The 1153433-nt window shown below is 29.0% G+C and overlaps 59 protein-coding genes and 17 long non-coding RNA genes across 185 annotated transcripts in view; 33 read left to right on the forward strand and 43 right to left on the reverse strand.

Moving 5' to 3' along the window:
- Nucleotides 1-415: 415 nt before the first annotated feature.
- On the forward strand, nt 416-10054 carry LOC107072959 (fibroblast growth factor 13). Its single transcript, XM_015333305.2, has 5 exons — nt 416-925; nt 4128-4563; nt 7428-7618; nt 8242-8345; nt 8883-10054. Exons 2-5 carry the CDS (start codon nt 4256-4258, stop codon nt 9069-9071), a joined length of 792 nt encoding a protein of 263 aa, XP_015188791.2. The 5' UTR covers nt 416-925; nt 4128-4255; the 3' UTR covers nt 9072-10054.
- A 222-nt stretch (nt 10055-10276) lies between these two features.
- On the reverse strand, nt 10277-11710 carry LOC107072958 (uncharacterized). Its single transcript, XM_015333303.2, has 5 exons — nt 11433-11710; nt 11178-11267; nt 10862-10981; nt 10691-10777; nt 10277-10610 (listed from the first exon to the last, which is right to left on the reverse strand). Exons 2-5 carry the CDS (start codon nt 11248-11250, stop codon nt 10468-10470), a joined length of 423 nt encoding a protein of 140 aa, XP_015188789.1. The 5' UTR covers nt 11251-11267; nt 11433-11710; the 3' UTR covers nt 10277-10467.
- Nucleotides 11711-12191: 481 nt separating this feature from the next.
- Nucleotides 12192-13174, forward strand: LOC149032863 (uncharacterized). Of its 4 annotated transcripts, none has more exons than XM_089171530.1 (3): nt 12192-12406; nt 12487-12633; nt 12742-12860. In XM_089171530.1, exons 2-3 carry the CDS (start codon nt 12525-12527, stop codon nt 12822-12824), a joined length of 192 nt encoding a protein of 63 aa, XP_089027656.1. In that variant the 5' UTR covers nt 12192-12406; nt 12487-12524; the 3' UTR covers nt 12825-12860. The 4 variants fall into 4 exon arrangements, with proteins under 4 accessions (XP_089027656.1, XP_089027657.1, XP_089027655.1 ...); XM_089171531.1 differs by having other exon boundaries at nt 12192-12385; XM_089171529.1 differs by having other exon boundaries at nt 12193-12398.
- Nucleotides 13175-13416: 242 nt separating this feature from the next.
- On the reverse strand, nt 13417-17418 carry Socs36E (Suppressor of cytokine signaling at 36E). The gene is made up of 6 exons (XM_089171532.1): nt 17017-17418; nt 16081-16812; nt 15671-15978; nt 15348-15587; nt 15003-15269; nt 13417-14914 (listed from the first exon to the last, which is right to left on the reverse strand). Exons 2-6 carry the CDS (start codon nt 16616-16618, stop codon nt 14624-14626), a joined length of 1644 nt encoding a protein of 547 aa, XP_089027658.1. The 5' UTR covers nt 16619-16812; nt 17017-17418; the 3' UTR covers nt 13417-14623.
- A 559-nt stretch (nt 17419-17977) lies between these two features.
- On the forward strand, nt 17978-25416 carry LOC107072957 (cdc42 homolog). 4 transcript variants are annotated; one of them, XR_016176245.1, is made up of 6 exons: nt 17978-18067; nt 18854-19076; nt 19199-19308; nt 19418-19615; nt 19706-20235; nt 20440-25416. XR_016176245.1 is itself a non-coding variant. In XM_015333302.2 (5 exons), the coding sequence occupies exons 1-4, from the start codon at nt 18899-18901 to the stop codon at nt 19793-19795; spliced, it is 576 nt and encodes a 191-aa protein (XP_015188788.1). In that variant the 5' UTR covers nt 18076-18898; the 3' UTR covers nt 19796-19844; nt 20440-25416. The 4 variants fall into 4 exon arrangements, 1 of the variants encoding a protein (XP_015188788.1); XR_016176244.1 differs by having other exon boundaries at nt 18013-18067; nt 18624-19076; XR_016176243.1 differs by lacking the exon at nt 17978-18067 and adding an exon at nt 18076-18775.
- An 8153-nt stretch (nt 25417-33569) lies between these two features.
- On the reverse strand, nt 33570-47863 carry LOC107072962 (uncharacterized). Its single transcript, XM_015333316.2, has 3 exons — nt 45696-47863; nt 41723-41836; nt 33570-41610 (listed from the first exon to the last, which is right to left on the reverse strand). The coding sequence occupies exons 1-3, from the start codon at nt 46582-46584 to the stop codon at nt 37934-37936; spliced, it is 4680 nt and encodes a 1559-aa protein (XP_015188802.2). The 5' UTR covers nt 46585-47863; the 3' UTR covers nt 33570-37933.
- A 1942-nt stretch (nt 47864-49805) lies between these two features.
- Nucleotides 49806-51491, reverse strand: LOC107072965 (thioredoxin-related transmembrane protein 1). Its single transcript, XM_015333319.2, has 5 exons — nt 51286-51491; nt 50811-50972; nt 50543-50717; nt 50341-50442; nt 49806-50257 (listed from the first exon to the last, which is right to left on the reverse strand). The coding sequence occupies exons 1-5, from the start codon at nt 51450-51452 to the stop codon at nt 49985-49987; spliced, it is 879 nt and encodes a 292-aa protein (XP_015188805.1). The 5' UTR covers nt 51453-51491; the 3' UTR covers nt 49806-49984.
- A 523-nt stretch (nt 51492-52014) lies between these two features.
- pall (F-box protein pallbearer) lies at nt 52015-54959 on the forward strand. 3 transcript variants are annotated; one of them, XM_089171533.1, is made up of 4 exons: nt 52015-52105; nt 53080-53200; nt 53298-53546; nt 53647-54959. In XM_089171533.1, exons 2-4 carry the CDS (start codon nt 53114-53116, stop codon nt 54400-54402), a joined length of 1092 nt encoding a protein of 363 aa, XP_089027659.1. In that variant the 5' UTR covers nt 52015-52105; nt 53080-53113; the 3' UTR covers nt 54403-54959. The 3 variants fall into 3 exon arrangements, with proteins under 3 accessions (XP_089027659.1, XP_015188804.1, XP_089027660.1); XM_015333318.2 differs by lacking the exon at nt 52015-52105 and adding an exon at nt 52112-52437; XM_089171534.1 differs by lacking the exon at nt 52015-52105 and adding an exon at nt 52207-52226.
- On the reverse strand, nt 54944-57958 carry LOC107072963 (cilia- and flagella-associated protein 91). The gene is made up of 7 exons (XM_015333317.2): nt 57336-57958; nt 57065-57273; nt 56626-56974; nt 56212-56528; nt 55776-55997; nt 55401-55696; nt 54944-55261 (listed from the first exon to the last, which is right to left on the reverse strand). The coding sequence occupies exons 1-7, from the start codon at nt 57817-57819 to the stop codon at nt 55018-55020; spliced, it is 2121 nt and encodes a 706-aa protein (XP_015188803.2). The 5' UTR covers nt 57820-57958; the 3' UTR covers nt 54944-55017.
- Nucleotides 57959-58156: 198 nt separating this feature from the next.
- Nucleotides 58157-62071, reverse strand: LOC107072966 (uncharacterized). Its single transcript, XM_015333320.2, has 3 exons — nt 61173-62071; nt 60271-60857; nt 58157-60177 (listed from the first exon to the last, which is right to left on the reverse strand). Exons 1-3 carry the CDS (start codon nt 61684-61686, stop codon nt 58630-58632), a joined length of 2649 nt encoding a protein of 882 aa, XP_015188806.2. The 5' UTR covers nt 61687-62071; the 3' UTR covers nt 58157-58629.
- A 4773-nt stretch (nt 62072-66844) lies between these two features.
- On the reverse strand, nt 66845-67778 carry LOC149032864 (uncharacterized). Its single transcript, XR_016176246.1, has 4 exons — nt 67667-67778; nt 67360-67517; nt 67134-67221; nt 66845-66981 (listed from the first exon to the last, which is right to left on the reverse strand). It is a non-coding gene; the product is annotated as an uncharacterized LOC149032864 (long non-coding RNA).
- A 16614-nt stretch (nt 67779-84392) lies between these two features.
- Nucleotides 84393-85965, forward strand: LOC107073139 (2-aminoethanethiol dioxygenase). The gene is made up of 2 exons (XM_015333630.2): nt 84393-85135; nt 85312-85965. Exons 1-2 carry the CDS (start codon nt 84836-84838, stop codon nt 85699-85701), a joined length of 690 nt encoding a protein of 229 aa, XP_015189116.1. The 5' UTR covers nt 84393-84835; the 3' UTR covers nt 85702-85965.
- Nucleotides 85966-86673: 708 nt separating this feature from the next.
- Nucleotides 86674-89874, reverse strand: LOC107073138 (E3 ubiquitin-protein ligase MARCHF5). 4 transcript variants are annotated; one of them, XM_015333626.2, is made up of 7 exons: nt 89747-89874; nt 88996-89221; nt 88724-88886; nt 88383-88591; nt 87994-88312; nt 87717-87882; nt 86674-87622 (listed from the first exon to the last, which is right to left on the reverse strand). In XM_015333626.2, the coding sequence occupies exons 2-7, from the start codon at nt 89168-89170 to the stop codon at nt 87467-87469; spliced, it is 1188 nt and encodes a 395-aa protein (XP_015189112.1). In that variant the 5' UTR covers nt 89171-89221; nt 89747-89874; the 3' UTR covers nt 86674-87466. The 4 variants fall into 4 exon arrangements, with proteins under 4 accessions (XP_015189112.1, XP_089027679.1, XP_015189113.1 ...); XM_089171553.1 differs by having other exon boundaries at nt 87717-87864; nt 89659-89813; XM_015333627.2 differs by having other exon boundaries at nt 89659-89813.
- An 893-nt stretch (nt 89875-90767) lies between these two features.
- Nucleotides 90768-92486, forward strand: LOC149032865 (uncharacterized). Its single transcript, XM_089171554.1, has one exon. It carries the CDS (start codon nt 91133-91135, stop codon nt 92270-92272), a length of 1140 nt encoding a protein of 379 aa, XP_089027680.1. The 5' UTR covers nt 90768-91132; the 3' UTR covers nt 92273-92486.
- On the reverse strand, nt 92272-96296 carry LOC107073130 (coiled-coil domain-containing protein 39). The gene is given in 12 exon segments (XM_015333613.2): nt 92272-92442; nt 92508-92805; nt 92888-93100; nt 93172-93209; nt 93212-93653; nt 93758-94012; nt 94090-94473; nt 94549-94764; nt 94840-95031; nt 95107-95328; nt 95401-95826; nt 95907-96296. Coding segments are annotated over 12 exon segments (2868 nt in total). The 5' UTR covers nt 96009-96296; the 3' UTR covers nt 92272-92362.
- Nucleotides 96297-96451: 155 nt separating this feature from the next.
- Nucleotides 96452-104090, forward strand: LOC107073131 (peptidyl-prolyl cis-trans isomerase NIMA-interacting 1). Its single transcript, XM_015333614.2, has 3 exons — nt 96452-96609; nt 97179-97391; nt 97513-104090. Exons 1-3 carry the CDS (start codon nt 96555-96557, stop codon nt 97731-97733), a joined length of 489 nt encoding a protein of 162 aa, XP_015189100.1. The 5' UTR covers nt 96452-96554; the 3' UTR covers nt 97734-104090.
- Gs2 (glutamine synthetase 2) lies at nt 103962-124374 on the forward strand. 2 transcript variants are annotated; one of them, XM_015333615.2, is made up of 3 exons: nt 103962-104178; nt 122132-122322; nt 122895-124374. In XM_015333615.2, the coding sequence occupies exons 2-3, from the start codon at nt 122139-122141 to the stop codon at nt 123818-123820; spliced, it is 1110 nt and encodes a 369-aa protein (XP_015189101.1). In that variant the 5' UTR covers nt 103962-104178; nt 122132-122138; the 3' UTR covers nt 123821-124374. The 2 variants fall into 2 exon arrangements, with proteins under 2 accessions (XP_015189101.1, XP_015189103.1); XM_015333617.2 differs by lacking the exon at nt 103962-104178 and adding an exon at nt 110044-110200.
- On the reverse strand, nt 123942-126408 carry Surf1 (surfeit locus protein 1). Of its 2 annotated transcripts, XM_089171556.1 has the most exons (7): nt 126132-126408; nt 125919-126040; nt 125625-125816; nt 125325-125489; nt 125015-125251; nt 124817-124888; nt 123942-124588 (listed from the first exon to the last, which is right to left on the reverse strand). In XM_089171556.1, the coding sequence occupies exons 1-5, from the start codon at nt 126342-126344 to the stop codon at nt 125035-125037; spliced, it is 909 nt and encodes a 302-aa protein (XP_089027682.1). In that variant the 5' UTR covers nt 126345-126408; the 3' UTR covers nt 123942-124588; nt 124817-124888; nt 125015-125034. The 2 variants fall into 2 exon arrangements, with proteins under 2 accessions (XP_089027682.1, XP_089027681.1); XM_089171555.1 differs by having other exon boundaries at nt 124817-125251; nt 126132-126407.
- Nucleotides 126409-126584: 176 nt separating this feature from the next.
- RpL14 (ribosomal protein L14) lies at nt 126585-127905 on the forward strand. Its single transcript, XM_015333625.2, has 4 exons — nt 126585-126650; nt 126990-127091; nt 127347-127541; nt 127628-127905. Exons 1-4 carry the CDS (start codon nt 126648-126650, stop codon nt 127799-127801), a joined length of 474 nt encoding a protein of 157 aa, XP_015189111.1. The 5' UTR covers nt 126585-126647; the 3' UTR covers nt 127802-127905.
- Nucleotides 127906-128240: 335 nt separating this feature from the next.
- LOC107073135 (KIF-binding protein) lies at nt 128241-130561 on the reverse strand. The gene has a single exon (XM_015333624.2). It carries the CDS (start codon nt 130232-130234, stop codon nt 128393-128395), a length of 1842 nt encoding a protein of 613 aa, XP_015189110.2. The 5' UTR covers nt 130235-130561; the 3' UTR covers nt 128241-128392.
- Nucleotides 130562-130756: 195 nt separating this feature from the next.
- Nucleotides 130757-132466, forward strand: LOC107073144 (LETM1 domain-containing protein 1). Its single transcript, XM_015333636.2, has 3 exons — nt 130757-131856; nt 131929-132078; nt 132260-132466. The coding sequence occupies exons 1-3, from the start codon at nt 131137-131139 to the stop codon at nt 132440-132442; spliced, it is 1053 nt and encodes a 350-aa protein (XP_015189122.2). The 5' UTR covers nt 130757-131136; the 3' UTR covers nt 132443-132466.
- A 511-nt stretch (nt 132467-132977) lies between these two features.
- Nucleotides 132978-136959, reverse strand: ZC3H3 (zinc finger CCCH domain-containing protein 3). The gene is made up of 7 exons (XM_015333631.2): nt 136685-136959; nt 135526-136609; nt 135307-135395; nt 135046-135226; nt 134806-134964; nt 134463-134658; nt 132978-134216 (listed from the first exon to the last, which is right to left on the reverse strand). Exons 1-7 carry the CDS (start codon nt 136719-136721, stop codon nt 133704-133706), a joined length of 2259 nt encoding a protein of 752 aa, XP_015189117.2. The 5' UTR covers nt 136722-136959; the 3' UTR covers nt 132978-133703.
- Nucleotides 136960-137374: 415 nt separating this feature from the next.
- On the forward strand, nt 137375-162641 carry Evi5 (ecotropic viral integration site 5). Of its 6 annotated transcripts, none has more exons than XM_089171561.1 (11): nt 137375-137785; nt 138369-138502; nt 138577-138741; nt 149980-150327; nt 151233-151514; nt 152090-152354; nt 152525-152887; nt 153406-154083; nt 154164-154646; nt 154732-154830; nt 160595-162641. In XM_089171561.1, exons 4-11 carry the CDS (start codon nt 150086-150088, stop codon nt 160757-160759), a joined length of 2577 nt encoding a protein of 858 aa, XP_089027687.1. In that variant the 5' UTR covers nt 137375-137785; nt 138369-138502; nt 138577-138741; nt 149980-150085; the 3' UTR covers nt 160760-162641. The 6 variants fall into 6 exon arrangements, with proteins under 6 accessions (XP_089027687.1, XP_015189107.1, XP_089027685.1 ...); XM_089171559.1 differs by lacking the exons at nt 137375-137785; nt 138369-138502; nt 138577-138741 and adding exons at nt 144398-144874; nt 146978-147466; nt 158498-158547 and having other exon boundaries at nt 160595-160738; XM_089171560.1 differs by lacking the exons at nt 137375-137785; nt 138369-138502; nt 138577-138741 and adding exons at nt 144399-144874; nt 146978-147466; nt 158498-158565 and having other exon boundaries at nt 160595-160736.
- On the reverse strand, nt 144760-146970 carry LOC149032866 (uncharacterized). Its single transcript, XR_016176256.1, has 2 exons — nt 146247-146970; nt 144760-146161 (listed from the first exon to the last, which is right to left on the reverse strand). It is a non-coding gene; the product is annotated as an uncharacterized LOC149032866 (long non-coding RNA).
- A 3731-nt stretch (nt 162642-166372) lies between the features above and the next one.
- On the forward strand, nt 166373-168217 carry LOC149032867 (uncharacterized). The gene is made up of 2 exons (XR_016176255.1): nt 166373-167704; nt 167843-168217. It is a non-coding gene; the product is annotated as an uncharacterized LOC149032867 (long non-coding RNA).
- A 1221-nt stretch (nt 168218-169438) lies between these two features.
- LOC149032868 (uncharacterized) lies at nt 169439-172167 on the reverse strand. Its single transcript, XR_016176305.1, has 3 exons — nt 171487-172167; nt 169737-169900; nt 169439-169641 (listed from the first exon to the last, which is right to left on the reverse strand). It is a non-coding gene; the product is annotated as an uncharacterized LOC149032868 (long non-coding RNA).
- Nucleotides 172168-172347: 180 nt separating this feature from the next.
- fax (failed axon connections) lies at nt 172348-223377 on the forward strand. Of its 2 annotated transcripts, none has more exons than XM_015333622.2 (4): nt 172348-173065; nt 221086-221424; nt 222073-222225; nt 222415-223377. In XM_015333622.2, the coding sequence occupies exons 1-4, from the start codon at nt 172688-172690 to the stop codon at nt 222775-222777; spliced, it is 1233 nt and encodes a 410-aa protein (XP_015189108.1). In that variant the 5' UTR covers nt 172348-172687; the 3' UTR covers nt 222778-223377. The 2 variants fall into 2 exon arrangements, with proteins under 2 accessions (XP_015189108.1, XP_015189109.1); XM_015333623.2 differs by having other exon boundaries at nt 172349-173065; nt 222088-222225.
- Nucleotides 223378-225954: 2577 nt separating this feature from the next.
- LOC107073141 (uncharacterized) lies at nt 225955-234513 on the reverse strand. Its single transcript, XM_015333633.2, has 7 exons — nt 234372-234513; nt 234190-234283; nt 233112-233438; nt 232632-232793; nt 232161-232368; nt 231860-232055; nt 225955-231347 (listed from the first exon to the last, which is right to left on the reverse strand). The coding sequence occupies exons 3-7, from the start codon at nt 233292-233294 to the stop codon at nt 231155-231157; spliced, it is 942 nt and encodes a 313-aa protein (XP_015189119.1). The 5' UTR covers nt 233295-233438; nt 234190-234283; nt 234372-234513; the 3' UTR covers nt 225955-231154.
- Nucleotides 234514-234735: 222 nt separating this feature from the next.
- Sec61beta (Sec61 translocon subunit beta) lies at nt 234736-236845 on the reverse strand. Its single transcript, XM_015333635.2, has 3 exons — nt 236545-236845; nt 236240-236436; nt 234736-236026 (listed from the first exon to the last, which is right to left on the reverse strand). Exons 1-3 carry the CDS (start codon nt 236545-236547, stop codon nt 235939-235941), a joined length of 288 nt encoding a protein of 95 aa, XP_015189121.1. The 5' UTR covers nt 236548-236845; the 3' UTR covers nt 234736-235938.
- A 1153-nt stretch (nt 236846-237998) lies between these two features.
- On the reverse strand, nt 237999-240405 carry LOC107073142 (tax1-binding protein 3 homolog). The gene is made up of 3 exons (XM_015333634.2): nt 240022-240405; nt 239662-239790; nt 237999-239578 (listed from the first exon to the last, which is right to left on the reverse strand). Exons 1-3 carry the CDS (start codon nt 240076-240078, stop codon nt 239390-239392), a joined length of 375 nt encoding a protein of 124 aa, XP_015189120.1. The 5' UTR covers nt 240079-240405; the 3' UTR covers nt 237999-239389.
- A 2530-nt stretch (nt 240406-242935) lies between these two features.
- Nucleotides 242936-246646, reverse strand: LOC149032869 (uncharacterized). Its single transcript, XR_016176195.1, has 6 exons — nt 246487-246646; nt 246177-246337; nt 245951-246038; nt 245187-245798; nt 244864-245090; nt 242936-244769 (listed from the first exon to the last, which is right to left on the reverse strand). It is a non-coding gene; the product is annotated as an uncharacterized LOC149032869 (long non-coding RNA).
- A 2186-nt stretch (nt 246647-248832) lies between these two features.
- LOC149032870 (uncharacterized) lies at nt 248833-340164 on the forward strand. The gene is made up of 8 exons (XR_016176297.1): nt 248833-248874; nt 249024-249184; nt 249323-249410; nt 249563-250174; nt 250271-254703; nt 254796-254867; nt 274255-274361; nt 340013-340164. It is a non-coding gene; the product is annotated as an uncharacterized LOC149032870 (long non-coding RNA).
- On the reverse strand, nt 254991-427325 carry Dscam3 (Down syndrome cell adhesion molecule 3). 18 transcript variants are annotated; one of them, XM_089171605.1, is made up of 33 exons: nt 427176-427325; nt 425484-425731; nt 392178-392269; nt 351547-351641; nt 299464-299659; nt 290041-290183; nt 278001-278165; nt 268195-268341; nt 267543-267683; nt 267105-267295; nt 266439-266679; nt 265994-266299; nt 265638-265907; nt 265386-265531; nt 264862-265297; nt 264503-264796; nt 264185-264418; nt 263960-264115; nt 263820-263890; nt 263504-263747; nt 263279-263425; nt 263042-263203; nt 262757-262973; nt 262423-262691; nt 262153-262341; nt 261885-262070; nt 261366-261813; nt 261077-261300; nt 260839-261007; nt 260530-260693; nt 260319-260421; nt 259191-259385; nt 254991-258674 (listed from the first exon to the last, which is right to left on the reverse strand). In XM_089171605.1, exons 4-33 carry the CDS (start codon nt 351578-351580, stop codon nt 258623-258625), a joined length of 5940 nt encoding a protein of 1979 aa, XP_089027731.1. In that variant the 5' UTR covers nt 351581-351641; nt 392178-392269; nt 425484-425731; nt 427176-427325; the 3' UTR covers nt 254991-258622. The 18 variants fall into 18 exon arrangements, with proteins under 18 accessions (XP_089027731.1, XP_089027730.1, XP_089027732.1 ...); XM_089171604.1 differs by having other exon boundaries at nt 427172-427323; XM_089171606.1 differs by having other exon boundaries at nt 427180-427322.
- Nucleotides 427326-429324: 1999 nt separating this feature from the next.
- Nucleotides 429325-433837, reverse strand: LOC107072455 (solute carrier family 12 member 8). The gene is made up of 10 exons (XM_015332422.2): nt 433004-433837; nt 432742-432922; nt 432537-432682; nt 432236-432467; nt 431955-432156; nt 431640-431874; nt 431233-431550; nt 431007-431162; nt 430751-430929; nt 429325-430682 (listed from the first exon to the last, which is right to left on the reverse strand). The coding sequence occupies exons 1-10, from the start codon at nt 433190-433192 to the stop codon at nt 430523-430525; spliced, it is 1998 nt and encodes a 665-aa protein (XP_015187908.1). The 5' UTR covers nt 433193-433837; the 3' UTR covers nt 429325-430522.
- A 1433-nt stretch (nt 433838-435270) lies between these two features.
- On the forward strand, nt 435271-437006 carry LOC149032871 (uncharacterized). Of its 3 annotated transcripts, none has more exons than XR_016176239.1 (6): nt 435271-435373; nt 435468-435626; nt 435775-436005; nt 436081-436348; nt 436424-436501; nt 436597-437006. It is a non-coding gene; the product is annotated as an uncharacterized LOC149032871 (long non-coding RNA). The 3 variants fall into 3 exon arrangements; XR_016176238.1 differs by having other exon boundaries at nt 435468-435622; XR_016176237.1 differs by having other exon boundaries at nt 435468-435603.
- A 3151-nt stretch (nt 437007-440157) lies between these two features.
- Nucleotides 440158-443839, reverse strand: LOC107072458 (ras-related protein Rab-30). The gene is made up of 5 exons (XM_015332427.2): nt 443189-443839; nt 442896-442979; nt 442509-442692; nt 442270-442421; nt 440158-442197 (listed from the first exon to the last, which is right to left on the reverse strand). The coding sequence occupies exons 1-5, from the start codon at nt 443273-443275 to the stop codon at nt 442087-442089; spliced, it is 618 nt and encodes a 205-aa protein (XP_015187913.1). The 5' UTR covers nt 443276-443839; the 3' UTR covers nt 440158-442086.
- Nucleotides 443840-444365: 526 nt separating this feature from the next.
- On the forward strand, nt 444366-457197 carry Pcf11 (Pcf11 cleavage and polyadenylation factor subunit). 2 transcript variants are annotated; one of them, XM_015332398.2, is made up of 17 exons: nt 444366-444517; nt 445375-445601; nt 447470-447595; nt 448067-448252; nt 448351-448587; nt 448679-448783; nt 448877-450083; nt 450524-450635; nt 450725-452101; nt 452205-452447; nt 452539-452891; nt 453028-453292; nt 453391-453617; nt 453712-453953; nt 454097-454111; nt 455047-455584; nt 455680-457197. In XM_015332398.2, the coding sequence occupies exons 2-17, from the start codon at nt 445437-445439 to the stop codon at nt 456012-456014; spliced, it is 5733 nt and encodes a 1910-aa protein (XP_015187884.2). In that variant the 5' UTR covers nt 444366-444517; nt 445375-445436; the 3' UTR covers nt 456015-457197. The 2 variants fall into 2 exon arrangements, with proteins under 2 accessions (XP_015187884.2, XP_015187887.2); XM_015332401.2 differs by lacking the exon at nt 454097-454111.
- Nucleotides 457198-457712: 515 nt separating this feature from the next.
- Nucleotides 457713-459632, reverse strand: AsnRS-m (asparagine--tRNA ligase, mitochondrial). Its single transcript, XM_015332426.2, has 4 exons — nt 459408-459632; nt 458638-459209; nt 458104-458551; nt 457713-457997 (listed from the first exon to the last, which is right to left on the reverse strand). Exons 1-4 carry the CDS (start codon nt 459522-459524, stop codon nt 457737-457739), a joined length of 1398 nt encoding a protein of 465 aa, XP_015187912.1. The 5' UTR covers nt 459525-459632; the 3' UTR covers nt 457713-457736.
- Nucleotides 459633-459911: 279 nt separating this feature from the next.
- On the forward strand, nt 459912-461838 carry LOC107072448 (uncharacterized). Its single transcript, XM_015332392.2, has 2 exons — nt 459912-460590; nt 461351-461838. The coding sequence occupies exons 1-2, from the start codon at nt 460176-460178 to the stop codon at nt 461680-461682; spliced, it is 747 nt and encodes a 248-aa protein (XP_015187878.1). The 5' UTR covers nt 459912-460175; the 3' UTR covers nt 461683-461838.
- cmb (combover) lies at nt 461661-469426 on the reverse strand. 4 transcript variants are annotated; one of them, XM_015332388.2, is made up of 18 exons: nt 469093-469426; nt 468761-468927; nt 468493-468689; nt 467954-468071; nt 467726-467865; nt 467549-467647; nt 467322-467435; nt 466154-466552; nt 465765-466073; nt 465455-465697; nt 465052-465331; nt 464533-464980; nt 463672-463794; nt 463338-463589; nt 463101-463272; nt 462629-462820; nt 462428-462547; nt 461661-462358 (listed from the first exon to the last, which is right to left on the reverse strand). In XM_015332388.2, the coding sequence occupies exons 3-18, from the start codon at nt 468646-468648 to the stop codon at nt 462185-462187; spliced, it is 3339 nt and encodes a 1112-aa protein (XP_015187874.2). In that variant the 5' UTR covers nt 468649-468689; nt 468761-468927; nt 469093-469426; the 3' UTR covers nt 461661-462184. The 4 variants fall into 4 exon arrangements, with proteins under 4 accessions (XP_015187874.2, XP_089027662.1, XP_015187875.2 ...); XM_089171536.1 differs by having other exon boundaries at nt 468996-469426; XM_015332389.2 differs by lacking the exon at nt 467322-467435 and having other exon boundaries at nt 468761-469426.
- A 528-nt stretch (nt 469427-469954) lies between these two features.
- On the forward strand, nt 469955-500906 carry ATP8A (ATPase phospholipid transporting 8A1). 9 transcript variants are annotated; one of them, XR_016176248.1, is made up of 23 exons: nt 479634-479790; nt 481344-481743; nt 487208-487440; nt 487717-487815; nt 487941-488051; nt 488161-488408; nt 488480-488760; nt 488871-489165; nt 489311-489540; nt 489655-490019; nt 490115-490252; nt 490537-490689; nt 490787-490984; nt 491088-491187; nt 491290-491534; nt 491626-491751; nt 491837-491977; nt 492040-492158; nt 492241-492375; nt 492517-492621; nt 494810-494841; nt 496278-496375; nt 497877-498007. XR_016176248.1 is itself a non-coding variant. In XM_015332382.2 (22 exons), the coding sequence occupies exons 2-22, from the start codon at nt 481359-481361 to the stop codon at nt 497972-497974; spliced, it is 3903 nt and encodes a 1300-aa protein (XP_015187868.1). In that variant the 5' UTR covers nt 469955-470198; nt 481344-481358; the 3' UTR covers nt 497975-500906. The 9 variants fall into 9 exon arrangements, 7 of the variants coding, with proteins under 7 accessions (XP_015187868.1, XP_015187866.2, XP_015187867.1 ...); XR_016176247.1 differs by lacking the exon at nt 494810-494841 and adding an exon at nt 498106-500906 and having other exon boundaries at nt 479635-479790; nt 497877-498051; XM_015332382.2 differs by lacking the exons at nt 479634-479790; nt 494810-494841 and adding an exon at nt 469955-470198 and having other exon boundaries at nt 497877-500906.
- Nucleotides 500907-501591: 685 nt separating this feature from the next.
- LOC107072444 (uncharacterized) lies at nt 501592-506272 on the reverse strand. Its single transcript, XM_089171455.1, has 8 exons — nt 506212-506272; nt 505743-506013; nt 505384-505617; nt 504858-505240; nt 504066-504750; nt 503878-503981; nt 502683-503235; nt 501592-502274 (listed from the first exon to the last, which is right to left on the reverse strand). The coding sequence occupies exons 1-8, from the start codon at nt 506270-506272 to the stop codon at nt 501608-501610; spliced, it is 2958 nt and encodes a 985-aa protein (XP_089027581.1). The 3' UTR covers nt 501592-501607.
- Nucleotides 506273-507476: 1204 nt separating this feature from the next.
- On the reverse strand, nt 507477-554354 carry LOC107072449 (uncharacterized). Of its 3 annotated transcripts, XM_015332393.2 has the most exons (15): nt 554198-554354; nt 553694-554050; nt 522048-522285; nt 521850-521958; nt 521705-521729; nt 521404-521596; nt 520623-520972; nt 519867-519933; nt 519232-519579; nt 518797-518950; nt 518159-518493; nt 516662-516775; nt 516267-516353; nt 508720-509514; nt 507477-508369 (listed from the first exon to the last, which is right to left on the reverse strand). In XM_015332393.2, exons 2-15 carry the CDS (start codon nt 553729-553731, stop codon nt 508196-508198), a joined length of 3027 nt encoding a protein of 1008 aa, XP_015187879.2. In that variant the 5' UTR covers nt 553732-554050; nt 554198-554354; the 3' UTR covers nt 507477-508195. The 3 variants fall into 3 exon arrangements, with proteins under 3 accessions (XP_015187879.2, XP_015187880.2, XP_089027663.1); XM_015332394.2 differs by having other exon boundaries at nt 553694-554312; XM_089171537.1 differs by having other exon boundaries at nt 519232-519525; nt 553694-554310.
- On the forward strand, nt 513031-522240 carry LOC149032872 (uncharacterized). Its single transcript, XR_016176250.1, has 5 exons — nt 513031-513161; nt 520641-520881; nt 521393-521575; nt 521893-522010; nt 522107-522240. It is a non-coding gene; the product is annotated as an uncharacterized LOC149032872 (long non-coding RNA).
- On the forward strand, nt 526249-528925 carry LOC149032873 (uncharacterized). The gene is made up of 2 exons (XR_016176251.1): nt 526249-527973; nt 528761-528925. It is a non-coding gene; the product is annotated as an uncharacterized LOC149032873 (long non-coding RNA).
- A 7624-nt stretch (nt 554355-561978) lies between the features above and the next one.
- On the reverse strand, nt 561979-570508 carry Tsp74F (Tetraspanin 74F). 2 transcript variants are annotated; one of them, XM_089171538.1, is made up of 7 exons: nt 570114-570508; nt 566500-566596; nt 565798-565992; nt 565499-565669; nt 565012-565104; nt 564456-564596; nt 561979-563440 (listed from the first exon to the last, which is right to left on the reverse strand). In XM_089171538.1, the coding sequence occupies exons 2-7, from the start codon at nt 566575-566577 to the stop codon at nt 563393-563395; spliced, it is 726 nt and encodes a 241-aa protein (XP_089027664.1). In that variant the 5' UTR covers nt 566578-566596; nt 570114-570508; the 3' UTR covers nt 561979-563392. The 2 variants fall into 2 exon arrangements, with proteins under 2 accessions (XP_089027664.1, XP_089027665.1); XM_089171539.1 differs by lacking the exon at nt 570114-570508 and adding an exon at nt 569493-569631.
- A 2663-nt stretch (nt 570509-573171) lies between these two features.
- Tdrd3 (Tudor domain containing 3) lies at nt 573172-576992 on the forward strand. Its single transcript, XM_015332421.2, has 11 exons — nt 573172-573587; nt 573728-573812; nt 573899-574098; nt 574193-574340; nt 574424-574657; nt 574744-574877; nt 574972-575205; nt 575289-575949; nt 576018-576140; nt 576227-576305; nt 576376-576992. The coding sequence occupies exons 1-11, from the start codon at nt 573562-573564 to the stop codon at nt 576537-576539; spliced, it is 2088 nt and encodes a 695-aa protein (XP_015187907.1). The 5' UTR covers nt 573172-573561; the 3' UTR covers nt 576540-576992.
- A 5527-nt stretch (nt 576993-582519) lies between these two features.
- Nucleotides 582520-583764, reverse strand: LOC149032874 (uncharacterized). Its single transcript, XR_016176303.1, has 4 exons — nt 583359-583764; nt 583049-583209; nt 582828-582915; nt 582520-582675 (listed from the first exon to the last, which is right to left on the reverse strand). It is a non-coding gene; the product is annotated as an uncharacterized LOC149032874 (long non-coding RNA).
- Nucleotides 583765-585335: 1571 nt separating this feature from the next.
- On the forward strand, nt 585336-586254 carry LOC149032875 (uncharacterized). Its single transcript, XR_016176194.1, has 3 exons — nt 585336-585745; nt 585895-586055; nt 586189-586254. It is a non-coding gene; the product is annotated as an uncharacterized LOC149032875 (long non-coding RNA).
- Nucleotides 586255-596757: 10503 nt separating this feature from the next.
- Atg5 (autophagy protein 5) lies at nt 596758-598409 on the forward strand. Of its 2 annotated transcripts, none has more exons than XM_089171572.1 (4): nt 596758-597213; nt 597309-597558; nt 597718-597918; nt 597989-598409. In XM_089171572.1, exons 1-4 carry the CDS (start codon nt 597058-597060, stop codon nt 598099-598101), a joined length of 720 nt encoding a protein of 239 aa, XP_089027698.1. In that variant the 5' UTR covers nt 596758-597057; the 3' UTR covers nt 598102-598409. The 2 variants fall into 2 exon arrangements, with proteins under 2 accessions (XP_089027698.1, XP_015188774.1); XM_015333288.2 differs by having other exon boundaries at nt 596762-597213; nt 597309-597514; nt 597593-597918.
- Nucleotides 598410-598586: 177 nt separating this feature from the next.
- On the reverse strand, nt 598587-603356 carry LOC149032876 (uncharacterized protein BRD3OS). 3 transcript variants are annotated; one of them, XM_089171573.1, is made up of 3 exons: nt 603231-603356; nt 598974-599189; nt 598587-598832 (listed from the first exon to the last, which is right to left on the reverse strand). In XM_089171573.1, the coding sequence occupies exons 2-3, from the start codon at nt 599067-599069 to the stop codon at nt 598635-598637; spliced, it is 294 nt and encodes a 97-aa protein (XP_089027699.1). In that variant the 5' UTR covers nt 599070-599189; nt 603231-603356; the 3' UTR covers nt 598587-598634. The 3 variants fall into 3 exon arrangements, with proteins under 3 accessions (XP_089027699.1, XP_089027700.1, XP_089027701.1); XM_089171574.1 differs by lacking the exon at nt 603231-603356 and adding an exon at nt 603093-603230; XM_089171575.1 differs by lacking the exon at nt 603231-603356 and adding an exon at nt 600145-603086.
- Nucleotides 603357-609576: 6220 nt separating this feature from the next.
- Nucleotides 609577-615685, reverse strand: LOC107072943 (uncharacterized). Its single transcript, XM_015333285.2, is given in 2 exon segments — nt 609577-613056; nt 613059-615685. Coding segments are annotated over 2 exon segments (2718 nt in total). The 5' UTR covers nt 613576-615685; the 3' UTR covers nt 609577-610855.
- Nucleotides 615686-615733: 48 nt separating this feature from the next.
- Nucleotides 615734-684269, forward strand: LOC107072946 (uncharacterized). 17 transcript variants are annotated; one of them, XR_016176267.1, is made up of 9 exons: nt 640765-642278; nt 643865-644224; nt 644333-644402; nt 644507-644568; nt 647967-648539; nt 648662-648861; nt 679957-680062; nt 681653-681756; nt 681843-682421. It is a non-coding gene; the product is annotated as an uncharacterized LOC107072946 (long non-coding RNA). The 17 variants fall into 17 exon arrangements; XR_016176266.1 differs by having other exon boundaries at nt 640747-642278; nt 679957-681756; XR_016176275.1 differs by lacking the exons at nt 679957-680062; nt 681653-681756; nt 681843-682421 and adding exons at nt 669283-669734; nt 670635-671083 and having other exon boundaries at nt 640760-642278.
- tyn (trynity) lies at nt 622658-669273 on the reverse strand. 2 transcript variants are annotated; one of them, XM_015333286.2, is made up of 11 exons: nt 668622-669273; nt 634676-634766; nt 633035-633304; nt 628180-628785; nt 627978-628097; nt 627705-627880; nt 627280-627568; nt 626781-626862; nt 626545-626689; nt 626099-626288; nt 622658-625985 (listed from the first exon to the last, which is right to left on the reverse strand). In XM_015333286.2, exons 2-11 carry the CDS (start codon nt 634764-634766, stop codon nt 625834-625836), a joined length of 2121 nt encoding a protein of 706 aa, XP_015188772.1. In that variant the 5' UTR covers nt 668622-669273; the 3' UTR covers nt 622658-625833. The 2 variants fall into 2 exon arrangements, with proteins under 2 accessions (XP_015188772.1, XP_089027696.1); XM_089171570.1 differs by having other exon boundaries at nt 627280-627553; nt 668622-669272.
- LOC107072947 (uncharacterized) lies at nt 626729-627685 on the forward strand. Of its 2 annotated transcripts, none has more exons than XR_016176280.1 (4): nt 626729-626854; nt 626952-627164; nt 627331-627463; nt 627527-627685. It is a non-coding gene; the product is annotated as an uncharacterized LOC107072947 (long non-coding RNA). The 2 variants fall into 2 exon arrangements; XR_016176279.1 differs by having other exon boundaries at nt 626732-626859.
- On the reverse strand, nt 672968-679950 carry LOC149032877 (uncharacterized). Its single transcript, XR_016176281.1, has 2 exons — nt 677642-679950; nt 672968-677512 (listed from the first exon to the last, which is right to left on the reverse strand). It is a non-coding gene; the product is annotated as an uncharacterized LOC149032877 (long non-coding RNA).
- Nucleotides 684270-699917: 15648 nt separating the features above from the next.
- Nucleotides 699918-700787, forward strand: LOC149032878 (uncharacterized). The gene has a single exon (XM_089171457.1). The coding sequence runs from the start codon at nt 699918-699920 to the stop codon at nt 700785-700787; it is 870 nt and encodes a 289-aa protein (XP_089027583.1).
- A 17660-nt stretch (nt 700788-718447) lies between these two features.
- On the reverse strand, nt 718448-772125 carry HDAC4 (histone deacetylase 4). 8 transcript variants are annotated; one of them, XM_089171640.1, is made up of 18 exons: nt 771504-772125; nt 763970-764605; nt 749456-749512; nt 746485-746744; nt 742456-742560; nt 736944-737069; nt 736745-736827; nt 734372-734481; nt 732786-732920; nt 731420-731517; nt 731188-731325; nt 730712-730988; nt 730026-730463; nt 729648-729917; nt 729231-729568; nt 728585-729139; nt 728362-728501; nt 718448-727109 (listed from the first exon to the last, which is right to left on the reverse strand). In XM_089171640.1, exons 2-18 carry the CDS (start codon nt 764022-764024, stop codon nt 727046-727048), a joined length of 3249 nt encoding a protein of 1082 aa, XP_089027766.1. In that variant the 5' UTR covers nt 764025-764605; nt 771504-772125; the 3' UTR covers nt 718448-727045. The 8 variants fall into 8 exon arrangements, with proteins under 8 accessions (XP_089027766.1, XP_089027765.1, XP_089027763.1 ...); XM_089171639.1 differs by having other exon boundaries at nt 749456-749515; XM_089171637.1 differs by lacking the exons at nt 749456-749512; nt 763970-764605; nt 771504-772125 and adding an exon at nt 747549-748393 and having other exon boundaries at nt 746485-747412.
- Nucleotides 772126-780388: 8263 nt separating this feature from the next.
- LOC107072951 (uncharacterized) lies at nt 780389-791352 on the forward strand. Of its 12 annotated transcripts, none has more exons than XR_016176215.1 (6): nt 780389-780482; nt 789412-789555; nt 789645-789677; nt 789752-790030; nt 790108-790661; nt 790776-791352. XR_016176215.1 is itself a non-coding variant. In XM_015333293.2 (6 exons), the coding sequence occupies exons 2-5, from the start codon at nt 789486-789488 to the stop codon at nt 790652-790654; spliced, it is 636 nt and encodes a 211-aa protein (XP_015188779.1). In that variant the 5' UTR covers nt 780402-780503; nt 789412-789485; the 3' UTR covers nt 790655-790661; nt 790776-791347. The 12 variants fall into 12 exon arrangements, 1 of the variants encoding a protein (XP_015188779.1); XR_016176214.1 differs by having other exon boundaries at nt 780402-780503; XM_015333293.2 differs by having other exon boundaries at nt 780402-780503; nt 789412-789677; nt 790108-790249; nt 790632-790661; nt 790776-791347.
- Nucleotides 791353-799638: 8286 nt separating this feature from the next.
- LOC149032879 (uncharacterized) lies at nt 799639-801541 on the reverse strand. The gene is made up of 4 exons (XR_016176304.1): nt 801509-801541; nt 801199-801359; nt 800971-801058; nt 799639-800820 (listed from the first exon to the last, which is right to left on the reverse strand). It is a non-coding gene; the product is annotated as an uncharacterized LOC149032879 (long non-coding RNA).
- A 6980-nt stretch (nt 801542-808521) lies between these two features.
- LOC149032880 (uncharacterized) lies at nt 808522-813153 on the forward strand. 2 transcript variants are annotated; one of them, XR_016176235.1, is made up of 3 exons: nt 808522-808615; nt 808766-810624; nt 810725-813153. It is a non-coding gene; the product is annotated as an uncharacterized LOC149032880 (long non-coding RNA). The 2 variants fall into 2 exon arrangements; XR_016176236.1 differs by having other exon boundaries at nt 808766-809379; nt 809476-813153.
- Nucleotides 813154-817723: 4570 nt separating this feature from the next.
- On the forward strand, nt 817724-819745 carry LOC107071227 (uncharacterized). Its single transcript, XM_015330023.2, has 2 exons — nt 817724-817968; nt 818108-819745. The coding sequence occupies exon 2, from the start codon at nt 818111-818113 to the stop codon at nt 818543-818545; it is 435 nt and encodes a 144-aa protein (XP_015185509.1). The 5' UTR covers nt 817724-817968; nt 818108-818110; the 3' UTR covers nt 818546-819745.
- LOC107071228 (transmembrane protein 222) lies at nt 819096-820684 on the reverse strand. Its single transcript, XM_015330024.2, has 4 exons — nt 820457-820684; nt 819995-820205; nt 819789-819919; nt 819096-819707 (listed from the first exon to the last, which is right to left on the reverse strand). Exons 1-4 carry the CDS (start codon nt 820585-820587, stop codon nt 819623-819625), a joined length of 558 nt encoding a protein of 185 aa, XP_015185510.2. The 5' UTR covers nt 820588-820684; the 3' UTR covers nt 819096-819622.
- A 485-nt stretch (nt 820685-821169) lies between these two features.
- Culd (CUB and LDLa domain) lies at nt 821170-827925 on the forward strand. 2 transcript variants are annotated; one of them, XM_015330017.2, is made up of 12 exons: nt 821170-821327; nt 821546-821864; nt 821970-822139; nt 822224-822441; nt 822974-823328; nt 823392-823598; nt 823670-823789; nt 823863-824096; nt 824173-824344; nt 824429-824628; nt 824702-825156; nt 825228-827925. In XM_015330017.2, the coding sequence occupies exons 1-12, from the start codon at nt 821309-821311 to the stop codon at nt 825909-825911; spliced, it is 3153 nt and encodes a 1050-aa protein (XP_015185503.2). In that variant the 5' UTR covers nt 821170-821308; the 3' UTR covers nt 825912-827925. The 2 variants fall into 2 exon arrangements, with proteins under 2 accessions (XP_015185503.2, XP_015185502.2); XM_015330016.2 differs by having other exon boundaries at nt 821294-821327; nt 824158-824344.
- Nucleotides 825916-835273, reverse strand: LOC107071205 (uncharacterized). 5 transcript variants are annotated; one of them, XM_089171542.1, is made up of 8 exons: nt 835087-835273; nt 834372-834676; nt 832615-833154; nt 831880-832159; nt 831133-831765; nt 830361-830602; nt 830052-830270; nt 825916-829400 (listed from the first exon to the last, which is right to left on the reverse strand). In XM_089171542.1, exons 3-8 carry the CDS (start codon nt 832808-832810, stop codon nt 828934-828936), a joined length of 2037 nt encoding a protein of 678 aa, XP_089027668.1. In that variant the 5' UTR covers nt 832811-833154; nt 834372-834676; nt 835087-835273; the 3' UTR covers nt 825916-828933. The 5 variants fall into 5 exon arrangements, with proteins under 5 accessions (XP_089027668.1, XP_089027667.1, XP_089027670.1 ...); XM_089171541.1 differs by having other exon boundaries at nt 834372-834755; XM_089171544.1 differs by lacking the exon at nt 834372-834676.
- A 1508-nt stretch (nt 835274-836781) lies between these two features.
- Nucleotides 836782-851872, reverse strand: ImpE1 (Ecdysone-inducible gene E1). Its single transcript, XM_015329994.2, has 8 exons — nt 851801-851872; nt 843262-843424; nt 842110-842241; nt 841218-841508; nt 839574-839795; nt 839036-839446; nt 838654-838908; nt 836782-838367 (listed from the first exon to the last, which is right to left on the reverse strand). Exons 1-8 carry the CDS (start codon nt 851855-851857, stop codon nt 838348-838350), a joined length of 1551 nt encoding a protein of 516 aa, XP_015185480.2. The 5' UTR covers nt 851858-851872; the 3' UTR covers nt 836782-838347.
- A 4959-nt stretch (nt 851873-856831) lies between these two features.
- On the forward strand, nt 856832-861596 carry LOC107071207 (elongation factor Tu, mitochondrial). The gene is made up of 6 exons (XM_015329995.2): nt 856832-856982; nt 857086-857138; nt 857252-857414; nt 857512-857819; nt 857918-858579; nt 858669-861596. The coding sequence occupies exons 1-6, from the start codon at nt 856946-856948 to the stop codon at nt 858850-858852; spliced, it is 1407 nt and encodes a 468-aa protein (XP_015185481.1). The 5' UTR covers nt 856832-856945; the 3' UTR covers nt 858853-861596.
- Ran (RAN, member RAS oncogene family) lies at nt 859840-863770 on the reverse strand. 3 transcript variants are annotated; one of them, XM_089171550.1, is made up of 3 exons: nt 863632-863770; nt 862163-862656; nt 859840-861874 (listed from the first exon to the last, which is right to left on the reverse strand). In XM_089171550.1, the coding sequence occupies exons 2-3, from the start codon at nt 862601-862603 to the stop codon at nt 861659-861661; spliced, it is 657 nt and encodes a 218-aa protein (XP_089027676.1). In that variant the 5' UTR covers nt 862604-862656; nt 863632-863770; the 3' UTR covers nt 859840-861658. The 3 variants fall into 3 exon arrangements, with proteins under 3 accessions (XP_089027676.1, XP_089027674.1, XP_089027675.1); XM_089171548.1 differs by having other exon boundaries at nt 863565-863646; XM_089171549.1 differs by having other exon boundaries at nt 863514-863636.
- A 1009-nt stretch (nt 863771-864779) lies between these two features.
- Nucleotides 864780-928078, forward strand: Syx1A (syntaxin 1A). Of its 6 annotated transcripts, XR_016176253.1 has the most exons (11): nt 864781-865011; nt 872926-873012; nt 878463-878562; nt 894540-894614; nt 894873-895055; nt 895422-895495; nt 896057-896194; nt 896670-896780; nt 905484-909461; nt 911945-912685; nt 913990-928078. XR_016176253.1 is itself a non-coding variant. In XM_015329997.2 (10 exons), the coding sequence occupies exons 1-9, from the start codon at nt 864979-864981 to the stop codon at nt 912670-912672; spliced, it is 882 nt and encodes a 293-aa protein (XP_015185483.1). In that variant the 5' UTR covers nt 864783-864978; the 3' UTR covers nt 912673-912685; nt 913990-928078. The 6 variants fall into 6 exon arrangements, 4 of the variants coding, with proteins under 4 accessions (XP_089027673.1, XP_015185482.1, XP_089027672.1 ...); XR_016176254.1 differs by lacking the exon at nt 905484-909461 and having other exon boundaries at nt 864782-865011; XM_015329997.2 differs by lacking the exon at nt 905484-909461 and having other exon boundaries at nt 864783-865011; nt 912592-912685.
- Nucleotides 918094-931037, reverse strand: LOC107071209 (uncharacterized). The gene is made up of 7 exons (XM_015330001.2): nt 930851-931037; nt 930290-930546; nt 930038-930160; nt 929871-929926; nt 929676-929754; nt 929449-929577; nt 918094-929241 (listed from the first exon to the last, which is right to left on the reverse strand). The coding sequence occupies exons 1-7, from the start codon at nt 930930-930932 to the stop codon at nt 929050-929052; spliced, it is 918 nt and encodes a 305-aa protein (XP_015185487.1). The 5' UTR covers nt 930933-931037; the 3' UTR covers nt 918094-929049.
- A 667-nt stretch (nt 931038-931704) lies between these two features.
- Nucleotides 931705-934578, reverse strand: LOC107071210 (uncharacterized). Of its 2 annotated transcripts, XR_001476414.2 has the most exons (7): nt 934448-934578; nt 934199-934353; nt 933816-934046; nt 933473-933740; nt 933320-933397; nt 932430-933224; nt 931705-931719 (listed from the first exon to the last, which is right to left on the reverse strand). It is a non-coding gene; the product is annotated as an uncharacterized LOC107071210 (long non-coding RNA). The 2 variants fall into 2 exon arrangements; XR_016176227.1 differs by lacking the exons at nt 931705-931719; nt 933320-933397 and having other exon boundaries at nt 932832-932886.
- A 5114-nt stretch (nt 934579-939692) lies between these two features.
- On the reverse strand, nt 939693-956889 carry LOC107071211 (uncharacterized). 4 transcript variants are annotated; one of them, XM_015330003.2, is made up of 7 exons: nt 956754-956889; nt 951005-951128; nt 943958-944068; nt 943060-943197; nt 942822-942919; nt 941868-942033; nt 939693-940057 (listed from the first exon to the last, which is right to left on the reverse strand). In XM_015330003.2, the coding sequence occupies exons 1-7, from the start codon at nt 956877-956879 to the stop codon at nt 939954-939956; spliced, it is 867 nt and encodes a 288-aa protein (XP_015185489.1). In that variant the 5' UTR covers nt 956880-956889; the 3' UTR covers nt 939693-939953. The 4 variants fall into 4 exon arrangements, with proteins under 4 accessions (XP_015185489.1, XP_015185490.1, XP_089027747.1 ...); XM_015330004.2 differs by lacking the exon at nt 941868-942033 and adding an exon at nt 942116-942281; XM_089171621.1 differs by lacking the exon at nt 956754-956889 and adding an exon at nt 951861-952459.
- An 885-nt stretch (nt 956890-957774) lies between these two features.
- Nucleotides 957775-959465, reverse strand: LOC107071212 (nudC domain-containing protein 3). Its single transcript, XM_015330005.2, has 4 exons — nt 959073-959465; nt 958356-958947; nt 958052-958240; nt 957775-957954 (listed from the first exon to the last, which is right to left on the reverse strand). The coding sequence occupies exons 2-4, from the start codon at nt 958812-958814 to the stop codon at nt 957862-957864; spliced, it is 741 nt and encodes a 246-aa protein (XP_015185491.2). The 5' UTR covers nt 958815-958947; nt 959073-959465; the 3' UTR covers nt 957775-957861.
- A 639-nt stretch (nt 959466-960104) lies between these two features.
- On the reverse strand, nt 960105-963107 carry PolI (DNA polymerase iota). Its single transcript, XM_015330020.2, has 2 exons — nt 962633-963107; nt 960105-962430 (listed from the first exon to the last, which is right to left on the reverse strand). Exon 2 carries the CDS (start codon nt 962338-962340, stop codon nt 960589-960591), a length of 1752 nt encoding a protein of 583 aa, XP_015185506.2. The 5' UTR covers nt 962341-962430; nt 962633-963107; the 3' UTR covers nt 960105-960588.
- A 288-nt stretch (nt 963108-963395) lies between these two features.
- LOC107071214 (uncharacterized) lies at nt 963396-968010 on the forward strand. The gene is made up of 5 exons (XM_015330006.2): nt 963396-963726; nt 964066-964209; nt 964956-965062; nt 965458-965572; nt 965636-968010. The coding sequence occupies exons 1-5, from the start codon at nt 963696-963698 to the stop codon at nt 965716-965718; spliced, it is 480 nt and encodes a 159-aa protein (XP_015185492.1). The 5' UTR covers nt 963396-963695; the 3' UTR covers nt 965719-968010.
- A 7445-nt stretch (nt 968011-975455) lies between these two features.
- The window catches only part of LOC107071215 (roundabout homolog 2), a 258473-nt gene continuing 80495 nt past the window's right edge, over nt 975456-1153433 (reverse strand). The window contains exons 2-11 of the mRNA XM_015330007.2: nt 1103393-1103701; nt 988739-988892; nt 986783-986913; nt 986257-986523; nt 985359-985639; nt 984729-985241; nt 984354-984584; nt 983911-984249; nt 982039-983824; nt 975456-980831 (exon numbers count right to left, since the gene is read on the reverse strand). Coding sequence (XP_015185493.1) covers nt 980653-980831; nt 982039-983824; nt 983911-984249; nt 984354-984584; nt 984729-985241; nt 985359-985639; nt 986257-986523; nt 986783-986913; nt 988739-988892; nt 1103393-1103701 — 4190 coding nt within the window. The 3' untranslated portion in view covers nt 975456-980652. The remainder of the gene's footprint in view (nt 980832-982038; nt 983825-983910; nt 984250-984353; nt 984585-984728; nt 985242-985358; nt 985640-986256; nt 986524-986782; nt 986914-988738; nt 988893-1103392; nt 1103702-1153433) is intronic.

Here is a 1153433-nt window from a genome sequence, read left to right on the forward strand (position 1 = left end):
AAATTTTATTTTTCGAGACTGCCGGGATTCGAACCCGCGATACTGCGGATACGAATCCGAGACTCTAGCACCGAGCCACGAACAGATCTTACAAACCGTGTCTTAAAACTTGTATTTAAAGTACAGAATTAATAAAAATTAATAAGATCACTTACCTTGAGATGATACAACTCTGAAATTATTTTTTCGTATGCATATTAGGATTTTTTTATTCAGGAATTGGTAGTACAGGATAGAAATAATTTGAACAAATTATTTTATTTAATTTAAATACATTTTATTCACTTTAATCTCGTACACATACAGTTTCTCTTACAATTCTTTCTTATAAATTAAATGTTTAACATAGTTTTGTTACAACAATATACCTAACATTAATTCTAACTAGTTAAACATAATTTTTATTAATTCTTTGGTAAACACACACACACACGCACACTCGCACACACGTGTACTTATAAATCTCGATCAGTTTAATTTAGCAAAGAACAAATAAAAATCCTTTGCTAAATCTTACAATTTATAAGTTTTACAGAGAAAAAAACAAAAAGATAGAAAAATATACAATGTAAAGTAAAAAGAGAAGGTGTAAAATTTGTCTAGGTAGATAAATAGGTAGCTAAGTTAACTAGCTAGCTAGCTAGGTATCTATCTAGCATTTTCTATGCTCATGAAACAAAGACTTATTTTTAATTTAGTTCGGTTCGGGTTGCGGGAGCGGTGGTAACTGCTGACACTACGAAGTTCGCCATCGTAGACAACACCGTCGTCATATACACTATTACACTAGGATACGAAAGAGAGAGAAAGAAAGAGAGAAGAGAGAGAGAGAGAGAGAGAGAGAGAAAGAGAAGAGAGAGAGAGAGAGAGAAAGAGAGGTGTCAGTCGCGAGATAAACGCGCATCAGGTAGGACACTTTGCCAAGGTACTAGTCCTCCATCTAACATTTTTCATTGTATTTTTGTTGTTTCGTTTTACTTTCCAATTTTATTTCATCTCTTTTGATTTTTCTATTTTCTCTACTCCCTCTCTCTCTCTCTCTCTCTCTCTCTCTCTCTCTCTCTTTCTCTGTCTTTTTTTAGTTTACTAGTTTGTTATATAGATTTTCTTTGTTAAATATAATAATATATTTTCCTTCTCTCTCATATTTTTTTTTTTTTTTTTTCTAATCAACGATTAACACGAGTGAAAAGAAAAGTGAAAAAAAAATAAATAAATTATAAAATACACAATTTTAATAATGTGACGATAAAAAAAATATACCTTGAAATAATTGTATTATGCACACACACAATATATATTTATTATATTATTATTATTATTAATATAATTAATAATAATAATATAATATAATATTATTTAAATTTTAACGAAATATTGTCAATAGAAATTAATCAAAATATTAAAAAACAAAAAAACAAATATAATTAAATATTAATTAATATGATGAATATAATAAAACATTTAAATAATTATGAGAAGAAATAATAATATAATAGTATCGTATAACAAATGTTCATGTAACGTTGTTTGTGCATAAACAAAGGTGTAATCTTACTATCCATAAAACTCATCTGTTCATCCTAATGAAGGTTGTGAAGTTGATGATGATATTGGTGGTGATAGTGATTGTGTGTTGTTATACTGTTAATTATTAAATTAACGAAAGATATTTTTCAATAATAAAAAAAAAAACATGTGTTTTATAAAAATTAAATAATAAATTTAATCTTATTATGATGTAATAATAATTCAATTCGTTAGAAAATAATCAATTAAAATGAGAAATAGAGACAGCAATAATATTATTTTCATTTAACAATTTGCAATAATGAAGAATTCAGATTTTCATTAATGAGTATAATTGAATAATAAAAAGGTAGTTTTATTATTAAAAAAAAAAAACACTTAACCAACTCAAACGAAATGGTAAAAGTGTTTTATAGCGTGTTAACGATGCATATATATATATATACAATATTAAGATCGTAAACAAAGTTTATGCGAAGTTTTTTATTTATAATGTCACGTATTTTTTCTATATGAATTTAATTAAATAATTGTGTGTGTGTGTTTTTTTTTATTATTATTATTATTATTACTACTACTACTACTAGTACTACTAGTGGATAATAAAAATAATTAATATTTGTAATATCATACAAAATAATGTGAATGTGTTTTCTTTTTTTTTGGGGGAGGGAAGGTGGGATTTTTAATACGTTTTGGAATTTGTGTATAATTAAAAATTGTATATTAAATTATTCGAAATTAATTCAATAATATTATATATATATATAATTAATAAAATATAATAATATTAATATAATATATAAATATAATTAATAAATAATAATAAATATAAATAATAGTAATAATAATAATAATAATAATACTTAATTAAAAAGTAAATTATTAGTAAATTAATAATAAATAATATAATACTAAATAATTAGTAAATTAAAAGTAAAATTAAATATATATATATATATATATATATATATATATATATATATATATATATATATATATATAATAAAATTTTAATATTATTAATTAATAATAATTATAATAATAATTATTATTTAATATAAAAAATTAATTGTTTATTTTTTACTTTTCTGTGATTTTTAACTACGATAATATTATATATGCATCATAAAATAAAATGTTTATTAAAAGAAACATAATCGTGTGTGTATCTTATAAAACCGATTCAAATTGAATGGCACACGTGCAATTTCACTGAATGAATTCTATATATATATATATATATATACATGTGTGTGTGCTACATATGTGATTATGTTATATTGACACACGTTTGAATAAATCTAAATGGGTTCTTCTTCTTTTTCATTCTCTCTCTTTCTCTCTCTTTCTCTCTCTTTCTCTAACACAATTATTTTTCAACTTGAACGTTCGCAATATTAACAGACCGAGACAACCGCTAATCCTCAACCGCATTATTTTCACCGTTGCAAATATGATATCTTTCTTTTTCTCTTAATCATTATCTTTTTATCATTTTCTATCTCTTTTTCTCATGTTAAAAGGAAATATTCAAGTTTTTGCAAATAAAAATCTCTTAAAACGATGGGAAAGATGAATTCTGAATCATTTCTAATAACAGTGTGTAATAGTCGTGGTTGTTATGTTGGTACTTTAAGTACATACATATATATATATCTATGCATATCGTTTGCACGAGCCATACGTGTTTTTTTTTTATTCAGTGAAAATTCAAAAAAAAAAAAAAAAAAAAGAAAAAACGAGCTGACCTGGATCTTGAGATAAGCAGAGAAAAAGAGAAAAAGAGAAATATATATATATAAAGAGAGAGAGAGAGAGAGAGAGAGAAAAGCAGAAACATCGTTTTACTACTATTAATTCCACCACTAATAAAAATAAACTGTATTTTTTCTATTTTCAATTCTATGAATTATAAAATGGTGTTGGATTATATAACTTAGATCATAGAATGTGTGTTATGTGTGTCTTGGATTAATATTTATAATAAAATAAAATTCATTTTCATTTAGTAACACCTAAAGTTTCTTACTTCTTCTTCTTCTTCTTTTTTGAAATACAATTTTAAAACACGTGAAGAAATAATTTTAAAATGATTTATAATATTATAAAATAAATATTAATTTAGTAACACCTAAAATTTCTAACTTCTTCTTCTTCTTCTTCTTCTTCTTCTTCTTTGAAATACCAATTCTAACACACGTGCAAAATATTTTATTTAAAATTAATAAGAAGAAATAATATCAAAACTATTTAATATATGAAAGAAGGAAGATTGTTTTAAACAAATTTTCTATCTCGACAACCTAAACCTTTTTTTTTCTAAAAATAAAAAATAAAAAATAAAATTAATTTGACCCACCAAGCAAAAAAAAAAAGAAAAAGAAAATGATTAACTTTTCAAATCATTCATTTATTTATCAAGAACACCATTTATCAACCTCATATCTCCTTGCTATTTATATCCACCCCCATTTTATAATTTTAGAATTCGATTGAAATCAAAGAAGAAGAAGAAGAAGAAGAACAAACTTAATAGAAAATACAGAAGAAATATATTTGTTGAATTAAAGTTTTACGTATTGTGTTGTTTGTAGGACAACGACGACTACAACAAAAAAAAAAAAAAAAAGACCTAAAACAGGTAGAAAGACTCGGACAATCGAGATAAGAAATAAAAAGGAAGAAGAAGAAAAAAAGAAAGGGTGGTTTAGGTCGATCGATAATGAGCTTAAGGTGGATCCACGAGAATTTGAAAGCACCAACTTGTGACGAGGAGTGCAGTGACATTGATGACAGTTGTAGTGACGATAGTTACGACACAGATTTGTCATATTGTAAAAAAGAATCTTCCTCTGTAACTATCAGTCATCCCACTTCCACCAACTCATCACCTAATTCTAAAAAAATTGACGACGAGAAAAAGGGATTGAACAGTGGTGGTGGTGGTGGTGGTGGTGATTCTCGTAAACATAAAATAGAAACGAGGAAACAACAGAAGAACACTATAGTTTCCTCCTACGATGATAACAGGTATTATACAGTTACATTTACATTGATTACAGTTATATATCCTTTACATAAAATACATAATATAGAGCCTATAACAAAAAAAGAGAAATGAGAAATACAATAATAAAAAGATCATTGATAACAAAGAAGACAATGATTATGATGATGAATATATGTGACATCATTTTATATTTTACAAAACGTGTTTCTATATATGTGCTTATTAATTATGAAAGTGGTTTATTAAGTCATGTAGCTGTTGATTCGAGATATTTCAAAATTTCTATTTGAACATTATATGAATTCTATGTAATATTGAAAAAAACTAAACATTATCTAACGATTCATTCATTTTTGACAATATCCTTTTTTAAATTACATTGAATTTATTTAGTTTCAAATAATGTGATAAGTAATAACTAATAAACTCATTTTTATTTTGACTTATAATATAATTATAGTAATTATAATATATTTTAATATTAATATTACTATAATTATATTATGTATAATATATAATATATAGTATATGTTTTGTAGTTAATATATAGTATATATATATAAGTAATATAATATTAATAGTAATTAATTAAAATTAATAATAATAAAAAATAGTAAAAATTATTAATAAAAGTATTGTAGTAATTAATGTATAGTATATAGTTTTAATATAAATATATTATACATAATAGTATACTATATATTACTATAAAATTTATTAACTATATTAATTAACTAACTTTAATTAACTAATATTAATTATAATAACTAATGTGTGTGTGTGTTATTAAAGAAAAAAGACATTGAAACATATTTTAAGACACATCAAAGTACCCACCCAATTAACATAAATTCAAAACTATAATTATTGATCAAAATTGATCAATTAGATCAACAAAATCACACGTAATTTATTCTGAACTTTTTAATATTAACTAAAAAAATTCATTTAATACACGTGTGTGTTATTAAAATAAAATGATTGAAGCATATTTCAGGGATACATCAAAGTACCCACCCAATTAACATAAATTCAAAACTATAATTATTGATCAAAATTGATCAATTAGATTAACAAAACGACGTAGTTTTCTTTCCCCCTTATCACCGATTATACGCATAAAGTGCACTCACGTGCATTCATTGATCATTTGACTCGATTAACTTTCTGCTCTAATATTGCAATATGTGTGTAGGGGGAGGTCGGTCACTAGGTCTAATAGATATAGTTTCTACTCGTAATACGAGAATGAAGCTTGTGTCATTTTTTTTCTACTAACTAAACTATACAACCTTGTAGTTACATATACTTATAAACGTGACAATGACACACACTAACACACACACACACACACACAGTTAGTCCCCACATTCTAAAATAATACATATATCTATTTATTAGAATTAATTCATTTAAATTCAAATTTTATGACATATTCCTATTCTCGTTTGATTTAACTCTTTGAATGCTGTCAATGCATATATGCAATTGATTAAAATTAACAGAACATAGAATTATTAACAAACACATATATATATATGTATATACAATTGTATATATAGAACATGAGATTAAATTCTCATTCTTCTTTAGAGACGACATGACACGACATGACACGACGACACCCTTGAAAAACGTTTTCAAACTTAACGGAGTGCGAAAACTCGTACACCGTGACAAGACAGGCAGGCAGGCAGGGTACGCTTCATTCAGAAGGCTCTCTGACCTGGAAACTTGATCGTCCTATTTTTTTTGTTAAACATACAACACACACACACACATATACTTATAAATACAGGTGTATTATACACATCAGTTTTCTAACATAAGCAACTAAACCACCTCTCTCTCTCTCTCTCCCTCTCTTGAGCGTGAACTCTTTCTATATCTTTCTCTTTCTATCTTTTTATTACCCCCTTAATAAAGACACGACAAGTCTGTTGTGTTATAAGGGTGGATCTCTACGATCTCCAATGACCCTTTCAAACGTTAACCACGCTCGATATTACAATCATGATAATCTTAAACGAGGGACATGCATTTAAAACATCCATCCATCCATCCATCCAAGGCATTTCGCCCTTCTTTATCGTTAGAAAAATTATTCATTAGAAAATATTAACTGTACAATTAATCGTTCTTATTAATTATAATTAATATATATATATATATATGTATATGATAACGTTTAAATAATTAAACATTCATTTGTTAAATTAGAAACGTTTAAAGAGGGTTGTTTTGATCAAAGTGTGTCTATAAATTCATACTTTAATGTATCCTAATATAAACTTGTCCTAGAAATTATTTTTAACTTAATTATTATGACGACCCTCATACAAATTATATATTAATCAATAACATATGCATATTTTTGTTTTTTTTTATTTTAAAACAAATTAAATAATAAAATTAAATATTAAATATATAAATATATAATAATATAATTATTAATATTATAATATAATATTAATTATTAATATTATATTATATATTAAATATATTTAGTAAAACTAATTTGTGAACCATCACACACTTATCTTACACACAAATTATATTTTTAATTAAATTATTATAATCCTCGTACGTATTATAAATTAATCACTATAACATATTTTTGTTTTTCTTTTTTTTTATTTTAAAACAAATTAAAAAAATAAAATTAAATATTAAGTATATATTTCATAGAAATAATTTGTGAATCCTCACATATTATAAAATTGATTATAATAATATTATAAAAAATATAAAATATCAAATGAAAAATTTGTCTAATTATATACATTGTGTGATTGTTGTTGTTGTTATTGATTATTTATTATTAGATTAATTTAAATAATAATTATTGTGTGCAGCAATTAATTTGAATTCCTTTTTTTTACAGTCAATCAAGATACGAGACTTCTGATATTACTTACACCATTTCACCCTACGTAATATGGGATCCACGGCAACCAGCGGAAAATCCAATTTATAATTCTCTCGTAATCAAACTTTACTGTCGTACTGGTTATCATCTTGCTATAATGTCTACTGGCAAAATTCTAGGCTTGTCAGGAACTAATGAAAAATATGGTATAATATATTTTGACAGAAAATTAAACATCATTTATATTAATACAGTATTAGTAAAATCAATAATATCACAAATTTACAGATTCATACATTCATTTGACATCTTAAAACAAACATCTTATAAAAATTCTAATTTTATTAGAATTTTATTACAATATTTTGTTATTTAATTTTTTTTTATTAATTTTTACTTTCTTTAAATTGATATAAATTATATAGAAATTATTTTCTTTAAATGTTTCTATAAAATATTTCTGTAAATCATTTGATACTTTTACTAAACTTTTACTTTCTTATAAAATTTATATAAATAAATAATGAATTATTTTCTCTAAATGTATCTGTAAATGTTTCTGTAAAATATTTCTGTAAATCATTTGATATTTTACTAATACACTTTAAAAATGTATCAATAATTATAACCGAGTGATTGAAGTTTAAAAAAAGAAAAACATTATTAAACATTTTTTTATAAATTTTGTTTGAATTTTTTTTTTTTTTAACATACACATCATTATTATAATTATTGTTACATTAACATTAACATTAACATTGACATTAACATTAACATTAAATAAAATCATTGTAAATATTGTCTTTGTAATTTTGTCAATTATCTTTAGCTCTTTTACACGTAACACCAGTATCATTTGGAATTGTACGAATACAAGGTGTTGAAACCAAATTATATCTTGCATTTAATAAAAAGGGCTACTTGTATGGAGAGGTAAGATAAAAGAATCTTTTTTTTATATATATATATATAATATTGAAACAGTACTCTAATATCAATCCAATGTCTATTAAACTTTTTGAAAATATATTAAACAATTCCTCAATATTATAGATTATTTTTCTATTAAACATCTTTCTCAAAATAATTCCAAATTCTAATTATTAATTATATTATATTATCTATTTGTAATCATTAATTAATTTAATTCACAATAATTATTTTTCTATTAAACATCTTTCTCAAAATAATTCCAAATTCTAATTATTAATTAATTATATTATCTATTTGTAATCATTAATTAATTTAATTCACAATAATTATTTTTCTATTAAACATCTTTCTCAAAATAATTCCAAATTCTAATTATTAATTAATTTAATTCATTTGAATGAACATAATAAAATATAAAATTCATAGACAATTGGATTACATTTGTTTCTTTTGTTCTTAAGTAATGTCTTGTTAAAATGCTTTCATCATCATCATCATTATCATCATTATCATCATCATAAACGCCTCTGCTTGCAGTCAAATATGAACAAGGACAATACAGAATGGGAACAATGGTCTGTTGGATCTTACGATGCATTTCGTTCACGTAAATACGTACATCCAGGTTGGTGGATTGGTATAAAGAAAAATGGACGTGCAAAATCTGGACCAAGAACGGTTTGGGGTCAAAAGGCTATACAATTTTTAGCAATAAGACAAGATTAACAAAATTATCAACAAAATCATGATGTTTCTTTTTGTACGCTTTTAATTTAAAAATACGCAAAAGAAATGTTTCAAACAAAGATTAAGAAAAAAAAAAAGAAAAGAAAAGAAAAGAAAAAGATGAGCTGAAATAAGATAAATTGTACGCCTTTGCGTAATCCAATAGAATATAATTGTTTATTATAAACACTGTGTTTTTTTTTTACTCAACAATGGAATAGTTTTGAGATTGTGCATTTTGCTTGTGCCCTCAAACTGAAACTTTCTCACAAAAGTCGCAGTTGTAAATTTTTTGCGATACGCTCTGATTATTAACATTAATAATAAATTGTTTTCTGCTGCGTACAATCAACACGGGGATGCAACAGATTTCAAAATATTCGTGAAAATACGATCGAAATATATTTCTGCTTATAGCAGAGAAATGTCATAAACATCGATTTCCTTTTACTTATTCGATAATTCTGATCGTAGTATCTGTATGTATGTATTGTATTGTATTGTATTGTATTTAAGTACAATATGTGTAATTAGAGTTGTGTGTATAATGTGTACACATGAGAGAGTACACACATCTGTGTATATTGTATATTATATAATAATATTTTATATAATTGATTTTATCTTTTCTTTGTACATTCTACATACATTGCATACATATGTTAATTAGAATTCTTAAGCAAAAGCTTAAAGTATCAAACGACTTGTTGTATTAAATCAAGTTTTCTTATTAATAGAAAAAAATTGAAATTTGACAAAAAAAAAAAAGAAAAAAAAATGCTCTGATCAGATATATAGAAAAAACGCTCCTTAATAATATAACATTGTTTAACAATAATTAAATAAAGCTTATATTATTTTTTCACATTATCTTATAAATAATTATAGAAAAGAACAAACAAAAAAAAACAAATTTAATTATACATTCTTTGGTAATCGATGATCAATGTAAAAATGTTAATAAATTCCTAACTATTAAAAAAGCCCCCTGGCATTATTTAAAAAGCAATCCAAATGGTGAATGCTATATTAAAATATATCCCTTGAAAAAAAGTTACAAAAGGGATAACAAGTGCTTAATGCGTGAATTTTTTTTTTCTTTTTTTTTGTTTTTTTTGAAAAAAGAATATAATCGATTTTTAAGAAGCAAACATATTTTTAATCTTATAGAAAGTATGTATTATTTTGTTTTAGATAAAGATAAATTCTTTTTCTTAATGAATACCACATATCATGTACCTTTAAATTTATAATTACATACTATATGGTTCTTATTTGAAAATAAGGCAGCTACTAATATGTGCATACATACTTTTTATAAGAAATCAAAATCACAACTATCAATATTAATCCCTGTATGTTTGAAATCTTGTTTGCAATAAATCTCACAGGGAATTCATTTCTTTTTAGTATTGGGACAAGTTGATTGGAATACACTTGATGCTGACATTAGATTTTCTATGTATTGACTTAATACTTGATTCTCACTACGTAGTTTCAAATTTTCTTCTTTCACGCTGTCTACCCTCTGTGACAAATCTAAAAAAGAAAAGATAATGTTAATTAATACATATTATAATAATTAAAAAAACATTTGTTAATCAATAATTTAAACTTACCATCTAATGTATTTTGAAGTTCCAAGACTTGTGCTATTAACCGCGCTTTCTCTTCCTGTTCATCTGGACTAATATCAGGATCTAAACCTATCGGTCAAACAAATGAGACCGTTGATAAAAAATTCATTACTATTATTTAAACTATATATATCATTTTGATAATGAACTTACTATTGGGACTACAGCTACCATTAGTAAAAGTGGATGGAATAGAATCCATGCTACGTCCTCTGCCTAATGCGTCAGATAAATGAGATGCATTATCCAATACCTCTTCTTCAGGGATAATCACTGTATTTAATGACAAAAGGATAATGCATATTACTAATTGAAAGAAATATAAAAATAAAAGCAAAAAAAAAAAAAAAAGCAACTAAATTTAAATAATGTACTATTTATTTTTATGATTCATAAAATATGACAAGAAGTGTGATCATGCATTATCAGTGTCATATATGTGTCATGCAGATATGCAAAATTATCTTACCTTGAGGATCATCATCTGCCAATGGTATACTATTCATATCATCTTGTAATTTAGCTGTCACAGATGCAGACATCTTGATGCAACTTATCACTGCAAGAAGAAGAAATCGTAAAACGATAAAGAGAGAACCTGCGCGTAATGCTTCAAGATTTTTGACACACGAGTTTATCGATTAAACCAATCGCTTTCGATAATATTTCTCTCGATTATTTCTCTATCTCGAATGAAAAATGAACTAAAATTGATATGACTAACCTCGAAAATTCCAATTTGATTTTTCTTAGATTTAATATAACCTTAGTTTAATATGATCGTTAATTTTTCAATTGTCCTATAACACTTAATAAACAGAGAGATATAATCACAACATACGATGCACGAAGGTAGCCATATGTATTTCGACTGACACGTGCTGCCACCTATGGTCAATACAATCACTAGTCATATTGTATTTAGAATGGATAATTACTTTAAACTTTTAACATGAATTTTTGTTTCAAGATTTTTGACACACGAGTTTATCGATTAAAACAATCACTTTCGATAATATTTCTCTCGATTATTTCTATCTCGAATGAAAAATGAACTAATTAATATGACTAACCTCGAAAATTCCAATTTGAATTTTCTTAGATTTAATATAACCTTAGTTTAATATGATTGTTAATTTTTCAATTGTCCTATAACACTTAATAAACAGAGAGATATAATCACAACATACGATGCGCGAAGGTAGCCATATGTATTTCGACTGACACGTGCTGCCACCTATGTGGTCAATACAATCACTAGTCATATTGTATCTAGAATGGATAACTACTTTAAACTTTAACATGAATTTTATACAAATTTATCTTTTTACTTAATGAAAATATCTTTTTTTGAATTTTTTAGAAATAAAAATTAAAAGATATATATAATATGTTGGATTATTTTAATTAACAATTTGTAAATTGTTGAAGTTTCTTCATTTAATTGTAATTGGACAAACCAATAAAAGTACTTGAAAAATAATCTATTCAAAAGTTTGTAATTTAATCACAATTTGATATCATCTATTTTTTATCTAAAATTATTCTCAATTAAACAATAATAATAATAAATAATTATGATGAAGTAAATTTTTTAGTATATACAAGGTGGTGTACATAAAATTATATTATTGAATTCTTTCTGAATCATCAAATATATCAATTAGTTTTTCTATGGTCGGTAAAATCGGTAAAGAAGTGTTAATGTTTTATCAAATCTGATAATTGAACCACAAACACGATTATTGCAAAATATAAAAGACAGTTTTTTTTTTTAGTAATATTTCCTGCTTCTATTTCTTGAACAAGTTTAATCATGAAAAATCCAGTACAAATGGTAGTATCTTTTATAAAATATTGGTATTTTCGATACATGTTGGTTACAGAATTATATATGGTTGAACCATGGGAAAGAATGTTTATTCGTATCCTTTAAAAAAAAAAATATATATTATAATAATATAATGATAACGTGTTATCTGTTCAACGTTTAATGTTCATAATATTCATTATTATTCCTATATAAATTGTAGATGCTTTATTTGCAGTGTTATTCTCTGTAGTATTTATTTTTAACTATAATGTATTACTACCATTTATACAATTATTAACTTAATTATGAATTCTAAATAGAATATCTGTAATTATATAATTTTATTGTCTTTTCTATTTATTTTTCTATATTCTTTATAAAAAAGATAACTTTATTCAATTGTTTCAGTTATTCTAATTAAAAAAAAAAAAAAACAGCTGATTTATCAAATAATTTCAGTTTTAAACGTACAACATGTGTGTGTGTATGTACATAATGATTTCTTCAATATGATATATATATCTACAATTATACATTGTAATTTTCAATTGTTTATAGTATGAAGCATGTAATATTTTGTTAGATACATTTTTATATATTTTTTTATTCTGTTCTTTATATGTAAAAAAAAAAAAAAAAAAAAAAAACAAAAACCTTATTGAGTTTATATATGTATATATTATTAATAATATTATAATACAAACAAACTGTAAAAAGAAATAATAAATTTACTAATTTAAGAACTTCTTTACTATAATATATATATATAAATTATAATTTGTTATTATATATATATATATATATATATATATATATATATATATATATATGTATATATTTTATAAATATATTAGAAAATATATATATAAGGTGTTAAATACATAAGCAATATCTGTACACTTAATAAATATTAAATTTTATTTTTAATAAGAAATTATTATAGAGTTATATATGAGAAGTAATAACCATCAACCAATGTATTTAACAATTTTAAAGCATAATAATAATACACATGGTTTTAATAAACCTTACTTGTGATTTTCGAACATAACAATGTTGTTATTTCATTTAAATATCATAATCATATCATTTTAAAAAATTAAGTAACAAATTTCATATACTGATTGCACTTCAATGATAAAAAAAACAACACAATAATTTTGATCAATATTGAAATTGTTACGTATTCAATTATGAATACTTAACGACACACACAGATTCCATGTGCTGTGATATTTCACATTGTAAGTAGGCACATTAGGAATAAGAAATATTGTGATTGTTAATTGATAGAATAATTTTACAAATGCCATGTAAAGATGAAATTTTACACTGTCTGTGATGCATTATACAATAAATGAAATGTTTGTTTGTTTTTGTTTTTTTTTTTTTTTTTTTTTTTCTAATCATTGTGAAACAATTATAATTATGTAATCATATAAGGTAAACCTAATAAAATATTATAGATATCATAAATGTCAATTACATTTTTTTTCTTTTTTCTATACATATGCAAGTTATATGCATGTGTGAATTTAACCTTTATATTAATCTTATAAGATAGCAAATAATTTACAAACTTTTCAATCAATTTCTTTCAAATTTTCTTAATAATTAAGTTTATGACGAAAACAAAAAAACCATCTTCGACTTCGATGATCAACTACACTTTGTTGTGACAATATTTACATATTAAACTATCAAGTTTGACAAATGAATTGTAACACCATTTGTCACTTGAAAAATAAGTGCTGTTGTTATACAGCCAGCCCCCCTCCCTACCCACTTCCTCTAGAAATTGTTTATTATTTCAACCAAATCTACTAATTGTTTTTTTTTTTCTTTGTTGCATACATTGCTAAATATGTGCGCATTATTACTTGCTAATATTGCAGAGAGAGAGAGAGAGAAAGAGAGAGACATTTGAAAAAATTTGAAATAAATTATCAGCTTTGATATTATGTGTGTTGTTGTGTGTATGAAACCACAAAAAGGGACTGTGTGGTTTTTTTTTCTGCAGTACTGTAGAGAGATGATGCAAGGACGAAAAAAAAAAAAATTAATAAAGCAAACAATATTATTTCTACATTATATATAAAGGCTCATATTAAAGGTAAATATGATATGGATCTTGTATCTGTCTGTAAATCATTTTCAGTGTCTAATCTCCTAACGCGCACTCTCTGTTTATAATGATACTCTTTGAGATAACTTTTAAGGGTCTTTGGCAATTGCAGCTTATTTATACCATCATACGTGGTTCTTGTAGTTATAACTGCTCTGCACAAGTGTTGTAAAGGAAAAGCGAAATTACGATGTAATGGTATAGTCAGCATAGGTTCAAAGAACATACAGCACGATGGATCCTTGTAATGTTCTATTAAACCACATACCTGTAAACATATTACATATTATCATTCTATCATTTTAATAATAATTATAAGAGAGAGAGACAATCAAATGTATTTAATAAAAACTAACTGTTTCAGATGCATAAACACCAGGATCATGCGAATCGAAACTAAACTTGTGATTCCATTGTTCAATTCTCGCATGAAGAGATCGTCCATATTTTCGAAAGCTTACGGAGAATAAAAACTCCTCTTGTGCAGAATCACGTAATAAGAAGGTTCCTTCTTGTTTACCTTCTAATAAACGTTCGGCTTCATAACGGTCCATTTTACCCCAATAAAAGGAGCATGCTGTTATCGACCGTAAATCTGGTACAAGACAATGCACATAATCAACCTACAAACAACAACAAAATCATTGTTAATATATCAATGTATAATGATTTTATTTATCGAGGAATAATCAGTTAATTACCTGCGTATGTGCAGGTCTTTCAATATTTGGAATTAATGTAAAATCTATTTGTGATAACGCAGTAAGGGCAGCAACTTGAATACCAGCATGTACTTGAAACAACGCGGCCAAACTATCTACTGTTATACCATTTGGATGCACCTGTATACCCGATGAATAATTAGGTCTGTATCCAGGAGGTGGTTCAACGCCTTCTTCCATCTCTCGTGCTCGTTGTAAACGTGCCCTTTCGTCGCAATCCTTCAAATGAAAATTATATTTAATATATTTCTTCATATATAATTTCAATGAATGTATAAGTAATATTATAATAATGTACGTACTTCCATAGGAAATTCCTCTGGATTAAATCTTGACAAATCAATCACAGGACTCGGTGGTAAAGGACCAAGAATTGGACTCTGTGGTGCAGATCTACTATTGAATACAATTCCTTCACCCATTGGGTGTTCTTCGGTTCTTCTATAACCAGTACATACACAATCTGAACTACTGTTGCCTTGACCAGGAATAATATCAGTGTTTTTGGATACTTTACTCTTAGCAAACTTTAATACCCAATTACTTCTTTTCTTTTTTGAAGATAAAATGTGATTACATAGTGGACTTTGATCCTTGTTACGTTGTTTACCTAAACAAAAATAAATGATAAGTTGTAACAAATCAATCAACTAAAGATAATACTCAAACTTTTTAAATACTAATCTCAAGTTAAATATTCAAAATGACTTACTTTTTCTTCTACCGAATGATAATGTTTTTGAAGATCTTCTTAATGGAGGAGTTCTTGGACTATCTTCTGAACTACTACTACTGTTGCTACCACCAGAACTACTGCAACATGCCTCTTGTTGTTGTTGTTGTTGTTGTTGTTGCTGCTGTTGTCTGAATGGTGTCTCAGGATTATTAATATTTCCATTACCACGAACTTGTTTTATATCCTGAGTTTCCACCGGTTGACTGTATAATGATTCAAATCTAGAATTGTGATTATCTAGATCTAAATTCAAATTATGATTTCCCAAATTTCCTTCAGATTTATTACTCTCCCTATTTGGGATAACATTTGAATTCAAGACAGGTACATTCCCATTATTCTCATAATTGGGTAAATTTTCTGTATCATCTTGGTCAACCATTTCCAATGTTGATTGTTGTTGCTGTTGTTGTTGTTGTTGTTGTTGTTGTAATACATTAGAATATATTTCTGCAGATTGTTTATCACCATCCATCTTAAAAAATTCCCTGAGACTAGCAAAATGCTGTCCCATCGTTAACACTATAGACAGGCATTTTATGGCCTACAATGATATTTCTATTATAACGTTCTGTATCAACAGTGTCAATATGTTTATACAGTAATAATACAATGATTGTACATTGTACAAACTATTCTTTAATTTATAGAATATTCTAAGGCATTTAATTTATTCATTAGCTCTGTCAATATATTCAATTTATTATCCTGTAATCAAATTAAAAAACAATTAGAAACTAATTTGATATTAAATACAAAATGTGAAAATAATGCCATTATGTCATAGATATTTAAACGTGTTCCTTGTGTTTGTCAAATGAAACAAGAATAATACATTTAAGAAAGAGAAATATGCAAAAAAATAAAAAAATACTATTTAGTAATATAAAAATTGTTTTACATTATATTTACCTCGATAAATTCATCGTGTTTACGAATATTAATATAAAAAAATAATATTTAAAGGTATTTATAATGAAATTACACGATGGCAGCTAGAATAGAATCACGTTTAGACAGGTTCAGACAAGTTTTGACAGATCATCAAGTAATAATTACTTTAATTCGTACACTATAACAACACACTTATAATTCACAACACTTTATTCACTATGAAATAATGAAAATCGTTTGTTTGGAATATCAATTAATTCCATGTCGAACGTTCAATACGAAAATATACGTAAAATAGTCAAAACACGGACCACTGCATCGTCAGCCATTTTCCCTAACTATCTCATGTCTGTCTCTTTACCATTCGTCATTGGTTAATGTTTAAACTAGAAGCGTAACCACCATGTTAAAAATCATGGAAACTCTTTATCCGTACTTCTGGAATCACAATAACAATTAATTTATGAAATTATTCCCTTTTATGCATTCATTTTTTTATATATATATTTCATTTTTACAATAATTATGAATATATATAACGTTAATACGTATGTATTATGTATATAAAAATATTTGTATAAATAAAACATAACCATAAAACATTCAAGACTAATGCAGTAATGTATCGACCAATGAGATTTCTTCTTCTATATTTTACACATAATTTAAATCAAATTGAAATAATTATTAAATGAATATAATTATTTTGATTATTATTAATAAATAATTTAACCTATTAAATTATAAATTATCTTATTTAAAATATATATTTTTATATATATGTTATGCAAAATGTAATTTTAATTCGCCATATTGAAAATTAAAATGATCATCAAATAATGCATATGAAGAAACAATGAAATATTGAATTGTATAATTATAGTTTGTAATTTGATTTTTTTTTACATTTTTCAAATAAAAATTCGATTTTTTTTTTGTTTTTTTTTTTCAATGGACGAAGTAAAATCGTAGATGGCAGTCTTCGTTAATACTTCGTTTGACACGTGTACCCCTTCTTGAATGGTTTAAATATTTGTGACAGTATAGCGTTGTCGACGCCCAGTTATCCGTAAGTTTTTAATATCCGTTATTCATATATTTAATTGTTGTTGTTAGTATAAGGTGATTTGTTATTAAACATTTAATAAGAATCTAATGTTAAAATAATATTAAGAAATATTTCTATAGAAATTAAAGCAGACTTAAATATCAATCGGTATATTTGACATAATAACCAATATGGCGTCTCCAAAAACAATGTTCCATTAATGAGCAACTTATATATGCAGAAAAGTTCTTCAAACAAAAGTGGATGAAATTGTTAACGTGTACTGTTTTTATTTATCATTTATTCTATTCAAATTCTTATCTATATATTGAATATATAAATACATATTTACAGTTGCATTTGCAGAGGGGATATTATATCTCACAAATATTTGCCTCTTAAAACATATTCCTATTACAGTTGAAAAAACTAATTTTCAATAGTGTTTAATCAAGTTTCAAACATTTTCTATTAACAATAGTAATATCTAATGAATAATAAAGAATACTTTAACGTATAAGTTTAAAAACAAAAAAAGAAAAGAAAAGTGGAGTGTCATCTAACAGTTAATGAAAAGTTGCAGATTATTTTCATGCGGTGTTGTTTAAATGAGAAAGAGAGAACATTGACATGTTTTTATATTGATATCATATAAATAATAGTCTCTTGTGTTCAAAGTTTTAAATAATTAAACAGAAAGTGTGTATGCTACTGTGTCTCATTTAAGTAGTAAGTCATAAAAAAACATTCATAAAACATTTGTCATAATGAATTGATTACAAACATTTATTTGTATCCTTGAATTAGGTCAAATATAACAAACAAAACCAAACAAAACAAACAGTGACAAAGATGCAGACTATAAAATGCGTTGTGGTAGGAGACGGAGCTGTTGGTAAAACTTGCTTATTGATTTCCTACACTACGAATAAATTTCCATCGGAATATGTGCCTACGGTGTTCGATAATTATGCAGTTACAGTCATGATTGGTGGTGAACCATACACTTTAGGATTATTTGATACTGCTGGTAACTATAAGTAATATATATATATATGTATATATTTCATCTTATATTTATATATATATATATTAAAGTATTTAATAACCTATTCACCAATATATTTATTATATTATTTATGTTTGTTTAAGGTCAGGAGGATTATGATCGACTACGACCACTCAGTTATCCACAAACAGATGTATTCCTAGTATGTTTTTCTGTTGTATCCCCATCATCTTTTGAAAATGTTAAAGAAAAGGTTAATGTATAATATATTAATCACTTTTATATATTTATCTTTATAAGATATGTGAATGTGAATGAATTCATATTAAATATTGTTGTTGTTGTTGTTGTTGTTGTTTTAGTGGGTACCAGAAATAACTCATCATTGTCAAAAAACACCTTTTTTACTTGTTGGCACACAAATCGATTTAAGAGATGACGCAGCGACCATTGAAAAATTAGCAAAAAATAAACAAAAGCCAATAACAGGTGAACAAGGAGAGAAACTTGCGAAAGAATTGAAAGCAGTTAAATATGTAGAATGTAGTGCTCTTACGCAGGTATCTGTTGTTACAATGACGATACAAATGAATTTCATCATTTTTAATATCGATGAAGTAATTAAATCAATGTTTATCTTATTTTTTTAGAAAGGTCTAAAGAATGTTTTTGACGAAGCAATTTTAGCAGCCTTAGAACCACCAGAACCAGTTAGAAGAAGACGATGCGTTGTCTTGTAGGACGTGATTGCCTCCATATCGAACGATTGGCTCAATATTGTCGAAGATTGTGAGTTTTATCGTACGGTGCATGCAGATTATTTTATTGAAGCAATAACCACACACTGAATAAGACAAAACAAGGCTTAACAAATAACGTGTTGAATATCAAAGAATGAATATATGCCTAACGTTAATATAAAGGCATTGTTTATCCTAAAATGATATTTAAAAAAAAAAACAAACAAAAAAAAAGAGAACTTGGAAAGTCAAGTGAAATTTTGTATTGAAAAAAAAATCGATACGGCAATTACAAACTATTTGCATGTTTGCATTTCTCCTTAATAATTAGGGGGTATTATACTTTTGTAACTGTATAAAATGTCGATCGCAACACGCAGATGTGGATAACCATACTTTTGTACATATAAATTACATAAACTTATTTATCTTATACAATGGTGCGTAAATGTGTCTTATTTGTAGGTAGATTTTGTCATTTATATTACAACCTTATTAGATGATATTATATCAAGGAGAATATATATACATGTATATGTATATACATATATATATATACATATATATATTTTTGAAACACTTATGAGTGTAATTTAACAAACGCGAATAAGAAGTATGAGTTAATACGTGAAATTTTTCTTCAGGGTGACTTGCGATTATTGACGTTGACTTTTTTTACAATCGCATAAACGAAACAAAGTTCCACATACTATCAATCAAGGATCGAGAAGAAAGCTCTCTTAATAGAGAATGTACCATGAAAGCTGGCAAAACTTGTAGGATATTTTAAATGTAAGATTGTTTTTAACAACAACAAACACATTAATTTAGCGTTTTTAATAAATCATTTATAAAAATCATGTAAAAAAAAAAAAAACATCTTGTTTAACGAATTACGAATAATGGAGATTAAGTATTTTAAATATCAAATATTAATTATTTAAAAAAAGAAAAAAAACAACTGAATGAATTTATTCAATACTGTATAACATTGATATTAATTATATTCAAATCCAATGTTCGTAAAATAGAAAAATCGATTAATAACTGGATGATACTAAAAGTTTCTAAGGATTATTATTATATCTAATTTTCATATGTTTAGTATTATTTATATGAATAATAATAATTCTACGTTGCCACTTAATCTTTTTTTTCTTTTTTTTTTTTTAGTGTCACGAACCAATAAAATCATTTTATATAAATACGTTGATTATTATTTATATATTAACAATTATTAATCAAAGAGAATTCCATTAAAATATTTAGAGAAATAGTCCCAAGGGGTATGCGTACTACTACTACTACTACTACTAATGAAATATATATATATATATATATATATATATATATATATATATAAATGGTTAAAAATATTAAATGCGATCCTTATTAAGAAAAAATAAAATTGGATATAAACGTAGAATATTTTATTTTCAATAAATAAAAAAAACAAAACAAATAAATTAAATCTTCAAGGATTCCAGGATTGAAAATGGCGAGTGATGAAGAAGATAAGTAAAAAATACAAATTCATCTTCTTTAGAATAATTTTTACTGATCGTAATTAGAGATAACCAGAATACAATACGGATAAATAGTATTTCCTTTTTTTATTTGTTAATTTCCTTCTTTTTTTTTTTTCTTTTTCCTAACAAGACATTATTAATCTCTAAAGATACTCGTACGCCGTTAATGCGCGCGCACACTTACGCGGGCTATTTGAAATTCGTGATAGAACGCCATGTTTGTTTTCTTACACAATGGCGTCTTATTCGTCACTGATTGTGAACTACGATCGAACGTACGATCAAAAAGAGACATTATTTTTTTTTTATTCTTTTTCATTCATTCAATTGAAACAGGCACACTTCTTATTTATGATTAACGGGATTCACTGTGAATTCATCGTCTATAATAACGTTGCTCTTTTTTTTGTTTTTTTGTTTTTTTTTTTTTTTAATCGAGCAACGAATTCGTATATATCGTATTTTAAATAGGCCAGAGTAATTAATTATTATTGCAGTCTTCAATGTTTCAGAGTAGCCATTTTCCCTACTTTCGTGTTTTCTTTTTTTTCATATTTCGCGGTTCATCTATATATATGTATATATGTAGTATATATGCGTCTTTAACACGTTGAACGCCACGTCAGTCATATATGACTGACATTAGATTTTACATTTAGGCCACGTCAGTCATATATGACTGACATGAGATTTTACATTTAGGCCACGTCAGTCATAAATGACTGACACTTTCAACTATTTTCAATACAAAGTAACACCTGTGGCCTGACGGGGATTTCTCTAAGAATTCGCATGGCGTTTAACGTGTTAAGCTCTCTTCTTCTTCTTCTTTTTCTTCTTCTTCTTCTTGTAATTTTATCTACCAATTCCATCTCTATCATTTTCATTCTTATTTAATTTTTTTTTTTTTTTGTAAAATACTTTGACGCATCTCATTTTTATTAGGGGGAAAGGGGGCGAATTGAACATTCAAAAAAAAGTCTCAGACTATTTCCGGGTAATTTTTTTGTCAAATTATTCCTGCCAAGGCCGAATTCCAATTAAAGAAATTCATATGTCCCACTAGTCACATCATTGGTTTTATCAACGATTTTTATGTATCATTATTATTATTATTATTATTATTATTATTATTATTTATTATTTATTATTATTTATTATTATCAATTTATGGATCGCAAATACGAGTATTGGTATTTCACTTTTGTATGCTTAAATACATATTCCTTCCTCTTTCTCTTTCTTTCTTTCTATACATAGATTTCAATGTATATTTGTGTGTATGTAATATTGTAATGATGATGATGATGATGATGATGATGATAATTTGAAAATAAAAAATAAGAATTCATAAAGAACACACACATACATACACACGTATTTGCGTATTTTATTATTTCGATTCTCAAAAGTGAGTACGACGAAAAAAGATAGAATCGGGCCACGAAAAGATCCTCCTCCTCCTCCTCCTCCTCCTCCTCCTCATCCTCTTCAAAGATTCAGCGTACAGCTCTTACAAACGCTTTTTATTTTTTTTTTCTTCTTCTTCGTTGATGATTCTGTCTCTCTTTCTTTTGCTTTCTCTCTCTCTCTTTCTCAAGAGAGAGAGAGAAAGAGAGAGAACTATGTACGTATATATATAAATATATATGTATATGTATATGTGTCGTCTCTATTTCATTTGGCATGCTTCTCTCCTTTCACAGTTGAGTTTGTATTGGTGTGTTATGCGTAGTTCGCATAGTAAGAGAAGAGTGTGGAATACAATGGATAGATTATACTGGCATGTATGACAAACAAGCAGCAGCAACCTACGTGAGTATACACATATACATGCATACACAGAGACGTATACATACGCATAAACAAATATTCGTATAGGAGGAGTACATAAATGTTACACGCACGACGTATTATATTCATATATATATATATATGTATAAGAAGAATATGTGTTTGTAGAAAAACATGTTAGTAAGTGGTATGTGTGTGTGTGTGTATGTTTTATATATGTATGTATCTTTGTACGAGGTATCTTGGGAGAACAAGGGCGAAAACGCGATGTCGATGCACCATGCTTTCTTTGTAATTAGAAATAATACTTTTTTCTTTTCTTCTTCTTCTTTTTGTGTCATCGAATTTCTTCCTTTCATTCCTTTCTTTCTTTCATTTTAACTTTTTCATTTTAATGCATCTCAATTAGGTTTATATCAAATGACTTACTTTACTAATAACATATATATATATACAAAATAATAAACTTAAAAATGATAAATTAATTATTCATACAAAATATGATAATCGTAGTTAATTTAGTATTTATAATATATATTAATAATAATTATTCAAATAGTATATATTAATTATAATTATTAATCTAATATAAAATTATTACTATTATTAAATAATAATTATATTTCTTTTCGGAAAATAAATGCTATAACATAAAATATGTAGGACAATATAATATATACTTGATAATATATATATATATATATACTATATACCTGTCTATAGTACACACTATTATGAACGAGAGCTTTTTTCATTTTCCCTAAAATTCTTTATACCTACGTAATACATATATATATATATACCCATGGAATATGATCATGCGCGTTGCATCGACGATGGCGTTTCATCATAATGATTATACGATCAGGTGAGTATAACACTAATGGAATTTCTCTCTCTATATATATATATATATACAGGTATATATATATATATATCTTAAAATCAAAAGTATCATTTGCAAGTCAGTCAATTGTCAAAATCATGTTCCTTAATATCGATCAAAATCATTCACATCACTTACATTATATAATATTCTCACACATACACATATATACATAAACAACCCCTTTCAACATTAACTCATCTACCACATCAAACTACCCTTTGATTTATGAAGTCAAAACCAATACGAGATTCTACACTGTTATCAAATCGATCGTTAAATATTATTGTATTTTATCCCTCTCATTCATCCCTCACCCTCATCATTCATACCCCATAATAAGAGATTTGTATATCAACTTGTAAAATAGATATATACATTTAACATGGTTACATGTGTTAAATGGTTGAATCAAATTATGGGACACTAATGGGGACACTAATGGGGACACTAACAATTTAATAAACATTTCTTTTTCTTTTTTTTTTTTTTTTATAATCATGAAAGTATATATTTATATATATTTTCTAGTAGTTTTATATTCTAGTAATTATCTAGAAAGTCTAGTTAATTATATGAAATATAAAAAGAGAAAAGAAAAAGAAAAAGATAAAGGAAAAGTATGATATACGTTATTCGGCCTACTTTTCTTGATCACCTGCAACACATACACATACACACACACACATACACATATCCTATATTCTACTATACTTTTGTAATAATACTTTGAAAAATGTTCTATAGTAATCGATGTACTGTATACTTATGTTAACATTGTCGTGCATTTGACATGTCTCCTCTGTGTTTAAACGATCCACGTATTACACACGTTCAATTTATCATTAACTTGTATGTGTATGCATGTATTTATGTATGTATTTATGTATACGCACGTTTATATATTGATATAGTAATACATATTGCTTAGGATATACTCACGTTTACATACGAGTTGTAATAAACAAACTGTACGTGCTATTGCATTACCATACATCAAATGATATCATCATTTTGTAAATAGAAAGTGGGGATTGAAAAAGTAATCGAAAATTTTGTTTTTCTTTTTTTTTTTGTTGACAACAAAAATATTTATCAAACCGTTTAACTTTTATAATGCTATGGACGAATATATATATATATATATGTGTTTGATAAAAATGATCAGAGTGGAGTTTATCGATGCATGCATATACGTGTGTTTGTTAATATTATGAATAATTATAAATAAGTGGTGTGTATAAAAAATAAAAAATAAAATTATCCTACAAAAGTCGTTTGGGACAATGAATGATTAATTAAATTAATTATTCTTAGATGTCGTGTTTTTTTTTTCAATTTTCATTTTCATAATTGCTAATAATAAAATTAATTGAGTAATTATAATCATAAAAAAAAAGAAAGAAAGAAAAGTTCTTTTAACATTGAACAAACTTTAATTTAAAAGTTTAAAAATCGATTTTTGTTTTTTTTTTTGTTTCCATCTCACATCAGCTTTTTCTACTTTCCTCACATTTTAATGAAATCATTTTAATTTGACGACTATTCGTGTTACCCACACGTCTAACACACACTCGTGCATGAAAATTCTCTATGTACATAGAGACATTACATATGTGTATGTATACATGTATGTATGTATGTATGTATGAATATTATATAGAAGAAATAAACGTAGAAAATAAAACCGATATGATTGATTAATTATTCTTCTTATAATAATTGAATTACAAAGTTTTTTTATTTAATTATAACATAGTGTGTACACATACACACACCTATATATATATATATATAGGGACCCATAAAAAAAAAAGTATTTGATAGAAACGAGAAGGATTGATCTTTTTTAATTTACGTTGAGTACCAATCTCGACTAACGAAGCGTGTTTGACGAACAGGAAGAGTCAAATCATAGTTTTCTTCTATTTTTTCTTTTTTTTCTATTTCAAAGAAGTATATATATATGTATATATATATATGTACTATCTATCTATATATATATATATATATTTGTTCATCTATATATATAAAAGGGTGAATTGTAAAAAATAATTTTTAGTTAATTATTTCTCTAAAATAAAAAAAAATAAAATGTTAAGACAATATAAGAAAAAAAAAAAAGTAAATAAATAAAAACAAAATTCTATGTTAAATATTTAACAAACTTTTCAATTCAATTATCTACATACTCAAAAATAAAAAAAAATAAAAAAATAAAAACACAAAATTAAATTAAATCAAACCAAAAACTAGAGAAAACTTTAACCAACAAATTATACATTGTCTATTAAATATCTAACTACTTTTGTATATGCATATTTGTTCATACATGTTGCATGTATAAATATTATACCTTTACACCTATGTATTACTCACATACAAATATATATATATATATATATATATATATATATACATTTAGAAATATACATATATGTGTGATACATTTTTCTAATTCAGAAAATTCTTGCAGCTTGACATTTTAATTAATACTGTTGGTAATTACCAATTTATTATATTCGTGAATTTAATGAGACTGAAAAGTGACCTCCTCCTCTCTTCCTCTACCATTTTTCCAAACATATAAATACATACCTAAATACATACATACATACATACATAGATATATACATAAATATACAAACATGAACTCTGAACAATTTTCATTAGGATTGTCCAATAGGTCGGGGCTTATCGATTGCTATGTCAGTTTAATTGTTCATCCTGGCATGACGTGTTTAACGAGGGATACACTTTAGATAAATCTGATCTGATCGTACGGATTTAATCGTCTAACATTCTCGATTAAAATACTATTTTCCAGGTGGAATATAAAGCAAGCAAGTAAGTAAGCAAGCAAGCAAGTAAGCAAGCAAGCAAACAAATCAGGTACCCATTACCCCACCTCAACCCCAACCCTAACTCCACAACTCCACCTTTCTCTTATCCATGTTAAATGAAGAAGAAAGATAAAGAACTTGTAACCTTTCTTTCATTTTCCTCTTTTTTTCTTTTTTTATTCTTATACTTATTATTTTTTCATTCTTTCTTGTCATCTTGATTGACCTATTCATTTATAAATAAAAAGAAGACAGTATTTTTTCTAATGTAAGTTATATTAAATATTGGAATCTCTGGAGCAGGGGAATTGAGAGTAGCAAAATTCGACCTATTTACTCTAATTTTGAATTTAGCCACCAGATAGCGTATTATTCAATTGCTAGAGATTCCAATATCATTGAAGATAATAATCTAATTCAAATAATAATAATATCAATCATAATGACAAATATGAATGAATCAACAACAACAATAACAACAGCAGTAGCAGTAAGTAGCAATAGCAACCAACAACAGCAACAACAAACAACAACAACATTTTGGCGAGAATTATATGATAAACCTTGGCACGGGCAGTGTGTAAGCTTTTTTTCTTTTTTTTAAAGCTAACAGACCTTCTTCTTCCTCTTCTTCCTCTTCTTCCTCTTCTTCCTCTTCTTCCTCTTCCTCTTCCTCTTCTTCTTCATCTTCTTTTTCTTTTCTACTAACTCTGGCAGTAATGCGGATACATTTACAGTCTAGTCTCGGATTTAAAATGACACAATGTAGATGAGAGAAGATCGTTTTTACCTTCTCATGAATACAAAGCTACAAATGTGAATTAGAGAGAGAGAGAGAGAGAGAGAATTTTTTTATTACATTAGCAATGTTGTTAATTTTTCAATGCCAAATTTTGAATAATTTATACATCAAAGATATTATTTATAAACAAAAAAAAAATGTTTATTTTAACCACTACTTTACTCCAAAATAATTAATAATAGTTAAGTATGTTCTTGCACACACACACGCACACACATACACATGGTGTACACAGTTGGTTGTCTCCAATGAATTAATATAACATTTAAAGATATTTAATAATTTTTTTTACAATAAATATTAAATTGTTTGTTTTGTTTAATAAACATCTATTTACAATATATAATATTGCGTGTTACCCCCCTTCCACCCCCTTCCACCCCCTTCCCCTTCCCCCGCCCCCTATTCGAAAGGAGAAACGAATTTTTCATCGACAATGTTCTAAAGTATCCTAAAGTAGATGATTTACCTACACCTACCTACCTACACCCATACCCCATATTTATAAACCACCATACACACACACACATATACGTGATATTTTCTGTTTATACATATACGTACACATATAGAAAGAATACGTATCTATTACTACACACATACACATACATACACACATTTTTTTTGTTTGTTCCATCAGACCTTCCTCCACGTTGGGGGGTTTTCATCATTCACAATCGATTCCTTCGAACGTAACAAAAGGTTATTTTCCACGCAACATCGAGTACCATTCTATTATTATTTTTTTTCTGTTTTTTTTTTTTTTTTTACTTTCTCTCTATTTCTCTCATTCTATTCTCATCTGTTTTCTACTTTATTTCCCCCCCCTATCTATCTATCTATCTATCTATCTATCTATCTATCTATCTTTTTCACCTTTTTGTTTTTGGTTTTTTATTCTCTTTTTTTTTTTTTTTTTATATACCACACACTTCAGCAAACAGATAGAAACATTTATTTCGGTCGAAAGGGGATGATATAAGAGAGATATTAAAAATTTTTGATTAGTCTAGCAAAAAAAAAATAAATAAAACAAAACAAAATGAACGTTTTTCTATCTTCACATATGGCATATACACAATAATAATAATTTGTTATTTATTATAAACAATATAAATTGATATTTATTAATAAGTGACGGAGATAAAGAAACACATAATATATATTTTGTAAATATAATAATAATGTAATATTATATTATTAAGTTATTATTATATTTTTAAATTTGAATTATTAATTTCTAGAATTTCATTTCATTTCATTTCATTTCATTTCATTTTATTTATTTATTTTTTTTTGTTTTTTTTGAAACCTTTACCTCTCTTTTCTCTTTTCTCATTCTCATTTGATTTTTTTTGTATATTTATTTTAATTTTCGTTATTTTTACCTTCACTCGCGTAAGGAACCAACAACAAAACAATAATAACAACTACAACAAAACAATCAACAAAATAAAACAAAAAATCAATAACTTTCTTTTAGGTCACGCAATTTGATTTGCATTAATTTCATATAATGCGATTTATTAATCCTTTGAGTGCTGAATACTTTTATTTCAATTACTTCGTGACATTATTTTATACAATATTTTCTACAAATGGAAATTGTTTATTATTTCATAAATTCTAATAATATAAATTATATTTATATAATTCAAGTTCATATATATATATATAATTTAATTAATTAATATAAACATTACATTCATAAATAATTAATTAATTCATAATAATGATTGTATGGTGGCTCAACGTTAGTGCCATGTGAAAACTATCAATTATTTTTACCAAACGCATATATGCGTCCATAACACTCAAAGGATTAAATCACTATACTAAAAGGTTCTTGTTTAAACAACTATAATGTATGATTTTAAATAAAGCTTACATATTTATTTATTTATTAATTAATTTGTTGCAATTATTGCATATATTTAATGCTGACTAGAATTGGCAATGTATATGACCATATATGCATATATTAGGTATATATATATATATATATATATGTGTGTGTGTCTGTATGTATATGTTTGTATTAAAGTTCGATTCGGCGCACGTAACGTCATTTGATCACAAATCAATAGTTCTCGTGATAATGAGGAAAGTATATATACATATATACATATATATATGTGTGGATGTGTAGATGTACGTATGTATGTGCATATCGATTATTTTGCAAGCTGCATATTTAATTAATGAAATGAAAATGTAGTTTGAATTATGATCGTGTCGGTGTTGCAACATTTATTTCATTTATCAAAGTATCCGATTGACACAAAGGTTTCAAATCAATTATGAACATTTAATTATTTGCAAGCATTTCAATGATGAACTTATTATTTAAATATTTGTCGTTGATTATTTTTGTATTATTCATTTTAATATTAATTTTAAATTTTGTAATAAATCAATTAGACAAAAAAAACAAATATACTTTGAACGATAAAACAATTCTCGACATTTTATGTCTAACTTTTGAAATTTTCTATTATCATAAACAAATTATATTAAATCTGTACATGAAATAAACAATAAAATAAAATAAAAAGGATACTAATAAGACAATGAAATATCATCAAAATTGAATATTATTAAATTTCGAATAAAATCGATCGGGGGAAAAGAAAAAAACAAAAAGAAAAAACACAATATACTTTGATTACGATTAAAAACAAAGTATTCTCAACTTTAATCGAAACTTTTTATCAACGATCATTTTATTTCAATTGGAAATTTTTTTTTTTTTTTTTTTGATTTAATAAAGATTTATTAAAGAACTCGAATTCTTTTCCACTTATCGAATAATCGAACAAAATTTAATAATATCTTCTTCTTCTTTTTCTTCTTCTTCTTCTTCCTATCACGAATTCCAATAAAGAGAGAGAGAGTCAAACTTAACTTATTTATTGAAAAATATTTTCATTCTAAATAAGAACTAATAATATTAAAATTAAGATATATATTAGAAAATTATGTTAAAAAAAAAAAAAAAGAAGTCTTTTAAAAAAATATCCTTGAAATAATAATAAAATAGTTCAATAGAAACGATTTGCAGAAACGTTTTATTTTCTTTTTTGCATTTATCGTCGTCATGCAATGCGATCAAATAAACGATCCTCCTATTCATCGAAGCATAAAAATATTATTATTATTATTATTATTGTTATTATTATTATGTATATAATAGTAATATCGTATCAGTCAAAAAAAAAAAAAAATACAATTTCAATTCCGATATCCAACATTATGCCATAGTCTTTCGTATTGTGTGAATAAGTCTGTATATATGTATGTGTGTGTATGTGTATAAGTGTATGGGTATTTTTACGTCATAGATAAATCAAGGATTTATCATAAAAATCCTTCTTTTGTATCTATGTACGTATATGTATGTTATTTATATATATATATATATTAAAATAAAATTAATATTATATAATTTATTTAAAATTACCAAATACATTGGTAATTTTATTTTGGTATATATATATATGGTAATAATATAAAATTATTATTATTAGATAAATTAAATATTAAAAAATATATAATATTATTTAATAATAAATATAATTAATATAAATTATTTTTATATAATTTATTTAAAATTAATAATATAATAATAATTTTATTTTAATATATATATAATAAATAATATAATATAATATATGTAATAATATATATCATGATATATAGAAATAATAATAATAATAATAATAATTTTCTAATACATATATATACTACTCTAGGGTTACTATAGGGTGTCCATACTAAAAACCATCGTATATTCTCGCATTATTTTCCCACACTCTTCTCTATTATTATATTTCATTTTTTTTTTTTTTTACTAATATGAAAAATTCCAAATTCTGTTAATAATTATTTTTTTTTTGTTTATATTTATAAATTTTTTACCCGTGTAACATTTATTTATTTATAAATATCGCATTTTATATATATATTATATAATTATTACATTTTATATATAATCTATAATAATAATGATAATAATAATGATAATGATGATGAACATGATCATGAACGATAATAATAATAATAATAATTAATAATAATTAATAATAATCATTTTCTATGTCACATTGCATAGAATTATAATATTTTTTCTTCTTGTTGTGAACAACAAGCCCTCTTTGTGTTGAATTTGTTTCACACAAATACCTAAAAGGATCTCCTCGGGCACTTTAGTACCCAAGAAAACATAAATAATAATAATAATAATAACAATAATAATAATACTCTTTTTGATATGAACAATAATAATAGACTATAGAAAAAGAAAAAAATGTATGCACGTTTAAAACTAACCTCAAAAACCTTCTTCTTCTTCTTCTTCTTTTTTTTTTTTTTATTCACTAACTTCATTAAGTACTTTCAAAGTCCTCTTCAACAAACAAACAAACAAACAAACAAAATAGAAAGGCTCGTTTTTTATTTGACGAGAATAGGCCATACACATCTCGCTCGTTTATTCTTCAAATTTAAAAGAAACACCTATTCAAAAAAAAAAAAAAAAGAAAACAAAAAAACCACCCCCAAGAACAGTTTGGTCCTGCAACTACAATGAAACCACAACTGTGAAATGCACAGTGAAACATTTACAATTTTATTTTATTATTTTTTTTTTTAAATAAACATTTGTTAATATTATTTCACATTAATTGTTCGAAGATATTAAAAAAAAAAAAAAAAAAAAAAAAAAACAGATAAAATCAAAAATCATTTGGTCCAGCAACTACAATGGAACCTCGATTGTGAAATGCATACAAACAGAGACAGACATACTTGCAGATTTTGTTTTTTCTTTTTTTTTTTTTTTTTTAAATAAACTTTTGTATTAAACTGTACTGAAAAAATTCAAAAAAAAAAAATAAAAAAAAAAATCTTTTGAAATATCAACGAAGATAACACAACACTTCCTTATTCACCCCTTTTTTTTTTTTTTTTAAATAATCCTATCCACTCATCATATATTTCTAATCTTTATATTCACTTATCATATCTTCTAACGGCAGACATTTTTATAATCAGCAAAATGACTACGCTAATCATAATACTTACTAAAAACCGTTTACGCATCTCTAAAGCTTCTTTTCATTCTTATTAGGTTTCCAATTTTTTGTTCAAACATTATTTTTAAGTTTATACATTTATTATAATATTGTTTAAATACTTTAATTTATACTTATATATATATATATAAACAAACAAACAAACAAACAAACAAACTATAATTATTATAATTTTTATCGAAACAACACGATACGTGTCTTGTTTTTTATTTTTTCTTTTTTTTATTCGAATATTTTTATTTTTTATTATTTTTTTATTTTTTTAATTTTTTTATTTCAATTCTTCTTTTTAATATTCTCTACACGTTTTTTATTTATTTATTTATTTATTTTTACTCTTTGGAAGATTAATTTGAATAATAATATAATAATAATAATAATAATCGAGGTTCTACTGTACATATAAAATATAAACCCTTACACTTATATATATATTATATCTATGTATTAGTTTTTTTTTTGTTAATGAGTAATTCATCACACCACGTGTCATTTTTTGTTATCTTACAATTAAATCATTTATTTTCTACAGGTGATAACAATTAAATCTCGACAAAAAAAAAACCGATGATAAAACACATCTACGATTCATAGCGAATGAATTACGATATATTGGGGGAGAGGGGAGAGGGTAGAGGGGAGAGGTGGGGGGAGGTAGAGAGGACTCATTTTTAAGATTATTTTAAATTACCTTTTTCTTTTTTTTAACCTTTTTTTTTCTCTTTCTTGACCATGACACCCATTTTATGTTTTATTTCTTTTTTCTTTTTTTTTTTAATACTTAGGGCAAAAACTCTCATACATATATATATGTATATGTATTCATGTTTGTAAATGTTCAAAAGATGTTTCTAAATGTTTGGAACCCATTGTGTGAGACGACGACCAATCATTGATAAGGATTCAATGCTAAAGAAAAATTCAATTGAAAATTTTCCCGCCAAATTTCTTTCACTTCTTCTTCTTCTTCTTTTTTTCCCGCCAAAATTTCTTTCACATCTTTTTTTTCTTCCCTTTTTTTGTCTAATCTTTGTACTCTTATCTAAACACGTGACCATTTCTTCATGAGATTAATACTGCTTGATAAAAGAGTTTGTTCTTTAATTAATTAATTAATTAATTAATTAATTTTTTTTATTTTTCTTTCTTATGGTTACCCATTCATAACCTATAAATAATATTAATAATAATAATAATCATAATAATCATTTAATAAGTATAAATTATTGTACAGAAAAAAAAAATAAATGGACACAGCCAAATTTACTTCTTACTATTTTTCTTCTTCTTACCTTCTTCGTTTTTTTTTTCTTTTTTTTTTTTTCTATGGTTACTCATGATATATAAATAATAATTGTTTAATTAATTACCTAAAACGTTCACAAATTCTCAAAATAAACAACATGCACACTACACACGAGATATATCGTCAATATTACCAAAAAGTAATTGCACGTGTCTGTAAAACATATATATATATATACATATATATACATATATATACATGCATATATATATATATATATATGTATCTCGTTAACAAAGTCGAACGGAAATAGAACCCTGCTGGATATGGATAACATAATATCTATATATATCGAAAGATTTATCAGCGTGGTTTATCCATGGTAATTACTTTGTAACCCATTATTTATCTTTCTCTCTCTCTCTCTCTCTCTCACTCAACTCTCTCTTGTTTTTTTTTCTTTTTTTTTTCGTATATTTTTTATTATACCTTCCTTCTTCCTTTTTTATATTTTTTTTTTTTTTTTAATTTTAAAAACTAGTTTCATAAACGTAACGATAAATGAGAAGAACACGATGATAACCAACAAACAACAACAACAACAACAACTCAGCCACGTTGACAAAATATCTTTGTTAATTTTTCAAAATGGATGAAAGAAACGTATTATAATTATTAATTATTATCATTTGATTACCAACAAATTCACATAAATAATAATACCAAATGAGATATACGTTGAATAGAAAATATCTACAATAATGATAATAATAATAATAATAATGCATATAATGTAATGCAAAACTAAATAGTTTGTTGAAACAAGTTATTAACTAATTGTAAGTTTAATCATCATTCTTCTGTATACTTGGCAAATTATACAAAAAAAATAAACAATACCAACTATTTCGTAAAACTATTCAATTATTAAATAAAGATTCTTTCTTTTAACCAATTAACACGTTATACGCCACGTGAATTCTTACGAAAATCTTTGTCAGGCCACAGGTGACAAAACGAAAAGATATTAAAAAGTGGAACGTCAGTCACCAACGCTTGACATGGCCTGAACTGAAAGTTGAACGTCAAGCACATGTTCCTGACATGGCCTAAGCTGAAAGTTAAGTGTCAGTCACAAGTGAATAAACGTGAAATTCGGTGTCAGTCACTTGTGCCTGACAAAAATTTCCCCTTAAACAGCGTCAGTCATCTGTGCCTGACGCTATTTTCTCATTAAACCGCGTCAGTCACCGATGACTGACGCTGTTTTCCCCTCAAACCGTGTCAGTCGTATGTGACTGACGCGGCCTGGACAAAAGAGTCAATTTGTCAGTCACTGATGACTGACGTGGCCTGGACAAATGTTTGTTGTCAGTCACTGACGACTGACGCGGCCTGGAAAGAGAGTTAATTTTGTCAGTCACTTATGACTGACGCGGCCTGGACAGAGAGTTAATTTGTCAGTCACCGATGACTGACGTGGTTTTAGGAGAAAATACTGTCAGTCATCGGTGACTGACGCGGTTTAAGGAGAAAATAGCGTCAGGCACAGATGACTGATGTGGCATTATCAACGTGTTTTAACCGTAATCGACGTGTATACTCGTCAGACATATAAACTAATAACCATTGAATATTTAAATTGTAATTTTTGTCAAAAAAAACAAAATACATTCTTAAACTTCAAGATGTTTCAAATATTTTGAGACAATGTTGGAATAAAACGAACAAATAAAAAATATAAATAATTTAAGATGAACTTCACGTGTTCCTTTATGCAAAGATTGAAACTATACGAGTATACTTGTCATGGTTTGATTCTGGTGACATAAAATGGTACGTGGTCTCAAATGAGAGTGTCACAGGTTAATTGGTTAAAGTTTCATTTAAAAAAACACATTCATGTAATGATAATAATAACTACCTTACAAATATATATATATATATATATGTATGATATTACATGTTATAGAATATTTTTGGCAATTTACAATGATTGTTTAAAAAAAAAAACAAAAGAAAATTGTTTCTATATAAAGGTTGTGAGCACAACACAACAACAACCATGAGATGATACACCACACTTTTCTATGTTTAATATATATATATATAATTAACATAGTGTAAAGTATATCTTTGGCAGAATGAATAAAACTCGTGGTTACTTAGAAAATCTTCTTATTCTTCTTATTTTTCTATTAATTTTACGTAGACGAACTATTTTCGCAAAACGTTCGCAATAAAACGTTCGCAGTAAAACGAATGAGAGAAAGCAGCATCCTCCCACGTCTGTTCTTTTAAAAAAGATCGATATCGTCGTCTGTCCATGTCACCTTCATCCCTTTTTCCCTTTTTCCCTCTTTCACCTCTCATCCTCATACTCATTCTCATCCTTTTCCTCCTCCTCCTTCTTCTCTTCGTCCTTTTTCTCATATATATATATATATAGATATTACCTCATAGTGGCATGTGATTATTAATACATTATTGGATTTAGTAATAAAAAAAAAAAAGGAACTATGACATAGCTGACGTGACTATACTATATCGTAAATAAATAAATAAACTAATAATAATAATAATAATAATAATAATAATGAAATTATGAAATATATGTTATATAAAGAATTTTAAATATAAACTTTATATAATAAAGTATCGTCAAACACACACATGCACACACAATTATTTTACTTCATCATATTATTGCACACAAAAATGATTATAACAAAATTAATATAAGAATGTTATTATTATTATTATTATTATTATTATTATTATTATTATTATCGTTTACGTTAAATTAAAAAATCATTGCACTGATATATTAAACTTTTCATTCTTAATATTACCTTTAGATTACTGTTGTTTATAAATTGTATCATTTTAAATTAATTTTAAATTTATTAAACATTACTGTATACAAAATATTAACGTGTGTTAATGAAAAAAAATACACACATACTTCTTATATATAAATTAAAATATTTTATATATATTTAATTGAAATAAATTAAAATATAAGTTAAAATAATTTGTTTCTTGAACGATTATATTAACACTATGACGTCCGGTGGTACCACGTTGGTGTCATTCGAAAATTATCGAGCATAATGTGTTAATTAAATAAATTTGTGATTTTAACGTAAACGATATGAACATTAAATTAAAATTACAAACTTTAAGTTTAGACACATTTTTTTTCATTTAACTTCATTCAATAAAATGTAATGTTCTCGTTCTTATATAAAAAAAAAAAAAACCCCAAAATATTTTACGTAAGACAACTTATCCTCCTTTCAAAAATATTCTGAAATACAAAACGAAGATACGAAAAGTACAAAAAAAAAATGAGAGCAGAGGAGGAGGAGGAGGAGGAGTTACACGATGGTACTCGAGTTCATCCCAATTTCCATCGTCATCGTCGTCATCGTCGTCATCGTCGTCGAGGTAGTCGACGTTTCATAGAAGAAAATCAACGAGTCGTATCGTCTTTCAACAATCAAGCCCTGTTCGTGTAGTTCGTTTACGAGCATGGCAAAAAAAAAAAGGGGCCGCCGCCGTCCTGCTTTCCCTTTACGATAATCTCGTGTCCTTTTCATTCATACACACATACTCTCTTTCTATCTCTCACTCACTCACTCACTCACTCTCACTCACTCTCATCCATTTTTTTTCTACATACCTGTCGTCATTTTCCACCACATCAAAGAAAAGGAATCGTCGATGCGAGTTAATTTCACCTGCATCCCTCATCTTCGTACGTGTCCCTTTTTCATATGTATGTATGTGTATGTGTGTAAGTAAAATGTACGTGTGTATTTTATTATTTGGGGGTTTGGGTGTAGGTGTATAATTATACGATTAAAGTCTCTTGAGAGCAAGAAGTAGTAGTCTCGAGTCCAACCAAGTGAAATTGGTCAAAAGAGGGGGTGCATTGGCCCTTTAAACGTTCATCGCGTAATACACGGAGTTTTGTGAGTCGGTAGGCGGGTTTAGGGTATTGGCACGATGCCCACCGTAAGAGTTTGACACGAGGAGTAAGTGGGACATCGAGGTTGTCGTCGATTGAGATAGTGCTGGTGTTTGAGGAGTAGTTTGATGATGCTGAGAAGATTGTTGTTGTGGTGGTGACTGAGAAAAATCGTGCGAGGGTGCACTGGCTGCACCTTCGGGTACACCGCGTTCCGCGACGCTACACGAATTATTCACTAATTGTTGTTGTTGTTGTTGTTGTTGTTGTTGTTGCAGTTGTTGCTGTTGTTGTTGTTTCGTAGGTGAAGATAACGCCGAGGAAGAAGACGAGGAAGATGCCGAAAGTGGGCCACCGATATTAACGTTTCCTTGTTGATCGTTGACGGAAAAACTCGCGGATAGGCGTAAATCGCAGATAGGTTTAAAAGAGGTAACGGGTACGGACAATGGGGTTGAGGAGGACGTTGAGACGGTTTGTGTCTGTACGTCAGTGGCGTTCGCAGCTGCCGCCGCTGCAGCTGCTGCAGCGGCTGCTGCAGCGGCCGTAGCGACGGTAGCAGAACTTCGGCCAAGTGGTATTTGATAAAGATGATAGGCTGGATTTGTCGAATGCCCGGTAGTTACCGTGGAGGCGCATCTAGGAGGTGCAATCACCGTGTAAGATGTTGGGGGTGGTGGAGGTGGAGGTAATACAGATTGCAGGTGATACGAGGCTATTTGATGATGATGTTGTCGATGTTGAAATTGGATAGGATGAACAGCGGCATGTGGAACGGATGATAAATGGTGTAGGTGTAATTGGAGCGTCTGCTGAGGTGTTTGGGAAGGAAGACAATTAGGTGGAGCAGAATCAGGAAGTGGTTGTTGAGAGGTTAAATAAGTATTTGGCGCCAAGGGACGTGGGTAGTACCTCTGCTGATGTTGCTGTGGTTGCTGTTGTGGTTGCTGCTGCTGCTGCTGTTGCTGCGGGCTATCAATCTTCGCCTGTCGAGGATAAGGATAACGCTCTATGTGGGTCGCGTAATTAGGCGACGAATGTGGCGGTAAGATTCGTTGAATGTTCTGATATGTCGGATCCGAGATTCCATTGTATGGCACGAAATACATCGTACGATAACACTTAGTACCACCACCACCACCACCACTACCACCGGCACTGCTGGATGCCGCAGTTGGCGAGACTACGTTGCAATGATAATTAGGAATCGTCGTTGGTGGATAACGACGAATTTTAGCTGGTAATGTTGCTGTATAATTAGTAGCAGGTATCGTTTCTTCACCACCACCCGCGATACGTAACATACGAACATTGGTTGGCTGATGTTTATCCGCAAAATAATTCTGACCATTCTTTTGTTCAGGATATTGATGAGAGATACCATCGGTCGGTGGTATTCTTACCAATGGACGTGGCAACGTGTTTTCTAAATAAGTAACACGATCGAGATTACCTTGAGTAACCGCTGTCTCTACAATCGTCTGATAAATATCATCGATTTGTTTTTGCATACTATTTATTCTATCGATCGTGTTCGTGTCTTCTTTCGGCATCGTGTCGTACACGTTCGTCGGAATGTTGTCCATAGTCAATAAATTTTTACTACCATCGATTCTATCACCATTTTTATCGTAATGCATTGGCCATGCAGTAGCAAATGTTTCTCTAACGTCACTGAAATCATTGGTCACTACGTTCCGAGAACGAAGCTGATGTACAATCTCATTGGTTGTACTAAACAGAGGTTTGATACCTCGAACAGGTGGACGTCTGTTAAAACCGTAATCGTTTAGTTCATCATCCTGATCGTCTTCCTCACCATGACAATCATCATGACTGTGCTCGTTGTTACTAGTCGTCGTGGTATTCGCCATTTTATCGTCTCCTAAAACACCATTAACGAGACTATGATCGTTCTCGCTATATCGTCGTTTTATACGTTCCATCCTGGATTTATCTTGTTCAACGAATGCAAGCAACTCATCTGCTGAGTTCTCACTGATGTCTGGCCTATTACCAACTGGTGTACCCCTCGTAACATCAGGAGCACTGGCACGATTTCTATTTAATGCCGTTTCTATGTCCTCCAAGCTGTACGCTGAATCGGACAGGTGATTTATCGGATTGCTATTTACATTAGTCGTAATTCTTGGCTCGATTCTATAATAATCCTCACGTGTGTCAGCATTATTAACCGTGACGCAAGATAATGGAGCAAGACTGGCTAAAAATTGTCTTCTAACTTCGGAATTCATTTTAGTTAATGAATTTTTCGATTGACATTCTTTAACCAAAGTACCTCTGCCATTGTTACCAATACCAAGATCTGGTAAATTTGGCTCGGTATTTTTCTTATACGCGAAAAGATCTGTAATCTTTCTATAAGTTGATTGATTTGTTGTAGTATTATCCATCAATGGATTACCTTTAGAATTGTAAACGTTTGACGTTGTTACTGGCAACGTCATTGGGGTTGATGTGCTAGGAGGTGGTGGTTGAATCGTCGTTACCATTGGAATCATGGTAGTCGACGTCGAAGTTGTCAAAGGTAACGTTGCTGTCATTGCGTTATTCAAGGTTGCAACTTTTTGAGAAAATCGTTCAATCGGTGGCTGTTCTTCACCGGATGGTGAAGTTCGTACTGAGAATTCCAACCTCTCGTTATCTTGATCTAAAACAAGTTCCGTAGTTTTAGATGACTCTTCAGTAACTTCCTCGTCCTGATCAACACAAGTGAGTTGTCTGATTCTTTCTTCCAAAGACAAGTCTTTAGATCTGAGATTTTTCTTTCTAGTAGTGGCATTACACTTGCCAATCAAACTTCTTCTCAAAGTGTTTCTCTCGATCGTTCTTTTGATCGTACTTGGTTCACTTTCGCAAGACTCGCTACGAGTGTTAGCCATTTTTCCCGATGATCTCTTTGTGGTATCGAACAAACGTAAATTTTCAGCAGTAATGAGAAACTTTTGTGCATCCGAATATGTATTATTATCAGAATCGACTAACGAGACGGATTTGTTCAAAGGTGCTGGTGGTGGTGAGATGAATCTTGGATTGGGAAATAATTGTCTCACTGCTGAATTTGGTTTCAAGCTGTTGCTAGCTAAATTACCAAGTTTAAATGTCAAAGATAATTCCGTAACATCTTGAAGAGTTTCCTTCGACTCGTTATTTTCATCCCCTTGACTCTCTGCCATCTCTTCTTCACCACCACCACCACCACCACCACCACCCCCAGAACCAGAACCAGAACTACCAACACCTATCGTTCTTTCCTCGTTTTCATTTTTATTATTACTTCCAATTACAACGATGTTATCCATTTTCTCATTGTCCTCGACCGTTTCAGCGTACGTTTCCTCAACACCAGAACCACCAACACCACCACCACCACCACCACCACTACCACCACTACCACATTCGCGACAAACATTCGATGTCGACGTAGTCATCGTTGTCGTCGTAGAAGAAGATGAATCCGTCGTTGCAATGTCATCCTGTTTAGCAATTTCATTGGTTGATCTTTCTGGTTCCAGATCAAGTTCGTCCAAACAAATTTTTCTCTCGTTCTCACTGATTTCACGGATGATTCGTCGTTCGGTGACCGTCGTCATGGTTATCGTCTCGACTAAATACCGATGATGCAAATCTAAAAAGGATGGGGTAAAGTAAATTGAAAAACAATTTAGCAAAATTCAACTTGAAGAAAAAGAAAAGAACTGAAACCAAAAAAGAAAAAGAAAAAGAAAAGGCCTACGTACCATTAGGCGTAGAGGATCGAACTTGATTGTTTGCTTCTTTAAAATTCTCAACGATAGCAGCAGCATCCTCCCGTTCAGAATCGGCCCCATTGACCTTAATTTGTTCTTGGGCACCTGTAACGTCAAACAGAGTACTTCAACATCTCTCAAGTTCCAACTCTCATCTCATCGTCGTTGTAGTAGTCGTCGTCGTCTACCTAAAGTATCTCGACAAAAAGTGTTAGGCATCATCTTTGCGTGAATCGCCATTTTCACGGACGTTAGGAAAATGATGATGATATTTTAGGCATTTTAAATGAATAAGTATTAAATACAGATAACTTTTTCATAAAATGATAACAACATTGTGACCAATTTCTTGACACAATAATTGTTTAACATATTTCAATATGAAATAATGAATTGTGGGTCTCATATATAACACGATTTTACACAACACTGCATTTTCTAGGAACTTATCTACCGTTTTACAGGGTAGGGTTACCTGTAATATGCTTTTGATGCTAACGGGTGTTCAAATTAATCGCGTACAATCCATCCACCAAGTTTTCGTACTTATGTGTATCGATACTGTTTGGATGTTAAACGAACGACAAAGGGGTGAAAGTGGGTTTTGTGGACAGAGGGAGAGACGAAGATAAAGAGAGAAAGAAAATTATTTTGACGAAGTTGCCCTGGTGGTAAGCCTGACCGCTCTTACCAGGAGTACTAGACTGAGTACCGGAATCACGCTACACTGTACATCCGGTGAACGTTGATGCTCACATACATACACACATATATATATATATATCTACAACTTTAGTCAGAACGCATTTCTTTCGACCACACACCCGCCCCTATACGTTTATCCTGCTTTTATGATAACAGGAAAAAAACAACGTATATAAAAAAAGGGCCCATTTTTTTTTCCACGGGAAGATCGCGAGAAAGGAAGTCAAATATTTCTAAAGGAAATTACAAGAAAAATGGAAAGATTATAAAACGAAAATTATATTCGTTATAATTAAATATTAAATTAATGTGATGAGAAAAGAGAGTGAGTGAGTGAGAGAGAGAGAGAGAGAGAGAGAGAGAGATTACTAAAATTGAGTAAATTTATTAATATACAAATAAAATAGAGTATAATCGATATATTATTTAATAAAATAACGTCAAATAACGTAAAAAATATTACACATATGCAATATTGTTTAACTCATCACCAAAAAAAAAAAAAAAAAAAAAAAACAAAAACAAAAAATGAAATTTTTGAGACAACTGTAATATTTAATCACCTAATAAGTATTATCATCATCTCTCTTTTTCTCTTTCTCTCTCTCTCATATCACTTTTTGAGATTTACTTTTTTAAACTTGGACTAGAACAACATATAATCCTTGTTTTCTCAGTAATAGTCGTTTAAGTTAAAAATGCAACAACTCGTAATACAAAGTTTACACATCCAGGGAGACTAAAGTTTACGGTCCATGCTCAGCAAGATCGCAAGCTACTGGTGTTCTATATGTCTCTTTGTGTGAATACGTGTCTCTCTCTCTCTCTCTTTCTCTCTCTCTAACACTATCTTTCTCTTTCTCTATGTTAGAGATAGAGAAGGGTTATGCAATCAAATTTAGCTGCGGTTCAGTGCACGGAACAAGGCAAAATGTAACGTTCAACGTTTACAACTTTACGTTACTCATTTAGAAATTACTGTAAATGTCGTTGCTTGTTCAAAACAATATTATTGAAACTTTAAAAAGAAACTAAACTAAACTAAACGAACTTTGGAAAATTGTTATTCCTCCTTCTCAGAGAAAAATCGGAGAATTAAACATATTTTACGAAATATTTTATAAAAGAATTTGAGTATTGTACTAAAGAAAAGAAAAAGATAAAAACAACTAGTTGAAGATGAAGAAGATGAAGAAAGAAAGATGATAAAAATCTTATAGTTTTAGTCACGTAAAATAATAGAATAGATTTGGTGTAAGTAAAATAAATAGACTTTGAATGAAGTGCAGTAGTTTCTTTTTATTTCCCCCCCCTCCTCCTCTTTTTTTATGCAAAAAGAAAAAATATTTTCACGAATAGAAAGAGAGAGAGATAGATAGAGAGAGAGAAACTATGCACTACGATATTTTATTATCTAACGCGTACGATGGTGGTTATAAAGCGTCTATGAATACGGTGGGAACTTGCAAGCGAGAGGAAAAGAGGTGCGTGAGAAAATACCACGATATATTTCTCATGTACAATATATATGTACATGAATATTTATAAATATATATATATATGTATACTTTTGTATATATCGTTTAGTGTATTGGTTAATTTACGAGAAACATATTCGTATCATTTTCAAGTACTTTTACATCGTTCCCTTGTGTCCTATGAATGTTGCACGTATATACAGGTTGGTTTCATTATAATAGTTCGTTAATATTAGATTTTTACGATACTACAGAGAAAAAAATAAAAAAAAAAAAATATCATATGGGCAGATCACACGTGTTAGAAGTGAAACCTTCGAAAAATTAAGTTTCGAGAGAAAGAGACGACTGCAGAATATCAGGAGTAGGATAATTGTTAGGTTTATTTGTTATAATATTATTATTATATTATTTATTTATAAATTTTTCCTAAATAAATAAAAATGTGAATATTTCTATCTCTCTTTCTCTCTTTCTCTCTCTCTCTCTCTCTTGTTTAATTCTGTTACATTAGTATCGTGTCACTTCGTGCGCGTTTTTGCGTATCGGCATTTCCGTAAACTCTTTCACCGATAACGGAAACCTATGCACTGCTAACAATCGAATTCTCTCAATAGGATTTCGATGATATACGTTAGCTCGAGCGCAAGTGGCACGTCATGCTGTTTTGCTTCTCTCCTACACGAGAAACTAATCGTCCGAGCAACCACGAATGCTTTTATATCTCATTTAAAGTTCTACGAGTTTGATCGATTTTTCATCAAGATATATATACATATATATATAACCGAGTTGTTCACTAAATTCCTAACGATTTTCGATAAAACGAACAATGTTAATATTCTCTTATCAAATATCTACATACCTATATATATATATATATATACGATACACCTAACTATAATTATATATTTTACAGATAAAAAATTCGTCAAGTGAAACAGAGAGAGAGAGAGAGAGAGAGAGAGAGAGAGAGAGAGAGAAAAATACAAAAAAGATTTGTGTGTGTTTAATTTTATTTTTAAAAATATTCAATGAAAAATTTGCACCCAACTTTTTACCAGTTAATTCGATAGATGATAGATAATTCAATTGAAACAAATAAAAGATTAAATGTGCAACATCACGCAATGCAAACTTTTGTTAAGGTTTCTTTAAACGTTAATCGACAAAAATAGAACAGCAGAAGCATGAAGTAATAGAAAATATAATAGAAAAATTAAAATACTTTAAAATTAGATCAAAAATTTTGTTGCCCTTTCTCTCTCTCTCTCTCTCTCTCTCTCTCTCTCCCGCCATCATTCTTCTTACATTCGCGCATTGATCGTACGTACGCGGAGAATTAAAGAAACGGTTTCATGAAAAAAAAAAAAAAAAGAAAAAATAAAAAAGGTAGTGAAAAAGGGGATGTGAACAAAATAATTGGAAAAAATTATTCTCTCACCTCGAGAAACGTGGTATGATAAAAATCGATATATCGATAATTATTTTGTGTACGAGGGGATGAGAAAGACGCGCCAAATGGAAGGAGGGTGGTTAGGTGTTTCTTTTTTGTGATAATTTTGCGAGGGCGTTTAAAGGGTGCGAGGGCTGCGTATGGCGAGAAAGGATATTCGATAACGCGGGAAAAGGGACGCGTAGGTAGAAACAGGATTATCTCGAACTATATAGAGAGAAAATATGTCTCGTCTCGTCTCGTAACCGTGGCATTGAAAAGGACTCTATACAAAGTAATAAAATAAAAAGATTCAGAGAGTTGATTCGTAAGTTCATTGGCTTACCAGTTTTCCTACGGTGATAATAATCGCAATCGGTGCAAGTTGGCGGGGGTGGCAATAGTCTCGTTTGATGACGATCACCGTCATCCAAAATCGTTGCACCATCGACGCAAACGTCCTTGTAACCTTCTGGAGGACTGAGCGTCTCCTGCTGACGCTCGGCTCCTTCACCTTGAACAGCCGTGTCTGTGTGATTCTCGGGAACAATAGCCGGCACCACTTCCTGCCGATCAGTCGACTCTTTCGTTTCGCGTTCGACTTCGAGTTCAGCTTTGTGTTCAACGACATTCGATTCGAGTTCGCACGCAATAATCGCATCATCCGTAGTATCATCTTTTTTACGAACATCCACGGGAATTCGAGGAGGATGTTGATGTTGTTGATAATTTTCTACATTATTTGCATTGATATTAACGTTTATGTTACATGCAGCAGTAGTTGCAGCATTAACGGAATCAACGACAACGATTTCCTCCTCTTGGTTGTCGTCGTCATCGTCATCGTCGTCTTCCTCTTCTTCATCAACCGCATCCTCATCTTCATCCTCGTCTTCATCCTCCTCTTCGTCTGCCTCCCCATCTGCTCCACCGTAACGACCATCCTCCGTAACGCCAAAATGAAGATTCAATTCAGCCCGGCACTCCTTACAATTACCCAAACGTATGAACTCGTGTTCCTGACAACAACAGTCGCAATCTTCCTCGTATTCGGCGCAACACTCTTCTTTAATAAGTATAATATAATCGGCAGCAAAGAATTCATTTAATTTTTCATTAATAACCACGCGATTCTTTCGAGTTTTGCCTTTAGTCTGGCCGGGCTTCTTTAATAAAGACTTGAGGGTCTTCGTAGGCGCTTCCGCCGAATGCTTACTATTACCGTGTTCCTTCATGATTCACCCGCACCTTTTATTTTGTTTATTCCGATCGAATGAAGAATTTTATTAATAATCCTGACAAATAATGATCGTCGTCTATCGACAAACACCACCAATTAGTTTTATTAACTAAGAAGACGAACGACTTTTTGTCTCCAATAAGTTTCATCGTCTATCGTAGCAAGTGTAAGAGGGATACAAAACGACATCCTCGGACGTCCTCGCAGGAGACGACAGCAGCAACCGTGACGAACGGTCTCTTTCCCTTCTTCCCTTCCCTACCCTTCTTCTTCCTTTTCCTCCTCCTCCTCGCGTGGCATCATCGCGGCGGCGCGTACTTGCCGCCGGAAAAAGCCGACGGCAGCCTTCCTTCTCCGCATCCCTCGCACCCAAAGCGCCAGGAGGGAGGTTTCCGCTCGATCGGACGGACGGACGCCTACTCGTCGACCTCCACCATCATCATCCCTCTTCTTCAACCCTCCGACTTCACTTCTCTTCTCTTCTCTTCTCTTTCTCACCCACACTCTCTCTCTCTCGTTTCTCTTCTTTTTCTCTTGTCTTTTCTTTTCTTCTTTTTACTTTATCTCATTGTCAGAGTAACATTAGAATAATAGAACGACAGGTGTTGTTCCGCGTGTTACGAAGAAGAATGAACAAAAAAATCAAAAGAAAAGAAGAAATGTTATTCCCCTCTCGTTACAAAAGTAGCGCCGGAGGTACTCGGCTTCCGGTAACGTCCTCGCGTTTATCGATCTCGCACCGCGAAGGAAAGCTTGCCGCCGCTTCGATTTGTCTCTCCCTCTTCCATCCTTCTTTCTTTCTTTCTTTCTTTCTTTCCTTTCTTTTCTAACTTTTTCTTTAACCCGTTAATAGAAAAAATATTGAATTTGAAATTCAATCGAAAAAACTTGTTCAATAAAATCGTTTCTTTTTCCTTTTTTTTTTTCACGGAAATGGTAGCACCCGTAAGCCGCAATATTTTTACCACTGGTAGTCAATCTCCTTTCCTCGTCTTCGTCGTAGTCGTCGTCGTAGGTACGTTCCGCTCGTATCCGCACTAACGAGCTCTCCTCGTCGAGAAAGAACACAGAACGAGAGCTCGTCGTGCGCGCTCGCCGGTCAATGAATCGTTCCTCAGAATATATGAACATATATCTCAATATAGCACACGACTATAGCGCTTAACCATCAATGCTCTTATTTACTCTTTTTTTTACAATCAATGATGTCGATAAGATAGACACTCTACATTATCTTCAATGATAATGGTAAAGTAGATACTCTACATTACCATTAATATAGGATATCTACTTTATCGATTGTAGTAATTATTATCATTTTTACATTTGATACATCAATCAAAAACACTTTGGAAAAAAGGACTTTGGTATGTGGACATTTTAAATGTAACATTGCATTTGCTTTTGTTACTCTCTTAAATGCGTTTATTAGGAAGTCAACGTTACATAGTTAAGTCCTTATTCCCCATTGTAACGTATTTTTTTTATCTTATTATCTCGATGACGAAGAAGACCACGAGGAGCATTTTGGTTAAAAGCATTATAATTGTGTGTGTATTTACCGCTGTCATGGGTTTTGTTCTAGCTTGGAATGTCGATAGAAAACTGATTTTTGTTTTTGTTTGTTTGTTTGTCGAGCACGCTAATTTCAATGTTTAACAAACGTAGAAAAACATGTCAATGCGTTATTGTTTGTTGTCATCGTCGTAGTAGTAGTAGTAATAATAATAGTAGAAGAAACGGTAATACACGAAAGAATTATCGCAAATTATACGCTCGTATACATTTACGTGTACAATCGTAGATATTTACAGATAACTAGAAAGCGATACGAGATGATTATTACATCTTTTTTTTTTTTTAAATGTTACTACTAAATCGCATTCGCATCTTCTTATTTCACAGAATATACGCGTGAGAACGAGATAAATATCAATGATGATTATATGCTAAATAACAAATATTTCTTTGTTAGACAGATTGCCATATTTATTATATAGAGCAATATTATCATAGAGATCGTTAATAATAATAATAATAATAATAATAATAATAATAATAATAATAATAATAATAATAATAATTGAAAAGGAAAAGAAGAAGATGAGAATTTCGTAAATGTTACAAACGTGTCGATTATTTATAAACGTATATTTCAACCATGTCCTGAGTAATAATAGTTCTTTGTTTATGATTTGCTACAACTCTTTGTTATTATATTAAATATTTTTTTTTTTTACTTTTTTTTTTTTACATAAATATTTAAAAGTAAAAGACTTATATAATTGTTACGATTGGTTCTTAATATATTGCGATAATCCTGCTATCTTAATTTCTATACGTGTCATTAACTTAATGTTAATATATGTAAATGCGTAAAAACTATGAATTTGTTGTTGTTGTTGTTGTTTCACATGGTATTATTTAATTAATTACTTAAAATAATATATATTTCGATTTGTCATCGAATAATATACACTTGAGCGTTATCATGTATTGTAAAAGTGAAATGTGTGAAAACATTTTAAATGATAGAACATATAAGACTGATTAATTAAAAAAACAACAATAAATTTAAAAAGCCATTAGGCATCACAGTTAGATGCTCAAACACATTGAAAGTTTTTTTCTTGCATAAAAATAAAGTTTATTAATGAAAAAAAAAAAAAAAAAAAAAAAAAAATACTGACGACACAATTTACTTGAAACATTTGAACTTAAATAAAAATTAAAAATAACATAAATATAAATAACATATTCCAATAAAAAATAAAAAAAAAATGACAAAACGAAAAAAAAGATACCAAACTAATAATAATCATTTGATATAGCTGCTATAATAAATCAGTTCTTTGCAATTAATTTTGAAAGATAAACTTTCTCGAAACAAGTATAATAATACTTTTGTAAAATTAATAATATTATATTGAACATCAGAATTATTATTTATATAAATTATTATTTATTGCACCGAGCACATGAAAATATTCAATGAAAAATATATATTCTTTTGGTTTGTATCAAATAATATATATATATTAAAATTAAAAAAATAATATCGAATTTAATAATACAAATAAAAAAAAAAAAAAGTCACGAAAATGCTTTACGATTATTTTCTTTTATACAAATGACATCTATAATATTAATAATAATAATAATCGTTAATTTATTTCTTTTCTGAAATTTGCCATACTTGTTTGTAATACTTATTAATTTTTCTTTCTTTCTTTTTTTTTTTGTTTTTTAACGAGTGTAATGTCAAGTGCAAAATAGCAACATTACAACATTGGGATCGACTCTTAATTGTGGATCGCAACAACAAATGCGTAAATATCATCATCTGCGCAATTTTCTGAGACCATGAATTATTTACACTTAACAAATTAATACCTCTAATCAGCTTTACGTGGTTTACGCTTGCGAACATTCGGACTGCTGGTATCTGCTTTGGAATCTTTTTCTTTACTATTTGTTTCATTAACCACCACCTCCTCAGATTCTGAACCTTCTTCATCAACCAAATCATCTTTTACATTTTCAACGATTTCATCATCACCCGAACTTTTTTCTTGCGAAGCTGCACTACTACCATCCTGTTGTTTTTTCTTTCCTTGAGATTGCATAGGTTTAGGTGGATAAATCAAGTCAATGAGACATACAATAATCTATAAATATATACACCATAAATATTAAAATGACAAATATGACAAAATATGATAGCTTCTTATAGGTAATAAATTTCAATTACCAAGCCCAATAATGCACCCAGAACAATAGTTGTTATTGCAAAAATCAAATAACTTCCCCATGTTGGTAATCCAAAATCTTCCATGAGATTGTTATGAATGCCCTACAAACAAACAAAAAACCAATAGAAAAAAGAAAAATACAAACAATTAACAAATGTCGTTAATTGAAGTGTAATCAAAGTAATGGGGGGGTTTAATTACCCTTAATACTTGTGATAATCTGAAGAATTGACTAAGGACAGACATGTGAATGGAAGTTGGACTTTTCCAACTGGGTATAGGATCAATTTTTTCCCAAGTTTTATCAGTTACAAATTGAATAAGATTTTCTTTATCTCTTGGACTCTTGTACTGTCTAAAGACGCCATCTACTACACTATAATATACATAATAATAATAATAATTAAATAATAATTATAAAAAAAAAACATATATTATTTTAACAAATTATTTAAAATAAATAATTTACTGATAAATAGTAGGCAATGCTGTAACCATGAAACGTCCACTAAGTCCTGGTGAATCAGTTACATCTACTTTGCCAACATTTATATGAAGTTTTTCTTTCCAAGAAGCTAAATGCTCCCATACTGGTTCGAGAGCTTTACAGGCTGGACACCATGGAGCATAGCTATAAAAAAAAATTAAATAAATAAATAAATTCCGAATATCACAAATAATATCTTTGTTAAAGTTATCATTAAAAGTCCATTTTCTACATTCAAAAGTTACAAGATAAATGTTGAAATTTAATATACATCAGTCGTCAAATTTAATGTATTAATACAACTGAGTCATCATTTTTAATAAACAATTCGATAAAAATATAACAATAAATGTATAAATAAAATAAGATGAAAATATTGGAGCAACGCCACATTTTCTCTACACGCCATCAAATTTGACGACTTCGTCGCCACATCCATGGTTTTCTTTCAACTTACAATTCGACCATCCATTCTCCTCGAAGCATACGATCCCAATTTTCTTCATCGAGCTTTTCTACTAAAGATTCTTTAGCAACTCGTTGATTATTAGCACTTACAACTCCTAATAATAGGAGATAAAAACACACGATGTTAAAAACACGTCCCATCCCAACGTACGACATCTTACTTTAGTAATATTCACCGGCACCCACTTTTATGCGCGCCATCCAACCATTAATAACATAAACTATAGATCTTACTACGAATCATATGATTTAAGATTTTCATTCAGAAATCATAAGAATGAAACTTTAATATGAATAAACCAATCCAAATTATGAATGAAATGATACGTCTAGGGACCCTATAGGAGGGACGCGCCATGTACATTGCTAGGCTGAAAATGTGAGGGGACAGCTTCCGTTGCATTGCGCAGCCATGTTTATCTTTAGTATGTATTAACAACTGTGGTTAGTTTAAGGTTTAGAATACTTATAGTTTTTATTGTGATATTTATATTTAATTGTTTTTTTTAGTAGTATTCTATAAGTGTAAGTTGTTTAATTTACTCATTTAATAATTACAATTATAAATGTACAAACCTAATCTATAACTTATCGTTTGAATTATTCGCGCGCAATCACGTGACTACACGAGTTCCAGTCCCCCCAGCAATGTACATGGCGCGTCCCTCCTATAGGGTCCCTAGATACGTCGAAAAATTCATAGAAACTGATCATTACATTTTACGAATGTAACTTTTAATTGGACATACTTTAAAATTGGGCAACACTAAAGAATTTAATATTGTTCATATGTGCATAATAATGTATCGGTGAGTATTCAAAGAAGAATACTCACCGATATACATTTATATCTAAAATATATATCCTTGCGTACATTTGTTCTTAAGAACTTGACCAATATTAACTTATTAAATTTGTTTATTATAATAAGTATGTTTAAAGAATGATCTAGAATTTTCCTAAGATATGAGACGATTGAATAGTTTTCTAAGAGAATTAGTTTTATAAAATACAATCGATATTGTATTGTTTTTATTGCGTCTTATTTTGTTATATTGGACAATATAAATTTAATTGAAAGTTGGTGGTGATGAGTGCATATCCCTGTTGACAATGATACATAAATAGTGAATTTTCAGGAGTATGAGATACATTGAAATAATATTAATGAAATGTTCATTTGATTGAAACTATAATATTTAAAATTAATTCATGTATAAATATATAAGAAGTATATAGAACATAATCTTTGAAAATATTCAACATCTTTTTGTATTAATATTATATACTATACAAAATGATCTTTAAGAATTATTCTTTGTTTTTATAAACAAATTTTTAATTATCATACAATGTGTCTATTTATGAGGATGACATAGATTTTACATAATTAGCAACTAATGTCTTAACTTTCTTAATTTTATCTGTTAACTTCTTATATATATATATATATACATAATATATATCTGTATGTAATATCTTTATATACATAACTATATTTTTATAAATTTATTTTAAAGTAAATTGATTTTCTTTTCATTTTCTTTTTTTTTCAAATATTATAAACAGTCAATGTATAATTGAGATTATTTTTGATACATGTATTTTTAAATCACATATAGTTAATTTCATTGTAATTATTATTATTTTTTTTTTATATATATTGTTGTTATTAGTTACACATAGTTTATATTTACATTGATTACTCTATCATGTGACATAAAAAATAATGTTGTCGTAAATTAATAAATACATTGGACCTTTTGTATATATCAAATTACAGATATATGTGAATATTTTCTGGAAAACTTTTAAACATGTTAAACATAGTTGATCTTCCCGATATTGTGCTGGAGACTATTTTATCTAACCTTACTTATGATGAAATTTCTAAATACAGAATTGTAAGATACATATTTATATATATTATTTTATACATTTTATCATGTTCTCATTGTTAAACGATATAAAATAAAAAAAATGTGTTTTTTTCATTTACAGATATGTAAACGATTTGATCGAATTTGTAGAAAACTACTTAATCGTGGTTTTAATCTTATGGAAAAATATCATGCACAATGTCTACGTAAAGTTAAAAATCAATTACCACGAAGAGAATCAGAACGAAGAAGTCATCCTTTAGCACGTCATTGTGATATTTTAACAGCAATAGAAACAAGAATATCAATGTTATCAATGACTTTTATCAAATATGTTGACTTAAACTTATGTTGTTTCATACCCGGAAAAGTAAGTTGTAGTTTAATTAAATGATATATGAGAAAGTTTAATGAATATAATAATAATTGTTGTTGTTTAACTTATTGTTAAAACATTGTTAATGTTACAGGTAATCGATGAAATTTTTCGTGTTCTACGTTTAATTCGTGACTCGAAACAACCACCCAGGGCACATGAAATATTACAAGAATTACGTGATATTAGTAGTATGGCTATGGAACATTTTGATGAAAAAATTTTACCAGATTTAAAACATAGTATTTGTACATCTGTTGTTAGTAATGTGGGTTCTTACGAGCTTCCTGGTGGAAGCTTAATGATTTCACATCATACTGCAAGCTCGAATAATGCTTCATTATCACACAGTTATAGTACGGAAAAACTCAATCAAACATTTAAGAAAATTTACAGTCGTACCAAAAGAAATAAATTTTCTGTAATGTATGCTAAATTTGAAATAACTAAAATGAAATTGAGAATGAAAAAACAATTGGTACAAATGCGAGTGCAAAATTTAAAATTGCAAAAACAAGCGAAGAAAATTAATGATCAAGATATGCAATTGGCAGAAATGAAAAAACATTTGGAAGAATGGGAACAAAAAATGGGCGATTTAACTGCCGAATTGAGTAGGGCAAGAGAAGAAACGCAAAAACCTGATACAATAGATTCTTGCAAAAGAAAACATATTGATATCTGTAATCAACGTGACTCAGATTCAACAAAGGAATTAGAAGCTAAAAAGCGTAAATTAATTGTAGAAAGAAAACCATCGAATGACGCAAAAGATGTAAAATTTAAAAAGTTTATATCAGATCTTCTTGCAGGAAATACGTTAGAAGGATACCCATCTACTTCGTATTAAAACATTTTTGTTTTTTTTGTTGTTGTAGATAGTCAGGTCTTGTTCGAAGGCATATTTTAATGCAATATTGTTACCTTTATACTGTGCATTTGAAATTATTATTTAATTAATATAATTTATGAATTATATTTATACATATTTACATATTTAAATTATACAAATTTGTTGACAAAAGTAGATAGAGTACAGTATTTCATAAATTTAATCATATATCAGAGATATTCAAATACCGAGTATTAGTAAAAAGAAAAGAAAAGATTTACTCCTTCTATACTACATTCCTGGCATAGAATTAATATTGTTATAGATCAGATCAATAATAATCATATTCATTTTTTTTTTTTTTGGTTTTAAAGTAAAAATGTGATATAAATTGTATTATATATATAAAAAAAAAAAAAAAAATTGGATGGACTATAATAACATATAACTTTAACATAGATGTAAGGAATGAATGTACATTTAAACAGTAACAAAAAAAAAACAAAATTATAAGGTTCCATGCTGAGATAAAATTCATAGGTATATAGAATCTTTTATAAAAAAAAAAAAAAGAAGTATTCATCATATTATTCATAAATTAAATTTAGCTAAACTCAATTTTTAAATCAATTATTATACACTTTCCTCTGTATCTGAGTAATCTTTTTGCAACAATAATTCTTCGTTCAATTCTTCGGAATTTTTTCTTTTAACAAGTAAAGAATTTGATTTCTTATACAATATTGCATGTGCACTTTGTAAATAGCTTTGCTGTTTCTTTTTTATCTGTTCACGAGCATTGAATTTTCCAACTTCTGGTAAAACAAAATTATAAATCATATCTGCTATCATTTCTTCTTCTGCAAGATCTGTCAAACTAACAGTTTTATTTAATATTAGTAAATTAGTATTTTCTGATATATATATATATATATACATACTTCATATTTGACTACATATAGTATAAGTATTTAAATTATACTGATGATGAATAATAAAATTGTGTGTTAACATACTTTTCCATTGTATTATTTGAAACTTCATTCACATGATCAAAGAATTGTAAAATATGTTCTTCAGCATTTTGACATGATATTTCTTCTATTTCTTTCCTTATAATATCATCTAAATAAATTTCTACAGTATCTTGATCTATTTTGATTATTTGTTGGAACATTTCATCGCATTCTCTACGACGATTACGTTCAAGTTGTCGTCGTCCAGCTTCGGCAGCTTCACGCATTAATCTTTCTTTTTCAGCAAGTAATCCAAAAATATGTGCATTGCGTTCATCTTTCAATCTTATCAGTTCCTTTCATTCAAAATTATATAAGTAACACAATAATAAACAAATGGTATATACAAACGAATGACATTAAAATCATTCTTACTTTACTTAAATAATCTAACATTCCGCATACAGTTGCACCTTCCAATGAATCAATAATTTCACATAACAATTCTTCTTGTAATAAACTATCACGTTGTTTTTGTTGAATATCAAATATTTCTTGTTTTTCTATTTGCTGTACTTCATTATTATAATCCTTAATATTATAAGTGGATTGAAGTTCTTTAATTAATTCTCTACATCTATTTCTACCTTCAAACATCTATAAAATGATTATATTATTCTATTTCAAACATTTAAAATTAAAGTAAGATTAAAAACTAATGTTTATATTTATAAGAGCCTGGATTATTTTTGCTTTTACTATTTGCTGCGTGTCTCTATAAAAAAAATAAATTTAGAATATAATTATTACAAAAAAAAAATACAAAAACAAATGTTAAATAAAAAATATCATATTAAATTAATGACTTTACCATGCATTGAGTTGCTCTACCCCTGATTGTTTCTTGAATACACAACGCTGCTTGATCTATTAATGTATCTTTACGTTCTTGAATTCTGTATGGTGTAGTTGGTAATACAGGAGTTTTAAATTTCTTTTTCATTATTGTCGGTGTCTCTGGAGATATAATATTTAAGCGCATTGCTTTTAAATCCATATACAATTTTTTTAATTTATCATCAGTCCATCTTGTTTCACGTACACATAATTCAGTTGGTGATACAATTTTTGACTTTGGTTCTTTATAATTTGATAATTTAGTTGACATCAAATTCATATTTTCTATTTCTAAATAAAATATAATTGTCATATTTAAAAAAAAAACATCAATTAAAATGACGACGTATAAAATAAAAGAATAAATTATTTAAAATTATGATTGTACCTTCATAATTACTAATATCATTTATTGATGATTGTTTTTTCATTTTTTTAAATTTTCCTACAGAATATTTTTCAACGTCTAATCGTGATCTATAACATTCGGAGACACGATTAATATATGATTTGATAGTATCTTTTTTCTGGGATTTATCATGATGCAATTTATGCAACTTTCTCAAATCTCGTTTTAAATTTTGTCTAATAACTTTGATTTTGTCATCTCTACGGGTGCCCAAATTATTTTTCAAACGTTTGAAACGATTTTCTATCTTCTCGTTATATTTAGATTCTTTCGAACGTGAAATCTTTTTCATTAACTGAAGACGCATATCCATTATGCATTGTATTTCCTTTTACAAAAAATAATAGACATTAAACATGTACTATATAATTCTGTTATTTGTATAAATATAAAAATAAATAACAAGTAATATAATTACTGCATCTCTAAAAGCCCATTGCTCTTCTTCTAAAGCTTTTGTTATAAACTTTCGTATTTTAATATTAGCTTCTGTATCCATCGGTGGAAGAAACATTTCCCAAGCTCTTTTCATTTTTGTTCTATTAATAATATCAGTTTCATGCATTCCTGCTGGTAATCCATGACCCCAAGTTAAATGAGCAACAGTTAATACTTCTGGATTATGACCTAATTCAAAAAATATAATTGTTTTAATAACACCCTATATTTATTTCTATATTTAGTCTTACCTGGATGTATTTTGTATGGAGGCTCCCATGGTATCGTCTGTGTTTCACTTTCTCTATAATCTGTTTGTGTTCCTGTATTTTTAAATAACTTTGATTGCATCATTGAAATGCAATATTGTTGTTTCATATTTTTCAAAACTTTGTCCAATACCTCAGTGTCATAACGTATATTTTTATTCTGTATTCTTGGAAAATACTGACAAGGATTTGATCCTTGAAAATGATTATGTTTTTGTTGAATTATAAGCTCAATTGGTTTACAATACGTAGCCATAGTTTTGTAATTTATATTATATTTTAAATAAAATGTAGTAGAGAGAGAGATAAAGAAAGCAACTATTAAGTAGGTCTTATTTGATTCATTGCCCACAGATACATGAGAATAAATAATGTATCGATTTAATCTTAATATTTTCTCTTGATGTATCAAATACACAATAACTAATTGTGAACAAAAAAAAAACAGCAAAGAATCATACTGCATGCACTATAGAAGATAATGAACATATTGATCAAACAAGCAATGTGTTACCTTGGGTTTTTCTATTTTTTTTTATATATAGTATGCTTAAATTAAAATAAATATAAATACAATTTTTTAATACTGTTAATAATCCATAAATATAAGAATATTATTAAGATAGAAGTATAATAATTAAAAATATTATATTTTTAATGGATTAATATGGAAATTTATTTATATTTATCACATTACACAACAGCATTTATATTTCAGGAACTTGGCTTATAAAAATCATTTAGATTTATGCATATATTTAGTAATAATTATTAGATTCATTAAATTTTCATTTTATATTAAATAAATAACAAATAATAGGAACAATTTGTGCTAATATGCCATACAGTATTCTTTTTTATAATGATAGTACGAATAAATTATTTATTTAAACAATATATATTTAGATAAATGTACGAGTATATAAAGATCTATTTTAGGGCATCTAGAGAGTATCAAGATTAATAAAATATGCAATTTTATCTGTAAAAATATAATAATATATCATATTATAATATTATATTATCTTTAGATTTTAATGGCACATGAAATTTCAGTATAATCAGAATCAGATATAACATAATTAATTCTGTATTATACTATAGATAATATTTCTTGTAAATAATAATTATTCTGATTAATACTTTATAATAATTATCTAAATTGTTCACATTGATACTTGTACTTAAGTTTCTTAATATCTCAGAAATTGTAATTTATTATTATTATTATTAAAGTATATGTCACATAAGATATTTTGTTTTGTTTTGTTAAAATTTAAGTATTTTTATATAACGGTTTAAAATATCCACTACCATATAATCCCAAATATTCTGACCAACTTTGTTTCGATGCAATGCTTTTGCATACTTGATTAGGTAACATATCTTCAGGACAAACACATTCTAATTTCATTCTATATACTGTCATTTGTCCAAGAGCAATAATAATATTATCTTGTTTCATTAATTTTTCAAATAAATTATAATTGTCGTCACGTTCATTTAAACATTCTTTAATAATATCTGCATTTTTTTTGTAATGCATATTATTATTCTTCGCTGATATTTTATTTTTATATATACACTTTAAATCTTCTTGCGACAATGTAATAGATGTTTCTAATAATGGTGATGCAGAAGTTGTAAAAATCAAATCTACAGAATTTCCTTCCTTAGAATTTATAAGAGAAGGTAATAATAATATTCCATTTGATTGTTCTCTTTGTTTACTATAATTTATTATTGATTTATTTAATATATTATTTGATCTTTTTATCCTTTTATTTCTAACTTTTGACGTAACGTAATCTTTATTTGTTTTATCATTATTATTATTATTTACTTGTCTACGTTGCTCTCTTAAGTCACCTATTGGCAAATAATCATTATTTGGTTCATCACCTTCATCATATTCTTTGATATTTTCTAAATTTTTATTTTTACGATATAAAGTATTATCAGTATCTATATTTTCCATGTTACTCAATTGAAAATTATTATCAAATCTGTTATCTCCTTCAAAGTTGGATTCATGATTTTCATATGTCATTTCAGGTGGTGACTTTTGATTATAATTACCTGATTCTTCAAGCATATCCTCATCTCTGTTATGTTTAAATATTTCTCCTTTATCGTAATCTTTATACATTTTTCCACTATCAATGTCTATTGTATCTTCATAACGATATGATTCTAAATATTTATCTATTTCTTTTTCTATATTAATTGAATTATTTGAATCATATTCTTCTGAATATAAAGTTATTCCAGGTGGTTCAACAAGTTGACTCAATGCTAATAGTTTAGTAGTCGTTGAATTATTCAATTTCATTTTACATAAATCAATGTCATTTTTTGAAGAAAATTGGTATGATCCTTTAAAATTGTCGTCGTGTAAGCAATTACCAAACCAATGTAAAAACCAATCATTGCCAAAACCATCAACAGTAACCGATAAACCTGATACTTTTTTATTTAAAATATCTTCCATTGGTTTCTCTAACAAAGGTTGTCCATTATGTCCATCAATGATCATAGAAACTGTATAATAATATTTTGGAAATCCTTCATTTTCAATTGTATGTTTTATCATAAAATCTGGAATGTTATCATCATTATAATAACCAGGTATCGGACTATTTAATATTTCAGAATTAGGAACAGTGTAATTCCATATTGGATTAAATGTTAATCCATCATAAGCTATTATAGTAGAGTCAAACATAGGTGCAACGATGTCTGCAATTCCATCCAACGTTATGTCTACCAAAACAAGAGGTAACAATGCTGCTTTTCCAGTGCTATGATGCAACTCCTTTAGTTTCTAAATAAACATTAATTAATATAATATATAATATGATATCACAATATTACATAACAATCAATGTATTTCATAGTATATTTATAATCAACTAACCAAGTTACCGTGCATGAAATTAGTACTAGATGCTATATACAAAGTACCAGATTGCATTTGATTATTTGCTGTTAAAACAAATATATTTTCACCATCTGGATATATAATTATCTGTGGTAATGAAAATAATTCGATTTTTGGTGAATCAATTGTATATAGTATCTTTCCTTTCTTTCCTGATACAATAAGAATTTTACTTCTACGTGATAAATCAGATTGAACAGTGTAGCCTGTTACAATAACATCACCAATACCATCTCTATCGGTATCAGATATAAATTTGGCATCAAATATACGAAAAATTGTTGAATCTTCGTCAGATAATTTATTATCTGATATTATCCATATCTGAATTCCTGTTTTTCCATTAATTGCATAAAGAACTCCACCTTCTACTGAAGCAATGCAATCATTAATTTTATCATTTGTAATATCTAATTCACAATCAATTGAAGAAATTCCATAAATAGGCCAATAAATCCAAAGTGTGTCTCCTGTTTTTCCATCCAATGCTAATAATTGACCCAAGCAAGGTAGCGAATTTTCAACAAAATTATCACATTTTACAGTACTTTCTTCATTTACACCTAATATGAAATAATGTATATCATTATCATATCTTAACAAAATAATTATCTATATCAATTATTATTATTATTATTAATATAACATAACATATTATTTATTCACCTTTGTAATTGTAAACGATAATAAAGACATGCTATGATTACAAAATAGATATCTGCAAAACAAATAAAATATAAAAATCATAGAAAATTAAAACTTACAAAAACAAAAACAAAAATTATAATTTTATGTAGAATACCAAAAAAAAAAAAAACAAAAAAAAATGATAATATAAATAAATATAAAAAAGAATAATAAATAGATAAAATGCGAACCTGTATTAAATCCAACAATAATGTCTTCGATTCCATCTTTATTAACATCGAAACTTTTCAAAGGAACTACTGAAGAAAATTTTGATAATCGTCTTGACCATATAATCTTTGATGACAATGATGTGCATGGAATTACATGCACTTTGCTTATTGAAGGCTTTAATTCATGTGATATCCATTTTTTAAGCATAGCAAATGACAATGGAAATATATTAGCAGTGTATATACAAAGGAGAATTAAACCTAATAGAATTACCAATGCTATCAAACCATAACAAATGGGTATAAATAGCGTTTTATAATAAGGAAATCTATTGACCCCAACTTTATAAAATTTTCGATATTTTTTACGTGGTGCCATAAGTGGTCTTTTAACTAAACCATCCTCATCTAATTTTAATCCTCCATTTTTTCCATCTCTAATAAACACTTCATCATCGATATCAGTTAAATCATCTTCATCCTGACATTCTTGCACCTTAAATTTTGGTAATGTAGGGTATACTTCCATCATTTTTTATAGCCATAGAATCATCTCATATTCAAATTCAATCTAATATATGTAATAAGATTTTAAACAATTATTCAATATTTTTATAAACCATAATTATGATATATAAACTCTGTTATTATTGTTATAGATATATTTAAATGGAATGAAATATATTCACATAGTATGATAGTTTTAAAGAGCAACTTATCTGAAACCGTACAAAAAAATCAATAGGATGACTTAACTTGCAAAAAACAGATATCACTACTTGAATCATTCGTAACTTTAATTATTTATTATAAGTTAACATCTCTTGTAACTCTTAACCAAATTTAATTAATAATTAAAAGTAACTATTTAAAATGTCTGACCATGTTCGCATTACTACTTGCAATGTAGGTAATAGCAGAACTCTATTTTACTAACTTCTATATATATTAGACCATAACAAAGAATACAGAATTGCATAGAAGCTCTCAAATGCATTATTCGCTTAACCACAGATATCTTAGTAAGTAACCTGACCACCAGTGAACGATAGTAGGTACTTAACGCGATGACGGTACAATACTATCAAGGAATACTATATTCATTGATAAAAAACATTCTTACTATATTCTTGAATGAATACTATATTCATTGAATAAATATTATATTCATTGATAGAATATTCTTACTATATTCTTGAATGAATATTATATTTATTGAATAAATACTATATATTCTTTAATAGAATATATAGTACACCTATATTAGGATAAAATTTTAAATAATTATATATAGTTTTTCGAATATAAATATATGCGTGTGTGTGCCTTCAGAAATGCCATTATATACAAATATAATTAAAAAAGAAACAGTTATAGGAATTCAAATAGAAGAAAATCACAAAGGTGTTTGTTGTTAAATCCAACGATGATCACCTGTAACAAAAAGAAAACTATATTAATTATAGAATCAAGTGAGATAGAATAGCCTGACATATAAATCGTCCAATTCGTAGATGCACTTTTCAAATTGAATTCTCTATTTATTATAATGAAATCTCTATTTAAAATTGCAATAAAATTGAATTTAAAATAACGCCTTTAAATTTACAAAAAATAAAAAAAATGAAAAAAATGAAAAAGCAAAAGTACAAATATTAAGTTATTAGAGAAAATAATATCTACTAATTATTATAACTAATACTTTTAAACTGCATTATATAGAAAAGAAGAAATTACAAAAGTGAAAAATATTAAAGACAAAAAAAAAGAGAGATTACTTTAATATTCAAAAGACGATAATAAGGTTTCAAAATGTAATAAAAAAGGAATTTAAATATTCTGATTCGAACTAATTAAACACATATGCATCTTTTTGACGATATAGACACGTATCTGGTGTCCCAAGGAGATGGAATGGTCCATCATCTCCAATTACAACTAGAAATTAATGACGAGCAAAAAAGTAAAACAATAAAATATAAAATATGACTAGAGAGCCATTCTCTAAAGGTTCGAACTTGCTGTTGAACCTTTGAAAATAACTCAATAGCCTGTAGTTGCCCTCTTGAGCCACAATTAAGTGGGGGCCTCTTCGGCATTAAGCCTCTTCTTTCTTCATTCCATGAAAACTGCATTTGGACATTTCCTACGTGCAAGCAAGATAAGATCTTTCATACTATTTTTGCAAATAAACTTTTATTTTGTTATGATTCTAATTCTCAATTATATTAAGAAATTAATTTACATTTCGCGTACACTTTTCTAGCTCGTGGACCATCAATGAACTTGGAGTTCATTGACCATACACGAGAATATTTAATCGAATGTCCAAGCAGATAATAATTTCCCTCGATGACCTAATAACACTTCGCACTTTTAACGTCGAGTAATAAAATGGAATTGAAATAAAAAGTGCAATATAAATGTAATGCATTTTCCTGCAATACTTTCATTTCATTAATTCGTTAATAATTTATTAGTTAATTATATAAAATATTTCCAGCTGTAAGACGAAATCGCGATAGTGCGTAGTGCTAATCCTGAAATATTTAAAACTAAGTATCAAATGCATCAAAGAATTTGCGAATTTGATTCGACTCTATCTCCTTCGAGATAGAATCGAAGTAGAAATGAATCTTTCAAATAGGTGGCAAATACCTTTGAATCATGATACATAATACAGATCACAGAATAGTTACAAAATAAATTAATAAATCAAACATAATATAGAATGAGATGATCAAATTTTGTAACAATTCTGTATAAACCAGGAGGCGGAATTTCCACTCCGGAGTGGAAGCAAGAAGTCTAATGCCTCTCCTGGATCCTACCTACTTAAAATTAAAGTTATCACATTCATTCAAAGAAGTATACTACCTGCCTGCCTATTACCCATATTTTTACCCATTTTAAGAAAAACCATACATACCCACCCACTCACTCCACGGTTCTCACACATACCACCAGGGTGCAAAAGCCTACACTAGAGAGCATGCCCCGGGGCACCTCCGACACCCTAGTTCAACCACGTTTTCTAAACTTATATGCTAATGGGTATACGTACGTATTTTGCTGTAATCGACTGCCAAGGCTAATGATTATTGCATAAAAAACTAAAGCAAAAATACAAGTATACACTAGTATATATGTATGCATACTAGTAATATACAAGTATATCAAAGTTTCCACAAAGAAATGCAGTAACTCTACTATGCAAACGAGATTATCAAACAAATTAGAAATATTTAATATAAATATAAGAATACACAGAAACGTGATATGAGGAAGTAGTGCTTTGAGTATTTAATAATGTATTAAATGAATAAAAAATATCGCGAAACGATGTACAATACACACTACCTAATACGCACACACAGGTGTAAAGTACATCGTGCAATCACTAGCACAATAACAGCCGCCAATAGGGGAAAAAAACTACAACTAAACCCACGCTAACTGTTTCTCACCCATACGTGTAACACCTGGGCACACGCATAGATGAGAACGCAGAAAGTATGGGGGGGAGAAACGGGAGATTAGTATATTAGAAGCTGAAAATCCTGATCTAAAAAATATGATTAAGACATAAACACATAAATACATTTGTATAAAAATTCATCTAAGCGACTAAGGACTCTACAAGTCATTTGGTGAATAATGACTTAAACAAGCGAATGAAAAAAAAAAGTTACCCCATATGAAACAATTATAGCTTCGAGGTAAAGGTTGTATTAAAAGACTCTACAATAATGATGGATATTTTTTGCAAACCTCGGACGACTCCTTTCATTAAGTTGGCTGTTCTAATGAAAGAACTGGGCTTTGAGCCACCACTTAACTGCCAAAGTCTATCCGTCGCGAATAAGTTTGTCTTCTTGCTCATTTATTTAAAATATCAAAGTATTGATATATCAAAATTAATTTCGATTAGATAAACTATGTACAAAGCAATGCATGTAAGACATTTATTACATGCTTTTAACACGTAATAAAAAAGAGAGTGTATTTATTAATTGCATTATGAATTAAATGAATTTAACCGATGAGACAAGAAAACCTATCCTGAACTAATAATAAAACATACAATAAAATATACAATTTTCATGAGTAACTCCTAAAAAGGAATTACTCATGTGCTCGTCAATAATTTATTTAAATAATTACAACCAGTAACTCGTGCCGATTTGGACCTTTCATCCTCGGCATGATTGAGCACTGGAGGGACTTTAAATAAAAACTCACGGTTTAAGAAGTTCTGCGATGGCTCCAAAACACTCCTACTTCGCAGCAAGTATTGTAGTCTGACCATGGAAGACGATACTCGATTTGCCATTGAAGAAGATCCATCGAAGATCCATCGAAGAATTCATCCAACATCTTTGAAAAGAAGAGAATCCATGGTTATATGTGTAAAATAAAATAGAACAAAACTATAAGTTATTTGGAATATTATTTAAAATCATATAAAATAAAATCGAATAAAATGTAAATACAAATGAATACTTACAATGCATTCCAATGAGATGCAGCTCTATTGCACCATGGTGATGCACCTCGCGTGAATCTAAAAACGCGGTATGAACGAAAATAAGAAACTATAGATGAGTTTCTTATCGCGAAACCGAAATTTTATTATACGACGAACAACACTGACTCTAATTCGCGTTTGATTTTAATTTATTACTCGCCCGATCACTGATTCTAAACTGCACTAATTCAAAGACTGCATTGCACGCAGTTTGATAATACCACCATAAACACTGCACATATTGCTTCGCGCACTATTGCAATCTGAAACTGAAATAAAAAACAATACTATTAATATCATTACTATTACAGAAAATCATTAAAATTTTTGAGGAATTATTTAATACAAAAATATACTCACTTTAAATCTTTATTGATGAATGCACGATGGGTCTCCTACCCTTAGGATGACGATGAACACACGTTTAAACTTAATAAAAGAAACTTGCGAGTTTCTTAACCGAGCAAACGAAACTTTAATATGCGACGATCAACACTGAATCTACTTGTCGACTTTTTTATATTTTATTTTAACACGATGCAACACACGAGAACCTCATTGCCTACGCGCTCGATTGCAATGATTTTCTGAAACAGAAAAAGAAAAAGAACAATTAATATCATTGTTGTAATAAAAATCAATTGAAATTATCATAGAAATGTTTGATAGTAAAATATACTTACTTTTAGTCTTCGTTGATGACTGCAGGATGGGTATCCTACCCTTAGGATGACGATGTATAAAATAAAATTAAATAAAAAGTCTGAAAAGCTGAAACATACTAAAGACTATATTACAATATTTCCTGTAAATCATTTCTGAAGGCAGGGCACACATTAAAACCATTAAATATTTTTGATAGAATGGTAATCAAGTTATTAAATATTTGTGAAATTGATCAAAGTATGCAACTATATCTGCTTGCTAAATTACATACCAAATATGTAATGCTAGTAAAAATATTAATTACAAATCTTTAAAGTTGTCTATATAAAACAGTAATTGTATCAGCAAACTCAATAAAGAATAACATAAAATATAAACCAGTTTTTATACCATTCTATGCAATGTGAAATACTTTTTAAATTATTAAAATCAAAACGATAACGTTAGAAATAAAATTATTAAATAGTTTAATACGCCTTATTTTCGGTTATGTAGCCTCGTTGAAAGATAGAAAATGAATACGAGATACGTAACTACGTAACCTTGGTAGAGGAGATCTTCGGAATGTCGAACGCTCGGCTATTATACCTATGTTATCGGCTGTTTACGTTTTGTCGTCGGCTCAAAAAATTCCTGGAAATAAAAATACACATTTATATAATAGCTTATATGTCGAGTGTATTGTTTTCTTATTCTCCCTCTCTCTCTCACACTCCTTCTCTCTCACTCTTTCTGTAGTATTTCTATATGCTTATATGCTTATACTTAAAAAAAATAATGCTCACCTCGCCGTATATGGAGAAGATAAAAAAAGTTGCCACAAGATTAAAAGGTTAGTGAATTCGTGTTGCAACTCTCCTCATGCTCAGAAAGCTAAAAAAAAAGTAAAATATGAAAAAACTCACGTATAAAAATTATGCATGTAGTATGCATTTGATATATAATATTCGTTATATATCATTTAATATATAACAGGAAGGTGTACATTAAAATATTAATTGAAACAATTACCTGAAATTAACGGGATAACAAAATCCGCTGCAACAAGTATACAGATCACAGATTAAAAAATTCGAAAGATTCGCCATATTGCAGTGCATAAAACAGACGCGTAAGACTGGCGCGAAAATACTGCATGCGCGAAAATGATGCGCAGTAGATCTTTCCACCTATATTAAAGAAAAATTTTGAATGATTAAAAATACGATATAGAAGCATAAAAATTGTCAAAATATACTCAAAAAATCACAATTGATCCTTATATCCTTTTTATATTATAATAGAAAGGTGTAAACCTTACAAAATATCTATTAATTACCTGATCTTAACGGGACGATGACACTCCGATGTGTTCTCCACGAAAGACGCCATGGAACTGAAGAATTCGGACGAAAGCTTGGCTGTGATTGGCTAATTCATTTTTTTGAACAAGAAAAGGGTCATCACGGCTTCTTACACGGACAGAATCTGACCTTCCTTATGACCACGCTGGTCAAACTACATATGATAATTTATTTATTAAATAAATTAAAAATCATTTCTATTTTTCTAATAAATGTACACAATACTTAAAAATATTCTAAAAATAATGAATAGAATAAAGACAATGTAGACATTAAGAGATCTTTGTCGTTTTGCACAAAAAAACAAAATCGTATAGAAGAGAATTGTCGATAGAAAAATGTCTAATATGAAATGCAGCATATGAAAGAATAAATTCCCAAAATCTGTATCGATAAAGAATCCTCACAATTGAAATACTTTCAGAGATGCATAATTGTTTTAAAAATATTCATAATAACGTTTATACACGATTCACACACGAAGATTATTCCACATGCTTTTCTATGCTATAAGATACTACATTCTCTTTATCTTATTCATTATTTTTAGAATAATTATGAATAATGTGTACATTTTATTTGTAATCGAAAAAAGAAACACAAATTTATAACATATCAAAATTGTTTTCTATTTAATATATGTTAAATTGTGAGATAGTAGAAACCTGCTTTAAAAAATAAAATATGCATTATGACAAAAATAATTTTATCCTGAAATTAAATAAAATAAATATTACAATAAAAGATTTCTTGTTTTATCGGTGTAATGCCTGTAACATTATAAAAGTTATTAAAAAACATTATAAGGTAATTAGTTTCTGGAGATGAAATGGATAGAAGGAGCCAAGGAAAGGAATAAAAATATGTTCATTGGAAAATTACAGAAACTAATTACAATTATAATGTTTATGGTAAGCGGTCTTTGGCTGGATTTTACTTGCAATGGAATGTAAAACATATCAAAATATGTTAAACATTACATGGAAAGTAAAATACCATTGCCCAGGTCTAACCACGAGGAGGTAACCGCTTCTGAAGACCCAAGAGGGATGTGCATCCTAAAGATGCTCACATCCGAATATAATTCAAAGGAATGAATCTAACTCTTAGGCCCCACCATAAGAGTACCATTCAAAAAATCGTTAAAATTATTATCGAAAATACCAGAGAAAAATTTCAATATTAAAAAATACAAAATGAAAGACAAGGAGTGTAATCTGAAAAGATTCAATAAAATCAATCAATTTCAATTCAAATTCAATCAAATCAAAAATTCAATAAAATCATCGATGATACTTAAAACTAACACACCCTAGAATAACTTCAACTTATAGAAATACAATCTATATACATTTATATACATAATTTTCAACCTCCATAAAATAAAGTATAATAATTAAAAGGAGTATACAATTATAAGTTGTACCATGGAATCTATAAATAAAGAAAATACATTAAAAATAATGATCACACATGTGCAATGCTACAAAGAGAATTATATAAAGATACAAATTTTCATTTTATTTATACAAATAATTATTTTATACTATCTTACATTACCAAGTCCACTTCTTGTTCCTTTTTGGTCCTCCTTTGGTCCACCTGTGGTCGTTTCCTTACCATAGTCCAATCTGCAACAGAAAACAAAGGGATAAAAAAGAGTTAAAACATAAAAGGGATAGGAAAAAAGGGGGGATGGGTGTAACTTTTAAAGCGGAACTTTTCACGATTTTTTTTTAAAGTGGTTTCCCCCCGATTGGACTAGTCCACTGACTCTAAATTTAGGAGAAACCTACACTAAATGTTCAGTCCAACACCGTATACTATTGCGAACTTACAGAAATGAATCCTTGGGTCCGTCTAACAATTAGCGGAAGATGCCTTCCCTTACAATGAAGCTTCAGTTTCCCATGCTAAATGCATATCTATCAATGCATATCAAAAAGCCAAAAAAGAAAAAAAAGAAAAAAAAAGGACGGTAGTTCCAGCTTAAAAGTTAAATGAACATGATTCTATCCTTGGGAGTAAGATAGAATCATGGCTCGCGTGGGCAGGGTCGCATTCCTGAAGTAAATTCTTTATTGTAAATGGTACCACCCTTTACGAACAAAAAATTTACCCGCTACCCATTAAACCGCTTCTGAAACAGAAATTTTAATGAATATTAATACAATTTTATTTGCAATGTAAGTAATTGGAGTATTTTATATTACCTTCCAGTCCAGGAACGCAATCAAGTTGAAGACAACCATCTGATAAACTGAAAAAATAAATTCAAAATAAAATGATTTTCTATTCAAAGTATGTTAATAGGTATGTAACGTTTAAATTAATGTATATGCGTTGAAACAATCTGAAAAATAATTAAAGTTTATTAGATTATTAAAATTTTTATTTAATGGATAGAAGTATCGATTATTGTTGAAAAGTACGGAATATATTTTCGGAGTATCTTCCTCTTCGAAATTCACTTATAAACTGAGCCGTTGTTCTCTAAAACAAAACATTAATTAGAAAGTTGTTTATGATTTTTCTTATGTGGATTATTTCTGTAACGATAATAATAATTCTAATAATGAAAATTTAATATTATAACGTACAGATTTTATTATTTTATCTATTCTAATGTAATTATTTAATTGTTCCTGCGCAGTGATGACTTCGAGTGTTTAATTGTCCTGTAATATAAGTACAGTGTATAAGAATATTATATTAATTATTAATTAATCGATAGAAGTATTAATTATTGTTTAAAAGTACGAGATATATTATTGGAGTACCTTCCTCTTCGAAATGCACTAATAGACTGAGCTGTTGTTCTCTAAAACAAAACATTGATTAGAAAGTTGTTTATATGACTGTTTCTTTATGTTAAGCATTAGTGCAACGGTTATAATAATTCTAATAAAGAAAAATTAATAATATAACGTTTTGATATGAAGATTCTTTTTATTCTAATGTAATTAATTTATTATTCATGCGCAGTGATGACTTCAAGTACAAATATTTTCTGTAATATAAGTAAAGTGTATTAGAATAATTAAATAATTATTAATCATCAATGCAAGTGTCTATTGTTTTCTAAAACCTCGGAATATATGATATAATTACCGTTATCTTTGAAATCTATCGTGAAACTGGGCTATTTTATTCATGAAATTTCACCATAAGAGTGGGTGACAGTCATCTGATAAACTGAAAAAAAAAATTCATTTTAAAATTATTTTCTATTCAAAGTACGTTAATGTGTATGTAACGTTTAAACCAATGTATATGCGTTGAAACAATCTGAAAAATAATTAAAGTGTATTAGAATATTAAAATAATTGTTAATTAATCGACAGAAGTATCGATTATTGTTTAAAAGTACGGAATATATTTTCGGAGTACCTTCCTCTTCGAAATTCACTTATAGACTGACTCATTGTTCTCTAAAATAAAACATTAATTAGAAAGTTGTTTATGATTTTTCTTATGATGATTATTTCTGTAACGATAATACAAATTCTAATAAAGAAAATTTAATATTATAACGTTCAGATTTTAACATTCTTTTCATTCTAATGGAATTAATTTATTCTTCATGCGCAGTGATGATTCTGAAACTAAAAATTATTTGTAATATAAATAGAGCGTATAAGAATATTAAAATAATTGGTAAATAATCGATACAAGTATAGATTATTATTTAAAAGTACGAGATAAATTATTGGAGTACCTTCCTCTTCGAAATTCACTTATAGACTGACCCAATGTTCTCTAAAACAAAACTTTGATTAGAAAGTTGTTTATGATTTTTCTTATGTTGATTATTTCTGCAACGGTAATTAAAATTCTAATAAAGAAAATTCAATATTATAACGTACAGATTTTATTATTTTATCTATTCTAACGTAATTATTTTATTGTTCCTGCGCAGTGATGACTTCGAGTGTTTAATTGTCCTGTAATATAAGTACAGTGTATAAGAATATTATATTAATTGTTAATTAATCGATAGAAGTATTAATTATTGTTTAAAAGTACGAGATATATTATTGGAGTACCTTCCTCTTCGAAATTCACTTGCAGACTGACCCATTGTTCTCTAAAACAAAACATTAATTAGAAAGTTGTTTATGATTTTTCTTATGTTGATTATTTCTGCAACGATAATACAAATTCTAATAAAGAAAATTTAATATTATAACGTTCAGATCTTAACATTCTTTTCATTCTAATGGAATTAATTTATTCTTCATGCGCAGTGATGATTCTGAAACTAAAAATTATTTGTAATATAAATAGAGCGTATAAGAATATTAAAATAATTGGTGAATAATCGATAGAAGTATAGATTATTATTTAAAAGTACGAGATATATTATTGGAGTACCTTCCTCTTCGAAATTCACTTATAGACTGACTCATTGTTCTCTAAAACAAAACATTAATTAGAAAGTTGTTTATGATTTTTCTTATGTTGATTATTTCTGTAACGATAATACAAATTCTAATAAAGAAAATTTAATATTATAACGTTCAGATCTTAACGTTCTTTTCATTCTAATGGAATTAATTTATTCTTCATGCGCAGTGATGATTCTGAAACTAAAAATTATTTGTAATATAAATAGAGCGTATAAGAATATTAAAATAATTGGTGAATAATCGATAGAAGTATAGATTATTATTTAAAAGTACGAGATATATTATTGGAGTACCTTCCTCTTCGAAATTCACTTATAGACTGACTCATTGTTCTCTAAAACAAAACATTAATTAGAATGTTGTTTATGATTTTTCTTATGTTGATTATTTCTGTAACGATAATACAAATTCTAATAAAGAAAATTTAATATTATAACGTTCAGATTTTAACATTCTTTTCATTCTAATGGAATTAATTTATTCTTCATGCGCAGTGATGATTCTGAAACTAAAAATTATTTGTAATATAAATAGAGCGTATAAGAATATTAAAATAATTGGTAAATAATCGATAGAAGTATAGATTATTATTTAAAAGTACGAGATAAATTATTGGAGTACCTTCCTCTTCGAAATTCACTTATAGACTGACCCAATGTTCTCTAAAACAAAACTTTGATTAGAAAGTTGTTTATGATTTTTCTTATGTTGATTATTTCTGCAACGGTAATTAAAATTCTAATAAAGAAAATTCAATATTATAACGTACAGATTTTATTATTTTATCTATTCTAACGTAATTATTTTATTGTTCCTGCGCAGTGATGACTTCGAGTGTTTAATTGTCCTGTAATATAAGTACAGTGTATAAGAATATTATATTAATTGTTAATTAATCGATAGAAGTATTAATTATTGTTTAAAAGTACGAGATATATTATTGGAGTACCTTCCTCTTCGAAATTCACTTATAGACTGACCCAATGTTCTCTAAAACAAAACTTTGATTAGGAAGTTGTTTATGATTTTTCTTATGTTGATTATTTCTGCAACGGTAATAAAAATTCTAATAAAGAAAATTCAATATTATAACGTACAGATTTTATTATTTTATCTATTCTAACGTAATTATTTTATTGTTCCTGCGCAGTGATAACTTCGAGTGTTTAATTGTCCTGTAATATAAGTACAGTGTATAAGAATATTATATTAATTGTTAATTAATCGATAGAAGTATTAATTATTGTTTAAAAGTACGAGATATATTATTGGAGTACCTTCCTCTTCGAAATTCACTTGCAGACTGACCCATTGTTCTCTAAAACAAAACATTAATTAGAAAGTTGTTTATGATTTTTCTTATGTTGATTATTTCTGCAACGGTAATACAAATTCTAATAAAGAAAATTTAATATTATAACGTTCAGATTTTAACATTCTTTTCATTCTAATGGAATTAATTTATTCTTCATGCGCAGTGATGATTCTGAAACTAAAAATTATTTGTAATATAAATAGAGCCTATAAGAATATTATATTAATTGTTAATTAATCGATAGAAGTATTAATTATTGTTTAAAAGTACAAGATATATTATTGGAGTACCTTCCTCTTCGAAATTCACTTATAGACTGACTCATTGTTCTCTAAAACAAAACATTAATTAGAAAGTTGTTTATGATTTATCTTATGTTGATTATTTCTGCAACGATAATACAAATTCTAATAAAGAAAATTTAATATTATAACGTTCAGATTTTAACATTCTTTTCATTCTAATGGAATTAATTTATTCTTCATGCGCAGTGATGATTCTGAAACTAAAAATTATTTGTAATATAAATAGAGCGTATAAGAATATTAAAATAATTGTTAAATAATCGATAGAAGTATAGATTATTGTTTAAAAGTACGAGATAAATTATTGGAGTACCTTCCTCTTCGAAATTCACTTGCAGACTGACCCATTGTTCTCTAAAACAAAACTTTGATTAGAAAGTTGTTTATGATTTTTCTTATGTTGATTATTTCTGCAACGGTAATAAAAATTCTAATAAAGAAAATTCAATATTATAACGTACAGATTTTATTATTTTATCTATTCTAACGTAATTATTTTATTGTTCCTGCGCAGTGATAACTTCGAGTGTTTAATTGTCCTGTAATATAAGTACAGTGTATAAGAATATTATATTAATTGTTAATTAATCGATAGAAGTATTAATTATTGTTTAAAAGTACGAGATATATTATTGGAGTACCTTCCTCTTCGAAATTCACTTGCAGACTGACCCATTGTTCTCTAAAACAAAACATTAATTAGAAAGTTGTTTATGATTTTTCTTATGTTGATTATTTCTGCAACGGTAATAAAAATTCTAATAAAGAAAATTCAATATTATAACGTACAGATTTTATTATTTTATCTATTCTAACGTAATTATTTTATTGTTCCTGCGCAGTGATAACTTCGAGTGTTTAATTGTCCTGTAATATAAGTACAGTGTATAAGAATATTATATTAATTGTTAATTAATCGATAGAAGTATTAATTATTGTTTAAAAGTACGAGATATATTATTGGAGTACCTTCCTCTTCGAAATTCACTTGCAGACTGACCCATTGTTCTCTAAAACAAAACATTAATTAGAAAGTTGTTTATGATTTTTCTTATGTTGATTATTTCTACAACGGTAATACAAATTCTAATAAAGAAAATTTAATCTTATAACGTTCGGATTTAAACATTATTTTTATTCTAATGTGCTTAATTTATTGTTCATGCGCAGTGATGATTCTGAAACTAAAAATTATTTGTAATATAAGTACAGTGTATAAGAATATTATATTAATTGTTAATTAATCGATAGAAGTATTAATTATTGTTTAAAAGTACGAGATATATTAATGGAGTACCTTCCTCTTCGAAATTCACTTGCAGACTGACCCATTGTTCTCTAAAACAAAACATTAATTAGAAAGTTGTTTATGATTTTTCTTATGTTGATTATTTCTGCAACGGTAATACAAATTCTAATAAAGAAAATTTAATATTATAACGTTCAGATTTTAACATTCTTTTCATTCTAATGGAATTAATTTATTCTTCATGCGCAGTGATGATTCTGAAACTAAAAATTATTTGTAATATAAATAGAGCGTATAAGAATATTATATTAATTGTTAATTAATCGATAGAAGTATTAATTATTGTTTAAAAGTACGAGATATATTATTGGAGTACCTTCCTCTTCGAAATTCACTTGCAGACTGACCCATTGTTCTCTAAAACAAAACTTTGATTAGAAAGTTGTTTATGATTTTTCTTATGTTGATTATTTCTGCAACGGTGATACAAATTCTAATAAAGAAAATTTAATCTTATAACGTTCGGATTTAAACATTATTTTTATTCTAATGTGCTTAATTTATTGTTCATGCGCAGTGATGATTCTGAAACTAAAAATTATTTGTAATATAAGTACAGTGTATAAGAATATTATATTAATTGTTAATTAATCGATAGAAGTATTAATTATTGTTTAAAAGTACGAGATATATTAATGGAGTACCTTCCTCTTCGAAATTCACTTGCAGACTGACCCATTGTTCTCTAAAACAAAACATTAATTAGAAAGTTGTTTATGATTTTTCTTATGTGGATTATTTCTGTAACGATAATAATAATTCTAATAAAGAAAATTTAATCTTATAACGTTCGGATTTAAACATTATTTTTATTCTAATGTGCTTAATTTATTGTTCATGCGCAGTGATGATTCTGAAACTAAAAATTATTTGTAATATAAGTACAGTGTATAAGAATATTATATTAATTGTTAATTAATCGATAGAAGTATTAATTATTGTTTAAAAGTACGAGATATATTAATGGAGTACCTTCCTCTTCGAAATTCACTTGCAGACTGACCCATTGTTCTCTAAAACAAAACATTAATTAGAAAGTTGTTTATGATTTTTCTTATGTGGATTATTTCTGTAACGATAATAATAATTCTAATAATGAAAATTTAATATTATAACGTACAGATTTTATTATTTTATCTATTCTAACGTAATTATTTTATTGTTCCTGCGCAGTGATGACTTCGAATGTTTAATTGTCCTGTAATATAAGTACAGTGTATAAGAATATTATATTAATTATTAATTAATCGATAGAAGTATTAATTATTGTTTAAAAGTACGAGATATATTATTGGAGTACCTTCCTCTTCGAAATTCAATTGCAGACTGACCCATTGTTCTCTAAAACAAAACATTAATTAGAAAGTTGTTTATGATTTTTCTTATGTGGATTATTTCTGTAACGATAATAATAATTCTAATAATGAAAATTTAATATTATAACGTACAGATTTTATTATTTTATCTATTCTAACGTAATTATTTTATTGTTCCTGCGCAGTGATGACTTCGAGTGTTGAATTGTCCTGTAATATAAGTACAGTGTATAAGAATATTATATTAATTATTAATTAATCGATAGAAGTATTAATTATTGTTTAAAAGTACGAGATATATTATTGGAGTACCTTCCTCTTCGAAATTCACTTATACACTGAGCCGTTGTTCTTTAAAACTAAACATCAATTAGAAAGTTGTTTATATTTCTTTTTTTTATTTCGAGCATGTGTGCAACAATAATTATAATTCTAATAAAGAAAATTCAATATTATAACATACAGATTTTATTATTTTATTTATTCTAATGTAATTATTTTATTGTTCATGAGCAGTGATGACTTCGAGTGTTAAATTATTTGTAATATAAGTAGAGTGTATTAGAATATTAAAATAATTGTTAATTAATCGATAGAAGTATTAATAATTGTTTAAAAGTGTGAAATATATTTTTGGAGTTCCTTCCTCTTCGAAATTTATTTATACACTGAGCCGTTCATTAGAATGATAAAATAATTGTTAAATAATTAATATAAGTGCATATTGTTATCTAATAACTTATTACATATGATCTATGTACCTTTCCCTTCAAGATTCACCTTTTAACTGAGACATTATCCTCTATAAAAATGCTTTTATTCAATGTTGGTTATGTTGTTTTCCAAATGTTGCCCATGTATGTAACAAAATAAAACATTCCAATTAAACAGAGATTAACATTATAACTCTCTTCATGTAATAACTATTTTTATTAAATAAACATGTAACTTGTAATCATTATAAAAATAATGAATACAATAAAAAGAATGCATACTATAAACATTATCTCATTGCTCACGAGAAAAAAATCATGTATAAAAGAAACTTTGTCAAAGAAATTTGCAAAACAATTGACAATCTATCGCTTGCCAACAATAGAAAAGTCCCTATAATTTGTTTCTTCAACGTAAAAACTCGCCCTTATGATAAAGATTTAATTTTATACGTGTGGCAAGCGATAGATTGTCAATTGTTTTACAAATTTCTTTGACAAGGTTTCTTTTCTTCATGATTATTTTCTCGACTACCATAAGATAATGTTTTTATTCTGCATTCTTATTATTCTATTCATTATTTTTGTAATGTTTACAATTACAGTGTGTAAAGTATTGTGAAGAGTGAAAAGAGTGTAAAAATAAGAGAATTAAAATCTGAAATTCTGTTTATTTCGAATGTTATTTGCGTTGCATACATGGGCAAATTTGGAAAATAACCTAAACAACATTAAAATAAAAGCATTTTCACAAAGGATAATGTCTCAGTTAAAAGGTAAATCTTGAAGGGAAAGGTAGATAGATCATATGTAATAAGTTATTAGATAACAAAATGCACTTATATTAATTATTTAACAATTATTTTATTATTCTAATATTGTCTAATTACATTTCAGATTGTTTCTATGCATATACATTGGTTTAACCATTTTATATGTTTTAACATACATTAAATAGAAAATAATTTTGATTTATTATAAATTTATGTTTCTTTTTTCGATTAGAAATAAAATGTACACATTATTCATAATTATTCTAAAAATAATGAATAGAATAAAGAGAATGTAGTATCTTATAGCATAGAAAATCATGTGGAATAATCTTCGTGTGTGAATCGTGTATAAACGCTATTGTGAATATTTTTAAAACAATTATGCATCTGTGAAAGTATTTCAATTGTGAGGATTCTTAATCGATACAGATTTTGGGAATTTATTCTTTCATATGCTGTATTTCATATTAGACATTTTTCTATCGACAATTTTCTTCTATACGATTTTGTTTTTTTGTGCAAAACGACAAAGATCTCTTAATGTCTACATTGTCTTTATTCTATTCATTATTTTTAGAATATTTTTAAGTATTGTGTACATTTATTAGAAAAATAGAAATGATTTTTAATTTATTTAATAAATAAATTATCATATGTAGTTTGACCAGCGTGGTCATAAGGAAGGTCAGATTCTGTCCGTGTAAGAAGCCGTGATGACCCTTTTCTTGTTCAAAAAAATGAATTAGCCAATCACAGCCAAGCTTTCGTCCGAATTCTTCAGTTTCATGGCGTCATTCGTGGAGAACACATCGGAGTGTCATCGTCCCGTTAAGATCAGGTAATTAAAAGATATTTTGTAAGGTTCACACCTTTCTATTACAATATATAAAGGATATAAGGATCAATTTTGATTTTTTGAGTATATTTTGACAATTTTTATGCTTCTATATCGTATTTTTAATCATTCGAAATTTTTCTTATAGGTGGAAAGATCTACTGCGCATCATTTTGGCGCATGCAGTATTTTCGCGCCAGTCTTACGCGTCTGTTTTATGCACTGCAATATGGCGAATCTTTCGAATATTTTAATCTGTGATCTGTATACTTGTTGCAGCGGATTTTGTTATCCCGTTAATTTCAGGTAATTGTTTCAATTAATATTTTAATGTACACCTTCCTGTTATATATTAAATGATATATAACGAATATTATATATCAAATGCATACTACATGCATAATTTTTATACGTGAGTTTTTTCATATTTTACTTTTATTTTAGCTTTCTGAGCATTGGGAGAGTTGCAACACGAATTCACTAACCTTTTAATCTTGTGGCAACTTTTTTTATCTTCTCCATATACGGCGAGGTGAGCATTATTTTTTTTAAGTATAAGCATATAAGCATATAGAAATACTGCAGAAAGAGTGAGAGAGAAAGAATGAGAGAGAGAGAGGGAGGAAGAATAAGAAAACAATACACTCAACATATAAGCTATTATAAATGTGTATTTATATTTCCAGGAATTTCTCAAACCGACGACAAAACGTAAACAGCCGATAACATAGGTATAATAGCCGAGCGTTCGACCCTCCCAAGATCTCCTCTACCAAGGTTACGTAGTAACATACCTCGTATTCATTTTCTATCTTTCAACGAGGCTACATAACCGAAAATAAGGCGTATTAAACTATTTAATAATTTTATTTCTAACGTTATCGTTTTGATTTTAATAATTTAAAAAGTATTTCACATTGCATAGAATGGTATAAAAACTGGTTTATATTTTATGTTATTCTTTATTGAGTTTGCTGATACAATTACTGTTTTATATAGACAACTTTAAAGATTTGTAATTAATATTTTTACTAGCATTACATATTTGGTATGTAATTTAGCAAGCAGATATAGTTGCATACTTTGATCAATTTCACAAATATTTAATAACTTGATTACCATTCTATCAAAAATATTTAATGGTTTTAATGTGTGCCCTGCCTTCAGAAATGATTTACAGGAAATATTGTAATATAGTCTTTAGTATGTTTCAGCTTTTCAGACTTTTTATTTAATTTTATTTTATACATCGTCATCCTAAGGGTAGGATACCCATCCTGCAGTCATCAACGAAGACTAAAAGTAAGTATATTTTACTATCAAACATTTCTATGATAATTTCAATTGATTTTTATTACAACAATGATATTAACTGTTCTTTTTCTTTTTCTGTTTCAGAAAATCATTGCAATCGAGCGCGTAGGCAATGAGGTTCTCGTGTGTTGTATCGTGTTAAAATAAAATATAAAAAAGTCGACAAGTAGATTCAGTGTTGATCGTCGCATGTTAAAGTTTCGTTTGCTCGGTTAAGAAACTCGCAAGTTTCTTTTATTAAGTTTAAACGTGTGTTCATCGTCATCTTAAGGGTAGGAGACCCATCGTGCATTCATCAATAAAGATTTAAAGTGAGTATATTTTTGTATTAAATAATTCCTCAAAAATTTTAATGATTTTCTGTAATAGTAATGATATTAATAGTATTGTTTTTTATTTCAGTTTCAGATTGCAATAGTGTGCGAAGCAATATGTGCAGTGTTTATGGTGGTATCATCAAACTGCGTGCAATGCAGTCTTTGAATTAGTGCAGTTTAGAATCAGTGATCGGGCGAGTAATAAGTTAAAATCAAACGCGAATTAGAGTCAGTGTTGTTCGTCGTATAATAAAATATCGGTTTCGCGATAAGAAACTCATCTATAGTTTCTTATTTTCGTTCATACCGCGTTATTAGATTCACGCGAGGTGTGCATTACCATGATGCCATTGAGCTTCGTCCCATAGGAATGCATTGTAAGTATTCACTTTTATTTACATTTTATTCGATTTTATTTTATATGATTTTGGATAATATTCTAGATAACTTATCGTATTGTTTTATTTTATTTTACAGATATAACCATGGATTCTCTTCCTTTCAAAGATGTTGGATAAATTCTTCGATGGATCTTCGATGGATCTTTTTCAATGGCAAATCGAGTATCGTCTTCCATGGTCAGACTACAATACTTGCTGCAAAGTAGGAGTGTTTTGGAGCCATCGCAGAACTTCTTAAACCGTGAGTTTTTATTTAAAGTCCCTCCAGTGCTCAATCATGCCGAGGATGAAAGGTCCAAATCGGCACGAGTTACTGGTTGTAATTATTTAAATAAATTATTGACGAGCACATGAGTAATTCCTTTTTAGGAGTTACTCATGAAAATTGTATGTTTTATTGTATGTTTTATTATTAGTTCAGGATAGGTTTTCTTGTCTCATCGGTTAAATTCATTTAATTCATAATGCAATTAATAAATGCACTCTCTTTTTTATAACGTTTATAAAAGCATGTAATAAATGTCTTACATGCATTGCTTCGTACATAGTTTATCTAATCGAAATTAATTTTGATATATCAATACTTTGATATTTTAAATAAATGAGCAAGAAGACAAACTTATTCGCGACGGATAGACTTTGGCAGTTAAGTGGTTGCTCAAAGCCCAGTTCTTTCATTAGAACAGCCAACTTAATGAAAGGAGTCGTCCGAGGTTTGCAAAAAATATCCATCATTATTGTAGAGTCTTTTAATACAACCTTTACCTCGAAGCTATAATTGTTTCATATGGGGTAACTTTTTTTTTTCATTCGCTTGTTTAAGTCATTATTCACCAAATGACTTGTAGAGTCCTTAGTCGCTTAGATGAATTTTTATACAAATGTATTTATGTGTTTATGTCTTAATCATATTTTTTAGATCAGGATTTTCAGCTTCTAATATACTAATCTCCCGTTTCTCCCCCCCATACTTTCTGCGTTCTCATCTATGCGTGTGCCTAGGTGTTACACGTATGGGTGAGAAACAGTTAGCGTGGGTTTAGTTGTAGTTTTTTCCCCTATTGGCGGCTGTTATTGTGCTAGTGATTGCACGATGTACTTTACACCTGTGTGTGCGTATTAGGTAGTGTGTATTGTACATCGTTTCGCGATATTTTTTATTCATTTAATACATTATTAAATACTCAAAGCACTACTTCCTCATATCACGTTTCTGTGTATTCTTATATTTATATTAAATATTTCTAATTTGTTTGATAATCTCGTTTGCATAGTAGAGTTACTGCATTTCTTTGTGGAAACTTTGATATACTTGTATATTACTAGTATGCATACATATATACTAGTGTATACTTGTATTTTTGCTTTAGTTTTTTATGCAATAATCATTAGCCTTGGCAGTCGATTACAGCAAAATACGTACGTATACCCATTAGCATATAAGTTTAGAAAACGTGGTTGAACTAGGGTGTCGGAGGTGCCCCGGGGCATGCTCTCTAGTGTAGGCTTTTGCACCCTGGTGGTATGTGTGAGAACCGTGGAGTGAGTGGGTGGGTATGTATGGTTTTTCTTAAAATGGGTAAAAATATGGGTAATAGGCAGGCAGGTAGTATACTTCTCTGAATGAATGTGATAACTTTAATTTTAAGTAGGTAGGATCCAGGAGAGGCATTAGACTTCTTGCTTCCACTCCGGAGTGGAAATTCCGCCTCCTGGTTTATACAGAATTGTTACAAAATTTGATCATCTCATTCTATATTATGTTTGATTTATTAATTTATTTTGTAACTATTCTGTGATCTGTATTATGTATCATGATTCAAAGGTATTTGCCACCTATTTGAAAGATTCATTTCTACTTCGATTCTATCTCGAAGGAGATAGAGTCGAATCAAATTCGCAAATTCTTTGATGCATTTGATACTTAGTTTTAAATATTTCAGGATTAGCACTACGCACTATCGCGATTTCGTCTTACAGCTGGAAATATTTTATATAATTAACTAATAAATTATTAACGAATTAATGAAATGAAAGTATTGCAGGAAAATGCATTACATTTATATTGCACTTTTTATTTCAATTCCATTTTATTACTCGACGTTAAAAGTGCGAAGTGTTATTAGGTCATCGAGGGAAATTATTATCTGCTTGGACATTCGATTAAATATTCTCGTGTATGGTCAATGAACTCCAAGTTCATTGATGGTCCACGAGCTAGAAAAGTGTACGCGAAATGTAAATTAATTTCTTAATATAATTGAGAATTAGAATCATAACAAAATAAAAGTTTATTTGCAAAAATAGTATGAAAGATCTTATCTTGCTTGCACGTAGGAAATGTCCAAATGCAGTTTTCATGGAATGAAGAAAGAAGAGGCTTAATGCCGAAGAGGCCCCCACTTAATTGTGGCTCAAGAGGGCAACTACAGGCTATTGAGTTATTTTCAAAGGTTCAACAGCAAGTTCGAACCTTTAGAGAATGGCTCTTTAGTCATATTTTATATTTTATTGTTTTACTTTTTTGCTCGTCATTAATTTCTAGTTGTAATTGGAGATGATGGACCATTCCATCTCCTTGGGACACCAGATGCGTGTCTATGTCGTCAAAAAGATGCATATGTGTTTAATTAGTTCGAATCAGAATATTTAAATTCCTTTTTTATTACATTTTGAAACCTTATTATCGTCTTTTGAATATTAAAGTAATCTCTCTTTTTTTTTTGTCTTTAATATTTTTCACTTTTGTAATTTTTTCTTTTCTATATAATGCAGTTTAAAAGTATTAGTTATAATAATTAGTAGATATTATTTTCTCTAATAATTTAATATTTGTACTTTTGCTTTTTCATTTTTTTCATTTTTTTTATTTTTTGTAAATTTAAAGGCGTTATTTTAAATTCAATTTTATTGCAATTTTAAATAGAGATTTCATTATAATAAATAGAGAATTCAATTTGAAAAGTGCATCTACGAATTGGACGATTTATATGTCAGGCTTATGTATCTCACTTGATTCTATAATTAATATAGTTTTCTTTTTGTTACAGGTGATCATCGTTGGATTTAACAACAAACACCTTTGTGATTTTCTTCTATTTGAATTCCTATAACTGTTTCATTTTTAATTATATTTACATATAATGGCATTTCTGAAGGCACACACACGCATATATTTATATTCGAAAAACTATATATAATTATTTAAAATTCTATCCTAATATAGGTGTACTATATATTCTATTAAAGAATATATAGTATTTATTCAATAAATATAATATTCATTCAAGAATATAGTAAGAATATTCTATCAATGAATATAATATTTATTCAATGAATATACTATTCATTCAAAAATATAGTAAGAATGTTTTTTATCAATGAATATAGTATTCTTTGATAGTATTGTACCGTCATCGCGTTAAGTACCTACTATCGTTCACTGGTGGTCAGGTTACTAACTACGATAAATGTAGAAGAAAAAATCTAAGGTAAGCTTATGCTATATTGCTTTTCTTCTTCGATTTAAATACATATTTATACATAATTATGCATATATAAATATATATTTTTTAATATTTAAAGAATCCTCAATATATATCTAAAAAAATACTATAGAGAAAAATACTGGTAAATATTCCATATGACGTATTTTCTGCATTAATTGATTTATGAATGATACTGATGATAGTATCCAATCAGATTGTAGAATCCGTAGTAACATTTATATTTCTTTTTTGTTTTTTTGTTTTTTATTTATGTAAATACATCACACAAATAATCGTATGAAACAATGAAAAGAATATTTTGAACAAGGAAGAAAAATGTGAAGTGATGTATTATTATTCATTCTTTGAAATTATTTATCCAATGTTATTGTCGATAATAGCAATAGTAGTAGATCTTTACATTCATATTTAATTTGATTAACCTCTTTGTGAAACATTATATTCACTAGTGTTGTTAGACTCGTTTAAAGATATTCGTTCGATAAACTTACAGATTGTTTGTAAGAATTAATAGAAAAGAATATTTTTTAACAAGATGTACATATGGTTATGGGAATTTGTTGAAAAATAAATAGAACTCGTTTAAAACAATTATTTCAAGAGTGATCCTTTTAAACTTTATTTTATCATGAGTTCCGCAATACAAATATTATGGAAACAAGCATTAAAAACATTTGGCAGTAGAAAAAATGCAGGTTATAAACTGTATCAACAAAATTTTGATCATTTGTGGAGTTTAATCAATAAAATCACGGCGGAAGATGTGAAGGTAGACAAACAAATTCTTGATTTTGTAAAGCTACAACCTGCACCAATGTGTGTTATTGTTCTTTTTGAAAATAAAGATATGACTATTGCAATCTTTATGTTAAAACACGGGGTTACAATGCCTATGCATGATCATCCAGGAATGCATGGCTTTTTAAAGGTACATTTATTACATATACTTTACATTTAGATATTTACATTTATAAATGTAGTGTTGTTACTTTTGTTTTTCTATAACTCTTCCAATATTAAGAATTAAAATATCTTAAAGTATTAATTAAATAATTTATATAAAGAGATAATATATATATATATATATACAATTAAATATTTTAGGTAATCAGTGGTACTGTTGAAATAAACAGTTTTACTTTAAAGAACAACAGTGATCATATAAATATGAATGAAGAGATTAAAGCATTTAGGCACCGACCTATAATACTCCATAAGAATTCTCCTGCTTGTGTGCTCACACCACAGGATAAAAATTTGCATGAGATTAAATGCATAGAAGGGCCAGCTGCATTTTTAGATATACTTAGTCCTCCTTATGGCGTAGATGATTCTGGTAAAGGAACTCGACCATGTACTTTTTTCAAAACAGTTAGCTCGAAACCTTACACGGATTCAGGTGATCTTATTCAAGAAGTTCGATTGCTAGCTACAGATAAAACACCAGGCTTTTATTCGTATAATCTTAAATATACAGGACCACCTTTGATGTGATAATTGTATGCATTTTCCTGTGTCACGTTTTTTAAGTTATAGAAGTATGTATTTTCTGTATATTAATAGCATTTACTTTAATATAGTATTTGTGTATAAATATAATTTATTCCATTAATGTTATTGTAAACAACATTATTTTTATTCATTTAATTTTAAATGAAATGAAATGTGTTTGTATATATATATATATTTATATACACATATGTACTTTCAAAAGAAATATATTCAATAAGTAAAGATAAATATAGATATAGAAACAAATTATTGCTAAATATTGATAAAAAATAATTTTTGTAATCTTCTTTTTTACACTTTTATGTGGTTACATTATTTTTATTTTATTTATAACTATATAATTTTATATAGTCAGTTTAAAAGAGATATTATAATTGATGGATATGTGCATATTTTTTATTATATTATTAATAAGCCAAAGTAATTATCTATTATTGAAATAGAGTCTTTAAATAATTTATCATTATATCGCAAATAATATTTGTTTTTTTATAAAGTACAAAATGAAAGTAGAAATGTAAGATTTTTTTGTTTTACAGATATGGTATAAGAATAATAAAAAATATGCTATTTATGAGAACAAAATGTAAATCCTATTTAGATAAGAAATACATTTAAGTATGTTTAAGACAGATTGTCAAAAAATATTGAAATTTATGTATAATTTCTGTATCATATAATTTTGTAGGTTTTACATTATATTAATGAATGGTTAGGTACTTATAGATCAATAAAATATTATATTTAATTAATTAAATACAGTATTTTCCTCAAGATATATACTCAACAATTATTTAGTTAATTGATTTTTAGTTCATATACAGAAAATTGAATAATCAATTATATTTTCCTATATTCTTTAAAAAATATAATTTTTTCTTTTGTAAATAATTTCTTCTAAACTTCAATTTAATTATACAGTATTTAACATTGTTGAACATATTAATGTAAAACTTTTATTTCTTTTAAAAATCTTAATTCAAAAAGTTTTATTGAAAATCTGAAATCATGGCATATTACAAAATGTTTGTTAAGTAATAACAATAAGTATACATGATAAGAGGAAGAATTATACAATTATAACGTTGTATAAGAATCTGAGGTCAACTTTCACTCCATAGACTATACAGTCAAATATTCACGTTAAATAAAAATTTGTCTATTAAGTACATTTTTTATTGACAATTTATGGAATATGTACCATAACAATAATAATAACCAAAATAATAATAATAATAAGATAATTTTTCATAATTTTGCATACCTAGCTATTATAATTTATAGAATATAAAAATTTCCAAGGAAAATTTATAAAGTTTCTCATTTAACTTTGATTCCATTTTATTAAATGTTTTAAATCTACTTAATATAAGAAATAAAAGTTATTTATACGATACACATTTACTTTTACTGTAATTTAAAATTATTTCAAAAATTAAAAATGCATCTATAATTATTTAGGTAACATTTGAAATATTAGTACTTATAGATGCTCAGAATGAAATCATATTATGTTAAAGTAATTTAAAAGATGCATTTATATCATTTTTTATGTTCATTGTGTCTGCTATATTTCAATAGTGATTATTTTTAAAACTTTGTAATAATATTTCAATATACAAAAGAAAAAAATTGTTAAAAAATTAAAAAAAAAAAAATGAAAAGAAAAAACAAATACATGAAGGGTAGCTTCAATCTGTAAAATGATACTGTTTTCCAATTATAATTTTTTTTCACATTTTCTGATTTAGCTAGTTTGAGTTCCTGAACTTTGCTTTCTTTTGTATAATGCTACATTACTATCTGTATAATCCATTATGCGACGTTGGCATTGTCTCACATATTGCTGCTGTTTATGATATATTTTAAACGCACCTTTTATGGCTATAAACGCCATACCACCCTGTAAATTATTTCAAACAATATTAATACATAAGAACTTCAATTTATAATAAATATGTAAATAAAAAATATATATATATATATTTTATACATACAAGTAACGTCCTTTGAAAATTTGAATGTACACTTTCAAAGAATATTTTTCCACATATGCTAGCAATAGTTGGTAAAAGAAGTGCTCCACAAAGGACACGAGTTGCAGATACAGGGTCACTCATTGGTGGAACATCTGATGACTGCGTTCTATCATCATCAGAATAACTATAAAAGTTATATTTTTTCTCAAACATATAATTTTCTTTTTTTTTAAATTTACTTTTCTAAATGTATTCTTATTTGATAAATAAATATAACATTTGCTAGAACACTTACCTACTAGGTAAGAAATGCCTTAGAATAGGAACTTTGCAAGCATGTCGTCTAAGAAGGCTAAGTGCTTGATCTTCCCATCTAAGCATTTTTCCCAAAACTAGCATAATTGGAATAGTTGGTAAGCCAACTAATAATACCAAAGGATCAGCTTGTTCCATCATTGTTAAACCATCTTTATGACCAACTACTTGCATAACTGTTACTGCCCCATAAGTGACTGCTGTCCAATATATAGATCCAATTACTATGCCTGCAGCAATAAATGGACATACTCGAAAAATAACTCCGTCAATAGTGTCAAGTATTACAACCAATGGCCCTAAAAAAATGAATTATTTATATCATTTACTGAATACTTAATATAATTATTATAATTATATTATACTAACCCATGTTTGGATAAACAATAATGTATTCTGTATTACATTGTGGGCAAGCTACATGTGCACCAGCACGACCTTTTTGTTTTTCATCAACCCAACGTTGTATGCAACCTTGATGAACCCACTTTGTTGTACCTCGACAATGACATGGTTTAACCCAAGATGCAGTAGCATCATCTTCATCCGTTGCAAAACAAACCCAACAATATCTCTTACTACAACATATAGTATATTTTTTTAGATATTAACTCAGATAAATCTTAATATTTTTTGTCTATTATTATAAATTCAACTCTTTTATTATTAATAAACATTAAATGATATAAATAATAAAATATTACACTCACTCGTCTTCTACATTTAAAGTTTGAATATTAGATTCTTGACTAGGAGATGATGATCCATCAGTTGCGTCAATGGAAAGTACAGGATCACTTGAATTAGTCACAGAAGTTGGAAAATTAGTTTCTTCAGTCGGTAACATTGCTATTGTTTGCTCTTCATGCATTTCTATACGAAAAAAAAACAATAATTAATTTTAATTACTATTAATTAATGAACAATTTCTGTTTATTTATAATTCTATATAAATATTTTCTTTTTAATAGTATCGTCTTACCATTATTAGAACCAGTGACAGGCCTTACGTTTTCACTGAATCTTCTCAAAGTTGCTTCTATATATGGAAGACGTCTATCATATATATTGGAATTTTGTTCACCAGGTTCAAGATTTACTAATCTGCCATGGTTATCAAATCCATAGGAACGAAGTATAAATCTATTATCTGACATGATGTTTTAATAAACTAACATATTCAGTATTATTACATCATTATTTTGTATCTGAAATTAGTAATGTTAAATTTTTACAGATAAAAATCATGGAATATTTTTGAATAGATTATTTTTGTGCAAGAGTAGTAGATAATGTAAAATAAAAAGCATTACTTATAGTTAAGGAAAAATATTTCTAAATATTAAACAGATTAAAAATACATTAGGTTATCTGTGAAAATAAAAAATATATTAATAGTTATAATTTATTACTTGATGCCAATGGTATAGGTTATATGATGAAATATTAATTAAAATAAAAATATAAAATTGTATGGAAACGTAATTGATGTCATGTAGAAAATAAAAAATAATTTGGTTAATTACATCTACAATAAAAAGAAAAATACACCATTAACTATATTTATATGTTAGTAATAGTAATAGCTACGCTATTAATGATTTAACGTGAATAGTAGTAATTAATAATTGTAATAAACTTATACCTTTAGTCTGTTTTATATTTTAATATTTTTTGGTTATTAATTATCAGAAATATTGCAAGGGATTATAACTTTAGAATCAAACACTTACAATTCATTAGTTTTTAACAGTGACCTTCCGTCAAAGGAATTCGTCTAACCAATCAGAATAGTTGCATGATTTTCGCCAATTTTCCCAACGAGAATACGTCAAAACATGTGTTCAAAAATACGCCGATGAATAACTATTATATATAGAGAGAGAAAATATTTTTCCATTCAATAGTATAACTTGAATGAATTTGATCAATGAACAATTCAAATTTTCGCGCGAAACATTTTCATGCCCGCGTTAATTCAATTTCATATTTGACAGTATCATCTTATATTAAGAAACATAATAAATATTAATTTGTTTTTACTTAAGATTTCAATCATTATGCAATCCATAAAAGATAAATATACAGCACGTAATTTAGAATTACGATCTTTGCGTAGTTGGTTTAAATATTTGCCATTAATACGCAAATCTTTTAATTATGATTATCAATCGGAATATTATCCTTCTCTTTGTCAAGAAAATCAATTTAATATTAGAAATATTATTTCAAAGTAAGTAATGCTTTTTATAATTGAAATATACAAAAGAATATTATATTTTTTAAAAGTAATTTTAATTAAAGTGATAACCTCGATGAAAAATTTACAACATTTCGTACAAAATTAATTCTAAGACAATATTTGGAATCTTGGAAAATTTATACAATTTATAAATTACGTCGAAGAAAAGCTATATGTGAAATAAATCATATTTATCGTGTAAGACTTAAAAGAAACGTATTCAATATTTTATCTAAAAATATAATTAAATGTAATGAACATTATAACAAAGTAATGCTAAGACGATACTATAGATTATGGATAAAATATATAAAAATTATAATAATGAATAGAAGATTGAATAAAAAATATCTACAAAAATGTATAAACATTTGGAAAGGATTTGTTCTACATAGAAAAGAACAAAATATGTTAAAAAATCAATTAATTGATAAGGTAATGTGTAAGATTATTTTTTTGTTTTCTTTAATAATGATTCTATACATTTTATTTTTATTATTAGGTTTGTAAATTATATAATTCAAATTTATTACATAAATATTTTATAAAATGGATAACTGTACATAGTCACACTAAAATTTGCAAAGAACAATTTCAAATGGTGGTCTGTTATTATAATAAAAAAATGTTGAACAAATCTTATTCTATGTGGAGAGCATATTGTCATGCAAAAGTGCAAACAAAATATTTAAAAGAAAGAGCTGATCAACAATATAATCAAAGATTACTTAAAAAATGTTTGAAACAATTTGTTTTGGTATTTTTAATATTATATAATCCTGATTTAGATTATACAGCTATACAATAATTATGTATACATTAATATATTAAATATTATTTTTAGTACATTTATGAAATTCATGTCGATAAAAGAAAAATGGAAATGAGCAATACATTTTACGAATCTAAAATTATAACTAAAACATTTAATGCTTGGATACAATGGTATAATCAATTCTTAAGAATGTGCAATATTATGAATAAAATACAACAAATCATGGATAATAAATTGAAAGAAAAAATTATTGTTTATTGGAAATTGTACATATTTCGTAAGAAATGTACTAGAAGAAAATTTGTTCAATGTTTAACTAGATATCATATTAAAATTTTGACTAATGCATTTCATAAATTGCAAGATTATGTTTTATATAAAAAAAGAAAGCATACGCAGATATTGAATTTGAATAATAGAACAATTAGTATTATTACTATGATACAAAAAATGTATATAGAAAAATGGAATAAGATATTAAATATGCATATGCAAGAAAAGCACAAAACGTTCTTAGCCATTGAATCGTACAATAATTATATTTCTAGACAATATTTTTCTTTGTGGAAACTCTTTTCTCAACGACATAAATTAAAATTATTACAAAAAAAGGAATTAAACGAACGTGCTTCGTGTTTTCTTTTGAATAAATATATTATGATATGGAAATTAAAATGTGAAAATAATTATAAAATGTATAAAAAAGAAGAGCTAATTATTTCTGTTGTACATAAGAGAATTCAAGAAAAGTATCTTGTGTTTTGGAAAAAGTACATAAATCAAAAAATAATTAAAAAGAGGGATATTGAATATGCAAAAGATATAAATAAGAAGTTTTTCTTACAAGAAGGATTGAAAGAAATTTTAAAATATTCTTTACTTACTATGCAATTTAATCGTGAAAATAGAATAAAAAATACAACATTAAAGTTTGTAGAAGACTTTGAAATATTAAGTAAATATTTTGATAAATGGTTATCGGTGGTTAATTTCAAAGAAATGAAATATATAAACATTAAGGATAATGTAAAAAATCATTCATTTGAAAGCATTGAAGAAAATAATGCATCTATAATTGTGCCATCTTTTTCTCTCTCTTCAGAAAACTATAGAAATGAACAAGACATTTTATTTATGAATAGTACAAATAATAATTTATATTCTATTTCTTTGTGTAATGATAAATCAATGTCTTCATCAACAAGTAGGATAGAATTATTACCACCTTCTGCATTTTATTAATAAAAAAACAATATTTTAATATAGAAACATTTCGTTACATGTATAGACATATAAATAATTTATTAAGAGTATGACATTACATAGTATCACTTATTTTTTAGCTTTTGTTGATGACTTATCACATTTTAGATTTTTTCTTGCTAAGTTACTTCTCTGTGATGAATTGCTTACTGAAATAATAAAATTATAAATATGAATTCTTATAGATTTGTAAATAACACATAGTATTACTTACAATTATCGAAACAAGGTTCCAATGTGATAATGCTATTAATACTTTCCCTTGAAGAAGGAAAAGCACTAGTACGATTAGTACTTTTAATTATACATTCAGTTGATTCTGTAGTACTTCCACAACGAGTTATTGCAGGTGATCGATCTACTAATCTACAAATGCAAGGTAATTGTATGTTCTTGGCTGCTAAGAGTTTCTTTATATAAGGTTCTACTTCTATATGGCGAATTGTAAATTCTGCAATATCTTCAAGAGCCAATGCATTTTGTTCTTGGACTTCCCGCAAGTGTGCATCTTTCTAAAAAAGATTGTTTTTCTTAGAAATAAAAGCATTATTCATTTTTAAAAGAGTTTTCAATATATAAATGTATACAACATACTTTCTGTAGAAGTATCAAACTATCATCAATGCAAGTACACTTGTTTTGTATGTCTCGATTAACTTTTCGAAGACTCTTCTCAGCTCTCGATATTTTCTCATCTTGTTCAGCTATTTGTTTATTAAGATTAGAAAGCTGTTGTTCCTTGTTATCTTTCTCGTCTTTAGCTCTTTGTATGTCATCAAGTAACAAAGTATAATTATTCTGCATCTTCTATATACATAATATATTTTTTATTAAAACGATTATTTCATTCTTTTATATAATTCATTTTGAATACATACTTGAAAATCTTCCATTAGATGTTTCATATGCAGTTGTCTTTTTTTAGATTTTCTCTTTCCTTATATAGTTGTTCATCAAGTTTATTTTGTTCTTCTTGATCTGGTCCAGTTTCGTCGACTGTACTCAAATTACTTTTGAATTTACTATTACAAGCATTTACTATTCTCAATGTGTTTTCTATACCAATTATTTCAGATTCTGTCTTTCTTATAGTTTCATCAAGCTTATCACCTTGTTCTTGTAAAAGATACCTTTCTTGAGCATTTTGAATTTTAAGATAAGTTGTAGTAATGGTTGTTCCATCAGTATTATTGCCAAAAACAGCAATACCACTGTCATATCGTGCTTGTAATTGTTTTATTCGATTCCTTCTTTCAGAAATAGCATTACGTAATTGTGAACATTCAGCTGCTACAACTCTTTTCTGTATCATAAGTGCTTCTTTCTGTACTGCAATTTCTTCTTCACGTTCTCTCAATGCCTATTGACAATATTGTAAGAATTAATCATCTTTATATGTATTATATACTTAATACAAATTTAAAGATTATTTTGGGAAATTAGTTTTTGAAATTTCTCACTAACAGCATCTAATTTAAGTCTATATTTTTGCAAATTATAAACTTTATCTCCAACGTTGGACATCATTTGTTCAATTTGTGAAACTTTTAAACGTAATATATTTTCTTCCACTTGTCTTTCTTCATTATGACTCTGTGCTGCTTTCAATGTTTTTTCACCACCATCCACGAGTAATAGAAGATCTTGTTTTTTATTTTTTAAATGTTCTAATTCTTCAGTATCATTTGCTATACTGTTGGAAATTTTTCTTCTATCGTACTGATTCGTATAAAGATGATTAGTTTTTAAATTAAAAATAAAATCAATCTATATCAGTATATTAATATGATACTCACTTCTAAACTTGTAATTTGTGTTTTTAACAATTTAGCTATTTTCATTTTCTCTGATAATACATTTTCCAAATCTTCAATTGTCTTTTGTTTCTTCTCAAGTTCTGTTTGATCTTTTTCATGTCCTTTAACACGATCTAATTTTATTTCACATTTCTGTACCATAAATTCAACATGATACAATGATTCTTTCTTCTCTTCCAATAATTTGTTCTCTTTCTCATAATTGATTAATAATAATTCATATTTTTTTCTTTCATTTTTATTTTGCACTTCCAGAGTTTTATTTTCATTATTTAATTTGGAAATTTCTTTTCCAGTACGTAAAATTAATGTTTGCAAACGACTTGCCTCTTTCATTATTTTGGATTTACGTTTTTCTTCTTCCTTTTGAGAAACATTAAAAATAAAATTATTATTCAAATTGTATCAATTTTATATAAAAAAAAAAAAATTACAAACCTCTATCATTTCTTCTAATTGTTTTGTTCTATCCTCAACATTTAATTTTTTATCATCAATTTCATCTAAGGTCATTTTTAAATCTTCGATTCGTTTCTTCCAATCTTTCATTTTGATTATTTTATTTTCTATATCATTCTTCTTACGTTTTACATCCATTCTTATTTGTTGCATACGACGACCCAAATTTTCCATATCCTTTTTCTTAGTACGATGCTATTACCAATAATAAATATGTGAAATGTATCATTTCATTTATTTAATAATTTTATAATCTACTTTCTGTCTTACCTCAAATTCATACGTACCAATTGTATCCACAATCTTACGATTCTCGTCTTTTATACTAACAAGTTTCTTTTCCGACTCTTTAATTGATTCTTCAAGTTGTTTATTGTTTAAAATTTGATCATTCAAAAATTGTTCTGTTTCATGTAGAAGATCCATCTTATCTTTCCCAATTTCACGAAGTGTTTCTAATTCCTGTAAATGTAATTATTCAAAATAATATATATCTATAGAAATTATAGGATCTAACAAAATAATATTTTATCGTACTCTTAAACTAGCTTGTATATTATTATCTCTTTGTCTCAACACAGCCACACTTTGTGTCCATTGGTTTATCATTTGTCGTCGTTCTTTTAATGCTTTATCATAAAGTTTAACAGTTCTATCTAAAGCTATTTCCATTTCTTGTGCTTCGTTAACTGCTTTAACTATTGCTCGTTGATAAGATTCTGATTCTATACTTAGTTTCTGACGTTTTTGTTCTAATTCCTGTAATGAAAATAAAACTCTCATTCTCATATAATGTCTGTAACATTATCTAATATATCTATTATTTATTACCTTATATTTTTTTGTATCTTGTTTCATATATTCTTCTATCAATTCATTATCTTCTTCTTTTTTATGTAACACTTCCTCCCATCTTGATAAATCCTTCTCGTCAAATTTGACTGCCTTTTTAGAATTTTCTATTTTCTTTGTTATTTTAGTTAAATCTTTTTCTATGTTGGATACTCTTTCATTTACATCATTCCAAGTTTTAGTAAAATCTCGCATTTCTTGACGAAGATTTGATTCTGTACTATTGCTTATTTTATATAAATGATCTTCTTTTTCTAATAATGCTGAATGTGCTGTGAGAATATTTTGATTTATGTTATGTTGAACTTTTATATTAGTAGCATGTTTTTTAATCATCTTTAAATGTTCTTCCATAGATTCCAAGTTTTTGTGTAAGGTAATCTTGTATTTTGTTTTCTTTTCGATCTAAAATTCAATTAAATATATAATAGAATATAATAGAAAAATTAAAAAGAATAAAAAATATACATTTAGAAATTACTTACTTCTTCTTCAAGTTTCTTATTTTCTTCATTAGCAACTGGTATTCGAAATCCATCATCCCATCCTAAATCTTTTAAAATATCATCTATATTGTCAATCATCATGTTTATCAACGTTTTAATTTTTTTGTAGTTTTTAAATACTTTTTAATTGTTGTATAAAGTATTTTAATTGTAACTCTAGTGTCTTCTTCTCTTGTAATACTTCGACTAAACGTTTGTATTTGGTTGCTATGACAAATGATAAATTAATCAATAAAAGTAAATAATTAATTACAGTATTATGAAGGTTAATTTGAAAATATTTAATTATACATTTCAAATAATGTAAACATTGTAACCTTGTATGTGTACGATTTGATAAAGTACAATTGAAATTAGTTTATAATAAAATAGATTTAGAATAAAATATGATTTGAATTGTAATCATTTTGGCGCGAATGAAAATCAATGTTTTCATTGGTCAAAATAAATACCAATGAATGAAGACGTTCTGATTTCTTATTGGATATTACGATAGCTGTAGTTAGGTTAGATTGTAATATTCATATGTTGGTAGAGTGCTTATGTATACTTTAGGTAAGCGTTGTGTTTGACGTGAAATCGTGTAGGGAAGAAATAATCATACAAGTCAACCAAATTTTAACAACCATGGCGGACGAAGAACTTCCAGCGGGCTGGGAAAAACGTCTCAGTAGATCTACTGGTAAATTACATTTATTTTTAATGATTTGTCTTGATAGCAAGGTAATCTTTCTTTTTAATATTATAATAGGTTTTATATTTATAAAGTTTAATAATAGTTTGATGTACTACTTTTTAAGTTGCATCAGATGGGCGGCCGGCATTTTTCCAATATTTCTTAGACGATCAATCAAATGTTGCATTAATTTTTATGTATTGCAGTAAATATTATATATTTTTTTTATATACATATTTAGATTTAATTGATAATAGATATAATTCAATAATTCTATGAAGTTTTATTAGAGAAAAAAAATTTCAACGATGGATATGCTAATGATTTTAGTTGAATTATCGTTTGACGATAAAATGTGAAATACATGTGAGAAAACATTATTACAAATAATACTTATAATAAAGTATGATATTATTTAAGGAATATTTGAAGTATTTCATTTATCATTTTAATTATAACTGTTACTGTCATATGGTATATTTCTATTTTATAGATTTCAAATGAATGATTACTAAATATAATAGATAACATACTATCATATGACATGCAATATAAGTATAACATTGTTTATACAGGTCAACATTATTATTTGAACATATATTCCAAACAAAGTCAGTGGGATAGACCTGATAAACCAGCAGATCCTTCTGGTAATGGTAATGGAAATCGTTCAGAGGAAGTTCAGTGTTCGCACCTTTTGGTAAAACATTCAGGATCTAGGCGACCATCTTCTTGGCGAGAAGAAAATATAACTAGGTCAAAAGAAGAAGCTTTAGATTTAATCAAATGTGAGTTTTTATGTATATAACTTTAATATCGATAACCTAATAATCTAATATTTAGATATATCGAATGTTTTATCAATGAAAAATATATTGTAACTTATTTATACATTTTCTGTATACTTAGCGTACAGAGAGCAAATAGCATCTGGAAAAGCTACGTTTGCTGAACTTGCTTTAAAATACAGTGATTGCAGTTCAGCTAAACGGGGAGGGGATTTGGGTCCTTTCTCTAGAGGGACCATGCAGAAACCCTTCGAGCAAGCAGCGTTTGCTTTAAAAGTTGGTGAATTATCTTCTCCTGTCCATACAGATAGCGGTATTCATATTATCCAGCGGACTAAATAAACTTCAGAATATAAGATGCATTGTACTTTGAGTAAAAACATTTCATTTTAATGTCATTAGATAAAAGATGATGATTCATTTAGATTTTCTTCGTTTTTGTATGAAATATTCGACGATATATTTCTTTATAGCAACAAATTTAGGTTATTATTATACCAAGTGTTGTTGACAGAATATAGTAGATCCATTTTTAATTTAAATCTGATGAAAATTGTATATTCATGAGTCTTCCACTAATTAAAATATCTCAGTTAATCAATTTTCAAAACAAATAATTTATATCATGTTTTATCATATATTTATATCTTTATCAAATATTATGAATAATCTTTGTAGGTTCTCTTCAAAATGATCAAACTTCCAAGTAACATGAAAGTTCATTACACTTTGCAGAATAATTCATTAGTTAAAATTACTTTTTTGTTTTGTTTTTTTTTTTTTTTTTTATTAGTCAATTTAAAAACGTATATTTAATATTATTAAAATTCTTTTTAAAGATTGAATCATTTTACTAATATATATATATGTATTTTAAAATCTACAAATAATTTCTTTGCTCGTAAAAAGAAAATAATTTTACAGTGGTTTTTAAGGAGAAAATGACTTAAAGTAATATAAAAAAAAAATTTCAAATCAGCCAACTCTATTGCACAGGCTTTACTATTAAATTTTATATTAATATATATGCTTATTTTTAAGTGCATTGCAGTTTAAGATATTCGATTAGTAACAAAAATATGCGTGATTTATTGATAATTAATTATTGTTACACATTTGCAATAGCATAACATAAAAAAAGGAAAACATTGAAAATTACATCATATTTTAGTGAGGATAATAATAATAATAATAATATCATTTCATAGTTCACACAATAGTAATTAATTATTCGTTGATCTCTCTGTATTTATAAAAGTTTACTGTTATTCTTATTTTTCTTTCTATTTCGTATACTTATTAGTCATAATAAGTTGCAAATGTTCTGTTTAAAATAAAATTAATTTTATTCCAAATTGAACAATTTAATTTTATTTTTGTAATGTTATTATACATATATACAGCAGAGTCAATAGTATGAATTTCATTTTGTTATTTGTATAATAACATGAAAATAGAAAAATAAGAGATAGTATAAGATATAGCATATAATAAAAGTGTTCTTTGAAAATTTAAATTATTCAAATTTCCTTATATTGTAAAATTGAAAGATAAAAATTACCAAGACGACGTAGAAAGTTTTTCAACAAATTTTTTATATAACTTAAATTGTTAAATGTATTAAATATTATTTATGAAATTATATATTTCATACAAGGAAGATTTATTCTCTTCGTAATTAAGTAATACCAAACGATAGTCATTGTATTACATGATTTATTTGATTGAATTTATAAAAGTAACTTTTTTCTTTTTTTACATATGTATATGTAATTTGAAAATTATATTGATCCATCTACAAATGTATAATTAAAAAAAAAATAACATACAAGCAATAGTACATTATAAAATAAATGAACAACTCTTTGGTAGTCCTTAAAATAATTAGTCAAAGTAAGATATGAAATAACTTCGATGAAATTTTGTAAAATTTTGAATCTATGAGAAATTGCTATAAAATATGTAATGTAAAAAATTCGTATACTTTGGTTTAAAGAGTTGGCTGTATCAGGTGGTGACAATGATTGTATAATACCTTGTACATTTAAATACCTCTTAAAGTTATTTATATATGTTTCGTATTTTCTGTAGAAAGTATAGCACAAATAATATCTCTTTCGTATATATATAAATATTTATATATACTACATAAAAAAAATCGTCTCTATTAAATTAAAATATAATTTACACAATGCATTTTCAAACACTTATATAAAATTAAAAAGAAACAAAAAAAAAGTATATAGTTTCTATTATCTTAGTAATAATTATTTATAATAATTTAGGTAACGATAGCAATATACAAAATGCATTTAAATGCTCGATATAAAAATATTATACATTTTCGCATTATTGTATATTGTACAATATAATTATATTGAAATGTATTTAAAGAGATGATCTAAGCAATTAAATGAAGAATTATAAATCGTAATTAATGGACATCGAGCAAAACAAAAAAAAAACAAAAATGCGGAGATGTTATTTAATTGCAATAATTGTAATGTATTTACATATTTGCTTAAAACAAGCACTGAAATATACCATGATGCTTATATTTGCATTAGAAAAATTTGCAAAATTCGTTTTTTCGTTGTATTAATATAATATTATTAAGAATGTAATAGTGTAATTCTTATTTTTCATCATCGAGAGAATATAATATAGTTTTCTAAGGTCATATGTTCATCAACGTACGCGTATTGCACATTGTCGATTATCAGTATCACCCCATGTTTGGAGGAAATCCGCTACTCAGTGGCTTCCCCACTTGGGAACCATGCACGAAACTTTATTCTAATCATTATATAAGCGCTCCTATGAAAGTGTATTTGCTCACATAGAGAGGGGAATTGAATATGATTGACATAATGCAATAATAAATAATGGTACGTTTATAAAATTTTACAATGACGTAACCATAGACATGGAAAAAAGGTCATTTTTTGTAATATCTAATCATTCAAATATTTCTATGAATATATTTTCAGTGATATTACGCCGAACATGGAGAATCTCATCGAAAGCTTCGATTGGAATGTCATATATATATATTCTCAAGAAATTAAGAATCTTTTTGTTTTTTTTTTTATTGATCCAAAATGTGTTCATAGTCACATCAGTTCGTACACCTATTGTAAAGTCTCGCGTGTACATTACATTGGATGCAAGTTTCTCTTGTGACCTTGTAAAGACCACTGTAAAGGGTCATTAGTGATCAGACGTTGCGCAAGTTCCAGTTTTTCACTTGGTCGACCCTGGCATCTAGCTAGCTTTCATAAATTGGTCACGAAATCTAAACTCAATCAATTGTCTCGACACGCGATAGTTGAAATAATCTAACAAACGATGATTTCGTACCTTTAGTATACCATAATGATGATAACAATGGTCCATGCTTCGTTTATTCCAATTTTTTTTTTCATACTTTTTACAAAATAGTTTTATTTTCTTTTTTTTTTTTACTTTAACATTTATTAAAGTAATGAATAAATTAAAGTAAATTCTTGATGGTTTTTATCAAAGGAAATACGAAGCCTATGACGCAGTGACCATGTGAAACAAACACCGTTCGTTAAATTGCGAGGAGGAGGAGGAGGAGGAGAAGGAGGAAGTGCATTAAATATTTTTATTTTTTTAATGAATTAAATTTCATTCGGTAGTTTTTAATTATCGTACTATTTATGCAAACATACAAGTTTTAGTAACGCTGTCTTCGTAATTGTTGTTTTTCTTTTTTTCTCTTGTAAAGAAGAAAAAAAAATGTTACTTTGTAGATTAGATAAAAGTGTTTCGTCAGGGTCATGTCTTGCATTAAAATTATAAAACCAAAAAAACAAACAAAAAATAGAAAGAAATAAAGACAAATTATTCATACTTTTTTTTTTTTTTTTTTTTTTTTTTTACAGACACTCTGTTAATATGTACATATAAAGAGAAATATGTAAGATTTTGACGTAATGCATCACGAGTTTGTAAAAGTTTACTTTTATAATAGTAACCATACTCAAGGATCCAACATTTTGCACAGATTTAATTGGTCCTTGCCAAATAAAGAAAGATCGTAAACCATAAGTGAATTATTAGCAAGTTAAAACTATCTAAGTGAAAAAATATACATATGCGAATTACTTAACAGTAGAAATCATTGAACCGATGGAATTTTTTGTCGATTATCGAGATAAATCATATTGGCATATGGTTGAAGTTCATGACTATATAACATTCGTAGAATTCTATCTTAAACTCGTTGATTTTTGTTCATGTAGAACACGAGTATCGAAGAAAGCGAACTGTTTACGTCAATGCATAATCTTGCTTTTTTTTTTTTCTTCTTCTTCTTTTCTTTTGCCTTTGTTTCTTACGAGAAACTCAATAGAATCCTGAGTAACCATTGATCAAAGCCATAACTTATGCTTGGTACAAATCGAATGTGAATGTTCTACCTGCATTTAATATGTCATACAAATGTAAAAGAATTTTCATTGAGATATAAATCGTTAGTTGTTGATGTATTATTATTATTATTATTATTATTTAGAATATTTAATTTGTTTATTGTTTTTATACTTATTTATTAAAACACTAAGGTGTGTGTGTGTGTGTATGTTTACTTCGTATGCAATGCTAATGTAAAAAAAATGTGATTCACATTTAATTTTTTCTCAGAAGAAAGAAGAACGGTGTTTTGTTGTTTACTTTATATGATAATGTTGAAAAATACAAATTGTCATTTAGTTGTTTTTCTTTTTAAAGGTAGACAAATCGATACACGTTTAAGTATCATACTATAATCAATAGAAGTTATCCTTGATTAAAGATCATATTTTCTAGTAATTGTAATCTCGTTTTTTAATAATACATTTTTCAACCTTATTCTTATTCATTTATATAAAATTACATAATTTAACGAGAGAGAAAAATAAATAAGAATAAAATAATATACAAAGAGGATAAGTAAATTGCGATCTTATTTGCAAAGAGTCGAATGTCCTTCAAGCTTCGTATTGATTGCCGGTAAAAACCAAAAGAAACTTATCATGACATCGATCATTATTCGGTAAATAATAGATTTTCAACATGATTCAAGTATCCAAATGAAGTTCATTGAAGTATCGCGTGTTTGTTATATATTGAAATATTATTCGAATAATAAATATTTGCGAGAAATATTATATCACATCCATCATATACTATATATAACTTGATTATATTTTTATAACATATGTAGTACTATACGTGTGTGTATTTTATCTATTAAGTAATCTATCAGAAATATTTTACAGATTTTTTTAAACATATGTTTTTTATTTTAAGAATTGAAAATTATTATATATAAATTATATTATTATATTATAAATATATATATATAATAATTTAATTTCCAACGAGAGAGAGAGAGAGAGAGAGATATCGAACTTGTACATTTTTCAAATTCCATCCTTATCAAGGCTAAATTATTATTATTATTATTATTATTATTATTATTAATTATTAATAATTATTATTTATATTTGTGCAAAATGCGACAATTACATCCATCGTAATATTTGTATTTTTGTCAAATTCCCGCGAAAATAAAAGAACCAATTAGAGAGCTCCTTAGATCAAAAATCAATTAATCGATTTTTCGAAATACTTTGCAAAATGAACCAATCAGAGATTAGTATTGAAAAAAGTATCGATTAATCGATTTATTTATTTACAATTATTACTTTTACGTTTTTAATGTATAAATATAAGTGAGTTTATATGTTTGTAAATTATTATAACAAATTAGAAATAATATGTTAAATCGTAGATGAGTTAAAAGTATTATTAGAAGTAGCATTAGATCGAAATTTGATTAAATGCAAGTTCATGTTTTGTCTTCGCGCCATTTGTTTTTCCCAATTCGTTCGAAACCTGTGCGGGCATTGGACTTCCCAAAAAATCTTTTGAAATGATTTATTATCAAGCAATTCATGTTACGTAATATCACGAGTTCATTGGATGTTACATGAAATACAAATTCGTCTTATTTGACGAATTATTTTTTATTAAAATGAAAACACAATACGCACAAACAATTTCCTACCATTAATTTAATGCAAATATTAAACAAAGAAAAGAAAAATAAGAAACAAATATAAAAGGATCAATTAAAAACATGATGATAATAATAATAATAATAATGATGATGATGATAATGATGATGATGAATAAGGTGTTTTAAGAAAAAAAAAAAGAAAAAAGAAAAAACCATATTTTCTTTTATTTCGTTTGAAAATGATCAATTAAAATTGGTATTTTTGTCAGTGATAAAAGAAGAGACGACAAAAGAGTTAAAGAATTTTCCGATTAAACGTAACGATCATTCTCTCGTCATATCGAACGAATGAACGATTATACTGGATAATCGTTTTCATCAAAAAGTAGGTGGGGAAGTTAGGCTAACTTAGTGTGAGTGACTGAATAAGAAGAAGAAGAAGAAGAGCGCGGGGTTTGCGCTTGCGACGCTTGCGCTGAAATGCGCTCCCCTATATAAGTTATCGTGGTACGCGTTCATACGGCAGTATCGCATATCGTGTTATCAGGCACAAGTTATAGTTAGAGTTTCATCAAGAATAAGAAGAAGAAGAAGAAGAATAAACTATCCATTGGATAGTAGTAGAAAAAAAAGAAGAGGGTCATTGGAAAAAAAAAAAAAAAAAACAAGAAGGGAATTTGTGGGATTTGTGGCATTTGCCAAAAAGAAAAAAAAACAAAACCTTTTTTACTATTTTTCAACGTGTGGATTTATTTCTATGTGAGTGTATATCATATATTTTTAATATTATATTATTATGATTGTATTTTTTTTTTGTTTGCATATTTTAAAAATAGGATTATTTATTTATTTTTTTTATTATAGGATTATATTTGAAGTTGCTTTTTTTTTTTTGAATTTAATTTTGATTTGTTAATCATCGTCATATTTGTTAGATAATATTTATAAGATTTGTAATATTAGGTAAATTGTATTTTATTTGTATTTATTATATAGAATTACATTTCTTTTTATTTTTGTTGTATTTAATTAATTTAATTAATCATTGTCATCACATTAATAAATAATAGAATTAATAGATTATAAAATTATATATAAAATTTCTTTTTCTTTTTTTATATTTTTGTTTTGTATTTAAATTTATTATTTTTTTTTTTTTCTTAATCATCGTCTCACATTCACATAGGATAATATTTATACAATTTTTAATTAGATAAATTGTATTTATTTTATATTTAATTTTGTAGTATTATCATACAGATCAAAGTTTCTATTTAATCATTATGAAAAATTGATAAGAACGAATACGTGAATGTTTTAGCATTTTAAAATGAAATTATTATCCCACGATCGTTGTGTTGCATATGAAATAGAGAAGAGAAAATTACGACGTATCTTTTTCTTTTTTATTTTTTTTTTTTTTTTTATTAATGAAGGTATCAATCTTTAACAACAACGTATAATAATCTTTATCTTATATTTATTTATACATATGTGTGGTATAATGTTAGATAATAGTCAGATGGAAAAGTGATCACACTTGCGTGTGATCATTTCATATAATATTTCATTTACCGTGGAATATATTTAGTTGAAATGTTGTTATTTTTTTCTTCTTTTTCTTCTTCTTCTTCTTCTTATTTTTATTTTTTTATTTCTGTTTTTTATTTTCAAATTCTCAGATAAATAATTCCAGATCAAATACTCGTCAATGAGAGACTTTGTTTGTTATCTATCTTTTAAAATGAAACACACACAACAAACACAAATTCTAATCCGTTATTAAAAGATTATAAAATGATTTCTTATCAATTGAAATTCTCTTTTTTTCTTTTTAAATCTTCTTATTTGAATGAAATGCATCTCACAACGGGTTTTATTTTGTCTTGATTTTAATTATTGATAAAAAGTAACTAGTCACTTACTACTAGTATTTACTAGTAGGAGAGAAATAGAGAAAGTTACTGGATTTCTCATTTAAATTTTTATGTGTCAAGGTAATCTACCTTGTTGTTGTTGTTGTTGTTTTTGTTGTTTCGTTTTGTTTTCCTATCTTTCTTTCTTTCTTTCTTTCTATGATTTTTTTTCTCTCTCTGTATTTTTCTTTTTCTAAATTATTCTAATACCTCGTATAATATTTTAATTGAACAAATTACAAGTATACTTTTTTTTTTCTTTTTCTTTTTTCTTTTTTCTTTATTTTTACTTGTGACGAGACATTCATTTTTCCTTATTATGACTAAACAAATGATATGATATAATAACACTTTGTTGTTCTTCCATTGATAATGTTAACCGTCACGTCAATTATTGGTGATTGGCACTAAACTTCACGTTCAGGCCACGTCAGTCATAAATGACTGACAGTAAACTTCACTCCCAGGCCACGTCAGTCATTTATGACTGACGCTAAACTTCACGCCCAGGCCTCGTCAGCCATTTATGACTGACAGTAGATTTTGTCGTTTAGGCCATGTCAGTCATGTATGACTGACAGTAGATTTTGTCGTTTAGGCCATGTCAGTCGTATGTGACTGACACGTTAAATTATTTTTTCAATACAAAATAACGCCTGTGGCCTGACCGGGGACTTTCCTTGAAAATGAGCGTGACGTTAAACGTTTTAAAACAATTTTTTCAATCATTGAAAATAATTCTCATGTTTTTTTTTTTGTATTTTATTTTGTTTTCTTTTTTTTTCTTTTTTTGTAGAATGTTTAACACAATTAATTTGACAATTTTTGAAATGTTATTTGTAAAATAATCTGATGAAACGTAACAAAGACGACGGCACCGACCTACATTGCAAAAATAGAAATATCGAATCTTATGAATGTTTAACAAGCTGCTACCACATGATACTTTCTTTTGTATTTATCCATACTCCGTTATCATCTCTTAATTTTCATCACTAAATATGTTTACCTGTTGGTTATTATTATTATCATTATTATTATTATTATTAAGATATCTTCATCTTTTTAAAATAGAATTTTTTTGGTTGTTCATTCACTATTTGCATGATTATTATATAAAGTGTTTTTATTTGACTTGTTTTTTTTCTTTTATTATTAAAACGAGAACATATATATATATATATATATAGTTTCGTGACAATAATAAATTGAAGTTAATGTTAATGATAGTAACAGGATAATCATTTTGTTTCATGTACATGTGTTCGTAATCAAGCGTACAATTGTATTGTATCGATCAGTGAATTGTACGATAACGTGATCGTCCTATTATCACCGAAATATCTCAATAATTGAAAATGAAACTCAAGTGAAGTAGGTTGAGATATTTCAGAGTTTTTTTTTTTTTTTTTTTTTTTGATCAAAAATACTTTGGGTGATGAAAATAAAGAAATTAAATTGAACAAAATAATAAATGAATGTGATATAAATGAGTATTATTTCATTCTTTGTGTTCTTTTTTTTTATTTTTTATTTTTTATTCATATATATACACACACACGTACTTTCATCGCTTAAGAATGCTGCTACTACTACGATCCAACAAACACGTGGGCATCCTTGTTTACTCGACTTTGTCGAGTTTGAAATCTCACATTAATTAGATAGTTTGATCTTGAAATCAAATTTATATTTGTTTACTTGTTGTTAAAACACTAATTAAAAATGCGATTATTAATTACAGTCATTTAAATGTATCGTTGATTAAACAAAATTCAACATTCAACACAACATATTTGGATTGGTTAACATTAAAACTGTGGGATTCTTATTTTGGAATTTGTAATCATTGTTTTTCAATCATTTTTAAATTAAATTCTTCATCGTGCCTTATACGAAATGAACTTTAACTTTTATGTTCTTCTTGTTCTTGTTTTCTTTTTATTTTTTTTTTTCTTGTAACTGGACACAATGGAATTCACGTTTCTTACTACTCAAATGAAGTAATAATTTGTTTGTTTATTTTTTAATTTATTTTTTTTTTTTTTTTACAATGAATTAGATTTGTTTTCCTATATCTCCATGACGATATAAAACGTCCAACGAACATCGTCAAATCGATACACGCGAACTGTTCTTCTTTCATTATATTTATATTAGGGTCAAATCATGCGTGCATGTCCTCCTGCGATATAAAAAGGTAAAAAAAAAAAAAAGAGGTATTTTTTAATGTTGAAGATGAAACCCTATTCATTCATTTTATTTAATACGGCGCTATATTTCCAAAATTATTATCCCATATATGGAATACATACCTATGACTTACATTAGGAGAAAGGAACAAAAAATTGATAGACACATAGAGGCAGACAAAAAAAAAAGAAAGAAATGGTGAGAGAGAGAAAGAGAGAGATAGGTGAAAGCAGCTTATTTTAAGCACTCAGAATAATTAACTAAAAAAAATAAAAAAATAAAAAAAAATATGATACGCGTGTAAAACAACTTGAACATTCTATTTTTTTTTTAATGGTCCTTAAAAATTTACATTTATTTTTAACATTATAACGCGTGTACAGTACCATTTAACGAATGACAAAAAACATATGTAAAAAATGCATATATATATGTATGAATTTATTTATGTATACATATGTATAATAAATGTGTTGTGTGCGTGCATTTATGTATTGTACATTGAACTCGTATGACGTAAAATTAATTGATCTTAATTATTATTACACACACGTAAGCATATACACATATATATATATATCATGTGTACATATAATATGTTAGTTCTTATCAAAGATCATATATATATATATACATATATTTGCGGGAGTAGTCATGTTAAGTATTATAATAAAACAACGTTAAAGAGAGAGAGAGAACAAAGCTAAAACGTTTGAACTATTCTTGAGTAAAGTATTTAACAACAATAACAAAAAAACAAAGAGAGAGAGAGAGAGAGAGAGAGAGAGTGAGAGAGAGAGAGAGAAATGATATCGAACGATCTTTATAGTCTTGGTCTAAAGTTCTGCTTGGAATTCTTGAAAAGTAGGATGAACTTATGGACTTTGTTTTCACCATTCGCATGAAAAATAATGACAATATCAATTTATTTGTATAAAGTATATAGTCACACAGTTTATTTGTATTTTTATTATTTGTAAATTGAATTAATGGAATAATTATTATTTTGTAAATATTAATTTTTATAATGAACACATTTTATATGACAAAATTTATTTTATAATTTATAATAATAATATTTTTATTTATATATATATATATATATATTTTTTTTTATTATATTTAATATATCATAATTATTATTATATATTTCATTTAATATTATATTTTGTTAAAATATAAATATTATAGTATAAGAAGTACTTTTCGTTATTTTTTTTTTTTTTTTTATTTTAAATCGATCATTTTACCACGAGAGATGTGTTGTCAATTCGTTAAGATTATCTAGAAGAAATTAGGACAATTTGATTAGGCGATTAAAATGATTTCTTTTTTAATCTTCTTTCGTAAATAACTTTTAATGTGTTTTTTTTTTCTTATTTTTTTTTTTTTTTAATTTATATTTGTAAAACTGTAAACATCTTCATGAAGATTACGATTGAGTTACTTGATAACATTATCTCTCTCTCTCTCTCTCTCTTTTTTTCTTTCTTTCTTTCTTTCTTTCTTTCTCTCATATATTTAATTTTTTTTTTTATCTCGATTTTATTTTTCGAAGATTAACGCGATACTTCAAAGTGATATAAAAGATGAGAAAAGTGGAAATTATTAAAAAGATGAATTGATCTTATCAACAACGTTGTTGTCCTATTTAACTGTATATTATATCAAATAAATACATAGATCATTTTCAAGCACATTGTGAAGATAAGGGGTTTCTATTACATCTACGAATAGATGCACTAGATGATAGATAATTTCTTTTGTACTTTGTGTGACATAATGTTGGGGGGTGGTTTTTTAGCAAAGATGGTTCTTATCAATATTTCGTACGATTTCATATTTTTATTTTCAATTAATAATATAATAATATGAATTTAAATAAAATCATGATTTATTTCAACATATTTTATTATAAATTGAAATTTTTATTTAATAATAACATATAATATAATATAATATAATAATATAATTAATAATCATATAAATATAACAAATATATAAAATTATTATATAAAAATATATTAATATAATTAAATAATTAATATTTTATTATTATATAATCAAATATAATATAATATTTCAAATGATTTATACTTTCAAATAATATAATAATATTAATTTAAAAAAAAAAAATCACATATTTAATAAATAATTATTAACATATTAAATATATATCTATATTTAAATAATCATACACACTCATCATAATAAACAATAAAGTTCAAGTTGATAAGTATCCTTGTTTTACAAATAGTACAAAGGGTAGTTTTAAATGATATATACATTTTTCCGTGTACAAATTAACACATACACAAACACATACACATATACATATACTTTATCCGGAAAACTTTTGACTCACGATACTATTTTAGAAAGTATTATCTATACTAAAACACGCACACAAACACATACAAATGTACCCTCCCCCTATTCTAACTTACACTCTTTTATACTTGCTCGTGTCATATAAGAGGTTGTCAGTAGTCATCTCTGGCAGTCGTGCTCGGCATAGTCATTGGATCACACGCTTTTATGCGTCTTGTGTTGTCTTATAGTGAATTCGTTTAATTGTAAGTGAAGTGTTGTTTCTTTCTTTCTTTCTTAAACGAATGTTAAACATCGTCTTACACGTATTCAATCAAATCTTCAATTAAATACATTCAAAGGTATTTATTATTATTATTATTATTATTTTATATATGTGGGTGTTAAGTTAAGTATTGTATTAATTGTTAGTTAAGAAAAGTGATATTTGAATTATTTAAAGATCAATTTTGGCTTATGTTAATTGGTTACATTAAAAAATCATCCTTTTAGAAATTCTGTGACAGGGAAAGTTTAAATTGCATTTCAATTATTAATTACACCCTTTATAACATAGTTATTTTGATTAAATATTAAATTATAGAGTGGGGAGGGGGCGGAGGGGGAAAAGGGAGATATCTTTTTGTGCAAATCGTGTTCATTTCAACACGTCTTCTTCTTTTCCAAAATTCATTAAAATAAAACAAAAAATAAAACAAAGAGAACAATTAAATGTCTCATTTTCAAACCTGATGACAAGTTCTTTGCACGTGCAACGTTTCAAATTGCAAATTGCAAATTGCAAATTGCTGGTTTGTTTCATTTGTTTTATGAAGATTATTCCTTCCTTGATTTTTCTTCTTTTTTTTTTCAAATCTGACAAGTCTTTTGCATAAATATTATTATTATTATTATAGAAGGGGGGGAAGAGGAAGATAGTTTTTGTGCAAATCGTGTTCATTTCAAAAGTCTTCTTCTTTTCAAAAATTCATTAAACAAAAAAAAAAGAACAATTAAAATATCTCATTTTCAAACCTGATGACAAGTACTTTGCACGTGCAACGTTTCAAATTGCAAATTGCTGGTTTGTTTCATTTGTTTTATGAAGATTATTATTTCTTCCTTGATTTTTTTTCGTATTTTTTCTTTTTTTTTTTAGTTCATTAATATTTATAACAATTGTTTGTCATAATTATAAGAACATTACAATTATTATTATTATTATTATTATTAAATGATAATAATTGAAACATATTTCGTTTTCTTGTACTCTCTTTCATTCTTTGTTCATTTGTTCGTTTTTTTTTATTCATCATTGTGTTTTAAATTATACAAAGATTTATTTAAAAAAAAACAAAAAGAGATGAAGTATTAAATCGTGTTATCGATGTTTGACCGATATAAAGTGTAAAACTTGTTGGCAGCTCTTTAATAGGCAAAATTCCAATCGTTCTTTCTAACCAGTTACACAAATACAATACACACTCTAATACACCAATATACACATATGTGGATATTTCTTGTGTAACACATTATGTGTATCTATTTTGAATGAGGGGTAGAAGGGGGGAGGAGAGAGGGTCAAAGGGGAGGGGGGGTGGATGAGATTTTGATTTTTAACGAAGGCTCTAACTCTCGATACGATTTTTATTCGTAGCAGCAAAGTAGCAATGTTGTTTATTGTGATGATGATATATATATGTGGTCATGTATTTTAATTATTATCTTTTTAAATTATTATCATTTCGTTAATAAAAGCATTTCTGTCTCTTATCAACATTCCCAAGAGAGAGAGAAAGAGAGAGAAAGAGAGAAAGATGATGATAGGAACCGGAGTTTGATTAGAAGGAACAATGAATAATTGTGTAAACAACTTTTAGATAGAACTCGGATCATAATGGGTTGCCTATATTCAGGGGTTCAATGAATAATTCAAATTTTTTATTAGTTTTTTGTTTATTTGTTTGTTTGTTTTATTTTATAATATAATATTATATAATAATTGCAATATTAATTATATTACTAAATAGAATATTATAATATATATTAAAATAATATATTTAAATAAGAAAAAAAAGAATTAATATTATAATGTGTAATATAAATTTATAAATATTATTGTAATATAAATATATAATTATATTAATTTAAAAATATCATTTAAAATAATAATAAATTTTAACATATATATATATATATATATATATATATATATATATATATATGTGAATAAAATTAATATTAAATTATAGTGAAACGTTTGAATGTAATTTTGTATGTTTTGTTTTTTGTTTAGTTTTATTTCACTCTCAAATTAAAATGTTAATATTATCTAATCATTTTAAAAATAATTATTAGTCAATCTTTTTATATAAGAGAAAATAAGTATATAATATATGTACATGATATTTCTTTACGTACTCATTTTGTTTTTTTTTTTTTTTTATTTATCATTTGATTGCATAAGAGAAAACACACATACACAGAGAGTTAATAAAGAAGGCCCTTGGCAATGAACGTTTAAGTTGAGAGTAAAAGAGAAGGAAAGAAATTATGTTAGGTGGTGGTGGGTAGAGATGGTTATAGGTGGTAGGAGAGGTGGTGGTGATGGTGATGGTGATGGTGATGATTGTGGCAGGTGGGGAAGATGATGAAGATGATGATGAAGAAGAAGAAGAAGAGGAAGAGGAAGAGGAAATCTTGATACTAGTTTGAAATAGTTGGCACGAAACTGCGTGCTCTTTCATCGTCACACTTCTCTTCTGACATCAGCTTGTTTAGCTTTGTTAAACGCGAGCGAATAAAATACTCCTCTTTTTACCTCCTCCACCTTCATCACCTCCTCCTCCTCCTCCACCTCCTCCTCCTTTACCACCTACTACCTCTTCGTGAATCGTAGTTACGATGACCATGAAAATCTTCCATTATATATTTCACTTGTATTCACCTTTAATCATTTTCATTTGCATTATCTTCTTATTACGTGTTCTTTGTATTTGTTTACTTTTTTAATAATAATAATAATAATAATAATAATAATAATATATATATAATATATTAATAATATATATTAATATACTATTTATATATTATTATTATTACTATTAATATATACTATTAATTACTACTTACTAATTATTACTTAATTATTACTACGTACTAATTAAATACTATAATATTATTAATATATTATTATATATTATTATATTATATTATATTAATAATAATATATACTATATTTTATATTTTTTTATTATATATATATATATAAAATAAATACAGTTATACATAACAAATATAGTTTCCTACGTTTTTAATTAGAATTCTTAATTTTACCTCCACTCTACTTCGCGTGTTACAATTTAAAATTAACATACATTTAATTTAAGATAAATCAAAAAGAATTAAATTAAAACAAAAACAACAAAAAGAAAAAAAATTTTTACATATAATAATTATTAAACAATTTAAAAATCAAAAGCATAACACACACACACACACAAATACTAAGTATTAATTGAAATATCTCCTAAAGTAATATTATTATTATTATTATTATTTTGTTTGTATCATTATATTTGTAAAATGAAATACAAATGCATGCATCATAACTCGTATATTTTCCTCCTATATATATATATATATATGTATATATATAAATGTATATACCTGGAGAGTAATTGGAAAGCACTACGATGTATTTGCAAGATTATCACGAATCAATCGTTATCTTGTCTAATTTTGGATTTATGCGTGTACTCTAGTATTTTCCATCCCATTACAGATCGAAAGTACCATAGAATAAAGTGGGAGGATACATTGGTGTAACCTAAATAGATACTACATCTTTAGTAAGCATCATCATAAAAGATCTTTTGTACATTTACTAGAATCGTTAATAACTTCTACTACTATCATCTCTTTATCGTATTTATTTATACATTCACTTATATTATATTATATTATATTATATCATATGATTTTATAAAATATAATAAATTATCACAATGAATTCAATCAAAATTCATCATATACAATATTATAATAAGACTGTAATTATATAAGTAAAAATAAACAACATATTGGCTTATTTTAATTATGATTGCCAATTGATGATCGTAGTTCTTGATTAAATGCCAACTGTTAGAAAATAAATAAACTAACAGATGTATTCTGAGAAAGTAATGTTTTTTTTTTGCCTTCTTTTGTTGTTGTTATTTCATCATTGTCTTTTGAAATTATTCAAACAGATATATTATTTTCTTTTTTTTTTTTTTTTTTGTAAATTATTTCAATGAGTCAGACATATTTCATTCGTTTTGAAAAAATAGTATTCTGATAAAATGAACATCTTGGATAAATTATTTAGAAGGATAATTACTATTAAATGATTTGATCGTAGCTAATTGTTATTAGAATATTTTTTCAAGGATTTTTTTTGTAAGTTCTTAAATGGATGGATTAATGAAAGGTGGTATATGGTTGTGTATATGCAAGAAAGTACCATTCGTCCAGTGTAGGTCAGTGGAACGGGCTTTATCGTGTCGCAGTTTGTACTTCCATTATCGCGAGAACTTACTTAAGTTTTGTATATACATCATGATGCACACGAATAAAATCCCTCCCATCGTATTAAATGTAATAATATTAATAGAAAAACCTTTATATATATATATATAGGTATAGGTATATAAAAATTGTAATAATATATACACACAATACAATGATTTATGACGAATTTCATTTTATTTTACAGTCACGATGATTATTATCATTTTAATTATAAAAAATTAAAAGTAAAGAATAAATTAAAAGTTACAATTAAAATATAAAATAAAATATATATATATATATATATATTCTATAATTATTTTATATTTAAATTATGTTTACAATTTGTATTTTATATTTTTTTATATTTATTTTATATTTATTTTATATTTATTTTATATTTATTTTATATTTATTTTAAATTTATATATTTTTATTTTACATTTAAATTATGTTTTAATTAAATTATAATAAATATAATTAATTTAATTATTAATTTTTGTTTTATATTATAAACCGTATTATCTTAATTACTTATTTAATTACAATTATCAATTCATATTATACACATTATAAATCTAATTAATAATAATAATAATAATAATAATATCAATAATAATTTTTAACTAGAAATTATAGTTTGTTTTCTTTTATATTTTGTAATATTAACAATTGTAATATCCGACATATAAATTTATAATTAATCGATGATGTTATCGATAAGAAAACACGTGTTCGTATTTAACATGGATTATTTAATCGAGTTATATACAAGTTTAATGAAAATTATAAGTTTTATTTTTGGTTTTTTATTCAATACCGGTTGATCAACAAATTTCGAGTTCTTCAAAAGACAAAAGACAAAAAAAAAAAAAAGAAAACAATGTTAAAAGAAAGTTAAGTCGTAAACGTTTGCAAGATATGTTTCGTCGACATCGTCGTCGTCGTCGTCGTCGTCAAGGTCGTCTTATCACGTTCAAGGATAACAGGAAAAGATACAAAATAATAAAGAAACAAAATGAGAATAATTATTTGCTTTATATTTCTTATTTCTTCAATATTTTATTTTTAATTAAATAATTAAATATATATTATATCATTAAATAATATATAATATAATAAATATATAATTTATTTAATAATATATCTCTTATATTTATAATATTTAATATATTATATATATATAATATATATAATAATAATATATAATAAATTATACAATAATATATAATATAATTAAATAATTAATAATTAATTAAATAATAATATATAATATAATATATATTAATAGTATATATTATATATTATTAATTATAATCTTTATTTGCAGAATAATTAAATATTATAATTAAATAATATATATTATTAATTATAATCTTTATTTGCAAAATAATGAAACCTAAGTATATATATTCTGTTGTCAACCTTTTTTTTTTTCTTACTTTAACTTCAACCCTAACTTTTTAAACTCTAACCGGTTTCTCGTCAAGTTATGTGGTCACTTTTGGTTGATCTGAACGAACATGAAAGGATTTGAACACATTTGAGAACATACAGGACTTAAACTTAAGTTGATTTTTAGTTTAAATCCATTCTTATAATAAACAATTATTCAACAAACAAATGAAAAAGCTAACATGAATAGATGAACATAAAATAAAAAGAAAGAAAGAAAGAAAGAGAGAGAGAGAGATATATTGAAAAAAAAAATAAATAAAAATAAATGGAGACAGAAATATTTAGAACAACTTGTAGAAAAAATGTAGTTTGCCAAATGAGAAAGACAGAGAGAGAGAGAGAGAGACAGTAGTCAAACATTCCAAGAATATATATATATATATATATATATATATATATATATATATATATTTAAAAAGCAAAATGGTAACCCTGATTCTGTTACTGAAAGTTAAATCAAAGGAAAAGGATGAAGATAAGAAAATAAAAGAAAAGGAAAGATATACTAGAGAGAGGGGGTAGTCATATAAAAGGATCACTCTTTCTCTTCCATCGTCAGTTGAGAGTACGTTGCTCTCTCTAAGTTCTTAAATACAATATTTATTTCTATTAGTTTAAATTAATATCCTGTATTTCTTTTTCTTTCTTCTTCTTCTTCTTCTTCTTCTTCTTCTTCTTCTTCTTCTTCTTTCTTAATTATCATTTTTTTTTTTTTCTATATTTTTTATTCATCATTGCATTTTCATTTATATTTCATTCTTTCTGTTTCTTTTCACATCATAAACTTAAAAAGCATAAAACAGCAAGCAAGTATTGGTGGTTGTTTCATTCATTTAACATTAAATAATAATTAGAAGAAAGAACAAAACAGGTTTTGTAATAAATAGAAAGGGTTAATAATAACAAATAAGAAACGATAAAGTAAAACATGAGTTCAAAAATATTCATGAAGATTTACGGTAGTATCATTTTAAGATCGGTTGTAACCGGTCATAAGCAGAAATGGATCAACGTCAGCAAATGTTTCAGGTTGGTTCAAACTTTCCTTTTGTTTGGTCTCTTCCTTTTCTTTTTTTTTTTTTTTTAATTGTAAAAATTCAAGACACCCCCTTGTTCCACTCACTCAATCAACCCCTTACTTTGTTTAGTAATTTAATTTGCTAATTGTATTATCAATATATTTCATAGATACTCTCATGAATACGAATTTTCTCTAATAAACTTTGATCTTTTCGTTTTACAATGAATTGAAATGATTTTAATAGTTTAACCTTACAAATGAATAAATTGAACATTAGTTAAAGAGAAAGAGATTTATTAAATCAAAAGGTTGCTTTCTTTCTCCTTTGATTTGTGATTAAAACAACAATTGGTTGAGTTATTTTAAATGTCAATCAAATTAGTTTAGCAAATCCCTTTCACTTGGAATGAGACGAATGTGTTGTCCTCGTTTGAATTTCTCTATTCATTGTATTTTAAATACTTACAATATTTTCTACAGTTAGATTAATGTAAAATACGTGTCTCTACACATATATACACATACATACATTATTAATATTTATTATAATATTTTATTATTATATATGTATAATATTATAATATAATATTAATACATTATTAATAAATATATCCATAATTATATTTAATTATATTAAAAATATAAATATAAATTATAAATTATAAATTAAATTATAAATTAAATTTAAATTATAAATAAAATTATTAAATATAAATTATAAATATAAATATAAAAAAAATATTAATTATATTTATAATATATTATAAATATATATTATATATTTATTATATAATATAATATTATTATATATATTATTTTATTACTATATGTATATTATTATAATGTAATATTAATACATTATTAATAAATATATATATAATTATATTTAATTATATTAAATATAAATAGAAATACAAATATAAAAATTATGAATTATATTAATAATAATAATTAATAATAATTAGAAAGGAAATTTGTGAACAATTGTAAAAAGTAATTAGAAATACAATGTCAATATTTTCTATTTTGAAATGAGTCACAATTTTCGAACGTAATAATAGAAAAAGAAAAAGAAGAAATAGGATGAAGAAACGAATTGTAAACTACAAAGATTTTCTAAACACCTGTATTCGATTATTCAAAAGGTCATTGACTATATTTATGATTGTAATATGATGTTAAACATATTTATACATATATATATATACACACACAATTGTTCAAATCAAATCATCTTCATCAGTCCTTGTGAAATAAATAATCAATTATTTAGTTGATCTCACTTATAAGGTTAATATTGATTAATATATTGAACACAGATATTTATTTATAACAAAATGAGATTATATATCATTTTGTTTGTGATTATTTTTGTTTTTTTTTTTATTATTATTATTATTATTATTCAATTGATAGATAGATTGATCTAAATCAATTTATTGAACTTGACCTTAAAGATATATATCGAATGATTCGATTTTAAAATGATTTTCTCTTCTTCTTATTCTTCTTCTTACTTCTTCTTCTTTTTTAGTTTTATTTTTATTTTCTACTGCAAGTTTCTCTATAAGAACCGTCTGAGCAAGTTGAAAACCGGTAAATTATACCTTTGATCTTGTCTGACCTTATTGTACAGAACTTGTACAACATGTAGAGATTATTTCTTCACTTCTTATAAACGAAATATCATCTTTGACTGATCAATTTTTTTCTATTAAGTAAAATATTCTTTCGTTTTGATATAATACAAATAATTCAAATTTTGAAAGAAACTATAATAGTGTTTTTGTCTTTTTTTTTTATTATTATTTAATATTTCATATTTAATATTTAATGTTCAATAATCTTTCTTATAGTATTTTTTTTTAAATTCATTTTGTTGGTTTAATTTTCTCTATTCTTGTTCTTGTAATTTTTAATATTACAGATCGTTTGTTAAAATTGTTAAAAGCGAGATAGAGTAAAGTTTCACGAAAATAAAGAAATTACATTAAACGTTTCTCTTTATATGATAAAAGAATAATTATAAATGAAATGAAATAGACGTTTCAATTAACAAATAATGTAATTACATTATTTGGTCATGCCTATTTAAAGAAATATAATTATATATAATTATATATATATTAAAATAAATTAGTTCTCCTTGCTATTTTTATATACACATATATTTATATATATATACAACAGTATTTATACAGTATTTATATACATATATGTGTATCTCATGAATTCGAATAACAAATTACATTTAATCGTAGAATTGTATTTGTAACATATGAATTTTTATTTATATCCTAACACAATGCTATTAGTTAGTGTGTATAAAATACTTCAATTTATTAATGCATATATACATGTACACATACGTACGTATATAATAACAGTATAGATAAAACTACAATTAAAATAGATAAATTTATCTTATGACTTTTTCCTTCCTTGAAAAATCATACAAGGATAAGAAAAGATAAACAATATGTTAAGCATATTTGTTAAATGAATTTTTATAACTAACATGCGTCTTAAGAATAATCGATATTAATCATCATAAATGATGATCCATGGTCGTTATTGTTAATACTTTCATCACGATTTTTAAATATATTTGAATAGATTTGAATAAATTAATAAAATCAATGATCCAAACAAAACAATACAAAACAAAAGAAAATCATAATAAATATATTTCCTTACTGTATATCTTTCTTCATTTTTTTTGTTTTTCTTTTTTCTAAACACTGTTTTAACATTTTTAACAAATACAGTAACTCATAAGAAGTATCATTAATCATACTTTATATATATATATGTATATTTAATTTATTCTTATTGATTATTTATTAATTAATTAATAACAAAGTAGTGTGTCAATGATATTTCTTTCGATGAAAAATGAACTATTAATTCAACTCAGGGACACTTGACGATTAATGATAGTAATTGCATAATTCGTGCTTCTGTTATAATAAGCATTTCTTAAGCTCAATCATTCGTTATTGTAACAATTATTATTATTATGATTATTATTATTATTATTATTATTATGTTTTTCTTTATCTCTCTCTCTCTCTCTCTTTCTCATAGACTGAATTTCTGTTTAATTCTTCGGTCTTATTTCGTCACGAGATGATACAGAAGAGAGAACGCCGAAATTTTCCACTCACATTTACAAGTGCATGCACATGTTCCTCTTACTCACACCCACGCATACAATACAATATACTATTACACTACAAACACACTAACAAAACATAAGACACGTGTACATGCACATGCACATGCACATCGTAGTTTTATTTTCATCGTAAACATTCTTCTGATGTATTCAAAAGAAGTCAATGCTCTCTTTTTCTTTCTCTCTTTCGATCGTCTCCCTCCCTCCCTCCCTCTTTCACACCATAAAAAAAACCCTTTCCTTTCCTTTCCTTTCCTTTCCTTTTCTTTTCTTTTTTTTTTTTATGGCATCGGTTAGAGACCCCAAAACTAACCAGTGGAAATTTTTTATTCGATATTCCCAGCCAGCAGCCCCCCTCCCTTCTTTTTCCCAAAAAAAGTATTTGATAGTTAAACACGATATCACCATCAATGTTTACAAATTGAATTTACAAATTGAAATGGAAATTATTTGATAGAATGGAAAAATTTGTTCTATTTTATTTATATTTTGATTTTATGTAATTTCATGTAAGATTGATTTTGAATTATATTCATTAATAATGAATTATAAAATTAATTTATATTTTATTAAATGCGCTATTAGTCGAATAATAATTGTATTAATAATTAATATTAAAATTTAATCGATTAACAGTCAATTTATTTATATTATTTAATTTATATAATTCAAATTAGTCAAAATAACAATTATATAAATAATTAATATTAAAATTTAGTCGATTAATAATCATTTAATTGATATTATTTAATTCTCTAATTAAAATTAGTCAAAATAACAATTGTATAAATAACTAATATTAAAATTTAGTGGATTTATAATCTAGTAATTTATATTATTTAATTTATATAATTAAAATTAGTCAAAATAACAATTATATAAATAATAAATATTAAAATTTAGTCAATTAATAATCATTTAATTGATATTATTTAATTCTCTAATTAAAATTAGTCAAAATAACAATTATATAAATAATATAATATTAAAATTTAGTCGAATAATAATCCACTTAATTGATATTATTTAATTTCTATAATTAAAATTAGTCAAAATAACAATTGTATAAATAATAAATATTAAATAATTTCTATATATATATATATATATATTTTAACAATTAAGACAAGTTTTTTTTAATAGAATAATTTTCATCGAGTGAGATATTATTCGAAGGGTATAATTTTGGTTTTTCGAATTTAAACCAAGAACGTTTAGTATACACGTATACATACATATATAAACATGATCACGCACGAATCGCGTGGTACACGCATGAAACGTGGGCGCACCTATCTTTTCGTAACGCTCAAGGATGAATAAAGAAGAACTTCTTCACTTCTTCTTCTTCTTCTTCTTCTTCTTTTTTTCTTTCTTCTTCTTTCAAACCTCTTCCTCTTCTTCTCTGTTTCTGTTTCTCTGACTAAACCACCGTACATCCAACTGCATCATCATCATCATCATCATCATCATCACGTTGTGAAAATGCAACAAGTCTTGCGTTATTTCAACCAGACACAACTACTAACAAATGTTTTATTTTCCAACAATTTTTTTTGTTTTTTTTTTTTAACAAATAATCATAGTTCTTCCTTCTTTCTTCTTTTTTTTATTTTATTTTAAATTACACGAAACGTTGTTTATCATTATTTTTTTTTCTTTTTGTTTCGTTGTATTTTACAGCTCTGTAACGAGAAAAATAAAAAACATAATTTACAATGAGAGATAGATCGTTTCAGCTGTGCCAAAGTATTTTTTTCTATTTCTTGATACAGGTGTAGCAATCAATAATGTTCGATTACTACGTTTTCTTTTTCTTTTTCCTTTTTTTTTTTTTAATATTTTTCATCGATAAACTTTATCGTCATTGATTGACGTGACATACTTCATTAATTTAAAACGTTTGATTGTCGTAGCTCTGCTTGATACCACTTTAACATTCTTTCGATAAAAAAAAAAACAAAACCTTTAGATAGAATGAATCTTGATCGATATATTCGATATTCTTATTTATAACTGTAACAATTTACACTATGAACCTTATTATTATTATTTTGATATCTACATATATATGTATATTTACAGTACCACCATGTCGCGTGCTGTATTAAAGGATTCACCAAATGCGGCTTTAGATAAGTCGTTATTGCAAAAATACCTTGACCTGCCACAACCGGAAAATGCAATTCAAGTAAGATACATATGGATCGATGGAACAGGTGAAAATGTTAGATCTAAAACCCGTACTTTGGATTTTGTGCCTAAACATCCTTCTGGTTAGTACCTTCTTTCAAATGTTAATCATTTAGAATATTACATTAATAATATACATATATATAATTAAGTAATGTTAACACCTAAATCATAAAATATGCGATACGAGTTAATGAATTGGTTTTTGTTTTTTTTTTTTACAACCTTGACTGCATACAAACCAAGGAAGCTTAAACGTAGACATTTATAGAATCACAATGAACCTAACTCATTCGTGTATGCAACATGCGTTGAAATCTTTCATTCAATCTTCTTAACATTAGAAAACAATTCGCATAAGTAGCCAAACGATAAATCACTATCTTTTACGAGTTCTCATTGTATCTATGTAAAAAGAACAAACAAGAACAAGATAAGAGTTACAAGAAGAAAAAAAATAGAAAATACAAATTGTACAAGATTAAAATCGAATGAAATTTGAAAAACATCGTATCGATGTTGTTTACGAAAAATAAGATAAGATAAAAGAAATATATTTAAGAAAATATATATAGGATAAAGAAACTCTTGAGATATTTGATTGTGTATAAGAAGATGATTAATAAAATAATAATGAAAGCATTTTGTTTTGTAGATATACCAGAGTGGACTTATGATGGTAGCTCGACGTATCAAGCAGAAGGAATCAACAGCGATATTTATCTTTCTCCTGTAGCAATTTACAATGATCCATTCCGTCGTGGTAATAATAAGTTGGTTCTATGTGACACCTATACCAGCGATAGATTACCAACAAAATCAAATCAACGTTATCTATGCAATCAAGCAATGCAATTTGCTAAAGACGAAGAACCATGGTTTGGTATTGAACAGGAATATACTCTAATGGATATCGATAAGAAGCCATTGGGTTGGCCTAAAAATGGTTTCCCGGGACCTCAAGGTCCATATTATTGCGGTGTTGGTGCTGATAAGGTTATAGCTCGTGAAATTGTTGAGGCTCATTACAGAGCATGTATTTATGCCGGTGTTAAAATAGCTGGTACCAATGCCGAAGTTATGCCCTCCCAATGGGAATTTCAAGTTGGTCCATGCAGTGGTATCAAAATTGGCGATGATCTGTGGATAGCAAGATTCCTTCTTCATTACGTTGCTGAAGAATACGGTGTTATCGTCAGTTTTGATCCTAAACCAGTCGAGGGTCAATGGAATGGTGCTGGAGCTCATGCCAATTTCTCAACTAAAACGATGCGCGCCGAAAATGGTATTGCAGAAATAGAAAAAGCTATTGATAAGCTTAGTAAACAACACCTTAGGCATATCCAAGCTTACGATCCACGTGGAGGAAAGGATAATGAACGTAGATTGACCGGCAAATGCGAAACCAGTAGTATTCACGATTTCAGCGCTGGCGTAGCTAATCGTACAGTCAGTATTCGTATACCTCGTGGTGTAGCTGAAGATAAGAAAGGTTACCTAGAGGATAGAAGACCAAGCAGTAATTGTGATCCTTATGCTGTGACCAATGCTCTTGTACGCACTTGCATTCTCAACGAGTAAACAAGCAGAGTATTTTTTGATACACACTTTGAAAACTTCTACTATTATGTAGATGTTAGAGAACATACCTGCACTTTGGGCCCCGGTTATTAAATGATTTTTTTTTTCTTTTTTTTGTAGATTGTAGTATATATAGAATTCTGAAAAAAAAAAAACAAAAGATCTGGGAAAATAAAATACAAATAAACAATAACTGTTATTTAAAGAATGTTGTGCCAATGGGTTAATCATTGGTATGACGAAAGTTAAGTTTGATGCCTTTTTCATAATATTACATCAATAATTCATATCTCATTGAAAGGGGAGGGTCTGTGCTGGGCTACCTGCCGCATAGTATAATTAAATTTAGATGACGATAAATGGGCTATCAAAGTGTTCCTTTTGTCCAAATTATTATTACATCGACATTTTTACAAATGGATGGTCTTGCGTTCGTTTATCGTCGTTTAATTATTAAATAATAATATATCGCTCTATTTTATTATTATTATTATCATTATTATTATTATTATTATTATAATTATAATGAATAAAGAAAAATGTACACACCTCTATATATTAATATGTAATTTGTATATTGTATATTTTCATATATATATATATATATATATAAAGATATTTTCTATGCTCATTCGTTAATGTACTATTATAAATATATACTATGATCGTTGTTAGCAAATTTTGCTGATAATGAATAATTATTATCGCTGTTGTTGTTGTTGTTATAATACAAAGAAATGAAGTTTCTGGGAGCAATTAATATCCTTCCTAAAAAATGGGAATAACATACCTGTTGCGTTATTAAATAAATAAATAAATAAATCTATGATTAATAAGTTAGATGAATAATTTATTTGATTAATTAGAATTAAGATGATGAAAAGAAATATTTTGTTAAATTAATTATCTAATGAATTATATATACCCCATACTATTATATATATATATAAATTATAATACAAAAGTATACAATTACATATATATATATCAACTCACCTAATAAAATTGTATAATATCTTATTATTATAATACAAAGTGAAAGCTTATATCATACGAAGAAGATGGACACTGTAAAATAGAACAAAAAAGTTTGATTTCATTATAAACAGTTATCCTATGATAAACAAAAGAATACTACGTTAATTAGATTTATTTTTTTTATTTATATACAGATTATATACTATTATTCAATACCTTTCAATGTTGTGTTAATTTTAAAAAGAAATTGGTACCATTTTCTTAGAACCTTTGTACCACATAGCTAAAGTACATAATGATAATGTGTACCAAGTAATCATATAAGAAAAATGTTCATTTCTTATTGAAACTGTTGTCTGACAACTAATAGGACCATCAGGTGGATCTACCTTAGACCATAAATCTAAAAATATTGGTGAAGTACCAGCTACCTTAGCCATAGTTTTGATATCCCTAAAATTTACAATTTACTTATGATATGATGATACACAATTACTTTTCTTCAATAATAAAAATAACAATTTACCTGTAATACCATAAACCTTTTTCTGGAATATTTGAAGTATTAAATGGTGGTCGATTTTCTTGTTTTCTTACAACACCATTAATTTCAACGATACCTTCAATTTGACTACGTGGTAATCTTTTTGATTTTTCAGGTATCCAACCACGATTGATTAAAATTGTTAGACTATAAATAATTAATAATATATATATATATATATATATATATATATATATATATATATATATATATATATATATTTTAAAAAGAATGGTGTATTAAAAAATAATATCTTTTTTATAAATTTAAATATATACATACTCTTGATTTTCTACCTTAAATGGTGTTATAACATTCCATCCATTGGTATTTCTTGTACCAAATAAATTGCCCACGTCTGTATTATTATTGTGATAAATTGCAGCTCTAGGTCCAATAAGGAATTCTTTTTCATATAAATATTGACCTTTTACTTTGACAGTACGATATTCCAAAGTATCCAATTGATTTACACTGAAAAAAAATTCAATGCAACATTTTCATATTGATCAATGTTTTTTTTTTTAATAAACAAAACATATATATATATATTGTTTATAAGAATGTTATAATTACTTTTCTATTAAATCAATAGGATCTGCAGTTATTTGTCTTTCTAAATCTTCTATTAATTTTAATTTCCATTGACGTCTTTGCAATTGCCATGTACCAAGAAGAAACGTTGAAATTGGTACAATCTAAAAATAAATTGTATTTCAAGTAAATTCATATTTTTTTTGTTTTTTTTTTATGTTCTTAATTATAATATATTTCATTAAAATTACTTACCAATAATAAATTTCTATAAGGACTTTTAGGTTTTTTAGTATTTTGTCTGACTTCACTTAAAGTTTTATGAGTTGTTTTTGATCTTTTTATTAAATGTATTTTAATATTATCACATAATAATAATAATCTATTATTATTTTTATATTGACAGTTATTATATATTAACGTTTTACAAGCTAAATTAGATAAATTTCTAATTAACGTTAAATTCATTATTATTTATTTCTCTTTAATAATGTTTTACTTTAAACACTCATTTACATAGGTTATGTTCAACTTTTATTGAAATAATAATATAATATGAACAATTTTATTATTAAATCAAAATGTTTTTTTTTGAAATGTTAATAGAATCCTAGTAGTGAGAAAATTTCTCATTTTTTTCGTCTTTATATTGGTAAGACTGAAAAACTAAAAATAGTGTTATTTTCATGTTAGAAGTTACAGTCTTGATATTGATTCGTTCAGTGTTATACGAGTTGTATCCTGTACAAATTCTTTTGCTTCCGGTTAATCATGGTAAGTGCATTGTGGCTGCATACTTCGTCGATATAAGTTGTGTAAAAATACCGTAAGAATATTAAATTTAAGTTTTATTTATTTATATTGTTATGTATTTTAAATGAAATTCATTATTTTATATTAATTTGATTAAACGATGCGACATATGCATAGCGTTAGTTAACATAACCTTAAAATCAAATAGCGCTAAGCACATGTTATTCGTAATTTATAATACAATCTTGATTAAATTATACTTTATATATATATATATATATATATGTATATGTAAATGTTAATTAATTAATATTAAATTGATTATTTTCAATAGAAAATAATAAAATAATATTTTTGTAGCCGTTCCAAAGGTTTGTGGAGTCAGGAAGGGTTGCTTACGTTAGCGATGGCCCATACCAGGGCAAACTCGTCGCTATTGTTGATGTTATCGATCAAAATCGGGTATAAATAATTTCTTATTATATTATTAATATAAATAGATCATATTACAAATGAAATTACTGGTAGATAATTTGACTACTAGTTAACATTTTTATTGTTACAAAATGATGAACCAATTATCTTGATAGGAATTGCCGGCTGACATTTAGCTGATGTTAATTTTATAATCTGACAAAATATATTTATAAATATATATATATTAACATTAATACACAATTCCAATGTAAATTCTTTTAATGATCATAATGTTAACAGGTTTTGGTCGATGGACCAGCAGCAAATGTACCTCGTGGTCAGATGAGGTTAAATGAACTCCATCTTACTAAATTCCGTTTACGTTTTCCTTATACTGGTTCCACAAGAGTTGTACGTAAAGCATGGGAAAATGGTAAAATAGATGAACTATGGAAAGATACTATGTGGGCTAGAAAAGTAGCTGCTAAAAAGAAGGTACAATTGTTGTTTATTAAAATAAATATAATGAATATGAAATCTCATATTTGTAATAATCAATTTTCAAACTTTGTTTAATGTAGCGTGCCGAGCTTAGCGACTTTGATCGTTTCAAATTAAGGAAAGCTAGACAAATAAGAAACAAATTGAAAACAAATGCTTTCTTTACGTTAAAAAAGAAAGCTAAGAAAGCCAAGAAGACAACAACTGCTGGTGGTGCTAGTAAAAAAGCAACCAAAAAAGTAGAAAAGAAGTAATATTATTTTATGAAATAAAAAATACATTTTGTCGTATTAACAGCTGATCTTTTCAATGTATATTTACATACCTCACAATTAATAAAAAATAATAATTATCGTCATTATTAATAATTATAGTTATGAGATCAAACAAATAGTTAAATTAGAATATTCATCTGAAGAAAAATATTTTCATAAAAAAGAATAATCTTGAACAAACTTTGTTTAGTTACTTTTTAGATTAATATTTATATATTTATTTTCTTATAACTTTTATAATATATATAAAACATCAATCATAGGTGTGTTGTTGTTTACAGTAGCAAAAAATCGTTGTGGTAAATATTACATTGAAAAATTACATATAATAGTGTTTTTTCTTGTCCCCATTTTGTTACAAAACATATTTCACAAAAAGTTTATATAAGCAAAGAGATTATTCATTGCATTAAATAAAATAAAATTGTGTATTTAATATACATAAATGTTATAAAATCAAATGCAACATTCTAGAGATTGTTGATTGCATAAAATTGCATAGAATTGCATAGAGAATTATTGTTTATTTTTAATAATTATCATAATACGTCAAATATTTCGAATCATCATCTATTTGTCCATCAATTCTAATCTTAATTTATTAATTTTAACGGGAAGTAAATTAACTATCTCTTTGCATAAATTAAATTCTTCTTTCATCATTTCAGCAGCCTCAGGATGAGTTTCACAATAATCAATTATAAATCTGTAAGCATTTAAACTATTTTGAGTATTAACCAATTGTACTGATTTATCAAATGTAATCATTTTATTGTACAATCCACCCATCAGAAAATATGCACTTAATGCAGGTTGTTCTAAATCAGCAGGAAATGTTATGTTCCTTCCATCAGTAGTATTACTGTCCAATGAATCTAAGAAAAATTGATAACTTTTAATGGCACTTTTAGCCAAATTATTAATTTTGTTTAATGCTTGAGGCTCAGCTCTGTCATTGTTTGCTCGTAAACGATCCAATTTAATATCCAATATATCAGAATAAGTTGTACTTAATTCTATCCAAATTCGTCTACATACATTTTTATAATATTGCGGATTTAATTCTTTAACAGTAGCTTCTAAAATATCTATTCTACGTTTGTGCATTTTTGCTTGACGATCTTCATTCTCTTCGAAAAATGACAAATATTTATAAGCACTTGACAAATCTCGTATAATTTCAACATAATCTGATGCATGATTTTCAAGAGTGTAATACGTTTTCGCTAGATCTAACCATTTTTGAACATTTAAAAATACAGGTTTAGCATCATCAAAATCTAATAAATAAGCGTCTGTTATTTGATTGACAATTGGTTTAATATCATCCATTAGACTATCAAATTTGAGATCATCGTAAGATTTTTCCGTATCTTTTTCTGAATCTTTTTCTCCTTTAGAATCCAATTGACTACTGTCTTCGGTATCATTAGAATCAGTTTCTTCACTTTCTACTTTTTTAACGAGACGATTTATCGATGAACTTAGTAATAATATTCCATATTTAGCCCAGCATCTAGCAACATCGGCACTTCTGTGCTTGAAACGTTCATGTTCAGCAGCAGCTACTTCACTGTCCATTTCACTTTCTTTATCTTTCATTATTTGTTCATATTTTTCAAGTATGTAATATGCAGCTGCCAAATGATGCCTCGCTTGAGTAAATCCTTCATTTGTTAAAAAACATTGTGACAAGGTAGCTGCGTTAAGTGCCCATTCAATGTAATCTAAATCATTCGTTATTTCATTTTGTTCCAATTGCATGCGCAATGTTATATGACAATATACTGCAGATTTGTGATGATTTTTCAATGCACCATATACTTGGGCAAGATAATACAATGTTAAAATATTTAACTTATCTAATACTTGTTTGAAACTCAAACCTTCTTTGGTATCAACGATATCAAAGCTTGATATCAAATCAATAGGTTCTTCGGGATTTGGTTGATCTGTATAATCTTTGTAAATTTGTTTAGCTCTGTCAAGAAATGTTTTAGCCTTTTCTGGTTGACTCCATTGAGACCAAATGATACCTAAATGATTAAGTGCTGCTATAACTAGGACAATACTTTTAGGCTCCAATTCTCTACCTCTAAGTAAATCAATGCATTTCATAAACTGTTCTTCTGCAGCTTTTAATTCTTCTGTATCGGCATTAAGTAAACCTGTCTTTAAATGAGCAGTAGCAAGTAATATGGTCAACATGTCATTGTCTTTCTCTTCCGGTTCATTATTTAGCCTATTATTTAAATCTAATTCTATTTCTTTGAGTAATTCTATAGCTGCATATTTTAATTTATATGGTTCACGTTCCAAATTTAATTTATTATGTTCATCCAACAATTCTTTGACTTTGGCAAATTTGTCCATTATCAATGGAAAATTTGCATTTAATTCTTCGTACAACATTTTAATATTTATTTAATTTTTTTTCTTTTTACAAATGTTTTGTATTTTTTGTTTTTGTTTTTCGTTGTTTAATTATTGTTTTGATTATATTGATAGCAAAAGATCATTCGTAATCACATCACTGTCAAGGTAAATAATACAGGTTAGGTATAAGTTGCAATAAACATCAATATACAGAATCCCCTCTTCTTCAATTTTTCTTCTGTGATAACAAAACGTATTATTGTTTTAATACTTTGTAATATCAATGCAATTTATGTGCATATGTTTATATATATATATGTCTTTAATTTGACTCATTACATTTGTTTTCAAGAATCAAGTCACGTGATTGTTCTCTCTTACGTCAAAAACCAATAATAAAACTAGATTTTATCAATGACCAATCAGAACGTTGCTATAGCTTAATCAATGTTGCTAGTGGTGTAGTAAAAACGAATAGAAACTTGTCAAAACAATTTCTACCAATCATAATTATTTTATATTTAAATCAAATTTATTTATATTCTTTTATTTTATTTTTTTTTGCATATATTGTATAATGTTATAAGTTATTACATAATATTTATAAATTGTTAAGTTAAAAAATATTGTGTTGAAAATTATCAGATGAGATATTAGATTTCTTTATTGATTTGATTTATTTATTAACCGGCATTAAAACATGATTCTAAATCAATCTATAACAACAAGGATAGAATAATTTATTTTATATAATAAGTGTGATTATAAAATGAATTACTAATAAGTCATATTTACAAACTAATAAACAAATGATTTTAATATTCTAATTTTACTCGACAATATATATTTAATGAATAAATAATACAATAATGTTATTAACCTCAAAATATATTTATTGAATATATTACAAAAATTAAAAAGACAATAAGTTAATCATCATGCATAAAGCTATTTCAAGGATATTGTTTTATGAGAAACACAGTTCTATTTGTTTTTCATATAATTCAATGCAACGTTATGTTACACAAATAGAAAATAATGACGATAAGAAAGGAAAAGTGTCTAACCTAAAAAAATATTGGTTAGACAAATATGTTAATTATATAAAAAGTTATGAAGCAACGTTAAGTAAGAATTTTCCTAAAACTATGGGCTTATATCGTATGTTTGTTTATGGTACACAAAATTATATATCTGATTTAAAAGTTTATCTAGTCATATTAAAGAAACATAGTTTAGATGGGTTAGATAGTTTAACTAGAGATGAAATTCAATTAGCACATTCAATACACAAAGATGTAATTAAAGCTGCACCAGTCATTTTAATATCCCTAATACCTTTTACAAATTATGCCATCATTCCATTGGCATATTTCTTTCCACGACAAATGTTGACCCATCATTTTTGGACACCAGAACAAAAGATTGATTTTACACTTTATTATTATTCACAAAGATTTAAATACAGTAGACCATTATTTCATTGTATGGAAAGTAAAGCTAATCATATAAATGATCAAATATTAAAAACTAAGTGGAGTGGAATAATTGCATGTTTGGGTAGTGGTGGACAACCAACAGTTGAAAGTATGGTATCTTGTATAGCTTTATTTGCAAGTTCACCATATTCATTGGATACTCTTGAAAGTAAACATATGGTAAATGATTATATAAACTTTGTATTATTTATTAATAAATAATAAAATATATTTGATATTTGTCAATTGTAGAATAAGCTGCTTGGTATTCATGAATTATCTGTGTGGAAACCATTTAGAAAACAACGTTTGAAAGAAAGGGCTTTGTTAATAAAACGAATGGATGATGCTATCATTAAAGAAGGAGGTGTAAATACAATGTCTGTTGAATCATTGAGTTGGGTAAGAGAATAAAAATGAATTGTTTTTTTTATAAACAAAGTCTCTTATATGAAAAATACTATTCTACATCTTTGAGACTTAGTCTTTCATGCATAATCAAACTTGGCTTGTTTTTAATACCAGTTATAAGAGAAACCTTGTATATTTCATTGAATTTAATTTAATATTGATATATTTACAGGCGGTATCTTTCAGAGGATTAAATTCTGTAAATATGTCGACAGAAAGTATGAAAGATTGGCTGGAACAATGGATATTATTGTCAACGTCAGTTGATAATTCTACTTTGTCATTATTATTGCATGGTCCAATTTTATTAGCTTATAATCATATTAATAATTTAAAGCTTTTGTATAATAAATAAAATAATACTTTATGCGATTAATAATTACGTTATTATCTGAATATTTATTTAAATTTAATAGAAAGAGAATGAATGAAGAAAATAATACCACATTGATTATTATTAAAAGGTAAAATCTTTATTAACAAATATACATACTTTATTTACAGGTATATCTTATACATTTTACAAAATATAATTTTTTTATACTTCGTATATAAGTCTAATAGTTAGAGGGGGGGGGGAATAATAAAAAAAAAATAATATGGAAGAATAAATATAATATAATATAATATAATATGTAATATAGTTTATTCTCATAAAGACCAAACATGAATTGCCCGACTTATTTATGAAATTGAAAAAAAAAAAAATGTACAATTGAAAAATAACACTCTGAAGAAGAATTAAATGCAAAATAATAAATGAATATAATCATCAGTTGTAAATATTATTGTATGAATTATATAGAATGAAAATGTTGTTTGAAATGTTTTAAATTCTTCTGATTCTAAAGAGCAATATTTTACATGTTTGTACTTTAGGTCAATGAACATTTGATTTGTTTTTTTTTTTTTTTTTTTTTTTTTTTTTTATAGTCAATGAAAATTGTCGTTTATTGCAAATTGATTTAATTGCAGTTATAGTTTTACCATATATGATTTAATTTGTTTTTGTTTTTGTTTTGTTTATCGTGGAATAATAATAATAATAATAATAATTTAAATAAAAGAATAAAATAAAAATAAAAATAAACTTAGTAAAATATATTAATAAGCAATGTAGAATAATATTAGTGTTATTTGCTTATCATTTAAAAAAATTCACAGAAAGGGGAGAAAAATGAATACGTAAAAATAAGTACACAATTATATAATAATAATAATAATAATAATAATAATAATAATAGTTTACGTGTAAGATATAAAATCCGCAAAATGATGTACTTGTTAATATTAATGTAATATAAATGAATGACAAATAAATTTAATGTATTAATGCGATTTTAAAGAAAAAGAAAAAGAAAAAGAAAAAAAATATAATAAAAATAATAAAATAAAACGTCGAAAAATTTGTTCTAAGAACAAAAAAGTTCAATAATAACGCATATTATTAATAATAAGATAAATGAAATATTGTCCAGCATATGAATATCAAAATCAAAAACAAAAATGCATGCACATATATGCATGAATAAAATTTAAAAAAAAAAAACAAAAAAAAACACACAAAATTATGATGACTTTTATAATATCAATCATACTTCTTGTTTTTCTTTTTTTTAATTAATAGGAATAAAAGCTGGTAAAACACCAAGTGGCAATCTTTTCGGTAATGTATTTTCTAAACAATTTGTCGATTCATTTTCCGATATACTTGATTGTTGTTGTTGTTGTTGTTGTTGTTGTTCAGTAACATTATTGTTAGCTGTTAATTCCTCTTTTACAGATACTTCATCTGATTGTTCAGCTAATGCAACATTTTTCATAAGTTGTATTTGTTTAATAATATTATCTCTTTTAGTATTAAGATCAGTACTAATTTGATCAGTATTCTCGTAATATCTTAATTTACAACATTCATGATTCGTCATGATCAATTGTTCTGTGTTATTCTTCATTTTAATGTTAGATTCATTTTGATTATTAATTGTCTTAGGCTTCTTTTGGATATATTTTTTAATTTGTCGGGCAGTAGATGTTATTGGTTTATGAGGATACGGACATTTCTTACCTTTATTGCAGTTACCTGTCTTGCTATATTCGGGACAAAGATGTTCATGCTGCAGCTTACACTGTATAGAAAATATGAACTAATCTAAAGTGATTACATAAAGAAAAAGTTTATACCATTATTTATAAACTATACTCAACACGTTCATACTATGATGAAAGAATTATTATTATTATTATTATTATTATTATTATTATTATTAGTGAACGTGTTAATTAGTACAGTTATTTAATATTATGAAAAAAAAATATAATTTAATTAATTATAAAAGATGATAAAGAGTATAAAAAGAAATTCATTACATTACCTCATTTCCCTTGGAACAATACCCTTGAAGAAATTCTATGCAAATGGGTGTACTGGATGAAACTTTGACATGACGATATGGACATTGATCTCTTAAACAACAAGCTTCTAGAAAATATTTGCAGGTTGGCATTTTTTCTGGTCCAACGTCATGGGAAAGTGGACATGAATCCAACATGCATTTTCCTTGTAGAAATCTACACATATTTTTTTTGGAAAGCATATATAAAAGTACAATTTTTCACATTCATTTAATAATTAAACATAAATAGAAATAATGTTTTGTTTTTTTGTTTTTTTTTTTTTTCAATTACGCCCCTTATAAATAAAAAATAACGATATACTTTTTACAAACTGAGATCTGTTTTTTGTCATGAAGTTTCGAACAGGTTCCCTTCTTTTCATTGGCACAATATCCAAATCGTTGGAAGAACAAACACGGTTGATTATTTTTTCGCATTTTGTTGCGCAAAATTTGTATGCTCCTTTGTTTAACTTTATTACTGTAAATAAAAAGAAAAATAATGAATATACATACAGTTATAATAATAGCATTATATGAGGATGTAAATAACTATACGTACCTAATATTTTTCTTATAAGTTGTTTTGAAATTATTGCTCACACTGGACAATTTCGATTCATTCGTTTGATGAACATTTTTTTTGTTCGGTGTATCTTTGGATGATAATTTGAGTCTACAAAGTTTTTTACCATTGGTCGCAATTATAAATTTATCACGTTTAGTATTTGCTGTAAGTTTTTCTAAAAGAATAAAATTCATAATTATATAATATAATTATATGATTAATGTATATAAAGATAAGAAAAATTGAATGAATTACTTTTTAATGAGTAACTTCTTCGAACTAATTGATTTCTCGACGATTTGTATACTATTCCTCCAATTGTAACTAATTCCATCAAATCATATCTAAAAATATAAGAAGAAAGATTTTAATCAAAGTAATATATATTAAAATAAAAAATTAATATTACATTCAATTTATATTTGTACAAAATTAAATATATATATATATATATATGTATGTATATATATCTACTTAGATTTTTTTACTGGAGGAACTTCATTTTGATTAGGTTCAGTTAAAGCTTTTACAGTTCTATCAATCTTGTATTGATTGATTTTTCTTTTACCATTATTTATCTTTGATAAATTGTTAACATTGTTAATCGTTGATTGTAATGCATTATTGTTTGTTACATTATTTGTACTTTGTACTGTGGTAGTTTTAATCTTCTTTGTTAGAGATGGTCTTTTGACTTTGTTCGGACCATTTAACGGAGACATTACAGTATTTTCTTTCATTGTGCGTTTAGCTCTTATTAATTTTCTTTTTGACAATACTAATATATTAGACATGTTATTAAGTTTTTTAACAGGTGTCTTTGTATTGTCAATTTTTCTAACAAATTTTAATCTTGAACATGATGGTTGATTCAAATTAGGAATTGTATCTTTCTTTTCAATTGTTGTTGTTTTGGATTCCTTGCTTGATGATAATTTCGACATTAATTTTGGATTTACGTAAACAGATTTTTTAACATCCGTACGAATAAAACATTTTTTATTATTGGACGATGTAACACCATCACATTTATAATTATTTTCTGTAGTTACATTTGAATTGTTAATACTGTTCATTATTTTTGGATTTACGTGTATTGATGGTAGTTTAGCAGTAGCAGCAGCAACAACACCAGCAGCATGTAGTTTTAATTTTTTTAAATCCATTTGAGTTAAATTTTCTTGAGGATAATTCATGGTAGTTGAAGTATTGTTAATTGTATTATTATTTGTACTAGTAGTAACATTTTGAACCATTTTAGGGTTAACATGTATTAATGGTTTTATATGCATATTTGGATTGATATGTACCACAGGATTTTGTGGTTTGAAATATGGATTAACGTAAACATTGTTGTAGGCCATTATGGAAGGTTTTGATTGTATTGAATTATTTGAATTTTGATTCATCAATGTATTAGTATTTCTCGATTCAGGAAATGTATTTGTATTCATTTCAAGTTTTTTTGCATTATTATTTAGTTTATAACCAATTGTATTGACTATATCACTTGGAGGCACATCTCTAAATGATCTGCTTCGTAATTCTTTTGTCACACCTGAAATGATATATGACCTTGTAATCATCTGTTTAGAAAAAAAATATATCAAATAATGATTATTTAACTATTTACAGTCTATATAATTAAATTGTCGACGATTATCACCCATCGTAAGAAAAATAAAATTCACTTATCACTGGTTGATTATATATATTTTCGTATTTAATTTTTGTAATAAAACACGGCACAAGATTTTCAATGTTTCACATGAATACAAAGAGAACGTGCTGGAATGATCTGAGAAAACTTTCACTCGTGAAAGCGAACGTATCATAGACCACGGAAAAAAAAAATGAAGAAAGACGATGACGTGAGATTAATATCTTCTTATAATCAGAATTTACAAAACGAAATACGAACCAATCAGAATTTTCAAATTTTCGATTTGAATGGAAAGAAAAAGAACAAGAACAAAAGAAAAGAAGAAGAAAGAATCACGTCTTATCGCTGATTATGAATTCGGCTTAAGTTTATTTGAAATTTACAGCACGAGATGGCGCGTGCATATTATTCAATTCGAAATTGGCGGCTCGAGATGCGCGCGCATGTCTAGTCCGCAATAGGCGGCTCGAGATGCGCGCGCATACCTAGTCCGCAATAGGCGGCTCGAGATGCGCGCGCATGTCTTGTCCGCAATCGGCGGCTCGAGATGCGCGCGCATGTCTTGTCCGCAATCGGCGGCTCGAGATGCGCGCGCATGTCTTGTCTGCAGCTAGCGACACGAGATGCGCGCGCATACTAGTTCAGAACTGTCAACGCGAGATGGTGTACGAATGTCAATTTCCAACGTTCCCACGTGATATTTGCCCCTTCTATAGTAATTCGTGTAATTCGTGTACAGTAACGGTATTCGAAAGAAGGTAGGAAGTGGAACGTCTACGTTTAACGTTTGCAATTACACATATAGAACACTATCTCTCTACGAAAAGAAGAAAATTCCCTTATAGAAAGATGGTGGCGATAAAATCGTTTATTCGTTGGTAACATTGTGCGCGTGGACAAATCTATCGTGATGACAGTTTCGAGCGGTGACAGCAGTCGCGTAAGTGTTTGTCGGGCTAAGAGAAGCGTACCTTCCTATTCCGTTAGTTAGTAAGGATCCACCACTTTCATCGTTTTGGCTAACGCTCCGTCATTTAATGTGTTATCTACGGAATACAAATCGTGCCGGAGGTAAGTGACCTAATATTCTTTGATATGCAACAGCCAGATGGTTGCAAGTGATTAACTTGACAGTTTGTTGTTCCACATATTATTTGATAAAAAAAACAAAAAAGCCTACCGCCAAAAATCTATCCTTTTTTGGTAAACTTTTCTATTACTACTACTACACACGCACACGCATACACTTTCTTTTTATTTCTCAATTTGTTACATTTTTATTACTTTTAAAATTTATTGATTTAATTCATTTGTAATGTAAGAAAGATTATTTAATTTTAATTGTTAAAGTACAGATTGATTTTACTTTTATCTTTCAAGATGCAATTTATTTACTTTTAATATATTTGTTGTTTTGTTTTTTTGTATTTTAAATCTAATTATATTTGATACGTTTAATTATATTTTTCAAGATACAATTTATTAACATTTATAATATATATTATTTTGTTTATCAAATGTAATAATTATTTTATTTCATTTAGTATTTGCATGAAAGGTGTGTATTGGTAATAGGAATTAAACAACAATATAACTTTATCATGGTAATATTTATATGATGGTTCCTTTAATTATGAACAAGTTTTTATTGTAGAACAATTCATTTAATAACAAGAAACAAAAATAATCAAGAAGAATTACTGAAGTAAACATCCAAAAAATCAATGTGAAAATAATATTGAAAACATACAAAAAATGAATTAAAGAACATAAAACTTTCTCTCACAGGTATTATAACATTACATAAATTATGAATAATTCAATTAAATTTTCTGTATTATTTATTAAATTTATTTATTTAGGTTATATTGGAACATTTGATTTATAATTCATTTGCATTGGAACAGTTTAAAAATTCAAATTAAACCTCAAAACAAATTATATCATCAAATGATTTGAAATGGATAATAGGAAAACAAAATTTATATTTAACAATAATAAACAAACAAAAAATGAAAATACAATTTGTAAGTACAGTAACGTCAGAGATAATTAAAACGATGAGAAACAGAGAGAGAGAGAGAAAGAGAGAGAGAGAGATATGGTGATAGTGTTGGTGATTATATTTGAGTTTGACAGAGAAACGATGATGACGAGTACGTAACACGTGTATATACATGTGTATATTACTCACATATGCATATATATATATATATACTTCATTCTTTATTTCTATCTCTTTCTATCTATCTCTGTCTTCTTCTTCTTCTTGCATGCATGCTTGCATACAATGAATGATGATCCATAAATCGGTAAGAAAAGTTAATAGAGATGACAAATAAGAATAAAACTCGTGTTGTGTGTGTGTGTGTTCTTTTTAAACACTTGAAATAATGTTTCTTCATTTATTTTCTTTATTTCAACGACAACTCAGTTTTTTTTTTTTTCTTTATTCTTGTTGTTTTTTGGTGAGAATGAGTTTTGTCCTTGGTGATACCTAAAAAACGAATTAAGTTTGCTATACGAACGAGAACTTTCATGACTTTCGTTTAATATATTTTTCATTCCTTATCGGGAAATAGTGGACATTGTCTTTAAATAGAATCTAATTAGTATATGTGTGTAATATGTGGATGTGTGTGTGTGTTTTACAGTAGTAATATGAAGTTTTTACTCCATTTTTGTTTTGTACTTTTGTTTTGTTTTTTTCAATTTGCAATGTGTGGTGCATAATTTTTTTAAATGTCTTTTGTTTTTTATTTTATTTCTTGGGTTGTTTTATTAATTATTAATTTTGTGTCTTATTTTTTTTTTTGGTTAGTTACATACAAAAGTATTAAAAAAAAGAAATGTTTGAATTGGATTTAGTATATAGAAAATAGTATGCAACGTTTCTTTGTGAATTATGTTCAAAGAATATTAAGAATTAAATTATTATTATTATTATTATTAAATATTGAATGAAAAAAAAGAAAATTATGTTAGAGAAATTGTTATTAAGACTGTGCAGTTCTTCTCCATTTTTGTTTTGTTCTTTTTTTAAATTATCCCGCGAATTTGTATGCAATTTTAAATGTCTTTTGTTTTCTCTATTATTTTATTTCTACTTGTTTTTTTCTTTTTTTTTTTATTAATAATTATATTCATTTAGAGATCTAATTTTTCTAGGTTTGTAACATACAAAAAAAAAGTTATTTTACTTGTTTTAAAGTTTCATTAAAACAAACGTTTTTTTTTTTTTCTTACAAAGTATTAGAAAAAAGATAGAAAGATGGAAGATAATATTTGATTGGATTTAATATACAATGTTTCATTGTGAATTCATTTTAAAGAATATTCAATATCGAATGAATAGAAATAATGATGTTAGAGAAATGAATGTTGAGACGTTATGTGATAAACGAGAGAGGGAATACTGCATGCACGACGAACTTATGAAGATTTATGCGAATTAGGGTAACGTTGGATGAGGTCAGAACTTTAGCACGTTATGATGAATACATGTGCGTATGTTACATACCACATATATATATATATATATATATATATATATATATATATATATATATATATATATAAGAACCATGTGCGTATGTTACATACCATATATATATATATATATAAGGTAACAACGCCTTGCTGAGAAATTATGAACGAGCTGAGGAAACGGTGAAAGCGAGTAATTTCAACTCTAATTTCTTTTCATTAGCGATTCGTCCCTAATGTCCGTTAAAGTTAACTTTACAAAACTCGATGGAGAGAGAGAGAGAAAGAGAAAGAGAGAGAAAGAGAGAGAGAGACTTCTTGTGAGAGAGAGAGAGAACTTCTTGTTCTTTTCTTCATTATTTTTTTCTCTCTTTTCTTTCTCTCTTCTCCAGTTCTAAAAAGTTATCCTTCTTTTTCTTTCTTTTTCAAATAATTTTGAAAACAAAAAAAAAACATAAGATTTTTCTAACTATTTAACTATTTTTTTTTCTTTTTCCCCTCCATAAGACACAAAACTACTACTACGAAGTAAATGTATGCGGAAGAGAAATAACATTGAAAAGAAAAAGTGTGAAAGTTAAGAAAGAACAAACAAGAAAACATAGAAAAAGGAAGACAACAACAACAACAACAACAACAACAGGAAAAAGAAGAAGACAAAAAGAGAAAGAAGAAGAAGAAGAAGAAGAAGAAAATGGAGGAGAGAAAAGAAGACAATTTTAATCCGAGTTTGAACAATTTGATGAACAATTTGAACACGCAACTAAATTTAACTTGACATCTTTCTAGTTGAGGGAAATACAAAGTAAATGAATGCATAAGTGAGAGAGAGAGAAAGAAATAGAAAAATAGAAAGATAGAAAGATAGAAAGAGAGAGAGAGAGAGAGGAGGGATTAAACGAGCCGTAACACTTTTATTTTTTTGTTATTTTTTTATTTTTATATATCTTTCTCTTTTTGTTTTCTTTTTCTTTCTCCAACAAACGTCGGAAACAATTTACATGGTATTGTCTGTCTGTATATAACTCGTGTTACGTATATACACGTTAGGTATGTGTGTAGTGTATATAAATACGTAGGTAGAGAGAATCAAAAAATAAATAGATAGATAGAGAGAGAGAAAGAGAGAAATAAAGAGAAAGAGATATGCGTTTCCGGATGCCGATTGTACAACTCCGCCGATGGTGGTTCACGGTCAACGCGCTTTCAAAGCAGTTCCGCAAAACTTTTCAATCGGTAGAAAAAGAAACAAATTGTTACCAAGACAAATATAGATAGATAGACAGACAGACAGAGTCAGACAGATAGACAAGAAGATAGACAAGTAGATAGGAAAAAAATATAGCAACCAACACATTTATATATATATATATATATCTTTTCATACATTATTTATTTTCCAACCCTTTTATCTAAATATCTTCTTGTTTCTTTTTTATTTTTTATTTTGTATGAGTGTGTAATTATTTTTAAATCATATTTTTAACAAGTAATAAACTACATACACTACTAGTAAAAAAGGAAATAGATAAATAGATAGATAGATAGATAGTATTTTATTTTATTTATATTTTATTTGTATTTTATTTGTATTTTTATTTTATTTATATTTTAGTTTATTTTATTTTAATTATATTTTATTTTATTTAGATTTTATTTTTATGTTTATTTTTATTTATATTTTATTTATCTATCTAGATATACGGACATTAAAATACTTCAGTGGTTTTAGTAATTGCGCGCGTTTACATTTGAAAAAACTAAATCATATCTATTGTATATATATATATATATATATACGTATATATATGTATGTATGTTTCAATTTGTTAGAAACTTTGTATTTATTTGTTATTTTTAATACATGAGTAAATTTCATTATTGTAAATCAATGTTTTTTGAGATTGATTCATCATTATAGTATTTAATTAAATCTAGTCAATGTAACAACTACGTAATAATTGACCGGAAGTAACTACTCGCTTACGGAAATTGTCGATTCACTCTTTACATATACACATACATACATACACACATACATATATATACGTATATATTTGATTTAAAAATGAAATATATATATATATATATATATATATATATATAAATGTATTTTGAAAAAAAAATCTAAAGTTTCAAACTTTACATTTCTATGTAATAGAAAAATGTGTTTGCTAAAAAGAAAAAGAAAAAAAGGGTATAAGTTAAAAGGATAAAGATGGCTGTCAATCCAAGTATAATACTTTAGTACTTTGCGTTTAGTTTTAGATCGATTAAATGTCATCTTCCATTTAAGTCTTTTTAACGATCATGTCAAAGGTATTCCAAGTGATAAAATCGTATCGTTAAATATTCAACTAAACTAAGGAGGGGGGAGGAGACACTTTATTTTACATTTTGTTTCAAACGTGTGTGTTCTATTTCTTTTCTGTTTTTTATTTTTTTTTTGTTTTATTTTTCTTACTTACTTCCTTTCTTTCACTTTTTATCTATATATCCTATGTTTGCTTAAGCTTAACAAATTTTTCGTTGCAAAACAAATTCTACTACGTATTCAGAATAAATTACTTTCAAGCGATAAGATTATTGGCTGGTTTCCAACAAAACCAATGTATGTAGTAGTATTTTTAAAACTAACACAATTACATACATTAGGGAATATATATATATGGTTCATGTATTTGTATATTTTGTAATATACATTGAAAAAAAAAAGAAAAAAGAAAAAAGATAAAGAAACATTTAAAATTGCATAACACATTTTTACAATTACAAATAAAATAAATTCATATATATTTATAAATTCATATATATATATATATATATAAATGTGTGTGTGTGTGTGTTGTAGGTAATGGGGATAAACTCGAAAGTAAATTTATTTTCAAGGATTCCCCCAAACCCTACTACTGTTTCCACCCTTCACCCTCACATCTCGTTAGCAAGGAGTAGGATGAAAAAAAAAAATAGAAATGGTTTTTTTTTTTTTTTTTTTTTAAATCATTAGTGAAAAATATTTTCAATTCGAATTTTCTTTTATTTTTTTTATTTTTGTTTTTTTTGTTTTTTTTTTCAAGTTTTCTCGTTTACGTTAATCATGGAAATTGTTGGATCATTAATTTGGTTTTTCCTTCATTCGCGAAATAAATAATTAATTAATATAAAAAAGAATAAAGGAATATTTGGAAAAGAATTAGTATAAAGAATTAAATTACTGTTTGTTTGAAAAAGAAAAAAAATTAAAATAAAATAAAATAGAAAAGATGGTAGGGAAGTGTATATAAAATAGCTTTCGTAATAATTTACTTTCAACTGTATAAACAAAGTATTATTTTATCATCCATTATAATATACGTTTATATCTATCTATCTATCTATCTATCTATATATTTATCTATCTATTACGAACAATTAAATATTTGTCTTGCTTCAAAAAAGAACAAAATAAACTGAAATGTCTTCAAACTCATCAAAAGTGAGTAAGTTGAGTGAGTTGAGTTGAGTTGAGTGCATTGGTAAAATGTCGATTACTTTTGTTGATATTAAACAAGTATTAAAGTGCAAGCAAGTATAGTATATCTGAAACACGAGTTTATCAGTTATATCTATAGATAATAATATCTTGTTTTACTTTCAAAAAAAGAAAAAAGAACAAAATAAAGGTCATACCTATATATTGTTTTAAATGTTAACAAAATGGGAGAATCAGGAATCAAGACAAATATTTAATAAATTAGATTGCAGGATATATTGAGTAATATATATATATATATTTGACAATAATATAAAATGAATCATTTCAAATTAACTTGTTTCAGTAATCTAATGTTAAACATTGAAACAACCAATAAGTTAAATACAACAATATCAAATGATCCAATGATGTATCATAAACTATACAAGATAACTAATAATTGCAATCTTATAAAAAGTATAAGATGGAATAAGATAGAACTAGATAGATAGATAAAAAAAAGATGAAGAAAACCAAAAAAAAAAAAAGAATGTTATTAAACCAGTAAGATGAAAATCTATTTTAACGAGATTTTTAGATTAATTGTCGAACGATTTGGTAGAAAAGTAAAAGGGGGTTGCAAAGGGAGAAAAGAAAGAAAGAAAGAAAGAAAAAACGGGATCGACGAGAGTAACTGAAGGGGATGAGAAGAAAGAGGAGGAGGTGAAGGAGGAGGATGGAGGATGAGGGTGGGAAGGGTGCAGTACCCCCTCGTACGCGATATGAGAGAAAAAGCAACCAAGAGAAAGAGAAATAGAAAAAGAAATAGAAAAAGAGGGGTGGTGAGTGTGAGTGCGATGAAGGGTGGAAAAAGGGAAGGGTAGGGAAGGATAGGGAAGGATAAGGAAGGGAAGATGCTTTTGTGGACTCTTGTGCGCATGTCGAGTTTATCCCTGGTGCCCTGTGCGCGGGCTCCATCGACCCTCAAACCATTTTATACTTTCCAGTACGTGCCTGGTCGTTCGACGTTGCCGGTTTATAATTCGACGACAAGACAATACTCTATATATATATATATATATATACATATATATATGTATGTATGTATATATATATATATATAGAGAGAGAGAGAGAAAGAGAGATTGAAATAGAGAAAGAAAATAAAAAAAAAAAGAGAAAAGTACAGAAAGAGATAGAGAACAGAGCGAATGGTGGGGGTAGGTGATAGAGTGGGGGAAGAGAGTATAGGTTAGGGAATTAAAAAGAACTACAAAAAATAATCAAAAATAAAATAGAGAGACAAAGAGGAGAGAGAGAGAGAATAGAATCGATAATGGATATATAAACTCTTAACGAGGTTTTTAGTTTCGTTTTAGATGAAGATTAGTATCAGGGATTTTGTTTGAGAGAAAGGGTTAAGGTAGGAGGATGATGGTTTGTTTTCATCTCTCTTCAATAGTGCAATTTGGACGATAATTATTATCAACGATTACATCTATTGTTATCTATGTGTATCTAGGGATATTTAGGAATCTAATTGATTATTATTATTTATTTATTTATTTATTTATTTATTTAATAATTAAGAAAACGTACATTGCATTCTGTTGGAGGAAAAATTGTTTCTAGAATTGTTTGGAGAGTGTCATTTGATGTTTTATAGTTTTTTATGATTTATTTAATTATTTATTTATTTATTTTGTTGAATCGAGAATTTGATTAATTCAATCAAGAAAACATTTGTATTATTTATTATTTATTATATGTTTATTAATGTTTGTCGTTTAATGAAGATTCGTTTTTTATAATTATTTGTTCTTTTTTATTATTTAATTATCATTGTCGTGATAGGGAAAAAATGCATGCATATACATTCACATATGTATGTATATATATATATATTTATGTGTACGTGTAATAAGTATATTAATATCATAGATAAGATAATGTGGTTTTGAAAGATTCACAAGTAAAGATTAAATGCGAATATAAAATGAAACGTGATATGTTATTATAATAATAATAATAATAATAATAATCATCTGTTTTCTTTTTTTTTATCTATCTATCAATCTCTGTCTCTCTCTCTCTCTCTCTCTCTCTATCCTTTTTTTATTTTATCTTTATTTGATTAATTAGTATTATTATTTATTGAATATCTTAGGTTAGGTTAAGTTAGTATCTTTAGTATCTCAAGTTAGTTTAATTTTTCTATTTATATATATTTATATATTATATTATATTATATATTATTTATTTATATATATATATATATATTTATTTAACATTCTTATTTATTTATTTATTAATTTATTTATTATTTAGTCAAGCATGTATATATGAAATTCCGTAAAACGTGAATCCATAATATTATTACATTTTAAAAACATGGTTTGAAACTAGGATGCGTGACCAATCTAATGCAACTCGTTTCTTCTTCTTCTTCTTCTTCTTCTTCTTCTTCTTCTTTTACTACTACTATATTACTATTACTTCCTTCTTTTCTGAAAGAAAAAAAAGAAAACATGAGAGAGATAGGTAGAATAGTTTCGAGAAAGAATTATGAAAGTAGTCGAGAACTTTACTTACGATTCTTGGTTAGATAAGAAAAAAAAAGGTTTCTACAACAATTTTTCCTCTGATCCAAGATTTATTCTGAACACTCTATTAGGAAATTGTTCTTTATTATTTTTTTTTTTTTTAAGACAATGGATGATAATTATCTTAAATTTATGATATTTTTAATAGAATGAAAAAATATATTGTTTATATATAATAATAATGTTAGATGTGAATTAATACAATATACTGGTAGAAGATAAAAATATGTTTGAAATGTTATTAGATACAATTTTAATTGAATGATTTATCTTTTATTTTAAATCAATAATACTGTCTGTATTTGTTTATATATATTTATATACTAAAGTTTTTAATATTTGTTTTGTTTTTTATACAATATGTTTCATTCTATGTTAAAAATGTTACTAGAACACAATTCGTTTATCTTTCTCACTGATTTGTTCACACGCTTTAATTGTTTCCTTTTTCTTCTTTTTTCAAAGATATTATAATTTATTTATTTAAACATATATTTTATCATCAATCTATAAAAAGAACAAAAGAACTCAAAGTGTTAATTATTTGATTGTAAACATCTAGGGTATTTTTTAGTTAGTTTTCGAAATAACTAAATTACGAATTTAACTAGTAATTAATTTATTATTAATATAATAATTAATAAATATATTTAATAATATAAAAGTAATTAAAAAACAAAAAACAAATAATTAATTAATAAAGGAATTTAAATATTATAGATGAAGATCTATCTCGACCAATCAGAAAAATATAAAAGTCAATTGAGCTTTTAAAATATTTCATACACACAGAGTGATTACACAGTGTTGTTGTTGTTGTTGTTGATCTTATAAAAAAAAAAAACAGTGAACAAATTTAAATAAATAATTAAAAAAAAAAACAAACAATGAACATATATAAATCAACGATTAAAAATAAAACAATGACAATATTTAAAACAATAATTATAATGAAGAATTAATTTGAAGAAAAGATTTTAATGTCAAAATGAATGCGTTCGTTGGAATGTGCGTTGCAAATGAGTGGAATAATCATGATAAAAGTACCGTTGTAAAATATCAAGAAAAATCGCGAATTAACGTGAAGATAAACAAAACGAAGAACGGAGTTGAATCATCCATATCACCACCACATAAGATTTTTATGGTTCTACGTGGTATCCTGACACCTGCCACTGCTCGACTTATTCGGAATAAATTATCCAAAAGGTAGACAATTTTTTAACGAGAAGATTTCTCAAGGATTAATTCTTCTTTTTCTCTTTTTCTTTCTCTCTCACTCACCCTTCATCTACCCCCATTTATTATCTTTTGAAACAACAATATATATATACTGTCAGATAAATTATTTCATTTAATATATATATATATATATAATTATTATACTGTGTATATAATTACTTGATATATATTTTATATTATATACTGTAAGGTATAATTAATTGATATAATATTATTTTATATTATTTTTGTATTATCTATTTTATGAAATAATAATAATAATAACATATTGAGGTTAGTTTATATAGACAAAATGTTGAATATGACAGGTGTATCAAACTTAACATTTATTATTAAAAATACTTGAACAAAAGTAAATATAAATATATTATAAGATAAATTATTTCATTATTTCTATTATTATTATTATTATTACATGATATACAATATTATTTTATGATATAATAATATTTTATGAAATACAATAATAATAACATATTGAGGTTAGTTTATATAGACAAAATGTTGAATATGACAGGTGTATCAAACTTACCATTTATTATTAAAAATACTTAAACAAAAATAAATATAAATATATTATAAGATAAATTATTTCATTATTATTATAATTAAATAATATAATATTATTTTATGAAATATAATTATAATAATACATTGAGGTTAGTTGACGTAAACAAAATGTTGAGTAGAAAAGGTGTGTATAAAATGTATCATTTATTGTCTTCTAAACAAAAATATATATATAAATACATGTTATAATATATATTATAATAATATAATTATAATACTCTATATTGAGGTTAGTTCATATTGACAAATTGTTAAATATAAAAGGTGTGTATCAAACTTCATCATTTATTATCTCCTAAACAAAGATATATAAACACATGAAACACATTATTTTATAAAATATAATTATAATAATATAATTGCTGAATTATTATAAACAAAATATTGTATTAGAAAAAGGTGTGTATAAAACGAGATCATAAACTAAAGGATGGAAGAAATACACCACTAACGTTTTTATTAGTATCGTCAGCATCCAGAATAACTCAACTCTCTGGGTATATCTGTGATTCTGTCTTTTCTCATCGAGAAAGATAAAGATAATAATAAAAATAAGAATCAGGTTGCTTGGAACGTTGGTTTCGTTTCGAAACGAATATACCCAACCATTGTGTTGTATGTTTTACCAAGGGCATTATCATTAACTATCATTTTTAGAAGGGCTTTTGCAAACAGTCAGACAGGAATATAAAAGTTATAACTAACTAACAACAACAACAACAACAACAATACTCTAACGATGTTCATGGTTTATTGCACTTGATGCAACGATGTTGCACTCGAAATGAGAAAGTGAAAAACATAGTATGAGAAAGAGAAAGAGAGAAAGAGAAACAGAACAAGGGGGAGACAAAAAAACTACTATGGGAATTGTTTGAGAAGTGCTCTGAAAATGAAACAGGGAAACATAAAATAGGGGAAGAATATAAATGTATACACACACACACATATATATATATATAGTTTATTAATAATTTTATATATTTATAATCTATAATTATTAATATTATAACTGTATGTGTTACTATATAGATATATTATTATTAATATATGTAGTGTATTACTATATATTATAATCTAGTTATATTATTATTAACACTATAACTATATATAATTATAATATTAATAATTATAGATTATACCAATATATAACAATCTATAATTATACTAATATACACCTATATATATATACTATATTATACATGTGTATGAAAGAAGAGTCTGAGAGATTTAGTCAAAGGTAGGGAGGGGGGGGAAGATATTAGATAAAATTCGTTGTAAAATGAGTGGATATGATTTAAAATGCAACATGTATACATATATATACATACATACGATGTATAAAAACACATTTTCATTATTTTTGCATCTTTTATCGCGGAAGAAATATATTATTTATAACGATTGGTCAGCATTTCATTATATGCATCGTCCAGTTCTCTTTTACAACAACGTAACTTCACGGGGCGTTTCCCCCTATCAGAGTGGTGAGAGGAAGGGGCAAGGGGTGATAGGGAATTGCTTCGAAGGCTAATAAAATCAGTAGTTAGCTTTTACATTTCATTCGAATTTCATCCTGCCTTGTTGAATGTGTTTGTTTGTAATACATAAAAATATGTTAAATTTCTATTCGAAGCATGATGACGATCATCATCGTTCTGATCCTACAACAAACATGTTTTACAAAGTGGTTACAGTTTTGATAGAATCGTACGTAATTGGTGAATCCATTTTTAATTATCTTCCTCAATCCTTCAACAAGGTTGTCCATCTTTTTTTTTTCTTTTTGTGAATGGACAACGAGCAAGTTTATAATTAAATTTGAAAATGTGTTTCAAATGATTTTAGTTTAGGATGATTTGTAATAAATTTTAACTTTTTTTTTTGATAATTATTTCTTATTGTTTTAGGACTCGTGAAAGTGGTAACAACAATAATAATAATAATAACAACAACAACAACAACAACGATACTTCAGTAGGACAATTAGGATCTACGCGTCATGGACCTCAGCTGATGAGCTTGCTTCGTTTATGCACCACTGTGCACCAACAACAACAACAGCAACAACAACAGCAGCAACTGCAACTGCAACAGCAACAGTCATCCTCATCTTCATCCCAGTACAGTAGTTTGCAACCAGAAAAAATATTTTCAAACCAATCGTCGGAACTTTATCAGGTGGAGAGGATAAATTTGTCACAGGAAATTCCTACCGACGAGCTGGCTCTATTAGCTAAGCTGGAGGAAGCCAATAGGTAACTAAATTTACATTTTGAATAGGCTTCTTAACGATTCTCCTTCTTCTTCCTCTTCTTCTTCTTCTTCTTCGTCTTCACTAGGTCTCTGGTCACGTTTGATAGAATTTTATTACTTAAACGAGAAATTTTGAGGCATTTATTTGAACAATTTTTGCACAACACAGAATTACGGATAATAAAATAAAATCTTATAAGAGAGAGAGAGATGTTTCATAGAAATTGGATTGTGTTTTGAATCAAACGTAATTGGAATATTTTTTAATACTATTTTCAAAAATAGTATATTAAACTATTTTTTTTTAGTATTAATTTAATTTTAATTAAATTATTACTATAATTGTTAATTTCATTTATAATTAAATATATTTATATTTATTAATTATTTAAATTATTATTTTGATTGTAGTAGTAATAATTAATTTAATTATTACTCTATATTATTTAATTAAATGATTACACATAATATTTAGTAATTACTTAATACATTTAATTTAATTTATAAATGTATTATTATAAAGTGGAAAATTCAAATATAGTTCCGCCATGTTTTACCAAGATGGTGGAACACTTTTTTTAAATTCTAACCTGTTGCAAAGATTTAAACAAGAAATTCAAAATGAATTCTTCATATTATAATAACAATTCTATAGAAATGCATTAAAAAATTGCATTATTATTTGTTAATACATTGAAAAAAATAATATTAAGTAATAGTTTAATTTAAATTTATTATCATAAAGTATGGAACATACTCAAATAATTCCGCCATGTTTTACCAAGATGGTGGAACACTTTTTTGATAATTTTAACCTGTCTCAAAGATTTAAAAATGAATTCTTTAATTAATGAAATTTGATTATTAAAAAAATAGTCATTGAAATGATTGTTCTTTCTTTTTACAGGCTGATAGAATCGGATGCAAAGTCACTTAACTCACTTCAGAGTAATCATAGTAGAAAAGGATCGGACACATCACAGGTGTCCGTGGCGTCGGGGGGTAGCGGGGGTAATGGAGGAGATGCTGTTACTGCTGCTGCACCCCGACGTCATACCACCACTGCAGATGGGGAGGAAAACACGTGGAGTCTTTGGGGTCACATAGTTGCTGATTGGGATTATCATTGGAAGAAGAGAAAAGATTTTGTCAAAGAATTTGTACGACAGGGTATACCCCATCATTTCAGGTAAATTTTTAGAATAGAATGTACACAATTATAATAGATAAAGAAATAGAAATAGAAATAGAAATAGGTGGGGAAAAGTATGTGTGTTGTTTGTATGTGAGAAAGAAAGAGAGAGAGAGAGAGAGAGAGAGAAAGAGAAGATCACGTTGTACATATTGTATATTACATAACTATAGCGATGATGTTGCAAAAGTAGGACATATGTGAACACGCATATGTATATACTCATTGGTCGTTCATGTTAAACAAATTACAATATGTAAAAAAAAAATAGATTCATTTAGTACTACTTTATATGCATCTTCTTTTTCTAACATTTAATTTGATGATATATTGTCAAACGGAACTTGTAGATTAATATTAACAGATTGAGTGCCACGCCAAATTGTATTAAGATTGTCCGTGGCGCCACGATGTGGAATACACCGGTCACGGTCATATGGCCGGTGGCCCCCATGGCGTCACAGTCAAGTTAAGTGCCGGTCACCGGTGACCCCACCCCCACCCCGTGGTACTCGACCTGTTAAACGTATATCTAGAGATTGATCAGTATTTAAAAAAAGAAACCATTTTAGGGGTATCGTCTGGCAATTGTTGAGCGGTGCACACGATTCTCCCGTTAAAAAGCAGTTTGCAGAATATATCAAAGCAACGTCAGCCTGTGAAAGGATAATAAGGAGAGATATAGCAAGAACATATCCTGAACATGACTTCTTTAAGGAGAAAGATGGTCTTGGTCAGGAGAGTTTGTTTAATGTTATGAAAGCTTATAGTCTTCACGATCGCGAAGTGGGTTACTGCCAAGGTTCGGGATTCATTGTAGGATTGCTTCTAATGCAGGTGCAGTATTTGTTTTCCCTTTATAAAAATAAAGGATGGATATATTTCTGACAATTATCCAAAATAATATCAAAAAAAAAAAAAAAAAAAGAAAAAGAAAAGGAACAATACAGCTGACGACTTTATCCTTGTTGTTTTCAACGAATCCCTTTTTTAACGGCTTGTTGCAGCAAATGCCAGAGGAAGAAGCTTTCGCAGTATTAGTAGCGCTTATGCAAGAGTATCGTTTGCGAGATATGTTTAAACCGAGTATGGCAGAATTAGGGGTGTGCATGTATCAATTAGAACATTTAGTAGCCGATACGCATCCCGAACTACACGCTCATTTCACGGCTCAAGGTTTTCATACTTCGATGTACGCCTCATCTTGGTTTCTCACGCTGTTTACCACGGCACTTGGATTACCCCTCGCCTGTCGTATCTTTGACGTATTCCTATCCGAAGGAATGGAAATTATCTTCAAAGTTGCTCTGGCTATGTTGCATTTAGGAAAGGAGGATTTACTCAGTTTGGATATGGAGGGTATGTTAAAGGTAAGGGACGATTATTTTCACACGATTGAAAATGTTCAAGTGTGTGTTCAAGAGTAGTAGGTGTATTAAAGTTATTAACACAGGTTTACACTATCTACTTATCATCTACTTATCTATAGATTAATATAAATTTTTATTTGATAACACTTGGACGTGTTTCAATAAGAAAATCGATTGTTAATGTTCTTTTAATGTTCATGGAATTCTTGAATGATGAAGGACAGTGAAAATGGTGTGTTAATACTTTATTAAGACGGCGTGAGATAGTATGTAACTCGTGGTACTCATCGCGTTAGATCGATGTGCGAGACAGCTTTTGTGTCAATGAAGTCACGCCTACGCGTTACGTAGAAGTAGGTCGGTTAGCAACAATATGTATTTCCATTTTACAGATTACAAAACGTTATCGTAAAACATTCATATTTTTGTTTGATTGAAAATAGAACAATATCATTTATTATAAATTGAATATTATATTGATTATATATGTATATATTAATGACAAATATTTGCTAAAGTTTTTTCAGAAACAATTACCAAGCAAAGCTGAAAAAGATCCAGACGTACTTATGAATTTGGCATACGGTATGAAAATCAATCCTAAAAGGATGAAAAAGCTTGAGAAAGATTATACCGTGCTGAAAATGAAGGAACAAGAAGAGATGGTTGAATTGCGAAGATTAAGGGCGGAAAATAAATTATTAAGACAAAGGACTGAACTTTTGGAAGCAGAATCTGCTGAATTAGCTGACAGATTAGTGAGAGGACAAGTTTCACGTGCTGAGGAAGAGGAAACTGCGTTTGTAGTGCAAAGGGAATTGGCTGCCCTTCGTCACACCCATCTTGAGACAAGTCATCAACTTGAACAGGCCCATGATGAACTTAGATCGTTGTCTCTTCTTTTAGAGGAAAACGTGAACTCGCGACAATCCTCGTTAGACGAGATCCTGTTGAAGCAAGAAGCGTTGATGCAAAAGGAAGAACTGATACAGTGCCTGCAAGAGGAATTAGTTAGGGTCAGATTAAGTGAAGCTGAAAATGGTGCAACTATCAGAGAATTAAGAGCCAGAATACAGGAATTGGAACAAGATAAAAAGACTTTGCGAGAATCAACTCCTGACAATTCTGTTGCTCATCTGCAAGAAGAACTGATTGCTGTTAAACTCAGAGAGGCAGAAGCTAACTTATCTTTGAAGGTAAAAGAAGGTTACATTTCATTTGTTAGATATTTTATTTGTTTCAATAAATAATCATTATGTATGTTAATATTGGTTAGGATCTTCGGCAAAGGGTTATGGAATTGAGTGCTGCATGGCAAAGGCATTTGCAGGAACATAGATCTGCCCAATCCGCTCCTGCTGCGGATTCAACGCCGAAGAAATTGCTATTTTGGGAGAACAGAGGTCACGAGGTACAAAAGTATGAGGAAGATCTGATGACAACTAGAATTCGTGAAATGGAAGCTCTTACTGAGGTTAAAGAACTTAGGCTTAAGGTCATGGAATTGGAGACACAAGTACAAGTTGCTACTAATCAATTGCGTAGACAAGATGATAATGGTAAAGTACTTAAAGAAGATTTAGAGAATGCACTTGCCAAGGAAAAAATTCTCGTTACTAAATTAAGAGATGAACAACGTAAGTACGCCGATTTGGAATCAAAAATGAAAGATGAGACCATGATGGCCAGGATACGTGACGCTGAACATGCCCAATTAGTTGCTGAGCTCACACAGAAAATTTCTTTGCTCGAATTAAAGGTTAGTTTTTGGTATTTTATACATTATTATTATTATTTTTCTTATTGATTTCATTTTACTTTTCCTCCTCCATTTTCAATTGCAGAACGAAGAAATGCATGCTGAGGGTGAGCTAAGAAATAATTTAGATGACAGTGAAAGAGTTAGAGAACTTCAAGATAAAGTTGCTGAATTAAAAGCTGAGGTAAGAAGATAATTATTGTTTGAAAATAATTTGAAAAAATAAAAAAAAAAAGAGAGAGGTTATGTTGATTATAATTGCATCGGATAGAAGCAATTTTTTTCAAAGTTGCAGTAAGGGGTGAAAGTTTTGTCATTCATGATTACGATGACAATATCTCTGACAAACTTGGATAATATTTTTATTCATCATAAATCGCATCTCTCATTATTATTATTATTATTATTATTATTATTGTTATTATTAGATAATGTGGTAAGTTAATTATTTTGTCTGCATATGAACGACAATAGACCACGACGTGTAATTTTGACAAAGGAATGCAATTTAAAGACAAATATTAGGATTAGTTAATTATTAATCATTATCATTAATAATCATCAAGGTTTTACGTACAAATATTTTATCCCAAAAGTATATCTAATTTGACATATGAATAAGTATTTTTTTTTTTTTATTACATATTTGAATTAAAAAAAAAAAACAAAAAACAAAACAAAAAATAGAAAGTAGCTATAATTGTAGGAGCCTGTAGATTAACAATTGTTTATTTTTTGTTTTGTTATTTAGTATCCCACAATATTTAAACAGGACACATAATGTGTCTGAATTAGAAAATATTAAGCTTCTTGTAGTTCGTAAATATTTAAAAAAAAAAAAAAAAAAAAGAGAGAAACGCCTCCCCCCCTCCGCATCGTATCTTCTCGTAATAATAGTGAACGGAGTAAAAAATGTATTAATTAACAACAGCTACATACAAAACAAACTAATTTTTGTTATACATATACATATACATATATATAATTATATTATTTATTTATTTATTTATTTATTTATTTGATTCACAACACATTAAACAATTAATTAATACTTTGAGAAAAGGAAAAAATATATAAAAGCTTGTATTAACAAATTGGAATTGGAAGATTACGTAATATCACTTATTTAATGTTTTTAATGAATATTTTTTAAATTAATGGTATTGCTTTTTTTTCATATGCATTTATTTCAATGTTTTTTGCCTTCAAAATTTAATTGCACATCATCCTATCAATTCACATGAAAGATATTTATTTATATATATTTCTATATGCAATTTCAATTCAATTTTGTGAATAATATTTTTTAAAATGATGACAAATATGTTTTTTTTTTCTCTAAATTTTTGTGCATGTCTTTTAAATGTTGACCTGTACAAAAATCAAGATAATTAATGTGAAATATATATATATATATTTTTTGTTTTTATTTATTTATTATATATACATATAATTGTTTCATTTATAATTTTTATATTAATCCAAACACACAAATAACTAAAAAAACAAATCTCCTAGCAATGAAAAATTTGTAAATTTAATCAATGGGGCAAACAAACACACAGAAACAAAAAAAAAATCAGAAAAGGTATTGTAAATTGTGCTTATTTTCTAACGTAACATTAATAAATAATAACTGTGTTACACTAATAAAATAATGTTCATGCACAAATTGCACCTCTTACTGCAATGTAACGCTAATTTATAATCCACGCTTTAAGTAATTGGACATATTTTGCTTTCAATTAAATATATTAAAAAACTTTACATAAAATAATTGTTGAATATAATCTAAAAATGATGAAACAAAATATATTCGGGTTTATATATAATGAGTAAGTGTTTATATATATAAAAAAACAAAAAAAAAAATCTAATCATTTTAAATAATTTTCATTCGCATAATTTAACATCTGAATGTTATCTGAGTTTTGAACGTTTGGTGGAAGGGTTTTTTTTTTATTCCTTGTTCTAACAATCCTTTAGATTAGATACTTTAATTACTACATGTTGACACACACGTGGTACACGAATATTATACTAAATGCATTGTAATTGTTTACAACATATATTGTTTACTTATCTATATATATATATATATATATATAATACTAGGGGTACCCCACCACGCGTTGCTGTGGCTCACAATCAGTCCGATACTCACGACTCTTTGTTAATAAACAAATAATATTCGATTATAAATTGAGATATAAACTATCCTATCTTTCAAGTTGGATGAAATTGCACACAGTGTGGAAAATTTGATTAAAATCGGTTCAGTAGTTTAGGAGTCCATTGCGGACAAACAACGTGACACGTAATTTACATACATTAAGATATATAAATATAATAATATAATATTAATTATATGATATATTATATTAATTTATATTATTAATATAATTATATTACCCCAAATATTACTCATATATAATTTATAAAAATTATAAATTATTAATATAATCTTCTTCTTCTTTTTCTTTTTCTTTCTTGTTTGTCCGCAATGAACTCCTAAACTACTGAACCGATTTTAATCAAATTTTCCACACTGTGTGCAATTTCATCCAACTTGAAAGATAGGATAGTTAATGTCTCAATTTATAATCGCAATATTATTTGTTTATTAACAAAGAGTCAGAGACATTAACAAAGACGTGTGTATCGGACTGATTGTGAGTCACAGCAACACGTGGCAGGGTACCCCTAGTATAATATAATATATATATATATAGATTTATATTTTTAGCATCCATTATTAGTTGCAGTTGGTATACATATATAATATTTATTACACCAACACAGCTTTTGTGACATCGTGTGTGAAAATAATGTGATTGGCAGGTACCTCTATGCATTAAGGGATGCAGTCAGTAACGTTCTATCATTTATCGTTTATCGTGACATTGGAGAGACTTCCTTTTAATATAAATTTCATATACCATTGTTGAAATATAATATATGCCTTTAAAAAGCAAGAATAATTCATACAGCTTTTTTTTAATTATTCATTAATAAATTATATTTTTCTTTTTATATTATTATTAAATTATGATGAATTTTTTTTGTTTTTTTTTTGATAAATCATGAAATTAAAATGCTTTTATATATTGCGTCTGCGCTGGTTTATTATATTAAGCTATTTTGTCATATTATCATTGAAACACCATAGTTTTGTCTTTCTATGTTTATTATTTACAAAAGTATGTTTAAAAAAAAAAAAAAACAACGTCGTTAGATTTAAATGCTTTTAATTAGACAGAATATATATATATATATGTAATATTTTTCTATAATTTTGGTCTGTGTGTAAAAGAATTATTATTATTATTAATAATAATAATAATAATAATAACAACAACATGTTCATATATATAACAACATAGTTTAAGTAAGACATCCCATATCAAATAATCATCTTGTATCGTTCATTGGCCCTTTAAAAAAAAAAAAAAAAAACAAGAAACAATGTTGCATTAGTCAATGGGAGTTAGCACAGCATAGAGAATATAATAAAATAATAATATTTATTTTTCTATAGAAAAATGTTGAAAGATTATATTATTTGAATTTAATTATAATAAGTGAACAATTATATAGGATATAAACAAAAAAAAAACAAAAAAGATACAATTGTTTTATCTTTGTTTTTTATTTTTTTTTTTTTTTATTGGAAGAAATGTGTCACGCAAAGTGTATAAAAATGAGAACAAGAACTAAACTGCTAATCCTTAGTGTATAAAGGTACCAAAAAAACAAAAGAAAAAACCATTATGTTTAATAATACTAATAGAAGGATCTAATCGTTTCTGTAAAACTAACCCTCTACTGCTGTGTTATCTCTGTCTCCTTAGTTCCCTACGCCAATCACCAGCCCGGAGACTGAACCTTGGCGCTGGGTCGAGTAAGTCTTTACCCATCTGTAAGCATTATTTTTTATCATTTCATATGCGTAGCATGGTGTATATATAATAACCCTTATATATATTTGTTCAATTGTGTCAAACAACATATTCCTCTAGTTATTTATTACATACATTTTTATATTTATTTGATTAGTTTGTATTAGTCTGATGATGCTGTTTCATTATATTATGTATAATATATTTCTTTTGAAGTCTTTATTATTATTATTATTATTATGTTTTATTATATGTAATATAATATATAATGTTATTATGTAATTAATATAATTAATAATATATTATTATATTATAGGTTATATTTCATATAATATAATAATATACTATATTATATTATAGGTTATCTTACATATAATATAATAATATATAATGTTATTATATATAATTACTATAATTAATAATATATTATTATATTATAGGTTATATTACATATATACATATGAACATATACATATACATAACATATACATGTACATATATATGCATTTATAAAAGGAATATGTTATGTTTCTCTTATCTCATTGGAAATATGACACATTTAGTATAGTTCCAAGAAAGAAACGTTTTTAGTTTGTTTCAATTTTTTTTTTTTTTTTGTTATTCTCAGTTTGTTTTTACTATGTTTACATTCGTGTCAATTTAGTTTAGACTTTCGTGATAAGATGTTATAAACATTGTGTATATAAAAACAAGTAATGCAATTTTCAGTTTATTCTATATACTCGTGTTACTTTATTTTTCAGGTTATGTTATATATTTCAATAATATAAATGATAATATATTGATCAATAGGGATTATTGGATATATTTGATGATAATAATAATAATACTGCATGCTTTATTAATATTGCATTATATTATTATTATTCTACATAATATTACACATATATTTTATTTATTTATATATATTTGACATGTTTCTTTTTCTTTCATCTTTCTTTTGACTTTTTTATTTATTTTTTCTTTTTTATTTGTATCATTTATTTATCATCATTTTTCATTTGAATATATTATTTTAAAATTTGCACGATTAATTATATATTATCACATATTGTTTATAACAATGCTTAATTAACAAATGCTATTAATAAATCATAAGCATAATGAATGTATAGTGGCATTGTGTGTGTTGGTTCATATCACAAATACAATAATTGCATGCATGCATCATCGTCGTTGTCGTTGTCGTTATCGTTGTTGTTGTTATTATTGTTGTTGTTGTTGTTTTTTTTTGCACCATATTGCATAAAGTGCCATTGTTTATCAAGTAGATTTATTAAAACACACGTATGTATAAGTTAAAATCAATTTATAGGAAAATCTCATTAATCAAAGTACATTCATTAAGTTTCATTTGTTCATATTATTACAATTAGATAAATATATTATTATTATTATTATTAATTAATAATCGTTTAGGATGATCATATATATATATATAATAAATAATTTGTTACGTTCTTATTTCGTATAATATAATTAAAGTTTTTTTTTAATTCATAATTTGTGCAGTGATACAATACAGAGAAATATTTTGTAGGTTAAGTGATTATATCAATAATATACGAAATAAAATCGTAGAATAATAATAATAATAATAATAATAATCATTGTCGTGGATATTTTAGCGTCATATTTTTGTTTTTTTTAGGAAAATCAAACAAAAAACAATATCATTTAATATCATCCCCCTACCCTCATACACACCACACCCTAACCTCACTTGTCAATTAATTCCCAGAGTATGAAAGAAATTTGTGTTGTTGTTTGTGTTGTTTTTTTTTTCATAAATCAAGGATGATAAATGAAGGATTAAAACAAATGATGAAAAAGAAGAATAAGAAGAAGAAGAAAAAGAAGAAGAAAATTATGATGATGATGATGATGATGATTTATGTTAAATTATTATTATAATTAAACGAAATAAATTAAATTGTTATTAATAATAATAATTGTAGAGAGAGAGAGAGAGAGAGAGAGAGAGAGAGTTTGACATTTAATATTAATAATTTTTATTTTTTTTCACAGGTCATGAGGTTAGAAAGTTGGAAACAACGTTGGACAGGTCATGGTGATCATCAACCAGTTAGAAGTTTTAGCATCGAAACTGAAAGTGAATTGGACGAACGAGATCTTAGGATTTGTCTGCCAGATCATATCAACACGACCACTCCTAATTCACCAGAGGTATAGGAATTCTATCGTCTACAAATGTTAGACGATGTCATCTTCTAGGCAGCTAATTATTATTATTATTATTATTATTATTATTGTTTAAAACAATACTCTCCTCCTCATTTCGTCCGAGAAGAATTGAAACTGTGAATGAACATTTGTTTGTTCTTATTTGTATTTTTTCTCTCTCTCTCTCTTTCTCTTTCTCTCTTTCTCTTTCTCTTTCTCTTTCTCTTTCTCTTACCTTTTTTTTTTCTTTCTAACTTTGTATGTTTTTCTCTCTCTTTCTTATTTCTATTTCTATGTCAGTTTAGAAAAAAAGATAAAGTGTTGAGGAGCACTTTTTTAATACGTAAATATTTGACTCACCCTATATTAGAAAATAGTATATATATATATATTGATTTGATTCATTATGTGTTATTAATTTATTGTATAAAAATGAATCAAAACTTGCAATTTTGTTAATGAAATAATTTAACTTTTCAAAGTGTTGAGGAGCACTTTTTTAATACGTAAATATTTGACTCACCCTATATTAGAAAATAGTATATATATATATATATATATTGATTTGATTCATTATGTTTTATTAATTTATTTAAAAAAATGTGTAAAGGTGATTACACTATTATATTACAAACAAAGTAACTTTAATTTAATTATTATTATTATTATTATTATTATTATTATTCGTATGTTTTTATTATATTATATAAGTTGTTAAACTGACTAGTTTAGTAGAATTTAAAAATAAGAAAGAGATTAAATTTGAGTGCAACATGGTGGTGGGTCTTACTATTTTTATTAAAAAATAAAAGTTTACTTTCAAAAAGTGTTGAAATTTTAAATAAGAAATAGAAAGATTATATTTGAGGTTAGATTCTTTTTTTTTTTTTAAATAACTACTTCCATTTATTTGTTGCATTCGCATTTAAAAATAATAAAAAGAGAGAGAGAGAGAGAGAAAGAAACAAACATAGAAAGAAAAGAAAACAAAAAAAAAACCAAAAAATTAAGAGAAAGAGTTTTTTCTTGTTTTTTTTAAAGAGATGAGAGAAAAAAATATATATATATAAGAAAAAAAAAACATTTAATTGAGAACGTCGTAGGTTGCAAAAAAAAAAAAAAAAAAACAAGAAAAAGAAAAAAGACGATCACGTGATTTTATTGACATAATGACGACGTTATTAGATTATTATAATCAAGCTTTTCATTTTAACAAATTATCATCATGTAAATCATCTTCATTTTTAATTCGTCCATTTTATTTTTTTTATTTTTTTTTTATTTTTTTGGTAACTTTTTTCTCCATCTTTGTGATATTATTCGGTATTTTTTTGTCTTTCTTTCTTTTTGGGGGCAAAAGTGGGAGGGATATAGGGATAGGGGTAGTAGGAGGGAGGGAGGGGGGGGTTAAAGGAGGGTTTATTTAAATCATTTAATAATACGATTGAGATCCGTGTCCGTCGTCGTCGTCGTTAGAGTGTGTTAAACGTTTTTCTACGTACGCTTTATTACCGGGGATAAATATAATCGTGCTACTAACATAAGTTATTGATAGAGGTTGCAGGAGGATGTCAACCATTACCTATGATTCGTAGCAGTGACTATTATCGAATAGAAAAAATCGGTGTTGTTGTTTTACCTATACATTGATATTATCGAAAGAAAAAAAGAAAAAAAAGAAGAAAATGAAAAAAAAATAAATATTAATAATAACAATAATAAAAATGAACGAGAGTAAAAATTTATCATCATCTCGTTTTTAATAAATTGTTCATTTGAACAAACTTTTTTTTTTTATTGGAGGGAAACGTGTGCCGCCATCTTGAGTTTCCATTTTTTTTGTTTTTTGAATTTATCAAAAAAGAGTTTAAAAAGTGAATGAAAAGAAAAATTGTTACAACCAATGACGTAACGCACGTTTCCTTCTTTATTTGTATAATATATTTTATAAAATAATTATAATAATAATAACAACGAATTATAAAACGTATTATTATGACTGTCCATAATCGAAAAGATTATTGTGTATTTAAAAAATATTTCATATAAAATCATTCCAAATCATATTTTTATTTTTTTTTTTTTTTAATTTTAAATAGTAGTCAATTTGACTCTTTTTTTTTTTTTCTTTCGATGAAATTATTTATAAATGACATTACACATACAATCATACACATATATATTTTAGATATTAGTATATTTATACAAATGATCGTGCTAATATATATATATATATATATATATATACATTATTTTGTCATTTTTATTTTTATTTTTATTGTATTTTTTAAACTTGAAAAGCTTGATTATAAAATTGTATACCGATCGAAAATTGTGCAAGTTTGATGAAAAAAAAAAAAATAACAAAAAAAAAACAAATACGTATTAAATGTTATTATTATTTTTATTTATATTTTATTTAATTTTTATTTTATTATATATATATATACACACGTTAGATTTTATTAAATTTCAAAATTGAGAGAGAGATATTTAAATATTCTATTGACTCTATTATATTATAATTTATTATTTAAAAAAAAAAAAAAACCCAATAAAAAAAAAACTTCGAAACTTCGATCGAATTTGTGAGAATGAAATATATTCGATTTAAAAAAATAAAATTAAAAGAAAATTATTGACTAGCAAAATAATTAATTAATTAATTAAATAAATAAATAAATATAAAGGAAGATAATTTTTAAACAAAATTCAAGAACGGTTCTCATTCTCACACGTGTATGTATATACATATATATACACACACGTGCGTTTAAGTACACACATCAACAAAAGTTTTGCATCATATCATTTATACGTTCATGAAATTTGGAAACCAAGTTGATGATGCAAAACTTTTTTTTTTTTTTTTGATGAATGTATTATTAAAGTAAACATGTAATTTTTAAAATAAAAAAAAACAAGGTGTAATAATGTGTAATCTGCATAGAAGATAACTCTACACATAGAGCAGACAAGCCAGCATAAAATCTGTCGGTGAAATAAGAAAAAGAGATAGAACATGTGAGGTTGATGTTGTCTCTCTCTCTCTCTCTAACTAGCGCTGAGCGGCGCATGCGCATTAGTCTGCTGCTGGTATCGTGTACGATAAGCACGACAAGTCTAATGCGCATGCGCCGGTACCGTGTACGATAAGCACGACAAGTCTAATGCGCATGCGCCGGTATCGTGTACGATAAGCACGACAAGTCTAATGCGCATGCGCCGGTACCGCATGAGTTAGAAAGAGACAACATCAACCTTTCGTTTCTTACTGCTATATTCATGCAGAGACATTTCTACATTCACTTATACAACCGTCTATGGTTTGTCTACTGTATTTGTAATATCTCTATGGTAATCTGACGCACAATATATATATATATATACAGTAAGAAAGATAGAAAGATAGAAAAAGAGAGAGAGAGAGAGAGAGAGAGAGAGTGAGAGAGAGAGATTACATTTTACATGAAGTTTATAATTTGTAATAATTTGCAATTTTATAATATTAAGCGTGTTGTATAAGCGACGAATGATTATTATTATTAATATTATTATTATTATTATTAGCAATATATTATATTATACAGTTTTAATTATAACACATAGTATATCGTATATACGTAAGATAGAGAAAGAAAATCCGAGATTGTGAATAATGTGTTTTTTGTTTTTCTCATGTTCTTCAATGAAACAATTTTGATTAGAAAACAATTGCAGATTGCAATTGCAGATAAAAACTGAGATAACGAACGAGATAATCGGGAATACTTTTTTTTTTGTATGAAAAATAAAATAAAACAAAACAAAACAATATAAAAAGTACTACTGATGAACAAAAGGAAACAAGTTTAAAAAAAAGAAAGAAACTGCGTGTAAAAGACAAAATTTAATATAACCGTATAACTCGTTCTTTAACAGTGAACTTCCCTAGGATGTGTGATAAATAACTACGTAAGTAAAATTGGCGTTTTGAATGTGAAATCATTTTTTGTTAAATTTCGAGATGCTAGAATCAGAGAAAAATACGAAAGAAAAAAACAAAAAAAAATAGAAACATAACCAAAAAAAAAACAAAAAGACACATAATTTAAGAAACTGCTGCTTTGACTTGTTTTCATCAAAATTATTTTATTTTTAATCTACATATGTTAACAAGTATTAAATATATATATATATATATATATTATATTGTAATATAGTATATATGTATGTGTATGTGTATATACAGGGTGCCCTATATAACTGTATTCAAATCTTTGTGAATCATGGTGTACTAGTGTACTCTACTTAGTTAACTTTGTATTAATAAAAATTATAATATATTAAGGTTATAAATATAAGGTACCAATTTGAAAAAATACAGGTAACCTTAAAAAAACATTTTACAGACTTTTTTCTTTTATATTGCAATGTATAGTCAATCAAAAACACAGTTCAAGTTTGATTTAAATTATTGTATTTATTTGTTAGGTTATTTGAAGTATACTTGAAAAATGGTGGCTACATAAATACAGTTATATGGAACACCCTATATATATATATATTTATATGATATACAATTTACATAGTTTCTTTTTTAATTTGTATTCTTCGCTTTGGCCTAACTTTTCTCTTGTACGCCAATTTTTTTATTTAACTGTTAATTTGTTTAATTCATCCATTATTTTTAACTGTAAATATATAATTATTGTCATATTATATAAAATGATTATTAGCGTGACACATTGTAGAGAAAGTAAAGTTTGCACTTGATCAATTGAGAATTAGATTTGATCTATTATTCAGATATTTATCTTCTCATAAATTTAATAATAATAATAATAATAATAATAATAATAATAATAATAATAATAATAATAATTTATAATTATTATTTGCTCATGTGCATGCATGCGTGCGTGTGACAAAATGGCGTGCATGTGACAAAATGGCGTGCATGTATTTTCAAAAATAGCACGACACACTAATGACTCATTTATTCTTTGAATTATTATTATTACTATTATTATTATTATTATTATTATTATTTATTTTATCTATTACTTTGTTCTTGTTCAATTATTTCTCAATTAACTTTTTAACTATTTGACTTACGTATTAGATTTTTGATTGACACGTAAGAGAACTTGTATTAATGAAATTTGCAATTTTGTTTGATACTGTTAGAATACAGTCAAAGATTTGTTTCTTTTTATAAAAAAGGAACGGAACGGGGGAGGGAGGGAGGGGGGGGGAGTAGGTGGTAGAAAAGAAAAAAAATTGAATAGAAATAGAAATAGAAATAGAAATAGACAAGTTCACGTCGTCTAGGAATTAGTTTTCAATTTACAGGTAGATTGGAATCTGGGGGTGGAGAGGGGATGAAAAGTAGAAAAAGAATTTTTGAATGATAAACATTATTGTGTATGAAGAAGAAGAAGAAGAAGAAGAAAATGAAGGAATGCTAAAAGTTAATTAATAAAATACAATTTAAAATAAGACAAAATGATTTAAAAAAAAAATAAAATAAATAAATAAAAACAGAAAATATGAACGATGTTGAAATGAATGAAAGAAAAAACCAAACAAGACAAAAGAAAAACACGTGAAAATTGTATTCTGATCATTGAACAATTTTAATTATAACATATTAGGTGGACCGGAAAGTAACGTCGCTTTCTAACCTTACATTCACACGAATAAATTTCTAACAAATTTATATTTTTAATCAATAATATAATCAACTTTGTTATGAACAACCTTTCTTCATCTAGTATGCAAATTTTTAATATCAAATTGATAAAAATCAATCGGTTTTTGATAAAAATATACAAAATTTGACATATGTAGAAACGACATTATTTTCCGGTCCACCTAATATATATATATATAAATATATTTAAGAAATATAACCTAAAATCGTAGCAACAAGGAATTAATACATACAATATACAAAATATACTACATCCTGTACACACATTCATACATATATACATATATATATATATATAAAATATTAGGTGGACTTGGAAAGTAATGTCACTTTTTAACCTCAAAATTGAAACAAATGTTTCAAACAAGTTTTTATAATTAAATTATATAAAATTAATTATTTATACACATTATCAACAATCTTGTTCAATCTGTTATACAAATTTTTCATATAAAATCATAAAAATCATCATCAATTGATTTTTTTCATTTAAAATATTAAAAATAATTTGACCTGCGTAGTAACGACATTACTTTTTGGTCCTCCTAATATATATATATATATATATTATATTATTATACATAAAAATTTGTAGAAAAGTTCGTCTTTAGATATCAAAAGCAAATGTTCATTTTACACGAAACTTTTTTACAGAAGAAGTTATAACAAAAATACAGAAAAAAAAAATACGAAAAAGAAAGGGATAAGGATAATAAAATCAGCACAGATTTTTCTTTACATAGATTACAGTTATATATACATACTATATACATACTATATACATATACCTATATATTACTTACACACATGTATTTTTTCCACTTACTGTATAACATTTATACATTCTTTTTTTATATGCAACGAAAGAGAAACACACACGTACCTTTTTTTTTACAGTTAATTTTATATTGTTCTTCTTATTTTTTGGGGGAGGGGGGGTTCATTTTATTTTGTGTTCTTTTTTTTTAGGTTCAAATTTGTCTTTTATTTTACAACATGTAAGAACAACCAAATTCAGCAGGATATTACAGATTATAATAAAAAGGATGAAGAACAGTAGGAGGAGACTTAAAAAAAGGGAGGATGAGGGGAGGATAAGCTTACGTCGAATTAATCGATGTTAATCGAAAAAAAACAAACATAACCTTCAATATTTTATAATGTGATGAAACTGTATAAAGGATTGAATAAAATGTACTGCGTATTTATGACTTAACTGTCTCGATATCGATCCATGATAATTTTACGAATATGTATATGTATGTATATGTATATATTACATATATATGTGTATGTGTGTGTATATAAGTAGAAAAGTGAACAAAATGTATTGTATATTTCTTTCTTTCTTTCTTTTCATTTCATTTCTGTTTTCTACACCCCTTGGGATGATGAAGAGATTAAAGAAAAAATGTATATTATACAGAAAAAGAAGAAGAAGAAGAATAAGAAGAGGAATTTTATCCTACAGGAAGTAATAAAAATATATTTAATATACAGAGGAATGGTTTATCGTTTGAAAAAATATTATTTATACAGCAGGATGGGACACTACAGGAGGATAATTATAAGACACCCAGTGGATTATCAACAGGAAACACCATCTTTGAACAACGTATTATTTATACATATTATTATATATTTAATTATTATAAATTAGAACTTATTTATACTAAAAATAAGATATACAATAAAGAAATGTAAATAGAACTTACTGTATAAGATTAAAATGAATAAAATATACTTAAATTAAACGAAATCATTTGTTTAAATTATTTCTATCCTTTAAAACCAATTCCTGAAATGTTCCTGCTACCTCCTCGTACATCATATTCTCCTGTTACAAAATAAAATTTTCGACAAAGTTTCGAAAATTTTTCGAAAAAAGGTCTCTCGGAAATTCTTGGAAATGAGGTCGATGAGGTCGAAAATTCTCGGAAATTGACCTCATTTCCAAGAAATTCCGAAATTCCAAGAAACCTCATTTCCAAGAATCGCCGAAAACGTGCCACCTCTTTGCACATCATGTGATCCTGTTACAAAATCAGATTTTCGAGAAAATTTTTGAAATTTTCTCCAAAAATTTATTTTGTAACAGGAGAACATGATACCCGAGGAAGTGGCATGAAAACGTGATACCTCCTGGTACATCATGTGATCCTGTTAAAAATTCAAATTTTCGAGAAAATTTTCAAATTTTGTCGAAAAATTAATTTTGTAACAGGAGAACATGATACCTGAGGAAGTGGCATGAAAACCGGATACCTCCTTGCACATCATGTGATCCTGTTACAAATCCAGAATTTCGAGAAAATTTTCGAAATTTTGTCGAAAATCTAAATTTGTAACAGGAAAACATGATACCCGAGGAAGTGGCACGAGTTAATATTTTTCGAAAAAGTAAGAAGGGGCGTGGCTAAAGTTTCTTGGCCACACCCCTCTTCTGATTTATTAACACCCCTTTAAGAAAACCACATACCCTTACTACGTCATCGTGACGTCATCACGCGGAAAATTTAAATAAAATAAAGTATAATTTATTTTCCAAGACTGCCGGGATTCGAACCCGCGATACTGCGGATACGAATCGGAGACTCTAGCAACGAGCCACGAACAGTTCTTGCAAACCGTGTCTTAAAACTTATATTTAAGGTACGAAATTGATGCGGGACTTTAAAATTTTATAAGAGTGATAGATTTGTTCTTCTATCACTACGTCATCGTGACGTCATCACGCGGAAAATTTAAATAAAATAAATTTTATTTTTCACGACTGCCGGGATTCGAACCCGCGATACTGCGGATACGAATCCGAGACTCTAGCAACGAGCCACGAACAGTTCTTGCAAACCGTGTCTTAAAACTTGTATTTAAGGTACGGAATTCATTAAAATTAACAAGATATTACTTTGAGAAGGCCCAATATGCAATTATTTTTTTGTAGGATGGGTTTTACAGGATAGAAATAATTTAAACAAATCATTTCATTTAATTTAAATATATTTTATTCATTCTAATCTTGTACAGAATGTTTCTTTTACATTTCATTAGTTGAGAACTTATTTTCAATATAAATAAGTTCTAATTTACAATAATTAAATGTAATATTATAATAATAAAACCTTTTTCTTAAGTTGATGTTTCGTGTTGATAATCTACTGGGTGTTCTATAATTATCCTCCTGTAGTCTCCCATCCTAGTTTATGAAAAATAAATATAAGATTAAAATATATTCCCAGGGGGTGGAAACTATTTTTGTCATATAAAAATAATAACATGCTATTGGCTTACCACTTGCAAGAAAATCAAACAAAATATGTCTCAGTATATTCCACTCTTTCATTCTTCTTTTTTTCTATCTCTTCTATTTTTCTTGAAGAGGAATCCGTTCATTCTGCCAGCCAATTAAAAGCAACGTAGACAAACAACGTGTTGCTTAGCACGATTACTGTTATCTGAAATACATAAGAAAGAAGAAGAAAGATTAATAATACACACGGAAAACAACTTATCACAATCATAAAATCATTTTAAACACTTTGAACACCGCGTCAGTCATCGGTGGCTGACACTAGGTTTTATGTATAGGCCTCGTCAGTCATCGGTGGCTGACACTAGGTTTTATGTGTAGGCCGCGTCAGTCATTGATGACTGACACTAGTCTTTATTTCTAGGCCGCGTCAGTCACCAATGACTGACATCGTATGATAATGATATATCTACACGGCACACGTGGCCTGACGGGAAGTTCCGTGAAAATGATCGTGGCCTGACGGGACTTTCTTGAAAAAAAAAAAACATGGTGTTCAACGTGTTAAATTGATTGCCATAAAAAATAGAGTCACAGAACGATAAAAAAAAATGAAAGAGAAAGACATAAACTGACGTTAACTGACGTAAACTCGCGAGAGAGGTTCGTGGGGGTTGTTGCAGGGTGGTTGGTACTACGTTTTTTTATTTTTGTTTGTTTGTTAAACAATAAAGATATCGATCCAAACTAACTCGGGGTGTTTCGTTCGTTCAATTCTTTGCGTTCGTGTTCGTACCTTCGTTTGGTAAATGTAATAAATTATTGAAACTATTATTTGACGAACTATGAATAAAGAGAACAAATAAATGAAAAGAATAAAAGAGAGAGAGAGAGAGAGAGAGAGAGAGAGATAAGCTTTTATAATATTCTTCTTCGTCTTCATGTAATTCGATTCGATTCTGACTCTCTCTTTCTCTCTTTGTCTCTTTCTCTTGGGTCATACATATTAAATTACATTGCCTGCACTACCGTTTTCTCGAACCGTTTCTTGCTAGTTCAGCATGGTTAAAAAGTCACACGCTCGTGTACGATACCACCCCATTCTTCTTATTATTATTATTCTTATTATTTTCTTCTTCTTTTTTTTTTTTTTTTGCTGTCGAACATATATATATATATATATGGAATAAAAAATACCAAATGTATGAGTTGCATGTGCATACAACATAAATGCATGCATATATATATATATATATAATTAAGCATATTAGAGTATCAATTCTTTGAAAATTCGTGACCAATTCCCTCCTACCATCTTGCCACCCTCTTCATCAACCCTTATTATTAGAGGAAACGCAAAGAAACGTAATAGAGAACAACCCCCTAAGCAACAACCCCTTTTCGCACGAGTTCGATTCGACGATAAACTTTGTCCAGCATAGCCAACATTATGAAATGATTCGAAGTTTACGAGACTTGTGACAGATTGTCAAATAAAAACCACACTCTTACAAAATTCTTCATTTATATTTTGTAATATCGAATGAGATAACGAGGATCGATAAGAATCGAATCGAAGAAGAAGAAGAAGAAGAAGAAGGTCGGAAAAGTTGATGTCTGTCTCTTCCTATGAGGGATAAAACGTTAGGATAAAACATGTCTTCCATACCGGCAGAGGGAATTCTTAAGGTGCAACAGAGAGAAAGAGAAAGAAAAAGAAAAAGAAAAAGAGAAAGAGAAAGAGAGAGAATCTAGCTAAAGTATCATAGAATCCAGCTCGCAAGTACTTACTCAAATACAGGGCGAAACATAGCGCAAAAGAGAGAGAGAGAGAGAGAGAGAGAGAGAGAGGAAAGTCTATGGTCTGAGCACGTAGGAGAGGTGGAAAAAAGTAATCCGTGAAAAGGGTGTTCTTTGGTATAGCATTCATTCCATCTCTCTCTCTCTCTCTCTCACAGTGTTTTTCTCAGTTTGCGGGCGATGTTGCCGGGTCCTTGGACGCGTACAGCGGTGGTGGCGACGTTGCCGAAGGGCGTAGGGCGTCAGCGTTCTCTCTCAAAGAGAGAGATAGATAGGTATATGTATAGATAGAAAGAGAGAGAGAGAGAGAGAGAGAGAGAAAGAAAGAGTATAGAGTAGCCAGAGCACGAGGAGGTGTAGGAGGAGGAGGAGGAGGAGGTGGTGGTGGGGGAGGAGAAGGAGGGCGAGTCAGGGGTGGCGGAGCAATTAAATATGGCGTCGGTGTCTACTACGGCGGCGGGGTGTGGCGCTCGCGCATGCGTTTAACTTGCGCTCAGCCTTTGCGCAGGAGCGAAAAGGACGATAGGAGTTGAATATATGAAAGAGAGAGAAAGAAGGAAGAAGAAAGGTTTGGATCGAGCTAAGGGTAGAGTGGTGGGGGGTCGGGAATCGTCGATTGGTGGGGGGCTAAGGGGCCTGAGGAGCCAAGGGGACCGTAACCGAGTGGAATGACGGGGCTCACTCCATCTCGCTTTCTCTCTCTCTCTCTCTCTTTCCTTCTCGCTCTCGTTTTCTCTCTCTCTCGCTCTGGCAGCGTAGACAGAGCGGGGGAGGGGTTGGTGGGGGTATTCAGAGGAGAAAGAGCCGGCCGGCAGCGAGGCAGAGAGAGAGACGACGTGCACCAAAGAGGAGTACCCGGCTTGACGTTCCGTGCAGTGCGTGTGCTGTCGTTCAGAGTACTACTAACTCGTCGGTGGTTGCTGATATACGATTCCAAGAGAGAAAGAAGAGATTTTAGTTGTTCTCTCTCTTTCCCCTCTTTAAGAATTGCTCTTTAAACTTACGTGCGTTGCGCTATACTTTGATCTTTTTTTTACATATACACATATATACGTAGATACCAATATATATATTAGTATATATCGGTCGTGAGAGAAGTAGTAGACGCATATACAAAAAAAAAAAAAAACCAAAATAAAACAAGAAACCTTTCGTTAATACGAAAGAGATAAAGAAAGTTATTCATTTCGAAATGACTATGGCTACTGAGACGGAGAATAACGGGCCCGAAAGTAAGGAGATAAAGGACGTTAAAGATATGAAAGAGGCATTGAAGGACGAGACGCCACCGGACAACAAGCAAGAAGAAAAGGACGCCGCAGCTAAGAAAGAGGAGTCAGGGAAAAAGGAGGAGAATGCCGGTGACGCCGCTGGTGGTGGTGCCGGTGGTGGAAACGCCGCGTCCGCGGCATCCTCGGCACCGGCCAAACCCGTCACCGTTCACAAAACCAACTATGAGAAGGATGTTGTTTATCTCTATCAATTCTTCCGTACTGCGCTTTTACCTTCGATTTCTCCCTATTGTCTCAAGGTTGAGACGTGGCTAAGACTCAATGGCATCAAGTACGAGGTAAGTCCCAAAATGTCCCATAAATCTCAGTTACTTCTGTTATCTTCATTTCTGATCTTGGATACTTTGTTTCTCATCTTCTTCTACCAACATCCCAACTCTCATTCCCACCCAAATGAAACATTTTAGGTTTTTTCTTTTGGGCCTAACATTTTCTTTTTTTTACCTTTATGCATCCTCGTTTCTTTGTTTCTATCTTTATATACATATATATATATATATACACATCGTGGGAGTTGCCCTCGTCGTCGTCGTAGTAGTCATCGTTGTTGAAGGACAACGGGGTTGATCACCTCGTCCGTTCTAGAACGGCTGATCGATGGATTTTACCCGCGTTAAAGCTTCTCTCATTCCTAGGCGTCGCGTTTCTACGGGGGTAGCGCGGGACGCTGGGTTCACTCCCCCTCTTCTCTCTCTCTCTCTCTTTCTCTTTGCCTCTCCCACTATCCCCCTCGTCGCGCCAGCTTCAAAGTCCTGCTCAACTTTGATGTTCCGAGGGAGCTACGAACTCTCTCACCTCACCCTCTTCTATATACATATATGTTATGTAATACATAAGTATATATATATATATATAGAATGAGATCGAGAGAGAGAACATGATCGATAAAATATTTTCTCATATTTTGATACAACTATCATCTAAAGATTACGTACCAGATAATCTTGTAGATGGGGTGTCATTCGTTCTTGTACTTTTTTTGGAAAGAACTTTCCCGAAGGTAGGAAGACGCTGATTGGTTGTTCGTTAAGGGTTGAGAAAATGAATGTCGGCTGTAACAATTTTCTATCATTAATTATTATATTCATCATAATCATCTTTATAATGTTATATTGACTTTAAGTAAACGTTTTTTGAGGTTAGGTTATAATTATAATTATATTTTAATTTGTGAAAGTTATGAGAACGAATTTTATTCGTCCGTTTTAATTGCCATTATGGATTCGACCAATCAAACAACGCGTACGGTGCACAGATCGAACCTGTACGCCTTCGGATATCCGGATAACGGGATTCGATTGTAACAGCTATGTAGTAGTAGTAGTATTGTAGTTGTATTAGTAGTAGTAGTAGTAGTAGTTTTATTTTATCCGGTCCACTCCTGTGTACCGCTTGATCGCGATTCCTCGGGGTAGGTTGTACCTTCGCAGATCGTTTCAAAATGGCGTCGTCTCTCTACTGTCAAGCTACCAAATGCAACCCAATGCGTGGATTGTTCACGTTTTCTTTTAACATTTTTCCTTAATCCATTGCATTTCTTTTTTTTTTTTCTATTTTATATATATACATGCAGTATTTTATTTGTTGTATTTGACTTTAGTAGTAAATCATAATTAAATGATTTTTACATGAACTGTAAAAAAAAAAAATGGAGAAAAAAGTATCCCGGAATACTTTGCCAAGGATGTTTGTAAACGTGGCTCTTTTATTTCTGGACACCATTTTTGTATTCAAACAATTGTTTAAAAATTCCTACAAAATTTTCTAAACTTTCCATTTGATTTATCAGGTCATTAATTGTCCTTAAATGTAGTTTTTTTTATAGTTATTTTATTTTTCTTTTTATGAAATAACTTTGTAAAAAGGTTTTAACTCGGATAGGAAATATTTGTGTAAATTAAAAGTGTTTTAGCATCGTTCTACATTGTACTATCATAAAAATAAATATACATAAATATATATCTATCTATCTATCTATCTATATATATATATATAAGATTATAAGGAAATAGGGATAATTCGATCCGCTCATAAATTCGAGCTCACAGTCAATTTCCAAGAGCGCATCTAACTAAAGTATAAAACGAACGAAAGCGTTCTGCGAACTCGACGATCCGTGTTATTCGATTCGATACCTAAATGTATATATATATATATATCTATTCGAACGAATCATCATCGTTCTAACATTTTCAAAAGGGAATCCTTATAATTTCCGTTGGTTTTAGTTTCAAATATGTATATATATCAACACTCATTTGATTATCGTAGTGAAGGTTTTTCTATTCCTCATCCATTGATTTACATAACCTTACAATGTAGAATAATTAAAAAAAAATTAAGATAAAATAATGATTACAAAATAACTAGAAAATAATTATTACAAAATAACTAGAAAATTATTGTTGCAAAATAATTATTACCAAATAAATAAGAAATAATATTATAAATATATATTGTATATATTTCACATATTTTATATATTTTATATATATCAACTCTCATTTGATTCTCGTAGTAAAGGTTTTTCTAGATACTTTTTTTCCCTACATTGATTTCATAACCTAACATGTGCGATATTTCTTTCTTTTTTTTTTTTTTACAAAATAAATATTACAAAATAAATAGAAAATAATTACTACAAAATAACTAGAAAATAACTAGAAAAAAAATACAAAATAATACTATAAATATATATTTCACATATTTTATATATTTTATATATAAAAAAAAATAAAATATAAAAAAAAATACTAGAAACTGTAAATATGTTTTACGTAGTACAAAACATTTCTTTAAAGTACTAGAAAGTTCCCAGAAAAAGAAGCAGTTTTATTTTCTCATTTTATATTCTTATCTTCGATCTTTCGAAAAGAATTCGTTCGATCAACTCACCCCTCTCTCTCTCTCTCTTTCTCTCTTTCTTTCTCCCCCAATTCCTTTTTTCCGTTCGACATACTGACGATAATATACATCAGATAAACGGTCGTATACCTTGGTCCTTTGCAAAGGACCCATGTTTGAGAGAGTAAATTCCTGAAAGGGCAAATATTTATAGATAGATACAAGACCTACGAAATGTTTACATCCGGACTTTCAAACGTAACCGTGACAAGATAATGTTGTTTCCCTTTTGTCGATCATTTTAAGATAAAGATAGAAAGAAAAAGATAGCAAGATCGAAAGAGAAAGAGAGGGGGGGGGGAGAAAAAAGTACAAAGTAAAATTCCACGATAAAAATTTTTCTTTCGAAATTGTAGTAAAAAAAAAATTCGTATTCTCAAAATCAGCACCATCAGATTATTAATCATTTTCATCCAATCAAACGTTTTCTTTCTTTTATTATTTATTTTATTATTATTATTATTATTATTATTATTATTATTATTATTTAATTTTTTTTATAAATTTATTTAATTAATTTAATATTTAATTTAATTTAATTGGAATTTTTATTTTGTATTATTTTCGTCGTTCAAATTTCCCGCCAAATTTTTCCCTCCATTCGCGCCATATGAAAAAAAAAAAAAATTAAAAAAATTAAAAAAACAAAAAAAATCCTCCGCTCTTCCTCCTCCTCTCTCTTCTTACACGCGAAAAAATAAAAGAAAAAATAAAATGTAAAAGGCCCTTTTCTTTTCTACCTCACAGAAAAAGAAAGAAAGAGAAAGAGAGAGAAAGAGAGAGAGAGAGAAAGAGAACACACATTCCTACGGACTTTTAAAACGGGTTTTTTTTAGCAGAGAAACGAAGAAAGTCAGAGAAAAAGAGAGTTAGAGAGAGAGAGAGAGAGTAAGTGAGTGAGTGAGTGAGTGAGTGAGAGGATAAAGAGGGAACGAAGCCCATTGGAGGGTTTCCAAGTTGAACAACGCAGCCAAATGCCCTCGTGAGCCTTGATCCTGCGCTCTGTTTTGGTAGGGACGATGGACCGACCCTGTGTGGTGAAAGAGTAGGAAGAAGAGAAGAAGTAAGAGGAGGAGGAGGAGGAGGTGGAGGTGAGGGGGAGGATGAAAAGAGTGGATGAAAGAAGGAGGAAGGGAGGGAGGGAGGAGGATGAGGAAAACAGGAGGAAAGATGAGGAGATGTGTATTGGAGTGAGAAGGGAGGAAGGATGTATGTTTCAGAAGGGCTCTCCAAACTGGCGAGTCGCGGCTTCTCTCTCTCTCTCTCTCTCGATGAGAGATTCACATTTATATATATATATATATGTATGTATATTGTGTATGTGTATTACACATATATATATACATATACATATAAATTTATGTCAAACTAGCAACTTTTGACAAGCAACAAACTTTTATCGTTATCCTCTTCCTCTTCTTCTTTTTACTTCCTATTTGTTTTTTGTTTTTTTTCGTTAACCTATTCTTTGATGAAATATTTAAGATGGCGATCAGAAAATAAAAATGAAAAACAAAATGGTCGATTATTCTCTTGGTTATAATAGGTACACGTAAAAATCAATACGCTATTTTATATATATAGTGTGTTCATCTTCTATAAGGTTTTTATGTTTCAATAGTTTGGTTTCGTTTTCGTTTTAATATTTTCCACTTACGATCATCGGAATATTCTCTTGAGAATATGCTTTTACTTATGTTACACACACGTGTACACATGTATACATATATATATATATATATATCTTCTTTGTAAATGGCATTTTAGTCTTGAGAAACCTTCATCGTCTTGAGAAACCTTCATCGTCTTGTGAAAAGAAGAGGGGAGAAGTCAGTCCCTTTATAAAGTTCCTCGACCACCGACACATCTGTTGAACATATAACCGCTTTTCCTTCCAAAGATGTTACAAAGAATAATAGGTTCTACACATAACCTAATCTTTCAGTTTTAGTTTTAGTTTTAGTTTTAGTTTTAGTTTTAGTTTTAGTTTTAGTTTTAGTTTCAGTTTAGGATTGGACAAAATAAAAAAAAGGATCAGAATGAAACTAATTTGTAAATTGAAAAGTTGGAAATAGTGTCACAGTCGAGAATGATTTTTTTTTTTTATTTTACGTTTTACGCTCTCGTTACGATACATCCTTCCGTTATTATTATTTTTCTTCCTTCTTCCTTCCGCGTATGACGCATTAACACGACACGAGGCCACTGTCTTACCCCTCTTCCTCCACTCCCCATTTTAACGATTATTTATCCACAAGATTTCTCATATTAAATATTTTTTTTTATTTTTATTTTGTTGACACATCATGGGACTATCAAAACTGGATACTCGATAAACAAATTTTATTCACGAGAGTGATGATTGTATATTTAATAGGATTATTATTATACAAACAATAATAACAATTCACAATAGCATTGATTTAAAATTATTATTATTAATAATAATAATAATAATAATAATAAAAATGAGAGAAATGAAAACATATTAGCTAGCACAAGTATAGTGTTTCAACCGAACCCGAGAACCCGAGAACCCGAGAGCCTCTCCTCTTTTATTCCGATAACGAATCGACAGAATTGGGACAAAAGAGGTCACAGGTATTATGGAGGAAGTTCCTATTGAACTAATCATTACCAAGATAGGTATAAATAACGCGCAGAATGGCTCGAATCAATTGACTAACTTGGCCAATTTCGTTCTGGTATAAATTATGCGTACTCATTTCCTCAAAATGCTTCTTCCATCTCTTTCTCTCTCTCTCTCTCTCTCTCTCTCTTTCTCTCTCTTAAGAATTCGGGTTCGATTTTATACATGCGTATTGGCTTTTTATGTTCTCTCTCTCTCTCTCTCTCTGTCTTTTTTTCTTCTTCTTTCAACTTCCTTTTTTTTTTTTTTTTTTTATTTTGGTTCGTTTCATTTCATTTTCGTACAATTTTTTTTTTTTTTGGGACGGGGGGAGAGGCTGGGGATTTTTTTACATTTACAAATTTTACTTCTTTTCATTTCATTGTTTTTTTTTTGTCATCAAATTTTTTTTTGGTAAATTTGCGATAAAAAAAAAAGTACAAAATAAACGCGATGAAAAAGTATTCTATATTTTAAGTTGAACAAAATTACAGAAAATAAAATAAAATAAAAATTTCATTAAAATCGGTTAAGTTATTACAAAATTATTCATGGATAAATATTTTAACACTGAATTTTAATAACTATTATATAATATATTTATAATGATTAAATTATCGATAAAAAATACAAAATAAACGCGAGAAATATTATCCTATATTTTAAGTTGAACAAAATTACACAAAAGAAAATAAAAATTTCATTATAATCGGTTGAGTAATTTCAAAGTTATTCGTGGACAAACATTTTAACACTAAATTGTTCTATAAAAAAAAAAGATTTATTCATACATTTATAATTATTAATAAATTATAAATTATATATTATTATTTTTTCGTTAAATATTTTTAATGTATTTAATTTTTTTCTTTTTTTTTCTAACAAATAGAAGAAGAAATGAAACGAAAAAAATGAAACGAAAAAAAAAATGAAACGAAACGGAAGAAAGAGAAACAAAGTCCGTCGTCCCTTTGTTCATTCGTTTCCACTTCACCTCGCGTATTCTTTCGTTATGCTCAACACCGACACGTGTTACTTACTAACGAGAAAGTTTTCCACATGCGAGTTATATTATACAAGAGAAATAATATAACACAAACCATGATCCATTTTTGTACAAGAACAAACCAAAAAATAATAAGACAAACATTTATGGGGCTGTAAAAATATAAGAGGGTTGATGATATTTTCCTATTTGTAGTAGAACAAGTCATAAAAAAAAACAAATAACACAAATAAAGTACATGAAATCATCTTCATGATTTCATTCCGCGTTCCCATTTATATTCTTATCAGCAAAAAAAAAAGCAATTGATAAGCCAATCATTTCTTTTTTTTGCATCATAATCTGAAAAGAGTGGGGGGCGGGTCAATTATTGAACTTCACTGTTTACGATGTGAATAATCAAAATCTAACAATAAGATAAAATCTATAAATATATCTTATTCATTTTCTTGATGAATTATTATCTTCGTCATATTGGTATCTCTGGCACAGGGCGCGTGGGGCGTAACAATTCGACCTATCTACTGTAATTTTGAATTTAACCACCAGATCGCGTATTTTCAAGTGATAGAGATCCCACCACGTGGCATAGCAATTCCTCCTTGCTACTGTAATTTTGAATTTAGCCACCAGATCGCGTATTTTCAAGTGCTAGAGATCCCACCACGTGGCGGCGTTGCAATTCGACCTATCTACTGTAATTTTGAATCTAGCCACCAGATAGCGTATTCAAGTGATAGAGATCCCACCACGTGGCGTAACGAATCGACCTATCTACTGTAATTTTTAATTTTACCACCAGATAGCGTATTCAAGTGCTAGAGATCTCAATACCTAGTGACTAACTAATAAATTCAACAAAATACAAACAATAATAAGTATAATAAATGTCTGAGGAATGCTGTGGAAAATAAAAAAAAAATGGGGAGAGAGAGAGAGAGAGAGAGAGAGAGAGAGATAGAGGAAAGACTTTTCGTTGTTGCGTGTTGATTGATACTAATTAAAAAAAATTAACCTCATTAAACGTTTCATACGAAGAAATTCGACCCCGAACGTAGTAATCATAAAATGCTTCTTACTTCAAACGTTACAAAATATTATTATATTTATTTCTCTCTCTCTCTCTCTTTTCTTCTTCCATTTCTTTCAATATTTTTCAAAAGGGGGAGTTCACTTGGGATCAAACATTTGTCATCGTCGTTATTCTTAATTACGTTGTAATTAAAAATAAAAAAAAAATAGAATTTAACTTACTAGAAAGGGTAAAAGTTATAAAAAGAGTGGGGGGGAGGATGAACTCGAGTTTTTTTAAATACGTTGAACGCCACGTCAGTCATCGGTGACTGACATCAGACTTTCGTTTAAGCCACGTCAGCCATCAGTGACTGACACTAGTCTTTCGTTTAAGCCACGTCAGTCATAAGTGACTGACACTCAAGTATCTTTCCCATACAAAGTAAAAGGCCCATGGCCTGACGGGATTCCCCTAAGAATTCGCATGGCGCTGAATATGTGATAAAAATATTTTTGCTTTTTTTTTTTTATCAGAATTATTATATTACACATTTTTCTATATCCTCCCCTCCACCCCTACCCCCATCCCCCACTTCATACGATTCAGTCCTATTTTACAGTTTCACAGGTTTCTTTTCACCATATTTGGTACACTTACGTGCATACATGTATTATATATGTATATATGTATACTTTAAGTGTACTGTTATATATGTGTGTGTGTGTGTTGTGTGTGTAGGTATATGTTTCTTCTGGAGCATAGAAAACGGGCCGTGCATAAATCACGCTGTATGAGTTTTTAAAGTGGTGCAAAACAGAAAATGCAATTAAAAACATAGTCACGTGTTTTATTTGTAAATAGTATGTACTTATACAAATACACACACACACATACACATATATATATATATATATAATAATACTAAGTATGTTAATACATTAATGTAAAAGTAAATACATAACTGCATATTTGAATATGCAGTTGTATCAACGTGTGGGGTGAATTGAAGGAGTGGGGGTAGGATGCGTGTTGCATATGCATCATATGTGTTGTATGTATGTGTGTGTGTGTTTGTGTGTGTAAAATTTTGACGAGAGAATCTTTTCGATGTTAGTTGCGATTATGAGATGAGGAGGTGGTTTGTGGGTGGGTTGGATGGAAGATTGAAAGAGAAAGAGAGTGTGTGTGTGTGTGTGTGTGAGAGAGAGAGAGAAAATGTTAGTTGAACGCACGCACGTACGGTAACAGCGCATGCCCGTACGAAGTTGTCGACCGAGCCGACCATTTGTGCCCGGACAATCGATCGTTTCCGACGTTTCTCCAACGCGTTAAACTCGTTTCCGGTCCGATTTGCTGCTAGCTGCGCTAAACTCTCCTCCCGCAATGTGTGTGTGTGTGTGTGTGTGTGTGTGTATGTCCCCGGCAGCAACGCCAGCCAGCAGCCAAGAAACACACATGCACATATGCACATATGCACATATATATCTAACTAATATACAATATATATATATATGGTATTTTTAGATATCTTGTAGATGAGATATTTTTTTTTTTTAGATAACTTGTAGATTAATTAATTTAAATAAAATATTATAATATAAAAAAAAAAGGGTACACATCTATAGAAATAAAAAAGTAGAACTCTATTTAACCAGTTAACTTATTTGTAATAAAACTAGGCCAAGGATTATATTCCATAACTTTCTCACACTACTTTAAATTTACATAAAAAATCTATAAGAAAGAAAAAGAGAAAAAAAAAAAACATAGATTAATAGAAAGAAAGAAAGAAGGAGTATTAAAAGAACGTATGTAAGCCGGAAATGCATAGAAAAATGAACCGAGATAAAATATATAATAACGTTACTTTTACGATCTACTAATAATAATTGAACCATCACATAAAACCATCTAAGATGAGAATTTAAATTGTTAATCAATTTACATTACTACTAGTCACACTGATTTTTTTTCTAAATTAAATACAAGATATCATATATTATAATAAGAACAAATTAAGAGTATACATATATACAATATATTAGTTTATATAATATACTAGAAAGAGAGAGACAGAGAGAGAGAGATAGTTACTAGTATTATTTATAGTAATTATACTATATACTATTATATATAATACAATTGTATAATATATATATATATATAAGAGTATATATACAATATATTAGTTTATATAATATACTAGAGTTACTAGTATTATTTATAGTATAATTATATTATATACTATTATATATAATATCATTGTATAATATATTATATTGTATATTATATATAATAGTGTGTGTGTGTGTGTGTGTTTGTGATTTGTTAAATAATGGTATATTTAAATATACATTTAATATTTACATTAATATTACATTAATATTACATTAATAAAATCATATTAATATTACATTAAATATAACATTTGTTAATATTTTACATTTAAATATACATTTAAATAAACACATTTAAATATACATTTAAAATAAATAATATTTATTGTGACTCATATTTTTTTCTTCTTCCAATCTAATTTATATTTGGAAAGAAATGAATGAATAAATGAATGAATGAAACAAAATAAAATAAAATAAAATTAAAATAAAAAAAAGAAAAAAACAAATCTTACGAGATATTTAAGGGGATGAATGCAGAAAGACTATTTTTATTCGTATTCTATGGAATAAAATGCATATTTTTTTTTGTATTATTATTATTATTTTTGTTTATAATACTTTCTGTATTATACGTGTTAATGAGAGAAAGCCAAGTCCCTAGATCTTCGTTGCGGAAAATCCTGGTAAATTCGATCGAGGTCGAGCGTCTCTTTTGGAGCACGTTAACGAACGAACGATGATGATGATGATGATGATGATGATGATGATGATGATGATGAAGATAAAGATGATGAGAGATGTGTGTTATCCACCCAAAGAGGGCCTTCCTTCTCTTCGTTAACGAAATTATCGAACCGAATAAGAAAAGAAAAATAGACAAAGAAATGAAGAAAGAATGACCAAATTATCAAACTAAATGATACACACACACACACACACCACACACGAACACACACACCACACACGAACACACACACGAACACAAATGACAACACAACACATATAGAAGAATATGAAAGATTAACGTTTGTTATTTTTTTGATTTTATAATACGTGAGAAAATGTCTAACTCTTGCAAAATGATGTCTAACTCTTGCAAATTGTATGTTTAGCTTTTTTTTTTTTTTCTTTTCCATCCTTCTTCTTCTTCTTCTTCTTTTTCTTTTTCTTGTTCTTCTTTTTCTTTATTCTTTACTATAGTGGATAGGTAGAATAATTTAGATGAATCAGCAGGGAATTTTCTGGTGTGTGTTTACATTGTGATTCATCTATCTAGATTAAATAATTATATTATCTTTTTTTTTTTTTTATATCTTTTTTCCTCCTGCCTCTTTTCTTTTATTCGTTCATATGCATCAAAAAATTATTAAATACAATATAATATTATTATTATCATCACAATTATTATTATTATTCAATTTATACCAGAAAATATTTAGAAATCTTTATAGAATATTATATAATTAATAATATTAATAATAGTATTATTTAATTAATAATAATAATATTATGTATATATATAATATATTATAATAATTATATTAATAGTATAATTATATTATAATATAATATATATAATAGTATATAATATTAATACATTATATAATAAATTTTATGGAGAATACTTTTTAAGAATATTATATTTTTTTAGAATATTATTTAATTAATAATATTATTAATAGTATTATTTAATTAATAATAATAATATTATATATATATATATATATATATATATATATATATATATAATATATTATATATAATAGTATATAATATTAATATATTATAATATAATATATATTATACATAATAGTATATAATATTAATATATATATATATATATATATATATATTATCATCACAATTATTATTATTATAATAATTCTATTTATACAGAAAAGATTTAGATATCTATGATTTATATTGAATATTCTATAAACTGTTGGTATAATATTATTCCTATTATTAATATCATAATAATTATATAACATATGTTAAATATACAAACATAAACATAAACATAAACATTGATTGAGGTAACTCATACTAATGTCAAACATTATTAGAAAAGATTTCTATAATCGTGTTACAAATTAAATTATAATATTGTATATTACAATAATAATAATATTTCATTTAAACTTCGAAAATTATTTAATAGTCAAATGAATCACTATTTTCTTATTAAACAAAAATAATACATCAAGAAAAAAATAAATTGATTTATCTGCACAACCCCTTTTTTTTTCCCCCTAGTCTCTTTTCGTTTTATCATTTTCCGATTAAATATTACATAGAATTCAATTACAATAATTAATACATTTATTATTTATATATTCTTTAATAAATAATAATAATAATTTCATTGATGTATAATAAAAACCTCGCCCCTTTTTGTTTATATTTTTTTTTATTCCAATTCAATGATCAAATCCATTCGAATTGAAAAATGGGTTTCTCGTTTTAATGCATTTCTTTTTTTCACATTTAATCGTAGTAACTAATACAAATAAATCTATGCATATATATATATACACACACATGTATATATATTTACGTATACAGTCTCTAAAGGATTCCGGAGAGGATTAAAGCACCGCAAATACTTTGTACAATGTTATCCTCTGATTTTAAATCCTATTTCTCTCTCTCTCTTTCTCTCTCTCTTTTTCTAACGAATACACTTTTATATATATATATATATATATGTGTGTATGGTTTTTTTATTCTTTCAATTTCTATCCGAGCTACTACTACTATCCCTTTCGTGGCTACCGTGACACCGAACGTTACTTAAGAGAGAACGCGGAAGTTGGAATGAAGAAATTCTATGTTCGTCAGTTTTGCGTTCCCTAAGTACAATTAGAAAGCAAAAAAAGAAAAATACTTGAAAAAAAAATATAAAAAGTAAGGTTAGTTTATGTCATATGTGTAAATCTGAAGTAAAAAAAAAAAAAAAAAATAAACACCTACGACATGAATATAGGCAAATAAATTGAATTGTGATACAACGCCATCTATTGAAAATTTACAGAACTAACAAGATTTAGTGTCATACACGTGTACGAATATTTCAACATCCTTTTATTATTATTTTTATCTTCTTAATTACATTCAACACTTCAGATTGATAACATATAATATTAATCCTATTTGTTTATCAATATATATATATATATGTATATATGATATATAAATAGTTGATATGCGAATCATAAGTGAAGTAAAGGTATAGGCGAGTGGTTTAACGTTTACGTTTACGTTTCCGATCCTCGGATTCGATCGCAACACGAACGATAACGACACAAGTCCGGTCTCTGGTCTACCAGTTATATTTTACAGATTACCGGTTTACCATTGCGAAAAACTTTCTGTATTTATCATACGACGAACCGGTTTCGCACCACTGGTACATTGTTCACACACGACCAATCCGTGACAAACCTTCTAAAGATATATACATATATATATATATGAATATACTCCTAATTCGTTCCATTTAATTCGTCTTCGTTTTTTTTTTTGATTCATTTTTTAAATAGAAAACACATCGATCAAAATAAGACAACTCAAAAGTGTAAGACTAATGCGGCCTGTCTGATTTTATGGGACTACAATTATCATGTGAGGGTGAAATGATATAGATATAACAATGTACAACATAATACCATGATTATAATGAAATATATAAAATAATAATACCCCAAAAAAAATAAAAAGTAAGGTTAAGTTATGTTGTATGTAAATCTGAAGAAAATGTACGACGTGAATATAGCCAAATGATTTAATTGTGATACAACACCATCTATTGAATACTTAAAAAGTATCTACAGACCTAAATAACCTCGAAATAAAATAGATCTTTTAATTTGCAATAAAAAATATAAAATAAACGCGAGGAAAAACTATTTTTATATAAAGAATTTCATGAAGTTAGGTTCAGTGGTATTGAACTTCATTGGAAACCAACAATGTTGCATTGAATTTTTTAGGTTAAGGTGGAGTAGTAGGAGGAGGTTGAAGTTACAAGGGTTGGGAATGGAAGGGAAGGGCAAGGGAAGGGAAAAATGGGGGTGGGGGGAGGATTAGGAACGATATACAAGAGAACAATGTAACTCTGGGACTTTAACGAGACGTTCGTTGGGACGTGTTTTTGTTTAGTTTTGCTCGACGACTGCCATTGGGTGCATGGGGTAATATAAAAAACAAAAAAGAAAATGAGAAAGAAAGAAAGAGATAGAAGAAACCGAAACAAAAAAAAAAGGGACAAGTTCTTTGGTGTGACCAAACCCTTTTTTTCTTGTCTCTCTCTCTCTCTCTCTCTGTCTTTCGTGTAGGGGGTGGTAAAGGATTGGGTGGGGCCCAAAAAAAAGAAAGAAAAAGAAAGAGATAGATGCATTGGTATAAGAGATAGTAGTAGACTCTCATCAAGAAGAAAGAAAGAGACAGAAAGAGAGAGAGAGAGAGAGAGATAAAGAGAAGCAAAGTCAAACGCCGTCTGGTGCAGCTGCACGCATGCATCTCTCTGACCTTCGGTGATTGCATTGGCGTAGAGGTTGATGGGATTTCTACATGAAAAGAGTCAACCTATTTTATTTCCATTCTATATTCTTCTATCCATCAAAATTTGATTTTCAACCCCCCCCCCTCCTCCCTCCCCGTTCACCTTTTTCCATGAGTGATACGTGAAAATGATCAAATGATCTACCTTTTAACGTTGGGGGAAGTGGGTGGGGATGAAGGTGAATATAAAAAAAAAAATAAAAAATATAAAATGTAGTCAAGAGAGAGACAGAGAGAGAGAGAGAGAGAGAGAGAGAGAGAGAGAGAGAGAGAGAGAGAGAGAGAGATAGGTTTTTAAAAGAATGTCAAAGAAAATATAATAAATGCGTAATATTAAATAATGCATAAGAGTGAGTGAGTGAGTGAGTGAGTGAGTGAGAGAAAAAGAGAGAGAGAGAGAGAGAGAGAGAACAAAAGGTGCGAACAGGTGTTCGTGTCCTTTTAAACGAAGAGACATTTCGCAAGGATATTACACCGGAAGTGACGACCTTAAAAACGTACAGACCCCTCCTCAACTTCAAGGATACTCTCCCGAACAATTTATACATACCTGCATATATATATATATGTATAAGTGTTATTAACTCTCTCAATGGTATATTTCAACGGAGAATGAATAAAGATAGAAGATTGAATTCCTAGTAAACTCTCTTGGTTGTATCTCTTTCTCTTTCTCTTTTTCTCTTTCTATCTCTTTCTATCTCTCTTTCAAAGCTATGCAACAAACTATGGGGCTAGGTTGGTGTACCTCTCGAAGTTTAACGAGCCGTGAAACTAGCTGACTCATAGAACTTTAAATGCTTTCTACCTAGAAAGATAGAGAGCACATTTAGTGTGAATTCCAATCGTTTATCGCATATAAAAAAACAAAACAAAAATATATATATATATATATATATATATATATATATATATATATATATATATATATTTGTTTTTAGTTTAAAGTAACACACACGCTCTTGCGGTGAATTATTGGAATATACATATATATATATGTATATTTCTTTCTTTATCTACTATAAATAGATTGTCGAGAATCGTATGCGTTAAATGCACGTATTACCACTCACACACACACACACACACACACACACACACATATATAAACATACACACATACTCTGCCTAATATCGTAATACGATAGCGTGAAAGTTAGATGTTTTTAATACTTAAATGTCATGAATTGTTTTCTATTTAAATATTCTCCTATTATTAAATAACTTTGTTTTTTTTTTTTTTAATTTTATTTATATTAAATAATTATACAAAAGTTTAATTGTAAACTAAGAAAATAATAATAAACACGTACATTATTAAATAATAATAATAATAACAAAACTAATCATTAAAATTAGATCATTCGTTTAACTGTGTAACTGTGTGCAACTGTATAACTGTGTAGTATGTATACTTAAATAATATATTTTTTTGTATTGATAAGATTTGTTAATCATTGTAGAAGGTTCTGATAATGTCATTTCACTCGTTCGCGTACATTTATTTATCATTCGATTGAGATTACTTTTATGTTTTGTTCTAACAAATATGCGAGCAGCATGATCGATCAATTAAGAAAATTGATTGATTAGTTAGTTTGATTTGTGTCTCATGAACAAAAGGTATTGATTTATTGACAATGACAACGACTATTCACACATACACATGAGCACACACGGCACAGACATACAGACACACAGACACACAGACAGACTGACAGACAGACAGACTGATACTTAACGTTCAAACACGTTTCATTGATTTTATACTGATGATCCTTTATAAATCATACTAATCGAATTTTATATATATGTATGTATGTATGTATGTATGTATGGATGGATGTGTGTATAACTTGATGAACAAGTGTGTTTGTATGAGAAAGAAAAAAAGAGAAAAGAAAAATGAGTTGAACATAATAAAGGTGGGAATGTTAAGTAAAGAATTGTAGGAAGAAGGGTGAGGAGGGAAGGTAGGAAGGTAGGAAGGCAGGTAGAAAAGGAAGGGAAGGGAAGAGGGTAAGAGGGAGGGAGGGGGGGGAAGAAGTGTGTTCGGTTTACCCACATCTTCTCTACCTGCACATTTCCGGCGATTTAAAGACCCCGACCTGCCTCAAGTGTAAAGTAGGCTCGTATTTTCCCCTACCATAAACACAAACACATTCACACATATTATACACACGTACATACGTACGCACACCTAACTCCAATTTTACGAATGAGTGACTGTACATTTATATGTATATAGCATGTGTGTATGTATGTATGTATGTATGTTTGTGTGGTCATGTAGGTCAATAGTAAGTCAAAGTAACGAAGCTTATTTTTGTTTTTCTTTCTCTTTCTTTTTATATATATATATATATATATAATATATTTATTATTTATTTTTATTTATTTTTATTTATGTATTTAATAAATTTAGTATTAAATTTATTAAGTATTTATTATTTATTTGTTTATTTATTCAGGTGTTTAATTTAAATTACGAAAAGATAATTTTCGTTTGAACTAAATTCGAACTTCAAACACACACACACACACACACACACACACACCGATTTCTCTAAATAAATTGACACCTGGTGAGAGTAGCATTAATTAAAATATGTTTTACATTGAACGAGAGAGAAGAGGGGGTTGGGGACAGGAGGGAGGGAGGGAGGGAGGGAGGGAGAGGGGTTTGTCATGTATCGAGTTAACTTTAAAAGTAATTACTTTTATCATTTTCTATTTTTATTTTTGCTCCTTCTGTATTTTAATGATATTATTTCTTTTTGTTTTTTTTTGTTTTTAACGAGGTTAGGAGAGTAAATTTTAAACGCGTAGTTTTGAAAAAAAAAAAAATAAAAAACCAAAAAAAGGAAAATATCCCCACTTTTATTCAGATGCAATTAATATTTAGCGTTATTTTTATATTTTATATTTTATCTCAAAGTAATTTCGCGTTTTGCCTATCAACGTTTTATCTAAAAAGCAAGAAAAAAAAAAAAAGAAAAAAAGAACACAAACGAGAAGGTCGAAGGTTTACTGTTAGGTCACTGTTAATACATTTTTACGAGTTAACCTCTAAACGTTAAAAACATGATTTTTTTATTTTTTTATAACCGATACGATTTATTTAGAAATGATATATTGTAAACAAAAAGAAAAGATAAAACACGAAATTATTTTATCGTGCAAACTACCAACAACAACATTAACAATAACATTAACATTAACAATAATGATAATAGTATTATTAATGTAAATGTAAAATGTGCATCTAAAGTTTGGGCGCCATTTTCAAATACTTGTAACATATATATATGTAAACTGACAAAAGTATGACGTGGTGAATATAGCAAAATAATTGAATTATAAATACAGTGCCATCTATTGAAAACTTACATTACCCAAAATAGGTCTATATAACCTTAAAATATAACATTTATTTATAATATAATATTAAACTAATCAATAATTTTTTTCTAAAAACTAATCTTCATAAATTCAAGTTCAATAACCTTTTTGTATGAAATACATTGACACATACATATCTATACATAAATATACTTGTGTTAATAAATAATATGTATAATAAAACTGTAGTATATATATTTGTAAGGATAATATCATCTCTTGCGAAAGATTTATTTTCTTCATTCTTCAATGTGTTCTTATTTCACATCTGTTTACTGAAAACCATCAATCAACCTATCTGTCTGAGGCTAAACTTCATGTTCAGTTTCTCCTTTCTTCTCTTTTCCCTCTACCCATTGGGTAGTGGTAATCTATAATAAAGAGTCTTACTGTTCGAGAAACATCAGAAGAGAAGAGAAGAGAAGAGAAGAAAAGAGAAGAGAAGGTTCATCGTCTTTCTTCAGGAACAATAACGTGTGTTCAACTTATTCGTTCACGCATTTGCCCGTTTTAACATCGAACGAGGTCTCGATTCCAACTCGTGGGTGCCCATTTTGTTCGCACACTTACCTCCCTCCCATATACACATTTACTTTCATATATATATTATATTAAAAGTGTGTATGTATAAACATACAAATAGGCTTCATAAACTTTTATACATGTATATATGTGAGAAACGATATTATTATTGTATACTACTATACTATATATATAACATGTAATCACGTTTAGTATTGAACTGCGTGCGAACTTGTCTATATCAAAATTAACTCTCCCCCAATGTATTATTTCCTACAATGAATATATGACGAAGACCTAGCATAGGTGCATGCAGCAGCATCAGCAGCAACAGGAGAAGAAAGAGGAAGAGAATAGAGAAGGAAGGGTGGTTAGGGGAGTGAGAGGTGGAGAAGATGGGGAATAATGCACGAAGGTCGGATACACGAGAGTAGCGTGGGTTTGGGAAATTGATTTAGGAGAACGAAGAGAGAGAAGGTACCTCCTCACTAATGGGATGCTGGGATAGAAAGATCGTTTCTGATATCGCATTTGCCTTTTTAACGAGTTTAAGAATCAACTCTGATATTAATCGCTGTATTATCATCTCTCTCTCTCCTCTCTCTCTTTTATCCTGTTATCTTTTTTCTTCTTCTTTTTATTACATGCACAATATAAAAGTTCACTAATACATTTTATTTTTGAATATATATTATATAATTGTACACACCCTTTATATAAGATGTTTTTATATAATTTATATTATTTATTAATAATAATATATTAAAACTTTAGATAATAATTGATATAATTTTATTAGGGATGGGTTTCTATATAATTTTTTAATATAATTTATAGAATATTTTTTTTATTTTTATATGTTTTTTTCGCGACTGCCAGGATTCGAACTCACGATACTGCGTGTAAGAGCCTGTTACCCTAGCACCGAGCCACGAAGCCGTATATAATATAATTTATATTAGCTCATCAAATAATTTACTCCCCTTCATCCAGGAACAACACCATCCTAGAATATACAATAATTAAATTAACAACAAATAACAATAAAAACATATTCATCATTGCACTTTATGCCAATAATAAAGATAACAAAATATTCACCACCGAAATTGAACAACTCTTCAATAGCTTAAAACTAAACAATCCTAACAATTACTACTTAATGGCTGGAGATCTAAATGCACGTAACATCCTTTGGGGAGACACTACCACAAAAATTAAGGGCAAGCTTCTCAAAAGATGGGAAGAAAACAATGGCATCCAATACAGGACAAAAATCTACCCACCATCCACAGCCACCTTCCCCAGTGCCAACTCCTTCCTAGATCTTTGCATAGCCGATAATAGACTCCCAATCAGCAATCTAGTTGATAATAAAATAGAAACCTGCGACTACAATAGTAACCACAAAGCTCTCCTAATTAACATCAGCCTTGACGACAATCTAAATCACACAAATCCCTCCGCAAATCACAGATACATATACAAAAAAACAAAATGGTCAGTTTTTACTAGAAAACTCAAAAATATTTACAATGTCCCAGTACCTCACAATACCAACCTCACCAACACAGAAATTAACGTAATGATAGAAGAAATTGATAAGACAATCATAAAGGCAATCGAAAAATATGTACCAAAATACAAACCACAAGACAATGTTCTTAATTACGTCAATTTTAAAATCAAAAAATTACACAAATACAAATCATACCTCGTCTCATCCCTCAACAAATCTTACAGGACAACATATCCACACAACAACCAACACTCCCCACCATACCTCAAATACCTCATACACAAAATTAATGACATACTTAAGAACGAATACAGAACAGCCTACGTAAAATACTGGGACACACAGTTTAAATCAATAAACCACAGGAGCTCCGAATCCTTTTTCCCAAAGCTAAACAGATTTTTCAGACCAAAAAAGCCAATATCCATCAACACTATCTCAATAGACCTCAACGAAAATCACTTGCTACACCGTTTCAATTGTAACACGTCCGAATTACCCGTAATTGATAATAAGTACCTCCTACAAAACCCACAAGACATCCTCAATACGATAGGAGCCTTCCTAGAAACCATAAATGCTCCTAGGTACTTAAATAATGGCACAGCCCTCAAAAGAACAGTCGACACAAAAGTAGAAAGTCTTATAAACAACTTTAAAAATAGGGAGCAACAGAAACTAACTATTACCCAATTCAGTGAAACAAACCCAGCATTCTACCCCTCACAACAGGATAACAACACATATTTTCACAACATAACCCAAGTTCATAAAATTATCTCCTCACTACCAAACAAAACCTCATCTGGTCTAGATAACATTCCCCCAATAGTCTTAAAACACTTACCTGACACTATAATACGCGACTACACAACCATATTCAATAACTGCCTCAATAACCGATATTTCCCAGAATCCTGGAAAAAATCCAAAATCCTGCCTCTGCTCAAAAAGAATAAACCACCCGAGGACGTAGCCAGCTACCGCCCAATCAGTCTAACCCCAGCAATCAGTAAAGCGTTTGAGGCTGTCATTAATAACATAATCAAATCACACTCCTCATCGAACAATATAATTCCTGATAACCAGTTCGGTTTTAAAAGGAACCACTCCACAACTCATGCCATACACAAAATCATCACGGACATAAATCGACATCTTCATAGAGGAGAGGTGATAGGTGCATGCCTAATAGATCTAGAACGAGCCTTCGATTCAGTGTGGATAAATGGTCTCATATATATCCTAAACAACCTCGAATTTCCTGAAGATTTAATACACTTGGTCTGGAACATGACCAAGGACAGGAAATTCGTAACATGGAATGGAGACACATTCTCTTCTGCTACCTTCAATATAATTGAAGGCCTTATGCAAGGCACAGTAAATTCGCCAGAGCTATTTAACATATTCACTCACGCAATCCCAAACCTCCACCCACTAAACACTAACAACAATTCTTACTCCGCAGCATTTGCCGACGACCTCATAATCTTATATGGCGACAAGTCTCCTCTGACGGTCCAATCCAATCTAGAAACCTTAGTAAATAAAATCAACCATCGATACCTACAATGGAACTTAAAAATCAACCCAGCTAAAAGCGAAACAATCCTATTCCATAAACCACTCAGATTCCTAAGCCAAAAAACCAGACTAGAAATTAAAAACTTCCAAATCCAGATCCATGACAACAACGTTAAGCACCCAATACAAAACAGAAAGAATGTTAAATATCTAGGCATGTCATTAGACTACCTACTAAGACTAACGCCCCACGTAACAAACCAGATCCAAAAAGCCAAGGCTGCATTCAAGGCTAGTTCTAGACTATTCTTCAACAAAACGTTATATCCTAGAGCCAAAGTAATTTGTTATCTACTACTGATCAGGTCAATCATTACATATGCTTCCCCAATCTGGTGGAACTTAAGCGCCTCCACTATGGAAAAAATGCGCAAATTCGAAAGACACTGTCTCCGAGTATGTCTCCACGTTTTCCGCAAACGCAACTCAGACGACTTTGTTAACAATAGAACCATCTACAATTTAGCAAATATCCCCCGCATCGATAACTTCCTACTAAAAATAAACAGGGAATACTTTGCGCAACTAAAATCCATAGACAACAAATACCTAAGAGAATTCAGCCAAAATGGACTCAAAAACTTCCAAGACGAAGCAACCTCAGGCTACATCCCGCCACATGCGTTCATGTTCTTTGACAAATTAGGTTACCTACAGAATGAATCAAACATACCGATCCTTTACCACACTTCCAGAAATCCATCCAATAAATCCATTCCCCGGAACCTAGCCGATACCCCTAGCCGATATTTAAAATACTCCACAACGATTCCAAACAGAGATATCAATGACTTCCACAGACTCAAGTCAAATAGATACTGGTGGCTTGCAGAAGACGCCAGATTCATCGACGATATCAGGAGAAGAAAACTCAGCCTGAATCGCCCATAAAGACGAACACACTAAGTCAATAAATATAGTAAATATTATAGTATAAGCGAAACCAAAGACTTCTGATCTCGTTATAAATACGTCAAAGTATAATAATAGGCATGCGTACACATAGTAAGCGCCCACACTGTGATCGTTAGATCTAAGCATATGCTTCCCCTTGTAAATATACCCCCCTTCCCCACTAGTATTAAGGCTAGTTTATAATTTTAAACAGAGTATACGAGTTTTTCGTTAATTTTTTTCTCGTAACGCACCCACAGTCATACAAGTAACTCCCGGCGAATGTGCCTTTTACTATTAGTTTTAGCATAGTACAAATCTCCTAGAAATAAGTCACCGTGCAATAGCGAGTTCGCCCTACCCAATGGGTCAAACTATTGTCTAGTCCAATAAGACAGTAAATGTATGGTTTTTGTTAGTAGTTTTATTTGTACCAATTTATATATTTTATATGTTACTGTACACTTTTAAACAAATAAAAACTTTTAAAAAAAAAAAAAAAAAAAAAAATATAATTTATATAATTTATTAATAATATATTTATTTGAGGGTTATTATTTATTATTATAGGTTGCTATAGCAAAGCTTTGAGTCTAGGCTATTATTTTTCATTGTAAAAACATCTTATAATTGTATTATTAATTCAACTTAACTCAAATCAACTTAGATCAATTCAAATCAACTCATACAATGATTGGGAACAATACCAAAATAAATATAAAAAACAAACTTAGATGATAGGCTAGCTACTATTTTCACTTTTGTAGAAACATTCTACAATTGTATTGTTAATTCAACTTAATAATTAATAATTGTACACATGTGTGTATTTTATTTACACATACCAATGTTTTAATAATATGTATGTAATGTTAATATGAAATTATAATAAAAGAAATGAATGAAGAAACTAAATAGTATCACGTTTATATGGTTCGATATATTGCGCGTTGGTTTCCATTCGAAGGTTTCTGTTCAATTAAAAGACGCAATATATGAGAGTGAGAGAGAGAGCGAGATATGCGTGCTTGCTTTTGCATTGCTATATTAAGTATAGTTGTCTCTTCTTCGTTATTGTCACATTGTAGTTGTAGTTGTAGTTGTTTCTTTTATGTCGTGATCAGAACCTACCAACAACAACAACAACCTATACCTTCTTTTGAATACCAATTTTACTTGATTTCTTTTTTATATATTTATTTTGTGCACATGCTCATGGTTAAGATCGATTAATAAACGTACTTGCATACGTCCTTGTAATTTAATCCTTCGTATTACACATCTAAGAGAAATAGAAATAAGAATAAAAATAAGAAGAAGAAGAAGATGATGATGATGATGAAGTTGTAGAAACTTAAACATGAGAAAAACTATGCTTCTGTTTGCTTCGAATACACAAAATGAAGAAGAAGAAGAAGAAGAAGACAATGACAAATAAAAAAAAAAAATAGAAATAAAACTTAAGTTTGATCACAGTGTCTCTCTCTCTCTCTCTCTCTCTTTCTCTTTTTCTCTCTATCTCTCTTATTATAATTCATGTTCATGATGCAAAGCACGTATTTGAAAGATTCAACGCGAGATAAACCAAACATGAACGCGAAGGAATTAAAGAACAAACAAAATAAAAAAATGCATTTGCACAACTCCTAGGAGAGAGATTCTCTTCTCCCCTTTTTACTTCTTCTTCTTCTTCTTCTTCTTCTTTTTATTTTTATCTTTCTAAACATTCTTTCTATTCTATTATACTTAGAAAAAAAAAAAAAGGAAAAAGTTGTTCTTTTAACAAGATTTACCTACGCGTGCGTTTGTTTCACACAAAACCCACGCATTGATAGTAAAGCATCTCTTTTTCTTCTTATTTCAACCCCACCTTAATTCTTTGTTTTCTTCATTTTATCTCTTCAGGATTAAAATATGAATCATTATGTTTTTTTTTTTGGTTTATTTTTATTAAAATGCATTCTCTGAGAAATACCTTTTATCATGAATTAATTTGTGATATATATATAAAATCTATTTATTATAATTAATATATTATTCTCAATCTTATATGAGTTGATCTAAGTTGATTTGAGTTGATTTGAGTTAAGTTGAATTGAAAATACAATTATAGAATGTTTCTACATCTTAAATAGTAACTAGACTTTTAAAGCTTACTTTTTATATTTATTTTATATTATTCCCAATCTTGTATGAGTTGATTTGAGTTGATCTAAGTTGATTTGAGTTGATTTGAGTTAAGTTGAATTAACAATACAATTATAGAATGTTTTTACAAGTGAAAATAGTAGCCTATCCTCAAAGCTTGGTTTTTATATTTATTTTGTATTGTTCCCAATCTTGTATGGATTGATTTGAGTTGATCTAAGTTGATTTGAGTTGATTTGAGTTAAGTTGAATTGAAAATACAATTATAGAATGTTTCTACATCTTAAATAGTAACCAGACTTTGAAAGCTTACTTTTTATATTTATTTTATATTATTCCCAATCTTGTATGAGTTGATTTAAGTTGATCTAAGTTGATTTGAGTTGATTTGAGTTAAGTTGAATTGAAAATACAATTATAGAATGTTTCTACATCTTAAATAGTAACCAGACTTTGAAAGCTTACTTTTTATATTTATTTTATATTATTCCCAATCTTGTATGAATTGATCTAAGTTGATTTGAGTTGGTTTGAGTTGATTTGAGTTAAGTTGAATTAAAAATACAATTATAGAATGTTTCTACAAGTAAAACAAGTAACCTATATTCAAACTCTTGTACTTTTGATATTTATTTTATATTATTATCAATCTTGTATGAGTTAATTTCTATTGATTTGAATTGAATTGAATTGAATTGAATTCAATAGAATTAAATTGAGTTAAGTAAGTTCTGTCGTAAGTGTGTGACAATAATCACCTGTTTTATTTGTTCTTTATGACTGTCTAACCGATAAACATATATCTTTTAAATACAAACAGAAATACATATATATATGTACCAGTAAGCATATAAATATATTTATGTATGTGTGTATATGTATATGCATATATAGATCTATGTAATACTTGACGTTCGTAATCCGTAACATGATAGTTACGATATAACCGATCCCGTTACATTATCTTCGTATTTCTAGAATACTATACTATACTATACTATAGTATATCTATAATATAATATACCCAAACCCCCATGGTGTGTAGTAAAAGCTGAGTCATTCGACTTGCACTTCAATAGGTGAAAACAAAAAGAAATATAAAATGCACCTGATGCGTCATTTGCAATTAACTCTGAACGATAATCATCATCATTAGAAAAAAACAATTTATTCACATTGGTTTAGGAAATGAAGATATAAAAAAAAAAAAAAAAAAAAATACATAAAATAAAACATAAAAGTCTAAGCAAATCTATGGTGCGTGTCACCGGAGTGATGATTAGTTTATTCTTTTGTTAGAAAACTATTTTAAAGATCAATTATAACATCAGGATTGATTTTAAATGAATGATACATTTTTGTATTAAATTATTGTCTTATTATAACATCATCTTAGTTTTATTTCTAATTATTATATTCTTCTTCTTCTTCTTTTTTTTTTTTTTTAAATTTATGAATGTTGTGAATTTGCTGCTTGTTATTTTAAAAAGAATATAATAATATATATATAGAACTAATATAATAAGATACTAAGAACGATACTAAGAAAGATACTAAGAATATAATAAGAACTAACAGAGATAATCATGACTCTTTGTTAATAAAACAAAATAATTCGCAATATAATAATATTACGATTATAAATTGTGATATAAACTATCCTATCTTTTAAGTTGGATGAAAGTGCACAAAGTGTGCTAAATTTTATTCAAATCGGTTCAGTAGTTTAGCAGTCCATTGCAAACAAACAACGTGACACGTAATTTATATATATATATATATATATATATATATATAATGTCAAATTGAATAAATAATTTTCTAAGAAAGTACTTCCAATTTTTAAACGAAATATTATGTGGTATCAATGATAAAAAGAAAAAGAAAAAAAAGATACAATGTTTAAACATTGTACATGTGTATAAAGCATTATACAGGAGTATAATACATCATAGGGGGCGGGGTGAGGGGGTTAGGAGGAAAAGGGGGTTCTTAGGCGACGTCTGGTATCGATCAGTCGTTAATAATACAAGAAAAATACCTACAAGCCGATTTATACATAGCTTTGAAAAAAAACTTGCTCTCTTTTCTTATTCTTTTTTTTTTACAATTAGTAAATATATATATATATATAGATATACCTTTCCATTTCTTTCAAGTAAGTTGGTACAAAAGAAGTATTGCAATTTTAATTTGTCATTGAAAAATTTTCTATCAAGTTAAAAAAAGAATTAAAATTTGGCCTATTTTTTTTTGTTTTTGTTTTTCTTTTTCTTTTTCATTCGTTTGTTTATTTTTCATTTTATTTGACCACACGTAATTCATCAAAATGCAATAATTGTATGAACGTGTGTGAAGGAAAATCAAAATTGGTTTTTGATTGATTTAAAAATATTACAATTCTTATTGAATCATCATTTTATTATTATTATTATTATTATTATTATTATTATTAAAATAATTAATTTATATTTGAAATTATTGGAATTATTATTCAATTGGTTTCATTTGTTATTAGCAATGATATTATTTGTGTTTTTTGTGTTTCGTTTTTTTTTTGGTTTTGCTTTTTATTTGTTGTTCAATGATACGTTCATGTAAAAATCATGTTTACCTAGTACATGAGCAATAATAAATGATATATGTATGTATGTATGTATGTATGCATGCATGCACAAATACATATATATATATATATATATATATATATATATATATGTAACTAACTTGCACAATTTGTCCTATTTTATTTCTAATGAATTTGTTACGTACACCACACATGAAAAAGACACGTATTAATATTAGAAAACAACAATTCTTTTACTTTTATAGTTTTTTTTTTTTTTTTTATATCGATTTGACACATGAGTTACTTTTGTGTGAAGAAAAATGTTTGTTATAAGTCCAGGCCAGTGTGACTAACTTGTTTAGTTTTTATGTTAGAAAATAATATATATATATATATATATATATATATATATATATAAAAAGCATGTTGTTATTGATATTCTTCTTGTTGGTTGTATTAGTGATGATAGTAGTATAGTAATAGTGATATTAGTAGTAGTAATGGTAGTAGTAGTTTAAACAAGGGTTATAGAAATGTGATCAATATTTTCTAAGTTAAAAGAAAGAAAAAGAAAGAAATAAATGAAAGAAAGAAAGAAAGAAAGAAAGAAAGAAATATGGTAATAAATCGTCTCGTTTATTTATAAATCTACTTCAAGTGGGTTGTACTAAAAAAAAAAAAAAAAAAAAAAAAAGAAAGAAATAAAGAAAGAAATAAAGAAAAAATAAATCAAATGAAATAAAGAAAAATCCTTAAAATAAATAAAAGTCCTACAAATAAATAAAATAAAATAAAATATAATAATTAAATAAAATAAAATAAAATAAAATAAAATACAATAATAAAATAAAATAAAATAAAATAAAATAAAATAAAATAAAATAAAATAAAATAAAATAAAATAAAAATCTTAAAAATAAATACAAAAAATAATAACAAATAAAAAATCATAAATAAAAATCCTTAAAAAAAAAAATCAATCAATAAAAATCCAATTAAACACAATTGCAATTAACTCATCTTCCATTAAAATCTATCTCTTTCTGATGGATGTGTGATGAGGGGGTTTTTTTGGGGTGGGCGGGGGGATGAATTTCTTCTTCATTTTTTATTTATTTTTCATTTCTTTTTTTTCCAAATGTTATCAACGTCCTCGTCCTCGTCCTCGTCCCTCATCCTCTTCATCGTCATCATCATCGTCTTCAACTTCGTCGCAAGAAATAAAGCTTGAATAAAACGAAACGTCCAAATGTTGGGAAGGAAGGGGGGGTCGATGGAACTGTGGGAAGGGTGGGGGGGGTGGTTGGGGAGGGAGGGAGGTTTGACGGGGGGTAGTGGGCGAGAATACTAAAAATAGCGTAGGAGAACCTCTGTAAGTTGCGATTATGCGTATCTGAGATTGCAAGCACGACGAAACAAAGAAGAATAAGAAGAAGAAGAAGATAGACGATCTTGAATAAAGGTGCAGAAAGAGGGGGGGGGGTGGGAAGTTGAAGATCAGAAGGTGGTGGTGGTGGGGGGGATAGAATTAACGAGACGTAGAGACGTATGAATTTCTCTATATGTGTGGTACGTGTGTACGTGTTTATATCTTTTTAATAAATTAAAATGAATGAAATCAATTTGAATCTTCATCTCAATCTTCATCCAATTAATTGATTGATTGAACCAATTTTCATTTGTGAAACTTCATTTGATCAATTTCCAATATTATTATTTATTATTATTATTATTATTATTAATAATGAAGGGTGTTTTATGATACATTTGACGAATCATTTAATTTTCTTATACTTCTTCACATGCAAGAGGACATATACACGACATTATTATAAAGTAAAAGTTTAGAAAGTATTATTATTGAACTGGAAACTCAACTGCAATATAAATATGCCACCGGATGCATTGCAACCACAAACATATATATATATACAAATATATACACGTACACGTGTGCCAGACATTTCTGTATTGGTGGTGTGTGTCGGTGGTTTAAATATAAACGGTCAAAGAAGAAGAAGAAGAAGAAGAAGAAGATGACGATGACGATGACGATGACGATGAAGAAGAAGAAAGCAGCAAGGAAGAAGTAACAGCAAGATTGAAATTTGACTTTGATAAATAATTGTGTTTTTTTTTTATTTTTTTTTTTATTATTATTAAACATTCAAACTTCAATTATACAGATCATTTTTCTGAGTTATTTTCTTCATTACAATGAACATTGCAAAGTATATATGTATGTATATACTGTAAATACAGTAACTTAAAAATCTTATAATTTTTGGGTACCAAAAATCTGATCAACTTTAAATTAACAAAAAATCATTTAATTTGCGATAAAAAATATAAAATAAACGCGTGAAAAAAAAAAACTATTCCTATAGTTTAAGGTTGAACACAAAATTACACAAAATGAAATAAAAATTACATTAAAATCGATTGAGTCATTTCAAAGTTATTATTCGTGGACAAACATTTTAACATTGAAACTGAATTTTTCATATACAAAGATGGTCAAAAACTATTTGAGTATGTGTACGAGTGTTGCACATTTTACTAATTGCATTAAAAATTGATTTATTTCTTCAGTCAATCAATTAATTGAATTCTTTCCCATATTATAATCATCCCATAAAGAGAATTAATCAAATATTATTAAATAATAGAAAACAAAGAACACAATTCAATAATGATATAGAAAAATTGATTAGAATAATCAAGTAAATCAATTAAACCAAAAAAAATCAAATTCAATTATCCTTTTGAATAATTTCAAAAAAATAAATGAACATATCCAGTTGAATTGAATTTCAATAAAAAAACAAAAAATTCTAAATTCCACGACAATCAGCTTTTACTCAACCAACAAATGATTTCTTCTCGTTATCATCATCATCATCATCATCATCATCATCATCATCCATAGTCACATCAGTATGGGTTGTTAAATTGTCGTTGTCGTTGTCGTCAAGTTTCAAGAGATGTGTCTGTCTGTCTGTTTGTCTGTCGTACGTACTCTTGCGACTTTAAACCCGCAGCTGTCATAAATCTTTTTCCCTTCGTACCCCTTACCCTTCCTCCTCAGTCCTCCCTTTCCACCCCCTCCCCTCCGCTGCCCCTCTTCCTTTCCCCCTCCACTCACCCTTTAACATACCATACTCTCTTCTTTCTCCGTGTAGGCGTATCGTTGTTGGCCTTCCTTCTTCCCGCCTTTACCATACACACATAATACACATATACACATTTATACTTATACAGTTAGGTTTAACTTCTTATTCTTGGTTATGTCTGCCGACATACCACCGTAATATACCCAATTTATCCCCAGAGATATATACCGCGGATTATAATTAATTAATCTTCCAATTGAACCTCATTACCGAGGCTTATCTTATCGCGTTGGAACGCTGACGATGAAGATGATGATGATGAAGATGAAGAGAAAAAATCTTCCATCAATTTTTATTTCATCTTAACCGTATAGTGTTTTATGTGTTCTATTTCACACACACACACACACACGCAAATTATTTCTATCTCTTATTTTCTATTTCTATTTGTTGTCTGTCTTTATCTTTTACAACTAGACTTGACATTCCTCGAACTTGAGTACTAACTTGAAGTTTTTTTTTTTATGGAGGGGTTGGTTGGTTGGTTGGTTGGTTGGTTCATTGCACTCATTTCAAGAATGAATGCTCTAATGTTGTCCATTTATCTTTCTCTCTTTCTATTTTTATTTTTATTTTATACGTGTGTACTTAAATATAATTGTGTGCACGAGTATATGTATAGGGGAATTATCATTTAATTGGTGCATATGAAAATATCTTGAATTATTTATAGAAATGTTTTTTTTTTGGTTGAGAATATTAATGTGATCTTATCATTAAATTTTTATCAATTTTTTTTTTATGATAATTTATGAAGGATTATCTTCTCATTTATTTTTTTTTTTAAATTAAATCCAATGATTTTATCATAAAATTATGTGACTTAAGTTAGCCAAAATATGTCGTTGTTGTATAAAAGTTTAGGTTATGTTCAAATGTTTCGAGTATTCATTGAAATCTATAATCAACAGATATGGCACTGGTTTTACTTGTATTTTTTTTTAAATTAATTTATTATTTTATAATTAAATGAATGTAATCAAAACTTAGTTGTATGTTAATGCAACGTTGTGTTACAAATTTTTAAGACAATTGGTTAAAGTATTTTTGAATTGTAGAAATTAGGAACAAACCGTAATCTACATTTTTATGTATACATTTAGATTTCAATCATTTTAGGGATGATTTTAATTAATTTATTATTTTATAATTAAATGAATGTAATCAAAACTTAGTTGTATGTTAATGTAACGTTGTGTTACAAATTTTTAAGACAATTGGTTAAAGTATTTTTGAATTAGTAGAAGTTAGGAACAAACCGTAATCTACATTTTTATGTATACATTTAGATTTCAATCATTTTAGGGATGATTTGTTGATGACGAGAAAACACTGACATTGTTTTTAATTATTTTTCTCTAACTGTATATTTAGAAATAACTTTGGTTGGTGGAACCTAATCAAAAAAATGTTAACTTCTCTGATTAAGTTATCAAATTATTACACTTAGCTATAATTATAAACAATTAAATGTCCTACATAAGTTGTCAAAGGTGTTAGGAAGTGAAACATTTCAATATTTTCTTTTTTATTGAAATATTTCAGTAAGAACATATAATTTTGTTTAAATTTGTTATCGAAAGATGGCGATAATCGTGTGTCCAGTTGTGTTTAACCTCCCACCCCTAGGTTCTTCTTCTTTTTCTTCATTTTTTATTTTTTTTATTTTTTTTTTTTGAAACGTGTGGTGTGTTTCCTTCATGGTGTTTGTTAAACGAGAATCATAGTGAGTGAGTTTTTAAAATATCGTATCTCGTCGAAGCGCGGTTATCGACTTTGTAGAGACAGTGCCCCTCATTGTTTCGATGAACAAGCACAAATAGAAAAAGAAAAAAAATATATTTAAAATAAAAATAGAAAAGAAAAGAAAAGAAAAAAATAAGAAAAGAAAAGAAAATAAAGGGAGAGATAGATCATACATTTGAATATATTAACAGTTGCAATGGTTGCAACACAAATGGTGTAAAAATAAAACGTATCTACCACCCTATGCATTTAATTGCATTTACATTTTCTAATTAGATTAATTCAAATAAATTACAAATTTAACATTTGTTTTATATTATTTTTAATTATGTTTTAATAAACATTTTTCTTTTTTGCAAATTTAAAACGTTGACTGCAATGACAGCTGCTGCTGCTGCTGCAGCTGCTGCTGCTATTGTTGCTAATTGTTTCATGTTATAAAAAAATTGAAATATAAAATTTAAAATATATTTTTATAAAAAAAAAACATGATAAAATATACCAAAAAAAAACAAAATGTTATTAACAAATTAATATAACAATACTATTATAATTCTTAGTTATATTTCAATAGTGACCACGTGAGTCCTGACATTATCCAATTTTGTTCTTTCACAGTTAATACACTTATACACACTAATACACACATATATATGTATTGATAGCAAGTGTCAAGATAATTTTATCCAAACGTTGGCCAATGTGATGGTATTTTTATCGATCTCAACTGTATAATTATAGAAGATCTGAATTATATTTAGCTACTGAGGACTTGTGAACTGTAACTTAGTAGTAGTAGTAGTGATGATGATGATGATGATGATGATAGTAGTAGTAATAGTGTATGTGTGCTAGACGGTACAAATAAAAAGAAAATGAGAAAGAGAGAAAGAGAGAAAGAGAAAATTTAGATGCCTTAGAGACTTATCGTCTGGGTACGAGAGAAAAGATTCGAGGGACTAAAACACGTGTCTCATGTGAATCGTTCAAGAATTAACGTGGGAAAAAGGGAATAACATCACATATTATTTAAGGGTGAGAAAAGAGAAATGAAAAAGTAACAAAAAAAAAAAAAATAAAAATAAAAAAAAAATAAAAAAAAAGAGAGAGGAAGGAAGAGAGAGAGAGAGAGAGAAAAAAATGATAGGATGATTTATGTGCATATGTATTATATGCAAACAAGTACATATATAATATAATAGTTTATACATATATATATATATATATGTTATATATGAAATATACTAACAATACTAAACTACTACTACTACTACTACTACTACTACTACTACTACTAATACTAATTTACTCCTAATAGTAATAGTTTACAGTGGTGAATGTTTCGCGTGGAATTTGATTGAGACATTTATATATAATATATACATCTATACATTTATACATGTACACATGTATGCACATATGTATGTATGTATGAGGAAACACATACGTCAACACATAGCTTTCGCATCTTTCCATCCCAAAGCGGAAACGATGTACGACGACTACGACTACGACGAATACAAAGGTAGGCTCAAAGTGAAAGAGGAATAGGATGAAAAGGGGGAGAGGTAAAGGGGGTTGAAAAGAGGAGGGGGAAGGGGAGGGGGGAGGGAGGGAAGGAAGGAGGACACACGTGTTACACACCCAACCTCGGCATGCAGAGTCCGAGCCATCGGATACGTCGATACATTGAGGTAGGCCGGGCACCGACCTCTCTCTCTCTCTCTCTCTCTCTCTCTCTCTCTCTCTCTCACTCTGTGTGTATGTGTGTGTTTTTCTCTTTCGTTTCTTCTAACTTCTTTTTATCCTATTACTAATGCTTCTTCTAATTCTCTTTAGAGAACGAACAGCCCTTTTTCTTTACCTCTTTTCTTCGTTTCGTTTCATCCTCTTTTAAAACTTCGTTTTATTATTCGATCATTGAACTCAACCAACACCAGTCACCACCATCACCACCACCACCATCACTGATCACACAATTACCTATAAAGTTTTTCTGTTTTTTTTTCTAATCATTTGCAAATCTTGTTTATTCGATGCAAATGAAAATGTCGTTTAGTTTATTTGAATTGTCTATTCTGCTTTTTTTTTTTTCTTTGGTTAATGTTAAATTGTGATTAATTATTTTCAAATTATTTATCATATTATATTATAATTATTATAGAATATTTTTATGATAGTAGTAACATTGTCATCATAGTGTTTTATAAACACAATCGATGCTAAGGATCATACATAGAAGATGTGTTATTGTAAAAACACTTGAAATGCATTTTTACCATGTTGTGTGTGTGTGTGTGTGTGTGTGGTGGTGCATCAAAGTTAAGTACTCTACATCTCTCTCTCTCTCTCTCTCTCTCTCTCTCTCTCTCTCTTTATTTCTTTCTTTTTTTATCTCATACTATTGGCATCGTGCCAAGAAAACTTGTCTTCTATGTTGTGCAAACTGTACCTACTTATGAATGCACACACGAAGTGTGATGCACACATGATTTACTTGTGGCTCATGTGATAAAGGTTTAGGTTATGTTCAAATGTTTCGAGCATTTATCGAAATCTATGACCAACAGATGGCACTGATCTTACATGTATCTTTTTTTTTTTTAATTAATTCATTATTTTTAAAGTAAATTAACTAGTTGTATGCAAATGCAACGTTGTGTTCAAATTTCAAGACAATCGATGAAGTATTTTTGAAGATTAGAGGTTAGGAACAAACGTAATCTACATTTTTATATATATATTATTATATAATCTAAAAAAATATTTTATATATATTTATTTATTTAGTATTGTGCAGTATATGCAGCAAAATTAATTGATCTTTAATGTAATCTACAATTATTTCCCCCACCACCACTGCCAGCACCACCAACACTTACCCCCACTCCCCCATCCCAATCTTTCATTCTATTTCTTTGCACTTATGCTGACAAAAAAGGAAAAGAAAAAAAAGCCCCATGGTTGTGTTTGAAAGGAAACACACAGGGGGTGGTAGTGGTGGTGGCTTGAGGAAGTTGACAAGGAAATAAAAATAAAAATAAAATACTAGTTCGCGTTTCCTGCGTTCTTTTTTTACTTTTTTTTTTTTTTTTTCATCCGTTTGCCATATTATGCAATGTATGGACAACAACTAGACACGCTTGCATATCGATTAGCTAACACTAGTTTCTTTTTTTTTCTTCCATGGATTAACGGTGTATCTCGAGAGTTTAATGCTGATTGGATAAGTTGAGAGAGGATGTGTGTGATATACCGTGATATCCGGTCTCTTTAACTGTGTATTCTAATTATAATATTTTTTCTTCTAGACTCATTAAAATATTTCTAAAAATGCACAAATCCACTTCGATCATTGTGACTAATTTTTTCGTAGACAAAATTGACATTTTTGTCTTTATTATATTGGCAATTATTACAATGTCAAATTTCATTTGTCTATTGGGATCTTTGGCAAGGGGTGTGGCGTAGCATACATATTTCGACCTATCTACTCTAATTTTGAATTTAACCACCAGATAGCGTATTTTCAAGTGCCAGTGATCCCACCACGTGACGTAGCAATTCGACCTATCTACTCTAATTTTGAATTTAGCCATCAGATAGCGTGATGATGATGATGATGATGATGATGATGGTGGTAGGTAACCATACATTCTTAAAACATAATTGATTGATAACATACTCTCTTCTTCATCATCGTCGTGTCACGTGTTTCTTTTCTTGATAGAGACCTTAGCTAACGATTTCTGAATAAGGTTGCATCAATGTTGTCTTGTGTTCACACGTATATATATATATCTACATATACACATATATGTATACTCGTTTATCGTAATTAACACGTTGAACGCCACGCGAATTCTTAGGAAAATTCCCATTAGGTTACAGGTGTTACTTTGTATTGAAAAAAATAGTTGAATGTGTCAGTTACCAGTGATGGACGCGGCTTAAACGGAAAGTTTACAGTGTCAGCCACCGATGACTGACGTGGTGCTCAACGTGTTCACAATTTTTATTTTTATTTTTCTATTTGTTGAGGGGGAGGGTGGGTTTTGATGGGATGATTGAGTGGGTGTCAGTTGAAAAAAAAAATAAAATAAAATAAAATAAAAGGGTAATCATTTCTTGAAATATTTTTATCATAATCATTGAATTAAACACATGTATTAATTAATACACGCACGTACGAATGCATGCATGCATACATACATACATACATGCATACATACATGCACGTATATAGATTATAATACTTCGTTCATCTTTGGGTGAAATCATTGAAACGTGCAGGCGTGCAAAATATTCCTACAATTTATCTCTCTCTCTCTCTCTCTATCTCTCTCACTCTCTTATCCTCAATTATTATGCACACTTGTGCACAATAAATATAGAACGTCGTATATATATATATATATAGTACGTGTTCGTGATTGTATAATAATCGTGGACTTGCGAATATAGATCCGTGTACACGCATATTGAATTATATCGATTTTCTCTCCATAATGCTTCCCATGCGAAGCATAGCTTGCATATTTAAACCATTCAATCCCCACCCCCATATCCCACCTACCCACCACCCTCTTCCCTTCCTCATTTTAAGTATATATATATAGTTTATATTGTACGTTCATGTATTACATACATATATACATGTATAACTTTTATTATGTACTATGTTATATACTTGTAAACAAGATCATTTAATTTAAACATTGTGTAATAATTATGAATAACTTTAATCAATTTATTTTATTTTATTCTAAGAATGGACACAACTTTTCTGATAGACCTAAATAAATTCGAATTTGTATGAAGATGAGGAGAATGAGAAAGTGAACAAATATTTAAAAAAAGATGTGTACTTAGTACATGGGATTTATCGGTTTAACTTTTGACAGAACATGACGTTCCCACGAACAGAATTTAAAGGTACATCCTCTCACTCATTTCCTCCCTTCTCTCTTTTAACTTAACATCACTCAACTCTTGTTTGTCATTCATACTCACGAATGCATCGGTACACCCAACTGTCCTTGTCCTCATCCTCATCCTCATCCTCATTGCACATTGCACATTGCATTGTACGAGTGTGAAACATGAAGAGAATACAACAACAACGAACAATGAAGAAACTGACATTCCCTATGATTAACACATATGTATAAAAGACTCTATGTTAGAAGAATCAGAGAGAGAGAGAGAGTGGGGGTAGGGGAATGCATAAATACAAATAGAAAATAATAAAAAATACGAATGAACAAAAGACAAAGAAAAATAATATTGTAAATGGGTTGTCTTGAAAGTTCGTGTCAATTTTCACGAAAGATTGAAATGCAATCCCATTTAAGTTTTTTTTTATTTCTTTTTGTTATATATTTATTAAATAATAAATATAACTATATATATTAATAATTATATTAATATATATATATATATAATAATATATAATAAATATAATAATATAATAATTTTAAAATTTTGCATTTGAGAACTTTTCAGGTTTTTTAGCAAATAACTTTAATGCCATCTATATTTATAAAATAATAAATATAACTATATATTAATAATTATATAAATATATATATAATTATAAAAATAAATATAATAATATATAATAATAAAAAATAAATATAATAATATAATAATTTTAAAATTTCGCATTTGAGAACTTTTCAGGTTTTTTTTTAGCAAAATAACTTTAATGCCATCTATCGAAAATCGGCACGAACTTTCCGTACAACCCAATAGAATAGAAAGAAACCCTAATCATCAGCATACTTGTGTGTTGATTCTTCTGAACGTTCATTTAAATCACAAGAAAGGTCTATCAATGTACATATATATATATATACATATATATATGTAACCCTCGACTATATATAAACCCACGTTAAAATTTAATCGCATGATTGCTGGATCGGAATTCGGAGCGAGGGTAAGGAGAAGGAAGTCAGACTAGAGTTTAATGACGGCAGGCAGGCAGGCAGGCATCATGGACTATGGGAAGAGGAGGAGGAGGAGGAGGAGGATGTCTGTCGGTTGGGTTGAGTTGGTTGGGTTGGTTGGGTTGGTTGGTTGGTTGGTTGTTCATTCGTGTACACTCGTACAGTCGGTCCAATTTTCTTCTTCCACACGCAATTTAGATTCATAGGCTTTTCAGATTCGCATTATGCGCGAGAACAAGAACAAGACCCCCCTATATGTGTCTTTGTGTGTGTGTATGGTGTACTAGAATGAGAGAGAGTGAGAGAGAGTTTGTTGGATTGTTGGATTGCTGGTGGTTGGACTGGTCTAAAAGAGGAGGTGGAGGAGAATGATCAGGATGATGATGATGATGATGATGATGATCATGATAATCATGATGATGATGATGATGGTTGGTCATCGTCCCACGTCGTGAAAGATAACGAAAGACGGAACTCGAATCTCGTTGTCTACTACAATCCATTTCTCGAGTGGTAGCAGACTACTGACTACTATTGCCACTTTGTGCGTGTGCCTCTTTGCAATTGATTAACTTCATCATCGTTTCTTATATGTATATGTATATCTCATTTTATGCACATCAATTTATTTATAATTAATCACAAATTGCAGCAAAACAATTTGCACAAGTTGACAGTCAATGAGTGTTGAACTCTAACTATGATCAATATAATTGATTTGGTATTTTAATTCTTATTGGGGAATAATTTCAGTATTTTTTTTTAATAATTAGTAATTTAAATTTTGTAAAATGTTCAATTGTAACCTTGAGAGGTGTGTAAAGGGAAAGATAATTGATCAAAGTTAGTATAATTGTCACAATTTTGCGACATGTTATAAAATTTGTTAATCATTTAATTGATTAAACGTAATCATTGTATGTGTATCAATCTTATCAGTAGGTAGATAGGTAGGTAGGTAGGATAATTGTAAATGTGTTAGTAGTAGTAGTAGTAGTAGTAGTAGTAGTAGTAGTAGTAGTAGTATATGTTTAAAGAGAGAACGTCAAAGTATATGAAATTATCCGGGCAATGGCATTCATTGAGTTACTACAGGGTGGGTAGCCATGATCCGGCTTAAAACTATGAAACCTAACATAGTTGATACCAAAGAGGGGATTACTAAGTTCCCCGTACGATTATGGGAAACCGAGTCAACAGCACCAGTAATAGCAAACAATAAATAGCACAGTTTTATTATTCAACTATTACTTTAATAATAAATATAATATTTGATAATTTGATAAATCTGTAAAATAGGTTCTGTAAAATAGTTTAATATAATATAACAATTAATTTTTTATTTATTAACATTAAGATTTATTATTATTATTATTATATTTATGTTGATTTATTTACAGGAATTTGATTCTGTTTTAAATTAAAACAATTATATTATATTATTATTAATTTGCTTAAACACACACGTATGTGTAAAATTTATGTTATATTATATATATATATTATTATAAATAATATAATAATAATAATAATAAACTAAATAATACATGGGTTTCTATATTGCATGATTGCATAAATTGCATGGTTGCATAAATCATGTGTTTTACTGGTAAATTAGTATGTATGAAAACATTGTCAGCATTCACGTTCAGTTTGATGCTTAACGAGCATCACCGATAAACGAATGAATGAACGAATGAATGAACGGATGGATGGATGGATGGATGGATGGATGAATCGTTCATCTACTTCTCTTATTTCTCTTTTTCTTTTTTTGTCTTCTTTTTTTTAAGTCAGTTAACGATTGACCAACTCCTCCCAAATGGAATCAGACTCGTTCGTGTTCATTCATTTGTTCGTTCGCGTAATGTTGCTGAGAAATCACGAAGCTTCATTTCTAAATGCGTAGGATTGTAAACGATATTAAAGATGATTTATGATACATCACTGTTATCTAGTTTATTTCATATTAAAAAAAAAAAAAACAAGAATTATATATACAAATGTATATCAAAAATCATTTCGAAATTAGTTTCGTAATTATCGTAATCTTCGTAAAACGAATACTCTAAAGTTTATCATCTAAAAAGAAAAAAAAAAAGAACAAGAAGAAGAAGAAGAAGAAATAAATCAAAGTTCAAATCTCTAAACTAGGATGTTAAAAACACTTTTAAAACAAAACTTTTTAAAAACAATCTAAAAGTGTTATCCAAAAGTCAAAACTATTTAGAACTAACCCCCCAATAACCCTCAAAAAGATTCGTAAAGCGTTTTACATTACGTTACAAATGATTTCACAAAACTCTGATCAATGTAATTGAATTGTACTAATGTTTTTTTTTTTTACTGTAAAATATTGATAAATTTTGAAAATATTAATAACAAAAATACACACGAATCTTTTTGGATGTACCCTAATAAAAAGATTCAATGTAGAAGTAATCCTAAATAAGTTTGTGACACGTTTTACCAAAACCAAACCAAACCAGCTAAAAACTTGTAATTTCAAAAAAAAAAAATCAAAAATAACAATAACAATAATTATAATAATAATAATAATAATAATGATAGAAACAAAAAGATTTTTTTGCTATTCAATACAGATTAGTATTTAGTGCATTTAAACGTAACGAAACGCTTTCGTTTTCGGCCGGCTGATCCGTGTTGTATGAGCTCCTTTAGGGAAGCTGTTGCCGCCACTCTCTGTTCCATTCTCTCTACTGAAGTTTCATGAGAGTAAGAGAGAAACCATGAGAGTAGAGAGAGAGAGAGAGAGAGAGAGAGAGAGCTTAGGGCAGCATCTCGACGATCAATACCAGCGTACAAACTGACGACTACGACGACGATGACAACGATGCGAACCACACCACCGGTAGCAGCAGCAGCAGTACACTCTAACTACCACTACCATTATATTACACACACATCCACATACACCCACATACACACACACATGTGTTTACGAATACAGATAAGAGGATATATACACTGCTACCGATCTTCTACTACTACTATTACACCAATAGATTTATCCTTTCAATGTGTGCAGTATACCATACTGATTGTATATATATATGTGTCTGTGAATATGTGTGTATATGTGGATGGGTGTATTTGTGCGAGAGAAGAGAAGAGAGAGGAAAGAGAGGGGGGATGTACGTTGCCAAGCAACGGAAGCTGCTGCTGCTGCCTACCGCGAGAGAGTTCATCGTCCTCTGCACGTTTCTTCTCCCTTCCACCCACCTAACCACCCTTACTCTCTCTCTCTCTCTCTCTCTTTCTATCTTTCTCTTTTACTTGCTGCACGCGTTCCTACTATATTTATCTTTTCTTCTCTCTTTCTCCTACTTTCCATAGCTTCCCCTTTTTTCTCATGTATATATACATGTATGTATATATATATATATATATATATACAAACTTGTATGAGAGAGAGAGAGAGAGAGAGAGAGAGGGAGATAGGTAGGATGCTTACTCGAGTTATTCTCATTTTAGTCAAAAAGGCGAGGTCCACGAAACATTTTTCTCATCTTATGATTTTTTTTACCCTTATTTACTTTTATTTTACTATATTACTATTGCAATTACTATTCCTACCCCCTACTACTATTATTATTACTATTACTGTATTGCTATTACTGATGTAAGGATCACGTGTTACCCCTCCCTTTCTACCATTCATCTACTTTCTTAAAATTGTGAAAATGAAAGAGATAGGAAGACATCAGAGAGAGTGTAATTTATGGTTGGGGTAAGATGGCTCTTCAGAGAGAAAGATAGGGGTTGATTCTCGTAAGATAACGACTGAATATGGTACGAGAGAGAAAGGGGGTAAGGGTAAGGGTAAGGGTGAGATGCTGACTGAAAATTGTGGGTGGGTTGCTAACTGAAAATTGTGGGTGGGTTGCTAACTGAAAATTGTGGATAGGTTGCTAACTGAAAATCGTGGATGATTTGTTGTAGTTGCTGACTGAAAATTGTAGATGATTTGTTGTTGTTGCTGACTGAAAATTGTAGATGGTTTGTTGTTAGTTGCTGACTGAAAATTGTGGGTGGGTTGCTGACTGAAAATTGTGAGTGGTTCGTTGTTTCTGACTAAAACTTTTGGGTGGGTTGCTGACTGAAAATTGTGGATGGTTTGTTGTTGTTATTGTTATTGCTGACTACTTTCTGATTACTCGCTGATGTTTATGGATGTTTGAGGGATGATAAAATGTAGAATGGAATGCGTTCTATTTTTTTTTTATATAGTGAAAGAGACAAATGCACACACACAGAGACACTAAAGAAAGAGATAGAGAGAGAGAGAGTATCGTTAGGATCGTTTTTCCCGAGGGCATTTTCTTTATTCCAAGCATTTTTCTTTTTTAAGAAAAGGGAGGAAAAGGGAAGAGTAAGGGTAAGGGTACGGTCGACAGGTGAAAGAACCTTTTCTCTTCTTCTTCTTCTTCTTGTATTTTCCCTTAACTTTTTCTCCTTTCCATTTTCTTACATTTATCTTGGCAAAAGGGGGTTGGTTGGTTGCCTCGAAGCCATCTACGATGGTATTCATGGGGAAACTTCGTCTTCGTCGATCTTTTTTCATATATAAAAGAACATAACCGATTGAAAAGAGACAGAATGAGAGAAAACTAGAAAATTCAAGAAGAAAAAAAAGAAAACAAAAAAGAACAAATAAAAGAATAAAAAAAAAAAAGAAAAACTGTAAAGTATCGTCTTTTATATGATGGGGGTCGGTTCCATCATTTCCCACCCCTTTTCTTTTTTTTTTACAAAGAAACATTTTTTTTCTAAAATAAAAAATATTCCCCCTAAAATATCTGCTAAAACTTAATGAAATATTTATTGTTAAAAACAATTAAATAATATTAATAAATAAATTTCTATTCTATATCTCTTTCTATCTTTCTTTGTGTGTGAAAATAACATTTGCAATGTTTTCGTAAAAAAACTCACAAATAAAACGGGGTTGGAACAATTTTTGTTTCCATATTTTCCTTTTTACAAAAGTATTCCTCAACCACCCCCATACTACCACCACCCCCTTCGATATTGAAGAAAATAATACCCACATGACTGTACTGATTTTTCTCTCTCTTTTTCTTCCCTCCCCTTTTATTTCCGTGCGCCTTTCTTGTTCCCCTTAACCAGTCGACTTCGTTCAACCCCCTTCCTCCCCCTTCTCTCTCTCTTTCTTACACACACACACACACACACATATACACAGATTCTTTCTCGTTTATGCACGCGCGCACGCGTCTTACTCGTTCGCCGTTTATTCAACCCCACCCGACGACTGTTATTCGTCGACACCGTTGCTGACTGCTGGTACACACGCCATTGCAAAAGAGAGAGAGAGAGAGAGAAGCCAACATGAGAAAAAAAAAACATGAAAACGACAGAAAGAGAGAGACGCATCGCACCTCGGGAGAGTCGTTCGACTCCATCATCATCGCCATTATCACCACTACAACCACATATTACTTTCATCTACACCAAACCCTGACACAACCAATATACATAAAATCATTGGGGATATATATCTATATAGTATCACATACATATATGCATACATACTCTCTCAATTTGATCGTGTTAGTGTACTATAGGTACACATAACATATACACACCCACAGATACACACACACACACACACACACACACATGTACACGAATTTACATGTCACAGCATCCAAGGGTGGGGCTGGGTTTCACGCATCTAACATAAAAACCGATCCGTGTGTGTTAGATTTTGCCTTTCTGACTGACTAAAGAGAGAAACCAGGGGGTGGTAGATGAGATGGTGGTTGTAGAAGGAAAAGGAAAAGGAAAAATACAAAAAAAAAAGAAAATGGAGACACGTGTGAGAATTGTAGTAGAACGCGCGTCCTGTGGGCTTCAAAACCGTGATACGCGTAAAGGTTTTATGTCGGTCGAATGGAGAAAGAAAATAGAATGAAAAAGAGGGATATATGGGGGTGGTGGGATGGGGAAAAGGGGAACTGAAACTTCCCCCTTTTTTTTTAACGATCGATAAAGCTTTTCTCCTAGTAAAAGGGCGGATGGGTAGAAGGGGTAGGAGGGCGGACGTCGATAAAGCGATCTTTCTAAGTTTTCGAAAGGTTGTTCACGGCTAGTGTGGTGTCTAATAGAATGTAATAGGGGGATATGATGGGGTGGTATTTGTCTCTCTTATTTGACTTTCTTTTTTTTCCCCCTATTTAATCCTGTCTGAATCTTTTACTGACATGCCATACGATGAATAAAGTAGAATAGAAGGGCAAGGGTTGTACTATGATACACTTAAAATGATCTTTAAAATATTTGTTTTGGTTTTGGATTTTGTTTTTATCATTATAGTTGATCTTATTATTATTATTATTATTTAAATACAACAATATTTTGTATCAATAAATATACAGTTAGATAAATTTGGAAAAATGATATAGACCAAAAAGTAATAGGAAAAGGGAAAAAGGGTGGTGGTGGTGATGGTGCAGCTCCATAAAATGAGCTTTATGGAAGATTTACATTTCTATTTATAAAGTTAAACGTGCATGAAATGCATAAGACTTTCTTTTCGTTCCGTCAAGTTTAAACGAGAAAAAGAAGAACTTTAAAACTTAGTTTTATCTTAGTTTTATAGTCGAGTTGAGTGTTACAGGTTGAGAAGTTGAGTAGTGTCAGCATCGTTGCTGATGCAACACGATGCCCATTCTTAGAATTCATCAAAAGGAGTAGTGTTGTAAATAGGATATAGATAGATAGATTGGTATGCTCCTGTTCATTTTCTTATTCCATTTATACTTTTTTTTACCAATCAATCCTACAACACCAACTATATAAACATCTTATACATCCTTCCTTTTTCCGGAAGTTAGTTCTATTCTAAAAAAAAAACTTCTTTATACTAATATATAAAGAAAAAATAATATGCTAGATTGGTTTAGGACTTCGATCTATCGATCTATCGAACTTATATATATCGATAGATCGATAATCGATACATCGAAGATCGATATATCGATAGTTCGATAATCGATATATCGAAGTTCGATAATCGATATATTGAAGTTCGATATATCGATAGTTCGATAATCGATATATCGAAGTTCGATAATCGATATATTGAAGTTCGATATATCGATAGTTCGATAATCGATACATCGAAGATCGATATATCGATAGTTCGATAATCGATATATCGAAGTTCGATATATCGATAGTTCGATAATCGATATATCGAAGTTCGATAATCGATATATCGAAGTTCGATAATCGATATATCGAAGTTCGATATATCGATAGTTCGATAATCGATATCTCGAAGTTCGATATATCGATAGTTCGATAATCGATATATCGAAGTTCGATAATCGATATATCGAAGTTCGATATATCGATAGTTCGATAATCGATATATCGAAGTTCGATTATCGATATATCGAAGTTCGATATATCGATAGTTCGATAATCGATATCTCGAAGTTCGATATATCGATAGTTCGATAATCGATATATCGAAGTTCGATATATCGATAGTTCGATAATCGATAGTTCGATAATCGATATATCGAAGTTCGATATATCGATATTTCGATAATCGATATCTCGCAGTTCGATGTATCGATAGTTCGATAATCGATATATCGAAGTTCGATTATCGATATATCGAAGTTCGATATATCGATAGTTCGATAATCGATATATCGAAGTTCGATATATCGATAGTTCGATAATCGATATCTCGAAGTTCGATATATCGATAGTTCGATAATCGATATATCGAAGTTCGATAATCGATAGTTCGATAATCGATATATCGATAGTTCGATAATCGATATATCGAAGTTCGATATATCGATAGTTCGATAATCGATATATCGAAGTTCGATTATCGATATATCGAAGTTCGATATATCGATAGTTCGATAATCGATATCTCGAAGTTCGATATATCGATAGTTCGATAATCGATATATCGAAGTTCGATATATCGATAGTTCGATAATCGATATATCGAAGTTCGATATATCGATATATCGAAGTTCGATATATCGATAGTTCGATAATCGATATATCGAAGTTCGATATATCGATAGTTCGATAATCGATATCTCGAAGTTCGATATATCGATAGTTCGATAATCGATATATCGAAGTTCGATTATCGATATATCGAAGTTCGATATATCGATAGTTCGATAATCGATATATCGAAGTTCGATAATCGATATATCGAAGTTCGATATATCGATAGTTCGATAATCGATATCTCGAAGTTCGATATATCGATAGTTCGATAATCGATATATCGAAGTTCGATAATCGATATATCGAAGTTCGATATATCGATAGTTCGATAATCGATATATCGAAGTTCGATTATCGATAGTTCGATAATCGATATCTCGATAATCGATATCTCGAAGTTCGATATATCGATAGTTCGATAATCGATATCTCGAAGTTCGATATATCGATAGTTCGATAATCGATATATCGAAGTTCGATAATCGATATATCGAAGTTCGATATATCGATAGTTCGATAATCGATATATCGAAGTTCGATTATCGATATATCGAAGTTCGATATATCGATAGTTCGATAATCGATATCTCGAAGTTCGATATATCGATAGTTCGATAATCGATATATCGAAGTTCGATATATCGATAGTTCGATAATCGATAGTTCGATAATCGATATATCGAAGTTCGATATATCGATATTTCGATAATCGATATCTCGCAGTTCGATGTATCGATAGTTCGATAATCGATATATCGAAGTTCGATTATCGATATATCGAAGTTCGATATATCGATAGTTCGATAATCGATATATCGAAGTTCGATATATCGATAGTTCGATAATCGATATCTCGAAGTTCGATATATCGATAGTTCGATAATCGATATATCGAAGTTCGATAATCGATAGTTCGATAATCGATATATCGATAGTTCGATAATCGATATATCGATAGTTCGATAATCGATATATCGAAGTTCGATATATCGATAGTTCGATAATCGATATATCGAAGTTCGATTATCGATATATCGAAGTTCGATATATCGATAGTTCGATAATCGATATCTCGAAGTTCGATATATCGATAGTTCGATAATCGATATATCGAAGTTCGATATATCGATAGTTCGATAATCGATATATCGAAGTTCGATATATCGATATATCGAAGTTCGATATATCGATAGTTCGATAATCGATATATCGAAGTTCGATATATCGATAGTTCGATAATCGATATCTCGAAGTTCGATATATCGATAGTTGGATAATCGATATATCGAAGTTCGATTATCGATATATCGAAGTTCGATATATCGATAGTTCGATAATCGATATATCGAAGTTCGATAATCGATATATCGAAGTTCGATATATCGATAGTTCGATAATCGATATCTCGAAGTTCGATATATCGATAGTTCGATAATCGATATATCGAAGTTCGATAATCGATATATCGAAGTTCGATATATCGATAGTTCGATAATCGATATATCGAAGTTCGATTATCGATAGTTCGATAATCGATATCTCGATAATCGATATCTCGAAGTTCGATATATCGATAGTTCGATAATCGATATATCGAAGTTCGATATATCGATAGTTCGATAATCGATATATCGAAGTTCGATATATCGATAGTTCGATAATCGATATATCGAAGTTCGATATATCGATAGTTCGATAATCGATATATCGAAGTTCGATAAACGATATATCGAAGTTCGATATATCGATATTTCGATAATCGATATATCGAAGCTCGATATATCGATAGTTCGATAATCGATATATCGATAGTTCGATAATCGATATCTCGAAGTTCGATATATCGATAGTTCGATAATCGATATATCGAACTTCGAGATATCGATTATCGAACTTCGATATATCGATTATTGAACTATCGATATATCGAACTTCGAGATATCGATTATCGAACTTCGATATATCGATTATCGAACTATCGATTATCGAACTATCGATATATCGATTATCGAACTATCGATATATCGATTATCGAACTATCGATTTTTGAACTATCGAAATATCAAACTATCGATATATCGAACTTCGAGATATCGATTATCGAACTATCGATATCGGATCTTAAAAGGATAAACTGAAAGACACCTGCAATGTGTTTCTAAAAATAACTGTATAATAGTATAATGCGTTGTTAATGTTCGTATTATACATTTATTATCATAATTATATCGAATTAACAGAAATTACCATGATTCTTTTTTAATAAACAAATAATATTGCGATTATAAATTGAGATATAAACTATCCTATCTTTCAAGTGGAATGAAACTGCACACAGTGTGGACAATTTTCTTTAAATCGGTTCAGTAGTTTAGGAATCCATTGCAGACAATCAACGTGACACGTAATTTATATATATTAAGATAAGATTTTCTAAGATATTCTTCTATTTTTTTTGTTTAAAATTAATATTAATAATAATATTAATATTTTGTTTATTTCTAATTTGATTACAGAATGTGGATCACAAGATGAAGTTCCGTTCGAAGAAAGGCCAATTACCATTTGTCGAATTAAATGGCGAAGAGATTGCTGACAGTACGATAATCCTTCGTGAACTTAGTTCTAAGTTTGATAAGGATTTGGATGCAGCATTGACATCAGAACAACGGAGTGTTTCTCATGCAATGATATCTATGATTGAAAATCATTTGGTTTGGGCTGTTGCTTGCTGGCGTACTAAGAACATGGATTTGGTATTGAAGGGATACAAGGTCAATTTGCAACATGCCCTTGGTACACGCATTCCTGCTGGAATACTTAATTTCTTCTTTAAATTTACGTTCGGTCGCAAGGTAAGATATTATTATTATTCACCATTTTCATCGGTATTGTATTTTTTTGTTGATACAATTTTATAGTCCGTTTGTAAATATTATATTTAATTATTTAGCATGTGATATTTAATCATATTTGATGTTTTAGAAATTAGAAATTAGAAATTAACGTTTACTTTCTTTCCCCCCCCCTTTCTTAAAAAAATATTAGAATAATTTTGTTTGTGTTCAAGTCATAAAAAAAAAACAAATTAAAAATATACACACACAAGTAAAAGAATTTATTACAAACAAACATTGGTTGATAACAAACAAAAATAATTCATTAGAATGTTCGTAAGTGTTTTCTATTTGTATTAAACGTTGACTTTTGAATGGCCCTTTTCCTGTACCCCCTTACACCCCCTTCAAACCTCTCTTCATCTTCGTCTTGTTCGCAAAAAAGAAAAATTCACAAAAGGAAATCACTCTTTTGATAAGAGTGTGTTTTTTTGTTGCTCATTGAATTTGATTGAATGCGATAGAGGGATGAAGAGATGAGGGGGTGGTGTGGTATTGTTTGTAACAATAAAAGGGTTTAAATTAGAGAATTTTTTAGAAGGACAATTTATCAATGGAATTCAATGTAGATAACAAAGAATCGCGACTGTCTGTAGTGAAATGTAGTGGGATTTATTACAGGGTGCGAGGAAAGTCAAGGCTCAGGGTATGGGCGTGCACACACCTGAAGAGGTATCCCAATTTGGTTGTGCTGATTTAAAGGTTTTATCTGACATGTTGGCTGACAAGCCCTTCTTCTTTGGCGACGAACCGACTACGGTAAGTTTATTCGAAAAATTATTTAAAATATTTCTAATACAATTATTTGTTTTTTTTTCTTGATCATTCTTCAATTTCGATCAACAAAAAAAAACGAACTAACTAAATAAATAATAATAATTATTATTCTAATTAATGTTAATAATTTATATCCTTTGTTTTTTTTTTTTTTTTTTTTTAACAAAACAGTTGGACGTTGTAGCATTCGCCCACCTAGCTCAAATTCTTTACATCGACAAAGAAACGTCCTACAACTTAAGGGATTACATGCAAGAAAATTGTCCTAATTTGGTCGGCCATTGCTCACGCATGAAAGAACGATGCTTCCCCGATTGGGACGAGATTTGTTCAACCTTGGACATTAACACGCACTTACCCAAACCTGAGAAAGAAGAGGACGGTGGTAAGGAGGGCAAGGAAGAAGCTAAAGAATCCAAGGAATCGAAGGAGGAGAAGGAAGGTGACAAGGAAAAAGCTGACAAAGAAGAAAAAGAAATGGAAAAGGACAAGGAGGTCGATGAGAACAAAGAAAAAGAAAAGGATGGGAAATAAGCTGTAGTGTGGGGGTGTTGAACGGGTGGTGGTGATGATTGATTGGGTTGGTGGTTGATGGTGGTTGATTTGAGCTGATGGAAATTAAAAAATCGTTCGTACGTTCTAAAAGGATTTCTCAAAAAAGAAAAAAAAAAAGAAAAAGAAAAAAAAAACGAAGGAATAATAATTAAAGGGTGTGTTGTTGTTTCTTCATGGATGAACAAGGGAGAGTCTGAGAAGAGATGGGGAGGAGGGAGGAGAGGGGAGTGATGATTAGTCTCTTGTATGTTTGAGTAGAGTATGAATGTGTCTCTTGAAAGTATTTGTGTATGTTGTATGCATGGGAAGTGCATGTACGCATGTATGTAGGTATGTATGTGTGTGTGTGTGTGTGCATGAATGGAATGATAGGAATGCGTAAGCGTGTCCTTGAAGGAACTGACGATGACGATGACGATGATAATGGTTGACAATGATTATAATTACAATGCTGACAAGAGATTACTATGAAACAAAGAGAAAGAGAAAATGATGGTAGACAAGTGTTAGATTAAGGTAAGGGCGTCGTAGGGCGTGGAAGAAGAAAGAGTGACAGAGAGAGAGAGAGAGAGAGAGAGAGAGAGAATTAAAAAAAAATGTTTGATGATCAACCAGTGCTCTCTACTTATACGTATATAAGATTATTATTATTATTATTATTATTATTATTATTATTATTATTATTATTATTATTATTATTATTATTATTATTATTATTAATAGAATCATGTATAATGTTAAATAATCTTCGTTTTATTATTCGATCGTATCATCACAACGTTTTTGTGTATCGCCATATTTCATCTTGGACACCAACACCACACCCTTTTATTAAAGGGGGACACGCACTCACTGAGGAGGGATATTTTATAAAAAAAAAACAAAAAAAAAACAAAAAAAAACTCATCTGGAGGAAAGAAGAGTCCCTTTTCTTTACCACCTCCCTCCCTCCCCCCGACTCCCCACCCTCTATGTATGCGAATGAAAGATAAAAAAAAAAAAAAAATTAATAAAAAGACACAGAAAAAAGGTATGAGAGAATATGATTGGACATGGAAATGAAATGGTTGAATGAAAATTACTGAATGATGATTCATCATTGAATTTGAATGATTGAAAACGTATGGGGAATTAATAATAATAATAATAATAATAATAATAATAATAATAATAATAATAATAATAATAATAATAATAATAATAATATTAATAATAATAATAATAATATAACACGTGTGAATGTGAATGATGATTTATTAACCAACCAGCAGAGCGAGAATGGGCGCCCGCCCCTATCATCGTGAGAGAGTGAGAGAGTGAGAGAGAGAGAGAGAGAGAGAGAGAGAAAGAGTCAAAGTAGAATTTCAAAGTATAATAATAATAATAAATATATAATAGGTCTTTTGCAATATATCGAAATGCAATAGCGCCTAATTAAACGCAGGTGTGTGACATCTCTTTTTATCAGTGGCCAAAATGCAATTAAAATGCTAAAACAAAAAAAAGGAAAAATTGAAAAAAAATATTTGGGTGGGGGGTGGGGGTAAGGGGACGGCGAGAAAAGAACACACACACATATAAAATACATACATACATCCACACATCATACACAACATATATACATAATATACACACACGTGTAATAATATAGCATTTACGAGTAAGTTATCCCACGAAAAAGAAGAAGAAGATGATGATGATGGGTTTTTAATGAAAAAAAAGAAAAAAAAATAATAATAATGAACAAAAAAGAAAAAAATAGAAAAAAGAATAAAAGAAAAGAAAAATAAAAAAGAAAAAAATTAGTATGTTTGAGTGAGGATGATGAGACATTAAAAAAGAAAGAAAGAAAGAAAGAGAGAGAGAGAAAGTGAGATGTAGGAAAGAGAAATGATGATAATGATGATGATAGACAATGTTGATAATGAGAGGTCCAAAAACGTCTTCTCCCCACGTCCCCCGTCGTCGTCGATAAAGGGATGTTTTAATAAAATCCCTTTGCTGTGCGAAAAGTCACTTTGCGTTTTCGTGCAACCTAACATAATCTTCTTTCTCTTATTATTTTCTATTACTATTACTAACTATTTTATTTCTAACATATTATTTTTATTATTTTTAAATTCATCATCATCTTCTTCTTCTACTACTACTCTAAATTGTTTTTAAACTAAAATCACAAATTTTTGTCTATTAGGTTTCTTATTTTTCTCTCTCTAATTTTTACTTGGGGTTCTTTTTTTTTAGTTGATAATAGTAGTCTATCTTCTCTTTTAATTTGTTTTTTATTTTTTTTATTTGGGGATGTTTCTCTTTTTATTTTTTTTATGGGACTATTTTGTTTGGTTTTTATCACACCTGACCATCAACCAACCCTTTTTTTTACATTAATTTTATTTTTATTCTAATTTTACTAATTTTGTTTTTTTGTTTTTTTTTGTATCCATTTATTTTTCTTTGTTATATTATTGTCAAATGACGCCGTTCGATATAATAAAAATATTACGAAGAATCAAATCCTCCACCACACAGATAAATAATATCATATTATTATTATTATTATTATTATTATTATTATTATTATTATTATTATTATTATATAAAATATGTATAATCAAATTTTTACTGCCGTCTTGAAACAACCGAAAGAACAAAACAAAACAAAACAAAAAATAAAAAAAATCGTATGGAAAATAAAAAGAAGAGAGAAGAATGAAAGAGAAAGTATGTGAGAGAGAGAATGAGAGAGAGAGAGAGAGAGAGAGAGGGGAGAGGGGGAAAATATTTCTTTTTTAAACAATTTTAAAAAACACCATAGAAACAAACAAAAGTCGTTCGCGTAAGTCGAGGTTTAAAATATCACAAATTGAACCGAAATAAGAACACTTCAATCTTTAATTAATTAAAGAAAATTATTATTATTATTATTATTATTAATATTATTATTATTATTATTATAAGTTCGTTATAATTATTTGACATTGTTATTTGTAATAATCTACTTTTATTATTTTTTTCATTTTAATTTTTAATTTGTATTTTATATTATCTTTATATTACGTGTTTTCTTATTTTATAGAATTTTTAGAGAACACACACCCACACACCCACATACACACATATTTCGAACGGCACACTTTCTTCCCTATTTCATTAATCTTTTTTTTTTATATTATTTTTAATGTACATTGTATAGAAGATCGTTTTTAATAATAATAATGAGAGAGAGAGAGAGAGAGAGAGAGAGAGAGATAACGAATGCGATGATAAGAGAGAAATAAATTCAATTGAAATAAAACGCGGTGAGAGAGAAAAGGTGCACACAAATATGTGCACGACGAATAAACGTAAACAAAAAAAAAACAACAACAACAAATTTATATATATAAATATATATATATATAAATAATAAAAAAAAAATATAGGATACGTGTGCTACGCGCCATTTGTATTTCTTCTCTTATCTTTTTTTTTTATATATAATGTAATTATAATTATAATTATTATTAATTATTGCTATTATTATTATTATAATTATTATTATTATTATTATTATTATTATTATTACTACGATTATGATTAATGATTATATGATTATTATTGCGATTTTTTTATTTTTTAACAATGAACGACCACCCAAGACCGAATATGACGATATTTTACGATCTAATTGAGTTGTGTTGATTTTTTTTAAATTAATTTTTCTTCCCTACACATTTTATCATCCACCCTTATCCCTTTCCTTAAAGAACACTCCACCTTTTTATCCCATTAGAATTTATTTTTAATTCCTCTCTCTCTCTCTCTCTCTGTTTCCTTTTTTTTCAAATTCTATTCCCAATTCTTATCCAAGACTCGTGTAAAACTACCCCCTTTGCATTCCTTCATCCACTCCCCACTCGTTTCTCTTCTTATAATTTTTTTTTTTTATGATAGAAACGACGACGACGACGACGACGACGATGATAAGATGATAAGATGTTGATGATGATGATGATGATGATGACGATGATCATGATTGATGATCATAATGATTTTTCTCGAATGTCATTATAAGGGTAATTTAATCTTACGTAATACAAAGTGTCTTTCATTCATCGAAACTGACATTTGATGTATTAAATGTTATCGAACGGGAATTGAAGTTTTTTCTAAATAACGCGCTGCCCTCATAAAATAAAATAAATAAATAAAAAAAAAAATAAATAAAAATAAAAAAATAAAAAAATGGTAGTTGCAAATATTCCACAAAGAGACACATTTAAATGATAATACATTTATATTTAAGTAGCTTTTACTATTATTATTATTATTATTAATAATATTATTATTATTAAATGACGATTATGATTATATTACACGTAAAAGGGTTTATTTGGGGAGGGGGGAGGGGGGAAATACAACCAACAACAACAACAAAAACAGAAAAAAAAACAAGAGAAAGTAGAGAAATGAGGGGTTAAAATGAATAAAATAAAAAAAGAAAAAGAAGAAAGATAAGATGAAATGAGATGAAATGAGAAAAAGATAAAGGGAAAGATAAGGAAAGGTAAAAAAAAAAAATATTAAATTAGTGTGTGAAGAATGATGATGTTTATACTTAGGACGATGCATACGTTTAAAAACTGTGGTTACAATTATTATGAATTATTATTATTATTATTATTATTATTATTATTATTATTATGAATTATTATTATTATTATTATTATTATTACTACGAATATAAATAATATAAAATTAGTGACAAAAAGAAAAAGGAAAAGAAAAAGAAAAAAAAAACAAACACATGGACAAGACCATCCAAGTTGCAGCACAGTAGGTAGGCACACCCCAATACAGTAAGAATTATTGTAAGAGGAACATTATTAATAATAATTATAATATGACTGCTCGTTTTATGCTCGGCGCTATACATTTCATTGTCATTATTATATCACCATTTATTAACGATATACATACGAACAAATAAAATGTGTTTATAAATATAACGTTGATCATCCTTTAAGAAAATGTCGTCTCTGCAATTTTCTTTTTTTTTTTATTGTTACAACTAATAATGATAATGATGATGATGATGATAATAATAATAATAATAATAATAATAATTAATATTATTATTATTATTAATGTAATCGTTCGTTTTTATTTATATCTTTTTTTTGTTTAATTAAATTTTAAAGTAGGATTACTTTTTTTTTTTTTAGAAGAAATGAATGATTGATTGATTTTGTTCATTAAAGATTAATTAATATATATATTTTTTTTATTATGAAATTTTTGAGAAGGAATGTGAATGATTTATTTTGTTAATTAAGAAAATAACCCTTGGGATTTTTTTTTTTTTTCGTTCATTTGATTCAACGACGATTTATTTTATCGTACAATTTTGTTTTAAGGATTTTTGTGCTTAATATATATCTTTAGCAACTAAAGTTTAGTTTGTTTTATTTTAAAGTTGATTCTTTTTTTAGATTTTTTTTTATTCTTATAACTTTATTTGGCTAGATAAATAATATCTTCGATCTTAAATCTAATAATAATAATACAGATTATTTATTTATAATAATAATTACTGACACTATCGAACGAATCTTCTTTTATACTGTACGAATTGTTTACTTTTTGTTTTTATTTTATTTTAGTTAATTTTCTTTCGATTAAGATTAATATTTATCTATCTTCTCATTTACTAAGATATGTTTTGTATTGCTACAATTTTGTTTAAAAATAATATATATATATATATAGTTTTTAATCAATGATAAGACGAGATTAAGTAGAATTGTTGTAAAGTATTTTCTACAGCATCATAATTAATAATAAAACTAATATTATAATCATAGTCGATAAATTATGCGACAAGATTATTAATAATATACAGTACTATATAGTACTGTAAATATCATAGTATATAGTACTATAAATATTATATGTACTACTACTATACATAAGTATCTGGTAAAAAACTATTTTTAACATATTTTTTTATCTTTTATCTTTTTGTTTTTGTTTTTTTTTGTTTTTAAATATTTTATACACCGAATATATTTCTATCTCTAGCTGTAGATAATACTTTTGTCTATTTTTACTTTGTTTTTATTTAACTCGTATTTATCACACGTTTTAAACGTGCATTGAAATTATCTTATTTTAATAATCCATTGCGTATGTAAGTGTGTATGGTTAAACCACCGACAAAATGGCGTGACAGTGCCAGAAAGCGTATAATAATTTTTCTTTTTTTTTATAATCTTTACACACAGAGTAATCGTAAGTATATCCTTTTCTTTCTTTCTTTCTTTCTTTTTTTCTGTTTTTTTTTTTTTTACAATAAATATATTCGGTCCCAAATCAAATCGAGGTAGCACGATTACATTTTATCAAGTGTTTTTGTATCTTTTTTCTTTTTTTTTTTTGTTGATGTTTAAACAACGATATTCGACATTAGTTTTGTATATCGATGGACAATATTTTTTGATTAATTATTATTATTATTATTATTATAATATTCATTGTTTTTTTTTTTTAACGAGACATATAATGAAATTTTACATGACGGTCAGAACAATTAATTGACAATTATTTTATTTATTTAATAATAGGAATGTGTCTGTAATTTGTTCTGTAATTTGTTCTGTAATTTGCATTCAGTTTTTTATTATTCAATTTTTGACCAATTAACACGAGCTAGAGATTATTATTATTATTGTTGTTCTTGTTGTTTTTATTGTTGTTTTTTTATCATTGACAAAAAAGGGGAAAGAATATTTTATTTCTTTTCACCAGTTTTGATTTTTTTCTTCATTTTTTTTTTCCTTTATTAGAAAAATTAGAACTTTTAATATTTGTTAATCGAGACCAACTATTGCTACAATTCTTAATTATATTGCTTCGATTCGGCTATCGCATTATGCGCATATTTATAATAATTCATCTGTTTCTTATCTTTATATATATATTTTCCTTTTTAAGTTTTTTTAATCTTCTTTGTTTTTTTTTTGTTGTTGTTGTTATTACCACGAAAATATTTATGTGTTATTTTCTAATCAATCACGAGGCTCAAAGCGATCCAAAAACTGAGCACAATACACCTATGCTCCAAAATTACATTTTTTTTTTATAATTTTTCTTTTACTTTTTTACTTTTTTTACTTTTTAAATTTTGCTATTAACTATTTGCAACAAACTATTCCATTCTAATAATTATTCTTGAGTTTAGCTTCGAATATAGTTTTTTCTCTTTTTTGTATTCACTTCTTTTTCTTCTTCTTCTTCTTCTTTTGGTTTAATTCATTTATTCATTTAAATAATATATATATATATATATTTATATATATATGTATATGTATATATTTTGATTTCTATTTAATCATTGAAAATGAGAATAAATATAACAATTAATCACGGATGGATTTTTATGCATAAGATTGATAGATAAATTACAATAAATCTTTTGATTATTATTATTATTACTAGTGCATTGATTAATTAATGAATCATTTATTATTAATCAATCATTTAATCATTAATTAATCTCATTCATGGAAACATCATCAATTTGTACCTTAGAAAAAGGGGCGAAATTGCAATTAGACGGAATGTTTAGAACATTAGATATATATACATATATCTAATTAATACTAATTCATATTTGTATCCTCTTAACATACATACATATACATATGTATACATATATATCTCAACCCTTTATTTTTAATCCGGTCCAGCCGGTTAAGAAAATTTCATAAACAATTTACTTGTTCTTTCCCCCCACCCCAAGTTTAAAATAATAGAACGTTCAACGTTCTAATTTTGTTCTTTTATATTCGAGAGATCAAATCAAATAAGAACACTTCATCATTGAGAGAAAATATACAAAGAAATTTATCATTAGAACTTATGTGAGACAATTTTTGTTCAGACTCAAACAAAGAAACTTCTTTTTCTCGACTTAAGTTCATGTACAAACCCACATATTCATTCATATATACATAACTTATATATTCATTCTTGTATATGATCCTCAGGTAACTAAAGACATAATAACAATATATATAGATCACCTTTCTTTCTTTCTTTTCTTTTCTTTTCAAGGTAACAAGTTGTGAAAAGATGACCAACAACAACGAGATAAATTCTCGGAATATTCATTATGAATGAAATAAACAATAATACTATTGTTTTAACGTTCTCCCTTTGTCATATAATCGATTAAAAAAAGTGTTGTTATTAATAGAGAGAAGATTGTAATTATTATTATTATTATAATTATTATTTAAAAGGCTGTACTGGCTGTTGCAGTAGTATTTGAATGCACGCCGGATTCCGAATTAGGACGTCCGGCGTGTAGCTACAGCTACGTTGATGCTGCCAAACTGATTGATGTTGATTCGGTAACAGCAGAACGTGGTTTGGCATCCAACGAATTGTATAATGGATATTCGCAGCATAAAATAAATTTTAAGAAACGTGGTACTTCGACATAGATCGATGGGGGAATTGGTATCAATGGTGACGTTGATTGTTTGTAATAACGATACTCAGCGTTACTAAAATGAAATCATTAACAAAATGTTTTCATTAGATTTTTACTTAGTTATATATATATGGGCTGAATTGAAAAGTTTCAAATAAAATGTTAAAATAAAATAAATATTACAATAAAATACATATAAAAGAAATTATTAAAATAAAATATAATAGTTAAATTAATTATAACAACAACAAAAAAATTGTTCAATACTTTATAAAACATAATTCAATTTATACGAGAATAATATTTTTGGTTAATTATTTTTTTTTAAAAACCTTTGCCAATAATCTATGATCTCTACAATTTAATATCAATTTCTAATAAAATTCTAATTACATTCTTTAATATATTTAATATATTAAAACACCCTTAACCATAGATATATAAAAACAGGTTTTTTTTTAATTGAACTATAAAAAGACAAAGCTTTCTGAAGAAAAAGGTTAAAGTACTTTATCGATAATAGGAAAGTGGTTTTATAAAGATAATTTTTCTTTTTTTTTTTTTTTTCAAAATAGAAACACTTACTCTCGATATCTCTCATCGGAGGCCTTTTCCAGTAAAGGCATACCCGATAAAAAGAGGATGATAATCGTAGTAAAGATCGGTGAAGCGATAACAACCCATTCGGCTCCTTCAATCACGTTTAAGGATATTACAAAGATACCCCACCATACTACGATTTCACCGAAATAATTAGGATGCCTAGATAATCTCCATAATCCTAGAATTATCATGATCAAACAAGATTACAAAATTCTATTATATTATTCTCGTTAATAATACTTAGTATTAATATTTCATTTAATTATAAGAAAGATATAGAGACCATCGTTACACCATTTCCCATTATTTACGGGATCCTGTTTGAAAGCAAACTTTTGTAAATCAGCATAGGTTTCTGCAGCAAGTCCAATTACGAACAACCCAGTACCAGCACTATCAAAATTGGTCATGGTTTTTGGGGCAGGTGGAATTTTGTGACGTGGTGAGTTTATTATTATCACCGGTAAACTCACTACGTAAACCCATACAGCCTGGAAATTGGGATAAAAAGATAAAACTCATGTCTATGGTTATCAATGATAAAAATATGAGATAAGAGATTCGACACACTTGGCAAATGATTTTTACAATCGATAATAGAAAAAAATCTTGGCTTCTGATATTGGCAGCAATAACACCATTTCTTATTCCAATAAAACATGCATACTACGATATCTACTTGTTCTAATAAATTTCTAAATTATTATTATTATTAAATATATTGATAAATAAATATATTTTATACAAAATGTACCTGAAATGTCCAAAATACTGCAAAACGAATAACATTGCTCTTACGATCAGCGAATCTTTTATCTCGTCCAATTTTAACGATTCGATAAAGAAGATATCCCGATAATCGTACACCCCATAGACATACAAATACGGTCACCATAAGTTGCCGACTGTCGTAATGCTACGATCAAGAAAAATATACGATATGATTTAATTATAAATCATTTAATTGAATTTTTCACGATGCATGATGCGTGTTTACATAACAATAATTTAAATTATATATTTAATAAACAACTGATTATTATCATAATATATTATTTAAATATTTTCTTATATAAATATATAAATAAAAAATTTCAAATATTTTATAGTTAATTATTTTTGTTGAATAATAATTGAATGTACATGCATCATCATCGTCATCATCATTTTTTTGCAAGAAAAGTGTTTTGTTATAATTAGAGTCTGGTTTTTTTTTTGGTATTTTTAGTAATACCTTGCCAACTTGACCGAGAAAAAAAGTTAGAAGGGCAAGAATAATAAAATTAGTGCCACCGGCAAAATCCGTCAATTTGTCCAGTTGAAATGTAGCAGCTATAGTGAAGAATATCAGTTGCATTCCAACCGTAACGATTGCGCTCACGGCCAAATGATCCTCGTCTAAAATATCCACCGCCATTTTTCCCTTTCCTCCTGCTTCTTCACCGCGGTCTTGTTTCTATCTTTTAAAACCCTCCTCCTCCCGCTTTTCCACCTCTAACTTCTTCTTCACCCCTTTTATCGTTCTCTTCGTATCTTTTAATACGAATTACCTACTGTGAATCTGTGAAACGTTCTTATTATTATTATTATTATTTTTTGTATTAATATCCTTTTGGTGGTTTTGTTTCGTTTAATTAAAATAATATGATAGAAACATTTTATGGGTTTTCGATAATTACTTTCAAGTGTTTTGTATTACAAATGAATGAATTTTCTGAATTTATATAAAATATTTTACGAATAATACTTTCTTTTCATTTACGTAATCGACTTAATCATATATTGGCGCGAATTTATGTTAGATAAGTAACATCAAAACTGAATTACAAATCACATTGATATACTATATGTTCCAGGTATATATGTAAGTATAATATTATCTGCATACGTCGCATTGCAGGAATCAAAAATATGCAAAAATAAGAACATGTTAATAGACTATTATGAAGTTGAAAGACAAGAAAATACGTGTTTGTGTTTTTGTTATTTAAATATTTAAACAATTATTAAACTAGCCGAATGATAATGCAATTGAAAAGAAAGTAAATAGTGTTATAGAAAAATTGCATGATTTTTCTATTATTACAATTATTTTATTTTTCATTAATAATAAAAACAAAAAAAGAGAGAGAGAGAAAGATATACTATCTTAAAAGAATGAAAATATTAAACACGTATCGATTTTTGAAATAAATATTTAAAAAAAATTATATTTAGAAAAAAAAAGAAAAATGTTGAAATGAACGAGAAGAGAGAATGAAAACGAATAAGAAAATATATTTTCTATATGATGTATATTATTTTAATAATACCTCGCGAGAGGTGTGTTGGTAGTGGTGGTGCCTCATCTCAATAGATTTTCCTTTGGACGTTTCACGTCCACGTTGTAAGAAGAAACAGGAACGACTAAAACACGCCGGCGAAAATTCAATGTCGAGTCTAAAACGAGAGGTGTTGGTACCAACGATCACGTGTGTTACATTTTCGAACTAACATAAGTTAAGAACAGCACATTGACGGTGGTGGGATCTTCACAATATTCTCTTGCACTATTTTTTTTCTTCTTTATTTTCTCCTCCACCTACTCTCTTTTTTTTTAAATTATTTATTCCCTTTTTTTCCCCCTTAAAACTATTTTTTTTCTCTCACGTTTATCTTTAAAGTATTTTTATTTTTCCACCCTTTTTAATTTCCTCTATTTTCTTTTTTTTTAAACCTTCTTTAATTTCCTTTAACTATCCTTCTCACTATTTTCTTTGACTACATTTTTCACCCTTGTTTCCTATCCATTTTCTTTCTCTCTCTCTTTTTTATATTATATTTTTCATCAAGTTATTTTCTTTCTCTCTCTCTCTTTCTTTCACTTATTACTTATACTATTATTTTCCGTTTTTTTCATTCAACGTTAACCCATCCACCTCTTTCTATCTTCTTTCGTATTTGTTCTTTCTCTTTTTCTCTTTACCTTTGTACTTTCCCCTCTCTTTTCCTTTTCTGGATATCATTTGAAGTGCAAGAGCGTGCGCGACTGAACCCCTACAGTATATTCTACACCCACCCACCCCTATTTTCTATATATTTTTTTTCAACTCCCTCTCTCTCTCTTTTGCGCAATGGTTGGCACAGTAATCTGCGCATATTGCGACCAACGAATCGATAGGATGCGCAAGAGTGCATAAAAGGGTGCTTCCTAATGAACGATGAAAAGGGTTTCAAAGATGATGGTCAAAATTTTCCTAACGAAGTATCCCTATTACCTCACCCTCTTTTCTTTTTGATTTCTATAGGAAGAAGATAATATGTAATTCAATTAATTCATTTGTTTCTTTGTTCATTTTTTGTTGAGAGAGTGTTTAAATTAATTGACGAATGAATGGGGGTGATGTATGTAGATCAATTTAAATTTTGTGCGCTTTTATCGTATTAGGAAAGGGATGGTTTGTTCACGTGATCAACAGTTAGAGGATGATAATACTTTTTGGAAAAATAATAAAAAATTGTTCAATTCGTGGCAGTGTTTTCTTTTTCTTTCTTTCGTTTCTTTTCCTTTTTTTTTTTATTATAATTTAAAAATAATAATATATATATAACGACATTATATGTTAAGAATAAATTATATTTATTCCAATAATGTTTAGATTGTACCTTTAATGAATATCTTTTTTTTTTTTTAGAATAATAATTAAATATCCTAAGTATATAAATTGCAACAAGATTCAAGAAGGAAGGTAACGATTACGTTCCTTTGTACATTGAAACTTAACTTATTATCTCTCATATTTTTTTATTTCAATGTATGTAATTTCAAAATGGAATCATTTTACTTATAGGAGGTGTACAAAGTTTTTTTTAACAGATTCTCGTGTCAATTGAATGCACATTCAACGAAGAAGACGCATATAATTCACACTACGCATTGTTAATACAAAATCAAATCTCTTTATGCAAAATTGATGTTTAACAGTTCTTTTTAATCTTACACGTGTGTAGTTGAAACTTTCTCTTCCCCCTGATAAGTCTTATTTGCGTTGTAATCCCATTTATAACACAACTTTTTATCCTTAAGATCTGGTGTATTTTCCCCAAATGTGAAGCATGAACACGGATGCGATGAATAAGAGAGACATAACCAGTACTGGTACAGGACCTCTGAATATACAAACATATTTCAATATCACATTCATGTTCTAAGATTTAATTAATTATCAACAAAAGATTTCTAGTGTTAACATCGACCAAGTAATAATCATAAAGTAAGAAAGGAACCGTATGGTATATCTATTTTCTTTTGATAAATATATCCATACGTGTTACAGCTAATAATTGGTTAAGTTAGACAATAGTTATAGATAAGTAACTTACACTTTAATGCCAGGTGAATCATCTGTATAAAATCTCCACATACCACCAGAGCTTGTACCAGTGTTTCTATTTCTAGAGGATGTAGCAGTGGCAGTTTTACGTTGTCTGACAGTGCCACTGCCACCTGCTCTAGGTGCTATAGCTTTACTAGGTGAACGACCCGCGGATCCAACCGATGTTGCACTAGCTGCGGCAGGCTTATAATAAAATACAAATTTATCATTTTACTTTGTTTACATTTAAATTATTCCAATAAGAATAAGAAATAATAATCACATTCTGTATTTTATTATTGTATCACTTACCATTGTGGTTGTTGATAATTAAATGTACTTTAAATCAAAAATGTATTTTATCACAGTAGTAATTTTCTAGTCAATTATACAAATTTCTTTTATGTCAAATATTTGAACGTTGCAGTAGTTTAGTAGGACGGACATATAAATGAACAACTGGAAGTTCCGTGATTTACCAAACGATAGACTTTTGCTTATCAATTGAAACTACGTTTTTGAACACTCGCTTCCGTCTGAAGTACACCGATCAACGACGTGTCATATGTATACGATACACGTGGTGCATCTCTGACACGTCATCGAAATCAGCTATATTCATCTTCTTCGTTGGATGCGTCATTTAAGGTCAATTTTCATGAAAGTTTTTGAAATCGACGCTTGAGTGCGCTGTTTCCCTCGTCATTCATAATTGGCGCCAAATTCAAATACCTTCAATTTGCTTTCATTCATTTGACAATTTATGTATAATAAATCAATAACAAATGAAATAATTTTAATAACAAAGGGATTATAAACGAAAGCATCTAACGACGAAAAGATATTTTTAACAATTTCTTTGGTATTTTTTTTAATAACATCACGGTATTCATCTACAATTATTCATGTGACAAAATAAAAAATATATAAATCAATAAGAAATGTTATATAATAATAGAGTTACTTGAATCATAATTAAATGTTTATAAATTCGTTTATAAAGAACACGGTATTTGTACCTTAATCTTATGTGTATATGAGGAGTTATGATACATACTCGCAAATATACTAACTGTGCCAACCATTTAGAGAAAAACAATTTTTATTAAAAGCTGGCCCTTTCCTTTTTTTTTATTTTTTAATTTTCTTTTTCTTTTTTAAATCGTCGATATTGCTTCAGCTTAAACTTTAGGTCTAATATTTTGGTTCTTTGGAAAAAGTATTTATATGTTTATAATTTTATAAAGATAATATATAATTGTAATATATATAAAAAATATGTATGAATATTAATTACTATATATATATATATATATATAGATTAAGAAATTATTATAAGTAATATGTATATATATATTATTTATACAGAATTTTTATCATCAAAATTAATGAAAAACAAATTCTTGAGTATCTACATTAGCACTAAAAAGTAAACGTTTATATGTGAAATAATATTTTGTTAAAAATCAATGTTTTACATCACCAAAATAGTGGACCTAATTTTTAGCATTACAAACTTTTTAATACATAGTTTTTTTTTCTTCCCACATTATATATATATATATTGTATCATACAGTATAATGAATGTATTTCGTGTGTGTTTATGATTGAACTTTAATAGTTCTGATGTTCATAGACTAGTCTTCACAGTTATATGGCTTAAAATGTATATTTATGATGTAATTGAGAAGCAGCGCATTTACAAGTGCCTTTTACTATTACAATCGGAAATAGAAAAGGAAGTCACGCATTGGTGCAGGAACTTTTGTTCTTTTTTTTTCTTCTTTCTTTCTTTCTTTTCACACTTATAATATGCAATGTATCCGAAGTATTATAAAAGTAAAAAAAAAAAAAAAACAACAAAAAGATATGATTTGTTTTGTTCATATAAAAGTATTCAAAGATTTTAAAATTGTAATTTGGGAATAAAAATGATGATATAAAGAAGTTATTAAATTTTGTTTGTGAAGCTTTCTTCTTCTTCTTCTTGTGTTAATGGTAGTTATACTACAAAAAAAAAAAAAAAAACATATAGTTATCGTTAATTTATGAAATTTGTAGAAATTCATCTATTACATGCATCCTAATAATCTAACAAATCTCAAATATTATCTAATCATATTCTTGTTAAATTGTAAGTAATAATGAAATTGTATTTTTTTTTTTAAGTATTTCCATCATATTTTTTTCTTCTTTGTAAAAGATCTTTCAAGTAGAATTCTTATGGTATAATAGCAATGCTATAATTGCTTTATAGAAATGTCAAAAAATTCTTTTCAAAATGCATTAAGTTTGTATTCTATTGAAACGCTTTGGCCTTCGTTTGTTCTGTTTCAGGCATATTTTTAATCGTTTATCATTAAATAAGACAACTTAATTGTCTTATTTATCAAATTAAGTAGAATAAGTTTAATATTTTTTAATATATATATATATATATATAAATGTATATAATTATTTCTGTTGAGTATTACTTAATAATTATACAAGTAAAAAATTGGTAATAAGTTGACAAAATTTGGCACCATTTTTGATATATGTGAAAAATTCTGTAAAATTCTGTATAAATTTCTTATTCTTTTGTTTCATTTAGTATAATCTGAATCGTTTTTCTCTCTTCTTAACGTACCAAATTCATATTATTAGTAACATTACTGGTGCACATTAGAAATTGTGTACATATAATTCGTATTTTCTTTCTTTTTCTTATCAACAACAATAAAATATAACAACAATAAATTTATGCCTGATACTGAGACTTATTAATTATTTAAAAGTATTCATGATTATCTAATAAAACTAAATTATTGTTACCAAGAATAAAGTCTTTAGAACACGGAAAACATCACATTGCATCGTGTCATTAAGTGATTTTAAATTTTAGTAATTATATAATGATGTTTCATATCATAAAACAGTTTATACATTTTCAAAAATTCTTGTTTACATTTGATCTTTCCAAATTTTCTTTTCCTTTCTCATACTAATGTAGAATCAATTGATATACATTATCTTGAACATACTCTGATCTTAATAAGTTTGAAATTGTTATTCGTTATCTGATATTAATCTGACACGATGCACAAATGAATGAATTTTATGTCAAAATGAAATATGAAATAAATATTTAAAATAATATTTTTCGTTTGGTCCAACTTAAGTACTGGTTACGCCTTTGCGTGCCACCAATAAGTTTAATACTGGATGTTTCTTTATGTAAGAGACAGCTTTTTTATGAGTAACCATTGTAAAATCATATCCATTACATTGTAGAATTTTATCGTGCATTCTAAGACCGCTTTTAGCTGCTGGTGATCCTTCGTGAACTTCAGTTACATATATACCCTAAAATAGTAACATTTCTTTATAATTTGAATAACTTATTTATTCATTATGATTAATGATTTTAGAAAATATTCTTAAAATACATTATCCGTATATCCTTGCGGACTCTTTCGATAATCTTGGTCTATTCCACCTCCAATTTTAAATCCACATTTCATCACTTCTTCTCCATTCTCATTAACTTCTGTTTCTTTTTGCAAAGTTATTGGTATCTGTAGATAAAAATGGATATACTATATATTTCATAATCATACATTTCAACAGAGATAATGTTATAAATATTTGTTAATAACTTCTCTTTGAATTATTAATAATTCCTTAATAAAAAAGATATTCTAAAAGGCAAAATTTAAGTATGCAAATGAAATATTTAATATCATTGAGATGAATCAACCAAGGTATACTTTCAATAAACAACAAATTTTCATTTCAATAAAACTTACACTCAGGCATTCCATCGCGGTGCCCGCTTGGTGTTGAAAAGCCATTTTTGCGCACATTTTGATTGATTTTCTTTAACACTTGGTTTATTTAACAAAAATTAATCTAAATTTCGCGATGACACGAGTAACACACACGCCCAAAACACGTCAAAGCAATCAACGTGATGCTAACGTGAATAGAATTTAGAATAACTCAAAATGCACACACAATCGATTTAAGTGTCGGTAAGAATTATTTGTTTATTAACTTTCACTTCTTTGTTTATCTAGTTATGCATACGATGCACATTTTTTAGAAAAAGAGAAATATTAAATTGAACTGTGTTAGCCGACATACGGTCTTCTTCAGCGTTGTTAAGAATATCGATGCATAATATTACCGAAGGGTATAGAAGTACATTGAGGATCACAAGCCAACTTAGTGACTAACCAAAATACGTTTAGTTAATACCCAGAAAACCAGTGGTCGCTAGTAGGGACTTAACGCGATGACAGTATAATACTATGAATGAATACTATATTCTTTCATACTATTATGAATGGTAGTAATAAATGGTAGTAATGAATGATAGTAATGAATGATAGTATATATAATATAGTAATATTCTATATTATGATTTACTATAATAGAATACTTACTAGAATAGAATACCATTTCCTTTGATAGTATAAAATTAGATTATTAAATTACACAGATACATTAAAATAGAAGTGTAAATAAAAATATTAAATTTTAAGAGAAAAAATAAGTGTGTGCCTTCAGAAATGCCATTATACATATATTAAGAAATGAAACAATTTCAGGAATTCAAATAGAAAAAAGATGTCAAGGGTTTGTTGTTAAATCCAACGATGATCACCTGAAACAAAAGAAAACTGTATTAATTATAGAATCAAGTGAGATACAATAGCCTGACATATGAATCGTCCAATTCGTAGATGCACTTTTAAAATTGAATTCTCTATTTATTGCTATCAAATCTCTATTTAAAGTTACAATAAAATTGAATTTAAAGGCTTGATTTTAAATTTACAAAAAATAAAAAATAAAAAAGTAAAAGTACAAAAATATTAAGTTATTAGAGAAAATAATATCTATTAATTATTATAACTAATACTTTTAAACTGCATTATATAGAAAAGAAAAAAATTACACAAAAAAGTGAAAAATCTTAAAGAAAAAAAAGAGAGATTACTTTAATATTCAAAAGACGATAATGAGATTTCAAAATGTAATAAAAATGGAATTTAAATATTTTGACTCGAACTAACTAAACACATATGCATCTTTTTGACGATATAGACACGCATCTGGTGTCCCAAGGAGATGGAATGGTCCATCATCTCCAATTACAACTAGAAATTAATGACGAGCAAAAAAGTAAAACAATAAAATATAAAATATGACTAAAGAGCCATTCTCTAAAGGTTCGAACTTGCTGTTGAACCTTTGAAAATAACTCAATAGCCTGTAGTTGCCCTCTTGAGCCACAATTAAGTGGGGGCCTCTTCGGCATTAAGCCTCTTCTTTCTTCATTCCATGAAAACTGCATTTGGACATTTCTACGTGCGAGCAAGATAAGATCGTTCATACTACTTTTGCAAATAAACTTTTATTTTGTTATAATTCTAATTCTCAATTATATTAAAAAATTAATTTACATTTCGCGTTCACTTTTCTAGCTCGTGGACCATCAATAAACTTGGAGTTCATTGACCATACACGAGAACATTTAATCGAATGTCCAAGCAGATAATAATTTCCCTCGATGACCTAATAACACTTCGCACTTTTAACATCGAGTAATAAGATCGAATTGAAATAGAAAATGCAATAAATGTAATGCATTATCTTGCAATACTTTGTTATATTTAATTATATCAAATAATTATAGCTGTAAGACGAAATCGCGATAGTGCGTAGTGCTAATCCTGAAATACTTAAAACTAAGTATCAAATGCATCAAAGAATTTGCGGAATTAGATTCGACTCTATCTCGTTCGAGATAGAATCGAAGTAGAAATGAATCTTTCAAATGGTTGCAAATACCTTTGAATCATGATACATAATAAAGATCACAGAATAGTTACAAAATAAATTAACAAATCAAACATAATATAGAATGAGATGATAAAAATTTGTAACAATTCTGTATAAACCAGAGGCGGAATTTCCACTCCGGAGTGGAAGCAAGAAGTCTCAATACCTTTCCTGGATCCTACCTACTTAAAATTAAAGTTTTCACATTCATTCAAAGAAGTATGCTACCTGCCTGCCTATTACCCATATTTTTACCCATTTTAAGAAAAACCATACATACCCACCCACTCACTCCACGGTTCTCACACATACCACCAGGGTGCAAAAGCCTACACTAGAGAGCATGTCCCGGGGCACCTCCGACACCCTAGTTCAACCACGTTTTCTAAACTTATATGCTAATGGGTATACGTACGTATTTTGCTGTAATCGACTGCCAAGGCTAATGATTATTGCATAAAAAACTAAAGCAAAAATACAAGTATACACTAGTATATATGTATGCATACTAGTAATGTACAAGTATATCAAAGTTTCCACAAATAAATGCAGTAACTCTACTATGCAAACGAGATTATCAAACAAATTAGAAATATTTAATATAAATATAAGAATACACAAAAACGTGATATGAGGAAGTAGTGCTTTGAGTATTTAATAATGTATTAAATGAATAAAAAATATCACGAAACGATGTACAATACACACTACCTAATACGCACACACAGGTGTAAAGTACATCGTGCAATCACTAGCACAATAACAGCCGCCAATAGGGAAAAAACTAAAACTAAACCCACGCTAACTGTTTCTCACCCATACGTGTAACACCTGGGCACACGCATAGATGAGAACGCAGAAAGTATGGGGGAGAAACGGGAGATTAGTATATTAGAAGCTGAAAATCCTGATCTAAAAAATATGATTAAGACATAAACACATAAATACATTTGTATAAAAATTCATCTAAGCGACTAAGGACTCTACAAGTCATTTGGTGAATAATGACTTAAACAAGCGAATGAAAAAAAAAGTTACCCCATATGAAACAATTATAGCTTCGAGGTAAAGGTTGTATTAAAAGACTCTACAATAATGATGGATATTTTTTGCAAACCTCGGACGACTCCTTTCATTAAGTTGGCTGTTCTAATGAAAGAACTGGGCTTTGAGCCACCACTTAACTGCCAAAGTCTATCCGTCGCGAATAAGTTTGTCTTCTTGCTCATTTATTTAAAATATCAAAGTATTGATATATCAAAATTAATTTCGATTAGATAAACTATGTACGAAGCAATGCATGTAAGACATTTATTACATGCTTTTATAAACGTAATAAAAAAGAGAGTGCATTTATAAATTGCATTATGAATTAAATGAATTTAACCGATGAGACAAGAAAACCTATCCTGAACTAATAATAAAACATACAATAAAACATATAATAAAATATACAATTTTCATGAGTAACTCCTAAAAAGGAATTACTCATGTGCTCGTCAATAATTTATTTAAATAATTACAACCAGTAACTCGTGCCGATTTGGACCTTTCATCCTCGGCATGATTGAGCACTGGAGGGACTTTAAATAAAAACTCATGGTTTAAGAAGTTCTGCGATGGCTCCAAAACACTCCTACTTCGCAGCAAATATTGTAGTCTGACCATGGAAGACGATACTCGATTTGCCATTGAAGAAGATCCATCGAAGATCCATCGAAGATCCATCGAAGAATTCATCCAACATCTTTGAAAGGAAGAGAATCCATGGTTATATCTGTAAAATAAAATAAAACAATACGATAAGTTATCTAGAATATTATCCAAAATCATATAAAATAAAATCGAATAAAATGTAAATAAAAGTGAATACTTACAATGCATTCCTATGGGACGAAGCTCAATGGCATCATGGTAATGCACACCTCGCGTGAATCTAATAACGCGGTATGAACGAAAATAAGAAACTATAGATGAGTTTCTTATCGCGAAACCGATATTTTATTATACGACGAACAACACTGACTCTAATTCGCGTTTGATTTTAACTTATTACTCGCCCGATCACTGATTCTAAACTGCACTAATTCAAAGACTGCATTGCACGCAGTTTGATAATACCACCATAAACACTGCACATATTGCTTCGCGCACTATTGCAATCTGAAACTGAAATAAAAAACAATACTATTAATATCATTACTATTACAGAAAATCATTAAAATTTTTGAGGAATTATTTAATACAAAAATATACTCACTTTAAATCTTTATTGATGAATGCACAATGGGTCTCCTATCCTTAGGATAATGATGACAATGCACAAATAATGACTATAAAACATATATAATAATAAATGCAATTAATTCAATTAACACTAGATTTATGGACCGAGCAAATGTGATTCATTTCAAACTTTTTTGTTACATATATATAAAATAGAAATATTTCAATTAATTGTAATTTAATAAAATTTAAATTTAATTACTTTTAAAATAGAATATTTTTTAAAAATATATATTAATTTTTAATGCTGTAATGAAATATGCATAAATATTAATTCCTCTCCTCTACCAACTTTTTCATTTAAACAATGTTTGTAAATTTTAAAAAAATAATGAACAAAACAATAGTAAACAAATCTAGTGTTAAACGAATTTCTAAATGAATTTAATTAATAAAATGTGAATACCATTCCAACGATGATCTGAAACACAAATAAAAACAAGATTATATAAATCTTTGTTATATAAAAATAACTATAATTATGGAAAAAATGTTTAATATAAAAATTGACTTACGTTTTTTCTTCATTGATGAATGCACGATGGGTCTCCTACCCTTAGGATGACGATGAGCACAAGTTTAAACTGAATAAAAGAAACTTGCGAGTTTCTTAACCGAGCAAACGAAACTTTAATATGCGACGATCAACACTGAATCTACTTGTCGACTTTTTTATATTTTATTTTAACACGATGCAACACACGAGAACCTCATTGCTTACGCGCTCGATTGCAATGATTTTCTGAAACAGAAAAAGAAAAAGAACAATTAAGATCATTGTTGTAATAAAAATCAATTGAAATTATCATAGAAATGTTTGATAGTAAAATATACTTACTTTTAGTCTTCGTTGATGACTGCAGGATGGGTATCCTACCCTTAGGATGACGATGTATAAAATAAAATTAAATAAAAAGTCTGAAAAGCTGAAACATACTAAAGACTATATTACAATATTTCCTGTAAATCATTTCTGAAGGCAGGGCACACATTAAAACCATTGAATATTTTTGATAGAATGGTATTCAAGTTATTAAATATTTGTGAAATTAATCAAAGTATGCAACTATTTGCTTGCAATATTACATATTAAGTATGTAATGTTAGTATAAATATTAATTAAAAATCTTTAAAGTTGTCTAAATAAAACAGTAATTGTATCAGCAAACGCAATAAAGAGTAACATAAAAAATAAACCAATTTTTATACCATTCTATGCAATGAAAAACTTTTTAAACTATTAAAATCAAAACGATAACGTTAGAAATAAAATTATTAAATAATTTAATACGTCTCTTTTTCGTTTATGTTGTCTCGTCGAAGGATAGAAGACGAATACGAGATACGTTGCTACGTAACCTTGGTAGAGGAGATCTTCGGAATGTCGAACGCTCGGCTATTATACCTATGTTATCGGCTGTTTACGTTTTGTCGTCGACTCGAGAAATACCTACAAATATAAATACACATTTATATAATAGCTTATATGTCGAGTGTATTGTTTTCTTATTCTCCCTCTCTCTCACACACTCCTTCTCTCTCACTCTTTCTGTAGTATTTCTATATGCTTATATGCTTATACTTAAAAAAAATAATGCTCACCTCGCCGTATATGGAGTAGATAAAAAAAGTTGCCACAAGATTAAAAGGTTAGTGAATTCGTGTTTCAACTCTCCCCATGCTCAGAAAGCTAAAAAAAAAGTAAAATATGAAAAAACTCACGTATAAAAATTATGCATGTAGTATGCATTTGATATATAACATTCGTTATATATCATTTAATATATAACAGGAAGGTGTACATTAAAATATTAATTGAAACAATTACCTGAAATTAACGGGATAACCAAATCCGCTGCAACAAGTATACAGATCGCAGATTAAAAACTTCGAAAGATTCGCCATATTGCAGTGCATAAAGCAGGCGCGTAAGACTGGCGCGAAAATACTGCATGCGCGAGAATGATGCGCAGTATGTCTTCCTTCCACCTATATTAAAGAAAAATTTTGAATGATTAAAAATACGATATAGAAGCATAAAAATTGTCAAAATATACTCAAAAAATCAAAATTGATCCTTACATCCTGTATATATTATAATAGGAAGATGTAAACTTTACAAAATATCTTTTAATTACCTGATCTTAACGGGACGATGATACTCCGATGTGTTCTCCACGAATGACGCCATGAAACTGAAGAATTCGGACGAAAGCTTGGCTGTGATTGGCTAATTCATTTTTTTGAACAAGAAAAGGGTCATCACGGCTTCTTACACGGACAGAATCTGACCTTCCTCATGACCACGCTGGTCAAACTACATATGATAATTTATTTATTAAATAAATTAAAAATCATTTCTATTTTTCTAATAAATGTACACAATACTTATAAATATTCTAAAAATAATGAATAGAATAAAGACAATGTAGACATTAAGAGATCTTTGTCGTTTTGCACAAAAAAACAAAATCGTATAGAAGACAATTGTCGATAGAAAAATGTCTAATATGAAATGCAGCATATGAAAGAATAAATTCCCAAAATATGTATCGATAAAGAATCCTCACAATTGAAATACTTTCACAGATGCATAATTGTTTTAAAAATATTCACAATAACGTGTATACACGATTCGCACACGAAGATTATTCCACATGATTTTCTATGCTATAAGATACTACATTCTCTTTATTCTATTCATTATTTTTAGAATAATTATGAATAACATGTACGTTTAATTTCTAATCGAAAAATGAAACATAAATTTATAATAAATCAAAATTATTCTCCTCTATTTAATGTATGTTAAAACATATGAAATGTTTAAACCAATGTATATGCATAGGAACAATCTGAAATGTAATTAGACAATATTAGAATAATAAAATAATTGTTAAATAATTAATATAAGTACATTTTGTTATCTAATAACTTATTACATATGATCTATCTACCTTTCCCTTCAAGATTTACCTTTTAACTGAGACATTATCCTCTGTGAAAATGCTTTTATTTTAATGTTGTTTAGGTTATTTTCCAAATGTTGCCCATGTATGTAACAAAATAAAACATTCCAATTAAACAGAGATTCACATTGTAACTCTCTTCATGTTATTACTATTTTTATTAAATACACATGTAACTTGTAATCATTATAAAAATAATGAATACAATAAAAAGAATGCATAATATAAACATTATCTCAATGCTCACGAGAAAATAATCATGTAGAACAGAAATCTTGTCAAAGAAATTTGTAAAACAATTGACAATCTATCGCTTGCCACACTTATAAAATTAAATCTTTATCATAAAGGCGTGTTTTTACGTTGAAGAAACAAATTATAGGGACTTTTCTATTGTTGGCAAGCGATAGATTGTCAATTGTTTTACAAATTTCTTTGACAAGATCTCTTTTCTACATGATTGTTTTCTCGTATGCAATGAGAATGTTCTTATTATGTATTCTTTTATTATTATATTCATTATTTTTGTAATGTTTACAATTAAAGAGTGTAAAGTATTGTGTAAAGTGAAAAGAGTGCAAAAATAAGATAATTATAATCTGAAATTCTGTATATTTCGAATGTTTTATTTTGTTACATACATGGGCAACATTTGGAAAATAACCTAAACAACATTAAAATAAAAGCATTTTCACAGAGGATAATGTCTCAGTTAAAAGGTAAATCTTGAAGGGAAAGGTAGATAGATCATATGTAATAAGTTATTAGATAACAAAATGTACTTATATTAATTATTTAACAATTATTTTATTATTCTAATATTGTCTAATTACATTTCAGATTGTTCCTATGCATATACATTGGTTTAAACATTTCATATGTTTTAACATACATTAAATAGAGGAGAATAATTTTGATTTATTATAAATTTATGTTTCATTTTTCGATTAGAAATTAAACGTACATGTTATTCATAATTATTCTAAAAATAATGAATAGAATAAAGAGAATGTAGTATCTTATAGCATAGAAAATCATGTGGAATAATCTTCGTGTGCGAATCGTGTATACACGTTATTGTGAATATTTTTAAAACAATTATGCATCTGTGAAAGTATTTCAATTGTGAGGATTCTTTATCGATACATATTTTGGGAATTTATTCTTTCATATGCTGCATTTCATATTAGACATTTTTCTATCGACAATTGTCTTCTATACGATTTTGTTTTTTTGTGCAAAACGACAAAGATCTCTTAATGTCTACATTGTCTTTATTCTATTCATTATTTTTAGAATATTTATAAGTATTGTGTACATTTATTAGAAAAATAGAAATGATTTTTAATTTATTTAATAAATAAATTATCATATGTAGTTTGACCAGCGTGGTCATGAGGAAGGTCAGATTCTGTCCGTGTAAGAAGCCGTGATGACCCTTTTCTTGTTCAAAAAAATGAATTAGCCAATCACAGCCAAGCTTTCGTCCGAATTCTTCAGTTTCATGGCGTCATTCGTGGAGAACACATCGGAGTATCATCGTCCCGTTAAGATCAGGTAATTAAAAGATATTTTGTAAAGTTTACATCTTCCTATTATAATATATACAGGATGTAAGGATCAATTTTGATTTTTTGAGTATATTTTGACAATTTTTATGCTTCTATATCGTATTTTTAATCATTCAAAATTTTTCTTTAATATAGGTGGAAGGAAGACATACTGCGCATCATTCTCGCGCATGCAGTATTTTCGCGCCAGTCTTACGCGCCTGCTTTATGCACTGCAATATGGCGAATCTTTCGAAGTTTTTAATCTGCGATCTGTATACTTGTTGCAGCGGATTTGGTTATCCCGTTAATTTCAGGTAATTGTTTCAATTAATATTTTAATGTACACCTTCCTGTTATATATTAAATGATATATAACGAATGTTATATATCAAATGCATACTACATGCATAATTTTTATACGTGAGTTTTTTCATATTTTACTTTTTTTTTAGCTTTCTGAGCATGGGGAGAGTTGAAACACGAATTCACTAACCTTTTAATCTTGTGGCAACTTTTTTTATCTACTCCATATACGGCGAGGTGAGCATTATTTTTTTTAAGTATAAGCATATAAGCATATAGAAATACTACAGAAAGAGTGAGAGAGAAGGAGTGTGTGAGAGAGAGGGAGAATAAGAAAACAATACACTCGACATATAAGCTATTATATAAATGTGTATTTATATTTGTAGGTATTTCTCGAGTCGACGACAAAACGTAAACAGCCGATAACATAGGTATAATAGCCGAGCGTTCGACATTCCGAAGATCTCCTCTACCAAGGTTACGTAGCAACGTATCTCGTATTCGTCTTCTATCCTTCGACGAGACAACATAAACGAAAAAGAGACGTATTAAATTATTTAATAATTTTATTTCTAACGTTATCGTTTTGATTTTAATAGTTTAAAAAGTTTTTCATTGCATAGAATGGTATAAAAATTGGTTTATTTTTTATGTTACTCTTTATTGCGTTTGCTGATACAATTACTGTTTTATTTAGACAACTTTAAAGATTTTTAATTAATATTTATACTAACATTACATACTTAATATGTAATATTGCAAGCAAATAGTTGCATACTTTGATTAATTTCACAAATATTTAATAACTTGAATACCATTCTATCAAAAATATTCAATGGTTTTAATGTGTGCCCTGCCTTCAGAAATGATTTACAGGAAATATTGTAATATAGTCTTTAGTATGTTTCAGCTTTTCAGACTTTTTATTTAATTTTATTTTATACATCGTCATCCTAAGGGTAGGATACCCATCCTGCAGTCATCAACGAAGACTAAAAGTAAGTATATTTTACTATCAAACATTTCTATGATAATTTCAATTGATTTTTATTACAACAATGATCTTAATTGTTCTTTTTCTTTTTCTGTTTCAGAAAATCATTGCAATCGAGCGCGTAAGCAATGAGGTTCTCGTGTGTTGCATCGTGTTAAAATAAAATATAAAAAAGTCGACAAGTAGATTCAGTGTTGATCGTCGCATATTAAAGTTTCGTTTGCTCGGTTAAGAAACTCGCAAGTTTCTTTTATTCAGTTTAAACTTGTGCTCATCGTCATCCTAAGGGTAGGAGACCCATCGTGCATTCATCAATGAAGAAAAAACGTAAGTCAATTTTTATATTAAACATTTTTTCCATAATTATAGTTATTTTTATATAACAAAGATTTATATAATCTTGTTTTTATTTGTGTTTCAGATCATCGTTGGAATGGTATTCACATTTTATTAATTAAATTCATTTAGAAATTCGTTTAACACTAGATTTGTTTACTATTGTTTTGTTCATTATTTTTTTAAAATTTACAAACATTGTTTAAATGAAAAAGTTGGTAGAGGAGAGGAATTAATATTTATGCATATTTCATTACAGCATTAAAAATTAATATATATTTTTAAAAAATATTCTATTTTAAAAGTAATTAAATTTAAATTTTATTAAATTACAATTAATTGAAATATTTCTATTTTATATATATGTAACAAAAAAGTTTGAAATGAATCACATTTGCTCGGTCCATAAATCTAGTGTTAATTGAATTAATTGCATTTATTATTATATATGTTTTATAGTCATTATTTGTGCATTGTCATCATTATCCTAAGGATAGGAGACCCATTGTGCATTCATCAATAAAGATTTAAAGTGAGTATATTTTTGTATTAAATAATTCCTCAAAAATTTTAATGATTTTCTGTAATAGTAATGATATTAATAGTATTGTTTTTTATTTCAGTTTCAGATTGCAATAGTGCGCGAAGCAATATGTGCAGTGTTTATGGTGGTATTATCAAACTGCGTGCAATGCAGTCTTTGAATTAGTGCAGTTTAGAATCAGTGATCGGGCGAGTAATAAGTTAAAATCAAACGCGAATTAGAGTCAGTGTTGTTCGTCGTATAATAAAATATCGGTTTCGCGATAAGAAACTCATCTATAGTTTCTTATTTTCGTTCATACCGCGTTATTAGATTCACGCGAGGTGTGCATTACCATGATGCCATTGAGCTTCGTCCCATAGGAATGCATTGTAAGTATTCACTTTTATTTACATTTTATTCGATTTTATTTTATATGATTTTGGATAATATTCTAGATAACTTATCGTATTGTTTTATTTTATTTTACAGATATAACCATGGATTCTCTTCCTTTCAAAGATGTTGGATGAATTCTTCGATGGATCTTCGATGGATCTTCGATGGATCTTCTTCAATGGCAAATCGAGTATCGTCTTCCATGGTCAGACTACAATATTTGCTGCGAAGTAGGAGTGTTTTGGAGCCATCGCAGAACTTCTTAAACCATGAGTTTTTATTTAAAGTCCCTCCAGTGCTCAATCATGCCGAGGATGAAAGGTCCAAATCGGCACGAGTTACTGGTTGTAATTATTTAAATAAATTATTGACGAGCACATGAGTAATTCCTTTTTAGGAGTTACTCATGAAAATTGTATATTTTATTATATGTTTTATTGTATGTTTTATTATTAGTTCAGGATAGGTTTTCTTGTCTCATCGGTTAAATTCATTTAATTCATAATGCAATTTATAAATGCACTCTCTTTTTTATTACGTTTATAAAAGCATGTAATAAATGTCTTACATGCATTGCTTCGTACATAGTTTATCTAATCGAAATTAATTTTGATATATCAATACTTTGATATTTTAAATAAATGAGCAAGAAGACAAACTTATTCGCGACGGATAGACTTTGGCAGTTAAGTGGTGGCTCAAAGCCCAGTTCTTTCATTAGAACAGCCAACTTAATGAAAGGAGTCGTCCGAGGTTTGCAAAAAATATCCATCATTATTGTAGAGTCTTTTAATACAACCTTTACCTCGAAGCTATAATTGTTTCATATGGGGTAACTTTTTTTTTTCATTCGCTTGTTTAAGTCATTATTCACCAAATGACTTGTAGAGTCCTTAGTCGCTTAGATGAATTTTTATACAAATGTATTTATGTGTTTATGTCTTAATCATATTTTTTAGATCAGGATTTTCAGCTTCTAATATACTAATCTCCCGTTTCTCCCCCCCATACTTTCTGCGTTCTCATCTATGCGTGTGCCCAGGTGTTACACGTATGGGTGAGAAACAGTTAGCGTGGGTTTAGTTTTAGTTTTTTCCCCTATTGGCGGCTGTTATTGTGCTAGTGATTGCACGATGTACTTTACACCTGTGTGTGCGTATTAGGTAGTGTGTATTGTACATCGTTTCGTGATATTTTTTATTCATTTAATACATTATTAAATACTCAAAGCACTACTTCCTCATATCACGTTTTTGTGTATTCTTATATTTATATTAAATATTTCTAATTTGTTTGATAATCTCGTTTGCATAGTAGAGTTACTGCATTTATTTGTGGAAACTTTGATATACTTGTATATTACTAGTATGCATACATATATACTAGTGTATACTTGTATTTTTGCTTTAGTTTTTTATGCAATAATCATTAGCCTTGGCAGTCGATTACAGCAAAATACGTACGTATACCCATTAGCATATAAGTTTAGAAAACGTGGTTGAACTAGGGTGTCGGAGGTGCCCCGGGGCATGCTCTCTAGTGTAGGCTTTTGCACCCTGGTGGTATGTGTGAGAACCGTGGAGTGAGTGGGTGGGTATGTATGGTTTTTCTTAAAATGGGTAAAAATATGGGTAATAGGCAGGCAGGTAGCATACTTCTTTGAATGAATGTGAAAACTTTAATTTTAAGTAGGTAGGATCCAGGAAAGGTATTAGACTTCTTGCTTCCACTCCGGAGTGGAAATTCCGCCTCCTGGTTTATACAGAATTGTTACAAATTTTTATCATCTCATTCTATATTATGTTTGATTTGTTAATTTATTTTGTAACTATTCTGTGATCTTTATTATGTATCATGATTCAAAGGTATTTGCAACCATTTGAAAGATTCATTTCTACTTCGATTCTATCTCGAACGAGATAGAGTCGAATCTAATTCGCAAATTCTTTGATGCATTTGATACTTAGTTTTAAGTATTTCAGGATTAGCACTACGCACTATCGCGATTTCGTCTTACAGCTATAATTATTTGATATAATTAAATATAACAAAGTATTGCAAGATAATGCATTACATTTATTGCATTTTCTATTTCAATTCGATCTTATTACTCGATGTTAAAAGTGCGAAGTGTTATTAGGTCATCGAGGGAAATTATTATCTGCTTGGACATTCGATTAAATGTTCTCGTGTATGGTCAATGAACTCCAAGTTTATTGATGGTCCACGAGCTAGAAAAGTGAACGCGAAATGTAAATTAATTTTTTAATATAATTGAGAATTAGAATTATAACAAAATAAAAGTTTATTTGCAAAAGTAGTATGAACGATCTTATCTTGCTCGCACGTAGGAAATGTCCAAATGCAGTTTTCATGGAATGAAGAAAGAAGAGGCTTAATGCCGAAGAGGCCCCCACTTAATTGTGGCTCAAGAGGGCAACTACAGGCTATTGAGTTATTTTCAAAGGTTCAACAGCAAGTTCGAACCTTTAGAGAATGGCTCTTTAGTCATATTTTATATTTTATTGTTTTACTTTTTTGCTCGTCATTAATTTCTAGTTGTAATTGGAGATGATGGACCATTCCATCTCCTTGGGACACCAGATGCGTGTCTATATCGTCAAAAAGATGCATATGTGTTTAGTTAGTTCGAGTCAAAATATTTAAATTCCATTTTTATTACATTTTGAAATCTCATTATCGTCTTTTGAATATTAAAGTAATCTCTCTTTTTTTTTCTTTAAGATTTTTCACTTTTGTGTAATTTTTTTCTTTTCTATATAATGCAGTTTAAAAGTATTAGTTATAATAATTAATAGATATTATTTTCTCTAATAACTTAATATTTTTGTACTTTTACTTTTTTATTTTTTTATTTTTTGTAAATTTAAAATCAAGCCTTTTTAATTCAATTTTATTGCAACTTTAAATAGAGATTTGATAGCAATAAATAGAGAATTCAATTTTAAAAGTGCATCTACGAATTGGACGATTCATATGTCAGGCTATTGTATCTCACTTGATTCTATAATTAATACAGTTTTCTTTTTGTTTCAGGTGATCATCGTTGGATTTAACAACAAACCCTTGACATCTTTTTTCTATTTGAATTCCTGAAATTGTTTTATTTCTTAATATATGTATAATGGCATTTCTGAAGGCACACACTTATTTTTTCACTTAAAATTTAATACGTTCATTTAAAATTCTAGTATTTTTTGATAGTATTTTACCGTCATCACCTGAAGTGTGTACTATCATCAAATGGTTTTCAGGTTAGTAATTAAGATTATTTTGATTATGCGTAATTACAACATCATTCGATATTTATTGTTTTAACTTACCTTGATTTTTTTTTTTTTTTAAGATGGTTAGAAGAAAGTTTTGTTCCTTCCGATCATCCTCACCATCGAAAGAAAGTTGGAACAGAACACTTGAGGTACAATTCGAATCATATTTTTTTTACAATAATCTAAACCGTTTCTATTTATACATAATATAATAAGATCCAGAGGGTTTTTAAGAAAGTAAAAAACAAAGAAGTAGAATATTCAAACAATAATTCGTGTATAACTAGTTTATTCGTCCGTCATAGCTACGCTATGTCACAGATCTTTTTGTTGTTTTTTTTTTGGTTTTTCTTTTTTTGTGTATTATTTTCACGTTAGACGCGATCGTAATACGCATACAGGTATGATGTACCCATAGGATTTATTTAATTGTAAAGTTTACAGTTTCGTTTTATAGAAATAAAAAATATAATAGTACACAAGATAGGAAAAACAAGATGAAGAAGAAGGATTACATTGCTACGTATATCGTACAAGATAAATAAAAATGTTCGAAGGTTGATTCGTACGAAATCGAAATCGTCGATATATATATATATATAATATATATAATAGAATCGTATCTACAAATTACTTTGCTAGAAAATAATCACGTTACTTCGTTTACATTATCTTATTAATTAATCATTTATTATAATTGAGCACCATCTGCAGGAGATGTCTGTGGTTCTTCTCGCCGTTCCCCTCGCGATAAAACTTAAATTTACGTTGTTTATTATTATTATTATTATTATAATTAATATTATTAATAACATTATTATTATTATTGTTATTATTATTTTTTATTATTTTAATCGATGTTTTCTTAATTTCTATTTTTATCATACATGGCGTTTTTTTTAAAACACGTAAGAGGCATACTCTGTAACACTCTACGATATGAGAGTTTACGTTTAAAAATAATCGATATTTAAAAAGAAAAAAAAAATTCTTTTAAAATATACGTCGATGATATTTTTTTTCCGATACATTGAATGGTTATATATATATACTATATTTGTAAATTGGTCGATAAAATTATTTCCAAGTAATAGTATATTATCGAGAACACACGTTGTCAGACTTGTTTTCTTAAAAAAAAAAAATATAAAAAAAATAGTTAAAAAAATAGTAAAAAAAAATACAAAAGATTAAAATAAAATAATAATAGTTGGACATAGTTTAACATACATTTATTTATTAGATGTTTACGATAAAAGTGTTTAGAAAAAACCGAAGGAACTATAATTTTATCTGCATTCATATGCAATATGTATATTAAAACGTAAAATTAGTATGGTATCGACATTAACGAGGATGTTGTATCATTTTTCGATAATTATCGTTAACCCTGTATGTCGATTGATTTTTTATTTATTTATTTATTCTTTTTTTTTCTTGGCAGTTTGTATATACGTGTTTTCGCGAGTCTTTTGTCTCTCTCTCTCTCTCTCTCTCTCTCTCTCTCTCTCTCTTAATCTCTTTCTTCATTTGTTGTCATTCTGTTTGTTTATTTCGTGTTGTTATTTTAATCTTTCTATCGTAAGAAATATAAATGTGTTGTTAATACAGAGCATGCCTCAATTGAAATGTATGAAATTGCATAATTGCCCTAATTCGAGCAAATTAAGGATCCCTTGGCAAAAATGAACTAATAAGCGTAATTAGTTCGCCTCAGTCTTCCTATGTCGGACCGATTATAAACAACCGAAGGACCGAATATATTTATATGTGTGTTCGTGTATGTGTATATATTAAATATGTATTAATAATTGGCCATAATATTTGTGCAATTGCATTCGAAGTTATTTTTTTTTTCACGTTAAGATAGCTAGAAGAAAAAAAACAAAACAAATTTCATGGTATTTTTATGCTTTCGATTAACTTTCACATGGATTCGTTTTATCATCGTTTAGTCTTTGTTTTTTTTTTTGGGTTGCTTTCTCTTTTTTTTTTTCAATACTTTTTCTTCTCTTCTCTTTTTAATACACGTTTTGGCAGTTCACCGTAATACTCGTGTAGAATTCTATTCGTTTGGTTTGTATGTACATAAATACATACATAGATACCTGTACTATTATTTACTTTGTATACCTTTGACATGGTGTCGTCGTGACCTTTTCGTTTGTTCATTTATTCGTTTGTTCTTTTCGTTTTATTCTTTCGTTTTTAATTTCCTTTTTATTTTTTTTTTTTGCAAGAAAGTTAGATTAGAAATTAAACGGACCTCTATGCATATTATTCGTACGTATTTTACTTTGTCGGTATATTAGTATTGTAACATATGTTTTTTTTTCAATTAAATTCGTTCGTCGCGAAGAGTGTATCTTTAAAAGAAAAAAAAAATGAAAATTCAAATAGTTTAAATATTTAGTCGCGATAAGAGAAATTCACAAGTGCATCTTCTTTTTTTTTCTATCTTTCTTTCTCTCTCTCTCTCTCTTTACATATACACATTCATCACGTTCGAAGATTTTACTTATTTAATTAATTAATTAATTAATTATTTAATTATATTTACACTTCATTTCGTATTTATCTTAACTCGATAATTATATTATTATCATTATCATTATCATCATCATCATCATCATCATTATTTCTTTCGACGTTATCGAGTTAGTTTTACCTCTCGTGTTTTGACCACGTGTATTATTGTTATTAACAATCGTATTTCTTTTACAGTTTTTTTTTTTCATTACGTAGCAATTAAACGAACATACGCGATTAAACTATACAGAATTTTTTAGATATACGAATATATCGATATATTATTATTATTAATATAGTATATTAATATTATTATTATATAATATCATTATTATTATTATTATTATTATTGTAATTGCATAATTTATAATTGTACAATAAAGGGATGGCTTCCTTGCCATATTTTAACATCGATACGACACATTCGATCGATCGATCATCGTCACGTGGATGATAAATATATCATCAATTCATTCATACAAACTCATTCATACATTTTTACGCGTATTTGGAAGAATTCTCGTACGAATAAATTCGATAAATTTAAAATTTATCTCGATAAAGTATAATAAGATAATAATTATTATTTTAAATAATTGTGTACATGTATATATATTTTTTTCATTTTTTTTTGTATTGTTTTAAATAGTCAGTAGCAAATGTAAATTGCAAATGAAAAAACAGTCTATTCGTTTTCGAAGTAACCTTGATACTTTCCAAATCGCATTGCTTTTTTCTTTACGTATATATATATATATATTTTTTTTTTATTTCTTTACGCATCACGAATAGAATTTTACGTAAAGTTGTGTGCATTATTTAATATTAGATTTTTAAAAAAATTGTATTAACGTGATGGCAGTAATCATACAAAAATCATCTTTGTTTTTTTTTTCTTTTTACCCTTCTCTATCATTTCATTATTTTTTTATTTTTTAATCTCTTTTTCGTTCTCACGTTTGCAAATATTTTTTTTATACTTGAATCCGCATACGTCGTCATACTCTCTTTTTCTTTCTTTCATTCTTTTAAATTGAATCGTGCGAACGATTAATTAAAAAGTATCGTTCCCATACAACACCATTTACATTGAAAAAAAAAAAAAAATTATTCTACTATATTATTTTACTATTATTATAATCCCGAGGGGATTGGGTTAATCGAATTTGATACCCGGGCCGAAGAATTATTTTATATTTTTTTCTTTTGTAATTTTTTTTTCCTTTTTTCTTTTTTTCTTTTTTCTTTTTCTTACGTATTTTTTTTTCCCCTAAAGAATGTGATGGAAGTTTTTATACGATGATTATTTTGTAATTATTATTATTCACATCGTCCCACGAAGAAGAAGATTCTTAGTCGAGTCTACGAATCTGGATCATACGTGTATGGTGAACTCCTGTCTCTCTTGTTCCTTTCTTTGTTGGTACCTGTATTGTAAAAATAAAAAGAGAAAATCTTTTTTTAAAAAGATAATCTTAAATCTTTTCCCATTCGTATAAATTCATTTTTATTAACGCAAATAAAAAAATAATATTGCGTGCACAATTAGCCACGTGTATCATAGGGGTTTGTTGTTTTTGTTTGAAAGGATTCAGAATAAGGATTTATTGCAATATATATGTAAATTGGATTTAAACAAATGAAACATTAATTGGATCTCTTTCAAATAGTGTTTTTTTTTGCACCCTTGATAATTGTTTATAATTTTTTATAAGAAAGAGAAACAGAAAGAAGAAGGAGAATCACCGATATCGTAGGAGGGGAAACTGTTCATGTTTTTGTTGTTGTTGTTTTTTTTTTTAAAACAACGCGGCGACGCAATTGACAAATACTTCATGTGAATTTGAATATTAGAGAGAGATAGAAAAAGAAAGAAAGAAAGAAAGAGAAAGAATTGACATCGTGTCCAGCTTACTACGGTCTACGGAGGTTCGTGTCGATACCTAGCGAGCATAGTTTCGACGGCTTCAATTGGGAGTCTACCCAAGCTGCCGCCATGGCGGGCCCCGACGGACAGGCCCTGCCAATCACGGTCACGCTCATGATCACGATCACGGTCACGATCGCACTCCACGTCGCTCAATTCACGGCTGTCGCTGAACCCGCTTGGCGGCAACAGCGTCATGTCCTCCACCGAACTACGCATAACAGATCAGAAAAAAAGGGGGGAAAAAATTGTGGAGAAAGTTCTGATAACTCGTAATGAATTTGTCCAAAAAAAAAAAAAGAATTTTTAAATTATAATCCTTTTTTTTGTAAGCAAAGAGAGAAAGAGAAAGAGAGAGAGAGAGAAACATAATTGGTAGTCGGTGGTGTTGTTCTTTACTATTTTCTTTTTGTTGTTGCATTTTTTTATTTTTTATTTAGTTATTTTTTTTTTTTTTTTTTTTGAGAGAGAGAGAATTTTTGATTGATGAATGACCAAAAATCTGCAACTGTATGCATGTACGAGAAATAAAACTCCAAGGCGGGGTGCAACGACATGAATATCTAATTTATTTGTGCTATTTTTTTGTTGTATTTTTTTATTCTTATTAACTTTGTTTTATTTTCTTTGTTTTGTAGATTTTGGAATTTTTGTCTTGTTTTTTTTTTTTTTTTTTAATCTACTTTCACATTAGCGCGTGTTTAGTAATGAAATGATGAATGAAAATGCGTATGCGTGAATGACGATTTTTCTTTATCCTCGAGACTGCCTGCACGTTTTTGAAAATCTTCAAATCATATTACTGTTCACTTTGTTCTAATTCTTTTTTTTTCAAATTGTCTCACGATTAAAATGATAAAATGATTAATAACGTGCAGGTTGAGTCGAGGGTTAAGGCCGATGGGACCGTGTTTCGTTTTGATAAGGAAGACATGGAAAAATGATTGAGTTTCATTGACTTTTTCTTGTTTCATTGGAGGTTAAATTGAATAGGTTGATGATTAAACAAAAAATAAAAGAAAATAACGAATGAAATTTTTCCACATCTCCTTCGCATCGACATGAAACTTATGAGACCGTGAGATATTTAGGATCGCGTAGAGTCAGGAGTGAGTGCTAGTGGAAACAAACAAACCTTGGCTACCTGCGAGTGGACCGGCTCGGTTGTCGGCTTCGTCGTCTCGCTAGCGATGGTGAACCTTCGTTGTTAGATTCCGTGCTAGATTCCACCCCTCGTGAAAATACATCTGTATACATATTATTCGATAATTTGTCGTCATTATATTTCCTTTAGATTTGTCATGGTTTATTCAAAAGAAAAAAAAAAAGAAAAACATTCTATTGTTAAAAATTACCTCTACAAGGTTTGACCGGTACTCTATAACTAGGTCCGGCGCATTCGCCGCAAGGGCTACCGGAAGTATCACTGCCGGAACCTTGTCGACTCGAACGTAGTTTGCTCTCTGCTTCGGCGATGCTCGGGAAGTATCGTTGTTTGTGCCACCTAGGAGTTTTGGACCTGTACGTGAAAGCAATACCAGAAGGAGGAACCAAAGAGAGAAAAAAAAGGGGCCAGAAAAAAGATAAAAAAATAAAATAGAAATAAAAAGAAAAATAATAAGAAATACAGGAGTAGGAGGTGGAGAAGGTATGGGTTTGATTACCTTTCGAAATCTACGCTAGATCTTTCATAATCGATCCTATTAATGTCCTCGTTCTCAAGATGACCAAACGTTTTAAATTGCATGGTGTAATCTAACGTTGCTGTTGTAACCGAACGATTTTCTCTTCCTGGGACACTGAACGTTGCATACGGGCTGATTTCATACATTTCTATGGGAATAAGATATTATTGAATTGTCATTTAGTTTGGTATATTATTCGATCAACGAAATTGTTTACCTGATCCATGATCATTTGATTTATGATTTTCTTGTTTCACCGGAGAACTCGTGTATACTTGATGATTACGTCTGTTGTCTCGTTCTGCTGTAGATTTTAGTTGAACCGTAGACATGCAACTCGATAGATGATGATGTTGTTGATGTTGTTGTTGTTGCACTAAACCAAGTCCAGTTTGTTGTTGTTGTTGTTGACCAGGTAGAATCTCCCCCAAATAATTAGTCCTACAATATCATAGTATTTATTATGCAATTGTTTTTCTTATTGAGATAGATTCATTGGCATTTACCTTCCGTTACGTTTGAGCATGACATATCCTAGAATGATAGCTGATATGATGAGGATGATTGCACAAACTAAAGGTACAACGACGTATAGTACTTTGTGATTCGGTATACTCTTCTTCACATCATCTTCCATGATCAAATCGTTCGGTGGTCCAATACTGACTCCACTTAACGTAGTTGTAGCAAATTCCATTTGAGTTTGCGTTGATCCGGCATCGTTATGTGCAGTTAAACGTAAACAATACCAAGAAGCAGTTTTTAAATCTCTTATTACAAGATTTTCTGTAGCTTTACTAGCTACTAGGATCCATGGTTCTGAGTTAATTCGTTTACGATATTCAACGGTGTAATATTGAATAGGACATCCTCCGTTTGGCCAAGATAATAAGTTCAGTCTTACAGAAGTACCATTTGCTGATATGATGTCTCGTTCTTTTGGTAGTAAAGGAGCTAAAATGAGAAATTTAGTGTAGAAAACTTTGTCAGATTTGTTGTATTTTTCATGAGATATTTTTTCGTACCAGTTCCTTTAGTTGTTGCACTTATCAATGAACTCGGATCTCCAGTTCCAACACGATTATGTGCAGTTAAATGAGCCAAATACGATGATCCACACTTTAAGCCGGTTAGTATGAATTCGGTTTGTTCAGGAGACAATGCGATTTCTTCCCAACCACCTTGATCTCTTTTATAACTCAACACGTATCCTATGAATGATGAATATACGTTTAATTTGATTTAGTTTATTTGATTTTTTGGTAGTTTAGGTGTTTCTTTTTTAAATGATACCTTGAATAGTAGCACCACCATTATCAGGATGAGTCCATCGAAGTCTTATGCTATTTGTTGTTGTATACTGAAGTTCCAAAGTCGGTGATCTCGGTGGCATGACCACTACCAATGTGTAAGTTACAGAATCTTCACCAAATTGATTCTTAGCAGAGCAAGTATAATTTCCAGCCACGGATTGTTCTAGTGCTAAAATTCCAAATGATTAACTTGTCGATTTTTTACAATTTATTGATACTGAGTTTATAAATTAATATTCTAATAACAAACCACATATATGGAGATGACCATCCGGTGTAAATTCGTAGTGTCTACCAGTTGATACTTGACCATTTCTATAAGTCCAAATTGGACGTGGTGTAGGATTGCCAACTATCAAACAGGATAAAGTGATCGATGATTTAACAGCTCTTCTTAATAGTTGCGAGAATGAAGCTACTCTTGCAGGTGCTCTGGTATTCGTAGTTTGCGTTACTATAGTTGTTGCTTCTCCTTCTCCAAGGCCAGTCGTTGCCGATACCCAAAATTCGTATAGCTGCCTAAAATGTATCAAAGGTTATATAAAAAATGATTTATTTGATTGTTCAAGTTTAATGATTTGCACCTTTCGGCTAGGCCACGTAATTCCATGGTCAGAGTATCCGTTGGTGATGATGGAGGTTCATGCATAGTATGAGTATTGTGATTACTGGAACCAGCTTCTCTGCTGTAGACAGTGTATTTGGAAACATTTCCGTTAGGTTGTAAAGGTGGTAACCATGATACCAGAATACTTTCTGCAGTTAGTGCTAAAGCTTTGATGCCTGCTGGTGGTCCAGGGACTGTTGATAGAAAAATATGTCAATTTCACGCGCGTACAATATTTTTATAATTAATATATTTTGTTTACCATCTTCTTCTGTCATGCAATAAATTGGTTGACTTAATACACCATCACCAGCTCCCGTATATGCAAGTACTCTAATAGAATAGTTTGTATATTTATACAAAGTGTGTAGATATGTTTCCACGCTTGATGTTCGTTTTACTTCACCCACCGTTGAGATATCCACTGAAGAAATAATATAATTCAATAATTTACGATTAGTTTCTCGAAGGTTTATATTTCAAAATCGCAATCACTCACTGTTGTCAGTAGGCACTGGTCTGTAATAAACTTTGTATCCTTGAATAATTCCACCATGTTGATGAGGTGGTGGTGCATTCCAAGATACTTTAACGGATTGTGAAGACAATGCAACACATGTTACTTGTGTAGGAGGTGTTTCTGGTACTATAATAAATAGTTTTGTTAGATATTTCGATTTGTTTGATTTCTATTTTTATAAACATTTTAATTTGAATACTTTACCTCCTTCCTGAGTGGTTCCAACTATAGGCGCGCTACTCGGGCCACTTGCTATGCTATTGAAAGCCCTGATAGATACGTCATACTTGGTAAATTTTCTCAGACCAGTGAGCTGTACTTTCGTGGTTGCCCACCCATTCACCGTAAGGCTTTTGCTTTGATTTACACCCGATGTCGAGGATGAATGTTCCGACCAAGTTACTATGTAGCCCAAAAGGTCTCCGTTACATGATTCCTTAGGAGGTGGCTAGAAATATATCCCAAGATTAGAATACGTTTTTTTGTTTAAGTCAAGATTTATATAAGATTGAATACTTACTTGCCAGCTAACTGCAAGTTCTCCAGGTCCTGCCGATTGTACTTTGATGTTTTGTGGAGATTCAGTTGGTGCTATTACAAAAATTAATAATTATAATTATAGGGAATTAATTGTAATTATTTGTATCTTATTTTCCATACCTTCCTCTTGAGTCTTAGCTACCACAGGTTCAGTAGGAGCACTAGCATCGATAGAATTTATTGCGAATACACGAAAAGTATAAGTGACGGCTGGATGAAGGCCACCGACCAATGCTACCTCTTGATCGTCGCTTGTTGTTTCAAAAGGTGACAATCCTATCAAACGAGAAAGATAGAAGAAATGTTATAATAAAGATGATTATATTTAAATAGATCAACAGATACCATTTTGTGTTGGATGTATTGCATTGCTAGCAACGTTAGGATTTCCTGGCGAGTGTGTAACGTTGTGAGTTTTAGCAGGACTCCAATCATCGTTAATACCATGACTAAGAGATCTATATTGAATGACGTAATTTCTTATAGGATTATTTCCATCGAAAGCTTTTTTCCATAACAATCGTATTGATCTTGATCCTATTTCTATAACTTCAAGTGATGCAGGAGGATCGGGTCTTTCTGTTCGATAGATATAAATACATTTACATTTTGTTCTTTTACTAGAAAAATAATACATTTATTTATTTAAAGAACAAATATTACCTTGTACAGCTAGATAAATAAGATGTTCGCTTCTACCATACGCATTGCTAGCAGTACATCTATAAACACCAGAGTCTTGTCTATCGCTACTACCAATAGAAAGTTGAGATTTCAAACCATTATCAGTTTTAATTTGACTGATACTAAGCCTGTGACTATTCGTATCCAATCTATCGCTATTATGCATCCATTGAACTTCTATAGGATTGTCACCTATTACCGTGCAGTCTAATGTAACCGATTCACCACGACGAATTGTCACGTTTTTACTTTGAAATTCGAATCTTGCCGGTTCTGTGAACATTTTTAATGAGAAATATTTTTTCTTTTTTTTTTTTTATTAGTAAATATTAACTCACCGTGTACAGACACATAAATCACTTTGCTTAATCCGGATCCAATATCGTTGTTAGCACGACAAAGATAGTGACCCTCGTTTTCTGGTCCCGCAGACGCTGTCCATAAAGAACCATTAGATAATATTGTTAGCCTGCCATTGAGACCATCAACTAGGGGTTGATAATCGTTGGAAGTTCTGCCTCTGGCGCGAAGCCATGTGATGCGAGGTGGTGGGAAACCCTTGGCCTCGCAATGAACGTTCAACTGGTTGCCAAGAAGAGTTGCTACATCCTGTGGTTCGAAGATCCACTGTGGTGGAACTTTGACTAATAATTCCGCTGTGTGATTAGCTTTGTCTGCGCTGTTTGTTGCTACGCAAGTATACTTGCCACTATGGCGAGACGAAAGTTCTTTGAAGACTAATAGACTAAAGAATTCGGCACCTCTCTCTTCGATCTGAACGAATAGGAAACGTTTTGTTTATTTTTCAAATCATTTCGTTTAAGAATAATAAGATTTTATAGAATGTAGAATATTTAATTACTCGAAGAGATGAAGGTAAAGGTTCACCATCTTTTAACCAAGAAAAGTAAATAGGAAGATCACCGGATATGACGGTACACGTTACTTGAGCTCGACTACCTTCTTGTAAATTCGGAGGAAAATTGAAAGGACTCATAACCGGTGGACCTAGGAATAATATAACTCTATCAAATTTCTCATTTTAAATTGACTTATTTTAGAAATAATTTATTCTTTATTAGAAATGTTGTTTCAATTCGTTTTTAATACTTACTGCTGACAGTCAGTCGAATCTCTCTACTGGCAGTTTCTCCTGATCTAGCTCGTACTTTACATATATAAATTCCAGCATCGGGTGGATCAACGTTAACTATAGTTAAATGACCACTACTGTCTACGCGATGTCTTATGTCTAATGGCAGTTCAACATTTCCACGTGACCATTCGACCGTCGTGATTGGATATCCAGAATAGGGACAAGTTATAGTTGTGTCAAAACCAGCAATAGCACGTACAGGTCCGATCGATCGGATATAGGGTGGTCCTAAATTTAGCAAGTTCATACGATCGTTCAATAACCGTGTCATTTTTATTTTTGATACGATCAAGAGAACGGTTAGTTTAGTTTACCATAAATATTCAGTCTAGCCTCGTGTTTCACTTTTGCCAATGTGTTGGAAGCTACGCAAGCGTAAAGTCCACCGTCTTCCGTTCCAGTGGACGATATGTTTAGATGACTAATAACGTCTCCAGATTGATCGACATATTGGCCTATAGCATATCTATGACCAGCTGCAATTTCGCTTAATGGTTCACCATCGAGTAACCACGTAAAGGACGGTGGTGGTGAACCGGTTGCTGAACATCGTAAAGACACAGGTGGTCCTGGTCTTAGTGCTTGCTCGATGAAAGTGTATTGTAATTCTGGAAGCGTATCTATAAAAATGAAAATATCTTCGTAGATTATGGTTTTCTTTTTGTTGTTATTGAGACGTAAAATTCGGTCAGTTTGTTCCGATGATCGTACATACACACAAACACAGAGATGTACATACGTATACACATAACAACATACCTCCCAGTTTCAATTCTGCGGTTGCCTGAGCGTTTTCCTTGTCGCTCCTCACCAAACATTGATACATCCCTTTATCTCTACGGCCAACGGATCCTATCACGAGCACCATGGGAGCCAACAATCTGATTCTCGTGTCCTGCCCGGTCAATACCAGTACACCATCGTGCAGCCACTCAACGCTCTCAACCGGATAACCCTCGACCGTGCAGTTCATCGTCGCAGTTTCACCGGAATTGACGACCTGCAATAGACGACACGAGACGATACGATACGAGGAGGAATGTGATAGAACGGAAACGATTTAATTTTTTGTTCTTCTTTTAAAGTTCAACTTGTACTTGTTGGAATTAACGCGAGTTAACTGTATGCTTTATGGTAAAACGTTTTCGCGATGCTTCTCACGTTTGAACTGGGGAGAAAAGGAGTGTGAGAAAGTTCAGGGATTTCATTTGCTCGATGATTATCTATAGGGGTAGCTCGTTGAGAAAACTAGGAAAAGAAGGGGAGAAAATTGATCTTACGTGTTCGTTTTCTTTTTTGAATTTAATCAACGTCATAAAATCGTATTGAGTAAATGTTGAACAGAGGAAAAATCTATTTGACAATTTTTTATGATTACTTTTGTAAAGATAGTTAAATTAATGCTCAGATAAAAATGAAATTTACCTGAAGACGAGGCTGAATCCTAGCATTCAACTTGGACGTGACCGACAAATGCGTTTCCGCTCGTTGTTCGCCTAGTTGGTTATTCGCTCGGCAAATGTATCTTCCGGCATCCTGTGCGTCCACGCGACGAATTTGCATCAAATCACCCCAAAGTTGAATCCTATTGAACGATTCCACTGGTATAGGTTGTCCTGCAATAATAATAATAATAATTTTGCTATGTAAAACAATTTGAATTGAATCAATGAATTGACGAAAATTCCCTATTTTTATCATCTCATTGATTTTTCTATTAATTTCTTAATATTTTTATATTGAAATATCATAGATTATAATGTTGATTGAAATTAACGAGAAGCTTAGAGGATATAGGACAATGTATTAATTAACTTAATATAATATTAATTCGATAAATAATTTTGTAATGAAACAACCAACCGTTAACGTCGCGATACCAGGTAAATTGGGGTGGTGGGCTTCCCTGGGCAGAACAGGTTAGATGCACGTCCGATCCGCTCTCCGCGGAGATTGCAATTTGCGATCTTTGCATTAACCTCGGTGGCATGGATCCTGTGGGCTCTGAAAAGATATCGTGTCGTTATTAATTAAGAAAAAATAGCAAAAGGGAAAAAGAAAAGAAAAGAAAAAAGTACACTTTAAAGTAGAAGTAATCGGATCTTCGATGTAATTAAAAGCAACGCTTATCTTTTTCAACTCTCTTTTACGAATGAACGGAACGAAAAGAAAAAAAAAAAAAGAAGAAAAATAAATTAGAAGAAAAAAACGAGAAACACGCGTTAATGAGAATTCAGGTAAAGCAAAGCAAAAACAAAGTTAGGAATTAAATTTTAAAGTATCTCGCGACATGTATCGTGATATATATATACATATGTATATTCATATAGTATATAGTATTATATATTAATATACGTGTATATAGAAATGTATGGGAATCCGTTGCATGTCTCTCTCTCTTTTTTTTTTTATATATTTTTTTTAGTATCTACTTATGTACGGTTGGTGAACGATTTTAACGAGTCGACGTAGCCATAAATGAAAGTAAATTAGCTTCATGCCGAGAGATACGAACCGATGACCGTCAAAGTGGCAGATTCGCTTCTTCTTCGTTCACCGGTCAAAGCGTGAAGGGTCAGACAGGAGTAAGTGACTCTACCGTCCTCAGGTCTGACTGCCCTTATGTGTAGATCACCTTGCGACGTTACCACGAATCTTCCACCTGAAACATCGTACAAATAATTTAATATCAAACGAACAAATTTATCATTAAACTTAAAAGATATCATTGAAATCATTGATAAAAATTATTATTATTATTATTCAATGCAAAATTTGGAACACACACATTTTTTAATTATCGTCAAAGTCACTTAACGAATATAATAAGAAATTAATAATAGTTTTTTTTTCCTCTTCTGGGCTAGGGCTAGGGGTAGGAGGAAAAGTCTATATAGGTGAGAATATATTTCGTTTACCCTTGGCGTTATCAAGGATCTAAAAGGTTATGCAAAATTGTCCGGGCATCTGTCGATGAAATCCCGTCAAATCACGGCTCGAACGTGTACCGTCAGGCGTGAAATTTTCAATTTAGCTCAGCCATCGGGCAGCAGCAGTAAACCCTGGGAAGGGGGTAGAGTAGTTGGATGCTCAATTCACCAAACCTTCTCTCTCTTTCTCTTTCTCTTTTTCTCTTTTGGTCGTTTCTGACCAGTCAGAGGAATGACCTCGAGGAAATTTTTTCTCATCACGCAACAACCATATGAAGTGAAGGTCGACGAAGGTCCCCCCTTTCCTCTATCTTTTTTTCTCTCTCTCTTTCTCTCACTCTTTCTGATTCACAAACACAGATGAAGGGAATATACGTCGGGGGAATTTTCTAAAAAGAGGTTTCCTAGGTTCTAGCACGTTCAGGACTCTAACCAGCAAACGTTTGTCGTCGTCCTTTCAAATTGTTCGCAAACATCGTCCATCGTGGTAGAACCTAGCACCAGGTATACCTCTTGGTCCTTTCCTAGTGGCAATTCTAATCCGATGAAGGATCATCGTCCTGAATTGATACGGAAGATGATGGGAAGAAAAGGATGAGGTGAAGGAAAGAATATTATTTCTCGACTTTGTATAATAATATTTTTCTAAAGATGAATATCTTTTTTTTATTTTTTTTTTTTATTTTATTATATCATTTTGAATTGATTAAGACAAACTTGGATAATCGATTAGAGAAAATAATATTAGGTCGTTCCAAAAATGTCTTCCTGTTTTTTTTTTTTTTTGGTGATAAATGAAACAATATTTTATAACATTTTTTAATATTTTATAATATTACATAAATTTTTTGTTTATATTTTACGCTATTTTACTAAATAATATCGATTCTATTTTATATTGTACATTTTTCCATACTTTAAATAATTCAACCTATGAAAATATTGTGCCCGTAAAACTTAAAAAAAAAAAAAAAAAGAAAAAACTTTTGGAACGACCTAATATCTCTTTTATTTTATTTTTTTTTATTTTGAAACATTTCTTTTTTTAAACCACGACATTTCGATCATATTTAATAATATTACCTTAGAGATGATTTTTATTTTTATACAAGGTTTTTGTTTTTTATTTATTTATATCTATATCGTATATCATACTTCGAGAAAATATCTTTAAAAAACGTTTATCTCTCGAAGAAAAGAGAGAAAGAGAGAGAGAGAGAGATATATACACATACATACATACACGTTTCAGTATTTACGGACTTCTATCTACAAGGATCTTACAGGATTCTCTTGGAATTCGTAAAATGTCAACGACATCGGTTTCCCCGCACGTGTAGTACAACGGGGGGAGGAGGAGGAGGAGGAGGAGAGGTTTTTCCTCGTGTTATATGAAAGTACAGGAATGTCTTCTGTAAAAAAAGAAAATAGGAAAAAGAATTTCGAAGAAGAAGAAATAGAAATCGAGAGAGAGAGAGAGAGAGAGAGAGAGAGAGAGAGAGGACGCACAATGTTGTTGAAGAAATAAAAAAAGAAACACAGAAAGATTAGATAGAACAGAAACTACCCCTTCTATTTCGATTCACCCCTGTAAACGAATTCAATACAAGCTTGTTATAATAGTAGTAGTAGTAGTAGTAGTAGTGGTAGTAGAAAAGAAGAAGAAGCAATTTGATATCGCCTTCGCGAACGGAATAAAAATACGGAGATAAATAGCCCGTATTCTAGTAACTTGGTCCGTCTTTTTGCGGTATAAGTTGAGTGGTGAGTGTGTAGGGAAAGGAAAAGGGCTTCAGAATAACTTGGACTCGAGTATTAGGGTTGGTGGTGGTGAAATGTGAGGAGAGAGAGAGAAAGACACATAACTACGTGAATTTTTCGATCTCTTTCTTTTTTTTATCCTTCTCTTATCTTTTTTTATATACCCTTTTTCCCTTTTCCAAATACACTTACATATGTACTTATGTATGTATGTATGTATGTATGTATTGTATGTACGTAGGGTACATGTTGGTATTTGAAAATGTTCGAGAATCTACACTTTATCGACTACTTCCCTTCCGAACTTTTTCCTTTTCATTTCCTCATCCTTCCTTTCCTCCCTACACACCCTTTTCCCCATCCCTGTTTCTATCTTACGACGACCACCACCCATCAACCCACCACCCACGACGACCCAGGACGATCACATTTCTTGTTTCTTTCATTGAACTAGAAAACTTCTACTTTTGTTTGTATTTGTTTGTTTGTTTGTTTGTGTGTATGTTTTTCGTTCCACATAACTTTCTTGATATTTTCCAGAATATTTATTTACAAAATCATTTATATTTAATAAGATTTTTATTTAATAATCGTGTAATATACACACACATTTATCGAATGTAAATTTTATTGCATTTTAAAGATTACATTTAAAAAATAACAAACTACTAAGTAAAGAACATAAATAATAATAATAATAAAAACAGCAACAAAGAAGAAGAAGAAGAATAAGAAATCTTATAAAATATCGTGTATTTTATGCAAACCCCCATAACATTGTCTTAGACAGGAGTCAAAAGGATTCTAATGAGATGCTTGATAAGGACTCAACAAAACTTAAGCTTTGATGAAAGACTATATGTTCCCTCTCTCTCTCTCTTTCTCTTTCTCTCTTTATCTCTATCTCTCTTTCTTTCTATCATATTCTCGTTGGAATCTCTCTGGACCAAGAGAGAATGCTGGATGATAACAGCAAGCATCCGTCGTCCTATGAGCTTGCTCATAGGTAGGGTAAGCAGCTGTCTTGCATTCTACATGCGTGTGTATTCTCTCTCTCTCTCTCTCTCTCTCTCTCTCTCTATCCTTCTCATTCTCTCCTTCTCTTTCTCTCTCTGTATGCAGCACCTAGTTAGGAAACAAACGTATCACGCCCCGACATACGAGGTGATTCTCTCTACGATAGCCCTTCTACCATATATATATATATATATAGGTATAATATATATATATACATATGTATAACTGTATATATACCTGTTACGTGCAACCAAGCGGTATAAATATGTATGGGACATGAATGGCTGAACGCGTACAGGACGATCCAAATCGGATGGCGTCACGTGTGCGTGCATGCATACGTGCTTGCCTGCTTGCTTGCTTGCTTGCGTATTCCACGTGTGCGTGTATGCGTGTATGTAGGCTTGCGTTAGATTCAAGGTATCCTCTTGTAAAGCACCACTTTACCTCATTCTCGTTTCTAGCAAAGTCACTCACATCTTTTCTCCATTGCTTTATTCTTTTCGTATTTACACATACGTTAGTAAATAGGTATTTTTATAAACAACCTTTGTGTGTATCTTCTTCTTTGTTATTTTGCATTAGTAAGCTGATATTTATGTATATATGTGTGTGTGTGTGTTTGTGTGTGTACAGGATGATATATAAATAGTATTTATAAATGTATATATACTTTGTAAAAGTGTGTTTAGTTTCTTTTTTAAAAGACGCATAAGTTCACTTCGATGGTACTTCAAAGAGTAGATGATAGAAAAGGTGAAATTTCGAATAGGGAAACAAGAGAATGCAGAAAAGTGAGTGTTTCTCATGCATTAGCAAATGCACTAGATTTATCCTCTTATAGTTACACTTGTCTTTCTTTCTCTCTCTCTCTCTCTTTTTCTCTCGTTTTATAAGATAACACTCAGTTACTTTCTTTCTATGTGTTTCTTTCTCTTTCTTATTTGAAAAGGTACCGGACAATGTTGACATCTCATTGTGAACCGGATGCTACATCGTTCCAGAGTAAAGAGTTCTTCATTCTCTCTCTCTCTCTCTCTTTCTCTCTTTCTCTCTTTCACTCTTTTATGCTTTCTCTTGCCTTTCATTCGAATTACGAATATATGCAGTATGCAGTATGTCAGTTTCTCGTTCGTTCATTCCTTCGTTTGGTGAGTGTTTGTATATTTTTGTGTGTATCTGTTTGTTCATGGAACGCACATGTGTCAACGTTAAGGTGATGGAAATTCTGTTTTAGCAAAGTAGAATTCATTTCTCGGACGACTAAAAGTATGCTTTAATAAGCACGAGTAATTTAGCTCTAAGTCAGACTCTGTTACACAATTAAACCTACCTCTCTCTCTCTCTTTCACGTGTAAGAATTTCTCACAATATGTATATTATAATTATTATTATGTATATTTGTGTAGTTATGATACATGGTAAGCATATAGCTTTATTAGTATATGTTTTTTAGTGGTATCTCGTAATTGGTTGTTCGGTTTCGTACTAATTGTCGAAATTAGCTGGTAGAATTTGCAAGCCTAGCTATGCAAGTATATATATAATATATATGTATGTATATATGTACTTATGTAAGCATATATTATACGTATGTTAATATATTATCTCTAGAAAATGTATAAATATGAATAAAACAGTTAATCATTTATTTTAATGATTGCATATAATCAGCAGCTTAATTATTAATTGCTGTAATACCTTTGAATATTATTTTCTATATTATTATTATTATTATTATTATTATAAAATATTGTTTAATTATATTCTTTTTTTTTTCGTAAGAAGAGATAAAACAATAAATAATATATCCAATTATAAGGAAAAGAAATTTATTCAAGTAGGGGAAAAGAAAAAGAATAGAAAAGATTAGAAAAGAAGATGAAAAACGATGAGAATGAGAGAATGTGTGTGAGAGTATGAAAGAGAGAGAGAGAGAAGAGTATTCGATAAATTCCATTGAAACTTTCATGAGGTCGTCGTGGATTGATAAATGGGAGTTACTTGGCAGTTACCGCGTTATCTTTCTACGATCATGATCTCATCCTTGACACGTTAATATGTTCCGTTGAGAGAAACAGAGAGAAATAGTGAAGAGAATGACAAAGAGAGAAAGAGTGTGTGTGTGTGTGTATATACATATATATACATTGGCAAAAAGAATTCTCGACAGGAAAACACATCCATCTTCCTTCTCATTAAACTGTTACTCTCTCACAAAGCAAAATTGAGTTTACTGCATCCCCCTTTTCTTCCCCTACCAAAACGTAGGATAATTTGTGGCGAGCCAGACTCTGAAGTGGTGTAACACTTTGTTTTTGAAAATGTTCATAGATACGTACATACGTGTACAACATACACATGTACAGAGAGAGAGAGAGAGAGAGAGAGAGAGAGAGAGAGAGAGAGAGAGAGAGAGAGACAATTTTATACGTATGTGTTTTCTATTATATGTGTTTTACATGAAAGTTGTTGGTGTTGTTGTTGTTTCACTTATCGATACTTGTGAGATACGAATTTTGGATTATTATTTTTTTTTTTCCTATGATTCAAACGTTTGTTCTGAAAGTTTCAATTTTTTATTTCTTCAATTACTTCTTCTTCTTCTTCTTTTGATATTTTTTGAAATGTATGCGTGTATAAAGTTTCGAATTATTTTATTTTTTTTTATTTGTTATATAAAGAGATGAAAGTTATATAGGGCGAATTTGGTTATATATAAAAAACAAGAATATTATTTATTTATTAAAATACTTCTTTGTTTTTTAAATCTCATTTAATCTTATTAATCTCATTAATCTCATTTGTTCATATTTTAATCTCATGATTTTTTTTTAAATTAAAATGTTTTTTGTTTTTTGTTTCAGACGAAGCAGACGAGAAAATTGGAAGTTTTCATCGTTTCATTTTCATTTTGTTTTGATAATCCTGAGGACAGTGTTGAAGAAGAAAGAATATTCTTTTTTTCCAAGAGGTATTTGCGACAAGTAGAATTTGATTTTTCGTATTTATCTCTTAACATTGTTTATTTTATTCGAGTTAATATTTTTCTATAACCATCGATATGTCTTATAAAGTAAAAATTCTTTTCTCAGTTGTATCATATTTTATTATATTATTTTTGTCTTTTTTTTTTTATGAGACATACGCGTGCATAAGCGATATCACCGTAATATTCGAAAGCGTCAAAACTTATCTGTATTTCGTATATATTCCCTCGTGTTTGTCCGTGCAATTTTCAATATTAAAAAACCTTCTCTCAGATGGATAGACGAATATATACGTGTGTACGTGTAGTAAGGTATTCCAATGTGAATAAGGTTTTTCCACCTCGATTTCAAATTTCCCATACTTTTCTATTTTTTATTTTATTTTATTTAAAAAAATATTTACATATATATTTATGAGATTCTTTAAAAATAATAATAATAATAACAACTTAACGTATAGTATATTATACTATATTTACAGTATAATACGCGTTTAATGTAATATATAAAATATAAATAAAACACTTAAATAAATTTTATTAAAAAATAAAAATTCACTATTTAAAAACAACAAACAAAGTCGTATAATTAATTATTCATTAAATAAAAATTTTTAATTTTTCCCTTAGAAACAAAAAAATAATACACAAATTCCAATAATCATCTAACACTGTAACAACATAAAAATCCAATTAAAATTAATAAAAAAAAGTAATATCATACTTAACAACATTACAATAAACAAAAATTCGAATACCTCTAATCAATAACCTAAGTTTATAAACAATTTTCTAATTGTAATGTTTAATCAACAATTATTTTTTATTTAAGTTTTCCTTGTGTCCCTTTTTCGTACTTTCTTTTTCTTATTCTTTCAATATCTATAAACATTGCTAATAGTGACTTGATACAACCAACCAACCTATGTTGCATGACACGGAAGTGGCTTTATACTTTTAATCATAACCACCCCCGGAAATAGGTGCTCGACCCCGTTTCCGCTTTTTTAGCAAGCGAAGCACTCACCGTCAGCCGTCATTGCGAACTCTTTCACGGTCTTCTAACAAATGCGAAAATACGAAGTGTTACGTTTTATTTTTTTCTTTTTTTTTTTTTTTCTTGTTCTTCCTTTCTTTCTTTTTACAGGTATATACATTACATATATATACATATGTACGCATACGTGAAAACTACCTACTCTTTTCTTTTCTGTGTTTTTTTTTTTTTTTTTTTTTTTTTTTTTACTATTATTTTTTCCCCATCTTTGTCCACTTACCGTGCCACGTTTTCTCTTCATCTCTCGACACAACTAACTCAACGTAGCTTCGATACAAAGATATTCCCAAGCCTTTTTCTCTCTCTTTTTTACTTCCCCTATTTTACGTGGAAAATGTTTAAAAATATCTTTCCATCATGTTGAACTCTCTTCAATACGAGACATTCGGTAATGTAGTTTTTGATTACTAACAAATTTCAAACGTGTATTACGTTAAATATCCCACGTATATATATATATTGAGTTATTATGTTTGTAAAAAATCTCATAAGTATATATCTTCTTAATAAATATATAAATTACGTGTCACGTTGATTGTCTGTAATGGACTCCTAAATTACTGAACTGATTTTAATAAAATTTTGCACACTGTTTGTAGTTTCATCCAATTTGAAAGATAGGATAGTTTATATCTCAATTTATAATCAAATTATTTGTTTATTAACAAAGAGATTGTGAGCCACAGCAACGCATGGCGGGGCACCCCTTATTTATTTTATATATTATACTTCGTATTTACTTTTCCTATAATACTAATACATATATATGCACATTGATATTATTTTATATATAAAAGATATTGTGTAAAATACTTACATAAGAATTTAAAGTCAGTCAATATCGTTCGTATTAAGTCTCAAGTCTTATTTTGAATCGTCGTTGAAATTTACTTTGTCCTTTTTCTACACCCTCCTTTATATTCTCACCACTACCATTACCATCACTATTTCCAATAACGTTTTCCACTTTGGTTCGTATAAGAACACGGTGGTTTTTCCCTTAAGACGTTTTTCTTTTCTTCGATTCGATTCACTTTGAAAATTTCTTCCGCGAGTTTTTACACACATTTTCTGTTTATTTCTATCGTTCCACTAGCAAAAGTAGAAAAGTACGACACGTAACATTTGTGGTGTACACGTCGCTCACAGTCTCTTTTTCCTACGTTGGTTTATTCTTTTTTTCTTTTTTTTTTTCTTTCAGTGTCAATCTGTTTTTCGGTATTCGACATCGATGAAAACACAACCCCCGTTTTTCCATTCGTATTTCCATGAACGAGATCGAACATCATCGAAGTTGTAACAAACAGGTTGAGAAAAAAAAAGCAAATAGAAAAATCCTTCCTTCATGTCTCAGAACTTTGAAATGTTTTATTTACAGTTTCTGTTTTTGCTTGTCTTTTTAAGGGTGGTTTAACAAAACGTCAAATTAGGTTTATCATTTAATATTTTATATCGTTAAATATACAAAGTTAGAGAATTGTTTGAATAATCATTGAGTGTTTGAATAAAAATATTCATATTATTATTATTTTTTTTTGATTAACTTTGTTCAATAAATTGTTTAATTATTATATTATTTTGTTTGTAATAATTTAATTTTTAAGTGTGAATAAAAAGAAAAGTAAAAATATATAAGAAAGATTTTTAATCAAATTTTACATACACTTTGGTTGATTTTATTGAAGACAATATTAAATGGGGTTGTTCTTAGAAAACGATAAATATAAGGGTTGTTGTACAAGGGTGTATATTCGAGGGTGGCATCTCGATAAGTCACATGAAGGAATCTAATTGTCTATCTCACTTCTACTTGCTTGCATTCAACCTGAATGTCGTGTCTCGTTGTAGTTGCATGGGTATCATCAATATTACGTTTCTAGAGAATGTTCGTGACTTGTTTACGATTATTATATTGCACTACTATATATATATATATATATATATATATATATATATATATATTTTGATGAAAGGTGGCTGAGTTTGTATGATGAAGTCACGTGAATGATTTATCATTTACCGATGAATAAATAAATAAATGTATATTGAAAAAAAAAATATTCTCGTGTAATTCCCATAAATTTATAAATCAAAATATATATATGTATATGTATATGTGTGTACTGTAAATATAAAAAAAAAAAAGAATTAAAGGAAATAAGGGTTGAACGAGTGAAAGAAAAATATATTTTTTTTTTTGGTTTGTGGTATTCTATTATTTTTTTTTTTTTTATTATTTTTAAATAGAAAGCCAAAGTAAAAATAAGAATAAAAATAAAATAATAATCGTACTCTCTCTTTTTATTTTATTTATTTTTTTTTCTGTATTAGTGTCTCTGTTTTTTTTTTTTTTTATTTATTTATTTGTGTTTGTTTTTCGTTGTTGAGAGTTTTCATTTTTCATTTGATACAATTTAGAATTTTCTAAGGAAAATAGTTTGATATTCTCATCTAAGTGTAACGAACCGTAGAAAAATCAGAATACCAGGTAGACAATGAATAAAAAAAAAAAAAAAAAAAAAAAAGATAGAAAAAAGAGAAGGGTGAGGGGGATAAAAAGGACTTACCGGTGTCGGTGCTTCCGGGCAAAAGTATGGCGTCGTCTCGGAACCACGAAGTGACGGTAAGATGTTCTTTGATGTCCTCTCGTGCCGTACAAGATAGGACCGCGTTGCAACCCTCCACCACTGGCGATCTGTTTACTCTTACGTCATATCCGGAAACCGTAAGGACTGCAAACAAAAGAAACAACAACAAAAAATATTAAAGATAATAAAAGAATAAAGAAGTAGAATCAGAGATAGAAAATTGACATAGCAAATTGGATTACCAATGAAATCAAATCAAATTAATATTTAGATATTTTATTTTATTTTATTTTATTTTATTTCATTTAGATTATTTAAATATCAATGTATCACACGTGAAATATCAAAACATAGAAAACAAAATTTAATAATAGTTTAATTCAATTTATTTGTTTATAGAATGAGATTGAAATAGTTTGACCATGCATTTATGGTGCATCTAATTATAATGGGACACTTTTAATTTCATCGTATTACAAAAGAAGTTAAAAGAATATAACAAAATATTATTGAATTTTTATAAAACAATTTATCCAAATTAACATTGACATTTTACAATTCAAAAGTAATACGATTTTAAATTTATTAATATTTTATAAAAGAAAAAAAAACGATCTAAAGGAGATAAGAAATAATAAATTCGAATAAAAGTATATATCGAGTAAAGAAAATCCTTAAGAGAACATATTTATGGGAAAACGGGTTTGTACAATGGAGAAAAATTTCACGGACTTCATAAAAACCGGTTTCTTTCCCATAGAAAACGTTAAGAAAGAAAAAGGAAAGTAGTTTCTCTTGTTAAACTATTTGAAAACATTTTATTCCTGACCACTTTTCCTTACGATGCTAGTGATGGTTGCACCCTCATCATCATCCTACCCCTCCCATCCCATAAACATCAACCACCTCTCTTTTCCGAATACTTTCACTTACGTTAACCAATAACTTTCTCATTCGTTCAATGAAATTTTCTCTTTATATTCTTTTATTTTCCTATGTATGTGTTTTTTTTTTTTTTAAATGGTGTATACCTTCTTTTTCTATTTTTCATTTGTTTTTTTTTTATTTTTTTAGTTTTGTTTAGTTTTATTTTTACGACAACGAGTGAGGGGTAAATTCACGAACGAGAAGAAAGTCTCTCGTCTCGTCTCGTCTCATTTTCATCCCCCATTTCCTTCTCCCATATCTTTCTCGCTTTTACCCTGCTCTTCCTCTGTCTCCACCCCTTCATCCCCCGGCCCCTTCCTCTCTCTCTCTCTTCAACATCCTCGACTATATATGATCCGACGAAGCTTAATTTAAGAAAGCAACTACGAATGAAAAGTTAACGAGCGTGTTTATCATCGCATAAACGGCCCGTTCTATGCCACGAAAAGTTGACAAACAACGAGACAAGAATATTATTATTATTATATATATATGTGAGATATAAACCAGAAAAAGAAAGATATAATATATGTAGATAAATGAAGAGAGAACAAGAGAAAGAAAGAGATAGAATATGTGAGTGTTTGGGTAGGTGGATATATAATAATAATAATAATAATAATTATAATAATAGTATAGTTAGCCAACAAACAAACAAACAAACAAACAAACAAACAAACAAACAACGGGATACTTGGTGCATTTTCACGCCACACAATCTCCCAAAGGTGTGGGAAGTAAACTCTCTTTTGAAACTGCAAAAGGTGACAAAGCTTATTATCTATCATAGTTGCAAGTGAATGATAATAATGCTTGTGTTTTTTTAAAAAAGTACAAATCTTTCAAATATCTTGAAGAAAATTAAAAAAAAAAGAAAAAGATGATGATGATGATGATAATTTTTAAGTGCAATGATTTGCGAAAATATTTGAACAATTTATCGTAAAATAATTAATTAATTAGTTGTATTATATATTATAAAACATTATGTTTAATAATATAATGTCGATTGATTTGAAAAGAATGAAAAATGTTGAAAGTTTTATTATTAAATATTTATTATTATTATTATTATTATTATTAATATTATATTTAGTATTAAAGTATTTTATTATTACATTTATTTAATACTTCACAATTAAATGTTCAATTATTCTTCATTCAAATTCATTCAATGCACTACATAAATTCACATATTAAAATAACAAAGACACAAATGAGAAAGAAAAAAAGTTACTAGAAAAAAAAAAAAAGAATATACTATAATAGAATAAAAGAAAATTCGAACGTTATCGATCATCTTATAAATTGTCACCGATTTTCAACGATGAAGTAAGAGTAAAACGGTACTATTATCTATATCCCTAAGGGACCAAACGAGTTATACGGTGCTAAGGGAGAGGGAGAGGGAGAGGGAAAAGGGAATCCTCTCAACGAATTTCTAATCTTCGAAACAGCAAAACGACTTTTACCCGGGTTACACCAGAGAGCAAAATGATTTTTCACTAGGGGGTTGGTTCCCCCTTTTATATACACTGTGTACTACTATATATCGAAGCTTTTACCCCGAAGGAATCGAGAAAGACGATTTTTATCCGAAAATAGACGAGATAGAGAGGAAAAGTAGTGGAAGATGAAGGAGCCTTCAAGTTAAAGAAGAAAACGCGTTGGTGGGGTGAGGTAGAGGGAGGAAAAGGAAAAAGGACGTTGCCATACACACACACACACACACATACACATATATATATAGATATCTATGTCGAGCGAGTGAATAAGAGAGGTAAAAAAAAAAAAATGAAAATGAGTAGAAAGTCTTGCACGTCGTCGTCCTTCCTTTCCCTCTCCCTCTATCTACGACCACATGGGGGATGGGGATGAGGATGGGGATGAGGATGAGGGGTGGGTTAAAGTTAATTCCAACGATTTCTACGAATTCGCAGAAATATCGTTGCCGGTTCGGTGAATATCTTGCGCATATTGGCTTCATTTGCACATTTCGTTTCATCCCCTGAAGCTTTTCCCTCTCTCTCTCTCTCTCTCTCCCCCTCCCACTACTCTCTTCTTCACATTTATTTCCATACCACTCACACACGTTTCTTCTCGAACGAACAGCTTCCTGTCGTCGTCGTCGTCCTCGTCCTCATCCTCATCCTCGTCTTTTTCTGCTTCTTCTTCTTCTTCTTCAATTTTCCCCACCTTTACTCACAATTTCATCCTCGCTTACGTATTTCAAACTACCTACTTTGTACCAAGAGAAAGTGAGAGGGAGAGGGAGAGAGAGAGAGAGAGAGAGAGAGAGAGAGAGAGAGATAGGAACTTTCGTACGGTTACCGAAGGTCTCTCGAAAAGTTCCCAATTTTCAAAGACGTTCTGCCTGTACCAAAAAAAGAAAAAAAAAGAAAAAAGGGCCAACCCCTAACCAGAGGATTCCTCCTATACGAATCGTTACAACCTGTAGTACGTACTCCAGCACAAGGGGTTAGAAAAGTAGATGAAAACGAAATGAAAAGAAAAAAAAGAGAGAAACAACAAAAAATTAGAATCTCGTGTCCTTTTTATTCTATAAAAAAAAAAAAAAAAGAATGAAACTTCTTTAATATTTTGATTCGCAAAATGTTAAAAAAAAATTAACAATCTCAAATGAATTGCAATTCGATTTTATTATAATAAAACCCCCTTAATATACGTTCGATTCTTTACATTTTCTCTTTTAAATTAAACTGTCATTCTATTTTTTTCTCTCTCTCTCTCTCTCTTTTAATTTTTTTTTGTTTCTTTCACTTAAAAAAGGGACAATGGAAGGACAAGGTTTTAGAATTACGAGGTCAATTTCGTACGGCACAACTTGAAATAAAGTCTATAGAAAAAGGGAGGAAGTTACTAGGAAAAAGAACTATGACTATACCTTGCATGTACTTTTCTACGTTCCCTACACACACACACACATATATATATATACTTATGCAGCAGACAGACACATCTTATTCGTGTAGAAAATTTCAACCTATATTTTATTTTCTATCTTTTACTAACATTAGTAAAAGAAAGAAAGAAAGAGAGAGAGAGAGAGAGAAAGTACTATACTTACAATATTATGCTGGTTCTTTCTACACTTCTTTTATTTTTCTTTCTATTTTTCTTTCCTATCTATTTCTCTCTCTCTCTCTCTCTTTTTATCTCTCTTTCTGTGTAAGGTTCCTCACACAAGTAAGTTTCCATCCAGTAGTCGTTCAGCTTATCAGGAAATCCATCTCTCGCTCTACCATCCAACGGTTGATTAAATTCAACCGGCCATACCCTTTATCCCTAGAGAATCTGCTGGCATGGCCGACTTCCGGTGAAGCCGTCGAGATTATACGTGACATCCTACTACTGGGACTTTATATCCTTTCTCTGTATATATGTATATATATGTGTGTGTGTACTCAAGTCCTCTTATTCTTATTCTTTCCTCTCGAACGAATCTTTTCTTACGAATATATTTATATATATATTAAATTTAGAGTGATATGGACGCATATATGCGTTTGTTAATATTAATGTAAAATATATATATATAATGTAATGTTTTTATTAATTAATTAAATTATATTGAGTAAGCAAAACTGTAAATTATATAAAAAATATGATTTATTTATTAGAATCTAATTAATAATAAATTATTTCGTATTTCGTACAAAACATTTTATTTAAAAGTATTTGATATTTTATTATATTAAATTTTTTTTTAATAAAATAAAAAATAATAATATAATATGTTTTTATATTATATCTTTTATAAAAAATTTTATAAAATATTTTTTATATATATATATATATATATATATATAAATCCCTTTTATATAAAACTTATATTAAACTTATTCCTTTGTATATAAAAAATATCATATAATAATAATAAACACTCCTGTTAAATACAGATTAAATTAAAATAATAATTAACAAATTCTATTCATGTTTAATTCTAATAAATTTAATTTAACGAATACTTTTAACAATAATAATATATTTTACATTATTATAACAATTTTATTAAATTTAATAACAATTATATTCAAATAATAATAATCATTTCCTCAAAGAAACATATCAAAATCACACGTATACCTCAAAAAAAGGATCTAATTCAATTTCTTTTTTTTTTTTTTTTGGTTCAAAATTCATCCCCTCCTCCATCCCTATTTTTAAACACGTCACACGTGATGAATGAAACTCACTTGAGGAAATTTTGTTGATCAATGAGAACAAAGCTCATATTCACTTTCTTTTACTACTTCCCTTTTTTATTTCTTTTCTTTTTTTTTTTTTTTTAATGAAACACGACAGAACAGAAATGAATGCTATGGGGAAAGGGGTTGGTTTAATCATCATCGTATTTGCGTATCATGATAACCATAAAAGCAAGCATGTTATACACATAATTGGTCTTGCAAACTATGCCAAGGAACACGAATGTACGTTTTTTTTTTTTTTTTTCAAACAAACTTCTTTTTTTTTTTCTTTTTTTTTTGGGTCTCTTTCTTTATCTTTATCTCATGTTTTCTTTCATTTAGGTATCTCTTTTTCTTTCTCTAATAAACCCTTTCTATATTTTACTTCTCCTTAATTTTGGATGCACAACGAAACGCAACGCGTGAATGAAAAGAAAGAAACCAAAAAAAAGAAATAGAAAAAACAACCTGACGAGTGGTTCCTTACGGGGTTTGTAAACGATTTTCAAACGAACCACCTTTCTGGCTTTCAAGTCGGTGGAAAAATCTTATCTAAAATGACATCGGCCGCCAACCACCCTTTAGGGTGGTGAGCAGAGGTTCTACCCTTAACGTGTGTATGTGTAACTACCACCCCAAAAAGGATTTATCCTTCAAAGAAAGTAGAAATGTGAGGATGGTTGTGAGTGTTGGTGTGTGAGTGTATGGTGGTCTAGGTAGATGGATAGATAGTTTTTAAGGGAGGTAAAGAGGGTAGGTAAATTGTCAACTATCCCTCTTACTCTCTCTCTCTCTCTCTCTTTCTCTCTCGTTCTTTTCTTCTTTCTGTTTGTGTGTGTGTCTCTTTCTTTTTTGATTTTATTTTCTTTTTCTTAGAAGGTCGGACTCGCACACTTTCAAGCAAAAATTTTTTTCAACGATTTTCTTACAGTGATAAAAGGGGGCTAGGTTAGGGAAAGGTATGGGGGAGAGGGGGATGGGAAGAATTGAAAAAAGGGCAGAACCTTTCATGGTGTAATCGTAGAGATAAAAATGGATAGCGATCTAAATTTCAATAGGAAGTTGTTCAAGATTGTTGTTGTAGTTTGAACTTCGTTTAAAAAAAAAAAATAAAAAAAAGGAAAGAAAGAAATAACAAAAAAAAAAAAAGGAATTTGCAAATATTTCTTTATCTCTCTCTCTCTCTCTCTCTCTCTCTCTCTCATTAATTATTATTAACGATTAATCATCATTAATCTCATGAAATATTAATAAACGATTTTTCTGTATGGGAATATTGTATTATGACGATATTTTTATTAATAATTATCGGCCGAAATCGAGAAACACATTTACCCTTCTCACCCCCCAACCCCCCACATTCACTCCCCTCCACCCCCATATATAGTTAATACCACGGTGGTAAAACGATCGAAAAATAGCCTAGGTGTCTGATGAATATTCAACGGGAATTCGATTTATCCCCACGTATACGGGGGGTTATTAAATTTACTCGGCTCGTATAACCACGCATCGGCAAAAACACAAAACCCAGGTGTGTCCCGACAATTCACCATAGAGGTTGCTGCTGGTTCTTCTATTTTTTTTTTTTCTTTTTTTTTCGATGGTATTAAATATTTTTATTATTTGTTTCTATATACATATACATATATATATATATATATTCTAATCGATCATGTGGAAAATGTACTACTACTGGTTTTTAAATGATCGTTTACAAAAAATATTTTCCCCTCTTTGTTTTCTTTTCAATTTTTTTTACAAAACGATTTATTTATCGAGAGATAATCTTTATGAGCAATATGAATAACAAAAATGAAAATGAAAATGAAAATAAGTAATTAATTACTTGTGAATTATTAAAATAAGAGTGAATAGAGAATTTGTTTAAATTAATAGAATTGAATGAACGAATAAAAAAAAAAAGAAACAAAAAAACAAAAAACAAGAAGATTAGTTAAAGCTAAAAGAAGAAAGTGGTGTTGGAAAAAAAAGTGAGAGTGAAAGAACGAGGGATGTTTGATGGAGTGGGGGGTGGTGGGTGGGGGTGAGGGGGGGTTGGTAGGTTAGAAGAGAAACGTAGGCAGAAGGGGGTTTATGGAGGAGGGATGAAATCTTGCTGAATGTCGGGTCACTCGTTTAAATAATTAAACGCGTAATTACCGGAGGCAGGAACACATTTTAATGAACGACGACTAACCCCCCCCCCTCCCCACCCCACCCCTCACCACCCGCCCCTACCTACTCACCCACCCCTTTTCGTTTCGTTCTCTCTCAGGCTTTGATAGAGTCGCAGTTTTTAACCCTTGCGATAACACCACCACTACTACCACCACCACCACCATAATCATCAGTAGCAATAGTAGTAGTAGTAACATGGAAATATTCCAACACTTGGAAGAAAATCGTTTGGAGTAGGCAAAACTCTTCCTGAATACACACACACACACATACACACATACACATATGGTGAGTTTCTTGACTTTGAGAGACTACGAGAAAAGGGGAAAACCACACGGGTTTTTTTTTTCTTACTTACTTACTTACTTACTTACTTAGCTTTACCCTTTACCCTTTACCCTTACCCCTTAATCCCTTCCCCCATCTATGATTTTCTTTCCTACCCCTTTTTTTTTTAATTTTTTTCTCGAGACTTTTCGAAAGGTTTCAGTTTTGTTTTCATTACGAGACGACGTTTCTTTCTTTCTTTCTTTCTTTCTTTTGTTTACTTTTCTCTTTTTTTTTTTTTTTGAAGTGAAGGGGTTGCATTTCTTTCTTTTTATCAATGGAAAGTAAAAATGAGATCTTTTTGTTTTTATCTTTAATTCAAATTTGTTTGTTTGTTTGTTTTTTTTTCTGCCGAAACTATGTTGCGTGTTCTTTTTTTTGTTCCGCTAAGAAAATTGGTTTATGTGTATCGTGGGGTATAGAAAGGGTTAAGGGATGATTTAATATTTTGTTGTTGTTGTTGTATTATGAATCAATTAGAAATTACGATAATGATAATGATATTTTTTAAAGTATGTGTTGAAATTTTAAATAACAAGGTAATTTTACGTTTCTTTTAAACTGTATTTGTAACGAAACACAAACGTATGAAAAAGTTTACAATTCGTGTTACCTCATTCGCACTGAAACGAGAATATTTCGAGAGAGAGAGAAAGAGAGAAAAACAGAGAGAGAGAGAAAGAGAGAAAGCAATACTTTTGTTCTGTCAGAGTTAGAAATCAAAAATCACCTAACGAGATAGCCAATTAGCAACGATCACACAAAATATTCTCTTACGAAATGGTATTGAAAATATATGGATACAAAAAAAATCTATCTGTTCCACAGGGGGAAAAAAAACAAAAAGAAAAATAAAAAAAAACAAAAGAGAAAAAAAATACGACCATTCTACAATAATGATTCATTTTTCAGTTTAAGTCAAATTAATGGAAAAAAAAATATAAAAATAAAATAACGAGAAAGAATAAAATCACATGAATGAAACAATAATGGGAAAAGTATGGGGAAAGTATGGGGTAATTAAAAAATCTTGTGGTAGATAGAAAAAATATAAAAAACTCACCCTTTATATAAATGTATTCTTTATGAAAGATTATGTATGACTGACTGATGATAGACCTTTACTACTTTAAGTAGTAAAGAAAGAAACAAACGTGGATATTGAAAAAATAGCTATTTCATATTTCAACTTTGATTTTTTCGAGATAGAAATATTTGTAATTACAGCTTTAAATATTTACAATTATCATCATAAGTTTATAAAAATTACATAAAGTTTACACGCAGTATTTAAATAGATAATATTATATATGACTGACTGATGATAGACCTTTACTACTTTAAGTAGTAAAGAAACAAACGTGAATATTAATATCTCGAAATATTTGCTATTTCAAATTTCAACTTTGATTATTTCTAAAAAAATATGCATAATTACAGCTTTAGATATTCATCATCATCGTCATTATCATAAAAATCACATAAAGTATGCATGTAATATTTTTAACACTAGATTGCCCGAGATTTCTTGTATAGCTATATTGCCCAAAAACAGTCAAAATGACTGCATTGTGAAAAAATAACTAATGTGTAAACAAATTTGTTTAAAATTAATTTTTAATATTTCTTATATTATTTACAGTTATACAACAAGTTATTAGTAAATATTAACAATATTAATTAATTAATTATTATTAATTCTAAGAAATTGTGTCATTATATACATAATTGTTTTTCTAATTGAAAATAAAAAACAGTCAAAATGACTGCCTTGGGCAATCTAGTGTTAAGTAGAATTCTCGTATGTTTGTATATGGTCTGACTGATGATAGACTTTTACTACTACTTTGACTATCAAGAAAATAAACCACGGATATTTGAAAAGATCTCGAAATATTTGCTATTTCACGTGTTCAGCATTGATTATTATTTACTTAGCTGTGATATACTCGACCAATAGGAGATCAACATTTATTTGAAAAATCTTTTTACCTATCTAAATGTTATTTCTGTTTCTTTTTTTTTTTTTTTAATATTTTTTTTTCTTATTTAATTTAAATTGCCGTTTGAATCTGTGTTTATTCACAGATAATTGAAGTTTAGTAGAGAAATATAAAATCCTAGGAAAGGAAACGTTTGTAGAAGTATAAAACATGAAACCCCGAATGTGGGGTGAGTTTGTCAAAGGAATACGAGCCTAGTCCTTTTTTTTTTTATCTCATTTAGGTTTCAAGGATCGTGAGGAATCCTTCAAAGTACATACACAACTCTAATAAAATAGCTTAATAGAAAAATCATTTAAATCACGTGATATATCCTTTATATTTATCGTTAAAAAACAAAAACAAAAAACCTCAACCCCCATTCCCCACTTTTCCTGTTAACCCATAGAAGTTTGATATCGAATAAACAAAAATGAATGATAAAAGAAAAAAAAGGATTTATATACGCATTGATTTCTAGCAACATTTCTAATTGAAAGGGTGCTTATTTAAAGGTGGTGGTTTTACCACAGTCTACCTTGTGGTCAAGTAATACTACTAGTCGGCTCACAGACTAAAATCAGCCCTTTTAAGTGGCCAACTCATTGGTTAACTCAACCGGACAAAGTTTTGTCTCAATCCCTACATTCCACCTTTTGCTGTTCTCTTCCAGACATCTAAATAATCCTCTGTTCAACCCCAAATTTTCACCCACTATCCACCATCCACCACCACTACTTCCACCACTCTTCTACTACTCATGGATATCGAAGAAAGTTCGATACAATTTTAATGGCCTTTCAAACGTTTTCCTCTCTTTGGTATTTGCTTGGATAGCAAAATTAGCTTCCTCTTAAATGAAAATACGATTTCTGTTGATTCCAATAGGTTCTCTCTTTTATTAACCCCCTACCCCCGTTTAAATTCTTCCTTCTTCGATGTTCTCATCCTCCTTTTCATTTTACTCTTCATCACGCCCATAGTCACGTTCTGTATGGGTTTGCTATCTGTAGAACACGTAATAGGGGGATCTTCAGAAACTTTGAGCTTCTAGAAAGGGTGTTCTTATTACATGAATACTACAACGTTGTTGTGGGTTGTTATGGTGTGAGTTTACCCTTCGTGTTTATTCGTGTTATGTTTCTCTCTTTGCTAATTGACGTTTATTTTATTTCAAGGAACACGTTTGAACATATTTTGAGATCTTAATTGGCAAGTTGTAATAAATTCAGGATTATTATTATTATTATTATCTATTATTATATTTGATAATAAAAATAAATATTAAAATAATACATTTTGAAATATTCGTAGAAAAGTTTGCACTAATCATCGAAAAAAAAAAACAACAAAAATACTTGGGTCCATTTATTTTGTTTTATTTCTATATAAAAATACTTCTGATTTAACGCATTTATAAAAAAAAAAAAGGATGAGGTTGGTTTGGGGGTGGGAGTAGGTGGTAAAAAAAGAAAGGCAATATATTTGGCGTAGCGATGTTTGGGAAATATTGCTTCAAGGTTTTCACTTATTTACTTTATCGAGCAACCCTCTTGACCAGAAAGCTCACGGGGTTTGGAAGCCGTGGCTCTTTCTACAACGGTAATAACCATCTACTACAAACTCTGATTCCATGGAGAGAGAGAGAGAGAGAGAGAGAGAGAGAAAAGAGTAAACATTTCCTGCTCAAATAACACGCAACGTGCAACCATAATATTCCTATATTCGGCCGTGGGCACTCAATGAAAATTGCCGTCCCGTTAACATTTGGGTTTAAATGTCCTGTTTACGCTTTATCGAGAAATTCTATCGAAACATTATTAACACACGATATGTGTGTTTCTTCCAATGAAAATTTCGATTTATATTATATCATCTTATTTAACACAGATTTTTGTTGTTGTTGCTTTTTTTTTTTTATATGAGAACATTTTTATTCAATCAACATGTGTATCGTTATTATTAATTTGTTCTTTTTCATTCTTCTAATTTCTTGGTTTTATTCTTGTTTTTTTTTTTTATTTTTATTTTTTTTATTTTTACACGTTTGAGTAACATAACGTTGTAGTGAACAAAATAATGTTGAAATTAATTAAATTGGATTGAGGGATTTAAAAATTGTTAACTTTAACATGAACGAAAACTAAAGTGAATCAAATTGAAATCTATGAAAACAAAATACAAATTTGAAAAATACCAAGTACAAAATTAGATTGAAAACAAAATTCATATCCAATGAAATTAATGTATTTAATTAATATTCTTATTTATTAAAACAAAAATCTTTTCCTTTTGTAACAGAGAAATAGAATTTATTTGATATATAAAGTGAATAGATAAATTGTTTGTAGTTTTTTTTCTTTTTTTTTTTTGTGATGATAGGTTGCTTACCTGCACGTAGAGTTACCTCGCGAGACAGTATAGTCCCAACGGAACTGGTAGCTCGACATCTGTATCTAGCGTTGTGTACCTCAGCACGAAAGTCTTGAGCTAAAAAGGGTGGAAAATAAAGCGTACCGTTTCCCAACAGTTGTCTGAAACAATAAAACAAAATCTATGTTATCATTCAACTTATTTGCAATTAAGGTTAATTGATGCAACAACACATAAACCTAATATTTTTCTCAATAGAAAAAAAAAAATAATTTCGATTGCAAATCTATATTATAATTAACGATTATTATTATACTGTTCTAAATATTTACAATTTTTTTAGAATTATTTTTCTTTATTATTTTATTTAATAATAAAATTATTTTGTATAATAATTTAATAATATATTAAGGTGTTAAGATATTTTTTGGAATTTATAAATATTGAATAGATAAAATTTCATGAAACAAAAAGAAATAAGAAACTACATGAAATAGGAAAAAAAAAAGGATCATACTGTTGTAGGAATAAATTATTAACAGTGTATAACAAAAGGAAACGATACAAACAATAATAATAATAATAACAAAACAAATAGAAATAGAAATAAAAAAATCAACAACGAAAGAAGTGATCTCTGTCGTGTTGCGTTGTCCGGTGTATTCTCTCAATGTTTAAAAAAAAGAAAAATAATATAAAGAAAAAAAAATCGTAAAAAAATCATAAACAAACAACAAACAAACAAACAAACAAACAAACAAACAAAAAAAAAGGTAAAAAGTGACGCAAAGTAAACTATGCATATCAGAATAGGGCGTGGACTACTCGTTGTGTTGTTTGCGGAAGCGTCGATGCGATATCGTGGCTACGATATTTCAAAAAAAAAAAAAAAAAAGAAAAAACATTAAAAATAAAATAAAAAAAAATGCAAGGGAGAGAGAGAGAGAGAAAGGGAAAAGGGTTAGTATGCAAAAGTGTGTTATGTGTTGTTCATAGTATGCGTTGATGGAAGGACACCAATGATAGGAATGGTGCTAGTGGTGATGGTGGTGGTGGTGGTGGCGATGCATGATGCAAACCCATTGAAAGGGGGATGGGAGGACAAGAGGGTTTGTTTGCGTATCGGACTGTACGTCAAAAACGCGAGAAGTATTCTTTACAAATTCGCTAGTGCGATTCTTTCATTGATACATACTATATTCGATCGTTTTCGTTTGTTCGTTTAGTTTGTTCGTTTAGTTTGTTCACGTTCTACCGCATACATCAGTTTGGTTGGTTGTTGTTGATTCATCGATATAAAATGTATATATATATATATATATTTTTTTAAATATTACAAATAGTATATGTATGTTAAAAACCAGTCTTTGAGGTAAAATAATAATTCAATGAGAAAATAATACCAGGATTTTATTAGAGATAGTTTTGTTCTCATAGGTGACGACTATAATCGGCAGTCTTATAACAAAACAGAGGTGAAGTATTTTATGATATATAATAAAATGTGTGTGTATAAAATATCATAAATAAGTAAAGTATAATATTATATATAAAAAAATGTACACATAAAAATATAATATAAATTAATTTATAATTTTTTTTTATATAATTCTTCTGTGCGTGTGTATGTCACTAAACTCCTCCTAAACGGCTAGACCCGATTATAATGAAATTTATTTTGTGTCATCAGATGGATTCGTGAATGGTTTAGATTTACAATTCGGTTTTAATTGAAATTGTTTATTTAATTAATTTTTTTATTTATAAATTGTTATACGACAAGTTTATAGGTTGAATTATATTCGATATATTTATCTTATTTTGTATCTTCTTTATATATATATATAATTCTTCTGTGCGTGTGTGTATGTCACTGAAAATGTCTGTCGTGTCCGCTAATATAGATCAATGGTGTGTATTTGTGTGTATGTGTGGACTCATAGGATATATAAAATTTATATTTAAATATTCGTAATCGTTGTTAAACGTGAATTCATTCAAATGTATTATAATGTTCATTATAATACAATGTTGTTCATACATTATAATGTTGGTTCATGAATGGTATTATTTCGTATTCATCTAATTAACATTTAATTGAAATATTATTATATCAATGTGCAATTAAGTAAGATAATAGAAAAAGGAGAAAGAGAAAGAGGGAAAACACATTTTCTTATAATCGTGTAAGGATTTTCGTGAGAAAATGACTAAGAAGAAAAGTAAACGTAGCTAAACTTATCAGCTTAGAGAATACATTTATTTAACAACGAAAATTCACTTTACTTTTCCATCATCATAGTGTTTAGTCTAATTTCAACTTAGCACAGGACAAAGGAGACTTTCTTCTTTGTGAATGTTTCATTTTATAATACACTTTGTATACTTTTAAAAGTAATACATTCATGCACACATACACACAAACACACTAAGCAATACTTACATACATAAGTAATAAATATTGAATAAAATCAATGAGAATAAATTCATTGAAAATAATTCATTGAAATAATTCATGGAAATTTTTTAATGAAAATTTGTTGATAAATCTTTTGATAGCAATGATAAGAGATTAGATTAGGGTCTTCTTTAGATTATAGGCTGAAAGCTAATGCAAAGCTTATGCGTGTTTACGTATGTTCAAACTATATATATATATATGAGGAGAGAGAGAGATAGAGAAATTCTCTTTGAAGTTGAAGTAAACAAGTTGGAGAATGTTGAAACACGTTCGTGTATTCGATCAAGGCCGTGTGGTTTCTCTTATTAAACATTATACCAACCATAACGAAGAAATAATTATCATCCTAAAACCCCTTGGGGCTTTATACCTGCAAATACAAAAATAAAAAATAAAATACAAGCAAAAAAGGGATGAAATAAATGAGATAAAATATTGTTGTTGTGGTTGTTGTGGTTGTGGTTGTTAGTGGTGAAATAAAAAAAGCCCAAGAAATATTTCACACAGTTAGAAATTAGAAATAGAAGAGAAAAAATAGTTGACCTTACAATGAACAAGAACTGTTGTGACGATGACAAAAGGTACAAGAAATTTGTAATCCTGACTAATATCATTCCCATTTCTTTCTTTCTTTCGTTAAATGCATCATCCTTTCTAATCCTTTCAACCTCTCCCACACCCACCACCACCTTTTAGTTTTTCTCAACCAAATACTATGATACATCATCCTTCATATGCATTCATTTCTGACGTATTCTGATATGTATGTATGCAATGTATGTGCAAGTGTTTGGCTGGTTAATTTACATTGCTGATGTTTAAACAAATCCTAGGGACATGGATTAAAAACTGTACCTGTTACTTTTACCTGGATTACTTTTGGAGAAAAACTGTTTAGATGAGGATGGGGATGAGGAGGAGGAGTCGAATAAACACAGACAAGGGTTTTTTTGTCACCTGGTATTCTCGCGAATCTCATAGATAGAGAAGAGTCAAGTATCGTCGTGTCTTGCATGCAGGTGAATGCAGTTTACGAGATATGCATAATATTATACACCCTATAAGAATTTTTCTTATGTGCGTTAGTGCTTTCAGTGATAAAGTAAAACTACAAACGAGAGGATGACGGTTTAATAACGATGGTAACAACGACGGTGGTAGTAACGGTGATGGTAATGGAAAAGTAGTGTGGTGTTGTGTAGTGTGGTGTGGTGTAGTTTTGTAGCTAAGTTTATAGTAATAGTAATAATAATAATAATAATAATAGTAATAGTAGTAGTGTTGATATTACAAATAATAGTAGTAGTTATAGTAAAAATAATATTAGTGGTGGTAGTAGTGGTGGGTGGTGGTTGTGGGGGTGGTGTTGCAAAGTTGAGAAGAATTTCAGATTTGTTTCGTAGAAAATGACGTAGACGAGAACGAGGATTATAAAAAATAGTTTTAGCATTTCCTTTTCTCTCTCTCTCTCTCTCTCTTATTTTTTATTTTATTCTTCGTTCTTAAACCCAGCTTCGTTTTCTTTCGTGTCTTCCTTCCTTCCTTCCTTTCTTCCTTTCTACTTCTTTTTCTCACTTTCGTCTTTCAACTTCAACGACGATGAAATTAAACGTTCGAGTAAGAACCGTGAAAGACCGACGTCCTGGATGAAGTTGAATGGAATAAAAAAAAAAAAAGAGAGAGAAAGAGTAAAAAAGGAAAATGTCGTTCAAAGCAGTCTCACGACGACTACGGTGATGAGGAAAAGGAAGAGGTGGAAAATGGAGGAAGTAGAGGTGGTGGAGGAGGAGGATTTCCATCCGACGTGATGGGATTGGACGTTGAAATCGAATTGGAGAGGACCGGGTTGCGTTTCCACTCGTTGTGTCCATTCACAGCAGGACGATTGAGATTTCTAGTTTTCCTTCAATTTTTCCTACGAGTTCTTTTTATTTTTTTTTTTTTTTATTTTTCTTTTTCTTTCCGGTTAACTCATTTCCAAATTAACTTGCATTTTTCGAAGAATATATTGGCTTGTTTGAAAAGTAATTTCGTTTTTTTTTCATTTTGTGTGTGTGTGTGTGAAAATGAAGACAATTTTTGTTTCAAAATTAAACTATAAGGCCTTTTTTTATAAGTGGTCATAAACAATTAAATTTGATAAATTTAATGTCTCATTGATCTCACGTGTTCTTATTTGTCGATTTGCATCAACGAATGTTTTTATTTTGTCCGAAAGAAACGAAATTACTTTTCGAATAAACCAATAAGTTAATTGGGACCGTTTATTTTCAAAGTGGCCTAACTCTATTCGAAATATTAAAGGTTTTACGTTTAAATGTAATTAAAAATATACGTACAAACGAGTTATACAGCTTAAGTGTATTTAAAAGTGTTCAATTGAACGATACTTTCCTATTAAAGTAATGCCCAATTATTATTAAAGTGAATAATATGCGTTTTCTTTTTTTTTTTTTTTAATACAAATAGAGAAATGGGCCCACTTTCAAAATAAACGGGGTGCCAATTATATGGAATATAAGAATATGAGAAATAACATTGCAAATTATGGATAATAAAATAAAAGAAGAGACAAATGGGGAGTCCAGGGTGTAGGATTTATGATGAATACCACCCCCTCTCTAACCCCCATGAAAGATTCCATAGTCTTCACAGTCACAGATGATACTATGACACCAATCACCACCCTTTTTCATTTCTTCTCCACCCAAAACCCCCCACCCACACCCATTCATTTCTCCCTTACTTGGAAGTTAATCAAAATTGAACGACTCTACTTTTTTTTTTATTTTATTTCTACCCTTTTTTTTTCTTTTTATTTTTTTTTTATTTCATCCCTTCGTGTTTTCCCGTTTCGAAAATATCCCATCGACTTTTTTTTTTCTTTTTTTTTTTTTGTATTTTTTGCTCTGTGTTTTTTTATTCTTCTTCTTTTTCTTCTTTTTTTTTCTTTTGGGAACTCTCCATCATGCGTGTGTGTTCATTCGATTGCGATCGATACTCTCTCTCTCTCTCTCTCTCTTGGGTAGAAAAAAAGGAAAAAAAAGAGAGAGAGAGAAAGAGAGAAAGAGAGAGAGAGACAAAAAACACGGTTAAATCAGTGGCTCGGACGAGAAGGACTTTTCAATTTCGCGCGAACACTTCATCATTCTCTCCCCCAACCAACCAACCACCCACTCTCACCCAACTCCCTTTCCAACCTCCTCTTTCCATGCCACCCAACCAACCCCTTCGTGTGTTCCTTTTTTTCCTCTCCCCCCCGTGTAACCTTCCACCCACTCTCACCCCCTGTTTTTTATTCCTTTTTTTTCTTTGTTTTTTTTTTTTTTTAATTCAAGAATCTCTTTGATACAACGCATCAATACTAAACTCGTACAGGAAAGTCTATCGAGGGTTTATTTCATCTCTCGTAGGTTTAACTTTGAAAAAGTTCTCTCTCTCTCTCTCTCTCTTCCACTCTTTTTTCACTCTTTTTCTTTCAATCCCTTGGCTAGGTAGGTACTACTACTGGAAAGACCACAAAAGGTTCATAAAAATCGGAACTTCTCACTTCTCATCGTGTACTCGAGTAAAATTACGTCGAGTTGCTGGATAAGCACCATTAGAAGAGAGAAAGAGTGAGTGAGTAAGTGAGTGAGAGAGAGTGAGAGAGAGAGAGAGAGAGAGAGAGAAACTCAGAGCTTGATTTTTCCTTCCTTCCTTCCTTCCTTCTCTTCTCTTCTCACCCCCTTTTTTTCCTTTTTTTTTTAAACCCTCCTCTTTAATTTTTTTCTTTTTTTCTATACCCCTCTCTCTCTCTCTCTCTCTCTCTTTTTCTTTCTTTCTCCTTCTGTCAGTCTCATTTTCTCTTTTTGTTTGTTCTTCTTACTCTTTCTCACTTAACCCTTTTTTAAAATTTTTTTTTACTTCGTTAACATATCCCTTTGTATACACAATCATCCATCCATTCATCCATTCATTTATCCATTTATTCGTTCATTCGTTTATTCGTTTATTATTCGTTGATTTTTATTTTTTTTTTTTGTGTGATTTTCTCTTTCGTTATTTTCTTATTTAACTTTATATCATATTATTTTGAGTATTAATGATAATAAACAGAACTTGTTCATACAATTGTTAGATAAATCGTTGGAATTTAATTTTTAAATGTAAATACAAATAAATAAATAAAAAAAAAAAATAGAAAACTAACTAACCTTAGGGAATGTTTTTTTTTTTAATTTAATTTAATTTTATTTTATTTAATTTTATTTTTTTCGAGTATTTAACGATAAAAACAGAAATTGTGCATACAATAATCTCGTTGGACAAATTGGTGAGATTTAATTTTAAAAGTAAAAAATAAAAAAAATAAAAATAAATAAAAAACTAACTGACTTTGGGGAATTTTTTTTTATTTTTTTATTATTGATACATGAATTGAAGATTAGATTTACCATGATGTGAAATTGATTTAGATATCCTGTATATATATATATATATATATATATATATATTTTTTATTTTTATTTTATTTTTGTTTAATTCGATTGATGACAAATTTTTCAGTTGCAAGAGGAAAGAAATGGAAATACACATTGGAAGATAAAAACAGATAAATAAATATATATATAGATAGTGAAAGAGAGAGAGAAAGAAAGAGAGAGAGAGAGAGAGAGAGAGAGAGAGAGAGAGAAGATGGAAAAGCAAGAAGGTAACTTGAAGGAACATTTCGATTAACGAGAGGAAATAGTTTCCTCAAATGTGGTCGTTGCTATTGCCGGACATTACTTCGTTGAATTTCCGACAAGAAATCTTCTATCTTTCTCTCTCTCTATCTCTCTCTATCTCTCTCTCTCTTTTTCTCTCTCTCTCTCTTTTACGATTCATTTCTCGTTCGAAAGATATCGTATGTAATTATTTATACTACTGAGTTTATTGAAAGTTTATCAAAAATATAATCGCAATTTATTAAAATTGAATAATATATATTTTTATATAGAAAAATTCAGTGTGTAAGAATGTTTGTCCATCAATAACTTTGAAACTGCACAATCGATTTTAACGAAATTTTTTTTTATTTTGTGTCATATACTTCAACTTAGAATATAGGATTAATTTTATCGCGTTTATTTTGTATTTTTTATCGCAATTTTAACGATCTCGCGTTTATTTTATATTTTTTTTTTTTTATCGCTAATATAAAGATTTAATTATTTAGAGGGGTTATCTCAGTCTTGAGGTACTGTAAATTGTCGATAGATGATGTCGAATCTTTTAATTCAATTATTAGATATATTCAGGTTATTTGGTTTTTCAGATTGACATGTGACATAACAACTAACCTTACTTTTTCTATTTTTTTTTAAATATTTTTTTTTATTTTTTTTTTATATGATTCCATTCTAATTGTGGTATTATTTTGTCCCCATCTTTATTTATATATTATATATTATATATATAAAAAAACATCATGTTGTTTTATGATCAATTTAAAGTCCCAGAAATTACTAGTGCATATTGACCAGTATCGTAATTTTCAAATAGATGGCACTGTATTACAATTTAATCATTTTACGTTTTTCTCTTTAGATTTACATTAACCATAATTAATCATATGTTTATTAAATAATTTAAAATTATATTTGAAATTAACATTTTATAAGAAATCTACATCAGCGAGTGGACGGTTTAGAATTTTAGTAATAAAATACAAAAAATATTAACATAGTGCAAAGAAATATATTTTTCAAGAGACAGAAATAGAAATGGAACAAAAAAAAAAAAAAAAAGAAAAAATTAGAATCGATCGTTTGCTCGGGACAGGAAAGCTCGTGCAATTTAGGTCGTCACGAGGAAGTTTCAAATCCGTTTGGTACTCTGATCCGCTTAGGTGAGGTAGAAACCGGTTGCGGCAAAGTGCGCCCGTTGTAAATTTCGAATCGAATTTTTTCCAACGGAAAAAACCAGCATTTTATGGCTCCGTCTCTCTATCTCTCTCTCTCTCTTTATCTTTTTTTCTTTTTCTTTTTTTTTTTCTCGAGTAAACCGGACACTCGGAAATATTCCTAAAGGATTTACTTATGGGGATGATGTTGCTTTCGTAAAATTTGAAATACACGAAGACTCTGAAGATTACAGCAAAATCTCCGAGAATTTCTTTTTATTTTTTTACGATATTTTTTTATTATTATTATTATTGTTGTTGTTGTTGTTGTTGATGATTAAAGCTCGTTTAGCGTAAATCCTATTTTTGTCTTCCCCAACCCAACCACTTTTCCATCATTCCATGCAAGCATAAATCTCAAGCCAATAATTTTCATTTATTTGATTCCCTGCATTTTGGTTATCCCTCGTTCGCGTTAGTAGATGATAATGGAGGGGGGGGGTGGGTAGAAATGGGGGTGGAATATGCGTACGATACACAATGGTAAAAAATATAATACCCCAAATTACAAATAAAAATAAAAAAAAAAAAACAGAGTAAAAACAACGGAGGGAATTATTATCTAAAAATAATAAAAATGGAATTAATCATTGAGTGAAACAAAAATTTGGGATTGTTGTTGTTTTTTTTTATTACTATTTTATTTTATGGTAACGTTGTTGAAAGGATTTAAAAAAAATAAAAAAATACATAATAAAAGAAATAATAATTCCGCGCGTTCATGTTGGATTATTAAAAAACGCAATGTGAAATAAAAGAAAAATTGAAAATAATATTTGTAGGTTTTTCATTTTTTTTTTTTATTTGTAATAAGCTGAGATAAACTTATTTTATCAATGAAGTATTTAAAACTATTTATTTGTAAATTCGATAATTATATTTTAATTTAAATTATTAATATAAAAATAAAATAAATTATTATAAATTAAAATATATTAATGTTAAATATTTAATTTGAATAATAAAAATTGATATAATAAATTAAAATCAATAAAAACTAAAGTTACAAAAATCAATTCGAATTTTAAAACGAAATTGATGTTATTTTCCTTACCTCAATCCGGGAACCGCTGAAACCGATCTTTGATCAGGACTAGTTATCCAGGTAACGTGAGGTGTTGGACTCCCGTGTGCTGAACAACTCAATTGTGAACCAGTTGTATTGGAAAAAACTAATGTGCTTGGTGGCTCGAGAACGAATTCCGGACCTTGCTGACTGAGGACAATTCCGAGGATGCTCCACGAGACTGCTGCAAAATCAAAATCAAAATTAAAATAATAATTGAAAAGTTAGATACAAATAGATATAGTTAAGCCTTTAACAAGTTAACTGAGTTCTACGAGTATACTCGTCATGCGTAAAAAGTAACCATTATTTGTTATTTAACGAATTATCATTTTTATTCAAAACAAAACGTATTCTTCAATTTCAAAATGAGTTAGAAGAGTTTCAAGATTTGTAAATGAATTTTTTTGGTTTATTTTTAATTTGTTTTATTCTCAAAAATATTCTCAAAATTCAAAATGAGTCAGAAGAGTTTCAAAATTTGTAAATTATTATTATTTTGTTTATTTCAAATTCATTTTATACTCAAAATAAGCAATTGAAACCTCAAAACTCGTAATCGGTCGATTGTAGCGACACACAGCGATAGTTCTGCACACTTTCAAAATGGAGTATCATAGTTAACTTAATTTTATTACTTTAATTGAACATTATTAATTTATTAAACGGTAGAAATAGGTTCCTAAACAAAATACCTTGCCAGATAAAACAAATTTTTGTTTTAATTTTCAATTTGTTTAAACAAAAAGAAAGAAAGAATGAATTCCAACATCGGTCGATACTAGCGACACACAGCGGTAGTTCTGCTCACTTTCAAAATGGAGTATCACAGTTAATATAATTTTATTACTTTAATTGAACATTATTAACTTATTAAATGGTTGAGATAGGTTCCTAAAGAAAATACCTTGCAAAATAAAACAAATTTTATTTTTTAATCTTCCATTTGTTTAAACAAAAAGAGAGAAAACAAACTTCGAGAGAAAGAATAAACTATCAAAGTAAGAAACAAAATAAAGGAGAGACTGTAAATATGCATAGAAAATACAAGTAAAAGAAGACACCGTATAAAACCGGGAGTATATATATATATGTGTGTGTGTATGTATAAGTATAGGTTATACTTTATACGTTTTAACGATGCTAACCGTATATTTTCTTTTCTCCCTTTTACCCTTTAACAATTTTTTTTTTTTTTTTTTACTTTTAACTTTCATGTTTCCTTTTTTACTTGTCAAAGAGAAGAAAAACTCACAAAAGGGTGTAAGAGGAGGAGGAGGAGGAGGAAGAGGAGGAGGAGGAGGAAGAAGAACAGAAAGAGGACGTAAACGTTGTAAATATGTGCATGTGCATGTGCATATGTGTTTTTAGTGTATGTGTGTGTGTGTAATCTCGTATAGCAAATGTAAAGTTACTTTCTCCAACGATACTACAATCTCGTCCAAGTTACGTTTTCTTTTCCTTCTACAACTTTTTGTTCTTCTTCTTTCTCCCTCTCTCAACCCTCAAACTCTCAACCCTTAACCCTTAACCCTTAACCCTCATTTTCGTTGTGTGTGACTTTTTATAGAAATATATATAGATATGTCATACATACTGACAATTCACATACTTTGACTAACCTTACGAAGCTATGTATATATATATATAAATGTGTGTGTGTATGTATAGGTTAGTTAAGGGTGGAATGGTGGTAGTGGTAGGGGTGCTGGTGGTAGGCTGGGTGAGGTCAAGGGTCTTTCTTGCCCCGGGGGTCATTCGCACGTGGCACACCTTTACTTAACGAGATCGTTTAGAAACCGTTCGTGAAAATTTTTCACTGAGAATCCTTTCCTTTACACATATATATATATATATACACACACACACATATATATATATATATATACATAAAGGGTGAGGAAGAAAGGGTGGGGGAAAAATGAAAAGAAAAAGGAAAAGTACGACGAACTAAAAAGCTCATTCGACGAATATTTTCTATTTGAATATTTTCATTTATTTAATATTTCTTTTTTTTTATTTCTTACCACGAAAGGGGTTCGTAGACCAAAAAAAGGTAGGGGTGGATAGGGGGTGTATTGCTATTTGTATATTTTTTTTTCTTCTATTTTAATATTTTCATTTATTTATTTTGTCTTTTTTTTATTTCATTTCTTATCACCAAAGGGGTTGTAAATCAAAAAAAGGAAGGGTAAGAGGGTGTTGGGAGGGTGCAATTTTCCTAACTTAAACGTGTAAAGAATGTAAATAATAATAAGAATAAAAAAAAGGAATACAAACGATAAGAAAAAGAAAATGAAAAAGCATAAAAATATAAAACGATTAAACGAACGAAAAAGAAAGTAAAGGAAAGGAGTGAAAGGAAGAGAGAGAAAGAGAGAGAGAGAGAGAGAGAGAGAGAGGAGAGAGGGAAGAAAGGAAAGGGTTTGGAAAAAAAAAGGAAAGCAAAAGAAAAAGAAAAAAACGGGTAGAAGGGAATATTTCATTCGCGTAACCCGCTTAAAAATCAGGGATTTAAATTTCACGGACGCGTGCACGTTGAGATATATTTTTACCCCCTGTTAAGGTTCGACGTAGATTTCAGTTTCCATTAAAATTTATGTTAAAGCTTTTTAAAAGAGAAACAGAGAGAAAAATTCAGAGAGAGAGAGAAAGAGAGAGAGAGAGAGAGAGAGAGACAGAGAGAATATCCTCACACCTTCCCCCCATTCCTCAACCATTCAGTCATTTTTATATTGTTTTCTCTTTCTCTTTCTTTCTATCTTTCTATCTTTTTATCTTTTTATCTTTTTATATCTTTTACCGTATCTATTGTTGTTTCTTTCTCTCTTTCTCTTTCTGTGAGGGTGTTTTAATATTTTTTTTTCTCTTTTCTTCTTTTTTTGTGTGTGCTTTGTTTTACAAATTTTTTTTTGTTTTGTTTTTTGGTTTCAATTCACCCTCGCTGTTTTTTTTTTTTTTTTTCATTGCTTTAGGTGCAATAGAAAAAAAGAAGAAAATAAAAAAAAAAAGAAATTAAAAAGAAATAAAACTGATGAAGAAGAAGAAGAAGAAGAAGAAGAAGAAGAAGAAGGTGAAAAGGGGTGGGTAGTTGGTAAAAAAATTCCTTCCTTCCTTCCTTCCTTCTGAGGGGGGAAAAACTTGAAACAAAAAATGAAAAAAAAGTTACACGACGAGAGTGAGTTTAGGGTTGAGAAAGGGGGTTGGGAAAAAGGGGTAAAACACAATGAACGAACGGGTGATAGCTTTTACACGCTTAACTCTATTCCCTTCACCCCTTTAGCAACCAACCCTCTGTAGTCATAGTCGTAGTCTCTTTGAAATTCGACGATCAGTGAAATACAGTTTTGTCTTCTTGTTCGGTTTGTTGAGGGAAATGTTTAAAAGATTTTTAATAATAAAGAAATAAAAAATAAAAAAAAAGATCATTTTTAAACAGTTTCAAAGATTTTTTTTTATGATGATAATAATGATGATAATGATGATATTTAATTGAACGTTCGATAAACTTTTATGGTGTTTTTTTTCTTTTTTTTGTTTTGTTAAAACATTTTTGTCTAAGATGAAGTAATATGAACAAATAATACAAAACGATGATAATGATTTTATTATTATATATTTTTTTTTATACATATTTTTAATTTTATATTATATATTTTTATTTTATGTATTTTTATATTATATATATTTATTTTTATATAGTATTTTTAATTTATATATTTATTTTTATATAGTATTTTTAATTTTATATATTTTTATTTTATAAATTTAATTTTATATAGTATTTTTATTTCATATATTTATTCTTATATAATATTTTTAATTTATAATTATAATAATTATCTTATAATAATAACTTTTATATATTTTTTCATCATCATTATCATCATCATTATCATCATCATCATCATCTTCTTCATTTTCTTTTCATAAAAAAACCAAAAGAAAAGAATTCAAAGATTCATCCTCACTTTCCCGTGGGGTTTTAAAAGAAAAAGACGATGTGTTCTCCCTACAAAAAAAAAAAAAAAAAATAAAGAAGACTACGATGATGGTACTGTTGTTAGTATTAGTGCAGGTGGTAAATAGTAACGGTAGTGTTATAAGCAAGGTATATACACATAGATAAACATAGTAGTGTAAAGGAAAGTAAGGGTAGGGAAGAAGGGTTGGAATGGGTAGTGTCGGTTTAATTCGGTCGACTTCGTTGCTAGATTCGAGAGTTGGTCTTTCAGCAAACGCAAGGGAGCGAAACGACCTGTTTCGTAAATCCGATCTAAACACTGACTACTCCTCCCCTTCCCCTTAAACCCCTCTTCAACCCCTCTTCAATCTCTCTTCAACCCCTCCCCTCGTCCAGCATACACGGTACACATTGTTCATAACCGAGAAACCGTAGGAAATCAATTCCGCTAAGCCGAATTCGACCCAAATTTCACATCGATTTGACGGAATGGTCCCCCCCCTTCCCCTTCTCCTACCCCTCCTCCTACCCCTCCTCCCCCTCCACTACCATCACCTCACATGGAAGATTAAATGCCCACGAAAGCGAGAATTATCCCTATCCCTTTATCTGTCTGTCTGTCTCTTTCTCTCTCTGTGTCTTTCTATTTGTGGGTCTGTCTGTCTCTGTGTCTGTCCATCTGTGGGTCTGTCTGTGGGTCTATCTGTCCCTTTCTTTAAATCTCACTGTTTCTGTCATTCATTTTGAGATTTCATTCATTTGCTAGTTTATTGGATGAACGCGTTTTTATTGGGTTGTCCTGAAAGTTCGTGTCGATTTTGACGGAAGATTGAAATGCAACCAATTTTTATTTTTTTTTATTTTGTTATATATTTATTATAAACAATATATAATAATAATACAATAAAATATAATAATAAGAAATAAATATAATAATATATTAACTTGAAAAATTTCGCCTTTTAAAACTTTTCAGGTTTTTTAGCTAAAAAAAAGCTTTAATGTGCCATCTATCGAAAATCAGCACGAACTTTCCGGACACAACCCAATATATATATTTGTTTTATTATATATAATTATAAAAGTAATATAATAATATATATATATAAAATAAATAAATACATACAATAATAAATATAATAATAATAAAATAATTTTAAAATTTCGCGCTTCCACAACTTTTCAGGTTTTTTTTTTAGCAATAGGAAACTTTTCAGGTTTTTTTTTTTTAGCAAAAGAATTTTAATGCCATCTATCGAAAATCGGCATGAACTTTCTGTACAATAAAATCAATATTTCTAATCTAAATTTATAATCAATAATTTTATTATTTTTTGTTCATATTTTATTTTATTTAATTTTTTTGTTTTAAATTGAATTACTTTTTCGTTTTATTGAAGATTATTAAACGTTTCAGAGATAGAGAGGATGGAATATTTTAATTATAATCTTCAATTGAATTCAATATTATAATTTTTATTATTTTTATTATTATTGTTATCTCTCTTCATCATCATCATCATCATCATCATCATCGTTGGTCATCATTTTACGATAAAAAGAAATTGAATGAGAAATGAGGATCGAGATGTAATAATATTCTTTGCAATTTGCAATATCAATACGTTCGACGTATTCTGCTTTTTTTATTTTTCTTTGTACTTGTTCTTTTTTACTCTATTATCTATCCTTCAACCAAACCATTTTCTTTTTACTTTTTTTTTAATCTTTTTCTTTTCCTTTCTTTTTTCACGTCTCATGCTTCGACAAACATTGATTTAAGAACCGTTTTATTCGCGTAGAGAAACGTTGAAATACCTTAGGGGTATGAGAATGGGAATGGGGATGGAGTAATGGGAGAGGGATAAAGAAGAAGAAGAAGAAGAAGAAGAAGAAGAAGATATTTCTTTAAATTTTGTTGAAAAAGATAGCATCGGATAGACTTGTGAGAATCGAACGACAGATGAGAGAGGATAAAGTTAGAGCAAAGTATAATAATATCGAGATAAAAAAAAAAACAAAAAAAAAGATAAATAATAATCTACGACGACAAAGACACGTGTGTTGTGCTGTGGTTTTTTTCTTCTTTTTTTTTTTTATAAAATGTTGATTTAATATAATTCTAAATTATTTAGTAAAGAGTATAACAGTAAATATAACATAAGGTTTTGTTTTTCAGATTTACATATAATATGATTGAACTTATGTGTTATAATGTAGACCTGAAAAACAAACAAAAGGTGAAATAATTGAACTGTAATACAGTGCCACCTATTGAAAACTTACAAGCACTTAGAGAGATTAGCACTTAGATTACCTCACAATAATTTCTTAAATTTGCAATAAAAAAATAATAATAATAATAATAGCGATAAAAATTATCCTATATTCTAAGTTGAAGTATATTGCACAAAATCAATAGAAATTTCATTAAGATCGGTTAAATAATTTCAATGTTATCAATGGACAAACATTTGAATATCGAATTTTTATATTTAAAAATATGTATGTAAAAAAAAGAATTAGATCAAACACTTACACATATTTATAATTAGACTTCTTCTTCTGTTTCTTTTTGATTGTTTGTTGTTTTATTTTCTTTGTGTTAGATCAAAATTTCATAGTTTGAGGTTTAAATAATTGGATAATTGAGAGGGTGAGAAGGGTTGAAAGTGGAATTAGGTTAGAATAGGTAACAATCTTTCCCTATTACTTTATTTCTTGTCGGTCTTTATCACACTGGCAAGGATTTGCATGAAATTAAAGTCCAAATGTTATAGGAGTAATTGTCATTCGGTAATTTGGGTGGGTGCTAGTTACTTTCGTTAACTGATGTTACTAGGAAAAAGCTTTATCAGGTCACGTAGCTCACGTGGGTTGTTAGTTAGAGGATTAGAAAGACATTTTAGATATTATTCCGTTCTTTGTTTGTTTGTTTGTTTGTTTGTTTGTTTGTTGATTAATCCAAGAAATGTTATTCTAATTTTTTTTAGTTATTTAGAATTTAACCAAACAATTATTCTTATTCTTCTTATTATTATTATTATTGTAAAATTATCGAATTTTTTAATTTTATTTGGCCTTCATCATTCATTTTATTTCTCAAATATTTTTCTTTTCAAATTTAAAAAAAAAAAAAACTATTGAACCACAAGATTTTTTTTTTTATTAAATAAATCAATTAATTATTAGCTTCTTTGTATTTAATAATTAATAATTGTTATCTAAATTATATATTTGTTATCTAAACACAAGAAATATTTCTATCAGAAATAATTAATAAACAAACAAACAAACAAACAAACAAACAAATAGAAGAAGAAGTAGAAATAAAACGAAAGCTAATAAAATGTTGAACTAATAAAAGAAATTGAATTAATTAATTTAAAAAAAAAATATAATAAAAACAAAAGATAAAAAAAAAGATAATAGAATATTTTATCTAATAAGAATAAAGATTTGTGAAACTATTAGAAGATTATAAAAAGTTCGTGGTTTACAAACGTTAAGAGGATTCGATCCGCTTAGTAGGGGTTGTTGGAGGGTACGAGGGTACGCTTTTAGAAATGCAAGACGATTGGCTGGATCGATTTTCGTTAGTTATATATATATATATAACTATCTACCACAAGCCATGGTAATAATTCATTGGATGAATTATTTAGTCAGACTCGTCCCGTTCATAGTCGCAGCTTAAAATACGATTTGACACGGTACCAACGATTTTATGACGATGAAGAACCCTCACCCTTCACCCACCCCCACCCCCACCCCCACACACACATACACACACATACACATACATATATATATATAGCATGAAAAAGATAGAAGAAGTAAAACGATTTTACGATTGGAAGAAATGATTCTGAAGAACACAGTAGTCTGATAAAAAGAGTGAACAGGGGATGAAGTGGAAATCGGAAGAAGAAATGGAAGGGGTAGGGGTTGAGAAAAATAATCAGAAATACTATTATAGGAAAATATGATTGTATTAAGAATAAATTTTCTATAAATGTCATGACACAAATGATGATAGATCTGATAATGACGTATTGAATTCGTAAGTATATATATATATATATATAAGTCGATGAATGTTCTCATAAACAAATCTATACAGATTTTGAATACAGATTTTGGAAACAGATACAGAAAATTGTGCTAAGAAAGAAAAAAAAAAAAAGCTTCGAGAGCTTCGAACAATTTTTCTGTCTTATGACATTTTTTTTTTTTTTTTTTTTTTTAATGATTTTTGTTCTTATTCATTTTTTTTTTTTTTATCTTACGTTTATCTTCTCTTCATTTCAAAAGAAATTAAGAAAGGAAGGAAGGAAGGAAGGAAGGAAAAGGAAAAGGAAAAGGAAAAAGGAAATGATCGTTTCTCTCTTCTCTGATCGAGAAAAGAGGAATGAATGAATACGCATGGAGACGAAACGACGTCACAAAGGAGAGACAGGAATATTGGAATTCGTATAAAAAGAATTTCACTTACTTCCCATTTCTTTACTTCCACCATCACCAAACACCACTACCATTACCAGCATCACCACTACCATTACCAGCATCACCAGTATCAGCACCTTTTCCTATTCCTACCACTCCCTTTCACCTTCTCTTCAACGATCTTTACATTTTCTTTTTTACCTTTCTCTCTCGTTTTTTTTTTCTTATCAAACGTCGTCGTATCTATCACGATATCTCCTCTCTTTCAGGTTTATTCATCTTTTTCTTTCTTGTTTTATCTATATCTTTATCTTATACTTCTTGTAACCCCTTATACTTTCTTTTTTTTTTACTTTGTCATCTTTGTTCTTCTTACATTCCTTCTCGATTCCAACGAATAGACTTTTTTTTAATTGACAGAGAAACTTCTTGTCGATTATATTTTTTTTTTGAATTTAAAATAATACTTCGTCTCTTTTATTACTCTTCTTCTTTCACCCCATTCATCCCCATTCACCCCTATCAACTCTTTTTCTTCTTTTCTCATCTTTTGCATTTCTTATTTTTCATTTCACTTTTGATTTATTTATTTCATATTTGTTGGTAACTATTATAACAACAACAACAACAACAACAACAATAACAATAATCTACCTTAGAACGATTACGAAAGACAACCATCACCATTACCATCACCAGAACCACAAGCACCACTATCATCACAACCATCAAACGAGACTACTATTCATTCCTCTTTCCCCTCGTTTTCCACTTATCGTTTGGAAGCTTGTTAACAGTAACGTCTAAAGCTCGTAATCCAGGTTGCAACGTAGAATTGCAATTTCTCAACGAAGGTGAGAACCAAGTACGCACCTATCCAACCCACCCCAGACCCCTACTCACCTATTCTACCTTCTTATCTACCTAACCAATCCCCCTAACGAGTGATGCATATTTCAACCATTCTCCCTTCTCTACTTTCACCTTTTCTTCTTCAATATCTTTGTATATATATATATATATATATATACAAATTCAGTGTCACTCACACTTCGTTGTTGGTCTCTGCAATGAAGTTCAATACTTAAGATAATAATGAAATATTGTTTTAGTTCAACTTAGAATATAATTGGGATATTTTTAATCGCTTATTTAAAAAATTGATTAAAGTCTCTAAGTTCTGTAAATTTCCAATAGATGGCACTGTATTACACTGTATTACAAATTGATATATATATATCTAATAGAATAGCAAGTGTAATATTTTCTTATTCCATTTTTTGAAATGTATTAGTAAGCTGGTATCTTTTCAAGATAGAAAGATGAAGATGAATGAGAGTACATACTTTGACGTCACCAAACACGAATCTACTATCACTACTACTACTATTACTACTACTACTACTATTACTATTACACTTGGAGAGTTTAGGATGAACGACGAGTAGAGATCGTGAACTCAATATGTTATTAGTTCGAAACTAACTAATGACCGATGTGACGTCATCGATTTCTCGGGATCAAGGAAAATCTAAGAATTTATATACCATCGATTGAAAAATAAATCAAAAAACATGAACAAAGTAACAAACAATTGTAACATTAGAGACATCTATGAAATATTTTGTTTAGATAAGTTTAAGAAATATTGGGTGGTTGTCTTGAAAGTTCATGCCGATTTTGACGGAAGATTGAAATGCAACACATTTAAGGTTTTTTATTTTATTATATATTTATTATATAATAAAAAAAATAATAATATATAATAATAAATAATAAGTATAATAATAAATATAATAACTTTAAAATTACGTGTTTCCAGAACTTTTCAGGTTTTTTCAGCAAAAATAAACTTTTCAGGTTTTTTCAGCAAAAGAATTCTAATGCCATCTAACGAAAATTGGCACGAACTTTTCGAACAACCCAATAATACAATGAATTTCATTGATGATAATGATCGATGTTGTTCCCCCTGTTAATGGCATTTGTTGAAGAAAATTATTTGAAATTCTATTTTAAACGAGTTGTTATATATCGTAAAACGATTAGGAGTTAGGGTGCCATTTTAAATGAAGTATAGTTGCATTAAAAATCTATGTGTGATCCTAGACTATGGGTGTGTATGTATCCTGCTGACGGTTTTCAAACGAGAGCTACGGATTTTCAGGAACGTTCCATTATACCCAAAGAACACGTGGTTTAGATATGGCAAATAGTAGTAGTAGTAGTAGTAATAGTAGTAGTAGTAGTAGTAGGAGTAGTAGTAGTAACAGTAGTGAGTGTCAGACATGTTCAAATATACATATCTCTGTCAGGTATCGATCCAACGAGATTGGATAGCTACTGTGCATCCAACTATTCGTCTATTTTAATAAAATTCAAAGACGAGAGCTTTTTTGCATTTTTTATTTTTATTTTTTTTTATTTTCATAAAACGCTCGGGTTATCTAAGAAGACGAGAGAGGAAACCTTTTGTAAAATGAAAAAAAAAAAAAATAATATTAAATTAAAATTTGTTTGAAAATTAAACGCAAAAGCAAAATTAAAGAAATTATTATTATTATTATTTAATTAAAATTTATTATTTTTAAAATTAATATATAACATAAAAATATAATATAAAATTAATTATTATTATTATTATTATTATTATTATTATTATTATTATTGTATAATTATAAAAACAACACAACTTTTCAGGTTTTTTTTTTAGCAAAAGGAAACTTTTCAGGTTTCTTAGCAACAGAACTTTTTCAGGTTTTTTTAGCAAAAGAATTTTAATGCCATCTATCGAAAATCGGCACGAACTTTTCAGACTTTTTTTCCTAATATATAGTAAGTTATAATTATTAATTAATAAATATAATTATATTATTATAATTAATAATAATACCACACCCATTAAAAAATAAAATGATTATTTAACTAAATTTAATATTATGATAAAATAAACTAATATAATAACAATACTATTATTATTATTATTAATTTGATTGTAATGAATCAGCCTATTGGAAATCGATAATCATTTCATTCGATTTTCCTTTTTTTTACTACTTTTTTAGTGTGGTTTTTCGATAATATTATTATAGGTTTCTCTTAATGATCGTGTGAACAATATCGGTTGAGAATTATGAGCTCGTTATTCTAAGAGAATTCAATCTAGTTATGTCTATTGTATTATATTCAAATAAACGTAATAATATATATATATATATATATATATATATATATATATATATATATATATATATATATAACAAAGAGAGAAGAGAGAATGCTAAACCTTCACGCAAATATACGTTGTTGTTGGGCTATCGATCTCAACCAGATCAGGATTTGGTTCAATGGTTTGTTAAAATCGAGGAAACGCAACGAAACAATTCGATGACTTTAATTAAGCGTGTACGCAAATGAAAAGAATGCTTTTGCAAAATACCAATTTATTTTTCTTTCCTTTTTTTTCTATGTTAAAAATACACACAGACGATGAAAAAGTAATAGATGTAACGTAATCTATGTTACATTTTTATATATTTACATATTAGTTAGTTTCTATTTATTTGTTTTATATAATAATATATTAGTATATTGTTACAAACCAATATCTATTGGATTGTCCGGAAAGTTCGTGCTGATTTTTGATAGATGGCATTCAAGTTCTGTTGCTAAAAAACCTGAAAAAGTTTTTCTGCTAAAAAACCTGAAAAGTTGTGTTTTGCTAAAAAACCTGAAAAATTCTCGTAGCACGAAATTATAAAGTTATTATATTATTTTATTTATTATTACATTTATTATTATCACGAAATAAAAAATTTAAATGGGTTGCATTTTAATCTTACGTCAAAATCGGCAACGAATTTTCAGAACAACCCAACCTATTGACTAAAACAAGCAAATAAAAAAAAAAACGAATATATAATTCTTGAAACCAATTTTGGTTAGAGAATTGAAGCACTTTAAACGAAAGTCCTTCTTACAAACGACATTTCTACTACTACTATTACTACTATCATTACTACTACTAATACAGTCCTACTCTTTGACCAGAAGTGTTAGAGAAAGATAGAAAGAGAAAGAAAGATAGTCGAGTAACCAGAGGAGTTGAACGAGAAACGAGTAGATGGACTTTCGCGGCCAGTTTGAGAATGGTACCAACCTTTCTACCGAATAGTTGCACTTTAGTCGCGAATAGTAGGAGAACAGGAAAGGTGTGGGGTTGATGGTGAGAAGGGTGAAATGCGATGGGGGTGGGGAAGAAACTCGTTGTGGAAATACGTGTCCTTAGCGAGGCTTAACCAAAGAGGATCGATTCGTGGTACACACGTAAGGATGACGACCAATTCTATCCCTCTCTTTCTTACTCATTTCTATATACTTGTCTCTCTCTCTCTCTCTCTCTCTATCTCTCTTTCTCATTTCTATACACCTATCTCTGTCTTTCCTCAAAACGAAAATCCGTCGATCGATCCACAAGAGGAAGTACAGTCCCTTATCCAGACACGAACGGTGAGATGTCCTGGAATAGCTGTTACATCTACATTCATACATGCGTGTACATTTCTATCGTATATATGTATGTCTTTATATGTGTGTGTGTGTGTGTGTATTTGTGAATGTCGGTGATGTGCGCACGTATAAAACGTGAGATCCGACAGTTGCAATTTCGCCTTGCCTCGTCACATCCACCACTCCCCACTATCATCCCACCACCCATTCCACCACCCCCAATCGTTTTCTCTCTCTTTTTTTTTTACTCTTTTATAGTCCTTCCGTTTATCTCCATCTCTATCTCATCCTTTACTACTTTTTTCTTTTTTTATTTTTTTATTTTTATTTTTCTTTTTTATCTTTTTCTACTCTCTCTCTCTTTCACTCTCTCTTTTACTTTATCAATTTATCTCTGTCTATCTTTTCTACTTTTAAAACGTACTACTACTTCTATATCTGGGGGAAGGTTAGGGGGGAGGGGTACCTACCGGAAATTAGAGATTGCGTAATTCAACGAGACTATCCCGGGATTACGTGTTCGAAAAATCGACGTCGATTTACGAGGGACACGCACGGAAGGTTCGTTCCGTGTAAAGGGCTCATTCTATCTCTCTCTCTCTTTCTATCCATCTCTCTTTCTCCTTCTGTCTTTTTATCTGGTTTTATCTTTTTCTATTTTTTATTTTTTTTATTTTATCTCTCTATCTATCTATCTATCTATCTATGTATCTATCTATCTCCTTCTGACTCTCATTTCAGGTTGTTCGATAGAAAAGATAGCCGTGAGTTTTCTAGTTTTAGACTCTTCCCATCCGTGTCAGGATGGAAATGGAATTTAAAAAGCTTAGCTGCGTTCGAAAAGTCAGCCACTTTAGAGTCTCACGTACAAGATCGCTTAGAAATAGTATTGCATAGAACTTATGGGTAGTATTACTATTACTATTATTAGTATTGGTATTACTACTACTAGTAGTAGTAGTAGTAGTATTAGTCCTATTACTACTGGTCGTTTAGTAATTTTATTTTGTTCGAGAGCTGCAAGAAAAGATTTTGCTTCTTCTTCTCTTTTTCTTTTTATTTTTTATTTTTTTTTTTTTAATGAGTTTGTAGATTTTTTTACGTACCTTTCTGATAAATATTTTATTTATTTGGTTGTCCGGAAAGTTCGTGCCGATTTTCGATAGATGGCACATTAAAGTTTTGGTTTTTGCTAAAAAAACCTGAAAAGTTCGGAAAGGCGAAATTTTATGAAGTGATTGTTCGGAAATTGTATTTCAATCTTAACCAAATTCTTTTCTTTTCTTTTTTTTTTGCTTCGACAATACTCAAAAGAATTAACTGGAGATTAAGACAGTGGTATAAAAAAAAGGGGATCAAACGCATTTCGTTTACTAATGAATGATTCGCCATTTTGAATACCACCAATTGATAGACAATTGATTTGCTTGTCGATATACAGGATATTCATCTTAAAACGTTAGTTGATTCGATCCAATTGTTTCGTCTCACCGATTTTTAAAACTCCCACTATTGACAATACGTCAGTCAAAAATTGTCCAATAAGCGAAAAAGTATTTCCACCAATTCCTTCACGTTTCTCCCCACTCCCTTTTTCCCCACTCCTTCTTCCACCCCACCCCACTTCTTTCTCTTTCTATCTTTCTTTTTTCTTCTCTTTTCTCTTTTGGGTTTACCTCTATCGCGACTTTTTAGTAGGAGAGTTTTTCTCTCACAACATCCTTGTAGTTGTGTACTTGCACTTGTAACTGTAGTTGTAGTTTTGATTGTAGTTGTAGTCGGCACGCGGATTGGAATCATTCCAAATTCTCGCGATAACTATTTCTTTCTTTTTTTATTTTTTATATTTTTTTTTTATTTTCTTTCTTTCTCTATCGATCGTCCCGAACAGAAACCGCACACCACCTATGTGCCAATGCATGTTTCTTTTTTTATGGGGTATATAAATGTACGTAGTGTCTCTAGAAGCTATTTTTTTTTTAACATATCTCAATTCCCCTTCCACTCAAATAAATTCCTCTCGTTGTAAGCGTTTCATCATTTCGTTTCCGTTACCATGGAATTTTCATTCGCTTTTTTTTCAAATCATCATCCCCCATGACATTCTAAAGAAGTCATCAACAAATATCATATTTTTATTATCACAAATACATTTATTATTACATTATTAATAATATTTTAATAAACACGTGTGTGTATGTATTGCATACATTTCGATTTATGTATTTAGCATGCACACCATTACGACCAATCATACACACCATCATACCACCCTCCCACACCCCTTATTTTGCTTGTTTTATCGAAAATGACGACGAGCAATCGGAAATTAAAGGCTGTGCGTAATTTGATCAGATTACTCAGTTTCTAGTCTAGTCTCCGTTTATTGATTATTGTTACCTGTGTGTGTACGTGTGTGTACGTGTGTGTACGTGTGTGTGTGTGGAAAAAAATTCGAGATCGAATAATTTTCTTTCGTTCTTTTTTTTTTTTTTTCATTCGATAATGTCATTCCCATTAGAGATTCAATTTTGATTATACTTTTTCTTTGTAGTTTATTTCAATGTAACATTGTCAATTGAAATTTTAATTAACTTTATTATTATTATTATTATTATTATGAATGAAATTAAATATTTTTCTATCTATATACTTTTCTAATATAATTAAAATCATCTTTTTAAATTCAAAAGAAATGTTAAACAATTTGATAAATTAATTGAAACCGTGTAATAGTTTCATGTGAATGAATTTATATTCAAAATTATTTAATCACCTTAGAAAATAATGAAAAAAATTATATTTAATCTTTTGAATGTAGAATACTTTTACTTACAAAATGGTTTTTTTTTTTAGAAACAAAATAATTTATAATAATTTATTATAAAGAAATTTATTATTAAAATCTAATAATAAATTATAATAAATAATTATATTTAATAATTATTGTTTCTCTTTCTTAATATAATTTAATTAATTAATATAAATATTACAATAAATTATTTTACATTAATATTAACAAACACGTATATGTTTTAAACACAATCAATCAGGTTAGTAATTTTTACTAAACACATATATTTCGTTCGTAGCACTTTAAGGATTAATTATTAATAAATAATTGTTCAAAATTTTTCTACATTTTTTTTAAATATATTATAAAATAATATTGATCAATATTATATTTCAAAAAAAAAAATTAAAAATTGAAAGAAGTAAACGTTTACACATCTTTTTATTTGACACGTACAGTTTGTTAACGCGTCAATTTGCAGTCGGTCTGACTAAACATTGACCGTTTTCACTGTGAAAACTTTTCCAAAGTTCGTACGACGAACGCATTACCATCCCATATGGTTGTTTCTATACTCCTCGTATGAAATACAAATGTGTCAGCATTGTTTGGAGTTATTTCATTCGTGATATGTGTGCATCCTGACACTTTCCATATTATTATATTTGATGTTTGAATATTGGTATGTCTGTATTTTATGTATATAAGTTTGTGCATTTTAAAAAGGTTGCAGCATATTTTTCATTTCAAAGATCGTGCACAGAAAAACACAAAGATAAGATCAGACTATAGATCAGATTATTGTCGTCATTTTGAGGCAACGCGTATTAACAAATAAAATTATTATTATTATTAAAAAAATATATATATTTATATAAAACAATTAATTGGATTTAGAGATGAACAATTTTTCGGATAAAAATTGTCGATAGGCATTATTACACTTTGTATTACTCTGCATTATTTCGAAAGGAAGATTAACGAGTCCTAGTTTAAGTGGATTAAGGACTTTCCACGTTAATCTGACTGGGTAGATAAATCAAATCATTGCAGTAAGAAATAAGTGATATTAAACATTAGAAAAACTAAAATATAAGATGTTTGATAATTAGATTAATGAATGTGTGTTAGGATCATCTTTTTATCATTTGTTCGAATGATATTATTAATAAGTGTTGAATTTAATTTATTATTTGTTTAAGTATAAATGTTATATGTTTTTAGATGTATAAGTAAGTTAAGTTAGGTGTTAACACTTTATTATCTTAACACGTTCACGCCGGAGCCGATTTTCAGTGTTTGCGTTGTGGGACGTCACTCGAATCTATGGTGCGCTTTATCTGGTGGCACGCGATTTTTGTTTGTTCAAACCTGGACCAAGGTGGACCACCCAATGGTACGTGACGTCCGATGAAAAAATCTGGTGGTGGCCACCGGTGGTACACGCCACCCGATGGGACAGTCTAACGCGAGTCACCGGTGGTACGATCCGGGGTGAACATGTTTAAGAAGAAGAAGATGATTCCAAATTGATTTCCAAAATCCTTTTTTTCCATTTATCCTTTCTCTTTGTTCTTCAAACTTGTGCCCAATCTAACAGAGGTGTCAAAATTCTATTTCCATCGTTGATACACAAATTGGTTTTGTGTTTGATGCACTAAACACAAAGATCTAACACACTAGTTACTCATACACGTTACTTACACTTAAAAATACACACCGGTAATATCGGAATTCGAAGGGAAGGGAAAGAAGAAGGAGAAGAAGAAGAACAAAAAAAAAAAGCAGAAAATGCGATTGCAGTGGCGCACACTACTACGTCATAGATTTACGGTTCTTTTGAACGCACGCCTTTGAAATACGACAATGACAATGCAACGTAAAAACAATGCAACGGGGCCCTTCAAACGCTTTGTTAGCCAACGTAGTACACACTCTTTCTCCTACCTACTACCCTTCACCCTTCTCCTTTTCTCTCCCTTTTCCTTCAGCTACACACGCTCGTATACGACAGTAGGTGCGCACGTTTCGTACATTGGCGTAAGCATTAAGGGTTGCTTTTATCATACACTTTTCTAATTTCCTATTTTACAATTAATTATTTTTAATTCTAATAAATTCTCATTTTATTGATTACAATAATAATAATAATAATAATAATACAATGTAACACATAAATAAATGATAATCATTTGATTTATTATAATTTGTGATAATTTGAGTGCCACGTCAGTCAAAAATGACTGACACCAAACTTCTCGTTCAAGCCGTGTCAGACATTTGTGTCTGACACTGAAGGTTTTTGTGTTTTGCAAAATGTTGAGCGCATTTCTGCCTGACGAAAATTTCCGTTCCAAAATTCGCGTGATGTTCAACGTGTTAAAGAATGAATCTTACGCCAATGGTTTTTCTAGCGGGTGTAGCAAAGACGTGGCAAGGCTCACGCTAAAGGAGTTCATGTAACCCCTCCCCACCTATCTAACTCGTAACACCCGCAAACCCACCCCTTCAGCTCATTCACTCACGCACGTACGACGACGACGACGACGACGAGAAGGCGTCGTGGCACGCAGGATGAGACGCAGAAAGGAAAAACTACGATGTACAATACGAAAGTACTGTATTTCCTCCCCCCTTCCCCCTTCCCCCTTCTCCCCCTCTCAGCGCCTGTCGGCCCTTTACTCTCTTTTCCTTGTTTTCATTTTTTCCTTTTTACTTTTCTACTTTTCCTTTTCTTTTTCTTCTTCTTCTTTTTGTAGATCTCCCCCACACCCACACCCCACACCCATCATCCCCACCCATCTTCCCTAACCCAAAATACGAAGCTTTATTCGCAAAGATGCAGGAGAATATTCAACAAGAGAGTAGGTAGGATGCTAAGCAACATTCTCACGTTTGTCTGCTTGTATATGTATGTTTGTGTGTGTGTGTAGGTGTGTACAACGAGAAAGTCCTGTGCAGAGTAAATCGGAATAAGGGCGGGTTGTTGGTAGAGTCGTTCAAAGAGACGAGAAAAGTGCTTCCTCGTGATTTTCAGATATATCTACTTCAAAAGTATCGCGTCTAGACTTCTAATGTCGTTATGAGGGGAGGGGGTTGGTTGCCAGTTGCATAAGCGAATGAGGGTTGGAAAATCTGTGTGAGAATATTTGTTTTTGTTTGTATTTTTTTAATGTAGATTGTAAAATAGAAATAGATTGAGAAAAGAAGAAGAAGAAGAAGAAGAAGAAGAAGAAGAAGAAGTAGAAAGAAGTAGTCAGTGGCATATCTTAAATGATTGTAAAAATGGTCAGACGACGTTAGTGCGGATGAGGGTTGTAAAACGTTTGTGAGAATATTTGTTTTTACTTTAAAAAATAAAGTAGATTGTAAAAAAAAAGAAGAAGAAGTAAAAAGAAGTAAAAGAAGTAGAAAGAAGTAGTCAGTGGTATATCAAATGATTGTGAAATTGGTCAGACAACAGTAATACGAATGAGGGTTGAAAAACGTGTATGAAAATATTGTTTTTTTCTTCTATTTTTTAAAGTAGATTGTAAAAGAGAAGTAGTCTGAGAAAAGAAGAAGAAAAAGTAGTAGAAAGAAGTAGTCAGTGGCATATCTTAAATGATTGTGAAATTGGTCAGACAACAGTAATACGAATGAGGGTTGAAAAATGTGTATGAAAATATTGTTTTGTTTTCTTTTATTTTTTAAAGTAGATTGTAGAAAAGGAGATTAGAAAGAAGTAGAAAGAAGTAGTCAGTGGCATATCTTAAATGATTGTAAAAATGGTCAGACGAAAGTAGTAGGAAGAAACAAAAGAAATAATCGTAAAAATAAAATGAGAAGACAGTACCTTGGAAAATGGAAAATGATGTTTGCGAACGAAGGTACAAGGAATTGGATTATAAAAGGGATAACTTGAAGGATTACAAAATTGAAAAAAAGAAAGAGAGAAAGAAAAAGAGAAAGAGAAAGAGAGAGAGAGAGTAAACGTATGTAGAATTGAAAGAAAATTAAAAAGAAGAAAGAATATGATCTCTGATTTTTTTTTTCTTATGTAAACAAAGAAGAAGAAGAAGAAGAAGAAAAGAAAAATAATGGAGGATTTTTCTTAACTTGAAGGATTTCAAGAAGTTAAGAAATAGATTAAAAATAAAAATTAAAAATAAAAAAAAAAATAACAGGAAAAGAAAAAAATCTAAAATTCATGAAGAAGGAAAAAAAAGACGAAAGAAGAATATGTTGTTTGTAAAGGAAAGAAAACGCGAACTATGAAGATTGGTAAGACGAAGATGGTTGATGAAACTTGAAGGATTTCTCAAGTTCAAGATAAAAAAAAAGAAAAAAAGTGAGACAAAGTAAGTTAGAAAGAAAGTAAAAGAGAGAAAACGTATGAAGAATCGGAAATGAAGAATATGATGCTTGCGAATGAAAGGGGGAAGTAAAAAAAAAAAGAAGAAGAAGAAGAAGAAAAAAAAAGGATTCGCAAGCAGGGTAAACTTGGAGGATTTTAAACTTGAAAGAAAGAGAAAGAGAAAGAGAGAAATAAAGAAAGAAAGAAAGAGAGAAAGAGAAAGAGAACGGACAGTCACGTCGACGTGAAAGATCGTAATTGCGAATTCGTTGACCCGCGAGTCGAGTGAGCTTTTCCACGAAGTCTTCCTAGAAAGAGAGAAAGAGAAAGAAAGAGAAGAGAAGAGAAGAGAAGAGAAGAGAAGAGAAGAGAAGGGTAGAGTAGAGAAAGAACGAGTACCAAAAAGTAAGGGTGTGAGAAAAAGAGAGAGACAGATAGAGTGAAGTTAACTAAAGAGGTTGGGTCAGAATGAGAAAGAGAATCTACTGTGAATGTTGAAAAGAGATAGAAAAGCCAGTTGAGGAAAAAGATATTCAGTGGTGAGAGAAAGAAAAAGAAAAAAACGGGGGGTATGTGTGTGTGTGTGTGTGTGTTACGAACGAATGAACGACTTGGTGGGTGGTGTGCGAGAGAGAGAGAGAGAGAAGTAGAAAAAGCAAGGGGATGATGGCAGGTAGGCAGGCAGGCAGGCAGGCAGGCAGGCAGGCGCGAGCAAACAGACTTTGTAATCGTTTATTTTTCTGGCAATTATATTCTTCCGTGAAAGGAAGACCAACTCAACCACCCACCCATCTACCACCCTTTCCCCTGACCCCCAAGCCCTTTTCACTGAGTATTTATTTCTGTCGTGAATAAGTCGTGAATAAGTCGTGGAAACTGGTCGTCGTCATCGTCGTCGCGTACCTCCACCTCCTCAGGGACAGTGATTCTCAATCGAAGGTTAAATTAAAAAAAAAAAAAAAAATGAAAAAACAGATGTTTAAGATGTTCTATGCCACGTGTGCCATGGGTGGTACACGTTAAATTTGACGACCTCCAGGTCATGTGTAAAGTTCGTGCCGATTTTGATGGAAGATTGAAATGCAATCCCATTTAAGTTTCTTATTTTGTTATAAATTTATTAAATAGTTAATATAACTATATATATATATATATATATATATATATATATATATATATATTAATAATTATATAAATATGTATATAATTATAAAAATAATAAAATAATATACAATAATAAATATAATACTATAATAAAACATGAAAATTGCGCGCTACCAAAACTTTTCAGGTTTTTTTTTAGCAAAAATACTTTATTGTTATCTATTGATAATTAGCAGGAACTTTCCGTACAACCCAATATATTCGTTTGATCATATAAATAAATAATTATAAAAATAATAAAATAATTTACAATAATAAATAATAAACATAATAATATAGTAAAACTGTAAAATTTCGCCTGTTAGAACTTTTCAGGTTTTTTTTTTTTAGCAAAAACACTTTCATGCCATCTATCGAAAATCAGCACGAACTTTCCGGAAAACCTAATACTTCCTTTTATTTTATTCTCTCTCTCTCTCTCTCTTCCTTTTTCCCTTTTGCTTAAACGATATTTTAATCAAACAAAAATAAGTAGAAAAAAAAAGAAGAAGATGATAAGAAATCGATAAAAATGCAATTAACGTTTAAAAAAGTTAATAGATGATGCTATAATTATTTCGAATTTTAATTACACAGTCGTTGTATATTCTCTGATTTAAGGGATTCTTTTTTCCTTTTTGTCAGTAATCGAAACTATTCGTTTAATTTTCAGCTTATGCATTTTCAGCATTTGTCATTTTCCTTCTTCACTTGCTCATCCTCCTCCTCCTCCTCATCCTCCTACTCTTTCTGTTCGTTCTTCGACAACTGTGCCATCAGTGATTACTCAAACTCGAGGATCATTAATCTCTTCCCAACCCCCACCTCACCCCAATCCACCACCCTATTTCACCCCACGTTGTATCAAACGATGGCAACACTTTCACGTCGATGCTTATCCCCATCGTTAATGATATATTATCAAACGAACCGGAATGTGTTCGTCGATATTACGAATGAGACAATTAATGGAATTTTTCTATCGATTGAAAATATCATTCTCATCGTTTTCAACAATTATTTACAACTATATAACTGTATATATATACAAACTGTGCTCACTTCTACGTTTTACTGTAGCTCGTGTGAGTCAAATTATGTTAGTTATGTTCAAATGTTTCGTACACTCATTGAAATCTACGACCAACAGATGGCACTGAATGTACATGTATCATTTTATAGATTTTTTCGAAATTAATTAATTATTTTATAAATAAATTAGCTAAGTTGTATACGAATGCAACGTTGTATCGAAAATTTCAATACAATCAGTTGAGTAATGTTGAAGATTTGTTGTTTTTTTATATAAGTAGCAAACCTAATACAAAATTAATGAGATTTCTAAGATGATATGAAGAATATAATTTTAATGATATAAATAAATAAATAAATGAAACACAGATCATTTTCTAAGAACAAACTGTAATATCATAATGATAGACAGACCCATCATAATACAGCAAATCCACCTAGCCTAACCCCCTTGTTTGCTATCACGAGTATGCATTTACTAACGTTCCTCCTTCTATCCTCTAAGCTTTGCTTGCTATAACGTGAGAGCTAACAGAGGGATTAGAGATACTAATCGTGAGAGTGTAGATCGATCGATAGATCGATCGATTTGATATTACATTTTAACAAAAACAAATATAATAGTATACTCAGGTGATTCATAAAAGTATTCGAACATTTGTTCTATTCAAATACTTTCATTATTGTAAGATTTGTGAAGAAAAAGATACATGTAAGTTCAGTGCCATCTGTTGATTCATAGATTTCAATAAATGGCGGGAAACAATTGAACATAACCTTACTTTTATTTGGATTTTATGTATTTAATTATATAATTAGAAGATAGTTAGGATACTTGAAGTATGGGAGGGTTCAATATGATTAAATATTAGATAAACATTAATTAAGATAATGCATAATTGTTTACAAGATGTTATTCGTGCACAAAGATAATCTTTAATTTAATTTCATTAATTTTTAAATTTATAAAGATATCAAAGTAATTTGTTCAAATAATTTTGGAAAATTTTAGTAATCGTTTAAGTTTGTAATAAAATAAATTATTACAATAATATATTATATTTATATATATATATATTTAAATTTGTATGGAAACTGTACCTACATAACCTAAAAAAAATCATATTTGGTATGTTAATAATATATTTAATTATTATATTATATATATATATATATATAGACTGCATAGAAAATGCTCATATTAAAATTGAATCAATATACAAAGTATAATGATGCCAATATCGTGGCATTTTGAAAGGTTAAATGAAAGAGCACGTTATTATACCTAGAAACGATTTCAACAAAACTACCCCTTATTTCTTTCTCTCTCTCTCTCTCTCTCTCTCTCTTTCTTGTACGAGTATCAACATAATAGAAAAAGAAGGTAGAAGGAGTAGGAAGGTTGGTGACAGAAATGCGGGCAAAGTCCGACAAACAAAACACCTTTCACTCTAGGAAACTTGCCGGCACGAAGGGTGTCCCGAGGGCGTTCGTACGAAACGAAAATAAAAAAAAAAAAAAGGGTAGAGCACTTAATTAATCGAAATGAGAGGGAATTCAAACAATGCACTCTTCCGTCGACGCGTGCATACCACCCCTATTAAAACCCCCACCCCCTATCTCACCCTCAACCATTCCCTTATTTCTCTCACTGGAATATACGTTCAATATTTTGATCTCATTCATTCGATCTACTAACCCCTACCCCCTTCCCTAGACTCCCCTCCTCTACGATCTTTTAAGATATTTTTGTTCTTATTGCAAACATTTAAAATTGGATTATTATTTTTCCAATACAATAATAATAACAATAATAATAATAATATTAATGTAATGTATTGATCTCATTTATTCAATCTACCCTCACTCCTCTTCACTACGACCCTTTAAAATGGGATTATTTTCTTCTTGCAAACCTTTAAAATGGGATTATTATTTTTCAATATAATAATAATAATAATATAATTTATTGTTTATATTAATAATATAATTTTTGTTATTAATATTGGGTTGTTCTGAAAGTTCATAGCGATATTGGCGTAAAATTGTAATGCAACTCATTTCAGTTTTATTTATTGTTATATATTTATTACATAATAAATATAACTATATATATATTAATAATTATATAAATATATATAATTGTAGAAATAATATAATAATATATAATATAATAAATAATAAATATAATAATAAATATATATAATAATATGATAATTTTAAAATTTCATGCAACCACAACTTTTCAGGTTTTTTAGCAAAACAACTTTTTCAGGTTTTTTAGCAAACCAACTTTTTCAGGTTTTTTTAGCAAAAGAACTTTAATGCCATCTATCGACAATCGGCACGAACTTTTCGGACAATCCAATATATAATTTTTATTAATAATATATTAAATAAACATAAATATAATAAAAATAATGATTATATATTAGTATATAATTTTTATTAATATTTATTAATAATATAATTTTTTTTTTGCAAATTCTTTTTCTTAATGTGGTCTTATTTAATACGAGATTATATTAATATTATTATTATTATTATTATTTACTAATATTATTTATATTAATTTTATAATGAAAGAGAGAAAGATGGATAGATAATTGAAAAAAAAAACTTTTTTTAAATAGAAAAAATATTATTCTTTGAACTGTTCGTTTTTTTTCATACGATCATTGTTGAACCATTAATTATTTATTTAAAAAAAATAGAAAACAAATATTCGATTCGACTCGCCATGCAATTCGTCCGAATGCACGTTAAAGCTTGTGGTTGTGTATGTATAAATGCTTAAATATGTGTTGTGTACGCATACATGGGTTCTCTACGTTGAGGACTTTCTATTTCCACGATGGATAAAAGAATACAAAGTAAAAATAAAATAAAAAATCAAAATATAAAAGAAAAGAAACGAAAAAAAAAAAGAGAGAGGACAACAAGAACAACAAAAAAACAACGAATTTATTAATTAAAAGTACGGGGAATGCCGATGAAATATCCAAAATCGATATAACGCGTACCCTTTTGAATCGAACTGATGGAAGAATTGTATTCCAGTTTTTTTTTCTTTTTTTTTTTTCTATTTAAAACCCTTTTTTGTTTTCAAAATAAACTATGGCAAAAATCATTTATACGGGGCTGGCTTTTTTTTCGTGAAACGTTAATAAACATTTTTTTTTTTTTTTTTTTTTTTTTTAATAGAAATAATAGTATTGTAGAAAATCGATAATTGTTTACTGTTACTTGTTTGCTTCTTGACACTAAAATTATTAAAAAAATACCAATATATATATATTGTTATTGGTGGGGTATATGGTGGGGGATAGGACCTGTATACACACATTAATATATGCACACATCTTACACACATTTCTACACAAGTAAGGGCATAGGTATAAGGGGGTGTTGGTGGGGGATAGAACCTGTATAGACACATCTTACATACATTTCTACATACGTGAAAGAAGGGGTAGGTGAGGGGAATGAGGAAGTGGAGATAGAACCTAATTATATACATATACATATACAAATACATATGTAAAGTATCTATTATACATGTATATACTTGTAAAGGGATAAAGAGAGATGCGGATAGTGATGAGGGGGTTGAAAGGGAAAGGAAAGGAAAGGAAAGGGGTTGTGGAGGAAAGGGGAGAGTAGAATGTACGTGTAGGTGGATGCATAGGAAGGATAGTCGTCCAGTGGAGAGACATCGATGACACTATACATATTGACAAGACACTCGAGACCGCCTGCTGGGGTCCTCGGTCTCTCACGGATCCACGTCCTCATCCAGTAGCACTCTCCACCCACCCCTCTTCCACCCTCTTCCACCCTCATCCTCTCATCCTCTAACTCTTGGTATACTCTCTTTCTATCTGTCTGTCTCTTTTTCTCCAGTATTATACCACTACTACTACTCAACGTTCCCTCTTTCTCCTCATACCTCATTTCATCATCTACTCTTCCTCTTTTAACGCGTAACATGTTTCTACTCTTTTTCTTTTTATCCTTTCTCTTTGTTTTTTTTTTTTTCCAGGTAGGTCTAAGTACAAGCACTGGACGAGTCGTTATATATTGGGTTGTCCTGAAAGTTCGTGCAGATTTTGACGAAAGATTGAAATGCAACTTATTTAGGTTTTTTTTTTTTTTTTTTTTTTTTGAAGTGAAAACTACTTTAGAATAGGGAGTGATTTGAAAAAAGTGAAACGCGCCGGCAAGCAGCGATGCAACGAAACGGTAAGCGGCTAGGTAACGGAGCGGTAGGCGGCGATGCAACGGAGCGGTAGGCGGCTATGTAACGGAGCGGCGGGCGGCGATGTAACGGCCACGATATTTAGTAAGAAGAGAAAAAGAGACAAATAAATAAATAAATATTACATTCTTTATGTCGCAAATATTATAATTAATAATTATAAATTATTAATTATGTATGTATGTATGTATTCTACTGAGACACGTATTTAACAAGGATTTATCAGGAGACTGCAATGCATGTATAGTACGTTTATAGGTTACACCATAGGTGGTATCATCGTAATCCTAACGAAGGTTGAGTTATAGGAAAAGGGTTGAGGTATTATCAATGAATTATTATTCATTTTATTTCTACGATTATGCACAAATCAAAGAACAAATCATTTTTTTGTTATAATTGTTGTTGTTAGTAAAACAACATAACACAAAATCTCATTTTATCTTTCCCCTTGAGATTATCGATACAGGATATTCTGATTGAAAATAAAAAAAAAAAAAACAATAAATAAATAAATATATAAAAAGAAAACCACCTAATAAAAAAAAAAACCCTCGTAGAAGTTGGGCTCGTTCTTACTTGAACTTCTTTGTCCTCCTTTGATCAGCGAGCTTATCGGTGAAAAAGGATCTACGAGAGGGGTCGAGATAAAGAGAACGAAGAAAGGGGAAGAAAAAAAAAAGAAAAGAAAAAAGGAGGGTAAAGAAAGGATGGGGGTGAGGGGTGGAAAGTTGGTGAAGGTGTACTAGAAACGTAAGAAGAGTGTTGTGTGTTACCCGTTTGTAAAACGACGTATCTATAATCTTACGCGTGTACTCTAAATATATAAATGTGTGTATGAATGAAGGTATGTATATACATGCATATTATATATATATATATATACATATAATACATATATATGTACAAAGAGCAAAGGAGAATCGAATCGAACGGACTAACGAGCCACAACCTCTATCTCCGTTTTCGATAAACCGCGGAACAATGGGCACGCATTTATTCGACAATGCCACTCGACGACAATGAGAGAGAGTTGCAGTGATAGGGGGTTGGAAAAAGAGAGAACAAGAGAAAGAGAAACGCGCAAGCGTACGTAATACAGAAAGAGAAAGAAGAAAAATACGATAAAGAAGAAAGAGAACGAAACACAATACGTCTCTAAACAATACACCGATATCTTTCCTACCGATTCAGATATTCGTAACCGATGATGATGAAATAGCAATTGTTCGAGATCCTAAAGACTAGAAAGAGAGTAAGAGAGAAAGAGAATGAGTATGAGTGAGTGAGTGAGTGAGTGAGTGAGTGAGTGAGTGGGAGTGAAGAGGATCGAAAACGACTATTGCCTGTTGAGACAACCCCCCGTGCGTATTTTCGAAAGATGAGTGAGTGAGAGAGAAATATAATGAAACTGTATAGATGAAAGGATATATATATATATGTCGAGGAAGAGGTACTTGTATATGTATATGTGTGTGTGTGTGTGTGTGTGTACGTGTCTGGAAAACGATACCCACGATAATTGATGACGTGAAAGCGGAACGCAGATAATATTGATTCGATACGTCGTTCTCTTGGTAGGTTGCCAACGCCTGCTGCTACGCTCAAGCGGGTAATATCAGCGTCGAAACGATACATATACATACATATATATATATATATACATATATACATATCTATCTATCTATCTATCTAACTATCTATCTATCATCTATCTATCTATGTATTTTATACATCAATGTGTGTATGGGTGTATACAAGAGTCCAGTGAGTGAGTGAGAGTCCACTGAAGCACTTATCCGAACCAACGGAGAATACACATATGTATTTACTGTATATATGTATATAGAAACTATATGTATAATGTATGTATGTATGGTATGTATGTACAATAAAAGCTTCTGACAGGTTCGTATACATTGAATAGGAAGAGGATGGACAGAGGAAGACGTGTTCTGTAAAAGTGTCTGTAAGAGACACCGGGACTTTTCAGTAAAAATGAAAATGGGAAAATAAATAATATCATGGGTATATACATATATGTATAAATATACTAGAATGTTAGTACCACACGTGTTTACTGTAGCTTTGCTAGAAAATGTTGATTTAATATATTATAATTCTAAACTATTTAATAAATTATAAATAATTTCACAATTGCAATGGAATATGCAGAAAATAATAATACAGGAAAAACTATGAAAAGCAATGTTAGTTTATGTTGTATGTAAATCTGAAAAAAAGAAAAAACGTGTGGCGTGAATATATGGAAATAATTGAATTGTAATACAGTGTCATCTATTGAAAACTTACAGAACTTACAGACTTAGATATACTTTAAATAATATTGGGTTGTCCTGAAAGTTCGTACCGATCCTCCAACTCATGAAAAAACATTAATGAGAAAGAGAAATAGAGGAATATTGAAAAAAGAGAAAATAAAAAGTAGTAGTAGTAGTAGTAGTAGTAGTAGTAGTAGTAGTAGAATAAAAAAAAGGGTTTAGAAAAAGATAAAAAGAAGAGAGATGACATATATATATATACATATATATACATACTTTTTGCGTAAAAGTGTATAAGCGTGTCTACGTATCTATTACCAGTGTTTGAATGAACGAATGAATGAGAGAAAGAGAGAAAGATAGAAATGAGAAGGATAGAAAAAAGGGAAAGGCTAGTTTCCTCATAATGGACCAAAGGTCCGGGAGTCTAAAGACCGGTCAAATATTTACTGGGACTCTCCTACCACCACCAACCCAGGCAAGACCCCTTTAATAAGTTTTTTATTGCAGTTCCCTCTTTGTTTCCACCGAGACTGGCTTGCACTCTCTCTCTCTCTCTCTCTCTTTCTCTCTCTCTTTCTCTCTCCGTATTTGCACGTGCTCGATCGCGTTTAGCAACGAACGAACCACCCTTCTACCACCCACCCACTCACTCACTCACTCACCCTTCCTTCCTTCCTTCCTTCATCCCCTTTTCTACTTCTCTTACTTTCTTTCTATCTTCCTTTCTCTCAGTTGTTCCTATATACACCTAACTTTTCATTCTCGTCCGTATATTTCTCAAACGGAGATGAAATCCTCTTTCCCTCCTCCCCCGCCCCCGCCCCCTTTTCCTCCTCACACCACCTCCTCTTCCTTCTTCTTCTTCTTCTTCTTCTTCTTCTTTTCCACCCACTTCTCGAGAATTCGCATCCGTTCTCATCATCCTCCTCAGATCACCGAGTTTCCTTTAATATGAATCTACAATAGAGTGTAAGAGAGAGAGAGAGAGATAGTGAAAAAAAAATGAAAAACGTCACGATAAAAATGAAAAAAGAAAAAGAAAAATGATTTTTAATTGTAATTTTTATAAAAATAAACGCGATCAAAGTTATCCCATAATCTAAGTTGAAATATATTACACAAAATAGAACAAATTTCGTTAAGTTCGATTGAATAGTTTCAAAGTTATATTCGTGGACAAATATTGTAACGTTGAATATTTTTTATTGTTAATTTGTAAATTTGTAATGAATTATATCGATGGTATTTAACGCGTGATAATAATCATAATTATTGATAACGAGACGGACGGTAATACTAGTAATTGTATCTAGTTTTGAGTATCGGATCTTAACGAACGCGTAATTACAATACAAGTAGAAAATGTCAATATCTTTCGATACAGCAAAATCAATGTAATCGATTTACATTCTCATTTTCCACATTAACATTATCTCTCTCTCTCTCTCTCTCTCTCTCTTTTCTCTTCTTGTTTGTCCTTATCGCACTTTGTGCATTCATAAAATCGAAGGAATAATTTAACGTTCGAGTAGTACTAGTAGTAGTAGTAAACGTCGAGTCAGCTAGAAGATTCAAGTAGAACTTATCGTGCATTACGTGTAATTTCACGAAGCTCTGTCGCGTCACCGTTATTGTCCCCCTACAACCCCCCTTACCTTTTGCCCCCGACCCTATCATCCCCTCCCTCTATGAGCCCTTCTCGTTCTATACAACACGAATATATACACGTACATGAATGGACACATATACTAGGCGTCGATCACTAAATACCGTTCTTCCATGATACGAGGGTTTCTATCGAAGAGAAAGAGAGAGAGAGAGAGAGAGGGGTGAAAGAGGGTGAGAGTTAAATCGAGGATACATCGAAGGGGTGGTAGTAGAGGTTAAATTCCTGTATCAGAAATCAGTGACATCGCATTCTAACACGTCCAAACCAATCTCTTGGTACCTGATTTTACACGATGATAACTAAACCACAGTCCACTACCACCTATCATCCACCCTTACCATCGTCAGTTGTTTTCAGAGATTGTTAATTACTTTAACGATTATCTTGAATTGAAATTTTTAATCTCCTAGACACTATAGTGGCTTGAGCGGACGCCATCTTCTAATATTACGCGTGTCACTATAGTGGCTTTTGTGAAAGACATCTTACAGTATGACGCGCGTCACCTACAACAGCTTTCGTTAACGCAATTTTCTAATATGACGTGCCACTATAGTGGCTTTCGTGGATAACATCTTTGAAAATATATTACACCTAATTTTATTATTAATTATTAAAGTGAATGTGCAATATATGTTTTAAAGAGAAATAATAATTTTGCAATGTTTGTTGCAACAAACAGAGAAACAGGTCTCCCAACAAAATTTTAGCAGTGCCTAAAGAGGTTAGGTTTTTATCTGTACACGCGTCTAGATAACAAAAAATCTTATCTAATATAAATGTAAATATCTTAATATGAATTTTTCTATCTCGTGTTCGTTCTATTCTTTTACAAATCATTTCTTGTTCATGTTTTGTTTTTTAATTATCCCTAGTACGATTAATTTCAACTAAAATCTTTTCTCCTGTTATTAAACCTTGTCTTTATCTTTTTTTTTTTTTTTTTGAAACATCACACACATCTAAATAAATCATCCCATCCGAGTTCTAAGCTCGAAGTTTCTCTGCTTTACTATCTTTTACTCCACATACTCTTGGTGAATACGTAGATCAAAGTGTCTGACCAGTCGCCGGTACTCACTACTTTCCATTTTCTCGAATGCCTTGAGGAAACTAGAAGAAGATAAAAAGATAGAAGCATGCATGCAAGCAAGCAAGCAAGTAAGAAAGCATGTTGGGGATGAAGAAATGATTATTTGGGATTGAAGCAAAGAGAGTTGGGATATTAATCGTATGTCGAAAGACCCAAAACAACGAAAAGAACAGGCTAAAAGAATGAAAGAGCAAGAAGAAGAAAAAGAAAGAAAGAAAGAAAGAAAGTCAGAAAAAAATGAAGAGGAATGAAGGTAGATAGAGAAAAAGAATGGGTTTGGGGATGAGTTGAGGGTGGAGGGGGGGTTGGGTGGGGGTGGTTTATAACGTAGGTACTGACTCGGTCTTTGAGCAAGAACTCTCTTGCTGTATAAGAGCGGAAGACTGCTAGGGTTTGTCTTTGTACTTCGTACATCTCGCTAATTAAATAAAAAAAAGCCCTTCCCACCCTACTCCATCCGGTAAATCCACAGTACACACATACACACAAATATATATTTATACATTTATATGTATATATATTTTTGTGTCTCTCGTTCAAATCCCCGTTGATGTCGCATTTCCAACAGCAACCAACCAACCCCCTCATCGTTGGTGCTATTCTTCTGGGTGTCGGCCCGCAGGCACCCGTCACGGAGTGTCTCTGACTTCGTCGAGATAGAAAAAGAGAAAAAGAGAGAGAGAGAGAGAGAAAGAGAAAGAGAGAAAGAGACAGATAGATAAAGATAGAAACCTTTATAACGGGTGTCTCATAAGAAGAACGTACCCGTTAACAGAGTCGTAGTTGCAGACAAACCTTTTCTCTCTTTGATCGGCAACTATGAGTTGTTACGGGGGTGGGGGTGGGGAGTTGGGGTATTATGTTTTCCCGAACATTCGTCTGACTCGAGTTATCGAAACTTTGACGTGCATCATTTTTTTTTTACACATTGCCAGCAGCAACAGACGTCAGAGTTTCTTTTTTTTTTTTTTTTTCTTTCTATCGAACACGCAGAGGATTGCCTCTGATTACGAACCACCCCGCCCAACCCGTCATCTTTCACAACCTTTGTATGATCGTCGGTTATATTATCGATCGGAAAGAAACTAACGTGGATTAATAATTCCGGATATCTTCGTTGTGTTATTATTTTTTGTTTTGTTTGAAACTACCCTTTGAAACTACCCTTGTCGTTTTGTTCTTTGTAATTAAACGTAATCGTTAAAATAATTACAACAAAGTTAGTCAAATGATTCCTAATTAGGTGTTTGTTTGATTATTTATTGTATAGGGGTTGGTTTTATTGAATTGTCCTGGAAAGTTCGCGTGCAAACTTTGAGGAAATGTAAACCATTTAAGAGTTTCTTTATTGTTATATATTTATAAAATAATATAATAATATAATAATTTTAAAATTTCGCCTTGCAAAACTTTTCAGGTTTTTTAGCAAAAGAACTTTTCAGGTTTTTTTTAGCAGAAAAAAACTTTTCAGGTTTTTTAGCCACAGAAGAAAATGTTTTCAGGTTTTTTTAGCAAAAAATCTTTAATGCCATCTATCGAAAATCAACACGAACTTTCCGGATAACCCAATTATTGGTAAGAAGATAAAACCGAACTAAAAATCGATGCAACTTTCTTATTCTCGTATAGTGTGTTTTGCTTATTTGGATTATAAGCTAATATCTGTTAACCTTACTTGTCGTTATCTCTCTCTCTCTCTCTCTCTCTCTGTTTATATTATACCGTTACAGAGACTATCGGACCATTAAGGGAGATTATACCCTCGATCGTAGTTAGCCGATACGGCTGTTGGCGAGTCTCTAACCATCGTCATTAACTTACCTAAGTAAATTAATAATCTGTTAAGGAGTTATGATATTCGATATTAATAACATTTAATGGACGATGACGTAACGTACTATAGAACCACATTAAAATTGATTTCAATTGTATTTTAAATTAAGACATTTCTAACAACCCAACCCTCATAATTCTGTATTCTCTAATCAACCCAATTTCAAGTGCGAGAATATCAAGATATATACATATACATATATATATATATATATCAAGGATCATTTAACAGGATGTCCCACGTCTAGACCAATGCCATTTATATTGGCAGATTAGTCAGTATCCCCCTAGCTAACTCCTATCTATCGTTTTCGTTGTTCCCCTGTTGACAACTAGATCGGAAGCTAGTATCGGATCCTAGTCGAAATCACGCATACCTATCTTGTACATATATACATATGCATGTTACCTAACTCCTGTACTTTCATGCTAGTAGAAATTGGAGTATGATCTGTCCACACATGGAAACATACAAACACATATATACATATATATATACACCTGTACAATATTCCTAGTATGTTAGAATTCGTTCTCGCGAAGCTAACCAGATACAACCCTAGGGGTAGATGTTCACAATGGGTGATAGTAGATGGTACAAAGTGAGTTTGTATGTATATGTGTGTAAGATATATATATATATATAGTAAATGTATTCTCGAGACTAAGTAGGGGGGTATATCGTAGAAGCTTTCGAAGGTTTCAGGATCGGCCGTCCGTTCACGGGCCCGTCAGGTTGCGATGGTGTAAGCCGATTATGCTTGGTGCTAACCACCTACCATCGTCTATCCCCACTTTACCTCATCCTACCCAACCCCATCTGAAATCCTGGCCCTCCCACTGCCGATTACTACCCCACTCGATCCTACCTCAGTGGGCTAAAATCCAACCGATATACTCTATGTGTACGTGCCGGATGTGAAACTCGGCCGATGTGTGTGTGAGAGAGAGAGAGAGAGAGAGAGAGAGAGAGAGAGTACCGAAAAGGGGTGACTCGGGCATTTCAGGGAAGTGAAGGGTCAAAGTGCATCGGGGTCATCGATAAATTTGAAGGGAAATTCGAAAGAGAGAGATAGAGAGACTGGATAAATCCACATGGGTTGTCCACTCACGTCAGAATGAACGACGTGTTGTCTCCCATTTGTAAAAATTCAAGCATAATGCGTTAACGGAACAAAAAAATATAACTGGGATGGATCAATATCCCTATGAACTGATTAATGGGTTCTAAAATGTTGATTTTTATTTTTTTTGTTTTATTTTTTTTAGGGGGAGTTTTTTTTTTATATAATATTTTGTTGTATGGTGGTGCATTGAAAGATTGAAGAAAGAGACTTGTTTTTTTTTCTTTGACTCGTTCAACAGTCGTTTAAATTTTTCTCACTTATCAAAGACCAACACAACCCTTAAAAATAAAACGAAGTCGATGAAAACCGACTAACCGTAGTCGTATATAATGAGGCATTAAGACTATTTGCATCTTCGGGGATTATTAAAGCTTCTGCGAGCTTGCAGATCTTTCCTAAAGGGAGAATAAGAGAAAGAGAAAGATAGAAATCTCGTAGTGCTTTCAAGAGCTTGCGGAAGCTTCCAGGAACTTGCGAATCTTGCATGTCTTACAAGAAGACTTTCGTTTAATTTTCAACCTTTATCTTGCTCTCTCTTTCTCTCTCTCTCTCTCTCTCTCTCTCTCTCATTCTTTCTGTTTTTTCTCTTTTTTTTTCTTACAAATTTTTATACGTCACTTCCCCTAATTCTTTTCAATCTTCCATGTTTACGTTCATATTCAGAAAAAAATTTTATTCTCGAGTATGAATGAATTTAATTTTTTATTTTTGTTCTATTGTGGGTTGTCCGATGGATAGTTTGTGCCGATTATCGATAGATGGCATTAAAGTTCTTTTGCTAAAAAAAAAAAAAACCTGAAAAATTCTGAAAGGCGAAATTTATATATTTTTTTTTGTAGAGATATTTGAAAAAAGTGAAGAAGAAGAGAACAAGGCAGACATCATCTCCCTTTATGACCTCATTTTAAGGGTGTGCAACTTGTATCTTCACTGTCTTCCAATGAAGATTCCCCCTACTCTCTCGTCACTCGAATCTAAGTACACACTTGTTCAAAAAAATCGATAAGGAAAAGAAGAAAATTGTCTTGTAAGAACTTTACTACGATATTTTTTCTACTCAATATTTTATGGTTACCATGGATATACATAGGTTTTTTTTTAAATAATTTCTATCATAAGGAAAGAAAAAAGAAAAATCAATTCATCATATGCAACATTTTTATAAAACACACATAATTGTGTGTATAAATAAATAAATAAATAAATACGAATAAAATAATAAACAAATATAATTATATAAAAAAAAAATGAGAATAGTTAGAAATCAGTTTAACAAATAATTGGATGTAAAATAAAAAAAAACACACACACACACACATGCTAGTTAATAAACATTACGAAAGAAAATACAATTACATAATAATATCCCATTTACCCTCAATTTCAACCCCCACGTGAGACATTTTAATTTTGTATACGACTTATTATTAAATTAAAAAAAAAAAGAAACTACAACAAATCCCTGCTTGCAATTAAACCCAAATAGAAACCTTACAAACCAATTACGAAATAATAATAATAATAATAATATAAGTTTGTCGTATTCTTGGATTGCAAATAAGAAATATAATATCCCCAACGTCTCTCTCTCTCTCTCTCTCTCTCTCTCTCTCTCTCTCTCTTTCTCTTTAATTGAAAACTCCATTTATCCTTTAACATAAATAATGAAAAGTTCCTTTCATCATTTTACGGATTCACCATTACTAGAAAATGAATTCTACAAGTGTAAAGTTACTAAATCTAAACAGACGAAAGTGACAATCCTTGCTTCCGGTTTCTAGTTCCTTCCTTTCCCCCAAACCCCATTTACCCACTTTCAACTAAACCACAAGACGATGGTGAGATGATGATGGTGGTTATATGGTGGTGGTGTGGTGTAACATCGGAGAACCCTTAACATCCTAACGTTGACAATCTAATGTAATTTACTTGTCGTTTAACGTAATTAAAGTCTACTTTGGGGTGCATCTGAGGGGTGAGAAATTAACGATGAACTTCGGTTTACCTTAGGGAAAACTTTGCCCTTTCCCCTAGCCCAACCCCTTATCCCCACCCATTTAGAAATCGACACTATTTCTTCTTGATCTTAGTAATGTTAGATTATCAACCCCCTTACAACACCAAATGATCTCGTATTTAACATCAGATTATCGTATACCACTCAATAATACTTTTATTTCTTGTGCGCTAGATTACCCTCTCCACTGAGTTCATCATCATCATCATAATCATCATCATTATCATCAAAATCAATCTAGGGGACTAGTAAAGCACGGAAAAGTGAGAAAGCGAAAATGTTGAAGAACTTTGATATACGAGCTACGTTTTCTACACGCATACAAGCCTCCCACCCTTATCCCTTTACCCTCCTCTCATCAAATACCCTCACACACAATACATACATGTACATACATACACAAACATATGGTGTCGTACATGAGAGAACACTTTTCAAGCTTTACCTCGGCTAACGGTTCCCACGCTTTTGCACACAACTCTCGCATACTCTCCGTGACTACCAATAATCGAACGTTATTGCGTTAGCCCTCCTCCTTCTCCTCCTCCTCCTCCTCCTCCTCTTCCTCCCCCCCCCCCGCTCGCCCAACCCTTCATCCCTTCCATTCTTCTCTCTAACCTTTCCGTAACCCCCTACACCCCCCTTCAACCAAACCACCATCGAGACACTCTGCTATAGTCGCAACACGTGCATCGACAAGATGGAAGATCTCAAATATACGTGTACAGTTATGTATACATGTGTGTATGTGTATGGTTAGATATAGGTGTGTTTGTTAGGTGTACCATAAAGAGTGGGAGGATTGGACGGGGTTGGAGGGTTGGGTGTGAGGGAGGATTTCAGGCAGACGACGAAACTAGCTAGGCGAGAGACCTTGCAAACCGAGTGACAAGTTGCGAAGCTGGGTTGCGTTATTCATGAATTCCAATTGGACAAATGGCATTGCTGCTGCTGCTACTACTACTGGGTTGCCCTCCCCCTCTAACCCCTTCCCCCACCCCAACCCCCACCTCCACCACCCTTCTGTAGTAAGAACGTAAACTATTATATTCGTAGAAAATTTCTCTCGCAACGACACAAATTTCTCAAGCCATTTTGTTTTCTTCTTTTTTGGAGTAAATACTTTTTTATTATTGGGGTGTAAAATAGGAGTGGGATTGAAGGAACAATGGGTTTACTTTTATTTTTACTTGTATATCGATCATTTATTTTGTAATTTATTTGTTTGTTTATTTAAATTAAAAGTGGAACGAGAAACAATGTTGAAAAAATTAACGAATGAGATTTGAAATTGAAGTTTGGTTTAAGAAAAGAGAAAAAACAAAAACAAAAATTAAAAGCAAAGAGGAAAAGTGTTTCTTTAATTATTGAAAAATGTATTTATGTGTTTATTTAAAAAGAAATCAAAGTAAAAATGTATTGGATTGTCCTTAAAGTTTGTGCCGATTTTGACGAAAGATTGAAATGCAATAGAATTAAAATTTTTTTTGCTTGTTATTAATTTATTTAATAATAAATATAATTATATATATTAATAATTATATAAATGTATACAGAATTATAAAATTAATATACTAATATATAATAATAAGTGTAATAATAAAATAACTTCAAAATTTTCGGCTTCCACAACTTTTCAGGTTTTTTTTTTGAGCAAACAGAAACTTTTCAGGTTTTTTTTAGCAAAAAAATACTTTAATGTGCCATCTATCGATAATTGGCACAAACTTTACAGACAATCCAATAATTATTGATTGATATTGAAAAAATAGGAAACAAAAAAAATACAAAAAAAGAAAACCAAACCTAAAATGATATCCACAATGAAAGACAAAGGGTTGGTGGGTGGTTGCTGGTTGGTAGAAAAACAAAAGTAAAAACAAAATGAAAAGAAAAATGTTTCTCTAATTACTGAACAAAACTTAAATCGAAATACTAATTTACCCTAGATTATATTTTGAGTTTTTCTCTTTTACAAATTTGACCTGTATTAAAACATAGGAAAATACAAATACCTGGTGAGACAGAAGAAAAGAAACACACACACACACACACACACACTTACAAAGAGAAAGAAAGAGAGAAAAGGACAAAAAAAAAGCGGTGGTGTTTTAATGGAAGAAAAATCTCAACCTTGCTATTCTCTTCTTGAGAACCTCACCCTCTACCCACCCCCCTCCCTCCCTCCCCAACTAGTGAGGGGTTGAACGCGTTACAGGGTGAACTCGCGTAGGGTATAACAATAAAACGTTATTTCGTCGTTTTATAGAAAGTACGAAAAGGGGCAATAACACGGACACACACACAGTTAAAATGGAACGAAAGAGAAAAACAGAGATAGAAATACAAATACAAATAGAAAGAGAAAGAGTTGGAGAAGAGAGAGAGAGAGAGAGAGAGAGAGAGAGAGAGAAAGTCCGTGAAAAGTCCAATGGCCATAAGGGATAAAGGGACGAATATCTTTTTTTCCTTTTGTTTGTTTTTTTCTTTTCCTACAAGAAAAAATAGAGTGAGATAGAAATAGAAAAATGTTAAAAGATAGAAAGAAAGAAAGAAAGAGAAAAGAGATTAAAAAAAAAAATTCAAATGAGAAAGAAAAAGAGGAAAGGTGTGTTACGGGGAGTGTTAGGGGGGTTTCATGGGAAGGGGATGGGGTTACGTATACATACTTCTATATATATATATATATATTTCTTTTTTACTACACTTATCGAGAAAACGTTTCACGTTGCCTCGTTCGTATATTTAATTCAACCCTCGAGATAGAAGTCGCACCACCACCACCACCACTCTTTTCTACCCTTTCTCTCTCCCTCACTCTCTCTCTCTCTATTCCCTTTTTCGTTCGTCCCCACTTCTCCCCCGTTTCTCTACATCTATCTCGTTTTTTCTTTTTTTTTTTTCCCACGAATTGGTATTTTTTTTTTTTATAGCCACCACCACCACCAACACACACAAATTTGTTTTGTCTCTCTTTTTCTATCCCCAACTTCCCCTCTCTCTCTCTCTCTCTCTCTCTATCTCTCTTCACCCTTTCTCTACACCCCTTGAATAACCATTCCCGATCTTCTCGCGTATTTTCGAGATATATTTCCGTTTTGTGTGAGGGTGTATGTGCACTTTTTTGTATCTCATGGACAAAATAAAAAATAAAAAATAAAATAAAAAATGAGTGAGAGTGAGAGCGAGAGAGAGAGAGAGAGAGAGAGAGAGAGAGAAGAAGAAGAAAAGGAAGGAAGTATTGAACGAGATATCGCAAATTTAATTTTCTCTTCGTCTATCCTATGAACAATATAATATACAGATTATCTTTTCATATATATATATATATATAGATGTATATATGTATTTTTTGTTGTTTTGTTCATTTCTGATAACGAATAATCGGATTATCGATACTCTCGCGTCATTCGCTCTATTTCCTGTTCTCGCCACTTTGGCAAATGGGAAACCGCGTAAAATGTTCTTCTATTAAAACGATTTTGTGCTTTGTTTCAACGTAACGCTTAACGTAGAAAAAGAACAAGTATTATAATATTACTATAAACGTTCATAAATATATTTATTTAAATAATTATGCCCATAATTATGAAAGCATGGTTAAAATCATTTATCTCTTATTTCGACATATTTAAAAAGATTTCCATTCTATTATCTAACGATTTCATTTTTGACAACAATGAATCGTGACAATTACATTGAATTTTTATTTACTTTTTAATAATGTTGTGTGTAATAAATAAACTCATGTGATAAACTCATGTTTTTTTTTTTTTTTTATTAATTTTCACTTAGATAAAAAAATAAAAACAAACGAGCAACAATCAAACAATTGGAAAAACGAATAAAAAAAATAGATAAACAGAAACAAACAAGCACACACACACACACACACAGAGACACAAAATACATGCAAGAGAGAGAGTGAGAGAGACAGCCCATATGTGTAGTATGTATGAGAAAGAAAAAAAAAAAAAAAGATAAATTGCAAAAATGTTGGTAAATAAATTTACGTTTCACGTTTGTTTTAGGTCGATGTCGAAAAGGGGGAAGATGGAAATTCGTGTGTTGAGAACAACAAATCGATTTGGAGGGATTTTCAACAAACGGGGGAAAGAAGGGGTGTATGGGTGTATAGGTGTATGGGATAAAAACGATATACGTATCCTCTACAACCATCCCCCACCATCACTACTACTAACCTATCTCTTGCTGCAACATGTTTATACTGAAATTGAAGTTGATCGTATGCTGCTAGTATTCTAGTTCTAGTTCTCGTTCTCTCTCTCTCTCTCTCTCTCTCTCTCTCTCTTCTGTGACGTTAACGTCACTATGACTATGTTACGCGAGGTAATGCGATATCTCGCATTCGAGTTCTCTCACTTCTTCCACACTGGTGATGCACTTGAACGCGAAAACGATGCGTGATGGATGATGCGTTGTCGTGAATCCAACACATTCATATAAACCAGTCCCATACATCCCCACCATCTCCACCATGATATTATATACCATTTCAAATTCATTCTCTATCTCTTTCTCTCTCTCTCTCTCTCTCTCTCTCTCTCTCTCTCTCTCTTTCTCTCTTTCTGTACCTTTTATACCTTTTTGTCATTCTTTCCCCATATCTTCTCGAAATATCAAATTTCTTATTTCGATATACATATACATATTATCTTCTACTAACTCACGTATGCACACTCACACACACACGTACACGTACACGTGTTGCAATAAAAAAAAGAAAAAAACAGACTGAAATTATTTTAAGTAGTATAAATGAAAAATTTACCTTCCAAAACGTTTTGGGATAAGAGAAAAACAGAAATTAAATTCAACCCTTTGGTGGCGTCAATTTTTTGGGTTTAGATTTAGGTTTAGAAGGTTGAAGCAATGTTTGCAAATATGTCGAATATAAACATCGACTGTCGACTCTCACTCGCCACTCGTCTAAATGAAAAGTAGCCATTCGTCTGCAGAGGGTTAAAAAAACATATTTAAATTATTTTAAGTAGTACAAGTAAACAATTTAATATCCAATTATATCATTGAAGAGAAAATTGAAGAACATTTGAATTTCAATTAAACCTTTCGTCCTACCAACCGAAAAAATAGTGGCGACCGATAGTCGCCTTTCCTCTCAAACGTTTTAAAAATATACTTACATTATTATAAGTAGTACAAGTAAACAATTTAACATCCAATTATATCATTGAAGAGAAAATTGAAGAACATTTGAATTTCAATTAAACCTTTCGTCCTACCAACCGAAAAAATAGTGGCGACCGATAGTCGCCTTTCCTCTCAAACGTTTAAAAAATAAACTTACATTATTATAAGTAGTAGAAGTAAACAATTTAACTTCCAATTGCATTATTGAAGAGAAAAAAAATGTTCGTATTACAAATTTTCGTTTGTAATGTAACAATAATATTTAAAAAAAAAAAAATATATATATATATATATATGTATAAATTATTACGTTATAGTTCCTGTCCTACTCTCTCACTCACCCTTTATTTCTATCTTTCGTACGATGAATTACCCCCAGGGTCGATGCACTTCGTTTTTCGAAATGGAAGACCGAGTGGAAATTTATCAAATGCGATCTATCGCTTTTCCAACGCATTGAACGGATATGCATCTATATTCCACTGAGGGAAAAGCTAGAGAACCGTGAGAGAGTTACTCTTCCAATCCTCCCTCCTCCAACTCTCCTCCAACCCTCATCCTCACCCTCCGTATCCCCCTCTTCACTCTCTTTCTTTATACACATATATAATTTATCAAATAAAAATAATAATATATATATTCATATGCATATAATGCCACTCATATATTTGCAAATGTGTCTGTACATTTGTGTGCATGTGTGTGTGTGTGTGTGTGTGTGTGTGAATGTGCGTCATAGAAACGTAATATTTCTGCATATAAACAATCGAGAAAACAACTAAATGTAGGATTCCAATCGTAGAATCGATAAATTCGAGCTTGCAAAATAAAAAAAGAAATTTTAAATAAGAAATACTATAATTCAATATAAAAAAAAAAAAAAAATGGAACTCGTTAAGAGTAGTATTTAATAAAAACCCATAAAAAAATTAATAATATTTGATACGAGAGTATATATTGATATTACATATCGAATATTTATTTATTACTTAATAAATACTGCAATGAACTTTAGAGTTCCTAATGCTAATTAATAATAATAATAATATAATAATAATAATAATAATAATAATAATAATAATAATATTTAATAAATATATTAACATTACCAAATCGATTCTACGTGTAATATTGCAACGTGTATTAAATAAAATAATTCCAATAATTTACGAAAAATAATTATTTAAATTTATTTAAAATAAAAAAGTAAAGAAAAAAATATGTAGGTCGAACATAAAAATAAATGAGAGTTCCATTTTGTAATCCTGTCAACCATGTATGTATGTGTAATTTGTATCTGTATGAATGTGTGTACAATTCTTTTTTTACAAACTTAGAAACCTTTGGACACTCTTTTGACATCCTTCGCACCCCTTACACCTCACCAATATATGTGTATGTGTATGTGTATTTCTTTTTCTTTTTTTTCTTTTCAAATAAACGTTGAAATCTTTGGATACCCTTTTCACCCCTTGCACGTTCCTACTACCCCCAAATAAACGAGCACAAACGTTCAGAATTGTATTTTACGTGATCACGATCCCAATCGTGTTTCCCTTATCGCTATTAATACTCGATCATCGTATCCTTGTTAATGAAAGTTGCTATATCGAGGTGAGAGAGAGAGAGAGAGAGAGAGAGAGAGAGAGAGAGTAAAAGGGGTGTGGTGGTGGTGGTAGTGGTACAACCGTTCTGTTTTGCGGTTGGTAGTAAATATTAAGCACACATTTTAGCACCCCTGGCAATGCGCCCTGTTCGATGGTCTCGTGGCACCATAAAGCTGGACACACACACACACACTTATACACACACATTTATATCAAACTATCTTGCATGTTGGTCGTTCAAGGACCACGCAGTTAGGTGAAATCGAAAATCGATTTTTTAAAAGAAAACAAAATCTAATATTTTATGGTGTTTGGTTTTTTTGTTTTTGTTTTTATAGTTGATCGTTTAAATAATTGGAATTTATAAAGAAATGAAAAATAATGTGGGGAATGGGGGATGGATGGGGGATATGGGAATATTTAGAAAATATGTAAAGCAACCGGTTAAAACTATATTTTGCTTTATGCCATCTCCATTTTTCTCAACACGATCGTCGATTTTATTACATTGCGCGTGAAAAAACTCTTCACTCTACTACTATCGTATTCCATACCCATAAAACCCTTTTTCCGAAGGACTTTTATCCACAGTTTTTATATTCCCTACGATAAGAACGATTTTTTCCTTTTTTTTCTATCCTTCCTTCCTTCCTTCCTTTCTTATCTTTTTTTTTTTTATCCATAATTTCTATATAACACAGGAAGGAATATTGGAAAATATTATGAGAAAAACATTATAGTTGTTTAATAAATTAAATAATTTCAATGAGAAGAAGAACAAGTAAAGTATTGTAAATAAAACAAATTGAAAGTTTCGAGAGATGAATTTGTTTATCTTTTATTCCATAAATTTAGTGAAGATGAAACGAAAGATGTTTGACGAAGATTTTCTCAAAGAAACTACCCTCAATTCGAATTTATTGATAAGAAAATTGTTGATACGTGATCTGCGATAAAAAAGAAAAAAACACGACTACGATCTTTCCTACATTGAAAAGAAAAAAAAAAGAAAATTGTTCCCTACGTCTGATTTATGACTGACCAGCATCACATTTCTTACATCTTCTAGTTTCTTCTTTTCGCATTCTCTAAATTTGTCGACGTTTACTTTCGCGAAGATAAAACGTAGACGAATATTTTCTAAAAAGAAATTCTCTTCAATTCGAAACTATCAGAAAATAAAAAAAAAAATGGTTGTTACGTGACCCACGATAAAAAAACAAGGGACTATCTACTAAGTCTGACTTATGATTGACCTGCATCACTGCTATTTCTTACTTTTTCTATCAAACAGTCAGTAATCGATGTATTTACAAGACTTACATCTCACTTTTTAAATTAATGGAAGACGTATAAAACAAAAGGCAAGTAAACAAAAGAAATTTAACAATAAATAATTACAATAGCAATAATAATAAGAAGAAGATGGGTGCATATTGGTTAGCATTGAGAATACTGAACATTTATTTCTTCGTTTAACACGCGCATGATTTATAAGTAGAACTACAGCTAACTGTGGGGACACGTTGATGCGAACGACGGGAAAAGAGGAAGAGAGAGAAAGAGAAAGAGGGAGTGAGAAAGGGAGAGAGAGAGAGAGAAAATAAAAGATAAAAAGAGAAAGAGTATCCCGATACTCCATCGGCCAGAAATCGATACAGGGATGGTCAGAGGAACACAGAGGGAGAAAGATAGGTCTCTCTCTCTCTCTCTCTCTCTATTTCTCTCTCTCTATATATATATATATGTATAGAGAGAGAGAGAGAATTCTGTGTGCATGTGTGCGTGTGTGTGTGTTTACCAAAAAATTAATAAAAATTATGTTTAACTAGTTAGAATTAATGTTAGGTATATCGTTTTAACAAAACTATGTTAAACATTAAATTTATAAGAAAGAATTGTAAATGAAACTGTCTGTGTACAATATTTAAAATGAATAAAATGTATTTAAATTAAATGAAATAGTTTGTTCAAATTATTTCTATCCTGTACTACCAATTCCTGAATAAAAAATCCTAATATGCATACAAAAAAATCATTTCAGAGTTGTATCATCTCAAGGTAAGTGATCTTATTAATTTTTATTAATTCTGAACTTTAAATACAAGTTTTAAGACACAGTTTGCAAGATCTGTTCGTAGCTAGGTGCTAGAGTCTCGGGTTCGTATCCGCAGGATCCCGGGTTCGAATCCCGGCAGTCGTGAAAAATAAAATATATTTTATTTTATTTAAATTTTCCGCGTGATGACGTCATGATGACGTAGTAAGGGTGTGTGGTTTTCTTAAAGGGGGTGTTAATAAACCAGAAAGAGGGGTTGTGGCCAAGAAACTTTAGCCACGCCCCTTTTCTTACTTTTTCGAAAAATATTAACTCGTGCCACTTCCTCGCATATCATATTCTCCTGTTACAAATTCAGATTTTCGAGAAAATTTCGAAAATTTTCTCGAAAATTTGAATTTCTAACAGGATCACATGATGTACCAGGAGGTATCACGTTTTCATGCCACTTCCTCGGGTATCATGTTCTCCTGTTACAAAATTAATTTTTCGACAAAATTTCGAAAATTTTCTCGAAAATCTGAATTTGTAACAGGATCACATGATGTACAAGGAGGTATCCGGTTTTCATGCCACTTCCTCGGGTATCATGTTCTCCTGTTACAAAAATAATTTTTCGACAAAATTTTGAAAATTTTCTCGAAATTCTGGATTTGTAACAGGATCACATGATGTGCAAGGAGGTATCCGGTTTTCATGCCACTTCCTCAGGTATCATGTTCTCCTGTTACAAAATTAATTTTTCGACAAAATTTCGAAAATTTTCTCGAAATTCTGGATTTGTAACAGGATCACATGATGTGCAAGGAGGTATCCGGTTTTCATGCCACTTCCTCAGGTATCATGTTCTCCTGTTACAAAATTAATTTTTCGACAAAATTTCGAAAATTTTCTCGAAAAATCTGATTTTGTAACAGGATCACATGATGTGCAAAGAGGTGGCACGATTTCGGCGATTCTTGGAAATGAGGTTTCTTGGAATTTCGGAATTTCTTGGAAATGAGGTCAATTTCCGAGAATTTTCGACCTCATTGACCTCATTTCCAAGAATTTCCGAGAGACCTTTTTCCGAAAAATTTTCGATACTTTGTCGAAAATTTTATTTTGTAACAGGAGAATATGATGTGCGTGGAGGTGGCAGGAACGGTTCAGGAATTGGTTTTAAAGGATAGAAATAATTTAAACAAATGATTTCATTTAATTTAAGTATATTTTATTCATTTTAATCTTGTACAGAGAGTTTTTTTTTACAATTCTTTAATGTACATTTCATTTCTAAGATAGATAGATTACAATTTATATAAAAATGTAACTGTAAAACGTAGTACGTTGGTTTTTGAGTCGCTGATGTGTGTTAAAAATCCATTGGATGTCTTCTGATTGTCCTTTTAGTACCAGGAAACTTCTGTAAGTCCTCAGATATGATGGGAATCGAATATATTTTCAGTCTACTCCAATAATATGACTTGTAACTGTAACAGCAATAAAGAATATTACATGTAAAACATAAAAGTATTATTAATAAATATATTCATTAAATAAATTCACGTTAAATGTTTAATATAAATTTTAAATAATAAATTATACTTACTTTTCTAACCAGACTCCTTGTCTTTTTTCAAATCAAATATTTTACACTGCATATCATCGTACTTTTCGTCCTTCGTAAAGGGCTGGAGAGAGTTAGAAAAAAAAACCTAAAAAATAAAGAGAAAGTAAAAGAAAGAAAGAAAGAAAGAAAGAAAAAAAAGAATAGAAACACCTGACCATCAGAATATGGGTCCTATTTTCAAATACTTTGATCAGAAACATTTTTTTCTTATTATTGAACTTCATTTGCTGACACTACTCATACCTCCATAACAGTCTTCGTTCTTCGTATAGGGTAGGTAATGAAAAAAAGAAAAGGAAAAAGAAAAGAAACAAAAAAAAGAATAGAAGCACCTGACTCTGGGGATATGAGGAAGGGTAAGTAAAGGGGTGGTTAAGGGTGGTTAGGGGGAGAGTTGGAAACGTTTGAAATACTTTCCGTTGGCCATTGAAACCCTTCTCGTTTATTATGCAACGGTAATGGACCGACCGAATTAGTCCGCGACGAACACGACGCACACTCTCTCTCTCTCTCTCTCTCTCTCTCTCTCTCTCTCTCTCTCTCTCTCTCTCTCTTTCTGCTTTTCATTCTACGATTCTGCTTACTGAAAGAGAAAAAGAGAGAGAAAGAAAAAAAAAATAAAGAGAGTAAAGCATTCCCTTATTTTCTAGGAAAAAATCAGAAAGAAAAATAAGAAAAACTTAGCCCCTTCGACTTTTCCAAGAGGAAAGAAAGAATCTTGGTTTTATTAAAGGTTCGTATAAAACCCCTCCTAACCAGCCCTATCCCTACCCCTTCTTGCTACCCTTATCCCTCTTCTTCTTCTTCTTCTTCTTCTTCTGCTTCTTCTTCTTCTTCTTTCAATTCTACTTCTACAAAGTCGACTTACTTAAGCGATTCCCCCATGAACGGAAAGAAAGCAACTTTCTGGTCGAAGAAGAAAAATCGAAAGTCGTTAAGGGTTTCTTTCCCTTCCTGTGTCCCTTTCTCTCTATCCCTCTCTCTCTCTCTCTCTCTCTCTCTCTTTCTCTTTCTCTTTCTCTTTCTCTTTCTCTTTCTATCTTTAGGAAACGAATTTTCTTGGAATGACCCAAACAACGTTAACTCAAAGAAACTGAAATTCGTTTCTCACATAAAAATAAAACACATACAAAGTATGTGTTGTGTGTGTATGTTAAAGTGGAAGAACAAAATTGTTGAATGTCTAAATTCACATGGTGGTTATTGTATGGTGTTTTGATATTCAAAAAAATATGATAATGCATTGATAAGACCATTGATGAGCAATAATGGTATCCAATGTTGTTCCACAAACATGTTACCAATTATTATATGAATCATGTTTTATAGGTTCCCTTGTTTTTGAAGTGAAAACTTCTTTAGAACGGGAGTGATCTGAAAGGTAAAGAAACGGAAACGGAGCCTATGTAACGAAGCTATGAAACTCGATTACGAGGCTTTTTAACGAGGCTTGTTTACGAGACTCTTCTACGAGGCCTAATTAAACACACCCTACGGACTTATCGGAAAGACCCTACGGACTTATCGGAAAGACCCTACGGACTTATCGGAAAGACCCTACGGACTTATCGGAAAGACCCTACGGACTTATCGGAAAGACCCTACGGACTTATCGGAAATACCCTACGGACTTATCGGAAAGACCCTACGGACTTATCGGAAATACTTTACGTACGAGGTTTTTTCTGAAAAGTAGTGAGGCTTTTTCTGAAAAGTAGTGAGGTTATTTCCGATAAGTCCGTAGGGCGGTTCCGATAAGTCCGTAGGGTCTTTCCGATAATTAGTGAGGTTTTTTCCGAAAAGTAGTGAGATTTTTTTCGTAAAATCGAAAAATATTCGAATTTGAAAATTGCAACAAACTTCGTGTGTTAAGTGTAATAATTGAATTAAATAAATTAATTATTAATAATTACAATTATTAATAATACAATGACTCAAAAAAATATAATTAAATCCCTTAACTTGAATTTATTTCAAACTTTCAATTAAACAATTTTCAAATATTCGAATTTAAAAATTGCAACAAACTTCGTTTGTTAAGTGTAATAACTGATTTTACATTCCCTTTTCCTCTGTCATATATATGTGTCTAAATATATGTGAATATACATGAATATATATGAATATGCGTGTGTGTGTGTGTGTGTGTCCCTTTATGCGATACAGAGAAAAAAAAATAAGAAAAAAAAAAAAATTGTTCCATCGGATCTACAACGGAACGTGCTTTATCGGTTTAGAAAAAAAAAAAGAAAAAAAAATGAGAGACACTGAGGGAGAGGACTGAAAGGGAGGATTGAGGAAGGCGGGGAGGAGGAGGAGGAGGAGGTGTAGGAGGAGGACTGGTGGTGGTTCTCTTCGAGAGTGTTGGCAGAGTGCTCGTGATCGATTACTCGTCATCCGTGCGCGATGTGTCCCGAGTTCGAAGCTCACTACTACTATGATCATTCAACTTACACATACACACAAACAAACACAAACCTATACACACATACACACACACACTTTCTGCTAAACCAAACTCTTCCTCTTCTTTTCCTTTCTCTCTCTCTCTCTCTCTCTTATTCTCTCTCATTCTCTCTTTTCACTGACAGCTTCTTTTCTCTTTTTTCTGTCTGTCCCTCTCTCTCTCTCTCTTTTATACATACCAACATACACACACACACACACATATGTATAAATATATGTGTTATCGATCGTAGAATACTACTACATATATGTACAAATATACAAACACATTCAAACTCAATGGACATCACACATATAAACATATACAGACACATACAGACACATATAGGACACATACAGACACATACACATGGGATTGATATATTTTTCTTATTTGAACCCCTCTCTCTCTCTCTCTCTGAATCTTTCTGGCTCTCTCTATCTCTTTCTTTCACCTCACCAAAATACGAGAGAGAGAGAGAGAGAGGGAGAGGGAGAGTTAGAGGGTCGCGTTAGGAAACGAAGAAAAACCGTGGGGTACATCGGACATTGGAGTCTCCCATTGGGAAAACTAGTCTCGCACCTCGATACCTGCCAAATCAAACGTTTCCCTACTCTCCTGTCCTATTTTCATACCTTCCCTATACTATCTACAAAAAAAAAAAAAAAGAAAAGGAAAAAGAGTATAGGGTTCTAGTACCTTTGAATTCAGTTCGGTTAGAGTACTACGATCGATAACAAGGCTAAAAATGTGATATTGTAATGATTTTAGTTTAATGTTGATAAATAAAATTGTAATTAATGCAATTAGTGATTTTATATAATAACTGAGTTTTAGTGATTTTATATAATAACTGAATTTTAGTGATTTTATATAATAACTGAGTTTTAGTGTTTTTATATAATAACTGAGTTTTAGTGATTTTATATAATAACTGAGTTTTAGTGATTTTATATAATAACTGAGTTTTAGTGATTTTATATAATAACTGAGTTTTAGTGGTTTTTATATAATAACTGAGTTTTAGTGTTTTTATATAATAACTGAGTTTTAGTGATTTTATATAATAACTGAGTTTTAGTGTTTTCATACAATAACTGGATTATTCTGAAAGATTATTTGTCTCGACATTATCCAAGTGATAAATGAACAAACGTTCAGGTACTACCAGGTGAGTCTTTGCAAAAAAAACAAGAGCAAAAAAAAAAAAAATTTAACACTGGAAATTTAATGGGAACAACCTTTCTACAGTACCCTTTTGTTACCTATAAAACAAGTATGTACTTATACCCTCTATATATAGGTGTGCGTGTATACACGTAAGTGTATAGAAAAAAAAAAAAAAAGAAAAAAGAGAAGGGGAAAAGAACGGAAAGTCGCACCTCGATAGCTGCCAATTCTTTATTGTCCTTGGCAAACGTCCAACCCTTTCTTTCTGCAACCCTACGACCTCCCAGCACTCCCACTGGTTAGTGGGACCATCACCCTACCCTACCCCCTTTCCTCACCTCTCTTCTTCCTTCTTTTCCTCTTCCTGTATTTTTTCTTTTCTTTTTATTTTATTTCGTTTATTCATCACAGTATTTCAAATCGAAAAAAAAAAATAAAAGGGGATGCGTTTTTGGTAAAAGGGAACACGAAAGAATACCTTCAAGGATTTTTTCCTTTTCAAGGTATACTACTACTACTATTAATATTACTATTACTAGTAAACTAAAGGTGGAAAATTTTCCCTAGGGAAAAAACCACCACCGATACCCCAACAGTTGAGGGGAGAGTTTAAAGAGTAGAAAGAATATCTCTCTTTTGAAATTTCTCACGAATCTCACTCACCACCCAACCAGTCCCCATTTGCACCCCTTAACAGGACGCGAATCTTTTTTTGAAAGACCAATTTTTATTTCTCTTCTTTTTTTTTTTTTTTTTTTTTTTTTTATTCTCCACTTTCCTTTCTTTTTATCACAGTCGCGGAACACACTCACTCGTTCGAATTCTATTCGATTTCATTCGATTCGATTTTATTCGTTCAAGAAAAAGACCGATAACAAATCCACCACCATCCCAACCATCCCCACCATTATCACCGTGAAATTGTATTATAGATTTAGCACGAGTTTCTACTTTTATTTTATTAGTATTAGTTTTTTTGTTTTATCTTTTTATTTTAAATATTTTTTGAAAATATTACCCGGCCGAAGACGTATGAGTACGTCTAACGTACTTTAACGTACTTTATATTATATATAAACGAAATAATATAATATTTCATAGTCTTTTCATTTATTTTAAGCACGAATAATAATTAATAATAAATAAATAAATAAATAAATAATAAAAAAAAAGGTACGTAATTAAAAAAGGTAATTACCCGGTTAACAGATTAAACTGTAACATAAACCTATCAAACGTAATCGAATTTTTATTCAATTATTTTGTGTATTATTAAATTGTTAATTAAACGAATGTTGGTATTTTAATCGGATTACAAAAGGTTGGGCGCATTCGTTTATCGAATATAAAGCTTAAGTTTTATACAATAAAAACAAAAAAATTCACACACACACACAACACACACTTATGGTTTCCACTGAAATTGTTTCTATCGAATATATAGTACTTAAATGTTATGAAATATTTTCTAAATATGTTTGTTGTGTTTAAAAACTTACCGACTAGAAGGAGTAGCAACAAGGTCGAATCCATTCCCACAACCCAAGTTCGTCTACGACGATGGCTTCGGATTCAACGCATTCTCGAAACTTTCCTGCAACATAAACGAAAGAAACTTTAGAGAAACCAACTATAAATAATAATAATAATAATAGTAATAATAACTAATGGTATATTTGTATCAATGTTCTGTTAAAAAAAAAAGAACCGTCATAAATAAACAAAAATATTGATGAACATTGAAGAAGTGTTTATAAAATAAACAAAAAAAAATATATAATTATTTAATTAATAATACACTAGATGATTAACATTGATTTGTTGTATGTCAATTAATATTCGAATTTTACAAAGTCAAAAATATTATATGGTGTATTTGAATAAACCATAATCAAATATTTCTATTTTATTATAGAGTATATTTTGTTTCTTTTTGGATGGATTATGGGGCTAAGGGGAAGGGTGAAATTTTTCAAATTGAAAAAATATAAAAAGAGAGAGAAAGAGAGAGAGAGAGAGAGAGAGAGAGGAAACTACGTTATCCTCTTTTTATTAATTTTTTTTTTTTTTTTTTTTAGTTTTATTTCTTTCGTGTTATTACACGTGGGGAATTAAATACACACAGCTACAAAATTTACAGAAGCTTTTATTTCAATTTAAATGTCATAACGTTTTTTTCCACCACGCCCCCCCCCCACCCCCAAACTCGTATGCCAGGAATACGTAGTACATATATATATAGAAATGTCCACCCATATACATATATAGATACAGCCCTGCATAAATATACATATAAATATTTTCCCATATTTTCAACGATCATTTTAAACGTTCGTCACAAAATATTCAACCGTTTTATATTGAAACGATGATTCCTATTACGTGTAGGAATGAAAGCTTTCATTATTTTCCTACAGATGGCTTGTAGAAGCCATTTTTTTTTGTTCTATAAGCCATCTGTAGGAAAATGGTCGAAGCAGAGTTGTACACACTTATATTCAAACGATGAATTATTAATAAATGATTTAATAAAATGAAAAGATTATTAAAAAAAAATGCAGAAACATTGAAACGATGATTCCTATTAAGTGTACAATTTTGTTTCCACTATTTTCCTACAGATGGCTCATAAAAAAATGGCGGAAACAAAGTAAGACACCTATATTCAAACCATGAATTAATAAATGATTTAATAAAATGAAAAGATTAATAAAAGAAAAATTCAGAAATATTAAAACGATGATTTCTATTAAGTGTACAATTTTGTTTCCACTATTGTCCTACAGATGGCTCATAGAAAAAATGGCGGAAACAAAGTAAGACACCGATACTAAAGCCATGAATTAATAAATGATTTAATAAATATTATAACCAAATAAAGAGACTAAGAAATTAAGAAAGAAAGGAAGAAAGGAATTGAACCCTCTACCCTCCCCAAAAAAAAAATGATAAAAAGTGTCTTTGAAAGTATCGGTTCAACGAATTGGTAAGAATTAAGTATACGAATTGTAAACATGTCTTCAATGAAGTATCGTAAAACATAGTCGTAGTTGTCGTAGAGTCGGTATTTGACCAACGCTCATTATCGTTGCATTTTAAATTTCCCCTTTTTCTCTTATAACAGATTCTACATCTTGTTTTCTAACGTTCATTGAAAAAAAGAAGAAGAAGAAGAAGAAGAAGAAAAAAATGAGAGAATAAAAGAAAGAAAGAAACTATGGTTGTCTCGCGTATACTCGACTTACAATTAGAGACGAAGAATTATAAAAGAGAAAGGATAGAAAGAGAGAAAAAAAGTAAATTTTTACACGCGCACAAGAGTTAGGAAGAGAGGGAGGGGGTGGAGTGGGGGTGGGGTGGGGTGGGGGTGGGGGGGGGGGGTGAAGCTAGATTTTCAAAAGTAAATGAACGCTGGCAAGTGGACTTTTTTCTTTTTTCTCCTTCTTCTTCTTTTCTATTATTTTTAACGCACAAACACACGAATAGGAAGAGGAAGACGACGACGACGACGAAGTTGAGTTCGTCGAGTGTCGTACCAGCCAACCTCTCTCTCTCTCTCTCTGACTCTGCATCGTTGTAAATGAAAAAATGTATCTAGGGGAAAAAAAAAGAGGAAGAGAGTGAGAGAGAGAGAGAGAGAGAGAGAGAGAAAAGAAAGTGGAGAAGAAGGAAGCGTGATATGTATCTTCTCGCACGGCTAAGCGAATTTAAAAAGGAAGAATTCTTTTCTGGACTTTCCTTTCGCACCTTCTAATTAAATATATTTTTATCAACGTTGACGATGTTTCCTCTAATATAAAAAAATAAAAATAAAATGAAAATGACAAAAAAATATCCACGTCGTTGGAAATAGTTGGAAAAACAAACATATTGGGGATCTCTGGCAGGGACGTGGGGCGTACCAATTCGACCTATCTACTTTAATTTTGAATTTAGTCACCAGATAACGTAATTAAGTGTTAGAGATCCCAATATTGTACGGTTGTTCGAAAAGTTCGTACGAATTTTCGGTAGATGGCATTGAGTACATTTGCTTAAAAAAAAAAAAAAAACCTGAAAAGTTCTAGGAAGGACGACATTTTTTAAGGTTAATTCTAATTCCAAAAATTAGTACTCAATATAACCTATTTAAATTAATCTTAATTAAGATTAAATATTTCTAACTCCAAAAATATCAAATTGTACGAAAAGTTCGTGCTGATTTTCGGTAGATGGCATTGAGTACATTTGCTTAAAAAAAAAAAAAACCTGAAAAGTTCTAGGAAGGACGACATTTTTTAAGCTTAACTCTAATTCCAGAAATTAGTATTTTATTTAAACTATTTAAATTAATCTTAATTAAGATTACATATTTCTAACTCCAAAAATATCAAATTGTACGAAAAGTTCGTGCTGATTTTCGGTAGATGGCATTGAGTACTTTTGCTTAAAAGAAAAAAAACCTGAAAAGTTCTAGTTTCTTGAGTTAATTTTTTAAGCTAATCTTAAAGATGTAGAAATGTTTGTGCAATAGGATTGCACCTGTACATAATTGATAAATATATAATAAAAAAAGAAACTTTAATGTATTTGAATATTCTATTAAAATGAGCAACGAATTTAGTTGTCAGTTGAGAATGGACGAAATGATATTCCATCTGCAGATGAATATTACTGTCAGTGAATGCTCATATATATATATATATAGTTAGACTACTGAGAGATCGATATACGATGAGAGATTGATGCTACCGTGAAAGAAACTTGCGAATATATTCATTTATTTCATACTGAAAAGTATTCAGAAAAAAGAAACGATAGATGTACTATTTTTCATGAGTTTTTTTTTTTCTTTCGGCAAATGCTATAAAACATTTATCTTAATATTTCACGGTGGACTACTTCGCAACCAGTGAATTTATAAACTTACTCATTCTTTTGCTTTGTATCATAAAAAAAAAAATAAAAAAAAAAATAAGACTTCCTACTACTATATCACCACCTTTTTCTTTTCTAACCTACAAACTCGGATGTGCTTGCAATGAAGACTTCGAATAATCCAACGAGGTTAAAATAAAACAATAAATTAAATAATATAAATAAATGTAATAAATAATATAAAAAGAATATAAATAATATATTTAATAATTGAAAATCCAAATACAAAAATCTGATCATTTTCCTTTGAATATAACAAAAATAAATGCAATGCAATAATACTTCAATTTAACATACAATAAATACATGTTATGTTATAATAATAATAATAATAATAATAATAATAATAATAATTGCATATGTAACATATTATTGTGAATCATAAACGTTAACGTGAATAATCCTATATGAATAATTAAACGTCCCACTCGATTCGCTACTTTACAGAGAGTTAAAACAAATTCAGATTCGTGTGTTCAATACGATATTTAATTAATTAATTAAATATAATAATTATATAAACATATTACAAACAAAATATTCAAATCATATTTCAAATTATTTTTCAATCCTATTTTCTTAGACACGACCCAATTCACGTTTTACATAAGTTGAAAACGTTGTAAAAAAAAAACAAAAAACAAAAAACAAAAAAAGGAAAAGAAGAAAAAGAAAAAAACAAACAAATCAAATCAGGGGAATGATGATGGTAAATTTTAGAAAAGAACGACGATCATTGGACGACACGTGGTGGCCATTTCCGGTAAGGGTAGTAGGACCACAAAAGCATGGTAGTTTGGCATGATGAGTATGGTTGAATGCTACAAAAAAAGTGGGGGAAGCAAGGAGGAAGAGTGGGGGATGAGAAGATGAGGAGGAGTGGGGGAAGAGAAGTAGGAGGAGGAGTGGGGGAAGAGAAGAGAAGGAGTGGGGAATTCTCGGATTATAGCCAATAGCAACGTACGAATAAATGACTGAGACAGAAATATATATGTATATAGAAAAAGACAGAGAGAGAGAGAGAGAGAGAGAGAAAGAGAATGAAGGAAGATGTACAGGGTGCCGGAAACACAACGGCAGCCATTTTTCACGGTGCGGACATCCGTTTCCGGTCCAGGGTCACCACGAAATACGAACAAAAATGACGGTGGATGTATGTGACTTGGTATAAAGGGTGGTACTAAAAAAAGAGCTTGGAAAATATATGTGTATAAATATAAAAAGTGAAAGAAGAGAGAGAGAGAGAGAGAGAGAGAGAGAGAGAGAGAGAGAGAAGTAGAAAGAAATAGAAACAAAAATAAAAAAGAACAGAACAACCTCAACAACGACGGAGAAGTTGACTCCCACCTCTGGTCGTCTGTTTCGTCTGTTTCGTTTGTTTCGTTTGTTTATTTTTCTTGTTAGTTCTATCATTGTCTATCTCACTTTTTTAACTATCCATCCATCCATCTATTTATCTTTCTTTAACTTTCACTAGGAAAATTAAACTTTTCTAATAAAAAAAAAAAAAAAGAAAAAAAAGAAAAAAAATAAAAAAGAAAAAAAACTGTCACTTGTACCCTTTATTTAAATATTTTACCCCTTTTTTATTTAACCATTATTTTATTTATTTATTTTTACCCTTTATTTAACTATTTCTACCCTCTGTTTGTTATTTGTACTTTGAATTGTAATTATTTTATTTAAAATGCAAATTTGAAAAAGATCCTAATTGTATTTTTCTATCAATTTATTTTTATATATATTTATTTTCTGTACTTTTTTTGTTTTTTTAATTTTATTTTTTTATTTTTTTTTTTTTTTTTTTTATCAAGGAACATAGGACAGTTAAATTTCATTAATGGCGTTTCATCAACGTATTCGAACGTATCAATTATCCCCATATATAGTTTCGAAATGTACGAAATGAAATGCATGTATCGTGCATATTTTATTGGCTATCAAGGACGATCGATTCAGATAGGGGTTGGTGATGGTATTGGTCTAAAAATGCATATAAAACGCACCTAAGTGCATTTTACATTCTTTTTTTTTTTTTTATTTTCTTTTTTTTTTATCCTATCCCACTTTCCCTTCCTCCTTTCCTCCCTACCACCCCCCTACCTCCCTCCCTCCCTCCCTCTGTTCAATTTATTTTTACGTTCTTTTAAATCTTTCACCTGTACGAATACGAATACGAAAAAGAAGGGATAAAAATTATTTTCATAGAAAAATAATCATAATAATAATAATAATAATAATAATAATAAAGTTAATTAAACTACTTTTATCAATAAGCTAAAATAATTAATTAGTATCGTTGATACAAAAAAAAAAAGAAAAAAAAAAACATAAAAAAAAAAAATACAAAAAATCAGACGATGACGATATGAACAAAATGAGGAAAGTAAAAATAAAAGAAAATAAGAAGAAGAAAAAAAAAGAAAAAAATATCAAGGAGATAAAAAAGAAAACAAAAAAAAAAAAAAAGAAGAAAAAAACGAAATCAAAAGTAAAAGAAGAAAAGGAGGAGTTACGAATGAAAAATCTGCATCCCCTGTCTACAAAAAAGGGGTGAGAGAATGAGAGGGGTATAAAAGGGAATGAGAAACACCCACACACACGCACACGCACGCACACACGCACACACGAACACACGCACACACATACAAACATACGATGTTGAATGAGATAGAGAAAACCGATCGATCTGTGCCTGGTAAAAAGAAAAGAGGAAAGGAAAGGGGGGAAAGGAAGGGAGTGAGAGAGGGAAAGGAATGAGGAGCAGGGTGGGGGGGGCGGTGGGGGGGTAGGGGGTGGTTTTCAAACATCCCTTCTGACACTTTGCAAACCTTTTGATGCTTTTACTCGTGTCATCGTCGGCACAGGACTGCTGCTGCTGCTGCTGCTGCTACTGCTGCTCCTCTCAAAGCTCTTTTTTGCAGTAGGAGGAATCACTATGAAAGAACACCCCTTACCTTCAACCCCCCACACCCCTCACCCCACCTTCACCCCCCACCCCACCCCCCACCTTTACCCTCTTACTATTGCACTAACTCATACCTCTCAAATCACGTCCCAGCCGCCTATAGATTTTTATCTTGCGATGATGACACGATGACTTGCCCTTTTTCACCGTTTTTCTCTATCTCTTTCTCATTCTCACTTACTCTCTCTCTCTCTCTCTCTCTAAGCAACCCTTTCTGACTCCTCTTACCTACCCTCTTTCTTCTTCTTCGACTACTTTATCTTTTTGTGTGTGTGATCTTTTGTTTTTGTATTTTTTTTTATTTTTTGTTTTCTTCCTTCCCCATTTTATCTCAATGTACTACACGAATTCAAAGTGGATTTCAATTCTAATGGGATTCAATTCTAATGGGATACTATGGGGGAAAGGTAAAAGGGATGATTTTCTATCATGGGATATTGAATTATGAATAATAGGTTGTTTATATTGGTCTTTTTTTTTTATATATAATAGTATCAATATTATTTATTTTTTTTTTTTTTTTTTAGAAGGGAAGAGAGAGAGAGAGAGTGGAGAAGAGGGTGGAAATAATTTGATTAATTTATATTTTACGTATTTATTTGAAAATTATTTTATTATTTTATTAGTTTATTAATTTATTATTATATTATATTATTTGTTTTTATTTTTACTTTATTCTCATATTTAATGTTGAAAATATTGTTCATTATTTATGTAATAATAAAATATTAAATCTTAGTATCGTCAACTTGGAAATTATTTTATTAATTTATTTTATGATATTATTTTATAATTTTTTTTTTTTGGAATTACTGGATATTGTTTTTTGGTTTTTATTTTATTCTCGTATTTTATATTAAAAATATTTTTCATATTATTTATGTAATAATAAAATATTAAATCTCAGTTATTTTATGATATTATTTTATTATTTTATTTGGAATTATATTATTTTTTTTTTATTGGGAATTATTTTATTATTTTATTTGGAATTAATGTATATTATTTTTTGTATTTTTATTTTATTTTCATATTTAATGTTGAAAATATATTTCATTATTTGTGTAATAATAAAATATTAAATCTCAGTAACCACCTGGAAATTATTTATTAATTATTTTATTATTTTAGTATTTTATTTAGAATTTATATTATTTTCGTATTTTCATTTTACTTTCTCATATTTTATAATACACACATTTTGTTCATTACATTAATACAATATTAAATCTCACACATTTCAATATACATACAATACATTAAATATACAACAAGTAGGAATATAAAAATACATATATGTAGAAAAAATAAATATGCAAAATGAGTGTCAACACAATTGTTTAAAATGATTATTCAAATTAATTAACTTTTGTTAACTCTCCTTAAATCCCTAGCTAACTTTTTTTTTTAATCATCATTTTCTTTCTCAAATTATAAAATAATTTTCAATATAAAAGTATGAGAGCGTAAAAAGTTGATAAAAAAAACTTGTTCAAATACATAAACGTTTCAATATAAACATAACGGGTTAATAAATCGAAATGAAAGATATCTTGTAATATTAAATATTGGTTTCATTCATGTTATAACATTTGTTTAAATATCAATTTAAATAAAAATTCCTTTTTAACTTCCAACATTTACATTTGTTTTTTATTATTATTATTATTATTATTATATATTAATGTGTATTCAAAAACATGAAATATAAATGCAATTGCACCAATGTAAACTTAATATTATTTAATTTCCAAAATATCATTCAGAAAAAATAATAATAAAACCTTGAATATAATTTAAATAAAATAAAGATGAATTACTATCGATTACTGATGTCATGATAAAATACTTATGAGAAAAAAAAAAAGAAAAAAAAAAGAAAAAGAAAGAAAGAAAGAGAATGAACGTCTAAATCACTTATTCGAGATGTCTGAATTCACCTGTTGAATACAAAAGAAAATTTTAACATCGATCCCCCGTACCGTAGTCGAAGAAACGTAGAAAAAAAAAGTATGATAAAAAGAGGGTGGAATAATAAAAAAAAAAAAAATAATAATAATAATAAAAAAAAACAGAAGAAAGAAAAAAAAACAAGTCACGTTTCTAGTATGGTTCAGTGCACCTGAATAATGGAATAAAATAGAAAAATAGAGTATACCTTTGAACTAACGTACACCATACATGTAAAATTTATCATCCCCCTTTTGTATTTCTTTTCCAACCCTTAAAATCATTTCAAAATCAGTAAATATTATCCTGCTTGACAGATTAATACAACTAATATTATATAATTATTAATTATTTATTCTTAAGAAAATAAAAGAAACTTCACACACATTGGGAAATAAAATAAGAGATAAGATAATTGAGTAAGATAATAAATAAGATAATTAAGACAATCAAATAGAAATTTAATGAAATATTATTTGTAATAGAAAAGACGTTAAATAAATAAATATAAATATGTAAAATTTTAATTAGGAACAACATAGGTTTATTATTTAAATGATATGATCAATTATATAAAAATATATAATTATAAATAATAAATTAAATAATATAAATTCTATATGAATAAAAATAAAAGTATAATATAGTTATAAATAATAATTTATAATAAAAATAATTCTATATTATGATGGATAAATATAAAAAAAATAAAATATAATACAATTATATATATAAATAATACTAATTTATGTAATACAATTTCTATATAAATTAAAATAAAATATAATATAATTAGGAATTAGAATTTATTTCATATAAATTCTATATAAATAAAAATAAAAATAAAATATAATATAATAATTATAAATAATAATTTATAATATATATATATAAAATAATTATATATGAATAAATACTAATTTATGGAATATAAATTCTAAATAAATAAAAATAAAACAAAATATAATATAATTATGAATAATAATAATTCTAATATAAATTCTATATATGAATAAAAATAAAAAAAAAACAAATATACAATTATAAATAATAATAATTCTAATATAAATTCTATATAAATAAAAATACAAAAAAAAAATATTTACAATTAAAGCAATATAAATATATGAAGTTGACAACACGTGTATTAATTACAAACGATTTCAAAACCCTAACTAATAATTTTTTTGTTACATACACGCACGTACATCATCTGTACACGCACGTACTTCTGTACAAGCACGTAAACTTCTGTACACGCATGTAAACTCAGGTAAATGACATGAACCTACCCACCCTGTATATAACGTAATATATACAATAAACTACAAAACATTATCAAACGAGAAAATGGTGTATAGACGAAAAGGAGGTTCTTAATCGTGGCATTTAAACTTGCAGAAACCGGTACGCATACATAAACAGCCATAAATTTCAGTAAACAAGCTTGTCTAAACGCAAACATAATAAGCTTCCAACATCGGTGCACATCACGTAATGTCGCCTACACCGAGACGTATAAAAGGGGTGGGGAGAGGGGGGAAGTGGGGGAAATGGGGATGAAAATAAGGGTTGAGAGAAAGGAAGTGTTTTACCGTACCGTGCTGTACCCGCTTGAAATCCAATAATGCAACTTAAGATATTCAAGTTTGTATGGGTTTCTCTCTCTCTCTCTCTCTCTCTCTCTCTCTCTCTCTCTGTATGTTCTCTTTTGTATGTAAGTGTAAGTGTAGGTATACGTGTCCATGTGATAAAACATATATTGTAAATCAAATTGATTTGTTTATATTTAATAAAAATAAAATAAATTGTGCTGGTATATTAAAACTTTTGTGTATTATTGTAATAATAAATAGCTGTATTGTTTATTAATAGTTTTATTTGTATATTATATATATATATATATATATATATATATATATATATATATATATAAATAAAATTATTTCATATAGGTGGGTTCGAAAAGTCATTTCGTTTTTTGTTGACGCATGATGCAATGGCATTAGGTTGATGCAAACCTCGTTTTAGGTTTAACCTCGAAGCAAAAAATCGTCTTCTTCTTCTTCTTCATTTTTACAAAAGAAAAAAGAAATCAAACGAATTTCTCGAACCACCAAATATAAAATACATTTGTAGGAATGAATCGACATATTATACACGTTTTCATTCGGTGATACGATGAAAGAGGATTTCAATCGAATAATTATTTCCAAATTCGAAATTCGAAATTGTGGAAGAATATTATTACATTGTCTATTATTACAAATGGTTCGTTTAATAATTATAATAATAATTACGAAGAGACTTTGGAGATAGAGATCGTTGAATAGTTCATTATATAATTCATATATACTCAAATTAATCCCTGAAATGATCTCTCATACTTTTTTTTACATATTTTTCTTCTTTTCATTTTCTTTCCATTTTTTTTTTTTTTTTTTAATCCATTCCACCCTTCATTCCACCCTCCCCTTCAACCCTCTCTCCCTCTTTCGGTTACTCTCAGAGATTACTGACTACTTTTTTATGGGCTTTGGGATAGATTGAAGGTTTTGGTTGAACTTCATTGGAAATCAACAGTTTAGAACTTCATTGAAAACCACAAATTTTGATTAGATTAATATACTAAAAATGAATCATTTTCATTACAAAAAACTATCCTCAATTTTCAACGTTACTTTTAGAGACTATTATTACTTTATTATGGGGCTTTGAGATAGGTTGAAGGTTTTGGTTGAATTTCATTGAAAATCAACAGTTTAGAACTTCATTGAAAACCACAAATTTTGATTAGATTAACATACTAAAAATGAATCATTTTCATTACAAAAAACTATCTTCAATTTTCAACGTTACTTTTAAAGACTTACAGACTACTACTACTTTATCATGGGATTGGGAAGGTTTTGGTTCGTAATATTTTAGTAAAGAAGCTTTCTTCCTATCTCGACAAGCAGTCTCAGTTCTGAAGACTCGTTCAATTTCGCATAATAAAGGTTCATTCACTGTGTCTAGTTCTATTCTCAATCCTATGATATAGTCGTCACTTCCTGCTATACTTTTGCATGAAAAAAGGTTCAAATGAAAACGAAAGAAGGTGAAGAAGAAGAATAAGAAGAAGAAGAAAAAGAAGAAGAAGAAAGGAATAAGAATGTAGTTTCCTCATCTTCGATTCAACCGATTATCATAGCAAGCGAGAACTCGAGAGACAAGTGAGAAAAAGAAGGGGATGAAAGAAGATGAGGGATGAACCAAAAGTAATGAGAGAACTGACCTTGAACGATTGAAAATTTGAATGATATGAGAATTTCATTCAAAAGAAGACTGCAATTGAAAATCTTCAAAATAATTTCGTTTACTAAAACGATGAAGTTTAAAGAATAAAACAATTTCGTTTGCTGAAACGATGAAGTTTAAAGAATAAAATAAAAATACAAATAAAAAGATAAGTGATAGATAAAAATGAGATTAGGATAATAGAAAGTAGATAAATGGCGATGATGACGATGAAAATTCACGTGGCGAGAAACGAGCAAGGCTGTCCCTGTTCGTGACAGAAAATCTACGACTTTTTGATGGTGTCAAGGGAATATCCTGATTATTCATGAAGAACCCTCCTACAACCCCAGAGAGAGAGAGAGACACCTTAAAAAGGAAAATTCTATTTCCCTGACGTTGCTTGAATAAAAGAGATACCCTCACACACACTACCACTGTGATCATCATCTATTTCGTAGAATCTAATCTTACTCGATCTTAAACGATTTATTATTATTTTTTTTAATATCTAGATAATCCTCACCCTCACTGCACAACCCTCAAAATTTCTTAATTGAATATTGCAATTGACGAAAATTATTTGATACTCTCTGACGTATGTAATTTAATCTAACTTTGAAGTCACTTTATATTACGACGAAATATTAATATCTCTCATGAGTGTTTTTTTAATCTTATCTTAATATATATAAATTACGTGTGTGTCACGTTGTTTGTTCGCAATGGACTTCTAAACTACTGAACCGATTTTAATCAAATTTTGCACACTTTGTACAGTTTCATTCAACATGAAAGATAGGATAGTTTATATCTCAATTTATAATCGCAATATTATTTGTTTATTAACAAAGAGTCATGATGATCTCTGTTAGTTCGATAAGATTCTAACAGATAGCGGTATAAAGTAATTCGTTGACTTAAAGACGTGTGTATCGGACTGATTGTGAACCACAGCACGGCACCCCTAGTATAATTATATATTATTATAATTATTAAAGTATTTTTGTTTAAAAAAAAAAAAAAAGAATATTACAAAATCATATAATAATAAACTTCTAAACTTAATCTATCTAACCTGTTAGGTTGTATCGTAAGTATTAAACTAATAGTACAGGAGTTTCACACTCACACACACGCACAGAATTGAAACTGGATCTTCATTGAAGTACGATGATCGTTGAGAATTAGGCAAATCGAGTAGCCCAACTGGTTTCCGCTTTTACGATGAAATCTTGGATGCTTTGCTGGGTTCGCGAGTTAACTCGTTGCAAGTTGGATAGTAAAGAGAGAATGAATGAGAGAGAGAGAGAGAGAGAGAGAGAGAATGAGTGGGAAGTAGAGTACGACGAGTAAGACAAGGACGGCCAAGAGTTATGCATTATGATTCGCTATTCACCCACCCTCTCTGAGTACTCCTCCCACCCCACAACCACCACCACCACCTCCTCCTCCTCCTCTTTCTCTCCTTTCCCCATCCTAATAACATCACTTGTTGCACAGCCTCCACCTCCATGAAATTCAACGTTGGCTCGAACCTTCTCTTTCTCCAACACCAACCACCCCCTCTCCTATCTCTCTCTCTCTCTCTATCTCTCTCTCTCTCTGACTACTTTTCATCCCTCTCATTCTCTCACTTGGTCTACTCTAGCACGTCGAGCAAAACTATTGCACCCCAAACGAGAAAGTCCCGTCCGTCGTCTCAAGGATACCCACTACGTCGTCTTATGAATTTCATTTATCTCGAACCGCATCTCGCACGCGAACGAGTTTTCTCACCCCTTAGGGGCGCGTGCCACTACCATCACCATCACCATCAACCTTTCTCATTCTAAAGTCTCGTTCACACCGAATTACAACATTGTTTTTTAATTCATTTCTTGTTTATTACTTTTCTGTGATTTTTATTAATTTGTTTTATTTCTATTCTTCATTGGAATCATGTGGGATTGTTTTGATTTCCCATTTATCATAATTATTTATTTTTTTTTTTTTTTTTTAATCATTCTCTTGTTTATAATTCAATAAAATGTTACAAATATTGTCGAATCATTTAATGTAATAATTGAATTTTTGAATGAACCTCCTCCTCATCGTGATTTTGAATCTTTTTATTTGTTCTAGTTTTCATTGGAATCAAGTGAGTTGATTTGCTTTCCCATTTATCATAATAACTCCTTTATTATTTTATTCTTATTTACAATAATAAAAAAAAAAAAAAAAAGAAAAAATATTTCAAACGTTACAATCATTTAATTTAATAATTGAATTTCTCTTATCAACGTGATTTATCAATGTGATGATTTATTTAAACCCCTTAATATTTCATATAATATAATAAATGTTTCTATCAAAGTTTCTATCAAATAAATTGAAGATAGATGAAAAATATTTGTGTGTGTGTGTGTGTGTGTGATTTACTATCATCCTAGAAAATTTCAAATAGGAAATAAAGTCACGTGGAATCATATATCATCGTGTCTAGTCGTCATTGTCATAATTGTGGTTATCTACCTCTACCCTCTCTCTCTCTCTCTCTCTCTCTCTCTCTCTCTCTCTCTCTTCCTCTCATGAGAGATACAAGCATATAATACAAGGTAATATCATAATCCATGTTAGAACAAAAGGAACATAATTGGATACCCTGAGTATAGCGTTTCGCATGACAGTCCAGACAATCGTTGATTCATTATTCCTGGTTGGTACGAGAGACATCGTTAAGGTCAACCTTATCAACCATCCTTCCATCCCTCTACCCACCCCTTCCTACTCCTCCTAGCCATCTCAATGTCTCTATCTCTTTAGAAGCTTTTTTTCTTTTTTTTAATTCTGATAACCTAATAGTCAATCGTATTTGTGCATGTGTAACAGTGTAACATTTATATATGTCAAAAAAAAAAAAAAAATATGGGATGATAAAATATTTCCAACAAATTATTTCATTAATAATTAATTATATACATTATATATCTATGTAAAAAATATTTGAACGTATTACACGTGTATTACAGAAACACATAATTTATTAAATGTACACTAAATGTAATATTTACGAGAGTATCAAATGTAAACCCAAATTTATATATATATATATATATATATATATATATATATATATATATATATATATATATATATTTTTGTTTCTTTTTGAATTCCAACACACGAACACGAAACATTTTGTATCATAGTTAACAGTAATAACGTGAAACAAATGTCAATTCATATAAAACCATGTAATATGTGTATTACATATACGTGACACACTACCACGCCATAAACGCACAATTTTAAACTGTCGTTTAAATCGAAACATTAACATTAACGTTTACACTCTCACAAACGATAAATTTCTTCTACAGTGTGTTGTTTTAATGCTTTTAAACTGTACCCTTTAATTTCACATACCAAAGTCACCTATTATTGCCTACAATTCAGCAACAACCCGTTGGCACCCCACCCACCTAAAGGTTATTCTTTTACCAAGAGAAAAAAAAAAGAAAGATAAATATACATACATAAATTCACATACATACATACATACATACATACATACACACAATATGTATTTATTTATTTAATTTTGTGTAAGTGGTATATGCGTTTGTCGAGTATCTCATTTTTCTTTTTACAACCCTTTACTTCATCTCACTCCCTTTTCAAGAAAAAAAAAAAAAAAAAGAGAAAGAAAAAAAGAAATTTATGAACGACGAAATATTTCCAACACATTTTTTCTTCCTTTTTTTCTTTTTGTTTGAGCTATGACTTTCAATTAATAATAAAAAGAAGAAGAAGAAAAAGAAGAAGAAGTAAAAATATATTGGATTGTTTTAAATGTAAAATAGAACAACAACAACGAAAAAAAAAGGTGAGAGTATTATTGATTTATGTTTGATTTAAAAAAAAAATAATAAAAATATAAAAAATAAAATGATTTTTTTGTTAGCACAAATGTCGGTCGAGAGTTTAAAAGGTTCATTTGATTTTGCTCAACACGCTCTAATCGAAAGTTCTTATTAATTATTAATATTTATTTATTTATAATCGTCTACGAAATTACCAGGTTTATTTTCTTCTTGTTATTTTATTATTTTATTTTGTTTTTTATTTTTTAATTAAATTTAAATTATGACGAAAATTAATTCGTATAATTATTCATTTAATAAAATAATTATTATATTAATATTATTAATAATTAATATAAAATAATTTAAATTTCATTTAATTATTTAATATTTAATATAATATTATAAATTGATATATTATATTTAGAAATTATTATTATTATTATTAAATATTATTTAGAAATAATATTTTTAAAAAAAAGAAAACTGAATAGTTTCAATTTGTACAATTTTTTGTCACAACTCTCATCAACATTTTGTTTCTACTCAACTCAATTTTGTTTTTACCATCACCATGTTTTATCTCTCTCCCTTCTTCCCTATATCACCTCCTTATTTTCATCCCTTTATTTTTTTTTTTTGGCAAGAGATAACGTTGACTGAAAACGATGGGGGAATGAATGGGTGGTTGTAAGGTTGCGGTGAATGAAAGAAACCTGCCCACCCCTCCCAAAAGTAAAAATACGAGTGACAAAGAAAAGAAAAGAAAAGTCGTACATTTGGATCAGTAAAGAAACGTGCCTGATGTTCATTGGTAGAAAATAAAGTGGTTACTTTGTTACCCTTTAAAAAAAAAAAAGTAAAAAAAATAAAAAAGAGGGCTCCTATCTTTATTTACAGTACAGAAAATACAAAAACAGTTGAATTGTGTGTTCTTGTGGTCAGAAGAAAAAGGAAAGAGGATTGATAGAAAGTTAGAGGGGGTTTAGAAAAGGGGGGTGGGGCTGGTAACAAGAGAAGGTTCATGAGGAAAATTGTAAGAAGTTAGGGGGGCTAAGAGGGGGGGGGCTAGGTAGGTTAATTCCTTTAAGTCTGTGAGTTATATCCTGTCTGGATTTTTACCTGGTTTACAGAGTATCAGACCCATTTTTGTGGTACCTGATGATACACACACACGAAATGTTAACACATTCGTCTAACGTTTTCAACTCACGTTCTGCAAAACCTCAAGAATATAACTCTTACGTCTTTCTCTACACACACACACACATATATATATATATATATATATATACATGTTACAGACACATATATATATATATATATATATGTGTTTCTTTTTCTAACATTGAGAAAGTACAGAGTATTGAACGAAGTTTTGATTACAAAACTTTCCAAATGGTATTTCGATTCGTAGCTTTGTTCGATGATCTCGTAATCGAATTCCTATTCAGTTTTTTGTTTGTTTGTTTTTGTTTTTTTTTTTTTTTTTTGGTTTTGTGAACTATTTTCTAAACACATATATATATATATATATATAGAGAGAGAGAGAGAAAGAGGGGAGGGAAGGGGGGGGAGTAATGCAATAGTAAAGTACTCGAATTCAAATTTGATCTCCTTTATTGTGTTAAATGAATTTGATTTATTTTTGATTAATATTATTTGTGTGAAAATTTGTATGAAACTTTTAATTATTTTATTTCAGATATGTATTTATATGTAAAATATATTTGTAGGTGTTACACACTCACATATATATATATATATATATATAAATAAATATATATTACAAATAGACAAATAAATAACACATTTTTATTTTTCAACATAAATATTTTGTTATTTTCTAAACGGGTGTAAGTAATGCAATAGTGTGAAGTACTATGATTTAAATTTCATCCCCCTTTTTTATGTCACCCAAATGAAATTGATTTATTTCTGTAACGAAATTTGATATAATGAAATTAAAACAAAAATAAAAACAGAAAAACCGAAACTAAAACTAAAACTAAAAAAAGAAATGAAAATCGATGCCGATCGATGCCGAGTGAAATTGATGAAAATCAACGTGGAAAATAAAGTTTTCTACTACGATCAAGTAAAATCCGATCACAAACCCTACAGGGAGAGGATTGAAGAACAAAAGGGATTAATCCTGGGAATCCTGCAATGCTAGGAATGCATTCTACGAAGCAATTCGTAGCAAACGTAATACCCTCAACGAACGAACGAACGAACGAACGAACGAATAGAGAAACCTATCGATACCAAAGAAGAAAAAAAAGAAAAAGGTTTTAGGATCTAGAAAAGTTTTCCTTGGGATTCTTTCAAGAAGAATTTGTTTCTTTACTACGTTTAAAAAGAGCTTTATACTTGTAATAAGATCGATCATTAGACCGAAAAATCGATACAATCATCCGATAATGTTAGATCTAAGTAAATGTGTGGGAATCAAATCGAAAGTGAAAGAAAGAAAAATAAAAAAAATAAAAGAAAAGTATTATGTTTGTGTACATTCCGTCAATAAATTTACTCAACTTACGAATGTTATTTTTCATTAAAAATAAATAAATAAAATAAAACACACTGATAGATTTCAAAATATGCCTAACATTGGAAACTTTCATCATCCGGGAATCAAATTTTGAAACACGTTAGCAATTTTAAGTAGTTAGGATCAATCATAAACCAGACGAAACGAAATTATCAATTTAGACAACTGTCAATCAATTCCTTAGATCACGATTACTATCTGGGCTGTTTAAAATCAGAATACACAGGACAATCATCCTACCGGTAGTCCTTCATGGTAGCCAAACGTGGTCCACTTACGTTACGGGAACGAAAAGAAATTGAGGGTTTAGAAAATAAAGTTGTTTCGTAAAATGTTCGGTGCAAAACGCGATCGAGGAAACGGCCGAATGGGAAAACCCCATAACCTGGAAGTACACCGACTGTACAACAAACCGGACACCATAAACGTCGTAAAATCACGCCGATTAAGATGGGCAGGTGACGTGGCGCGCATGAGGGGTGGATCGAAGGGTGCATAAAATGCTGATCGGTATATCGAACGGGAAAAGACCACTGGGGTTGACCGAGACGTGGATAGGAGGACAATATTATTTCGGGATCTTCAAGAAAGTGGGCTACGAAGACCGCGAATGGACGGGGTCCATGCACAGGGATGGGCACACTTGCGGAATTCGGTTATTTGAGGAAGTTCCTAATGCCAATTAATAATAATAATAATAATGTGTATGTTTGTATGTGTATGAGAAGTACCAGAAAGAAAAAGAATGTTAGAAAAGACAAAGACAAAAGTAGGGTGACAGTGGGGTGAACAGAATTCGGTAGGAATCAAGTAGGAAAAGGGAGAAAAGGGGTAAGAGTTGAGGGTTGGGTGGTGTTTCTAGAGAAACCGAAGAGTTGGAGGATGTGCTGTCTTTCTGAAAGGATAGATTGTTAAGCCACAGCTGAATGGGGGAAGACTGGGGGGGGAGAGAGGGGAAGGGGTGGGGAAGAACGTCTCCTTTTTACCTCACGTTTCGGGGGCCCCTTTTCTTTCACTCGTCTACGGTCGGACTTTTCGATTTTCTACGTCGTCGCGAAGAAAGGATATTGTTCGAGAGCTAGAAGAGTTCTCGAGGTATCAGAAAGTACGAGAAAGAGAAAGGGTGAAGGGAGAGAGAAAGGAGAGGGGGGGGAAACAGATCTTTTCCTCTTTTTTTTTATTTTCTTCTTCTTCTTCTTCTTCTTCTTCTTACAAGTTCTTGGACTCCTCACGGAAATCACTATAAGAATTCTTCATCAGTCCTCTTTGCAATAAGCCAAAGTACTGATTAGCGCCAGCCAATAAAACTGCTGGTTTTAAAAAAAAAAAAAAAAAGAAAAGAAAAGGGAGGAGAGGAAGACAAAAAGTAATGAAACGAAAATAATAGCTAGGATCCTTCGTAGTCCTTTCGTTTCATTTGTTTTTTTTTTTATATTGTGGGGTTTGTATTTCTGTTTCTGATTTTGTTTCTATTTTTGTTTTTGTTTTTTTAAAAGAAAGTTAGATAAGAAATGATTAGGGTATCTTGAGGATGTTAACAATTTTAAATACAATTATTGATTAAACTCCCCTTTAAAAGACACCGAATTTGAAGAAAATAAAAATATTGGAAATTATTTAAAAAAATAAAAGGTTAATTTTAAATACAATCATCGATTAAAACCCACCTTTGAAAGACACAATATTTGAATAAATAAAAAGATTACAAATTATTGAAAATTATTTGTAAAAAAAAAAAAAATGGGATAACACAAATCATTGTAAAACACAAGAAAACCCTTTTCTTTTCTTACGATTATTTATATTGTTTTTGTTTTCTATTTTCTTTTCTTTTTTTTTTTCTTTTTTTTTGTATAGATATCCGATATTATTCTGTAGTTTATTCATAAGTAAAGTATATGTTAAAGTATTTTTCTTTCCTATCTCTTTATTTTGCATTAACTCGTATATTTCCAGCTCGTTAATTGCCAACCGCGCTTTCGTTCGTACCTGTTTAACGAGCCTAATAAAATGCTAATCGGGGTGGTAATTAAAAGCTGCAATTCTCTGTCCCTTTTCTTTCTTTTTCTTCTTTTTTTATTTGTTTTTTTTATCTTTCTTTTTAACGATCTAACCTTCTTCGGACAACACTGTGTATAATGTACACTACTATCTGTTATTATTATTATTATTATTATTATTATTATATTGTTATATTAATATTATTATATTTTAATAGATAAAAATCAATGTAATATAATGTAAAATGATTATATTAAAATTCTAATTAAAACAAAAAAATCAACCAAATATTTGCAATAAAATATAAAAATATAATAATAACAGTTTGCTCGGACCCCCAGGGGCGCAACTCCCTGATAGCAAGCCTTATGCTTACCCCGTAGGGGTTTATTATTATTATTATTATTATTATTATTATTATTATTATTATTATTATTATTATTATTTTGTGTATATGTTATCTATGAAATGATTTATTTTAATTAATAGAAACATTGTAAATGTAATCTAGTGTAAGATGAGATTAAAATGAATAATAAACTAGAATAATGAATGAAAATTGTATTGAAAAGTTATGTAATTTTCTATGCTATTCTAATTTCACTAAAGAAAATTTAGACCAACTTCTAATATTATCATTTTACATAAATCGTTCTATTTGATGGAAATGAAAGTTTCAAAAGACGACATTTATACGACGAATTAATAAGCATCATTAAAAAGGTATTCGTTGAAAAATAAATCTTTAGGAAAATGAGACGAATCTTTTGAATTTCATGAAAGCAAACTTAAACCCAAAAATGATATATATATATATAATCTCTAAAAAAAAAAAAAAAATCTTCCTAATAAGTCTTACGAAAATGTATCACCAATTTTAGAATGAAAATTTCCTAAATAAAAAAGAAAAGAAACAATCAACTAAGTTGATAGCCCTGCAAGTAAAAATTTCCCTTTGAACAAAACAAAATTTAATGTTAATTGAAAAATAACAATTTAAAAAAAAAAAAACAAAAAAAAAACTAAAAAAAAGTAAAATAAAGAAAAGAAAAAATTTTAATAAATTGAATAATCCTTTAACATACAAAAAAACAAAACAAAAAACAAAAACAAACAAAAAAATAATAATAATAACCAATTTATATTAAATTTATTAAATTCCTCGCAATCAACGACTTCTTCATTTTTAATTAGTCGAAACAAATATAATAATAATTAACCAAGAATTATATATATATATATATAACGAAGGTAATACACCCTTCTTCTTCTTCTTCTTCTACTTGTTCTACTTCTACTTGTTCTTCTTCTTCTTCTACTACTACTCCCTTATATTTATTCGAGTATCGTCGCATTTTTATATTCTAACAAATTAATGATTCCAAGAGAGAAGAACTTTTTCTACTCGAGACGAATACTTCTCATAGAAAAAAAAAATAAATAAATAAATAAATGAACCCCCCCTCCCCCACGCCCAGCAAGAATTTATAACAGAAACTTATCAAATAATCCCAATCGCATTCGTAGATTTATTTATTTATTTATTACATTTATTTACTTCGTTTCGATAAAAATGGGAAATACGTACATATATATATACCAATACATAGAGGAAGAGGAGGATACATATTTCCTCTCTCTCATCCTCTCTCTCCCTCTCTCTATCTCTTAAGAGAGATAGAAAATATCGACTTCTCGAAAAAGATATACTTCGAACACGATGAAACCAACTCCAGATAGGAAAACGAAGTATCCACGAAGGTCGGAGGAAGTTGATGGTAGGTGGTGGTGGTGGTGGTAGTGGTGGAAAATGAGGATAAGAAACGAGAATGAGAGAATGAGAGAAAGAGAGAGAGAGGGACTGAGAGAAGGGGGATGCAGAGAAGGGGGTAAGAAGAAAGATGGAAGAGAGGATAGGGCAAGACGAAAGGGTGGATATAGAGGGTGGTTTAATTTCCGGCTGGATAAATTTTCGAGTGGCCGAGAAGAGGAGAATCCGATCGTGGTTCCGAGCGAATTGATAGAAGAAGAGGACCACCACCACCACCACCAACCCACCCCATCCCTTAAAGTGAGGGATGAAGAGGGAAGAGTTCAAACGAGGAAAAGTAAACCGAACTTCCATCTGGCCCGATTTCTCTTACTCTTTCTCTTTCTCTCATTTAGATATCTAACTGTTTCTATCTTCTTTTTTGTTTTTTCTTTTTTTTTCTTTTTTTTAGACAATAAAATTCCTTTTAATGCGATTGAGATGCAATCAAGTTTAAATGCTATACTAAATTTCAAAATAAAATATCTAAAACATTTAGAAAAGTATAAATGAACCTTTCTTTATGTTATTTAGATATCTACATTATTTTTTAAATAATAAAATTCCTTTTAATGTAATCGAGATGCAATCAAGTTTAAATGCTATACTAAATTTCAAAATAAAATATCTAAAACATTTAGGAAAGTATAAATGAACCTTTCTTTATGTTATTCAGATATCTACATTATTTTTTAAATAATAAAATTCCTTTTAATATAATCGAGATGCAATCAAGTTTAAATGCTATACTAAATTCCAAAAATAAATTATTTAAAATATTTGCAAAGTTTGAATGAAACTAAAAAGAAATATTAGAATAAAAAAGATGAAATAGAAAATTATTTTGTTTTGCATATTAATCATTGATATACCTAATAAATGTATCATAAAGGTATTATTAACATAGATGAATGTTTCAAAAACAAGATAATAGATTATTACATTTATAGTTTAAATGTTATACTAAATTTCAAAAAGAAAGTATGATGAACTAAACAAAATAAAATATTAGAATAAAAAAAGAAGAAATAGTAAATATAAGTAAAACTATAAAACTACAAAAGAAGAAATAGAAAATATACAATAAAATAGTACAATTAAACAAAATATCAGAATAAAAAAGAAGGAATAGAAAATATAAATAAATCATTTTGGTTTTGCATACTAATCATCAATATGCCTAATAAATGTATCATTAAAATATTATGTAACATAGATGAATGTTTCAAAAACAAGATAATAGATTATTACATTTACAGTTTAGATGTTATACTAAATTTAAAAAAGTAAAAGTATGAACTAAATCAAAGAATATAAGAAGAAAATATAAGTAAATCATTTTGGTTTTGCATACTAATCATCAATAAGTCTAATAAATGTATTATAAAGATATTATTAACATACATGAATGTTTCAAGCAAGATAATAGATTATTAAATTTCATTGAAAATACATAGAACCTACGCAAGATGTTAGTGAAACTGATCGTTATTTACACGAACGTCGAATTACTGCACGAACCCTTCTTCGAATGTTACAATTAAAGGAAGTTTATTCACGCTTTAAACACAAAGTTATGTGTTCTACTACTATGAAAGCTGTGCTACAATCTACACCAATTGTAAAGCTTTCTCTCTCTTACATATATACTATGTTCTATTCCTTCTCTTTTACTCTCTCTCTCTCTCGTTTCTCTCAATTCTCTCATTTCTCTCATATCTTCCTTCTATGCTACAATTGTGGTCGATCTTCTTCGAGTTTCTATTTCTCTCTTTCTCTATCTTCTTGTCTTTCTTGTTCGCATTATCTTAGTTAATGGTACTCAATATTATTCCAAAAGATATGATATTAATTATGGATAATTGAATTGCTATTAGATTAATCAAACTATTTTGTCTAACACAAAGTAATAAATTTAAATTGAATTTTAAAATGAATTTTTTTTTTTAAATATATCTAATCATTAGTTTACAATTGTTTATTTTCAAGTATTCGATAATATTCCTATTCTATGGTTTGATTTTATAATTATTATTATACATATGTGATATTAGTTATTTTATTATTTAATATAGTATTCAATTAATTATCTAAATTCAATTGTAAATAATATAGAAGTTTAATCAGTTGCTATAAAAATAAGTATACGTAAACAACTAGCCTTAAATTTAATATTAAAACAATAATTGTAATTATAGAATACACAATTGATTGAAATCAAAATAAAGTAATTATTGCAATTACATATTAATTGATGTAACAAATAGAATGAAAATAAAACTAAAATTTACTTGAATGATTAGAAGTTTAACATTTGCAACCTAATGTTTTTATAACATTATATAATATTATTTATTTATGATACATTTTAAAAGTAATTTACAATAAAAAAAAAAAAAAGAAAAGAAACGTAATCAAATAAATAAACAATTAATGAGTAAAAATGTTGATAAACGAATTGTTGCAACAATAAACTTCTTTATTACATTGTGTTATCTATGTAAAGTAAATTTCATATATAACATATTCAAATGTTTTATTTTTATTATACAAATATGCAAATCATTTGACAATATTCTTTCATGAAAAACATTCCATATGGATTTTATTTGATATAACCTTTCAAAGAGTAGTTTCCGTGAACATTTCCAACTCATGGTAGGAAATGTTACCATGAAGAAATCCAATACAATAAAATAGAGAAAGAGAAAAATAAAAAATATTTCTACGAGTGTAAGAAGAAGAGAAAAAAAAAAAAAAACAAAAAATTATATCACGAGAAAAGTTTTTACCTTTAACTTTCTTCAGATTTCTTACGAAGGATGCAACGAGCCGAGAAAAATGATACCATAACTGCTAAAAGAAAATGACTTTTTCCATCTCTCATGTTGAAAAAAATCAATCGGAAATATATATATATATTTTCTTCTTTTCTAAAAAGTAAAAACAAATAGCAAAAATTAATTCTAAAATATTTCTTACAAATTATTTAACTTTTGATTAATTCTAATTGAAAGTATGAAAATACTCACAAATATTGTAATGCAAAACTAGATTCCATTTCCAATTGAAATCCGGATAATAAATAATGATCTATAATATAAAATAAAAAGATTTATATAACAAAATTGTTAAATTTAATAAATTAATAAAATATATATATTTTATAAGGAAAAGATACTTACAAAAATTAACCTCAATTTGTCAACAATATTATCAATGTTTATAATGTTAATTAATCAAAATTTTTTTAACACAAGTTTTATCACTGATCACTTTCTCACTGCACAACGTAGAAGAAAATCACCAAAGTAATATACACATATGACTGCATATATAAATAATTATTAACAATAAATAAATGTTAAAAACTTTTAATATTAACAATATTAACTTTAAGCTTCTGTCACCTGACTAGTTTACGCATGCGCAGGAGATTTCTATCGCGTTCTCAATCTGGGACTCTTACGGATGCGCGCGCAGCTCTTAGTATGCGCGCGCATCTCTCAATTTATCCTTTAATTAAACGCGCCAAAAATGGATAATTTCAAAAAGAAAACTACTTTACAAGAATAGAAGAGACAAATTGCATCGAATTTTCAAAACTTTTCGATGTAAAAATAATAAAATTTACTGAAAAGAAATAAATGAACAATAAAAGGAGAAAGAATGTTACTTTTGAACTGACCGGTGTTTAAAAATTCTTTCTTCCTATTTAAAATGAAAATCGATTGGAATCGTTCATTGTGGCGACAGGAATACACGTACACGTACAATATACAAACATATACGTAGGTTTATATGTCTAGTCTTTGTCAATACTCTCTGAAAATCCCGAACGATACGAAAAACTGTTCTTTCGATGAATCGCACCGAGTCGGGTTGTGCCATTCAACATGAATGTATCGTGTCCGCTGCAAAAGTATTCATTTCTATTTCACCACTGCCACCTCCTCCTCCTCCTCCTCTTCTTCTTTCTCATCCTTTTGCTCTCGTTCCACTCGTTTCTCTACGTATACGCATTGGTGAAAGGCCAAAACCAAAAAAACACAAAGGCCAATTCCAATCAGTGGTTCGTTGCAGTTATTCTTCTCTTTACTAGTAAGCAATACTATCATATACTCTTCTCTTAGATCTTTTCATTATCATTTCGTCAATAAACAACGCATCACGCTTGACTGTTTTTATAAAAATAATACACAAATATACAAGAAATTAAAAAGAAACGTCTAACATTTTATACATCTACAAGCATTTTAACATTTTTAATCCTTTTATTGACCCATTTCGAGAGTTTACAAACTCATTGTTAAAAGAAATAATGAAAAATATACTATCCTGATATCCTATCAAAGAATTCTTTATTTTAAACATATACAATATTATATATAACATATATATATACTAACTAGATACAAAAATAATATGAAATAAATAAATAACGAAAGGAAAAGGAAATATGGGGCAAGAAATAAAAAAAATGAAGGGAAAAGGAAACGGTAGATAGTGGATATTGCGAGTGTAGTGGTGTTAGGGGTTGGTAATGGAAAGAGAGTAAGGTTGGTCGCTTTCTCTACTTTTTCGTCGTTTCGTTTCCTGTTTCACCGAGCGGAAGCGGAAGAAGCAGCGAGGATTTACAAAAGTGAACGTCCATGGGATGTCGCGCGCACCCTGCAGCGTTTCGACCACCCTCACAGTAAAACCCACTATCAGAACTACCACTATTACCACTTATTCTACTACTACTACTACTACTACTACTACCAACACTGTTACTATTACTGGTACACGAGTAGCTTTACGAGCTATCCGATGAGAAAAAGCTACGTGCACACGCACGAACGTTTAGCGAAGTCCGTGCATGGACGAGAGAAGTGGGACTCAGAGGAAGGGGTGAGTGGGTGGCTTGAAGGGTGGTCGAGGGTCGCTCGCTACCGGCAGGACTTCCCTAGATTTATGTCCTATTCATTACGTAGGGACACACCGACGTGGCGTCACGCCACAAATGCACAACCCTTCCCAGCTATATTCTCTCTCTCTATCTCTATCTCTTGCATTCGCCACCCCTAACGAGCCACCTCCTCCTGCCGGTACCACCCAACTCCGCATGTTCGTGTGTTTACCCTCCTCCGAAACTGCTGTTTGTTCCATTGTGTGTGCTCGTTACAATCTATCCCCCCCCCCCTTATCCTCATCCTCATCCTCATCCTCCTCTCTCTCTCTCTCTCTCACTCCCTACGTCTATATGTTTATGTGTATGTATGCTATAGTTTAGCGATGAGAACCAATAGCTTCTAAACTTTCCTCGTTAAATGTATATCTGAAAATGGTTAAGAAATATGAAACCAATTTTTGATTGATTGATTGATTAATTATATTTCCGGTGATCTTTCTATAATGATTTATTAATGTGTTTAACACGAACATTTATAATAAAATAATGAAAGATAAAATTTGGATTCAAGGTATAATATTTGACAGACAATGGTTAAATTAATAGGAAAATATTAAACGGAGGTGTTATAATTACTGTCAGTTGAATTTGTTCGTATAGGAAATGTTATTTAATTGAGTATACTTCAATTATGTTATATGATGATCTTAACGAACATGTTAGAAAACAGGGGTTTTGAACGATTCTTTTCCTCTCACGCAAAACAATACGATTACTAGGAAAAAAAAAAATAAAAGAAAGACAGAAGGATAATAAAAAGAGAAAGAAAAGCATACGAAATAGCATAATAATCGTCATTATCAGCTTGAACGATTACCCAGAAATCCTAGTAAAGAACCCTCGACGAAACAAATGAACCGTCCAGTGACGACGACCATGTATTCGATCGAAGAACCCTTCTAACGATGGATCCGGGAAATAGGTAGACGAGTCTGTCTGACGGGGTAGTTTGCAGTTATCTACTATGAAGTAGTAGTAGTAGTAGCAGTAGTAGTTGTAGTAGTATAGTAATAGTAGCAATAGTAATAGTAATAGTACTATTGGCTAACGTAGTAACGTCTACGTATGCATGTACGTTGCGATACATTAATGACAGCCGGATGCGGTATACGGACGCGGTATACGGACTCACGTCGAAATGTACACACGAGCGAACTCGACGGACGGGCCATGGGTATGGTGGTATCGTCGCCGTTTGATGGCGCGGCCATTCTCTCTGAATTACGATGAGAGCGTGCATCAAGCTAGGCATCGTACGCACTTACACACAGAGAAACACATAGATATACAGTCCAGTATATTCCGGTTGGACGGTTTCTCTCGTCGCATGAATCCCAGCAACCTGCCAGGCAAACCAACTCACACGAACAAATTTTCTTCTATAGAATATACTACCAACACATGTGTGTATCCGTAAAGCGTGTCTACTAGTAGGTATACGTCAATGCCGGTCATCCCTCTGACTGGTATCACCAACGATACCACCACCCACTACTACCGGCTACCTTTACCAACCCCTTCCCAAGCCAACTAACCAACCAACCAACCTCCCTTTCTCTCTCTCTCTGACTCTCTCAACCCCTTTTTACCCTGTCACTAGTAGACCATCACACAGCGAGACTCAACGAGGCCAATGATGTTCAGATTGTTATCTTGTCTCTACTACTATGAACTTCCAAACGATTTTAACTCTTGATTCTGTCATCCTTTTCACTGATGTCATTCCCAACCTTTATTAACTCTTACTGACTGTTTAATCATTTGCGATGTCATCGAACGTACGTAATCGTTTTAATCTTATTGAAACGTTCGGAGAGATTCGATGATAGGTTTGAATCAATGATATATTTCGAACTAGATGTAGACTACTGTTAATACTTGTCTATTCATAAGAAAGAGAGAGAGAGATATAGAGAAACAGAAGTTAAACAAGATGACAGTAAAATGAATTAGTACGATGTACTTACATCTGATTCTATCTCGAAACTCGTGAATCAAAGTACATTAGATTGGTAAATTTGCTAATGCTATAATTGAGCTGTGTTATCTTGTGTTATCTCAGATATCAAGGATTCTACTTGGAGACCAATCACGAATGATTAAGAAAAATATTGTAATTTCTAAAGATTTTCAATGTCAATGTTTGAAAAATGTAATGTAAAATATTGGACAAAGGATAGGGTTAGTGTTTTACATCTTCAATGCTTTGCACAAACTCGTTGATAGACATTAGACATTTGAAATAATTATAAATAAATGTAGATACATGTGTACATGGATTTAGGTAACACCAAATGGTTTGGAACTTTTATCGTCGCGTCAAAAGTCAAACCATCTCGTCGTATCTAACTCTCGTTGTCGTCGTTGGAAAGGTGGTTGAGTGTTATCAGGCTATTGGATCACCCGATATAGTGAGAGAAATCGATATCGTAACACCCATTCTCTATTTCACTCTTTACACGCTCATTCGTATATCCCTATCTCTCTCTCTCTTTCTCTCTTATACACTTTCGATAAACTGTATTAGCAAGTTTCTATCTATCTATCTATCTATCTATCTATTTATCTATCTAGCCAGCTATCCTGTTCTATCTTTTTAACAAAAAATAAAGCTAAAGATCTTCTTCTCTTTTCCAAAGATTTTCCAACTCCTTTAAGTTCTCTCATACAACTCCACCCCCTACACCCTCACCCCCGTACCTTTTTGCCGTTAGTCTCTCAATGTTACTTTAACATCCAAGTCAAAGATACTTTCACGAAACTTTCTAGCCCGGATTCGAGAAAATCCTTTCATTAGTCACAGTATCTTGCACAGTACACCGAACGAAAGCGAAGATCAAATATTTATCATTCACGTGATTCCTGATTCACGTGGATATATTGAAAATGATAGAAGAGAAAAAAGAACGAATTGAAAAAAAAAAAAATAAAAAAATAAAAGATTGATAGATTCTCGTACAAACATAAAGATACATAATTTACATACATACATGTGCAATTGTATATTATAAAAAAATTTCAACACACCCGAGGATATTTTCTACCCCGTTGCTAAGCGTCAAGGATGTACCAAGTTGAAATTCATATACAAAAATACACTGAATGTTTCTATAAAACAAAAAAAAAGAGACAAAAAAATTACACATATATAGATATATATAAAAAAAAAAAAAAAAAAAAAAATGAAAGAAAGAACGTGCTCCAATTCTTTCGTTTAAAAGAATGAGCGAACGACGAGTGAGGTAAAAGGAACGACACGACAAAGAGGTACACGTGCGTGAATGTATGTGAGGGTGTATACCAAGTTTAAGAATGTATATGTTACATAGTTGCAACGTGTATGTAATACGTATACACGTATGGATTAACAGGGATGCAAGAGACATGGGTTTTCCGACGACAGGATTACGAAGAATCCAGCGTTGAGCCCATTACTCAATGGAAGACAGAAGAAATAAAAGTAAAACTCGCGAAATTCTTCCAATACCAGTTCTCTTTCTCTCTCTATCTCTTATATTTCTCTGTCTATCACTTTTTCTCATTTTTCTCTGCTAACGCTAAACTCCCTACTCTCTCTCTCTCTCTCTCTCTCTCTCTCTCTCTCTTTCTCGTAATATTACATATATTTTTTTCTCTCTCTCTTCATTGTCAAGCTCGAAGATCGAAAGGAATAAAAATATATTAAAAACGTATATCACACTAAACATGGTTACCTATGGTATTTATCTTGGTTCATTCATTTTATAATAATCATTGATTAATGTTATTTAAAATAGAAATATAATTAAATAATGATTGATGATAATAATACTTAAACTATAAAAAAAACGTTTTGTGATAAATTTCAATAAAAATTGATGGAATAATAAATAAGACACACGAATTGAATACTAACATTTGTTTGCAATTTCTTTTGACGATAAACGAGAACGAACGAATGAAAACGATGGGAGATGTATCAGTCCCTGAGTTCACAATTTTTCAGGATAAAAAAGTTCATTCAACTTATTTTATCCTTTCCTTCGTACTCTCTGCTATCGATGGGCCAAGTCAAGAAAAGTAACCAGAAGAAAAAGAAGAAGAACGGAAGATGGTTTGAAAAAAAAAAAAGAAGATAAAAAAAGTATCAGAAAAAAGGAAGCAGAATCCCGTGACCTCATCATTCGCCAGTAAGGTTGCTAGTTTGTTGCTTGGAAAACCGTATATATCGATATATCGCCGGAAATCCGAGTCTATACGTTAACCTAAGTCTTCATTGGCGACTTATACACTTCTACTATTCTATGTAGTAACTATACGCTTTCATAGAAACTGTATTAAGTACTTTGACGTATTTCAATGTTAAAACAATAATTAAAAAAATGATTTCATTCTCTATATATTTCAAGCTACTTATACTTTTAACATTTAAAACTGTAGTAAGAGTCTAAGTACTTCATACATTTTATCCAAATTTTCCATAGTCAAAGGAACTTCGAGTACAGATAATTAACATTGTTCTTCGTTTAACAATTTTGACAAAGAACTCTAATGTATGTAAATACATTATAACTGAAATAATTATCCGGTATACACTCGGTTTCCGAAGCAGAACGTTTACTTAACTCTTCTCGTTGCTACTCTAGAGATTTTACAGTAAAAGAGATATATAAACCTATTCTCTTGTATATTCAATCTTTATCTTTATCTTAAACTCTCTTACTCTCTTCATAAAAATACACATATACTATAAAAAATGTCCATATTTCTCTCTACGGGATAACTGTATCTTTTGATACTGTGAGTTTGCGAACAGGTATCCTAAAGTAATGCGAGTTAACAACTATATGCGTCGTTATTCTGCGGACAGATATGTGCACATGCGTTTGAGCAAAAAAGAAAATCTTACTACTTTGAACATAGACTATAAATTAAAAGTTTTGAGTTTTTAATAAATAAGTTTTTTAGGTTTTAATTTTAAAATAACTACGGACTTATCGGAAAGACCCTACGGACTTATCGGAAAGACCCTACGGACTTATCGGAAAGACCCTACGGACTTATCGGAAAGACCCTACGGACTTATCGGAAAGACCCTACGGAATTATCGGAAAGACCCTACGGAATTATCGGAAAGACCCTACGGACTTTTCGGAAAGACCCTACGGACTTATCGGAAAAACCCTACGGACTTATCAGAAAAACCTTACGTACTTATTCGAAAAGTTTTTCTACTACTAGACCTCACTACTTTTCGGAAAAAACCTTACTACTTTACGGAAATATTTTACGTACGAGGTTTTTTCCAAAAAGTAGTGAGGTTATTTCCGAAAAGTAGTGAGGTTTTTTCCGAAAAGTAATAAGGTTTTTTCCGAAAAGTTGTGAGGTTTTTTCCGATAAGTCCGTAGGGTCTTTCCGAAAAGTAGTGAGGTTTTTTCCGAAAAGTAGTGAGGTAGTGTCTTTCCGATAAGTCCGTAGGGTCTTTCCGATAAGTCCGTAGGGTCTTTCCGATAAGTCCGTAGGGTCTTTCCGATTAGTCCGTAGGGTCTTTCCGACCAGTCTTTAGGATATTTTTAACCGGACTATATTGAACAACTTCTTAATAAAAATCAATAACTGCAACAACTCACTCACAGGTATAGAAAGGAATTAATCATCTGTTTATTTGTCATTCTAGAGTGGATTTAAATATCATCAAGCTTAGTTTTTTTTTTTTTTTTTCAATACATGAAAGTATTCAAAGAAAAATATTGTAAATAAAAACAACATTTACTCTATTTATCTTGTTTTTGAATTATAGAAAGATCTCTCAAGATAAACCTATCTTTATAAAATGTCTTAAAAAATTAATTAAGATTTTATTTTCTTTCCTAGTTCTCTCTTTTTCTCTTATATGTTTAACATAACATGCCGTGTGTCACGAAGAACATTACCGCAATGGGACAGACCTATACGGTCAACGAGCTTTGACTACTACGAGTACAGGAGGTTGGATGTAAACTATGAATAATTTACAGGTTGACACTTTTCGAACAAACAATAGGATGATACCGATTTAAAATTCCGATTAACTTGATCGTACCCCTATGATCTACCACCCCATATAAAAGCATACGATTTATAGAATTTTTCGATATAATTAATAAACCATACAAAACAAAACCCTTTACGAATATTTAATGACTATAACAAATATATATATATATATATATTATATTATAATTTATATATTAATTAATATATATATTTAATATTTCGTAGATATTATATTAATTAATATAAATCATCATAGATTCTATTCAATAATATAAGATTAAAGAGTATTCTATGGAAAAATACAAATAAATCGGACTTAAATATAATATTTTATTTATGAATGTTTTGTATTTTTTGTTTTTATTTTTTTTTTTATTTTATTGACAAAAGGTTTAATAATAATTAACGATGCATGCAAATTGTATTTGTTTTTTTTTTTTTGTTTTTTTTACATATGTTTTATTTTAATTAATTTAATGGGCTAATAATTTGAATAATACGTGGCCCATTGCTGGGCCCATTAATCGGCCAATGATCAACTACCATTAATCGGCCGATGATCAATTACCATTAATGGGCCAATGATCAACTAGCGTTAATGGGCCGATGATCAATTACCATTAATCGGCCGATGATCGGCCAACAACTTTTAGATCGATATCTTTTATAGTTTTCTTGGAAAAAATTCGCGAAAATAGCCTTTTTTTTTAGGTGCTCAGAGTAGAAGGTCCCCTTAAATTTACCAGATTTTATAATAATACTATATAATCTTTATATTTTTCGATTAAATAATAATTCCAAAATATGTATATTTATTTTAAAATGGATTTTTTATTATATCATTTATAAATATTTTTCAAATAATATTTCATCGAAATGGTGGAAATATTTTTTTGGAAGATACGAAACAACCGCGTATACTTTAAGTTCTTTTTCATGAGATAAACAATAAAGTCTTTTCTACTTTCTCCCTTTTTCTTATTCTTCTTCATATTATTATTATTATTATTATTATTATTATTATTATTATGATTATTATTAGAAGGAAAAAAGAATGAGAGAGATAGATAGAGAGATACTATTTCGAGGAAAGAAAATTTTTTTTATTATTATTATTATATTTCCTTCTTTCTTTTTATTATTCTTCTTATATCTTCTTTTCTTTTCCATTTTATATCCAACACGAAAGCACTTTTTCTCACCTCTCGCATGTACCAAAAAAAAAAAAAAAACCACCCTATCTCTACCTTACCCTTTATCATCATCTTTTCTATTTGAAACAGCAGCCCTTTATATTCCTTACCTAATCCTTCGAGGAACGTTGGATTTGGAATAGGAAATGGTACGAACGAATGTTTCAAAGTATACCCCTATAATGTAATTTTGAAAATAATTATTTTCTTTTTCTTCTTAAATTCGAATTATTTTTTTTATTTTTTTTTTTATTTTTCTTTAAACATATTTTTCGTATTACTTGAAAAAAAAAACCGTAACTGTGTTGTCTCGAATAAAATAATATCTCACGAAAAATTTGTCCTGAGATTTTACTTCTTTTTCGATTAAAAAAAAAAAAAAAAAAAAAGAAAAAAAATTAGAGAAAGAAAGAAAAGTGAACAAATAAAAAAAAAAAAAAGAAAAAAAACAAACAAACAAAAAAATAAAAAGAAAAGATTTCCCAATGGAGAGGTCGAAGAGGAAAAACAAAATTTCCCTCGTTACATCGGAACGAAATAATTTTCTTGCTTTTTCTTTTTTACCAATTTTTTTTTTTTTTTCTCATTTTTTTCTTATATTTTTTATACTTTCTTTTTTTTTTTATGCAAGGATAACAAAAATTCTTTTCTCGAAAGTATTTTCTCGAGATTTGCATGAACAAGTGTTCGTGTTTCTTTTTTCGAAGATTTTTTCTTTTCTTTTTGTGAAAGAAAATACTTCAACGTTTAAACAACAAGGATTTTAATTGAAATTCTTTAAAACCACCATCATTCGCGAATACACAATTCACATTGCTGTGAAATAACAAATTTCTTTACAATCGTATTTTATGTAAAATAAATTTACAATGTGTAACATTGACCCCATATAGTAAATTATTGATATACTTTAACAACCCTTTGTGTGTTAAATAAACTTACAACTAAAATATTTTATAGGATTGGAATAATAATTTATTATTAATAATATTGAACAATTAAAGTTTTTTTTTTAATATAATTTAAATAATTCAAATAAACATTATATTATTTGACATTAATATTAACAAACATGTATATGTAACATCGACAGTCCACTGTGGTAAACGCATATATGCATCTATAGCACTCTCCTAAGGTTTAATGATTTTCGATGAATGTAAATAAAATAAAAAAATAAAACGAAAAAAAACAGGAAAGAAGGAAATAATAATTAGGATTCATATATGCAACTATGAAAAACGAAGAGTATGAACTTGTGAAAGAGGTTTGCCCAGTTCTTTGCAAATATTTTCCCTTCTCTGTGTAAAAACATGTTCACGATGAGCATTTTCTCTCGTAGTTTTTTTCAAAAACGTGATCACAAACGTGACTTTATTCTGATGTTTACCAATCCTTCGTTATTTATGTTTCAACCATTTACAATCTTTCTTTCTCTCTCTCTCTCTCTCTCTCTCTTTCTCGTCTCTCTCTCTTGTAATTTCTCTTATTCATCGATAGTCTATCTCACGTTGTTTATTTTGTAATCTAGAATAACTTTATTTGTACACAATTATCGTTTAATGTTCAAACTCGTCGTTTGGTTGTATTAATGAATAATTAAAAATCAATTGTTATAATTTATTAATTAAATATTTTTTTTTATCTTATTAGATAATTCTCAAAATTACAGTGATAATTATTAAAGGAAATAATTATAATATAATGATCAAATTGTAGATTATAATATATTTATATATATATATTTACACCTCTTATCGATAGAAACATACTTTAGTTAATAAAAAATAAATAAATAAAATAAAATACACTGATAGATTTAAAAATGTGCCTAACATTGGAAACTTTGATCATCCGGGGATCAAATGTTGGAACAGGTTAGCAACTTTAAGTAGTTAGGATCAATCATAAATCAGACGAAACGAAATTAACAAAGAACCTAAGAAAATAATCAATTTAGATAACTGTCAATAAATTCCTTAGATCACGATTACTATCTGGGCTCTTTAAAATCAGAATACACAGGACAATCATCCTATCGGTAGTCCTTCATGGTAGCCAAACGTGATCCACTTACGTTACGGTAACGAAAAGAAATTGAGGGTTTAGAAAATAAAGTTATTTCGTAAAATGTTCGGTGCAAAACGCGATCGAGGAAACGGCCGAATGGGAAAACCCCATAACCTGGAAGTACACCGACTGTACAACAAACCGGACACCATAAACGTCGTAAAATCACGCCGATTAAGATGGGCAGGTGATGTGGCGCGCATGAGGGGTGGATCGAAGGGTGCATAAAATGCTGATCGGTATATCGAACGGGAAAAGACCACTGGGGTTGACCGAGACGTGGATAGGAGGACAATATTATTTCGGGAACTTCAAGAAAGTGGGCTACGAAGACCGCGAATGGACGGGGTCCAAGCTCAGGGATGGAAACACTGGCGGGATTTGGTTATTTAAGGAAGTTCCTAATGTCAATTATTAATAATTGATTTAATCTGAATGTTCTTTCTCTCCAACAATATATTTGCTTTTATCTATTTATCTAGGTATCTATCTATCTATCTATTTCACCCTTATAGAGTGCCGTTTAAAGGCGAATCACGGGCATGACCCTCGAACCGTTTCACCCTTCTGACCACAGATCCTATAAATAAGTGGCTTTATCGTAACACAGGCTGGAGGATCGTATCCCCAAAGGGCAATCATAAGGTGTTTATATTGCGTTACGCTACACAACGGGTGCTCGGTGGAAACTAATCGTCGACAGCACTACCAGTATCACGTCTACCCCATTCTCATCCTCGATTTATATCGAAAAAGGGGGAGTGGCACCCATCAAGTATATCCTGTCAAACAACTATACTTGTCTGTTAAACACGAAATTTAAATTTTAAATTCTAACGTGTGTGTGTGTGTGTGTGTATGTATGTGTAAAAAGAAACATCTATTAAAGTTTGAATTGTATTTAAACGTAAATTAATTATTATATTGTAAGATTAATACAAATTTTGCAAATTTATTAAATTGTTTAAAAAAAAAAATTGTAGAAAAAAATATTTGCAAAAAGGAACGAATGTAATTCAAAATTGATGTTGGATATTTTTTTGTTAAATTAAATATCTAAAAATACGACAGAATAAAACAAAATAAAATTAATAATAAAACACTTATAATAGCATTATTTAAAAAAAAAAAAACAAAAACAAACAAACAAAGAAACAAGTAATTTTGGTAATAAGGAACTATATATTTTAAAAAAATAAAATCCATAAATTGAAGGTGGAAGAATATTTTCATTCGTTCTATCATACTTTTCGAAAAAAAAAAACAAAAGGGAAAAATCGGATAAGGGTTTCGTTCATGTTCCGGCACCTTTAAAATATGGCCCGTTTTACGATATGACCCTTGAATCACGACGAACATTCGTGCCACTCTCCCTTTTCATAACTTCTCGCAGCTCCTTCACAGCAACCCACCAACCAGAAGGTTTTACGCACGTGCACCCTCGATCACGCTAGACCGCTCATTCTTATAATATCCCTTCTACAGAACCTCAACCTCTCATATTTTCCAACCAGAAAATGTCGTGCAGGGTGGTGGTTTTCGGCCTGGGCTCTGTACCCAAAGGAAAAAAGAGAAAGAGAATCATATTTTCTTTTTCCTAACATTTACCTTTCTTTGAAAAAGTTCTTTCAAAAATCGAAGCTCAAGAAATGTCCAAGCAAAATAAGAAAAAAAAGTCTACTGTGTTTTTAATAATAAAATAAGATTTATAAAAATCCCCCTCTCTAACCCCCACCCCCCTCCCTCCTCCTCCTCCTCCCCCAAAAAAAGGGAAAAGATCTAAATTTATAAAAGGATCTGCGTAGAAAGGTAAATGTAAATTTGATCAAATGTAAACAGAATTTTTATCTTAACATTTTATCTGTAATTTTGTTTCACTTATCTTTTTCTAGAAGAAAATTTTGGAAAAATTCAATGCTTTTATTTTCATTAAATAAAATTAATAAAACTTTTATAAGATGATCTATAAATCTAATCTAAATTGTTTTTATTTGCAAAAATTCATTAAACTTTTATAGAATGATCTGTAAATCTGATTTAAAATCATTTTTGTTTTCATTTTATTGAATTTAATAATATTATAAATATCAATATATATATATAACAAATTGAATTATAAATCAAATATGTTAAAATGAAAATATTTTTAATAAAAACGTTTATCACGTTTATATTAAAAAAAAAAAAAAAAAAAAGCACTTTTTCAATTTTCCACAAATCGCGTGTTTCATCTACCCTCTCACTCCTTTTATTTTTTTTTTTTTTATAAATTTTAGGTACCTACTATACGATTCGTGTCCATCGCTTTGACATTTTGTAAATTTCTCTTCTCAGAGAGAAAAAGAGAGAGAAAGAGAGAGAGTACAGTGAGCACGCATGGCTTTTCATGAGAAAATTCGATTTCAAGCGCTTGTCATCTGACGTTCAATGCTGCACGAACATGCACCAATCCTCAAATTGCTTGAAAAAAAAAAAAAAAAAAAAGGAAGAAAGAGTACTTGCCACGTATCGAAGAACGAGTTTAATAAGTTTGAGAAAATCGTATCTCTGCGTGTAGCCCAAAAAAAAAAAAAAAATATGGAAATAGCGAGATGTGAATAGGATCCAAAAAAAAGGACAAGAAAAAGAATTCAAATAGTTAATCCTGGTATCCGAAAAAGCTGCGTTTATGCATTCGTAATAACTCGTCATTTAAAATCCAGCTGGCATATTGAAACGCATGTGAAAGAAAGACACAAGTTTCACATATATATATGCATACATACAAAAAAAAAAAAATATATATATATATATATGTTAAAAAAAGAAAGAAAAAAGAGAATAAAAGAGAAGAAGTCCAGACTGAAAACATGGTTCTCGTTTGCAATAAAGCCTCGCAAACATCATGAATACGTATAAATGTGTATGTAAACATCATACATACATACATATATATATATATATGTGCACATGGGATATAGATGCATGCATATCTATTTTCTCATACGTATGAGAAGTATTCCCCGTGTACGTCCCATAAGTATCCATAGCTAAAAGTTATAGACTTCTAGAAGGGTTTAGTAGAATATATCCGTGCGAGTTTTGGGATCGTACACCGCGAATATTTCAAAGCGACGTTTTAAATCCCATATATGTATTCGGGTAAAATTTAAATTCCTTGATAATCCGATATATTCCTAAACGCGAACGAATCCGTAACGTTAAAAAAAAAAACAAATCTTTGCAAGTCGTTGTACGTGTATTATGGTGTATAATACAATCACACACGCACACGTGAAAACTGTGATGTTTCTTCGATCGATAGAATTAACAAAATTCCAAGTATATGTATAAATATATATATGTGTGTGTAGATACATGTATTTATTCATTCTTTCATTCCTACTTTGTACATTTTCTTCTTCTCTTTCTAACATCTTAACATTATGACTCGACATTGGTGCCATGCGAAAACTATCGGGTAAGTGCCTATGACTGTATTGTAGTATTCAAAACTGTGTTAGTATTCTCTTTCTCTTTTTTGATTTTATACCTAATATGTTCATTTCAAATATGAAAAAGATAGAAGTACAAAATTGGACAGGTTTTCACATCTATGTGAAAATATGTTAGATGAAACATAGTACCTTTATTTGCAATCGTGCTAATAGATCAAACGCAGTATTGAGAAAGAAAAAGAGACAGAGATAGAGATAGAGAGAGAGAGAGAGAGAGAAAGAGTAACGAAGGGTTGCTGAAGGTAACTGAAGTCAGAGAACATCTCAATTACCTTTAACCTGTTTTCGACGCAAGGGACACCAGTGGCTCGTAACAATGAGCCGACTGCTGTTACATTTCCACGGTATCCGACTAACAGTTATATACCCTCGTGATTAGGCTCTCTTATATGTGACTGGACACACTCTGGTAAACAACTATACCAATGACGACTACACACGTTTCTCTACTTCACTTATATTTCCTCTCTCTCTCTCTCTTTCTCTCTCCCCCTTTCATAATGAGAAATAGAGACATATGGAGATATATACCCTACAACCCTCTATGTATGTCAATGATCCAGGCGTTGCTTTATGGCTACAAATACGTGACGTACCATGTACATCATCATCTTATATGAATGTTCAATCTCGAAATACACGCTAGGTCGAGCGCGAAGGTAACACGAAACCCATCGTGTGTCACTACTCTGTTGCAAACCTCTACCTAATATACCTAAATAGAAAGGGAGAGAGAGAATGTTGCGAATCTGTGCTCGTCATTGTCACGAATATTAACCCTTTGCACTTCTCTCTACCCATTATCATGCTTCGTTACGATTTGTCAGACCAAATGATGCTACAGTAAAGTAGGCTCTTCGTATTAAACAAAATAAGAATTCAAATATGTTCCCTAGTAGCATAAAATATTGAAAAATATTCAATACATGTGTCAACAAAAGATATTGAATCTCTTTTTAATATTAAATACATATGTATTCAATATTTTTCAATATTTTGTGCTACTAGGGTTCATTCAAATATTTGTTAGAATATGAAATAAGAAACAATTTGTTATATAATTCAATATGAACTCACCCTCACCGCCAAATCTTGTTCATTCAGAAACCTCTCTCTGGAACATCATCGATCCGATCTTCTGACTGCTTCTGCTGTTGTTGCTGCTGTTGCTGTAAACAAAATGATACAAAATTAGTGTTGCTTGATAAACAAGAATATTACAAAAAAATAAAAACTACAATTTTCATCTAAACATTGAAAGCATGAAATATGTAAAATGTCTACCAATTAATATAAACAATATTTGGGATTGTATTTCATTTGTTCGAATAGCATGAAACAAAATATCGAGACAAATGGTCGCCACGTGAATTCTACTTTCATGCTTTAAATACTTGTAAAGAAATTTGTCATATAATTGCGATTGAATTTAGCAAAATAGCACGTTCAATTTTGTTATTGAATTGAAATATAAAAAAAATAGAAAATACTAAATCCTGGTTAGATTATTTTGATGGTAGTTGAATCAAAAAATTTCTCAATCAAAAGTGTCGTATTATTTTTAACAATAATAATGTTTCATTCATTCCCGTTACGTTTCATATAGAATAATTGCAAATCTGTCTATAACGTTGACATATTTCAAAATTGTAATCATCTATTGCAAGCAAAATGAAAATCGAGTGTAATTTAAATCACGAATTCTTACTGAAACGTTCCTCTCAAACCACCCACCCACTTTTATAATTTTATTTTTTAATTTCAGGAAAGATTTATATATATATATTTTTTTTTTTTAATGTATAAACTTGGTTTTTATTCGTATTCGTCATAAGAAAAAGAAAACTACAGTCTTTGATAAAAATATTTTTATATTTTCTCAGTTTGTATTGTGTATATATTTTCTGAAGCAGCATTTGTACTCGTAAAATAGAAAGGCTCGTTATTCGATCGATCCCTTTCTCACTAAGGGTGTCGACGTGGAAGGTCGCCGAGCACATCGTACAAATCATTTGAAATTCAGATTTAGTAAAAAATAATCCATTGAAGGCATCCCACCTCCTCACACCCCTTTACCTGTTATCGGATCGTCTACTACATTCCAATTCGCGAGAATCACAAACCCCATAGAAAGATTATTAATACGTGCGGAACAATTGCAGGTACTATCTGCATTATTGGTTGATATGATTGTATGCAAATTACTATGAGTATTATATACAACCAATCTGATAAAATACAATGCTGATCTGTAACCATACGAATGGTTTATCCAAAAGAATTTTTATTAACATTTAAAAAAGAAAAGAACAATACTTTATCCATCAGATTCGTTGGTTACTTTTCAAATGGACACACAGTTGTTGTTGTTGTTTTTTTTTTTTACAACAAATACGAGGGGTGGTAAAAAGGAAAAGATTACTCATGAATTTAACATTTGATTCGGTAGACTGAAATATTAAAAACCGATCGTCGATTAATAACAACTATCCTCGATATAACGATTTCCTTTTTATCTTTACTCTCTCTCTCTCTCTCTTTCTTTCTTTTTTATTTTTTTTTGTTTTTTTTTTTTTATTATCATTCTTCGTAGGACTTGATAATACTCGATTGCTTATCGATGTTTCTCGTTTATCTCACGATTAAAATAACAAATATAAAGAAAATAAATAAGAGAAAATGTAGAAGATTTATTTGCTGATGTAGTATCATGAATTTCGTTGAATTGTGTTTGGGTGGAATGCAGTACGCAATGAATCTAAATCTCTTCCATGAAATTCCACAAACGTTCAGACACACGTTCGTGATCTGTAAATAATCGTCTACAAGAGCTGCAAAATTTCATGTCAAATGACTGATTTAAACCTGTGTTTAAATGATCCTAAATGATAGGGGATAGTGTAAATACATATATTTGTTTGTTTTACTATCAAATCATTTGATCATGTGAATTTACTAATCCTAATTCTAATGAACGTGATAAACTAGAAATTTATTTAATAATCTCATCCCTATCACACACAGGAATCATTTAAATTACATTATTTACAATTGACTGGCTGTAAAGAAAAAGAAATGAAAGTAACATTTAAAAAAATACAAAGTATTATAACATTGTCTAGTTTGTTGTTATACACATTACTTCAAATTTTCATCTAATATTATTTATAACTCTTTCTTTATCAGCTGTTCAATTATGGTATAATAAAACAATAGGTGTTTTATGTACATGGGTTAATATACATACATTGGTACATTGATGTAACAAAACTAAAATAATCCTAAAATATTTTTACAATTAATTAAACATTTTTTATAAAAGGGAAATATTTCTAAGAAGATATTTAATTATATTATTTAGTATTTTGTAGATTATTTTTTCAACTTTTTCAACTTTAATACTTACAAATATTGTAATGCAAAACTAGAATCCATTTCCAATTGAAATCCGGATAATAAATAATGATCTATAATATAAAATAAAAAGATTTATATAACAAAATTGTTAAATTTAATAAATTAATAAAATATATTCTTTATAAAGAAAAGATACTTACAAAAATTAACCTCAATTTGTCAAAAATATAATGAATGTTTATAAAGTTAATTAATCAAAATTTTTTACACAAGTTTTATCACTGATCAATTTTTCACTGCACAACGTAAGAAAAATCACTTTAATAATAAAACATATAACTATATATACATATAAATAATTATTAACAATAAATAAATGTTAAAAACTTTTAATATTAACAATATTAACTTTAAGCTTCTGTCACCTGACTAGTTTACGCATGCGCAGGAGATTTCTATCGCGTTCTCAATCTGGGACTCTTACGGATGCGCGCGCAGCTCTCAGTATGCGCGCGCATCTCTCAATTTACCCTTTAACTAGACGCGCCATAAATATATAATTTTAAACATGATTAAATAACAAGTGTATTAAATTCATAGAGAATGAAAATAAAAAGGAAAAATTGAACAAAAGAAATCCGTATATAGGTTTAGAAAGAAGACAAGAATACAATGAAGGTAGTAAGACAAATCTTTGAACATTAAATTGAAGAAAAAGAACAATAGAAAATCACTAGCAGGATAACAAGAAGATTCGAACGATTGAAGTGTATCGATACTTTTCGTAATTCGTTTGGAACCTGGAAAAATTCTCTTCTCTTCTGTTCATCTTCTATTTCTTTTTCATTCTATCATTCTATTTTCCCTCTTACTAGTAGCAAGCATTCTCGGCTTTGTCTCTATCCGCGAAGCGCACAACGAAAACGGTAAGCTGCTTAGGGACTTAGCAGACCCGACGAAAATTCAAACCGTTCGGCGGCCTTGGTTCGTTCTGCTAGACGAAACGCGAAAAACTAAAATCCTTTTGGCTTGTTTCTCTACCAACCATTCTGTCGTTTCTCTCGATACTCATCTTTCTTTTCTTATTTCCTTTTTTTTTTTTTGTTTTTTTATCTACCACTTCGTACTATTTCTTATCGAACGAACTTAAAACAGGTAATACTTATCTATACATTTACTACTACAACAAGAACAACAACAACAACAACAACAACTGCAAAGGTTTCTCGAATAAAACGAAAGGGGCTTGAACTCGAATAGAAAACTGAAATCTTATTCTTAAGAAAAATACGAAAGCCTTATTTACTAAACTTATTCCTAACTTTTAATTATTCCAATACAAAAAAGAACTTTCTTTTCAAACTCGAATCAGTGATCACTCCCGTTAGAACACTAACGATCACATATATATATATAAATGCAATTTCAACGATAAAATATAAATAAATAAATGAAATACAAATGGAATTGGTCCGTACGAAAAAAAAAGGATGAGAGGATAGAAAGAAAAAGTAACAAAAATAAGAACGTATATATATATATATGCATTAGTATAGAAAATACATTTGTATGTATAAAAGAAAAGATAGGTATCGATGCGAAATACAACGTACGATCGTGACAAAAAATCTAGATACGAGCTTGCAATAAGATGAGAAAGAACTACAGATAAAAGAGAGAGAGAGAGAGAGAGAGAGAAAGAACAAAAAAATAAAATAAAATCAAGCAAACGAACGAACGAACGAACGAACGAACGAACGAACGAATGAACGAACGAACGTACGAATGTGGAAAAAATCGATAGAATGCGTTAGTCATTTCGACAGGAAAACGAATATCGGCGAGTAAAACTTTTCCAAGCTTTCGATGACACGAAGCGCAACAGCAGATGCTGTATATTTTCTGCTACATAATGCGAAAAACTTTTCAAACGACAAAAAAAGGGGAATGAGAAAGGAGAGAAAGGGAAATGCATTATTAAAAAAATGAAAGAACGAAAAAAGAGAGAGAGAGAGAGAAGAGAGGAAACATTTAAAAAAAAAAAAAAAAAGATAAAGAGAGAAGGATAGAAAGAGAGATAGTTTATTTTTATCTCGCTTAATGCCGAAATCAAAGCCTGCTGCGATCGTTAGCACGAGCTTGGCCTTTGTTAGCAAATTAAAAGCGCTCGTTACGCGCAAACAAGAATGTTTTCGAGCTTTGCGTATGACTCTCTCTTTCTCTCTCTCTCTCTCTCATACTTTCTGTCGTGTGTTTATCCTTTTTCCTTCTTCTCATCCCTACCTTGATTCTTTTTATTATTTTATTTCTATTCTTTTTTCAACACACAAGCAAAAGTGGCTTACTCATTTTCGTTTCAATGTGAAAATACGTAAAAGTAGCTTTTAAAGGGTGCGTATTTTTTAAAGACAAAGACTTTCTACTTTGAATATCTTTACTAAATTCGTTTTAAGTTCTCGTAGTATTGATTTTAAAACGTTTAATTTATGTGGTAATATTAAATATTATTTACAGTTTTGTCAATTGTATATAAATTTTTTTTAAGTAAATTATTGAACAAAGAATCTTGTCTAGTCGATGTTCGTCGATGGAAATAAGGACAATTTTCTCACCCATAAGCATTCATTATTCTTTGAGAAACTTTAACTTGATTTAAATTTCAAAATCGTACTCTACAACTTTCCCTTTCTTTCTTTCTTTCTTTCTCTCTCTCTTTATCGCGAAAGTTTTCACGTCGAAGTAGAAAAACCATAACTCGTCGTGTGACTTTTTCAAACATATAAAAATAAAAAAAAAATATACAATGATCTTTTTTCGATGAGTTACATTTGCGAAAAATATTCTGTTTTTTTTTGTTTTATTCTCGTGGAATATAAAAAAAAAAAAAAAATTAAAATTGCTTATTTCCAGGAGCGAGTAATTTTAACATTTATTATTATTATGAATAAAAATATGTGTCACGTTCGATATTCGATATTATTTTCAAAGATGAACAGAGTAACAATTGTATCAATGCAATATTGAAATCTGAATACTTTTCTTTTTTTTTTTTTTTCATTTTATCGAGAGCAAAGTATCATCGAATAAAGTCTACTATATGTAGATTCTTTTTCAAGATTTAATATACCTTGGAGAATAAAGAGAAATAAATCGTTTGACTTCTTCAATTATTTCGAGAAAATATTACGAGAGAATATTGTATGAAATTGAAAAATATATCATCAAAATGAATTGAAAAATCAATCAAAGTTTTTTTTTTCTTGTCAATTTTCTAATGCATAAGCTCAAAACTTTACAACAACTGTACCTATGTACACTTTCTATAATATTTTAATTAATTAAGTTTAATACTAGATCAAAGATTGTGTTTTATTGAAAAGATAAAAAAAAAGATCAAATAAAATTTAATAACACGTGTAGAATGAAAATATCACGATGACATTTTGAAAAATGTTTTTACACACATCAATCTATTAATAAATATCAAATTCACGTGACTAAACATTACTCATCATTTTTCATTTAACACGTTTTTCCCTTTAAAAATCGCAATATTAATTAATACTCAATGATTCGTAGAACAGGTATGAAAAATTGTTAGAAAAATCATTTGTGCACGATTTGTTCGAATAAATGAATGTTCTACTACCCCACCTGTATACATATATTTATAACACATTTTCTTTTAAAGAAAATGGAAGTGTGAAAAAGAAATAGAAGAAATAAAGAAACGTAACATTCACAGCACATCGATTCACAACCATGTTCGTTGAACAACGTATATCTGAAAAATGCATTTGTATTGTGCACGAGCTGACGAAATGCGCATCTTTACGGTTCCCAAGATGACTTTCTATTCTCTCTTTGTTTCCAACTTCGACTATAAGTTTACACGGTTGGCATGCTAGGAGTTACCAACATAACACTCACTCCATGTTTCCTATATTACACATCTCTTTTTGAAAGAAAATCATTTCGTTATTTTATCAAAAAATTCGATAAATTTGTCAACGTCGAATAAAATACATATATATATATATATATTCTCTCCCTCTCTCAATACAGTTTAAATTATACTGTATATATGTCATAGAAAATAAAATATTACAAAAATAAATAAATCAATATTGAAATACTTCAATGAAATTCATCCCTGGTTTTGTTGTTGTTGTTGTTGTTGTTGATAAATTTGAGAAAATGTTATCATTTAGATAAAAATGTTAGATCATTTTTGGGACTAACTGTAGATATATTTAAAAACCAGATAGATCATCTAGAAATCTCTTCTGTATTTTTCTCTCTTCTAGAGGCAACATTACTGGTGCACTTTTAGAAAAGTAACCACCGAGTCCGTTCGAAACTTTATGAAACCTTTCGTCGTTTCTCTCTCAACTCTTGCTGCCCAAACTTTTTCACCGTGTAACGATTTTCCTCCGATTTTCTCTTCTTCTTCTTCTTCTTCTTCTTCTTCTTCTTCTTCTTCTTCTTCTTTTGCGACTACCTTTTAATATCCTTTCTAGAACGCGTTGAAAGCAAAAATTTCTAGATACACGTTTCGTCTATCGACAAAAATATCTTGCTCTTTATGAAATATCGATACAAGACAATTTACGTTTAGATTAAAATTTGATTTACTTTGTGAAAAACAATGTAACAAAAAAGAAAAAAGAAAAATGTAAAAAAAAGGAAACGATCGTTGTAAAGTATACGAAAAATAACAAATAAAACTTTGTACAGTGTGTGTATACCGGTAATGAAGTACAATGTTAAAACGTTTTCTGTTAAATCGCTTGTAAAATTATTTACTCGTTGCAATAACGAATTTTCTTCGTTATTTGTTTATGCGACTATAACAAATTGTACGCGTATCCATGTTGAAAGAATTCGTGAAAACAAAAAAAAAACAAAAAGAAAAATACTGTAAATGATATCGCTAATGATTCACGATAATCGTTCGAATGTATGCCAGAGATTCCTGCCGATCGTGCACATATGCACATTTGCATATATATATATCTATGTATATATACACATAGAAATACACATACAAACGTATTGCATTATCCATTCTCTCAACACAATATAACCCGTAATGTTATACCGTATACATATATATATAAATAAACATTCATATGTGTACATAGATATATGTATATGTGTAGAATTGTATCGCTCAACGAATTTAACGTCGATAATTGTCGACGGACGTGTTTGTCGTTATCATTAGCGTTGCTTTCCAACCCCCCTACAAACTCACCCTCCTCGTTCAATCCCTCTCTACGGTTTACTTAATAATTTGTAATCAACGAATTATATGAATAGGCAAACCCAAACGACAGAAACGATCTAATGAAAATTACGGTACCTTTACTTATTCGACTTTTAATTATGATTTTATTTTATTTTATTTTATGTTTTTTTTTTTACTCTACAACCATTTCTACGATTTTTTACTTTATTTGTATTTTTATTTATACATTATTTTTATATCAAATATATATGTATAAAATTGATCTTTCGTATTAATAAAATATAAACTTTCTATGAGAAAAGCAAAAATAAACTCAACCAACATATGCATATGGTGTGTGTGTGTGTGTCTGTGTGTGATAGAAATTATTATAATGTAAAATATATTTCTAAAATAAAATTTGATTCCAGTCAAAACTGTTTATACATGTATGTATGACGGGTTGCTTATCTGGGCAAAAAAAACAAATTCGTCTGGAGGGTTGCATTCATACAGGCGCACACTTTTATAATAATTACAAAGAAAGTAAATAATAAAACACTTTTAAAAAATGTTTGCAAATCAAATACTTTTATAAATAATAATATGTTTGTCTCTTTTTTTCTTCTTACGTTGTATTAAGGCCGTTTCTTTCGCCCACTGCATCGTCCGTTTCCTTTCCCCACTACATCACCGCGTTTTATTTTTTTTCAAATCACACACATTCTAAAGAAATTTTCACTTCAATAATAAAAAACATTCGTCTACCTTTAAATGAAACCTATGGATACAACGATAGCATATTAATTTTCCTCGTAGTACTACACGTGGGAAATAACAAGATAGATAGATAGATAGAAAGAGGGAGAGAGAGAGAGAGAGAGAGAGATGAAGTACAGAACATTCTGCGACAGTCCTAATTCCACACACATATCGGCTTTCATAAGTGCATTACCATGCTTACCGTTTGATTAAATTCGCTGAGGTATGGATCGGAGTCCTGCAAAGTGATATTCGAATCGATCATTCGTTCAACCCCCGCACATCACCCATTCCCATTCCCATATCCTCTACACTCCCATTCGACCTCTCTTCCACTTTCAATACGTCCTACAAAAGCACAAGAGAGAGAGAGAGAGAGAGAGAGAGAAGGAATTTCCGATGTCATGAAACACGAGGATCAAGAGTGTAACACGAACCTATCGCGATTTTCCATTCTCGTTGGATAACGTTTCGTTTCTAAAATACTGAAGCAATATGATTCCTTTTCAGTAACAATAAGAAAACCAAAAAAAAAAGAAAAATAATTACGTTCACAATTTATAAAAAAAAATTCTTTATCCGAATATCAAACTTATAGAAATAAATCTAAACTTAATCCTTTGATTAAACAATTACTATACTTTTATAGTGTATATATACTTACTTTACTTACTAATACTTAATATTATATATACTCTAACTCTTGGAAAAAAAAATATTAAATTTGTTAATATTTGTTTAATAATCAATGAGAAAAGCTCAATGATTTTAATTAAAATCTTTCTTTTTAAATTAAATGTAAAATTTCAAATGATTTAAATAAAAAAGAAGAACCTACTTTAAGTTAATATAAATACACATTTATCCAGAATTACATACGTACATACATATATACATACATACATGAGGACAGAGACAAATATTATATATATATAGACCCAAGTTAACTATTTTGCAGCTCGTTAACGATGTACGATCGTTACCGATCGTGTACAATACAAGGACTATAGCAAAACGAACGAATGAACGAATGAACGAACGTACGAACATTGGCGCATTATGCGCGCTCGCGCACTGAGATTATCCATTCGGTGTATTATCTGGGTGGTCCAAAGTTGCGTTGGTGTCACCATCGCTTTCCGGATATATGCGTGAGAACAGACCAACCGGCGTATACGTACACCGCGGTGAACCTCGAAATTAACGGGCAGTGAGCGTAATTATTTCAATGGTCGCGGTGGTTAGTTCACCGAACGACCTACATTTCGTACACTCCCTACTCATATTCCACCTCTTCCCTCTTTTCTCACCTTCCACTCGGCCCCCTTTCACACCACCAAACTACCACCCCCCTGGTACCTCTAATATTCAACATTACCGACACACAGTGAATCCTACATCCGAACTATATCCTAATTACGTTAAATTAATAATCACCATTCGTGCGTTACGTTTATACTTATTGCTATCTCTCTCATTCTAATACATATACATACGTATTACATACATGTATACGATCTCTCTCTCTTATTCAATGCATTCGTACATTCGACGAATCATTATAATAACATGGATTACATTCTCACCGAAAATCAATCCCAATTGTATAATCTTTGTAAGAAAGAAAAATCGATTTAATTTATAAATACCAAACATATTTATTTACTGTAACAACAACAAAATTAATCAAATAAAAAAATATGTTATTCGAAAAGTTATTATTCGATGCATGACTTCGATATACCAGTCTGTTATTATTATTTTCGTTCTTTTACATATTATTTGCACAATAGACGATTATAAAAAAAAAAAAATAAAATAAAAAAAAAGCAAAATCGGACCACGCATGACGAGAGATTCGTCGAGGTAAACTCTTACACTGAAGTAAAGAGAGATAGAATGTTTAGAAAGATGCATTGGAGATGAAATTGAAAAGCCCCGTTGTTTTTTGTTGTTGTGTTGTATGCCGAAAAAAAAAATAAATCCCCGCTTCGTTTTTGCGTACACGTTGCTTATTAAAAAGTGCGGATAATGAAACCCTCCTTCTCTGAAATGATGACTACGACGACTATGACTATGACTATGACTATGACGACGAGGACGAGGACGATTACAACGACGACCATTCGAAAAATAAACAAGAAAAAAAGGGGATAGATAGATAAAAACACACATCACACACATAGAATTGTATTTATACAAATATAGTATGTATCTTTTTTGATATTTATTTATATATACACACATACGCGTATGTATGTAAAGTACATTCCCTTTTTTCTTTCCTTTTTACATTTCCCATACGTTACGTCGCGACATCCTTCGCTATGGGAATCGCCGTTAATACGAGTCGCCGCTTATCGAAACGCGTCTGTGATCCTTTTCAAAAGCTTCGATGTATGTATCCTACATATATATATATCCTATCGAAGCTTTCGAAAGCTCGACCCGATAGCAAACATTACGAAAGTATGTAGTGCGTATACACCCACCTTTACTGGCACCATGTATTCTGCTTACGTATATCGAAAATCACTCTTCCGTAAAACGTAGGACTCGTTCTGCCCTTCTTCTTTCCCTTTTATTTATTTTTTTTTTTATTTCCATGTATGTGTGGGTGTGTATATATATTTTTTTTCTCGTTAATCCTTTACACGAGATATATACGGTTCAAATTTGTCGACAAAAATTGTATCTTCCATTTCCGTTAACGTTGTCGATAAAATACAAATACGAATTTAATATCGTAAAAATGATCTCATTTGTCCTATGTGAAAATTTCTATTTTTCTATAAATGAATAATATCCTCACACGTTAATATGCTTTTTGTTACTTGTAATCCTTTACACTGTGAAGCCAACGTTCGTTCAATATTATCTTTAAACCATAGAATTATTATACACACGATACAAGAGAATTATATCGAACATTTTCATTTGAAATATATACGTGTGTGTCTGTGTGTTTACTTATACACATACTTATTGAATATTATTTTAAAATCCAATACGAATCAAGTCAGTCCAAAAAAAGCTCTTATTCCATTAATAAGGTTTGTGATTATTATTTATAGAATTAAATCTGTATTGATTTGAATCATTTCAATTAGGAATTCATGTTATTAATAAAATAATAATACATTTTGTGAAACGAAGTCTGAGAAAGCTACAAAAGGGAAGAAAAGGACATGAGAGAGAGAGAGAGAGAGAGAGAGAGAGAGAGAGAGAGAGAGAGAGAGAGAGAAAAGCCACATCATCGTCGGCTCAATTGATGTGATTCTATGTTCCAATTCAACTATACTGGACCTGTTCAACTATCCATGTTCAAAGGAACTTGACTCGTTGCTTCTGAGTATGGCAGCTTAGAACAGTGACTTTGAAATCTACCATTAAGAGACTTCTTGACAGAAAGTGAGTTAGACAGAGACAGAAAACAACTGTGCCCTTATACAATGGAATGTTAATCCTTAGAACTGCTTACCCTTTCAAGTGAAAATTAAAGAAAGAAAAGGGAGATGTGGAAATAGAATGATTTACAATCAGTGATTCGTTAAACGTTGACTTTTATCACTAAACAGTAAGATTTAATGAGGTAAAACACGATAGGTTGGGTTCTATCATATTTAATGAACGAAAATTCATCGTAATTTCATGTCGTTAAACGTCGAGCTAATGAATCGATAGATCTCCGTTTACCGTGAACATTTGCGAATTATATTCTATGACGCATGAATATTACCCACCCCCTCATCAATCGAAAAATATCAAAAATATCCAAACTCTCATCCCTCTTGTTACAATTACAAATTAACCTACATAATTATTGTAGTTTTTATTTTTTCTGATCAAATTTAAATTTAATCTACACGATCGATCCTCTTAACACATCTACCAAAATATTATCCTATAAAAACGTTAAATTATACTTTGGTTAATTTATATTTGATATTTCTGAACCTTAAATAGATCAGACAAATGGATTTCTCTCGGTTACTTGGAATAGTTAAGAGAGAGAGAGAGAGAGAGAGAGAGAAGAACACACAAATGATACTAACATTTCTATACTACTATTGCTAGACACATTTCTACTAGTGGTACTACTGTTACACTGCCAGCAATATCACGAAATTATTAATCCGACTGCACCGGTGCACGCGGACGTTTCGGGTCGTCGCACGTCCAGACACCCATCCCATTTTCTCTCTCTCTCTCTCTCTCTTTCATACACACACACACACAAACATACTCTTTATTTCTATCTTTCTTTTACTCATTCATTATTAGACCTCTCTCTCTCTCAAACCCAACACTCACACAAAAAACACACAAATTCATGTACACACGTTCTATCTTTTTCTTTCTTTCTCATTGTCAGTAGTAGAAAACGAAATATCTCGTACGTACGTTTGCGTTTTACGTACAAATAAGTTGGTGGATGTGTACGAATACTACGAAACGCAAACGCAGACACGCACACACAAATATGGAGACTTGACAGGAAGGGTTGGAACAGAGATGCGGTGCAATTAATGGGCGAATGCCAGCGAGATAACAACCTCAACTTTTTTAATAATAACGTGTGTTTTTTCGCGACCCTACGACATGTTCTCCCAGTAGGAAGGTACTTTGGATTATTTCTCGATACCACTACATATCATCGCCATTTCTATCTACTTTTCTTCCTATCAATACTCACTCTCTTTCTCTGTTTATTTTCTATTATTTAATAAAAAATTAATAATAATTATGAGACGAGAGAAAAAAAAATGATCCTTTGATTTAATGTACAATAAAAATTCGTATTATTAAAATACGTACGTACGTAATTTGATTTTTATTCTAGCGAATAACAAAAACATAAACAAATAAAATGAATTTAATAAAAAAAAAAAATAAAAAAAAAAGATGAATGCACGTAAAGTACTTTGTGAATAATTTGATTAAACGAAACGAAGATCAAACGTGGAAAATATTCGGTCGTCTTGTCAAGATTACATCCAGTTCGAAAAATAATCTCGAAGAAAATTACTTCCACTGAAAAGCTCTCTCTCTCTCTCTCTCTCTCTCTCTTTCTTCTTTTCCCTTTTTCACTCCGATTCTCGATTTATCTCTCAAAAGAAAAAGAGAGAGAGAGAGAAAACTACACAACCATGAAGAAAAAGAAAAAGAAAAGGAAAAGGAAAAGGAAGAAGAAGAAGAAGAAGAAGAAGAAGACGACGACGACAACATAGCGATTTTCCTTCGTATTTACAACGAAAACGTCATTTGCGAAAACGCACGTTAACTAAAGTAAAGGAATGGTAGATAAAGTTAAAGGATAGAACTAGAAAAAGCTTGATAAAGATAGAAAGAGAAAGAGAAAGAGAAAGAGACAACATTAAATTGCAAAATAGCATCGTGACAAATAACGAAAGGAAAGTTTGCCTGAAGCTTCCAATGAGTTCTTCCCTGTCGTTTTTCTTAGGTCCTCTTCGAAATATACACAACCCAACGCATACACTCACACACACATATATATATATATAAACAAATAGATAGTACTGTACCCATGACGTATGCTCATCCCCTTCCCTCCTCCCCCCCTAAAAAAAAACACTCTTCGTTATTTCTTTCCTTCGTAAAAAGCTTCAATCCCCATTTGCGGTCGAATCGAATTTAATTACCAATGTGCAGATATTTACTTCGTACACCAACAAACTATGAAAAGTTTCTAAGAAAGTGAGAGAGGTAAAAGGGGAGAGAAAAACGAAAGGAAAGGAAAGGGAAATATGGGGAAAGAGAGAGGGAAAGAGAGAGAGAGAGAGAGAAAGACGAACGACTGGAAAGCTCGTTAAAAATTTAATTTTACACGACGACGGTAACTCTTGCTATCCTCGTTCCCTCTCTCTCTTTCTCTTTCTTTCTTTCTGTTTTTCTATTTCTCTCTTTTTTCAACCTTCTACTTTCGCTTCACGCTTCAGACAGTACGTCACTTCAGAGGTCATACGATGTTTCCTACGAAGATTTTTATTTAACGATGCGAAGATTAACGAGAACCCATCATCAACATCGGATCCTATGTGTTGTTTACAAACATATATATATATGTATAACACATACTTTGATTTTATAGCTTGAAATCTAAACATAAATGTGAATAATGAAAAAAAAAAAAAAAAAACAGAGAGAAAAATGTTGAGAGTAAAAAAAGAGAGAGAGGAAGTTTGTATTACACATAACATGATATATATTTACGATTATTACAAAAGTGTTAAAACGAAAGATTGGAATGATCGTTTGAATGTGATCTTTAACTCGTTAATTTGAGTCGTGAATACGAGTATGTATCGTTCATGCTAGTGTGCCAGGTCGTGTGATAAATCGATCGATTTTCCTACCCTGTACTCCAATTATTTCGGCCACTCCGACGGTTCTTCCGATTGCTACAATGTTATAACGGACACGTTCGAATTGGTAAACCCGATCAATACCTTTGGCACGTTCCTTTTCTTTTTTTTTTTATTTTATTCTCTACCTTTGGACACCTATCAAATCGTTATATATGACAAATATATTTTATTTATTATTAAAATGATATTTAAAATGTTTGCTTTGTAATTTTTACAATTTTATTTTGTGTTTATTGAATAATATAAAGCTACAGAATAAAATGTAATACATTAAAGTAAACTGTTGTACTGTTTGATAAAATAAAATAATAATAATAATGTAACATAATATATATAATAAAAATAATAATAATATTATTAAAATATGTATAATATATAAAAATAATAAAAAAACAAACATATTCTATTCATGTAAAATTTATTAAAAAAAAACAAAAAAAAATTAAGAAACAATTTAAAATACAGTGTGTGTTGAAAAATGTAAATTCTAGTACAAAAGTAATGTTTTTATTTTTTTATTTTTTTTTTTTGAAATAACTGATTGCAAAATAAATAAAATTATAATAAAATAATATTCTATCGAAAGATAGAGACAAATCTGTAAGAATATTTTATCAATTGAAAGACAAGATACATCGAAAGAAAGAAATGAAGGTAGGACAAAAATAAAAGTATATTAAATTGATTTCCGTTGGGTATGGCTAGACAAGTAAACCCTTTTTCTAGTCTTCGCACTGACTTGTTCGCCAAGTTTTACAAAACTTACAAACTGCTGACTACACACTCCCTTTTCAGAAAACTTTTCGACGATCACCATGCCGTAAAACTGTATCTATCCCAATACTATATCATTGTCTCTCTGTTCTTCTATCCTTTTCTTTTTTTTTTCTTTTTTTTTTCTAACTCTGTTCTTTCTAATGTAACTCTCTCTCTCTCTCTCTCTCTCTCTCTCTCTATTCTTCTTCACTTCGAACATTTTACAATAACAACTTTGAAAGATCGAAAAAAGATTTAGAAAAATATCTGCGAGAGAGTTTAAAGTTTCTTCAAATCTTTTTTTTTTTTTTTCACAAAAAAATAACGTACTACGATATTATTTACCTTAAAATAAGAAATAATATTTGCCAAATAATATTAGAAAAAAAAAAGAAGAAATATTACGAAGTTTTAAACAAACAACAACAACAACAACAACAAAACATGTGAGCATATTACACAATTTAAAAGTCAAACTTTCAAACTTCTTTTTGTCAAACAATTTTTAAATCACACCCATTTTAAAGAAGTTTTCACTTTAATAATAATCGAAAATTATTTATCACTCTTGATTGATTTAAAAAAAAAAAAAAAGAAAACATAAAAAATGAACACTTTTCTCGTACGAACTCACTCCCGCCCCTTTCTCGTATTTTAATTAACCCAACGTCAAGTTGGCGATAATAAGAAAACGATTATTATTGAAAGAAATCCCTCTCTCTTTCTCTCTCTCTCTCTCTCTCATTATTTTTTTCCTTTTTTTTTTATTCAGTCAGAACGTAATCGCAATTATCTCGGTACCGTTACGTCGAAAGCCGCGGCAAATTGCGGATGGTGGATCGAAGGGCTCGTACTTCCCCAACTCCCTTTACTCATACCTTTACGCTCGTTACCTCTAGGACTAAGTAAGTGGAAGGGAATAGATAGGAGTCTCTATAGAACGCAGGTGGTTAGAGAAGCTTGTAAAAGTGTGTGTGTATGTGTGTAACACAGAATGAATGAATGAAAGAGTAAGAGAGATAGAGAGATAGAGATAGAGAGAGAGAGAGAGAAAATCCAGTGAGTTCTCATATCGCCAGAGTTTTGCTGACGTCAGGAAGAAGAATATTTCGAAATTCAAGGCCGAATGATTTTATGGAACGTTTCGCACCTTTTACCTCCCTTCCTCCCTCTTCCCCTTTTCCCTTCCCCCGAACCTTCACTAAACGAGCACGATTATTCGCCTGAGAAACGTTAAAAGGTTTATTTCGTCTTCTTCCATCTTTCATTCATCCTATCACTCTCGTTTATCCTTCGAAAAATACCAATTTCATTCGGTATGAAGATTTGATATTTTTCATGCTTTGAAATGTTTTTGCCCTTAACAAACATTTGACGTGATTAAAAAAAAATTGATTTAAATATTATCTTTTATTCAGTGTTTATTCAAAGGTTTAAATATATCTCGTTAGATTAAAATTATTAAATATTTTATTTATAAATAATATATAAATATTAATAAAATAATATTAATAAATTAATATAATATATAAATAAATAAATAAATCAAATTAATATATATATATTTATAAATTTATTTTATATTAATATTTATAATTATATTAATATACTACTATATTATATTACGAATAATATTATACTAATATTGAAACAATAATAATAATTGTTTTTCTTAACTAACTAGGAAAGTGTAAAAACTTTGCTTCTTTTTTTTTTCTTTCCTTTTCAAAAGAAAAAATTTCACAAACAATTCCAACGTAAAGAAAGAAAAAGTCAAATGTTAGTTTGTTTGATTCAAAAATTTCCTATCCTATCGAATTCCGTTCGATTTTTGTAATATCGGACAATAGATTCTTCGAAGAAAGAATAAATAATGGGAAAAGAGTGAAAAAGGTTTATGGTAAAAAGTTGAAAGGTAAGAAGAATTTGACGAAGTGAAACGGCCGTACGAACTAATGAAGTATCTCGAATCTCACGAAAGTCAACAAAGTTTCATTAAGCCAAAAGTGGCTCGTATTACTTTATGCAGTCTTTTCTCTTAAATGAGTGGCCACGTTTACCTTTTCAGGTAAATTCAATCGATATTTCTACCAACTTATCGTCCTTGATAATCCAACGAAATACGAAACTTACGTTCACTGTCACGTACGATCTAATCTTCCTTTTTTATATTTTCTATCAAATCGAATGATTTAACAATTTCAACCATTGTTTAAAAATACATTGACAACTTAAAAAGTTGTTTCTTTCATCGTCATCTCAACAAAAGAAAATCCTTTGAAATATCTTTGAAAACAATTTCCTTACATTAAACAAAAAAAAGAAACAAAATAAACAATTTGATGAAGATAATGAATGAAAAATGAATGAAAAGTTTATAAAAATAAAAAAATTTCTTCTTTTTTCTTATTCAAATAATAATAATAATAATAATAATAATAAAAAGGGTAAAAAGATTTATCTTCGACATGAAGGGTTGTTACAATCCAATTTTTTCTATCATCTTTCCTTTGTCCAAGTCTTCATCGTCGTTGCAATACTTTTTACCCAAGCAAGGCCTTACCTTTTTCCATCCTTATAGAAGGCTTCTAGCACCCTTTCATCCCTTCCTCTTACTACCTTGATCCTTCGTTGAAGGCAATTACCTATGCAAAGAGGCGAAAAAGTAGTAACGACCGACTAGACGCATCGACACGATCTTCTTTTTCTACCCCATGGGGGTTGCCTGCTAGGTTCAACAATCCCTATCCCTAGATAATTTTTTTTTTTTTTATCTTTTTTTTCACATTATTTTCGTCTGCCCTTTGAATAAGAAAAGAAAAATCTACAAACGAAAATGAGACTATCCGATAGTAATTTGAAAAGTGCTGACTAGTAAACCACTTTATTGGGATTATAATAATTCTAATCTGTTAATTAATTAATCCTCGAATATTAAAGGATTAATATTATAATATTATTAATTATTAAATATTATTAAATAATTATTTAATTTTATATTAAATTATAATTAAAAATATTAATATAATATAATATAATATATTTATATATAATTAAAAAATTAAATAATTTAATTAACAAATACACAACATACTAAAAACAAATTGTTCTTCAAATAATTTACACCAGATACCAAGAAAATATATAAAAATAATATGATATAAATGAGTAATCTCAAATGTCAGACAGAGATAAAAAAATAAAAATAAAGGGGGGATGGAAATACTTGAGTGGGATATAGATGAAAAGTTTTAGAAAGGAAGGAAGGATAGAAGAACACGTGACGTGGGGCAATAAAGTGACTAAAGACCGTGAGAAGGGATTTAAATTTCATTTTACCTGGAAGCATAAACAGGAAATTCTTTTAAGCTTTGATCGGCGAGTTTTACACGGGACCTCCTTAACGGCCTTCTATAAAAGCGACTATGCAAACCTCTTTTCGAAGAACCTCTCGCGATAAAGAGCGATAAGACACGCCGATCCAAACACCAATCTAACCCTCCACCCCCTACCCCCTTCAACGTTACCATGTTATTCGAAAACATATACAGGATGTTTCACCTGTATTTAATTTTTTCTTATCTTCTCTGTTACAAATAGTTGTAAAAATAAGTGTTAAATTTATTTATACCTGTAAACATGTTTTTTTATCAAAAGTAATTTTGTTTTTTTTTCTTTTTCTATTTAAAATGAAAACTTCTTTAGATAAGGTGTGATTTAAACAAAATGGAACAGTGCGGTTGGCGTCGGTGTAACAGAGCAACGGGCGTTTATGAAACGGACAAAAAAAATAAATAAGAAAAGAAAATTAGGCAAGCATGTAGGATAGAACCTGCAAGATAATGAGAAAGAATATAGCTACATAGTTTTTCCTATTCTTGGTTTATGATTCAATGTTCGCAACCATGACGAAAACTTGACGCAACCCTGACAAACGTAAACGAACCGTAAACGAACCCCGTAAACGAGCCTCGTAAAAGAGCCTCGTGAACGAGCCTCGTAAAAGAGCCTCGTAAACGAGCCTCGTAAACGAGCCTCGTAAAAGAGCCTTGTAAAAGAGCCTCGTAAAAGAGCCTCGTAAGCTAGCCTCGTAAGCTAGCCTCTTTTACGAGACTCTTTTACGAGGCTCGTTTACGAGGCTTGTTTTAATTTGTTGTTTCTTTCATATTTTTGTTACTGTACAAATATAAGAGGAAAAATGTTAATAAAAATATTTAATCGAAAATAAGACAAACGTATTATACTTGACAAATCCTATTTACTTAGTTATTTTATTTCATTTTTATTTTCATTTCTTAGATAAGAATCGACTTATCGATCGATCATAGTTTTATCGATTCCCTTGATAATTCAACGAGAACTCGTAGATCACCATTAAAGAAAGTTAATGCGATTGTAAAAAGGGATTATTCTTTCGTGATACACAATATAGCTTTATTTGTTATTTTATTTTATCTATAATTTTAAGAAGAAGAAGAAGAAGAACAAAATCTTAGTTCTCGTTCGTACAGTACGTTCGAGACTTTCCAATTAACTCAATCAAAAACTCATCGATGTAATGCAAACTTCTTTAAGGATAGAAAGAAAGTAAGAAATAGAAAAGAAAAACAAAATAAGAATTCGTTTTCATTAGATAAAAAAAAGATGAAGGGTAGGAGGGCAGGGAGGGGGATCGAATTTAACAAGTAACAAGATACCAACAACTATCGAAGAGAAAAGGATCAATGAAGAAAAGACAGAAATATAAAAGAAATAGATAGATAGATAGATAGATAGATAGAAAAAGAAAGATAGAAATAAAGTAAGTGAAGACTTTTGTGAGAGAAACAATGATAAAGAATATTCGAAGTACCGGAATATATTCGTTATCGGTTTTAAAACTAAAGATCGAGATTTTCAAGTCTGACTGAGGGTTAAAGGTAACGATGAGTCTTCTATAAAGAAAAAAAAAAAAAAAGGGCTTGACAATAGGACCCGATTTACAATAAGACGAGACGAGTCTAATTAATCGTGGTCAACCAATGAAAATCGATTGAAATAGAACGAAACAATTTATTCAACTACGAAGATGTCCTTCTATCAGCGTTAAATTAACCAACACGTTAAACCACAATCTCTCGACGATTCGCTTTCTGAGACTTGAAAATAATTGAAATTTAAGACGCGAAACGAGTATAACGACGACGACGACGACGACGACGACGACGACGACGACGACGACGACAAGGTTGAAGTAAACCACCCCTTTTCATCCCCCTGTTGGCCGTTTTCTCTTCCCACGTCGTTCGTCATTGCTTCGACTCGATTCGATCCAATTAAGCCCCAGACCCCCAAGGGTCCACGTTGGGTACTTTTTTTTTTTTCAACCAAGGGATGGAAAACCCTCCGATCTTTACGTTCCCAACTTACTTTTTCTTTTTTTTTGTCTTTCTTCTTCTCTCTTTTTTTTTCCTATTTTAATCCAATAGTATTCTCTAATTTTATTTTTATTTGTTTCTTTTTATTTATTTTTTTATGTTTCGTAACGTTGTATCAATTTATATCTAATTTAAGTAGAAATTATTTGCATGAATTTTTCTATATTTGTTTATTTTAAATAAAAACTTTGAAGATAAAATTTGTGTTTGTTTTTTTTTCAGAATTTTTAAAGTACCACGTGCACTTAAATTTATTTATAACAAGAAAAAAGATGAATATGAAACAAAACATAGGAGTAAGTTTATTGCAATTTAATATTAAATTATAATGTATGTGAGTAACAAACAAACAAACAAAATATATAATTTTAATAAAGATTAATATATTTTCATTTTATATTCCAAATTCTCGAAGGATCCTCACATCCTTCCTTTTCCACCCTTTCTTTCTCTCTCTCTCTCTCTCTCTCTTTCTTCCTTAGGTTCTCATACCCTTCGTCTAAAATAGACGGTCGATCCCCGAAGCTACGAGCTAAGGGAAGTAACCGCAGTGGCGTAGATACCATTAATCTCCCCTGCCAACAAATTAGATCCAACCCATACGATTTTCGGGATCCTGATCTCACTGGAATTACGATTAGGGTCATCCTTAACTGTTCCTTCTCTCTCTCTCTCTCTCTCTCTCTCTCTCTCTTTCTTTCTTTCTCTCCTCTTTTCTCAATGTCCGTGAAAATCTTTCGGAAATAAAAAAAAAACTCATTGGACAATATTTTATGTTCTATATATATGATCAAAGAAAATAAAGATAAAGATTACTCAAAATATCAAAGAATTCTTTCACCGATGTTTAAAAACAAAAAAAAGATAAAAAGTGAAAGTACGTGTGCAAATACACGAGTCTGGTGACAACGGAATAATGAAGTACGACAGATAGAAGTAAAAAAAAAAAAAGGGGGAACTCTGTATTGTTCTACATTGAGAAGGTCGATTTAAAAAGTCCGCCCTTGTAGGGGGGTTAGTTTAAAGGCGGGAAATATAAAAGGAACGTATATAAAACCACTCAGAGCTTTTGCTATACTTCTACATTCTATTTTATATACATATATATATATATATATATATATATATACACTCGTGTGTGTTTCTTCATTAGCACCACTACTATCAAATTCGTTTCTAGTATTTTTAAGTGTCTACTAACGAGTTCGATTGTTTTCCACAATCAACATTCGCATTTATAAAATCGTCCATCATTTTCTCATAATAAACGTCCCGACGACCTATATTCTCATAACAATTCGAATTCATTCTCTGTCGTCGTTTTATCAAAGATGAAAAGATCAAAATAAAGATAGAAGAATGTAGAAAAACATGTCAATTGCGTTACATAACCCTCCCCCCTCCCTTCGCTCCCCTATGTGTATTACTCTATTCGATATATCGTTAACGTCGTTCATTAAAGACTATTGTCCAGAAACTAAAGGTAAATCGTATTCGTTTCTCGAAATTAATGTACGTGCATAATGTATGAGTTGCCTATTGAATAAACATTTGCCTAGATACAATGGGGAAAGTAATTCCTACATCGATAATCACGGTGAATACCATAGAAAATCTATCTATGTATATATATATATATATATATATATATATATATATGACTCACACATTTAACAATGGTAAATGATCTAACCGTTAAAATGACCTGCCAATTGTTTGAATGTAATTTTATATTAATTTACTTTGTTTACTTAAATGTTACACACACACACACATATATATACACACATATTTTTCTCTTTTTTACCCCCCACTCTCATCATTTTTATGTTTAATCTCAAAATCTTTATTTTTGACGTTAACATCGTAAATACCTTTTCCAAACATGTTTGCACAATTTAACGAGCTCTTCTATCGAAGTATGAATATTTATTACGATTAAAAAGAAAGTAATGATAAAAACAAAAAAACAAAAAAGGGAAAAAAGGGGAGAAAAAAAAAGGTTCTCGGTGGTGGAATCGTTCCAATTTCCGCCATTCAACGACGTTCATAGTCGAGCCCTGGGAATATTTTTTAACATCAAGAGCTGGGTCGATACTTAACAGGAACGAGACGAAGAAAGCGAAATACGAAATTGAATCAGAAATGCAGACTATGGCAAGCACGGAAAATGTAGAAGAGAGTGAGTGAGGAGAGGAGAGGAGAGAGAGAGAGAAGGAAGGAAGGACCACAGGGGTACGCTTCCGGCAAGTGGGACATAATACAATTACCAACGACTCAAATCGCATTGCCGAGAATCGAATTTGCGGTCGAACGAAATGGTCAAGTCGTCCTAGTCATAGTTATAGTCATAGTAGTAGTCATAGTCCTAATCGTGCTATTCGTTTTTACTCGTTGGTAACATAAATCGATAGATAATCTATTGGAAAATCTTAATTAGATATTTCTTTTTAAAAAAATATACAAATCGAATGGTAGTTTTATTTATTCAACACCTTTTTTCAAGTGAAAACTTCTTTAGAATAGGTATGATTTGAAAAAAATGAAACGCATTGTTGTAATGGGGGAAAAGAAACGGCCTCAAAATTACGTAAAAAGAGAAAAAGAGACAAACATATTATTATTTATAAAAATAATTGATTTGCAAACATTTTTTATTATTTACTTTCTTTGTAATTACTATATAAAATTGCGCGGCTGTACGAATGCAACCCATCACACACACTTTGATAATGTTGCTTGCGAGTGCCATCTATTGGGACGATTTTTATAATTAAATTAATAATTAAATAAATAATTATAAATTAAAAGTACAAATAATATTATTATAATAAATTATTATCACAAAACTTGTTTATTTGATGATTTCAGTTCTAACTTGTGTGATATGCACACATGTTTTTTGTTTTCTTGTTTCATTTTAATAATTTAATGAGAAAATCGATATAGGTCGTGCAAAAGAGAGTGTAAATAGAATGAATAGAATGTAGGACGATTATTTACGTGATAAATACAAGAAGAATATCTAAAGAAATAAAAAATAGATGTGTGTGTTGCATATATATATATGTAGAAAATGTAGAATATAAATAAATCGTGGTATCGAGTAACCATTGGAAAACTATCCTACTACATTGATCAGAAGAAACGAAAAAGTATCGTAGGTATATAAGTATATGTAAAATACTGAACGATACAAATACATACACATATATTACATATACAAGTTCGATCTACCGTATATGTATATATGTATGTATTATGCAATGAAGTTTGAGAGCTCGTAGACTTTGGTCTTTCGTACTGGTAGAACGAAGCCCTGTAAAGAGGAACAAAGATGGGGGGTACGAAGTGGATGCTGTAAGAGTACGAAGAAAGAAATAAAGAAAGAAATAAAAAGAGAAAGCAAAAGGGTGTTTGAATAGACACACACGACACTTATATTTGCACGCTGTTTCTTTTTTTTTTTTTTTCTTTTTCTCGCTTTGTCTATTCTGTCTTTCCAATTCCCCAACCCCCATTCCAACAACCCCCTTGTCTTATCCGTTCCTCAATTCTATCCCCTTTTCTTAATCCTTTCGAATGATATAATTTATTATTTTTTTTGTTTTCCCGATGGAAATGAAAAGAAGATAATAACAAAAGTGTAGATCGTAAAAAACGTTTGTTCACGGCTGACATATGGTAAAGTATTACTACTGAATCGATTTTAATTTATCCTTTCAAGTATGTTTTACTCGTTTTTCGATACGACTGATTGAAATAATTTTCATTTTCTCGAACACATCATGCATGAATCTAATTCTCTGATAAATTCCGAGTATCAGGAAGGAAGGAAGGAAGGAAAGGAAGGAAAGGAAGGATAGAAGTTAAAACTTAATGAAATAAACGCCGAGAATAATGGGTTCGATTTCAATTTTCCTAGAAAGATATTCTACGATTGAAAGACAAAAAAAGAAAATCAATGAAAAATAATCAAAAGTACGCGTGATCAATGCAATTACATTCACTAATTTGTATTACATCTATTTTCCGATATGATACTTACAATTTTATTTACAACATTCTTCTCATTATTATTCATTATCGATGTAATTCGCGATAACGAACAAAAAGCTATTATTTTTCATTGACTTTCTTTATTCTTTGATTCTTTTTCTTTTATCAATGTTAAAAAAGAATAAAAAAAAAAATATATTCTCGCATCGATTAATGAGAAAAAAGAAAAAAGGAGTCCCTTCTCCCACCACCCTGAAGAATGCACTTGAGTAACGATCTCTCATTGGAGGATATCAACAAGAAAGAAAAAAAAAGGTTTTGTACGATTCTTTCGTATAGAAAAAGCCTGTTTACACAAGGACGCGAGAAACTTGGAAGAAAACGAAAAGAAAAAAAATAAAAGGGGAAGGGAAGAAACAAAAGAAAAAGAAGTAGTAGAAGTAGACGTAAAAGTAGACGAAGATGATGAAGAAGAAGAAGAAGAAGAAAAAGTAAAAGTATAAGAAGAAAATGCTTTTCTCCTACCGTCTAATCGTTTCGTCTACTTTCCGAACTTTTCCACCATTCTTTTTTTTTTTGTTTCTCTTTTTTCTCTTCTCGTTAGTCCAACACGACGACTACGTTATCCGCCATCGATTTACAGATAATTACCCTTCGAAGGGAATGAGACTACTCGTCTTTCTACTTTCCTGACTAATTACTCGATGCTTTTGCTAAGGTAGTCCGATAGCGATTCAAGATTCACGAGTTGCAATGGGCTACGGCAGGATGACGAAGATGACAAGGACGATGAGGACAAGGAACTCCAATGAACGATCGATAACAAGCGTCTTTCACACGCATACCACCTTCCACCTAGTATCGTAATTTAATATCAGAAACGATATTTAAGGTAATTTCCAAACAAATCTTATTCTATTAATTGATTAATAAAAGGGATATTTCATTAAAACGATTCATTCGAGTGAAGGATATCTTGGACAACAAAGCATGTTCGAAATTAATTATCTTCCTGTTTACCTTGTAATTAGAACAGTGCGTTTGGCTATGGCGATCCGATATTCCCCCTACTAAACTGTAACTCATCATTCCTGTTTGTGAGGCTTGAATTACGTAATGTGCTGCACGTTACGCACACGTGCGAGCTCTGGAAATGACATTTGTATGACACATGTTACATGCGTTACTAAACAAGTTAAGTCAAGATTTTCAATAGACGAAATTCACATTATCCAATGATACTGTAATATATATATTCCTAGAAATGTTATCTAATAATTATATTATTATACCTTTTTTGAAGTGAAAACTTCCTTAGAATGGGTGTGATTTGAAAAAATGAAACGCGGTGATGTAGTAGGAATACGAAAAGTGTTTTATTTGTAATTATTATAAAAATTTCGCGCCTGTATGAATGTAATCCTCCAGACGAATTTGTTTTCTGCCTGAAAGATAAGCAACCCATATTATACATATGTGTATAAACAGTTTTGACTGGAAAAAAATACCGTCCCAATAGATGGCATTCGCAAGCATAATTTTCAAAGTGTGTCTAGAGGGTTGCATATGAACAGGCGCGAATTTTTAGAATTAAATTAATAATTAAATAAATGATTATGCACACATGTTTTTATTTCATTGATATATATATAACCTTACTGTATATTTTTTTTTTTTACATGATAATTTTATATAATTGATTTTAACTATTTACCTGAACAAATATGAAAATTTTGAACGAATTATTTTCACAATTTATCAAACGATCCTACTTCGATTTAAATCTAACTTATTAATCAATTCCGAACGTTTCAAAGTTGATCAATATTTACAATCAAGTCTACCCCATACTTCCAATCGTTATAAATATTTATTATCTTTAACGATTATTAATTCGATAATAATTCATGAAAAATTCATACGATTCGATTGATGCAAATTCACGAAGAATAATACTTCATTTAATATACGATGATAAAACAATGGAATAAGAAAGACAAATATCGTAATGAATATTATCATTCGTCTTTTGTAATTTCTCAATCAACGATTGAATTCAAATCTAAAGGAAGAAAGATAAGAGAGATTCCATACCGATTACGAGTAGGGTGATCGTTACAATAAAGCAACAAGTGTTTCGATTCAAGCAAAGTTACGTTACGTATCATATTATTACTTGCTAATGTAGCTGGCTCCTTGCCCTTAAGTTTAAAAGATATAATATTAATGACTTTAAATTAAGCGATCCTAAAAAAAAATGAAATATGCAAGGTTGACGAAACAAAAAAAAAGTGGTATAATAATAATGTCGTTAATTATTCAACGAGACGAGAAAAATTGTAAGATCGATCAATTTGAAAGTTCAAACGATGTTCAAATGAAATAAAATCAAATGAAATTTCAATTATTCAATGAAAAATCAAATAACGTTCGTACGATTATATTCGTTTAAGTTCTGTCTTTGTTTTTTTTTTTTTTTGAATTTTATATTAATACAAAAAATGATAAAATTAAAGCATCGAAATATAATATGTAACACGCACGTACAATGAACTATCTCCTTTATTATTTCCAAGGTTAATTAATAACTAACCAACACTAGTAACACATTATTATCGCACCACTTTCCCAGAGCTTAATAACATTTTCGCACGGTTAAAGTAGTCCACGGTTGTATCTGTCCCAAGGGTAATTTTCTGAGGGATACCACGAACGTCCCGGTGGACCCGAAGACGAGCTGAGATTCACGGCCAAACTTGCCAAAGTCTATTTAATTATAAATCGTATTACTCGCGCACTTTGACCAGTAACTTCTAATGAGCTAACTAGGAATTTCCTATTCGTTTAAAATAACATTGGATAGAAAGAAAAAAAAGGAAGACGATTTTCTTTCCCTTCTTGCAAAAGATTTTCATTCACCTTTTTCATCTTCTTCGTTTAATCCGATTAAGAAAAAAACAACAACAACAACAACAACAATAACAACTGAAAGCAATTTATCATTTATTTTCAACGTAAAAAAATTCTGAGATGATATTACTACACACATACATGCCGTTGATTTTAAGTAAAGACAAAAACCCTTTTATATTTCAAAAATTCGCGAAAAATATTTCAAACGGATTTAAGAAAATAAAAAGAACGAAATAAAGCTAAAAGAAGAAATCCACGGGAAATTATCAACGTACCGTTTTAAAAAAAGGGGTAGGGGATAGGGGATAGGGTTGTTGGATAGTAAAGAAAAAGCTGGAGAGTAACACGAAGCTTTCTTTCCCTTCGAAAATTATTTCACTTGGTAAGCACGTACGGAATAGTATGACGAGAAAGGATTTGTGCCGGTTAAATATTTGCACCTCTGATCCTCTTTTTTTTTTTTTTTACTTTTTTTTTTTTTTTCCTTCTCTCTCTCTCTCTCTCTCTCTCTCTCTCACACGTTCTTTCTCGTTTGACATTACAGTGCAGTAGTAGTAGTACATAAAGTTAAAGATAAAAGAAGGTAGATGAAAAAAAAAAGGGGGATAACAAAAAGAATTAAATTTCACGGAGAAAATAAGATTAGCTTTTATAGGACTCCTGTTTCCGTCTGTCAGTCTGTCTGTCTATTCTGTCTGACTCTCTCTCTCTCTCTCTCTCTCTTACTGACATTTTCAAAAATTCCGTAGTTTCAGAAATCAAAGGGATTTCTTAATGTGATCTCACAACCTCTCCTCCTCCGCCACCCCACCCCACCCCCACCCCCTACTCTCTCTTTTATCAAAGACTGCTATTTGAAACGAAAAGCCGATATCACTGTGATAGAAATGAAATAATCCGATGAAAAGTAGACGCGATATAATGACACACATACATACACGTACACATAGATACAAGTTAACATTGTATAGCCTGGATTTGTAATATGGAGAATTATTATTCGTGGCATCGTATTAGGTCAGGCATGTATGACGATATACTACGTCGATATTCGTGAATCGTTAATCCTTCAACCGGCGGTACTACCCACCATGCCTCCTGATGTACGTTGTTTCTGATCTGGGACACGAAATAATTGGGTCGTTCGAAACTAAATAAAGATGACCAATAGATTGGATAAACGATGAAGATATATATCTTAACTTATCTACCTTTTTTGTTAGAATTATCTATTAAGATACGTACATGCATAGAAGATAAAAGGGGTGTGTCTATAAAATGCACGAGTTATCTACTGGTCTGACTAAAACGAGATTATTCTACTTGGGGAAAGACGTTCAACGAGTTGAGAACTGTGATAATTCGAGAAAAGACGACTTCTTCTCTTTCTCTCTTACTCTCTCTCTCTCTCTCTCTCTCTTTCTTACTCTCTCCCTTTCCCTTTCCCTTTCCCTTTCTCTCTTCTTGTCCTCAATGCTCAGTACATCATTTTAAATATACTTTTAATTAACGTATTCTCGTAAGTCACATTTCAAGGCAGACAGAACAAATAAGTATATTCTGACGCAACCCTGACGCAACTCGCGTGTTTAAAAGTAAAAGAGAGAGTGTAGCAGAGAAACTCGAGAGTTTTACAAGCCTCGTCTCTCTACGTTTAAACGAAGATCAAAATTTATACGCTTGTTAAAATACTCCCGTTACTTTTTTGTCAACGTTACACGCCAAGGTACATTAAGAGATTTCTTTAAATTAAAGAACCATACTCTGTGTGGGAATGACTTGTACAAAAACATTATATATGTATATGTTATATACACGTGAATATGCATTTACAAATTTATTTAGTACATTAGACCATATTAAAATAAGGTATATCGTTAAATGTATGCAATTTAATGAAATTCATTTTATTACTCTCCTGATAAGACTCACATGTAACTTTATGTATGTACTACTATAATCAAAGTATATGTAGTTACTCCTATATATATGTATACAAATATCTACGTATTTGTGTAATGAAACTAACACCCTTACCATATTCAACGTCCTAGATCTAAATTCGATGTATAAAAGGGAAAATATAATTTGACGAGATATGTTTCAGTGAATAACCAGTATGTATGATCAGCCATAATGATCGATAGAAACAAAGATTTCTTTTTGACAAAATTTCTAACAAATTTAATATAAAATATAAAATGTTCTAGTACAGTTTTCTTTTAATTAATAATAATTAAATAAATAAAATCAAACAAATCAACCCTTTCTATGAGAATAAACCATACTTTTGATTCATGGCATATTGCAATAATTGAATTCATTTTTCAATCGATAATAAGATTCATGAAATTTACATAGAATTTTATTGAGAATTTATTTCTGAATAATAATTATTATTATTATGGAAAATAAATAAGTGAAAAGACGTGTTGAAAAATTAATAATATATTCGCGAATAATCCATGAGAAAAGCTTTGTTTATAAGGAACTTTCATTTCCTATGATGTAAACGTTAAAAGTCTTTGGTTCCATGGATTTTAACGTTATTCAATCCACGTGAAAAGGTTTTTCTCGTGACAAGTCTCTCTACCTATTTTTTTTTTCTCAGCTAGGTAGATTACTATGCTGCAAATGGAATGTTTCTTTTCTCTCTCTCTCTCTCTCTCTCTTTCTCTTTTTTTGTCAAGTTATTTTTTTTTTTTAACGACAACTACAAAACACCGTACCTGTGTTCATTCTTTCATTGCGCATGAATATCGAGAAAAAAAGGTAGACAATTGAAATGACGAGAAATGAAGTGTATATATCTATATATATTACATTTACAAAAAGAAAGGGGAGGAAATAGAGAGAGGGGGAGGGACGAAACACTTAAAATCGTCAAATTAATCTCATCTTAAACTCGTGAAAGAGGAACAGTAATCTTTTCAACTAAAAACGGTTCTTATATTTTGGAATCGTAAAAAAAAAATCCATCATTGACGATGAACGATGAAAAAGAAAAAATAAAACGAGACAACAAACAAAACAAAACATCCCTGCGTAGACCCAAAAAAAAAAATGTAACTTTTTTTTTTCTACACAGAACAAAGTATATATAAATATACACAAAAGTATATATATATACAGGTAGAAAAAGCCGCTTAGATATGATAAAAGTGCTGTAAAAGGAATTCAAGCTCGTTTCCATGAACTTACCAACCCTCCCTCAACGCGTTAATTTTAATGGTATTAATTACGATAATGGAGAGACATTCTCTCTGTCTTTGTTTATCTCTTATCTCTTTCTACCTTTTACCACACTCTATCTATTTATTCATTCGTCTCTCTCTCTCTCTCTCTCTCTCTCTGCGGTGGAAGGTCACAGCATCATCAATTAAGTTGATATTTCAAACGAAAAAATTTCTAATAAGCTTGTGGAATGACATTTTCTTCTGTCAAGCGTATGTATTCAAAGAAAATAAAAGAAAGAATAAAAGAGAGAGAGAAAAAATGATGGTACAGGTGCACTCAGGTGATACCTGAAGATCACCCAGGATGTGGGTGTTATTCTCTTTTCTTTCTTTTTTCTCATCGACGTCATCCAACAGCAGTGAGAGTACCACTCGAGTATACATTCGATCGAGATGAACTCTCTCAGAAGGAAAGTGGGAGATAGAAAGGAACATGGGTGGGTTCAGAGACACAAGTAGAAAGAAAGAGAGAGAGAGAGAGATAAATTCCCTTCTTCAAGCCAGTACTTTCAACGCATTGGCAGAGGGTTAAAAAGAGAAAGGGGGAAAAAAAATAAGGACGGGTACCGTGTGACGAGGGTGAATAAGTGGAAATATTTCCAAAAAGGCAAGTGGAAGGCCATTGTTTCGAGTAGGGCTCGAAAAAAACTTTTGTTCGGTCTTTCTTTGTCAGTTAGAAATTTGTGTAACGAACAGGAGTAACAGAGGGAATTGGAAGGAAAGTAAGGGGATAGGGATGTTAAGAAAAGAAGATGAAAGAATAGTTAGGATTTGGGTGGTGTCAATCGGTATCCGGGGCTTCTGTATACCAGAAATTAGAATAAACAAGTAGAAAAAAGTTCAAAGTTGATGAATATCATATGTCAGATTTGATTAAAAGCATGAACCATATTGAAAAACTTGTTTTCACTGATGTTTGACATGTTTTTGAACAAACCTGTCGTATTCTTCAGATCCCCTAATGTTTCTAATAACGAATTTAGAACATAACTGTCGAGATTATGTTATTAACGGTCTGCGGAATCGTGGTGCTTTTCAAAATGACATAACTTATCGCTATATTACTATTATGCGATCGTTAAAAGCGAAGAACGATGGGCTGCCATAAAACGGAATTAACTAGGTACAACGGTTAATTGGGCCATTCGTCATTATTACCATAATGCCTTGCTATATTAACTCAGATTTAACATCTAAAATCGTCGCCCCTTTGCTAGCCAATGCGATCGTTCATCAAATGATTCATCTTATTATCAGAAATATGTCCATATTTGTTATATGGATAAACCTAATCGGATATTTAAATTGGTTAATTAATATTACACATCTTCCTTTTTATCTTCTCACCTTAGATATCTTAACGCAACCTCATTGGAATAGTTCAGAAACTATCTCAACGATCCTATTCCATGAAGATGGTTGGAAAACGATAAAGAGATATACGTGTCGTTGCAGTTTCGACACCGTCGTAACTGATGCAACGTGAAACGTGCATGATCCAAAAGCGAGTTTACGATCATGCCCAAAAACGACGAAAGCACGTTATTATTCCGAACGTGGCAGAATGTCCAACCGAATGCGCATATAAATTCTATATCTCGTGATTTTATTATAGACGTCAAAATTTATTACAGTCATTCTTGAGAACGATGATACGAATATATATATATATATATATATATATATATAGACATTTCTGGACTATAACTTTTTCTCGTTACGTAAGTTAATTTTAAATCGATTGTGGATATATTTGCAAGAACAACAACAACAAAAATGTGTCAGTATTATTACATTTAATCACTTAATAAATTTAATAATTATTATTTCCAACGTATTGTTCATGTTTTTTCTACTTAACTCGATGTTCGCGTGTTTGAAATGAATTGTTCAAGCTGAGTAAGCGTTAAAAAAAAAAAAAAAAAAAAACAAAAGAAAATGTAATAACAACAACACCTTGAAAAAGAAAATAAGGTACGTTATAAGTTATATTTTTTTTTGTCTTTAACGTCATCATTGACACTAATTCATGTCATGAATGATCGACGATTAATTTAGATACAATAGATTACGATGGATCATCATCTTTAGAAAGAACAGCCATTAGCGTTCGCGCGTGAAAGCGAAGTGGTCGTTCATTCATGAACTCGTCTGACAGCATCGTGGACTCTTACTACTGCTACTACTAGTACTATTATTATTACTACTAAACTACTACTACTACTACAAATATTACTACTACTACTACTACTACAACTATAAATACAAGTAAGACTACTGTTATTATAACTATCAATGATATACACCATTACAAAGAAGCTTACTAGTACTACCACTAACACTTTTACACTTCTCCAGCAATACCGTTGGCTCACCAACATCGGTTAAGCGTTATACCGCAAACCAGCACCATCACCACCACCAAGAGTGCACACTACCACCATCGAACAAAGTCCCGTAACGTCGGCGCGTTCCTCGCGTTCTTATTCAAGAAGTTTCGAATAATCTTCTCCACACACGGGCGGCCTCCTTTGATTCTCTCTCTCTCTTTCTCGTGTAAACCCACGTTTTCCTATTGTCCAATCCCGCCAAAATTTGAATCATATACTTCGAGAGATCGATTATTATACATTATTTTTTACACTACTCCCAATTCTCTCTCTTTCTCTCTTTCTTTCTTTCTTTCTCTCATTTCTCTCAACAAATACGATATATATATATATATATATATTATAAAATATGCTATACGAATCACGACGACCCTTTAAATGTTCTAAAAAAAAAGAAAAAACAATATCGACGCGATATCGATTACACTGCACCTCGTTAACGCGATTCTTTCCAAGACGACATTTTTCTTCGCGAGATTAACGAGATTCCTTTTTTTTCTTTTTCCATATACCCACATCATGAGGCCCACCCACCTCCCTCCCTAACTTCCCATTTTTTTTCTCTCTTCTTTTTTTTTTATTCCCTCGTTTTTCATAAATAAAAAGAAAAGAGAAAATAAAACGAATCGACGATTCTATTATTCTCGTTCAACGATATCTCTCGTACAGTGTCATTGTGTTCGGTCAAAAAGCTATGAGAAGAAAAAGTATACCGTAGGGTGGGGGAAGGGGGTTGGATGAAAACACTGTAACCCCATTAATCACATGAATTTTTTTTTGTCCCCCCCCCCCGAAAGAAAAGAAAAGAAAAAAAAGACGATCCATTTTCGATAATCGTACAACGGAATATTCGACGAACACCACCGAAATGTCGATTAAATCGTACACGATGGATAGAAAAATTAATGAACGTAAATCCTTGCCCCTTTTTTTTCGACAATAACAAAAAAAAACAAAAGTTTTCACACGTCACGAGTATAGTCAAGTGTGATTATCATCATTAAAAAAAAAATTAAAAAAAAATAAAATCATGAAGCAGACGAAAGGAAAGTGGGATGATTTGAATCCGTTTCAATAACGCACTAACTTAGAACCAAAGCCACGTGGTTCGAGCGCTCACTATATCTCACCCCTATTCAAAACTCAACGTTTTCTAGTAATAAGCGAGACAAAAAAAGAAAGAGAAAGAGAGAAAAAACAAAGTTGAGAGTGACAGATGTGAGAGATTGAAAGAATATTTGGTCAAAGTATTTCACTAAAAATTCATTGACGATGAACGTTCCTCTCGCATGATTCTCATCGATCTCATCGAAGATCACCCTCCTTTGTACTTTTGCTTTTATTACATTTAAATGATCTGATACTTATAACAATTATAATTTAAATAAAAAGAGATTAAAAAAAAAAAACATGACTAAAGTACAGACAAATAGAAAATAGAAAATGATGAAGATGATTGACGATGAATGCAATGATCGTTGAACATCGTTTAATAATTAAAAAAAAAAAAAATTAAAGCAAGTGAAAAAAAATGTAATAGCAAATGGTGTTACTCTCACCGATGAGAAAAATAAAGATTTAGAAGAGTTAGAAGGGAGGAAAGGAGAGAGAATCAGACAAACAGACAGACAGACAGATAGACAGCCCTCGCAGCTTCCGCTGGAGCTCCGACCGTAAACACACGTCGGTGGCTGGTCGCGTACTGAAGTTTCCACTACGAATCCGGCATCCGACTAGATCCCACACCGGGTATTCAACCCCACCGCCATATACTCTGTCCCTTTCTCTCTCTCTCAGTTCCACCACCTTCCACCGGTGAAAACTACCCCCTCTATTTGAAACCTCCACCTACCACTCGAAACCGTCACCATCATCCCCTGTATCCCGTCGTCTCCCACTACCACTACCACTACCATCTCACACTGTACTCTTCTCTTCTCTTCTCTTCTCTTCTCTATCTTTTTTTCTTTCAAATCTTTATATCTTTCTTTCTCTTTCTTTCAAGCTACTGTATGACACCTAAGCGAACACGTACGAGTAGGATACCACCGTATATTAATGAAGTGCTTTCTTCTTATGTCATGGGGAAAAAAATAGGGGAGAAAATTCTGTTGTGGCTAGTCGACACGTCCGTTTCCTCTTCTTTCTTATTAAACAAAAATAAGATGAACAAGCATACAATATGGTGATGGGACTATTGCAATCTTCCCCATTCTTTCAAACATATCTATTCGAATGTTTGTACAATATGTATATTTTTAACTCGATGATCGATCGATCATTTCCATGTGATTTTTAAGGAATTGATCCTTCGAACTACGTGATATTGAACGAATCGATTATCAGTTGATTAGCGTACTCCAAGTACCTAAAATACCTATTGACATCCTATATTAATCACAGAGAAAATTTGACGTAGATATATGCAGCAATCAGTCGTAGTGATGATTGACCGAAAGCATAACCCCGATTATAAATATTTCATTTGTCGTGTTGTTTATTATTAATACCTAACAACAAATAGCATTCGTTTGAACGTCAAACGCACGTAGATAATGAGATAATATAAATTTTCGTCAAAACGTATCGTTGATCAACGGTCGATTCAATTTCTTCGGTGTTAATGCATTAACCACAGAAAATAATTATTAAAATATATTTATATATATATATATATTTAACATGACGATGAGAGAAATATTTTTATTGAATAATTCAATTGATAAGCAATTTGTTAATATTTCAAATTCATTTGGAATAAAAATAAGTATCGATCGATACTACGAACAAAACCAATTTTAATATCAAGAAAAATATTTATTTTATTACTAACTTAACGTTTCATTTAAACAGCAATCTAAACGTGTATGAGTTTCTGTCGGTAAATGCATCGAAAGCTCCCAAGGTAGGGAGTTGATCTCGTGGTTGCCCGAGGTGGTTAACCCTCTCATATACACGAGACTCTTATATGATTGTGTTAAAATGCTTTATGGCATCAGAATGCGAAATAATTAGTACCGGCAAATATCAACATGTGTACTTTAAGTGCACTTGTTCAACATACTGCAATCTCTTCAAGACTCTTTTGTCTTTTTCCTTTAATTATACTGTTAGATATCTTGTCATGTTTTACGTCTCGCTTTACAATTATATTCTCTCTCTCTCTCTCTCTCTCTCTCTCTCTCTCTCTCCTACGTACATGCATTTTTATTACTTCCAATTTATTTTAGAAATTTTATTTTATTTTAATGAACGAATGTTAATAATCCAATATTTTTTTTTTCTTTTTTTTATTCTTCCTCTTTTTATCAAGTAATTCCAACTATTGTGTGCAACAACGTGTAATTCCATTTGAAATACATCGACGAGATAAATCCGATAACGTGATATGATGCAACTGGATAAGCTGCACATATATATATATATATATATATATGGTGGCCCAGAAATACGTGGGAAATATTTTAGAATTAACTTTTAAATTAAAAACAATAAGAAAAGTTCATATAAATAAATATTTTATATATTATATATATATATTGAAATATTATTTCATCTCGAAAAGCCAATTAATTAAAAAGAAACAGAAAAAAAAATATTTATCTACATTAATTAAAATAAAAAAAATAAATTAACACGATAAATAAATATTTAATAATTAATATAGGATAGATATGTTGGAGAAACATTCATTGATATTTTGTTTTCTCTTCAAATGTATTTATCTTGATTGTATCTTTTATCACTCTCTTCTGACATTTATAAAAATGTTAAATAATATATAAATATATTATTATTATTATTAATTATTATTTACACAGAGTACTCTTATTTCAGTACTTATTACAATTTTTTTGTTGTTTTTTCTTTTTACGTTTGCTCCTTTAACACGGGTCGGCAACCTTTTGAGTTGGAAGAGCCAAAAATTACAATTAACAAAATTTCGAAGTTTTTAAAGAGCTACAAAATTTTTCACAATTATTTATCGGTGCTTAACGGTGCTTAATTCTCGTTAATCGATTCAGAACCGATTTTTTTTTTAAATGTGTTGTTTTTTCTTTTTTTAGTAAACTCTTTTAACTAAAGAGCCGCATGTGGCTCGCGAGCCGCAGATTGCCGACCACCTGTCCTATAATACAAACGATTTTCTAATTTATGATTAACGATAATTATGATCTTTTATATTTAATATAAAAGAATAAATATATAATCTCATTCTAAAGCTGGAATTAATTCTAAAACAATTCATATCGAAAGACGGAAACATTATTTATGATTCATTATAAATGCATCAATAATCCTGGCAGCATCACATATGTATATCCTTTGTGCGTGTAATTCATTCTAAGCTATTACAAATACAATATTAGTTATATGTCCTCAGTTATTGATAGCATCTCACATTTTGAGTATCATAACAATTTTTTGTTTGTTAATCTTACAATTAGACTAAATTTATATTAAGTGATTAATTAAATTATTTTATTCAAATTGTTATTTATATTTCAATATTTTTTGTAATTTCAATCAAAAGCTTTCCCATTCCTTTCTCCATTTCCCAAACCTTACATTATTTTTATATACTCTTGTCAAATTATTCATAAAAATGATACTTTTTGTTTACTAACATTTTCTCACCAAAGTAAGTAAGACTAATCAACGAACAAATGCGTTTTACGCATTTTAATACACAAATATATATTTTCATTAGATTAGATTTTGTGTAATATTATGTGTATGCATTTAACACGAAACACGATGATAACAATAAAACTGAGAAAAGTAACGTCAATTTATACATATATACGATGCAGATATTATAACACAGATTTCTGATCTTATACAGTAGATTTTGATTGTACACATTAAACAAAAATTATGCATATATTAAAAATCTCTTTGTAACGTTGAGATAAGATTGTAGGTTTTAATTATGCTTATTGAATAATAGAAAATGTCCACACAAAATTCCACTAATCAACGTTTACGTATTGACCTGTAACTGTAGCAGTTTGATGATATCGTCGCCTTCCAGCAAAATCCTCGTTTTCCTCGTTCAATTGTGCAGAACAAACTTCAACATCTGGTGGTATAGGTGTTACAACAATTTGTTCATAATCATAAACCTTTCTCCTATAACGAAAAGAAACATATTTATAAAATACGAAATATTATTAATTAATTAGAAATATTTCAATTACCCCATGAGTCTTAACAAAGCAGTTTTTAACCATTTGAAGAATTGAAACTCAGCTGAAATTCCAGGCTTTACAGCAGGATTAGCATGACCTACATAACTCCATACAAGAAAAACAACGACAATGTTTGCAATAGCATATCCCCAATGAACCAAAAACATTATGAATAATTTCACCAAACACTGTAAAATTCATGTAAAACTAATATATCATGTTTTATAATTTATTTGATATATATATTTGTTAATGTACTACTTACACCCAAAAGTGAGAACCATCTATTACATAAAGGACTATACCAATTCCCTAACTTATTATGAATATGAACTTTACGTTCGACAGAACTTGCATTGTTTTCTTCTAAACTTGGCGATGAATCCACAAATCCATTATTTTCAGAAATGCTGGAGCTTCTCTGTAATAAAACATTTTGTTATTTATCAAGTTAATCATACGTATTTGTAAATAAACAAACATAGACTCACCAAATTCTTATGTCTTATTCTCTCAGGAAATAAACTATCTAAATCATTGTCTATTTCCGTTATAGAATTATCTCTACTAGCGGAACCATAATTGCGATCAAACGTTGGAGACTGTGTCCTAAATCTTTGCTCTCTCATATGTCGAATATCAAAAGTTTGAGCAAGTGCAAAGTAAGCATAATCCAGACACGCATATGTTAAAAGAAATGGCATGGTTACAATAGGTGCAAGAGTATTAATCCTACCAGTAATGATAAAGGTCAATGTAACTGCAGCTACAACTAACATAGCATAAATAGGCACCTTATTTGGTCCTCTCTAAAAAAAAAATCATTTGTACAATTAATTTATTATCATTTCTATTTAAACAAATCTTGTATAAAACATTATAGCAACATTTAACTTACTCCTCTTTGTAAACAATTTATTCCTGGAATAACATTTTGACTAGCAATAGACTGAAGTACACGTGGTGTACCATACATTGCACCTAAACAACTACTAAACGAAGACACATAAAGACCAGCCAGAAGAGGTACTGATAATGCAGAAACCTTTGATGCAATCATGAAATTTGTAAGAAGTGCATCCCTAGTACAAGTTGCTGCCAAGAATAGCGAGAAACAAAGATATAGTACTGTTCTGAAAGTTGATCCATTTATATATTATTTGATTTAATATTCATTATATATTATATTTATCACATTGTTAACAATTCTTACCCAGTTCCTAAAGCTGCCAATGTACCATGTGGTATATCAGTTGATGGATGTCTCAAATCACCACTCATATTAATACCAGCTAAAACACCAGTAACTGTTGGGAAAAAGACACCAAAAACTGTGAACCAACTGTAACCACCTTGATAATCAGGAAAAGTATTGTTTCTTAAATTCCCAGACAACCATCCTTCAAATCCAGCATCTGTTAATCAAATGAATTAAATATAAATTATTTGTGTCAAATAAATATAAACATCATAACACTTGACAAATAATCTTACCAGGATTTTCATGTGTAAAACTACCAACCATGAAATCCATTCCAGCAAGAAGCAATATCAAAAGAAGTACAAATTGCAATTTAATAACCCACTTAACACCTGCTACATTAATCACAGATAACAAAATAACAGCAGCACAAGCAAAACTTCTCTGTGCCCAAGCAGTATCCAAACCAAATAAACCTGCCATAGATTCACCAAATCCTAGAACGTTTAGAGCACAACCTACAGCCTGAAATAAAATGAATGATCAATTTTCTATTCCATTTTTGAATAAACTATTGTATAAACTATTTCTAACCTGTCCAAAACAATACAGAAGACCAATGGATCCACCAAATCTTGATCCTAATACGTGAGATAACAAGAAGTAGACACCTCCACTTTCTACTCTACATCGTTCACAAATACCCACTGCAGATAATACGGTTACTAGTGCAATGCTAACTGTAAATAGAAGGCTGTAGTATGATATACAACGTAAAAATGGTTATTTACATTATTACCTGTTGAGAATATGATCAATACTGCATTCAATGCTCCAGCTTGACCAACTATCCAACCAGATCTTAAAAATACAATAACTCCAAAAATATTGATAAGACAAGATGTAAAAACACCATCCCAAGTACCAAATAATACAGGTTGTGATATGAAAAAGTTCGATTTCCACCATGGATCAGAACTCTGAAATAATATTATTACAAAATGAAATTTACATTGTTATATTATTACATTGTTAAATAATTATAAATATAAAATACTCACATATTCTTGAGCAAACAATTCATTTGCTCCAGTTTGATACATTTCTGAACCAAATTCTTCATAACTTCCATTATTTCTTGGTTGATTTCTTTGCATTTCTGTATTATGTAAACCATACCTAGACCAATCAACATTTCTTTCATCGTTAGGATCTCTATTTGGAACTTGATCTTCGTTATTTGGTCCCATTGTTAATTTTAATTACAATATAAATCCTTCAGTCAAAATATTCTCATTGAAATAGATTTCAGAAAAATAGCTGCTTGACAAGTTGTCCAATAAATAATAATGTAGTAATTATTACAACATTAAAGTTGTATTATATTTGATGTATAAATTAAATAAAATCTTTTTACAACACATATTTTTTAATATAACACACTTGACACTTTTGATAATAACATCAAAACTGAATATTTGTTGTACAAAAGCTAACAGCTTGATTATAGGTTAGGAAATATGTCTCACTAATGATGTACAATTTTCAATATTATTTTCATTCACGATAACATCTTTGTAATATAATACTCTTAAGCACTTGTTTTCTATATCAGTACTTTAAATCACTGTTATCAAATAAAAGATATCACGAAATGGTGACGTGTATTTCAAACGTACAGCAACCATGCTGCTTTTCACAATAATCCACATTTGAGTGTAGAGAAACTAACTACATTAGAATTCTATGTGTTGTATTCAAAAATGAACGCTGACATCACACTTGAAACATTTTCTAGCATCAGCATGTTGTTATTAATATCGAGTGAATATTTATTAATAACTGCACAAATAAGCGAATGAACTCGCAACTAAAGAACTGTACTTTCACCTATTTACACTTTAATATCATACACAATTTAAAAATGTCGAAAACAACGTTTGTCAATAAAAGAAAAAGAACTCATCTTATAAAAATTTTCCTATATAAAATACTAACTATAATAAATAATAAAAACTAATTACTATATGCAAAAATAATTATTAAATTATAGTCAAAGTAAAATATCTTAACAACAACAACAACAAATTTTTTGTAACAATTTTTTATCATTTAAATATTTCACATTTTTTTTTATAAATCTTTAGAAATAATATTAAAAAACACTATAAAAATTAATAAACAATATTAAATAGCTTTGAAAAACATTAATTAATACATCTATCCATATATTAAATATATCTATATATATTGCGAAAAGCATTTACATGCCACCCTCCAGTCAGAATTTTGACGTTTTTTCAATTTTCAATGGAAATCATATGATCCCGGTGGATTCAATCGTTTTCCTCCCGTCACAAAAATTCAAGATTAGTAGCAGGAGCACATGAAGATAAAAGAGGTATCAGGAAGTATTCGAGTAGAGTAGGAGGTCCCAAATCAAGAGCGCTCATTGGTTGGTTACCAACCAACCAGCTCTTAGTAGACGCCCAGTCTCAAGGACAATAATTATTTATTAAAATATTAATTTTAAATACTTCTAGACATTATTTATAAACTTTTAAGTACTCAGAATATTCTACAGACTCATAAGAATAGTATAAATTTATAAAAGTGTACAAAAAAATTATAGAAAGTACATTTTTATGGATTATAGCAGTTACCTATTAACCTATATGTTGGCCTTTTAGATATATAAAATTATTAAGCATATATAAAATTAAATTAAAATACTTCTAGACATAAATTATAAACAATTAAGCATTCAGAATATTCTACAGACTTATAACAATAGTATTAATTTATAAAAGTTAACAAATAAAACTATAGAAAGTACATTTTTATGGATTATCGCAGTGCATTCGTGAATCTCATTATCTCACCTATTAGCTTATATGTTGGTCACATATAAAAAATTAAATTAAAATACTTCTAGACATAAATTATAAACAATTAGGCATTTAGAATATTCTGCAGACATTAAATAAAATTATTATTTCATAAAAGTTTATAAAAAATGCTTCGGAAATAATCATTTTGTAAGAAACTGGCCAATATTAGGACACATCATCCGTGATTTTAGGAAGCATATTAACGCTTAATTTATTTAATTGTAAGCATAAAATATAAACATTTATCGATTTATCCTATTTTTCAGACTTTAAAAAAATTTCTTTGTTTATAAAAAATTATAAAAACTATTTATTTGCTGAGAAATAAATTAATTAAAGTAATGAACTTTTACCTACGTTTGAAAAATAGGCAGCCATTAAGAACATAGCAGCGGTGCGCTATCTAGTGGTAGTAGTTATTACTTAACTGGTAAAACTGTGTCGCCATCTGAACGGAAGATCACGCATCATTCCGCTAGAACAAAATCAACATGGCTACCTGTCAATACACTTTGAATGCAAATGCAGACTATATGAAGTGTAATGTATTTAATTTTAAAAATTCTTTCTGATGCAATAATTAAGTGCGTAATATTATTTATTAGTAATTATTTGTTTCATGTTTTTTCTTTAGTTATCACCAATTCAAGATGAAAATAGTTCAATTGGATGACTTGCTGTACGATACTGTTCTGCCATAACCTAACAAAGATAATATTCTAAATGAAATCCAAAAATACAGATGACTTCCAAACGTTTTCTTTATTCAAGTTATTACTACAAATACTAGCAAGTAAAGTATATATTTTGTTATAGAAAATTCTATTAATTATTAAAGTATATAGATTATTTTGTTTTTTAACTTTATGCATGATCTAAACATTTTCTCTCTTCAAACTTATTTTGGTACACATATAAACTTCTTTTTTAAATATTTTTAGATAAGAATGCAGCTCTACATTTTTAATTCTAACCTAAGAAAATTATGCACAGGAGAAGAAGTGTCCATTACACCATGGGATCAATGGAAATATATTTCATTTTCTTATGGCTAACGATTAGAAGATTTGCATTGATTGTGTCATCCTAACAAGAGTTTTATTCTATAATATTATGTAAATAGAATACAGCTGCAGTTACAATGAATAATCAAGACAAGAATTTGTCAAAAGGTAAACATTACAATCTTGTATTTGTAAAAAACAAACTGTATAATAAACTGATCGATAAACTGATTTATTTAACAGGGGAATTCAATAATTTGACTGGAATTGTCTACTCATTACTATCAAGAATGATAAGAAGTATCCCACAATACTGCAACCATCAAAGATTTTTGAAGACACTGCCTTCATTATATTTACAATTGGAAAAAACCATACTCAGTTCTATTCTATCAATAGAATTGCAGAAGAAATGCATCCTAGTTATCACAAATTAAGAAAACAAATGGCAAATACATTATAGTAGGAAATTCTATTCTTGAACAAAATATTTGACCAAGTTTTGTACATGGTAATGGAAGATATTAATTTTTCATTGACTGACAAGACAAATTGATGTATTTGTTAATTAATATCTTCTTTGTAGAGATTCCATGTGAATTATTATGCAAATAGAATACAGCTGCAGTGTCATGAAATAATCAAAATCATAAATTGTAAAAAGGTAAATGTAATAAACAAGTATTTATAAAAAACAAATATTATATCACTCTTAAGTAATATTTCTTCATAACATTAATATAATAATTTTTCCAACAGAGATTTTCAATTCTTTGACTGAAAGAGACTATGCATTACTATCAACAACGATAAGAAGAATGCAACAATACTGCAACCATGAAAGATTTTTGAAGACACTTCCCTCATTATACTTACACTTGGAAAAAATCAGATGCAGTTTAATTCTATCAAAAGAATTGAAGAAAGAATGCATCCTTGTTATTATAAATTAAGAAATCAAATTGAAAACTCATTCTAATCTGTAGTTTTTAACATCTACTAAATTTATTACTGTACATCTTTTTGGAAATTGGAAAACATAACTATGTATCAATTAGTAATAAGTTATGCGAAGAAAACTATTGTTTATAGTTAAGAAATTGTTCTCTCAGAAAATTGCTCATGTTTATAAAATATATAATAAACGAAATAAATCAAGATTAATATTATATCAGACAGAATTTTGTTTATTCTTATGCATTTGTTTAACCAAAAGTCCATTTTATTCGTTTTATTTTTAAAAATAATGATAAGAATTAATAAGCTATAATATAGATTTATAAAGTATTAATCAATATTTTTTATAATAATATTAATAAATTATAAATATAACTTTGAAAATGATTAATAAATGCATCTATCAATACATTAAATATATCTATATATATTGCGAAAAGCATTTAAATGCCACCCTTCAGTCAGAATTTTGACGTTTTTTCAATTTTCAATGGAAATCATATGATCCCGGTGGATTCAATCGTTTTCCTCCCGTCACAAAAATGCAAGATTAGTAGCAGGAGCACATGATGATACAAGAGGTATCAGGAGGTATTCGAGTAGAGTAGGAGGTCCTAAATCAAGAGTGCTCATTGGTTGATTACAAACCAATCAGCTCTTAGTAGACACTTGATTAGTTGGTTACCAACCAATCAGCGCGCTTGATTTAGGACCACCTACACTACTCGAATACCTCCTGATACCTCTTTTTTGTAAACTTTTATAAATTTATACTATTGTTAAGAGTCTGTAGAATATTCTAAATGCTTAATTGTTTATAATTTATGTCTAGAAGTATTTTAATTTAATTTTTTATATGTGACCAACATATAGTCTAATAGATGCGATAATGGGATTCACGAATGCACTACGATAATCCATAAAAATGTACTTTCTATATCTTTTTTTGTAAACTTTTATAAATTTATACTATTGTTAAGAGTCTGTAGAATATTCTGAATGCTTAATTGTTTATAATTTATGTCTAGAAGTATTTTAATTTAATTTTTTATATGTGACCAACATATAGTCTAATAGATGCGATAATGAGATTCACGAATGCACTACGATAATCCATAAAAATGTACTTTCTATAGTTTTATTTGTTAACTTTTATAAATCTATACTATTCTTATGAGTCTGTAGAATATTCTGAATGCTTAAAAGTTTATAATTTATGTCTAGAAGTATTTTAATTTAATTTTATATATGTTTATTAATTTTATATATATAAAAGGCCAACATATAGGTTAATAGGTAACTGCTATAATCCATAAAAATGTACTTTCTATAATTTTTTTGTAAACTTTTATAAATTTTTACTATTCTTATGAGTCTGTAGAATATTCTGAGTACTTAAAAGTTTATAAATAATGTCTAGAAGTATTTAAAATTAATATTTTAATAAATAATTATTGTCCTTGAGACTGGGCGTCTACTAAGAGCTGGTTGGTTGGTAACCAACCAATGAGCGCTCTTGATTTGGGACCTCCTACTCCTGATCGAATACCTCCTGATACCTCTTGTATCATCATGTGCTCCTGCTACAAATCTTTAATTTTTGTGACGGGAGGAAAACGATTGAAACAACTGAGACATCTGGATTTCCATTGAAAATTCGAAAAATGTCGAATGTTGGTTGGTTCTTCGATTGAAATAATTTCAGAAGTAATTTATTATAATTTGGAATGCTTGTGATAAACCTAATTAAAATGAATATAAATGCATATTAAATTATGTAATGGCGGAATTTGGTATTTAAAGCAATGAACCTTCGATTCCTAATGCCAATTAATAATAATAAAAATAATAATATTATATAAATATTATTTTTTAGAATCTTTTTAGCATTTTTAATTGCAAATATCTTAAAATATTATATTATATAAGTAGAATATATAAAAATATTTAACTTTCTTTTGGTTCTTCTGACACTTGATTTTCTTTTCAATAAAATAATCAAATGAATTATTTCGATTAACGATTTTTTAATAAAATAACTATTTCTGAATCATTTTTTATAAACTTTTATAAATTAATACTATTTTTCAATGTCTGCAGAATATTTTAAGTATCTAAATATTTATAATTTATTTCTAGAAGTATTGTAAATTAATTTTTTATATATGTCCAACATATCGGTTTTTAGGTCACTACCATAATCAATAAAAAAGTTGTTTTCTAAAGATTTTTTATAAACTATTATAAATTTATAATATGGTATTGAGTCTGTAGAATATTTTGAGTGCTTAACTGTTTATAATTTATGTCTAGAAGTATTTTAATTTAATTTTTTATATGTGACCAACATATAGGCTAATAGATGCGATAATGAGATTCACGAATGTGCTGCGATAATCCATAAAAATATACTTTCTATATCTTTTTTTGTAAACTTTTATAAATTTATACTATTGTTAAGAGTCTGTAGAATATTCTGAATGCTTAATTGTTTATAATTTATGTTTAGGAGTATTTTAATTTAATTTTTTATATGTGACCAACATATAGGCTAATAGATGCGATAATAAGATTCACGAATGCACTACGATAATCCATAAAAACGTACTTTCTATAATTTTTTTGTAAACTTTTATAAATTTATACTATTCTTATGAGTCTGTAGAATATTCTGAATGCTTAAAAGTTTATAATTTATGTCTAGAAGTATTTTAATTTAATTTTATATATGCTTATTAATTTTATATATCTAAAAGGCCAACATATAGGTTAATAGGTAACTGCTATAATCCATAAAAATGTACTTTCTATAATTTTTTTGTAAACTTTTATAAATCTATACTATTCTTATGAGTCTGTAGAATATTCTGAGTACTTAAAAGTTTATAAATAATGTCTAGAAGTATTTAAAATTAATATTTTAATAAATAATTATTGTCCTTGGGACTGGGCGTCTACTAAAAGCTGGTTGGCTGGCAACCAACCAATGAGCGCTCTTGATTTAGTACCTCCTACTCTACTCGAATACCTCCTGATACCTCTTGTATCATCATGTGCTCCTGCTACAAATCTTTAATTTTTGTGACGGGAGGAAAACGATTGAAACAACCGGGACATCTGGATTTCCATTGGAAATTAAAAAAACGTCAAAATTTTGATTGGAAGTTGCCATTGAAATACCTTTCGCAATATATATATATATATATATATATATTTGTAACAAAATATATTGAAAAATGTTATTTAACATGTTTAAATTGAAAAAAACAAAAAGAATGTTGTCATTTGATTTTAAATATAAAAATATAAGTATCTAAATACATATAGAGAATAGATGATGATACCTATAAAAGAACCATTGGATTTTTTGATCACAGACAAGATATAATTTAATATTATGTTCTACAATATTTCTTGATTTTGGTTTTTTTTTAAATACAAACTTTACATTTGTTATGTGATTTGTCATCTGTTATATACATACATGACATGTAAAGTGTGACACACTGAATACAATAATAAAAAACATTTATGATAAACGTCATATTTTACATAGTAGGCATAATATATTCATAATATATCATATTTATTGATTACAAACAAGACAGAAGAAATATTATCTTTAATATATAATAAATAAGTTAAGAATTTGTCGATAAAATGTCTATGTTTAAACATCACAATATGTTTTTCCAATTAAATTTCATATACATATCACTACAATTATTGTGATCATAATATGATGCATCTAATGTTATATATTAATAATATATATATATATGTTATGGTGTTTTAAACAAAATTAAATTATTAAATAAGATTTCTGAATGACATGACAAATTGATATGTATTTTATTTAACATTTTACTCAAATATCTATGCAATTATTTTGCATGCATCATAAAATTGTATACAGCATATTATTATAAAATGATTTACTTGTTTGTTAACAAACTTCAATGAAAACTTTGAAAGATTCGATGTATTTGTATAATTATTAATGAATCAATTCATTAATAGATAATAAAATAGAATAAATTAAATTTTGCATAATATTTTTTAACAACAAAGTAAATAGATTATTAATATAAAAAGTAATGTGTAGTAATGTATAAATTCATTATTTTTAACAATAATCTTTAGAAAAATGCAGCACTGTCTTATTCTTCAATAATTGTTTTACAATTGATATAAATATGTATTATTCAATTTATACACAGATGGTATATATATATATTATAACAAAAGAATTATTAACAAGAGAAATAAATAAATTATGATTAATGTAATATATTGAAAGAATTATTCAAATTTGATAGTAGTCTAAGATTTCTTATATCTAAATCGTTAAAGAAGCAGCAAGCCTTGAGACTAGAGCAATGATCTAAAAAAAAAAAATAAAAAAAAATTAAATAGATAACTCTTGATAGTTATCATCAATAATTACCAATTATTTGTTAAATAATTTTATGATACAATATTGAACAATACGTGGACAGAATCAATTATATAAACTATGATGCAGAAAACATGATTTAAAATATGGAATAAATGTAACAAAACTTTGATTAGTCAAATATCAGTTTTTAAAAACAATGAAGAACGTCTTGTTGTTCTTCATATATTTACAACAATGTTTAAATAGAGAAAAATGAATTGCAATCATATTATCGATATTTCATGAGAGTACTCTATAAAATATTTCATATGTTCAAAACTAATTTCTTAATTATAAAGTATTTAGCATATAGTAAACACAGACACATTTGTATTGCACGTTAGACATTAAATCTAAAAAAAGATGTCGATATTTTTTTTTTTTTTAGGACATAAACATTGTATTATCTTTCTATTAAAAAAAAAAAAAAAAGAGAAAAAAAATCCATCGAAATTCATACATAAACTATTTGTACTTCTGAAGCAACGAAAATCTTATCAAAATGATGACAGATCAATCAGACAAAGAGAGTATTCTTATAAAAATTTAACTAATAATCTGATAGAGTCTGTCATTACAATAAAATACAATTATAACATTGTAAAAATTAATTCACTCTAATTATTGAAATAGCATATATATATAGTATTTTTGCTATTTACTAATAATATATAATATCAAGAGTGTGCGAATATAGGATAATATTGTCTGAGCATGTGTGAAACATCGACTAGTATTGCAGTTAATATATAAGATGAAAAACGTATAATCTTATTCTATTATATAAATATCCAATATAATTGGACAGTTCTGCTGAATTCATACAAATGACATAATATGATAGCCATAAGTATTTAAGAAAAACGACTGCAACCGCAACTATTAGTATCACCAATTGATGTCGTCTTTCCATTTATGGAAGTTGCATTTGTTTCGTATCTAGGTAATTCCTTACTGCGTGCTTGCTAAAAATGAAATATTACAATTTATCAATAAAGAACAAATAATATAATAATAAGAATAATAATAATACTTACATCCATAAGTTCGGCAGCAATTTCCATAAATAATCTTTCTACATTTTCTGCTTCTTTAGCTGATGTTTCTAAAAAGTACATTCCATGTCTTTGTGCAAAATCTTCACCTACGTGAGTTGGTATTTCTCTATCTTCTCGATCTATCTTATTACCTATTAATGATTTAATCATATGAATATAAATTCATAATCAATTTTATTCTTAATATATTATTGTATTGATATATTGTTATTATTTACCTACTAATATCCTTAAAACTTTGTTATTTGCATATTCTTCAATTTCTCTTAACCAGTCAGGTAAACAGTCGAAAGTAGGTTGGCATGAAATATCATAAACTAAAATCAATGCATGAGCAGATCTATAATAACTTTGAGTTATTGAACGAAATCTTTCTTGTCCAGCTGTATCCCAAATTTGTAACTGTAATGAAAACAAATAAATATTTAATATATATATGAATATATATAATCATACAATATACACAATGCATTAATACATTTTTTATTATATATAATATATACATACATATCATATACATTTATATACATATATAATATATACATATATACATATATATATATATATACTTTATTTTTTATATTTAATTATGTGTACATGCAAACCTTGACTTTTTCATTTTCTACTTCCACAGTTTTAATCATAAAATCAACACCAATTGTTGCACCTTGACCTGGAGGAAATAAACCCTGTAAAAGAAACAAAGAAAAGATACATTTATAGCAATAAATAGTTAATAATTTATTAACGAAACATTAATAATAATCGTAACATATGATACATGAATAGTAAATGGTCAGTAAGAAGTGAAATCATTTCTTTAATAGTACCGATGATGTCATACGTGAAACTTTTATGAAAAATCAACGAGACAAATAATTGAAATAAGAATAATTACCTGAGTAAATCTTCGTACAAGACAAGTTTTTCCAACGCCGGCATTGCCCACCAGGACAACTTTGAAAAGAAATTTGTAGTCCTCCATCACATTTGCACCGTAGTTTATCCCAAAACGGTTTTACAAAAGTGAGTCTACCTATACATTTGCAAACACAACACGCGCACTTTCTACACTTTCAGATTACCTTGATGGTTACCTTCGAATTGCAACATACTTGGAGAAAGAATTTCACGATATCATCCACCCTTTTGATATCACGAATGAAAATTCATTACGAATATGTACAATTAATTGATATTGAATTATATTTCACTGTAGCGTTCTAATTCTATGCAAATCTAAAATACAAATGGTTAATATTTGTCTTACAACAGGTTTAGAACACTTGGCCATTCTGTCAAAACGATTATATTATCTATAGTTGTTATTATTACTAGATCACAATGAGCGCATTCTATAATTGCACATACAAGTGCATACACGAAATATGCACATAGGTATGCAATACATACTATACAAATATAAATGTATACACAACAGTTATAAATGTTTTCATTGGTTTATTATACTTAGATTGGATAAATGAAATTTACAATAGAAAGAAAACTAACATGCCTAATTGTAAAATAAGATATTTTAATTAATCAATTTTTATTGGGATCTGTAACATTTGAATACGCTATCTGGTGATTAAATGTAAAATTAGAATAGATAGGTGAAATTTTTTTGCTACGCCACGTGGGATCTGTAACACTTGAATACGCTATCTGGAAGTTAAATTCTAAATTAGAGTAGATAGGTCTAATTGCTTTTGCCACGCCCTTGCCAAAGATCCCAATATTATAACCAATAAATTAGATGCAATATTATTGGACAAATTATTTTCTATTAAAAATGTTATGTGCATTAAATGTAATATTAAAAATTAAAAATTATATATTAATTTGTATTATATTTAATAATTTATTTACATTTATAATGAGATCATTCAAATTTTTATATATTTTTTTTTTATTATTAATATAAAGCCACGTATTCATGAAAATATACTTTTCACTAGCATCGTAGTACAGGAGAAAGTATTTGAACTTTGGAACGATTGTTCTTATTGGTAGTAACAGCGCCTTCACTCGGTCGATTCCACCAATGAGCGTGCCGCTTATTTCATCGCGCAGTACCGTTACAAGATACAACAAAGGCACAAGGCAGCCATTTCAAGTCAAGCTCTTTCTGCGTAAGCATTAGTGTGCGTGTAATTTTCGCTAAAAATTTATACAAAATAATTTACCTCCGTAATGAATCTTTATTCAAAAATGCGTTAATAAGGTAAATTTCAATTAATATTACATGATATTAAAACAAGAGTTTCTATAATAAACGGAAAAAAATAATTGTTTCAATTGTCATTAAAATTTGTTACACGGGCGTTAGGAAATCCAGATGCGTGATATGGTTCATTTTATATGACGAATGTTTCTCTCGCGTTTGTAAAATCCGAATTTGTGTTAATATAATAAAAACGTGAAAATTTGAACAATATAGTGAAAGTAAAATTGATTATTTTCAAACAAATAATCGATATAAAACCATTGATGGAAATTCATCAAATACCAAGGAGTTCCAGATATTACATAAATAGAGATACTATTGTGCTAATTTCTGTTTCGAAGTTGATGATATCAGGCGTCGTCGTCGTCATTTTTTGATGAAATAAATGATCTTAAGAAAATAGTTAGATTTTTGTTTGATCTATCTGAAAAAATAGTGTGAAAGTGATATTTTCTTACAAACAAACAAAAATAGAAGATATGAAAGTGCATTAATGAATATTATTTAACCAACAATTGCATCATATATCTATATGGCAATATATTTGGATGGTTTAATGCTTTTGTAATAATTGATTTATGAATTAATATTCATATACTAACCAATTAATCAAGAAGGTTATTTTTCATTAGTGCATTTCATAAAGAAAAGAAAAAGAAAAACAACTTTGTGTCAATTGTGCAGAAGATCTCATTTACAAACTGTTTTGACATTTTATATATATATATATATATATAGATATAGATATAGATATATATATATATATAAAGTAAAAAATAACTAAGTCATAAATATAATTAACAGTATTATATACATATCATTACATTTTTCTGTTGTGTTTTATTATACTATAGTGCAGTAACTGTGATTATTTGGACAAGGAATTGGTGCATTTATTTATTGGCATCTCATCAAGATGACATCCGCAAAGTCTAAAGAAATAGCTGATGAGTATATCTCATCGCTGTCTGATCTTACGATTAACAGCAAGCCGCTTATCAATATGCTTACTATGCTGGCAGAGGATAACGTTGAACATGCACCTGCAATCGTCCAAGCTGTTGAAAATCATCTTCAAAAGGTTACTTATATTTTGTAGTTACTTTAAGAAAAAAAAAAGAAAACATAACCAAAAAACATATTATTTTAAAATTCAATACTTAAGTCAAACATTCTTGTAATGTTAACATTATATTTTCTATTTTATATTTTTGAGTATAACCTATAATCACTGTATATCCATTTGTTGTAATTCATGCTTACTGTTATGTCATGAATAATTAAGATAATTCAATTAATCATTTAAGATACTACCAATGTTCTTCTAATTAGAAATTTTATACAAATTATCTACACATTGATAGATCTCTTGTATACAATTTTCATATATTGCTTACTTTTTCATTGAATAATAATACAATTATATGAATCTACTTAATTATTAATCCAATTCCATGTTGTAAAACATTTATATCATTTTGTACAACAACTAATTATTTAGTACATAATTAGTTTAACAAATTTTGGTTCTTATCATCCATTTGGTGTTTACGACAAATGGATATATAGTGTGTTTTGCAAATATTATAATTTGCTTTTTAATTCATATTTCAATATAAATATAGTAATACATTAGTATTCATATGCATATGTAGTAGTACAACAGAGATAAAGATACAACATTTTTTATAATTTATACAATAATATTGTATTATTAATATATGTATGCATTTTAGAATCATTAGAACAATTGCAAGATCATAATATATATTTTTCATAGTATATAGTATATATATATATATATATATGTATATAGAATACATATTCTATGTAATATTTTCATATTCATAATATATTATTTTCTGTGATCATTTTTTCTTGCAAAATTATGATTAAAGTATTTGAAAAGCGTTTTTATTATAAATGCGAATAAAGTTTTGTAATTTTATAATTAACATTATTATTATTGCAATTATTAGGTTATATAAAAAAAATGTTAGGTTACAATGAAAAAAAAAAAAGAGATAAAATAATTCAAATTTTATCTTATAAATGCGACAATGTTATTTATGTATACGAGATATATATGAGTTTAATATTTATCTAACATATTAATTAAGAAATAAAATTATATATATATATATATATTTTATATATATATATATAAAAGTCAGGTTACTGTGATAAAATGAAAGAATGATGTTTTTGTGATATTATTTAAGTATTATGAATATATACAATGCTAGCATGAAAATAAAATACTGTTTTATATTATTCACCTCTACGATGCTATATATCATTTTATTGTGAATATATTTATTTATGTCTCGTCTTTCTACGTTTTATAAAGTCATTTTAATTATAATTGCAGATCATTTACAAAATTCTATACATAATCATTAAAGTGTGATCATTTATAGTACACATTAATACGAATGCATTATTCAAATGTTTCAATTTAGGCCACGGTGATAATTATATATATATCAAACATACATTTACACATTTATCACATACACCTAGACTTGTCAATAAAATCTGTATATTTAATTAGTATTATCATCTTGTAGTATATTCTCAATACATTTTTAACATTGATCAACTTTATAAGATATTTAACACTGTGACTGCGATATCGAATTGATTCAATGAAATCACTTTGTATTTCAAAATATATTCTAATTAATAGTAATATTCAAAATATAGTAATTGTACATTTTCATTCATCATTTACATTACATTCATTCATTATTTACAATTGTAAATAATTCCAATTCCTTCAATCACCGTGGCGTATCATAAGAGCAAACCATAAGTCAATCATATAAGATCAACATAGCAGTCAAAGTGTTAATGGATTGATTTATTTTATACTCTGTTTAATATCAAAACTTATGAAAATAATTTCAAAACACACAATAGAAACATAGTATGTTATATTTTTAATAGGTGAGGAGTGATATAAAGTTACCTGTACTTTACCTCATCGATTCGATTGTGAAGAATGTAAATGGAACTTATCTAAATCTCTTTACTCAAAATATTGTCAATACATTTTGCGGAGTTTTTGAAAAGGTAATGTTGTCTATTTCATTTTGATTGATTTTTATGTTTAATAGTAAAATTAGAATAATGTATGTATACTGTGATTTCAATGTTATTTTTATAATTTAGAAAAACACATCTTTTATATGTTTATATTTAGAAAGAGAGAGATTACATTTTGCTTAAGAAATACAGGAAGTTAAAATGTACTTTCTCTCTTTATAAACTTCTATATTCAACTTCATCAAAGTTTCTCAAGTATTGCAAATTTTATGATACTATAAGATAATGGTTTCATCAATATGGCATTGAACTCACAGTGTAATACGAAAGGCTTAACATGAACTCTTACACACTAAGGTGTAACATTTAGTAGAATGTGATATTATAAATTTGATCATTTTATTTGATTTTATATAATGTATAATAAATAAATAAAAACTCATATTTGAATTATTAATAATAAGCTTGTATTTACTAATAATTTGTATAATGGTTTAGGTGGATGAAAATACTAGAGCTAGTATGTGGAAGTTGCGACAGACATGGAATGATGTATTTCCTGCAAAGAAGTTGTTTTCATTAGATGTACGAGTACAAAGTATTGATCCTGCTTGGCCAATCACTGCCTCACCTACAAGTATATCTTCAGGTTCCATCCATGTAAATCCCCGTTTTTTGACTATGGTAAATCTATTAAACATATAAGATTATATTATATATATACAATTATCATTTTTTATTGAATTTATTTATTAATTAAAATCATTGTGTTTATTTTGTAGCCTCAACAAACGGCAACTTCAATAGTTCAACCAATTGTATCTCCAGTCAAATTACCACCAGGTGATCCAGTAACTGCTACTGAAGCTGTTATGCGAGAACAATTGTTAAAAAAGCAAAAAGAATTGTTAGAATTGCAAAAGAAAAAAATAGAACTGGAATTACTTCAGGCCAAAGCTAGTTTGGAACAACAACAGAGGCAACTTGACAAACAAGCTGGAAGTTTGAAAACTGAGATAGTAAGTTTGAATGAAAATTAAACCTATAATGTGTTTTTATTAATTTATTAAAATGAATAATGTGTATATTAATTCAATTTCATTTTTATAGATTGTGCCATCAACGACTGTTAGCTCAACTACAGAAAATACTACTCAAGGAAAACCTACAACATCTGTTGTATCAAATCCAACCCCAAAACAGGTTACAAAACAGGTAAGTTTATTTTGAGATATATATATTAAGATAGTAGACATGTTTCTCTTTTATTTCATAAGAATGTAATCTAATTTTGATTTAATTTTATAGTTCCCAGCTGCAGCTGCATCACTGTTGAAAAATGCAGGCACAAATAATGGTCCACGAATTGCACCAGCGAGTAGTATAGCAATAGCGTCTGCTAGGCCAATGTCTCGTGATCCTCGTTTGAAGACTGCAACCGTTCAGGAGGTGACAACCGCGGATCCGCGACAACGACAGGGTACGACCGGCCAAAAGGAGATCCGGGGTGGTGAAGGCCAAACTCAGTTAGCGCCAAATATAAACACTGTACTTTCAGACCAATTAAAACAGCAATTACTTTCGAAACAGGCTGTGACTAGCACTATCAACAAGCCTCCGACAAATCTTGCCGGCTCCGATACACAAACGATAAACGCTAGTAATAATAATGCTAATACGAACCTCAACAATAATAATAAAAGTTTCAGTGGTAACGCAAATAAAGATGCTATCTCGCATCGCACAAGTCAAAAGAAAGACCCTCGATCATCGTCTAGTAATAGTAGCAATAACCCAAACAGTAATTGCTCCAAAAGTGCCCAAAATTTATCAGTCAATAGCAGTTCTTCGAATTTGTCAGCAAGTAATAGAGGAGGTGGAGGAAGTGACATTAAAATAAAAGACACGAAAAATTTAAGTTCTCGAAGCTCTTCGTCGTCTACGATTGATAAATCTTCCACGTCCTCTAAATCTTCATACAGGAAAATAGGTAACAAATCGCGTTCTAAGCAACCTTTATCGTCCCCGAGTAAGGTTCCGAAAATCGACAGAGATTCCAGTCCAATTAGGTCTAAATCACGTGAAAAAGACAGTGGAGATAGTTCACCATCTTCACGTACCTCTCCTCAGTCCTCTTTCCAAACTTCGAAAAATCGCAAGAAGATTAAATCGAGAAAGCGCAGTCCAAGTTCCCCATATAGAATACCCCGTCGTAACGATACAAAATCGAATTCAAGCTTAAGCAGTTCAGGTGGTGTTACTGAGGAGGAACAATCTGGTTCATTAATAGTATCTCCTCCTCATCCACCTACATTTAAAGAAATCAGACCAAACGCTAGACAAAGAAATTATGTACGCCGAAATAAGGATGATAGTCTTAGTCCAGAACGTTCACCTGTTAATTCTGGGAACGTTCAAGTTCCTGCGGAACCAACACTGGAATCGTCCAGTAAAGATGAAGACCTCAGAGCTACGTTGCCCCTTCCTGGTACTAATACAACCGTTGCTGAAAAGAGTAAGTCTATATACTGTGATCAATTATTTTTTATCATTAATTATAATTTTCAAACGTTTGTATTTTTCTTACACACTCGATATTATTACACTCATCTAAATTATACCTTGTGTAACATAAAATTAATTTTTATTACCAAAGTATAATTATATATATATAATGCATATTAAAGATATCTGCGAATTTACTGATATAATAATAATAATAATAATAATAATAATAATAATATAAATTAATATATATATATTTTATTTTACAAGACAAAGCGTTTTTAATGCGAGGCTTCTTGAGATTTCTACTAATCGCAATTTTCAACATTATCACCAATAGTAATAGTATGATATAAAATTGATGACAGAAATAAACAGAAACCTTAAAATTATTACGTTGTTACATTTTACGTTAAACTCCAATTGTTTTATTTTCAATCTTTTTTACAGAAGAAGATTTAGATCTTCGTGTCTTGCCACCAGTTAATACGAGTAAAAGACAAAGTAATGAACATTTGGATTCAACAGTAATTAAAAAATCAAAAGCTGAAAAGTTTGATGCGTAAGTAATTTTTCAAATAAATAAATGATTTTAAAACTGTGTCTGTCATTTAGAACAATTATTAATTTTTACTTTATTATTAAAAACAGATTATTTGGAAACGAAGATGTTGATTTAAGAACATTGACACATCCTAAAGCTGGTCGACCACCAACACCACCACCACCAGTAATTTCTGGAGAAAATGGCAAAGATAGTTGGGCTAAATTAAAAACTCCATCAAAGAATGAAAGAGAAAAACAAGTGAATAATAATGATGACAAACGTGATAATAAAGATCGTAATAGAGATAGACTAGGTCGCCTTAGACTTTACAATAAATTACCAGATGACCCTAAAGACAGACGAAGAACATTAAACAATGACGATCAAGATACTCGGCCTGGTCGAAGAGGACGTGAAAATGATAAACCTGAAAGAAATGAGGACCATAATATTGAAATAATAATGAAACAAGCTGCAGAACAACTTAATCAGGGATCAATTACAAAAACGCAATACAATACGTTAATTCAAGAAGTTTTACATATGAGTGAAGATCGAAAATTGAGAGCAGCACAGCGTAAAGAGAAAGAAGTAGGTTCTATAGTATGGGAAAAAGGAGTGACATTAGATATTAATACAATTGATCGTGGAGCTGCTTTTAGTCCAACGAAAGATAAAGAAGTAATAAGAAATAAGGATCATCCTATTCCTAGAAATCCAAATGGTCCACGATGGCAAGGCCAGCCATGGCAGCAACCAGGACCATGGGCTCATCCACCTGGTCCACCTTATGGTGGTCCTCAAGCACACTTTAATGCAGATTTTAGACCTGTAGGGCCTTGGCAAAATCCAAGACACTTTGGCCCAATGAGACCAGACTATCAGTATCACGGTTATAGCCACAATATGGCTCCCAATCCTCGATTAGGACCTGGTATGATGGGTCCAATGGGTCCTAATGGTCCTATCATGTCTAATCTTTTACCAAATGGACCAATGGGTCCGATGGGAAGTATGGCAAATCCTTCTTTGTCATTACCAGGTATAAATGGGCCTGGAATGATGATGAATAATGGACCAATTTCAAGTCTAATATCAAATCCAAATATACAATCTCTAACTACTGCTCGAAATGTTTCACCAAATACTACAACAACAAAATACGATCTTGAAGATGGTGGAGATCAAAATTATAATGCACTGCCGAAAAATCAATGTCCATACAGTCGTGAATTACCTCCACCAGACGCTCAATTATTGGATGACATTAGACGAGATACTATGAAATCTATAAATATAGATAATATTCCAAGAGAAATCAGATATTATGGTCAAACTGGTGTAGTTTTCATGAATTGGGATGATCCAAGAGAAATTGGATTCCAGGACGGTGTAAGACGAATTTTAATAGATGATAAAGATGTCATTTGTGCATTTAATGATCAATATAAAGAATTTATGTTTGATGGCGAAGTTCATAGGTAATTATCTCTCTACAAAATAAATGTTATTTAATAAACCACCACCCCTTATATTTAAATATTATTACAATCATATAATATAATAATCTATGTGTTTTTACAGAATAAAATTAGGTGCTCCGACAAGAGAATTGTATATAGATGATCGTTGGTACGAATGTTATTTTGGTGGAATGCCAATAACTATAGAGCTTGGTGGTAAACAAGTAAAAGTTAAACTAGAAGGTCCACCGCCACAAGTAAAGATTGGTACAGTTAAAAGGACAGATTTAGTAGTAGCTAAAATTAATCTCATAATTAATGCTAGAAATATGGTACCTGTCTTTTTGGATGCAAAACCACAAATGTAAGTAATTTCAAAATGATAACAAATAAGACATATTCAAACAATTATATACATATATATATGATATTAATTTATAACATTATTTTTATAGATTTGAAATTGAAGGCAAAGCTCATACATTAGAATTCATAGACGCCCTACAGACGGTACTTTTAAATGGTCGTCCATTTAAAGTTGAATTTGGAGGATTACCTAAGCCCGTTGTTGTAAGAGATAAAAAACATTTCATAAGATTTTCTGTTTTACCGAGAGGTATTCGCGCTGGATACGTTAAGATAGCAGGAATGAGAGGCGAAGAACCTATCGAAGCACCATCAACTCCCCCACCTTTGGTTAATCAAAAATCTAAAGTTGATGCTACACCTGCTCCTACTCAAGCACCATCTTTAGAACCCGAATCTACGTCTCAAGATGGTTCTGATCTCAGATCTACACCTAAACCAGGTAAGTATTATTTTTCATTTATTTCTTTCTATCTATTATCTGTTTGTTTCTTCAACGGACAGCTATCTATGTAGAACGAATCGTAAGTACTTTTATTATTTCATTCCTATTATAGTAATTAATCAATCGATTACAGATTTACAATTGGACATTCTATCATCTGTTCTACCGTCTGCAATGGCACCATCATCTGGTTTGTCTTATCAAGCAGAACCAATTGAAAATCCACCTACGACAACTCCAGCTTTACCATTGTCATTAAATATGAACGAATTATTCCAGCGTTTAGTTGAGACTGGTATTGTACCAAATATTTCAGAGAAAAAGAAAACTGAAGAAGAAGAGAAAAAGGAACCAGAAATCACACCAGTTTCATTCGATAAACCAGAAACGCTTAAAATGTAAGTATTAATATTATCTCTACATTTATTTTTTGTTATTTTGATTTTGATTTGAAAAAAGTATAATCAAATATTTATTTGTATCTGTACATTTACAGAAAACAACCGGCAATAGCTGCTGCTTTGTACAGTGGAATGCAGTGTAGTTCGTGTGGGGCAAGGTTTGCACCTGAATTAGCAACACGATATAGTCATCATTTAGATTGGCATTTTAGACAAAACAGGCGTGAAAGAGATACTGCAAGGAAAGCACATTCACGACCTTGGTATTATGATGTTAGTGATTGGATACAATTTGAAGAGATTGAGGATCTTGAAGATAGAGGTAAATATTTATATCATAGATATTTTGATTTAATTAAAATACGACTTTGCCATTAGTAATTAAATCATCAATATCATTTTTATTATACTTTTAGCTCAAAGTTGGTTTGAAACTGAAAAACAAACAGCTGAAACAGAAGGTATTTCTACTGAAGATATACCACAAGAAACTCAACAACCAAGTGTTCCTACTGGTTCTGATGAAGATTCTAGATGTCAAGTTTGTCATGACGCTTTTGAACAATTTTACAATGAAGAAAAGGAAGAATGGCATTTAAGGCCAGCTATTAGTTACGAAGAGAAAAACTTCCATCCACTTTGTCTTGAAGATTTTAAGGTATGTGTATCTATTTCATTATTTTATATATTATATATATATATACTTTTTCAGTTACACGTGTCTAAAAAGACGATGAAATTATATATTGATGTAATATTTTATTAACAAATTTTCTGTTTGTTGCATTCGTACGAAAATAGGAAAAAAGTCTTGTGGTATGTGCTTCTTAATTAATATTCATATGTTGCACTTCCTCAAGTGTTTTTAAATCATTTGTAGAAATAGAATGGACAGTCTATAAGCCCTGACCTTGACATAATAGTATACAAAGCATCATCATCTTTTCTTTCTTTCTTTCTCTTATGTTTTTACCACTTCGTATTTTACTTTGTGCATATGTGAAGTGTTTTACACTTTTATATGACAGATAAATGCACTGCCAAAATTATAGATGAAAGTATAGAACAGTATATATCCAAAACTTTTTTTTATTAAGTTTGATTGAATGACAAAATCTGTTTGTTTCTTCATAAGAATATTTTTTTTTATTTAATCTAGTATATATATTTCTTTTTAATAAACATGATTTCTAAATTCTTTACTTTCGTCTATCTTAACTATTATATTTTATATAATTGATTTTTAAAGTATTATTAACTTCTTCTTCTTTATTAATCTTGAATGAAAATTGTTCAATATTTATATAGGATGGTAATAAAGGGATTTTATAATATTTTACCATCCTGTATTTCATATTTAACAGCAATATAAAAAGATTATATTTTAATTATTATATATGTTAGTGTTATACAGTATTTAATTTAATTAAATCATGGAAAATCCTATATTTTATCTGAAATAACTAAACATATAAAAAGAATATATATATAAACAACGTTTTAGAAAATAAATAACGCTAACATATATATATATTATATAATATGTGATATAAATCCTAATGTATATAATAAATGCAGGTACTTTTTAGATTAAAAGGTAAAATACACTACATTTCTTATTACAGGATATTTGTATCGTATATATAAATTATTATTGTGATTTTTATTTGTATCTAACTAAAAAGAAAGTGTAAATTATTTAATAATTCATATAATTAATCATTTGTTCTTGTTGTTTTTCATAACTATAGAGAGCACTGGAAAAAACTGCATTGGCACTTGAGGAAACAATTGGAGAAATGGAAGATGAAAAGAAAAGTGCTATAGAAGAATCTGTTTTAGAAGAATCTATTTTAGACGATGATATTCAAATTCAAGAATCAACGTTAGAAAATATTTTTGTTGAACAATCAATTGAATCTATTGAACCAGAAGACACAGTGATATCAGAAGAACCGAAAACTTCTGAACAAGAAAATGTTGATGATTCAATAGTAGGTTTAGAAAATGTGGAAACTGAACAAAGTGAAGAAATGAATAAGGAAATTATTGAAAATACGAATAATGATAAAGTAATTACGGAAGAATCAGAAAACGTAGATGTACATTTGCAAATGGATGGAGAAAAATCACCAAGTGAAGTAATCGAAAGTAATTCAGTAGAAAATAATTTGTTTGAAAATATTAAAATCAAAGAGGAACCATTAGATGAAATGGAAGAACAAGTTGAAGAACAATTTGACTTTACTAATGTAGAAGTTAAAGAAGAACCTGCAGAACTTGAACCAGGTAAATATTTATTCTTAAAAATATGATTTTTTCTTTATAAAATTTGTGTTTGTTATTAAATTGAGTAGTTAATGAAAAATGTTTTATATTATTAGATCCAGAAGAGAGCATAATCAGTGAGCCAGCTACAGTAGACACAACTTACGCAGCTGTAAAAAGTTCTATCGATGGAAATGTGGAATTGGATTCAACTCCAGCAACATTACCAGCAGCCCCGTCTCGTATAAAAATAAATATTACGAAACCTTTAAATACTGTGAAAGAACCTGAAGAACCAAAGGAAAAACAAATTGTTGAACCACAAGTTGAAGAAAATACAGAGCCTTTAGTGCCTGCTTCTATTAAACCCTCTTTAATTGGTAGAAAATTGTCTACCTTACCTCCTGTAGAAAAAGGGCAAGAACTTTCTGGACTCTGTTGTATAATGTAAATAGTAATTGTAAAATATTTTACGTGAATTTGTGCAAACGTGGGTGTTTGTGTGATGAGATAAGTATGCGTTTGCGAATAAGACATTTATTAGTTTATTCATAAAACTATTTAATGTTAAGTTTCGCGTTATTGTATATCACCGTTTTTGTGATTCGTACGACATGATGTTAAATGTTCGTTCAAAATATTTAGATATTCTATACTAACGTACAATAATGGCTAACATCTTCAAATGTTTATTCATGATTTTTTTTTTCTTTCTTTCTTTCTTTCTTTCTTTTATATTTTCTCTTGCGTTTAACATTTATTATTTTACGTTCAAATCTTAATACTATGTGTATTAAACACTCATAATTATTTTTCATTTATTACTGTTGATTATAAAATGAAAAGAAAACAAAAAAGAAGAAGAAGAAAAAACATCACGTCGTAAGGATTACGATTACTTTGTAAAATGTATGCAAGTATGAATGTACCTGTGAATATTTGCTGTTATATGTTAAGTATGAAAGGAAATGGTATTTGCATGTGAATGATGCAAGTGGATGATAATGATTGAAATGAAGTAAATAAGGTGATGTAGCATTCCTACTAGTATTTGAGTGCAATCACAATTCGTGACATCTCGGAGAATAAAAAAGAAAAAAAAAAAGAAGAAAAAAAATGTCACGAAGATTTACGATGGTCTGCACAAGACTTATTGAGAATTTCGTACTGTTTGTACTTTATAAGCTATACAAATTCTTGCGTAGGTTAATTTATAAGTTTACTATTAGCTTAAGAGGTGCTTTGTAAAACTCTATACATACAAATTATCATTGCACCTAAACACACAGGATTATTTATAAAGAATCGAATTTGCCCGAATCAATTGTTAAAAAAAATGTACAAATTGTGTGATATGTGATTGATTGTCTGTTGCATTGTACATACTTTCAACAAAGAAATGATCACTAAGAGATTAGATAAGATACAAAAATTAGTACTAGAGTCATTATTTTGTTGTATAAAAGAAGAACTTGTTGATTATTCGGGTTTTCACTTCCTTTTTTCGTTACTTATTATCCTATAGTAACCTCTATTAATATCCTTTATAATATAATAACCAGTTGCAGCGTAATTAGTGATTTGAATTTTTAGCCATATCTAGGAAAGAGAGAGAGAGAGAAAGAGAGAGAGAGTGCTTTTGGAGAAATAAATAAAATAAAAATAAGGAAAATGCTACAAAAAGTTAGTCTAATTTAGTTGATGAAAATCTCACTACTCAATAAAGACTTTTTTTAAAAATATAAAAATTGATTTGTTACGTTTCGTCTCATATTCCATTTCAAATTTTCTATTGCGTTTAGAAATAAATAATACTTATTTTAGATTTGTTTATGTAATCTTACATATTATGTAAAAGTCTAATATTATTAATGGACATTAATAAAAAAAATTTTCAAAAAAAAAAGTTACGAATATAACAATTAATTATAAGTGAACCTTACATCAATTCAAATTTCTTTTTTGCATGTAATGATTGATAATTAAAAAAAAAAAGAAAAAAAAAGTATGAAATTCTCATTTTCAAATGCATTATTGAATGTTATCCATTAATATAAATATTCATTTGTATCTTTCAAAACATTTTTACCATTTTCTTTTTAATCCTGGAAAATTGTTTGATAGTTGTTATTATTATGTAAAAAGTAAATCAACACAATCCTGTAAATTTTATTCATAAACTGCAATTATGTGGCCATCTGGGAAAAGGAATTGTATCTTTTATATTTGTTATACCCAAAAGACACTGCAAATATCTTTCAAAACCCATCCCAAAACCCCCAGTGGGTACATTTCCATATTTACGTATTTCTAAATACCATGATAAATTATGATTAGAAGGTAATTTTAACTTTAATTTTTCATAATCATCTTCGCGAATGCTTCCTCCAACTAATTCTCCAACAATTGGTACTAAAAGATCCAGTCCTGCAACCTTTTAATGAAATTTATAAATCCGAAGACAAATAATATGTTATATAATTACATTTTGTTTTAATAATTAAAATATTACTTACTGTATTAGTTATACATTATCTTACCTTAGATGAATCATTTGAACATTCTTTCATATAAAAAGGTTTACCCTCTTTTGGCCAATTTATGACAAAAACAGGAACATTATTATTATGTTTTACTAAAAATAATTCATGTTCTTTGGATAATGCATCTCCATATTTGATAGGATGCTGTAATTGAACTACATGATCATTTAAAATATTTACTGCTTCGTCATAAGTCATATATCCAAATTTACAATTCAACCATTGTGGTTCAACAGCACCAATATAATGAAAATCAGAAGGATTTTTATCAAACATATCTTTAGTTACTGTTTTCATTAAAAGTTCAACTTCTTCTGTTATATCTTCAATATTTGAAACAAAAGCTCTTTCAGCTTCTATCATATAAAATTCTGATAAATGCAATCTTGATTTAGAATTTTCAGCTCTAAATGTAGGTCCAAAGGTATATACCTTTGAAAGAGTTCTGAAAATATCTTAACGTGTATACAATCCTAAGAATTGTAATAACAATAATAATAATAATAATACATCATTTATAATTTCAATCACCTTGCGAGTACTTCTAACTGTAATTGTCCAGATACAGTTAAATATGCTTTAGAATTGAAATAGATTTCGTCTAATGACATACCATCTTTTTTCATACTGTCAAGTATTTCTTTGGAATCAGGTTTAACCGTAAAAATTTCACCTGCACCTTCGCAATCATTAGAAGTTATTATTGGTGTATGAATATGTATGAAATTTCTATTTCTAAAATAATTATTAATAGATGCAGTAGCAACATCACGTAATCGTAATAAACTACTGAATTCTTGTGTTCTAGGCCTAAAGTGTAAATATTGTCTCAAGTATTCTGCATTATAAGGTTTTTTTGGTGTTATTGGATATCCTTGAGTAACGTCACATGTACCAATAACGTATGCCTCATTAACTTGTAATTCCAATCTACCATTAGGTGCTAAACCCAATACACCTTCAGCATCAATGCTACTTCCATATGTTAAATTATTTGGTTTAGAAGATTTAGGTATAACAACCTGGAGCATTTCATTGGTTGATCCATCATAAACATCACAGAAAATGTTATTCTTCATTTTTCTCAGTGCATACACCCATCCCTGAATAAAAAATGCTACATTTCTTGTCTATTAAGAATATCTTTTTAAAAGTAATATTAACTAAAAAAAATATATATATATGAAGAAAGAATTGTTTAAATGTTAGAATGATTGATGAATCAAAAGTTCTTAATTAATAACAAATTTCATTATAAAAGACAATAATTAAGAACATATACCAATGGGAGGGAAGCTAACCTGTACTTTTGTACTCTTTCCAACTGGTTTCTCCAAAATGATATCTGAAATTCTTGAAAAATTACGCGCATCGTGTTTAAGAAGATATTTTTGTATAAACAATAATCGTTTAAACATATTGAAATAAAAATATCTCCTGAATTAGAATCACAATAAAAGTTCAATTTCTTGTTCATTTACACATATGCAAGTACAAAATGGAGTACTATGTAATTTAGTTATACGATTGATATATGAACAGTAGATACCAGATGGAGCTGTAAAAAATATATTGAGGAATTTTCCATTAATAATAAAATAATCCATGTTATTATAAAAGTTTATTTATAACAATGATACAATCAAGATACAATACAATCATAATAAACAAATAACAAAAATGCGTAATTATAATATGAATGAAACATACATTTTATTAATGGGCGAGGGGGGGGGTTAACTGAACCCCAACAGGTAGAAAGTGGTGATGGGTGGGGGAGGATAAACGAAAGGAATCAAGCGAAAGTAGCCGACTATAAACGAATAAATCCGAACAAAAGAAGCAATTTCAAGCACGTTCGGCATATGAAGGTAACTTCATGAGGAAGAATATTCTCGGTGCTGTGCGTTGTTAAATCAATAACGTCCGCGTTGTGTTATTTTATTTTTTTCGACAAATACGGATAAATTATTATTTCCGCGTTGTCGTAGTGCTTAAAGCATATTAGTAATACAAAAGTAATATCTTAATCTTTGATTTTGTTTTGAAAACAATTTAATAAAAAAAAAATGGCGGTTACAAGTGACGCGCTACATAACACAATGATGGCGTCTTTTGTATCATCTAGCGTTTATCACGGTTATGTTCCTCTTTTGCCAAAAGAAAATATGTTGAGTTGTAAAAACGAGTGTAACAATAACATCAGTGTACCTAGTACCACGAGTAACCATAATAGTTCAGCTATGGAAACGGATGAGGGATATGACTATTCTGCGGCGTCATGCCGTTTGAATAACGATTACGTGATTCCAGAGGCGTCGTCGAGGAGGCTGCACGAGGTTGAAAATAAACAGCAATCCTACTGTTTATTTACAACGGATCAACAACAGGCGGTCTATGGCGCCGACGCGGTGCGAAGTAGGAACCGGAAACGGTTCTATAACAATAGCGGTTCAGCGATAGAAATTAAAAGATTCTGCTCAGGTAGGAAAGATATATATCATTGGGAATCTCAAGCAACGAGTACGTTTCATAATTTAATAACTGCTTGCACGTTAAGTAATATAAGAAGGAACATGCATATATATTCATCAGTTTAATCAAATCTAGTCAATGCTTCTTGTTTCAATTTTTATTCGTATCTAGTTCAAACGATTCTTGGTAGAGGTCTCTGTTCAATTCAATTTGACCTAAGCGCGGGAAATAATTTAAACAGTAGAAATTTGTTAGAAAATATTAATATTTATTATTGAAAATATTTGACTATTTTATTCATTATAATATGACGTCAAATTTGTATAATAATACATTTTTGCACATTTTTTATATTATTTGCACTTAAAATTACCTATGTATATATGTATACATAAGTATAAATGATAACAAAATACTTATGCACAATCAAATTTTGAACGTCTCTATTACGGTTTATAAATAATTTTGAAAAGGAAAAAAAATATCAAATTAGCTTTCGTTTATGGGCTACTGTATTTACATCTGACTACAGATATTTGCAGTTGACCCCGACATTTATTTTAAAACCTGTTGCATCCTGTCTTCTACTTTACAGTGGGTAAATGTTATGTGGTGGAAAAAATAGATGCAAAATTTTTTCATAACCTTGTGAAACTATTAATATGTTTGGTCTTTTTGTACTGGTAAGGATACAATCTACTGATGCAATGGATGGCATAGGAGATTACTAATAAAATGAGTTGATAAGTTAGTGGGTTTCGTTTCAGAGGCAGCTGCGTTAACAATGGTACAGGGAGTGCAAAGAAGGACTATGGATTGACCATGATGCATTCTGAGTCAACGTCATTAAACTTAAATTCCATCAACGATAAAACCTTGGATCATTCCTCGGTTATAACTGAAAGCTGCTGCGGGGCAGCAGGTAATCATAGTTTAATATATAATCCAGATTATAGACAATTATCATCAAGCAATGGTACTGAGTCTAGTGACAGCAGTGTGGAACTTGGGGAATTATTGTTCGAGACTCATGGATGCACTATGTATCATCATTACAGACAACAACAATTAGTAAAACATGATATTGAAACAGAATTTTAATTAGGTTCTTTATCATAAACTTTTTCCATATCTTTCACACATTACATTTGTATTGAAAAGCATATTTCTTTGTTACATACTCTTATACCCTTCCCCAATGTGTCACTGCTCTGTTTGTGTGCAATAAAATAAAAATTTACTTTTTGATACATAAAAGTTTATTTTCTTTTTGTTAAATATATCCTGCAAATATGCATTTGTTAATGCATATTAAACATGTGAAGTAGTATTAAATATAAAGACAATTTCTTTTATTGCTTAAATGTTATTTTAATAAAAACGTACTTTATTTAATCAGACTGATCTGCAATTGCGTCAATATGTGTATGTAATTCAATTTCCATACATGTTTATCTTCATATGATGAAATACATACACAGTATTTGATCTAATATATATATATAAGCTTTTATATATTATGCAGTTTTTGAAAATTCGTTAAACTTTGCAACAATATAATGAAATATAATGAAATAATAAATACTTATTATACAATTAATGATTAATAACATCGACGATGTCGTTTAGCAGTTAATTTGCCTCTGCCATGTTCATCTTTTGTAGTTGTTTCATCTTCATCACTTACTGCTAAGGCTGCTTCTAAAGTTCCTATAGCTGCACCTAATGATAATGCTACATCATCTTGGATTTGTTCATTTTCTTCATTGTGATGTATCTAAAAAGAAATATTTCAAATTAAATACTTCAGATTAAAATAATTTGTTGTATTAATACAATAACATACTTGTTGATTGCCAGAAGATTCAGATCTTGACTGATCAGCTTCTGCTAAGTCTTCATTACAACCTGGTTTAAGAGCAGATGCTGAACCAGTAGCATTGTCGTTGTCAAGGCAACTTGATGTCTATAAAAGTATAAATCCAATGATTTTATTATTATTAATACAAAATACATTTGACATTTTGAAATATGTTTAACTACTTACAGGCATTTCTAAACGATCTAATAATGGAACTTGTGATGTAGGAGATGACGAAGGACCAGCATGTGTAGTTGATACAACTAATCCATTTAATGAACATTGATTTTCCATATTAAAACCAAGTATAGCACCCACATCTGAATCTTCGTCACTTGATCGACAACTTTCACTCCCTGTTTGATCAGCTGCTTCATTCTGTTTATATATGTTAAATTAAATTAATTTTTTATCTCAACCTTCATTAAATTTGACTCTTTTCTGTTCGTAACAGTTGTAGAAATAGGTATTCAATTTCATTTTCAATTTTTATTTGGATTATCATTCTGAATCTTTAGTTCCGGAAATATCCCAAATTTTGATTTACAAAAAAAAGTTCATTTTAAGTAATATCAAAATGTATATAGTTAAAATATAAATATTTTATAATATGTGTATGTATTTAAATTATGAAAATATACAAAATATATATTAATACCTGAGCATTCTGTTGTGGTTGTGTATCTTGCAAAAAACGAAGACTTATCAATAAAAGTGGAAGTCTTTTGTCATCGCTTATAGCTGTTATCTCTTTTAAAATTGTTACTAAATTGTCTGGTCTTTTTTTATTAGCCATAACAAGTGACTTAATGACTTCTCTCATTTCAGGACTGTTTAAAATAAATATCAATATTTGATTAATTCATTAACATTTTTTGAATTAACTGTTGGTTACCTTAAATTATGTAAAAAATATTCATCATTAGTTGCATGTGGTAATCTAAATGAACTATGAGCTTCTTCTACAGAATTATCAACTTGTGATACTTCATTTGTTATTATATTACTTCTCATAGTAGTATTTTCTCTTTCTTGTTGCTGTAAATTAGATTGTTGTTGAAGATTTAATGAATATTGTGTTTCTGGTATCGTTAATGATGGTAATGGTAAATTATCTGTTCCCTGTTCACGATTTCGTTTATCTTTCCTAAAAATATTGTTAAAAAATTAGAAATTAATTCAAATGATGTATTATATATTTACATTATTATTATAATTTATTAATATACCCAAGAGAAGGATGAACAACTCCACTTGCAGTATTTGTAGATGTAGCAGAATTTGAAATGGATGCTGTTGTAGATTCAGTTATTGTCTTTGCACTTCCAGAAAGTAAATTTTGTCTTGAATAACTGAAAAAGTTGAAAATGAAAAATGAGTACAATCATTAATATTATTTTTTTTTTTTTCGAAGACATGTTCATAATTTTAACACAATTCAATAATTATGATAGGATTTAGTTTTCATCAAAATTATAATACAACACGCTTTGTTTTAGTTTGATGGCCACTATCACAAAAAAAATGTATTATGATTATAATTGTAATTGACATGCACAGTTATTTATTAATGGTTAAAATTATATCCTATTTAATGAAAAATCCGTTGGCAATGAAATTACATACCCTTGGGTTACCTACCAACGTATTTTCTTTAACTAGAACACCACAGAGTGCTATGTAACTAAAGTAACAAATACTTGATGCAAATAATTTCAGTAATAAATAATAGGGAAAGTAATAAGTAAAGAATATAGATTGTGAAATTTATTATCCTAAATGATAATACATTAGATATAAAGAAACACAAAAGATGATTGTCAGTGAGATACTAATTTAATGATGTTGATCAATTTCTGTTAGAAATAACATTTACTTCTGATGAATATTTTTCACAATGATATTCACAAATATATTTGAAATTTGATTCAAACGTTAATAATGAAGTCCTTAGTCATTTGTTATATTATATATATATATAATCTCAATAAATATATTTCTTAGAAATTTGAATTATATTTCTTCTTTTTTTTAACATAATATTTTGTTTCTGTTTATACTAAATTTATGTTATATAAGGCTTTGATTACCTTCTGAAATTATCCCAGTAGTTGTTTGCTCTATTTCCTGGTGGTACTTGATTATTCAATTGTTGTTGTTGATGTTGTTGAGAATTAGTACCTACTACTGAATGAGAAAGTGCAGGAGAAGTATTAGGTAATGAAACAAGATTTGGTAAAGAAGAACTTGGGGGTAATGCTGCATCTAATGTATCAGCAAGATGATGCACACTGCGACTTAGATTAGAATATTCTTCCTGATTTTCAGAATTATTGCTTCTTTGTACTCCTTGTTGAGATTGTCTTAATTGTAATTGTAATTGAGTAATTGCTGTACGCATTGATTGTAATTCCCGTTGTTGAACCCACAAAAGTTGACAACACTGTTGTATCGTTGTACCCATTACTTGCAATTGTTGTACTTGAAGTTGTTGTACTTGAGAATTTAACACTAAATTATGATAGTGTTCTGCAGAACCTATATTAAAATCAAGTAGACAATTTAATATTTATTAATAAAAATTATTAATAAAATCTTTGATGTATTACCATGCTGTGACTGGTTCATAGGTAATGGTGGATATCCCCAATAATTTCCAGAAAATCCATTTTCCATCGTTGTTGTTTGAGGACCAACATCCATTAAATTTTCTAACATTTCATCTATACTTTGTTCATTAGAGCCACCTGCAGCAGCAGCAGTAGCAGAAGTTGGAGGCCATACGTTTGTAGGTGTACTTCTATGACTAACACGTGAACTAGAACTTCTGTGACTATTTAGATCTGAACTTCCAACATTGCGATTAATGCTTGATGCCTGACCTTGATCCTATTATTTGATATACACGATTACATTAATTAAAAAGGGTGTACACATATTATTCTGATTAATCTTTTGAATGCTCAATTAAAAAGTAATTAAATATAACAATATAAAAAATAAAAAACTCACTTTTTTGACAAAATCTTCTATCTGACGTCTTTTGGTTTGAACTGGTTGATTATCACCAATATTATTGCTTTGCTTCTTTTCAATATTAACACCTACCAATGAAGGAGGTGGTGTGGAACCAGGAAACATAGATACTGGTGGAGAATGAACAGTAGAAACTGTTAATGGTTGTTTTAAACGTTGTAATTCTGCTCGAGTTGCTTGCAATAATGCAGATTGCTCTTTCAGTTTTCTTGTAACAGCCTAATAGATAATACAAGATTTTATTCAATATATTTAATCAATGAACCCCCACTTATTGTGTACATACCTGAACTTCTTCAACTGTTGGTCTATGTCTAGAATTTCTGGATTTTTCACGAGTAACATCGTCATTATCAATATGATTTTCTGATGTATTACTTGCACTACATAAACTAGCACCTTCTTCCAAAGATTCATTCTCTTCTCTTCCATCACCATTAACATCCAAATCAGGTTCAGGTTCTGATGTAGAATCTAAACATTCTCCAACTCTGGTAGTTTCTTCCATTAAAGCTTTTAAATGGTTGAGTTGTGCTTTCATTGCTTCTAATTCGGCTACTTTATCTCGACAAGCATTTCTAGAGCCATCAGAACTCTAAATGTTAAAAATCAATTATAATAGAATGACATTATTTTCTAAAATCAAATTACACATACTAAAGGCATACTACTAACACAACTTGCTCTGTCTGACATTTCCACAACTTGTAATTCGGCTAATAGATGATCCATATGTTTCTTCTTAGTTTGTAATTGAGTAAGTTTGCCTCTCAATACAGCTGTCTCTGATTGTAATTCTTCAACATTTGATGGCAATGGCACAGGCATACGATTATTACTTTCCCATGTAGAAGTTTCAGTAGCTTGATTTTCTAATTGCAATAAAGCTTGTTGAGCTTGTCGAGCTTCATTTAATCTTTCTCTAACACGTAATTGCATTCCAACTAAATTCGCATGATATTCTTGCAATTGTACAAGCTTCCTTTGAGATTCTTCCATTTTTCTACGCAATATTATTTCTCTATTGGTTTCAGTGTTATTTTCTTCTGCATCTTCTTTTCCACTATCACCATTCTGTGATAAAATAATACAAAAATATTATTAATAATAATAATTATATAAAAATTTGAGATGGTGTTGCTGCATGATGATCAAGTGAGAAACAACGAGCACTTTCATTTTTTAAATATTTTTAAAGCATTCGTAAATAAGTTGGTTAAAAAACCTCAACTCTTTTTACGAATCTTTTACAATTCAGAAAAGCAGGTTTCGAAATGGAGGATATAATTGTCATGCTTAGATATTACACAGCAAGAAAAAATAAATGAATTTAATAACATGACAATTAAACGGATGATTTACAGTGAAAGGAGAAAAATACCACGAATCGTTGATACAAAAGCAATACGAAACAAATGATTTGGGTAACAAGAAGACAATTTTACAAGAAGCTCAACATCCTCGAATATTTCAAAGATATTCAAGAAGAAGAAACGCATACATTTCAACGTCTTAGTTTTAGTTATACAGATATTATATTTATAATCTAAAAATATATGTGTGTGTGTATGTAAAATATTTGAAAAATTGTAAGACAAGAAAATGAAATCAATTGTATCTTTTTTTAAACAAAATTAAACTTATAATACTATAAGTTTTATAGTTTTTAGAGATTGTAGTGTAAATATTTTACAGAAGGAATATATGAACTAGAATCTCTGTATTTTGAACTTTCTTTAAATTGTTCTTTTACGTTTGATATTCTTATTAAAAGAATAAATGAGAAAAGCATGCCACTGATGTTAGTTATTTAAAAATCATGTTAAAGTTATGTGGCAATAACCTGATTTGTAATCCCATGATCGTGATATGTTTCCAAAAGTTTCGCCAATTTTGTTTCACTGTCACGAAGTCCCTCCACCATTCTGCTTAATTTTTCTTTCTGCTTTTGAGCTCGCTATAGTAGATTTATAGTAGACAAAATGAACATGAAGAAATGTTTGAATAAAAAAGAAAAAAAAATGTAGAACATGCTTTTAATAATAATAATTCGAAATATATTATACTTACTGGATCACTAGATTGACCAAGAGAATCCATCATAGTTGAAGTAACACCAATATAATCACGAATTTGATTCAAACGACTTTCCACTTGATTTCTATCAGGCTAAAAAGATATTTCATTTTTTTTTTTTAGTAACAAATTTGTATACTTTTATTATAATTCAAATGAAATTATTAATACCATTTTATCAACATTAGATGGTTTAGTTCCCTGTAAACATGGTGGTGACTGTGTTTGAGAATCTGCTGGTAGCACCATTTTTGACCAAGGTGTACAATCCTCAGTTGAATAATTGCAATGTCTTCTACCACTATGTGATACTATATAAAGAATATTACAATATAATAATAATAATAACGAGATAAATCAATTAGAATAATAATTTTCTAGAAACATCTGGATACTTACCAAACTCTGTAATTTCTTGATAAGATGTAGAAGGAAGTGATGAAACTGATCTAGTGTTGCTATTTTTTGTCGTTCTTAGGGGTCCTCTTTCACTAACAAGTTGCCAATCAAGCTGGAACTAATAAATAAGTTTATAGTTTCAGTTTACAATATTTCAATTTAATTCCAATTATTACAATTTATACAGTGTCTAGAACAGCTCAGCACAGACGACTCAACCACGTTAAAGTAACAGCTTTCCACATATTGTATTCTTAGAACAAGTATCACCCCACTACTCAACAGTATATTAATAGACTACATCCTAAATAGTAAAGTATGGCTGGCATTAAATAAGCAGGAACATAGTTTTCTATTGGTTGCATTCCAATATTAGGAAAAACAGCTTCTATTACATTATTTTATTGATTCTTATGAGACCAATAGAATTATGTAAAGTTGTGCATATAACTCTTTTGGTTTCATTTTTTTTTTCATTATACGTGCAATCAAATTCTAAGATTAAATAAATGTATAATAGATAGTATATAGATCAGTACCAAATTGTTTGAATGTTGAGGTTCATGACTGTGATAGGCAGAACGATTAGCCATTTGTTGATTAGCTGCGGATCGTTCTCTGTTTCTGTCGCTTCTTCTGTTACTTTTTGGAAGAGTGCCTGTGTTACGGGGACCATCATTTACTCCTGACGACATATCTTTGTTTTGTTTGTTCTTCTTGTACAATGGTTCATATACTATAAAAAAAAAACATTAATTTTTATTGAAGTATTTTACATTAACAATAATCTATATCAATGAAACTTACATTATATTATGTTATTGAGTGAGACCAGAATGAAAATGTCCACACACACCAAAGAGTTAAACAAATTTACAACTGAAGATATGAATATGTCTCTGTGCGACAGATTGACCACTTGAAAAATATGTAAACTGCATCCAAGAATGTCTTACGTCAAAGTTGTTGGCAGGCTAATAAAAAAAATTGATTACTATAAATAAAGTTAGGCCATTGACGCATTCGTTGCAATGATTAGTACATTAGATGTGCAACTTAAAATACTGATCTAACTGCAGTCAATTCTGTCAGCCATTTTTAAATACAGGTTGACATTTTGTTTATTTTCTGTAATATACCTGTCGATTAAAGGAGTATGATTTTACACCTCGAACATTATTCATTCATTTAACGATGTAGACAAATTATTAACAAATATATATTTCATTTGACGTTTCGTTTGTTTCAAATTTGTTGTTTTTAACAATCGTTAGGGCACTTTTGCATACACTTTTTGCATATACACAAAGTAGAAAAATATTATTATTATTATTTTTTGGAAATATTATTAATTCATTAATATATATAAAAAATAATAAGTAATTATTTGGATAAAAATAATTACTATTCAGAAGAAAAATTGTTGGTTGCTACACCAACGATCAAACTGTCTAAAAAAAATAATTTCATTTCTCCGTAAAGTGGTGCCATCTGAACTGCATTATTGGTATTATCATTCAATCTGAAGTGCGATGCATTTATGTACCAAGATGGCATCGTTTCGCGCCATATAACTAAGTCGTTTTTAATAGTAAATAGATTTAGTGAAAGTGTTAATAATAATTACGAAGAAAGTTTTAATTTAGTTCAGTATATAATAAAGTTTCTAGATGAATTTAAAAACTACAAATATATATGCATGCACCAACATATGGTATATACGTAATCAATTTATATATAAAAGAAAAAAGAAAAAGAATTTATTGAAAGTTCATAGAAATTTTCGTGCGTATTATACGACGAATAAATATTAAAAATAAAAAGGATACAAGAAGTTAATAAATGAAAATAAAGAAAGATTTTATTTGGTAATACTTTGATTCATATTGTTTAACATCATGAATACCTTGGAGTGCAACTATCCCCACTTTTCGAGTATCGGTCTTACCTGTACGATGCGCGCGCATCACGGTTGGAGAGGGGGTAGTAGCGCTCGGAGTAAGAGAGACAGTCTTGCGCGGTGATCCGGACCGTTCATAAGTAACGCGCGTATTGTGAATTAGTGTGTGTGTGTTCACTTACTTGCAAGCTCGCTTGCATGAGTGCATTCGTGTGCGTGCGCGGGTTTTCTTTCGGACCCTTTTATTCAACATTTTTTAATCCCATATTATCTGTGTGAAATGCTGACGAGTTGCCGACATGCCTACGATAGTATAATCACCATCAAACGTACAACACCATATTGGTGAGTTTTTATAGCTTTTTGTTTATATTGATAATCTTAATATATTTATGTTTTTTCTTTCGCAAGAGAGAAATAGAGATAGTTAGATAGATAGAAAGAGAGAGAGAGAGAGAGATAGAGTGAGAAGGTGAGGAGAGAAAGAGATAGAAGATTTGAGGTTAGGTCGAACGTTTTTGTTACATCAAAATTATTTATTAAAAATGTTAATTGTAAAAAAAAAAAATTATGTCTATTATATATCATATGACAAGTTACGTTATAATGAAAGCACGTGGAGTACTATGTTTTTGTTTTCTCTTTTCTGCATGTCTCTCCCTTTCTCTCTTTTTATTCTTTGTTTTTTTTTTCATTCATCATCCATTACAAACGAGAAAAACCGATTTCCTTGTATCTGTCACTACGGTAATTTTGTAAAAGAATAAGTGAAAATTTCATTTTGAAAAAACGTCACAATGCATTCTGACATAAACACGTGCTTTTCTGTCATAATAAACTCCAACATCCGACGTGTATTACGTTAAATGCAACCATCTTATTAACCCCATCAATTAAACCTAATTGTGAACAAGTTATGATGTTACACAAGGGAGATTATTAAAAAAAAAAAAAAAAAAAAAAAAAAAACTAGTTCAAGATTGCAACACATGCATTTACGAGTAATATTATCAATTGATTTGACGTGAAAAAAATAGTAGGGAACAATAGGAGGGTAGAATTTAAATAACTAGGTTGCATATTATCGATGAAAGAAAAATCTGTTTATCGAGTGAAAGTGAAAGTGCATTTTTTATTTCTTTCTCTCTCAAGGATGGATCATTCGACGATATTCTTATTTTTATATGATGACCTTTATAGTTTTACTTAGTATAACTTTGATTTATCATTAGTATTTGAACGTACGTTGAACGCCGTCATGCAAATTCTTAGGGAAATTCTTGTCAGGCCACAGGTGTAAATTTGTATTGAAAAAATGGTTTAGCGTCAGTCATTTGTGACTGACGTGGCTTGAACAAGAAGTTATAGGTGTCAGTCATTGATGACTGACGTGGCCTGAACGAGAAGTTAGGCGTCAGTCACTAATGACTGACATGTCGCTCAACGTGTTAATATTAAAAAGAGAGAAAGAAAGAAAGAAAGTGAAACAGGGTAGACAAAAGAGCACCAAGGGTATAGTATTACATTTTATCGTGTCTAGAGATCGACGTACCACTGCATCGTGGCATCTTAAATTATGTAAGGACATGAAAATAGAAACAGACATGTGCGGTGTTAGACTGTAGGGAACCTTTGATATATATATATGTTCCTATGTATGTAGAATATATTCACTTATGACTGTAGTACGTCGACATTTCTATTTCGTATATAGGTAGATCCATGTTGACTTTTAATATTTCTTCCGTGAGAGATGGAGATCGATCAGACATAAGACATGTGCAATCCGAGGATGTTGATGGATCTTCCAAGAAACTTTTATTTTATGTACGAATCATAGTAATACATCTTCTTCTTCTTCTTCTTCTTCTTCTTTTTCTATTTCTATAGACAAAGTTTCAAGTCAAACGATCGGTATGTATCTATTTATATCATAAATTAAATTGTTATATTGATTAATTCATTTATTTGTTATCTTTCAATCATTGATCAAAATGATTGAACGAGAGAGTCATATTCGAAAGGATAGAGAAAATCCGATTTTGTTAGCACAATTTATTTAAAATTCTTTGGTTGTTTAATTAATTCTTTGAGTAGTGAATTATTTAAAAGATTTTTTATGCATATATAATGTGGATTTAATTTGTTGCTGTATTGATTAATATGTTAAAGTAATACATTTGATTTGAAATATATTTATATATGGGTGATATAAATTACATATCAATTATAAAATATAAATAAATATTTAATTGAAATAAAATAGAAATAATATAATTATATTATATTTTATATATTTTTATATATTTTATTTATTGTTTATATTACTCAATTATTTGAAGATTTGTATGCACATACATATAACAGATTTAATTGATTGCTATATAGATTAATATTTAATATAGATAAAAGTAATACTAGTAATTTAGATTAATATTTAAAAATAATATTAGTATAATTACATTATATTTATATTTACAATTGATGATATAAATTAATTTACATTTCAATTAAAAATATATAAATAAATATATAAATGAAACACAAAATAGAAATAATTATATATTTTATATATATATTATATAAATCTTCTAAAATTCAGATAACGAGTCAGACTCGTCGACCATAACTTCATCCAAATAATCAGATAACGAGTCAGACACGTCCACCATATAACTTCATCCAAATAAACAGATGACGAGTCTCATTCGTCAAATGTATTTCAAAGGTTTGAAACGACACACCGTATAATAGATGCATACCGAAAGTCGAGGTCGACAAAATATACCAGTGATTGCACTTAAGACTAACTACTTGTTGCATAATGCATCGATTCTTACCCGAACAAACCTTGGCCCTCCAAAGTGTCTTTCAAGAGATCCTTTAAAATGGGTATGTCGTGATGTTTTAATCGTGATCGAGCACGTGCGAACGTGACACGCTTTACTATCCCATATATACATACATATACACACATACATACTTAGGTATACATATATATATATATATATATTCTATATAAATATAGACACGTAAGTGTGAATACCACGAAGAAAAAGTCGATACGTTTGGCTGACTTTTACCTTCATTCAAACTCAAACTTTCATGTCTGATGCTGTTATTGTATATGTAACATCTCTGTATCTATGTATATGTGCATTGTAATGTCTCACAGAAAGGTCTTCTTATTCTACTTCTTCTTTTTCTTCCTTTTATATTTAAAAGTAATGTAATGTAATTTAATCGATAGTTTAGTGTGTTAAACACGTTAAAATCCAGAAACTTTACGTGATCTGTACTATCGCGTGTCCTCTTTTTACGGTTATGATTTTCTCTCGTGTGAAATTAACTTCCGTGACGAGATTTCACTAGGTATTTTTATTATATTGCTACTTGACACACACACAGTAACACGCTTTAACTATAAATGTCACATGAGATTTCTATTCCACCTTTTTGTTTTTTTGTTTTTTTTTGTTTTTGTATAAACATTTTCTGATACGTTGCAGCAAAAACAAACAAACAAACAAAACAAACAAATCAAAAGAACCCATAGATAAATACATAATATGTTTTATTAATTTATAATAATTATTTGTGAATTATTTTCAATATATATATATATATTCATAATAACTATATTATATATTAAATATTCGTTATAATTATTCAACATAATTCAAAATACACACACACACACACAATTTGTTGATTTTTTTTTTTTTATACAAACTATAAATTCTTTCTCAGTAACTTTAAAATTAAAAATAACCATCTCGATGACTTTACTGTATAATATTATATCTACATTGCTTTGGACTTCGTAAACGCGTGTTCGTTCAACGAATCTTTGTTATATACCTTTTATTTTATTTATAGTTTTAAAATAGGGAGATCGAGTAACACATCATTTATGATGATTTTTCGAGATACATTTGCGATTATATCGTCCCAACGAGTAACATTAGTCAGCTTTTCTCATTTCTTTCGACCCAATTCATACTAGTTATTTTTACGAAGAATGGGAACAACCTGAAATACGGGAATTCAAATCCCTTTCGTTATAATTCCCCTCCAGCCTTACATAAAAAAAAAAAAAACAAAGAAAAAGAAAAGAGAAGAGAGACCTGATTTTTTTGTAACAAATCAACGACTCGTACTTTCTCATTTTGTTTTTACAAAAATGATTAAAAAAGAATCTTAAAATCTATGATCTTTATGGTTTGATTAGTCTTATGGTTAAATTAAAAATGATTCAAATATCTTAAAATCAATCTATCATTAAAATCATTCATTCTAATCAAACGATACATGAACTCATTTATAATTTCATTAATAATCTGTGTTATCTCTTAGAAAATAATTTGAGGAAACAGAACAGGTTTCAAATACAGGTTTGAAAATGAGAGTCAGCCAAATACACGAAATCCAATCTTATCGTAAGATTAATAACACCAATCATCATCTAACATGTATCTAACGATTAATCGTTTGCCAAAACAAATATATTATATTAAATGACATTTCTTGAACTCTTCATTTGTCACAAGTACTCATCGTCACGAAAGTTCGCCAAAGATTATCGAATCCTTACCATAATCCTCTTTTTCTTTCTTTTTTTTTTAACATTAACAGGTGTAAGTGTATGTTACATATGTAAAAGATTATGAAATGTAGCAATGAAAGTAAAATAACTTGCTTGGTATTAACTGTTGGCAACTTTTGGTGTTTACAGAAATAAATTAAATCATCCACTCGTTGACCACACACACACTCTCTCAGATCTTCTACACAATTCAAATATACATATATATATGTTTCTAAGTACAACCTGTTCCGTTAGTAGTTTATACACATTCTCATAGCTTCTGGCAATTATAAAGTCGTTTCTAAAACGTGCCAAGTATGGTTTACAATACTACATCGGATAAATTGAATCAAAGTTACAATGGAATTCGTTGCAGTCTGTTGTACATCGGAATAACATAACATCTGTTGCATAATAATAATTAACAAACTTCCTTCCTTCCTTTCTTTTTATTTTTATTGTGCCATTTAAATGATGATTTTCATGTAACTTGTATAGATCAATTTCCGACCAATTAAAATTCTATCGAATAATCATTCTTAATTTCCGGACTAGCAAATGGTAGTAGGTACACTCAGGAATTGGTATTAAGAAATTCTCAGTAACATTTTCAATATCAAAATTGTAATTATACTAAATATTATTTATATATGTGTGTGTGTGTGTGTGTTATTTTCGTAGAATCGATAATAGATACTTCGTGAATGTAATTTCAATTGAATATCATCAGACAACAAGCTAAATGACCAATCAGTTTTCATTAGTCTTGTCAACTGATGATAAACAAGTAATGGGGAAAAAGATATAGGAAGTATGTTTAATCATGCTATTTCTTTTGTTTTTTTTTTTGAAGGAGTGGTTGAAAGACACGTGAGGGTAGTATTCTCACCCCTTCAAATATAGTTGATAAAGGTTTTGGACTAGGATTGAAAGGTGAAGTATTCAAAATAATGAGAATGATCACGCGAGGGTATTTAGAAATGAAACGTGTAGGTAATATGAAAGTAAAACTTCTGTGAATTTGTTATCACGAGTTGTTATAATAGTATCTAATCGAAATAGAAGATATATTGTGAAATGTATATTTTATTAGAGATTTCCAAAGTATTATTATTTGTAAATCTTAGTAAGAAATCATATTATACGTGATCTTGAATTTATAAAGTTCATTTACAGTTAATTAAATTATAATTATAAATTAAAATATAAAGTATATATATATACTTTATACTACTATATATATTAAGTATTATTAATTATTTAATTATATTTTATTATATTAATTTAATATATTATATATATATAGTAATATGTAATATATATATATATTAAATTAATAAATACACATTATGATAAATATAATGATAATTATATTAATAAATAAATATAATTACAAAATATAGCTACATATATTATGATTGAAATATATTATAATAAATATAATGATAATTATATTAATAAAAATACATTAAAATCGTAATATAAAATTTTATTCAATTAAAATAATATTAAATGTTTTACATAAAATATGTTGAATGAATATGAGTACAAGAGTATATAATAAAAAAAATTAATTAATTAATATCTAACATAAAATAAAGAACATTTATGTTATAAAATTACCTTTGTAAAACTTTGAGAACCCCTCTTTGGGTTGAGATAATATTTTGAAAATTCCACACAATCAGAACAAAACTTTAGTATAAAAAAGAAAACAATGATCCAACATAAAAAGCCTATTTTATTTGATTATTTTTTTTTTTTTCTAATATACATGTATTTATTTTTATTTATACGAATAGATAAAATATAATCATTCAAATGTGTGATTTATAAAATCGTGTCATTCTCTCAACGATAAAAAAAAAAAAAGTTGGAGAATAACACGAAAGTTCATTCAAAAGGAAGGGTGCGGTTTTTTTGTTATCTATAGGTGATTTCTTTTTTATTTCTTTTCTTTTTTTTTTTTTTTTTATTAGAGGGGTTCGAAATTGTTCGTTACCAACTGTAAACACGAAGGTACGACCACTGTACACGCCTTATTTTCACGAAGGACAGAAATGGTAATAGAAGACCACACCTTATTTGTTCCTGCTTATCATATTTTATCATATTTTATGTATACATACATACATATGTATGTGTGTGTGTGTGATTATATAAATGATTCATAGTAATGACACGAAAAATCTTGAAGGTTTCAATTGAGACTTAATAATCGATGATAATATATATATATATTATTTATTAAATATATTTTACTTTGTTTTTATTTATTGATTTATTTGGTGTATTCGAAACAAGATGTAGAAATCAAATTGCAATTTTTTTTTTGTATTTTGTATTTTCTTTTGAAAAATTATTTTTCCTTTTCCCTTTTTCTTTTTCTTTTCCATTAATTTTTGTTTTTTTAGTCTATCAGCAGATCTTTGTTTACAAATTGAAATTCAATTGAATCGTTAATTCGTTTTTTTTTTTTTTTTTAACTCTATTTGAATACAAGAAGTAAAAGAATTTTCTGTAGTTGTTGAAAAAAAGAAAAAGAAAAAAATGATTTGATTTTGTTCAATGTAAAATTATATTTTGTATTGTTATATGTTAATTGTACTTGAGAGAATTGACATTTACACGATTACAAAGTTATGATATACTTTGGGGAATATTCTTGTTCTCTCAAAGGGCATCCTTTGGCGATTGACCTCTATTTTAAGATAAGAGGGTAAAGATAAATGAAAGAAAAGAAAAGAATAGAAAAAAAAAAAATAAAATAAAATAAAATAAAGAGGAAAAGAAAAGAAAAAACATGAAATTAACTGTACTTTAATACATTATTCTAGATGACGTTGGTATTTCAGACCTAATAATCAAATCCGATCGATTCTTTTCTATTATTTAGCATTTGACTAGTAGTAGGCAATTTTCGAGATTCTCAGTAACCACGAAGCAATTTATTATCGACAATCTATTCACCTTACTTTATGCTATCTATATTACACACACACACACACGTTATATATATATATATATATATATATATATATATATATATATATTACTAATACTTATATTATATTATATTATTATATAATATATTATATTATTATATATATTATATTATTAATATATAATATATACTATACATATTATATATATTATCTTGTCTATAATATTTAACACATACGTAAGTAAAATAATACTTACATAAAATACATATTACTACATATATAATAATATATATAGTAATAATATAAATCATATAAAATAGTAACATAGTAATATTACTTTATATATATATATATAGGGTATTATGTGATATTTAATCAATTGTATTTATATCAATCATATAAATTATCTTCCTTTACCTTAGAATTAAATAGATAAAAAATATAAGAATCTACATTGATTTTTTGAAGAATCACTTTATATATATTTTTTTTTTTTATAACATATCTAATATATATATATATATATATAAATACATATTATGTTATCTACCGATTAGATAATTAAAATTAATTAAATTATAAAAGTATTATTCGTAGAAGAATATATGATACAATCGATACGATCGAATTTCAAATACTTTTGATCGATTTCACTCTTTCTTTCTCTTTCTCTTTATTTCTCTTTCTCTATCTCTTTCTCTATCTCTATCTCTTTGTCTTTCTTTTTCTCTTTTTCTCTTTTTATTAAGGTAAAACATCGATCGTATTTCATTTTCTCGTTACATTGCTATCAGCCGTCGAAGCGCATGATATCATGTTGCACGTAAGTATGTATGTACATATATATATATGTATATATGTATGTATATATATATATATATATCTATAGTTGTTAAAGTCGCGTTCACGTTAGTAAAAGAACATTAGTCTTTGCTGTGAGTTCCATGACGTTCGTCGTCATCCTCGTTGTTCGTCATCATTATAATCATCATCATCATTATTATCATCATTGGTTCTTTTATGTTTCTAATATCTGTTATTACAAAACAAAACAAAAAAAGAAGAAAACAATAAGGTTTCACGTTTGAATATTTTATTTTTCTATCTAAAAATACAAGTGTTAACTCCCCACTCTTTTTTTTTTTTTTTTTACTTTGTTGATTCATTCGAAATTTATTCGAAATTGTTTTATGGTTTTTGTTAGTCAGCAGCAGCGAATGGTTACTACTACACAACGATCAACAACATAATAGTAAAAGTAGCTTCAGATTAAGTCAGTTTTGTGGAAAACGTGTTAGTGAAGAGTTGAACGTGGATTACTAAGATTATTGAAAGATAATACCTTATATATCTTTGTTTACTTCGTTAGAATTCAAGATAATATTAAACTAAGAATCTTAATCAATTTTTGGAAGAATTATATTGGTTTATATATATATATATATATATTATGTTAGTTTTGTAGAAAACGTGTTAGTGACAAGTTGGAAGTGTGTTTCTAAAATTATTTAAAGATAATACCTTATCTATTTTTTGTTTACTTCTTTAGAATAAAATATAATTAAAAAGTAAGAATCTTTGTAAGTTGATTTTTTGAAGTTGAACTTTGTTCTTGTTATTTTTTTTTTTTATATAATAACATCATAGTTATATTTTAATTCATAATATTTATTTAATAGATTATTATTCGAATTAGTCTTATATCAATTAGAAAAAAATATCGTCCTATAAAAGTTTATAAATATAACACGGTTTATATTCTTGATTTAACCATTTTTACAAGGGACCTTTATTTATTTTTATATTTATTTATTGAACATATTTATTCAAGTATAGAATCTAATTTTTATTATTTAAATTCAACAATTTTTATATAATAATATAAACCTTCCTTTTTTTTTTTTAAACTACTTAGATCAATTGTAAATAATATCATCATATAAGTTTATAAATAACATGGTTTATATATAATCCTGATTTAACATTTTTACAAGGAACATTTATTTATTCAAGTGTGGAATCTAATTTTTATTATTGAAATCCTCTAACTCTTTTATAACATAAAAATCATATTTTTAATTAGAAAAATGAATTTATCCTCCAGTCAACACAACGATGAACAATCACGTACATACATTTATATCTATATCTATATCTACATATACGTTTTCTCTGAAGATATAATTTCTTACACACACACTTGCCCACGTGTTTTGAGTTTAGTTGGTTTGGCAGGGCTCACGACAGGGAAAGATTGACTTATTTCCGAACGCTGACGTCATTGGTGGTGGACCGATAGAAATTACGACACAGTGTTATAGGGTTTCATGTGATCAGGATCGTTAAACTTATGGGAAGAAGAATGCCACTTAAAAATACATCTAGGACAAATCGTTTGTTCGTAGTGAGTAAAAATTCATCATCAACAACCTTCTTCTTCTTCTTCTTAAACTTTTCTTCGGTGGAATCCAATTTTATTTCTTGCTATTCTGTATCTTTTTTTATTTCTCTCATTTCGTTCAAGCTTTTTGTATTATTCTCCAAGTTTTGCTTATTCCAATTTACAATGTGAGATCTTAGAACAGCTGAGTCTTTTTTCTTTTACGAGCTTTCTTCTTCTTCTTCTTCTTCTTCTTATGGTTTATTTATTTAGTATTTTTGTTTTAAACCTTCACTCTGAGAAAATGATCATAAGTAAATAAGCAATAAATCATTGCACGCACTTACATATACTAGGGAATATATTTACTTACATATACTACATATATTTTATATATTTTACATTATATATTCATGTGTATATATACATATATACTAGGGGTGCCCCTCCACGCATTGCTGTGGCTCACAATCAGTCCGATACACGCGTCTTTAAGTCTTATTTTATCTTTATTCTTATCTAACTAACAGAGATCTGTTGTCTATCTTTCAAGTTAGATGAAACTGCACACAGTGTGCAAAATTTGATTAAAATCGGTTCAGTAGTTTAGGAGTCCATTGCGGACAAACAACGTGACACGTAATTTATATATATTAAGATAAGATATATATGTATATGAATATGTACATAATATGAACAAGTATATATATATACTTGTCTAGCTAGCTGGTTAACACTTCCATCAAAAGGTACACACCAAGTGTCACTTATCGATAATATCATAACGTTAATTATTAACGTTAGAAAACGGAAATGATGACAGAGTATAATAACGTTTAGAAAAAATAATTAATTTTTAAAAAGAAAAATGATGTGTAACTTTTTCTTTTATTGATTTATATTTTTTTTTTTTTTTTCCTAACGAAACAGACCCAGACAACCAACGTCCAATTTATTTTTCTCTATGAACTTTTTTTCTATGTACTCTTCTTTCTTTTTTTTTCTTTTTTTCCAATATTGTTGACATCAACTTTGTTTACAAGAATAAAAAATATAATTGCTTTGAAAATAATTTAGTCATATTGTGTTTTGTAGCATCAATGCATGTTTCTAGTTCACTCATCCAAATGAAAATAATAGCTGCCGACCAACCGGTTGTGGCATTTAGAACGAAGAAGATCACTATCGCCACATTCGTGGTGGTGGTGGTGGTGGTCACGTTTCCGCATTCTATTTTCACCTGCTAGCTTCGAAGGCCGCTAAATTTTACATTAAAATTCATCATCTTCGCGGTATTCGTATTCTGAAAAGAAACAATAACTAAAACCGTTTCTAGGAATGGTGTGTTCTACTTTGATTGATCAAAACTTCTTTAAATACATTTTAGTATAATTTTTTTTTTTTTTTTAGCAATTATTTATTATTATTTAGAATAGAAATTAAAACAAAAACAAACATTGCTTAGCATAGTTTTATTTTCTGCTTATACATGCGTATACAAGGAATAATTATTGTTTTGTCATGAAAATAAATGAAATGTTTGTATAATTTTATTTTTCATTTGTTGCATGTTTTAGGCTCCAGCTCGTTCAATGCAACTACCTGGCAGGGGGAACCCCCGGGTTCCCAGTCCCGTTCCATTGCGACCATATACACCCCCAGATCTCTCATCCATTCCTCACATGGATGGAACCTCACCACACAACAGCAGCAATTTAATCCGTAACAACCCTTCTTTGTCATCACCAACTACCAGTAACAACACACGTATTAGTGATGAAGCCCCAAAGGACAATCAACCTAACCAATCTGCTGCCGGACCGTATATTATAGGTAGCCCGATCGATTTAGGAAATATCGATAATGTTGATAATATAGGCCTTCGTCTGGATCCTCTTTTACGTCACAGTGGAAAAGGCAAGACTCGGGAACACATCGAATTACAGGAAACACCTGCTTCCGAGTTAAACTCTGAAGGTACACCATTTTTTTTTTTTTTTTTAATTTTATTTCTTTATTATTCATTTCTATTTCATACGAAACAATAATAATAATAATAATAATAATATATTTAAATAAATTATTTTAGGTATCAAAATGTCGATGAATATAAAATATTTGATTTGATACAGTACTATTATTGACTCATTTGACTGTTGATACAGTACCGTTATTGACTTGAAATTCTTATCATAAATGTGTCGAAATATTTGATATAATATAAAAGAAGAAAAATTTAAAATACAAGAAATGGAAATGAGTTTCGTATGGAATAGACTTGTTTATTAGGTCATTGTTAGACGTGTGACGTTCGTTATATATCAAAGATTATTATCGTTTGCATCTTTTAAATAGAGTGCAAGCCATTAATGGCGCATCCATGTTTACGCCTACGACAGGTAGATATCTTTGATGTTGCATTAATTTTCAAACAATTTCACTATATTATATCAATTTTTGTTGTTGCGATAATTAAAAATAAAATCATTTGTATCATATTTATTATATTTGAGGTATTTTTAACTAAACAACAACAACAACAACGTAGTATAATATCGAAATTGTTTGCATATTTTATTGACTAAGCTTCATAAATTTTAATCGCTTGATCGAAACAGAAAAAAAAAGAAATATGGAGGTTTAAAGAGCACAACCAGGCACGATGTTTCCTCGTTAAATAAATGTACACTTGTTGAACGAAAGCCTATCGATTCTTATGTATGATTTATATATATGTCTACAAAAATAATGGGCCTATCGAATGAAGAAGCATGATTGCACACGATAATTGCAAGATTTTCTAATATCCAAGATAATCCTTAATTACGACTAGTTTTCCTCGAGATAAGCAATTACGTGTTGTTAAATAACATCTTGTAAATATAAAATCTAAGAATATTTCTTTAACAAATAATTAATACTTTGTAATACTAGCTCTTCTTAACGAGAAATTTATTATTGATAAACAACTCTTGTTAGCTAATTTGTTTTATATAATTTTTTATTTAATATACAGTAGAGAATTATACATATATTTTTGAATATTGATATTAATAATAGATCAATTTGATCGCGTTATTTATTTTATCATAATTAATTCATGTTTTGTGTTATTTTCATTATTTTATCTTTCGTGAATTTGATATTCCTGAATTAATTGATTTCAAGGCTCCCGCGCATAATAGTCGACGCTTGGAAGCAGCGTGTCCTTGGCCTATCGGTTTTGGGCATTTGTTTGCTTGTGTGTTTATCGACGTCATACTGCTCGCAACACATATACATACACACGGTATTATTTTAAATGTAATAGTGTAAGTAAAAACTGTAGGGGAAGGGGTAAAAGCCCGGTGCTGACACCAACTTGTTGCCTACATTAAGCGCATGCGCGTTCATCAATCCGCAGGGCTGGCTCGTCTTCACGGTAGTCCCTGTATGCATTATATTAAATCGTAGAAAATGTCATAATTGATTAATTACAGTATACGATAATTAATTATCTCTTTCTCATATTATAGCTTTTCTTTAATTTATTGTTTAATTTATTCTTGGAAATAATAATTGATTTAACGTTGATAAATGTGAGAAAGATCGACCAATCACGTCACGCGTTCTATTCAAAACAATCCTTTATACGATTTTATATATATCAATGCATATATAACATTTCGCATTTCTGATTCGTCGTTCGAATTAATTAATAACCAATTAAAATCAACGAATTATCTTCCAATCATTTGATTGTAATTATAATAGAGGGCACTTTAATAAAAATGTACAGGTATGCGTTAGTATCATCGTTGCGGTGTTCATTCTATATGGTGCATAAACCGTGACTAAAAGAGGAGATGTAGGAGGAGGAGGAGGAGGAGGAGGAAGAGGAAACGTTCGAGCAGTCTTTACAGAAACGGGAGGCGGCAATCTCGTGCATTTTTATTATCCAACCTATTCGATATTATAATCTTAAGAAGTTAATTCACGTATGACAAATTAATTGAATTATTCGAGCCTTGTCGTTTAAATCGGACATCTTTCTTCCTTCCTTCCTTCCACCTTAACCCCCTTCCTCCCCTCTCTCTCTCTCTCTCTCTCTCTCTTTCTCTCACATACATTTACCAAATCTTTTCCGGCAAATTTAATAGTGCGTGACACACGTGCACGCGTGTACGTCGGATCATCATACAAACAGGGGTGTGTGTGACATCATCGAATATTTCATAAGTTTTCTTCTTCCGGTGTCTATTGGATGACGTAAACCAATTGTTATTTAGTTGTTTTGTTTGTGATAAACTATCTGTCAACTCGTTCCGTACGAATAATTATCTTTTGTGGGAGGTAAATATAGATATATATATATATATATATAGATAGATAAATAGGTAGGTAGAAAGAGAGAGAGAGAGAGAGTGGGAATGAGTGAGTAAAGCAAGCAAGTGCATTAGAGTGCATCCAACGTGGGTGTGTGTTTGTGAAACACGAAGAGAGTACTCTGCCACCTTTCAAGCGAGGCCGTGACCGTGAAGCTAGACGAAAGGTTTGAGATCGATCGCAAGATTTCTACGAGTTTTCTAAACCCATTTTCATCTTTTATTTTATTTCAATGTTATTGTCATTTAAATTGTTTACTTTTTTGAATTTTTATATCCATAAACATTCAGAAGATGTAAAACACTTTGATAATGTATCTTGATCACGTTATTTCGTTTAACGTTTCATGTAATGAATATTAATCGGATTTAATACTATTAATAAGATTTCAATTGAATAAATAATTTCAATAGCACGTTTGAATATCAATTTCATTAATTGAAACGTTACTGTATCCGATTATGAAACGGATTAAGTGGTTGTATATATATATAGTAATGGAAGTTGTGTAGTGTGTGTGTGGTATTTCAAAAGGAAATGCGTTATCAAAGAGTATATGTAAGTTCATCAAGGATATATACAAAATAGTATTATGCAGTTCCATAATATGTTTAATCAACAGAGAGAGAAAGATATATATATATATACGAAGTTCATATTTCGCGAGTATAATTTAATGTTCTTTTAAATGAATAATGGCGTCATTTGAAAAGTACGTCATAGTCTTTGGCGGCATCGGTCATACACATCGGGTTAATTTGATTTCGGGATGATTTTCTCTGATAGTTTCATACGTCATCTGTGTTCCGATCTCTTATGTTATTAGATGAACATTTATCTTATCTTCGTGCTGAACGATCATTCGTGTCCAAGCAAAATGACACGCATTCGAATTAGGACGACAGGAGTAAATTGCAGTTAATCATACGTGCGTGCATGCATTCGAATGATATATTTGTAGTTCGTTGAAAAGAAGATAAAGGTTTTTCTTTTCTTTTGAAATGTAATATCCTTATCGAGTTATCATTAATCGTATTTGACAAGTCAAAGTTGATAAGCTTGTAAAAAGGGTGTTATTAGCGACCACGCCTTTCTCAGGGATGCAAATTGTTCTACGAAGTATAACGTCTTTCCGAGTATATAAAAGGGGTGTATGTGTACGCTTGTTATGCCTCTGTGGAGTAATGCGACCTTGGATCGATCGTAGAGGCATTCCAAATTGCTAGATATATCGCAGCTCGTTTTACTTCATATATATAATACATTATTATTATCTATCTATATATATATATAGATAATAATATTAAAAAAAAAAACAAATTACCCTTACGATCATAAATTTTTCATTCCCATATTTAATGATATAATATTAAAACAGTTTCAAAATTTGCCGCGTAAGATTATCGAAATATCGATTATCGATTTGTAAAAATTGATGATCGTCGCGAATCTAACCCCAAACGTTATGACCAATCAAATGTCACTTTAGTAAATTATAACAAGAGGGACGATCTTTTTCGTTTTAGAAGATGTAATCATCAAATCTTTATTATTAAATTCGAATTTGTAATATGGTGATATTTGGGGTTAGTTTCTTTTTGTAAAACTAACATAATAATATTTAAAAATACACATTTCTCTTAACATCATAAATTTTTCATTCCAACATTTTATGATATAATATTAAAACAGTTTCAAAATTTGCCGCTTTAAAATTATCGAAATATCGATTATCGATTTGTAAAAATCGATGATCGTCGCGAATCTAACCCCAAACGTCACGACCAATCAGATGTCATTTTAGTACATCATAACAAGAGGGACGATCTTTTTCATTCTACGAGTTTGTGTTGTGTTAAGTGATTAAAAAAATAATTGTTATAAAATAAATATAGTTACACATTTTATTTATATCGATAATCTTGCAATGTTATCTTCTTTTTTAGAAGATAAAGGATTTTGTTTGTCGTGTTTATCGGAACAGGATACAGTAATCATCCAAATCTCCATTATCAGATTCGAATTTGTAATCCGATGATGTTTTATTAGTTTTTTCTTGTAAATAAGAGAAAGAGAGATAAAAAAAAGAAGTAATAGAAACATTTTCTAGTTCATCAAGATACATTTCAAGTGATTTACGTTTGTTTGATGTAATCAGTTATCAAGAAAATTGACTTCGTGTTTATTAGAAGAAAGTGAGAGTGAGAGTGAGAGAGAGGAGAGAGAGACAGAAGAAAGAAAGTGTCTGTATGTGAGAGAGAAAGAGAGATAGAAGAAAATAGATAACAGTGTTTCACTACATCTAATTTTATTGTATTCGTAAGTCCTTGTTCTCGAACACTATTGCATTTTATGCATGTAGAGATCGTAATCAAGAAACAAGAAGGATGCTGTGAAAGAAAGAGAGAGAGAGAGAGAGAGAGAGAGAGAGACAAATAACCGGCCGTCATGGATATTACGAGTACAAAGCTGGTGCAATGGTTCAACGAACTCAGATCTCGTATATACCTTTACTTGCACGATCAGAACAGTAAGTCGTAATTATATTTGCAATTGCAAAGACAGAATTTTTATAATTAAATGAATTCACACATATTTATAGTAGCATGTAATTTTTATTATTTATAAAGTTATTAATATTAATGTATAAAATGATTTGAATCTTGTAATAGTTTGAGATAATCTTGTTGTTTTGATGAATTTACTTGCATTTTTTTTGCTTCATATATATATGTGTGTGTATACATTAAACGTGAAAATACGTGTGAACCTATGCAATTGCCATTTATATGGTTAACGAGAGAAAATGATCAAACTGTTCTTCTTATAAAAGAATAAAAGATAAAATAACATTGTAGAAAATTGGTTGCATTAAGTCAAATAATGCGTTACCATGATAAATTGAAAATAATCTACTTGTCGTATGGCTTTAATCAATTTGTTGTTTCTAAATATATAAATATAAATAATAATATCCCCCTTCCTTCCTTCCTTCTTTCCTTCCTTCCTTTCTTCCTTCCTCCCTTCTTTGTTCGAGCAAGATATTAATAATAATAATTATTTATAACAACAATAGGGCCAATAAGAGCGGAAAATGGGGAATCACAAGGTGAAGATCCATCCTCCCACCCATACGATGATGGAGATGATAGAGTGGTTTTTGTCAATGCACCTCATCAACCAGTCAAATATAAAAATAATCACATCACCACGGCCAAATATTCCATACTTTCTTTCATACCCATGTTCCTTTTTGAACAATTTCGTCGATACAGTAATTGTTTCTTCCTCTTCATTGCAATTATGCAGGTAAAGATGATCTTATGCATTACCTTATTGATAATTAATCATTAATTAAAATGACAAAGCTAATTATTGAAATTAGATGCACGTTAATTTTGTTTTCATTTTATTTGACCTATTTGTTTATAAAATCAAACACTTATCTTGTTAATTAAACACTTCAATTATGTTCTTACTGTTAATTAACGTTGCTATTTATATCAATGCTTATTTATGTTACTATAATAAGTTTCTTATATGATAATCATTAAGCATACTAATTAATAATATTTTTTATTACAGCAAATACCAGATGTATCACCAACAGGACGTTACACAACTTTGGTCCCATTGATATTCATTTTGAGTGTTTCAGCATTAAAAGAAATCGTTGAAGATATTGTAAGTTTATCAAACTAAGTTTCAATTTTATTATAAATTATAAACTATATATATATATATATATATATATATATATATATATATATATATATATATATATATATATGTTTTTTTTTTTTTAATAGAAAAGGCATAGAGCAGATGATGAGATTAATATGCGAGAAGTAGAAGTTTTACGAGATGGACGATGGCAATGGATTCAATGGCGTAACATTGCTGTTGGAGATGTTGTTAAGGTTAACCCCTATATTTGCATTAAGATTATATCATTGTGATAATAAACGTTAAATAACATCTTCCTGTTGTAATCTATTTTGTTTGTTTGTTTTTTTTCTCCATAACCAGGTCCACAACAACAATTTCTTCCCTGCTGATTTGATCTTGTTATCATCATCAGAGCCACAGGGTATGTCGTTCATAGAAACAGCCAATTTGGATGGAGAAACAAATTTGAAAATTAGACAAGCACACACTGATACAGCTATTCTTTTGGATACAGTTGAATTAATGAATTTTCGTGCTAATATACAATGTGAACCACCTAATAGACACTTATACGAATTTCATGGTGTTCTTCGAGAAACTAACAAACAGTAAGTAACAATAAAATATTATATAACTTTGTTTGTATAACAATTTACTAGATGATTTTTGTTTATTACAGGAGTGTAGCTTTAGGACCTGATCAATTATTATTGCGAGGGGCTATGTTAAGAAATACAAAATGGATATTTGGTGTGGTAATATACACCGGTCATGATACTAAACTTATGCAAAATAATACATCAACTGCACCATTGAAAAGATCTACGTTAGATCGACTGACTAATACACAAATTCTCATGTTATTCTTTATGTTACTTTTGTTGTGCCTTCTTTCTGCAATATTCAATGTTATATGGACAAATGCAAATAGTACAGGACTTTGGTATTTGGGTTTAAATGGTAAACACACACACACACACACATACATATTAAAACCTATCAATTTTTATTTTATAAATTTACATGTATTCTTACTTTCTCTTATTTATATATATATATATATGTTTCAGAGGAGATGACAAAGAACTTCATTTTTAATCTTCTAACATTCATCATACTGTTCAACAACTTGATTCCAATTTCACTGCAAGTTACATTAGAAGTAGTTAGATTTGTTCAAGCAACGTTTATTAACATGGATATTGAAATGTATCATGCTGAATCTGATACACCAGCAATGGCTCGTACAAGTAATCTCAATGAAGAACTTGGAATGGTTAATTATGTGTTCACAGATAAAACTGGTACACTTACGAGAAATGTTATGGAATTTAAAAGATGTTCTGTTGGTGGCAGATTATATGAGTGAGTTATATATATATATATATATATGAAAAAGAAATTGTATTTGTTTGTTTGTTTTCTTTCTTCTTCTTCTTCTTCTTTTTACAATTTATTTTCAACTAACAATATTTTATTATTAATATTTACATAAGAAACGATTCCACAGCCTTCCCATTCCACCAAATGGTAATATCGATAGTCCAGGTGCTAGTAATAGTGAATTAGTTAAAGATATTCTTGAAGGAAGGGCAAACAAAGGTTCATCTCGTCCTGCTGATAAAAAGAAATATAATCATGCATCCATATTGCATGATTTTATGATAATGTTGTCAGTTTGTCATACAGTCATTCCTGAAAAAATAGATGACAATATAATTTATCATGCAGCATCACCAGGTATCATCTTTTTCATACTTTCATAATATTAATCATTGAAAAATTAATAATTTTAATTGAACAATCTTTCTTATTAATATGTTTCTCTTTTTTTTTTTTTTTTTTTTTTTGTAGATGAACGAGCACTAGTTGATGGCGCACGTAAATATAATTATATATTCGATACTAGAACACCTGCATACGTGGAAATAATCGCCTTAGGTGAAAGATTAAGATATGAAATATTAAACGTAATAGAATTTACGTCAGCTAGAAAAAGAATGTCTGTAATAGTTAAAACGCCAACAGGACAAATTAAACTTTTATGTAAAGGAGCTGATTCTGTAATTTATGAAAGATTAAATCCAAAATCACCGGATGATACTGAATCAGAAGATGATTTTCGTGAAGCAACTTTGGAACATTTAGAAACGTTTGCAACAGATGGTTTAAGAACTCTTTGTTTTGCTTCTACCGAAGTACCTGAAAATTTGTATCAGGTAAATTGAATTACTGTATATTTTCAAATACACATTTTATTGTATTTTAATTTAAAAAAAAAAAATATATAATACTTTGTATTATTATTTATCAGAGATGGCGTGACACTTATCATAATGCATCAATCAGCATGACAAATCGTGAAAGTAAACTCGATCATGCAGCAGATCTCATTGAAAACAATTTAACTTTATTAGGTGCAACAGCCATTGAAGATCAATTACAAGATGAAGTAAGCATTGTGATCTTATATATTTACTACAATCAGTCCGATACACACGTCTTTAAGTCATAATTCGCGATTAATAAAATAATATTGCGATTATAAATTGAGGATATAAACTAATCCTATCTTTCAAGTTGAATGAAACTGCACACAGTTTGCAAAATTTTATTCAAATCGGTTCAGTAGTTTAGGAAGTCCATTGCGGACAAACAACGTGACACACACGTGATTTATATATATTAAGATAAAGATATATGACGAATTTAACTTGTATACTTTGATCGTTTTAGGTTCCAGAAACAATACAAGCTTTACTTCGAGCTGATATTAATGTTTGGGTGTTGACTGGTGATAAACAAGAAACAGCAATCAATATTGGTTATTCTTGCAGATTAATCACACATGGAATGCCTTTATATATCATCAATGAATCTTCATTAGATGTAAATCAATTTCATTCTCTAATACATTTTAAAGAATTATAGAAAGTTTTGTTAAAAAAAAAAAAAAAATCAAAATCAAAATCAATTTTAATTACAGAAAACAAGAGAAGTTATTACACAACGCTGCCAAGATTTTGGGGTTGATTTGAAACGACAGAATGAAGTTGCTTTGATAATTGATGGAAATACTTTGGATTTTGCATTGTCGTGCGATATTAGAATGGATTTTTTAGATTTATGTTCGGCATGCAAGGTTGTTATTTGTTGTAGAGTTTCACCGATGCAAAAAGCCGAGGTAATTTTGATTATTTTCGATTAAATGATTGAGGTTATGATTTCATTATAAATTAGTTATAATATACAAAGTTTTGATTATTAATATGTCAGAGTATTACCAGGTTGTTGATCTCATAACAAATAATAAGAAAGCTGTGACACTTGCAATTGGTGATGGTGCAAATGATGTAGCAATGATTCAGAAAGCTCACATAGGCGTTGGTATGTAAAATAAAACATAATACACATTTATTATATAATTAAAAATGATATATATATATATATATAATCTAATTGGAATAATAATAATATTGTTCAAATTAGGAATATCTGGTGTGGAGGGTTTACAAGCAGCCTGTGCATCCGATTATTCCATCGCACAATTTCGTTTTTTGAAACGTTTATTATTCGTTCATGGTTCTTGGAATTACAGTAGAATGTGTAAATTAATTCTATATTCGTTTTATAAAAATATATGTTTATATGTGATTGAGTTATGGTTTGCTATATATTCTGGCTGGTCCGGACAAATACTTTTTGAGAGATGGTCTATTGGTCTTTATAATGTTGTAAGTTTTATATAACAATAATTATTGATTTATTTAATAAATGAAATGAATGTTATATATAGATAGTAAGATTTATAATATTTAATTACAGGTATTTACGGCTGCACCTCCATTGGCTATGGGTCTTTTTGATAAAGTTTGTTCAGCAGAAACACACTTAGCTCATCCAGGATTGTATGCAACCAAAAATACTGGAGAATCATCATTTAATATTAAAGTATGTATTAATTGTATAAATTAAATGATGGTGGGGGTTTTTTTTTAACGTTTGACTGTAAAATATGATTTGTATATTTTCATAGGTATTTTGGGTATGGATAATAAATGCCTTAATTCATTCATCTTTACTTTATTGGTTACCACTCATGGCTCTCAAACAAGACGTCGTATGGTCTCATGGTAGAGATGGGGGTTATCTTTTGTTAGGAAATTTCGTTTATACTGTAAGTATAAATAAATATTGTTTATAATTATATTTATCAGTGAAATTAATTTGATTCGTTAGTATGTTGTAGTAACAGTTTGTGGTAAAGCTGGATTAATAATAAATTCATGGACATGGGTCACTCATGCAGCAACGTGGGGATCTATTATACTTTGGTTCTTATTTATTCTAATTTACAGGTAACTTTGTTATTTATGTAATATATTTAAAAAGAATGATATATAACAAATGATAACCTTTAATATTACTAATTGTTTACAGTAATTTTTGGCCTGTATTAAATGTTGGAGCTGTCATGCTGGGTAATGACAGAATGTTGTTCACATCACCTGTATTTTGGTTAGGTCTTATACTTATTCCATCTGCAGTATTGCTTCTTGATGTTACTGTAAAAGCGTAAGTAAAATATTTACTAAAATCATTCTTATAATTTTTATAATTATTTATATAAGAAACAAACAAACAAACAAAAAACAAAAAAACATGAAAGAAGAAGAAGAAGAAGAATAGTCAAAGAAATGATTGTGTTTTTGTTAGAGTGAAGAATACAGTGTGGAAATCAGTTACAGCAGCAGCAAGAGAAAATGAAATTAGAAAATCCGATCCTGGTGATATATTCAATGGTCAAGATTACAGGAGTTCGTAAGTATATATATAAATATATAAATATAATTCAAAGAAAATTATTTTGTATAATATAAATTTGAACAAAACATCTTTCTTGAGATACAAATAATCATTATACAGATGTTTTTTTTTCTTCTTTTTTTTTTTTTTTTTACATAAAATGACACATCAATCATTTCCAAAAATAATCGACTGATAGTTAAACGTATCATCTGCTCTCATCTTATCAGCAATCTTATCCCAAACGTCTAGTTTTTTTATTTTTATTATAGAATGATGGTCATAGCTAGTATATTTTTTACACAAATACCATTTATACAGAAAGATATTACAATTCTATTAAAAAAAAAAAAACAGTATAAATTGCATGCAATGCAGCAGTATATAATTAGATAAAAAGCCTTAATTTGTGTATTTATTTATTTATTTTTTTTTTGTTTGTTTCTATCATCAAATGAATTTGTGCATGGCTTTAGTTGTCTGACCTAATTAGTTAAAAAACAAAAAAAGAAAATACAGTCATAGAATTCCTATTTGTTTAGTTATTGAAATTGTAAATTGTTTTTTTATTTTGTTCAATTTCTTTGTGCATGGTTGGTGTGACTAACCATGAAGATAATATTCTTTTTAACACGTTGAGTATCACATCAGTCACATGTGACTGACAAGGAATTTCCACTCAGATCATGTCAGTCACATGTGACTGACGATGAATTTCACATCCAAGCCGTGTCAGTCACATGTGGCTGATGATGAATTTCACATTTAAGCCGTGTCAGACACATATGACTGACAATGAATTTCACGTTAATGTCATGTCAGTCACATGTGACTGACAGTGAATTTCATATTCAAGCCGTGTAAGGCACATGTGACTGACGATGAATTTCACATTTAAGCCGTGTCAGACACATGTGACTGACGATGATTTTCACGTTAATGCCATGTCAGTCACATGTGACTGACAATAGTTTCACGTTAATGACATGTCAGTCACATGTGACTGACAATGAATTTCACGTTTAAGCGTGTGAGGCACATGTGACTGACGATGAATTTCACGTTCAGACCGTGTCAGTCACGTGTGACTGACGTTCAACTTTATGTTCAAGTCATGTCAACGTGTTAAATGAAAAAGTTGTACGTTTCTTATGCTAATTCTTGTCCTATTATTTATTAATTGTAAAATAAGTAATAAATGTGATTGTGAAAGATATAACAAAAAAAAAAAAAAAAAAAGTAATATGGACAAGTAACATAGGTAAACGTTTTAATAGAATAGAGTTACAAAAATTATAATAGGAAATCGAGTTCTACGAAGAGACGAATTAATCGATGTTGGGCCTTGATAAATTCCTGTAGAAGACGTAATAGGATGATGAAAGCAATCCCTTTAGAATTCACTTCAAATGATTCCTGGTATTCGCACAATTCAACAACAACAACAACAACAATTTATACTACATATGCGTAGAAGAATGTTTTCATTTAATACAAACTCATTATCAATTAAAGATCTGTGATCAATGTGAATAGAATTTTTTTTTTTTTTTTATAATTTATAATTATCTTTTGATAAAAACAAGAAAAAAAGGTTATATACTGTATAAATTTTATAATATATATAATACAGTTATATACACTTTACTTTTTTATGATATTACAATAAAATACAATATTCGTGTTATTTTTTTAATATATTAATTAATTAGATTATTATTATTATTATTATTATTATTATTATTATTATTATTATTATTATTTTATTACACAATTATAGTTTTATATTTATAATGATAGAATAATATTTGAAATATAATTTCACTTTATTTCATTTCATTTCACAATTGTTAAATAAAAAAAAAAAAATACAAAAAATACAATTTTAGAATTATTTTGTAAACGATAATTAATATATTAATTTTTATTCAAGAGTAATATTAGTTAAATTAAAAAATTGTTTTGACAAATTATAAGTCATTTCAGAATCATTGAAAAAAAAAAAAAAAAAAAAAACAGAAAGAAAAAGAAGAGGAAAAGGAAGATATTTATCTTGATTTGTATCATACCAACAATTTGCTAATTATTTTTGATTCGATCATCATATAATAATCATCATTTGCTAATTATCAATTAGAATCAATAAATTGCTGTTTTGCTAATGCAATTTTTTGGTATGTTTTATTTGTGGTATCCTGTGCAGGCCTGTGCATGCCATCGCCGACCTTGCGAGGTGTAAGTACTCCCAGTAGAATGTAACCAAAATTGCTATCTCTCTCTCTCTCTCTCTCTCTCTCTCTCTCTCTCTCTTTCTTTAGCACGCTTTACAGCAAGCTACAAAGCTTAGAAAGCAATGTGCAATGTGCAATGTGCAATGTGTAATGTGCAATGTGCAATGTGCAATGTGTAATGTGCAATGTGTAATGTGCAGTGTGCAATGTTTCTTACATCTCTTAATTAAGTTTGTTTTTTGGATTACCATGAAATACTATGTTGTGTCACATGTTTTTTTAATCATTTTAGTGCACCATCTCAAATGCTTATAAACACAGGAGAGAAAACACACATTTTATCATAATAAGATTAATTATTACTTCTGTCAGCACAATATTTGATGTAATACGTTCTACCATGTTTAACAACTTTGATTGCCATGTTGGTCATACCATGACCAGCCATGATTTCTCCTAAAGACACCACAGTTGAGTCATTGGTTGATCAGAGTGTTTGAATCTTTTTACAATTGTAAACAAAATTAAATTTTGTAGTTTAATACTTTGACTGCCATGTTGGTTTTTCCTAAGACACCACTGTGGGGTCATTGGTTGAGCGTATGAACAACCAATGTTAATTTTGTACAGTTTTTACAACTGTGGGGTCATTGGTTGAGCGTATGAACAACCAATGTTAATTTTGTACAGTTTTTTACAACTGTACAAAATTAAATGAAAATTGAAAGTTAGTGTATTTAAATATGACTGATATATAGAAGATACTTTGAATTAAAAAGTACTGTATTGAAACAATTAAAATTTTATATTAACATCAATCATGGCGTCGTCCTAGGTAAAACATATATCAGCCTGGTAGTCAAAGGGTTAAATAATTTCAATTAAAGTTTTTATGCACATTTTTTATACACGGCATGGTTAATAAAAACAATATGTACCTTTTTCTAAAGCTGCTATATATATATATATGATGATATAGCGAAAAAAGAAATTAACAACATGGCCGCCATTAATTTGAAAATAAAATATAAAATCAACAATAATTAATGAAGTAAAATCAAAATAATAATTATTAATAGTAAATATAATAATAAATAATAATTAGTAATAATTATTATTATTTTTTATATTTTTATACACTGTACAATATTACAGTTAAAATACTTACATATTTAAATCATAAAAAATAAATAAAAATAATAAAATACAATAAATGAAGAGAAAAAGAAAAAAATCCTTGAAACGTTTTCGAGAGTAGAATTGAACAAAGATACAAAATACACAAAGAAATCCAAAATGATTTGTAGAATTACAAATAATGTACATCAAACTATTGGCTGATGCAGAAGAAACGTATAGAATAAAAAGAAGAGAATTTTTGTAAAAAGAAAATAGAAAAAAAAAAACAAGAAAAATGTTGAATGAACCCCGGCTTTGCAGATTGACGGAGACAGCGAGGCTTCTGAAAAATGTTAAAAGTGTTTTCACCAGACGATCTCATGCCACTTCAAGGGCAAATGTCGAGGTGGAATTATCACGTAAGTTTAATATTAATCTTTTACAGGCTCTGCCAAGTTGGATACATTCTTTTTTTTTTTACATCATTTCCTTTTAATTAATCCTTCTGAACTTTTATTAAAAGAGAATCATGAATCTCTCTCTCTCATGGTAATTATTGATAAAAAAAATGAATTGCAAATTTATTAAGCAACATATAAAAAAGTGATAAGAGCAAAAATAATACTTTGCTATCATCTGTATAATTTTGATCTGTATATTTGTATACTTCATTAACTTTTCAGTTGAATACAATGAAATAATCATTGTAAAATATATATTTGTTTTTAATATTACACACATACACACAGACAGCTTTTTAAGTTGAATATAATGAAATAATATTAATACTAATATTATACACATACACATACACACACAGCAGGACTATATTAACGTTTCGTGTTTATGAGCACATGCTTAGAACGAGTATAACAACTCACTGCTGCTTTTAGCATAAATTAAAATGTTATGTTATGTTATGTTATCTTATCTTATCTTATCTTATCTTTATTTATTTCTTTCTTTCTTTCTTTCTTTTTCTTTTTATTACAATTTTTATAACAATTTTTATAACAGTTTTTTCAAAGCACGTTCACTAACAAATAATATGTTTCTTAACTTTTACATTTTTGTTTGATCTATTCATTTTACATTTTTTTCCTGTATAAATATGTAACTTTTGTATATGTATACATTTATATATATTTTAAATTAAAATAACTTTTGTATATATATATATATTATTATATTATTATATAGTATATTATTATTATATTATTATATATATTATATTATATATATTATTATTATATTATTATATATATTATATTATAATATATTAAAATATATATTATAATTAAATATATATTAAATTTATATATAATAATAATAATAAATAATATAATAAATATTATATATATTAATTATTATTATTATTATATATATGTATATAATAAATTAAATTGAAATAACTTTTGTATATATATATATATATATAAATTGTATTTTTATATTATAAATTTATATACATTTAAAATTTTTATATTAATATTAATTTATAAATATATATAAATATAATTTTTGTTATAAATATAAATTTATATATATTTTTTAAATTTATATATATTTTTTAAATTTATATATAAATATACTTTTGTATATATATCCATATATAAATTTAATATATCTAATAAGAGTAAAGTTAAATTAACAATTACTTAACATTAATTCTTTTTTTAAAAAACAATATTTAAAAGATTAAGATTAAGATTAAGATTGTAAACCCAAGAAAAAAGAAAAGAAAAAAGAAGAAATGATATAATTAACTTATAACAAGTAAGTTAACTGCTTTATAAAAGGGGATTATTTTTGTTTTGTACAAATGCATGTTTATTAATAATTAATAACTAATCATTTCTATACAACACAGAGATTAATAGTTTGCGTAATATGTTATTGCGCATGCTGCGTGATGCACAGATGGATTCGCATTCTCTCAAGAGGAAGGAGGATCAGTGACACAGACCGATGTGATCAGAGCTTATGATACAAATCTTCCAAAACCAGGCGGCATGTAATCTTAAATTAAAAAAAAAAAAAAAAAAAAACAATGTGTAGTTTAGTAAAAAGAAAACAACTAAACGACTTATCGACTAAACAAAATACTTTCTTTTTCTAAAAAAAAAAAAAAAAAAAAAAATAATAATAAAAATAAAATAAGTCGGCTCAAAAGTATTGGGATCTCTAGCACATGAATGCGCTATCTGGTGGCTAAATTCAGAATTAGAGTACATAGGTCGAATTGATACGTCACGTCCCTGTCAGAGGTCCCAATATTTAGATAGTAAACAAAAAAATTATTGTCAAAACTGTGCCATTTCTACATTTAACAAGCCCTGTTCTCTTATGCATTTTATGCACCAATTTATTATTCAATTATTTGTCAATCTTCAAAGAAAAATAATAAGAAGAAGAAGAAGAAGAAGAAGAAAATGAAGATAATGTTCTACAAATCAATCCTTATTTTAGTTTCTACAAAATATTAGATGAGAAGACGAAAAATCTAAAAACATTCTAACAAGTATAACGAATTTCAATTAGATAAAACTTTGAATTCTCTTTCTAAAAAATAAAAAATAAAAAATAAAAAATAAAAAAAAAGTCTAAAAATATTCTAAATTATATACATGGTATTATAAAGAAGAATAGAAAAGGAAAGTAAATAAAAAAAAAAACATATATATAATATATATTATATATTAGGGGGACCCAAAAGTAATGGCGTCGTTACTACACATGTCAAATTATTTCTAATATTTCAAATCAAAAAACACTAAAACAAAAATGATGATTTTTAATTATTTTATATTAAAAATTTGCATACCAGATAAACAAGAAGATGGTTTATAACATTAATAATTAATTTAATTAATTAATTATTGATTAATAATACAAAGTTGTTTGAATTGTTTGTTTTTGAAATTTGAGGTTATAAAACGACATTACTTTCTGGTCCACTTAATAGAAAGAGAAAGAGAAAGAGAGAGAGAGAGAGAGTCAAAAAAGATAAAACTTTGATATATACATTCAATATTTTAAATATTTTAGAATTTGTTTATATTATTTTGTTTAAATATTCTATAAGAGAAAAAAATAAGAAGAAAAAAGATGTACGTAGTACATATTTATCGAATTATTATAATAGTAATATTAATAATAATTAATAATAATAATAATAATAATGCGATATAATATTAATGGTTTTTTTTTCTGGGATGCATTTTTCATTAAAAAAAAAATAAAAAAAAAACTAATTTACAATTGTTAATTCAATTAATAATGGGCTAAAGTAATTAATTAAAAGCGTACAAAAGTGTTTTTTCATATTTATGGAACCATTACTTCCACAATTTTTGATAATTCTCAGTCAAGAGATACGCTTATAAGTAAAATTATTATTATTAAATGAAAAATATTAAATGGAAAAATAAAAAAAATAAAATAAGCCAAAGAAAAATATAAAACACACATACATACATACACAGATATACATAAAGTTACATAACAAAATATAGAATAAAATATAAAAACAAATGATTTAAGAATTTCAATCAACGATGATTAAGTATGGACGGCCATATTTTCAATTATGAAAATTTAATTATGACTGTAAATGTTTAAAATTAATTTTCATTATTTTAAACAAATGTCTGAACCATGTTTGTTAAATTTGAAATTAAATTTGAAATTAAATTTAAAAATTAAATTTGAATGATTTAAGAATTTAAATCAACGATGATTACGTATTATGACCGCCATATTTTCAAATTGAAATTTCCTTCTGACTGTAAATATTCCAATTAATTTTTATTATTAAACAAGTGTCTGAACCATGTTGTTAAATTTGAATGATTTAAGAATTTAAATCAACGATGATTACGTATGATGACCGCCATATTTTCAATTATGAAAATTTAATTATGACTGTAAATGTTCAAAATTAATTTTCATTATTAAACAAATGTCTGAACCATGTTTGTTAAATTTGAAATTAAATTTGAATGATTTAAGAATTTAAATCAACGATGATTACGTATGATGACCGCCATATTTTCAATTATGAAAATTTAATTATGACTGTAAATGTTCAAAATTAATTTTCATTATTAAAAAAATGTCTGAACCATGTTTGTTAAATTTGAAATTAAATTTGAATGATTTACGAATTTAAATCAACGATCATTACGTATTATGACGGCCATATTTTCAATTATGAAAATTTAATTCTAACTGTAAATATTCAAATTAATTTTCATTATTAAACAAATGTTTGAATCATGTTTGTTAAATTTGAAATGAAATCGTCGAAAAAAACAAAACAGGAGTTAATTAAATAATATTGCGAATATTGAAATAAATAAATGTGAGATATTTTTTTTTTTTTTGGATTAAATTTTTCAATTTGATCTGAAGAGGACAAAATTTATGTTCGACTTTGTACCAGAAAGTAAGACTGTAAAAAAAAAACAAACCTTTTTATCATACCCTTCATATATAAAATTTACTGTATACTTTTCTTATTTTTTTTTTTTTTTTTGGTTTATTTCATTTTTTTTGTTTTTTTGTTTTTTTTTTAAATTTAATTATTGAACATCGTACATATTTCATTACTGTACATACACATAAACATATTCGTTGTTATCTAGTCAAAAATGAATATATATATATATGGATCTTTTTGTTTCTGAGGATTCACACTCTTCCATTCATTAACCAATTAAGTGTGGCGATGATCTGTGCACAGAGTGCGCTCTGGTGTGTGTCGCGTTAATCAAGCGGATGACGGATATAGTCGTCAAACATGCTTAACTGGTTAAACATTTCATTTTTTTTTTTAATTTTTTTCTTTTTTTTTAAGTTTATGACTGATGACTGTTTTAACAGAGTAATATGCATATGTATAGTAACAATATTGTATACACTATGTTCGGAATAAAATGATAAAATAAATAGGGGGATTATTTATTTATAATATTATTATAATTATATATAATATTATTATAATTTGTAAAAATGTAAGTATATAGTAATTAATATTTTGATTTATACAAATTACTGTATTTTTACTATTTTTGCTTTGTGTATACTTGCTCTTTCTCTTTTAATATTTTTCCAGTATAATAGACAATTATATTTTAATAAATAATTTATTAACATAATAAAATGTTATACAAAGTAAACATTACAGTATAATAATAATTATATATAACAATTAAGATTACTTTTTTTATATATAAAATGAAGTATCAATTTCAATGAATATTTTTAACATATAATACTGCTGCATTATAAAAACAAATATAGCTGTAAATATTGTATTGTATAATTATAATTATAATAATAATAATTATTATTATTATTCATAAAAGATAACGTTTTATTTTTCAGAATTAGATTCGTGTCTTTTGTAAGAAGATTAGAAAACCTATGCAGATTATTTATTGGATTATGTTATCAAGATGGTAAGTTTTGATTAGTTGTTTTCAGGATTTAAGGTGTTTTCAGGATCAAAATGTTTTCAGGATCAAAATGTTTTCAGGATCAAAATGTTTTCAGAATCAAAATGTTTTCAGAATCAAAGTGTTTTCAGAATCAAAATGTTTGTTTTAGATTTTTTTCTTGTCTTTTTTTATTTATTTATTTTTTTATTATTAAGTATCAGCAGGTTCGAGTTTTAAACTGATAAAAAAATTGTCACGATCCTCTCTGTAACGTGCCTTTAACAAAAATTCCCTAGCCAATGTATTTCGCGAAAAATTGTAACCACGTGCAAATTTTTGACAATCGTTCATCCAAATTGACAAATCAAGGACACGTTTACTTTTATCATTCATTTTGTTCAATCTTTCTTCATCTTGTTTTTTAATAGTTGATTTTAAGGTTATGTAATTCCAACGATCGAAGTATTTTCGTGCTAATTCTTCTTGTCTCAATGTAATTGATAAATCATTTTCTTCATTTACAACATTACGTTGATAATTTGTACATTTTAATTTGTTCAATGCACATATTAAAATATTTTTATTCGATATTTCCTTGTGTTCATGAGAATTTGAGAATTTTCTTGTATTTTGTTGATGATGGGGTTTGTCTTCTAAAGATTTTCTCGTAATGTTTTTTGATAGAAACAATTTGGAGGGTTTTGATAGGGTACTTTTTTCGGAATATTGAGAAATATGGAGTCCTAGAAGTCTTATTATAAGATCACCTATGTAAGGTATGCAAGGTGGGTTTCGTTTTGCTTTAGCCCATGCTCTTCGGTATAAAGAAGAATTAGGGTTTTTATAAATTTTGCAAAGTCTTTCCATAATGGCGTATCTAAAATTACAATTATCTTATGGTGGTTTTCATAATTTGTATTTCATATTAAATATTATTATTATTATTATTTATTATTATTATTAAATTAAATATATGTAATTTGATTGGAATAATTAATATATTAATAATTTATAATATTTTATAATTTTTTTTATAATTATTAAATTTATAATATATATATTTAATATATAAATTTTTAATTATACATTTTTATTTAATTTTATAAATAATTTATTTAACGTAATATTTAATTAAAATTTATAATATTTTATAATAATTAAAATTCTCATTTTCCAATATATAAAAACAATAAATCAATTAATCAATAATTGAATGAATTTTTCAATAAATCAATCAATTAATCAATAAATAAATCAATAAATCAATAAATAAATAAATAGATACCTGTTAGCATGATGAATACGTAAATATGTCCAACTACATTTCAATCGATAAATCGGTGGTGATTGTAAACCAGCTAAAATAGATCTACATGAATGAAAATTTCCAATATCGAAACATTTATTAGCAGCATTGATTAATCTAGCCATCATTCTAGTTCTCATATCAATTTGTTTAATAGCAAGTATTTCACTGATAGTTAAACAAGTAATCCTATGACCAAATGCAACCCACGCTCCTAAATTCGGTGCATTTCTTGATGATTTTTGAAAGATAATTATCTCAATTTCAGTAATGGGTATACGAACAAATAGATCTCTATCAATCATAGTTAATTGTTTTGCAATGGTAGTACTATCCAAGTCCCATACAGTTACACGCATTTCTAATCTCAGTAATCTTTTCAATTGATACATTGCACTGTTGTTATCATTGTCATCATCATCACCATTTTGTTTAGATTCTTTCCTTTTATTTCTTTTCTTGTTAGGTACACTTGTTGAAAATATTCGTTTTAACAAACCACCAGATTTTTCTTCCAATGAAATACTGGAAACTTAAAAATAAACAATCTATTTAAACAATGTCAATAAATTAATCAGGTTGCTGTTGTCTGGGCTCCTAAAAATCAGGTTAATGCTGTCTAGTCTCTAAAACATCAGGTTGCTGTCTGGGCTCTTAAAAATCAGAATACACAGGACAATCATCCTACCAGTAATCCTTCATGGTAGCCAAACGTGGTCCACTTACGTTACGGGTACGAAAAGTAATTGAGGGTTTAGAAAATAAAGTTGTTTCGTAAAATGTTCGGTGCAAAACGCGATCGAGGAAACGGCCGAATGGGAAAACCCCATAACCTGGAAGTACACCGACTGTACAAAACCGGACTTCATTAACGTCGTAAAATCACGCCGATTAAGATGGGCAGGTGACGTGGCGCGCATGGGGGGTGGATCGAAGGGTGCATAAAATGCTGATCGGTATATCGAACGGGAAAAGATCACTTGGGTAGACCGAGACGTGGATAGGAGGACAATATTGTTTCGGGGTCTTAAAGAAAGTGGGCTACGAAGATCGCGAATGGACGGGGGTCCATGCTCAGGGATGGGAACACTGGCGGGATTTGGTTATTTGAGGGAGTACCTAATGTCAATTATTAATGATAATAATTATGAGACATAGGATTTCATCATCTTACCGGGAATTGATCGTTTGCGTACGTAAAAGAATCTTTTCTCATTTTTCCTTTGTTCCTTTTTCTGATGATAATCTCTGATAGATGTCAGATGTCTTCTCAGTTCTCTATCATATATCAATCATGAATATTATTTTGTTGTTGTTTTTTTTTTTTTTAATAGGTGAGATATAAACCTTCAGAAAAATAACCTGTAAGCTGTGATAGCTGCTCTTGGTCTGTACCAATATTCTGGTGTCCAGAATAATACAACTTGTTCTTTAGTAGCTGGACCAATTGCACTACAACCACCAGGTTCCAATGCACTGCATGACACACTTGCTATCAATTGACGACGTGACACTGGTAATCTTAGTTCTGGTTCAATGCATTGTCTTCTTATGTTAACTGCGCTCACCGTTCTACGACCTTGAACGGATTCACGTTCACCTGATTGGACTGACCATGGTCCCAGTGCACGAAAAAAATATGCCGCAGTTATCAGACCGTATCTTCTCGAGTGTTTTTGACTTTTCCTTGGCCCCGTTTGATTTATCATACCCCCTTCCCACATTTTGACACAATTTTCGATCAATTCGTAGATATTTATCTTAGGATCGTTTTTATTTTCATTTGTTTTGTTATTGTTACGATGATGATGATGATGATGATGATGATGATTTCTTTGTGATGGGCCTAAAATTAAAGTTGAATTACATTTTTCTGCAACACCAAATCCAAAACGGGAGACTTTTGATATCAAAATGTTCGTTGGTTTTTGTTGTTGATGGTGTTTTTTGCAATTTGATTTTGTCCTTTTTTTTATTATTAGTTCTATCGATTTATCTGGGATTTTTGTCGAACTTTTTGTTGATTCTAACGAAATGTTTGATTTTTCTAAAAAAAAAATAAAATACAATTATATAATTAAGATTGTTCTAAATGAAAATTTAATATAATAAACTAACCACGACTATTATTATTATTATTATTATTATTATTATTGTTCCATAAAGTTTCGAGTAATTTTTCCTGAGATTTGCAATGATCGCAGGAAGAACAATTGCAACTTGTAAGAATTTGTTTATCCTTATCATCCCTGACAAACAAAACATCACACAAATCATCGTCATCGTGTTTTGATTTTTTATTGTACTTGTTTTTACGACATTCTGGCCAACTTTGACAAGGTTTTTTAATAATTATATTAGGTGAATGATCGGTCAATGTATATTTGATTTCTTCCAAACTTGCTCCAGCAAATCTCACAGGAATTGGTTTGTAATAACCGAATATTAATTCGTTGTACGATGGACCAAGGTAAAGATCTTTGTTCAACCATGTTGGACGATTATTGTCACCAGCACCACCGTAATGAGCCCAAATTCTATTATCAAATTATTTACATTTTTTTCTGAACAAACTGTTGTTTTTTTTACAGAACAATTGAGCCGTTCATTTTGAAAATGATCATTTTCTAAATAAACGGCTCAATTATTTTACATAAACGAAATGAAAAAAAACACACACCTGTATACGTTTCTTTGTTTGTTTCCTGACAAATTGTCATCAATTTCAATTTCTGATGATAACAAGTAAACAGTTGTTGTACTCGAAGAACTGGCAACACTTGTCTCAGACAATGAACTACTTTTAGTTTTACGTTCGAGTAAACAACGAATATGATCGCACCATATTTTCCAATAAATTTCTCTACGATTGATACCACCTAACTCGTAATAATGAATTCTACCATCTATCAGCCTAGAAAGAACCTAATTTTATTCGTAAAGGTTGATCCAATTGAGATAATACAATGTAAATGAACACAAAGTATACAAAAAACAATTTGTACAAAGTATTTAAAGTAACATTGTTTTATACAGTACCTTCCTTTCAATGTTTTACGGTGTCTTCTAGCAAATATTGTCAATGTAATGTAATCCAAAGGATATACAGAAACCAATTCAAAACTTTCAATGCTTGGATCCAGGTCAACGGGACAAATAAAATGATTTGAATTTTGTTTGAAAACGTCAGCTGCAATGATCAATCTTTTAGGTGTCAAACCTAATGCTACTTGTCTCAAACCATGTCCATCTCTAGTGGTTTCAGCAAATGGTGATTCGACTAGTACAGTGTCAGAAAAATCACAGTATTCTGATAACAAAAGTTTTTGAATCCTGTTGTTTTCCGTTTCGGTGTTTTTTGTTGTTGTATTGTTTCGTGGTTCGCATTAAAGATTTTTCTTTTCTGTATAAGACAAGTATCAAATGAACAAGTGTTGATGCTGGTTCTGGGTATTGAATGATTTTGTTTATTAAATGATTTTGAAAGTGAAGGTTTTTTATTAAGTACCAGGTTCCAAACAACCGAACAATTTGTACATTTCTGATGGGGATGATGATTTGTTTGCCATGTGGTGTATGGTGTTGTTATTATTATACTACTACTTCGTCGATTAGTATCAAAATGGTATGATTACGATGACAACGAGAATTGATGGATCGATAAGATGATTTTTTTTTCTCGATTGAACTTTGATTGATCGTAACTGCAACTTCAGTCATTTGGAAATAGTTTTTTTTTTTTTTTAGTGAGAATTTATGTAGGAAAATTTGTTTTTTATAATACGTGGGATTTATTTTTTCTTTATTTTTAATAAATAAATTAATACAATAATTTTTACCTTGTGTATGTAATTAGTGAAAGTTTGTACTTTTTAGGTTATGTCAAAGTTGCACGTTAGGGTTTACATATTTAAAATTACAATTAAATATAGTCGAAATTGTTGCACTTGCATAGAATTTTAGAAAAGGATTTCTTTATTTTTAATAAATAAATTAATAAAACAATGTTTACCTTGTGTACCCATCAGCAAACGTTTGTCAATTTTTTAGGTTATGTCTAAAAAGCTACAGGTTAGGGTTTGCAGATTTAAAATGAAAATTAAAAATTAGAATTGTTTCACCTGCATGTTTACAATTATTTCACTTGCATGTTTAGAATTGTTTCACCTGCATGTTTACAATTGTTTCATTTGCATGTTTATAATTGTTTCATCTACATGTTTAGAATTGTTTCATTTGCATGTATAGAATTGTTTCACTTGCATGTTAAGAATTGTTTTATTTGCATGTATAGAATTGTTTCATTTGCATGTATAGAATTGTTTCACTTGCATGTTTAGAATTGTTTCACTTGCATGTTTAGAATTGTTTCATTTGCATGTTTACAATTGTTTCATTTGCATGTTTACAATTGTTTCATTTGCATGTTTATAATTGTTTCATCTGAATGTATAGAATTGTTTTACCGGCATGTTAAGAATTGTTTTATTTGCATGTATAGAATTGTTTCATTTGCATGTTTAGATTTGTTTCATTTGCATGTTTAGAATTGTTTCACTTGCATGTTCAGAATTGTTTCACCTGCATGTTCAGAATTGTTTCATCTACATGTTTAGAATTGTTTCATTTGCATGTTTAGAATTGTTTCACCTGCATGTTTACAATTGTTTTACCTGAATGTATAGAATTGTTTCATTTGCATGTTTAGAATTGTTTCATTTGCATGTTCATAAATAGAAAAGACAGGAAGAATAAAGGAACAACAAATGTTGATTTACTTTCGTGATACGTTAAACAACGCTTTTATTATTTATATATTTATATATATATATATATATATATATATATATATATCAGTTTGATATACTTAACATTCTAAAATTTTCGTACATAGCCGCAGTCGAAGAAGACTATAATTTAGGCAAATTTGAATTTAACCTCACACACACGGGATAAATGTTTGTCATCCCACGCGTTACAATCGTGCCTTGTAACATTAATAAGGATTAATAATTCATTCCTTATTAAATTATTATTATTATTATTATTATTATTATTATTATTATTAATATTATTATTGGTAATAAATAACATATAAAAAAGACGTACGTGTAAAAAACATGTTCACCGATTTTTTTTATGGTGCACCGCCTTTTTACTTTTTTTTTTCTTTTTTCCATTCGTTTCTTTTTTATTCTCTTTCTCTTTCTATATATAATATATATATGTATATATGTATATATGTATATATGTATATTTATATAATAAAATCGAATCAGAGGGGCGGGGGGGGGGTGTACTGGAACGAGGTGGACAAAACAATGTACAAACTTTTTTTTCTTCTGATTTTTCTTTTTTTTGTAATAGGCTCCGCGATATGCACGTATTATTATTGTTATTAATTATTATTAATTATTAATTATTAATTATTATTATTATTATTATTATTATTATTATTTATATACGTTAAATAAATGTTTATGAATTGTTGTTTATCGATTACCACCATCATCGGGATTAATTTTGATAGTAACTTTGTTGCCTAATGCTGTGGCTAATTTTTCTACGGTACTTTGAGGAATTTTATTGGGTTCTTGATTATTCGTTGTATCTTTTTCTGACGTCATCGTGTTCTCCGGTATCGATTTGGCAGTAGTTTGATTTTCCTGTAAAATAAAATAGAAAAATAAAAAAAAATGAAAATAATAATAAGTCCCAAATAAGTCCCATATGTAAATAATAGAGTACCAAATTCTAGATAAAGGGAAGGATTTAAAAGTGAGGTTAGGAAACTAACTCACACTAACCACGTTAAAAAAAAGATAATGATTGCTTTGAGAACTAAACAAAATAGTCTTTTTAGGTTATCTAGTTACATGTTGAGCATAAAAATTATGAGAATAATTAAAATTAACCTAATTAGAATAATAGAACTTAAAGAAAAGATTAAAAAAAAAAAAGAAAAAAAAATGAAAATTTAGTTAATTATGAGATTGATATAAAATGTAATTCTTACTCCTTCAGTTTTCCTTCTTAAATTCGATCTTTGCAATGTTGCAGCCAGTTCATTTTGCAACCTGGATACAACCGGTCCGTTAGCTTCCTCGGTTCCATTCTTCTCCGTTCGAGGTTGTTGAGCTAAGAAATCGAGCTTGGCAGGTTGTTTAGCTTCACCTTCGTAAGCACCTATCCTAATGGCGACCTTTCCAACGGCTGGTTTAGGTACACCACCGGTATTACCATTTGGTGAGATTACATTGTTAGTAGTAGTAGTAGTAGTAGTAGCAGTAGTATTAGTAATTGTAGTTGTAGCTGTAGTAGTTGTAGTTGTAATGGAATTTTTGTTGGTCTCGTTAATTGGACTTGCTGATTGTTGTTGATGATCCTTATCTTTGATTATCTGATTCGTCGTTTTATTTCCAATAGGATTGTGACGTGGACTACCACCATTGGTTGCTGGCGATGAAGAATTCGTTAATGGGAAATATGTTGGTGGTGGTTTAGGTATAATTGGATTTGGTGATTCTTTTAATTTAAACGATTCAATACTTTGCATCTCAACCGAATCCTCATTATTGGTAGTACCAGTTTTTGTTGGTAATGGTAGAGGAGGTGCTGGGGGAGCTGGTGGTGGTGGAATTACTGACGATGTTGGATTATTATTATTATTATTATTAACAAAACTGGCGTTATTGTTAATCGTTGATGTGTTCGTTGTTAGATTTGGTGTTGTTTTAGTTTCATTCACTGTTGAATTCAAAGTCAAGTTTGATGAGCTGGATCCATTTGTCAGTATCCTTTTCTCCTGTTCCTGTATAACAATGTAAAAAAAACAATATTTAAAATTCAATCTGAGTATGTGTGTGTGGTGGTGGTGGTGGTGGTGGAGGGGAGTGTTGATAACAAATGTTGGCTTGTTCAGAAAGTAATTTTGGTTTTTTTGTTGACACAATAAAACAAACTGATGAATAACAACATGTGGGATCAGTGTGAAGTTAAATTTAATAAAAATGCTGCTACTGTTCATGTTTTGCATTTGAAAGGTGCACTAAGGGGTTTAAGGTTTAACCTTGAAGCAAACATTTCTGAACAAGCCAATATTTTAGGAATCCTAGAAACTGAAGAGTTTTCTTGAGATTATAGTGTGTACTAACATTGTAAGGTGTGATAGTAACCAACACGTTCTTTTTAGTAAACGTAGACTTCGTCCTTGTTGATTTATTATTCATCTTTAAATTCATAAAAACGTTTTCCACAAATAAACATAATCCCAATTATTGTTACACAATTCACTACAACACTTGTTCTTTTTTTTGATGAAGGAAATATCAATGTTCGATGAAATTGTCATTAAAAATCACAATACGTCATTACCGGTCTCTTGAGTAACTTGTTTAATCGGTATAAAAGAAAAATGAAAGAAAAATCGAGTCATGTTGGAACTTCCTGCTGATAGGTTCGAAGAATCGGAAGAGGAACTATTAATGATTATTATTATTATTATTATTGTTTATTGCAGTAACACTTTAAGACGATCACTCGGTTGACTTGATACAAATCTGTTGTTGTTGGTTAATAATATTTATAAATTAATAATAATAATAATAATAGGTAGGAATGATGGTACCTTGAAAGTGATCTAAACTGGGTGTCTAGTCTACCTTACTTAGTTCATAGTCTTCACTTAACTGAAAAAACACAGACGCAACAACACGTTTTCTTACGTCGCGTTTATTCGTTCGTTCATTCGTTCATTCGTTCGTTCGTTCGTTCGTTTGCGTTCTCTTATGTAAGAGAGAACCACCTATTATTTTGCTCGTCTGCCGCAATTTCTGCAAGAAAATCAACGATGCAAGAAAGATAGAATTGAAATAGGAAGAGAAAAAGATAAAAAAAAAGAAAAAAAAATATGAGAACAAAAAAAAAAACAACAACCAAAAAATAATAATAGATGAAAATAATGAGAAAGAATCATTTCAAACAAAAATAATAATAATAATAATAAATATATATATGTATATATTACGTTCTGTAAAAAACCAATGATGCAAGTGAGAATTGAAATAGGAAAAAAAAAACATGAGGAAAAAAAATACAAAAATAAATAAATAATAAATTGAATGAATAGAAAGAGAGAATAATTTCGAACGAGAAAAATAATAATAATAATAATAATAATAAATATATATATGTACTACGTTTAATAAAGGTCCGTTCACACGCGAAGTTATCGAACAACTGAGAGTTTAATACAACGATTGTTTATTACAAATCGATCGGTTCTTACTAACGCACTTATTACACTTATACATATATGCACAGGTATAATATATATGTATGTATATATATATATGTATATCATGCTTCGATAGCACTCGACTAATCGACGATAAGAAAAAAAAGTAACAACGATAATACGTTAATATGAGTATCGGTTGTCTGACTGACTATTTTTACATTGGTGGTTCTCGACTATTGTGTTTCATTATAATTTAAATACCTTCTTTTAATTATAAATAATAATAATAATAATAATAATAATAATAATAATAATAATAGGAAAAAGAAAGGTGTTGATTGATCTAATCGAAGAGTTTCAAGAATTCCAAGAGTTTCACAGTTTTCTCTCAATCTTTCTCTTTCTCTTTTTTTATTTCTATTTCTATTTTTTTATTTATTTATTTTTTTTTTTTAATAATTATTTCGTAGTTTTCATCTTAGCTAATAATTTGAATTCTTGCTTGATGCTTGTTTTTTTTTTTATATTTTTTTTTCTTTTTCTAATCCTCTTTCTACGAGCTGATCTATGAAATCGATGAACTCGGAGAAAGTTTCGTTCTAGGATGTTCCCGAGAGCGTGGCGGTTTCTCGTTAAATAGAAAAAAAAAAAACAACAAAAACAACAACAACAACAACCGTTGTAATTTGATACAATAACAATAATAAAATAATAATAATAATAATAAAAAAAAAAAAGAGAAATAAAAAGAAATAAAGAGAAAGGGTTTTGATATGATTTGTAGAAAAAATTAATATTATAAATAATTAAATATACAATAATAAAAATATATTTTGATGTATATTAAAAATAAATTTAATTGAATTAATTGAATATATTAAATATATTTAATATTAATTATAATATTTTAATATAATTAAATAATAATAATTTTAATAATTATATTATTCTTATTATTATTTTATTAATTATATTATTAGCATATTATTATTATCATTATTATTATTATTATTATTATTGTTATTATTTTAATGATTTTATTTATTTTTTGATTATTAATTTTAATAATTATATTATTTATATATATATATAATATTTTATATACAAAGGGTAATATATATATATATATATATATATATATATATATATATATATATATATATATATGTTATAAGGGTTTTTTTTTTAATAATAATTAAGGGATTAATTAATTAAAACAATGTAGTTTTTTTTTAATATTATAAAAGTTTGATGAAATTAATTTTATGAAGAAAGATTGGTATGAGATACGATCATTTGTGTTTTTTAATATAATTCGTACTACCAATTAAAAAAATGACTTTTACCTATGCAAATATGTATACTTACACATTTATATAAACACACATGTACACGTATCTGTTCAATCACTTATTAATTCATTCATGCACGCGAGTAAACACGAATATACGTCAGGATATATTTCCAAGTGGTTATTTACATCTTATTGACGAGAAATTAATTAATCATTATAATGTTTAGACTAATAAAAAGATGATAAAAAAAACAAAAAAATGCATGATACATGATTTATAAATAAAAATTGTATTTAAATATTATTATTATTAATATATATATATATATATATATATATATATATATATATATTTAAATAATAATAATATCTTATACATATTATTATAAATAATTCATACAATTATAAATAAAAATTATATAAATATATTCAAATAATAATAATATTTAATACAAATTATTTATAAAATAAAAAATTGTATAAATAAATAAAATAAATAAATAAAATAAATTATATAAAAAATTATATAAATAATTTAATATAAAATATTCACACACACACACACACACACACACAGAAATACACATACAAATATTATTAATTAATTATTTTAGAAATGATTTGCACTGTGAATATTTGAACTTTTATTATTTATTCTTATATTTCTCCAATCCAACAAGATTTAAAATGAAAAAAAAAAACAAAAATAATATTAATAAAATAAAAGAATAAAAAAAGAAAAAGAAAAAATACAAAAACAAATAATAAAAGATAGAAGAAGAGATAGAGACTCGTGGAAAAACGATGCAATACTCGTGACTTTAAGGTGCAAACTATTCAACCTAACTCTATCTCGTGAACGTCGTCAGTTTCAAAGGTACCAACTACGCAACTAAAATAATCGTATCGCGAGGTAACATTCCAGGTATATACACATACATATATACATATATATATATATATGTCCTCATCCTATTTGTATCTTTTTATATGTATAAGTGTATACTCATCCTAAATGTGTATATTCATCGTACGTCTGTATATTTCTTCACATACATGTATATATATGTATATATATGGTTATAACATCGTTGGTGTAAAGTTTGTCATGAAATTTCGTACCACAAGACTATATATTTACAGAAAGAGAGAGAGAGAAAGAGAGAGAGAGAGAGAGAGAAAGAGAGAGAGAGAGAGAGAGAAAAGAATACTAAAAGAGTATAAGAGTGTGAGAGAGTGAGACAGTGAGACAGTGAGATAGAAGAAGATACAAGGTTGGTTGGGGTGAGGGGTGGAGTGGGGTGAGGGGGGTGAAGGGTGGAGTGGAGTAAAGGGTGGAGTGATGGGTGAGGGGTGGAGTGAGGTGGGAGGTGGGAGGAGGGGGGGGGAAGTGTATATTACGGTGACTTTATAATTTTGTGCTCTTATCTGTTTACTCCGGCAATGTTTCTTCAAACTAACGTAGACTGTGTAATTAAAAAGTGCACGCGAGCGCACGTTGTACACTTACTCAATTCAACTTGACTTGAATCAACTTGACTTGACTTGACTTGACTTGACTTGACTTGATTCAACTTGACTCGACTAGAAACGTGAAATCTTTGAAATTCTTTCCACTTTGTCATTAAGTCAACTCATCTCTCTTTCTCTCTCTCTTTTTTTTTTTTTTCATTACCATACACTTTTTTTATTTTTTTATTTTGTTGTTGTTGAGGAATTGAGGAATTTGAGATGAGGAAATTTTTTTTTTTTTTTGTAAGATGATGATCATTCGTCATGTGTTATCAAGATAACGATATTATAATCAAGGTAATTTTTTAGTATGTTGTATATATATATATATATCAATTTAAATTAGATTTTATGTGTGTGTTTGTGTTACTTTTATTTTAATTATTATTTATTATTATTTATTTGTTTGTTATAGGATTTTTTTATATTGAATATATTTTTGTTTGTGATTTTGTTATTTTATTTATTTATTTATTTATTTATTTATTTATTGTGGTTTTGGGGTTGTTCGTTTTGGATTTATGAATATAGTCGATTATAGTAGAATATATTATATATATATTTTATATAAATATATAATATAATTATTATTATCTTTTTCAAAATCATTTGACTGTTAAATCATTTGATTATTTTATTTTTTATTTTTTTAATTGCATCACGTAAGTTATATTTTTTTCCCTTCTCTTCTCTTCTCTTCTCTTCTTTTCTTTTCTTTTCTTTTCTTTTCTTTTTTTCTACGAATAAACACGATTAATAATAGTGTATATTAAATCTTAACGATTAAGTGGACGATGAAGTTCTCGTAACAACAATTGATGATACTCGTTACATTCTTACTTTCACTTCGTTTAGAAATAACAAAAATATTTTCCCTTTTTATCTTTTTCTTTTTCTTTTTCTTTTTTCTCCTTCACTCGATCTTTTCGGTAATTAAACGTTCTCGTTAAAAAAAAAAAAAAGGAAAAGTCAGAGAAAGTTTTCTAATAATATATAAAAGTTACGTTCATCTCGTTCCCCCCTTCCCCCTACCCCCTACCCCTCATTAACGATCACTTACAATAAAAATGAAAAAGAAAAATAATAAAACTCGTCATACATCGTACATTTATTAATAAACTGATAAACGAACGAATGAACGAATGAACGGAACATATGAACGAATGAATATCTTCTCGAAAACGATCGATAATTATCATCGGATAAAATAATCAATCGGGTTTAATATCATGTTCCATAACTAATACGTAATATCAAAGTATGATTGATACCACCGGTAGCTGTGTCATATGTGTTTGTTACATATGCTCGATTTCATTTCAAGATAATATATATATATATCTATCTATCTATCTATCTTTTTCTTTCCTTCTTTTTTATTATCGCAATTGCAATACATATATATAATATAAAATCGATAATAATGTGACACATTTAGGTCAACATATATTTTTTTTTCTTTTGCAAAAGTATCTTCTCAATTTCTTTATGATTAATTTTACAGATTAAATATTCGTAATAAAATTTAAGATGAATTTAACACGTTGTGCGCCACGTTCATCTTCAAGAAATTCATCGTCAGACCACGTTTATTTTTCAAGAAGTCTCTGTCAGGCCACGTTCATTTTCAAGGCAGTCATCGTCAGGCTACGTTCATTTTTTTTAAGGCAGTCATCGTCAGGCTACGTTCATTTTCAAGGCAGTCATCGTCAGGCCACATTCATTTTCAAGGAAGTGTCTGTCAGGTCACGCTCATTTTCAAAGCAGTCATCGTCAGGCTACGTTCATTTTCAAGGCAGTCATCGTCAGGCTACGTTCATTTTCAAAGAAGTGTCTGTTAGGCCACGTTCATTTTCAAGGCAGTCATCGTCAGGCCACGTTTATTTTCAAGGAAGTGTCTGTCAGATTACGCTCATTTTCAAAGCAGTCATCGTCAGGCCACGTTCATTTTCAAGGAAGTGTCTGTCAGGTCACGCTCATTTTCAAAGCAGTCATCGTCAGGCTATGTTCATTTTCAAGGCAGTCATCGTCAGGCTACGTTCATTTTCAAGGAAGTGTCTGTTAGGCCACGTTCATTTTCAAAGCAGTCATCGTCAGACCACTTTCATTTTCAAAGCAGTCATCGTCAGACCACTTTCATTTTCAAAGAAGTCATCGTCAAGCCACCGATGACTGACGCGGCCTAAACGGAAAGTTTAGTGTCCGCCACCGCTGGCTGACATGGCGCTCAACGTGTTCAGTGCGATAAAAAAATAGACAGATATATCTTTATCATGATTCGGGATCAAATTTTTAAACGGGTCAGCAACTTTAGGTATTTAGAATCAATTTAAACAATGTCAACAAATTCCTTTAGCTCACGATTACTATCTGGGCTCTTAAAAGTCAGAATACACAGGACAATCATCCTACCGATAGTCCTTTATGGTAGTCAAACGTGGTTCACTTACGTTACGGGTACGAAAAGTAATTGAGGGTTTAGAAAATAAAATTTTTATTTAAATAAAATGTTTCTTACCGGTTCGGTAACTTGATCAGAAAATTGGACCCTCTGTTGGGCAGCATTGAACATCTTTCGATGCGCTCGCTTAAATTCTTCCATTAACTGTAACAATAAACAAAATGGGATTTTATAAGATTAAAAAAAAAAAATACAAAAATGGGGCACATAGGTTTGTCACGAATGATTACACGTTAAATCGTCCATATCCAAAAACTATTATCGATTTCTCTTATTGGGTTGGCAACTAAGTCATTGAGTGATTGATTTTAAAAATACCATCTATCGACAAAATCCACAATCATTTAGTTGCCAATCCAATAGTTTCAATTTATTTGACTTTTTGTATTATCATGAGAAAGACAGTATTTAAAATCTTTAATTTAAAAAAAAAAAAAAACAAAACAACGTACCTTGTCGTGCGTGACTTTCTGTTCTTGTGCCCTAAGTGCTTCTAGATTTGCTGGTTTAGGTGGTACCATTGATTTTTCTTTCATAGCTTCCGCTTTGGCTGCGTTCAAACTTCTCTAAAAGAAAGAAAGAAAAAAAAAAAAAGAAGAAACAAAAAATGAATATGATATTCGAACAAACAAAAAATATATCAAAGGATTGATATTTCTTGAAGAATTGATTTCATCGTACTAACGTTAACAGACGCGTTTTGTTTGTGCCTACCTACGCAAAAATGATTTATAAACCATAATTCATTGTGCTAACTCGCGAGTTAAAGTTATTTCAAACATTTGTAAAATTCCACATAGCATTTATACGCAATACAAAAAATTAATTAATTGATTAGAAAGTAACTTGTAAAAATTATTGTACAATTTTGAAACATTGATTACGACATCTTTAAAATCCCTTAGAGATTTATTATACATCTTTATATTGATGTAACAAATTAATGTTTTATAAATAACTTTAGTGTAAATGAATGATAAACAAAATAATCTTAACGAAAGAATAATTTTGTTTAATATTTGTTCATGTGAGATATGTTTAATATGTGATATGGTTATGTAATAGTAATTTACTAACAACAACAACAACAACAACAGTAACGTAATCGATTTGAACGGATTGCTAGAAAGAATCTTCCCCTTCTTTTCAATATGAAAGAGCCTTTCCCTCCTTTTCAATCGTTGCTGCCTACTCTAACGACGAGTACGAGAAAAATGTGGAATCTTTGTAAGAAATCATAAAGAGTGAATGTCAGTTCCTACTTGCTTCGTCATAAATGAAGATAAAGGTTTATAGATAGTTAGATAGTTAGATAAATAGAGAGTTATCAATCTAATGATTGAAATGTAAAGAATTCATTCTTATCATCCTCATCATCCTCATCATTTTCATCCTCAACATTTTCATTCTCAGCATTTTCATCCTCACCATTCTCATCCTCAGCATTTTCATCCTTATCACTCTCAGTCTAAGCACTTTCATCCTCATCATTCTCATCATTCTCATCATTCTCATAATTCTTATCATCCTCATCATTCTCATCCTCATCATTCTCATCCTCATCATCCTCATCATTCTCATCCTCAGCACTTTCATCCTCATCATTCTCATCCTCAGCACTTTCATCCTCATCATTCTCATCATTCTTATCATTCTTATCATTCCATCATCCCCATCATCCTTATCATTCTCATCATTTCATCATCCTTATCATTCTCATCATTCCATCATCCTCATCATTTTCATCACTCCATCATCTTCACCATTTTCATCATTCCATCATCTTCACCAATTTCATCATTCCATCATCCTCATCATTCTCATCATTCCATCCATCCTCATCATTTTCATCATTCTTATATTTTCATCATTCTCATTATTCTCATCAATCTCATCATCATCAGTCTCATCTTTCTCATCATTTATAAAAAAAAAACATGAACTAATACCTGTTGAGCTCGCCTCTGCAATTCCTGAGTAATGGCAGTGCTTAGATCAGTACTTGCAATAGGAGAAGTTCTTAAATTCGTTGCACGATTAAGAATAATCCCTGAATTTTCATTAATCTTATTAGAAATAGTTGATGAAGCAACAGTAGTGGATCCAAAAGAAATAGTCGAAGATGATGGTGGTTCACAAGATGACGTTGACAACGATGAAGAAGTTGATGCAGAATCTTTGCTACAGGAAGACTCAAGACTTGATTCAGTTTCTGTTGATCCTGTACTACCCATTGACATCGTGCTACCCATTTGCATTCCCATTGCGTTCATTGGTTTTGCATCTGTCAAATGACAATAACAAAAATGAAGTTTTGAAGATTCGTTTGTATTAATTAACACGTTGAGTGTGAAAGTGACTGACACTGAACTTTAAGTTCAGGTTTTGTCAGGTGCCGGTGCCTGACGATGAACTTCAAGTTCAGGCCGTGTCAAGTGCTGGCGCCTGACGAAAGATTTTCGTAAAAATTTGCGTGACGCTCAACGTGTTAATTAATAATAGTAATGTACATTTTATAATTGAAAATTGAATTGTTATTAATACTTAAATATCTAATAATATAAATGAACAATATGTAATAGAGAACCTGCTGGCCATTTATATGGAAGTGGTGGTGGGGGTGCCGGAGGACAAACTGATTGAACTTCAACAACACTCGTAATAGTTTTCCTATCCGTTTCAGTCTGTCTCTGAACCAATTGCAGTTCTGCCAATCGATTAACGTCGTGCTGTTCGTTTTCCTGTATGGAAAAAAAAAAGAAAAAATAGAGAAACGAATGGTCGAGTTAATATACAACAAGAATTATATGATGGAACGATGAATAATAAAAAGAAATAGAAAAACAAAATTGAAATGAAAAAGATGATGAAGAATAGTACGCTTTAAGCAAAAGTAATTTATATTAGGTTATGGGGTGTTATAAACTTATCAAACTATAAATATAAAACTTATTTTAGATTATGGTTAGGTTGTTAGTTAATGATATTTAAAAACATGCTTGAATTTTTGTATTTTTGTTACCTTGGAAGCATGATAAAGTGGCAACTCGTCAGTAGGACCATCATAAATGACATCCTGTTGTCTGATGATGTCACGTCGATAAGCCAAACGACGATTAGCTTCATCCTTTGGATTAGCATCGAAATCGTGTACCTCGTAATCAATTCTTGGTGCTACAGGATCGTAGAGTGGTTCATTGTCGATATCATAGTCCTCGTAATTACCACGGGAATTCAAACGACGATGACCAGGTGGTGGTACTTGTGGTTGTTGTTGTTGTCTGTGATTTTGATTCTGCATCAGTAGACCCTGATTCTGATTAACACGAATGACAGTCGTGTTATTCGCTTTTCGTATCCAATCCTGTGCCTAAAAATCATGCTAAGATATCATTTTTGTTCTTTCCCCTATTTCTTTCCATTCTTTTTGCACTCGATGTGAAACTGGTTTTTGTCATTTTTTTTTTCTTTTTTTTTTTTTTTTTTGAACTTACGAACATTCTTCTTTGTTCCTCGTAGATTAAAATACAGAAAAATGGTTGTAACAGATAAAGAAATAGAAGAGGTTTCGCATGACACATGTACAATCGTGAGATAGCATGATAAACACTTGTTCAATGATGATTTACGATGAGAAATGAGATTTCTATCCCTTACCTGATCCACGTGAGACCATTCGGAAGAGGTGCAGCTGCTGGTGGACAGTGCGAGGGGACAGCAAATCCTAATGGAGTTGAGAGAAACAAAAGGAATGAAACTAACTAGGCACATCGATACTTTCTAATCTCGATAAAATGAATCTTTCTCTTTCGTATTGAAAGAGATTTATGTTAGTAACGCTCACGGGTTAAATTCTGAAATATATTCAAACGATCCTTACGAGGAATTCATTGCTTTTCACGATCATTATCGTGAAATGTTCTAATAATAGGGACGAGAACTTTCTCCTCGATTCACATTCCATAGATTGCAAATCGATAATCTTACACGAATAAAATACATATATATATATATATATGACTAATCGTAGAAATATTTTGATAAACTATGACGACAATTAACTATAATCATCGATTAACAACGTTTATTCCGATAATCTTTTTGATTACGTTTCAATACAACTTTGTTAACACGTTGAGCGCCACGTCAGTCATCAATGACTGACATTAGACTATACGTTTAGGCCGTGTCAGTCATTTATGACTGACGCTCAACTATTCCTTCAATACAAAGTAAGGTCTGTGGCCTGACGAGAATTTCTCTTAAGAATTCAACGTGTTAATAATCAACTGGATGATGCTGAGGATCAGGGAAGGGGAAAATGAATCTAGGATTACATAAAAAATGAAAATGAAACCTTATCGTTAAGCCCGTTAAGATTCTAATGACGGATATTTTTTGTTATTTTCTTACCTGCCGTTTCGATTACAGGTATCGTCTCGTGGATATCGTCCCTGCATTCTTGGATCACGAAGATGTTGCGGAGATGATGAAGGATTTTGCAAAGGCGATGGACTGGTTGCTACAATGCTCGATGTTTCGGAATCATAACCACTCGAACCACGAGTCCAAAGTGGTTCAGGGCAATCGTAAAGGTGATTGGGTGGTGGTCGTTGAACGATCAGATCCAGGACAGCTGATCCCTTCATCACCTCTATTGCTCTTTCAAAAGGTAAATCAGTCATTCGTTGTCCGTTGCACCAAACTATTACATCACCGGCTTTCAAACCAGCTGCACGAGCTGGTCCACCATCCCTTGTACCCTGTTGTGTACATTTTTATTAATGATCAATCTTTATTGTTAGGTCTATCAAGAAAATTCTGTACGTTCAAACAAACATTAGTTGAATTTGTAGTCATTAGGGGGGACGGACCACCGTTTCTCAAAATGGAATATACAAAATGTCCACCATGTTGGTGGCAAGAGTTGAAAAGTAATTTAATTAATTAATTGTTCGAATTATGAATAATTTATTAGTTTATTTTTAAAATGAAATAATATTTATGTTAGTATTAACACTATGGCTCCACGTTGGTGCCATTCGAAAATTTGATTTCAAATGAAATTGATTTGAAATTAATTTGATTATTAAATGTTTAAACATTGATAATATTTTGATACATTTTGTGTTCATGTAATATTAGTAGAAGTTTAGTAAAACGGTTGATATTATGTGCATTAGGTTCATCCAACCTGAACAGTGAGGCCAGGTACGATGCCTCTGCAAACACCACAGCCAAGTTGACCTTTCTCACCGACGCGTATTCGGATCCTAACTTCACCGTTTGGAAGCAGTGTGGGAGCAGCCCCCACACCAGTCTCGTTGTATTGCAGCTGTTGTTGCTGCTGTTGCACCATGTGATAGGTAACCGGATCGTTTGGATTGCTTTAAAACGAATCGTAAAAGACTTTTTAGAACGAAAGAATCATCGCGTGGTGGATTTAATAGACTCCTCTAAACTTTTAATTAACGATTCTCTTTTTTATTACTTACTCTTTCACAGGTATCATTCCTACACCTGTAACAGAGACAAAATAAGTCATAATTATTTTATCAAGAAATTTCTTCTGCAAGCTTTTGAAATTTATTCGAAATGTTTGTTTGTTTTTTTTTTCGTTATTAATAAAATAATAATTACTTTGAATTTTTAATACGAGAACTTGTTGATTTTTGACCAACAGGGCAACCTCCTGATGCACAGCATCTTCAACTGGATATCCATTTACCCTAAGAATTTGATCCCCTACCTAGAAGGGACAAAAACGAAAGTGTCACTTTTCATGCACCTACAAAGTTAAGGTAAACAAAAAGTATTCTATTTAATAATTAGACCAACCCTTAATCCATTTCTATGAGCTTCACCACCTGGTTGAACATTACTTATGTAAAATCCAGCAGCATATTCTCTACCACCGCGTAATGAGAAACCAAAACCGGATGCACCACGACGTCTCAATCTAACACTCCTAGTATAACCGATGACAGCCATTCTGCCACCTCCCACCGGATTTCCAGGACCTGCACCGTTGGATGATCCCGTTCCAGCACTGGACGAGCTGGAAGAGCCACCGGATCTGTAAAAACATCGATGGATTTATCTCTTACCTGTTACTTTTACATCATTCAACTAATCATCATCACCCACCCACCCATGAAATATGTTCAAAAGAAGAAACATGTAATATATTTAAACATAACCTAAAATGTATATGTAATTAATTTCAACTCTGTTTTTTTTTTTTTTAATCTTTTATTGCAACATAACTTTCTCATCTAACATTTTCTACATTATACTTTGTGAAATCGTGCGTGCGTTCGTGTGGGATTCCTAGTCTTTTCATAATAATCATAATAATAATAATAATAATAATAATTATGATGCAAAACGATGACAAAGAAATCTAATGAATCGTCGTGATATTTGTCAAAAAAAACATTCGTAGAAAATTAAGTTATTGTATTATTTTCTTCCTTTATCAGAGAGACATGTTTCATAGGTGGTTATGTGGTATGACCACATGTTGTTATCCATATTTCCGATTGATTTCCGCCCATTTTCATATACCCAAACATTCCCAATTATAAATTCACTATTATTGTACACACATACATATACAATATCGAATTTTCATGTATTATCAATCTGTATCTAATATTTGCTGAAAGATAACACGTTGAGGAGCGCCATGCGAATTCTTAGGGAAATTCTTATCAGGCCTCAGGTGTAACTTTGTATTGAAAAAATAGTTGAGTGTCAGTCATCAACGACTGACGTGGCCTGAACTTAGAGTTAAATGTCAGTCATCGATGACTGACGTGGCGCTCAACATGTTAAACGCATATATACGTGCGTCATACTCTCTTATCATTATACACACATACACATATATATGTATGTATTGCGTAAAAGTATGTACTTAAAATGAGATCAGAATGTATTACGTATTTCTTATCTTTTCTTGAACATTTAGTCATTGTTTTACCTACTGTGTAAGTTTCCCAAGTATTTTTCTTTTTCTGATAGATAAACTCAACGAGGGATTAAAAAGAAAAAGAATGTAAAAAATATTAGATAAAAATTGAAGAATCCACTTGTGTTATAAGCTTAAGCTTTTGTTCCATAATAAGCTTTGTACAAACACAAATATTATCAAATTATGTTAGAAATGTGAAATAATGAGTATGAGAGTAAAAAAAAAAGTATTGCTAGCTTGAGAGAGGTTAGGTGAGGGGTGGGGGCTTCTCATATTTGTGTTAACTCTCTTGGGAAAGGTATAATACATTGGTGATGTCAACCGGAACACCGTTATGTAACACCTTGACAATAGAAACCAACAGAAGAAGAAGCTCCAACAAGAGCTCTCTTTTATTGTTGTTGTTATTGTTGTTGTTATTGTTTGATACAACACCTGTGTGACTGTAATAATAATAATAATAATAATAATAATTATTATTATTATTATTATAATAATTGGAAATATTATAATGGCGAGCATATGTAGATAGATATTTATTGATGTATATTGAAGAGAAAAAAGAAAGCAAGCAAGCAAGCAAGGGAATGAGAAAAATGTTAAGTGGGAGTGAGATAGAGAGAGAAACGTGTACATAGGTACATACCGTTAGTATCGTCGATATCACCATTGGACAATCGAGCTCACGAAAGTGTTACGACTGTTATACGTCTCTAAATCGGCACGTAGTAGTTAGTAATGCACACGACATTGAATTCACGTAATATGTTGATTTTATTTTTACAACGTGCATGTATACTTATAACATTATCTTATTATTATTATTATTATTATTATTATTATTATTATTATTATGTATTCATTTTTAAATGTTATCCAAATTTTATTATTGTTAAAAATATTTGTATGTTAATGAGAGTATGTTAATGAGTTTTACTGTTGTTTTTTTTTTACTGTTCAATTTTATGAAGAGTTTATGAAGAGTAGGTTTTTTTTGTTTAGAAAGGACAGGACAACCATGACGATGATTCTCATTCACATTACTTACTGGTACACCTGGTATATTATATATATAGATGTGTGTATAGATGATTGGTTTGTTAGGAAAGTAATTTTGTTTTTAATTTTGTAAAAATGAAGATAATTTTGACTTTGAAGTTTAGAACCTAGGAGGCCATTCAAGTTGACTTAAAAAGAAACTCCATTTGTTTTTAGATCTTAAAAATTATATAATGACAATTATAATAATAACAATAAGTACAATAATGAAGAATATTTGGTATAAAAATATTTTTGATTTGAAATCAAGTTAAAAATCAATCAGTCAATTGACTTGTGTTGTAGTTTTAGTGTTAAACAGTAGAATTGAATTGAATTTGATAAATTCAACCTCTCATCGATCTTACGTGTTGATTATTTGCCTGTTTGTATCAATTAATGTGTTTTATTGTGTTAGGAAAAAATGAAATTACTTTCTGAACAATCCAATATTGTTTTTTATATATCTAAACTATGTATATATAATAGATACATATACTGTTAAAGTACACACACATATGTGTGCACTTATTTACTTGCAAATTCATTCATTCTGTTTCTATCTCTCTCTCTCTATCTCTCTCTCTCTTTTTCAATTTTTTTTTTGAATTTAATTCGAACCGGTTTTGAGCCGCGTTTAACGTTGCTCTCCTTCCTTTTGAAATTGAGCGATTATACGAAAAGGAGGTGGTGGTGGTGGTACCTCTTTCTAGTAGTACTCGGTTATAATGAGACCAACATCGTAGACGTATGACAGAGCGCATTTTCGCGCTATCTTCGGAGAACAAAGGGAGCCGTATGTTCAAACCGGTTCCAACCTTACATATATATATATACACCTATACAAGAAGAAGAAGAAGAATAAGAAGAAGAAGAAATAAAAGTTAGAATATCATTTCCTTAGAAACTTTGTTAAAAAATATCGATCATCATATTTCTATTGAGAATTAAAAACAAAAATAAGAAGAAGAGTAAAAATAAACCTCTTTTTAACACGTTGAGTACCATATCAGTCACATGTGACTGACAAGGATTTCCCCTTAAACCGCGTCAGTCATCGATGACTGACAGTATTTTCTCTTAAAACCGCGTCAGTCACCAATGACTGACACTATTTTCTCTTAAAACCGCGTCAGTCACCAATGACTGACACTATTTTCTCTTAAAACCGCGTCAGTCACCAATGACTGACAGTATTTTCTCTTAAAACCGCGTCAGTCACCAATGACTGACAGTATTTTCTCTTAAAACCGCGTCAGTCACCAATGACTGACAGTATTTTCTCTTAAAACCGCGTCAGTCACCAATGACTGACAGTATTTTCTCTTAAAACCGCGTCAGTCACCAATGACTGACAGTATTTTCTCTTAAAACCGCGTCAGTCACCGATGACTGACAGTATTTTCTCTTAAAACCGCGTCAGTCACCGATGACTGACGCTGTTTTCTCCTTAAACCGCGTCAGTCATCAGTGACTGACAATTAACTCTGTGTCCAAGCCGCGTCAGTCACTAATGACTGACAACTGTCTTTTTCTCCAGGCCGCGTCAGCCGTCGGTGACTGACAAATTAACTATTTTCCAGGCCGCGTCAGTCATTAGTGACTGACAATAGAAACTTGGTCCAGGCCGCGTCAGTCACATATGACTGACAACTGTCTTTTCTCCAGGCCGCGTCAGTCATCAGTGACTGACAAATTGACTATTTTCCAGGCCGCGTCAGTCATTAGTGACTGACTTGGTCCAGGCTGCGTCAGTCACATATGACTGACGCGTTTTTTAGGAGAAAATATTGTCAGTCACCGATGACTGACGCGGTTTAGGGAGAAATGCTGTCAGTCACCGATGACTGACGCGGTTTAAGGAGAAAATACTGTCAGTCACCGATGACTGACGCGGTTTAAGGAGAAAATACTGTCAGTCACCGATGACTGACGCGGTTTAAGGAGAAATGCTGTCAGTCGCCGATGACTGACGCGGTTTAAGGAGAAATGCTGTCAGTCACCGATGACTGACGCGGTTTTAAGAGAAAATACTGTCAGTCATTGGTGACTGACAAAAAATCTCACGTTTAAACCGCGTCAGTCATATATGACTGACAAAAAATTCCACGTTCAAAGCCATGTCAGTCATGCGTGACTGACAAAAATTCTCACGTTAGAGCCGTGTCAGTCACAAGTGACTGACAAGAAATTTCACGGTTAACCGCGTCAGTCATATATGACTGACAGGGAATTTCACGTTAATGCCGTGTCAGTCACGAGTGACTGACAGGGGATTTCACGTTAATGCCATGTCAGTCACCCATGACTGACAGTGAATTACACGTTAATGCCATGTCAGTCACTCATGACTGACAATAAACTTAACATCCAGGCCATGTCAAGCGCATATGACTGACACTGACTTCACTTGCAGTTGAAGCCATGATGTCAGGCACCAGTTCTTGATATTCACCTTCTTATTTTGCCGCACATGGTTTGTTCAAAGATTTTCGTAAGAATTCGCGTTGCGTTCAACATGATTCATTTTTGATCATCTAATTTAATCTAAAATTGAAAGTACACACTAAGATTATCTTGTAAAGAGAATTGTGTTCCTTTATGTTCATCATAAAACTTAACTCCAATCATAAATGGAGAAAGCAATTTGTGTTATTTCAAATGGTCACTCTCGATAATCGTAAATATTTTTAACAATTTAAATGCGATAAATTTTTTTTTTTTTTTTTAATACACCATTTGTCATGAGATTTGTTCAAACACTCTCTCTCTCTCTCTCTCTCTCACTCTCTCTTCCTCTTTGTCTTTTTCTTTATCTTTCTTTTTGGAATCGTAATGTCATCCTATTTACGAGGCACGTAATTTCGATTACAAAGTTACGTTACACCCTCTTTACTCTACTACTATTACCACCACCACTACTACTACAACTATTACTATTAGAATGTATCATAGCTCGTTCCTCTTCTTATTTGCATTCCATTCGCGTATGCATCGCTAACGTGTATATAAGTGTAAGTGTAATAATAACAGGGGGTCTGAATTCTCTCGCATAGAAAATAGCGTTGAGGAGAAAGGGGGAGGATTTCAATTCCGTCCACGGGTCTATGATAATTTCACATCATGCACGTGGTGCTTGGTAGTAGTGGTAGTGGTAGTGGTGGTGGTGGTGGTGGTGTCTTAAGCGGGAAGGACCGGTCTTTAGAATCGAACAACACAAGGTAGAACAACTTGCGAAGCGAGAAAAGCCCGTAAAAAGCAAGACGAGCATTTCAAAGTGAAAAAGAAGAATAAGAAAGAAAGATAGTTTAGTTAGAGAAAGAAGGAGGTGTGTATTACTCTCTCATGTGTTAAGGACAGAGATTAATCTCACGAGTATAATATAAACAGGCTTTGGTTGCTTCTACTCTTTCTCATCATCAGCAGCAGCAGCAGCAACAGATAAAACTGCAGATTAGCACGTTGAGTCCCACGTCAGCCATCTGTGACTGACACTAGACTTTTGTTTAGGTCGTGTCAGTCACCACTGACTGACAGCGTATAACACGAACATAACCCTTATACAATTTACACTGTTTTTATATAATTACAGAAAATTTATTTAAAAACTTCTTTTTACAAATTCAACACAAACAACGTGTTGAATAAATTCTCATAGGTATTTCATTTTAAACGTAAAACTATCTTCAACTGCAATAAGAAACAATGGCCCTACAATAGCAGTGTTTTTAAGTGGCGTGGCCTCAACGTGTAAAGTTTTAGTCGTATCAATTGATAAGTTTCATCAGTTATTTTATTCTTTTTTAGTTTTACTTTTATTTGAACAAACAAGTATGTTTGTCTTTGCTTTTGTGGTCATCGTATTTCATCGTCATAGTCTTTTGATTGCAATAGGACGCATATAGGCGTTCATAGACTTCATTTACCAACTCAACTTGATTCTAAATTCTTTTCTTTTTATTCAAATAGTTTGAAGTTCATAATAATATCATTTTATCTTCAGTTATTGCAATTGTTTAGACCTGTTCTGCATTCAAAGGGCTAACGATGAAGATTTATTATTATTATTATTATTATATAGTTAGGTTGTTTCTTGCTCTCCTCTTATGTTAGAATTCCTAACCCCACTTTCCAAACGATCTAATCTCCAATACAGGCACACGAACTAGTTTCACGTTCCTCCTCCTCCTCCTCCTCCTCCTCCTTTTTCTTTCTATTTCTCTTGTGTGTTCTCCTCTCTCACTCTCTCTTTATCAACCCTATTTTGTGACTCTTTCTGAACCCGTTATGGCGTTACAATTTCTCCAATAAAATTCGTTTTCGTTACGGCCGAATTGTTATGAGATTATCGTGTTCAATGTAATAAATAAATGAAAATAGAATTAAAGAACAAAATAATGGATAGGAGGAGTCAACGAATTGAACCAATGTCTTTTCACAAGTTATTTAATATTTTTTAGTATGCATTTACATATAAAAAATAATATAATATAATACTTTTATGGATTTAATGTATTTTTTTATATTTTTGTTACAGATAAACCTCATACCATGGGATCAAGTTGGAAAAATATCAAATTCCCATCATATCTGAGGACTTACAGGAGTTTTCTAGTACTAAGAGGACAATCAGAAGACATCCAATGGATTTTTAACACACATCAGCGGCTCAACAACCAACGTATTACGTTTTACAGTTACATTTTTATATTAATTGTAATCTATCTATCTTACAAATGAAATTTACATTAAAAAATTGTAAAAAAAAACTCTCTGTACAAGATTAAAATGAATAAAATATACTTAAATTAAATGAAATCATTTGTTTAAATTATTTCTATTCTTTAAAACCAATTCCTGAACCGTTCCTGACACCTCCTCGCACATCATATTCTCCTGTTACAAAATAAAATTTTCGACAAAGTTTCGAAAATTTTTCGGAAAAAGGTCTCTCGAAAATTCTTGGAAATGAGGTCAATGAGGTCGAAAATTCTCGGAAATTGACCTCATTTCCAAGAAATTCCGAAATTCCAAGAAACCTCATTTCCAAGAATCGCCGAAATCGTGCCACCTCTTTGCACATCATGTGATCCTGTTACAAAATCAGATTTTCGAGAAAATTTTCGAAATTTTGTCGAAAAATTAATTTTGTAACAGGAGAACATGATACCCGAGGAAGTTGCATGAAAACGTGATACCTCCTTGCACATCATGTGATCCTGTTAAAAATTCAAATTTTCGAGAAAATTTTCGAAATTTTGTCGAAAAATTAATTTTGTAACAGGAGAACATGATACCTGAGGAAGTGGCATGAAAACGTGATACCTCCTTGCACATCATGTGATCCTGTTAAAAATTCAAATTTTCGAGAAAATTTTCAAATTTTGTCGAAAAATTAATTTTGTAACAGGAGAACATGATACCCGAGGAGGTGGCATGAAAACGTGATACCTCCTTGCACATCATGTGATCCTGTTAAAAATTCAAATTTTCGAGAAAATTTTCGAAATTTTGTCGAAAATCTGAATTTGTAACAGGAGAACATGATATGCGAGGAAGTGGCACGAGTTAATATTTTTCGAAAAAGTAAAAAGGGGCGTGGCTAAAGTTTCTTGGCCACACCCCTCTTCTGATTTATTAACACCCCTTTGAGAAAACCACATACCCTTACTACGTCATCGTGACGTCATCACGCGGAAAATTTAAATAAAATAAAATATATTTTATTTTTCAAGACTGCCGGGATTCGAACCCGCGATACCGCGGATACGAATCCGAGACTCTAGCAACGAGCCACAAATAGTTCTTACAAATCGTGTCTTAAAACTTGTATTTAAGGTACGAAATTGATGCGGGACTTTAAAATTTTATAAGAGTGATAGATTGGTTCTTCTATCACTACGTCATCGTGACGTCATCACGCGGAAAATTTAAATAAAATAAATTTTATTTTTCAAGACTGCCGGGATTCGAACCCGCAATACTGCGGATACGAATCTGAGACTCTAGCACCGAGCTATGAGCAGTTCTTGCAAACCGTGTCTTAAAACTAGTATTTAAGATATGGAATTGATGCGGGACTTTAAAATTTTATGAGAGTGATAGAGATATATATCCTTCTATCACTCTTCGTCGTCGTGACGTCACGCCGAATAAATTTTATTTAAAATAAAATAAAATTTATTTCTCAAGACTGCCGGGATTCGAACCCGCGATACCGCGGATACGAATCCGAGACTCTAGCACCGAGCCACGAACAATTCTTGTAAGCTTAGCTTTAAAATTTGTATTTAAAGCATTAAATCTACAAAAATTAATAAAATAATTTTACTTACCTTGAGATTGCACAATTCTGCCATTATTTTTTTGTACGCATGTTGGGATTGGTTGTTTAGGAATTAGGTTTTAAAGGATAGAAATAATTCCAACAAATTATTTGATTTAATTTCAAATATATTTTATTAATTGTAATCTCATACATGTTCTTTTTACATATTAATAATTTATTTTACATTTTATAATTGTTTTCTTATATAAAACTAGTCACACACACACATATTTGCGTATATATACGTAACATACATACCTGTCGAAAATTCACACTTAATAACACTTAAATAGATACAAAAAAGATGGACGTGTGGCATTGAAACAAAACGGAATGCAAAAGAAGCCACACATTCGATCAAATATGCGGTTTGTTGAAATGCTGGCTATCGTTATCATTAAAAAAACAAAACAAAAATAGAAAAAATAGAAAAAATTCAGTCTAAAATCGACTCTCTTTTTCTATAATTCTTCTTTTGTTTTGTATTTCTCATCATTCGTCATTAAATCTGCCATATTTTGTACAATCAATCAATCATTCATTCATTCATTCATTCATTCAATCATTCATTGGTACAAACAATAAATCAAAAAGATATCACTTCATAATTTAGCGTATTAAAAAGTATTTTTCTTGAATTAATTATTCTTACAATATTTCATTCTAACCGGTTTTAGGTTTCTTCGTAAATTCTTTTGATATTTTTAAGTAAAAAAAAAAAAAAAAAAAAAACCAGCAACAAGAAAAAAAAAATAAAAAGACTGGTTGTGTTTCACTACCATGCCGATTAACGTTCCAGCATTCAGTAGTAGTTAAGTTTCTTTCTTTACCATTTACAAAAAAGAAAAAGAAAGAAAGAAAAAGATAGATAGATAGAAAAATAGATAAATAGAGAAAGAAAGAAAGAAAGAGAGAAAGAGAGAGAGAGAGAGAGAGAGAGAGAGAGAGAAAGAGACATAGTGAAAGATAGATACGAAGGTGACAAAACCACAAGGTGGTCCATCTTCGTGTTTGCGGTGAACGGTAACGGTGATAGTCGTTTTTTTTCGCAGTAAAATTTTAACTTTAAGGTCTTCATCTTCTTCTTTAAAATAAGTTTGCTTACGATCGAATATACATAAAGATTTTTAATTTCAATTATAAACATCTATTATATAACTATAGATAAACGTAACAAATTATTGTAGTCGATGTGTTACATAAAATGGGAAAATGGGAAAATGGGAATATAATATTTTTTGATTTGTTCGTAATATACAAATTTCCAAAATTCAATATTATATAATATATAATATAAATTTATATATTATATATAAATATAGACAAAAATATGTAATATAATTTACATATTAATATAATAATATAATTGTATAAAATAATATATATATTCAATTATATATATATATTATTTCATTTAATTATTTTATAATATTGTAACCAACATAAAATATTATATTCTTAACAATTTATTTTAGAACATACGTTTATGTTTTAAACGTTAATAATTATTTCTTTTCTTTGACGTTTATTTTCTAAAAATAAAGTCCACTCATCATTGATAAGCTTAACGGAAAGACATAAAAATAAAAAAAATAAAAATAAAAAGATAAAACACAAGGAAACAACTATTAGAAATAATTTTCGAACATACGTTATATATGATAACTTTAGGAAAATACATTATCATCATCATTATTATTATCATTATCATTATAATAATTATTATTATTATTATTGTTATAATAATAATAATTATTATTATTCACTAGTCGTGTAGTAAGTACGAAAGTAGTCGAGGTAAAGGCTTGGTAATAAACAAAACGACCTTCGTCGAGTCGCGAACATTGCTCATCGCTTTTACGACGTTGAAACCGACCGAATATGATTCTGACATGAGTGAAGTCCCCCCCAGAACATAACACGAGTAAAGGAAAATGCTATTCTCTCTTCGAAATATATTTTCAACGAACGACTTGTGCAACGTCGTATTGCTGGAACGAATCTTTTCTTAATGGGAGTCTCTCTCATACTTATTTTACTTTTTTTTTTTTTAATTTTACTTTATTTTATTTTATTTTATTTTCTTCACTTTTGTTTTTTCTTCCATCTCGTTATACTAATTGTCAAAGTATAATAAAACAAAATTGAGGGGTTTGGGAATTCTAATAGGAAACTTTGAAATATATTTTGAGCAATATTTTGTTAAACGTTTGGAAAATTCAATTCAACTTCACGAAGTTTTTTTTTAGGTTAGAATTACTCTCTATTTTATTTTCTTAAATTGGAGAGGTTGAGGATTTCAATAGGAAACTTTGAAAAATATTTAGAGCAATATTTTGTTAAACGTTTGGAAAATTCAATTCAACTTCACGAAGTTTTTTTTTAGGTTAAAATACATCTCTATTTTATTTTCTTAAATTGGGGAGGTTGGGGATTTCAATAGGAAACTTTGAAATATATTTTGAGCAATATTTTGTTAAACGTTTGGAAAATTCAATTCAACTTCACGAAGTTTTTTTTTAGGTTAGAATTACTCTCTATTTTATTTTCTTAAATTGGGGAGGTTGGGGATTTTAATGGGAAACTTTGAAAAATATTTTGAGCAATATTTTGTTAAACGTTTGGAAAATTCAATTCAACTTCACGAAGTTTTTTTTTAGGTTAGAATTACTCTCTATTTTATTTTTTTTTTAATTGAGGAGGTTGGTTGATCAAAAAGTTTATTTTGTTTTTATGTGATAGAATTTTGATCACACGAATGAAAAATACATACTCTAGGTATATTTGAAATTGAATTGGTTCGTGAATGAATTTAAAAAAAAAAAAAGTAAAAAAATGAGAATAGATACGGTCACGTAGCGACACACATACCTGACGATATCTATGTAACTGTAGTTTCTGAACAATTAATTTCCTACTGGATGAAAATTCTCTCTCAGCGGATGCGTAACGTGCATCGAACCGATGCAATTTTAATACCTTGCATAAATCGGCCATAGAATGCTATGAAATAATTGCTTCGTTAGCCGAATTCTCGAGTCCGATTATTATCATCATCATCATTATTATCATCATCATCAACATCAAAGAGTATAGCGCAAATAAAAAAAACGTGCCAGCAGGATTTGAGTTGAAATTTGTTTTTTTTTTTTCCTAAAATTTCACCGAAGTGAGAAACAAAAAGCGAATAATTTCATTCATCAATTTATATTGAAGAGAATAGGCAGAGTAGTGGGGATAGTAGTTGTGGTGGGGGTAGCAGAAGTGGTGGAGGAAGTAGCAGTGGTGGTGGGGGAACACAAGAATATATTGAAAATCGATTATGATTAACCTTTTGAGTATGTACAATGAACAACGCATATATGCGTCCAATGAAAACCATTCCATGTGTATCAAGGACTCATCTTACTTTATTTGCTTTTATTTTATACAAAAAAAATAATTTGCATTGTGCAGTAATTGCAATCGTTAGCAGCAAATCGTATTTTATAAAAAGATTTCGAAGGAAATTTTTTCTTCAAACGAATATCCGTGTGAAGATTTTACAATTTTATTCGACAAAAATTGTTTTTACGTGTAAGAATTGTGTGGTTTTGTTTCAAAGAGATTTTTCATTCATTTTTAGGTCAGATTTTTTGTTTTGTTTTTTTTAGGGGTTCTCTTTCGTACAGATCGCATTTCCGTTTGCAATTTTCACGTAGTACACACTTGAAAAAGAGTTGAACGAGTTTCCCAATTGCATTTCTCCCTCTAGTTTTATGAAAGTATGTGTAAAGTAATGTATGTGTGTTTGTGTGTGTGTGTGTGTGTTGTAGCGGTAGCTCCGTAGAGTACCCGTGTACGGTCAAAACGAACGCAATTAGTATCGCGAAACTGGAACGATCGGCAAGCAACCAGCCGGAATCTTGAATATACATGAAAATTGAAAAACATTAATGCGTTGCTTCTAACTACTACTACTACCACCACCACCACCACTACCACGCCTTTCTTTTTCGTCTCATAACTTTTTTTTTTTTTTTTTTTTTTTTTAACAAACCTGTCGTAGAGAATTTTAAACATGAAGAAATAAAAGAAGAAGAATGCGGAAATTTTTTTTTTTTATAGAAGAATTAATTCTCTTTATTCCTCTTTCTCTTTTGAAATTCGTTAACACGCGAAGAAATATTTTTAATGAAATGTGTTCAAATTGTTCACCCGGTATATATATATATATATATATATATATATATATATATATATATATATATATATGGTATAATGCACGTATTTAATAGTAGGTTTACGGATTGAGCTAATTTAATTTATTTAAGGTTTGATTACTGTTTATTAATTTAAAATTTATATTATTTATTATTAAATTATTATTTTTTTTTAAATAATATTTAAAATAATGTAATTTATAATTTATTAAAAGTTATAATTTTTATTATAATATTATAATTAACATGATCATTTAATTATATAAATATTATTTTATTATTATTAATTGATTACTTTTTTTTTTAAACATATATTGATATTTATTATTAAAATTATTATATTATAAATTATAAATATTAATTTCTCCCCTTTTCATTCAAACAATTTTTTGTAAGTAAATTAAAATTAATTAAAAAAAAAATACACACACATTCGTAAATCTAGTGTTAAAATAAAATCATTTTTGTTTTGTTTTTGTTTTGTTTTGTTTTTTTTTTCATTTAAAATAAGAGTAATTTTTCGTGGAAGAATAAAGATGCCACACCACGGTGATGTGATAGTCTACGGTCGAGTAGAGAGAGCAGAACATGCTTTTCCTAATGAAAAAGAAATTAGCCGTATATAAAGAAGTAGGCAAACGTCGAACGTTTGTTTGGCGTTGATGGATGTCAGTGACCCCATGACACACATTTTATCTTATTCTCTTTCTCTCTTATTCTCTTTTACTTTATCTCAAACTATACGCACATTTTTCTTACGCACTTATGTTTCATCCTACATTAATATATCCACCTATATATATAAACTTCAAAATTACTGAAACAATTTTAATGAAATTTTTGTTTTATTTTGTGAGACTTTTCAACTTCAAATATTGGGATCTCTAACCCTTGAATACGACGCTATCTGATGGCTAAATTCAAAATTAGAGTAGATAGGTCGAATTGGTACGTCACGTGATGGGATCTCTAGCACTTGGATACGCTATCTGGTGGCTAAATTCAAAATTATAGTAGATAGGTCGAATTTGCTACGCCACTCCCCTGTCAGAGATCCCAATAGGATAATTATTTATAGGTTATGTAGGTCTTTAGATTACTATAAGTTTTGCAATAGATGGCAGTATATTTTAATTCAATTATTTCAATTTACATACAACCTAACCTTACTTTCTCTATTTTTTTTCGAGGTGTAATATTATTTTATGTATAACATTATAATTGTGTGTTGTTATAATATAATAAATAGTTTAGAATTGATTTATTATTTAGAGATTATTATCTAGGTTTCTATGTTCTGTTAATATTCAATAGATGGTACTGTATTACAATTCAATTATTTGGATATATTAAGGTCATACGTTTTTCTAACCTCACTTTTTATATTTTTTTTCATTTATTATTATTATTACTTCATTTTTTGTTATAATTTACTAAATAATTTAAAATTATATTAAATTAACGTTTTATAATAAAACTATAGCAACGAGTGTGTTCTGTGGTCAAAGTATTCTGATATTTATACATACATTTTTGAAATGTATTTTATACAAAAAATATATACACCCATATATACACCCATATACACCCTTGCATAATACATAAATCATTCTAAAAAAAAAAAAAATCTAACGTTACTACCAACACTTTTGTTCATTCCTATAAGTTTATTTATCGATGAATCCCGCTATTCGTTTCCATCAATTTTCCAACCACGTTCTTGGCCATAGATATCCGTGACGATTCGAAAGGCGTGACGGAACGGGACGCCTTTCTTAGTCAATATTTCTGCGGATTAACGTTGTATACGTTCTAACACGACTATAAAATGGGATTAGAATAAAAAAAGAAACGAAAGTTCATTCTAATAAAAATGAATAATACCCTCCTCTACCTCACCCATTCATTTGATTCTCATTCGATCACGTACCATTTACTTAAACATTTAGTTAAATATAAATATAGTTGTATGATACGTTTTGTTATAATAAACAAAATATTGCATAAAATTAAAGATAATTTTCAATATTTTAATCCCAAAGAGAAGTAATTTCTTGTTTTCGTATGGTTAATTAATTTCTAAAATAATTTCTTGTCTTCGTATGGTATTAACCCTTTCAGTATACATACACCCCTTTTATCTACCTAAGATGGGCCGATAATAAATTTTAGTAATGGGCCGATACTAAATTTTAGTAATGGGCCGATACTAAATTTTAGTAATGGGCCGATACTAAATTTTAGTAATGGGCCGATAATAAATTTTAGTAATGGGCCGATAATAAATTTTAGTAATGGGCCGATAATAAATTTTAGTAATGGGCCGATAATAAATTTTAGTAATGGGCCGATAATAAATTTTAGTAATGGGCCGATAATAAATTTTAGTAATGGGCCGATAATAAATTTTAGTAATGGGCCGATACTAAATTTTAGTAATGGGCCGATACTAAATTTTAGTAATGGGCCGATACTAAATTTTAGTAACGGGCCGATACTAAATTTTAGTAATGGGCCGATACTAAATTTTAGTAATGGGCCGATACTAAATTTTAGTAATGGGCCGATACTAAATTTTAGTAATGGGCCGTTAATAAATTTTAGTAATGGGCCGATACTAAATTTTAGTAATGGGCCGATACTAAATTTTAGTAATGGGCCGATACTAAATTTTAGTAATGGGCCGTTAATAAATTTTAGTAATGGGCCGATAATAAATTTTAGTAATGGGCCGATACTAAATTTTAGTAATGGGCCGATACTAAATTTTAGTAATGGGCCGATACTAAATTTTAGTAATGGGCCGATACTAAATTTTAGTAATGGGCCGATACTAAATTTTAGTAATGGGCCGTTAATAAATTTTAGTAATGGGCCGATAATAAATTTTAGTAATGGGCCGTTAATAAATTTTAGTAATGGGCCGATACTAAATTTTAGTAATGGGCCGATACTAAATTTTAGTAATGGGCCGATACTAAATTTTAGTAATGGGCCGATACTAAATTTTAGTAATGGGCCGATACTAAATTTTAGTAATGGGCCGTTAATAAATTTTAGTAATGGGCCGATACTAAATTTTAGTAATGGGCCGATACTAAATTTTAGTAATGGGCCGATACTAAATTTTAGTAATGGGCCGATACTAAATTTTAGTAATGGGCCGATACTAAATTTTAGTAATGGGCCGATACTAAATTTTAGTAATGGGCCGATACTAAATTTTAGTAATGGGCCGATACTAAATTTTAGTAATGGGCCGATACTAAATTTTAGTAATGGGCCGTTAATAAATTTTAGTAATGGGCCGTTAATAAATTTTAGTAATGGGCCGATACTAAATTTTAGTAATGGGCCGATACTAAATTTTAGTAATGGGCCGATACTAAATTTTAGTAATGGGCCGATACTAAATTTTAGTAATGGGCCGATACTAAATTTTAGTAATGGGCCGATACTAAATTTTAGTAATGGGCCGATACTAAATTTTAGTAATGGGCCGATACTAAATTTTAGTAATGGGCCGATACTAAATTTTAGTAATGGGCCGATACTAAATTTTAGTAATGGGCCGATACTAAATTTTAGTAATGGGCCGATACTAAATTTTAGTAATGGGCCGATACTAAATTTTAGTAATGGGCCGATACTAAATTTTAGTAATGGGCCGATAATAAATTTTAGTAATGCTGGAAAAGATGTTTAGGTGGACATACGCAGAATAATAATGAAAGCTTTAATAACTGCGTATGGAACATGGCACCTAAACACCTGTTTAACGGCAAAAAAGTTGTTGAAATTGCGTGCAAAGTTTCAGCATGTATCTTTAACGAAGGATTTCAAACAGTGATGAAGATAATGGAAACGATGGGCATGAAACTTGGGCCAGGAGCGACCGACTTTGCTAAAAGACGCGACGACCGACGTATCGAATCTGCGAACCGTCGAAGCTCTGAGTGCTCAAAAGATGCCAGATCAAAGTGGAAGAAGGCAAGACTGGAAGAAATTGAAGAATATGAACAAGAAGAAGATCTATTGTACGGTCCAGGCATCGCAGATTAAGTTTAGGTAAGAATTTTTAACGATTTTGAGTAGAAAAAAACTTTAAACGCGTTTATCTCGAAACTATGTTTTGAAATACTAGCTCCATCGTATCTCACGAACCAGTAAACCGATTCTTATAAAATTTAATCCACATATTCTACACATGAGCTATAACAAAGTGACGGAGAGTTTTTTCTTATATTTTAATTTTTACTATTTATTTTTAGTCAAAAACAATAAAAAAAAAAGGTCAAATTTACGTTTTTTTTTGTAATTTGTCCACCATTTTTTTATTTATTGATAAAATTTTTATATAAAACTGTCACTTTGTAGCTGAAGTCATACAGAATATAAAACCATTTTACTTTAATGTTTCAGGTAAGCCATTCTCAAGTTCTGATGGAGCTACCAAAGCATTAAAGTTTTAAGGTGTTTTTTTATACTACTGTTTTTGCAATAAAAAATTAATTAAAATGAAAAAATAAAAATTCATTTATATAGTTTAAGACTCAATTTAACAAACCCAACAACTTTTAGATCGATATCTTTTATAGTTTTCTTGGAAAAAATTCGCGAAAATAGCCTTTTTTTTAGGTGCTCAGAGTAGAAGGTCCCCTTAAACTAAAATAAAACAAAAAACCAAACAAAATTAAATTAAATTAAATGAAACTGAAGAAATTAATAATTTTTAGTTTAAGTTTCTTTAATTATTAACAACTTACTTTTCATTTAATTTAATTTTGTTTGCTTTTGTGTTTTTTAATTTATTCAATTATTAATTTCTCATTTCTCATTTTTAATTTAATTTTGTTTCATTTCAATGTTTCATTCCAATTAATAATTTCTATTCTATCATTTAATTTCATTTATATTTTATTTTCTGTTTTTTTTTTTTTAGTTTTCTTCACTTGTCTATTCTCACTGAAAGTATTAATTAAAATTACATTTATTATGTAATCCTTTTCTTTTTCTTTTTCTTTTTTTCACATAAAAATGAGAATCTCTTGTTGCATGTTAGTAAAATTCCGAGAAATCTTGTTTAGGATTGTTTAAGTCTCTATTACGAGGTAACCCATTCTATTTCCTATTATACTTATGGTATAAGAATAATTGTCAGTGGGTACTGTATACTAAATTCTAATTCCTAATGTAGCTTATGAGTACACACACGGAGAGCTCGTGGTTTTCACCGAGTTTGTCTTATAAGGAAAGGAAAGTTTTCTTCAGGCGTCAATTGCTAGAATTCGAGATCGTAACACAACAAGTTCTTCCATCCCCCCTTCCCCCCTTCCCCTTTGTTGTGTCCCTTATAACAAAACTTCAAGGAAAAGACATAAGATCCAACATTTGCTTCATTATATAACATATATATATGTAATATATACATATACATATAAATTCTTAAGTTACATGTAGTAATTACTACTAACTATTACTGTTACTATACTACTATTGATTTGTGTGTACGGTTATTTATTTCTATTTGTATTGGAGTGATGTTGTGTCAATGTGAATTTTAAACAATTCAATTAATTTATATAAATAAAATGTGTTAATTATTTATATTTTTTAAATATTATTATTATATTAATATATTTAATTAATAAATAATATTTTAAAATATTATACTTAATTTTTTATATAATATTATATTTATTTATTATATATAATATATTATATAAAAATTATAGAATAATAAATAATAATAATTAAATAATATATAATCAATCAATTATGTGAATATTATTTATATAATATAATTTAATTTATTATATAATAATTATTAATGTTAATTAATTATATTCTATTTTCCAAGAGACGCCGGGATTCGAACCCGCGATCCGCGGATACGAATCCGAGACTCTAGCACCGAGCCACGAACAGATCTTAATTAAATAATATATTAAATAAATAAATATGTAATATATTAAAATGTATTATATTATATTTATATATTATATTATTATATATTAAAATTATATGTTATACCCACACACATATATATAAAATAGGGAACAGATGATAAAATATATTTCATTATTATTTGATTTATTTTCATCTTTCTCCTTTCTCTTTCATTACATTCTCAATCAATTTACTTTATTCAATCTCTTTCTCTTTTTTTATTCATTTAGTTTTAAATCTCATTTCGTCCCTTTTTTTCTCACGCACGCACAGGTGGAATCTCATATAACAGATACATTACACATACCTACTACACATGTGTATTAACTATTACATTTTAAAGTGTAAGTAAAATACATTGAACGATCGTTTTCTATAGCAATGTTATAAGCAACACAGTTTGAATACAAATATAAAGGAGATAGAGAAGTAACATATACGTACGTGTGTCATGGGAAAGGTCATTTAAAAATCTTACCTCACACTGTTGTGAGCTGTTAGTGCAAGCAACATTAGCGGAATCTCGAATGAAAGAAAGAAAGAAAGGTTGGGGGGGGGGCGAGAAGGAAAGGAAAAGGGAAGGGGAAGAAGACTGTTTGTTGGTTATCTCTTTAGATGCCATGGAATGGAAATTATATCCCTAAGACGATCCAAGGATCCCCACACCGATAAGAAAAAGGACCTCATTGCTTGTTTGTGATGGTTTCACCGTTCTCTTTACCATCATCAACTTCTTCTTTTTATTATCCTATTTCTAGAGGAATTCTTTTTATTCTTCATCTTTTATTTTCATATAACATCTACACAATTCTAAACTTGTTGATGCTCGTTCTACCGTGAAACTATGAAATATCGTTCAAATAAAATTTTAAATTCGATAATATCGATAGATAATCGATTATAACTGCTTGGTTGAGTTGGTTAGGTTGCTTGGTTGGTTGGTTGGTTGGGGAATAAATCGATAATTAAACCTCACCCTAACGCATTTTCTTGACACGTTCTTGAACGCACGTTTTACTATTAAATAACACATTGAAATAATCTTACATTAAAGGTCATACATTTTTCTTATGCGTTATTACGTATTCTCAAAGTTATATGCAATATTTTATGAATTACAAAACGTTTTACTATATATATATATATATATATATTTATTTGTATATGAGGATTTGTGTTAGGGTGTTTGGTTTTAAAAATTTGTTGATTAAAAATAATATTATATATGTAAGATATATTATATAATTAATTAATAATATATTGGTAGTCTCTAAATAGCTCAGGTGGTAGAGACGCTGTCATTCCTTGACTCTACCAACACGAGGTTCGACGGATCAAATCCCAGTAAGTATAATAAAATAATAATAATATGTTTTTTATATTTAAAATATAAGATAATATATTAATATAATATATTCTATAATAATATATTAAAATATTGTATACATTTATATATATAACTGCTATTATTATATACATTACATATATTTATTATTATATTATATATTGTATATTAAAAAAAATTATGTTGATTAAATATAGAATATATTTTAATTATGATATATTAAATATATATATTATTAAATTATATATATAATAATTAAATTATATAAATAAAATATTAAAAATTTCTCTCTGTATGTGCAAAGGGTGGGGGAAAAGAATTCAAGAATCTGATTGATTGAAGTCTCTCTTGGTTTTTGATGAAGTTCATTGACCTCTTTTCGTCGTCGAGTTCACCTTGATATATACCCTTCCCCTTTTCCCCCGTTACCACCCATCTTCTTTTTCTTTACCACGAATCAGAAAAATTCGCGTACGACTTGTTTATCTTCTTTCTTCAAGACGAAATCATCTCTCGGTCCTGACTTTTAATACGGAATTCAAACTAAATAAACGAAAAGAAAAAGAAGTGAGGACAAAAATTACGCGCTCATTCGAAACTCATTCTCATTATTCCCTTTTACCGTTCTTTAAACCCTTCTCTCCCACTTTCAAAAAAAAAAAATAAAAAATAAAAAAATAAAAAGAAGAACACAAATCGTAAAAGAGAAGGTTTCAAGAAAGTAGTTTTCACTTTCATTTTCGTTTCGTTCGTTCGTTCGTTCGTTCGTAGCAGACAAACATATTGCGTCTGTTGGATTTGATCTTTCACCGGAAGGAGACAGGAACAGCGAAAGTTAGTTTCCATGGACCATCACCATCTCTCACCAACTTCAAAGTGAAAGATCTAATTTTCTTCCATTTGGAAATTAAAATGAGATTAAGGGAAGAGAAAATGACAAAAAAAAATTTACAATATATTATTCAGACGATTTATAAATTGTGTATGTATAAAGGTTTGACTATATGAGTTGATTTATTATTAAAAACACCGAATTTATTGTTATAGAAACAAATACCAATAAAAGTAGAGGGAAAAAAGATATTGTTTCTGCGAAGTTATAAAAAAAATAATAATAATAATAAAAAATAATAATAAAAAATAAAATATAGAAAGTAAATCATCTTAAATGAACTGAAAGTAAAATCGAATCACAGTTGTTGTCTCAGTTGTTTCAATTTATTACCGATTTCCCGACGTTTCTTGAGCGATCAGCGCGCGTGCAAACAGATACACACATACACATAGAGATATATATACATACTTATTTACAGAAAGTAAGTAAGTAAGTAAGTAAGCAGGTATATATCTATGAACGTATCGTCGTAAAGTTTCGACGTTTCCCACGTCGCAGGCTCGTAATTCACGTACGAGGAATAAAGAAATGGTAGTGATGGTGATGGTAATGGTAGTGATGGTTAGTAATAGTAGTGGTGGTGATGGTAAGTTCTTGGCGATTATGAAAACAACGATTGTAAATAAGTAAGCGCGAAAATCGATCGTAAAATTGCGACTCTGCGTTGGTAAATCTCGTACGTTGGTTTTTTACTTTAAGATTTTACATTTATATGATATATATATGTATGTGTGTGTGTGTAGGTATAAGTTTATTTGTAAAATTATTGTTAGAGAAAGCATGAGAAATTAAGTTAAATTGGTCTATTTATTTATTTTTTATTTTTTTTTTCTATTTAATCGAACGGAAATCTAACGAATTATGTTCGTGGAAAAATAATTGAAAACTTTGTTTTTGACTAAAAATCATATTTGATAAACGAAAGTTTAATTTTTTCATGAATAGGAAATTGGGATCTCTAGAACTTGAATACGCTATCTGTTGGTTAAATTCAAAATTAGAATAGATAGGTCGAATTTTGCTACACCACGTGGGATCCTGTAGCACTTGAATAAGCTATCCGGTGGCTAAATTCAAAATTAGAGTAGATAAATTGAATGGCTACGTCACGTGATAGGATCTCTAGCACTTGTATACGCTATCTGTTGGCTAAATTCAAAATTAGAGTAGATAGGTCGAATTGGTACGTCACGTGATAGGATCTCTAGCACTTGGATACGCTATCTGGTGGCTAACCAACAATGTGGCACCAAATTTTTATATAAAAAGAAGATAATCTGAATTATTTGAATCAAATATTTGTTATAATTACAGTTAACAGTATGAATCGTTGCTAAATTCAAATCAATCTAAAATGAAAACCAAAAAAAAAAGAAGAAGACAAAAATGGCGGAAGTAGGAAAAGAAGAAGAAGAAGAAGAAGAAGAAGAAGAAGAAGAAGAAGAAGAAGAAGAAGAAGAAGAAGAAGATGATCTCAAAGGACTAGGAAGAAGGAAGTTAGTGAATCCTATTGAAGAAACGTTTGAGATAATCGCATGCGGCTAGAATCGTTATTCCAAAAGACTATATATATATATATATATATATATATATATATGTATACTATATCCTTTGACTAAAGCTAATTTAAATACCAATCCTTAGCCAACGTACACTCTCTTCCTCTTCCTCATCCTCATTCTCATCTTCCTCATCCTCATCCTCATTCTCATCCTCTTTTTCGTCGTCTTTATCGAGCTCATGCACACACATGGAGAACTCTTAACTATCTCCTTCTTTTTTCTTTTTCTTTTTTCTTTTTCTTCTTTTTCTTCTTCTTCTTCTTCTTCGACTCAAGCGGATAATTACGCGAGTTTTAATAATGAGTTACGAAGTGCGGAGAGATCCTTCTTAATTCTAACGTTTGCTTATGGTTAGTACCAATGATATGCGTGCTTGTTTCAACCTATGGTGGTGGTGGTGGTAGACTGTATTAAATCCCATATAAAGAGACAGAGAGAGAGAGAGAAGGAGGGGGAGGCTAATCTTTCGTTTTAAAAGCACCCTGAGAGCTTGTATGCATTTAACCCTTTCTTTCTATTTTATTATTATCATTATTATTATTATTATTATTATTATTATTATTGTTGTTGTTGTTCATTTTCTTATTTTCGTTTTTCTTATTATCGCATACCATAGTTCCATTTAAACGTTCTCCTTATGAGAGAGAAACCCCAAGCAACTATTCTCTTAAAGTTTACTCCCGTTTCTCACGGCTTAGAAATAGAAAAATGAAACTCATAAAAGATAGAAAAGACAACAACGTCGTGGTAATAGTAATAGAAATGAGAATAATAGTAGTAGTAGTAGTAGTAGTAGTAGTAGCAGTAGTAGCAGCAGTAATGAGTCAAATGTATTTTTAAATGATTATTTTCTATCTTACAATTATATATATATATAACACCTCTATAGTAAGGTTTTTTCTGAAAAGTAGTGAGGTTATTTCCGATAAGTCCGTAGGATCTTTCCGATAAGTCCGTAGGGTCTTTCCGATAAGTCCGTAGGATCTTTCCGATAAGTCCGTAGGGTCTTTCCGATAAGTCCGTAGGGTCTTTCCGATAAGTCCGTAGGGTCTTTCCGATAAGTCTGTAGGGTGTGTTTAATTAAGCCTCGTAGAAGAGTCTCGTAAACAAGCCTCGTTAAAAAGCCATTATTTTATTATATGTCATTATTTTATTCAACGTTGAATCCAAATTATTTTATTGTACATTTCGAATGAATATGATCAAATGATCTGTGCGATAGATAAATAAATAAAAAAAAAAAAAGTAAAAAGAAAGAAAACACCCACCTGAAGGTACTAGCCAATAGGTATAAAGCTTTAACAATTGTATTTCTACGAATCAATCGATATAGGATGATTCTTTTCAAATCACATTCTTCTTTCTTGTAATTTGTTTTAACCTTTTTGCAAGGATCCCCCCTTCCCCCATTCGCGTTCTTCTATCTAGGTTTATCTATTTCTTTTTCTATCTTCTGTTTCTCTTACCTTCATCTTCCGGGTTCTCTATACCCGTAAACAAAATGTTGTGTCGACCAATAAGGGTATTGTTCCTTCTAAGGTAGAAACAATACCACGAAAAATCTTTTTCCCTTTCTACTACTCTTACCCCAACACGAATGTTAAAGCTTACTACTACTATTACTACTACTATTACTACTACTACTGCTATTATTATTGTTTTCTTTACTTTTTCTATGAACACCATGAACCAACCTAACTTATTCCCTACATTCTTATTTCACATCAAACAAAAACCAACGTAACAGTCTGCAGGTGAATTTTGAACAAGACGCTGCACCAAACATATACCCAGTGCTTCTAAATTATAATAAACATTTTTTTTTTTTGATCAATTAACAATTATTTGAATATTCTAATACACTCTTATAATATTTCAGATTGTTTCAATGCATAGACATTATTTTAAACATTTCATATCTTTACATAGAAAAAATGTGTTTGTTTTAGTGACACTTATAGTAGGTAAATACGAAAAATAAATTCTATATAATTGCATCGGAAATTACTTATAATTCAACCTAATACAATTCGGTTTATAGTTTTAATTTTAAAGTGAAAAGTTGTTTAGAATTAGGGTGACTTATAATTGAATTTAATACAAAAATATAATACATATATATATATATATATTGTTCTACAATTGCAGATACTTTTTTTTGGGGGTAGTAATAGAACGTTGCATTAATCTCACGCTCGACTAATTCAAATGAATCAAATAAAATTCACATCACGTGAACACTTGATAATAGATAAATAACACATATACATATATATATATATATACATAATATGTAAATGTATAAGTATGTACGTGATGTTGGGTTGGTATCGTAAGTTTCACGAAGACTTTAGTTGTTCGTGTGAATGCACTTTTAACGCGTTTTAATGCGGGCCTAATACCAGTCGTTGGCCTTATTCTTTTCCGCAGCACTCAAAGTATCACGTTCTTATCTCAACGAGTCAGAGAAAGAGAGAAAGAGAGAAAGAGAAAGAGAAAGAAAGAGAAAGAGAGAGAGAGCGCATGACCGGTTACCATAGCCATGACTTTTTTACAATCGTCCTCCAGCATCGGGTGCTCCAGTTAGAGACACCCGTTCTTCGTTCTATGCAAGAAACAATGTTTCTAGTACTCGTTCTTTGACCCCTTTTTTCAAAAACATAATATCAAAAATGTCCAAACGAATGATTCTAATAACAAAGAAAAAAACAAACAAACAAACTCATAACTTGTATTTTTTTTGCAAATGATGCTAACACAAAAGCAAAATTAGAACTTGTATTTTTTTTATGAGTGATGCTAATGCAAAACAAACTAAATAACACAAAACTTGGCTAGCATAAAATTAAAATCAGAACTTGTATTTTTTTGTTATGAGTGATGCTAATGCAAAACAAACTAACTAACACAAAACTTGGCTAGTACAAAATTAAAATCAGAAGTTGTATTTTTTTATGAGTGATGCTAATGCAAAACAAACTAACTAACACAAAACCAAAATCAGAACTTGTATTTTTTTGTTATGTGTGATGCTAATGCAAAACAAACTAACTAACACAAAACTTGGCTAACACAAAACCAAAGTTAAAACTTGTATTTTTGTTTGTTATGAGTGATGCTAATGCAAAACAAACTAAATAACACAAAACTTGGCTAGCACAAAATTAAAATCAGAAGTTGTATTTGTTTTATGAGTGATGCTAATGCAAAACAAACTAAATAACACAAAACTTGGCTAGTACAAAATTAAAATCAGAAGTTGTATTTTTTTATGAGTAATGCTAATGCAAAACAAACTAACTAACACAAAACCAAAATCAGAACTTGTATTTTTTTTATGAGTGATGCTAATGCAATACAAAACAAACTAACTAACACAAAACTTGGCTAACACAAAACCAAAATTAGAACTTGTATTTTTTTTTGTTATGAGTGATGCTAATGCAAAACAAACTAAATAACACAAAACTTGGCTAGTACAAAATTAAAATCAGAAGTTGTATTTTTTTATGAGTGATGCTAATGCAAAACAAACTAAATAACACAAAACTTGGCTAGCACAAAATTAAAATCAGAAGTTGTATTTGTTTTATGAGTGATGCTAATGCAAAACAAACTAAATAACACAAAACTTGGCTAGTACAAAATTAAAATCAGAAGTTGTATTTTTGTATGAGTGATGCTAATGCAAAACAAACTAAATAACACAAAACTTGGCTAACACAAAACCAAAATCAGAACTTGTATTTTTTTTTGTTATGAGTGATGCTAATGCAAAACAAACTAAATAACACAAAATTTGGCTAGTACAAAATTAAAATCAGAAGTTGTATTTTTTTATGAGTGATGTTAATGCAAAACAAACTAAATAACACAAAACTTGGCTAACACAAAACCAAAGTTAAAACTTGTATTTTTCTTATGAGTGATGCTAATGCAAAACAAAAATCACAACATAAGTTTCTATTGTATTGTTGTTTTATAACTCAATATATATATATATCGTATAAAATTAATAATAATGTATAAAATTATATGTACATATATATATATATACATAGAAGTATGTATATAAATAAATAGAAATTTTCTGTATAGCATTTAATTTTGTTACGACAAACAATCGTGATAAGTTTCCATCGTGTTCGTTGTTTTACGACTCAATCGTTGAAGTAACAACACGAGGTCCGGCAAAGTGCAATCCATTTGGTACAAATCGTTTCGATCGCAATAGGTATATAGGGAATGTAAGTAAGTACCTAGTACTTCGACCTTCATCTTTCTTTCTTGGCAAACGTATAAATTTATCTGTCTTACTGTACAACAAGACACGTAGGGGGTAGAAAGGGTGTTAAGGAGGGGGGGAAAGAGAATCGCGGCTTTGGAATTTATCGAAGTTACATTCGCATTTTCCACGTGCCTTGTATCTTTCTATGGATCGTGCGTTACCTTTCAACACCTATAGATATGTAGGTATATATAATACACATGATTCATGTATGTATGTATATGTTATATCTAATAATATTGTTCATAACTATAGTTATAGTGGTTGCGAATTTTGGGGGTTTTTTTTTTTGTTAAGATTTACTAAAAAGTACTTTTTTTTTTTTTTGTAAAAATGTGACACACGTATGATTTTATAGTTTTAATTATAAGTGCTAGATTGTACAAATTGAAAGTTGCATCTAATATATATATATAGTTATATTATAACTAACTTAGTTAGTATTTAGAAATCTACATAACCTTTAAATAGTAAATCAATTATAAGTTAGTTATAATATATAACTTAACTTATTATATTATATTAAGTTAATTATAATATAACTTAACTTATAATTGATTTACTATTTAAAAGTTATGTAGATTTCTAAATACTGTAAATATTAAATAAATGGTGGAGTATTACAATTCAATTATTCCAATTTACATACGACATAACCTTACTTTATTTATTTTACGTTATATTATAATTTACTAAATACTTTCGAATTATATTAAATCAACATTTGATAACATAGCATCTTAGTAATATTATATACTAAATATATAATAATTAATAAATATCTACAAACAAAATTACAAAACCTTTTTCTATTTTTTTAATATCTAAAATAACTTCGCAAAAGCCATTTATTTCAAAGAAAATTCATTTAAAACCTTCAATTGAAAATAATTGCATATAAATAATCTCTCGATCGTATACTTCAAAGATTAATTATTATTCTCGACATGATATAAAGAAATAAAATAAAATAAAATAAAATAAAATAAAAAAAATTAACTTGATATAGTAGATAGACTACTAGTATCGATTACCTTCAACATCCCGTTTGGTATTAGTGCAGTAGACCTCTTTCTATGTCTACGTATGCGTCTCTCTCTCTCTCTCTCTTTCTCTCTCTCTCTCTCTCTCTCGTCCGCGTTGCAGTCATTCTTATCGATTGAAACACGGGGATGCACTTTGGGCCTCGTACAAGTGGGGCTGGTTAGAAGATACGAGGAGGGTAACGCGATGGGAATTAATGCAAAGAATGACTAAGCACGTGATCTAACTCGAAATCCCCCACTCTCACTTCTACTCCATCCCCTCCCCTTCTTCTTATCCAAAAGATAGGAAGAGGAGGAGGGAGCCAATTAATGTCGTTGTTGAATTTTCCTGTGTTTTCTCGACAATTTTTTGTCTTCTTTTTTATCGAACGGGCCCAATGATGCAATTATTGCTTTTTTTTTCTTTTTCTTAAATATTATTTAGTTATTTAGTTGTTGTTATGACTAATTTTTTTGCAATTATTTTAAAAAACAATTTTTCTTGTTTCTTTGACTATGTCAAATAAAAAATATCTATTAATGCAGAGAATGACCAAGCACGTGATCTAACTCTGAACCCCCCACTCCTACTCAATCCATCCCCTCCCCTTGTTCTTGTCTGAAAGATGGGAGGGGAGCCAATTAATGCCGTTGCTGAATTCTCCTGTGTTTTCTGGACAATTTCTTTTTCTTCTTTTTTATTTAACGGGCCCAAGGATGCAATTATTACTTTTTTTTTCTTAAATATTATTTAGAATATTATTTAGTTATTTAGTTGTTGTTGTTGTTGTTATGATTAATTTTCTCGCAATTACTTTTTAAAACATTTCTCTTGTTTGTTTGATTATGTCAAATAAAAAAAAAAAAAAAATATCTAACATAAGTGATATTTATCTAATATCTTTTACGTTTAGACTCGTCCTCGATTCAAATATCATTTCGTTAGCCTTTATCCAACCACCATTACCACCACCACCACCATCACCACGACCTTCATCACTCGATATTTCCCGTAATTTTATACGGTCGCACCGGTGCAACATCGTAACGTCGATTCCTTTTCTCGAACGATCGAGATATACATACACATATACACATATACACATGTACACACACAGATACAAAATTTTCTCTACATATTTCTATATGTATTGCAATATCTGTGCATAAATATACTATATACACATATATAAATGTAAAGTAAATATATTTATATACAATGATGTTGGTATATAAGTAGTAATAATAGTAGTAGTAAATACATAGTAGTAGTAGTAGTAGTAGTAGTAAAATAAGAAAAATGAGAATAAAAAGTTGGTTGTTGCACGGAATGCGGGATCTTACTTTGCGCGATGCGTAGTAACGATTTTAATCTGCGCAAGGATGATCGCAGTCTTTCTCGAGAACGTATTCTCGACTGGAAAGAAGATGGTAATAAAGAAAATGGTAGAAGAAAAAAAATGAAAAAAAAAAAAAATAATAATAATAAACAAAAAACAAAAAGAAATTGAGAGAACGTAGAAGAAGAAGAAGAAGACGAAGAAGACGAAGAAGACGAATAAAGCGAATGAACGAACGAATGAATGTGTCTGTGTCTGTGTTTGTATCTGAATCAGTAAGTTTGTATATGAATATAGTATATATATATATATGTGTGTGTGTATGTGTGTATGAGAAAGATAGAATGAGAAGGAACGTACATACACGCCCCTTCGTCACGGAGAGCAGGAAAGAGTCGCGGTCAATGGCTGCGGTATCCGCAGGTTCAAGGAAAGCGGGCTGGTCCGATTCGACACCCGTGTTGTTCCAAGGAAACTTGAACAGGTGTGACGGTGGCTCGTGAAAATGCAGGTTAATAGAGAATTGACTTACATTAGAGAGATTATCAAAGAAAATTCTTCTACTTTATAATTGATTTTTCAAGTATTTCATCTAACTTGTAACTACACGTAACACAAAGTTAACTTTCTTATCATCTTCATTCACTTAGTTTTGTTGTTTAGGTCGTATCGTATATTAGGTTGTCTCAAAACTTTCTTTTCTTTTCTTTTCTTTTTTTTAAATAATTCTATGAAGCACAATTAGTTTCTAGGTTGAATAATTGAAAATATATAAAAAGGTAAAATAAAATAGAATCGATATTATTTAATAAAATAATGTAAAATATATAAAAAAAAAGAAAGGTTTATAAAATATTATAAAATGTTAATAAATATAGTAAAATATTAAAAATATTTAAAAAAAAAAATGTTAGAAAATATTCTTGTGCAATTTATCATCAAGAAAAAGGAGCAGAAATTTTCGAAACAACCTCAAATAATTCTACTCAAAATTGGATATCATCAAAACTATTCTACAATTACACGTGTAAATATTATTTCAAATCTATACAAATAAAATGAGATACATATATGTATTATATACACATATGTAGGTATGTATGTTATCATGACGATGACGATGACGATGATGTGTGGATATAGGTGTTATTTGCGTATTAGTCGCATTTCACGAGGCACGCTGTGCAAACGAGGGCGGTGACTCTGAAAAACGAGAGAGGAGAGCAGGAGGATTGAACGAGCCACTTGTCCCGACAATGCCGAGAGACCTTTATGAACGGATAAACGCGATTTAAGGGAAGATTTGAAATAATAACGAGTCAAGAAAATAATAAATAAAAAAAGAAACTTAGAAAAAGGACTTACAAATCTTTTCGTTTCATCGTCACGAAAAGTGAAGGGGTGGGGATAAGAAAAAAAGGTTTATGTTAATTCAATTAAAACAACAACACAAACAAACAAACAACAACAGAAACAACAGCAAAAACAAAACCAGAAACAACAACAAATTAAGATTTTGATGAAGAAAAGGGGTGAAGAAATAAAACAGAAAACGTTTCGTTTCATCGTCACGAAAAGTGAAGGGGTAGGAATACAAAATTTTTCTGTTACTTTCATTAAAACAACAACAGAAACAACAACAAATTGGTGATGAAAATTTTGTTGAAGAAAAGTGGAGTTGAGGATTAAAACAGGGAACGTTACGTTTCATCGTCACGATAAGTTTTATGTTATTTTCGATTAAAACAACAACAAGAAGAATAAATTAGGATTTTGATGAAGAAAAAGGGGTGAAGAAATAAAACAGGAAACGTGTACGAATTTATGGCGCACGCACTTTCAAAGAAAGGGTCCCATACCCACACACACACACACGCACATATATACATACAGACACATGGAAGAAGATACACAACAACACACCATATAGAAACGTACGTGAGGTTCATTATCGACCGCGTATCGCTCACATGGAAACAAAATACGCGAACTTTATTCTCTTCCTCGTTCCGTTCACGTTTTGTCATCTTCAATGTTAAGTGAAAAAAATATAATAATAACAATAACAAAAATATATACTATATATATATAATCACACATGTGTTTATAACACACTTGAGATGCAAGTGAATCGTAAACGGAAAAGAATACATCGACAACATTTCTTATTATTTTCTGTATAAATATTTTTCTACAGTGTGTCAACTGTGAACTGGTACCGCCAAAAGGTGCATAACTCTGCATAGCAACAAACAAATAACGTGTTCATTACCAGCATCCATTTTTTTTTCTTTTATTTACGATCGTATCAGACGATTTCAACAAAAAAAAAAAATGATTTGAATGATAGATAATTTTGTAAAAAAAATAAAATATAGAAAAGGGGGTGTAGAGAGTGAAGTAAATGTTTTGGGGCGCGGACAAGGAACAGGAAGGAAGCCATAGGGAAACAGAAACAGAAAGAGAGAAAGAGAGAGAAAGAGAGAGAGAGAGAGAGAAATAGAGTAGTTATCGATCTAACTGAGAGTTCCCATACCGGTGCATGAAGGCGGCAGTAGACATGTTACTATCCATGGGGTAGTTCCATATATATCCTTGTGGCCCTGGAGCACGCCCTTGTTAACACTCCTCTCTCAGCAGAAGACAGAAGTAGAAGAAAGTAGCAGTGTGGTAGAAAAGATTATTAACCAAATGTTTTTCTATTTTTTGTTTTTTTCTTTCTATTTATGTGAGAAGGAGAGAAACACACAGATGGAAAATTCTCTCCACTCACAAAACAAATATTATTTATATGTCTATTGTTATTAATTATTAAAAGGGTTCACTTTGAATTAATAAATTGTTCGATCGATGATGATTTAAATTGTTCATAAAGTTCAACCAACTCGATAAACTAAAACATAAACATAAACACCGTAATTCGATGGGATTTGTTTAAATTAACACGTTTGAACAAATACAAAAATATGATCTGATATTTTAAATAAATGAATGAACATGAAGATGAACAAAATTGTTATATTTATGAAAGCATGGGCACCGAAGACACCTGCTGAACACGACTTGACAGGTTGAAACCGTCGGCTGGACTGAAGTCAGAATGCGCATTCGTCGTCGTTCGTAGTCGTCGTCGTCGTCTGGTTGGTTTCCATGGTGGTGGCAATGGTGGCCTCCTGCCGGTGCCACCGCCACTAGAACTGCTGCTGCTGTTGCTGGTAGAGGTGGAGGTGGAGGTGGAGGTGAAGGTGGAAGAGAAGGAAGAGAAGGTGGAGGAGGAAGAGTCAGAGTCTGTTTTAGTTGTGGTAGTAGTAGTAGTAACGATACCGATATTGTTAATGTTAGAGTTGATGATGGTGTGTTGGTATTTTGGTATTGGTAGTAGTGAAGGAGGTATTCGGTAGCGATGGCAGAAATTCTGATGGTGGGGGAATTGACAGAACCGTCTGCCTGGCACTCTGCCGCGTTTGCAATCAGACACCCGCGCAAGCCTTAAGGTTCGTTGCTGATGTATGAATAGAAAGAGAAAGATAAAAAAAGAAAAAGAAAGATATGCCAGAGAGTCCAATAGTCGTTGAAGAAAAAATAAAGAAAAAAAAAAATATAAAAATTACCGAGTCGGCAAATTGAGAAAATGTTTTCTCCTCCCTAAGCCCCTTACCCTTTTATCAAATATCAAATACGTAATATTTTATATAACATATATATATAATTGTTATGTTACATATGTTATATATTATGCTATGTTATATGTTATGTTATATGTTATATGTTATATATCTTAATATATATAAATTACGTGTCACACGTTGTTTGTCCGCAATGTATTCCTAAACTACTGAACCGATTTGAATTAAATTTTGCACACTGTGTGCAGTTTTATCCAACTTGAAAGATAGGATAGTTAATATCCTCAATTTATAATCGCAATATTATTTTATTAACAAAGAGTCATGATGTATTTCTTAAGATTCTAACAGATGGCAGTATAAGGTAATTTGTTGACTTAAAGACGAATAACTATATATATATATATATATATATATATATATATATATATTATATGTTATATATTATAATATATTTTGTATATTTGTTACCAGATTTCCATCTTTTATATCTTTTTTTAAATGAATAAATAAGTAATTGAAATTATTTTTAAATTAATGTTCATACTTCATTGCAATTTAATATTTTATATTTCTAGTTATTAACACTAATATCACATAATATCTTTCATTTAACAGTATTCATCTTTCATTTATCATTATCTATCAACAGAAAGTGAGAAAGTTAATAAATTTTGTACATAAGTATCATCTGATTCTTCTCAACACCTTTCTCAGTTCTCTTTTAAATCATTTCGATCTTGGAATAGAACACAGGTGATAACGAGCGCTCATGTTCGAGATTAAAATCTAAATTGTCGCAAACCTTGTGAACGGAAGTTACATCCTAGAGATGTTTTTGTGATTTCCTTTTTATCCTATCTTCTTCTTCTTCTTCTTCTTTTTCTTCTTCTTTTTCCTTCATTTTATTATCTCATCTTTTTCTATTTACTTCTTCTACTTGTTCGTAGAATCAAATGAAAAGAAGTAGAGACAACTATCCATAACTCGAGAGATCGATTTCTTCCTGTTTTATATTTCTTGGCCTATCAAGAAATGATTTATCGTTCTAAGTTTTTTCACATCTCGAGATATCGAGATATCGAGATAGATGAAACGATTAGGATGAAAATCGTATAACTTTCATTCTCGTATAATAAACGCGTCCCGGTTAGGTCTATTGGAAATCTAAACCATCGTTTGTAATTTTTTTTGTTTCTTTTGTCTTTTTTTTTTTTTTTTAGTTCATCATAAGGGTGAAAGCAAAGTAGTAACAGCAAATTTGCATCAATTACGTACTCACACAGATAAAAAAAAAATTATTGACAAAACATGTGTTCAATCTTTTAACTCACTTTTCACTCTACTTTATTAATATTATAGTTTTCATTTTATTTTATTTTTCTTTTTTTTTTTTTTTTATTATTATTATAGTTATTTCCATAATTTTTTTTTTTCTCAACTTAACTCTCGTACAATTTATTATCTCTTTAAAAGTAACAAGCAAACTTTTTATAACTAACTAATGGCTAGGTAGTTCATTACAATGATGGGGCTCGGGTGTGGTTAAAATAAAAACAATTGCTAAGAAAGTATAATAAAAATAAGAAAAAAAATAAAAAATAAAAAATAATATCCAAGAAAATTAAACTTTCCTACCAAGTGAACCATAAATTTTTAACCCATGAATGTCTTTTTTTGTCGTCCTTTTTTTTTTTCTTTTTAAAGTAAAACTTCTTAAGTAACGTTAAAGATCAAAATTTTATGAAACTATGTATATAAAGGAAAAAAAAAAAAACAGTGTGCACGACATCTTTTCATGGACGTTTTTTTTTTTTGCACTCTTTACATCCGTCGAACATATCCATTGGATTTTGCTTCCAATATTACCTTTAAAAGGGTTCGGTCAAAGTCGGAAAAGACGTCCTAGCACTCGGTTCGTCTTTTTAAGCTCGTATCTCCACAATGGAAATTTGACAAACCAATTTTCTGACTGTCCTATCACTTATCAAGTCCTGCACCGTATTACGCTGCATATTTTTACAGCTGCCACTTTAGTGCCATTGCCTTGTTTCAATTCTTAAAGCATTGCACGTCGAATATGCACTTTTTTTACTATCCATTTGAGAGATTAAGAAAAACGGATTAAATGTAACATTGATTACATGGAACACTTGACAGAAGACTAAACTGAATCCTCATTTATACAGTGATATCAAAAATCCGTTTGTTTCAGTGACTTATAATAAGTAAATACAAAAATTAGATTTTTACATAGCTGCATCGGAAGTGACAATATGACACTCGACCTATTATCTATTTACTATTGTATTTTTAAACCGTGAAAAAATTCATCGAGATAAGTGCTTGTAAAGAACAAAAGAAACGCTTTAGACGATACGTCGTCCGTCAACGGATTTTTCTTTCTCTATTTCTCTCTCTCTCTCATTCTCTCTCTCATTCTCTTTTTTTCGATTTAATTCTCGAGACGAAATCAATAGAAAGACTCTCTCTCTCTCTCTCTCTCTCTCTCTCTTTATCTCTTTCTCTCTTTGACTGTAAGCCCTCCCACCTCATCCATCTACTTATTCCCACTTCAACGACGATTTTTTTCCTACTTTTTTTTTTTTTTTTTTAAGTAAAAAACTTCTTAAGAATAGAGATAGGAGTGATTTAAAAAAAAAAAGAAACAAAAAATGAAACGCGGCGGCGAGGTAACGGAGCGGTGGGCGGCGAGGTAACGAAGCGGCGGGCGCCTATGTAACGGCCATGTTTTTTAAGAGCATGTTTTATTATTGAAAGAATTTACGATCTTTTTTGAAGTGAAAACTTCTTTAGAATCGGAGTGATCTGATAAGTAAATAAACGGTAACGCAGCTATGAAACGAAGCTATGTAACGCATCTATGAAACGAAGCTATGTAACGAAGCTGTGTATTTTTTTGTTTATTCTTAAATCCTTCAGCTTGACAAGGAAAGAAAGACAGGAAATAAAAAAATATAAAAAAAAAAAACAACGCAAATGTGACGAAGCTTTAAACGATTTTTTTTTTTTTTTTTTTTTTTTTTTTAATTCTCGACAGGACCATTTCCCACGCCAAAAAAAAAAGTAGAGGGGGGCGGAAGAGAATGAGAATTTGAAATCCGATAGAAAACGTGGATGTGACACACAGCAGTGCTCTGAGGAAAATAGATAGATAAAAAAAAAAAAAAAAAAGGGAATAATAGAAAAAAAAAATCGTGGAAATTCACGTGAAACGATAGAATCGTTTTTTAAATACTTTTTCCATTTTTTTTTTTTTTTCAAACTCATACGAATTTTTATTACCAATGCAAAGAACTAACTTAGTATGGCTTTGATAAAAGTAAAGATTAAGTTAAAAAAAAAAAAAAAAAAAAAACGTTTCACATCAGATTCGTACGACTCTTCGTGTGTTCTTTCGTTATTGCAAAAAAAAAAAAAGAAAGAAGAACCCCCTTTCTTTTCCTTTTTGTAATAAAATAAAAAAAGTGTCTATGTTAAACGAAAGAATTGACTCATATGAATCATGTGACTCAACTCACATGTGAATTTATATTCGCAAGAGGGTAGGAGGAATTGTTCCTATGACTTGTAACCTAATTAGAGGATTTTAATATTCACTAAGTAATATTAATCATTTTATTTATTTATTAATACTTCTAAATAAATCGTTAACAAAACATGTGTCGGATGAATTATGATTTTAAATGTAAGTGATTGTTTTAAATAATTAAAAAAAGAAAAAAAGAAGCAAAAGAAGAACTTTGAAAATATCCAATAGAATAATAAGAAAAAAAAAACAAGAAGAAGAAGAAGAAGAAGAAGAAGAAAATGGATGTACGTGAGAATCCAGGTTAACCGTAAGAAATTCTTTTTATTATTTAAAAAAAAAAAACCAAAAAAAAAAAACGAAGACTACAGACGTTTGCGTAAATCGTAGATTTTCGTGCAAACACAAAATGTTTGTACAGTAGCAACGTTTGCTAAGATGTCGGGGGGAGGGGGAAGTTTGGGAATGGGGTAGGAGGAAGAAGGGTGAAACGTTAAACTTCGTGAAACGTGGATAAGTGCAAAGATGGATAGATAAAAAGTATATAAAAAAAAAAAAAAAGAGAAGGGAATGAATAGACCATACCTCTCTCTCTCTCTCTCTCTCTCTCTCTCTTTTTTCATTGGTCTTTCATTGGTGGCAAACTGAAGAAGGGAAAAATTGTGTGTGTGCATGTAGAAAACGTTTGGTGAGTGTGTATTTTAAAGGATACCCAACCAACCAACCAACCAACCAACCAGTCACGCCTCGTTCGAAAAAGGACTCTCTTCGTGCCTTAGGGTGACGCATATGTGCTGTTTTAGGGTGAATAAACCTAAGGGTGATAGACGACGTCGACTCATCCATACATCCCCTATTGTTTATACAGTCAGTCGAAAGTAGAAACGGTGCCGCAGACGTGATACAGTTTCAAATTGATAAAAAAAAAAAAAAAAGAAAAGATAAAAAAGGGTTGAAAGGGTTGTTGAAAGTGTTCAAACTACTTTTTCATTACAATTACAGTTAGTTTTTGTTAACAATAAAATCATATGTTATTAATTATATATATAATAATAATTAATAACATATGACATTATAAATAATATATTTCATAAAATAAAAAGATAGAGAGAGAGAAAGATAGGTTCATATTTAATAGAAAATATCGATATAATTAAAAATTAGAAGACAGTCAATGAAATTTAGTTTAGTGGGGATAATTCTTCAAATAATTCAATCTAATCTTAATGAAATGTTTTAAACATGGATAGAAAAAAGTAATTAGAAGAGAATGATAATGAAATGAATCGATCAATATCTATATAATACCTTAATACATTTTTTAGACGCCTAAATGAAGGTAACCCGTTGTGCTTAAATGAACGTAGGCGTCTCGATAAAGGGGAACCCCTTATGTAAACTAATAATGAATTCTGAAGTATGGTAATCGTTATGTTGAACTAACGCAATGTTGCACATAAATTCTTTTTTTAGATTAAATGAAAAAATTTAAAATTATAAAATTAAGATGAAATAATAAATTATTCCACAAGTGTTAGAATTCACACATTTTCTAATTGCAATTTGAATATACTAAAGTAAATGTGATTTGTAATATAAAATTATTTATATTATTTTATATAATTATTAATATATTAATTATTAATTATATAATATTACATTTAAATTTGTAATATAATCTCTAATATATGTCTACGATGTATTTTTGGAATGATGATGCGCGCGCAACTTTCAATTGTACCCTACTAACTAAACGCGCGAAAACAAGTAGAATTTGAAAAAAAGAAAATAAAAAATAAAAGTAAATAAATTCAAATACGAGATGGGGATCGTCATTTTATATAATTATTAATTATATAATATTAATATATATTTATAAATTACTTGTAGTATTATATTATAATATATAATACTAATTAATATTAATAAATATATATTTTATATTTATAATTTAAACAATTACAAATATAAACAATTATATTATTAATATTATAATTATTATAAATATAATTACACAAATATTAATATAAATATAATATAAATATAATTGTTATATTTTGTAATTGTTTAAATTTAAATAATAATTTGTAATATAATTCCTAATATGTCTACGATGTACTTTTGAAATGATGATGCGCGCGCAACTTTCAATTCTACCCTACTAACTAAACGCGCGAAAACAAGTAGAATTTGAAAAAAAAAAATAAAAAATAAAAAATAAAAGTAAATAAATTCAAATACGAGATGGGGATCGTCAAAACTATTTGATCGTTTCTTTTAGTAAAATAAACGATACAACTTGAAACATGGAAAGAAAAATCTTTCAACCGGTTTTCTCTCTGTCACTGCAACCCTACGTAGGGTAGGTAGGTAGGTAGGTAGGTAGATACGTACTTAGGTATACATATATATAGGTATATAAACCCTGAATTCTCTCACTGGCACAGCATCGAACATCTGCTGTTCCTTTAACTCGTTGGAAACACGAGACGACGTTCTTCTTCGTTCAATGCTACAGAAAAGGGAATTTCTTCTACGAGTTTTGCCACCGATTATCAAAGTCTTCGCATCGCAACCTCGTGTCGTGGGATTATTCGTGCAAACGTTGTTCTATCTGTTTTTTTTTTTTTTTTTTTTAAATAAAATCAAAGAAACAGACAAAGAGACTAAAGTTTGTTTTTTCCTTGTTAAATTTTTTTTCTTCCATTTATTATCAATCTCACGTTTGTTCTTATCACCCGCATGCATGTGTTCCTTCTTTTCATTTTTTAATGATCCTACAAATTCGTAAAAGAATAACATTAAAAAAAAAAAAAAAAAAAGAAACATTCAACACGTTGTTCGTGACTGAATCGTAAAAGATACGAAATCGCGAATGGAAATTTTTTTTGATAGTAAATTCTTACATATATATACATTTATGTATAAACACACGTATAAATATTTGAAAAAAAAAAAAAATTATACAGTAGATATTTTTATTATATACGTCATTCGATAATAGGTAACAAATTTCTTTAAAAAAAAAATTACTTCTGACACGGTGTTTAATTGTACAAAAAAAATGATATTTCACGATAAATCGAAATGAAATTATTTAAGAAATTGAATTAATCGAAATTCGAATTGATATTTGAAAGAAACTTGAAATGTTTCACGTATTGTTCGAGTTACATTCAAATACACAGGGGGTTGTTAAAAGGGTTGCGCAATACTCGGCAAGGTTTCTTTTTCTTCCTTTTCTTTTTTTTTTTTTTTTTAATTAAGGATTATCGATTATTGAAATGTAGAATTCGTCGCATTATTCTCACGTGTGATATAAAATATCTGACGATGTTTATTTAACTCTCAAAATAAATATTCTGTCAAATAAAACGAAAAGAAAATATTCAAACGTATGACAATAGTTATCATTATTATATTCGAACAATGATAATAATAATTATTTTAATAAAATATTTCAAAAAACAAAAAATTGTAAGATAAAAAAGAAGAAGAAGAAAAATTTATATTTTAACTAGGGCTGCCCCGCCACACATTGCTGTGGCTCACAATCAGTTTGATACACACGTCAATATAATAATATTGCGATTATAAATTGAGGATATAAACTATCCTATCTTTCAAGTTGGATGAAACTGCACACAGTTTGTAAAATTTTATTAACATCGGTACAGTAGTTTAGAAGTCCATTGCGGACAAACAACGTGAAACGTAATTTATATATATATTAAGATTATATTTCAATATTTTATATTGTAGCGTGTATAATATTTATATTATAATTAATATTATATAATAATAATAATAATATATAAATATATATTGTAAATTAAAAGTTTTGTATAAGTAAAAATTATGAATAATATAATAATACTCTTACAATACTTTACTTTATCATACAGATGACACGTTTTACATTTAACTCTTTACGGCACAAAATTTCAGGCTAATAAAATAGCCCTATGTTTCATAGAAATTTGAGATTGTGTTTTAAATAAAAACATAATTGTGGTATAGTTTTTATTAATAAAGGTATTAAATAATATAAAAATATATAAAAAGGAAAAAAGAGTAATAATTTAATTTTACATTTGTAACATTTATTGAAAATATTACTACTACCAATTGCTTTTGCATAAATAAGACGAAATATAAATTTATGATAATGCAACAACTATTGCAATATTTCGGGGTGGGACTAAAAATGTCCCCCCCCCCCACCCCACCCTACTGTGCATTACGGTGTATCAAAAAGGTGGGACACTTTTAATCCCACCGTGCCCCAAAGAGTTAAACGCAACTCCAAAAAAAAAAAAAAATATTCGACAACATTTCTTATGAAACATTTCTTATGGAACATTTTTTGTTTATCTATTTCTTTCTTTTTTGTTTTGTTTTTTTACATAGATATTATATATGTACACTAACAATTTTTGATTTATTAATCATTTTGTACAAAGTTTGATACAATTCAAAATAATCTAGATTATATTAATGCAAACGTAACATTAACTTGTGCACTATCAAATAATTTCACTAATGCATTTAATTGATTTTTTTTTCTTTTTTTCTTTTTTAATGGTTGTTGAGAGTGAAATCTTTCTCATGGGAGAAAAATAAAATTTCGATTGTTTTAATTGTAAACACAAAAAAAAAAACAAAAAAAAAAATTCTGAATCTACGTTCTGAACGTGTCTCTTTCCAACGCAAGTAGTTATATTAAATAACATTGATATATTTTACATTTATATTTCATACGTATACTTATATATATAGAAAAAAAAAACTAATGGCAAAACTTTGTTATCGAGAGATAGATAATACACCGAGAGGCAAAATTTATTGATTAATTATTAATGATCATGATTAATGATCTATCGTTCAATATGATTCATAAGAGGAAAAATCGTCAAGTTTATAATGTGCTGGAAATTTTCAATATCTTTTGTATGCTACAGAAAAAAAAACATCATGATGATGATAATGATGATGATGATGATGATGGTGATTATCTGAAAATCCACGAGATTTTTTAAACGCAGTAATCATAACTTTGTCATTCTATCATCTTGAATAACGCGCAAGAGAATACCATTCCAAAGAACTGAAACAAAAAAGAAAAAAAACAATCAATTATAATTCATTAAAAATTAATTAAATAATAATAATAATAATAATAGTAATAGTAGTAATAATTCAATATAGTAATAGTAGTAGTAATATAATAATGTACAATATTAAATATTATATATAATATATTAAATAAATTATTATATATATATATATATATATATATATATATATATACAGTATATATTATATGTAATTACATAATTTAAGAATCGGCCGATGATCAACTACTATTAATGGGCCGATGATCAACTACTATTAATGGGCCGATGATTACTACTATTAATGGGCCGATGATAACTACCATTAATGGGCCGATAATAACTGCCATTAATGGGCCGATAATAACTGCCATTAATGGGCCGATAATAACTGCCATTAATTGGTAATTTATTAATTTATTATATATATATAATTAATACTATATATATAAATTAAAATTAAAATTAAATAATAAAAAATTATATTATATAATAAAAATTATATAATTTATATTAATATTAAATATAATATTATAATATAATATTAATATTAAATATATTATATATAACATATTATATTAAATATATATTAAATATATTATATAGTATATATTATATTATATATACAATATTTAATATATTATTATTACTACTACTATATTTAAATTATTATTACTACTAATAATATTATTTTTTTATTAAATTATATAATTATATAGAATATATATTCTATAAATAATTAATTTAATATATAAATGTATATATTTCTATATATTAAATTTATATTTGTACATTAATAATGTTATATAATTTATATATTTTTTTTTTTTTACAAATAACTAATGAAAAACAATGTTCATTATCATAATTCATTATCATAATAATCTAAATTACTCATATAAGTATACCATATAAATATAAATCCTAATAAATACTAATCACATAATAAAAAAAAGAAACATTATTGTACAAATGACATTGAGAAAGAAATCAATGAACAGTACTTACCATAAGACATGCAACAGCTATACCAGCACCTCCCATAACAGCTGCATGCTGTTGCATATAAATTTGTGTTCTATTTAGGCAACCTTCCAGATAAGCATTAGATGGGTTTACTGTATCGGTACCAGCACTGCAGTTAAATCGCTACAAAAGAATACAGTCAATGGTAAATAACTCAACGTATCGTTTGAGAAAGTTTAATCGAGTGAAAGCGTGAGAAAGTTGAATAAAACAATAATAAAAAAAAAAGAAATGAGTTGATTGAGTAATCAGAAAAATGATAATTGTTCTTAAATCAGATGACGAATGATATGAAAATGATTAGAATAATATTTAGAAACATGGATACGATATTATAAATTCACCACCAATCATGATGAATCATTATTTAGTAATAGTTATCATTGCACACATCAATGACATTTGTTTAACCGGTTGCAATGTAGATACGTTCATTGAATTCAATTATTTTTATCAATAACAATAATTCCCTCTCCTTAACCATTTTCATATACATTCAAATTTATAATAAAATACTTGATTTTGTTTATTAACATACCTGTCCAGGTTGAACTTCGCGACAACAACTTTCGGGTACACGAAGACCATGAAGGCCCCAATCTCTCCAGGTATGTACACCACAACAATGTAGCTAACATTTATAAAAAAAAAATATATATATATATACTATAAAAGATTGTTTATTGAATTTGTAAAATATATAAAGTTAACACACACATTCTTCGTTATTATATTTTATTATTAACACTTTAATGGCCGCTCACACAACAACATGTATTTGATAGCCGGAACATTGGCCTATTTTCTTTATTTTATTTATAACTTTATATATAAATATAAAATCAAATTATTTCTTAAATTGTTGTTGTTTTATTTTATATTAATTTTTTTCATGAATGACAATAAAGTTATTTTTTTTTCTAAATTAATTCTTGAAAAATATTACCAGGCCCTTGATGACCGTTGATTGTGTACACGTGCGGCCACATTAAAGTGTTAAAATATATTAAATAATTATTGCTCACTTGGGCCTGAGTAGTATCCCAGGTATCACGAACAGATTTACGATGATCATAGAGTCTCAAACTACCCGACATTTCACGTTCCAACGTGTTAACCAATTTTTCACTGAACACATAGCCAAGAATACCGCCGATAAGAATTGTCACGAACAGCAGGAATACGATTATGAAATACTATGAGAAATATTAATAATTATAATAAGCCTCATTAAATTTCGTGTGTTAGATCATCATCATCATCATCATCATCATAAAAAAAAAAAGAGAAGGAAATCATTTCAATTCAATTATATGGGACTTACTGTGACCAGCATACATTTGACTTCACGTGATGCACCAATGCATCCAAAGAAAGCGATAATAGATACCAAAATTCCACCAGCTAATAAAACATAGACTGTACCGGTTAACAAATCGTTTCCTATCAAATCACCTATGTAAGGTACTTTGTCGACGAATGCCCATATAGCTAAACCAGTTATAACAACACCGCCAATCTAAAATTTATACAAAGTAGTAAAATTCAATTAATGATAATAATATATATTTATATATATATTCTATAATAATAATAATTAAATTCTAATTATATTTATTTATAAATTAATTAATTTATTATATTATTCTATTATAATAAATAAATTAATGTATTATATCATATATTAATTATATTATAGAATATATTATAGAATATATTATATATAATATATATAACTATATAAAAAAAAATATATATTTATATTAAATATTAATTTATTAAATTTAAATATTTCATTACTATTTATATTTATTTAATTTAATTATTTAATTATTATATATATTTATATTAATTTCAATATTTGTTTATTAAAAATTAAATTTAAATATTATTATTTTTATATATAATATTGTATATAATATATAATACATAATATATAATATATACATATTTATTCTAATAATGTAAATATCTTTCATCTCTCGTTTAATGAAGTATACTGTATTAAAGATATATTTCTACTTACAAAGATAATAAAATTAGTGAAGAACAAAGAATACTTCATAAAACGGCCGCAACCGTCCATCTCCGTACCATATCCCATATTTGATCAATCTTTCGATCTAATAAAATAACAATAAGTTAGACAACACAAGTAAACGTGAAAAAACGATAATAGTTATTTCAAAATCATGTTGAAATAAATCAAGAATCTCGTAATACACACACTTACACTTATTACAAATTCGTAGTGTGAAGAATAAATCTTGTTAAAAAAAAGGAACAAATTCAACGTGATTGTTTTTTAAATAACTCAGAAATCCATTCTATTCTCAACAACAACAACAAAAAATCAACTGCACACACGTTACTCGAATTAAAATCAAACGTTTAATTCTGACGTCATTGTAATTCCCGAAGTATCAAAAAATATTCTAACAGGTACTTCCGTTTAACATTTAAAACGAATTATATTTCAAAACATTTGTATTCATTTGAAAATGAATCATATATAATAATAATAATAATAATAATAATAATCTAACGTAACACGTACACGTACACGTACACGTGTAACACTAAAGCTAACATAAGCATGTTAAACATTCACGCAAGAGTGTTACCTTAAAAAGACGTTGTAAAAGAGAAAGAGAGAGAGAGAGAGAGACAGAAAGAGAGAGGGAGAGAAAGACAGATAGAGGGAGAAAGTGGATTCTCTCTTTTACATTAAGTAATCCATGGCCACTATAAAATCAGAAGGATAAAAGTAGGGTAGTGGTGCATACATATATATACATAATATATATATATGTATAAAAATGCGTGACATCATCATCTAGCATGATGTATCCTTCCTCATGTTATTACGTGAAGGACACAAATTAATAACGATGACAATTTCATTTATCTTATCACCATTACTTTTTTGTCATCCCCCTAAAGAATATTAAAGCCATTTTTATACATTCTTTAGAATTATTAGAAAGCACTCATTTTTTTTTAATTATTACAACTTCAATTAAATATTATTATAAAGGAATTGATTTATTATATTGTTAATTATATTTATTAAAAAGAACAAGAAACAAATCTAAATTTAATTCTCAAAATTGATATACAATTTTGTGTATATTGTTTTATTTCAATATTTTGTTTCAAATTGATCGGTGTACGAATACTTTTTTTATTTCACATTCACTGTATAGTATATTAAATTTTATATTATTCTGATTTTTCTCTTATTTCTGAAGTTATTTTAAATCTACACAAGTGTTGTATTATTATTTCAAACGAATACGTTACAATTAATAAATAGCTTGATTGAGTCATCGCAATTTAAAGAAAGAGAAAGAGAGAGATAGATAGAAAATCCTTCGTGTATAAAATCTATTCAACGTGACATCATACTACGTTGTATGTTATTTTTGATTAATAGGATTTTCCAAAGATACGTGTAATTTATAATAAAAAAAAAAAAAGATAATATTAAGAGTCCTGATTGAAAGATTTATTTAATTTATCGAATATTTTACAAAAGATTTGTAAAATACCAAATTTGTATCATTAAAGGTAAAAGTTTGGATTGAATATTTAACAATATTTTTATGGAATATTTTACAAATGGTTTGCAAATCAAATTTGTATCGTTTAAGGTAAAAAAAAAAAAGTCCTAATTGAAGAATTTATTAATTCATCGAATATTTAACAGAAAATTTACAAACCAAATTTGTATCATTTAAGGTATAACATTTGTTTCATTTTTCATCTAGTTTATGGTTACATAAAACTTAGAAAAAACAAAAAAACAAAAAAAAGAACAAAGATTTTATTAGTTTATACTTGTGATGAGGTAATTTGAAATCTACGGTTGAAATTCGATATCGAGAAAAATAAGTAGGACAAAAAAGAGAAAAGAAAAGAAAACAAAACAAAACAAAGAATTCTTATAAGTGTGACGTCTGGTAGTAGCACCTGTGGCCCAAGACACGTGGAAGAAAGAAGTCAGCAAACGCGGGAATTTCGAAACAGAAAAATGAATGAGAACAATAACCAAAAAAAAAAAAATAAAAAATAAAAAAAGAAAACCAAACCTGAGTCGTATTTACAAAAACGTTGTTTGTATTGGCTAACTTTGAAATCTTTATACTCCAATAACATGTGTTTAGTTCGTCAAAAGTTTCTTATGCCAAACCGTACACAATTATATGACCTACGAGACATCATTTTAAATCAAAATTATATTATTAACTATGAATAACATGATTTTTTGGTTTACACGTGTGACTACAATGACTGAAATATTTGTTTTCTAATTTTAGAAAACTCGTAATATCAGAATTTTGAATTAGATTAATAAAAGAAATAATTTTTTTTTATTATAATTTGGTATAATCACATATAATTAACCAATTAAAATGATATTTTCAAAAATGCACGTGTACAACAGGTACAAATTTATTCATCGTTTATTTATTACTATTATTCTATTCATTTATTTCTTTACTTCATATCATCTAATTATTATATTATTTTCTTTGTCAAATGAACAATTTAATCAATATTTCTTCTTTAACGACTAAAAGAATAATTTTTTTATTTCTCGGTGTGAAGGCGACTTAAAGTTCTAATCGGTCGATTTAAAGTGATAGTAGGCGCCGATTAATGAACTACATAAATGGAGAAGGGGCCAGTGTTTTTTTTCTTTTTCTTTTTTTTTCTCAATGAAACGGATTTAACTTCAATTGAAATTTATCAAAAATTCTCAAGAAATACACTTAAACATTTTCGAAAGTCGTCAACAACAAATTTAGATATTCTAAGAGAAACACGAGAAGAATCTGAATACTGAGTTTTATGCTACGTTCAGAATAACTCTTTTCAACATAAAAAAAAAAAAAAACGCAATACAATTTTTCTAACATTATGTATAATAATAATAATAATAATAAACGTCAGAAATTAATGATTAATCTTAATTGTAAATATTACAAAATAAAACATAATCTGATCAAAACTTACATCTCGTATTTCTAGAATTTATTTACTTGAAAATATCGATGTGAATGTTGCTTTAAGGTTACAAACTACGACGATTTCTCGACGATAAACTACAGCATGGTACTACTACCAGTATACTGAACAAGATGGAAGTAAAATACGATTCTGTGAGAGGTTTTTACGTTTAATCATAAAACCAATGTACACAAATATAACCCAACACACATATATTTTGCACTTTTTGAAAACAAAAAGAAAAACAATACATAAATAAATTCAAACACTAAACTCACGATCCAAAATTTTAAATAAATAAATGACAAAATTGATGTCAAACTATAATCAAAACTTCTTAACTCACTTTCAACTCTCTCTCTCTCTCTCTCTCTCTCTCTCTCTCTTTAAAATTTTCAATACTCCTGATAATTTCCCAATTTTCGATTTTATTATCAAACAAAATGTGATCATCTTCAAAAATGATGACTGTCCTTTCACCAGGTGTTTTGTTTTTTTATATGCCGGTACTTTAAGCCCATTTTATTAAACGACATATCCACTGACTATGATTTACAACCGGTGTTTGAAATTTATAACACATTTTTTAAACAAAACAAAACAAAATTATTTATGCAATATACTTACTCAAAGGAAACGAGAATAAACGATGAACAATCTCAATGATGATAAAGTTGACTAAGAAGATGCTGATTAATTAATTTCTCTCTCTCTCTCTCTCTCTCTCTCTCTTTCTCTTTCTCTCTCTATCTATCTCTCTTCTCACTTTCTTCGTTGAAACGTAATTTGAACTTCTACTCAAATTTCTCGAAGAAGATGAAAAAAAAGAAACAACACCGATGACGATATTACATCAACACAACTAATTCTTCCTCTTAAACACTTGTTACGTTGTACGTTGTATTGAGTTTAAAGTTGAAATCACATAGAATAAAATTTATGCTATTGCTATCCTTCGAGGCCGCCAAAAGTGGGAAACACCGTTCTCCTCACGTCCTTCGTGACGAAGACGTGATCTGAAAATGCCTTGTTATGCGCGCGTTCTTCTTCTTCTTCTTCCCCCCGTTCTTCATTCAATTCCCCTTCTATTTCACCACTTTACTATTCCCCTCTCTCTCTCTCTCTCTCTCTTTCTTCTTTTACCTTTTAATATTACGCACACCACGAATCAACGTTCACTTTTCAAAAAGACCCCGCGAACTCTATCAATTGTATCGAAACTTGATTTATTTTGATATTATTATGCACAAAATGATTTAATTCAAATTAATATTCTTATTCATATTGTTTCATTCATTTGTTAGTTCATTTAAAAATATTTCAATGTTATTTTTATACTAGTACATTATCGATTAATCGACGATAATGATGAATGGTTGACCGATTTACCGATTAATTTTCATAGATATATAAACAATAATTATGACATAATTTTATAAACATAAAAACGAGAATGACGTTACCACGTTCTATCGTCAAATCATCTCGTTTATCTTGTCTCATTTTCCATTTTGTTTTTTTCGAGGACAAACACACACACACAGTGCAAGGTATGCAATTTGATGATGAATCGTAACGAAGGATTTTCGTGGTCTGTTATTTCGTTCAAAGATAATTGTTTTAACAGGGTCATGCAATAATCAAGAGAGAGAGAGAGAGAGAGAGAGAGAGAGAGAGAGAGAGAAATATAGGTTTTATTTAAAAAGATACATCGATAAATTTCCTTTTACGTTTTTTCTAACTTTAAAATTCTTATAGAAATTTCATCGATCGATCGATCACGTTTCACCTATGATAGTAGATATTTTTCATATTATAAAAAATAGTAATTGAAGGATGATGATGATGATGATGATGATGATGATGATGATACGTTATTATGTTAATTTCACCATCGATTTTATATATTTCAAAGAAAAAGAACAAGAAAAGTAACAAGGAAAATTGTTCATTGCTTTTGTTAGTTATAATAGACAAACATTATATGAATGAGGGAAGATAATGGGGGAAGAACTTTCTCTTTTGGATGAAAACAACACAAATAATTATTCTATATATAATAGAATAAAATAATATGGTCACACGAATGATAATTAAATTAAAATAAATTAAAAAATTGCAACCATACAAAAGAAACAATAGGTATATTATACTGTTTATAAATAAATTGTTTTCATATTATAATATATATATATATATATTATATTTATATTATATTTATATTATATTTATTATATTATATTTATATTATTAATTATATTACATTTATATTTATGATATATTATAATATAAAAACAATTTATTTATAAACAGCATTAGATTATAATATATAATTAATATTAATGTATGATTATATTAATATATAATTATATTATAATATAAAGACAATAAAAATTATGCTATTTATAAATAATTTCCATTTGAGTGGGTGTATTGGTTTTTTACGAACTAATTTTTGCCAATCGAAAATTAAGATTCCCACGCAATCGATATGTAATTTCATTATTTGTTTAAACAGAACTCCGCCCAAGTAATAATCATAAATCTAAATTGGACCAATCAACGATTATATATACTTCTAATCATTAATCTTCCATGGTAGATTACAGGTGTGACTGTGGTCTTTAATTAAATTAATTTCTCACAAAATTTGTATTATTCAATTAAACGAGATAAATACCATATGAAGACATGAATTTTGCACCATAAAATAAAATCATTAAACAAATATTAAATAACTTTACATTAAAAATTAATATTCTTATAAACAAGATACTTGAAAACAAATATAACAATTTAAATAATGATTTAAATCGTCTCGTTGTCATTCATTTTCGATTAATCGAACTATTCATTATTATCGATTATTAATAATTCTTGTATATTTTGCAATAAACAAGTCTTAAAAAATTTATATATATATATATATGCATTGTCTAATATTGTTTTTTTTTTGTTTTTTTTAGTAAAAAGTAAAGAAAAATGAAAAGAAATTTAAATGCATAGCACTATTTTGTATTTAATCAAAAATCTAAAACAATCTTGTTCAGAATACAAAATACAATTTTTCCTGGGTTTGTTTCATGGTATCCGGCATGACCTACTTTCGAAAACGTTTATGATCTTAGCATTGCGAAGAAAATTATTTTTGGACCGAGCATGCATGAAACATATTCTCTTCCATCAATCGACATGATAAATTACATACATATATACATATATATAGATATTTACATACGTACACGTGTAAGTGTTGTATTTATTTTTTATGAATTTATATACAAATTCCATTCAATTATTTGTGTATCTTAAAAATCCTATTTACAAATATGATAAATTTAAAAAATATTTATTAGAATTTCTGTATCATACAAATTTATCCAAAGTTTAAAACTTGAACTATTAATTAATAATTTTTTTCTTTTTTTAAATAAAACATTAATATCTTAAAATTATAATTATAAGAGAAAGTGCATCAATGCAATAAGAAAATTACAACAAAGGAAAAAAAGAAAATAAATAAAAAAAAATGTATTAAATTTATTATCTAAAATAAATAATTGAAATAATTTAATAATAAATAATGTATAATTTTTTTTCTTTTTATTAAACAAATTTAAGAAATTTATTCGATTGAAAAAAGGTGCATTTGCGCGTCATCTGACGTTGGATCCCGATAATCGATGCAACAACATTTCCAAGATGGTGGCAGACGACAAGTTAGATTTTAGTAGGCGCGGTTCTTTCGTTCGATTATTCTTTACAATTGCACAGTGGTAAAGGACATACAAGGATCTTTGAAAAAATATATTCTACAAATATTACTTCGTCATAATATCACTAAGTTGTATTCGTAATATTTAAATTTGATTTGTTGTGTCAGCTGATAAAATGTTTACCTACGACGTTACACCAAATGTATTGCATATAATTAGTGAAAAAGATATTTTCTAATTTATATACATTTGTATTAAACAATTTGGCAAAAAAAAGAAAAAGAAAAGAGTAATAATAAGAGTACATTTAAATTACACAAAACAATTTCTTGATGCAAACAATATCACAGTGAATTACTATGGAAAAGTTAAAAGAGCATGGTTGGTGAGTGGACATAGTTGATTTTACTTTGTTGTCTCTTTGAGTTATTTAAATTTATAATGATATGTATTGGTATTTAAAGTAAAGAATGGTTTTTGCAAAGCTTTCATACAATAATTTAATGAAATATTTTTATATATTAGGTATCTTTCCAACGATGGTTATAATATTGTCAGTGATTCTGGTAATATCAGTGACACAGAAGTAATAATAAAACGTTGTTTGGATGTAAGTTCTTATTATATGATCCTTGTTTGTACAGCTGATATGAATATTTTCTTTATCAATATTTTATATCATTACATTTATTATAGCTTGATTTAAAAGAAATTGGTAGCGGTCAAGGAGACATTCATCAAGGAAACATTGTATTACAAATACAAAAATTACGCAATGTTGCTGCCCCTAAAAGTAATGAAGAATCTCGTGGTGCACCACGTATGTTAAAGATATCTTTAACAGATGGTAAAAACAATTATCAAGCTGTGGAAATTGATCCACTACCTTCCATAAGGTAATAATCGATAATGTCAAAATATTTAAACATAAATTGTAATATTATTTTAATGTACATGACTTGTACATTGTTTTTGTTTTTGTTTATCTAGCTTGAATACACCTCCCGGTACAAAATTATTATTAAAACCAGGAAGTGTTCCTATATCACATGGAATTATTCTCTTAAGATCATTACACATAGGTCAACTATTAGGTGGAAGAGTATCTGGTCTTGTAGAGAAATGGGAATTAAATAAAGTAAATATAAAAAATTAACTTTATAATTAATATTATATATTATATTTAGTTTCAATCAAATATTTATCGGTTATTCTTAATAGAAATTAGCGAATCATTCAAGAGTAAGATCTGCCGAGGAAGGTGGTCCACCACCATGGATACCATTTGGTAGAGAAATTATGAGAATTTCTGAACAGGACAAAAATTTTAAAGCTTTAGCCGAAAAGGATAAAAGTAGTAAAGAAAATGCTGAATTTGAAGCACAGCGTAAAGATGCAATAGCTGAAGCTGCTAAACAAGGCAGTAAAAAAGTTTTTGGTGGTGGAAATAAGCAGGTTATTATATAAATAATATATTAATGTTTTCACACACATTAATTAATTAATTTACATCTTCTTTTATTATTGACTTTATATTACAGCTATTAGATCATAGTGTACAAAGGATAGTAGAACAAGGATTTTCAATAGAACAAGCTGAATATGCTTTACGTGTAAACAGAAATAATGTTGATAAAGCAATCAAAAGTTTACAAAGAACCAATAATAAAAACAAGTATATTTTATTTGATCTTTTTTTTTTCTTTCTTTCTTTCTTTCTTTCTTTTCAATTATACAAATTATATTAATTATTGTATTATTTATAATAGGGATTCAAGAGAACCTAGAGAACCAAGAGAACCAAGAAGTAAACGTTTTGATAAAAAATCTGAGGACAGTAAACCAAGCAGTGGAAAAATATCTTTATTTGATTTTCTCGAAGACAAGTTGCCAATTCAACCAGAACCAGTAGAAACTGCTCAAAATAATTATGTACAAAGTCATGAAAATAATGTTGAACGTCTCGAATCAAAAACAGAAATGCATAGTACTAGAGGAGGACGGTAAGTACATTACAGAATAATAAAATGAATGTATGTATGTATGAAGCAAAAATTAGATTATACATTTTTTTAATTTATTATAGATCTCAAAGAGGTGGTCGTGGGTATCAAGCTCCTCCAAGACATAGTGAAGAAAATAAATCAAATAAAAGATTAAATAATAATAATTCTGTTTCTTCTCAGCAATATTCACAGTACAATGGAAATAGTAGTACTCAACAAAGTAAACCACCTAGATTTCAACGAAATCAGGATACACATGGTTACTATCATCAAGACAATGGAAATAGAAGTGGTTCACAAAAGAATCAACATAATGAATATAAAAATTCTCTTCCTCAATCTCATTCTGGTATTGGTTATACTGATGACAATGGAAATAATCATAAAAATCAACACGATCAACAAGGAAAGAATCATTCTAATAATAGGAATTATAATCATTTTGAATCAGAAACTAGGAACAAACATCTTCCTGATAATTCCTATAATAGACATAATCGTTCACAAGAGACAGGAAGTAGAGTTTATGGAGCTAATACGTCCGATAGAAATGATAGAAATCATTTAAATAAATATCATTTACATGATAATGCTAATAATAGTAGGGAAAATATGGGATCTACCACTCATAAAAATGAAAATCATCATTTGAATAATCAAAGTACTAATGTTCCTACTAGTAATCCATGGGTGTGGCAAATAGGTGACAAATGCATGGCTAAATATTGGGAGGATAATAGAGTATGTATTTATTTATATTCTTATATATAATTAAATAATTATTTTCATACTCTTTTTTGTATATATAGTATTATAATGCTGAAGTGACTGCCGTATCCGAAAAAACCTGCGTTGTACAATTTAAAGGTTTTGAAAATTATGAAGAGGTTCTTCAAGAAGATTGTATACCTATAACTGAAGACATTCATATGGTATGGAATAATTTCACATATTTGAGATATTTCAAAAATGCTATTGTTTTATTATTAAACTTAATGTGTAAAATATATTTTTTTAGGAAAAGAATGATCGAGGAAGAGATCAAAGAGCAAACAACAGGCAAACTCGAAATGAGCAAAGTCAAAATAATATTACAGGTTATTCGTAGTATTATTTCGAATTGAATTTACTATATATACATATATCTAATGAAAATAATTTATCTAGGTGGTATGGAGTTCCGCAGAGGTGGCAATGGACCTAATTCGGGAAATAAAGGATACAATAAGAAACGTGGTCCAGTACGTAGTACTCAACCAATTTATCAGCCACCTGCACAACGAAATCATTATTCCATGCCAACTAATCTACAAAATAATTCTCTACTCTAATGTGTGTAGTAGCAAAATAATTTTCTTTAGAAAAGGTAACGGAAGCTCTACTGAATATTCAGTCATAGTTTTGCTGCTGTTCAAGACTGACTTTATGGAGTACCAAAATGCTTTCCATACATGAAGAAATATTCAATTCTACATGTGCAAGTCCGTAGATTATTTAAGAGATAATTCGAATGAAAAACATTTTTTCGTGTGGCAAATGATTTGTACTCAAAAGTTGAAATTTAATGTGTAATAACTGTATAATTATGATACAAATTGTTTCTTTATGTGGTATGTGAAGAAAATGGAAACTAAAATAATTTCAACAACAAAAAAAATATATATATATATATCTATACTAAAATATTATTCCATATTCTCCTAATCACATAACACATAATTCAGTTGAAATAATTAATGTTACCCTTTATATTAAAAAAAAAAAAAAAGAAAAAAAAATGAAAATACATTGTCAATATTACAATCGTAGAAATAATGAAAAGAAAAGGAAAACAAAAAAATTCTTTTAAAGTACACCTCATCTGGAATAATAAAATTAAAAAATTATATCTATTTAATAAATTTAAAATTGCATGATATTTTTACGTAGTTACAAGTGATTATTATTTATTACCTAATCATATATTATCGTCTATATAAAATTAAACATAGAAAAAAAAATGTTGATTAAAACTTGCTCAGTGAAATATACTTTGACTTTTATCTGTATGAAGATAATACGAAATAAGAATGTGCAAACATATGCACACTCGTGTCTATATTCATTAAAAATGTAAACACACCAAGCGTTTGATTACTTAATTCGAGCATTTCAGTGTGACGATAAACTCGATACTATAAGAATTGTTATTTTCGTAATAACAAAGAATACAGAAGTACATAGAAGATCGCAAATTCAGTTTTTTCCTAACTAGATTTACCTCAGTTACTACCGTGACCACCAGTGAGCAATAGAAGGTACTTAACGCGATGACGGTAAAATACTATCAAAGAATATAGTATTCTTTGATAGTATATAATAGTACAAATGATATAATCTTTGATAGTATATATTGTAGAGAATCATATTGAATACTAGAATTGAAAATAATTATATTCAATTTATAATATATAAATATGTGTGTGCCTTCAGAAATGCCATTAAACATATATTTAAAAAGGAAACAAATTCAGGAATTCAAATGGAAGAAAATCACAAAGGTGTTTGTAGTTAAATCCAACGATGATCACCTGTAACAAAAAGAAAACTATATTAATTATCGAATCAAGTGAGATACAATAGCCTGACATATGAATCGTCCAGATGCATTTTTCAAATTGAATTCTCTATTTATTCTTATCAAATCTCTATTTGAAGTTAAAATAAAATTGAATTTAAACGCGTGATTTTACATTTACAAAAAATAAAAAAAATAAAAAAGTAAAAGTCCAAATATTAAGTTACTAGAGAAAATAATATCTATTAATTATTATAAGTAATACTTTAAAATTGCATTATATAGAAAAGGAAAAATTACAAATTTAATAAAATACGATCAAATTGAAAAATCTTAAAGACAAAAAAAAAGAGAGATTACTTTAATATTCAAAAGACGATAATTAAATTTCAAGATATAAGAAAAAGGGAATTTAAATATTTTGACTCGAACTAAATAAACACATATGCATCTTTTTGACGATATAGACACATATTTGGTGTCTCAAGGAGATGGAATGGTCCATCATCTCCAATTACAACTAGAAATTAATGACGAGCAAAAAAGTAAAACAATAAAATATAAAATATGACTAGAGAGCCATTCTCTAAAGGTTCGAACTTGCTGTTGAACCTTTGAAAATAACTCAATAGCCTATAGTTGCCCTCTTGAGCCACAATTAAGTGGGGGCCTCTTCGGCATTAAGCCTCTTCTTTCTTCATTCCATGAAAACTGCATTTGGACATTTCCTACGTGCGAGCAAGATAAGATCTTTTATACTATTTTTGCAAATAAACTTTTATTTTGTTATGATTCTAATTCTCTATTATATTAAAAAATTAATTTACATTTCGGGTTCACTTTTCTATCTCGTGGACCACCAATGAACTCAGAGTTCATTGACCATACACGAGAATATTTAATCGAATGTCCAAGCAGATAATAATTTCCCTCGATGACCTAATAACACTTCGCACTTTTAACGTCGAGTAATAAAATCGAATTGAAATAAAAATTGCAATATAAATGTAATGCATTTTCTTGCAATACTTTCATTTCATTAATTCGTTAATAATTTATTAGTTAATTATATAAAATATTTCAAGCTGTAAGACGAAATCGCGATAGTGCGTAGTGCTAATCCTGAAATACTTAAAACTAAGTATCAAATGCATCAAAGAATTTGCGAATTAGATTCGACTCTATCTCCTTCGAGATAGAATCGAAGTAGAAATGAATCTTTCAAATGGTTGCAAATACCTTTGAATCATGATACATAATAAAGATCACAGAATAGTTACAAAATAAATTAACAAATCAAACATAATATAGAATGAGATGATCAAATTTTGTAACAATTCTGTATAAACCAGGAGGCGGAATTTCCACTCCGGAGTGGAAGTAAGTAGTCTAATGCCTTTCCTGGATCCTACCTACTTAAAATTAAAGTTTTCACATTCATTCAGAGAAGTATGCTACCTGCCTGCCTATTATCCATATTTTTACCCATTTTAAGAAAAACCATACATACCCACCCACTCACTCCACGGTTCTCACACATACCACCAGGGTGCAAAAGCCTAAACTAGAGAGCATGCCCCGGGGCACCTCCGACACCCTAGTTCAACCACGTTTTCTAAACTTATATGCTAATGGGTATACGTACGTTTTGCTGAAATCGACTGCCAAGGCTAATGATTATTGCATAACAAACTAAAGCAAAAATACAAGTATACACTAGTATATATGTATGCATACTAGTAATATACAAGTATATCAAAGTTTCCACAAATAAATGCAGTAACTCTACTATGCAAAACGATTATCGAAAAAATTAGAAATATTTATTATAAATATAAAAATACAGACGTAATATGAGAAAGTAGTGCTTTGCGTATTTAATGATGTATTAAATGAATAAAAAATATCGCGAAACGATGTACAATACACACTACCTATTACGCACACACAGGTGTAAAGTACATCGTGCAATCACTAGCACAATAACAGCCGCCAATAGGGGAAAAAACTACAACTAAACCCACGCTAACTGTTTCTCACCCATACGTGTAACACCTGGGCACACGCATAGATGAGAACGCAGAAAGTATGGGGGGGAGAAACGGGAGATTAGTATATTAGAAGCTGAAAATCCTGATCTAAAAAATATGATTAACACATATATAAATATATCAAAAGATTTTAATAAAAATTCATCTAAGCGACTAAGGACTCTACAAGTCATTTGGTGAATAATGACTTAAACAAGCGAATGAAAAAAAAAAAGTTACCCCATATGAAACAATTATAGCTTCGAGGTAAGGATGTATTAAAAGACTCTACAATAATGATGGATATTTTTTGCAAACCTCGGACGACTCCTTTCATTAAGTTGGCTGTTCTAATGAAAGAACTGGGCTTTGAGCCACCACTTAACTGCCAAAGTCTATCCGTCGCGAATAAGTTTGTCTTCTTGCTCATTTATTTAAAATATCAAAGTATTGATATATCAAAATTAATTTCGATTAGATAAACTATGTACGAAGCAATGCATGTAAGACATTTATTACATGCTTTTATAAACGTAATAAAAAAGAGAGTGCATTTATTAATTGCATTATGAATTAAATAAATTTAACCGATGAGACAAGAAAACCTATCCTGAACTAATAATAAAACATACAATAAAACATACATTTTTCATGAGTAACTCCTAAAAAGGAATTACTCATGTGCTCGTCAATAATTTATTTAAATAATTACAACCAGTAACTCGTGCCGATTTGGACCTTTCATCCTCGGCATGATTGAGCACTGGAGGGACTTTAAATAAAAACTCACGGTTTAAGAAGTTCTGCGATGGCTCCAAAACACTCCTACTTCGCTGCAAGTATTGTAGTCTGACCATGGAAGACGATACTCGATTTGCCATTGAAGAAGATCCATCGAAGATCCATCGAAGAATTCATCCAACATCTTTGAAAGGAAGAGAATCCATAGTTATATCTGTAAAATAAAATAGAACAAAACGATAAGTTATCTAGAATATTATTCAAAATCATATAAAATAAAATCGAATAAAATGTAAATAAAAATGAATACTTACAATGCATTCCTATGGGACGAAGCTCAATGGCATCATGGTAATGCACACCTCGCGTGAATCTAATAACGCGGTATGAACGAAAATAAGAAACTATAGATGAGTTTCTTATCGCGAAACCGATATTTTATTATACGACGAACAACACTGACTCTAATTCGCGTTTGATTTTAATTTATTACTCGCCCGATCACTGATTCTAAACTGCACTAATTCAAAGACTGCATTGCACGCAGTTTGATAATACCACCATAAACACTGCACATATTGCTTCGCGCACTATTGCAATCTGAAACTGAAATAAAAAACAATACTATTAATATCATTACTATTACAGAAAATCATTAATATTTTTGAGGAATTATTTAATACAAAAATATACTCACTTTAAATCTTTATTGATGAATGCACAATGGGTCTCCTATCCTTAGGATAATGATGACAATGCACAAATAATGACTATAAAACTGCATTACGTGCAATTCAATTAACACTAGATTTATGGACTGAACAAATATGATTAATTTTAAACTTTTTTGTTACATATATATAAAATAGAAATATTTTAATTAATTGTAATTTAATAAAATTTAAATTTAATCAATTTTAATGTAGAATATTTTTTAAAAATATATGTTTATTTTTAATGCTGTAATGAAATATGCATAAATATTAATTCCTCTCCTCTACCCACTTTTTCATTTAAACAATGTTTGTAAATATTTTAAAAATAGTGAACAAATCTAGTGTTAAACGAATTTCTAAATGAATTTAATTAATAAAATGTGAATACCATTCCAACAATGATCTGAAACACAAATAAAAACAAGATTATATAAATCTTTGTTATATAAAAATAACTATAATTATGGAAAAAATGTTTCATATAAAAATTGGCTTACGTTTTTTCTTCATTGATGAATGCACGATGGGTCTCCTACCCTTAGGATGACGATGAGCACACGTTTAAACTGAATAAAAGAAACTTGCGAGTTTCTTAACCGAGCAAACGAAACTTTAACATTCGACGATCAACACTGAATCTACTTGTCGACTTTTTTATATTTTATTTTAACACGATGCAACACACGAGAACCTCATTGCCTACGCGCTCGATTGCAATGATTTTCTGAAACAGAAAAAGAAAAAGAACAATTAAGATCATTGTTGTAATAAAAATCAATTGAAATTACCATAGAAATGTTTGATAGTAAAATATACTTACTTTTAGTCTTCGTTGATGACTGCAGGATGAGTATCCTACCCTTAGGATGACGATGTATAAAATAAAATTAAATAAAAAGTCTGAAAAGCTGAAACATACTAAAGTCTATATTACAATATTTCCTGTAAATCATTTCTGAAGGCAGGGCACACATTAGAACAATTGAATATTTTTGATAGAATGATATTCAAGTTATTTAATATTTGTGAAATTGATCAAAGTATGCAACTATTTGCTTGCTAAATTACATACCAAGTATGTAATGCTAGTAAAAATATTAATTAAAAATCTTTAAAGTTGTCTAAATAAAACAATAATTGTATCAGCAAACTTAATAAAGAGTAACATAAAAAATAAACCAGTTTTTATACCATTCTATGCAATGAAAAAGTATTAAAATCAAAACGATAACGTTAGAAATAAAATTATTAAATGATTTAATACGCTTTATTTTCGTAGATGTTGTCTTGTTGAAGAATAGAAGACGAATACGAGATACGTTGCTACGTAACCTTGGTAGAGGACATCTTGGGAATGTCGAACTCTCGGCTATTATACCTATGTTATCGGCTGTTTACGTTTTGTCGTCGGCTCGAAAAATTCCTGGAAATAAAAATACACATTAATATAATAGCCTATATGTCGAGTGTATTGTTTTCTTATTCTTCCTCTCTCTCTCACACTCCTTCTCTCTCACTCTTTCTGTAGTATTTCTATATGCTTATATGCTTATACTTCAAAAAAATAATGCTCACCTCGCCGTATATGAAGAAGATAAAAAAAGTTGCCACAAGATTAAAAGGTTAGTGAATTCGTATTATAACTCTTCCCATGTTAAGAAAACTACAAGAAAGTAAAATATGAAAACACATATAAAAATTATGCATGTAGTATGCATTTGATATATAACATTCGTTATATATCATTTAATATATAACAGGAAGGTGTACATAAAAATATTAATTGAAACAATTACCTGAAATTAACGGGATAACAAAATCCGCTGCACCAAGTATACAGATCGCAGATTAAAAAATTCGAAAGATTCGCCATATTGCAGTGCATAAGGCAGGCGCGTAAGACTGGCGCGAAAATACTGCATGCGCGAAAATGATGCGCAGTATGTCTTCCTTCCACCTATATTAAAGAAAAATTTTGAATGATTAAAAATACGATATAGAAGCATAAAAATTGTCAAAATATACTCAAAAAATCAAAATTGATCCTTATATCCTTTATATATTATAATAGGAAGATGTAAACTTTACAAAATATCTTTTAATTACCTGATCTTAACGGGACGATGACACTCCGATGTGTTCTCCACGAATGACGCCATGAAACTGAAGAATTCGGACAAAAGCTTGGCTGTGATTGGCCAATTCATTTTTTTGAACAAGAAAAGGGTCATCACGGCTTCTTACACGGACAGAATCTGACCTTCCTCATGACCACGCTGGTCAAACTACATATGATAATTTATTTATTAAATAAATTAAAAATCATTTCTATTTTTCTAATAAATGTACACAATACTTATAAATATTCTAAAAATAATGAATAGAATAAAGACAATGTAGACATTAAGAGATCTTTGTCGTTTTGCACAAAAAAACAAAATCGTATAGAAGAGAATTGTCGATAGAAAAATGTCTAATATGAAATGCAGCATATGAAAGAATAAATTCCCAAAATCTGTATCGATAAAGAATCCTCACAATTGAAATACTTTCACAGATGCATAATTGTTTTAAAAATATTCACAATAATGTTTATACACGATTCACACACGAAGATTATTCCACATGATTTTCTATGCTATAAGATACTACATTCTCTTTATTCTAGCCATTATTTTTAGAATAATTATGAATAACGTGTACATTTTATTTCTAATCGAAAAAAGAAACATAAATTTATAACATATCAAAATTATTCTCCTCTATTAAATGTATGTTAAAACATATGAAATGTTTAAACCAATGTATATGCATAGAAACAATCTGAAATGTAATTAGACAATATTAGAATGATAAAATAATTGTTAAATAATTAATATAAGTGCATTTTGTTATCTAATAACTTATTACATATGATCTATTTACCTTTCTCTTTCAAATTCATCTTTTAACTGAGACATTATCCTCTATGAAAATGCTTTATTTCAATGTTGTTTAGGTTATTTTCCAAATGTTGCCCATGTATGCAACGCAAAAAACATTCGAAATAAACAGAATTTCAGATTTTAATTCTCTTATTTTTACACTCTTTTCACTTTACACAATACTTTACACTCTTTAATTGTAAACATTACAAAAATAATGAATAAAATAAAAAAAGAATACATAATAAGAACACTATCTCATTGCATACGAGAAAATAATCATGTAGAAGAAAAACTTTTTCAAAGAAATTTGTAAAACAATTGACAATCTATCGCTTGCCACACGTATAAAATTAAATCTTTATCATAAAGGCGAGTTTTTACGTTGAAGAAACAAATTATAGGGACTTTTCTATTGTTGGCAAGCGATAGATTGTCAATTGTTTTGCAAATTTCTTTGACAAGATTTCTTTTCTACATGATTGTTTTCTCGTGAGCAATGAGATAATGTTTATATTATGCATTCTTTTTATTGTATTCATTATTTTTATAATGATTACAAGTTACATGTGTATTTAATAAAAATAGTAATAACATGAAGAGAGTTATAATGTTAATCTCTGTTTAATTGGAATGTTTTATTTTGTTACATACATGGGCAACATTTGGAAAATAACCTAAACAACATTGAAATAAAGCATTTTCATAGAGGATAATGTCTCAGTTAAAAGATGAATTTGAAAGAGAAAGGTAAATAGATCATATGTAATAAGTTATTAGATAACAAAATGCACTTATATTAATTATTTAACAATTATTTTATCATTCTAATATTGTCTAATTACATTTCAGATTGTTTCTATGCATATACATTGGTTTAAACATTTCATATGTTTTAACATACATTTAATAGAGGAGAATAATTTTGATATGTTATAAATTTATGTTTCTTTTTTCGATTAGAAATAAAATGTACACGTTATTCATAATTATTCTAAAAATAATGGCTAGAATAAAGAGAATGTAGTATCTTATAGCATAGAAAATCATGTGGAATAATCTTCGTGTGTGAATCGTGTATAAACATTATTGTGAATATTTTTAAAACAATTATGCATCTGTGAAAGTATTTCAATTGTGAGGATTCTTTATCGATACAGATTTTGGGAATTTATTCTTTCATATGCTGCATTTCATATTAGACATTTTTCTATCGACAATTCTCTTCTATACGATTTTGTTTTTTTGTGCAAAACGACAAAGATCTCTTAATGTCTACATTGTCTTTATTCTATTCATTATTTTTAGAATATTTATAAGTATTGTGTACATTTATTAGAAAAATAGAAATGATTTTTAATTTATTTAATAAATAAATTATCATATGTAGTTTGACCAGCGTGGTCATGAGGAAGGTCAGATTCTGTCCGTGTAAGAAGCCGTGATGACCCTTTTCTTGTTCAAAAAAATGAATTGGCCAATCACAGCCAAGCTTTTGTCCGAATTCTTCAGTTTCATGGCGTCATTCGTGGAGAACACATCGGAGTGTCATCGTCCCGTTAAGATCAGGTAATTAAAAGATATTTTGTAAAGTTTACATCTTCCTATTATAATATATAAAGGATATAAGGATCAATTTTGATTTTTTGAGTATATTTTGACAATTTTTATGCTTCTATATCGTATTTTTAATCATTCAAAATTTTTCTTTAATATAGGTGGAAGGAAGACATACTGCGCATCATTTTCGCGCATGCAGTATTTTCGCGCCAGTCTTACGCGCCTGCCTTATGCACTGCAATATGGCGAATCTTTCGAATTTTTTAATCTGCGATCTGTATACTTGGTGCAGCGGATTTTGTTATCCCGTTAATTTCAGGTAATTGTTTCAATTAATATTTTTATGTACACCTTCCTGTTATATATTAAATGATATATAACGAATGTTATATATCAAATGCATACTACATGCATAATTTTTATATGTGTTTTCATATTTTACTTTCTTGTAGTTTTCTTAACATGGGAAGAGTTATAATACGAATTCACTAACCTTTTAATCTTGTGGTAACTTTTTTTATCCTCTCCATATACGGCGAGGTGAGCATTATTTTTTTTAAGTATAAGCATATAAGCATATAGAAATACTACAGAAAGAGTGAGAGAGAAGGAGTGTGAGAGAGAGAGGAAGAATAAGAAAACAATACACTCGACATATAAGCTATTATATAAATGTGTATTTATATTTGTAGATATTTCTCGAATCGACGTATGTGAATACACGAATGTGTATTTTTATTTCCAGGAATTTTTCGAGCCGACGACAAAACGTAAACAGCCGATAACATAGGTACAATAGCCGAGAGTTCGACATTCCCAAGATCTCCTCTACCAAGGTTACGTAGCAACGTACCTCGTATTCGTCTTCTATCCTTCAACGAGACAACATCTACGAAAATAAAGCGTAATAAATTATTTAATAATTTTATTTCTAACGTTATCATTTTGATTTTAATACTTTAAAAAGCTTTTCATTGCATAGAATAGTATAAGAACTGGTTTATTTTTTATGTTACTCTTTATTGAGTTTTCTCTGATACAATTACTGTTTTATTTAAACAACTTTAAAGATTTTTAATTAATATTTTTACTAACATTACATACTTGGTATGTGTGTGTTAATATACTAATATACAATTCTTTTATGATTTTAGAAAGACGTTTATCGTTCCATGGAAATCATACTAATCAATGGTGTTATAAACTACTGCATACATATATGCAGATATATTTCTTTCTTTCTTTTCTTTCATTTTATAAATGCATCAATTTTTATATGGATCTCCGACGCAGCAACCTCCCAGTGGTGAGATCCGGTAACCGATATTGCTTACGATGTCCATAGAATTTATATGGTACAACGTAAGCACTGTCGGGCCAATGGCTGACGTTCGATGCATTAGAAAATTTTAACTTTTTGCATCATTAATTAAATTGTAATGTGAATGAAACGATTCATTGAATTAATTATTTAATTACACGTTGCAATTGTTGTTTCAATTTTATTCATTTAAATTCATTTCATTTATCTTGGTATTAAATTCACATAAATAATTCAAGACACGTTCAATCGATTCTATAATTAATTGTTTAAATGATTATTTATAAATATTGTACCTTGTTTAGTTTTACATTAATGCTATATCTATTCTTTCCTATAGGTATTCACGCAATTAGCATACTTCTGTAAAAATAACCCTATCGCGATTAAATATATTTTTTGTAAGATAGAATGCAATGTGATATTTGTTCGTTTGTATTTTATATTATTTTTCATATAGTTTAAAAGGTTGTGGTTACATCATTTGAATTCTCTTTTTTATATTAATAATTAAAACATTAAAATAATAGTACAATTCCAGAATTTTTGGAATATGTAGTTTAAATAATTGAATTTTAAAATGAATAATATATTTTTTATTAGTAACGTAATAAATAAACAGAAGTACGCTACGACTTGCTTTAACTAAACTTTCATTTTCAGATCTTCAATTGTGATTGCGTGCAATGCAATCTTAGAGTCAGTGTTTGTTTCGAACGAAGTTACATTTTTTCTATGCAATCGCATAGATTGCTTTAAAAATAATTACTAAACTCGATCACATTTAAAATCAATGCAAGAATTTATTTCAATATTCTTGTTAAATGAAAAATAATTTGGTCGGTACGCGTGATTAGAATCATTAACACACTTTCGGCCAATTCGGTAGAAGAGGATTTGCGTTTTCGATAAAAATATTGTCATGGTCGAAAGTGTGAATTAATATCTTCATTTCTTCTGGATCATCTTTATCAACGAATCTGGGGCTTCGTCTGGATAAATCAACGGTTAGTATTATCTTGTAATCTTAATTATTACTTCTCATATATATTTTTTAAATCATGATTGTTTTTATTCATGAAAAATGTTTAGAATGATGTGAAACATAATTAATTTTATATTGCATTTTTAATTACAGATCAATCATCAATTCAACGATTCAACGATACATCGATTCAACAATTCATCGAATTTGAATCCACTTCACGACATCATTCAACCAACAGCGAGGGGGACGAGTGTTTTGGAGCCATCGCAGAACTTCTTAAACCGTAAGTTTTTATTTAAAGTCCCTCCAGTGCCCAATCATGCCGAGGATGAAAGATCCAATATCGGCACGGGTTCCTGGTTGTATTCGTAGATGTGTTTTGTCCGAAACGAGCATAAGCGACCGTGAGTAAAATCTATGGTTTTGCTCACGAGTGATTCCCAATATATGTGATTTTTATATATGTGATTTATTTAGATTAGGCCAGGGTCTTCTTGTTTCATCGGTTTCAATTCACTTAATTAACACTTCAATTAATTATTTTACTTATTTTTTCTCTTTACGTATTTACTCGTGTTAGTAGTGGTGAAATCAAGCATTAATTTACTTGATTTCGTGCCAAGAAAGCATTTATGAATTGTTATACATGCACTGCTTCATAATTAATTTTTCAAACGTGATTAGTTTTTCAATCGTAATTAGTTTTTCAATCGTAATTTATTTCAATATATCGATACTTCGATATTGTTAATAAATGAGCAAGAAGACAAACCAAATTCGCGAACGGATAGATTCTGGCAATTAAGTGGTGGCTCAAAGCCCAGTTCTTTCATTAGAACAGCCATTTAGTGAAAGAATCGTCCGAGGTTTGCAAAAAATATCCATCATCACCGTAGAGTCTTTTAATACATCCTTACCTCGAAACTATAATTGTTTCATATGGGGTAACTTTTTTTTTCATTCGCTTGTTTAAGTCATTATTCACCAAATGACTTGTAGAGTCCTTAGCCCGTTTAGATGAATTTTTATTAAAATCTTTTGATATATTTATATATGTGTTCATTATGTTTTTTTAGATCAGGCTTTTCAGCTTCTAATATACTAATTCCCCCTTTTCTCCCCCCTGTGCTTTCTTCGTTCTCATCGATGCGTGTTACCCAGGTGTTACACGTATTGGTGAGAAAAAGTTTGCACGGGTTTTAGTTATTAAGTTTTCCTTTGGCGACTGTCATTGTGTTAGTGATTGCACGGTGTACATTGCACCTGTGTGTGCGTTATAGGTGGTGCATTGTACATCGTTTCGTGGTACTTTTTAATTAATACATCATTCAATATTCAGATAAATACTTGTACAGTCACGTGCGTGATATGTACTTTTATTTTTATACTTATATTCCATTTTTCTCATTTTATTTTTCCTAATCGTTTTGAATAGTAGAGTTCCCACATTTATTTGTAGAAATTTAACAATACTTGTATTATACTAGTATGCTAATATATACTAGTATGTACCAGTATTTTTGCTTTAGTCATTATTGCAATAATCATTAGCCTTGGCAGTCGATTACAGCATTTGGTACGTAACCTTTTAGAATATAAGTTTAGAAAACGTGGTTGAACTAGGGTGTCGGAGGTGCCCCGGGGCATGCTCTCTAGTGTAGGCTTTTGCACCCTGGTGGAGTGTGTGAGAACCGTGGAGTGTATGTGTTGGTGTGTCTGTTTGCACTTTTTAAATATAGGTTGATAGGTAGGCAGGTAGCATACTTTTCTGAGTGCATGTGAATACTTTAATTTTAAGTAGGTAAGGACCGGGTACGGCAAAAGGTTTGCTTCCATTCAGGGTGGACATTCCTGCCTCCGGGGTTTTCAGCTAAGTATCAGCAAAGTTTTACACCTTTCACCATATCTTTTTTCTCTATTCTTTTTTGCTGATACTATGCATTATGTTAAGATAATTGTATCAAACAGTTCAAAAATACTTTGCAACCAATGAGAACATTAGATAGATCACCCAATATCTTTTGAACTTAGCAAAGGATTTTGAATTAGTTTTGATACTTAGTTTTTTAAGTATATTAACACTTGCACTTCGCGATCTTTATCATACTATATATAATATATTTCTTAATATTAGAAATAACATACACCTATACCTCGAATAAAATGAGAATATTACAGTTGTTGTAATTTTTTCTTTTTATCGAAACATTATTCACTTTTAATGTGCAACGTGTTAATCTTAGTTTGTAATAGGTTCATCATTTAGAAAAAAATATATCTGCTGGAGCATTCGATTAAATGTGCCTGTGTAGTTGCGCACGATCGGTGAATTCTTTTGAGTCCATTGATCGTCCACAGGCTAGCCTGATTACTTTACGGGATTAATTAAATATTTTTTTTACTATTGTACACATTTATTTTTTTTATATTTTTTTTACACATAAATAAGTAAATAAGAATTGTGTTAGAAAAAAATCGAGACGCACTTAGGTAGGAGCGCAGTTGAGATTGCGTGTTGGGACTCGTCAGTGGCGTTTGGGATGATGCATTTGCAAACTTTGTCATATTTCAGTGGTTATATTATTTAGAATAAATCGATACTGTACGTTGCAAGCTCTTACCTCTCGTTAGGTTAAGTAAGAATAAGAATAAATAAAAAAATACCAGCGCAAAAACCTGCGGAAATAACAATTATTAATACCTGTGTTGATTCCTTCCCCAATTTTCTTTCAGCTTAGATCCAATTGCGTCTCGTATAATAAAATGCGTTTTATTAAACACGAGGGTTTGAGTCTTGTCGCGTATGGTGAGAACAGGTCGGGATTAGGTCGGTTTAGCTCAGGGACGATTTCATTCTTTTGATATAATCCACTGATATATGCCCATTTTTGCGATGTATTGTTTCAAACGGTAGGGCGTTTTTTGACACGTAATTTTTTTCTTGCGCCGCACGTAGGGAATGCTCCATTGCAGTGGTCAGGGCACGAAGCAAAGAAGAGGCAAAATGCCGAAGAGGCCCCCACAAATTGTGGCTCAAGAGGGCAACTATTTGACTACGAGTTATTTTTCAAAGGATTTTTTAATAATTCTTTGATCGATGATTCGTGGTCATACCAAAATCCCTTTTTTACCCTTTATCACGTTGTCACTTATGCTCGTAGTAGTATTAGTTATAAGTTGTTCCTGAATGGAGATGATGGACCATTCCATCTCCCAGCTACGCTGTTCCACACTCGCGTTCGTGAAAAATTAGAGTCTTTTAAATACTAGAATCTAGATTTTGCTATTTTTATTTAATTAATAGAGTCATTGTATTTTTTTATTTAATTCAAAGTCGAGTCATTGCAGTTTTCTTGTTAGATTAAAATTCGAGTCTTACACACCCCACCGCACACACAAACATAGCAGTTTTTTTTATTAAATTAAATTAAAAGTCGAGTCATTGCAGTTGTTTTTATTAAAATAAATTAATAGTCGAGTCATTGCATTTTTTGAAGTATATAAATTAGAGTATTTTCTTAGATATTTTTCATTAAATTAGAGACACGATCGTTTAAATTGTGTGGACGTCCATGGATTGCTGCAGCTTGCACAAAAGAGTGCATTTGGATACAACGATGGAAGAAGAGGATATTTCTGCACACAAAAATGCAGATGAGGTCAACAAAAAGGTTTTATCATTCCGAGTGATTCAAATTGAATTAATAAATACATTAATCAAAGTATATAATAAATAAATATTTTCACAATCTTTTTTAATACCATTTAAATTCATTTCAATTTTTTTTCTAAGATATAATAATTTATTGAATATGTGTAATGTAATGCATCCAAAAGTTACAAGATTCTTTTTTTACATAGTCTCTTAATTCATATATACATTTTTTTTATTGAATATATAGTCGTTGATTTTTATTTTAAATAGTAACAAATAAATAAAAAGAAAATTTGAATCATTCTGATTAAATGCACTGAAGAGTGCATATGAAAATCGCAGTAAGTACATGCCTGCACTAAAAAGTGCATATGAAAATCGCAGTAAGTACAAATATACCTGCTGAATGCAGATGGAAATACCTGCTAAATGCAGATGAAAATACCTGCTAAGTGCAGATGAACATACAGTAAGAATATACATTTTTTATTCAGAATAATAAAAAATGAACGAATGATTACATTAATAAAAGTATTTAATAAATAAATATTTGAAATATTTCTATCTAAGTAATATATTTTTTTTTTAACCAAAGAAATTTATCTAATAACAATTAGAAAATTTCATTTCAATCTATATATAATAATTAATTTATATTTACATAGTGCAAATTAATGAAAAACTATTTTGAATTATTCTGATTAGAAACGTATAAGTCTTACTAAATAAACGGAATAAAAGGAACGGCAGCCAGCACTTATAAGTGCATATTAATATGTCCGGAATGTACATTTTTATTCCATAATTATTTATAAATAAATACCAAATGAAAGAGTTAATAAATTCATAAGAGAGTGTGTGGGAGAAATATTTTTACTATACATAAATATTTAAAGAAAGATTTTATAAGAGATGTATGGAAGAGAAATAATGAGTAATATGAAGATGATTAATATATTTTTTAATTTATTATATATAAAAGTAGAAAGATTAGTTTTTTCGAATAAAAATGTATAGTTCTTGGTACATAGATGAAACAATTTAAAAGGCTTGCCTGCACTTAAAAGTGCATATGAAAATCGCAGTAAGTACAAACATACCTGCTAAATGCAGATGAATATATAATTGCTAAATGCAATCGAACATATCTGCTAAATGCAGATGAATATAATTGCTAAATGCAATTGAACATACCTGCTAAATGCAGATGAACATACAGTAAGAATATACATTTCTCATTCAGAATGATCAAAAGTGAATGAAGGAAGGAGTGCACTGATAAAAGTATTTAATAAATATTTATTGAAAATATTTCAATCTTCATAATATTCTTTTTTTTAACTACAGAAATTTATCTAATAATAATTTAGAAAATTTCATTTAAATCTATATATAATAATTTATATATACATAGTGCAAATTAATGAAAAACTATTTTGAATCATTCTAATTAGAAATGTATAAGTCTTGCTAAGCGAAATGAAAATACACAAAAGTACAGCCAGCACATGCGAGTGCATATAAATATATCAAGGGTGTGCATTTTAATTCTAAAATTATTAACAAATAAATATGTAATTGAAAGATTTGAGGAGAAAGTATTTTTATGAAATATATATAAATAAATATCAAAGTTTTTCTAAGAAATGAAAGCAAAGAGAGATGATACAAAAATCATTTGACTATTTTTACACAGATTTATAATAGAAGAAATGATTTAATTGGAATCAAAATGCATAAGTCTTGATATATAAAGAAACCTAATTAAAAGGCTGTCCCACACTCTCGAGAGTGTGGATTATACGAATAAGTTGAGAACAGGGAGCCCAGGCTTTGCATACGGGATTGTAAATGCACCTGGGTGATTATCAATCTTGTAGATTTTAATTTGGAATAATTTTCCCTTGGCATTTTATTTTTCTATTTTTTATGTAGATTTGTATTATAATTCCCGTAGAGTAGGGACACCCCTCTCATACAGCTCATAGAGCTGTGGGTAATGTAAGGTAAGCCTTACATACCCTTCATTCATGTTCATTCATAATTGCGTCTACATATATAATCGCACTCTTCGACGATTAGTAGTACGCTTCATCTAAATTTCATCCTAATCACCATTGCTTCCACGAGGGTATATCCCTCTTACGTGGTCGCAGAAGAACACATTATCACCTTGCTTAGATTTGTGTATTTTTTTTTTTTTTTATATATGGGCTAATCGGATTAGTCCCATTAGTTAGAGTCAATCATCCTTTCCCTTGAAAAATTAGTCAGATTATTCCGATTAATTATCTATGAGACTTGATTAGCTTAGAATCTGTTAAAGCAAGCAGTAGCAATTAATTAATTATCAAATTTTGTTTCAATTATTATTTTTCTATATTGAATTTCAATTTTGTCTTCCTTGAAAATTTCATATTGAATTGATATTTCACTTGAATTCATATTTATTTAAAATATGTACTTCGAAAATTGTGAAATTGTATTACTATTTTTTTGTTTTTTAATAGTTTACTAGAAATCAAAAAGTGTCTTGTACATAAATGATGTAATACATGTATATCAGACACTTGATGTAACTACATACTTCGCGTAAACATAAATTTAATGAAATAAAAAATGTATGCAATCTATCGATCAAATGTATATTTGATCTCGATATGGTTATGGTTATGGTGATATGCATAATTGCGTATGCATTTTGTAATACGACGTAAGGTGCAATATTGTTTTTTTTTCCTTTTGAAAGCGGTGTTAATTAATTTTTAAAATATATTGTGAAATATTCACAATTGATTAAGCTTTTTATAATGTGTCTTGAATTATTTTCTATGTGTACTTGTAATTGTATTAATCAATTAATAATTTCGTATGAAATTGAAACATTTTTTTATTCATATATTTGCATATTGAAAAAAAGCATGAATCAGAGACATGCATTTTTTCATATTCATTTGTGTTTAAAATATAGAAAAAACACATTTTTTAATGCATCGAGAATTTGATATTTTTTAATGTCCACCTTTTGGTCATTTAAAACTTTTTTTTTTTTTTTTTAAATTGGAAATTTGTGGTCGGGGATTCTACATTGAATTTCATTTTTCCACACATGCCCTTTTCATCTAGTTTTTTGTTACAGAAGTGGAATACAAAAATAAGAAGACAGAAGACAAAGATTATTGGCAAGATCGATTCTAGTGTTTGTAGTTTGTGTTGTTGTAGTAGTGTGGTGGTGGGTTTTGTATCTGAATATATGAATGTATGAATGTAATGAATCTATTTGTGTGTGTGTGTGTGTGTGTGTGAACAATTTTCATTGATTTTTTTTTTTATAAATCTTTCTACATTGTTTCTATTCACAGGTAGAAATATTGTTAATAGCATCTGAAGAGGATTAGTCTTAGATAGAATTATATATTAAATGATAAGATAATAAAATAAATGATGTTATAATAAGATGAGTAATGTAAATAGAATTTTTTTAATTATTTTAATCTTATAAAAGAATAAAATATAAATTTAATAATCATAAAAAAAAAAATATTTTAATCCAACGAGAAATTAAAATATTTTTATCAGGTTTTAAATAATATTAGGAGTATATTTTTATAACATTACGAATTCTTATTATTATTAAAATAATAGTCAATGCACTTTAGTGCACATAAATGCGTGCGTTCATATTGTAATACTTTGCGTGTTACATTGTAAGTTTACATTTTTGCGTTTGCGTATTAGGAACTTGCGTTTGTTTAATAGGAACTTGCGTTTGCGTATTAGGAACTTGCGTTTGCGTATTAGGAATTTGCGATTGTTTAATAGGAACTTGCGTTTATTTAATAGGAACTTGCATTTGTTTGATAGGAACTTGCGTTTGTTTAATAGGAACTTGCGTTTGTTTAATAGGAACTTGCGTTTGTTTGATAGGAACTTGCGTTTGTTTAATAGGAACTTGCGTTTGCGTATTAGGAACTTGCGTTTTATATTATTTAAAGTTCCAACCGAATCTACGTCACAGTTTTGACATGTATGCGTTAATTTAGGATTGTAAATCGGGTAGGTAGGGTCGATTTAAAACGATGTACATGATTTTTCATCTAACTTTAAAGAATAAGTTGGATAAAAAATTTAGTGACACGTTTTACCGGTTGAATTTTAGAAATTTCTTTCTAACAAATGTCTAATGAAATGTACTAGTTAGAAAGATAATTATAAAAGTAGAGTCTTAGCCCGTGGGTCTCCGAACACAGCAACCTTCTCGCGGTGAGACCTGGGTCGATATTACTTGTGATCTATTCCAAATGTAATTGTAAATTATGTAACGCAAGTACTATCGGGCGAATGGCTGTGTTAGATTCAATGTAAAATCTATTTACATGTTTAAATTATTATTAACTTTCTTTTGGTCCTTCTGACACATGAATTTGATTAAAAATAATCAAATGAATCTTAGATTTATCAAATAATTTGTTAAACTAGAGAACATTATATAATTTATGATAGAAATAATTTTGCTCAAGACTAAAAACTTTTAATTATTTTGGAAGCAGGCTTTCAAACGAAACAACAAATTTGTTATTCTATCTTTTCATTAAATTTACTTTTATATTATAAAATATAATACCATGATGTATTATAAATCTTAATTATATTAATAACTATTTTGTGATATATATTTATATATGTTAATTATGTTTTTTTAGATCAGGCTTTCCAGCTTCTAATATACTAATCTCCCGCTTCTCCCTCCCTCCCCCCACCGATACTTTCTGTGTTCTCATTTATGCGTATGCCCAGGTGTTACACGTATATACTATCAAAGATTATATCATTTGTACTATCATATACACTATCATATACTTTCAAATAATATAATATTCATTCAATATATATTGTATTCATTCATTGAATATAGTATTTATTCAATGAGTATAGTATTCATTCATTTAAATATTATTTTTTCATAGTATTTTATCGTCACATGGTAAATAACTACTATCGCTTACTGGTGGTCATGGTAGTAACTGAGATATGTTAGGTTAAGTTAAGAATGCATCTAGGGGCTTCTATATTCTTCCGTATTCTTTGGTTATGTATGATTTCTGCGTTATCACTGGTACTACGATTTGATTCTATTTAGTTTCTGATAACGTTGTTCGCAATATAAAAATGGTAAAAAACTTGGACAAGAAGTATTCGATAGTTAAGTCTATGATACAACTTGTTAGTGTAAAAAGATATTGCAATTTCATACTGTGGATATAATAACCATTCAGTATACAATTTGAAAGTGCAACTGTTGTGACGTAGTTTTATTTATATAAAATACATAAAAGAGTAATCTTTAATTATAAACAATGGCGAACGATCGAGAAGTTTTAAGAGAAATTTGGGATGGAAAAATTCCCGTTTGTTTTACACTCGATCCTGAAGAAACGTCAGAATTGCAAGGTCCTGATCCGTTTTATCTTATGGTGCCTAGGTTAAGTTATTTTCCAGTATGCACAGAAAAGGTAGAAAAAAAAATAATAATAATTGTTATTGTTTTTTAATTTTCAAATATTTACACTTACCAAATATTATTATCCACATTGTTTGTGGTGTATAGGTTAGGAAACATTTTATAAAACATATAGAAACTGATAACAAACAGGATCATGAAATGTGGTTAGAATTTAATGGAATCCCTTTAAAGTGGCATTATCCTATCGGTGTATTATTAGATATATATTCTAATGACATTCAATTACCATGGAATATCGTTGTTCATTTTGATAAATTTCCAGAAAATGTCTTGATGCATTGTCAAAACAAGTATGTAAAGTTTCTTCAAGTTCAATGTGATATCTTTGAAAAAAGTAAGTCCTAATTTTTACTAATTTTATATGTCAGAGAAGTTGTGGAATCACATTTTCTTGCTTGCGTGAAAGAAGCTGACGTATTAAAACATAGAGGACTAATCGTATCGTCCATGCAGAAAAAAGAACATAGCAGTTTATGGAATGGATTAATTACAGACAAATTTGATCAATTTTGGTCAATAAATAGAAGATTAATGGAAGCAGCTAACAGCGAAGAAGGATTTAAATACATTCCATTTCGATGTTATACAAGTGAGGATAAATATATTCAAAAACTTGTTAAACCGGTAAATGAAGAAGGCCAAAGGAAAACGTTAAAACATTTATTAAATGAAGTATTTCCAGATCAAGAATGTGGTATGTAGAAAGATCGGTTTGCATTATTACAAAAGAAGATAACTTCTTAATTAGATTTTATATTTCATAGTTGAAGTACGCACTCATGGGACTATTCCACCACCAGAAACACCGTTGCAATGGATGTCAGAACATTTAAGCTATCCTGATAATTTTTTGCATTTAGTTGTAACTTCCTCGTAACCTACATTTGAATAGTTGCAGTTAACAATAACTTTGGTGTTATTATTTAAATGTTGCTGGTGATCATTCAGGAAAGAGATCCTTGTATCATGTATCTTCTTCTTCTTCTTCTTCTTCTTCTTCTTCTTCTTCTTCTTCTTCTTCTTCTTGTGTATACAAAAACATTAATTTTAATTCTTATTTATTTTCAAATAAGAGTCAAATGTTGATTCATTTAGTCTCTTTAGTTTTATAACAGTTAATGTATATGCAAGCTAACGTTTACACAAGAAAAATAATTAATAAAATATCTATTTATGTCCGCCGAATTGAATTGATTGTGTTTCAAGTATAAACGTGTCATCGTACATTATCAATGTATCATATAAAATCATTTGTGAAATAATTTTTAAGCATAGTTTAAAGAACGACGATTACAAACAATAGGATAGTTTGATTTAATATGTGCAAAGTAAGCGATATATATATATATATATATATATATATATAATTAATTAACGAATATATATTTATTGAATAGTTTTGAACATTATTTAAGCTATAGAACAATTTTCACGTGGCTTATGATACATTCTTAAAATTCTCGTAGGCAAAGTATCATTTGCAACATCCGAAGCTTCATGAGGTCTACGAATTATTACAGGTTGATTTCCATAATTACTGTACTCCATAGTTCTACGACTTGTACCAAAACTCAAATAATTCACAACTTCTTTCTTGTTCTGTTGTTCCTGTAAAAAGAAAAGGCAAAAAAAAAATGAATTTCAAGGTGAGCTAAACATTTTTTTTTCTTTTTTTTTACAAATGTAAAATAATCAATCAAGATATGAGAATAAAAAAATAATTGTAATTCTGTAAAAACGATGAATTACCTTAAATATAATTAATGCCGTATCTTGATATCTTCTTCGTATATCCTCTTTCGTCAATATATGATCGTGATCAGGTGGTTCATATCGTGTAGTCATTTACGATCTTTGAATGTATTACGTTTGTATATCGTAACTCGATCCATTAACATTTCAATTTCATTTTCCAGATGTTCCTTGAACGATTCTTCCTTTCTTGATTTATCTTTTTCACTGTAACTGTATAAAGATTATTTAATAATCTTCCAGAGTGAAAAACAAATATGACTTGTTAGTAATATTTTTGTATCATCTAATCTCATCGATTAATTGAAAGAGAAAAAACAAGAAGAATTCATGATATATGGAAGAAGAAAAAACCAGAGAGAGAGAGAGAGAGAGAAGAGGGTTGAAGAAAGAAGTAGTTTAAAAAAAAAAGGCACAAAAAAAGAACGTAGGATAAAAATATATACTAAGAACTTTTAACGTTTACTTTCGCAACGACAGAAAAACGAGATAAAAATGAGAACTTTTTCTACTCAACTAAAAGTTGAAAGAAGGATGGATCCATGATGCGTGCCTTTGTCTCTATCTTTCTCTCTCTCTCTCTCTCTCTCTCTCTCTCTTTTTTTTTTCTCTTTGTCGTTATGCGCCTTCAAGAACGCGCGTTCTCGCTTGTCCCTATCCTCTTTGAGTGCAAGTGCGCTTTATAATTAGCCGCCATCGTGAAAATGACTCTCGAGTGAGAGAGAGAGAGAGAGAGCGGCAGGAGCATTCACTGAAGGTTTTCCCAGTCAAATTGCTGCTCAAATGTGACGACGGTGTGTTTTGATGTCACGACTTAAATTATTCCAACTTTAATCGCGGTTATTTCCCCGATTATTCTTACCTATGCATTTGTCTCTCTCTCTCTCTCTCTTTCTCCCTCTCTCTCTTGGTTAAACCGTTCATTTTTCAACCGTTCGAGTATTTTCAAGGAAAAACTTGTAGTGAAAGATGACTTTCTTTTTTATTTATTTATTTATATTTTTAAATATTTTATTTCATTTTTTTTTGTTATAAGAAAGAGATAGAAAAGAAAGAGGAAAGGTTTGATTGATGCAGTAACAGTAAAAGCATGCAAAAAACAACTCTCATATATATCAAGAATTAATAATATAACGTGCTTTTATTTATATTTTCTTTTACTTCTTACCAATAAAAGGAACGATTTACTTGAAGAAGACTAGAAGAACTAATTACGTGATTAGTAAAGCTCTCTCTTTCTCATTGTACTACCGATCACCACCCCTTCACAAGTTTCTGATGCGAAGAAGAGAATCAGTCACGTTACTTGGAATAGGGCCAGGAAATTTGTTGGGTATTCCTTTTGAGTTTCCGCCGGACAAACATCATTGGTAGATGTATCAGAATGTTTTTTTTTTTTTTTTTTAATTTATTTTAACGTTTTGTTTTCACATGTTTTGTAGTATTTAATCAATAAACAGTAGAAACGACGATAAACATTTTAGCAATGAGATGAAATTTTCTAAAATAATCGTTCAACAATTTTAGAAAAAAAAGGTTCTTCAAATTAATTGAATTTTCTTATTGATTGTATTTTATGGGACCACCTCGTAGGTCCCATTGTGAATTTATAGAATATTTTTCTACATGCCCAACAACAAAATCCTTTCCCTAATTATTACATTGCAAAAATACAAACTAAAATAATAATCGATCATGATAATACTTGTAATTATTTCTTCGAATCTTATTATGGTTTTTCTTATGATTATTACTTTCGTCGTTCATTGATAGTTAGGACCAATCCTATAGAATATTTTTCTACGTGCCAGTGCACCCTTCCTAATTGCATTGCACCAGTCTGTGACATTTATTGGCGTTGATTGATGCGTTGCATCAGTCTCTTGCTTTACGATTCAAGGTTTGACTTGTGCGCGTGCGTGCGTGTTCGTCATGTCGCATATGTTACACATACACACACATACACGTACACCTACATGTATACGGGTTCGCATACAGTGGCCTCAATAAAAACGAGTGGTGCTATTATCATTGCGATATATAACGTCGTAGGCTTTTGGCAATTGGTCTTTTTTTGGTTGGTCGTCGTCCTCGTAAAACGCATGCATGCATATTGAATCAAAAGAAAAACAAACTTTATAAATGAAATAGGATATAATTAATTTATTGAAAAAAAAGGTTAATCAAATTACCTTGATTTTTATTTAAATTATTTTATTTTCTTTTAAATGCATTTTATATTTTAATTCAACTCGTTTACTTTGTATGTGAAATACTTTTTTATTATTCGTTTCAAATGCATTGTATTTATTTTGTTTTATTTTGTTCTATAATAAAGTTCACAAATATTGCTAGTAAAAAATATATTTATGTATATATATATAAGGATAAATTTATATTTTTAATTAGATTTGTTGGAAAATTGAAATGTAATAATAATTAATTGATTTCCTTGTGTTGTTGTTTTTATCCTTAGAAAGAAATGTTTTCCTTAAAGGAAGACTTTAATAAATGATATTTTTATAATCATTAACGAAATCGAATTAACTACTCACGGTGAATACTTCGTTTTATCTTGGAAAGTAAAGAAATGATTACGAAATATGTTTTTTTTTTTTCTTTTTTTTTTTTTTTGAGACAGACAGAGAGAACGACAGACACGTGCGTATTTAATTTATTTCCAATATAATGAGCTTAACAGGTAGTCTTAACAGGTGTCGATTGAAATCAAATTGAAATATTATTATTATTTGACATTCTATTTCATTTGTATTTTTTATTCAAGATAGAAATGAATTAAATAACTCGCGAATATTTCGAAAATAATTGTTAAAGATTAACACGAAATATATTTTGTAATTTGTTTTTTTTTTATTAACGAAACCAAAAAAAAACCAAAAGTCTTTTACAAAATGTATAATTTAAAGTATAAGTAGAAAAAAAATTGTTAACAAAAAAAAAAAACGATGATGATAGGATCGAAAGATATCATCATGAAGATCCTAGAAAAAAAAGTATCACGTAATTAAAATTAACAGAAAAAAAATAAAAAACAGGTAGGGGAAGTTAATGCATAGTCACGGTGAAAGCGCCAAGTGTTCAAAAGCGAGATCCATGAGTGTGTAAAAAAAGCTTCATACTGATACATACCAAAGTATATACGTGCATATTACACATATATACCTGAATAATACATATTTATACATATACCATGATCCACAAATTGTTCTTATCTCATAACGTGGTCGCATCATTTTCCACAGAAGAACCGAAGCCACGAGCGTGACTCTTTCCTAGAAACTGACAGCCCATTTTCTTTTTCTTTTTCTCTTTTTTATTATTTTTTTTTTTTTTTTTTTTTTACAGATACCGATTACATAATCTTCATTGGTGTTTACTCATTTTTCCACGATACACCTCTTTTTTTTTTTTTTTTAACCTTCCAGTCCAAAGTCGTCACGCGCACGTAAGAAAGAATAAAAGGAAGAAGAAAAAACGAAGATAATGGAATGTGTTAAACTATAGAAATTCTTAAACCCGTTGTTAAATTAATTTTTAAAGTATTCCCTTTTTTTTTGCATAGAAATAATTAATGAAAAAAAAAAAAAAAAAAACAGAGAAAAAGAAAAAAAGAGATAATGAAATGTATGACAAAATCGTCCTTCTCGTTTCTAATGAGAAACCGTACGAGCATGATTAAGTATTTCAATAGGAAATAACGTATAGAATTAAGCAAGTAAACTTTTAAAATGCATCTTGCATATTATCGAATAGACCAATCAACGAACCAACCAACGTTTATCATTTGCGTCAACGTGAAGAAGAAGAAAAAGAAGAAGAAGAAGAAGAAGAACAACGCCAGTTCGTAGGTTGGATAAACGATTGGGATTTCATTGTACATCGATAAACACACTAACACAAACATCTACTATATACTTAAATTGTATTATGCGTACATGCATGCATGCATGCGTAAGTAAGTGCATTTGTCTCTTTCTCTCGCGTGTATATATTTAATATATATATATATAAATATATGTATACGTATATAAGTGTATATAAGAGTGTATGTATGCAAGTGGTTAGTATGGCGTGCTTAGAAAGTTTAACGAGTACGTGTATGACCGTCGCTCGTTCACGCTGCCAATCGTACGCGATAACGGAAATAATGCATCGCTGCTGCTGGTGCATCGTCGTCGTCGTCGTCGTTCGTGCATCGTTCATGCAACTTGCTTGCAGCCGGTTGACTCTTACTTATCTGTAGTTTTAATGTGTTCGTGTAGATTGATCGAGTACAATCCAGGAATTCGAGAAATTCTCTTCTATTATCAACTATTTAAATATTGTTCTCTATCTCTCTCTCTTATTTGTTGTTGTTTTTGTTGTTTATTTATTTTATAAAAAGAAGAGAGTAACTATTGGTACGTTGTTTCCTTCTGCAATCTAAAAAAAAGAATAAATTAGTTTTAGTATTTGATTTTGTTTAATTTAGATTTGTTTTATTAACTTTGATTTATCTTGTTAAATTATTAGAAAATATTATTAAAGTTTTTCTTGATATATTTGTCGTTTTTGAAGTTAGTTTTTTTTTTTTTTTTTAAAGAACAAAATAATCTAACATTTGATTTTATTTATATAGATATATTTTATTAACATTGATTTATATCTATTAAAATTATTAGAAAATGCATTAGTTTCTTTTTTACATTTGTCATTTTAAAAGTTAGTTTTTTTAAACGAAAAAATATATATCATAGAATTGTAGGATAATAGGTGATGGTAAAAAGGATAGAAATGTAAATAATTGATGATATAAAAAAAAAAAAACACCATAGAAATTCTTTTAAAATAGTCTCTTATATTTTCTTTTTTAAATTCGATAAACTTCTAATATCTCATATAATCTATATATATATATACGTAATCTTTTTCGCATTTATATAATATATATATATGTATAATATAATACAATATTTTAATACAATCATTTTAATATATTTCTCGTTTGGATCTAATGTAAGATAAAGAAAACGTTATCAGTAGCTTTCTCTCTTGCACCAGATTAGACAAACAATAAGATCATAATTTTCTCTTTCATTCTCTCTCTTTCTCTCTGTCTCTCTCTTTCTCTCTTTTCCTCCCTTCCTCACATTCTTCCTCTTCCTCTCGATGAATCACAATGACGGATATGGTCGTTTCGGGTGAATCCCATCAATGGAAAAGGATACGAGATCGCATTCACGAGAACGTGGATAAAAATCAAATCAATTTTTATTTATATAAATTCATCATATCATTGTCTTTGTTTTACACCTTTCATTCTCACACATGTATACATACATACCAAATACAATCTCATACTCATATAAATATATTTGTTTACATATGTACTTTCATCTATTTTGCATAACAGATATACTTTTCATCTATTTATTCATCAGATAAATCTCGATCTTGTTGTAACGTTCGTAAATCAAATTCACGGCGCCAAAAGGCGCTGTTCGCAGCGATAGGGTTAAGAAGGCGACAATTTGATTTTGATTATTATTATTATTAATATTGTTATAAATCACATTTAGATAAATGTCGTTAATAGTTTCTCGTTTAAAGAATCGAATTAATGTTATTGTTGTTTTATGTATAAATCAATTAAAAAAAAAAATGAAATGAGTTTTTCTTATTTTTTTTTTTTTTTCAAGATTTAAGTAAGCCCTTATATAAGGGGGTTGTATAAATAACGAAAGGAAGATAGAAAAGACAGCATGATCGTCGGTGGCATGATCGATCGTAGTTTTCTTCGAAATTATCGAACGGTAAAAGTAAATTCGTGGAATAGGAGAAAACACGACACCCAACTCTGATTCGTTTAATACAAAAGGGGTCGGCAACCTTTTCAAGTTGGAAGAGAAGAGCCACTACATTTTGTCTTGCCAACAAAATAAATAGTACTCGCATAATTCGCATAAAAAAAAAAACAAAAAAAAACATAAATCTTTTTGATAAAATTTACTAAACTCTTTTAACTATAAAGAACCGTAGTTTTACATCCAAAGAGCCGCATGTGACTCGCGAACCGCAGATTTCCGACCCCTTGTCTAATATTATTGTTTGATTTTTTTATTAGAATAAATAATAGGAAAAAGAGGTTTTATATTAAAAATTATCATTCATCTATTCGATCAATTGTCAATGTACATTTTTAAAAATAATTCATTTTATCACGAATTGAATTGATAAGAACTAATATTTTTATATTCTCGAATATTATTATCAACGATACAAATCGTATAAATAAATATTTGAATATTAATTAATTAAAATACATATATATATATATTGATTTTATTTTGTTGATAAAAAGAGACCTTTGAAACGTTTCAATATCTACAACTTGATTCGATTCTTTCTCGAGAAAAAAAAAAAAATACCAGTTACAATTAACGATAAGGCACTTATGTGATCGAGACTTCCTTTTTAACGAAGCTATTCAATATTTTATTTTATATTTATTATTATCTTGTATATTTTTCTTTCATTTCGTTTTTATTTTTTTTTCTATTTTTCATATCCTTCGCGCGTTCAATTTTTATGATAAAATATTAATTTAATTTATTCAAAATTTATCCTTCATATAACGATTTGTATAAATTACAACAACAACAACAACAACAAATATCTAAAGATCAAAATTAATATAAAATGATGATATTATTCTCTTATGTTTAATTACATTCTCATTAACGTTATTTTTATCTAATGACATTTGTATAACATTAATTTATAAATTATTTCAAATTAATCTTTAAAATAACACTGTATGAAATAAATATTATCTTTTGTTTAATTAAATATTATATATATATATATATATATATATATGTTAATATTATTCTCATCTCATCATTGGTGGTTTGTTACCGATCTAACATACATGCATACACACACACACATACATATTTACAATCTTTAATAGAATTTTTGTGCGATCAAGACAGGAACGACGGAATCCTCATAACGATTTACACGACCCCCATAAAACCAGGGGTTCGCCCACTCACTCTACCATCATTTATGCACTTAAAAATATTGCTTATATACTTCTTATATATATATGTCTTGTTAATAGACTCTTATGGGCTGTTTGAACACACACATACATGTATATTTGCATATACATATTAAAAGGCATATTTTTATTTGATCTAAAAACATTTTTTTTTTTTTGTAACATACATATATTCACACACATCCTCACCCACTTGCACGTATATATATATGTATGATTTAAAACATGTTTGACGGATTTTTTATCTCACTCTTGTTGTTTTATGTTAATTTTTTTTTTTTTTTCTATAGATATATTTTTATATTGTGTTTTATTTGTTTATAATTCGTTCGTAGTTTTTTTTTGAATAAATCACTTTTATTATTAATTGTCTTATTTTGTTTAGAATAATTATTATTAGTGTGTGTAAAAATTGTCTATGGCATTTTATTTTATTTTTTTTTTTTTTTTATTATGGCTCTCATATGTTTTATTATTCTATAAAAAAAGAAAAAAAAGTATTATTTATCGTACGTTTTCATAAATAAATTCGTTCGTACTTTTCTATCATTTTTTTTTTTTTTTTTTAATTAATTTAACGAGACGAACTTTTTTTTTTAAGACGAGACTATTATTTTATTATATTTATTTATTTATTTATTTATTATTTAATATTAATGTTATACCACCATTTACGACGATATCGTCGTGCCAAAAATACTTATTATTATTATTATAATTATTATTATTATTTACTTTGTTATTTTTTAATTTTTAATTGGTGAAAATAGAACAAAATTATTCAGAAATATTTTACAATTAATTACGTCTGCAATTTGGACATAATTAATATTATTAATATCATCATCATTTTTTCTGAAAAAAAAAGAAAAATTTTTTTAATTAAAATAAAATTAAAGATCAAAGTAAGGATGGCTAAAAAAAAAAAAAAAAAAAAAAAATCAAATGAAATATAAAACACATAACAGAATAAAAGATATAATAAATGTAAATGTAATTTCGTATCATCGTAAACTTGTATTACAAATGTATGCAAATGATATATGTATCTAAATATACACACTACATAAATATTCTTTTTTTCCTTTTTCTTTTTTTTTTTTTTTAGATTAGTTGCGTGTTATAAAATGAAAAAGGTTATCTTTTGGTTGTAATCTTTGCAAAAAAAAAAAAAAAGAGAGAGAGAGAAAAAAAATGCGATAAAGCAAAAGTGTGCGCGCGCGTAAAAAGATCTTCGTAAAAGAATCCATGTGAATGGTCTTTTTTTTTTTTTTTTAATTTTATTTTCTTTCTTTTTTTTTTTTTATTGCATCAAAACGTGACTCATATTTACTTGTCCATTTTTTTTTTTTTTTTTTTTTTTTATTTCTTGCTACGGACAAAGATAAAAATTTAATTCCGAAGAAAGAAATATGAAGAAAAAAGTGTGCCAATTTGTGAAATAATAATTAATTTGTTAACTATTGTTTCAATGTGTTAATAAAAAAAAAACAAATATGATAAAAATAGAGAGAAAGAGAGAGAGAGAGAGAGAAATAATATTATCTTAATAGATTAATTTTATTTTGATTTTATTGTTAAGTTTTATGTACGATTTTATTTCAATGACGTATTTTATTCCACTATTTCTTTGTTCCCCTCTCTCTCTCTCTTTCTCTCTTTCTCTCTCTCTCTCTCTAAATAATTATCTTTAACGTTCATAGTAATAGTTATTTTGTAATTGCAGTATGGTTCGTCTATTCGTATAGGAAATTCCAAAGAGTTCTATTTGATCATCTTAACACGAATAAATATCGCGTAACACGAGGAAATATTAGTAGAAAATTAATATAAATGGTGTTCAATAATTTTGCAATATATGATCAAACAAAAAATTAATATATATATATATATATATATATATATATATATATATATATATATAATAATTTTTTATATATTATATATAATATTATAATATAATTAATAATATAATATAATAATATATAATATTATAATATAATAAATAATATAATATAATATAATAATATATAATATTATAATATAATAAATAATATATAATATAATATAAAATAATATATAATAATTATGTATTTATTTATTATAAATAATTATAATATAATAAATAAATAATATGTATAATATAATATATAAAATTAATAAATTATTAATATATATATCAAAATTCGTACCATTTTTTTTTTATATATACGATTAAAATTATTTTTTTTTTTCATATAAGATTCTCGTTTTAAAAATATAAAATTGAACGTTAATATAATTTATAAAATGTTATCTTCGATTATTATTCATTTTACATTAAAATTAATTCAAATAAATGAAAATATAATAATTAAAAATATTCTGCACATTTGTTTATGCTTTTTTCGCAGATTTTAATATAATGTTAAATAGGAAAGAATGATGAAACGAAAAGAAATGGAAACAAAAAAAAAAACGAAAAATAAAATTAAAAAAATTTTTATTTAGCAGCTTTTTCTTTTTTTTTTTTTTTTGGTTTTTTACATACTTTTATGATTTTTTTGGTGTTTTTTTTTTTTTTTTTTTTTAATTATCGTTGAAAAAATTGTTGGCAAATAATACAAACGAAGAGTTTATTTGTTTTTTTGTTTTTTTTTAATATTAATTAATTTTGTGTGGACTTTGTATTTATATTTATTCAATTTAAAAAAATAACGTTTGTAATTAACCATAATAGTCTCGTCCTATTTTGAAATAATATGCATTTATATATAGAACATACCATTTTGTTTAAACATCTGTTCTCACTTTGATTAATTAATATTAAAAATTTTGACAAACTTTGACAAACTTTGATCCATTTTTGTTGTTTTTGTTGTTGTTGTTGTTGTTATGCTTGACTAAGATTTTAAGGCACGCGAGTAATTTTTACAATATCAAAATATACAATACAATAATATACATATATATGTTTGTATATATTATTATTATATATATATATGTCATTATATTATATATTTAATTATTTATATACAATAATCGTTGCTATTTAATTCATTGTGTCAATTATTTTTATCACGCTTAGATAATATTATTTAAAAAAATGTTACACGCATTAACAAATATAATATATATATATATATATATATATATATATATGTATATAAATTTATAAATAATATTTTCTGAGCATATATATATATATATATTTTTTTAACAGATCGGTATTATAAAATATATATATATATATGTATATATGTTTTCCTATGTGCACGTGGGTGTGTATATACATTCTTAATATTACATATTTTACACAATTTTACATACTAGATATACATTTACATAAGCGCACGTCCATTATTATACAATATATAATACATTAAAAAAAAAAAAAAACACATTATTTATAAAAAAACAAAATTAAAAAAAATTAAAAGGCACGTGGAACTTTATGACTTTTTTTTCGAATAAAAGTTTTGTTTAATCATATAGGGGATTGTTATTATTATAATATTCTTTTTACTAAAACAAATCGCCCTAATTTTTGGTAATTTTATTATTAATTCTTTCTTCCATTAACACAACCTCCCTCACCTTTTTTTTTTATTATTATTATTATTATTTTTTGCTTTTTTTTTGTTTTGTTTTTTATTTTCTCCCTGTAAAATTTATATTTGTTTTACCTCTCATTGGTAGAGGAAAAAGTGTAGAAAAATATTGTTTTTTTTTTCTTTAAAATTCATGCTTTACATGATAAATTATTAACCCTTTAAGTACTATGGACGTATATATGCGTTTGGTAAACATTACTTACCTAATTATCAACAAGCACATCAACATCTGTGTGTTTGTTAATATTAATGCAAAATAATGTAATAATTGTATTAATCAATGAAATTTATTTACAATCTAAAACTTCAATTATTAAATATAATTTATTATTAGTGAATTTGATTAATAATAAATTATTTTGTTTGTAGAAAAACATTTTAGTTAAAAGTATATTTAGCACTCAAAGGGTTAATAGTAAAACCTATCTAATCATTTTTTCTTTTCTTTTTATTCTAACTATTGATATTTCTAATTTTTGCACAAGTGTGTTCAATTTCGAAAAATTTCAATTCGTTTCTTTTTTTATCTTTTAACAATCACGTGGTAGGGCAGCTAGCTGACATAATTTCGTAATTATAGCACGCGTACTCGACCTCTAAACGGCCTAGCTGATAATCACCAGGTTTTAATCTCGGAAAAGTTAACTGACGCTTAATCAGCATCGACTAACTAAATAATCATCGAGGTGATAATAGATGAGGGACAGGGGGGTGGGGGGGGGGATAGGAGGGAAAGAGGAAGATATTGAGAAGAATAAGAAGAAGAAGAATACGAGTGGTGTCGTCGATCCTATTCCTTTTTCTTTCTCGACCAATGGCTGCCGGATTAAATATTCCTTATCGATACACAACATGTTACGATGTGACAAGCTTCGATGATCCACGGAAAAGATAAGAAGAACGCGTTCGTTGAAAAACGTTTGTCTACGTGTCGTAGATCACGTACAGACCTGATCTTTCATCATCATCACCATCATCATCGTAACACTGGACCCCCCCCCCCCACTATATTCTCATCTTTTTACCTTTTATTCTTTGATTGAAAACAAAAATTATTATTAACAATATTCAAAATTGAACTTTCTAATCTCTTTTAAAATAATATATATATATACAGTGACTTTTAAGATATCGTTGCACGTTTTCCCATACACTAATTGCGTTATTCGCAAAAAGATCAAATTAGAAGAATAAAATGATGATGAAAATATTCGGTGGGGCTAAAGGAAGTATCTAGTAGAAGGATACCTAACGAATGCGCTTCTTAACGGGTATAAATCAGGATACAATGAACTACTAGTTTGATTTCTGCAAGACAACGGTACTTTAAGATTAAGTTCGACAGCATAACCGTGGCCAACTCGGTCCTCATTTAAATTGGATATACTCTGGCAGTTATTTTCGTAATTAGAAAGAAGATTGGGAGTTTCGACAGGTGAGGGATTCTGATTAACGCTAATCTCCTTGCTAGGTTTACTTATAGGATTGTCTAAATAAGGCTTGAAGAGTATGGCATCTTTACTATTAGTTGTTGTTGTTGTTGTTGTTATTGGTGGTGATGGTGGTTGTAGTTGTACTTGTGGTGGTACTGGTAGTTGTGGTACTTGCTGTGAGTCAGAAGGAGTTGAAGCAGTACTCCTGACTGGTATTTCTAGATGCGACGGAGTAAAATCGAAGTATCTTTTTTGCTTGACCAGACAGAGTGGCGCCTCCTGCTGTGGGGTTTCTTTATCCGTATCCTTGCAAAATTTCTTTGACGGGATTAAAGGTTCATCGTAACAGAAGGTGCACATTTCCGAAGATCGTTGTCTTTTAATTGGCGATTTCACGGCCGTAACTTCGATGTATTCTTCTGATGATACCGAACCATTGGTTTGTTGTTCGTTTATTGAATCCGTGTTTGAGAATCCTATGTAGGTAGGTAGTTCTTCATAAGAAGAGTTATTTCTTGTTGATGTAGCAGCCACGCAACATGTACATTCGCAGTTCCTTGATGAATCTAACATGTGCACAGGTGGCACAACTACTGGCCGATTTGGAGGAGGAGACGAATTCTCAAATGTCAACTTACAACAATCTACAAATTGAATTGGTGGCGGAGATTGTCCGACATATTCAACATCAACACATTCCTCTTCGGCAATAGGCGAAACAGTATAATTTGTAGTTCTTAAATCGACTGGGAAGTCTCCTGAAATGATCGTTTGATCTTGGCTCGGACCTAATCGTTGTCGTTCGTTACCCCTCAATGCAATCTCTCCTCTTAATTCGCTTTCCTGGCCGAGCCACTTTTGTACCTGGCGACGATTAATGCCAAACTTCCTCGCAGTTGCACGTTGATTTCCTGCTACTCCTATGTCCTGATGGAAAGCATCCAATACTTCGAGTTTGAACCGCAATGAGAAAGATCTTCGTCGACCGAGATCGTTTGATGAATTTCTTGTTACGTTTGATGAACAACACTCCATCAGGTTTTCTACTTCGCTATCCGAACTGCCGCTACTAGATCTCACGGAAATACTTCCAGGTTCGGAATAGGTTCCCTCGTGATCGTTATCAGGACTCCTGGATTCATCGGGACTCCTGGATTCGTTGGGATACGAAATTCGTAGAGCGGGATGAGAATCTATGCAAAATGATGGCACACTGTCTGTTTCGCGGATCTCTTCTACGGCCAACCTTGATTCTTCCTCTTCCTCTTCCTCATCTATTTCTTCCTCTTTAATCTTGACGTCACAGAATAGCTTTCGTTTTTTCTCTTCATGTTTTACTTCCTCAAGTACAGTACTTTTTTCAATTGACTCGGAACACTTGTTCCAAAACTTAGCAGGACTTGAATGAACGATGTTGGATGTTCCAACGTAACGATTGTTAACAGCTATTGGCGAAATCTGCTGAGGATGCATAGTTGATGTTAAACTTGGAGTGCAAGTCGCCACGGAGTCTGGGCTTGAACGTTCCATCTTTATTACTGTCGGCGTTATCGGTCTAGAATAAGTAAATCCATCTCTTGAGGATGAATCAACACTAGCAGGAGTAGTTGTAGGACTGGTGGTAATTGATGCAGCGTTCGATAAGTATGGATGACGAGTCGGTCGGAAATTCGACAACATCGTTTCATAACTTTCTAACTCACGTTGACGTTGTTCATCTATGGTATATTGCTTGTAAAAAGCCTCCATCGTATCATAGGAAATCGTACTCGGAGGTTGCATTATCATCGGCCCATTCTTCATTTCGATATGACATCGTTGGTGTCGATCACGTGGTTCACCATATCCAGCGACGCTGGTCATCGTCGTTGTAGTCGTAGTCGTAGTCGGTAGAACGATTTTGGATGTTAAATGCGTGTACCGTGGTGACGAGGGCGAATCTCGAGTAAGAGGACGTGACGGAATAAGAGGTGGGGGGGCCGGACGGTCGACTCGTCGCCGTGCAGTCTGGCGAGACCGAGGTTCAAGGCCGGCGCCGGCACCGCTGGAGTCACGTCGGGCATCGTAACCCCTTCCGACGTCGGCAGCGTTACGTCGTGTTTCGAGATCACCGTTGCCGTCGACATAGGTGACGAAGAAGATGATGAGGAGGACAACGACGGTGGCGGAGTTGATACTGTAGAATTCGAATTATTAGATTCGACACAAGTATTTCTTAGATTTTCTTCACACTGAAGCCACTTTTGTATCTGCCGACGATGTATGTTATACTTTCTAGCTGTAGCACGTTGATTACCGCGGCAATCGATGTCATTCCTATAAGAATCAAGGACCTTGAGCTTAAAGGACGGTGCAAATATGCGTCTGCTTCCTGACATATTCATTGATTTCCGTACGTTTTGTTCTGACGATTGTTGCTGTTGTTGATGAACCGATCGTTGTTGTTTGCGATGTACCATATTCGCCGTAGTTCCTTCTGCTACTAATTCACTAGTACCACGGGTCATTGCGCGAGACAGGCACGTAACGGGGCAACTATCATACACTATGTTCGCAAAAATATCGTATTATACACTATTGCGTTAAAGGCGTGTCGATGAATAATTATACACGTTTCTTATTTAACACAATAATAACAAGTGCAAAAACGTTTAAGAGGGTGAAACATTAGAGGCACTAGGAACACTATGAACACTACGAACACTGTGAACTGTACAGCGACAAAAACTAAAGTGACGAAAACGGCAACGAAGCACGAGGGTACCTCGATGCGCAACATCACACACAAACTAGTCTGACCAACGAAGTTCCTTTTAGGTCTTGAGTAGATGCCGTAACTAATTTTCATCCCCTCTTATGAGTCCAAGACCGTAGCCACTTCCCACCGAAAGGCTCTTTTCCCCTTCCCTTTAATCTCCCTCTATTTTATCTCTTTCTTTCTCCCGTAGTCTATATCCCCACTGCTGTTGGTCAGAATGCGACACCGGCGCTCTCTCCGTTTTGCTTTGTCTCCTTTCCCCTCTATGCCTCTTCTCAGTAACCGTACCCCTACCCTTCGTCTGGAGCTTAACTCGGTTCTTCTGAAACGAGCGTGCGGCCGGCTGGCTGGCTGGCTGGTTGGTCCACCGTCCATCGCCGTCCGTTCTTCTTTTTCTTCTCCGTGTATCCATGTATGTGTGCGTCATTTTGTCTCCTCCCACGTCCCTACCCTGCTCACCCTCTTTACATTTATACAACATATATATATATATATATATCTCTTACTCATACATATCAACGTCCCCTCCGTCGTCTATCTTTTTCTTGGTCTCCTCTCCTAACTAAGAGCGTAGGCGCCCCACCCGCTGTCCCCTCTACCGTCTCGGCCGTTCGTTCGTTCGTTCGCACCTCGCTCAGGGTTTATGCTACTCCGCCATATTGCAGGCTCGCTTCCGTTGATGACGCGCGCGGGAAACGTCACAGCAGCGTGACGACGCTCCTCTACCGGCGCCATGTTGTCTGCCGTGGTCTCTCTCGTCCAGCCGTTTGCCGCCGCCGCTGGCGCAACGGCAGCCAGCGCGGAGCCACGCATTTTTGCGGGCCTTTCTCTCCTTTCAATCTCCATCCAGAAGGACGGTAGAACTCCACTAACAGCAAACTGCTACACTACCACTACTACTAACCTATGTTTTCTTTCATGCGTTTCACATGCTCTGATCTCTCTATTTTTCTCTTTCTCTTTTTCAGTTCCCGTTACTCTTTTAATATATATTTATGAATTTTTGTTCTTCACAGAGAAGTTTCCAAAAGGGAAACGTCTTTCAAAGAACCGACGGATGCATTTTGGATAAAATTAGCACGGTTGCATCGTACTATGTATATACTTCTCTCGTTTCTAAGTCACCCGTCTATCTCGGGATTGCGTTCGTAAGAGAGCCTAATAAAAACGAGTCTTCGGACTCGTGAGAACAAGAGATGCAGCCAGCCAGCTAGCTAACCAGCCAGCCAGGCGCAACTCGTTCACTCGTTGTGTGATATAACGATGACGTAGGGTATCGTGACAAGAAGAGTTAGAGAAGTAAATAGAATACGTGTACGAGATACAAAAGATTCTACTTGATTCTTTTTCCTTTCTTTTTTTCTTTTCTTTTTTCTAGCGTACTTCCTTTTTTGCTTTTTTTTTTTTAAAGTATTACTTCCGTCACGTTCTAAAGACGGTAGATATTGGTAAAATAATAAAGAACAAGAGGAAAGTTTTGCTTTACGTAGATGAAGGAGGTAAGGAGAAGTAGGGGACGAAATGTCGCGATGTAGGTGGTGTTCAAAGAGAGGAGCAAGGGGATTTTGTCTTCTAAGAAAGTGCCCATGACCGCTTAGGTTTGCTAAAGTTACATTAGGGTAGAAGTTGTCTTTAGTATTAAATCGATAGGCCAATACAATTGCTGAAAGTTTCTTTTTATTTGTTGTAATTGTCATGTTTTTAGGATTACCGTTAGGTTCCACAAATTTATGATTATATGAAAGACCAGTTTCCTTGTTTATTTGTTTGATTCTCGTTAAGTTAGAGGCAAAACCTTTCGATAGTGGAAATTGCGGGACTTCTTGGAAATCGGGGATAGCAAGAGAACGCGAAATGCTGGTAAGTACGAAACACGGATTTCTCGGTGTATGCGCTGCGAAATGAGATCATGTTGTTTTTGTGGCATGAAGTCGACGGTTAATACGTTTAGCTACGCGTCCGCGCGGTTGCCATGCTTCTACGTCTTGCGCGTAGGCCAACTCGCGAGGCGATGACGCAAGCTGCGCGTTGGCACGTATACATACTTCTTCGATAGAGAGAAGAGAAGAGAAGAGACTAGAGGATACAACGAACGAACGTAAGACTCGACAAGTTAGCTAGCTTGCTAGCTAGCTAGCAAACGATCGACGTGACTTGGAAAGGAAGGAGAGGAAAGAGAGAAAAAGAGAAACGAAAGATGGAAAGAGACAGATTAAGAAAAGGGACGGGGTCATAAATTTTCTTGTCCACTTGAACAGTTTTTCAGTATAAAAGAATTGTCGGTATTCTTTTGAGAGTTTCCAAAAGAAAACTATCCCCAACCGATTTCCTGGAATTAGGAGGGTAAGGGCCCGAGTCAGGTATGAAAATGATGTTCAAGGTTTTCGGCAGTAAAAGAGAAATATACCTGCTATTCCATTCTATCCCGACCTTCGTATCGTAACAGCTCATCGTTTAGGTATTTTATCGGAATCTCTAGCTACGATTGCAATTTGCCCACAAGACATGTTTCATCATTTTTTAATAATTGTCGAAATAATAATTCTTTTATTGTACTCGAGATAAATTTTCATTCGTATGTAAATCCACAATCTAAATCCCGTTAAATAGAGTTGTTGAGCGAAAGGAAAGGATAAATAGAGAAAGGAAAGAGACAGAGATAAAAAAAAGAGCAGATTGATGCGACGGACGTGGAGTGGTGCAGCAGCAGCAGTGGCAGCAGCTAAGTCAGACCGGCAGTCGCCTAGCGCGCCACGACGGCTGGCACGGCTCGTCGGGTTTGTCCTTGGGATCGAGAAGGTAGGCGCAGCCCAAGGAAAGAAACGTGGCAACGTTGGAACAGGCATATCTCCCCCTCCTTTATCCGTCGTCGGCCGGTCTTGCCAGACAGGGTGTCGCCAGCGCGGTCGGCTTGGTCGGTTGGGTTTACGAGAGGGAAAGAGAAGATCGACGGGTGAAAGGTGGAAAGGGGGGTGGCAGGGGACAGGGGGGTAGTGTGGCTGTAACAGCAGGAGGTGGTGGAGGAAAAGGGACGTGGAAGGGGAGGGGGTTCCGGTATGTGTGCTGCTAGTCATAGAGTAGGGAGGTTAAAGCGAATTGCGCTCGTGCAACGGAGAAGAGAGTCCCGGGGATAGGGATGAGAAGGAAAAAGAGAAAGATAGAAAAAGACAGTATGCTGGTGTTCTCTGCGTATCGTAGGATCGGTCGTGGACCTACATTCACGCGGGTAGCCATGTTTAAAAACTCGAGTCCCACTGGAATGTGCCTAAGGGGGCCGGACCCCTACCTTCCTCTCACTCACTTGGTTTTCCTTCCTTCGCCATTCTACTACGGCCCTGTTGACGATCTTCCAATGCCTTTTGCTTTCCTCTCTCTTTCTATCTACCATTCTTCTCTATACATGAGCGTTGGCGCCCCAAATGGTCTCGTAACCAGAGACGCGCCTCTGGCCTGCCCTGGTCACGCCAGACTTCTCGGCGCCCAAATGATGTGCCGACCATTCCCTCTCTCTCTCTCTCTCTCTCTCTCTCTCTCTTTCTCTCTCTCTTTCTTTCTTTCTTTCTTTCTTTCTTCCTCCTACTCGTTCTCTATTCATCCCGTCTCGTCTCGTCTCGTCACGTTCCCTTTGCTTTCCTTTTTCTTCCAACATATACACACATACTACTCTCATGAACCCTCCGATGAAGTTTGAAGGACCTAAACACGTAGCTGAATTTCTTCACACCTCCAATACACGAATATTCTTTTGTAGTAGTTGAAGTCGAAGATCATTGAAAGAGAACGGAGAACATGTTGGTGTTTCGGGTGTTTTTTTTTTTATAGCACATGTGGCATATATACAAATGCAGGATAGTTAAGATTTGAAAAGTTCTTAGAACGAAATTAGATGATTAATTATTGTTTAAATTAGCTACTTGTCCTGCTAACCTGTTTGGGTCTTGCATTATTTTAGATTGGATTTTCTAACGTTATAATATTTTATAAGTTTTCTATCTTCTTGCTCGTTGTTCTTCGTTGTCGGACTTTGGAAAAGACTCTCTCTCTCTCTCTCTGTTATCAGCTTATACGACTTCTTATCTGAAGTTTCCTTAGAAAAAAATCTGTGCTCGAGAAACGATGAGTCTGTCCTTCGTAATCGCACGTATATGTACATACACATACACCCACACACCCATATATATTTATTTGTATGCACGTATGTCGCTAGGTCGATTACATCAGTAGCTTGTTAGCTCGATAAGGAGTTAATAAAACTAATAATAATAATAATAATAACAATTCATTCGTTGAATGAAGAGAAAGAGATAGAAAGAGTCAATGTGCTTGTTAAACTACATGGGTAAAAGATCATACCCATATGTTTTCATTTTCATGTCGAATAATAATTAGATAGGACTGTTTTGAAAGAAGATAAAAGACGCATCTCAGTAGTTTCTTTCCGATAGGAGGGTGGTAAGGGTTTCGTTAGTTGCTCTTTTAAATCGCAAACTCGAGTTTATACTTTAGTTTATTTATGTGCACGCCGACTGGGAGAGCCGCCACACGTGCAACCTCGTACATATATTAGTTTCAATCTTCCTGGTGTTAGTTCGTATCTGTCCTTGTGTACGTTCCTGTTTACGACTTTGTGCGTATTGGTGCGTATTTGAAGACACACACACACACACACACATTACATTAGTGAATCGTACATGCGTGTATGGTGTCGAACCTAATCGCTCGTATACTCAGGGCCGCATTGATCACATCATTGATCATCAAAATCTATACCCTCATTAGGTTTTTATTTCATTTCATGAACAATCAAATAAAAGTTAAGAAAAGAAACAGGTTAAGACGTTTATAATTAATGCTTACGAAAGAGAAATGGCCACGTGACGTTGGTATCTGGGGTAGGGTAGGGTAGGGTAGGGTATGGTATGGTATGGGGTAGGGTATTTTGACGAACTTTCTCTGAAAAGAAACTAACCTATAATACTCTCATATGCAAATAAGAAACGAGGTGTTATTGGTCGACTCTATTCAAAACTACAGATCGATAACCGTTAAATTGACTGTGAAACTCAAACTTAATTAGTTTTAAAGTATCCGTAATATAATTTATAGGTATAATAACTTTCATAAGGTCAGTTTCGATCGGTCCAACTTATTCTATCACCCGTTTACTTTATTTTGCTGCTGTTGCTGCTTTCTCTTTTAAGATCTTGTCTCGTGACCAAGGAAAGATACCCAGGAACGTACATTTCAAATTCATATTGAACAAAATTAGAAGGCTATGATTGAGAAAGATAAAAAAAAAAAAAAAATTAAATCAAAATATAAGATAGAAAGATTGAGAAAGATTGAAAGTTGTATTAGGTTTCTAAAACCTTCCCAGTCAACATTCCAACATTAGTGATGGATAATTTTGTTAAGAACCTTGTGATGCGTCCCTGATATCGGGTGGTTCGCGTAGGTTAAGCGTCACACTTGGCCGCACCGCTCGTTTGCCTACGTACGAACACAGAAATACACCTTCTCCGTGGGCGGTCGTACGATGTGGCGCCTACTCGCACATACCTGCCGAGTGAGCAAGAGAAAAAAAAGAGAAATAAAGAGAGAAAGAGAGAGAGAGAGAGAGAGAGAAAGGAGCTTAAGAAACCTCTTCGTCAGAAGAGAACGTTTCTTTCCTTTTATTACTCACGCACACCTCTCATAAGTGTTGTGTCTTCTTATTTTAACTCTTTCATCTTTTTCCGCGATAACAACACGTGGAAGACCAGTGGAAATAATATTATAGCAATAATAATAATAATAATAATCATAATCATACAAATAATAGTCTTATCATCGTAAAACGCAGCTTTGCGAAGCAATGTGTGTGTGTGTTGTGTTGTGAGCAGCTACCAACGCCTACATATTAGATCCTCTCTTTCTTTCTTTCTTTCTTTCTTTTTCTTTTTCTTTTTTTATTTTATTTTATTTTCTCTATCTTTCTCTTTCTCTTTCTCTACGTTGCATGCATATACAAGCTAACCTTTTATCTTATCATTGGCGAAGGCGTATCGAGGCTGACCGCCATGCATTTTGCTATTGGCACGAACGCTTTCGATGACTTCGATGAGAAAACTTCGTATTCCGGATCTTTCATTTCTTCCACCCCTTGTTTCTTCTTCTTCTTTCTCCTTCTCCTTGTCCTTTGTTTTATTCCAAATAAGAACGGAAAATTCCACGAGACAAAAAGGACAAACACACAACGGGGGATAGTATTGAGAATTGTGACGTTGAATTTCTACGAAACGATTTCAACAACCCCTTCCTACCTTCCTTCATTTCTTCCCTACTTCCTACCCCCTACTTCTTACCCTACCCTTAGTTACATTTGTCTCTTTTGTTTTATTTTGATCACCCAGTGGCGCGCATGTATCCAAATTTACCGACCATTACTTACCATGTGTGGACAATGTTTTACAGTAGTTTGATTTCTGTTTTATCGGCTGGTATCATCTTACACATATTTGAATTCAAAAGTGTCACGTGATAATCTTCTTCTTCTTCTTCTTCTATTCTCGTTAATTAAATAAATCTCTTGTTCATGGATTTATTAACGAGGTCATCAATTAGGTCATCCACAACCTCTTCTTCTTCTTCTTGTACACTTCAATGTACAATCATGGAATTTTGTTTATATTAATGTATGAATGACTAATGGGTTTTATTTGAATTCTTCTTTTGTTTTAACGGAATTTGATTTTACGTTAAATCAATATGGCAACTTTGTTCTTTTTGTTTTTGTTTTGGGTGAGGGTGAGGGGGTTCTTTTCTTTTTCCTTTTTAAACGAAATTAATAGTTTTGAATGTAAAACAGACATGTGATTTATAACCAGATAATTATGGAAGATCATTTAAAATGATATATTTCTTCCGTTGATATTGCAAAATGTCTTCATAACGTATTTTTTTTTCTGCTACTTGGTACGTGGTATACGTTGTGTTGTTTAGCTCATTAAATTATCCGTTATCTGTTTGATCTAGCTGTGTTTGCTCTTTCCTTATATTAGAACGCAATTTATGTCGGATTTTAAGATTTATCTGTTTTCATCCAATCGAATTCATTCTCAAATGAATCAAAGGAATTGAATTTAATTGAATATTTTTATGAAAAATAATATATACAGGGTGATTCATCAGTTTTTGTCATCTAAACAGCTCCTAAAGTTTGACAGTAGTAGAAAAGTGGATAAGAACAAAGTTGCATGAACAAAATTCAGGACTAAATTTTGCATTTTTTTTTTTTTGTAAGCTTCAGACATTTTTGAGATTCATTGATCAACTTTGTTTTGTTTAAATGCAATGTTATATTTTGAATACTAATTTTCGGATAGCGGCTGATAAGATGAATTCAATGATATGCAACATTAATATTTGTGAAGTTCAACAAAGTTCAAGACTGACGAACAGACCGGTTATAATGCAGCTCTTCCACGTCATGGTCGTGTCAGGGTTACGTCAGGGTTACGTCAGCCTTTAGTTATTTCGAAATAGACGGAACAGATAGTTTCCGAATAGTTTTGATTGGTCATTATCAAGTTTAGTATTTAATGTTGCACATCATTAGATTCGTCTTGTCAACCGCTATCCAAAAATTAGTATTAAAATATAACATTGTATTGAAACAAAATAAAGTTGACTAATAAATCTTGAAACTGACTAAACCTAGTCAAAAAAGAATACAAACTTGATGCGTCTTGAATTTTTCATGCAACTTTGTTTTCATTCACTTTCTGCTACTGTCGGACTTTCTGAGCTGTTTAAATGGCTAGAACTGATGAATCATCCTGTATATTTGGCTTGGGAAAATGAAAGACATATATCATTTATATTTTTTTATAATAATTATTAAGAATATATTATTATTATTATTTTTGTGGATTAATAAGATGGTTGTAAACATCCTCAAGTAATATTTCATATATATAATACATATGTTGAATTTGATTTTATTTTCATTCCATACGTCAAAGGATTTATTTTTAAAGTATGAAAGAATGTCAAGTGATGTTTTTTTTTTTATTTTAACTATAGGATGCTATGTCAAATGATTTGCTATTATTGTCATGTAATGCTAATGTAAAGGTTTTTAGTTGTATCTACTGTAAAGTCATACATATAGTGTAGTCACAAACACGTGTTAACAGCAGACAGGTTTTGTTGTTTGTTAAATCTCAGACTTTCATCATTGGCTGATAGCCGATTTTTACGTATGTATATGTAATAATATACATATATAGGGTGTCTAATATAATCCAAGCCAAATTTTATATTATACATGTTAATGTTAATTGAATTGACATTGTTTTTATCGAACAGTTTTCAATAATTCGATGATTTAATTTTGTTCTTGCAACTATTCAAATGGATTCTTCATTTTTTTATTTCTTATTGTTTTAAATAATGTTTTAATATTTTCTTCTTGTTGTTGTTGTTGTTTCTAATTATATTTTCATCTACAAAAATTATATTACACGATTGAGTTTAATTTTGATCGTTTTATTTATTGAATTTTTAGATAAAACATTTTGCAAATAATTCTTTTTTATATTTATTTATTCAAATTGATATCAAAAATGTGTTTGTTTCGGTGATTTATAGTAGATAAATACGAAAAATAGATTCAGAAGTTACTTATTACTCGATTCTAATATTTAATAATGTAACCATAAAAAATATTACATTATATGCAACATTGTTTGAACTTATCATCAAAAAAAAAGAAAAAAAAGAAAGGAAGGAAGGATAGAAATTTTGTGGAAGAATGTAATAAAATAAAATAAAATAAAATAACATTTCAATTATTCGTCTCTTACATATACACACATATGTATAAATATGTATGTATATGTATTAATATATTTATATTTATAAATAGAGTACAAATGCATATGATATATGATAGTTATGTGTCGTCTTGTTCTCTGAAATGCTTAATACAATAGATCGTAATATATACATTTTGTATTTTTGTTTTTTTGTTTTTTTGTTTTTGTTTTTAGTTCTCAAATGATAGCCCTTTCTTTCATCATATTTTTATTTTTATTTTTTGTTATTTTTTGTTAAATATTAAATTATTAAATTCGTTTGAAAATGCTACACTAATAAACAAAAATGATAATTCTCGAATGATAACAGTCCTTTTATTATATTTTTAATCAACTTCAAACAAAAAAAAAAAAGGAGGAGGAGGAGGAGGTTCTCAATTCGACTGTATTTTTTTTTTTTTTTTTTTTTTTTTATGTTTGTTACCTCAGAACTTTCGATTGGGGTGAACCAATTTTGATGATTGTTTTTTGTCTTGTTTTTTTTTATTATTTGAAAGCTGATGATGCTTCCCGTGTTGGGATCATTTCAATTGTAGGTAGCTACTTCTTTCATTAAAAGTTAGCCCTGTTTTCTTTTTTTTTTACAATTGAATGTTTTTTTTTTCAGATAATTTTGACAAATTTTGAAAATAACAAATTGTTGTTTGTTTATGAGCAAGTTAAAATCAAGCTATCATCTAACTCTTAAGAGTAAGCACCTTAACCGGAAGTCTTGTTTTACTTCAGTCGATTCACAAGCATACGATCATCATATTAATTCGATATAATATATATATATATATCGATATATCGATGATATATAATCCGAAGAATAATAATAATTATATATATATATGTTATTTAATTATCTTCGGTAATATTCGCATGATCGTGAATAGACTGATAGATTGAATTATATTCATTGAAATGTTTTTACGTTTTTTTTTTTTTTTTTTTAAACGTTTGTTATTATAAAACATTATTATTACTATTATTATTATTATTATTATAATACGATTAATGGAATGCAATTTCCATGCGCACCACCCAAAAAAAAAAAAACACCTATGAAACTTGTTTTTTACGAAGGAAGAGTATTTTTGTTTCTTCTAAGAACTAACGATAAAATTATTATTATTATTATTATTATTATTATTATTATTATAATCGTTAAGTTTTGTTTATTTAATTTACGATCAAACGTATAAATTTGATCAAAGTGTAATAATAGCAGTGTAATTTCTCTCTTTCTTTCTATCTTTCTTTTTGTTTTTTATTCATATTTTTTTATTTTTTTTTTTTATTATTATTATTGTTTCTCCTATACTCGCATTATTACTTTTTTTCTTTTTTCTTTTTTTCTTAATAACTAACTTAAGTTCTATCAATATTCGTTAAGAAACGTTAGTGAAGCGTGAACCTTTAAATATCGCTAGTCTTGATACGGGTTATAAGTCGACAACTTTGTGGAAATAATGATTTAACTGTTTGACTGCTTAAGGCGTATATATGCGCTCTGACAAATCCATCAATATATATATCAAAGGTGTAAATATGCGCTCTCTGTATTTTGGTTTACTATATTAACACTTTTGATTGCTGTATTATCGATTAATTGAAACATGGAATTTATTGTGATTGGTTTATGTAACATAGCAATGAAATATTGTGCAATTATTTCAATGGTCGTTTAAATTAATTGATTTGATATTTGCAATTTTGCCTATTTTATATTTTTATTATTTTTTTTATTTGTTCATTATTGTTTTATTATTAGTTTTCATAATTAGATTAAAATTATTCAAATATTATATCCTGTTAAAGTGTTAGCATAATTCTGTGTTACATTATTAATTTTTGGTATTTTGTATTCTTTGATATTTAAATTACCGATAGGTAAGTAGCTTAAAATATTACTTAAAAAAAAATTCATATTTTTCTTTTATTTGCCATTATTATTATCTGTTTTGATCAGAGTAGTCGAATGGAAAAAACAGTCGTAGCATTTTTGCGACTGACATGCAAAAATTGCGCCGCGCCGCGCCGCGCCGTTCATATTAATGGATGTGTTCGAAAGCGCACTGCAGTCAAAGGGTTAAAAAATAAAAAAAATAAAACAAAATAATTCGATCATTATTCGTCGTAGAATGTCATAAAAAAATAAAAAATAAAATAAAAAAATTAAAACACACACACACGTACATATTTTTAAGTGAACGTGACTTCGTTCGAATAAGATCGAAACGATTATCTTCTTGCAACCCGATCAGAAGTAGCTACGAGAAATAGATAGATAGATAATAGATAGATTGATAGATAGATTACATATATTAAGAAAGTTAGAAAGAGAAAGAGAAAGAAAAAATGATTATGAGATAGTTAACGTTTTGTTTATAAAATGATCATCTTCTCTTAAATAAGTCAAGTACCACACTAAACTTATTTATAATCGTATCAGAACCTAATCGTTCATTATTATAAATAATTGATTTAAATTAATTTGGTAATATTAATTTTTAATAAATACGTAAATAAATGTAAAAGGGTAATTATAAACGTTTTTTTGTTAAAATGTTGTAAGATCAATTCTTCAATCAGTGACTTAATTGCTAAGATAATTAAAATGTTTTGTTTTGCAATTTTCCTGTTACGCGGCTCTCCTGTACCACCAAAAATGGCTGTTTTCTACTACGTTCAACAACATTATATCGAATTTATTTAAAAATTAGGGTTTCAGTTTGAATAAATCTCACATTAATGTTACAATCTTCGTACTTCATATTTTTATCTGCAATATGTTGCTAAAAGTTTCTAGAAAATTGTACGAACATACGTAAATACCAAAATAAATTATAGGTTAGGTACTTTTAAAACTGAACGATTAGGTTCGACGATTATTCTTCTTTTTCTTCCTCTTCATTTATTTTTTTTTTTTTGTTCATTTTCTTGCTTTTTTTTTTTTTTAATCGTTTAATTTGCATCGTGATGTTTCTCACGTATGCAATGCTATGTTTAATATTGCCGCAGGTAAAATTTGTATATGAGTATATGTGTATATGTGTATATGTGTACGTGTGATGTATGCTTGTATATCGTATAAAAAGTGTTTTCCTCTATTAAAATCAATTGCCATTTGTTCATTTTTCTTAAGAACGTATATAGTCGTCAATTCAAGGCATCATCTTTCGTGGTGACAACCATTTTTTCATGTAATAGCAGAAAATCGTTGAAATGTAGATGAGAACCAATAAAGCACACGTAACACCCAATGCTAGTACTGACGTTTTTGTTGGACATGGTTCTACGATGGTCACAGTTTTATCTTTGAGAAAAAAGAAACAAATCAAATTATAAATAATCATATTAATAATATAATAAACAAATATTATTCAATTGAAATGTTCATTGAAATGTTAACATTTTCTTTAATTTTACCTGCTTCATTGAAGTCTATGCTAGCGTCATTTTTAAGAAACTCCGATTGTTTTTCATCACCAAAGTCCAATACCAAAATTTCTTGAGACAGTGTCATGTCCTCAGCTTTTTCTTCAGTAGCATTCATGACGTACCTTTTACGTCTTTTGCCCCATGACTCAACAGACTCACGTCCCCATTCGCAAACAGCCTGTTAATAAAAACGTGCACGAAACATTTCAATCAATTTTTTGGTTTCTTTAACATGTTGAGCGCCACGGTAATACTTAGGGAAATTCCTGTCAGGCCACAGGTCCCACTTTGTATTGAAAGAAATAGTTGAGTGTCAGTCATTAATGACTGACGCGGCCTAAACTGAAAGTCTAATGTCAGTCACGAATGGCTGACGTGGCGTTCAACGTGTTAAAGATTGATAAAATTATATGAATGAATAAAATTCGTATTACCGGTTCACATGGTCCAAGACAATACTTGACGTTACATTGGAAAATGACACCATAAGATTCCGTAAACCTGAAGGCTTCGTAAACAGATTGTAAGGCGTTACCGTCTGGCGTGAAACTTGGGAAGATTGAGGGATCAACTGGACATCTAAAATTACGTTCTTTTTTTAGATACATTCTTACATTAATTTTTTAAGTTCTAAGGGGAAGGGGGGAAAAAAACCAAATTAAATACCAACCCTTCGTCGTCGATTATTTGGAATGTGCTTTTAGAGTCTTTGGCCATAGCAACGCAGCTGCGAGCAAAGATTCCGTATGGTGCTGAAAATCAAATGATAATTAAATTAATTGAAAATAAAATTAAACATAATATTAAATAAAATAATAAATTAACATTATGCCATCCGTAGGTCAATTAATAATCGCCGATATGCGGCCATTAGTGTTAACTTTAGTTCTACAGTTTTGAATACCACAATAAAGCCATCGTGTCACTTGCACGATAATTTTTGCATGGCACCAATGTGGAGTCACCGGACGTCATAATAGTGTTAATACAATTAAAATAATCATTTGCAATTGAATGAAATAATAATAACGTAGTATGGTGTTGAGAATCAAATGTAAGTTAAGTTAATTGTAGATAACATGAATGTTAAGTTAATTGAAAATAAAATGAAAACATTTGGTTTGTTTGTTGTTTGCAATTGAAAATTACAAAAGTAATGATTAACTTACTGTCTTCGGGAATTTCAATCCTAAATGTCAATTTATCTCCTATTCTAACAGTTTCAACTTCACGTGATCTGCTGTCAAGAATGCGTATCCTTGGTGGTGGTGCTTCAGGTGCGCTAGTAATGCTAATCATTTCCGGATCTCTGATTGGCATCATCCCGAAGGTTATGTTCTTGGATGACATGTCGTATGTACATTTAACCTTGTAAATTTTATCAGCCTTTGTCATGACCACCGAATGATGTTGCAGTACCACTGTGTTTGAGTAGATGCCAGTCTGAAAACCGTCACGCTGCCATGATGAACAGAAAGTTTGAAAGATGAACAAGAAAATGTTTGATACACGAAGCTAACTATTATTTCGTGAGATTTAAAACAAACATGTTTTTTTTTTTTTTTTTTCTTCAAACATTACGAAAGACACTTACAACACTTTGAGTATTGCAATCTTGACCACTCATCGTCAAATCGAGTCTGAACAAATCACTGTTGATGACATCAATGTTGCAAGTTTCTGAACGACCCAGGGCATAGATTCTACCATTGAATGGTTTATTTGTACGAACTTGAACTGCAATACGTGTGTCCTTGCAATCCACAGATACTGTGAAACGTGAAAGAAGGATTAATAATACATGAGAGATTAACATTTTAATATTCATTAGTTTATAAAAAAAAGAAAAAAAAAAGAAAATGTTTACCATCATAACAGGTGCCAGTTTTATCACAATTAATGTCATTCCTTGTCAGATTATTAATCGTAGGATCTTCGGTAGTTTCAAAAACAACTGGTAGTGGATCTGCCAGGGGTCCAGTTCCTTCTGAATAAATTTATAGAAAAAAAAATTCAATTAATTATAAATAATTTATTGATAATTATTTAAATGAATGTTAGTTACGTACTTTCGCAAAAGTTTTCAAAATATGTTCCAACGCGTTCACCGTTATCGATCAATGGTCTTTCAGCGTTGAGATAAGTCGATGGACCATCAGGTAAAGTCCAATGATCCAAATGAAACAGGTGACAATTGTATGCTGAACCTTGAGGTGCACCACGATAAAGAAATGATCTACAAAGGAATTCATTTTCGATTTCACATGCCAATCTGCATGCCGATTCACTTTGAACTTGCAATTCTTTATCAGTGTAATAATGTAGACCAGCGTATTGTGCAACTTTGTCATCGGCAACACCAATTCGAGGTATTTGAAAGATCCTTTGTGATTTGCATGCTTCTTTTCCTTTTAAACAAAGATTTTCGAAATAATCAACACCTTGTGCATCAACAAATTGAACGTATTGTCCGGTTGTTCGTCGATCGGAATCACTCAGGTGACATTGTAGTGTTACGTAATTGTATTCAAGTGATCGACATGAAAATCTGTGCTCGTTCAAACATGCAGCTAAACAAGCTTCTTTTGTTGAGGTGTAAATCAATGCATTGTCCAATCCACGAATCATTTTGTTTGGGATACGTTCGAATGACCATGGTCGAAGACACACGTTTTCTAAAATTATGCAAACATCATTGTTATTATTATTAAAATAAAAAATATAATAATATCAAATGGTACTTATACGTATTAACGCGACCGTAGCAAAAATTCCGCTAATGCGCCAATTAAGAGCAATCTTGTTGTTTGCGCACACCAACCGTCAGGGTTGCATCAAGGTTTCGTCAGGATTTCGCCAGGGTAGCGTCAAGGTTTCGTCAAGATTTCGCCAGGGTTGCGTCAGAATTTCGTCAAGGTTCCGTCAGGGTGGCGTCAGGGTTTCGTTAAGGTTCCGTCAGGGTGGCGTCAGGGTTGCGTCAGGGTGCATCAGGGTTCGTCAGGGTTGCGTCAGGGTTTCGCCAGGGTTTCGTCAGGGTTTTGCCAGGGTTGCTTCAGGGTTTCGCCAGGGTTTCGTCAGGGTTTGATTTAAGGTTTAGATTGGCGCATTTGTGGAATGTTTCTGCGTTCGTGGTAATACATAAGTATCTTTAAAGTATAATATATAATAATATAAAATTTAATATAATAAAATATAATATAAAATTTAATATAATAAAATATAATATAATTATATTATATCATTTTGTATTCTTATTAAAGTATTCTACTTTTTTTTTAAATAGTAATATTAGTTTAATTTATTACTATAGTAAAATTATAATTCGAAGATTATATGTTTTGTAAAGTAATTTAAACAAAATTAGATTTTTACTATCTTATATTATAATTTATTTTATATTGAATTTATATTATAATTGTTTTTTATATTTAATTTTAAATTTAATTTTTAATTATATTAAATTTATTTTATATTTATTTTCTATTTATTTTATATTACAAATTGTTGTCCTAGTTTTAAATTTAGAAATGAAAGAAATAACAGAGAAAAGAAGTGAAAATGAAGGTTTTTTTTTCCTGTATTTGTTCGAAATATTTTTTTTAATACCCCCCATGGAATTGAAATGGTTTTATTTTATTTAAAATTTGTTTTGTGAATCTTTTCTTTCAATTCTTTTCTGGAATTTATTGTTCCTATATTTTTTTCCAATTTTTAAGGAATTTATTTGTATTTTTATAGTTTATAGTATTCTATTTCAAAATAAAGGAGATAAAAGAAGTGAAAACGAAGGATGTTTTTTTTTTCTAAATAAAAACTTTCTCTACTTTTTTAATGGTTAAAACGTATTTTTATTTCTTTTCCCTTTTTTAAAATTCTTTCATTGTATTGTACTTTATTTCGTTATAGTTGCTTCTGTTGTTATAATTTAGTTCTGCTTGAACGATTATTTCAAGGATTATCAGCAGGATACTTTGTAGAAGAATTTTTAGAGATTCTTTTTCTTTTTCTTCTACTTCTTCAAGGTTTTTACGATTATTTCTTAGGAATGAAAGGGACCATGGGGGTGGGTGTATATTCATGAGAGATAAATGAAAGAATCGTGTGAAAGTAACCATCAACTTTAGTAGAACAGTTATGTTTGTCTAACTGTTGGTTCAAGTAGGAAGAAAAGCAGAATAAAAGAAAAAGAAGAAATTGTTTAGAAAAGAAAATAATAAAAAAATAAAAAAATAAAAAGAAAAAGGAGAAGAAACATCAAAGAATCACGTGACTGATTGATCAGACAATTTAACGAAAAAAAGAATTGTTTTTTTTTTCTATTTCAGACTTAGAACAGGTAAAACGTTTGGTTGGTAAAGGGTGTCCTTTTGAAATAACAAATTGTAGATACACACATGTGACTTGGCAAAGTGTTGAACATGCAAACCAAACTATGACGCACTTACACGTTATTATTTGTCTTAATGATTTTTTGGCACGTGAATTAAACGATAGAAAGAGACAGGGGAGGATAATGTTAGTGTTAAAACATTCCAATTTATTGTTTTGTGTATGTGTGTGTGTGTTTTTTTTGTCTGGTTTGAGAGAAAGTTTAAGAAGCATTGGGAGCTTGAAAGGCGGTACCTTTTTTCAAAATTGTTACTTGATGCCAACGAACTGATGCGTGACTGTATTTTTCACGGATGACGATGATTCATCGTGTTTTATTAAACGAAAAAAGATTCTTTGCATGACAAAATTTCACGTAGCAAATTTTAGATGAGAAATAATTCGAATACTCGATTGGGGATTGGTGTACACGTCTGATTGATTGATTGATACAATATATATAATGATATATGAATAAATAAATTTTTAATAATTTTTTTGGGGATTTTTACAAATATTTTAGTACGTTTAGAAAATGAAATGTTTTTCTTTTTAATATTGATTAATGGATTTTCCCCGTGGGGGTGACGGGGAAGAATATCCCCCCAGTAATCCCTGCTTGTCGTAAAAGGCGACTAAAAGGGAAAGCTAGGAAAAATGGATAAAGGGAAAAAACATGGTTGTAGGTTGTAAAAATAATAATAAAAAATTCTTTTAGTATTAAATTTTATATATATATATATATATATATATATATATATATATATATATATATATATATATATGAAATATTATATTTAAAATATATTTATAAATATATAAATTTTAATTATATATAAAATTACAATTCTTTTAATATAATAATTTAAATAATATTAGTATTTAATTATAAATTATATAATAATATTTATTATAATATATAATTAGTTAAATATTAAATAAAAATTAATTAATAAAATTCTTTTAATATTAATTTAATATATATATATATATGTATTTTTATTCATTGAAAATTCAATTGATTTATTTGAATTTTGATTTGAATTTGAATTTGAATTTGAATTTATTAGAAAATGATTTTAATTATTATTATAAAATAATTTCAAATAATTAATTTATATATTTATGTGGGATTCCCCTTCTCCTGTTAGTCTTCCTAAAGGATATCTAACGAGTAAAAAGGAAAGAATTCCGCGGTGTTATTAATAGGTTGATGTAGAAAGAAAAACCTCTCTTCACGGATATGCAATATATTTAATATAAAGAAGTAAAAATACAGTGATGGTAAAACGCCTTCTTTGCTCGGCTACTAAACGATGACTGCCTCTTGGTTTCTTTTCTTTTAATCTACTTCCTTGGGTGACGCTCTTTCTATCGTTATTCGGCTGTTTATATTACATAGTTTATCCTTTGCCTAACTATATCCGATAAGTACTCTCTGGCCCACTCATGCTTAAGTGTTCTCACTCACATTCTCGCACCCCACATTTATATAAAAAAAAAATGCATAATATAAAAGGAACGAAAGACAAAAATTTTTTAAAACTTCTTTTCGAATCGTTCTTCCGTTTCGTTTTCATTTTCGTTCGTTTCTTTTTCGATCGTCCTTTGGGACCATCATTCTAGGATTTGAAGGACCCAACTTTCTCTTTCCCTCCCCCCCCCATCTCCCGTCCCTTTTTTCTTCTCTCTCTCTCTTTCTTTCTTTACTGTTTCTATTTATAAAATGAAAAGAAATATTTTACGAGGACCCCATGTGTTCTTCCCCCTTTCCAAAATTCAACATCAGTTTCGACACGTTAAACTTCTTCTGTTTTGTTTATTTATTCTTTTATAGGATTTTTTAAAATGTGTCCTTTTTATTCATACCTGTTCAGAAATCTATTTTTCTACCTTATTTTTTTTTTCTATTTTCTCTTTTTTTTTTTTTTTTTTTTGTTCAATTTTATCTTTTTTACTTAATTTACAATGTTTAACAGCTGGAAGGTTGTTCTATCATTTGTCAAATGTAATTTTTCATCTTTTTTTTTTTTTTTTTTTTTATTCATTAGAAATTTTTCTGTTATTTTTCTTTTGTATTTTATTGAATTGTTCGGAAGGTAATTTCGTTTTTTTTTTTCCTGACACAATAAATGCGCATGAATTGATGGAAAGTGGCCATTATAATTTTGATTTTATTTTATTTTATTTTATTTTTCTTTTATTTTATTCTATTTTATTATATTTTGTTTTTTTTTTGTTTTTAATATTATTTATTAATTTATTCGAACAATTGTTATCATTCATTTATTTTAATATGATCGTTTTGATTTATTACAATTTTTCTTTTATTATATTTTATTTTATTTCATTCCAATTCAATTTTATTTTATATTTCTTTTTAGAATTAATTCAAACACGTGTTATCATTAATTCATTTTAATTTGATCATTTTTAATTAATATAATTTTTATTTTATTTTATTGTTCTCTTTTAATTTATTCGAACATGTCTAACGTTAAACCTTCAGTTAATTCAATTAAAACCATGTATAACAAGAAGAAGAAGAATACTTACCAGATCTTATTTGCAATTTCGTCATGTAATACATATTAACAGCACGTTGTGGTTGTGCTGCCGGATTGGATGCTGCAGTTTCATTTTGCAATTGACAAAGTGTATCTTGCATCGGTGCTAAAGGATTTACAACGAAGGAAAATGCTGCAGCTTGACATTCAGCTTCTTCTCGACACCAACCTTGACACTCATACAATGATAAATTTCTCACGCTGTAATAGGTTGTTCCACGATAATCGTAATCAGTCAATTTCTCAAATGCTATTCTTGCTGTAAAAAAGCAAAAAAAAAAAAAACAAATCAAACATATTGATTTACATATGACGTAGTTAATCTTAACTTTTTATTAGATTTTTTTTCACTTTCATAATTTCATTTGTCAATTTTAACTGAAACTTTGAGTAAGGTTGGAAATTAAGTATAATCAGGTTGATTCGATGATATTTCATCGTCATGAAAAAAATGAAATGAAATTGAAATGATTCATGATGAATTATATTTATTTAAAGTATTGAAATTCCAAATAATCAGATTGATTCATCGTCATAAGAAAATGAAATGAAATTGAAATAATTAATGATGAATTATATTTATTTAAAGTACTGAAATTGAGTACAATAAAATTGATTCATTGATATTTCATCGTCACAAGAAAAATGAAATGGAATTGAAATAATTAATGATGAATTATATTTATTGAAAGTATTGAAATTGAGTACAATAAAATTGATTCATTGATATTTCATCGTCACAAGAAAAATGAAATGGAATTGAAATAATTAATGATGAATTATATTTATTTAAAGTATTGAAATTGAGTACAATAAAATTAACTCATTGATATTTCATCGTCACAAGAAAAATGAAATGGAATTGAAATAATTAATGATGAATTAAATTTATTTAAAGTACTGAAATTGAGTACAATAAAATTGATTCATTGATATTTCATCGTCAGAAGAAAAATGAAATGGAATTGAAATAATTAATGATGAATTATATTTATTTAAAGTACTGGAATTCAGTATAATCAGATTGATTCATCGTCACAAGAAAAATGAAATGGAATTGAAATAATTAGTGATGAATTAAATTTATTTAAAGTATTGAAATTGAGTACAATGAAATTGATTCATTAATATTTTATCGTCAGAAGAAAAATGAAATGGAATTGAATTAATTAATGATGAATTATATTTATTTAAAGTACTGAAATTCAGTATAATAAAATTGATTCATCGTCACAAGAAAAATGAAATGAAATTGAGATAATTAATGACGAATGAAATGTATTTAAAGTACTGAAATTGAGTACAATAAAATTGATTCATTGATATTTCATCGTCAGAAGAAAAATGAAATGAAATTGAGATAATTAATGACGAATGAAATGTATTTAAAGTATTGAAATTGAGTAGTATAAAATTAACTCATTGATATTTCATCGTCATAAGAAAAATGAAATGAAATTGAAATGATTATGATTATTGATATTGATCAATAAAAAATATTGTTTTTGTATTTGAATAAAATTGATAGATAAAAATTCAACTCATGTGTGAGTTGAGATTTGTTAGAGATAAAATCAACAAGTATACTATATATACTAAGTTGATTTTATATTCCACTTGAAATACTTACCCAATGCAGCGTGACCACCAGTTAACATAGCCGCAAGTATCAGGGCTGCAGTTGCAGCAGCTGCAGCTGTGCTGATTCCATACGAGCCCATCTGTAGAAAAACAAAAAAAAAAATAGAAAAAGGTAGAAGGGTGAGTTACCTTGTTAAGATTATTAACAGAAAAATTCTATCGTAATGTAAGTAAATGTGTATTATTTATTTTTATTATTATGATTATTATTATTATTGGTTTGTGTGTGATAATAATAATAATAATAATAATAATAAAAATCATCATTATCATCTTTAACTTGTCGTTGTCACATATTTCTACTTGGAATCTTACAAAAAAAAAAAAAAAAAAAATAAAGATAAAAAACTAACTCGATAACTTTTACAATGACGCAACGTTTGCGTTTCCACATAGCATTCCTGATCCCCGTATCAAGTGTTGCACGTGTGTTTGTAGAATGTCGTCTAGTTTTATATAAACTTGTAGAATACATACATACATACATACATACATACATACATACACATATGTATATACATTCATGTATGACTTCATATAATCATTTTGTAAATAATATTCGAAGTTAACGATTGACACTTTTTATTTTCATCCTTTATCTTGTTTTTTTTTTCGTGACACTTGTGTGACTTGTGTGAATGTATTTTTTTTTTTGCGGGGTGGGGAGCTGTTAAAAAAATACAGTAATTAGTGGGACAATTTTTTGAAAAATATTAAACGTTTGTTGATCAATTTTTATTTTATTTGATTGATAAATAATCACACGGGAAATTTGTAATTGATGATTTCGATATTATTTCATGTTATTTTATTTTATTTTACTATATAATATATTTATTATATAATAAATTAGATAAATTTAATTTTAATGTTATATAAATAAATTTATATTTTATACATATATATATATATATATATATATATATATATATATATATATATATATATATATATATTTAATATATTTTATTAATATATTGTATTTATAAAAAGAAATTAATTTATTTATTAATTTAATTAATAAAAAACAAAGTAAAGCTACCTATAGATAATAAAACAATATTACACACAAACAATAAATGTTTATCTAATAAACAATATTACAATATAATATTGATAAATTAGACGTACAATTTATCTACAAAGGAAACAATTTGACTAATATGACAGTCATAAGAAAGATTGATAAATCAATCTCCAAAAAACAAAAAACAAAATCAAGACAGGAAGTAATGGACAGGTTTGATAAAGACTGGAAGAGTACATTATAGAGTAGGGGTACTTGAAGAACCAGATACGATCCTGTATTAATCATCAGAAGCCGGTTCACCCAATGTCCCCCTCCTTCCCCTCCCCCTCCCCCTCCCCCTAACACTTGGTAAGACTTGGTGTGGTAAGATTATAGTACTAGGTTGGTTCATGCTTCATCGGCGCCCACTGAAAACGCGATCTCCTTTTATAAAAATTCTTTAAATACAGTCCTGGTGATCTAAGAGTGTAGGAAATATCTCATTGGATGTTCCTCAACGTCGAAGAAATAATTCTTTTATACTTGTATTAGTGTGTGATTGTGTGTGTGTGTGTATACGTGCATACCAGTTGGTAACACGTGGAGACTAGTATTCCCTTAACTCCCCCCCCCTCTCCCTCCCCCACCTCCCCAACCACCAACCCTCCCCCTATTGGAAAAGACTTCCTTTGTTTTTTTTTCTGCTCGATTTGTTCCTGTTTTACTGACTCCTCTCGTTCTAACCTAACTTCCTGGATTACTTCTTCTTACTTCTACAGTTTTTATTTGTCCTTGAGAAAGTACCGTCCGCGCTTTATCTCCTCCAGTTGCATTTCCTTTTTATTTTTTTATTTTTTTTTTTTTTTTAGGCTTCACTTCCCCTTCCATTTTTCTATCAACCTCAACTCGACTAACCGGCGTATCTGGATGAAACCTTTTTTTTTAATCTTGTATTTCATACCCTTCCCCCTACTGCTATTCCTGTCCATATTTTCTCATAGATCAGATAATGTATCTATCTTCATCTATTAGATGGGTTTTTCTTTTTTCCTGTTTAGTTTTCAAACGACAGATTAAGCTATCATCGTCGTCTATCCACGTGAGAATTCGCACTTATTTCAAAGAGTGGGAGAAGTTTAGATTAAAGATTAAAGTATATCTTTAAATTGTCTTACGTCTCGTTATCTCATTTATATTATCTTTTGATTTTTGTATAATAATAATCCACGTGAGAATTCTCACTTTATTTCGAAGAGTGGGAGTGAGAGAAGTTTAATTGTACGCCATGCAAATTCTTACGTTCATCGTCAGGCCATGCATGGTAAAATGAAAAGGTAAACGTCAGGCAATGGGGCCTGACACGACCTGAATGTGAAATTCATCGTCAGCCACTTATGACTGACATGGCCTGAATATGAAATTCATCGTCAGTCACATGTGGCTAACATGGCCTGAATGTGAAATTCATCGTCAGTCAAATGTGACTGACATTGCCTGAATGTGAAATTCATCGTCAGCCACTTGTGACTGACATGGCCTGAATGTGAAATTCTTCGTAAGTCACATGTGGCTAACATGGTCTGAATGTGAAGTTCATCGTCAGCCACTTATGACTGACATTGCCTGAATGTGAAATTCATCGTCAGTCACTTATGACTGACACGGTCTGCATGTGAAGTTCACTGTCAGTCATTGATGACTGACGTATCATTTTCAACGTGTTAAAGATTAAAGTATATCTTTAAATCATCTTATGTTACGTCGTTATCTCATTTATATTTTTTATCTTTTATTTCTTTTGCTAAAGTACCAAAGTACTTTAAGATTACAGAAGAAGAAGAAGAAGTAGAAGGGGTAAAAGGGGTTGTTTAGTCGGGTAATTTGAAGCAAGGATAAGTAGTAAACTTGTGTTAAAGTGAGAGAGAGAGAGAGAGAAGATAAGTCCTTCGGTTCATTTACGATTCGTTTCCTGGATTTGTTCAATCCACCTAAGGCTATTCACCATGAACAAAACAGCAACAACACAACAATAACAATAACAAAAACGATGAGTACTACTTTGAACTATCATCATCATGCTCGTTTTCTCATAGTTTTCCTTAGATTATCTTTCTTTTTAGTATAATATGGATACTCTTATATAGGTATAATATAATAGTTCCTAGTATAGGAAATTTGTGATAATAGTTAAGCTCGTTAACTGCAATTGACATTAAAGCAAGTCTTTCGAATTGAGTGTCTTGTTTCTACGATTCGTTAATGAAGGTTGGTCATTTTTTGTTGGTTGGTTGGTTGTTGGAGGCTAAAGAAAATTGGAAAGGGATCGGCACGAATCCTTCGTCAGGTTGTTGTTGCATTCGAGGTCATAGTTAGACGATGGGTTATGTGAAAGAAAGAGAGAGAGAGAGAGAGAGAGAGAGAGAGATGGTGAGCTTTGTCGTGGCTGGTTCCCAGGTCAAAGGTTCAAACCTTCCCCTTCTTCTTCCTTTTCTTTTGCTTCTTCTTGTTGTTGTTGTTGTTGTTGTTGTTCTTTTTCTTCGTTTTCCTTGCCATGACCTCGACCATCGTGGCAAAGTCAACGCTAACAATGAGGAATGTGCTTAGGTTCACGTGCCGGGTTGAGTTGATGCACTGTTACGAAGATTAATGCACTTACTTTTCTCTCTCTCTTTCTCTTTCTGTCTTTCTCTCTTTCTCTCTCATTTTATCTTTTTTTTATTTTGGTATTTCTTTTCATTTGGAAGATATTGATAAGGTTTTGGTTTCTTTTTATATTGAGGATATTTAAATAATATTGTTTAATTGATTATTTTAATTACAAGTTTAAAGAGAGAAAGAGAGAGAGAGAGAGAGTAGAACGTAACGTAAGGAAAATGATGATGTATCACGGGAATGCTTTACAAGAGAATTTTACCATGAGTTAAAACATTTATCTCATGGTGAACTCGTCTACCAGGTTTCCTATCAACGTAGAGACCGGTTGTGACGTAAAGGTCAGCAAACGGCTACCGTAAATAGTGCGACATTAAAGTTTGCACTCTTGCTATCTTGTATCCAGTCTCCTTCTCTTTCCTATCCACTTTTTCTTCTACTTTGTTTTGTGTTTTTTGTTTTTGGTTTTTTCTAATCTTCTATTTCAATCGTTAAATAAAATTATCAAAGTCATTAGAAGATTATAAAAACAAGTTACCTAACTTGAAATTACCTACACCCTCTCTCCTACCCCTTCCTATTATAATTATAATTAGATAGATAGATAATTATTTAGTACACTAATATACTAGTAATACACTAGTACATATATGTATATAGTATATAGGATAGGTTTAATTTTAAAAATATTAAATTTAAAACATTAAATTAAAAATATTATTTTAAAAATATTCTATAGGTTTAATATTAAAAATATTATATAAATTTAATTATATTATTATAATTACTTAGTATACTAGTATACTAGTACTATACAAGTTATATATATATATATATATATATATATATATATATATATATATATATATATATATATAATAAGATAGGTTTCTTTTAAGTTAAACCAAGTTGGGATGGAATATAAAGTACGTTACCATCTAAGGAACATACCATTGGAAAAGGGAAACCATTAATCTGGTTATCCATGACATTAAAAGTAGCATAAATCTGCATGTTCCAGTAGCTGATCCAAACTAAAAGGAAGAATAAAAATAAAAAGAAGAAGAAGATGAAGTATATCCCAGCATCCTTTTAAGTTGTTTCAACAACAACATGATCACGATCAGGATCATATACTAACTGTATTTATCTCGATCAATGGCAGCCAATAGCCGTAAGGAAAATGACCCAACTATAATATCATGGGAAGATGGCCTTGAAAGGGTGTGATACCGGAAACTATTAATGAGATTTTTTTTAATAATTTTTGTTGTTTTTATTATTATTATTATTAACCAACTAACCAACTCAATCAACCAAATAACCAACCAACCAACCAACCAATCAACCTAAATTGCACTTGGTTAATGCTAATTTTGATGCATCAAAGAGATTCTTGGTTTAATATTTATGATCAAGTGTCGCAGTTCATTAAGCACACCCTGTAAAGGGTTAGTTAGACCTTGAATTACGTTAGGATCGTGTTCTTCAATGCTCTTGGTAAAGTATCGTTTTACGGCGTTACATGGGTTTACCCGTAAACGGATAAACGCTTCAGAAGATTCTACGATCTATCGTCATGGTTGTGGATCTTTTATATATAATCTCTGATGAAAGATAATTTTTCTTTTCTTTTTTTTTTTTTTTTATCTATATCTATCTATCTATCTATCTATCTATCTAACTGTGTATGTATGTGTATTGTGTGTTGTGTGTGTCTGTGTGTGTGTATTTCATTCTGGCATCTATCGATTAACAGTTCTTTTGCGAATTAAGATTTAATTATATTCATTAGTTGAAATAAAAATAAAAATTAATAAATAATAAAATTTATGATAAAATAATATACAGTTTTGTTTTTATTTCAGAAGAAGAAAAAAAAAATTACAAATTACAAATTACAAATTACAAATTACAAATTACAAATTGTCTTAGTATGATTTATAATATCAATACGAAAAAAAAAAAAATAATAAAATAGATTCTACGTAAGTTACTTATGACACGATTTAATACTAAACATAACCTAAAAAAACAATGTATAAAAAACCTATTTTGTTTGTTCTCATGAAAATTCAAAAGCGAGATTTCCTTAATTGATTTTCGATAAAACACCGATCTATTGAAACAAGACGATTTCTCAAGAAACCTTGGAACATGGTTGTTGGTTGTTTATAGGAAGTTAACGCATTTCATAGCCCTTCTTTTTCCCTATCTTCGAGTACCTAAACATGTTAAGTGTTGACTATATTTATACGTACTAGTGTTTTAAACATAAGAAAGTTTGAAAAGAAAAGAAATAATAGGTATTTATCTTCTCCTTCTTCTTTTTCAGTTTCATTTTCTTATTTCACGAACAACCCGCATGTTCAATTCAACCCCCTCCCCCCTCCCCCTAACCCCCACGCAAATTCCACCCACAAACAACCGGCGATCCATTACGATAAACCCTAACCTAACCAACGTTGGCTTATCCTAACGTTTAATCAGACGTTTTAGTTGAGAAATAATCTAAAGGAAACTAACCAAACTCCTCAACCCACCGTCACCCATCCCTTCTCCCCATTTCCATCTAACCACAAGGTTACCAATTTACCGGTTAATACACCTATGGAAAATCCGTGCGAACGTTGAGGGATACCAACAACGAGAGCCAATTAATGACACTAACGATCCTTAAGGGATCATTTTCGTTATCCTATGCTTCCTTCTCCCTCGTCCCACCTCAAGTTTATTTTTTCTTCGAACAACACTACTAATTAAAGTTAAATACACTTTAGAGATTGTATAATATAATAAGAACGAAGTGAGATTTTCCCAAAGCAAAAGAAAGAAAAAAAAAGAACATAAGGAAACAAACAGTTTTCCATAAAATTGAAATTAGTTACGGAAGGAAACCATCGAAGCTTAAAGTCACGATTGCATACTCTCCCCTTCCCCTCTTCTTTCCCCTTTCCCCCTTTCCCCTTTCCCCATCCTTCATTCCCTAAGGGATAGACTTTTAAATGATCATTCACGTTCCTAAAAGGATTTTTAATACAACTAACAGAATATGGGCTGATTATTTTGAAAGTTCGTCAATTATTCGTTCGTCTATCGAAAAAAATGGTGTCCATTTGAAAAATAAAATAAAATAAAATAATAAATTATTTCTAATTGGAATAATTAATTAATTGAATTACTTGTAACATGGTGGCAATTTGTATATTACATTTAAAAAGAAAAAAAAAAACCAAAATGGGGCCTTACTACCCCTCGTAGTGACGAAAAATTGAACTAATGTTTGTTTAAATGGACATTGTTAAAATGTCTTTTATTCATGAAAATATTGAAACGTTGTTGTCTTACCTTAAGTATATAAGATTGGGTATATATGTATATATAGTACTTATTTACTTAAGATACTTAGGTCAAAAGGAATCATCCCCGATGAACTCGATGAACTCGATCATGGCGTTAAGACGGGTAGCACTCTTGGTTTGTGCGGATTCATAAATAATGAGATCTAGGGAACGAGACAAGGAACGTTCCTCTTGTTGCTTATAGACGACCAGAAGAAGAAGAAGAAGAAGAAGAAGAAGCAAACCTTAAAAGAAAAAGAAGAAGAGAAAGGCAAACGTGGCCAGGTGGTTCTCGTTTAAACCGAGGGATTCATAAACAATGAAGGAACGTAAATCGGTCTGGAGCTTCCTGTTGGAAAGGCGTACTCTCTTCTATATACATAGAAGACTATATATATATATTCACATCTTGGATCTCTCCTTTCCTTCGAAGGTACTCGTTGTTGGTCAGCACTAACCATCAAGCAAGTAACCAACCAACCAACCAACTACTACCACCAAGTGGATCATTTTTCCAGCTCGTTTGGTCGATCCTATAAATCACTGGATCACCGTTGGAATTTACAACTGATGTTGAAGAAGTTGCTCAGGTAAATATAGCGTGAGAAAATAGTGTCTTAAAAGATTGACATACTTGTCTTACAATATATTTTTCTTCCATCTCAATTGATAACGATCTGTAAACTTAGTATCGATAAATCAGATCAATCAGTTCAGATCTGATCAGATGAGATCAGATCAGTTAGCAAACGATATATCGATCAATCGTTTACAGTAATTAGCAGGTTGTGTCGTGAACATTGGTGAACGATGTACGATGTTAGAAAAGGTTGAAGTTTCAAACTAGGAAGTGTAAGAGAAACGGGGGAGTTATACTAAGAAATATGATTATGTGTTCGTAGTATCTTCTTCTTCTCTCTCTCTCTTTCTCTTTATATCTATCTTTTTATTTCTTTATATGTTTTATGGTACAACGACCTCACCAAGCCCTTGACTCTTCCCTTTCTCGCAATATACCCACGCCAGTACAAGAATTATAATCCCACTAGTATATCCTTCGAGTTCGTTTTCCTTACCGACAACGTCTCGTCTCGTCTTCTTTCCTCTGTGTTATTAGCTTGGATTAAAGGGCGAACTCGCAAGACGTGCTGCTAACCAACCAACCAACCAACCAACCAACTTCAACCTTTTGCTAAACGTCTATTCGAAGAACTTGCTATTTTAGTTGAAGAAGAAGTAACAATATCTTTTCTTTGCAACAGCCAGCGTGCGAAGGATAATTCAAACCTTTTTTTTTCTTTTTTTTTTTACGATGATTAAGGCTTTCTCAATAGTGATGATGACGATGATAAGGATTCGTTAAGTTTTACAAGAGAAAACAACTTCATCCGTCGTTCTAGTTTTTTGTCTTCATATTTTTATTTCTTTTCTTTCTCTCTGATCATCATCATCATCATCATTATCATCATCATCATCTTGATAATCGTCATCGTCACAGAGAAAATTCTCGGCCTTGAATCTCTCTAGGTACTATATAACTTTATACCCGTGTTGAGAGATCAAGCACCGGATAATGCACGGAAGTTGCTAGGTAGTTCGACAAAGTGGCAGTTTTGTTCGGTACTTCGTAAAAGGAAAAGGAAGAACAAACGGAACGTACAAGACTCGCGTGCGACGTAAAACTATAAAATCTCACAGATAAGATATCCAAGAATGAGAGAGAGAGAAAGAGAGAGAGAGGGAGAGAAGAATAAAAAATAAAAAAGAAATGACGTTCAAATTACATCGGTCACGAATAGAGTTATTGCTATCGTAAATTCTCCAATTATATTATTGTATATACATTTTTTTTGTTGTTTTTTACTTTATTATTTTGTAAAAAATATTTATCGAATAACTAATCTTAGTTATTCTTCGTTGAACTTTTAATTATCTCATCGTTTATTCATAAAGCGTGTTACTTAAGAAAATGTATTTGCACGTGTATAGATATAATGTTAAATATTATTTTAAAATAGAGATAATAAAAGGGATAATAATCAAGGATAAAGATAAAACAATACAAATATAACGGAAATGGAAGAAAAAAGTGAAGTTAAGTTATGCTAATTTGTATTTAAATATATCTTTTCATGTATCTGAATATGTAAAATATGTTTCTTCTGTTTGTATTTAGATTTCTTTCGCGCGTTAAGATTGAGAGTTGCACGCGCATGCGTCAGATAATACGCATGCGAACGTGAGATAAAAGACTACTGCGCATGCGCGAATCTATCAGCTGACAGGAGTTCAAGTTACTTTGCAGTGATTTTACATATTATTCATTGTTAATAATTATTTATTCATATATATATTATTAATTAATTGTTTTTACCGTTGTACAGTGAATATTTATCAGTGAAAAACTATTTCTTTCGTGCATTTATTAGAAGATAAGATTGAAAGTTGCTCGCGCATGCGTAAGATAGCACGACTGGGAACGTGAGAAAGAAACCTACTGCGCATGCGTCAATCTATCAGCTGTCAAGAGTTCAAGGTATTTCGCACAGTGATTTTACATATTATTAATTTTTAATAATTATTTATATATATGTGTGTGTATATATATACTTTTTTATTAATTAATTGTCTTTATATTGTGCAGTGAATAATTATCCGTGACAAGACTTGTGTGAAAGTGAAAAAATCTTCAAAAGTGTTTTTCATTGTTTAAGGTTAGTTTTTGTAAATCTCTCTTTTTTAAAGTATTTATTTATTAATTCAATAAAACTTGTTAAATTTAATAATTTTATATTAATTTCTTTATTTTTTATTACAGATCATTTTTCATAATTCGGATTTTAATTGAAAACTGCATCCTAATGCTGCATCATAATATGTGTAAGTACTTTTCTTTCTTTTATTACTTCAAAAAAGTATATTTTTTAATTATTTATAATATTTTATTGTATGTATATGTGTTATCATTAAAAGTGTGCAATTAGTAAAATTATAAAATAATGATAGTTAAATTAGAAATAGAATTGCATACTTGCATTCATATTATATAAACAATACTATAGTTATTATTAAACAATTAGTTTGATTAGAATCAAATTCTTTATATATGCTTTTTCTTATATATAAAACATTTAATTACATTTTTTAAGATTTAAGGTTTCTCATGAATTAATTAAATGATGCACTTTAATAGTAACATATATATATTTACATTATTATAAACAGTTATAAATAGACACACACACACATATATGCATAAGATAATTATCTATAATTAAAAAACCAAAAACGTCATAGTTACATCAAAAGAAAATAACATCATTAATTAGATAGATAAACTATAAATATAACTAAATAACAGTAAAGTAATATAAAAAAAAAAACAGAAAGAAAATAAAAGTAGAACGAGATAGGGAAATTAAAAAATAAAACAAGAAACGAAAATGAGAAGAAAATAAGAAGAAGAAGCAGCAGAAGGAGCAGAAGAAGAAGAAGAAGAAAACAACGAAGAAGAAAAAGAAAAAGAAGAAGAAGAAGAAGAAGAAGAATTGCACCTTGCTCAACGAGCCAGTTGTTGGGGTAAAAGCAAAGTGGCTTGCGGCCACTCCCGTCTTTTGATTCGCGTGAGATAGTCGTCGTAGTCGTCTTCCCTTCCTCTTTCTTTTCTCTTCTCTTCTTCTTCTTCTTCTTCTTGTTCTTTTTCTTACTCGAAGCGAAAAGGAGGCATCCATGGAACGATAAGCGAAGGATAATGGATGAATGCGAAGAAGAACGTAGGTTGGAGGATATACCGGAAATTGGATGCATAGACAACGCATAGCTCCAGGCTTATATATTTTTATGTATATACATATATAACTATGAATGTATATATATATGTATATGTTTATTAACATAAGTATAAATATATGTTATTGTAAAAATTATATTGTATATTATATATGGTGTACATCGATACATGTATGTATGTGGATGGTAATGCGAAGGAATGTATCGATGTACATATAAGGTATATACATACATATATATATATATGTATGTTAATATAAGTTTATATATAGGGTATTGTAAAAATTATATTGTTTATTGTATATATATATAGGGTATTGTTAAAATTGTATTGTATATTGTATACACAGTGTACATCGATACATATATGTATGTAGTATGCAGATGGTAGTGCAAAGGAATGCATCGATGTACATATAAGGTATACATTTATACATATATATGTATATTAACATAAATGTATATATATGTTATTGTAAAATTATATGTTATTGTAAAAATTATATTGTATATTGTATACAGTGTACATCGATACATATATGTGTGGTATGTAGATAGTAGTGCAAAGGAATGCATCGATGTACATATAAGGTATACATTAATACATATATATGTATATATATATATTAATATAAGCATTTATATATGTTATTGTAAAATTATATTGTTTATTGTATATTTAGGGTATTGTAAAAATTGTTTTTTGTATATTGTATACAGTGTACATCGATACATATATGTATGTGGTATGCAGATGGTAGTGCGAAGGAATGCATCGATGTACATATAAGGTACACATTAATATATATATATTATTATATATATATATATATATATATATATATATATATATATATATATATATATATATTAATATAAGTATTTATATATGTTATTGTAAAAATTATATTGTATATTGTATACAGTGTACATTGATACATATATGTATACAGATTGTAATGCTAAGGAATGTTACCGATGTGCATATAATGTATATATGTATATATATTAATATAAGTTTAAGTTGTATATTATATATAGTTCACATCGATATATATATGTGTATATACATGAATGTATACAGATGGTAATGTGAAGGAATGTACCGAAGCAAAATGTTCACTTCTTCAGCGAATGATAACCATTGAAGTTGTTGATGCGTTACAAATTCCATGTAACAAGAACATCTTGAATCGTCAAATCAATTCCTTGCTAACAGGTGACAAGAAGTTTGCTGGAATGAGTTTTGTTTTACCTGTTTATCTGTTTTTTTTCTTTCTTTTTTTATTCTCATAAAGTTTCTTAAGATTTTTTATTTTAAATATCAATCTTGATAAACATGATGCATTCATTTATAATATTTCTAATAAGTAATGTAAATCATTTCTAACAACCCATGTAAATATTAACCGTTATTCTAATGATAGAAGTTGTTAAAACAAAAAACAAAAAAAAAGTACAAATGAGTGAAAAAATGTTGCATGATGTGGTAACATTGAAGAGAGTTTATAGAAGTCCTCTTATTTACAGTTAACTCGATGTGCAATCTCTCTCGTTTATCGTGTGGTAGCATTTAAACGTGTTACACTCGATATCTTAGAGATACAAATAGACTATAAAAGACTGTAATCTAATTTATTTAAAATTTTTTTTTTTGTAACTTCTATTTCTTCTTCTTCTTCTTCTTCTTCTTTTATCTCTCATTTTTATTTTGCATGAGATCAAGAGATTAACATAAGTCTCCTTCCGTTAGATTAGCTTTGATACTTGATGGAATATTTTCTATCTTATTTTTATTTTTTTACATATATTATATTTTTCATCTGATTAGTTTTTCTTTCTTTTTTCAATCACGATATTACACGATAATAATAATTATAATAATAATAATAATTATTGAATAATAATATGTAAAATAAGTTATCTTTTAATGAATTCAATTTTTTTTCTTTTTTTTTTTTTTTTTAATGAAATTAATTACAATGAATTTCATTTTTCAAATTGCACACACACATACACACACACACACACACACATTATTATTATTATTATTATTATTATTATAATTTCAATTTGAAATAATTATTAGATATTATCTATAAGATAATCTATCTATAAATCTATCTAATTGAACTATGTTAAATAAATTAAATTAAATAACACGAATTGATCCTTTTAAGAAACATGTGCATGTGTGTGTGTGGGTAGGTAGAAAGGTAGGAGTGTTTACATTTGCAAAGATCAAAGGTGTAACTCGGAAGTCGTTGTTTAATTTTTCTATTAATGGAATGCACTTAAGTGCAAGTGCATACACGGATATTACATTTATAATACTCGTAACACGTTGTTCAATTATATTTGTACAAGACATTTTGCGTTATTCGTTGTATTAATTAATAACTTTTTAAATCAGTGTTTGTAATTTTTCTTCTAATGACTCCTTTTTCATTGTAATTGTTTATTTATTATTTTCACTTTTTTTATTACAGTAAGAAACACACAAGTGCAACTGCAATTGCAACAGCAAAGTCTTCTGGTGTGGCTGAATCGAAAGAAAATTCTCTTTCTTTTTTTCATTTCCTATTTTTTTTTTTACTTGTTGATCAATGCAAATGTAGTGGCCAGAAATAGGAGGAATAAGATGAGAAGAAACGTAGGAGGAGGAGGAGTAGGAGGAGGAGATGGAGGTGGTTGAGAGGAGACAGGTAGAGTTAACGGCAAGAGGAAGAAGAAGAAGAAGAAGAAGATTTAAAAAAGAAGAAGAAGAAGAAACAAAATAAAACCATGCTGAGAAGGAACTGGATGTACCGCTCAAGGACACGATCTACCTCAACAGCCAGTCTCGTAACGAGGATGTTGTGGAAGAGGAGGTGGAGAGGAGGTTGGAACTTGCCAGACGAGGAATGAACAAGAAGAAGAAGAAGAAGAAGAAGAAATAATCGAAAAATAAGTCAAAGAAGTAAACCCTCATCGTTCACGTTCACGTTTACATTTACGTTTACGTTTACGTTTACGTTTATGTTCACAAAAGCCAGAAAAAGGAAAAGGGATTGAATTCTAGGGTGAGTTGTTCGTGTTTACATTAAACTCAACCGTTCAAGATCCTTTTTCTTTTCTTTTCTGTTTTTTTTTTTTATATATTTGTTGGTTTCAAAGAGATTCATGTAACTTTTTGAATTCACAGGATCGTTCGTTCGTGCTTTAGAAACGTCGTGGGATATCGAATGAAGGAATGAGTGAATAAAAAGAAGAAGAGGAAGAGGAGGAGGAAGAGGAGGAGGAGGATTCCTTTGTTCGTTTGGTACGTGCTCGATAAATTAAGGGCTTGGTGGAAGGACTGGAAGGGACTGAAAGAAGACTGGAAGGACTGGAAGGATGTAAAACGTGAGTTATATGCTAATTTATCCATCATTAATAGTTGTTGTTTTGGTTTTTGTTTGTGTTCTTATTTTTGTTAATTAAGTTGTATTTTTTTTTCAGTAGATTGTTTTATTTTTGTTTTTTTTTTTTTTTAAGATGATGAATTGTTTAAACTCTTTTTATTATTTATTGTTATTAATTAATTAGTTAACTTGTTTGTGTTTTTTTCTTAGAGTATGAGATTAATTTTTTTTTTTAAATGATTAATCGTTTATATTTTTTTTTTTTAATTATTTTTATCAGTTAATTTGTACTTTTCATTAATAATAATAATAATAAATATAAATTCATATTAATATGAAAAATAATTAAATAAAATCTACTAACATTTTATCTAATAATCTAATAAATATAATACACACACACACAACTATAAAACAAATTAATCAAAATCATAATAAAATAATTTTAAATTAGTGAAATTGTCGTTTATATATTTTTTTAAATTATTTTTATCAGTTAATTTGTACTTTTCATTAATAATAATAATAATAATAAATATAAATTAATATTAATATGAAAAATAATTAAATAAAATCTACTAACATTTCATCTAATAATCTAATAAATACAACACACACACACACACACACACACAAGTATCAAACAAATTAATCAAAATTATAATAAAATAATTTGAAATTAGTGAAATTATTTCATTACTATAAAATACAATAACATTAACATAAATGTAAATGAACTCTTCACGACAGACTCTTAAACGACAATTTCAAAAAGGCTGAGATTTTAAATGTCATAGTAAAATATAGACATAGTTTAAAAATAGAAGCAGTAGAAGACAAAAAAAAATACTCAAATATACTAAGGAGCACTAGATATGATGGCAATGTTAAATCTATAATTATCTTCGTGTATGTACGTAGTATTCAAAAAGGGTTGGAATTTGAATGGAAGGTAGGAAAGTTGATGATGCTGGTACTATTGCTGCTGCTGCTGCTGCTGCTGCTGCTGCTGATGATGATGATGATGATGATGATGATGCTGTTGTTGTTGCTGGTTACTGTTGCTGGTTACTGCTGATGTTGCTGATGTTACTACTAACATAAGATTGCTTGCTCGTTGCCTAGAGGCACATAAATGCAAAATACTTAAAAGCAATTACCGATAATCATCACGGCACCTTGCAGCAGCGTTACGTTGCATTCTCAGAAATGTACGATGTTTTTACCCATAATTTTGTAGAACGTAACAAGTAATGTAATGTAACAACGACAGATAACAACAATAATAATAAATTAACAAAAAAAAAATATATATATATATATATATATAACAATGATTTAAAATGATATTATTGAAATAGGTTTAATTATCTATTTTAAGAATCTTTAAGTATTAAATTATTATTCATTGAAATGTTTAGTGTATACATAATGAAATATATTTGATTACTAGTGTGTTGTTTGTCTATTTCGTTGTGAAAATTGATTTTATTCATTATAAATTTAATTATAAATGATATTAATTGATTTAATAAATTTTTTGTAAATATTATATATATATATATATATATATATATATATATATATATATATATATATATATATATATATATATATATATAATATTTAATATTTTATATAATATTGCGAATGTGTGTGTGGAAGGATTGCGTTCAGGGATGGGAATAATGGCGGGATTTGGTATTTGTAGCAATGAACTTTCGAGTTACTAATGCCAATTAATAATAATAATAATAATAATAATAATTTTATATAATATTTAATGTTATAGATAATTAATATATAATAATTTAATAAATTTATTTTAAATTTTATTTAATTTTATTTCAAATTTTAATTATATATAAATTATTATTATTTAATAAAATAAATCATGTTTATATAATAATAATAATAATAATAATAATAATAATAATAATAATAATAATATATAATATAAAATCATGTTATATAAAAAAATAAGTTTTATTATCCCTATTTAACCCTTTCAAGGTTGAAATATACTTTTAATTGAAGTGTTTAATAGATATGAAATATTTTATTTATTTATATATTATATTATTTTATATTAAAGTAATTATTAAAGTAATTATTATTATTATTATTATTATTATTATAGATATGAAATATTTTATTTATATATATATATATTAAAGTAATTATTATTTAAATTAATTTTAATATTTTACTAATGTTAATTAATTTTGCATTAACATATGCATGCATTTGAAAAAATACATTTAACAAATTAGAATTGTATTTTTTATTATTTATTTATTTTTTTTCTAAATTCTAATATTATCTAATAATAATAATAATAATAATAATAATAATAAGCAGAAGAAGAGGAAGAAGAAGAGGAAGAGGAAGAAGAAGAAGGAATGAATTATTTAACAAACAGAAATATATATACTGTATAAAAATGTATAAATTTTGATGAAATGAGATGTAAATAATTGAAAGGAATAATTTAGAAATCGTTTGAAAGTATTATTAATATTATATATATATATATATAACGTGTTTAATAATTTATTAAATGGTAAAGAATAATAGTACGATGATCACTTTCAAGATTATTATAGGGAACGATTGCATAATTGAATGAATAAACGAAGTAACATGTAATTTCTTGATGATAAGGTATTTATTTATAATTATGTTGGTTATTTCTATTCTCGTAAAACTTTCGGTGTTTTATTTTCACGGTTGTATAAAAAAGAGGGTCAATGTCGTGAATTCTTAATGAAAACTTTCACCAACTTTCTTTCATTCAACATAATATTATTTACTACTACTACTACTACTACTACTACTACTAATCATCATAATAATAATCATAATAAACAATAGTAGAATTTATGTAATATTAAAAATCACAGATCTCATTCAATGATCAATTTTGTAAAATAATAAAACAAAATGTTGACAATCATTTTTGAGATACCAATGATAATGATTTGATTCATTTCATTGTAGTTAATTAATTATTTTATTATTTTGTAATTATCATTGATGTATAATATGTATGTGTGTGTGTGTGTCTGTCTGTGTGTGTATTATTTTCAAGTATTATATTCGTATTATTGTATAAAAATAATGAAACAAAATTAAATCATTTTGGAGATAACATTGAAAATAATACGATCAATTTCATTGTGATTAGTTAATTAATTAATTAATTAATTATTTTTACTAATTACAAATATAATACTTGTATAATACTTGTAAATAATACATACATACATATAGACACACATAATATATATATATAGATGATAGTTGTAATTTTATTATTTAGTAAATCAAAAGTCATCCATTTTTGAGATACCAATGAAAACAATTTGATTCATTTCATAGTAGTAATTAATTAATTAATTAATTATTATTTTTACTAATATACAAATATAATACTTCTAAATAATAATACATACACACACACACATATATATATATATTATACATCAATGATAGTTGTAATTTTATTATATTTAGTAAACCAAAATTCATCCATTTTTGAAATACCAACGAAAACAATTCCATTGATATTTCGTATTAGTTAATTAATTAATTATTATTTTTACTAATATACAAATATAATACTTCTAAATAATAATACATACATACACACACACACACATATATTATACATCAATGATAGTTGTAATTTTATTATATTTAGTAAACCAAAATTCATCCATTTTTGAGATACCAACGAAAACAATTCCATTGATATTTCGTATTAGTTAATTAATTAATTATTATTTTTATTAATACAAATATAATACTTGTAAATAATATACATATACACTTTCATACATGTATTACTCATATATATATATATATATATATACGATGGTACTAAAGAAATTAGCCGTGTGGTCGAGTTAAGTTTATGATACTCCGTTATACACGGTGACCACAAACATAAGATTGTAAAAGTTGTTATTACCTGCGACTAAGATAAAAATGATGAGAGGAAAGAGAAAAGGAGGAGGAGGAGGAGGAGGAGGAGGAGGATGAGGGAAAGTTAAGGAAAACCATAGCTTTTAAAAAATTTGGAAAATTTTGTAAATTGTAATTTTTGACTCTTCCGACTAAAAAAAGGGTTGCCGATCCCCCCACCCGCCCCTCCCTGTCCTATAATAAGTTTCGTGATTATAATATTTGTCCTTCGACACGATCCTTAACTTTAAAGTAACACTTATAGAAGTTTCTTCTTAAAATGAACTTGAATAAAGGGGAGAGGGTGGAGAGGGAATCCGGGGAGTGGGGGGGATTGGGGGAGTGGGGGGGGGAAGAAATTGAAAGGGACTAATGGTTGGTGATCTTTTGATATCGAGCCGCGGAATTACACACCGTAAAAGAGATTGAGAAATGTATTTAGAGAGAGAGAGAGAGAGAGAGAGAGAGAGAGAGAGAAGGAGAGAGAGAGAGAGAGAGAGAAGAAGAAGAAGAAGAATATAAAAATGAAAGAGAAAAATATTGTAAGATATTGCAGTAGTATCAGAGATGCAACCCGCAGGACCGGATTTAAACCAATGAGGGGGTGGTGAGAAGGAAGGAGGAAAGGAGGAGAGGAGGAGGAGGAGAAGAAGAGATTAAAAAAATAAAAAAGAAATTTTAAATAAACATTCCATTACACTGATGGTGAGCAATAGCAATAGGGGGTGAGGGTGGGGAAGAGGGGAGGGTGGATGGGGAAGGGGATTTCTTCTCTTTATACTTAGTCTTCTTCTTTGCAAACTTGTCTTCTCATTTATTTTCTTTCGAAGGATCGTAGAAAAGGGTGTGGTGGTTGGTTGTACCTGGTTGTGCACAGGCACGCTTGCACGTTTGCACGTTTGCACGCCTGCACGCCTGCATAGCCGTTAATCAATCTCCAGGCGCTCGTTTCGTGATCTTTTCAATTCTTTTTGTTGTTGTTTTTATTTTTTTTTTAATTTTATTTTATTTTATTTTACGTCTTGGAGAGAGGAGGACTAATGATAAGCTGTCGTTGTTGATTGACCGATGATGATTGTTCATTGTATTTGATGATGTATTTGATGATGTATCTGATGTATCTGATGTATCTGATTCATTATTTTATTATTTTATTATTTTATATTTTTGTATTTTTTTTTTTATTATTATTTTGTTATATTAAAAATAATTATATTTAATTCATCGGATTAAAGAAATGAGTTTATAATTTTTTTATTTTTAATTCTTTTTGATTTAATTTAATTTTAATTTTAATTATTTTTTTTTTTATTATTGAATGTCTCGTTGTTTGAAATTCTATTTATTTGCAGTTTGTAGTTTGTAGTTTGTAGTTAAAAGAAAAAAAAAAGAAAAAAGGAAAGAACAAAGAATTGAAATCTTTTTTTGTTTTGTTTTTTTCTTTTTAATTTACAAGACCGTTATCAATTACGATTCAATTTGAAAACGATATTACTTAAAATGCGGAAGAAGAAGAAGAAGAAGAAGAAGAAGAAATAGTAGTAGTAGTAGTAGTGGTTTCATGGTTGCCATAAGCTACGGTTAGATGGTGGTCAAATCTTCTTTTAGTTTTTTTTTTTTTTTTTATTTTATTTTTATTATTGTTAATGTCAGTAGCCGCAGAAAACCGAACGATGGGCGTTGAAAATTGTTAGGGGAATTGATGATATAATCATTTTTTTTTTTTGTAACCACAAATACAAAAGAAATGGATATACAATTATTTTCTATTATAAAATATTATATTACATAATAAATAAATATAGAAAAAAGATTAGAACACACACACACACACACACATACACAAATGCTTGGCACATTCCAACATGCATACCTATCTAACATTTACATTTTCTTCGTTCGTTTTTTTTGTCAACGCCTACTTTCTAACGGTAATTTCCTATCAAAGAATTCGAATGAATTATCTGAACAACAAAAAAAAAAAAAAGAAAACAAAACAAAAATAAAAAGCCAAACAGATGCGTATAATATTATACAAAAATGTATTTATATAAAATAAAATTGAACAATATTATACAAAACGTATAATTAATGTTAAAATACAGTCCAATATACACGTCCTTAAGTCAACGAATTATCTTATACAGCCATCTGTTAGAATCTTATCGAATTAACAGAGATAATCATGACTCTTTGTTAATAAACAAATAATTGCGATTATAAATTGAGATATAAACTATCCTATCTTTCAAGTTGGATGAAACTGTACACAGTGTGCTAAATTTGATTAAAAACAATTCAGTAGTTTAGGTGTACATTGCGCACAAACAACGTGACACACGTAATTTATATATATATATTAAGAAATTGAAATATAAACTATTCTATCTTTCAAGTTGGATGAAACTGTACACAGTGTGCTAAATTTGATTTAAATCAATTCAGTAGTTTAGGAGTCCATTGCGGACAAACAACGTGACACACACGTAATTTATATTTATTAAGAAGATAATAATATAAATTATATTTAATCGAATTATATATTTAAAGATTTATTTTTCATTAAATATATCTGACACCAGAGTAATATATAAATATATATAGTTAATTATTATTATAAAATATAAATTTAATAATATAAAAAATTATGTGTGTGTTATTTAATTTATATATATATATATATATTCCCAAGTAAATTATTAACACGTGACTTTATAAATATTCACTCATATAACACAAATATAATATTAATAATAATTTATTACATAATTTGAATGTGTAATAATAAAGTTGTAACAAAAATAAATCAAATAATTATATGGTATCTTTATTAATTTTCATTTGATTAAATTTATATTATTAATAATAATAAATAAACAAATGTATTCGTACTAATTAATAATTCTATAAATGTAAGATATTACATGAAAGATAATTGTCAATAAAATCATCATTTTTAATTGTTTTTATCTTTTAATTAAATTAACGAAGGGAGCTGAGTATTGGATACTTTCTCAGATAATCTCATGGTGGTAAGTGATAAAAAAAGAATAAAAACATAACCAAAACAAAAAAAAAAGAAAATGTTAACGTTAGAAACACATCACAGTCTTGTTGTGTAGTACCGTTCTAACGAGCCCACGTTTAAAGTCCTATGGCATCCCATACCGTATCCCATACCAGCCAACCAACCAACCAACCAACCACTACCACTACCACGAGAAAAAGCAATAACGTGAACGGCGAACGTATCGCGTACCGCGCTTCTCTCAACAGCGATAGAAATCTTATTTCTCGTGAAGGAGATCACGATGAAGGAAAATATAAGTGTACTAAGGTGAGATGAAGTTAGGTTAAGGTAAGGTGAGGTAAGGTTAGGTGAGATGAGGTGAGATCGCTAAGATCCCTTTGGATTTGCTCGCACACCTTTGATCTCTCGCAGGAAAATGGAAACAGGAAGTTATTCTTGTTGTATATTGAACGCGTGTGTTTTGTTTTACCTTGTGGTTTTTTTTTTATTAATTATTAATTATTATTAACTCGTAAAACGGGTACAATATAATTATCTTTATGATGATATTTAATTAATTAATTAATTTTATCAATTTTTTTCATTTACATTTATTTTATATATCGTAGAATATGACGGGGGTGGTGGTGCATGGGTTTATCTCAATCCCCTCATTGAGATAAACAACAAAGAATTTTTATTAATATTAATATTAATATTATTATTATTATTATTATTATAATTTTAGTAATAATAAATTTGTTTATCTTTTATTTTATATATTTTTTTATTTTCTTTTTTTTGTGTCCTTCATTAAGAAAAACTCTTTTACAATGTATCGTTTAAATCTTACGTGTAATTTACAATAATATTCATTATAATTAACCTAGGTGTAAGTAATACTTATTTCAAATACATATATATATGTGTATTATTCTTTCCCCATAAGAATTTAATATGATTAGCTGCTGTATAATTTCCAGGCTAGAATTTATTTACTTAATTTTAAAAATTCATTTCTTTCTTCTACTTCGTCTTCTTCATTTTAACGATTGGATTATATGTAAATTGTCGTTGTAAATATTCTTAAACCCGTGTGTGTGTGTGTGTGTGTGTGTGTGTGTGTGTGACGTGGTATCACGAACTGTAAAACACTAGGAGTGGTGATAGGATAAAAGTAAGTTCATCAGAGTATAACAAATTGTTTCGGATAAAACTTGTTGATTTAAACGATAAAATCTCATTCCTTTTTCTTTTCTTTTCTTTTTTTTTTTTTATGTTCACTCAATAATTTGAAAAAAGAAAAAAAAAAAGAAAATACAGAAAAAATTGAGATGACATGATTGGAAAAAAAATCAAAAAGTAAAAATACAGAAAAAAATGCAGATGACACGATTGTAATAATCTTTGATCAAACATTATGATAAAACCGATATTATTCGATCGAGTGGACACAGAAAGAGAAAAAGGGAGAGAGAGAGAGACAAAGAGAAACTATGAAGAGTGAGGGAGGGTGAGGGGGTGGGGTGGGGGGGGGGGTTATAGGATGTAGGATGTAGCCGATATTACAGTGATTTCAAAAGGAAGTATCTATCTCGTCTCGCATCTGCAGTTATAACGGTGAATTTTCTCTGTTCATCTTTTGTGTGTGTGTGTGTGTTCATCTTGTGTGTGTGTGTTCATCTTCTCTCCCCATCATTGGCACGTATAAAATGGCAGAAACGGATAGTAACGATCCAGATATACTTACGTCATGATTACGGTGATTTTACATTGTGCGAAATTCACGAGGAATGATGATGATGATGATGATGATGATGATTCGACTAATCTATCGTGGACTTTAAATCATAGATTATTTTATGCGTCTGCTGTTAGAGATTGGTACCGGAAACGGCGCTAACAACGTTGTACAACACAACCAATGTGAAACGAAAAAAAAAAAATGAAAAAAGAAATGGCGTGTCACAATTGTTGATTTGCAATGAATTTTGAAATTATTGAACAGATTTTAATGATATTTTTGTTATTTTATGTGTGTGTTTGTTTTTTTTTTAGGTTAGGATGTAGGGATAGATTTTTTGTGTCGCGTTTATTTTGTATTTTTTAACGCAAATTTAAAGATTTCACATTTATTTTATATTTTTCATCGCAAATTTCAAGGTATCGCATTTATTTTGTATTTTTTTTTGTCGCAAATTTAAAGATTTATTATTTATAGGTTATCTGAGTCATTTAGGTACGGTAAATTTTCGATAGATGACACTATACTCGTATTACAATTCAATTATTACAATTTATATACGACCTAACCTTACTTTTTCTATTTTTTTTCGTATAATTGTATTTTAGTTAATATAAATTGATGCATCTAATAATTAAAATTTATATTTATTAATAAATATTATATTTCAATTTAATCAACATTTATATACAATTAATTCTAATAATAATAATAATAATAATAATAATAATCAAAAATTCATCTAATACAAACAATCTCAATTCACTTCATTACAAGTTATAATTAAAAAATAATTGTACGAAAATGTATAATTTAACAAAAAAAAAAAAAATAGACAAGTGTTAATGTAGTAATCCTATTCCAATTTATTTCCAAGTAAACCAACCGGATAAATAAATAAAAATGAGATTAAAAAAAAAAAACATAAAGAAAAGGAAAAGGAAAAAGATAATACCCATAATAATAATAATAATAATAATAATAATAATAATAATAATAATAAAAATAATAATAAAAGGATGCATGTACGGTTCGTTGAATAGCCATCAAAAAAGGGGGAGTGAAAGAAAAAGAAGAGAGAGAGAAAGAGAGAGAGAGAAAGAAAAGAAAAAGAAATGGAAAACACAGGTAAAAGAAGGTAATTTAAAAGTAAGTATCGTATGTGATATCGTATGTGATACGATACGATAACGATACGATACGATAAAATAGGGAAGTTAAATCTATGTACGTAAAATACCGCACGAGCCAGGAACGTATATTGCAGGGGGTATTACATAATCATGAATCTACGAGGTTTATTTCCCGTTGACAATCAGCGAACTAACCGTCGTCGTCATACACGTTTAAATTATCAAATAGAAACTATCTTTCTATCTCTCTCTCTCTCTCTCTCTCTCTCTCTCTTTTAGGTTTTTTATTTTTATCACCCCCCCCCCACTCTTTTCCTTTTTTTTTCTTTACAGTAGTATAAATGAGATAAAAATTGTAGGTTATAATTCATTAGTCTTCATTTAAATTTGAAATGTTGCAAGAGATTTACAGATACATTATGAAAATTGAACAGTATAGAATTGTATATGAACATTTTATGAATTCCTTTAGCATGAACGAACGACGACCATAAGTGTAACGGTCTCTTCGAATGCAATAGTGAGAAAGAGAAAGAGAAAAAAGAGAGAGAGAGAGAAAGAGGGTTACCGGTTACCGTTGTGCGGTCCACAAACTCCGGACTAGCCGATATCCTCTTTTAGTGAATCGAGTACATAGTAATCTTTCTTTATTTATCTATATATATATATATATATATATTTTTATCTTTTAATTTTTTCTTATCTTTTATTATTATTATTATTATTATTATTATTATTATTATTATTCAATCATGTTATATTTATATTTGTATTCTTTCACCACCTACATATGTCATCTCGTTGAAATTCTTTTGAACAAATTCTTTGACAAAGTGTCATTCATTGAAATCAATCATATTATATATTTACATGAATATATTTACAGTCATATGTATATTTTAAAGATATGTTTTAATAGAACACGATGACGTAATGTTAAAAAAAAAAAATGATTCTAATGTAAATTGGTACGGTAGAACATCTGTACCATAAGCAAAAAAGCATGATGGGGAATCGATTGTACCGTTATCTTTCGTAAATACTCATAATGAAGAAGTTGCACGCAACATAGTTGCTTGGTAAGAAGGATATGTGTGTGTGTGTGTATATATATATGGGTATGTGTGTGTGTGGAGAGAGAGAGAGAGAGAGAGGGTCAGTTGGACGAAAGTAATGTCAACTTGAATCTATTGAAGAAGAACTATTGCAATCTGTTACTTTTAATGAGATACTTGAAGTAACACCGTTATTTAATGGTTTATATTAGTTTGTATTTTTTTTTTGTATTTTTGTATTTTTCATATAACGTGGGGTTTTATAAAGATTGGTAATATTAATAATGGTTTACAGTATTTCTGTAATTTTGTATTCCTATTTTGTATTTTTTGTATTTTTCATATAACGTGAAGTTTTAGAAAGATTGGTAATATTAATAATGATTTACAGTATTCTGTATTTTTGTGTTTTTTTAATTTTCATATAATGTGGGGTTTTATAAATATTGCTAATATTAATAATGGTTACAGTATATTGTATTTTTGTATTTCTGTATTTCTGTATTTCTGTATTTCTGTATTTTTGTATTTCTGTATTTTTGTATTTTTCATATAACGTAAAGTTTTGTAAAGATTGCTAATATTAATAATGGTTTACAGTATTTTGTATTTTTGTATTTCCGTATTTCTGTATTTTTGTAGTTTTGTAGTTTTGTATTTCTGTATTTTTGTATTTTCATATAACTTGAAGTTTTGTAAAGATTGCTAATATTAATAATGGCTTACAGTATTTTGTATTTTTGTATTTCCGTATTTCTGTATTTTTGTATTTTTGTAGTTTTGTAGTTTTGTAGTTTTGTATTTCTGTATTTTTGTATTTTTCATATAACGTGGGGTTTTGTAAAGATTGCTTAAATATTAATCATGGTTTACAGTATTTTGTATTTTTGTATTTTTGTATTTCTGTATTTCTGTATTTTTGTATTTTTGTATTTTTCATATAACGTGTAGTTTTGTAAAGATTGCTAATATTAATCACGGTTTACATTATTTTGTATTTTTGTATTTCTATATTTCTGTATTTTTGTATTTTTCTATTTTTGTATTTTTCATATAACGTGGGGTTTTATAAATATTGCTAAAATATTAATAATTGTTCAAGTTATATTGTATTTTCATATAACGTGTAAGTTTTGTAAAAATTGTTAATATTAATAATGGTTTACAGTATTTTTATATTTTTGTATTTTTCATATACCACGAAGTTGTATAAAGATTATTAATATTACTAGGAAATGATAATTTATGTTTAAAACCGAGTTTAATACATCTGATTTTATATTCTAATTTTGTATTTCTAATATATGAAAAAGAATCTGTAAAAATGTTATTAAGAATATTCTAAATAATTGGATTAGAATATTTATCAAGTTTTCAAATGATACGCGGAAGTGAAGATGAAGATGAAGAAGAAGAAATATTTATTATATCACATGTAATATCCGCTTGATAAAAATACTAATAGTAGTAGTAATACTATATATATATATTTATACAGTAGTAGTAGTAGTAGTAGTAGTATTTACATTCATTAATAAGCAAATATTATATATATATATATGCTTCTTATTAGAATTTTATGCAAATATAAAAATGCAATGAGGAAGAAACATGAAATTATTATAACCGTTAATCCCATAGATATAAAATAAGAATTTGTAATTACATTTTTATCCCATTAATTTATCTTTTTATAGATCTACTTATATTTTTCATATATATATATATATGTAAATATAATTATTGAATAATATTTCAAATAATTATAGTATATAATTTAAAGTCAAGAATTTCCATACATTGATAAGATAAGGAATCAACAAACTTATACAGAAAATTAATACATAAACAAAAATACAAATTAAAATCAAAGTCAAGTATTCTGCTATCAGAGTATACTAATGAAAGTAACATAAAGTGAGGGTTTGAGTTTTGGTTTATGGTGTGGGTTTCAATATATGGGTGTTCTTCATTCTATCTCTTTTCTATCATTATTCTTATCCATTACACACAACTACTACTACTACTACTACTACTAGTAGAACTAGTACTACAACTATTCAAGATGAAAAGTACTCCAACGTCTTACCAATCTGATATCCGTTTCTAACTGAGATTAAAGCATCTGAGATTAAAGCATCTGAGATTAAACTACACTGATGACTAGGGATATTCAACTAACTTACATGGAGATCCTTTTTTTTACTTTATTTTTATTTAATTTCTATCATTCTGTCTCTCCTTCTTGTTCGATAGAAGATTATAAGGTTCTGTATAATCAGTTAAAGTTTCTTTGCAATTGCTAACAAAATTAAACCATTTTTTCTTTCAAACCTTTCTTTTAAGAAAAAAAAAATATATAAAGTTACTAAGTAACTATTACTAAAAAAAAAAAAAAAAAAATATGATTTAAAATTGTTAGATAATAATTAACATTAAACGTCTCATGTATAACAATTTCTATCATAATTGTTCAAATGATGTTCATCTATTTAAAAAAACAAAATTATGTATAATATTTTACAGTATATATATATATATATATATATATTGCAAAAAAAAACAATAATATAATACAAATTTGTTGACTGTTTAACTGTAAGAAATATTTGATTGAAATATAATGTCGCATTTTAACCTGAAAATTTGAACATTCAAATAAATTTAACCAAACAACTTTTCATTATTGATCAATAATTAATTAATCAGACGATAAACAATCTTTCTTTTATCTGGTATGCAAAATTTTTTAATATACAATAATAAAAATCATCATTAATTTGTTTTTTTTTTTTATTGAAAATATTAGAAATAATTTGACACGCGTAGTAACGACGCCATTACTTTTTAGTCTCCATAATACTTTTCAAAAAAAAAAAAAAAAAAAAAAAAACAATTGACAATCTGTTATTTGATTGATCACGATAACATTTAATTATTCTCATACAATGATTTTTTTTCTATTTTTTTTTTTTTGTTATCTTGTAAAAAGTCGAAAGTACAAAAGCAATTATAAGAACCGTTAGTTGTTCGATTTATAATAAAAAAGGAAAAAAAGAGAAATAGTAGAATAGAAAGGATGCGGGTTGGTGGTCAAGGTCTCGATCTTTGAGTTAGGAAATAAAACAAGGTAGGGTGAGTTAATCCTTTGAAAAAGGTCAAAGATATTTTTCCCCTTTCTCATTCTCTCTCTCTCTCTCTCTCTCTCTCTCTCTCTCTCTCTCCTGCAAGTATTTCTTTGTGTATTTTCAATCTCCATTTATCGATCATGTTTTTCAAAGACATGATTTGTAAATCTTATTTCTTATGCACGTGTTATAAAATATTATTATTATTATTTTTTTTTTTTAAGGTTATGATAAATCGTATTTTACATTAGTTTCAATGATAAGGTTTATGTATAAGGTTTGAATTTTTTCAATTAATTATTTTCAAGTTTGAATATTCTAATTGCAATATTGCAATATATTTTATTTTATAATTAATTATATATAAATATTATATAATATTACAGTTTAATTATATCTCAATTTTTATATGACATAACCTTACTTTTTATATTTAATAATAATAATAATAATAATAATATTTATATACTCGTATATATAATTAATATAATATTATATTAATTAATATTATATATATATATTATATAATATTCAATTATTTTAATTTATAAACAACATAACCTCACTTTTTATATTTAAGTAATAATAATATTTAATAATATTATATAATAATAATTAAATAGTAATATTATACTAATTAATATTTATAATAATTATTATATGTTAATTTATAAACATATATTATACTAGGTGAACCGAAAAGTAATGTAGTCGCATTTGAAAGCTTTAAATTCAAACAAATAAAGTTGCAACAATAATTAATTAATTTTTAAATATTAATAATAATAATAATAATATTTATATACTCGTATATATAATTAATATAATATTATATTAATTAATATTATATATATATATATATATTATATAATATTCAATTATTTTAATTTATAAACAACATAACCTCACTTTTTATATTTAAGTAATAATAATATTTAATAATATTATATAATAATAATTAAATAGTAATATTATACTAATTAATATTTATAATAATTATTATATGTTAATCTATAAACATATATTATACTAGGTGAACCGAAAAGTAATGTAGTCGCATTTGAAAGCTTTAAATTCAAACAAATAAAGTTGCAACAATAATTAATTAATTTTTAAATATTAATAATAATAATAATAATATAAATCATCAATCAAATCAAATGATCAACAACCTTTGTTCATTTAGTTCACAAATTTTCTAATATCATATCCATAAAAATCAATGAAATTTTTATTTGAAAAAAAAAAAAATTATAAAAAAATTCACGTAACATACTTAGAAACGACGTTACTTTTTGGTCACCCTATTATTGTGTTAGTATTCTTTTATCTTAGTGTTTTTTTTTTTTTTATTTATATCAAGGAAGTTGTTACAAAGCGTGCCAAGTGTTTGGTAATGAGCCGGTGTTGTCTCTTCCTTGCGAGTTCGTTCGCCCTTACGCATCTTCTACGATATATTCATGTATGTATGTATATGTGTGTGTGTGTGTGTGTGTGTGTGTGTATATTCGCTCGAGTGGTCACGCGTGTAGAGAGCCTTGACCTGCCACCGTGGCTTTCTCTCCTTTTTCCTTTTTTTTTCCTTTTCTATTTATCCATTTATCTATTTATCTATTTTTCTTTCCTTACATACACAAAATTGATACTAATGATGTATGTGTGTAACATATGTGACTTAAGCTATTAAAAAGCCTAATATTTTCTTTATTAGTGTTAAAATTTTAATGGTAATGTAAATGTAATACATTTGAAGCTTTTTATCTCTTTTTCAAAGTATTATTTTCGGCAGGTGTTGTTACAATTGTTTAAAGTTCTACCTGCATGATATTCTAACCGACCTACTTATTTATTACAATGGCACCTGTGTGAACAAGTAACGCGTATTTTTTTTTTTTTTTTCAGATATTTTAACTGTTTTCTTTTATTTTCTCATTCCTTTGATACCAATCTTAACCTCTTTTCTGTTACAAGTTCAAACAAAGATATGATTGTTTGGAAAATAGAATACTGAAATATATGTGAACAATTATAAATTGAATAATTGTAAGTAAACACGTGTTACAATGTAATATAATTATTTAATTGATTATATTATTCGTTTAATTGTAGGAACAATAAGAAAAGGTTATTCTTATTAGGTATACAGCATTGTTTCCGCCATCTTTCTATGAGCCATCTGTAGGAAAATAGTGGAAACAAGGTTGTACACTTAATACAAGAATTTGGATACTCAAAAAGTTTGAAAGGTTTGATCTGTGATGGTTTAATAAATTATAGAAGTAATTTGAATTAAATAATTGTAAAAAAAAAAACACGTGTTACAATGTAATATACCTAATTATTTAATTGATTATATTATTCGTTTAATTATAGGAACAATAAGGAAAGATTATTCTTATTAGGTGTACCACTTTGCTTCCGCCATTTTCCTATAAGCCATCTGTAGGAAAATAACGGAACTAAAGTACACCTAATACAAGAATTTGGATACTCAAATAGTTTGAAAAGTTTCAAAGATGGTTTCATAATTTATGAAAGTAATTTAAATTGAAAAATTATAAATAAACACTTTTTACAATTAAATACAATAATTTATTCAATTAATTAAAAATATATATTCATTTAATTATATAAAAAAAAAAAAAAAAATGAAAAGATCAAAGACTCTCTTCATTGAAGAATTAAAAAAAAAAAACTCAAAAAGGATTTGAGATTGAAAAGGTTGAAAGGTTTTCTAAGATGATGTATGATGGATTGATGATTAATAATTTATTGAAGTAACTATAGAAGAATAATAACACCAATGAAAGGGGGACTATCTTTTGCACGTTTCCGTGCAAAGCTTTCTATCCTTTTCCTACTCCTTCATGGAAGCGTAGCAAAGTAAAAGAAAAAGGAAGAAGAAGAAGAGAGTCTTGGTCAGGGCCGTAGTCAGACCGAGGTCAATGTCCAGGCGGCGCCTGTAAGATCCTCGAACCAGCGGCAGAAACGACGGATAGTGGGGCAGGTCGTGTTTTTAACATCGAGAAAAAGAAAAGCAAAACTTACAAGAGGTTCTGCTTGTGTACGGTAGAAAAGAGGATACGGAAAGAAGACGACATATAAACACACACACATAGACAGACACACACACTCAGATACTTGTTTTAGTTTCCACCAATGTGCTTGTTTGGTTTGTTGGTTGGTTACTTACTCCTTTCGGTTGTTTGTTTGCTTGCTTGCTTTCTTTTTCGATATACCACGTGAATTCTATTTTATTTCAATTACTTTCTATAATAGTAATTCATACTACTTTTAGTTGTATCAGTTTTGTTTTGTACATGAAAGTTTTAAGGTTAGGTTTATAAATGTTTTATAGTAGGATTTATTAACATTGTTCTAAAAACAATAATCTTCATTTATTTCACTCATTAAGGGGTTTAGTAGAATGAAGGAATTAACAATCAAATACATTGCACATAGTTGATTTTTTTATAATTAAAAAAAAAAACAATAGATTATTTTGAAGATGGGTGTGTGTGAGGATCATCAGATTCATCGAACGAATCACACAATGCATTGCATTGTATGTTAAATTGTTTTTGAATTTTATGGATAAATTGATTATTTTTGCAATTTATTGTTTGATAAATTGAAATCAAAAATTAAACAGTAAATTATTTTGAAGATGTGTGTTTGTGTGTGAAGTTCAGCAGACAAAACAAATCACACGAAGTTAACAAAATCAAATGCATTGCATTGCATTGTATATTAAATTGTTTTTGAATTTGATGATAAATCATTAATTATTTTTGCATCGTATTTTTAAATAAATTGAAACTAAAACAATGTAAATTAATTTTAAAGTGTGTGTGAGTCATTCAAATCACTGAACGAATCACCAGCATTGAACTCACCAGCATTGAACTCACCGGCATTGAACTCACCAGCTTGGAATAGAAAAGCGACTAACTTTTTCGGCGTATCAAATTAATTTGACCATTGAAAACAATTTATTTAACAAAAATAAGATCTTAACAATTAAATACATTGCCTATTATATTTTTTTTATAATTAAAAAAAAGAAATAAATTATTTTAAAGATGGGTGTGTGAGGAGAATCATCAAATCACTGAACGAATCATACGAAGTTAACAAAATCAAATGCATTGCATTGCATATTAAATTGTTTTTTTAATTTCATAAATAAATTTATTATTTTTGCACATTAACATTAAACAAATTGAGACCAAAAAAAATTAAATTATTTTGAAAATGTGTGTGTGAGAATTATGAGATCATCGAACGAACCACACGAAGTTAACGAAATCAAATGCATTGCATTGAATATTGCATTGTTTTTGAATTTTATGAATAAATTAATTATTTTTGAACATTATCATTAGACAAATTAAAACCAAAACTAAATTAATTTAAAGATGTGTTAGTGTGGAGGGGTTCATTGGACAGAAGGAATCACACGAATAGAAAAAAACCGTGGTATCAGCATCAGTTATTCGGCTTTCATCGTTCGTTCGTTACTTACACGAATTGAAACTACGTTTAAAGAATATTAATGTAAATTCCATCATGAAGTATCTTTCTATCTCATTCTCTATCTATCTTTCATTATCTTTCTTATTTTGTTTCACAGTAGAAAAAGGTGTTTCCTTTAATTCGTTTATTCGTTCATTCACTCGTTCGTTCGTTCGTTCGTTCGTTTTAAAGTTAGTATAAACGACATTACGAAGCACGAAGTTGCTCAATAGTTACGTCCCTGACTTTGAACCAAGGCATTCTTCACCGTGGGAATGCTGTGAGAGAAAGAGATACATAGATAAAGATAAAAGAAAGATAGAACTCTAATACACGAGGAGTCAGTTCACACTTGTCTCAGAACTAAATAAAAAAAAACTAAATCCTAACACCAACATAAAACCAAATTCTTAGATCAACAAAAAACAATATTCTGAGACTAACCAAATTTTTCAATGAGGTGATTTAAGGGTAGATGGTTAATATCAGTCAATCAGATGATAAATAATTGAAATAATTGAAATAAGAATTAAAGAATTGATGGTTTTAATATTAAACGTGTAGTAACACTCGTTGATCTGTCAAATGATCGTTTCCTGTCATTTATAAAGAAAAAAAATAACAATTCGATGAAAGTGCGTATAAAATTTATACATTACACATTTATTGTTAAATAAATTAATAAATAATTAATTTATCGTATTAAATATACAATATAATAATAAAATAAATAATAAAATATTACATAATTATTAATAATATAAATATATACAATTTTAATTAATTTAATATCTAACACAATATTATTTAATAAAATAATTATTAATTATTTAATAAAATAATATATTGTGTTAGATATTAAATTAATAAAAAAAATCAACAACGATCATTTGACAAATAATTTTTAACACAGTAAATAATTAATTATATAAATCAAAGTGCTTTTTGTTGTTGTTGTTGTTGTTGTTGTACGTTTAGTGAATTTTCAGTTCTCTCTCTCTCAAAAAAAAAAAAAAAAAAACCCCCCTAACATTTATTGTACAAAACACATCCCCCATAAAAATAATCTTTCTCTTTATTCAAATAAGATGATTTTCAAAATGTCTTTCAATTTCAATTTTTCAATTGTGTTTCATCACAATTTAAATAAATAGATCTAGCAAAAAAAAAAAATATCTTCACTTTCAATGATAATTAACTTGCCACGTACCTTGCCGTGATATCCACACGTCACCTTTAATATCTGCTTCTCTTTCTTGTTGCTTTCACCTTGTCTCTCTGTTCACACGATATTATCTATACATATACATATACATATATACATATATATATATATATATCACTTCAAAAAAATTGTCAAAATGTCAAATTTTTCGCGTCTACACACAACGATGATCGCAAAACTTGATCCCCAAAATATTCAACAACCGCGTAACGATACTACCGATAACGATATATAACGATCAAAATTTTTTAAGGATTTTTAATTAAGGGACAATTTTTTAAGGAAAACTCAGCGGATAAAAAAAAAAGAAAAAGGGGTCTGGGGGGGGGATGAGGAGGGGGGATGAGGAAATTCGTTCAACGATCGAACGAACACACGCGCACGTTCCTTCCTTCCTCAACACTTGGATTGTTTCGTTTATTTATTAATTTGTCATATGATGACAATTAAACAAATAAAATTAGAAAGATAGAAAAAGAGAGAGAGAGAGAGAGAGAGAGAGAGAGAAAGAAGAATAAAAGTCCAAAAATTAATCGCACGAAAAATTAAAGCAAAAAAAGAAACAAATAAAAAAAAAAGTGGGGGAGAGAAAAAAAAGGGATGAAGAGAGAGAGAAAAAAAAAAGGTAAAAACGTGTTCCTGATAGGTAGGCTGTCGACACGGGTCTGTCTTCGAGGCGGCGCATCGGGCCCACTTTATAAACCGAGTAAGACCCCGCCACGAGTACTGGAAGAGTCTACTTTGCCGATCTAACTTACAAAAGGATTGGATGTAACCGGTTAAAGATGCTACACTATTGGCCAGTTGAATCTAGCGGTACCGTCGCTACGTACGAATAGGAGGGGGGCCTGATGATGGGTCGGTGGGAAAGGGGGAAAGGGATCGATCCTCTTCTCATGCTCTCGTCTCTTTCCTCTCTACGAAAGAACTTCGAGAAGCATACGACGATCTAAGGGAACTAACTCATAGTTTGTGTTTCCTTCTTCTTCTTCTTCTTCTTCTTCTTCTTCTTCTTCTTCTTCTTCTTCTTCTTCTTCTGGTGCTGCTACTTCTACTTCTATTTCTTCTTCTTCTTCTTCTTCTTATTCACCAGTCCAGGTTAGTTACTCCCTGTAATTAGGTAACAGTGACATTTTACCGTTTTCCCATTTTGTCTTCTTTTCATTCTGTTACTATATATATATATATATAGTATTATCAAATGTTCTATTATCTATTTATCTCAATTTAATTATGCAACAAAATATAAAATCTTTCTTTCTACTTTTTTGTATTTATAATAATAATAAATAAAAATATTGATCCAGTTAATATTTATTTTATTACAATTTTTAAACAATTAATATTTAACAAATAAATAAATAAATAAATAAAAATATATATATATATATATATATATATATATATATATATATATATTTCATTAGGTAGCTAAGAACCAACATATATTGTAAATTAATATATAATATTTATATTAATAATTAAATAATTTATTTATAATATTGTAAAATTGTTTAATTGCATTAATTTTATAACTAAGTTTTATAAATATTTATAAAATTTTATAAAAGCCTCGTAAACTAGCCTCATGAAAGAGCCTTGTCAACGAGCCTTATCAACGAGCCTCGTGAAAAAGCCTCATGAACGAGCCTTATCAACGAGCCTCGTGAAAGAGCCTCATGAACGAGCCTTATCAACGAGCCTCGTGAAAGAGCCTCATGAACGAGCCTTATCAACGAGCCTCGTGAAAGAGCCTCGTGAACGCGTTTCATGTTAAGCGTGTTATGTTAGGCGTTTCATATTAGGCGTTTCATATTAGGCGTTTCATGTTAAGCGTTTCATTTTAAGTGTTTCATGTTAAGGGTTTCATGTTAAGCGTTTCATTTTAAGTGTTTCATGTTAAGGGTTTCATGTTAAGGGTTTCATGTTAAGTGTTTCATGTTAAACGTTTCATGTTAAGCGTTTCATTTAAGGAATAAGAAAAATTTGTTTGCATAGTTACGGATCGATGGTGTATCGGTGATGATAGTACTGATGGTAGTTGGTTAACTTCAACGTTACCTTTGATTCCCATCGGCCATCTGTAACTGCCATAACTCGGAATACCCAAGATAGGACGGTTATGTTGCACACGCGTTAAATTAATCTTACTCGTTAGTTTTTTTCTCTTACCTTGACCTTCCTTCATACCATCTTGATCTCTTCCCTTAAACCTTCCCCCTTGAACCCCCTTCAACAAACTCATTAGTATGGGCCACCTGCCGATGTTATGTCGTGTTTCATCTTTCTTTAAGATATACCTAATTGTAACTATTATTTCTTATCTTTTGCAACAAGACACACATCTCAAGTAATCCTACACACACATTACTAACACTATTACTACTACTATAAAATAAAATAATAATAAATAAATAAATAAATAAACTAATAATAATAATAATAATAATAATAATATATTATAATAATTATATAATTGACGGATTATTTATAATTATAAATAAAATTTTAATTAATTTTCATAATTTATTATATCACATATAAAATAATTTAATATAATAATTATATAATTTATTATAATATATTTTTAAAATATAAATATTTAATAAAAATAATAAAATAAAATATAAATATTTATATTCTAATAAATATTACAAAATTATTTTATTTATATATATAAGAAAAAAAAATCAACTACATGAACTTAGTACTATTTTTATCAACCCTACAATAGATAGATAGATAATTAGATAATTAGATAAATAGATAGACAAGGGTGAGAAAATAATAATTGGAAAAGTAACGTCGTCATTCGTACGGTAAATTAAACTTGTATGTATGTATGTATACATGTATATATGTATGTATGTATGTTGTATAGGAACATAATTCATAGATGAAGGCCCAGCAACGAAACAATCGTACCTACCTAACTGTCGGTAAGAAGGATTCACCTTCCTCCTCCTCCTCCCACCTCCTCCTCTATCCTCCTCCTCCTTCCTCCTCCTCTATCCTCTTCTTTCCTCATCCCTCTTTCTCTTTTTCTAGCGAATAGCGGACGAAAGGTGTAATTTGAGTTTAAAACGAACAACATGTATTCAAAGTTCACGTTCCAAGATCTTTTCGGAACAGAGAAATAAAAAGAAAGAGAGAAAGAGAGAAAGAGAGAGAGAGAGAAATGACGACTATGATGATGATGATAATGATGATGATGATGGAGAAAAAGAGATAGAAGTTTAGAAATCTCTGTCATAACTTTAACTTCCATGCAGTTTCAGCACCGTAAAGGTAATGGCATTTACCGACGTCCGAACCGTGAAACTGTTGTTATTCGTAAAACGACGAAAGAGAGATGTAAAAAGGGCTGCTGTACAAGGGAAAAAAGAAAAGGGGAACAAGGGAACAAGGGGGTAAGTGAAGAGAGAAAGAAAAAGAAAGAAAGAAAGAGAAGTTGAGATAGTAGAGTAGGATTTTGAGAATTTTCTTTCTTCTTGTTTGCAACATTGGAATGTGAAATATCAAAAGATCTCTCTGAACAATTTTTTTTATTCAATTTAAACCAAATTTTATATGGTTGTGTTAAAGTTATTTATTATGGGAGGGGGGGGGGTAGAAAATATACTATAGGATTAAAACTAGCTTTATATATATATTTGTAAGTCACTTACATAGGTTATTTACAACCAATAAGGGTTGATACGTACCATTAGCAATAAAAAAAAAAAAAAGAAACCAAGGAAAAATTCCAAAATTCTAGTTTAACACATTGTACGCCGGCCCCGCGAAACCGCGGGTTTCTGAGTTTGTCGCTTGAGTAGCTGCCCCACGATGGCGCTCAGGCTTTAAATGTCTTTTAGGTCGCCGGCGTACAATGTGTTAAAACAAAAAGATCAACAAAAATGTGATGGAATTCGAGTTAGATGAATTCCCCTCCCCTTCCCCCTTGCCCTCCCGATTGCACGGTGTACCATAAAAACAAAACAAAACAAAAAAAAACACTTAGCGACAGGACAAAAGAAAAAAATAGTTGGGTTAGTTGGTGCATGGAGTGGGGTGAAATGGAGTAAAGTGGGGAGTAGTGGGGAGAGGTTGGGGTACCACTTCGAAGAAGGTTGATATAATAGCAAGGAAGACATCCGTCATCGACCTTGAACCAGCTTTTACCCGATGCTTGATTATTCCACTTGATGCCCTGTCCTGTGTCCCGTCATTAGACTCCTCTCTCACTCACTCACTCTCTCACTCATTCATTCTCTTTCTCTCAAGCCTTTATCCTCTATCCCCTTCCTCCCTCCTTTCCTGCCCATCTCCTTTTTTTCATCATCTTCCTGCAATATCTTTTTTCTCTTTTTTTTTTTTGTTTCTTTTGCCTCCTTCATTCCCTTTACCCATCGTTCGATCTTGCAACAGATACTCGACATAATATCCAACGCCCATGGTCAAGCTGTGTAATCATTATATGCTAGCCTTTACTTGTCGCTGTTTTACCTTTTTTTTCCATGTAACGATTTTCAAATCACTCTTCTTCTTTAGTTGTTGTTGTTGTTGTTGTTTTTTTTTGCCTTGTTGTCTCTTTCTCTTCATCGTCATCATCATCATCATCATCATTATCATTATTATCAGAAGCAACAGCAGAAGTACTAGTACTAGGGTACTAGTACCCAACATCATCAACAGCAATGGCAACACAACAGTGTTTTTATATAATATCATCTAAAGATTTTTCTAGGGTTTTTTTTTTGTTTTTTCTTTCTTTTTTAGTAGTATAATATCCTTTGTTGCTAGGGTGATAGCCTTGAAAGAGAATAATAGTTGTAGTGGTAGTAGTAGTAGTAGTGTCTTTAACAAGTTCACATTCAACTATGATAATAGTAGGATGTTGTAAAATGTTGATTTGATATTATTTTAAATTATTTAGTAAATTATAATAATGCAGAAAATAATAGCACTATTAAAAAGTAATAAAAAAGTAAGGTTAGTTGTGTCATATGTAAATTTGAAAAAAAATTGTAGCGAAATAATTGAATTGTAATACAGCACCATCTATTGAATATTTGCAGAACCTAGAAACTTAAATAACCTTTAAATAATAAATCAATTTTAAATTATTTAGTAACACACAAAATAAGGTTATGTAAATTAAAATAATTGAATTGAAATACGAAGCCATTTATTGAATAATTAAACAACTTACATAACCTCTAAATAATAAATCAATTTTATAAATTATTTAGTAACACACAAAATAGTAAAGTAAGGTTATGTAAATTGAAATAATTAAATTGAAATACCATCTATTGAATAATTAAACAACCTACATAACCTCAAACTAATAAATTATTAAATTAGCAATAAAAAATACAAAATATGTAAAGAATTATACAAAATGAACAAAAAAAATTACATTAACAATCCGTAAAGGAATTTCTTTTTTGTTTTGTTCTTATTATAAATAAACTATAATAACTGTGTGTATGTGTGTGAGGTTACTAATTTAAATTTGCTAAGAATAGCATGTCGAGGTTAAAGAAAATTGATGATCGAATTCTAATGTGAGAGAAGTTGTTTCTTAAAAGATTTGAAGTATATATCTAACTGTAAATAGTTTTTATACCATAACATTTCAAACGTGCATTATATGCAAATGATATTACCATAATATATTCAAAGAATCGTGTTCGAGTTTGATTGGTTGTGTCAAGACATGAAAATGATATTCGATCATTGTATACGAATGAATCAAATGATCATCTCACATACTTTAGAAATTATATGATCATCAATATCATCTTAAATTACATTAACAACGTTACATAACCTCTCATACATTAACATAACCTGTCATGCATTAACATAACCTGTCATATTATTTGAATTAATCGATTTATCACAATTCCCATGATATTATTCGATATATATATTTGATTAATTAACATTTGTGAATAATTATTATAACAAAAAGATATTTTCAATACGTGGGCGTACTTAAGAACTCGTTCAAATTAACAGTCATGGCAGTTATATTACTCGAGGTTAAGTGTCTTCTAACCACGTATGAGAGATACTCTTATATACTTTACGATCTTCTTCTTCTTCTTCATCTTCTACTTCAAAGCGAATCGAATAATATTCATGGGGAATAACCTAACTATGCTTAGGCTAAGTGGTTTAAAAGAAAATTATTCAAGAGTAGTTGGTTATTTAACGTTGGGTTTTTTTTTTATAAATGTTTGAGGATTTAAAAATACAATGTAAATGGGTTGCAAGTTTTTCATATGGTCAAACATATTTTTTTTTTGTTAACTTAGGTTAGAATATAACATTGGATAAAAGTATAGTGTGTTTGTATTATATTAGTAAGTGTATAGTGATCAATGTGAATGTTAGAAAACATTTATTTGGAGGTTATGATCGATGTTATGGTTGATGTTAGTAATTTAGGTTAGTTACAATCAATAGGAATGTTAGAAAAATTTATTTGGAGGTTATGATTGATGTTATGGTTGATGTCAGTAGTTTAGGTTAGTTAGAATCACAATAGGAATGTTAGAAAAATTTATTTGGAGGTTATGGTTAATATTATGGTTGATTTTAATAGTTTAGGTTAATTAGAATTAATTGGGATCTCTAGCACTTGAATACGCTATCTGGTGGCTAAATTCAAAATTAGAGGAGATATGTCGAATTGCTACGCCACGCCCTTGCCAGAAATTCCAATAGGAATAATTAAAATAATTTATTTGAAGATTATGGTTGATGTTAAATAATTTTAATTGATTATTGCAATTTAATCGTTAACAAATATTTTACATGAAAATCAAATAAAAGAAAAGAAAATAATTGCTGCATGTCAAAATTTTAATTAAAATATAAAACCAATTTGGTTTTTATTAAAGGTTTGCATCCAATGTTACTCGAATCCACAGGTTTCTGCATAATAAATAAAATTAAAAAATTCTATATCAAAAATATTCTATACAATAATAATAATAATAATAATAATTAATTAATAAGATAAAATAATCGCGCATATCAAAATTTTAATTAACATGTATAAGCAATTTGATTTTAATAGGTTTTGCACCTTAAACTTCCTTTAATGCGCACCTTCTTATGCATAAAATAAGCATCAAGTAGATTATCTTAAAATTAGAATAAAATGAATCGAATCTTTTTATATTTTATTTATTTCCCACGAAAGTATTTCCATGTGTGTGCTCGTGATTAAATTATATAAACTTGTTCGGGGCTACTATATTACACACACCTGTATTCCTGTTGCTGTTGCTATTGCTGCTGCTGCATGTTACCTTTGGAAGAACGGCACTTCCAATTCCCGGAAGCGTTAGAATGTTAAAAAGAGGAATCAAGAAAGTAAGTAACGTGTATCCTAAGTAAAGAAGATAAGCATGGATAATCGAAAGTCAAGAAGATAGAAAGAATTTTAAAGGGGATGGGAAAAGAAGGGCCCTTCTTCTTCTTCTTCTTCTTCTTCTTCTTCTCTTCCCTTTTCTTATTCTTCTTCCCTTTCTTCTCTTATCAAGGAAGAAGTCTGAAGTTCCATTCTTTTTCTTTTTATTTTTTTATCTTCTTTTCTTTATCCCTTTAACAATTTAAGATCAGCGATTGGTTCCAGATTGCAATACGAAAAGCCATTGTTCGCAAGTCATGTTCCTTCCCCCACCTCTGACACCTCTCCCCACCTCTCCACTCATCCCCACTTCTCTTTTTTTTATTTTTATTTTTGATACGTCGTTCAAAGTTGGCACGCGATTTTGCTTTTGTTTTTTACTTTTTTTTAAATCTTCATCGAATATTATTTTTATTATTATTATTATTATTATTATTGTTATTAATGGTAGTGGTGGTGGTGGTGTTGGTGGGGGTTGGTTATTTCTTTGGGTAAATCGATTCGATTCGCTCGATCCATTTTAACGTCGTTAAGGTTGAAGATGATTACTGTGAGAGAAGAGAAAAGAGGATCATAGGAAAAAGAGAAACCGATTTAGCAATTTTTTTTATTTTTTTATTCTATTTTGTTGTCATTTTATTTTTCTAAAAACCTTTCCTCTTCGTCGTAACTTGTATTACTTGGTCGTACCTAATCAGTGTGTAATAATAACTATAATTCTCATTTTAGATAATTATTTTATCGATATTTTATTAAATGAAATAATTGCAAATAATTTTATCAATTTACTTTATAATGATTTGAAAAAAAAAAAAAGGAAAAAATGAAAATCAATTGATACTTTGATTGATATTTATTAAAACCAGTTAAACTGATTTTGACGAGTATATACGTCGTGAAGAAATAACAGAATTTTGTGTTACAACTGGTATACTCGTAATGCGTAAAAAGTATTTATCATTTACTATTTAAATTGTAATTTGTATTAACAAAAAATGAAATATAACCTCAAATTTGAAGATTAGTATGAAACAATATTCAATATTTGTAAATTACTATTATAATATTTGTATTTTTATGTTTGGAGTTCATTTTATTCTCATAAGTAAGCAATTATAACCTCAAAACTTGTATTGGGTCGATTGTAGCGCCACACAGCGGTGCTCACTTCCAATACAGAACGGCACACAGTTAAATGGCGTAATTGTTAACTTGCTTAATAATTATAGATTATTTATAATATTTAAAATATTATAAAACCAGTTAAACTGTGTTAGTTTCATGAATAAACTGAGTTGCGTTACACGCCATGTGTAAAAATGACCATAAACTATTTAAATTGCAATTTTTATAAAAAAAAAAAAAAAAAGATGAAACATAATCTCAAATTTGAAGATTAGTAAAAAGAAAAATTCAGTATTTGTACATTATTAATTTCTTTATTACTTTTACAGTTCATTTTAACCTCAAAACGAGCAATCTTAACTTCAAAACTCGCAATCTAACCTCAAAAACTCGTAATAGATCAATTCTAGCGCCACACAACGGTGCTCACATTATTAATTTCTTTTTTACTTTTACAATTCATTTTAACCTCAAAACGAGCAATCCTAACTTCAAAACTCGCAATCTAACCTCAAAAATTCGTAATAGATCGATTCTAGCGCCACACAACGGTGCTCACATTTAATACAAAACGCCACAGAGTTAACTGGTTAAACGTAATACTACTTTTTTCAAAAGTAAAATTAATCATGAATGAACGAGTTAATGTTATATCGAATAGAATAATAATCCACCCCCGTTTAAAATCCCCATTGCTAATCATATAATCACTATACTTTAACCATAAAAGAATAAGAAGAATAAGAATAAGAAGAGAAGCATCGACTATCGCGTGTTAGAACCAATCACAGACATCGGGGTTTGCTTTCTACTCTTCTGAAGAGAGAGGAAGGGTTCATGGTCGGTCAAGGACTCTCTTTCTCTTCTTTATCTTCCTTCCTTTCCTTTCCTTTCCTTTCCTTTCCTTTCATTTCTTTCTTTAGTTTTCAAAGGATAAGAAACCAATGAAGCGAACCAAACGACGAAAAGGATTCAAAGTGGGATTTCAAGCTTTCATCCCCACTCTTCCTTCATCTTCATCTTCAACTTCAACTTCAACTTCAACTTCATGTTCATCTTCATCTTCATCCTTCTTTTTTTTTTCTTCTTCTTCCATTTGTAGAAGAATATCCCATGCCTTCTCCTGTTAATCTAACACGAAACTTCCCAACCGACATTAATTATAGTTATTACTCATTAGATCATAAATTACAAGTGTTTTCAAGGTTGAATGACGTGCGGTCGGGGTCGGTCTCGGAGACAGTTTGATTCTCGATTCTCATTGGTTGAATATTATTATGAAAAAGTATTAGTTAATTAATTGGTAAATCATTTTTTTTTTTATCTGACAACATGATTTAATTATTATTAACTGGTTAAACGGGCATGACGTATAAATACGTCTAAAGTATTTCACGTTTTTTTGTATATAAATAAATGAAAAAAATATATATATATATATTTCATAATCTTTTCATTTATTTTAAAAATAAATAATAATAAATAATAAATAATAAATTTAAATAATAAATAAATTAATAAAATATAATAAATTTAAGACTTTTATTTTATATATAATTTATTATTAATATTTTATTAATTATTATTGTATATTTAATATATATTTGACTATATATTATTTATATATTAATTAAATAATAAATAAATAATAAAAAAAGTTGCGTAAATTAAATGGGGAATTCCCTCTGCGCCTCTTCGTGGAATGCGCGGGAAATTCAAATGAAAGAAAATATACTTTTTCTTTATATATAATTTATTATTAATATTTTATTAATTATTATAATATATTATTAATATATATTTTATTATATATTAATTGTACAATATATTAATTAAATAATAAATAAATAAGAAAAAAAGTTGCGTAAATTAAAAGGGGAATTCCCTGTACGCCTTTTCGTGAAATGCGCGGGAAATTCAAATGAAAGATAATATACTTTTCTTTATATCTAATTTATTATTAATATTTTATTAATTATTAATATACTATTAATATATATTTTCTTATATATTAATTATATATTAATTAAATAATAAATAAATAACAAAAAAACCTGAATAATAAAAAATTGAATTCCCCGGTTAACAGTTTAACAATTTTATTTATATTTCATACAATCCTTTTATTATTTATAACATTATATTTAATTAAACATACAAATACACATTTACATACATACTTTTCGGTTTAAATATGTGTCACGTTGATTGTAAAGAATTCAAATGCCCACATACTCGCATACCAAATTTTCTTTTTTTTTTTTTTTTTGTCTATAAATAATTTCTTCACAACAAATCACGTGTGACGACTGAAATAACTTAATAATATGTTATCATACAAAGAAATATATATATATATATATAATATACATTCGCGTGTATGTTCGTCTCAAGAAAAACTATCGTACAATTATTTTCTCTTTCCTCATTGGATTGGGGGTGGGGGGGGGGAAGAGTAGAGAAGGGTGTCTGAAGTAAATTGAAGTATTTGACATGAAATTCATTTATTTTATTTATATCGTGTCTGTGTTAATATTTAATGAAATGGTTGAAAAAAAAAAAAAAAAAGAGAGATATAATAACAACAATTATCAAACACGGTAATGTCATAAGGTATCTCTATACACATACATACATATATATGTGTATGTGTATGTATATTTGAATTCCCTTATTCAAACCCTTTTCATTCTGTAGAGTTGGTTTCATCGAAGTCTTTTTATCTGGACAGGGTTTGAAAACGATTTCTCTTTCTCTTCCTTTACCAAAGGGTTCTATTTATAGAGGGGATCCAGCATCAGCAACAGCAACAGCAACAGCAACAGCAGCAGCAGAAGCAGAAGCAGCAACTGTGGTAACTCCAGTAGAAGCAGGATCGTATCATCAAGAGGTAGAAACATAGAACTAAAGAGAGAGAATGAGAGAGAAAGAGAAAGAGAAAGAGAGAGAGAGAGAGAGAGAGAGTATAAAGCGAGCATGAAAATGACTTGGGACGAGGTATACCTTAAAAGGGTTCGTGCTCGTAGTACATGGTTATAGTTCGTATAGTTCGTATAGTTCGTATGGTTCGTATAGTTCGTACCTAACCTAAAAGGATAAGAAAATTTCTTTCTCTTTCTGTGAGGAAGTTACTTATGTATTATTCTTGTACCTTTCTATCCATTAGTTTTCTATCCTTCTTACGTGGTTTCAAAGTAACCCTCATAACGTTATACTCAAATGCAATGTATACATATATGTATATGTATAGTAAGTTGCATAGTAAGTTGCATAGCAAGTTAGTTGGGTTAGGCTTCTTTCGATTAATTTTAAATGAAGGAACGATCTATCGGTTAGTAGACATTTGAATAGGTCATTTTAAGTACTATGGTGTATATATATATATATATATATATACAGTGTAATAGAAAATTGTTCTTTTATTTAATTGTCGATGAAAATTATTCTTTGGTTCAGTGAACCGAACTGATTTACTTCGCCAGTTACGGATTTATACAGGATACGTTTTTTTTTTTTTTTTACTTTGACTTCAAGATAATAATCAGAGCAAAAAAATGCCGTTTGTATATATACATACATATATATACATGCATACATATATATATATAGTTAAAATAAGTTCGATCAGACGCAACCATGGTGGCATGTGGTGGTCTTGGTGATGAAGAGGATGTCGCAGATATCACCTTGACTTGCTTCTTTATATTCCTGTCATACTTTTCCTCCTCCTCCTCCTCCTCCTCATCCTCCTTCTCATCCTCCTCCTTCTTCTTTTAATCTTGTTCCTTTTCTTCTTCTTATTTTTCTTCTTGTTGCATCTGTCGTGTTCCTCCAACATTGATTTACAGTTCCATCTTTCTTATCTTTCGTTTACTAATTAACGTAATTAGATAACCCACGTGATTTTCGATTTATTTTACATTCCTTTTTACAGTCTTCTTCTTCTTCTTCTTCTCACAATGTTTGTTTTAATTAAAAAAAAAAAATGAAAGTTTTGACAAATCCAACTTTGAAGAATCAGACAACAAAAATTCTCTTAAAAGTTGAAGCTACATTTATCAGATTGTTTTTGTGTACAAATTATTTTCTATGATATAACCTAACCTCAATGTAGTACACTACACATTTTTACATTAACACTTTAATGGCCGCACGTTTATACAGTCAAACTAGTCACCAACATTAGAAATATCAGACCAGTCAGTCATTTTGACTGGTGGTAGAGAACCATCATCAATAATAAATGAGGTAAAATCATCAATACAAACTATCGACAAAATAAATTGGCTAAACTCTCTTAGAGAGAGAGAGAGAGTGTGCAACCTAACCTATAAAAAAGATTGTAAAGAAAGACACCGATGGTAGACAAGAAAAATAAAAAGAAAAACAAGTGACGAGGGGAATGGGAAAAAGACTCATCGGATCAACCGGTAAGACTTGACGTTTTCATTTTTCACGATTCATTCGCGATGTGTTCAAGATGTTCAACGTAGGGGCCCTGGTGATTCCTAAGGTCGTTAGGTCGACTGTTAACTTTACAACGTGCTTACCTTCACGCGCCTTAAACCCGATAGTATGAACTAGGTATGCTGATATTCTTAAGTATTGCTATTGCTATTCCTGTTACTGTGTTCCTGTTGTTGCTTTTGCTTTTATTTTTCTTATTGCAGCTGCTGCTGCTGCTGTTAGTGCTGTCGGTTCTGCTGGTGGTGTTGGGCTGCTGTTGGTGGTGTTGGTGCTGCTAGGATTGCTACTGATGCTGGTGTTCTTGGTGGTGGTGTTGGGCTGCTGCTGGTTGTGTTGGTTCTGCTGGGATTGCTGCTGATGCTGGTGTTGCTGGTGGTAGTGTTGGGCTGCTGTTGGTGCTGGTGTTGTTGCTGCTGTTGGTGGTGGTGTTGGTGGTGGTGTTGGGGAATTCAATGAAGATCTGACTTACAGATTCGAACAGTTGGTATATATCGAGTTACCTTACCTATAAGGTTCCGTTCATCGGCCTACCGTAGCGAGGAGGAATTTCAGTTGAAAGTTTTCGAGGCTACGCCTCTTCCTTTCCGATTCCTTACGGGACTTGATAATTATACGATAATCGTTTGGATTATACCATTATTCGATATATTCTATACCTATATATATATGTATGTATGTATATGTATGAATGTTATGTATATAGCTACCTCGATTAGTGACCTCCATTCCAATCATGTCGAGTAATCTCGAAATGTTAAATAAAAACAAAAAAGAAAAATGTATACCCCTTTGATTAACGGTTTCTCTAATTGCAAGTGAATTATTTTATCATATAGGAAAGTTCATAAATAATAATCGTAGATCTTATTTTATTTTTTTTAAACATTTTTAACTCCTTATGATAGTATAATTAATAATATTTGTTCAAAAACATGATTTCTTACAATAATGTTATTCTTGCGATGGTCAAGAATTTTGATTGTATATTTTACTGAAAGTTAGGTTAGGAAAATCTTCGTTTAAGGTTAGGTTTAATATAATAATAATAATGTTGTTCTTATAATATTCAAAATTTGGTTGTATATTTAATGAAACTTAGGTTAGGAAAATTTTGGTTTAAAAGGTTAGGTATATAATAATAATATTATTCTTATAATATTAAATATTTGGTTATATATTTAACGAAACTTAGGTTTTAACTTTGTTTGTAGTTTTAGGTTAGGAAAACTTTGATTTAAAATTAATTATATTTATAATAATTTGGCGTAATCAATTTCACATTAATACTCACTTAATACTTTCACACTAATACGAATTTATAAATTGAATTAATTGTGTTTACTTAAAATAAATTTTTGGACATAACCTCTTAAGATTGACAATAATCAAAAAAAAAAAAAAAAGAAAAAAAAGAAAAAAGATTGCAATGCATGTATGTATGAATGAAAAAACACGTATGTAATTTCTATGAAATTGATTGTAGGACTCATCGATTGCAATTTCACTACGGTCGTATAACAGTTTCTTCACTTTTGCCATGAGAGGAAAATAACACGGTGCCACAATATTTAAATCGTTCGAAGAGGTTAGGTTCAGATCGATGCCAGTTGATGATGATGATGATGGGTCAGAAGGATCAGTCACCTTCGTGAATCGGTCAGGGTTGAAAAATTATTATCATCTTTCATCTGTTGGTCGTCGTTAGTAGCCCAGCATGAATGTTAAAGGTGTAGGTAGTATGTCGATATTAAAGTACATGGTTTTAAGTATAGTTTTAAAAAGGGTTTCTTTCTTCTTTTTTTTTTTTGTTCATTTTTCTTGTTTATTTCAAAACGTGTACTCTTGCTTGTAATATATGCTTCGTGTTGTAATTAATATCTAAATTATATATTGTAATAATTTACCTGTTGTAATAATATATGTTAAAGTTGTACTTATAAGATTTATTCCATGTATTACAAAAGTAAGTATATAAATTGTTTTTACTTAAGTTATACTTATATCGATAAGTATTAGGTTATTAGTCCTCTCTACAAGGTTAAAATAATTATTAATCCCTTTTTATACGGTACCAAAGTTTCCTTTCCTCTCTAACACTTGTTATATATTATAAAATTATATACAGTAATTATTATTATTATTATTATTATTATTTAGTATTAATGTTTCAAACAAACAAAACAAAAATATACATACGTATCATTTTATATATCTTTTTCTTATATCGGTCAACATTTAATTGCTAATATACATATTATACCTAACCTTAAACTTTTTCTAACCTAAAACTACAAATTTAAATCTAAGTTTTTTTTTTATTAAATATATAACCAAATTTTAAATATTATAAGAATAATATATTTATATAATTAATTACAATAATATAATACACAATTTTCCCACGTATATATAAAAGCGATTAAAAAAAAACGTGTAATAAAATGCGAAAGTAACCTAAAAACAAAAATAAATCAAGAAAGACAAAAAGAAACAATTTACAGTCACACGTTTAGGTAAAAGTAATTAAATAAAAAAAAAATACTAAATGATAAAAATAGAAAGATAGAAACAGATAGAAGAGAGAGTGTGCAACGTAACAAATATCGTTCGTGCAGGTATGACGAACTAGATGCGTTTTAACCACACGTGTAATAAGAGGAAAAGAGGGGCTGAGGGGAAGAGGAATAGAAGAGGGGTTGACTGAGAAGAAAAAGGAACAAGAAAAAGATGAAGACGAAGAAGAAGGAAGAAACAAGCAAGCAAGCAAGCAAGAAATATAAGAAAAGGTTTATCCTCCTCACAGTGGAATGAGGAAACTACGAATGAGGAGGAAGCAAGGTAAAAGAGAAAGAGGGGAGAGACAAGGGGGAAGCTCGGATGTCACCACCACCACCATCACTACCACCATCACTACCACTATCGGGTTGGTCCACGTCAGGCGTATCAGGGAAACGGGACGACACGCTTCGCGGATGTTGTGCACCGGTGTTCAAGAACTTAGGCTTACAGCAGGCACGTTTTCTTCGTTGGTTACTTGGTAGGTAGGTAGGTTAGGGTATGCCTGTTGCACCTGATACATACGCACTCGAGATACATGTCATTTAGACAAGGATATACGTATCCGACTGGGAGGTCTCTGACCTTTCTCACTGTAGTACTTTGTTCAACAATCTTTTTCTTTCTGGGCATGGTTTTAGGTGTTGGTTTTATTGTATTTTATTATTTTTAGCTCTAGGAGTGTACATTTAACATATCGTGATCAATCAAATGACCCCCAGTGGGTCTAGTAATTTATAAACAATATTTGTTTAAGTAAAATAAGGTTGTATATTGTTCATTATTTAATTTGTTGAAATATACAGTTAAATAGTGTTCATAATGGTAATTAATGTGTTGTGTTAGGTTCAGTAGGTTGTCTATTAATATATGTATATAATTAATCCTTTGCACTTTTAGCAGATTCAACGTTTTTTGCAGATTTCAGTGTCAACTCGAATGGCGCTGATACGGCGCCCGACTGGCTGATTTCAAGTCTTTTGTTTACTCTATCTGCTTATTTACGATGTATGATAAAATATTTCTTTAAAGATAATACTGAAAGGGTTGAAAGGGACTGTAAGGTTTATTCTGATCGTAATACACCTGAAGATAGGTGGGAAGTAACAAATTATTGTGATACTTGTTCAGATAAACACCTAGGATGCATCTTGGGTATTGTTTTACGAAATAATCATACAACAAACTAATTACAGAATATAATTCTCAATTTTTCTTGATTTTGATATTAAAAATAAATAAATTAGATGAAATTTGATTATTTGTATAAGTTTGTTTATTTATAAATGACTTTTGAAGTACATGTCAAATGTTTCACTAATTTGGAGTATGCCAAGGGTTAATATTTAATTTAAAATATAAAATCAGCTATATAATATTTAGGTTGGTAATAAATGTATCTTTAGATTAAGTAGATTATCTATTATCTAATTTATTTATCTTTTTTTTTTTTATTAATAAACAAACTGTACTTAAATGATCGTTGTAAATGGTACTCAAGCGAGAAACTAGGAACAAACGTAGGTGTAACATAAGTGTTTCTGTCTTCTTCTGAAGATAAGTACTTTATATATATATATGTGTGTGTGTGTGTGTGTATTATATATGTATAATGTTAAAAAAGAGTTAAACTATTAACTTAGGTTATCTAAATAGTTGTTGCAAGACACACGATATCATCCCACAAGGTTAGAAACAATTTCCCAGTCACGAAATATCCCTCACCGATCTTCATCTTCATCTTTAGCTTCCTGAAATAAGATCTACCTATGTTACTACTACTACTACTACTACTACTACTACTACTATTAGACATTATTTACGTGTAGGATAAAAAGTAAGAAAAAAAAAAAAACGAAATCACGTGAGCTAAAATTAAAATGATATTATTTTCCTTTTCGTAATGTAACATCGTTCATTCCTTCATTCCTTCTTAAATCAAAGTAAAAGGAAATTATTATGAAACAGGAAGCTTAGAAATAGAATTAGAAGTAGAAGTGGAAATATTAGAAGAAGATCATTTTATTATTAATAATAATAATAATAAAAAAATATATATATATATATATTTAAATATATTAAATACATGTTTTATTCACACATACACATTTATTAGAAAATCATGATTGAATTTAAATACCTGTGTTATTATAGAAATGCATTCGTTTTATTTAAAAAAAAAAAAAAAAAAAAAACCATCGTGTTATATAAGAAATGAAATAAAATGATAGTCGATTAATGTTAAACGCAATATCTTCTTTTCTCTTTTTCTGTATGGACTGTGTTCAAGGTCGGCCAAGGTCGTTCGAGAGAAATGCAAGGTCCTTGGACTCGAATAGCGAAGACTCGTAACACGAAACTGGTCTCTCAGATCAACTTAGGACGTGGAGAAAGAGAAAGAGAGACGTTAAGGAAAGAAAAGAACAAAAAAAAAAAAGAAAAATATAAAATGAAAGAAAAAGAGAAAGAGAAAGAGAGATAGAGAGAGAGAGAGGAAGGTTAGGTTAGAAAACACGAAAGTTTCTTCACTTCATTTCTCTTCTTCGTCTTCTTCGTCTTCTTCTTCTTCTTCTTCCTCTTTCGATAGTCGAGAAACGATCCTTCTTTCTGTTCTCTACTTACCATCATCATCATCATCATCATCATCTCTATTTCCATTTCTTTTTTTTTATCTATCTCTCTCTTTCTCTCTCTCTCTCTTTCTTTAGTAAAAAGATAGGGGAGATACATAGGAACGGGTTCAGGGACTACTAATAATAATAAAAGCCCGTTCTCGTACATATTACAGTCGACCAACTTGGTTCACGCACGAACGGTCATCGTAAAGAGAGGAGTCCTCCTTCTTCTTGCTTGGAATCCGGTCGTCGTCATAGTTCTAGTCGTATTCTTCATCCTTATCTTTATATTCCTTCATCTAGTTACTTTTTTATTTATTATTATTATTATTATTATTCAATATTTTTCTCCAATTGAATCCGATAGATACCAGAATGGATCTGATATTGGAACTTTGATCGTCCGGGTCAACAACTTTAGGTATTTTGGGCAGGTTACTGTCTGGGCTCTTAAAAATCAGGTTGCTGCTGTTTGGACTCTTCAAAATCAGGTTGCTGTCTGGACTCTTAAAAAGCAGGTTGCTGTCTGGGCTCTTCAAAATCAGGTTGGTGTCTGGGCTTTTCAAAATCAGGTTGCTCTCTGGGCTTTTCAAAATCAGGTTGCTGTCTGGGCTTTTCAAAATCAGGTTGCTGTTTGGGCTATTAAAATTCAGCTTGCTGTCTGGGCTCTTCAAAATCATCAGGTTGCTGTCTGGGCTCTTCAAAATCATCAGGTTGCTGTCTGGGCTCTTCAAAATCAGGTTGCTGTCTGGGCTCTTCAAAATCAGATTGCTGTCTGGGCTCTTCAAAATCAGGTTGTTGTCTGGGCTCTTCAAAATCAGATTGCTGTTTGGGCTCTTCAAATTCAGGTTGCTGTCTGGGCTCTTAAAATTCAGGTTGCTGTCTGGGTTTTTCAAAATCAGGTTGCTGTCTGGGCTTTTCAAAATCAGGTTGCTGTCTGGGCTTTTCAAAATCAGGTTGCTGTCTGGGCTTTTCAAAATCAGGTTGCTGTCTGGGCTCTTCAAAATCATCAAGTTGCTGTCTGGGCTTTTCAAAATCATCAGGACAATTTGTATAAAAAAAACAATTCGTCATAGAAAATCGTATGCAATGATTGAATCAAATGCTGAGATACATTGCTTACTGATAAATATAAAAAAAGAAAAAAAATAATACAAATAAAATAAAGTTAAGATAAAAAATGATAAAAACAAAACTATATAGGGTGATAAATAAAAAACAACAACAAAATAAAATTAAAATCGTGTAATAATCACGGAGGGATTTACGTGCCGTGTTCGATCGAGGTCACCGATTTCAAATCTTCTTCTTCTTCTTCTTCTTCTTCTTCTTCTTCTTCTTATTCTTATTCTTCCTCTTATTTTTATTCTCAGGTATATCAAAGTGGTCAGGTACGTGAGTTTCTTAATTATTTGATTATCGTAGAGGGAATGTGCGCGACCACAACGAATCTTAGGTACCGTAATATCTTCGTCCTTTTGTTCACAGTGAAAACGAGATAAAAGAATACACCTAACTCTCTAATACTGTATGTGAATATTCGTCACCTTATATACACACACACAAACAAATACACATACACACATATATATAATACATTAAGATTGATGTTTAGCTAGTCGTGTTGTAATATATATATGTATATATATGTACGTGTGTTTATTTTGTACGTGGATATTCGTCCCCTTGGAACACTCATAAACAAACAAACACACACATACACACACATATATGTGGACATATGTTTAGCTCGACGAGGAGCGGTACACGAGTAGTATGCCCTGTTCCCTCAATTAATAAAAGTACTGCAAAAAACGGGATCAGCATGGTAATTAAAGCGAGATACGGAAGCCACGATTCTCCTCCTGTGAATCAAGGAAGTTACAAAAAGAGAGAAAAGAGAAGAAGGATGAGATGTAAGGGAGAGAGAAGGACACAGTAGTACATGTAGTACGTGTATATACAGAGAAAGAGAGTGGGGGAAACATAGAATCGTGGTATGTGTGTACATGGGACGGATGGGGTGGGAGGGAGAGACGGGGGGTGGGTGGGTAAAACGCGACAACGAAGTGGACACCGGTCATGCTTCGCGCCTTGCAATTTAACTCGGTTCGAAACTATCCAACGTGTTTTATTTAACATCACGAACGGTACGAGTGAAAAGAAGAAATTTGTATGAAACTAACATTAGTTGGATAAATGTATGAAGACATTTTGTGATGTATAAAAGAGGGATGAAAATGAAGAGGGGTGGAGTAGGTGTTATGTTTTACGTTTGATGATAATTTTTGTTGGGGCATCTTATTATTTTGTTTTTTTTAAGATTATTTTATATTAATTGTAATATTATTTTATTTTTAAATATGTGCTTGTATTACGTGTCATACACGTTAATTACCAACATTCAAATAGTGTTTAAAATAGTTTTGTAAATGGAATTCATAAAGAATCCCCTAGATGTTATTGAAGACCACGCTTTTATAGGCAGCATATAAAATGCATTCCCCAGATTTTATTACTACTTACAGCAATTTCATTAATTAATATATTATTATTATTAATTATTAAACAGTGTTGTTTAATTATACATGTAGTATGAAGTAATTAAAAGTGTTTAAAATAGTATCGTTGATGGAATTCATAAAGAATTTCCCCAGAACGTACTGTCGTCTAAAGGTGGCATCAAAAAACATCCTTCAGAATCTACTGTAGACCACTGACACCATTCTAAATATACTCAAGGGATACAGAAAGGTTCGAGGAATCTACCAATACCCAATATTTAATTATATATGTAGTTTGAAGTAGTTTAAAATAGTATCGTAGATAGAATTCATAAAGAATTTCCCCAGAACGTACTGTCGTCTAAAGGTGGCATCAAAAAACATCCTTCAGAATCTACTGTAGACCACTAACACCATTCGAAATATACTCAAAGGATGCAGAAAGGTTCGAGGAATCTACCAATACCCAATAGTGGCAGTTACACAAATTTTTTATGGGTTTAATTACTTCCCAAAGAGTACCCATTACTCAACTATTTAGTGTTTCAAATTTCCTGGAAGTTTTACTCACACTATTACATATTTAGTATCATTAATTTGTTTATATTATTAAAATGCATTATGTTAATTATCATTAAACAGTTTTTAACTCCGCCTAGGTAGTATCTAGATAAACCTAGATAATACCTAGCTGGTCCCAAGCCCAGATAAAGGAGGAGGGTTCGAGGGAAAGGTTAGAAACCTACCCTCGGTAAAAAATACAAAGTACAGCCTCTTTAGGCTGTATATATATATATATGTATATATGCAAGCTTAAAGAGTTATCTCAAGGACGGTGGATGAACGTTAGCAAAATTTATGCTTCGTAGGAAGAAGGAAACGTTGATGATGTTGGTAAAAACGGAAGAAAAGAGTCCACTAACCCGTAAAAATAATAAAAAAAAAAAAAAAACTAGAAATGTACAGAGTAGAAGTAAAACGTATGAGAGTGAACCGGATGGCGAAACGACTTTTTGAGCGAGTAAACACTCGCGTGACGTTCGTTCCACCCGCTACAACATTACGGTGTTTTTTTTTTTTATGGTATTTTTTATTATCTTCTTCTCTTTTTCTTGTTCGGTTTGACTTTCATGTTGACAAATTCACTGACTAAATTATCTTCCAATTTATTCTTTTTTCTTTTTTATCTTTTCAATGGCACTGGAGGTAACAGCTGTAAAAATATGCAGCGTAAAATACCCGTTGTGAAGTTTTAATGAGATTAATTTTTCAATAGATGGCGGTGTATTTCAATTCAATTAAGTCAAGTGAATTAGAATATTATTATTTTCTATTTAAAGGTATGAAGTGGTTCAAATAATGTGTATGTGTTTTGAAACAATTTGAAATATGATTAGAGTGTATTAGAATATTCAAATAATTGTTAATTAATTAAAAAAAAAAAATGTTTAATAAAATTTAGAAGCACTGGGTTCATGTGTAATTGTGGTATTGTTATAATTTACTAAATAGTTTACAATGAATTTATTATTTTGAGGTTATGTAAGTTTCTAGGGTGTTTAAATTTTCAATAGATTGCGTTGTATTACAATTCAATTGAGTAAAGTTAACAATAGATGGCACTGTAGTACAATTCAATTATTTAAAATGAATTAGAATATTATTATTTCAAATTAAACAGTATGAAACATTGAAAATAATGTTCAATCATTTTCTATCAAGTTCAGCATTAAAGTTTAAAGTAACAAAAGTGGTAAAAAGATTCTAACAAAGTCTCAAAGTGATTAAATACTAATTATCATCATGAACCATCATCAACAGACAACATGAGAACATTTTCAATCCTATCCATTGTTTTGAATAAAACATGACGTTAAAAGTATTGACCAAAGTTCTAACATCTACCAGATAATAATCTTTGAAACACGTGTTTTATCTCGCTAGATATAATTTGTATTTTTTGTATTCATTTTCAAATTCCATCGTTCCAATTTGTTAATTGTGATGATCATGACGATGATAATATTGTATCGTGAATACAATTAACTTGATCTTGATTTTTTCAATTGATCTTTTTTTCTTCTTCTTCTTCTTCTTCTTCGGTATTACTTTGATGTTAGTTGAAAACCATTGGACACAATGGTTTGTTTCTCTACGTTCGTAGAATAAAATAAAATATAAAGTTAGTGAAGAAAATAGGAGATTATAAATTGTGTTACAGTGAACAAAAAACAAATTAGCAACTTTCGCACGAACCTGATTGTTTCAACCCTTTGGTATATGTAAAGCCGAACGAACCTTTTTTTTTTTTTTATTGTCGGTGAATATAGTAATCCGATTGTTTTGTAATACCATAATACAGAGTACATTATAATGATGATGATGATGTGTAGTGGTGTATAAATATTTGAATAATAATCAACCCATGTGTTTTACTCACACGGTTTCTTCTCTCACTTTTCGCATTACGTGAAAGAGTTAAGAAAAGATCCGCCAAGAATTCACGTCGAGTTCCTTATTTTTATTTGCGACCTTCGTCGAGGGCAATCCTCGTCTACCTATTTCTATCTCACACACATACACATACACATTTATATATATATATATAAGCATAAACATAGACCTTTAATCTCACAAGTTCCTTTCATCGTTTTAATTTCATTTAGAACTTTCTTACATTACACACACACATACACACACACTTATTCATGTGTTCGTTCTCATAAACATTTATCAACAGAACGATTTTTATTATTTTAACTGTTGGGAATGTTGAGAAGGAGAGAGGAGGGGTGTGTGTGTGTGTGTGTGTCTTTTGTTTTACAAGAAACTATATGTAATCTTTGCAATTGAATTATTTCATTGGACTACACTTAAGGGGTGGAGTGGTGTGTGTCTTTTGTTTTACAAGAAAATTATATGTAATCTTTTCAATTGAATTATTTCATTAGACTACACTTAAACATTTGATTTGTGATTTTTAGTTTCTGTTTCTGTTTCTGTTTTTTTTTTTTGAGTTTGAGTTTGAATTTGAATTTGAACGTTTCCACGAGATTTAGGAAGTGAGTTTTGACCTAAAAATCACTGAAGGAAATCGAAACGGTATATTCTCAGGTTGGTATTCTCTCGTAGGGTTTGAATGAGAGGAAACGTTGAAATATTTCAAAAGAAGATATACCGGAGGTGAAACATTACAAAAAAAAAGAAAAAAAAGAAAAAGAAGAAGAAGAAGAAGAAATAGATTTACTTTGTTAGTAATTCCTTTCTCTTATCGCGTTCGTCGAACCCTTACAAAAATATTCCCGTTAACACATCACAAGAATGGTGTTAATTAAATAACAACTACCTTTGGAACATACGAAAATAAAGTAAAACAAAACCATAGAGAGAGAGAGAGAAAAAAAAAGCACGGAAAAAAAATGAAAAGAAAAAAAGTAAAAAGACACCACCCATAGCGGAGATGAAGAAAATATGAACGAGAATGTTCGTCGTTCGTACGAGATGATGGATAAAAGTTTAATGGAAAAATTTAAATCTTTACAGATGAGATAAAAATATATATATATATATAATTTAGTAAGTTATAGTTTATAATTATTTATTTATCTTTTTAATTGTATCTTTCTTACTTTTCTTTTTTTTTGTTTTTTTTTTAATAACAAAATACGTTTCATCAACACCCCGATAACTTCTTTACAGAATCGATCGGTAAATCGATATATCGATCTATATATAGTTTATATTATAAGTTTATTATATATATATTATTATTATTATAAGTTTATTATATATATATATGTATATGTGTGTGTGTCCTATTATGTAGTATAGTGTAAAGTGATCACCGTTAAATAACTCGTACAACAAATCATCGTCATCATTTGAACGGATCGTCTACAACATAATATATGTATGTATAAGATACTAATAATACTAATAATAATAATAATAATAATCATAATTGTAAAAAAGAAAAATGAAAGAAAAAAATGTTGAATCCGCGAACGGTACAATATTATTCGCGCGTTACTCGCGATATAATACAATGGCCATTGAGACTCTTGTAACGTTACGTACAACATTACGTACGCTTTTACATACATACAATATATATATATATATATATATATATATATATATATATATATATTTATAAATACTTTTCTACATACCTGCATGCATACATAAACGTATAACCACCTCGTCGTTGTCGGCGTAGGCGCATAGCTTTATTCCGAAGTGCCGTGAATGTGGACAGTTAGTCGACCTCTTAATACCAAGACGCGTTGTGCCACTCTCTTTGAAAGAGGGTGACAGAGGGACCAAGGGGGGAAACCAACAACAATTTTTTCATTTCTTTTTTTTATTTATTTATTTTTTTTTTTACTTATTTTCTTTTTCATATATTTTCCATATCAGTCACATGTGACTGACAAGGAATTTCACATTCAGACCGTGTCAGTCACATGTGGCTGACACTCAACTTCACATTCAAGCCATGTCAGTCACATGTGACTGACGCTCAACTTCACATTCAAGCCATGTCAGTCACATGTGGCTGACAATCAGCTTCACTTTCAAGCCATGTCAGTCACATGTGGCTGACAATCAACTTCACGTTCTGACCGCGTCAGTCACATGTGACTGACAATGAACATTCAGTTCAAGCCATGTCAGTCATTTGTGCTTGACGTTAAGCTTTCGTTTTACAACGCGTGGCCTGACGAAAAGTTTCGTAAGAATTCGTGTTAAAATAGTTTTGTTTTAGGTGTCTTTTCTTAGAATAGAAAACATATTGAGACAAAGAAAGATAGATAGATAGATAGATAGATGAAAAATTCGAATATTTGATGTATCATGAAGAAAAGGGTTTCAAGTTTCATTATATTATCCTAACTTCTGTTCATGGTATTAAAAGAAGACAAAAACAAGCACAGATGGATGACTGTGGTGATTGATCTTTACGTAGAAATGAACGGAAAAGGCAACATCCAACATCAACAGTGTTTCCTTTCAAAGTATATACATAAGTATATAAGTATATAAGTATATAAGTATGTATGTATATATATAAGACGGATTAATCTTCAGCAATTTATGTGGCATTATTCGCCAATCTTCCGGTACGTGAACAGCCATTAAGCTGCGGATAAATATACACCGAATGAAAAATAAAATGTTCGAAGTTTTTGAACAACCCAGTATATCTCAACAGAGAAATAATAATAATAATAATTAATAATAAAAAAAAAGGAATAAAGAAAGTAAAATAAGAAAAAGAAAAAAAGAAAATCAATTAGGATAGGATAGTAGAAATGTTTTAATAACACTTTTACAAGAATAGATTATCAATTACATCCAATTACATCCTTATGGTTGTTCAATTAAATTCATTTTCATGTTAGTATGTCATTCGAGTAATTAAATCAATTACGTTTTTTACTAATATTTTTTTGTTTTTGTTTAATTCATTGTATGAATTCTATGTAAAAACAATTTGAGTTTTACACGGTGTTTTTTTTTTTTTACAAAATTCAACAATATTGTTCGTGTTTAACGAATGTTTAATGTTAATTGAATTTTTATTGTTTTTTATTTGAAAAAAAATTCTAGATTCATTAGAAATTATTTTTTTTTTTTTATGTATAATTATTATGATAAAATAATTGAATGAAAAATAATAATATATTATTTATAAATATTGAATGTTTTATCATAAGTGTTTCGATTAGATACGTGAAGTTATTTTTAGAAGTAAAAAAGAGAACAAAAATAGAATGAATATATTACAGGTAAAGTAATATTCGCATATGGTACGAATGTGTTTGTTTTAATGGGTTCTCTCAAAGGCGACCCCCTTTGAATCCCATAATCTTCTTACGATCCGCAAGGATACACTCTCCGGTGTCAAGGTAACTGTACCCCACTGATGCATAAACGTTCTACATTCGATTCGAGTTCAACATTCGTCGAGAGTCCTCAATATTATAAAATTGATACTTTATCTCACCTTTTTTTTAATTTTTTTTTTATTGTATATATGTGTTTAAGTGTATGTGAGTGTGTATGTGAGTGTGTGTATGTGTGTTCTTTAAACTATGATTATAAAATCAAAGATTTATAATTCAAGAGATGTATCATAATATTTATCCCTACTTTTTTTTTAATATAAATCATATTTTATTTTTCATAATGAATAATTGAAATGTTTAAAAAAAATGAATTATTAAAAATAATTATTAAAATGGTTACTATGAAAAAAAGAAGGGAAAAAAAATAGAAGTAATTATCGTGGGATGTTTTTTTGTACGATTTGAAAGATAATTTGATCAAATATTTAGAAATATAAAATAAATATAGAAGTAATAAAGAAAGGTTTGTAAAATGTAAATAATATTTAAATTCAGATAAAGAATTGTTCGTGGCTCGGTGCTAGAATCCCCGATTCGTAACCGCGAAATCACAGGTTCGAATCCTGCCAGTCTTAAAAAAAATATAATAAGAAATATGTAATTGATATAATACATTATATTATCCTATGATAGTATTAATTAATAAGAAATAATATTTAAAATCAGATAGAAAATAATATTTTTTTCAAATATAATAATATTTAAATTTAGAAATATACATATATTATATATATATATATATATATATAATTAATTTCTATTTATTTAGAAATATATAATATAATAAAATAAATAAAGACAAAAAAATTTACAAAGAATTTACATTTGTAAAAATTTAGAAATATAATAATATTTAAATTAAAATATAAAATAATATTTAAATATAATAATATCTACATTTAGAAATATATAATAAAATAAATAAAGAAAAAAAAACAAAAATTATGAAAAAATTTGTAAAACTCTTTTAGAACAAAAATATATTATTAATATAAAATATATTATATATATATAATATTATATATTTTTATAAATAATAATAATAATAATAATAAATATTATTATTATAAAATATAATATATATAAAAAGAGTTTTTGTTTAAAAAAAAATAAAAAAAAAAATGATTTGAAAGAGTAAAAGAAAATTCACCGTGAAATGACAGAAATCGTTTTTAAAGGTAATCATTCAACAAAAGTTATAATAGCAATAATCTAGCAATCTTACTTACTCTCATGGATTTATATATATATATATATATATATATATATCTACAACCATAATCTTGTAAAACGATCTTCGCAAATATCTTTCTCTATTTCTCTCTTTTAACATGAAACCATCTTTTCCTATCATTTTTCTTCATTCTTTCTTTTAAGATCCTTAATGTTTTCTAACTAAAATCCTTCGACGAGTTTTTCGTCCTTGTTCTACGAATCAACAACAAGTGAGAAGAGAAGAGAAGAAAAGAAAAGAGAAGAGAAGAGAAAAGAATCGGTGGGTTATAACGATAAAGTGTTTTTCTGTTATTTCGATGATGAAAAAAAAGAAGATGAACGAAAGAGTAAAAGGATTATCTTGAAAATTCGACGAACGTTTTCATCCTTCAACTACTCAACCTGTTTTAAAGTAAACAATAAAAAGCAAATAATACAACAACAACAACAACAAAACAAACATAATTCTGACTCAAATATCATGACAAAAAAAGAAAAAGAAAAAAGTAATTCAAGTTTCAAATCGTTCTCAGTGAAACAAACCATTTTCAAGAAAAATTTGTTTTGCACAAAATATATTTTTATTATTATTATTTAATTTGTCAATTTTTATATATTTTAAATTATATTATTATTTTGCCAAACTTAGTTTTATTATTTCATTTGAAAATTTCTCAATTTTACAAATTTTTACTTTTTATTATTTTATTTTATTTTATTTTAGTTGATTATTTTTTTCTAAAAATAAAATCGATATACATATCTATATTAATTTCTAATATAAAAAAATAATAATAATATAAAATAAAAATAATCCTGACTCAAACACCCTGACAAAAAAAAAACAAAAAAAAACAAACCAAATTAGAAATCGTTAAACCTGAATCAAATTAAATACAAAAATTCCTTTTGCAAAATATATATATATATATATATATTTATTTATTATTATTTTGATGTAATTTAAATGAATAAATCAATGCAAGAATTATTTCATCGTTTTGAGGATAAGGACACCAAAGTGTATCCAGTTGAACGACTACAACGGGATTGGCTACCCACGTGTATCGTTCCGCTTCTTGAAGACAACGAAAAAGACTGTAAAAAATATTTCTCAAAACTTCCATCTCTTTCTCTCTCTCTCTATCTCTCTCTCATATCTTCTTCCTATTTAATAAATATTAATTAAAAATAAATATCACTACTTAACAAGTTTCAACACAATCTTCATTATAATATAATTATATTGTTTGTGCAATTTTAATATAATATTTTCCAAATATTCTTCTAAAACTGTAAAATACTTTACAGTTGTTTTCATTGTTTTCGTTGTTCTTGTTGTTGTTGTTGTTATTGTTATTATAATAAATATATAAATATATAAATATAAAATAATGAAACATTAACAAATTGTAACTGTAAGTGGATTGAACAAACTACAAAAAAAAAAAAGAAAATAGAAAACACTAAATCATTAATCGGTCAAATGAAATTCTCTCTCATTATAAGCAAACTTAAAACCATATCGGAAGTTCGACTTTAGTTGACCTCGTTAAACCATTTACGGTGTCTATTATAACGGTTAATTTTCATAGTAAAAAAAAAAAAACATAAAAAAATAACACTCTCTTTTCTCTCTTTCTCTAATTTAAAACGTTGACCAACCGATTCGTAAACCGTCAGTGCAAAAGGGTCCAATGAGAAATGTAAGAGTGGTATGAGTTAAATAGGAGTATGGGGTGGAGGGGGGTTCCTCATTATACCCAGTAGCGGGTTTATTTTAAACGTTACGCATGATTAATCATGTCAAGAACCATAAGTGTGGGTGTATGGTTAAATCGATAATGATGATGATGATTCGATATATTTTATCGTAAACTTATTACCTACCAACCGGTTGGTTAAGTTAGGTTAGCTTGAGTTAGGTTAGGTTGTACAGTTGTTGTTAGGTTAGGTTAGGTTAAGTTGAATTGGTACAGTATTAATAAGAAATGGAGAAAATTAAACGTTAAAAGATTATTTTATGTTGATATCGTTAATCACAAATAGAAAACAACATTTAATTGCGTTTATTACATATTTACAATAATAATAATAATAATAATAATATAGAGAGTTTAATGGTCGATGTTAAATTACATTTATTAAATGTTATTATGATTTTTTTTAAATACTTTTTTAATGTCTTTAATTTCTTTTTTTTAATTATTTTTTACTAAACATTTCAATAATATATATATATATATATATATATATATATGTGTGTGTGTGTTTAAAATATTATGTGGATTTTTGATATCTGTTAAATAAAATCTACTGTAAACATAAATATATGTGCGCTAATTATTTTTCTTATTAGATTTTTTTATGAGTATTATAATAAAACCTAGTGATAAATGTAACTGTATATATATGTGTGTAATTATAATTAAATAATTAAATTTAAAGAAATAATTGACTGTAAAATAAAAAAAAATAAAAAACATTGAGATAGAAAGGAAGGAAGGAAGGATGGTGGAAGTACTTAATCAAGTAAATATTTTCATGTCATGTTAAAAATCCTTTAATGATGTTCAAAACTCATAACCGTAACCGACAATTGCAAAACCTCGGTAAATATTATCCTGAGAGAGTTTAGCTAGGTAATAAGTCGTTTGTTTTTACGCAAAATCGTTTGAAAAAAAAAAAGTTCGTGTGTTGATAGGAATGAGAAATAAAGAAAGAAAGAAAGAAAGAATGAATGAATGAATGAAAGAAAGTAAAGGAGATATCTAATATTAATGTTCGAGGTCATGTAATTAGCCTTTTTGAACCGCAACGAATATATTTCCTTGTTAATTTTATGATTTTCATCTAACCCTAAGAAAACGTGGCGTTAAATTAGAAAATTCGATCGAGTATTTGAGTATTTCATCTTTACAGTCTACCATTTTGTTTTATTTTTAAGAGTTTCTTTTCTTTTCTTTTCTTTTCTTTGAATTATAATTTCAATGTATGAAATAAAAATGTGACATTTTTTTTCGTATTTTGTGTGATTTGTTTCAATTTAGTACACAGTATAGATTTTCACGCGTTTATTTTGTATTTTTTATCGCAAATTTAAAAATTTTATTTAGAGGTTATATAGTAGGATCTTTAGGTTGTTTAAGTATTCAATAGATGGCGTTGTGTATTACAATTTGTAGCGGTACGACCGATGGTCGCGCCATCTAAGTTACTAGAAGGCTAGGGAACCACGCTAGCAAGTGTGGTCACCAGACGAGTACAGTCTGTGCGTAGCCGTTGAGAAGTGTACAAGAAAGCAAAGCAAGTCGCATCCTAACAATAAAGATCATAAAACAAATTCAGTCTAATATTATCTTTACTATAGAGAAACCCTCTACAGTAAATTGGTGCCGAAACCCGGGAACGTACGCGTAAAAAAATAAAAAAATAATACAAAAACTAAAATAGAAAAAATAATAAAAAGAAGAACAATGGCACAATCAACCAGCGAAGCCAACGTGGCCCGTGCCGAGACCGACACAAAGGAAGTCAACGCCAGTGAGTTTAGAAATATAACGCTTCCAGCTTTTTGGAAAGAGGAACCAAATTTATGGTTCGTAATGTTGGAAAAGGAATTCACGGCGTACAACGTTAAATCGGATGCCGTAAAGTTTTCAGCGGTGATAAGGAATTTGGATACCACGCTGATAAGAGAGGTACACGACATCTTAGCATCCCCCCCCGAGCAATGTACGTATACACATTTAAAGGAAGCCTTAATACACAGACTAACTAAATCCGACGAACAACGGCTAAGGCGATTGTTAATGGGAATTGAGTTAGGAGACAAAAAACCGTCCGAACTTTGGAGAGAAATGAAACGCCTAGCAGGTGATAGTGTTAGCGAAAAAATGCTCCTAACGTTATGGATGCAAAGGATGCCAACCAGGATACAAGAGATCCTCGCCATTGCAGACGAAATTACGTCACCTGCAAAGTTAGCGGAAATGGGTGACAAGATCCTCGGGAGAGAGCGTCTGCCGGAAACGGCCGCCATTACTGAAGCAGCGCCAATAAGAAGTACCGCTCAAACAACAATCAACAGCGAGGTAGCGGAAATCAAGCGGGAAATCAAGCGGGAAATCGCGCAACTAACAGAGAAGATGGAAAAATTGATGCGCGGCAGAAGAAGGTACCGAAGTTTCCGCGGAAGATCCCGAAGTAGAAGCCGATCATCAAGCAAACACCGAAACAATGACGGCCTATGTTATTACCACTGGAAATTCGCGGAACAATCGTGGAAGTGCAGACCCCCGTGCAAGTGGACAGGCCCGGATAAAAGAAAGCCTTCGGAAAACTAATGCAAGCGTCTCAAATAGAGGCAGTTGACGACGCGACGAGAAACCTGCGCCTCATGGTAAATGATAGGAAAACAGGAGCATGTTTTCTGATAGACACTGGTGCAGACGTCTCAGTGATTCCACGTACTTCGATAAGTGAAACCAAAGACAATACGTGTAAGTTGTACGCGGCAAATGGTGCAGAAATAGACACATACGGAAAAAAACTTTTAAACTTAAATCTTGGACTCCGTCGAGATTTTTCATGGAGATTCATTATAGCGAATGTTTCTAAAGCAATAATAGGCGCCGATTTCTTGCATTTTTATAATTTATTACCTGATTTAAGAAACAAAAAAATTGTTGGACGGCAATACATTGCTTTCTAGGAAAGCAGAATTAGTAAGTATTGACGTTCCAACCATTTTGACCATTAACTGTAATAGTCCGTATTTAGAACTTTTTAGGGAGTACGCAGATTTAACGAAACCAACTTCAAGGAAACCCATCAGCCACACGGTGAAACATCATATAATCACAAAAGGTCCTCCAATAGCAGAGAGAGCAAGAAGGCTAAATCCGGAAAAACTGCGAATCGCACAAGCCGAATTTCAGCAACTAGTCAACGAAGGAATCTGTCGCCCGTCCAAGAGTCAATGGGCGAGCCCTCTGCATATGGTACCAAAGAAAAACGGCGAATGGAGGCCATGTGGAGATTATAGGCGACTAAATAGCGTTACGGTACCAGACAGGTACCCCATTCCACATGTACACGACGTCACGCAACAATTTCGTGACTGTAACATATTTTCTACAATAGACTTGTCTAGAGCATATCACCAAATTCCGTTGGCTGAGGAAGATATAGAAAAAACAGCGGTAATCACACCTTTTGGTCTGTACGAATACACAGTGATGCCTTTCGGTTTATGTAACGCGGCGCAAACGTTCCAAAGGTTTATGAACATAGTATTAAGCAAATTAGATTTTTGTGCCTGTTACATAGATGATATAATTGTAGCGTCTAAAAATAAGGAATCCCATGAAAAACATCTGCGTGCAATATTCGATAGACTTAGGCAATATGGACTAACAATAAACATTTCAAAGTGCAATTTTTTTCAAAATAGCGTAAACTACTTAGGTTATAAGATAGATAATAAGGGTATAGCGCCGTTGGATGAGCGAGTCCACGCTATACAAAACTATACAAAACCAAAGACTGTTTCAGATATGCGACGTTTCCTTGGGGTAGTGAATTTTTATAGGAGGTTCTTACCAAAGGCTGCAGAATGGCTTGATCCACTTAACAAATATATGGTAGGTGCCAAGAAGCACGACAAAAGACTGATAGAATGGAATCAAGCAGCGGAAGAAGCTTTCAAAAAAGCCAAAGAAGCAATTGCCACAGCAACATTATTGGCATACCCAAAAGAAAAAGCGATATTAAAATTAAAGACTGATGCTTCCGATAATGCAATTGGAGCAGTGTTAGAACAACTCTGTGATAACAAATGGGAACCACTAGGATATTTCTCAAGGAAACTAGAAAAAGCGCAAATTAGATATAGTGTGTATGATAGGGAATTGTTAGCTATCTATAAAAGTTTAAAGTTTTTTAGGTATTTTGTCGAAGGAAGAGAATTAATAATAGAGACTGACCATAAACCACTGTCATACGCTTTTAAGCAAAATACGGACAAAGCAAGCCCAAGACAAGCCAGACAGTTGGATTACGTAGGACAGTTTACTTCCAAAATTGTTTACGTTGCTGGAAAGGACAATGTGGCAGCTGACGCTATGTCAAGACTGGAAACCATAGACATGCCAGTCCTAGTATCAACAGAAGAGCTAATGGCAAAGCAACAAGAGGATGACGAACTAAAGAATATTTTGGCAGAAGAAAAATGGAACCTGCAGAAGATTTTCCTCGATAGCTCTGATAAATACATATATGGCGACATAGTAGGAAAAAGCATAAGACCATACGTTCCAGTCTCTTTACGGAGGCAGATTTTTAAGAACGTACACAATTTGTCACATCCCAGCGGCAGAGTAACAAAACACCTTATAGGAAAAAGCTTCATGTGGCCAAAGATGAACAAAGATATCGCAGAATGGTCAAGTACATGTTTAGCATGCCAAAAGTGCAAAATAAGCCGTCATAACAAACAGGTACCTTCGAAAATAGAAGTACCACAAGGACGTTTCGAACATGTACACATAGATATAATAGGTCCATTACCAACGATTAAAAATATGAGATACTGCCTAACTATGATCGATAGGTTTACTCGATGGCCAGAAGCAATTCCAATGCCAGATACCTCAGCAGATACAGTGGCAACAACATTCTATTCGCAGTGGATTTCGAGATTTGGTTCTCCTATTACAATTACAACTGATCAAGGAACACAATTTGAAAGTCAACTATTTGAAGCATTAACCAAATTAGTCGGAGCGAAAAGAATTAGAACAACAGCATATCACCCTGCATCAAATGGAATGATAGAAAGATGGCATAGATCACTTAAAGCAGCAATAATGTGCCACGAAGAAAAAGACTGGGTAGGAATATTACCAACAGTGCTCCTTGGTCTACGCACAAGTCTAAAAGAAGATATAAAAGCTTCAGCTGCGGAATTGGTATATGGTGAAAACATCAGACTACCAGGAGAATTTTTCCTCAGCGAAGAGCTATTACAAGATCCACACATATTCCTAGAAAAATTAAGACAACATATAAGGCAAATCAGACCGATACCCACAGCACACCATATCAAAAAGAAACATTTTATTCAGGATAGGTTGTATACATGTACGCACATATTTTTAAGGGTTGACGCTGTAAAAAAACCATTAGAAGCGCCTTACGAAGGTCCATACGAAATTATACAAAGACTTACAGATAATATTTTCAAAATTAACTATAAAGGAAAACATATAAATGTATCTATAGAAAGACTAAAACCAGCGTTCATCGAAAAAGATTGCAATACCGATTCGTATGTACCAATTAAAACTTATTAGGTTAGGATAGAGATAATGCAATATTTTTATATATCTTTATATATTTTTATATTTTTATACACTTGTAAACATCTATAATTTTAAGTTTCGCATTTTATGTAATAAGAAAAATGCTCCGAAGGGAGTAATGTAGCGGTACGACCGATGGTCGCGCCATCTAAGTTACTAGAAGGCTAGGGAACCACGCTAGCAAGTGTGGTCACCAGACGAGTACAGTCTGTGCGTAGCCGTTGAGAAGTGTACAAGAAAGCAAAGCAAGTCGCATCCTAACAATAAAGATCATAAAACAAATTCAGTCTAATATTATCTTTACTATAGAGAAACCCTCTACAAATTCAATTTTTTGGATATTGGGATAATCTTTGGCAGGGGCGTTGGCGTAGCAAATTCGACCTATCTACTCTAATTTGAAATTTAGTCACCAGATGGCGCATTTTCAAGTGCTAGAGATCCCACGTGACGTAGCAATTCGACTATATATATATATAGATATACATTTTACTTTTTATTATTTATTATATCAGTATATATATTTTTTAATTTTTTTCATTACTTTTATTTTTTACTATTACTGTCGTCTTTCTTCGTTATGGTAATAACGAATCCCACCACACCTATTCACGCAGAAATGGCAATCATTCTTAATTTACATACTCGTTTAACCAACAAGTTTTCTTCTATCTCTCTCTCTCTCTCTCTCTCTCTCTCTCACACATACTCTGACACTCTCATACTCATTTATTCTCTCTCTTTATCTGTATCTTTCATGATAAGCGTACTCGTACTTCAATTCTTTATATAAAAAAAAATGGATAAAATGAAATGAAACTAACCTACACGTTAAGTTTACTAACACGTTGCTGCAACTAGGGGGGCGGGAGGTGCGGGAGGTTCGAGGAGGAGGCCCACCCGTGACGATGAATTAACTTTGTTCAACAAAAAAAAATTGTAGAGCATCTTTTTAGGTATTGTCAGGACAAGTATACCCATTGGTTACACTTACATTAGCGTGTGTGTGTGTGTGTAATGGTGTATACTTGTTTCGATTCTTGTATCCGATTAGTCAAAGAAGATACTCACGAATGTGCGAGCGTGTTACACCGCAGCATGTGGTGTGCATGAATAGTTATGAGAACAGGGATTGGTATTATATATGTGTAACATTTTTTTAAGTATGTTTTTTGTTCTCTTATTTGTTTTACATACGAACCAGTGATGAGCAATTTTATCAGAAAAATCGAATCATTTAATCAAATTACTTGTTTTTCTTTTTTGTATTTAACAAATATTTGTTAATTGTTCATTTTCATCTCACAGTTTGGTTTGGTTTGGTTTGGTTTGGTTTGGTTTGGTTTTGTTGTTTGGGTTACATTTTTACATTTTTTACAAGCCCTATTTTTTGTAGATTTTTTTGTTTAACACTCAGATATTAGTTTGTGTTCATTGATTTCATTTGGAATTGGTGAATTTGGCCACCACTGTCTTTGTGTGTTTCTGTGTTTGTGTATGGGTGTTGTAACCTGCTTAAATCTTTCGTGTATTTCAATTGGTTTAGGCAAGGTGTAATATTTTGTTGAAAAGATTTCGCATACTTGGATTCCATTCGTCGTAAGAACGAGAGAAAGAGAGATAGATAGAGAGAGAGAGAGAGAGAGAGAGAGAGAGAGAAAACTTACACCAGTACATAGTTCGAATCAAATTATTGCGTGGTCTCTCGCACGCGTGTTTTTGCATCCATGTATATGTGTATATGTGTTCAACGAGTTGGTATACAAAAGGGGACGAACGTACCGTGGAAAATTATGCGAATGTACGAAGGAATTGCAAGTAAGTGCCCAGTAATGGACAGGTACACACAATTTCACGTGGTTTTCTACGCACCATGAGAAAGAGAGATAGAGATAGAGAGAGAGAGAGAGAGAGAGAGAGAGAGAGAGAGAAGGAGAGACTCGTTTCGCTTAAAAGAAAATCTTACAAGGATTTGAGTATATTGAGAACTATCAAAATGATTTTATAATCTTCAATAATCTTCCAATAAAATCATTTCAATCGTAATATTTATCGATAGTTGTAATTCGATCGTGATTATTAAAAAAAAAAAAAAAAATAATAATAATAATAATAATAATAATAATAATAATAAAAAAATTATGACGAGTCTCATAAAATCTGATTTACAGTTTAAACATAAAAATTTTAAATTATCGATTAATTTATAAAAAAAATTAAACAATTTAAATATATAGTATATATAAACAATTTTTATTTTATAAATTTAAATATAATATAAACAATTTAATTATTTAAATATAAACAATTTAAATATATATTGGTTTGGTAACTAAATCATTGCTGAACTTAAAAAGCCACCTATCGACAAAATTCGCAATCATTTATTTGCCAATCCAAAACAGTTCCCTAAACAATTTTTATTTAATTTAAATATTAAACAATTATAAATATAAATAAATAATCCATCGATTAATAATTTAACACCTTCATAACGGTTTATCAAATATTTTATTCTATGACACATTAAATTCTGTTAGTAACATAACCTATCTCTTTTTTTATACACATGAACGTGTTTAGGAAAAGGGGTTGGTGGGGGAGGTAGTGAGGGGTCGGAGAGGGGAGGGAGGGAGGGAGGTTGTTGTGAAGTAGAAAGAGAGGGAAGTTTACGTGTACAGATTTATGTGAATAATTTTTTGTTTATTATAAAATTCTCTCTTGCGCTTAATCGACATCGACATCTTAATGGGCCGCGTAAATTCGTAAGACGAGTACCCTAACCACGAAAGTTGTTTATTTTACCTGTATATATATATATACCTATCTCTTTTTCTCTCACGAGAGAATCATTTTTATAAATACCATTATGTGAGACCGTATCCGTAGGGCAACTTTATTAGCGAGCTATCCGAGCACGCATCTATACCAACCATGATCATTTTCTCAAGAACCTGTCAATTATTTAGATTTATGATTCCCCTCTCTCTCTCTCTCTCTCTCTTTTTTTAACAGTATGTATATATATATATATATATATTTTTGTTAAGCATGAACTCTGTAAGAAGAAGAAGAAGGTAATCGCAACATCACAGTAAGTTTATCAACGTTTTTATTATATTTTTAGGTTAGATGTGAAGATAATTTTGATTATGAACAATCAAGTAAGTATATATATATTTATTTATAGATATATAGATATATATATATATATAGAGAGAGAGAGAGAGAAAGAAAGAAAAGTTAAAGCTTAGCATGGCATAAGTTTTTATCGGGCGATGACAAATCGATATTACACACGCCATCTTGCATTTAGACCGGTTCTCCGCTCGGACGATTCTCTCTCGGTTCGTTCCCTCTTAATTAATTCCCTCGCGCTCCGCTGTAATCAATTTTCCCTCTTCTTCGAACCTCTAAGTCTATACACACACACACATACATAGATATATACCTTTAATGATGTAGGTATTGGTATAGAAGTAGTATAGGTTATGTTGGTAAAGGTTCAGAAGTAGTATAGGTTATGTTAGTATAGTTTATGTAGAATGTATAGGTTCATTCAAAAATTTATGTATATGTATAGGTTTATGTAAGTATTGGTGATACCAAAAATATATATACAGTATATACTGTACAATACATTATTACACAATACAATACTACAGTATATACTGTACAATAATATATATATATATATATATATATATAATAGTATAGGTTATGTAGGTATATTTTTGGTTTGGTATACTTTATGTAGAAAGTAAGGTTGATACAAAAATAAATGTATATGCATTCCTATATGTAAATATAGGTGATACAAAAACATATATACAGTAGTATAGGTTATGTATAGGTATAGGTTTATATAAATACACACAGATATATATATATGTGTGTGGATGGTTAACAAGAACACTTATGATTCTATATATACACTCACATAACATTAATACAAAAAAATAATAGAAATACAGTAACAAAAACGATTAGTAATTTTGGTTATGTAGGTAAAGATACAGACGTAGTACAGGTTATGTTTTAATACTTTATTTAGAAGGTATAGGTTCATACAAAAATATATATATATATATACATCTATAGAAACATTGCAGATGTTTAACACGAACATTTATAATTCTATATATAAACTCACATAACCTTAATACAAAAAATACAGAAATACAGTAATAAAACTGAACATTTCACAAGTACCTCCATCTGTCGAAGTAATTTGAATGATTCGATATTTTCACCTACAAACATTTGAAAACTTAATACACTTTTATATTTATAATATTCTTAACAAAATTCTTCATACATATACATATGTGTGTGTGTGTGTGTGTGTATTCTTGTTCGATAGTTGCCAAGTATATACAGTGATGTAATTCGTAAATCGACTAAGAAAAAAAAAAAAAGGAAAACAAAGATCTTTTAAAGCGGTACATCGTACCGAAGAATTCCATTATAAATAAGGTATCCTTTTTTTTTTTAACTTTTACATACATAGATACTTTACATACGTAGATACTTTACATAGAATCTTGGTGGAAGATCTATTACCTAGAATATTACCCAGACCTTTTCTTTTGCTTGTTTCATATGTAAATCTCGAACCATGAGCTGGTGAGAAGAGCCCGTTATTAACGGAGCGAAGATGCTCGGATTATACAGCAATACAATACATAATATACATATATATACTATACACTAACACATTAGCATGTTAAAAAACTCATTCGTAAATGTTTTAATTGAACAACTTTAAGTGCCGTTTTACTTTGCTAAAAGTTACGAAAACCTTTGGGTATTATACAAAATAACAAAAAAAAAAAAAAGATTATAAAAAGAATAAAAAAAAGGAAAGGAAAGGGGAAGAAGAGGATGGGTGATACAAGGTAGGCGACCTTGAATATAAACGTTCCAAGGCCACCCTTTCACTCCTGAGCTTACATCGAGCTTAGCAATCTCTTATATTCTTGACCTTTTTTTTTTTATTCTCAAGAATATCCTGGCACGATCCTTGCAAGAATAGAAGCAGACTTGCGTGTACATTTTAATGATGGTAAGAATAATGGGCAGCCCTGGGAGGAGAAGCCCTTCCTTAAGGAATCTTTACATCTTCTTTCGTCCTTTAGGTTTTGAAGCAGCTAATTAACAAGTGGTTGGTTGTAGTAGTAGGAAAATTGATGGGAATTGTGGAATTAAAGGAAATAGGATGATGGGTGGTTTCAACAACTTACAAAAAAATCTATTGGCTTTTCATTTTGTTTTATTTAAATGTTGTTGTTGTTGTTGTTGTTGTTGAACGGTAATAGTAATCCACATTATTTTCATTTTATTTTCCCATCTTTCTATCCCCCCTTTTCAAAGTTGTTCTTTTGCATGCTTCAAGAGTTCCGTAACAATGTCCGCGGAAATAGCGGCGAGTGGTACTCGCCATAATAGTAGTAGTAGTAGTAGTAGTAGTAGTCCTAAGCCTTGTTCGGCAATACCATCGACGTGTTTTAACGTTCAAGCGCCACTTTTCTCAGGGATTTATTTTGAAAAAGAAAGAAAGAAGAAACATTTTGCTTAATAGAAGGTAAGTATCTAATAAACTTAAAAATAAATGAACATTTTATTTTATGAAAAATAATCAAATCATTTGTTTAGAGTTTTTGTATACAGTATTTAGTTAGTATGATCAAACACAGTTAGGATTTGTTTATTAAAAAAATATCCTCCCTTTCCTTTTCCTATTCCTTCTGCTTTTCCTTCTCCTCATCATCATCATCATCATTATAATCATCATCATAATCATCATAATCATTGTCAGAATGTAGATACTTTCTTGTAGCACTTTATATTCGACATTAACGTTTTATATTTTATTAGATATGAAGGAGAGAGAACCTTCCAAGCTCGTTTTCGTTGTGCATCAACCGTGAGAGTCATTAATTCATAGGATAATGGTAACGTTAAAGAAGGAAACGAAAGAGAGTAAGAAGAAATGAGGAAGAAGAAGAAGAAGAAGAAGAGGAGGAGGAGGAGGAGGAGGAAGCTGTACAAAAAAAAAACTGTATAATGTCCGAAGGAGTCTTACTTGGACTAACTGTATTTCTCATTCGCGTAACAGCAGTGTAGAAATGATATTCCTCGTATGTAGAATTTAAAATGTAACCTAAGTTATTTTACATGTTATACAAGTAACATTTATATATAAACGTGAAAGATCGAAATAGTTAAGATTCACATAGAAAATAATGTTAAACCCTTTGCACTCAATCAGTTAACCCTTTTTATTCACTTGCACTAACCAACAAGTCGACGACGATTTCGATCCAAATTAGGGAAACATTTGACATGTACTTTAAAAGTCATTTATTAACAAACAAACTTATACAAATAATCAAATGTCATCAAATTTATTTCATTTTTAATATCAAAAACAAGAAAAATTGCGAATTATACTCTGTAATTAGTTTGTTGTATGATATTTCATAAAACAATACTCAAAATGCATTCTAGGTGTTTTTCATGACACGTATTATAATAATTTGTTACTTCCCATCTATCTTCAGGTGTATTACGATCAGAGTAAACCTTACAGTCCCTTTTCAACCCTTTAAGGGGTTATCTTTTAAGAAATATCTTATCACATATCGTAAATAAGCAGATAGATTAAACAAACGACTTAAAAACAGTCGGGCGCCGTATCAGTGCCATTTGAATTGACATTTCAATCTGCCGGGCGCTGATTCGGCGCCACTCGAGTGCAAAGGGTTAACTCATATCAAATAGGATTAAATCATTAAGTATATTTTTATATATTAATATTTAAAATATATACTGATGTATGTAAGTGATCATGTGAATCTTAACATTCTTTTTTACAGTGTTTCAAAAGCTTTAACTGTTTCTGTATTTAATCATAAGTTATTGATAAGATTTATTGTACAATAAAGAAATGTAATATTCTGTGTATAAGATTGAAAAGTATTAAAATAAACATTATTCAATCAAAAATCATTTGTTTAAATTATTTCTATCCTTTAAAACCAAATCCTGAACCTTTCCTGCCATCTCCTAGCACATCATATTCTCCTGTTACAAAAAAAAATTTTCGACAAAGTTTCGAAAATTTTTCGGAAAAGGTCTCTCGGAAATTCTTAGAAGTGAGGTCAATGAGGTCGAAAATTCTCGGAAATTGACCTCATTTCCAAGAACTTCCGAAATTCCGAGAAACCTCAATTCCAAGAATTGCCGAAAACGTGCCACCTCCTTGCACATCATGTGATCCTGTTACAAATTCAAATTTTCGAGAAAATTTTCAAAATTTTGTCGAAAAATTAATTTTGTAACAGGAGAACATGATAACCGAGGAAGTGGCATGAAAACGTGATACCTCCTTGCACATCATGTGATCCTGTTACAAATTCAAATTTTCGAGAAAATTTTCAAATTTTGTCGAAAAATTAACTTTGTAACAGGAGAACATGATACCCGAAGAAGTGGCACGAAAACTTGATACCTCCTGGTACATCATGTGATCCTGTTAAAAATTCAAATTTTCGAGAAAATTTTCAAATTTTGTCGAAAAATTAATTTTGTAACAGGAGAACATGATAACCGAGGAAGTGGCATGAAAACGTGATACCTCCTTGCACATCATGTGATCCTGTTAAAAATTCAAATTTTCGACAAAATTTGAAAATTTTGTCGAAAATCTGATTTTGTAACAGGAGAACATGATATGCGAGGAAGTGGCACGAGTTAATATTTTTCGAAAAAGTAAAAAGGGGCGTGGCTAAAGTTTCTTGGCCACAACCCATCTTCTGATTTATTAACACCCCTTTAAGAAAACCACATACCCTTTCTACGTCATCGTGACGTCATCACGCGGAAAATTTAAATAAAATGAAATATATTTTATTTGTCAAGACTGCCGGGATTCGAACCCGCGATCCGCGGATACGAATCCGAGACCCTAGCATCGAGCCACGAACAGTTCTTGCAAACTTTGTCTTAAAACTAGTATTTAAGGTACGGAATTGATGCGGGACTTTAAAATTTTATTAGAGTGTGATAAATACATCTTCTATCGCTCTCGGTCGTCGTGACGTCACGCCAAATAAATTTTATTTTTCAAGACTGCCGGGATTCGAACCCGGGATACCGCGGTTGCGAATCGGTGACTCTAGCACTGAGCCATCGAACCGTTCTTGAATGATATGTATTAAAACTTGTATTTAAGGTACAGAATTTATAAAAATAATAAGATACTACCTTGAGATGTTACAATTCGAAATTTTCTCGAAAAATTCCGAATTGTAACAGGAGAATATGATGTACCAGGAGGTGGCACGGTTAAGGAATTGATTTTACAGAGTAGAAATAATTGTAACAAAGTATTTTATTTAATTTAATGATATTTTATTCATTTTACTCACCTACAAAGAGTATTTTTTACAATTCTGTAATGTACATTTCATTTGTAACATAGATAAATTGTAATTTATATAAAAATGTAACTGTAAAACGTAGTACGTTATTTTTTGAGCCGCTGATTTGTGTTAAAAATCCATTGGATTGTCTTCTGATTGTCCTTTTAGTATCAGAAAATGTTTCCAAAGAGGAGATGGAGGAGTTGGAGGAGTTGGAGGAGATGATGGTGCGATCGTCCGTCCTCTGATTTGTTGAAAATTTGACACACTTGAGAAGGAACACACATGAGAAGATCAATGTGCCTTTAAACTTGGTGCAATAGCAGCGATGTGTAGGTCTGAGAAGTCGCCGATACCTGTAAAGTAAATTATTGTAGTTAAAATATTAATAAAAAATTTATATATTTATAATAATAATAAAAAGTTTGTTTATACCTTTTTTTAATTCATACCCATCCTAAAGAAGTTTTCATTTGAGAACAAAAGGGTTGTAATGAATGTGATAATGTCTAGGAAGATGACGTTGATATATTTCCTCTTTTTTCCCTTTCCCTTTCTCTCTCTCTCTTTTTTTTTTTATTGAGAGAAAAACAATTCCTAATTGTCCACAAATCGACGTGGACTCCCCTTCGATTTCTTGAACCGTTAAATACAGAGACAGCAGCAGCAGCAGTATCACCACTGCTCTTTATTATATATCTGATGATTTAACTTATTGTTAGATATATACAGAAACATCATCAAAAAAATCTCAACTTATTGTTAAATGTATACAGAAACATTCATAAAAAAAAAATCTTAACTAATGTTTAATTTTATACAGAGAAATATATAAAACACTTGACTTATTCTTAGATATATATATATATATACAGAAACATAAAGAGAACAGGTTTGGAATGCTACTGTAATGTTACTGTATAATATTCGCGTATACAGTAATGACGATTTTGGACGCGTTTAATACTCGTTTAGTATGCTACGTGGTGATTTGTTCAACTGCCACGCGAAAGACAAAGAAAGCGTGACGAAGCTTGTGTACGCGTGTATAAAATAAAATGAGAAAAAGAGAATAGATGAACAAGAATGCTTGGTGGACACCCGCTACGTGTCATGGGCCAGCAATTAGAATACTTGTGTTCATGGGAACAAGTTGGCGAAAAAAAAAAAGAAAAAGAAAAACAAGAAAACAAAAAATTATACATGCATATGTATACACGTACGCAATACTATTCGTACCACCATCATCGTTCGGTACTTCATTTTTTAAGTGAAAACTTCTTTTTAGAATGGGAGTGATCTGAAAAGACCCTACGGACTTATCGGAAAGACCCACAGGTGTGGTAAAACGAAAGGTAACCGTCAGACACAGATAACTGACACATGGTCTAAACGTAAAATTCATCGTCAGTCACATGTGACTGACACGGTCTAAACGTGAAATTCGTTGTCAGTTACATGTGACTGACGTGGCTCCAACGTGAAATTTATTGTCAGTCACATACGACTGACATGGCTCTAACGTGAAATTCATCGTCAGTCACATGCGACTGACACGGTCTAAACGTGAAACTCGTCGTCAGTCATATATGACTGACATGGTTTGAACGTGTGATTTTTGTCAGTCACATGTGACTGACATGGCTTGAACGTAAGATTCTTTGTCAGTCACGAGTGACTGACGCGGTCGGAACGTGTAATTTTTTGTCAGTCACATGTGACTGACGCGGCTTGAACATGGAAATTCGCAAATGCACGTTCATCGCCACTATCGCAAAACGAAAAGTTCATCGTCAGGCACCAACGCTTGACACGGCCTGAAAGTGAAGTTCAATGTCAGTCACTTATGACTGACTTGGCACCCAATGTGTTATTAATTATTATTATTATTCTTGTAATAATAATAATAATAATAATAATAATAATAATAATAATAATAATAATAATAATAATAAATTGCACTAACAATCGTGTGCACCAACAGTCGTGTGCACTAACTCGTGCGCCAACACAGAAACAATATGCCAACATGTGACTAAAAAAATATAATACAATTTATATACAGTTAAAATACAATTTAAATAAACGACTAGGAGTGGGGAGAAGTGGGGAACTAGTGGGAAGGAGTGGGGAAAAGTGCATTGAACGACCAATCCCTGACGATGAAAATATTATTTACAGAGAGAGAGAGAATGAGAGAATATGCCCGCCACTCTTTTTTAACTAGAAATATGAAAAATAATTGATACAGTTAAAATGCAATTTAAATAAACTACTAAGATTGGGGAGGATTGATTGGGGAGGGAAGGGGGAGGAGGGGTATTGCACGACCAATCATGACGATGAAAATATTATATTTACAGAGAGATAGAAATGAGCCAATCATTTGACTAGAAAAAAAAAATATATATAATATAATATAATTGATATATTTAAAATGGAATTTAAATAATACGACCAGAAGTGAGGAGAAGTGGGGAGGAAGATGATTGTCCCCCCCCCTCCCGCCTATCTCTACTTTTTCGTTCCTTTCAATATTTTCTTCTTATTTTTTTTTTGGTTTTCGTTTTGTTTTGTTTTATTATTTTTATCTCTCGTTTGCGTGCAAAGGAATATTTATTTCTCGCATGGAAAATCATAGTCCATTACTGCATCATTATCGAATCGAATTATCCAAGTAATGGAGAGTAGTGGGCCTGAGAAGGGGTTGAAGGGAGGGGGGAGGGGGATAGGGAGGGGGAGAGGGAGGGGGTAGGGGAAGCTTGTAATCACGTTCATAAATAGGCGTAATTATAATTAGCATTATTGAATATACACGGCTACCACGTTTACGCTTATTAGACAAAAATAAAGAATGAAAGAATGAAATAAAAATGAATAGAGTGAATGAGAGAGAGAGAGAGAAAGAGAGATAGAAAAAATGGATGATGAAGAGAAGAGTAAAACGTTCATATAGAAAAATGGCGGCGTGTGTGAAAGGAACCTCGATATTTCGCGCAATTTATTCTTGTGTCTGTCAAGGTGTGTTGTTTATTCTTTTGTTTAGTTTTTTCTTTCATTTTCTATCACATTTTTTCCCACACACTTATATATACATGTAAAAAGAAAAAGAAAAGAAAAGAAAAAAGAAATAATCAAATAATGATTTTTTTTTTTTTTACAGGAGCTCTAATTGCAATACGTGAGACAAGATAAAAAAAAAACCGTGTCACTGGTTCTTCTGTATTATTTCTTCTACTTACACTTGCTATTAAATTATTTATACTCGTTGAAATATATATATATATATATATATATATATATATATATATATATATATATGAATATTTTGTAGAGTTTCAATTGAAATCTAAAAATAAAAGAAAATATAACGTAACTTATATATAACAGTTATATATATGGACCATTCTATATGTCAAATACAACATACATACACACATGCATATATATATATATTTATACAAGTGAGTTTATCGTATTGATAGAAAGAACGGTAAAATTCTAATACGAATCTTAAAATGTCTCTTACAATCGTTAGATTTATCTACGATTATCTTCTCAAGATTATTTTCAATCTATACGACTTTATATATATATATATATATGTATGTATATATGTATGTATATAAATAGGAAGGAACATATTTTCACGCATGACTAGCATTATATTATTATATTTCGAATGGTACGTATCCTCATTAACGTCAAGTTACGTTTTGATCAAGGTCGACGAACCAATATGGTTACTGTCCAACAACCATGATGACTGTCGATCAACGGAAGTTTTTAAATAAAATTAAAATATCATGTGTCCAGATCACACGTGTTAGAAATGTAATCTTCTTAAAAAATTAACTTTCCAGAGAATTAGACAGAATGCACATGTTTCTTATTTTATTTTATGAGTCTACGAAAAAATTCAATCAATGCACCGAGTGTAATAAACCAAAATTTAATCAATGCAACGAGTCTACGAAAAGTTCAGTCAATGAATGAATGTACGAAACAAAAATTTGTTTCAATTTTACGAGTCTACGAAAAGTTCAGTCAATGAATGAATGTAGGAAACAAAAATTTGTTCAATTTTACGAGTCTACGAAAAGTTCAGTCAATGAATGAATGTAGGAAACAAAAATTTGTTCAATTTTACGTGTCTACGATGTAAGAACACAAAATTCAGTCAATGCACACGAAGTCTACGAAAAGTTCAGTCAATGCTCATTGATCATTGACGAATTTCTTCGTAGACTCATTGAAATTTTTTTGTAAAAATGCACGAGTCCTCCGATCATTGACTAATTTCTTCGTAGACTCATGAAAATTTTTTTGTAAAAATGAAAAATCCTTCGATCATTGACTAATTTTTTTCGTAGACTCATTGAAATTTTTTTGTAAAAATGCACGAGTCCTCCGATCATTGATTAATTTCTTCGTAGACTCATCGAACTATTTTGTCTAAAAACTATCTATGTGATTTAGTTTTCAACCGATTGTAAGTTACAAATGAGTTCACGTTGAATCGGTAAAGGTAATTCGGTCAACTTTCGAACATAGAATGGCGTCCTGGTCGAATATTAAACAAAGGTAGATCCGTTATCATCGTAAATAGTACGAGTAATTCGTACACAATTAATTACTTTTTAACTCTGAATACATTGATGACATTATTATTTATAATAAATGAAAATAATAAAATGATTGACATTGAAATGTCGTCATTAATAAATCTATTTTAAAATAAATGATTTCAATGATTGCTAACAAATGTATATTTAATTGTAAAAAAAAAAATAAAATAAAATAAAATAAAATAAACGAAATGAAAAGAAAATAAAAAGGGAAAGAAAGAAAGAAAGAAAGAAAGAAAGAAAGAATAAAAGAACAGAAAAGAACAGAACGTGTTCATGCATCTTACGTCAACGGCAATGACTAACGGTAATAATCTCCAAGGCTGTATAACGTCAGGGATACCAGTCAAGTTCAAGATCCCAAGGCTCGATGAGCTGTTAGTGAAAGAACGAGGAGAAATGTTAAACAGGAGAACGAGAAGTTACATACACACACACACACACACACATACACACACTCATAAACACTAATATACATTCTTACAAGTGTATAGGAAAAAGCCGAGTGACCGAAATAAATACGATGACCGATCAACCAAACCATTCGTTCAGAAATAGCAAACTTTGAATTTTATAAGTTTCTTTGTAATAAAAATATTTTTATGTCATATATATATATATATATATATATATATGATAGTAAAAATGATTCTGTTTTTTTGTTTTTCAGAATGTAAAAGGTTTATGCAATATTATAAATAAGACTGAAATCGATATATTCCTAAAAATGTAATAAGATTACTTGAAAAATGCTTTTTGTATTGTATACAATCAATCATATGGAATAAAAATGTTTTACAAGTATGTTTGGATGAAGATCTTCAAATAAAATTCATCAATAAAAATGTAATCAATTTTTAAGACCAATTAGAGATGGTATGTATGCGAATAAAATGTTTAATATCATAATTTTTTAAAGTAATATCTGTCGATAATAATGCAATCTGCATTATCTACATATAATAGATTCCTGTTTTATCTTTGGCAAATAAACAAGTAACATGATTTATAAACTGTCGATAAAAAGTCAATTAAATTTTTTACCGACTGTAGTGCGACTATCGGTAACATCGATTATCTAGCTTACCGACTTTGGGTTATAGTAGATTTCTTTATTTATATTTAAAAGTTATTAATTTATAATTATCAATAATTACAATAATTATATTTTATATTTAAATCTTTTACAAACCGTAACGCAATCATCAACACCACTGTCGGTAATAGCGGTTACTTCACTTGCCGACCCTAGGTAATAGTAGATTTCTTTATTTATAATAAAAAATTATTATTTTATAATTATTAATAATTAAAATCATTACATCCTATACTATATATATTCAATATAAAAACACACACATATATATACACCATTACTTTGAGTAGTATGTGTTTCCTAAATATTATACTTTTATATAAAATACAGAACATATTGTTCATTCTAATATTACAAAAACTTTAATTTCTTTAAAAAAAAAAAAAAAAAAAAAATGACTTATATTTAATTTGAATTAAAAATGTGCAATAAATCATTATGGTGTTCATAAGTTATGATCAATCTAAAGAGCTTTATACATATATCATCATGTAACACAATGACTATACTTTTTATTTAAAATTATATTACGAAGTACATTTATATACATAAAAAATGTATAGCTATTGCATTAAACTTATTCTTTAAAGACATCATTATTCGCATCCATGTAACAATATTATTTTCTCTTATAACGGTTATCTTCAATGTTATATTTTGCATTTAATGTAGCATAATATCACCTTATAATCTAATTTGTATCGCTCCGTTATAAATGATACAGGAATGTTATCGGTTTTTTTTATTTTCCACTTCAACTTCCTCCTCCTCCTCCTCCTCCTCCTCCTCCTCCTCCTACTCCTCCTCCTCCTCCTACTCCTCCTACTACTACTCCATCTCCTCTTCCTCTTCCTCTTCCTATCATCGAACAACAACAAAAAAAGAACTTTTCACATAATTTCGAACAATCTTAATTAATATTAATATTAATATTAATAATAATAATAATAATAATTTATCAAATAATATTAGAATACAAATACAAATGTAAATGTAAATGTAAGATCAATCAATCAATCAATCAATCAAAGAAAGTAAAAAAGAAAAAAAAACAAAAAAAGAAAATGAAGAAGAATAAAATGAAATTTAATATGAAATAAAAAATAAACAAAAAAAAAAAGAAAAAAAAAATGTGGACAACAGGACAACCGTCTTTCTGCATGATTAATTTTTTTAACACTGGCCATATTTAGTGAAGTACATTTAAGTAGGCCTATTTCATATATATATATATATATATAATATATACGACGAAAATAAAAATATGTCGTCGCGATTAATTTGTATTGTACAAAAAGTTCGAGTTTCGCACCTGCATAATATATATTATATATATCAACGCACCTTTTCTCCTCTATGATTGTATTTTTATAAACAATCACAACGAGCCGTATTTCTATCTCTCTCTATCTCTCTCTCTCTTTCTCTCTCTCTCTCACTCTCATCCGACTCGTTCTTAAATTATATATACATATACATAAATATATATATATATATGTATATTTATTTAAGTTAAATACACAATTGTGTCTAAATATAGGATATTATTTTCCATAATTGTTACAATAAAATCAAATTTACAAAAAAAAAAAAAAAAAAAAATCCATTTCTAATGACGTACATATACGTCGTCAATTGGATTATGACGTATATATACGTCATTAGAAATTGATTTTTTTTTTGTTTATAACACATTAAACTCGTCAATCTGTTCTTACCAAAAAAAAAAAAAAAAAATCATCAATTCCTAATGACGTATATATACGTCATTAGAAATCTTTTTTTTTTTTTTTTTTTTTTTTTTAATAATACATTGAACTCCTGAATCTGCTCTTACGAAAAAAAAAAAAAAAAGAAAAAAAAAGAAATCAATTTCTAATGACGTATACATACGTCATTAGGAATAATTTCTTTTTTTTTTTTTTTTTTTTATATATATATATATAACAAACTATATCCATTGTAGGTTATTGTTTTAATCATCATCGGTTAGATTTGTTATATCAGTAAATATATATGAATATGTATACACACACACACACACATATGGAGACTGGGCTCGTATTTGAAAATACACTGCAAATGATTTAACTTGTCGAGAGAGAATATATATATATATATATATAATTTAACATATCATTGCTCATTTTTGTGTGTTTATTATTATTATTATTATTATCATCATCATCGGTCTGACTGACTTCTTCTTTTACTATTTTTGTTCCTTCTTTCTTTCTTTCTTTCTAACTTTGTTTTCTGTTTCATTTTTGTGTTTTACAGTTCTTAGGGACGACGACGACGACGACAACATTTAAACAAACACGTTGAGATTCTTGCGATATATATATATATATGATATATATCATTTTTTAGTTTTCTTCGTGAGATATACAGCTATACAATTTACATACATATATATACACATCTATATATACGTGTAAACTTGAATATATATATATATACGTATATATATATATATATATATATATATATATATATATTTTGTTTTTATTTCGTTTGTATGTCAAACACTTTACATATACAATATATTCATCTAATTCGTTCTTTGCTTTTCTTTTCTTTTTTTATTTTTGTTTTTTTGTTTTTATTTAATACAATCAATAAATGTTATTTTAAATTCATCTTTGCTTTCGTAAAATGCATGACACAAAAATAAATGCTTGTATCTGAAGTATATTCTTATTTTTTTCTCCCCCTATCATCATCATCATCATCATCATCTTCTTCTTCTTCTTCTTGTCTCATTAGCTTCATTACATTTTCTTTTTTTTTTTTTAATTTATTTTTAACATTCTAACTAATTCTCTCGCATTTTTCAGAAACAATTAACCCTTTCGCTACAACAAGCCACTATAGTGGCCCCTCCATTTTACATACAACGAACGAACATATACAGTTCACATCAAATATACAATAATAATGGACGTGTAATTTTAATGTTTTGTTTCTTTCAATTAAAAATTGTTAATATCAGCAATAAAATTATTCACAAATGTGTTTCAATGTTGCACACAACACAACAACTGCACAAAAAAGTGCAAAGTTTCAATGCTGCATGTATTAACAGCTTATACAGTAAGGAAAACATACCCGTAGCGAAAGGGTTAAGAGAGTGGTGGTTATACATGTGCACCCCTCTTATTCTTATTCTTCATTTTCATATTTCATATTTCATATTTCATATTTTTCATTAACCATAAAGTTAATCAAACTTTATACAAAATATCACAAAAATCACACCAGCCTTTTTGTCCGTAGTAACAAATGAAAATCATCGTGAAAGGTTTTCCATATTTTCATTTTTTACTCTTACACAAAATACCACAAGAAAAAAAAAATAAAATAAAATAAAATAAAAAACCCTAGTAGTAGTAGTAGTAGTAGTAGTAGTAGAAAATATTGCAAAATATTGAAAACATGTGTCAACAAAAAGACATTTGAATTTCTTTTTAATATTAAATACACGTGTATTCAATATTTTTCAATATTTTGTACTATTAGGGAAAGAACAATCTCAACTAACATTTTTTTATACGTTTCAAATATTTAACCCTTTGACTGCCATATTGAAATCTCCTAAATTTTCTCCAAAACACACCACAGCATTATTTTTATTATTCAAATGAATATTATTAGTAATATAATAATAAATTGTGTGTGTGTGTGTGATGTTTCAATAAGAAAATTGTATTAGGTAGACTTTAAAGTAATAATGTCGTTTTCCTAACCTTAAATTCAAACAAATTACTTAACCAATTTTTATTCTTAAATTAATAATATAATCACATTTAGTCATCAACAACCATGTTTTTTTTTTTTTTTTTTTTTTTTAATCTAATATGCAAATTGTTATAATACTCGACTGATCAAAATCAATCGGTTTTTCAATTAAAATATCAAAATATATATTTATAAACAAATAGAAACGACATTACTTTCATGTCCCTCTAATAATTGTTCAATAGAACATTTTTTTTATTATAAAATATCTTTCTATATATCTGTCATATATTCAAATAACCCTAACTTTCAATTTTCAATTACTTTTTTTACAATTGTAAAAGGTTCATACACTATGGTCAACCAATGACACCACTGTGGTGTCTTACAAGAAACAATGGCTGTTCATATATGATCAATTGTTCAATTTTTTACTTCAAAGTATCTTTTAATATATCTGTCATATTCAAATAACCCTAATTTTCAATTTTCAATTACTTTTTTACAATTGTAAAAGGTTCATACACTATGGTCAACCAATGACACCACTGTGGTGTCTTACAAGAAACAATGGCTGTTCATATATGATCAATTGTTCAATTTTTTACTTCAAAGTATCTTTTAATATATCTGTCATATATTCAAATAACTCTAACTTTCAATTTTCAATTACTTTTTTACAATTGTAAAAGGTTCATACACTATGGTCAACCAATGACACCACTGTGGTGTCTTACAAGAAACAATGGCTGTTCATATATGATCAATCGTTCATTTTTTCATTTCAAAGTATCTTTCAATATATCTGTCATATTCAAATAACCCTAACTTTCAATTTTCAATTACTTTTTTTACAACTGTAAAAGGTTCATACACTATGGTCAACCAATGACACCACTGTGGTGTCTTACAAGAAACAATGGCTGTTCATATATGATCAATTGTTCATTTTTTCATTTCAAAGTATCTTTCAATATATCTGTCATATTTAAATAACCCTAATTTTCAATTTTCAATTACTTTTTTACAATTGTAAAAGGTTCATACGCTTTGGTCAACCAATGACACCACTGTGGTGTCTTACAAGAAACAATGGCTGCTCAATATATGACTAACATGGCAGTCAAAGTGTTAAAACGTCATTAAAATGAAGTAACAGATTTACAATGCTATTTAGGGGAGAAGATAATACATCGGTGCATCTTTTTGCATGCTCGAGAGAAAAAGAAAATAATTAACAACGTTAAACAATACAAGACAACATAACAAACGTTTGTTTGTGTTATACATCACGCCATGTGTTCACAGTTTGGCAGTGGCTCTCTTGCTGCTCGCAGTAACAATTGTTTAACAAATTTACAATTGCAAAGCATTAGACAAAAAAACACATGAGAAATGATTTAACAAATATTTATATATATATATATAGGGACGTATACTTGATTTTGTATCATTTCAAAAATATCCAATAATAAAATTTGTTTTAATTTAATGTTACTTTAAATGTATGTGTTTAATTAAATGTCTGAAACAAAAAAAAATTCATGTGATTTGTTAAATTGAATTTGTTTGTTTGTTTTTTTTTTTTGTACTATTATTATTTGTTGTTTATCTTCAAAGAGATATAAAATCGAGCATGCACGTGTTGTGTGTTCAAAAATTAATTATTTAATATCAATAATAATTCTTTCATTTCTTTATAACTTTACAAATATTATATATACATATATATATATATATGTATATTAAAAAGCAATAAATGAATTAATCAAAATCAAATCATTTCAATAAGATAAATATGAAACGTCTAAATGACGATCATCATCATTAAGTGTTTTACAAAGAAACATTTTGAGCACAACAATATATTTGTGTGCAAATATATTTGTTCACAAATGATTATTATTAATAATAATAATTATATTATTTATAATGAGTATAAATAGAGACTTGATTGTGCATTTATAATTTACAAAGATTTCTTTCTCTCAAGAAGAAAACTTTTCTATTTTTCTTTATTTTTTTTTTTTCATTTTTCTCTTTTTTATCAAATTCATTCATTCAACAAGGTTTGTTTGTTTGTTTGTTTGTTTTTTTACAATTTTCTTTGTCGTATATTCCCTTTTTTTTTTTTTCAAATATATAAGACACTTCTCTTAAATGTTCAAAGAAACGAGCACGCTAAAAATGCACTTCCTTTATTATTATTATTATTATTATTATTATTATTATTATTATTATTTAACCCTTTATAATTATTATCATGTTAAATAAAAATAAATGTTATCTAAACGTTGATGATACCACTTTAGTTGTTTCTTATTAAACAATTTATACTTAAAACAATAATATTATATTAATTTTTTTTTCTAATACAACGAGTTTTATAACAATAAAAAAATTGTGACTCTTGGACGATAAAATAAAATAAAATAATATAAAATACAATATAATATATAATAATAATAATAATTAAACAAATATACAATATTTAAATTATAATCAAGTGTAAACGATCAAAGTTTTTCTTTGTTTTTTTTTTTTTTTTTTTGTTATAGAGGATTATTTTTAAACACTACTACCATTTTCACATTAATTCGACCATTATTTTTTACACAAATAATACAAAAATCTTTTTCACAGTTACATTATTATTATTATTATTAATATTATTATTATTATTATTATTAATATTAATATACCGTTCACGAGGACTTCCGGCTGTTTCGTGAAAATTACAAACAGCTTCATTTTTCATTTCTTTTTTTTTTTCGACAATGAGAATGTTCTTTCTTTTCTTTTCTTTTTTTTTTTTTAAACAAATTAAAATCATATATGTATATATGTATGTATGTATATATGTAATGTGTGTTTTATATAGATGAAAAACAAAGCGCCAGTGACCAGCACAACGCACGTAGGTATATTCTTTAGCCATATTTTTTTCTTGTTTTTTATTTTGTAATTTTTTTTCTATTCATTTTTTAATTATTTTTTCTTTTTTTCTTCTTCTATCTTTCTTTTCCCTTTCTTACGTACTTTTTTTTGTTTTTTTGTTTTTCTTTTGGCAGAAGAAGAGACATACAAATAATGTATCATCATCATCATCATCATCATCATCATCATTAACTCTACTGTCTTTTTTTTTTAATACACACTTAATTCAAAATCATGATTTCAATGCAATTCAACAAATCAAAATGCAAAATGTACACAAACAAGGCTTCAACGTACAGAAGAAAAATGAAATGAAAATTATAATCAATGTACAATGATCACAATAAATTATAATCAATGTACAATGATCACAATAAATTATAATCAATGTACAATAATCAACAAATTATAATCAATGTACAATGATCAACAAATTATAATCAATGTACAATGATCACAATAAATTATAATCAATTTACAATGATCAACAAATTATAATCAATGTACAATGATCAACAAATTATAATCAATTTACAATGATCACAATAAATTATAATCAATGTACAATGATCAACAAATTAGTTCAAAAGCAAACTACAATCTTTCAATCTCTTTGTATCATCTTTCAATCTCTTTGTATTATCTTTCAATCTTTTTGATAATAAAAAAACTTGTTTTATATATACACAAATGTTTAAAAATAATTTCAACACTGAACAAAATATTACTACATTACTACTGTTTTATTAAAACAGTATTTGATGATTATGATTTAATATGTTGCACAGCAACAATTGAAATAATAATGAATGAACAATATGTTAAAGTGTACTTAGAATTATTATAAAGTATGATCAATTTTTATACTTTTTTTTTTTCATTATTATTTTTCTATTTACACCTTGAAGCCTTATTTCAAATATGCATTTGTTGTTTCTTTCTCATTTAATATTCCCTCTTCTTTTTCTATCACACGTTTATCGTTTACTTGAAACTTTTGTATTCACGTATAAGATGTACAATATACGATTTCATAATGTTGATGAAAAGCAAGTACGATAAGCATAAGATTGTATTATTATTTATATATATATATGTATATATAAATACTTTTTTAAAATTGTTTTCTTTAACAAGCACGTTTTAAAACACTGTCAACGACACTTAACACAATTCTTTCGAAAAGGGAATATTATAATTAGTTTGCAAAATGATATAAAATAAAACAAATAATATTGAAATTGTTTTTTTTTTTTTTAACTTCGATGCATGATTTCAACGTCAAACCTGATTATTATTATTATTATTATTATTATTATTATTAATAATTGTCATGGGAATTAATACTTTTTGATATATATATATATAATATTATTATTTAAATAATAGAATTATGTTGGGTGCCATTTGACGGTTTTTGTTTGTCTCTTATCTCAAACCTTGGGATCCTTCGTTGTTAATTATTAAGACACTGGTAAGAAGATATATATATATATATTTTTTTTTTGTAATAAAAGGCTTCCAATGTAAGAGGAAGAGGACTGACAAAATTCTTACTTTTCTCGTCCATACGAACTTGTCCTTGTTTGTTTTGTGAATAAAACTATAATATGTTCTACACAATTATAATACAACTTTTTTTTTTCTTTTTTTTTTTTTACAATGAAAAACAATGGTAATCGTAATAGTATACTTCTTTGATGGAAGAAGAGACAATTGAGTAAAAAGAAAAAAAAAAAAAAAAACAAAGAAAAATTAAAAAAGAAGAACAAGTTAGATTACCCAATAAAGAAGCAGCGACAAACAACAACAACAACAATAACAACAACGGCTTCGCAGCATTCTTTTCGCTCGTAATAATCGAATTTTTGTTTTAGTACACAACTTCGTTCATGAACAACGACGATAGTAAATAGTAATAGTAATAGTAATAGTAGTAATAATAATAGTAGTAATAGTAATAGTAGTAGTAGTAGTAGTAGTAACTCGACAAAAATTTCACAAATTTCTTTTATTTCCAATGGCTTTTGAAATAGTTGTCTTTCAAATAACCGGCATAAATTCAAACGTCGTCGACGATTTAACAAAAGCCAGTCAGAGACAACACGTCGACGATCTCATCACCGTAGACTATAATTTTCTTCTCATGGATTTATCTTTCTCAAGTGAAACAAACATACCGAAATCCATGATTATACATTTTTTATCCATAGATCAAACGAGATTAATCTCGTTTTTCGTCGATTATTCCTTTCAGGTCGTCCCAACCCCTTCCTTCTTCTTCTTCTTCTTCTTCTTCTTCTTCTTCTTCTTCTTCCTTTGGATGGTGGTCACGACATTTGTTTCTTCTCATATTAACTCATTTTTCAAGATGATCCATTAGGTGATCACTAACATCTAACGAGTATCGCTTCATTTTGCCTCATCTTGTTCCATCGGTTCTTCTGAGACTTCTCGGGAATGATCCGGTGTAGTTCTGTAAACAACAATAAATTAATATGTGAAAATAATGCAAATTTAATCTGTTAACTAGGTGTGGGACGTATAAATACGTCAAACGTATTACTTTAAAGCTAATGGTTTAAACCTTTGTACTTTATATATAAATAAACATAAATAAATAATAATAAAGCTGCATAATTAAAAGAATTCCCCGGTTAACAGATTAATTTCAAAATATATATTTATTTAATTAATAATACATATTAATTAAATAAACATATATAAATTTATTATATAAAAATACAATACATACTAGTATAGCATATAATACATATATAGTATAATATATATGTTTCTTCTGTATTTACACAGGTAAATTATATATAATAAAATTCACGGTTGTGTAAATAACTAATAAAACCTAACCTCTCTACTTACAAGGAAATAAATTTGATTATTAACATTCCATAAAACCAGGTAAATTGTATAGAAAATTCACGGTTGTAAATAGTTAATAAAACCTAACCTCTACTTACATGGAAACAAATTTGATTATTATCATTCCACTAAATCCTTCATATATATAATTGTTTTATAAAACAACAATTAAAAACTATTATCGGCTCTTCTTTATGCACACTAGTCCAATTAATCACAAATTAATTATTTACATTTTCTTATTATAATATTATTTGTCTCTCTTTATCTATCACTTTAGCTGTCACTGATTAGAACGATTGAATAATCGATTTCTATCGATCTCGCTATTCCTCTTCCTAGGAATGCGCGGCAAATTCAAACGAAAGAAAATGTACTTTTCTTTATATATAATTGATTATTAATATTTTATTAATTATTAATATATTATTAATATATATATTATTATTAATAATTAAATAATAAATAAATAATAAAAAAAAAGCTACGTAATTAAAAAGGGAATTCCCTCTATGCTTCTTCCTACGAATGCGCGGCAAATTCAAACGAAAGAAAATATACTTTTCTTTATATACAATTTATTATTAATATTTTATTAATTATTAATATATATTAATTAAATAATCAAAAAAGCTTCATAATTATAAAGGGAATTCCCCGGTTAACAGGTTAATATTTTTTTAACACATTTCAATTGTCAATTTAGACAATTACTTTCATATAGATATTGGTCACCTAAATACTGTCTTTGTTAGATTCTTTTTTTACATGTGGAAATAAATGATACGTATACCTACAGAAATAAATTAAAATAATATATGTATAAATTTTTTAAATTTGATACTAACGTAAGATTCGTAGGCTGTTGCATTGAGAGCGAAGCCATCGCAGATACAGTTTCCGTTTCATCGTGTTCCTTCTGACTTGCCTCTATTGCACTCATACCAACGGTATGAGCGAAGAGTTTAACACATTGCCAATGAGACATCTGTTTTATAAGATACAAAAAATAGAATGAAACAAAACAAATTTGATATTTCATTATAAAATAATTGTTATTTTATAAATTACCTGAATGGCTATAGTCTTTTGTAACGTATCAATGGCATTTTGGCAAGGTGCCCGCGTTAGTTCATCTTCTCGAATAGGAGTTGGTTCATCTCCTAACAAAGCTCTTACACATTCCTGAGCAGAATCGCATATTGCTGCTAAATCATAGCCACCTTCCAATGCGAGAACAACCTTACCACCTGCTAGAGTTAACAACTGTTGTGTCATTCTACCGAAACACGCAGGGCTGACCTTGTAACCACCAAGTGGTGCTGGATGACCAACGGCTGCATCAAAACCGGCAGATACTAAAATGATTTCAGGATCGAATACTTTAGCGATCGGCATAACTATCGTACGAAATGCTGCTAAATATTCTGCATCTCCCATTGGTGGATTCAATCCACCAGACCATGCTACGTTAACGTTGTATCCTAAACCTTCTCCGGTACCACATTCTGTTGGTCCTCCCGTACCAGGGAAAAAGTTACCCTCGTCGTGTCGGTGTATGGAAAGATAAAGTACTCTTGGATCGTCGTAAAACATATGTTGAGTTCCATTTCCATGATGAACGTCCTATAAAATGTTCATCAAATGTTAATTAGAAAAATGTCAGGTTTATTAATACCCAGTAATGACAAATACAAGAAAGGTATTATGTTATTACCCAATCAACAATTAATATCTTTCTGATGTCGAGTTTTTGTTGTAATAAACGAGCAGCGATTGCTACAGAATTAAAGAAACAAAAGCCCATCGCTTGATTACTCTCCGCATGATGTCCAGGTGGTCTAACTACAGCAAAACCATTCTTGATGTCACCCATTGCTGTTTTCAAAGCGAGATCTACGACACATCCTACTGCCATTCGTGCTGCAGGTGCGGTGTTTAATTCGTTCCACGTTGTATCAGAATCAACCCCTACTCCTCCGCAAGGTAATTCAATAATCGGTAATTGTGGAAACTTCGTCATGTCTAATTTCTGACGACTCATCGGATTCGTTCCTGTATAAAAAGAATATTTGAATATTTAGAAATGTACGTGGTGTTTTCATATAAACAAATATTTATAATTAATTACTACCGAATAAAAGTGTGTGAGCCTCGCTGTGACAAGTTTGAATTTCTTCTAGTGTAGCTTGACGTGAACGAACTCTACTGCAACGCTGAGATAATCCTGTTTCTGATAGTCTAGCCCAAACACTCTGTAATCTACCGCCATGTTCAGGATGGCCCCTTACAGTTTCACCACAAACACAAGCGTGTTTTAACATCAATTGATCATATGCCAGTCCTGTGTTAGCTCGATGAGGAGAACCCCGAGCAAACATATCACCACCGCCACCCTGAGGTCCTTCGTGAAAGTTCAAATCAATAATTATATCTTACCAGTTCCTTCCAAAGAATATCCTCTGGTTTTATTCATCAACATTAGCATCATCATCAAATATCTCTGGCTTACCTAAATGTACCAACGGACTAGAGAGAGCTCTGGAAAGTGGTCTGGATTGTGAACTCCTGCCACCGGAATAGGCCGTAGACTCGTTCGTCTGTAAGGTATGTCTCATCATCAGATCTCTCTGTTGTTGCAAAAATTGTTCACGATCCCTCTGTTGTTTCGACATTTCACTTTCCTCCGACAAATCTTTTTTCCCCGTAAGATCTATCACTTCGGATTCCTCACTTTCCGGTGCTTCATCCAACTGATTCGTCTGTCCACGTGAACTGACACGCGTTAATACGGTCTGACGTATCTGTTGTTTCAAATAATTATGAGCTTGTTGTTGATCATGTTGATGTTGTTTCTCAATAAGGTATTCCTCGTAATGAGCTGGTGGTGCCATCATACCACTTTGTAACATTGGATGACCAAGAGGTAATGGAGCGGATTGAGTTCTACCTGGATGATGTTGGGAAAGAGAAAAATGCAAATTAATTGAAATAGAATAACTTGATAGTGTTGCAATAACTCGTTAATGTGCATGCTGTGTTTTTTTTTTTTGTTCTTTGTTCATCGTTGATTCTCCCCAACGAGCCTCTCTCTTCTTCTCTTTTATTTGTTTTCTTTGTTCTTGTTGTTTTAACGAAGGAACATAGCACACACACACACGTGGAATTGTTTGTTAAGGGAAGAAAGCGAAAACATACTACCTAAAGGCCGGTGACTAGCCTTCTGCAGTCTTGTATGTGCTACTTGTGTATCCGTAATTGGATATACCGGATGTTGTCTGCTGCCTACTGACACTTGTTCCAAATTTTGCATTTGTTTGTGAATATATGTAGGATCACCATCGATTACCGTTAACGATGGATAAAATGGTAAGGTCCCTGGTAACATTTGACCGGTCAACGGCATACCAAGACGAGCTGTAAAAGCAGCACGAACTTCTGCTTCCGATACAGGTGCTAATTTAGATCCACTCTGCTGTGAAAATACATAATGTGAAAATGATACACCTTATATGCAATTACATAACAATCTACGAATGATTTATTTATATTTATTATATAATTTAGGTTAGGTTAGGTTAGGTTAGATTAGATATATTATTAATTAATATATGATTTGTGACATAACCTAAATTGATTATTAAATAAATAATTGTATTATTTTTGAGACTTACAGCTGAACTGGATGGAATTTGTGGTCTACCCAATGAAATATTGGGCATGGACGGTGAACTAAATAATGAAAGATCCGAAAGACTTCCTTGTTGACTACTACTTGTCAAAGGACCACCATAACTCGTACTTTCACTTTCCTGTACAATCAATGTAGAATTTCAATGAAATTGTTTTTAACACTTTTTTCTTTTGTTTTAAATCTAATAATAATAATAATGATAATAATTGTACCTCTTGTATTGCGGTGTTACTTCCAGCAGTTGGACTTGCTTGAGAATTATTGACAGTCGGTGGTGAGTTAGGCCCCGATTCTGGATTACTACCAGCATCTGAAAATGATCCAGTTTTATGTTTTACATTAACATAAAAACTGTTTATTATAAGCATTAAAAATCAAAATTGATTTTCAAAAAATTGATCGAATATAAATTAAAATCGAAACAAAACAAAATATATGTATATATATATATATATATAAAATATATATGAATATTTGTTTTGATTTAAATGGTACAGCGAAATGGCGCGCGAATTCGAATCGAAATTGCATTGCTTTTAAAGTAACAATAAAATAAAACAGAAAAAAAAAAGAAAGAAAATTGCGTGTGATAGCCTCCTCACCGTTAAAAGATAATTATCTACATCAGATGCTAAAAAAGAAAAAGAAAAAAGGAAACTCGAAATTGTTTTTTTTAATAATCATCTACATTATACAGATACGTGTGTGTTTGTGTAATAATAATATAATTAATAATATATCGTAATATGGTAATTATAGGAAGTTTGTTTGTTTTTTTTTCATGCTGTTAAAAACTTGACAAAATAGCATATAAATCAACAAGTCCAACAAGTCCAAAAAACGATAAAATTAAAAAAAAAAAAATAATAAAATAATAATAAATAAATAAAAGGGAGGTAAAGGAAGATGTAAAGGAAGATATAAATAAAAATATAAAACAAACGTAATGGTGGTAAAAACGTAAACGTAACTCGAAAAGAAAATTAAAAAGGATGAGAGAGATAGATAGATAGATAGATAGATAGATAGATAGATAGATAGATAAAAGAAGATAGAAATAGATAGTTTGAGCGGATAGAGATATAGGGGTGGGGGTAGTAACAAAGTTTACAAAAATAAAAAAAAATAAAATAACAAAAGTAATCAAATGAAATATATATAAAAAGAAAAGATAACAATAACGGTAATAATACTGGCGATTGCTGCTACTATTATTATTACTATTATTATTATTATTATTATTATTATTATTAATAATTACAATCATGATTATTATTATTGTTATTATTATGACTATGGCAGTTTATGATTAATCAAAACAATAATAATAATCATGATAATTATTAATACTATTGTTATTGTTATTATTATGACTATGGCTAGTTTATGATTAATCAAAATAATAATAATAATAATAACAATAATAATAAGCTAATAATAATAGTAATAATAATAATAATAATAATAAGAACAACACGGGTGCAACGAAATTTCGGCGAATGCTCACGCGCGGAGGAGGATGTTCTTGCGAGTTCGTCCGAAGACGGTCCTCTTGATCGTAAAATGAAGATGACGTACTTGCTAGTAACGACTTCCGCTTGAGATGCGACAGAAGACGATCCTTCCTTCTTGCCATCAGGGGCGAGTGCCGCAATGCCGCCATATTCCTCTCCACGCGTTGTTTTAATCGCACCTTCAGGTTCGGCTCCGATGCTGGCCAATTTTTAGCCAGGGTTAGTCGGTCATTATCATACCACAGGTTTAAGGGGGGTTGTAAGGGGTTGGGGGAGGGTGTTTGAATTGGTGAAAGAAAATAGTGTTGAACAGGTGGTCGTAGGGTGTAAGAATTTTGGAAGACTGTGTCACGAATTATAAAAGACGCGCGTAATGAAATTGGGTCGATTCAAAATTTGTTTGTTTCGCGTTTTGTTTGTTGGAAAGGGTGGTGGTGGTGGTAGCTGGGGGGTAAAGGGGGTTTCCTATTTTGTTTTTAATTTTATTTGTTTATTAAGTTGATGATGTTAACTAACACGTACGCGGGAAAATGTATACTAATTCTTTTTATTTTATGTTTGTTTTTTTATTTTTTTTAATTTCACGCACCTCTCTTATCATCAATGAAGATTCTCTCTTGTTTTATTATTATTTTTTTTTAATTTGGAATTATTTTTTTTGTAATATTTATTTATATTTGTCTCTCTCTTTGGGGAAAGGCGATTATTAATCTTTTTTTTTCTTTGTTTATTTTAAATAACATTAATAATTGTCAAAACACACGCTAGATCGAAAAAGGTGCGGACATATTGGCTTATTAAGCGAATAAAAAGAACGGTAAAAAAATAAAAGAAAAATAAAAAGAATATAAAAAAAGAGAGAGAAAAATTATTAAACTAGACGAATGAGAGAAAGAGAAAGATAAAGAGTATAAAGAAAAAAAAAAAGAGAGAGAGAGAGAGAGAGAGAGAGAGAAACTATATCAGAAATGAAAGAGATGTGCGTGTAGCGTGCTTTTAAAAATGGCGCATTAAAATGGCGCGGAACCTGTATATATATACATATATATTAAATATTTTCATTTGAATGTAAAATAAAAACAATTCTCACTTTTTTTTTCTCTCGTCAATCGCAATTGTCTAAATCTTTTGCCGAATAAAAAAATGATAAATAATAAATAAAATAATGAATAAAAAATAAAAAAGAAAAATCATACGCGCGAACGAAATTTGATAAATCGAGCGGGTCAGCCGCCACAAAGCTGGTGATTTATTTTGCATTTTTGATAAATCGTCATCGTCATCATCATTCATCATTCATCATCAACACAACAACAGCAACAAGGTGTCATGGGGGGTGGGTGGGTGTTTGGGGGCAGGGGTCGAGGGGAAAAGACAAAGAGAAAAAAAAAAAACTAAAATCGCGTCAAGTGGCACGCGACTCTTTTGGCAAATCGCAACAACAACAACAACAACAACAACAATAACAACAACAAAAAAAAAACAATAAAAAAAAAAAAAAAATAATAATTCCATGCTTTAGTAGGCATTCTATTGGCACACAGAGACTAAAAAAAAAAAAAAAATTCCTCACGTGTGGGTTGCTCACATCAAAACTATATTTGAGAAATGAGATTCTCTCACGGTTTAATTGATTAATATATAATATACCTGTCTTTCTCAATGGAAAATCATCCCCAAATTTCTCTTGCAACATTTGTGGCATTCGATATGGATGAGATGAATTTGTGTTGCTCGTTGTTTCCGATTGGGGTTGCAACCTGAAAAAGAAAGAAATAAACAAAAACATTAAATGAAAAAAATCAACAAGAAATTAATGATACGTTTTAATATGAATTAAAAAATAATAATTAATTGTTTGTATTGATTATGCATCCAGAATGTGTGCACAACATTTTGTGAACAGAATGTTTTCTATTAAAATCCTGTAATAACTAAATAGAATATCAAATCATCAAGTACTATAATTTCATCAATTTTACTGTAAATATCATATTTTATGTACAAAATAATAAAACAAATTAAATTAAACTTAAAATAAAACTTAAATTAAAATAAATTGTTAAGTAAAATCTATTTTAATAATTACAAAGTAGGATATCAAATCAAGTACTGTAAATTGACACACTGTTTCTGTAAATCCTATATATTTTTCTATACAAAATAATAAAATAAATTTTTCATTAAAATCTATCTTAGTAATACAGTATTTTGTATTACTGTATTATTACAAGCTATACTATATTATTTGTATACTGTAACTATACTATTATAATCAAATCAAGTAGTATAACTCCATCAATGTTGCTGTAACCACCATATTTTCTATATAAAATAATCAAATAAATATTCAACTAAAATTGAGTTTTGTAATACAAAATAATATATCAAATCAAGTATTATAACCTCAAAACAATTACTGACCACCATAATATTTTCTATACAAATAAAAATAAAATCAATTTTAAACTAAAATCTATCTTTGTAATACAAAACAACTCAAGTAGTATAATCAAATCAAGTACTATACGATAGTATGAACTTCATATAATACATATGAAGTATTTCTATGATAATAAACATCATCAACGATTTAACAGAATAAAAATCACTGTTTACTGAACACCATATTTTCTATACAAAACAATCAAATCTAAATAAAATCAATTTTCAATTGAAATCCATCCTTGTAATACAAAACAACTCAAGTAGTATAATCAAATCAAGTACTGTAATCTCATAACTGTTACTAACCACCATATTTCTATACAAAAAAAAAAATAAAAATAAAATAAATATTCAACTAATCTATCCAGTAACACTAACATAACTTTTGATGATATATAATTCATTCAAATTAAAAGCCTGTATAAAATCTTTGTATAAATAATTTCATTATCAAAAGATATGACTAATAAAAAATATGACAAATTTATCCTATGTTTTTATTTAAGTAGAAAATAAATATACAAATGTTATTTGTCTGTTCGAGGACGAGGAAATATTTTCGAGAGCTCGTTGCTCGTAGAGCTAAATGGATAACTGGGCCAGGTTGTGCTATTACCGTTACTCGACGACGACGACGACCAAGAAGAAGAGAAAGAACAAGAAGAAACGTGAGGATGGGATGAAGAGAAAGAGAAGGAGAAGAAGAAGAAGAAGAAGAAGAAGAAAAAGGTGATGGTGGAGGACAAACTACCAAGACAAAAATGAAAACGAGTGTAGCATCAAGTTAACCTGACAACAACCAATAACCCATTATAAAACTTAACTTAAAAAACAACTTTAGCTAAATCTTACATTTGACATGGTCTGTAATAATAATATTAAAAAAAAAACAACAACTTAAATAATTAAATAACTAACTAGAATATTACAAGAGATAATAGAAATCCATCCATTTTAGTTGGACCATTGCCGGGGGACTTCCCCCACCTAAAGGAAGAAGAGGACGGGGGAGTAGAGAGTAAGGTGTGTTTGGATCAATTCTCGTGCCAATCGTATAATGAACTTGAGAGTTTGCACGTGTCTCCAATCGTTTTGTTATTTTCTTTCCTATGTATATATATATATGTATGTATTATACTAGGTTAGACTGTAAAACGTGTAAACGTATCACGTTGGGGGACTATACCTCTATGATATGATATTGTAATAATAATAATAATAATAGTACTCTTACGTAATAAGATAAACTTTGTCTAATAGAATAAATAGACGTCCGTGAAATTATTTTTTGTATTTCTTATCTTACTTATTTCCTAAGATATAAATATACATACACACACGTATATATATATAAATGTATATATGTTAGGTTGTCCAAAAATATTCGTGCCAATTTATAAATGCATTATATGAATATACAGTATGTATATTATATGCATATGTATGTATGTATGTATATTTATAAATACATTTTGAAAATTGTCAAAGTGTTACCTTTAAACTTTATTTTAAAATGTATGTATGTATGTATGTAAATATATGTGTGTGATTTATATATAAAAATATTATGCTTACCAGCTTCTATATCCAGGTGTACCAGGAACAGCACCGTTGGCTGCAGCAGCGGCTTCCCTTTGCTTTTTGTTTACCAGGAAACTCTGTGTGTGTGTGTATGTATATGTCAACGATGATGATATTATTATAATATATTTAAAATAAAATATAAAAAATTATATAAAAGAGAATGTTAGATAATAGATAACATTTGACATACCTGAAGACGTTGTTTGACTTCCGTTGATGCAATTGCACTATGATCATGTTTGTCCTTTTTCCTAAGGGCCTCTAATCGTTCCTTTTCCCTCATTTGTTCCTCCAATTGTTTCTGCTTTTCCCAAAGCTACGATTAAAACGTTAACCTCTCATAATGCTCTACTTAAAGTATTATTTTGATTTATAAATTGTTATTATAGATAGATAGATAGATAGATAGATAGATAGATAGATAGATAGATAGATAGATAGATAGATAGATTTAGTTAATTTAACTTTTGTTAGATATTTCTAAACAACTATGCATGTATTCAAATATAATATAATAATTTATATTAAATATTATTATATATTTTGGAGGTTATGATTTATTATTGTTATACATAACATTAATATTAATTATATTAATTAATATAATATATTATTTTATTATATATTATTATATATTATATTATATATATATATATATAAAAATATGTAATAAAATATTATATATATTTAAGGTTATGTAAGCATTAATTGATATAATTTAATAATTTATATTTTAAATATTATATTAACTAATTTAAATATTATAATATAATATTTTATATATATAACAATAAATAAAATATTATTATATATTTTTGAGGTTATGTATATATTAATTAATATAATAAAATATGTTATTTATTATATTATTATATATTATTATTACTAGAAATAATATATTATAATATAAAATCACATGTAGAAGAAAACAAATACCAATTACAAAAAAATTCCTTTTTCTTTTTAATAATTTAACCTACAATTCCATAATTTATTTATCTACAAAAAAAAAGAAGAAATAATATAAAAATAAAAATAAAAAAAAATGTAAATAAAAAATAATGAAAAATAATGAAAAATAATTCAACCGAAAATGCATCTCCATATACTTACATACAAGATAAAAAAACATAAATTAAATAAAAAAATAAAAAATACAAATGATCTCAGATTAGATCTTGAACAATCTTCAGATTAGATGAAATCAAATGGAATAAATTATAAAACTAAATTCTAAAAGAAAAAACAAGAAAAAAAAAACAAGTGATGATACACCACTTGTGTTTGCCTATCTAACTGATGATTAAATACAAAACCATAATATTATTATAAGCGCGGGAAAATTAAGAAAATTACAACAAAAAAAAAAAAAAAAAAATAGGAACCACCTGTTTCCACCTGTACGCTCTAAACACCTGCTAGCACCTGTTAGTAGCTGCGTGCGCGGGCGCGTTGCGTTCCCTCACGGCAGGTGAGAGAACACAACACACAACACGGGGAGAGAACAGCACGTGGTGCTGCTCTGGTGTTTGTGGTGGTGGTTTATGTGCATTCGATGCCGAAAATAGCATGGGAAAGAGAAAGAGATAAAGAGAGAGAGAGAGTATAAGAGAGAGAGAGAGAGATAGAGACACCGTTATAAAATAAAACGTTGTCGTTGTGTTGGTGTCATGCTCGTTACGAGAGAACTCTAAGAATAAAAAGGCTTGCAATTACGTCAAGAAACGTCGTAGTTGTGTAGTTGCTACTCTCTGCTGTTTCTTACTACTCGACTGTATAATTCTCTGCTTTCAAATTAACGCCCACGTTCTTTAAACACACACACACATACATATATATACAAACATAGGATGCATTATACACTTATGAGTAAAATGATATCACGATGATAATATTAGATTTTTATCTCTCATTTGTCTATCTCATTCTCTGTTTCACTCTTTGTTTTTTTTGTTTTCTTTCCTCTTTTATATTGCAATTTTTTTAACTCGTTAAATATATATATAAAAAAAAAAAAAATACATACATAGTAGTAATTGAATTGATAAATATAAAGGTAACATAACCAACAAAATAATAATAATATTTGTATAATATGTTAAATCTTTGTATTTTGAGAATAGTTGGAACATAGGTTAAAAATCAGAACATATTTTTGTTTTGTATTTATGAAAATTTTGTTTAAACTGTATAATTATTTTAATTTATATTTTATTTATATGTTATTAATGAATTGTTTATAATTATTACGATTTTATAGTTGGTAGGGTTTAGTTTATGTGTTACAAATGTTTAATGTGTATGTTGTGATCGACAGGTGGTTTAAATACAAAAATATTATTATATATTTAGAGTTTTGAGGTTATGTAATTTTGTATTTCATAGTTACTGAAAGAAGTTCTAATAAAAGGATAAGAGAGAAATGTTCAACATTGATCAAAACAAAAATGTTCTGATTTATTTTTTTTTTTACCTCTGTGTGTGTGTGTGTGTGTATGTGTGTGTCCAATTTACCTGTGATACAAAGTTTTTTTTTTTTTTTTATATTATTTTATTTTGTGAAGAACGTGAAAAACAATTAAACAAAAATATCTGATTGCAATTATGAGTTTTTACACGACGAATTTTACACGACGAGTATATACGTCTAACGAACATTTAATTGATTAATTTTGTATCAATTGTTTAATTAATAATACGATGATTATTAATTAATCTTCCCTCTCAATCTTCTTCTATTTTTATTTGAACGATTTTATTAGTTTCTTTTTTATTATTATTATTATTATTATCATCTTCATTGTCTTCGAAGTTGATTTGTTGTCTCTCTCTCTCTCTCACTCTCTCTTTTTCTCTTTTTATTTCTCTCTTCATTCTTATACTGACTTCTTCACTATAAAATGGCTGACATAACGACATAAAACAATGAAAGGAATATTCCATACGGACTTTCGACTCTTCGTGGAGTATAAATTCATATTCTTATTCTTATTCTTATTCTTATTCTTCTTCTACTTCAGCATCATCATCTTCTTCTTCTACTTGTTTTTTTTTTTTATTTTTTTATTTTTTCGTATGAATGAATCCGACATTTTAATATTATTGTTTAATACGTGTGAATAATTTATACGATAACACTGTGTATTATTATTAATAATAATATGTATGATTTATTTCGATTCGTGATTCTTTTTATTTTTGGTATTTATTTTGATTCATGATTCCTTTTTTTGGGGAGGGGAGGGGAGGGGGGGATTTATTTTGATTCATGATTTCATTTTTTTTTGGGTACTTATTTATTTTGATTTTGTATTTATTTAGTATTTATTTTGATTCATGATTCCATTATTTTGGACTTATTTTGATTAATGATTCCTTTTTTTTTGTATTTATTTTGATTCATGATTCCGTTATTTTGTATTTATTTTGATTAATGATTCCTTTTTTTTTGTATTTATTTTGATTCATGATTCCTTCTGGTTTTTGTATTTATTTTCATTAATGATTCTTTTTAATTCTTGCATTTATTTTGATTCACGATTCCATTTTGTTTTTATATTTATTTTAATTATTGATTCCTTTTATTTTTTTGGTATTTATTTTGATTCATGATTCCTTGTTTTCTTTTTTTTGGTATTTATTTTGATTAATGATTCCTTTTTTTTTTGTATTTATTTTGATTCATGATTCCTTCTGGTTTTTGTATTTATTTTCATTAATGATTCTTTTTAATTCTTGCATTTATTTTGATTCACGATTCCATTTTGTTTTTATATTTATTTTAATTATTGATTCCTTTTATTTTTTTGGTATTTATTTTGATTCATGATTCCTTGTTTTCTTTTTTTTGGTATTTATTTTGATTCATGATTCCTTTTTTTTTGTTGTATTGAATTTTCTTTTCAATTACGAACGAGTCAAAAGAAATACGTAATAAATTATTATTAAATACGATTCTATTTTTTATTTCGAATTTATTTTTTTTTAAATTATTAACAAGTCAAAAAAAAAATTATTATTAAATTATTATTAAAAATCCGTGACTCTATTTTATTATTATTATTATTATTATTATTTATTAATATTAATATTTTTCTGTAATTATCAACGAATGAAATAAATCAATCGTAATAAACCGAGTGAACAATTTTTATATTAAATTCTCGCAAATTAGTTTTAACAAACATTACATTTTGTTTTTATATATTTTTTTATTTTTTTTTTTTTTTTTTTATCATCGAATAGGATTTTAAATACTCCAACGATTTTTTTTTTTTTTTTTTTTTTTTTTTTTTTTTAATGTTATCGTAATAATATTTTAAACCATCTAGTAAATATTTAACGCTCGTATTCAGTATGTGTAAATAGATAATAAAATGCATGTAACGTGCATGGATGTGTTTTTCTTATCATCAAGAGAGAGAGAGAGAGAGAAAGAGAGAGAAAGAGAGAGAGAGAGAGAAAATAACGAAATAAAAAAAAAGAAGAAGAAAAGAAAAAAGATAGTTCTAAAAATAATATTATTATACGTTCCGTTATCAATTCCTTTTTCTTTTTTTTCTTCATACTTATTTTTTTTTTTTTTTTTTTTTTTTTTAAAACAACGAATACGTAAGCAATGATAACACCGTGGAATGTCGACTAGATGCAAAGATGATGAGTTCTATTAAAGATACTATCTTTAAAAAAAAAAAAGATAAAAAAAATAAAATCTATACACACACATACATGTATATATATATATTATTATACGTATATTGGAAAATATGTACTAAAAAAAAAGAGAAAGAAAGAAAAAAGAGAGAGAGAGAGAGAGAGAGAGAGAGAAAGAGGAAAAAAATAAGCTTTTATAAATAACAAGTTTCGAAATAGAAAATTAATCCTGATTGATTGAAACCTTTATTATCTTATTATATTTCCTTCTATCCTTTTCACGACTACTAATATCATACAAGCGTGATGTGATAATAATAATAATAATTATAATAATAATAATAATAATAATGCTATATTTAAAATAAATGTCATATAAGAACGATATGATTATTTTCAACTATATTTAATATAAGTGTGTCATTAGAAAGAGTGAGATAGAGATAGAGATAGAGATAGAGATAGAGATAGAGATAAAGATAGAGATAGAGAAAGAGAGAATACTTTATTTAAATTCGATCAATTATAATTATTATTATTATTATTATTATTATTATTATTATGCATTATTATTATCATTTATGGTTTTCAATATTTAATTAAGTACGTATTTATAATAATCTAATTATATTATTTCAGTATATATATATATATATATAGTTTTACTTTAATTATTATATTACTTTAAAAAATAATATAATTGTAATTAAATAAATAATATTATTTAATATTATTTAGGTCAATAATTTAAATAAATTTATTTATTTAATATATATATTAAATTTTATTTTTTAATATTTATTATATAATTAATATAATTATTTATTGAATATTATTTAAATAAATATTTTCAAAAAAAAAAAAAATGTAACATTGTACAATCTATTAAATAATATAATAATATATTATTGATATCTGATGAAATTATTAATAAAGAATAATAAAAAGGTAAGGGTAGTAGTGATGGGTTTAAGAGAATATAGAAAGGAACAAAAATAAAACAAGAAAGACAACAAAGCATGAATAAAAAAAAAAGCTTCAAGTCTTACCTTGAGCTGATGCATTTGTTGTTCATGCATTTCTGCTAATTGCCTTTCCTGAGCTTGGTACTGCTGTCGCAGGATCTGTTGTTGAAGCTGATGATGCTGCTGTAGCTGGAACCAAACCCAGACATCTCAAGGGTAATGCACCAAATTTGAATATTTCAATGCAATACATAATTCGATTATACAAAAACAAAAAGAAATAAACAAAAACAAAGGTGGACCAAAACAAAACAAAATAAAACAAAACAAATTAAAATATACATTTGTTCTTTTTTAAATGTGCAATGATCAAAATAATAAAAATAATCATAATAATATAAGACGAGAGAGAGTCATAGTTAAGTCAAAAAGATGGATAGAAGGAAGGATGGATGGATGGATGGATGGATGGATGCATAGGATGAGATGGCATTTGGCCCAGAAGGAAATGCGTGGGTCGTCGACAGACGACACAAACTGGCAACAAGAGAAAGAAAGAGATGACTATAGTTAAAACGTGTGTTATAAGTTGTTCTCTTCTTGCCAATTGGTTACGTCCGCGAATGAACGAGACACGTAGTAGTAAAATCGACGCAATGCGTATCTATCTATCTATCTATCTCTCTCTCTCTCTCTCTTCTCTCATCTCCTCTCATCTCATCTCCCTCCCACTTTTCCTCTTACTCATCTCGTCACTTTGTTTCTAACATAAAATTACGTCGTTTGTTCCCAATTCTTAAATTATTTCTTATTCGTAATGTCTAATTTATTTTTATATTACAAGTGAATTCATCTAAAATAGAATAAAAGAATTAATAATTATCGTAATCATTTAATAAAATTTATTTGATCAAACTCAAACGCGATTTAAACCCATCACTATTTTTTTTTAAATATTAATTAAATAAATTATGTGTATACTAGAGTTGATCTATTTAAAAAGAATTCATAATTATCATTATCATTTGTTATTTATTTGATCAAACTCAAACGCGATTGAAACCCATCACTATTTTTTTAAAATAAATATATTAAATAAATTATTTATTTACTAGAATTGATCTATTTAAGAAGAATTCATAATTATCATTATCATTTGTTATTTATTTGATCAAACTCAAACGCGATTGAAACCCATCACTAAAAAAAAAAAAAATTAAAAAATTCTTTCTCTCTCTCTCTCTTTTTTTTTAAATAACAACGAACAATAGAACAACGTTTTTCGATTTGATACAAAAAAAAAGATTCGATATTAATCAGCTAATCTCGAATAATCTCGAAGAGATGATTGCTGTTTTAATTGTAAATATAATCTTATTAAACTTGACCGATCAATAAATCAATTAATCATCTAACAAAAAACAAGGCCCAATGAGTAAATCAAAAAAAGGATGAATTTAACTGAACAAACTAAAGCGAGAACACTCGCATTGATTATTCCTCATAATGAGATATCATCATCATCATCATCATCTTCATCTGGATGGAAAGGATGTGCCATTAAGGCAACCATTTTGGTTGTTGGTTTTGGTACTTATATTTTTCTTCATAAAAAAAGAAAACCATTATTTCTAAGTAGAAAATGGCTATTAAGTTTTTTAACGAGAAAGAATAAAAACGAAGATACTGTGGTACAACAGGAAGGAAAAGAAATTAGGTGGGTTTGTTTATAACATAACCTCCAAAAAAAACCAAAAATCTACACAATTTCTAACGAGTACAAATAGCAAGCTTATTTTTTTATTTTATTTTATATAAATGCTTTAAATTATTTATTTAATTTTGTTTCATTAACATATTGTTTCATTTATTTGATTTTATTAATCGAATTTAAAAGAAACAATGGATTCCTTGTATTTGATTTGTCAAATTTATTAAATTCTACATTTAATTAAATCGTAAAATATTAACCTAACTTTAATATTTGTTTAAATGAATACAATTCAATAATAAAATTGATCGATTCATTAAAACGAGTACACCGAGCAAACAATGGATTCCTTGTATTTGATTTGTTCTGAATTTTACATTTAACTTTAATCGTAAAACATTAATCAAACTTTTATATTTGTTTAAATAAATGCAATTGTTTTTTTTTTTGACTGATTCATTAAAGTGAGTACAATGAGCAACAACAACAACTACAACAACAATCATCAACAATATTATCATACAATCGTGAAATTTGTCCAATATGTTTGGGAACACCTAAAATCAGTGTGAGAGCACCTTGCGGCCATTTGCTTTGCGCCGATTGTCTAGCAAGTTATTGCGACGTTAGGGTGGTAACATTGGCGCCACCACCCTGTCCCCTTTGTCGTGCACCCCTTGATTCCGTGGCCTTGGCCTGTGACTTTGTTAGTATATGTATATATACATATATTGAACGGAAATAACCGAGACTTGCTCCGGTTACCACAAAACTTTCACGAACATGCAAAGCTTCCTACATCTTCTTCTTCTTGTTCCTTTAAAAATGATTGCTTTCACTATCTGTCTGTCAGTCTGTGTAAGTCTGTCTCACTGTTTGTCAGCCTGTCTATGTCTGCCTGACTGTTTGTCAGTCTGTGTGAGTCTGTCTTTGTGTCTGCCTGACTGTTTGTCAGTCTGTGTGAGTCTGTCTCTGTGTCTGCCTAACTGTTTGTCAGTCTGTGTGAGTCTGTCTGACTGTTTGTCAGTCTGTGTGAGTCTGTCTGTGTCTGCCTGACTGTTTGTCAGCCTGTGTGAGTCTGTCTGTGTCTGCCTGACTGTTCGTCAGTCTGTGTATGTCTGACTGTTTGTCTGTCTGTGTGTCAGTCTGCTGTGTCTGCTGTGTGTCACAATTTGTAAGTCAAAAAGTTAGGTTCAATTTGAAGAATGAGAGTACACAATATTAAACTATTCATTGACCTTGACCTTGTCCTCATCGTCATGTTTATATTCTATAAAAACAAATGAACCTTTTTTCAGACTATCATCAGTTCTGACCTAACCGATCAAGTAAAGATAAATTCCGATATTAGATCATGGATACACGAATATAATCTTCATCGTGGTCTGATTGGTTCAGGAAGATCACGGAATACAATATTGGCTTGCAAACGTGCACTCATTGTAATAAATAGTTGCATTCTACTATTTTTAGTTATCTTGGTCATTGCTAGATTACAGGTAGTAAATGTTTAGATACTTCTTTTTGTATTTCTTTTTATCTTTTTATGTATTTTATTTATTGTTTTTTTTTTGTTTTTTTAAATCTTTTGAATGTTAGATACTTTCTTGGACAGATTGGACAACTTTTGGATCGACCTTTGACGTTGCATTGAGTATTGCATTGATAACGTGCATGTGGTTCAAATGTCAAGAATAAAATACATCATAAACTATATTTATGAGAAAAAGAGAGAAAGAGAGAGAAAGAGAGATTTTGATTATTTATTTTAATTTTTATTATTATTTATATTGCTATTCTTATAATAATTGTAAAAATTCGATAAAGTAAAATGAATAAAAAAGAAAATAATTAATTAACCAATGAAACGTTTTTAAAACACTTTAATTATTATTAAAAATTACCCCCAATAAATTGTTTAAGAACACAAGAGAGAATAAAAGTGTATTAAACATTATATACCAAATTAAAAACAAATTTAAATTTTCCTACAGTTTCCCGCCCTTTTTTTTTTACACCACAGTTAGGTTAGGTTTATCAACACATCCCATGCATGCATGCATGCATTTATGCATGTATGCATGCACGCACGCGCAAGGAAAAGCAAGCAAAGCAATGCTCGCTAAACCACCCTCCTCCCCACCCCTAACCACGGCCTTGAACTAATTCGTCGATGAAATATCGATCGACCAATTGCATCAGACGAGAGATTAACCATACTTGGAGAGGGTGTGTGTGTGTGTGTGTGTGGATTGAAACAATTCGGAATCAAACAAATGGGTGTTTACGGGGACAGACATGGGTGTTTGAGGTAAGGTTAGGTGAATGAAAAAAGATAATTAAAAAAACACTCTAGAAGGTCACTAGAAATTACTATGGGAAAATGAGAAGGCATACGTTACCTCGAGCATTTTCTGTTGCAACGCGTGATCATGGAGGGTAGTTGGGTCGGTGGTGGTAGCAACTGCAGCATGATAGGCGCCGGAAGTCAAGGTGGCCGTTGCAGCTCCTCCACCCCCGCCGCCACCACCTCCTCTTCCACCCCCACCGACACCACCACCACCACCGCCACCTCCTCCTCCACCTCCTCCTCCACCTCCACCACCACTACCCAAATCCCGGGAGCGTGACATGGGTGAGCCCGGGGTGTCCCTGGCCATCTCTACGTAGTACATGTAACAGCATACTTCTGGTAAAAATCGTGACGATGATTCTCGAACAGAAACTGCCTCGAGTGGGTAACGAGCCAATGGTCGGGCTGGTTGCTCCACGTGGAGCCTCATTTTTTTTATTTTTATATATATATATGTGTGTGTATCACAAATTTAAATATATATTTGATTGACAAATGTTTTGTTTTTTCACTTATTCATCTCCCTTTTTAGCAAACGTTGTCGTTGACGATGAAATAAAACACCCCACTAGTGTTCTCCCCCCATTCAAATATTTTTTATTATTTATTTAATATTATTATTATTATTGTCAAGTATAATAAAAAAATATATGTATATATATATATATGTCACAAATAATACAGTTATTCACGATTCGTTGTAATTGACACTGAAGTTGTGGTTGGTTCCTTTTTTTATAGGGGTAGTTTAAAAATTGTACAAAATCACTTTCCAGAAAAATAATAATAATAAATATTGTAAGTTAATTAAAAAGCCATTCCCCCTCAAGAGGAAAAAAAAAACAAAAACCAATAGCACAAAAGAACTATGTGTTTATTTTATTATTAATATTTATTGGTCTTTTTTCTTTAGTAATATATGACGATGAAATGACAAGACACACCACCGGTCAGCGCTAAATTTAGAGTCTCAACTACTACTTGGATAAAGAAATGATAAATCAAGATACTTTAACTACGTATTTAATGATTTACGTAAATGAATAAAAAATAAAAATAAAAAAATAATAATAATAATAAAAAACAAAGATGAAAGATAACGAATGTACCAACTAGTTCACTCTATTCGCAATTAAAATGATTTTCAAAAGAGAGAAAAAAAAAGAGAGAGAGAGAGAGAGAGAGAGAGAGAGAGAAACGATTATGTTAGCAACGAATTAAATACTACTACTACTACTAATTCAACGAATCGTTCACGGAAGCGCGACGACAACTGCCGAACGCGAGAGACACCACTCTAACTAACCAATGAGAGGAAAGAAGGGTGAGAGGGAGGGGACAGCGGATTATTTGAAGAGCGTGCGGCGCACACAAAACTTGGTGGGGGTTGGTCAGATGGTTCCCTCTCTCCGCTGTCTCAACATGTCTCTTTTCCCCCTCTCCTATGTTTTTTTTCTTCAACCAATCGGAGCTTCTCGCACGCGTCTCGCGAGCTACTACGATGACGATGACGACGACGACGGACAAACAAGTTTTGCCAAGCAAATTTTCGCGAGAGGTACCCCTTCTTAACGTGATATTTTTAGCATTGCTATTGCTTTCTTCTTTCTACTTGCGACCAATCAAATCAAACAAATAACTAAACAATCAATCGATCGATCAATCGAAACAAACAATCAATACATGTCACCCCCGAATCTGAATTATGGGTCGAAGTTTTTCAATTTTTTTCTTTTCTTTTTTTTTTTTTAATCAAATGTGAATTTGTAAATGTGTATTTTTTTTTTTTTTTTAATAATAATGTTTAATCTTTTATTTTTTAGTTTATTAAATTTATTATATTATTGTTTGTTTAATTTAATTTTTATTTTTATTTATTCCTTGGGTCTCTTTTTTTTTTAAATTTATTTTTGTATTCATCGTCAACGACAACGTTAGAACTTTGACATTTTTTAAAATCATTTTATATTTTATTTTTTTTAATAATGTTTACTCTTTTATTTTTTAATTTATTAAATTAAAAATTATTATTATTATTAATTTAATTTAATTTAATTGTTAATTATTTCTTGGGTCTCTTTTTCTTTTATTTGTTTTTTTTTTTGTATTCATCGTCAACGACAACGTGTGAATGAATAAGGACAATAATTAATTATAAATAATTTATTATTCGATTTTTCTGTAAACATTCTATTCTCCTATTTTTGTTATATTTTTTTATTATAAATATTTTTTTTTTAAATAAATAAATGAATAAATATATGTGTATTAAAAGAGTTGTAAAGATTAACAATTTAACACTAAAATAATGAGATTACAATTACAAAATGTAGAAAACTGACAAAAAAAAGTAAATAATAATAATAAAAGTAATAATAAAAAAGGTAAAATGTTTTTTTTTACCTATTATTACAAATTTTTGTTAAACGTTTGTAACACGTCAGGCTAATTAAATATGGGTAAAAGTAGGTCGTTAGTTCTGATAATAATTAACGACGTAATTAACATTGATTAATATATTAACAACAACTTTTTTTTCTTTCTTTTTTTCTTATCATTTATAGATATTTGATTTTTCTTTTCTTTTCTTTCTTTTTTTTTTTACTAAATGAACAAGAACTTTTACGGTTTATATCAAATAAATACAAAAATTCCATTAGAATTATTCTCGTGAAAATTGAAAAATAATTTCTATAAATACAAGTTTCGATATTTTCTATTTTTCTAATTTATTTGTAAATTTATTTGATGTCTTTCTTATATTGTTTTTTCTTCTTCATATTATTTATTAAAAAAAGAAAAAAAAATTAAAAATACAGAAGCTTACAACAACCCTTCTGAGGTTACTATTATCGTAATTTAAATACAAGTTTAGTTATTTTATATTTTTATATTTTGTTTGTAAATAATTAGTCATTTTTTCGTCATTATTATTATATTTTTAGATTATTTTGTATTATTTAATTAAAAAAAAAAAATAAATAAATAAAAAAATAAAAAATCATGTCAAAAAAACTTACCCTTTTGAGGTAGATGCGTGAAAGCCGACGTTATCTCGATACTCCTATAGCCCACGTCTTCTGAAACAAAGTTTCAAAAATCAATAATATAATTATTTATTAATTTATTATTAATTTCAAAAATTAATAATTATTTTATTCATTATTAATTATGATTATTATTATTATTATTAATAAAATCTTATCAAATTTTTAGCAAGTGTTTGTTCAGAGAATTATTGTTTAACTCGCGACACAAACAAAACGCGACAAAACTTTCAAATATCAATAATATAATTATTTATTAATTTATTATTAATTTCAAAAATTAATAATTATATTATCTATTATTAATTATTATTAATAAAATCTTATCAAATTTTTAGCAAGTGTTTGTTCAGAGATTTATTGCTTAACTCATGCGACACAAACAAAACGCGACAAAACTTTCAAATATCAATAATATAATTATTTATTAATTTATTATTAATTTTAAAAATTTATAATTGTATTATCTATTATTATTTATTATTAATTATGATGATGATGATGATTATTATTATTATTAATAATAAAATCTTAACAAATTTCTAGCAAGTGTTTGTTCACAGATTTATTGCATAACTCGCGACACAACACAAACTTACAAATATCAATAATACAATTATTTATTAATTTATTATTAATTTCAAAAATCAATAATTATATTATTAATTATTAATTATTAATACGTATTATTATTAATGAAATTTAATCAAATTTCTAACAAGTGTTTGTTCACAGAATTATTGCTTAACTTGTGACACAACACAAACAAAGTTTCAAGAATCAATGATTATATTATTTATTAATTATTACTAATAATAATAATAATAATAATTATTATTATTATTATTATTAATAGAATTTATATCGAATTTTTTTAGCAAGTACTTATTGATAGAATTATTGCTTAACTCGTGATACGTATGACGCATTATTACTTTTTTTATCCGATAAGACGTTTTATCAAATACATATAATCGCATCACCCAGAAAATATCCTAATGGTTATTCCCCTCCCCCTTCACCTCTTGCCCCCCTCCTCCTCCCTTTCTTCTCATTATTTTATATATATATATATGTATACAAATGTTGTCCTATTTTTAATACAAAATAAAACACGTTTCAAATGAAACCAAGTTTTATGAATGTTTTTGTTAATGTGAACATTAACATTAACAATTTATGTTCTTTTTTTTTTCTTCTTTTTCTATTTCTCTATTTATGTTTCTCTTATTTTTTTTTTTTTTTTATTTGCTACTTAACGATTAGATAAAGAAGCAATCAATAATTTTAAAAGAAGCTACACACACGTAACAACCTTTTTCTTCTTTTTCTACTTCAAATCTCTAAACAGTTGGATTGAAGTAAAAAAATGTTGCTGGAATGAGAGAAAACGAATGAATCGTTATCTACGATACGATATATAAGATATATATATAAGAAGGATAGAAATAAATGTTTTAAATGATCATCAATATCACAAAGAAAGAACTCACAAACACATATTATATATATATCTACGATTTTGTAAATAATTATTTAATTATTATTTTGTAATAACAAATATAATTATGATATTATTTAATTAATGACTTATATAAAAACATTAATTAATTATTAATTATTACATATTTAAAAAAATAAGATAAATTATTATAACAACTACCATTATATGTATATATGTATCTACAATTTCGTAGATTATTATTTATTTTTAATTATAATATTAATTTATAATTAATATTTGAAAAATAATAAAATATTATTTAATTAATAATTCATATATATATAAAAACAAAAACAAAAAAAAGTTAATTAATAAAATATTGTTTAATTAATTAATTAAATTAATTAATTTGTAAAGTTACAAAAAAATTATTTATGAATTTATGAATAATACAAATTATTATTATGTATATTATTATTTTTCCTTTTACCACTTATCATATATATATATCTATATACATACATACATACACATATATATATTTAAAGAGATAGAAAGAGAGAAAGAATATTACGTGGTCGCGTGTTAGTTACGTGTATATAATAATCAAGGTGTTCGAGCTTATTTGCACGTAATCGTTTTTCTTCAAGATATTATTTATAGAACAATGAATCCCATCCTTGACAATATGCCAATGAATAAATATTCATTAATCATTTCTAACAACTTCTATTTCTAATCTTTCATTATTCCTATTCATTTCTTTTTTTCTTGTCTTTTAAACATTAACATTAAAAACATATGGTTTACATACATATATATATATATTGTTTTGTTGTTAAAATTATTGATAATAAAATTAGAATATTAATTATTGTGTGATATAGTAGATTGAACATTCAATTAATGAAATATGATGTGTGTGACTACTGTCTTTTTGCCAGACACTGGATAAGCCAATTTTAGCTTGAGATCAATGTTCCTTCCTCTCTTTACTTATATATATATATATATATGTGTGTGTGTATGTAATTTTGTTTCATATACGTCCCTTTTATTTATAATTCCTACTTTACGCTATCGTTTTTCTTTTGAGTAATCATCTTTTATCAAGAGATATTAATAAATTATGTTTATCTAACTGTCAACATTCTCCAATTTGATAAGCTGACTTACTTCTTATTTTACTTTATCATATATCAATCCTTCCCTTTTATTATTATTATTATTATTATTAATTATTTTTTTTTTCAATCATGTTTCGTATATATTTTCATTCTATTATATATCATTATATATTATTTCAATTATTATATATTATATATCCTTATCATCATCATCATCAACATCAACATCAACATCATCCTAGTTCCACCATCAACACTACTTTATAATTATCATTGTATATTAGAATTAATTTTCTTACAAACTTTATTGGTTAAAATAGTAAACTAAAGTAAAATGTTGACAACAGGTGTTGGTATAATTTTAAGTAACCAATCAACTCAGTCAAAACAGCAAGCCCTGACTCCAAAACTTGTTCATCTATCATCATCAAGATTATCATCATTATCATCATCCCTGTTTTACCACCAACAACACCACTTTATAATTAACTTTATACATTTAATTAATAAAAAGAATGTAAATAATTCTAACTCATTTGAGACCCAACTTGCACGCTATGTTGTCATCAATCATACTTAACAATTATAATAAGTTATTTTGACTAAACTATATTGTTTTTTTCTTCTAGTATAAATAGTATTTTTTAAAGGTATAGAAAACCGAAATTTGGTATTATACAATTGCCAACATAATAAAAAAAGAAATGACTCTTTAAACCAGTCCTTGAAAGAATTATGGTCTCGAATGGGTTAAGTAACGAATCAACTATGGAAGATCAACTTGAAAGAGAAAAAAAAACATTTAATCAAGGGTGGGAGTGTAAGGGAAGAGAAGAAGACGACTTGTGTTAGGTAGTTGATTTGCCACTTTTGTGATGACGGGGGTGATCCACAGTGCGTGAAGGAGATGAGAGGACAAACTTAAAGTCAAAAGAAGATGATGAAAAAGAAGACGAAGAAGAAGAAGAAGAAGAATAAGTAGAAGTAGAAGTCTCTCTTTGGATTAACCTTGGACTTGACTCAAAGGAATGCAGCGTACAGTGACCTCCTCTCTCGTTCTTTCCTTCCTCGGCACTCGCACGTTCCTCGCACTCACCTTCCTTCCTTGGCTGCCATCGTGAAATGAGAGCTACAGTTAGGTCCACCGTTGTTGGCCCAGTTCATCGACGACGCCCTTCTTCTTCTTCTTCTTCTTCTTCTTCTTCTTCTTTCTTATTCTTATTTTTATTCTACTTCTACTTCTACTTCTTCTTTGCCCTTTTTCATTTTTGTTTCACTTACTCTTTGATTTATATATATATATATATATATATTAATTTTGTATCGTATTAATTATAATAAGATAAATGTAAATTATAATAGTGTGTACAAGAAAATCTAATATATTATCTAATATATTAAAAATGACAAATCAACATCCTAATCAATGTTACCTTAGACCTAACACCCCTACAACCACCCCCAATTAAATTTTTTGTTTTCCTTTCAAAGAATATTGTATATGTCTGTCACTTTAACATTTTACTTTAATTTTATATTTTTACCAACAAAGTTGTAACAAATTCATTCAAATAAACAATGATACTCATAAAGTAATGATGGTGACAGTGATGGTGGTGGTTGTGAACAGAGATGATGATTGTGATGATAATATTTATGATGGTGATGATGATAGGAGGACATGGTTGTGTCAGAGTTGTGTCAGGGTCTTTCTGCTATCCCTTTTTTCTATCACAATCTTTCTCTTAAGTCATCATTGACTGATATTACAACATCCACATACCCTGATACATGTTTGATCATCGTCATGATACTCATAAAGTGATTATGGTGATGGTGATGATGATAGGAGGACATGGTTGTGTCAGGATTGTGTCAGGGTCTTTCTGCTATTCCTTTTTTCTATCACAATCTTTCTCTTAAGTCATCATTGACTGATATTACAACATCCACATATACCCTGATACACATGTTTGATCGTCATTGAACTAACTGTAAAAGTTATTTCAAACTTTCTACGCAAGATTGTAAATCATTACAGTCAATCTTATAGTTCAGAGTAACCATCAAAGTTTCTATTAATAAATATATAAATAAATATTCAATTTATTGATCTATTTCATGGCAAAGTATTTCATATAGTTTTCTTCTTTTTACAACGATATAGAAATTATGTATTACATGTAAGCCTGTATATATATGTATATATATGTAAGAGAAACTTTGAACGATTATATTCTATCTTTCTCTATCTTTCAGTTTTTTTTTTTTTTTTTTTAAATACATGTATATATAGATAGAAAGAGCAAGAGAGATGGATGTATACACCACACATAGAGAAATTCATTTAAAAATCGCGCGAAACGTTTCACGTAGATTCGCGAAGAACAGAAATACCTGACATCCAGGATTTGAATAATTCAGGAAGTCTCTCGTACGATTCGCGGTTATTCTTGGAAAGTGTTCAGTCGACGCACGGAAGGAACGAAGTTGTGAATAGATAATAAATAATCCCCGTACGGGTAGAAACGTTAAAGTACATTTTTTGATCGATCTTATCTTTCCTTATAATAATAATAATAATAATAATAAAAGAGAGAGGGAGAGAGAGAGAGAGAGAGAGAGAGAGAGAGAGAGATTGTAAATTTCTTTTATAATAATTAACAAATTAAATTATATTATTAATATTTGGTTTCTTTTATATATATATATATATTATATTATATGTATTTAAAATTATTACTATTATTATTATTATTATTATATATGTATATATTATAATTATTTAAAATATGATATATTTTATTAATATAATAAATTCATTGATTCATTTATAAAAAAAAAAAAAAAAAATGAAAGAGAAAAGAAAAGGAAAGAAAGAGAGAAAGAAAGAAAGAAAGAAAGAAAGAGTAGGAGAAAGCGTCGGTTACTAATACTAAATGGCGGCAACAATTAGTTAAGCCCACATTAATTAAGGTAATTGCACTGACCGAGCAAAACCTACCACAAAGTGTTCTCCGGATGTACGCACTTAAACGCCGCCTAACCACGAATTACAATGAATTTGAATAAACCAAAAAACCCCCGTCACTCAGTTCGTTCAGTTGGTACGTGCAATTGCTCGTTCATATTCTCACATTTTTTTTTTTTTTCAAAAAGTACACGTTGTTCAAAGGGTACGTTAGGGGAGGGGGGTGGGTGCGGTGGTTTAAACAAAAGGGTTAAAAAGTAAGAAAAAAAAGATTCCAAACAAAAACTTCATATAGTAACCAAAAATAATCCCCAGACACATACCAGTCATCATTTTATGTGATTCTTGTTGTTGTTGTTGATAATTCATTTAAAATACAAAAAAAAAAAAAAAAGAAAAAAAACTTAATCTAGTAATAAAAATAATCACTAGACACATACCACTCATCATTTTATGTGATTTTTTTTTTTATTATTTTTGTTGTTTTTGTTGATAATTCATTTAAAATACAAAATAAACTTCAACTAGTAACCAAAGAAATCCCTAGGCATCTACCAGTCATCATTTTATGTGATTCTTTACTTTGTTATTGTGGTTGTTGTTGTTTTGTATTTGTAAAAATAAAAATAAAAATAAAAATGAGATGATAGATATACGATAGATAAGAAATAGATAAATAGATGAAAATGAGATGAGTCATTTAATCAAGAATATTAATTAAACATATATATATATATATATATATATGTGATGGATAGTATGATAATTATTTAAATCTATTAATAGAATGATTATTTCTACGTATTGAATGCTAATGAACGAATACAAGATAGAAGAGTTATAGAAATAAATACAGAAAGAGAAAGAGTAAAAGAAAGAGAGAGAGAGAGAGAGAGAGAGAGAGAGAGAGAGAGAGAGAGATAGAGAGAGAAAATAGAGAAGTAGAAAGTGTATTTTAGTAACTGTTAGCGTGGGAAGCTTGTTTCATACTAATCATCGTAATTAGTATTACCTCTATACACTTCTCGTTTATTGTATTATAGTATTTCATCCTTATTATCAAATAAGAAAAGAAATTTAAATTTTTTTCTCCCCCCCCCAAACAAAAAAAAAAACATTCAAAATACTCAAATAAAAAGAAAAAGAAAAAAGAGAAAAATAAATACGATTAATAAATTAATAGACTTTTTCTGATTATTATAAAAAAAAAATAAAAAAAAAATATAATTACATTATTAATAGAGACTTTTTCTGATTAGAAAAAAAAAAAAAAAAAAACAGATAAAAAAGAAAAAAAGAAGAAAATGAATAAAAATATGATGAATAAAAAATTAATAGAACTTTTTCTGATTAAAGTAAAAAAAATCTATCAGAAAAAAAACCGAGTCATAAATGAAAAAAAAAAAAAACAACGTGAACAATAATAATAATAATAATAATAATAATAATTATACCCTGTCCACATATCAATCACCTGACAATTAAATGTTATTTTATTAACTAATAAATATTCATTCAGTGTGCTAGGTAATAACAAACAAAGTAGAGTTCATTGTATTGCCATAAAAAAAAAAAAAAAAAAAAAAAAAAAAAAATAAAATAAAATATTTTCAATTTCACTAATACTAAAAAATTCAAAGATTCCTAAAATTCAAAATATTCTTTGTTATAGTAATAATAATATTAATATTAATTATAATTTCTAATAAAAAAAATATATCAAATATAATTCTATATAAAAAATTATTTAAATTTTTACTTGTAAATTCCCAAAATACAAAATATTCTTTGCTATAATAATAATAATAATTATAATTATAATTTCTAATGAAAAAAAAAAAAATATAATTCTATACAAAAATTATCTACATTTGTATTTGTAAATTCCTGAGATATAAAATTATCTACATTTCTACTTGTAAATTCCTGAGATACAAAATATACTTTGTTTATAATTTCTAATAAAAAAAATAATCAAATATCATCCTATACAAACAAATTATTCAAAATTATACTCCGTGTGTGTGTGAGTGTGTTATATTTTTATTCCATGATAATAACAATAATAATAATAATAAAAAAAAAAAGAAAGAAATAAAAAGATTGAAACTGTCTTTATTGATTCGGTACGAGATTAGCTTGCTGGTGGTATATTAAAATTCAATAGAACTACCCCCTACTCTACCATACCCTCCACCACGACTACCACCACAACCACAACCACAACCACTACCCTTACTCCTACCCTAACCATAATCATCATCATCATCATCATTATAATAGAGATAAAGTCAAAGTATATCTTACAATATTTTGTTTTTTCTTCTCGGTATGGTAAAAGGCTAAAGTTCGATACCCTCGTATAAAGGTTTGTTCGCAAAAGGTTTGTTCTTTTACGTGTATCTATTATTCCTAAAGAATAGTCTTGTCTCTAGGTATTACTAGTATATATATATATTGTGGTGGTAAGCTCGTTAAACCGGAAGAGAAAAAGGAAGAAGAAGAAGAAGAAGAAAAAAAAGAAGAACTCGAAACTCCCATAGTTTTCTTTTCCAACGAATGCCTTCGTTTAACTTCAACCAACTCAACTCAACTCAACTCAACCAACTCAACCAACCAACTCAACCAACTCAACCAACCAACTCAACCAACCAACCAATCCCACTGCCGAGTCATCCTTTTTTTCCCTTACTCGATCGTAAACTCGAGTATGCTTGCATAATTAAACAACTCAAAGGGTGATAGATATAAGAAAGATAGAAAGAGAAAGAGAAAGAGAAAGAAGCAGCTGTCACGCGATCAAAACACTACCGCATATGTATATATACTGTATATTATCATGTTTTTTTTTTTTTTTTTTTTTTTACTGTGATCGAGTAATTTTACGCTCAATCTCACACAACCAACCCCCTTTTTATTTCTTCTGTGAAGGATACCTCATTAAAATACCCTTCCTTATTTGAAACTTGTTTCTATAGAATGTATATAAGATCATAAATATTATACAATATACTTTTATACAGTCTAATGTAATCATTTTATAATACAAAGTATTATACTACCTTTTGTATAGTAATGTACAATATTGTATATTGTACAGTATAGTGTTTTAAGTATAAATAATATATAGTGTAATATATAGTATAATATGATACAGCATATCGAATAAGTATATAGTATATAGTATAAAGTATACAGTAATAAGATAATATACAGTGTACTATACATTAAATTGTGTTATGTATATGATTATACTATATATCAAATTGTCATTTTAAAATACAACGTATTATACTATTATATAGCAATATATAATGTACTATACTGTATAGTATAGTGTTATAAGTACAAGTAATATACAGTATATTATACATTAGATTGTATTATGTATATGATTATACTATACATCATACTATCATTTTAAAATACTATGTATTAAACTATCATATAGCAATATATAATATACTATACTGTATAGTATAGTGTTATAAGTACAAGTAATATACAGTATAAGTAATATATAGTATAAGTAATATACAATACACTATACAATCTAATCAGTGATATACGATACTATACATGAAACTATCCTTTTAGAATACAACTTAATATACTATTATATAATAATATACAGTATACTATACTGTATAATATAGTGTTATAAGTATAAATAATATATAGTGTATTGTACTATAATATGATATGATAGTATAAGTAATAAGAGTAATAAGTATATAGTATAAAGTATACAGTAGTAAGATAATATAGTGTAAGTAATATACAGTGTACTATAAATTAGATTGTGTTATGTATATGATTATACTATACATCATACTATCATTTTAAAATACTATGTATTAAACTATCATATAGCAATATATAATATACTATACTGTATAGTATAGTGTTATAAGTACAAGTAATATACAGTATAAGTAATTTACAATACACTATACAATCTAATCTGTGATATATGATACTATACATCACACTATCATTTTATAATACAACGTATTATACTATTATATAGTATAGTGTTATAAGTATAAATAATATACAGTATAATACAGTATAATATAATATAGTATAAGTAATATACAACATACTATACAATCTAATAAATATTATATTATATTTAACATCATATTATCATCGTATAATACAACATATTATACTATTATACAGTATAGTGTTATAAGTATAAATAATATACAGTATAATACAGTATAATATAATATAGTATAAGTAATGTACACGCAATATACTATAGAATCTAATGTATAATATATTATACTATACATCACACTATCATCGTATAATACAACGTTATTATACTATTTTATTGTAATATACAGTATATTATATTGTACAGTATAGTGTTATAAATATACAATATAAGTAATCTATAGTATAATATAATATAATAAAATATAAGTAATAAGTACATATAATATAGGCAATATATAAAAGTAGTATAAGTTAAGTTGTATATTGTATAAATAATATACAACATACTATACAATCTACTGTATAGTAAATTATAATTAACTGATACTATACGTTATATATATATATATATATATACTATCATTTTTTTTCAATCAAATATTATTTGAACTGTAATCTATTCCAACAACAACCCCCTTTCCACTAAACAAATAAAAAAAATCAAATTGATAAGAATTACATCTGTAATTATCATTTCAATTTAATTATACCAATGTTCATGATTAAAATTAAAAAAAAAAAAAAAAAAAAGGAAAAAAATATTATTAATTATATTATATTCATTTTTTTTATAAACAATGATATGTATACTTTATTAAAATGAGTATTTTAATGTAGGTATCATACTAGTTATATTACGTATGATTATTTTCTTCTTTTTTACTAAGAACGTTTCGTAAGAGGGTGGTAAAACAAGAACTGGTGGCCAACGTGTGGGAGAGAAAACGAAAAGAGAAATAGTCTTTGTCTCATCTTCTTCTTCTTCTTCTTCTTCTTCTTCTTATTCTTATTCCTTCTCTTCTTTCTCTTCTTCTTCTTCTACTACTTCTTCACCTTCTTCTAACGAATCGAGACGACACAGAAGATCTAAAAATATTGTCGGCCATCGCGCACAGCAAAAGCTTATTTCCGAGCGAGTATTAGGCGTGTGTGGTGTGCTGTTGCTGCTTGTTCCTTTTTAAAACGACACGAAGAGAAGAACATTTTCATCGAAATTACTCTCTCACATACACACATACACAACAAACACACACAAACACATGTATAACGAAGTTTCATACTATTCAATCCAAGCCAAGAAATATCTTTTTTAATAGTAATAAATAAATAAATCTTACTAATTTCTCATCCCTATACACACATATACATATATATATATATATAAACATTAGTCAGAGAGCTAGTGTAACACCCAATAAAATTATGAAAATAGTCCAAGCTATATAAATTCTAAAAAAAAAAAAAAATTTAGATAATAAAATATTCGAAAATAAAAATTGTACCATGGTATATTTAAGAAGTATGTATATACTGTATATTTACAATTCTAGGATATTAGAACAAAAGCCTTTTATTTCAACAAAATTAATTATAATAGAAAATATATGTGTATAAGAATATATGTATAGATTTTATTAAAATTGATAAGAATTTAATGTTCAATTTTTATTTTAATTAATTATATCAATTTTTGTGATTTCAATCTTTTTCTAAATTTACTATATATATATATACATTAAATAAATATACTATATTAAATATAATATTACATATAATATATTATTTATATATTAATATATTAATAGTAAAATTTTTTATATATTTAAAATTACAATTTTTAATTATAAAATAATAATAATAATAATAATAATAAATATATATATATATATATATATATATATATATATATATATTATTTGTATAAATTTATATTTATTTAATATAATATATTTATCATATTTTTTTTAAGTACTGTAAACTACATTTATACATATATTAGTTAATATAATAAAATAATTAATTTAATATAATAAATACAATAAAAAATATAATAAAATAAATAATTAAAATATATACATTTTTTTTATTTTTTTTTTTTAAATAATTTCTAAATAAATAATTTTCATAATCAAACTGTATTCATGTGTATATTCGTATACGATACAAAGGTTAACTAAAATTATTGGAATTAAAGTACAATATCATTAATTTTGATTAATTTGGATTAATTTTGATTACAAAAAAGAAAAAAAAAGAAAAATATAAAAAAAATAAAGGAAAGAAGACAAAAAAAAAAAAACCAATTACTAATAAGACAAAAGTATAAACACAATTTTGATATGATACCAAGAAAGATAAAGAAAAGTTTCTTTTTTATCAGAATCACATTTTTATCTGTTTATCAAAAATCTCGAGATCTTGGCTATGATATTCCATTGGAATGGAATTTGACTTTTGTTTCCTGTATCGAAGTATTAAAAAAAAAAAAAAAAAAAAAAAAAAAAATACAAGCACAACTTTAAAAATTAATAAACATTGAATTGATATAATTTTTTTTTTTTTTTTAATAGAAAAAAACAAATAAATTTTCTAAGATTACTCATTTAAATATTATTATATATAAATACTATTTTTTTTTTTTAAATATTATTATATAATAATTTTAAAATATATTTTTTCTATATAAATATTATATAATATTTAAAAATAAAAATAATAATAATAATAAAATACAAAAAAAAATTAATAATAAAAAATATAATTACGTTTATATAAATAAAAATAATAATAAAAAATATAATTACAATATTTATAAAAAAAAAAAAAAAATAAAAATAAAAATATATATTGTATTATATTTTATCTATAAAAATATTATATATATATTATAATACAACAAATTATATTATAATATTTTTGTTTATATTACATATACAATAATACATAATATATATATATATATATATATAAAATAATAATATGTATATAATATAGCATATACATAAAATAATATAATAATATTAAAGGTAAGATATATTTAAATAAGTTTTTCTTTTCAGGTGTATATGTACATATATAAATACATATATATAAATACATATATAAATATATATATATATATATACATTTGACAAGACAAAGGGAAAGAGTTATAGTGATTTTTTGCTCGTATTTCTGGCTGTTGGCCGACTGCTAAGATTAGAATAACGTCCGCTATATATAGGCTGACATTTGTATACGTCTTCTCTTAAAACGTGAACGCGCATATACACACACACATATACAACTACACATTAAAGAGAAAAAGAGAGAAAAAGAGGTAACCATTCTCTCTCTCTCTCTCTCTCTCTTTATCTCTTTCTTTCTATCTTTCTCTTTCTTAAGAATAAGAAAGAGAAACTTTTCGCTTTTAGATCCTGAACACTGAATAAGCTCACTTTCATACTGATGACAAAACTACGAGATACTCTAAACCTTACAAAGTTCAACCTTTTTCAATGAAAAATCCTAATAATAATTTCAAATTTCATTTATGTTTTATTTAATAACTTAATTCTTCTAAACTACTCCCCAATCATTTCTTTTTCTTTCAACCCTATCCTATTCTAAACTCATAATTCATAAATGTTTATAAAAACAGCTGGTGTATATTGTCATGTTTCAATTTGTAATTTGTAATTTGTAAATTTTAAATTATATTTTTTTTTTATTGTTCCATTGTAATCATTTTCAATGCATATTTGTGCCCATAATTATAAAAGTGGTCTAAGTTAAAATTAGAAAAAAAAAAATAATAAAATAAAATAAAATACAAGATTTATCTGTTAATTCACACAACAGCACATTATTTTAATTATGAAATAAATTTGATGTAATTTGAAAAAGATATTTATGTAAAAATGACTGGTTAAATAATAATGCTTTTGATATTTCAATATTATAATTATAATATAATTATAATATAAAATACTATCATAATTAATATTGTTATAATTAATTAATTGACATTATTTCTTAATAATGTTAATGATCATGTTTTGTTAATTCCATATTATCTACAATTAATATTTGATGTTCCAGTGTTTCTTAATTATAATATAATTATAATATAATTATAATGCAAAATACTATAATTAGTATTATAATATTAATTAATTTATATTATATTTTAATTATATTAATGACAATGTTTTATTATTTCAATATTAAATTAAATTAAATTAATTTAATATTCAAATGTTTCTTAATATAATAACATTACAATTATAATACAATTATAATATAAAATACTATAATAATAATAATAATAATAAAAAACATATTAAACAATATAATATTATTTAATTAATATTAGATCTCAATAATAAATATAAAAATACTAGGGGTGCCCTGCCACGCGTTGCTGTGACTCACAATCAGTCCGATACACACGTCTTTGTTAATAAACAAATAATATTGCGATTATAAATTCAGATATAAACTATCCTATCTTTCAAGTTGAATGAAACTGCACACAGTGTGCTAAATTGTATTCAAATCGGTCTAATAGTTTAGGAGTTCATTGCAGACAAACAACGTGACACGTAATTTATATATATTAAGAAATTGAAATATAAACTATCCTATCTTTCAAGTTGGATGAAACTACACACAGTTTGCTAAATTTGATTAAAATCGGTTCAGTTGTTTAGGTGTTCATTGCGGACAAACAACGTAACACGCAATTTATATATAATAAAGAAGATAATAAATAAATTCAAAATAATTCTTTAAAAACATCTCCAAACAAGACTTGCAATATGATTTACAATTAGACTACTTTCATAATTATGAGCACATATTTTGTTCATCTAAATGATTTGTTATTATTATTATTATTATTATTTATTTATTTATTTATTAAAAAAAAAAAAAGTAAAATGAATTTCATTACGTACCTAATTGATTCGTGTGGTGCATATTGTAGGTAGTAGTACCATATTCCAGAGCCATATGACACTTCTCCTCTTAATTTAGTTTATCCACGAAAATCTTTTCTGTAGTCACGTTATTATAAACATCAAAATTGACGTTATACAATTAACAGTAAAATATAAACCAATCGCTGTATATATTCACACTGTATTCTTCTTTAATTATTTCTTGTTGTTGTTTTTCTTCTTCTTCTTCTTCACACTTTTCTTCAATAAACATAAGTTGTTGTTGCTGTTGTTGTTTTCACGATTTATGCATCAATGCAAATGTTATGCACAACATTCGAATGAAATATACTCAACAAAAAAAGAAAAAAAAAAAAAAAAAAAAAAAAAATATATAGTAGAAAATAAAAATAGAATTAAAGGTACGACGAATAAAATTAATTTTGTTCAAACACTATACGTAGTAATTATTATACTATTATTCGTCGAATGTTCTCACTAAATTTGATCATCCTTTTTTATTTTCCATGACAATGACAAAAAATCCTCTCTTTGATCCATGATTTTTTTTTTCTTCGATCCTTTTATTAATCTCGTTGATTATTTTCTTCGTTGATGATTATTTACCGCATTTTCTTATTTCTTCGAAAGTTTCTGAAAAAGAAAAGAAAAAGAAATATAAAACATCGAATTAAATTATTACCAAAAAGTTACTATACTAAATAAAAGAAACTAGAAAGTAGTGGGAGTGAAGGTGAAGTTGAATTGAGATCAATTTCTCAAATATGACTCAACTTGAGTTGAGTTAAAATTGTGATAGTAGTAGTAGTAGTAGTAGTAGTAGTGGTTGGTTGTTAAATATAAAACCAACTTTTGTTGAAGTTGAGTTTTGTTGAAGTTGAAGTTGAGTTGAAATACAATTGAGTTGAGTTAAAATTGTGATTGTAGTGATAGTGGTAGTGGTTGGTTGTTAGAAATAAAATCAACTTTGAGTTTAATTAAAACATCAAATTAAATTACTAATAAAAAGTTACTATATACAAAATAAAAGGAACCAGAAAGTAGTGGGAGAAAGGTTGAAGTTGAAGTTGAGTTGAAATTCAATTGAGTTGAGTTAAAATTGTGATTATAGTGGTAGTGGTTGGTTGTTAGAAATAAAACCAAGTTTGAGTTGAAATAAAACATCAAATTAAATGACTAATAAAAAGTTACTATATACAAAATAAAAGGAACCAGAAAGTATTGGGAGAAAGGTTGAAGTTGAAGTTGAGTTGAAATTCAATTGAGTTGAGTTAAAATTGTGATTGTGGTGATAGTGATAGTGGTTGGTTGTTAGAAATAAAACCAACTTTGTGTTGAAATAAAGCATCAAATAAAATGACTAATAAAAAGTAACTATATACAAAGTTGAAAAACCAGAAAGTGGTGGGAGAGAAAAATTGCAGTTGAGTTGAGTTAAAATTGTGGTTGGTGGTGGTAGTGGGTAGAGTAGGTTGTTAGAAATAAAATCGAATGGGAATTATCTCAACTATACTTTCTCTATTAATGGAACGGCAAAATACCAACGAGGTTTCCAACGTAAATGTAAAAATATCCCTGTTACTTTCTATATTTCTGTAAGACGACGACGACGACGACGACGACGACGAGGACGACGACGACAACGACGACGAGGACGACGACAAACGTTGGATTGTAGACTCCGCTGCTACGAATTTAAGTCTAAATATGACGCACACGTTTCCCAACTGTCATAGAATGAAAATCTTATTTTGAGACTTTCTTGCGACAAGTGTCAAAGAAGGGTGGGGAGTGAGGGTGGGTTGGGGGGTGGGGTTCGTTGCCAAAAGAAACCCAGAGGAATTATGGACGACCATTATCTCACAAAAACTATGCCAAAAACCTTTATAAGTGCCACATTTTTATCGATTTCTCATAATACTTATATATACATAGATATATACATATGTATGTATGTACGTATATGTATATATAAATGTTTTTATAAAAACTGTATATTGTCATGTTTCTATCACAATATTTAAATTATATATTAAATAATAATAAATATAAAATAAATATCAGATAAATATAATGTAATATAAATATTATATAAAATAATATATGAATAATAAAATAAATAATATAAAATGTAATATAAAATAATATATAAATAATAATATATAACATAATCTAATATAATATAATATTAACTATAATATAATAATAATAAAAAGATTAACTAAAAATCACCAATGTGCATTCGAAAATATAAATCCCTGTACGTGTGTGTAAAATAGAAATCATATTGACTTTTACTTTTTTTTTTTTTAAATAATAATAAGTTAAAAAGGTTAACTAAAAAATTACCGACGTGTAGTTCATAAGCATTTGATAGAAAAAAAAAAAAAAGAAAAAAAAAACAATAAAAGAAAGAAAAAGAAATATTTCATAGACATTTTATTATTCCCACGTGCATTGAACGTTTCTTGCCAAAGCTTGTGTGAAAACTTTTCTTCTTTCTCGTGCTTTTTTTTTATTATTTTTCATATACACCTGTATATGTACATTGTGCATGTGCATAGGTAGCTAGCAGCAGAAAACACAACACACAGACACATACACATCAGGTTGTAGAATGCATGACGTGTTTTCCGTGACGAGATCGATTCAAACTACGCTACCATTCTAACTTAAAATAAGTTCATGTTCGATTCGATCCATAAAGAAAAAAAAAAAAAAAAAAAAATGAAAAAAAGAAAAAAAAAACGACGACTTTGTCGACCACCACAACAGGGGGTGTAAGTAAAGGGAGGAAGGGTAGTAGAAAAAAAACAGAACCTAGCAAAGATAAGCTGCTGCTGCTGCTGCTGCCACTATTTTTTTTAAAGTACACTTTTTTTTTCTATACCTTTTCTTTGAATTAAAAAAAAAAATAAAAAAATAAAAAAAACAATCTTTAGGATATACAAGTGAAATAAAGTGAAATTATTTAAGAAGAAACAAGTAATTAATAAAATAACATACTTTGTTTATTAAAGGGGTAAGAATTTAGTTTGGGGCGAGTTTTAAATGTGCTATGCTATTTAAATATGGCATTTAAATATGTTTTTTAAATATGGCATTTAAATATGTTTTTTAAATGTGGCATTTAAATATGGCATTTAAATGTGGCATTTAAATATGGCATTTAAATGAATAAATAAAATTAAATAAAAAAGGAAATAATATTCCTGTGTTTTGGTTATTCCTAAAATTCTAACAAATATATTATATATTATATAAATAAATAAATAAATAAAATATATATATTTATTATATAATAATATAAATGTAAAAAATATTAAATATTACAAACAAAAATTAATTTAAATTAAATATTAATTACAAATTATAAAAACGTAAAATAAAAAAAATAAAAATAATAAAAAAAAATACTAAAATTACAAAAATAATATTATTGTTACATAAAAAAATATATTTATTATAAAAAAATAAATTTAAATAAATAAAAATGAAGAGTGAGTTAAAAAGAGAAAGAGATAAAAGAAAGAAAAGGGGTGGAAAATATTTAAATAACAATCTAACAAATAAATAAAAAAATAAAATTAAACAAATGCAAGCATAACCATGTAGTGTGTGTGTGTGTGTGTGTGTTTTGGTTATCCCCAAAATGAACAATTTGAATAAATAAAAATGAAGATTGCGAGAGAAAGAGAAAGAGATATAGAGATAGAGAGATAAATTGGGCAGAAGGGAGGAAGTGGAAGTAAAAGGGGGGCAAGCAGGAGGAAGAAAGAGGAAGAAGGAGGAAGAAGGGGTTAGAGGGGTAAAGTGTAATAATAATAAAGGCAAATTCCCCACACCCCATCTCTTAAAGTCTATTTCTCTCGTTGAGGAGGCGCCAACAATCTAAATTCGTCGCCGCCACGCCTCCGCGACTTTTCACGTGGCGTGCATCAGCCCTAAACATGAGAGAGAGAGAGAGAGAGAGAGAGAGAGAGAGAGAGAGAGAGAGAGAGAGAGAGAGAGAGAGAGAGAGAGAAAGAGACAGACTAATAAAAATAGTGAAACAGAGAAAGAGAGGAAGACAGAGAGAGAGAAGAGAGAGAGAGAGAGAGAAAGAGAGAAAATAACATTTGCCATGTTCTCGGCCATGGACCTGCACACCAGGACACACACGGAAATTCCGCGTGAAAACTCGCGTCTCATTATTTTGTTTATTAATAATTAAACAAATGTTATACTATCTTATCTAACAATTATTCAATGATTACAATTAACAAAGTATGTATAATATTATAAACATGTAAAGCGCGTATTGTATTGACAACACACTTCATGTATGCACCATCTAATAATTCCTATCGTGAACAGGTGAATCAAATGATTCATCCATTGAAATGATAAACAAATATTTCATAATATTAATTGTATAATTAATATAAGTATATTTGTATTTTAGTTGATTACTAAAATTAACAATTTTAGATAATATTAACAAAATCTAAACGTTATGTATGCAACTTCGTGTATGCACCATTTAATACATTCCTATCGTGAACAGGTGAATCAAATGATTCATCCATTGAAATGATAAACAAGTATTCGTTTTTTTTTTTTTCATATAAAATAAAATTGTATAATTAATATAAATATATTTGTATTTTAGTTGATTCCTAAAATTAACTATTTTAGATAATATTAACAAAATCTAAACGTTACGTATGCAACTTCATGTATGCACCATTTAATAATTCCTATCGTGAGCAGGTAAATCAAATGATTCATTGAAATGAAAAACAAAAAGGTATTTTTTTTTTTCGTATAAAATAAAATTATAATCAATTGAATAATTAACGATATATATATATATATATATATATATATATATATATACAGTATAAAGTGATGTATATATAATACTTTATTTTATTTAAAAATGAATAATGAACATTTTACCGGTGTCTTCTTTTTTTAAACGAATGATATAAGTTTAGTATTGATTATTTAAAAAAAAAAAAAATTATAAAATAAAATAAAATAAAATAAAATGAATCTTTTAACCCGTTTGATTGGTATTACAATTGCATATGATGCATTGCATATAAATTCTCAGTGCAATTTTCTATCGATACGAATACAAATAAAGAACTATTCAATATTTATAAAAATACTTCACATAAAAGTATTCAATAGTCACACACACACTGAAAGGTTTTCTAAATAAATTAATTTAATATTATTTATAATATATTTTTAAAAAATAATTATCTTGCAATACACTAATTACAAAATTAATATCACCCTTCAACCCCCCTTTTTTTTATTTATTTCACTTTTTCTTTCTACATATCTCACAATATATACAATATACTTTTTAAATGCATCTTTGAATCATACGCTTTGTTTTCTCATATCATCTTAATAATAATAATAATTATAATTCTAACATCTATCTATCTATCTATCTATCTATATATATACACATACACATATGTATATATAAAAAGAAGAATTAATAGAGATACACGAGAAAAAAAAATAATTAAAAAAAATGAATATGAAGTAAGAAAGAAAAATAAACAATTGTATGTATATGCCTGTTTTTTTATAATAATAAAAAAAAAATAAATAAATAAAAAACTACATAGATCAATTATTTTCTTTCTATCGTCTGTTTTATCATTCGTGCATACTTCAATGAATTTCTTAAACAAAGAATAAAAATAAGAAGAAGAAGAAGGCTCGTCTTGTTTTTTTATCAATAAAAAAAAATAAAATAAAAACATTCGAGAAGACTCGTGCAGGTCTTCTTTTTCCTTTCCACTTGTTCCACCCCCTAAACACCCTTCCCGATAATGATGACGATGATTACTATATTTTATTATTTTTATTATTATTATTATTATTATTATTATTATTATTATTATTATTATTAAAAGTAGTAGCAATGAATATAAAGCGTTTGTTGCGTACTAAAATTTCAACGAATAAGACGTAAGCAAATTCCTCGTTAAAATTACATTTTAACGATGTACATACCATATTTCTATGGGGTTATATACAGAAAACCTATATATATATATATATATATATATATATATGTATATATCATAAGAGACGCAGTTCGTTGATAACGATCTCATAAATTCCTCTCATGTAAACCTTTGAAGGTTCTTGTGAAAGAAACGGTAAGAAGAGAAAGAAAATTCTTCAACCCTTTCGAAAATAATAATAATAAAAAAATTTCATGGTGTTTTGGTGTATCCACATATGTAACTATTAATTATGAAAGTGGTCTAATGGTAAGTCATATATCTAACAAAATTATTATAATATATATATATATATATATATATATATCAGGTCAAACACTCATTTACCAACATAAGAGAATAAAATCTCATTAAAGAACAAGAGAGTAAAATCCCCCTGCAGAGAGTGAAAGAGAGAGAGAGAGAGAGAAATCCGATTAAAAGAAGAAAAAGAGAATAAAATGAGAGAGAACCGAGGGAAAGAATTAAAAAAAAAAAAAAAAAAAATAAAAAAAAAATCAAGAAAGAAACTAAGATTAAAGAAGAAGAACGATAGGCGATAGGTTCACGAAGAAAAACAAAAGGAGAGAAAGAGAAAGAGATAGAGATTGAGAGACAGTAAGAAAGAGAGAGAGAGAGAGAGAGAGAGATAGAGAGAACACGAGAAACCCTTGCTTCGATCGAACAACATCGAAGGAAAACGAACACTGACGAAGATTATTTCTCTCTCTCTCTCTCTCTTTTTCTTTCATTTTCTTTCTCTATCTCTATCTCATTTCTCTCTCTTTCTCTCTACGCGTAATCTACGTGCTGCAATACGAGGAACGAAGCTGTTTACCTAGAATCGCTGAGTTAACGGAGGAAAAAGGGAGAAGGAGTAGGAGGGGAGGGGGAGGAGGAGAGAAGGGTAGGGGAGGGGGAGGAGGAGAATGATGGTATAGGTAAAAGTACTACACTAAGGACGACGACGACAACAGGTGTTTTCTCTCTCGTATGTGTATATATATATATATATATTGTGTGTGTGTGTTTAAAGCCTATCGAAGAAGAGATATTTCTCCTTTATTAAAGATTAAATTCATCTAAATGTTATTTAAACAAAACAACAACAACAACAACAACAACAACAACATTCTAATCAAAGAATAAAACAAAATGATTTCAATAATTATTGAAATAAATAATAATTTTAATTATTTAATAATAATAATAATAATAAAAAAAAGGGCGTTTACGACGTATCGCGAGTTAATTTGTCGCGTTCCTCCACGATGGAACAACACACAACGAAGAAGAGAGAAATAGATGCATAGATAGAGATAGAATGATAGAAAGAGAAAGAACTAGTGAGTGAGTGAGTGAGTGAGTGAGTGAGCGAGCGAGTGAGAGAGAGAGAGAGAGAGAGAGAGAGAGAGAGAAACACGATCGCGGTAAAAGATGGCGGCGTAAAACTCTCGCACGGAGGCGCCTCTTTCTCGCTCTCTACCACACGCAATCAATCTTGTGTCTCTTACCTTTGAAAAAATACGGCGTTGATCTAACGTTGATCCAACGAATATACACAATGATGATTGAAGAAACACGATGATTAAAATCTTTCCAACAGGTACAACGTTAAAGGTGGTTTGTTCGTTATGTTGCTTGGCAAGAGTGAGTTGTTAAGCGCAGCTAATGTGGGTCCCAAGTTCCTTCGCGATGCGGAAGCTGCCACGACGCTCCTCTGCGTTCTATATATACATATACATATATATATATATGCGTTTGTACCCGTGTATTTTTATATGTCCTATCTTTCTCTTCTTTCCTTCAATCTTATATTTCTTGTCTTCTTTTAATCACACGATTTAAAAAAAAAAAAGAAAAAAAGAAACGTTCAATATATATATATATATTCTGTCACTCGCGAGATCACACGCGATTTGATCACATTGATAATATACGAAAATCCATTGCAAATATTATACTCGTAAAGGTATAGAGGGTAAAGTAGAGGGGAGGGAAAACGATAATATACAGAGAGAGAGAGAGAGAGAAGAGTAGGGAGGGAGAAAAAAAGGTGCAGGAAAAATGACGCGAAAACCGTGATACCAGATTAGACACAACGTTAATGCGCGACGGTCGAGAAAGAACTGGGAGGCAATGATAGCTAGGCACCCGCCGCGCCACCCCACTCCTCCGCCGTAGCCGTTCGCGCCGCGCTGTTAGCGCCGCACTCGGCGGTACCGCCAAATTCAAACTATTTTTAGACTTCCCCAAGCAATGTTGCGTCGGACGACACACACAGGCACGTAATCGTACTTTCCTTGGCTCATCGCATATATATATGTATATATTTATCTTTATTTTCATATTTTTTACCTTTCTTGCTTTTATATTAATTATTATTATAACAAATATAACCTCTCGATTTCTTATAATACAATAGTATACTTATTCACTGTTAATATTATCAAATTGAAATGATTCTTATTTATCAGTTAAGTAAGTTTAACTTGACAAATGATAACAATATTCTCATTCATTATACTCAAATAATTGTACATCTTTTTCGATAACAATAAATGACGCATCAAAGTAATCTCAATGGGATTAAAAAATGCACATAACTTTATATACTTCGTCGGAAGTCCGTGGGTTGTGGTCCACCACTTCAGGAAGCGGCCTTATCGGTGGCCCTTTGTTTTTTGCCTGTCGATTCATAGAAATCAACTAGTAATCAGAACATATATAGATATATATATGTATATATAAATTACTAGCGTTAATGACACTGTGAAGATTAACTTTATCAGTTATGGTGACGATTGGAAGGAATACGAGAAGCTACTACTTGTATGAGTTGCTAACACAGCAACTTTTTCACAATATCTTAATGAGTGAAACCCAACCCTTTTTTTATTTATTTCTTTTTTTTATCTATCTCTCTCTCTTATTCATTCCCTTATTTCGAAACTTTCAAAACTTATCTCTCAGTTAAATGTTTTATTATACATATATATGTATATAAGCATGTGCAATCGATTGCAATAAAACAAAACATTTATTCTTTACAAATGAAGTTCAATAAATAAATAAATAAATAAATAAAAAGTGTTAAACAAGCTAATTAAGTATCAAAGTGAGATTGAAAACGTCATGCTCGAGTTTGTATCTCTGTTTCTTTTGCTCATACTCTCTCGTCTTTTTCCCATTCTGTGTCTCTCTCACTCCCTCACTTGACGACCTTTCGCTTTGTTCCCGCGATCGAAAGTCAGAATAGAACTCCTTTGTCTCTTCGAGCTATGTACTTTGCTTGCATATACACACGTGTCTCTCTCACTCACTCTCTCTCTCTTTCTTTGTGGCCTAATTCGATCTAAAGCGGAATTTTCTTTCATTTTATTTTAATTTTCTTTTTTCTTCCCCTCCCCCTCTCCCCTCCCCTCCCCCTTTTACATCCCTTTTTCCTCTTCTTCGTATTCTCACGCGTGTTGTACGAGTTTATTTATTTATTTTTTTTGGTTTTCTACACCCCACCCTTTCAGAGTACGTCGAACGTTGGATAAAGAAGTTAATAAAATAAAATAAATTAGAAAAAAAGAAAAGAAAAAAAAAACACACACACACACACACACACATATAAAGTATCGAACCAATTACGTGCACCTTTCCAAAAATAGCTAACAAGGTCGGCCGACTTCCTCTTGTCGTCTGCGACCCTTCACCATCGACCCTAAACTCACTCTTATCGATCCATACAAAGCAGTAGTTAAGAGATAGCACTGACATGAACCTACCCTATGCATATATATATATATATATATATATATATATATATACATATGTGTGTGTGTGTGTGAAAACATATTTTAAATATGTTCATTTAATACTAATTTAATATCTTATTTGTGGAAAACTACGAAATAGTCAACGCACGGTTACTAAATGTGTCCCACGAGACACAACCCTATAAAAAAAAAAAAAAAATATGAATTAAAAAAGAAATCTCGAACTTTACAACACATTTCCGTGTTTATAAATAAAAAAAAAGGGGTAGAAACCATAGAAGATTGTTTTTATACATTGTGTTTACACGACCATGTAAAACCATACATAATTATGTACACATATACGCGCATGCATGTGAAAATACGTACATATACTAGGTGTTCAATTTAAATCGATTTATTTCTAAAAAAAAAACCAACTTCTATTTATTCCTTTTTTTTTTTTTTTTAAATAAATTAATCGAATGATTGTATATTTGTAAAAAAATAATATTGCAAATTTTTGTTAATTTAATAAAAGTGTACTTGTGTTGTGTGTATTGTTTTTTTTCTGTATGGGTAGTGATTCTTGTCATACGCGTCACTGCATAGAAAAAGATAGAGAGAGAGAGAGAAAGAATTGCCTCTAATCTTCTCTTTTTCTACACCCCCTCCCCCCTCCACCGTCTCCCCTATTCACCAACCATCTCTCTATCACTATCTTTCTTTCGCGTCAAGTTAATTTGATCTATTTATAGCCAACCGTTCGATATGATGTACCGTCGTTATTTTTAGCCGCTTACCTAGCTCTCGACCCTTTTCCACCCCTTGCGGAATGGCACTTGGGTGAACGCTACAAAAATGGGGGGAGGGGGATACGAAAAATTGTTTTCTTTTTTTTTTCGTACGGTATATATATATATATATAGTATATACAGTATATAGTATGTATGAATTTACCTGAAAAAGAATAAGAGAAAAATCAACTACGAGAAGAATTAAATAAAAAAAAAAAAAAAGACTTCTTCATTTTTATTTATAATTAGAATTTATAATAGAATAGAGGAATAGAAAAAAAAAACAAAAACAAAAATAATATTATACATCGAATGAAACGATTAATTTCTATACGTAAGCGTAACAAAAAAAAAAGAAAAAACAAAACAAAAAAAAACACAAGGAACGTTGAGAAACGTGATCTACGCCATTGACTTTAGAATAGTGTTGTTTAATTACATATCGAAGCAATTAAATACAAGGATTAAATGACTCACGTTACACAAGTGTATTACCGATTCATGGTTAAACGTGACACAGTTTAAACTTCATATGATTTTCATTTACATTTTATTTTATCTATTCTATTATGTCTTTTTTTTTTATCATCTTACTTTATTTCTCTTTTTTATTAACCCAGTTAACTGTGATTGACGTATATACTCGTCATGGATAAGTGATTTTTTTTCTATTGACGAGTATACTCATCATGTATAAGTAGATTTTGTCTAATGACGAGTATACTCGTCATGAAATAAGTGGTACGATTTTTCTATTGACGAGTATACACGTCATGCGTATCAAAGTAACGATCATTGGCCATTTAAATTGTAATTTTTCGAGAAAAACAAAACGTATTATCAAATTTCACGATGTTTCAAATATTTTGAGCCCATGACGAAATAAAACGAACAAATAAATTATTATTTAATTAATCAAACGACAAACAAATTAAACTTAGTTACTTTTACAAGAGTATTTTTTTTTCTATTTTTTGTTGGTTAAGGCAAGGAAAAAGGAAAGAAAAAAATGAAAAAGTAAAAAAAAGGACAACTTGAATAAGGGTAGAAAAGATGGCAGAGAAAATGGCGAAACAGGAAAATATAAGAGAGAAATAAAAAAAAAAAAAAAAAAAAAAAAAGAGAAGTAAACGAGAGAAGAAAGGAAAAATTACATCGAGTTACCTCGGCATGAGGTCGACAAGCATATACATATATATATATGTATATATATATATATATATATATATATATATATATATATGTGTGTATATATATATATGTATATATATATATTTGTGTGTGTGTGTGTGTGAGTACAAATACGCGCCCTTAACAAACGTATCCCCGTTCCACTTTTACGAAATGCTATTCCACCTAGTCTTTTCATGACCCTTCTGCAAAAAAAAAAAAAAAAGAAAAAAAGAAAAAATAAAATGTTAAAGCATTTATGTTACGTAAAAAGAAAAAGAAAAAGAAAAAGAAAAAGAAAAAGAAAAAGAAAAGAAAAAGAAAAATAAAAAGAAAAAATAAATAAAGAATAATTCTAACACGCGAAAAAATAGACAGACAGACAGACAGACAGACAGACAGACAGACAGACAGACAGACAGACAGACAGACAGACAGCCAGACAGACGTACAAAGAAAAATGTGAAATTACGTGGATTACGATGGATAATAAAATAAAAAAAGAAAATTATTAGATACGTCAAATTCTCTTATCGTGTTTTAACACAAGAGAGAGTGAGAGAGAGTGAGAGAGAGTGAGAGAGAGAGAGTTTCATTCAAGAAATTTTCTTAACGTTGAATAAAGAAAAAAATTGGCTTGTGACGACTTTTCGTAGGCGTACTTCGAAGTGCACACATTCTCCCTTTCTACCCCAACCCACCCCCTCAACCCCACCTCTACCTTTTCCATACCTCACTCACTCATCCTATCTTCGTCTTTCTTATTGGTTAGTACATAGGCGTATGTTATACTCGTATTCAACGATGTGTGTATATATATATATATATATATATATGCTGATACGAAAATAGTGTGTGGCTCGTTCGAAAATACCGGACGCTAAAAATACGGTCAAAAATAAACGCCCACACGTGTAAAAACACGCATTAATATTCGCCGCTTCTACGCTCAAGATATCTCCATCTTCTTTTTCTTCTTCTTCTTTTTCTTTTTCTTTATCTTTATCTTTATCTTTTTATTCTACTTCAACTTCAACTTTAACTTCTTCTTCTTCTTCCTTCTTTCATCGTATGTTTCATGGATTTGGTAAAAGAAGAATTATTCGTAAAAGAAGATTAAAAAGGGACAGAGACAAAGAATAATAATAATAATAATAATAATAATAATAATAATAATAATAATAATAATAATCATGGAAAACCTTTAACCCATTACCCAGCAATGGTCTTTTTTTAGGACGTATTTTTAAATAGTAACTTTGAACTCATACTTATACACACATCTACACACACACACACACACACACACACACACACACACACACACACACACCTACACACAATAAAGTGAGAAAAGGATCCTAGTAGCAGGTCAAAACACCTGCAATTGGGGTCCCTCCCTTTTAGAACCCTCTTTTAAGTTGTCCCCTAACAAACATAATGTAACAACTAGCTGAAAAAAAAAAGGATAAAAGTTAAAAAGAAAAAAGAATAAAAATTGAATAGACCTAAAACGTCGATGACAGCTTTTTCCTTTTTCTTCTTTTTTTCTTCATGTTGAACAAATCATCACCAGGAATGATCTCATTCAATCTACCAAAAAAAAGAAAAAAGAAAAAATACCTTCTTCATAATACCCATTTCTTGAAAGTACGAAACATAAACACAAATAAAACAAATAGGAAGAACCCAGTATCTCATCACAGGAGGGGGTAGGTAGAAAATTAAAATTAAAAAAAAAAAAAAAATAAACGGGAAAAGAAACGAAAGAAAAAAAAAAAAAGAAAAAATACAAATAAAAAAAAAGTAAAAAAAGGTGATGATGGTGTGTCTTAACAGGTAGGTAGCGTGGAAAAGGAGATGACAACAGTCACGTCAGAGAGGAGGAGGGTTGCTGCTGTTACCTTGTCACGAGGGTGTTTGTTGTGTGTATTGTTACTTCAAAGTGTTAGGGGAATAAAAAGAAAGAACAAGAGAAAGAGAAAGAAAGAGAATGGTAGTAGTGGTCGTCGTCGTCGTTCGTCGTCGTCTATTTATAGAATGCTAAAGTTTTTCGTGGGAGGAATCGAGTGGGACGAGAAGGAAGAGAACGGTTTGTGCTGTTAGAAGAAGAAAGAAAGAAAGAAAGAAAGAAACATACAAAGAGAGAGGGAGAGAGCGAGAGAGAAGAGGGAAAACCTGGGTTGAAGTAGATGAGAGAGAGAGAGAGGGGTTGAGAGGGGAGGTTCCTATAAATAGAAGACGGCACTCGACTCCTCCGGGGGTGACCTTTGCGAGCTTACTAACACTTTGAGACTCTTGCACGGTGCACGCTATTAGGCTAGGTTATTGGTTCTCGCCCTCTTCATTTCCCCTCTTTTCACCCCAACCCCTCACCATCACCCCTACCCCGTTACGTTTCTCTTTCCATGTCCCGTAACCAACACACGCACACACACACACATACATATACTCATCGTCATGTAGTGCACACTCCCCTCGAACAACTTCTCCTCCCCATTTACTCGGGCGCCACCACCGTCCTCCCAGTTTGAATCTGGGTCATGTTTACTGCTCGCAACACCTCCTCCTCCTCCTCCCTTTACTTGTTCCTATATATATATATATATATATTTAATCTATGTATAACTTTGTATCTTTATTTATGTATGCCTATCTATCTCTGTGTATCTCTTGGTGACTATCAAAACTACTCTTCGAGAAATATCATTTTTATTATAATTATTTAATCCTGAATTTTGAATTATATTTGAGAAAATGATAGTGTTAGGTTATCCCTACAATTTCTAAATTGCATTAAAGTTCTTTTTGCTAAAAAAACCTGAAAAGTTCTCTTTTGCTAAAAAAACCTGAAAAGTTCTCTTTTGCTAAAAAAATCTGAAAAGTTCTTTTGTTAAGAAAACCTGAAAAGTTCTGATAGCACGAAATTATAAAATTATTATATTATTTACATAATTATTAATATATATAGTTATATTTATTATGTAGTAAATATATCACAAAAAATAAAACTTAAATGGGATTGCATTCTCAATCTTTCATGAAAATCAACCCGAACATTCACAGGACAATACTTTGTTTTTGTATTTTACGTTATTTTACTGAATAATTTTGTATCTAATTCTATTTTACCTTTTTCTATACTTTCTGATAATTTTTATCAAACGCATATATGCGTCCATAGCACTCTAAGGGTTAATAATAAACTTGTTTGTTTGACCCAATCGTATAGAGTTATTTTGCAAAACGAATTATTATCGTATATTCTACCTTCCTTCGTAATTTCGTTACTTTCAGAATCGTTTCGATATTTAAAATATTGATCGTAGAAATAAAATGGCAACTCACGACTCACGTTCCCTAACAAATTCGAACAATTTGAATATTCATTGAAACGACAACAAAATGAATTCGAGAGAATTAAAAAAAAAAAAAAAAATTACTAATAATTTTCAATGAAACACGTGGCAAATGTCAAATGGAGAAAAAAGTAACGGATATTTTTGTTTTTATTTCATAAGAAAAACATGTTCTCCTAGGGGATGGTGAGGAGGGTTGTAGAGAAAAATCTATTAAACATTTTCATAATATATAGTTTTTTTTTTTTTTTTTTAATGAAACACGTGAAAAGAAAAATGGGGAAGAAACGAACACGTATTATATTTCATATAAAAAATATGTTCTCCTAGGGGATGGTGGTAAGAGTAAGGTGGTTTGAGGGATTAGATGAGTAAACAATGGCAGAATGTTCCGTCCGTTTCTTCGTCGGTGCAAAACGAAACGAACGAACGAACGAACGAATGAACAAGCAAGTAACGTAACGTGGCTGGCTACGACAGAAATAGAAGCTTTTGCGATCGATAGATGTGTGTGCCTTTTATTTTTCAAGCAACGAAGTACCTTCAACGACTACGACGACGACGACGACGACGACGATACAACAACAACAGTGACAAGTAGCAAGCTTTTCGTATACTTCAAGTATACACACATAAACCTACAATTGTATTCAAATATGTAAGAGTGTTAAGAATTAAAATAAAATTAAAAAAATAAAACAAACAAACAAACAGCAACTGACAATATGATTAAATAAAACCTTAATTTATGTAACGATATTAAAAAAAAAAAACAAAAAGAGGAACCAAAATACAAAAATAAGGGTGTAAAAGAATAAATGTAAAAAAGATTTGTTACTTGGTACTCCTACATATACAAAATGGAGTGTATTTGTATGAGGATAACACTACTACCTACATATCTATCTACCTACCTAATACTACCAACCATATTCATCATCTACCCACACACACACACATATATGTATATGCATATACATTTTAAAAGAGTAAAGCGTCGAGAGGCTAAGCGCGTAACGAAATTAGCGCAGGTACAATGCGAAGAGCCGCCTTCGCTCGTGAAAATAGAATTGGCTTGTTACCAAAGCCAGGTCCTGAATAGATTTCAGCTATATGGATGAACGTTTCCTCTTCCAACCCTCTCCCCACCCCCTTATCCTCACAACCCAACCACCAGCCACCCCTTCTTTTCTCGTCTCATCCTTCTCCTACCTACATATCTAAACACCCACCCCCGCCTACTAGAAACACTTCTTTACTGTTCCTGCATATCCCTTCTCCTCTACCAACCCCCTTCCTCATCATCAGTTGGCCTTTATGTGACGTAACAACACTCGTCAACTTGTCAAAACCATGCTGCTTTCTGTTACTGTGTTGCTACTGGTGGTGGTGGTGGTGGTGATGCTGTTATTATTGCTAATGTTAATATTAATGTTATAATGGTATTGTTGTTTGATTATAACTGTCCTTTCTTTCTTGTACCTTTAAAATTAGGTGAAGATTCGTTTGTATGTTTGAATGTTTATATGTTTGTATGCTTTTATTTTAAAAAGTGATATGTAATACAATAATATATATATAATATAATATTACATTATATATACTATATATTATATATTAAATAATATTATATATTACTATTTAATATTATTCTCTCTGTGAGGTTTGTTTTTGTATGTTTGCTTGGTTGTTTAATTTTCAGGTTAAAAATGATTATTCTATTTTAAAAATTATTAATATTAAAATAATATATAATATATTACAAATATTAAATATTATTAATAAATTAATACATTAATAATATTATAAATATTATTTAATATTATTATCTCTCATATTCTTTCTTTAAAATCTATTTAAGAGTGTTCAATATTTTTTTCATTTTATTATTTATTAATTAAAAACATAAAAAAAAAAAAAAAGAAATATTGTTAATTATTTTAATGAAGAAAAAAATTATAAAAAAAAAAATAATATTAATAATTTATAACAAAAAGAAATAATTAAAATAATATTAACACTGTGACGTTGATAATTTCATAATTAAAACGGTTGTTTACACCAAGAGAAAGAGAGAGAGAGAGAGAGAGAGAGAGAATTTATTTTGTATATTATTCAATTTTCATTTTCTAACCAGGGTGGTGTCTTTTTTCTTTCTCTATAAAATATATTTGACAATTTGATACAAAAAAAAAAAAAAAAAAAAAAAGAGAATCCCGAATTATAATGTCGATTGGGATTTAAAACGATTTTTATTTGACAATAATAGTGTGTGATCAAAATTTATATTATTATTTTTATTTATAACAATTCGTTATTAATTATAAAACCATCGAAAAGTTTTGCATTTACTTTTACAAATCCCATCAGCTTACTTTACATATATGTTTATAATATACATATACATATATATATATATTTATTCCCCCTCCCCCCAAGTTTTTCAACCCTCCTCTTATTCCTCCTCTTTCTCTTGCACGCTTACCCTTCACATTATCGATTAAACGCTCGACACGATTTAAACGCTCGAGTGACATTCTTAACCGGTCCCAAACCCCCCTCTACCCCAACCACCCTCCCTCCCTCCCTCCTATCCTTTTCCTTTTATTATTTTTTTTTCTTTTTTTTTTTTCTTACACGTCTACCGGTATTTCTAAAGAAGAAAGAGAAGAGAGATTATGAGAAAGAAAAGGGTGAGAAAAGGTGAGAAGGGACGGGGCGGGGTTGGGGGTGGCGGGAAGGGGGATTGGGAGGGGGTGGAGAAAGGGAAAGAGGAAGGCAAAGAACTAAGAAAGATCGTTGGAAAATATATCGAAGACGAACATTGCCCGTTTAGCCTGTTTATCGTCGGTGTTTTAAAGGTAAAAATAAATGCACTTAGATGAAAATAAAACATGTCAGCCTATTTTGCGTGCAACATTGTATATACAGGATGATCTGTAAAAAGGGGATGATTCTACATGAAACAATTAATTGAAAATATAGAATAAATAGTTTTCATTTGAGACGTTGTTTTTCGAGAAAATCGAATTTGAATTTTGGTAAAGTACGACCTACGAACTTTTCGGAAATACCCTACGAACTTTTCGGAAATAACCTAAGAAATTTTCGGAAATAACCTAAGAAACTTTCGGAAATATCCAACGAACTTTTCGGAAATACTTTGATTTGAATGTTTTTAAAATAAAATATTTCATTTTTTTTAAATTAATTAGTCAATTTATATATATATATATATATAGATAAAAGGGTAAGTTCTATTGTGTATAAGATGTTTGTTTACTTTTAATAATTTTAATAATTTTTATTAACTGTTTTTTTATTTCAATATTTAAATAAAATATTATTTAACTTTTTTTTCTTTTTTTTTTAAATTAATTAGTCAATTAATTTTTTTCTACATACATTCTCTCGTTTTCTTTTTAATTTACTATTATTTAATTTTGCTTTAGTAATTTATTAACTATTACTAATTTGATTTACAGTTCTCTTTTATTATTATTATTTAAGATAAATTATTTATATATATATATATATATATATACCAAAATTACTTATTTAAAAAAAAAAAACACAAAATAAACCAAACAGCAGACTAAACATTTTTTCCCTCTTTGCTATAATATCGAAAAAAAAATACAAAAAAATCCATTACAAATTCAATTAAAAACAAACATAATTTATACAATTATTACATATTATTATTAACAATTATCTAACCCTTATTCTTATAATTCGTTAATCCTCAAATAATAATCTGCAAATTACCCGAACTGCTTAATGAACTCGAAAATAATTTCAAATTGTTTTCGTCTGTTTTCGTTGAAAAGGAAAAAAAAAGAAAAACTACGAGAAAAAGATAATAAAGTAAAGAGACAAATAAATGAGCAACGAACGACACCAGGGGGTAAGGAAGTAGAGGTTGAGGGTGAGTATAAGGGGAGCGGGAGGGGAGGAGAGGGGAGGGGGGATGGCGGGTGGATGATGAAAAATGGCGAAAAGGAGGGATCCCGTTGTAGGAAAGGGCTTGTGTGTGCTTGATACTGCGAAAGTCCAGGGAATGCAAGCTCCATCGATTTTCACCGGGATTGCTCTCGTTTTTTTTTTCCCCCCATCCCTTCTCAACCTTCCTCCACCCTCCACTTCCAACCCTCACTCCACTCCCCCCCAAGCCTCCCTCCTCTCTTTTACTCGAATATTATTTTACGCGTCGCGATACAAACAATTTCATTTTATTCCAAACACTTTGTTCTTTTGCTATTATTTTTATTTCAAAAGTAATTATACGAATACTGTGACACATATTTTAACTATTATTATTATTATTATTATTATTATTATTATTATTATTATTATTATTATTATTATTATTATTATTATTATTATTATTATTATTATTATTAATTGGCATTAGGAATTCCCTCAATTAACCAAATCCCGCCAGTGATCCCATCCCTGAGCTTGAACCCCGTCCATTCGCGGTCTTCGTAGCCCATTATCTTTAAGATCCCGAAATAATATTGTCCTCCCATTAACATCTCGGTCTACCCCCTGTGGTATTTTCCCGTTCGATATACCGATCAGTATTTTATACACCCTTCGATCCACCCCCATGCGCACCACGTGACACCTGCCCATCTTAATCGGCATGATTTTACGACATTAATGAAGTCCGGTTTTGTACAGTCGGTGTACTTCCAGGTTATGGGGTTTTCTCATTCGTCCGTTTCCTCATCGTATTTTACACCGAACATTTAACGAAACAACTTGATTTTCGAAAAGCCTCAATTTCTTTTGGGCCTGTAACGTAAGTGTATCACGTTTGGTTACCATAAAGGACTACCAATAGGATGATTGTCCTGTATATCCTGATTTTGAAGTGCCCAGACAGTAGAGTAATTTATTGACGAAATAAAAGGATGCAATGGGCACATTTACATAGTTGCATTTCTGTACATCATCATCGTCCATCTTTGTCATAACTGTGTTAGGTAGATAAGGTCGTATAGGGTGAATAATAAGGTAGTTACGCATCTGAGTCCGGTGGTATTCGAGTAGTATGTTCGGTATTATTAATAACTCTGAGTGACCCCATTTTAACTATAAGGGTTTATCTTCTTTACTTATATAAGCAATGGGTGATTATTCGTTGGACCCTTCAATTCCTACAACCACATTCAGATTTTTGCCCCTGCCCTTTCTTCTTATTCTTCCTACCTCTTCGATACTTTTTTTTTGTTCTTTTTTTTTTTTTCTACGGAAATATATCTTCTACCTTGTTGGATAACTCACCCTCTTTCCCTTCTCTCTTGTTTGAGGAGCATAACAAAAATTAACTACCCCTAATACCTAACACATCGATCGTTGTATACTATTATTATTATTATTATACACGTTGTCAGGGTAGTAAAATTAATATTCGTCGAAGAAGAAGGGTCGTGTTACCCAAATGTTAATGTACCCTTAAATAATTCTGTCCATAATTAATTCTGTAAACTTTTGTTCCTTCTTTTTTCTTTTTTTTTCTTCTTCTTCTGGATTATATTTACGACAAGGGTGATATATTATGTTTTATGTTTAGAGATTATTGATGGTAAAAAAAAAAAAAAGAAAAAAAAAAAAAATTATTCTTCGTTTATTTATATCGTAAAAATAATAAAAAAATAATCGGTTATTTTTTTAAACAAAGATTTGAATAATAATTGAAAATTATCAAATTGTTATGTTGAAATTTACGATTTTATGATTGTGGAAAATTTTGGGGCAAATTTAAGATTACATTTTTTAAATATTTTTATAATCATTAAATTATATTATATAGTATTTATTATTTATTAAAAAAATTAATATATATATATATATAATTAATATAAATATTATTTACATTATATAATATATTTATTATACAATAATATTTCGCTTTTTCGCTTGTACTGCAAGTTACAGATCACCCTGTATAAAAAATATATGTAATAATAAAAATATTAAAAAAATAAAAATATAATTAATATTTTGTTGTATGAATTCTTTTATTATTTTTTTTTTTTTTTCATACAACCCCTCAGTCGTTCGCAACCACCGTACGCGTCATTCTCTAGTGTTCCCATAGCAGCATTGACCGCTTCTATTTATATAACACTCATTTTACCCTACGTATCCCCATCTACCACCCACCTAGTCATCGAATTCTCTCTCTTCCTTTCTCTCTCTCTCTACATTTTCTTTTTGAATATAAAAAAAAAAAAAAAAAACAGAGAGAAAGAGAAATGGAGGAAGACAACATATTAAAACAATCTTGTTATTTTTCCACTTTAGATTTTCTTCGAATAAAAAGAGACACGTGAAAAATAAAAAAAAAAATAATAAAAACATAACGAGAAGGAATGTAAGTACATTACCTTCTTGTATATATATATATATTTATTTATACATAAATAAAATATACATATATACATACAAAGGAGTATGAATTGATGATACCGGATGAACGAGCATGATGATCACGTTTCACACGTGTACATTGCACGAGTTTATGTTTATATATATATATATGTACGACGTTTATCTTGTTTATAAATGCGTTCAACACAACTATAATAATAAATAAAGAAACCCTTTGCTTATTCTCCCATTCCCCAATGTTTTTGATAAACTTGATCGAACAGTTCAAACGTTATTTACCTTCCCTCTCACCCTACCTTACCCCTTTCATGCCATACTCCTATCATACTCTAAATCGTTCAGTTATTTCTAATCGCGAACTAATCATTCGTGATTTTCCTCCACAAGACGATTTGATCACAAGTATTCAATTTATCTATTGTATATCTCGAATCAGATAATATTTTTTTCCTTATATATACATGCATGTATGTATGTGTGTGTGCGTATAATCAAATTTTATTTGTACAATATTATAGGAATATTGTATACGATTTAATTAATTAAATATAAAATAAAATATAATAAATATAAAATGAAACTATACTGAATTGTGAAAAAGAAAATCTACAAAATGAAATTACCAAATAATAATATAAATAATCTAAAATTTATCAATTATAAAAAATAAAAATTAAAATATAAAAAACATAAATTTAAACTATTATCATTTTTAAGGAATAAAAAGTACAAAATATACTATTAAACGAATATAAATAATAATAAAAAAAATATACAAAAAAAATATTAAACATTAAAAGTTGTTAAATATATAAAATCATTTTAGATAATCTTTATAATACAAAAATATAGTGAATAAAAACAATATACAGAATGATATGTAACTAGTGTTAAAAACAATAAAAAAAACCTCACTACTTTTCAGAAAAAACATCATTACTTTTCAGAAAAGTTGTTTGTGAAATTCATTGCATTAAGAGTAGAAACAGAGGGATGTTGATGTGGGGTAGAAAGGGATAAAGGGGTAGAATAAAGGAAAGGGAAAAAGGCAACGTTGATCGAAAAACCGATCGTTAAATTCGACGATGAACGAAATTAAATCTACGAGTTTTCTCTAGTTAGTAAACATATAATGCTTTGGTTGGTGGATGATTTTTACTGGTGGTGTTTGTGGCTGTAGTGATGGTGGATTGTGGTGGTAAATCGCGCTAAAATCGTTTTAACCTGCCTCGAGAGTCGCGTTTAATAATAAATCGTCTTTGGTCTCGGGTTAACTTCGATTTTCATTCCTTTTCTAAACCCTCCCACACTCCTTCAACCCCCTTTTCACCCCTTCCTGTCCGATTTCGATTCCTATTCTATTCCATTCTATTCTTTCTCGTTCTTTCTCATGAACAGTTTAAAAAAAAAAAAAAAAAAAGAACTAATAAGCGTCGATTCGTATCAGTTTAGTTCGTCGCGACGATAAAGGAAATATATAATAATAATAATAATAATATTAAATAAATATAAAAGAATAATATGAAATAGAAAAAAAATAAAAAGAAATAAAAATAATATGGATATAGAAAATAATAAAATAAAATAAAATAGAAACAATGTATTCACCCCTCTTCCTTTTTGTAGTTGACACAGACGAGAATCACATTTTTCTAGATTATTTTTTTGGAAATTATAGACCAAAAAAAAAAAAAAAATAGAATACATAAATAAAAAAAAATCCCATAGTTCGAGATGATATTGGTGTAAAAATTTTGACTATTTTTAATAGTTTAAAATAAGTTATCTCTTTCTTCTTGTTGATTTTTTTTTTTTTTTTACTATTTTAGAAATTCTATTTTCTTTTCTTTCTTTCTTGCTCTCTTTCTTTTTTTTTTTATTTCCATTCACATTAAAAATAATCGAAAAAGAGAAAAGAATAATCAAATAATCTAAAAAGTGTAAGGAAAAGGAAAAAAGAATAAATAAATAAATAAACGTTTGATAAAAAAAAAATGTTTACGTCGACTAATTGACGTTATCAATCTATTTTTTTTATATTTTTTGTTTTCTCGTTTTCTTTCTCTTTAATTTTTGTCATTTAGAATACGATAATCTGAGAGAAAAAAAAATAAAAAATAAAAAAAAAGGTAAAGGTAAATAAAACTTTTCGTTCGGGTTTTATTTGATCACATAGCATTGCTACAGAAGATAAATTGCTAAAGGTTGCTGTAACAGTCAAGAATAATAATGTCCGATGTCATTTCTCTAATGACAAATGTTTATTTCGCAGTTTAGAAACCTCGAGAATATTTTCTACTAGTATATTAATATTACTTAATATACAAATTATTATTTATTCCTATATATATATAATAAAATTTATAAATAAAATACTGAAGGTAATTTGACAAAGAGAATTGAATTAAAAGATGTGTACAGAGTACCTTTAAATATTTGACCACCTATTCAAAATTCAAATTATTTATAAAAAAAAAAAGAATATATATATATATAAAAAGAATATATAACAATATTTAAAATCCTATTTATTATCCTATTATCTATCAATTTTATTATATTTATTATCCTATTTATCTATCAATTGATCTATCGTATTTGAAAATATTCCTACGAGTTTTTTTTTTTTTTTTTTAAACATAACTTACATCACATAGACAATAGGTATTTAATTATAAGTTTTAATATGTAATTAATAAAATACATTGTATATATAAGAAAAAAAAACAAAAAATTCCAAAAAGGAAGACTATGAATTCGCGTATTATCATAATATAATCGTTGAGCAAGAATAATAATCAAAAGAAAAATAAAAGTTAAGAATATAAAATATACTTTAGCAACTTAGCAATGATTCGTATCAGCAGGAAACGTGTCCGGCGTCGTCTAATATATCCTTAACCCCCGTCGTCTCATAGATTTTCATAATCCAACCGTGTAAAGAGAAAGAAAAAGATGAACAACATGATCATATATATATATATGTTCATATTAAGTTAGAAAGAAAGAGAAAGAAAGAGGATTGATAGAACAAGCAAGCAAGCAAGCAAGCAAGCAAATGCAGAAAACGTCGAGCAGCAATGATACACGCATACTTTTAAATACACACACACACATATCATACACATACAGACACATGCATAATGCCAAGCATAACCAAGTGGTTTATTTATAACGTCGCGGAAATACACTCGGTGCCTTTATTGTAAAACGTTGTGTAACGGGCTCGTTGTGTAACATAATCAATGATACTCTCCATCCTGAAACGTCTCTTCTACTACTACAAACTAACTTATTAGGTGTGTACGTGTATATATTATACCTATGTAACGTATTAATTCATGTAAGTATTATATATATATATGTATATAGTACCGATAGTGAAGATTTCTTTTAAATCTTATAAAGATAATAATAAAAAAAAATAAAAGCAGAAATAAATAAATAAATAAAAATATATAAAATAATATCGAATTAATTATAATCGATTAAATATTAATAATACATTATATTAATTTATTATATTTTGTTATATTTTGTATATTATTTATATTATTAAAAAAAAAAGAAATTTAATTATAATTTTATTTATAATCAACAAATGATACATTCGATTTGTCAAGTTTTTATTCGAGATACGAAAATGTTTTAATATAAATTTAATATGTCTTAAATTATAATAAGAAAAATAATATCGAAACGCGTCGATTGTTTTGCTAAATCGATTTGTATTTCGACGAAAAATAAAAACCAAGAACAAAGAAGAATCAAAAGAAAAAAATATGGCGAGCTTCTTAAGAAAAAGTTACGTCAATTTAAATAAAATTGTCGATAAAATAAAGCGTTGTCGTATTAGTAAAAATGTTGTATCACGTTCAATACTAACTCGTGTTAATCGTGAAAATATTAAAAAGAGAATGATAGTTCGTATCTCTATGGGTGTCCTAGCAGGTGCAGCTACCACCTGTGGATCCGTTTTGTATTTCCTCGACAGTTCGGTCAAGGCCGATCTCACGCAAGCAATGCCACCGAGTTATCCCTGGAAGTTAGACGGATTTTTCAAATCTTTGGATCATGCTGCAGTACGAAGAGGTTGGCAAGTTTATAAAACGATTTGTGGTACTTGTCATAGTTTAGAATTCGTCAGATTTAATGATTTGGTCAATGTGTCTCATACGAAGGAAGAAGTTGCTGCTATTGCTAAGGATTATGAGGTTTTTTCTTATTATTTCCTAATTTGTTATCTTATCTTTTTATTAAATAACTTATTTTTTTGGTATCGTACAAGATCGAAGATGGACCAGACGAAGAAGGAAATTATTACAAAAGACCATGTAAATTATCAGATCGTATACCACCACCATTTCCAAACGAGGAAGCAGCAAGATTTGCAAATAATGGATCATATCCACCTGATTTAACTTACATCATATGTGCTAAAAAATATGGACGAAATTATATATTTTCATTGCTCACTGGTTTCATGGATCCACCTGCAGGTGTTATTCTATCGGATAATCAACAATTCAATCCTTATTTTCCCGGATCAGCTATTTCTATGACACAGGTATGAATACGGGGAATGAGGGGGGAATGGGGAAAGGTTTACGATCGATTGAAAAGAAAAACTTTTTCTTATAACAGTTACTTCAAGACGGCGTAGTAGATTATGATGACGGTACACCAGCTACCAAAGCGCAAATGTCAAAGGACGTTGTGGAATTTCTTTCCTGGACGTGTTCGCAAGAACACGACGCGAGAAAATTGATGACCATTAAAGCCATTGGTATTAGTATCATTTTTATGATTGCAGTATTGCATATGAAAAAAAGTATATGGACTACAGTAATGAATGAACGAATTTTTAATATGTATAAAGATAAATGTGAATAGATAAAAAAAAAAAAAACCGACAAAACTTTAGATTTTTTTCTTCTACTTTGTCTTTTTTTCATTTAGTTAGATGAAACATCTCGTACGTTAGTATATATATAGGGGGAGTTCACGTAAGGCCGAATATTCATATATATCAAAAAAAATTAATGTGAACGATTCAAAAACAAGTGAAAGGGGTGCGGGGAGGGGGGTATAGTGGTACAGGATATACGATCCAGTTTATCAGTGAAGCTTATAAGACAATATCAGAAACGGTCGATTTCTATTTTCAGCAGGAAAACAATGCATCGCGTAAGATTCATGTAAGTGTTACTGCTACATTTCTGTGTTTAAGTCGTTGTATATGAATTTTGTTATTGATTTTCAAAACGGATTAGATATAGATCACGTAATGTTGTTATTATCTTGTCCCCTAGTATCGGACAAAAATAGTCCCTTAACGCTGGACAGTGAAAACTACTATTAAAAATAGCAGAATAAAAGTACAAGCAACAAATCAAAAACGTGAAGGCCCAAAGGAAGAAATGAAGTAAAGGGGGAAACAAGACAAAGGAGTAAAAGCTAAGGGAAAAAGTGGAGATAGAGGATAAGAAAAAAACCAGCCATTGACTGAGATATCTGAAATTGAAAGAAGTACTTGGGTAGTGTGCTTAACAAACTACGACGAAGACTGGATACAGTGCTTCAGCTGCCATGGATGGGCTCATGAAGCATGTGCAGACATTCTTGAATGTTCAGACGTCTACATATGTGATCGATGTTGGATGATTGCAAAATTTCCAATGCTAGTTGTTCGAAGTTAAATCTGTCCGATACTAGGTGACACTTTCAACGATTGTGATATTTTTACAGCAAAGTTTTATTCTTATTTTTCAATATGTTTATACAGAAGTTGTATTTTTGTTAATTTATATTGAATCTATAGTATGTTGACTTTACTAATTATTAAATAAAGTTACATTTTTCGAGATAATTTTTATTTTATTTCAGAAAAACGTATGTTAAGTGTCTACTAATTATAAGTAATATCTAACAAACTGTACAATGTATTCATATGTAATTATCATATTATCTTATATCGAATAAAAATTAATAAGACATAGTTTCAAGGAAAAAAAAAAAGGAAAAAAAATAATAAATATCTCGTTTGACGTATCCCCTTGACGTTTTCTCATTGATTTTTTTATTTTTTATTATTATAAGCATAAATTATTCGTATCTAAAGAGAGAAAGAGATAAACTAATACACCTAGCGTTCCTTTTCTTTCGTTTAATCGTTTAATCACATTCAAGTAGAGAAGGTTCTTATCGAACGTATTATCTTCTTCTATTAAGTGTCGACCCTCTTCTTCTTCTTCTTCTTCTTCTTCTTTTTCTTTTTCTTAAACGTATCGTCCCCCTGTTGACACGACGCGTTTAGTTTAAAAACATATCACGCAAATAAGTAACATGTTTTCAAACTGAATTCTTACGACAATTTTCAAATTATTTTTTTCTTCTTGTTTTGCAACACACGTTAAAAAAAAAAATAAAAAATAAAAAAACCATTTCGTTCGAGAGGATGTAAAAACGTGAACAAGTAAAAATATAAATTAAATCAATTTTATTTTATTTCACTTATAATTTTCTATTTTATTTTATTTGTATTTTTATTTTCATGCGTTCTTCTTTCCTGGAACAATTTTTGTTCTCGTTTCTAACTTTGATCTATCCATTTATCAATTCCTCCCTCTTTACCCCTAACCCGTTACCCCTTTCATCACCCTCTCTCTCTCTCTCTCTCTCTCTTTCTCTCTGTGTGTGTCTTTTTCTTTCTGTTAGAAATCTAAACGGCGCGTAGTCGATAATCGTTTCGCAATGCGGCCTTGACGTTGCCGAGTATACTCGTCGATCGGACTTGGTTAAATATAGAAAGCTCGAGTATAGTAGGCAACAAACATTAACGACGTTTCTTACGAGTCGTTAACTCTGCAGCTACGATCGGATGCTTCGTGGTGAAATTCTATTTTGGTAGAGTCTCCCTATATATCTTTTCCTTTCTCTTCTCTCTCTCTCTCTCTCTCTCTCTCTTTCTCATTCTCATTCTCTTTCTTTTAAAAGAACCACCCACGTGTAACACGTCATTTTTCCGTCACATTCCACCTTAATGCCAAGTTTAGTATATGTCAAATTCTATCGATAATTATTAAGAACCCAACCCCTTAACTAACCCCTTCCCTCACCTCCCACAACCTAGAATTAATTTTAGAACTTTGGCAGATTGTCGATTTCGTTTTAGCAACAAGTGTGGTGGTGATCACATTAAAGAGAATGAGATAGATAGATAAATAGATATTGTATGGATGTATGTGAATGTTGGTGTGTTGCTAAGTGTTAAAGTTTTAGGTGTCAATATAAGTGTGTGATTGTGTGTACGCGTGTCTGTTGCTAAGTGTTAAAGTTTGAAGTGTAAATGTAAGTATGTGAATGTGTCAGAACACGTGTGTGTCTGTTGTTAAGAGTTTGAAATATAAATGTAAGTGTAAATGTAAGTGTGTAATTGTGTGTGTGTGTGTGTGTAAGGGTAAATCGAAAATATACGTAACGATGAATGAAACTCCTGACTGACGTCGTACCTATCTGGCTCGCCAAAACGACACCAAACACAACAACACGCGAACGAATAAAACGTCGTTGAAAACGTCAACGTACTACTTGCTGCTGTTGCTTCGTCAAACACGTTGGTGCTGTGCTGGACTGACTGACTGACTAACTGACTAACTGACTGACTGACTGAAAGATCCGATGCTAAAGAAATTACAACTATGTTTATCAACTGCACCAATTACAATGTTGAAAATGATGATGATAATAATGATGAGCATGAACATAATAATGTTTTACTTTATAATAGAAAAAAAAAAAATCAAAAGAGAATATATTAAGTTGGTAATTAAGTTTTTATCTTTTCATAAAGACTTTACTTTTTTTAATATAGAATAATTACTACGTTAATAAATATAATTTATTATTTTACTTTTTTTATACATAATATTATATTATTTTATATTTATATATTAATATAAATTATATAACATATTAATTAATTATTAAATATATTAAATTATTTTAAATATTAATTAATTATTTATTATTTTAAATTATTTTAATGATAGATTAGTTCAAACCAACAAAAAAAAAGAAAACTCAAACATAGAATATTCTTTTGAATGATTTAAAATAATTAATTACATGATGAAATGTTTAAATTTAAGGAAAAGGAAACCAACGAGAACTTAGTTGCCAATTTAATGGTTATTCATTGAATAATACTACAAATAGAAAGACAAAGATAAAAAGAGAGAGATAGAGAGAGAGAGAGAGAGAGAGAGAGAGAGAGTATTCGTGTCCAATAAATAGGATGAGTTTGTTGAATGAATTTCGGATTTTGCTTATTGACGTCATCAAATGGTTTCTCCTCTTCCTCCTACACCTCCTCCTCCTCCTCCTCCTCCTCCTCCTCCTCCTTATTCCCTTTACCCCCCAGATCGTTATCTAACTAAAACGCTTGTTTTTTCAATAACACGAAGAAGGAGAGAAATAAGAGAAGAATAAGATGAAGAAGAAGACGAGAAGGAAGAGAAAGGGTGAGACAGGGTGGATAGGTAAGGGGATGGAACGGAAAGGGGACAAGGAGGAGGAAAGGGGGGGAGGAAGTTTAGACCGCGACCGACACACCGTTGCCAGACGCATCCGCATCCGAAAGGTTACGTCCGAATCTCGAAATAGAGGAATCCTCGGCAAAAATAGTTTCCCCCTTTTCCCTCCTACCACCCCCTCACCTTACCCCCCTGTACCCATAGTTTTCGATATATCGTCATCGCGAAATAGACCTCGAGCCGGGACCGGAAGACCAATGTGATGAAAACAACTAAAACTATCACATCTTTCCTATGTATGTATATATCTATGTATGTATTATATATATATATATATATATATATATATATATATATATATATATATATATATATATATATATATAGAAATGTACACGTGTATGATGTGATATGATTAAGTATAGAAAAAAGATGATGACACTGATAGAATAAGTTTTGCTAATAGTTTGGTAAAGGAATGTTCGGAATGTACGGAATTATATGACGTTAATGTTTTAATTTGAGATGTTTTTTTTTTTTTAATGTCTGTTTAGAAATAGAGAAAATAGAAATGAAACGAAACTAAACGAAATTTGAAAATACTTGGGTTATTTTATAAGAATACATTTTGGCGCATTTTGACAGAGAATTCCGCCGACTTTCCAGATGCGGAGGTGTCGGAACGATAAATAAACGAATTTTCTGTTCATAGAAGAAGAAGAAGAAGAAGAAGAGGAAGAAGATGAAGAAACGTAAGGGGGGTGGGGGAGAGGTGAAGTTTTTGCATTTCCCAAATATTCCTGGCACATACTCGGTATGCAATAGTCTCGTTTATTTGGCGCGAATCTCATAAACGATTTACCTAACATTATGAACGGTTAAAACGTTCATTTATCTATCTTTTATTTCTATTTATCTATTTCAATCTTTCAACCTTCCCTCTCACCCTCTCATAACGATCTTTTTTTATCTGAGGAAAGGGAAATAGGAGATTTCATAGAAAGTCAAGAGATTTATTAATAAACTACCAATCAACACCATTGATTTTACACCAACGACAAAACGTAGGAATTAAAGAAATTAATTAACAATAAATATATGTATATATATATATAATTGAAAATTATAGACCAACGATATAAAGGTAGTAAAAAGAATTAATTAAAAAGAAGAAAAAAGAGAATTTTGTTTTATAATAATGATAATAAGAAAAAAAAAAAGAAATACAAACAAAACTTATGATTCTTGACTTGTTACACGTGACAATCTTTTTTTTCCTTTCCTTTTCCTTTTTTTTCTAAACTAAAGTAAAAAGAAGGATCAAGAAGAAGTCGTGCGTTTCTTCTAAAGGCAGTAAGATAAAATCGTTTCAATTTCAAGTTTGCTAGTTAATTAACGTCATTCCTAAGAAGTAAACAGACAAAGAGAGATAATAAAATGACGTTATCGATCCTGTTAGCATTCACGTATTATTTTTTTTTATTTTCTTTTTCCAATAAACTTAAACGTCGAAATTTAAAGGCCAAGATAAAATATAAACGTATATATGCATAATGAATCTACAAGATATTTCGGTATCTTTACCTTTTCAGCTAAAATCGTTGATAGATGTAAAAAGGACGGCTTCAACGATGACGACGAAGACAATGATGATAATGATCCTTTCCCTTTTATCATCGATTCTCACTGCATTCAAAACAAATCTTTTATAAGTCTGTGTAAATATTCAATGTAATATTTATTATGGTATTTATTCCTATTTTGATTAATTTTTAGTGAAAAAATATGTGTGTGCCTTCAGAAATGCCATTAAACAAACATATATTAAAAATGAAACAATTTCAGGAGCTGAAGTAGAAAAAAAATTTCAAAGGTTTGTTGTTAAATCCAACGATGGTCACCTGAAACAAAAAGAAAACTATATTAATTATAGAATCAAGTGAGATACAATAGCCTGACATATGAATCGTCCAGATGCATTTTTCAAATTGAATTCTCTATTTATTCTTATCAAATCTCTATTTGAAGTTAAAATAAAATTGAATTTAAACGCGTGATTTTACATTTACAAAAAATAAAAAAATAAAAAAGTAAAAGTCCAAATATTAAGTTACTAGAGAAAATAATATCTATTAATTATTATAAGTAATACTTTAAAATTGCATTATATAGAAAAGGAAAAATTACAAATTTAATAAAATACGATCAAAGTGAAAAATCTTAAAGACAAAAAAAAGGGAGATTACTTTAATATTCAAAAGACGATAATTAAATTTCAAGATATAAGAAAAAGGGAGTTTAAATATTTTGACTCGAACTAACTAAACACATATGCATCTTTTTGACGATATAGACACACATTTGGTGTCCTAAGGAGATGGAATGGTCCATCATCTCCAATTACAACTAGAAATTAATGACGAGCAAAAAAGTAAAATAATAAAATATAAAATATGACTAGAGAGCCATTCTCTAAAGGTTCAAACTTGCTGTTGAACCTTTGAAAATAACTCAATAGCCTGTAGTTGCCCTCTTGAGCCACAATTAAGTGGGGGCCTCTTCGGCATTAAGCCTCTTCTTTCTTCATTCCATGAAAACTGCATTTGGACATTTCCTACGTGCGAGCAAGATAAGATCTTTCATACTAATTTTGCAAATGAACTTGTATTTTATTATGATTCTAATTCTCAATTACTACAAAATTAATTTACATTTCGCGTTCACTTTTCTAGCTCGTGGACCATCAATGAACATAGAGTTTATTGATCATACACGAGAACATTTAATCGAATGTCCAAGCAGATAATGATTTCCCTCGATGACCTAATAACACTTCGCACTATTAACTTCGAGCAGTAAAACCAAATTGAAATAAAAGATGCAATAAATGTAATGCATTTTCTTGCAACACTTTCATTTCATTAATATGTAATATTTAGTTATATAAAATATTTCCAGCTGTAAGACGAAATCGCGATAGTGCGTAGTGCTAATCCTGAAATACTTAAAACTAAGTATCAAATGCATCAAAGAATTTGCGAATTTGATTCGACTCTATCTCGTTCGAGATAAAATCGAAGTAGAAATGAATCTTTCAAATGGTTGCAAATACCTTTGAATCATGATACATAATAAAGATCACAGAATAGTTACAAAATAAATTAACAAATCAAACATAATATAGAATGAGATGATCAAATTTTGTAACAATTCTGTATAAACCAGGAGGCGGAATTTCCACTCCGGAGTGGAAGTAAGAAGTCTAATGCCTTACCTGGATCCTACCTACTTAAAATTAAAGTTTTCACATTCATTCAGAGAAGTATGCTACCTGCCTGCCTATTATCCATATTTTTACCCATTTTAAGAAAAAACATACATACCCACCCACTCACTCCACGGTTCTCACACATACCACCAGGGCGCAAAAAGCCTACACTAGAGAGCATGCCCCGGGGCACCTCCGACACCCTAGTTCAACCACGTTTTCTAAACTTATATGCTAATGGGTATACGTACGTATTTTGCTGTAATCGACTGCCAAGGCTAATGATTATTGCATAAAAAACTAAAGCAAAAATACAAGTATACACTAGTATATATATGCATACTAGTAATATACAAGTATATCAAAGTTTCCACAAATAAATGCAGTAACTATACTATGCAAACGAGATTATCAAACAAATTAGAAATATTTAATATAAATATAAGAATACAGAAACGTTATATGAGGAAGTAGTGCTTTGAGTATTTAATAATGTATTAAATGAATAAAAAATATCGCGAAACGATGTACAATACACACTACCTAATACGCACACACAGGTGTAAAGTGCATCGTGCAATCACTAGCACAATAACAGCCGCCAATAGGGGAAAAACTAAAACTAAACCCACGCTAACTGTTTCTCACCCATACGTGTAACACCTGGGCACACGCATAGATGAGAACGCAGAAAGTATGGGGGGGAGAAACGGGAGATTAGTATATTAGAAGCTGAAAATCCTGATCTAAAAAATATGATTAACACATATATAAATATATCAAAAGATTTTAATAAAAATTCATCTAAGCGACTAAGGACTCTACAAGTCATTTGGTGAATAATGACTTAAACAAGCGAATGAAAAAAAAGTTACCCCATATGAAACAATTATAGCTTCGAGGTAAGGTTGTATTAAAAGACTCTACAATAATGATGGATATTTTTTGCAAACCTCGGACGACTTTTTCATTAAATGGCTGTTCTAATTAAAGAACTGGGCTTTGAGCCGCCACTTAACTGCCAAAGTCTATCCGTCGCGAATGAGTTTGTCTTCTTGCTCATTTATTTAAAATATCAAAGTATTGACTTATCAAAATTAATTTCGATTAGATAAACTATGTACGAAGCAGTGCATGTAAGACATTTATTACATGCCTTTAACACGTAATAAAAAAGAGAGTGCATTTATTAATTGCATTATGAATTAAATGAATTTAACCGATGAGACAAGAAAACCTATCCTGAACTAATAATAAAACATACAATAAAATATACAATTTTCATGAGTAACTCCTAAAAAGGAATTACTCATGTGCTCGTCAATAATTTATTTAAATAATTACAACCAGTAACTCGTGCCGATTTGGACCTTTCATCCTCGGCATGATTGAGCACTGGAGGGACTTTAAATAAAAACTCACGGTTTAAGAAGTTCTGCGATGGCTCCAAAACACTCCTACTTCGCAGCAAGTATTGTAGTCTGACTATGGAAGACGATACTCGATTTGCCATTGAAGAAGATCCATCGAAGATCCATCGAAGATCCATCGAAGATCCATCGAAGAATTCATCCAACATCTTTGAAAGGAAGAGAATCCATGGTTATATCTGTAAAATAAAATAAAACAATACGATAAGTTATCTTGAATATTATCCAAAATCATATAAAATGTAAATAAAAATGAATACTTACAATGCATTCCTATGGGACGAAGCTCAATGGCATCATGGTAATGCACACCTCGCGTGAATCTAATAACGCGGTATGAACGAAAATAAGAAACTATAGATGAGTTTCTTATCGCGAAACCGATATTTTATTATACGACGAACAACACTGACTCTAATTCGCGTTTGATTTTAACTTATTACTCGCCCGATCACTGATTCTAAACTGCACTAATTCAAAGACTGCATTGCACGCAGTTTGATAATACCACCATAAACACTGCACATATTGCTTCGCGCACTATTGCAATCTGAAACTGAAATAAAAAACAATACTATTAATATCATTACTATTACAGATAATCATTAAAATTTTTAAGGAATTATTTAATACAAAAATATACTCACTTTAAATCTTTATTGATGAATGCACAATGGGTCTCCTATCCTTAGGATAATGATGACAATGCACAAATAATGACTATAAAACATATATAATAATAAATGCAATTAATTCAATTAACACTAGATTTATGGACCGAGCAAATATGATTCATTTCAAACTTTTTTGTTACATATATATAAAATAGAAATATTTCAATTAATTGTAATTTAATAAAATTTAAATTTAATTAATTTTAAAATAGAATATTTTTTAAAAATATATATTAATTTTTAATGCTGTAATGAAATAAGCATAAATATTAATTCCTCTCCTCTACCCACTTTTTCATTTAAACAATGTTTGTAAATTTTAAAAAAATAATGAACAAAACAATAGTGAACAAATCTAGTGTTAAACGAATTTCTAAATGAATTTAATTAATAAAATGTGAATACCATTCCAACGATGATCTGAAACACAAATAAAAACAAAATAATATAAATCGTTGTTATATAAAAATTATTATAATTATTGAGAAAATGTTTAATATAAAAATTGACTTACGTTTTTTCTTCATTGATGAATGCACGATGGGTCTCCTACCCTTAGGATGACGATGAACACACGTTTAAACTTAATAAAAGAAACTTGCGAGTTTCTTAACCGAGCAAACGAAACTTTAACATGCGACGATCAACACTGAATCTACTTGTCGACTTTTTTATATTTTATATTAACACGATGCAACACACGAGAACCTCATTGCCTACGCGCTCGATTGCAATGATTTTCTGAAACAGAAAAAGAAAAAGAACAATTAAGATCATTGTTGTAATAAAAATCAATTGAAATTATCATAGAAATGTTTGATAGTAAAATATACTTACTTTTAGTCTTCGTTGATGACTGCAGGATGGGTATCCTACCCTTAGGATGACGATGTATAAAATAAAATTAAATAAAAAGTCTGAAAAGCTGAAACATACTAAAGACTATATTACAATATTTCCTGTAAATCATTTCTGAAGGCTGGGCACACATTAAAACCATTGAATATTTTTGATAGAATGGTATTCAAGTTATTAAATATTGGTGAAATTGATCAAAGTATGCAACTATTTGCTTGCTAAATTACATACCAAGTATGTAATGCTAGTAAAAATATTAATTAAAAATCTTTAAAGTTGTCTAAATAAAACAATAATTGTATCAGCAAACTCAATAAAAAATAACATAAAAAATAAACCAGTTTTTATACCATTCTATGCAATGTGAAAAGCTTTTTAAACTATTAAAATCAAAACGATAACGTTAGAAATAAAATTATTAAATAATTTGATACGCCTGGTTTTCGTTTATGTTGTCTCGTCGAAGGATAGAAGACGAATACGAGATACGTTACTACGTAACCTTTGTAGAGGAGATCTTGGGAATGTCGAACGTTCGGCTATTATACCTATGTTATCGGCTGTTTACGTTTTGTCGTCGACTCGAGAAATACCTACAAATATAAATACACATTTATAATAGCTTATATGTTGAGTGTATTGTTTTCTTATTCTTCTTCTCTCTCACACACTCCTTCTCTCTCACTCTTTCTGTAATATTTCTATATGCTTATATGCTTATACTTAAAAAATATAATGCTCACCTCGCCGTATATGGAGAAGATAAAAAAAGTTGCCACAAGATTAAAAGGTTAGTGAATTCGTGTTGCAACTCTCCCCATGCTCAGAAAGCTAAAAAAAAAAAGTAAAATATGAAAAAACTCACGTATCAAAATTATGCATGTAGTATGCATTTGATATATAACATTCGTTATATATCATTTAATATATAACAGGAAGGTGTACATTAAAATATTAATTGAAACAATTACCTGAAATTAACGGGATAACAAAATCTGCTGCAACAAGTATACAGATCACAGATTAAAAAATTCGAAAGATTCGCCATATTGCAGTGCATAAAACAGAAGCGTAAGACTGGCGCGAAAATACTGCATGCGCGAAAATGATGCGCAGTAAATCTTCTTTCCACCTATAATAAAGAAAAATTTTGAATGATTAAAAATACAATATAGAAGCATAAAAATTGTCAAAATATACTCAAAAAATCAAAATTGATCCTTACATCCTTTATATATTATAATAGGAAGATGTAAACTTTACAAAATATCTTTTAATTACCTGATCTTAACGGGACGATGACACTCCGATGTGTTCTCCACGAATGACGCCATGAAACTGAAGAATTCGGACAAAAGCTTGGCTGTGATTGGCTAATTCATTTTTTTGAACAAGAAAAGGGTCATCACGGCTTCTTACACGGACAGAATCTGACCTTCCTCATGACCACGCTGGTCAAACTACATATGATAATTTATTTATTAAATAAATTAAAAATCATTTCTATTTTTCTAATAAATGTACACAATACTTATAAATATTCTAAAAATGATGAATAGAATAAAGACAATGTAGACATTAAGAGATCTTTGTCGTTTTGCACAAAAAAACAAAATCGTATAGAAGAGAATTGTCGATAGAAAAATGTCCAATATGAAATGTAGCATATGAAAGAATAAATTCTCAAAATCTGTATCGATAAAGAATCCTCACAATTGAAATACTTTCAGAGATGCATAATTGTTTTAAAAATATTCACAATAATGTTTATACACGATTCACACACGAAGATTATTCCACATGCTTTTCTATGCTATAAGATACTACATTCTCTTTATCTTATTCATTATTTTTAGAATAATTATGAATAACGTGTACATTTTATTTGTAATCGAAAAAAGAAACATAAATTTATAACAAATTAAAATTATTCTCTATTTAATGTATGTTAAAACATATGAAATGTTTAAACCAATGTATATGCATAGAAACAATCTGAAATGTAATTAGAGAATATTAGAATAATAAAATAATTGTTAAATAATTAATATAAGTGCATTTTGTTATCTAATAACTTATAACATATGATCTATGTACCTTTCTCTTCAAGATTCACCTTTTAACTGAGACATTATCCTTTATAAAAATACTTTTATTTTAATGTTGTTTAGGTTATTTTCCAAATGTTTCCCATGTATGCAACGCAAATAACATTCGAAATAAACAGAATTTCAGATTTTAATTCTCTTATTTTTACACTCTTTTCACTCTACACAATACTTTACACACTTTAATTGTAAACATTACAAAAATAATGAATAAAATAAAACAGAATACATAATAAGAACATTATCTCATTGCATACGAGAAAATAATCATGTAGAAGAGAAACTTTTTCTTAGAAATTTGTAAAACAATTGACAATCTATCGCTTGCCACACGTATAAAATTAAATCTTTATCATAAAGGCGAGTTTTTACATTAAAGAAACAAATTATAGGGACTTTTCTATTGTTGGCATGCGATAGATTGTCAATTGTTTTACAAATTTCTTTGACAAGATTTCTTTTCTACATGATTGTTTTCTCGTGAGCAATGAGATAATGTTTATAGTATGCATTCTTTTTATTGTATTCATTATTTTTATAATGATTACAAATTACATGTGTATTTAATAAAATTAGTAATAACATGAAGAGAGTTATAATGTTAATCTCTGTTTAATTGGAATGTTTTATTTTGTTACATACATGGGCAACATTTGGAAAACAACATAACCAACATTGAATAAAAGCATTTTTATAGAGGATAATGTCTCAGTTAAAAGGTAAATCTTGAAGGGAAAGGTACATAGATCATATGTAATAAGTTATTAGATAACAATATGCACTTATATTAATTATTTAACAGTTATTTTATCATTCTAATGAACGGCTCAGTCTATAAATAAATTTCGAAGAGGAAGGAACTCCGAAAATATATTTCACACTTTTAAACAATTATTAATACTTCTATCGATTAATTACCAATTATTTTAATATTCTAATACACTCTACTTATATTACAAATAATTTAACACTCGTAGTCATCACTGCGCATGAGCAATAAAATAATTACATTAGAATGAATAAAATAATAAAATTTGAACGTTATAATATTGAATTTTCATTATTAGAATTATTATTATCGTTACAGAAATAATCCACATAAGAAAAATCATAAACAACTTTCTAATTAATGTTTTGTTTTAGAGAACAATGGGTCAGTCTGCAAGTGAATTTCGAAGAGGAAGGTACTCCAATAATTTATCTCGTACTTTTAAACAATAATCGACACTTCTATCGATTGATTAACAATTAATATAATATTCTTATACACTGTACTTATATTAAAGGACAATTAAACACTCGAAGTCATCACTGCGCAGGAACAATAAAATAATTACGTTAGAATAGATAAAATAATAAAATCTGTACGTTATAATATTGAATTTTCTTTATTAGAATTTTAATTACCGTTGCAGAAATAATCAACATAAGAAAAATCATAAACAACTTTCTAATCAAAGTTTTGTTTTAGAGAACATTGGGTCAGTCTATAAGTGAATTTCGAAGAGGAAGGTACTCCAATAATTTATCTCGTACTTTTAAACAATAATCGACACTTCTATCGATTGATTAACAATTATATTAATACTCTAATACACTCTACTTATATTACAGCATAATTTAACACTCGTAGTCATCACTGCGCATGAGCAATAAAATAATTACATTAGAATGAATAAAATAATAAAATTTGAACGTTATAATATTAAATTTTCATTATTAGAATTATTATTATCGTTACAGAAATAATCCACATAAGAAAAATCATAAACAACTTTCTAATTAATGTTTTGTTTTAGAGAACAATGGGTCAGTCTATAAGTGAATTTCGAAGAGGAAGGTACTCCAATAATTTATCTCGTACTTTTAAACAATAATCGACACTTCTATCGATTAATTAACAATTAATATAATATTCTTATACACTGTACTTATATTACAGGACAATTAAACACTCGAAGTCATCACTGCGCAGGAACAATAAAATAATTACGTTAGAATAGATAAAATAATAAAATCTGTACGTTATAATATTGAATTTTCTTTATTAGAATTTTAATTACCGTTGCAGAAATAATCAACATAAGAAAAATCATAAACAACTTTCTAATCAAAGTTTTGTTTTAGAGAACATTGGGTCAGTCTATAAGTGAATTTCGAAGAGGAAGGTACTCCAATAATTTATCTCGTACTTTTAAACAATAATTAATACTTCTATCGATTAATTAACAATTATTTAAATATTTTAATACACTTTACTTATATTACAGCATAATTTAACACTCGAAGTCATCACTGCGCATGAACAATAAATTAATCACATTAGAATAAAAATAATGTTTAAATCCGAACGTTATAATCTCGAATTTTTATTATTAGAATTATTATTACCGTTGCAGAAATAATCAACATAAGAAAAATCATAAACAACTTTCTAATCAAAGTTTTGTTTTAGAGAACAATGGGTCAGTCTGCAAGTGAATTTCGAAGAGGAAGGTACTCCAATAATATATCTCGTACTTTTAAACAATAATTAATACTTTTATCGATTAATTAATTATTAATATAATATTCTTATACACTGTACTTATATTACAGGACAATTAAACACTCGAAGTCATCACTGCGCAGGAACAATAAAATAATTACGTTAGAATAGATAAAATAATAAAATCTGTACGTTATAATATTGAATTTTCTTTATTAGAATTATAATTACCGTTGCACACATGATCAACATATATGAAGTCATATAAACAACTTTCTAATCAATGTTTTGTTTTAGAGAACAACAGCTCAGTCTATTAGTGCATTTCGAAGAGGAAGGTACTCCGAAAATATATTCCGTACTTTTAAATAATAATCGATACTTCTATCGATTGTTTAACAATTATTTCATTATTTTAATATACTTTAATTATTTTTCAGATTGTTTCAACGCATATACATTAATTTAAACGTTACATACCTATTAACATACTTTGAATAGAAAATAATTTTAATATGAATTTATTTTTTCAATTTATCAGATAACTGTCTTCAACTTGATTGCGTTCCTAGATCGGAAGGTAATATAATATACTCCAATTACTTACATTGCAAATAAAATTGTATTAATATTCATTAAAAATTTCTGTTTTAGAAGCGGTTTAATGGGTAGCGGGTAAATTTTTTGTTCGTAAAGGGTGGTACCATTTACAATAAAGAATTTACTTCAGGGATGCGACCCTGCCCACGCGAGCCATGATTCTATCTTCTTACTCCCAAGGATAGAATCATGTTCATTTAACTTTTAAACTTGAACTACCGTCCTTTTTTTTTCTTTTTTTTCTTTTTTGGCTTTTTGATATGCATTGATAGATATGCATTTAGCATGGGAAACTGAAGCTTCATTGTAAGGGAAGGCATCTTCCGCTAATTGTTAGACGGACCCAAGGATTCATTTCTGTAAGTTCGCAATAGTATACGGTGTTGGACTGAACATTTAGTGTAGGTTTCTCCTAAATTTAGAGTCAGTGGACTAGTCCAATCGGGGGGAAACCACTTAAAAAAAAATCGTGAAAAGTTCCGCTTTAAAAGTTACACCCATCCCCCCTTTTTTCCTATCCCTTTTATTGTTTAACTCTTTTTTATCCCTTTGTTTTCTGTTGCAGATTGGACTATGGTAAGGAAACGACCACAGGTGGACCAAAGGAGGACCAAAAAGGAACAAGAAGTGGACTTGGTAATGTAAGATAGTATAAAATAATTATTTGTATAAATAAAATGAAAATGTGTATCGTTATATAATTCTCCTTTTAGCATCGAACGTGTTTGATAATTATTTTTAATGTATTTTCTTTATTTATAGATTCCATGGTACAACTTATAATTGTATACTCTTTTTAATTATTATACTTTATTTTATGGAGATTTAAAATTATGTATATAAATGTATATAGATTGTATTTCTATAAGTTGAAGTTATTCTAGGGTGTGTTAGTTTTAAGTATCATCGATGATTTTATTGAATTTCTTTTCAGATTACACTCCTTGTCTTTCATTTTGTATTTTTTAATATTGAAATTTTTCTCTGGTATTTTCGATAATAATTTTAACGATTTTTTGAATGGTACTCTTATGGTGGGGCCTAAGAGTTAGATTCATTCCTTTGAATTATATTCGGATGTGAGCATCTTTAGGATGCACATCCCTCTTGGGTCTTCAGAAGCGGTTACCTCCTCGTGGTTAGACCTGGGCAATGGTATTTTACTTTCCATGTAATGTTTAACATATTTTGATATGTTTTACATTCCATTGCAAGTAAAATCCAGCCAAAGACCGCTTACCATAAACATTATAATTGTAATTAGTTTCTGTAATTTTCCAATGAACATATTTTTATTCCTTTCCTTGGCTCCTTCTATCCATTTCATCTCCAGAAACTAATTACCTTATAATGTTTTTTAATAACTTTTATAATGTTACAGGCATTACACCGATAAAACAAGAAATCTTTTATTGTAATATTTATTTTATTTAATTTCAGGATAAAATTATTTTTGTTATAATGCATATTTTATTTTTTAAAGCAGGTTTCTACTATCTCACAATTTAACATATATTAAATAGAAAACAATTTTGATATGTTATAAATTTGGGTTTCTTTTTTCGATTACAAATAAAATGTACAGATTATTCATAATTGTTTATATTATGCATTCTTTTTATTGTATTCATTATTTTTATAATGATTACAAGTTACATGTGTATTTAATAAAAATAGTAATAACATGAAGAGAGTTATAATGTTAATCTCTGTTTAATTGGAATGTTTTATTTTGTTACATACATGGGCCACATTTGGAAAATAACCTAAACAACATTAAAATAAAAGCATTTTCACAGAGGATAATGCCTCAGTTAAAAGGTGAATCTTGAAGAGAAAGGTACATAGATCATATGTAATAAGTTATTAGATAACAATATGCACTTATATTAATTATTTAACAATTATTTTATCATTCTAATATTCTCTAATTACATTTCAGATTGTTTCTATGCATATACATTGGTTTAAACATTTCATATGTTTTAACATACATTAAATAGAGAATAATTTTAATTTGTTATAAAATTATGTTTATTTTTTCGATTACAAATAAAATGTACACATTATTCATAATTATTCTAAAAATAATGAATAAAATAAAGAGAATGTAGTATCTTATAGCATAGAAAAGTATGTGGAATAATCTTCGTGTGTGAATCGTGTATAAACGTTATTATGAATATTTTTAAAACAATTATGCATCTCTGAAAGTATTTTAATTGTGAGGATTCTTTATCGATACAGATTTTGGGAATTTATTCTTTCATATGCTACATTTCATATTGGACATTTTTCTATCGACAATTCTCTTCTATACGATTTTGTTTTTTTGTGCAAAACGACAAAGATCTCTTAATGTCTACATTGTCTTTATTCTATTCATCATTTTTAGAATATTTATAAGTATTGTGTACATTTATTAGAAAAATAGAAATGATTTTTAATTTATTTAATAAATAAATTATCATATGTAGTTTGACCAGCGTGGTCATGAGGAAGGTCAGATTCTGTCCGTGTAAGAAGCCGTGATGACCCTTTTCTTGTTCAAAAAAATGAATTAGCCAATCACAGCCAAGCTTTTGTCCGAATTCTTCAGTTTCATGGCGTCATTCGTGGAGAACACATCGGAGTGTCATCGTCCCGTTAAGATCAGGTAATTAAAAGATATTTTGTAAAGTTTACATCTTCCTATTATAATATATAAAGGATGTAAGGATCAATTTTGATTTTTTGAGTATATTTTGACAATTTTTATGCTTCTATATTGTATTTTTAATCATTCAAAATTTTTCTTTATTATAGGTGGAAAGAAGATTTACTGCGCATCATTTTCGCGCATGCAGTATTTTCGCGCCAGTCTTACGCGCCTGCTTTATGCATTGCAATATGGCGAATCTTTCGAATTTTTTAACCTACGATCTGCATACTTGGTGCAGCGGATTTTGTTATCCCGTTAATTTCAGGTAATTGTTTCAATTAATATTTTAATGTACACCTTCCTGTTATATATTAAATGATATATAACGAATGTTATATATCAAATGCATACTACATGCATAATTTTGATACGTGAGTTTTTTCATATTTTACTTTTTTTTTAGCTTTCTTAACATGGGAGGAGTTATAACACGAATTCACTAACCTTTTAATCTTGTGGCAACTTTTTTTATCTACTCCATATACGGCGAGGTGAGCATTATTTTTTTTAAGTATAAGCATATAAGCATATAGAAATACTACAGAAAGAGTGAGAGAGAAGGAGTGTGAGAGAGAGAGGAAGAATAAGAAAACAATACACTCAACATATAAGCTATTATAAATGTGTATTTATATTTGTAGGTATTTCTCGAGTCGACGACAAAACGTAAACAGCCGATAACATAGGTATAATAGCCGAACGTTCGACATTCCCAAGATCTCCTCTACCAAGGTTACGTAGTAACGTATCTCGTATTCGTCTTCTATCCTTCGACGAGACAACATAAACGAAAATCAGGCGTATCAAATTATTTAATAATTTTATTTCTAACGTTATCGTTTTTATTTTAATAGTTTAAAAAGCTTTTCACATTGCATAGAATGGTATAAAAACTGGTTTATTTTTTATGTTACTTTTTATTGAGTTTGCTGATACAATTATTGTTTTATTTAGACAACTTTAAAGATTTTTAATTAATATTTTTACTAGCATTACATACTTGGTATGTAATTTAGCAAGCAAATAGTTGCATACTTTGATCAATTTCACAAATATTTAATAACTTGAATACCATTCTATCAAAAATATTCAATGGTTTTAATGTGTGCCCTGCCTTCAGAAATGATTTACAGGAAATATTGTAATATAATCTTTAGTATGTTTCAGCTTTTCAGACTTTTTATTTAATTTTATTTTATACATCGTCATCCTAAGGGTAGGATACCCATCCTGCAGTCATCAACGAAGACTAAAAGTAAGTATATTTTACTATCAAACATTTCTATGATAATTTCAATTGATTTTTATTACAACAATGATCTTAATTGTTCTTTTTCTTTTTCTGTTTCAGAAAATCATTGCAATCGAGCGCGTAGGCAATGAGGTTCTCGTGTGTTGCATCGTGTTAAAATAAAATATAAAAAAGTCGACAAGTAGATTCAGTGTTGATCGTCGCATGTTAAAGTTTCGTTTGCTCGGTTAAGAAACTCGCAAGTTTCTTTTATTAAGTTTAAACGTGTGTTCATCGTCATCCTAAGGGTAGGAGACCCATCGTGCATTCATCAATGAAGAAAAAACGTAAGTCAATTTTTATATTAAACATTTTCTCAATAATTATAATAATTTTTATATAACAACGATTTATATTATTTTGTTTTTATTTGTGTTTCAGATCATCGTTGGAATGGTATTCACATTTTATTAATTAAATTCATTTAGAAATTCGTTTAACACTAGATTTGTTCACTATTGTTTTGTTCATTATTTTTTTAAAATTTACAAACATTGTTTAAATGAAAAAGTGGGTAGAGGAGAGGAGTTAATATTTATGCATATTTCATTACAGCATTAAAAATTAATATATATTTTTAAAAAATATTCTATTTTAAAATTAATTAAATTTAAATTTTATTAAATTACAATTAATTAAAATATTTCTATTTTATATATATGTAACCAAAAAGTTTGAAATGAATCACATTTGCTCGATCCATAAATCTAGTGTTAATTGAATTAATTGCATTTATTATTATATATGTTTTATAGTTATTATTTGTGCATTGTCATCATTATCCTAAGGATAGGAGACCCATTGTGCATTCATCAATAAAGATTTAAAGTGAGTATATTTTTGTATTAAATAATTCCTCAAAAATTTTAATGGTTTTCTGTAATAGTAATGATATTAATAGTATTGTTTTTTATTTCAGTTTCAGATTGCAATAGTGCGCGAAGCAATATGTGCAGTGTTTATGGTGGTATCATCAAACTGCGTGCAATGCAGTCTTTGAATTAGTTGTGTAGAATCAGTGATCGGGCGAGTAATAAATTAAAATCAAACGCGAATTAGAGTCAGTGTTGTTCGTCGTGTAATAAAATTTCGGTTTCGCGATAAGAAACTCATCTATAGTTTCTTATTTTCGTTCATACCGCGTTATTAGATTCACGCGAGGTGTGCATTACCATGATGCCATTGAGCTTCGTCCCATAGGAATGCATTGTAAGTATTCATTTTTATTTACATTTTATTCGATTTTATTTTATATGATTTTGGATAATATTCTAGATAACTTATCGTATTGTTTTATTTTATTTTACAGATATAACCATGGATTCTCTTCCTTTGAAAGATGTTGGATGAATTCTTCGATGGATCTTCGATGGATCTTCTTCAATGGCAAATCGAGTATCGTCTTCCATAGTCAGACTACAATACTTGCTGCGAAGTAGGAGTGTTTTGGAGCCATCGCAGAACTTCTTAAACCGTGAGTTTTTATTTAAAGTCCCTCCAGTGCTCAATCATGCCGAGGATGAAAGGTCCAAATCGGCACGAGTTACTGGTTGTAATTATTTAAATAAATTATTGACGAGCACATGAGTAATTCCTTTTTAGGAGTTACTCATGAAAATTGTATATTTTATTGTATGTTTTATTATTAGTTCAGGATAGGTTTTCTTGTCTCATCGGTTAAATTCATTTAATTCATAATGCAATTAATAAATGCACTCTCTTTTTTATTACGTGTTAAAGGCATGTAATAAATGTCTTACATGCACTGCTTCGTACATAGTTTATCTAATCGAAATTAATTTTGATATGTCAATACTTTGATATTTTAAATAAATGAGCAAGAAGACAAACTCATTCGCGACGGATAGACTTTGGCAGTTAAGTGGCGGCTCAAAGCCCAGTTCTTTAATTAGAACAGCCATTTAATGAAAAAGTCGTCCGAGGTTTGCAAAAAATATCCATCATTATTGTAGAGTCTTTTAATACAACCTTACCTCGAAGCTATAATTGTTTCATATGGGGTAACTTTTTTTTTTCATTCGCTTGTTTAAGTCATTATTCACCAAATGACTTGTAGAGTCCTTAGTCGCTTAGATGAATTTTTATTAAAATCTTTTGATATATTTATATATGTGTTAATCATATTTTTTAGATCAGGATTTTCAGCTTCTAATATACTAATCTCCCGTTTCTCCCCCCATACTTTCTGCGTTCTCATCTATGCGTGTGCCCAGGTGTTACACGTATGGGTGAGAAACAGTTAGCGTGGGTTTAGTTTTAGTTTTTCCCCTATTGGCGGCTGTTATTGTGCTAGTGATTGCACGATGCACTTTACACCTGTGTGTGCGTATTAGGTAGTGTGTATTGTACATCGTTTCGCGATATTTTTTATTCATTTAATACATTATTAAATACTCAAAGCACTACTTCCTCATATCACGTTTTTGTGTATTCTTATATTTATATTAAATATTTCTAATTTGTTTGATAATCTCGTTTGCATAGTAGAGTTACTGCATTTATTTGTGGAAACTTTGATATACTTGTATATTACTAGTATGCGTACATATATACTAGTGTATACTTGTATTTTTGCTTTAGTTTGTTATGCAATAATCATTAGCCTTGGCAGTCGATTTCAGCAAAACGTACGTATACCCATTAGCATATAAGTTTAGAAAACGTGGTTGAACTAGGGTGTCGGAGGTGCCCCGGGGCATGCTCTCTAGTGTAGGCTTTTTGCACCCTGGTGGTATGTGTGAGAACCGTGGAGTGAGTGGGTGGGTATGTATGGTTTTTCTTAAAATGGGTAAAAATATGGATAATAGGCAGGCAGGTAGCATACTTCTCTGAATGAATGTGAAAACTTTAATTTTAAGTAGGTAGGATCCAGGAAAGGCATTAGACTTCTTGCTTCCACTCCGGAGTGGAAATTCCGCCTCCTGGTTTATACAGAATTGTTACAAAATTTGATCATCTCATTCTATATTATGTTTGATTTGTTAATTTATTTTGTAACTATTCTGTGATCTTTATTATGTATCATGATTCAAAGGTATTTGCAACCATTTGAAAGATTCATTTCTACTTCGATTCTATCTCGAATGAGATAGAGTCGAATCAAATTCGCAAATTCTTTGATGCATTTGATACTTAGTTTTAAGTATTTCAGGATTAGCACTACGCACTATCGCGATTTCGTCTTACAGCTGGAAATATTTTATATAACTAAATATTACATATTAATGAAATGAAAGTGTTGCAAGAAAATGCATTACATTTATTGCATCTTTTATTTCAATTCGGTTTTACTACTCGACGTTAATAGTGCGAAGTGTTATTAGGTCATCGAGGGAAATCATTATCTGCTTGGACATTCGATTAAATGTTCTCGTGTATGATCAATAAACTCTATGTTCATTGATGGTCCACGAGCTAGAAAAGTGAACGCGAAATGTAAATTAATTTGGTAATAATTGAGAATTAGAATCATAATAAAATACAAGTTCATTTGCAAAATTAGTATGAAAGATCTTATCTTGCTCGCACGTAGGAAATGTCCAAATGCAGTTTTCATGGAATGAAGAAAGAAGAGGCTTAATGCCGAAGAGGCCCCCACTTAATTGTGGCTCAAGAGGGCAACTACAGGCTATTGAGTTATTTTCAAAGGTTCAACAGCAAGTTTGAACCTTTAGAGAATGGCTCTTTAGTCATATTTTATATTTTATTGTTTTACTTTTTTGCTCGTCATTATTTTCTAGTTGTAATTGGAGATGATGGACCATTCCATCTCCTTGGGACACCAAATATGTGTCTATATCGTCAAAAAGATGCATATGTGTTTAGTTAGTTCGAGTCAAAATATTTAAACTCCCTTTTTATTACATTTTGAAACCTAATTATCGTCTTTTGAATATTAAAGTAATGTCTCTTTTTTTTTATCTTTAAGATTTTTCACTTTGATCGTATTTTATTAAATTTGTAATTTGTCCTTTTCTATATAATTCAATTTTAAAGTATTACTTATAATAATTAATAGATATTATTTTCTCTAGTAACTTAATATTTCTACTTTTACTTTTTTATTTTTTTTATTTTTTGTAAATGTAAAATCACGCGTTTAAATTCAATTTTATTGTAACTTCAAATAGAGATTTGATAAGAATAAATAGAGAATTCAATTTGAAAAATGCATCTGGACGATTCATATGTCAGGCTATTGTATCTCACTTGATTCTATAATTAATATAGTTTTCTTTTTGTTTCAGGTGACCATCGTGGGATTTAACAACAAACCTTTGAAATTTTTTTCTACTTCAGCTCCTGAAATTGTTTCATTTTTAATATATGTTTGTTTAATTGCATTTCTGAAGGCACACACATATTTTTTCACTAACAATTAATTAAAATATTACTTTACTTCAGGAACTTAGCAGTTGCGTAGCCTTATACGAAGCAATGCTGTTTGTTTTTCAAAATCGGTCTTTTAAAAAACGTGGTAAGTCTATTTCTTACAAAGTTATGGCTATTTGAAAAATCAATGGAACAAAAATTCCTATTTTTTGGAAAATTATAACTTTTTTCGGGTTGGTCTAATAAAATTTTAAAAAATTCTCAAAATTTTTTTTAATGATGATAAAAGAGATAAAAAAATTTTAACAAAATCGAAAGGGGACGGGGTCAAAAGTGGTCGATTTGACGTGGAATGTCCTATATATTATATATGTATATATATATTATATTTTTTTTCTATTTAGATATATGTATTTCTTTTAGTCTAAAAATTGAAGTACATTTTTAGTCATGCAAATTAAATATATTGATATACAGTTAAAAAAAAAAAACATACACAAAAAAAATTACCTTTTTTTAATACACAACACATAAGCGTTCGAGTAAAAACTAGTTTTAAATATTTTGTTTCTATTATCGTTTTTTTTTTTTTTTACTACATATATATATATCATAATCATTTAATTATCAATGCCTTTTAAAATATGTTTTAACTTAAAACTATCGAGTAATGATAAATTTTACACGGGAAAAAAAAAATTTAATTTATCAAATCGTACGTACGTAAGTACGTATGTTTTTTCTTTTTTTTTTTTTTTTACTTATTCACGTAAAAGAATACGTTTTAAGAAAATTTATTCTCCGTTTAAATATTGTTTTTCATGTTTTTTCTACCTTTTTTTTCTATCACTGTATCTACATACATATCTACGTAAATTAAAGTAAAAAAAAGTACAAAAAAGAAGCAAGAAAAAAGAAACAAGAATTAAGTACATAAGAAAAAAAAGATTATACATATTTACACAGTAGTATTATTACAAGAATAATGTATTTTATTTGCCAATACTTTTTATTAACTTATCGTTTTATTTATTTATACGATTTACGTAAATCAATTAATTACTACTTCTTGTTTTGCTTTTTTTTTTGTGTGTGTTTTATTTGCCTTTAGTTTTTGTTTTCGTCAATTTTTTGTTTCTTTTGAAGTCAGAAAACGTGCGACAAAAAAAAAATTGTGAAGATCTATTTCTAATCTATTCGCGATACGGGTATTTCCAGTTTCGATCGACAAGAATAGCGAGCTTGTAAATGTTGCTGCTAGGCAAGTATTATAACGCTTATGTTAGCATGACCTGGCCGCGATAAATGAATTATCGATGGACATACAGAGTGTACCTATTTACAGACTGTATCACCTGAACGTAGATCAACGATTTGCGTTTAATCATTTGATTTCGATGATTCATTTCGTTTCATTGTCTTTTTTTATTCAAGGATACGTGTGTATACACATATATATATAATATATAATATATATATGTATATGCATTAATAAAACGTTATGTCAAGCTTGAAGAAATATAATTACGTTTTTCTATGAAATTCTATCCATATAAGATACACGTATACTATAATGTAGATATGCAATAAGCAAAGTAATAGTAGTGTTAGTGGTAATGGTGGTAATGGTGGTGGTAATGAGTGTGTACAGAAGATCTGATTATTACTGTTATTTATTTTTTCTTTTCCTTTTTCTTCTTCTTCTTCTTCTTTTTAATGTTTTTATTATTTTTTTTTTTTATTACATTTCATTTTTCTTCGTGTTGTCATCCGTCACTGGCCTCGACATTGTTTTCATATCGTAGTATGTTTATACATATGTAGGATATACGGAAACTACGGGTTTATGTTTACACACCGCACATTCCTATCAATCGTGACGTAATCCTTAACGTTTTATTTTTACCTTTAAATACTCTATTACTAACGAAATGCGTAATTACTTAAGTACTCGGACAACCGACAACATGGTCAGTATCATTATTATCACACGATTATTATTACTACTACTACTACTACTACTACTACTACTACTACTACTACTACTACTACTACTACTACTATTACTACTACTACTACAACTACTACTACTACTATTATTATTATTATTATTATTGTTATTGTTATGCCTTACTCGGTGTATATATTTCTCTTTGTTTGTTCTATATATTTAGATATAAACGATAACTAATTCTACAACAACAACAATAACAACAAAATATTTATTACTAATCTGATATCATTAAATCTATGTAGATATATATATATATATATATATATATATATATATATATATATATCTTTAAATCAATTGATTGTAAGATAAACGAATTCTCAATTGATTTACGTAGTTGCAACGAAATGGCGCTAATTTTATATATATATGTATCTTTAAATCAATTGATTGTAAGATAAACAAATTTTCAATTGATTTACGTAGTTGCTACCAAATGGCGCTAATTTTTAAAAAACTCAAAACATTCAAACGTGATGTACCGATGATGATCTTCTTCAATGAGATAAAACGATGCAAAGAGTTCGATGCCACGCTGAAGTACAAAAAAAAAATAAAAAAAGAAACGGCGGAAAGATAAAGAGAAAGAAAAAGAGAAAGAAAAAGAGAAAGAAAAAGAGGGAAAAAAGAAAATAAAGATAAGAAGAAAGACACAACAAAGTTGACTGTCAAAATACAACCACGTTCTCTCAATCGAAATTCACCTTACCGTTGCAAACCTGCCTGCCACACCTTCTCGTGTATGGAAAACATACTCTTTCAATTCTTTCGATCTCTCTCAATCTTCAATATCTGTCTCACATTTCTAAATATTTATTTTACCAATATAAATATATATGTATATATGTATGCATATATTTTCCTGTTGAATCCGTAGTGTGTTAGTTGTTAAAGAAAAATTCGACCGTTGCAAGTCGCAGATCACGAAAAAACAAAGCACCGGATGTTACTTGGATATCTCATGCAGAGAGTAAATGAAAGAGAGAGAAAGAAAAAGAGAAAGAGAAAGAGAAAGAGAAAGAGAGAGAAAGAGATAAACGCGATTCGAGACGTGAACCAACCATTCTCTGCACACACGCGTGCGCGAATGCACATGGAGAATGGGCTTAGAAATGGAGAAAGGGAGGGGTGGAGGGGGTGATACAGTGTGTACATAAAAACAATGCGATTCATAATGGTCACGTCCTATCATGGAACATGATAGAAATCTCGTTTTTTCTATCTTACTTTGCACACATCGATGTACTTATTATCAAACGAATACAAAACAATGGGAACGATTGTGAATTTCATTGTTTAATTTTCTTCTATTTGGATTATTGTCTTTTCTTCATAATTCTTTATTCATGAACGATTATTTCATATGTCGTGTTTACCCAATGCAAAATGTGATATAGAAACCCATGAAGTAAATGAAACGAACGATTGTTGGTAACGTCAATTAAAGGTATCGCCAATTTTTTACTACTTTGTGTCGCATAAAAAGAAAATGCCATTTATTGGTCGAACGATGGTGGTTTGTTTTGATGAATCATATGGTATGCACCTTGTCGGCCAATTAGAAAAGAGCTTCAATTTACGCGCGTTTATTTGAATTGTTTTAATTATGCATTATCGTATCACGTCGTGTATATGTTAAATTTTTGAAATGTTCGTTAAGTTCACTTTTAATAATGTGATTTATTAAAAATTATATATGTTTGACGATCGATAAATATTATTTTAAATAAAACTTTGTCAATTTCTTCCTTATTCGAACGATTTAAAATAAATGGCGACACTAACTATCAATACACGCACGAATTTTATTAATACATTTGACATATATGTATTTTAAATTGATCACAGTATCGCCATCTAGTAACTGCACTAATCTTGATTTTAATTTGTATGCACTTTGAATTGATCATAGTGTCGCCATCTAACAGCTGCAATAGCTACTTGCTGAACTTTAAACATACGTATTATTTCTCTTTATATTTAGCAGAATTGTGACTTTTATAAAACTATCTGACTGTTATAATGAAAGGTTATGATAGATAAGAATATATTATAATAAATTTGATGAAGAATTTGTTTAATACGACAATACCATACTAAAGAAAAAGTGTAGACAGTTTTAAAGGACTATAATTCAGATTGTGTTCTTTTTTCTTTATTGTTATTTCTCCTTTTTGTTGCACCACGTAAGTAATGTGTTTTGTTATTAAATTTGTTTTTTTTTTCTATTTGCTGTACAGTTTATAATTTTTCTACAAGATAAATCATGTACAATGATTAATAAACTTTATTATTTTGATGATAACCTATTAAAATGAATTGTAGAAAATGTCGTGGTTTTTCGGTAAAAAGAAACAACAAAAGGAATCACCGGTTGAGTCAACGGAGGATCTTACATCAACCAACATAGACAATGAATTTGAAAAAATTGAAATATCACCACCATATCCTGTGCCTCCAAATACTCAAGATGGAACACCTCCTTCTAGTAGTAACCTATATCCTTTAATTAATAAGGTTACAGATTATCCAACTTATCCTACAGATACTACGAAAAATAATCAAAGTGATACGATACAATATTTCAATGGAGTACCATTTAAATTATCGAAAAATTTGGAAAGAAATGATTTAGAACTTGAGAAGTTTCGTGTTAATGAAATTTTATCTTTTATTCAACGAATAGATGAGCTAAATTTGGACTATGATTTTACGCACGAAAAGAGTGTCATAGCAGAAATGAATAGCACTAGTGATGAGTAGTTTATGTTATTCAAATATTAAATATATATAGATGAAAAATAATTTTTGTTCAAATGTGTATTTTTACGTATAAGATAAATTAATGTATTTTATTTAGTATATACATACTGTTATATTAAATTCTAGTATTTAAATTATTACTTTTATTTTTTTTAAATACACATTAAATTTGAATGTAATTTTTTTTTTATAACGCTAAGCATTATTATAATAATTAGATTTTAGTAACACTATTTCCTTTTGTTTGTTTGTTTTTTTTTTTATATTGCATCTATGTATTATTATATATTATTAAATATTTCTCATTGCGAATTTAGATATATTTCATAGTTCCAAGCGTGTGGCTCTATTAAATATAATTGAAATATATTTTTTAAACGATAATATAATGTATATTTTAAGAAATATTTATGAAGGATAGATCATTCGCATACTAATTACAATGTGTTTTTAAGTATATTTATATTGTCACACTTGCAATATATAATATAATAATTATATTTCCTTACATACTCAGGAAGAAATTTTGTAAGTAAATACACAACACAAATAGAACACAAGTGTATATATTCTTGATTTTATTCTTATTTTAGTTGTATAATAAAATAGCAAGTGTGTCAATGTAAATATTGTTTACAAAACTGTAGTATATTTATCACTGTTGACAATGATTAAATGCCATTAACTAATGTAATTAAATACGTGTAACAAAATTTGAAAATTATTTTCAAATAAACTATTAGCTTATTGCAAAGAATTTCATTATTTAACATTTAATATAAAATAAAATGTAAAAAAGTATTTTGATCAAAGTTTGAAATATTAACATTTTAGTATTTAACTTATTACAGTCATAAAACTTGTTCGCGCGCATATAAATACTTTAAATACATATTTACATATAACTTGTTTTTCGTAGTAATTTAAGATTAATAAGTATATTAAATATGTAACAAAAGATTTTATGTAATCTTAATTAATATTTTGAAATGTATATAAAATGTTATATCTAACAAAATCGTTAACATTTATTATTACTTATTCATATAAGCATTTAATGTAATGAACAGGTATAAATTATAGTTGAAAAACTAAATCGAGTGTCACTACGATGATGACAAGTATAAAAAATGGCAACCAGTTTTGTAGAAAACCATAAAAACTGTAACAAATGAAATTCATTAAAATTAATGAGACAAATAGTTTCTATAATTAATTAATAAATTATGAAAATAATACTCACTTAACATATTTTCCTTTTATAAACATAAGAGCGGCTAGTTTAACCATGTTCCATTTTGTACAATTATCATAAGCCATTAAATTTAAAGCTTTTGCAACATGTGAATGACAATTGTCCAGAAATAAATTATGCTGAAAGATTAAGCATAGGTTAATAAGAAAAACAAAAAAAACTTATAATAACAATTATGAGTTATGTCAATTTACCATTCTGTCTTTATAAATGTCACTGGCTTCTGAAACAGCCATATCCCATCCATGTACACCACCTTTTGCTTTTGTGTATTGAAGCTGCCAATATTTAATAGGTTTTCCAAATGCCATGTGATCTTCTGACACATGATATGGTCCAGCAAAATCCCTTATTACACCGGTTGATGTGCAAATTCCCATATGACCAATAAATGGTATTAAATAACTATAAGCAAATTGATAATTAACAAACATTCAATACATTTTATTCTTAACTGATACATTAATTATTAAATACTACTATGTTTAATAATAAATAAAATTATTATTAATTAATTAAACATTCAACATTAATAAATAATTTAATCAAAGTAAAAGAACACAATCAAATATCAAAGAGAGACTACATAATAACACAAAGTTAAATATTTGACAGTAGTATTTGAGGTTAAGTTTGTATTAAAAAAAACAACTCACGTAATAATAGGCAATGGAGTCCAAACGATGCAAAAGGGAAATCTCTGTCTTTCAGGATTTATACTGAGATCCATTTCTGGTGAACTTATCGTAGAATCAGATATTACATTAGTTAATAAATCAGGATCCATAATAATTTACGTCAACCTTCTGTTTGAAAGTGCAACCATGCAATATGAACTATCGATTTATTCGATACTAAAGTTTCGATCTTTTTTAAATCGTTATCAAAGTTCAAGGACGATTATCTATAAACTAAACAATAGTTATTATCTATATTTATCATTTTTATTTTTTAATAAATAGAATAAATTATTGTATGTATATATATATATATATATATATATATATATATATATATATATATATATCACAAATTATAAATGTTATCTTGTAAGATTTATTTTTATTGTTTATTGGAAAAAAAAAATAAATTAATTAATGTTTCTTTTACAACTGGTTATATAAATGTTCAAAGAGAGAGACTATAATTCTTGCATAAGATGAATCGATTTTCAATAAAAGAATGTTTTAATATTCACCTACGTTTAATAATTCGACATGTATTTTTGTAACTTTCATTATTTTCTATTTTATTTATTTTTTTTATTTTTATATATATATATATATTTTAATGTAATATGTAACTTGTTATTTAAAACAATACCATTATGTTAGACTTATGATAAAAATTAAGCGATAGATGAGTATGTTAGTCGAGAAGAAGATGCCGTAAAAATGCCTTATACCCTAATAGGACAGTACGTAACAGAGTTGAGTTGAGCTAACGAAATTATATGCAATCATGTTGGGTTTCTTACTGAACAGAACGTTTCTTTCCATCGTACGAATATGTTTCAATCTCGGTATGGTAAGTAAATGATTTATTTTATTATAATTTATTCAAATTTTGGACAATTATATTGCCGCGTTAATTTTGAAAAAGAATTGAAATGCGCGCGCAAAAGAAAGAAAAAACTATGCGCGGGAAATTTGAAATTTTGATGATTTTCGTAATAATACAAATTGTTCGTTTTCTTGATCAATTTTCTTTTCTTTTTCTAATGATGTTTTATTTTTGAATTCAAGTGACGATTATCGTGTTGTACTGTTTCACCGTAATTTACGGTAACGTTGTGAGAAATGAGGATATTTGTGGAACACATAATGGCAGACGTTTATATCTGGAATTAGGAGAAAAGGGTATACTTTATGCTAAAAATATAACCTTCGTAAAAAATTCACCTAGACAACAATCATCTAGAATTTATGCGACAAATAGTTCGCACGATCAATGCAGTCTCGAATTAGTAACCTGTCCTTCGTGTGTTATAATTGTTACCTTCAAGAATATTGCATTATCTCAAAATTGCGGTGATGGTGGTGTTATGATGGATAATCCATGCAGGTAATAGGATTATTTTTAAATACATTCCTTTGCTTTTTTTTTTTTTTTTACTTTATTTTCTTAACAATAAACATTTGTATTTAAAATTGATGAAATGATTTGCAGGTGTGATTACGTTTGGATTTCTGAACCACCGTACGAAGATGTTTCGGGTACACCTTATTGCGGATTATATTCTCCTATCATGTACAGATCAAGTACCAGAACGTTATCCATCACTTTGCTTTACAGTCAATCTCATAAACATGCTTTTACACTCGAATACACGGCCGAAAGTAAATACGAAATTTAAAATACTTTGTTCTATAATAAAAACAAAATCTTTGTATACACCTAAAGAATTAAAATATTTTTTTCAGGAAACAGATTACATCTTAAAGGAACAGAAATGATGACAACTGTTACGAAAGGTTTGAATAGTACAGGTGGAGGTATTTTAACGTCTCCATTTTTTCCAGCTCGATATCCAAGAGATTTAGGTTTGGAATATATAATAACGTGTCCATCTGAAGCTCCGTCATGTAGGATCAGAATATTGTTCAGTGATTTTCAATTAGCTACAGTTTCTATCATGGAGGTATTTACATAAATTATAATACTGTACTAATATACTATTCTATAAAATTATAATATAATTACTGCCCGAAAGATAGGCAACCCGTGATACATGCGTGTATGAACAGTTTGGGCGGAAAAAAAATTCCGTCCCAACAGGTGGCGCTCGCAAGCAACATTTTCAAAGTGTGTCTGGAGGGTTGCATTCTTACAGGCGCGCATTTTTTTAATTATTCAATAAATAATTATAAAGAATAGTACAAATAATATTATAATAATATTATATAATAAATTATTTTATTTTTGATAGTATGCACTCGTCTCATTCTCTCGAAACTTAATACAACGTTAATTAAAGAACAAACTTTATTATAATTGATAATTAAAATGAATGATTTATAATTTTATTCTTTAAACAACACTCGACGTATAACAACACAGTTTCAAGGAAATTATTCTTGAACTATTTTATAATATTCAACGAATAATTAATAATATCCTTGTATGAGTTTCTCTGATACTCCAAATATTTTTTATATTTCATATGTTCGTAGTTTTATGATTGGAATGGTCAACGACTTGACGTTAGTAGTGGTGCAAGATTTCGTCCACCGGTGATAGTGAGTTCCGGTCCTTCTCTTCTGATAAGATTTTACGCTAACGGTGGTACAGGACTTGGATACAAAGCATTTTATTCATTCGTTATCGGTCATCTTTACGATAAATCAATTCAACCTATCACAGATTGTGGAGGATACGTTGAAAATTTAGGTGGTGCGATTACTATGATGGACATGGTAGGCCAAGGTGTTAAAACTTACGATTGCGTATGGTTGATCAGACCACCGAAAAATTTTCTACACATGAAAACACATATGTATTTAAAAGTCGTTGCATTTGCTGACATGGGTAAGATATTTTATATTTAATTGAATTTATCTTAATATTAAGAAAACAATAATTATTTTACAGCTGGTAATACAGAATTGACTATTAAACAAGGCCCCACTTCAGCCCTTTTACCATTAGAAATTTTAAGACATCCTGTAAGCCAATTACAACCACTCAGACACAGAGAACACATAGCACCTGTTACAAGTGGATTTCACGTTAGCCTTCGTGGTACTTTTGGTCCAACATCGCATTTAGCTATAGCCTATACCGCTTTTAGTTACATGGGTAAGTTTATTACGGTTCTGTAAATATTCCAAAAAGAAATAGAATAATAAAAAGATCAATTTATTGAGTAGATTGTTTCACGGGCTCCGACTTTCTGTGTCAAAATCACAGATGCATACCGAGCCAATTAAATTGTGACGGATTTGATCATTGTGGAGACAACAGTGATGAACCAGCTACATGTTTCAGAGGTAACGTTAATAAATAATTACATTTTCTAAACAAATAATTATTTATCAATTTATAATAGAATTTTGTCAACAGATTGGGACGTTGAACCTAGGGATAGAAAATGGCATACAAATAAAGCGAATTATTATTTTCCAAAGATCGATCGTTATCCAGATTTAAAAACAGCCACGTTGGTTTTCGTTGCGAGTAGTCTTGGCTTGATAGTTTTGATATCAGCTTTAATAATATTATTATACAGAATGGGTGCTAGAGCAAGACAACAAAGAGAATTGCAATCACGTTTACAAACAATCAGTGAATTATTGGGTAAATATTTAATTATAATCTATTATTAAATACAGATAATAATTAATGTTAATTTGACCAGTGTTTGACATTACAGATGGTGCAAGAATCGATGAAATCTCAGTGACGGATGATCCACCGGTTTACGAAGCACCACCTGGATACGACGAAGTTGTTAAACTGAGTTTAGAATCTGAGAATGTTGGAAGAAAAAAGAGAAGAAGTTTGAGCCACGATTCAAGAAGTAGAAGTTCATCGAGTAGATGTTCGTGAGTTGACGTCAACCTTATTTGAAGTTTGTGAGAAAGTCGTTTAATTTGTTTCATGTTTTACCTTTTACGTTTATATTTGAGACACGAGCAAGAGGGACAATTATCGATGTGTCTGGAAGGTGCCAGTACCAGTCGTGGTAGTCAAACAACTCCAACAACTTCAACTGGGAGAAATCCAAGAGTTCCTGAAAGTCCACCACCACCTTACGTTACTCCTCCGGGTTCAATTGGTAGAATTGGTCTTCATATTTCAGATATACCATCATCTTCTTCGGGATCTGGTAAGTTTACAAATTATTTTATTGAAAATTAATTTATATTAACAATGAATGTAACAACGAACATATGATTTAGCTGAAATCAGTGACAGTGTTGGAATCAGAAGATGTCGAGCACGTCGAGCCTGGTTAAGAACAAGTTGTGAATTATCTCGATCCCAACAACAAAATGAAGATCAATTTAGACAGATTAAAGATTCATCATCTTCATCGATCGATGCAGAAGTCCTTGGTGCGTATCTTCAGGACTACATTGCATCCTGTTCGAGCTGCACGATCGACTCCTCTGATCCACAGTCGAACAACTCTCAGAATGCATCGAACGACATCAAAGAAGAATCCCAGGTAATAGGAGAAGACGTAGGGCAAGGAGAAGACAAGGAACATCAGGTGGACGACGTCGTTGGTAATTCGTTGAATGGAAGTACAGATGGGTGTTTTTGTGAGGGTGCCTGTGGATGTGCCAATAATCAAATGGTTTTAATCAACGAATCAACGATCAATCAGAACCAACAAGAAAATGGTTCAATGGTGAATTTTGATATGTTTTATACTTCAAAATATTTCATTTTCTTACCATAAATGTTGATGTTTATTTTTAGAACGAAGATTTGGAGCAAACGGTGACGATGACTGACGATGAATCGGAAAGAAAACAAATGAGGAGAGAAAATGAAGAAGACGAGGATGATACATCGTCACCTAAAAATGCAATTATCAAACTTTTAGGTAACAGTTGTTCCAGACATAGCAGATCATCGTCAATCAGTAACGTAAATTCGACAGCTATATCCACAGCAGCTTCAACTCCTTACGGTACATTAGGAAAATCCTTTAGGAAAGTATCCGTCTGTTCTCGTGACAGTTTTGCAACTAAAATATCAACCATCAGTGTTTGCAATAGTTGCGAGAAACTTCACGATGAATTTCAATTTGTCTCAGAAGCAGCAAGCGTTATAGGTGCTACGAATCCAAGTACCATGGCTAATACACCTATCAGTACACCTAAGATCATCAATCTTCAACGTAGACGAGTTAGAAGATATTCAAGTTGCGATTTGGAAAGTTTCTATGAGAGTATCAAAGTTTTGGATTCTTACCTTGCTCATAGAGGAACATCATCGAATCATCAAGCACCACGTAGACAATCAACCATTGCGGTTATGCTATTTGGTACTCCTGAACATTCTGGTAGACGTTTAACTGGCATTTCTAGATCTGCTGATGGAACAATAAGAACTCGTACACGTATATGGCATTCCAACGATGATACTTTGTTTAATTAATTAATTTATTATTTTTTTTTTTTCCTATAAATAATTTACTCCAGGACAGTTTTTGTTTTTCTTTTTATTTTTATTGTAAATGAAATTTTCAAGATAAATATGAACATTTTTGCAAAGAGTTTTATCATAATATATATATATATATATATACATACATACAAAATTATTGCGAAATAAACAAATTTGATTTGATTTATAATATTATTAACACACCTAAGAAAAATAGAGTGTATTTGTTAATTAAATTAATTATATTTAATATTATATATAATTATATATAATATTATAAAATATATAATAATTAATATATAATAATTTAAATGTTAATTAAAAAAAATATCTAATAATCTAATATATAAAAATATATAAATATCTAATAATCTAAAATATTTAATATAATTAAATAAATATTAATTACAAAAATAAATATTTAATTAAATTATATTCTTTCGTTAAAAAAAAGAAAAAAAGAAAAAAACGATTTACTTGACGAGTAAAATGATAAAAACGATAAATTTATAAACCATACTGATAAAAACTCTTTTTCATTTCATCAAATTATTTTTTTTTTGTATTAGGCACATATCATACAGTAATAATAATAATAATAATAATAATAATAATATTAATAATAACAATTTAAAAGTTATCTATTATTTATGAACCATACTTATCGTAATTACTAGGGAATTTTAATGTTTGAAACTTTTGCTTTTAATTTTTTTGTTTTTTTTTGTTTTTTTTGTTTTGTTAATATTACATGCGTTCAGGCCAAATGTTTTAAAAGCTTACTTATCGATTGTAATAAAATATATATATATGTATATATATATATACGTATATAATATATACAATGTGTGTGTATATATATACATATTTAAATATATACATGTTATATATTAATTTATATATATATATGATGTAAACGATATGCATAATTATTTCATACGTCCTCTAGTATATGTAAAATACTGTTATTTTATTCTTGTTTTTTTTCTTTCCTTCATATGTGGACGTAATAAGTCGTTCGTTATGTACAATATCTATACATATATATCTATATAGTTAATCTAATTACATGTATGTATATGTATATATGTATGTATAATATAATATTGATCATTTCTAAAATAGAAAAGAGAAAATAATCATAATTGGTATCATAATTTATGTAATTATTCATGATTTTATCTATAAAACAAATAGAATCAAATGTTAAACAGTTGAACATCTTTGAATTTTTTCAAATTCATTAAAAAAAAAAAATAAAAAAATAATTATACATGTTTAAGTATAATAATAAGATAATTATTAACTAAAATAATGATAGTATTACCAAATTCAAAAGATCATTCAAAATGTATCAGTATAATTTACTAATAATCAATATAATTATAAATGAAAATAATGATAGTTATCATCATCATATTTATCATTTGATAATTGATTATAAATTTAAATAATGACAATTATCATCATCGTATCTATCAATTGATAATTGAAAGTACTAATTTGTTTAATAAACATTTCTTTCTTTTTTTTTTTTTTAATAATAATTATCTTATCTTTAGACGAACTTGGCACTTTTATATATACATATATGTATATATATAGTAGATGTTTTTTAATCACAGCTCAGAGCAGCTATACGAGACGTGATATGTAGAATCATATACAAAAGTTTGATACTTTTCAAATGAAAATTGCCTGACCTATAAAACTTTTATCAAACGTCCACACACTTAGTACACATTAGCACATTCTCATATACACACACACACATACATACATACATACATACATATTATAATGCAAACACTCTTTCGTATTATGAAGTTTTGTTATTAAAGATAGCATACTCTCGATATAAAGGGGAGAATTCTTTGTTTGTTTTGTTTGTTTTTTTCCTTTTTTCTTGGTTTTTTGTTTAAATTATTAATTATTTGAATCAATTTATCAACGAAGTTATCGTTATCCAGTAACGATAAAAGATAATAAAAAAAAAAACAAATAAGACACGAAAGAAAATGTTGATTAATCGATTGATTATTCGCAAAGATAAAGCATGCATTTTGTGAATTTTATTATAATTGTATTTTTTTTTTGTAATTTTTTTTTTTTTGTTATAATTTAAACAAATACTCGTTGACGAATATGTTGGTCCTGATGATTATTTTCTTTTTCATTTGAAAAGTATTTGCTAATCATTTAACATTTTAAGCCATGTTCTTCTTCTTCTTATTATTATTATTATTAATTATTAATTATTATTATTATTAATTATTATCGTATAGCTATTGGAGTATAGGGAAAATTTGATTAATTTTATTTACATTTGTAGGCCTGTTATTTATCATTTTAAATATTAACAAATAAAATTACAATTATACGATTATTGTATAACAATTGTTTCATCTTGGAATATTCTTTAATATATTATTCTATTTGATTTTTTTTTTTACAATCGAACTTTACATTGTTCTATTATATAATAATAATAATAATAATAATAATAATAATAATAATAATAATAATAATAATAATAATAATAATAATAATAATAATAATAATAATAATAATAATAATAATAATATATTTAGTTGTACAATAGTAAATTGATTATTCATTTAAATAATTGATTAGATTGATTATAAAGTAATGTCGCTTTTTCAAATTCAAACGAAACAAAATATTTATTTCTATTTTTCATTAATAATCTAATCAATCTAATTTTCAAACAAATTCAATAGAAATATTTTCCAATAGCTATACAATAATTATGAATAAAAATCTAATAATAATTCACGAACTGTTTTGAAGATTCCTGAGCTTTTTTACGTAACTGTTACGTTAACGTTGTTTACTTAAGACGCTTACTAAATAATTGGAGATCCAATTTACAACTTAGCACACACACATATATATATATATATATATATATATATGTATTTGTATTTTAAAAGAAATAGAAGGTTAAAAAAAAAGAATAAAAGGTGTGTGTGTTGAATCGTCAATTATAATACTATTTAACGCAATAGCAATACTGTTTCATACCATGATTCAAACACTTGGCACTCGTAGCATATGGATTAATTCTACTAACTTCATGATCCGACACTGTATAACTACCATTGCTATTGTATCTTACGGTAAATTCAAATTTACCATTACCCGGTGTAACTTGTATCATACAGAAATAACCAATGCTCCTCATTGAAGTCTTATCATCGAAATTTAATATTTGATCTACGCGATGTATCTTTTTCAATTTTAATTTAGCGCACAATCTTTTGCCATTTTTATCTTTGTAATCTTTAACGATATTTTCCATATGATTTAAAAAACTGTCAACACCACCTAATACGATTTTATCATTAGGATTAGCTGTTCTAAATGCGGTACAGGCACACCAATGTGATGCAATTGCAGCATCCTGACATGATCTTGATCTTGGTACTGGCTCGAACAAACTGTAACAGCTTGGACAACCTAAACCCCAAATAAATATATATTATCATACGTCAGAGACTGTTGAATCGAGTCATAAATAACTTCCGATTATTTTTTTTTTTTATGAGACAAACAATGACGTTTCTGCGACTGATAAGTGTACGACATCTTTTCATGGAGGATTTTTTTGTTTTTGTTTTTTTTGGCACTCTTTGCATTCGTTGGACGTATCCATTGAATTTTGCTTCCAATATTACCTTTAAAAGGGTTCGGTCAAAGTCGGAAAATACGTCCTTGCACTCGGTTCGTCTTTTTAAGCTCGTATCTTCACAACGGCAATTTTACAAACCAATTTTCTTGACAGTCCTAGCAGTTATCAAATCCTGCACCATATTTGCTGCATATTTTTACAGCTGCCACTTTAATGGCATTGGCCTTGTTTCAATTCATAAAGCGTTGCTTGTCGAATATGCACTTTTTTTACGATCCATTTTGAGTGGTTCAGAAAAATGGGTTAAATGTAATATTGATTACATCGAAAAACGTTGACAGAAGACTAAACTGAATCATCATTTATACAGTGATATGAAAAATGTGGTTGTTTTGGTTACTTATAGTAGATAAATATGAAAAATAGATTCAGAAGTTACTTATGAATCGATTCTAATAATAATATTATACTTAATATACCTGGTGAAGTATCAGCATCACCTCCGGATGTTAATAAAATATCACGGAACGTTTCATAAAGATCAAAAGGCGATGTCAAACGATTTTCATTTATTTTTAATGCCTGATAAGCGTCAGGATTTTCATTACGGAACCAATCTGGTAACCATATATAAATGAATGGTAATCTTTCTTCGTACCAACCAACGAAAGTCTCTCTAAGACTACCCCAACGCATACCTAAACAAACATATTGTCTTGTGTTGTTTTTTTTTTCTGTTATTTCAAAATAATTCAATAATAATAATAATAATAATAATAATGAATTACCGTGATCACTTAAGAAAACAATCATCGTGTCGTTGAGTACACCTTCTTTCTGAAGTTTATGTAATCTTTGATAGATTTGTGAATCCATTGACGATGGTTCATTAACATTTTCGTGGCTTATTGAATTGGTCCAAAAAAATCCAAAGTATGGTACGTTAAGAAATGTTTCAGCAAAGTCCATTGCATAATTAAAGATCCTATCGAAACTTGTTTCAGGACCGGTGCAATATTTTAAATTAAATCTAATTGTAAATGTATCAAATATATTATTATCGTATTATTATTTTATTAAATATATTAACCCTTTGCACACTCGACGACGATTCGGGTTTAAATTATGGAAACATTTGGACATGTAATTTAATGTCATTTATAAACAAATCATCAAATTTCATCAAATTGATTTATTTTTCTATTAAAATGAAGAAACATTTGAGAAATATTATACACTGTAATTAGTTTTATGTATGATATTTCGTAAAACAATAGCCAAGATATGTGACAATAGCCTAGGTGTTTTATCAGGACACGTATCACAATAATTTGTTACTTCCCACAGCTATTTCCAGGTAGGTATTACGATCAGAGTAAATCTTACTGTCTCTTTTCAACCCTTTAAGTATTATCTTTAAAGAAATATCTTATCATACATCGTAAATAAGCAGATAGAGTAAACAAAATGACTTGAAATCAGTCGGGCGCTGATTGTCGGGCCACTCGAGTGCAAAGGGTTGTATTGTTGTATATAGAAAAATATGATAAACCAAATTACCTGTTCTTAGATTTAAGAAGTTTTTCACTTGCTAACATATAAGGTCTTAAATAATAATCCGTAGGTGGTTGTACAAAACCAACTTTTAAATAATTAAATGTATTCAAGGCTGTTTCATCTTCACCATATGCAGTTACATATCCCGCATTACGAAAATTATACCAAAGAAATGGACAATGATCGAGTTTGTATGCTTCTGATGGTTTACATCTCGAATATGCTTGTTCTTGATTTTGACCGGTTAAAATGGCCATTAAATTAGGAAACGTATTGTCACCCATTTTGTTGTATCCCTTTAAATTGATCCAACCTGTCTCACGTAGATACTTTTCTGTCATTGGCATACTCCTTTGAAAATTTAATCGACTTACACTGTCGATACCGAGTACTAAAATACTCAATTTTCTTGAGTTACCATATGTCGTTGTTGTTACATTGTTATTTGTTGTTGTTGTTGTTGTTGTTAAATTATCCAAACGATCATAAACTTTTTTTGGATTTAAAATGGCATGAACATTTTCATAATTGGTCATAGTTTTTCCCTTCTTCGTTTTTGTTTTACAACTGACCAATACAACATCGACGTCGTCCGGTATCGTAGCTTGCATTTTCAAACTTTCACATTGTTTAACTCTACCTCGAATTGATTTTACGAATAAATTAATTAATCTTAATTCCCCGGATTATTCAAAATTGATATTTATATCGAGTTTTGTATCTAACTGAAGTGTTAAACATATTACTTACGTAATTATCGAATCGAATTTATGTTTTATCGGATTATCAAAGATCGGTCTAATTACTGGTGACCAACAACAATTCATATTTTTATGATTGGCCAAGATTTTGGCATCTAAAGTAAGGATCATTGTATCGTTAGAACCTTTTGTTATTTTAGTGTATAATTTTTCCTTAAAACACGCCTCGAATTTTTCCCTTTTAATGAATTTAGCGATGGACGGATCTAGGGCGTCCTTCGATAACATATGACATTTTGGATTCCATACGAGAAAACCGTCCATCGTACCTGCAAATCACCGTTTTATTGTTTTCTTTGTTTTTTTGGGGTAAATTTTAATTATTTTCTACTTTCTTGTAGGTTTTTTTTTTCCTTTTTTTTTTATATTCGAATTTATATATTTTTAAATATATATATCTTTTAAGTTTGTTACAAAATATATATTATATTATATTATATATTAATAATATATTAATTTTCTTATTTATAATATATTATTTATTTATTTTATATTTTTTATTTATTTTTATATTATATTTATAATATTTTTTTTTTTTTTTTTTTTTTAGTTCATTTATATTTCGTATTTATTTTAATATTTTTATTTCATCTATATATTTTCATATATATATATTTTTAAATATATTACTATATATATATATATATGAAATACATATTATTATTAATATATTTTCATGAAAGAACAAAATCGTGACATATTTTAAAATAATAATTTAACTTACCGTTAGTATCGTTGTAAAATTTATAGGACGGATATTGAAAATTCGTATAATCGATGTTATCCTCAGAAACAAGATATAACGTGACTAGTACTAAACACGGAAGAAGTAGTAAAACTATACCGGGTCTACTACAAAAGCACTCAACTAAGCGCGACAATTTACTTTTGCACATCATCATCATCATCATCATCATCATATTGTTGTTGTTGTTGTTGTTGTTGTTAAATTTGTTCTTCTCCTCTTTTCTTTGTTCTTTTTTCTTTTTTTTTTCGATGAACAATCAAATATCGTCTTTCGAATTTGTGTCAAACTCAAGCTCCAATTTCGACTTTTTCCAATTGGAAATTACCGCTGGTGGTGTTGGTGGTGGTGGTGATGGTGGTGGTGGTTGTGGTGATGGTACCGGCATTTCCAAATACTTAAACCTTAATATTACTCTATCCCTTTGTTCCACCTTGTTCTTTTTCTTGTCAAATCTCGATTTTTTCCATGAACGTTCATTATATTTAATCTTCCGATATCTTCCATATCTTCTTTCTTCTAAAGGCAAACCAAATCATTGAACAAATTCCTTTTGTGTTTTTTTTTTTTTGGATAATTCATTTCTTGATTAGAATTTTTTTGCTCTTTTTCCTTTTTTTTTTTTAATAATTTTTTTTTAACTTAAATTTATCTGACACGTTTATTACACGATAACCTACTTGTACAATAAAAATCTATAGAATTTTTGTTACTGTTATCTATTCGACTGTAATCAATGATATCTGTTGTAAAAAAAAAAAAAAATGAACAAATAGTAAAAATGAACGAAACGTTTAACGAATCTAAATAATTTCATTTCATAAACGACCAAAAAAAATAAATAAATAAAATAATTAACAATGAAAAACGTAATAGTTTGAAATGGTGTTGGATATATTTAAATTTAAGTGTGAAATTTCAAATAGAAAATATGAAATAAAAAATATTTTCTTATTTTTCTTATTAATTTACTGGTAAAATATAATTCTAATCAATGTTAACAGATGTATAAATTACAATAAAAAAAAAAAAATAAAAATTAATAAATAAAATAGAATACTTAAGAACAAACGTTATAGTTTGAAATGGTGTTTGGTAAACTTGAATTTGAATGAAATATCAAATAATAAAATAATAAATGAAAAATATTTGTCACCACTTGTTCTTAACATATTTACAAATAATAAATAATTTTAATAAAAACATGAATGTATCTATAAACATAAAAAAAAGAAAAAAAACATAAATGAAATAAAATATGTAGGAAAGAACACATTATAGTTAGAAATATAATGTTCGATAAAAGGGCTCATACGATGAAGGTTAAAACGTTGTCTACAATCTCTCGTCTTAAAGTGGCCATGCGTTACATTGCAATGCATTGATTGCATAAATGCACTAGTGGACGGAACATGATAGTCGTTATTGAAATAAAGGATGAATGATTTTGCTTACTGTATTCATTTACAAAACTTATTCAACGTAGTGATACCTTATTTAATGAAATTAAATTACATTCATTCATTCATTCAATTACTCATTGATTGATATGAATTAATTGATAATTATTATCTATATTCATTATAATGTGATAATAAATATTACAAATGCTCGATTAAAATATTATTTAGATGCATTTATCTAATAATAAGATGATTAAAATAATGAAATACGTTCTCACAGATATTTATCATAATATAACATATATCTAACATTTCAAAGTGTTATCAACTTACCCAACATCCGTTTTACATTTGATGACTACACATGAAGATACATTTGTTTGAAAATTGTCAGATAAAAAGAAAAGAAAAAAAAAAATCAAAATAAAATATCTAGACACAACAGATAGATAGAATGAAGTGTTATAAAAATATAACATCGATTTCTTCAGATGATCTGGATTTATTTCTCAAGTCATCGATAGTAGTAGTCTGTCTCTGTCTATGTTAACTGTCACCGGTATTTACCAACCACCATCACACCACAATCACATTATTTTTATCAACAAATTGTCTATTTCAATAATAACACTATCACACTATTGTTTATAATTAAATTAACAAATTGATTATAATCATACTTTATCAACAATTATTTATATATATAGAAGATTGAAACTAAAATCATTTTCAGCATCAACTCAATGGGATTATACACAAATATATGTGTGTGTGTATGTGTGAATGTATATATGTATATATGTGATAATACAGGATAGGATTAGTTTGGTTTGAAAAAAAGTGTATCCAAAAAAAGTATGATGAAATTTTGTGTTAAAGGAAAATAATTAAGGGTAGGATGTTGGAGGGATTGCAAGGGTTGGAAAATGAGGATGAACAAAGAAATGCAAAATATTTGTTTTAAACACTTAGAACTAATAATAATAATAATAATAATAATAATAATAATAATAATAATAATAATAATAATAATTGGTAATGAAGTTACAACGACGAAGTTCCGTTGACGACTGAGGAATAAATGTGCGCGAGAACGTCGACGTACTCGACGTGATAGCCGACGTAGAAGTCGTCGTTGTAGTCGTCGTAGTCGTCGTCGTTGTAGTCGTCGTCGTCGTAGTCGTCGTCGTCGTCGTCGTAGTCGTCGTAGTCGTTGTAGTCGTAGTCAACGTTGCTGTTTCGATACTGCGCCGGTCGATACTCGCGAGGATGGCCCACCACGATCATATACCTTCAACCACCACCACCACCCACCACCCCCGCTTTCTTTTTTTATTTTTCCATCCATTCGTCGCATTACCAACCAATAAATACGATCAATGTAAATGTTTATTTTGTTTTTTGCTTTTTAGGGAAAGAGTGTTTGGGGGGGGGGAGTTATGTCTGTTGGTCTCTCTTTCTCTCTCTCTCTCTCTCTGTTTTTTTTTATCTTTTAATTATCTCGTTTAATTGCAGATTTCTTTTTTTTGGGGGTGGGGTGGGGTGGGGGGGCTGGGGATTATTTTTGGTTTTAATGATAATGACATTTAAGGTGTAGAAATTTGGTATTTTTTTTTTTTGTAATTCGGTATAAAGTCACATGTGTATATTGTGAGATTTGTTGTTGTTTTTTTTTTTATTTCTTTTTTTGTGTTTTTATACGAAGATATTATTTTATTTCTTTGTTTCTTTGTTTTTTTTTTTTTTTTTTTTTTTTAATGCATGCATTGTGAACGTTTAATTACAGGTATTTTTTTTTGTTGGTTTTTTTTTTCACGAATTAATGATAATGATAATGATATTTAAAATTGGACTTTTCTTTTTTTTTTTTATGTGAAGATATTTTTTTTTTAATCTTTTTTTAATGCACGTCATTGTGTTTACTTTTAATTAGAGCAATTTTTAACTCGGTTTAATGATAATGATATTTAGAATGGGGCTTTTTTCTTTTTTTTTTTTTAATTCGGTATAAAGTCACATTTTTTTTTTTTTGTTCTTTTTATTTGACAATTTTTATTATTCTCTTTTTTTTAAATGCATCTCGTTGTTCACGTTTAATTCTAGGAATTTTACTTGTGGTTTAATGATAATGACGTTTCATGTACAATCGTCACCGAGTTTCTATTTTTGTTTGTTGGTTTTTTTTTTGTATTTTTTTTATTTTTTTTTATTTTTATCTCATCGTTTCTTTTTCTATTTTTAATTTTTTTTATCTTTAATTATCACCAACCCGTTTACCAAATATGTTTGAAAAAAAATTCCTACGTCGTATTTATTGATAGGGAAACAAAAAAAAAATATATATATATATATCTTCTTTATTTTATCTTCCTCACCTCCCTCGTCTTCCTTCACTCCTCCACCATTTTAAATTTAGTATTAATGTAGTATCAACGACGTTAAATATTAAACGAAAAGAGTTTGAGAGGATAATTATTGAAAAAGTAATTTATTTACCTATCAATAATTTACAAATAATATTCTCTTCGTTTTTTTTTATTTTTATTTTTATTTTTTTTTTTATATGAATAATTTAAACGATCATTATCGTGATGGTAATTCAATGTTGCATATAAAAAAAAAAAAAAATAAGAAGAAGAAGAAGAAGAAGAAAAATAATGTAATAAATAATCCAATAAATATGATGCAAAAAAATTACAACACAACATTAGGAAGAAGAATAATAAAACCAATAAAAAAAAAAAAAGAGAAATATTTCTATTTACGTTTATTATTGACTGCCATGACGTTTTTCAAAAAAAAAACTCACTCGCCGTATAACTTTGTTTTCTTTTTTCTTTTTTTTCTTTTTCTCGTTGACATTTTTTTTATTCTCTTTGCAAAACTAATGGAACTTTTATTTTTCATTTACTTACTTTACGTCATTATTATTCATCGAATGTAAATTTAAAGAAAAAAAGCAAAAATGAAGAAGAAGAAGAAGAAGAAGAAAAAAAAAAGAAACAGACACTACGTAAGTCACAACAAAATTGAAATGCACTAGTTTTACGTAAACGTAAATGCAAATGATCTCACATAAGTGGTGTCTGTGTGTTTTTTTTTCTTTTTCTTTTCTTTGTCTATGAGAAATATTAAAATTAAATAATTATCATGAAAATAATCAAAATAATAATAATAATTATTATTATTATTATTATATTACATTGAAATAAATAAAATCATTACAAAGTTTTTCTTTGACCTAACTCAATATAACAATTGTTAACAAAAAAATAATTGAGTTAACAAATACATACAAATGTCATATTATCATTGTTTCTGTTTACTCATTATAAAAGATATTTGTTATATATATAATATAATTATCTTAAAACTAAAATATATATATATTACATATAATATAATCCTGTTGATATTTAAACAAGCGACGAATTTCAATAAATCATCGTACAATGATTTATTAAGTCCAGTCATAAATAACTTCCGACGTTTTATGAGACAAACAATGACGTTTCTACGACTGATAAGTGCACGACATCTTTTCATGGAATTTTTTTTGTTTTTGTTTTTTTTGGCACTCTTTGCATCCGTTGGACGTATCCATTGGATTTTGTTTCCAATATTACCTTTAAAAGGGTTCGGTCAAAGTCGGAAAAGACGTCCTTGCACTCGGTTCGTCTTTTTAAGCTCGTATCTTCACAACGGCAATTTGACAAACCAATTTTCTGACAGTCCTATCAGTTATCAAATCCTGCACCATATTTGCTGCATATTTTTACAGCTGCCACTTTAATGGCATTGCCTTGTTTCAATTCTTAAAGCGTTGCATGTCGAATGTGCACTTCTTTTACGATCCATTTTGAGTGGTTAAGAAAAATGGGTTAAATGTAACATTGATTACATCGAAAAAGTTGACAGAAGACTAAACTGAATTCTTATTTATACAGTGATATGAAAAATGTGGTTGTTTCGGTGACTTATTGTAGGTAAATACGAAAAATAGATTATACGGAAGTTACTTATGACTCGATTTAATAATTATGAAGATTTATGGTGAAAATTCGTTTGTTAGATTTAAAAGGATCTTTGGTCATACTTCCTCACTTTCACATTTCAATTAAATTCAACAGATATTCCATAAAAATTAATTGTCGTATTTAAAATAATATAAGTACACATAAGATGTGTTCCATGAATTTATCCTTAATATTATGTTTCTTTTTGTTTTGTTCATGTTGTTCAACAAGTTTTTGTTCTTTTCTTTTAAGTAGATGAATTTTTTCATGAGTAAAATGATATCAAAAAAAAATTACGCTATTCCGGCGCATTCTGAAAATGGAAAAGAAGATAAGAAAACATCCTGTCATAAGCATAATTACAAATGCTTTTATCTTATTCTCAACACGCTTATATAAATACATACATATATATATGTATATATAATAGGTTAAATATAAATTATGTTACTATCAGAATATAAACATAAAAAATAATTAAAAAAAAAAATAATAATAATAATAATACAATAGGAAAAAGTAATAAAATAAAAAATAAATAGAAAAATTAATCATTTGTTAAAAAAAAAAAAAAAATAAATGGATAAAAAAATACTCACTGCAAACGGAACAATGTTGTTCATCGGAACCATCACCACATCCGTCTCTTCCACTGCATGCAATTGCATCTGAACGGCATCTACCATTATTGCATTTGAATGGACACGTTCTAGGTCCTATTCTACCACGATATCTTGTTCTACATGCACCTCTAGGCTCGTCACTACCATCTCGACAAGAAACAACTGCATTGCAAAACTCGTATGCTGGTAAACATTGACCATTGGTACATCTGAATGAACCTTCGGGACATTCTAACAAAAATTATATTTATAAAAAACAAATTGAATTATTCAAATTGTATGAAAAATATCAAATAGATGGTAGATATTATAATTATAATATATATATATATATATATATATAATCATTTCAACTAACTTCGTCGATTATTGCAATCCTTTTCATCCTCGTTGTCGGGACAATCACGATTACCATCGCATATTCCTGCTCTAGATACGCAAATGCCACTTTTTTGGCATTTAAAAGCTTGATTAGGACAATTACCCTTTGTACATTCCTCGTCAGAACCATCAACGCAATCTGCACGACCATCACACACGAAGAACCAACTTATGCAATTTCCTGAACTTCTGCATTGAAACGTACCAGGTGTACAACCACCAATCTTCGCACTGCAACTAGAATTACTAGGGAAATTGCAATCGCAAATTCCTTTCGTACATCTTGAATATGGATCTGCCATTCGACATTCTAAATCTGAGGTACATGGTAGACCTAAACTGACTGCTATAGTTGCAGTTGGTTCGTGACGATCTGTTTTTATCGGTGCTAAAAACAAAAAACAAAATAAATTATAAATTCATGTCAATTAATGAACATTTCAATTTCATTCAATTTCATTCAATTTAACATTTCAAAGAATATAACCAGAAAATAATTTCAATCATGAAATTACCTGCAGTAGTTGAAATTGTCGTCATTTGTGACGATTGTTCCGTAGATTCGGCATAAATGACAACAGCATCATCGTCATCAGCAATCTCGGTTGAACTCAATGGACGATTTGGTCTACCATTTACAAAACTTGGTCTTGTCACTAAATTAACAGGTATTAATTGATCATTCGTTGTAGTCGACAAAAGCTTCGATGAATTCTTCAGCCATGATATTTGTACACCTGATTAAAACAAATCAAACAATAACAAAAATATTTTAAGTATCAGAGAAACTCACACAAAGGTTATAATTAATTATTCGTTGAATATTATGCAATAGTTCAAGAATAATTTCCTTGAAACTGTGTTGTTATACGTTGAGTGTTGTTTAAAGAATAAAATTATAAATAATTCATTTTAATTATCAATTATAATAAAGTTTGTTCTTTAATTAACGTTGTATTAAGTTTCGAGAGAATGAGACGAGTGCATACTATCAAAAATAAAATAATTTATTATTATAATATTATTTGTACTATTCTTTATAATTATTTATTGAATAATTAAAAAAATGCGCGCCTGTAAGAATGCAACCCTCCAGACACACTTTGAAAATGTTGCTTGCGAGCGCCACCTGTTGGGACGGAATTTTTTTTCCGCCCAAACTGTTCATACACGCATGTATCACGGGTTGCCTATTATTCGGGCAGTACAAAAAATTCCGTTCCAACAGATGACGCTCGCAAGCAACATTTTCAATGTGTGTCTGGAGGGTTGCATTCCTACAGGCGTAATGTTTTTTTTATAAATAATGGATCAAAATTAAACTTTAATTTTGTAAATTAATACATTTGGTAGTATGCAGTCGTACACAAACACAAACACACATATAGAATAGGAAAAAGTGTATACTATATTCTATCTCATTCTATCTTAGGCTAAATCCTATAGATGTACATATGTTTGTCTCTTTTTAGTATTGTAGCTGTTTGTTCGCTTTGTTTCAAATCTGGCTCATTTTAAAGAAATGTTCACTTAAAAAAGAATAGAAAATTAGTTAACATTACGAAACGGTGTCACAGGAAATGCATGCTCTCCTTAAAGGGATTCATTAAGGTCATGCTTTCGAAACATCGAAATGATCGAATTGAAACACGTGTTCGTTTACTCATGTCGTGAGAAAAAAAAAGAAAGAAAGAAAGAAAGAAAAAGTAATAAGAGAAAAGGGAAAAGCAATCATTTCGAATTCGCTAATGGGTTCGTTAATTAAGCTCTTCGGGAATGATGGACGTTTTGCATCGTTAAATTTAGTCCAAGTACACATTGAAGTATATACAAGCATTGAGAATTAAATCGATTTTGAATACCCTTTCTTTTATCAAATTAATTAAACCTTAGTTGTTTTTTGTTTTTTTTTTCAATTGGACGTATAATATCAAAAGTTTAATATATTTTTTATAAATTTTGAATTTTTTATTAACACTATGCCGTCCTTATATATATATCAAGCTTGCTCGATAATTTGCAAATGGCACCAATGTGGAGTCACCGGCACTTGCCCGATAATTTTAGCATGGCACCACGGTGGAGCCATCGGACGTCATAATGTTAATTACAATAATATATAATATGTTTAATACATTTATTTTGTTAAATCATCATACCTGTATTATCTTGATCATCGATATTTTCTGGTTTAGAAGTTGGTATTAAAAAATCATTATTTTCTTCATCAGTTTCTGTAGTTTCGTCAGTTTGATATGAATGAATTTCTTGATTCAAAGATATAGATGGTCTAACAAGATTATCGGGACTACAAATGTCACCTTCACGACGCATTGGTGCTGTACATTGACAACGTCCAAATAAATCAGGTATTAAATAATCACAGTGACTATTTTGATCCCATAATCTGCAATGTGCGTGTTCGTAACACACTTGGCCCAATTTTGCAGCTGTGAAATGAAACGTTGAATGCATGAATTTATATATTGCGTTGTTATTAACGATATTTCATGGAGAATTAAAAATAAAGTAGAAAAAAGGAAAAAAGAAAAATTTAAGGGAAATGAACTACTCGTGGATTAAAACCTTACAATCTCGAGCGTTCCTTCAATCCATCCATCCATCCATCAGTCGATCTTTCAAATTATACACGCTCGAATTATGTGTGCCGTTATATACCAACGGTATAGACAACGAAGTATGCCGGGTTTTAAAACATCAACAACATCAACAACAACAACAACAACAACTAAGATTTATTTTAATCGCTTGCATCTGTTGCATTGCACTTTCATGTTTTATCGTTTAAAATAATCAACATGGGAATGAACGAACGAACGAACGAACGAACGTAAGAAAATCAGTGAAAATAATAACAGTACAAATACAATAATTACAGTTCAATATATAATTGTTATAAAATAAATTGGGGGAAAAAAAAAATTAATAATTAAAAATGAAAAAAATAAAAAACATTTTATTAAAAAAAAAAATAAATAATAAATAATAATAATAATAATAATAAATCTAATGTGATAGAAAATTACTTACGTCCTAAACAGGTGTGTCTACGAAATTGTAAATAACCTTCGACGCATCTGCATGCACCTTCGAGACAGCTGCTGTTTGCTACTTTCAACGAACACTGTTCGTTTACTATACAATCGTTACCCAATAATGTTGCTGTATAAAATAATATTATTATTATTCAATGATTGAAATTTTAACCAGTTAACTGTGGCACGGATTTTGTATATTTCAAATTCAAATTCACTTTAAAACTTTTGTTTCGATCTGACGTCATTTTATTAAGCAGTTAATTGTGATTGACGTGTATACTCGTCATTAGACAAAATCACTTATACTCATCATGGATGTTTTTGATCGATTTTGTCTATTGACGAGTATACTCGTCATGAACAAAGTTGATTTTGTCTATTGACGAGTATACTCGTCATCGATGTTTTGAGATCTATTTCGTCTAATGACGAGTATACTCGTCATGAACAAGTGATTTCGTCTAATGACGAGTATACACGTGATGGGCTCGATTTTGACGACACAAAACGAGTGCGTGCACTTGAACGAGGACAACACAGTTAACTGGTTAACTGATTAATTGAGAAATTGTTGAGAAAATAATAAAGTTCGATGAACGAATGATGAAGAGGGAAGAAGATGAGAAAGATGATGAATTAAAAATAATAGAAGAAGAAAAAGAAGAAGAAGAAGAAGAAGAAGAAGAAGAAGAAGAATATCGAGAGTAGGTAGTATAGTTTGTTCTTATAATGATGTTACTACTCTCTTCTTTGTTAATCTAATCTTGATCATCGTATCACAAGCTAATTAAATTATTTCCTGTGACTACCTTGTTGAACGTAGTACTTACGTTTGCATTAAAAGTTGAATAAGATTCAATCTTAGTGTTACTGGGAGGGAGGAGGGAGGGGGAGGGGGAGGGGAGTGGAGTCTTTTCTTATCATTTTATTCTCTTTTACTCAACACGAATTTTCTTTTCAATTGATAAAGAAAAGTTTCTTGTCGTCTGTCTCTTTTTTTAAAGCTAACTGAGAAAAGTTAACAAAACGACGAAGAAAGAAGTATAAAGAAGAAAAGGTAAAAAAAAAAAAAGCAGAAATGAAATGGGAAAAGAATAATTGAAAAGATACTTTTTAAAAAAAAAGAAAAAAAAGAAAAACTCACACTCGAGGCAATGTGTTCCATTGTATTCTGCAAAAAAGGGTTGACACCGACAGTAACCATAATAGCAATGGCTTTTGGCGATGGAATTTTCACAATCTCTGTTTCTGTTGCACTCATCACCGAGTTTAAGTTCCTTCAACATTGGCGACGACATTGTCAAACGCTAAATAAGAAAAAGAAATTTAAAAAAAGAAAAAAAAATAAATTAGAATAATAGAATAATAAAGTAAATAAAGAATCAAAACAAACGTGTTTTTTTTTTTTTTTTTTTTTTTTAACGTCACGTGAATTCTTACGAAAAACTTTCGTCAGGCCAAACGTGTGACAAAACGAAAAAGTTGAGGTGTCAAGCACCGATGCCTGACATGGCTTGAACTGTAAGTTCGGTGTCAAGCACCGATGCCTGACATGGCTTGAACTGTAAGTTCGGTGTCAAGCACCGATGCCTGACATGGCTTGAACTGAAAGTTTGGTGTCAGTCATTGATGACTGACGTGGCCTCAACGTGTTAAATAAAATTTAAAAAAAGAAAAAGTAATAAAACAGTCATCAACATAGTTATGAAATATTTATTATTATTTACCAACATATGCATGTGTGTATGTGTAGGTGTACATGTGTGTGTTTTTGAAAGAACACATGCATTAATTAAACTTGTATTTTATTTCCAATTGAATTAAATTCAACTAGCAAATCGTATCAACTAGAGTTATAGATAAAGATAAAGATAAAGATAAAGATAAAGATAAAGATATTCTATAAAGAGTAATTCAGCGGTTAAGATACTCTCTCTCTCTCTCTCTTAAAGGAAGAACGAAGAACCCAAGTATCCATCAAGATCGTTAGAGGTTGAGTTGTTCGATAGATCTATCGATCGATTTATACTACGATAAGGATTTACTACCTTATCGAGAGAAATCTTAGGTATGTCTGAGTTGAAAGAAACTTATAAATTCTTATTCGAGTAGTTAAAGTTACTTAAAACTCGACTGATTTCATTTGATATGGTCATGGAAGAGGATAGTTATGGTAAAAAGTTACCTTATTTGGTAAATCTTAGTGAAACAAGAGATAATACATTACATAAGTATTACTTGATTAAATGAAAGAAGAAATGAGATAAATGAAGAAATAAATAAATAAAAATAATTATCAGTGTACTCAGTCAATAGTTAATATTATTATAAATAAATTAGTATTAATAAGTTATATGATTATTCCCCGTGGGGGTGGCGGGGAAGAATACCCCCCCAGTAATCCCTGCTTGTCGTAAAAGGCGACTAAAAGGGAAACCCAGGTAAGATGGAATAAGTTATAATATAATATTATTATTATTATTATTATTTAATTAATTTATTATTTATATATTTAATTAATTATTATTATTAATATTAATAAAATTATATATTCTTAATAAATTAGTATTATAAATTAATATTATAAATAAATAAATATATAAATAAATAGAAAAATATGTTTAACAATGAACAAAATACAAAGACAACAACAACAAAAGAAATCTTATTAACTTCATTGAAATTTTTATTTCTATCTATTAATCGTAAATAGTTATTTATTTTATTCTTATAATTATAATAATAATTAATAAATAAAGCTAACCCCACATATCTATCGAGAAATCGAATTCTGCAAGCTGCTGGTAGAAAGAATAATTATTAGAAAATAAAATCAAATAAAAAAAAAACAGAGATAGAAAATGATCTTTTTCTATTTTTTTTTTAAATGTAATCGTAGAAACGTTCTTCTTACATGAATTGGAATTTCTTATATATATATAGGAGAAAAAGTCACTAAGAAAAGTATCCAACAGTGCATTCCTCGAAAGCTATTGAAACGTTCATGATTACAGCTGACCGAAGCATAATTTAACGATCGCCATAAAATGTCGAGAGAGTGAAGGAGAAGTTTAAAGAATGGGGGAAACCGTTCGGTGGTTTCCCCCATAAGACTTCCTTAGCGCTCTCCTTTAAAACTCTTCTTCTTCTTCTTCTTCTTCTTCCTCTTCCTCTTCTTCTTCTTCTTCTTCTTCTTCCTCTTCCTCTTCTTCTTCTTCTTCTTCTTCTTCCTCTTCTTTCTTTTTCTTATTCTTTTTATATTTCATTTTTTTTTCTTTTTTTTTTTCTATGCATTCCGTGAGTACGCGATATCGGAAGTAGAAGTTGTGAATTTCCGCGTGAGAAGCATCGTTAAAGGAATAGGGTTGTATAGTACACGATGGTGTGTGATGATCATCATGATCACAACGATGATGATGATCATGATGATGATGATGATGATGATGATGATGATGATGACGTGTTGAAGGTAGGAATAGCACAGGTGGTATAGTAATTCTTCCGCGACTTGTTTTTTATTAAATTGCCTACCTTCGTTAGATATAATTAAGCTATGTGGTTAAGGATTTCTATATGGTTAAACTCATATATGTTTATACGTTTGTATAGAATGTGTTATATACCATAACTAGATATATATATATATGTATCTTAAGTTGAAATAGCTTTATTACATACCATCTTGTAAGAGTAAGAAAAAAGGGGGAATCCCTCCTTGTCTATCTATCTAGAAAATGTCAAAACTATGCATTTTCTCTCTCTATTTCTCTTTCTGTGTATATTATCTTTTTTCTGTTCATCCTAATCACATTCCGAGTTATTCCCACGATCAACAAACAATGAGAGAGTAATCTTTAGTAAACGGAAATGAAAGCAAAGAGGAAGAGATGGATCATGGTGAGATGAAGGTAAGAAAGAGACAAGGGACAACAACACCGTTAACTTTTGACTGACTACATTGCTGATTATTTTTATTTTATTTTTTTTTTTGTTTTGTTTTGTTTTGTTTCTATCTATCTATTTATTTATAATCATTTATAATACTAATTTTTTTTTCATTATAATATACAATTTTATTGATATTATTAATTAAATTATTTATTTTATTTGTAATAACGTAAATGGTTGTTGACTGACGTTGACTGACTGCATTGCTGATTAGTCTATTTTTTGTTTCTATCTGTCTATTTATTTATAATCATTTATAATATTAATTTAGTAATTATATAGAATTTTATGAATATTATTAATTAAATTATTTATTTGATTTGTAATAACGTAAATGGTTGTTGACTGACGTTATCTGACTGCATTGGTGATTATTTTATTTTATTTTATTTTATTTTTTTTCCTATTTATTTATGTATTTATATATTAATTATTTATTTATAATATAATAATTTATAATATCTAATTTAATAATTATGTATAATTTTATTAATATATTATTAATTAAATTTATTTTTATTTATAATAACGTTGACTGACGTTGACTGACGTTGACTGACTGCATTCGATGATTATTTTATTTTATTTTTGTTTTCTATTTATTTATGTATTTATATTAACTATTTATTTATTATATAACAATTTATAATATCTAATTTAATAATTATGTATAATTTTATTAATATATTATTAATTAAATTTATTTTTATTTATAATAACGTTAATGGTTGTTGTTGACTGACGTTGACTGACGTTGACTGACTGCATTGATGATTATTTTATTTTATTTTTGTTTTCTATTTATTTATTTATTTATATTAACTATTTATTTATTATATAACAATTTATAATATCTAATTTAATAATTATGTATAATTTTATTAATATATTATTAATTAAATTTATTTTTATTTATAATAACGTTAATGGTGTTGTTGACTGACATTGACTGAGTGCATTGGTGATTATTTTATTTTTGTTTTGTTTTCTATTTATTTATGTATTTATATTAACTATTTATTTATTATATAATAATTTATAATATCTAATTTAATAATTATCTAGAATTTTATTATAATACATTATTATATAAATTGATTTTATTTATAATAATGTTAATGGTTGTTGTTGACTGACGTTGACTGACTTGTTGACTGACATGTTGACTAACTACATTGCTAATTATTTTATTTTTTATTTCCATTTATCTACACCTACATAGGTGTGTCTAATGTGGTATTAACAATTTTATTAATATTCATAATAAATAATTAAATATACAAATAATAAATCAAATAATTTATTAATAATATCATAATATAAAATATCAATGAATTTATTAATCGTAATAATTTATTTCTAATAATTTATTCATTTATTTAAAATAACATTAACTATTGACTGACTACATTGATGTGTCTAATGTGATATGAACAATATTTTTTTATTTAAAATATAAATATAATTATTATTAAAAAACAACAACAACAACAACAAATTTCCAATGAAATGAATACATTTCTTTTCTTATTTATTTTTTATTTTTTTTATTTTCTTTAATTTTGTTCATTCTTAAAAACATATATTTCTTTTAATCATTCAACAAATTCTATCTACCTACCTTACCTACCGGTTATTTATAAAATGCTAAACCTAGTCATACTTCTTCGCACAATATTTCCTGACTAACGTTATCCTTATGAACTGAACCTGGGTATATGGATCTCGTGCGAAATTATATATTCTCATACTTATATGAAATTATAATTTCCATTTTGCATTAGCGAACTATGATGGTTCTAGCGTGTGCAAATTTAAAAGAAATTAGTACCTACGCTTCGAGGAGTCTTAATCTGACGATCATCCGTTGCCTCAAAGTTCATATATGTTCATAAACATTTACACATACATACATACATACATACATACATACATACATACATACATACATACATATATGTTCATATATGTTAAAAATAACGTAACAAAACTATCGAAATATTTCATGATAAAATAATCATTATAATTATAATAATCCTAATCATCATCATTATCATCATTATCATCATTATCATCATCATTATTATTATTATTATTATTATTATTATTACCTGTTATTATTAAAACAACGGTACATATAAGTGGATGATAAAAAAAAAAAGAAAAAAATAAAAAACACGATAAGAATAAAAATTATTACATTTAAAAGTCATTTAAATATATTTAACAACCGTTTACGTTTTATATATAAAGGAAACATTTTTTCAACTAGACACACCACCACCGTTAACCAATTCAAACTTCAGTTCATCTATTAATAACACTTGTGTAGTTTTTATTATTATTATTATTACTTCTTTTTGTTATTATAATTATGAAAACGATGAAAGTAGGACGAGACAATTTGAATATAATCGAGAACGTAAAGAAAAGTTGTCTTCAACGAAGTGGGGAGGTAGGGGGTAGGGGTAGGGGGTAGGGGGGGGGGTAGTAGAGGAGGTTATTATTGGTCACCAAAGGTCTTCCTTAATGTTTAATTCAAATTCATTACGGTTATTTCAGCAGACTATTTCAATTGATATAAACGTCAAAGACTGTTAGGTCGAGTCATAAATAATTTCCGTTTATTTTTTTATGAGACAAACAATGGCATTTCTATGACTGATAAGTGTACGACATCTTTTTATGGAGTTTTTTTTGGTTTTTTTTTTTTTTGGCATTCTTTGCATCCGTTGGACGTATCCATTGGATTTTGTTTCCAAAGTTCGATCAAAGTCGGAAAAGACGTCCCTGCACTTGGTTCGTTTCTTTTAGGGATCCTGTAGGAGGAATGCGCCATGTACATTGCTGGGGGACGACCGGAACTTGATTTTGCGCGCGAATAATTCAAACATTGAAATAATTCAGAAATAATGAATTGCATGAAATACAGAAGAAAAAAGAATGAACTATATTTAATAATGATGAAAAATTGATATTAAAATAGAATAGGTTAGAGGAAAAAAATTATTCTAAATTCAAGTGGTCCCCCCCAAAATTTTCAACCAATGGCACATGAGCTGATTATGAATGGCGCATCTCTTTTATAGGATCCCTAGTCTTTTTAAGCTCGTATCTACACAAGGGAAATTTGACAAACCAATTTTCTGACAATCCTATCAGTTGTCAAGTCCTGCACCGTATTCGTTGGATATTTTTACAGTTTCCACTTTAGTGGCATTGGCCTTGTTTCAATTCAGGAAGCGTTGCATGTCGAATGTGCACTTTTTTTACGATCCATTTTGAGAGATTAAGAATAATGGGTTAAATGTTTGACATTGATTACATCGAACAAGTTGACAGAAGATTAAACTGAATTATCATTTATACAGTGATAATGAAAAATGTGTTTGTTTGTTTTTTTTTTGTGACTTATAGTAGATAAATAGGTAAAATAGATTGTACGGAAGTTATTTATGACTCGATGGTATTAATTCAAGTAGAATCGATTAACTGATGACTTCCTGTTATAATCACTGTTATATTCCATTGAAATATATTGTTATTAGAATTCAAAGTGCGATCATGCGCATATATACGTCATAAACTCAATTTCATTTCCTGTCATGAACGAAGAAATGTTATGGGGATAACGTATTTTATTCACAATTCCATTCGTCATAAGCTTTTCTTGAAACCATTACATATTCTTCGTGCACAAATTATGAAATACTTTGTTGGATTATCATCAATTGATGGATCACGATTGGTTAATTAAATTAAAAAAAAAAGAAATATGTAAATAAATGATGAAATAATAAAAATTCCGAGAAATTCAGAGAGAAAAAAGAAAATGTGCATGCAATGTGAGACTATGTGCAACAAAATGAAAAATAGATATAACGAACCATGATGGGGAAAAATTAAAAAAAAAAAAATCAATAGAAAAATTATAAGGATAACAATTCGAAAAAAAAAAAAATGTGTACATGCAACCTATGTGAAATAACAATAAAAAAAAAAAATAAAAATTATGAAAAAATAATAATCATTAAAAAAAATGTGCATGCAACGTGAAATGCACTTCTTATGTGCATGCACTATGTAAAATAAAAAATAAAAAAATATAAAATATAATAAAAATTAAATAAAAATAAGAATTCCAAACAAAAATATATGCATGCAACAACAGCCTCTTTGAAACCTAAAAAAAAAAAAAAAAACAAATAAACAAAAAATGGAAATAATGAACCGTGGTAGGGAAAGGCCGACAGTGGCTGACCACTTTATTTTTTTTTTTAAACTTGTTTGCATATTCAACGATGACAATGATGCCTTTGCGTGAGGGAACCAACAACGAACGAACCAACGAACGAACCAACGAACCAACGAATGAACGTCTAGTGAGAATTATTGTAATTCTATGTGCGAGCAAGGACCCCAACCTATCGTCCCAGGGGGAAGGAGGGGGAAGGAGGGGGTGAAAGGGAGGGTGGGAGGAAGGGAGAGCAGAAGGAAACGTTGCGTGTACATATTCGATGAGAAGCATCGATGAAACGTTAGAAAATTGACGACCAACTTACCCTATACTTGTTCAAATATTTCACACGCGATACTTGTTTAGAAATAATTACAATGTCTATATGTAGATTTCATGAAATTTGATCAATAAGTGAATGAATGTGTGTTTAATGTATTTGCATGTTTTAAATCAACATGCAACACATAGTATATTTTATTAGAAATATACTATCAAAATAATATTACTACTAAGTGTATAATCAAAATTAATTAGCAATTACAATTTATTACATTAACAAATACACAATGATATATTATTATTATTATTATTAGATATTATAAGGGTTCAATATTTAATTGAATTAATTCAAGTTTAAAGGTTCAATATTTAATTTGATAATTAAAAAATAATATATTTATCATTGACAATTAAAATAATATCATACGTTAACAGATACATAATGAAATAAAATTATTATTATTTAATATTAGAAAGGTTGACAATATATTTAATTGAATTAATTCAATATTATAAGAGGGTTCAATATTTAATTTAATTAATTCAGTATTATTGGGGGGAGGGGTTCTATATTTAATTGAATTGATTCAAATTTAAAGGTTTAATATTTAATTTAATTAATTCGGATTTAAATGTCCAATATATTTAATTTTAATTAATTCAAATTTAAAGGTCCAATATATTTAATTTAGATAATACAATATTATAAGAGGGTTCAATATTTAATTGAATTAATTTAAATTTAAATGTCCAATATATTTAATTTATTTAATTCAAATTTAAAGGTCCAATATATTTAATTTAATTAATTCAAATTGAAAGGTTCAATATATTTAATTTAATTTATACAATATTATAAGAGGGTTCAATATTTAATTTAATTAATTCAAATTTAAAAGTCCAATATATTTAATTTAATTAATACAATATTATAAGAGGATTCAATATTTAATTTAATTAATTAAAATTGAAATGTCCAATATATTTAATTGAATTAATTCAAATTTAAAGGTTTAATATTTAATTTAATTAATGCAATATTATAAAGGTTCAATATTTAATTTAATTAATTAAAATTGAAATGTCCAATATATTTAATTGAATTAATTCAAATTTAAAGGTTTAATATTTAATTTAATTAATGCAATATTATAAAGGTTCAATATTTAATTAGACAAATAAACAACAATAAAAAATACATTAAACATTAACTCACCAAATGAATAATAACGATGCATATTAGTAGTATCGTAGTAGAACAATATTTCAACATTTTTCACTATCTGTGTCTTTTATTTTATAATCAAATAAAAATGAACAACAACAAACAAAAACAAAAAAAAAAAACAAAAAAAAAGTAAATAAATTAAATCACGTGACGAATGAATGAATATGTGTGTGTGTGTGTACGTTTAACGTTTTTCCAAAGGGAATTTTCTTCACGCTTGTTGTCCTTTTAAGTTTCTGTTTTTTTTTTCTTCTTCTTCTTCTTCTTCTTTTTTTTTTTTTTTTTCGTTATGGTTTAATTCACACAGGGAGGGCTTTGAGAAATGCGCGTTGTTTGACGCACGTGCGCTAAGATGACTAAAGAAGAACTGAAGAAGAACTGAAGAAGAACTGAACGGGCCCTCCCTGAAATGCGCTTTAGGCCTCAAGCAAAAGTATCTCGAATAGAAAAGCAAGCAACGGGTAACATCGGGCCCCGTTCAACCTCCCACTTCTTCTTTTTCTTCTTTTTCTTCTTCTTCTTCTGCTTCTTCTTCTTTTTCTTCTTCTTTTTTCTTTTCTTTCTGACTCTTTATACTCCCCTTCCTCGTAATTCTTTCTTTCTTTCTTTCTTTCTTTCTTTCAGTTTTCTTTAGCATACTGAAATGAGGTATCGTCCACTAGTTGGATACTTTATTACAGCTATCAAACGTTTCTCTAACCATTTCCAATGGAATATACTACCATCGTGTTCGATGAATGAATAACATAAATAAATATATATATATATATATATATATATATATATGTCTTCATGGACTCGTTTAAAACGTTCAACTTTTCCAGAATTATCCTCTCTCGGACAAACATATTCTAACGGTATACAAAACCCACAGTTTCATAATATTTCTTTTTTTTTTCTTTGTTTTTTTTAAATAAAACATTTCTTTTATGTTATGCATGTACACCTTTAACCCAAAAAAAAAAAACAAAAAAAAAACTAGCTCAACTAGTTATATAAAAAATATATATATGTTTTTTTTATTTCGATAGATAATATCTTGAATGAATTATCAAAGAAAAATCAAAAAGTATCTTATTGTATTAATAATATTATAAATTAATAATACATTTTATATTTTATTGTTATAATCCATCAATTTTAACGAATATATAAATAAAAAAAGTCTTTTATTTTATTATATCTTCGAATGAATTTTAAAATAAAATAAAATTGATAATTAATTTATAATATTATAAATAATATTTATTATATTTTATAAAACTTTATACTACTATATATATACTATTATACTACAATATTATACTACTGTACTTACTTAGTAATATTTAGTAATAACTAAGTATTATTATATGAATAGTAATAATATTCATTTAATTAAATAATATTAATTTATATATTTATAATATTATAAATACAATATGTTATTAGTATTAATAGTAATAACTAAGTATTATTGTATTATTAATAATAATATTAATTTATTAATTAATAATATTATAAATGAAATAAGTTATGAGTATTATTAAATTATTTTAGAGTAGTATTAATAGTAACAACTAAGTATTATTAATTATAATAGTAACATAGTATAATATAATAGTATACTATTAATAAATTATAGTATATTAACTATGTATTATTATATTAATACTAATAAAATACTTAGTTAGCACTAATATTTATTTATTAATTAATAATATTATAAATATAATAAGTTATTAGTATTATTAAATTATTTTAGAATAGCATTAGAATTAAATACTAATATATAAAAAAAATATATATATAAATAGTATCAAATAGTACAATAGTTACTATTATTAAATTAAATTATTATTATTAGTAGTATTAATAGTAACAACTAAGTATTATTAAATATAATAGTAACATAGTATAATATAATAGTATAGTATTAATAAATTATAGTATATTAACTATGTATTATTATATTAATACTAATAAAATACTTAGTTAGCACTAATATTAATTTATTAATTAATAATATTATAAATGTAATAAGTTATTAGTATTATTAAATTATTTTAGAATAGTATTAGTATTAAATACTAATATATATATAAATAGTATCAAATAGTACAATAGTTACTATTATTAAATTAAATTATTATTATTAGTAGTATTAATAGTAACAACTAAGTATTATTAAATATAATAGTAACATAGTATAATATAATAGTATACTATTAATAAATTATAGTTTATTAACTATGTATTATTATATTAATACTAATAAAATACTTAGTTATTACTAATATTAATTTATTAATTAATAATATTATAAATGTAATAAGTTATTAGTATTATTAAATTATTTTCCAGTAGTATTAGTATTAAATACTAATATATATATAAATAGTATCAAATAGTACAATAGTTACTATTATTAAATTAAATTATTATTATTATTAGTATTAATAGTAACAACTAAGTATTATTAATTATAATAGTAACATATTATAATATAATAGTATACTATTAATAAATTATAGTATATTAACTATGTATTACTATATTAATACTAATTAAATACTTAGTTATTACTAATATTAATTTATTAATTAAAAAAAATTATAAATATAATAAGAATATCATTTATTTTATTTCTATAATACATTAATTCAACGAACATATTATAAAAAAAAAAAAAAAGAGAAAAAAGACTTTCCTATTTAAATGAAATGTTCATCGTCATATTTTCCTGTAAAAAAAAAAAAAGAAAAAAAAAGAAGAAAAATATTTAAGGAATGTCTATAAAAGTCATATTAATCTTTCTTGAAATTCCAAAACTTATATAGAAATTTCCTAAGTAATATTGTGAAAGCTTAAGAGAGATAGAGTGGTTACGCTAGAATAATTCTTTCAATGATTATTTGAAAAAAATAGTCTCTTCATATCTTTGCGGTTCATCTACACCGTTCGATTTACGTGGATGAAATCGGATACACGCCGTTACGTTTCATCGAATAAAACGTTGTTACCACGTCAAGTGTTTGTCTCTCTTTCTATACACAATCATCAACAACAACAACAACAACTACAACAACTACAACAACAACAACAACAACAACAACAACAACTACAACAACGACGACAACAACAAGCAAGCAAGCAAGCAACTACGATGAAAATAACGAGAAAGAAAGAAAACAAAAATGGAAGGTGGGGCAAAATGAAGTAAAAGAAGATGAATAAATTGCTAATAGTTCTGTGGTGGTTAGATGACTTTATGAGCCGTGACTTTTTTTTTTTTTTTTCATGTGTTCTTCTTACATTTAATGCATTGACATTTGTTACAATGGGGAAGGAAGATCTTTTCTTTCTATTCGAACATGCGTAAACGACTAACGGACTTAATGTCCTAACTAATGTAAATAAGTATTCAAACGTTTTACGAGAAAGTCTTCAAACTAATTTTCTATTCCAAGTTGTTTTCACTTCTTTTTCTTCTTTTTTCTTTCTCCCTCCCCCCTCTCCCTCCGTCTATTTTTGTTCTTACTCTTACAAATACTTTGACTATTATCATTTAATCGAGGCTATTTTTATTTTATTTTTGTTATTATTTTTGTTCTTTTTCATTGGTATTATCCATTTGTTTAAATGATAACGTTAATTAAGACTCTACTTTGAATTATTTCGTTATTATTCTTCAATGCATTTGATTGCTGAGTTATTTTGTTAATTATTTAGTTTTTTATTTGATTTACGTATTAATATTATTTTAATTATCATCAGTTTAATTATAATTTTATTATCATTTACTTTCTTATTTTGTTAATGATTTAGTTGTTTATTTGATTTACGTATTATGTCTTTTTATTTTAAAATTAGAATTATTTTAATTATTATTTTAATTATCATGAGTTTAATTAGAATTTTATTATCATTTACTTTGTTATTTTGTTAATGATTTAGTTTTTTATTTGATTTACGTATTATGTCTTTTTATTTTAAGATTAGAATTATTTTAATTATTATTATTTTAATTATCATCAGTTTAATTAGAATTTTATTATCATTTACTTTGTTATTTTGTTAATGATTTAGTTTTTTATTTGATTTACGTATTATGTCTTATCATTTTCTATAGGTTAATATTATTTTAATTATTATTTTAATTATCATCAGTTTAATTATAATTTTATTATCATTTACTTTCTTATTTTGTTAATGATTTAGTTGTTTATTTGATTTACGTATTATGTCTTTTTATTTTAAGATTAGAATCATTTTAATTATTATTATTTTAATTATCATCAGTTTAATTAGAATTTTATTATCATTTACTTTGTTATTTTGTTTATGATTTATGTTTTTATTTGATTTACGTATTATGTCTTTTTATTTTAAGATTAGAATTATTTGAATTATTATTTTAATTATTATTTTAATTATTATCAATTATTATATCTTACAAAAAAATAATATTAAAGTAATGCATTACAATTGATTTGAATTTACCGGGTAAATATACCTCTACCTGCAAAACTGCACAGTAATGGCGTTTCCTGTGTGAATGTTCAAAAAAATTACAATTATTACATTCTCATACATTTTCGAAATTATTTATACTTCAATATAAAATTATACATACTTTATTTACTTTATATAATCATTAGGAAACATATAAAAAACAAATAAATAATATTTAAAGTATTTGAATTGACTATACGCGCGTTTCCAATGCTTAGTTTAACGAGAGCACCAATCAGATGCAAGTTTACTAAACGACTGAACTCTTCCATTAAACTGATTGGTTAAATCATTCTCATTCAAACAAGATACAGTGCACCAATCAGATGCAAGCCTACTAAACGACTGAACACTTCCAATAAATTGATTGGTTGAATCATTCTCATTCAAACAAAATAGAGAGCACCAATCAGATGCAAGCCTACTAAACGACTGAACACTTCCAATAAACTGATTGGTTGAATCATTCTCATTCAATCAAAATAGAAAATAAAATGGAACTATACGTCTGTTACATAAGCCTAAAGATCTATTTTCAAACCACACATCTTTAGATTGGTATTAACCATCTATAACGATCAGTAAAGAAAAAAAAAAGAAAATAAAATTTGTAGAAGATTATTAAGGTTACCGAAAATCATGGCATTTATTTCTGTTAGAGAGATATTCACACCAGGTAAATAATGTCAATTGTGAAAGATATTGTTAAATTTTGTTATATTAATTATTACAAATGTACAAACTTTTTTTTCATATTTTGTGTTCAATTTTAATTTTAGTTTTCAGACATAGCATCAAACATGTATATCTTAGCAGGCACATTGTTAAGTGTGTAAGTAAATATATAATTTAATTATAATATTAAATATTTTCATTTATTTCTATATATATATATATATATATATATATATATATATATATCTTAATTTTTTGTATAAATAACAGCAACACAATAAACTATGCAACCAATTGCTGTTACCAACCATAACTAGTCAAAGATTTTACGCAGAAAAGAAAATATTTAGCAGAGATAAACCTCATTGTAATGTTGGAACAATAGGACATGTTGATCATGGAAAGACTACGTTAACCGCAGCAATAACTAAAGGTTTTATGACTTTAGTCATTTTTAATATTAATTATATTAATTAAATATAATCATGAATAATATAAATCAAATAAAAATGTCTATTTGAATTGTTCAGTTCTTGCTGAAAAACAATTGGCTAAGGCTAAAGGTTACAGTGAAATTGACAATGCACCAGAAGAAAAGGCACGTGGTATAACAATCAATGTTGCACATATTGAATATCAAACAGAAAAACGTCATTATGGACACACAGATTGTCCAGGTCATGCGGATTATATTAAAAATATGATTACGGGTACTGCCCAAATGGATGGTGCTATTTTAGTTGTAGCAGCTACCGATGGTACCATGCCACAAACCAGAGAACATTTACTTCTAGCTAAACAAATTGGAATTGAGCATATCGTTGTTTTTATTAACAAAGTAAACATAAACCTCTTCCTCACGTTGTTTGTTAACTTTTGTTGTTACATTTGATATTGCAAAATTAACATTTGTTTTATTTTATTTTATTTGATAAGGTTGATGCTGCAGATTCTGAAATGGTTGAATTAGTAGAAATGGAAATACGTGATTTGTTGACTGAAATGGGTTTCAATGGTGAACAAATTCCTGTTATCAAGGGTAGTGCACTTAATGCACTTGAAGGAAAAAATCCAGAAATTGGTGCAGAATCAATTTTAAAACTTTTAGATGCTGTTGATGATAATGTACCAACGCCAATAAGAGAATTGGATAAACCATTTTTATTACCAGTAGAATCAGTTTATTCAATTCCTGGTAGAGGTACAGTTGTTACTGGTAGATTAGAAAGAGGAAAGATTAAGAAAGGAATGGATTGTGAATTCATTGGATATAATAAAACGATGAAGAGTGTAATCACTGGTATTGAAATGTTTCATCAAATATTAGAAGAAGCACACGCTGGTGATCAATTAGGTGCTCTTGTTAGAGGCTTGAAAAGGACTGATGTTAAGAGAGGTATGATCATGTGTAAACCAGGTTCTATGAAAGCGTATGATCATTTTGAAGCACAAGTTTATGTATTAAGTCCTGAGGAAGGTGGTAGGAAAAAACCAATTAGTAGTCTTTCACAATTTCAAATGTTTTGTAAAACATGGGACGTTGCTGCACAAATTAATTTAGGTGACAAAGCAATGGCTATGCCAGGAGAAGATTCCAAGTAAGTTGTACAGTTTTCTGATTGATTGGTTTGTTTGTTTGTTTAAAAGTAAAGGATTTTTAATTAAAAACAATAAATTTCATGTTTAGATTTGAAATCAAATTAATTCGTCCAATGGTATGTGAGAAAGGTCAACGATTTACATTCCGTGATGGAAATACAACATTAGGAACTGGAGTTATTACGAATATTCTACCATCATTATCAGAAAATGAACGTGTACTTATTTTAGAAGGAAAAAAGAAGAAACAGAAACAAATGGAGGGACAGTAAAGAAAATGTTTAGATTAATGTATATATAACAAAAAAAATGGTATTCTTAATTAATATGATTAAAAAAAAAAAAAACAGAACAAAACAAAATAAAACAAAAACCAATACTTACTGTATTCTAAGGATAACTCCATTTTATGCTATTACACAAACGAACATTGAAACATTTTTTTATTAATTAGTCTATTATCTCCATATATATATATATATATATATATATATATATATATATATATGATGATGTACTTGCATAAATTCCTTTGGCTGGTTCTCTCTTGATTTTTAACATTATTTGCATTTTTCTTATATCATTAAAAGTGTTTTTATAAGCTGAGTGTGTTTGTGTGTGAGACACAGTATACTACTACACCACGTATAAATTGGAGTATAATATATTATTACTATAGAATATAGAAATAAAATTGTCATTAATGTCCCTTTAAATTTGAGTATATTCATTACTCTATCATTTAATATATATATATATATATATATATATAAGCTAGTTATATATAAATTATGTAATTGTTTTAACTATTACGCGGATAAATTCCAGAAATTCTTCTGTTAACGACACACTGTGTGCACATACTACTACATGCAGATCTCTTAAAAGTTATGTGTAAAAAATATATAATCAATTAATTAATTAAATACTATTGCAATATATATAAATATATATATATATATAATATAGGCAAAATTTATCGAAAATTTCGACAAAGGTAGAATTTATTCGATTGATACAATTTCTGTTTTTTTTTTCAGCAATATAATCTGCTTTTAATTGATATAATAATAATAATAATAATAACACCTTTCTTCTTATTAATAAATAAGATTGTGTGTGTGTGTAATGCATTATCTTATTTTGTAGTTGGTTGTTGCTGTTGTTGTTTCTTCATACTTTCAGACACATTTCTTTCCAGACAGGGTCTTTTTTTTTTTTTTTAATAGGAACAAGGAACACAAACAAACAAATATTCATACGTAGAAAAGGAAAAACACTGTTTTATATAATTTAAGTTGAACAAATCATACATTCACCTTCTCTTACAAAAATAGTAAACGATCCTCGTTAATAATTAACCCGAGTTAGACACACGACGAAGAACTTGTTTCTCAATTTTACTGTTTTTTTCTTTTTTTTTTTTCCTATTGTGATGAGAGGAGAGAGACCATCATCATTATCATCATCATCATCATCATCATTATTATACATACTTGAAACAGTTTTTATTATTAAATATATTTATGATTTCATAGAAATGTTTGATAATATCAAAATAACGAACATTTTTTAAAATATTAATAAAAACCCAATGAAATATTATCGAGACCATTTTATCCCTCTTCTTCTTATTATTATCGTTATTTATTATTAATTATATAAAAATCTTCAATCACATTTGCAAATAATTATTTCACGATAAATTTTAATCATTTAAGATGATGATATATTGTTTACACACATTTTAACTACTACTATTATTACTACTAACCACGTTTAATTACTAATTAATAAGAATGATTTAATAAAAAATGAATCATATCTTTCATTTGGTATTTTTTTTTTGTTTTTTTTTTGATATTATCCAACATTTTGTAACAACGAACAAAAAACAAAAAAAAAGGAAAAAAAAAGAAGAAGAAGAAGAAGAAGAAATAAACAAGAATTTGACTGAAGTTAGAGATTAAATTATTACATTGTGATCAAAAATTTATTCTACTTCCATATTATTTTTTTTATTTTTTATTATTTTTTTTTGTTTTTTTTTTTTTTTTTTTATTTTAATTACCTGTGATTTCTCTCGAGCATATAAACATCTCTCAAATATGTAAGAAGAAGTTTGCATACTTTAGAAAAATGACAAGTACACATGTTTTTGCAGCCGAGCGCACACATTCGTTACCAACACAACATACATTCATTTAGAAAACTCTGGCAGTTCATCTTTCGTATTTCGTAACAAGGATGTTGTTGCAACAATATCATTAGCAGATAGTATGAATGGGTTTTTTGTTGTTTTTCATAAAGTATGCCTTAAAGTGGGTTCTCATTTTTTAACTTTGGGTTTAACGTATTCTAATTAAATATATATATATAATAGATTATAATTATAATAGGATAATAAGTATATATATAAAGTATACAACGAATTTTTGTTGAAACATTTATAACGTGTTTTATGTGTATATTATTATCTCTCCTTTTAGGAAATATTTCTAACACAATCAAAAGATTAGCATTAATTAGAAATTTAACAATATTTCTTCTTTGTAATATGAAAGTTATTATAAAAAAATAAAAAAAAAGGAATGACAAGATACACCTGATAGAAATTTGTTAATAATTAATGTTATATTATGTAAAATCATATTTTTTGTTTTCTTTGATATTTCATATACACACACATGTATTATATGTGCGCACGGATATAACTAAAAGAAATAATAATAATTAATAATTAATAATTAATAAATAATAATAAACTCCCCCTTTAAGGCAATATTTTAATTCTGATATTAAATATATATATATATATGAAGTCACAGAAGTATTTCTGGTGTGATTTGCATTTTTTTTCTTTTTTCTTTTCTTTTTAAGGTATCAAATTATAAAGCTCTGCATGCAGAAGATTATCCATTATTTAAAGTAATTTTTTCATTGAAGAAAATCTTCATATTATGTAAAACGCCCAAGCTGCTGTTGGATAGTAGTAGTAGGTACACCCCCGAAAAGGGTACCACCACTTAGCAAAAATCTTTCTCTTCCATCGGAACCAAGCACACAGTGTTAAATAACCTAAAGATCCTCATCGTCCTCTGGCAATGCCGTTTCTTGCGCTTCCTTAAGATCCTTTTCAATTTGTTGTTGCCATTGTGGATCCATTGTAACTTCTGGCGGAAGTAATGCAGGCATTGCGACAAATTCAAGATTTGGATCTCCAATCAATTTACGTGCCAACCACAAAAATGGTTTCTCAAAATTGTAATTGCTCTTTGCACTGATATCATAATACTGTAAAACAATTAAATAAATCATGTTAATATATATACACGAATATAAATGAATAAGATCAAAGTGAAATTAGTTGAATATGTTAAGCTCAGATTAGAGGGACAGATAAGTGTCTTCAAAATTAATTTAAGATCTCTGAATCATCATAGTTGTCATGAAAATTATAAGTTTGATTAGATTAAAACATATTAGAATCATTCAGACAATTCATAGTTAATAAATCTTAATAATTGTATACGAGTTAACCTAAAAAAAAAAAAAAAAAAAAAAAGAAAAAATGATATATACCTGTAAATTCTTCTTCCTATGGAAGACGATGCTTTTAGCCTTGACTTTTCTATCCTTAATATCAACCTTGTTACCACACAATACAATTGGTATATTTTCGCAAACTCTAACCAAATCTCTGTGCCAGTTAGGTACATTCTTATACGTCACCCTAGACGTAACATCAAACATTATTACAGCACATTGTCCTTGAATGTAATAACCATCTCGCAAACCGCCAAATTTTTCTTGACCAGCCGTATCCCATACGTTGAATCTTATTGGACCTCTATTTGTGTGAAATATCAATGGATGAACCTCAACTCCTAACGTTGCAACATATTTCTTTTCAAATTCACCGGTTAAATGGCGTTTGACAAAAGTTGTCTTTCCAGTACCACCATCACCAACAAGGACACACTTGAAAGTTGGTATTTCATGTTCTTGATGATTTAAAGCCATATTGTGATGATCAATTGTATGATCCCAAATGAATATTATTTGGTAGAAATGATCTGAAATTATAAACCATATGAAAGTATATTATTATTATTATTATTAATTTTAATCAATCAATCAATTATAATAATCAATGTTAATAATGTTAATTGCAATAAATAATTTCATAAACTTTTGACGAACACGTTGTTACCTACAATGTGGTAATCTCCTACGCAATAAAAAAGAAACAAAAAATTGACTTAAGTAGTGACTTTCGATGGCGGTCAAAGTATTGTTATCTTGATAAGAATTAATGTATAATATATATATATATATATATATGTAAAAATGAACAAAAATAATATTAGAATAAATGTGAATGAAATGTTAACAAATGTAACAACCGTATAATTAGTAACAAGAACGTGTGTGTTTCACGGAACATTCGAATGTCGGCGTCGAAAATGTGATCGATGTGAATTTGAAATGAACAACGTTGGGGGAATATATATCTTCTTTCTTTGAGGTATATTAAAAAATGGTGAAGTAACCAAAATTAATGTAATTGAAATAATTTATAGAAAAAAAACCCTCCCCCCCCCCAAAAAAAAAAAAGAAAAAAAAATTATGCCGGTTAAAATCAACGTCCCGCCGCGTTAAAAAAAAAGAAAAAAAAGGTTTCACGTAATCTAAGAAAAGACAATTAATCTCATCTTTGTCCTTTTTTTCTTTCTTTCTTTCTTTCTTTCTTCTCTTCCCTCTCTTCCTTTTTTTCCTTAACACTTCCAACACGCGGATGATTAGAATTCGTGTTTGACGAGAAGGAATGGCTCCCCCAACGTTTGTAATACGGTGCGCAAGATTACTTTTGGATTTAACTGATTAATCGTTTATCTTTCGACTGTTATTATTATAATTAATTATTTCTTACGATATAACAAGGAGTTATTGAATAAATTGTCTTGTTGTTGAATTAATTTACCCAATGTTCGTACAACAAAATTTCCCGGGAAGCAACGATGTACGTGAAAATGACCGATAGAACTTACCGTGCGGCACAGTCGTTATGGTTCACAATGGCGTTCCTTTAAGACGACAAGCGGTGCCTCCTGTGTCTTCCTTGTCATTCGTTGAATTATATTCAATCAAACTTATGACTTATTTTTATATTAATCTATGTGAAAAAATGTAATATTAATTTTCATTATGTTTAATTGATAAAATAATATACGATTAATGTATTATTTCATAGTTACTATTATAATGGAAATGCGTTTTTTAAAAAGCGACATCTTCAATAACGTAACGTACTACTACGCCATTACGATGAGTGAATGCAACAATGACAGTGTTCATTTTGGAATAATACGATGATGATGATGAAGAAGAAGAAGAAGAAGAAGAAGATAAAAAATAGTAAAGATAGTTTTATAACGGACATAGAATCATTTTTATTCGCAATTTTTTTTTTCGATAAATAACGATTATGATATTATTTAAAAAAAACAAAATGATGAATAGCATTATAAAGGTGAACATACATTGGTTTGTATACCATGTGACATTTATTATTCGTTATTAAATAATGTTAAAGAAAGAATACTTTTTTAAATATTATATATTCTATGGTTACTCCTATCATAGTTTCTTATTCTAAAATTCAATTTCAGAGGGCACCACTGATCAGTTATTAGAGCGTATCGTGCAATACTATTGGTCAGTTTCAACAGGATGCAGCACCAGTGACGTACAACTTTTACTTAGACCTATATTCAATTTCAATTGCATTCCTCGTCTTGCTATATGCATCGAATCAACCAATCAAAATCTAGTATATTCCTCAGGTACCTTTAACTACATAGTATATCATAATATTTCAATTATTTATTAAATATATATTTTAATGTCGTAAATGATGGAATATTTTTCAAAACGTTTTATACAATCAAATTAAATCATAGTCAATGTTATCATTATTATTTTCAAATACAAAATTCATTTATAAATAATATAAAAATATGTACAATAATTATAAAAGTAGAATTAGATAAAATGATATAAATTTTAGTATAAAAAAGAAAAAAAATAAATTAAATTAAATGAAATAAAACGTAATGTCATCGAACGGTATGCAGAGACATACAAATTGAAAGGTACGTTCCTGAAGCGTGCTGACGTAATCGGCGCAGGCGCACGTCATCGGACGGCACTGCAGAAGCAGGCGAGTTCGCGAGTGTATCGATTTTGCGATCGTGTCTCTCGCGACTAGTGCGTCCGTTTCCTTTAGTTTTTAGTGGCCGTGCTCGTCGTACATGGATGAAATCGTGAATGGGATTACCCGCTAGGTTGATTGCACCGTACACCCGCTGACTCGCAACGCCTCGTCATCCATCAGCATGACCAAGGATAGATTAGCAGCTTTAGTCGCGGTGAGTGTATATTCTATTTCCATTTAAAATATATCTTTAAATGTATTATTATTATTATTATATTATTAGTAAAAAAAAAAAAAAGAAAATGTGACTTAACGAATAAGACAAAAAAAATAAAAAGGATAGACTATCAGATGAAAAAGAACAAGAGAGAGTGAGAGAGAGAGACAGAGAGAGGTACAGAAAAAGTCAAAAGTGAGAACCAACGAATAAGAGAAAGACAGACAGCTAAAAGAAAAGAGAAAGAAAGAGTACGTGTATGATGTGTGTGTGTGTGTGTGAGAGAGAAAGAGAGAGAGAGAGAGAGGGAGAGATAGAAAGTCAATTGAAATATTTTTGTCTTTCTTGTGTTAGTCTTCTTTGACATCTTTTAAATACCCCATTAAATCTATCAGCTTATCTTATTCTGTGCTGTTTCTTCACGTTGTTCTTGGCACGATGGATCTGTCATCGAGCACGCAATGCTTTCTCTCTCTCTCTCTCTCTCTCTCTCTCTCTCTCTCATTCTAGGCCGGTGTACACCTTTAGTAAGCCGAAGCAGGCGTTTCCGCTTATGATGACTCGTAAACGCTGACGAATATGAATGACGATTAATTATGACGATTAATTAGGATTACAATTTGACAATGACAATGACAACTGACTTTGACAACTGACTTTGACAGTTAGTTTTACGTTTAAAAAAGGGACCAACCTTTTTATTCGAATACGCCCGATATCAAATGATCTATGAAACGGGGAAGTAACGTGACATTCAATTCAAACTGTCATGATGTTCATGACACCACTACGTGAGTCAATGAAATGTTTTTATATTATTAGTTAATGTTTGAAGAAAATTTATTTTTTTATCTTTTATGTGATGTTTTTGATTTAATTTTACATCGATTTTATTTTATTTTTTTTTTAAATATATATTTTCAGTTGTCAAAAAAGTTTCTTCTTTTTTTTTTTTTTTTGGGGGGGGGGTAATTTTACAGATAATTAAATTAAATAACTGTATAAACGTTAATTAAATAACTGTAATAAATCAAATGATTGGTAAAATGTATGATAAAATAAAGTGTTGTAATAATTTTAAAATAATTGTAATAAATAATAATAATAATAATAATAATTGGTAAAATAAGGTCAAATTAACTGTAATAAATGAAATAATTGATAAAATAGGGTCAAATGAACTGTAATAATTAAATAACTGTAATTAATAAAATCATTGTATACGCGTAATATATTTTTTTTATGTTATTTATATTATTTAATAAAATAATATAAAAAAAAAAATATTACGAATACAATTATTGTTGCATTGTATCATTAAAAAAAAAAAAAAAAAAAAAAAAAAAGGAAGAAAAGTTTGGGGAACAATCTAGTAATATTCTCCATCTTGTTCAATTTTGTTTTTTTCTTCTTCTTCTAAATAATTCAATAATTGTAATTAAATTAAATAATTGTAATAAATCAAATGATTGATCAAATATGATAAAATAAAGTGTTGTAATAATTAAAATAACTGTAATAAATAATAATAATAATAATAATAATAATAATAATTGATAAAATAAGGTCAAATAAAGTGTAATAATGAAATAACTGTAATAAATCAAATAATTGATAAAATAAGGTCAAATGAACTGTAATAAATCAAATCATTGTATACGCGTAATATTTTTTATATTATTTATATTATTTAATAAAATAATATAAAAAAAATATTACTAATACAATTATTGTTCATCAACTTCATCATCATCATCATCATTAAAAAAATAGGAAGACAAATTTTGGGAAACAATCTAGTAACATTCTCCATCTTGTGTTCAATTTTTTTTCTTTCTATACAACAATGTTTGCAATTTATTCAGATGAAAAATGTATCTTTTATCTTGTTATTTATAAAAAAAAAAAAAAAAAAAAAAAAAAAAAAACAAATCACGTGTGTGTTTCAAGATAATTTGTTATAATCCTAGTTCTGCTTGTTTTTAAGATGATGATTCATTATTTTATGATCTGACGTTAGACATTCGAAGAAATAAAAGATATAGATTGAAAAATAGGAGAGAAAGAGAGAAAGAGAGGAAGAAAGAAAGAAAGAGAAAGACAGAGAGAGAGAGAGAGAGAGAGAGAGAGAGAGAGAGAGAAAATCGAAACAATAGTTATACATCCTCGATTCCGTCATTCATTGGTAGTTGCGTGAAGGATGCGTTTGCGTCAGAATGACGGAATCGAAGTATACCTATAGTACTATACCTGTAGTGCGTAACTTTCTCTCTCTCTCTCTCTCTCTTTCTCTCTCTATTTCTCTCTTTCTCTCTCCCACGTTCTTCATTTCAATCGAATTCTATTTCAGAATGAATTAAACAAGAAATCGTATGAACAAAACATCACATGATTTATATTGATATTTTTTTTTTACAGCTTCACAGTTTTCATTTAATATTAGTTATATTAAATTAGTTATATATTAAGCTACATTTTGTCACAGTATATATTAATAATAATAATAATAATTATATAATAATAAAATAATAAAATAAATGATTGAAGTATCAAAAAGTAATTGTAAAATATAATTGGATGTGTATGGTAGTTAATTCATGGTAATTCATATTTTTTTTGTATTTTTAATTTCCATTTAACATTTGTAATATTAAACATATGATATTAAGCTAAATTTTGTCACAGTATATATTATTATTATTAATAATAATAATAATAATAAAATAAATGATTGAAATAACAGAAAGTAATTCTAAAATATAATTGGATGTGTATGGTGGTAATTTATAGTAATTCATATTTTTTGTCATCTTTAGTTACCTTTTAATATTTGTAATATTAAACATATGATATTAAGCTAAATTTTGTCACAGTATATATTATTATTAATAATAATAATAATAATAATAATAATAAATGATTGAAATAACAGAAAGTAATTCTAAAATATAATTGGATGTGTATGTTGGTAATTCATATTTTTTTAACATTTAATTTTCATTTAACACATTTGTCATATTAAACATATAATATTAAGCTACATGTTGTCATAAAATAATAATAAAAATAATAATATAATAATAATAATAAAATAAATGATTGTAACAACAAAAAGTAATTCTAAAATATAATTGAATGTGTATGGTGGGGTAATTCATGGTAATTCATATTTTCTGCACTTTTAATTTCCATTTAAAATGAATAATATTAAACATATGATATTAAGCTACATTATGTCATAAAATAATAATAAAAGTAATAATAATAATAATAATAATAATAATAATAATAATAATAATAAAATAAATGATTGAAATCAAAAAAGGTAATTCCCAATACAATTGTATTTGTATGGTAGTAATTCATGATAATTCACATGTTTTTAACATTCAGTTTTCATTTTACATTAATAATAAAACGTATGATATTAAACTTTGTTATAAAATAATAATAATAATAATAATAATAATAATATAATAATAAAAGAAATGATTAAAACCAAAAAAAGTAATTCTGAAATATAATTGGATGTGTATTTTGGTGATTCATGGTTTATATTCATATTATTTTGCACATTTACATTCCTTTTAACATTCATGATTAAACGTATGATATTAAGCTACATTTTATCATAAATAATAATAACAAATGATTGTTATAAATAAAAAAAAAAAAAAAAAGTAATTCACAAGTATAATTGGCTATGCATTTTCTTGTTCAAACTGTTAGTATTTTTGAAACGAAGGTTATATCCCTACTGTGCTATTGTTTCATGGTAGTGTTAAATACATGATGCATAGATGCATTGATATGTACATATGTATATATGTATATATATATATATATATATATATATATATATATATATATATATATAAAAAGAACAATTGTTAATCATTAGGATGGTAGTGTCGTTGGTGAATGTGTTTGAAATGACGATAAGTGTAGTTGCAACTAGTATCGTCCCAAATGCGCATCCGTCGTCTTTTCACTAAAAGATTTTTCTATTCAAGTTTAGAACAAGTATGTATACTATATATATATATATATATTTTATTATTATTCGTCATTTAATATCTACTAAAATTCCAAAAGATAAAAGTGATTTTATAGAAAAATTTTTAAAGGAGAAAAATGTTTAGTAAAAATCGAAATTGAAAAGAAAGATAAATTAATAAATAGAAAAATTAAAGAGGAAAATGTTTTAGAAAAAAAAAATAGGATTGAGAAGAAGATAAATTAATAATAGAAAATATTATTAAATTAATATAAATACAATAAATAATAATATATTAAATTATATTATAATTATATAATAATAGATCATTTTAATAAATGGAAACATTTAAGAGGAAAATGTTTTAGAAAAAAATCGGATTGAGAAGAAGATAATTAATAATAGAAAATATTATTAAATTAACAATAAAATAAATAGTAGAAAATATTATTAAATTAATAATAGAAAAAAAAATATTAAATTAACAATAAAATAAATAATAGTAAATATTATTAAATTAATAATAGAAACAAATATTATATTAATAATAGAAAATATTATTAAATTAATAATAAAATAAATTCAATTAATAATAACTAATTAATAATAGAAAATATTATTACATTATTAATAGAAAATAATATTAAATTAATAATAGAAAAAAAAATATTGAATTAGTAATAGAAAAAAAAAATTAAATTAATAATAGAAAAAAAAAAATATTAAATTAATAATAGAAAAAAATTAAAGAGGAAACTATTTAGTAAAAATAGGATTGAGAAGAAGATAAATTTTGATTTGTTTTGTTTTGTTTAAAAATAAAATTCTTTTGCAAGATTTAATTGCTCTGATGTAACACATATATCACGTATGTGATAAATCATATCTATATGTATATCATTTATGTGTATGTGTGTGTGTGTTTTAGAATAGTTAACATGGTACCAACACGCAACAAGTTTTCCTCTTGTTCTCTTCTCTTCTCTTCTCCTCTCTCTCTCTCTCTTTATTTCTACCTTCTTCTCTTTTTCTTGTTCTTTTTCTCTTCCTATCTTCCCATAACTCATTCATAGTATACGAGTATACCTTTTTATTCGACTAATTTGAAAGTTTTCCTATTTCAACCGTGTCTCTGATAATTTTCTGCTTCTTTCAACCCCCACAACCCCACACCCCAGTTAAGGTAGATTAATTTTTAAAGACTATATTTTATATATATATATATTTCATTCACAATTTTTATATTAGCAAACAGTTCAATCTATTCTTTTATATATTTCATTTAGTATATTTATTTTATATTATTTTAAGTTATATAATTATATATCATCAAATAATAAAAGATAAATATGTATAAAATATAGATAATACCATAGTAGAACAAAATATTGAAAAAATAATTGAATTATAACATTGTATCTCTTTTTAATATTAAATATACACATGTGTATTGAATATTTTTCAATATTTTGTGCTACTTAGGGTAATATATTAAAATAAATATAGAAAATGTGGAAAATATATATAGAAAAATAAATATATAATATAATATAATATAATAAAATAAATATATAAAATATATATAAAATAATATATAAAATATATATATATTAATATATTTATTAAAAAATTATACATACATGAATTAATTTTTCTCAATATATCTTCAAAAATATATTTTTATTTTAAATATAATTCCAATATCATACTATATTATCATATAGTATATATATTATACTTCTATATACGATATATACTATCATTATAATCGTACTATAATAATCGTTTATCGATTATCATTCAACACATGAAATATCTGTGTCTCTACTTTACATACATACATACATACATACATACATATATATATATTAATCAAAGAGAACGTTTTTTAATGTCACGAATGAATTTTCGCGCGCAGATTTCACCTGGTTTTTATTTTGTGTCTCTCTCTCTCTCTCTTTCTCTCTCTTTCTCTCTCTCTCTTTCTCTCTTTCTCTCTCTCTCTCTCTCTTTCTCTCTTTCTCTCTCTTTCTCTCTCTCTCTCTCTCTCTCTCTGTCTCTCTCTCTATAAGCGAGAAGTATCGATCGCGTGTGGTCGGCCGCCTTAACCCGACCCTCTCTTTATTAGACTATATTAACACGTCTGATGTCTAAAAATGATTCTTAATTGTATGCAAATATAATATCGATTTGAAAAATTCCCGGAAATGTAACTAACTCAAAAACTCAAAAAAAAAAAACTCAAAAAATAAAAAAAATTCAAAAAGAAACCAGGAAGAATTTACGATGATGATTTTATTTTTTTTTTATGGTCACATTTTTCGTTGATTATTTTCTTTGTTTTTTTTTTTTTTCATTCCATTTGATTTCTCATGTTGTACGTGTTTTTAAATAGAAAACAAAAATATGATAATAATAATAATGATAATATTAATTAAAAAAAAAAAAATGTAGAAACAAAACGTTGATTAATTGAAACGATAAAAATTATCAGACACGTTTTTTCCCCATTTTAATTCCTCTCAATCCTATCTGACGTTTATGTTAGGTTGCTTATCTTTCTCACGGTTTTTTTTCTTTTTTTTTTTCTTTTTTTTCACGAATCCCTTCTGAATTCACTCTCGTTAAACACAATCCACAATCCTGAAGGTCGTCTCATCCGCGTTTAGTTTAAGTATAAGGGTCAAGATCATCGTGGCTCGTCGAACGATAATACGATTACGTTTTCTTTCGTATTACGACGATATGAGGGAAAAATAGGAAGGAAGTCTTATCAAAAAAAAGAAAAAAAAAAAAAAAACAAGGGGAGAATAAAAATAAAAATAAAAAAAAAAGAATGGGCACGCATTTTGTGCGTTGGTGGTGGTATATACGTGGGAGTATCCAACCATATACGATTAAAAGAACGAACGTAGGGTACGATGAAGAAAACGAAAACGAAAATGAAGACGAGACCCTTCAAAATCTCCAATCGCATAATTCTGCTGGGTAGAGAAACGAATAAAAAAAAAAAAAAATAACCCCGTTCGGCCTCGGGGAAAAGCTTTCGTAAGCTTCTCACGTTAAAACGAATGAGACAAAAAAAAAAAAAGAAGATGGAAACAAAATCGATAGGTCCAACATGCTTGGGAATCGTTGACACTAAAAAAAAAAGAAAAAAAAAAAGGTTTATCATTCTACCTCTAATTTCTATTGGTTTGTTCGGAAAAGTTCGATTGACGATTTTTTTTTTTGATGAAAGATTGAAATGCAACACATTTTTGAGATTTTTTATTTTTGGTATTTACAATTATATATAATTTATTAAATTAAATTAAAGTGCGGCATTTTTAAGAGTAACTTCAAGATTTTTAGCTTTCAAAACTTTTTTCAGGTTTTTTTTCTTAGCAAAAGAACATTTAATGCCATCTATCGAAAATTGGCACAAACTTTCCGGACAACACCACACACACAATATTATTTTATAAATTTAACAAAAATTATATTAAATATATTTATTATAAATTAAATATTAGTGTGTTATTTTTAAGAGTAACTTCAAAATTTTTAGCTTCCAAAACTTTTCAGGTTTTTTTCTTAGCAAAAGAACATTTAATGCCATCTATCGAAAATTGGCACAAACTTTCCGGACAACACCACACACACAATATTATTATATAAATTTAACAAAAATTATATTAAATATATTTATTATAAATTAAATATTAGTGTGTTATTCTTAAGAGTAACTTCAAAAATTTTTAGCTTCCAAAACTTTTCAGGTTTTTTTTTTAGCAAATATTATTTCTATAAATTGTTGTATTGAGACTATTGCATATTTATTTTCTTGTTTTTTTTTTTCTCTATATTTCTTTCCTCTACACATTGTTTTTCTATTTTATATTGATCAATGCATTTATTTTTATTTATTACAGGCCCAGTCGGACGAAGATGACGTGGCGGACGATGTGGCCGTCAACGTTGGCGGGCAGGATGACTTCATGACAGAGTTTTTTGCGGAGGTGAGTTATGTTAACATATTTTGTTTTTTTTTCTTCTTTCATTTATATCCAATTCCTATAATTATTCTTTTTAATAAGATCCAATTAAATACGCAGCCATTGTTTAAAAAAAAAAAAAAACCAATTAACGATCGAGCTTTCTTTTCTACAAATCTTCAAGTTTTTCTTTTTTTTTTCATTCTCTTGAATTTGATTCAAGAATATTCGATACATTTTATAATTACACGATCTTACAAGAGAATAAAAAAAAAATTGTAAATACTAGTTAAAGTGAAATTCGTTAATTGAGAATGCAATTAATTTTGTTTAAAATAAATGAAACAATTATCTTCGATGAACTCGAGTAACTAATCTCTCTTTCTCTCTCGATAAATTCAAATTGAAAAAGAAATTGATCTATTCGATTATCTATAAAGTTTTCAAGTAATCTAAATTAAAATTCTAACTTATAGTGTGCATATATAAGTTAGGATTAAAATCAATCAGATTAGTTCTCGTCTCTTAAGTTAGTTTAATGAAAACGATGAAGTAAAATGAACGAATGATCGAACAAGGAAATACCTAAAGTTAGATTAGATAATCTGCAATGAATTTACTGAATTTATTTAGAAAACGAAATCTCATTGTGATTTCAAATTGAACCGCCATTATGTATCCCGATACTATACTTTTAATCAGTTAACTGTTAACATTGACGTGTATACTCGTCATTAGACAAAATCACTTATCCATGACAAGTATAATCATGAATGTTTTTTTTATCGATTTTGTCTAATGACGTGTATACTCGTCATTGATAAGTGATCTTGTCTAATGACGTGTATACTCGTCATTGATAAGTGATCTTGTCTAATGACGTGTATACACGTCATGGCTCAATTCCGATGACACAAAAATGGGCGCGTGCACTCAATTGAGGACGTCACAGTTAACTAACTGGTTTAAAGATGTGTCAAAAGTTTAAATGAACGATCATAATTGTTATTAATTATATAAAAAATAGAAAAATGATAAAGTTTAGTTGATATTTTTTGTCGATAATAATCCTAGAAAATGGTTGACTCAGATATATATATATATATATATATAGATCTTGGTGAAGTCTTCCGGTTTTCCTCGTTTCCCGTTTCACGTTGCTTGTCGTTTTATTTCCGATTACTACTACTTACGAGTATGAAAACTACTACTACTACTACTACTACTACTACTACTACTACTACTACTACTACTACTACTACTATTATTAGTAGGACGACCAACGAAGGTGCTATTGAATAGCACACGATTCGGCGTTCGAAAGTAGGTTAAACCAGTATCGAAGAGAAGAAGAGGAGAATTCACGAGACCGTGCACAGTTCGAACAAGCACAAGCAGCCAAGAGCTACCTAGGCTATCGGTCTCTCGGACTTTTAACGAGGACAATGTTCACCACCACCACCACCCCCTCCCTCCCTACTACCATTTTCTTCTTCTTCTTCCTCTGTTCTCCTTTTTCTGCCATATTGTGCGTATCATTTCTGATAAAAATATCTTCCATTCTTCTCAATTCAACACCCCCGTTCCTTACCCCCTCCCCATCCCCATCCCCATCCCTTCCCCCCTCTGCCCATTTCTATTTCTTCTATTGTCGATCACATCACCACCATCTTACCTTTACTCTTCCTTCCCTCCCCCCCCAATTCCCATCAGGGTTGGTTGTGTCAACGAAATGACACATCACACGTGTTTGATATATATATATATATTCGTAGAGGGGTTGGTCAGACTCTCTCATATGACTCATATGACTCATATTCTCGATATTTCGATTGTGTCCTCGATATTATTATTCTACTTGGAATTATCGCGTACTAAAGTTGTATTTCCATCTTTCTTTCTATTGGATCGATCAAAATTATATTAGAAAAATGTATGAAAATATAAAAAAAAAAAAAAAATGAGCGTAACTTTGGTGAGAGAGATTAAATATAGGGCACCGGAGTTCTTTTAATGAACCTTGTTGTTTTTTTTTTTTGTTTTTTTTTTTTTTTTTACTCTAGTTATTTTTCATCTACCTACCCTTTTTTCTTTTTTTTTTTTTTTTTTTTAACGAGTTCCACACGTTTAAAGGTTACACTCTGTATAATATATCGTTAGTTGTACGAGTGTTTCGAACATATTTCTTTTTTTTTTTTTTTGTATCGCAGTTATTTAATTTTCAACGTCACAAACACACACACATACACATAAATACACACACACACACACACGGTTTTATATATCACGTTGGATTAACTTTTAACTTCCCCACTCTTTGAGATTATTATAATATTTCACGAAACTCACAAAGTATGATCTCTCATTCGGGTCGTCCCATTTCGTTCACATTTCTTCTTCTTCTCCATCTTTAAAATGTACTTTTTGTTAAATCATTATGTATAATACTTTTCGAATACATATTAATCCCTTAAATATGCATCTTCATCTTTCAAATGAAAGGGCGGTGGGGGGGGGGTGAGATCTTTCTCTTCTCATTTTAAGCCGTTTACTTTACTTTACTTTACTTTATACTTTCGTGCAAAAATAAAAAAAAAGAACACAAGTATTTTATCTTTCTTTCAAACAGAATTTCTTTTCCTATTCAAGAATAAACTGCGGGTGGGGGGGAGGGAAGGGGGGGGGGTGGTATAAAAAAAAAATCTCCCTGGATTGTCCTTAATCCGTACCACAGATCGTGACGCATGTTTCGAACGTTCCTTTTAACGTTTACCTCCACGATTGCACATTTTCTTCCCACACAGAGGGGATGGGATGGGATGGTGGTTGTGTATGCAGTTCGATAATAGTAACACTCTTATTCTTCGCGGATTTGCACTTTAATTTTATTCCTTTACTTAGGATTTTTTTTTTCTTTTTTCTTTTTTTCTCTTTCCATTCCATTCCATTTTATTTTATTTCCTTTTCTTTTCTTTTCTTTTTACTGCAACCCCCGTTTGTTTTTTTTTTTTTTTTTTTTTACACACAGACAAAAATACGAAAGGGAAATTATTTTTAAGAAAAAGAGTTCGTTTTAAAATGTTAAAGAAAAAAAAAAATTACTCGTCACGAATAAGTGGTACGATTTTTCCATTGACGTGTATACTCGTCATTAGACAAAATCACCTTTACTCATCATGAATGTTTTTGGTATCGATTTTGTTCCAATGACGTGTATACTCGTCCTGGATAAGGGATTTTGTCTAATGACGAGTATACACGTCATGCGTATCAAAGTAACGAACATTGGCCATTTAAATTGTAAAATTTCGAAAAAAAACAAAACGTATTATCAAATTTCACGATGTTTAGAATATTTTGAGCCAATGACGGAATAAAACGAACGAATAAAAAATATAAATAATTTGAGATGAACTTCATGCGTGTTCCTTTCCCCGTATGCACCGGGCGGCAACAGCTTAACAGTTCGCATAACGAATTGATTTGTGTGCAATGATAACGTTTTTTTTTTTTTTTTAGATGTTAGCCTAAAAAGGGGGCAAAGGTAAAAGTCAGAAGGTTGATTTATAATTAGGGTTCATTCAGGTATGAGTCCAGTCATGAAGTGAAATGCGTGACACCGGACCAAGTGTAAATATTCTATGCATAATATTGAATTTTTGATCGCGTTTTTAGTTTAACATTGTATGTAATATATGTTTGTGTTAATCAAATAAGTGTAAATATGAGTTAATAAAATAGTTAATTTGATAAAATAAACTTCATCTTGTTACGATCCAATATCTTAACAGTTGCAAGTTACTCTGTAATTGACGAGTATAGACGTCATGAGCTCGATTCTGGTGACACAAAACGGTTGCGCGTACTCAAACGAGGACACCACAGTTAAACTGGTTAAAATGTTATACATGGTGTGTTATAAACAAACCTGTCTGCCTTACATCGTCAGGTATCTTCGAGTAAACAGCCTTGAGTAGACCCACTCGTAACAGTAATTTTGAGTTAGTGATATACGTTGACATTAACGAGACTAACCCCTAGAGCTTGAAATAACATATGTTATAAAGAAAAAGAGGAAAAAGAGAGAGAGAGAGAGATAAAGAGAGAGAAAGAGAGAAAGAGATAGAAGAACAGAAGACAATGACTGGTACTTACGTATATTTATACCTCATTTTCTAAATGAGTTCATTTTAACTTCGGGTTTTATTTATAAATTTTTTTAAAGTAACAAGAGCATTGAAATAAATGTAAGAGAAAATAATTTTTTTTTTTTTTTGTGAAATTAAATATTGATTTTAATAATATCGTTTATAAAGATGTTGGTTTTTTCAATATGGGATATAATAATTGATATATAATAATAAAATATTAATATATTTATTATTTTTTAGAATTGTGTGTTAAATGTATGAATATTGTATATATATATATATATAATTTACTATATTTATAATATTATATATTTTTTTTATTTTATATTACATATATATAGTTTACATATAGTTTATATTATATAATATTATATAATTTAATTATAATGTTATAATAATTAATAATTTAAATTATATATTATATATTAATTAATTAAATATAATATAATTATAATATATAATAATAATATAATATAATATATATTAATAATTATATATATATAATAATATATAATAAAATTAATAAATAAAATAAATTATAATTAATAATAAATTTAATTAATCTTAATTAAATATAAAATATAATAATTAATATATAATATAAAATAATAATAAATTTAATACTTTTCAAATCTATGTGTCAATCATATATATATCATTTCAAATATCATTTGAATTTTTTTTTTATTTAAATACAATACACAATACACAAAGAAATTATAACAAATGATAATAATAATAATAACAATTATTATTATTGTTGTTTTTATTATTTTATTATTATACACTTTATCGAATCGTCTTACAACAAGCTTAAACCACTTCTGAGTATTATAATTTCTCCTAGTCGACCTCTCACACATATCAGGTTTCTAAACTCACGTGTACGTTCGATCTATCGTACTTTTTACTACTTGCTTGTACTCTGAAAACAGAAAAGGGCTTGGGGTAGAAGTAAAGTAGAGTCTTTTACGTGCGTGACTTGGCAACACTACTTTTTAACTCTCCTATCTCTTTTTTTTTTTTTAATATTTATGTGATGCATGTACCAATTTACAAAACATGTTACACACACACACATATATATATATATACATGTATATTTTACTTGGAACGAGAAAGCTCGATTAAAATCCGTTTCACTTGTAGCTTTCTTTTACCCCCCACCCCCCACCCCTGTTTTTTTATCTTCGAATACAAAAATAAAAAAAGAAGTAAGGAAAGTTTTTTTTATCATCGATCTTAAGTATCAAATTGTCTCAAGTTTTTCTTCATATGTTTGTATGTTTGTTTGTTTGTTTGTTTGTTTGTTTTTTGTTTTAGGTGGAGGAGATACGTGAGATGATAGATAGAATCCAGACAAATGTCGAGGATGTCAAGAAGAAACACAGCGCCATTTTGTCGGCGCCACAAACGGATGAGAGTGAGTCTTATTTTTAATCCTTTCTTAATCTTTATCTTTTTTTTTTTTTACTTTATTCAATGTAATATTAGAAAAGGTTTCTTTTTTTTTTGTTTTTGTTTTTTTTCTTTTAAATACAAATGGAAAATATATAACTACTTTCAATGTTGATTTAATATTAAAAAAAAAAAAAAACTGTAAAACTGTATGTGTTGAGTTACTCGTATTACTCGTTTCAAAAATACTTTTTTTTAACGTTAAATGTTAAACAACTTAATCAAATAACTTAACTTTAAAAAGATGGACACTTTAGTGGCAGTTCATACACTATGATGAATTATGAATTAAATTAATTTGTAATAGTTGTAAAGTTGTATATTACATGTAGGTGATTGTTTTAATAATTATTATACAAAAGAAAAATATTAAATTTAATAATAATAAATAAATATATATATATTGCAAAAAATTATATATAATATTTATTTAATACAAATTAACTTACCAAATGGATCATTCATTTATATAAGTAGTATAAGTCAATTTATATATACAATCCATAAATGTATACATTATTTTATTTAAATTTCTTTTTATTATAAAAATAAAATTTCTATAATTATTTAATTATACATATCAATAAATAATTAGAAACATCGTTACAAAATTAACATAATAATTTAATTAATTTATATTATTAAATCAATTAATAAATATGTGCCAGTCTTTTTCTTGAGACAACGCAAAGATAGACTTACACTACTTACAAACTAAACGATCCAAGTAGTATTACAATAAAATTTTTCTGACAAATTCCACCTCATCCAAAAAATTAACCAATGATCATTGTACAACATTTAACTAATAAATATGTCAACCTTTTTCTTGAGACAATGCAAAGATAGACTTACACTACTTACAAACTAAACGATCCAAGTAGTATTACAATAAAATTTTTCTGACAAATTCCTCCCCTTTCTCAACAAAATTAACCCCAATGATCATTGTACAATATTTAACTAATAAATATGTCAACCTTTTCTTGAGACAATGCAAAGATAGACTTACACTACTTACAAACTAAACGATCCAAGTAGTATTACAATAAAATTTTTCTGACAAATTCCACCTCATCCAAAAAATTAACCAATGATCATTGTACAACGTTTAACATTAATTCGACATGTCCAATATTTTCCTTTCTAAATCTTTAGAAATAGAAATAGAAATAGAAATAATAGAAAATTCAACAGCTAGATTTGTTAAACGAAATCAAGAAAGGTGTCTAAGGGGTGGGGGTTGGCTGAGAATGGGGGTTGGGTAATGCTCGTTTGACTCGATGGCTTTCGTGGTGAAAGGCAGATAAATGAGCCTTGATATTCTTCAACTCGGCAGCCGAATTCAATAGCGAAACGAAGCGAGGTAACCGTTAAGTTCGAAAGCGTAGGGTGGGGTTGGTTTGGTTGGTTGATAAAAGGGAGAAAAAGAGACAGAGAAAGAGAGAGAGAGAGAGAGAGAGAGAAAGAGAGATGGATATAGTAAAGGGTGTCGGCGGTTGCTCGCCCGTCCCACGAGGGAAAACAGGGCTAAAAGAGAGGGGGTTGGTAATCGTCCTTGCCCTGGTTGCCGTTGTAGCTGCCAACTGAGAGAGACGGGGGTTGCTTGGTTTATCATCCCCTGTCCTTCCTACCTCTTTTACACACACACATTACACACACACACACACACATACATCAGTGCGCTCGCGCTTACTCACGCACGACAATACTTTTCCTTCTTCCTTTTTCTAATGTAATTCTTTTTCTCACTCACTCTTATTGTTTTATTCTCTTTCACACTTATTATTTTTTTTTCTTTCTTATTTTTCCCTTTTCTATTTTTCTCATTTTTTTTTTTTTTCATCTATTTGTTAAGCTAACACGTTTGTTTGGTTTTCCTACTCCTACCACACCAAACACACCCCCTTCCCTTCTCTCCTGTTAGCTTGAAAACTGCTGTTATATTTATCTTTCCATTTTTTTCTCTCACATTTTACTTTATATCATCTTTTTATTGTTGTGTTGTTGTTGTTGTTGTTGTTAGTATTTCTCACATTCGCTCGTTAATAGTATTATTTGTATATTTTTAATATTGTCTTACATTTAACACCTTATGCGCCACGTCAGTCATCGGTGACTGACATTAGACTTTACGTTTAGGCCATGTCAGTCACATATGACTGACACTTTCGATTATTTTCAATACAAAGTAACCCCCTGTGGCCTGACGGGAATTACGATGAGTCACACTCAACATCGAGTCATAAGTAACTTCCGTTTTTTGTTTATGAGACAAACAATGACGTTTCTGCGACTGATAAGTGCACGATGTTTTTTCATGGAGTTTTGTGTTTTTTTTTTGTACTCTTTGCATCCGTTGGACGTATCCATTGGATTTTGTTTCCAATATTACCTTTAAAAGGGTTCGATCAAAGTCGGAAAGACGTCCTTGCACTCGGTTCGTCTTTTTAAGCTCGTATCTCCACAAGGGCAATTTTACAAACCAATATTCTGACAGTCCTATCAGTTATCAAGTCCTGCACCGTATTCGCTGCATATTTTTACAGTTGCCACTTTAGTGCCATTGGCCTTGTTTCAATTCTTAAAGCGTTGCATGTCGAATATGCACTTTTTTTACTATCCATTTTGAGAGGTTAAGAAAAATGGGTTAAATGTAACATTGATTACATCGAAAAAAGTTGACAGAAGACTTAACTGAATCCTCATTTATACAGTGATATCAAAAATGTGGTTGTTTTGATTACTTATAGTAGATAAATACGAAAAATAGATACGGAAGTTACTTATGACTTGATCTAATAGTTTGAAAGTCCCTCTGATACATACGTTTGAACTTTTTCTGTACAGGTGTCGGATATATCCGGCAGCTACGATCAAAACTAAATTTACAGTTGGTAAAATTCTATTCTAGTTTACAGGAGTATTAGATGAGGATGATTTTGCAAATATGCATAAAACACTTTGGATTCTTCGAGTTTTAGGTTCCTCTGATATTAACGTTTGAACTTTTTCGGTACAGGTGTCGGATATATTCGGCAGCTACGATCAAAACTACATATGCAGTTGGTAAAATTCTATTCTAATTTAACCGGTGTATTAAATTGCGAATCATATTGAAAATAATATTTTGTAAATATGCATAAAAAACAGCTTGGATTCTTCGATTTGTGAACAATCTGTTTGTATCTGCATTGATATTTGTTAAACTTAAACAAATCTTTTGTATGCAATAGAATGAATTTTATTAGTGAATGAATTATTTGTGTATAACACGAGTGATTGATGATTTGTTATCTGGGTAATGTAAAAAAAAAAATTGATATATTGTTTATTTATGCTTACTTAACTTAGTCTCTCTCTTCTTTCTCACTGTCTTTTCAAACTCTTTCTTCTTCTTGTTCTTGTTCTTCTTCTTCTTCTTCTTTTTCCACTCGGCAAGTTTTAATGTTGGCACGTTTCTAAAGCTCCAGTTATGTCAAAGGAAAGTATCTCAGTAGCAAGCAAGCAAGCAAGCAAGTAACACAGTGTACAACAAACACATAGCTTTTGTGTTTAGAAGATATAAGCTTGGCACTTGCGTTTATTATACCCACATATAGCCTATGAGAAATAAAGACAAAAAAAAATGTAGAGAGAGAAAGAGAGAGAAAAAGAAAGAAAGAGAGAGAGAGAGTAAAGGAAAAGAAGAGTAAAAAAAAAGTGATAAAAAAAAATACAAATATGAAACGTTACTTTTTCAATCAAAGGATTTCAATCAAAAGGGAAAAAGGAACTTCAATGTTTCAATGGGTGCGCGCTGGGTCTTAAACGTCAAATGAAAATAATCCAATGTAATATCACCAGTTAAACTCATCAATTTTTTTTTTAGAATTAAAACAAAACAAAAATAATAAAAACAGAAGTTTTCATTTTAAAAACATAAAGAACAATCAGATTTTCATTTCTATTGGTGGGTGGGGTTGGTGATTCTCGTATTACTATGAACACTAGTAGTATAACTGTATAACTGTATAAATTGTATTGTAAGCACATATGACGAATGATATAAAAAGAATTTTTATTCTTTTTGTATTTTTCCCTTTTTTTTCCCTTTTTTTCCCACCCCCTTTATTTCTGTCCTTTCCCTTCCTTTGACTATTTCCTTGCACATGCGTACGAGATGACATTAATTTAGCCTCGTAGCAATGTATAAATATTAGAAAGGTACCTTTTTAGAATAACCGAGTGATATCTCTTCCTTCCTTCCTTCCTTCTTTCTCTCTCACTCACTCACTCTCACTCACTCTCTCTCTCTTTCTCTCTTTCTCTCTTTCTCTCTTTCTAACACATATACACACTCACCCTTCTTTCCCTTGTCGAGAGAACATAATATTAATGACGTGAACTGGAAACCGTGTCGCATTTGTCTCTCGGTAGCTCGATAATCGATTATTCTCACGCCAGTTGCGTTTTGCATCAAGCTATATAGTAATGTAATCGTTATATATATATATATATTTTCAATGTACATATTATATATATATATATATACATATGTATGTATGTGATAAAGCACAACGGAATATGGTTTACTATATATCCATTGTTCGATTATACGCATAAGATAATTAGCCGTTCTGTGTTATTGGCATTCAGTATTAATCATAGATTGAACACCGTTTATATTTTTATTGTATATACAAATAAATCCTATTGGCTATGTATAGTGTTAAAGAGAATATATATATATACAGTGATTGTAGAAAGAAATTCATACATCGATCAATTTCAAAAATAACAACTCCCCCACCCCTCGCCAGAGATCCCAATACTCTCTGAATATATACACGTGTGTACACACAATGATTGATTTAAACTACTTACTTACATATATATCTATATATATGACTAATCTATTGTGAATTTAAATATCATTTTGTTTAACATAAGATTTTCTAAATGTGAACATTTTTGTGCTTTGAGATTTTGCTTCCACAATTTCTGTCGATAGAAAAAAGTAATTCGTTAGATTGAAAAAGAACAAAAAAAAACTAATACTATCCAAAAAAAAAAAAAAAAAGAAGAAGAAAGTTATATGAAAAAGGTAGGAGGACGATGTCGATGTAACCTTGCAACAGGTTGACATTGATGAATGTAGATGTCTGAGCATAGTGTTCTGCAGTAGTAATTCGTTCATTCTATCACTTCCGTTTCCTCTTCGTTTCTCTTTTTCGTATCCATTTGTAATCAATTTCCATTGTCTCGTCGTTTTTTTTTTTTTTTTTTTTTTTTCTATAAAATATTTCTAATAGGATTTTTGGCAAAGTTATTTTGGTTAAAGATCCTATTATCATTTATAAATATAATTTTGTTTTAAATTTAGAACTTAAGGAAAAAGTATTTTTATAGAACATTGTTTTTCTCTTCTTATTTTTTCTTTCAATTTAATTTTATTTTTAAATAAAACGTAAATCAACAATGAGAATTTAATTAGGTGCGTGGGTAACAAGATCATGTGCATGGGTGTAAAATAGCGAGTTGTTTACACAAGAGAATGTAATTCTCTTACAAATCAGTGGGCGTTTCATTAAAAGCCAACGTATTGTCCTAAGGTTAAGGGTGCAACATTAATAAATGCACTGATCTCTTTGATCTTTCCTTCCGGTTACTTTTTAATTTATGATTAACACATTATTACAGTTTCAAAGATTTACAAGAAACTTTGTTCATCGTTAAATCATATATCACATTGTTTTTTTAAATGGGGGAGGGGGTAGTCACTTAATAGCAGACACGTAAGATTTTTCTGTAATAAAATAATAACTATTTCGAAAAATGTAACTTTATTTAATAATTAGTGAAGTCAACATACTATAGATTCAATATAAATTAACAAAAGTACAACTTCTGTATAAACATATTGAAAAATAAGAATAAAACTTTGCTGTAAAAATATCACAATCGTTGAAAGTGTCACCTAGTATCGGACAGATTTAACTTCGAACAACTAGCATTGGAAATTTTGCAATCATCCAACATCGATCACATATGTAGACGTCTGAACATTCAAGAATGTCTGCACATGCTTCATGAGCCCACCCATGGCAGCTGAAACACTGTATCCAGTCTTCGTTGTAGTTTGTTAAGCACACTACCCAAGTACTTCTTTCAATTTCAGATATCTCAGTCAATGGCTGGTTTTTTTCTTATCCTCTATCTCCACTTTTCCCCTTAGCTTTTACTCCTTTGTCTTGTTTCCCCCTTTACTTCATTTCTTCCTTTGGGCCTTCACGTTTTTGATTTGTTGCTTGTACTTTTATTCTGCTATTTTTAATAGTAGTTTTCACTGTCCAGCGTTAAGGGACTATTTTTGTCCGATACTAGGGGACAAGATAATAACAACATTACGTGATCTATATCTAATCCGTTTTGAAAATCAATAACAAAATTCATATACAACGACTTAAACACAGAAATGTAGCTGTAACACTTACATGAATCTTACGGGATGCAGTGTTTTCCTGATGGAAACAGAAATCGATCGTTTCTGATATTACCTTCAGCTTCAACTGATCAACTGAATCGTATGACCCTGTACCACTACCCCTTTCAGTTGTTTTTGAATCGTTCATATTATTTTTTGAGATATATATGAGTGTCTGATGTTACGTGAACTCCTTCTGTATATATATATATATGTATTGGATTTTTAGGAAAGGTAGCTTATTAACTGGACCTTGGCCATCTTTTCAGATTCAAGACAGACTAATATATATATAGAATGTTTGATTGTCTTGGTTGGTTTGTTCTTAACATTGGTAAAACCGATGGGTTCTATTGATTTCGTTCGATATTTTTCAATCGTTACTAGATTGTTACTAGTATATTTAATACTACGTTCTTATTTCATCTGAATAGTTGTTAAAATTGTTAATTGAACATTTTAATTGTAGGTCATTGTAATAATAATGATGTCAGGTGGATTCTCTCTCTCTCTCTCTCTCTCGATTGATTTGTTAGAACAAGTGGGGTGAGATATTGGGGTTGGTAAACTAATTTTGTAGTTTACACGAGTTGAGTAGAACCAGTTATTTTGCTGCGTAAGCATGTAAAATATATATATGTATGTATATATATATATATAAAAAAGAAAAGTTTAAATGGAGTCTAAAGAAGAAAAAAAAAAAGGAAAGTTAGGTCAACCGTAAGAGAGTGGTTAGAGTAGATGTGATGTGTTTTGCTCTTTACTTTCTCTCTTTTTTTTTTTTTATTCTTTCTTTCTTACTTTATCATTCTCTCGCTTCGACGAGTTACATATATATATATATATATATACCTCTCCATCCCTACATTTACTACTATATATGTATATATGTATATATATATTAGCTTTGCATTGATTAAAGTTATAGTTTAAAAAAAAGAAATAATGAACACTTGTTGTAATGTGCAGACTTGGATTATAAATCGTGTGGATTTTTTGTATTGGTAAAAAAGATCAAACATATTTTCCATGGTTCGATCAATCTATTCTATTCCATTTCTATTTTTTTTGTTTGTTTTTTTTTTTTTTTATATTCTTCGTGAAAATCATTGAAAAATAAAAAACAGGAAAAGCTCCATCGGTCGGCCTAGTTCTTTACTTGATACCTCTTCTTCATGATCTCTTAGTTTTTTTTTTTGTTTTGGTTTGTTGTTCACTTTTTATCCTCAACAGTATTGAAATTGAACTTTGTACAGTTTAGAAAAAGATAACGCTAAAGTATAATGTAAGAGAAAAGAATGGAGCTATTTAAAATATAATGAGAGAGAGAGAGAGAGAGAGAGAGAGAGAGAGAAAAGATAAAAGTAAAAGAGTAAAATTGGAAGAAGAAGAAGAAGAAAAAGATCAAAAAAAAAAATAAAAAAGGAAATGAAGAAGATAGTCAGTCAGCCAAGGGGGGTGGGTGGGGGGTGGGGGCGTAGAAGAAAAAGATTGTATCAGGGAATCAGAAATTGCTTCTAGATAAATCGTGAGAAAATAGATGAAGAAAAGGGAATAGAAAAAAAAAAAAGGGAGGAAATAGAGAATTGAGAGAGAGAGAGAAAGAGAGAGAGAGAGAGAAAGAAAGAAAACCAGAAAAAAGAAGGAACGAATGATAAGAAGAGGATTCCTATTCGTAGGAATGGAATAGGCGTGGGAAGAAACTAAGAAAAGAGAAATGAAAAAGAGAGATAGAAAAATATTGAAAGAGAAAGATAGAAAATATAAAAAATAAAAGAAATAAAAAAGTGTGGGAAGTAAAAGTGGAAACTAATATGCACTTTACAGAATGTGGAGAGGTTTATTCTTTGAATCAAATCAAAGTTCAATTATGGAATTTAATTTATTAGACATGCTTTATATTGGCACCTAATAATAGTAGTAATAATAGTAGGAGTAGTAGGTAATAGTCATCATTCTATAATATAGTAATATACAGGAAGGTGCATTTATAGAGTATGAACCAATAACTAATAAGTTTTGTATAGATCTTTATTTATTGATAAAAATGTAAAAGAATGTAATAAAAGAAAAATGTATATTAATACAGTTACTATATTAATATATTCAATATTTTAATATTATACTTATACAGTACTATATAAATATAATACTATATATTAATATAGTATATAATAATTAATATACTATAATATAATAATATATATATATATATTATTACAATACTATATATTAATGTATTTATATATTCAATATTTTAATACTATATTTATACAGTACTATATAAATATAATACGATATATTAATATAGTATATAATAATTAATATAGTATAATATAATAATATATATATTATATTAAATAACAGTACTATATTAATATAACTATACATTAAATATTTTAATACTGTATTTATACAGTACTATAAAAATATAATAGTATATTATACAATGCACTACTATATTAATTTATTTATATATTTAATATTTCAATACTATATTTATACAGTACTATATAAATATAATACTATATATTAATATAATATATAATAATTAATATAATACAATATAGTAATGTATATATTACTACAGTACTATATTAATATATTTATATATTAAATATTTTAATACTATATTTATACAGTGTACTATTTTAATATATTTATATATTAAATATTCTTTTATCCTATTTTTATACAGTACTACATAAATATAATACTATATTAATATATTATTTTGTAATACACATGTACATATATTAAAATATATTCTATATATATATATATATATTATACACATATTATATATTTAATATTTATATAAATAAATGATATTGCGCGTGATCAAGTTTAAAATTAAAGTTTAAAAATCAAGTTTCAAAATAAGACAAACTTCTCTATGAATTTGTTATAATACGAGTTCTAAGGAAAATCTTTTTCAAACATAATTTTATGATAACACACTTGTCCCATAGAGAAAAGATACAACCTATAGTCGCGTCATCGTTGGTTATAGTCGTTAACGGAAACGATGTTCGATAAGGAAGCCACATTGTCCATGATCATGCACGCGTTATACTAAAGCTAACTGCTACCTCTGCTTGCCTTCCTGCCTGTTGCATCAAACATTGCTGCTTTGCGTTCCTTCAATGTTAGATACAAAGATATATATATATGTTCATGTCTCTCTATGAAATCTCTCTCTCACTCTCACTCTCTCTCTCTCTCTCTCACACACTATCTTTCTTTCTCTCTCTCTCCTTCTCGTTTCCTTTCATCCATAGAAACGTCAATTACGATTGACGAGTAGAACATTTGCTAGTAGAGTTCTCTTTTGATTCTAAGATTTTACCAACATCAGCATCTGCATCAGCATCAATGTATTGGTTGTATTCAACATCAATGACAGTTCCTATTTCTCTTACTACTCGTTCTGAATAAATTTACGTATTTCTCTAAAGAAAATTTCAGATGTCAGAATGCAGAAAACGTTTTTCTAAGGAAACGTTAGGATCGATCATTGGTTCAATGTACAGAAAAGAACAGAGAACATCAAACATTTTTGAACTTACAGACCAAACCCCCTACCCCTCCCCCCAGTAAATTTATCATTTAAATTATACAGACCGGTAATAGAATTTGTTCAGTGTTAAAAATATATTTATAAACAAAATTGTGATCTAAGAGGATATAAAATGGTACTTAGTTAATATAATGAGACTATTCATTGTAATCAAAATTATGAAAGCTATGTATTATGAATTGAATTATGTTTCAATGAATCTTAAAACATAAAACTTAACTTTGATGAGTAAATATGTTTCACATTTTTTCTGAGGATCAGAGAAATTTTCTAATGGATCACAATTTTGGGGACTTTAGGAGAAGAGTATTGGTAAAGCAGTTTATTGTATAAATATAGCATTGAAATATTTAATATATAATTACATTAAAATATTATAGCACTGTGTAATAATTATTATATATACCATATTAATAGAGTATTATATTAATATATATTACTGTATAAATATGGTATTTTTAAATATTTAATATATATATATATATATATATATATATATATAAACATAACAAAATATATTACTGTATAAATATATCATTAAAATATTTAATATATATATATATATAAATATAATTACATAGTACTGTATTAATATACTAATATTAATATACATATTATATTATATATAAAATACAGTATTAATAGTACTGTATATATTATAATAATATAATAATTTAATAAGTACTGTATATATATAATAATAAATAAATTTATATCATATATATTAAATATATAATATATATATAAAAAAAAGGAATAAAGGGATACTCATCGAAGCTGGAAAGATATCAGGAAACTTGGACCATTGCCAAACAATTAAAGAAGAAGACAGAGATACTATTGTAATAGATACCATTTCTAGAATTATGGTTATAACAAACGAATAACATATCTATATACATAGAGCAAGAAGAACGAAGGACGAAAAGAAATAAGGTCGTCTTAGAATAAATCACATTTCTAACATAGAAAATAATCCTGAAGGAAACTTTTAATTATACGAATCCCTAATAAATATTTCTTTCCTTTTTTATATTATCAACTTTTTCATTTATGTTTTTTTTTCTTTTAAGAAATAATTAAAATTATTGGAATTTGATTAAAGAGCCGCATGTGGCTCGCGAGCCGCAGCTTTTACATGCGAAGAGCCGCATGTGGCTCGCGAGCCGCACTTCGCATCTAAAGAGCCGCATGTGGCTCGCGAGTCGCACTTCGCATCTAAAGAGCCGCATGTGGCTCGCGAGCCGCACTTCGCATCTAAAGAGCCACGTGTGGCTCGCGAGCCGCGGGTTGCCGATACCCTGGCCTAGGTTTTTTTAACCTGGAAACGAAAATTATTCTTCATTTTTACAAAAGAAAAAATGAAATCACTTTGCGAACAATCCAATAGGTATTCTTATATTATTACTTTATAATAAAATATTCATTTCAATTGAATTAATATTATATCCATTACTTTTACAAATTCTTACAAAGGTTTTAATAAGAAAAAAAAAAAAAAAAAGAAGATATTTAAACGATACAAATGATTTCGTTCTAGATATTTGATCGTTCTCGTTTCGTTTGCCAATTGGTTTCCTTGAAAGATGAATAAGTGGATTTTGTATACGAATAAATCGAGTGGAAATATTCTTGATGGTCCTTTAAAACGAGATAACAAAAAATAAAAAGGAAAGAAAGAAAAGAGAGAGAGAGAGAGAGAGAGAGAGAGATAGTGATAGTGATAAAGAATAAATCGGATTATCGTTCAACACACAAATACAAACCCAAATATATATACACACACACACAGAGAAAGAAGAAGAAGTGTATTTTAAGATTTCCTACTTTGGCTTCTCTTTTTTTCTTCTTCTTTAGGGGTAGAGGGATGAAGAGAAAGCTCTACCCCTCTTCTAGTTTTGATTTGATGAATGGAGATAAAGATAAGGGGGTGTATAAAGTTTCCTGATATTGTGAAGGGCTGAGAAAAGGGGAGTAAAAGAAAGGGGGAGAGAGAAAAAAAGAAAAAAAACCCTATATCGTGTTTTCTAAGTCTCGTATTTTGGTCATCCTTTATTCATGAAATATATCAATGAAATTCTATCGTAATAAATAGTAGTAGTTGGTAGTAGAAGTAGTAGTAGTAGTAATGGTCGATACGAATTCATGGTTTTAACCTTTGTTCCGGTAACACGACCCATTTAATTTGCCCTAGATAAGCTACCATCCTCAAATCCCCATCGCATACTCCCATCGACTATTCTATATTATCTACTTTATCGCTTGAAACTGCTTCATTAGTCCCAAGAGAGAAAGGAAATCTCTGTCTCTCTCTCTCTCTCTTCTCACACTTTGTTGAAATGAAATGAAAAAATATTCTTTTATAACTTTTTCAATAAAAAAAAAATAAAAAAAAATAAATGAATAAATAATTCAATAAGTCTTGTAATAAATGTTTGAATGATCATAGTAAAAGTTGATGAAATAAACAAATAAATATATATATATATACTAATACTAATTTACTAGTACTAATTTATTTATATATATTATAATATATATATTACAATATATATAAATATTGTATAATATATTAAAAGAAAAATATATAATATAATTTATTATAATTAATATAATAATTATATATAGAAGTTTTATTTTTCAAGTATACCCCTTTAAGGTGTTTACCCCGAAGTAATAATTATATATAATAAAATTATATTAAAATAAATATGTGTAAAATATAATTTTATATATTATATAATATAAAATAATATAATTTAATATTATATATATTTTTATTTTATAATATATATAAAACTATATTATATATATATATATATATATATATATAATATTATAAAATATATATTAAATAACTTTAATCTGTGGAATTTTATTATAATAAAATATTGAAATTTAAAATCGATAAATTAATCTCTCCTAATATAACAAATTCGATTGAATTATTTTATTCGACATAGGTAACAAGATTAAAATAAATATTACAAAAATTAATGTAACAAGAAACCCTGACAATATATCATTTTAAATTACATTGAATTGATTTAGTTTATAATAATGTTGTGCGTAATAACTGATAAACTTAGAGGAACATTTTTTTTTTTAATTCATTTTGACTTATAATTAGATCACTTTCATGATTATGGGCACATATAATACTTGACTATTGATAATATATGAGGTCGACTTCTTAGAAGGGGTTCCAGTTCACTGAATTTCGATTGCGGTTAAAACCTACCCACCTACTCACCTAAGCCACCCTTTCCTAAAACTCTCTCGACTTGTTTCGAGAAGAGCTTTCAGAATGGTAGGGCAAAAAAAGGTTGGAGGAAAGAGAAAAGGGCGTACGTTCGTTGCTTTCTCAGCAGGTGGGAGAGAGTTTTTGACTAAAGTTTCGTGTAAACGACCCCGATTTGTCGTCATTTTACTCAAACTCTAACAAATGGTGTTGTAACACGATTGGATAATCTGTGTTACCTGAAGAACAAAAAAAAAATGAATAATAAATCAAACTACAATATTCATACATTTCAAAGACAACAATTGTTTATTTCTTTTCTCTCTCTCTCTTTTATTTAATATAAAATAATAATAATAATTATTTAAATGTAATTACACAAGATCAATTTATCCGAAACTTTTGATTTATTTTGTAATCTTCCATTTTTTTGTTTTTTTTGTAAATATCAAAAGATCGAACAACAATAAAATATTTCGAGTATTCTAAAAGATAATCCACATGTTATTTCTGTCTCTGTTGGTAGGATAATCTGATTAGGGCTTTATCGTGGCCCTAAGGCTTCACACAACTTTCTATTCGTTGTTGAAATATACAACAAATACATCAAACAAATTGTTTTCAAAATAAACATATTATTATTATTATTATTAGGACAAATATGATATAATTTAACCAGTTTAACTGTGGTGTTCTCGTTTGAGTACGCGCAACCGTTTTGTGTCACCAGAATCGAGCTCATAACGTCTATACTCGTCAATTACAGAGTAACTTGCAACTGTTAAGATATTGGATCGTAACAAGATGAAGTTTATTTTATCAAATTAACTATTTTATTAACTAATATTTACACTTATTTGATTAACACAAACATATATTACATACAATGTTAAACTAAAAACACGATCAAAAATTCAATATTATGCATAGAATATTTACACCTGGTCCGGCGTCACGCATTTCACTTCATGACTGGACCCATACCTGAATGAACCCTAATTATAAATCAACCTTCTGACTTTTACCTTTGCCCCCTTTTTAGGCTAACATCTAAAAAAAAAAAAAACACGTTATCATTGCACACAAATCAATTCGTTATGCGAACTGTTAAGCTGTTGCAGCCCGGTGCATACGGGGGAAGGAACACGCATGAAGTTCATCTCAAATTATTTATATTTTTCATTTGTTCGTTTTATTCCGTCATTGGCTCAAAATATTCTAAATATCTTGAAATTTGATAATACCTTTTGTTTTTTTCGAAAAATTACAATTTAAATGGCCAATGATCGTTACTTTGATACGCATGACGTGTATACTCGTCATTAGACAAAATCCCTTATCCAGGACGAGTATACACGTCATTAGACAAAATCGATCAAAAACATTCATGATGAGTATAAGCGATTTTGTCTAATGACGAGTATACACGTCAATCACAATTAACTGATTAATAAAATGACGTCAGATCGAAAGAAAAGTTTTAAAGTGAATTTGAATTTGGGAATTTTTGAATATTGCATTTGAATATACAGATTAAAACATAAAGTTAATGTTAAATCTGTATACTACAGCAATTTTCTCTCTCTCTCTCTCTCTCTCTCTCTTTTTCTCCTTATCTTATTCTCAATACTTTGTTCATCTTGACTGTCCTAAGCCCTTTTATTTCTGACAATGAGCTCTTGGTCTCTTATCTTTTGGCATATTGCCAAATTGTATTCTTAATTCATCCTATGTAACAACACATAAGTAGATTGCAATTTTTAAGTACGTTAGCAAGAAGAAGAAGAAGAAGAAGATTCTTCTCTTAGGATCGATTTCTAATTCTATGACACTAAAAAAGAAAAAAAGAAATTTTCTGAGGTCACCACGGGATATATCACATGACATCACATCTCAACTAATAAACAAAATAACAACAACAGCAACAGCACGTTTTATTAGAAATATTTGTCTGATTAAACGTTAAAGGGGTTAAATGTCAGCTAAATGTGTATCTCGTACGTAGGCGTGAAGGTTTTTTTATTTTTTTATTTTTATTTTGTATTAAGAGAGAGAGAGAGAGAGAGAGAGAGAGAGAGAGAGTGAGACTCTCTCTCTGTGTCTCTCTTATTCTTCTTCACGCATATAAGAAGGGTTAGGTCATGGAAGGATATATTAAAACTTGATCTTCCTAGTATGTTCTAGTGTGTTATAGTCGAATACCTTTTTAAATAACATTCTCTGGTAATATAAAAATAGTTTAGACAAGTTTTTTCTTCCCTTTAATATTTTAAATATCTACATGATATTATTAAACTACCAATATTACAAATGACAAATTATTATTTCTTATGGGTTTTGTTATCTATGTATGGTTGATATGAAAAACAATAAAAAATAAAAAGAAAAACAGAAAAGACATGGGTTTAATTCAAAAATTAATTTGTAGGGTAAATAATTAATATATATTAATATATAATATATAAATTAATAACACACAATAAATAATAATAAAACATATAATAAGACACATATAAATATTAATAACAGTGTAATAAATAATTTCTAATAAAAAAAAAAGAAAAAAAACGAAATATTGTGACCCATTCTAATTTTTATAATTAATATTCTTCTTCTTTTTTCTTGTTTTTTTTTTTTTTTTTTTTTTTTATTTAGAGGTCAAAATGGAATTGGAAGACCTGATGTCGGACATCAAGAAAACTGCTAACAAAGTCAGGGCCAAGTTAAAGGGTAAGTCTTGTTTGCAAAATGTCATTTGAGAATATAATATATCTTTTTTTTTTTTTTACATTTTTTTTTCTTTTTTTTTTATATATACATATATATATTAAATTAATTATCAACAAAAAAATTATTCCTTTTATCTCTCGTGCTTCTCTCTTTCTCTCTCTCTCACACACACACACTTTTTTTTTTGGACTTTTTTTTTGAAATTCCCTTCTCTTCCCATCCTATCTCCTCCGTTTTCTTGGTGTTTTTTGCATTTAGTGATAGAACAGAATATCGAGCAGGAAGAGCACACGAATAAATCGTCGGCCGATCTGAGGATACGCAAGACACAACATTCAACCTTGTCTAGGAAGTTCGTTGAAGTCATGTCAGAATATAATCGAACGCAAACCGATTATAGGGAACGGTGTAAGGGAAGAATACAACGACAGCTTGAAATAAGTAAGTAAAATCATTTCAATTGTTTCATTAAATCAACGATTAATAATAAAAGTGCCTGATATCAATAATATTAACATTAAAATGTATGAACACAAATGTGTGTATGTGTGTGTGTGTATGTGTGTGTGTAAATTGTCTCACGTGAATTCATTTGACTCGTACATGTTCTTTTTCCATTAAAAAATATTTGGTTTATCTTGAAAGTACCGTTAATTACAGGCACGCGTATTTCTTTCTTTTTTTCTTGGGGGTTTTACTTTTGTTTGTTTCGTTAAAAGAACGAGCTTCTTCTCTACTTGTGGCCCTCCCCTTTCTTCTTTACAACCAACCCTCTTTTCATCGACCAATAAAGGCTTCCATTTTTAGCGGGGAGGACGACCACCAATGATGAACTCGAAGAAATGTTGGAGCAAGGAAATCCAGCGGTATTTACGCAAGGGGTATGTTTTGATAAATTAATTCATTGTATTATTAATTCTATCTGTACCTTTTTATCCCATTCCATCCCCCCCCCCCAGAACTTCCCATTTGTCTAAATGAGTCGTTTATTTTGCAAATGGCCTAACTTCATTTATATTTGAATTGAAATATTGAAAGGTTTGTGTTTCAATGCAATTAAAAACAGGGATACTTATTGATTCAGTCAAGTCAGTCCGTCAAGTCAAATGAGTTAAGTCAGTCAATTCGATCCTGAGTCAGTCAAGTTAGTTTAGTCAGTGAATCAAGTCAAGTCAGTCAGTCAAGTCAATTCAGTCAAATAAGTGTCAATTATTAAGTGAATAATATGCATTTTCTCACCAGCAATGGAGTCAGGCCACTTTTAAAATAAACGACTCATATATACAAATATAATCGTAATTATTAATAATTAATAAATCAAGTATTGTTCAAGCAATCCTCTTCCTCATTGAAGATACAAATTGTTAATATTTTTTTTATATTTATTCAATGTTCTTTGTTGTTTTTTTTTTCTTTAAAACAACCATCATCATCATCATTAGATCATCATGGAAACGCAACAAGCAAAACAAACCCTTGCAGACATTGAGGCACGTCACGCTGATATTATAAAACTTGAAAACTCAATCAGAGAATTGCACGACATGTTCATGGACATGGCCATGTTAGTGGAAAGTCAGGTAAGATTATTTAATAATTTTTTATGATAAATTTACCATAACCCTTTGCACTTGAGGCCTTTTTCACTTGCATTAAACAACAACTCGATGACGATTTCAACCCAAATTACTGAAACATTTGAACTTGCATCTTAAAAGTCATTTATAAACAAACAAACGTATACAAATAATCAAATTTCACAACAATTATTTGTTACTTCCCAGCTACCACCAGGTGTATTACGATCAGAATAAACCTTACAGTCCCTTTCCAACCCCTTAAGTATTATCTTGAAAGAAATATCTTATCATACATCGTAAATAAGCAGATAGAGTAAACAAGAGACTTGAAATCAGTCAGTCAGGCGCCGTATCAGCGCCACTCGAGTGCAAAGGGTTAAATTGCGTACAAATTATATAAATTTTTTTTTTGATTAACCAATCTAAAGAAAAAAACGAAAACTGACTGTAATGTTTGTGTTGTGTTATATAACAGGGTGAGATGATTGACCGTATAGAATATCACGTTGAACATGCGGTCGATTATGTTCAAACGGCTACGCAGGACACCAAAAAAGCACTCAAGTACCAAAGTAAAGCACGACGGGTAAGTTTTATTAATAAAATTTTCTCGTCAGACTGGACAAACGCGACGATATTACATTATTTATTTATTTATTTTATTTTTAAATAAATATTAATGTATTTATTATATTATTTCCCTATATAGTTTTATTTTTGGGGATTTCTATCTTTAACTTGGGCTTCCCAGTTTAACTTTACACCCTTAAAGTACCTTGTTTCCTATATAACCCACCCTCTGTTGTTTGATTTGACTTGCGTTTGGATACAATTTTTTGCTCTTCCCTTTTCCTCTCGTTCTTCGTGCACCATTGCTTTTTTGTTTGATGATGATGATTATGATTATTATTATTATGATATTATATACATATATATATTACTCACTCTCTTATACAAGATTTAACTTCCTACTTAACCCTTAAGACGCAAATTATCCAAGGACTATGACGCTTTCTTGTGTTTCTCTCTATATGTATCGCTGATGACATGACAAATATTCCTACTACTACTACTACTACTATTATTACTACTACTAGTACTACTGCTACTGCTACTACTATTACTACTACTACTAACAACATAACAGTACAGCCGATGTATGTACATATGTATACATATATACACGCCCAATATATATATAATATATTATATATATACAATATACTGTCTGTGTGTATCTCTAACTGTATCGCTCTATCCTGTCGAACATGGGTGTGCTAATTGTGCCTCTGTCCATGAAACGCTCTGTCTATACTACTCTCATCATACTATATATATATTAACTTTACGTACTAACCTGCTCTGTCAAAACTAAATTGCGTTTCTATACGTGATTGTTTAGTGCGTCCGTCAAAATATATATATATACATATATTTATATATACATAGATATATAAGTATATGTATATGTACATATATGTTACCATTATTAAAGTGTGGATAATTCAGTTAATTTATGAAAGTCTCTTTTATATGAAATAATTAAAAGTGTTTAGTTAGTATATAATAAAAATTATGTATGTATAATATACATATATATTATATATTTATGTAATAATATGGTATGTATGTTTTATGTGTATAATTTTTATTATATATTATTATATTTATTTGTATATTTTATTATATATTATAATATATATTATAAAAGTGTATATAATAATATATATATTAAATTTTATATAGAATGTTATTTTTATATTATTATAATATATTGATTATATTTTATTTATATTATTCATACATTCTATTATATATTATTTAATATATGTTATAATATTTATATATTTTACTTATTATTATTATATTATCTATTATATTTATATTATTTTTTTATATATAATGTTATAATTATATATATAAATATATTATTATATATATATAATATTTAATTTGTATTGTTTATATATTTCTTATTATATGTTATATGATATGATATAAATATATAATATATAATATATAAACTTTATAAAATATATATAATAAAAAAATCATTAATATATAATTTGGGGACTGGCAGGATTCGAACCCGCGACACCGCGGTTACGAATCGGTTACTCTAGCACCGCACTACAGAGCTGTTCTTTACCAAAAAAAAAAACAGGTGTGTGTAATTAAAATATAGGATTGAAATTTGATCTGTTAAAATAAAAGTCTACTTTTGTTACTGTATATTACTACTATTTATCAATTACTATTTTTTTCTTATACATTGATAAACAATGTTTAATATTAATAATCATTTCTAAGTAACTTTTTATTAAATTAATTTTCATAAATTAATTGAATTTTTCATGGTTTTTTTTTTTTTTTTTTTTTTTTTTATTAATGGTAACATATATTATATTACAGCCATATAAACATGCGTTTTTATAAAAAAAAAAAAAAAAATACTAACTCAATGTCTTCTTCATTCATCTGTATGAAAATGTTCTTTTGTATTTTAATCAAGTTTTGTTTTTTGTTTTTTTTTTTTCAAAATGAACAGCGATTGAATAAATTTTCATCTCCTTTATTAAAAAAAAAAAAAAAACCAAACAACTAGGATAAATTTCTACGTGTCCATTGTGTAATTTTACGTGTGTGTGTGTGCGTATTCTAACCATATTCATATACATACATATATACGCATTATATATGTATAACAAAAAGAAAAAAATATTAGAAAATAATTAAAACAACAACCAACATTTATAATTTACGGTTTAGTTTACGCGTGTATTGTCGTCAATTGTGTATTATGCATTTTGTGCATACACTTTATACACATACAGATATTATTAGTGTATTCATTCGGGTATTTACATACACATAAATATATATATATATTTATTAATATTAGTAGATAAAAAGAAGATGATTTTAAGAAACGAGAAGATCTCTTCAACCATTTCGTTCTTCAATAAACGAAGAAAAACAAACGTGGTAACTAAAAAAAAAAAAAACAATAAAAATAACACTTAAGGTAAAAATATAAATATAAACAAATAAAAAAAAGGTTCTAATGTAAAAAAAAAAAAGTAGTTTTTAACGGCATCTGTAAATATTTTTTGTTTATTTTTTTTTTATTGTTTATATACGTACTGTAATAAGTTACATTAAATAATAAATACTCGGATAGAGTTTCTTCTTGATACGACGAGGTTTAATATCATCAAGGATATGCAGCTACTGACGAAATGAAAAACACGAGACCAAAATGGAATTTCTTCTGTATATGGTTCGTATATTATACGCGAAATTCTTTTCTACATTTCAATAAAAACGGGGTTGGATAACTATACCTGCAAAACTGCACGATCATTCATTTGTTTATTAAGTTTCAATCAATTTGTATCATGTTAAAAAAAAAAAAAGAAAAGAACACTTTTGTAAGTTTAACAAATTATACAGAACTTTGTACAGTAACGGAAATGATATTTTTTCTTTTTATATTATTCGACAGAATATGTTAAAAGTATAAATGCAGGTGAATGCAGTTAGCAGTTCTAATATAAGTTGTCCAACCTTAATTTTTATTTCGATTGACGATTTCGACAGAACCTTTTGTAGTTGACAATTAGAATCTCACGTAAAATAGAGAAATAATAATATAAAGAAAAAAAATAGAGTTGTTAGAACAATGATTAGTATTATTGTTTAGACCGATCGGATATACACATTATGAGTTGTTTAAACTATATATAAATATATATACTCTTTATATTTTTTGTTTTGTTTTTTAAACCCTGTTGCACATTACTCATTATATGAAAATGTCTTCTTCGTAGAATATTCTATATATATATATATATATATATATTATATAATATATCTAATATTATATTATATATATCTATTATATCATATAATATATCTAATATTATATAATTAATATATATATACTATACTATAATATAGTAAATACTAAATTAATATAGTATAATACATAGATATATTTTTTTATACTATATATTTTATTATATAGTATTATATATTAATTTTTTTATTATATACTATAATATAATAAATACTAATATTATTTATATTAATATAATAGTATTACTAATATACATATATCACTAATATTATTATATTAATATTAATAATTATATTAATATTAATACTATATATAGTATTAATTATAGTATATATATATATACTGTTTATTTATTAGTAACAGTATAGTAATACTACAATATAATAAATACTTATATTAATTATATTAATATAATAGTATTACTATATATAATATACATATAGTACTAATATTATTATATTAATATTAACACTATATATAGTATTAATTATAGTATATATATACTGTTCATTTATTTATATACTATAATATAATAAATACTAATATTAGTTATATTAATATAATATCATTACAATATATATTATATTAATATTATACTGTGTGTATTATATAATATATACTGTTCATTTATTTTTATTATAATATTTAGAAGAAAAAAAATATTTCAAAAATATTTATTACACCAGTTTAAAAATCTAAAATAATAATAATAATAATAATAATAATGAAATTCATAATTGAAATATGTAATCCTATCGGTCTGAATATTAGTTATTGCATTAGTGCATCAATTGTTTTTCACAAACGATCTTTTACAGCTTTTACAGAGCTTTATTATATACTTTATCACCAGTAGTGCAAAGAACATTTTTATTCATTTATATTTTCTTTTTTATTTTTTTAATCGGCCTCTCATTGCTTCATACATTCATTATTTATTCTCGTGACCATGACTAACAATCTCATTATATGTTTAATAATCTATCATTAAATAATCTCATGGTTTCCATTACTACTCTTTTTGTTTTTTTTTCTAAAAAAAAAAAAAACCATGTTGCACCTTACTCATTATAAATAATATGAATATTTCGTTATCAGTTTTTTTTTTCTTTTTTTTTTTTAAACGATCGTTACAAGAAAATATATAAACTAACAGGAAATAATAATTCATAAAAAATAAAAAAAAATATATATATATATATATATATATATTTATATATAATATTTATTATTATAAAATATATAATTTATATATATATATATATATATATATATATATAATTTAATATTATATATAATATAAAATAATAATATTTTATATTATATATAAAATATATAATACATCCAAATTTTGATAAATATAGTTTATTATCAATTATTTTTTTTTTTATCATATTTTTTTTTCAAAATGATCATTATACGACATAATAAATCATAAATAACGTTAATGAATATTTCTTACTATTTTTTTTTTTTTTTTGTAAATACACTTTTTATTATTTTTTTTTTTTTATGATTATTAATTTTTTTCAATGCAATTAGGCTGATCGATATTCGTGCTGATCGTTTTTTTTTTTTTTTTTATTTCGCTTTCTGTCGTTTTATTTTCATAATCCAACAAGTATAATAATCGCACAGCACACAACACTTTAAAGTAGCATAGATAGTAGTAGTATTTTTGCTATGTTTCTGCACGGTTTTTTTTCTTTTCTTCTTCTTCTTTTTAAAATGGCTTGCATAATTATGTGTGTTTTTTTTTTTACATGTGTGTGTCTGTGTGTGTATGATGGTATATGATGATTTGTACGTGTGAATTGTGATGGTGATGTGTGTTTAACTTTACAATCAATCAATGTTCTCTTTCGTTGATGATTAGAAATAAACTTGAGAGAAAGTTCTAAACATCTATTAAAAATTTCATACATGAACGATATTTTTATTTTATGGGATTTTTTTTTTAATAATTATTATTGTTATTATTATTTTTTATTGTTTTCTAAACGTCATGAATGAACGATCAACAATTTTAATAATAAATTGTGTACTTGGTTTTACTATTATTTATTATTTCAAAATATAACTTTAGTTCAACGTGTATCCTCACTCTCTCACATTCTTCTTCTTGTTTATTTATTTAATTTATTATTTATCTATTATCTATATCTATTTTACATGTACAAAGTAATAAATGATTCATTTAACCTTTGCTTACCACACTTGGGTCCATTAGACCCAGACAACCTTTTCTTTTTTGCAACTTGAATCATTTTTCTCAATTGTTCTCAACTTTGATTATTTTTTTAATATATTTCAATTTAATTGAAAGCTATTAAACTTATATAATCTTTTAAAGTAAGTATTAAAGAAGTCTCGAAAAATATGTTGAAGTAAATTTATGCAATAGTTAATTGTTTATAACAATTTTTCTCGTCCGGGGTGTGGTAAGCGTGATATACTCCACAAAAAGGGTAGTAAACAAAGGTTTAAAATTGTACACTCAATTTTTCTTTGATAAAATAAATATATTACAATTCTTAGAGACATCAATTAAATATTTGAATACATTTAATCGGACAATTTTTTTATTATTAACAAGTATGAATTAAATAATATAATAATAATAATAAACACACAATTATATATATATAAATGTGGAAAGAAAAAATGAACGTACGTACGTAGGAACGAATTATGATTGTTTATCCGAATATAGAAAATTATTTCATTGTTTATATTATGCATCTCTCTTTCCACCCTGCCCCCCCATTTTTTTTTTAAATATAAAATTACTTCAATTTTTAATTATTTTTCTTTCTTTCTTTCTTTTTTCTTTCATTCATTCATATTTTATTGGCTGTTGTCAGAGTATAATAATAGTTAATCACAATTTTAATAATATATATATATATATATATTAATTCGGGATTGTTTTTTTTATTTTTTTTTATTTTTTTTGTGGGAGAAAATTAAACAACATTCGTTGGTATTTTTTTTTCTTTCTGTCCACAGAAAATGATCTTCATCATAATCTGCGTCTTAATATCGGCCGTCATATTAATATGCATTATAATAGCAACCCTTCCGAGGAACAACTCTTAAAAGGGATATATATATATATATATATATATAGATATATATATATATAAGGGGTGAAGAAATAAAAAAAAATATTCAGTGTTAGGAAAAAAAATATAAAAAAATAAAATAAAATCATTCAAACAAATAAAACGAGAAAGAAAGAAAGAAAGAGAAAGAAAGAAAGAAAGAGAGAGAGTGAGAGAGAGAGAGAAAAAGATTTAAAAAAAAAAAAGTGAAAGAAAACCATAAAGAAATAATAAAATAGAATAAATATATATATAGATGCATATTTAAAAACAAAATGGTGATGTCATCATCTACCCCCCACCCCTCCCGAGTTCTCGTTCATCTCGCGAGGAAAAAAAATAAAATAAAATAAAAAATAATTTTAAAAAAAGTAGAAATTTTTTTGCGCAATCATCTCAACTTTTATTCGAGTTGAACAAAGAAAAAGAAATAAAATAAAATAAATTGTAGAAGTGGTGGGGGTAAATGGAAGTAAATGTGAATTTGAATATGGGGAAAAAAGAATCTCATTGGAAGAATAGAAAGAAAGAAAAATAAATAAGAAAATAATTATTAATAATAATGAATAATATAACAATAATAACTAATGAATAATAATAAATAATAATAATAATAATGATTTTAAAAAAAGGAAAAAACACAAAAACGACACACCACCGTACACTTGAAAACACAAAACAATTTTGACAAAAAAATTGATTGACAAGGAAAGTTAATGGACGAAAAATCATCGTTTAAAAAAAAATCTGACAAAATATGATCGCGTTGATTGATTTCAATTATGTTTAAAATAATAATAATAATAATAATAATAATAATAATAATAATAATAATAAAATCATGTGTGTGTGTGTGTGTGTATTCTCTGTGTTATGAAAAAGAAAAGAAAAAAAAAAAAATAATAATAATAATAATAATTAACAAAAGTTGGGGAAAAGAAAAAAACACAAAAATAATTGAAAAGAAAAAAACGTTCTTTTTAATCATTAAACCAAATTAGCTAAATTTAATGCAATAATAATCTCCCATTAAAATTTGCCAATTATTGCTCGCCTCGCTAATAATAATAATAACAATAATAATAATAATAATAATAATGATATTTAAAAATAAGTAATGGTATATTTAGAAACAATAAAAAAAGAATAAAACAAGAATGAAAATAAAAAGTATTGTGTGTTCGTTCGTGTATCATTAAAAAAAAAAAAAAAACACTTCTCGAAATTTATTTATTCATTATTTTATTATATTGTTCATTCTATTCTTTTATTTTTACAACCCAACTCACTCTCATTGTTTATTTATTTCATTTTTTTTTCTTTTTATAACAAGAATTTGTAATTTTATTGTCATCTTGTATATAAAATATACATATATATGTATATATGTATATAAAATAAGTATTGTTTATTTTTAATTTTATTAATATAATTATATATATATATATATATTAATTAATTAATTAATTATTATTACTATTTTATTTATATATATATATATATATATTAATAATATTAAATTAAAATTAAATTAATTAATTTATGAAATAATATTAAATTTTATTAATATATATATTGTTATATATATAACAATATACTATTACTATATAACATTATACTATATATAGTATTAATATTAAATTAAAATAAATTAATTAATTTAAATAAATATTAAATTGTAATAATATGTATTATAATAATTTTATTTATTATAATTATAATATATATATATATTTTTTATTTTTTATTTAAGGAATAAGGATTATAAGAATCTCTCAGCTTGTTTATTTAATTATCACACATAATTCATATCAAATATATTTGTTTTATAATTCACTCGCAAAGATTAATCACTCAATCAATTAATATCAATATTTCTAATCTAACAAGACTTATGGTTTTCTTATGGTTGCCTTTTTTTATTTTGTTTGTTCTTTTCTTCTTCTTCTTCTTCTTCTTCTTCTTCTTCTTCTTCTTCTTCTTCTTCTTCTTCTTCTTCTTCTTCTTCTTCTTCTTCTTCTTCTTCTTTCTGCGTGATAAGGTGTGTTTTACGTTTTACGTTTCTAATGCTTGTGTTTGGTTTTTTTTTATATTTAACTAAAAAGCTTTTCAAACATTCCAATAGCACGTTCCTCTTCGTTTCCAAAAAAAAAAAAAAAAAAAAAAAACAATAAAAAATAATATACAGACTATTATTCATTATATACATATATATACATAATGTAAAAAAAAAAACAATAATAATAATAAGAAGATGATATGAAAACAAGAAAATTTGTGATTGATAATTTATTGAATGACGTATATCGTTATTATATGTTCACAGAAATTGATCCTGATCGTCATCTGCTCGACGATAGTAGTCATCATTTTAATTATTATTTTGGTACTTAGTTTAACTTAAAAAAAAAAAAGAAAAAAAAAGAGAGAAAAAAAAAACACGGGACCCGTGATATACGAGAATTTCGGCTATAATTAGGGATACATGTTTTACACATACGCACTCATCATACAACACTTACATACAAATACATATATACATATTACTTATATAAAATACATACCATAAATGTATAAATACAATTGACGAATAGCAAAACAAAAACGCGTACAATAATTAGACATTATTATTATTATTATTATTATTATTATAATATTAGAATGAAGAATAATTATGAATAATAATTATTAGGATAATTAAATATGAAATGTCTGATTTTTGAGATGAAAATAATCCGTGTAAATTATCAGACATTTCATAATTAATAATCTAATTAGAAAAAGATTTAACACGAACGAGCACGTGTTTTTTATTTTCTTTTTTTTTTTTATTTTTTTTTCTTTAAAGATCTGTCGCTTTCTTCTCGTTGTTAAATGTAATTTGTTTTAAATGATTATTTTCTTTTTCTTTTTTGCCAAAGAAAAAAGATTTCAACTGTCAAATAAAATTCAAACTGCACAACAATTTATCGCAAAATTAAATCTCATTTTTTTTTTGTTTATTTATTTTTTCATTTTGTTTATTATCTGACACACTCACGAAAGTTTGTGTCACTCCAAAACAAAGAACAGCATTTAAAACAAAGCTCAGGATTTTTTTTTCTTACTCAAAAAACAACCATAATAAATAAACAACCGACAATTAATCTACACACGCACACATTTACTTGGCGAATTTCAAATATATTTTTTTTACATACACACACACACACACAAAAAAAAGAAGACTTTTCTTAGAGTTAAACTTTTACAAAAATCACAAAGAAATGATAAAGCTGATGATGATGATGATGATGATGATGATGAAGATGATGAGAAGGAAAGTGAATAAAAAAAAGTAGAACAGATTTACAAAAAAAAAAAAAAAATATATTGCATAACAACAGAGAAAAGAAAAAAAGAAACCAAAAACAAATAACTTTAATCCGCTATCGAAAATGCACAATAAAAATAAACGTCGAAATAATTAATAATAATAATTAATAATAATTAATAATAATAATAATAATAATAATAATAATAATAATAATAATAATAATATTTATTTCGACGTGTTGTGGTTCCTCCTTCGTGTTCGTACAATTTTAGCGTATTTTTCACTGCCCTTTTTTTTCCATTCATTTTTTCATGTATCGTATCGTATGATTACATTTTTTTCTTCTTCTTCTTCTTCTTCTTCTTCTTTTTCATCACACCTGCATATCACCGTTCCTTGATAAGAGACGATTAAAATTAGAATTGTAAAAAAAAAAAAAAAAAAAAAAAAAATACAAAATAAATAAAACAAAAAGAAAAAAGAAAAACAAAAAAAGAACAGTAAGATTTCCTAAGTAAACGAAACAAAACAAAACAAAACAAAACAAAAAATAAATTAATAAATATTTATTCATTACGTAGATTAAAAAAAAAAAAAAAAAAAGTAATGTGAAATGATTAATAAAAAGAGAAAGAAAATAATAATAAAAAAAAATAAAATAAAATAAAATAAAATAAAATGAAGAACAAATTGATATAGAATATATTAAATAAAAAAAGGGATTTGGGTTTTTCAAATCGAAGAACATTGTTCAATCTTCCTCGTATTGGATAATTTATTCACATCTCAGTTTATAATCATAGTTTAATATATTTAAATAATATTAATTAATTAACGCGCTTATTAGCAAGAATTTTTCTTGCCATTGATTTATTTACGATAACACTTATCATTTTAATATTGTTTCTTTTTTTCTCCCCCTCTCCATCTTCCGTTGTATTATTTGATTTAATTTAACGATCATTTAATTATTTAATTAATTAATTTATATAGAGAGGGGGAAAAATATACACTGTATATATTGGGATCTCTGGCAGGGGTGTGGCGTAGCAAAAATTCGACCTATCTAATCTAATTTTGAATTTAGCCACCAGATAGCGTATTCAAGTACTGGAAATCCCACGTGGCGTAGCAATTCGAACTGTCTAATCTAATTTTGAATTTAGCCACTAGATAGCGTATTCAAGTGCTACAGATCTCAATATATAAAACGTTACTTAATAAATCTTTGATCTAACTAAAAAAAACACATTTTTTTTGTGTAGAAATTCAATATACAGGTGTCGAGTCATAAATAATTTCCGTTTTTTGTTTATGAGACTAAGAATGGCAATTCTGCGACTGATAAGTGCACGACATCTTTTCATGGAGTTTTTTGTTTGTTTTTTTTTTTGCACTCTTTGCATCCGTTGGACGTATCCATTGGATTTTGTTTCCAATATTACCTTTTAAAAGGGTTCGATCAAAGTCGGAAAGACGTCCTTGCACTCGGTTCGTCTTTTTAAGCTCGTATCTCCACAAGGGTAATTTTACAAACCAATTTTCTGACTGTCCTATCAGTTATCAAGTCCTGCACCGTATTCGCTGCATTTTTTTACAACTGCCACTTTAGTGCCATTGGCCTTGTTTCAATTCTTAAAGCATTTCATGTCGAATATGCACTTTTTTTACTATCCATTTTGAGAGGTTAAGAAAAATGGGTTAAATGTAACATTGATTACATCGAAAAAAGTTGACAGAAGACTAAACTGAATCCTCATTTATACAGTGATATCAAAAATGTGGTTGTTTTGATTACTTATAGTAGATAAATACGAAAAATAGATACGGAAGTTACTTATGACTTGATCTAATAGTTTGAAAGTCCCTGTGATACATACGTTTGAACTTTTTCGGTACAGGTGTCGGATATATCCGGCAGCTACGATCAAAACTAAATTTACAGTTGGTAAAATTCTATTCTAGTTTACAGGAGTATTAGATGAGGATGATTTTGCAAATATGCATAAAACACTTTGGATTATTCGAGTTTTAGGTTCCTCTGATATTAACGTTTGAACTTTTTCAGTACAGGTGTCGGATATATTCGGCATCTACGAACGAAAATGTGTTGAAAATGACAAAACTGACATGTATGTGTCAGATCAAAGATTTATTCAGTGACATGTTACACTCCTTAAGATTTTTGTCTGTTGTCAATAGGATAGACGAAATATTTGCGTACCGGGTGTCATTATTATTTTGTAAATAATTGCAATTTGTATAGAATTAAAAAAATAGAATGAAAGAGAGAGAGAGAGAGAGAGAGAGAAGGAAGAGTGATGAGGAGCATAGAACAGCAAATTTAATTAAAAATAAATTTATTAAAGTTTCTCTTTCAACGTGTAAACGTTTATCGTCAATAAATAATAAAAAAATATATATATATATATTAAATAATCGCGTTTAAATTAGGTTATTTAATAAAATAAAAAATCATATGATATATATATAGAGTACATCAAATTACAACTAAACAAACTTAACGAACGAACGAACATAATTCAACGTAGAATTAATTATAAACAAATAAAATAGAACAAAACTTTGCATTGATATGGGGTGATGATAAAATGATAGGACAAGAAAGGGCATAGGGAAACAAACGAAAATAAAAAAAAAATAAAAATAGAGAAAAAGAAAGAAATAAAAATTAAATAAACTAAATTAAAAAAAAAAAAACCATAATATGTAAATGTGTTAAAATTTGCTCAACGAGAGATGTTCATCAAGGACTAAGACGATTTTAAACGTCTAATGAAAAACAATAATTTTCAAATTATTAAATGGAAAGAAAAAAAGAGAGAAAGAGAGAGAGAGAGAGACAGAGAGATTAAATGTAAAGAGAGAAAAAGAGAGATAGGAAGATGATGGACAAACAAAAAAATTAAAAAAATGGCACGAGACGGTGTTTCGATGACGAGCATCCAACTTCCGATGTAATCCAAGGTTAGTTTAAACATTCTCTCGATGGTCTACTGTATTTTTATACATATATATATATATATATATTCTTTCTTTCGTTCAACCCCCTCCCCCATATTCTTCGTTTAATCTTTTAGCCAGTCGTGTCACAACAACGAGTATACTCGTCGTGAAGAAAATGATAATTATTCTTTTCTTTTTCTCTCTTTTTTTCTGCTTTTTGTTTGTTTGTTTGTTTGTTTGTTTATTTATTTATTATTAGAACACCAAGTATACTCTTCATAAGAAAGAGGAGGGGGTAGGAGTAGAATAGGATGAGGAGAGGAGAGGGAAGTGGGGAGGGGGAAGTTTAATTATTCATTGGTTATTTAAATAATTTGGATATTAATATAAATAGTATTAAAATACAATTGTCAATTCTAATGAAGAGTATAATTACTCTAATAATAATAATAATAATAATAATAATAATAATAATATATAATAATATGATAATAATGAAATATTTTTTTTTTCTAATGACGATTATACTCGGTATAATTAACAATTTATTTGTAAGTGCATGTTTTCTCATTTAAATCTTACAATTAATTAATTAATTAATTTTATTTTAAATTTTATTTTATGCATTTCTTCGATTCAGTATTTGCTTGTGTATTATACACATATATATATATATATATATATATATATATATATATATATATATATATATATACGTACGTATGTATTTGTTAGAATGAAAAAGTGAGAGGGTTGAAAGTGAAAGTGAAAGTGTGAGTGAGAAATAATGAAAATGAAAAAAAATTTGTGTTCAATATGCACACAAACTAGTCTATAAAACGAATAAACACAAAACTTGCATTATGCATGATTTTAAATGCACATTATATTCAACAACACAACTTAATGTTTATATTCGATGAATAAAATAACAACAACAAAAATAAAAAAATAAAATAAAAATTATAAACAAAGAATGATTGATGAAATTTTAATGATAAACTTTCGTCATTTTTTCTTATTCGTATTTTTAATACTTGGACAAATGTTTTATTTAACGCACACTTGTAATATTCATTTAATTTCTTTATTTACTATTGTTTAAACAAAGCTTTGTAAATGTTAGTTGAATATATCCTATCGTTACCACTATTATTATTAATATTATTATTATTATTATTATTGTTAGAAGTATCGCTTAGGAATTATTAAGATTGCTATCGTAATTGTTGCATAACTTAAATTTTAATGATACTTTGTTAAATGCACGTTAATTAATTAATTAATTAATTGTTATATATATATAGAAATATTTCAGCCGTGTTTATATTAGTTCGACGAACGGCTATTTTGATTATTTTGTAAAAGACAAATACATATTTTTGTTAATACATATTGTTATATTTGTATCTATGTGAAACACCTTTCTTTAACAGAAAAACTGAGTGAGAAAGTGAGAGTAAGTGTGTGAGAGAGAAGAAAGAATTAGAAAAACATCGATGTTTTACGTGGGAATGAAAAACTTGGTTTACCTAGTGTACCTAGTGTATCTAGTGTACCAAGTGTATTTGGTGTACCAAGTGTATTTGGTGTACCTGGTTTACTTGGTGTACCTGGTATACTTGGTATACTTAGTGTATCTAATGTATCTGGTGTACCTAGTGTACCTAGTTTACTTAGTGTACTTGGTATACTTAGTGTACTTGGTATACCAAGTGTATTTGGTGTACCAAGTGTATTTGGTGTACCTGGTTTACTTTGTGTACCTGGTATACTTGGTATACTTAGTGTACTTGGTGTACCAAGTGTATTTGGTGTACATGGTGTACTTGGTGTACCTGGTATATTTGGTGTGCCTAGTATACTTAGTATACTTAGTGTATCTAATGTATCTGGTGTACCTAGTGTACCTGGTTTACTTAGTGTACTTGGTATACTTAGTGTACTTGGTGTACTTGGTTTACTTAGTGTACTTGGTATACTTAGTGTACTCGGTGTACTTAGTGTACTTAGTGTATCTAATGTATCTAGTGTACCTAGTGTACCTGGTTTACTTAGTGTACCTGGTATACTTAGTGTACTTAGTGTACTTAGTGTACTTGGTGTATCTGGTGTACATAGTGTACTTGGTATACCATGTATATTTGATGTACCTAATATATCTGGTGCACCTAAGGTACCTGGTGTACCTAATATATCTGGTGTACCTAGTATACCTGGTTTATCTGATGTACCTAGTATACCTGGTGTATCTAATGTACTTGATGTACTTCATGTACTTGGTGTACTTGATGTACCTGGTGTACCTGGAATCGTTTAAGAGTTTGCTAATTGTCAATCAATTTTATATGAAATTGAATGTAAGTCTGACGGTACTAAGAATTTTTATTGACTAAACCACGAGTCTCCTAGTACACTTGGTAAATTTCCTTCTAATTGGTATAAATTTAAATAAAATTGAAATAAACAATATTATGAATAATTCTATGAACAATTTTATACAGGCTAACGACGAATGACATCCTCAGGAAGCTTACCTGCCGACGAACGAATCAAGACCCAATTCTATTCTTTCAGGTGTTGTCAGGGAGTACGACTTTTTTTGTTTGTTTCGTTTTTAACGAACAAAAAAAAATATAAAAGAAGGGTAACGAAGGGTTTGTTGAAAAGTTACGGGTGAAGTAGTGTTTAAAAAAAAAAATGAAATTTAAAATAAACAACATATATATACATAATAAATAAATAATAATGGACAGAGGCGTTTACAATCCTAAGCACACCTGTGACAAATTTATCAATAATTATAAATGCATAATTAAAAAAAAAAAATTAAAAATTAAAAAAATACAGATAGTCGTAAAAAAAAAATATTAATAATCGTCAAGGCCGTACATATATATATCTATAAAATAAATAAATAATTATTATAATAATTATTATTATTTAAAGACAAATTATGTGCGTGTATTCTTATGATACATAATGTCAGGTTAGGATAAAAAAAAAAAAAAGGATAATAAAGAGAGTGAGTAAGAAAATTATGATTGTAAAATATAAAAAAAAAAAAAACTATTGTAATATCTACCTTTTGTAATCGATAATCGAATTTTTGCTGATCCTCTGCTAACAACAACCATTTCAACGAGTACAGAAGAAGATCATGATCATGATTTGCCTTGCCATACTTTGTGTCGTCTTGGCAACTACCATCGGTGGATACTTCGGCCTGTGAACATCAGAAACAGGTATAGTCATAAATTTATTTAATTATCTACTTAATTTTGTGTAAATTTAAAAAGAAAGTAAATAAACAAATTGTACAAACGTAAAACATGATAATGGTTGGTGAAAAAGTAATCCATTTGATGTTAACTTCAATCATTTATTTAATATATTTCGGATTATCTGATTTTAATCAAACATGCACCATTTTGTTCGTTTATTTGTTGCCATTTTAATGGTATCTTCATAATGTCAGTCTCATAAAAATCTTAGTCCCTATTTACAAAACATCCTAGTGATGTCCTAGTGATGTCCTAGTGATCGATTTTTTACAATCTTCTGTTAATGTCAATTTCTTATCACTAAGGAAGTTTTGAAAATGGAAGAAAAAGATAATAATCACTTGGTGCAAGGTCTGAACTATATGATGGTTGCATCAAAACTTCCCAATTAAGTTCCTGGAGCTTTTGTGGAGTCATTATGAACACGTGTGGCCTGGCGTAGTTCTGATTGAACACAACACTACTCCTGGTTGGCTAATTTTGGCTGTTTCTGGTCAATCACTTGCTTTAAATGGTCCAGTTGTTGAAAGTAAAGATCCATATTTAGTGTTTGGTCCATATTTAAGCAAGTCATAATAAACAATTCCTTTCCAGTCCCATCAAATGCACAGCAGAATCGTTTGAACTGTTTCATTGCACCTTGACCACGATCAATTTGAACACCCTGTAACTCACAACTGAATGGACTAAAAAAAAAAAGGGTAAAGGAATTTTTTGTAGCTGTAAATGTCACCTTTCTAACAAGTATAAATTTGAAATTGTTTGATTAATATTTTACGAGATATCGATAACTATAGTCATCAGTAAATGAAAGATCAGAAAAAGATAGAGTTGATTTCCATTTTGAACACCCTGTAGCTCACAACTGAATGGACTAAACAAAAAATGGTAAAGTAATTTTTTGTAGCTGTAAATGTCACCTTTCTAACAAGTATAAATTTGAAATTGTTTGATTAATATTTTACGAGATATCGATAACTAAAGTCATCTAATGAAAAAATAGTGGATATATCTTTGACTTCCATTTCGAACATCCTGTAGCTCACAATTAAATGGACCAAACAAAAAATGGTAAAGGAATTTTTTGTAGCTGTAAATGTCACCTTTCTAACAAGTATAAATTTGAAATTGTTTGATTAATATTTTACGAGATGTCGATAATTAATATGAATTACTTTTTCCCCAACTTTATATTACATGTATACTTATATATATATATTTAAACCGAGGTGGATGCACCGGGTATTTTCTTCTGTCTTTTTTAGGAAAATTCGAAAGGTGAAAAAGGCGAACGTATTAATCTGATGCAAATATATATAAAAACAAACAAACAAACAAACAAACAGAAGAGGAAGAAGAAGAAGAAGAAGAAAAAAAAAAAAGCTCGTCGCCGGCAGCCAATCGTACTTCACGCATATCGCCCCCGACAAACTATAACTTAACTAATTAAAACTAACTTATAACTTGCAACGACAACAATAAAAAAAATTAAAAAAAAAAAAAACATACAAGACGACAGAAGACACCCGTCAAGTGAAAAAAAAACAAAAAACAAAGCAATTTCAAATTTTGGTCATCGCTAATGAAAAAAAAAAGAAAAGGAGAAGAAACCCCCCCCCTCCCCAAAAAAAAGAGAAAAAAAACCAGAAAAGAAAAAAAATAGAAATAATAATAATAACAATAATAATAATAATAATAATAATTTAAAAAAAATAATAATAAACAAACAAAAGCTCTCTCACATCTAATCCAAAAAGCACGAGTTCTTCGTTCGAAGTCGTAAAACAATGATTGTAAAATATAAAAAGGGTGGCTAAAGAAGAAGAAGAGGAGGAGGAGGAGGAGGAGGAGGAGGAGGAAGAAGAAGAGGGAAGAATCGCAGTTATTTCGAAAAAAGGGTCGTCGCCATTATTATCCATCACTATTCATCATACTTCTTCTACAATACAATACTTAAAATAATCAACATCATCAAACGACCATCATCCTTTCCCCCCTTTTTACTTCAATGCTTTGAGTATTACAGTTGCACATTCTATCCAATAAAATAAAATAAAATAAAACAAAATTAAATTTTAAACAAAAAGAAAATTAAAAACAATGGATCATCATCATCATCATCATCTATTAAAAAATTATTTAAACAATTATTTGAATGAGTTAGAAAATGTTATAATGTTCTGTAACGATAAACAAATTTGTCTTTTTCTGTATCATCTCAAAGAAGATAAATGAAAATGAGAATATGGTAAAAGTATTTGAATTAATAAGAAGATTTATGGTGTTAATAAGAAAAGTTATGTTTATATTTTTGAATGAAAGTAAAAAAAAAAAGAGAAAGGGTTGAAGGGAAAGAAAAGGGTGGGAGAGTTTGAATATTCAGTTTCTTTTTCTTTACTCTTACGAGTTTCTAAATTGAAATATCGATTGATATTTCAGTTTTTTAGATTTTCGTAAAAGTTCTGATGATCGGTCAATCATTTCATCGATAATTTCAATAACAACAATAATAACAAAATTAATAATAATTATTAACAATAACATGAAAAATATATTCGAGCCCCCGGCGGTACACCCATAATGGAGTTTTTCTGTAACGCGAAATACGTGCTACGGTTTTTTTACTATTACTGTTGTATTTATTATATATATATATATATGTTATATTAGCTATTAATAATACTATTACTATTTAATATTTTCGGGGAATAAATAAATAAATAAATAGATAAAAAATATAATTGTTTTTTAAACGGGGGCAGAGTCGCTCGGTTTGATTAATTGGTTGATTAATTGAATTGAATTGAATTGAATTGTACTTTGCGACTCTATGTTTCATTATCTGTGATTTTTAATAACTAACGAAATTATTATTAAAAAAAAAAAACAACAAAAAGGAAAGAAAAAGGGCTAATAAACATAATAAACTAATTAAGAACAAAAAAAAAAGAAATTAATTAAAACAAAATAACTTGGGAATTAGTTATTCGTAGAAAGTCACATTCTGAGTCAAATAGGGCTAGATTTTTCTATCAATTCTATATATTTTTTTTTCTATATAAATAGATTGTTTAATTATCTTTTAAACAAATTTAATTAGATTAATTTAAATAATTTAATAATTAATTTAATAATTATTACGTATCCAATTCACATTCAGTTTTTTAAACGTGCACTTTAAAACATATCAAAGAAATGATTTGAAACAATAATCGAATTCTGATCTAACTTTTATTTATTTAATTAAACTTTTTATTAATTAAATTCTTCTCATTTTTTTTCCCTTTTTTTACTAAATTTCTTTTTATTATTATTATTATTATTATTATTATTAATCCTTTGCACTCGAGTACAATTTCGGTCCAAATTACTGAGAAACATTTGAACTTGTATCTTAAAATCATTTATAAACAAACAAATTTATACAAAATAATCAAATTTTCATCAAATTGATTTATTTTTATATCAAAAGAGAAGAAAATTTTGAGAATTATTATACTCTGTAATTAGTTTTTTGTATAATATTTCGTAAAACAATACCTAAGATGAATTCTAGGTGTTTATCAAGACACGAATCACAATAATTTGTTACTTCCCACCTATTTCCAGGTGTATTACGATCAGAGTTAACCTTACAGTCCCTTTTCAACCCTTTAAGTATTATCTTTAAAGAAATATCTTATCATACATCGTAAATAAGCAGATAGATTCAACAAAATGACTTGAAATCAGCCAGTCGGGCGTTGTATCAGCGCCAATCGACTTGCCACTTAAATCTAAGAGTGTAAAGGGTTAATATTATTAATTTTTCTTTTTATTTACTTCAACACGTCGACCCTATCGCGTGGTTAATTGTTAAAGAATTTCTGTACTGTTAATAACAGTAGAAAAATGAAGAAATGAAACAAATTGAAACGAAATGAAACGAAATGAAACGAAAATCAGTCAGTCGGGCGCCGTATCAGCGCCAATCGTGTTCAAAAATTTCTGTACTGTCAATAACAGAAGAAAAATGAAGAAATGAAACGAATTGAAACGAAATGAAACGAGATAAAACGAAAATCAGTCAGTCAGGCGCCGTATCAGCGTCAATCGACTTGTCACTTAAATCTAAGAGTGTAAAGGGTTAATATTATTAATTTTTCTTTTTATTTACTTCGACACATCGACCCTATCACGTGGTTAATTGTTAAAGAATTGTTGTACTGTCAATAACAGAAGAAAAATGAAGAAATGAAACAAATTGAAACGAAATGAAACGAATTGAAACGTAACGAAACGAATGAAGTTAATACACACCGTTGTATTTTGTGGATCTTGATATATGATCGTGTAAACTACACAAGCAAGAGCCAATTAAGAAAACTGTACTCGTAAATTTTCTAATCCCGGGATTTAACGTTTACTTTGTCGTATTTTTCCTTTCCTTTCCCCCTCCCCCATCCCTCTTTAATACCTTTTAAACCTTTCCTCCCTTCTATCCCTATTCCCAACCAATCAACCTTTCCACTCGTGTTTTTGAAGAGACGATAATAATTCGATTATTAAGAGACGTCAAGACCAATAGGTGTTCAGTGAAAAATAATGGATATACAATCAATTCTTCCGATATAATATATTTAATTCGATTAGCATGCGTAGTCGGTTAACTTAAAAAAAAAAAAAAAGAAAAAAAAAAGTAATAATAAAAAATAAAAAAGAAACCGTAAATAATAAAAATAAATAAATGAAAAAGAAGAAGAAGAAGAAGAATTAAAGAAGAAAAGGGTGGACAAGAAAATGTGAGATTTAGATTTAAATAAATAATAAAATTCAACAAAAGTAATAAAAAAAAAAGGGATGAGAGAAAAGGAAGGATATTAACCTTAGTTACGTCCTTAATAAAAGAGAGAAAGAAAATATAATAAATGAAAAAATGTACCACACAACGATTCTAGAATGTGGCGAACGAATTTCCAAGTGTGTGTAAAAGAGAAAGAGAGATAGAGAGATAAAGAGAGAGAGAGAGAGAGAGAGAGATAATAAATTTTCAAACGAGAGAAAAACAACGAGTTGCTTAGAGATTTAATTATTATAAACAATTATTATTTAAATTTATGTATACTTTGAAGAAAAGAAAAGAAAAGCAAATGTTTGTGCGTTGTTTCTCTCTCTCTCTCTCTCTCTCTCTCTTTTTATTTTTGTGTTTAGAATTTTGTTTTTTGGTCTTTTATTTTTCTTTTCTTATTTTTGTTTTTGATTTTTGTTGATTCATTTGAAGTGTGTTTCCATTATTCGTTTCAACGCGCACGTGTATAAAAATTAATGAAATGTATAAAAAACAAAAAGAAGACAAAGGAAGGCTTTCATTTTAAAAAGAAGATGTGTACTTTTAATTTTTCTTTTTTTGGGCCATTTCGTGTTACACAAAACGCCATTAGGGTTATTTGGGATTGTCTGCTGAGGGATCGAATCAAATAAAAACGCGATCGTCTTTACGAGAACGATGATTTTTCGCATTTATTATAAACAAATTCTTGATTTGTGATATTTAAAGAAACAAAGACAGAAAGAATATTAAAAAAATTAATATACATGGACAACAATAATAACAAACAAACAAAACAACAACAGTAACAACAACAACTTCAACAACAACAGACATTTGTTGCCACTTTCCTTTCACAATTCCATTTTTTTTAGGTCATATCATTTTACTAGTTTCTGTATTCGAATTATTTAATTAATTATTAATACATAAATACATACATTCATACATATATACATACATATATTCATATATCTATACATACGTATACCACACTTGTACGTATTGCATTCCAACTAACACTATTTCAATTATTAATACATAAATAGATACATTCATACATACAGACATACATATACACATACATCTATACATACGTATACCAAACTTGTACGTATTGCATTCCAACTAACACTATTTCAATTATTAATACATAAATAGATACATTCATACATACAGACATACATATACACATACATCTATACATACGTATACCAAACTTGTACGTATTGCATTCCAACTAACACTATTTCAATTATTAATATATAAATACATACAGATATACATATATACATACATCTATACATACATACATAAACCACACCTGTACGAATTGCATTCCAAATAACGCTATTTCAAAAAATTGCACCTGTAAAAATTAGGCTTGTGTATATTATTGTTATTATATTATTTTATTTAATTATATTATAAATTATATATTATATTATATTATTATATTATTTTATTTAATTATATTATATATTGTATATTAATATTATATTATATATTATATATTATTATTTTATTATTTATAATTACAGTTAAGATTATATATAATGTAATTGATATGAATACGGCTATTTTATTTATTATTATTATTATTATTATTATTATTATTATTATTATTATTATTTATAATTATATAATATAAATAATATAATGTTTATTTAATATATTTTTTATTTTTATAATATTATTTATTATTATTTATAATTACAGTTAAGATTGTTACTAAATTGTTCGTATTTTCTGTCCTTTCTTCTTTCTTTTTTTTATTTTTATTTTTTTTTTTTCTTATAGAAAGTTAGATCAACATTGTCAAATAATAATAATAATAATAATTTCTATTATTATTATTTAACTACAAAGAAAATATATAAAAGAGTAAATTAAAGAAATAAATGTTAAAACCTTTATTATTTTTTCATTCTCCTAGAATTCTTCTTTTTCTTTTTTTATGGGAAATAAAAAATACATAATACTCCATATATATATATATATAGTTTACGTTGTTAAAAGAATTACTAGGGGATAAATTTTATTATTATATAAAATTTATTATAATATTTATAGAAGACACACCAGCCATACACATACATACACATACATATACACACATATACATATATACAAGTCGTAAAAAAGAAAAAAATAATAAACTTTATATGTTAAATTAATAATTAATTGAATTTTTACAGTTAAGTGCATGGATGTTACGTAAGTTACCATCACATACACATAAGAAAGATAATGATAAAAAATCAGAGGAGGGTAGGGGTGAGGGTTGTGGTAAATAATACGAATATCAAGTTTCACAAATTTGGATACAACAAATTAGATTTTTGAATTGAATTATTTATTTTTACTCTCATTCATTCATTCACTCACTCATTCATTGATTCATTCATTCAATCATTGATAAATTCATTGATTGATTCATTCATTCATTCATTTATTGATTGATTGATTCATTCATTCATTTATTGATTCATTGATTGATTGATACATTCATTCATTTATTTATTCATTGATTCATTCATTCATTCATTCATTCAGACAACCATTTCGAAGACCATTTACAACTCTAATATTAAAATGCGACGATGACAACAATTATTAAAAAAATAATAATAATAAACGAATGAAATAAATCAATGAATGAGTAAACCGAAAAATAAGAAAAGAAAATTCCCCAAAGAAAAGAAAAAACCCACAAAAAAAAAAAAAATAAAAAAAATGCGAAAGGTCCATCGATTCTTCTCTTTCTGTCAATCCCAAAGTGGACTTTCTTATTGTAAAAAAATAGATAAAGAGAAATAAATAAATAAAATAAAAAAAAACATGCAATACAAAAAGAAAAAAAAAAGAAAGAAAGAAAGAAAGAAAAAAATTAAAACACAAAACCATTAAAAAAACAAGCTGCAGCAATAATAATACAAATATAGGTGTTACGAAAGAAGTTGACGAAAAAAAAAAAAAAAATAAATAAATTAAATTAAATTAAATTAAATTAAATAAAAAAAAAAATAAAAGAGTGAGAGACGAAGAGAGAGAGAGAGACAGAGAAGTGTAATAAAAAGAGGGATGAAAAGTAAACGAAAAAAAAAAAAAAAAAAGAAAAGAAAGAAAAACGATAACAAAATTTTCATTCATAAGAAAAAACAAGAAAAATAATCATCTCCTGTTGGACGAGAGAAGTGCTGTATATTTAAACTTTTTTCGTGCGTCGTTCGTATATTACTATCATAAAAATTAATTAATTAATTAATTAATTAATTAATTAAAAAAAAAAAACACGAAAAAAAAACGAAAAAAAAAAACGAAAAATGCATAAAATCGCTCAACATATACATACACATCTCAACACACATCATAAATAATAAATAATAAAAACAACAATAACAACAACAACAACAACAACAATAAATAAAGGAAAAAGAAAATGGTGTGTTATACATGCAAATAAAAATTCTAGTTAGGTGAGCGCACGATCGTGATGAAGAATAAAAAAATAATATAAATATTATTATATTATATTTAAATTATATTTAAATTATATTTAAATTATATTATATTATAATTATATATTTAAATTATATTATATTTAAACAAAACAAAGAAATAAAACGATTATCTCGCTAAATAAAAAAAAACAAACAAACGCCCAGCTGTTCTCACCGATTACGAAGTGAACACGAGTGTGACGTCAACAAGAAAATGGGAGGGTTGTTGGGTTGAAATTATAAAATGGAGAATGAAAGAGAAGGAAAAAAAAATTCAAAAAGCAGCTTTATTATTATTAATAATTATAGCGAAAGAAAAATAATAATAATAATAAATAAATAAATAAATTCAATGCGAACGGAGAGAGAGAGAGAGAGAGTGTGATGATAAGCAGCGTTAAATAATGTTAATAATGTTTTGTTGAATATATTATATAAACGTTGAAAAAATACATACATACATACATAAATACATACATACATACATACATTTAAAAGATTATGGGTTAATGTTTCAAATGGTATAATGGGCAAATGAATTATGACACACATATAAAATAAAATAAAAATACAAATCAATATTGTGTAATAATGATTAATATTTAAACTATAAACGATAATAATAATAATAATAATAATAATAATAATAATAATAATAATAATATTGATTATATATTAAAGAAAATGAAATAAATTGACTCTCATATTTAAGGTCACACACACACCCACACACACACAACACACACCTTGCATTGTACAGACAAACATAATAATTGTTAGTTAATTAGGTAGCTATTATTATAAATCTATTTACCCCCAATTAATAATCCAATGGAAATATTCACGAGAAATGGCAGATAATATTGTGTGGGAGTAAGAAAGAGAGAGATATAAGATTCAAAAAATAAGAGAGAGAGAGAGAGAGACAGGAAGATAACCAAAGTTGAATTAATTGTCACAAAAATACCGAGTGAGATATAAAAATATGAATTAAAAAAAAAAAAAAATATGATGTGCGAATAGGTAAAGAGACCCGTTGCAAAACTCGTTGATCCATTATTGCAAATATAAATAAATAAATAAATAAATAAATAAATGGAAATATTGACAAAGAAAAATAAAGACACGTTAACACACGACGAGCAAAAGAAAAAGTAAAGGATTTTGGAACCTCGTTCGGTTCTATTATCCTTTTGGTTTTTTTTTGTTTTTTTTTTTTTTTTAAATATAATTAAGTAGATTCTTTAGAAATCGGGTTTTCAGCCCCCCCCCACCCACCCACTCACCCCACAATTTAAATTATAAAAAAGGGGAAATAAGTCATTCAATCAGTCACTTATTCACTCACTCACTCAATCATCCTCACCTCCCCCGACTTCTAATGAAATAACGACAAATATATATCTCTCTTTAGTATTTATTATAAACAAAAAAAAGTATTAACAATAAAAAAAAAATGAAGTGTTTCGATGATTTTTTGATTGGTCCACAAAAAAATTGTTTCAATTCAAAATTAGATCTTTGCTGATGTATAAAGGACGAGCAATACGAAAGGGTTATTCAATTGTTTTGTTTCTTATTCTTATTTTTTTTTAATTTTTTTTTTTTTAGAAAATACTTCAATGGGAATTATAATATAATATAATAATAATAATGAAGAAAAAAAAGTGGTCAATTTTTCAAATTAAAAAATAGCAAAGTTAGAGGATGCAAAATTGAACCGGTGTTTGTCAAAATGGACACAACTTTCCGATAAATCTAATATATGCAACAAAATCTTCAAATAATTCTGTACTCAAGGGGTTAAAATAAGAATAAATAAAATGAAATGAAAAAAAAAAGATAAAAAAAAATAAAAAAGATAAGATAAATTGACAAAAATAAATTGAAGATTATAAAAGGAGAGCGTGTGTGTTAGCGGTCATCTTTCGTATAATAGGAATTGAAATTGATATACTACATGTATATATATATATATATATATATTCATAAATATATATATATAAATATATATATATATATATATATATATATATATATATATATATATATATATATATATATAAAAATAATTTGTTTCTTATCGTTACATTATATATATAAATATATGTATTATATAAGTGTTTTGCAACTTAAACATAGAACATCTCATCTGTTATTATTAATATTATAATTATTATTATTATTATTGTAATTATTAATATTATTATTATTGTAATAATAATTATTATTATTATTATAATTATTATTAATACAGTGACTACGATCGCACAATGCACGGGTTCGGCCTAAAAAAAAAAAAAGAAGAAGAAGAAACAAACAAAAAAAGTAAGACACAAACGAGAGCTCGTTCTCTGCGATCGATTTCTGATATAACCCATAAGAAGAAGAAAAAGAAGGAGTAGGGGATGAAAGAGGAGATGGAGGTGGTGAAAAAGAATGTGAAGGTGGAAGTCGAGACGCCAAAATGGGCCAATCGATATTCAAAATTGAAAGATCGTTAATGTGTCGTTACATTCTTATTATAAAATGTTTGTAGAAAAATTCGAAAGGTTTTAATTAACCCTTTTGTTTACACATTTGTTTAAATAATTATTCTTTAACAATTTTTAAATATTAGAAAATAATTAATTATAATAATAATATTAGTAATAATAATAATAATAATAATAGAAAAATTAGGGATTATTTTGAAAATGAGTCAAAGAATTAACTGAAAATTTTGTTATCAATTTTCAATGACGTATTTAAACGTCATGTGTGTTTTTACCTAAACAAATGCATGACGTATTGATACGTCAAATGTAACCAAAAGGGTTAATTAGAAATATTACACATTACTTTGAAATGAATCAGAGAATGAACTTAGTTAAATCTCGTTGTCAGTTTTCAATGACGTATTAAAACGTCATGTGTGTTTTTACCTAAACAAATGCATGACGTATTGATACGTCAAATGTAACCAAAAGGGTTAATTAGAAATATTACACATTACTTTGAAATGAATCAGAGAATGAACTTAGTTAAATCTCGTTGTCAGTTTTCAATGACGTATTAAAACGTCATGTGTGCTTTTTCCTAAACAAATGCATGACGTATTGATACGTCAAATTTAACCAAAAGGGTTAATTAGAAATATTACACATTACTTTGAAATGAATCAGAGAATGAACTTACAATTAGTTAAATCTTGTTATCAGTTTCAATGACGTATTAAAACGTCATGTGTGCATCTTTGTTAAATGCATGACGTATTGATACGTCAAATGTAACCAAAAGGGTTAATTAGAAATATTACACATTACTTTGAAATGAATCAGAGAATGAACTTAGTTAAATCTCGTTGTCGGTTTTCAATGACGTATTAAAACGTCATGTGTGTTTTTACCTGAACAAATGCATGACGTATTGATACGTCAAATGTAACCAAAAGAGTTAATTAGAAATATTACACATTACTTTGAAATGAATCAGAGAATGAACTTACAATTAGTTAAATCTTGTTATCAGTTTTCAATGACGTATTAAAACGTCATGTATACATCTTTGTTAAATGCATGACGTACTTATACGTCAAATGTAATCAAAGGGTTAATATTAACGCAATTTATTTATGTGTCATTAGATTTGTTTGTTAATTACGACGCGCGTTTATTAAACCTTTCAAATTAAAATTGAAATTGAAATAATTTAGAAGGGATATAAACAATTAAAATAAGAAAACGAGTTAAAAAATGTTACGGGGAATAAATAATGGAAATGTAAATGTAAATGAAATGAAAATGAAATGAAATGAAAATGAAAATGAAAATGAAAATGAAACATTTCGTGGAATGTGAATAAAAAAAAAAAAACGGAAATAAATAGATAAATAATTAAACAAATAAGTCACGTGTATGAAAGATGAGAAAAAGAAAGAGTAAGAGAGAAAGAAATAAAATAAAATAAAATAAATGGAAAGATAGGATTATGTTAGTGAAAAAGGAGTTCAATGCCTGATAACGAATGATCATAAATTGCGTACGAATGGCGAATGAATGAATGAATGAATGAATGAATGATATGTAAAATCGAATGAAATAAAAATGAAAGATTGATAGAAAATGTTGCATTAAAAGTGTGTCTCAAAAAGAAAGAGAGAGAGAGAGAGAGATAGATAGATAGAAAGAGAATAATGTATACATGTATGATGATGATGTATGATACTTTATGTGTGTATGATACTTATGTATGTATGTGGATGTGTGTGTGTGTGTGTGTGTGTGTATTTAAACAAGATCTTGTCACGTTGGTGCAATTATTATATTGAGAGGCTATTTCAATAACCTTATTAAGTGTCAATTCCACTTTCAAACGTAAATCGTAATTAAAATAAAATAAAATATGAAAAAAAAAAATAAAATAAAATAAAAAAAAAAGAATAATAATGTGCGAACAAACAAACAAACAAACATAAAAAAAAAAATACTAATTAAAACACACACACGTAGAGGAAAATTAAAATTAAAAAGAACAAAAAAAAAAAAAGAATAATAAAAATAATAAAAAGAAAAAACAAGAGTGTGATGAATGAGTAGAACACAAATGAGAATGAAGGATTGATAAGGAATGAGCTGCAAAAAAAAAAAACAAAAAAAAAAAGATGAATGAAGGAAGAAGAGAGTCGTAGACGACAAAAATAAAAAAAAAAAAAAAAGTTAAAAAAATAAGGAAAAAAAAATGAAAACATGCGAGAATCGCGTCGTGCCGGCGATTTTTCGATATTATCGTTCAGCGATTTAAAAAAGTGAGATTATATTATTGATAAAATTAAAAATTATTGAAGTAAAAACATTTAAAAACAAACAAATTAATAAAAATTAATAAAGAAAGAAAGAAAGAGAGGATAGAGCATGAAAGAATGAGAGAGAGAGAGAGAAAGAGAAAGAACGAACGAACGAACGAACAAGAGTGAGAGAGAAAGAAAGAAAGAAAGAAAGATTGAAGTAAAAATAAATAATAATATAAAGTATAATAAAAAAAATGAAAAAAATCATAAACAAGAAAAGAAATGAATTAATAAACAAAAACAACAAGAATAACAACAAGAACAACAACAATATAGTATGTGCAAGAGTAACAGAGATATCAATACTTTTTATTGTAGGTATTTCATAGGTGAGATATTCATAAAGATAACAACAACAACAAAAAATAATTAATAATAATAATAATTAATTAATTAATTAATTAAATAATTAATAAAATAAATAAATAAATAAAGGTATTGTATTAATGATCACTTATAAATGAAATCAACGGTGTTTTTCTGCCTATACGTATTTACGTCTCGTACTTTTATGTCAGACGAGCACTTATAATAGGACTTTCTCTCGTGTAAGAAAAAAAAAAAAAAAACAAAAACCAAGACAAAAAAAACCTGGAAAAAAGATTTAAAAAGAAAAAAAATGGAAAAAAAAAAATAACAAACAAAACAAAATACAAACAAATAAACAAATACGAATAACATTTCATTTTCGTTATTCTCTCTATTATCATTATTATTAATATTATTATTATTATTATTATTATTATTATTATTATTATTATTATTATTATTATTATATAATGTTATTATTAAACACTGTACAAAATTGGCAATAATGTTAAGAAAATACCTTCTATATATATATATATATATATACATAATCGTTACTTGTTATAAATAAATAAAAAATAAAAAAAAGAATCAAATGAAACGATCATTCGTGATTGATTATTCAAAAACATAATAATAATAATAATAATAATAATAATAATACCGAGAAAAAAAAACCCAATCACGAATGGTGGTGGTGGTTTGTTTGTTTGTTTGTTTTTTTTTTGTTTTTTTTTTATTAACGAGTGACGATTATTAACTGCTGTAGAGCTAAATATTGTGATCAAGTGAATGTGCCCTTTCATCGTGTAATCAAGCACAAAGGAAAGTTTCCTCTATCAGTATATAAAGGTAGGCCTCTCTAGTCCGTTTATCTCAAATTCTATTTAAGAGATATACACGGAATCATTTCGCGATAACGATGATCAATCGTCGACCAACGAAATACGAATCCAACGTGTATCATTCAATCCCCAATTTATAGAAAATCCATTTTTTATTTATTTATTCACACCTACAACAACACTTGTTTAAGATAAAATCAATAAAAGAATCATACTTTAATCTATATAATAAATAATCATGACTCCTTTGTTAATAAACAAATAATTCGCGATTAATAAAATAATATTACGATTATAAATTGAGATGTTAACTGTCCTATCTTTCAAGTTGAATGAAACTGCACATAGTGTGCAAAAATTTTATTCAAATCGGTTCAGTAGTTTAGGAGTTCATTGCGAACAAACAACGTGACACACGTAATTCATATATATATATAAATATATTAAAAAATTGAAATATAAACTATTCTATCTTTCTAGTTGAATGAAACTGCACAAAATGTGCAAAATTTTATTAAAATCGATTCAGTAGTTTAGGAGTCCATTGCGAATAAACAACGTGACAAGTAATTTATATATATATATATTAAGAAGAAAGAAGATATCATAATTTTATGATTAATTACATTTATAATTATTAATTTTAGAAGATATCTTGTTGGATTCGTTTTATCGTATTAACACGTTGTACGCCACGTCAGTCATCGATGACTGACATTAGACTCTACGTTTAGGCCACGTCAGTCATTTATGACTGACATTAGACTCTACGTTTAGGCCACGTCAGTCATCTATGACTGACATTAGATCTTACGTTTAGGCCACGTCAGTCATAAATGACTGACAGCGTATTAAATGTAACATCTAAGACTGCGCACGTGGCCTGACAACAAGGACTTCCTTGAAAAATAAATGTGGGGCGTTGAACGTGTTAAAAAGAATAATCTCATTTAAAGCGTGACGATGTAAAGAATCAATTTACAGAACCCACACTATCTCATCATCTTACGAATGATAAAATAAAAAAGAAATAAAAAATGAAAAAAAAAAAAAAAGAAAAAATTAATAAGCCAAGCGTTTTACTGTACAATTATATTCTTTTACGTTAACGACTTACCAATTGAGTAATCGGGTAGTATATTTTACATTACTGATATATATATATATATAGTAGCGTTATACTTATCTTATCCCTAATTTTATATATATAATTAAAGATAAGTATTTGCAAAAGAATTATAGTCAGCACTGCAGTGAAGTTTACTATATACAATATTATAAATAACAGCCCGTATATATATATATATATATAAAATAAATAATAACAGATTTGAAAAATAAAACCGACACGATGTTCAATGTATTTAAAAAAAAAAAAAAAAAAAAAAAAAAAAGATCTTCTCGAAAACGGTGAAGAATATTATGATGATAATATATCGGGAATATATTACGAGGTGTCATTATTTTTCTGTTCCGCCTTTTTCTTTATTCCGCTCCTAATTTAAGGATCTTAAAAAATAAAATTAAAAGAAAAAAATAAATAAATAATTGAAATTACATTAAATAGAATAAATATAAAATGCCTCGTGTTAGATACATGTATTACAATTTATTAAGAAAATAATATATATATATATATATACATATAAATTTGATTATACACAGCCAGTGCTCTTTAAAAATTAATTGAACTATCCTAAAAGCCTAAAATATATTATTATTAAAATGCTGAAAGTACATATATATGGAAATGAAATCCTTGTTAAATGTAAGGCCAAAAATATTAGGTTATTATATTTAAAAAAAAAAACAACAACAACCTTGGAGTGTTTATAATAACTCCAAATTTAAAACTTTGGAAAAGTTTCGCATTAACATTAATAATAATAATAATAATAATAATAATAATAATATATTATTACAATAATAATATTATAGTCACAAAATGAAAATATTGTAATCTCATAAAAAAAAAGAAAAAAAACCAAAATAATAATAATAATAATTGATTATTGTACGTGTCCATCATTTAATTAGGGGCAAATCATGGTATCATCATTATCATAAACAACCTTTGCTTTAGAAACAAGTTGATCTTGAAATTGTCCATCATCCGATAATTGTTCTGGACCATGTAGAGCTTTTTCACGAATAAAGTGTCTTACTATTGTAGGATTGACATACGACATTGTCAATCTACAACCCCATGTTAATAATACTAGAGGCTGTAATATGCAAAAAGAAAGAAACAAACAAACAAACAAATAATACATCATTAATTAGTCAAACAATATACATAATGATTATAAACAATTAAACAATGTATTACTATATATATATATATATATTAGTTTTGTCTTCTTATTATTAACATAATAATGTCATTTACATGTTTCAAATGAAAAAAACAAATTATCAACTTTTCAACTTACTCTATTTGTGTCCAAAAGATTGTACGGTGTTATAATATGTCGCCAAAGACAACTTTTAACTAAAGTTTTCAAACGTTTCACTTCTAATGGATTAGCACATGGATGATATAACATAACAACAGCTCCATGCTAAAAAAAAAAAAAAAAAAAAGAAATACAATAATAAAATAATATAAATCATGAAATAGAATTGGTTAATAAATTGTGAGATTAAGTGAAATAATTACCTCCATACTATGAAGCCATCTTTGTTTTGGTAAAAATTTATATTCACCATAAACAGGCCATAATGGTCTATGCGTTCCACTGAACAAAACAAAATGAAGATTTTTACATATGTAGAATTATACATATATATATATAAATGTGAAAATGTTATCTTCAATGTAACATAAAAACAAAAAAGAAAAGAAAAAACTCACTAAATTGGTAAATCATCGTCATATTCTATCTTCTCGTTCATACATTTATGAGCAGCCTATTTAATAGAGAAATAGATAAATAAAAATGTAATATTTAAAATTGATCATTTTTATTGTTATAATAATAATAATCATCATCATCATCAAGTAAATGAAATTCTTCTTACCACATATGCTGTTGGTACATTTTCACAGTACAATATAGGAATGATTTTGGTGTTAGGTATAATACGTCTGTTGTAACAAGTATGATTTACCGGTGATCCATTCCAATCAATCGTTAAATTTGTCTGTAATACAAACTCAACGTTATTATGAGCTTGACAAAAAAATGTGACAACAAGTGTTGTAAGAAAAAAAAACAAAGAACCTTTTTATCATAATTGCATATATATATATATATATATATATATATATACCTTAGCATCATCGCATTGTGTAGATATTATACCCATATGTATTGAATTTATAAAATTCTGTGAATAATCATCATGAGAATATTCATTCTTAGGTAATATTTTTGGTGGTGGTGTAGGATCACCAATTCTATCCGGCATCCATCTACCAGTCCATGTTTCCAAATCATTGTCAATATTCCTACGACTACTTCCTCTTCCTCGTTCGCCATATGTTCGAAGCAGTTTAAGGAGATTAAATCCTGATTGTTCTCGTGAATCTAAAATATTGTATAATCCAATCTTCGAGTACATCAATATTTAGTTTTATGCGCCTTAAACAATATACATATATGTGTGAATGTGTATATGTCAGTGGTATGTGTGCATTGTGTGTCTGTGTGTGTGTGTGTGGTGTGTGTATATGTATATATACATTTTTGCGCACGTTTTTATGTATATATGCATACTATTTGCATTTAGGATATTCTATGTATGATGAAAAAGATTCTTTTGAATAGGTTAGAAATAATACAAACTTGATGACAACAATAACAGTGATTCAAAAAACTGATATTAAACAACCTTCATTTTGTTCAATATATGCATTCACGTAGTCCAATGTAATTAGGCAGGTAAGAAGTAGTAAGAAAAGTGTTCCGTTCATCGTGTGTTGCTTACAATAACACCTGTTAGCACGTCAAACGTCACCAGTAATCTGTCATAGGTTAGGTCACTTACAGTTGGACACGTTGCGCTCTCTACCGGAAAGATTTTAGTTATAAACTTATATACATAACATAAAAGTATATATATATATATGATAATACATATATAGTGTTATATATATATATATATACTATATAGTGTATATAGTGTACTACGAGTGTTATAGTGTACTATAACACTATATATATATATATATATATATATATACATAATACATATTAATTATTTTAATTATAATATTAATATTTTTGTTATTTATTATTATTATAATTAATTATGTATTATTATATATATTATATTTATATTAATATGTTTATATTATGTATATATATATATATATATATATATATATATATATTATTAATTGTTTTAATATTATTAAATAATATTTAATTATTTTAATAATATAAAAATTAATATCCAATAATAAATAGCTTCAAAAAATAAATGTATCAATATATTTACTATATCTATATATACTGTGCGACACATTTAAATGCCACCTCTTATTAAAATTTTGACGTTTTTTTCTAATTTCCATTAGAAACACAGATGTTCCGTTGGTTTCAATCGGTTTTCTCCCGTCACAAAAATGAAAGATTAGTAGCAGGAGCACATGAAGATATAAGAGGTATCAGGAGGTATTCGAGTAGAGTAGGAGGTCCTAAAGCAAGAGCGCTCATTGGTTGGTTACCAACCAACCAGCTTTTAGTAAACGCCCAGTCCTGAGGACAATAGTTGTTTCTTTAAGAAATTAATTTTAAATACTTCCAGACATTAATTATAAACTTTTAAACACTCAGAATATTCTACAGACTCAAAAGTATAGTTTGAATTTATAAAAGTTTATAAAAAATCTTTAGAAAGTACTTTTTTTTTAGTTCGACGCAGTGACCTATTAGCCTAGATATTGGTGATATATAAAAAATTAAATTTAAATACTTTTAAACATAAATTATAAACAATTAAGCACTTAGAATATTCTACAGACTCAAAAGTATAGTATAAATTTATAAAAGTTTATAAAAAATCTTTAGAAAGTACTTTTTTATAGATCGACGCAGTGACCTATTAGCCTAAATGTTGGTGACATATAAAAAATTAAATTAAAATACTTCTAGACATAAATTATAAACAATTAAGCATTTAGAATATTCTACAGACTTCAAATATAATAATTATTTCATAAAAGTTTATAAAAAATGCTTCAGAAATAATTATTTTGTTAAAAAACCCAGCAGATATTATAACACATTGTCCGTGATTTTAGGCACGCATTAACACTTGATTTATTTAATTGTAAGCATAAATTATATACATTTATAGATTAAACGTATTTTTCAGACTTTGAGAAAATTTCCTTGTTTATAAAAAATAGTAAAAACTATCTATTTGCTGAGAAATAAATTAATTAAAGTAATGAACTTTTACTTACGTTTGAAAAATAGACAACCATTTTGAACATAGCACAGGTGCGCTCTCTAGCGGTAGTAACTATTACTCAACTGGTAAAACTGTTTCGCCATCTGAAGGAAAGATCACACATCATTTCGTTAGAAGAAAATCAACATGGCTACCTGTCAACATACTTTGAATGTAAATACAGGCTATATGCAATGGACCTCTTTAGGACCTCCTACTCTACTCGAATACCTCCTGATACCTCCTGTTACCTCTTATATCTTCATGTGTTCCTGCTACAAATCTTTAATTTTTGTCACAGTCACATTGTCCACTATGCAAGATATTTTTATGTAATATTGTTTATATGATATATAACATTTGTTATATTACATTCACATGTGTACAAAGGTAAAAACATTCTGAATAAAGAGTATTGACACTTGACACTGCAGCTGCATTTTATTTGCAAAATAATTCATATGGAATCTCTTCCTAGAGATTATTACATTACTTTCTATAAATATATACAATTTTTTGGTGTCAGTCAATTCCTAGTAATGTTTTCAAATTCCCAGTAAAAAGTACATTGATAAATTTAGTACATGTTGAAAATTACAGATTAGAATGAATTTCTTATTTGTAATAACAAGGATGCATTCTATCTTCGATTCTATTTGTAGAATAGAACTGCTTATGGTTTCTTTACAATGTAAATATAATGAATGCAGTGTCATCCAAAATCTTTCATGGTTGAAGTATTGTTGCATTCTTCTTATCGTTGTTGATAGTAATGCATAGTCTCTTTCAGTCAAAGAATTGAAAATCTCTGTTGGAAAAATTATTATATTAATGTTATGAAGAAATATTACTTAAGAGTGATATAATATTTGTTTTTTATAAATACTTGTTTATTACATTTACCTTTTTACAATTTATGATTTTGATTATTTCATGACACTGCAGCTGTATTCTATTTGCATAATAATTCACATGGAATATCTACAAAGAAGATATTAATTACCAAATACATCAATTTGTCTTGTCAGTCAGTGAAAAATTAATATCTTCCATTACCATGTACAAAACTTGGTCAAATATTTTGTTCAAGAATAGAATTTCCTACTATAATGTATTTGCCATTTGTTTTCTTAATTTGTGATAACTAGGATGCATTTCTTCTGCAATTCTATTGATAGAATAGAACTGAGTATGGTTTTTTCCAATTGTAAATATAATGAAGGCAGTATCTTCAAAAATCTTTAATGGTTGCAGTATTGTGGAATTCTTCTTATCATTCTTGATAGTAATGAGTAGACAATTCCAGTCAAATTATTGAATTCCCCTGTTAAATAAATCAGTTTATCAATCAGTTTATTATACAGTTTGTTTTTTACAAATACAAGATTGTAATGTTTACCTTTTGACAGATTCTTGTCTTGATTATTCATTGTAACTGCAGCTGTATTCTATTTACATAATATTATAGAATAAAACTCTTGTTAGGATGACACAATCAATGCAAATCTTCTAATCGTTAGCCATAAGAAAATGAAATATATATCCATTGATCCCATGGTGTAATGGACACTTCTTCTCCTGTGCATAATTTTCTTAGGTTAGAATTAAAAATGTAGAGCTGCATTCTTATCTAAAAATATTTAAAAAAGAAGTTTATATGTGTACCAAAATAAGTTTGAAGAGAGAAAATGTTTAGACCATGCATAAAGTTAAAAAACAAAATAATCTATATACTTTAATAATTAATAGAATTTTCTATAACAAAATATATACTTTACTTACTAGTATTTGTAGTAATAACTTGAATAAAGAAAACGTTTGGAAGTCATCTGTATTTTTGGATTTCATTTAGAATATTATCTTTGTTAGGTTATGGCAGAACAGTATCGAACAGCAAGTCATCCAATTGAACTATTTTCATCTTGAATTGGTGATAACTAAAGAAAAAGCATGAAACAAATAATTACTAATAAATAATATTGCTCACTTAATTATTGCATCAGAAAGAATTTTTAAAATTAAATACATTACACTGCATATAGTCTGCATTTGCATTCAAAGTGTATTGACAGGTAGCCATGTTGATTTTGTTCTAGCGGAATGATGCATTATCTTTCGTTCAGATGGCGACACAGTTTTACCAGTTAAGTAATAACTACTACCACTAGATAGCGCACCGCTGCTATGTTCTTAATGGCTGCCTATTTTTCAAACGTAGGTAAAAGTTCATTACTTTAATTAATTTATTTCTCAGCAAATAGATAGTTTTTACTATTGTTTATAAACAAAGAAATTTTCTCAAAGTCTGAAAAATACGTTTAATCTATAAATGTATATAATTTATGCTTACAATTAAATAAATCAAGTGTTAATGCGTGCCTAAAATCACGGACAATGTGTTATAATATCTGCTGGGTTTTTTAACAAAATAATTATTTCTAAAGCATTTTATATAAATTTTTATGAAATAATAATTTTGTTTGTAGTCTGTAGAATATTTTGAGTGCTTAATTGTTTATAATTTATGTTTAGAAATATTTTAAATTAATTTTTAATATGTCACTAACATTTAGGCTAATAGGTCACTGCGTCGATCTAAAAAAAAGTACTTTCTAAACATTTTTTATAAACTTTTATAAATTTATACTGTACTTTTGAGTCTTTAGAATATTCTAAGTGCTTAATTGTTTATAATTTATGTTTAGAAGTATTTTAAATTAATTTTTAATATGTCACTAACATTTAGGCTAATAGGTCACTGCGTCGATCTAAAAAAAAAGTACTTTCTAAAGATTTTTTATAAACTTTTATAAATTTATACTGTACTTTTGAGTCTGTAGAATATTTTGAGTTCTTAAAAGTTTATAATTAATGTCTGGAAGTATTTAAAATTAATTTCTTAAATAAACAACTATTGTCCTCAGGACTGGGCGTTTACTAAAAGCTGGTTGGTTGGTAACCAACCAATGAGCGCTCTTGCTTTAGGACCTCCTACTCTACTCGAATACTTCCTGATACCTCTTATATCTTCATGTGCTCCTGCTACTAATCTTTCATTTTTGTGACGGGAGAAAACCGATTGAAACCACCGGAATCATATAGATTTGCATTGAAAGTTCGAAAAACGTCAAAATTGTGATTATAGGGTGGCATTTAAATGCTTTTCGCAGTATATATAGATATATTTAATATATTGGTAGGTGCATTTATTAATCATTTTTAATGTTATATTTATAGATTATTAATATTATTATAAAAAATATTGATTAATATCTTATAAATCTATAATATAGCTTTATAAACCTATTATTATAGGTTATTAATTCTTATCATCATTTGTTCAAATAAAATGTTATAAAATGGACTTTTGTTTATACAATTGCATAGATTTCTATTTTTATTTAAAAAGAATACTGCAAAAATCTTTCATGGTTAAAAGTATTGTTGCATTATTTTTATCGTTGTTGAAAGTAATTTATAATCTTTTTCAATCAAACAATTTACCATCTCTGTTAAAGAAATCATTATATTAATGTTATGAAGAAATATTTCTTAAAAGGAATATAATATTCGTTTTTTATAAATACTAGTTTATTACATTTATTTTGTACAATTTATGTTTTTAATTATTTCTTGACATTGCAGCTGCATTATGTGAAAAGAATGCAAAATGCATGAATACAACGAAGAAACAAATATTATAATACTGTTAAAATACATTTGTTTTCATTACATAAAAAATGATTTACATTGCATTCATTTTGAATCATTTATTAAAAATATTTTTGTATATCTGTATTTTATTACCGACTGATAAAATATGTGCCGCCATCTAGCGGTACTTGCTATTACTTCATTTTACCGACTGGTAAAACATTTGTTGCCAATTAGCAGTAATAATTCTTACTTTATTTTACCGACTGCTAAAAAGTTTGTCGCCATCTAACGGGAAAAGCACGTACTATGTATGTTTTTTAATTATTTAACTTAATGATCTATTGCTAAATGTTGTCAAAAGTTTATTTACAAATTAATTCCATTTGAATTAAATCAACATGGCCATCAGTCAATTTTCAAATGTTTTAGTTAGTAGTTGAAGAAAATTACATTAAAACATTTCTATAAATAATTATAATTGAATAAAATTTGTTAATAATAATGATATAAATGAAATAAAAATTATTCTATTAATTAAATAAAAAAAGATTTATTTTTAAATAAATTATTATAATTAAAATAATCAATAGTATGAAATATAATTATTATAAATAAATAAAAATGTTATTTCTAGGGTATAAATTTATTTCTTTAAAATTTAACTTATTTATATTTTAATAAAAATAATAATTTGATACAATTTATTCTATCAAATTAAACTTTTGATATCGAGTACATCATTAATTTAAATTTATAAAAAAAAAATATATAAATTAAAACGTTATGTCTGATTTAAAGTGTTTTTATTATAAAGATGTGCGCCTGTACGAATGCAACCCTCCAGACACACCTGTTGGGATGGAATTTTTTTTCTGCTCGAAAGATAGGCAACCCGTAATACAAACGTGTATGAACAGTTTGAAGTGAACAAAAATTCCGTCTCAGTAAATGGCACTCGCAAGCAGCATTTTCAACGTGTGTCTGGAGGGTTGCATACAAACAGGCGCACATTTTTATAATTAAATTAACAATGAAAAAAATACAAATAATATTATAATAATAATAATAATATATAATAAATTATCCTCGAAACTTGTTTATTTGAAGATTTTGATCTTGATTTGAAGATTTGACTTCTAATTCTTTATTACAATATATATATATATATACTGTATGTATATTTGGAATTTGCAAAATTAAATGATTTTTATTATACAGTATATATCTTTATAAAAATCTTTATTTTTCGATAATTTCTTTGATTGTTATAATAAATTCGATTTTGCACATACGATTATTATCGTCTTTCGAAGTATCCTATTATTAAATACATATATATATATATATATATATATATATATATATATATATATATATGTATTACACTTGTTTTAATAATGTAAATTATTATAATTAATATAATTAAATTAATATATATATATAAAATTACAAATTTAAATTTAAATTAATAAAAACTTCCATTTTTTTTCGTAAGTTTAATACCACAATTGTACCTTTGAAATCAAAAAAGAAGGTTGACTTATAATTTAAACATAAAAAGAAAACTTTGTCTGAACCCATATCTATATATAAATATGTTTTAATTAAGTTAATTATTTTCATTATATTTTTATCATAATAATAATCAAATATACATACATGTAAAGTTTAGTAAAAACTTCCTAAAACATATTATTAGATTTATATACATATACACACATACACAAAAAACAAATATACGTATGTATATACTTATGATAAAATCAAAAATGGGAAAAGAAGGTGTAAGAACAGGTAAATACAATTTATCTTGCAAATGAATTTTTTTTCCTATTTTCAGATTTATATATATATATATATATATATAAAAAAAAAAGAAAGAAAATATTAATTAGATAAATTATTGTACATACAACTTAATGTTAAACTAATTATTATAAATATCAGATCAATTATAATTGAACTCCTTGTGTAGATGACATTTTAATTGAACTCCTTGTGTAGATGACAAGTAATTTAATTCGATTTTTCTTTTTTTTTTTTTTTTTAATTTAATAACACCCCTTATATTTAAGGTACCATCATGGTGATCAATAGAATATTTTAAAGCACGATTTTATTAAAAAAAAAAAATAATAATAATAATATAAACCTATCACTTGAAAAAAAAATCACTTTTCCGTTTATGTCAGAGCACCACCGTCTTTTGTTTTTCGTTTTTGCAATTTAAAAGATTTAATTTACATTACATTTAAATTTAAATTCTAAATTAACAATCTATAAAAATGAACAATCAAAGACAGAAAATACAAATCAGAATAGTAATTTCTTTTCAATGTGATTTACAATTAATTATTTAACACTGATGTGATTTATGTTAATTCACGTATATATACGTGCATGGTTTTCCTATACTCAAATGAATCTTACTTATCTATATATATATCAAAATAACTAGACGATAGAGAGTCTCGCAAATAATAATAATAATAATAATTATTAATGATAATAATAATAATAATAATAATAATAACGATGACGATCGAAAATGATCTTACTTTGCCATAATAAAAATAATTGCAATTTTACATTGCACCTTCTATAGGTTCGTGTTACTTTTAGATAAAATATTCATTTTCCACCATTTTATTAAACAATTGCCATTTTTTTTAAATGTAATAAAATGTAATGTAAATAATAAATGATTTTCAGTAACACAAATTCGGCCCATAAAAGGTTAAAATGTGTTTCGAGGGGTATGAGATTTTTCAGTCAGTTCATACAAGATTTTCAATAAAAAAAAAAAAATAAATGAAGAAAAAAAAACAATCATGATTTTTTTAAAATTAATTATTTGAAATTATTAATAATAATAAAAAAAATGTTCTTTTTCAAAAAAACGTATATATACATATTATATAAATACAGAAAGTATATAATAAGTAACATACGTAAATACTAAATAAATTTTTTTGGGCGGGAAAAAATGATGAGGGTTAAACCTAACCTTCAAAAATGGAATAATTGGCGCGCATTTTTTTGTTTATTTTTTTTTTTAAATAATAATTTATACAAAACAGAAATCAAACAGTAGGGTGAATAGGCACGAAGATCGTATCGATACGACATTATCTTTGAAAAAAAAAAAAAAAGATAAAAGATAAAGATGAACAGACAGAAAGAGAGTGGGAAATGAGGGGGGTGGGTGGGGGCTAAAGGAAAATTATATATATATAAAAAAAAATATGATCTCGTTCCTAACTAACAAAAAATAAGTATAGAAAATGTTTAAACTAATAAAGAGCAACCTGCCGTGTTAACTCTTCCATCGTACTACTTTTTGTTTTTACGTTTGAAAAAGGAAACGGAGCGTATCGCAGTTCGAAAGGGGGGTGGGGGAAGGGGCATCATTTTCCAACAGGATTATACATCGCGATTACCGGAAGTTTAGCCACGCGAACGACCTTAGAAAAAAAAAAAGGTTCGTACGAGTTTATTCTAAGAAAATGAGGCACAGGACGGCACTTAGTTTAATTATACTTCTTCCATTTTGTTTTGTTTTTTTTTCTCTTGTTTCCTTTCTTTGCTTTCATATATGCTATATATATGTATATATAGATTTGTATTTTTTTTTTTTTTTTATTAATTTGTCTTCCTTCCTATTTGTTTGAAATCATTTGAGTTTCTCCTTTGATTCTTCTATTTCTTACCCGCCATTTTGGTGAGCATGAGAGAAAGAAGAAATAGATTTGATTTGATTGATTTGATCGATTAAATATGACGAATGTATGCCTTTTGGGTTGTTGGGCATACGTAAAAATCAACATAATTCAAAATATTCGTCCGACTATAATTATATTCGTCTTATCGTGTTTTGTTTTCAATAATTGTACGGCCCATATTGAGACCCATGATAATACGGTCCTGGATACGCCGCTGGTGCTGGATAACCTGCATACGCGTACTGTTGTTTTTGTGGATACACTGAAATTATAGAAACAAATATATTTATTAAACGTTTTTTTGTTTAAGTATTATGAAAAATAAATGTATTTTTAATTGTGTTCGATCACTCTGCCTTTTTTTTTGTTTTTTTTTTCATTACGTTTATATTTAATTGTGACTCACGTTGTACATTTGCGCGGGAAATTGAAATCTCGTTAGTATCGATGAAATAAAAATATGTTTTCTTTTTTATTAATTATTTTTCAGTTCTGTTAAACGTAACACATTTAAAACTTCTTTGTTTCATTACGTTTATATTTAATTGTGACTAACGTTGTACATTTGAGCGGGAAATTCGAATATCGTTAACATTGATGAGATAAAAATAGATTTTTAATTGATAATTTTGCATTTAACGTTAAACGTAACAAAATTAAAACATGTGAACGAACACGAAGATAAACTAAACGAGTGTCTCTTTTCAAAAAATTCGCAAAAATATTTGACTGTAAAAGGTGACAAAGTCCAGTATGTCCGTCATTCGTGTGGGTCATCGAATTAGGCAAGTGTGCCGCTTTCGAATGTCATTTTAATGTACGTAATTAATTATTTACAAGAATCTTTTATTTTAAATAAACATTAAATCTATTTTTTTTTTTTATTAACTAGATTAGAATTTTTCATTGTACAAAATCTAAGAACAAGAAATATCTATATACATATATTTTTTTGTTTTCATTGAAATTAAATTAATTCGTAAAAAATTGTCAATCATTTGATCCGATCGATCGTAAACGTTTCGTTTTTAGAAAGGTTTTATTTATCCGACATTTTCATTTCTTCTTATTTGATGATCAGACCGTAAACAAAATCACTCAGAATCGATCATGGAAACAGAGCGTAAAATGAAAAAGTAAAAGTTTCTCGGACACGAATATCGAACGTCGTGTTTTCCCCGAATGATATTGATACATGACCGACATAATTATGGTTTAGATTCCATGCAATAATTCTCAATGGATTTACGATCGTATGTATCAGATTTTCACCGAGAGAGTCCATACCTAACATTAAACTTCTAATTTATGAGAGAATCGAATGTTTTCTTTTATTATTAACTATTATTTAAAAAAAAACAAAAACAAAAACAAAAATTATTCAACAAAATTTATATACAATTCGTTAATATTTTTGTTTGTTTGTTTGTTTGTTAATTTATCAATGATTTTTAAATGAACAATGGTGTGTTACCTCTAATGATTCTCTATAATTATTTGACTATTACTATTATTATTATTAATATTATTATGATGACAATGATGATGATGATGATGATTATTATTATTATTATTATTATTATTATTATTATTATTTAATTAATTATAAAAAATGAACTATGTGTCCTAGTTTTGTTCAATCGTAAAATGATTTCAATGATTCGCGTTAGTTTTTAATGGGTCAGTCATTTCGGCACGTGAGACACGAACTTTTATCAATGTTCGATGAATAAATGATTTATACAGTTAGTGAAACATACTGTGCACATATACTATGATGCATGTTTTTTATTTATTCATGTAACAAAGCTTGAAACAATCATAACTCATAAAATATTAATAATTGAATTATAATACAAATGATTCGTTAACATTAAAAAATACGTGTCACTGTAAATTGCAATTTATAATAAGATTTGTGTTTTTGAGCTTGAATTGAATTAAAAAAAAAAAAAAAAAAAGAAAAAATACAAAAAAACATAAAACAAACATCCCGTTGTGCACAGTGCGTTCATTGCAAAAGCAAAAGGGTTTTTTTTTATATTGTTTTTTTTTTGGTGTTAAATATGTACCAGGCATGAGATACTGCATGTTCATCGCCTCCTCGCGCATTCTCTCGCCCCTCAAGCAAATTGCCGCAGCGCTAAACAAGATTGCGCTGATTAATGACCAACCGACGCCGACCCAAGCGACCACGTACGACCAGTCGTACGAGATTAGTGAGTTGTCCTTCAGGACCTAGAATTCGCGTTCCAAAAAAAAAACAAAAAACAAACAACGGGAAAAGTTAGTCAGGTTCGTTCACAGGACATCGTTTCACCTGGCATGATGTATTGAACATTCTGGGTCTGCTCGCGAGCACGTTCCTTTCTTAAGCAGGATGCTGCGATCAGAAATAGTGTCATCGTGCCTAAACACATAGCCACTCCTAACCAGGCCATGTAAAACGACCAGTCGTACCACTGTGCTGTGTTATCCTTTAGAACCTACGATCAAATTTATTCTTCAATTTCTAATCATTTTATTTGACAAAATCCTGGTCATCGTGTCTTCATCTTGCCTTCTCTTCATGGATCAACAATACACTGTGAGAGAAAAAGTGATATAAATTATATTTTAGAATATTATTAATTAATTATTTCACTCCAAGTAGAACCCTCCCTTCTGAATCGATCCTCTGACACCTATAAAATTATATTTAACAAAATTTCAATAACAAAATGTATAGATTGGTAATTGGGGTTTGAAATTACCATTGAAAAATCTGAACCTTCAAAGAACTTGCTTAATTTTAAATCACAAATGAGACCCATCATCGGTAGGTTTAAAATTACCATTGAAAAATCTGTACTTTTAAGGAACTTGCTTAATTTTATGTCACAAATGGAACTCATCATATTTGTGGGTTTGAGATTACCATTGAAAAATCTGAACCTTGTTTAATTTTATGTCAGAAACACATAACCTATAATTGAATATTCTCATCGAAGTAGGAAGAAAAATACGTAAGGAGGTAATTTACTTACATTGCTCCATTGTTGGTAATATTCTTCACCGACGATCTTTTCTTTCTCATAATATTCTACACCATGCCAAAGTCCCATGCCTCCGGCGCTTAGTAGACCTAAACGAACGACACAACTTTTAATTTTTCTTTTTATCTTTCTCACTCTCTTTTATTCATTAATTCTCTTCCTATAAAATTTACGTGAGAACATTTCGAAGAGAATGACATAATTATAGTACAAAAGTAAGTATACTAACAAGCGAATAGCATCAAAATGGCGGTAGCTGTGATGTTTCCTGGTGATCTTCTCCAACAACCAACGACTCCCGTCCAAAAGGCAGAAAATATTGCTAGGAAACCTACCATGAACAGTGCTATCACGGATCTTCCCATGTCTATTGAAAAAATAGAAAAGAAAATGTACGGATTGTAAAAAAAAATTAATGGAATTAATAGGATTAGTGTTTAAAACGATCATGGCGGCGTTGTAATTCATATTTTCGCCACTAGGCGACTGCCCTTAAAAAGTTTATCGCTGTATCGGACGGGTTGATGAATTTATTAAGTTAAAGTTATGTTTATATAGTATACGATATTAAATATATTATAATTGTTATTAAAAAATAAATGTTTTGTTATTATTTTATTATTTTAATTTTCAACTGTAAGTGCTATCCCATTTCTATTGAAAAAATAGAAAATAAAATGTGCGAATTATGAAAAAACAAATAGAATTAATAGAATTAGTGTTTAAAACGATCATGGCGGCGTTGTAATTCATATTTTCGCCACTAGGCGACTGCCCTTAAAGTTTTTCACTCTATCGGACGATTAATTAATTAATTAAATTAAAGTTATGTTTAAAATACGATATTAAATATATTACAATTGTTATTACAAAATAATTTTCAACTATATAGCAACTTTTTTATAGTTACTGGACAATCTAAATTTTCACAATCTAATCACAACCATATTTGAACGATGATGTGAACGTGTTGACTATAAAAATATAAATGAACATTGGTATACGTAAAACATAATTATAGACATTCTGTCATCGATCGAATCATTGAACACGTATTATAAGACTACTGTACAATCAAATTATTGCAGTTAAACTCTAACCGAGACATTAAATTGCGCCATACGTACGTAATCGAGCCATTGCATCGTCGGAGAAGTCCCTCGTTTGGTTTTCTTCATCGGGGATGAAGTAATCAATGTTCATGCAATGCGTTTCCACCGGACTCAAATACGTCTCCACTTAAAAAGAAATAAAATACATTCATATATAATCGACAATAAGTCATAGAAATATTTCATAAATTGTACAATACGTTTACTTTTTGTTTCTGTTTTTTTTTTTTTTTTTTTCGTAAGATTACAACAAGTTATAGTAAGTAATATTGCAATTTTTTGTTGATACTTTCCATATTATTTCAAAAGTATTAATTTTATTGTACAAAGCTTTAATTTTTCAATCGAATCATTAAGCGAGGAAAATTGTTTATAGAAAGTTTCCGTCATTCTATCTTTCTCTCTCCCTCTCTCTCTCTCTCTCTCTCTCTTAGAGTTTAACCTAACCTAAAGTAAACTTTTAAAAGTAGTTTATTACATTTACAACTCTTAGACATAGTAATTCCGATGATGATTTCAAGGAAAGTGTGTCGAGAACGTTTGCGAGCAAAAATATCTGGATATATTATCATAAAGGTATAGTAGTAAATGGTAAATGCTAGAAGGCACAATGGGAAAATTCAAGATGGTGAGATAAGCGAACGTCGCACGAAACAACGCGTGGTCACGTGACGAAATCAAAAGAGAAGGCGGTTATTTCGAACGGATGAAGAAACGAAAGCGTCTTGTTGTTGTTGTTGTTGTATTCGTTGAGAAGGAAAGGGATAATATAAATGTAAACGTTTTTTTTTTTTTTTTATCAGACATGTCTGATTTTACAATAGAATTGCAAATGTGGGTTTGATGAAAAACGTGAGAAAATATCCACGAGAAATGGAAACGATATCGTCGTTAGAATCGCAAAGAATTGTGAAATTCGTCGATAGTTCGTTCATTCATTATAATGGCGGAAGAATAAATTGGTTCTCATTGTAAAAGTGAAGAAAACAATCGAAATGATTGATACAACACAAAGTGATACCGTTCTTTGACCGACAGACGACGGCCTTATCGGTTCAACCCATACCGCTTGTTTCCGGCGTATCGTTTCCGGTCGTCGTCGTATTCGTCGTCTCGTAACGTTCATAATCATTTGATTTATTCTTTAAACGTGTCATCGTTCGACCCTTATTTTTCAAAAAAGGATAGAGAAGATGTTATTAACGGTATTTTGTTGATAATGCAAGCGAAATTTTAAACTTAAAAAAAGAAAAAAACCTTTTTTTATAAGTGCTCAAAGATCATCAGTGAAGAGTACAGTTCAACAGTTATGATTCAGATATTAAAATTCTTTGTACTGGATCGTTACTTTATTAAATGATTCATTAATTATTATAAAGTATAGTTAAAATAATTATATTAATAATTTAATGAACGATAAAACTCTTATAAATGAGTCGTATCAACATTGTTACACGTGAATTTTTTGTTATTAATTTTTATTTTTTTTAGTATTTTCTATTGCAGATTCAAGATTTAAATAAAAAGTATTATAACAGTTTATATTTTATTTTTTCGTTATGGTACAACGAATAATTCGATAATAAATATTGATACAAACGTATTAATTTCACAATCATTAATCTACTTTTTTTATAATTGAAAATGATTGAAAATTCAATTGTTTCATATTAAAACAAGTCAACTAGTAGATATATATATATATATATATATATATATATAAAAGCTATTCCGCAAAACATATGCATATATGCACACGCGAGACAAGATTACGCTACAACTAACACACACACAGAGACACACTATTATATTCGTGAAAATGTGAGGTCAACTTTCACATTATTCCTGACTCTGGAATTCCTCAGCACAAGGAAAACATTCGAGAACCAATAAGAAGATCTTCGTGCTTACCTTATCGTGATTTTTGAAATTCTTTACGTTTTACATGAACTTTTAATAGGTGTGTAAGTGTGTGATATTAAATGAGATAAAAATAATGTCAACTATAAATAAAATTCAATGACAATTTTTTTGTAAAAAATGTTAGAATCTGATTTGTTCATTTTTTTTTTTTTTTTTTTTAAATGTTTCAATAACCTTGTACTACATTTACCACATGTACTTAATTTGTAATATGAGACTGTGATTTATAATTCATTATTTTTTGTTGAATGAACATTAATTAATTTGTTATCAATGAGAGAAACATGCAATACCGTTTTGTTATGGGTGGAAGGAATAAGGGGGGCAATGAAATCATTTGAAATTCAAGACGACGCTTTAAACGTTATTCGCGACCTTCTTCGAATCTAGTTTCGTCCAAAGGAGAGGCGCCATGCCAAGATCGTTGACTCCCCATAGTTAACTGTATAAACCACATAGAACGAGAATGAGCACCTCTTCTTATCAACCGCAAATGGAATTGTCGTGTGACTCTCACGTACCAGGCAAGTCCTTACGATTAACGAAATAGATTGGAAGTAAGAAACAAAAAAAAGAAACAAGAATTAAGGTTACTTTCTTAGAAGAAACCGATCGTTGTATAGTTCAAATGACAACGTGACGAATGGAATGTTTTCCTCATTGAAAAAATTCATCGAAAAGGAAAAAAATTAAGAATTTTTCTGAAGAAATAAATTGTAGAAGACAATTCATTGAATTGAGCTGTTTATTTTACAATTTTTTGGATTTTGTTCGAAAAGTTCGTGCCGATTTTGACGGAAGATTGAAATGCAACGCATTAAGGATTTTGGGGGGGGGGTTGGGATCTGTAGCACTTGAATACGCAATCTGGTGGCTAAATTCAAAATTATAGTAGATAGGACAAATTGCTACGCCACGTGGTGAGATTTTTAGCACTTGAAATACGCTATCTGATGGCTAAATTCAAAATTAGTCACTTTCCACTTAAAAATTGGCCACTTTCAAAATAAACGGCTCATTAATGAATTAGAATTTGATGTATACAGACTAATGATTATGATAAACAATGGTTTTGTTTTTTCTAGTCAATAATTTAGATAAATTCGATCAAATAGAAAGTGACAAGTGTGCACGCACTGCTTCAATGCTTAGTAGTAATTGGAACAAATGTTATTTTATTTTTCATAAATAATCAGATAATAATAACAGGTACTTTCGTTAAACGTATAATGATGATAATTTTGAGAAAGATTCATTCATAAACATGAATAAATAAAATAATACAATGTTAATGATTTTTCTTTGAAAATGAAAAAAAGAAAAAAAAGAATTAGAAATTTCTTTTCATTCAATATAATATTATTTAATTAATAATAAGTACTAATATTACCATAGAAATAAAATTCTATTGAATTATAAAGAATAATAAATGTGGACGGACTAATCCCGTTCTTTTGAAGTAGCGAGAATTACTACCGATTTAATCGGCTTTATAAAAGTTAACAGGACACAAAGAGACTACAACAACAACAACAACAACAGAAACAACCTGACTCGTTTCAACATATTTGAAAACGCGACTGCAAAAGCGTGAAAGCAGTCAGTTCGCAGAACGAACAAAGTGGTTTCGTATATGTCGTGAAAGATGCTTCGAAAGTGGTATTTAACGGAGATTAGGATTTTCCTGTTAACAGTATAGTTAATTATGTTAACTAAAAATCATTGGGATTGACTTAACACGTAGTGGCGTCTTGTCAAAACAATTCTATACATTTATGGTGTGAAAAATGAGCCAATAAATAATTATTTTAAAAATTAATATTCATATTTTATTATAAACTGTTAATCATGTTACTTGTTAATCATCCTAATCTATGCATGTATATTTTATTATTTTATTTGTAATATAGGTTTATAACCAAGGTATGAATTGTACATGGGATTTATACACGTTTATACATCAATGTGATGGTAACAGTCTCCCATAACTTGGCTGTAGCAACAGCAACAGCAGCAACAGCCAGCGATAGCGCCTTGCATTCTAGGTCACGTACTTTTCGAGACTCAAGAGAATATGCTACGCACGAGCTACGGTGTCATTGCTTCGTTCGTTTATTCGTTTTCGAAATATCGACTCTGAACGACGCCATTTTGGCTAAAACAATTCCATTTTTTAATTAACTCTTTGCACTCGAGACGCTAACCAGCAACTCAACGATGATTTCAAACAAATTAGGGAAACATTTGACATGTACTTTAAAGTCATTTATAAACAAACAAACGTATACATCAAATTGATTTATTTTTATATCAAAAAAGAAGAATATTTTGAAAAATATTATACTCTGCAATTAGTTTTTTTTGTATAATATTTCGTAAAACAATAGCCAAGATGAATTCTAGGTGTTTATCAGGACACGTATCACAGTAATTTGTTACTTCCGGTCTACCTCCAGGTGTATTACGATTAGAGTAAACCTTACAGTCCCTTTTCAACCCCTTTAAGTATTATCTTTAAAGAAATATTTTATCACACATCGTAAATAAGCAGATAAAGTAAACGAAACGACTTGAAATCAGTCAGTCGAGCGCCGTATCAGCGCCACTCGACTTACCACTTAAATATGCCTTAATTCGGCACCGCTCGAGTGTGTGTGCTTGTACAAAGGGTTAATTTATTTGAAACTAACGACGATTTTTTCAGTCAATTTAAGTTAGCAGATTCTAGGAGGAATGTTTCGTGAATTTCACCATTATATTTTGTTCTTTATGATTTTTTAACTATTTTACAACGATCATTTTGTTGTGTAGTTTATTTGAGCGTATCGAGGAAAATAAATGTAATGCTTGAGAAGTTTGAAATGTGTACACGGATCATTTGTGATGCTATTTGTTGGTTTGAAATGTTAAATTTCTAAAGAACAAAAAGAACAGATAAAAAGTGAAACAATCGTGTAAGAAGATTCCTCATGAATGTATAAACGTTGTATGTATTTTTATACACATATATACATATATAAGTATGTATATTTATAACGAACGACAAAGTCAGCAAATTTACGATCTTCCAAGAAAATAATCCGTTGTACATACGCATCCAAGTATTTTGCATAATTCCTGGTGTCATATTTGTGAACCGATGATTACGAATGCGAGCTCACGATTCTTGCATAAATGAAGACGACGTTCACCAGGAAGTCTGACCGATGAGAGATTTTCATAGTATGTATATATAAAATATGATTAGATCTAATCGTTATCGATATTTCCATGAAAGTAGTTACCTTTCTCTTCTATTTCTCGACTATTAGACTTTTAATGGAATACATGTATCAAAATCTCACGTTTTCTTCAATACGATAAATTATTGTTTCATTTCAATAGTAAAACTAATTTAATTGTATGATTCTATCATCAAATATATATATATATAAATGTAAATGTATCTTATAAATCAATTAAAAAGTAATATATATGTCATTTATTGTTCTAAAAGTTAATGTAGATTTAAAAAAAAAAATATAAAATAAAATAAAAACAAATATAAGGGGTAACATTTTTATATTTGAATTTATGTATATATAATTAAAATATAATGTACAATATATTATATTATAATATTATAATATATTGAAGAACTGTTCGTAGCTCGGTGCTAAGGTTTTCGGCTTGTAACCGTGCCATCGTGAGTTCGAATCCCGTCAGTATTATAATATATTGTATAATACAATAAATAAAATATTTTTATATTTTAATATATTAATATTAATTTATATAATATTATAATAATATATAATATTATATATATTTAAAAAAATATTATATATTAAATTATATAAATTAATTATAATATATAATATATATAATAATATAAAATATTATATATTATAATATTATTATAATATTAGATATATTAAAATGTAATATTATTTTATTTATTATATTATACACAATATATTATAATAATGTTGTTGTACAAGTATTATACAGTATATTACAGTAATATACAATACAGTACTGTACAATATATTATTATATATATATAATATATAATATAATAATATACAATTTAATTTGTATTTCAAACCTAATCTAATCAAATAAAATATAAATTATAAAATAATAAATATATATACATATTTATAATTATTTTTTTATTTATTTTAGAATTGAAATAATATTTGATAAATAATTGAAATATATATATAATGCGTTGGCAGAGATTGCATGTTTGACATACTTGCTATATAAGATGAACAAAGAGAAAGAGAGAGCATAGAGTGCATTTCACTAGCAGTTTAAATGCCTATATAGCGAATCAACCGAAAGGTGTAACCTTTTCCATATGGAACGTTATAGCAGCGTCCAATTGCAACGGTTCAAACACGAGAAAGATATTCCATGATGATTGGAACCCACTACCACCACCATCACTACCAACATCAAACCAACAAGTTCTGTTACAAAATTTTATCGTTCAAGATGCAATGTATAGTTGATCGAGTAATTTACGCCGAAGAATTTGTGTTATAACGGGTATCAAAATTGCGGCCATGCGTTCGTTGTTTGCGTTGTTCGTACGTTCGTGTGTTCACATAGAGACGATAAAAAACGTATATGTATGTATGTGTATAAATTTGTATTTTATTTCATAAAATATATTATTTTTTCTTTTAATATAAGAATTATACTTATTATTAGTTCAAGTATAATAATGCTGATACAAGTAATACTACAACACGTTTCTTTTTCATTGTGTAATATTGTTTGCAGATTCAACAAAAATTTGAAAAAAACACCGTCGATTTAATAGTTCATTTTTTGACACACTTTTTATTTCTTTTCAATGTATTTTTTTTTTTGAATCTCTTAACACATTCTCGACCAGTGACGTATAAATTGCTTGAATGTGCACATTTTTTTACTATCCATTTTGAGAGGTTAAGAAAAACGGGTTAAATGTAACATTGATTACATGAAAAAAGTTGACAGAAGACTAAACTGAATTCTCATCTATACAGTGATATGAAAAATGTGTTTGTTTCGATGACTTATAATAGGTAAATACGACAAATAGTTTCTACAGTAGTTACTTATGACTCGACTTAATAAATAAATATAATTGTTCATTCATCTTACCCGTAGGTGGCCTTTCTTTGGGATAACATATCCTGAAGAGACCCTGAGTTCTTGTATAATAATAATACTTTGCATTCATTTGATCTATCAAATGACTTTGTTCAGCGTGCTTGCCTGCATATTGCTGTAAATAAACAAAATAAAAGAACCATTATCAAAATGTGAATCACATTAAATAATCATAAATAATATATCATAGAATGGATTAGAATATAATCAAAATTTGTCTAAAGATAATCATTAATGTGACACTGTATAACAAATTTCTAAATCCATTAAAGTTACGCCTACAATCATCGTTGTGTTTCTATGGTCAATCGAGTACAAGGTAATCTACGAGTAAAAAGGTCAGGATTGTTTCAATATTTTTTTTAATGATAATGAATATAACAAAGACTGTATAAAGATTATAGAATAAAATTCTATACAGCAACCTACGATTTTTCCTGGATTACTAACTGGTAATAATCGTACGTGACACATGATGCGAAACCATCCGACGCAACAATCTTTTTAACCTTGAGAATGAAACATCAGATACCATGTGCAACATTCCTTTCATTTAATTCATCTTCTATTAGCTAATGATTTTTCTTTTAGTTAATAATTAATAAATATTAACACATGTAAAACATTATTACAAGTTTGTTTTTTGGGTATTCATTCGAAATTTGTATAAAAATGATGTCAATGTAAATAATTCTAATCAAACGATCTTATTCCCTAATATTATCGAACATATTTTATTTAGATTGAAGATTTAAATATTTAGAATTGATTTTAAATAATTGAACTTTCAACTGGTAAATAAAAAAAAAGAAAAAAAAAGAATCGGAGGATTCCAATGAAGACCCACGTTAAGTTCATTCAGCTTTCACGTTGTGTGGTTGTATTCGCCATTATTCCGACACAGAAGCCACCGAGTCGTCGATCTCCGGCAATTTGATAGAAAGGAAAGCGTGATTCTACGAGAATGTCACCTGAGTACGAGAGAAAGAAAGAGAGAGAGAGAGAGAGATAAAAAGGAAGAGAGAGAACGTATGGCTTCTCGTGAGAACGCAAGCTATGATTTCCGTAAATAGCAATGGCCATAAAATAAATAGTTTTTATTTATATTTGGTCATAGAAATACGAAAATGTGTAATATGACACTACTAAAGTTAAATTAGAAACAAACTTGATATACTTAAATACATGTTTCTATTTTATGTATTAAACAGATCATACATGCATAAAATACATGCAATACATTAACTGTATAAAAGAAAGGATATGAATATTCGATTTTAAAATGAAGTTGTCCTTGTCCTAATATCGGTTGACTTTTTTTACGTTTCGTGAACCATGAAAATGTTAATTTCATTTCATAGGTTATAGGTTTTATATGTTTTAAAGGTTATGTTTCCTTATTTATTAATTTGATTGCTTACTAATATTCGTATTTAATTTTTATTCGAACAAATGTTTTATTAATGAGATATTTTTCTTTTTTTTATCAATTAGTATTGAAATTTATATAAATCCAATTAAATATTGCAGACAACGAGGTAAGAAATCATGTTATAGGTTTTACAGGTTTTATAGATTAGGTTTCTTTATTTATCAATTTTGTTTTTTTTACTAATAATCGTATTTAATTGTTAATCGTATGTTTTATTAATAAGTGAATGTATTTTTTGTAACCAATTAGTATTAAAATTAATATAAAAAACAACAGTAAATGTCAAAATATTTCAGACAAGGTTGCAAGGAACTCCACCTGCATTTTTATGATCATCTTTATCGATTTTACTCAATAAGATATTCTATGGCGTTTTAACGATCGATTGGTCGAGCTAAACCAAAAAATCTACGTGTTAAAACTTAACGATACCTTTCACCGTAAAACTCGTTTCTAAATAAACGCATTTGGTTTCTGAAATACATATACATATATATGTATGTATAAGTAAGCGTCACGCTTAGTAACTTTCATCTGAATTTTTTGAAACAATAAATGCGAATCGATTCAATGCCGTTTGTTTCCTAGTCTATTCCCTAAGATTGTAAAATACAACATTTTTGTTATTATTTAAAATAAAAAATCGATCGATGTTACGTTTGAAATTACCCGTCAGGAGAGTATACGTGTCACGTGGTGCATTCAGCCATCTTGGATTGGTGAGAATGCGCGCCAAAAATATTAAAAAAAAAAAAAAAAAAACAAATTCTAGCATTGTAAATGAAATATAAACAAAATGTTAATAATTATTTAATATTTAGGTGAAAAATATTGATGACAGTTAGTTGATATTCGTTAAAAATAATATACAATTTACAAAATGGAGGAAATTGAAAGAAACACAGGAGGACTTTTGAAAAAAATGTTCAAATATATGAGTTGAGAGCTTTGTGAGTTCTGTGTGTTGTTTTTCTATCGTAAAAGTGTTCATGGAATTGTTACCTCGCCTTACTAGCAAGTATGCACACTAGCAATAGTGCAGTGTACACGCATATGTCGTAATCACCTACTCGTTAGAATGAGACGGAGAACAGGTAACATAACTGTACGATGCGGAGCGCAAATGCGATCCTCCGATTGTCGAGAAAATTGACGTCGACTTTTCTTACATCTCAAAAAGATTCTCTCACGAATTTAAAAGGAAAAACAAAACGACGAAATACCATACACATAAAATAATTATATTTGTTTTAATAATAATAATAATAATAATAATAATAATAGTATGTTTTGAACATGATGTATAAATGATGGATATTTGTACAAAGTAACAAGGGTCCTCTAATCGATTTGTTTTTTTAAATTTAATCATCTGAGAACATTTGATCTTTTTATAGATAAGATTTAAATGGTGGGGGTTTATAAATATTTGTTGATATCAAGATAATATGTGGTATAATTATAAAATATTATAAACAAAAAAGAAAACAAATAGTTTTGGAGGTTTTAAACCAGTGATTCCCAAAGTGGACGCCACCGCCTTCTGGTGATTAATTAAATAACCTGTTAACCGGGGAATTCCCTTTTTAATTACATAGCTTTTTTTATTATTTATTTATTTAATTATTATTATTTATGTTTAAAATAAATGAAGACTATGAAATATATATTTGTTCTTTTATTTATATATAAAATATGTAAAATACGTTTGACGTATTAATACGTCTCCCACGGTTAACAGGTTAATTGCTATTAAAATTTGCAAACAAATTAATTTCCAGGTGGCGTTAGGTAATATTTTTTTTCTAGAAAGGGGACGGTAGGACCAAAATGTTTAGAAACAAATCAAAATGTTTGTTCTAACCTATAAATGAAGGATTATATTATATTTCTCATTATTCTTTTCTCGATAAAACAATTTGTAGAACATCCTGTATTAATAGAATTTGTCCATGTGGAAATAAAAAATACAATGTAAAACTAATAATAATAATAATAATAACGTAACGATTTGAAACGATCATTGAACGTATTATTTCTTTCTCATTGTGAAATGGATCCGCGAAACGGATACGATAAAGAAAAGATCTAGAGTTTCGTAGGTAATTTTCTTTAAATGGATTAGTTTCTTACGAACTAACACACGGTAGACGTTGCATTGCATCGAACGTTAAACGCAAAACTTGTTGAGTCAACGCGCTTGAGAATGGGTGCGGCTCGGAATGTCGATCGTTCTGAAGGTAACGAATGAAGAGGACGAGAGGAAAAGACAGGTGGCCCGAAAAAGACAAAAATCAAAAATAGTTTTCAGGAAGAATGAAGATTCCATTGACCGAATGGGACCTATGAACATGTCAATAAATCCGTCAACTTATTTTCACTTGTCAATGATCCAAAACGTTTCATATTGGGACAGTTGATCTATGGACAGTTGATTTATCGTTCAATGACAGAAGGGTCCTATTTCTACAAATTGGGTACAAGTAATTCATCAAAACAGGCCCAATTATAAAAACACAGAAAGCTTTTAGGTTATAAAACACAAATTACATATTTTTATATTGAAATAATAAATATTCTACAATGATAACAAGTTAGTAATTACATTGTGAGTAAAAATGACAGGATAGGGGTAAAAGAGGAATTAAAAAAACGCTTGAACACGAACACGTTGCAATGTTAGGTTAGGTTAGGTTAGGGTTGTACTGTAATTAAAAATAATTTATCTAGTTTTGAAGTCTGTTGCGTTAAAGGATTTATACACTTGTGAGACTGTGCACAGGAGAACTGTCGTGAGAAATTCTTCCGTTCGCTAAGCTATAGGCCAACACCGAGGAGGGGTGAACTTGACCTTCGACCCGAACGTTCACCTGCGACAAGGACGACTACGGATGTCGAGGATGATCCATCTTCCGGCGTATCTTCCGTTTTTTTTAGATACCAGACATGATTTTACAAGTATTCTAAGAATTCATCAGATTTGATGATCTGATGCTCATTTAATTTGTACGAAAGATCAAGCATAGAAATGTTGTAGATTTTTCAAGATTCATAGGAAGATGTTGATGATGATGATGAATGTGATCAAAAGGAATTATAATCATGAGCAATTAACTTTCACGTTTTCGCCGCTTCACGGTAAATATTCTTCGTTATGAGGACTCGCAGTTAATCGTCCACAATAATGCAGTTTCGATACGAATCAGCGTTAAACGAAGCATAAAGTTGAAAAAGGTAAAGAAAAATCGAACGTTTTCTTGGACAGTAGAGGAAGGAGGGGGGGGGGGAATTAAGAAAAGAGGAGAAAATAATAATAAAAAAAAAAGATAATTATTTAAAAAACACACACACACACACACACTATATTTCCTCTAGGCATACGAAGCGTTCTATACATCACCACTGGAAAATAGAAAGTAAGTCGAGACGTGTACGTGGCATTTCACGAATTCCCGCTACTTTGTAAAATGCGGAAGATAACCCATAAAATTGATAAAAGGAGAGAGAGTAGAATATTTTTTTTCTTTTTCTTCTTTTTTTTTTTTCAAACGATTTACGTTACTTTTACAACTTTTGTATCGTATACATACTTATTTAGATAACTGTAATTAAGGAAGAAATGTAAAAACCTTTTTTTTCTTTTCTTTATTTTTTGGGAAAAAGAAGAATCAACGAGAAAAGTTCATTTGCATAATTAGAGAGAAATCTAGTTAGTGAAATATTTCGATAAATGTTAAGTTAAATCATGGGGAAAGTTGGTAAAAAAAAATAAATAAACCAAGAGACACACGTGAAAAATAAGAATAAAAAAAAGAAACAACATAGCCGTTTCAAATTTTGAAAAAAAAAAAAAAACATTTAACAGGATGTTCGTGAAACGTTTTCATTTCAATAGAATACAAAATACAATTTATTCATGACTGTACACATAACATTCTTTTTAAATTCCTTGAAAGTATACCTGGAAAGCTATTCTTCCACCTGTGTCATTCGTCCTACATCAACATTGATGATTATCTTTCTTTCTCTTTATAACCTAACACATTCACCTGTTCTTCATTATTCAGCATTAAAATAAAATAAAAATGTGTGTGCATCCTACAAACGATTATTCTTATTCTCTTCTATCAAAGATCAGAAGAATAATCCATCTCTCTCTCTCACTCTCTCTCTAACTCTTTTACTTCGTTGGGACTAAAGAACGCCACGCACCATGACATTCTTCAACTTAGCCGACAGGGTATCGTTTGGTTTGGTAAAAAGGGGGTGTGATGAATTTGTTTAAATCAAATTCGATCTCCTACGAACCTGAATTTGGGCACGCTTGACCTCGGTGTAAAGCCAATTATCCGTGGAGAAGGCAATAGCTAGGAGAGCAGTGGCAATGATACCGGTTATGGTTGCGAGGGACAGCGTTACTGCAGAACAGGGCATCCTGATGTCTTCTTTATCTTCCTTTTTTAGAAATATATATATATGTATATATAATTATCCAATAATATTAAATATTATTTTCCAATAGATTTCACTTCTTCACCCCCGTATACCGTTAGGATGCTACGGCGGTGATGACGAATAAGACGAAGAATATAAAGATAAAGAAAACGGCCTTTGGTTCATCCGTGAATCCTATCTGTGATGTTGGTACGAGAGAAAAAGAGATAGAATGAGTTCACCAATCCGGTCCACGAACCAACTGTGTTCTTCTTTCTCTTCCTCTCTTTTTCTCTTTCTCGCGTGCAAGGAGAAATAAAAAAAAAAAACCCACAAAAAAAAGGCTTGAGGTAAGAAAATAATATTTTTTTGAAGATATAAAATAAACAATTTACACCACTTTTAGATTAAAAGATCGCACGCGACGTTTTTGATGGTTCGTTGATTGTGATCGATTTGAAATTAGTTACGTTGGTTCGTTGATGTTCGAACGCGATCCTTCGCGGTACGCACTACCACCGCTGTTTCCTACAACACGAGACTAACGGCCCGATCCTCACCTCGGAGGAAAGCTTGGACCCAAGGAGAGAGAGAAGAAAAAAGAGGGAGCAAAAGAATGAAAGAGAGAGAGAGAGAGAGAGAGAGAGTAGTAATGGAATCCCCCCCCCACCTCCCACTTAAATGCTGAACGTAGCTTCCAACAGGTAGATATGTGTTACCTGTCTCTTTTCATTGCAACAGCGGTGCTCAGCACTTTCAAGATAAACCAAACTATAATCCATGGGCATAAGACCCATTCGATAGAATGGAATCTTTAATCTTATTGGTAGAGTAACGACTAATAGAAAGAGTTGTTTATCACAGGTTAACATACGCGGCAAGTTTGATTCCGTGATTCTTCTTTATTTTATAAAATATTTATTTATTAAACCTGATGATGTAAATTTAATTAAATTCTGCTTAAATTAGTATTAAAAATATTTCAATTATACTTTATTATGGATGGATCATACGGTGTACCCTGAAAAGGTGATCCTTCTGCGTTCCATGCTTTCTTCATAATTTCCTCCATTTTCTAAAAACAAATATTCATTTATTATTAACATTGATTTTTATATAAGAATCTTGTTGTTGTTGTTGTTTTTTTTTTTTTTGATAATAAATAAAATTACCAATTGATCCGACGTAGGTTTGCCAAGAAGTTTTTGTTGATGATTCCACATTAATTCTTCTACTTTCATCTGTTCGGTCAAACCCATTTCATCTAAATTTCTTGAACAATCTATTTTATTCAGCTCTATCTTAGGTTCTTCAGTAATAAGGGCATCCCACCATCGTTCGGATACTTTCTCAAGATGTATCTATAAACAGAAGATAAGCATACAATGCTCAGCTACTTTAGATGTTTAGATACTTCCTATCCATATTCCACACATATAGTATGTATCCAGTGGGTTTGAATTTGTTTCAACGCACACTAATATATCCAGATACTAAACTCCATACGGATTCATCTTTCTTTGTTTTAAATATTAGTTCACCCTCAAAGATGGTAGTCCAATCAAGATTCTTGATAACTTCGTTGCATGTTTCTTCATGTTCCTGTCGTGCTTCAATTTTTATTCTTTGAGTTTCTATAGTAACTCGAAGATCTTTAGGTTTCAAGGTCAATTTTGGAAGTTTTATAAGTACATCTAAATCAGTGATTGTCTGAGACCAAATATAATTGTCCCTTATTGCTCCATTATAACTGTCCGATGGTTGTAATGGTCTTATACTATTATTTTCATTTTGTACTTTATTTTTGATATCTTTAGATGTTCCAACCTCAATTTCTTGTGAAACACATGGTAACATATCTTCTTGTAATGTAGTCATTACATTATCTTGCAATGAACTACATAATTTGTTGCTTTCATTCAAACCTTCTGACATTGATATAACTTCAGTTCAAACTAGTTTAATTTTTAACAAATAACCAAACAAAAGAATATTTTTTTTCTTCTTTGATTTTAATCAATATAAGATAATATGATGAATAAATTTAATGTAAAATGTCTGTTCTGTTCTGTAAAAAAAAAATAAAAATAAAAACATGTTAAAACAAATGTTTATAAGATAAAATATTTCATAATCATAATATTGTTGACAATTCATTTTAATATCAAGATTTATGATACTGTAAAGACTTACCACTTTAATCAAAGAAAATTCAAAATTCTTTTAAATAACAATTGATGTATTATCTTCAAAATAAACCTTTAAAAATGCCCACATTGTATTATAATCATCGTTTACAACTTTACATCGTGTTGCATAGAGATAGAAAGTGAAGTTAGTAACTTAACATGAAAGGTTAAAATAAATTGATCGAAAATGTACATAGAAATAGTTTTATTATTATTTTTTTTGTGTTATTTTTATGAACATAAATGAAATTATCATAATTATTATAGTATATTTATCATACTTTCATTGATAAAATTAAATCAGTGTTTAAATAATCAGTATCAATCAATCTTTCTTTTTTTCATAAATGAATTGATGAAAAACGCTAACTAGTGGCACAATGGTTGTACTATTTTGATTTTACATATTTATGTGACGTCACAAAGCCAATTGTCTTTTCTTTTATTTATATATATATATATATATATATATATATATATATATATATTATTTTTTTTTTTTGGTTTATAATTCATATAACAATTAAAAATGTATCCAATTACATCAAATAATTGTTTGAAAATTTTTGAAAGTATATATATATATATACCGGTTGAATTATAATTTATAATATATATATATATATTGTAACGATAAATTTATTTCAATAAAATTAGTAATGTGTTAGAGATACTTATATATTTAAATATTTAAAAACGAATGTTAATTATTATTAAATATTTTGAATGATGGTACGGAGAACAACAACATGTGCACATAATAATGGTTTTTTCATTTTTTTTTTGTAATATTTGTAATATATTACAATATAGCATTAACAGTACTAAAAATATAAATTTGATTTTTCCTTATAATTTTAAAACATATAATTATTTATCCATTACATATAATAAAGTACAAAGTGAAATGTCAGCACCTTCTTAACGATTAATATATATATATATTTTTTTCTTCTTTTAATTATTATGTTTTTTTTTTCTCTTCATTTATATGAAACTGTTCTCTGAAAGAATACATATACCATTATTAATAATGTTTTGTTTTTTTTTTGGTTTTTTTTTGTTTTTTTATATCCAAAAGTAACGTTAAATATATAATTATTTATTGTACTTATTTTAATATGTTAATTAATAAATGCTTAGATTCATCAAAAAATTTGAAACGCGAATTACTTTATCATATTATTTATGTTATTTTTAAAGATGTGTGTGTTGGTGTGTGTGTGTGTTTGTATGTGTGATTGAATTGATTTTTTTTCTTTCTTTTTTTTACAATAGTGTATGCAACAGTCTTAATTTGTACAAATAAGGCAACACATTACATTAGTGTTATGTTTATGCAATATATTGATTTAGAACATTCAATTCTAGAGTATTTAGGTTTATAATTTAACACAGTTTATTTTAAATGAGACCAATGTGTTTTTTTCAATTGGTCTCAAGATGCTGCCGTCTAATATAAAAATCATAAAAATATATGTAAAAGATGGCCTTAATATATAATAGGCCACATAATTCGGTCACTTATTAGCTATAAAAAATTTAAGTATATTGTTTGGTTTTGGTTTGCTAGTTGTGGGCCATGATCGATTGACTTCTCTTTGTAATTCAGCAGGTAAGGTCTTACGATTCGTGGTATCCGTTTTTGGTGATATTTGCATTGGCGTAGATTCAAGCCTTAAACCTGCCATTTCATTGCTCGGAGTTTCTCTACGACCATTTAACCATACTTCTAATTTTGTTTTTTTTAATTGTGGTTCTACCTCACTCAAAAGATCGTCTTCTGTACATTGATTGCTACTAATAGTCAATTTTGATATTGGAGATCCATTAATGCCGGATAATGATGAATTTGACAAACTTGTTGCAGATACGGAATGCTCAGAGCCATCATTGCTATCCTGATTTATACTCATTGGTGACCCCAAACTAATATCGCAAATACCTTCCTCTGAACTAATATCCAAAATAGATTGAACGGCTACTTGTTTTCTTAAGAAGGATGTAATACTACTACGACCATAAGATCTTTCTTCGAATTTAGTAAAAGCAACTCCTAGAAGAGTCAAGTGAAATGGTTTAGAAATATCAACTGCACGATGAAACAGTTTCATAGCTAGGGTTAACATTTTAGCATGGTCATAAACACCAGATTTAGATGAAGGTAACAAATGTTTTGGTAAAGCACACTGTCTGGTCTCTCTTTTCGGTTTATTGAAATCGTGCTTTCTTACTGTTATTCTCATTGCAATTGGAATTCTACCATCTTCAGTAGCTAATTCTGTTAATCTTCGTAATAATGCACTGAGTCGTTGTTCCACTTCACCCACTAATGATACACTTTTAAAGCCATCTTCTATACCTATAGATTGTTTTTTTGCAGATGGTTTTACAGCAGTTTCATCAATACCTTCTGCATTATCTTTCAATTTTCTAGCCAGATCTTTGCCAATCTTTAATTCTAATTCGTCTAATGGTATTTTGCGCAAATCATCAACTGTTCTGATATTTTTTGATATTAACAATTCTTTAGTTTTCAATCCCACCCCAGGTATTTTAGATACTGAATCTAAAGTGGATAATAACTTTGACGCACTACAGGGAAATATTAATGTTTGTTGATTAGGTTTATACAAAGATCCTGCCAATTTTGCTAATAATTTGTTATGCGCTATTCCAGCGCTTGTTGTTATTTTTAATTCCTTCCAAACACGATCTCTTATTTTAGATGCAATTTTGGTTGCTATCGTTAATCGTAAATGGCAGCCACATGGGCATTCTTCATCAGTTAATTCAAAAACATTGCCAATTATATTTGATGAATCATCTTCTTCAATCGTATCGCCAAAATTTTCATTAGACTCATCGTTGGATGAAATATATTTTTCTACGATCGATGTTACATCCAGAAAATTATCGTCCAAACCTAACCTCTCAACTAATGGAGTAAATTCATGTAATATTTCCATTATTTTAGCTGAAACCTGACGATATGCTGTTAAATCTTCACCATTAACCAAAGCCAATTCTGGACATAAACGTAAGGCGTCTTGCACTGGCATACATTTTCTGATACCATAACTACGTGCAATATAATTACTTGTTACAACCATGTTTTTTTGTTGTACACCGAATGGTTTGCCATCATATTCTGGATGTCGTAACATTTCAACTTGTGCATAAAAACAATCGACATCCAAGTGAATTATACATCTTGGATGACGTATAATATCATATTCGTAAGAGGTATCCATTGATAGAAAATATTGCATGTATATCTTGAATCTTATGATGTGATGATTATTATTAATATTACTACTCAATTTCTCATATGTTGCATTTCCATTATAAATATTAATTATCTATAATACATAAAGAATAAATATTAATATCATAATATGTGTAAAATTGTTCTTATAATAATTAATCATTTTTTGGTTAGGGTATCCATTATTCACCATATCAATAAAATAATTGTATACATGCATGTTATACAAATCTATTAACTAAAAGTATGATTATTTTAGGTTATAATAATATTAAATAAAGAAAATATTTCCTTACCTTTTATAATATAGATTCAAACAATTATACAATATGCTAGAAATTTTCTTTCGCACAGATATCACTCAGCTCTCGTATTTTAGTTGCACATATTTTTCAATAGGTTATTTATCAATCGTAAATACGTAATATACTTTTCAATGAATTTTATGTTAACATTTTAAAGTAAACACTAACATTAAACATTTTGTTTGTATACATGACCTAGTGCGTATATGCAAAATTAGGTTATGGCAGAAATATTTCAACGTATATATTCATATACGTCTCTTTATTCTGAATAGCGCGCTTGCGCGTATATATTATAAATAATAGTATATATATCTTCAAAGTTTATCTTCCGTATTAACATATCATTCTTTTAACCGACTTATTTAACAAAATATGAAAGGTAGTGTTAACAAATCAAAATATTTCATTTAGAAATTCTCAATGCAATTCTTCACTTATTTTAATGTACTAATGGTAAGTGTGTATTAACAAAGGGCATATTTCTGGTAACTTCCCTAGGGGACACTATATGCCAACACGTGGTTACAAATTTGTCAAAATTTAATTCAATTTTTTATTTCTAATTATAAATATTATATTTTATTTATAATATAATTTAAAATTATATTCTATTATATAATTTCAATAAATATATTGGACAAATGAGAATATAAAGTATAATACCTTTAGTAATTTTATAGATCCATTCCTGTGCGTTCGATTGATGCGCCATCTGTATCATAAAGAAATGTACTAGATGTGTTCAGTATTGTAATATTTATTAATTACTTTATAATTGTACGCAATAATAATCAAGTTTTAAAAAATGTATCATTAAATAACAATTATATTCTAATTTCAATCAATTATATATTGTGTTTAGGTTAAATTCTAAATTAATTTTGTAATAAATACAACGTATATAAATTTGCAATTGATTATCGGAATAGTTAATCTTTTGGGTGTTGTTAAAAAGACAGTTTATATACTTACGTGTCATACAAATGTGTTTTGTTGTGAAAGTTTGATGTACGAAAATAATTCAAATTATTATTAAAATAAAAAACGAAGAATGTTACAATTAGATTATTATTTTACAATGGGTACGTATTATTATTATTATTAATTAACATTATGAATTCGGAAGTTCATTGCCACAAATACCAAATCCTGTCATTGTTCCCATCTCTGAGCGCAGTCCTTTAATTCGCGGTCTTTCCATTATGGATACGTATATTTATATATTTTAATTAAATTTTAATAAAATCATAATAATCATCATCATCATCATCATTTTGAATATATATTTATCATTTGTCATTTCCATTAATTTGAATATTATACATGCTCATGTTAAACAATATTATATTTGTTATTAGTAAATGTTTGAAAAGTGTGTGAATAATCTTCTTTATTTTAATTAAATTACATTTATCTTTCAGCGTGGGTGTACGTGGCTTCTGTTGGATGGTATATTGTTGCTTCATCCATTGTTTTATGGTATACTTATCCATATATCAAAGATAAATATATCAAATGGAAAATTAAGAAAGATGAGGAAGAATATGCAGCAAAATATCACAAAAGTAAGGTTATATTTTGACAAATGTAATATATAAGCTAAATCAATTAACATTTCAATTTTATATTGTAATAAAGTAATTAATTAATTAACTTTTCATATTTAAGAGTGGTACATATTTGTGGTACACTGGTTGGTGTTCATTCAAGGAATTGTATCACAGATGTGAACCTGGTAATCAATGTGACAAATGAGTTCTTGATTCTAATTGAAACCTTTTTTTACATATTTCATTTAAAAACAAGCATTTCATACAATGTGTTTCAATATTGAACATAATTAATGCATTCACATAATGCATTTCATATAATGCAGTTCAATATCAAAGATTTAATACATTGTATGTTATAAATGTTTGAATATTTTGCTTCAAAACAAACGAAAACTTTTCTTAAATCTTTTCTTGCATATTTGATTTGAAAACAAGCATTTCATGCAATGTGTTTCAATATTGAACACTTAATGCATTTCATATAATGTTGTTCAATATCAAAGACTTAATGCATTGTATGTTATAAATGTTTGAATATTTGTTTCAAAACAAACCAAAACATTTCTTAAATTATCTGCTTTTAATATAACAAATTAAGGTATTTATTGTACAAACATTTATTAGTCAAGTATTTGACAATTAAAATGAATGTTGATAGAGATACAAATATAAATAAATAGACTCGATATGAATAATTTATACGAATGAAAAAAAAGATATGTAATATATTAATTAATTATACTGATCTTTTTTTGTAGATCCTGACATTGCACTGCAGACAGCGTTAAAGATTGAAGCTGCTAGACAAAAAATGCAGGAAGATTATACGAAACAAACTTTAATAGTAAAGAAACAAATGGAAGAAGTATGTACGAGTATTAAATTTTCAACATAGAAGGGATATTGGTACTTACGTATTAACGCCATCGCAACAAAAATTTTGCTAATGCGCCAATCTACACCATAAATTGTTGCGACAAATTATAGGATAAAAAACTTGATTTAAAATCGAAACACTTTGAAAATTCAAAACAGTCTCTATTTTCTTTCACCTGATGCTGTCGCCATAACCCTGACGAAACCCTGACGCAACCCTGACAGTTGCTGTGTGCAAACAACAAGGTTGTTGTATGCGAACAACAAGATTGCTCTTTATTGGCGCATTAGCGAAATTTTATGCTGCGATGGCGTTAATACTTAACTACCGAAGGAATATTTATCAAGAAAATGATTGATTTTATTTGTTTATTGTTTTATTAGTTGAAGAAAAAGGAAAAAGAAGCTGGTAATTGTCAAGATGGTAATATTTTGGGTCATGGAAGTAAAGATGAAGCATCAACATCAAAGGGACCCAAATCAAAATCATTCAAATCAGGTATTTTGTTATTTCATATATTTACTATGCCTATGTGCAAATTCCTTATATACATCTTTACAGAGTATAATCCATTAATGGGAGACAGTTCTCGAGGCTATAGGCCACCCAAGCGTAGTTGTTGTGGAAAGGGTGGATGTGGTTGATTATACGATAATGTGTGCCAATGGACAAACCTCCATTAATTTGATCTATTATGCAAACATTTTGAATTCTTCTTCTTCTTCTTCTTTTTTTTTTTTTTTTTTCGTTTTCTATTTTAAATAAAGAATTATTGAAAAAATTTGGTCACAATTTTAAAAATATTTAACAAGTAATTATTTGCAAAATATGACAAATTAAATGTAAGTATATAGTATTTACTTGTTATAAATATATATATGGATATCAATATTCTAATGTAAAATAAAATCATTTGTATACATTTGTATTATATATATATAATATAAACAATTTTATGTTGAAAATAAGCTCTAAAAAAAAAAAAGACAAAAAAATGAAATATAATTTAAGTTTCTTTTTATATCAACTCTGTTACTACGTATTTTTTTTTTTGTTTAAGTACAAGGGTTAAATTTATTAATTACATTATTAATTACTTAAACTTTTATCTAAGAAATTTGTTAAAAAAAAAAAAAAAAGAAAAAAAAAACGATGGCAGTTTTTTTTAGGATTGTATTACGATAATATATAATGCAACTATATAAGATATAATTAATATATTACATTCCACTCGAGTAAATAGACTCTGAGAAGATAACGTTGATAATAATAATAATAATAATAATAATAATAATTCCGATGATTGTGCTTATGTCAATCAAATATGTCATATTGACATATTGTCATTAGTTTGTTATTCTTGTTGTCATTTAAATAATAACGGTTATCACACTGTGTATTATTTGTGCGTTACTCAAACCATATCGTATTCGTGCAAATTCATTACAATATACAAGAATATTATTATTATTCTTCTTCTTTCTCGATAATTGTTTTTACTTATAAATTAGAATCTTAGGAATCAATCATGTTTTTTGTTTTTTTTTTTGTTTCATTGTGATACATTACAAATGCAAATGTAATTTCAAAATATAATGAAAACTAATGAGAATTATATTTTATTCTTTATTTCGTATCATCATCGGTAATGTTTGTTATAAAACGATATACGTATATCATTTTGATGTTTTAAATGATGTCACTTAACTCTTTGGGACACGGTGGGGGTGGGGTGGGGTGGGTGGGGGGGGATTTTTTTGATACATCTTAATGCACGTTGGGAACATTTTTTAGTCCCATCTCGAAATATTATTGCAATTTCTACAAGTGCTCATGAGAGTTTCTATTTTTATCTTATTTATGCAAAGCAATTGTTTATTAAATTTATAATTAATATTTTTGTTGATTAAATGATATCTCTTTATTAATAAAAAATATATCAATGTTATTTCATTTAAAACGTAAGAACAAATTTTTTTTTATGCAACATAGGGCTATTTTATTATTTCAAATTCCTTTGTCGCAAAGAGTTAAACGATTGTTTTTCAGAAATCTCTTTATACAATCGTGTCATCATACGTAAAGCATCGATTTGTTTGCTTTTTTCTTTTTATTTTATATCATATATATATATGTATTTGTCTTCTTTTTCTTTCTTTTTCATTCTATATCGAAATTACACGATATAAGATTTTTTTGTTTTGTTTGTTTATTTTGTTGTCAGTCTCTTTCGTAAAATTAACGAATATCCGGTGATTTTCTAATAAATACAATTGTTGTTACGATTTTAGATATAGTTTTTTTGTCTTAGATGATGTTATTTACAAAATACAAAAATTATAATATATCAAATAAAATGAAATAAAAAGATTCAAATATGTAAATTGTAATATATAAATCCATTACACATGGATTTATGTAAGAAAACGTCTTGATTTGTAAATGGCGACGAATTGAAACACATACATATATATATATATATATATATATATGTATGTAATTATACGCATCATAATGTATAAAATAGAATGATCAAAATTGTATTAACCAGTTAAGCGTGTTTGACGACTATATTCGTCATCGCTTGATTATCGCGATACACACAACGGAACGCACTTTGTGCACAGATCGTCACACTTTAACTGGTTAATTTAGTTTTTTTTTATTTCCTCTTCCATTCTTTCTTCTGTTTTCATCGTTAGACTAATGCAGGGATCGGCAACCTGCGGCTCGCGAGCCACGTGCGGCTCATTGGATGTGAAACTGCGGCTCGCGAGTCACATGCGGCTCTTTGGATGTGAAACTGCGGCTCGCGAGCCACATGCGACTCTTTAGATGTGAAACTGCGGCTCTTTAGTTAAGAAAAAGTTTAAAATCGTTTTGAATCGATTAACGAGGATTAGGCACTGATAGATAAATAGATTAGTTTTTTTTTTTTTTTAATCAAAAAACTAATTTCATTTATGCGAGTACTATTTTTAAATTTTGTGGCTCTTGAAAAACTGAAATTTTGTAAATTGTAATTCTAAGCTCTTCCGATTCAAAAGGTTGCCAACCCCTGGACTAATGTCTAATTAAATCTCTGACAGATTTTTGTTATTATTATTAGTATCGTTTAAAAGCGGAAGAAAAAAAGAAATTGAAAAGCTAATAATCAATTGACAAAAAATTGTTTATAACAAAATTTTGCTACAGTATAAATATATATATATATATATATATATATGTATATACTTAAATACAATTACATATGCGCATAAGTACGTTCAAATTCATTCGCAAGAATTGAATTTCCATGGTGGTTTTGTTTTTGTTTTTATTTTATTTTATTCTGTTAGAATAATTTGATCGTACGACGACGATGAACGACGACGATGACGATGACGATGACGATGACGATGATAACGGCAACGATAACACGATTGATATAATTAGCCGTGTAATATTTTTATCTTTCATTTTATTTTATAATTAATTTTTTTTTTTAATTATATTAGTCTCATTTTATTTTTTATTTTTATTTTTATTCTTTCATTTCTTTATTTTATTTTTTTAAAAAGTATGCACTACAATGAGGATCCTACATATTAGCATTTATTTACAGATTCGTCGTTTAATCGCTAAACTTAATTTATAATTGAACGTAATAATAATAATAATAATAATTAATTAATTAATTAATTATGAATAGCTTATTAAATTATGGCAGTTTCGAAAAATTCAACGAACGTAGACCTTCCCATTTCGTTTCTTTCTACGATATTAATGATATGAATTACTTTTATTTTTATTTTTATTTTTTTTTTCATTATTTCTTCACCTTCTTCTTCTTCTTTTATTCTTTTACTACAGTTCTACAATTTTAATGTATTTATCTTATCCATTTTGTCGTAGTTACAAAAGTTCTATGAACTTTAACACGTTGAACGCCACGTCAGTCATCGATGACTGACAATAAACTTTACGTTTAAGCCGTGTCAGTCATTGATGACTGACACAAGTACAGTCATTTCAATACAAAGTAACACATGTGGCCTGACGAGAATTCCCATTAGAATTCGTGTGACGTTAAACGTGTTTAAACGTCGATTACATGAATTTCGTTCGGTCCATTCGTGTAATGAGGGACGATGTCTTGAAGATAATTAATCAAATAATTAACAAACAAAAAAAAAAAATGACATGAATGATGAGAGGGGAACAAAATGTAAGTGTAAGAAGAGTAAAGAAATGAGATGAAATAAAAAAGTATTATGCGAGGATGACCATTTTTTAGGTTTCAAGATCAACAAAGGTTACGAACGTGAAGAACAACTTTGCACACAACGGCGACGAAGAAGCTTCTTTTGTTTGGACGTTTCTAATATTTTTTGTTTTTTTTTTTTTTTGGTTTTCTTTTTTTAAACATAGATTTTATATATATATATATATATCATATTTCTGTTATTTATACAGAAGATAATTCTTTTTTTTCTTTCTTTTCTATTACAAAATTGATTTATTAATAAGATCAATTTGTTTTATAGCAGTGTAATTAGTTTCAGTCAATTCATTTATAAAATGTGACCATTTATTTTCTACTTTTTTTTTTTTTTTACGATTATTTATTTATTCTAATTTTTTTTTAAAGATTGTTTATTTAATTTTGTTACTTGCTGTAAATGAACTGATTTGTTTTGTTGTTTATTATTATTATTATTGTTATTATTTTACTTTATTTATTAACTTTTGTTTGGTTTATTTCTGTTAATAAGAAAGTGGTGTTGAACACTTTGACTGAAATCATGTTTTTTACAGGATGTCACAGTATTATTTTTATTATTTAAATGAATATAGTTGAGAAAATAATCATAAATTGATGTTAACACGTTCCATGCCACGTGTACCACCAATGGTACACTTACCATTAAACATATTTATTGAATGCACTGAAAATGAATGTTTATAACAAATTAAATTCTGTAAGTTAATATTCCTATTAAAATATTGATGCATTGTACAAACTGCTGTATAAAACAATGCACATAAGTTTGTTTAAATTGTTAGGTTTACAGTAATTAATAATTATATGTAATGGTTAATTTAGTTCAAACAATATGGCTTCAATAATAAGACTGGCCTGTAAATATATGTTTATAACAAATTAAATTCTGTAAATGAATATTCCTATTAAAATATTGATGCATTGTACAAAATGCAGTATAAAACAATGCACATAAATTTGTTTAAATTGTTAGGTTTACAGTAATTAATAATTATATGTAATGGTTAATTTAGTTCAAACAATATGGCTTCAATAAGAAGAATGGCCTGTAAATATATGTTTATAACAAATTAAATTCTGTAAGTGAATATTCCTATTAAAATATTGATGCATTGTACAAAATGTTGTATAAAACAATGCACATAAGTTTGTTTAAATTTTTACATTTACAGTAATTAATAATTACATGTAATGGTTGATTTTGTTCAAGCAAAATTAAATGGCTTGTAAATATATGTTTATAACAAATTGAATTCTGTAAGTGAATATTCCTATTAAAATATTGATGCATTGTACAAAATGCTGTATAAAACAATGCACATAAGTTTGTCTAAATTGTTACATTAACAATAATTAATAATTACATGTAATAATTGATTTTATTCAAACAAAATTAAATGGCTGAATACCTGAATGACAAGTCAAGTGAAAAAGGCCTGGCACAGAACGTGTTAATACAAAATTGTAATTGTTTAACAGGCTACTTTTTATTTCAAAGTATCTTCTGTATATTGTTCATATTTAAATACACTAATTTTCAATTGTCATTTAGTTTTTTTTACAATTGTAAAAGATTTATACACTCTGCTGATCATCAATGACCCACAATGGCGTCTCAAATACATTAATTTTCAATTTTCCATTTAGTTTCTTTTACAATTGTAAAAGGTTCATACGTCCTAGTGGTCATCAATGACCCACATACGCTGTGGTGGTCATCAATGACCCATTGTGGCATCTCAGAAGAAACTGTGGCCAGTCAAAGTGTTAATTTTGTGTTTGTTGACTTGTAAATGAACCGTTTTGTTTTATTGTTTTTATTATTATTTTACTTTCTTGATTTATTAATCATTTTTGTGTCGTTTATTTCTGTTAATAAGAAAGTTGTGTTTAAATTTAATGATGGAAAGTATAGAAAGAGAAAAAGAGAAAGAGAAAGGTGAAAGATTAGAGACAATGAATCAGAAAGAGATGAATGATTGATAAAAATGCACATGGAATAAGAAAAAGAATTGTTTGTTGTTGTGTGCAACTGTATAATCGAGTGTTCTCCATTTTTCTTTTTTTTATACACACATTACTACATTATACATGTTTTATTATTATTATTATTATTATTATTAATTTGTTTTAAAAGCTATTACAAATAATTACGCGTGAAAGTTTAATCTTTTTTTTTTTCAGGTTTTTTTTGTTTTTTTATTTATTTCTTCTTTTTCTTTTTGTTTATTCTCTCTGTCTCTCTTTCTCTAGAACATATCCCGTTAAACTATTTTCCCTATTACATTTTAATTTCATTAAAAATGAAATTACGAGATCCTTCGCCGTTATGGGGGGACGGGGGTGAGATTGGGGGTTGAGGGTAGGTGTTTGAAGGGGTCGTAAAAATAATAACCGTGCTCTCTCTCTCTCTTGTCTTTTTTTTGTTTTTTTGTTTTTTTGTTTCTCTTCATCTTCTTTTCCAACCATTTTCTTTCTCATCACGATATCGCGTTTAATTACTTTCGGAATTCTTGATTTTATCGAATTTTTTCTACGCTTATCTTTTCTCTCTCTCTCTCTCTCTCTCTCTCTCTTTTTCTCTCTTTCTCGTTCTTTCAGTCAGTGTGTTCGTGTTGATCTAACGAACGTTTCGTATAAGATATTATAATCATGTAAAAAAAAAAAACAAAAAAAGAAAAAAAAAGATAAAAAGGGGAAGAGAAAAGAATGCAACGTCGTTTGGATGAAAAATTTCAATAAAAAAATTTACCGGAATTTTGTTGTCGATAAAATAACTTTAAGAATAATTATACTGTATCACTTGCATATTACAAAATAATAATAATAATAATAATAATACTAATAATTATAATAATAATAATAATAATATTAAGAATAAGAAGAAGAAGATTAAAATAAAATCAAATTAAAAATTAAAAATTAAAAAATTTATCCTCGCAATATAAAAGTATGTGTTTTTCTTTTTTCAAGTATTCTTTTTATAATATTTAAATTTATTTTTGCAATATTTAAATTTAAATAAGATAAAATCAAAATTAAAATGAAAAAATGTAACTCAGATATTACAAAATAATAATAATAATAATAATAATATTAGGAATAAAATTAAAATAAAATCAAATTAAAAATGAAATAATGTATCCTCGCAATATAAAATATGTTTTTTTTTCCAAGGATTATTTTTACAATATTAAAATTTTTTTTTGCAATATTTAAATTTCAATAAGATAAAATAAAAATTAAAATGAAAAAATATAGCTTGGATATTACAAAATAATAATAATAATAATATTAATAATAATAATAATATTATTATTAAATATTAAATATTAAATATTAAAATTATTATTAATTAAATAATAATTTATTATATATATATATATATATATATATATATATATATATATATATATATATATATAAATTTATAATAAGAAAATTAAAATAAAATTAAATGAAAATGAAAATGAAAATGAAAAAAAAATCTATCCTTGCAATATAAAATGTTTTCTTTTTTTTTTGCACATGATTTTGTTTAATATCTCGTAAATTAAAATATTAATTATTATAAAATAATATAATAAATTTTAAATTATTATTATTATATAATAGTTATAATTAATTAAAAATAATATCAAGTCAGTCGTCCCTTCCGATAAAATATCATTCGAAAATAATCCCATCATTTTTTTTTTTATTATTATTACTATTACTATTATTATAATATTTTTATTATTATTATTATTATTATTATTATTATTATTATTATTATAATTATTATAATTATTGTTATTCTTTCCTTGTTTCATCTCGTAAAGCAAGTTTTTCAGGAAACACTGGGGAAGAGAAATTAAAAAAAAAAAAAAGTATATATATATATATATAAGCGCGTGTTTACCTGTAATAATATACATAATTTTCATTGTATATATATATACATACATATTTTACTGTGTGCCGTATTTGACTTTTATTCGTATTTTTTATTTTTTTATTTTTTATTTTTAAAGAACGTGGAAAATCGTGTTTTTATTTTTTTATTTTTATTTTTCCCCCCTTTTTTTTCTTTCTTCTTCGTAAATTTTTTTGTTTCATCTTTGGATGGACTTTTTTTTTTTTTTAATGAATTTTTAATGAATCGTCAACCGAGGAGGGGATCCCACGTGTCACGCACGTGGCACAAGTTAACCCGCGAAAATTTTTTTGTTTTTTTTTTTTACAAATCAATCACAAAATTTATTTTTTCGTGTTATTATTTATAAAAGGTTTTTTTTCTTAACCCTTAGAGTGCTATGAACGCATATATGCGTTTAATAAAAATGATCAGAGTTGTGTTTATCAACACATATATGTGTTTGTTAATATTAATGTAAAATAATGTAACGTTTATATTAATTAAATTAAATTATATTAAATAAATAAAGCACTTAAAGGGTTAATGATCCCTTTGAAGACGACTTTTTTTTTTAAAAGGATTTTAGGATTCATGGTTCGAACCGGCGAACTACGATCGTCAAATGTAAAATTTCATTGTTTTCATTTACCTTTTAATTCAAAAAAAAAAAAAAAAAAAAGAAAAAAAAAAATCGTCTCACGAGACAAACACCATACACAAAATGAAACAATTTTCGCGAATTTCCATGTGTGTTACGAACGTGGTTTTTAAATCTCGCGAACCTTTTTTTTTTGTTTTTTACTAATACATATATATATATACACACACACAGACAGGTTTATTATTATTTTTCTTTTTCTTTTATTTTCATTCGAAGCCCGAATTTTCGTCAGATTCATCAAAGAGATGAGTGGGGGAAGGAAAAACATTAAAAAAAAAACATAAAAAAAAACATAAAAAAAAAATAGAAGAAGAAAAATCACATTTAGGTGTGTCGTACAATTTTAAAGAATTTTTAATCATTTATTTGAATTTTATTTTTTATTCTTATATTTCTTCCTTCCCCCTCTCCACCCTCACCCCCATTTCGATTATGGATCAAACGAAATTCGATAAACCCCGCTCTTACTTAACTAAACTAACGTTTACGTTTATATTTAATCATATCGTTAATTACTACCGAGTTTTTTTTATTTTATTTTTTATTTCCCTAGACTCTTCAGATATATATATATATATATATATATTAATCAATTCTTCAATTCGACACGTTAACGCGAATTTCTTTTATTTGAATAAATTTTTCACCATTTTTCTTTTCTCCGTCATTTTTTTGTTTTTATTTTATTTTTCTTATTTTTTACTATTTTTAAATCGCACGAATACAATACACACAATTTTCGTTCTATTATTTTGTGTTCTCATTCGTTCTCATTCTTCTCCCCCACCCCTCCTCCCCTCTTCCCTTCTTCTTCCCAGATTTGTCTTCTTAAATTAGTTTTTCGTTTTTAAGAGGTAAAGTTTCATACAAGTAGCTTGTTTCTTTTTTTTTTTTTTTTTTTATTCTTCTGGCATATTTCATTTATTCATAACGTTTCGTATTATTCTAATATCAAAGTGTGTCCAGTCTTCCTATACGAAGATCGCATATTAAATCCTAGTTGATTTTATTTTATTTTATTTTATTTAAGTCGAGTCATAAGTAACTTCTGTAGAAACTATTTGTCATATTTACCTATTATAAGTCATCGAAACAAACACATTTTTGATATCACTGTATAAATGAGGATTCAGTTTAGTCTTCTGTCAACTTGTGCATATTCGACATGCAATGCTTTAAGAATTGAAACAAGGCCAATGGCACTAAAGTGGCAGCTGTAAAAATATGCAACGAATACGGTGCAGGACTTGATAACTGATAGGACAGTCAAGAAAATTGGTTTGTCAAATTTCCGTTGTGTAGATACGAGCTTAAAAAGACGAACCTAGTGCAAGGACGTCTTTCCGACTTTGACCGAAACCTTTTAAAGGTAATATTGGAAACAAAATCCAATGGATACGTCCAACGGATGCAAAGAGTGCAAATAAAAAAAAACACAAAACTCCATGAAAAGATATCGTGCACTTATCAGTCGCAGAATTGCCATTCTTAGTTTCATAAAAAAAACCGGAAGTTATTTATGACTCGATTCTTATCTAAAAACACACACACACACACACATAAACATTCTTTCAGATTTCATTTGAATTTCCGGTTTAAAATATACATGATGACGATAATGATGATTGTAAAATGGAAGGATTTACGAAAAACATGACAAGATGAAGTTTTATTGTGTTACTTTGAAAAAAATAAAATAAAAAAAAACGAAATAAAAAAGAAAAATAATCCACGTATACATTAACCCATTAGCTGCCACAAACCCCATTTGGGAATTTTGGAATTTTATCTACACCACTCGGTTTTATGTGAATTTAATGGAAAAATGGCATAATAATAGAAATTTTAGGAAATTTATAGATAATAATACAAGAAATAAGTACTAGTCTCTTATTGGTTTGTTTTTTTGTTTTCGTGCAACTACTCACAATCCCCATTTAAGACTTTTTAAATAATACAAATATTTCTTTAACGAAAAATAATTTGGCAGTTAATGGGTTAATCTCGTATCAACCATCTTTCAACCCCCTCTGCCTCCCTACCCCCAACTCTGCCCCAGCATCCCTTAAAATTCAATGTTCGTTTTTGCGAAATGAAGTTTCATATAAAACAGGATATGCCCAGATGTTTGTTTTTCTTTTTCTTTTTCTTTTAATCTACGCACAGAAAAAGAAAAATACATTTCCACTCATTTTATTTATTATTGCGATAGCGAATCAGTTGGGTTAATTGAAAAACTTTGAAAAGGGAAGTAGTAGTGTATCTTCATCCAACTCTCATGAAATGCGAGGTACGCAAAATGCAAATGACTTTTTTTCTTTCATCTCTTTTCTTTTTCATTTTCATTTGTTTTGTTTTGTTTTTCAATTTTTTTTTTTTTTTAAACACAGGTACACATCCAACGATTTTATTGTTCGTCGCATTATTTTCGTTACTTTTACAGGACCAATTTATTCGTACGTTTTTCCCCATTCAACTGATATTTGTGTTCTGCCACCATCTTTTCATTTCATCAATTTTATTTCAGAAATATTCAGTTGTTTTTTTTTTTCAATGCAAGTTTCATAGCGTTATTATTTATGTATTTATATATATTTATATAATTGATTAATTAATTTCAAAATCCCTGGTATCCCTTAAACAACTACAGAAGTATACAGATATTATAAATTAATATTGTGTCAGTTTAAATTATAAACTAATGACTAAAAATCCTTTTTGTTTTTTCCTTTTTGTGTGTGTTTTTTCTTTCTTTTCTTTCCTTCTTTTTAAAGAACTTTTTACAGTGTATACAAAAGTTTGATATGATAATACTTACATCTTAACATTTTCGTTACGTTATTTTATTATTTTTTTTTTTATACTAATTATACCTATATATATATATATTTTCTATATTATATACAGTATTATATATATATACACGTAAGTTGGAAAACTGAAATAGTGGCAATTATTTATTCACAACCTATACAAAAGGAGTTATATGTTTGCACCTGTTTTTTTCGTGTGGTTTGTTATTCCCGAGCACTCGCTCAGTCCTTGGACCATTACGCCCGGGCTCCTTACGGGGAGCACCCCTTATCCATTGTGGTCCCACGGGCAGCCCCGTCCAGCGTGCGTAAGCAAAGCAGTCCGGTCTCCCCCGAGAGGCCCACCACGTCAAATGTTGGCGGTGGTCCCAAGGACATCATTTCTGACGCCCGCGAGCCCAAAGCCACAAAGACGACGAGCAGGCATGTCCCCTCGTTCGATGTCGGAAAGTGCGGGGACTCGAACCCGCGAACTCCGAGTGGGAGTCAAGCGCTCTACCGACTGAGCCATGCCGTGCACGTTTGCACCTCTTACTTTTTTAGCAGAGCCTTTTCTGTTGATGATGCGAATGGAGCGGGGTCTACTGCCATGTCTCATTCAGTATTACGATACGGCGTAAGAAAGCCTCTCATTCGTGCTCATAGCACTCCAAGTGCATCTGAGTAGCGTCGTAACGCATCTATTTCTGCATTTCCGTCAATTTATGCGGTACCCATCGTAGTATTCGTTTCAGAACTGTTCCAGAGATTCGACAGGCAGTAGGCCGCTCCATTCGCACCATTAACAGAACAACAGGCTCTGTCAACGGTAAACTACGTCTTCCAAATTGCTAGCAACGGGTTCTACACAACGTTGGTGAGTACTTTAAAGGATAGTAACAGATGCAAACATGTAACTCTTTTGTATCGGTTGTGAATAAATAGTTGCCACTATTTAAGTTTCAACCTACGTAATATATATATACTGTATATATTATACAGTGTTATTTAGGGTCAGTCAAATAAGTCAAGTAATTCGTCCGTTTAAATTTTCGTTTACGTGCATTAAAAATTATTCTAATAAACAATTATAGTTACTTTCTCTTCATTTGGGTGCTAAACAAACACACACACACACACACAGTCCGTTTTTTTTCATGTTTACATAAATAGGGGGTTTAAGTGTGTATGTACATGTGTGTGTATGTATATGCAGAGCTAACTCAAAGAGAGGATATGATGAAGCAACCCCTTTAAATCGTAGTTTGGATTTTAACCAATTGTCTGATTATAACTTTTTTTTATTTATATTATTATTATTATTATTATATTTATTTTTATTAGAAACAAATATCATTCTACTTGTATATATATATATATATATATATATATATATATATATATATATATATATATATATAGTATGATAAATTACAAAATATGAAAATATAAAAATTGAGAAAAAAATTGTTTAAAAATAAAACAAAGCTTTTTTTTTTGCAATTGGAGGGGTGGAATTATTGCACGTACCAGCAAAACGCTTTCTCATTTGTTAATTTGTTGATTATTATTTTCTTTTTTGTTTATGTTATTTTTATCAGAAGAAGGTATTATTGGTTGGTGCATATTGTGCCTAAAAAGCTCTGAGTTGGCCCTGTGTATATGTATTTTTTATTTATTTTTTTATTTTTTAAATGTAATATGCGTATGCGTGGCATGTGCGTGGTGCGTGCGAGTATTCTTTTTGTTTATTTATTTATTTTTTTTTTTTGGAAGAATTATAATCAATTAATTATTAATTAATTAATAACATCGTCACCATAGCGCGAAAAAATATGTATTGAAGACAACAGTCAATGAAAATTTATAAATTTTTTAATAAATAATTTCAAAGAAAAATTGCATTTTAACATACCCCTTTAAAAATTCACAGATTTCATTAAAAAAAAAAGTATACAGACAATGCCTGTATAAATCTAGTGTTAAATAAGATTTCAAAATTATTCAAATTCTTCTTCTCATTTTCTTTTCATATTTTTTTTTCTTTAATTTTAATCTTCTTATGATTTTAGGAACATCATATCCAAAATAATTATTGTATTTGTTATATTTTGTCGTGGCAAGAAATGTACAAGCTCTCGAGAAATAAATGCCACGTCTTACTTTTATTAATTTATTTATTAAAAAAAAAAAAAAAAAAAAATAAAAAAAAAATAAAAATCAAAATAAACTTTTCGTATGAGAACGTAAGACGCGCTTGGAACATTTTCTCCTACGTGTAACCCTTTTGTGTGTATGGTTTTTTTTTTAATAATAATATATTAATAATAATAATAATAAAAAAATAATAAAATATGATAATAATAATAATAATAATATTAATAATAATGAAGATAATATTAGGGGTACAAAAAAGTAATGAAAATTTTGACGATGAATTTCATTCACATTCAGTTTGTGTCAATGAAAAATCGATGAACCTATTTAAAAAAATAAATTCAATTATTTTTCATTTGCGTAATCTAAAAAGTGTTAAAAAAAAATGATAAACAAATTTTTCATTGATTAACATTTAATATTATTTTAAATAAATAAATGTTTTTCGTCAGCAAAGCAGAATTTTGATTACTTTTCGGTCCCCCTAATAATATTAGGTTAGAAACTAAGTAATTGCGGATTTTATCAATAGATGGCTTCTTAAAATCAGCAATAATTTAATTGCCAACCCAATAATAATAATAATAATAATAATAATAATAATATTAATGATAAACCTACTACAAGTTTAGGTTCGATCAGGGATAACGTAATATCAATGTATTATATCATAATTTCGCGTAAGCTCGAGTTCGGCCATTTTGTGTATTATAACCTTAAAATGAAATCACTTAAATTAAATCACTCATTTTTTTTTTGAAAAACTTTAAACGATGTTACTTTTAAAACGCTTTTATTAAAGAGTGTGTAACGTGATAAAGATTGGCGTATCCAAAGATATCATCTTCAAAAGTTTTTCAAAGTATTTTCAAGAGTAGGTACACAACGTTTCCAGAATTCTACCTCGAAAACTCAAATGAGTCGTTCAACATTACGTTTACTTGGACTAATACAATCCATCGAACTCGAGCAAACCGATTATCGATTACTCTCACGTTTTCCCAGTCTTCTTTCAGCACAAATAACTCGCCCGCCCGTATCGAGGAAAAAACTTTTGACTATTTTATATATTGCTCGAAAAGTTGGCCATGTTCCACAACCCCCTCCTCCTCCTCCCTCATCCCCCTCCCCTTCCGCTCCCCCACTCCATTGTCTTTTATTTTTATTCTACTTCTTCTACTTCTTCTTCTTCTTTTTCTTCTTCTTCTTCTTCTTCATTTTTTTTCTTCCACACACAGATACACACAGAGCCACACACACACACACACACAGTCTTCACGGTTATCTTCATCAATTGGGATTAGGAAAGATGTGTGTTTTTCTAATGAAATGCCTTAAAATACACGACAAACGAATTAGGATACTTAATATAAATGCATTATCGTCATCGATCCCCGTCTTGTCGTTGACCATTCTTCTGTTTCTCACTTTCGACGAGAAATAAAGCCATCAATTCTTGGACTTTGTACAAGTAATTTTCATTTGAATAGCCCTTTTTTCCCCGATGATAACCAACGCGATAATGGTACATCACAAGTTGATTTTGTTCAATTGCTTTCCATTCCAGTTAGTTGATCGTTTCTCATATTTTTTCTTTTTGTTTTGTTTCTTTAAGTTAAACGAAACGTTCGTGTTCGTTTATTTGTTGTTTCATTCGTTCGTTCGTTCGTTCGTTTGTTCGTTCGTGAGTCTTCACACTTTGAATACGTGTCAGACAAATCAGATCCTTTGACCATAAACCTCATCATTGGTCAAGGCAGGTTTTCATAGATTCTATTTTTGTTTTTCTTTATTTCTTGTTCATACTTAGCTGTCGCGATGTTCGCTAGGACGATTAGGTTCTGAAACTCCCGTTGGATTATTTGCACTCGCTAAGAGGCTGTTGAGTTTGTTGTATCTTTGACTTCCAGAGCTACTCATCGTATTGGATGCTGAAGAACTGTGCTGGGGATAACTACCTGTTCTAGAGAAGCTAGGCACTTTATCTGTAACAATAATAATAATCAAATAATTGGGGTTAATTTTATTCTACAATTAAAAAGTTCAATCTTGCATTTGATTATATGAGCTGTTTATTTTAGAAGTGGCCTAACTCCAGTTTCTCACTAATATATTAACACTGTGACGTGTCCGGTGGCTCCACGTTGGTGGCATGCGAAAACTATCGGGTAAGTAGCCCCAATGGGTGTATTGTGGTATTCTAAACTGTAGAACGAAAATTAACACTTTAATGGCCGCACGTCATTAAAGCACGTAAAATGCATATTATTCACTTAATAATTGGCACTATTGTAATAGAAACTGTAAATTGAACAGCTGTATATTTTGAATTGCATTGAAACACAAACAAATTCTTTAATATCTCGATTCGAACATAAATGGAGTTAGGTCATTTTCTAAATAAGTGGCTCATATTGATGATTATTTTCTGATTTATTCTAATTTTTGATAATATTTTTTATTTCTATATCTAATCAGCAGAATAGTTAACATTTGGTCTATAAAAAGCTTCAGACAGTATAAACTTAATTTTGTATTCAGGACGTTCGGTATTACTCTGCATTTGGCGATTGCCATTAACCAACCGACTTCGATTGGTCGAATCTTGAAGTAAAATTACACCAATTACCAATTAAACTACCAATTACCAATTATTACCAATTACATGTGGCGTTCACTGAATACTCGACTTCCTGAATGACCCCATTGTCTCATCTTTCGTATTTCCGTATAAATAAAGAGTCAGAACATGACGTCTTAGAAGAAGAATAAAAATCATTTCAAATTTGTTAAACTCGAGTTATCAAAATAAAAAAGATATTATTTTTTATAATATTTCTTAACCTCCAGATAAAGGTTCGATGATGAGGCTAACAACCTAATTTTGCTAAAAAAATTCATTGCACCCAGAATTAACAAAATAACTTAGTTAGGTTGTTTAGTTAAAGATAATAGGATGAAATCCTAAACAAGAAATGATAATAATAATATTAAAGAATTGTTCCAAGTCCCCAAATAAAGATGAAGGTTCGAGGACAAGGCTAGCAACCTAACCTCGCTAAAAAAAAAATAATTGCACCTAGAACTAACAAAATAACCTATTATTTAGGTTGTTCAGTTAAAGATGAAGTCTTAAGAAAAAGAATAACAATATTGAATGAATTTTAATTGAAATGAATTTGAATGAATTACCTTTGCAACGATTATGCCTCGATCTGTCCTGCGAGCCGATGCTTCCACATTGTCTTTGTGGAATACAAGAGTAATTACTGTCACTGCTGTAAGCAGGAGACGAAGCTCTGTTGTTTCTTCTACGTGGACTCTTATTGTCCCTACTTCTCGATTCGCTTCTATTGTGAGCACATCCGGATTGTGCAAATTGATTGTTATATTCAATCGTATCGGCGTAAAGACAGCTTGATTCGGAACAAGAGTAACACATGTCCGAGTGGGTGTTGGAATCGCAAGATTTTCTATCCCATTCGTCGTTTTCTTGTTGATAGAGATCTTCACCGCGGAATATCGCATCGTTTCGTCTGTAAATATCGTCACTCATGGCGACCGAATGTTCTATGTGAGGATTAGGATGATTTATACGGCTAAAAGCGTTGTCGTGATTTCTATAGTTGTCAGGTACACCATTGTGATGACCGTAAATCACGGAACCACTTTCGTACTCGTTCTCTTGAGTTTTATAGTCGTAATGATTGAAGCCTTGAGGGAAACAGGGTACTGGTGGTGGATTAGTTTGCGGTGGCAGTGTAGTGTATCTTCCACTTTGTTGCATGTTCGCGTGAGCGACAATGTCGTGCGGAGCTTGCCCAGTCCATGGTGTTGGTGAGGAACTGAAACTGTTCCCTCCTGCTCTGATAGGTGGTGTAGGTGGGCTTTGCGAATTGCACGATCCAGAACCGTCTAAATCATTTTGAATGTTCCTCTTACCTAAGTGAGGACTGAACGAGACTTGTTGATGATGCTGTTGCTGCTGTTGTTGTTGCGGTTGTTGTTGTGGTTGTTGTTGTTGTTGGATTCTTCCAGACAACAACGTACCCGAAGGAGGTGGGTGTTCAGGAGGAGGTGGTAACATGTCACACCAGTTGGGCATTGCTGTCCCGCTTGTGCTTACAGCACTTTGGGGATCGTTTGATAAGGGTATCCTGTATTGCGGTCTTCTTTGTATATCAGCGTTCTCATCGGTGTATACGCTGCTAGTGTTATCGCTGCTGGGTGACATAGTTGATTTGTTGTGTTCCTGATTTGAATCCAAACTAGAGTAGTCAGGTTTCATGCAAGAATCACTGGAATTTGATTTCTGTCCACTGGTTTCCATCGAATCTGGACTTCGATTACCAACGCATAACGTTGTGGTAGCGTATGGTTCGGGTGGTGCTTGCAATTGTTTTCTCGAATTATAAAACGTAGTCAAGTTGACTTCAGCATATTCCGAGCCAGTCATGCTAACAATCCCTGGAGCAAGCATCTGCTGATTATTTAACAGCTTAGTTTCGCATTCCTTATCGGTGGGACCCTGAAGAGTGTTTGACGGTCTCCAGCCACGTTCCAACCATAAAGTGTCCTTATTCAGCTGACATATGTCATTTGCCGTACTCACCGGAACATTTAAATGACCTAATTGCTTGCTCATCGCTTGTCTGCGTCTCACGTAAAGAGCACCCAAGAAAAAAGCAACGAGAGCGAAGACCATCGTAATTACCAATATTAGGAACCAAGTTTCTCGAACGATGGAAACGCTACCGTGACTTGGATCTGTTCGAGGTGGAAGTTGCGTTAATTGACCTGGATCCATATTTAGTAGAGTCGGATTTGAGAAAGGTCCTAATCCAACACGTGTTAAACCAGCTACACGTGCCGTGTAAAGTCCACCCGATGAGAGACTATTGATCACGACAGATGTTGTTGAAGCATTTAATGACATTTGACCTAAAACTTTATTACTGCTGTTGCTCTTTATTTGTATCTGTAAAATAATTCATATATAAATTGTAACAATTAAAAAATGTTGATCGTATTAAATGTAAAATAAAAATGAAAATGAAATCTCACTTTGTATCCTATCAATTGTCCATTTTGTGCATTCTTTGGTGGTGGTGACCATCTTACAAACGCTGAAGTTATATTGATCATACCAACGTGGACGTTTTCCGGTGCACTAGACGGTACATCCTCCAAAGTTGTAGCCAATTTCACATTGCTAGGTCTCCCTTCTATAGTTTTGTAGAATGGCACAAGGAAGAACTCGTAACGCGTGTACTTCTGTAAATTGGTTAGAACGTAACTAGTTGCACCGGCATTGAGTACAGTCACCATACGATATTCTGGTTTCTCGGTGAGTTCACGATACCGTATATAAAGACCCTCAACTAAATCAGCTGCGCCAAGTATCTAAAACACAAAGAGGAAGCGCGTTCAAGGATCGCTTTCAACCGGACGAAGGGGGATTTGCGTTTGTCACTGTCCCAAGTAACCGCTTTTGATCTCGAACTTACGTCCCACATAATTTTAACGCTGGTACTGCTCAACGGTTGAACTTCCTTCAAGTGCAGTATCTCGCTGTTAAGCCGATCCCTCGCGCGAATCAATTCTATCTGCGGTACCGTCCGTTGATCAAGGCTACTTGTGTGAGCGACATCGGACAACGGTCCAGGAAGCGACAAGCCGTGACTATTTTCGGCACGCACTAGGAACACGTAGTTGGTGTCAGGCTTTAAATCCATTACCTGTAACAGGAAATGTTCATCTTTATCATCGTCATCATTTATTATTATTATTATTACTTAATATTTATGATACCATGAAAATACTCTAATAAAATAATGTTGATTTAAATTCACTTATTAATCAAATGAAATTATGATACTTACGGTGTACGTATCGTCAGTGACACCGGTAGCTGCAACAACCCAACCAGTATTCAGATTGCTGCTGAAGTATTCAATGTTATAACCAATGATTTTACTTTGACCCTCATTGCCAGGACTCCAAGTCAAAGTAACCGAGTTGCTAGTAGCGTTTATGATTCTAGGTTTGCTCGGGCTCTGTGGCAAAGCCGATATTTCCGGAGTTCTGTGAAAGGTCGTCGTAGTGCTAACCGTCAATGTGGCAGACCAAGATGTATTTCCAGATTCTGAGCTTGCAATGCAAGTATATAATCCAGAGTCACTCATTTGAAGATCATCGATAAACAACGTTCCATTGTTAGCCATCGTGATACGATTTCCTAATTGAATGAGAACACCGTCTTTGTGCCAGTGTACTTTTGGGGTTGGAGTACCAACTGCACGGCAGGGTAACGTAGCAACACTTTTGACAGGAAGTGTCTGATTAGCAGGACCCAACTCAATTATCGGAGGTGGTATATCCTCAGCAGACATAACCTTGTTTTTTAACAGGAAAATAAGAGATAACGAGTTAAGTTTAACTTAAAGTTCTTTTATGATACTTTTAGAGTGTGCACCTTTAGATAATTGTTACCTCAGGTGTCGAGGGCTTACCTGAAGGAACACAGTCGCCGTACTTGCACCAGCTTGGCTGATGACGCTACACACATAATGGCCCTCATCTTTCCTTATCACACCTTTAATGCGCAAACTTCCGTCTTGAGTGACCGTATATCGTTCCTGATAAGTGTTTCCCGGAAACATTAACTCCTGAGAGCCCTCGCGGGTCCAAAATGTCGAAGGTTTCGGAGAACCACGAGCGGAACATGAAAACGATACATCCGATCCAGTACTAACAGCTTCATCTTTTGGAAAATTGATGAATACTGGTCTCGCTGTTAACAAAAATTATTCCAATTAATTTCAATGTTCAAGTAATTTGTTGGTTTGTTGACAACGTCAGCCATCGGTGACTAACACTAGATTTCCCGCTTGAGCCACGTCAGTCATTTATGACTGACACTCAACTATTTTATTAATACAAAGTAAGGCCTGTGGCCTGACGGAAATTTCCCGAAGAATTCGCGTGGCGATGAAAATAAAAAAAAAAAAAAAATCTATAACGACAGGAGACAAGGGATTTATCTTGTTTGAGAAAAAAAGGTAACGTTATCTAAATGACATTTAAGTAAACGTGAAACCTTCGTATTCTTCAACCGGTTGTTGCGAATGCATTATGGAAAGAAGTTGTAAATTGACAATAGCTTGGTCTAGGAGTAGTATACATAATATACCGGTTTCTAACGTCTCAGCAAACGTGTCCATTTATTTTTAGTATCTCCATGTAGCTAATGACTCGTTCGTAAAAGATTTAAAATGAAATATCTGACTAGATTATGCGAATGAACGAACTGGTCCTCGTTGTTGACGTTGTACGAACTATTTCCGAGACAATGAGTCAAAATCCCCCTCTCTCTCTTTCAACCAATCGATTATTTCTATTTATACTCACAATGAATGGTAAGAACTGCACTCGCTGAAATAGCACCGACGTCGTTTTCAGCGTCACAAATATAAGTTCCCTGATCCTCGGGTGTTACCCTTTCAATTCGTAAACTTTTGTCATCTGTTATGTGTCCTCGACCAATCGGCATTTTTCCGTCATTGCGACGCCATAAAATTTCGGGTGGTGGATCCCCACCAACCCGACAAGCAAATTCAGCGGTTTGATCCGTCAAAATTGTTTGGTTACTTGGCATGGCAGTGAAATATGGTTTTACTAAAAAGAACCAATTGTTTGAGTTTATTTTTCTTTCAAGAATTGTCCCAAGTATCAGATAGAACTACAGAGTGTCCCATAAGTTTGAAATTTATGAACTTATACAGATTTCAATTGACTTTTTCATTGAACATTGAAAAGGGTTTGATACAATTGATACAATTGACTTTGTAATTTTGATTTATGAATTGCATTGTATCTTTTATCCATTAATTAACATAACAAATTAAATAATAATAATAATAATAATAATCCGTACCGTGTACAGTGAGTAAAGCAACATTAGATTCCTTAAGTCCCACCATGTTTTCAGCAACACACTGATACTTCCCATGATCCGCTTGTCTAACGTCAGATATCAACAAGTTTCCACCATCAACGAGTGTAATTCTAGAAGCAAAACGAGCAAAGCACACAAAAAAAATTAACAAATTCAAAAAGGTTAGCAAAAAGACGAACTGATAGAGGTAGGGGATAGGGGTGTTGTGGGGGGGGGTTAAAAAAGTCATTGGGGTAGGCAGGAAAATCGTTTGGATCGATTGGTTCATCATGGGAAAACATCGGGGAATGGAAATTACTCTCTTTTTATGAGAGTGACAGAGATGAGGTGGGTTTTTAAAGAGAGATAGAATGACTATGGGAAAGAGGTGGGGATGGGTATGGGGATAGGAGAAAAAGGGGACACAACACGCACGTAGAATGTCACCGTTGGACGGACTACTAATTAACGAGTTCGAAGAGAGAGGTTCGAAGGTATCATGGGAGTGTGAGAGTGACTGACTGTGAATGAGTATGAGTGAGTTTGAGTTTGAGTATGAGTGAGAGAGAGAGAGAGAGAGAGAGAGAAGCAACGAGGCAGCATTAAATCAATCGCTCCTCGATTACACCCTTTAATTTATAGCGCCCGTTAATTTCGCTGTCGACGAGAGATCGTGTTTCCTCCGTGCTCTTCGAACGGGGCATTTAAGCGCAGCAAAACCCCCTCCTCCCCCCGCGCAAATGCTGCTGCTGCTGCTGCATTGCACTTGCACTTGCACTTGCATAGTATAGTGTGCACGCGTACTTTCTCTCTCTCTCTCACTCTTTCTGTAATTCTCTGCGTGCTAACGTCAGAAACGTGCGTGCTAAACGTAACCGGATTTAATTCCTACTACTCCGAGTCTAAATTATCGTCCGTTCAATATATATATATATATGCATATGTATATATATGTATATATGTATATCCGTTTGTTGTTTCTATCGGAATAGGGCTCGGAGGAAACTTTCGACGATATTGATTTTTCGAAGGTTTAAACGGTTCGAGCACTACGAATTGAACCCCCTGGATTTTCATCGATAGAGTTTTACATTTTGTTTTCTTTTCTCCCTTTCTCACTCTCTCTCTCTCTCTCTCTCTCTCTCTCTCTCTCTCTCTCTCTCTCTCGTTTGCATTTTTTTTTATTGTTTTGATTTTATAATTTTTATATTTCAGAAAATAAATTGATTTATTAGGATACGAGTATCGTGTTAACAATAACACATACTATAATACAATGATGTGAATAATGAATTAATATAAATATTAAAATAATATAATAGAATCAATTGATAATTAATATATAAGTAATACTATTTATATATGTAACATAAAAAATCAATAAAAAAAATAATTAATATTCTTCATATTTATTAGTTATTTTACCTATATAAGTAGTACTACTACTTATAGTACTAATAAGTATAAATAAGTATTATTAATAGCATATTAATGCTATATAGTAGTAATAGTATACTATAATATATTTATTTATATGTATATATAGTAGTAGTACTACTTGTAGTACTTATAAGTAGTACACTTATATAGTAGTAGTACTACTTGTAGTACTTATAAGTAGTATACTTATATAGTAGTAGTACTACTTGTATAGGTAAAATAAAATCAATGAAAACAAATAATTCATATTCCTGATACCTCATATTGAATTTCTTTTTATAAATCATTTTTATGGGGATAGGGATTTATTAATAATTCCTTTAATAGAATTATAATAGGAATATTAATTTGAAGACATGGAGGACGTAATTCTGACGTGGTTATCGATAATGATGGGGAATGCATACAGAGAATGGACAGGATGTCAAAATTCAAGATAGAGATGTGATATATATATATATAGAGAGAGAGAAAGGGAGAAAGGGTGAGAATGGATGATTCTGTAGTAGTACTCACCGTTTGTTGTTTTCCAAGTCTATAACGTGACCGTTCCGTTTCCAATGGAGGGTTGGTTCCGGATGACCTCTGGGTGGTCCGCATTCTAGCATGGCGGTTTCTCCAGCAGCCACCCTCGTGTTCTGCGGTTCTGCCCGAAACTCGTCTCGTAGTACTGCAATCATCCAAATGCACGAAGCATTAAAGCACTGTTAGGTAGGTAGGTAGGTTGGTAGGGTAGAATAGGGTTGGTACGAGTATGTGTATTGTCGATTGATGATTCTCCAACGATTTCTCCTTCTATCAATCTCCCTCTCCCTCTCTCTCTCTCTCTCTCTCTTACTCTTTCTTTGACGAAACTCGAGAAATTCGTTGAATATTCGCTTTGTCCCGTAAAACATTCATTGATATGTTCATGAATCTTTGATCATTTATGTTTGAATTGAGATCTTCAAGGGTTTGCATTTCAATACAATTGAAAATATACGTACAGGTCATACTGTTTAAGTGTATCTAAGGGTGTTTAATTTATAGTTACTATTAAACTGAGTCAGTTGATTGACTTAAACTCAGTCAGTCAAGTCAAGTCAGTCAAATCAAGTCAGTCAAGTAAGTCAAGACAAGTAAGTCAAGTCAGTTAAGTTAGGGAGTCAAGTCAAGTCAGTCAAGTCAGACAAGTTAGTCAGTCAGTCAAGTTAGTTAAGTCAGTGAGTCAATTCAAGTCAGTCAAATCAAGTCAGTCAAGTAAGTCAAGACAAGTAAGTCAAGTCAGTTAAGTCAGGGAGTCAAGTCAAGTCAGCCAAGTCAGACAAGTCAGTTAAGTCAGTGTGTCAAGTCAAATCAAGTGAGTCAAGTCAGACAAGTCAGTTAAATCAGTCAGTCAAGTCAGTGGCTCATATGTAAAGGCAGATTCAGCAATTTAGTTTGAATCCAGAAAAGGAATGATACCTTTTAAGAAAATAAAAATCGAAATATAATCATCTTTTGTCTTATCTAATAAAATGTAAATCTCTTTATGTATAAGTTGGTTTATTCCTCTTCTTCATCTCTTCCCTTTTCATCGTTGAATAAAAATATGCAAGATAAATATGAATATATTTGTATATTTCAAAGAACTTGATTATTATTCTCGTGACGATCGATCTATCGAAAATTAAATATAATATGCAAAAATGATCTAAATAATATTTTAATTCAACTTATTGGGTTAACAACTAAATCATTCCTGACTTTAAAAAGACCACCTATCGACAAAATCTGCAATGATTTACCTGTCAATTCAATATTTGCTTTTTTTGATATTCAATTTTTGTTCGTAAATTCACCTGGGGTTAGGGGGTGTAATAATTAATAAAACAAAGTAATCATGCTTATATATCCAAATAAATGCAGAAAACATTGCATTATGTGAGATGAAAGAATAGAAGAAACCATTCATAGCAAAAGGTTGTAGAAACCAACCAACCAACCCACCTACCAACCTACCCAGGTGATACGAATTTCGAAATAATACCTATGAACCCACACAACTCGTATGTACAACTAGCAACAATTTATCTTCCCGAACAGGGGTTTGGGGAAGGAGGAGGAGGAGGAGGAGGAGGAGGAGGAGGGGCTTGGTATAAAACGGTCTTTAAAAACGGTCCCGCGAATATACGCGTCTAGGGGCCGAGTCAATGTAGAAATTTATTTGTCTGGGGTGGTGGTGGTGGTGGTGGTGGAGGTGGTATGGCAAATAAAAAAAAAGTAAAAAAAAGTTAAACACGAGAAGCTGTTAGAGAAAGAAGAGAGTAAGAGAGAGTAAGAGAGAGAGAGAGAGAGAAAGATTGTGAGGGTAGGGGGTTAGGTAGGAGAGATGCTGTGTAAACGACGTAATTAAAGGCCAAGAGATATGGTCGCGAGTTTTGTACGTGCGAAGGAAGCGAGGAAAGTGGTTGGTAAAGAGAACGAGTGCAAAAAAAAGAGAGAGAGAGAGAGTGGGAAGATGAAGATACAAGAGGAAGAAGAATCGAGAAGAGGCCTTGCATAGGAGGGTATCGTTTATGGAACGACGTTCGAACCGATTTCGACGTAAATCGATCGTAATCCCTTTTCCCTACCTCTTTCTCTCTCTCTCTCTCTCTTTTTACTCTTCTTCCCGATGGATCGAACCAGAGAGAGAGAGAGAGAGAGAGAGAAGGTTGCTTCGTATGGGTTGAGTTCTTGACTCGGTTCTCTCCCCCAAGTTCCTCGTTTATCGTCTCCTCATCCTACCTAAAACTCAACCCTCTTGCAACTACTCCTCTCTTACCCTCGTAACCTTTGGAAATTCTCTCCGAAATTCTCGGCGAAGCTCGTCGAAGAACCCTCACTTCCTCCCCTCCCCTCCCCTACCCTTCCCTCCTCTCTCCACCACTCTCTGGCCGGGTCCAGTCCGTCGTTTCGTCTCGTCTTCCCTCTTCTCAAAAACTCCTATCTCTTTTTATCTTTATCTATTTTTCTCTGTCTATCCCCTAACCCCTGGGCTCGTTCAGGAGCTTTACTTTTAGTCCAGGTTATACTACCCTCCTCCCCCTCCCTCCTACTCCCTCCTCCTCCTCCTCGCCGGTGGAAATAGCCACGCGCAGAAAAGCAACGGTACCACCTTTCACGATGCTAGGTCTTTTTCCACTTTTCCAACCTAACTACACCCCCACCACACTCCTCCTCCTTTTATTTCCTTTATTTTTTGCTTTACACCCCTCCCCGAATCACCCCCTCCTCCATCCTCTTATTTTATCTCTCTATATGTTCATCCCTTTCCATCTTTCTTTCATCATTCTTTTCGTTTCGTTTTATTTTGTTTTTCTTTTTCATCGTTTTTTTACCACCCCCTTTTTTTACTGTTTTTTTTTTATAACTACTCGTATATAAGTAAGGTACACATATATGTAATATGTGTGCATGTATGTATGTATGTACGTATGTACGTGTGTTGTGTTTCGTTGGTTAACTGGCGCGTAAATTAGTTTGTACAAAGCGTCAAATTTTTCTACGAAGAAAATAATGTACCGTGAGATATTATAGAGAGAGAGAGAGGGAGAAAAAAACAGAAAAAAGGGAGAGGGGTTGAGGTAAGGGTGATGATAAAAGAATGAAAGGTGGGAGAAGATTGGTTGGGTGGGGATGATAAGGCTATTTCGTTTAGGGTTCCTCATTCGCACTTTTCTTCTCTTCATTTTCTCTTTTTCTCTCTTGGACAAAGATAAGTTTCGTCTATTTCGAATTATATTTTTTTTTTTTTTAATGAGAAGACCCTTCATCCCCATTCTCTTTCTCCAACCTTTATTACCTTCTTCCCTAGGTCCTTTCATTTTTTTCTTTCTTTCAAAACCACCCCCCCCTTCTTTAATTAGTTAACTGTGGTGTCCTGTGGTTTGAGAGCACGCACCGTTTTGTGTCGTCACATTGAGCCATGACGTGTATACTCGTCAATCACAGAATAAGTTGCAACTGGATTGAAAATAGATGGAATCTTTCTTTCAATACGACGCGCCACTATAGTGGCTTTTGTAAACAAAATATATTATAAAATATATTCTACTTCATTTTATTATTAATTATTCACAGTAAATTGTTAAAATTAAAGTAAAGTTAAGATTAACATATAAAGATAATTTCAGATAATTAAGAGATAATGTTTGATAGATGATATAATTGCAATACTCCTTTAAAAATAAAAATAAATATATAAACCTAGTAGGAATAACGTATTCTATTTTTTGACAAAGATTCTAAGGAGTATACTCGTCAATACACAAAAGTCGTGTCACTTATCCATGACGAGTATACTCGTCAATCACAGTTAACTCGTCAATGGATTAATTACATGGGACTTTCTTTTTTTTATCGTACGATCTTTGTCTACCAATCTTTTTTATTTTATCTCTTCTTTTATCCTTTATATTCTAACACTTGAACCATTCGTCTAGTTTCATAGAGAAATTCTCGACTTCTTGAAGAGTGAGAAAGTGTGTGTGAGAGAAAGAAAAAGAGAGAGAGAGAGAGACTAATTCGTTCTCCGATCGAATTCCGGTGTAGAGTATTATACGACGACGTTTCGTAGAAGCTGAAGAGTCGTAGTCATAGTCGTAGTGATAGTCGTAGTCGTAGTTGTCGTAGACGTAGTTATAGTCATCGTAGTCGTAGTCGTCGTGGCATCGGTCGTTAATGCTCTCACCTTGACGTATACCATTACCATTTGTCGCGCAAGGTCGGATTACTCGGAAAGCGAGTTCCACCCAGCATCAAGGTGAGAAGGGGTTAGGAGAAGGACGTTGAAAGGGGCTGTTTGAAACCCCGTAAAAGCCGATCGATCGAACCCGAGCGTCCATTAACAGAACCAAGACCGATTTAACGCTCTCTCTCTTTCTCTCTTTTTTTCTCTTTCTCTTTGTCTTTGTCTTTCTTTTGAGTATAGGAAAGTAAAGATTGGCAAATATTGTTTGTTCAATTCGTAATGCTTTTTTCTTTTCTTTGGGGAAATAAAATAATAATTTATATTAAAGTTGTGACGTTTGGTGGTACCACGTTGGTGTCATGTGAAAATTATTGGGTAAGTGTTGAAGGTTTCACATTGGTGCTATGCAAAAATTATTGGGTAAGTGCCGGTGATTCTACGTTGGTGTCATTTGGAAATTATCGTGCATGCGAATAATTATTAATAATTTTAATCATTATCAATCGACATATTCATCATTCGAATTAATTTCAAAATTGTATTATATACCTAAGTTCAATTTGATTTGATTTTATTACACATTTATACGGAAAAGTTTGTGATCATTTGCAATTTTTCCTTTCCATTTTATATTTTATCTGGTTTCAAGGCGAAAAGCTAATACCTACGAATTCTATTTGTATAAAATATAAAATATAGTAATAGAAAAAAAGAAAAGAAAAAACAAAAGTAAAGGAAACAGTAAAAGGAAGAATAAAAGAAAAGAAAAGAAAAGAAAAGCTGGAGAGCTTGTCGGAGCTTTCCAGAAGTTCGTAGAAGGGGGAGAGGATGGGTTATGAGCAAAACGTAGCAGTGGCACCAGTAGCAGCAGCAGCAGCAATAGTAGTAGTAGTAGTAGTAGTAAAGGGCTATAAATAATGGGGAAAAGTGCGAAAAATGAGAAAGAGAAAAAAAAGGGGGAAAAAAAGGAAAAAGATTATCGAGGCGTAGAGTATGAGAAAAAAAATGGGGGTTCGTGGAAGAGAAGGAAAGAGAGAAAAAGAGAGAGAGAGAGTGGATGGGCAACCGAGGGTTCTATGGGGAAAGGGGGTGGTGGGTTTCGTCGTCGAATGGAGTGCATTAAGCCCCATGGAACGTTAACGACGGGACGCGAAGTCTAAGTTATGACCGATCGAGATTAAATCCGGCAATTTATAAAATTACGGATTTAAATGGAAGGTTCGTTCGCGAACGATTTGGTTGGTTGGTGGGTGGTTGGGTGGTTGGTGAACACGTGAGAGAGAAAAAGAGTGTTCGATTAGCGTTCGATTTCATCGATGGCGTTTTGTGGCTTCTATCTCTATGGTGAAATTCTAACGATTTCTAACGGATTTTCGCGAGATGTGTTAACGCGTTTCTAGTAAAAAGGATTCTCTTGTTAGAGTTCGTAGCTCGTCCCGCAAACAACAACGGTGGCTACTGTCATCACCTTTTTTTTCTCCGATTTTCCATCGATGCTTAATCAAGGCCACCGCCATTTTCTTTCCTTTCATTTTGTTGTCTTTCGTTAACCTCTCAGACATTGCTGTATTTTACGTGAAACTGTTTAGATACGCAAGTTAATTCAAATGAAGTATTTATTGATTAAAATTATTCTTTTTCTTTCACATATATTGCACATATACTTAAACACACACACACTTTAACAATTTACACATTAATAAAATTAGGTATAATATATTTTATAATATATTTTGTCTACAAAAGCCACTATAGTGGCGTATCGTACTGGAAAAAAAGATGGCATCCGTGGAAGCTATTATAGGTGGCGCGTTGTACTGAAAGATGGCATCCGTGGAAGCCATTATAGGTGGCGTGTATTGCATAAGAGGTTAAGAAGGAATCTTGATAAAAAAAGAAACAAAAGTAATATGAGAAAAATTATAGAATATAATTGATTTAACCCATAGTGGTCGTCAGTTATTTTAAACGTAATTCCCACTAGGTTTATTTTCATTATTTCTATACCCGATAATATTTGCATGACACCAACGTCTTCATAGTGTTAATAGAAGTATTACATAATGTAAAAACAAAAAAAAGGTAATAATTTAATTACATTTGTAGCATTTGTCGAAAATATTACTACCAATTGCATTGCATAAATAAGACAACAATATATAAACTTATGAACACACACACATACAGTTATTACAATATTTCAAAGCGAGACTAAAAATGACCCACCTTGATGCATCCAATGCATCAAAATGGTGGGACACTTTTAATCCCACTGTGTCCCAAAGAGTTAAATAAAATAACTCGAATTGTACAAAGATTTGTGGTCGATCATCATCCCTTAGGGGGTTGCATCGAAGATGATTTTCTTACTCCCTTTCACATACAGAAGATCTTTCTAGTCAGATTGAACGAGATAAACAAAGTAAGAGAAAGAGATAGAGATAGAGAGAGAGAGAGATAGAGAGAGAGAGAGAGAGATAGGAAGGGAGGATTACTCTCCGTTGTTTGAAGGGACCCGACGATCGTTCGAAGAGAATCAGCCCTGGTATAATGGCATATTCTCGTACCCTTATTACGTTGAAGGTGTACGCCCAGTGTGCACGTTACATCGACTACAAAATAATATTAAAGTCCTATTACGGTGGAACGCGCGTGAGTGGTAGGCAGAAATGAGAATAAGAATAGATAGAGAGAGAGAGAGAGAGAGAGAGAGAGAGAGAGAGAAAGATAGAACGAGTAGGATGTTCTGTTATAGTAATCGGGGAAGAGCCTTTGGCTGTGTCAGTTGGTGGTGACGAGAAAAGGATCAAAATATGGTGGGAGGGTGTAATACTCGATGGAAGTGCAGTCAATTTCGAAGTCAACCATCTTCTTCTTATTTTTTATTTTTTTTGAATATCTTTTTAGCTCGTTCGTACGTAGTCACTGCATGCCGTTGTACCCATCACTAATACTACTTCACGTATCGCGTGCTGTTCATGCTAATAATGGACGAACGTGGCCTGCCATTTCTTTTCTTTTTTTTTTTTTCTTTCTACTACTCTTCCATGTCTTCTTTTTGTATTTTTTCTTCTTCTTCTTCTTCTTCGTCGATTAACTTGAACCCCTTCAGGCGTTGAGACGTCACGCTGTTTTTCACTTTTCCAAGAGGCTCCCCTTCTTCCTCTTCTTCTTTTTCTTTTTTTTTGCTTGAAGATTGCATTCGATGATAAGAGATGAATCATTGTTAAATTCTTTGTTGTTTTATTAATGAAAAATTTATTAGTTATTATTATTATTTGTGTAAGTGTTTAGTCCTCTGGGGACAGTCCTAGGGACTTAGTCCCCTCTTAGGGGACATCATCAGACTAGCCGTTGTTCGGATAAAGGAAAACAGTTTTGGTCTTGCATTAGGACGTGTGTCAACGTGTTGTGTGTTTTGCTGAATTTATTTGTTTAAGTTTAAATATTTCGTTCTTATAAATTGATTAACATGAGTCAGAAATGGAAAAAGTGCAGTGTTGATACGAACAAAAAGTAATGAAGGACTCATAAATTTCATACGATCGAGACAAAGATGGAAATAATGAAACGTTCTGAAAATGGTGAATCTTTTGCTTCAATCGGACGGTTTGTACGGTTTAAAACAGATCAACGATATGTTGAATTTTGAAAAAACAAGAGTAAAATGAAGGAATACGTTGAAAATTGTGGAAATATATCTTCAAAGATTGATTTCCAAAAGACACGGGGCATAGTGATGGATGAAATGGAAAGATCTTTGTCATCGTGGATTGATGATCAACATGAAAATAATGTCCTCTCAGAGTTTTTCAATTATCCAAACTAAGGCTCTTAGTTTTGTATGAAGATTGGAAGATTAAATTAAATGAAGATTCTAACATGGTATTTCAAGCAAGTAATAATGGCTGCTTTGACAAATTTCAAATGAGATATTCTTTAAATAATATTCAATTCACATTGGAGAATCGGCCGATGCAGATAAAGAACTTTAAAAGTCACTTTTAGGTGTCTAATTAATTTTCACTGATTGGTTGAAAAAATTGTATTACTTATATTTATTTTATTTTTTTTTTTATTTTAAAATGATGATTCAAATCGTACAAAGTCGAATAAGAAATGAATCGGTGGTGTAGCACGATTCGAACAAAAATAAATTCATTCGAAACGATTCACGTTTTCTGATTGAATTTAAATTTAATTAAATCTAAATCATCTCAATTACTTTTCAATTCTCTCTCTTTCTCTCTTCGTAATTCTCTTTCGAACGAGTAAAAAACATTGAACAACCACTAACGTAAACACTTTTCCCGATAACTTTCAACTACTACTACTACTACTATTACTACTATTACTACTACTAGTGTGACTCAGGATGCAAACAAAAGTTTTTATCACGAATTTTTTTTCCTTTCTTTTTTAGATTGAAGAAAAAGAAAACATTCAACTCGGCGTGTCTTTTTTTTTAGAAAAGACTTTTTTGGATTTTTACAGTAGACTACAGTTTTTTTTTATTATATAAATTCCTATACAGGGTGTTTCATCAGCTTTGGTCACCAAAATGGCTTAGAAAGTATGATAGTTAGAGAAAAGTGAGTTAGGAAAAAGTTAAATGTAAAATTCAGGAATACAGTATGCTAGGCTAGGTTGAGTCATGGTTTTTTTGGTCATTGTCAGGTTTTGTATTTAATGTTGCATATCATTGGATTCGTCTTGTGTGCCGCTATCCGAAAATGAGTATTAAAATATAACATTGTATTTTAAACAAAACAAAATAAACCAATGAATCTCGAAAATAACTAAAATCTAGCAATAAAATACTAGTTTACAGTAGACTACAGTTTTTTTTATTATATAAATTCCTATACAGGGTGTTTCATCAGCTTTGGTCACCAAAATGGTTTAGAAAATATGATAGTTGCAAAAAAATTGGTTACGAAAAAGTTAAATGTAAAATTCCAGATTACTTAGTATTTTTTGGCTACGTTGAGTTATGGTTTTTTTGGTCATTGTCAGGTTTTGTATTTAATGTTGCATATCATTGGATTCGTCTTGTGTGCCACTATCCGAAAATAAGTATTAAAATATAACAATGTATTTAAACAAAACAAAATTGGCCAATAAATTTCAAAAATGACTGAACCTACTTAAAAAATACTAACGTCATATAGTAGTCCTGAATTTAACATTCAATATCATACTTTCATAACTAATTATAGGTTGCAAGATTTGACGCGAATCACCCTATATATAACGTACCTTACATTTCATCATTTCTTCTTAACATAATTTTTCTTCATTGGATAATATTATTTCCGTAAGTTTAACTGGATTTAGCAAACGAAACGTTTTACGTTTTTGTGAGTACCGACGTTTAATCAGCATACGTGTTTTCAAGAAACTATAGGGAATCGTTGAGTGTTCAGAGAGTTCCATTGGGAAGGAAATTAATTGAAATAAATGTTATTCCAGCAAGAAATCTCCGGACACAAGAAGTACGTATTTACATCTATTCTACATACATACATACATACATACATACGCACATATACATATATATATATACACCTGCGGCAACCACAGAGCCATGCTGAGATAGGATATTATTACGTCGTTCTTGATACGATTTCTACTCTCGATTCTATTAAATGGATATTTGGATATCCCGTTAATTGCGATTCGCAAAACGATTACCTCGAATGACATGATGGTGAGAGGTGGATTGGGTTGGGGGAGGGGGTAAAGGGTGAGGGGGTTGTAACGATGGGAGAGAAAATGAGTGGGTGGAAGGAAGACAGAGAGAGAGAGAGAGAGAGATAACTGGAGATCCTATCTCGAACATAATTCCTGCTCCCGATACGAGGTTAACCATTGGTGGATATCTTCGATGCCTTCGGCAAATTTCCAAGTCATTCCTATGCAATTCGCATTTCGTTCACCGATGACAGGACGAATCTCTCTTTCTCTTTTTACTCTTTTTCTATCTCGTGTAAGTAGGTATAAGATTGAGAAGAAAGATAGAAAGAAAAAAAAAAGAAAGAATGAGAGGAAGATAAAAGAAAGCCAGAGGCACTGTCTACGTTCGGGATCTGGCAAGTCTGTTCTATTAAGACGAAAGATTTCTTCGTCAGCTGGCCAAAAAAAGAAAAAAAAAAAAAAAAAGAAAAAACGATTGGAAGAATAGGAACGAAGACTAAATCCAAATAAAAGAAAATTAAATGTATATCTGTATTTGTAAAATCGATTAGTTTACTGTGTGTGTAATTTTGTTCCTTTATTTTTATATCCAATTTTTCGGATAGGTTATGTTTGTCTTATGCTGAAATATGGGATGAGTAAAATGGAAGATTGTTAATTTTTGTATGTTTATTTCTTTTTTTTGGGTCTCATTTTTACACTCTGAAATTAGTAGTGTCATTTGACTGTATTCGAGAAGTTTAGTATTACATTAAATTAAAGTATCGTACACCAAATTGTCCAGGGATACTTCATTTTGTAGTTATTTATAATAATATATAAATAATACCAAACAAAAAAATTACAACGAAATACATTAAATAATAATACAAAAACACTGTATAAAAAGCAAGGTTATTTTGATCATATGTAAATCAGAAACCTAACCTAATCTACATCAACCATTTATTGAAAACTTCAGCAACTTAGGAGCCTTAGATAACCTCTAAATATAATAAATCCTTAAATTACTAATAAAAAAATAGATATAATCGCTGTAAAAACTAACCTATAATCAAAATTAAAAAAAAAGCACAGTACAAAATAAATAAAAAAAAAAAATATATAAAAAAATTAATAAATAAATGAAACAAATATCAATTTGATCAGTTTAATAGTTTCACAGTCTTCATTGTAAACCAAACCTGTGTATCATTGAATTTTGATGTACTGTATAAAAATGAAACTTTCAAACTTATCTTTTCTTTTTTTTTTATAATTTATTAGACTTATACAGTAATACGTAATATACATTGATATAACAAACCATTTTACTTACACTTTCTATGATATACTTATAAAATAATATATATATATATATATTTTCTGTACAATAAAAAATGACAAATGATCCATTTGAAACATTTCTAATACGAATACGATTTTGATGCAAACAACATTCATACCTAAAAACCCTTTACCAATCTAACGGTAGGGCTTTCCGTTTCGTGTAAAAAGTGATGTATTGCGTACGATAAGGCGTAAAAAGGACGACGAAGGACGAGGATTCGAAAGCACGCTCGTAATCCGTATCGATAAGCTCCGTTCGTAATGTCAGCGAGGATAAAACAAATGTAGGTAGGCACACACACACACACACATATATATATATATATACATACCATTCAATGTGAAGCATGATAGAAAGAAAGATAAGGTTTGTGACTCTCTACCATTGGGGGAAGCAAGGATAAACGAGGAAGGAAGGAAGGAAGGAAGGAAGGAAGGAAGGAAAGGATGAGGAGTAAAGGGAGGAATTCTTCGTAATGGTAGTGGTAACGATGGGCCTGAATAGAAAGGGAAGAAGAAAGAGAAAAACTGTATGGAAAATCGATAACCTTCCTATCCCATAAGAGGTTTAAAACCATCATAACCATAATGTTTCAAAAAGAAATATAATAACATTTAATACAATTTATTCATTCATTTTTATTACAATTTATTTTTTATTTATTTATTTATTTATTTAGTAATATTAATCCTTTCATACCACGAAAAAGCAATAAACAAATACAGAGAGAGAGAGAGAGAGACACTTTATGACTTTATTGATACCTAAAAAAAATGTGATATTGATGGATATATTAAAAAAAAAAAAAAGGTAAAAATAATTTATACTCATCGATCGTATGTTACCTGTGACGTTGACACTGTAACTATCGTATCTGTCACGTGTCACGTAAAGAGTGTCAAAATTGAACAAGAACCGAATAAGACTTCGATCTATAACAAAGTTTTTTTTAATAAAAAACCACCCCTTTACCTCTAGACACTGATAAAACATATTTTATATATATATTTTTTTTTTTTTTTAAATCTATTCACTATTTAATAAATATTCATAATTGTTCTAACAAAAAGTTATTGAAATGAGGAATAAATTTATGAATTGCAAATTGTCTCTTTTGTTTCATAGCAATTTAGAAAAGTTTTACCCTTCTAGGGAAGGGTCGTTGATGATCTGTCTCTCTAAAAAAAAAAAAAAAAGAAAAAAAAATAAGTTGGAAAGGTCCGTTTCGTAAGGGTTGCTAACACGGTAAAGCCGATCGAACAAAGTTGATGCTTGCACACGCGCGTTCGGTGTAAATGAAAAGACAACATCATTGGTAAAAGAAAGAAGAGAATGAAGGATGGTGTTACTGAGAATGATCGTTCCTGGTTCAACGAAAAATATAACAAAGGGCTAACGCGTAACCCTGGGTGCGATGATGATGATGATGATGATGATGATGATGATGCACGCGTGCCCCGTGTGTTTTAGTTGCATCGAACCGATTTCTTCTTTTCTCTTCGTAGCCTTTTCTACGATGAGTCATACGTCATAGTCGTCGGCATTACTCTACTACACAACCATTGTACAATCACCATTCACCACCATCACCAACACCATCAAACTGTTCGCTATTTAATCATCGTTAGTGCCGCACGAACGCCAGACAAGGAAGTGGATTACGCTTTGCAATTTATTTCGCGCTTTTCTGTGTCTCGGCCGAGGCACATCCTCGTTTAACGTTTAATACTTTCTTCTTTGTTTTTGTTTTTTTTTTTTTTAACTTTCTTTATTTATTTTTTTCGAGGGTTGTTTTCTTTTTCGTTTTTCTATTATGTTATTCCTCAAGCTTTTCTTTTTTTTTCCGTCTGATTTATTTCAAGCTTTGTAATCGATGATTAATTTCAACTATTAGTAATTTAACACACAATACGAAAATGCAAATGAAAGATTCAATTAACTGTATTATGATATTCATACTAATCAATTTTTACAGCAATTGTTGTTATTTTTTTTTCTATTAAACCATTATCAGTCACAATACCAAAATTCAACGAAAAAAATATTAAATTAATTTTATTATGTATGTATACATATATAACTGTATAACTGTATCAACTGTATTAGTATGTATACATACTAACCAAGAGCATACTAACCATTTTTGTAACAATTGTTATTTTTTTTATTAACCCATTAGCCATCACAATACGAAAATTCAAAAAAAAAAAATTAAATTAACTGTATAATGATATTCATACTAATCAACTAGAACTATTTTTATAATAATTATTTTTTTTTTAATAACCCATTACCTATTACAATACGAACATGTTTAAACAAAAATATTAAATTAACAGTATCATTTATGCATACATATATAACTGTATTAACTGTATAACTGTATAACTGTATAACTGTATTTTTTATTAAAATATCCAAATTTTAAACCTTCTCATTTTTAGGATATTATAATTTTATATATAGTTATAATTTTCTAAATAATTTAGAATTATTTTAAATCAATATTTTATAACAAAACCACACAAACCCATGACCAAAGTAAAACCCATTCTAGTATTAAATAAAAATAAAAAAAAAAAAAAAAAAACAGAACAAGTATAATCGATCGAAGTTTCGTTGAAAAACAATTATTATTCATCGGCGTATATATCGAGTATGCAAATGCAACAACAGCTGGTACTCTTCTCTCGAAAAATTGCAATAATCGTTTTGTACGTTGTGTATGTACAAAGGATTTATAAAGTAAGTAGGTATGTGTTACAAAAATGCCATAGGCATAAACGACTCTCCTTCCTTCCTTCTTTCCACCAATCGATCGATCGACCGATTGATCGATCGAGATATCTCAGAAAAGGAAATCTTCAAAAAAACAGGTCATCATGTATTATTATTCCTATAAAAAGAAGACTCCATACAAACGCACATACACATTCACATGCACACATAAACACACGTGTGCTTAGATTTGTTGAATTTTCATAACCCAATCTCATCACCTGTCCTCTCCTCCTCCCCTCTCTTCCTCACCCTCTCTTTTATTGTTTATTACATCCAATATCTTTTCTTTCATCTCTAATACGTCCTGTGTATTTGTATTTGTGTATTTACTTTTTCACTCACGCTGATCTCGCATTATCGCAAAGACATAACACCTTTTTTTTTTTTTTTATCGTCATCTTTTAAGTGGGTTCTTTCTTAAAGACCGGATGACATTTCTGGCGCGTCTGGTTTGCACCCTGTTATCGTAGCGATAATTTTACTTTTACAGCAGATGCTACAAGGGTTCCTCGTCGTAACCAACGTGAGAGAAGAAGAAGAAGAAGAAGAATGAAAAAGGAAAGAAGGAAAGAAGGAAAGAAGGAAAGTGGGAGGGGTAGTTTATGTGGGAGAATTCTCATCTCTCTCTCTCTCTCTCTCTCTCTCTCTCTATTTCTGTCTCTTTCTGTCTTTATCTATCTCTTTTCTGCTTTTAGTTTTCTCCTATCATAAAGTTTTTTGTCTTGGATCCATCGTCATCTTCATCGTCATCGTTTTCATCGTCATCGTCTTTATCTTCATCGTCATTCTCTTCTCCTTTTATTATCCTGTTATTTTCGAAACTTTCAACTCTATGGGGAAAATTGAAAGATCTTCGTTTCGTTCACCGGTAGTACAGTCTTTAAAATGAGTATAATTAGCTCTCTTGCTTAATTAATGAAGCTGTCGCATTGGCAGACTACTCTTGGCTTATTATCTATCTATCTTCATGGTCTTTCTATCTCTATTTATTCGTCTATCTTTCTCTTTTTATCTATTTTGTTATTGTATACTGTTAATCGAATATTCTTTGATATATATATATATGGCTTTATATATCAAAATTCAGTGCAACATTGTTGGTTTCCAATGAAGTTTGAAACTAGTGAGATGATTTCTAATGAAATTTTTGTTATTTTGTGTGGTTTTTTTTTAAACTTAGTATATAGAATAGTTTTTATTGGGATTATTTTATATTTTTTATTGCTAATTTAAAGGATTTATTATTTAAATCTAAGTTTTCTAAGTTATTTAAGTTTGAAGATACTGTAAATTTTCTATAGATGGCGGCGTATTGCGATTCAATTATTTGGATATGTTCATGTCGTACATTTGTTTCAGATTTACATATGACATAACCTTATATTTTCTATTCAATTGTAATTGTGGTATTATTTTGTATTTTATTATAATTTACTAAATTATAATGTTACTTAACTACAATAATTATATTATAAATTATATACAATTTATATAGTGTTGTGTAATTTTATTATTATAATATTAATATATAATATAGTATTATATATAAAATAATTTATTATATTAATTATATATACAGTAATTTATTATAATATTGTATAATAATATTATAATAAATTATATAATATATTATAACTAAATAATAAATAATCTAATAAATTGTAAAATATAACTTAAACTATAACAAATAATATTAACCTAATTTAGAATTGATTTATTATTTATAGGTTATCCAGGTCTTTAAGTACTGTAAGTTTTCAATAGATGGCACCGTATTACAATTCAATTATTTTGATATATTCACGTCATACATTTTTTTTTTCAGATTTACATATGACATCGATTAAATACTAATTTATCTAATAAATTAAACAATTTTCTAGATAATTTAATAATCATAATAATTCTCTTTATTAAATCAATTAAAATAATATAAACGTAACATATTAATTTGAAGAGTTTAATAATAACATTACCAATAATAATCTATCAAAACAATAATATTATTTTATCATGAGATAATAATGAGAACACACACACACACACACATATACACGTTTTATCATTTACATTTTGTCATACATTCTAAAGTACTTTACGTATTGGATTATACCCTTTTGAAACTTCATCACTTTCAATTTTGTCAAACGATTAACGAACTAGTATTTCCCACGTGTTATCATCATCAGCAATATACATGAAATCCTTCGAACAGTTCCTTCAAAATGACCTCCTTTAAAAGGTCCTTTCTCCTCATACAACCCATACCCAATTCATTATTGTATCCTTGCGATTATCGGTTAAAAAAGGACGCTGAGCATATGTCACATCGATCTATCTTTCCCTTTCCCTTTCCCTTGATTCTCATCATCTACTTTTCATCCTTCATCCCTCATCTTATCCCGTAAGGAGATAAACGACTAAGAGTGGTCTGAGAGAATCAAATGGCTAGACGATACTCAAGACAGATGGGGGGGGGGGTAAAAAAAAAAAAAGAAAATAAAAAAGAAACACAGAAGAAACAGAGACTTGGCGCCTTGAATTTGGTGACAAAGAAATCTACGGAAAGGGAGAGAGGGAGAATGAGTGATGAAGAAAATATAGAAGAGGAAGAGAAAGAAGAAACGAAACGAAACAAATAGGCGGATGATAGAAAGGGAAAACTAACCCCTCAGCCTTAGAGAGAGAGCCGGTGCGTAGGCAAACGACCTCCAATTAACGGACGTTGGGATCTGGAGCGAAAGAATTGAAGGACCCTTCCGTGTCCTCCCTACCCTTCCTTCCTTCCCTCACTCTTCTATCTTCCTTCTCTCTCTCTCTCTCTTTCTCACTCTCAAACATCATTCGTTTTTGAGGGGTCGCCACGCTGCGAACGGACGAACTAATGAGAGTCTAAAACCCCCTTCGGAACTTATCCCCCTCTGTATACGCGCGTGTACGTACCACGTTGAAGAGAATTGCGAGAGAGACAGAGACAGAGAGAGAGAGAGTGAGAGAGACAGAGAGAGAGTTGCCATCTGCGCACGATGAGGGCTTTCCAAGTGGACTGCTTGAGGGTGGTAGTGCTGGTGCTGATAGTGGGGATAGAACTAGGGGGTTGGTTGTCGTCGGCAGGACATCTTAACGCACCGACAAGCATGCCGAAACAATTCACGATGGTGCAAAGCAACCCCTTGTTTTCTAAACCCCCTTCTCCCTCCCACTCTCCTCACCACCTCCTCTACTTTCTTTTTTCTCATGTATTTCTATCCTTATTCTTCTTTTTCTTCTATGTCTCCTCTTTCTTTAATTCTTTCTATTGGTGCTGTTTGGTCAATCGAAGTGTCTCGAGAAAAGAACAAAGATGTGTATGTATATATATATATATATATATTTATAATCGTTTATCGTCTTAGTCGCGTTCCTTCAGCCTGTTTTCTTTTTTCTTTCTTTACATCTCTTCCCCTTCTTTGTTTTTTTTTCTTCTTCTTTCTTTTTCTTTCAATCAATGATTGTACCAAGGTTTCTAAAGATTCTTTAATTCTTTAATTCGATCGATATCGTACCCAGACGATATTGTTCCCTCTGCCACGTTTTTTTCTTTTTTTATTCTTTTTTTTCATTTAGAAGAGTGAATGACTCATGATAGGGCAGACTGATTAGAATGGAACGAAACAAATCAAAGAGAAAATAAAAAGGAAGATAAAACCAACGTTTTTAATCACTTATAATTATAATTATTAAACTCTTATGCAATAAGCGCCACTATAGTGGCTATCGTGGATGCCATCTTGTAGTAGGATGCGCCATCTACAGTAGCTTTCGCGGAAGCCATCTTACAGTAGGCAGCGCCACCTAGAGTGGCTTTTGTAGATGCCATCTTTCAGTACTACGCGCAATCATGGAAACTTTTGCTGTTAACATCTTTTAAAATATATTATATCTAATTTTTATTATTAATTATTAAAATTTATTGTTTAAGTGTAGTGTATGTGTATTATTTATTTAAAAAAAATTATAATTTAATCATAATCCGCGTACAAGACAGCCATTGCAATATTCATCAGTTTTTAAGAGTTCTTTCTTTAAAATCTATCAAACCTAACTGTATTATTAATTATTAAAGTAAATTGTATTAAAGTTAAAACACTTGTATATGTGTGTGTGTGTGTGTGTGTGTGTGTGTGTGTGCAATATATTTTAATGAAAAATTATAATTTAATTAATTCATACTCGCATAATTCAAATAATTAAAAACTTGTATTGTTTTTTGAACCCTGTTGTACAAAAAAAAAAAAAAGAAAATTCATCAATGTCTAAAAGAGGTTAAGATCGTCAGAACACGTGACATTCAATTCCTTGACGAAGTTTTGAAAAAAATGAAATTGTCGAATTGAAACAAGAAAGAAAAAAAACCTATAAACTGTTGAGAAAGTACGGAGACAGAAGAGAGAACAGCAAAATAGGAAACGGGGAGGGAGGAAAAAAAAAAAGAAAGGGATTTATACCTTAGCGCGAAATCCAATTGGAATATTTTTGCCATGGCAACGCGATTTGCGATAGTCGTGCACCACATATTCTCGGTGGAAGAAGAAATATCGCGCATTTGCATTAACCTCGTAGAGTGCGTTTCTCCGAGTAACAGCAGCAGCAGAAGTAGAGAGAAAGAAAGAGTACCACCGTATGCGGTCGTCCAGGAAAAGAGATGCATTGGTTGGTTGGTTGCTTGCTTGCTGTTATTTTGCCACACGGAAAAGCGCACGTGCGCGTTTCGGTAAAGCCTTAAGGGGTTAAAGAAAAAGAGAGAGAGAGAGAGATATACAACGATGCGGTTAATATGTCAACGACACTCGCCTTTAACGTAAATCAATTCCCGTAATACCGTTTTTTCCCTTTCCCTCTCTCTCTCCCTCTCACTCCCTCTTTACCCGTATCAACCAAACCTGGTGTATGTGTTTTTAGGTTTTTTTTTTGTGTTCTTTCTATGCTTCTCTTTATTCGTAATTTTGTTGTTGTTGTTGTTTTCTTTCTCTTTCTCTCTCAATCTCAATCTCAATTTCTCTTGCAGTTTTTTTTTTTTTTTTGTTTGGATCTTCTTTCTAACCGTCTCTCACCCCATTCTTGTCTCTGATCGGGTTGTCTTCGTATCGATCATCGTTATTATCATCCATTAACTTTTAGTGACATGTGTGCCACGAGGTAGGACAGAAAGAGAGTATCCTTTATCAATTATCCACCGAAAATGGTCGTTGACGTTGACAATGAATCACGATATTATCCTACGGTCGTCCGGTCAGATCAGATCCGATCCGTATAGTAATAATAACTCGTTCTTTTCGATAATAATGATAATTTCTTCCCTTTGGTTATGGTTAAGGGTGGTATTTTTATCATTATCGTTAACTTTCTTTTAACATTTTTTTTTCCTTTTTTTTCTTTTTTTAGAACGCCCACGGCTTAAGATTGCAATCTTTGCTTAAGTTAGGTATTATAAAAGTATGCTTGTAATGGTAAGATTGTTATTGTGATATGTTGTAATAATAGTGCATGAGGGAAAGGGATGAATTATAATAATAATAATAAGAGTATTTTTTGGGGGGGTATTATTATTCGTAGGAATATTTCAAATTTATCTTTCTGTACAAATTAATTTGATCAGTTTTCAAAAATGGCTCTAAAAGTATTCAATTTTAAAATAGTGCCGATAACATCCAGTTTGTATTGGTTTGAGTTTTATACAAAACGTTTTCTTGTTATTCTGTTGACAATTTCAGATTCTTATGATAATTAAACAGTATTTGCGGCAAGTTTTAATTGTTTTGTTTGAATTGGAAACAAAAGTGCAGCTGAAGCTCGTCGTATGCTTGTGGAAGTTTACGGTGACAATGCTTTAACTGACAAGTCATGTAGAGAATAGTTTGGACACTTCAAAAGTGGTGATTTCAGGGTTGAAGATAGACCTCGCTTGGGACAGCCAAAAAAAATTCGTTGACGATGAATTACAGGCATTACTCGATGAAGATCTGAATCAAATGCAAGACGAGTTATGCACTTACGTTGGGGATGACACAAAAAGCAGTGTCTGTTCGTTTAAAATCTATGGGCATTACGAGAAAATGGCTGGAATATAAGAACAGACATGACAAAGTTATTCTATTGCATGACAACGCTGGGCCTCACGTCGCAAAAGTTGTCAAAAAATATTTACAAACGATCAAATGGGATATCATATAGCACAATTAAGTTGTTCTATGATAACAATGTCTATTATAAATAAATGTAGTTAACGAAATTGACAGTTATCTTCAAATGAAATGAATTTGATTGATATTATCAATAATATTAGTTACGGATATTTTTATTGAGATCAACGATCAAAGTGAAAATCAATGAACGTCCAAGCAGACAGACAAATATCAAGGAACACATACACTCTCTCTCTCTCTCGCTCTCTCTCTCTCTCTTGTCGTGTAGGATGCCAATGTCAAATACAGCAGGCTATTACCCTGGTAACGCTTAGAGGACGAGTTCGAGAGTTCACCATGACACCATTCGCTTTAACCCTATCCACTCTAAATGTTCTCAGCCGTTTGGAAATTCAGATCTCTGCTAACACCTCTCTATCTCTCTCTCTCTCTCTCTCTCTCTCTCTCTCTTGTCCTATCCTATCAGGCCCTTCTGACAATTCATGTCTGTTTCTATCAAATTTAGAAGAAATATCCATACGTATTATTGTTTTACGAGTTGAAAGATTTAAGTCACTGAAAGAACCCTTAGGAATTGATAAATATTGCAATTGCTGTCTTGTACGCGAGTTATGATTAAATTGCAATTTTTGTTTTTGAAGAAATAATACACATATACTTCATTTAAACAATTTACTTTAATAATTAATAATAAAAATTGTACTTTAAATGATGTTAACAAGGAAAGTTTCCATGGTGGAGCTTCGTACTGGAAGATAGCATCTGCAAAAGCCATTATAGTGGTGCAACTTACTGCAAAATTGCATCAGCGAAAGCAACTATAGGTGGCGGGCACATCAGACTAAAAAATGGCATCCGAGGAAGCCAATATAGTGGTGTGTATTGCATAACAGGTTAATAAACTTGTTTGAGCATGTGAAACTCGTCAGAACTATTGCAATTATTGGAAACTGAATTAATTTTGATAAAAATAAGCGACAAAATTTATTTGTTGAGGCCGTAAGGTGATGGTAGGTAAAAAAAGAAATTGATAGAAGCGCATATATGCGACCATAGCATTCAAAGGATTAAATGAGAGACATTAAACAACGTGTATCCCAATTTAGGATACCAACAAGTATAGATAGAAAGAGGTAGAGATAAAGGATGGTGGTACAATATGGAACGATACATCGTTTGTATATAGTGAATTTAAGTACGAGAGAGATAAAGAGAGACCAAGGAGAGAGAAAGAGAGAGAGAAAGAGAGAGAGAGTGTGAGAGAGAGAAAGAGAGGGAAGAAGAATGGCAGGGGCCCACCTTTTGCCTTCTCTCGGCCAACTCTCACGACGCGGCCATTTGCATCGATCGAGAGAGAGAAAAAGAGAGAGAGAGAGAGAGAGGAAAAAGAGGAAGAGAGGAAGAGAGAGCCTGCCGGCATTTGTCCCGGTCGCCATTTTTTTCCTCTGATGGATCCTTTACAGGCAAAGATCCTTTTATAGAATATTTCTTACCTACTTACTTTTACTTACTTGGTAAAGTAAAAGACAAAGACGGATAGAGGAAATAGGTAAAGGTATTAAAAGCGATCAAAAACAAAGCTTTTACTCTGATAATAATAAAGTTGAACGAAGTATATAACCTATAATATTATTATTATTATTATTATTATTTGATAAAAATGCATTGTAAATTGATATAAGTCAAGATTGTTCTACGTGTATTATTATTATTACTATTATTATTATATATTTATTATATATTATCCTTTATATATGTTTTATATTCAACTGTTTTTTTGTTTTTTTATAGAGGGGGAAAAAATTGGAAAAAAAAAGTAATAAACTTTATACAGTAAATTGCAGTAGGTAAAAATAAAACATCTGATAATAATAAAGTTGCATGAAGTCTATAACCTATAATATTATTATTATTATTATTATTTGATAAAAAATGCATTGTAAATTGATATAAGTTTAGATTGTTATACAGTATTACAGTAAGCCTTTGACTTTCGCACATAATTGTTTCCTGAAAGTGTATGCGAATGTTGAACGTTCGAAAGTAAGATTGTAAAAAAGTATGCATCAAAAAACTGTATTTTAAAGTTCTTTATCTGCATCAGCCGATTCTCCAATGTGAATTGAATATTATTTAAAGAATATCTCATTTGAAATTTGTCAAAGCAGCCATTATTACTTGCTTGAAATACCATGTTAGAATCTTCATTTAATTTAATCTTCCAATCTTCATACAAAACTAAGAGCCTTAGTTTGGATAATTGAAAAAACTCAGAGAGGACATTATTTTCATGTTGATCATCAATCCATGATGACAAAGATCTTTCCATTTCATCCATCACTATGCCCCGTGTCTTTTGGAAATCAATCTTTGAAGATATATTTCCACAATTTTCAACGTATTCCTTCATTTTATTCTTGTTTTTTCAAAATTCAACATATCGTTGATCTGTTTAACACCGTACAAACCGTCCGATTGAAGCAAAAGATTCACCATTTTCAGAACGTTTCATTATTTCCATCTTTGTCTCGATCGTATGAAATTTATGAGTCCTTCATTACTTTTTGTTCGTATCAACACTGCACTTTTTCCATTTCTGACTCATGTTAATCAATTTATAAGAACGAATTATTTAAACTTAAACAAATAAATCAGCAAAACACACAACACGTTGACACACGTCTTAATGCAAGACCAAAACTGTTTTTCTTTATCCGAAGTCTGATGATGTCCTCTAAGAGGGGACTAAGTCCCTAGGACTGTCCCCAGAAGACTAAACAGTTGAATCTTTCAAAATGTGCGAAAGTCTAGAGCCACCTGTATATATCTATTATATTATCATTTATAAATGTTTTATATTCTATTTTTTTTTTATTACAGGAGGAATACAAAAATTGGAATAAAAAAAGGTAATAAATTTTATACCGTAAATTGCAGTAGGTAAAAAAAAAAAAAAAAGAAAAAAATACAGGAAACGAACGGGGGATTGTTTTTAGGTATATGCGACAGATATTGTTTACTTTATGCTGTTGGATTTTCGTAAAACGTTCGTTTCGTATTTATTTAACCAGTTAGTTGTGCTCGGTAGGATTTGTTTCAAGCTAAATGGAGAAACAGGTAGAGAAGGGAAGGTAGGATTGAACAAAAATGGCAACGTAATTGGAGACCCCGCGTTCTCTCAATCGAAAGAATATATATATATATATTTTCAAACTAAAAACTCTTGAATATAATAATAAAATAATACAATAAAAATAAAAATAAAATACAATTAATCTAAATAGAATAAAATAAAAAATTAAAATAAACAATCTTGTATCTCTGAAACAAGAATAAGTAATAATAATGATAATAATAATGATAATAATAATAATAAACAGGGTGTACTATCCAAACGAATCCATAAAACGAATGGACTTCGTATTCCTCATACTTTAGAAGAGTATTACTTTGAAAAAGAAGTTTCCCATGAATTCTTTCGATTCGTAAGAAAACTTTCTTCATCATTTCTTCGGACTCTTAAATACCAGACCGAACTTGGCTGAAGCCATTATGAAGGCTCGGTATAAAGCAAAATAGAAGAAGAAGAAGAAGAAGTGGAAGAGAAAGAGAGAGAAAAAAAAAGTAAAGGAGTGAAGGAAGAAGAGGAACGATCGCATTATAGTACTAGCCGAACCCGATGGAAGGAAGGGCAGTATACAAGGGAAGGGACCCCCCGAAGGTATAACGCCATGCACGCTCGTGCGTTTTAACGTGAGAGCTCTTTCTATATACACTGTGTTTCCAAAGTATCAAAGTTAAGTATTCATATGTGTATGTGTTGTATATATATATATATAAAATATATATATATATATATGTGTGTGTATATGTATGAAAATAAATTGAAGATATGATTTATTGTAGATCATTTTTGTCAAAATGATTATGGGGTTTACATAATATGGATATGTTGTTTTAATATTGTTAGGCTAGTTTTTTTTTTTTTTTTTTTATGTAATAACTTTTTTTCAACTGTTTTTAGTTAAGGGAATAGAAATGGAACATAAAATATTCTATTGCAAAATTTATTTAGTCTACTTATGTGAAAAGATATTTACAGATCATCATCTAATACATCTAATAAATCTTTTTGCATAATAGATATGTTAAATTATCAATAAAAACTAATAACAATCGTAATAACAATTATTGTATAAAATAATTGAATCTTAAGTTGAGCAAAAAAATCATACAAAATAAAAAGAATTTCAAAAAAGTTTGGTTCAATAATTTTTAAACTTCATTGGAAACGAACAATGTGACACTGAAATTTTATAGATAAAGAATATACATTATATGAGTATCAAAAGCGTATGTATGTATGTATGTGTGTGTGTGTGTGTGTGTGTGTGAATAAACTGAAGTTCGTATTTGTGAGTTTAAAGTCTGCATAGAATATATATATTGTAGATTTGATACAAATGAAATGATTTAATTATCGAGAACGATGACGTATCATTGTATGTCTTCTTTGTTATTTAAGGTATTGTCTTTTATTTTATATGTGTATATATATGTATATATACATATACATATATGCTGTCATCGAATATGAACGGTATAATAATGCGTGTTTACGTCGTTTCCAACTTAATGCTATTATAAAATATGTATGAGGGTAATGACGCCTGTAAAGTAAGCTTAATAACAAGATACCATAGATATATGTATATATATATATATAATACATGATTTATAAATATGAAGAAATAATGCTAATCAAAATAATCTCTTCATTTGTTTTTTATTCGTTGTTTTATATATATATATATATGCAACATTAATTTATTCAATCTTTAAATGATACTTTAAATGTTTCATTTAAATAAGACGAATGAATCTTTTAATATTAAATTTTATTTGACACTAATTTTCATGTTCTAACTATTAGAATTTTATATAATGTACAATACATAGATATAACATTGGTGCCAAAAAATTTGCATACGTTATATATATGTCTACTATACATATGTACATGTAGACTCACTCATTCCATATGGAATAACGCCAACTTTAAATCTGTAATAAATCTCACGTACCGCAAATGCGACAGGACAACATGAGATTTAATTAAAAATTACACGAATTATATCTCCATTAACGAAAATAATATAAATCACGATCTATAATACCAGAATTTTAAAGATAAGATAAAAAATATATAATAACTTGAAAGAATAATTAATCTAAAAATAATAAAATAATAATTATAATAAACAATAATAATTTATTATATAAATATTATATATAATATTAATATTAATATAATATTTATATTTTACAATAATTTATTATTATTATTATTATTATTATTATTATTATTATTATTATTATTATTATTATAATATTACGTATTAATAATAATAATAATAATAATAATAATAAACAATAATAAAATATTAAATAATATAAAATAATAAATGTAATCATCCAAAGTTCATTTATTTTAATCGAAAGTCAACTTCTTTCCTAGCACCACTACCAACATCACCACTATATTGGCGTGTGGTGAACAACCGGTGGGTGAGTCATTCGTTCTTTCATAGTAGAAGTATAGTAGTGGCGGTTCTCGATTCCTCGCCATCGAAGGAGTGCATGAGTCGAGAGGAAGAGCCTTAGGCATTTGCATTCAATGCATCCACCATAGTCTTCTTCTTCTTCTTCGTCGTCGTCGTCCTCGTAGTCGTCGTCGTCGTCGTCGTAGTCGGGTGTATATTCCTTTTCCTTCTCTTTCCCTCCCCCTCCAACCCCGTTCATCATTCTTTCTTTATTTTATTCTCTTTCTCAGTCTTTCATGCATGGATATATCCTTATAAACCTTTATCCTACCTTTATAACCACCTCTACGATTCTTTTTAACCGTTTACACCGACCAAACTCCAAGCATTACGCGTTTACCACCCGTTGCAACTGCACCAACAACAACAAGAACAACAACTACAACAACTACAACTGCAACTGCAACTGCAACTGCAACTGCAATGGCAACTGCAACCACGTCGGTGGTAACCAACTACGAAATATATACGAAGGAAAGAGGAAGGGCGCACGCTTACGACCGTCCCTTGTACCATTGTGTCTATTTATGCGCTTTAATTACGTCAAATATGGCTCGAGACTGGGAAAGATCGTGTGGTTTGTGGTGGGGAAAGATACAGCTTCCCTATACTGGGTGTTTACTAAAGTATTTAATGTATAATATATACACTTTATGCATAAAAATTCAGTGTTTACAATACATGGTTTTTCCAATGAAGTTCAAAATTATTTAACTGATTCTAATGAAATTTGGTTGATTTTCTATGTTTTGTTTCAATTTAGTACATGGGATTGTTTTTATCGTGTTCATTTTGTATTTTTTATTGATAATTTAAAGATTTATTATTCAGAGGTTATGTAGGTTTCAAGGTATTGCAAGTTTACAGTAGATGGCGGTGTATTTCAATTGAATTATTTCAATTTACGTACGACAACCTCAATTTTTCTATTTTTTGTAATTTTTTATTGATAATTTAAGGATTTATTATTCAGAGGTTATGTAGGTTTCAAGGTATTGCAAGTTTACAGTAGATGGCGGTGTATTTCAATTGAATTATTTCAATTTACATACGACATAACCTCAATTTTTCAATTTTTTTCGTGATTTTATTATTTTACGTATTCCATTCTAATTATGGTATTATTTTGTGTATTATTATAATTAATTAAATTGTTTAGAATTGTATTAAATCAACATTTTATAACAAAATTACAGCAACGCGTGGCCTTAAAAAACATCCAAGTTTAAATCAAAAAAATATTAACAGTATATCCATAAATTTATCAACATACATATACAGATATAGATATGAATTTATCAAAAACACATAATTTTTTTTATCTTCTTTTTTATGTAGATACCAAAAATTCAAATAACGAACGATTAACTTAAAAAGCTAGAAGCCGACGAATTAAAAGGCACTTTAAACGAAGCTAATCCAAGCGAAGAAGATTCATTCGGCCAAGTCCAAAAACTCGTTCCTTTTCATCGTAAATTCCCAAGAAGATACACAAGTATACACACACACACACATACACATATTTATATTATATATAAGTGTAAATTGTATGCGTGATCGAGATGACTCACAAGCTCCGTTTCGAATCTATCCACCGGTTATCTCTCTCTCTCTCTCTTTCTCTCTCTGTCTCTGTCTCTGTATCTCTCTGTCTCTGTCTCTTTCTCTTTTTTTCTCTTTCTCTTTCTCTCTTTCTCTTTTTCTGAAGTACTATATATCTTGAAAACGATGCATTCGCGTACGTCGAACCGTTCCTCATTCCTCCCCGTTCATCTTCAACTTCATCGTTTTCATCGTCATCGTCGTAGGTCGTCTCTTTGCTATCGCTTGAAGCAAAACGCGTTGGTTCTTTGGTTCCGCGGTTGCGAGTGAGGCTCATGTACTATACCATTACGCGTTGTTATCGAAGTAAAACGGGCCAACCACGCCCGCTAAAGCTAAACCCTCATGCACGAGGTTCAACTGTTGCAGTTGCTGTTGCAGTTGCAGTTGCAATTGCCATTCAAGTTGCTTTTGCAGTTACTGTTGCTGTTGCTGTTGCTTTATAACGTTTATACAATATTCTTATTTTTCATTACTTTTTTCTGATTTCTTACAACAATATTAAAATATTATTATATTTGTTTAGTATATATATATATATATATATATATATTGTGTTTATAATAGAAATTTATAATTATGTGAAGTAGGAGATGAGGATGAACAATTTATTTTGTATATTTAATATTGTAATTTATATATTAAAATTTGTAATATATTAAGTGCTATATATTATATCAAAAATTGTGTATAAAATATTTTAATTTATATATAAAAATTTGTAATATATATAAAATGTAATATATTATATATATCAAATTGTATATAAAATATTTTAATTTATATATACAAATTTGGTAATATATAAAATATAATATATTATATATACAAAATTGTAAATAAAATATTCCAATTTATATATTAAAATTAGTAATATATAAAATATAATATATATATGCAACACTCTATATAAAATATTTGAATTTATATATAAAAATTTAATTTATTAATAAACATAAGTAATACTTAATCTTATTAATAATTAAAAAAACAATTAAAATAATTCAGTTATTTTTAAATTTAAGAAAAATAAGAAAATAAAAAGACAAACACATAAAAAAAAACTAATAAAACAAAAATAGAAAGAAATAATAAAATTGATAGATGGATGATTGAGAAAGAGAGGAAAGCAAAATTTCATTTAAAAAAAAAAAAAAAACAAAGACAGAAATAAAAAGAGAAAGAGAAAGAGAGAGAGAGAGAGAGAGAGAGAGAGAGTGGTATCATTATGGTGGATTAAGCTTCAAGCACAGAAAACGATATCTCATGGGTACCACGTATACTTGAGAGGAAGACGTCCATCTAAACTATTTTCTTTTCTTATTTATTCTCTATTTCGTTATATATATATAGATATATATGTTGTCTCTCTCTCTCTCATTTGGCAAAGAGGAAATACTTCCTCTTTCTATCATCTTCTTATTTTTGTTATTTTATTTGTGATTTTATTTAATCGTTCTGTTGGATTATTCATTCTTACCAGTACTTCTACCAGTTCTTAGAAATAATCGTTTAAAATGTAATATTAGAGTTTAATAATGTTTGTGTGTTTGTTTGTTTGTTTGTTTGTTTGTGTTCGATTCATTTGGATTATCTATCATTCTATCATTTCTCTAGTAGTTTATAAGAGTTGGATTATTTTATATATAGATAGAAAGATAAATAATAGATTTATCTTAAGTAGTATTCTTATTAAATTTCAATTGATCAATATTTTCATTCAACATTATGGGATAAATTAAAAAAATAATATTAATAAGAGTAACATACGAATAATATATATATATATTAAATTATTACATATATTAATTATTATATATTATATATAAAAATTTAATATATTTATATTAATTAATAAAAAAAATTACATAAAAGAATTTTATATTTATTATTTTTTAATATAATTATTTAATATATATTATATATATATTTTTAATATATATTTAATTTATTATATTATAATTCAATAAAAAAAATAATAAAAGAAGTAAACTCGACAAAAATAATTAATTAAATTTTGAGAAAATTAATGTAATACCTGCATCTACTATATTTTCCTTATTCCTTTATAGAATTCACTTTTATATTATAAATCCATCAGTCGAGCATAATTTTACCTTTGTCAATTATTATTATTATTATTATCATCATGAAATAGAATATGAAATCAAATAATGAATGTGCATTTAAAGTAGGAAGAAAGAAAGAAAGCAAGCAAGTAAAAAAAAAAAAAAATACAAAAAGAAATGTAATAAATTTTTTTTTGCAATCTCGTATAGTAAGCAAAGGCGTTGGACCATATATGACAATGCCTTAATTTTCAATACCATTGGTGGAGAAGGGGGGAAGAAAAAAAGGTGGCTAGTAAGGGTGGTGATGGTAATGGTGGTGGTGGTGGTGGCAACCAGGAGGGGGGGGATTGGCCGGGCCCTTTTCGAGAAGAGTATATACAACCCAACACAAGCATAAACGATGCTAAAGAGTGAAAGAGAAAGAAAGAGAATGTTGGTTCACAACATCTGCTCCCATTTAAAAATGAAGCTCGCTCGAAACGAGTCGTAACGAGCTCTTTGTTGTATCGTCTCTCATCGTGACGAATCTCCCTATGATCTCGTTTCTTGTGCAGCTTCTTATAGAGATACACCCTGTATAAAACGAGTGATCGTTCATAAAGAGACCACTGTGTTAAACATCTTTGTGGTCTTTAGGACATATCGAATACTACTACTAATACTACTACTAATAATAATAATACTCTTTCTCTTTCTACCAAAACTCACTACTCTTGATTCTCTTTTGTTTTTATTTTTATTTTTTATAACATAGATTTTTTTTCTTTCAAATCATTTCTACCATTATAAATCTTACATTATTTCAATGTCAACTGATACAAGCAAGATCATATGTAATTTTGTACAATAAATTCAGTGATTATGCATAAACAATATTTTCTAGAGTTAGCTACTGTAATAGTTACATTTTTACATGATCGTTTCATTCTAAAGCAATTTGTTACATGATGACGATGAAAAAGTTTATTTTGGAGGGCCTAACTCTATTGGTGGTAAGAATAATTGTTACTGACTTGACTGACTTGACTGAGATTATTGACTCAGGATCGAATCGACTGACTTAACTCACTTGACTTGACGGACTTACTTGACTGACATGACTTACTTGCCTTGACTGACTTTACTGACTTGACTTGACTGACTTGACTGATTTGACTGATTTGAGTTGACTGACAATGAAAAAATAAAACGAAAATGCATCATTATATTCACATGTATGAGTTGTGTTTTGAGTATAAACGATGAAGATATTTATCTTATATTTCTGTTTCATTGATTTTAAATCGATAAAGTCTAACCCAATATGGTGAACGTGTATTTATTCGTTTCTCATCGATTACGAGCATCGTACGGAGACTATCGAGTTACAGGCACCATAGAAAGAAGAAGATCCTTTAATACCGATCGTTCGTTAATGCGGATTCTGAATAACGCCGGATATCTCTCCAATGGGATCGGTAAGCGATCCAAACTTCGAAAGGGGTGAGGATCCGGGTGTGGGTGGTAGAAGAGGAAATGTGAGTTGCAAAGAGAGAAAGAGAGAGAGAGAGAGAGAGAGAGAGAGAAATAGAAGAAGAGTAGTAGAGTAGAAGTCGTACGATACTAAAACGTCGATCGATTTCATCGAAAATTGTTTCTCCATGAATTTTATCCCCATAAATCCTTCCCTATACCGAAAACAGTGAAACGGGGGGCTTGAGAGGGAGATAGGCAGGGTACCAAAAATAAAAGTAACAACAACGAAGACAAAAGTTTCTCACGGACAAATATTCTCTCTCTTTTTTTATTTTTGTTTATGCGATTAATTCAACATTTTCAGAAATATAGTGTAGGATCAATTTACAATTCGTTTCGAACTGTTAAAGGTTTTCAAAATTACATCACAAGCGGTGATTTGTATTGTTGTTCATTTTTGTTCATATTTCGTTTTTCATCGTCAATAAAATTGACGATGAAAAACGAAATATTAAGGAATGAATATTATATTTATATTATTTATACAGTGCAACATTGTCTAGTTAATCTATAAAATAACTGAGTTCTCTGCACTTTATAAGATAACATATTTTTATATAGAAAAATTCAATGTCACGTTGTTGGTTTCCAATGAAGTTCAAAATTACTGAACCGATTTTAATGACATTTGTTTTATTTTGTGTGATTTTTGTCAACTAAGTGTATAGGATATTTAATAATAATAATATTTATATTAATTAATATCTAATATCTAATATCTACAATCGCGATTACTTGTATTTTTTATTGCTAATTTAAAAATTTATTATTCACAGGTTATCTAGGACTCTAAGTTCTGTAAATATTCTTTAGTTGGCGCTGCAATACAATTCAATTATTTGGCTATATTCACGTCGTACGTTTTCTCTAACCTTGCTTTTGATATTTTTTCGAGTATTATTATTTTAAATATTCAATCAAGTTTGTTATAATTTACTAAATAATTTAGAATTAAATTCAATCAACAATTTATAAATAAAATCATAACAGTGTGTACCTGAAACATCCTAGTATACAAATATAAAATGTGTTTATGTCAATCGTTATCAATTTAAAATAATCTTTATCTATAATAGAATTGAAACAAATCGTAAATCAGTTTATCATTTTCAATTTGACTACTTTACTACTTAAACTCTGTTTGTATAGTGTATTGATTTAATACTCTTTTAATGTGTATACCACTAGTTTTCCTTTCACAATGTATCAACTCAACTAGCAATAAATTTTGTCATCCCTAACCTCTCCCTTTTCCTCTCTTACTATTTTTCAAGACATAATGCGAAGATAATGATGTCGAAAGAAAGAAGAGGAAAAAGAAGAAGAAGAAGTAGAAGAAGAAGAACGTGGTAGTAGTTGCCGTGCATCGGCACGCTAATAGCAATCTCAGAACCTGAGGCAAGTCGTCGCTCATGCAACCGAAGCTTATGCGAATGCGGGTCGTCATCATAGTCATCGTCATTCTCATCGTCATCGTAGTAGTCGTAGTAGTTTCATTCTCTCTTTATATGAACCCGTATCTTCGCGCTTAGGGCGTTGAACGTCGATCGAAAAGCGCTTCAGAACACCGATCTACAACTGGCATCCTTTATAAACTCATTCTTTCTCTCTCCATTTCTTTCTTTCTCTTATATATTTTTTTTTTTTTACTTTATATAAATCACGTCGATTCGATCTAACAAACAGCTTTGTTTCCTACAGCCCTACAGCAGCATTTTCATACCCTATGGAAAAGGATACATGCACAATGTGGCAAGCACAAAAATTAAAAGGGTGTATGTATGATCGTTACAGAAACTGATTTTTCTTTCTTCCTTTCTTCTTTTTATTATTATTATTATTATTTTTATTCCATTTTTAGAGAGAGAGGGAGAGAGAGAAGGGTTGTGTCCTGGATTCAGTTGGTGCAAAATTGACTTCATCGATGATACAGAGAGAAATATAAAATATAAAATGATTGACGAGATCTCTCGTTGCTTTGCAATCGAGAAGAAGAACGCGTAACGGGGTTGAAGAAAAAAAATAATGAAAAGGTTAGAAAATAAAATTGGGAAAAGCCACGGGCTTAAAACGGCCATGGTTAGGATGGATTTTGTTCCGCAAAAGATCTTTCAATCGAAACCAGACCATTCGATCGGAAGAAACCGCGGAAGGAAGAGGTAGAAAAAAAAAGAGAAATCGAAATCGAACTTGAAAGCTATCGATTGCGAGAAACTCGAACGAGGTCGTCACCCTTTTCTTTCTCTCTCTCTCTATTTCTCTTTCTCTTCTTATAAGAGGAGTGCAAAGTTTTGCCCTCAGGGATTTTGTTCAAATTTTGTAGGATAATAGATATCTAAAAAATTATTGAGTAGTAGCTCATATAACCAAATATATTCGTGAACAGGGAAACAAAATCTATTTACATACAAAATTATAAACAAAATCCGTAAGGGCAAGACCTTGCACTCCCCTTGTTATTCGTATTGTTCATAGAAGAGAGAAAGAAGAGTAAAAGAGGGTTGGTTGGTTGGTTGGTTGTTGGTCGAGGAGTCGCGAATCCTTCTACTGGCAAAAGTGAGTGAGTGAGAGGGAGAGAGATTGGAATCTAAAGTGCACGGGACGGTGCAATTATAGTCGACCCATTTTCCAGACAATAACGAACGAATCGCCGGCTGGAATCCGGCCAAATCCCGCGGAGTTTCTGTTCGCGTATCCGCGAGAGTGAGAGAGGTTTGTTAAAGCCGGCTTAAACTCTAGCAAGGTCGGAGGAGAACCGACGAATTTATTACCGGCTACTTTGTTCCCATAGTCTACCTCTGTCCTCTGTACCCTGTCGTCATTGTCGTTGTCCTTGTCGTGTTCATGGTCGTTGTCGTTCTAGCAAGAGTTCGCTAACCCTTTACTTTCATAGAAACCCTTTTGGAGATTGCAGGGAACTCTATGGTTGAGTCAGGGATATAATTCGGTGTAGATTTTATGTATGACGATTTTATCTCATATTTCAGTGATTCTAATCAGTTCTTAGAAATGATGCAAAATTATTTTTACACCTATTACACTTATCAATTTGTAATATTTTTGTTTCATATACCTACTACAAAATATTGCCATTGTTTTTGGATATTGCAGGGAATTCTAGGTTTGTGTTAGAATACAATTTGGTACATTTCATTTATGATGATTTTAACTCATAGTTTATTGATTTTATACAGTTCTTGAAATGATTCAAAAATTATTTCTGCATCCATTAGACTCATAATTTTGTAATATTCATTTTATACAAAATTACTGACTAAATTTATTTTAACAATTTAACATTTATATCAAAATAAATAATAATGATAATTCATTCGTATTATTTTCATGAAGAAAATCTTTCAAATTCAATTTATTCAATTTGAAATAACTAAGAGAGAGAGAAAGTTGAAAGCTTTCCGCATAACTTGGTCCCAATTTAAATTCAACTGCAATAAGAACTGACAAACTTCAAGCAGACTCGCTGTTTTTATAAACCCATTCACACTTATACACAAGGACACATAAATACTTCTCATTCAATCGCATTCTTAGTTAATGACAACACTCTCAACATGTTTCTCAAATAAAATGTCGTACAGTTCGCCTAACTTTTGTCCCAACCCCTTTCCAAGTGCTTCGATATTTCTGTTTGTATTTAACTTCACTGCTTGCAATTCTATGAAAATCGTAGATTACAACTCTTATTATTTAATTGCAAAATATTTTTGTAATCAAATTTATAACTGATTTTGAACTTTGAAGGTTGAATTTTAAGAAAAATCCAAAAAACACTTGAGATTTTCAGTTTTATAAAAGGTGCTGTTGAAAGAAGAACATCAACAGCAGCTGATAGTCGTATTTATAAACGATAAAAGGGGTAGAAAAGTATAACGTATATGACGATGGTGTATACTCGTTGACTATCACAAGGGTTATATAGCGTTACGAGTAACATAATCGGTTCTCCCAGTGGCGTTACTGAAGGCAATTCGCCAAATTTCCGTGCTTCCCACGAGAACGATCGAGGTCAACGAAATTCTCGAGAGTTGTTTGAGTGAGAGAGTAAGAGAGAGAGAGAGAGAGAGAATTCTCGAAGCGTAACTCCTGCGACTGGCTGTTTTACGCGTATCAAAGTGAAGTCCCTGTAATCCTGCTGATACGGCAGGATTTCTCTTCGTTTATGTCACTACGAGAAAATCGAATTTCCCGTTATGACGTTGCTTCCTCTTCGAAGAAACTGGTTCTCCATCACAATGATATTACCAGTTGTTTCAGTCATCGTTTAACGAATTATAGTTACTGCATTTTGTAATTTGTAAAGGTGTGATCATAAGAATATTCCCAATATTGGAATTTTTGAACGGGTCAGCAACTTTAGGTATTTGGGATCGATCATAAACCAGACGAACGAAATTAGGTCTTCTGTCTAGGTGCTTCAAAAACAGGATATATAGGACAATCATCCTACCGGTAGTCCTTTATGGTAGCCAAACGTGGTGTCACTTACGTTACAGGCCTAAAAGAAATTGAGGCTTTTCGAAAATCAAGTTGTTTCGTAAAATGTTCGGTGCAAAATGCGATGAGGAAACGGGCGAATGGGAAAACTTCATAACATGGAAGTACACCGACTGTACAACAAAACCGGACATCATTAACGTTGTAAAATCACGCCGATTAAGATGGGCAGGTGTCACGTGGCTGGCGAGCATGGGGTTGGATCGAATGGTGCATAAAATACTGATCGGTATACCAACGGGAAAAGACCACTGGGTAGACCGAGACGTGGATGGGAGGACAATATTGTTTCAGGATTTTAAAGAAGTGGGCTACGAAGACCGCGAATGGAGAAGTCGCGGCTCAGGGATAGGAACACTGGCGGGATTTGGTATTTGCTGCAATGAACTTTTGAGTTTCTAATGCCAATTAATAATAATAATGATGATGTGATCATTAGCAAAAGTGTGATTACAAATACAATCATCGATCATGATTAAATATCGAACTGTTAACGAGATAACTCAAAGTTAGGTTAGATTTCGTAATAAAATGAACGATCAATCCCTACATGTATATATATATGTAAATGTATCTGTATGTAAATGTAACTATATATATATATATATTACAGATAAACGTTGATACTTCACGCAACGTGTCGTTTCTATATCGAGGTTCTCGGTTTATTTGCGCGCGCGTAATTCATTCGTCATGAAGCTTCTCGGTGGGTGCATTGAAAATGTTATGCGATAGTGTGTGAGTAAAGGATAGATAAAGAGAAAGCAAGAGTATCGAAGAGAGTATATCGGTGTAGGAAACACGACGGGGTTACTCGACAAATATCGACGTCGTTTACATATTTGATTGTACCGCATGCCTGCTCATTCCCATTTACCCCTACTACTACCTTTCTACACACATATACATATATCTTTATCTCTTTCTTTTTTTTGTTTTTTGTTTTACAAGTCTCGTTTACATCATTTAGAAAAATGTCCTACAGTTTTATCCATGTAAACGTATGCAAATACATATATATGGCTTTGTATATAAAAATTCAGTGTTCATATTCAGGTTTTCCAATGAAGTTTGAAACTAAGTGAATTGATCTTTATTGAAATTTTGGTTATTTTGTGTGTGTGTTTTTAATTTTGTATAAAGGATAGTTTTTATTTTAAGGATTTGTTATTTATAGGTTATTTAAGTCTTTAGATAGCGTAATTTTTCAATAGATGGCGATGTATTACAATTCAATTATTTAGATATGTTCACGTCGTACGTTTTTTTTCTTCAGATTTACATATGACATAACCTAACTTTGCTTTTTATATTTTAGAACATAGTTTATTTGATTATTGTATATATTAAATGAATTATCTAACAAAATTATACGTTGATATTTTATAGTCATTTTAAGGATTATTTTTATCATTGTAAATTATATATAAATTTTAATTGTATAATTGAATGAAGCTATAATTGGTGAACAATATTTTTAGTTAACCTGTAATTTGCCTTAGCACAAATAGATTATAATAATTAACAAATAAATATATTTTAAGTATTACACAACAAAGAGATCGAAACTCAACACAACAACGGCGACGTGCAGGGTCACCCATCCACTTACTGAACGTGACCAACATCTGCTTGACTAAGATGATCGGACGGAAAACAACAACTCAACGTAACCAGACTCTTGATCAACAAATAAATATATTTAAAATATAAAATTAACAAATTTTATGTAGTTTTACATCTAATTTCAATTCTCTTAAATTTATTAGTGAATATTAATTTAACTGCGTTGAATAATTTAATCATTTAATTCTATATATATATATCTGTACCGTATTCAAATGAAATTCTTTTTAACATCGTTCTGGAAATATTCCATGTTGGGCTCGTTTAACAAGGTTATGCATTTTCCCTATTTTCATCTCTCTCTCTTTATATATATATATATATATCTATTTCTGTATGAGATATTCTCGGAGAGCTGTCCAAAGTTCGCCATCGTTGGTGTCCTGGAGAAGGCGTTCGTTCCTCTCACGCTTCAACGGTAACCGTCCTCTCTCTCTCTCTCTCTCTCTCTCTGATGTAGATCGAGTTAGTAACCGTCGTGTAATCTGCTTTAAGCAGAAACAATGTAATACAACGTCAGAAACTAGATCGTCTTTCGTTGGAGAGAGGATCCTCCTGATTTGCCGCATGATAAATTCACTTTCCCGAATAGAAGATACCGACTGGAGAATATTATCTCCAGGAACGCAGCGACGAAAGTTTTGATCCTTAAAGGTGAACACATACACACACACACACACACACACATATATATATATATACTCGAGAATGAAAGACCAAACAAGATAGACAAAGATAGAGAGAGAGAGAGAAAGTGGGGGAAGGTGGAAATAGAGATCGTTTCACGAAAGATCTAGGATTGCTATACGAAATCCACTTTGCCGAAGTCGTGACACTATTTTGGAACACGCGTTAGCATCGAAAGCTTTTGAATCCCTCGAACGAGTCTCACCACTTACTGGAAGAGATCCTCTTTCCCTTTCTATCTCTATTTCTCTCTATCTATCTATCTATCTCTCTCTCTCTGTCTCTCTCTCTCTCTGTTTAGTAGTGGTGTGTGTGTGTTGTATATAGTTTAGAGTGTTTAGATCGAAACGTTAGTCCTCAGTGATCGTTTTAGGAAGTTAGAGGATTAAATGAAGACATTATCTATAAAAGGGTTTCATCTTCATCGTCTCTTTGGTCTAGTTTCATGTGTGGTTTAATTATACACGTATTTAATATTTTGTCAAATATACTAATCATGGTGTTATTTTTATCTTATCTTATCTGAGGGGATTTTCTTTTTTAATTAGATAGCTTTTTACTATTATTTATGGTTAAAATAAATGAAAAGACTACGAAGTATTAGGTGCACAAATGAATTCAGTTCATTTTTTATTGATAATTTAAGGATTTGTTGTTTATAGGTTATCTAGTTTTTTAGATACTGTAAATTTTCAATAGATGGTGTTGTATTGCAATTCAATTATTTGGATATGTTCACGTCGTAAGTTTTTTTTTTTTTAGATTTACATATGAGCAGACTAACCTTACTTTTATACGTTGTACTACTAACCTTACTTTATAACTTACACGTTGTTTGTCCGCAATGGACTCCTAAACTACTACGCTGATTTTAATAAAAGTTGGTACACTGTGTGCAGTTTCATCTAACTTGAAAGATAGGATAGTTTATATCTCAATTTATAATCGCAATATTATTTTATTAATCGCGAATTATTTGTTTATTAACAAAGAGTCATGATTATCTCTGTTAGTTCGATAAGATTCTAACAGATGGCGGTATGAGGTAATTCGTTGACTCAAAGACGTGTGTATCGAACTGTTTGTGAGCCACAGCAACGTGTGGCAGGGCACCCCTAGTTTTATTTTAAAAGATACTGAATTAACTAATTAATCAAAATATTGTCCATCACTGTTTACAACTTTTCACGTTAATACGTGCAGTCTGATTAACAGGTTAAATAATGTTAACCTTTAAAAAAAAATATATATTTTTCTCTTTTTTATCTCTCTCTCTCTCTTCTCATGGGTTTTTTTTTCATTTTAGTTTTTTTAAGTTTTATCGATGAGAAAAAGCAGTTCATAGAAAGAAAGAAAAAAGTATAACACGAAAAAAAAGAAAGAAAGTAAACGACCAGCTAGAGTTTTTTTTTTTAACACTCGAATGCACTCTATTTTCCTAAGAAGAAGAAGAAGAAGTGGTAAAAAAACCTGGCTCCGAAAAAAAGGAAAAAAAAAAAATAAGAAAACGTAACCGATCCAGTAAAAGAATGAACGAGCGCTTAAAGACGTTCACGAGCGCGTGTTAATTTCATTTTAAAAAGGAAGTGTATCACCTTCTGGAACTATATTAAACGTAAGAGAGTATGCGACATGACACACCACTATAAAGGTTCACTTTTTTTCTTCTGTTTTTTTTACTTTTTTTATTTTTTTTTATTCTTGATCCTTTTCACTTCGAACCACACTCGATGCGATGATCCTCCAGGGGTTCAGGGTTTTTATTTCTTTTTATTTTTCTTCCCCCAGCCCCACCCTACCCCACCCCACCCCTGTTCATCTTCGTCGAGCACAAACCGTGTCGAAAATCTCGAAGACGAATCGAGCTAAAGGAGGTTTGGGAAGGACACACGCATACACAATATACTAAAACACACACAAATATACATAAGTATACACACGTATATTGCTAACAGTAACATCAGACATGCTGGAGAAGAAAAGGGAAGGGGAGGAGCAGAGGGAGCGGATGGGGGGGGAATTGTAGAGGCGCGATTTCTTAGGAGGAAAGGAAAAATTACGAGGCGCGGCTGTTCACGGCTTTTTTCTTTCGAAAGGACCGAACGAACCCCGGGTGTGTGTGTCTCGTGCTTCTCTCTTGGTCCCACCACCCTACCCTCCCCCTACACCCCCCCCCCATCTCTCTCTTTCTCTTTCTCGATGCAGAAGATACCGCTCGTTTACGTTTCGGCATCCTGCCGACGGAAATAGAGCGTCCTTTCTCTTATTTTCGTACGCCACACTACCTTGATGCCTGGCAGCAGGCAAGCAAGCAAGCAGGCAAGCAAGCAGGCAGGCAGGCAGGCACTCTACTCTCTACTCTCTTTCTCTTTCCTTTTTAACACTCTCCCTTCATCCCTCTCTGTGTAGGTCTCCTTTTTCTCATTCATTTCGGCGCTTTAGAACGCACTCGACGTCCCCCTGGGTCTCGGCTCAGAGACTAAACAGGCCGGGGCTAATGCCTCGAGATGTTTTTTGATTCTCTAACCATCGTAGAAAGAAAGAAGGAAAGAAAGAAAGAGAGGAGGGAGAGGAGGAGGAGGAGGAGGGGGTAAAGTAAAAAAGAAACGAACGGCGGAGAATTGGCTTCGAAGAAAAGAAGCTGTTGCTTATCCGGCTACTTTCAAGTTTGCCTTGCCAAAGCATAAACTCGAAAGAAATGAGTCGCGAGTGTAGGTTGAAACGAGACAGAGATAGAGAACCCATAGGATAGTGTTTTTTACCCTGTGTGCTCGAGGTATCTCGAAAGAAAGCTAGGACAACTTTCTTCTTTTGATTCGTCTTCATCTTCTTTTTTTTTTTCTTTGTATTGTCATTGGTTTCCTTGTTTGTTTTTTTTTTTTATATGTTTGTACTAGAATGGTCAGGATAGGTGTTGCTGTGGTTTTGTTATAAAATGTTGATTTAATTTAGTTCTTAACATTTAGAATGGAGTACGTTAAGTAATAGTAACACGAAAGAATAGAAAAAGTAAGGTTAGGTCGTGTGTAAATTGAAATAATTGAATTGTAATGTAGTACCATCTATTGAATATTTACAGTATTTAGGGAACTAGATAATCTTTAGATAGCAAATCAAATCTAAGTTAAGTCATATTATTATTTATTATAATATTTATGTATTTATAATTTTATTTATAATTTTATTTTTTAAATATTATTAATATTTTATTATAACTATATAAATTATTAATAATTTATTATACAGTTATTGTATTTAAAAGTTATATTATAATTTAGTAAACTATATCAACACACAAAATAATACTACAATTATAATGGAATACATAAAATTAAAATACCACGAAAGTAAATAAGAAAAAGTAAGGTTATGTCGACATTAAAATAATTTAATAGCAATACAGTGTTATCTATTAAAAACTTACAGTACCTAGAAACTCAGATAACCTCAAAAAAAAAAAAAACAAATGTAAAAATCAAACAAAAGAAATAAAATTTCATTAAATATCAGTTTCAGTAGTTTTGAATTTCATTGAAAATCAACAATGTGACATTGAATTTTGATATATAAAGATTATTTTAAACGACAGGCCCTCACACCGTTTCGTAGAACACGAGGATCCTCTTTTCGTGTTCGATGCCTGAATACAATGGGGGGTTGTCGAAGAGAAACTTCAGAGAGAGAGAATGAAAGAGAGAGTGAGAAAGATAAAAAGAAAGTACCGCCCATAGGCTGTTTCGCTTACCTCCTAGCGACTTAATTTTGGTCTCATGAATTTTGCAAGAAGAAAAAGAAATAGAGAGCAAGAGAGAGAGAGAGAGAGAGAGAGAGGGAAAGATCGCAAATTCCGTTCGAACATGTTCCTCTCGATTATTCGAAGAACGGAAGGGAAGAAATGAAACGACTAACCGTGTTTCAGGGGTGCTTTTCATTTTATTTTCTGTTTATTTAAGTCAACTAATATACTCCAATTCACTTTAAGAAATTCTCCCTTACTTTTGTTGTTGTTGATTGTTTCAAACGAAACGTATTATTTTTATGGTAAACAGTAATCCAAACTTTATTTACATATTATCGTAATAATTTATTAGATCGAGTCATAAATAAATTTCGTTTTTTTTTTTATGAGACAAACAATGACGTTTCTGCGACTGATAAGTGCACGACATCTTTTCATGGAGTTTTTCAAGTGAAAACTTCTTTAGAATGGGTGTGATTTGAAAAAATGTAACGGATCGGTAGGCGGCAATGTAACGGAGCGGTAGGCGGCTATGTAACGGAGCGGTGGGAGGCGATGAAACGGCCGCGATACTAAATAAGAAGAGAATACAATTATCCTACATCGTTTTTTGAAGATTGCACTTCTAACATGAGTGATCTGCACACATGTTTTTTTTTTGCACTCTTTGCATCAGTTGAACGTATCCATTGGATTTTGTTTCCAATATTACCTTTAAAAGGGTTCGGTCAAAGTCGGAAAAGACGTCCATGCACTCGGTTAGTCTTTTTAAGCTCGTATCTTCACAACGGGAATTTTACAAACCAATTTTCTGACTGTCCTATCAGTTATCAAGTCCTGCACCGTATTCGCTGCATATTTTTACAGCTACCACTTTAATGACATTGGTCTTGTTTCAATTCTTAAAGCATTGCATGTCGAATATGCACAAGTTGACAGAAGACTAAACTGATATGACTCGTATTTTAAAAAGAATACAAAAAAATGAGATCATCTGTGAACACACATATACATGCATATCTTTTCGTTCATCATTTTTAAAAATATAATACGAAAAGAAGAAGTCTTCCCTTTTACTCGACTTATCCTTTCCACAAAGAATTTACGGATTCCTTAGTAACGAAAGTTCGTATAATGTGAGCCCAAACCCTTCGGACTCGCCAACAGAAGAAATCAAAAAAAGAAAGAAAGAGAAGAATACAGTAGAAAACTTAAAGATAGATAGAAAGTAGAAGAAGAAGTAGAAGAAGAGACTTCCTCTCATGGTGGATTACCAAGGAAGCAAGGCAAGGATCAAGGACGCAAGACGGATTACCAAGGAACACAACCTTCTGATCCTTCCTTCGTGGCTCTGTTCGAGCTTTCGAGAAACACGTAGAGAAATATAGTAAGAGCAACATCACCGAACCTAAAGAAAAACAAAATGATAAAAAGAAAGGAAGAGAAAGAGAAAGAGAGAGAGAGAGAGAGATGAAGTTGGGTGGAAAGGAACCGGTAGAAGTTGCTAGCTTCTGAATTCGGTAATATAACGATTTCTTGGTATTCAAGAGAAGTGAAGAGAAGAGAAAAGAGAGAGAAGAGAGAAGAGAGAAGAGAAGGCGAGTTCGGGGCAATGGCACAACACGCAGCTCTCGTTGGAACCAACGTCGTCGATCCGGTATACCCACATGCTTGGTTATAAATAGACCTGTGTGCCCGGCACAGGCCATCGTTGTTGGCGGGAAAGAGATAGATACACACCCAGAATAAGAGAGACAGAGAGAGAGAGAGAGAGAGAGAAAGAGTTAGTTTACCGAGCTACCAGAACGGTAGGCGAGTACGTTTAGGTGTACGAAGGGTGTAAGGTGGTGGGTGGGGCTCGAGGGTTGAGTGTCACTTAGTACACCGTTGGTTGTCCTCATCCTCTTCTCTTCTCTTTTCTCTCTCTCTCTCTCTCTCTCTCTCTCTCTTTCACTGAACGTCGATCCTTCGAGCTCTCTCATATACTCTGTATGTGTGTGTGTGTGTGTGTATTTCTCTTGCCTGTTCTCGGATATGTTCCTCTTGATGCGCATTTGTCCGAGAGCATGGAATAATTAACGAGGGCTTGGCCCTCTTGGTCCCCGATCTTCCTGCATGATTAATAAAGTTTCGTGTCTCGTAACTCTCCGTTTCTGGTAAAGTTACCAATAGTAGTCTTTAGATTATTTTGAAAGAATTTAATTGGTTAGTATTCATATGTGGAAATGACAGAACTTCTGAGTCAGTTTTGTGTGTAAGGAAATTACGTTTGTTGATGAATTATCTATCCCAAATGATGTGGTTGTTTCAAAAATTGATGTATGTGTGTGTTTTTTTTACATTTGATTGTTAGGTAAAGGTCTATTGTTAGTTTATTATCAACTAAAATGTTAATGCAAATTGGTACTTGATATGTTGGTACACTAACATGAACTAATACTTTTAGATATGTAATTCAATTCTATGAGAATGAAACCAAGTCTGTGGTTTTTGTTTCCATTTTATTGTACGTATTTTTTATTATTATTTATTATTAATTAAGTATTATTTATTATTCTATATATTTTATTTTATTTATTTTTTCAAGTTTAGAGTTATTTGAAATATTAATACAAATTAATATCTAAACATATTAGTACACTATCATAAACTAATACGTTTAGAAATCTAATCAAATTCCATGAGAACCAACTCAACTAGAAAAACAATCCTATTTTTCACCTACAACAAACCATAAACTCAAAGAATTAAACAAATTGTACACTTATGCATTACATAATGCATAATGCATAAGTTTACTAGTGTACAATTACACTTATATGCACAATAATGCATAAAATACACTTGTGCATCTTTTGTTTCGTATAATATTGCTAAACGTCTTGAAATTGCATTCAACAACTAATATTTCAGTCTGAATAAAACATGTTTAAATATCAAAGATTTGACATGTAATATATAGAATATCGTTTTATCAGATTATTGTTATTTGATAAAGTAGAAAATGATGAAAGGAAATGAAAACGTTGAGGTAATCGAACGACTAGAACAACTTCTTCTTCTTCTTATTATTATTATTATTTTTCTTTTTCTTGTCTTCATCCTATTTCAATTGAAGTCTCTCTATCTCTATTTCTATCTCTCTCTCTCTTAACTGCGACAGCTCTCTCAAGGCAGGGTTCGCTTTCGCTTTCACTGAGAATTGCTTACGATGCGATGCAACCGAAAGTTCGAGTCTTATGTTAGTTGAGTCGTAGTCGAGTCAAGCCGGCGCCAGTTTGTTTCTCGATCGATCGGCCTTTCTCTAACAGACACCACCAGAATTGGTTAAGTTTCGTTCAAATACTCAAATACAATACACGTGTAGATCGTATCCTTGTTATTTCATATTTAAAAAATACTTGTTTTTAATCAAATGTTTAAACAAAAATTTCAAATATTTGTTGACTTTACTTAAACGTTTGATAAAACTTTGTTGATAGATTTGAAGTTCATTAATGAAGAAGAAGATTAGGAAAGGAAAGCAAATAGATACCACGTCAATTGACAGATTAAGTTGTTTTCATTGGATTAAATATTCGTTGATCCCGTAATCCGTTTGCATCCACAAGTGTAATTGATGCTGTATCATACTAAACGTTTCTTTTAACGAAAGGATTAATAAAATCAAACCTACGACCAATATTTTTTCATTTCTTTTTGAGATTACTCGTTAAACGTAAAATAAACTTTGTGACATTTAGCGTTTAACGTAAGATTGGTCATAAGATAGAAAAGGAATACAAATATTCGTACATATCCATTGAACTGTATCTGTTTTTGTGAAAATCGTTTCTTCTTCTTCTTCTTCTTCCTCGTCACGGGTTAACCCACCCACCCTTTCTAAGGTTGTGTCGCCCTTGGTAACGGCCGATAAATTTTTCCATCTTTCTTTCTTTCTTTCTTTCTTTCTTTCTTTCTTTCTCTTGCCAAGGAAGCGTATCGAGTGGTTCTTCGTAAGGGTTGAAAAGAGAGAGAGAGAGAGAGTGAGAGAGAAAGAAAAAGAAATAGGATAAAAAGAACGAAAGAGAAAATCCAAGAAACGCAGAGATGTTTTCCTCGCGATAGGTATCGATGGTCGTTCTTCTTCCTAAGAGCTTCGATCGAACCAAAGCACCCTTTTTCGGGGTTACCTAAGGGACGATCGTCGATAAAGTTTCTTTTCTTGAAGATCCTAGGTAGCCAGCCAACCCTGCCTGCTGTGTGGCTGTGATGGATCTCGATTGGATCCCGTTCTCGTACCAACCTAAGTAACTATTGTGTATATATTCTAATACATACGTGTTGTTCTTGCTTATAGAAAAATATAAACGAAAAGATGAATATGCAATTTTTCATTGTTTATATTTCTGCTGTTGTTTTTAATAAATCAAATGTACTTTGGTTTAATTTCTATTATTGTTAATTATTGTATATTTATTTTTACAGTTAAATCTATCGATACTTCTTATCTATTAGGTAAAAGATAACAATTTTTACAAATAATAATAAATAACTAGGTATCTATCTATATATACAGAACAATTCAGTGTCACGATGTTTGTCCATTAATAATTTTGAAAATACTCAATCGATCTACATGAGATTTTTATTTTATTTTATGTAATTTGTTCTAACTTAGAATATAGGATAGTTTTTATCGGGATTATTTTGTATCTTTTATTACTAATTTAAGAATTTATTATGTAGAAGCTATATAAGTTTTTAGGTAGTGTAAATTTTCGATAGATAGCGCTATATATAGCTGTAATTCAATTATCTTGCTATATTCACGTCGTAGGTGAATATATCAAGTATACATAACTGTAATTCCATTATTTTGCTATATTCACGTCGTAGATTTATTTCAGGATGACATATAAAATAACCTAACCTTTTCTTTTTATATTTTTTACGTGTATATTATTATTTTATTTAGTATTAAATTTTAATTGTGGTATTATTTTATGTGCGCTTTTATTTCAACTTGGTACATAGGAAAATTTTTATTACAAATATTATTTAATTATTTATTATTTAGAGATTATCTAAGTATCTAAGTACTGTAAGTTTTCAATAGATGGCGATATATTTCAATTCAATTATTTTGCTATATTCACGTCGTATGATTTTTTTTCACGATTTACTTATGACATAACCTAATCTTACTATTAATATTTTTACATGAATCATTATATTATATATTCCATTCTAATACTGTATATAATCTTGTATATATATATATCTACATATAACGAATATTAAAAAGCGTGGGACTGTTGAATGAGTGGGTCCAATTCAAGAACATCGTTGTCTTATTTTACGATGGCGTCTTCCCACGGGGGAGGAAGGGGTGTGTGTGTGTGTGGGGGGGGGGGGTAGGGCTGAGGAGGAGGCTGAGGACAGTCTTCTCCTATACCATATATATTTACACATACACACATTTATATACGTTCTAGAAAGACTATGACGCATCGTACTAAAGAGACACACAAGAAACAAAGTTTTCGTTTAGATTCGAAAAGATCGGCAAGCGAATCCGCGATGAGGATCGATAAGATCTTCTGAGAGACGACATAAACAGACTACCCCTATATCCCTTTCTGGTCCCTTTTCCCATCCCCTTCCCCACCTATCTCCTCCTCCTCAGTCTCTTTCTCTCTCTCTCTCTCTATCTCTCTATCTCTATCTGTCTTTCTCATGTAACTATATAGTAGCACATATCGAAACTGTCTGCCGCCATACACCGTGACAATGGCTTCCGTTATCTCTTCTTCCTGTGCCAGGAATTACAAACGTATCCGGTGAAGAACGGATAGTGCGTCTTGTTGTGACGCGAACGTTCGATTATCCTTAACTTATCTTACATAGTATCTTACAATTGTTACTTGTCCATTGTATCGTATTGAATCGTTAAATCTTATCGAGATTATTATACCAATTTTTTTAATGTAAAAAGTATACACGTTATTATTAGTTCAGGATACGTGATGTATTGTACTTCATTGTTTGTAAAGGAGCAACTTTTGAAATGTTTTTTTTTGGTTTTTTTCTTGGTTTTAGTTTTATCTTACACTAGATTTAGGAAAACTGTAAAAATGACGAGTTTTTGATTGAATGATTAAAAATTTACCAACATCAATTGGCAAAGCCATGCGTTGCTGTAACTTTGTTATAAATTATTGATTTAATATAATTCTTAATTATTTTAATGAATTATAAAAACACATAAAATGATACTACAATTAGAATGAATTATATAAAATAATAATAATACAAGGAAAAAGTAGAATAAGTAAGGTTATGTCGTATGTAAATTGAAATAATTGAATTGTAATACAGCGCCACTTATTAAACACTTACAGTAACTAAAGACTTAGATAACATATAAATAATAAATTCTTAAATTAGCAATAAAAAATACAAAATAATAGCAATGAAAATTATTTTATAGACCAAGTTGAAAAAAATATATAAAATAAAAAAAGGTTCATTAACACTAGATTTACGGAACCTGTAAAAATGACGTAGTTTTTGATTAAATGCTTCAAAATTCTGAACATGTAAACAATATTCTGTAAATATTACATATTGATTTTGAATTATTTAATGCAACGAATATATTTTTCTACTCATTTTCTATGGAACACCATTATTTTATTATTTTCACATGTGGTAAACCACTTTTTACAAAAATCTGTCCATTTGATGGGTTAAGTTATACAGGATATACAATATCTGAAAATAATCAAAATGAAATGAACAATGAATAAGAAAAAAAAACAATATTAAACAAATGACGACTATTTTACAGTAAATACATGAACAAACAAGTATGGATTTGAAGTTTACAGTTAAATCAAACCTTTCTCATATCACAAATACTTACAGTTCATTGCTGAGTTTTATAAAACAAGTAGATCAAATGGGTATTTGATTATGGGGATTTAATGGGTACCTATTTAAATGAGTATTTATATAGATGATATTCTGTTATGGGGAAAAAGTGAGATTGTATTTTGTAAAGGTTTATTTGTTTCACGGGATTATTTTAATAATATTACGAAATATTTCCCTATAATTTATTTTTATTATCGATGACAAATAAAATCGCTTGTAGCATTAAACGTTGAATTTAAAAAAAAACAAGTAAATATTTAATTTGATTATATTGATTAAAGTATTTTGGAAAAAAAAAATAAAAATAAAGGTTTCATTTTTGCTTTCACAATATGTTTCATTTAAAAATAATTATTATAAATAAAACGACAAAAGAGAGACAAATTTGTACATAGTCGATAATTCATATTACATTTTTTTTTTTATTTAATTATTGATACAGTATTTTATTTATACGGTATATTGATTATATTAATATTTAAACGAAAAATTCAAAATATTGTTGTTTCAAATTTATATCAAAATAATTCATATTGTTAATACACATACTTTCTTTTTATAATAAATAATATAATTAAATGATTATTAATTTAGTATAAATATAAATAATATATATATATATATATATATATATATATATATATATATATATATATATATATATATATATATATATATATATATAATAAAATAAATAACGTACTATATAATAAATATGTATAATATAATAATTAAAAAAATAAATTAATATATATATAATTTAATATATTTTAAATATATTTAAATTAATATTTTATAGTATTGTATATTATAATTATATTTTAATATATTTTTATTTATATTATTTAATTTATAAAAGATAAAAAAAATTATATTTATATTTATATTTTTAAAATATATTTATTATTATTATATATATATATATATATAATATATAATAAATAGTATAAATGTATATTATATATAAATATATATATATATTTTGACTGATATATAAAAGTATTCAAATAAAGTGTGAAATAAATGAAATAAAATGTAATGCATCCTCTCGCATTAGGCAAGAAAATGAGAAAGGAAAGAGAATCGGAATATAAGGGGGAATCCCTTTCGTTTGATTTATACTCGAATCGCGTGTAGAATATCCGTGAATTTCTATCTCTCTCTTTCTGGAATAATAGATTCTCTCTCTCTCTCTCTTTCTCTTTTATACTCATTCTCATTCTCTTTTAGTTTGGCTCATTGCAAGGAATGACCATCTATGTATGTCCTCCTCAAGATAATCGAATTCCAACTGAAAGACCTACCGTTCCGGCTAATCCGCTTTCTTGCTACACACACACAAATACACATATACAAGCAACACTAATATCAAGTCACCAACACCATAACCAAGTGCATTTTCGTTACGGGACCCTGTATAAATAGCTTTATTCGTACGCCACGGTTGAAACGCCTAGACGACGCATACGTGGCGGTTTATTCATACATGTCATACCGATCCCCTGATCCAACCAAGTCTGAGAGAGGGGTTGGATCGAGTGTAATTCAATCACCGATGCAGTTACCAATTGAGAATGAATCAGTACGGTAGTTAAGTAACAGTTTAGTCCTTTGGACTTCATCTGTTTTATATAACATTTCATTACAACTAAGTTACATTTGTATTTATCTAATAATAATATGATATCATTCATCATTAAACTTGGCTCTTTTTCTATTGACAGAACGTTTCATGGGGGAACGTGATAAGAGGTAATAAAGATTATTACAAATATAATAACGAAATGTTTAGGAATCTTAAAAAATATCATGTGTGTAGATCACACGTGTTGCAAGTGAAACCTTTTTAATACTGAGCTTTGAGAGAATGAGTCGAATTGCAGAGTATCAGGAGTAAGATAATTGTATGGTTTATTTACTGTAAAATAAAATATCGTGTGATTGATTTTCAAAAAAGTTCGATTAGTCTACAATGAAATTAGTCAACGATCGAGGATTCGTGCATTTTTAAACAAAATTTCAATGAGCCTACGAAGAAAATTCGTCAATGATCGAGTACTCGTGCAATTTTACCAAAATTTCAATGACTCTACGAAGAAATTAGTCAATGATCGGAGGACTCGTGCATTTTTCAAAAAATTTCAATGAGCTACGAGGAAATTCGTCAATGATCAATGAGCATTGACTGAACTTTTCGTAGAACTCGTGCATTGACTGAATTTTGGTTCTTACATTGTAGACTCGTGAATTGAACAAAATTTTGTTTCGTACATTCGTGCATTGAGTGAACATTTCGTAAAACTCGTGCAATGACTGAATTTTGGTTCTTACATCGTAAACTTGTAAATTGAACAAAATTTTGTTTCGTACATTCGTGCATTGACTGAACATTTCGTAGAACTCGTGCATTGCATTAAATTTTTGTAATTACACTCGTTCATGTGATTGAATTTTTTCGTAGACACGTCAATTGAAATAAGAAACAAAATGCATCTATCTCATTTTCTCTTAGGTTAAATCCTACAGATGTAAATACGTTTGTCTCTTTTTTCAAAAAAAAAAAAAGAAAAAAAAGGATTAAAATGGTTAAGGAAGAAAATCGAATAGTCGAACTTTTGTGCGGAACGAATAACGCAAGTGAATTAGTTGGGAAAGGTCCGTTTTATTCTGTCTCTCTCTCTCTCTCTTTTTATCTTATAGAGTTAGTTCAGCCCTTAACAGAGCCTTTGTAGGAAGCTCCCAACGTTGGGCCGCACAAAACCGCGATTCCCGTTCCGTCGCGGGTTTATCGATCGTGGTTCTTCGCCCGGCAAAAGATTCCCGTCGCGCCTCGTTAAACGTCTCTCTCTCTCTTTCTCTTTCTTTTTTTCTCTTTCTCTTTTTATATATTTTTTTTTCTCTATCCTCCGACTCTCGAGACATCCACGAGTAACACAAACGACGTTTTTTTTTTTTTTTTTTTTTTTTTGCCCACACACCTACACTCAAGCCATTTATTTTGCTACGTTCCTAGTGTTGTCTTCTTCAACTTTAACATCCTCCCCCTTCCCACCCTTTCATCCCACTTCTAAACCCCCTCTCTTTAATCCCCCCTATCGTTATCTTTCTCCATCTTTTTTATTTGTCATACCTCAAACCCCGAACACCCACCCAACCCACACTTTCATCGTCATCTTCTTCTTCTTCATCTTCTTCATCTTCTTCTTGTTTCTTTTCTTTTCATTTTTTTTTAATTTTTTCTTTTTTTTTTAAACTGTTCTCTTATCTTGCCGATTTTCCATGATCCCTTTTCACTTTTTGTTACTTTTTTTTTTAATTGCAAATGATAAAGAAAGTTTACCGACTCGACGTTGTGTCGCAATTAATCAGATTGATGTTATCAAGATTTATGAGAAAATAATTTTGATTAATGTTTAACTACATGCATATATATATGAATTAAGACATATAATGTAATCAAATGATCCTAATGATCGATAGATCATTTTACAGTTTAAAATCTTATCAATCTTATCAATTAAAAATAATAATGATTATAATTATCGTAATATTATTAAAACGATACAAATTAGATAACATTTGAATGATATTATAATAAAATAAAATATAAAGAAACAAATTTAAACAGTTTAATCTTTTTAACTCAACTTAACGTTTCATTGAAGTTCAAGTAAGTTAAAGATAAATAAAGTATTCCTCCATTGAAGTAGATTCTATTGGACTGTCGTACCATCTTTGTCGTTCTTCTGATCCTCCTTTTCCTTTGGTCTTACCTTGGCTTGGCCATCCTTTATATCCTTGCTACTACACTCCCTTTATCCTTCGCGTAGTTCGGTTCCCTCTTCGGTTCCTCGACCGTATCCGTTTGCCGAGTATGGTAATTAATGCCATACTACGATATGCTAATTTACCGTCCTACCACTACTACTAATACAGCACTGTATAGTATAGTATAGTATAGCACATTCTCCTCCTCTTCCTCCTCCTCCTCATTCTCCTCCTCCTCATTCTCCTCCTCTTCATCCTCCTCATCCTCCTCTTCATCCTCCTCATCCTCCTCGTCCTCCTGTTCCTTCTCATTCTGCTCCCCTACTACCACATAGCTAACTTTCCACCCCCTCTTCCATCCCCCACCATACCACTACTACCCTAGGCGCCATTATCGTCTCGAGATTTAGCTTGGTAGCAAGGCCCTAACGGGCTTGGCATTTACATATTTCCAGTACCTAAGTATTCTGAAGTCGAAAGGATCTTCGTGCATCATGTGTGTAAGTAAGTAGGTATGTATGTATATATGTTAGAAGTAAGAGTTTGCTGGTAGTTAACAAAACGCATCGTTTCTTCAACCCTACGGAGATAATAGAGAGATATAAAGGGTTACGTTGTTTGTAGATTTACAGCCTTCAGATTGTTCTATACTTTGTTTATTTTATTTTTATAGAATAATTAAGATTCTTAAGCCATGTGTTTTGCTGTAGCTTTGTTATAAATTGTTGATTTAATTAAATGTTAATTATTTGTTATTAAATGTTATATTGAAATGTTAATTCAATCTTAAATATAAGGTTAATTGTGTTATATGACAATCTGAAAAAAACGTGAAATAATTGAATTGTGATACAATGCCATCTATTGAATATTTACAGTACCTAGAGATCTAGATAACCTTTTAATAGTAAATCAATTCTCTAAGCTAAGTTATATTATTTATTATAGTTATGTTATATTTTAATGTATTATTATATTTATTATATAGTTATAATATACTGTATAATTTATATAATATATTATATAATATTATATAATTATTTATAATATATAAGTATTATATATATATAATTACTTTTTCTATTGTTTCGTGGTATTATTATTATTATTATTATTATAATATTATATAATAAATAATAATATAATAATAATATTTAATAATTATAAAATAATACAATTATAACTATTTAAATTATATATAATTTTTTATACAGTTATTATACTTAATTTTTATAATAATTTAATAAATTATAACAACACACAATAAACTAATAATACACGAAAGAATATATAAAGTAAGGTTATGTTGATACGTAAATTGAAATAATTGAATTCAAATACACTGCCATCTATTAAATGCTCAAACAATTTAAATACTTAAACAACCAAGAGACTAACCTAACCTTTAAATACCAAATTCTTAAATTAACAATAAAAAATACTATCTTACATTAAAATTTGTAAAAAAATCAAATCAAATAACCAAAAATTCATTGAAATAATTTCGAGCTTCATTGAAAACCTGACACACTGAATTTTTCTATATAAACACACATAATTCCAACTTATAAAATATAAAAAAACTATACACTCATTTAAATTTTCTATAGGAAAAGACAAAAATAAAAAAAAATAATAAAAAAGAAAAAAATTAAAGTAGTATTAAAACAGATCAAAATGAAATGTAAAATCTTTCAAACTTTCAGGGATTTTTCATCAAATGTTACAGCACTTTTTGAATTAGTAATTTACGATAAAGAGATATACAGAGATGGATTAATTGAAATAGAAGTTTGATCTCTCTTTCCCTTCACCCCCTTTTCCCCTATGAGCAGGTGAATTTAACCTTTCGTTTCGAAAGTTGAATCCAGTCAACGACTGTTACGAGTTTTAAAACTTCGTTCTAATCGTGTTCGTACGTCAATTGTTCTCTTTTCAAATTGAGATTTGATCGTGCACTTTGAGAAAATTCGAATGAGAATAGCAAAATTAAGAGAGTGAGAAAATCGTTGGAACGTTTAAACGATGACAAGAAGATTAGAGAGCAAAAGAGAGAGAAAGGTTATAGGTTAGAATTTATTTGAAAATCCAATTGAACGTTCTCCTCTCAAAATTAGTCGTTTAAATTAAAATCTGATTAGTTTAAAGGTTGTGTCGTCGTTCTTGGTAAAATCAAAGGAGGATGTTAATGTATCGTCTTAGAGCTTAGAACTTGTTAGTTCGATGCTAATCAATAAAATCGATCTTGCGTTTTGATATGGGGAGTTGATTGACGTCATCGATGCGTTATCGAATTTAACTTTGAGAAGTTAGACTTACGTTAACTCGAGCGAATATTATATTATATTATATTATATTACCTATTCACAACTTTGTGTCGAATTTATTTTATTATAAATTTCATATATATTTTCGTATAAATTTTATTTTATGTGATTTAATACAAGTAGAAAAGTTTTATTTGAAATATCATGTGATTTATGACGTTGCTTTCATCATCTCTATGGTATCAAATGATTGAAAATGTGAAATATTTCGATATTGTATGAGTTATCAAAAACAACCTCGTTCAATTAGTAAACCAAAAAGACATGTCATTGGTGTAGGATCAAATGATTTTATCAATAATTAAAAGGTAAAAGAGATAAAACTAGAAAAAGATATGTTTCAGATTACTGATTGAGTGTTAATATTCATGGTAAAACGTTAATCAAATATTTTTCAAAATGTAGAAGCAAATTCTACAGTTAGTCAGTCAAGTCAAGTCAGTTAAGTCAGTCAGTCAAGTCAAGTGAGTCGAGTCAGTCAGTCAAGACAAGTAAGTCAAGTCAGTCAGTCAAGACAAGTGAGTCAAGTTAGTCAATTTGATCCTGAGTCAGTCATATCAGTCAAGACAAATCAGTCAGTCAAGTCAAGTGAGTCAAGTCAGTCAGTCAAAACAAGTGAGTCAAGTTAATCAATTTGATCCTGAGTCAGTCAGTCAAGTCAAGTGAGTCAAGTTAGTCAATTTGATCCTGAGTCATTCATGTCAGTCAAGTTTGTCAGTCAAGTCAAGTGAGTCAAGTTAGTCAATTTGATCCTGAGTCATTCATGTCAGTCAAGTTTGTCAGTCAAGTCAAGTGAGTCAAGCTAGTCAATTTGATCCTGAGTAAGTCATATCAGTTAAGTCAAATTAGTCAGTCAAGTCAAGTGAGTCAAGTCAATCAGTCAAGACAAGTAAGTCAAGTTAGTCAATTTGATCCTGAGTCAGTCAGTCAAGTCAAGTGAGTCAAATTAGTCAATTTGATCCTGAGTCATTCATGTCAGTCAAATTAGTCAGTCAAGTCAAGTGAGTCAAGACAGGTAAGTCAAGTTAGTCAGTTAAGACAAGTAAATCAAGTTAGTCAATTTGACCTGAGTCAGTCAGTCAGTCACGTCAAGTGAGTTAAGTCAGTCGTATATAGCAGTAAAAAAAAAAAAATTGGGAAACCGGTTGAATGAGCAAAGGCTTAAAAAAAAAACGTCGAGAGAATCGACGAATTAACAGAATCGAAATACCTTTGAGAAACGATCTCGAATAAATGGAGCGAGCATACGCTGCTTATCGATCGCTGATGCGTTCTACGGATTATCGTAGCACGTTTTATAACGTCCCATCGACGAACTGAATCCACTGGGGTAATTCCAACCAAGTTCTAACTAATCCGACGTTCGTAAATGTATTATCTACCATTTTAGGATTTAAAGAAATGAACTTGACCGTACGGAATACCTAACGAAATTTTTAACACGCACCTGAATACAAATTGGAAAAAAAACTAATTGCGATGATGACTTATTATGCGTCTCTTTTTATTTTAATTTTACACCTTGTATAATTTCGTTTATACATATAGTAGAATTTAAACAATAAATACAATAGAATATTTTATGTCATTTAAAAATTGATTTTTAAAAAAGATGAGATAAAACCCGGACTTGTCGTTCAGGTAATTTGATTTTGCAACAACTAAATCAATTATTATATGTAATTATTAATTATTGTAAATATAATTATTAAACAAACTTATGTGCTTTGTTTTTAATAGGAAAATATTTTTTTTTTACAGAATTAAATATTCTATAAACAAATTAAATAAATATATTTAATAAATATAATATAAATAATTATATAATAATAATTTTATATAACATATAATATAATAACACATTATATATATTTTTATTAATAAATTATAAATCTAATATATAATATTAAATAATATACAACAATAGTTCAATAAATAATTGTATATCAAACTATATAACAAATTAAATTTTATAAATATATTAAATCAATAGTTTTAATGATAAGTGTACACCACCGGTGGTACACGTGGCACAGAATGTACAGGTGCCTCATCAAAAAAAATTATTAAAATACTGCAATAAAATAAACAAAAAAATAATAATAATAACAACCATCAACACAAAACTAATTCCCAAGTATTCTTATCAAATCTAATAAACTTTGTTTAACTAGATGACCGATTAAAATCACAAATACCTTTTCTTATCTTGAAACACACGATTACAGAAAAACAACCCAGTAGAAAAAAGAAAAAAAAAAACTACTCCATGTAAATATAAATCTTTTGCAATTTTCTAACATAGAATAGATCGCAAGTAACAGAGTTATTCGAGTAACCACGAATCCTAGATCGATCTACTACGAGGATCTAGCCAATGATAATCGAGAATGCTGCCTTGGGGTCGTTCGTGTGCGCTCGTGTGCCCGAGCGCAAAGGAAGGCGCCGTCCTGGCGGTTGTTCGAGCTCGCGTGCGCCTTCTACGTCATTTTCTCCTCCTCCTCCTCCATCCTCCTCCTGCCTCTCATCAGCCCCAAACCATTCTCCTCCTCCTTCTCCACAATCCTCCCCTTCCTCCTGTTTCACTATATACTAATATATAAGCGTGATCTTTTCAACGAGAGATCACGCATATTCACGCACATACACGCAGCAGACACACACGTGTATTTGTGGTGTGGTCCGTTTTAATGGACCTTCGGCATCGTTGCTATTCGGTAATTGATACGTCAAAGGCTGCTCACAACATACGAGTTTCTCTCTCTCTCTCTCTCTCTCTCTCACACACATACACTCTCACTCAAACTTTCATGTATTATATATGTATATATGTTATATTGTCAATGTTTAAGTAGACGTAAATACGCATAGGCATCGTTCACATATACTTAAACATTCAAATACAACTTCATATATGTATATAACAAATATTATATATGTGTATGTGTGTATAAATGTGAAATAGATGCATTGATCATGTCTCTGTAGATTATATTATATACAAGTGTGTATCAGTGTGTGTGTGTGTGTAGATCAAACGCACGTTTCACACATGTTCAAATATATTTCTATATACATGTATTATACTCACGTAAAAATGCACATGCACATACATTTATACATACATATGTATATATATATATATATATATATATATATATATATTATTTTTTTTTTTTTTTTCAGTATTGGACCCTTCACGTTTTTTTGATTGGTTTTTTTATGTATTCAAGTTGGTACAGGTTTTTTTTTTTTTTTTACCTATACTTACTTATTTCGTGTAAATGAAGCAGCGTGTAAACGAGCAAAAGTTGGGGAAACGCGTGCCAAGAGGTTTTTTCTTGTCTTTTTTTTTGTTGCTATTTCTCGTTTGTACGAACGAGTTAGAGAAAGATAGATAGATAGATAGATGGATAGATAGATGGATAGATAGAGAAAAAGAGAGAAAAAGGTTTCGTGTGTCGACCGGACCAAGAACGATTGGATTCGATCGGTTGTACGACGTTGATGGAGTCAGGTGTATTATGTCGTACGTGAGACTCGATTAGGCTACGAACTGAACTTTGTGAACCTGGGAACCAACCCCCTTACCCTTTACACACACACACACACACACACCGACGAGGACTTTGATTGAATTTTATTATTCTTTTCTTTGTTGTTGTTGTTGTTGTTGTTGTTGTTGTTGTTGTTGTTGTTGTTGTTGTTGTGAATGATAGTGAGAGTTAGAAAATGAAAAAGGATAAATTAAAAAAAAGGGTGAAAGAAAAATGAAGTAGATATGAATGAAAGCACACCCCTTCTTTCTCACCCCTCCCCCTTATACTTAGATTTATTTTACAGTTGTTGAAATGTGTTGACATAGTATAACACAGTTTTAAAGTAATTTATGGTTGTTGGAGTGAAATGATTATAAGAGTCAAACTAGAAAGTAGATCGAGAATAAAAGTTATGAGAAGTTAGGAGAGATAAAAGGGACAGATTTATTTCGATTTAATCTTTTTCCTTTAGTTTTAATATTTGATTGAAATGAAAATCAAAAATTGTGTCTTTTTTATTTTGCAAAATTTATCAAAGAATACTAGGATGTTCTGACAATGGTTTGTGGTGGTTTTGTTATAAAATGTTGATTTAATAAAATTCTAAACTATTTAATGAATTATAAGAACACAAAAGATTATATCATAATTGTAATGGAATGTATAAAATAAAAATACAAGAGACAGAGAGAGAGAGAGAGAGAGATAAAATAGAAAAAGTAAGGTTAGAAAAACGTATGACTTGAATATGTCGAAATAATTGAATTGCAATATAGCGCCATCTGATAAATATTTAGAGAAACAAGAACACTGTGTATAACTTCGAAATAATAAATCAATTCTAAACTATTTAGTAAAATAATAATAATAGAAAAAATATCAAAAGTAAGGTTAGTTATTTCATATGTAAATCTCAAAAATGTACGACATGAATATATCAAAATAATTGCATTAGAATACAGTGCCATCTATTTAATATTTGCAGTACTTTGAAACCTATAGATAACCTCTAAATAATAAATTAATTCTAAACTATTTAATAAATTATAACAACACACAAATTAATTCTACAATTTTCTGCTAATACAATAATTAATTATTTAATTTTATATAATAATTAATAACTGTAAATATATAAAATAATAATAAACGAAAAAATATCAAAAGTAAGGTTAGTTATTTCATATATAAATCCTGAAAAAAGAAAAAAACACGTACTACGTGATACATCAAAATAATTGAATTGTAATACAGCGTCATATATTACAAATTTACAGTACCTAGAGTTCTTCATAACCTTAAAATAATAAATCCCTCAAAATTAGCAATAAAAAAAAAAATACAATAAATTTCATTAAAATCGTTTCAAATAGAGTTTTGAACTTCATTGGAAACCAACAATGTGACACTATAAATTTTTATATATATATATATAAAAAAAAATTATACAGTTACAAGAGTTCTTAAAGAAAAATAACGTTATGATATTGATACTTTTAAAAGTATTATACAGAAAGATCGAATATGAATTTTGATATAGACAGAAAATTGCGATAATATTTTATCCAGCTTTCGTTCATAGAAAACGAACTTTTGTCGTAGAATCGTTTGTTCGTATACGTGTGTACTAACCCTCTGTATCTGTAATCTATACGTGAACATGTACGTATTACTTGTACGTGTACATGTATAAGATAAAATGTAGGTGTAAGTTTAACACATACTAGGTTCCTTCGCATTTATCGGAATTCTCATTGTCTGAACTTTCGATTATCCGCATATCCATTAACCGAAAACTTTCGATAATCCCCGAACGGAGATGAAGAATACTTTTGATCAGCGGCCATTCTATACACTAGGTACAGTCGACTATTAAATCACGCGAAACCGAGCGTGACGTTTTTATCGCTCAGAAAACAATCGGCCGCTAGAAGAGTGGCACGTTTCACGACAAACTTTCATACCAGCCTCCCCATTCCCCTGCCCCCCCCCCGCCTCTCCCCCACCGTCACACAGTTTATCGAACTTTTCCTTCGATCAGGTAACCATTGATCAAAGGAAGAAACAAAAAGGATAGAAAAAGCTGTAGAACATCAAACCAAAAATATTGGAAACAAAAAGAGATACGAGAAGAGATGAATCATTATTGTACGTTGTATTGAAAGTTATTACGAAAAGTTATTCAATATTATGATCAATAATACATTGTATATACTAGCTGTATAAATTCTTATTAAATATTATTATGATCAATATTACATTGTACATTAGATGTATAAATTGTTATTAAATTTTTATTACAATTTATTATTGTCGTAGATGATTGTTTAAAAAAAAAAAAAAGAAAAAATACGAGATTTTATTATTTGGTTTTACTGTATTTTATTTGAATTGTTATTGCAACACATGTATAAATTTATATTGATAAATAAATTTTTTATAAATTTTGTATTTTTTGTTACGAAAGTTGATCGATTAAGCAAGTGACTGAGTTATGCGATCAAAAATAAGAAAGGAAGAAGAAAGAAAGAAATTTCATCAATCAGAAGGAAATAAATTTGATGAAATTGAGTATAGAAATAAATTCCAGATAGTAAGTTGGTACTACTGCTACTGCAAAGTATTATAGTTAGAATGGATAACAAAATCAGTTAGATGAATCGCATTTCCTGTGATCAGAACGATCATCCTTCAGAATTCCGTTTCCAGGAATCAGTTTCCATCATCTTTCGCAGTGTATGTTGGAAGTGCGGTTTCAATAAAAAGGAAGAAGTTCGTTCAACGAGATTTATTCTATCTCTCTCCCTCTTTTTTTCCGGTTTCTTTTTCTTTTTCTTTTTTGATAGGACTATCATCCAGTAAGATCCTCATTGAACGGAACGGAACGGTACCTACTTCCGGGCCTCACGGGAACGCCGCCCTTGAGAGAACCATAGCAGGATGGTAGGTAGGCAAGCAAGCAAGCAAGCAAGCTGGTAGGCACCCTTCGGGTTGGTTGTTCGCGCGAGCGCACTCTCTCTTCTGGTTTTCTCATCGATCGCATGGTTTGGAAGGGATGCGGTCTTAAATGTGAACATTGCTGAATAGAACTTTGTGTTGTTAACTAGAAATGGATTGGTAGCTGTAGTAGTAGTAGTAGTGGTAGTAATGATCCTATCGTTCGATCTTTTACATTGATCTTTTACTTTTCTATTATAGATCATTCCTTATCATTCCTTTTAGGATGATCTTTTGTAATGAAACATACTCGAAACAATTGAAAAAGTAAGGTTATATCGTATGTAAATTGAAATAATTGAATTGTAATGCAACGCCATCTATTGAATATTTGCAGTAACTAGAGATCTAGGTAATCTTTAAATAGTAAATCATTTCTAAGTTAAGTTACATTATTTATTATATAATAGTTAAGTTTTATTACAATTTATTATTATTTATATTACATAATTATAATATACTATTTAATTTATTATAATAATAATATATAATAATTAATATAATAATTATCTATTTCAATATTCATATAGTTTAAGGTTATTAATTATAGTTATGGTTATAGTATATTTTTATAGTTAAAAACTATATTTTTATATAGTTATAATAAAATGATAAATTATACTTAAGTTGTATTATAATTTAGTAAATTATAAAAAAAACATAAAATAATAATATAAGTGAAGTAATAAAAAGGAATGTTATAGTTGTGTCATATGTAAATCTGAAAAAATATGTACGACGTGAACATAGCCAAATAATTGAATTGTGATACAACGCCGTCTACTGAAAATTTCCAGAACTTAGAGACTTAAATAATCCCTAAATTAGAAATCTTCAAATTAGCAATAAAAATACAGATAATCGCGATTATAATTTGTAAATATTATATATTAATTATTATAATTATTATTATTAATAAATATCCCATTCATTTAATTGAAAAAATCAGACAAAATAATAAAAAATGTCATTAAAATCGGCTCAGTAGTTTTGAACTTCATTGGAAACCAACAATGTAACACTGAATTTTTATAAACAATAAAAAATAACCAGAGATCTTCTACAAATATTATAAAATTATTAAATAATATTATAAATTAATGCTATAATTTTAAAAATACTTTTTTTTTATTGAATACTATAAATTATATTATTATATGAAAATATTTTTTTATTTTGAATCTACCATCGACAGTTGAATCTCGTAAATGAATAATTTTTTTATTTCCTCTTTCTGTCTGTTAAAAAAAATAAAAAGAAAAAAAATTGGAAAGGGAAAGTGAAAGAAGGACAGTCAGACAAATCCCATATCCTAGATCTTCCAGCATTTTGCTACGCCTACACAAAGTAGTTATAAATATCCAGTTGCCCACGCTTATCTTTTACAGTTTAAAACACGTCAGGAGTAAGAAAAACGTCGTCGTAGTCTCTTTTAACATTTTTTACGATATTTTCTCTTACCGTATAAAATAATTCAGGTCTCTCTATTCTTACCTCCTCTACTCGACGACTACGACAACGTTAAGGGTCCCCCATAGTAAATTGGAATCTTAAAGGAAGAGAACAATTAAATTGCGATGCTTACTTTAAAGCCTTCTCGACATTAAAAGCAAGAATTGTTGAAGAGAGAATGTGTTAAGTTCATACGAAACGAGTTATCTTCTAAGAAACTATTGTAAATTGACAAATATCTGACGAACTATATATACGTCAACATTTAATTTTATCTAACAAACAATATACATCTATAGGATTTAGCCTAAGAGAGAATGAGATAGATAGACAGTATGCATTTTGTTTCTTATTTCAATTGACGTGTCTACGAAAAAATTCAATCACATGCACGAGTGTAATTACAAAAATTTAATGCAATGCACGAGTTCTACGAAATGTTCAGTCAATGCACGAATGTACGAAACAAAATTTTGTTCAATTCACGAGTCTACAATGTAAGAACCAAAATTCAGTCAATGCACGAGTTCTACGAAAAGTTCAGTCAATGCTCATTGATCATTGACGAATTTCCTCGTAGCTCATTGAAATTTTTTGAAAAATGCACGAGTCCTCCGATCATTGACTAATTTCTTCGTAGACTCATTGAAATTTTGGTAAAATTGCACGAGTACTCGATCACTGACGAATTTTCTTCGTAGACTCATTGAAATTTTGTTTAAAAATGCACGAGTCCTCGATCGTTGACTAATTTCATCGTAGACTAATCGAACTTTTTTGAAAATCAATCACACGATATTTTATTTTACAGTAAATAAACCATACAATTATCTTACTCCTGATACTCTGCAATTCGACTCATTCTCTCAAAGCTCAGTTTTAAGAAGGTCTCACTTCTAACATGTGATATTTTATTCACGAAAAAGAAATGATTTTAATTGGTTAATCATAGAATTCTGACGAATTTGTGTCTCCCCAATTAAGAAACTTTCAAATTTAGTATTAATTGTTTTGTATTTGTCGCGTGTCGATCAAAGTTGAGTAAAAGTTCGAAGGATTTATCAAGTTGGTTCGTTCAAAACCCGATGAACTCGGTGGTAATTCGATGATATTAGCAATCCCCATCGAGAATTTCTCTAAAGCTTCCTGTTCTTCTCCCTTTTTGATAGATAGCATATCGTGATGCGACAACAACAGATTAATCTAACCCATCTCTATCCCACTTTTCATCCTCCCGCATCAATTCTAAACGTTTGTCTAAGAATTGACTAGAAATAAACCTAAATACAGATACATCATCTTAGATCAAATGTAACTATGATCATACAACAGTTGATAATTTGACAACATTTATCGAATTTACATTGAATAAACTATCATAAAAGTATCGTAAAGTGTTTCTATAATATTAATTTATTTTTTTTTTTTGGATTATTATATGGAGGAAGATGTGGGAGAAATGTCAAAGATACAAATTTTGTGGGAACGAATGAAGATGAACTAAGAAACTAACGTTTTAGTTGGTACGATAGATAGGATATAAAACTATGAACGATAAATTATAACATCTGCCAATGCACAGAGTTTAAATACGAACAGATCGTATGACTCGTTACCTTAGAACCCCACACACGTTGAGATTATAACGATCTGTTCGAAAAGAATCGTATAATTTATCGTACAATAAATTTACTTCGGGTCGTGGGTCGTTTTAGAATGTGAGAGAATACAAAGCTCGATATTCATTTTATATTTCTTACGACACTGAGAAAGGAAACATATTTTTTTATTTTTATTTTAAAATGTCTTTCCTGGAAATGCATAAGGAAAATATATATAAGTATATGTATGTATATATTAGGATGGTCAAGTCACACGTTGGTTTGATTTTGTTATAAAATGTTGATTTAATATTGTTCTGAACTATTTAGTAAATTATAATATAAAATAATAATACAGAGGAAAAAAAATAGAACAAGTAAGGTTATGTCGTATGTAAATTGAAATAATTGAACTATAATTCACCTCCATCTAGTGAAAATTTACAGAATTTAGAGAACTAGATAACCTCTAAATAATAAATCCTTAAATTGGCAATAAAACAATGGTTATATATATAAAAAAATAATATTAATTATTTAAATATTAATTAAATACAATAATTTTCTTGATAATTAACCTAATATTTATTCGATAAAATATTAAATAAACAAAAAGTATTCAATTCGTATACAAATGAATTGAATTACATATTTGTTCTCTTACAAATTTTTGTGAGAAACTAGAAAACAAAAATGATAATACATATATAGAAAAAAAATAAAAAAACCAAAAAAGGATAATATATAATATTTGTGAAGGAAGAAATCCTTGGGATTTAGTAAGCTGTTCTCTTTGGTCCTAGACCGGAATAAGGGAAACGAGAGAGAGTGGTATCGATCCTGAACACCACGAATGGGTTCTCGTACCAAACGATCGGATTATAAACGGCAGTTCGAAAGAGGGAGACATCGGAATCGAAAGTTTTAACGCCACCACTACCACTACCATGATACACACACACACACACACACACACCATCGTTGGTTACGTCGTTTCTATAACGAACGAATTACGAACGGAATTACCGACGGGGATTTAAAAGTTTCCATTTCCACTCGCTGAACTTTTCGAATCCTCCTACCTGATTTTTTACTAACCCTTATAACAGGTTCCTCCTCCTCCTCCTTCTCCTCCAATCTCTCCTCATTCATTTTTATATAAGGAAAGACGATATCTATGAATAGTCTAAATAAATCTGACGAAATGACTTTAAGAAATGTATTCATTTTAATTAAAATAATATTATTATTAAAAGTACAAATAAGTTTTAGCTATTTTTTCATCAAAAATTAGGAATTTATTGTGATAGAACGGTCAATTACATTTATTCTGTATTTTACAGGTGAAAATTACTCTGTGCTTGACGTATATTCACGTCATTAGTCGATTTGTACGACGCACAACGGTGTGCAATTTCAAAACGGACCGCCACAGTTAACTGGTTAATATAAAAGGTGTACAAATAAGTTTCCGTCGAATTTATTGTGACAGAACGATCAATTACATTTATTCGAACTATTGTTCATCACAAGGAACTACTTTTTCCCATTCCTCAGGCAGAATTCTGAAGAACTCTTCATCTTTTGAGGTTATCCACAAATCAACCCAATTTATAGTATCTTCATATGATATAAAGCTCTGCTCAGACAGACCATGTGCCATCGATCACAATAAATGATAGTCGGACAGCGCAATGTCTGGTGAATACAGCGGGTAGGGTAACACTTCCCAATCAGGTGTCTTTAAATAGTTTTTGACCGGAACCGCAACATGTGGACGAGCATTATCATGGAGGAGAATAATTTTGTCGTGTCTGGAGTAGTAATAAGTGCGCTTTTCCTTCAGAGCTCAGCTCAATCTCATTAATTGTGTTCGTTAGAGGACTCCAGTAATGGTTTCACTCGGATTTGAGCAACTCGTAATACACGACACCCCTGTTTTCGTACGTTTTCGGCCCTCCCACTGCAATCTTTGTCTTCTACGTCAAAGTCACTGTCTTTAAACTTTTGAAACCACTCACGACAAGTTGTCTCACTTAAAGCAGTCTTATCATATGCTTCTACAAGCAATTGATGCACCTCAGCTTCAGATTTGTTTTCAATTGATGAAGTAAATTAAAAGTTGCGGCAAATGATGCTTATTTGGAACAAATTTAGACATTTTAGGAGAAAACAAAATGATATGATGCTGATACGAAGTCAATAATAATTCAAGCTAATATTTTCTGAGAAAATTATGTTCATTTTTTACAAAAGAGAAACGAAATTACTTTCCTAACAACTCAATAGTTTAGAATTGATTTATTATTTAGAGGTTATGCAGGTCTCTAAGTACTGTAAATTTGTAATAGATGGTGCTGTATTACAATTCAATTATTTGGATATGTTCACTTTGTACGTTTTCTTTTCAGATTTACACATATGACACAAATAACCTTACTTTTTCAATTTTAACCTAAACCTTGAGTAATAGCATCTTTTTTAAAACGTTGGATATTTATTTGTACACCTTAAAATTGTCTATATAAATGATATATTAATAATATCAGACATTTTGAGAAAAATTTGGACAAATGTTAGTATCGTTAGTGAAAAGTTAAGAATCCTATATGTGGTGATATTATTTCGTACGACGTCGATTTAATAAATCTCACAACGTCATTGATTTCGAAACGGAAGGACGTCGATTAATGGAAAAGCCAATATTGCTTCTACCGTTCTAGTATTAGTCGTTACGAGAAATCAAATACAATTTCTAATAAGTGATACATAAATATTGGAAACACGATCGCCAGTTTAATATATGTAATATATATTAACGTTAAATGGTATATTGCATTGTATTATTTCACTAATAATATTTGATATTTAACATGCATACATATAACTGAAATATGAAAAATCTCATTTTTCAACAAGTTCATTTCAAATATTTACATTCAACAAACTTTCCATAATTTTTTTCCTATAATTTAAATAACCAGATTAAAAAAAAAAAGACAAAAAAAAAAAAAATTAAAATTCTGAATTAAAATTCAATCATTTCCGACTGCTTGTAAAAATTTGTTTCAATCAAAAAAAAAAAAAAATATATAAATTGTTCGTTTATTAATGTTTCCAATGATACCAAAACAAACATACAAAATTGGAATCCTCTGTTCTTTTTAAATCTCTCTCTCTCTCTCTCCTATTTAAATGTATTTTTCATTTGTTCCTTTTTTCTTCCATGTTATGTCGAACATATCGGACCGTAAAATAAGTGGGTGGGTGAATAAGCGAAGAAAAAAGGTGGTACGGCAACTGCCAAGACGAATTGGCGTTCTGCCTCCTCGTTACTTTAAAAGCGACCGTTCCAAGAACGACGAATCACGAGATTTCGACTGACCCGGGCCAAATCCAAACCCCCATTCCCATTTCCAACCCCTCATTCTATATCTCCTATCTGTTATACACTCTTTTCTACCATAACATTCTTTTACAGCATTGCTGGACCCCAGTCATTCTCTTTCTCTCTCAGAAATCTCTTATAAAGTTCGTTACTCCTGTTTTCATCCTTTTTATATAAAGCCGAATGATTTTTCTTTCTACCTTTTTAATAATATTCATTGGTATATGGCCAAGATATTTTTACCAAAGTACACTAAAACATCCTTTGGCTTTGCCGATGATGGGTGGAAATAAAAAAAAAAAATAAAAATAAAAATAAAAATAAAATGGAATAATAAATCGTCTAAATTCTCACGTGTATTTGGTTTTTTCTATGGAGGGAGGGAGGGAGGAGGGGGAGGGGGTAACGTTTATTTAAACGAATTATTATCTTTAATGAAATAAATTTGAATAAAAACCAAAAGAACAAAAAATTTAGTTTAATAATTAAGTTTAATTATTTAACGATAAATGTTGTAATCAATTAAATTTTCTTGATAATTTTTTTTCTTCTATTTCATTTGTAATAATAAAATAAATATATATAAATTTTAATATTATATATTGAAATATTAATAAAGGGATTTTTTCCGATAGGGACTTGACAATTTTGAATTTAGTTTGTGAACGCACCTTTTCACTTAACATCGAACTGTCACTGTCAGTTTATTCAGTAGACATAACCTTTTCATATATACAAAGAAATGAATAAAGTAATATGAAAAAAAATAAAAAAAAAATAAATAAATAAATAAAACACAAAGTTGATAAATAATAAAAAATAAGAAAGAAACATTGACAATATCCATTTTTTCTCAATAATAATAATAATAATAATCGATTATATTAAAGATTGTTATATTGTTCCACATACATTCGTTTTCATATCAATCCTTGGTTGATGTGTCATTTAATATTGCGATCAGAGAAAATAATAATAATTATTGTTATATCGCGTACATATTATTATTTTCCATTTATATTAATGACCTTTCTTATGTTATCGTTAAGAAATAATATTGCAATGGAAAGCACCGATCAAAATGGTGCATAAAAAGCTCACTGTCAGTCGTCGAACCGATGCAGTTGAGCTCTGGAATCTGGGTGTTCTTATCTCTTCTTATATACATACATATATATATATATATATAAATGATACATGTGTCTCATGTAAAATATACATAAGTATACATTTCTATGTCTCTCTCTCTTCCTCTCTCTCTCTTTCTCTCACTCTTTTTCTCACTATATGAATACTTATATATCTAAATGCATATATGCACGAAAGGATAAGATACACGCACACACACAAGCTACTAAATAAGATCGATTTATTTATGTAACTCACAAACAACTATCTTACAAGTAACCAAGTGATATATTATATCTCTTTTGTTTTATGACCTATGGACGTATAAACTTTTTCTTTATTTAATGTAATGTTTTTTTTTTTTTTTTTTATTTATTTAAACAAATTCTGTGTTCTTTCTTTATTTAAATCTTCTCTCTTTTTGTGCTAATCATTTTTTTTCTGTTTCTGTTTCTACTTATTTCAATTAAGTGTGTCAGTGAAAAATTGACCAATCGATCGATCAAACTTTGATTCATTATGAATTTATATGGAAAACAATAAACAAAAAATTAATATATATATATATATATATATATATATATATATATATATATATAATAGTTAACCCATTGCACTTTGATTATTTGCAATGAGTAATAAATATTATTCTTTATTGGTTTGATTAATAAAAAAATAAATATAAATAATAATGTATATTAAATATATATATATATATATAAATACAATTATAAATTATTATTTTTAAATTAAATATAATTATTTAAATTATTAATATTTATATAAAATATTTATATTCATAATTATATATATATATATATATATATATATATATATATATATATATTAATATATTTAATATATTACATTAACAATTTACTTTAATAATTATTAATAAAATTAATTATAATATATTTTACAAGATGTTACCGTAGAAAGCCACTATAGTGACGCATTGTACTGGTAGATACTGGTAGACATAAGCCATTATAATGGCGCTTAATGCATAAGAGGTTAAATTGTCCGCAGATATTCAGCTGTTTACGAAAAAAAAAATGCAAATCAAATTGAAATTTTTATTAAAAAATTGAAATTATTGATGCACATAATATAAAATAAATAATTATAAATTAAATAATAATTATATATATATATAATAAATAACAAAACTAAACAAATTTGTGTAAGTCATTATAGTGACGCGTTGTATTGATAGATGGCACCTGCATAAGCCATTATAATGGCGCGTAATGTGCTTAAGATGTTAAATTATCCGCAGATAGTCAGCCATTTATGAAAATAAACGCAAATAAAATTGAAATTGTTTAAGTCACGATAAAAACAGCATGTATTAATGTTATTTTTGTTAATTAAGCTTTAATAAGCCATAAATTGAATTTGTTTATTTTATTTTATTTTTTTTTGTTTGGTTAATTAAGTTCTTATAAGGTATTATTATTTTTTTTTTTTCACTTACTCCTATATTATTTCTATCTCTACTTTTTACAAAATTTTTTTTTCTTCTTCTTTTGTTTTGTTTTGTTTTCTATTTTTTATTCGATATCTTTCGTGATTATTCAAGGTAAATGATCATTCACGTATCGGCTTCAATTTCCCAAGTGATTGATCACCCTTCGGGTTTCGATCGATCGATGATGCCTCATATTACTGCCCAAGTGAACTTTAAACTTTCGTTTAGTTCTCGATCGTGTCTGTCTCCGATAAAACGGTGTCATGGACGAGAAAGAAAGAGAAAAAAAGAGACAAAAGAGAGAGAGAGAGAGAGAGAGAGATCCCAAGGGAGATTGGAAAAAGATCTTTGACAATAACAACGTAAAAAAATAAAATAAAAAAAATAAAATAAAGTAAAGTAAAGTAAGAAAAAAAGTGACGGATGATCGATCGTAGGAAAATGAATGAAATCATTGAAAAAAAAAAGGGGGAGTTAATTTGTTTAAAGTTTCACGTGTTTATTATTAATGTATTTTGTGTCACACTCTTGATTATTTTCTAAAAATTCATGTCAATTAAATATACATATTTTTGATTATAGTTTATTAAAGTTAATTGCAATTAAATTAAATATTATTAATAAGAGTATTTTTTTTTTTAAATATATATTTTTTTTAGAATAATTAATTAAATTAAATATTTTTATTCTAATTTATTAGAATTAAAGTTAAATTCAATTAAATATTATTAATAATAGTGTTTTGGATATTTTTCTTTTTTTATAGAAAATTAGTTGGAATAATTAATTAAATTAAATATTGTTATTACATTTTATTAAATATTAATATAATTTCAATAAAATATTCTTAATAATACTATTATTAATATTTTTATAGTAAATTAGTTGGAATAATTAATTAAATGAAAAAATGTTTATTATATTTTATAATAATTAAATTAAATTATAAATTAAATATTATTAATAATAATATTTTGGATATTTTAATTGGAAAATTAATTGAAATAATAAATAGAAGATTATTTATAGTATCGTTTCGTATTATTTAATGATATTTAAATCAAGTATATTGAAATGAATGATTTAAATGATTTAAAGTTAAATCATTAAACGAATGAAATAAAAAAAAAAAATAATAAAAAAGAGAAAAAGAAGATCTAAACGATTGAAAACAAAGCTTTAAACGAACTGCCTATATAAAACCTTCGGATGAAATATTTAAAGTAATGAAATTCAAGTCGAATGAATCTTTCATCAAACTAAATGGACGAATTATCGATTAATTGATTATTCGAGTAATTCTCCAAAGTAGCTTTGATTACTAATATAAATTCGAAAGTACTTAGTAATTATTTAAATATTCATAGTTAAAAAAAAAAAAAAATAAAACCTTTTTTCTTTTTTTCTTTTTAAAAATAGATTCAAAATTATCTTCAGTATGCAGTTTAGTAAATATCATTGATTTTTAATCATTTATTATATTTTAAATTCATTTCATTTCATATTGTTATAAGAAATAAACTTTTTATTGGTTAATCAAGTTGATTCAGTCACAGATGATTTAAAATATAAATATATATATAATATATTTATTATTATTAATAATAAAATTAATAAATAATTAATATTATTAATAAAATAATTATTAAATATAATATTAAAAAAATATATATATATATATATATTTTTTTTTAATATTATTAATAAAATAATTATTAAATATAATATTAAAAAAAAAAAATATATATATATAATATATATTATATTATACATATTAATATTATATACATTTAATATTATATTTATATTTAATATTATATATATTAATATTTCATATTTAATATTATATATATATATAATATATATAATATATATATTAATTTTATATAATAATAAAAAATTATTTAATATTATATTAATAAAATAATTATTAAATATAATATTAAAATATGTATATATACACATATTTGTAATATGTAATATTACTAATTATAATTATAATATAATATAATATAATTATAATTTAATATTACAAATTTTTGTAATTTTTATATATATATATATATATATATATATATATATATATATATATATATATATAATATTTCGTATCAATTATTATTATAAATAAATGAAATGAAATTAAATATTTATAGTAATAGTATTTTTTATATATTATAACTAAAAGTTAAAGACACAATAAATCTGTGTGTGTGTGTGTGTGTTATGAAATGAGACTAGTATTAAAAAATTAAAACAATTAGTTGTAAAATTGTACTAAAAAAAAAAGAAAAGAAAAATAGAAAAAAGAAAAACAAATATCTGCATTAAACGACTAATTCTATTTGACTATCGTAGCCAATTTATTAATCCTCTTCCCCCATTTCACCCCCCCCTCCCCACTGTCATTTATTTCTCGCGATATATCGACAGGACGATTTTCAATGTTCTTTTTTTTATTATTATTATTATTATTATTTTTTTTTTATTTGTCGTTGTTTGTATTCTTCTTTCTCTCGGAGATGGAAATCAATATTTTCTCACTAGTTCGAATATAAAACGTTTGATGAAATGGTAGACAATAGGAATTAGTAATAGACGATGAAGAAAGAAAAAAGTGAAAAAAAAAAGAATCGTAACGAGCTGTCATAAATCGTTTTTTTTTTTTTTTTTTTTACATGAACGAATCGACTGACTGTAGAGGGATAGAAAGGATCGGAACGGGGTGGTTGTCACGTCGTCTCGTAATCTTTCTCCTCCTATTCTATCAGGGTTATTAGAAGAATATAAAGAAAGAAAGAAAAAAAACCAACAAACGGGGCAGGGGGAGGGGTTTGGTCGAAGGGTGTAGAGTTGAGTTTTCAGGGTAATAATAATAATAATAAAAAAAAAAAAGAAGTTTTTAGTAGGAACCGTTCTCAAGTTGTTTCACAGAAATAAATGACGATATAAAGCAAAATTAGCATGATATGCTTTTCCCATGATATTACGCAACTTTGACTCCAACTTATTCTCTCTCTCTCTTTTCTTTTTTTTTTTTATTCTTGTCCAAGTACAAAGATATTCAAATGACTAAAGTTAAGTGGCTTGACTTGTACCGTAGAACGAGAGGAAAAGATATATAGAGAAAGATAAAGATACAGCGAAGGAGAAAGAGAAGGATGGGGATGGTAAAAGTGGGGAGGAAAAAGAGAGTAGAAATTAGAGATGAAGAAGAAGAAGAAGAAGGAGAAGAAGAAGAAGAAGAGAATGAGAAAGAGAAAAGGTAGGTAGGCCAGGTTATATAGAGAGAAGAGTGGAATCCCAAGAAGAGTACTTTGGAAGCGTCGTTATTTTACCGCCGGCAGGCTAGTAGTAGTCTCTCTTTCTCATTTTCTTCGAAAGAAGGCGTTGAAGGAGAGAAGCAGAAGGAGGAGGTGGGACGGACACGGTGGCGGAAACGAGGATGAAGAAGCGGGTTGGTTGCAAGTGCTAGAGGGAAACTAAGAAAGAAAGAAAGAAAGAAGAATATCTCGTATACCGTTCGTTTTACTATCCTTTTTCAACTATAGTTCGATTCCTTCGAGAAACTTTTATCCTTTTCTAACCTTCTTAAGTTCTTCAACTTATCCTTCTTCTTCTTCTTCTTAGTCTTAGTCTTAGTCTTCTCTTTCTACCCTTCTTTCTTATTCCCGTGAGGGTTACCTCGCGAGAATGCAGAACGATTCGATATTATCGATTCGCGAATGCGTTCAAGGAAGAAGACGCAAAGGCTTCTTCTTCTTCTTCTTCTTCTTCTTCTTTTACTTTTTTTTTTTCTTTTTCTTTTTTTATACTGAACGATAAGATCAGTACTCCCTTCGTTCGTTCTTTCGCGCCTACGGCTGCAACTTCAACTTCAACTTCAACTTCAACTTCAACTTCTTCTTCTTCTTTTTGTTTTTGTTATTCTTATTCGTTCGACTTCTTCGTCAAAGTTTTCGTGTTATAGTAATCGTTTTGGTATTCTTGATCATCCTTACTTCCTTCCTTCCTTCCTTCCTTATTTCATTCCATTTTACTTGAAAATAACTTTATCGTAATAGTTTTAACCTCTACAAGCCACTATGATGCCATTTTTCAGTACGACGCGCCATCTACAGCAACTTTCGCGGAGGCTATCTTTCTTTCAGTACGAAGAAATAACCAAAAACGAGAGAAAGAGAAAACTAAATCATCGGCGACAAAGAATGAAAATTAATAAGGCAATTTTCATGAATATTTTAAATTCACTTTCAGAATGATTTTGATCCCTTTCGATAATTGTTTTCTTTCTGCATGCAACAACACCAACGATGACAATGGTGAGTGGACATTTTTTGCAGAATATTTCCTTATGAAGTATTTCATCGTCAACGTAAATAGCACACAGGGTTTTTTTTCATCGTCAGTCAGTAAAACAGAGAATTTGATCGATGTGCGTTGTCACAAAAATGCATAATGCAGTCAACATTAATTTCATTTGGCACATGATGTCTGATTTGCAACTGCAGCCCTACCAATATTTTAAATTCATTTTCAGAATGGTTTTGATCCCTTTCGATAATTGTTTTCTTTTTGTATGCAACGACACCAACCATGACAATGGTGAGTGGACATTTTTTGCAGAATATTTCCTTATGAAGTATTTCATCGTCAACGTAAATAGCGCACAGGGTTTCTTTTCATCGTCAGTCAGTAAAATAGAGAATTTGATCGATGTGCGTTGTCACAAACATGCATAATGCAGTCAACATAAATTTCATTTTGCACACGATTTCTGATTTGCAACTGCAGCCCTACCAATATTTTAAATTCATCTTCAGAATGGTTTTGATCCCTTTCGATAATTGTTTTCTTTCTGCATGCAACGACACCAACGATGACAATGTTGGGTGAGCATTTTTTGCAGAATATTTCCTTATGAAGTATTTCATCGTCAACGTAAATAGCGCACAGGGTTTTTTTTCATCGTCAGTCAGTAAAACAGAGAATTTGATCGAAGTGCGTTGTCACAAAAATGCATAATGCAGTCAACATTAATTTCATTTGGCACACGATGTCTGATTTGCAACTGCAGCCCTACGATCACTTCCATAATCGCACACAAGTTGAATGAATTTTGAAATAATATAACGTTTACAATATTCTTTAACTTCTTAGACACTACGCGCCACCAATAGTGGCTTTCATTGATGCCATCTTACAGTACGACGCGCCAATATAGTGGCTTTCACGGATATAACATCTTTTAAAACATATTATAATCTAACTTTATTATTAATTATTCAAATAAATTGTCAAAGTTAAAATATGTTTATCATTTCTTTAAAACAAATTATAATTCAATCATCAAAAATTAAATTCCAATGCACTCACATAGAAAACATCATTGTTCGTCAATTGCAATTTACACAAAATTCTTGTTAAACTTTGCTACCGTACAGAGAAACAGAACATCCCCAAATTCAGCTGCATGCCTAAGAGGTTAAGTATTGTCCCAAATGAAACGAATGATACTAAAATCGTCGGTATGAAAGTGTCTCTTGAAAAGTGAAATATGGCAACCCATTGGAGTGGGGGGATCTAAACTGAACAACGACACACACACACACAACCACTACGACGATGATTAGGTGTGCGAAAGAGAACACAAACGAGATACAAAGGAAGTTATTTCTGAACGTTTCTTCTACAAAAAGTAACAAACATTCAACGAAGTATCGGAGAATGGATGTTGGGGTCGCGTGTAACGCGTCAACGCAATGTACCACGATTCCTAAAGGGTTACAAGAGGGATGGGAGGGAGTGGGGGGGGGGCGGCTAAGTAGAAGAAGATTGATAAACCCAAATAAAAAGAATTCGCAGAAACGAATCGTTGTGTGTTTCATTTTTTTTTTTTTTATTTTAATTAGATTCAAGAAAAATATGGAATAGTACGTGTATGTGTGTGTGTGTGTGTGTGTGATGAGTGTGAGAGAGAGGGAAGGGGTCAGTGAAAAAAAAAAACAACAACATAAAAGAAAATTAGTATAATAAAATAACTCTTTATTACTACCTTCAAAGATACGATCATCGAGAGTAAGAGAGTCCTTTCTTTAACGTCTTGCTTATACACACGCTGCAGGCATAGTAACAAAAAAAAAAAAAAGAAAAAAATCCTTGCGGGGCAGGGGCAAGAAAAAGAAAAAAAAACCAGTCAGAGTGTGAGAATGTGTGAGAGAAAGAGTATAACGCAGTTATCGCAGAAGAGAACGAAATAAATGTATCGACACGCACCAACCGTAAAGAAGTACTACAGAGAAAGAAAAAAAGGGGGTTGTTGGTGGTATGGGTAAAAAGGGGTGGCAGAGGAGGAGGTAGAAGAAGGGGGAAGGGTAGAAACAGCAGCATAGCAGCATAGGAGAACGATGGTTTTGTCCACTCGACTATACGATCGCAGTAAAACCGCATGTTCGACTCGAACTCGGGACCCCTTCCCCCACCCCTTTTCTCCCACTGTCCACACTTTCTTCTTTCTTTTTCCCTTTCGAAGGAGAGAGCGAGAGAGAAAGAGAGAGAGAGAGAGAGAGTGAGTGAGAACCAGGTTGCCTTTGAAAAGTACTTTAAGCGCCATTCCGTGTCGTAGAGACTCGGTTCGTCGGTCATAAGATATCTCACACACACATCAGTTTCATTCTTATCGACTCATTAATTTAAAGAAGAAAATAAAATAGAGAAGATAAAAATAAAATAGAAAGAGAAAACGATCGAAAAAGATCAGAGGCGGAAAATTTCAGAGAGTTTTGGAAGCTAAAGGAACACGATGATATTACTTTTGAGGATGAATGTGTCAACACTTAAGATAAAAAGTTAGGAAAGAAGGATAAATTGTTTTAAAAGAAAAATGATTAGGATAAAATACTACGATAGTAAGATGCATCGTGTATGTATCGATCATTTTGAGAAATTTCGAATAACGATTATACGAGATAGCAAAAGGATTCTTATTTATTATTTTGAATATACAAGACTGGTTTGGTGATTGTATATGGTATCTGAAGCAACTTATTAACGCCCACCAGTAAGGGACAACTTCTAACCAGTTCTACGTTTGATTACTATATCGGAATTATCGAAGCAATGTTAAATTATACTACGTTATATCAATTTAATCGAATATTTATTATATTGGGGATAGATAAATTATATTTATAAATTTTTATGGAGAATTATTCGAAATTTTTGCATTGACATGAATATTTAAGTTCAAAAGAATGTTACAATTATTGAGTCATTTTTTTTGAACAATTTTACATGATCTTTTTATTCTGAAGATATTTGTTGTTAATATATTGAAAATTATTAATTTTGTAACACAAAAGTTTGCTGATCAATGAGACGATGAAAAAGTTCATTTCAAAAGTAGTCTAACTCTCATTGGTAGTAAGAAAACGCATATTATTCACTTAATAATTGCCACTGACTTGACATACTGACTTAACTGACTTAACTGACTTGTCTGACTTGAATTGACTGACTTGACTTGACTGACTTGACTGACTTAACTGACTGACTTTCTTGACATGACTTGACTGACTTGACTGACTGACTGATTGACTTTATTGACTTGATTTGACTGACTTGACTTGACTCACTGACTTAACCGACTTGACTGACCTGACTTACTGACTGATTTGTCTGACTTGACTTGACTGAGTGAGTTTAAGTCAATCTACTGACTCAGTTTAATAGGAACTATGAATTGAACACCCTTATATAAACTTAAGCAGTATGACTCGTAAATATCAACCTTTTAACAAGAGTTCTCTACTCACAGTTATATTATTCAACATTAAAAGAAAGATGTAACAAAAAAAAAGGAAATAAAACAAACAAAGTATATTGATTATACTAAAACGAGTGGTTCGAATTTTCGACTAGGAAGGATGTACCTATATAAACGAAGTGTTTGATCAAAGAGACCCTCCTGGTTGCAATGAAGAACTGGAATCCTTTTTCTAGTACTTTTTTTATTCTCTCTTCCTCTTCTTCTTCTTCTTCTTCTTCAACTGTTCACACGAGTTTCAGCATCCAACTTGGGGTTACATTCTTATTTACTTAGGATAATGATCGCCCCGAGGCATAGAAAACGAACTCGATTTCGTTCGTTTCCGTTTTATCTCGTTTTCTTTTTTTTCTACCCTTTTTTTTTCCTGACCGCTAGACGAAAGCAGAAGAAGAAGAAGAAGAAGTAGTAGAAGAAGAAGACTATTACTACTACTACTATTACCACTTCTTCGTCCTCCTACCATTTGTAATTCCAATTCGACCTGTTGCTACCTTCAAACCCCTTCCCCCCTCTGGAACGACTAACACAACATCATTTTAAGATTTTTTTTTTCCAGGCTACGGGACCAACACAACGGTTACGACAAACGGGAACGACGGATCTTTATCTCTTACGCCATGAAGAAAAATCGTATTAGCATTATCTCGTGTGGTACACCCCAACAAAGGCTAACCCTGAAGTAGTTGAAGTAAGTAAACCAAAAGCCTTCGGACAAAGAGATTTAAAATTAGTTCACGAAAGATAGTAGATCCCCTTTAACAAGTCTTACTCCCCCCTTTTTTTATTCGTGTCACGCTCGACGCCTAAAGGAAAAAAAAAAAAACAGAGAAGATAATAAAAGAAGAAAGTAGATCGTACGATAAATCGAAAGCTAAGTTAAAACCTCGTAAGTTTGAGATTCATTTTTCTAAGATCAGTATTTTCGATTACTTATTCGAAATATTAAGTAGAATTGATCATTCAATTATTAATGAATGATTAGATTAATTAATAAATGTAATATTAATTAACACGTTCCCTGCCAAGCCATTTTTGTCCAACTTGTCGTACTAAGCCATTTGATTTTTTGATAAAAGGTTTGATATATTTTTACATAATCTTTCATTACATCATCAGTTGGTAAGTATTTAGATTGTTTCAAGTGATTATCATATTGTGTACCATAGATTTGTATCCTTTTGGTGGAAATATATTTTGTAGAATGAAATTTATCATAAAATGTATGTTTTCAGTACTTTAAATGAATTTATCTGCGTGTAGCATTTATGGTACACATAGCTTGATGGTCAAGTTTGTACCATAAATGGTACACGTGGCATGGAACGTGTTAATATTTTGATTACTGCATACTTTGATGTATCAAATGATAGAAAATTTTGATTGCAGATGTACACTTTTGTACAAAACATATTACAATTAATTAAATTTCAATTATAATATTAATTTAAATGTTATTATTTATATCATTGTTATTTTTGAACTAAATTGCTGATACTAATATAAAATTTAACGGGATGGGAGTAGACAGAGAGAGAGAGAGAGAGTAACCTTTAAGGGTTAATTAAATATCTCCCTTAAAATCTTTCAAGATAGACATATCAAAATGTCAAATGAGTGTCGAATATATTCTATTCATCGTTTATACTCTAATTTCCTCGATAAACGATTTATAATTAAATCCTGTTATCCGTTCCTAGTATATATATATGTATATACATATATGTATATCGAAACAGAATCGATACGTGTCAATAGGAATATTCGATGGACGTGTGTGTGTGTGTGTGAGAGAGAGAGAGAGAGATAGGTAGAGTGATTGATAGGATCGACCTAGCTTAGAACATGACTTGTATGCAGATATATGTATATATGCAAATATAATAGTGACTATCAGCTATTGTTCTAAAATATAATCTAACGAAAATCAACGACTATTTACAAATTCATTTTATTATTATTTTACATGTTACAAATAATTTTTTATATGTATACTAGGATGACTCTGTGAGTAAACATTGGTGTGACTTTTTTTTCATAAAAGTGTTGATTTTTAAATGTAAATATTAATTAATATTTGAAGTATTTAATATTCAGTCCAATATTTACTGATAATTTTTCTGGTAATTCAAATTAGATATAAAAAGTAAGGTTATGTTTTACGTAAATTGAAATAATTGAATTCTAATACGATGCCATCTGTTAAATACTCAAACAACCTAGAGACCTACTTAACATTTAAATAGTAAATCAATTCTAAATTAAGTTATATATTATTATATTATAATATTATATAATAATAATAATAATAATATATTAAAATATTTATATATAGTTATAATAAAATTTTATAACTATATAAATTATATCTAATATATTATAGAGTTATTATATTATACTTAAGTTATATTATAATTAAATAAATTAAAACAGCACGCACAAATTAATATCATAATATTGTCTAAATAAAATAAATAATTATTTAAATATTGTAATTGTATAAATTTAACTTTATATAATAATAATAATTAATAATTTTGAATAAATAAACTAATAATACTAAGAAAAGAAAAGAAAAAGTAAGGTTAGATTGTACATAAATTGAAATAATTGAATTGCAATACAGCGCCAACTAAAGAATATTTCCAGAACTTAGAGACCTAGATAACCTGTGAATAATAAATTCTTAAATTAGCAATAAAAAATACAAGTAATCGCGATTATAAATATTAGATATTTGTTATTAATAATTATAAATATTATTATTAATAAATATCCTATGCACTAACCTAAAAAAATCGCATAAAATATAAAAACAATACATTAAAATAGGTTCAGTAGTTTGGAACTTCATTGGAAACCAAATAAAAATATAAGTAATCGCGATTATAAATATTATATATTAGATATTAATTAATATAAATATTATTATTAATAAATATCCTATGCACTAACTTAAAAAAAATCACACAAAATAACAAAAAATGTCATTAAAATCGGTTCAGTAGTTTCGAACTTCATTGGAAACCAAATAAAAATATAAGTAATCGCGATTATAAATATTATATATTAGATATTAATTAATATAAATATTATTATTAATAAATATCCTGTGCACTAACTTAAAAAAAATTACATAAAATAAACAAACAATACATTAAAATCGATTAAGTAATTTCGAACTTCATTGGAATTCATGTGCTCCCAATTTTTCAGTTACATCTAACCTAAAATATTTTGTCAATCAAACCTACGTATTCTTACTTCTAATATTCGAATGATTTCAAAAATAAACAAACCATGTGCCTTCAATTTTTCAGTTACATCTAACCTAAAATATTTTCTCAATCAAATCTACGTATTCTTACTTCTAATATTCGAATGATTTCAAAAATAAACAAACCATGTGCCTTCAATTTTTCAGTTACATCTAACCTAAAATATTTTCTCAATCAAACCTACTTATTCTTACTTCTCATGTTCGAACGAATGATTTAAACAAAAGTTCAATAGAAATAAAAGATCGATTACAGATTAAAGAAAGATATTGTACCTTTTACAAAAATCGTAGATAAGGGAAAAGAGGGTAGGTGACATTAAACACCATTGCACTTCGACCTCGTGCTTAGCGAATAGTCGACGATGGGTTCACGACGATGCAATTTGCTCTTTTTTACGTTTCTCTTTGCAAATCCCTTTTTCCTTCCCTTTCCCATCCCTTCCTCTCTCTCTTTCTCACTCATATACATTTCTCTTAGAAGCATTAGTTCGAAAACGGTTCTCCTTTACTGTACATTCCCTTTCCCTTTTTCATTTACCAACAATATATATATATATATATATATATATATAAATACAAACACATATATACACAAAACTACTACTACAAACTACCCACACCGTGTTTCACGATTTCCTCCAATCCTGACTCTTGTATTGTCGGTACGAGAAAGAGAAATACAGAAACAAGCTTTCTCTTTCCATTCCACACTGTTCAAATACCGAGTTTTCAAACATCTGTGTGTGTATGTGTGTATGTGTATTCCTTCAACCAACCTACTCTTCTCGACAATGAGAGTAACAGAGAGAGAGAAATAGAGGAAATGTTAGAAAGTGAGAAAATGAGACAAAATCTGAAGAAAAGAGATACAAAATGAACATACACACATATACATATGTATGGGGTATTCTATGTGTAAATATGTGAGATGGTAGATGAACGAATGGTAGTATTCCTTTTGCACAAGCGTACGTACGTTTGTTCGTTCGTTTGTTGGTACAAGTGAGAAAAAGAAAGAGAGTCTTATGGGGGTGTAGGGAGCTTGGTAGTTGGGGGTAGATGGGATGAGGTTAAAAAAAGTCCAGCGAAAAAGGCAGAGCTTTGGTAGTGGTGGTGGTGGTGATGGTGTAGGATTCGAGTATGTGACATATAGTAGAACGAACGTGTGTCGAGCTTTTATCCTCTCCACCACAATCAACCCCCCCACTCCCATCCCCATTCGTCTCTCTTTCTTTTTAGTTTCCTTCCTTCCTTCCTTCCTTCCTTCCTATCTACATACAACCTGGTATCTGTACTTTATGATATTTGAATGTAATTAAAGTGAAAATATTATTGAATGGGAGACACGAAGAGGAATTTTCTGGCGACTCATACTCGCCAATGAAAATACATAGAATTCTTTTGAAAGACTGTTTATATTTTTGTTTATATATATATGTTAGATATGTATTTTTGGTTTCATATGTTTGATTTTATTGTAATAGAGAAAATTAGGGTATTAAAAAAAAGAAAGGGAAGTATAATAGTTAAATATTAATTTTGTAAATAATAATATTAATAATTAATATTAATAACGTATATGTTACATGTATACAATGTAATAGTTAACATAGGTGATATAAATATATTTTATATGTGTAATATAATTTTATGTATGATAATTATTGTAATTATATATAATTTTTAAAATTATAAATTTTAGGTTTATTTAATTATAAAATTATAAAATTATTATTATATTAAATATATATATATAATAACATAGATGTTACAAATACCATATATGTTATTAATATTAGGTTAGCATGTAAATGATTACAGATTTTGTCAATAGATGGCCATTTAAACTCAGCAATGACTTATTTGCTAACCCAATACACATATATTAAATACATATATGTATAAATGGTAATCATATTTCATATGAATATTATATTATTTAATTTAACATAGAAGCTTTTCCTAAATTACTTAGAATTATTATTGAAATACATGTATATATACATATATATATATATATAATACATTTACATTTAGTTAAAGGGCTCGGGTTACTTTCACCGTTCTCAAAGGGCTTACCCAATATTTCGTTTGAATATTATAAAAGCGTAATATAGATACATACGCAAAGTCATAAATGACGGAAAAATGATGGTCGATATTCGAGGAGTCCCTCAAGGCACTTACCCCTCAAGGTACCACACAAACCACACGAGATTATAAGATCGATCGCGAATGATACCTAAATGCAAGAAATTCGCGAATAGAAACGATAGATAGGCCAAGGATCCTCGTGGGATCCTAACTGAAGGACACTTAAGTGTAATCTATCACTTTCATATCATTTACGAGCACAAGTACGAGGAACCTTGGTAAACGATATTTTTCTTTTTTTCTAAGTTTACTGTCAATCTTGATGATCGAGTTTAACAATCTCGATTTGTACTAAAAATAATCAAATTATTTTTTATCATTAAATATTAATACTTCAAATAATATATTGAAATTTATAGAAAGAAATGTTGATTAAGTTTCGAATGTACGTATCGTAAAGTTTGAAGGGAATGCTATTTAAAATTTTAAAATACAACTGGGGGATGTGAAAAAAGAAAAAAAAACAAACTCACGTAATTTTATCCAATATCGAATCTTAAAAACTTTGTTTCCCCCCTTCATACGATATCTATAAATTGTCAAAGGTTGTTTTATTTTTCTTTTCGAACAACCATTAAGTTAGATATATTAAAAGTTATGAAAAATGAAAAAGAAAATAAATTGTCATAGTTTACTACTAACTTGGTATTAAATATTTATTAACAAAATAGAAGATTTATTAAAAAACAAGAGGATAAGATTTATTTAAGTTACGTAATCTTTCTAACGGGACTTGACTTCCTCCCCCCACCCCAAAAAAAAAATAAAACAAAAAGTCAAAACTAGTGATGCACCATCACAACCACCACCACCACCACTATCACCAAAGGCGACCTTTTCTTATCGCGAAAGGTTTGTCGCGTGCACCCGGCGACTCGAACCGACATTGCGGCTTTGAAAAAGTTTCAAAAGTCGGAAAACTTTTGTGATCTCTTCCACCACTACTGTATCCGGTATAGCGACCCTTACTCTTCTCGAATTTAGCCGAATCGAACGAACTTTCACTATGCTCGAGATCGCAAAACGTGTCCCAGCCCTCTCTTCTCCTCTCCAACCCTCTCCTTTCTTTCTCTCCGAAAACTTCCAACAATTGGAAATCCATTCGTTCGTGAAAAACGAAAAAATACGAAAAAAAACAAAAAAAAAAAAAATACGAAATAAAACAAAATCCACACGGTATTTTTACGATTTTACTTCTGGTTATGTGTGTTTGTGTGTATGTGTGTGTGTGTGTGTTTGATTTTTGTGTTTCTGTATTTTTCGTAATCTGTTACTTCGTTAGGTAACATTTTTATATACAAGAATAAAATAGAATAATATTTTACAATTTCTTTTTTTTTTTTTTTTAATATTTTTCTCTTCACTTCAACTACATTCTCACGTTTTATCAATACAATTTATTCGACTGTATAAATACGAATTTATATATTTATATATATGTTGCTTTTTTCGAAATTTCGTTGAAAAATCTAACAGTTATGATTAGAAACAAAGTTTTTCTATGTTTGTTTGTTTTTTTTTTTAAATAAATGAAAAATCAATTTTAGGTGAATACTTTTTACTTTTTATACAAATAGTAACAATGGTAACAATTATTAGATCACCCTGTATATATCTGCTTTATACATGAAAATTCAGTGTCACATTGTTGATTTCCAATGAATATTATAAATGTATTTTATACAAATTTAGTGTAACAATGTTTGTCCAGGAATAATTTTGAAATTACTGAACTGATCTTAATGAATTTTCTTTTATTTTGTATAATTTTTTACAGCTTAAAATACAGGATAGTTTTTATCTCGATTATTATTATTTTTTATTGCTAATTTAATGATTTATTATTTATAGGTTATTTAGGTTTTTAGGTACTGTTAGTTTTCCATAGACAGCGCTGTATTACAATTCAAGTATTTCAATTAACACACGACATAACCTTACTTTTCCTATTTTTTCATGTATTATTATTATTATTATTTTGTTTATCCCATTCTAAAAGTTTACAATTAAATTCAATCAATGTTTTATAACAAAACCACACTAACACGTGACCAAAGTATCCTACTGTATATGTATATATAATTACTTCAAATTTTAGATTTTGTCTTTCTACTCCAAAATGTATTCTGTAAAACTGTATTATTTTATAAAAAAAGACAAAGAGAAAAATACAGACGTAAACGTTAACGAGGCACCCGTCGGTGACACTGTACAAGAAAAAAGAGTTGAGTAGAGGAGTGTACCATAAGAGAAAACGAAAAAGAGAGAGAGAGAGTGAGAGAGAGAGAGAGAGAGAGGATAGTGAAGGTTTATCTCGTAGACCGTAAATGAATTCCAGAAGCGTCCTATCGTCGCTAACCGTATCGTACTCCCTGCATACGAGGGGATAAACGTGGATTTACATATCCGCGAACAACCGTGAATGGGTCGTACGTACGCTGCTAGCGTATCTGAATTTTCCCATCTCCGATATTCTATTAAACTAAGGCCGAGGACACCAAGAGCCAGAAACAGGATTAGAACGGCCAAACTGTGAGACCAGAAAAGGACCATGGGTGTCATTGGTTTTAACTAAATAGGATGCTCTACGGTTCACCCATGGTATTCTTCTATTCTCAAAATGTATAATACTCATCAAGATTCATCCTTTCTTCTATGGTTTTTTTTTTTATTTTTTTATTTCGGTCTATGGTGAAAAAGTATAGTTATATAGTTATACTTTATTCTATATTTTATTCTAACCCTTTTATCCTATACATTTGTCATTTAATTTGTTTTTTTTTTTTTTTTTTGTATAAAGTTCAGATTTGCTGTAAGGATTTTCGTTTGGGTTTTTTCTCTTTTACTGTATTGTGAATTGATTTGAATTAAATTTATTAGTTTTGTGTATGTGTGTTAGTATTATATATGTTAGTATTAGTATTATATAAAGTACTATTATTAGAATTAATATATGTAGTATTAATTAGTATTAGTATTAGTATATAATACTAACACACATAATACTAACATTTATAATACTACTATAGTATATATAAATAGTACTAGTACTAGTATTAATATATATAGTATTAGCTAGTATTAGTGATATAGTAATACTAACTACTAATAGTATATAATACTAACACTCATAATACTAACATTCATAATACTACTATAGTATATATAAATAGTACTAGTACTAGTATTAATATATATAGTATTAGCTAGTATTAGTAATATAGTAATACTAACTACTAATAATATAATAATGCTAACAAATATAATACTAACACTCATAATACTACTATAGTATTTATATATAAATAGTATTAGTACTAGTATTAATATATATAGTATTAGCTAGTATTAGTAATATAGTAATACTAACTACTAATAATATAATAATACTAACATAAATAATACTAATACTCCTAATACTACTATAGTATATATAAATAGTATTAGTATTAATATTAATATATATAGTATTAGTATTAGTATATAATACTAACACTCATAATACTAGAATATATAATACTAACACACACACAATATTAATTTATTATATAATAACATATGTAATACTTTTACACACAATACTAACTTATTATATATCAACATATGTAATACTAACACACATAAATTTATCCTTTTTACAAATGCCTAGTACTCTTAGTATATTTCTAATTGTATAACACATATATATTTTTTCGTGAAGTTATACTGTAAAAATTTTTTCATATACGGATCAATGTTAATATCTTTCTTTCATTTTATATTATATTTTATTTTTATATTTTTATTTACTATTTTATTTTTATCTCTCTCTCTCTCTCTTTCTCTCTCATTTTCTATCTACCTGTCTGTCTGTCTGTCTCTCTCGTTTTCTTTTAACTGGTTTTGATAAAAATGCAGAGTATGCGAAAGCAGCGTTTGTAAAAAGGAAAAGAGAAAGAGAAAAAGATAGAAAGAGAAAGAGAGAGAGAGAGAGAGAGAGAGAAGAGGATTGGACGCGCTTGAAATATTTATTCGGAGGGAAATGAACTGGAATTTTTTTACTGCGTCAAAGATCGACCTCTATAATACATTCCTTTTTTATCAAACGATCCGTGAGAATTCCGAAGAACTCGTCCCGGAGATTGATTTATACGTCGACGTTTTCTTCCTTTTTTTTTTTTTTTTTTTTAACTTTCTCTCTTTCTCTCTTTTTTTTTCTTTAAAAAAAAAAAAACCAAAATCGCGTTTTACGAGACTTTGACACTATCCAATTCGTGTGGTCGAACAATCAAAAAAATCGGATACATTATAATAGACGTATTATAGTCAAAAGTATATGATTTTTATTATTTAACATTATTAAAAGGTTAAAATTGATTATAAAATGTGCTGAGAAGAAAAAAAAACAGATCAAATTTGAATATATAAATCGAACGATGAGTAAAAATTTAATATTCCTAAGTAGATCAAAATCTGGCACGTGTGTAATAACGTAATAAAAAAAAAAAGGTATGATGCAATTTGTGTCTTTGTGTTAGTATAACATAACTCTATATATGTGTATGTGAGCGAGTGTACAAAATTCAATTGGAGAAGTCAATCCGTTAAAATATCATTTCTATTTCCATAAAAATCGACGAATATTCGTTGAGGGTGGGGGGGGGGGTGCTTATAAGAAAAAGATAGAAGATTTCGAATAGGGGCCCCCTTCTCATTCGCCAAAGAAAATAAGAAAAAGAAGAAGAAGAAGAAGAAGAAGAAAAAAATGTAGAAAAAGTGGATAGTAGAAAGAAGAAGATTCCACGAATCGTTCTAGCGACGACGATTCGTAGAGTTAAACTCGGAAATCGAATTCCCGCAAGTTCCCTATTTGTCGCGAGAGCTTTCGCGCGTTCATTGGTGACCCCCAACCCCCCACCATGCCCTTTCGTCAGATCCCCACCACCAAAGCAGCGCTTTCGTTCCAGATAAAGTTTTATAAAGACATTACCTGGACCCTTTTAGCGGAGGTTTAAATTTACATGAATTTCCAAAGTTTCTTAACACGGAACTTTTAGTCGTCTTCGTCTTCGTCGATGGTTGGCACACCCCACCCATCAACTCAACTACCCTCCTTTAAGCCCCCTTTTTTCCTATCCACTACACGCTAGTTTCTTTTCTTCTTGAAATTACTTCAAAATCGTTAAATAAAATGCGATATCTTCAGACATCGTACACTAACAGTTTACGTACATTGAATGAAACGAAGACTTAGGGATTGAGCAAGGGGGTGGAAGAAAATAAAGGGTGGTAGTAGAAGGGTGAACAAGTCTATCCAATGAAATCGAATTCTATTTCAAGGAGTAGTAACGTCGATACGTGAAAGAAACGAAACGAAACGAAACGAAACTAAAAGAAGTTTCGATGTTTTTAGATAACTATAGATAAGAAGATTTCAAAATAGGATTTTCATTTAATACAATATATTTTTATTCAATGAAAACTTTCAAAAAAAAAATTATAATATAATAAGAGAGAAAAGAAGAAGAAGAAGAAGAAGAAGAAGAAGAAGAAGAAGAAGAAGAAGAAGAGAGAGAGAGAAAGGTAAGAATATTTTGTGAGAGAAATCAGAAGTATAAGAAACTAGCTGTGTGTAAGTTAGGTTATGTTCAAATGTTTTGCACACTAACCGAAATCTATGACCAACAGATGGCAGTGGACTTACATGTATCTTTTTTTTTTAAATTAATTAATTATTTTATAAATAAATAATTGTAATAAAAACATATTTGTATGCGAGTGCAACGTTGTGTCAAAATTACAAGACAATTGGTGTAGTATTTTTGAAAATTGGTGGTTAGGTATAAAAGAAATCTACATTTATATATATATATATTAGTAATTAATTATATTATATTACCTAACTTAATTGTCTATATATATTTATATATAATATATCTACTTACTTATAAGTTAATTGTCACATTATTCTGTGCGTTGTTATAATAAAACTAAATAGTTTAGAATTAAATTAAATGAACATTTTATAACAAAGTCACACAGCAACACATGGCTCAAACATTCCAGTATATATATGTACATACAAGGGGTGAAAAGGGGGAAAGAAAAGTGTCAGGAAGAGAACAGACGGGGTTTGTTATTAGCCGTCGCGAAGCATGCGTCGTTAACCGGATGTAGGAAGAAGGGTCTGCACAAGTTTTCTATCTCTTTTTATCCTTTATTATACTCCACAAGCAACGAACAAGCTAAAGAGAGATAGATAGATACATAGATAGATAGATAGATAGATAAAGATGTGTAAAACCTTCTCTCTCTCTCTCTCTCTTTCTTTTCGTTTCTCGAGTAAAAGCAGGACGCAAGATGGTTTGAGGAATATTCTTGTTAAAGTCCTTCTTCTCTCTTTCTCTCGTCCAACATTCCTCTCCTTTTCTGGAGCACCCTTATTCCCAAGTACGCATACGGAAGAAGATTAAGGATCGAATTTTAGGAGGTGAAGGTGGGAACAAGAAGAAGAAGGTGGGTGGGTGGGGAAGGGACGAATGGGGGAGAAATTTGTTAGGCGTTGCCTTTAAAAACTCCAGACGACGATAAATTTCGTCACCAAGGAGCGTACGGTATGCGAGTAATTTTCACCCGTTATATATATATATGTGTGTGTGTGTATGTATATATGAATATATTCTAGCAAGGAATAAAAAATAAAAAAATAAAAAAAAGGGTAGAAAAATCTTTGCATGATCGATGATGGTATTTTATTCATTCCTTTTTTTTCGGTGTCCTTTAGTGTCTCCTCTTCTCTTTCATAAAAATATTTCAATCCAAAGTTTGGTCTTAAGACGTGTTTTTTATTTTTTTTCACAAATCTTTTTATCAATGGGGGTTTTTTTTGTTTTAAACAAAAAGCTGTTTTTTCTTTCTTTCTTTTTTTATTTTATTTTTATTTTATTTTATTTTATTTATTTTTTTTATTATTCATGCACATCATTTTCTTCGTTTGAAAAAAGGGGTCAAAGATCACGATCTGGATATTCGATCTTATGTTACATTGTCATGTAAAAATGGTTTTGTCATGCGATATTTTTCGTGAATATTTTATTTTGAGAAAAATGTTGTTTAATATAAATACAGAAAAATGTAATATATTATACGTAAAATTGTTTAAATTTCTAAAGTTCAATTTGTATGAAATATTGATTTACATTTTTTATAATAACGTTTGATATTTTTGTTTTGTTTATTTAACATTACACATATATACACATATTTGTACAGTTAACGTTTGTAATTCGTGTTATAGAATGTTTAATAAATCAAATGATTTAAACAACAATTCAAATGTTATTTAACATTTGTACAACTAAATTAATTGATAAGCCTTGTAATTAAATATTTCGAAGTTAAGAAACTTCTTTGGAATGTAGCGATGATTTGAAAAAAGTTTGAAAAAACAATTATCTTACTCCTGATACTCTGCAATTCGACTCATTCTCTCGAAGCTCAGTTTTAAGAAGGTTTCACTTGTAACACGTGTTATCTGCACACATGATATCTTTTAAGATACCTAAACATTTTGTTAATAATACTAAATAGATATAATTATATTCGTTATAATCTTTATTACCTCTTATCACGTTCCCCCATGAAACGTTCTGTCTATAGAAAAGCAATCTCGTTAATTCTTTTCTTCGAAAATGCTCGAATTATCGGCACACAGAGAAAAGCCGTACACTTTGATTAAATGGCAAGATTTATCGTTTCAACGTTGCACGCAAAGTCCGACGTGGATTTACGTTTTACCCGGACGAGTTTACGATCCGGACGACTTCGAATAAACGTAGATAATTAGCACTAGGTTGCAAATAAATATCATTCCCTTGTTATATACGTCATAGTTGTTTCAACGTTTCACCTTATAGCAAAAGAAACAAAAAAAGAAAAACAAATGATTTTTAACTCGTTCATGTAAATATATTCAAAGTCGTGAATTATCGTATTTTAAATATTCATTTAACATTTAATAACATCATTTACTATTTAATCTCACGAGCATTATCAATTTAAATACAAAAAAATTAATATTAATAATAATAATTAAGTCATAAATCAATCATATTAACTGGATCAATCAATTTGCATTAAACAATATCAAAATAAAGTTAACTATGTACCTGTTTGTAACTATTATGTTTTCTCTTCGTATTAAATTCATCAACAGAAACTGATCAATAAAATTGAAATACATATATAAAAATTCAGTGTTACATTATTGGTTTCTAATAAACTTTGAAACTACTTAACCTTAATGAAATGTTTTGTATTTTGTGTGATGGTTTCTAATAAACTTTGAAACTACTTAACCTCGATAAAATGTTTTGTACTTTTGTGTGATTTTTTTCAACTTAATATATAGAAAATAGTTTTTATTGCAATTATTTTTAGTTTCTATTGTTAATTTAAAGATTTATTATTTATAGATTATCTACTAGGTTTTTAGGTATTAGAAGTTTTCAATAGATAGTGGTGGTGTGTATATATTACAATTCAATTATATTTCAATTTACATGTGACATAACCTAACTTTTTATATTCTCTATCCTGTATATTATTATTTTATGTATTCTATAATGCAATTGTGGTATTATTTTGTGTGTTATTATTTATATATTACATATTATAATAAATCATATATATATATATATATATATATATATATATATATATATATTTTTAATATTATATAGATTATTTATTAAAAATATTAATACATATATTAATAATAATATTAATTAATATATATATATTAATATTTTTAATATTATATATAATCCTAATTATATATTAATAAATAATTAAATATTTTTGATATATATATATATAATTTATAAATAAAAACACACATTAAAAATATATATTAAAAATATTAAAATAGAATTTATTTTTCGGGAGACTGGCAGGATTCGAACCCACGATAGCGAGGTTACGAATCGTTGACTCTAGCACAGAGCTACAGACCATTTAAATATTAATTTATATTTTCTAAATATTAATGATATTATATATAATTAATGTAATAGTATATTTTGATATTATATAATATATTATAAATATTAATAAATTATTTTTGTTTTAATTTTTACATAAAAATATTAATATATAATATAATATTAATATTTTTATATTATTTTGTGCCGAATTAAAAGTCCCAGAAATTATTACTGAATATTGGTTTGTACTGTAAGTTTTCAATAGATGGCAGTGTATTACAATTCAATTATTCAAATATATTCACGTCGTAGTTTTTTATTTCAGATTTACTTATGACAAAACTAACCTTATTTTAATCAACTTTTTTTTTATAACAAAACTACCATAACATTTGCCCGAAGTATTTTAGTTGAAATATAATTCGAAAATGAATTTAAAAAGTGTTATAATAAACAGACAAATAAATTGATAAGAAAAAAACAAGTATACAGTCGTGATAATCGTCTAGCTCGTTAGAGAAACAACAAAGAACAACGAAACAAGAGTTAGAGAGTTAGAGTAATAAAGAGAAAGAGAGAGAGAGACAGAAAGAGAGAGAGAGAGAGAGAGAGAGAGAGAAAGATGGTCACACAATACGATCGTTAACGAGGTCGTAGAACCGGCACGATTGGTATGCACAGTTTCGCACGATCGATAGCTCAACTCGACGACACAACACACTCTCTTGGTCTTCCCAGGTGATCATTCGGGTCCTACGGTTAATCGTCGTTCGCACGATCCAACGTCTCCAGGTTATTTTGCAAGTCAACTCTGATGACTAAGAACAACCGATACTAAAACTGTCTATCTCTCTCTCTCTCTTTCTCTCTCTCTCTCTCTCTCTCACACTAACTCTCATGATCAAATCCAATAATTATTCCCGAGTTATCCATTGTTAAGATAAAGAACCAGATATAGATAGATAGATAGATAGGTTAGGTTAGGTTAGGTAAGGTAAGATAGAAATAGAAGGATGAATAGAAAGTCAAGATGAAGGAACCAGCCTGGAGAACCTGTGGGGAACCTGAGTACGAGGTTGGGGTAAGTTAAGGGGGGGAAAGTTAAAGGGTGGGGGAAGATAGTAAAGCTCTCTCTCTCAAATATCCAGGAACGTTCGTCGAGGTAACGAGCCATCGAACGTTCCTGGCATCCTTGTCTTCTTATTGATGAGGGGATTTCGAAGCTCGATACGTCGTTGATAAACTATAGCCGATGTGGATCGGAACTTTATCTCTCCTCTTACATGGGAAACGTTCAAGTATACCTTCAGGATCCATCCCCCCCGTTAAACCGCTAATTACGTTTGACGTTAATACCTTGGGTCTTTCTAATTTTATCGTATTTTTATTTTCTTTCTTTTTTTTTTTAATTCATTACTTTATTTTGTTGTTGTTTTTTTAATTAATTATTTATTATAATATTTATTTTTTAGATATTTAGAATATTTTTTGTTTGTTAGGATATTTTGTAATATATTAGATTTTAATTTTTATGTATTTATTATTCAATAGAATATAAATAAATTATTATATATATATATTAGTGTTATGAAATCATTTAATTATAAAATCAATGTTTATATAATAATATTATATATTTTAATATAATTTTAAAATATATATATATAATTATAATATAATAATTATAATTAATTTAATATAATTTTGTTATGATATAAAATATTATATAATATAGTTATAATAATAAATAATATATTAGAATATTATTAATTAATATATTATTAAGAAATAGTTTTGTGCAAAAGTTAATTTATTATTTGTTTCTAAATATTTCTATTATAATAAATAATAATAAAATAATATATATATATATATATATATATATATATATTGAAAGAATCCAATCACGACTTGTGAAGCTTATAGGGCAATTTATTTATGTATTGCTTTAGGAGAATAAAATGTACAACACTGTTCCTATAAATGTTCATTCAATTAAATATATACTTTTATGTATACATGTATATATATATATATATATATATATATATATATATATATATATATATATATATATATATATATATATATATATATATATATATATATATATATGTGTATATGTATATGTATATCGAACGATCAATTATTCATTCGTATTTTGTGAAAAAGCTTACTGATACTTATCGATTTTTTTAACGATAACGTAGTATTATAAAATTCAACAGTTTCATCGATAATCGATTAATACTTTGTAACTTTACAATCGAGTTGTGAAAACGAGCGAATCGAGTAGAAAAATTATACACCTCGTGGACATTTATTCTCTTGTTTATTTTTTCCTTTTTTTTTTTTTTGTTTCCTTTTAAATATATAATATGATTTCTCATAAATATGTATCAACGTAACGTATCTTATTATCCAATTTGTCAAACAAAATGTGTAAAATCGATAAACTATAATCAATTCATATCAATGTATAATACAAATTGGAACTGAAAATATTTTAATACTGTTTAATAATAAATATATTCAAAAATGTTACAATAATTAAAAATTTTGAATAATAAATAATTTAAATAATATATTTAAAAAAAAATTAAAACAAAAATATATTAATAATTACGAATGTATAATAATATGTAATAATACAAATTGACACAAAGGTATATTAATACTACCAAATAATAAATATATATTTAAAAATAATTAAAAAATAATATATATATTAATAATTAAAAATATATAATAATCAATAATATAAAAAAATTAAAAATAATCTACTCATCAATTTGAATCATACTAAATAACAAAAAATTGTATCCTAACTGATCGTACGAACAAACAAAAAAACAACACAGATATTAATTCTACCTAAAGTTTGTTCATCCCTACCCCTTTCCCCACTCTAATTAAAACCCAGAAAAAAATGGTTATAAATATAAATTTATAATATCCATTGAAACTCGTATAAAAATCAATTAACAATCATGATCATGCAAAATCTTGTTAATCGTGTTTATTAATCAGCCACGTAATCACCAACAAAGAGGCTTTAGTATTTCATACAGGGATTCCAGCTACCAACCAACGAACTTGTTCACTCTCTCTCTCTCTCTCTCTCTCTCTCTCTCTCTCTCTCTCTCTTTTTCATATACAAGTTTGGTATACACACATACACACTTACACACATATATACATCGATATGTTAGTCTCTGAACTCTTGCAAACGAACCTGTTCAGTTACCGATAAAGTCACCTACCAACGATGATTCCAAACCTCGAATTCCAGTATCGTCTGGCCACCACCTCCTAGTGAAGGTCCTCCTCCTGAGTACCACAGGGAGGGAAACCCTTCGTTCCAACGTATCATCCGGCCCTCGGATATTACCTTTTGTTTCGAGCTAGCCGAATCGGACGGACATTGTTATCGGCAGAACGCACGGAAGTTATATACGTGCTTGCCCATCGACCAACCCATTACGTTTTCCAACGATCAGACTAATCGAATCGATATAATCGAGTTTAATTTTGTCTCTCTCTTTCTCTTGAACTATTTCACTCTCTCACATTTGCTTACCGTTCCTTGTTGTGAATACATTTTTTGTTGTTGTGGTTGTTCTGCTTTTTATATTCTTTCGGGTAAACGATGATAATGGTACTAATTGTAAACAACTACCAATCGACCATTAAAACGATATCATCAACGATGGGTTACGTTTATCTGCTTTAATTATTATCATTGGCACTTTTTTTCTGGATTTCTGATAAAACGTTAACAAATATTGTGCGATGGGATGTTATATAAAGTTATGGATTATAAAACGTGTATTGAAGTTGATTAGACGAGTTTTATTTCCGGAATAATAATCGAGAATGATATTGTTATCATATAAAATTGCTATTATGTAGTTTGCTTTTTTTAAAAATATATTTTATATTATAAAATAGGTAGTAGTAATAAATAAAATTGCTATTTTATAATTTAATATAATAATATGTAGAGGAAGTTTCAGGTATACCCCTTTAGGGTGTTTACCCCGAAGGCCCCCCTACAATTTATAATTTAATATATTTTATAATATAAAATAGCTATATTATAATTTAATATATTTTATAATATAAAATAGCTATAATATAATTTAATATTTTTTATAATATAAAATAGCTATTATATAATTTAACAGATTTTTTAATATAATATATTTTAGAATATCAAAAATAGCTATTTTGTAATTTAATATATTTAATATATTTTATATTATAAAATATGTATTTTATAATTTTTAAAAAAATATATATTATATTAGAAAATAGCTAGTAGTAAACAAATAAAATTGCTATTTTATAATTTAATATTTTTTATAATATAAAATAGCTATATTATAATTTAACATATTTTATAATATAAAATAGCTATTATATAATTTAATATATTTTATAATATAAAATAGGTATTTTATAATTTAACATATTTTATAATATAATATATTTTAGAATATAAAAAATAGCTATTTTGTAATTTGATATATTTTATATTATAAAATATGTATTTTATAATTTTTAAAAAAATATATATTATATTAGAAAATAGCTAGTAGTAAACAAATAAAATTGCTATTTTATAATTTAATATTTTTTATAATATAAAATAGCTATTTTATAATTTAACATATTTTATAATATAAAAAATAGCTATTTTCTAATTTAATATATTTTATATTATAAAATAGCTATTAGTATTAAATAAAATTTTTACTTTATAATTAAATATATTTTACAATATAAAATAGCTATTAATATAACCTTACTTTTTCTATCTTTTCCTGTATCATTATTTTATGTATTCTCTTCTAATTGTGATATTATTTTATCTGTTATTATTTATATATTATATATTAAATATATATAAAAAAATTTGATGTTGTTTTATGCCTAATTTGAAGTCACACAAATTATTAGTGAATATTGATTAATACTGCAAGTTTTCAATAAATGACATTGTACTATAGTTCCATCAATTCAATTTACTTATAACATAACCTTACTTTTTCTATTATCTCATGCATTATAATTTACAAAATAGTTTATAGAATTTTACATTGAATCAAAGTTTTTTATAACAATATCGGATCATTCTAGTATTTACATATAAATACATAATAATAGTTTCGAAATTCAATAGAAACGATATCCGATCAAATCAAATCGATTCTCTCTTTAATTTAAACCAAAAAAAACAAAAAATTTGTATCTATTTATTTACGATTGAAAAATTCAACAGACTCTAATCCGTGGTTATAGTAAGCGAAAGAGAGAGAGAGAGAATCAGCTTTTAAAGAGTGTTACGTAAAACGAGGGAAGAAAGAGGATCAACTCGACGTTGAAAGATCGACTTAAGGAAGTAAAAGGAAAAAGAAAAAGTAAAAAACAAAAAAAAAACCAAAAAAAAAAAATAGGATAGAAGACTACTAGCTCAATTCGAATTATTTACGAGAACCGATGCGATTTTTACCATGTCCCACGTGAGATAATCGCGTTTGTAAATGTCACCAGCTAGAACGTCGTTCTTTATCTTTTTAAAGCAAGCTGCTTACCACAGTCAGCGTGACTTCTGCTTATCTCGGTATATTGTGACACGTTCCAATTCAAGGACACGAACAGGTACATAACTATATGTTCATGATACTGATATAAATGTGAAACGCGTGCCTCTTGAATAGAAAGAAACTAAAAAAAATGATAAGAAAGGAAAAAAGATATGTATACATATATATATATATATATATATAAGATTTCACATGTTTTAACAGGTAATATCATACACATACATATTTAAAATATATATTCTAATTTTATATTATATAAATGTTTCAATTATTGTTTCAAGTAAAATAACTATTTTATAATATAAAATATATTAAATTATAAAGTAGAAATTTTATTTTATATTAATAGCTATTTTATATTATAAAATATATTAAATTATACAGTAGGAATTTTATTTTATATTAATAGCTATTTTATAATATAAAATATATTAAAACTACAAAATAGCTAATTTATAATATAAAATATATTAAATTATAAAAAATAGCTATTTTATATTATAAAATATATTAAATTATAAAATATATATATTTAAATATAAAATAGCTATTTTATATTATAAAATATGTTAAATTATAAAATATATATATTTAAATATAAAATAGCTATTTTATATTATAAAATATGTTAAATTATAAAATATATATATTTAAATATAAAATAGCTAATTTATAATATAAAATATATTTAAAAAATTATAAAATAGCTATTTTATTTAATACTAATAGCTATTTTAAATTATAAAATATATTAAATTATAAAGTAGCAATTTCATTTATTACTACTAGCTATTTTATAATATAAAATATATTTAAAAAAAAATTTTAAAATTGCTTTTTTTATTATAAAATATATTAAATTATAAAGTAGCTATTTTATTTAATACTTATAGCAATTTTATAATATAAAATATATTAAATCATAAAACAGCTATTTTATTTAATACTAATATATAATATTTAATATATAATAATTTAATCTTCAGGCCTACATAACCTCTAAATAATAAATCCCTAAATTAACTATAAAAAATAACAAATATTCGTGATAAAACTTAACCTATGAACTAATTTGAAAAAAAACACACAAAATAACAAAAATTTCTTTCAAATCGTTTCAATAATTTCAAAATTCATTGGAAACCAACAATTTAACACTCAGTTTATATATATAAAATCAACCAATGTATAATACAGTTAATTTGTTTCGTTTTGTATCGGAACTGTATTTAAACGAAATCAAACAGTCCGAGATGAAAACACGTTCGTATTATAGGTGTTGTTACACCAAGTATATTAAATGTTTAATAAAAAGCTCTATTGTGTTATAATTCCAAAAATTTGTGTCGAAATGTTGTACACCTTGTTGTATCAAAAACAAATTTCCTAAATATTATAAAAACAATGTTATAAAATTATTGAAATAATAAAATTATTCAATACAATTAAGTATACCAAAAAATTCTGTCCATTCAAACAAACATTAGTTCAATTTTTCATCACTAGGTGGTAAAGCCGCATTTCTTAAAATGCAATATACAAATTGCCACCATGTTTACAATAATTCAAAAGTAATATGAAATTAATTAAAAATCTTCAAATTATCAATCATTTATTATTTTATTTTTAAAAATGAACACACAATTATCCTGTAAACCAAATATAAAATTCATTCGATCATTTGCTACGTGTCAAAAATATTAAATGTATTAAAAAATAATCCAATCTTTCAAACGAAATATTTCACATCCATCGATACAATCGATCACGTGAATCTTGACACATAAACTGAGTAGTAACCTTGTCATCCTAACAAAGAATATAGTTTACAAAAGAGAAAAGGTTTAGAAGAACAAAAAAAAAAAACAAAGCAGCAGCAGCAAAGAAGGAACAATAGGTTAGGAACGTTTAGATATTTTAGGTGTATCCTAGATGAAATGCGTCCTAGAAAATGACGGATGCCGTCATAGAAAATAAATAAAAAAAAAAAAAAACATCCAAGAAGAAAATCAAGGACGCCAGTATAGTTGTACATAGTTTCGATGATACAAAAGAGGCGGAGTACCACCGCGCCTTTTGCATGGTTCCGGGTAACCCTGGCACAGCCAGCACTATACGGCGCCCCTTCTAATCGATACGGCCGCGGAGAGTACCAGCCTGCCAAGGGAAATAGAAAGAGAAAGCAGAAATAAAGGGAGCGAGAGAAAGCAGACACGGGAATGGAGAGACAGAGAGAGAGAGAGTGAGATGGGTAGATGGATGGTTGGTTGGTTGGTTGGTTGGATGGATGGGTAGGTTAGCAAGAGGGGGTTACAGGAGGTAAAGGGACGGTAAGAGGGTGGGGTAGGGGGAGGGGGAAGGGGGTTAAGCGGACAAAGGGACGTTAAAGTGTGATTCCGCGTTATCTCTTGGTAGCTTCGTTCGAGTGAAACTAATGCGAGGCAAGAGTACGCAAGCTGCACTTTTGACGTTCGTACGTTTTGCAACGATCATCACCACTACCAAGAATTCTTCTTTTCTCTCATTCTTTTTTTTTTTTTTTTGGCAGTACTCTCTTTTTTTCTCTTTCTTGCTCATTTTTCAACAAATATTTCTATGTTTCGTGTAAATTGAGTCTATGTGTTAAGGTGTATTTTAAATGAGTTTGACGAGTATACACGTCATGAATAAGTTGCTGGATTGTATGTCATGATTAGTATACTCGTCATGCGTAAAATGATTTATAAATTAGTATTTTTTTTGTTTTTTCATTTATTTTATCTTAAAAATGAACAATTGTAATCTAAAAACATTCTTTTTTTTTTGTACACCTATGTTTCGTATAAGTTAAGTCTATGTTTAGGTGTATTTTAAATGAGTTTGACGAGTATACACGTCATGAATAAGTTGCTGGATTGTATGTCATGATTAGCATACTCGTCATGTGTAAAATGATTCATAAATTATGATTAATTTCATTCATTTTATCTTAGATATGAGCAATTTTAACTTTAAAACACGTAATCGGTCGATGTTAGCGACACACAGCGGTGATTTACAATTACAAAATGGCGCGTTACAGTTAACCTGTTAAATAATATATACTTAAGACGATTTATAATGGAATAAATGATAGTAATCTTATTATCATGTAGTATATAAATATTCTAAGCTTTTTGTAAGAAGTGTCATTTGAAATTATGTATAATATGTGTGAGAATTAATGTTAGAGATTATATCTTATTCTAAAACGTATATATATCATAAATAAGAAATGTTAGAAAAAGAACGAAATATAATAGACCCATAGATCCCTTTCCTAAAAGTAATATGTCAATATTAAATAACAAAGTGTAGTAATGTAATCCAATATTTGTGAAATAATTAATCTACATGTATGTGTGTAACTAAAGATTAGAATATACCTATATATATATATGTAAAGTGATATACAATAGAAATAGAAAAGAGGAGACAGATGGAGGATAAAGAAGAGAAGTTACCAAAGCCCTTTCTTTTTTTTTTATCTTCTTCAAAGGTTACCCTACGGTGTCATATAAATTCTGTAGTAGGCTCGTACAATGATCTCTTTTACCTCGAAAAGGTTTTTCTCTTTTTACGTTCCCATCGGCCATTACTATCGGTATTATTGAAACGAATGGGCCAAGCCAAGTGAATTGAATTATAAATCAAGAAGTTTAAGTGCAAATTTTCGTTAGTATTTCTTGTAAGTTTAGGGATGTTATAACTATAGTTACTCGCGAGAAATCTGATTATCGGGAACGATCGTTATTGAAGATTACGCGGTAAAGAGATTTCCACGTCGATGGATGGATGGACCATACTACACGTCGAACGATAATCCTCAGATGGATGTATTTGGGAAAGGAATTGTCCAAGAGTGAGGGGGGTGTAGAGGGATGAGGAAAACTAAAGATAGAGATAGATAGAGTGAATGAGGGTCATGTGTAGGGTGATTTACAAAAGCATTAGAGGAAGATCGTCTCTAGAAAAATTCCAATAAAGATTTGAATTTAAAATGATCTTTTAAATTTAGATAGGAGAATTGGTATTTGTGCCAACTAATTTTATTTATATATATTTATTCATTTTGTTGTTGTTTGTATTAAATCATTTGAAATAACTTGCACACACTGTCTGTGCAATTATACTTAACTATTAAGTTATTTTGAATAAAGTATTCGAAATAAGACTTTATTTTGGTATACATAAAATTTTTAAAGTATAGAAACATTAAATTTGGTATTGTAAAGTTGGCAATATATTTAAAAAAAAAAAAGAAATAGATTTTTGAACCGTGTTCGAAAAAAAGTCGTGGTCTCGAATAGGTTAAGTAGGTCTTATAAAGTTAACTTTTATTTAAACTTAAATAAGTTTGATTATTTATATACATATATAAATATAATATTAATATATTAATATATAATATATATATAATATTATAATAATATTATATTTCAATTTTTATTCAACTAATTCGAAACTCTACTTGCACACACCGTGGGTGCAATCATACTTAGCTATTAAGTTATTTTGATGAAAATATTCGTCAAAATAAAATTTTTTTTTTGTATAAATAGAATCTTTAAAGTATAAAAAACCAAAATTTAGCATTTTCAAATTAACAACATAGTTTAAAAAAAAAAAAATAAATGACTCCTTAAATCAATCCTTGAAAAAAGTTGTGTTCTCAAAGAGGTTAAGTTGCACAAATTTTGTCACATTCTTCATTGTTCACAAAAATTGTTTATTATCCTCTGATAGATTTGTTGTTAAAAAATTGAAAAATAATTTGATAGACTTCGTTAATGTCATCAGAGAATAAAGAATAAAAATAAGGGAAATGTAATAAGCGTCAAATTTACTTAAACGAAAGGTACTTAAGGTAGTTAAGTAGGATTGGTTGTAACAATTCTAACTCGAATGAAACCATCATGAAACCCACGTTTGTAGAATTCCAAGGTTCGAAAGTAAGCGTTCCGGAAACGTTGAGACGAACTTTCCGGAATCTTTGGCAGGATAAGCGAAGGAGATTTGAAGTTTCACACGCGGTACGGATTGTTACCGAAGCTTTTCTTGAAGAATTTTACTCGAGAAATATACATCTACTCTCTCTCTCTCTCTCTCTCTCTCTCTCTCTTTCTCTTTCTCTTCAATAACAGAGAATGTAAGAGTAACATTAAGAGAAAATTTCCATTTGGGACAATGATTCAAAAACGTAAGTGAGATATGAGTATAAAGCTAGTAACTTAAGTACCCTAGCTAGCCGGATTTTCTTAGAAAAGTTTAAGATTTAAGAACATGATCGGCCATGATGCAAACTAGCATAAGAGTTTTCACAGGAAAACAAGAAAGTATACGTTTCATATATCGTTTGGTAAAATTCCTTTCTTCAACCGCTGAACTACTTACCACATGTATATACACATATATACATACATGCATATATACACAAGTAAGTTTAGTGTAGAACATAGTTCTTAGAAAACTTTGCACTGTCATTTGTATTATACCGGCTTTAGTATGCCAAACTTTATCTTTGTCTTCTTTCGGTTAGTCTGTTTCTTTCTTTTATTATTTTTAAAAGTACGAGCTTTTATTCTGTTCCAACGACTCACCCCATTCGGAAAAGAACGATTTACATATACACTCATAGTTTCTACTTTAAAATATTAGGAAATTGTTCAAGTTTCATGTGATACAACTATTGATCACTTTTCATTTAATTCTAATTTCGATAAATGTTGTACAACTTTATTTTATTTTATATATATATATATATATATATATATATATATATTGCGCTTGCGCGATAATTTTTGTATGGCACCAACGTGGAACCACCGGACGTCATAGTTTTGATATAATATATAATAATATATAATATAAAATATAATATTTAATATTGTATAATATATAATATATAATATAATAATATATAATATATATAATAATATATAGTGTAATATATAATATATATTATTATATAATTATTATATTAATTATAATATAATATATAATATATAATATATAATATATTTATCCCTATATGAATATTATAATAATTATAATATTGTTATGTGTTAATATATATTATAATAAATTATATAATATATTATAACTATTTAATAAATAATAATAAATTATAATATAACTTAAGTATATGATAGATAATATAATTTAACTTATAGAATTGATTCACTATTTAAAGGTTATCTTAGATAGATCTTTAGGTACTGTAAATATTCAATAGATGATGCTGCATTACAATTCAATTATTTCAATTTACATACGACATAACCTTACTTTTTCTATTATTTTATGTATTTCATTATAATTATGGTATTATTTTATGTTATAATTTATTAAATACTTTAAAATAATATTAAACAATCATTTTATAATTAAACCACACATCAACACGTAACCAAAGCATCCTACTGTACATTTATTCATCCTCTTAGAATAATGAAGCAGACAATGCAAGTTTTAGGAGCCAAAAAAAAATGAAAACAATTAAGAAAACAAAGAACGTATATATGTGAGTATACATGTGTATTTAAAAGATAGTACGTTGAGTAGTAAGTCATGAAAATTCTCAAATAACTTCCCCAACAACCGTACTCCTCTTTTAACTTCATACGTCAGTTCGTATTCTTTCAAAGTGCTTGGAATTCGGGTGCTTTCGTGGCATGCTTTTCCTCTGGACATGAGTGAGAGTCTCTCTCTCTCTCTCTCTCTCTCTTTCTCTTTCTCACACTCATTTTCTCTACATTCAAACGTGTACACTGATACTACAAGAGAAACTGAGTAGTAGAGTACTTCGTTGGGTTCAACGAGCCAACTCTCTCGTTTATATTCGGTATCGTATTTCGGTAACGGTGGCACAGCTTCGTGGTCCATGGTGTGTACCAACAGAAAGAGAAAGAAATAAAGAAAGGAGAAAAATAAAAGAACAGAATATGTATATATATATATATATATATATACTATGTGAGTATGTGTATGTGTGTGTGTTTGTGTGAGAAGAGTAAAGCTGCCCTTTGCGTTTCTTCTTCTTCTACAAAGGCCCATTCACGATCGTCGCGCGACTGTAACCACCACCGTAGACGGTTTCGTCGTGATAAAAATGGAAAGGAATGGCGTTTTTGCTGAGAAAGAACTAAAACGTGGAAAAAAGTAATTGAGATCTGAGAGTGAAAGAGAATAAGACGACGAAGAAAGATATAAAGAAAGAAATGAAATGAAATGAAACGAAAGGAAAGAGAGTTTAAAACGTGACAAGGAAAGAAAGATAGATCAACGAGACGAACAGTCCCACCACGACCGTCGGTCAACTATCAAAAGAATCCTCCACCCATCATCCCCCCCCCATCACCCCCCCCCCATCACCACCCAACTGATCTTCCTGTCTTCTAGTACTCCATCTCATTCTCAGAGGATCTTCTTCTAGACGTAAAGATTTCCCTTTATTCGTTGTGTCATGGTAAAAGTACCATAAAAAGAGAAAGAAGAGTAAGAAAAACAGTGAAAAGTAAACGTAAAAAAAAAAAGAGAGAAAAGAAACAAAAAAAAAAACTATGAAGACGCCTGTCTAACTAACATAACCTCGATCGTAGTAAGAGTATCGCTTGCACCCTCTCCTCTCAACCCCCGTTCCCCTTGTGTCTCGCTAATGCGAGTCTTTCGGAGGGTAAATGAAACCCGAGCTACACGTGTAGCCTCGTCATAAAGAAAACATGTTTTATTTATGGGGGCTAGACCTACTTGAGATTCCATTCGTAACTTGGGATATCCCAAGCTATCGTTGGATTATATTATATATATATATATATACCTGTTATTCTTTTTCTTGGTGATTTCTTAAATATATGTTGGATTAAGTCAATTTGTATATGATGATATTTGTTATTACGATGATTGTTTATTTTATATGACCAATTACTTTTGTAGTTTATTGTACTGTGTTTCTTTTGTGTGAATACTTGTTTGTTTGTAAAAGATTATAGCACAAATAATATTTAATTAAATTAAAAATATAATTAATCATTTTTTTATTTATAACTCGAACAATATTGCACGTATCTGTAATTGTTTCTAAATTTTTTATTTTGAATTATTCGATTGTCCTGAAAGTTCGATGCCGATTTTGACGGAAGATGGAAGATGCAAATATTTAAGTTTTTATTTTTTATTTTTTTATTACATAATAAGATAACTATATATATATTAAATATTATTAGGATATATAATATTTATAATTATAAAAATAATATAATAATATATAATAATACATAATAAATATAATAATAAATGTAATAATATAATAAACCTTAAAATTTTGTGCTACCAGAACTTTTCAGGTTTTTTTTAGCAAAAACACTTTAACAAAAAAACTATATTTATAACATAATAAGTACAACTATATATATTAATAATTATATATAATTAAAAACAACAATATAATAATATATAATAATACATAATAATAAATATATAAATAAATATAATAATATAATAAACCTTAAAATTTTGTGCTACCTGAACTTTTCAGGTTTTTTAGCAAAAACACTTTAACAAAAAAAACTATATTTATTACACAATAAATAAAACTATATATTAATAATTATATATAATTAAAAAAACAATATAATAATATATAATAATACATAATAAATATAATAATAAATATAATAATATAATAAACCTTAAAATTTTGTGCTACCAGAACTTTTCAGGTTTTTTAGCAAAAACACTTTAACAAAAAAAACTATATTTATTACACAATAAATAAAACTATATATTAATAATTATATATAATTAAAAAAACAATATAATAATATATAATAATACATAATAAATATAATAATAAATATAATAATATAATAAACCTTAAAATTTTGTGCTACTAAAACTTTTCAGGTTTTTCATCAAAAAGACTTCAATACCATCTATCGAAAATCCGCACAAACATTTCCGACAACCCAAAATTACAAAAAAAAAACCTAACCTAAAATATATACTGTATTATAATCTAAAGAATGTTTCCATAGTTGTCGTGTTTAATTATAATCCATCAGTTCTTTGATAAAATTAGATTATTACCTACTTGATAAGGTTGATCAAAGTTCGATGTTCGAAAAGCAACCACACAACGTAACATGATGTTACGTTAGCAGTTTCTAAACCCAAGGATCGGATGAATTTCTGTCTACGTAACCTAACATCGTTAATAACCATAACTAAATAGCAGAACCCGTTTCACAACTGACAAATCCTGAAAACGAAAACTGACTCTATCGAAGTTACGTTGAACTAAGGAGACCTCTCTCTTTCCCTCCCCACTTTTCCGTCCATTCCCCCCCCCCTCACCCCTTCCCACTCTCCTCGATAAATCACGATGAAACGTAATCGAGCTATCTTCGTCTAGATCTGTATTCGGCAAACAATGGTTGAACAGCCAGCGTGAAATTACACCGTTTCGAAGCATTCGATAGACGTTATACCAAACTATATGGATTGTGCGGTCCTATAGATGCCAATCAACCATACTCTCTCTCTCTCTCTCACACACAATCCCATACAATTCACGTTCAATTGACTATGGTTTTACCTATTTGAAAAATAGTATCCATTTTATTCTCAACATTTGTCCCCCTTTTTTATGTTCCATTTTAAAATCATATCATTTGCACAAGCAACATTTGCCAATGTTGACTTATTGTCAATTCATTTACAAGAGTTTTCCTTTTAATATACAATTATCAATTATCTATTAAGATTTGGTTCATAGATGAACCCTTTTACAAGTGACTACCATGTATAAACTGAGACTGTATTAACTATGAGGATATACTAATTACTAAACGACTAAATAGTGACTATTACCGGCCCCAACTATGAACAAGCTTACGCGTTTACTTCTCACAGGATGTCGTGACTGTTTAGAAGCTTTGCTATTTTCACATATATACAAACTAATACGCATATATAACACATGTATAAACCAAGACAAAAGATACGTGTTTCTCTTAAGTCAAAGTCCTATGTCATATCGTGCCGAGAAACGCGCTATGACCTTTATAAACGCGATCCTAAAGGTATATACCTAAGTACATAGACGTTTGTGGGTAGAGAAGGAAGAGAAACAGGAAGATAGACTCGTATTGTGTCTAACGAGGCGAGCTATCGCTGTCGTAGCTCCACGTAATTTCGCTTTCCCAGGAAAAGAGAAAGAGAGAGAGAGAGAGAGAGAGAGACTGTGAGAGTAAGTAAGAGAGAATGAGAGAGTGTAGGATAAGGTTTTAGTGCGCGTTTATCATCGGTGCAACGAGTTCGGGACGTGTACGTTACGTGGGATAAACGAGAACGATGTTAGCTTGAGAAAGGATTGTCATTTTGTGTGTTTCCACTCTCTCCTTCATAAAAATTGAATAGAAAAAGGTTCTGAAAAGATAAAACGTTGTGTGTAGAAGGTTTTTTTCTTTTTTTCTTCAAATTGATATTGTTTTTCATTTGATGTGACAAAATTGATATCTAAAATGATCTAAAAGAAAGTACATTAACCTCTTATGCAATAAGCGCCATTATAGTGGCTTTCGAGAGTGCCATATTCATTTACGAAGCGCTACCATAGTGCCTATCTTCGATAACATCTTTTAAAATAGATTAAATCTAGTTTTAATATTTATTAATATATACATATATATTTATTTTCATAATTAATAATAATATAATTATTATTTAATATAATGTATTATAAATTAGTTATTAAATTAAATTGTTATAATTTAATTATGAAAAACTTCGTCCCGTTCAACATACTACAGTTCCTAAGAGTTTAATCAATAATTTTATAGATAAATAACCTAATATTCAGATTAATTAGGGTAATTTGTTAAAAAAAAGTATCGATGATTGTTTCATCGTTGAAATTATCTGAGTAATTAGTACATTATTTAATTAAGGTAACACGTCAAAATGAAAATAATAAAATCTTTGAATGAAAAAAAACAACACATCAACGTTGTTTCTCTACACTGTGATAGAACTTATCTTAGTGTGAGATAAAATCTTGTGAAGATTGATCGGTAAATCGATTTGGTTTTAGGAACGAATTTAGAAAGAAATAAAAGCGGATATTAGGTTCGTTAAGATACGAAGAAGACGTTTGTTCGTGGAAACGATACTTTACTCTTCGTAGCAAACTCTCAAGTTACCAGCTTGATTCGAAGGATCATTGTACGAAGAGAGAAGAATGTTTTGAGGGGTGCTTTGGCTACCCTAAAACTTCGTTAGGGTATTCCGAATACTCGACCCCAAATTCGTTGTTACAGTTTGAACCCCATTATTCTTCTTTCAGGATATTCTACTTTTTCTTTTTCCTATACTTTATTAACATTCATGAGTTGAAACGTTTTTGTATCGGTATTATCGATCTTTATTAATTAATTCCAGATTTTCTTTAAATGTCAAAGTATTATCGGACGAATAACTTTGATAGATATAGTTTATTTAATTCTATTGGTGTACAAATTAATTCAGTTCGTTTTTCATTGATGATTTAAAGGATTTATGTGAGGTTATGTAGGTCTTTAGGTAAAGTAGTTTTTAATTGATGGCGCTGTATTGCAATTCAATTGTTTGGATATGTTCACGTCGTACGGGTTTTTTCAGATTTACATATGAACAGACTAACCTTAATTTTTATTATTATTATTTTATATATTCTAGTTTAATTGTGATATCTTTTCATGTATTCTTATAATTTACTATTGGGTGTAGAAATTTATTCAGTCCGTTTTTTTAGCATAAAAAATGCTTAATCAAAATATTGTTCATCACTGCTTACAACTTTTTTCCATCTCTTCGGTCCAATTTTGAATTCAATTTTTGATTTCTTCGAAAGAAGTGAAGTGATAACCTGCCAAATTGTTTCACATCCGTTAAAACAGTCAGTAGTCAGAAGAAGCAAAGTCCGGAGAATATGGCGGCTAAAGTATGATATCCCATTTGATCGTTTCTAAATATTTTTTGACAACTTTTGTGACGTGAGGCCGAGCGTTATCATGCAAAAGAATAACTTTGTCATGTCTGTTCTTATATTCCATCCGTTTTCTCGTAATGCCCATAGATTTTAAACGTACAGACACTGCTTTTTGAGTCATCCCCAACGTAAGTGCAAAACTCGTCTTGCATTTGACTCGGATCTTCATCGAGTAATGCCTGTAATTCATCGTCTACGAATTTTTTTTGCCTGTCCCGAGCAAGGTCTATCTTCAACCCTGAAATCACCACTTTTGAAGTGTCCAAACTATTCTCTACATGACTTGTCAGTTAGATCATTGTCACCGTAAACTTCCACAAGCATACGACGAGCTTCAGCTGCACTTTTGTTTCCAATTAAAATAAAACAATTAAAACTTCCCACAAATGCTGTTTAGTTATCATCAAAATCTGAAATTGTCAACAACGTAACAAAAAAACGTTTAGTATGAAACTCAAAACAATACAAAGTGGATGCTATCGGCAGATGTTCAATCTGTCTAAAACCACGGTATCAAAATTGAATGCTTTTAGAGCCATTTTTTAAAACGGACTGAATTAATTTGTACTCGATTTGAGGTAAGTACGTGAAATTCTGTTCGAGTTACATAAAAAAAAAAAATAGGATGGACTATATTTTTTATTTAAGTTAAAACTGATAATTCGTTTGTTAATTTGATATTGAGTCGAGAAACCTTTTTGAATAATTGATAAGTAATAAAATCAAAAAATAGTCACTATTAGGTATATTAAAATATCCTATATCGAATGATAAACGATATTCTTACATGGTTAGACGAATATCGAGATTTGATTAGTTAGTCTCGAAAAAAGGACTAATCAACTTTATCATCTAATGTTAGATCGAAGTTAGTCGCGAAGAGACGTAACCCTTTTAAAAAATAGAAAAACATTTGAATAAGAAATTCACACTAAATTTGGCAAAATATATTTCAGTAAACTTAAGACGATTTACACATTTGTTTGCTATAAATCATTCGAGTTTTAAATAATTGCAATAGTACTTAACAGATTAAACATTAAATAATACTTAAATAATAAACAATTAATTCACATGTTTGTAAATAAATTATCAGAAATCCTATATCAAAGTAACTTACAGTACAAGTAAAGGTGTAAAGGTATAAAAGAAGAAGAAAAAGGAAAAAAAAGAATAAAAACGAAGGGGGTAGGAATAGAAAAAGAAAGAGAAAGAAAAAAAAATTAGAAAAAAAATGTGAAAGTGTCGAGATTTCAGTCTCGGAAGCTTTTACGCGTTTTTCCCGTCTCTTGGTGAGCCCAAGCAACGCACAGAAAGAGAAAAAGAAAAAGAAAAAGAAAAAGAGAGAAAAAACGAAAGAAAAAAAAAATAGAAAGAGAGAAAGCAATAAATGTACACTCGTCTTTCCTCTTAGTCGTCATCGTCGTCATGGTCGTCATGATCGTCATGGTCTTCGTCGTCATCGTCGTCGTAGTTGTCGTCGTCGTCGTCGTCGTCGTCGTCGTCGGCAGCAACACGTGGAAACCGGTTTCTGCTTTTATCGGTGTATCGCCTACGGACCGGGTGGGTGCCGTGTCGACGATCGAAATCCGGTATAGTATTATACTCTCTCAAGTTATGTACATGACACATACACATATATACATACACACATATATACATAGATAGTGTCCACGAGTTCGATGTATCTCATGCAGGACGGAATTCGAGGCGTAATAAGGCGTAGCCTTTAGAGGAGTACGTAAAACAAACATGATGTTTGTTAAAGTGGAAAAGGAAGGATGCATATATTTCGTATGTAAACCATAAAATAATTATTATGTGAAAGAATATTATTATTTTAGAAAAAATTCAATTTTAAAGTAAATTTTATCTGATACGCGTATTTAGGATATTGTTTTGTTAATAAGTTATGATGTAATGAGTTATAATGTGTTATAAAAGTAAGGTTAGGTCGTAGGTAATATTGGAATAATTGAATTTTAATGCAGTGCCATCTATTGAAAATGTAGAGAGTCTAAAGACCTAGATAACCTATAAATAAGAAATTTCTTAAATTAGTGATTAAAAATAAAATATAATTTCAATTTGGAATACTTGTATTTGAGATATTTTTATGTTTGTTAATAAATTAAATTATTTTTTAGAAAGGGTATCTTTTTGTTTGTTAATTAATTAATGGTGTATAATAATTGATTGATATGCAATTAACTGTTTCAATTAGTTTTGTTATGAACTCTTTGCTAAATGGAATGAATTAACAATTTTATATAATACAATGAATTATTATGTATTAATATATATTATATTATTTAATTAATTAATTATTAAAAATTAATATAAATTTATTATATTATTTTTATATTATATTAAAGATAAATATAATTTATTATTAGAATCTTTTAAATAATAAATTATTCATTTACTACAAAACACTTTAGGTAAAAATATTCAACACTTAAAGGATTAAGATTGGTTAAATAATTTCAAACTTCATTGAAAACCAATAATGTGGCACACTGAGTCTTTATATATAAGAATATTATAAATGTATTGTGCATAAGTAAACACACACACACGTTTCTATCGTTAATCCTTTGCTAAGCCAAGCTTCTGCATTTTCCTATTCACATGACCTACCCATCCGCTATTTTACCATCCATTTTATTATATATTTTTCTTATACATATTTGTTCTTTCTCTTTTTGTTTTCATGGGTTGACTCGTAACACGAATATAACGCACCATCTCGTCTTATCTTCGTCATGCGGTGCACAACCTGCGAGAGACGCGCGAAATGTCTTTTCATATCAATATGCGAGTCTGCTGTCCTTGAATCCCCGATGCCTTTTATAAAACCTTAAAGGTTTCTTTCTCTCTTTCTATATATATATATATATCTTTTTTAGAAAGAGAACAGATCCAAAAAAAAAAAACAAAAAGAAGAATTCGAAGGGACACAACTACCAACCTAACCTAAGATTCATCTTTAGTGTTATGCAAATAATGAATAGGCTATCTTGAATTTACAAGAATGATCTTATCCTTTCATTTCAAATGTCATGAGAGTTGAGTTAAAAGCAAATAAATAAACAAAAAGTTTAGTATTTGACGTATCCAACTTTGTAAAAAAAAATAAAATTAAATTAAATACACGAACACATATTAAACTCTTAACAAGATAACGTCAGATGTAAAACAAATTGAATAATAAATAATATATGGGTTGGCAATTAAATCATTGCTGATTTTAAAAAGCCACCTATCGACAAAATCTGCAATTATTTACTCGCTAACCCAATATTTAATGTATAATGGATTGTATAATAAATAATAATACCCAAATATAATAATTTTTATCTTACCAAACGTTAGGAGTTAATAAAAATAACTAAACGTAAGATATAGCAAGAAAAAATAAAATAAAATGAAATTTTAAATACTCGAGTTGCTTAAAGCTACCCCCACCATCTCCACAATTACCCCCACTACCGTAACTAGCACTACCGCATAACTAAACGAAAGATATAGGAAGAAAAAATAAAATAAAACGAAATAAAATGAAATCTTAAACACTGGAGCTGCTTGAAGTTACCCCCACCATCTCCACAATTACCCCCACTATCTTCACCACTGTCCCCACTACCGCAACTAGCACTACCACCCACATAGCAGCGATACGACAAAAAGGAGAGAAGAAAATATTATTGTTGGTCGTGTCCTAAGTTATTCTCTCTCTGTCTCTCTCTCTCTCTCTCTTTAATCTTTTGGAGAGAAGTTGAGAGACGGTAAGGCCTACCTAATCGCGCGAATCGCCGCCACTAATGGACCGACATTGCTTACGCGTGTCACGTGATTTTCCCGTGGTTACACCCACACACGTTACGACGTGTGTTTAGTCATTGCTGATGCGTACCGCGTATCCTTTATCTCGTTTCTCAACCCAATCCCTCAACCCTCACTCCGCCCAACCTATTACCACTGACCATTCTACTCCATTTTTTTTTGTTCTTTTTTAATACTTTCCTTCCACTCGAATAAATTTTCGTAACGAGATCATATCATCTCTCTCTCTCTCTCTCTCTCTCTCTCTTTTATTATTGATTATTAGTTTCTGAAGGATGCGCAATTGTTCGTACGTTAATTAATTTCTAGCGTGTTGTTCACCTACGTTTCTTTTTTTATTTTAACTTTTCTTTCATTTTTATTATTTTTTTTTATTTTTTTAATTTATTATTATCATTATATTATTTCGGAACAACAGAAACGAGCAACAATAGAAGAACGGGCGTTTATTATCATTATTGCTAATACCTGCGGGCACCATTGTTATCGGTATTATTATTACAACGTCTCTCACGAAGGAACAGAAATAGTGAAACGTGAAGTACCAACCGAATAATTTAACTCATTTTTTTTATTTAACAAACATCTTTCTTAATCCCGTTTAATAAATTACATATCGATGTTTGTTAATGTTTTATCATCGGATATATTCAATGTGATATATCAAAGTGTTTTACGTTACATGTATTTTACCGTTAATATCATAAGATAATAAAATGAATGAATATTTTGAATAATAAACAACAACAATAATAATGGTAATTAATAATGAAAATAATGAAAACAAAACAACAAATGTGATGATTTGCTTACCAGCAACGGTGAGGGTGGCATTTCTGCTAGGTACAGAACCAGCTTGATTCTTTGCGACGCACCAATAAACACCACCGTCCTGTTCCTTCTTCCCGTTCATAACTTTAAGAAAGAAGAGGGATCCCGTGGGAAGGAGCACCCGGTGGGACTTGGAGTCCCCCGGTGACGTTTGCACGAGCTCACCATCCTTATACCATTCTATCACGGGATCCGGTTTACCCTCGGCCTTGCAGTTCAACGTCACCGGCTCGTGCTTTGCCACGATTATGTCCGATGGATGTTCCGTTATACGTGGCGATCGTAGTTGCCCTGAAACAAAAGATGAAAAAAGGTCCTTTTGTAAATCACCAAAACGTGTGAAACCTTGCAACCCGTCTAGTTTTTTTTTTTATATCATCAAAATTCAGTGTCACATTTTTAGTTTTCAATGAAATGGGTGATTATTGAAATTTATTATAATATAATGAAATTATTTATGTAATAAATTAATGAAAATGTTGTTATTTTGTGTGGTTTTGTTTTCAAGTTAGTAGATGGAATGGTTATATTGTTAATTTATTAATAATAAATGAACATTTTAAAACTTAATCACATAAAACATGTCCTGAACATTCTAGTAACATTCTTTATAAAAATTCAAGATATATTTTCTCACAATACTTTCCTTTTGTATATACAAACATATATATCTATATATATATTTTTAAATACGTATGTAGGTACTTAGATGAATCGACATAAAAGAATATGTTTTATAACATCGTTGCAACATGGCGATGATTTACAATTTGCAACGGTTAGGAGAAAAGGCAAAACGGCTATGGTGTAATCGCGTGTAATTAGGCAGCCGATCGGTCTCGTGTTATTAGAGACGTCGTTTAAGCGTTACTTTTACCAGTCGTACGAAGTTAAAGGGTTCGAGTGAGAGTGTTCGTCGTTTTTCGTAGGCGGTCGTCGATGAAACCAAAAAATAAAACAAAAAAAAGAAGGGAGACTGGGGTAAAACAAAAAAAACGAAGAAGAGAATAAAAGAGTGAAATACCACGCCCGCGGATGTCGTGGATGAACATTCAATCGTTCGTAAACGTTTCTTTCTATGTGTAGGTTTAATAAAAAAAGAAAAAAAATTCAACAACAAAAAATAACATGTACAAATTATTTTGACGATATTTTGAAACAGATGTATGAGTGATCTGTTTGTTCTGCCATTTCATTTTAAAATGACAGAAGAATCAATTTGTACATTGTTTTTTGATTAATTGTAGTAGTAATACATACATGTACCATTTGGTATTTGTTAACTGTTATGAATAATATTTTCAGTTTAGGTATACTCAAAGCCAAAAAGATTAAACTATGACAATTTAAAACAAAATATCTTAAACAATATTATTTTTATAAGCTACTTCAAAGTGTTATAACCAAATTATTTATTAACCAAATTTATTTATTAACCATAAAATAATTAATTTAATAATTAATAAAACCAAATATATTATGTATATTCATTAACCATAAATAAATAAATACTTAATTTATGGTTGTATAAATTATATTATAAATATAATTATATATTATATTTATTAATTATACAATATAAATAATTTATATATTTAAATATATTACATTATAAAATTATATTGTTAATAAATATTAATTATGGATACTGCAAAAAGAATCATTTTTTCGTTTTTAATAACTCAAATAATTGGACAGAGAAGTTTTGCACAAAATATTATTTCTATTTTGGTATAAAAACTCTGATGTAAACACATCACTGTAACATTTTCAAATATCTTATTTGCTTGTATAAATATCTACAAGTTATCCTGTTAGAAATTTGTAGATAAAATATCTACAAAATCACTTGTAACTGTATTTTTATGGTATGGTTGTCAAGCATTAGTTTCATTCCATTGTTATGGTATAAATTGGAAACCAAGTGACTTCTTACAAGATCAATTCTACTACCAATACATACGTTTGTCAGGTATCACGTTTTTACGAAAGGTAATCGAGAATCAATCCCCCTAGGTGGGAAGACTAGGAGGAGACCCTTGACGATCACGAAAAAAGAAGAAACTTTTAAGTTGGGCTACAAACTATTTCGTAACGAGTTTCTTTATCCATAAAAAAAAAATTCTCTTTCAGCCCACTCCACTTCTGAAAGAAGCAAAACGATTGCTTTCTTCTTACATTTTATTTCTTTCTTATTTCTGACCTGTCCATGGTGTTGTTCCCATGAATAAATAAGCTTTAGGTATCAAGTTGGAGTATGGTCGTATATTATTCAACCAAGATTGAACAATAAATGACAAAGTCAAGTATATCGATGAAGATTTAATGCATACTTGCATATCGTTCAATCATTTATGACCTTTTTTTTCTTTTCTTTTATTTCATAGTTTGTTTGTTTCTGTTTTTTTTTATTTTTATCAAATGTACGAGTACTTTCTTCTCTGTATTAAATTAATATCTATTAATGCATTTCCTTTCGTAATCTGTTAAAATAATGAATCCGTAAGTAGCGTATACAAAATCCATGTTTACTTTTATTAAATATATGAATATTAAATTATTAGAATGATCCTACGAGCTTAATTGAAGCTGGGATTATCTCCTTGTACTTTCGATATACGTATACTAATAACAGGGATACTATTTTACCACTAATTGGCTGTATCTGTATATTTTATATGTGATTTTCGAAGAAACGTTAATTAATGTAGATAGATTGATAGATTGACGTACGTGATGTAAAAAAAAAAAAAAATAGAATAAAATAAAATAAAAAAGAAGAATAAAAAGACAACAGAAAAAATACATATATATATATATATATATATATTACAGAGTAGGATAATTCGGCTTTGTGTTGCTAAGGTTTTGTTATAAAATGCTGATTTAGCATTGAAAAAAATCACACAAAATAAAATATGAAGAAAAGTATCCTAAAAAAATATGTCCTGAATTTTTAATTTACCTAACTATATATATAAAATAATGAATTTAGATAAAACAAAACGAAAAGATAAAAAATAATATTATCTAAAGATAATCCACATATCAAGAACATGAATCACGTTACTCATACAATCATTCGTACTGTTATCATTTTATTTCTATAGTAAAAGTAAAAATAAAGCAAAAAATCTGACAAGTGAACAAACGTTAAGAGATAAGGCAGATAAAAAAAAAAGGAAAGTAGTAACAAATGTAAACCTTAGACAGAGGTTATTATCACTTTTCACAATGCGTAACTATAATCTTGAGTTGTCAAGAAGGAAACATCGATACGTTCACCGAGGTCTCTTACAACGAGTGCCAAATACGGGTGTAGAAAGAAAGACGTTTTCTACCTCGAAGGTCTAACAACTGCTTCGACCAACTACGGTCATAACTAAAAGAGAACGAGGACTTGAGAGAAGCACCGTTGTTTTTTTTTTTTTTGTTCTTTTTGTTTGTTCTTTTTTTTTTACCTTTATACGTGTGTACAGGTATATATACATTTCAAACGGGTGTTTGCGATTAGAAGCGTTGGCGTTAAAGCAATTTACTGACAGATTAGATTGTTCTTTGAAATTCTTTCCTTTTCTCTAACGATTACCTATATATATACAGGTAATATATATTACCATTATATATATGGTATATATAATAACATTAAATATATATTTACTTATATTTATATATTACTATATTTATATAAAATATATTATATATATGAATAAATATATAATACTATATTAATACAGTACTGTAATTTAATATTTTTATATATTAAATATTTTAATACTACATTTATACAGTACTATATAAATATAATATTATATTAATATAGTGTAATATAGTAATATATATGTATTATTAAAGTACTATATTAATATATTTATATTTTGAACATTTTATAATACTACATTTATATAGTACTATATTAAATATAATACTATATTAATACTATATTTAATACAGTACTATATAACTATAATACTTTAATTAATATAAAGAAAAGAAAAATTTTTAACCCTGCCCGGATTCGAACCCTAACGATTCATCTTTTAACGACACGGAACGCCGAACCGTTGTCGCTACGCTAAACCAATAATTTACACATTAACATAATATATTATAATTAATATAGTATAATCTAGTAATACATAAATCAATATATAGTACTATATTTTAATATATTTATACATTAAATATTTTAAATAAATATTTAACAATAAAATTGATACAATACAATTTATAAAAATTTATAAATAACAATTCTCAAACAATTACCATATTTATTCTACTATGATCAAACACAAAACATGACTATTATATACACACCATAAATGTTTTCTATTTCTCTATCAATTCCTATAATATTTATTCTATGATTAATTAACGATCAAGAAAAGGTTGCTTATATAATTTGTGGTAATGGGGGGAGGAGTAGGGAGGGGCGAGGGGGAGGGTTGGGGGGGTAGACAAATGAATCAAACTTAATCCTAGATTTAATCCAAGTCTATCCTGTTACTTTGTACCCAAGAGACGAAACGTTGTAAAGCATGAATAAATACAAATAGAAAAAGATGCTGATAGATGGATAGATAGATAGATAGATAGATAGATAAATAGATAAAGATAGATAAAGCTAGAGAGAGAGAGAAAGAGAGAGATAGCGTTTTATAAATCGACGAGTCGAGAGACCGAATAGTTTGCATTTTCCCAACAGACAGATCCGTAGCCATATTTATCGAAGCGTTAACGAGCTCGACGTTATAAAATAAATAATGACAAAGGGGTTGAGGGGGGCTGAGGGAGGTGGGCAGAGGGGGCAAGGAAGGGAAGGGAGGGAAGGGAATGGTTTGTTAACGAAGGAAACTAGCTTATGTAACTTTACTTTCCACGATATCCTACCTTTATAAGCTGAATCGTATTTATTTTTTTATTTCTTCTTTTTTTTTTTTTTTTTAAGTAAGTAATACCATGGGATACGCAACAACAACAACAAAAAAAACGAATGGGGAAAAAATAAATAAATGATTGGTCAATAAATGGATAAAGATATGGGCAAAACTCTTGTATTGGGATTGATTCTCAAAGTAGTATGGGAACTCGTCGTTTATTTTTCCATGAAGAGAAGAGAAGAGAAGAGAAGAGAAGAGAAGAGAAGAGAAGAGAAGAGAAGAGAAAAGAAGAGAAGAGAAGAGAAAAGAGGAGAGGAGAGGAGAGGGGGGAATGTAATAAGCCTTGACGACTATTACTTAAAAAAAAAAAACTACTACTACCTTCCTTATGAGGATATCTATGGGAATGGAATGAAAAGAAGAGAGAGAGAAGGAAAACAAATATTAAATAAATACGAAAGAAGAAGAAGAAGAAGAAGAAGAAGAAGAAGAAGAAGAAGTAGAAATAGAAAAAAGAAGGGAAAATCAGAAAGGACGACGATGAATCCAAACCCCCCACCCTTAAACTCCTTTTCCCCACCCCAAACTCTTTTTACACAGCCCCCCCCCCTTTTCCAGTTCATACTTCGCTATCGTTGGATGGAAAAGTTTTTACGGTTAGATCTTTCCTCTCGTTCGAGGATTCAATCCCGCCACCCCTCCCCTCTCCGACCTCTCCCCCCCTCTCCCGACCCCACCTCGCTTGTAAACATTATAGCATTATAAAAAATAAAAAGAGAAAATAGAATGAGGAAATATCGTAACGGCGCGGTTTAAAACGAAAAAAAGAAAAAGAAAGAAAAAAAAAGTTATGACGTAAAATCCAACATGTATGACATGTACATTCATGGTTATATATAGATATAAATTCAATTTGTTATGTAGCCTGCGTAAACGCGTTCCAATGTATTTTCCCTTGTGCTGTATAAAAGTATCTCGAATGGATTTTCATCGGAATTTTAAAACAAGCCAGTTCGAAAACCGTGTAAAATCTGGCTTCTCTCTCTCTCTCTTTTTCTCTCTTTTTCTCTCTCTTGTGTACTTTATCTCTTTCTCTCTCTCTCTCTCTCTCTCTCTTTCTCTATGAATCTGTCCCTTTTTTCTCTTTCTGGTCTGTCTGTTTCTATCTTTGCAGTTGTTCAACAAATTGAACATTTTTTGTCTCTAATGATTCTTCAAATTCTATTGAAAATCAAACGTTAACGCGTGGCCTGCTATGAAATTTTCTCGCGAGAAACAAAAAAAAAATTTTTTAAAAATAAAAATATGCAACCTACCGTTAATATTTTTGATCCGTTAAAATGAATTTTTCGATAGTACTTTATATATAGTATGAAAGAATAACTTCAACGATGTGAGAATAAAGTATTTTATCCATTGTTCTTCCATCCCTTCGACTCATCCAACCCCTCTGCTCTCAACTTTTGCCACCATCCGTCTCTTCGTAAGGGTAATATAATGGAATTTAATTTATATATATATATAAAAAAAAAAAGTTAGAGAAAATGATAAAGTTTTAACATAGTTTTTCTTCATTAGTCGTTGTGGATTAATTTTTATATAAAAAAAAATATATATATATATATATATTATTATTTTCTATATATTTTTAACTTAATGCTAGGATTATTGAATATTTTTGTATGCAACTGTACCCCATATATATTTATTTATATATAGATTTATACAGGATTGTAAAAGTATAGTATTTTTATTATATATAAATATAAAATATAATATATAAATAAAATAAATTAGAAAATATATTTTATCATTTTAATTTATTTTTTCTGTTTTTTTTTTTTTTTTTTTTTTATATTATTTATTTCAATCAAGATTCTTATATTTTAGTTGATTAAAATTTGAAAATCTCGCAAATCGTCGTAAAGTCCATCACTTTGACGATAAAAATTGATGACACGTTGAATGAAATTTACAAACGATGTTTAACGTTATAAACTATCATGTGTGTGTGTGTGTGTGTGTGTGTGTGTGTGTGTGTCAAAAAAAATCAAGCTGATATCTTATGACATTTTAATTATTATAAGTGCTTGTTTACAACCTCTTCAACCGCCCACCCAAGCAAAAGTAATAATAATGGTACGAACGGACTGATATTTGTTTTTCATGTAAAAAAAGATCAAAGAAATTTTTTTATCAAACAAATTTTTTGTCTACCAACTCTCCTACAAATTGAGCTGCTATCATTTTTTTTTTTTTTTTTTTTTGTTAATTTTTTCCCCTATTTTTCTTTTGGAAATGGACGTTCGTTCTTATTTTCTCTTTTGTTTTTTTCTCTTCTTTTTTTTTGTTTTTGTTTTTTTTTTTTTTTTGAATTTCTTTCAACTATATTAAAATATTTCCATATCCTCTCTATTTCTCTCTCTCTCTCTCTCTTTTTCTTTTTTTTTTTTTGATTAGTTTTAATATTATTTCGTCAAAACTTGCGTACCTTTATTAAATCTATATTTTTATTTATATATTTTTTATTTGTTTGTTTGTTTGTTTGGTTGATTGTTTGTTTGTTCAATTTGTTTTGTGTTTTATACTTTATCTTCTTCTTCATCTTCTTCTTCTTTTATAGTAATATACTGTACAATTTATTACGTTAGTTTCGTGGATTATGAAAATTTTGTTTATCTGTTTGAGTACTTTTGCGAAACGTGAAATTACGGTTATGTAGAACCAAAAAAAAAAAAAAAAAACAAACAAACAAAAAACAAACAAAATGTAATATTAAACACGAGAAATATACGCGATAACATTCTATTTACATATTTCGTCTATACTCTTTTCGTTTTATTTCAATATTCCTATTTTTTTTTTTTTTTATTCTTTTCATTCGTCATTTTTCAAATATTTTATTTTCATTTCAATTCTCATCTTTTTCTTCAAAAAACGAATATTAATTTATAAATATATATATATATTACTAATAATAATACAATATTATATAAATAATATTTATATAATATATTATTAAATATATTACTCTAGATTACTATATTATTATATTATTATATTACTATATAACTATATTACTATAATATTAAATATATTACTAATAATAATACAATATTATATAAATAATATTTATATAATATATTATTAAATATATTACTCTAGATTACTATATTATTATATTATTCTATTACTATATTACTATATTATTAAATATATTACTAATATTAATACAATATTATATAAATAATATTTATATAATATATTATTAAATATATTACTCTAGATTACTATATTATTATATTATTATATTACTATATAACTATATTACTATAATATTAAATATATTACTAATAATAATACAATATTATATAAATAATATTTATATAATATATTATTAAATATATTACTCTAGATTATTATATTATTATATTATTATATTACTATATAACTATAATATTAAATATATTACTAATAATAATACAATATTATATAAATAATATTTATATAATATATTATTAAATAAATTACTCTAGATTACTATATTATTATATTATTATATTACTATATTACTATATTATTAAATATATTACTCTATATTACTATATTATTAAATATATTACTCTATATTACTATATTATTATATTATTATATTACTATATTACTATATTATTAATTATATTACTAATATTAATACAATATTATATAAATAATATTTATATAATATATTATTAAATATATTACTCTAGATTATTATATTATTATATTATTATATTACTATATAACTATATTACTATAATATTAAATATATTACTAATAACAATACAATATTATATAAATAATATTTATATAATATATTATTAAATATATTACTCTATATTACTATATTATTATATTATTATATTACTCAACTGTAATATAATTCTATACATAAAATATTATTTATCGTATTCTAGTAATATTTTTCTCTAAAAAGAAATAAAAAAAAGAACGAAGCTAATTACTGTCTTAGAGTTGTGTGTGTTCCTTCCTTCTCTCATGTGTAATAGTTTCAGCCTCATGGGTCGCAGTTATGCCAACCATCTTGTCATCTCAGTGAGGATTATCGAAATATTCGCGGAATCTAAACGCGTATTCACGTTCTCTCGATCGTGATACGTACGATCGTACAACACGGAATGATAGAGAGAAATAGAAATAGTAATAGAAATAGAAAGAGATAGAGAAAGGTATGAAGGGAAAAGAAAGAGACAGAAAGATAGAGAAAGAGAAAGATAGTGAGATAGAGAAAGAGAAAGATAGAGAGATTGAGAAAGAGAAAGATTTTCCTGCTTACTACGAGTAAATATATATGTGTGTGTGTGTGTGTGTGTGTGTGTGTTAGTGTATGTATGTGTATGTATACGTTAGGGTGTATTGTTATGGAGGAAACTTCTCCAAAAGAAGAAAGTCGAGTGACTATAACGCCAGCACACACACCCCCCCATTACGTGTCGATTTTCTTTCTTCGCTATTCTTACATATTTACTTACATATGTATATATAATATGTAATGCACACATGTGAAATTTTGTTACAGTATTGCAGAATAATAAATATAACTTTATAACTATACTAGGATATTTCGAAAATGTGTAGATGTGTCTTTTATTAGAAAATGTTGATATAATATAATTGTAAATTATTTAGTTAATTATAACAACACTTGAAATAATATCACCATTAGAATGGAGTATATAGAATAATAATATATACACGAAAATATAGAAAAAGTGAGGTTATGTCGTATGTAAATTGAAATAATTGAATTGTGATGCAGCACCATCTATTGAATATTTACAGTATTTAAGGAACTTGATAACATTTAGATAGTAAGTCAATTCTAAGTTAAGTTATATTATTTATTATATAGTTATAATATAATATATTATTTATTATAATATTGTTATATAATAATTATTATATTCTTTTTTTATTTAAAATGATGATTCCCTTCCGGGATACATGAGATATTAATAATTATTATATATTATAATAATTTATTAAAATAAAAAAAGAATATTTAATATAATAATATTGAATTATCTTAATATATATATAAATTACGTGTGTCACGTTGTTTGTGCGCAATGTACACCTAAACTATTGAACCGTTTTTAATAAAATTTTACACACAGTGTGCAGTTTCATTCAACTTGAAAGATAGGATAGTTTATATCTCAATTTATAATCGTAATATTATTTTATTGCGAATTATTTGTTTATTATACCTTTGTATAAGTTAATTCACTGACTTAAAGACGTGTGTATCAAACTGATTGTGAGCCATAGCAACGCGTGGTGGGGCGTCCCTAGTAACTATATAAAACATTATGGTTGATGTTTATTTTTTCAACAATAATGATTAAATAAAATTTATATCAACATTTATATTTGAAATATTATATTTAAATAAGAGTCACGTATTGAAAAAAGATCAAAAATATTCTACATAAATTTACGTAATGGATTATGATATTAAAATAGCATATTATAGCTAGTTATTATATTGTATTTATTTTTTTTCTTTTTTTGAAATAAAGATTCAATAAAAATTATCGTAATTTCATTTGAAATATTATATTTAAAATGAAATAAGAGTCACAAACTGTTAAAAAGGAAAAAATTCTCGACATTTTCTTGACTATTTATGAAACGTTATTATTTTCTCCTTTTTCTCACCTCTCTCTCTCTCTCTCTCTCTCTTTCTTTTTCTCTTTTTTTTTTCTTTTGTCTTTATTTCTTTTCTTTCTTCTCCTTTCTTCTTTGTGAAACACGCGCAGAAAGCGAGCGCCTACCTTTATTATCACACGAAAAAGCGTAATTTAGTCTGAATTCTTTTTCTTCTTCTTCTTCTTCATTTTATTCTTCTTTTTCGTTTTTTCTTTATTCTTTCATTCTTATTTTACGTTTATTGAACGAATCAAAGAGAAGAAGAAGAAGAAGAGGATAAATAAAATGGAAAGACCTGTAGATAATCAATTTGATTTGATTTTCTCATATGTATATTATTTGCATTGTGTTATTCGAATGATTTGCATTGTGTGTTAAAACGAAAAATATCTAAATTATTCCGTTCTGTTTATGAATAAAATGTTGAAATTATTGAAACTGATAATATTTAGGTGTCAATTGAATTACAGAAACAAACAGAATTAGAAACTAACCGTCTAACGTTTCAAAACCATAACATATAAATATATTCGACACAGTTTCATCCCCTTCCTTCCCTTTCCTATTCTTTTTTTTTTTATTTTCTTTCGTTGTTAGTGGCACGTGCGCCGAAAATATATCGTTCGACTATAAAAATATTTGAAATTGTAAATGTGTGAGAGGGGGCTGTTTGAAAAAAGAAAGAAAGAAAGAAAGAAAGAAAGAAAGAAAAAAAGAAGTACACACACGAAAAAGATTTTAAGCCTAGCGTGATTTATGTATAGGTAAATGTATACCTTCTGTATGGAATATGACATGTAAAGTAAAGCAATTCGATATACTAGCTTTTGTATCTTCGTTCTATGGTATGTATTTATATATATATGTGTGTGTGTATGTGTGTTATGGGTATAAACTCAACGACCTGCTACTATTTATGTACCGTCGTTCCCGCTACCGGATGATCTTCCACGTAGAAAATCCCGTTTCCTTAGTTTGCGACGACACGAAAAAATTCATGAGACTAAATAAACTTGCCAGTACTATAGTCGTGGCATACCTTGGATGGTTCACGATAACTTCAAGTAACTAACGATCACCTGATTTATTTTTATAATTTTATATATATATTTTTTTTAATATACAACTATCAATACTGTTTCACGAAATTGAATTTTTCTAATATATTCTATCTTTTTTCTTGATTGAAAGTACAAATGAATTCAGTCCGTTTTAAAAAATGGCTCTAAAAGCATTCAATTTTGATACCGTGGTTTTAGACAGATTGAACATCTGCCGATAGCATCCACTTTGTAGTGTTTTGAGTTTCATACTAAACGTTTTTTTGTTACGTTATTAACAATTTCAGATTTTTATGATAACTAAACAGCATTTGCGGGAAGTTTTAATTGTTTTGTTTTAATTGGAAACAAAAGTGCAGCTGAAGTTCATCGTATGCTTGTGGAAGTTTACGGTGACAATGATCTAACTGACAAGTCATGTAGAGAATAGTTTGGACACTTCAAAAGTGGTGATTTCAGGGTTGAAGATAGACCTTGCTCGGGACAGGCAAAAAAAAATTCGTAGACGATGAATTACAGGCATTACTCGATGAAGATCCGAGTCAAATGCAAGACGAGTTTTGCACTTACGTTGGGGATGACCCAAAAAGCAGTGTCTGTACGTTTAAAATCTATGGGCATTACGAGAAAACGAATGGAATATAAGAACAGACATGACAAAGTTATTCTTTTGCATGACAACGCTCGGCCTCACGTCGCAAAAGTTGTCAAAAAATATTTAGAAACGATCAAATGGGATATCATACCGCACCCGCCATATTCTCCGGACTTTGCTTCTTCTGACTACTGACTGTTTTGACGAATGCAAAACGATTTGGCAGGTCATCACTTCACTTCTTTCGAAGAAATCAAAAATTGAATTCAAAATTGGACCGAAGAGATGGAGAAAAGTTGTAAGCAGTGATGAATAATATTTTGATTTAATTTGTTAATTCATTATTTTTTGAAATGAATGCATTTTTTGAGCTAAAAAAATGGACCGAATTAATTTGTACAATTATTAATTAATTTGTAAAATATGAAAAGTAGGGTTAATTTGGTCAACATATCGAAATAATTGTATTGTAATGCGCCATCTATTGAAAATTTACAGTACCTATAAAACAAGATAAACCTTTAAATAATAAATCCTTAAATTAGCAATAAAAAATACAAAATAATCGCGTTATAAATAATCCTATAATTTAAGTTTAAAAAGAACCACACAAAATAACACAAATTTTTATTAAGATTTGTCTAATAATTTCATACTTCATTGGAAACCAATAATGTGGCACTGAATTTTTCTATATAAAAATACATGAGACTTTTTTATTTTAAAAATAACCTAAATCTATTTGAATATTTTTGTTTGTTATTAATTATTATAACAATTTACAATTGACTGTTAACTTGTCATAAAATAATAAAATAAATTCAACTTGATACACAATACAATATAATATAATATATATATGTTTAATATTAAATTTTTTTATCAACAAAAATATATTCTCTCTCTTTCTCTTACTGTGTGTTATTCTGAAAAAGAAGACAAGAATAAAAGGAGTAAAAAAAAAAAAAAATTGAAAAAGATGAAAAGAAATAAAGGACATAAATTTATTAAGCTTACAATTAGAAGGAAGTTCTAAAAAGGAAATGCTATAAAGCAAGATGAAAGAGAGAGAGAGAGAGAAATGAACGAGTTAAAGAAGAATAATGATAAGAATGAATGAATAAATGAATGAATGAATGAATGAATAATAATATTAATAATAATATAATATTATGGTATTGAAATCAAATTAAATTCTATCCAATCATTTATTTTTACTCATTAAAGCTATACGAAATAATTTGATTATCTTTAACAGTAGAACAAAAAATATTGTATATTAAATATAATTAATGAATAATATAATCAAATATTGGCTTGTAAAAGGAACAAATTTGATTTTATTGATGAAAATTCTTTTAATGAAAAATTTTCAAAGCTACGTTTTTGTGTATAATATTTTATAGATATATTTTTAATTAATATTTCTTTCATATTTTTACCATTCTGTTTCTAGAATCAATCTGTTTTTATTATTAATTGAAGAAATAAAAAATTAACGAGCACCAAATGAATTTTATTAGATCGAAAATCAATAGAAATGAATGAAATACAAATCAAAGAACAATATACGAACCTTTTTGTTATATTAATTATTTAATATGTATATATATATATATATATATATATATAGACATGGTTTCCAAGTTGGGGTAAAAATGAGAATTATTAGGAAAATAAAAAAAGTATTATATATATATATAAAAAAAAAGAGGAAGAATAAGCGTAGTCCAATAAGAAAAAGTTTGAATACAACGGACGGATGGTAATATGTCAGTTTCAGGGTTGCACTGAAATCGCGGAAATATGGCAAAAAGTTAGCACACATATTCTCCTTGTTCCTTCGTTAAGAGTCTCCAACGTTTTGCCTCGGGTGCGTGCTGTATGAATCGTACGGTTTATGAATCGTGCTTGAGGAAAGAGCTACCGGGTTTAGCAAAAACTATGAGATTAGAAGAACCGACATAGAAGTAACGAAAACGTGATTATTAAAATACTGCTGTAACGATTAAATGTAAATAGTGTTAACGTTATTATAGCGAGTTAACACGATCATTATAATAAATAATATATTTTTCTAATTCTATTTTTATTTTTTTCATAAAAGATTTATTATTTTTATTAAATATATTATTACATGAGTTACAATATGAGAATATATTTGTATTAATATATATGTCATAATAAATAGAAAATATTGTTTTATTAGTTTTCAATCTTATTGGTTAGTTTTTATTTAAGTGCATTTGTTTTTTTAAAGGTTATATGAATCTTTAGTTACTGTAAGCTTTTAACAGATGGGGTTGTATTACAATTCAATTATTTCGATATATTAACTTTATACTTTTTTTTCTAACCATACTTTTTATATTATTTTGAGTTACTATTATTTTATGAATTGCTATAATTTACGAAATATTTTAAGATTAACATTTTATAAACAAAACCACACCAACACTTTCTAGTATTATTATACAATAAAGTAATATAATTTGAATTTAATATATCTTATCTTAATATATATAAATTACGTGTCACGTTGTTTGTTCGCAATGGACTTTTAAACTACTGAAACAATTTTAATCAAATTTTCCACACTGTGTGCAGTTTCATTCAACTTGAAAGATAGGATAGTTTATATCTTAATTTATAATCGCAATTATTTATTTATTAACAAAGAGTCATGATTATCTCGGTTAGTTCGATAAGATTCTAACAGATGGCTGTATAAAGTAATTCGTTGACTTAATGACGTTTGTATCGGACTGATTGTGAGCCACAATCATACTTCTAACATTAACAATTATAGATTATTATTTCGTTAAGTTATATATTATACTTGATATTGTTTACAAGAAGATATAAATATCATTTTTTACGAGCGCATATTAATAAGATACTACTTCATGAAAATATATGATAGAATCGTTAAAGTAGTCTCCGGCGAGAACCTAATAACTCGACAAAATGAAGGAGCCCGTAAAATTAAGAGAAACGTGAGTTTTGTTGGAAAACCGAACGAACGAACGAACGCGAAAATGTCGGAGTATGCTCGCGAAACGATGTAACTGCTCGTAAAACCGAACTCCCTATCCTTTTGTCTCTTTTCCACCCTGTTGTAACCACCACCAACACTACTACCACATCACCAACAACAACACAATAACAAAAACAACAACCCTTTTCCTCTTATTCCTCTATAAAACAACTCGTCCTATATTCTATAAACACAATGGCTTTTCCTACCATCACCACCAACCACCACCCTCTAACCCAACCTACTTCTCAGACCATCGTGTTAAAGTGTCCGACGAAAGATAGAAAGAGTAGGAAAGATTTACTTGGAAAATAAAGCGTACCTACTTTCTAACAACGGTACTTTATATCTTCCTTTTTATGTTGAAAGAAAAATCGTTAAGTTACCGAGGACAAAGATAAAATTAGATAGAAAATGAAATAGAATGAGAGATCAGTGGAAAATGGTTAAGTGGAATATAGACGTGTAATGTTACTACGATTTTACGTACTAGTGGTAGTTTCAATATTAGTACGAGATAAGAAGTAGAAAGATAATCAAAAATAAGAAGAAAAAAAAATGAAAAAGAAAGTTCAAATTACGTTTGTGTGTTAAGTCGAGTGAATCAAATGTGGATGTGAATTTTTCCAATGAGAAATTCTATTTCTTCTTCTTCTTTTTATTATTTTATTATTGTAATGAATTTAATGTTAGAAATAATATTTAAGATACGTGAAATAAAATATTATATATAAATATTTGTATGGGTGGGGCACTTTAAATGGTATATATAAATTCATCTCATATGAAATATCATAAATTCTTGTGTACAGTTTAATAGTAGTTTCTCTTTTAGAATTCTTTCATGATTTTCTATTCGATTATTTATTTTTTTTTTTTTTTGTATCAAAATATTCAATCGATGTTTCTTTTTAAGCCACGTCAGTTATAAGTGACTGATACCGAATTTCACATTCAGGCTGAGTCAGACACAAATGCCTGACGATGAACTTTTCGTTTTGTCACATGTGTGGCCTAACGAAGATTTCTATGAGAATTCGTGTGGTGTTTAAAGTGTTAAACGATAAATTTAATTAAATACTATCGAATTTATTTATATATGGTAAAATAAAAATCGTAAAAAATATTATTTAATAATTATTAATAAGTTATTAATTAATTTGAGTAACTACGATACTCGGAATAATTTTATTTTATTTATTATATTTATTGTATTATATATTATATATTGTTTTTTTTTTGTTATATTATATTTATTTATTTATTATATATATTATTTATTATGTGTGTGTTGTTAAGTTATATAATATTTTATTATAACATTGTATAATAATAATTTATTATTATATTTAAATAGAGTTATAACAAAATTATAACTAAATATATATAAATTATGACTGATACCGAATTTCACATTCAGGTTGAGTCAGACACAAATGCCTGACGATGAACTTTTCGTTTTGTCACATGTGGCCTGACGAAGATTTCTATGAGAATTCGTGTGGTGTTTAAAATGTTAAACGATAAATTTAAATAAATACTATCAAATTTATTTATATATGGTAAAATAAAAATCGTAAAAAATATTATTTAATAATTATCAATAAGTTATTAATTAATTTGAGTAACTACGATACTCGGAATAATTTTATTTTATTTATTATATTTATTGTATTATATATTATATATTGTTTTTGTTGTTGTATTATATTTATTTATTTATTATATATATTATTTATTATGTGTGTGTTGTTAAGTTATATAATATTTTATTATAATATTGTATAATAATAATTTATTATTACATTTAAATAGAGTTATAACAAAATTATAACTAAATATAATATAAAAAGTAAGGTGTTAGATATGTTATACGTAAATCTGAAAAAAACGTATGACGTGAATATAGCAAAATAATTGAATTGTAATACAGTGCCGTCTATTGAAAACTTACAGTACTTAAAAAGACCTACATAACCTCACATAATAAATTCTTTAAATTAGCAATAAAAAATATAAAACAATTAGATATTAAATATGAATTAATAAAGATATTATTACTATTGACTATCCTATCTTATGAACTAACATAAGTTAAAATAAAATCATACAAAATAATAACAAAAAAAAGAAAGAAACTCATTACAATCTGTCCACCATTTTCAAAATTCATTTAAAAACCAACAATATGACAATGAATTTTTATAAATAAAAATATCCTTCTTTTACAATTTTATATTCTACATTGACTTCTTTTTACATATTCCATTTTTGATTTCACATAGACCATTAACATAAGCGTTATGGGAGGCATTACGTGATTACATCGATAAAAAAAAATTAGAAAAAAAAATCGAAAAAATCGGGGATGGGTTATATGCTTGCGGTATATGCCAGGAATATAATATCAGGTATGAAATAATAATAAAATTTCAGCGTGTGTCTAACGGGATAGAAATTATCCCCATGTATGGTGTAGACCTTGTACGCTAGCCAAAGACTACTAATGAATCCCTCCAATTTTCATTCTATTAATTAACTTGAATTTTTGGGAGGGGTGTTACTACCCCCATATACCACCCATACATATATATGTACACACAAAGAGAGGTACAATATAACGGTATATAGTCAAACTATAAGTGTATCGTATGCGATAGAATAGATATACATATATATACATATGCTTTTATATATATAGAGAGAGAGTGAGAGAGAGAGAGAGAGAGAGATAGAAATAGGCTGGTGTGAGTAGGTGAGTGGTCCGAAAACGCAAGCGTTCACCACGGTAATGGAACCGATACGTGTGGCACAAAGCCGGAAGCGGGCCGAGTGTATTATCAGATTATATGTATATATCGTACATATACCGGGCGGCCGATAATTCGTTCGTAATGAAATTATTCGGATAGGATGGTCACTACGTGGTGCTACTGACGGTACTCTACTGGCAATGGTACTGGTACTGGTACTGTTTTACTGGTAGTGGTAGTAGTAATGGTGGTGGTGGTGGTGGTATTCTCGCGAGTAGAGGGATAATCCAACCACCGAACCATATATAACTACTCGGAACGAACAGGAGAGGAGGGTACACCTATTCGAACACGGTATTTGATCTGAGCCGTTGGATCGAACATTAACAGAGGAAACCAGGCCCAAGGCTTAGATCGTTGTTGTTGTTGTTGTTGTTATTGCTGCTGTTAGTGTTGTTCGAACCTTCCTTTTATTCTTTCCTAAGGCTTTTTCCCTTTTTCCCTTTCTATGGGGTGATACTATTAATTTTGGTATTTGGTCCGAATACCGTGGGAGGATAGATCTATTGCTGTATCTTTCTACACCTATCATCTGTCTGTTAAACCTTCATATCTCTTTGTTGGATTATATTGTCCATATATGTATGTGAGGGGGAGGGGGGGGAAATAAAAGGAAAAATGTTAGTTGACAGGAGTCGTAAGTTAATTGTTTCGTTCTCGAATGATTTTCTGTTTGTCTTCTTTTCGTTTGATTATTATATGGAATGGAATGGAATGGGGGGGATTATGGGAGATACAAATTAATTACTGTAATTTGATTTTTGTATTTTTTTTTTTAGATTGTTATTAAATTATACATTTTACTTCAACGTATAATTCGAAATCTTTTATCTAATTTTTACACGCACATTATCTATTTTCCTTAAAACGTGTTATCGATTAACACGATAGATAGAATATACTTATCAGATGTAGTTAAATTTAATATGTATGATAAAATACAGATATGTATGTATAAGAATAGGTAACCAAAACCTTTATCGTTCGCGAGTCTAACGATAAGAATATAAAAGAGAATTAGATAATAACATATCTATGTATATAAGAATGTGTCTTTACGTGTATATGCACGAGTGTAAGAAATAAAAGAAGAGAGAAAAAGAAAATGAAAGAGAAAGAGAAGATAATAATAATAATAAAAAAAAAATAATAATAATATTACAGCTACATAAGCTGACATTAGCCTAGATGTTCAGGCAAAAAAAAAGATTAGAGAGAGAGGGAGAGAGTGAGGGGGAGGGGGAAGATAATAAAGTCTGAAAGAGTACGTTAAACTTAAAGCAAGAATAAAATGAAAGAGAGAGAGAGAGAGAGAGAGAGAGAGAGAGAGAGACTACATTATTTTTTATCCTTTAAAATTCAACATATGAGATGAAAGAGAATAAAATTCATGAAAAAAAAAATAAAATAAAATTGTTAATAAATAATTGATAATGTTATAATTAATACTATAATTTTTAAAAATGATTAAAGTATTATATAAATGATAATGATGATGATGATGATGATGAATATACAAAACATTACGTTGAAAAATTATTTTTAATTGATCTTTCGTATAATTTTAATTTTGAAAGAGAGTGTATTTTGAAAAAGTTCAATTATAATAATACAAAATTAAATATACACACACGTGGCCGAAATATCCTAGTATACATATATATATATATATAAGATTAGGATACGATGTTCAAATCGGTTGTATTCTATTTTACAATGGACCATACTCTTATCGTCAACTAGTCGCAAACAACTCATCCTTCTCATCCTCATCCTCATCCTCATCCTCCTCATTCTCATCCTCATCGTCGTCGTTGTTAATGCGGGCTCTTATGGTTCGTGAGTACCAACCAATCGAGTCTCCCTCCAACCAATCCTTCTCCTCCACCTCCTCCTCCTCATTCCTCTTCCACACCCATCCCCATACTCCTTCTGTATATATTACACGTTAATGAACCTCCTCGTGCTGTCACTTACGGGAGTCTCTCGGTTTTGACATAGACAAGTTACAGATTTATCTATCACGACGTAGGTTACCAACTCTCTCTCTCTCTCTCTCTCTGTAGCAACCCTGTTGGTGGATGACATAGACTCGTAAATCTCGTAGTCTCGCGGAAACACAAAGTGAATGAGAAACCAACAGTGTTTAACACTACGACAAAGTGTTAGGAATATATGAGAGTGAGTGAGAAAGAATGAAAACTACATGATATAATACCTCTCTTTCTCTCTTTCTCTCTTTGGCAACTCCGGTGGCCAAGTTTTGCTCGTGTTTCAAAGCGAGAAGAAAATATTCACTTCGGTCTGGTACTTGAAGAGTGCTTTTAAATGCACACGCATTTCTTGCCGTAAAAAGTGGTCGGACGGTTTCGAGAACAGCGTACACTTTACGCCCGCTTATTTCTTACCATGGTGGAAATAAAAGACGCGAAAGTCTTCAGTCTAGACAGCCTATATTCCTGTACATATACATATATATATATATATTTACAATGTAAAAAAAGAAAGAGAGAGAGAGAGAATATAATTTATTGGCAATGTCAGTACGATCTATGAGATTATAAATAATTTCGTAACAACTGTGGAAACATCAAAGAATCCATAAGTGAAAGTAAACCATTTTGTGATAATTAAAATCTGTTGTTGTTTTAATTTTGTTTTTTTTTTTGCTTTTTTTTGGCGGGGGGGGGGGTATATTTGTATCGTATTGTATGTCGATTGTACGCAATTCGTGTATTTGATCAAAAAATATATATTCTGATCTGATATACAGAATTAATCGATCGAAGGGTTGGGGGGGGGGGTGTGGGGAAGTGAGGATTGAACATTCGTATTCGACTTTCCTCTGTCAATTTTAAATAATTCATATTTATTAAAACGAATTAAAAAAAAAAAAAAAAAACAACAAAAAAAAGAAATAAAGTTGTCAGTTTCATTTTTATTTTACAAAATTCAATCTTTATTCGATAACAAATAAAAAAATATTGATCGGCGAGATATTATTTCACCATTTCGACCTCCAAAACTCCCCCACCCCACTCTCCTATCGTTCGCACGATTGATTCTTTTGTCATAATTCGAATATTTTTTTTTTTTTGACGATCAAAGTAATCCATCGAGTTGACACATTTTATGTATCAAATAAATTAATTATAAATAAATAAAACAAAATTGAAATAATTCTTGTTTTAAAATGAAAACTGAAAGATCAAATTAAACATTTGAATTATTATTAATTATTATAATAAAGACAATGAAGGAAAATGAAACCTAAATGAAAAGATCAGATTGAACATTTGAATTATTATTAATTATTATTAATTATGAATTATTTTATTTTATTTATTTTTACATATTTTAAGGATATATTATATATTATTTTATATAATTATTATTATATTTATTTATTACAATTATATTATTATTAAAATATAAATGAAATGAAAGTAAATGAAACCTACACAATAAAAGATTAAATTAAAAACATATGAATTATTATTAATTATTATTAATTAATAAACACAATGAAAGAAAATGAAACCTAAATGAAAAGATCAAATTAAACATTTGGATTATTATTAATTTTATTAATTAATTAATACAATAAAAAAAATGAAACCTATTAGTAACTTCCACAAATAATTAAATAATTGAAAAATTTTCTTTGCAATTTTTTTTTTTTTTTTTTTTGATTGAAATGATCAAATTGCACGAATAACAACGTTTAATATTGTGTTAGTAGTCAGTTGATGTTAGCTAACCGAGTGTATTGTAATTCGATGGATCTAAACTACCAGCTTCTTGGATATAAGAGGCTAATACTCGACTGTTCAAGAGAAAGTGAATAAAACTGAGAGAGAGAGAGAGAGATAGAGAGAGAGAGAGACTTGAGATTCAAGCATCAAGTGACACGCGTTCACCAAGCAAAGAACTGTGCGAAGAGAAGCACTAGAAAACGAGATCAGAGTCGTGGTTGCTTTAATAAAACATCTTCAGTTCTATCTATATCTATATCTATATATATATACATACACATCCATTTATATTACTCATTTAAACAAATCTGTAAAATCGAATACATTTGAATTTTATTTTTACGTAAAAAAACCTCAACGAGACTTCTCTTTCTCGCACGATACGTTTTTTCTTGCTCTCTTTTAACTTTGAAAAGAAAATTTATCAAAATTATATTACTCCCTACTACTCCTCTCGCCCTACCCCCTCCACGCAGTCTTTACTCCCCTCTACTTCTTCTCTCAAGCCCCCTCCCAACCTACGCAGAGTCTTTAATCCCCTCCACTACTTCTCTCGATTCCCCCCACTCCACGCAAAGTCTTTGAGTAATACGTAATACCAGGCACCACTCGAGCAAGTTTCTTAAATTTTTTTTTTCCAGAGAACCTAACCTCTCTCTCCTCTCTCTCTCTCTCTCTCTCTCTGATCGAAAATTTGATTCGATTTTCGTAGCTCCCTTTGATCCGTAAAATTGAGTTTTAAAAGAAAGTAAACCGTGTTAAGTGTCATTATTTTCGGCCGAACGGAACACCTAAGTTATATAAATAGAATTTAATATCATGTTAATTAGAGCGATTAAAGTATCGTTTCCACGTCCCTTAACAACTTTTCTTTTTTTTTTAATTTCTTTTTTACGAACGAATAAGAAAAAATCAGAACAAAAAAAGGAAAAAAATAGAAAATATTAGTTGTAAGAAAAAAAAAAAAACAACAGAAAATTGCTAGAGGCTTGTAAAAAAAAGAAAAATAAAAAAAAATTGAACTCGTTTGCATCATTTTCACGGATTACGATCACACTTTATGGTGAGTGCACGAGTGAATCTCAAAAAGGAATCTTGCTGGAAAGTCGATTGAGATCCACGTTTCACGATGACTGTTGTATGTATGTATGTATGTACCCATGAGGAGGTAAAACTCGATCTCATATCTTTCTAAAAGAACGATGGAGAATTACTTCGTCGCCAACCAACCCTACCATGCACGACATATCGTGATCCATAACCTCCTACCGATACAAATATACTAAACTTACATTAGTAGGATACTTCAGCCACGTGTTGTTGTTTGCTTTGTTATATTTTATACAAAAAAAAAAAAATAAATAAATAAAAAACAAATATTTCATGTAATTCAAAATTATTTAATGTAGGTTAATCAATATTCATTAATATGATAATTTATGTGACTTTAAATTAGGAATAAAATGATATTACATTTTTAATTTATATAATATGTAGTATATAAATAAATATAGATACAAAAATAATATTATAATTAGAATGAGATATGTATAATTATAATAATAATAATAATAATAATAATAATAATATAAGGTAAAGAATTAAAAAGGAAGGTTAGTTGTGTCATATGGAGATCTGAAAAAAAATGTACGACGTGAACATAGGCATATAATTGAATTGTGATATAGCGCAGTCTATCGGAAATTTACATTACTTAGAGACTTAGATAACCTTTAAATAATAAATCAATTCTATAAGTTAAGTTATATTATTTATTATAGTTAGGTTCAATTTTAATTTATTATTATTTATTATATAATTATAATATACTATATAATTTATAATATTATTATATATAATATTTATATAATTATAATAATAAATATATTATATTTATATTATTATTGTATAATATTATAATATTATAATATTTATTATATATATATATATATATATATATATATATATATATATATAGTTATTATACTTAAGTTATATTACAACACTTAAAGCAACAGCCTTAATATAATTATTATATAATAAATATATAATATATAATAAATCTTTAAATTAACAATAAAAAATATAAAATAATCTCAATAGAAACTATCTTACATCCTAAATTAAAAAAAAAAAAAAAAAATCCCACAAAATTAAAAACAAATTTCATTAATCTCAATTAACAATAATTTCGAACTTCATTGAAAACAAACCATGTGAAACTGAAATTTTGATATTTTTCTATTCTTTTTCTTAATATTACCGAATATTATTTGTTTAGTTTTTTACTTTTTCATTTGTAATAAAGTTCAGACGTCGAAAGTAGTATTCTCTTTTACTACACTCGAAAAACGTTCATTCGTTTCGAGTTTTAAAAAGTTCAGAAAAGTCATCTAGTTCGGTTAGTATTTGCTCGCTAATGAATCGTTGTCTGGTGCAGCTAGTAATATCTCTCTCACTCTCTTTCACTTCACGATTTCACAACCCTTACACTTTTGTTTGTAGTAAACTCATATATATATATATATATAAACCGTCATCTCCCACAAAATCCGTTAAGTACGCTAAGGGTTTCTCCAAAGACAATGCTTCCCTCTCGAATCGTATTAACGATGGTACTTATAAATACATATAAAGAGTAATATCTAAGGGTGTGTTTTAGAATATAATAATAATAAATAAAAATAAACAATACTATCTATATAAAAATATATTCATAATAATAATAATAATAAAAAAAAATAACTTCAACATTAATATATTAAAATTTGATTAAAAATCATTTTAACAAAAAAATTCATTTTCCTTTTGCCACCTTTTTTTTTTTTCTTCCGTTTTCATTCTCTCTCAAAAACAAATTTCAAACAAATTTCATCAGACAAGTTAGTAAAATTAATATTCATTATATTTTGCGAACAAAGAGCCCTTATATACAATTATACACCGTATACCCATTGATATTGTAATTTCAAATCGTATTTGAAAGAACCCTCCCCCCTCCCCCGATATTATCAGTCAAATTAGCGTATTTCAACGATTCTACCTTGATATTAGGTAAGAAAATTGGAACAAGTTTTAGGCCAATCCTATTTCTTCTCTCCCTATCTCTTTTTTTTTTTTTTGTCGAATTTTAAGATCGAATCTCTTTCTTCTGGCAAAGCACATGGATTATGCTAGTAGTAGTGGTGGTACTGGTGGTGATGGTGGTGGTGGTTGTTCACGTTTGGTATTACGATAAACGGTCAAGAATTTTTCATGAATTTAAATCAGCTTGCAACTTGGCAATCACTGGAGGTTGGCCGGCATCAGAGAAATATATTACAACCAAGAGTAGTAGTGTATCCAGTGCTAGAGTAACGTGTATAAGATAGAGATAGAGATAGAAATATATATATATATATATCTATATAGATATAGGAATAGAGAGAGAGAGAGAGAGAGAGAGAGAACATATGGGAATCGTGGAGTCAGCCAAGTTCACGTAGCATGCGCAAGATATTATCTCGTCGTAGTTTACGTCCCATTATAGCGGAGTATTCCGCGCGGTAGGTAGACTAGTTCAGATAAACAGGATCATGAAGACGTTGGAAATTTTGCGAAAATTTATATCAAATCCCATGTAGAATTAGAGAAAATAAGACCAAAAATAAGACCATTTGTTTGTTTGTTTGTTTGTTTGTTACTGTTTGTTGTTCTGTATTAAAATTCAATTATTTCAATTGACATACGACATAACCTTACTTTATCTATTTCTATTTTTTTACATATTCCATTGTAATTGTAATATTATTTTATAGGAGGACTAAGAAGTGGGAAACGGACCCCTTCAGGGATCTCTGGGTTTCTTCTCTTCACACGAAGGCTCTGTTCTTAGGGCCCTCAGAGAAGCTAGGTACCGAGTTGATTAACCTAGACCAAGCTCAATTGAGGCTGATTGTAGGATTGGTCACCGGGTACTGGCACTTTGAAAATCACCTTACGCGACTGGGCCTTGCACAAGACTCGGTCTGCGACAGGTGCGACGAAGGGGAGGATACCCCCTCCATCTCATAACTCAATGCGTTGGGCTGACGGACGTCAAAAATGATGTCCTTGGGACCACCGCCAACAACTTCGACCTAGTGAGCTCAGGGGCGGCCAGACTGCTGCGCTTTGCAAGGGAGTCGGGGCTAATCGCGGGACTGCTACGGTTATAGGTTTTTCCCTGCAAAGGGCCTGGGCACAATGGTCCAGAGACTGAGCGCCCAGGTTAACAAACCTCAAGGAAAAAAAATAATATTATTTTCTGTCTTCTCATAATTTACTTATACTAAATATAATTATATTAAATCAAATATTTTCATTCTAAATAAAGTATAGTATAAATGATAAAGAAAGAAAAAAATAAATAAACCTCCATAAAAAAGCAAAACAAGTTGAGGAGCTTTTTCAAGTTCGCGAGAGAACGGGATAAATGAAACGACATTGATCGTACTGGACGAGAAATAAGAAAAGTTAAAAAAAGAAAATGAGAGAGATAAAAAGAAGAAAGAAAGAAAGAAAGAAAGAAAGAGACAAAAAAAAATGAAAGGAAAAAGGAGAGAAAAAGAAAAAAAAAAGAGCAAAAGGATTAAGTCGGTTGCGGAAAAGCCGCATCGAAAGGTAGAATGAAGGAAGAAAAAAAAATAAAATAGAAAAAAAAAGGAAAGCTTCTTTAATGTCGACAAGTCACAGATAAATACCACGGAATTTTCTACTTAATGAAGTTAATATCCGCCGAGATAGGCCAAGAATGGAATGGGGCAAAAGAAAAGGGGGTTTTGGGAGGGTTCAAGGGTGGCAATGTAGAGGGGTGGCAATGTAGAGGGGTGTTGGTGATGGTAGGTTTGGTTGGTGGTGGTAATTCGGGATATATGGGAATTGGAAAACGTAGAATGAGATTTTTCTATCAAATAAATGTATATTAAAAGCGAGCTTGAGAGTCGTCATCCGCACGTTCCACGTGCCAGGATTATCTCTGCTTTAATATTGCCATCGTGCTATTTTATACCGTGTCTGCTCGACATCAGTGGAAAATATGTGAGATCTGCTGATTCGTGCCGTACAAAACTCGGTGTTGTTTCCATGAGAGAACGTGTTTTGCCTGATCGTTCCTTTCTCTCTTTTTGTTTTTTTTTTTTTTTTTTAATATTATTTTATTCCATTTTATTTCATTTTTTATGTTATATTTCACATTTTCAAAAATAAGAGAGATTAAAACAATATATATATAAATATATTTATATGTGTAGAATATTATTAAATAAAGCCACTTTATATCAAAATGGGAACAAATTTTTTATAACGTTCTATTAGCAAGGATATTTGAAATGAAAAATAAATTTAGGCATCTTAAAAATGTAATATAAAATATATATTATATTTTATATTAATAAATTAATATAGTTTATTTTAAATATATAGTATTTATATAAATTATATTATATAATAATTAATTAAATAAATTATTAATATAAATTTATATTTATTAATATATAATTATTTTAATATATTAATTTTATACATTTTTTATAATTAATTATTAATTTATAATATTTAATTATATTAAAAGAAATTTAATTGAATTTTAATAAAATAAAATAAAACTCTCTCTTATTGTAATATTAACTTATCTAAATTATATTTTAAATTAGAAAATAATCTATTATACTTTGTGTATTATTATGATTATAATTATGATAATAACCTGAACGTGAATAACGTGTACGTGAATGAAATGAAATCTAATAATGAAAGTGTGTGTGTTTTTTTTTTTTTATTAATTTTAATTTTTATGAATAAAAGGGAGGGAGAATTGAAAAAAAAAAGAAAAAAAGATTAATGGTTAAGAACGGAAACGAGTGATGCGCGTGCTTCCGTCAAGATTCCCATAAACGCCCTTGATTTCCTCCGACCAAGGGTCGACTCTACGAGCAAGCACGGAAACGTTCATCGTTGTCGTGCGAAAACTCTCGAGGACTCGCATACTAATCGCGAACTTGAACAACTTCTATTCTATTCTCTCTCTCTTCTCTTCTCTATTCATTCTCTCATTCTCTCTCATTCTCTTCTTCTTCATCATCTTCTTTATCTTTATGTCATTCCTTTATGCTCATCTATTTTTATACCCTTTCACATTTGAATATTTTATACTTTCATTAATAATCCGTTTTAATATTAAATTGAATTATTAATAAATATTATTCACACCGGGTATATAGTGGATTACATTTTCCAACAGTATTTGTATTAATTGATCATTTTCAAGTGTATTACATTTTCTACAAACAAATTATATTACATATTGCAATATTAATAATTAATAATTAAAATTATTATCGTTACTGGATAATTATTCATATAAAATGTACATCATTTGTATTCGTTTAATTAGACTCATTATTTATTGGATTAGTTTTATTTTTTTTTTTTTGAAATATTTTTCTTCTTTTATAATCAATAATATTTCTCAATAATATATAAAATCAATATTTAAAAGATAATTTTAGATAAATGTCACACATATTAGGTGTACAAAGATAGTGCTACTCAAGGTTTAGGTTAAAATTTGAAAAAGTAAAGTTATTCATGTCATATGTGTAAATCTGAAAAAAATGTACGACGTGAACATATCCAAATAATTGAATTGTAATACAACACCATCTAGCACAAACTTACAGTACTTAGAGACCTGCATAACCTCTAAATAATAAATCAATTCTAAACTATTGGGTTGTTAGGAAAGTAATTTCGTTTTTCTTTTGTAAAAAATGAACATAATTTTCTCAGAAAATATTAGCTTGAATTATTATTGACTTCGTATCAGCATCATATCATTTTGTTTTCTCCTAAAATGTCTAAATTTGTTCCAAATAAGCATCATTTGCCGCAACTTTTAATTTACTTCATCAATTGAAAACAAATCTGAAGCTGAGGTGCATCAATTGCTTGTAGAAGCATATGATAAGACTGCTTTAAGTGAGACAACTTGTTGTGAGTGGTTTGAAAAGTTTAAAGACAGTGACTTTGAAGTAGAAGACAAAGATCGCAGTGGGAGGGCCGAAAACGTACGAAAACAGGGGTGTCGTGTATTACGAGTTGCTCAAATCCGAGTGAAACCATTACTGGAGTCCTCTAACGAACACAATTAATGAGATTGAGCTGAGCTCTGAAGGAAAAGCGCACTTATTACTACTCCAGACACGACAAAATTATTCTCCTCCATGATAATGCTTGTCCACATGTTGCGGTTCCGGTCATAAACTATTTAAAGACACCTGATTGGGAAGTGTTACCTTACCCGCTGTATTCACCAGACATTGCGCTGTCCGACTATCATTTATTGTAATCGATGGCACATGGTCTGTCTGAGCAGAGCTTTATATCATATGACGTTACTATAAATTGGGTTGATTTGTGGATAACCTCAAAAGATGAAGAGTTCTTCAGAATGCTGCCTGAGTGATGGGAATAAGTAGTTGCTTGTGATGAACAATAGTTCGAATAAATGTAATTGATCGTTCTGTCACAATAGATTCGACGGAAACTTATTTGTACACATTTTATATTAACCAGTTAAATGTGGCGGTTCGTTTTGAAAGTGTACACCGTTCTGTGTCGTACAAATCGACTGATGACAAATATATACGTCAAGCACAGAGTAATTTTCACTGTTAAAATATAGAATAAATGTAATTGACCGTTGTGTCACAATAAATTCGTAATTTTTGATAAGAAACGGCAGAAATTGAATTGTGCATTACTATTCATCATTAAAAATCTTTCTGGTCCACCTAAGTCCTCCTACTTTTAGTTTACTTTAATTATCTTTACGTCAGTGTAAATATTACACAAACAAACAAAAAAAAATGAAGGAAAGAAGGAGGTAATGCTTCTTTCACTCGGCGACCGTTTTTCGAAAGTCTTAAAGCATAATTTTTTTTTTCTTTCTTTCATCTTCTTTTTCGTCAAAGAATCACAAAAACTTTCTTCCAAAGAATAATAACGAGAAATCTCTTTCTCTCTCTCTCTCTCTCTCTCTCTTTCTCTCTCACTCGTTCTCTAACGGTTAGCGGTTTCCTAAAAGCAAACAGAATTTCGCGAGCAAACGCTAATTTATACGGAAAGGACTCCCGAACCAACCCTGCGAAAGAAGTAACGACAAAAAAAAAAAGAAAAAAAAAAGAAAAAAAGGATGAAAATAAAAGAAGAAGAAGAAGAAGAAGAAGAAAAAAATCAGCAGTAGAAGGAAGAAGTAGAAGTAGAAGTAGAAGTAGAAGAAGAAGAAAAATCACCGATCCGTCGTCGAAGGGTTAAACGACGTCGAGTAAGAGTAAAAGTAAAAAGAGAGTGAAAGAGAAAGAGAGAGAAAGAGACAGAGAGAGAGAACGTGAGTTGGTCGTGTGCTCAAACTGCACACCGTGCACTGAATTTTATTCTTGTCGCGCTTTCCTCGAAAATTAATGCCCTTTCCCCGTCGACGGGCTGGTTAGTCAGTCCGTACCGATGCAGAAAAGGGGGGAAAAAAATATAAAAAAAAAAAAATAAAAAAAAAAGAATAAAAATACGCAGACTAGACCTTCTCTCTTCTCTTACTCTTTCTATTCATCTTTCTCTCTCTCTCTCACTCACTCTATCTATCTCAGTCTCTCTTATTCTCTCTCTCTCTCTCTCTCTCTTTGGTTCTTTCTCTTCAGTCTCGCAGTTTTCGAGCGTGAATCCATTATAATTCCTTTCTACGTGTATTTTTGTTCGTCTTTGACACACAGCCCAATTTGCGTCAACGCAAAATGAGACAGATAGAGTATTAAAAAAAATAAAAAAAATAAAAATAAAAATAATAAAAGAAGAAAAGAGATAAAGGTACAAACAGCACGAAGTTTTATCGATCGAAGACAATTCTTTTTTCACTAGAAGTCCTTTATCTTCAAACGTAGGGAAGGAAAAATGTAGTAAAGGGGTCCTACGTACTTACACGATCACAATCACTGTCGATAGTCACAAAGTATATAGGCACAATTTTATGTATTCACACACATATATACATAGAAAGAGAGAGAGAGAGAGAGAGAGAGAGAGGGAATTTTCAATAGTAGTTGCGTTTATCGCCTCCGGAAGAAACCGACCTATCGTACTCCAATGCAAAACCTTTTCGTAATAGCATTTCCCTCGAAAACCTTCGATACTTTTCTTCGAACTTGAATGTGCTCAACGGACCGATAAATAAAAGAAGGGGGAAAGGGGAGGAGGGTCCTTTCGATTTCGCGTCCACTGTTTATCCCTAGGTTTAGTTTCTTTTTTTTATATATATTTAGATTTATTAGATTCAAATATATCCTTAAATTGACAATAAATCAAATTATAAATCGTTAATTAAGATGTTTTATCTTTTAAGTTAGAGAAAATGAAATAAAATAAATTAATTTTTATTTAGATTGGTTTAATAGTTTTAATGTTTATTACGGACAAACAATTATAAGTAATAAATATTATAGAATGGAATATTGTTTATTTTGCTATTGTTAATATAGTAAAATAATAATACACAATAATTTTTATCAGAATTTAAATTAGGAATTAATTATTGTAATATTTCAAACTTTTTCTTTTATTATTTTATTTTATTTATTATTTGAAGTAACATAATTATTTAAATTCAATACAAAAATGGATATTTTTTCTATAACTCTTTTCTAATAATCCGAAACAAAAAAAATCACACAAAATTACAAGAATTTCATAAATTTGTTTCAGTTAATTTCGAACTTCATTGGGAACCAAATAAAAATATATGTATAATCGCGATTATAAATATTAGATATTAGATATTAATTAATATAGATATTATTATTATCAACTATCTTATATACTAAGTTAAAAAAAAACATTTCAAATAATAAATAATTTCACTAAAATCGGTTTAGTAATTTCGAACTTCATTGGAAACCAAAAATATACCACTGAATTTTTATCTAAAAAAATATTTATAAATATAATCAATTTATATTAACAATAATAAATTGAAATGCAATAAAACAACCAATTAATTTATGTTATTTACAAATATTCATTAACCAACTCCCCTATATCAAATATCCCAAATAATAAATAATCAAAATTATCAATCTTCCAATCCAAAAGATATAAAAATATATTCAAAACCCAAATGATAATAATAATTTGACGAAAAATCATTGTACCGATTGTAACAATACAATCGTAAATTTTATTGAATAATACGAAAGAGAAAAGCACAAAGAGAATCAAAGGGGTTGAGGGTGAGGGATAGGGGGTGGATTTGGTGGCCGGTTTCTAACTCCTGGACTCTTTTCTCAACTCACTAGGAGACTTTTCCGATGCTCGACCATCCGAGAAAAGCAACTTTCGTAAAATCGGGGCATCGGAGGGTACTCGATCGAAGGAAACTCTCTCGACTTATCGAACATCGAACTTTTCTTGATTGGATGAGAAGAAAGAGAATGAGAAAGAGAGAAAGAAATCAAAGAAAAAGATAGAAAAAGAACTATAAAAAGAATAAAAATAGAACTGGACCAATAGGTATCATTTTTCACAGATACATCCCTGAGTAAGAACTGTGTTACTGCTGCTATTTCTGAACAATTTGAGAACCCACAATTAGACTTTATCTTCAAACCTAACCCTTTTTAATACCAACAACAATAATCTACAAGCTTACACGGTTATACAAGTACACTTAAACGCTTCTAACACTTCTAACACTTCCATACTTTCTTCTTCTTATTGATTATTTTCATTGAAAACAAAAACAAAACAAAAAATGAACCCTTCAGTGTTACCCAGCGATACGCAAACTTATTATATCGATAAACTGTCCAATATGACCATATTACAATATCATTTATCAACATGAATGATTATTTATACAATAAACTAACATAGGACAGATCATTTTTGCAAAGTTACAAACGTTTTTATCTGTTTATTATATTCTTGCAGATAAACAGAGAATTTTCAATGAGTCTCTTTCTCATTTCTACGAATGTAGGATTTAAAGATAAAGAGAGATGGAAACTAATTCATCCCTCGGACAAATCCTCGAAAGTTTTCGGACCGAGAGCAACGTCGTTATAAAAGTCAAAGCTTACACGGAAATTCTCTGACGTGTAACGTACACAATTACATATCTTTCACTATATCTATATATATATATATATCTCTATCTCTGGTTTGTATGCAGTAGTCCCTATGTAAAGTAGCCAGAGTATGATTCTCTCTACCGCACGCACACACACACACATATATATACACACACAGTGATACACTAGTCCAATCCTATCCCTTCTTCCTCCCGTTTACCTCACCATTCCTGGTGTTTCTCCTTCTTCCTAGTCTGCTTCCCATACCAACCGTTAATGGAAATTAATGGAAATGGTTGTTTTCCACCCTACGAAATGCACGTAGAGTCCTCTCGGTTTACGTCGAGGATGCGTTATGCGTAATTGCGATATATGCACTCCCCGTATGGTGACAATGTGCTTCCGCGAGATCGATCGCATGGCGTTTCGTGGAATTTGCCATAGCCAGCCGGGTACCACACGTTATGACGTTTACCGCGTGTGATATCGAATGCGTTGATATTCCTCACCCTCCTATACATACCCAGCACCCCCCCACCCCTCCCCTCCCCTCCCCTCCCTCCCTCTTACCCTCTCATACCATTCTATCTCATACTGATAGAACCACTCCGATTTCATTGACGGCATTATTCCGTCTCGTATTGTACATTTCCAATGGGGGTTGGGAACTGGGGGTTGGGAGTGTTGCATGCATACGATTTCTATCTCGTACAGTTGTACTGAAAGATTTTCTATTCAAAAGGTAAGTCATTGGTTGGGTTTTTTTTCTTTTTTTTTTTTGTCTTTTTCAATTAATAAAGATATAACAAAAGAACTGGGGATACAAATATATGGTCACTGATAGAAGTCGGATGAGATCTGTGGGATGATGAGATTTTTAAACGAGTCAGCAACTTTAGGTATTTAGGATCGATCATAAACCATAGAAGAACTTAAGAAAAGAATCAATTTAGGCAATGTCAATAAATTACTCAGCTCGCAGTTGCTGTCTAGGTGCTTCAAAAACAGGATATTCAGGACAATCATCCTACCGGTAGTCCTTTATGGTAGCCAAACGTGGTATCACTTACGTTACGGGCCCAAAAGAAATTGAGGCTTTTCGAAAATCAAGTTGTTTCGTAAAATGTTCGGTGCAAAACGCGATGAGGAAACGGGCGAATGGGAAAACTTCATAACCTGGAAGTACACCGACTGTACAACAAAACCGGACATCATTAACGTCGTAAAATCACGCTGATTAAGATGGGCAGGTGTCACGTGGCGTTCATGGGGGGTGGATTGAATGGTGCATAAAATACTGATCGGTATACCAACGGGTAAAGACCACTGGGTAGACCGAGACATGGATGGGAAGACAATATTGTTTCGGGATCTTAAGAAAGTGGGCTACGAAGACCGCGAATGGAGGAGTCGCAGCTCAGGGATGGGAACACTGGCGGGATTTGGTATTTGCAGTAATGAGCTTTCGAGTTTCTAATGCCAATTAATAATAATAATTAATGATGAAGTATCATTGTTTAACCAGTTTAATTATGGCGTTCCTATTTGAAGTGAACCCCGCTATGTGTCGTTGAAGTCGACCGATGATGAGTTTTAAGGTTAAAATTACTCATTTTTAGGATATACTTAATTATAAATTGAAAATAATTAAAAAATAGTAATTTATAAACCTTGAATTTCATCTTATTTATCCTAAAATTTCAGAATATGTTTTGTTTTTCACAAAAATTACAATTTAAATAGTAAATTGTGACTACTGTTTATGATATAGCGCTTCTATTTGAAGTGAACACCGCTATGTGTCGCTAAAGTCGACCAATGATGAGTTTTAAGGTCTCATTGCTCATTTTCATTATAAAATCAACTAAAAATAAAAAAATAGTAATGTAAAAACTTTGAATTGCTTCTTGCTCATCTTGAAATTTAAAAATATCTTTCTTATTTTTCACAAAAATTACAATTGCAAATAGCAAATGGTTGTTACTTTTGCGCATGACGAGTATACTCGTCTAACTCAGTTCTCGTTAAAGATCTCAATGATTAAATTTGAGTATAATACAAAATAGAAAAAAAATATTCAACTTTAATTTTTCATCACTAAGTTTAAAACGTTCGAAAGAGAGAATAATTAATAATAATAATGAAGTTTGAAAAGAGATTTACCATTAGGATGCATCGAGTACAAAAAAAAATAATAAGAGGGGGTTAAAAAAAAAAAAGAAGAAAAAAGGGCTTCATAAAAAAAAGGGCTTACAGACATGAAAGTAGAAGAAAGATGAGAAGATTCTTCTCTTTAAGAGTTTGCCTTAAGGAAGAGATTAATTTGCGTATACTTTTATAAGACGATTAAAGTTGAGCTCGCATGAGTATTTTAGAGACACAGTAATAGTACTAGTAATAGTAATAGTAATAGTAGTGATGATAGTATTAGTAAGTAGACTGAGAGAGAGAGAGAAGGTATTAATGACTAGCTTCGAGGTAACCTGCAGTAAATAAATCGTTCCTTTGACTCTCCACGGGTGGCCTAGCATATAATGGCACACAAGGATTGTCGCGTTGAATGCAATGGAACCATTTCCTTTTTAACGTTAGTTCAAACGGGAATAATAATTAATTTGAACGCGTTGTTGCTGTTACTGCTGCTGTTGCTGTAGCTGTTGCTGTAGCTGTAGCTGTTGCTGCTGCTACTTACGTGTTATGAAGAATATAATCTTATTAAATACGAGTATTATAATGTTGTGTTATTTTTATAGAGTTTGTGGTAGGATTCCCATTGCACTTGAAATTTCTTCGAAAAAAAAAAACAAAAATACACACATAATTTAAAACGCTTGATATCATTTTTTCATTAACGAAAAATATTATTAAAATTGATGCAAAAATAATTGTCCACTACCACCCACCCCCTTAACAACCCATTGCTTTTTTTTTTTTTTTTTGTTTAGTTTATTATTTTAAATTTAGCTCAAGTTCGTTACAGTTATCCATTTATTCTACCTCATGAACATGCAATGGACAATTTTCACGAGAACGTAATTGTCTCAATGAAATATTCCTCGCTTATATATATATATATATATATATATATATATATATATATATATATATATTATTATTGTTTAACATTGTTAAATTTCAATTCTTAAAAGGGAAGAAGAAGAAGAAGAAGAAGAAGGGGGAAAGAAAACTCGTGCTAAATATTCATTTATAAGAATTTAAATTGAAACATAATGCAACAGAAACTTTCTCGAGACTTATAATACAGTCAATGTTGCTTTTGATCAATTTAAACTGACGTAAAGCACGATATATTGATTAGAAAAATTTCATGGTTGAAAAACTTAATGAGAGAAGGGTACTTATAACTATTGATCATAATGATTTAAAGGGTCGTAAATTGAAGTAAAACAACTCAAGGAGTTTCAGAAGGACTCGTTTGTTTGATCGTTCAACAGTTATCCTTGACATTTAAATCATGTAGAGTATTTAATTGGACATTTATAAAAAAAAAAAAAAAAAAACTGCAATTATACTTGTGGTTAATCCTCTAATATATTACAAATACATACGTACTTGTTCATTTTGTATAATTTATAATATACAAATTCAAACAAAATGAATCATTGAAAGATAATCCAAATTATTATATTCATTATAATATAATAATAAAATATAACCAAAAGATTATAAAATAATTACCATTGTTCCATTTTCTGATCAATTTTTATTACCTTTTTTTTTTATTTTTTATTTTTTTTTATTTTTCCAAAGATACGATTGAAATCTGTGCCAAACTTTTAACGAGAGAAGGATAGAAAAAGATTTTTAAAAAATCTCTACTTTTTGTTCCTTTTCTTTTCCTACTATTTTTTTTTTTATTTTTTTTATTTTTTTTTTTTTATTTATAACCGAAAGACTTGGTAAACTTGAATTAAACTTATCTTATTAGCGGAGTATAGAAAGAAAATAAAATTTAAAAAAAAAGAAAAAGAAGAAGAAGAAGAAAAGAAATCGCAAATTGAGACCACGTGTTCTCAATGATGGTGGGAGAAATGCTAAGAGTGGGGATAAGTTAACGATTACGAAACTTCGAACGATCGATCGATTTATTCAACTCGAAAAATTTCTACTTACGAAAGAAACTAGCGGAAAAAAGATGTGGGGTAAAAAAAAATTAAAAAAAAAATATAAAAAAACTACTCGAATCTTCTTTTCCACTGTGAAAAGACTTCGAAAAAAATCTGCGAGTCTTTCGATAAGCACCAATCATCCACGCTAGATTACCGAATAGGGTGGAGGGGAGGAGAGGAGAGGGGGTGCCCGTAGAAAAGAGACAAGAAAAAAGAAAAGGGAAAAAGGGTAGAAACGAAGAGAAGTGAAGAGAAGGGAAAGGGGAAAGGGGATCAGGTCGGCGACGACGTGGCCTCGATTTCAATGGGGTAGGAGGGAGGAGGGCTGAATGAGGGGATGCGCGAAAACTAGACAATCTCACGGTCCATGAAAAAGACTGAACCCCACCCCCACTTTCAAGCCCCCCCCTCCCCCGCTCCCACCAACTCCACCACCCGGTTCGATTCCTCGCGAGCGCGCGCGAAAATTACACCGGCTCCCGTTCTTTTTCTTTTTTTTTTTCCTCTATTTTTCCCTACCAACCCTCCCCCCAACCCCCCTTATCCTCCTACCACCCATTTTCTTCCCTTCTTTCTTTCTGTCTTTTCTTCCTATTTTCTTTCCTTTTCTTTTCTTTTTTTTTTTATCTTTCTCTCGTTTGCCTTCGGGCCGGCCTCTTTTCCTCGAATTCATCCACCCTCTCTTTTTCCGTACCGGCTATCACACACATATACACACACACATATTTCAAATATATATATATATATATATATAAATATATGTGTATACTTGAAAAGAAAGCAGCAGAAGCAGCAGCAACTAGAACGAATTGTGAGTATATGTGTTGGTAGAGATAGAGAAAAGACACAAGGATGGAGTTGGATGAAAGTATACGACGAGAAATAGAAAGAGTAAGAGACATCATATGTGTGTGTGTGTGTGTGTGTGTGTGTGTGAGAGAGAGAAAAAAAAAGAGAAAGAAGAAAAAGATAGAAAAGAGCTCGCGTGGCGGCGGTTAACTCGCCCGACCGCCATATCTCGCGAGTTTCTTTTGTCCCCTGGGCCGAAGCGCGCTCGGGAAACAATAGACATTGTGGCTAAATTAAAACCGCCTCCGGAGTTTTCATATTTCGCTGTTGAACAGAGAACGGCACGGCACAGCACGGCACGGGACTACCTACTCTACTCGGGCTGGGATATATCCCAGCACCAACACCAACACCAACACTAGCATCAGCATCAGCATCGGTACCCAATGCCAACGGTGCCAGTGCAAAGTATTCTCGTTGGATTCAGCATCAGCAGCAACAGCAACAGCAACACCACCAGCAGAAGCATCAGTGTACCCCACTAGATTCTCTAGCTTACTCTTTCTATCTTTCTTTCTATCTCCTTCTTCTTCTTCTTCTTCTTCTTCTTCTACTATTCTTCCCCTCATCCTCATCATCCCTTTCTCTTCTCCTTCATCTCTACTTTGGCCGGCGGCTTCGTTTCATTTCAGTTCTCTCTCAGCCTGCGGACTTTTTCCTGACTATCTTTTTTCTTTCTCTATCTATCTATCTATGTATCTATCTATCTCTCTTTCTTTTTCGTTACCATCCCTGTCAGCATCGTAACACAGCAAGCACGACGTTTCTTTATAATACCTTTTACTCTATATCTTCTTCTCTCTCAGTTATTCTCTCATACACTGTCCTTTTTTTTTTTTGCTTTTGCTTTCTTCTCGCTTCCTAGATTTCTTTTTGCATTTTTTCCGACATTTGCCCAAAGAGAAAAGACAATAGTAATAGCAGTAGTAATAAAAAGAGAGAGAGAGAGAGAGAGATTGAGAGAATTTGAGGACAATGTACCATCTAGTTTCGCATTTGGGTCAGCCGAATTCAGAACGACCGAGAGACAACAACACGACTATCGAGCTTTCTGTTTGTTCCCTCTACTGCTTCTCAGCCTGTTCACGTGTTTCTCTCTCTTACTCTTTCTCTCATATGACGATGTCATTCTCTCTCGTCTCTCTCTCTCTCTCTCTCTTCCTTTGTCTTTGTTAGGTACTCCGGATGTTTGCTTGTTTTCGGGTGGAAAACGGCTGTAATCTTCAGGAACACTCCAAGACCCAATAGACTACTCTCAACAGGAAAACGGGGGTTGGTAGGTGGTGGTGGTGGTGGTGGTGGTAGAAAGGGGATTTAGAGAGAAAATTTCAACACGAGCATCAATTTATTTCCACATTGTTGTCACCCTTTTACCCGTACCATCCCCCGTATTCCTTACTAACACCAATCTCATTCTCTGTTCATTTGAACATTGAATGTTTTTTTCTTTTATTTTGTTTGTTTGTTTTTTTTTTTCGTTTGTAATCCACGATCAAGAGTGGACAAGGGAGAAAAGTCAAGATGAGGATTGAAACGTGACCCGGTATAAGAATTCGATGTTAGAATATTATTTTTTTTCTTTATATTAACCTTCTAGGTACTATACGCCACTATAGTGGCTTACACAAATTTATTATTTAATTTATATTGTAATCTTAAATAATGAAATTTCAATTGAATTCGCGTTAACTTCGCAAACGGCTGGCTATTTGTGACAAGTTTAACCTTTTAAGTATCGTGCGCCATTATAGTGGCTTTCGCAGTGCCATCTAGCAGCACTATGCGTACTATAGTGGCTTAAGCAGTGCCATCTAGCAGCACTACGCGCCACTATAGTGGCTTTCTCCGATAACATCTTCTAAAATACTTCATACCTAATTGTATTATTAATTATTACAGTAAATTGTTAAAGTTAAAGTATTCCCCTCCCCCTATGCAATATATTTTAATGAAAAAAATATAATTTAATCATTAAATACTTCATTTAAATGAAAATATTGTCTGTTGAACCCCACCATACACAGAAACAGCTTCACACAAAATTCAGCAGACTCTAAGAGGTTAGCAAAGGTTTTTAGTAACACTGATAGATAGACGAGATGGTGAAAGAAAAATAACATTGTTTTAAAGCATATTCTTAGAAACGGTTTACACCATGCGTAAAGTTTCCCTTAATCCAATGGTCCCGGTCGAATGGGCGATCACTTTGGCCAGGTCGAGTGGCTTCTCTCTCGCGAGGTTGTAACGCGAGTATTGATTCGCCGTTGCTCTCCGGTAAATGTGTTTCTATCTCTATCTATCTCACTCACTCACTCTATCTCTAACTATCTTCCTTCTCTTCCAACCAACCCAGAGAGTTCCGGGTTTCTCTATTTCTCTCTCTCTCTCTCTCTCTATCTCATTCTGATCCTTTCCCTTTTCTCTTGCTCAGCATCAGCAAGTTGGCATCGATGGTCTTATATTCTCTACAACACACCGTATCGTTTCGTATCGTACTTCCCTCTTAAGGCCCTTTTCTATCTCTCATTCACCTAACCCTTACCATCTTCCTTCTCTTTCTCTTACTCACTCATACCCTCTTACATTTGTTCTCTTTTACTCCAACTATTTCTACATCGTAGACCAACTCTTGTTCTCTTCTTCCGATCCCACTTCGCTTTCTTAGCCCTCTCGTACTTCGGATTACGTCCATAAACAGCTTTAGTTTAGAGATTCTGCTCGATGGCGTACCACTAGACCCGTTGAGAATGATCTTACACCCCCTCGGGCCCGACCTCCTATCGTGACTGTACAACACTCGTTTTCTGAATCAACCGTTTTACGGAAATAAACATTCTGTTTGGTTATATTTACTTTATAATTCATAGACGATTACAGCTTATTTTTCTATTTTTAGTTTCTTTTTTTTTGGATTAAACCCTTAGAAAACAAGTTTATTGGAATTAATGTTATTTTATGTTTGTTACTTTTAAAAATCGTTAGATTTATAATGAATGTGTGTGTATATCGAATTATTGTGTATTATGAGTTTATGCTTTGATAGAAAACGTTTAATATAATTCTAATCTATTTATATTACAGTAAAATAAATATTCACTAATAATTTTTGGGACTTCAAACATAAAATATAAAATAAAATACAAAATAGTTCAACAATTACAATGGAATACATAAAATAATAATACAGCAAAAAATATAAAAAGTAAGGTTAGTTACGTTACGTGTAATTTTGAATATATCGAAATAATTTAACTGTATACAGTGCTATCTATAATTCTAATTATATATAACAAAAATTAGAAATTATTTAATATTATTAAATAAATATTCACTAATAATTTTTATTAAAATAATTATACTCGTAAAAATATCCAAAATAAAGTCAATTTTGTCAGATGTAAATCTGAAAAAAATGTACGACGTGAACATAGCCAAATAATTGAATTGTAACACAGCGTCATCTACTGCAATATTTACAGAACCTGAAAACAAAGATAACCTATAAATAATTAATCAATTCTAAACTATTTAATAAATTATAATAACGCACAAAATAATACCACAATTAAAATGAAATAAATAAAATAATACTACAGTAAAAAATATAAAAATCAAGGTTAGCCATGTCACATGTAAATCTGAAAAAAACCATACGACGTGAACATATCCAACTATAATAATTAAATGGTAATACAGTGAATAGAAATATTGAATGATATATTTTTGTTGAACACCCTATACGTATATATCTTTTACCCTATTTCTGTACATGTATTTATGTGTATATAGGTATATGTATATGTATGTGTTATATCTATGGGGTTCCCCCTCCATCTAACCCCCTTAATAGCCTTTCCCAGCAGGACAGATCGGAGGGGAGGAAATGGCGAATTAGAGGGAGCGTAAAGTATAGAAAAAGAAAGGAAAAAAAAAAAAAGAAAAAAGAAAAAGAAGAAGAAGAAGAGAGATAGAAGATGAATGGAAGAAAGAAACGAAAGGAAAGTATTTGCTTCGGTTCTACGATTGGATTCTCCAAGGACAACTCGAAAGTACCTAATAAAGCGACCAAACTCTCTGTGCTTGTTTGAAGGGGGTGGTGGTGGTAGAAAGTTCGGGGGTGGGTGCGTAAACGATAAACGATTATACACATAAAAAAAAGAAAAGAAAAGGAAAGTAAAGATTAGGGTGAGAAGAAGGGAAAATTATGAGAGTGAGAAGTCAAGATACGAAATTTTCCCCTTTTACTTTCTTTCTCGAATACGAAGAAGATTAAGGAAGAAAAATGAGTGTTGTTACGTTATTTGTTTGATGGTATGTGTGTGTGTGTGTTTGTATGTTACTTTAATTTTTCAACGATTCGATCAATGTTAAATGAATAAATAAATTATTATTAATGTATTTATATATTTTGAAGTTAGTTTTATCACACTGATTTATGCAACAAGAGGGTGGTTTTGTCTTTTTTATTTATTTCCACCTGTATGACTGTCAACAGGTGTGATACTTTTATCGGAAATTATTTTTATTATATTTTTATTGGAAATAAATTATATTTTTATAAAGTTTTACGTAATCATGTATCAGTTGTTCAATGTATTATAAAATAAATAAATAAATAAATAATTATTTATATTATTTAATTAATTAATATATTTTCATTAAGAGTACACATTTAATTAGAAATTCATTGATAATTTGTTGAATTTTAATAACAATAGTTGCTCGTTAAAAATTTGTTACAATCATCTTTTTATTTTGTTCATGCTATTTTTACGATCGTTGACAAAAATTGAATAACCGTGAAAAAGAAAACAAATGGTACCAAACTCGATATACCGTAATATAATAAAATACGTGAGCAGTAAAACTACGTTGGTTGGTAGTTGCATGCATGCATGCATGCACGCATGCATATACGCGTCGTCATCGTCAACGGAGAAAGGTTTGTCTGTGTTAGTGTGTACTTCGTTGAAAATATTTTGTCTCTTTCAGTGAATAGATATTTGAACTTTGAGATAAGTCAAGTCATAAAGAGTTAATTCAGTTATATTTTTTTTATTTTTATATTATATTAGATCATTAAGTATGACATGTCGGATTTCAGATCAAAAGTTTGGTTTATTATATCTCGGGCAATAAATAATATAATTAATCAAAATGTGCATCTAAACTATCAATACAACGTTGCCATTTTAACGATAGCTTATTAATACCGCTAGCGACAAAATCCGGAGAGCAGCTGGTGATAAAATCGCAAAAGACATTTTTCACCGCATGCTGGGAATTGAATATTTTTCCTTGCAAACAATTGTCCAAAGTTCGGAAAAAATGGTAATCGGTTGGTGCGAGATCTGACGAGTACGGTGGATGACAAAGTTTTTCCAGATTCAGTTCCTGTAGTTTAAGTAACGTCGATCATGCAACGTGTGGTCGAGCGTTCTCCTGCAGGAGGATTGGTCTGCCCCTGTTGACCAATCTCGGCTGCTTAATTTGCAGCTGCCTCATCATTTCTTCTAACTGTTCATAGTAAAGGTCCGCTGTTATCGATTGCCCAGGTCTCATAAAACTATAGTCTATAACACCCGCGCTGGACCACCAAACAGACACCATTAGTTTTGTTTGGTGTATACTCAGCTTTGGGGTGTGTTTTGGCGCTTCATCTTTGTCCAATCATTGTGCTGAACGCTTGCGATTATCAAAAAGTATCCACTTTTCATCGCACGTGACGATCCGATGCAAAAATGGATCACCTTTTAGTCTTGATACCAAAGAACAGCAAGCCTCGAAGCGGTTCCGTTGCTGACGCTTGCTCAACTCATGCGGAACCCACCTATTCAGCTTCTTTACTTTTCCGATTGCTTTCAGATGACTTAATATTGTTGGGATGTTAACTTCAAACCTTGCTGCTAGTCCACGTGTCGTTTCAGATGGATTTGCTTCTACTACAGCTTTCAGTTGGTCGTCATCCACCTTGCTCTTGGGCCATTCGCGTGGTTCATTTTGAAGATCAAAATCTTCAGATCGGAATTTTGTGAACCATCGAAATACAGTACGTTCGTTAGCTACATCTTTGCCGAACACCTCGCCGACATATTTCATACTTAATAACCTAATATTTATTATATGCATAGATGTATCATTCATTTTGTTTAAATTTACAACGATATGTTACTTTTAAATTAATATACAATAGATTAAATAAAGAATAAATAATAATCAATAATTATTTTAAGTTCGTTACAATTAATTCAATAATTTTCAAAGGAAACAACAATATATTAAGTTGTCCGGAAAGTTCGTGCCGATTTCTGGTAGATGGCATTAAAGTTATTTTGCTAAAAGAAAAAAACCTGAAAAGTTATGAAAGGTTCTCAAAGGAGAAAATTTGTAAGTTTATCCTTAAAGATGGAAAAAAAGATTGTGAAATAGAATGGCACTTAGATATAATTGAATAAATATATACCAACTTAAAAAAACTTAAATTACAAAACATTTCAATCTTTCATCTAAATCGTCACCAACTTTTCGAACAACCCAACTGCATTTTTACATTTAAAAATATGATACACTGTATTCAACAAGCTTTTACTTAACATACATGAAAAAATCAATCGTTCTTCTAAAATCTAAACATTGTCATTTGTTAATATCATTGATATTTCTAATAAAATCATAAAAAAATACAGCAAAAAATCTAACCATCCCTTCTGGTCACCACAATGTATCTCATATACCACAATAATGAATGGTTTTTTTTTGAACACCCCGTATAAATGGGAAGGAGAATGTTGATCCAACGTAAAAGAAGAGAAGAAAACAAAAACGAAAAAAAAAAAAAGATCTAAACGACAAACTATGATCGTGTGGCCATGGTTAGTGGAAAAGTATGGCGTGGTCGCCAAAATCTCACGGTGTTAAGCGTAGATGATAGATGTTGGTTGCCCAGAGAAAAACTTGTCGTGACAAGGAATCGTAAGAGGGTATTACTTTTTTCTTTCGTCACCCCCTTGATTTTCTCTTCTTCTTCTTCTTCTTCTTCTTCTTATTCTTCTTCTTATTTTCTTACTACGATGATAAAAGAATTGACGATGGTACTACTACAACCTATCCTATCTATATTGTGCGAAAAAGGTTCGTGGAAGTGAGTGCAGGGGTGGGGGGGTCAGAAATAGGGAGGAGGGAAAATAGAAAAAGCTTCAAATTAGTTTCACCCTCTTCTGATTATTTCAATCTTGGAACCTAAGGTTATACAAACTCGATTGCAACCCAAGCAAAAGAAAAAGAAAAAAAAAGTGAGAGAAAGAAACAAATGGAAAGGATAGATAAAGATAGATAAATAGAAAAAGAAAAAAAAAAGCAAATCTTATTTTCTTTCTTATTGTGTGTGTGTGTGTGTGTGTGGATGTGGATGTGAATGTGGGTGGGGAGGTAGGAAGAAGGAAAAATACGTTTCCAAGAAAAAAAGTTTCTTCGCTCGAGAGTATTTTCTCTCAAGCTTCTGAGAAGAAGAACCACGGAAGACGGCATATCCGGGTTAATTAAAAGAATTTTCAGAAGTTTCCAACTCTCGCTTGTGTTCGCCGAGGATTATCTCGCGAAGAAACAAGGCCGGGGTCGACTAGAAGGGTGGTTGGTGGTAGTAAAGGGTGGATATAGGAAAAGGTGGAGAGGGTGCAGGATAATTAAGCTCGTAAGTCGGTCCACGCGACTGGTACTGCTACTACTACTACTACTACTACTACTATTACTAGTTTTCTTTCTTTCAAAGGTTGTTTCTTTTAACCCTTTTCGCACTTATTACTTTCTAGGTATACCCTGTATTTTTTTTCTTTCATTTTTACTCCCATTAGAAACGTGACGATGATTCTTTCTTTTCTTAGGATCCTTTTTTAAACGAATCGTTAATTAATATTTGATAATAATGAAATAATAAATTAAAAAAATGTATATTTATTATTTTGCAATAAAGTAAAAATTGTAGAATAAATTTTGTGATGTTGTTGATAAATGTTAGTTAAAATTATTTTTACGAAAAATAATAATTAATTGAAATAATAATTGTATTAATAATTAATAATAGAACGTTATTTGTTGCAACGTTAATGTATTAACAAATGATACTAACATATTTGTTATATATTGTTATTGTAAAGAGAATAATATAAATATAAAATATAATAATAGTTTATTTAATAATAATAATAGTAATAATATAAAATACAAACTATAATATATATATATATATATATAAATGTAAAATATATAATTTATAAATATAATAAAAATTATATTTAATTACAAATATATTTATTGTATTATAAATTGTATTATATATATATATATATATATATATATATATATATATATATACTCTAATGAAAAAAAACAAAACAAAAAACAAAAAATAAAAGAAAAATTGAATCTTGAAATTTGAAATCTGAAAATAACGTTTGTGTTCACTCGATTTAACAGGTGCGTATCCTCTAGTTTTCTAACAGGCGATGAAACAAACCTGGATTTCGGATTCGAGTAATCGCATCGAAAATTAAAAAGCTCCCAGAAGAGAATCTACACGAAAAATAAAAAAGAAAAACAGAGAGAAAAAGAGAGAGAGAGAGGGAGAGAGAGGAAACAGCAGCAGCAGCCTCCTGGTAACGTACACGAAGTGTCCTAAACTGCATTTGGCGTAGGGCCAAACCCATGCCGGTGGCTAATTGCCGCGAGAACTGCTCCTTTCGGAAACCATTATCGTCCTTCGTCGGCTTTTTCCGCCTTCATTTAAACGCACTTTATATACCCCCGTTTATCGAGCTACTCCTACTACCACCACCATCACGTTACGAAAATCGTCTATTTTCCTAGGAATCCCCGTTATCACCTATTAAACCTTTACCTTTCTCTTATCTCTTTTCTTCAATTTGATTTTTGTTCTTCTTTTCCTTTTTCTAATTTAAGAAACATATTCATTCTCTTAAGTAACTGTCTCTTTAATTATTCTAATAAATAAAATATATTTGTTCTAACACTTTCGTTACGAGCGTGTTTTCTGAGAATCTACTTCAACTGTACGAGCTGCTAAATATGTGCAGCATCAAAACTGTACTTTATTTTTAAGTAATTTTGTTGCTGATATTCACCAGTTAAGTGGTAGCGATCTGTGCGCAGAGTGCACTCCGGTGTGTGTCGCGATAATCAAGCGATGACGGATATAGTCGTCAAACACGCTTAACTCGTTAATGATTTTTAATTGAAAGATACAAAACACTAAAATTACTTGTCCAAAATGGGATATTTAACGTGCTACAACTGCATATGTTCATCGTATGATAAAATACGCGGCATTTTATAGAAAGCCACCACTATAGTGGCCCGTAGTATCTCAGTGGCATCTTATGGAAGGACCTATAGTGGCCCATATTGAACGTATTGTTAGATGATTAGTTCGAAGTCGGACAACACTTAGTTGACCAATCGGGTAGATCCACCCATTTTAATGTAAGTCGTACCTGACCAATCAAGGAGATCTCCCACCTTGTAATTTACAACACGTTTCCTTTTTTTTAATGAATTGTTCATTACTGATGAACTGTTTCTTGACTGGTTCTTTAAAAATCCATTAATTTAAGTTTGGCTTGCTCGAGTGTGGTGGAAATCGTACAGTTCGTTGCGCACGTCGTCAGTTAAGTGTTGAATGTTCTCGTTTAATAAAATATCAAATCGAAATTATTTAATATTTAAAGTATATTAGGTTTAGGTTAGTAATTTCTAACTTTATAGGCACAATTGAATGTTGTACAGAGATGTTCGAATAAAAAACCTTAGAAAAAAAACTTACCCCCAAAAAGAATCGATCGTTCGATCACCGGCACAAGAAGTAAGTACGCTACTAATTACGCTAACTCACCACTAGACAAAATATTTAATTTAAATGAATATAAGAGGGATATAAAAAATGCAAAACTTTAGAAATTTTTTTTTCTCAAAATTGTCTGACCAATGGATAAAAATATTTTATCAGGAGAACACCTTAAAGTAAAAAACACCATATATATATATTTCACAAGTTCTTATTGTTAGTCTTCATTAAAGTTTCAGATATTTATGAAAATAAACAATCATGAAAATTTAATCAATAAATATTTTAATAAATATTTTTTGTTCACTTATGAGACACACGTATACTAAAAAATATATATAGGGTTAGAAAAAACCCTAATCACCCTGAACGAAAGAAATAAATTCTTTGCTAGCATACTTCATCATTCCTTTTTTTCGTGCTTACTCGTCCAATTGGTCGTTAACATCATAGTAGTAGTGATTCATTGTCACGTGCTTATTCCATTGTCACCTATTCCCTATCCACCCCTTTTTTTAACCCCCGTTGCTTTTTTTTCTCTCTCTTTCTCTTTCTCTATTCGAAAATACGTCTCGAAGGACTATAAAATTTGCAATAGACCGGATCACGTTCCCTTTTTTCCTCCCGTAGCGTATTACTTCAACGTGATGTTAGTTGCTTGATTGGTTGGTTGGTTGGTTGGTTGGTTTTTGGTCTCGTGTTCATTTTCGCAAATAAATTGATGAAGTGTATGTACACATATATATATACACATATATTCATGTATAAATATATCTGTGTATAGGGTAGATGACAACGATGTGTAAGAAAGTGTAGAAGGAAAAGAAAAAAGTGGGGCTAAAGGAGGAGGAGTAGGTGGAGGAGGAGGAGGTGGAGGAGGAGACACACGTGTCGAAATATATAGGAAGAGAGAGTGTGCCACGTGCGAAAGCTGTTGTAGAAAAAGATTTCAACTAGGGGGTGTCCCTTTCTCGATCGTTCGCGACAGCTTCGAGAGTGCTAGACGTGTTAGATGAAAAGAGAGAGAGAGAGAAAAGAAAAGAAAAAAAAATGGGAAAAGCAAAAGAAAAAAATTGGGGGAAATAAAGTAATGGCCAGATTGATCTTTTTCGTAAAACGTACGAGAACCATCTATTTTTTTTTTTTTTTTTACAGTAATAATACAGAAATATGATTGTAGTTTTATTGTTTGCAATCAAGTTAAGGATGGTTTTAATAAAATGACATTTTTTCTTTTTTTTTGAAAACTATCCATAACCATAAACAATTCTCGTATTGTATATAGACCATTATTTTATTATAAATAATTAATATTAAAATAAAATAGCAATGAAAGGTTTAATATTGTCAAAGTAATTGTACAAAGGGAGTGTTAACTTTTAAAAAGTGAATTGTATTTGACCAACCATTGTATTTGTTTTATCATTGTATTTACATTACGTTTTAAACAATTACGAAAATGAGCTAATTCTCGTTCTTGTGAACAATCTTTACTCTCGTGATTTAAAATTCAACGTTGTAAAATGAAAAGAAAGCATAAGAATTTTAGGAAAGATCTGACAAAACAAAACAAAACACTACTTGTTGATTTTATTTTTAATTTTTTACATAAAAAACCACGATGTTAAAATCCCGTCGACTGGTATATTTTTAATGTCAAACTTCTTTCCAATTACTATCTTACTTTAACCAACACGTTTCTCATGTTTAGTTTTGAAAACCAGTTTGAGAATGAGAACAAGAAAGAATAAATAAAAGAGAAAGAGAGAAAGAGAGAGAGAGAGAGTAATTTCGAAACAAGAAAACGTGCCATACGGGATCGTAACTAAATTTCAATTAAATCTTTTTGTTTAATAAAAATCAAAAAGAAATTCAATTTAACCATCGATAATAATAATCAGCGTTAAACTCGTTAAAGAAATATAATTTTTTTTTCTAACAGTCTCTCTTTCTCTCTCTTTCTCTCTTTCTGTATTTCTTACTCATTTATTTCCAGTATATGTTCATATATTTATTCCCATAACGACCTAGGCCACGATCAACTCGTAATTTTGCACCTGGCCAAGATGAACGTAGGTAACAACCCCCTTTGCTAGAGCACTAATGGAACCTACGAACTTCTTTCTCATTTTCTTCTTTTATTTTCCTTCTTCTTCTTCTTCTTCTTCTTATACATTCTTACGTATTATTACGTCTTACG

The sequence above is a fragment of the Polistes dominula genome, unplaced genomic scaffold (assembly GCF_049000335.1).
Source record: "Polistes dominula isolate Pdom_NZ unplaced genomic scaffold, Pdom_raw_medaka contig_26, whole genome shotgun sequence".
In the NCBI taxonomy this organism is placed as follows: Eukaryota; Metazoa; Arthropoda; class Insecta; order Hymenoptera; family Vespidae; genus Polistes; species Polistes dominula.

Bases quoted from the DNA above. Each gene is read 5' to 3' on its own strand.
- LOC107071214 (XM_015330006.2), top strand. From the start codon at position 963,696: ATGTTACAATTAGATTATTATTTTACAATGG. The intron at 963,727-964,065 runs GTACGTATTATT...TTTATCTTTCAG, and splicing joins AGATTATTATTTTACAATGG to CGTGGGTGTACGTGGCTTCT. The intron at 965,573-965,635 runs GTATTTTGTTAT...ACATCTTTACAG, and splicing joins ATCAAAATCATTCAAATCAG to AGTATAATCCATTAATGGGA.
- LOC149032865 (XM_089171554.1), top strand. From the start codon at position 91,133: ATGGAAATGAGCAATACATTTTACGAATCTAAAATTATAACTAAAACA.
- LOC107071227 (XM_015330023.2), top strand. From the start codon at position 818,111: ATGTCGTGGTTTTTCGGTAAAAAGAAACAACAAAAGGAATCACCGGTT.
- LOC107071207 (XM_015329995.2), top strand. From the start codon at position 856,946: ATGGCATTTATTTCTGTTAGAGAGATATTCACACCAG. The intron at 856,983-857,085 runs GTAAATAATGTC...TTTTAATTTTAG, and splicing joins TAGAGAGATATTCACACCAG to TTTTCAGACATAGCATCAAA. The intron at 857,139-857,251 runs GTAAGTAAATAT...TATAAATAACAG, and splicing joins GCAGGCACATTGTTAAGTGT to CAACACAATAAACTATGCAA.
- Atg5 (XM_015333288.2), top strand. From the start codon at position 597,058: ATGGCGAACGATCGAGAAGTTTTAAGAGAAATTTGGGATGGAAAAATT. The intron at 597,214-597,308 runs GTAGAAAAAAAA...TGTGGTGTATAG, and splicing joins TTCCAGTATGCACAGAAAAG to GTTAGGAAACATTTTATAAA. The intron at 597,919-597,988 runs GTATGTAGAAAG...TATATTTCATAG, and splicing joins ATTTCCAGATCAAGAATGTG to TTGAAGTACGCACTCATGGG.
- LOC107073141 (XM_015333633.2), bottom strand. From the start codon at position 233,294: ATGGCGGTGGATATTTTAGACGAGGATCATTTGGCCGTGAGCGCAATC. The intron at 232,794-233,111 runs GTATTACTAAAA...TCTTGATCGTAG, and splicing joins TTCTCGGTCAAGTTGGCAAG to CATTACGACAGTCGGCAACT. The intron at 232,369-232,631 runs GTACATTTTGTA...CCCAATTTCCAG, and splicing joins CAGTATTTTGGACATTTCAG to GCTGTATGGGTTTACGTAGT.
- Tdrd3 (XM_015332421.2), top strand. From the start codon at position 573,562: ATGGAAAAGTTAAAAGAGCATGGTTG. The intron at 574,341-574,423 runs GTAAATATAAAA...TATTCTTAATAG, and splicing joins AGAAATGGGAATTAAATAAA to AAATTAGCGAATCATTCAAG. The intron at 576,306-576,375 runs GTTATTCGTAGT...TAATTTATCTAG, and splicing joins AAGTCAAAATAATATTACAG to GTGGTATGGAGTTCCGCAGA.
- PolI (XM_015330020.2), bottom strand. From the start codon at position 962,340: ATGCAATATTTTCTATCAATGGATACCTCTTACGAATATGATATTATA.
- LOC107073144 (XM_015333636.2), top strand. From the start codon at position 131,137: ATGCATAAAGCTATTTCAAGGATATTGTTTTATGAGAAACACAGTTCT. The intron at 131,857-131,928 runs GTAAATGATTAT...TGTCAATTGTAG, and splicing joins CTCTTGAAAGTAAACATATG to AATAAGCTGCTTGGTATTCA. The intron at 132,079-132,259 runs GTAAGAGAATAA...ATATATTTACAG, and splicing joins CTGTTGAATCATTGAGTTGG to GCGGTATCTTTCAGAGGATT.
- pall (XM_089171533.1), top strand. From the start codon at position 53,114: ATGTTAAACATAGTTGATCTTCCCGATATTGTGCTGGAGACTATTTTA. The intron at 53,201-53,297 runs GTAAGATACATA...TTTCATTTACAG, and splicing joins AAATTTCTAAATACAGAATT to ATATGTAAACGATTTGATCG. The intron at 53,547-53,646 runs GTAAGTTGTAGT...TTAATGTTACAG, and splicing joins GTTGTTTCATACCCGGAAAA to GTAATCGATGAAATTTTTCG.
- LOC107073135 (XM_015333624.2), bottom strand. From the start codon at position 130,234: ATGTTGTACGAAGAATTAAATGCAAATTTTCCATTGATAATGGACAAA.
- Dscam3 (XM_089171605.1), bottom strand. From the start codon at position 351,580: ATGGATTCGACCTTGTTGCTACTCCTTCTAGTCG. The intron at 278,166-290,040 runs GTAAGCAACCTA...TTTTGTTTGCAG, and splicing joins CGAGGTAACTCTACGTGCAG to TCCTTACGGTTTCCGGATAT. The intron at 258,675-259,190 runs GTATCGACACGA...TTTACAATACAG, and splicing joins GTCGAAACTATGCTCGCTAG to GTACCAACAAAGAAAGGAAC.
- LOC107072448 (XM_015332392.2), top strand. From the start codon at position 460,176: ATGGCGGTTACAAGTGACGCGCTACATAACACAATGATGGCGTCTTTT. The intron at 460,591-461,350 runs GTAGGAAAGATA...TTCGTTTCAGAG, and splicing joins AATTAAAAGATTCTGCTCAG to GCAGCTGCGTTAACAATGGT.
- LOC149032863 (XM_089171530.1), top strand. From the start codon at position 12,525: ATGAAAAATCCAGTACAAATGGTAGTATCTTTTATAAAATATTGGTAT. The intron at 12,634-12,741 runs GTATCCTTTAAA...TATAAATTGTAG, and splicing joins ATGGGAAAGAATGTTTATTC to ATGCTTTATTTGCAGTGTTA.
- Ran (XM_089171550.1), bottom strand. From the start codon at position 862,603: ATGGCTTTAAATCATCAAGAACATGAAATACCAACTTTCAAGTGTGTC. The intron at 861,875-862,162 runs GTATATATCATT...ATTGTTTTACAG, and splicing joins ATAGGAAGAAGAATTTACAG to TATTATGATATCAGTGCAAA.
- fax (XM_015333622.2), top strand. From the start codon at position 172,688: ATGACTATGGCTACTGAGACGGAGAATAACGGGCCCGAAAGTAAGGAG. The intron at 221,425-222,072 runs GTAAGATATTAT...AGTGAAATGTAG, and splicing joins AATTTACGTTCGGTCGCAAG to TGGGATTTATTACAGGGTGC. The intron at 222,226-222,414 runs GTAAGTTTATTC...TTAACAAAACAG, and splicing joins TTGGCGACGAACCGACTACG to TTGGACGTTGTAGCATTCGC.
- LOC107072963 (XM_015333317.2), bottom strand. From the start codon at position 57,819: ATGCAGTATGATTCTTTGCTGTTTTTTTTTTGTTCACAATTAGTTATT. The intron at 56,975-57,064 runs GTAATTATATTA...TTTTTGTAAAAG, and splicing joins AATGGGCTTTTAGAGATGCA to GAAATACAATGCATAATGGA. The intron at 55,697-55,775 runs GTAAGAATGATT...TTTGAATGAAAG, and splicing joins TGTTAGATTATTTAAGTAAA to GAACTGATAAGATTGAAAGA.
- LOC107071211 (XM_015330003.2), bottom strand. From the start codon at position 956,879: ATGCCCTGTTCTGCAGTAACGCTGTCCCTCGCAACCATAACCGGTATC. The intron at 951,129-956,753 runs GTTCGTAGGAGA...GTTTATTTACAG, and splicing joins TCAAGCGTGCCCAAATTCAG to CAATATGCAGGCAAGCACGC. The intron at 942,920-943,059 runs GTTAGTATACTT...TCGTTCGTTTAG, and splicing joins CATTTTGATGCTATTCGCTT to GTCTACTAAGCGCCGGAGGC.
- Surf1 (XM_089171556.1), bottom strand. From the start codon at position 126,344: ATGAATTTAACGTTAATTAGAAATTTATCTAATTTAGCTTGTAAAACG. The intron at 125,817-125,918 runs GTAATTATAACA...ATTTTTTTTCAG, and splicing joins CCTATTGATTTAATAGAAAA to TGTAAATCAATTGGATACTT. The intron at 125,490-125,624 runs GTATGTATATAT...AATTATTTATAG, and splicing joins TTTAAGGTAGAAAATCAAGA to TCTAACAATTTTAATCAATC.
- LOC107072455 (XM_015332422.2), bottom strand. From the start codon at position 433,192: ATGGGACCAAATAACGAAGATCAAGTTCCAAATAGAGATCCTAACGAT. The intron at 431,551-431,639 runs GTAAGTTAAATG...TTTTTTTTTTAG, and splicing joins TAAATTGTTTACAAAGAGGA to AGAGGACCAAATAAGGTGCC. The intron at 430,930-431,006 runs GTAAGTAGTACA...TGAATTTTACAG, and splicing joins GATGGTTCTCACTTTTGGGT to TGTTTGGTGAAATTATTCAT.
- LOC107072962 (XM_015333316.2), bottom strand. From the start codon at position 46,584: ATGAAGGAACACGGTAATAGTAAGCATTCGGCGGAAGCGCCTACGAAG. The intron at 41,837-45,695 runs GTAAGCCAATGA...TTGACGTTACAG, and splicing joins TTATCACCGTAGGAAAACTG to GTGCCCAAGAACAAATTAAG. The intron at 41,611-41,722 runs GTACGTAGGCCT...CATCCTTTTTAG, and splicing joins TCGATCCTCTACGCCTAATG to ATTTGCATCATCGGTATTTA.
- LOC107072458 (XM_015332427.2), bottom strand. From the start codon at position 443,275: ATGGAGGACTACAAATTTCTTTTCAAAGTTGTCCTGGTGGGCAATGCC. The intron at 442,980-443,188 runs GTAATTATTCTT...TTTCTTTTACAG, and splicing joins TTGTACGAAGATTTACTCAG to GGTTTATTTCCTCCAGGTCA. The intron at 442,693-442,895 runs GTTTGCATGTAC...TTTTCATTACAG, and splicing joins TAGAAAATGAAAAAGTCAAG to TTACAAATTTGGGATACAGC.
- Syx1A (XM_089171547.1), top strand. From the start codon at position 864,979: ATGACCAAGGATAGATTAGCAGCTTTAGTCGCG. The intron at 895,496-896,056 runs GTATGTTTTGAT...CATCATCATTAG, and splicing joins CAGCGGTATTTACGCAAGGG to ATCATCATGGAAACGCAACA. The intron at 896,781-897,346 runs GTAAGTTTTATT...ATAACAGTACAG, and splicing joins ACCAAAGTAAAGCACGACGG to CCGATGTATGTACATATGTA.
- LOC107072966 (XM_015333320.2), bottom strand. From the start codon at position 61,686: ATGATGGAAGTATACCCTACATTACCAAAATTTAAGGTGCAAGAATGT. The intron at 60,858-61,172 runs GTTCGCATTTTA...ATTTCATATTAG, and splicing joins TATTGTTGGATTTAATACAG to GTGTAAATGAAGAAAGTACT. The intron at 60,178-60,270 runs GTTAGTTGATTA...ATGTTTATTTAG, and splicing joins ATTTCATGCACGGTAACTTG to AAACTAAAGGAGTTGCATCA.
- Gs2 (XM_015333615.2), top strand. From the start codon at position 122,139: ATGTCGCGTGCTGTATTAAAGGATTCACCAAATGCGGCTTTAGATAAG. The intron at 122,323-122,894 runs GTTAGTACCTTC...TTTGTTTTGTAG, and splicing joins TGTGCCTAAACATCCTTCTG to ATATACCAGAGTGGACTTAT.
- LOC107073131 (XM_015333614.2), top strand. From the start codon at position 96,555: ATGGCGGACGAAGAACTTCCAGCGGGCTGGGAAAAACGTCTCAGTAGA. The intron at 96,610-97,178 runs GTAAATTACATT...TTGTTTATACAG, and splicing joins ACGTCTCAGTAGATCTACTG to GTCAACATTATTATTTGAAC. The intron at 97,392-97,512 runs GTGAGTTTTTAT...CTGTATACTTAG, and splicing joins AGCTTTAGATTTAATCAAAT to CGTACAGAGAGCAAATAGCA.
- cmb (XM_015332388.2), bottom strand. From the start codon at position 468,648: ATGTCGTCAGGAGTAAATGATGGTCCCCGTAACACAGGCACTCTTCCA. The intron at 468,072-468,492 runs GTACTGATCTAT...CTTATTTATTAG, and splicing joins CTCAACATTCAAACAATTTG to TTCCAGCTTGATTGGCAACT. The intron at 466,074-466,153 runs GTTAGTAGTATG...TTTAACATTTAG, and splicing joins TGTCAGACAGAGCAAGTTGT to AGTTCTGATGGCTCTAGAAA.
- tyn (XM_015333286.2), bottom strand. From the start codon at position 634,766: ATGGGCTCGTATGGAATCAGCACAGCTGCAGCTGCTGCAACTGCAGCC. The intron at 626,690-626,780 runs GTTGGTATTTAA...ACGTAATTTTAG, and splicing joins CAAATAATCGACGACGAAGG to ATGTCCAGTTGATCCCTCAA. The intron at 625,986-626,098 runs GTAAAATTAAAG...TTTTTCTCAAAG, and splicing joins CATAGACTTCAATGAAGCAG to ATAAAACTGTGACCATCGTA.
- Socs36E (XM_089171532.1), bottom strand. From the start codon at position 16,618: ATGGGACAGCATTTTGCTAGTCTCAGGGAATTTTTTAAGATGGATGGT. The intron at 15,270-15,347 runs GTAATTAACTGA...TGTTGTTTGTAG, and splicing joins AAAGACCTGCACATACGCAG to GTTGATTATGTGCATTGTCT. The intron at 14,915-15,002 runs GTTAGTTTTTAT...ATATGTTTACAG, and splicing joins GTGTTTATGCATCTGAAACA to GTATGTGGTTTAATAGAACA.
- RpL14 (XM_015333625.2), top strand. The intron at 127,092-127,346 runs GTATAAATAATT...TAATGTTAACAG, and splicing joins ATGTTATCGATCAAAATCGG to GTTTTGGTCGATGGACCAGC. The intron at 127,542-127,627 runs GTACAATTGTTG...TGTTTAATGTAG, and splicing joins AAGTAGCTGCTAAAAAGAAG to CGTGCCGAGCTTAGCGACTT.
- LOC107072444 (XM_089171455.1), bottom strand. From the start codon at position 506,272: ATGGCAAACAAATCATCATCCCCATCAGAAATGTACAAATTGTTCGGT. The intron at 505,618-505,742 runs GTACTGTATAAA...GGTTCTTTCTAG, and splicing joins CGTAAAACATTGAAAGGAAG to GCTGATAGATGGTAGAATTC. The intron at 503,236-503,877 runs GTAAGATGATGA...TTTATTTTTAAG, and splicing joins ACGCAAACGATCAATTCCCG to TTTCCAGTATTTCATTGGAA.
- LOC149032876 (XM_089171573.1), bottom strand. From the start codon at position 599,069: ATGACTACACGATATGAACCACCTGATCACGATCATATATTGACGAAA. The intron at 598,833-598,973 runs GTAATTCATCGT...TTCTTTTTACAG, and splicing joins CGGCATTAATTATATTTAAG to GAACAACAGAACAAGAAAGA.
- Tsp74F (XM_089171538.1), bottom strand. From the start codon at position 566,577: ATGGGATATGGTACGGAGATGGACGGTTGCGGCCGTTTTATGAAGTAT. The intron at 565,993-566,499 runs GTAAGTAGAAAT...TATAAATTTTAG, and splicing joins TCACTAATTTTATTATCTTT to ATTGGCGGTGTTGTTATAAC. The intron at 564,597-565,011 runs GTATGTTAATAA...ATTCTTTTGTAG, and splicing joins GCGAAGTTCAACCTGGACAG to CGATTTAACTGCAGTGCTGG.
- LOC107072959 (XM_015333305.2), top strand. From the start codon at position 4,256: ATGAGCTTAAGGTGGATCCACGAGAATTTGAAAGCACCAACTTGTGAC. The intron at 4,564-7,427 runs GTATTATACAGT...TTTTTTTTACAG, and splicing joins TCCTCCTACGATGATAACAG to TCAATCAAGATACGAGACTT. The intron at 7,619-8,241 runs GTATAATATATT...AATTATCTTTAG, and splicing joins AGGAACTAATGAAAAATATG to CTCTTTTACACGTAACACCA.
- LOC107072958 (XM_015333303.2), bottom strand. From the start codon at position 11,250: ATGTCTGCATCTGTGACAGCTAAATTACAAGATGATATGAATAGTATA. The intron at 10,778-10,861 runs GTAAGTTCATTA...TTTGACCGATAG, and splicing joins TGGTAGCTGTAGTCCCAATA to GTTTAGATCCTGATATTAGT. The intron at 10,611-10,690 runs GTAAGTTTAAAT...TTTCTTTTTTAG, and splicing joins ACTTCAAAATACATTAGATG to ATTTGTCACAGAGGGTAGAC.
- ZC3H3 (XM_015333631.2), bottom strand. From the start codon at position 136,721: ATGGGTGATAATCGTCGACAATTTAATTATATAGACT. The intron at 136,610-136,684 runs GTAAATAGTTAA...ATATCATTTCAG, and splicing joins ACAATTTAATTATATAGACT to GTGTGACAAAAGAATTACGA. The intron at 135,396-135,525 runs GTAGATATATAT...TTATATTTTTAG, and splicing joins CCTCCAGTAAAAAAATCTAA to ATATGATTTGATGGAATTAG.
- AsnRS-m (XM_015332426.2), bottom strand. From the start codon at position 459,524: ATGTTTAAACGATTATTGTTTATACAAAAATATCTTCTTAAACACGAT. The intron at 459,210-459,407 runs GTTAGCTTCCCT...TTTTTTATTCAG, and splicing joins GAAAGAGTACAAAAGTACAG to GGATGGGTGTATGCACTGAG. The intron at 457,998-458,103 runs GTAAGATAATGT...TTTCATTAAAAG, and splicing joins GTTCAAATGATTCATCTAAG to GTTGCAGGACTGGATCTTTT.
- LOC107073142 (XM_015333634.2), bottom strand. From the start codon at position 240,078: ATGTGCGCAAAAATGGCTTTTCAACACCAAGCGGGCACCGCGATGGAA. The intron at 239,791-240,021 runs GTAAGTTTTATT...TTTTATCTACAG, and splicing joins CCGCGATGGAATGCCTGAGT to ATACCAATAACTTTGCAAAA. The intron at 239,579-239,661 runs GTATTTTAAGAA...TTACTATTTTAG, and splicing joins CGCAAGGATATACGGATAAT to GGTATATATGTAACTGAAGT.
- HDAC4 (XM_089171637.1), bottom strand. From the start codon at position 746,865: ATGAGGCTCCACGTGGAGCAACCAGCCCGACCATTGGCTCGTTACCCA. The intron at 731,326-731,419 runs GTACAATTATTA...TTGATTGTACAG, and splicing joins GTAACACCGCAATACAAGAG to GAAAGTGAAAGTACGAGTTA. The intron at 729,569-729,647 runs GTAGTAATTAAT...CTTTTTATACAG, and splicing joins GGCTCACACACTTTTATTCG to GAACGAATCCGATGAGTCGT.
- LOC107071228 (XM_015330024.2), bottom strand. From the start codon at position 820,587: ATGGATCCTGATTTATTAACTAATGTAATATCTGATTCTACGATAAGT. The intron at 819,920-819,994 runs GTAAATTGACAT...TTAATCTTTCAG, and splicing joins ACATTTATAAAGACAGAATG to CATAATTTATTTCTGGACAA. The intron at 819,708-819,788 runs GTGAGTATTATT...CATTTGTTACAG, and splicing joins ATAAAAGGAAAATATGTTAA to TTTTTATGGTTTTCTACAAA.
- LOC149032878 (XM_089171457.1), top strand. From the start codon at position 699,918: ATGGCACAATCAACCAGCGAAGCCAACGTGGCCCGTGCCGAGACCGAC.
- Evi5 (XM_089171558.1), top strand. From the start codon at position 147,246: ATGAATGCGTTCGTTGGAATGTGCGTTGCAAATGAGTGGAATAATCAT. The intron at 152,888-153,405 runs GTAAGGGACGAT...TATTTGCTAAAG, and splicing joins ATATGGAGGGTATGTTAAAG to TTTTTTCAGAAACAATTACC. The intron at 154,831-160,594 runs GTAAGAAGATAA...TTTTTTTCACAG, and splicing joins TTGCTGAATTAAAAGCTGAG to GTCATGAGGTTAGAAAGTTG.
- LOC107071212 (XM_015330005.2), bottom strand. From the start codon at position 958,814: ATGTCAGAAGGTTTGAATGAAAGCAACAAATTATGTAGTTCATTGCAA. The intron at 958,241-958,355 runs GTGCGTTGAAAC...TTCTGTTTATAG, and splicing joins TAGTATCTGGATATATTAGT to ATACATCTTGAGAAAGTATC. The intron at 957,955-958,051 runs GTAATTTTATTT...ATTTGTTTTTAG, and splicing joins AACCTACGTCGGATCAATTG to AAAATGGAGGAAATTATGAA.
- Sec61beta (XM_015333635.2), bottom strand. The intron at 236,027-236,239 runs GTAAGTTACTTA...TTGTATATTCAG, and splicing joins GATTCACCTGGCATTAAAGT to AGGTCCTGTACCAGTACTGG.
- LOC107071205 (XM_089171544.1), bottom strand. From the start codon at position 832,810: ATGATGATGATGATGATGATGATGATGTGCAAAAGTAAATTGTCGCGC. The intron at 831,766-831,879 runs GTAAGTAATATG...AATTCGAGGTAG, and splicing joins AAATTCGATTCGATAATTAC to AGTTAAACAATGTGAAAGTT. The intron at 830,271-830,360 runs GTAATTCATTAT...ATGTTTGTTTAG, and splicing joins TGTTTTCTTAAGTGATCACG to GTATGCGTTGGGGTAGTCTT.
- LOC107072951 (XM_015333293.2), top strand. From the start codon at position 789,486: ATGCCACCGAGTTATCCCTGGAAGTTAGACGGATTTTTCAAATCTTTG. The intron at 789,678-789,751 runs GTTTTTTCTTAT...GTATCGTACAAG, and splicing joins CTATTGCTAAGGATTATGAG to ATCGAAGATGGACCAGACGA. The intron at 790,250-790,631 runs GTATTAGTATCA...TTCTATTTTCAG, and splicing joins GATGACCATTAAAGCCATTG to CAGGAAAACAATGCATCGCG.
- LOC107072957 (XM_015333302.2), top strand. From the start codon at position 18,899: ATGCAGACTATAAAATGCGTTGTGGTAGGAGACGGAGCTGTTGGTAAA. The intron at 19,077-19,198 runs GTAACTATAAGT...TGTTTGTTTAAG, and splicing joins AGGATTATTTGATACTGCTG to GTCAGGAGGATTATGATCGA. The intron at 19,309-19,417 runs GTTAATGTATAA...TTGTTGTTTTAG, and splicing joins TTGAAAATGTTAAAGAAAAG to TGGGTACCAGAAATAACTCA.
- LOC107072965 (XM_015333319.2), bottom strand. From the start codon at position 51,452: ATGTCGTACGTTGGGATGGGACGTGTTTTTAACATCGTGTGTTTTTAT. The intron at 50,718-50,810 runs GTAAATTATTTA...TGTATATTATAG, and splicing joins GCATTGCCTACTATTTATCA to TGTAGTAGATGGCGTCTTTA. The intron at 50,258-50,340 runs GTAATTGAAATT...ATATATTTATAG, and splicing joins TGGGTGCATTATTGGGCTTG to ATTATTGTATGTCTCATTGA.
- LOC107073138 (XM_015333626.2), bottom strand. From the start codon at position 89,170: ATGTCAGATAATAGATTTATACTTCGTTCCTATGGATTTGATAACCAT. The intron at 88,592-88,723 runs GTGAGTGTAATA...TATATGTTGTAG, and splicing joins ACTTTAAATGTAGAAGACGA to TAAGAGATATTGTTGGGTTT. The intron at 87,883-87,993 runs GTAAGTGTTCTA...TAACTTTTATAG, and splicing joins AGGCATTTCTTACCTAGTAG to TTATTCTGATGATGATAGAA.
- LOC107071209 (XM_015330001.2), bottom strand. From the start codon at position 930,932: ATGAACGGAACACTTTTCTTACTACTTCTTACCTGCCTAATTACATTG. The intron at 929,927-930,037 runs GTAAGAAGAATT...TCTATTAAATAG, and splicing joins ATGTACCAACAGCATATGTG to GCTGCTCATAAATGTATGAA. The intron at 929,242-929,448 runs GTAAGTTGAAAA...TGCATATTACAG, and splicing joins ATCTTTTGGACACAAATAGA to CCTCTAGTATTATTAACATG.
- Pcf11 (XM_015332398.2), top strand. From the start codon at position 445,437: ATGACATCCGCAAAGTCTAAAGAAATAGCTGATGAGTATATCTCATCG. The intron at 448,588-448,678 runs GTAAGTTTGAAT...TCATTTTTATAG, and splicing joins GAAGTTTGAAAACTGAGATA to ATTGTGCCATCAACGACTGT. The intron at 453,618-453,711 runs GTAAATATTTAT...TTATACTTTTAG, and splicing joins TGAGGATCTTGAAGATAGAG to CTCAAAGTTGGTTTGAAACT.
- LOC107072449 (XM_015332393.2), bottom strand. From the start codon at position 553,731: ATGGATAGTAACATGTCTACTGCCGCCTTCATGCACCG. The intron at 522,286-553,693 runs GTATGGGAACTC...ATGTTTTTACAG, and splicing joins ACTGCCGCCTTCATGCACCG to ATCCGGTGGCTCTTCCAGCT. The intron at 521,959-522,047 runs GTTGGTCTAATT...TGTCCCTTCTAG, and splicing joins CTCATAGAAATGGATTAAGG to GTAGGGGATCAAATTCTTAG.
- ImpE1 (XM_015329994.2), bottom strand. From the start codon at position 851,857: ATGTTGAAATATTGTTCTACTACGATACTACTAATATGCATCGTTATT. The intron at 843,425-851,800 runs GTGAGTTAATGT...TTTCTTATTTAG, and splicing joins GCATCGTTATTATTCATTTG to CGTTTGACAATGTCGTCGCC. The intron at 842,242-843,261 runs GTGAGTTTTTCT...TATTTTATACAG, and splicing joins TGGAACACATTGCCTCGAGT to CAACATTATTGGGTAACGAT.
- Culd (XM_015330016.2), top strand. The intron at 824,345-824,428 runs GTGAGTTGACGT...TTTATATTTGAG, and splicing joins AGTTCATCGAGTAGATGTTC to ACACGAGCAAGAGGGACAAT. The intron at 825,157-825,227 runs GTGAATTTTGAT...GTTTATTTTTAG, and splicing joins AACAAGAAAATGGTTCAATG to AACGAAGATTTGGAGCAAAC.
- ATP8A (XM_015332379.2), top strand. From the start codon at position 479,737: ATGGGAAGAAGAATGCCACTTAAAAATACATCTAGGACAAATCGTTTG. The intron at 481,744-487,207 runs GTACACCATTTT...TAACAACAATAG, and splicing joins TTCCGAGTTAAACTCTGAAG to GGCCAATAAGAGCGGAAAAT. The intron at 490,020-490,114 runs GTAAATTGAATT...ATTATTTATCAG, and splicing joins TACCTGAAAATTTGTATCAG to AGATGGCGTGACACTTATCA.
- LOC107073139 (XM_015333630.2), top strand. From the start codon at position 84,836: ATGAGTTCCGCAATACAAATATTATGGAAACAAGCATTAAAAACATTT. The intron at 85,136-85,311 runs GTACATTTATTA...TAAATATTTTAG, and splicing joins GAATGCATGGCTTTTTAAAG to GTAATCAGTGGTACTGTTGA.